The 1,153,433-nt window shown below is 44.7% G+C and overlaps 1 protein-coding gene and 1 pseudogene across 2 annotated transcripts; one reads left to right on the top strand and one right to left on the bottom strand.

The window, feature by feature from the left end:
* The first annotated feature begins 343,090 nt into the window (after positions 1–343,090).
* CARD11 (caspase recruitment domain family member 11) lies at positions 343,091–882,072 on the top strand. 2 transcript variants are annotated; one of them, XM_069209962.1, is made up of 24 exons: positions 343,091–343,347; positions 471,137–471,352; positions 518,290–518,427; positions 535,481–535,806; positions 537,428–537,607; positions 557,103–557,255; positions 603,178–603,303; positions 607,457–607,651; positions 637,460–637,639; positions 645,000–645,054; positions 717,141–717,265; positions 718,956–719,056; positions 727,930–727,982; positions 738,637–738,760; positions 785,735–785,936; positions 789,505–789,631; positions 805,339–805,579; positions 814,699–814,798; positions 820,174–820,269; positions 837,817–837,949; positions 841,691–841,870; positions 866,722–866,846; positions 878,269–878,384; positions 880,817–882,072. In XM_069209962.1, the coding sequence occupies exons 2-24, from the start codon at positions 471,151–471,153 to the stop codon at positions 881,019–881,021; spliced, it is 3,483 nt and encodes a 1,160-aa protein (XP_069066063.1). In that variant the 5' UTR covers positions 343,091–343,347; positions 471,137–471,150; the 3' UTR covers positions 881,022–882,072. The 2 variants fall into 2 exon arrangements, with proteins under 2 accessions (XP_069066063.1, XP_069066062.1); XM_069209961.1 differs by lacking the exon at positions 343,091–343,347 and adding an exon at positions 403,299–403,425.
* On the bottom strand, positions 476,004–476,126 carry LOC138262525 (small nucleolar RNA SNORA35; annotated as a pseudogene).
* Positions 882,073–1,153,433: the final 271,361 nt, after the last annotated feature.

The raw sequence follows: 1,153,433 nt of genomic DNA, 5'->3' as shown, positions 1-1,153,433 counted from the left end.
CAGCAAACCCACATGACTGACAAGACTAGAAAGTACCATCAGTGGGTAGCTATCAATGGGTAGGGGCTCTGAGAGACACAGGAGCCAGCATGATAAGTGTCAGGTGTCATCTGGTGTCTTCAGAGCAGGTAACCCTAACATGTTCCACCAAGTTGTTGCTGCTGACAACTGTGTAAGCCACTATCCAGTGGCTCTGGTTACATTTGAGTGTGTGGGGGTGTCTCAGGTCTGATGAAGGTAGCTGTATGTCTGTCTATTCCTGTGGATTCTCTGCTGGGCAACGGTCTGGAGCACACCATCTGGAAACAGGTGGAGCTTGGGTCACACTTGGAGATGATGGAGTTACCTGACTGGGTGTGGCTGATCACACGGTCCAAGGTACCTCAAGAGGGTGGTCAGAAGGACCTGGAGCCTGGAAAAGTGACCAAGGGTTCTGCCAAGAGGAGAAAGTGCAAGAGGTGTGGGAAATGTGCCCCCGAGATTCCCTTGGTCCAGGAACAGGCTGGCCATGAGGGGGACACCCCGGTACCTACAGGGGAAGAGATAGCACAACTGAGGAAAGTGGAAGGGAAATAGATAGTACAACTGAAGGAAACTGCCTGAGCAGGCAGGGGGTTCCACCAGAGAGGAGCCCTGCAAGGCACAAAAAGAGTACCCTACTCGTGTGGGTCTTCGGTGGCAGGCTGAGGCCATTGAAGCTGTTGGCGCCACCGACAAGCATCTGATCTACTGAGAGAATGATCTCCTGTATAGTGAGCCTAAGAATCCTGAACCTAGTGCAACACTCATGTTGGTGGCCCCCCAGTTATACAAGACCTTCCTACTGGATCTGGCTCATGATATGCCACTGGCAGGTCATTTGGGGCAAGACAAGACCTCTGACAGGCTTGTCACCTACTTATATTGACCTTCAATGAGGCAGGCCTCAATTGCATACTGTAGGTCCTATCCCACCTGCCGGGTGAGTGTCAAGTCAGGGGGGAAGTGCAAGGCCCACTCTGCAACCCTTGCAATTCATCAGCACCAGTTTTCAGCAATTTGCATCAACATTCATGGGCCTCTGGACCCCAAGACAGCCATGGGCAACAGATTTATTGTGGTCTTGGTGGACCATGCAACCCTGTACCCTGAGGCTATCCAGTTGAACACAGTGACTGCATCCAGTGTGGCCAGGGCACTGTTGGGGGTCTTTACCCCTCTGGGTTTCAACAAGTTGGTCGGATCCGACAGAGGTACCGACTTCATATCCAACTACATAAAAGCCATGTGGAAGGAGTGTAGAGTGGCATACAAGTTATTCACTCCTTACCACCCTCAAACCAACAGGTTGGTTGAGAGATTCAACCAAACCTTCAAAGGCATGATTCTGGGTCTACCTGAACACATGAGGCATTAGTGGGACATCCTCTTGCCATGCCTGTTGTTCACCTACGGGGGAGGGTACCGCAGAAGGGGGTTAGCTACAGTACCTCTGAAATTCTATGTGGTAACCCTGAGAGAGGCCTCTCATTCTGGTGAAGGAGAGCTGGGAGAAACCTCCGGGGAGAGACCCCCCAGTATGTGGTCAGCTCCATGCTTACCTTCCACAACCAGACAGTGCACTTCAGGAAGCTTGACCAAGAGAACTTAGAAGCCAGCCTGGAGAACATAAAACACTAGTACAACCAGAATGCCACTTTGATGGAGTTTCAGCCTGACCAAAAAGGATGCGGCATGAAGCCCATTAAGCCATGTGCTCTACAAGACCATTGGGCTCTATGAGGTCAGGGAGCATAAGAGTGATGTCACCTACCTGGTGGCCCTCAAAAGTCCTAGGAACTCCTTAAGGGTTCTACATGTGAACCACCTCAAGCCCCGCTTTGAGAGGTCTGAGGTTACCAGGCTCTTGGTAACTGATGATAGGTTGGAAGAGGAGAATGAACCTCTCCCTGACCTCCTATCTTCCAAAGAGGATGGGTCAGTGGAGGGTGTCAGCCTCTTCCCTACACTGACCCTAGATCAACAGAGAGACTGCCCCCCTGTTGGGGCAGTTTGGCTCTCTATTTTCACTTACCCCAGGGCTCATCACATGGTGCACCCATGACATTGACACTGGGGACAACCCATCTGTGAAGAATACAATTTATAGGTTGTCTGACAAAGTGAGGGCTAACGTTAAGGAGGAGGTCTCCAAAATGTTAGCAGTTGGGGTTATTGAGCCCTCCAACAGCCCTTTGTCCAGCCCAATGGCACCCAAGGCTTTCCACCAGGAGTAACACCTGAACTCCAGTTCCATGTGGACTACCGTAGGCTCAATGCACTCCCCAGGACTGATGTGCACCTCATCCCCAGAGCTGATGATCTCATAGATCTGCTTGGTGCTGCTAAGTTCCTCTGCGTATTTGACCTAATGTCTGGATACTGGCAGATTCCTTGAGCGATGGGGCAAAAGAGAGGCCAGCATTCTCTATACCAGAAGGGTATTTTCAATTCCGAGTCATCCCTTTTGGGTTAACTAATGCCCCCTGCCACCTTCCAGAGGTTGGTAGATCAGGTACGAGCTGGACTGGAGAACTTCAGTGCCACCTACCTAGATGACATTGCGGTCTTCAATTCTAGTTGGGAGAATCACTTGTCCCATCTGAGGGAATTGCTTGAGGTTCTGCAGAGGGCAGGCCTGACTACCAATGCCAGTAAATGCCAGATAGGACAGAGTTCAGTGGTCTTCTATGGACACCAAGTAGGAAGTGACAAGGTGCAGTCCTTGCAAACAAAATTGACTGGCTTGGGAAAACCCCAAGACAGCAGGCAAAAGTTAGGGCATTCCACAGCCTCACTGGATATTACAGGAGATTCATAAAGGGATATGGCACCATTGTTGCCACACTTGCAAGAGCTGACTTTCAAGAAACAGCTGCATCTGTTGATTAGGGCAGAGGCGTGCAGAAAGCCTTTGACACCCTGAAGGAAGATATGTGCATGGCACCCATGCTCAAGGCCTCAGACTTCCCCAAAGAGTTTGCAATGCAGATAGATGCCTCAGAGCATCATATGGAGGCCATGCTCCCACAGCTAAATGAAGAGGGCCTGGATCAACCTGTAGCTTTCATCAGTATGGGGCTACTTCCCAAGGATCAGAGGTGGAGCGCCATTGAAAGGGAAGCCTTTGGTGTGGTCTGGGCACTGAAGAAGCTAAGGCCATACTTGTTTGGCACTCACGTCTGGGTTTAGACAGACTACAGGCACCTTAGATGGTTAATGCAGATGAGGGGTGAGAATCCCAAACTGTTGATGCAGATGAGGGGTGAGAATCCCAAACTGTTTAGCATGCACATCTTCCTACAGGAAATGGACTTTACTGTGGAACACCACCCTGGAACAGACCACAACGTGCTGATGGTCTTCCAGGTTCTTCCACCTTAATGAAAATAACTCCCAAGAGGATGGGTAGTTCACCCAACTTTCAGCTGGGGGAGACACATTTTAGTTTTGGAATCCTTGGTTTGGTTTCCCTTAACTCTTTGCCCTTTGACCTCCTGTTTTCTGGCTCATTTTGCTGGCTTTTAGGATTCTGCACACGTTACCACTGCTGCCCAGCACTAAAGTTCTGGTGCTCTGCACTCTAAAACATGTTAACATTGGCTTATCTACAACTAGCATATTTAACGTACTTGTAACCCCCTAGTAAAATGCACTGTATGTTCCCAGGGCCTACAAATTAAATTCTACTATTGGGCCTCAGCCCTGATTACACCCCCACCACTAGAGTAGCCATTCCAACATATCTCATGCCTGCCACTGCAGAGCCTGTGTGTGCAGTTTTAAACTGCCATTTCACCCTGGTAAGTACGCCTACTTGCCAGCCCAACCTTCCTTTTTATTACAAATACATCACCTCTGGTGAGCCCCAAGGGCAGGGCAAGGTGCAGTGTATTTAGAACGTTCAACATGTACTTTTAAGTTAACAGGTTTTGCTGCTAAGATCTAAAATTGCTGTTAAAATGTTAACATTATTTTAGGTTTATAAGGTATTAGAAACATTTTAAAGGAAACTTACTTTGCTGATAATCGCTGATTCAGAAGAAGACTTGTAGAGCATGTTTGGCCTTGTCCGGAGCCTCACCTAGCATAACAAAGTTAGGTGTCAAATTGATCAGCACTGTAGTTAATTTCCCCCGCCTGGCCCAGTAACTTAATGTGCTCCCGGGCGTGGACATTGAGATAGCATTCAGGGACATGCTGCCGTTTTGCTGCTAAGAGATCTAAAATAACTGCAAAAATGTTAACATTGTTTTAGATTTATAAGGTTTTGGGAACATTTTAAAGGGAAACTTACTTTGCAGATAATAGCCGATTCAGAAGAAGACTTGGGGCATGAGGGCCTGTTCAGGGACTCACCTAGCATGTAAAAGTTGGGCGCCAGATTGGTCAACGCCCTAGTTGTTTTCTTCCTCTTGGCCCGGCTACTTAATGGGCTCTGGGGCGGGGACATGGAGCGAGCATTCAGGCAGGGCCAGTTATGGAGCTGGTGCCCTCCAGTGCCATAATCATTTTTAATGCCCTTCTATGACCTCCTCCTCAGATTCCCTCCTTACCACCGGGCAAAAGTGCCCCTCATCTCTTCATATCCCCTCTCACATACATTTAATTTGTTTTAAAGCACTGGTAAAGCCTGGCTTTACTAATAAGAATGTGTACCTAAGCAAAGGTGCCCTTTTTAGCATCATTAGGAATCAATAATCAAATACTGCGGAAATAACATAACGTCCTAACCTATTTCATACAGTTTGCATGTAGCACCTCGATGACAGTTCGTATCAGTCACTGTTCTTTATTAGGGTTGTTTCTTATGAACTGCAGTAACAAAAGGATCTCTCTGACAAAAGCAGTAACACACTCAGCTATCCTCATAAAATACAGATCTGTGATCTGCACAGTATAGGATCTTTAAAGCAGGCATATTCATCCTCTACACTCCTTTATTAAGAATCAAAACTGCCACTTGATAAATCTCTGATCTCACTCTTTAGCATAAACATTAATCACAAGAGTACTTGTGACATTTTTATTGTTGCCTTCAAGCTGGACCACAAGGAACCCTGCAGCAGATCTTTTTTAAATTGTAATTTATTGCTAAATACAGCGCCCCCATTAGGTCGGCACCCCCTCCCTAGGTCAGTGCCCAGTGCGGCTGCACCAGTAGCACAACCCTAAAGCCGGCCCTACATTCAGCTACATGCTGCTGTTTTGCTGCTAAGATCTAAAATCGTTATTGTTTTAGGTTTATATGGGTTTTAGGAATATTTTAAAGGGAAACTTACTTTGCTGATAATAGCTCATTCAGAAGAAGATTCGGGGGCAGGGCATTTTAGCAGGTTTGGCCTTGTTCAGTGCCTCACCTAGTATATTAAAGTTGGTCAGCACTCTAGTTGATTTCTCCCACCTGGCCCGGCTACTTAATGTGCTCTGGGCAGTGGACGTGGATATAGCGTTCAGGTAAATGCTTTTGTTTTGCTGTTAAGATCTAATGGATTTAGGAACATTTTGAAGGGAAACTTACTTTGTTGATAATCACCAGTTCAGAAGAAGGCTTGGGGCATTTTGCATGTTTGGACTTGTTCAGTGCCTCACCTAGCATATCCAAGTTGTGCACTATATTGGTCAGCACACAATGCCAGGTGGGACAGAGAAGGAAGTAAAAGAGGAGGAGGAAAAGTGATTATTTACAAAGAGATCAAACCTAAATTTGAAACCTTACAACTCCCGGATTGGGAATGACTTCTATTTTCTATGGAGATGGCCCTGTTTTACCTTCTCAAGGTTCTTGTTACCCAGTTTATACAAGCCGTTCCTGATGTGGTGGCAGAACAGAGTCTACGGACAGCAAACCTTTCTGTGCTAGGAGACCTTAACCTCCATTTCGAAAAACTAAAAGGAACCTGATAATTGATTTAGAAGTGATAGCGCGTCCAGTCTTTATAAATTACTTGTACGTGGACACGCCGGAGGTCGGTGGACCTTTTGACCGAGTTGGGTTCTCACTCATCCAAGAATAGTCGGATCACTCAAATCAATCATCAATAACCTTTTAATCAATAACCAATAATCAATTAATAATCAATCAACAATTAGTTAAACAGAAAATCAGTAATTAGACACACCATGACCTTTCAGTCATGAATAACCACACTTGTTTATTAAAGGTTAATGAGTTTATTTCCCTATATTAACAAAGCTAGCACAATATAAGTAAGTCTCAAAATCAAATGATATACATATACGGACATTACTAGCTGTCCATAGCGACGGAAGAAACGCAATCTACGCAATATCTGAATTATAATGCACTCGGTGATAGCAATGCAAATTACTAATATATGTAACTGAATTTGACTAATTGCATACATTGGTCAGCATAACAAGATTTCAATTTAGCATGGTGCATCAGATGAATACCTCAAATAACCTCTGATTAGCATTGGCATGTGTGGCTTCATGCAAAACGAATTTAGTCAACATGAATTTAGAAAACTTCTAGCTTGGGCCCTATCAAAATAAGCAGTTGGTACCTAATAAAGAAAACACAATGCATGATATAATTGTCCTTTCATATTTACCAAATACAATCAGCATTCAAGGAAAAGTCTTCGTCCTTCAGGTACCGGTTCGATCAGCATGGGGCAGATTTCAAAGGGGCAAAGTTAAAACAAGTTTCCTTGCAGCAGCAAGGAGAATGGGGCAAAGTTACTGCATGAACGAGACGGGGCAAAATTAAAGTTAAAGTCTCTAGGGTGAGAATTCTTAAAGTCTCTTTCTCTGCGACAGAGAAAAGGCATCAAAGTGTCATTTAAAATGGTGTCTTGAATCTGGCTTCAAAATGGCATCAAAGAAAAATGGCTGATTTCGCATTTGTCCGGAGTATTTATTGTCTGCACCTGCAGAAACTGACCTTGCTTCAAAGGGGATGAAACTAGCCTAACACGAAACCTTGAGATAAGTGTATTAGTAATTTTATGTCAAGACCGGAGGCTCTATTATGCGTTCTTTTCTTACTTTATTTTTAAATAGCAGCAGTCAAGAACTACAGCTCCCAATAGGAATAGCAACAGGCTGTCCAATAGGAGCAAAAACAGGAACTAAACTAGGCCAATCAGAAGAGGCCATCAACCATAGAGTGTACCGTTGACTGCAAGCAGCCCTCTTTTCTTGCTGCTCGCAGTCAAGATAAGTACACTCTTTCGGTCTTTCTGTTTATTTAATGCAGTTTATATAGTAGTGTCGTCTAGTTTACTATTTCGTTACTGCTTTATTGTTATATTGATATTTGTGCTTGTTGCGACCTACGGGGTGCCCACCTCCCCCCCACCTCCGTGCAACCGTTGTTTTTGGCTCGCGAACCAACCGTCGCGCGTTCTATTTACCCTGTACTCCGTTTTCTGTCAGCACGATTCTGAGCCTTCGCACGTCTGTCAAACGGAGCTCTTTCTCACCTTCGCGAGTTGATTTAACTTCTCGGGACGATGTCCCTGAAAGCCGGTCCTCTTCGCTCTGCTCCGCCCGACGTGCGGCTCAACTCTGCAACTCCGAACGGCTCTCCCCTTTGCCCCCGCCCTCGGGGAGGAGCCGGGTTCTGTCCTAGAAAGCGTGTTGCTCTTGTTAACCCCTTCCTGCCTAATAGTTTTAAAAACTCCTTCTGTGTTATTGCTCCTCTGTAAATTTTACGGTGGAACTTGATAGTTCACCTCTGAGGCCGGATGAGGATGAGGAATCATTCAAACAGGATTTAAGTAATTTTATTCAATCCTCAGTAAAGCATGCATTAAAAGCATCAATGGATAAAATGTAAAAAAACATTGAGAATTCGGTTATGTCCATGGTGTCCAATTCTATGGCCCATTCTGCGGGGGAAGGCAGAAAACGAAAAATAACTACTTTCAAATCAAGTAAAGGCGCACAGGCAGAAAGTGAGCTTGCCTCACATCAGAATGAGGACTTGGTTCCTCCCAGGCCTCCTATGAAGGAGGGGAATACCGCCAAAAAACCGGCGTCACTTTTGAAATGTAAATCAAAAACGAAGCACATTCCTGCGCCAAAAAAGATTGTTATCTCAAAATTTTTTGACACAGATGATGAGGACATGGACGATTTATCCCAATCCGATAATCCTGATGATACGTTTTCCCCATCCTCTCCTCCTCCAAAATGTATCAAACTTTCTTCCGGTGGTCACTCCTCCAATGTGGTTGATTCAGAGGGTGTTTCTATGTTCGATCCGTCTTTGATTCACCATCCTAATTCAACCGAGTGGCTCCCGTTGGACCACGTGGGTGAATATATTTCTTCCCGCTTGCGTCTACCTCTAGATAAGCAGACGCGCTCCAAACTAAAATCAGAGTGTCCTAGGCCTTCTTTGGATGCTAACATTACTGTAACTCCAGTTATTGACGAGTCACTCATTACGTTTTTTACCAAATTTGTTAAATATCCCCGTAAGGAGGTAGACAAGGCCTGGACCACGTGCCAGGATAAACTTCTGGACGTTGTCGGTCCCTTGGCAAGAATTTTCGACTTAGCGGAATCAGCAAGATTGGAGGATACCCCAATCGACCCCTTGGACCTTTCCCTCTGGACTCAAAGAGCCTTTTGCCTTTTGGGCAATGCAAACTCGGCAATTATTCATGAGAGACGCAAGGGTCTCCTCCTCAGAATGGACCCCAAACTGGCTAACCTAGCTACTCGAGATCCCGGCATCCAGGCCGATGGCAAACTCTTCGGGGATTCATTTATTAAGGACCTTAGTCATTTTGTTTCTACCTTCTCGTCCCTGGACAAGGCCCAACAATCATTGAAAAAGGTCTTCAACCAACGGGTTTTTGCCCGGGCCGGTAGAGGTAGGAGCCGCTTTACCGGCCGCACATACCGGAATCAAGGCTCAAGAGGCTATCCCAACTCCTTCGGTTCCTATTCCCAAGAATTTAAACCCCACTTTTACCCCCAAAGATCAAGGGGTTTCCGCAATCGTGGACAACGCTTCTCCAGGACGTCCAATAAACAAGGTAAGCCAACTTTCTGGCCTTCCCGTGGGAGGTCGTCTTTGTTTTTTCCTTCGAAAATGGAAGTCAATTACTTCAGACCCATGGGTTCTATCCACTATTCAGGAATATCATATCAAACTCCTTTATCCCCCTTGCCAGTCCTATCTCCCGCCTTTTCCAAAATTCTCTCTCGAAATGGCCTCTCTAATTTCTTTAGAAGTTCAATCACTACTTAACAAAAATGCCATCCACTCTTGCACCCCAGATCCTACCGGCTTCCTCAGCTCTATTTTCCTCGTCCACAAAAAGAACAAAAAACTAAGACCTGTAATCAACCTAAAAGCATTCAACCAATTTGTCGTCTATCAACACTTCAAGATGGAAACCATCATCCATCTCAGGGATATTTTACTCCAATTCGATTGGTTAGTCAGACTAGATTTGCAAGATGCATACCTGACAATTCCAATTCATCCTTCTCACAAAAAATATTTACAATTCCATTGGAATGCAAAAACTTATCACTTTTCCTCCCTTCATTTCGGTCTATCGTCGGCACCTTGGTGCTTCACAAAACTTTTGAAACCAATCGTGGCCTACCTTCGATCTCTGGGCATCAGACGTATTATCTATCTCGACAATATTCTTATCATGCACCAGAGCAAGTCTTCCCTACTGTCCCATCTCCAGATAACATCCACTCTCCTCACAGATCTCGGTTTCCTTATAAATCGCGAAAAATCTGTGGTGATTCCTTCGCAACAAATAGAATTTCTGGGCTTCCAGATAGACTCAGTATTGGCCTCTCTTTTCCTTCCTCGTTCCAAGGTCTCCGCAATCAAAGAGGAGCTGGTTCTGACACTTAAAAAATACTCTATTTCCCTCAGAGCTCTTGCAAGAGTCGTCGGCCTCCTCTACTCTTCGATACAGGCCCTTTTTCCAGGACCACTTCACTACCGCGCCCTTCAGCGTCTCAAAATCCTTCATCTCTGCCGAGGTTTGGCCTTTTCCGACCTTGTGTCTCTAGATCAAGAATCTCAAATGGAGATTCAATGGTGGATATCCCATTTAGAGGCTTGGAACGGCAGATCCATATTCCCCTCTGTGCCCGATCTTGTGTTAGAATCAGATGCAAGTCTCACGGGCTGGGGCGCACGCTGTGGTTCTATATCGATTGGAGGTATATGGTCCGCAGAGGAGTCCAGATTGCACATAAATTGTTTAGAGCTTCTTGCAGGCTCCTTTGCAATCAGAAGCTTTACAAAAAACAGAGCAAGATGCTCCATCCTACTCCGTATGGACAATATTTCCGCGGTTCGTTATATCAACCACTTAGGAGGCACAAGGTCCAGACCCCTTGCGCTTCTGGCCCAGAGCCTCTGGGAATTTTGTCTGTCCCACAACTTTTCCCTTCTAGCCGAATATCTTCCAGGCTCCTTGAATTCCAATGCAAACTGGCACTCGCGCCATCTCACGGATTCCAGCGACTAGAAACTACACCGCTCAGTTTTACTCCAAATCAAAAGAAAATGCAGTCCTTTTCAGATAGATCTCTTTGCATCCAGACTCAACACTCAGCTTTCACACTTCTTCAGTTGGCGTCCGGACCCTTTAGCCATAACTACGGACGCTTTCCTCCAAGATTGGTCCAGGACCTTCAATTATGCTTTCCCTCCTTTCATTCGGATCAACAGAGTTTTGAATCAGGTCAGACGTCAAAAGGCGTCTCTTGTTCTGGTAGTTCCTTTCTGGCAATCACAAATCTGGTTTCCACCCCTCCTCGAGCTAACGGTGGACTTTCCAATCTTACTCCTGACGTTTCCGTCCCTTCTCCTGGATCCTTTCGGGCGTCCCCACAATCTCATTCTCAACAAATCACTAACCCTGGCAGCTTGGAACATTTCCGGTCTTCCCAACAGTCCTTCTCTATTTCGTCAGAAGCTACGGAGTTCATCAATAACGCATGGGCTCCAGGCACAAGGCGAGCCTACAGATCAGCTTGGTCTCTTTGGTCAGGCTGGTTTGTGGGAAAACGTGCCAATCCCTTTTCAACAGATTTAAATTTGATTATCAATTTTCTAGCTGCCCAGGCGGGTATAGGTAAATCCTATTGGACAATAAACCTTTATAGATCTGCTATATCCATGAACCACGTGAATATTGAGGGCAATCCAATCGGAATCCATCCTTTAATATGCCGTCTCCTAAAAGGTGTGAAGCTATCGAGACCTCCAACTGCCAAATATTCTCATGTCTGGGACGTTTCTCTTGTCTTGAATTTACTCCTTTCCTGGCCAGACAAATCAAATCTCTCTCTTAAAATGCTTTCTGCCAAGCTTACTATGTTACTGTGTTTGATTTCTATCAAAAGGGTGTCGGATGTTAAGTCTTTAGACGCGTCCGCCCGTCAGTTTTTACCCTCAGGTGTTTTGTTCCATATTTCTAAACACACCAAAACTAATTTACATTCTGTCTTCTATCCTTTCTTTCCCGACAAACCAAAACTGTGCGTAGGTCTTTGTTTAAAAGAATATGAAAAAAGAACTGGTAACCCGAGAACGTCCTCTTCCAATCAAATTGTTGATTTCTTTCCGCAAACCACACAATCCAGTGTCTTCTGCAACTTTGGCTCGTTGGGTTAAATGGATTATGTCCCTGGCGGGGATTGATACCTCCGTTTTCGGAGCCCATTCTTCCAGGGGAGCTATGGCCTCCAAAGCCTTCGTCCTGGGGTCCAGTTTAGAGGACATTCTCAGGTCAGCAGATTGGTCTAATGACAATGTTTTCAAAACTTTATATTGTAAACCTGTTAGAACTGCCTCTTCTTTGGTTATTGACAAGCTTTAAACTCGCATAATAGAGCCTCCGGTCTTGACATAAAATGTAGATTTTCCTAGTAATTTATGATGGAAAGTCTTAATTTTATTAAAGACACAGGCGAATATTATCCCACCGCAGTACCTTTATTAATATGTACTTTCTGTCTCCCTCCCAGCGACTCCTGCATTGCCTCCAGCTTCCGGATAACGCCGCTGGCTCCATCCTCTCCGTCTTCAAAAAGAGACCTCTGGACTTGTCATGGCAACTTCCTCAAGATCATCCTCCTTCTTCAACGACCTGTCGGTTCATCGCTGTGGTTCAAGACTTTTGTTCCGTTTCCTTGGCTTTGGCAATTGTTGGTCTTATTTCCCACTGTTTTATGACTCCATTTGACTAGCTCGCTCAAGAAAAGAGGGCTGCTTGCAGTCAAGGGTACACTCTATGGTTGATGGCCTCTTCTGATTGGCCTAGTTTAGTTCCTGTTTTTGCTCCCATTGGACAGCCTGTTGCTATTCCTATTGGGAGCTGTAGTTCTTGACTGCTGCTATTTAAAAATAAAGTAAGAAAAGAACGCATAATATTAGCCTCCGTGTCTTTAATAAAATTAAGACTTTCCGTCATAAATTGCTAGGAAAATCTACATTTCTACTGGAAAAATACAACCTTAAAGTTAAATTACGTTTTGTTAATACAAGTGAAAACCACGCAGTTAAATTTGAGACCAGGCAAACTAGGCCAAAGCCTCTGCTGAATTTAAACTAAGTATATAACTGTTTCAACAAGAAAATCATAGAATACATTTGCAATTATGATGGATTACTACATTTGTCGATTCTTCATGATTAATTAAGCTAATTTATAATAATGGTGAACTACCTCGTGGGCACATTTTCCCACGTACATTATTTTTCTTTGCTAAAATCACCTTACCTTATACAATTTTGATACATGATATATGAATATTTGTTAGTCTTTCTTTTTCTGCATCATCAATCCCTCCTCTGATGACTAATTATGTCATCACATTAAATCTTCCATCACAAATTTTATTTCATTAAAATTCTGTTTTAGTAATTTGGCACTTCAGTCAATTCCCTCTTCCTTTTTGTTCCCTTTGATTTTTCCCTGTATATTTCTACTATTTTATTTTGTTCTTTCTCTTCTCTTCTCCTTTTGCTTCTTAATTTCAATATTTTAATAGCTTTCCATATTCCCCAAATACCTAACAAGCAAATTAATATTATTATTATTCCTTTTACTATTTTCAATAATAGTCTATTCCAAATGTTGCTGAGCCAATTTCCCACGGAAGCAAATCCTTTCCGAACCTTTTCCCATACTCCTGGTTCTTTCAGTTCCTTCAAATCTGCACTCTCGTTAGTTAAATTTGTAAGCATTTTCCTAATTTGCCCACTGTTGTCCGGAATATATAAAACAACAGTGACGTGCACTAAGCATTTTGCAAACGCTGCCATTCTTTGCTAAAAGAATGTCTAAAGCAAGCCGGTTTTGAAGAGTCATAGCTCTTTCTGCAGCATGTTCAGCGTCAATCAAGATTATGGCTCCTGAGAATTTTGTCAGCATGTTATCCACAATAGTAGACAACTTTCGTATTTTGATTGAATTCAATATGACTCCTACTGAAGGAATCATCGCTCCAAATATATCTCCTACCACACCAGAAGCTGTCTCCCTTTTCTGAATGCGATGTGTTTCAGACAGCTCTGGAAACTTCTCTAAGTCATCCAGTTGATAAATCTTTGGAAATACTATTGCCAAATAACACATCCCATACCATCCCTTAGGAAGACGATAATAGGCGTTAAGTCCACAAATATAATATACCCCTGGAAGAACTGGGTCTTGTCCATTTAGCATGAACGTCCATTTAGCCTGAAACGAAAACGTGTGTTTACATTCACTTGTTCCCACAAAGATTGTGTCATAATATGATTTAGGTCTATATATGCAAAGTTTCCCTATATGTGATGCATCTAAAGCTAATTTCCTTGTGTCTTTATTGGGGCAAAGGCATAGTTATCTACAGACGTTCTTTTGTGTAATTCCCTTTCTAGTTTTTCCTTTACCATTTTCCTTCTCTCTTCAGTGTGATCTAAAAAACTATTTTCTACGGGTGAAAGTAAGCATGTAAGGTTGTCTTAATGAGCGTGGACTACAGAAAAGGCAATAGTGGTTCAAAAAAACCTCTAACTAATTTTATATAATAATTTCTTGCTGTTTTACTCAAATATTCAATTATGGGAATAAATGAAAATACGACGTCCTGATTGGAATAGAAGGATTGAATATACTCCTGGTTATAAAATCTGGTTAGTAACAAACTACATGAAATTCCATACGTGAGAGGCATGCTATGATATGTCACTCCTTCTATTACTGAGGTAGGTATTTGTGTGCACACATAACAATCTTTCGCATCCATTGTCTCGACTCATTCAATAAGCAATAGAAGACGTTAGAGGATAGTTCTTTCTTGTCGGGTAAATGTTCCTCGTCTTGTTCTAGTTTCTGCAAAGGAGTTAATTCAGTAGTAATTTTAGGAGTCGAAGCATCATTCGCGTCTCTTTCATTCTCTCCATGCATTCCAAGAACTATTGCTATAATTATTAGTACACATGCAGTTATTAGACCTATACACATGTATTTACAACATTTCATTTTATGTCCCTTTGCAGTACTGCCTGGCATGATCTGTATAGAATCAGAAAGTTGAAGACACTTTATCAAATTAGATTTGCAGATATATAAAGCTGAACGAGTTCAAAGTTCACACTGTTTTCTTTAGCAGCTTAGTCTTTTATCGGATTAGCAGCTTTGTCTCAAAATTGGTTTCAAAGTCAATCAAGTTAGCAATGTCTTATCCAGTTCAAAAGTCAATCAGGTTGTCAATGTCTTATTCGGTAATGTTCATGGAATTTTCACTTTTCAAGTACCAAAGTGTCGTTCTGCTTCTTCGTTTTCAAGACTGAGAGATAGAAATTCGTCTGACCAATCGTTAGTGGCTGTGCATGCCCACTCTGGACCAGAATATCTTCTGCTCGGTATTCTTTTCCTTTTTAATTTTGCATCTCCTTTCGATTCTCTCTCGCTTATGTCTTGTTCTTTGGCTGTGTCTTTTCCTTCACTCGGTGTTGTTATTACGATAGACACTTCTTTTCTTATCTCCTTCAGTTTTGGCCCTTCATTTTCTTTTAATGTTTCTTTAGTCTTTGATTTCACTGGCGATATGCTTTGTCTCCGTTTCGCGCTGCTTTCACCTGATGGACCTGCAACCGGTTCTGGAAGAATTTGAACGATTTTGCTCTGTTCTGTCTTGTCTCTGTCCCCTAGGAGGTCAATCAGGTTTTCTCTCACTCTTCCTGTATCGTCTTCTTCTGGGAAAGCCCTCCTCTTATTAAGCTCTCCTGTTTCTCCACCTGTGATAGAATTTTGACACCTTCAGGATCTTTGTCGCTTCCTGAGGCTTCTTCTCTATTGTCCTCAAAAGGATCGACTGCGTCTTCCTCAGAGAATATTTCTTCTGTCTCTATTTCTTCTCGTTCGTTTTCAGGCTCTCTTCGTTCTGTCTCAGTGCCTGGTACTTTCCTGTCAGTTACTGGTAATTTCAGAGCTTCAATTTCCTCTTCTGTGGGACACGTCACCCTTTTTGTGTGACTGGCGTGAATCCAGTTGGGAACTCCCGCACACTTCACAGCGGTGGTAGTTGTCAGAATCACTTGAAAAGGTCCTTTCCAACAGGGTTCCAGACACGACTTCCTCACGTGCTTCTTTATCACGACCTAGTCACCTGCTTTCAGGGTCTGTCCTGGACCTTGGATCGGTGGCAAGGTGGTTGCCTCCACCTGGTGAGAAAAAGAGCATACCACATCAGCCAGACCTTGCAGTAGTCCAATACCATATCATCGGTAATATTTACAAGAGCACTTGCAGGAACTGCTGGAAGTCTCATGGCTCTGCCCATGAGGATTTCATGCAGTGATAGTCCAGGTTTTCTATCAGGTGTGTTTCTCATTGACATTAACACCAAGGGCAATGAGTCAGGCCATTTCAAGTTTGCGGATGCACATATTTTCGCCATCCTCGATTTCAATGTGCCATTCATTTGCTCCACTAGTCCTGATGCTTCAGGGCGGTCGCTACAATGCAACTTTTGTTCAATTTTCAGTGCTGCACACAGTAATTTGATTACTTCGTTATTGAAGTGACTTCCCCTATCTGATTCTAAAGAGATCGGGAACCCGAAACGTGGTATTAGTTCTCTCAAGAGTAATTTTGCAACTGTAAGGCTGTCATTTCTGCGTGTAGGGTATGCTTCAATCCAATGACTGAAAATACACACAATTACCAACACATACTTCAAGCCTACATGCATAGGCATCTCAATGAAATCCATTTGCATCCTGCTGAATGGCCCACCTGCTCTTAAAATGTGGCTCAGATTTACTACTGTTCCCTTCCCTGTGTTCATTTGTTGGCAAATGACGCAACAATGGCAAACTGCTTCAGCAACTTGACGGAATTTGGGATTAAACCAATCATTTTTGAATAGTCTAATCATGGCATCCCTTCCAAGGTGGGCTTGTCCATGATACAACCTGGGACCATAACTGTTAAAGGATGTCCCATCACTATTCCTTCCCTCTGATTTAGGCCTATACCAACTGCTGCTACAGCACACAAGCATCCCGGTAAGGCTGCTGTGACTGGATGCAAAGTAGCTGAAAAATATGCTACTGGTCTGTTCACGCCGCCATGGGCTTGAGTCAAGACAGACAAGGAACATGCATCAAGTTCATGACAAAACAATGTGAACGGCTTTGTGTAATCAGGCATACCTAAAGCTGGAGCTCTGCACATGCATTTCTTTAATTCAATAAAAGCATCCATTTCATCTCTTTTCAACACTATTTCATCCAGCGCATCTTTCTGGGTCAGTTTCAGTAAAGGTTTGGCTAGAGTTGAGAAATTATGAATCCATTGGCGACAGTAGCTCACCATTCCCAAAAACTTTCTCACCTCTTTTCTCGTCTTGGGTGGACTCATTTGAAGGACACTTGTTATCCTTTCTTTCATGATTCTTCTCGACCCTTTCTCTATTTGGTGAACCAAATATTTCACTTTCTTCTGGCAGAACTGTCATTTTGAAGGAGACACTTTGGGGGTCATTCCGACCCTGGCGGTCATGGACCGCCAGGGCCAGGGACGGAGGAAGCACCGCCAACAGGCTGGCGGTGCTTCAGGGGCAATTCTGACCGCAGCGGTAAAGCCGCGGTCAGAAAAGGGAAACCGGCGGTTTCCCACCGGTTTTCCCCTGCCCCAGGGAATCCTCCACGGCGGCGCTGCAAGCAGCGCCGCCATGGGGATTCCGAACCCCTTCCCGCCAGCCTGTTCCTGGCGGTTTACACCGCCAGGAAGAGGCTGGCGGGAACGGGTGTCGTGGGGCCCCCAAACAGGGCCCCATTAAGATTTTCAGTGTCTGCAAAGCAGACACTGAAAATCGCGACGGGTGCCACTGCACCCGTCGCACACCAGCAACTCCGCCGGCTCCATTCGGAGACGGCTTCATCGTTGCTGGGGCTTTCCCGCTGGGCGGGCGGCCTTTTGGCGGTCGCCCGCCTGCCCAGCGGGAAAGTCAAAATGACCGCCGCGGTCATTTGACCGCGGTACGGTCTTATGGCGGTCTCCGCCTGGCGGGCGGGCACCGCCGCCCGCCGGGGTCGGAATGACCCCCTTTGTGTCCATTCCTTCCCAAATGGTTCAACAGGGCAATAGTGTCAATCATACAGTCATTTTCTGTCTTGGATGCGATGAGTAGATCGTCAATATACTGTACTAAGGTTGATTCAAAAGTTAATTCCAATGATTCCAAATCTTTCTTTAGAATCTGATTGAAAATTGATGATGACTCCGAAAACCCTTGAGGAATTCGACACCATCTGTAGACTCTGGCTAGGAATTTGAAGCAAAAGAGAAATTAGCTGTCCTCATGAAGAGGCACAGAGAAGAATGCTTGTGACAAGTCGATGACTGAGAACCACTCTGCATCACAGGGAATTTGAAACATTATCACAGCTGGATTTGGTACCACGGGACAACACTTGACTACTATGTCATTTATTTTTCTCAAATCTTGAACAATTCGGACCTTTCCAGTTGGTTTTATTAGTCCCATGATGGGTGAATTACATGGACTACTTAGTACTTCTTTCAGTGCTCCCTGTTTCACAAACTCATCAATGAGTTGGGCGACTTTCATGAGAGTGTCTTGTGACATGTGGTATTGTGGAGTCTGAGGAAAAGTTACAATGGGTTTTACAGTCACTTTCACTGGTTCTGCTCCTTTGACCAATCCTACTTCTTTCCCTGTCATATCCCACACTCCCTTTTCAACTGTTTCCTGTAATTCAGCAGGAATATCTGCTTCAGTGAACATTGGATAAAGAGTAATCAGGGGATACTCTTCATCGACAGTTTCCACTTCGTCCTCTCCTAAACTATCCTCTTCTTCCTCATCACTGTTCATCTGAATTTTAATTCCATCATTTGAACACATAATCGAGCATCCCAATTTGCACAATAAATCTCTCCCTAATAGGGATATCGGGCTTGAGTCACACACCACAAATTTATGTGACCCTTGAAAGTTACCAATTCTGACTTGCACTGGATCTGTGATTGGGTTTGTCAGATACCTATTTGCTACTCCCACTACTTGAACGGTTCTCCCTGAAAGTGGCAAATGTGGTACGTCAAAACTTCTGACTGTAGAGCGTGTAGCTCCTGTGTCAGCCAAGAATGAAACGCTGTGACCCATAACTCTTCCTTCCCCGTACGGTCCCTTTTGATCAACTTCCAAAGATGGTGCAAGCATACAATTTCCCTCCTCATCTGAACTCTCACTCTCCCCTACATCATTTATTCCATTCTCACTGTGTAACGGGAATTGGTGTACTGTGTCATTTTGATTCATTCCTTGACCCGCGACCTATTGAGGAAGCATTACTTGTTGCTGATTCATTGGTGCTAAGGGTATTTGCATTTGCTGATTAGGTACCATAGGAAACTGCTGTTGAATTGGCTGCAACTGTGCCATTTGTACACGGGGCATTTGCACCTGCTGTGGTTGTACAGGTTGTAGACCCTGCATCTGATTTACATTATTTTGGAAATTTGGATTTGGACCTCTCGATTTCGGTCCTCTCATATTCTGAAATGTATTGACATCATTGTTTTGCTGGCCTACACCTTCCTGCACCAACATTGGGCACTCCCGTTTCCAATGCCCGACGATTCCGCACATGTGGCATGGCATCACCTTCTTCATTGCCTGTATACCATTTGGAATCACAACCGTATTTAAATCAGGACCATTATTCACAAAACCTCCTCGGCCTCTGCCTCTCATCTGTGGCTGAAACATAGCATTTCCCTGCTCTTGCTGTTGCGGCAACTGTTGTTGGAAACCTTGCAAACCTTGCAAACCTGTCTGAGCTGCTCTAATCTGCATCACCATCACTTTTTCCTTCAACCTTTTCTGTTTTGTCTCAATCTCATCACTGCAGTATTTTGCATAGTTCAACACTTCATCGATCGATTTTGACTGCCAACAAATCAAATGCATTTTAATCATCTGACTGATTTCGGGTCTCAACCCTTCCACAAATCTGAACACAAAATGGAGCATGTCCTTTGCCTCAATCGTTTCCGTACCACTGTAATTTTTGAACGCTTTCAACAATCTCTCATAGTATGCATGTATCGACTCTTTAACTTCTTGTGCTGTTCTGTCAATTCTCTGCCAATCCACATTTTTCGACGCAACCTTTGTTTTCAAATGCTCAATCACCTTATGGTATAAACTCATTACCGTAGGCGAAGGTGCACCTGTGTCCCTGTCTCTTTCTGGTTCACTTGTTGGCCAACCTACAGCCCTTTTACAATCTTCCCACAAATCTGCCGGAACCACAATTTCGAATAAAGTATTCAGGTCTTCCCAAAGACATTTAGCGAGTTTCACAAATCTATCTGTTTGTTGATACCATTCGATCGGTTTCTCTCTTAATTTAGGGAAGTCATCCGTAAAGGATTGAATATCACACCTGTGCCATGGTACATGGACAAGATTTCCCCCTGCCGTTTCTCTCATTGGTAACATGGGTATCAGATCATCATTCTGTTGTACTTTCTCATTCCGGTCTGGGGTCCTCTCTTTCTTCTTGTCCTTTTTCTTAACCCACATGCTCTCCCATTTGTCTAAACATCTCCAAACCTGCGTGCTTTGCAGTATCTCTTTAAGGTATATTTTCATTCCTGCAGACATCATGTGTTCAAAATCTTTTGTTTCAAAGTCTAACCTGTAACTTCTGCTCAAGTGTTTGGTTTTACCTATGTTGACCTTGTTTCTGTCTGCAATCTCTTGTAACTTCTTATGTATGCTGCTTACTTCTCTTGTAATTCTAGGACACATGTATCTCAGCTCTTCTTCGGTGGATGATTCTAACCTGTTCAAACCCATCGTTCCATCTACTAGTTCATTTGCTTCCATGCCCAATCTTATTTTATTCAAATATTCTTCTCCTTTCCCGCTGGGTGTACTCTGTGGGGAGTTCAGGCTATTCAAACATTGTGTTAACTGTTGTGCATTCAGTCCCATTAATGTGGCACTGACGTCTACTGCTTCTGATGGCTTCTGTAGCACTTCTGTTTTTTAAGTTAGCTGTACTATTAGTGGTGGACCTGACCTTACCACAGTTGACGGAGCTAGAATTGGACTGAATTCAAACAAGGACCCAGCTCTATTTAGCAGTGTACCTACTGGAGTAGTTTCTGGGGTATTTTCTAATCATCTCCTTCCTGTCTCATTCTGTGTCATTACCCCTTGATCGCATACCTTCGGCTTTCCCTGTATATACAATGGCACTGGCGGACCTACACTAATAGGCAGAGATATTGCGTCTGGATTCTGTCTGTTCCCCAAATTCTGTGGCATGTTAATTCCCACATTATGGTTCATCATTGCTGGCATATCTAACTGGTTTTCTGATGTTTGAATGTATTTTGGCACTTCTTGCATCTGCTTTTGAGGCATCAAGATTTGTGTTGATTCGGCTTGAATCAATGTCGGTCTTTGATAATTCTGTCCTCCCTGCGCCATTAAATTAGAAGTCATTTCCAAATTATGCTCATCACAATAGCGCCTTTGAACCTGTGGCTGATAATCATTGACAGGTTTTAATTTAATCACGTTGGGATATATCCTCTGAACTTGTGGTATTTCTGGGGTAAAAGGCATATCTGGACTACTTTGCCTCTGCGATATTCTCAAATTCAGTGTTACAGTACCCTGTATTGGTTCTGGAGGGGCAGTACTAGTGCTTGGGCCATTTTCACTTTCCACATATGGTGGCGGGAGGTCATTTAGCAATTGCAGAATGAACTCCTCATCGTCTGATTCGTCTGACCTTTTCGAATCTCTATTATTTTCTCTATCTCTGGACTGACTCCTGTTTGTTTTCTAGATAGCTTTCCTTCCTTCCATCTCTTCTTCATCAGTAATTGCTGGAAACAATTTAATCCCCTGCAATATATCTGATCTCCAAACCTTTTGAGTGTTATCCCATCTAGCATCCACTAGTGTCTTTTCTACTTTTCTCACTCTTGTCTCAAATTTCTTTTGTAGCTGTCTCCTAGCCATTTGCTCCCAAATTGCTAATGCTTCAAACTGTGCTGGTTTTGGAGGTACTTTCATGTCGTATAGCGCAAATCTTAGATTCTCCAAAACTCTTAGATTAAACGACCCATGGATAGGGAACGCTACACTTCCATGCTTTTCTGTTAATTTACACCATTGTTTTAACCAAAGACATGGTGCGACACCCTTTTCTTCAATCACGATATAAGCTGGTGTACCTTCAGGCGGTGTATCTTCTCCTACATTTGCTTTAATATATACATCTCCCCTCAAGGCACTCTTAAGTGCTTTGAAAAATTTCATCTTTCCGTCTTTTATTTTCTCCAAAAAAAATGTAATCAATAAGTGACTTTAATTCCCGGAATACTGCGTCCAATCCGTGCGCGACCCTTCTCACCAATCAACCTATCCCAGCGTGGCTCCTTGTGATGTCACACCCACACACTATGGCTGACAAAGTCTCGCGGCTTGTTCTCCTTCATTCAGCTTCACTCAAAACGAATTTCTGCAACATATCACGAGCACTAACCAAAAGAAGAAAACAAATCTGTCGGTTTACTACAGGAAGGGTAATACAATTGCTTCAGAAACCTAGGGATTTTTCACTAGCCTCAGCAGTTATTCCATCTTTCTCGGTTTCCCACTTTCGCAAGCAAAATTTGACCCGCAAATTTTACTCTCAACTGATCAATGAACTATTCCAGCGCGCCTTAGAATTCGTCAAATCTCAAAGTCGAAAATCTTCTTTCATTCCTCAATATTCATACTGACTTGTTGACCATGCCCGATCAACCTACTAAACTGAACAGATTACAACATCAATCAAGTGTCTCATACACTTTTCAACATACTCCGGAGTCTCTTGACCTCGCAGGGCCCGTCTTAACATCAACAACCACGTGGACAATTTTCTTGCACAAAGCGCTACACACATGTGAAGTTCGATGACTTCCCTACTCTCACACTTTGAAGTATCACTCCTCTAAAATTTTAATTGGAGTTTGTAACCCCCTAGAATCCTCACAAACTTCACAATTCATCTGCGGCATAAGCTGTGCAAGCGCGAAACCCTAACTTCTCTCATACTGTCACTAGAAACGCCGAAAACATTCTCACACCTCCATTTCCTTCATTCGCAAGCTCCGAGATTCCAGGAAAGTCACTGGGGATTTAGGGCATCATCATCTCTCCAACTTGTTTTATCAAAGAAAATTCTAACTTTAATACGTCTATTGTTCAGATGGGGTTCCAAAGGGCGAAACCATCAATCTCTGCTAACATCTACTGATAACGCGTCCAGTCTTTATAAATTACTTGTACTTGGACACGCCGGAGGTCGGTGGACCTTTTGACCGAGTTGGGTTCCCACTCATCCAAGAATAGTCGGATCACTCAAATCAATCATCAATAACCGTTTTAATCAATAACCAATAATCAATTAATAATCAATCAACAATTAGTTAAACAGAAAATCAGTAATTAGACACACCATGACCTTTCAGTCATGAATAACCACACTTGTTTATTACAGGTTAATGAGTTTATTTCCCTATATTAACAAAGCTAGCACAATATAAGTAAGTCTCAAAATCAAATGATATACATATACGAACATTACTAGCTGTCCATAGCGACGGAAGAAACGCAGTCTACGCATATCTGAATTATAATGCACTCGGTTATAGCAATGCAAATTACTAATATAAGTAACTGAATTTGACTAATTGCATACATTGGTCAGCATAACAAGATTTCAATTTAGCATGGTGCATCAGATGAATACCTCAACTAACCTCTAATTAGCATTGGCATGTGGGGCTTCATGCAAAATGAATTTAGTCAACATGAATTTAGAAAACTTCTAGCTTGGGCCCTATCAAAATAAGCAGTTCGTACCTAAGAAGGAAAACACAATGCATAATACAATTATCCTTTCATATTTACCAAATACAATCAGCATTCAAGGAAACGTCTTCGTCCTTCAGGTACCGGTTTGATCAGCATGGGGCAGATTTCAAAGGGGCAAAGTTAAAACAAGTTTCCTTGCGGCAGCAAGGAGAATGGGGCAAATGTTACTGCATGAACGAGAAGGGGCAAAATTAAAGTTAAAGTCTCCAGGGAGAGAATTCTTAAAGTCTCTTTCTCTGCGACAGAGAAAAGGCATGAAAGTGTCATTTAAAATGGCGTCTTGAATCTGTCTTCAAAATGGCATCAAAGAAAAATTGCTGATTTCTCATTTGTCCAGTGGGTTTAAGTAAGAAACGTTCCAAATTCTTTAGGGTCTTCCATTGGAGGGTTCATAGGGTGGCTTCCTTTTGACCAATGAATAGTGTCTTTCTTTTAGTACTCATTTATGCATAAGGTGTCCTTGGAGCCTTGGAACACAAGTAGCAACAAAGTTTGCCAATTATCTTTTTATTGTCTGCACCTGCAGAAACTGACCTTGCTTCAAAGGGGATGAAACTAGCCTAACACGAAACCTTGAAATAAGTGTATTAGTCATTTCTACTGGAAAAATACAACCTTAAAGTTAAAATAAGTTTTGTTAACACAAGTGAAAACCACGCAGTTAAATTTGAGACCAGGCAAACTAGGCAAAAGCCTCTGCTAAATTTAAGCTAAGCATATAACTGTTTCAACAAGAAAATCATAGAATACATTTGCAATTATGACGGATTACTACATTTGTCGATTCTTCATGATTAATTAAGCTTGTTTATAATAATGGCGAACTACCTCGTGGGCACATTTTCCCACGAACATTATTTTTCTTTGCTAAAATCACACTACCTTATACAATTTTGATACATGATATATGAATATTTGTTAGTCTTTCTTTTTCTGCTTCATCAGAAGCCATCCAACTCAATCTACATGTAAATGGCCCCACGTGCAAGCAACCCTTTCTAACTTACCTAAATTAGTCACAGCATATCCTATAGAGAGTACATGGTCAGTTCACACCCTTTCAACTGACCAAATCAAACCACACAGACACCATACCCAACAAGTCCAAGATCATGTGGAACTGGGATAAAGTAAATACCCAAGCATGGGAGAACCTGCTCACTGACTCCATTCCTAAAATGACCTGAGACTCTGCCAATCGGTAAAATAGATTTGAGACATGGATACAGAATGTCTTAAATATAATGTTACCACTACAACAACAAAAGGCCTCTTGCCTCGGAGGAAGAGTCCACATGGTCAGAAAGGGCATGAAGGAAGATTTATGACAAGGTCAGTAAAAAAACAACTATAAGAGGTCAGTAAGAAAGTACTTCTATGCCATCAGGGAAGCTAGAGTTAATTATTTCACTTCTAAAATTGATAACGCTCTGAATTCATCAAAAGAACTGTACAACTTGGTTAGCAGTTTAATGAAAACCACAAAAAATAAATCCATTCCCCCTCCTTCAGAGGAGTGATGTAACTCATTGGCAAAAAAATTCTGGAAAAAGTTAACAAGATTTGTCGAACACTGGGAAGAGTTGACGCAGTAGCGGTAAGTCTTTGGGGCATGGCAAACTGTGTATCTTCCCAGAAATTATGCCTGAAAATACTCCGGAGATTTTAGCATCCCTCAAATTAGGGTCCCCTCTGAATCTGGCTCCCCCAAGATTATGCGTAAAGGTGGGACACCTATTATCTCAACTTTAATTCAGATCTTTAATCATTCATTAAATTTGGGCATGTTATCGGCAATATGGAAACAAGCTATATTCAAGACATTACTAAAAAAGACACACACAGGCCCATTATCATGCGAAAACTGCTGCCCAATTTCCATCCTTTCCTGGACTAAGTAAAATCCTGGGAAAACATGTAAACAAAAATCATTCTCAATATCTAGAGACAAATGGAATTCTGCACCCATCTCAAAATGGATTTAGAACTGGTAGCAGTGCTGAAACAGCTCTTCTGGCAGCCGCAGAAGAACTCAGGGCAATCTTGGATAAAGGAGGCTCATTGGCCTACATTCTTTTAGATCTAAGTGACGCTTTTGACACCGTCTCGACCCCATACTGAAGAATTGCAGAAGCCGAGATAACCGGTACAGGCCACAAATGGATGTCCTCCTTCCTTCAAAATAGATCTATCCAAGCATGTGAAGAAGATAAACAGTCAGTAATTTTTTCCCTTGAATGTGGAGGGCCTCAGGGATCACCACTTAGACCCCCAGGGAGGGGCTGACACTTTGCCAATTGCTCTGCGGTGTTGGCCTGCCGCATGCTGATTGCTGTGCTGCCAGGAGGGTCTACCACTTTGCAACTTGCTCTGATGTACTAGCCTGCTGCCTGTGCAGTGAGAAGGACTAAACCTACTTTACAATGTCTTGCAACCTGAAAGAACTCCAAGGGCTTGTTGGCCTGCCCCCTTTTCTTAGAACTATCAGGACTACCAAAGACTTCATGGAAGTTTATCACCCTGTTGCAGAAGCCGTCTTGTGAGACTTAGCACCACAACTGCACAAGAGAACCGTCACGTGCAGTGACAGTCCGCACCCTGTTCGCCAAAACCCAAGGATTATGTGTGATAAAACCTCATGCTTGCCATATCTCTAGCTGGGTTCAGCAATCTGTGTGCTACAGTAACAAAGGACTGCACTTCAAAGAGCGAGTGCCGCGGAGTCCTGACTGACACCCTACCAGTGATGAAGCTTAGCGAGGACAGCCTCAAGCCCCACCTGCCATTCCAAGGGGAGACTGCTGTATCGCCACATGACAGTGGGTCACTGCGACTCACTGTGGGCCTCCAATCTACATTCGCCAAAGTCATTGACACAGGCAGTTTGACCGAGACCCTGCTGCCTCCCCCAACAGGTACTGTCCACAAGAGACACATAAGGTCTCTGGAGTCACTGTGCACTGCTGCACGGGGAGTGAGATTCCGGCCATCAGTGTCAAAGACAACATTCCTCTAAGCCAAAGCATATAGCCCAAGTGTTTTAGAACTTTGCTCAGTCCCATGCGGGACCATAAATCCCTACATTGAAGCTTCCCTCGTTGCACTGATCTGAATACATGAAATAAATAGATCCTGGCAAGTGTTAATTGGATTTTTGTCATTCTGGTCTTAATTGAAATAGGTAAAAATTATTTATTTTTCTAAACCAGTGTGGAGTCTCTTGTGTGGTGTTTTAACTGTGTTACTTTAGTCATTGTTTTGCACAAATACTTTACACATTGCCTTTTAAGTTAAGCCTGACCGCTCTTTGCCAAGCTACCAGAGGATGAGCACAGGTTAATTTAACTTGTTTATCTGACTTACTCTGACTAGGATTGTGGTCCCTACTTGGACAGGGTGTATATCTCAGCCAACTAGAAACCAAATATCTAACAGGCTGCTTGTGTTTTCCGAAGACATGGAGCTACAAGCATTTGGATTGTGAGTCTCCAACCAGCCCAATACTGATTTGGGGGTACTAAAGAACAGCGTATTTTCATTGTGTACTACTCACAAGAGCACTGGAACCCAGCGGGGCTGCTGCAAATCTCAAGGGGAGGGGCTGGTAGGGGAAGGAAGGAGAAGGGAGATAAAAAAAATTATGAAAAATAATAGTTTACCCGTTCCCGTCGCTGTTGCCTGACACGTTTCTGCTTTGCTTTTCATCTGGTGTTCCAGCATTCACTGGGACACCAGCACAGGCTCTTCTCTCATGCTGGACCTAGCATGAGAGCAGGGTCAAGATTTGTCTGAGCAACTTGGACTGCCACTCAGACACTGCCCTGCTGTCTGTGCAGTTTCTCCAACCCGGCTGTGTAGCACAGCTGGGTTGGAGAAACCTAAGTGTACATGTGTGTTTGGCCGGCTTGAGATGGACGGCTAAACACACATGCACACTTAGTGCAGATTCCACTCCCCCCTCCTCTCCCGTCTCCTGTGGCCCAGCCCTGCCCCTCCCTGCTCCTGCTGATGGCTGAGCAGCATCCTAAAGATAAAACGATAATGAAATTTTGTTTTATCTTTCATCTCCTGGCATAGCAAAGGAGGTAGCGCTCCTTCGCCATTGCAAAGGAACCGCCCCTGCTGGAAACATTAGGGGGTAAAGTAAGCCCGCTCCTCGTAGTTGTCTCTTTGCTACAAAAAACGATGATCACTTACAGTGGACTTCTAGAGTATAATCAGGGAAGAGGGACACATTGGCGTTATCAACAACGACTAGGGCTTTCTCTCTAACCTTCTATAGTATGACATCTCAGTTCCAGAAATTCAGAATGCATGCCATAGTGAGTCGTGGGGGTGCCTCAGTTGGTGGTTGACATGTGGTTGCCCTATGTGCCCTTTTGACTGTGAATAGGTCTTAGAGTCTTTGTGGTGCAACCTTGGTTTTCAGCCAGTTTTCAATGAACTGTGTGGCATTGGACCCCTCCGTTCCCTCAGACAGTCCAATTATGCGCACTTTATTGCACCTTGCTTGGCCCCGTCATGTAACAGATGCAATTGTGATTGTAGGGTTTCCATTTCTGTTGTGTGGGCTGCATACTTTCGAAGCACGGTCCCAAGGTCCACTTCTGCTACTTTGACTTTGTCAGACAGCTATCAGTGATCATCATAGAGCGGACCTGATTCTGACTCTGCGCCCCTCTGCGATGTTCTTTGGCATCCCTGGAATCCTCGTTTTCCTGCAGGATTATATCCAATTTGTCTGGTCCTGTGCTGGGTGCTGTAGGGGGTATATGGTCCACTTCTGTGTGGTCCCGACATCCGTTGGTCCAAACAGACCCTGATTGGGAGCTATCACTGCTGGACAGGCAGAGGCTGCTTTGTAAGTGTGACCCTTAGCGACTTGTGTCTTGGGCAGTACAACAGTATGGAGGGTTTCCTTGAGGTATTGCACCCAGTGTCGTGTAGGGGGTGCCTTGGCATGTTTTTGTTGTCGATCAGTACAGAGTTTTACATGAGAGGATTTACCAAGTACCTCTCGGGGCATCAGAGCGTACTAGTAGGAAGGTGTGGCAAGAGCGATCTGGGGGCTGGGCATCAAACGTCTGTAGGGGGTCTTATACAGGATGCACCGTTCCAAGTAGATGGCAAAAGGGTGAGGCCCCCTGCCAGGCTTGCATTCAGAGCCCAGGATAGTATGAACCGTCCAGTGTGGCAAACTGACTATAAGGGTCTCATGCGGTGCTGGGGGTAGGTGCAAGTTAGAAGGTCATGGCCTTCTTTCACCCTAGTGAGGTTGTTTGCAGTAATTGTTTTGGACGGTCAGCCCCCTGCTTCCCCACAGACGTTACACTGAGGATAATAAGTAAAGTCTGTCCGGTCGCATTGGTGATGTAACAAAAAGGGGAAGAGGGCAGGCTGGCGCTTTTCTGTGGGCCTATAGCTTCTGATGAGCCTAAAGGGGCTAGCCACTGTGAGACAAGATGTGAGAGGCAGACTGTGTGGCGCTGATTCCCTGGGGACCAGCCAGCCACAGAGCTCGAATATTTTAGTGTTTCATGGGGGGCACCAGAAGCCTCAAGGAGTCTATAATGGGATGGGCATGCTCCTCAGGAGTATAATGTTACACCCACCTCTCTGTGTAAGTCTAGGGTAGGGCGTCCAAATGCTAGTTTTCAAACAACCCACTGGTTCTTGCCCTGATGCTGCCACCTGCCTCTGGCCGATGTGTGGGCTCCGATGGCACCCTTTTCATCCCTCGAGGGGCCGCACTAACTATCCCCAGCTGTGCCGCAGCATGGCAATCCGAGGTTGTCAGCTTGAAGTGGTCCTAGGAAGAATGTGCCTCAGGCCTCCAAGTGATTCTGCAGTAAGAGGGAATGGGAGGGAGAGGCCTTGTTGGACTGTGCAGCCCAGCCAGTGCTGATGTGCGGGCTCTGACGGCAGCCGTATTGTCCCTTGGGGGGCGGCACTTTTTCCAGTTGGACCTTGGCAAGGAAGTATGGGAATGGTGGCACAGAGGCACCCAGGGAAGGGCATATCTCGGCCCTCCAATTAACTCTCCACCATTGGAGGGAATAAGCGAGATGCCTTGATGTACTGGCCAGGCCTAGGCACTGCTCCTCTTTGGTCACCTGGGCTCCACAGCATTGAATCGCAGCCGATAAGCAGCTCTGGCAGTCGATTTTCCAGTCCCTGGGGGTGAGGAGAGCTAATGTGGACAACCACGTATCTGCAGGATCAGTGCAGTGGCAAGGATGGTGGTGGATAACTGAGCTTCCTGAACACCTCTTGGGTGCTCTAAGAAAGTCTGCTGCCATGTTAGGGGGCTCGCCAAGCCCCTTGCAGGGCATCCACTTATGCAATGTGGGGTTAATGCAGGAGAGGGATAAGGAGGGTGTGGATCCATAAGAGTCAAAGATATTTGTTGCAGGAGTAAGACCATACAGAGGATGAGCACATCATGAAAAACTTAGTACATTCCTACAGTAGTTGTCTACATTTGTGACTGAGGTGAGGACAGTAAATCACTATTTGGACGGCTTCTTTTTTGTTGGTACAGCTAAGTCTGGAGAATGTCAGCAGATGCTAGATAGTTTCAAAGGTTTGATTGCACAAGATGGAGTTCTATTGACAGAGAAAAAGACTGAAGGGGCAGTTACAGTTTTATCCTTTTTGGGAATTGAAATAGAGTCTGCTAACTTTGAGGAAATTTTGCCAGATGACGAGCACAATGATTGATTTGCTAGAGAGGATGTTGGCAAAGTCAGAAGCAATGGTACAGGATGTTCAGGTACTGAAATTTTAGTATTTTAGTGTTAGGTGGTGAGAGCAGGTACAACTTTCTGTAGAACGGTGGGTCTGTGCTGCTTGGTTTATACCTTCCCCATTACCGAGTCAGGCTATCAGCAGGTGTGCAAGTCAACTTGAGGGTGTAGAAGTGTTTTCTGAAACAGTTTAATGGTATTTCAGTGATTGGGCTTGGGGAGGAGGCAGAATGGAATATCCATTTTTTTTTTATGTTGCAGGAGGTGCAGGTTTTTGCTGAGCAGTGGCCAGAGAGCTGGAAACAAGTGGGGGGAGGAGGAGTGCAGCATATACTTTTTAGGGTCAAGCGTGGGCAAGCAATGTGGCCCCTGTTGTAATTTCTCTGTGGGCTTTTAACCACGCCCATCAACCAATGTGAGAGGAATTGTGGGAGATAAGAGTGTAAGTATGATGGAGCTCGTAAAGGGGTCACTGGTGCTATTGATGCAGAAAGCGTATGATCGGATGTAGAAAAAGTTTTTAAAGATGGAGCACAGAAGAGAGGGGTGGGAAGGACACAAGAAGGAGGACAGATGATGTTGTGCATGTCACAATGGATATGATTGATAAAGGGCTGTCATGGATTACCATTGCGGGTAAGTTGGTGGGCATAGACTTTTTTGGTAAGCTGTTGAGGAGATACAAATGTTCTGCTTGTGAGATCAGTTCCAGATTGTTAAAAGGCTGGGCACAAGTGAGAAGAAATGGAGGGAGCGAAGAAGGCCCCTGATATGGTTGGTGTTGCACAGGCTATGAGGAATATTTCTGGCTATTTGCAGCGATGGGATGGAATGTGTTTTGTTTTCATTGTTGATGGTGTCAATGTTCCTCAAAGCTTTCTGGGAGTCCGAGCTGTTGAGGTGAAGAAGGCTGGAAGGGTTGAATTTTAGGATGCCACAATAATGGGGAAGGGTTTGAGATGATGGTGAGAAAGTCAAAAACAGATCAGGGAGCTAAAGGATGGATGGTTCTGTTGCAGAGTTACCCAATGTAGTGCCTGTGCCCACCATATTGGTAGCAATATTATTTGGAGATTTATAGGTGGAAAAGTGGGTATGGTTTTCGGCATTGGAGTGGGGATAGAGCACCCTAATTTCTTTTGGGGGTTATGTGGGGAGCATTAAGGAAATCAGGCCTCCCAACGGAGGAATTCGGTACACATTTCTTTAGGATATGGGCTGTGACCAAAGAATTAATTAAAATTAAGGGCATGGTTGGGTGGTCTTCTGATTGCTATGGGGATATGTGCTCTGCAAGAAGGAGGATAATTAATTTATGAATAATTTGTGTTTTGATGGTTGTTTTCTAGGTTCAGTTCCATGCCCTGCAAGAGGTGATATTATCATTTGGATGTGCGGACACTCTTTTGTAAAGTGGGCAGCAAAGCAAGCGATGATGAGAAAACATGAAAAACAGGTGGGACTTGATGGCTTGAAAATTAGAGTTGAGTGGCATGGTTGTGGGAATGAAATGGAAAGAGTTGATCCTGATGTTAAACAGATGTTTGGACAGGGATGGTTGTTCTGATGTTTTGGCAGTGCACTTAGCCACGAATGATTTGATTCTTTTGAAGGGTTTAGCTTTGACAAAGGCAATTAAACAGAATTTACGAGCGATTAAGAGGCCTTGGTCGGTTACTTCTGTGCCATGGACAGTGTCAGTTGCCAGATAGAATTGGATTGGTGCTGGTAAGCCAGCGGTGGTTGATCAAGTGAGACAGAAGTTGAAAAAAAGGCTAGGGAGGTTTTGGTGGGATGAAGGCATTGGGAAGGTGCAGTACCCTGACGAAGTATGAGGAGAAAATTGAGTTTATCATTCTGTATTAGGAATAGATTTATACGTAATACAGTTACTGGAGGCGTTACCAGGTTCTTTGGGAATTACGATATGGAGAGCACAGCAGTCAGGACTAGGTAAAGGCCAAGAAAGAGGGGCTCGGGCGGTAAAACCCCTTGAGAGAGACGTCTTTATTTGGTGCAGGATTTTCCAGGATTGTTGATGTTTAAAATGAGTTGCATTCCAGTTTGTGGTGAGCCAAGCAGTTTGGGGTCGGAAGAGGCCGCTGAAGAACTTGAGAGTTTAGCAGGCAGAAATTTTAAAGATTACAGTTAGGAACCCAAATAGAGCTCACGATGCAGTGAAAAGATGATGAGATGTGCAGTTGAGTTGAGAAATGTGTGTTGGGGTATTTAGGGGTGTGGAGGTGGGACATGCATGTTCAGTGAGTATTTTTTATTTTGACCGGCTATATGTCACAGGCTCTTTATTTCATTCCACCTGCTTCATTAAACGGGTATTTTCCACAAATTCGTTGTTGGAGGCTAATGTGGCTGGAGCGTACCGCTGACAGAGACACGGGGAGACATCAAAGACCAGTCACCCTTGACATAAGGCAACCCCAGCATTCGGCAGCGTGATCAGTTGGTTCATTCCAAAAACTTTCGCCCCTTGCACTTTTTGTTTTGCAAATTAAGCAATGGACCTGTGGCTTTGAAGTGCTAAAATGGCAACTTGCACAGCAGATGATACTAAGTCATATGTTCACTAATGTGTTTGTGGCCCAGTTTATAATCACCCCCACCCAGCCGTAACCACTCAGACTTGACAGGTTGATGGACGCGCCACAGTCACATCCGGCCTGGGTCGCTGAGACTGTTCCAGCACATCGCTTCTCTGCTCTTCGCTTGTTCTATGTTCCACTCTAGCGACCACATGCACACACACTTTAAAATGTCAAATACTGTACGTTTGTCATTTTTGGCTCCAAAATCTAACACATCTTCTAATATTCTCAATTTACAGATTATGTGATCTCTTTCACGTCGACCTCTTTTCTGAATGGAAGTTTATGGAGCCCTTTTGTGAAAGAGGTTTCACTTTTCCTTTCAGCATTAGGTTTCACGAGGTAGAGCTATCTCAGTGTGTTTCCTCGGGTACCCAACCCTGTTTTTTCACCGGCATGGATGTGTAAGCATAAATAAGAACGAGCTCATTTTCTGTGGGGTACCTGAATAGGTTCTGTACATTCACCAGCACCCAAGAGAGGTTTTGAAGCTGCGCACTTGCCATTTTAACAAAAGTAAATTCCAGTTTGCACCACGATGTGGGTAGGTGTCTGGTTTCCTGTACAGTTTCACACGCCCTTTCCTTCGTTCATGTTACCACCTTGTATTTTATTTCTGTTCTTCAGGAGTTCGAGCTTTTGGTCGGCGTGACAAGCAGCCCTGCTCCTCTAGCTCGCGCCTTGGCTTGCAGGCGGCGGCATGGCCTGACCGCGCGCCAGTCGGAAGCACGGTTCCTGCCCTCAGCCCAGCTGGAGAAGAGTCGAACCACTTGGGGAACATGAAGGCACAGACAGAGTGTACGCAAATAAAGGGACATGGAAGCGGTCTTCGGTGTTCTTCGAAGCTCAGCTGTAGGCACGGAACCCATGCCCTGATTAAACAAAAACATTAAGCCCAACGACCACCCCGTTATTGTTTTTGTTTTCACAGCACAGGGGAAAGGAGGACTGTGTCTGAAACCTCACCCACGATAACAATTTACATTGTGTTATTTTTTTGCAAATCTAATTTTTGAAGATGTTGGGGAGATATACCTTGCAGGACCCGCAGCAACAGTTGTCCATTTCAAGTTTGTTATGAAGTCCTTAACAGCAGATCACCACCAGAGCTCTGTCGTCAAAGCCAAAACAGGACAACAGTTTGGGTTCTTCTGATTCTAGGTAAGATCAAAGCGCCTTGTGTAGGGGTTAATGTAAGCCGTTTTACCTTTGACTTTTAGGGCTCTTTTCTTTTAGGTCTTTGTCATCTGTGGTAGATAATCTGTGGTGGATGTCTTCGACAGGCTCCACCCTTACGTAGGTCAGCATTACCAGGTGTTGCAGAACTCAGTCTTGTTAACCACAGATCTGTTTTTACAACCACAAACCAGAGTGTTATGAGACTACCAGAGGATGGTAGGCAGAGATTTACAAAATCCAGAATCTGTGTTTCAGGTACCAATCCTGTTTCTCAATGGTAGATCTTCCCCCTTTGGTAGCACATCAAACAGACTTTGAAAATTCTTAAAGTGGGATTATACAGTATGTGTGGTGCAGTCCCCAATAACTATGGCAGTACTAGAAGCAGAATAGGCCCTTTTCAAAGCCAGACAGAGGATACAGAGAAGGTCAGCCAGCTATATACCCATTAAGTATCTGCCCCTGGGTTCCTTATTTCTGCTGTCCTCCTTGGTGGGATCCTCGGCTGGGAGAGAGTGGTGCTGCAATGCAGAGGACATTGCTCTATCAACAACAGCCTGAATATCCACGGGGTCAGAGAAAAAGGAGGAGCATACCAATGATCCCCCCCCCTGGTTTCACTGGGTGCCTATGCTGAGTGACCAGTTACTTCCGTCCTCCAACATTAGTGCTAAACTGACAACAAGATGCTCAAACCTCAAGATTCCAAAGGAGAACACAACCTGAAGTTTCAAATATATATGAATTAATGGAAAAACAAAAACTGAGAAACCACTTTTTGAGGAAACCAATTGATGGAAAGCCAAATTTAAGGAAAGGTAATTTTAAGGAGCTACAAATAAATCAATAATTTAAGGAAACACACAAAGACACAAACTTGGTTGAATATTAGGGGAAGTGAGAGTTTTTTGGGGGGTTCATGGGCAGGTGATGTTTAGGTGCAATGAGGGGTTTTTAAGGTTCAGGTATGGGTGGAGTTTAGGGGAGTTGAGGGTTTGATTTTTTAGAAATCGGGCATGGGTGGATTTAGGGTGATGAGATGTTTTTAGGGTTCAGAGATGGGTGGCATGTAGGAGTGTTGAGCTATTTAGGTTTTAAGAATGGGTGTAGTTTAGGGCTGGTGAGTGCTTTCAAGGTTTAGTGATAGGTAGAGTTTTGGGGTGGTGAAGGGTTTTTAGTGTTCAGGAATAGATGTAGTTTAGGGTGGTGTTTGGTTTTAAGGGTTCAGGAATAAGTTGAGTTTACATGTAGAAAGGGTTTTAGGATTCAGGAATGGGGGAGTTTAGGGGTGGTGAGGGGTTTTAGTGGTCATGATTGGGTGGTTTCCAGAGGTGATAATAGTTCTTTTTAGGGTTCAGGAATGAGTGAAGTTTAGGGGTGTTGCAGCATTTTAAAGGATCAGGGTGGGATAGGTTTCGGCATAGAAAGGGATTTTTTAAGGTTCAAGAATGGACAGAGTTTAGGGGTAGTGAGGGGCTGTTTAGACATGGATGGAGATTAGGTGTAATGAGGGGTTTTTAGAGTTCAGGGATGGGTGAAGTTTTGGATTAGGAAAGTATTTTAAGGATCAGGGATTGGTAGAGTTTGGGGTTTAGGGATGGGTGGAGTTTGTGCATGGGGTGACATTTTTAGGGGGCGGAGATGGATGTTTTTTAGGGATGCCTAGGGTTCAGCAAACTGAAAACATCGAAAGTAATTGCCAGACAATGTAAAAGCTATAAATTCAAAATAATGGCCCTTCACATAAAAAACGGAAATAAAAACCTTAGACAATAACATTTCTGAAAGTAAGACATGTAACAATTTCATTTACACTTTAACAATAAGTATGGAGATGCCAATTTCGAAACAAAGACATTCTATGAATTGGTTTGTATTAAATGGTAAATGCCATACACCCTGAAAATTATGATTACACTGATTAGATAAAATGGTTTCATAGTAATGCTATTCCATTAAATCGTTTTTCTATGTAATCACGTAAAACCCTTATTATCATGCTTAAGGAATGTGTCTCAGTGTCAGTGCACGCATCAACACAAGACACATCAGTCTCCATGACATGGCTAAGTGAAAAGAGTGTGTTCAAGCTCCCTCACACTGGAAAGCTTCCCACCCGTCGATCTAGGATAGAACAAATCGGTCATTGCCCCATCCTTCCCTGCATGTGCAGAGGAGAAGAAGGAGCCTTGGTGGGGATCCTGGGATAAACAAGAAGCCACGCAATGGAGGCCCAGCTATAAAGGTACCAATACTATGCCCCATGTCTGCCAAACTGCGGCACCTAGAGGACAGCCTTGACCAAAGGCTCAGAATTATCAGGCCCAGAAGTTGGGCAAATAAAATAAAAAGCAAGCATATGCAATGCAATGGGTCTCACGTTTGCTCGTGTTAGAGCTTTTAGCATTGTAAATTCCTAACTGAACTTTTCTTGTCACATAAATTGAAAATGAAAAGTAAAACAGTTGACATAAGCAAGCCAATTCAAAGTACCACGGCCGAAATGAGCGGGAGCGCAGAAAGACACAAAAGCAAAAAGAAGTTAGCTCGCAGTCAAACGTACCAGCAATTGTGCAATTATCCATGTAACAGTGTCGATGGCCAAGGTAGTAACAAAACCGCCCCAAGGAGAGACAAACATAAAGCATCTACCAATGATTAAAAAGGATTATTGAAAGGCAAGCCCATGAACGAGTGATAGTGATGGGCGTGGTTAAAAGCCCACAGATAGATTACAACACATCAGAGTGCTTACGCACTCAACCTAAAAATTACCCAAAGGAAAACGATTACACTTAAACACTTACTAACAGGAGGTTTTAAGGAGCATATATACACTGGACAGACTAAACAGGAAGTTGTCAAGGGCAGGCCGACAGCTGTGGCCTGATGAGGATAAAAAAGGGGACAAGTGACTTGCCTGTCTCCAGGTGAAGACTTCACCTCACAGTAATTACTGTGATGAGGAAGACTGAGAAGGAGGTCATTTGGCAATGCCAGGCATGGCCATTTCCCCTTAATGTTCATAACAATTAAGGTATATAAAAGTTCAGCATCCACCAAAAATCTAACAGCAACATAAATACAATGCATAAAATTATATAATGAATTAACACAAAATTGGTAATATATTTAGTAAACAAACTCAGGCACTTTGATTGTATTAAATACCAATTTAATCTAAAAACAAGACGGCAAGGGAAACGAGAACAAGCAAAGAAAACAAAAAGAAAGGAGGGGAAAGAAAAAGATGGGAGATAGAATAACTGTAAGAAACAATGTGCACAATGTAATTATTTAAGTTGTTTTAACATTAGAAAGCGGGGTATTTATACTTGTGAAAAGGCATAATCAAAATGTCTTAATCTGCACATTAGCCTTTAGAACAGCAGCAGTATCAATTCTGTGATCGTCACAGATCCCATCCCACCATGAATGGCAAGATATTTAAAAAATATTTCCATTATACAATAATACGTAAATCAACAATGTATTTGTTTTGAAAGAGAATATTTTTAGAAAAGGCTAAGGAACAGAGTAAAATTATTTGAGGAGAAAATATCATAGGGTTTCTACACATTCTATTACATTGAGTTTTAATGTTTTGCCGTAAAGAATAAAAAAAAGGAAGAATTAAATAAAGTGTTAAATAAGGTACTTTTTGAGATTTACAAAACATGCAAAATTCATCTTCAGAGTCCATAATTTTTTTTAAAGAGAAGTCTTCGTACAGCTTTACATGCAAATTGGGGTTATGGAGATGCACCGTCACAGAATGCATCTGAACATCCTTTCCAAGGTTTTAGTTTAATTAATAGTGAGACTTTTAATTCAATGGTGACCTTGATCACCTGCAGTCACCAAAGAAGACTAGGGTAATACACCAACACAAATCAACTGATAGAGAATCAAAAACTCTCCCAGATTACTGTGTTTCGGCAACAGAGCCCGCCATGATCAGAATAATGGGATTCTGGGTTGGTAATGTGCACATTTAGATAATCATTGGCTTATTGCACAGCTTATTGTGTTGTGTAAATCATAAATACATTAATATGACTGATTATTAAACATCCATGCAGAAATCAGGAAAACAATCACAATATGTGTAATGATTCCATGAAGGATTTCTTTGTCTGAGTCTTAAATCATAAACATTTGGGCTGAGTTAATGTTATTGATGAACAGGCCCTTGGTTTGTTCATGTATAAAAGTAGTAAAGCCTGTGTTATGTAATAAGGAAGTGGTCATAGGTCCAACTTGAGTTTTTCTGGTAGGCTCAAATCTCTGCAAGTTAATAGAATCAAAGCATTATGCAAAAAAAGTGGTAGCGTACTATTGATATATTTCTTACTTTTATAGCTAATGAAGAGGAGATGAATACAAATCAGTTATAGAGAATGTGAATTCCATTGAACTGAAAAAAGTGAAACTGGGGTCATGTGGATGCAATTTACTATGTGGATCACTTAAATCTAGATTTCAAGATAAGACAGCAAACGCCTCTTTCAACTTCGGATGTGCTATGCATCTCTTGTTACTGATCCAAATATTGTTTTGTAATCCCTGCTAAAATATAAGGTGAACACACCCCTTCAATGTATAATTCTAAATGCTGAAGGGCTCTCTAAATTATGTACATACCCAAAAGCAATTTTAAATTTGAAGTTGCCAAGTTTAAGAGCTGTAGCTTCTCATTTACCCAGTTTATCATCTTTGACAGACTCCAAATATATTTATTAGAATTATTTCTTACAAGTATTGCTACTTCTTGTATAATGCTTTCCTAGTACATACTAGGTGTGGACGAAGAATTCCGTTCTGCCGATGGAGTTTGCAGAGTTTTCCCCACTTTGCGTGGAGTGCGGAGTTCCAAAAAACTCAGCGAAGTGACGCGTAGTAGAGTTTTTTCTCTCGCCTGCCAACGTTAAGTTGGTGAGAGAAATCGTTAAATTGGCGAGTGAGAGTGAGATTTCTGAACGCAAGCAGTAGGCTGCGACGGCTCGAGATGAGAAAGCTGCGGCTTGTGTTGAAGAAGCTGCCGCTCGACTAGAAAATTTAATTGAGCAGCAAAAAGAAGTTAGCGCCCTCTGGCCCTCCCCTTAATGTAATTTGTACTGATTTTACATTGCGGGACACACTCCCGCACCGAAAATCATTGTATACAGCATGCCTTACCCAGAGTCCTCCACTCACAGAGCTCTGCATTGCGCTGCCGAGTTTTTTTGGCATGACGCTGACGTCCGAGTAGCAAAACTCTGTGAACTCCGCCCAGGCCTAGTACATACTGTGTTTGCTGTGGGCAGGGCAGTAATATCTGTGGCTTGTATGGTGGTTTCCTGAATTGCTCCAATTGTAACTTAGTTAAAATTCAGTAAGTATTGTTTGTGATGCAGACTATTATGCTCTTCCTGGTGGATCATATCACATCCTGCCTCCCATTAAATTTAAAATATTTCTCCAGGGGTATTTTTATTAAGCTATAAACCATTAATATTCCAGGTTCCAGTTGACAATATACTAGCCATAATCTGCAACTCTTTAAATCCTATAACCATTTATTAGTATATATAAGTGAAGTCCCAAGCCTGACCCTCGCCCACTTCCTAATACCTCCCAGTCTCACCAAACCTCCCATTTAGAAGCCCACTACATGTTATAAACCACACACATATGAACACACCTCCCACATAAAGCTCATAATGCATAAGCAAAAAAGATAACATTTCCATTATTAGACATGCTTTAGGCCCCCAAAATCCCACAATCTATGTAAAGAGTGCTCAACCACTTTTAGAAGGAAGAAAATTTGTTAACTATGTACCTATTAAATTACTTGATTCAAGATAAGAGGCTAATAATTTATCTTCTCCCTTACTATTAAAAAGGTATCAAGGAGCATTACCAATGACCAATTTTAGTCTAAGAGTGTGTACCAAAAAACTTAAAAACTGCAAATTTAGAGATATATTGTCAAAGCTCCCATCTGCATTGACTTATGTACTTTGAAATATCATGCTATACCAACATATGGAAAGTTTGTATTAAAATGATTTGTATAAATTAGTGAGTATGCAGTCTACCAATGTAGAGGTGAGAAAATTTACTAAAATCTTATTTGGTTTAGTCAGCTTTTTGTGATATTCAAAAGAAGTCTCCTGACATATCCGCTGTAATTCTGCTTCCAAATGAAACTAAGGCCAATATATTTAACACTGCTCTTCAGAAGCTGAAACACTTACATTTTCAAGCCTGTACTAAGATTGCCAAGATCAGGTACTCTAATAATCAGAATTTCATTTCTACAAGAGAAATACTTGAGCCTCTCTACTGGATTTAGGGCATAATTTAGAGTTTAGCTGACAGGTACGCCATCACCAATGTAGGGATATCCCATCCAATTTATTACAAGTGCATTATGGTATAGTGCACTTGTAATAAAGCAAGAAGGATAACTTTATGTTTATGATGGAGTACTCGCCAGCCAAATTCTAAATCAAACCCTTAATTTTTCAGTGCTTCTAGCTCAATGGGGAGAGTTTTTGAATTTGTTTTCGGATTAGCCACCTCTCTAGTAAGTTTTTTATTTATACTTTTTATCTTCACAATCTTATATGCCTGCTGTGGTAATTTTACTTCAGTATCAGAAAACTGCATGTTTATTTCAGATTGGCTTTGCTTCATTGCAGTCAACTGACTTCTGGATTTTGTTTAATGCCATCGTAATCTTAGTCAAATAAAATACATTTCCTGAGCTTGTTTTATCCATTATTATGCCTTCAGCAGTACAGTTTGCCTGATCAGCAACGTCAATAGCTTTGGTTATGGGTACTCTCACAGCTAATTCACTAATTTGGAGCTAGCTACTTTGTATCACTGATGTGTTACAGATGAGTCTCATTTTTGATCAATAAATCTGCGGATCTAGTAATGTATTTCCCAGGGGATTTGGTAAATATGTAAGGGCTCCTGTGCCCAGGTTTCCAGAACTTATAGATTAAGAATTTGCAGTTGGTATGGCACCTAACTTCCTTCCATGGCTAGCACCAACTGACATCATAGTTTTCAGAAAGGGACTTGGCCCAATTGTGCTGCTATCTATGCTTCTGAATGCCTCAACAAATAAATATTAAATCCTGGGGATGTGGACATTTTCACTGATGACTTTGCCGGCCCTCAAGTGATGCTGCATTTTTTTAGTGTTCAGTATGGATTCTAGATATTCAAGGCCTACCCCATTGGACTGCATGGACCGTCTGTCTCCCTCCTTTATAATAACATCCCATCACTTTCCTGTTTTACTGATGCCATGGATGTCTCTACCAAATATGGGACGTACTAGGTGCCTGACATAAGTAGATACACGCTGGTATTTAACAGACTGCGTTGAGGCACTAGGTCCAGAGTGTATCAACTTGTTGACAAAATTACACAAAGGAACACATTCTGAAGAATCAGAACTCAGGTTTTTCCCTCGCTACAGCACATTTCCTTCAGAACTTTGCACTATGTTTCAATGTTTTCTATTAAACATAGCACTCCTATAAATGTGACAGTTTGGACAATTCCAGGCCGCCTAAAGTGGTATGAATGGCCTAGATGTTGTAGAATGATTTCATTATCAATCAAACAAGCTCTATGCAAAGATAGACAGTGCCGCCATGTGGTGGACATTCATAGGTAAGTGCAGGTGTTAGTAATTAAGGGCCAGATGTAGTAAGCCTTTTGCGCCTCGCAAACGGCGAAAAACGCAGTTTGCGAGGCGCAAAAGGCCTTACGCGATGCAGAGTCACATTTTGCGAGTCGGTACTGACTCGCAAAATGTGATTCCGACTCACAAATAGGAAGGGGTGTTCCCTTCCTATTTGCGACCGCATCGCGATGTTGAATTGCTTTGTGACCGCGAAAGCGGTCACAAACCAACTCGCAGTTACCATCCACTTGAAGTGGATGGTAACTCATTCGCAAAAGGGAAGGGGTCCCCATTGGACCCCTTCCCCTTTGTGAATGCCACATGGACCACTGCCTACTCTGAAAAAAACGAAACTAAATGGTTTTGGTATTTTTTCTTTTTGCAGCTCGTTACCTTTAAGGAAAACGGGCTGCAAAAAGAAAAAAAAAAAACTGCTTTATTTAAAAGCAGTCACAGACATGGTGGTCTGCTGTCTCCAGCAGGCCACCATCCCTGTGAGTGCCTAGACTCGCTATGGGGTCGCAAACTGCGACCCACCTCATTAATATTCATGAGGTGGGTCTTTGCGACCCCATAGCGAGTCGCAGAAGGTGTTTGAGACACCTTTCTGCATTTCATTTTGCTAGTTGCAAATTGCGAGTTGCTAGTACTCGCAATTTGCAACTCGCAAAATGAAACCTACCTACATCTGGCCTTAAGTGCTGAGCACTGGCAAAAACCTGCACAAATTAAAACTGTTGCCAATCTATTTGGGTTTCATCTACGTATCTTCTGCATATCTTTAAAGACTACATCAAGATATATTGACTTCATCAAGATATATTGTACAGTGGTTGTTAAGTGGAGGTAGAAGGTCTCAGGCACTGGGTACCTTGGCTCAATCTTAGAGTGACACATTATCCCTCCACCCCTGCCCTTTACCCTCCTGCACAGTATTCTGGGATATTCTGACACAGCTATGTGAAGTGATCTGCTGAAAGACATTCTCAAAGAGTCTCAGTCTTGCCCCCAGTTGCCACAGCTGCCTGATCACTTCCATCCAAAACTTCAAGGGGTAGCTCCTCGTGGGATTATCTCCAGAGATGTGTCCGTCTTTCTTTTTTTTTTTATGGGAGTGAGCCTTCTCTGACCAGGTGCAGCGTCAAAAACAAATTAACACATATGGAATCTGTCCCTAACTCTTCCTTTCCCAGGACAAACACTGTCCATTTAGCTTGATTCTGTGGGGAAGCCTTTGATCCTCCTGCTGGCCAGCAGAGTAACTAACTTGGCCCACTAGAGGGGCAATAAAGGGCTGAATTATACTTATGAGCTGAGCCAGAGAATTATGATAAATCCTCAAGTGCCATATAGAGTAAAGATATACTAAATATGATATTGGATCTGCATCAGGGTACATTTTTACCATAGTATTGATACCTGACCTTTGTCTTCAGGTCTGAGAAGGGTGAAACTCCTTGCACACATATTTCACTGGAAATTAAAATGAATTAAAGCACCCATTTTTGACAGTTAAGCACTACAGACCTACACACTGACAACCAACTCACATTTGAAAGCCTACACCAGCTCACACCAATCCATGAAGGATCCCACTGTGACAGGCTACCCGTGTGCAGATACCAGACTGTGCCTGCACACTTGTGCACGTGTGTGCTCACATGTTCATGTGTAATCAGTCCAGAGCCTCCTACTCCCTCTGCTCTTTTGTTCACTGTAATTGGTAGTTTAGAGTTCCAATGATTGAAGAATTGTTATTGGACTGGGGGAAATTGATACCAAGACCTGGGAAAGGTGTGTGGATAATGTATACTGTCTGAGTTATTGTGACTTGCAATGTTTTATGTATGAAATGTGCTGTAGATATTCAATGTGATCTTTGAGGGTAACTGGCTAGATGAGAGAGCAACAGCTGTCAGTTTTGCTGAAACGTGGCATGAGATGGCAATTACACAGGAGAGTACTACTATCTATAGTATCCTGTATGTCTTAAAATTCTTTGTATAATATCAGGGGACTCAATAATAATGTCATAATGTACAATGAAATAGTTTAGTTGATGAAAAGGCACAGAACACTTATCATGTTCCTCCAAGAACACATTAACCAGAGAAGGAGAAGAGGAGGGCAAGAAGTTACATCGTGAAAAGGAGACAGCTGCTTTATACTCTTTATCTTCTAATGCAAGGGACCACTGATTTAGACCAGACCTGGAGTTCCTTTTGCTCTGATCTCATCAAGTGTTTACAGATACTGTAGTTTTGTGGTAGTATGTGAGAAACTAAATGCAAAGGAGATTGTACCTGCTAGCATTTAAGCTCTGAATATCAAGCATACGAGCCACATCAGTTGACCCCATAGGCTTAGGTATCAGTGGTGATGGAAGTGATTTTAATTGTGTTAGCAATGTGCTTGTAGATAGGTGTAATCTGCCACTTGCAAACTCTTCAGCAGTGAGAATGGTTCACAATATGACTGTTGATTGAGTAATTGGGGCTTGGTAGATTTTTGGAGTGACAAAGATCTACACAACAGGGAATATTCGTTTTACTCTCAAGTCCATGACGTTCATGTTAGGGTAGATAGTATACACTGCTACGAGCCTGCTGTGTAGACTTATAAATGTCGAATAATTATTCAGTACAGTTTGTGATGTGATATCCAGTGAGAAGACCCCTTGCCGTTATCCTCAATTGGAGTTTGCAACCCAGTGCACTTGAGGATTCTGCTTTTTGTACCATTATCAGAGAGCAAATAATGGTGAATCCTATGTCAGCGTCCTGCTGTTTGGTAGAGTGGGAGATCTTTAAAATGGTAATATGGAGGCACTGTTTAAAAAACATTATGTTGGTGAGGAGGGTTTTGGTGAGCAAGCTTGAGAAAGCGGCAGAATGGTTACAGAAAACAAAGCTCCATATCTCAGGCCCCCAGGGTACCAAGCTGAGGTGTCGGAGCAAAGACAAAAGCCTCTTGTCTATTAAAAAAGGTTGAGATACCTACTTTATAGGAAGTATGTCATCCGAGATAACATGAAGAGTGATGAGAAAGGTAGTTTGTTATCGTGGTGGGCTAGACCAGGTTAGAGGGAACTCCTGATCAAACGTGTTTGCACAGCATCAAAATAAATTGTTTTCTTCCAGGAAGACATCAACCAAGTGCTTGCTGACTTTCACACTGACTTGCACAAAAATCTCAACGAATTTGCAGAATCAGACATAGGTCACTAATTGGATAGAGTGAGACTGACATTGCCTTTGTCGCGGCAGGCTGAGGCGTCAGATGCTCCAGTCCCAGTCACGACATCTGAAATAAAGGTTGAGGGGTAGCCAGGTGAAATTTTACTTTACATATATATATAGTGGCACTCAAGCTCACAGAGCTTTACTGGGCAGCTCTGCAGGGGGCTATTTACAGCTCTCTATGAAACTCTCTATGAAACAAGGATTAACTGTGAGACTATCAAAATCCAGCAAGAGTTCCCTGGATACTGTTGAATTACTGAGTTGACATCACCTGACGACTGGTAGCAGATACAAGTAGGTCCAACTTGAGAAAAATGGAGGTCTATATTTTGAAATTCTTCCTGCACCCTAGAACAGCAGATAAGTGCCACAGGTTTATAGATCTAGCCTTAATATTTGCCAAACTATTGTTATCCATTTCCTGGACATCGGTCGAGGGGCACACATTGGTAGAGTCGGGGTTGTGAAGATGAGCTGAGATGGAAAGCGCAAGTTTATATATGAACATTAAGAAGGGACTACGAAAACTGGAACTTGGACAAGTTTGAGACACGTTGGTGAATTTATTGTTTGGGAGTGGGACAGAAGGATAGTAAGTTGGCCTAGGAAGATCCGCATGCGTGGTTGATTCCATGTGTGCACCCCTCGCCACGTGCCCGCCCGTCCAGTGTGTACTGGCAATTATGCCATAGAGAGCTCATTGTTTTTAGGTCACAACAAAGACAGCTGCTTGTGGCTATATTATGCAGCATAACCCCGCTGCCCTTCCCGCCATGAGGTTTTCTAGTGTTGGTAGCACCATTGCGCATGTACATATGCAGATGATATTTAATGCGCAATTCACTAACTTCCCTGTGGAGGGAGCACAGGACATGTGCTAATAGACACCAACGTTAGTTTAAAGTTAAGGAGTTATCAGGACTTATTTAATGAAAAATATAAGAAGACACAGATAGATTCAAACTCCATAACTTACTACATTATATTTAAACTACGGCTCAAGGTGAGGCTCCTTTGTAAAGAATTCAACAAATTCTTTTGACAACAAGGACATCATCATTTAGTGTACGAATAATCTGAAATGCAAAGTCTGAACATTTACTGTTTCACCAGATGCGTCTAGTTCGCCTCTGTACAGAGGGGTATAATGGATAGAATGAATTCTTTGGAATAGTCCTTGTACATTGTTCGGAATTAATTCACTTGAGGGACTGCCAACTGCATTTCGAGCACTCATTCCTACATTTCAAAATATTTCTGCTTGTTTGAGACTGTGGCATCGATTGTGCTGAATAGGTGTGGGGTTAAAGTCTTAGCATTGTCATTTTTACCTTGAAATTGTCTTCCCAAGTCCTGTGTCCCGTGCAAGGGCGTAACGAAAGTTGAGGAGGACCCTTGCAAAGAACATGGAGGGACATCCTTCCGGACTCACTGAGGATCTCAGGCCAGGATGCTGTGGGAGCCCCCTGGCGCTTACCCTCCTCCCCACCGGGCTGCGGGGGCCATTTGTTTCGCCACTGTTTCTGTCGGAGTCTTAATTAGGAGTGAATCTGCACTCATGAATTGATTTTTATTTAATGTTATGTACTATTTCACCACCCTAATGTTATATGCGGAAAAAAATATTCGGTGTTAGAGAGCATTCTATGGGGTGGTGCTATGTACACATGGTGCTCACTCACAGACATTTCCAAGACACATTCATACCTTGGTGCAGTTAGAGATTATTCTTTTCAATATCAAAAGTACATTTCATTCTACTTTAGGAAAGTGAAAGAACATAACAAAATTGATGCAGGATTTTGGAGAAGTGAGGAAAATGTTTTTCCCCCCGAGTGAAAAAAGTAAAATGTTAAGATGTGCAAAGTCACTTTTTATAAGCTTCTACACATGTGTAATTGCACACAATTTACAACTCGGCATGTGTAACTGCTTAAGCGTATTAGTAGTCGTCGAAATTTCAGTCTCTTGAATCTTGCAATTAGTGCATATGGAAATCTATGAGAAGTCCAAAAATGTGTGCATCTTAATCAAAACTTAGGTGTTATTTTAAGAATTTGTAATTGTAGCTTGCAACAAGCAAACAACCCCAAAGAGTTCAAGCGAGCAAAGACCTTTGACTCGATTTTCAAAGAAGTCCTAAATAAACCGTGTAAATGTAGTCCAACTTTTATTGTGTAAATCTCCAATACTATCCCCAGGGTGAGAAAGCGTCAGAAAATAGTTTATGAATGCTCACAAACTGCTGTGCTTGGAAATGGGGTTAGTCAAAGACTCACAGGATTAACCATGCACCACCAGTGCCTTGTGTGGAGATTACTCCCTCGCAATTGTAAATCATGAATATTTAAATGAAAGAATGTATGTTTGCTAAGTATCGACTTGTGAAGTCTTTGAAGGCACAAAACTTGCTCTTTTCAACAAAAACTGTAGCAGAGTACTATTTTTTTTACAGCTGTGAAATTTGTGAATCTCATGATGGGCCAGTTTTGCCACAGTCTGCTAGATTGTGGAGGCTTGAAATTTACATAATTCCTGCATGTGGGAGTGTTTATTGAGCAGAACATTCTTTACATGAGACACTTTCTCCTCAAACCAATCGCGTTCCTCAATATAACATTAGTTTTGGAGGTAAGGTACATCCTCAAGTTAAATTAATTTTTCACATGTCTGAATGCCAAATTCATTTTTCTAAAATTCTTGAAAGCTCAAGTAATTACCACACACATTTGGGAAATTTCACAAAAATAATTTAATGATTTACTACACCCATACTACAAACATATATTCATTAGCAGAATGGTCTTAGTCGTCATGGCCCATTGTCCATTAGACCCTCACTTTACTTCCTTGACTCTAATTTAACCACCTATTCAAAAATATGTTGTTTTGTGCCATTAGACAGATTGCATGTTTCCACGTCCTTGAATGAGCGAACAGAGATGTTTCGGTCTATGCTTTCTGTTACACTTCCCTGCACCACTGGCCAGATGTGTACAACTATTTAGTACTCCTCTTAGACTAGTGTGATGCAGGATAACTTGAATGTGCTTGACGCTGAAGACATTGTTAGCAAAGCTGTTGAGGAACAATTGTTCTTCTTCTCAGCTAGGTCTGTTCACCCTGCTAGTGTATCTTGTTTCCTTCTTTGGTTTCCCTCTATTCTTGATGTAGGGATTCCCATTTTTCTTTGCCATGATCCTCCCACTGTTCATGCTGGACATTGACAGTTCTTGACCTTCGCTATGTCTAAATTCCTGGAAATCATCTTTAAGTCACATGCTCCCACTTCAATTAGACAAACGTTTTCATTATATTTTGTTGTAGCTGCCATTCTTTTACGCCCACTGGCCAGAGCTGACTGCACATGTTGCTTCCAGCATTAATTCACAGGTTAAAGAACATTAGATGGAACTTGCTGCTTGACCCATTCATTATCATCAGTAGGAAAGAGAACATTTGAAAGCCCACTGTAGGTTGAAAGATCTATAACAGGGGATACTGTTACCTCAACTACACTCAACAAAAACACACATGGTAACATAGTGTGTACAATGATTCAAGCGAGGTGATGAACTAATTTCAGCAGCAACAACTGGACCGTAGAGAGCGTGTTTAAGTGACTTTGAGAGGGCACCAGTTTAAGTTATTTTTGTTTTATAAAACAAGATAGGTTGTGAATCTGGGAGTAGAGAAAGTAGTTATAAATTGAGCGAAAAACGGCAATGAGTAGTGGAGAAAAAATACGGGAGGATGAAAGGAAATGAGTTATTCTTATGTAATTTAGTGACCTGTGTAAAGGCAAATTAATAGAATTGCTGATTGGCAATGAATATATCCGAGAACGCTTAAAATTCTGCAAAAAATAAAAAACAGAATAAAAAACGCAAATAAAGGTTAGTTATATAATGTGGTGCAGTTATACAAAGCATATATTTTGAATGCAGGATTGAAAGACATACTTTACTGTACCCCTGAAACAGAACATGATTAAAAAATGTGTGTTTTTGGCAAGGAGGCTGCAGTGCATACTTTATTTGAAGTACACAGCGATGTAAAGCAATACTTTGGTAACATCTGATATAATGTGATATTGAAATCACATTTTGTAGAGTTTGGCCTGAAGAGATTGACAGACTGTGCTTTTATTGTATTCAATATCCAACTGAGTTTCTCGACGCTGGCCTTAGAAGTGCTGCCCAGCCAAACAGTCTTGTCTTCGTTATCTTCCTGAAGACTGGCATTGAAGGTTTCTGCTTGATGTGAATTATTATATATATTAGTTCTACACGGAAGGAGTCTGCACCAAAAAGTAGGATCTGCCCCAATATTTGAGACTAAGTGGCCTATTTAGAGTTTAGTGGAGAGGATAATCTGTTGCAAGGGTGATAGAGTATCCTCTCCAAAAAGCTGTAGGTCCACCTGCCTGTTTTACCCACAGGCTGACCTTCAGTATATAGATGATGAACACCACTATATCTCTGCAACTAGCATATTCCTCCAACAACACAACAGAGTAGGGTCCATCCGAGGCTTGGCCATGTATCTGCCGACCCGATTTAGAGTGGGCAGACACATGGCCAGTTTTTACTTTTACTTTTACTAACCACCACCCAAAACATGGCGTTAAGTAAAAGTAAAAACCTTTCCATGACCCCTATGCCATGGGAGAAAACTCCCAGTGGTGAGGGAGGTCATTGTTTTTTTAGTTTCAAAAGCAAAATCCTGCTGTTGGATTTTGTTTTTGAAAATAAAACAAGAAAATTAAATAGTGGACGATCATGTTGAGGAGCTCACGGCACACTTTCAATGCATTTACAGGAACTGCAGGGATGGCGATTCCATTTCCACTGGAACAGCGGAGATCTCCAAATCTGGTAAGCATAAAGTACTCCACCAGTTTAGTCTGGGAAGCATTATGTTGGAGGAAATTGATTGACACCCAAGACTGATCATTAATACGTAAATATTGTAGGGTGAGGCCAGGATTTTAGTTGGAAGGAAATTAAATATAGAACTGCCATTCATCAGTGTAGTATTGCAAATCTATTCATCTCTCTGTAAATCAATTAAAATAAAGGTCTAATGCATATACTAAGTAGAGCTTGTAACAATACTGAGTCTAAAGTGGTGGTCTCAGAGGTAAAATGCCCTTATTTAACCTGCTGGGAGAAACCAATCACAAAAGAACAAAACTAGTTTGTAGTATTGTGTGAAGCTCTCAAAATGGGGGACAGACGATCAATGAAAATGTCATGATCCACCACGTCAAAGGCAACAGAGTTCCAGTAGACAGCAGGATAGCTGCAGTGCATCACTATGTTTTATTCCAGATGTCTAGAAGGGTTTCCTGTGTGCATTTCCAGGGTCTAAAGCCAGACTGCATAAGAGGTATATGTAAGATGTTACAGGAAATTGTTGAGGAACAATTATTGTTCCAAAACATTTTGCAGAGAAGGGAGATTTGTGTGTTTGGGTGGTAGATGGGTAGATTTACATCCCCTATAAGCCTTTAAGTAACTTGAGAATGTGAAGTATATTTTTCCTGAATTTATTCTAGTGCTCAACAAAAGGCATCCAAATTCTTAGCCAGGCCTCTATTGTTACATAATCTGTTCATGATGTCGTAGTTTGGACTCTTGCTCTAGGCAAGACTGCTGGTTTAAGGATGACAGTACTTATGTTTGTAGGCGACTATGCCTATCCTACAACAAGTCGCAACTGTCGTCCCAACCCTTCAGGCTCACTAGCAGCGCCTCACCAAAAACTGAAATAGTAAAAGGTGATTTGTGGCAGCCTTTACGCATGGACTCGAGAGTATGAAATCTCAGGGAGTGTTGTGGTTAAACGGAGATTACACCTTTCTCACAGATATGTCATGTCTCAACCAAACACAGGCAATAACGAAGATGCAGTAAAGTTTCAATAGTTTTTATTTAACACAATTGCAATCTGCGATAAGTTTCATGGGCTACAATGATTAGGATAATGAACAGTGCAAGTAACAGAATTGTAAAGACAAGAGTCATAATTACAAAGACCCCCACCATCTTGCAATAACATGAAAAGACATGAAGGCCCTCATTCCGAGCCTGGTGGGCGGCGGAGGCCGCCCGCCAGGCTTCCCCCCTCCGAAATACCGCTCCGCGGTCGTAAGACCGCGGAGGGTATTCCGAGTTTTCCCCTGGGCTGGCGGGCGGTCTTGTGAAGACCGCCCGCCAGCCCAGGGGAAAACTCCCTTCCCACGATGACGCCGGCTCGTAATAGAGCCGGCGGAGTGGGAAGGTGCGACGGGTGCAGTTGCACCCGTCGCGTATTTCAGTGTCTGCTTTGCAGACACTGAAATACTTTTAGGGGCCCTCTTACGGGGGCCCCTGCCGTGCCCATGCCATAGGCATGGGCACGGCAGGGGCCCCCAGGGGCCCCGCGACTCCCCCTCCCGCCATCCGGTTCCCGGCGGGAGAACCGCCAGGAACTGGATGGCGGGAGGGGGAGTCGGAATCCCCATGCCGGCGCAGCATGCTGCGCCGGCTTGGAGGATTCCTTTGGGGCAGCGGGAAACCGGCGGGAGACCGCCGGTTTCCCTTCTCTGACCGCGGCTGAGCCGCCGCGGTCAGAATGCCCCGCGGGGCACCGCCGGCCTGTCGGCGGTGCCACCGCGTCCCACGGCCCTGGCGGACTTGTTCCGCCAGGGTCGTAATGACCCCCGAAGTGTGTAATATGTCCTAATACCCTATCATGATAGGCTTAACCTCCTACCTAAAGGAGAACTGGGTATGTTAAACCTAATCTGCCAATGCCATGTCCATGACAGGAGCCCCCAACCCTTGTTACCTTGGAATGAGGTCTCTATCTCAGACTCCGTGGGGACACGAAGACTGGGTCAGCGTCAACACGACGTGCAGCATCGATATCAGCGATGGTGGTGATGCCCTCCGGTCGGAATCCCTCTGATTATCTGTCTAAAGTGTGGTGTAGTTATACAGATCTACTTGGACCCCTAACATAGGTGTGTTCCCAAACAATAGGTAACATGCATGCTTGGGGCGGCAATTAATAAAAACAATTCGCTCGACAGAATGGAGAGGGAAAGTCCCTAAGTGTGAACACCTACAGTTTGTTTGTTTTTGTCACTTGATCTTGACGCCTTAACGCGGTGGCACTGATAATGCAAATCATAACAAGTGGCCTAACTATAAACAAGGCAGCCATCATAGAAGAATTAAATAATTAAATGGGCTAAGACAGAGCAAGCTAAGTAGGTTAAAAGTCACTAGGTGATAGGGGCACGAGTCTGCAAGCCAAAGGCTAAGCTAACTCCTGTCCCATTAAAACAAACTAGGATTCACTACACCCTCCCCATTGCCGTAACAAGTATGATGCCATAACTGGACGCCACCGAAGGTGAATGAATCCAAACGCTAAATAGCTCTGGACTAAAAAGCTAAAAGCATAAAAACTAGCTAAAAAGGTCTGTTTTAAAAACTTGTTAAAAGGTAGTAGTTAAAAACATTAGTTAAAAATACATACAGAGAATTTTTATGTCAACCATGACAAGCACAGCAGGCCAAAGTGAAGGCAATTTGAATGCATACTTTGAATCGGGAATGGCAAGCCAATTCATTAAATTATTTGCTATAGTCATGATCTCGAAGAGTGTCATTGAAGTCACCAATCAAGCACCTCAAGAATGAGTCCACATCGTCAGATGTTAGATCGATCCCAGGATGGGCAGATGGATCCAAAGAGCAGTAGTGCGTGTCAGTCTCTTGTGTAGGTCCACCTGCAGCAGTGCCATTCTCCATAGTAGAGATTATAACCAAAGGCTCATAAGAGGCCTCGCAGAGCAGCCTTAGTCTCAAGGGGCACGACCGTGAATGAACCCTCATCGGGGACATCAGCGGTTCTTGGTCCACAGGAGATGCCGGTGCAACAGCAAGGCTCATCATAGGCAGGTGTTCGCAGAGGCACCACACGCAGAAGAAAAATGGTTGTACGCACCAGAGAAGTGGCCGAGATGACAACGACCAATCATGCTCCAATTCTACCAGTAAGGAGGCATCAAAGATCCGAACCATGTGTTTACGGCACAGTTGAGTTGGTGGGAGCAGCTCCATTACTCTGCCTAGCTGGAAAGAAACAACCATTGCGAATCAGAAGAAATAGCAGTAGTAGTCCGCCAATCAATGCCAAAATAATCAAAAAACCACCAAACACGCTTGAAAAGAGTGAATGGATGGCTGATGGCATCACTCCGAAAACAGTCTGGAAGATGGACACGAATCCAGACTCAACAGCCTTAAAGAAATCAACAATCCCAGCAGTGCTCGAAGCATTGAATATTCTGGATACCAGTTCTCCAAAGTGCTTGGGGAAGTTGGTTTTTGATAGGGATTGTATCTCGGCTGATGAGCTCGCTATCTGGAGAGCATACGTCTCTCTAGCGGATGACAACACGACCTGTTTTTGAAACAGTAGCACCTTTAGTCTGCTCAGTTTGTCATAATTTACATTAATAGTATCTATGTGGGGCCACATGTCAGATACTTTTATCCCTCGTGGGGGGGGAATAAAACATGTCTGCAACACGTAACGACCTTTGAGACCGAGATTGCGTAGGCAATTCCTGGTCGCATGCCGCAACAACTTTGATTGCTCAGTACCACATAACTTCCATTGGAAAGTACACGAAATACCGGTCGAATCAAAGGGACAGGAGTACCCTTTAGAAAACAGGCCAAGTTTGCGACCCCCGCATTGCAAAGGACGTGAAGGGACACCTGCTCACATTTCATTGAATGACTAACAGTAGTCTCACATTCGCTTCCGCTTAGAAAAAACTCTTTATCGCCGTTCAAACATTTATAATCAAAGGGCAGCTCCCACTCTTCCTTAATATAGCTATCGCCTAGTTGCTCGAACCTGCCCACTGCAGGATGCTTCAAGCAATTCGAGAAACGAAAGGTTGAAATGGGCAAATTAATTATGCCATGTAGGAGCCAGATTGTTGAAGGACTCTCTGCTACCGTGAAGGGAAAATTGTCTAACGTTTCAAAATGAAGCATGGTGAAACTAGCTTCCCTTTTAGCCATTGTCTGCTGTTCCCTGGAAAGATTAAAAGCAGTGAACAATTTACTACCGTTAATATACTTCCATGGAATGCTGCCATTTTTCAGTGTCTGTAATGTCCAACCTAGCTGCATAGTGGAACGTAGCTGAGTTTGTCCATGATATAAACGGGACATGTCTGTCTTAATAATATCAATAACAGACAACACTATATTGGATAGTGAATAAATCCTGTTGGACAGAGTGTTCATGCGATTGTCAACAAGTGCCTCAAACGTGCAGCAGCTTCCATCTGCGAAAGATTCCAAATCTCATTATACATAGCATACAGGAACCTTTTAGAGCGCTGTTTCCTATGACCTAGCAGAAAATCCATGCAAGTCTACATCTTCAGAAAGAGTGTTAAGATGTTTTTTAACTGCGGCTAACGTGTTAGTCTGTACCCATTGTTGGCACAGTTTACCCACACTGTATGTTGTACCTATACCTGTGTGTTGACCTGATACAAAGCGAGGGTCTGGCCTGTTAATTGTAAAACCCCCTGAAGAGTTAAAAAAACGTGCTTGACATCTATTAGTGTCTATTGGCCATATTAACCATCCGCCGGGACTGGAAAGTGAAGAATTATGGGTACCCGCCTTAACCACTGCATATAGCGTTTCCTCTGTGATATTAAATAAATATTGCCAATCATTAAACTTTGCCGGTGTGGGAATACTGGGCGTGTTCATGTCTTTAATTTTTGCTAGCCCCAGACAGGATGTCTGTTGAATTGAGTCATTTAAAAAGATCATTTGCACAGGAATTAGGCATGCTCTAAATAAAGCTTCCTTACCCAGTATTTGCCAATCTTGTGTTCCCCATACACTTTTTAAGCTATTAGTGCTCCTCCAGTATTCAAAACCTTCAACTGCAAGTCGGGAAACAAAGGTTTCTGAATAAATAAGTTTTGTGTTTGTTAGCAAAAGTTTCTTAATTTGCAACGGAGGTAACTTAAAATAATATGACTCTGCATTTTTCGTATCATGCCCAGTGAAATATGTAAATTTATCTGAATAGTGCTTTGGGCTCCCCACTGGTGGTGTTGAACAGTGTTCCCACTGTGTATAGCTCAATACTGGCCTGTGTTTGGTGGCACGGTGTAGGTAGTAATGTCCCCAATTGTTGTAACAGAACATTTCCCCATAATTCATTGTATGTCCATATACATCATCACTTTCAAATACGGAATAGTCCTTCATTTCAGTTAGCATGGAATCAACTGTTTGGACATCCCAATCATCAGATACAACATAAGGTGTAACTACATCTGTCATAGATATTTTGAACACATATGGAATTTGAATGACCTCAGTAGGCCCATATATATCAAAGGGAACTTTGTCCCACACAATCCCATCAGGAATCGGTATTGCTGAAATTGTTCATAAGGGACAAGTCTCTTAAGACCTTATGTGAGGAATGATATGGAGTTAAGACTTCATCCATAGGCTCGACAGAGGAGCGTTCAGGAATGTAATGACCATTTATAAGCAAAAAGAAAACAGTCACAAAACCAACCCAAAACAATTATGCAGTAAATGTTAAACAGAAGCATAAATAGTTCCATGGGTAAATTATATAGTTATTTTTAAGCCATTGAAACAGCTTACTTGTTTTTGAAACATAGTCAATCATAATAGTGGATGTGTCTGAAGAAAAATCATCAATGTCTACGAAATAGCCAGAGGCAGTCTCTGCAAATGCTAGAGCCGGTGCATTACTTGGAGATTGGTCCATTTCACGTGGAAGCTCATGGTAGACCGCGTCATCAGTCTATGTAGTGTTAGTGTAAAAAACAGCCAAATCTTGGGCAGGTGTTTTCATTGAAGTGGTAACTGGAACTAGCAAGAGTTCGTTTTCCGCCCTCCCCATGGTCGAGGAGGTCTCTGTGACAGCGTTGGACATTGTTGTATAGTCCGTAGTAGTGTTGTTCATTCCACTTTGTAGAGGTATGTCTTGTGGGGTAGTGAGAGGGGATTGGGAGCTACCCAAGGAACCTCTTGGTCTATTGTGAAGGATCGGCCACATGGTGTAGTTTGTTGTCATCAATGGAAATTAATCTGTTTGTTCTGGAACCAGGCAGTGGTGATAAGATGACAGTTCTGGTACCTTGAATTCCCAAGACCGGGACAGGTGCTCTGTATGATGGACCAAATTCCTTCTTCACAGCGATCTTCTCACAAACCAGATACCCAACTTTAGGAATCCAGCCAGTCAAAGTTTTTGCTAAATCCCTTATTTCTAAGGTGGCAGCACTGGTAGATGATTTATCATCACAAAATTGCTGAAGCTCCTGTAAGACAGTGAGATGTTCATTTATATCAAGTGATGTTTCTGCTGCCACCAAACCAGAGCCATCAAGATCTGGGACATACATAGGTATCCCAAAGAGAACCTCATACGGAGTGCGTCCCCCCCAAGGACCGTCTTGGCAGATTATTCAGTGCTCTCTGGACCCCATATAGGTGATGAAGCCAACTGCAGCCTGAACCCAATACTCGAGCTGTTAAGGACTCCTTTAGATCACGGTTCCACCTCTCCACAACCGAGTTCCCCTCGGGATGGTATGGTGAGGAGTAATAGAGTTCAACACCCATCGTCCCCATGGTGTCCCTGAGTGCCTTAGAGGCAAATGCAGGGCCCTGGTCCGAATGGAATGCTGCAACCGCATATGTACCGATAAAGATCAGCAAATCTTTTATAACAGTTCGAGCGTCAGCCGATCGCTGCGGCCATACCCACAGGAATCTAGAACAAGAATCTACAGCGACTAAGATGTAATTGTATGCACCATCAGGTTGGAGTGGACCGCAATGGTCCAGGTACACATATTGTAGTGGCCTGCTGCACACTAAGAGGGACGTCTGTTGTGGACGTTTGGTATTGGAGCCCTTTATTTGCTGGCAAATGTCACAACAAAGGACATACTTTTTCATCCGTCTGCATAGACCAGGCCACCAGAAGCGTTTCTGTAAGAGTGTTATTATGGCCCAAATACCAGCATGTGCAGAGGCGACACCCTCATGCGCTGCTTTTACTAGATCTAATCTCTGGTCTTCGTTGGGGATCACTCGATCTCCAACCCCAGGAATTGTTGTGTAGGCAACATTCTGTGCACTGATATGGTAAGAATAATTCGTAGGGTATCCTTTCGGGAGAGACTTGCCTTCAGCCAAAGCTTTCATGGCAGTCAGTATTTCATTATCCAATCTCGTCTGTGACGAGTTACTGCAGCCACAGAAGCCGTAGCTACTGCTGATTTGGCTGCTTCAGCAGCCAAAGTGTTGCCGATAACATGTACTCCTACACGTTGATGGCCCAACGTATGTACTAAATGGACACACGATAGCTTATCCTTAAGATCAGCCACCCTCCCCCACAATGTTTTGTGTTTTATGGTGTTCCCCTTGGAATCTCTAAACCCGTTCAGCTTCCAATGATTAAGATAATCATTGTATGACTGGACGCAGTAGTACGAGTCAAAGACTATTAAAGTCAGGCATCCTGGCTCTGCGCTAATATAAGAGCTTTAAGTTCAGCCAACTGAGCTGTGCAGTCCCCTAGGGTCTGCGTGTAGGTGTTGTGAGGGTGGAAGACTCCATCCTCCATCACACCTCTCACACCTGCGCAAGTGGCTGGGTATTGATGTGTGGTACCTACAGGTGGTTGCGCTGAACCATCAATGTAGATGACAGTATGGTATCTGTCTAGTGGCAAGATATTTAGAGGAGCGGGGTACTCCTGTTCGTACTGGAGAAACTCTTGTGTCTGAAGTTTTGGATCAAAGATGTAATCAACATCAGTGGCGGTCAGGGAAGTTGCCCACTGAATCCAACGTGGATGTAATGCTTTAGCATTGGGAACGCTTGCTTTGGTGCCAGCCTCTAAGGCTGGCACCAGGGTAACGACAATAATCGGTTTCCCTCGGGCAAGTGGCCTCTCTTTTATGACAGCCATTTGAACTGCAGTCAGAATCTTTTCTGTAGGTGCAAAACGTTGTTCTGCATTTGAGTATAAATGTGATTTATATGTTGTGGGTATCATGTCGCCTTCATTGAAGGTGACATAAATAAATCCAATTGCACCAGTAATTATTCTGATGACCAAATTTGTTTTATTGTCACGTGTGTGCAAGTGTTTAGCTTCTAGCATGTCCTGGTGCAATTCCCTATGGATGCGTGTGTGTTCAACTGTCCAGTGTCTGCTAGGAAAGTTTGGCAGTATCAAGTCATAAGGTGGCTTGATACGCTGTCATAGTCTGGAATGTATGTTCTGCCAAAGTTGAAGAAACCTAGTAATGACTGTAGTTTCTTCAACGTGTTAGGAGGGTGCAATTGTGCACATTTCGCTAGAAAGTGCGGGGCCAGGCTCTTCCCCTCGTTCGATAGCTCTTATCCCAGAAACAATACACTGAGAAAGGCAATCTTACTTTTCTTAAAGTTGAATTTGTAACCGAGGTCTGCAAATCTCAAAATGATCCGATCGACCCATACAAGATTAATGTTGAGGTCGTCGTCCGTGAGATATATGTCATCCACGTAGGATAACGGCTCGGGATCAGTATCATGTAATATTGATGTTAGATGGGCTGAGAATAGCCCTGGGCTGTTCTTATAGCATTGGGGTAAACATCAAAATCGTTTTTGTGAGGCAAATGAGAAAGCACTCAGGTCCCGACTTTCATGTGCTAAGTTCTGGCAGAAAAAACCATTAGAAATATCTAATGTTGTTTTATATTTTTGACGCACTATATTGTTAATTAGTGCTGTGCTATGTGAGTTTTGTATAGCACATGTACGTGTATGACTATTTAAATGTCTGTAATCTATTACTATTCTGTAGGAATGGTCTGGCTTTGCAACGGGGAATAACGGGTTATTCGTTGCAGATGTACAGGTCTCAATTACTCCCTGGTACTCGAGCTGAGTGAGGATCTCCCTCACCTGAGCTTTTGCTTCATGTTTAACAGGATATTGTGGCTGAGGTTGGGTGTAGATCTAATAGGAATTACATGACATGGAGAGTCCTTGTATCAACCTACATTATTGCGGTATAACGCAGGTGCCTGCGCTAAAGCACATTCAGTAGCATAGGCTTGTTGTTCTGCTTCTGGAACAAGATTAGAGAAAGAAGGCAAAATGACATCTTCCCCATGTGGGAGCTTACAGACGTGCTCAGGTGGCCAGTCTCTTTTGGCCAACAGGATATCACTATTAAGTTAATCCCAGAATATCACACCAATGGTGCGCTCTACATCTCCCTCTATTTACATTTTTAAATCATAAACCCTGTTGGGTGGGAGAACGTGGCCGTCCGCAGTCTCAACCGCAATAAAATGGCTAGTTGCTTTCGCATCCAGATGATCTTTCAGACTCTGGCGACATATCGTGACCTCTGCTGCGCTGTCTAACAGTGTCACTGCCCATGTTTTTCTCTTCAGCAATGTTCTCAAGTGTACTGGCATTTTTAACTGATAGTGCCACCACCTTTTTCTTTTTAAACTGTGGCTTCTGCTGAGGAGTCTTTTCTTCTTTTTTGACTGTAGACTGTGGTAATTCTTTCTTTTGTTTCACATATTCAGGATGTCGATCAGGATGACCCCCTCTCTCGCTACGTCTATCTGGTGCATCCTGAAAGGAACGAGAGGGACGTGAATCAGTATACCTATCAGGAGTTTTTATATTTTCCCTATTTCTGAGATTGTATCTCCTTTCAGAGTTCTCCGGGGTGGAGAATCAGCTCTCTTACTTCGTCTATCCTTAAATTCTTTTTGTTTTTTCCCAGCACTTTTTAGATCCCTCTTATGCCTGCTTTGTACCTTCCTTAAAGGTGGTACTTTGTTATTCCAACTTTTTGGTTTGGCTCCCAAACTATCCCGCCCTATACTAGTATAGGTGTTGGAAATTATTTTTGGTAGCTGTCTCTCCTGTTCCAAATGTGGAGTTTCTCGGAGATGCTGGCGTATAGCCAGTGCTACCACTTCCCATTTAATGTTACTGAGTATTATTGAGGAAACTGCGTCAAATTTACGCATTAATTTCATACCCAAATCTAAGGCTGGTGCAGCCCTGTGCTCATTCTGTATTTGTTTTAACACTTCTGGTAAATTGGCAAGTGTCAGGGTACCATGTGTGGTAGTATAAATGGCAGCAAAGACTGTACCCCATGTGGCGCAGTCATCCACTGAGAGAACCATCCCGAAGGGCAAGCACATTGTGAGAAGTCTATGTTTTTCCTGTGGTCCCGTATGGTGAAACACAGCTTCCAGCTGATTTGTTTTCTGAGCTATCCAGAATGGTATTTTCTCTCGTTCTGTGGGTATTTTACCCATGATAGTGTGCACTGCTTGTGGATTAATCCCAGTAGCCAATTGGTACCTACCAGGGGCTGGTGAAGCTGGACGCGCTGGTGTTGTGTTCAAAGTTCGCATTACGAACTGGACAAGTCGTCTATATAGTGTTACTAACTCATTATATACATTTTGCAGATCTGCTATTGGCATATTTTTTATGCCTGGGTGAGGTGTGTATGTGGCAAACATAGGCCACGTTGGTCCATCATTACCTAAAGGACCTAATCTCACTCTTTGTAATAGATGCGGTAGGGCGCATTTAAACCAGTTCTGATGCTCTTGATATGTGAGCGATATTTCATGATACTGGTATGCTTGGTACAGTTGAGGTACATTTGCAATTTCATATGTGTGGAATGTATGTGTTCTATGGATCACCTCAGGAAAGGTGACCCAACAGTAAAATGTTTCTGTTTGGTATGCTTCATTAGCTTCTATTATAAGAGCAACATCCCCGCCCTCTGCTGTAAGGCCATGCGCTAGTAGGTGTTGTGTTAATGCTTGTCTAGCATTCTAAGGAATATCTATGGCTTTAACCATATTTGTAACATTGGTCAGAGAAACGGAGCACCAAATGGGGAGTACAGTCCTTTTATGAGTTTGAGCTTGAACAACCTACAGCCTAATCAGGTGTTACCTTTCCCAAAGACCACGGACGTCTCCATTTAATGGTACTTATGGTACCTGTTGTCTGTGAGACAGTGATAGTCAGAGTATCCGTAAATTAGTGCCTAAACACCATTGTTGGTGGTGCCATGTCGTAGTTTGGACTCTTGCTCTAGGCAAGACTGCCGGTTTAAGGATGACAGTACTTATGTTTGTAGGCGACTATGCCTATCCTACAACAAGTTGCAACTGTCGTCCCAACCCTTCCGGCTCACTAGCAGCACCTCACCAAAAACCCAAATAGTAAAAGGTGATTTGTGGCAGCCTTTATGCATGGACTCGAGAGTATGAAATCTCAGGGAGTGTCGTGGTTAAACGGAGATTACCCCTTTCTCACAGATTTATCATGTCTCAACCAAACACAGGCAATAACGAAGATGCAGTAAAGTTTCAATAGTTTTTATTTAACACAACTGCAATCTGCGATAAGTTGCATGGGCTGCAATGATTGGGATAATGAACAGTGCAAGGAACAGAATTGTAAAGACAAGAGTCATTATTACAAAGACCCCCACCATCTTACAATAACATGAAAAGACATGAAGTGTGTAATATGTCCTAATACCCTATCATGATAGGCCTAACCTTCTACCTAAAGGAGAGCTGGGTATGTTAAACCTAATCTGTCAATGCCATGTCCATGAGAGGAGCCCCAAACTCTCTTTACCTTGGAATGAGGTCTCTATCTCAGACTCCGTGGGGACACGAAGACTGGGTCAGTGTCAAGATGACGTGCAGCATCGATATCAGCGATGGTGGCGATGCCCTCTTGTCAGAATCCCTCTGATTATCTGTCTAAAGTGTGGTGTATTTATACAGATCTACTTGGACCCCTGACGTGTGTTCCCAAACAATCGATAACAGCCATACTTGGGGCGGCAATTAATATAAACAATTCCCTCGACAGAATGGAGAGGGAAAGTCTATAAGTGTGAACACCTAAAGTTTGTCTGTCTTCGTCACTTGATCTTGACGCCTTAACGCGGTGGCACTGATAATGCAAATTATAACAAGCGGCCTAACTATAAACAAAGCAGCCATCTTAGAATAATTAAATAATTAAATGGGCTAAGACAGAGCAAGCTAAGTAGGTTAAAAGTCAGTAGGTGATGGGGGCACGAGTCTGCAAGCCAAAGGCTAAGCTAACTCTTGTTATCCCATTAAAACAAACTAGGATTCACTACAATACCTTTGCTCACCCCAGGCTTGCACCCCAATATGAAATTAAAAAAATGAACTAAGGCCTGAATGGAGAAGGAAAGTAAGCTCCAGACCCTCCTTACTCACCTTTGCTTGTTAATGGCCCTTCCAGCATGCTCTCCCTAAAGTGTGCAGTACATTCAACCTTGGGATGTTTTTTGACATAAGTATGAACCTGGAAAGGCACTGGACCACACTGATAGAAGACTTAGAAGGGGAAGGCTTGGCAGTATTGGTGGTCAAAGGTCATTATGAATTGCTGGGTGTTTTTCAACTTTTAAATACCCTCCTGGGGACACTCAAAGGAGACAACTGTCTGGAAAAGATTAAGTTAAGCTGTTCCTGCTGCACTGAAGAACGCCTGCCTGATTGACAGAGGCTGTGGCGAGAGAAAAGATATTGCCAGCTCTATTTTGAATCGTGAATCTTTGTGTCCAAAATTATCCTTACAATTAGTGGTACTAGCTTCCTGCTGTCCTACAGGGCGAAAATGGGTCCGGCTTCAGCCTATGAAGCCTGCCTGACCCTTGGAATATCCACGCTTGATAAATGGTGTCTTAAACACATAACAAAGAATGCTAACCTATGGAAGAAAACCAGTGAGACATCTCCAACTGGATATTTCTCATCTTTGCTCAGTGAATATTTCCACTGCCACAGAAGGATAAAAAAAAAAGTCCTGTGGAAAAGGAATCTCTAATTTCGACAGAGAATTCCAGAGGAACATTCAGAATCCTTCTGAAAATGGAACCCGCAGAGTTGACGCACCAGTTATGAATATTTGGATACTTCATTTCAAGGTACCAGGGCTGCTAAACCTTTTTTCTGAAAGTGGGAATTACAAAGTATTCATTTCTGAATGACACAGCCAGGATGCTAAGGCTATCCAATTAAAGATGCAATCTTGGTAACTTCATACAAGGCGTTTCTGCTGCCTGGAGCTTTTGTTAGAAAATTCAGCACTGCGGTGGAACCACTCAACAGACATATCCTCATACTTGGAGACCTTTTCAGCCAAAACTTGCATACTTGCCCTACTGAAGTATGCCAACCACCACAAAAGTGTGTAGGTTTGAAGGTAAACATTTGACAAGGGCTAAATGTCATGTTAACTAGGACGTATTCATTTTAGTCATTCTCAAATGGTGCATAGGTCTACCACATGCTAATGACTCAGCCTAATTTTTGATTTCCTGTTGCTTTTATTAGAATCATTTTTCTTTTGTTAAACCTGGGACCATGCCATCCAACGTTCATCATTTTTGTAGAATTATGTAGAATTTTAATCCTTGTGTAAAGCGTTTTGGTCATTTTTGTAGAATTCTACTCATTATTTGTCTTTATTTAGCTAATTCTTTATATACTAATTGCATTGATTAAGTATTACTTAATACACATGTACCAGTTTCAGTTCCTCTCACCAAAGGCTTTGCAGGTTCTGAAAAAGTACCACGTTTGATCCAAGAAGTTCTCACAGAAATTAGCTTTTGAGCTTTAAACTACTGTGAGCTTCTGGGAGCTATGTCACAACGTATAAGAAAATGTTGGCCTTTCTTCTCCATAGCTGATAAATCCGATTTATGAATTTCTCCGTATCTCACAAAATTTTCCTTTTATGCAAATTTTGTCTGTAACATTTGTGTTAAGGTTTTAAAAAAGGTATCCATGTATGGGTTTTAAAGTAGCATAACAAGCTAGCTGGCAATGGAGCACCGAACATTGATGTTAACCCAGAGACGTGTTTTTTAGAGTATGGGAGAGTCCTCTAAAGTGGCAGCATCTATTTCACTTCCTGAGTGCATGTTATGTGCTCCATCTGACGTAGCATACATATTTTGGCTTCTTTATCTGCAACACTGTTATTTTTCTCCTTTTTGTAACAAAATCCTCTCGCTGGTCTCAGGACTTTTGTTCTAGACTCTCTCAAGTTTAGGGAATCAGAACTTTAAGGTGGGGAAAATAAAACACCTCAGTTTTGCTACTTCCATTGATGAGGGACAGAATGGGGTTTCCTATAACTTGAGAGACAATTTATCCCTCACAAGTAACATCCATAGCACCGGCTCCTAACCCTCATGAATGATGCCTGTTGCTGATGCACTACTGTAGATGGGCTCACAATACCCTCCGGTGCTGACAACGCGCACAGGCCATTCTTGCTGAACCCTCGTTGCTAACAGGCATACTCTGGATGATTTTGTCACCTTACTTCGCATGCCTTGGTGGATGGCATCAAGGGAGTGGGAAATGAGAAGGATTCATGTAGCCCCAGAAGTATTTCACTGTGTACTCTCTCTATTCTTCAGGAGGCAGACATTCGGATTGGAACGTGTTTTTGGCTTGAGAAAGATGGAAAGATTCTAAGAACTTGGCTGTTTAGTTCCAAAAGTGTTTTACTTGATTTGTACAAACACCTTTTGTGCATGCGTTTACTTTCAAAATAAATTTGTACATGTGCTAAAGGCACATCGTGTGCACAGTTTGCAGTGAGCACAGGCATCAGCCCATGTTGCAGACTTTTAAACTTTACATCAGGTATGTGCCAGAGATTGTGGCAGGCCCGTGCTTCAGAACTTCTTATTCACAGGTGGATGTACTGATATCTGTGCATGGTGCACAGTCCTTTCTCTTGTATTAGTTGAGAACTACCACCTGGGCCACAAGGCACGGAACAATGCAGACAGGGAACAGAAATGCCTGCAGCCTGCCTTTCACACACCTTACCCAGAAGCCCATGAAATGCATGAGCATTTGCATCTTAATTTCAGTGCTAAGAAGTGGCCTACTTAAAATGTATGCACTAAAAGAAACATAAATAAACAGAATAAAGCCTATTTTAGGAGTATGACTGCCATTCAGTGCATTAACATATACAGTTCCTGTAAACCCCCCACAGATCAATGTTCCATTGATGAAGTGAGTGTGTAGGAGTGAGAGCCTGCAGCCATCAGCTGACACAGGGTAGTATGCCTTTACGTTTAAATGGAGCCAGAGCGTATGACACCTTCGAGTGCACTGTCGCAGGATTAAAGTACAAAGAGTGTAGCCCCAGACTGCATATGCAACATCTGCTCATGCAGCCTGCGGCCAAAAGAAATGCAGCCACACATTTGCAAGAGACATTGCTGCATCCATACTTCAGTCAATGGGCCCCAGGATCCCACCCCTAATGTGAATTATGTGCATATTCTTCATGTTTCTTCCAGGCACTTGGGGGGGCAAGGAGGGCAGTAATGGGGGAGTGGGAGATGCCAGGGGCCTCCACAGTTCTCTCAGTTGTTGCAAGTATAATGCTGAGGAGTGGTCATAGTTAACTGTGATCGAGTCGCGGTTTATGAAGTTTATTTTACGTCATGCTTATGCCGCAGAGTTTAAAAGAACGTAAACCTGGATGGAAGAATTGGGGCAACACAATTAAAGAGCCTTAAACACAAAGTACAGAAAGTGCCATTTGAAACAATAGGTAATGCGAAGTCCGACGACGAGGGTGAAAGAAGGGGTGTTCTGCACAATATTACATTCTAAATAAATTGCACACATCAGAGTGAAGCATGTACAGAAAAGAGTGAAGGCATGAAAGCCAACATTTAAAGAGCAGTTAAAAGGAGGCTGGGGTAAGATTTGATGAAGCAGTTTTATTTAAAATGGCAACCAAGAACACATTTCTTTGATATTGTAGAGCAACAGTATTTAAGTGACTGTTGGCAAATCTGGGAAAGTGGGAAATCTGCACTCAGAGAGGGAGTTATTGGTTAAATCGGTTACATTTGAAGCGGAGGCTGCTAGCAGTAGCAAAAGGAGTGCAAAAGAAGGGACATTTGACTGTTTCCAAGCTTTGTATTAATGAGATCTCATAGGCTTAGAGAAGAACCGTAAATGCTATATGAACTGTATCTATAAAAGTGGACGGCAAGGAAAAGTCTCAATTCTGTTGGAGTACAAATATGGGTTAAGATAATTGAAGAGGCTGGTACAAAAAGGGAGCATTGCAGGTTCCTGCACATGTGAAAGTGAAGAATAGGGATGGGAAGTGAGTGTAGGTGAGCAAGGAACCCAACAGCTTTAAAAGTAGCAAGTTATCCACTAAATTGATGTAGAGGGCCCATGGGTTTTCTACAATTTAACACAGAAAATGAAATAAATGAAAGAATTGTAAAGTTAAATAACTCTGTACTGATGATTCTTTGAAGAAGATTGGAGAAATAATATAATGGATATAAAGATCGTGGTAACAGCAAGGTGCAGAATTCAGAGGGTTCTTTACAGCCGTATAAAAGGAACTAAAAAAAAAGCTTGATCAAAGACCATGAGCGAAAAGGGGATTACAAAGAGGAGCAAAGCAGCAACAAATAAGTAATAATACAATTTTTTGAGAGGGTGGGGCTTACGGGCCTGGGAGAGGGAAATGTTTACCAAAGGTGATCAGATGGCCAATTTGCAGATCAGTGACAAACTTAAGATTGGACAAAGCACCAAAGGGTACATGTCATACCGTTTGTTGTCACACATAAATCCAGTAAATTGTGGAGGAATTTCAAAGACTTCTATTGCATGATACTTTGACCATGGAGAATCCTCTGAAGAAGTTACCTTTGGCATAAAGATTGTATAGCAAAGGAATTTGTAAGAAGGTTCACAAATTGTGGACAATCTTCCAGAAAGGATAAACTCTTTCCTCTACAAATCAATGGATTTACAGCTAACAGACAACTCCAAATTAGTCCTTGGATGGAATAAGTCAACAATAGTGTATAAGAAGCTCAGAGCTCATAAATTTTATCTCCAAAATGTTGAAAGGCAGGAACAAGATAAAGAAAAAGAGAAGAGATTTGGAAGGCTGGGATGTCATATGGGTGATTTAAGGTGGAGAATAGATAACAATGCTTTGAAGATTGGGTTATAGAAAAGTGTCTAGAAAATTATTATGCATATATTTTGTAGCCGTTTTTGACTCAAAAGGGCCCTCTAGTAATTGTTGGTAATGTAGAATTGGGTACGACAACACACTTCATAGGATTAGCTGGGTTCTCCTCTTTAAGATAAACACTTATACACCACTTCAGACACATAATAAAATATGCTCACAGCATAGCAAATTAAATGAAATCTAGTAAAAATAGCAATCACCAGTATATATTGGCCTATGTTCTTAACACTGATATAGTAAAACATATTTAACATCTTCTTAATAACATCTTCTTAATGCACCCTTTTCATTTGATCCGCCTCTACATGCAAAGAGTGACACAGTGTCAACCACACACGGTTGTTCTGTTTCACAATAGTGCCTGAAAGCCTTTCCCCTATGTAAATATATTCAAAAGAGAACAGGACTTACTGCCCTTTTTACGAAATGCAAGGAGCAAACCAGAATAGATTTAAAATGATTCTCCTTGTACATTACAAAAGGCACAAAGTCCATTATTAGCACTCACTATATATCTTCCCTCCTGCATGGGTAGTGGGCTGGAAGAATGACAACACTTATATATAGCATACTATAACTTGTTGGCTGCTTCTATGCCCTGATGACAAGCTTGTTACATTATGCCTTAGCAGGACTCTGTAAAGTATAGTTAGCGCCTCAATATAGGCTACACAGGAACACTGCGTGGGTACACCCTCTCCAAGAATTACTTATTCCACAGGTACAGTAATTCCAGTGTGCAGGATCACAGGATATGCCTTGTAGAATAGGCAGCTACCATGGGAATAAACAATTGCACACTAGTTTCCACGGGTTATTCCTCAATGCCAGCCCATTTCTCTCAAGCACATTCTGCCAGATTTTAACTGGCTAAACGTCTACAGGCAAAAATTATTATGAGTGAAATTTGCATGCCGAGCCTAGAATCATAGTTCAATCATAGCAGGGAATCAGGGTTACCCTAAATCTTGTATTACTGATCATAGTATAATTTAGTAATATGTTCCAGAATCTTAGTTCTCTGAGGGAAAAGTCACAACCTTATTTTTTTAATTTGGAAGCTGGGTTTTACTAGGCCATTGTTACACTTATACATTAGACAGTGTAATCCATTATTCAGCCTTAAGACGGTGCAACGGAATTTGCAAGTTCGTTTGTAGATAACTTATGGTTTTTTTTATTAAACATTTTTTTGGTTGTTCCAAGGTATAAACAGAAAATACATAAGGCTCCTTTACAGTTGTAGAGGTAAGCAACTTTTTTGAAACTGATTGACAACACTGAAGTTCATGGAGCAAAACCAGAGAAACAAAATTGCAATGGCAATATTCGGACCCACCCATATGAAGCCACCCTCAAAACGTTACGTAGCTCATCCTACAGGATCCAACTGGGCTCCATCATATGCTCAAGGAGGATTTCTTTAAACCAGGACTACTCCACCCATATCTTGTTGTGTTTGTGAGGACAGCCCCTTGACTCATAGACTGAGCGTTCCAGGCTCGTACAACAGTCCAAACTCTGGCAGATTTGAATGTTGATCACTCAAATGAGTGATGAAGCAGGACATCTGATGGGGTAGAGGGAGGATTTAGCCTTACTGATAGCAAGTCCCAAGAATTCCCTAAAGATCTGAAGTAACTGTATCGGCTGGGGTCCTGAGTTCTGAGGCTTAGCAAGGAAAATCGGGAAATCACCTGGTCCAAAACCTCTGATGTCCACTAGAAGCGCTGCAACTGGGCATCCACCCTGAGCTGCCTGGCTAGGGGCTCTATAACCACAGCAAAGAGGAGTGGAAACTGTGGACTACCCTGGTGGGTGCCTTGCTGTGTCCATAGAGTGTCCAACACTGAGGGGGTCATTCCGACCCCGGCGGGCCGGGGTCGGCGGGAGCACTGCCAACAGGCTGGCGGTGCCCCGCAGGGCATTCTGACCGCGGCGGTTTGGCCACGGTCAGAAGAGGAAAACCGGCGGTCTCCCGCCGGTTTTCCGCTGCCCGACAGAATCCTCAAGCTGCGCCGCCATGGGGATTCCGACACCCCATACCGCCATCCTGTTCCTGGCGGTTCGCCCGCCAGGAACAGGATGGCGGTATGGGGTGTCGTGGGGCCCCTGGGGGCCCCTGCAGTGCCCATGCCAATGGCATGGGCACTGCAGGGACCCCCGTAAGAGGGCCCCACAAAGAATTTCAGTGTCTGCTTAGCAGACACTGAAATTTGCGACGGGTGCAACTGCACCCGTCGCACCTTCCCACTCCGCCGGCTCCATTCGGAGCCAGCTTCCTCGTGGGAAGGGGTTTCCCGCTGGGCTGGCGGGCGGCCTTCTGGCGGTCGCCCGCCAGCCCAGCGGGAAAACCAGAATGGCCTCCGCGGTCTTTTGACCGCAGAGCGGCCATTTGGCGGCTACCGCCGCCCGCCAGCCTCAGAATGAGGCCCTGAGTGTCCTATCTTTACCAGTGCTGCCAGGACTGTATGTATCATTCTCTCCCATTTAATGAAGTAAGGCAGGAAGTTTTTCCTTCACCAACAGGGCAATAATATATTCCCATCCCACGACCCAAAGGCCTGGTTGAAATTTGATAGAAGTGTGTGGGCTCCAGGTAGCCTGTTGCAATGGCATTATACACTTTCCTGAAATTCCACGATGTGGCATGAACCCTTACTAGTCCAAGTGGACTAAGTTCTTGATCACTCCTGGCAGCCGATTGGCAAGGGCCTTTGCCAGATTTTAGTTTCAACATTTAGAAGAAAGATAGTGTAGTAAGAAGAATAGAGATTGGGGGAAACCCCGGTTTGATTATGACCACTATCTCCACAGTCCTAGTGGAAGATCTGATGGGTTCCAGTGAATACTGCCCCCAGAAGCTCAAGTAGCTGTGAGTAGAATGCCTTAGAAAATTCAGGGGGAACCCAAAGGGCCAAGGGGTTTTACCGGACTGTATTTGTCCAAGAGCACCCCCCCCCCCCCCAAGCTTATCTACTGTGATTTTTTTTTTCTCAAGAAGTTACCCATCTGCCGGGGCAAGAGCCTGAGTTGGAAGATCCCTAATGAAGCATTTCACAGTAGAGGTGTCTGGAGTAAAGGTGTTGGAGTACAGAGATGCGCAGTGTGAAGCAAAGAAATTAGTTTATATTTAACTCATCTCGGATCCGGGAGCAATCTTCAGTGGTGGTCTCTCTCCAAGCCACTACTGAGCATCAACAATGGAGAATCTTGCTTTCATCCCTTCAATGGTAGATGCGTCTCTGTGTGGCAAGCCACATTTTTCTAGCTTCCTCTAATTCAGTATGTCTCATGGTCTCCTGAGTATGCAGAGTCCTGAAGGACTGTTGATGAAAATGACTGGGCCAGTTGTTTCTCGTATCCCAGAACTTGGGCTTCAACAGTCACCACTTCCTTCTGCAGTTCTCGACGTCTGCCTGTCTAGTAGCTAATTATGTCCCTTTGGAGGGTTCCTGTGAATGCCTCTCAGAGTGTTTAAGGGAAGTCTACTGAGTCTAAGTTTGCAAAGAAGTACTGGGTGATGGCATCCAGAAGGATTGTGACCTTGTGGTGTCAGCCAGCCACCAGCTGCTGAGTCTTCAGATAAATTGTGATAATCTTGGCCCACAGTAGAGAATAAGCCCAATCAGGGAGTGATCCAAGAGGCCTCTCATACCTATGCATTTATATGTTACTTTACAGGTCTCTGCATTTGGCATGAGGAAGTAATCAAGGTGAGAAAAAACCCTATCAGCTCCAAAGTAGAAAGTATAGCCCCCCTCCATAGGGTGCCAAGTTCTGCACAGATCAGAGAACCTGAGTATGTCAAGAAACTTTGCGAACAGGGGTAGAACATGTGAGTGGCCCGTTTGGTCACTGGACCTGTTCATCCATTAGTCCACCACTTCATTGAGATAGCCCCCCCAACACTCATGGCCCCAAGGGAAAGCAAGAGACTGGAGCACAGAGGACTCTAAAAAAGTCAAAAGAAAGGGGAGAGGAGTGCACATACTAAGTGCCTGAGGCAAGAGGCTCCGCAGTTGTGGCAGGATCTCCAAACTGCAGTTTCTCAATATGGCGATCGCACCACTAGTGTGGGGTTCCCATCACAACTGCGGAGCCTCTGCCACAAGGTGGATGTTCTTTATGAATCAAGCCTGAAGGGGGGAGAAAGGTAGTCCATGCAGCAGAGAAGTCACAGCCACATACCTACGCAAGTGGTCATGCCAAGTCTGGGTTATCTTAAGTGGCAGATGACTGTGGAGTAATATAGCCATCACTCTAGATCAGCTAGAGAAGCTTGCATGGAAGGTCTAGGAGAAGCCCTGGTGCATTTAGAAGGGTCATCGAGTCCAGACGAGATGGGTCTCCTGAAGCATTATCACATTGGCTGTCACATGCCTGTCAGCTTTCAGCACCATTCCCTGCTTAATATTGTCTAACAGGCCGTTAACATTCTAAGTGCAAATCTTTAAAAGGCCTTGACCTGGTATGTCTCCCAGGGCCATCAGTGTTTCAGACTCTGTGTCTATATGTCATCTGAGCTGTGTCTTCTCCACGGCTGCTAGTTGCACCACGGTAACTGTTTCCAGGTGTTGTCTGCCACCGTTTTCCCCCTTGCCTCCATCTCCAGAGGGTGAGCTCGAGCAAAGTCAGGTCGCTTCCCCATCTAGGTCCAGGTGCTCTCAGGGGTTCTGAAAAACAAAGTCTTTCCATTAAAAATTACCTTGAGACAGGCTAGGAATAAAAACATATATTGAATCTGCATGGTCCTGAGTATTTACTTTATTTCCAGGAATATGCGCTTCTGTTGCTGTACTTTCAGAGCATAATCTGGGAACACTAGAACTCAGAAAGAGCCACAGAGATAAGGGACATGTTTATGTGATGCTCTGAGGATAGCATATCTAGCAACAAAGTTGAAAATGTGGGCAATGATGTCTCACAGTGGCGCTTGGGGGGGAGGTGTCCTTCGGCATTCAGGATTTTAGATGTTGCAAGATGTATTGAGAAGGCGATGTGTCCTCACTCCCCTTATGGATCCTCATAATCATGATGTTATTCCTCCAAGATCACCCATTGTCAGTTTTTACCTAGAAGTCCCAAATGGAGTCCTCAGCCCCCGATATTCTTCACTTTGCTTTGGAGATCCTATCCAGAGTATTCTGAATGTCCTGGAGGAGGAGCAGGAACACTCTGGGGTCATGGATGATCTGGAGGATGGAGACCATCTGCTCCAGTGCGGTCCCACCGACTGCAGGGAGAACCCACTCATTGCAGTTTGGGCATCCATTGGCAAATTTATAAATTTTGGTTTGTGAGGGCCTTTGCCCCACCTCCTTGTTCCTACCCATGGGCATTGGTGTATCTGATGAGTGTCTGTCTGGTGCTGTACCGAATGTTCAGTCATCTAGGGCCTGTCACCAATCCTTATAGGACCCAGGCAGTAGCCCATAATTCTGACAGACCGGCTTTCAAGACATCCATGACCCTGGGCAAGTGTTGAAATTAGAGGTTGTGGCCCTCACTCACTGCACTCAGTCCCCTGTTGATTCGACATAGATGGCCTGAATACAGCGGTTTTCTGGACAGCCTTCGTTTGGGCTCTTGCGGCTGTCCACGCCCCTTCCTCTCATGGGAGCTACCAGGGTCATAGCCGAGTCAGCTAGCTTCACCCTTGACTCCATCAGAAACAAGAAGAAGTAGGCAGATCATGGGGTGGAATGATAACCCCAAAGATGGGCATGAGGCAAATCATCTCAACCAGTAACCTCCAGCTACTTCCCCAGGCAAACGTCCCAGTCTTGAGGGCAGGCATCTGACTCTAGGTTCTCCACCCCCGGTTTGACCATTGGCTACTCCAGCCTCAGCCATCTCCTGGCGGAAGACCACTTCAGGGTGTCTCACCTGTGAGGCACTGTGTGCACCACCTTCAATCTCCAAAATACGAGGGCAGGGTGTACTAGGTTAGGTGTCCTGCAACCTCAGTCAACACTGTCAGCGACTGTCAGAGACTTTCTCCAGCAGATGCAATTTCCTTCTAGCCTTCTCTGCCAAATCAACAACCACGGCTACTGGCTCGGTTGCCAAGGCAGATCTCCCCTATTGCTGCTTTATCTTTGTTCTTGGGTTTCCCCTGTCGTCTTCCGCACCTCCAGATGAGTCTCTCCCTGGGGTAGTCGAACTACCACCACCCCACAAGCTGCAGCAGCCAAACAGGGCTCCTCCTACTCATCTGGAAACTGAAGCCAAGCAGAGCCTGTCCTCCACTTTGGTTTACCAAATTGAAAATATGTGATCTATGAGCGATAAACAGATTGGTCATAATTAAACTGAAGACTAAACAATTGGATGGATTATATACAGACCAAAGATGATACATATTCCACCCTATCCACTAGACTTAGACATTAATTAAAAAATGACATGATCAAGTGTTTTCCTGTCAATGAAACATGAACTGCTAAAGGTATTTACTCTGAAGAAGCTTGAGGAAGTTTGTGTAAAAGTGCCCAAGAGCCAAAATTGTGATGCCAGAGTCAATAGTATTATACGCTAAAGGTCTTGTGCAAAGTGTCATGAATGTCACATTAGCTTAGTATGATTGAAATAATTTCTCAGAAAACTTTTATCAGGGAAATGGGCTCATCCAGCTCAGACAATACTTGTCACAGAAACTTAAATGAATTATGCTATGTTTGTGGAATGAGAGCTACTTAATAAGGTTTTTAATGTGCAAAAAACACAATAGTACACTTTTCTTCAAAGACTATTTGCATGGTGCTTTTTACGAATGAGTATGAAACTGCTTAAAAAGGAAGCGGTTTATTTTTTATAAGACTAACAATTAAATAATTTAAAAAGGGAGCAGGAAAGGAAAGCCCACAGGTGAGAGAGAACAAAATGGGAAACAGGGAGGAGAAGCACATGAGGTAGACAACTAGAAAACACATGCGGTCTCATGGAGTGCTTTAGCAAAAAGAAAAAAATAGCTTCCTAAAGTGGGCAATGGAAGAACAGGAGTAAAGAGGGTATGCTTCAGGAGAAGGACAAACACATGATGTACAAGGAAAGCCATTGAATAAAAAGCAAGCAAATCTGGGAGACAATGAAGCCAACCAAGGGTAAGCAGTATTTTAAGACCACCTTCTCAAGTTCTCAACAAGCAGATAATAATGTCCTCATTAGGAGTTTGGTGATCCCATCATGGGACCGCCAAACTCCTGGGGAGGACGCCATGACAGTGGCGACCCCCCTGCCCTATTACGAGGTTTTCGCAGGTCTGACCGGTGGAAACCTTGAAATTCGAGCGTTCCCGCTGGGCAGACCAACAGGAACAGTGCTACGAGATAGCACTCAGCTCCCATAAAGTAGCTGAGTGCTATCTCTAGCACAGAGTGGGCCGACCAGTACCCTCAGAATATGCACTGTCTGCAAAGCATGCCCTGGGGAATGGGCAGTGCACTTGTTCTCTGCCAGCCTTTTCGTGGCGGGCCCCCGCCATGAAAAGGCTGGTGGAGAACAAGGTTGTGGGCCATAAGTCTTTTATTACTAGACAGCTGCTCCGTCTGGTAGGCTGAACCTGAAAATGATACTGATGGAATAAAAGAGAAAAACAACAGACGTTAAAAACGAGGATTCCATGAAAAAAGGTGATTTGGCATTTTGGCCCTCATTCCAACCCTGGCGGTCTATGACCGCCAGGGTGGAGGGCAACGGAAGCACCGCCAACAGGCTGGCGGTGCTTCCAGGGCCATTCTGACCACGGCGGTAAAGCCGCGGTCAGAAAAGGGGAACCAGCGGTTTCCCAGCGGTTTTCCCCTGGCCCAGGGAATCCTCCATGGCTGCGCTGCTTGCAGCGCCGCCAGGGGGATTCCGACCCCCTTCCCGCCAGCCTGTTTCTGGCGGTTTACACCGCCAGAACCAGGATGGCGGGAACGGGTGTTGTGGGGCCCCTGGGGGCCCCTGCACTGCCCATGCCACTGGCATGGGCAGTGCAGGGGCCCCCTAACAGGGCCCCATGAAGATTTTCACTGTCTGCTTTGCAGACAGTGAAAATCGCGACGGGTGCTACTGCACCCGTCGCACCCCTGCAACACCGCCGGCTCCATTCGGAGCCGGCTTCTATGTTGCAGGGGCTTTCCCGCTGGGCCGGCGGGCGGCCTTTTGGCGGTCGTCCGCCGGCCCAGCGGGAAAGCCAGAATGGCATCCGCGGTCTCCTGACCGCGGAGCGGCCATTCGGCGGTGACCGCATGGCGGGCGGCGACCGGCGACCGCCGCCCGCCGCGGTCAGAATGACCCCCTTTATGTTTTCATGTACAGGATTTTGAATGGTCGTTTTTTTTTTAAGCACAACACATCCAACAGGTAGAAATTACTTTGCCTTTGGAACTAATACTTATCAGCATCATTCATTCTTCGTATTGGGCACACAATTTTCATAGAGGCACTTGATTTTTGCTATGGAGAAAGTGTGCTTCTGCATACTATAAGAGATGCTAAATTAATTGAATATTTTGACCAATTTTCCGCTGGAACAGCCTGTTCACCTATAGTTTTTTCAGCCATTGTCCACGGCTGTCTATTCATTCATTTGTTTATTGAGCATTTTATAAAGTGCCCCAGAGGTGTCAGAGAGCTTGCTATACAGGATAAAATATGCTATCAAAACAAAAATCAAGTTACCAAGACTATTGATGGTCTTGGTGCAGTCTGAAAATGGGTTAACACTGTATAGCAAATTCAGGTTTGCTACAGCAGTCCATAGCAGTTCTCCTTATACAGTCAAATCAGTGAATGCATTAAGTATCTTTCAAACAGTAGAGATTTCATGAAGGCCAGAGAGAAGGGTTTTGAGGGGCAGCTTCAAGAAATAGTGAGTTTCTGGGCCAGTCATTTCGAGGTCCCATGGTTTAGCTCTTTGTGTATCATACATTCTATTTTTAGGAAGCAGGATGCTTCAATAGATAGCTACCTAATTGTGATCAGAGATGGAGTGAAATGTTCAAAGCGACTCGCTCCAGATCCTAGTCTAGTGGCTGCATTGGATGTGGCCTTAAGTGACACCAGATGAGAGTTTGGTGTGACGGTTAGCATCTCATTTCCATAGTCTAAGCTTGAGAGCTTGAGTTTGCAACGGCTTGTTCCTCATTTGAAAAGTCGGGCAGAGTGATGAAGGGCCTGATTTGTTTCAGTAGCCTATGTTAGTATAAATCACCCCCTGCTTGTGGAGATAATGTGGGCAATCATGTTCAGGTCTTTGTCTAGAGAGAATTTGGATGATTTAGTTCAGTCAACTATGTATTGTAAGAAGGAGAGATGAGAATTAAGGCCCTCATTCTGACCTTGGCGGTCTTTTCGCAAGTCCGCCGAGTTACCGCCGCGGTAAAGACCGCCGACCGCGGCGGTATGCCGCTGCGCGTATTCCGACCGCTGGGAGCGTTCTGCCGGAAAACCGCCAGCAGCCACACTGGCGGTCGGCGGGAAAGTGGAGACTGGTCAACCTCCACCGCCACGCCAGCAGAACACCGCCCCCAGAATTACGACCCACATTTCTGTGTGGCGGTCTTCTGTTGGTGGTCTTCTGTTGGCGGTCACGTCCCTATGGCTCCCGTCGCCTCCCGGAGGACCAACGCACAAGGTAAGTTGATCGTCTGTGAGGGGAGGGGGTGGGGGGGTGTTGTGTGATGTGTGCGTGCATGGGGGTGTGTAGAGGGGGTGTGTGAGTGCGTGCATGCGGGCGGGGGGTGCTGCTGTGCCTATGGGCAATGTGTGTAGTTCGGCGGGTGCGCATGCTAAAATGTACGAACATCAGATCTATAATGAAGCCCTGAGGAACCCCTTGGTTTACAGGAACAGGAACAGGATTTGATAGGATATCCTTTAGTTTGATTAGTTTGAGATGATTAGTAATACACAAGGAGAACCATTTCAGGACTGTCACAAAGCCCCACCCCACACTTTAAGGTGTTTAGACAAACTTTGCGATTGACTGTTTCTAAGATGGAGGACAGTTAAAGGAGTATAATCAGACAGGATTATTCTTTTCTAAAATGGCGAGGGCATCATCTAAGATGTTGATGATGGCCATCTCTGTTCTGCATCCAGTTGTGAAGCCTGATTGGAATTTTCAAGGAGGTTGTAGACCATGATATGTGGGTTGAATCATGATATCACACTATTTTTGAGGACCTTGAGCAGGAAAGGGATTTTGGTTACAGGGCAGAAGTTGTTTATATCTTCAGGGTCGACTCTGACTTTCTGGAGAAGAGATGTAATTTGACCTGATTTCAGGCAGCCTGGGGCTGCTGCTTGTGAAAGTGATGCTTTGATTATTGTAGTTCGGTGGTGATGATAAGATGTCTAACACTCTTCATTAAGGAGGCTGGTATGGGGCTCATGATGTATGGGGAAGGTTTAGTGTTGGCTACAATTCTAATGAGTTTGTCTTCTTTTAGAGCCCTGAAATTGTTCCAGAAGGTATAGTTTTTAGGGTTCAATAGTGTCTGTAAGAGGGCAACTATGTTGCTAGTACTATCATCAGGACTGCCTTTTGAGGTTTTGAGGGTGTGGATAGGTGAGGAGGATTAATCATGGGCACATTACACATTAGACAGAGAGAGTTCTATCTTATAATCGTGTCCTTGAAGAAATTGGCAAAAGTTTCTGCTGAGTAGTCTATAGCTGTATCATTTGCTGCATGACGAGACCGCAGAGTTTAAGTCAAGTAATTTTTTTGCCGTATCTAGAATGTTCTGTGGGAGGAGGCTCTTGATTTAAAAATATGTTTATTGTACCTGCTATTCTAAGCTGATATCTTTAAATCCTTTTTGAACCATGAGCAGGAGAGTTTGTTTTTTGCCTCTCAAGTTTCTAAGGTGCTACTTCCAGAAGTTTATGTGACATGGTTGTACTGTAGTGTGAGAAATGGTTCTCATTGTTGTGTAGAGTGATTGGTGGAAGAAGACGTGAGGTGATTTTTGCTGAGAGTTCTGTTGGGTTGATTTGTTTGCTGTCTCTGGGTCAGCATTTCATCTTGTACGCTTGACCTCTGACTATTTCTCATATGTGATATGGAAGTAAATCATGTGGTGGTCAGATTAGTTTACCAGAATTATTGAATCCATGGTGCTGAACTCTTCCTTGCCTATAACAAGGTCAAAGGTGACATCTTTGGTGTGAGTTGGACCAATGCTGAACTGGGACAGACTATTATTGGTCAGAAATACTTTGAGATGGGCAGTTTGAGTGTTGCTGGTGTCATTCAAGTCCAGGTTAAAATCCTTAATGAAGATGTTGGTGGAGGGCAGGGGTGATTGGTGGATGATGAGTTCAATTATATGTTCAGTTAAGAAAGGATTTTCACCTGGAAGGTGATATAGTATGTGGAATTTGGGCATCTTTCCATTTGTTTTGAGGAGTTTCACTGCTAGATATTAAAAGGTGGGGTATTCTTCTGCATTGAAACATTTAAGTTGGAGGAGGTTTTGATTGATTATGGAAACGCCGCCTACAGCTTTGCCCTCCCAGTCAAGTCTTTTAATGGAGAAATTGGTATATCTGGAGGTTGACCAGTGGAGATGAGGGGTTGTTCAACCAGGTCTCAGTAAGGAATAGGATGTCAGTTCCAGGATGCAAGATTGAGCCAGATATCCTGTGTTGTTTCATTGGAGATTTGCAGTTGTCTAGCATACAATTTGTTGTTTTTTGTGATGTTGTAATTTAGTCTGTGGTCAAAGGTACAATGCTATTGTAATTTGAAGGTCTGCTCTCAAACCAACGTTGCTGCGATTATTGGGGGCATATGATCACCAGAATTGTGAGTTCATTTAGAGAGTCTAGTGCAATGAGTTAAGGAGAGTGTCTGTGTCTTTCTGTGTGAGAGAATTGACTGCTCTCTTGGGACTGGTGTTTCAGTGGCATTTAGGCTTTATGTTCCTGGGTGATTTGGGGATGTTGAACATTCTGCTTGATTTTAATAAAGTTTCCAATAGTTTACTGAAATTTGTGCTGTGTGGTTGATAGAGTTCAGGTTGGTGGAGATCAGTCTCATTTCCTTTTCTAAGTGGTAGTACTTATTATTATGAGAAGGGGGAGAAGTTGTGATGTGGAGTGAGTATCATCCCTTGTGATCATCAGGGGGTGACAGGAGAGTGTTGCTTTGTAAAGAGGATGTGATGTGTTGTTCCAGTGTGTCTATTGTGAGTACATATATGTTGTATGACATTGTGCAACACCTAGGCAGGTTTGAGCATGTGGGAACAGGAGACCTAGAGCAGTAATACTCTTTTTCTTGGTGTCTGACATTGTACAATGACCAGTTTGAGTGAGGGTTGGGGATGGATAGTGTTCGAAATGGTGGAACAGGAGCACTCAGACAAGGATCAGGTTTGAGGGAGGTTGAGTTTTCCAAGTGTTATATTCCAGTGGTCAGTGGATTTGGGAAACAGTGAGAATGGTCTAGACTAGTGTTTGCTAAGTGGGGAAGATGAGAAAAGTGTGGATTGCCACTCACTATGTTGATGAGGTGTGTGACATGAGAGGGAGTGCCAGGAGTGAATTGATTTGGAGCGGTATTCCATCTAATGAGAGTGAGGTCCAAGTTAGGGCGTGTGGTTGGTGTGGCCTGGAGAGTGGGGGATTTGTAGATCTGGGGCAGACCTTGGAGAATAGGGAGGGGTGAGTTTGTCAGGGTTTTATCTGACGTGGGTAATATTTCAGGGGCTGAGGAATGGAAGAGGCTTCTGTAATGGCAATCGGAAGGGGATTGAGCAAGGATCTGGCTGAGTTTAGACTCTGGTTGTTGTTAAGTGATTCAACAGGGTAAAGAAGTGTAGGTGGAAGATTTAGTGGTTGCAGTCCGAGGATTGCATTAGAATGTTGCCATTTTTATATATCTGATTAAATCTCCGCTATGAAATTGGGCGAGAATGAGATAGTGAATTTGAGGCCAGATTTTGATTGAATAGATACCTAGAGGTGGTTATTGATCAGCTCTTTCTATCTTCTACTGAGGTATGTGTGAAAAGTGAGATTTGTGTTTGGACATCTTTTTAGTGCTGAAGTAGGTCTCAGGGAATTCTGTTAATAGTCTATGTTTGTAACTCTGTGTGGTATTTTTGGATGGGTTGAGAATAGGTGATCTTGAAAACCAGCTTTTTGAAGCCTAATGTCTGGGAGGTTGTTTGAAGAGTGCTTATCTAACATGGAGCTCTGTTATATAGGCTTTTGAAACCTGTTGCTCCATCAGCAATCTATCTGGGAGTAGTCCATTAGGGCTCCACTGTTGTTCGATGATGGCTTATTTAATTTGGATCTCTCTGAGATAGGCAAGAAATGTGGCCTAAACAACTGCCCTATCTGACCTTCTAGTGGTTACCTTTGCATCTCTCAAGTGGTTGGCAGACCCCCTACATCCAGTGGGTGATCCCCATCTCATTTCATCACAGGGAGGCAGACAGGATTATAACATTGCTTCCCAGGGGCAGCAGTGGGTTCCCCCAGTTGCATAAATGGGCCTCCCAGAAGCAAAGTTAATACTACAGCTCCAAAAATGACTGGGTCTCCAGCAGGTCCAGTAAGTTTGAGCCAGGGCTGCACAAGTGTTCAGGTATATGGCTCTACTAGGTGGTCTTAGTCACATTGGAACTGTTGTTTCTCCAAATGCCAGAGGTAGCCAAAGTGTCATCAATCAATTAATCAATCAATCAAACAGGATTTATAGAGCACTGTTAATCACATGTGAGGGTATCCAGGTGTTGAGAACATAGCTACTAAAAGGTTCAGCTGATCAGCCAGGTCTTGAGTCCTTTCCTGAATTCCAGAAGAAACAGTGAGGTCCATACTAGAAGGGTGAGGTTGTTACAGGATGTTGCCATGAGGCAGGAAAAGTAACATCCTCAATTGTTGCTTTGATGGATGCAGGGGGGGGTGTGAGGGAGAGAGAAGCAGATCCCAGGTGTCTGGATGGTTGGTGGAAGCTCAGGCAGTGATTGATGTATGCTGGTCCTTGATTATGAAGGGCCTTGTAGTTGTGGATCAGCATTTTCAATTGACATCTCTTCTGAAAAGGGAGCTAGTGTAGCTTTTTGTGGTTGGGGTGGTGTGAGTACTTTATGGGAGGTCGACGATGAGTCTGGCTACTGAATTCTGTATGGTCTGTGGTCTCTTCAGGAGGTTCATGGTGATTCCTATGTAGAGTGCATTGTCGTAGTCCAGCCAGATGATGACTAGGGCTTGAGGGATGGGTTCATCTGGAGTTGATGGACAGTCATTTGAAGATCTTACAGAGGATGCAAAGTGTGAGGAAGCAGGCAGAAGAGATTGCATTGATCTGCTTTTTCATGGTCAGCTTGCAGTCCAGGATGATGCCAAGGTTGTGAGTGTGGGCTGTCGGAGTGGGTGCTGGTCCTAGCTTGGTAGGCCACCAGGAGTCATTCTGCAAGGAGGTGTTCCTGAATATTAACACTTCTGTTTTGGCTGTGTTGAGTTTTAGGCAGTTGTTATTCATCCAGCCGACAATGGCCATCATACACCTGTGGAAGATGACCTTCATGTTGGAGGGGTCTTCTGATAGTAAGAGGATGAGTTGGGGGTCGTCTGCATAGGATATGTGTTCATGCCATAGGCTCTGACAATGTTGGCTAAAGGGTTCGTTGGCTAAAGGGTTAATTTAGATGTTGAACAGTGTAGGATAAGGGATGAGCCTTTAGGGACGCCGCAGATGAAGCTCTTGGGTTCTGAGATAAAAGTGGTAGGCAGATTTTCTGAGTTCTTCTGGTGAGGAAGAATGCGATCCATTTGAGAGCGTCTGCTTGGATTCTGATATGATGAAGCCTTTTTATAAGGTGTGGTGTTGAATGCTGCTGAGGGGTTGAGGAGGATCAGAGAATCTGTTTCTTCCTATTTGAGGAGGGTTCTGATGTTGACATTGGTAGTGATCAGGGTGGTTTTGGTGCTGTGGCTGGTGAGGAATCCGGATTGGGAGGGGTCCAGAAGATTGTTGATCTCCAGGTGTCCTGTGAGTTGGCGGTTGATGGCCATTTTGAGGACTTTAGAGGGAAAGAGGAGCAGAGACATGGGGCGGTAGTTCTTGATTTCACTGGGGTCAGCTGAAGGTTTCCTGAGAAGCAGTTTGAGTTCTGCGAGTTTCGATACTTCGGGGAATGTTACTGTTGTTGTGAATGAATTGAAGACGGCGAGCAGCATGCTGCTGATAATCTTGCTTCTCAGATTGAAAATGTGGGGAAAGGGGTCCATGTTTGTTTATGATGGCTGTGGTGATATGTGTGGTGATCTGGTCCTAGGAAGTGATAGCATCTGGGTTTGCATCCGTGGAAGCGAAGAGGCTGAGGGTGTCAGCAGCAGTGAGGTGGAGTTCAAACTTTTTGTAGATGGTGGAGATCTTGTTGTGGATGAAGTCAGACAGGATTTCACAGAGTTCCCAAGAAGGAATGATGATGTTTTCGGTGGTTTAGGCATTGGAGAACTGATGATGTTGAGGAGTTCTTTACTGTGGTTAGAGCTGGCATCCATGCAGTCCGCCAGGGTGCTCTTCTTTGTTTCTTTCAGTTGCTGGTGATATTGGTTGAGAGATGATTTGAAGGTGGCTTGGTCTGTGGGCTCCTTGCTGGTGCACTATTTCCTTTCTATTCACTTCTAGTTGCGTTTCACAGTTCTCTGGTCCGTGGGGTACCAACTGACCTGTTTGGTGAGTCTCTTGAGACTGGTGGGCTTGACGGGGACAACTCTGTTGGCTCAATTGATGATCCAGGCACAGAAGTTCTTGGCATCCTGTTCTAGATTGGTTGTGGTGTCAGGGTGGGAGGTGTTGGGGGTGCTGGTCCACTGGCTCTCTCATACTTTGTTGCAGCTGTGGTGTGAGGTCCTGGGAGGCTTGGTGGTGGTGCCAGGGAATCCTGTGAAGGTGAAGTGGCAATGGCATGGTCTGTCCAGGTGAGCTTGTTGACATGGCCAAACTTGACTCTGTTGCTGGCTGTGAAGGTGGGGTAGAGCATGTGTCCTGCATAGTGTGTGGAGTTGGTGACTAGTTGGGTGAGGTGATGTTTTTCATGCTTTTGAGGATGTTTGCGGTGTTGGCATTATTGAGGTTGCTGAGGTGAAAATTAAGGTCTCCAAGAAAGATCTAGTGTTTGGAGTCAATGGCAAGCGGGCTGGCGATGAATTAGGGGATGGTGTCGCTCAAACTGGTGTATGGTCCTGGAGGACTTTAGGTGAGGTTGCCTCTGAAGGTTGTTTTGCCATCAATTTAGAGTTGGAAATTGAGGTGTCCCATGATCAGAGTGTTATCATCTGCAGCAATGATGCGGTAAATGATTTCTTTATGGATGATGGTGTGCTACGTTATAGCAGTCTGGAGTTGCTGATGCGATGTCGGGAGAGGATGCAGGGTAAGCTAGGTCTCAGTGAGGAGGATGACATTGGGGTAAGGGAAGTGGTGGTATCCCAGTTCTCAGTGGCATTTTTTCAGAGTGATTGTGCATTGACCAGAAGGCAGTGGAGTTGTTCCAAAGCAGTTGTGGTTGGTGTGGTCAATGTGGTGGTGGTCATTGTGCATGCTGGTGCTCCAGTGGTGTAGAAGAAGAGACAGTGCCAGTAGGTAAAAGGTTCTACCATTGATTGTGGAGAAATGTGGCATCAGTTGTTGTTGCAGAGTGTGGAGTCCAGGGGGAGAAGCTCCGAGGTGGTGTATCAGCATAGTGCTGAGCGTGGTCCAGGCACAGACAAGCTTGCCTTTGGCGTGCCGGTGGTGCACCCACTGCATCCGGCACTGTGCAGCCATGCCGCGGCCTCTATTACATAGGTTCTGGTAGGAGGTAAGGCTAGTGGGGAGGACACAGGAGGGTGGGAAGCGAGAGGGAGATGTGGCTGAAAAAACAGCAGGAAAGAGAGTCAGTGGGGAAATAACAGAAATTAACAAAGGCAGGACAAAACTAAATAAGTTGAACAAGTATAAATAAAGATGAGTTTAATAAGGTTAAGCACAATAGCACAATACGAAAGTGATCAATTTAGTAACCAGGGAGGAGGCATGCAGCAATGGGGGAGCTGTCATGAAGGACTTGCTCAATGGGGCCATGCTGTGGCCTCCATTAAGTAGGTCCTGGGAGGAGAAAGGGTTGCTGGGAGGTGGAGGCTGTGGCCTGTGAGAATAGGAAGGGGGAGGAAGAAATGCCGTGAAAAAGTGGCAGGTAAAATGGTGGGAAATTGAGTGGGCAGAGAAACAACAGATATTAACAAAGGTCTTCAGACCAGCAGCCTCGTGGTGGCGGTCAGGACCACTGCTCATGTGGCGCTGTAACCGCCACATAAAGACCCTTGGAGACAGACTGCAAGGGTTTCACCAGGATCCATGATCCCGACAGCCTGGCGGTGGCGGAGTTCGCAATCCGCCAGGGCAGCGCTGTATGTAGCACTACCCTGAGGATTATGACCTTGTACTCCGCCAGCCTTTTCATGGCGGGGGCCGCAAAGGGACTCATGCACTTTGCATGGGCAGTACGGGGGGTCCCCCTGCCCAGCACCGTTGCGATGTTCACTGTATGCTTTGCATTTTGAGAGTGCTGGTGCACCCTGTGGGGTACAGCATTGCCGCCAGCTCAATTATGACCCTGAGACAATGCTGTAGCCTATTTCCTGCTAGGCTGGCAGGCAGAAACCAAGGGTTCCGCCCGCCCGCATAGTGAGAAACTCCTAACAGGTCTGGTGGGGTGGTCACCATGAAGGCGGGGGTCACCCTGTCAGGAGTTTGGCGAATGGGCTTTCCCATCCACCAAACTCATAATGAGGCTCTTTGTCTGTGGGAAAAGTTGGTCCTAACTGTAACTACCTACTGGCTATCACGTGTGTATGTATAAATATATATATATATATATATATATATATATATATATATATATATATATATTTATATTTCACTTACCTTAGTTATACTTAACTGCATGGTAAAGGTCTGCATGGCAAAGGCAAATGCGTGGTAAATGCATGCATCTTAACAAATGTATGGTAATGGCGTGCACGGTGATGTCTGTTTTGCAACATTTTACAACCGCTGCACAAACCCAGCATAGTATCCTGCCTGGCTAACCCTTGGTCCGCCCACCTTGTTTGTAGACAGTCAGATCGTAAGTATTCTTCTGACTCAATCCTCATTACATCCGTTGATGCAATATTTCCTCCCACATAGTAGGGATAATCAGAAGAACATTACACTTTCTTCTCTATTTAGTGTCATTTTTGTCCTGTCCATCACCACCAGGAAATACCTGGCAGTAAGGGATGGAAAAAATAAAATTTCTGCTGCACCCTGGGAGAAACTCCCATGGTTTGAGGGGGTCACAAGTTTTTGTTTTTCAAAAAGAAACTCCGGCTTTGGGACTTTGTTTTCGAAAACAAACAAAAAAGTTGAAAGTTTGATGAACGGCCGTAAAAAAGAATGGAGTCCATCCTCCAAACGTTTTGGCACATTGAAAGGGACCTGCAGTGAATCCAGTTCTTTTAATTGTGAAGTGGTGACCACTGGGACATGCCCATCTCTAATTTTAGAGGACGGTAATCCATCTGGGTGGCAGAGGTAATGACCTCCGCCACCCTGATGATCTGCACTCAATCTGTCAAATATTAAATCAGGCTCTAGGTGTAATAAATATTTCAAACCCCGCTGGGCACATATTATCATAGCCTACATCTGTATGCTTTGATAAATTGTTCTGAGACACCGACCAGCTCTAGCAAACACATTTAATGCAGAATATGCTGTCGCATAACCTTGTTACTACGATTACAATTACGAACACAAAGACATGGAATCTGCATAAATGTAAAGTGACTGCTCACTAGTCCTGTGGAAATCACCGTACTACACCTTCATCTGATCACTAACTAGCAGCTCACAGCATCCTTTTATCACTTTACACTCTGACAACTTCCATGTCTATTAGAGCCATTCAAAGCCTTCAAATCATAGGAGCGGACAGTGCCTCTACAAATCAGACACAGTAAGTTATTTCAGCCTCCACTCATTCACCTGCAAATTCAAACAATTCCAAGAAGTGCTTCAAACACCCCTATACGATCATCACTGAACAACATCCTAGTGAAAACAAGCATTGGTAAAGCTAATAGGCCTCTCTATTTTTTATGAATAAATAGCATTCACAGTTTCATGTAGCTCAAAGGCTCCAAACTGCACTTTTCCTCCGAAGGCTGATACTAGAGGTACCGTAATCACTTTCTAGATTTCTTTCTTACAAATCATCGAATGTGTGATGTGAACTATAGAAACATCATTTTTATTAAAGCTAAATGTCTGCATGAAGATGATTGAGTTATATGCATGTAGGTGTGTAATCTTAATGATTACCATACTCATAACAGTGATGCTTCAAGAAGTGTGCCTTTGCTGAACAGATTTGCTCAAAGAAACGTGCTATGAGATTGAGACAGAACATTGGTTGCATATGGTAACCCTAAAATACAAATGCAGCAAAGTATTGCATAATAGTTACTGACGGCAAAAGGACGAAATGTTTGTTGTTCTTTAAGAAATCATGTGTACCTGTACATCTTTATGAACAATAAACTGTTAATCAACTAGTTATTATGACAGCAAACTATTACAAATTAATGTGCAAAGGTGATTAGTAAATGAGTGTGACTTCATATTATAACAAGCTTAGGGAACCTACAGTCATAAATCAGCAGTTTAATAAATCAGAAACTAAATACCATGTGCAGAAAAGTAAATACTGTTTAGAACACAAAGCAGTTAAAGGTACACATCACCTTGCAGCTGACATTCAGTAAAAAATGACTACTTGATGTACCCATCCTCAAAATGCTAAAATGCCTTCATGGACAGCTCACTCAAGCAATGACAAACCATGAAAAAAAAATAAAGTCAATGACTGAGGAGGTTTTACCAAAATTCATCTCTCTCTCGACTTCTTTCCATTGACAATAGCTCATGCAACAGGCAGCAAACGCTGGCTGTAGCAAGACCTAAAACTGATATTGATGATTAGTAATTCAACTTTGCTAAGAGTAGGCAATAGCAGGATGGCTGAACTGACATGAGATTTGCCAATTATATATTTTCCTTTGCCCCTATGTGGTCCTCAGTCCAGGTGTTTTTTAATAAGGTTCAGGAACAGCTAAAGTTTTGCCAGACCTGAGAGACTCATCAAGATATTATTTTGCTGCAAAAGCCAGTTGGATGTTTGTACAGTGCGCAGGTATTAAAAGCATATTCAAGTGAATTATGTCATGTCCATTGGTTGGTACGGGTGGAAAAGCTTAAAAAACGTGGTCACAGTATTTGAGTTTAACCAAATATATGACAAAGCAAAGTTGAAGTAGATTCTCTCTGAAATGTATAATGTGGTTGGTTACATGTAATTGTTCAGGCTTGCACAAGTAGCATACTGGCCTTAGGTGCATTCATTTCACGAACAGGCACTGTCGGGCTTTCCCTTATGGCCCTTTTGATATGCTGCTGCCTAGTCCAGACCCACCTCCTGCTTCGACGGCAAGCTGTAGGCATTGTCAGTGACAGGTGTGTGGACTGCACCTGAAGCAAGCGCCACCGGCTTCACCATTGCATGAAATGAAAGACATGGCAAACAAACGAAGCAAGCATTGGCAACGCCAATAGGTCTTGCCTTCACAAGGCAAGTTCTGGCAGTGTTTCTTTGGAAAATTGTTTTTTTTAAAGAAAAACAATTCCAAGAAGGCCACAGTGTGCATGAATCCGTGTGCATGCACCATGACGCACCATGGCCATTTTGGTTTTTCCACTCTACTGTTTCAATATGGACAACATCCATTGAAAACAATGAATAAATAAACAAATAATATATATATATATATATATATATATATATATATATATATATATATATATATATATATATATATATAATTATTTTTTTAAGTGGTGCAAGGGTTTAAGAAGATAGAGAAAGCAATGGCATAGCGGTCCTCGGAGAAAAAGAACAGAAATATTTTTTTTCAAATCAAGGAGTGGAAGAGGGGAGCAAAGGACAAGAAGGGGTGCAAACAGAAAGAGAGCAGGGGACTAAAGAAAGTAGGGTGCACAGGTGGCCTGGGGACTGAACAAGGAAAGAAGCCATGTGCCCCCATAGAGTGCTGAATTAAAACTAAAAAGGAGTCCACTCAAGTCGGCAGTGGAAGAATACAACTCATGCAATCAGAAGTACTGTAAAGAAAAAAAGCTGCAAGGCAGGACAAATATAGTAAGGTGCTGGGACCTGGGATAAAGAAGAAAGCCATCCAACCATAAGCAAGGGGCCGCCTCCAAGCTCTCTCTGTGTATTTTACCTTAGACAACAGATGGTTAAAGCTGTTAGTAGACGAAAGCCATTAGGTCTTGCCTATGCAGGATCTATTGGCTTTGACAATGTGTTTTAGTCATGTGGTACAATTTTGTGGCTGCTTTTCTACATGGCTAAAAGCTAGTGGCATTGAGGAGGGTGGCATGGAGTGAAGTAACGTAGAGTGGAGAAGAGAGTCATTGAGTAGAGTGTCAAACATTGGAGTGGCATAGAGTGTTGTGCTATGGCATAGAGTGGGTTGGAGGGTTCTAGAGTGGCTTAGAGTGGAGAGGGTGTCATGCAGTGATGTAGAGTGGAATGTCCTGGGGTAGAGTGGAGGGTTGAGGAGTACAGTGGAGTGGAGTGGTATAGAACAGTGTAGAGTGTCATTGAGTGGAGTCGCATAGAGTAGAGTATTGTGGAGTGGCATAGAGTGTAGTAGAGTGGAGTGGCAATGAGTATCGTGGAATGTTGTAGATTGGCTTGGAGTTCCGTAGACTGGCACATAGTGGAGGAGCAAAGAATGGAGGGGTGAGAGTGGATGTGCATATTGTGGATTGAGTAAAGAGTCAGAGTGGAGAGATGTAGAGTGTTGTACAAGTGTCGTAGATGGGAGCATCTTAGAGTGAACTACTGTAGAGCAAAGGTGCATAGAGGAGAAGGGTGTGGAGTGGAGGGGCATAGAGTTGAGGCATGTCAAGTGGAGGGGTGTAGAATGGAAGCACATAGAGTGGAGTGCTGTAGAGTGGTGTAAAGTGTCATAGAGTGGGATGGAGTAGAGTGTCATAGAGTGGAGTGCTGTAGTGGGTTTGAGGGTCTTGGAGTGGCGATGAATGGAATGGCATACAGTCAATGGTCACTGAATGAAGTGGCGAATAGTGGAGTAGAGTGTTATAGAGTGGAGTAGTGCATTATGGTGTGGAGTGGAGTAGAGTGTCATAGAAGGGCACAGAGTGTCGTAGAGTGTCGAAGAGTGGAGAGGGCATAGAGTGGCGTAGAGTGTTGTGGAGTTGAGTAGTGTGTATGTATGATGTGGCAGTGTACTACCATTACAGACAACACATTTTAAATCGAAATGTCCTTTACATTTGCACAGACATAGTTATACTGATAAAACTATACAGCGCACAAGCAGTGATGTTTGTAAATGGCACCACCTAGTGAATTGATTTGGTGTGATTGTGTTCAAATATTTGTTTCCAGCGTACTTCAGAATTACTAAAAAAGTGATGCATTTGTGCTTTCCTAATTCAGTTATATTCTGAAATATTTTCACAGTTAATTTACAGACACTTAAATGTTGTTATGTGCTATAAAAAGCCTTTATGTAAGTAAGTAAAATACATTTGGAGAGTACATAGCACCAAAAGGTTTCATGGTGCTAACAAAACCCAGAAGCTGCAAGGCAGGGAGAACAAATGGAAACAACAAGAAAACCCTACACAGAATCAAAGGGAAAGAGTTACCGCCTTTTGCACCCCCAGATTGCCAGATAAAGCCTCTCACTTTGAAGTCAGAGAAAGCAAAGTAAACACCAAGGTCCCTTGGAAGACAGAGCCTGACATTCGACCTCTGTCTTAGAATGCACTTCAAATGTGATAAGACCAGAACAAAATGTAAAGCCCTTTGTACAGAAACCGAGCAATCATGGAAGAATACAGCAATGAGGAATGGCTCTACGAGAGGGAAAAAAGACATGTTGGACAGCCTAAAACAAATAAGCCAGCAAGTAGAAACAAAGAAAGCAAATGTGAGTTTCAAACCACAAAGCCCTTGATAAGCAATGCATGGAATGCATTTGTGATCAGCTTTCAGAATGTCCCAAATAAGTTTTATGCATATCCGACAGCTGCTCTGTTTGGTGGACTTTGACCTAAAAAAGAGTCCAGAAGCTTCTTGCTGCTTATTAGCCACAGGAAAATAGGAGCAAACATGAAATAAAAACTTTAAATGAGTAAAAATAGAGTAATTAAAATTACACAAGCTCTTCTGTGCTTTAAAAGAATGTACGAAATTAAAAGAAAGAGAGGATTGTGAAGCAAAGTTGCCAAATACACTAGAAAAAAGAAAGTGTAAAGTAAAATGATGAAAAAATACCGTCTGCCTCAGACTCGTGGTCTGTGGGTACACCATCACTGAGTCTGCATCATCAGCAGCGTGGGCATGTCTTCAGCAAATGTGGGAACTGCCAGCTCCTCTAACACATGAATTCAAAGAAAGCATAGGCAGGCAAAAGGGAAACAGGACAGAAATGTGTAACTTGTTAACTAATGTAAAATAAAAACAAGCTGTGAGACAAAATTCGTTTTTTAAATCAGCAACATTAAAATATTTAAATTCAAAGTGATCATCTACTCTAATGTTGTGTGACTGAATTTTCTACTAATGTGTCTGAAAACTTTGACCCTAACTATAGAAAAAAAACTCCTCATTTTTAGAATTTAAGGTTTGGGTGATTAGGAGTGATGCAGTAAATAGGATCAGACAGTTCCCATATTGTTAGACCTGACAGCTTAGGGTGGTGCCTGCCTCCTTCCACTTCTTGGACACTGTTTTTGCTGGTTTTAGGACTCTGCGCACTTTACCACTGCTAACCAGTGCTAAAGTGCATATGCTCTCTCCCTTAAAACATGGTGACATTGGTTCATACCCAATTGGCTTATTTAATCTACTTGTAAGTCCCCAGTAAAGTGCACTACATGTGTCCGGGGTCTGTAGATTAAATGCTACTAGTGGGCCTGCAGCACTGATTGTGCCATCCACATAAGTAGCCTTTTAACCATGCCTCAGGACTGCCATTGCAAGGCCTGTGCGTGCAGTTTCACTGCCACTTCTACTTGGCATTTAAAAGTACTTGCCAAGCCTTAAACTCCCCTTTTTCTACATATATCACCCCTAAGGTAGGCCCTAGGTAACCCATAGTGCAGGGTGCTATGTAGGTAAAAGGTAGGACATATACCTGTGTAGTTTGTATGTCCTGGTAGTGTTGAACTTCTAATTTTTTTTACACTGCTGTGAGGGCTGTTCCTTTCATAGGCTATCATTAGGGCTACCCACATATACTGTTTGAGTTGTAGATTCTTATCTGAAAGGAGTAACAAGGTGATATTTAGTATGGCCAGAATGATAATACAAAATCCTGCTGACTGGTGAAGTTGAATTTAATATTACCATTGTTTGAAATGCCACTTTTAGAAATTGAGCATTTCTCTGCACTTAAATACTTCTGTGCCTTACAATCCACGTCTGGCTAGGTTAGTTGTCAGCTCTCTTGTGCATTTCACTCAGACAACCCCAAACACAGGGTGGGTGCTCAGTCACACCTGCACACATCTGCATATTGAATGGGTCTTCCTGGGCTGGGAGGGTGGAGGGCCTGACACCTCCTGTTCCTTGAAAATAACTCCTTGTGCAGCGAAAATTAAACGCACAGCCTGCCAAAAGCGACACACAGCCTGCATCGCAGTGAGAAAATCACTGCATGCTGAACCGGAACAATGCAGCAGGGCTCCCCGAGAGGAGATCGATGTAGCGCCAGCGTTGAGACCGGAACTTCGACGCACAGCCGACTGGATCAACGCATAGCTGAGCCGGAACAACGCAGCCCGACTTCCTGCAAGAACAATCGATGCAGCGCCTGCCGTGCAACAGAATTTTCCCTGCATCGCCCACTGGATCGACGCAGCTCCAGTGACTTCGTCCTGCATGCCCAGGATTTCTCTGCATCGTCGCTGCAACCCGAAGAGGATCCAAGTCTGCGAGCTGGTAATCGCTGAAAGGCCCTGGCTGCATGAAAAATATCAACGCATTGTCTGTTTCTCCGAGCGCACACCTCCCTGTTTTCCACGCCTCTGCAGAGCCTTGTGGATAATTCTGATGCAAACCAGGTACTTTGTGCTTGCAAGAGGCACTTGTTGCTTTTTAAATAATAATGACCCTTTTTTATCATTTTCTAAAGTGATATTTCAAGGTGCACAAATCTTGATCGTTTTGACCTGTATTTAACCAGATAAATATTCAATATTTTTCTAAGCACTGTGTGGTGTATTTTTGTGGTGTTATACTGTGTTATTGCATGAAGTATTGCACAAATACTTTACACATTGCCTTCTAAAGTTAAGCCTGACTGCTCATTGCCAAGCTTCCGGAGGGTGGGCACTGGATAATTTGGATTGTGTGTGACTTACCCTGACTAAAGTGAGTGTCCTTGCTTGGACAGGGGGTAACCTGACTGCCAACCAAAGACCCCATTTCTAACACATATATTTTTCAAATTATTGCCAGTTATTATGAAACTAGGAGCACTGCTGCTACCGCAGGCGAGTGCATTATAATTTTTGGTTCATTGGAATGACTGGAGGCGGTATTCACTAGTTTGGGTCTAGATTGCTATATTAATCTTATTTTTGTTTGAGCAGGCTGATCTGTACATATCATTTATCAATTTCACTCTCACAAACACTATAGAAACAGCCCACTTCTAAATCCCAAATCTATTCCTATCACACAAATTGTACAGCCCCCTTACAAGTCTGCGGTTTTCCATCAAAATAATTTAAGATAATTTGCAGCTGTCAACTGTCTCACACAAAAGCCCCAGAAACGAGCAAATGAATTATATGCTGCAGAAACACGATCTGAAATGATTGAATTTCTCTTGTGAAATGAATTTCACATTCTAAACTTTTTGAAGGCAGTAAAGGCATGTTTACTTTCTGCAAGTTTTAAAACTTGAACGTTCACCTGTGGCCTCACCTCCTGGCACAAAAACATTTAGAGACAGTGTGTTCGATCGGGGCTTAGACGTGCTACCGAAAAATATTACATTGCATACCTATAAAGTTAAGCAAGGTATTTTTAAGGCATTAACTGCATTGCAAACAGTGATAAAGAGGTTTGAAAAGAACATGTATCTGTACTCGTGTTGCAGCGTGAAGATGTTTAGGTGAATTGTATATCACAAACCATGTGTTTATTGTCTTCAGCTTGGGAGCAACCATGATTGTAATTTACGGTTCGTTTGTCGTCGCCTCGCCAAAGGCGAGCTATCTCTTGAACAGGTCTGTATCACGTCCTTCGGGACATACATACGTGACGCTCTCGTTGGTGTAAAAGGTCATTTATTAGAACAGGTTTTAAACATCATTAATTAAACATTTAGCTATATCTCCTTTTAAACAGACTTTAACTTAAACAATTCCTTTTCCTTTATTTTCTCCTTAAAATATCTCCCTTCCATTTCCCTACCATATCTACTCCCCTATTCTTCCCATGCCTTCCCTGCCTGTAGCCTACCCCTCCCCGCTCTGATCCTTCAAATCCTTGTTTTTCCCCCTGGAAGGGTGGACAAGCCCGCACCTGGCTCTCCACCCTCCCCCATCTCCTGCCATCCAGAGAAACCCGTGAGGCGTTTCACTGCCCCACCCTCTCTTATTCCCGGGTACACAAATTTGTACCCCATACGCTTTCTAACATCAGTCTCAGTTCCGTGATATAGTATACATTGAACCAACTGTGATAAATGGACCTTGTCATCGCGAAACAAAACTTGTTCTTGTTCTTTTAAGTCCCCATGTCTCAGCACTTTGATCCCCTGGGCCCAGCAGAAAACTCTCAGCTCTGTTCAATTTTTTCCGGGCCCGCTCTATGGCTCCGTGATTGATAGCCCCTCTCCAAGCCCTTCTCTGCACAAATTCCGTCCATATCAAACATGTTCCACATAGTTTTTGTTTTAACAGTTCCAAATCCCTCTGCATCAGTTGAATCAAAGTGAGCCCCGATAGTTTCACCAGACCATTCTCCCCCAGATGTATCAATAACAAATCTGGGCACCCCCACTGAGGCAAGTTACTCGTGATAAATGGAAGCAGGCTCCCCCACCTCATACCACTCTTGCCCCACCAACGCACTTCATGGTTTCTGCTGGGCAGTCCCAATGATCTGCCGTAAATTTGCTTCTCTGCAAATTTCGCCGCCCAATGCACAAACGAATGGCCGACCAACCATGTCGTCATCTTTCCCTTCTCTGGCCCAGCCACGCAACCTGTAAAGAAAATACATTGTAACAACTGCCTGGGTACACCAACCCCCCCCCCTATCTCTCCTCTTCTTCTGTCTGTTCCGTATTCTTCACGGCCTAACGTATCTCTCGCAGCACCTCGACTTCCATCTCCCTATGGCCTTGATCTTAGCCCAATCCCATCCCAAATGTGCCGCCTCTGTTGCCGCACCAATCCTAATAGAGTGCGTTCCATAGTCACCTGCACGCCACCCTATCCTTCCAAGGGCCATTCTCATAACTTGTAAAAGTTGGTAACTCGTTAGCTTCTTTCCTGACGCATGCATAAAAACACCTGTTTCACCTGCCCCTGGCCATCTGGCTTTGAAACTGACTCATTCCTCGACCGGGCAAGCTAACTCCACACCCCCTTTTCTCAACCATATCCATTTGCCTTTCCCCAGCTGGTCAGTTTTTGACCGTCTTAACCATATCCCCAACCTGTCTCTATGCACGCATACCTCTTTTCTCCTTACCCCGATTTCTTTTCCCACCCCCAACAACTCTGATCCTCTAAATGCGCCAAAAAACATCCACGACATACATAACCTAAATAATCCCACCTCGTATTCGTCCCTACAACAAACTGGTAGCACCTGTACCATCTCTACCAACATTTCGAACGTAATGGGCTCCCTGGCTGGCTTGTCTACGCTTGCTCTAACCTTGCTCCATCCCCTCAGCATTTTGCCCAATAAGGCATTGCGCGCTGGATCATAACCGAAAAACAATTTGCCATAGAAAGACACACCAGCCAGTTTCCCCCCAATTGTGGCTGGAGATAAACCCTCCCCGATCAGAAACAGCACGAAACGTCTAGTCCTGGCTTCAAGCATTGGCAGGCTTTGTGCCCAGAAATTGCCCCAAAACTGTTCAAAAGATTGAAACTCCAACCATGCCATTCTGTAATTACGCCGCGTGGATACTGCTAATGACATCTCCACCAGCCCCGTGATCATCATGCCCCCCATTCCCAGATGTCTGCCGGGACCACAGTCTTGTTCTGATCCGCTCCAGGTGCCAATTCGCGGAAACGCCGCCACTGTGAACAAGATAGTGAGTCTGCAATCTCGTTGTAAATCCCCGGTATATGTGCAGCTTTAAAAATAACATTCATTGACAGGCATAACAACATGAACTGGCGCAACAAGCGCAAAACTCTGTCTATTGACCAATTCTACCACTGCCATATTGTCTATCTGAAAAATCACTGTCCTGTTAGCTAATTCTTGACCCCACACTGCCAGTGCAACTAAAAGGGGAAAAAACTCCAAAAACGCAATGCTTCTCACTTGCTGCATCCAAGATGCCGGCCATGTCTCCGCACACCACCTCCCGTCCCAATACAAACCAAAACCTGATGCTCCTGCTGCGTCTGAAAAATTTGTACTTGCCATACCGTGTCCGACTCTCCAAAAGACATCGGCACTCCATTGAAATGTCTCAGAAAAATCTCCCATACTCTAATGTCTTCTCGTAACGTCAATGATACTCGTATCCTGTGGTGCGGAAGCACAGCACCTGACATGGAAAGTCCCAAACGCCTACAAAAGGTTCTACCTCCCCTAACTACCCTGCACGCAAAATTAAGGTATCCTAACAGCCTCTGAGCCATTCTCAGGTCCATCTTGCGCAAAGTGCGCACCTCCGCCAGGCAATCTAGCATTTCACCCACTTTTGCCGCTGGCAACCTGGCGACCAAATTTTTTGTATCCAGTTCAATGCCCAAAAAGGTTCAAATCGGCACTGGGCCTTCTGTTTTTTCTGGAGCCAAAGGCACACCTGCCTGTTGTGTCAGCTTTTGGAAAGCGTCCAGGGCCCGCCCACATGCCCCAGATGCTGCTGGCCCTACGAATAGGAAATCGTCTAGGTAATGCGTCACCCACCTATGACCACTCGCTCTTACGAAAACCCATTGTAAAAAGGTGCTGAAAGTCTCGAACAGAGCACATGATATCGAGCAGCCCATGGGCAGCACCCTGTCCACGTATATGTTGCCATCCAGCTGCATGCCCAAGAGGTCAAAATCTGCCGGATGAATAGGGAGCAGTCTAAAAGCTAATTGAATGTCGCATTTTGCCAATTCCGCCATCCTGCCACATTTTAAAACTAACTTTATCGCATCATCCACTGATGCGCAAATTACTTTAGCGTCCTCTTGGGCAATAAAGTCATTGACGGACGTCCCTTCCGGCCGAGACAAATGATGAATCAACCGGAATTCTCCTTGTGCTTTCTTGGGTACCACTCCCAAGGGGGATATCATAAGGGTGTCACTTGGCCACCCAGAGAATGGGCCTGCTATTCTGCCTAAGGCTACCTCTTTTGCCAATTTGTCATGCACTATCTGCGGGCGTTCTTTGGCTGACAGCAAATTGTCAGCCCCTCTACCTTGCCGAGGGCCTTGGTAACTTATTCTAAAACCTTCTCTAAAACCCCATTCGAGTAGACGCGCTTTATCCATGTCTGGTTATCTATGCAACCATGGTAACAGAAATTTCAGTCTAACTGGTGTAGGCCCCTTTTGGTGCAGGAGTGCCAAGCCCCCCTCTCCCTCTAGCAGCCCTCCACTGTTCAGCTGGGCTGGACAAGGAGAAACATTGGGTGACTGGATGACGGCCCCCGCACTTCGAGCAGTCGTTCTTGAACCTGCATTGTGCCCTGGAACAAAAACCTTTGTTAAAGTTCCAACAAGCCCCTGCCATTGTCCCTGTTGTCTTAGTGGTATTGCCCGCCCCTCCCTGGGCGGGGCGAGCTTGAAAGGGCTTGTAAGTCACTGGCAGGCCACTCGCAGTGTGAGTGGACGCCGCTGTCTGCGCCGATGCCATCCATTGCATCCACAATTCGGGGTCCACGTCACCCCACGGTTTCTCCGGATTGACACTCACCCGGGCCCTGAATTCCTCATCGTAACTGAGCCATGCGAAACCTCCAAAATGCATTTGGGCCTTCCTAATTATATTCGTGTATTTAAAAAGTGCAATGGCCCTGTCCAGGTATTTCTCGCAGTATATACTGGCGAATATCAAAAAGGCTGATGTCCAGTTATCCATTGTTATCGGTACCCGAGGCCTACGTGCTAGTTCCCATTCCTCCTCCTTAGACCCTTCCTTTGCCTGTATGTCCCTATGCAACAGTTTAAACACGTCTACATATTCGTGTTTCCATATTTTATTTTTTGTTTTTTCGACCACATGCGAACCTAGTGGCATGGCCAAACCCATGTACGGCAGTCTCCTTCTGTGACCTCCCCCTTCCTTGTCCTCTACCGTCTTTTCTCCCGTATCCACGTTTCCCGTTGCGGCCGTACCACTAGCGACAGTGCCTTCTTTTTCTTTGTTCTCGACCGTCTTCTGCCTTCTCTAAAACAGACCCGTCTCCTACCCCAATGGACCTTCTTGTGTTAGCCTCCTTTATTATCCCACTCCCTTCTCCCCACACTGACCGCCAATTCTTACCTCCAGCGGTGTCTCCCAAACTCCTTGGTATTCTTTTCAGGCTTCTGCCACGCGGCGTAACCTGCCGACCACCAGTTGGGCCTTCCAGCTGAGCTGCCACCTGTAAAACAGAGCACGAAGAGGTTGCGCCGCTCTTGCGCCCTCGCCCGCTACCCTTTGTCACTGTGTTCACCTCCCAATCACGTATTTCGCCATCCTCCCATTCATCCCCTTCCTCCTCATAATCCAGTTCAAGTTCATCATCTCCTTCCCATTGGCCTTTTCGCTGGCCGAAATCTCTAGTATTAGTTGATGTACTCGCACTTGTTTCCAAAAGCGCATGACGCGTGTCCTCGGGACGATGTCCGTGATCCCTCGATGTGGAGAAGGCCGCCGCAGACCCCTCCAGAGCTTCGTGCCAACGCGTTTGAGCCGTATTGCGCCCAGTCGGCATATTCCGTCTCTTGCCAACCTCTATCGTTGGCATTGCTACCCTTCTGCCCCGTGACCGTCTGCGTCACTGGGTTTCACTGCGCCTACTGCCCCTTCGGCCGCTCGAGCCTCTTGTCTCTATTCTCCCCTTGCCTGTGGCACCCATACCCAGCTTCCACTTCCTTGTCCTGATTGCCGTGTCCCTGCCTGCCCCCTGGCCTCACTGGTTTTTGGGGTTGACTTGCTGCGGGCCTGTGCCTCGTCCCTGTCCTTGCATAGCTGAGCCCACCTGGCCTCTGTTTCTGCAACGGCCTTGCGCTGTTCCTTTATCCTGGCCTCTAAATCCCATGTCTCTGCCTGGTCCCAGGCCCCCTGCGTGTGTTGGCTCAGGTCCCCCACGGTGCCTGCTCCCTGTGCTGCCTTAACTTTTCCTCCCCTGGCCTGGCGAGGCGCTGCCTTGGCCCTCCCTGGGCCACCCCTGTGTCTTCCGGCATATTTTCCTCTTTTCTTTACGGGCGCCCCGAAAAAAACAGGGCTGGGGCCCTCCCCCCTGTGGTATGACAAATCTAGGGGGACGAAATCCCCACTGGTCCCCGGTATGGGTTGTTCTGCCTCCTTGTTGTGCCTGTCGTCCCCAGCCCCCCCCTCAGAGTGGCCTCCGCTGCTTGCTGGGTCCGCGCCTGCCTGAGCGATAGCTGTCCCTGCGTCCTGCGTGACCTGTGTCTCGCCGCCAAACATCAGCAGGCTCTGAGTCCCGTGAAGGGCCTGCTGCGCAATTGCGCCCTGCCCATGGGCTACAGATACGTCATCCCTCTCCCCATCAGAGTCCTGTGACTCACATGCCGCTATTGCTACCGCCACCCGCCCCGATGCCGCCCTGCTGGGGCGTGTCATCCCCACCCAGGCCTGGTCTAGGACCCCTGGTCTGAGTAGATCCGCCCTGCCTGCTTCTCCTAAAACGCGTAGTGCGGCCCTTACTGCCTCGGCGTCGTGGCCTGTGGCCATGTTTCCGGCCGGGCTGTCTTCTGTTGTTCTGCTGTGGTCTTACTAGCTGTTTCCCTGTTGTATCTCTGTGCCAATATCTAAGTTTTGTATTTATTTTATATTATTATTATTATATATATATATTTTTTTTTTTACAAACCACTTTTTTTTTTCTTTTTTTTTGGTACCCTTGTGTACCTAAATTGGCTTACGCCCGTGTTCTGGGTGCCCTTGTAGAGTCCCCTATGCTGGGGAGGTGGGCAGTTGCCTAAACCAATTTATTGCCAAAGGAAAACAAAAAAATTATTATTATTATTTTTTTTTTTGGGTGCCCGATGGGCCCTCCCCGGTCCTAGCGCACTTCCTCCCTATCCTGTGGCCCCGCGCTGGGGTGTGGCAGCGCCTCCGTGTCAGCAAGGCCTGTGCCTGCTGATCTACTGCAGCGCGTCTCCACGCGGTGCTGTAAGCCCCGGGGGGCCGCCTCGTGCCGACGCGCGTCTCCGCGCGCTGTTTGTAAAAATGCCTAAGGGTCGGCCTCCCCCTGTTCCAGCTTCGGTTGCTGGCTGGCCTATAAATGCCAAGGGGGGGGGGCGCTTCCCCCGTCTCTGACGCTCGTGGCAGTGCCCCATGGAGCCGGCCTCCCCTTCCCGGTGCCCTTCACTTTTTAAATACTCCTCGAGTCGCTGGGCCTAGCTGCCAATATCCCCCCACAGCGCTAACTACCCAACTTAAAATGCCCTGCCTCCGTACCTCCTCCTGCCTATTTAAACGACCCTCCTAACGCTAAGTCGGCGCAGTGAAGAGGCCGACATCACCCTCCACCCCCCTTATATCTCCTAACTAAAAGCCCACCCCCACTTACCTTTTACCCAATGAGGCACCTTGCGCGCCACTTCCTTTTCCCGAAAATGCCCGCGGAGAGACTAGACTGCGTCTCTCCCTCTCCGCGTGCCCCTCCAAAAAGCTGTCCTGGAAAACATTTTGTTAGCAGACGAGCCACTTCGCTGAGGTTTAAAGCACAATTTTTCAAGGACATTGTAATCAATAGGTGATGTTACTAACATGATGTTCAATGCACTATCCTCGCTAGGAATGTTGCTAAATGTTGACAGTATACCTTTCTTTTGAGATGATTGCTGACTCACAAATAGATAAGGTTGGACCACTCAAGGGCATAACGCAAGCCCCTGGGTTGGTAATCCTCCAATGGCCCACCAATCCTTCAAGGAGGCGTCATTCAGCTCAAGATCAATGAATATCTGTGAGATGTGGGAGATTGGGGAGACCCTCATCACATTCTGCAGTATCTATTTGCGGTTCTTACTTACTACCCTCAGCACACATATCATACAGGCTTAGACCTAAGACAACATGATACAGAAACTGCTTTTAATACCAGCATCCTCTTTGCTTCTATCATGAAAAACATCACAGGCTTCATAGGGATTGTAATTTGAACAGCAAAATAGTTATTTTGATGATAGGTACAAATCAGAGGCCTGAAGGAAAATTCTTAGGTCCTCTTAGATCAGAAAGGTAGGGTGGCCAATTGTCCCGGATTGGTCCGGACGGTCCAGTTTTTTCAAAGACTGGTCTGGCGTTTCAACACTTTCTTATGAAACAAAACATTTCCCAGTTTTTAAGAGAGAGTCGTGGTCCCAGTTTCTAAGAGAGGGTCACGTGAACATGCGCATTATTAACAGTGCTGTGCCAGCTCACATTTCAACCAGCCCTCTCCCAAAAACAGGGACAGAAATTCCCTTGTTTCGGCAGCAAAAATGTAACATTGGAGTTAAAGGAATAGAATATCTTGGGCATTGGTTAGATGAAAGAGGTGAAAGAGGTGCATCGCTAAAGCTGAAGTTGATGAAAGCTATTGAGGATGCCCCATCACCACAGGACAAAGAACAGTTAAGGAATGGACCTATATGACCACTGTTAAGCACCTTGGTATAACAATCTTTGTAATTCTTGTTGCCCTGGGGAAGGTGGTGGTCCCGGGGCCCGTGACCCCACCCCTAATATTAGCATTAGTCCTGGGAAAGGTGTTGGTCTTTGGGGCATTATTAAGCCCTTGGAGGTGGGCCTTGTGTGCCTCCCTCCATTTTTTTAAACATCAACCTGCATACCCCTGGGATCTGTCCCACCCGGGGGCTACAATTATTACAGGTGCAGGAGCCTGACCTTCATTTTTTTTTTTCAATTCACGGTGAAATTTAAAAATATTCAAGAATTTTGTCATAAATTTGTAAAAAAATGCTTCTCTCCCCTGGTGGTGTTCCAGAGGGCCCCTGCACCAAGGAAAGAGGGGTAGGGTAAAAGTACCCTGCCCCCTTTTCTTTTTTTTTTACGTTTGTTTTTGAGACTCAGCCGATGCAGTCTCAAAATGGCTAACCACACTTCCTGGTTGAAATGTTGGCAGCCAATCTGATCTCTACACGAGATCGTGAGGATTCGTGAAGTGGTCATGCCTTTAGATATACACATTTGGTTTTCCTTTAATATCTCCAAAACTACTGAACGGATTTACATCAAATAGAAAAAAAAGCATGATCTCCAGACCAAAATCTACTTTTCTGCCAAAGTTGGTGTAATTCCGTCCAGCGTTTCGGGCTGTTTTTGTGTTCAAAATCCCCAAAGGAAATAAAATGGGAAACACACTCTTTTTGGCCCCCCCTTTTTCTCGGGCCCTGTAAAATAAAACATTAACATACTTTTCCTAATTTTGCAAATTGATACTATTGGTGAGAGGCACATCACACTCACCCTGCCCGAATGGCTAGTGAGGAGATATTGCGGAATATGGGCATTCGTTTTTTACATTTTTTCATCATTTTTTAAAAAGAAAAGAGTTCTCTTTTATGTCACTCTTGAAGAACTGTGTCAGTCGAGGAGGTGAACCCAAATGATGATTCCTATGAATCTTCCAAATGCTGGCCTACTGCATGTGGGTTTTCAGTGGATGTCACCATATAATAATGAATGTTAAACCAGACCCAGTACAAGTGGCCATTTAAAAAAAAAAGAAGTGAAGCCAATGCTCAGATCTTTGCATGCCATCTTCGATCATAGATGTCTAATCCTGGGAGCTCAGGGAAACACTCCAGAACTACATATTTTCAAACAATGTACACCAAAGGGAGTTTGATGGTGGAGAGCAGATGTCATACCGCCAAACTTCTCTCCTAGGAGACAGAAAATAGTATGACCACTGTAAGAATTTGGATGGAAAATCAGATTCCTCATCCACCCGCCCACACACTGGACATGTCACACAAGGTAACGCACTCAGGTTTATGTTCCCATGGATCCGCCAAGTATGTAGATAATGACATATGTGAAACCTTCCCTTAGCTCAGGTGTCACACACATCCAAAGGAAGCAGTCCTGGTATGGTGACTCATTTAGTTAAAAGCTCATCTCTGAAATGCATGGTCATCACCAGGTCACACATTTGATTGAGGGCCAAGCAGCTCAAGCCTTCACCTGTCTGAAGTTGGTAAATTGACTACTAATAAATTTGGTGATAGTAACACCTGATATTTACAGCTCTTAGTAGTAGCTGGAGTTGTATGAAGTGCTCTAAAAATATTGTTTTTAATATAGTCCCGACCAACATTTTCAGGGTGACATGGCAGCAACATTCTGGGTTGGGGTAGTGTCCTTTAGGGGTTGATTGCAACCAAAGAACTAAAAGAGTGCTGGTTGGGGGGAGCCTCCAGTGAATCAGTATTCACCATAGACACACAATGAAACCATACAATATCACATTTTTCCAGTTCCACACTCCCTAGAGAGCTAATCAACAAGTGGCGAATCCTTCTCCTTCTCTTAGCCATCCTGGATACCTTGGATGATTTGAGATTTATTTCATGGCAATCATAATTCTGGTTTGGCATCCTCTGAGTGATCATGTCACCAAAGCTGAGATATCATTTCCCTGTGTCTCCCAAGTGTGGGCATATCGGACTGTGAAGGCTTTCACTGACTTTAAATTATGTACTATAACAACTAGACTTCTTTGGTACCAGTTTGATTAGCCTGATTTTGTGTGATATTCTGAGTTTGTTACACTCAGTGCTTAATTTAAACTAGTGGTTCTTATGGGACCCACCAGCACTTTTTTGTGGGGAGTGGCATTTATTTTTCATACTCAGACATTGACCAAGAAGGAAAATACTCCATGGAAAAATGAGAAAGAGAAAGATGGAAAACCATCACAAATGGAGAAAGCAGTAAACTGCATGAGTGAGAGAAGGTGGCAGGGTGTGTCTGGTGGTGGATTAAAATGGCATGAAGTGGAATCAAGAATGCGCATTGAGTGCTCTGACAGTTAATCAAGGGTGGCTCCTCTGATAAGGCAGAGGAGCTACACCCCATTGCTTTCAGCAAAAGAGGAAGGAAAAATAAAATGATAATAACGAAGCATTATTATCATTTTATTTTTCAGCTGAGCCAGGTTAGGGCGGAGCGGGGCTAGAAGGGACTGGAGGGAGGAGTGCGCATCTTTGGTGGCCATCCTGGGCCGGCCTAATAGACATGTGCAATTTGCATTTCTTCTCCCTGCTGAATTGCACAGCCAGGAGGAGAAAGTGCACAGGGTACCACACTCTCTGTGAGCGCCGAACCATGGCGCTCACACCAATCATGGCACTGCTGTCATGTTGGTGACAGCAGCATTGTGATTGGCTGAGGGGAATCTGGGAGCCTGTGCACTTCCCGGATGACAACGAAGCAGACAAACCCGTCTCTAGAGGAAAGATGTAAGTGTTTAATTTTTTCCTTTCTGTTTTTTTAAATCCCTCCCGATCCACCACCCCCATTCAGTGTACGCTGCCACTGCAGTTAGTACCACTAGCCGCAGGCTTTTTAACAGAGCTTTAGGCATTGGTACTTATTCTTTTACAAATTAAGCACTGGCCACACTTCTGAAACTTCACAAATAGCTTGGTGATTTTCTTCCTGCGGTTTGTAATAGTTGCAACCTACTTGGATAAATTGTTACACCTGCTGTGGCATTTTGTCTCTATCAGTCATCAAAATTGACTGTATATTTGCACTGCAATACTAATGCATCTTTCAGAAATCTTTTTTTACAGGACATTTTGACCTGTCAAATGGACCAGTGTTATTTGTGATGCCCTTGTTCAGTTCTGACATTTAGCTAACAGCAGTTTACATCAGGTATCCAGCAGTTTATTTTATCAATAACATCAAGTAACTGTTTTTAAATCCCAGCATGAAAGGTGCTGTGACACTGAGTATGCCTGACATGCTATTGGGGCTATTGAAACAAATGTAACATTTTAGATCGGTCTTTGAATAACAGGGATGTTCCCACTGAGATGTTCTGAGGGGTATCAAATGGATAAAAACACTCCCTTATTCACACATAAAATGTATGTTATGCATGAGACACCTATCGCACCACCTGTAGCTCTCATCATTTGTGCAGGAGTAGAGGAGACATAGAAGATCAATGCACAATATGCCTGCCTTAGTTCCCTGCCCTGTGTTACAGTTGGTATTCTCCACGGCCATGATCCCCAGCATCATTTACATTCTTATCTCCCACAAATGAAAACATGCAGTTTTTCCTTTCCGTACACAATGCTTAATTTGAGCCAGTGGTTGCAGGTGGGGCCCACTGGCACTCATTTCTGGGGACTGGCACTTATTGTTCCTAATCAAAGTTAGATCCTGATCAGGACTGGGTAAAAACACTTATGGGGGAAAGAATGAGGAAGAGACAGACTGAAAACCCTTGACAAGGAGGAAAATCAGGAAATTGCAAGAATGGGTTAAAGACGCAGGGAGTGTCTGGTGGTGGATTAAAGAGGCATGAGGTGGAATCAAGAGTATGTAGCACTGATATTTGGCATACTTGCATTCCATAGCACTGACCGCTTCCTCTTTTTAATACTCCTTCCACCCCTACACATACATATAAAATGTAATACCTGGCCTCTTGTCAGCCACCCCAACACCCCTTTGTACCTCTCCTCTACCCATCACTGAAGCTGTACTCACTGCTCTGTAAGTAGCATAGAGCTGACATTGTGGTGACAGGCTCTCTAACATCTGTCTCATTGCAGCTCACAATTCCCTGTCAGTGCGGTTCTGCAAAGACCTGCATCTGACATATAAATAAGGAGTCTGGCATAATAGGAGTGCCACCTGTGTCGCACTGCCTTCATCAAGTCTCTGTAGACCCAAGAGAGGTGGAAGAAGGTGGGTGAGGATGCCAGCCACCATTACACAACCTCTCTGGTCTTAGGCAAGCTAGATGGGCCAGAGCAAAATAGAGGAAGCAAGTCCTTCTTCTAATGGCGCAGCAACAGTGGGAAACCGATTTGTTTTTCACTGTTGTAATGTCATAGCAATTAACTACTGAACTGAGAATCCAGTATTCACTCTTATGGTTCTCTGTGAGAAGCATAGATTCACAGATCAACAGACGTACAGTCCTTATATGAAATGACACAATGGCCCACTCCAATCTTACTTAATTTATTGACTCCCAAATGATGCAATTTTGATGAGATGGTGGTTTGGTGGTAGTTACTTAGGTAGTTTAATATCCAGTTCAGATGAGAACAGAAACAAAATAACACATATAGTTTTAACTGTGCAAATGCTATGGAAAACTTGGTGGAAAGCGGACCCTGCATCACATGGTAATTGAGAAAATTTAGTAGAAAATCACACTTCTCGTCTGCCTCCCACCAACAGGAATATATATAGAAAAAGGTACCTGAACTTACTTCTGTAGATTTTTCATTGGTTCGGTAATAATGTAGAATAGATCAATCAAGAAATTCAAATTCTTGTATTACAGGACAATAGCTGTCCTTTTACTCTAAACTGTGTTTATTCAACATAGTGTTAATTCAACATATGATTCCCCCAGAGGACTTTATTACCCACCCTCATATTTAATGTTTATTTTTAGTTGCTGACCGCCTTTGTCCATTAACTTAGACCTAGGGGTGGGCGGAGCGCACAGAGTTCTATTCTGCGGAATTCTGCGGAGTTAGTTAACTTCATGAAATTCCACAGAGTTCCGCCTGCGGCAGAATGCCACCTGCCCTACCACCCTGGCCTGGATGCACCTGATTTCAGAAGTGCTAAACAGGGTTGGGGGGGTCTGACCTACTTAGAGCTTCCGAGATCAAGCGCATTTGGACCAGGGTGGTATGCCATAGGCAGCAGAATCTGCCATTTCAGGCCTCTTGTGCTGACTCTGGCCACCGGCCTGGAGCTTGCTGCTCTCAACCACACCTGCACACATCCCTTAACCAACTGCCCTCCTTCATAAACTTGCTACGGAGGGCCAAGCACACCCTTTGTCTTGCACCAGCCCTGAAATCGCTTCCTTTGTACTTACACATAGCCTCAGACCGCCCTTTCTTTAGGACCCAGCACTAGCAGCAGCAAACCAGCTCACCACCATCAGCCTGGTATTTTCACAAAGTGCCTAGCCTTGCTTGTCACTGGGCTCTAAGACAGTCTCTCAGGCCACACATTTCTATCTGGCAGGGGCTGCTAGACTATCACTCAGCAGCTGATGCTCTCCCGGTCTCCAGTTCTCGCTGCAGGCATCAGCACCGTACCGCATTATACCACTTCCTTTCCAAGGGACTCTGGGAAGACAGGTTCTTTTCAATTGGAGCTCTGACTGCAAGTTTCCTTTTTTCCAAGCACAAACCCCTATCATATGCAAATACTTTCCAAGTGCAGTGCCGGATCCCATGTGCACATAGAAGAGAAAGAAAAACGAGTGTCTTACCTGAATGCTGGGTCCAGGGTCGCTGTTGCCAGCGGCCTAGCTCTCTGCCCCCTGCTTCTGGGCTTCTGAGGACAGTGGAAGGAGGGAAGCCTGGATCTGGAGCTGGCACCGATGCAGTAGCTCCACACTGATGACTGGAAGAAAGCAAAGCCTTAGATAGGGGTCTCCTTGCCTGTCGTGGGCAAATGTTGTCTTCATTTTGGGCTGAGTGTAAAGTGCAGCCAGGGCTGGCTTTAGCAACAATCTTTTTTGGTGCCCCTCAATCCTCACTAGCACCTGGCAAAAGTGCCCTCATCCCTCCATAGCCCCTCTTTTGCATACATTTCATTTTTTTTTTAAAGCGCTGGTAGAGGCTGGCTTTTCTAATTTTACTCAGTTATCCACATAAAATACAGATCTTTTCTTTGCAGCAGCAACATTAACTCTCTGTGCTACTTTACGGTGAGTCAGAACTGCCACTAGACAAAACTCCCATCTCTCTCTCAAGCAGGACCATTAATCACAAGAGTTATCTTGACATTTTTATTGCTGCCTGAAAGCTGGACGCAGAAGGAACTCTGCAGCAGGTGGTTTTAAATCTTAAGTTATTGCTAAACTAGTGCCCCCTAAGGGCAGTGCCCTGTGCGGCCGCACCAGTCACAGTGCTCTAAAGTCATCCCTGAGTGCAGCCTAGTTATGGGCCACAAAGCGCAAGCGCAAACTGCACTTGCGCTTTGTGGCCCATAACTTGGCTGCAGTGCGCACACACGCTGGTGAGATCCACTGCCAGGCCAGCGGTGGTTTTGACCGTACTCTGTGCTCCAAGCAGAACGCGAAGGGCCAAAAACTCCATTAACTCCGTAAGCGGAGCAAAGCTCATCGTCCACCCCTAATTTCTACATGCAGATCAGTGGCACTTAGGTACTCAGTCAGTCATAAAGCTTTATTCGATTCCAATCAACCATAAAAGCATAATACACAAAAATGTAAAAGAAAAACTAGGAAAAATCCCACATGCAATAAATAACAAAAACAAAACAACTCCAACTAAACTTCTTAAGTCACAAAATTTCAATACTTGACATCTAACAAGGCTCAATATGAGCAAAAATTCAGAAAAGAACACAATTTCTACATCATAGTAATCAGAATCCTTGGCAATCACAAAGCATCAATTAACCATACCACTTCCTAATAGAAAGTGCCCCCCTTATAAAACTGAGATGAGCATAACAGATTTCTGGTGAATCCAGTAAATACAAAAGTTTGAAGACTTCCTGATATGAACTACTCCTAGACACCGTCAGTAAGGGGAGTTGTCCTAGGAGTATGGTATAACGGACAAAAAAATGTAAAAAATGTGCAGTGGATTGTTTTTACATATTGGGGGTCATTACGACCCTGGCGGAAGGCGGAGAACCGGCGGTAAGACCGCCAACAGGCTGGCGGTCTTACTGCATGGAATTATGACCATGGTGGTTACCGCCATGGTCATCCGCCGGTTCTCCGTTCCGCCCGCCAGGGCAGAGACGACCACCGGGCTGGAGACCTGGGTCTCCAGCCCGGCGGCCGTCACTATACCGCCGGCGGTATTTTGACCCGGCTTACCGCCGTGGATTTCCAGCAGTTTAAACCGCCATGAAATCCATGGTGGTAAGCACTATCAGTGCCAGGGAATGACTTCCCTGGCACTGATAGGGGTCTCCCCCACCCCTCACCCCCACCCGACTCCCTCCCCTACCCCCCCACCACCCCTGCCACCCCCCCAAAGGTGGCAGGGCCCCCCTCCCCACTCCGACCCCCAACATCACATCACCCATACCCACACGACACGCACGCAGGCACCACCTACACACTCACACACGCCAACATACATGCCTACATACACACACACAGGCAGACACGCACACCCACATACAAACATACACGCACATATCCATAGAGACATACCCACAGACATACACGCACTCATTCCCATACACACAACAACCCCGCAAGCATACACGCACTCACACACCCCCTCTACATACACACACGCACATCCCCATACACCCACACAACACACAACACTCCCCCACCCCCCTCCCCTCACAGACGATCGACTTACCTGGTCCGACGATCCTCCGGGAGGGGACGGGAGCCATGGGGGCAGCTCCGCCGACACCACACCGCCAACAGAACACCACCACGGCGAATTACAGGACGTGATTCGCTGGGCGGTGTTCTGTTGGCGTGGCAGTGGAGGTGGAGCAACCTCCACTTCCCCGCCTCCCGCCAGTATGGCTGTTGGCGGCTCCGGGCGGAGAGCAGCCAACAGTCATAATACGCTGAGCGGCAAACTGCCACTACTGGCAGTATTCCGCACGGCGGTCCCTCTGCGGTCTTGGAAAAAGACCGCCGAGGTCAAAATTACCCCCATTGTCACAAGGGTAAGGTGGTAGGCTTTTTAATCCAATGACCTTGTATGGGGAATGTTACTAAAAATACAGAATACTCAGATGAAATCTGGTCAGATAATTCCTGTTCTGAGAATTAAAAATAAGTGTTACATAGGGTTGTGGCCCCGGGTCCAACAAATTAATAGTAAAGTTATTCTGCAAATATTGTTGAGAGACTGAGCGCCCATTAATAACCGGCGCCCTCTCAAATTAAATTTCCTTTAACTGGTTTTAAGCAGAGGACAGGATAGGAGCAGGCTTATCAAAATATTCAGAGAGACCTAGCTTCTCAAAAGTACATTTAAAATAATTTAGCCATGGAATTTTTTCATGGTTGCACAACAGTCAGACAGAATTTGCTTGGAAAATTGCAATTTGGGTGTGGACCATATTTTCACCAATATCACGAGAGAGGCAACATCCACAAAGTCCTCCAGGTACTTCAAACCTCACTTCAGAATGACAAAAGGGGACTGAGGTTCCCTTAAGGACCACCAGCAGTCTCCTAAGAAAAGCGTTCTCCACTACCTGTAATTTAGAACACTCACAATTACTTGCGCCTCCAGCCCCATATACAGCTATGGACATACATTTCGCTTTATATGGGGTAGTCAATTCTTTAACTGACTTCTGACCCAGCTTTGCTGCAAAGGGAAAAAGTGCTTCCACTGCTCTATTAAAGTGTTGCATCCTTGAAGTTAACAGGTGATCCCACTTCAACTGATTGTTAAACAGGAGCCGCAGATAACAAAAATCAGAAACTTTGACAACTGGAATACCTTAAAGGAAAAACTTTTGGTTTTAGTTGTTTTATGTCCACATACCATTAAATATGACTGTTTTAAGTTCACCTTCAGGTTCAGCGACAACATAAACTCTGCAAAAGCGTTGAGTGCTTGTTGTAAGCCATTCGCTGTCCCTGCTAACAGAACACTGTCTTCGGCATAAAGAAGCGACGGTAGAAAAAAACTCCCCATCCTTGGATAATCAATTTTCCTACGCAACAAAAAAGCCTTGAGGCCAGTTATATACACAATAAAAAGAAAGAGGGCCACGATACACCCCTGACGGATGTCCTCAGTTGAAATTAGGGAGTCAGTGTAATCACCATCCATGATGGCCAGATGTAATGAGCTCTTCATAAACTTTGTATACTTGCTGACAATTAGTACTAGATTGAGACATAGTTCATCAGTCCCGTGCCTAAAACCATACTTGATCATTGAAAGTATGTTATTTTCAGTGGCCCATGCTTCTAGTTGCCCCAAAAGCACCCTACCTAAGACTTTAACCAGAGCATCAATCAAGGAGATTGGCCTATAACACGCTGGATCGTTCCTTTCCCCTTTTGTTATAAATAGGGACCATAATGGCCTCCTTCCAAGAGCAGGGGACAGGACCAACAATTACGGCACTGGTGATGTTAGTAAGGGTTGGTGCCCCGAGGGGGGTATTGTGTTTAACCACATCAAGAGGAACCCCGTCAGGATCCAATGTTTTTCTTTTAATTCGCGATTGATAACATACTCCACTTCCTCCATTGCTGAAGTGCAATGCTTGGTCCCCTCTTTTACAATATCCCTATCCTCGGGAGGCGCAACACCAAGCCGCCACGCCAAATATACACATCGGAACTCTACCAGGGACCCGACACCGGTGCGCGGGACCGCAGCAGCGGCCTCTCCACTCTCGCACTTGCGCCAAACTCGGAAATACACTCAACCGCCGGAGCCTGACTGGCTGCACCTCAACTTGACTGTCCCAGAGGCTTGAGAGGACTAGAGCCTTTACTAGCGCCCTCAAAGACCGCATCAATCATGGTCAAGCCAAAAACCCCCAGGCCACATCTATTAGCCGAGGTGGAGAAGCTCAATCCTACAGGCCCAGCTGGGAAACAGGCATTGCAACAAATGAACATGTCACTGCAAGCGCATTCAGTGCAGTTTGATAAGCTGCTGCAAGCAGTGCTAGACACAAAAACTGCTCTGGAAGGAAAAATAGACTCTGTAGTAAATTAGGTAAACCTACTCAGGGCGGACCATCGCAAACTAGCAGATAGAGTAAGCGACAACGAGCGATTGATTGCAGTTGTTCAAACTGGAATCAAAGATTTGCGCGATCAGGTACAACGAATGGAAACAGAGGTCAGCCTACTCCAGAAAAGAGAAGAGGCCGCGGAAGGACTCTCTAGAAGAAATAACGTCAGATTCATAGGATTCCCAGAGCGGACAGAGTCACCCAACGCTCCCCCTCGACCTTTGATAGCACGCCTGCTGAACTTCGGGACAGAGACCTGATTCTACAAAGATTCAGGACCCAGGGCCCTATACAGATGGATAATGAGGTGATAACAGCGTACCCTGACTATACCGTAGAAGTAAAATGCAAGAGAGCATCCTTTAATAGAGTAAAACAACTTCAGTGAGACAATAATCTCTCCTATTCTTTGCTATTCCCCGCATGACTCTGGGTAATAGATGGGGAGAAGACTCATGTTTTTCCGTCCCCCGAAGATGCCTGGACATGGCTGCACGCCAAGGGCATGGCCCAGCTCAAGCAAGACGACATTAATCGGAGCATGTGGCTCACTCCCCAACCCCGTAGATGGAGAAAATCTAAAACAAGGACACGCCCATCCCAAGCACAGGTGTCAGAAAGCCAGGAACGAGCCCTGAAGGAAGCCAACCTGTTTAAATCACCACTACATCAGACATATCAAGACCCAGACAGGGCGGGCTCGGGCCCCTCGGAGGATCCATCTAGTGGGTCTTCCTCTCCCTCGGCATTCGGCCCGGACCTCACACCGTGCACAGCAGATGATCGTTAGATCCCACACTGCAGCGCACAATGGCAGATTATAGTACCAGGACTCATCAGATGCAGTGGAGGGACGGCTGGTTACTGCCGGTCCCCAGAGCTCCTTTTCATACAGACACTGAGACATAAAGAATGGAGGGGGGGCGCACCGGGCATGGCCGGAGGGGATGAATATTTGGCAGGGATCGCCAAGAAAGGATCACACAAGATGACACCTGAAGGACCTTGCCATGACAGTTAACCCATTGGGCACCGGTTGTGCCTCAATGTTATCAGTTGGATTTCACTCACAAAGTCTCTCTTCAGTTCCTTTTTACTCTCTCTTTCCTCCTTTCTTTATTACACTATGCAAGGATGTTCCAGGGCGGGTTACTGGGGTGGGACGAAAGAGGGGGAGCCGATCGCGCTTGGCCCAAGACCCTTTTCCTGGCTGGGCACTGGGGCCCACGCTACCCCTAACATATGTGAACATGCCCAACTATAACATAATGACCTGGAACGTGCGAGGCATGGCTAGCCCCATTAAACTCTGCAAGATTCACACATATCTTAAAAGGCATAAAGTCCACATCGCTATACTCCAAGAAACACACTTAATAACAGAGGAGTTACTTACTCGACAGAACAAATGGCGGGGCTTAGCTTACGGCACCACTCTCTCTGCACATGCCAGGGGGGTGCTAATATGGATAGCCCCAGAAGTACCTTACACTGTAGACCATCACAAAATAGACACAGAGGGCCGATATGTGCAGCTAGCGGGTTCATTAGATTGCACGCCACTTACTATAACTGGCGTGTATGCTCCCAACGTAAAACAGGGGGAATTCCTCCTGTCTCTCACTCCCCAGTTGTTTCAGGACCCCATCTTGCAATACATATGGGGAGGAGACTAGAACTGCGTACTAGATATCATGACTGATAGGTCACACCTCCCCCTTTGGATGGAGCACCCTGTAGGAAGACTTCCCAGGTGTTTCAGGCCTGGATCTCGGAACTTGGGCTGGTAGATGTATGGTGCGCATTATATCTCCTGGACATGGAATACTCCTTTTTTTCCCTGATGCACCACCTTCACCCACGCATAGACCTGATGCTTTGCTCGATCGCTCTGGTTAGCAATTTCACGGGAACCTCATATCTCGCTAAAACACTGTCAGACCACTGCCCACTGCTGGGCACCTTCTGTTGGCGCAAAATGAGAACACGCATCCCCGCCTGGCGGTTACAGCCCAGCCTGCTGCTCGACCCTCCATTCCGGCACGAATTATCAGAGCACCTCTCGATGTACTTTAATCTCAATCATGGGACAGCGTCTTCACGTGCCGTGGAGTGGGATGCTCACAAGGTGGTTGTGAGAGACATGTGCATGGCAGCAGCGCGGGGACGCAGCGCATTTTATTGGATGATCTGAGGAGGGTGGAGACTGAGCTCCGACTGGCGGAGAGGGGTGCAGCGTCGGGCGAAGTGGCCCCGGGAGACCTCCGTTCGCTCCAGAAACCTGTAGACAAGATTAATAGGCACTTATGCAATTATAACTACCGCCATCACGTTGCTAGAGCACACTCAGAGGGAGACCGCTCCGGTAGACTGCTTGCCTGGCTAGTACGAGAAGAACAACACAGACCAATAGGAGCAATAACATTAGAATCGGGAACAGTGATTAACACCCAATCAGGAATAAACGCGGCTTTCCAGCGATATTATAGTACCCTTCATGCAGCGCAGCCCCCCCCCATGCACATAACAATTGGCTGAATTTTTCGAAGCACTCCCTATGGCTCGCTTAACAGCGACGCAGCAAGGTGAACTAGACACACCCATCGAAACAATGGAGGTTCAATTAGCCCTGCAGCAATTGCCGGGAGGTAAGGCTCCAGGCAGCGATGGCCTCCCGGCAGAATATTACTGTGCGTGCTCGGGCAATTGATCCAACCTTATGTTAAAATGGTACAAGAAGCGCGCGAGAAAGGCAGGCTATCAATGTCACAGCGAGAAGCAATAATTGTAGTACTGCCGAAACCAGGATGGGACCCACAGGATGTTCGCTCATACAGGCCACTTTCTCTCCTAAACCTAGATTGTAAACTGATAGGCAAGATCCTAGCTAATCGCCTTCTCCCAGTGATGCCACGTTTGGTTCACGAGGACCAATCGGGCTTCATCCCGGGGCATAACACCTTTATGAACATTGGGCGTTTATTGCAAAACATAAATGAAACGCCCCCGACTAACCACGACCGGGTAGCGGTCTCTCTGGACATTGAGAAAGCGCTCAATACTTTGGGCAGGCCTTCCTGTTAGGACGCTGTCCCGCCTGGGAATCGGGAGAGCATTCTTGAAGTGGATAGAAATACTGTATGCAGACCCCGTCGCTCGAGTAAAAACAGGCGGAGTGATTTCAGAGGAGTTCCCGATAGGCAGAGGTACAAGGCAGGGATGCCCACTGTCACCACTTCTAGTTGCTCTAGCAATGGAACCACTTGCCGCGCGATTCAGAATGAGGGAGCGGGAATGGGGCATACCTTATGGGGATGGGTTCCAGACTATCTCATTATACGCAGATGATGCATTGATATACTTGCGCGATCAATTCGGTGACATATCAGGCTTGCGGGTCAATTGGTCCAAATCCTGTCTGTTTCAGTTGGCACCGACACCGGTGGAAATGCGACTTTGTACTCCGACGTATACACTGCCATGGGCGTACACAACCTTTAAATATCTAGCCATACTCATATATCATGACGTTGCTGACCTGAGGGAGGGCAACTTGGGGCGTGCGCTTCGCTCTGTAAAAGGATCTCTGCCTTTCTGGGGATCACTTCCGCTCTCGCCTATAGGCAGAGTAGCAATTGCCAAAATGAAAATATTGCGGCGTATGCTCTATCATTTTGCGGCTCTGCCACTACAAATACCTCGTGATTTGTTCACATCATTGAATAGCCTCACGATGGAATCAATATGGGGCAAAGGCCGCCGGCGAGTAGCCCTAACTGCCACACGACTTCCCTTAGAGCTAGGAGGGCTGGGCACACCACACTATGAATTGTATTACGCTGCAGCGCAAATACAGTGGGCTTCGCGTTGGCAACAGGACCCCCCGAACTCAGAGGCTCAATTAGTACAGACCGCTCTCGGACGTACGAACATAATGCAATGGTTGCTTGATGGCTGTAGCTCAGCCGCTCAAAACAATATCCTGATGCGAATAGCTCACTGGTGTTGGGGCCACTACATACTAGATGGGAACCGCGTACCCCCATACTCACCCAGAATGGCTCTCCTGTCTGTCCCAGGGATCTCTATATTGACCAAGCACACAATATACAACAATGGCTCAAAAGAGGCGTTCAAACAATCTAAGATATATACTTGGAGGGTCTCATGTTACCTTTTGTGGAAGTTATCACGAGGTTTGAGGTAGATAAAAGATGGTTCCTGACATACTGTGCTCTACAACAATTCATGCGTCACAACTGGAGATGCGGAGATAGAGAACCTCCCACATCACCAGTACTGCACGATTTGCTTTCCTGCCTAGGAGAACAACGCAGCATATCACAGCTATATAAAGTACTACTAGATAACCCAGAGGTTGCCCAACCCAAGGCAAAGGCGAGGTGGGACGGCATCCTTTCAGCCCCATTGGACCAGCGGGGCTGGAACATGGCTCTGGGCTTGGTCCAGTCTGTGACCTGCTTCCCTAAGGTTTCACTTTACCCAGTTCAATTACCTACACCAAACTTACCTATCCCCGCACCGGCTGCAGCGCATGTTTCCTCAATCTCTCCGGGAGTGCCCACGATGTGGGGAGGCAGGTGCAACCTTTTTCCACATGACATGGGAATGTCCGCCTCTTCTGCGTGCCTGGCAGAACATGACTGCTCTGACTGCCGAGCTGGTTGGGCATCTGCTCTCCCCCACACCTGCTTCATGCCTCCTGGGCATCCACCCTTGCCTGAAAAAGAACAAGCAAATACACAGATGCAGTGAGCTGGCATTCATCCTATTTAAGCGCCTGATAGCAATGCGAAGGAAGGCACCGTCAGCACCAGACACCCAACAATGGTTAAAAGATCTGTTGAAGTGGGTGAGAGCGGAGGCACAAACCCTGCACTCACACCAAGACAGGGGAACACAAGTCAAGGGGATAGGCATTTGGGACACCCTGGTTACATTACTTGAAACTAAGGACGATTCCCGCCTGCCCTGATTATACGGTCGTGCCCAATCAATAAACTATAACTCACAAAATCCAAGATTTAACTGGACTTTGTGGCCCATTGCCACATGCCACGGCCCGGACCCAATTCACACCTCAACCGCAATGTACCACACAGTATGAGTTATATAAGCAGACACCCCCAAGATGATATGTAGGGAATGGAGGGGGCCAGATAGAGGGAGACTTGACCCAGGAGATTCTATTGGGGGCTGAGACTGGAGAGGTTTGTCGGTAGTAGAGGACCATGGGTGGTATCCTCGAAACCCTTCCCATGGGGCCCCGGTCACTTCGGTCCGGAACACCATGGACAAGCACATAATATTACCACAAGGGATTCCCCTGACCCCCCCCCCCTCGTGGACTCTGCTCATGGGAGCTTCCCCACCCTCCTCTCGGCCTCTTGTTCAAGCACATTTTCTTCAAGGTGATATTGGTCCCGGGATTGGCCATTCGTGCTCAGAACCCCCGTCAGGTTAACTCACACAGTTAGTTGCATAGCCCCATTATTTTTTTCTTTCTGTCTCCTCCTTCCTCCTTTCTTCTCTCATGTTCCCCTTACTCTGGGATTGAACATTATGGATAATAATGAGAGCTGCATTTACTGCTCAGATGTATACAAAAGAATGTTCTCTCACATCAATAAAGAGATTAAAAAAAACAATATCCCTACCCTCCTTTCCTGACGACTTCCACAATGGATTAAAAATATGTGAGAAATACTCAACCCACGAAATGGCTGGAATTACACTGTCCAATTTGGATTCTAACCCCTCGATGAACAATGGCCGATTTATCACCTCCTAAAACTTTCTTGAGGCCTTGAGTCATCCCGCAGCCACTAAGTTGGACCAGACCTCATTTCTGAGCTCATCTTTCCTCCCTTACAATATCACCTAGTAGTTTTTTCTGGGCTGCACTTACCATAGCCTTATCTCTAGGATTCCTATGGAGGGCCCCCTTTAACTGTTTTTGGGCTTTTGTGCATGCGCTATTACACCATCGGGGGGCCGCGGGGATAGAGGAGAACATTTAACTGTTAACTCCAAAGGACAAATGATTCCTAATTATTGTAGTTTCAAATAAATGTGGGCTCAGTTGCTTCCATTTCAATCTAATGCCCGGATTAGTGCTATACTTAAAAGTGATTGATGGGGTAACCCCGGGTCTGACTTTAAGTTTATATTTAGGTGAGCTGGCACAATTTGGGAGAACCCTAAAGCTCCTGACCAAAGATCTATAGCTGCAAGATATCAACATAAAGTCAATTTCACTTGGTCTAATACCGCCCAATAAGGTAGGTACTCAAATTGGAAAGTGGTATAATTGAGACACCCACATGATTACCGGCATGAATGTTGAATGTGCATAACTGAATGGAAAATCACTTACTGACAATGAAACAGAGAGATTAGGGAATCCCCAGGCCTTTTGACCAGAGTAATTGGGATATGTCACAGCCATTAGATCTATATAAAATATGGAATATAAACATGATATACTGTAAAGCCTTTTTGTAACATCTGCTGCTAAGGCCACATTCTTCTACTGTCCCATTGTTGGATCCCATTTGGAATATGGGCATTGCCTACCTTTATGGTTTGTTTACAAGGAAGCTTTGACTAGTACAGAATGCTTCTCCTTGCATGATTGTTCAAAGTCTGTTAGTATGGCCATAACTCCTACAAAGTTAGACAATTTCTTTTGGTCTTAATTGAACCGAAGGTGGCGGTGAAGGCTGTATGGCCCACAGGGCAGTGCACTGTGTTGCCTCAGAAGTCTTGGCATCAATGCAAGGGGACCATCATTTTCACGTGTGGCCTCACCTTTGTAGAATGGTCTCTACTTTAGATCTCCTTTTAGAATAAGCTCGTTTGTGGTTTAGAAAATACTTAAAGGCTTCAATTGTATATGCTTATTTTTCCATATCCTCGATGCAAGTGTCCATTATAAAGGCCATAGATAGATAGATGTAATGGACGCAGGACAGAAATTCTCTTACAGATCCAATTGGTTCAACAGTGTTTGCGTTATGATGGCTATCCTGCAGTCCATTGTGCATGAGATAAGGATGCAATAGATTTGCGCTCATTGACTTAACCAATATGACTATTTTATGAACTGCAGGATGGAGGAAAAATGCGAGGAAGGGCAAAGTATAGCTGTTTAGTGTTGGTTTTTGCAAAAGGCTTCCGTTTTGTCATGGATCCTATTAATTTTGAAAGCCAATTAAATCAGGAAAGGGACTGCATATTTCTCCAGAATAGTTCTTGCGTTTTTTGTGTTGTATGGAGTACATGGTTTTATCCTGGATGTGTTGTTTATTACCTTGTGTTTTCAAAGCCTAGCTATTGGCTTTAAGTAGCCCTCCTGACACTGACAGTACACTCGATGAAGAACACTTACCACAGGTATTAAATTTAAAAGGTAGACAGCTAAGGGTAGAGCTTTCATGAGAGCAGCAAGAAGCTACTTATGCTATGGAAGTGAATACCAAAGCTGTGAGGCCTTTTGGAGATTGTATAGATCGAGTCCATGTACCTCCGATGCGACTCTGGTGGATACAATACATGTTACGGTAATCTTTTAATTAAATGTGAGGAATACTTATATTGACTGTGGCAATGTCCTCTCGATGCGAAAAAAGATACATTTTAACACATGGAACATATTCTAAATTCACTTAAATGATCGTGGTAATGGTAAAGTGTCTATGTAAAATCATGACTAACATCCACATACCTTTAATGAGAAAGCTCCTGCCGTTTCAGGGATTACCAGTCACCAAGCCATATCAGGTCTGTTCGAAAAAACGTATTTACTGCATCATTATTTCATGGACGTCATGTAGGAGTCACCAGGGGTCGCAGCTGCGACCCCCAACACCGCCTTTGCGACCACCGGCTTCAGAGGTGGCAAATTCAGTGCTAGGAACCCAGTGGAAGCTCGGCCTTACGGACGTCAGTTGGGGCTGCGCTCTCTGTTTTCTGACAATGTTTTATTACACTAATAGTGATTAATAAAATATTATACACTATTAGTATAATAAAAATGTGAATATGCCCACCCAGGACTGCTGAGGTAAGCAAAAATTATTTTAAATGTATGTTGTTTGCATGCTTGTGGGTGAGAGTGTGTTTATGTGAGAGAGTGTGTGTAAGTGTGAATTTGTGTGTGTCTGTGAGTGAAAGTGGAGGTCAAAGGACACATGATGGGTGAATGGCAGCGGCGGCTCCTCCTCTAAGCGGGAGGAGCATCGCCCTACTACTATATGCAGTGAAGGAAAGGGAAAAAGAAAATTACAATAGCCTTATTATTATTTTATTTTTCCTCTGGAGCACGGTTAGGGCAAGACGGAGCTGGGCTGGGTTTGAAAAGGGCTATGTGCACAGAAGTACGCATGATGCTTTGGCTGTCCAAACAGTCATGCACACTTTGCATTTCTCCACCCAGCTATATTGAACAGCCAGGAGGAGAAAGTGCATAGGGCCCTATTCCCTGTCTGAGCGTTGAAGCAGGGAGCTCAGACCAATTACGACGCTGCTGTCATGCGGTTGACAGCAGCGTCGTGATTGGAGGGGAGTCTGGAAGCCCGTGTGCTTCCAGGATTCCGAGGAGTAAGGAGAGACAGGATTGTCTCTCCCAACATTAAAGGTAGGTTTTTAAAATTGTATTTAATTTATTTTTATACCCCCTGCCCTGCCACATCTGTTGACAGGAGGCCGCCACTGGTGAATGGATGAGTGAGTGAAAGGATGGATGTAAGAGCGATGAATGAATGGGAGAACAGATAAAAGGGTGGACAGATTTATGAGGGAAAATGTGAACAGATGGATTAATGAGTGAGTGAAAGGATGGATGGATGAGTGAAAGAGAAAATGGATGGATGTGTGAGTGAAATGGAAGGGTGAGTTAAAAGGTGGATGGATTAATGCTTGGATGAACAAGTGAAAGGATGGATATAAGGAGGAATGAGTTAAAGAGCAGATGGATGGATGAGTGAAAGGGTGGATGATGGATGACGGAGAGGGTGGATGGATAATGAGAGAAATGACAAATGGATGAGTGAGTGAAAGGATGGATTAATGAGTGAAAGTGTAAATGGATGGATCAGTGAGTGGATGTAGGGTGGACTGAGTGAAGGGGTGAATGGGTGGGTGAGTGAAAGGATGGACCAATGGATGGATGAGTAAAAGGATGGCTATAAGGATGGATGAGTGAAATAATGGATGGATGAGGGAGAGGGAGGGTAAGAATTGCTTCATTAAAGGGTGGACTGGTGAATGAGTCAAAGGGTAAATGGATGGACGAATGAGTCAAAGGGTAGATGAATAGATAAGTGAGTGACAGGATGGATGGATGAGTAAAAGGGTAAATGAAAGGATGGATGAGTGGATGGATAGGTCGAAGGGTGTATGGATGAATGAAAGGATGGATGGGTGAGTCACAGAGAGGATGGATGAAGTGAAAGTATGGATGGATGAGCGAAAAGGTGGATGGATGAGTGAAAGGATGGATGGATGGATGACAGATAAAAGAGGGGATGGATAAATGAAAGGATGTATGACTGACTGAAAGGATGGATATGTTTGATGGATGGGTTTGAAGATAGATTGATAGGTTTGCATATGGACTGACAGACGGATGGACGGATAGTGACAAACACTGTTGGGTGAAAGACTGAATGGATGACAATATGCAAAGGTGAAATGGTGGATATCAGCAGGTAAATGGAAGGATGAAAAGATGAATGGTTGGATGGAGGAGACAAGCAAGTTCTTCTGGGGAGGTTTGCAATGTCTTACTTCCCTTGGTTGGTGCCATACGAGCTTTGGTTCAAAGTGTGGGGTGCAGGGATAAAACATAATCATACTGAAGTTCAGAAGGCGAATACTGATGCTGTTAAGTTTTATTTTTATCTTGTCACATTTGCTGTGCATTCAAAGAGTGAAGTCAAATGTCAGGGTATGTCTCCTGACAAATTACTGCTTACTCTTTTAGTATGCAGATTTTTGTTTACTTTTCTTTTTCTAACTACAAAGTGAGAAGATTTGGTAAAGTGAACTGTGTTAAACTCTTGTGAGAGTACATTAAGTGTGAAAGGAAAGGCAATAGGATATGGGATCTATTTTTCTAACATGTAACACAATTTAAATACCTGGAATGGAATTGTACACATATTTCAAAACATTTAAGAAAGCACAAATGAAACACTTTTTTCTAAATTTGAAGTTTGATGGAAACCAATATTTTAATACGAATAAAACAAATAAAAATGCTTAACTTGGCGATGCGCAACTGATAAATATTGGCTGAAATCCTACATATCATCTTTCTTTTCTACTCTAGGTAGTTATATCAGTAAAACTGTATGTCTGTACAAATCGCATGTTGAATTAAATGAAAAATGTGCTGTCTGTAACAGAGTGCTGCCACACCATGCCTTAGTAATATATTTGGAACATTTTGCTGGAAAATGCACCACCTGCTACACACCACCCTTACCACTCCCCGTTCTCTTACGGAATGGGCGTGGCAAATTTGCTGTAGATGCTCTTTCTGTGACCTTTGAAATTTTCACAATCTCGGTGTCTTCAGTGATGTCACTGATGCCAGCACCTCCAGTCTGAAAAGCATTCCAGCACCACTGATGCTTTGTGCTGGAGATAGGCCGCCTTAAGGAATCCGTAATTCAATGTTTGTGGTAAGTACACTGCTGGGTATGGTAGTCCATGGCATTGAAAAGTGCTATATTTTGTTTTACGGTTCCGCATAGAAGCCCTCTCCTTCGTACATCACACCAACCGTTATCCAAAGGCGTAGATTAACTTTTAAAACGTGATTATGGTTTTGTGACGCTTGATATATGCTACCCGGAAGATGGAGCTGTCAGATTGTTGCATTTTTACGTGCTTTGACACTTGGGGGATTATAGGATGCATTTTATTTTCACACTTTTTCATGTCATGCATTATTAATTGCATTTCTATCCCTTGCTGGCGTGCCCTTGGAAATGAAACTTTTCCTTAATGGCCTGCCCTGGTTGGAGGAATCCAATGTAATTATGCTGTAGCAGGAGATCAAAATATAAATATGTGAAAGCGATGAATAATAACAAGGCATTAAAGCATATTGGTTATTTATTGCTGGTGGGATGCAGGGAAACATTAGCACGTGAAAGGGGTATTAATCAAAGACGATGGGGAGCCTTACAGTCACCTTTCAGCTCTCCAAGGAGGCTGGCTTCCTCTACCATGAGTTATTAATCCCATCAGTCACCAGTGGCCAAGGCTTGGGAAGAGCAGTGTGACCTGTGTTATGTTTCTCCATGAGACCAGTTGAGGAAGCTGCAGGAGTCTCCTATATCTTGGGAACAGGAGGATGTGAGCCATGACACTCTCTGTGTCAAGCGTGAGCACCACGGACACTTGGTTAACATCGCTGGCGATAACCTTCTTCTGCTACTTTGCACTGTTTCTTCATACGAATATATAATGTGCAAGATACGTTTTCAGTGGTTAACAGAGAAAACAAGTTCAGAGGCCCAAAGTGTTTCTTAGAAACTGGCAAATTCAAAGGTTGCTGAATCCCAAGTCTTTTTACACCTCATGTCTCATTTGTCATACCCCACTCAATACTTCCTGTCTCTTTATCTCACCCCTACAAGTTCTTTTTCACTCCTTCTGTCTCTCCCTTTGTCATAGTGTTCCAATATTTCTCTTGCATTTTGTTCTCCCTTTACAGCCTTTTGATCTCTTTCAGAGTTTGGCAGAGTAGCTGTAATTCGTCAGTGCTCACTCCGAGACAAATCTGTGGTTCCCCTCCATCAGTTAGAGTAGTGGGAGTACCAGGCCCACATTGATGAAGCCTTACTCTGTCAGTGCAAACTTGTGCAGTGATGGCCTTCCCCAGGAGCTTCCTGGTCACAGTGACGGTCATCCCACCCTATGGACGGCGGAACTACCGTCACTCATCCGCAATGCTTCACACGGGCATGGAAAATGCTGAATGGTCCACACATGACCGAAGGAAACTTCATGTGCATGTTGGTCATATACATTTTATTCAGAGAAAAAACACACTTTGGGAGTTTGTTTTCTCTGAACAGATGTTTGCCAAGTAAGGGGCAGATTTAAGAGCCCCTAGTGCCTCCTTGCCCACATTAGTATCATTTTTTTTACGCTAATGTGGCCCAAAGAGGCCAAAATCGCCACACCACATTTACAAAGTGGCACAATGCATGCATTGCATCACTTTGTAACCCCTTTGTGCTACATTATGCCTGAGCTAGGCATAATGTATGCAAAGTGGGCATTCCCCCGTTGGGGGGGGCAAAAACATGGCACAAAGAACTCTAAGAGATTTCTTTGCGTCATTGTTTTTGGCACCTTTAATGCCTGCTCATAGCAGGCATTAAAAGGGCGCACACCCTTATTTACAAAGGGCTTCAATGAGCTTTGCAGGACTAGACTAAAAAAAAAATTATGCTAATCCTGCAAAGCTCCGAACCACCGTAAAAAGAATTCACACTAGTTCCCCTAACTATTGCCATGGTGCTTTGTATCTTGGATACGGTGCACACATGGTGGCGTTAGGGGGCGCTAAGAGGTGCAAGGAAAGTGGCGCTGCACTGGGTGTAGCATAAATTCCTTAAATCAGGGCATGCGTGTTTTAAACATAGTGCCTGCTAACTGAACCTCCATTGCTGTAAAGGGAGCCGTCATGGAGGTGGCTCCTTTTACATCACAGCCATCTCCGCCGCAGAAGTGGAAGTCATTCGGTAGGGCAGAGGGTCCTCTGCCAGGATAGCAGACCTCATGACTTCTGCTCACATGCCAGACCATCTGCCTCGTTTTTAATGAGTCTCTCTCTCCTTCTCTCTCATGATAGAAAAAAAATATGATCCCCAAAAAGGAGTCCTGGTGCACCAACATAAATAAAGCACTGCTATATCTCCCAAATTATCGCTTGAAAGCTTTTAAAACACAAATCTGACAGTTGAGAAAGGGAGACTATGAGGGTGTGGGGGTCTAGTTATAATAAAGAGGGAGTGTGTGTTTGGCTGAGAAAGAGGGCAGCAAATGCTCGAGGGTCTGATAAGATATAGCAATATCAACTCAGGGCTAAAATATTTCTGTGGAGCAATACCTATTTTAAAGAGAGGGTTAATTTAAGGCTTCTGAATTATAGGCCTGTGCCTACCATTAACTGGTGTGCTTCAATAACATTAAGATATCTGCGTGGCTTAAGGTGCCATTTGTAGCCAGTTGCTTGTAACCTGAAGGTCCCAATAAAATCAGGAACGCTCAGTGGGTTTAGTGACGTCTATAGCAGCCCATGGGTAACTTGCCCAAAACAGGTTATATTCCCTATAGTATTCCACAACTACAAAACGAGGCAAAATGCAAAACCGGCAACTGACGTTATATTTTATCATGAAAGGTGTCCCCATATCCATTTTGGACAGTGTCCATTGTGCACTAAAAAAAATGTAAAAGCCACAAGTGCAGCAAACAAAAGCAACATGCGATCTAATCATTGATATTGTTCCCGTGTTCCTCCTCTAAAACTTTGCCGCAAATATGGTGCAATTACACAGCATAGCACAAAGGTATAATTTTGAGAATTACTCATAATAAGCGTAATATGAGTTTTACAAAGTGGTGCAAGATTATGCCAGTGTAATTAAAAAATTGCTCGGCCTGGTAAATTAGTGATCGTTTCTGTTAAAAAACAGTCACAGTAGACAAATAATCTTTAGCAGTCCATCGTTTCAAAGTGACTTCACTCAATAACCTTCCGGAGAAATTGTGCATCAGAAGCCAAGGAACCTCTTGAATTAAGCATGTGTTTCTCAGGTTGGATCTTGTGATATTCGCCGGAAACTCCATGTAAGTTTCTGCACTTCCGTTGGAAGACAATGAACTGCAGCGACTGTACGACGAAACAACGACTTCAAAAACAACTACTGCCTTAACAACGAGGTCGGAACACCGACCTCGTTGCTACTACTAATGATTTTACCACGAATGCCTTAACAACGATATTTCGTTGTAAAGGCATTCCTGATAAAATCATTAGCAATAGGCACCATTCACCCTACATCCCTCACCCCACCCCCCCAACCCCACCCCAAAACCTAAAACCCTCTGACCCCCCACCCACTCCCCAAAACCAAAAACGCCCCACCCCCCCAACCCCACCCCAAAACCTAAAACCCCCTGACCCCCACCCACTCCCCAAAACCAAAAACGCCCCAACCCCACCCCAAAACCTAAAACCCCCTGAACCCCCACCCACTCCCCAAAACCAAAAACGCCCCAACCCCACCCTAAAACCTAAAACCCCCTGACCCCCCACCCACTCCCCAAAACCAAAAACGCCCCACCCCCCAACCCCACCCTAAAACCTAAAACCCCCTGACCCCCCACCCACTCCCCAAAACCAAAAACGCCCCACCCCCCAACCCCACCCCAAAACCTAAAACCCCCTGACCCCCCACCCCCTCCCCAAAACCTAAACCCACCACTTACCTTCGCCAACTCACTTCTTTGTACCTTAACCACGCATGTTCGTTGTTCAGAACATACGTAGTTAAGGCACAAAAAACCGGAGTCGTGGTTAAAAAAAGCGTTGTTGCGCTTTCGTTAACCACGACTTTCGGCAAAAAAAAGTCGTAAAAAAGGATGTTCCCCAACTGCAGCAGCATAAATTGCTCAGAGGGAGAAAGGGGAGGGTGGTTATGTAGTTTATGGATGAATGGGTCTGACAGGAAACAGATCTGTAGGATAGGGGTGTGGAGAAGCAGAGCAAAAGTGTAACTCCCTGATCCTTCAAAGGGAGTGAAGTGGGGCCAGCTCGGTCTCCGCCTGCATGTGTTACAAGCATACGAACAGGCAATAGAAAGCGGTGTCTTTCTCAGCATGCCCAAGGTCAACCGAGTTTCAGGCAGCAACATCAAAATGACAAACACTTCACCCACCACGATGTTAGGGGGTAGATTTGATCCTGCAACCCACAGTTGGATGACACTTCTTTTTTGCGCCACCAGGTATGCTGGATCATTTTGAAGAGGAGCACATAAAAAATGTTTGAGACAGAAATGCTCTCAAGAAGTACTAATAAGATATTTCACCAATAATGATGAGATATGACTCCTTATCCTGCCTGTCCATATGAATTTAACGTTGTGCTGTTTGAGCCACAACTGATTTGTGAAAGGAAAGTTATTACTCCAAGGCAAGTCTATCTAAAGGGTGGCACATACTGCCACTTATAAAGGTAGATTTTAGTACAAGCAGCTCATCTCGCGTAGGACCATGAGCAGGAGCAAGTTGGTCAATATTTTGAACTTTACTGGTCCAGATTAACCTTGACGAACAGATGCATCACTATTGACAAAGCCCAATTTGCAGCTTCCACTTCCTTGTACTTTCAGTAGAAAGATCACGGTTGAAGGGCATGGTAAAGTAAGGGCACAGGTGCATGAAACTTCTGGTTCATTGGAATAAACACCCCATAAAACATAAGAGTTCATATCAGACTAGAAGTAAAGGTTCCACAGACTCCCAAGCCCCTTGAATTCTGCTTTAGAATTTCACCACTAAAATCCTAATTGGAATAACACTCATCATGCATCTCTTGGCACATGATACTAAAAGGCAATAAAAATAACACCCCATCCCGCTCTCATAGGAATACTTTAAATAAATGAATGTTGAAAAACTAAGTCAATCCTTACTCTTTGCATTCAAGAAAACCTCAAAGATGTAGCCTTTGAGTAAGGTTTTAGTGGAAACTCCTCTGATTCATAGAAGTGCTGAATTCGGAGGACTATTCATTAGTAGAATTGCCATGATCATACATACCCCCGATTGGCTGGTGGTGGAGCCTCCATTAGAACCACCCCTGCCTTTGCCAGAGGAGGTCAGTCACCACTGAGCTGTCACCTTTAAAGCCTAAGAAAGTCTACCCTATATAGAGCAGTCCTCGTGATGCAGGTTTTTCCCACATGGGCCACCATGCTAATTAACATCATTCCTTCTGGAAAAACACAATGGCACAGCCAAGTTATGCTCTCTCATATACTTAATTTTAAAATGTCAAAAATCCTTGTAACATTTGTAAAATGTCTTACATTTGTGGGAAACTAAGGAATCCAATGGAAATAATACTGACATGGAAATAAGAAATCTGTCTCTATTGCAGGAAAAATGCCCTGTCTGTTGCAAGACATATTGCGGGCTTACCAAGAACATACAGGTGCTTGAAGCTCATCCATTGCTTACCATTTGTTGGTTTTCCTGTCACTCTCATTTGCCTGCTTCTAATTTGTTTCCCAGCTTGTCAATCTTGTTTTTGTCTCTCCTGTGGAACGAACGTAGCCTGCTTACCATCTGTTTAGATTGACTGGCTTCTGTCTTTCTTCTGCTTTCTTTTCACACACTCTGTTTTCTTTTTGTTTAAACACTCCACACGAGTGCATGGATTTTCCAGTGTCTCAGTCATGTCCCCTGTAATCTGTGTTGCCGACTGTTACCTGTATACTTCTCCTCAGCATTATCATATTGTGCTCGCTCTCGTAACTTTGCTCTCATGTTCTCGACTATTGCTTTCTTGCCATTTTTCTCCTTCCCACCAGGCCCTTGAAGTTACTTCCCCCACCTGGATGCTCCTTCTCTCTTGTCTGTTACTTTGCTTCCTCGTTTCAATGTTGATATCCTCAACTTGTGCCCTCCTCTCATGTCTTTTTCCTCACCTCCCCAAATCTGCCCTCAATCTTGCTTCAGGCACCACTCATTTCTTTCTGCACCTACACTCTTGTCATTGCGTCCACACAGCCCTGCCCTCCAAGTTGCCTTCACCACAGTGCTTATACATATATATATATATATATATATATATATATATATATATATATATATATATATATATATATATATATATTTGTATTCAAATGCAAATCAGTAAATAAATAAAAAAAATCACTTGCCTCATTTTACCCATGTGTGCAGGAGTGGTGCGCACTCCTACAGAATGCCTCAGCTGCTGCATCATATCCTCTTTTTTTAACTCTGCTTCTTTATTACACATGCGGCAGAGCATCAGAGATGCTATAGTGCAAGCCTAAAAACTATTGGCAAAGCCAATAGGTCCCAAAGGCAAAACCTTTTGATCTTGCCAATAATTGAGAATGTTATCCTGAAACTAATACAGTTGAATGGGAAAGACACACTCTTATTGTACTTTTTTCTATTTTTAGAAAGAGTGGTATCTTTTATTATGGTTAGTGTCACGGGTACTAATCTGTGTTAGTCTTAACATATAACATACTGATCATGCCTTCAAATAGCTTATCCAGCATCTTATCCAAACCCTTTGAGGCTTTGATTCTCACAGCTGTGACACTTGAAGGGATGGTCAAAATATTATTTTATCCAGATAAGTTTTGCAAAGCTTGCAACTTTCACTTTGCACAAAGACTAAGAGCCTGATTTAGAGTTTGACGGATGGGGTTACTCTGTCACAAACGTGATAGATATCTCATCTGCCATGTTACGATTCCCATACGATATTATGGGCTCTTAATATGGCAGACGGGTTATCCGTCACATTTGTGACAGAGCACCCCATTCACCAAACTCAAACTCATGCCCTAAATTGTGCGATTTACATTCTCCATCTCTAGTGCAAAGTTCATACCTCTTGTGAATTACTTTTTGCTAGGTCCTTGATGAATGTATCTGGCTTCTTTGTTCTTGTCTTGATCCTATGGATTTTTAAAATAAATTGTGTTGATGATGTTTCAGAGCTGCTCTGTGCATGTACAGTCTGTATTTAAGTTAGACTAGTTATGAGTTACATAGTTTTGCAATTCATTCTTTATTTTTGCTAGGATGTTTTGGGAACAATATTGTTTATTTTCATTAGGTAGTGTTCCACTCTACAATGGGAGAGTTATATGACAAAATATTGACTTACCATAATATAATGGGCAAATGATTGAGGACCAAAATATTGAGAAGATAAAACTATATAGGTAAGCATAGATGTACTACTTCCCTATATACTGACTTCTCGATATTCTGGAAATTAAATTATGGTAGAATAAACCCCGGGTGCCTAATATAATAGTAAGTGAAATTGACTGTATCAGTAGGGAGGCATGTTTTGTTCTTGCCTGTTTGCATAAAAACTGTAGGGTGCCGTCTACAGGTGGGTTTTACCACTAAACTTAATGACAGCCCTGAAGCTCTCTTTACAAGTTCTGTGATGGTCATTTACATTTGGTGATAAACAGTATCTTACGACAAAGAACCTCATTGCACGCACCCCTGAAAATCCCAATGTGTCGAATAACTGAAGTTACTGGCCCCTCCAAAATTATAAATTGTTGTGTTTCACATAGATATTTTGGTTACTGAAAGCAACTGAAATCTCTGTTTGTGACATCATAACTGCCAAGGTTTCAGATTGCTATGTGTGACATTTTCATAATTTCAGTGTAATTATGAGTGACATTTCAATGACTATGAGTGACACTTTAGCGCAAGCAAAATCAAGCAATGTAGACAAAAGAACCATAGAAATATCGTAATGTATTGAGAATCCTACACCAGCGCCACCTTATGGTCCTTGATAAAGGCTAATCGGAACTTAAATTAGCAAAGTGAAACTGGGACAAGAAAGATTTACTGCACTTTAAGACACGGTTCTTTTGTATGACAATCTCAGCCATTGCAGTAATGGGGGAAAATGATCGGATGTGCATTAATTTAACGTGAAATGCGTGACAATTGGCAGGGCTCAGACATAAAACATGTGGGAATCGTCATAGAAATACAGATTCCCGTTTGTTATTCTCAAAACACTTCTAATTGCTGTTATTTCCAATCCCACCAAAAGTTACTGAGTCCTGCAGAAATGCAAATTTCTTGCGTGAATTTAACCCTAGGCCAGTAAAGGCAACTCATAATCAATCCCTAAAAGTTTCCAAGTACAGCCACCATTGTATGCCCCGTGGTGCTGGAATTACTGTTACTGTGCATTAACTCCACACCAGTACTGTGCAGTTAGAGCTGAACCGCACCGAATGGAGAATTGCCCCGTGGGACTGGATTTAGTGGCCGTCAGACCATATCGAATTAAAAATTCTATGGGGCTTAATGAAGTTTGACTCGGCAAACTGCACACAATGAGAAAGAAACACGCGGGAAAATGTGCACAAACTCCTATTTCCACATTAACTCCTCATTCTGGGTATTCTAACTCATCATAATATGGAAAGTCACCCCGAAATCTTTGTGCGCGTATGTCATTGTGGAGAGTCGCTAGCGGTGTGTACGATCAGACTGGTAATGAGCACCTTAAAAAGTGGTATTCATTAAAAGATCACATTTGGATGATTTAAACGGCATCTCATCCGTGTCGAAACTTTACAGTCTGTTTTCTGTGATTGTAACGCATCTTAATAGCTGCGAGTGGAGAAATAAATAAAGACTAGATCCTTAAATTGCTTGCATCATTACCCACACTGTCACGCGCCTCTCACACATACATTAGGTTCCTTTCACTGCTTGTCTTCTCTGCCCTTTACTGTGACTTCATTAGCAGGGAGCTGCTAATTGGATTTCATATTTCTGAATTGTAAATAAAACCGCTGGAGCTTCGTGAAAGTGGATTTTGATGTGTTTTATTTAAGGAGACTGAATCATCATTTTTTTAAAAGCAAACGCCCCGGATAATTAATATGGCAATAGTTGAAAGCAGGGTTTAAAATGGAAAAAAGTTTTAAAACTTACGCTTTACCGTTGTTAGTCGGTTTTCAGACTTGTTTTACCAGGCCACGGGAAAATTTCTTATCATCTGTGTAAAAGTGGGCCACTATGGGGCACATTACCAGCCTCTTGTGCCACCTTAGCACCGCCATATTGTAACTTTATTTACGCTAAGGTGGTTTTTCTGCCGCGCCATATGTACAAAGTGTTGCAATGCTTCCATTGCGCCACTTTGTGACCCCTTGCGCCACATTATGCCTGCGTCTGGCATGATGTATTTAAGGTGGGGCATTCCGGCACAGAGAGGCCCGAAAAAATTGCGCAGTGAAGTTCACAAGATTTCACTGCATTATTTTTCGGTCATTTTTAACGCCTGCTCAGAGCAGGCGTTAAAAAGACGCACCCATTATATACAATGGGCCTCCCAGTGCTTTCTTGAACTAGCGTCAACATTTTTGATGCTAGTGAGCAAAGCGTCAAATAGCTTCAAAAATGTTGACGCTAGTGTGCTAACTATGCCCATGGGCCACCGTGTTTTAAATACGGTGCAACCATGGTGTCGTTAGGTGCCGTGGGGAGGGGGTGCAAGAAAAGTGGTGCATCCTCTATGATGTGCCATTCTCTTGTAAATATGCACCTATGGGTCTGATTTACAAAGGCAAATTCACACTTTTGTGTAGGATTACAATTGTTTGCTATTCACAAAGGTATTTTAGGATTGGAGTCTTTGTGGCTGCGGGGTTTCTACTCATAGAAAGATAGGACAGTCCTGTGTGGATGAGATTCTGCAGTTGTACTTGTAAAATACCTTTGTGAATAGCAAACAGCCATAAATGTACACAAAAGTATAAGTTTGCCTTTGTGAATCAGGCTGGAGTATTGTGCTGATTCAAAATAATGGACATACAGGCACCGATCTTCATTTAATTTTAATCAACACAAACACATTCTTCCAAAATGCTGCACAAGGACCACGGCTTAAGTGCTACCAGCAATACCGAAGAAATTAGGAGACACATCTTTCAGTTTTCAACAAATTGGATGATTTACAATAAATAGACACGGTCCTATAAAGCAAAACCGCTCCTGTCACAATAGACAAACTTAATGACAAAATAACACATCGAGTGCACATGGGTCAGGAAAAGGGGCCATTACACTTTCCCCTCCTGAATTTTTTTTTTTCCAAATCCTATATATAAAGTGATCCAGCACTCACAGCATCATATTACAGTGCAAATAAAATTATCATAAATGAGGAACACATCATAACAAATTATAATATCATAATTTTCAAAGAATGTCCCATCAATTTGCAGGTTTCATAATACATTATTATCCTTTATTGATAGGAGAATTTTCAAGCATGATCCTTGTGGCATTTTTCAAACACGATTTTCATAGCCAATGAGTTTAGTTCTACGCGAACTTCATCAGGGCTGAGGTTTTAATAAGGCATATTTCTGTTGTGCGTCATCCTTAATTGCTCTTTCATTTAATGGTATGATTACCAATTTGTTTCCAGTGTATCAGTTTTAAAACACCCAAAAGGTGCCGCTTTCTCTTTGCATATAGCGTTCTATCAATGAAGGATAAATATTATGAAACCTGTAAATGGATGGGGCATTCTTTGAAGACGATGACATTATAATTTGCTTTCATGTGTTCCTCGTTTATGATAATTTTGCTTACAATGTAATATAATGCTGTGAGTGATGGATCACTTTGCAAATAGGTAAAAAAAGACTGCTATATTATGGAATGCAGATTTAAAAAGAAAAAGTATTTCCCTAAATGAGAGTAGTGAAAGAAAACACGTAAGGCAAACAAAAGCATCGCATAGAGGCTATACGCTGTGGTTGGGACAAACACAAGAGGAAGGAAAACCATTGAATAAGAGTCAACAAAGTCAACCTATCATAAGCAGTAGGTGGCCTGTAATCCCCTTGTAAGTTCACAGTAGCTCTTACACAACCAGTTTGCATTTATTAAAAATGTTTGGGTTTTATACTGTCTTTATTGGGTCCACTCTGGAAAGCACTGTGCAGTGCTGTCACAATTCACAAAACAGTTGCACTAAATACTAATTTAAAGACTTAAGGACTCGTTTAGACCTTGGAGAATGGTCCTAGAGTCCACCAGAGTGGGGAGGGCTGTCCAGCGGTTTTAGAGATCCCAGCCTGCCTTGTTGTGATCTCTAAGCTGTGCTAGGAGCCACCACACCAGCTACTTCCTTAACAGCATTGAAGTGAGCACCATGTTTAAATGGTCAACTTGGCAAACCTTTTTGTCCAAATAGCTTATTTGCTGCAATAAAAAAACTACGTACTGACAAGCTATTTAACACTCTGTCCTTGTTGGCCTTATAATTCCTGGCTGGCATGGACAGGGAAAATTAGTGATGGCAGACCCACCCTCTCTGCTAAGTTTAGTAATCATAGCCTGCTTTAGAGATTATGCAGTGGTCGTTCTAGTTCTCTGCTAGGGAAGCAGATCTTTCTCTCAAATTGCCAGGGTCTGCTGTCAAAAGATCCCCTTGGAAAAGAAAACTCTGGTGGGAATTGATCCTATGTCAATCTTTTCTTCAAGACTGTCAACAATTATGTTTAGGCATTCGAAATGCAATCCCAAATACATTTACTGTCATTTGCAATATTTCCATATCTTGAGTGGGTAGGGTACATGTAGGTTTGGCACCATGCACTGAATTCATTAATTAACATGATCTGCTCATTAAGGGCCATATGTACGAACACATTTTCCCATTGACACAGAATAGGAAAAACCCTTTGCTACATCTGGCCCTAAGTATTTTAGCCCGTTTTTTAAAAGTCTGATGCTGCATGCATTAGCCGCTGCTTTGTATTCTGCATTTTTCATGGCAGCCATCCATCCATTTCAAATCAATTCAATTCAATAATATTTATTCGGCAAAAGCCTTTAAGGAAAGACATACATGTACAGTACATGAATGTTCACATAAAACAATAAAATAACAACAATCGATGTTAGAACCAGCGATCAAAAATGATAAAATCATCATGTTCAAAGCACAAAACATACTTTCATGACAAATGTAAACCTTCACTGCGTTTCCTAATTGTAAATGCCACTCTTATGAAATGTATTAATGCATGACAACTATCTACCGTACAAAGTAACTGCAGGAATGCAAGCCCTTCCTCATGCTGGCTCAAATTTGAATTACGCAAAATGGAGACCAAAAAAGTGAACCGCAGTACTTAATACAAGGGACAAACAGTATAAAGTGACATGTACTTTGCTTGGAGACATTATCACTGCGCCTAGGAGGTAGATCACGTTGCCAAAGTCCTTGCATGGGGAAGGGAAACTTAAAGTGCAATGTTCATAGTCTAAAAAGGATAAAGTAAAAATGATGGGTGGGGTTCACAATCCAATCTAAATAAGGTTCTGAGCTTCTTGTTGTCAATATCAAAGAGTATCTAACAGCCGCCTCTTTAAACTGGGTCCTTTCCAGTCGCAAACTCACACAATGATCTAGGTAACACTGTTTAACTACTTCTTTACATGTAAGCATTATCTTTTTTGGACTTTTGTACAATTTGGCTGGCCTAAGGTCTCAAATCTTTTTCTCAAATGGGGCAGCCAAGGGATCTAATCTATCCTGTTAATGTTCAAGTAATCAGAAATACAAGTTCTGACCAAGCGCCCCCTGTGGTTCTCAAACTCATAATCTGCAGTAGTAAAATAGCGACCCCATTCAAATTGTCCAGGTATGGTAACCCTAATTCGTTGTGTTATATGAAAGTAGCAGTGCCTCTAGCAACTGACAGTAACCTGTGGGGAAAGCACTTTTCAGTACACTGAAGTACCCCCACAATGCAATAAGCCCACAGGCCCACACTACATACCCCAGCCAAAATGCATATACTTTTGTATAGACTTATCATCTCTTTAATTGGTTTGTGCCTTAGTCTATATGCAAACCTAAAAATGACCTCAGTATTCCTTCTATATTGTTGGGAACTTAAGGTTAATAGAGCATTCTAGCTAAAGGAGGAACTAAAAAGCATCCCCAAATAATTAAAAGGTTTAAACTTCTCTAAGTGTGTTCCTCCAAACGAAAACTTGGACTTTGTGTTTGAGCGTCAACAAGACATGATATAAGGTTTTGAGCGGTTTACCTGTAGATCCAAGTCTTCCATCTAGGTTGAAAATGAGCCCAATAAAACCTGTACACCGTTTGCTGTGCAGGCAAGAAACACTGCGTGATCCGTGTATAATTAAATGGATATTGGATGACTTCCCATATCCAGCATATCTTTCCCTTTGCCGACTAGGTGTTTATTAATCCGATTTATATAGAGTAGTAAAATAAAGGAGGCTAAAATACACCCTTGTCTGTTGCCCCAGTTGGAACCAATATGGAGAGTATATTCACCTGAGGAACCATAACACATCTATACCATCAATTCCTGATGTAGACGTCTTATACGAGTAAAAAGTTCTATTTGGACACCCATCAGTTCCATTAAGGCCCATAACTTCAAGTGATTCACTAGGTCAAATGCCCTTGACAGAATAATAGAGGCCAAATGTAAGGATCCTCCCTTGGCCATAACATATTCCCTACTATAAGATAAAGGTTTAGGCATTGGTCTTCAGTGCCAGTTCCTGATATAAACTTTACCTCAGTCAGGATGTTGTTTTCTTCAGCCCAACTTTCCAAATGGGATAAGAGCAAATGATCCAAGATTTTAACACTGGAATCTAGCAATGAGATTGGTCTGTAAGAGAACAGCAATGATCTATCTCTTTTTTGAAGATAGGGACAATAATACCTGTCCTCCAGGAGACATGTTACAGTGGATCTTAAACCGTTTGTTAAAAAGGGATCCTTCAAGCGAATATATTTGCAGGGACACCGCCTGGACCAGGTGCCTTCTGAGGAACACACTTTCAATAGCTAACAAGGCTTTATTGATTTCTAGCATGTTCGGAAGGCCCTGTGGGTTTTGAGGAATCAAACTCTGGCCATTTCCTGTGTTAGTAGCTTTGGGCCAGATGTAGCAAAGGTTTTACCCATTCTGTGCCTATGGGAAAAAGTGTTCGTACATATGGCCCTTTATTATCTAATTGCACAATTTGGGGAAAATGGGTTACCCAAGAATCAGCTGTGATTAGAGATTCAAATTTTGGAGTGTCAAAGCCTGAAAAAAGGGGATGGTTGACTATTTCCCAAAGCTCAGTGTTAACCCTCGCCCTCCCTGCTGATACCAGAACTTCCCATGCTTCACTCCTTATATCATATTTCCTCTCCTCTAAGGTCAATTTATATGACCTTCTTGCATCCTTAACATCTTATGTTGTGTTTGGGCAGGTTTTAAGGGCAGCCACAGCTGTTTATGAGTGGCCAAACATGGTGCATTGATCCATCTGTGGAAAGGAACCTCTACAGGGGCCCTATTGGAGTTTAAATTGTCCTAGATAGACCTACATATGTTATTAAACCCAGTTTGCATGATGTCAGGACCTATCATCTCAGTTAAACAGGTTAAGATAGAGCCCTTGTTCTCAGTTACAATATCTCGGTTAAAAGCAAATGAGTCAATCTTGCACATTTTATCCTTAGACCTTTATTCTTTGAATAGTCTAGCCTACAGTATTTATTCCCAGGGCCCTTAGATTTGGTGTAGAAATTCAATGTAATAATAAGAGGGTTATGGTCACTTACACATTTACTATCCACCTTAATATCTAGGAGTAGGGGAAAATGCTCAGCCGATATCACAATAAAATCAATAATGCTCCCTGTATAGTTTCCTGTAAAGGTTGAGATACAAGCATTCTCCCTACAAAACATGTCACCGGTGAAGATTAAATTATACTTCCAGGTAAGGTTATTTAATGCCTCGCCATATGCTCTATGCTTGAAGTGCGTTACATTTTAATTCTTTTGATTCATAAAACCACAAATACCACAACCAATATGTTGACAGAAGGTAAATTTGAAGTCCACTATCCATATTATATAGGGAATACATTTTGTTTTCTGATATTCACCTGAGGAACCATAACAAACGTTTACCATTAATTCCTGATGGAGACTTCTTATAAGAGTAAGAAGTTCTAACTAATAAAAATTAAAATACCAATTAAGTCGGTCTATCACATTACTCAAGCTCTGATTAAAAATATTCTAATATAAATTTATCAGCATAATGTTGGGTTCTACAGGAAGAGATAAGAGAATTGTCTTTAAGTACAGAGAAGACCAGAGTTCTAAGGTTTGCAGCACAGGAATTTGTAGAGAAAAAAAGTTGGCAATGCCACCCTTGACCCTTCCAGCCTTTGACCGGAGGGCTGGCTGAACAAAGGCATGATACCCATCAATATTAAACATCTCTATCATCCATGTTTCTTGACATCAAATAATGTCATAAGCATTAAAAAGCCTTATCCAATCTGGATTTTCAATTTTTGAACATGGTCCCAAAATGTTCCAAGAAATAAGACTTAGGACCAGATTTAGATCTCGATGGATAAGAATACTCCATCACACACGTGAGGGATATCGCATCCGCCATAATATGGTCCCATTATATTCTATGGGGATCATAATATGGCAGATGGTATATTCATCATGTTTGTGATGGAGTATTTCCTCCAGCGAGATCTAAATCTGGCCCTAAGGCCATCCAACAATGGGCAAAAGTCTTGAACTGTGGGTGGCTCTACTACATCCTGTGGTTGGTGAATTCCCTGTGTCAGAGGGTCAGATTCGGGATCCCTTACAATCTGGCAATCTGGCATAGTCAACTCACCCTGCAAAGGCAGTGAATCAAGTGTTTCCATCACTTCCATTAAATTATATCAGTTATTCACAAGGACGTTGTACCCCTCTGATCTGTAACACAGTTATTTGGGAAGAGAAAGATAGGTCTATAAAAAAAGCCAATGGGTAGGGTCCGTATGCCCTCTTGGTGTTTGGCCAGGTAGTTTAGGCGATATAAAAGATGGTGTACAAGCATCAAGTCACCTTTGGGTTTTTTACTGGATCGACCAATCCACCATACTCTGCAGGTAAAAATAATTTTATTGTACAAGTCATTGTAGTGACCAGCTTTAGGTTGTAGCCAGTGAACAGTCTTATGTTTTAAGGCCTCAATATCCTCCTCCATCCTCCTCCATCTCTAATGTAATTGGTTTACATTTTCTAGCATGATCACATAAGAGGTGCAATCAGGTGCCGACTGCAGGGTCTCTGTGTGCATACAATGAGTATTATGATTATGATTTTGACCCACTTCTATAGAGGGCAAAGCACAGTGTCCCTTATTCTGCAACTGACTCCTTTAGAAAAAAAAGACATAGGCCCTCATTACAACCCTGGCGGTTGGCGGAGAAGCGGCGGTCTTACCGCCAACAGGCTGGCGGTAAAAAGTTTGGAATTATGACCATCCGCCACTTCTCCGATCCGACGGCCAGGGCGGAGACGATTGCCGGGCTGGAGACCTGGGTCTCCAGCCCGGTGGTCGTCACAATACCGCTAGCGGTATCATGACCCGGCTGACCGCCATGGATTTCATGGGGTTAGGAACCACCATGAAATCCATGGCGGTGAGCACTATCAGTGCCAGGGAATTCCTTCCCTGGCACTGATAAGCGTCTCCCCCACCCACCACCCCCACCCCGAGTCCTTCCCCTACACCCCCCACCACCCCTGCCACCCCCAAAGGTGGCAGGGCCCTCCTCCCCACCCCGACCCCCAACATTACATTACACATTCACACCCGACACGCACGCAGGCACCACTAACACACATACCCGCACGCACACCAACATACATGCCAACAGCCACACACACAGTCATACGCACACACCAACATTCAGACATACGCGCACACATCCATACCGACATACATACAGACAGACACGCAATCATTTCCAAACACACAACACCCCCACATGCATACACGCACTCACACACACCCTCTACATACACACTTGCACACCCCCATGCACGCACACAACACACCCCCACCCCTCCCCAACGGACGATCAACTTACCTCGTCCGTTGATCCTCCGGGAGGGGACGGGATCCATGGGGGCAGCTCCGCCGCCAGCACCCCGTCAACAGAACACCGCCACGCCGAATCACAGAACGTGATTCGGTGGGTGGTGTTCTGTTGACGGGGCAGTAGAGGTGAAGCAACCTCCACTTCCCCGCCGACCACCAGTATGGCTGCTGGTGGCTCACCGTCCGGAAAAGGACAGAGGGCTGCCAGCGGTCATAATGCGCCGAGCGGAAAACCGCCTGCACTGGCGGTCTTCAGCACGACGGTCCCTCGGCGGTCTTGTAAAAAGACCGCCGAGGTTGTAATGACCACCATAGTGCCACTGGCTTTGTAACTGTTTATTTTCATGCAATTCTTTTGCGGTGTACTTTAATTAATAAAAAAGTATAAAAAACAGCAATACAGTTGGAAGAAAATGAAAGTAGTATTGTTGACAACTAAGAACAGTTATTATACCTGAAAAGTGTAAAACTGGTTATTACAATAAAATATGTAACATTTTAGAGGCCTTATTACACGGAGTACACTGGTTACAGAAGAGGCCGCAAATGCTTATGCAACCGCTTTTGTAATACTGATAGCTGTGGCATACATGTATAGCCAGTTATAGCCAGTTATATTTTCAGCGAGCATTCTCTCATATGCATGGGGCGTGACCCCATGCAAATGAGAGAATCACTATATATCTGAGCCCACCCCATATTAGGGATGCAGCACAGAATGTTGCACTGGGTTTTACCCCATCAATATGCCTGAATTTGTTGTTTTTCTAATAACCCAGGTTTTGGACTTTTTATTGTGGATGAGCCTCACTACCGGTGTCTCAACCATGGTAATCACATGGTAAACAGACTGTGCGTGTTTACCGCCAGTGTCTGCCTTTGAAGATTAGGCTGCTCCGTTGTAGCAAGGAGAAGGGGCACTTAGCTAGTTATACATTGGCTCCTCCGCTGTTACTTACTTTACCCCTGGGGTGGGCCAGGTCCTGGGTGATAGCACTAGGATATTTTTATATGATGTCCCAGAGAGGGTTTGTGCCCTTTAATCTGTTCAATGCCCGGGGACCCCATCCCACAAGCGTACTCCTTTCAGGAAGCCGAGACCCCATTCCCCCGACACCCGCATTCACAAAAATGATAGGGGAGCACTGTTCCTCTGTCCCACCTGTGGTCAGCTGCCCTGCTCCCCGTGATAGCCTGAGAGTGGAAGGCTGCCACAGACTGCAGCACATCTGCCTGCAGGAGCGGACAGGGAGAAGGAAGCAGCTGGCTCCAGCAGCTGCACACAGAGGTGCGGGCCACTTGGGGCCTGGTGGGACAGCGAGGGGTGGGCTCCCTCGACTGCCCCAACAAAATAGAATCATGGGAGTGCCCGAGTGGAACTGGGCACACCCATTCAAAATGTAAAACAAACATAAGCAAAAGCAGCATGGCTCTCCGAGCTCAGCAAGAGAGCCGATACTAAAGAATTCACTGCACTTCAGAGGAGTGCCCCATAATGCATTGTGAGGCCTTTTATTTGAATCACATTTTCACCCATATCCCAGTCTGTGGTGGATCTAGGATGATGGAACCACCATCAAACTGACAATCACAATGTACTCCTTCTACTCAGTTCATCTTCTGGGTCCTCATCCTAAGTTGGAGGGTACCCCAAAATTATCACCATCCCTGCTTTTCATGGATTTTAATTTCTTCCATAACTGGAGCTTTTGAAATACAGCCAGGAGATGTTTATCCTATAGGGACCTTGTGTGTGGGAGCATTTTAGAAGTCCTGAAAGGCCTAGCAATGTGTAATGCTCTGTTCATGTGGTAATGACTTCTAGGGGCTGATTGTATAGTTTTATTGCAATGTATTTTTCACCACGCTGTTTTACTGCGATGTCCTCTGGGGTTGTTCTTATCATTACACTTCAATGTCAGATATATAAAAAAATTTACAAACACAAAGTTAATTCCTGATATACATTTATTGGGTTTTCGTCATGGTTGCATATGTTTTATAGATTTATTATTAAGAAAATTATTCATAGCAAAGTAATATTATCACACAATAACAGTTGAAACTCACTTGATATATTTGGGCGACACCAGTGATTACAAAACGGCATCTATTGTATGTTCCATCTGCCTATGAAGATTTTTTAATTATTTGGTGGTATTTAGTAGTCTGTGCATAACAAATGTACTTCTGCTTTTTCTAAAGAAAAAGTACAGACTTGGCAATCATTTTTTGAGTGTTATTGCATGCCAGTTTATGGTGATTACTAGCCCACACCACCTTCATTGAGTAGGCCGTAGAGTGCTCTGCCTCGCTACCTTGTGAGAGTCAAGTGCTACAGCTGGGTTTTTGGTTCCCACTATGGACAACTGAGGAACTATTACTTGTACTGGCCACACAACTATTAACCCAATTTCCAACACAGAGGCAAACAAGCACTGGGAAACAAAAACAATCATCCAGACTAGCAGCGTACTCCAGCCATGTCTACGTTTCATACCAGTCTGAACTGAATGCTCTATAAAGTGCATTTGCTTTTCTTAGGTCAGGTCATGTCATGGATTGTTTATTTGTTAAGTGCACTCTCACATAGGAGGGCATCCTGGCGCTGAGTAGGTGTGAGATTAGCCAAGCCTGGTGCATAATGTGGCTACTCGAAAAAGCCAGGCCTTCAGATTCTTGTGGCATTCAAGAAGTGAGGAGGAGACTTTTATGTGTAGCAGCAGATTTTTCAACACTTTAGGTACAACATAGGAGAAGGCTCTCTACCAGATCTGGTTATCTGGATGTGTGCAGATAGGAACCCTGCAGAGCTAAGGTGTCTCAAAGATTTGTGAAAGCAGATGGTGTTGTTGAGGTATGCTGGGCCAGAGTGCCTTGAAAGTTTGGGTGGGTGAGGAGTTTGAAATGTGCTCATTCCTGGATGGGTAGCCAGTGTAGCTCCTTAAATTGAGGTGAGATATATGAGTGCCATAGGAGTTTGAGAGTTATTCTGACTGCTGGTTTTTTGATGTTCTGCATTCTCTTGTTGAGATGCTTGCAGATGCCAGCGTAGAGGGTATTATTGTGTTCTAGTTTGTTAATGGCAAGAGTGTGAGTGATGATTTTCCGGGTGTTGGCTGGGAGCCATATAAAAATCTTTCTCAGCATCCTCAGTATGTCAAAGCGTAAGGCAATAATGGGGTTGACTTGGGCTATGATGCTGAGGTTGCAGTCGACGATCTGAAGGTTCTTGGCATGGGTTACTTAGTTCTGAGGTTAGTCTAGTTAATTAGCATTAATGCAATCATGTGTATATCAAGCCTCATTGCACACCTGTGGAAACCTTTATTGAACTGAATTATGATCAGTCCAATTATGAGTAGATGTGGTTAGAAAAAGTATCACTATAACGAGGGCCACTGAATTTATGCACTAGGAGAGGACCAAATTATGCAGCAGAGTTGACTAAATTATGCAGCAAGAAAAGGCACATTATGTTGTGGAATGTGGGGACATTTTGTGATAGTATTACTTCATTATTATGTAATTTTCTACACCTTTCAACACTATGTTACACCTCTTTGGTACATATTTAGCACACAAATATAGCAATGTGCAACTGAAAGGTGACAAGTCAACCTTTGCAAAGGGTCTTCAACTGCGCTGCAACACGTGTTGCCGCATTTTCTAGTGATTTTTTATCCCTTTGAGATAAAAACATTTTTTTTTAAATCTGCAGATTATGCAGCAGATGAGAGTTTATGTTGCAAATGCAGCAAATCCATACCTTTGAGGAAAACAACACAGCCATAACATTACATAATTTCAGTGGCCCTGACTATACCGTTGCAATACGCAAAGTACTGTAACAAGATACCAGAATATGAAATGCTTATATTTGTAACTCTGCCACATATATATATGGAATATATAGAATATATTCAGCCCAACACATTGTTTTTACTTGAGGTTACACAGTTATTTACTTTATCACAGATTATGTCAGGAAACAGACAGACATGCTTAGTGCCTCATTCACAAGGTTAACTTACACTTTTGTGTAAGTTTAATAGTTTTATGATATTCATAAAGTACAATTTTAATTTTACTCATCGTAAACTTACGACTGTGGAGACTCCGCATTCATGGAGGAGACTCTGCACATAAAAAGATAGACCTGTCCTATATTTTTATGTGCTGAGTTCTCCACACTGACTGCGGTATCTTTGGTGCCATAAAGTTACTGTTAGTAAAAATAAACTTGTAGTTTGCGAATACAAACAAAAATAGTAAACACACAAATGTGTGAGTTTACCTTTGTGAATCAGGCCCTTACTCTAGTAGGCATTGAATTTCCACATTAATTCTTAGGTACTGGGGGGACATTTATGATTCCCTCGTGGCTGCTCATTTGGTGAGACATGCACTGCCACCTTCTGAATAGTATAATGTATGCCCCATCCTACAGTATATAACTGTGTGCATGTTACACAAACTAAAATATATAAACTCTATCATAATGCACACACCATAATTGAGGTGCAGAAGGCCTTTCTTAGGTCCAGGCTCTGATGTCACTGTACTTGTTGCATCAATGACAGCTAAACGTCTGTCCCCACTCTCCCAACTAGAGGTGGGAGACCCACTTAAAGCTGGAGCCTGTCTTGATCCTGAAGCCTGGCTCTGGCTCACCTCGAGGACTTGTTGGAACTCCAAGCCCACAATAAGCTGAGCTACATGTACATTCTATTTACCACCCTCATTCTACACAGGAAGTGGAGTGACAGCCAGAGCTTCCAACTTTGGAACTGAACCAGTCATTTTAAATCTCAGAGTTGGTTAAACATCCCGTGACTCTGGGCAAATTTCCAGTGCCTATAATAAATTAATGTGACCTTATGTAACTGGTGTTCATGTAGTGCCCTTCAATATAAAAACTGCAAAAAATTGCACAAAGAGATAAAAACTAAGCATTACCACAAACGGAGAGAAGAATAGCTATTTAGTGGCTGATATGCACAAAGTGAAACCATAAAACCTGGATACATTGCAGATTCCCCACTTAAATTGTGTGACCTTAGGCAAATATTTTATTTAACCAAAAATCGTTTTTCTTCATATTTGAGCATTAGAATATGTTCTCATACATGAATCAGAAAACCAACTCCACAAAAACCTATTGTGTTTGATTTAATAGACTACTGGTGCTCTATAATAAACTGGGGCACATACGGGGCTAAGGTGACAACTCTCTTGCTTCTTGGCTCACTGATGGCACTGTCACCAGTGGGAGGATGGGGGAATAAATAACTTTAAGTTCATGTTTAAAAACTGTCACTTTTAATAAGTACTTCTCAGTGCAGCACTATAATGTGACATACCAATGTCAAAGCTTCCACGTGTTAAGGAAATACACTTTTTTAAATCTTATTTTACATGGTTTGTTGTATGGTTTACATACCAACATTTTCTAGGCTTAGCTCGTGTACCTGCTCTAAAAGCCAAGCCTGTCCCTTAGTTCTGCTCTGGCTTGGCTCTTCCTGCTAATTTGTTGGCTCACCCACCTCTACTGCCAACACACAATGCCCAATTACAGTTTGCCTCACACACCATCTAGGGTTTCCACCTGGAACTTCTTTTTATCAACATGACCAGTATTTTAATGTCTCAGCCAGTATAAAAATATGGAAAATCAAATAAAGCTTGTATTTTCTCCCCTTATCAGTACATACTTAAAATACTAATTATACAAACAATGGCCTTTAAAATGTTCTGACACCGATATGGATGACGCACTTAACAGGTGCCTTCTCCATGGGCTCTTCTTCCGTGATTGAGTGGACCAGTGGTCAAGTTTCAGTGGGCCTGGCCCACCCAACCCCTTTGCTAGAACCGGGCCTGCTTTCCGGCCGGCCTAAAGAATCCTTACAAAGTTCATGGAACAGTGTGTGGATATACTGTTTGTGATGGCGTGCCTGCTGGCAGATTGCCACGTGATTTTTTTAATTTAGACATCATTTTTATAAGGACTTGATATTAGGCAAAAATATTGCGTGATAAAAAAATCTACATTAGTTATAGAAATGTTGGTAATACTGATATAACACATTCCTGCTGTTACCTCACAACTCCAAATGACCATATGCCACTCAATTTCCGAAATCAAAATTGCAAAATGTGCCTTGGATTTCCCAAATCTACCTAAGGAAATTGAGATACCAATAAAACAGCTGTAGTTTTCCTCTCTTTTCCTTCATTTGATTTATTTTCCTTTCTGTGAGAATGGATAGGTCTGGCAGATGCTCACTGCCTTTGTGAGAGGGCAGCACCCTGACAGCAGTGAAGCCTTACCCACTCTTGTCACTGCACGTATGACGTTGTATCACAGCTCATAAAATGACCTGCAAAGTGGAACATTCAAACGACCATAGAAAGAAGGGCCTATGAATACATTCAATCTTTGGACCCTGGCTTGTGAAACTCAGCTCACAAGTAAAAAAGTATTTTTTGTGGTATGTAATGCAGCTAGGGCATTAACATGTGCCGTTAGTTGCAGGTGGTTGCCACCGACACTCATTTGTGGGAGCCAGGACTTAATTTTCATCACCAAACATTGCCCCAGAGCAAGAGACAGAAATGGAAAAAAGAAGCATGGAGGAAGAGAAATATTTGAAAACATAATATAGGAAAACAGTGACAAAGGGAGACAGGCAAGATGAAAAAGAACCTGCGAGATTGAGATTAAGAGGCAGGAAGTGGAGGGTCGTGGGAGAAAAAAAGCATGTGGTGGAGCTTGGTATTCCATAACACAGTATTCATCAGCCAAAGAAAGAGGCAAAGGAAATCTTTGGACAACCTGCACTCATATTTTTGCCCAAACAAGGGCTACCCCTATTGTACATGACTCCCCTCTGTTTGGAAAAAATTAGCCCACTTTTCTTCTGTCATTTCAAGAAGTGTAATATTTATAATTCACTCAGAACACTTGAGTCTTCCGGCCTCAGTCTATGAAACAATTTTTAATACTTAAGTGGGTTCAAAGTTTAATGTATAGAGGTAAATCTCACATTCTGATTCACAGTTTTGGGATTCGTCTATATCCTTCAACTGTAAATTCACTTACAAATGGAAAGTATAGCAAATGTTATACCGCCATAGGTTTATGAGTAGCAATGCGAAAAGCGTTGAAGGAGTGGCTAGCACAGCGGCATCAGTCGGTGGCATTTGGACGGTTGGCCTTGCCAGATCTTTAGACCTGAACAACCCACAAAGTTGAACGTTTTGTGGGTATTACTAAACATGTTGCCGACCATTCCCAGCCTGCAAACCCTTGTAAACATGATACTATAAACGTTACCAGTAACTATGCTTGCAGGGTGGAAAAGAACAAGAATAGCTTATATATTTAATAGGGGGTTTCTCTTCACGCAAAAACACACAATACAGGTGGATAGCATAGAAAGTCCTAGATAGCCACAATGCCTACCTGCTGGCGATTATTGCCTTCCCCGCCGATACATGAAGGTATGGAAGGACTAAAGGAATGCACAAGGAAAGGTGCAATTTGTGTAGATGGCTTGTATATCTCTGGCTGTTTCTTTCTTGCAAAGTTCCTTCTGCAGGCATTGAACAAACTTCTGAAGACCCCTCGAAGCCCCTCTGAAAATGCGCAAAGGTTCCTACATTTCCAATTCAGAAATGGTACGTTTCACACTTTTCAATTTTCAAGGACGACACTTTGACCTGACATAATAACAAGTTGATCTACTGAGTAAAAATAATAAAATATGTCAGATAGCTGAAAACAGCGACCTTCCCTCCAAACACAATTTGCCAGCTAAACACTTGCTTAATAACGGAAGCTACTTTGAAAATGAATGAACAAATAAAACACACAACAGTGCTGAAAAAAGTTATGTAATTTAGCAAATTTTGAAAAAGAACAAATAAAATAAATATAAATCCACATTTTTGTGTGACCAAATTATTTTTGCGGTAAAAAATCTAACCTGAAAACTAGCATGCAATCAAATATCTGTATTTCCATTATGCTGTATCAGTATCAATCAGGGGAGTATTGTAGCCTGCTTTGTGACAAAGGCTGAGTTGAGGAGAAAAGAACCACAATAAATGATAGAAAAAAATCCCACAGTGTTTGACAAGAGACGCAGGCAGCAACCTCCCAAACAGCAGGATAACCTTGTGCGTGGGTAGGCAAGATAATGTACCAAGGCCACTCAATCCCCTGGGTCAAAGAAACAGGCGAAAGCTTTTGTACTCACTTGTCTTCTTCTGAAATCAGAGGTGCTATGGGAATATTTTTCAAAACCTATTCTGTGGAAGCACCTCATCAAAGCATTTGTTTAGGCTTCAGGATTGCTCTGCAGGGGAAGGAAATGCGTTGAGCTTTGAAAAATCTGTTTCATGAAGCAACGCCCACCATTAAAGAGGCGGCTAACAATCCCAGCGGTACAAAGATCAGGCCACTCTAAATGGCAAAGGCATATTTGGGCAAAGCGTGTTTCATTGATGGCACACAAATGAATGGAATAGACCAACCAAGTTGTCATTGCTGTCTATTTTTTCTTTCTCAGAATTTCTTGGGGCAGAAAAGAAAAGTCTAGGAAGTGTAGGACAAATGCAGCATCTCAGTAATTCCCTAGAATCTTGAGGACTATGAAAGGCTTAACAACCATATATCAAGGTCAATGTTGACATGCACAAATGTCACATCCAGAAAATCGACTATTATTATATTGTCAAGAAAGGTATACTTCAACAGGTAGGATCACTACTCTTAGTACTACATCTGCTTGCCTTGACACTATAGTGGTAGTCTAACTTGCAGATGCAATGTTCTTATAGGTCTCTGTTTTTACCATGGTATAGAGTCTCCAACTTCCTGCAATATAATTATCTATCTGTGCTGAAATTGAGTATTTTCTGCCATGTCTAAAATTGCGATTAGGGGTGCTAACCTTTTGATTAGGATACAACCCAAATTACAGTCTATCTGAATTATGTGTCAATGTTCTAGAAAGAGAAGGGATATCTCCCTGTCTAGGTAATACTAAATGCACTTCAATCAGTTATGTATTCATTCATTGACCTTTACTTTTAGACATTTTCAAAAGGTTCTTAAAGCCAATTTTTATAAAGTATTCAATTTGTTTGAGACAATCTGCAATAGATCTTTTAGCCAATTTGGATTTTTAAGATGCAGTAATATGGTTAACTCCTTTTGTAATGTGTCTTACCAGAAGTAGTTTACATCTTTCATCTAGCAATTTTCTAGAGTTTGTAGAAATTGTATTTACCATTAGAGTTCCTGGGTATTTTATTGGCGTACACGTGTCTCGTGATGTTGGAGATTTTGTTTGCTTTTTTGCCGTAAAAGTATATAAACTAGAGTCAGCTGAATTGTGAACATATTTGGTTTTTAACAGGGCCCTGCAATATCATGCATAGTGATAATGTGTTTGGCCCGTAAGACGGAACATAAAATATTCCATACAAATATCAGCATTCAACAGGACAGACTATTAGACTACAGAAAGTACCAGATAAAAATACAACTTATTTACCAATGAAGGACAATACCAATAAGTGGGTGTGTTACAACAGTCGAAAATCAAAGGACCCCAAACCACTGCACCTTACACAGATTTGTTAATATCAGTAAAGAAACCCTCTAAAGACTTTTAAAGGTCATCTTCGTTATTTTGCATTTTGAAGAACACAGGTTAAACAAGCATTTGCAATTCAACGGATCTCGCGTTTGCTCATGTTAGAGCTTATAGCGTTGTAAACTCCTAACCCAACATTTCACCTATCGTCAAAAGAGCATTTATGTACCTAACCTGAAAAAGTGCAATTAACTATGTAAAGCGCTCGACTTCTGCCAAGCGAAATCACGCTAGTAAATTAGAGAAAAAGTAGTCCACGAGCCGGACAGAAAACAGCGAGCCTCGCATGTTTTCTGTACTTGGTCACTGCGCTCGAGGAGGGCTAGCCACCAGAAAAGGCATGACGTATGCATGCCTTCGACTAATGAAAGCAAGCAGATTTTAATAGGCAAGCCCACGAACCAATGAAAAAAAATGACATGACGTCGACAGGGCTCCGAGCCCTTTTCTAACTACTACAGCGTCTCGCTGCGATACGCATGCGCCAGCGCATGCAACGCAGGCGCGACCCTAAAAATGTCTGACTTTGAAACTGTACTGAGTGCCCAATTTCATCTTCGACCTGGACTTTCATCCCTTTAGACTTATCCCCTGTAAATATGCATATTTTAATCAATAGTTGCTGATGCTTTGATAACGACTGGTTGACTGACAACACGCTAACTATAATAGGCAAGTTTGATGCCTTAAAATCTCTAGCAACTATTAGATCGACCCTTTTTCTACTCTCATCCCTTCCCTAGAGCACTCTGCTGTAATCAAATGGCATATGCCTATAGTAACACAATGCTGCGCCTACTCTAGTTAGTCTAACTAGTACACTTTCAGAGGGTCTGGTGCATATTAGTGGACCTGTTGTGCTGTAGAAATCAGGGCCTAAGAAACGGTGGTTTTGCCAGCATAATCTTGTGTAGTTTTGTGCATCTTGCATAACGTTTGCTGCACAAAATCCCCCAAATTACTCCATTATGCCAAGTGGTGCAATTACAGCACTTTTAGCATGAAAGCACAAGAGCAGCATAAATAATCCGAGCATGGGTGCCTAGTGTGTTATTTCACCTATTTTTTTAGCACAAAATGCGTCTTTGCATCCATAATGGACACAAAGATGCATTTCACATTTCACACTACGGTATAGAGCTAAATGCCAGGTTTGAATTTCACTTAAATATTACGGAATGACTCATAATTATGCAAAGGCAAATTTTGCAATTTTTTCACACCCCTAGTAGAATTTCTGCTAGCTTCAACTATCGCTCTGGAGTTATCAGTTGGTATTGAGTTTAAGTCTGAAACTGTGATATCATACCTAAGTTCTTGTTCTAATCAGCAAAATGTTTTGAATAGGTTAAAGTAACTGATGCAGTAATATCGATGTAAAACTTTACAGATACACGAATATAGATTGTAACCCAAACATGGTACCAGAAAGCAATGAGCCAATCAAGGCAACTCTGGAAGACCATATTAACTATTAAGCACCGGGTAAGGATGATTTAACAGGATTTCCCACAACAGTCTCTAATGAGTTTCCCTCTAGGCAAGAATCACAGGCCCAATACTAGATTATAGTATTTGAAGGTCATATCATCAAATTGCTTGGCAACCCCCTTAATCGAATAATATTAAACTTTGCCCAGACCCCTAAATTCAGGGCAGACCACTTCGTAATGGCCCCTTGATTAGGTCTGGCACAATTGGGGTAAGTCTCTCTAGTGTAATTATTATCTAAAAATTATTCGTAATTAAGTGTAATTCTGCCAGAAGCAAAATCCAGCATTTAGCACTATTTTCTTAGTCAAAATTCACCCGTGCATCTAAAATGGGAAGTGGAACCATTTTGTGCTAAGAAAATAGCATCAAATGTTTTTAGCATATATGAACAACTGTATCCAGCAGCCTCTTTCTCGCTCATAGTTTGTTGTTCCTGTGCTCCTTCAGTGGGATTCTTGCCCCAAAATACTCTTAATTAATTAAACCGGCTTAATTGCATAATTTCATTAATTTCGCATCACCAGAGTAATGTGTAATTACTGAAATTGCTCTGGCATCATTAAAATTTCTCCCAGGCATACGCTTGATGTCATTCAACAATGATAAAATATTAAGGCAGAGCAAAGTAGGAAATTGCATTACTATCTAGGTTACATGTTTCTTATATCATCCCATATCTCTGGCTCCTCTCCGGCAAGGGTTTTACCAGATTATTCCAGAGTTTAAAGACAGTTTTCTGTGGGTTGTAACATTTCTCAATGACAGTAGCTCCCAATTAGGTTCTTTGGTGCACGTGACGTTCCAGCAATTTCGGTACATCTTAATTTCCATTCCTGTATGCATCTTGGTGTTTCGTTGTACATGTAATTATCTTTATATCCCAGGCTGTATACTAGATGTCTACTTGACACAAAGTAGGGGTGTGGACATTTTTTATTACAAAAGCAAAGTCTTGCATAGATCATGATTAATGGGCTGCCCTCAGTTTAGGACGTTTCTGGACTTACCTCCATTTAGTTTCTGGCATAGTTTGCCTTGCAAAAGGGAAATATTACCTTACGAGTGCTGATTGACACTCAAAATGGATCTGCCTCCTGAGCCCATGAGCTAGTTGTTAAAGATGTGTCATTAAAGAACTACTCATGTTTGCTCTTATATGGATACTTTCCCAATGAAGAGAACTAAACTTGCTTATAAAAAGAGAAGAATGATTCTGTAATTTCTAAGATAGTAAAGCAATGTCTGCCATTTAAATCGACTACACCCAAAATCGTTTGCTGCTTTTTGCCTTCTGTTTCTCATGTTTAATAACTAGATAACTGGAATTGTTGGACCATAATACTAGACCAAAGTGATTTAATGTAGAATAGAATTTTAAGTTGCCATATGAAACGGTTTGTTGATGAGAGATTTTAGTCTGTATTGCTTGAATACAAATCTCAATCTTTATTGTTTCAGCCAAACCGACCAAAACAATTAAAAGTACTACGTTGTACAATTTAAAACAAATGTAATTACGAAAATCACAATTAAATCTTAAAATTCCTCGATTCAAATTGTTACAGTGCAATCAACAATCCATTGGAAACTATCACTTTTTGGCCATTTGACCAAACTGTGACTCAACGTACAAAAAGATTAATCCCAGATTGGGCGAAAAGATCTCGGCTAGTACAAATTCAATATTTATGCAGATAGCCTTGCGGTGCAATCTAAGGTGAAAAGATATGACTCGTTCACATTAGAAAAGACACTAGACATAAAATGCAAGGGTAACTAAAAACAATCTGATAGATATGACTGTCATTCAAGAGTGCGCTAACCTTAAAGTGCTAGTGCATTTTGCCCATCTAACAGCAGACCCAGAGGAAGTATAGTACTGGTACGTTTACACGCCCTCCAAAAGTCAACCGAACAGCAGCCGCCAAATAAAACAACTTTTAACCCACCTTGGCGTTGTAAACAACCACTGTGAGGATCTACTTAACAGTGCACCCTATGTGAGTTACCAGTGCTTTTAAGAGGCCCTAGTGTGCATATCAAACACCCAAGTTGTATTACTAGAAAAAGCACAGCATATCGACTTTTAGCGCCCCATCAGTCTGTTCCTTCTAGTCCATAAAAAAAAAAAGCTCTCATAAAAGTTCTGTGGTGCTGTCCATTTTAGTGTTGCTGTAGTGTTGAGGCCGTAGATTGGAAAAAACAAATCAATGTTTGATGTTCGGACCACTTAAAAGATTTAAAAGCCGATGCTATGCAGCCATTGGCTGTCTTCATGTAACATCTTGAGCGCTTTTGCTCTAACTACCGCAATGTCTCTGTCATCTGATCTCATACACAGAGACTCAGCTTTGTTGCACTTTCTAACCTTGAACTTTAAGAAGAGCGGATGTAGGTATTGCTTACAAAGGCAGAGCCTGTGATGAATCAACAAGAGGAAGTGAGATAATGTTTCACGGCCTCCCAGTGACCACAGACAGTAATCCGACCCCTCATCAGAATTTGAAGAGAACCTTTTTGTAACTGAGGCCACAGGTAATGTCCCCAAACATAATTCTAAACAGAAGGATCTTTTTTTCTACTGGAAAGATGTCATCAATGAAAGCAGTAGGAGCCCGATCATGATTTTGTGACAAATAACGTTTTAACAGATGACCTGGATGAATATATAGCGCTTGATTTCTATGATCCCAGTATGCCTTTATGGCCACATCAAGACTGTCCTTTTTTATTGTTTCAGAATGAAGCCAGAATCCTATTAGGCCACTATTGACTAAGATCTTTGACAAATGTGCAAACCTTGGCTATATATGGTAGTCCAGTGACAAAGGTTTGCCTTGGGTCAGATGCAAAACCTACAGTATACTTTAGTGGTGCCAGTGTGATTTAATCCTCAGTTTTTTCAATGTCGAAGTCTATTCTCAAGGCATCCATTGGTGTTCCGCGACCCAAACGAAGCTGCCGTCTTATTAAGTTATTTTTAGTGATTTGTAATTCTGAAGACTTTTTGTGTCCTCAAATCTCAGCACCATATGTGCTTGCTGCTCGTGCTTTCATTTTGTTGACCAGGATTGCTTACCTTACTGAGTGATTGCTGCAGAATTTTGCAAATCTCAGCAGGCTCCACCTTGCTGAGGCAAGATAATGTTTCTTTTGGATAACTTCGGGGTCCATAAAAGTTCTTCTTTTTGGCTCTAAAGACGATTTTAGGACCCCAACCTTTTTTGCTAGAAGTTGTTACCTGGGAGACCAAATTTGGGTGTTCCAAGACCAGAAATGGCGGATTATGATCACCTTCCAGCCTGTCAATTACTCCCATAATGACAATAAGAATCTATGCTTCAATATTTATTGCCATATAGTCAATGACTCTTTGCCTGTCACCAGCTCGAAAGGTGGATTTTAGCGGACTATCTGATCTAGCGCGGCCATTCAATGGGCGCATACCTCCCTCAACTAAGGCTTTGAAGATTAGTTTTCCCTTTTTAGTGCTTGTGCAACCCTCTGTAGGTGGTAGCAGTTTGTTCCAGGCGCTGTCTTCAATGTTCTTGTTTAGTATAGTGCGAGGTATTTCACAGTTTTCAAGCAAAACCATTCTTACTCAGGGGGTCAGGACCCCCTTCTGGTCTACCCTTTTGTTGTTTGATTGCAGCTAGGTGGTATGCTGAATACCCATCTAGATCAAATTTAATGATGGACCTCATTTTCTGAAGACAGCATATTTCTTGTTGCAGTAAAAAGGACAGCCAATCCTTATGCTCTGTCTTAGACTTTAGACCTGTTATGTTCCAGCTTATAATTTTGAGGTACATTTTTGGAAAGGTTTTGATTTTGCAAGTTTTAGATTCATCCTACAATCATCTACCTTCTTGGATGACCAGTGACAGTCTTAGTAATGGGTGGGAACTTGATGTTGTTTGGTTTGAAATACATTGTTTGTAATGCAAAACTTCAGATCAGTCAAGTTGGAGCGCCTGGGGAGCAGCTGGAAGGAACTTGATGCATTGTGTAGTACTAAACCTGCTTTTTGATCACTCTCAGAAGTGTTTATACTTGCCTGCTCTAAATATATGCATGGGTACAGTTCCTTTTCAGGGGAACTGCGTTGATGCCTCAAGCCTTCATTTGGTTTGTATGGTTGAAAATTGGGCGTCCTAACACGGAGGCGCCGGTTTTCAAACATCGGGGATAATAACTAAAGAATTTTGGGTCCATTTGATCTTCTTTTCGGTGAATATTCACATTGCAACATATCGATTTCGGATCATCTGACAATATTGTCTAGTGCAAATAATGATATTGGATTGTTGAGCCCTGAAGAAGTCGTAAGGGATGTTAATTACTCCCAAAGACGAAACACGTGTTGGCTGGAAAGCTGGAAGTACATATTGTTTCGGATTGCTGACTGTCCAATATGAAGTCATATGTTCAATAAACTCTGGACTGATTTATTTTCCGTACTGATTCACTCCAAAACTTACTGGTGGCATCATGGACTGATTTTTGCAACAATATATATGTGAATTCTGTATCTTTTTGTTCTTCGTTTACTTCAGGGGCACCTCGTTGTGTATTTTTTGAGTTGTGAGGTAGTTTGACCTCCAAGGGTTGAGTGTTTCCCTAGTGGGGTTCCCCGTTACATACTTGGGTGGATTGAGCACCCTGAGCGCCACATCTCCTCATTTTGCACCCGGTTCTTCTTATTTGTTAACACCATGCTGGGCCACAATGTCTGAGTAGATTCTCTATCGCATGTCTTCTTTAATAGGAATAATCTGCCCCCTAGTAGATCAATTGATCTTACATACTGTAGGCCCAGCGAGGAGATTATAAACTGTAAGATGTTGCTTCTGTTTAGAATGTCTTTGGCTTCCTCTCAAGATGTACTCTAGGGTAAATCTAATTGTTGTGGCCTGATCTTTCAGTTCATTTAAGGGATCCTTAACTCCATCACAATGGGTGTTTACCTGAATATAGGTATGTGTTAGAAATGTAGGCCCTCATTCTGACCCTGGCGGTCGGTGATAAAGCGGCGGCCAAGCCGCCAACAGGCCGGCGGTCTAAAATATGCAATTCTGACCCTGGCGGGAACCGCCAACACAGCCCGCCGTATTAACACTCCGCCCGCCACGGCGGTACAAACAAACAGCGCGGCGGTTCCCGCCAACAGCCAGGCGGCAGACAATGTACCGCCCACCCTATTACGACCCACCAATCCGCCACCTTTTCCGGGGCGGGAGCACCGCCGATAAGAACACGGCGGAAATAGACTACGAACGGGAAAACGCTCACCTCTACGCACTCCACGCGAGATTCCGGCAGTATGGAACCAGAGTTGCAGGTCATCCCCGCACTCCTATACCTGCTCATATACCAGGAGCACGCCCGGCGGCGCGGAAGACATCGGTGAGTACTGCACCTACGACACAGGGGAGGGAAAAGATTACCGGCACACACCCACCCACCCACACCCACTACAACACACACATCAATGCATTCCCACAGATCACTGTCACAACCCACAAACCACCCCCCTCCGAAATAATGCAAAGACCAAAAGAAGAGATCATAAACGGGCAGATATATTGAAATATGTACACCAGTAATCCCAATAAATAAATAAACTATGTACAAAATATATACAGCTACTAAATGTAGTCCAACCACTGTCCGTGGATCACAGGGGTCCTGTGCAAAGGGGCAAGGCCCAGTCCCACGACAAGAACTCCACGGAGAGAACACTGCAGGGGCATCAGAAAGAAAATAGGACAGGCACCTCAGGGGGAAGGGAAGGGGGGGCACCTCAGCCACTTGAGTACACGACGCCAGATCCACGAGGGGACTCCATGACCACTGGCCCATCCTGGGGAGAGCAAAGCCACAGTCCAAACAGTCCATACAGTGGGTGGCCTGCCCACTGGGCCATCCTGGGGAGAGCAAAGCCACAGTCCAAACAGTCCATACAGTGGGTGGCCTGCCCACTGGGCCATCCTGGGGAGAGCAAAGCCACAGTCCAAACAGTCCATACAGTGGGTGGCCTGCCCACTGGCCCATCCTGGGGAGAGCAAAGCCATTGTCCAAACAGTCCATACAGTGGGTGGCCTGCCCACTGGGCCATCCTGGGGAGAGCAAAGCCACAGTCCAAACAGTCCATACAGTGGGTGGCCTGCCCACTGGCCCATCCTGGGGAGAGCAAAGCCACAGTCCATACAGTCCATACAGTGGGTGGCCTGCCCACTGGGCCATCCTGGGGAGAGCAAAGCCACAGTCCAAACAGTCCATACAGTGGGTGGCCTGCCCACTGGGCCATCCTGGGGAGAGCAAAGCCACAGTCCAAACAGTCCATACAGTGGGTGGCCTGCCCACTGGGCCATCCTGGGGAGAGCAAAGCCACAGTCCAAACAGTCCATACAGTGGGTGGCCTGCCCACTGGCCCATCCTGGGGAGAGCAAAGCCACAGTCCAAACAGTCCATACAGTGGGTGGCCTGCCCACTGGGCCATCCTGGGGAGAGCAAAGCCACAGTCCAAACAGTCCATACAGTGGGTGGCCTGCCCACTGGCCCATCCTGGGGAGAGCAAAGCCACAGTCCATACAGTCCATACAGTGGGTGGCCTGCCCACTGGGCCATCCTGGGGAGAGCAAAGCCACAGTCCAAACAGTCCATACAGTGGGTGGCCTGCCCACTGGGCCATCCTGGGGAGAGCAAAGCCACAGTCCAAACAGTCCATACAGTGGGTGGCCTGCCCACTGGGCCATCCTGGGGAGAGCAAAGCCACAGTCCAAACAGTCCATACAGTGGGTGGCCTGCCCACTGGGCCATCCTGGGAGAGCAAAGCCACAGTCCAAACAGTCCATACAGTGGGTGGCCTGCCCACTGGCCCATCCTGGGGAGAGCAAAGCCACAGTCCATACAGTCCATACAGTGGGTGGCCTGCCCACTGGGCCATCCTGGGGAGAGCAAAGCCACAGTCCATACAGTCCATAACAGACCCCACTGCCACTGGAGGAGGCAAGTTGGCCAGAGGACATCCTGCAGCCCTGCCCGAGATAGATCCTGCCCTGCCACGTCTGCCAAAGGGCCAGCGGTTCTTGCCTTGAAGGGCCCAGTTCAGCGCTCCTTGCCTTGAAGGGCCCAGTTCAGCGGTTCTTGAGACGGCGGGGCCCAGCGGAGCGGTTCTTGAGACGGCGGGGCCCAGTTCTGCGGTTCTTGAGACGGTGGGGCCCAGTTCAGCGGTTCTGGAGACGGCGGGGCCCAGTTCAGCGCTCCTTGCCTTGAAGGGCCCAGTTCAGCGGTTCTTGAGACGGCGGGGCCCAGCGGAGCGGTTCTTGAGACGGCGGGGCCCAGTTCAGCGGTTCTTGAGACGGCGGGGCCCAGTTCAGCGGTTCTTGAGATGGCGGGGCCCAGCGGAGCGGTTCTTGAGACGGCGGGGCCCAGTTCAGCGGTTCTTGAGACGGCGGGGCCCAGTTCAGCGGTTCTTGAGACGGCGGGGCCCAGCGGAGCGGTTCTTGAGACGGCGGGGCCCAGTTCAGCGGTTCTTGAGACGGCGGGGCCCAGTTGAGCGGTTCTTGAGACGGCGGGGCCCAGCGGAGCGGTTCTTGAGACGGCGGGGCCCAGTTCAGCGGTTCTTGAGACGGCGGGGCCCAGCAGAGCGGTTCTTGAGACGGCGGGGCCCAGTTCAGCGGTTCTTGAGACGGCGGGGCCCAGTTCAGCGGTTCTTGAGACGGCGGGGCCCAGCGGAGCGGTTCTTGAGACGGCGGGGCCCAGTTCAGCGGTTCTTGAGACGGCGGGGCCCAGTTCAGCGGTTCTTGAGACGGCGGGGCCCAGTTCAGCGGTTCTTGAGACGGCGGGGCCCAGCGGAGCGGTTCTTGAGACGGCGGGGCCCAGTTCAGCGGTTCTTGAGACGGCGGGGCCCAGTTCAGCGGTTCTTGAGACGGCGGGGCCCAGCGGAGCAGTTCTTGAGACGGCGGGGCCCAGTTCAGCGGTTCTTGAGACGGCGGGGCCCAGTTCAGCGGTTCTTGAGACGGCGGGGCCCAGCGGAGCGGTTCTTGAGACGGCGGGGCCCAGTTCAGCGGTTCTTGAGACGGCGGGGCCCAGCGGAGCGGTTCTTGAGACGGCGGGGCCCAGTTCAGCGGTTCTGGAGACGGCGGCCGGTCTATGGCCAACTGCTAATTGCCTGGTGGTGCCCTCCTGGGCAGCGGGGATGGCGCTCCTTCAATGCCCACCTGGGCTGTGGGTGGTGGGGCCCTCCTGGGCAGCTGTGCCGGTTCCTCCCGGGGCAGCGGCTATGGGGGTTGTGGGCTCCTCCTGGGCAGCAGGCCTGCTGCCTGACCTCTCCGACTTGCTGCCCTTGCCCTCCTTAGTCGTGGGCCTGTGGCCCTTTCCTCCCTTTGGAACTGTGGCTGGTGACTGTCTCTGGGTGGTGTCCGGGGGGGATGTAGAAGGCGGGCTCCTGCGGCGCCCCTTCCGCCTTCTGCTCTTCTTCCCAGGGGGTGGGCTGGCTGTCCCCTTGCTGCTGGGCGAAGATCCAGACATGCTAGCTGGCGGGCTCCAATACCCCTGCACCCTTGTCAAGGGGGCTGCAGGGCTGGTGGTGGCTGAGGTGCTCTTCTTACCCCGATGAGAAGGAGGGGGGGGCTCAGGGTCAGGAAAGAAGTTAGTAGTGGCGAGGAAGAGCTTCTTGGGACAATGGAGAGTGGTAGGTACAGTGGGAATGGGAGTGGAGGGAGAGGATGTGGTTGTAGGTGAGTCACGTTTGCTGTCTTTGGGTGCAGGTGCAGGAGGGATAGGCTGTCGTGAGGTGGATGGCTGTTGGGTGGGTGGGTGGCTGCGTTTGTGTGGTGTGGAAGAGGGGGTGACAGACACAGTGGGAGAGGACACAGGGGACGTGTAAATGGCAGTGGGGGTGGTGACTGCACGTGTGCGGACTGGAGTGGAGGGTGTGCTGGTGATGGAAACACTGGCTGATGGTGAGGTGAATGGAGGTGTGAGTGTAGACGTCACAGGGAGGGAGGAGGGAGACGAGGAGGTGGGGGTCACAGAGGTGGTAGTGACTGTTGGCATGTCTGCATCGGAATGTTGCGTGTGTGAATGTCTGCGTGATCTGTGGTGCTTATGTTTGGATGAGCTTCTCTTGGGTGTTGAGGTGTGTGCAGGCTGGTCTGATGGTGTGGGTGGGACAGGCAGAGGAACAGGAGACTGGGAGGAGGGAGTTAGTAGAGGCAGGCAGGAGACAGGGACAATGGCTGCCGTCAGTGCTGAGGCCAGAGCCTGGAACGATCGCTGATGGGCAGCCTGACCCGAATGAATGCCCTCCAGGTACGCATTGCTGCGATGAACCTCCCTCTCCACCCCCTGGATGGCATTCAAAAGGGTAGTCTGCCCAACAATGAGCGTTCGGAGGAGGTCAATGACCTCCTCACTGAGGGCAGCGGGGGTAACAGGGGCAGGGCCTGAGGTGCCTGGGGCGAAGGAGATGCCCGGCTTCCTGGCAGAGCGGGCACGGGGCGAACGCTGAGGGGCTGCTGGGAGGGCGGAGATGGTGCGCTGGGTGGCGGCTGTACCTGTAATGGCGGGGGGCACGGATGGTGCCACCCCCGCAAGGGAGCCCCCTTCCGAGGACGTGTCCGTGTCGCTGCAGGGTCCAGTCGTCCCCGTCGTGGAGCTCCCCTCGCCCTCCGTCTCACTGGTCCAGTCTGACTCTGTGGCATGGCCCTCCTGGGCCATGTGAGATGCAGCTCCCTCCTGCCCCGATGCCACTTCTCCTCCGCCTGATGATGCTGATGCACACAAGCACAGAAAGACAAACAAAAAGGGGGGGGAGAGAGAAATAAAGGGATATTGAGTACATGGATCTCCGGTACAGTTAGCGGACATGACAGACACAGATGCCCCCTGCACTAAGTTGCGCACTTGGGGTCCGCTACGCATTCCGTGGAACATGCCCTACACGCCTAGAGTTGACAACTGCACCCATGGATGACACGGCCCAGGGATGGCTGTACTGACAAACTACTGAGGGTGGTGGCTGGGGACACAGGGGCTTACGGGGGTGCCCAGCCTACAGATATCGCCCTGGCCTAGGGGGACCCACAGCCCTCCTCCCCCACCCAGACACCTCCACTGCGCGACAACAGAGTAGATAATGCTTGGACTCACCCCCTTGTGTCTGCTGTGCTGCCCTCACGCGCCCATCCAAATCAGGGTAGGCCACCGCCAGGATCCGGAACATCAGGGGGCTCAGTTGACGGCAGGCACCCCGCCTACGTTGGGAGGCCATCCCCAGCAGAGACTCGGCGGTCTTCTTGGTCCCGCGGCGGATGTCCTCCCACCTCTTGCGGCAGTGGGTGCCCCGTCGAGGTTGGACCCCCAGGGTCCGGACTTCCTTGGCGATGGCACGCCAAATCCCGATCTTCTCATGGGCGCGGACCTATGTGACACGTACAGGGAGGGAGAAATACCACGTTCAAGTTTGTCAGCATTTTCCTTGCCAGTGGCCCAACGCCCCCCATCCCCGCCATGCCCCCCGCCAGGCCCAACATGCCCCCCATCCCCGCCAGGCCCCCCGCCATGCCCAACATGCCCCCCATCCCCGCCAGGCCCCCCGCCATGCCCCCCGCCAGGCCCAACATGCCCCCCATCCCCGCCATGCCCCCCGCCATGCCCCCCGCCATGCCCAACATGCCCCCCATCCCCGCCATGCCCCCCGCCATGCCCCCCGCCAGGCCCAACATGCCCCCCATCCCCGCCAGGCCCCCCGCCAGGCCCCCAAGCCAGCCAGTGGCCCCAAATCCAGATTGAATTAAACTCACTTGTTGGTCTGGAGGACCGTAGAGTAGCGCATACTGGGGGAGGACCCCATCCACAAGTTTCTCCAACTCCTCTCCAGTGAAGGCAGGGGCCCTTTCCCCAGGTGCAGCAGCCATTGTCCCTTCCAGACCGAGGTCACAGCAACACTTGCAGTATAGGTCCTCTCCTGTGAAAGTTCAAGTCGCAAGTGGATAAGTAGATAGAAAATGGCGGTCACGTCCGCGGCGGTGCGTACCGCGGCGGTGCGTCCCGCCACCGCCGGCGCCCTTCGCCATTGGCTCCTGAAACCCATAGGCTTCAATGTTAACCAATGCGGCTTGGCGCCGCGGTCTTCGCCCGCCGCCCGCCGCGGTGTGCCACGCCAGCGCATTGACCTCACATCCCATTGTCACACTTCACAGGTCAGGCAGCCGCCATTTCCAGGGCCCACATGGCTCAATTTCAACTGCGTCACACAGGCCTAGGCCTTGCATAGCCACTCAGACACGCCATTCACTGCATAGAGAATCGTTTACTGTGCTAGCTGTGAGTACGTACCTGTGGGTTGCTTGACTGTGTGCTCCATGTTGTCCTTCCTAGGCACCGTCCGCTGGGTTGGGCGAGGAGACGGATGAATCCTCCCGTGTACCGACCGCTGGTGGACCTGTCGACAATGGAAGAACGCCACATTATCCTGACCTACCGTCTTAACCGTGCCACTATCCATGAACTGTGTGCCCAGCTGGAGCCCGACCTGATGTCCCCCATCCGCCAACCCACAGGGATTCCCCCTCTGGTGCAGGTCATGTCAGTACTCCATTTCTTGGCAAGTGGGTCATTTCAAACAACCGTGGGAATTGCTTCTGGGATGTCTCAGCCCATGTTTTCGAAGGTGTTATCCAGAGTGTTGTCTGCCCTGATGAAATCCGTGAGGAGCTACATCATTTTCCCTGAGGTGGGCGAATTGGCTACAGTGAAGGGTGATTTCTACGCCCTTGGACATATTCCCAACGTAATTGGTGCCATTGATGGGACCCATGTGGCTTTGGTTCCCCCAAGAGACAGGGAGCAGGTGTACAGGAACAGAAAAAATTACCATTCAATGAACATCCAGGTGGTGTGTTTGGCTGACCAGTACATCTCGCATGTAAATGCCAAATTCCCAGGGTCAGTGCATGACGCCTACATCCTCAGGAATAGCAGCATCCCTTACATGATGGAACAGCTACAGAGACACCGTGTATGGCTAGTGGGGGACTCTGGGTACCCCAACCTGTCGTGGCTACTGACCCCAGTAAGGAATCCCCGGACCAGGGCAGAGGAACGGTACAATGAGGCCCATGGGCGTACTAGGAGGGTGATCGAACGCACCTTTGGCCTCCTAAAGGCCAGGTTTAGGTGCCTGCATATGACAGGTGGATCCCTAATGTACTCACCTAAGAAGGTGTGTCACATCATCGTGGCCTGCTGCATGCTTCACAACCTGGCTTTGCGCCGCCAGGTGCCTTTCCTGCAGGAGGATGGTCGAGACGGTGGTGTTGTGGCAGCGGTGGAACCTGAGGAGAGTGACGAGGAGGAAGACGACGGGGCTGAAACAGACAACAGGGACAGAATCATTGAACAGTACTTCCAATAGGACACAGGTAACATTTCAAAGATAATTTAGTAAATGTTAACTACTCTCCTGCATCTCTGCTGCCTGTCTATTTGCCCCAGTGTATGATGACTGAGTTTTGGCTTTTCCCTCCCTATTTCAGATCTGGGGTCCCCACTACGAGTCCTGTGCTTCGTTTCCCCATGGACTACAGCTTTGTGGCAGCTGTTTGTTGACTTCACCATGTACAAGGACATATTTGCACTGTCATGTCAATTACAATATATTGAAATCACAGCCAGACTCCAGATATTTTGGTGCAAAATAGGTGTTTATTTAAGTGCTCAAAATGGGATGGGTGGTTTCAAGTGGGTGGGGGCTATGGTGAAGGAATGTCCATGGCAGAGTCCAGAGTAACAGTCACACAGGTGCATTGTCCAGAGGCCTGTGGAGAGATGGAGCATGGGCAGTTCAAGGATGGACAGGGTGACAATGTGGGACAGTGGGATGACATCAGGTGGTATCCATTGCTGGCGGGGGTCTTGACATCCTACTCTGTCTTCTTGCGAGATCTCAGGGCCCTCTTGCGGGGTGGTTCTTCTCCTGCAGGAGGTGGGGGTCTGGTGGGCTGCTGCTGTGCGGGGGCCTCCTGTCCACTAGCGCCGGCGGAGGTGGTTGGCTGTTCTTGGTCCAGGCTAGTGGCAGGGGCCCTTGGGTGTTGTTGAGTGTCCGCCCTGGTGTTGACGAGGTCCTGCAGCAGCCCTACCATGGTAACCAGGGTGGTGTTGATGGCTCTGATGTCCTCCCTGTACCCCCGATAGTGTTCCTCCTGCAGTACCTGGATCTCCTGGAACCGGGCCAGTACCGTCGCCATCGTCTCCTGGGAGCGGTTGTATGCTCCCATGATGGTGGTGAGGACCTCGTGGAGAGTGGGTTCCCTGGGCCTCTCCTCCCCCCCCTGTCGCACAGCTGCCCTCCGAGTTGCCCTGTTTCCCTGGGCCTCTGCCCCCTGGCCGGTGTGCCCACTACCACTGCCCCCAGGTCCCTGTTGTTGTTGGGGTGGTGGGTTATCCTGGGTGCCCTGTAGTGGTAGACACACCGCAGATTGACGCGCCCTGGAGACAGAGGCATGGGCCCGCTGGGTGGGAGCTGTGCTGGTGTTCCCAGAGGGGTTTGGGTCTGTAGTGGCCTGTGCCTGTGTGAGGGGAACCGACTGTCCAGAGGTCCCCGATGGTCCGGGCTGGTCATCGGTGTCCAGGTCGACAGAGCTGCTGTCATCGCTGACGGCCTCTTGGGTGGGGGGTGTGGAGAATTCTGGCCCCTCCGCCGCGGTGTGTTGACGGTCGGGTCCTGCAGGGGTATAGAGGTATGGTTATAGTTTCAATGTGTGGCATATGGGTGTATCTATGGGTTCTCGTGTCCCCAAGTGCTGGCATTCGTGTGTGGGGGCTTTGGTGAGGGTGGCTTGTGGGGGGGATGTGTATATGCATTGGGCATGCTTTGGTGATGGGTGTCCATGCTTAGTGGACGCATGCAGGCCTAGGTTTTGGGATGTGTGGGTTGTGATGGTGAGACATTGGCGGGGAATAGGTGTGCTGGGGGTGGGGGTGAGGATGGTGGTGGGGGTGAGGATGGTGGTGGGGGTGAGGGTGGGGGTGAGGATGGGGGTGGGGGTGAGGGTGGGGTTCGAGGATGGGGGTGAGGGTTGGGGTATGATTTGGCATGCAGGTGGGGGGGAAGCAGTATTGAAGCTTCAACTTACCAGTATCCATTCCTCCGCCGACTCCTGCGAGGCCGTCAGGATGCAGGATGTTCAAGACTTCCTCCTCCCATGATGTGAATTGTGGGGGTTGAGGTGGGGGTCCTCCGCCAGTCTTCTGCATGGCGATGTTGTGCCTGGATACCATGGAACGCACCTTCCCCCGTAGGTCGTTCCATCGCTTCCTGATGTCTTCCCGATTTCTGGGGTGCTGTCCCACTGCGTTGACCCTGTCGACAATCCTCTGCCATAGCTCCGTCCTCCGGGCAATGCTGGTGTATTGTATCTGTGTGCCGAACAGCTGGGGCTCTACCCGAACGATTTCCTCCACCATGACCCTGAGTTCTTCGTCTGTGAAGCGGGGTTGTCTTTGGGGTGCCATGGGGTGGTGTGTATGATGTGTGGGGTGGAGTATGTGTATTTAAGTGAGTTGAGTGTGGTGGTGTGTGTTGTTTTGTGTGTGGATAGTGTGTGGGTGATGGTGTTGAGTGGCTGTGGCTGTTAGTTTGTGGATGCTGGTGTCTCGCTCTGGCCTTCTTTCAGAATTTTTTAGCGTAGGGGTTTGTGGGTGATGTGGGTGGGTGTTTTATATTGTATTGTGTGTGTGGGAGTGGTGTGTGTATGTGTATCAGGTGTGTGGGATTCAAATCGTCCAATGTGGCTGAGTTTTGTTCGTTTGTGTGTATTCTGACCGCAGCGGTGTGTCCCGCCAATGGAATACCGCGTTCTAATGACCGCCGCGTGGATTCGTGGGTCGTAATGGCATGGGCGTATTTCTGTTGGCGTGACGGTGGAGGTTTTGTCACCTCCACTTTTCCGCCGACCGCTGGTCTGGCGGTCTGTTGTGGTGGTCGGATTTTCGGAGGTTTGCCTTCTGCGGGTCAGAATGACCGTGGCGGGTTTCCGCGACCGCGGCGGGATTATGGAGGATTTCTGACCGGCGGTAGGCGCCTTTTACCGCCGAGGTCAGAATGACCACCGAAGTCTCTAGTTGGCAGTTAGTTTACACCCTGTCGAAGTAGGGACCCTCACTCTACTCCGGGTGAGGGAATCACACTACTAAGATAACCCTTGCTCAACCTCTTGGTAGCTTGGCACAAGCAGTCAGGCTTAACTCAGAGAAAATGTGTTAAATATTTGTATCCACTTACAGTAACACAGTGTAAACACTACAAATGGACACCTCACCAGTTTAGAAAAATAGGCAATATTTATATAAGTGAAACAAGATCAAAACAATAAAAATCCAACATCTGCAAAAAAAGTTATCACTTTTTAAAGGTTTAAAAGAGTCGTAAACCTGAAGAATCAGTGGTTGTCTCCTTATAACACACAGTACTTTAGATGCGTCAAACACAAAGATGCTGCAGGCCGCAAAGGAGGGGAGGCATCTGAAAAGCAGGTGATGCATCAATTATTTTCCAGCTGGGTTTGCAATGCATCGATTCTTTTCCCACTGAAGGGGCAATGCGTGGATTATTTTCCACCTGAGCTGGTGATGCGTTGATTCCTTATTACAGTGCAGTGGCGATGAAAAAAATCACACCCAGGGATAATGCGTTGAAAATTCAGATGCACATCAATGTGGGATCCACGGCGGAGCATGTGATGCGTCCATTATGTAGCAGCAAAACAGGAGCTGCGTCGATTTTTCAGACGCTGTGCATGCACTGCCTTATTTTGTTTGCCACAACGGCTTCAGTGCATGGATTTTACTTCAGGTCACCAGCTTCCACTTCCAAGGGCCCAGGGACTGGATTTGGTACCACTTGGCAATTCAGGGCTCTCAGCAGAAGAGCCCAGGCACTGACAGATGAAGCCTCTGATTTCCCTGAGACTTTTCACCAGGAGGCAAGCTCAGTTCAAGCCCTTGGAGAACATTGGAAGGCAGGATGTAGGAAGCAAAGTTCAGTCCTTTCACTCCCAGGACAGAAACAGCAAGCAACAGGCCAGCACAGAAAAGCAACAGGCAGAGAGGCAGTTCCTCCTACAGCATCCAGCTCTTCTTACTGGCAGAAAGTCCTCAGTCCATGAGTGTTCTGGAATTGTGGGGTCAGCGGTCCAATACTTATACTCATTTCTGCCTTTAAAGTAGGCAAACTTTTAACGAAAGTCTTTGTAGTGCACTAGACCATGCCTTCTCTGCCTTGGTCCCAGGCACATTCCAGGAAGTTGGAGACTGCTTTGTGAAAGGACAGGCATAGCACTGTTCAGGTGCAAGTGTCAGCTCTCCCTCCACTCTAGCCCAGGAAGACCCTTTAGGATATGCAGGACACACCTCATCTCCCTTTGAGTGACTGTCCAGAGTGAATTCACAAACAGCGCAACTGTCAGTCTGACCCAGCTGTACATTCAGCAGCCAGGCAGAGGCAGAGGAAGATTAGGTCCTGGGAAGTGGGTACACTTGCCAGGACAAATTAGCAGTTCCAAACTACACACATGTTTACAGGGTGACTCATGTGGGTGGCATGATCAGTGCTGCAGGCCCTGGGCACCTCTTGTGCACTTTACTTGGGATTTACTGGTAAATCAAATATGCCAATCGTGGATAAATGACCAATACAATTTATACAGAGCATATGCACTTTAGCACTGGTTAGCAGTGGTAAAGTGCCCAGAGTCCTAAAGGCAACAAAAACAGGTCAGAAAAAATAGGTGAAAGAAGGCAAAATGTTGGGGGATGACCCTGCAAAAAGGGTCAAGATCAACAGTATGCCTGTAATCCTTTATAGATTCACTCTTGATATCTGAAATTATAGGTGGTATCATTATTGAATATGATCTGTCATGGGACCGAATGGTTGAATCGACCCAAGGCTGTGGGCACCAGAACAAACTTGAGTGAGTGACGAAAATGAGACAAATGGGGCTGAATTATCGGGGGTTCATGGATAGCCTTTCTTATACTTATTTCTATATTGTCTAAAATAGGGACGGTTAGGGTACTTAGTTCGGCAATGGTAGTGCCTGTGCCTGGGTAATCAGCTTTAATTGATGGCTCTGGATGCCTGATGCATTTCATCTTAGCTGTGCTTTTGGAAAGATGTACATTGTTTCATTGTTGTGCATGATTAGTTTGTCTGCCTTGATTGCACATGTTTCCACTGAGTCTTTGCAAACTGTTGCCAATATAAGGTTCGCCCTCGTGATGAATCGACTCTATCTCTGCCTCCTGTGTTGGTGGTTTTCCACCATTGCCAGTTTCCAGTTTTGATGAAGAGATTGACCTTAGTCCTGTCTGTATTTATTTTATATGCGAATAAAGAGTGCAAGCTTTGCCACACAACAGACCTGGATTTTGATTTAAGAAATTGCCATTGGACCGGTCCTGTTTTATGTTGCTGCTGTCGTAATTGTGTACCCCATCACCATGCTCTTGGAATTCTAGGTCCGTTGTGGGCCGTGACTTGATTTGTGGTAATTTCATTAGCTTATCCTGGGAGGACGGAAGTTTTAGTTTTTAAAATATTTTTCCACACCCCTTTTACTTTTGTGTTTATTTCCAGAGGCTTTGGCTTTTATTCTTGCATTGTTCCTCTTCTTTCTGGCATTTCTTTTGGGGGGAGAGGGTGCATCAATGATGGATGGACATACTTAACTCCTCTACTGTATCTCCAGTGCATATGTGTAGTGTTGTGAGGACCTCCAGCTTTTATGCGGCAGATACTAACTCTGAACTTGGATTTAGGTTTTTGGCGGCCAGCTCTCTACTTGCAAGTTCGGGTCTTGTCATAATTTAAGAATATATCTGCAGTCCTGCAGCGTTTTCATTTATAACCCTTGGAACTTCCAGTAATTTCTCCAGCAGAGGGGAGCAGCTTTGGTTTTCTTTGGGTCCTTGAGGAGATTGCAGACTCAAGGCCTGATTACTAGTTTGGTGGTCCAATGGCGGTGCTGTTCTCCTCCCCGCCAAACCTTTTGCAAGTTTTCGACCAGTCTGACCTGCTGACTGGCGGAAACCTTGAAATAGAGCGTTCCCGCTTGGCTGACTGGTGGGAACAGTGCTACGAGATAGCACTCAGCTCCCTTAAAGGAGCTGAGTGCTATCTCTTAGCACAGAGGGGTCTGACTAGCACCCTCGGAATGCGCACATCCTGCATAGCAGACTGCGCATTCCGAGGGTGGTGGGAAGAAGGGCCCCTGCACTGCCAATGTCATGGGCAGTGCAGGGGCCCCCTGTGGCCCCCCACACTTGTTCTCTGCCAGTCTTTTCATGGAGGGGAAACCGCCATGAAAGGGCTGGCGGAGAACAAGGTTTTAATCAGCAGAGTGGCACTGAGCTCAGTGCTGTCCTGACTGATTACAACGACGACCACGTCACCCCGTCGGGATCACAGATCCTGGGGGAGATGGTGGTCGGTTGGGAGTCCGCCCATCCAACTTGTAATGTGGTGGTCTGACCGCCACAGCCGTGGTGGTCCGACCACCACTGCGAGTAGTAATCAGGCCCTCAGATTTTCCTTTATGACATCCTCCACTACGGCCATCCTACGGTCAATCATCGCTATTGAAAATGAAAATTGCCCAGTGACCTTTACTTGAGTGTCAAGTTTCGAGGCTTGCAACGTGGGCGCCTTCATGATTGAGTCCAGTGTTGTACACTTAGGCTCTCATTATGACACTGGCGGTAAAAACCGAATATTGCCGTGCGGACTGCCGCCAACATACCACTGCGGAGGCAGACATTCGTCTGCCACATTATGACATATACATTCACAACTGACAGAAAACAGCCACAATCACAAATCCGCCAGACCCACTGAACGTGATAAACTGTCGGTACTACTACCCATACCGTTACGCCACCAACACTATGCCCTCCAAATAATGACCCACCAATCACCACAGCGGACATTAAACAATGGTAAACCACTGGCAGTGAACACTGCAGCAGAGGATAAGGCCACCCAAAGACAAAACAAGACAACATTGGCCAGAACAAAAAACCCACACCTGACACAAATACACACACCCACCAACAGCACTATAAAACACACACCTACATCACCCACAATCCTTTGTTAACACAAGACCGCAATCGCTAGCCACGCAAATCACAGAGACAGCTTCAGACACACACCACAACCACCAATTCATCCATCACGCACCACACACCCCACCACATTACCCCTCTGCACAACACACACACCAGAAAACACACATGTCCCCACAAAGGCACCCACGTATAACTGATGAGGAGTTGCGGGTCTTGGTTGAGGAAATAGTCAGGGTAGAGCCACAGCTGTTTGGAGCACAGATCCAGCAGATCTCCATTGCCAGGAAGATGGAGCTATGGTGGAGGATCGTGGACTGGGTGAACGCCTTGGGACTGCATCCACGAACAAGGGACGACATCAGGAAGAGGTTGAATGACCTACAGGGGAAGGTACGTTCAATATCAGCAAGGCACCAGCTCGCCATCCAGAGGCCTGGCGGTGGATCCCCACCCCCTCCCCCACAGCTGACAGCATGGGAGGAGCAAGTCTTGGCAATCCTGCATCCTGAGGGACTCACTGGAGTTGCCGGAGGACTGGAAACTGTTGAGTCAATTTTACTACCTATCCCCCCCCCATATCTGCATTGCACCACCAACCCTCACTCTGAAACACATCACTCCGCTCCATCCAGCACAGTGCACCACCACAGTTAACTAACCCAAATGTCAAGCCTTGCATGCCATATCCACTGCATGCACATCCCTTCAAGCCCTGCATATACACCCACCACCAATGCATGCACAGCATGGAGAACTAACAATCACACCATACATCACCATACACAAAGATGGCAGGGCTACAGCAATAATATAGGGGAAGCTGGGGATGCAGAATATGTCACAGATATGTAGCATAATACACCATTTACATCCCCACAGGTGCCCCAGCCATTGCCAGTGGCGAGGAGGTGCCATAGGTACCCAGTCCCCCACCAGAAGTTACCCCTAGTGATGACAGCAACTCTGGAGTACTAGGTCTGGATGAACTCCCTAGCCCATCAGGGACCACTGGTCAGTTGGATACCCCAGCCCACACCGAGTCCACCACAGAGCCTCTACCTTCAGTATCCAACACCACAGAAGCCATCCAACATTCCCAGACCTCTGTCCCCAGGACACGTCAATCAGTTGTGTGCCCACCTGCACAGGGACCCCAGTCTACACTTCACAGGCAAGACAATGAGGGTCTTGGGGTCAGTGGCAGTGTGTGCACCATTCAGGGGACACAGGCACAGGGGGCTAGGGGCACTCGGAGGACAGCTATGCGCCAGGGGAAGGACAGGTCCAGGGAACCGACTGTCCAGGAGGCACTCACCAATGTCCTGGGGGCTTACCAACAGTCTCAGGACAAGATGGATCAGGTGATAGACATCATGCAGGAGAACACTCGGCTGCAGGAGGACCACCACCAGGAGATCAGGAAAGAATTGCAGGCCCTCAACACCACCATGGTCTCCATAGCAGTGTGCTGGGTGATATGGCCAACATCATGGGAGAGTACACATCACACCAGCGGGCCCCTTCCACTAGCCAATCAACTGACCAGCCCTCCACATCTGCTGCAGCTAGTGAACAGGAGATCCTGCCACAGAGCCTGCAGGCCACCAGTACCCCTCGCCCTGCCGAAGGTGAACCACCCCACAAACGTTCCCTGCGACCCAGACAGACACCAGGGACACTTGCCAAGACCAAGACCACCGCCAGGAAATGAGATCCTCCTGAATGTCCCCCTTGTGTTCCACTGTGTCACCTTGTCCACTTTGAACTGCCATTGCTCCCCTTCCTATGGCCCCTTGGACAATGGACTTGTGCTACAAACAGACTGGACCAATACCCTGGGCTATTCCCAACCATCACCGACTCTATTGCACTTCCCATTGTACAACTAATTTCAATAAACTCCCTTGGACACAACTTGTGTAATAGTGCTTTATCTACAGGTAATGTACAGTGTAACAAACTGTCATGAATTGCATGAGCCTGTGTAAATGTCCAGTAACATGTTGACCCCTCCAACAAATGTGTCTCAGTAGTTTGTACACATCACAGCAATACACTGTTGGAACAACACCAACATCTGCAGTAAGGGAAGATACAGGTGACAGTCAGGTGGGATGAAAAGTGAATGACTGGCATCATGCTGCAGTTAGACAGTACAACACTAGAATGTAGTCTTGTTTAGTTCAACAGTCTTACCTTAGTGTTATTGGAAGTACTGCTGGATTAAATGTGACCTGTTGTCCACATCCTCCTCCTCTTCCTCCTCCTCACTGTCCTCAGTGTCCACTGCTACCACAGCTGCATTGCCACCCCTCTCCTCCTGCAGATAGGGTGCATGACGTCTGAGGGCCAAATTATGTAACATGAAGCACACAACAACAAATCTGCAGACCTTCTCATGGGAGTAGCATAGAGATCCACCTGTCAAATGGAGACACCTGAACCTAACCATCAGGAGACCGAAGGTCCTTTTGACAATCCTCCTGGTACGCCCATGGGCATCATTATACCAATTTCCAGCCCTGTTCTTGGATTCCTAACAGGGGTCATGAGCCAGGACAAGTTGGGTAGCCGGAATCACCTGAAAGAAGTGAGTGACACACATTAGCCTTGCACATTGGCAGGTGGTATGACTCCTGAAGGCATACACTGACATACATTGGGTGGGGCCTCAGTCTAGCCTATTAGCCACACTATGAGGGTCATTCCAACCCTGGCGGTCGGTGTTAAAGCGGCGGCCAACCCGCCAACAGGCAGGCGGTTAAAAAAATGCAATTCTGACCCTGGCGGGAACCGCCAACAGAGACCGCCACTTTAACACTCCGACCGCCACGGCGGGACAAACAAACAGTGCGGCGGTGGCCGCCAACAGACAGGCGGGAGACAATGTACCGCCCACCAATCCGCCACCTTTTCCGGGGCGGTAGCCCCGCCGATAAAAACACGGCGGAAACAGACCTTACGAACGGAAAACGCTCACCTCTACACACTCCACGAGGAATCTGGACAGCATGGAACCCGAACTACACATTCAACAAGCTATTGTCTTCCTGCTCCTCTACCAGGAGCACGAACGCCGCCGCAGAAGACAACGGTGAGTACTGCACCTACGACACAGGGGAGGGGGGAGGCAAAAAATTACGGGGACACACATACGCGACACACCCACCCTCACCCTCACCCACAACTACATACACAGCAATGCAGAGCAACAACTCAGAGTGACACCTCCAAACCCCCCTGTAGAATGCAAAGACACAAATAAATGATCCTGAAATTTGAAGTATATTGTACGGCTAAGTAAAAAAATATATCAAACATCTATAAATATATATACATATGTAAATTGTCCAGTCCAAATTGGGTATCAGCCATTGTTCGTGGGCCAATGGGCCTAAACACATGGGCAAAGCCCACACACGATACCCGGCTCCAATGGAGAGAACACTGCAGGGGCATCAGATAGCAAAACTACAGGCACCTCAGGGGGAAGGGAAGGGGGGGCACCTCAGCCAGATGAGTCCACGATGCCAGATCCACGAGGGGCCTCCATGGCCACTGTTCAATCCTGGTGAGTGCAAAGCCACAGTCTCACAAGTCTCTACAGTGGGTGGATTGCCCACTGTTCAATCCTGGGGAGTGAAAAGCCACAGTCTCACAACTCACTACAGTGGGTGGATTGCCCACTGTTCAATCCTGGGGAGTGCAAAGCCACAGTCTCACAAGTCTCTACAGTGGGTGGGTTGCCCACTGTGCCATCCTGGGGAGTGCAAAGCCACAGTCTCACAAGTGGATTACAGACTCAACTGGTTCTGGAGGAGGAATGGTGCCCAGAGTGCTTCGTGCAGCCATGCCCGACACAGATGCGGGCCTGCCCCTTCTGCCAATGGGCCAGCGGTGCTTGAGACGGCGGTGCCCAGCTGAGCAGTGCTTGAGTTGAAGGGCCCAGTGGAGCGGTGCTTGAGACGGCGGTGCCCAGCGGAGCGGTGCTTGAGATGAAGGGCCCAGTTCAGCGGTGCTTGAGATGAAGGGCCCAGCGGAGCGGTGCTTCAGTTGAAGGGCCCAGCGGAGCGGTGCTTGAGACGGCGTTGCCCAGCGGAGCGGTGCTTGAGATGAAGGGCCCAGTTCAGCGGTGCTTGAGATGAAGGGCCCAGCGGAGCGGTGCTTGAGATGAAGGGCCCAGTTCAGCGGTGCTTGAGATGAAGGGCCCAGCGGAGCGGTGCTTGAGACGGCGGTGCCCAGCGGAGCGGTGCTTGAGATGAAGGGCCCAGTTCAGCGGTGCTTGAGATGAAGGGCCCAGCGGAGCAGTGCTTCAGTTGAAGGGCCCAGCGGAGCGGTGCTTGAGATGGCGGTGCCCAGCGGAGCGGTGCTTGAGATGAAGGGCCCAGTTCAGCGGTTCTTGAGATGGGGGTGCCCTGTTCAGCAGTTCTTGAGATGAAGGGCCCTGTTCAGCGGTTCTTGACTTGAAGGGCCCTGTTCAGCGGTTCTTGAGATGGGAGTGCCCTGTTCAGCGGTTCTTGACTTGAAGGGCCCTGTTTAGCGGTTCTTGACTTGAAGGGCCCTGTTCAGCGGTTCTTGAGATGGCGGTGCCCTGTTCAGCGGTTCTTGAGATGGCGGTGCCCTGTTCAGCGGTTCTTGACTTGAATGGCCCTGTTCAGCGGTTCTTGACTTGAAGGGCCCTGTTCAGCGGTTCTTGAGATGGCGGTGCCCTGTTCAGCGGTTCTTGACTTGAAGGGCCCTGTTCAGCGGGTCTTGACTTGAAGGGCCCTGTTCAGCGGTTCTTGACATGGCGGTGCCCTGTTCAGCGGTTCTTGAGATTGGGGTGCCCTGTTCAGCGGTTCTTGAGATGGGGGTGCCCTGTTCAACGGTTCTTGACTTGAAGGGCCCTGTTCAGCGGTTCTTGACTTGAAGGGCCCTGTTCAGCGGTGCTTGCCTTGGCAGTCCTTGCCATGTTGGCGCTCCTTCATTGCCGAGCTGGGCTGTGGCTGGCGCTCCTTCATTGCCCAGCTGGGCTGTGGCTGGCGGGGCCCTCCTGGGCAGCTTGGCTGGGGCTGGCGGGGCCCTCCTGGGCAGCTTGGCTGGGGCCCTCCTGGGCAGCTTGGCTGGGGCCCTCCTGGGCAGCTTGGCTGGGGCTGGCGGGGCCCTCCTGGGCAGCTTGGCTGGGGCTGGCGGGGCCCTCCTGGGCAGCTTGGCTGGGGCTGGGGGGGCCCTCCTGGGCAGCTTGGCTGGGGCCGGCGGGGCCCTCCTGGGCAGCTTGGCTGGGGCCCTCCTGGGCAGCTTGGCTGGGGCTGGCGGGGCCCTCCTGGGCAGCTTGGCTGGGGCCGGCTGGGCCCTCCTGGGCAGCTTGGCTGGGGCTGGCGGGGCCCTCCTGGGCAGCTTGGCTGGGGCTGGCGGGGCCCTCCTGGGCAGCTCGCCTGCTGCCGGACTTGTCGGGCGTGCTGCCCTTGCCACCCTTCCCTGCTCGTATGTGGCCCTTACCTCCCTTTGCCGGTGTGCCAGGTGGCACCCCACTCCCTGACGGTGCCAGGGTAGTGCTTGTGGAGCCTGCTTTCTTTGGCCTCTAGCGCCGGGCACTGGCTTTCTTTGCTTTCTTTGCAGGGGGTGGGCTGGCCGTCTCTTTACTCCCAGCCGAAGTAGCTGGGCTTGAAGGTGGTGGACTCCAAAATCCTTGGACTGTTGTCTTAGTAGGTCCAGGTTTTGTGGTGGCTGAGGTGCTGATTGGAGCCTTATGAGATGGAGGGGGTGGGTCAGTTGATGGAAAGAGGTCAAGGTTGGAAAGGAAAATCAATTTAGTAAGACAGGGACGGGTAGTTGTAGTGGGTATGGGAGTGGAGGAAGAGGATGTGGTTGTAGGAGAGTGAAGTCTGGTGTCTTTGGGTGCAGGTGCTTGTGCTGGAGGCTGTCGTGAGGTGGATGGCTGTTGGGTGGGTGGCTGCCTGCGTTTGTGTGGTTTGGAAGAGGGGGTGACCGACACACTGGGAGAGGACACAGGGGACGTGTAAATGGTAGTGGGGGTGGTGACTGCACGTGTGCGGAGTGTTCTGGTGGGTGTGCTGGTGATGGACGTAGTGGCTGAAGATGTTGTGCATGCAAGTGTGAGTGGAGACGTCACAGGGAGGGAGGAGGGAGACGAGGAGGAGGGGGACACAGAGGAGGCAGTGGCTGTTGGCATGTCTGCATGTGGATGTTGCTTGGGTGAATGCTTGTGTGATGTGTGGTGCTTATGTCTGGATGAGCTTCTCTTGGGTGTTGAGGTGTGTGCAGGCTGGTCTGATGGTGTGTCTGGGATAGGCAGAGGTACAGGGGAGTGGGACTGGGTTGAGGAAGTTGGAGGAGGGAGGCAGGAGACAGGGACAATGGCTGTCGTCAGTGCTGAGGCCAGAGCGTTGAACGATCGCTGATGGGCAGCCTGACCCGAATGAATGCCCTCCAGGTATGCATTACTCCGGTGCACCTCCCTTTCTACACCCTGGATGGCATTCAAAAGGGTAGACTGCCCAACAATGATGGTCCTGAGGAGGTCAATGACCTCCTCACTGAGGGCAGCAGGGGTAACTGGGGCAGGGCCTGAGGTGCCTGGGGCGAAGGGGATGCCCACCTTCCTTGGTGAGCGGGCACGGGGCGAAGGCTGAGGGGCTGCTGGGAGGGCGGAGCTGGCGCGCTGGGTGGCGCCTGTACCTGTTGTTGCGGTGGGCACGGATGTTGCCGCCACCACAAGGGAGCTCCCTTCCGAGGACGTGTCTGTGTCGCTGGTGTCAACACGTGTCCCCGCTGTGGAGCTCCCCTCACCCTCCGTCTCACTGGTGAAATCAGAGTCAGTTGCATGGCCCTCCATGGCCATGTGAGATGCAGCTCCCTCGTGCTCCGATGCCACTTCTCCTCCGCCTGATGATGCTAATGCACACATGAACAGGAAGACCTCAAAAAAAGGGGGGGGGGGGAGAAACAAAGACATGTTGAGTGCATGCATTGGCGACACCGTTGGCGGAGAGGACAGACACAGAAGCCCCCTGCACTACGCCGCGCAATTGGGGTACACTACTCAATCCGTGGGACATGGCCTACAAGCCTATGGACGAGAACTCCACACATAGGTGACACAGGGCCATGATTAGCTGTACTAGGCAACCTACAGAGGTGGGGGGCGGGGGTACAGGGCCATGCCTAACGGAGGGGCCTAGCCTACAGAAAACGCCCTGGCCTAGGGATACCCACAGCCCTCCTCCCCCACCCACACACCTCCAATGTGCGCAAAATCAGCAGAATGTGCTTGTACTCACCCCCTTGTGTCTGCTGTGATGTCCTCACGCGCCCATCCAAATCGGGGTAGGCCACCGCCAGAATCCGGGACATCAGGGGGGTCAAAGTACGACTGGCACCCCTCCTACGTTGGGAGGCCATCCCCAGCAGAGCCTCCGCGGTCTTCCTGCTCCCGCGGCGGATGTCCTCCCACCTCTTCCGGCAGTGGGTGCCCCGTCTGTTGTGGACCCCCAGGGTCCGGACGTCCTTGGCGATGGCACGCCAAATGTCGATTTTCTGATGGGCGCTGACCTATGTGACATGTGCAGGGGGAGAAAAAAAAAATAACATCACCTTCTGCATGCTCGATGTGAGTGGCCCCCCATCCCCACCCTTGCCATGTGGCACATGCTCTCATCTTTCGTTTGATGCATGCCTCATTCGCTCCCCTCCCCACCATCTTTCATTCACCCCTACTCAACCCAAGCATTGACCACAAAGCATGGTCCCAGTGTACTTACCTGTTGGTCTGGAGGACCGTAGAGTGGCGCATACTGGGGGAGGACCCCATCCACGAGTTTCTCCAATTCTTCAGAAGTGAAGGCAGGGGCCCTTTCCCAGTCGCAGCAGCCATTGTCTCCTCCAGACCGAGGTCACAGCAGCACTTGCAGTATAGGTCCTCTCCTGTGGATGATCAGGTATCGAGTGATTAAGCAGATAGAAAATGGCGGTCACGCCCGCGGCGGTGCGTACCGCGACTGCCGGCGCACATCCTCATTGGCTCCTGAAACCCATAGGGTTCAATGTTAACCAATGCGGCTATGCGCCGCGGTCTTCGACCGCCTACCGCCACGGTGTGCCACGCCAGCGCATTGACCTCACATCCCACTGTCGCACTTCACAGGTCAGGCAGCCGCCATTTCAAGGGCCCCCATATCTTAATTTCTACTGCGTCACACATACCTAGGCCTTGCATCAACACTCATACAAGCCATTCAATGCATTGAGAATCGTGTACTGTGCAAGCTGTGGGAACGTACCTGTGGGTTGATTGACTCTGTGCTCCATGTTGTCCTTCCTAGGCACCGTCCGCTGGGACTTGCGAGGAGATGGAGGAATCTTCCCGTGTACAGACCGCTGGTGGACCTGTCGACAATGGAAGAAAGACATGTCATACTGACAAACAGGCTTGACAGAGCCACAATACAGGAACTGTGTGCCCAGCTGGAGCCAGACCTGATGTCACCCATCCGCCAACCCACAGGGATCCCCCCTCTAGTGCAGGTGCTGTCAGTACTCCATTTTTTGGCAAGTGGGTCATTTCAAACAACAGTGGCCATTTCATTAGGGATGTCTCAGCCCATGTTTTCCAAGGTGTTGTCCAGAGTGTGGTCTGCCCTGCTGAAATACATGCGGAGCTCCATTGTTTTCCTTGAGGTGGGCGATTTGGCTACAGTGAAGGGTGATTTCTATGCGCTTGGACATATTCCCAACATCATTGGTGCAATTGATGGGACACATGTTGCTTTGGTCCCCCCCAGCACGAGTGAACAGGTGTACAGGAACAGAAAAAGTTATCATTCCATGAATGTCCAGGTGGTCTGTTTGGCTGACCAGTACATCTCCCATGTAAATGCTAAGTTCCCTGGGTCAGTGCATGACGCCTACATCATGCGAAATAGCAGCATCCCTTACGTGATGGAACTACTTCAGAGACACCGTGTGTGGCTAATTGGTGACTCTGGTTACCCCAACCTGTCCTGGCTACTGACCCCAGTGAGGAATCCCAGGACCAGGGCAGAGGAACGGTACAATGAGGCCCATGGGCGGACTAGGAGGGTGAACGAGCGGACGTTCGGCCTCCTGAAGGCCAGGTTTAGGTGCCTCCATATGACAGGTGGATCCCTAATGTACTCACCAAAGAAGGTGTGCCATATCATCGTGGCCTGCTGTATGCTTCACAACCTGGCTTTGCGACGCCAGGTGCCTTTCCTGCAGGAGGATGGTCCAGATGGTGGTGTTGTGGCAGCTGTGGAGCCTGCGGAGAGTGAAGAGGAGGAAGACGAAGAGGACGACACAGACAACAGGGACACAGTAATACAGCAGTATTTTCAATGACATACAGGTAAGAATCAACACCGGCATTTTACATTTAATTAAAGTCTCCTGCCTCTCTACTGTCTGAGTTTCCCCCCAGTGTATGTTGACTGAGTTGTGACTTTCCCTTCCAATTTCAGAGATGTGGGCCCCACTCCGTGACCTCTGCTTTGTTTCCCCATGGACTACAGCTGTGTGACAGTGGTATGTTGTCATCACAATGTAACTGGACATTTTGGCACGGTTCTGTGTAATACATTTGTTCAAAAATACAGACAGACTCCAGATTATTTTTGTGCAATAAGTGTGTTTATTAAAGTGCTCAATTTTGGGAAATGGTTGCAATTTCGGTGATGGGTGATGGTGGAGGAATGTCCATGGCAGAGTCCAGATTTTCAGTCTCAAAGGTGCATTGTCCATATGCCTGTGGAAGGTGGAGCAGGGGCAGTTTAAGGTTGGACAGGGTGAAAATGTGGGACAGTGGGATGACAATCAGGGTGTAGTGTGGTCAGTTTTACGTATTCATTGCGCTTTAGCTTCAGGCTTTAGGCCTTTGTGCACTTTGCCCTGAATATATTTTATTCATTTGCTGACAGCTTAGAGCCTCTGTGCACTTTGCTCTACATGCTTTTTATTAGGCTTCGTACTGTTATTTTTCAAATAGCCAGTTCTACGGTGTTGTTTTTTTATTCATATCACACAGTTTTGCCTACTTCAGCACTGGAGTTCTCCATAACATATTTACTCTGTGCTTCAGTCAAGGATACAATCTGGTACATTGCCGATAGACGTGGTAGGAGTTTAGACTTGGCATTCCTGCGTAGGGACATTTTGTGATCACAATGACATGTTAGTTATAAAATCACTTCCTTGTCCCAATACACGCAAGAGGGAGATTCCGACCAGGGAACCACAACTAGACGCTGACTGCCTCGTTGCAGATGCTGAACCAAGATCACAGGTCTTTGCTCAGGTATGAGGGCTGATGTCTCCACAGTGATTCTGACAGGCAAGCTAGAAGCTTAACATGCTGTGCTCTAAATAGAACAAGCAGAGGGAGAGTAGCAACTGTTAGACAATATAATAGCTTTGTTCTTATGTTTTACTCTCCTGGTGACTATTTCAATCCTACTGTGTTGTATTGTTCTGGTTATTGCGGCTCCTCGGTTCCGTCAGGAGACGTCCGTGGGGCTGAGGGTTTCCGCCGCCACGGGATAGGTGCTTCCTATTGCTTAGTGGTTGGTTGTTCAAGCTTGAACTTTAAAAGGAAAACCCCGATATTGGTGTGCCTTCTCTGACCTGGAGCTATTTTTTACAAATGGCGAATCTTAATGTAGTGAATATAGCAATCAATATGCGTCAACCGCTCACAGGACATCTGTTGGCACATGGACTGACGGTCCAGGGGGGTCCAGTCACTTTTATGGTGGACGCCCATGCAGCCTATAGAACGGAACTTTTTTATTCTTGGGTCGGATTTCCAGCAGTGGATGGGGGTACAAATACTTTTCACGAATACACTGTTGCGAATGTCCCTGGACAATACAGGGCTTACGCTTACTTAGAAACACCTCTATCTTATCAAGAACACCATAATTGGCTTGATGGCGCCCTCCCACACACAGTAGCACAAGTTAGGTTAGGTCCGCTGAGTAATGATGGTCCTACCTGGCCTTTATTGGCTACATATACACCTCATCCTACGGTTGCTCAATTGGCAGTGGTTGAAGTTCGTCGTTTATATACAGACTTAACGGCTACATATAGACGATTAGTTCAGTTTGTCATGCAGACACTAAATACGAATGCAGCGCGTGCTGCTCCAGCGCACCCACAGGCAGTGGTTCCGGGTATTAATCCGGCCACTGTACACTCAGTTATGGGTAAAGTACCGGCTAAACGAGAGGAGACTCCATTTTGGCTGGCGCAAAAAATTAATACGCTGGAAGCAGTATTTCCCCATACGGGACCTCAGGATAAACATAGAATTTTGACGATGTGTTTGCCGTATGGGATGGTTCCTCCGGTGGACCTTTGTAATACCTGGGGCACGGTGTTTGCCGCGCTCTACACTACGGCACACGGTACACCGACATTAGCTAATTTACCGGACGTGCTTAAACAGATTCAAGATGAATATGGGGCTGCCCCTGCCTTAGATTTAGGCATGCTGTTGCTGGGCAATTTTGCCACAGTTTCTTCTATTATTTTGAGTAATCTCAAAGGAGAGGCGGTAGCACTAGCAGTGTGAATGCGTCTTCGGGATGTTCCGCTGCTTAATCAGGAGCGGGAGCTTCCGAGAATAATAGCGGAAACATATTCTAGTATTGGTCGAGATAGCCTAGGGGCTAGACCACAAAAACCCCAATTACAGGGTAAAAATAATAAAGATAATGCTAAACAGCAACAACCTGAGGGTTCGAAGAAGTGCTGGGAAAAGAAACAGCAAACACCTAAAAAAGATGCTGGGCAGTCTTCACAACCGGAGACCCCACAGAATAAGTATAATCTCAGGAATAGGGATACTTTGAAGACGCCTGATAGATATCAATATACTGATACACGCCAATCTCGTTCCTTTCAGGACTCCTCGGAAAAGAGAAGTGAGAGAGGTGGGCGGTCAGAGCGGAGGACGGAGTACGTGAAACCGAGACAGGATTCACAACGCTCGGCTGAGGTTTCTATTAAACAAGAAGAGAAACCGCTACAACAAAAACAGCAATTTAAAAAGAAGAAAGTGGCAGCAGTCTCAGTTAGACATGCCGCTCAAGAAGAGAGTTCTCTTGACGAACAAGACATGGGCGTTAGCACTGTTAGACAGCGCGGCAGAGGTCACAATAGTTTGCCGGAGTCTTCTAGGGCATCTGGAGGTGAAAGCAACTGATGACTTCATACAAGTCGAAACGGCGGATATGCGAGTCTCTGATCCTGATAGAGTATATCAAGTGACTCTGCGATTGGAAGGGGACATTGACCGCATTATACACGCCATTTTTTGGGACCATGTGGTAAAATCATATGATGTTCTGCTGGCCGAACAGGATTGGCCACCTGACTTTGTTCGCGACTGTCCGGTTGGGGAGGAGGTTATTACACCTTCTTTCTCACCACTTGTTCCGAGCGAACTAGCGGAGTCCTATTCTAAATCATGGGCTCTAGCACAGGCTCCCGCCCTCTATAGAAATAATGTGGGGTGGGATAGACAATCACCTTATCATGTAATTCCGATAAAGGGCGAACCTCAGCCACAACCGCAGTATCCTATCAAGTTTGAGGCAAGGGCATCGGTTAGGAAGATTCTTACACAATTGGAGTACCAGGGTGTGATTGAGCCCTGTGTCTCGCCGATGAATAATCCCTTATTTCCGGTTGCTAAACCGTACCATTCATATAGGATAGTGGTGGATTACAGACATTTGAATAGTCATACACGCACATATGCAATACAGAATTCACATAGCGCAGCGCTTATGAATAATATCGTGCGTAAAAAATACAAAACAACGTTAGATATCTCGAATGGATTTTTCTGCCAGAATATAGCGCCCGAAAGTCGGGACTATACCAGTTTCAGTGCGTTTGGCTCTCAGAAAAGTTTTGTCGTTTGCCTCAGGGGTATAAGAATAGCCCAGGACTGTTTTCGGCTCGTGTGACTGAAATGCTGCACGGGTTGGACCCTGAAGCGTTATCATATGTTGATGACATATATCTGACAGACGATGAAATTCTGCAACATCTAAGGCGTGTTTCGTGCATTGTTGTGGGGTTTGCTGATATTGGCTATAAATTTAATTTTACGAAATCAAAGATTGCCTTCCTCAGCGTCATTTTCCTGGGATATGAGTTGTCGAGTGAGGGCAAGAGCTTAGCGCCCCATTTTTTGGAGAAATGTGCTTTATTGCAGCCTCCTAATACGGTTCGGAAGCTCCAGTCATTGTTGGGGTTTCTGAATTTTGGCAGAACTTACATTCCTGATTATGCGACGCGTATAAAACCCTTATACGAGTTGATTCGCCCAAATTTTTCGAGTAGATTTTGGACGATTGAACATACACACATACTACGAGAGTTACAGAATGATCTCTTAGCAGTTAAACACTTACACACACGGTACAATAAGACACATTTAGTCATCAGGGTGATACCTGGGGCTGTTGGGTTTACGTATGTCACCTTTAATGAGGGGGAGACAGTCCCGATTGCATACAAGTCTCACTTGTATTCTGCTGCAGAACAACGATTTGCACAGACTGAGAAAAAACTCACTGCAGTACAGATGGCTGTTATTAAAGAAAGACCGCTTGCCCAGGGCCAACGCATCATTGTCGTTTCCCCGATTCCTGCCTTAGAGGCAGTTACAAAAGCGAGTGTTCCAAATTTGAGAGCTTTACACCCGCAATGGATACAATGGGCTACGTCTTTGACAGCCACTGATGTAGATTACATATTTGACCCTAAACTGCAGACTCAAGAATTTCTTCAATATGAGATGGAATACCCTGTTCCTGCTGGTACGTTGCCTATTGACCAATATCAAGTGGTCATGTATACCGATGGCTCTGCGCAACCAGCGGTTGGGACTAAACAACAGTATTCTGCTGCATGTGCGGTGGTGAGCGGCACTATGGAGGGGGAAGTGTTCTGCCCCGACATACTTATACTAAAACCTTGGGAGATTGTACGGCACAGCTGGCTGAGCTCAAAGCTCTATTGTTAGCATTGGAGCACGCGGATCCGACGATTTTGACCTTGCTGGTCTGTGACTCTTACTACTGTGTACAGTCTTTCAATGAATATCTACACTATTGGAAGATGAATGGGTTCAGAGATTCTAAAGGCAACACCATTAAACATAAAATGTTGTGGGGTAAGGTTGCGGATCTGAAGGAAACGCTTCCTAACGTCCATGTTGTGCATACACTGGGACACCAGCGCGTTGGAATACACGTTGCTGGGAATACTTTGGCTGATGAAGCCGCGAAATCGCCAGTGGCTGTCGCAACTGTGGCCGCAGTTACTCGTTCGAGTTCCAAACCAGACACAGAAATTTCGGCTGCCATAAAGGCTACGGCTGATGGCACGCCCTTTCCTAAAGGATTTCCTTCTAAATATAGTTACTGCTTGAATAGTGCGCTGAATGCTACTGTTACAATTCCAGGCATTGGTGTACGTGAACTACCCAATACAATTGAGAGACCTTGATTAATTTCTGCAGCACTTGAGGGGGTGGCTTCTGCACATGCAGGTGTGGCTGCCACGATTTCACTTTTACAGGCTCGTTACTGGTGGCCTGGTCTCTATAAAGAGACTAAGCAATATGTCCTTTGTTGTGACGTTTGTCAACAAATTAAAGCGTCGTCGGCTAGACGCCCGCAGTAGACGCCCCTTCTGATTTCAAATAAACCATTACAGTGTGTGTACTTGGATCATTGTGGTCCGCTGAGACCAGATAGTGCATACAAATATATATTGGTTGCTGTAGATTCGTGCTCCAGATTTGTGTGGGTATGGCCACAACGCTCGGCTGACGCTCGAACTGTTATTAAAGATTTGCGCATCTTTGTCGATACATTTGCAGTTGCGGCTTTTCATTCGGACCAGGGCCCTGCTTTTGCCTCTAAGGCATTCAGGGACACCATGGCTTCGTTGGGGGTCCAACTCCAATTCTCGTCTCCATTTCATCCTGAGGGAAATTCTGTCGTGGAGCGTTTAAATCGTGATTTAAAGCAATCCTTAACGGCCAGGGTTATAGGAACGGGTCGTGGTTGGCTAGCCCACCTGTATGGAGTACAGAGAGCACTTAATAACTTGCCTAGAAGGTCACTGGGGGGTCGTACTACATATGAGTGCCTGTTCGGAACACAAATGCATGTTCCTGATCTAGATGGTCCTGGTGTGGAGGCGGCAGATACGCCCTTTGACATAAATGATCATGTCACTGTTTTGCAGGATTTACAACAATTCTGTGAAGATAACTCTTCTGCCAGTGGTGCCTCCTCAGGAATTAAGGATGAGCCAGTAACGCCTACTGGTTGGATACCCAGGATTGGGGATCTAGTACGTGAAAAGGTTGCAGATAAAAAATAATTTGGTCCTTCTTATCGAGCACCTGTCCCTGTGTTGGGGGTAAGCGGCACGAAAACTGTGATTTTACCGCCGCTGCGAGGGGCCAAAGGAAATCGCTTTGTTTCCATTGATAATGTCAAGTTACAACATGTGGCCGATTCTGTACAGCAGACCAAGAGGGACACCCAGAAGTTCCGGAATCCCTCTCACTACTGGGGAAGAAGTCCAGCTGCAGGTGATTTTCACCGACACTGTTTCCTCTCCGAGCTTGGGGAGGGTGGATGATGATCTTGCGATTGTTCCACCGACGACGATTAATATAGAATCTTTTGATCAAATTGCTGTACGTTCTACTGATGTTTCTGAACATGTGGTTTATAGTGTGCCAAGGCGAGAGCCTCCATCTGCTTCTTTGTTCACAGTTGCACCTTTTGCTAGAACTGCCTCTGGCTGCTTCAACGACGCTGATAATGATGTGTCCGGCTCCTTGTCCTCGATGTCTTCTGTCCACGGCGGATGCTGGGTTGGCTTAAACGCACATATTTTGTTTTTCCTTGGAACTATTTGTGGCTGTTTTTGGCCGTGATGACTCTTTTATTATGGTTGGGATTTGTGGTTACTTTTTTTCTGATAATACATGGTCATTTTCTTCCTGATCGGTCTGACATTGAACATGTGGAGACTGTGTTAAAACCGCCTTTTTCGACTCATATGGTTCGAAGAGACTTGTCCATTGTAAACATTTCTGCAATACCAATTCCAGATGGGATTGTGTGGGATAAAGTAATGTTTGATATATATGGTCCCACGGAATTGATTCAAATACTGTATGTCCTCAAGTTATCAATGAATGATATTGCCATACCTGGCATTGTTTCTGATGATTGGGATGTGAAGACAGTAGATTCTATGCTAACAGATTTGCAATATTATACTGTCTATGACGATGAAGATGCTTACCAGTTTAGAGATAATCATGGTGACATGTTTTGCTACAACTATTATGGACACCACTTTATTCATAAAGCTAGTAGCCCTAAGTCCATGTTTAATTATGTGCAATGGGAACATTGCTCGACTCCTCCACAAGGGAGTTCTAAAACGTATTATGATAAATTTGCATATTTTTCTGGGCATGATCAACGAAATGCTAAGTCTTACTATTTTAAAGTTGCACCGTATTCTAATAAGCAAATGTTGTTGACCGATACTAAATTACTGTATTCAAATTTGTTTGTATCTAAACTTTCGGTCGAGGGGTATGAATACTGGTTTAAAACTGTTGACTTGAAAAGTGTTTGGGGTTCGAAAAATTGGCAGATGCAAGGCAGGGACAAGTTATTTAGAGCATGTATTATCCCTGTGCAGATGATTTTCCTCAATGACACAGTACAACAGACTAGCTGTTTGGGCTTAGCGACAATTAGGGAGTTGAATTTGCCTAGTATACCTGTCCCTTCTAAATTAAAAAATTGGCAGCACTATGTGAATGCTACTTTTAGTGAATTTACACATTGGGTCCAGAATGGTACGCTTAACATTCCGTCGTTGCATCCAGGCGGGTGGTTATTATGGCCTGTAGACACTAATGTGTGTCATCAACGTTTTGTCACCTCTTCAGGGGGGTTCAGGACTAGTAGGGCAGACCCTCGTTACATTTCACCAGAACATGCTGATATTATAACTACATACAGTGTGGGGAAGCTTTGTCAGCAATGGTTAAAGTCATCCACGCTGGATGCAGTTAAGTCACATCTCACGTTACTGTCTAATGATACTGATTTACAAGATTTTTTGTCGGGTCCCAAAGTACCACGGAAGAAAAGGTTCTTATACGAAGTTTATAATGAGATCTGGAAGCTTTCACAACAAGAGGCTGCAGCCCGGTTGAGGCAGATTGATCAGGAAAACCTGATGCAGACTTTGGCGGTCATTCTGACCGCGGCGGTCGGCGGTCGCCGCCCGCCAAGCGGTTCCCGCCGAAAGACCGCTCCGTGGTCAAAAGACCGCGGCGGCCATTCCGGCTTTCCCGCTGGGCCGGCGGGCGACCGCCATAAAACCGCCGGCCGGCCCAGCGGGAAAGCCCCTTCAACAATGAAGCCGGCTCCGAATGGAGCCGGCGGAGTTGAAGGTGTGCGACAGGTGCAGTGGCACCCGTCGCGATTTTCACTGTCTGCAAAGCAGACAGTGAAAATCTTTGTGGGGCCCTGTTAGGGGGCCCCTGCACTGCCCATGCCAGTGGCATGGGCAGTGCAGGGGCCCCCAGGGGCCCCACGGCACCTGTTCCCGCCATCCTGGTTCTGGCGGTGGACACCGCCAGAAACAGGCTGGCGGGAAGGGGGTCGGAATCCCCATGGCGGTGCTGCAAGCAGCGCCGCCATGGCGGATTCCCTGGGCCAGCGGGAAACCGGTGGGAAACCGCTGGCTCCCCTTTTCTGACCGCGGCTTTACCGCTGCAGTCAGAATCGCCCAGGAAGCACCGCCAGCCTGTTGGCGGTGCTTCCGCTGCCCTCCGCCCTGGCGGTCATGGACCGCCAGGGTCGGAATGACCCCCTTTGTCTGTTGTTGATAATGGCATGCATACCCTTTCTGACCGTGTTTACACGATTGACAACATTGTTTCCTCTGCCATTGACATTATTAAATCGGACATGTCTTCTTTATATCATGGGCAGAGTCAGACGCGGTCCATCATGCAGCTGGGTTGGACTCTTCAGACCTTGAAGGCGGGTCGCGTTCCATGGCAGCACGCTCGTGCCAGAGAGATCTTTATCTCTTTTAATTTGACTCGTCAGCAACAACTGATGGCTAAAAAGGAAGCGACATATGTTATGTTGAATATTGATAAATTGGAGAAACTGCCTTTCACGGTGGCTGAGATTCCGTCAGCTGAGTGGTTGATTCATGGGGTTATTAATTTGCCTATCTCCACTCTGCAATTTACTTCTTGTTTGAAGCACATTCCGGTGGGTAGATATGAAATATTGGGAGACAGTTACATACACGAGGTGTGGGAGCTTCCCTTTCAATACAGATGTGTTAATGGTTTGAGGGAGGTTTTTCTTAGCGGCAGCGAATACAAAGCTTCTGTCAGCCATTCAATGGTTTGTAAACAGCTGTCCTTGCACGGGGCGTGTAACGCTTCGATTGCTAACTTAGCTTGTTATCTGAAGGGAGTTCCAGTCCCGGTTATTAAAAACACTTTCCAGATGCTTTCTAACGGCAGTTACATTGTTCTTAACAGCGAACGCTGCTGTGGCATGCGTGCCGGAATAGTTTACATTGTCGTTGTCAACAAGGCCGTTACGTGCTGCGGGAATGTGTTGTTTCCCCCCACTCAAATTAGGGAGGTAGCGGACATCTGGCCTCATATTGCTACTTCCAAGGTTGATTTCGACAAGTTGAGTCGGCTAAAAGCTTTATTGTTTCAAAAGCATGTGGCCCTTACATCTGCTAGCGAGACCTACGCACTTCAGGTGGCAAGGTCATCGGCGGAGATACAGTCCCTTTTGAATACTAACTTTCCAAGTCACTTCAGTGAACTTGTGGGACGTATATTTAATGCATCCAGCACTGCTGGTATTGCACATTTTTTCAAAGCCGTTGGTGTTGGTTTTACTCACACCTTCTCTTCCATATTCGGTTTGATACCTTCGGCTATACATTCTATTTTCGGAAGCATTTTTGGGGGTTTCCCGATTACTTTGGCTTTATTGGCTGGAGTCTTGCTGTTGTTGCTATTTTCTCGCAATGGCTGTCCCGTCACGACGAGATCCTGTATTGCTGCTCCCGTCAGCGCAGCTGTGTCGTGAACGCATGATGCAGCATTTTGGAGCAAAACTCCTGGGATATTTGGCGTGTGACTGGTCTCTGTCATTCAGACCGGTTTTGGATTGTGTGCAACCCGTGTTTCGATGCCTTTGGTGCTCGTTTGAACATGCACTGGCTCTCTGTCTCTCACTGCAGCGCTCTCCAATGGTCGATACTGATCTGTTGATGTTCCCGATTAGGGCTCATTCCCAGACTTGTGCACTACGGATGCGCTTGCTTCATGAGGCGGTTCATGAGATTTCCTTCCTGGAGGAAGATGGTATTGTCTCTTTCATAGGCCCTGCACGGGGTGCCGCCCAGAATGATTTTGGGGCTTTGGACCACACCTGCTCCATGGTACTTTGTGGTGTGGATCTTCCGATATTGACATATATCGAAGTGGAGGAACTCCTGCGTTCTGTTGCTTCTGTCTGACGATTGGATTTTTTCTCTCTAACGAAATTGACACAATATTGAATTTGGTTTTATGGTCACATGTTTCCTAAATTTATGACTTTGTTGTCTTCTCACCTTGTCGAAATATATGATTTTATATATTGTTTATATTTGGGGCATCCTTTTATATTATTGGAACCACTTGCTACCGACAAGGGGAGGGTGTAGTGTGGTTAGTTTTACGTATTCATTGCGCTTTAGCTTCAGGCTTTAGGCCTTTGTGCACTTTCCCCTGAATATATTTTATTCATTTGCTGACAGCTTAGAGCCTCTGTGCACTTTGCTCTACATGCTTTTTATCAGGCTTCGTACTGTTATTTTTCAAATAGCCAGTTCTACGGTGTTGTTTTTTTATTCATATCACACTGTTTTGCCTACTTCAGCACTGGAGTTCTCCATAACATATTTACTCTGTGCTTCAGTCAAGGATACAGTCTGGTACATTGCCGATAGACGTGGTAGGAGTTTAGACTTGGCATTCCTGCGTAGGGACATTTTGTGATCACAATGACATGTTAGTTATAAAATCACTTCCTTGTCCCAATACACGCAAGAGGGAGATTCCGACCAGGGAACCACAACTAGACGCTGACTGCCTTGTTGCAGATGCTGAACCAAGATCACAGGTCTTTGCTCAGGTATGAGGGCTGATGTCTCCACAGTGATTCTGACAGGCAAGCTAGAAGCTTAACATGCTGTGCTCTAAATAGAACAAGCAGAGGGAGAGTAGAAACTGTTAGACAATATGATAGCTTTGTTCTTATGTTTTACTCTCCTGGTGACTATTTCAATCCTACTATGTTGTATTGTTCTGGTTATTGCGGCTCCTCGGTTCCGTCAGGAGACGTCCGTGGGGCTGAGGGTTTCCGCCGCCACGGGATAGGTGCTTCCTATTGCTTAGTGGTTGGTTGTTCAAGCTTGAACTTTAAAAGGAAAACCCCGATATTGGTGTGCCTTCTCTGACCTGGAGCTATTTTTTTACAAATGGCGAATCCTAATGTAGTGAATATAGCAATCAATATGCGTCAACCGCTCACAGGACATCTGTTGGCACATGGACTGACGGTCCAGGGGGGTCCAGTCACTTTTGTGGTGGACGCCCATGCAGCCTATAGAACGGAACTTTTTTATTCTTGGGTCGGATTTCCAGCAGTGGATGGGGTACAAATACTTTTCACGAATACACTGTTGCGAATGTCCCTGGACAATACAGGGCTTACGCTTACTTAGAAACACCTCTATCTTATCAAGAACACCATAATTGGCTTGATGGCGCCCTCCCACACACAGTAGCACAAGTTAGGTTAGGTCCGCTGAGTAATGATGGTCCTACCTGGCCTTTATTGGCTACATATACACCTCATCCTACGGTTGCTCAATTGGCAGTGGTTGAAGTTCATCGTTTATATACAGACTTAACGGCTACATATAGACGATTAGTTCAGTTTGTCATGCAGACACTAAATACGAATGCAGCGCGTGCTGCTCCGGCGCACCCACAGGCAGTGGTTCCGGGTATTAATCCGGCCACTGTACACTCAGTTATGGGTAAAGTACCGGCTAAACGAGAGGAGACTCCATTTTGGCTGGCGCAAAAAATTAATACGCTGGAAGCAGTATTTCCCCATACGGGACCTCAGGATAAACATAGAATTTTGACGATGTGTTTGCCGTATGGGATGGTTCCTCCGGTGGACCTTTGTAATACCTGGGGCACGGTGTTTGCCGCGCTCTACACTACGGCACACGGTACACCGACATTAGCTAATTTACCGGACGTGCTTAAACAGATTCAAGATGAATATGGGGCTGCCCCTGCCTTAGATTTGGGCATGCTGTTGCTGGGCAATTTTGCCACAGTTTCTTCTATTATTTTGAGTAATCTCAAAGGAGAGGCGGTAGCACTAGCAGTGCAAATGCGTCTTCGGGATGTTCCGCTGCTTAATCAGGAGCGGGAGCTTCCGAGAAAAATAGCGGAAACATATTCTAGTATTGGTCGAGATAGCCTAGGGGCTAGACCACAAAAACCCCAATTACAGGGTAAAAATAATAAAGATAATGCTAAACAGCAACAACCTGAGGGTTCGAAGAAGCGCTGGGAAAAGAAACAGCAAACACCTAAAAAAGATGCTGGGCAGTCTCCACAACCGGAGACCCCACAGAATAAGTATAATCTCAGGAATATGGATACTTTGAAGACGCCTGATAGATATCAATATACTGATACACGCCAATCTCGTTCCTTTCAGGACTCCTCGGAAAAGAGAAGTGAGAGAGGTGGGCCGTCAGAGGGGAGGACGGAGTACGTGAAACCGAGACAGGATTCACAACGCTCGGCTGAGGTTTCTATTAAACAAGAAGAGAAACCGCTGCAACAAAAACAGCAATTTAAAAAGAAGAAAGTGGCAGCAGTCTCAGTTAGACATGCCGCTCAAGAAGAGAGTTCTCTTGACGAACAAGACATGGGCGTTAGCACTGTTAGACAGCGCGGCAGAGGTCACAATAGTTCGCCGGAGTCTTCTAGGGCATCTGGAGGTGAAAGCAACTGATGACTTCATACAAGTCGAAACGGCGGATATGCGAGTCTCTGATCCTGATAGAGTATATCAAGTGACTCTGCGATTGGAAGGGGACATTGACCGTATTATACACGCCATTTTTTGGACCATGTGGTAAAATCATATGATGTTCTGCTGGCCGAACAGGATTGGCCACCTGACTTTGTTCGCGACTGTCCGGTTGGGGAGGAGGTTATTACACCTTCTTTCTCACCACTTGTTCCGAGAGAACTAGCGGAGTCCTATACTAAATCATGGGCTCTAGCACAGGCTCCCGCCCTGTATAGAAATAACGTGGGGTGGGATAGACAATCACCTTATCATGTAATTCCGATAAAGGGCGAACCTCAGCCACAACCGCAGTATCCTATCAAGTTTGAGGCAAGGGCATTGGTTAGGAAGATTCTTACACAATTGGAGTACCAGGGTGTGATTGAGCCCTGTGTCTCGCCGATGAATAATCCCTTATTTCCGGTTGCTAAACCGTACCATTCATATAGGATAGTGGTGGATTACAGACATTTGAATAGTCATACATGCACATATGCAATACAGAATTCACATAGCGCAGCGCTTATGAATAATATCGTGCGTAAAAAATACAAAACAACGTTAGATATCTCGAATGGATTTTTCTGCCAGAATATAGCGCCCGAAAGTCGGGACTATACCAGTTTCAGTGCATTTGGCTCTCAGAAAAAGTTTTGTCGTTTGCCTCAGGGGTATAAGAATAGCCCAGGACTGTTTTCGGCTCTTGTGACTGAAATGCTGCACGAGTTGGACCCTGAAGCGTTATCATATGTTGATGACATATATCTGACAGACGATGAAATTCTGCAACATCTAAGGCGTGTTTCGTGCATTGTTGTGGGGTTTGCTGATATTGGCTATAAATTTAATTTTACGAAATCAAAGATTGCCTTCCTCAGCGTCATTTTCCTGGGATATGAGTTGTCGAGTGAGGGCAAGAGCTTAGCGCCCCATTTTTTGGAGAAATGTGCTTTATTGCAGCCTCCTAATACGGTTCGGAAGCTCCAGTCATTGTTGGGGTTTCTGAATTTTGGCAGAACTTACATTCCTGATTATGCGACGCGTATAAAACCCTTATACGAGTTGATTCGCCCAAATTTTTCGAGTAGATTTTGGACGATTGAACATACACACATACTACGAGAGTTACAGAATGATCTCTTAGCAGTTAAACACTTACACACACGGTACAATAAGACACATTTAGTCATCAGGGTGATACCTGGGGCTGTTGGGTTTACGTATGTCACCTTTAATGAGGGGGAGACAGTCCCGATTGCATACAAGTCTCACTTGTATTCTGCTGCAGAACAACGATTTGCACAGACTGAGAAAAAACTCACTGCAGTACAGATGGCTGTTATTAAAGAAAGACCGCTTGCCCAGGGCCAACGCATCATTGTCGTTTCCCCAATTCCTGCCTTAGAGGCAGTTACAAAAGCGAGTGTTCTGGTTATTGCGGCTCACGCCTTAATATCTAAAATACAGTCGTTTTATTAAAACATTATATAAAACTTATACTGTCTTTGTCATTTGTATATGAGATCATATTGGAAATAAGAGAGTTGGTTTGGATCTGAGTGACCACGACTTCCCTGAGAAGTTCCAAAGATGTCATGCGCTCAGCTGCCAAATCATTTCTTCCTCGTGGGAGAAATGAGGCACTGCTAGTTAGCCGGAGCAAAACCGGATTTAGGGTGACAGAGTTCCTTACACGTGGGTCAGACTCAGTCCCCCACACCGTTATCGATCCTGCTGCCTAGAAATCCAGTAGTCTCATTTAGGATAATGAGAGCCCACATGACAAGGGGGTATCTTTTCCTGGCGGGGGTCTTGGCATCCTACTCTGTCTTCTTCCTAGATCTCAGGCCCCGCTTGCGGGGTGGTTCTCCTTCTGATGGGGGTGGGGTTCTGGTGGCCTGTTGTTCTTGTGTCGGGGCCTCCGGTCCACTAGCGCCGGCGGAGGTGGTAGCCTGTTCTTGGTCCATGCTAGTGACAGGGGCCCTTTGTGGTGCCACATGGTCCCGCAATGTGCTGACAATCTGATTGAGAGCCACAACGATGGTGCCCATTGCGGAACTGATGCTTCTGAGTTCTTCCCTGAACCCCATAAACTGTTCCTCCTGCAGTACCTGGATCTCCTGGAACCTGGCCAGGACCGTCGCCATTGTCTCCTGGGAGCGGTGGTATGCTCCAATGATGGAGGAGAGGGCCTCGTGGAGAGTGGGTTCCCTGGGCCTGTCCCCCCCCTGTCGCACAGCAGCCCTCCCAGTTACCCTGTTTCCCTGGGCCTCTGTCCCCTGGACCGTGTGCCCACTACCACTGCCCCCAGGTCCCTGTTGTTGTTGGGGTGGTGGGTTAACCTGGGTGCCCTGTAGTGGTGGACACACCGCTGATTGACGTGTCCTGGAGACAGAGGCATGGGCCCGCTGGGTGGGTGCTGTGCTGGTGTTCCCAGAGGGGGGTAGGTCAGCTGTGGCCTGTGGCTGTCTGAGGGGAACCGACTGTCCCGAGGTCCCCGATGGGCCGGGCTGGTCATCTGGGTCCAGGGAGACAGAGCTGCTGTCATCACTGTGGGCCTCTTCTGGGGGTGGAATGGACATTTCTGGACCCTCCTGGGCGGTGTCGTGGCGTTCGGGTCCTGCAGGGGTATGAGAGTATGGTTATTGCTTCTGTGTGTGCCATAGCGTGCAATGGGTGGGTGCCCGTGTACCCCAGTGCTGGCATTCCCTTGTGGGGGCTGTTGTGACGGTGGTTTGGGGGGGGGTGGGTATGTGCAGTGGGAATGCTTAGGTGATGGGTGTCCATGGTTTGTGGTCGCATGCAGGGCTTGGTGTTGGGATGGGTGGGTTGTGATGGTGAGACATTAGCAAGGAGGATGTGTGATGGGGGTGGGGGGGAGGGCGGGGTATGATTTGGCATGCCGGTGGGTGGGAGGGGGATGAAGTAGTTGAGATTTGACTTACCAGAGTCCATTCCTCCACCTACTCCTGCGAGGCCCTCAGGATGCAGGATCGCCAAGACCTGTTCCTCCCATGTTGTAAATTCTGGGGGTTGAGGTGGGGGTCCGCCGCCAGTCTTCTGCACCGCGATGTTGTGTCTGGATACCATGGAACGCACCTTCCCCCGTAGGTCGTTCCACCGCTTCCTGATGTCGTCCCGATTTCGTGGATGCTGACCCACAGCGTTGACCCTGTCCACTATTCTCTGCCATAGCTCCATCTTCCTGGCAATGGTGGTGTGCTGCACCTGTGTCCCGAAGAGCTGGGGCTCTACCCAAACTATTTCCTCCACCATGACCCTGAGTTCAGCGTCTGTAAACCTGGGGTGTCTTTGGGGTGCCATGGGGTGGTGTGGATGAGGTGTGGGGTGGCGTTTGTGGTGATGAGTGTGGTGAGTGTGGTGGTGTGTGGTGTTTTGTGCATGGATGTTGTGTGAGTGATGGTGTTATGTGCCTGTGAATGCTCTGAACTAGCTGGTGGTGTATCTCTCTGGCCTTCGTCAATAAATGGTGGTCGTAGGGGTTTGTGGGTGATGTGGGTGTGTGTTTTATATTGTGTTGGGTGTGGTGTTTGTATGTGTATCAGGTGTGTGTATTTCAAAATGTCCAATGTGGCAGTGTTTTGGAGCTGTGTGTGTATTTTTACCGCGGCGGTGTGTACCGCCAATGGAATACCGCGGTTGAAAGACCGCCGCGTGGATTCGTGGGTCGGAATGGAATGGGCGTATTTCTGTTGCCGTGACGTGGAGGTTTGGTCATCGCCAGTTTTTCGCTAGCCGTTGGTGTGGCGGACTTTTGTGGATGTCGGGTTTTTGGCGGTTTGGCTGTTTCGGGTCAGAATGACCGTGGCGGTTTCCCGCGCCCGCGGCGGTGTTATGGCGGTCTTCTGACCGGCGGTAAGCGCTTTTTACCGCCGAGGTCAGAATGACCCCCTATGTGCCTCTGTAGCTGTGCCATCAGCTGTGGTGCACTGCTATTCCTCAGGACAAAGGCATCATTCACAGACCCTGGATACTTGGCAGTGACGTGGGAGATGTACTGGTCAGTCAGGCACACCATCTGGACATTGAGTGAGTGGAAACTCTTCCGATTCCTGTACACTTGTTCATTGGCCCTGGGGGGACTAAGGCAAAAATGGGTCACCTTGCTATTCGTCCGCAATCGTTGGTACCTAAGGCGCCCATAATGTAGAAAAGGAGTGTCAACAGGAACCATGAACACACTACAGCAGTGTACACAGAGCATGTTTGTATGTTGGATACTGGAACTGTGTAGGAGAGTACATTCGACTACAATGAGGCACTTATTGATCTGTACATGGGTACTAGCATTATAAAATGGCACCCGCCTGTCCTGTATTCAAGGACAGGTGGAAGTGACCTCACACCGCTGGTGTTGGCGTCATGGCGAAAGGCAGCCCTCACTGCCATGCAATTCCTCATAGGCTAATATGGCCCTTCATGGGGTATGGGAACCAATCATGAGCAACACCGGCGGTGATGGTGTTCACCGCCGCAGATATGACTGCCATTTCCTTTCTACCACTTCACTTGATTCCTGAATTTCCACAGAACAACATCTCCACTGCGTGGGCTGCTGTGACCTGTGTCTGGAACCTGCCATGGCTCGTGCTACAGGGGAAAGGGCCCCAGCCTTCATGTCGGAGGAGTCAGATTGCCTCGTGGACGGTGTCCTAACCCAGTATGGCCAGTTGTATGGGCCTCCAGACCAACAGGTGTGTACACCATGGGTATGTTACATGCAACATGACTATATGGAGATGTGTGTGTGCTGGCAGTGTACCACGTGTGGGGGGGAGGACTGGTGGAAGCGTCAGTGCAGGGGTACGGGTCATGTATGTGCCTGATAAGGGGAAGTGCTTTTTGTGGGCCACATGTGTGACAGGCTGGATTGTCAGGTTTATGGTGTGCCATTTTCTGTGTTTTATCTGCAGGTCAGCACCCATCAGAAGAAGGGGTTGTGGCTTGCCATCACCAAAGACGTGTGGACCCTGGGGGTCTATAGCAGGTGGAGCACCCACTGCAGGAAACGGTGGGAGGACCTGAGACACTGGGCCTGGAAGACCGCGGAGGCCCATCTGGGGATGGCCTCCCAACGAGGGAGGGGTGCCTGTCTGAACCTGCCCCCCTGAAGACCCACATACTGGCAGTGACCTACCCAGAGCTGGATGGGTGCTTGAGGGCATCACAGCAGTCACAAAGGGATGAGTACAGTGTGTATGTCAACCATCTCTGTTGCCTAGCATGGAATTTGGGTGCAGGGTACTAGTCAGTGGATGTCCCAATATGCCAGTTCAGATATTGCTGCGTGGTCCAGCTCAGGATAATAGGGTTGAAAGCATGTATTAGATAGCTAGGTAGGTGAAGTCTCATGTCAGGCAGGGCTTAGTTGGTCCCAGTTGGTGTGTGGCTGGCAGCGTTTGGCTCCTACCTGCTGTGGTACCTAGCCAATGGCATGCCAGTGTGGTCCATACTGCCCATTCTCAGTCTCAGTGTGTGACAGTGATGTGTCTGCCATCTGTGCTGTTGGTGCTGAGATTGACCCTGTGCTCCCTTTCTCTCCCACCCCTCTCCTTTTGTCATCCTGTCCATGAGTGCATTAGCATCATCTGGCGAAGGAGCAGGGGCACCGGCGAGTGAGGGAGCTGCAGCCCATGGGACCCAGGAGGTAGAGTCCACTGATGCCACGGGGACAAGTGGGATGGAGGGCGAGGGGAGCACCATGGTGGGGACAGGAGGTGACACCACTGACTCTGAATCGTCCTCCGATGGGAGCTCCCTGGTGGTGTTGGACCCCTCTGGGACCACCCCAGCTACAGGTTCTACCACCACCCCGTACCAGCACTGCCCTCCCAGTAGCCCCCACCGAGTTGACCATGCCGCTTACCCCAGAGGATGGGCATCTCCTTCACCCCAGGCACCTCAAGCCCTGCCCCAGTCAGCCCTACTGCCTTCTGTGAGGAGGCTATTGACCTCCTGAGATCCATCTCTGTAGGGCAGTCAAACATTGTGAATGCCATCCAGGGGATGACATCCCATATGCAGCAATGCAATGCCTTCCTGGAGGGCATCCACGATGGACTGGCGGCCCTGCAGAGATTGTTTCAGGCTCTGGCCTCTTCACTGACGGCAACCAGTGTCCCTGTTTCATCCACACACCCTCCTACTACCACTACCCAGTCCCAGTCTCCTTACCCCCAACACAACCCATCCCACGCACACATACTGACTAGCCTGCACCCAAAACAACACACAAGACTCACACAGACAAACACCCAGATGCACACACATCATCCACTGCCTCCACTGTCCCCCTCCTCCTCCCTCACAGTCACATCCTCATTCACACCTGCATGCACTGCATCAACATTCCCAGATCCTGCCATCTGCACAGCCTTGCCCACAGTCACCACAACAGCAGATATGCACTCTACACAACACATGCGCAGTCACCACTACCACCACATGCAGCCCACCCACCCCACTTGCAGACACCACCAAAACATCCACCCACACGTCATGTTTGTCCTCCCCACCCTGTCTGCCCCCCTTCAGTAACACACACACACTCGCATTGAGACCCCAAACAGCCATCCACCTCACACACGCACACTGTCCATGCACCTGTACCCAGGTCCAGTACACCTCCTCCTCTTCCTACAACCACTCCCTCTACCTCCACTCCCATCCCTCTTTCCACATCCTGCTCTCATTGTCCCTAAGAAGCTTTACCTGTCCCGCCTTTACCTCTTCCCTTCCCCTGCCCCCCCATCCTGCCTGTAAAAGGAAGGTCCAACAACCACAGGCCAGTACCTCAAGCACCCAGCCTGTCACAGCTCCACCCCCAAAGTCTCCAGCTGGCTCTATGGGGCACATGAGTGTTAGGCCAGACCCATGCAACTTGGACACCACCCAAACAGAGGGCTAAGGTGCTGCCCCCTCCCAAACAGACTGGCAAGACCATGGGACAAACTACAAAACCCAGGGCCAAGGAGGCCCCAACAAAGTCCCTGCCCAAGGCCTGCCCAAGGTGGCCCCCCAGGAATCTAAGGACAAGGAGGCCCCCAGACATCCAAGGCCAAGGAGGCCCCCCAAAATCCAAGGCCAAGGTGGAGCCCCAGAAATCAAAGGCCAAGGAGGTCCCCCAGACATCCAAGGCCAAGGAGGAGCCCAAGAAATCAAAGGCCAAGGAGGCCCCCCAGACATCCAAGGCCAAGGAGGAGCCCAAGAAATCAAAGGCCAAGGAGGCCGCCCAGACATCCAAGGCCAAGGTGGAATCCAAGAATTCAAAGGCCACGGAGGCCCCCCAGACATCCAAGGCTATTGAGGAACTCCAGTATTCAAAGGCCAAGGAGGATCCCCAGAAATCCTTGGAAAAGAAGGCCCCACAGGAATCCCTGGACAAGGAAGAGCCCCAGAAATCCCTGGACAAGGAGGAGCCCCAGGAATCCCTGGACAAGAAGGCGCCCCAGGAAACCCCTGGACAAGGAGGACCCACAGATATCCCTGGACCAGGAGTCACACAATATAGTGGCCATGGAGCAGCATCCAGAACCAGAGACCAAGGAGCAGCATCATGAACCAGAGGCCAAGGGGCACCATCAGTAACCAGTGGCAGCCAGCCCCCTCCTCATCCTGTGGGCAGCCAGCCCCCTCCTCATTCTGTGGGCAGGAAGCCCCCTCCAGAACCAGTGGGTTAGGAGCCCCCTCGCAATGAGTTGCAATCCCCACCCCCTGAGGTGCCAGCCCATTTCCATCATGATGCCTCTGAACAGTGGATTCCCGATGTTGTCAGGAGTCAAGTTGGGGCTTGGACTTTGCCCTGTGGGCATTAGTGACTTTGGACTGGCCTTTGGGCCTGCATTTCTTTATTTCTGCAGTTGTGCATGTTTTTGCATTTTACATATTCAGACAAAACTAATACAGTGGTTGGAACTGAGTATGTCTCCTGCTTTTATTTACTCTGAGGTTCTGTTGCTGTTTATTCCTATGCATGTGTTACTGGGTGTGTGTTGTGTGTGTGTGTTACTCTCCACCCCTCTCTCCCACCCTTATGTGCTAGGCTGGTGTACTCACCGTCGTCGTCGGCGTTGATGCTCCAGGACGGCCATGGCGTGGTACAGCATCAGTAATACTTGCAGTTCAGGTTCCATGGCGGACGCGGACTCCTGTGTGTCCCTGGAGGTGAGTGTCTCCTTTTCAGTGATGTGTTTCCTCCATGCTTTTGGTGTTGTTGCTACCGCCCCGGAAATAATGGCGATGTGTTGTGTCCTAATATGGTGGGAGGATCATTGTCTTCCACCTGCCTGTAGGTGGCTACTGCCGAGTTCAGTGTTCGTACTGTGCTGGCGGTTGGTGTGGTACATTGGCTGTCTATGGGAGGGATCGCAACCATGGTCATAATTTGGCGTTCATTACCGCCAGCCTGTTGGCGGTGATACCACCACATTAACCCTGGCTGCCAAAAGAACGCCAAGGTCACAATGAGGGGCATCACTTTCATAATACTTAATATCGGCTGGTCTAGTGAGTGAGCGTTCTCTTTAGGATTCTGATCCATGTGTTGGTTCTCCAAGTCGCCCCTTGTATAAATTTGATGATTCTCATCCAGGAAATTTGAGTCATCCGATGTTTTACTGTTCATTTGGGAGACGGTTCTATTGCTGACCACATTGTCTAATGTAGATAGTTCCAATTTAGGATGATACAGGCCCTGTATATCTGATGTATAGTAATCGTTTTCTGCTAAAAGAATGGAGGATAGATGTGACTACATCGGTGAAATTCTTACTATGGCTGGATGCTACAGGTCATTGCCCATAGTAATAGAGCCAGCAACTGAAGTGGCTAGGCCTGGTGCTAATAAACCAGGGAACTTCCTCTTGTCTCTCATGATGGGGCCAGTGTTGGGTTTTGTAGGTTCACACTTGCTCCTGTTGATGCCGGAGTTAAGATTGAAACTTGAAACGAAACTTGAAATAGGTTTAGAATTAATGTTTGCATTGAGAGGAGACAGTACTCCTGGTGGTAGGCTTTGAGGAGCCTGGTCTGGTCTTGATTTGGATCTTAGTTTTCCAGGTGATGATCTCCTAATGCTTCATTGAGCTCATTGGAGTGTTTTCTTGGGTCTTGTCAATCTAGTGGTGGTAGAATATGGTGGTCTGCTGCCTGCCATTGACCCTCTCTGTTACTTCAGCATGATGAGATTCCCCTGTTCTAAGTTCCTTCTGTTTCCCTGTTTGGCAATCTGGGGTGGCGGCTTTGTGCAAAGTACTAGGTAAGTAAGGTGGATCACTGTTAGTGTCATTTTGATGATATTGATAATAGTTTGTTATGGTATTAGTTTGCCCAGAGATCTTAGAAGAAGGAAAGGACTGAGTTGTTGATTGCAGTTTTAGTAGTGTTCAATAGGAACTTTTTACCCTTTCCTTCCTGGAGTGATCCAGATCCAGCAAAGATGTTCAGAACAGCTTAGTTCCATTACCGCACTCCCTGAAAAGACCATTGCTAGCCTTAGTTTCTGTGAATCTCACTGCAGGGCTTATGGTGTGCTGAGCTAGCTCATGAGCCACATAATTTAGGGTGTCAGCAGCAATAATAGCAATAACATCAATAGTAGACATTAATGTAGACAGCGATGTGAGCCCTTATCCCTTGTGTGATTTGCCTTCTAGTTCCATAACTGATGCTGGTTCTGGTTCCTGAGCCACAATGGGCAATACAGCCAGCATGTCCATATAATCTGAATGGTTGTTTGGGCACATTTGGACCACCTTGGCCCTCTTTGATTTCCCTTTTGATCCATAAATGTTTTCTTTTGCCTTCCTTCTACCTTCTTTCATTGGCAGATGGTGATGGAGAGGCGTAGATGATGAGGGCCAGGGTGATCAAAAATGTACGCCCTTCTGCTGTGGTACCTATGCTCCTTATGCTTGCACCTTATACTGTGCCCAGCACGAGGCAGAGCGGATTGCTGGAACACTGGAGAACTGTCACAAGGTCGTTGCTGTTGTAGAGCTTGACAGTCTGAAGTCGTAGGTCTGAAGTCTGAGGCAGCCAGTGACTGGGGGACTGAGGATCAAGGGCTCTGAATGCTTCAAGAGGTACCGGGGGGGCAAAGTTCTGGAATTCCAAGAGCGCTATGGGCTTGCGGACTGTGGCTTATGGCATGGGAATATAAGACATTAGAGAAGAGATTACCCCAGATGCTGGTGCTGGTGCTAGTACTGGTACAGATGCTGGTGCCTCAGTACTGTTGCCAGGCAGCTAAGTGGACCCGGTAAGGCAGATGGAGAGGGAAGCTGTGTTCGGGGAGCAGGGCAAATTAGAGTTTGGCACCAACTGCTGAACCTCATGCAAACCGCACCAGCCTAATGCTGGCCACTTCCACACAGAAGGGGCAGTATTGCAACCTAGTGTTAATGTCCAGTCAAACAAACCAACCCGCTTCCCCCTCCTTGCTGCTCCTGCTCCTGCTTGGCCCTAGATAGAAGATTGGTAGATTGTGGGCGGATGAGCGGGCAATCGTGCCGAGGACCAGGCGCACTGTGGATGCAAAGAGAGCCGGGCGTGGCTTCTCTACTTTGCTCCTATACGTTTTATACTAAATTATATTCATGTATTACTCATTAGATCTTCTTTCAAGTGGCCTTCTTGTCACTTTTCTGCTTTATATTGTAGGATCAAGCTCCTAATACCGGATTTTATTGTATACCTAACTATTGAGTCATACATGAACCGAGAAGTGCATAATAAAAAGGTTTTAACAAAATTCCTAATGTCAGTAACATATGTCTTATCACAAAGGAACAACCTTTGAAATGTCTACTGTAGTGGTACATTAGGTTTATCTGTGCTGCTTAGTTCTAGAAAGAGGGGTGATTGCCCCAGTCACTCTCGAAGAACTCTCAGAAAATCATCTACGCCACATCTCAAGCTAAAGCTGCTGATATGATGACATCGAGAGTAACCTATGAAAGAAATAACTTCATTCTTCCTTGAGACAATCCTTGAAATTATGGCAGGAATTCACAATCTTTTTCTCTGGAATCTTGCTCAAATCATAGTTTTCTCTAGAAAAGTTAAACCATCTCTTCAATGTAGGGCCAGATTTATTGTTTAACAGACAAAGTAGCATCCATCAGTAAGTTGACGAAATTCGGTCAACCATCCAGGTGGTACTCCGTCCATCAAATTTAGAGATGATGGTTGGCCTAGGAGTCATCTATGTACCCTGAAGGGAACTGGCGTCACCTCAGTTCCCTTTAAGGACCAAAACGTTTGGTGGACGGTCACGGTCTGTTTTGATATTTTTGTTTATCAGAAACAAACCATCAAAACTGGAGTTTGTTTCTTCAAAACAAAAAATAATAGTTACTCAGTATGTGTGTGTCATTATTGTGTTTTTTTCTCTCCATCACCACTAGGCTTTTTCATCACAACGCCTGCTCTAAATGAAGCGGGAGTGTGATGGTTTTCCTCTGATGACAGCAAAAAAATAGGTACACTGTTCCAAACCAAAAAGACAGAGAATTAGGTCTCACAGGTATACAATAGTTCTGAAGCAGGGGCCCTCATGTATCATCATCGGGCTTTGCTCCAAGTCAGACCGGCACTGCAATGTCTGGCGCGGGCCCTACAGAGGGCCTCCTAGCTGAGAAACTTAGATAAATATCAATAACACAGGTCAAAAGGCCTGTACAGGAAAACAGCTGGAGAGTCGTATACTAAAATTGGCTCGGACACCTCCTCCAAACGAAAAACTTTTTATTGGGCGAGCGAGGAGCCGGTCAAGATTAAAAACACATGTAGAGTGAAAGGGAGGTAATGGCCCCACACTTTACATAATCAAGGGAAAAAGCATAATAAGTTTCACCACTGCAGAAAGTCAACATGTTTCACGCCTTAAAACGTCCAAAAGGATCACCTGGTGCTTCATCAGGACTTAAACAAAACCTTCTCCAGTACTTAAGATGTAAGAGTACACTCTATTCGTTAAATATTGAATATGTACAAAGGTAAGGGAGTAACTACTTACTCACAACAGTTTTATGTATACTAGCAAAAAACTGCAGGGAACCAGCCATAATTTTAGAGTAGAGCTCCAAAAGAGAACACAAGTCGGAAATCATTCGGAGTTTCCAAGTGCTGAGATTCACGGGAAAGCGGGCCAGATGAAGACTCCGTTTACAAAGTTGACAGCGCTTGGAAACTCCAAATGATTTCCGACTTGTGTTCTCTTTCTTTTCCCTGCAGCTTTTGAGGCACCACGTTTCATTTGAGGCAATAGACATATCCTCGACACACTGACTACACTAGCCCCGCCCACATCCCCTACATGTTTGCCACTATGACTTCCACTACACTCCTCATTTGGAACACATGTGCGGTGAATGGTTGCAGAAAAATGTGCCTTATACACAGTTATCGTAATAGACACAAAATTTATATTTGCTACCTTCGGGAGCTACATCTTATGAGTGATAAAGTCCTCAGGCTGCGAGTGAGTTGGTGCAGTGAGATATACCCAGCACTACACTCCAATTACCCACAGAGAGTGGCTATACTTATGCGTAGAGGTCTCTCCTGGTAGCCAGGCACTGCCCTTTCCGACCCAGAGGGCCGTAATGTCATTGTTTCGGGCACACTTTATCACCAACCCATAATCCTAGCTGCCATATATGGCCCAAACACTGATGGTCCAAGCTTTTTTTCAGACATTTGGTGATTGGTTGGATGGGCTAGGACCTGGTGCAGTGCTCTTGGGTGGGGACTTCAATGTGCCCCTGCACGATGAGGTGAACAGATCAGGCTCCTCCAGAAGACTCCACCCTTATGCAGCACATACACTCCCAACAATCCTCCAAAACCATGGATTGATTGACATTTGGAGACACACACACTGCAGCACTCAAAACCACATTTTTCACGCCTCACCACAACTCCTGGTCTAGAATCAACTATGGGTCTATTGAAAGGCCTGTACATGGACAAAGGAAGTTTCCCACCTACCTCGCACCCTCTCGGATCATGCCCCTGTTAGCCTAACACTGTCCAATCCTTCTGCCACCTCTCGAGCCTTCTCTTGGCGCTTGCTGCCTGAGGCACTCTGCGACACTGTATTCTGCGCTGACATCCAAAAAGACATCACAGAATACTTTGCACACAACTCCGGCTCAGTGCAATCCCCATCCATCCTCTGGGAAGTCTTCAAGGTGGTCATCCGGGGTCCCTGCATAGCTAAGCAGGCTGGGCTACTAAGATCCATTCGCAGGAATCTTCTCCATTTATAACAAGGTATCCATGCAATAGAGGAGGAATATTTCCAACATGGGGATGACTCGTTATTATCCACCATAAGTGACAAAATATCTGAGTTCACTGAAGAGGCTGACAGAGAAGTCCCCTACTTACGGCGGGACTCCTAAGCCAGATGATATGGGGAGGACGACCGTCTGGGTAGGATCCTAGCCAGACTGCGCTGTGTGCTCATCCTCCTATGTTCGTAGAGCTCAAGAATGATTATGCCGAGCCAATTACTTCCCCTATAGAAATGGTTGACATGATGGCTTCCTTCTATTCTGAAAAAATCAAAAAAGCCAAAGATACACAGTTCCAAACAATGGGTTTTATACAGGTTCATAAAGTAAACAATGGATCCTGTGAATCTGCTTGTTTTAGAACAAGAGCTCTCACTCACCAATTGGTGACATGCTTCATCATCGGGCTTTTGCTCCTCGTCAGGCCGGCAATGCAATGCCTGACGGGCCCCTCGTGGGTGCTCTTTGCCGGAGATCATTTGGATATAGAAATGCCGGTTGGTGAGTGTTCGAATATGGGATTGGTATATGAGTGTGTGAAGATAAAAATGGCTAGAGGTCTGTAAAAATCATTTTTTAATCGAACACCGACCCCTGTCATGAATAAAAACCAAATGTGGGTAATAATTAGTAATAATGTCTAATCCACCCTCAAAAGACAAAAATTATAGTAAAGTCAACAGTCCCTAGGTTCAGGGAAAGTGAAGAATGTGAGTATAGAAATCACTATACTACTACTACTACAAAGGTCAACATGTTTCTCGCAAATAATGTCATTTAAGATATGTGCGATTCGTTAGGACCAAAACGTACCTAATCCACATGTTATAACCCAATTAGGAATCTACTCATGTCACAGGAACCTAGAAAAAAGGAATGTACAGACTTATATCACAAATAAAACCATGTGCACAGTGAGCTCAAGCAAGTGAAAATCCTTAGTGTGCAGTGTATCCCACGGTGATATACATATCGAAAAAGCCCCTCTCAATTCAGAGGATACATCCATAACCTCCTTGTATAAAAGGATGGCCCTGGGGAGCATCAGCGTTCCAAGCTGGTATAATTAACTGAGTGTAAATGTAAATAACATATCATACATAATAGTTGAATAAATGCAGAGAAAAATACTATCAGAAGAGAAGACATGCTCAAAATATGGGTCAAACGTGTCCAATTATAATCAAAATCTATATATAGTTTGGGGACACCAACCTATCACACTGGTGGTTGTTACAGTCTACAGCCAGCAAAATAATGTTATGTACTTAATTTATCATGACAAAAAACACAGGCGCATGATAATCTCTAATGTATCGATGGTTTATGTACTTAGTGGCTTAAATGACAGCTCCCACCAAGCGTTGATGTGGTGGAAAGTTAACAGTATTGGCGTGAGTACGCACGTAATATCTCATAGGTGTTGAGTATCCTAATGTCCCCATTGATGACAGCTCCCACCAAGCTTCTATACAAACAGCATGCGAAACGCTGTTTAATTGCGTCAGTCAGTACGCGAGAATGAGATGAATAAAGATCGTCCAGAATCAGGCGATCTTCAAGATAGAGTTACAAGTCCAGTAACAAAAAAAAGGGCATAACTTACCCCGCTCTTCTAGACCACCAGGTGGTTCATCACCTACCCCTGCTACGCGTTCCCTGGAGAAGTGAAAACGTGACCGGAGAGGGGCGGATAAATGGTCAGTCATAGTGATAGAAACAGGACTGCGATTCGGAAGAAGTGGCGGCCATATTAGAACAGAGTTATGGCAACACAAAGAAGGGACTAGACATCGGTCCCAGGGTGGCGGCCATCTAATAGTCACAAATTTGATAAAGAATGCCTTGATCAGGAGAACATACAAAATTCTGATCGCAAGTAAGTAAAGAAACGTCGTGGTAGAGAGCACAAAAAGTCTATCCACAGGTGAAGGGGGACATCTTAAGATAGAGTTTAAGCAGATAAAGGCAGCATGGAGAAAAAGGGACTCAAATTCAGTCCCCAAAAAAGTAAAAAGATGATAGGGCTATTTTCAATGAATGTATGCCCAAATAACAAATACAGAGATGGTTCTCTTTTCATAGACCCATAAGTAATGAGGACAATTGTTAGAAATTCTGTATATACATTACCATATCTCTATAGTAAAAACCATATTGGAATTTAATAACTAGCGATTAGTGAGCTCTAACCAGGGTATGTCATCATTTAATCCTGTCCGATGTGTTTCTAATCTAAACACCCAACGCTGTTCTTTCTCAAAAAGTCTCCTAGTACAGTCTTTAGTATTTGTTATGCGTTCCAGTACAACCCATCTAAGGTCGTCAGGTGTGTGATGAAGTTCAATAAAATGTTTGGTCAACTTTGTTGCTGCTCGCTGGCATCTTATGGTGCTCCGATGTTCATTAATACGTGTTTTAACCATTCTGGTGGTCATCCCAATGTATCGAAAACTGCATGAACAAGTGATCATATAAATGCAGTTGTTGGTATGGCAATTTGTGTGTGCAACTAGTCGCCATGATGTCCTCTCACCCAGGTCCACTTCCTGTGTATGCATCGAGAGAGGGCACACATTACAGTTGTCACAGGGATAGTGACCTACAACCCCTAGCCAAGATCTAGACTGTGTATTATCTTGGTTTCATTGAAGTGATGGTCTGGTGTGCACCACTAGATCTCAAATGTTTTGTGTGAGTTTAAATGCAAACAAAGGGTGCGCTAGAGCCTCACCTGAAATGTTCAAAATGGACCAATGTTTTTTAATAGTCTTCTTAACTTGGTTACGCAAAGGGGTGAAGGTGGTAACACAGGTCAATCTTGAATGTGGTTTACGCGGATTTGTATTAAGAAGAATATCTCTTGGTATGTTTCGGGTTCTTTTTCTGGCCTGATTAATGATCTGCAATGGATATTTACAGTTTGTTATCTTATGGTTTAAATTTCAGATTGGTCATTGAAATCGGAAACCTCTGTACAGTTACGTCTAAGTCTCAGAAATTAACCAATAGGTAAATTCTGTTGCAGGGATTTAGGATGGTAACTGTCAAATAGCAGTAGACTATTCCTATCTGTGGGTTTATGAAAGATGGATTAATGTAAAATTCTATTGGATAGAATGATTCGTAGGTCAAGAAAGGGAACCTCATCAGAGAAAAAATTAGCACTGAAACGTTAATTACGGTCCAAAGTATTAATCCACTCAATGAATGCTTTTGCCTGGTCACTGTTACCCTTCCAAACTACTAGTATATAGTCTATGTACTGACGCCATAGTCGGATATTGGAAGAGAAAGGTTGGGTAGGTGGTAGAATATGTCTTGATTCAAAAGTGTACATATACAAACAGGCCAGACTAGGAGCAAATATGCCGCCCCTTCTATTCTGACCTATATTCCACAGGTGGGGACTTTGAGCCTCCTAATCTGACTGAATTATTTATACCATTTAGTTGATATGGCTTTGTAAAGCATATCGCCAGTACGAAGATTTCCCTATCACAACTGAGGAAATAATACAGACGAGATACAGCCTGCCTGCAGGTAAAGCTCCAGGCTTAGATAGCCTTGCCATCGCCTTCTATAAAGAATATGCCCCACTGTTGGCACCACACTTTCTGGACATGTATGAGGACTTCCTTTCAAATGGTGTGCTCTCCCCCTTCCTAATAAATGTAGATAACAAGATTCTTGATAAAATATTACTCAACAGACTCTTGACACTTTCACCCAAAATTATCTGCCAAGATCAATCCATATTTAGTCCTGGCCAATCCATGGCTCACAATCTCCACACCATCTTCTCTTGCATGCACCATCTGAACCCTATATTTAAAGCCATAGCCACCCTTTTGGATGCCACCAAGGCATTTGAAACTGTTGTGGATGGTTGACCGTCTTGGGCACCTCCTATAGCAAGATTGTGGTTGAAACTGAACCCTTGTTGAGATTAAAGTGTTCTGCAGTTTCTTCTCTCATGAATGTCTCAAAGTCACCATCTATGAACCACCAGTCTTTAAGGTGCTATATGCCTGTGGTTTGCAGCCAGGGTGGTAGAGATGCAACTCTGCTGGAGAGCGGTTAGCAGACCCTGAGGGAGAATGCAGACACTTGCCCCTTCCTGAATGTAGGCCACCAGGAGGAAGTTATAAACCAGACAGGTGGATGAACTGCATGGGCTCGAATAAAAGGTAAAGGCATGCTCCTCCCTGTGCCAGAGTTGCCATATATTACCATAGGACACAGATGGACTCTGCCTAGCCAGTGAGTCGATTCATTTTGTGGGGTCCAGATAATCAAGAGCTTCATGTGACGCTGTCTTTATTCATGACAGTGTGTTAAAGCCACCCCCTGTTATAATTCTGACTGATAGAACAACAGTCAGAAAGCTTATTGTGAGTACCCGTAGAGTTTTGTCTATGAACATGGGTTCTACTAAGCATCCACCTTTGCGCTCCTCAGGAGCCTAATGTTAAACCAGAATGGAAAACTCTGGGTGAGCCCCTCCTGCCTAGGAATTCACAGTTAGTGCCCATGAGGTTGGTTTCTTGGAGAAATTGGACGTGCAGGTAGTGACACTTGGCCAACTCTAGGATTGTTCCTTGTTTAATTATGTTATTCCTGAAATGAACATACCACTAGTGAATTCTGAACACTAGCAGCTGTTATGTTGCTTATAGTAGTCTGTTTTGAGATAATGAATTACAACCCTGTGTCACCCAATATTGATTCCATGTATAGAAGAACTAAAAAAGAGCAGGCAATTTGTGGCTACACTGCAGTGAAAGAGAAGATTCGGGTCCTGGGCTCGTACCATGGTAACATCGTAAAAAACACTTATAAAATGTCTTTAGTCACTCAGGCCCTCATCACAACTTTGACGGGCGGCGGAGGCCGCCCGCCAAAGTTGCGCCGCAGGAATACCGCACCGCGGTCTGAAGACCGCGGCCGGCATTCTGAGTTTCCCGCTGGGCGGGCGGGCGGCCGCCTTAAGGCCGCCCGCCAGCCCAGCGGGAAACAACCTTCCCACGAGGACGCCGGCTCGGAATCGAGCCGGCGGAGTGGGAAGGTGCGACGGGTGCTACTGCACCCGTCGCGTATTTCACTGTCTGCTATGCAGACAGTGAAATACAAGCGGGGCCCTCTTACGGGGGCCCCTGCAGTGCCCATGCAGTGGCCCCAGGGGCCCCGCGACACCCCCTACCGCCATCCTGTTCCTGGCGGGCGAACCGCCAGGAACAGGATGGTGGTAGGGGGTGTCAGAATCCCCAAGGCGGCGCAGCAAGCTGCGCCGCCTTGGAGGATTCCAACGGGCAGCGGAAAACCGGCGGGAGACCGCCGGTTTTCCTGCACTGACCGCGGCCAAAGCGCCGCGGTCAGAATGCCCTGCGGGGCACCGCCGGGCTGTCGGCGATGCTCCCGCCAACCGCGAGCCTGGCGGTCACAGACCGCCAGGCTCGTAATGAGGGCCTCAGTGTCCTGCCTGTTCTGGGAATCTCCTGGAAGACCCCTATTTACCTATTACTGGACTCCATAGAAGAAGTGGACAATAGAGATCTCCAAATAGATCAATAGGGATATACCAGATTTAGGAGCACATGACTTAAGAGAGGAAAATGTTAAGGGTATTGATTTATTTCACATTACATTTGGCGACAGGTGAAACCAGGGCCGGAGTTACTGTGCTAGGAAATTATGTGTATGTACTTTGTTGCCAGTTGAATTATGTTCTTCGTCTTCCTTCTCTCCAGTAGAAGGCGGAGGCTGCTCCTTCTCGTCTGTGTGTGAGTGGTTCATTAAAGTGAAGCAGCACATTCAATGTTTCCTTCATTCTCTCAAATCCCATTCTTCTTGGATAGGTCATTGCCAGGGTGCGTCTTTCATGGCTCCATTGGCTCATTGCTCTCTTTAATCCAATCCCATTTGCAGTCAGACATGTTGAAGTATCATGCTTTTCCACAGTGAAGTACTTTTAATCTAGCTGGGAGCAATAAGAAGTAATCCAGCTGCATCACCTTCAACTTTTGTGTGGCCTCTGAAAACGACTTGTGTTGTTGCTGCACTCTGATTGTTTAGTATATGAAGATCATGACTGCAAAGGAGTTGTAGCACTGGTCACCTTTACAGTGAGGTAGGCTGTGAGAGGTCTTCATAAGAACGCCAGTTGGAGACTGTGGGATCAGAGGGAGCATATCTTCTTCTGGAACCCAGGAGTGGACACTTGTGAACATGAAATTATTAAGTTGAAGACCCTCAAATCCCACATTAATGCCCGCAAAACAGGTATTGCTTTACCTGAACCTGCCCTCATAATTTTCAACTTGAAGGGCCTGGATTGTGTAATCCCTCCTATGAGATTCTTGCTTCTGCTTAAGTTACTCAATCAACAAAGTTTCTCAGATCGTAGAGAAAGAGGTAGCCATCCAGATCCAATAGAGTTATTTTACCCTCTTGTGATGAGCAGGTTGCATGAATTCAGGTTTCATGGGCGGCGACTCTGACCTCCTGGTCAGTGTCTGTTACCCTTCCCAGAGCAGCTCCTCCTGTTGCTGCCTCTGCTTGGGATGAACTGATAGCCTGCATGACTCTCAGTTCGAGGCTCTCCTCCACCCACAGCCTCCTGCCTGCGCCTCATCCCTGGTGGCCTAGTGGCCATCTGCAAGTAAGTATCTTCTGACTCTCTTTGGCTTTCTTTAGTCCTACTTTTTACTTTTGCCTTTACTTCAGTTTGACTTAGTTTTATTTTTCTGCCTCTTTTCTCTTTTTTTCCTTCTTGCCTCTTCTCCTGCCCACGTTCTCCCCGTGCCGCTGCTGCCCCTGCGGCCCCCGCGAAGTGCTTTTCCTGCCCTTCGCCTCCCAGCTGACTGGACCCCGCCTCCCTTTCTTAATGGTGGCTGCAGCATGGGTGCGCCAAAAGCAATCCTGTCTGCGTCATCCACGCCTGGACCGCATCTAGCACCATGGACCCTGGTTCTTGCCCCATCCACCGATTCTATGCCAGCACTCTACGCGCCCTCAGCCCGGGAAGGTCATCAGCCTGCCACCAAGCTGACCCCAGGAACACCCATGGACCATTTTCTTGCCGTGCCTGTTCCAGCACCCTCCAAAGATCACCCAATGATCCCGCAAGCATGAACAGCCGCCTTAAGTGCATGCGCCTCAGCACATGCAGTAGAGCCTGGGACCTCCTCGACTCAAGTGCACCGGCCGTCACCTTCTTCATGGAAACTTGAATCACCCCCAGTTCTGGCACAGACATCACCACGTCCATCCCGGACAACTACAGAATCATCCAACCGGCCTGGAGGATGCATTTCCATAATCTACAAGAACAACCTCCACCTGACTACCACCACTGAGTCGCAGTCACAGTCAACCCACGAGCACATACATTTCCAGATCCACACTAGCCCTAACACCTCCCTACATGGCACTCTCATCTACAGGCCAACCAGACCCGACCCCAGTTCTGTGAAGACATCACTGACCTCGTCCCGCCCCAAGCACTCACCTCCTCCGACTACACCCTACTCAGTGGCCTCAATTTTCACCTTGATAGCCTCTACGACCCCAGCACCTCAAACCTCCTGGACAACCTCACAACTCTCAGCCTCAAACAACTCGTCAACATTCCCAAACATGGAGCCAGACACATTCTCGACCCAGTCTTCTCAGCAGGGGCCAACATCACCATCTCCCACACCTCCAAACACCATTGGACCAACCTCAAGTGCATCCACTTTACCTACACAAAGAATACCGCATGCCACCACACACCCAGTCCCCCGCCAAACGCTGGGGCAAAGTCACAGAAGTACAGCTCACCAACGCCCTCAACCAATCCCTCCCACCGGACACAATGGACGTTAACGAAGCTGCAAGCAACCTTCACCACTGGCTCTCAAACTACGCTGATAACGTAGCCCCCCCTAAGGAAATCAGCAGGGAATCGACAGAGGAGAACACCCAAGTGGTTTATGCCAAACCTACAGGAATCCAAACACGCCTGCAGAAGATTGGAATGTAAATTGAGACTCTGAAAATCCACTGAAGACAACACAGCCTGCACAAAAATAGTCACTACACACCACAAGAACATCAGAGCCACCAAAAACGCCACCTTTCAAGCATGCCTCAACACCAGCACACACAACAGCAAAGAGCTCTTCGCCATCGTCAAAGAGTTCACGAACGCCGGGGCAGACAACTCATCCATCCCTCCCAAGATCTCTGCAACGACCTCGCCAGCTTCTTTCACCGTCAGATGCAAGACATCTATGAAAGCTTCAGGAACCATAGCCTGCCAGCACAGACCTAGTACCCCACAAGATACTGAACTCCTGGACCACCATCACCATAGAGGACACCCAAAGACTGATGAAACACATCCACTCAGGAGCACCTGTCGATCTATGCCCTCATCGCATCCTTAACTTGACCAGCAGCTCCATAGCACCGAAGCTCTGCCGAACCATCAACATATCCTTCAAGACTGCCACATTTCCCTCAGATTGGAAAGCTACAGACCCATCTCTCTGCTCTCTTTCCCAGCCAAGGTAACAGAGAAAGCTGTCAACCAGAAACTCACCAAGTTCCTCAAAACACACCGTATCCTAGACCCTTCTCAGTCCAAATTCAGAAGCAACCACAGCATCTAAACCACACTCTTAGCAGCCACTGATGACATACACATCATACTGGACCGCAGAGGCACTGCAGCACTCATCCTCCTCGACCTCTCCACCACGGTTGACACCGTCTCCCACTCCACCCTCTGCAACAGACTACCTGACACCGGCAGCTGAGAAAAAGCCCTGAACTGGATCAGGTCCTTCCTCACCAAAAGAACACAGAGGGTCAGACTACCACAGTTCACATCAGAACCTAAAGACACTTGCTGCAGAGTGCCCCAAGGATCCTCACTCAGTCCAACATTTTTCAAAGTCTACATGGCCCGCTTGCAAAGATCATCAAACAACACAAGCTAAACATAGTTTCCTACGCCGATGACACCCAACTGAGCCTCTCCCTGTCTGAGGATTCTGCACAAGCCAAGAGGAATTTCCACAACGGGATGAGAGTAGTCACCGCCTAGATGGAGGCCCGCTGCCTCAAGCTCAACTCGGACAAGACAGAGATCCTCATGATCGGCTCCACCCCTTCTGCCTGGAATGACTCCTGGTGGCCCACCGCTCTGGGTAACGCCCCCGTCCCCACTGATCAAGTGTACAACCTGGGCATCATCCTGGACTCCTCTCTATCGATGACTCGCCAAGTTAACGCTGTCTCCTCATCAGTTTCCACACCCTCCATCTCCTGCGGAAGATTTTCAAATGGATTCCCCCCCGACAAGAGGAAGACAGTCACCCACGCACTCATCACCAGCAAACTGGACTACGGCAACGCACTCTATGCCGGCATCACCAAGCAACTTCAGTCAAGACCACAAAGAATCCAGAATGCAGCAGCCAGACTCATCCTGGACACCCCCTGACAAAGCTGAATCTCCTCCTACCTCAGAGACCCACACGGGCTCCCAGTCAACAAGTGCATCACATACGAACTCCTGATCCAGACTTTCAAGGCACTGCAGAACATAGGATCAGTATACCTTAACCACCAATTCACCTTCTATGTACCAAACAGACATCTCCCTTCCTCCCAGCTTGCCCTCGCAGCCGTCTCCAAGATCCACAAAAAAACAGCAGGAGGAAGATCCTTCTCCTACCTAGCAGCCTGGACATGGAACACACTTCCCCTCAAGCTCAGGCAGACCACTTCACTGACGCAGTTCAGGAAGGACCTCAAGCTCTTCGACTGAGCTGCATGCCTACCTTCATCACCTTGAGACGCTGTGGGTGATTAGCCACGCTTTACAAATCAATGATTGATTGATTGATTCATGAATTGCTTGGGGCATTGCTACTGCTTATGCATTTGCACCGCGAGCTGAGGGCCATTGAGTGGTGGCAATGACCTATCACTGGTTTCAAGCAGTTATCAATTATATCCTTCTGGGGTTGAGAGCATTTCTCATCCTTGGACATGGTGGCCTTTGTGGAGTGTGAGGCATGGAGGCTCCTTTATCTGTAGTAACTTCCCACTTCAAACACTTTTGTCCAGTGGGTCGTGCATGTTTCCTGACCTGAAGTTTCTGTAGTTCACAGTTGAGGTCTTCTCCAGGGAAGACAGGCTGGAATGCCCACTTCATTTTGTAGGCTGTGCCTTCAGGTTGCTGACTGCCTCTACAGAGTCACACACCCACCCCCTCTGGAAGAGGCTGCACCTACCAGAAGAAGGATTGGTCAGTACAGTCCATAACTCAACCTTCCACCTGCCACACAGTTACAACAAAGCACTACCTCCACTATTTTAAAGGCCTTATAATACAGTGTCTCCTCCCCCAGGGCCTGACTTGTTTTGATGTGTCTGATGTTTGCCACAGTCTCTGTTCCCTCAGTTTTTCCTTGGACATGGTGGCCCTTGTGGGATGTGGGGCACAGAGAAGCAGGGCTACTTTGTCTGTGGTACTTTCCATTGTCAAACACTTTTGTCTAGTGAGCAGTGCATTGTTCCTGACCTGAAGTTTCTGTAGTTCGCAAAGGGTGTCTTCTCCTTGGAAGACGGGCTGGGATAATCACTTCCCTTTGTGCCCTGTGCTTTCAGGTTGCTAATGACCCTGTACTGTGTCGCACCTACCTCTTCAGGCTCAGGCCTCACCAGCCAGATGAAGAAGGATTGGTGAGTGCAGTCCATAACTCAACCTTCCCCCTGCCACAAAGATAATATGAAGCACTGCCTCCAATATTTCATATGCCTTATAAAACAGTGCCCCTCCATGCCCCCTCTGACTCCCAATGCGTGACCTGTTTTGATGTCTCTGGTTTTTGCAGGGTCTCTCTGCCACATTCTCTGTTCCATCAGTTTTTCTGGCTTCACTACTCCCACCACTGGGGACAGCTTCTTGGGCAGGTCCTCAATTTCCATTGACTGCCTTTCAGGCCTTTAACTGGAAGGATGCCTCTTGGCTACTATAGCATTCCATCATCTTGCCTTATTGTTTCACCCACCTTCCAGGGTCGTCAGTCCGACAGTGCATCCTTCTGCAGGCGTCTCTCGCACCATTGTGTAGCTCAATAAAGTGATTTGTTCCTACGGCCTTCTTTACAGAGCCAGCGGCTGTCCAACTTGGCAGGCCAAAATGGAGGCCATGAGCAGCTGCAGGCACTGACAGTGGACTTCCCTCAAGGAGCAGACTGCTGTATTGAAGACATTCCTGACTTCCGATGGCCAATTGTGCACAAAATAATTGCGGACACAAAGTAATTCCGGACTACAGTGGTGCTGGTCTGCAGCTCACGAAAAGCTGCCACTACTTTTGGAGGCTATGCCATTCTCACACATAGTGAACTTAAATTCCAATAAATAACATTGTGGGTAAACATAGCTGACCATTTAGCATCAAAACCATTTTAAATGTCAGTAATCTTATTACATTTTGTGAATTTTGTAAGCTTATTTTATTTGAACCATCAAACGTTCAGTTCAATTAATTCTAAATATCTGCTGCAAGATACCTCTTTACTTCTGCAAAATCTGTTTAGTTTGGTAAAACAGGAGATGTGTAGGGCTACTTCCATTGGAAGAATGTTCAGGTCTTCCACACCTAGTACGGTAGGGGAGAGGGTGTGCTCCTTCTGACTTAACATCACGTTGTCCCTTATTTTTGGTTAACCTGCATGATGAGTTTTCATCATCTGTATGGCTTTAAAGTTAACTGCCACCGCAAACACTCGAAAAAACACAGTGTTTTCGATGGTTCCTGACAGTGAGAAAAGAGATAAGAGAGCAGGAGATCGTGCAACGACAGCTGCTACTGCAAGACTGGGGATAGGAATCAGTACTCAGCTACCGCTAGTATTCTCTCTAAGATGCCTGAGCGAGTTACACAATTTCTGTTGACATCTGCTGTGCGATGTAGGTTATAAATTTGAATCTTGGCAAGGCAAACACAGCGTTCTATTCCTCTGAGATCCATACATTAAGCACCAATAAAATGCGAAGCAAGGTACCTGTTACATTTAACATTTAGAGCTAACAAGAAGTGTAATTAAATTCTAAGGCAGTCATTCATAATAAGCAGAGCACAAGCGGCCGTAAGGTCCAGAGGTTTCAATAATCCTTCTGATGCACTGAACAGCTGGAATCCAAGTAAGTAAGAGCTTTGTGTGCAAACCCACTGTTCTTTTTTAAAAGAAAAGTCCTAACAAATCGCTTTGTCTACACTTGCCACAAAGAAGGGTGATTATTGGTCGAAACGTGGTAAAACTATTTAGTTAACAGGGATACTCAGTTCATAACATAATGGGTTGCCAGGTTAAAAAGGGCAGCATAACCTGGGGGAGGAACGCTGGCACCTCGAAATTCTCCAAGAAAGGGTATCTGTGGACATGGTACATCTGAGGAAGACCTCTACAGATTGGGAAAACTTTGGCAGAAGGAGCTCAGACTGGTGAGGAGCATCCTATATATTAATGAACTCCTAGCAGCTATGACCCAGATACCATCATTCGAGAATGTTTGGTATGTAGAAGATAGAGGTCTAGATTAATTCACAGACCACCAGTCCCTAGACACCACAAACAAATGAGCCTGGAATTCTTGAATGATCTCTTCTTGTGTTGCTGTCTTTCAGGAAGATGCTGACTTAGCAACTTGACATTGACATTATAGTTTTTCTTAAGAATTATATTGTTACATTTTGCATATGTCTTGCTTCATCAAAATGTTGCTTTATCATGGAGCTCCAACTTACATATATTATCATAACAAATAAATGATTCTAATTTTTAGACCTCTAAGGAATAAAAAGCTAATTTGCTGCTAATGGCGCTCAAACCAATAACTTCAATTATACGCGAAAGATCCGTAGCAATAGTAAATAAGAAACAGCTAGGAAACGTCCATTGCAGTCTTTAAGGACTGCTTCAGTGAATATCTTTTGATTCCCCAATTATTACAATTCATTAAGGAATAGCTGTGTTTTCGTAACCTGGTCGGTCTATAACAGTGATTGACGAGCTTGCCTGTGTGTTTTGCAGTTTGCACACAGGTAATTTATATTTAATTTTGTTTTATCCTTAAATTTGCACTGGTTTTCTTTGGAGATAAGTAGCTCTACTGCTCTTATTTGCACATTACAGTTAACCGCTGCGTATTAGCTTTTGATGTGTGTATGAGATGAGAGAACTGGAGTAAATATTTCTGGAGTGACATCCAGTGGCACGCATTGTGGTTAAAAGAGGAAACCACTGTTTCAGCACTCAGCAATTTAGCAATTTAGCCCATCTCACGCAATGCCACTTCCTCTTTGCAATGTTGACACTAAGGGCCTGCTTACGGCTGGGTCGGTTCCGAACCATGCATAAAATGTTTACCAGATGCGGGAAAGATCCCAGGCCAAGATTTATGATTTTTTCATGCAGTGCAACAAAGCAAAGCGCCTTGCTGCGCTGCTTGAAAGGTAGAAGGCAGGAATGCCCCATATCTATCAAAATATGGTGCATTGCTGTCCTCTCCTTGTGTTGACGCTCTCAGTGCTGCCTGGCGCCAATGCAGGCACCCTTGAGCCAAGGTGCAAGGATGCCTGCGTTAGAGGCAGTATTGTTTTTGTTCAGGAAGGGACACCCTCATGCACGAAACCATCCTTTGAGGAATGTTCCTCTTCCTAAGTATGCTGCAGAAGATAGCACGCTTAGAAAGAGGAAACAATGAGAAGAAATAAAGATATTTCACTTCATTGCCCCTCTATCAAGAGGGTGCACAATTCTGATGCATTGCCAGGTCTACCAGTGTTGGAAAAACTGGGAATGCTTCGGAATACATTGGTAGATTCATGGGAACGACCATGCATCACCCATGTAATGCCTTCCTGGCGCAGCGTAATGCAAGGCAGTGACTTACACTGCCTTGCTTTACACCAGATTTACCAAGGGCACCTCTGCATGGCATGATCAAACTCATTCTAGGTTTTGTGTCACAAGGCACAAGGTGGGAAACAAAACCTTGGCAAGCCTGGGCCACGATATTTACCATTTCATGCGGATTTTGGTGTGTTAAATGCTAAAATCTGCATGTTATTCCTTCAAAACTCATGAGGTGTTATTTATTGCACATGATAAATATTGCCCCAGTGGCATCATCATTTATCAGGTGCGTAATCAGGCTTCATAGTGTAGAAATCATGCAAATATGTGTGAAATACATTTCAGATTTACTTATTTTCACAAGAGCATTACCTGTATGCAAGTGATTCCAGTGACATTATGACTTTTTCATCTGAAAGAATGCTTCCTTAGGGAATGTGTTAGATTATACAGTTGTTTGCATATAAAAAAAAAAAATGCAGCGTTAAGAAGGCTGTTGCCATGGATGTCATTTAGAGGTTGCCAGGGGTCGCAGCTGTGACCCCTGGCTTGTCCCTTTCGAGTCCAGGCAGTGCACTCGCAAACCCTGGCCTCAGAGGTGGCAAAATCAATGCCAGGGACACAGGGGAAGCTCGTCCTTGCGTACTACGGCTGGGGCTCCAATCTCCTTGTTTTTTGTCGTTTTTTTATTACACTAATAGTGAATGACAATATTCAATATCAGTACACTAGAAAATCGAGTACAATTAGCTGGAATATGATCCTCCCTGGCAGCTAGGGTCAGAAAAAAATGCTTTTAAATGGATGTTGTGTGCATGTGTGCAGGTGAGAGTGTGTTTATGTGAAGGTGAGTGTGCATTAGTGATTGTGTATGTATGTATGTGTAAGCATGTGTATGTGTAAAGTGAATGAACAGGTCAAATGGTGTGTGATGTCATTTCCGTTACCCCTGGCTTTTTGGTGAATTGACGTTCAAGGCTGTTGCCCTATTTGTATGAAGGGGGAGGGAAGGGAAAGGGGAAGTTGGAGGGTAGTGGGGTTGTGGTCACAAAAAGGCAGGGAGGAAGGAGTTGAAGAATGAAGACAAAAAGGAACTTCAACTAGTCCCTGTGGCCAACCTGCCACCACAACTAGATGCTGCTGTGCATGGCCTACGTCCTTTTACCATAAGCTGCAGGCCCAGCACTATGGCAGTGCTATGTGCCCTTAATACAACAGCTGGCCATTCCCCACAGGTCAACGTCCAGGCAATACCTTTTTTTCTCTTTTTTTTTTTTAGGGTGTTCAGATCCTAAAACTGGATTTGTAACTCCCACTGAAACCTAACCGGGGGCGCGAAACAAGCACAAGCTTCAGACCCTGATGTCATCATCATAGGTCATGGTTCAGAAATCAATGTAGGATCCTCAATAAGAGAGCATGGGTCCTTGAAGCAAGCCCTGGGTTTGCAGCACTAGGTTGTGATGCTTGTGCTGGACATATGGCTCCCAGCCGGGATAGCTGAGTCTTACAGATTCCGGCAACATTGCAATCTGCCAATCCAGCCACTGGACCTACGAATCTCATGGCAAAATTTGGATTTTTATATTTTTTTAAAATGGGGTTTCCCACCCACGTTATTCTGAGAATGTACCCTCATACCCCCTTACATTGCCTTTTATTTAATTTTTCAGGAAGCAGGGACAAAGTTCCCTCTGCCTGATATGGCAGCCACCGCTTTTCTCTCCATGTTGCACCAGCCAATCAAATTAATTTGGTTTTGTGAACCCAGGGTTGTGGTATTGAAGCGGGTGACAGGATCAAAAACTGATGAGTTTTGTTAAATATTTGGATTCACTAAACTCCTCAAATTAACGATCGAGATATATTTAAAATTTAACCTTTTCATTTCCAGCTCAAGACACTTTTTAAACTCTATTTTCTTAAAAAACAACTGAATAGATTTATAACAAACAAAATAAAGGTACCTCTTTGAATAACGTTCAACTTCATGCCAAATTTGGTATAATTCTGTTGAGCCATTTTTTAGAGTTTGAGCAACAATACATTGGATGGGAATTAAAATGGGAAATACCATTTTTGTGACTAAGAATCGGCACAAAAAGAAACGAAACTGAGTGTACTTTTTTTTGGAAAGTTTCATGAAGATTCATTAAGTGGCTGTATAGTTACAAACTGGGCTTTGAACAATCCTGTGTGCACTTGACTCTTTTCGAGTACTCTGTCATTATGTAAGTGACCTCAGTAACTATAGTCCTCAGGAGTCTGTGAACAGAGGCATGAATTAGGCACAAGTCCCGTATAATTTGACCCCCACAGTTCACATGTGCAACTCAGTAAATAGTTATTACTAAAGATATTGACTGGGCAAAAAGTCTTAAGGACTTACACTAAATTCCTCTGTGTGTTTTGTAGTTCTCCTGTTTCAACCACAAGCTAAGGCCTATGTTACCTCTTCAGTGGTTCTACTGATGCTGTAGCGTGTTCGGGTGCATCCTGCATACTCAGCTTCTGAGATGGCCTCCTGTTGGAGCTGCAACGCAAAACAATTTCAGCATAGTGAGTACTGTTGTGTTGAACAGGCCAGCTGGGTGCCATTTCAATGGTGACATGACAGTGGCTCAACATAAGCACAATGGAAGTTTTTCTTCTGAAGTCTTTTGGAATAGCTCTCAATTGTAAGCATTATAAAGAGATGGGGAAGCCAACTTAAAACAAGTCACTCATAGCTTTGATCTCTAATATAGTCTACTTTCCTTAGCAGCACATCACACCAGAATCATACTCTGCTTCTCCTCCTGGACAGTCTCTCCCTCCCACTGGACCAGGCACACACGCCCTCTCTCAGCAGGCAGGCATTTACATACTAGGCAGATCCTCAGCTGAAAGTGCAGACTTGAGGTGATGTGCCCTAACATCTAGGAGACTGACTGTCAGGCAGACACCAGTCCTCATCACTTAGCTTCAATTATTTTGTGGAGCATTCCCATCGTTGGTCATGAAGAACCCGGAAGTGCAGCAAAGAAGGGAAGTTTGGATACTGTTTTCATGCACATTTTACAGACAGTAGGTGTGTATTTACTGTCTTTGGTCTTAGAATGAGTTTTAGTTAGTTCTCTTTGAAATGTTACCTTGAGGCTGCGTTCCAGACACAGGCTTTGTATAAAGTTATGCTTCTCTCAGCTGGGAGCAATGGGGCTGACTCCAAACAAGTAGTTCCCAAAACATGGGCATAGCGTACGTTTTCTAAACCTGGTTATCCTCAGCCTTCCTTAAGCAGTAATCACAGACAGACAAAAGAGAAGACCAGGCCAAGAAACCTCATCGCTTTGAACACACATGCAGTTATCCCCAGGGTGAGCTACTGCACTCCCTGCAGCCCCCTACTACATTAAAAAAGTTTGGTAGTGCCCCTACCCCTTCTAAGGACACCTCAAGCAAGAAAATATATAATTTATAAATGCCCTAGGACATTATGGGGTACTCCTTGTCACAGCAGTGAATAATAAATGATCCTCTCCAGCCGTTCATTTATTATCCTTTTTTAATTTTTGTTTTACAGTTTTATTAGTTCCCCAGTGCACCCACATTATTTTGTAATGTTTGGGGCTGAGGAGGGAGTCACAAACCTCCTGTGGCCCCCGCTGGATCCCTAGCGAACACACCTAGCAGGTGCTGGGAGGAACCAGTAATTTCATGTTAAGTGGATGCTCCGGTGCCCATCTGGAACACCCATAACTCCATTTTCAGTGGTGGCTGGGCTCAAAGACTCAGGGCCCTCAAGATCCCAGCTTGCATCCTAGCCAACACCATACTGTATGCTGTTGGAAGCTGGCTCTATTACTTTTCTCACACCCATGCGGAAGCAGCTTTTTTCTCCGTTCATACCCAGAGGGAGCATAGTGGTGTTCCATGCCTGGGAGAGTGCAGGCAAGGAATTGATTTCTGTTTCCTGCCCACACTCTCCTGGGAAGGAAACTGCAGTTTCCCAGGGAGTGGAGTCTCCAGGTCACTGCGATCAAGCTCCCAAAATGAGGTCCCTGGGCCAATCTTAGGGGAGGGGGGTTCACACCCCATTCACACTGGCCCTGGTAATGGGGTAAGCATGCCCTTTTGCCATTATTATATACTAAACCCTGGGGATGGGGTCGCTGGGGCCTAATACAGGCTCAGGGAGGAGGAGCATGCCGTCTCTCCAAATTAATTTACAGACACTGGGGAATTGGGTAACCAGGGCCTCTACCAGCCTCTCCTAAAAGTTAGAATGTACCATCCCCCCAGGGCCTTGGCCCTTGCGGGGGAGAGGGGAGTTTGTGGAAAAAAGGTGAAAACTGCTGTATTTTTTAAAACAGAGTTGCATATCCATGGCACTTATTAATGCATGTTTACTCCCCAGGGAATTCATCTACCAGGTCTAGAGAGGCAGGGTATGCAAACCATGCCCCCTATATGGATTATTTTCTTTTTTTAGGACAGGTGACTGAGGAGCTAATTATGACTTTGGCGGGCAGTGGAGTCCGCCCTCCAAAGTTCCGATTCAGGATGACCAACTAAGCATCCGTCCCTACACAGGCCCTATTACGAGTTTCCCGCTGGGCTGGCGGGCGGAAACAGTGTGCAACTCACCACAGCATTGACGCAGGCTCATAATTAAGTCGGTGGTAATGTTGCGGTGTGTCAGGTGCGACAGCCAAGTGCATGGGCAGTGCAGGGGCCCCCATCAGCCATGCAAAGGCTGGTGGAAAGGGGACTCATAATCCGGAGGGCAGCGCTGCCCTGGCGGATTACGACCACCGAGACACCAGGCTGTCAACTGGCGGCAACCTGGCGGTGCCGGTGGTCAGACTGTGGCGGCTTCACCGCACTCGTAATGAGTGCCTGAATGTCTAAGTCCTAAAATGGTTGCTGCCACTCCTTTGTTGGTGTGGTGGCAGCTGATCAGACCTTATCTCAAGATATATTGGCTCCACAGACTCCTCCATGATGTGATTTTTCTATAAAGTTTGAAGATTAATTTCTCAAAAACAACTGAACAGATTTACATCATAGCACAAAAAGCACGCTTTCTATACCCCAATCTAGCTTTCTGCCAAATTTGGTGTAATTCTGTTCAGTCACTTGGGCTGTAGCTGTGTCTAATTTTTCTGTTGAAAATGCGCGGGGAAAACGTGTTTTGTGACCCCCACCTCTTCCTCGCCTCCGCTTGACGAATCTCCAGGAAGAGGCTGAGGTGTATGAACTTTTTGGGAAATTTTGTGAATATGCGTTAAATGGTGCCAAAGCTAATAGCAAACCACAATTTTGTTTTTATGGAAACATGGTCCTAACCTTAACTACACAGTGGTGACCCCTTGCGGCCCACAATGACCACCCACATTGTGGGTGCCCCTGATGGGCACCGGGCCCCCTCCAACAAAAAATCAGTTGCTGGCTCCCATAAGGGAAGCCAGCTGGGGCACTGCAGCTTCCCCCATTGCCTACAGACTGTTAATGTAAGTGCCCTGGTTCTTGCCTGCAAAAATTTGGACACAGGGCCTGGCAGAAGGCAAGGCCCTGCAGCAAAACCCACACCATGCACATCCTAACATGGGGTTGATTGCCTGTGAGGGGCTGATCGAAGGCTATGCATGGGAGGGGGGATTGGATTTATTTATAGTAATAAAACACTACTTTGCGTTATATGTTTTTTACATTTAAAAGGACCTAGACATTCACTAAAAAACAAAGGTTAAAGTAACGTTATAGTTAGGTGAACATTTCAGTGACAACATAATTCTTTAAACTCAAAAGAACACTGAAAATCACCAGTTATAGTTAACTAATAACTGTAACTTGTGCTTTAAGGTAGCTATACCTTACCTCACATATTATATCACTCATGGCATGTTCTATAACATCATTGATAACATCATTGCAATATTTTAAATTACATCATTGATTACAAATGTATTACTGTGTAGTTATATTGAGACTTACCATAGGAAGAGCATTGTTTTGCTTCGCTAATAACTTTGGCACGGTTGATCTATCTCAGCTTTTCCTGGAAAGTTTTGGGAAGATCCAGGAAGAAGCGAATAAAACTACTTGTCCCAAATCATTCATTTTCCATGTTAATTCATATAGGAAAATGTTGTCACAGGTACAGAAAAAACAGCCAAAGTGAATTACATCAAATTTGGCAGAAAGTTAGAACTTTACTCAGAAAGTGTGTTTTTTGGTTATTTGGTGTAAATCTGTTCAGCAATTTTTGAGAATTTATTATTTAAAGAGGTGCTCGGTTTGGTCATGAAGAGTTAAAAAAAAATAGATGTATTTGCACTGTGGGTCCCTAGGAAGTCTATCATTTCAGAAAATATTTAAGTGATTGGCCAAAGGAGCTGTCTTTCCTATTGTCCCTTTTATGTACCGGTCTCATGGTATTAAGCGATCCGATTGGCTGGCTGCAAGTCTGGCAAAAATGTTGTGGCTACCGTAACAGGACCTTATAGCTTTGTCCTTGTGTCTTGAATTTGTTTAAAAAAAAAAAAGTAGAAGGGTCAGTGCAGGTTCACGGTTACCAGCTGGCACATATGGAGGGTCACAGAGGGATTCCTCTAGGGACCAAAAAACAAAAAATAAATACTTTTTTTTCATCCCATGGGTACCACAGTACTCTTGTGGAACCCGGTGTAGCAATCCCGCTGGAGCCACTGCTCAAGCTTTGCCCCCATTGTTCCATGCACGTTTTCTTGAAGGGAGCTTCTAAGGTAAAGCTTGCATGGTACCACAGTACCATGGGGGTGAAGCTTGACTTCAGTATCACATGCATACTACCAGTGAAAACATTTTTTTTTTTTAAATGAAGCATGGGTTTGGGATTTGCAGGTGTTGGCCAACAACAGCTGGTTGGGTGAAAGGACTGGCCGTCAGCCATGTGCAGCTAGGGGATTGAGCACCCAGTGCGGAGGTGGTTGCAGAGCCTGACTGGAAGGAATATTGAACCATATTTACCTGTTTTGTATCCTATAAATATAGGTGTATAGTGATCATGTAATATGTCCAATATAGCCTTTGGGGTCTTCTAGACATCCTAACTCATGAGGCCAAAGGCCAAATGGCATGTAATTGTCACCAGAAGCCAGAAATGTTGTTTTAATATTCCTTATTTAGATGGAGGCAGTTGGAAGAAGCTATTTTCTCAAACAGCGGCTAACATTATGCACTGACTGGAATTAGTATGGATAGGTTTTGTTTTGATTTTTTCAACAAATTAGTGATCCATCTATAGGTAGTGGTGAGGGTCAGTTGATTTGTACTGTCTGTGGCTCCAGCGTTTACCATATGGTCATGGGTTTAGTTTATCAGCCATATCAATTTAAAAATGTCAAATGTCACAAACATTTTTTTTTGCTCGAATGGGTTTATAACAATGCTATAATTTTCATTTGTTGCTGTGCAATGTTACATAACTTGGTCCACTGTTCCACATCACCTAGTAGTAGTGCTTTTAATTATCATAGTTGTGTGTAGGAAGGGACCATGACTTCCAAGATGGTGAATCTGCGAGTGAGTCATGATGCCCATGTCCTCCCTTTGCACTGGAATAATAAACTTGTGAATGTGTGTTCATTAGTGCAGATGCTCCAATAACCTGATATTTAGTAGTGTGACACATTTATATTTATTGTGAGGCAAGGCGTATTGGAGTGAGTCAAGATGCTAGTTACAAGTTTTTCCACCTGCACAATTATCATAAGATATTAACTATTTTACAGATTATTGTTGATTTTTCCTTTTTTGTTTTTTGAAACTTTTGACGGCTTCTGTAATTGTACAACTGCTAAGATGGAAAAAAATACTACTTAATATGAACTTTTTCTCATATTTATTAAGCTTCCTTAATGGCACAGAATATAAATTTCATTTTTGTATATTTTCGTTCACGATGTCCAGTCATTGATTCAAATGTTTGCCCTAATTTAAGAGAGAAAGATCTACTCAAGTGAGCTTCTTTCAAAATAAACTGAAAAACATATTTAAGTCAAAATATATTTTTCCACATTCAGGATAATGTAAAAAATATCATAGTAAAAACCCTGTCAAGCAAAACTTCCCAAATGTAGGAAGGCATCTTACAATGTATAACGGACATATTGAAAATTCGGAAATGACTTTCCAACTGACAACATTTCCTTCCAGACTGGTTGATATCATGGATGAGTGAAATTTGCGTAACTTGCTTTTGTATAATTATGCAAATTTTTTTGAAAAGTATGCAGAATTACATGTAACTACACAAAATGCAAATCCCTCAGTTAGCACACTATTTTAGTTCAAAAAGCGTCCTCTTGTACGTTTTTGACCCAAGGACGCATTTTGTGGTAAAAAAATAAATAGCACAAAGATATAAGTAGTGCAAGCAACGGTCATTCCCACTCTAGCCATTCACATTAGTCCTGAGAGCATGAGATAAAACTACACACCGTGGAATAATGCAGTAATTTCGGGAATTTCATGTAAAAAGCAGAATGTGAATTTCTTGAAATTATGCAAATTATTCTGGAGTAATTTCTCTCAGTCCTAATTCGAAAGGAGGTAGAGACATGAAAGGGGTATCAGCTTCTCCCATGGAATCACAGTGAAATGTATGAACGTTTTGCAACTGCAAATATGTTTCCTGCAGATAGGGTTTCTATTAATTGTAGAGAGTAGGGCTTTGTTTCCCTATTGGTTCCCAGAGCTAGGGTTTATATTTACTATAGGACTTACTGCTCTGTTTTCCTATTGGATCCCATAGCTAACATTTCTACTGACTGTAGGGTTTAGGGCTTAGTTTTCTTATTGGTTCCCGGAGCTAGGGTTTCTATTGGTTGTTGAGCTTAGGGCTTGGTTTCCTACTCATCTACCGGGCTAGGGTGTCTATTGGTTGTAGAGGTTGTAAGGCTTAAGCTTTTGTTTTCTTATTGGTTCCAAAAGCTAAGGGTTGCTACTGGTTGTAGGGTTTAGGGCTCTGGTTTCTATTGCATCCCAGACCTACGGTTTCTTTTACTTAAGATTTAGGGCTTGGTCTCCTACCTCCATCAAATGAAACTACAAGACTTCATCACCGTGGAAAATGTGAATGTTTTCTTAAATGGGTTGTTTCTTCCTCAGAGACAGACAAAATGTAGTGTTCCTACCTTCTTCCATATTAGCTCCTCACGCCCAATAATGAGGTGTCCCTCTGCAGTCCATTGTCGCGTGGGCTCTCATTATTCTAAATGAGACTACTGGATTTCTAGGTAGCAGGATCTATAACGGTGTGGGGGACTGAGTCTGACCCACGTGTAAAGAACTCTGTAACCCTAAATCCGGTTTTTGCTCCGGCTAACTAGCAGTGCCTCATTTCTCCCATGTGGAAGAAATGATTTGGCAGCCGAGCGCATGACATCTTTGGAACTTCTCAGGGAAGTCGTGGTTACTCAGATCCAAACCAACTCTCTTATTTCCAATATGATCTCATATACAAATGACAAAGACAGTATAAGTTTCATGTAATGTTTTTTAATAAAACGACTGTATTTTAGATATTAAGGCGTGAGCCGCAATAACCAGAACGATACAACAGAGTAGGATTGTAATAGTCACCAGGAGAGTAAAACATAAGAACAAAGCTATCATATTGTCTAACAGTTTCTACTCTCCCTCTGCTTGTTCTATTTAGAGCACAGCATGTTAAGCTTCTAGCTTGCCTATTAGAATCCCTGTGGAGACATCAGCCCTCATACCTGAGCAAAGACCTGTGATCTTGGTTCAGCATCTGCAACGAGGCAGTCAGCGTCTAGTTGTGGTTCCCTGGTCGGAATCTCCCTCCTGCGTGTATTGGGACAAGGAAGTGATTTTATAACTAACATGTCATCGTGATCACAAAATGTCCCTACGCAGGAATGCCAAGTCTAAACTCCTACCACGTCTATCGGCAATGTACCAGACTGTATCCTTGACTGAAGCACAGAGTAAATATGTTATGGAGAACTCCAGTGCTGAAGTAGGCAAAACAGTGTGATATGAATAAAAAACAACACCGTAGAACTGGCTATTTGAAAAATAACAGTACGAAGCCTAATAAAAAGCATGTAGAGCAAAGTGCACAGAGGCTCTAAGCTGTCAGCAAATGAATAAAATATATTCAGGGCAAAGTGCACAAAGGCCTAAAGCCTGAAGCTAAAGCGCAATGAATACGTAAAACTAACCACACTACACCCTCCCCTTGTCGGTAGCAAGTGGTTCCAATAATATAAAAGGATGCCCCAAATACAAACAATATCTAAAACAATCATTTCGACAAGGTGAGAAGACAACAAAGTCATAAATTTAGGTAACATGTGACCATAAAGCCAAATTCAATATAGTGTCAATTTCGTAAAAATCCAATCGTCAGACAGAAGCAATAGAACGCAGGAGTTCCTCCACTTCGATATATGTCAATATCGGAAGATCCACGTCACAAAGTACCATGGAGCAGTTGTGATCCAAAGCCCCAAAACCATTCAGGGCGGCACCCCGTGCAGGGCCTATGAAAGAGACAATACCATCCTCCTCCAGGAAGGGAATCTCATAAACCGCCTCACGAAGCAAGCGCATCCGTAGTGCACAAGTCTGGGAATGAGCCCTAATCGGGAACATCAACAGATCAGTATCGACCATTGGAGGGCGCTGCAGTGAGAAACAGAGAGTCAGTGCATGTTCAAACGAGCACCAAAGGCATCGAAACACGGGTTGCACACAATCCAAAACCGGTCTGAATGACAGAGACCAGTCACACTCCAAATGTCCCAGGAGTGTTGCTCCAAAATGCTGCATCATGCGTTCACGACACAGCTGCGCTGACGGGAGCAGCAGTACAGGATCTCGTCGTGACGGGACAGCCATTGAGAAAAAATAGCAACAACAGCAAGACTCCAGCAAATAAAGCCAAAGTAATCGGGAAACCCTCAAAAATGCTTCCGAAAATAGAATGTATAGCCGAAGGTATCAAACCGAATATGGAAGAGAAGGTATGAGCAAAACCAACACCAACGACTTTGAAAAAATGTGCAATACCAGCAGTGCTGGATGCATTAAATATACGTCCCACAAGTTCACCGAAGTGATTTGGAAAGTTAGTATTCAAAAGGGACTGTATCTCCGCCGATGACCTTGCCACCTGAAGTGCGTAGGTCTCGCTAGCAGATGTAAGGGCCACATGCTTTTGAAACAATAAAGCTTTTAGCCGACTCAACTTGTCGAAATCAACCTTGGAAGTAGCAATATGAGGCCAGATGTCCGCTACCTCCCTAAATTGAGTGGGGGGAAACAACACATTCCCGCAGCACGTAACGGCCTTATTGACAACGACAATGTAAACTATTCCGGCACGCATGCCACAGCAGCGTTCGCTGTTAAGAACAATGTAACTGCCGTTAGAAAGCACCTGGAAAGTGTTTTTAATAACCGGGACTGGAACTCCCTTCAGATAACAAGCTAAGTTAGCAATCGAAGCGTTACACGCCCCGTGCAAGGACAGCTGTTTACAAACCATTGAATGGCTGACAGAAGCTTCGCATTCGCTGCCGCTAAGAAAAACCTCCTTCAAACCATTAACACATCTGTACTGAAAGGGAAGCTCCCACACCTCGTGTATGTAACTGTCTCCCAATAGTTCATATCTACCCACCGGAATGTGCTTCAAACACGAAGTAAATTGCAAAGTAGAGATAGGCAAATTAATAACCCCATGAATCAACCATTCAGCTGATGGAATCTCAGCTACCGTGAAAGGCAGTTTCTCTAATTTTTCAATATTTAACATAACATATGTCGCTTCCTTTTTAGCCATCAGTTGTTGTTGACGAGTCAAATTAAAAGAGATAAAGATCTCTCTGGCACGAACGTGCTGCCATGGAACGCGACCCGCCTTCAAGGTCTGAAGAGTCCAACCCAGCTGCATGATGGACCGCGTCTGACTCTGCCCATGATATAAAGAAGACATGTCCGATTTAATAATGTCAATGGCAGAGGAAACAATGCTGTCAATCGTGTAAACACGGTCAGAAAGGGTATGCATGCCATTATCAACAACAGACAAAGTCTGCATCAGGTTTTCCTGATCAATCTGCCTCAACTGGGCTGCAGCCTCTTGTTGTGAAAGCTTCAAAATCTCATTATAAACCTCGTATAAGAACCTTTTCTTCAGTGGTACTTTGGGACCTGACAAAAAATCTTGTAAATCAGTATCATTAGACAGTAACGTGAGATGTGACTTAACTGCATCCAGCGTGGATGACTTCAACCATTGCTGACAAAGCTTCCCCACACTGTATGTAGTTATAATATCAGCATGTTCTGGTGATACGTAACGAGGGTCTTCCCTACTAGTCCTGAACCCTCCTGAAGAGGTGACAAACCATTGATGACACACATTAGTGTCTACAGGCCATAATAACCACCCGCCTGGATGTAACGATGAAGTGTTAAGCGTACCATTCTGGACCCAATGTGTAAAGTCACTAAAAGTAGCATTCACATAGTGCTGCCAATTTGTTAATTTAGAAGGGACAGGTATACTAGGCAAAGTCAACTCCCTAATTGTCGCTAAGCCCAAACAGCTAGTCTGTTGTACTGTGTCATTGAGGAAAATCATCTGCACAGGGATAATACATGCTCTAAATAACGTGTCCCTGCCTTGCATTTGCCAATTTTTCGAACCCCAAACACTTTTTAAGTCAACAGTTTTAAACCAGTATTCATACCCCTCCACCGAAAGTTTAGATACAAACAAATTTGAATACAGTAATTTAGTACCGGTCAATAACATTTGCTTATTAGAATACGGTGCAACTTTAAAATAGTAGGACTTAGCATTCCGTTGATCATGCCCAGAAAAATATGCAAATTTATCATAATACGTTTTCGAACTCCCTTGTGGAGGAGTCGAGCAATGTTCCCATTGCACATAATAAACATGGGCTTAGGGCTACTAGCTTTATGAATAAAATGGTGTCCATAATAGTTGTAGCAAAACATGTCACCATGATTATCTCTAAATTGGTAAGCATCTTCATCGTCATAGACAGTATAATATTGCAAATCCGTTAGCATAGAATCTACAGTCTTCACATCCCAATCATCAGAAACAATGCCAGGTATAACAATATCATTCATTGATAATTTGAGGACATACGGTATTTGAATCAATTCAGTGGGACCATATATATCAAACATTACTTTATCCCACACAATTCCATCCGGAACCGGTATTGCAAAAATTTTTACAGTGGACAAGTCTCTTCGAACCATATGAGACGAAAAATGCGGTTTTAACACAGTCTCCACGTGCTCAATGTCAGATCGATCAGGAAGAAAATGACCATGTATTATCAGAAAAAAAGTAACCACAAATCCCAACCATAATAAAAGAGTCATCACGGCCAAAAACAGCCAAAAATAGTTCCAAGGAAAAACAAAATATGTGCGTTTAAGCCAACCCAGCAGCCGTCGTGGACCGTGGACAGAAGACATCGAGGACGAGGAGCCGGACACATCATTATCAGCGTCGTTGAAGCAGCCAGAAGCGGTTCTAGCAAAAGGTGCAACTGTGAACAAAGAAGCAGATGGAGGCTCTCGCCGTGGCACGCTATAAACCACATGTTCAGAAACGTCAGTAGAACGTACAGCAATTTGATCAAAAGATTCCATATTAATCGCCGTCGGTGGAACAATCGCAAGATCATCATCCACCCTCCCCAAGCTCGGAAAGGAAACAGTGTCGGTGAAAATCACCTGCAGCGGGACTTCTTCCCCAGTAGTGAGAGGGATTCCAGAACTACTGGGTGTCCCTCTTGGTCTGCTGTGCAGAATCGGCCACATGTTGTAACTTGACATTATCAATGGAAACAAAGCGATTTCCTTTGGCCCCTCGCAGCGGCGGTAAAATCACAGTTCTCGTGCCGCTCACCCCCAACACAGGGACAGGTTCTCGATAAGAAGGACCAAATTATTTTTTAACTGCGACCTTTTCACGCACTAGATCCCCAATGCTGGGTATCCAACCAGTAGGTGTTACTGGCTCATCCTTAATTCCTGAGGAGGCAGCACTGGCAGAAGAGTTATCTTCACGGAATTGTTGTAAATCCTGCAAAACAGTGACACGATCATTTATGTCAAAGGGCGTATCTGCCGCCTCCACACCAGGACCATCTAGATCAGGAACATACATTTGTGTTCCAAACAGGCACTCATATGAAGTACGACCCCCCAGTGACCTTCTAGGCAAGTTATTAAGTGCTCTCTGTACTCCATATAGGTGGGCTAGCCAACCACGACCCGTACCTATATCTCTGGCCGTTAAGGACTGCTTTAAATCACGATTTAAACGCCCACAACAGAATTTCCCTCGGGATGAAATGGAGACGAGAATTGGAGATGGACCCCCAACGAAGCCATGGTGTCCCTGAATGCCTTAGAGGCAAAAGCAGGGCCCTGGTCCGAATGAAAAGGCGCAACTGCAAATATATCGACAAAGATGCGCAAATCTTTAATAACAGTTCGAGCGTCAGCCGAGCGTTGTGGCCATACCCACACAAATCTGGAGCACGAATCTACAGCAACCAATATATATTTGTATGCACTATCTGGTGTCAGCGGACCACAATGATCCAAGTACACACACTGTAATGGTCTATTTGAAATCAGAAGGGGCGTCTGCTGCAGGCGTCTAGCCGACGATGCTTTAATTTGTTGACAAACGTCACAACAAAGGACATATTGCTTCGTCTCTTTATAGAGACCAGGCCACCAGTAATGAGCCTGTAAAAGTGAAATCGTGGCAGCCACCCCAGCATGTGCAGAAGCCACCCCCTCATGTGCTGCAGAAATCAACCGAGGTTTCTCAATTTTATTGGGAATTTCACGTACACCAATGCTTGGAATTGTAACAGTAGCATTCAGCGCACCATTCAAGCAGTAACTATATTTTGAAGGAAATCCTTTAGGAAAGGGCGTGCCATCAACCGTAGCCTTTATGGCAGCCGAAATTTCTGTGTCTGGTTTGGAACTCGAACGAGTCACTGCGGCCACAGTGGCGACAGCCACTGCCGATTTCGTGGCTTCATCAGCCATAGTATTCCCAGCAACGTGTATTCCAACGCGCTGGTGTCCAAGTGTACGCACAACATGGACTTTAGGAAGCGTTTCCTTCAGATCCGCAACCTTACCCCACAACATTTTATGTTTAATGGTGTTGCCTTTAGAATCTCTGAACCCATTCATCTTCCAATAGTGTAGATATTCGTTGAAAGACTGCACACAGTAGTAGGAGTCGCAGACCAGCAAGGTTAAAAGCGCCGGATCCGTGTGCTCCAACGCTAACAATAGAGCTTTGAGCTCAGCCAGCTGTGCCGTGCAATCTCCCAAGGTTTTAGTATAAGTATGTCGGGGGCAGAACACTTCCCCCTCCATAGTGCCGCTCACCACTGCACATGCAGCAGAATACTGTTGTTTAGTCCCAACTGCTGGCTGCGCAGAGCCATCGGTTTACATGACCACTTGATATTGGTCAATAGGCAACGTACCAGCAGGAACAGGGTATTCCATTTCATATTGAAGAAATTCTTGAGTCTGCAGTTTAGGGTCAAATACATAATCTACATCAGTGGCTGTCAAAGACGTAGCCCATTGTATCCATTGCGGGTGTAAAGCTTTCGAATTTGGAACACTCGCTTTTGTAACTGCCTCTAAGGCCGGAATTGGGGAAACGACAACAATGCGTTGACCCTGGGCCAGCGGTCTTTCTTTAATAACAGCCATCTGTACTGCAGTGAGAATTTTCTCAGTCTGTGCAAAACGTTGTTCTGCAGCAGAATACAAGTGAGACTTGTATGCAATCGGGACTGTCTCCCCCTCATTAAAGGTGACATAAGTAAACCCAACAGCCCCAGGTATTACCCTGATTACTAAATGTGTCTTATTGTCCTGTGTGTGTAAGTGTTTAACTGCTAAGAGATCACTTTGTAATTCTCCTAGTATGTGTGTATGTTCAATCGTCCAAAATCTACTCAAAAAATTCGGGCGAATCAACTCGTATAAGGGTTTTATACGCGTCGCATAATCAGGAATGTAAGTTCTGCTAAAATTCAGAAACCCCAACAATGACTGGAGCTTCCGAACCGTATTAGGAGGCTGCAATAAAGCACATTTCTCCAAAAAATATGGCGCTAAGCTCTTGCCCTCACTCGACAACTCATATCCCAGGAAAATGACACTGAGGAAGGCAATCTTTGATTTCTTAAAATTAAACTTATAGCCAATATCAGCAAACCTCACAACAATGCACGATACACGCCTTAGATGTTGCAGAATCTCATCATCTGTCAGATATGTGTCATCAACATATGACAATGCTTCAGGGTCGAACTCATGCAGCATTTCAGTGACAGGAGCCGAAAACAGTCCTGGGCTATTCTTATACCCATGAGGCAAACGACAAAAAAATTTCTGAGAGCCAAACGCACTGAAACAGGTATAGTCCCGACTCTCGGGCGCTATATTCTGGCAGAAAAATCCATTCGAGATATCTAATGTTGTCTTGTACTTCTTTCGTACGATATTATTCATAAGTGCTGCGCTATGTGAATTCTGTATTGCATATGTGCGTGTATGACTATTCAAATGTCGGTAATCCACCACTATCCTATATGAATGGTCCGGTTTAGCAACCGGAAACAAGGGATTATTCATCGGCGAGACACAAAGCTCAATTACACCCTGATACTCCAATTGTGTAAGAATTTTCCTAACCGATGCCCTTGCTTCAAATTTGATAGGATACTGCGGCTGTGGCTGAGGTTCGCCCTTTATCGGAATTACATGATAAGGTGATTGTCTGTCCCACCCCACGTTATTTCTATACAAGGCGGGAGCCTGTGCTAGAGCCCATGATTTACTATAGGACTCCGCTAGTTCTCTTGGAACAAGTGGTGAGAAGGAAGGTGTAATAACCTCCTCCCCAACCGGACAGTCGCGAACAAAGTCAGGTGGCCAATCCTGTTCGGCCAGCAGAACATCATATGATTTTACCACATGGTCCCAAAAAATGGCGTTTATAATACGGTCAATGTCCCCTTCCAATCGTAGAGTCACTTCATATACTCTATCAGGATCAGAGACTCGCATATCCGCCGTCTCGACTTGTATGAAGTCATCAGTTGCTTTCACCTCCAGATGCTCTAGAAGACTCCGGCGAACTATTGTGACCTCTGCCGCGCTGTCTAACAGTGCTAACGCCCACGTCTTGTTCGTCAAGAGAACTCTCTTCTTGAGCGGCATGTCTAACTGAGACAGCTGCCACTTTCTTCTTTTTAAATTGCTGTTTTTGTTGCAGCGGCTTCTCTTCTTGTTTAATAGAAACCTCCTCTGAGCGTTGTGAATCCTGTCTTGGTTTCACGTACTCCGTCCTCCGCTCTGACCGCCCACCTCTCTCACTTCTCTTTTCCGAGGAGTCCTGAAAGGAACAAGATTGGCGTGTATCAGTATATTGATATCTATCAGGCATCTTCAAAGTATCCCTATTCCTGAGATTATACTTATTCTGTGGAGTCTCCGGTTGCGGAGACTGCCCACCATCTTTCTTAGGTGTTTGCTGTTTCTTTTCCCAGCGCTTTTTCAAACCCTCAGGTTGTTGCTGTTTAGCATTATCTTTATTATTTTTACCCTGTAACTGGGGTTTTTGAGGTCTAGCCCCTAGGCTATCACGACCAATACTAGAATACGTTTCCGCTATTATTCTCGGAAGCTCCTGCTCCTGATTAAGCAGCGGAACATCCCGAAGACGCATTCGCACCGCTAGTGCTACTGCCTCTCCTTTGAGATTACTCAAAATAATAGAAGAAACTGTGGCAAAATTGCCCAGCAACTGCATGCCCAAATCTAAGGCAGGGGCAGCCCCATATTCATCTTGAATCTGTTTAAGCACGTCCGGTAAATTAGCTAATGTCGGTGTACCGTGTGCCGTAGTGTAGAGCGCGGCAAACACCGTGCCCCAGGTATTACAAAGGTCCACCGGAGGAACCATCCCATACGGCAAACACATCGTCAAAATTCTATGTTTATCCTGTGGTCCCGTATGGGGAAATACTGCTTCCAGCGTATTAATTTTTTGCGCCAGCCAAAATGGAGTCTCCTCTCGTTTAGCCGGTACTTTACCCATAACTGAGTGTACAGTGGCCGGATTAATACCCGGAACCACTGCTTGTGGGTGTGCTGGAGCAGCACGCGCTGCATTCGTATTTAGTGTCTGCATTACAAACTGAACTAATCGTCTATATGTAGTAGTTAATTCTGTATATAAACGACGAACTTCAACCACTGCCAATTGAGCAACCGCAGGATGAGGTGTATATGTAGCCAATAAAGGCCAGGTAGGACCATCATTACTCAGTGGACCTAACCTAACTTGTGCTACTGTGTGTGGGAGGGCGCCATCAAGCCAATTATGGTGTTCTTGATAAGATAGAGGTATTTCTAAATAAGCGTAAGCCCTGTATTGTCCAGGGACATTCGCAACAGTGTATTCGTGAAAAGTATTTGTTCCCCCATCCACTGCTGGAAATCCGACCCAAGAATAAAAAAGTTCCATTCTATAGGCTGCATGGGCGTCCACCACAAAAGTGACTGGACCCCCCTGGACTGTCAGTCCATGTGTCAACAGATGTCCCGTGAGCGGATGACGCATATTAATTGCTATATTCACTACATTAGGATTCGCCATTTTATAAAAAATTGCTTCAGGTCAGAGAAGGCACACCAATATCGGGGTTTTTCCTTTCAAAGTTCAAGCTTGAACAACCAACCACTAAGCAATAGGAAGCACCTATGCCGTGGCGGCGGAAACCCCCAGCCCCACGGACGTCTCCGTATACGGAACCGAGGAGTCAAAATATATATGAGACCAAGAGAGTCAGTCGGACCTAATCATTAGAGCCAGACCAAACGCCATGTCGCGTGGGCTCTCATTATTCTAAATGAGACTACTGGATTTCTAGGTAGCAGGATCTATAACGGTGTGGGGGACTGAGTCTGACCCACGTGTAAAGAACTCTGTCACCTTAAATCCGGTTTTTGCTCCGGCTAACTAGCAGTGCCTCATTTCTCCCATGTGGAAGAAATGATTTGGCAGCCGAGCGCATGACATCTTTGGAACTTCTCAGGGAAGTCGTGGTTACTAAGATCCAAACCAACTCTCTTATTTCCAATATGATCTCATATACAAATGACAAAGACAGTATAAGTGTTATATAATGTTTTTTAATAAAACGACTGTATTTTAGATATTAAGGCGTGAGCCGCAATAACCAGAATGATACAACACAGTAGGATTGGAATAGTCACCAGGAGAGTAAAACATAAGAACAAAGCTATCACATTGTCTAACAGTTTCTACTCTCCCTCTGCTTGTTCTATTTAGAGCACAGCATGTTAAGCTTCTAGCTTGCCTATTAGAATCACTGTGGAGACATCAGCCCTCATACCTGAGCAAAGACCTGTGATCTTGGTTCAGCATCTGCAACGAGGCAGTCAGCGTCTAGTTGTGGTTCCCTGGTCGGAATCTCCCTCCTGCGTGTATTGGGACAAGGAAGTGATTTTATAACTCACATGTCATCGTGATCACAAAATGTCCCTACGCAGGAATGCCAAGTCTAAACTCCTACCACGTCTATCGGCAATGTACCAGACTGTATCCTTGACTGAAGCACAGAGTAAATATGTTATGGAGAACTCCAGTGCTGAAGTAGGCAAAACAGTGTGATATGAATAAAAAACAACACCGTAGAACTGGCTATTTGAAAAATAACAGTACGAAGCCTAATAAAAAGCATGTAGAGCAAAGTGCACAGAGGCTCTAAGCTGTCAGCAAATGAATAAAATATATTCAGGGCAAAGTGCACAAAGGCCTAAAGCCTGAAGCTAAAGCGCAATGAATACGTAAAACTAACCACACTACACCATCATATCCATTAGACTATTCAACATCTTCCTGACACCCTTACCAAACAAGTTTAAATCATTTAACCTCACCTGTTATGATTATACAGATGACACTCAAATCATTTGAGAAATAGATAGCTTGGGAGCCTCTACAAGTCAAAACTTGACAATTGCCTTTGTGCTATAAACATGTGGATGATGAGTAACCACCTATAGTTCTACAATAAACATAGAAATCGTGACCTGCAGACAATGGCAAAAAAAACAATCTACCGCCTTATGCCCCAAGGATCTCAAAGCCCCTAAAACAACATCAAGAGTAGTCAGAAAACTAGGCGTAACCATGGAGTGAGAACTATCCTTGACACCACATATCAACAACGTCAAAAGAGTGCCATCTACACAACAGAAATGCTGTGTCATCTCGTCCCAAACCGTGAATACCAACGTAAACTAAAGCCATCCTCCCCACATAATCCCTAAGCTATACTATTCCAACAGTCCATACCTTGGCATGCCCAGACCCATCAAACACAAAGCACAACTAATTCGAAGTGCTGCACCAGACTCCTTCTCAGCCTTCTCCCAACCTCCATTCCCAGTTCCTCAAACACTTAATTGTCTGCCTAAAGCTAGAAGTGCAATATACCAGGCACTCTCCATTTTCCACAGATCCTCTCTGGTAAAGGTGTACTATACCTACACGTTAAATTCATGCAATACAATTAAACAGGACATTGGTCTCCAGGTTCGAACCACAAATCATGATACCACTTTGCCATAAGAAATCCACAGGAGGCCTTGCTTACTCATTTCAAACCACCAAGCTTTGGAATTCACTAACAGTCAAGATTTGAAGCATCCACTCACATATGCACTAAAGAAGAAAGTTGAGACAATTGAACACACTGATTTTCTCTCCAGGTAAGATAAGAATGGCTGACCTATGTGTAGCCTGGGAATTGCCTATTAATGTCAATTCACATACAATCCTTCTGGCCCACTCTCATACAAAACGAATACCACAATGCTCAATGATCAGCAGCCAACTGTAGCTCAATCATCTTACACTCACAAAAGACATATTTGTTTTGGGTATTGTCAATTTATCCAGTACTTTACCTGTCAGTAAGCCAGCTATCACCAAATGAACAGGTATGGAATAATGGTAGAGATCTGCTACACACTGTGGGCCAACTGGAGGGCTCCAATCTAATCCACAGCTGCATGTCCCGAAGAGCTACACACTGTGACCACTTCGCCCTAAGGATGGACACACGTAAAGCAGTTACCAACGAAAACAAAAGATTTTTGAAAGACAAGTCCATGAACGAGTGATAGTGATGGGTGTGTGGTGAGCGTGGTTAAAAGTCCAGATACATACCAAAACGTTAAAAAAGCAGCGCTTGCGCATTGCTATGCTCAGCCTAAAAATTCACTAACAACTCAGAGACGATTTTTGAACCGTGCAAGGGATTTTCTAATAAAAAACAACCACGAAGTAATTAATATTTCTATATAGAAGTTATAGAAAATAATCTTGGTCGTATCCCTTCTCTTCATATTTGGCTAAGTATAGCTGCTTCTCTTATGCTAATTCTTGTGTGTCTTGTATACTAGGTTAGCTGTTTACATTATGATAAATGTTAATTTAAACTCTTAACAGCTGTTGCTTTATATCTGATTTTTTTAAGGCTCAGCTTTGTAATCGTCACTGCTGGAGGCCCTCTCAGCGTGGGGGCAAAGAATCAATTTATGTAAATGATTTACTTTGGTGTTCATAGCTTTCTATTTTTAGACAAATCGTCGCGCAAGTCGCTTTAAAAACTGAGCGGAGAAGAAATGGATTATGAAACCAATGGCCTGAGGTGCTGTCCCAGTCCTTTAGAAGTGTTTGCTTGAGATGGATGTGTCATCCATGGGCTTGTACTTTCAGCCCCTGTGGCGATGATGGGGAGGGCCAGACTTCCAGGATAAGGCCCTATTAACGTAGATCGATTATCTGTAAAACATAGGAATATCAGGGCCGCTCACTGCATTCTGCAGTGCCCTCCCCTCATCTGGAGTTACACTACAGGAACCATTCTAAAGCAGCTTCTAGTTAGACTGGTGAGTCTGTCAAGCATTTGCTCCAAAACCTTGTTTTCTGTTCCATACACCTGTGATTCCTCAGAAAAAACTGTCAGTTTAGAGTGTTTTGTCAAAACATTTCACAAGTTACTGGTTGCAAAATTGTAGGAAAACAATCTGACAATATTTAAGGCTGAATGTACGAATATCTGTTTACTAGATACGGTTCTCAAATTGCAATCAGTATTTGTGCGGCCAATAAAGATTGTTAAGAACTGACCTGTGTACTGATAGGTAGGTTCATAAACATCCAAATCAAAGGGAGTCTGGCCTTCCTCATGAATATTAATGAGGTAGGTTGCAAATTGCGACTCACTTTGATTGGCGGTAACCACAGGATAGTGGCCTGTTGCGGCCAGCAGACCAACATGTCTATCATTCCCTTTAAATAAAATAAATGTTTTTTTTTGTTTAATGCAGCCTTCCTTATGGAAACAAGGTATCTTTAAAAACAAAAATGTACTTTATTTGTTTGTTTTAGAGTTGGCAGTGGTCTTTTGGACCACTGCTTACAAGTCGAACATTTTTCTACATTACCTTTTGGGAATTCATTACCACATTTGAAGTGTTGAAAAACAGTGTGAACATTGATACATATGCTATCAATCCAGTATTTGGATGGGACACCTCTAACACACCCCTTCCCAATATTAAATCGGTCTCCATTCAGAATCCCATTTTAGCAGGGAGTTGGAAAACCCGAAATTCTGATTAGTACTTAAAAACTTTTTTACCCATTGAACACCCAGAATTGGAACATTTGTGACAGCTAAAATACATAGGCCCATATTTATACTTTTTGACGCTAAACTGCGCTAACGCAGTTTAGCGTCAAAAAGTTTTGCGCCGTCTAACGCCATTCTGAAGCGCCATGCGGGCGCCGTATTTATGGAATGGCGCTAGACGGCGCAATCAGACCGGCGCTGCCTGGTTTGCGTGGGAAGAAACCACGTAGACCAGACAGCGCCGGCGTAGGGGGAAAATGGCGCATGGGCGTCTTAAAATGGGGCAAGTCAGGTTACGTCGAAAAAATCGTCTTAACCCGACTTGCGCCATTTTTTAACGACGCCCATCCCCCATCAACATGACTCCTATCATTGGAAAGATAGGAGTCATGCCCCCTTGCCCAATGGCCATGCCCAGGGGACTTCTGTCCCCTGGGCATGGTCATTGGGCATAGTGGCATGTAGGGGGGCACAAATCAGGCCCCCCTATGCCACCAAAATAAAATATAAAAAATAAAAAATAAAACTTACCTGAACTTACCTGAATGTCCCTGGGGTGGGTCCCTCCATCCTTGGGGGTCCTCCTGGGGTGGGCAAGGGTGGCAGGGGGGGTCCCTGGGGGCATTGGAGGGCACCTGTGGGCTCATTTTGAGCCCACAGGCCCCTTAACGCCTGCCCTGAGCAGGCGTTAAAAAGTGGCGCAAATGCGCCGTTTTTAGCCACGCCAACTCCCGGGCGTCTCTTTTGCCCGGGAGTATAAATACCACGTAAAGTCCTGGGAGTCATTTTTTAGACGGGAACGCCTCCCTTGCATATCATTAACGCAAGGAAGGGGTTCACGCTAAAAAATGACGCACATTCCGGAAACTTTGGCGCTATTCGCCTCTAACGCCATAGTATAAATATGGCGTTAGTTGGCGTTAGTTTTGCGTCGAAATTGCGTCAAAAAAAACGACGCAATTTCGGCGCAAACGGAGTATAAATATGGCCCATAGTACATCTAGATCTATGTTTGATTCAGGGAAAAAGCCCCTGAAAAAACACGCTAAATCTTATATTTTATTTTGAAAAATGTTTTAAGAGAAATTACGTTTCTGAGTTTTAAGTCTGTATATGATATTGAGTTGCTGAAAGTATCAATGCCAGTAGAACCAGGGGTAAAGGAGAACCCTGTACTGAAGGATGACGAGAACCCGCTGAGGAGAGATAGCCTGAGATGGGTCAAGGTTCATTGGAATTCAATTAGGCTTATATGAAGCACCTGTGACATGGCCTACAACTGCTGGAATCCCATTAACTTGCCCAATTAGTCAGTAAGCGGCAATCATGCAATGACAGAGATTTGTTAAAGAGCTTTTTCTCTGCTCTGACCTTTCTGCAACACATTTATGGGCTTTACTTTACCTGCATTAATGACAATGACACCTGCCCACACTTTTCTGAGGTGCCACGTCACCTTCACTCACACCACCGAACTCCACTGGACTGACCACCGCTGTGTTCATTTTTCCAGAAACCCACCATCAACAGCATCGGATCCCTCACCGCAAGTGGAACAAGATCTCCAAAGACCAATTGATCTTCAACCTCGCCCACGCCCCACCACCCAACACCAGCGATCCCAACACCGCCGCCTTCAACGTCAAGCAATGGCTCGACGACTGCGCCAACACCCTTGCTCCACTCAGGAAAACCACCAACACCCGCACCAACAAAAAAGCTCCCTGGTTCACCGCAGACCTTCAGGCCTCCAAACAGGAATGCTGAAAAGCCGAGAAGATCTGGCGCCTAGAACAAACAGAAAGCAACCACCCGCCATCAAAGCCGCCATCCGCAAACATCACCAGCTCATCCGGACCACCTAAAGAGCTTTCTACAAAGAACGAATTGACAACAACGCACACAACAGCAAGGAGCTGTTCGGCATCATCAAGGAACTCACCAACCCCAAGCCCTGCTCTGCCAACCCCCCTCACTCCCAAGACCTCTGCGACTTCCTTGCCACCTTTTTTCACTGCAAGATCACAGACATCCATGGCAGCTTCGTACCGCCGCCACCCACCACCACCACTGCCAAGGCCGACCCCAAGGCTCCCATCCACATCAACATCCTGAGTACCTGGACCCTCACCAACGGCGAGGAAATCGCCAAGACCATGAGCACCATCCACTCCGGCTCACCCGCCGACCCCTGCCTTCACCACGTCTTCAATAAAGCCAGCCAAATCATCGCTCCCCAGCTCCGGAATATCATCAACAGCTCCTTCGAGACCGCCATCTTCCCGGAGAGCTGGAAACACGCAGAAGTCAACACCCTGCTCAAAAAGCCCAAAGCTGACCCCAAAAACTACAGGCCCATCTCCCTACTCCCCTTTCCTTTCGAAGGTCATCGAGAAGATAGTCAACAACCAACTATCTCACTTCTTGGAGGACAACAGCCTGCTCGATATCTCCAAGTCTGGCTTTCGCAAGACCTACAGCACCGAGACCACCCTTATCGCTTGCACTGACGACATCAGGAGCAGGCTCGACAAAGATGAAACCGTTGCCCTCGTCCTCCTTGACCTTTCCACAGCCTTCGACACCGTCTGTCACCACACCCTTTGCACATGCCTCCACGACGCTGGAATCCGCCACAGAGCCCTGGATTGGCTCACATCCTTCCTCTCCCAAAGAGTCCGCCTCCCCCCGCTCGTGTCAAAAGCCACCAAGACCAGCTGCGCAGTCCCCCAGGGATCCTCACTCAGCCCCACCCTCTTCAATGTCTACATGGCAACGCGCGCCAACATCGTCCAATCCCACGGCCTCAACATTGTCTCCTACGCCGACGACACTCAGCTCATCCTCTCTCTAATGAAGGGCCCCACAACCACAAAGTTGTGGGGACCCCACAACCACACCGGACTTCACGCCATCGCCAACCGGATGGAAGCAAGCCGCCTCAAACTGAACATCATCTTCGGCTCCAACAGATCAGCATGGGACGACTCCTGGTGGCCTACCACTCTGGGGTCTGCCCCAAAGCCCACCACCCACGCACGCAACCTCAGCTTCATAGTGGACTCATTGCTCTCTATGACCGAGCAAGTCAACGCCATATCATCCTCATGTTTTAACACTCTTCGCATGCTTCGTAAGACCTTCAGATAGAACCCTGTTGAAACCAGAAGAGCGGTCACTCACTCCCTCGTTAGCAGCAGACTGGACTACGGCAACGCCCTCTACGTGGGAACAACGGCCAAGCTCCAGAGGAAACTCCAGCGCATCCAGAACACCTCAGCATCCTCAACCTCCCTTGCCACAAACATATCTCAGCCCACCTCAGAGACCTCCACTGGCTCCCCGTCAACAAAAGGATCATCATCAAACTCTTGATCCACGCTCACAAAGCTCTCCACGACGCCGGACCTGCCTACCTCAACGAGCGTCTCAACTTCAACATCCCAACACGCCAGCTCCGCTCTGCCAACCTCGCACTCGCAACCGCCCCCCTCTTCCACTGGACCACAACCAGCGGCAGATCCTTCTCCCACCTCGCCACCAAAACCTGGAACTCCTTTCCTGTCAACCTACGTCTGACCCAGGACCTCCTGACCTTCAGGAAGCACCTTAAGACCTGGCTCTCCGAGCAGTAGCAGCCCCCCAGCGCTTTCAGACCCTACCGGGTTAGTAGCGCGTTAAACAAATTACTGATTGATTGATTGCCTCACATTGACTAATACGTTCATCTGCTTGGGTGTAGCAGTGGGGTGCCATTGCACACTCACTTTTCTCTGCAGACTTGTCCACTCTCCGTAACCTTTCTCCCACCCCATTTGAACCCTTGACGCAACGGACAACTCCTAGCTTGGCCAGACCCCTTCACCACCTATGCATGTGTGAATCAGTGGTTCAGAAAGTGAGAACCGGGGCCAAAAGTGCTGTGCAGACAGAGTGCAGGCAATTAAGACATTCAATGACCATGTCAGCTGCACATTGATGCATCAATGCATGCTTGCGTCACAAGCATACTACGGGTGGGTGGAACATGCGTGCAGGGGACAGAAATGAAAAGCTTCAGCAAGCACGGAGCTGTTGTCAAAGCTTAAGGCTTCCCCTGCAGCGCCAAATAGCCCGTAAGGGCATTTTGTTAGAACTTCAAAAAAAATAAAAACATTAAAAAATTCATAGGGACTGCTTGCTGTCCCAGAAAGCCCCTAAAGGGCTCAAAATGTTTTTTTTTGTTTTTTAAAACCCTGTCACTGACCTTCACACTGAGCTTTGGGAGTTCGAGTCCAGCTGGACTCATTACCACTTTTTTTTAAATAAAAAATAAATATATATATATATATTTTAAATATATTTTTTAAATTTTATATTGGATAGAAATATCTCATTCAGGCTCCCCCCGCAATCCCCAACTGTGGTGACTGGGTGTCCTGGAGGACACTCAGGTGACATGGCCAGTCCCCAGTGGATGGGGTCTCCGGGGCCGATATTGGACCGGGAAGGGGGTCCGCATGACCCCTCCTCCTAAAAAATATAAATAGTAAAAGGCTGGCCCCCCCAGGGACCGATAAAAATCGACCAGGGAGGGGGGTATGCGGCCCCCCTCCCCAGCAATGGACATGAACCCAACGAGGTAGCACTTACTACCTAAGCAACACAAAAGGATGATGGACAGAGTGCTGAAACTTTTCAAACATTCACCCCCAGTCACAGATCTGAGTTTAATCCATCGTTCTTTTGCTCACCATGCCACCCCAGTTTGGACGCATTTGCAAATCTGTCTGGATGCTGTTCCCCATGGGAACAGTGCAGCCCGAACTGCCAGGCCAGGTCCTCCTTATTTTGTGATAGAGCACTTACTACCTAACCAGTAGAAAGTGCTCCAGTTGTGTAGACATTTTGTGCAAAACTGTGGACTCTTGTTGAATAAACGAGCAGGTGTGCTTCTGTTGTGGCCATGATGCTTATTTCACAGAAATTAAACCGGGAAGCACTTACAAATATAAACGTAGCAGGTATCCCAGTTGAAGCTTCACTTCTGGAAAGGACAAATGATCCTAACTCCTGGGCTTGGCAAAGGCAAAACAATTGTGTTTACTCTGCGTTTCCATATTGAAAAATCATCTGAAATCCTTTGTGAAGGTGAATGCATCTTTCATCTAATGGAGTACAATCAGACACTCTCACACCCACCCCCACACTAGCATAGACCCTCTCACACCCACTAGCACACCCAGACAGACAGTCTCACAGCCACTCTCAGACCCAGAGGCACCCTCTCACACCTGTTGTCCCACCCAGAGAGACAGGCACTGAGGCTAACTCTCGCTCTGTACGGCCAAAGGCTGTTAAGTGATTAGCGGTCTTGGCCACAGGCCCTGCAGCCAACTCCTGCCGTGCATGGCCAAAGGTCATGCATTGTGGTGGTAGGATTAAAGTATAGTAACGAAACTTACTTTACGTTTAAAAAAAACATAGAAATTCACTGAAAAAAGCAAAGGTTACAAGGACGTTATAGTTTGAAAATAGAATTTGAAAAACCTTAGAAATTCACTTAAAAAACCAAGGTTACAGGGACATTATAGTTAGGTTCTGAATTTACTTGCACAAAACCATAGAAATGTAGCAGTTCAAGTTAGAGTTATTTCTTGGAGTCAATTTTCATGAAATACCAGAGAAGATCCTTACCAGGAGGGAATCTATATTCTTGCCAAGTTTCATTAAAAATCTGCTCAGCCCTTTCCTGCTGCATCTATCTAAAAAGCCAATGGAAAATGCATTGGTGGAAAAATGTGTTTTGGGACCCCTTTTTTATTTGAACCCCCTTAACTAATCACTATAAAACTTTGCACCATCAGCCAATGAAGAAAAAAAGAATTAGGCCTGTAAAGCTTTGTGGTGATTTGTCTAACATTGTCAAAGTTATTACCAATAAAAAATTTGAAGAATTCCTATACCTCAAAATGCTAACTTTGATTACAGAATGGCTACTACTGGAACATTCCACAGACATTGAAGTAGGACTACAATTCTGGACCAACTGAGGGACACAGACTGACTTAAATTACAGTTTTTACGAACATTGCCAACACAGACAAAAGCCTTATATCCCATTGTTAAGGGTTAGATCGGTTGTTGAAGGTGCTTAAACTGAGTTATAGGCCCGAGCCACATGCAGGGGCTATTATGTGGGTGAGGGCCTTTAACGACATGTATGGCCTGAAGTATAAGCGTTATAAGGCCATTCGAATATTCCACCCATTGCAGGTAGAATGTTCTAATGTAAAAAGGGAGAAACATGAAGATAAACATTAGAATGTTGAAGCTTTGGGCTTATACCAGCCATTATAAGCACAGAGCTACTCCATGGACTTTAATTGGCTTTTTACATTCCAGTGGTCTAAATTAGCACTAGTAGCCTTTACACACACGATTATCTGTGTGAATTAGATTAATTCCAGATAATAACTAATCCTGCACTGCAACACTTGAGAACTTGCCTCACTCTGTGTTCAGAAGATATTCATTGAAAATCTTGCCATGTGCTATATTTACCATGGTCAGTGGTGAAAACCCAGGATTGTCCTGGCTGGTCCAGGATGTCTGGTCACTCTATAAAAGTTTAAAGCCACACAGAAGTTAAAGGCTCCTTAAAGGGTCAGCACATTCCCTTTCAAGGCATGCAATACTGCTTCTTATTCTGCCCTCAGCCCTCATTTTAACCCTGACTGTCTATTGACCACCAGGGTTAATGTGGCAGTATCACCGTCAACAGGCTGGCGGTGTATACCGCCACATTATGAGTGTGGCGGGTTGGCCGCAGCCAATCCGCCACATCACCACTCATACCGCCATGGCAGAATGAACCGCAGGGCCGGAAATGTGCATCTCCAACCCATTGGTCCACACATGATTGCCAGCGGTATAATGAGCCCTCTTACTGCCATGGTTTTCGCGGTGGTACCACTGCCACGAAAACCATCGCGGTAGGGCTACCGGTGACAGGAAATTCCTGCCCTGTCACCGGTAGAAGGCTTCCCCACCCTCCCCAGCAATCAATTGACCCCCCACCCCCCTAGAATTACACCGCCTCCCCACACCCCTAGAATCACACCGCCCCACCAACCCCCCTCCTCGCAATCATGCACACACCCCCACACGCACGAAGCAGGCACCCATGCACCACCACATCCATATATGCATTCACTCACACTTATCCATACACGCATTCACTCACACTCATCCATACATGCATTCATTCACTCATGCTCACCCACATACAAACTGACATGCAGACACACACTCACCTTAACATTCATACACGCGTTTACTCACATGCATACAGCCATTTATTCACCACAACACTCACAGACGCATACACATGCGCACACACACATTCATACACACACGCTGACACCACATACTCACACACAGCACCATCCACCCTCCACTCCCTCCCCTGACAGACGCCCGACTTACATTGTCCGGCGAAGAGGTCGTCCGGCAGTGAATGGGAAGGGGCGTTGCTACAGCCAGCAGCGCCCTGCCAGCAGGACAACGCCAGACCATTTTTTTGGTCAAAATACGGCTTGCGGCGTCCTACTCGCGGGGCGGTGCAGGTGGTAGCAAAGCCCAGGGGCCTCAACTGCCACTATGGCTACTGCCTGATTTCCACCATTATTGTGGCGGAAATCCTGCAGTAGTCATATTATGGCAGGAGGAAGACTGCCAGCACTGGCGGTCTTCTGGTACCCTTGGCAACCGCCAATGTCATAATGAGAGCCTTCATCTCACTGTGGGGGTGTACCTACCTGGATGCGCCCTCCCAACATCAGAGTAACATAAACTGCCTAATATAATAGCTCTGGCTTTAAAGAGTTACTCTCAGTGCCCTCCTCTGAAGGCTGCTAGGATCAAAGCTACTTACTCCACAGGGCTAGGGCAACATAACAACTCTCCGGAAGAGAGATAAAATTGTAAGTCACAAGTTGCAATGGAGAAAAGAGACAAATAGACCTGGCCAAGCACATGCCATTGACCTGGCCTGGTCACTGGTGGGAGGCGACTATTTACCTGCCAGTCACTGAGCAACAAAGAGCAGTCTGTGAGGGCCACGCATGGACGTAATTTTGGGGTCACCGGGGGTTATAGCTGCGACCTCCAGCTTACCCCTTGCAGCCCCTGCCACTGCCTTTGTGACCCCTGATCTCAAAGGTGGTAAAATCAGTGCCAGGAACACAGAGACAGCTCATCCTTATGGACATCATTTGGCGATCCCCTTCCTTGTTTTGAATCAGTTGTTTTATTATGATAATAGTGAATGATATTATGTTATTCACTATTATTGTAATAAAGGAGTACAGTTAGCTGGACTATGAGTCTATGACCCTCCATGGTAGTTGAGGTAAGTAAAAAATATTTTTTAATGTATGTTGTGAACATGCTTGCAGGTGTGTGTGTGCTTATGTAACATAAGTGTGTGCATGAGTGAGTGTGTGTGTGTGTGTGTGTGTATGTGTAAGCATGTGTGTGAGTGAAAGTAAAGATAAAATAGCTTATGATGTCACTTCTGCTACCCCTGGCATTTTGGTGAATTGACGTCCATGGGGCCACTGTGTGCTAATGATAAATAGATAGTGAAATAGGGCAATCAGCAGAGCCACTGTGTCATTGATAAGCAAACAAACTAAACAGGGCAATCAGCAAGAGCCAAATAATACAAATGATGATAAGGCAAAGTGAAATTGGGCAGCCAGCACACACACTGTGTACTAATGATAATAATACAGGGTAGAATAGGCTATCAACAGAGCCGCTGTGCTTCGTGACAAGAAGACAAAGCTAAACATGACAATTAGCTATAGCAACTGAGTATTAATGATAATGTGGCAAAGTGAAATAAGGGAATTGAATAGAGACACAGGCCCTCATTCTGACCTCGGCGGTCTTTTCGCAAGACCGCCGAGTTACCGCCGCGGTGAAGACCGCCGACCGCGGCGGTATGCCGCTGTGCGCATTCCGACCGCTGGGAGCGTTCCGCCGGGAAACCGCCGGCAGCCAGACTGGCGGTCGGCGGGAAAGTGGAGACTGGTCAACCTCCACCGCCACGCCAGCAGAACACCGCCCCCAGAATTACGACCCACATTTCTGTGTGGCGGTCTTCTGTTGGCGGTGTGCTGTCGGCGGTCACGTCCCTATGGCTCCCGTCGCCTCCCGGAGGACCAACGCACAAGGTAAGTTGATCGTCCGTGAGGGGAGGGGGTGGGGGGGTGTTGTGTGATGTGTGCGTGCATGGGGGTGTGCAGATGTGCATGTTGGGGTGCGTGCATGTCGGGGTGCGTGTATGTGCATTTCAGGGTGGGGGTGGGGAGGGGGTTCGTACCACCTCTGGGGGGTGGCAGGGGGGTGGAGGGGGTGGGGGGAGGACTCAGGGGGGCAGTGGGGGGTGGGGGGGACCCCTATGAGTGCCAGGGAAGGAATTCCCGGGCCCCGATAGTGCCTACCGCCATGGTTCGCATGGCGGTTCCCGACCACCAGAAACCGCGGCGGTAAGCAGGGTCATGATACGGGTGGCGGTCTTGGGGCGACCGCCGGGCCGGAGTGCGCAAACTCCAGCCCGTCGGTCATGACCGCCGTGGCGGTCGGAGTGGGGAAGTGGCGGTCGATCGCGGCGGTGACCGCCGTGGTCAGAATGCCATTTTTTGGACCGCCGGTCTGTTCGCGGTCCGAACGCCGCCTCTCCGCCGACCGCCAAGGTCAGAATGAGGGCCACAGTGTTCTAGGTGATAATTACACGAATAGAAACATGGCAATTATCTGTAGCAACTGTGTGCTAATAAGAACACAAAGTGAAATAAGGACATCAACAAAGGAACTATATCAGTGATAAGAAGACAAATCTAAACCTGACAATTGGCTAAAGCCACTGAGTACTAATGATAATAAGACAAAGTGAAATAAGGAAAGTGGATAGAGATGTGGTGTGCAAATGATAAAAACACAAAGCATTACAGAGCAATCTGATGTAGCAACTGTCAGCTTATAAGAACACAAAGCAAAATAGGGAAATCAGCTATGACAGCTGTGTGCTAATAGTAAAGAGACAACATGAAATAGAGCCATTGGCTGAGCAACAGTGTCCTAATGATAAGGGTGCAAAGCAAAACAGGCTAATCAGCTAGACCCAATGTGTAGTACTGATATAAGAACTTAAAGTGAAATGTAATAGGTTAGGGGTCTCCAACCTTTTTGGATCTTAGAGCTACTTAAATTCAGTGAAAATAGTTTTGAGCTACTAATATTATTAGTGTTGTAACAGTGGCCACCCTATGCAAGATTACTCGAAGTGATCACCTTAGTGCATCAGACAGGGTTGCCAGCAGCAATGTAAAATGTGCTGTCAATTTGGAAAGTCTCTACATGGGTAATACATGACAGCCATAGTTGGAATTACTAAGGTACAAAGGTAAAAGTATTAGTAATGTTGCATGATTTATCACTCAAATATCAACTTTAAATATATTTTGAAATCCATTTTTCTCCAAACATCAACGCATGTATTCTGAAAATGCAGACATTTTCATCACAAATCAAAATGTCTTATTTTTGGGATACATATATAAATTTAATCAAACAAAATCTTCTAATTTGACAGGTTAGGCTGCATAGAGAAGAGCTACTTCCAAGAACCTGGAGAACTGCCAGCAGCTCTTGAGCTACTTGTTAGAGAAGCATAAAAAAGAGCACTCTTCTAAGGTAACTTAGTTCAAATGATAAGAACACAAAGCAATTGAGGAATCAACTATATAAGCTCCTGGCCTTATGAAATATTCACCACTCACTATAGTATGTAGACATAAACAGCATTTTCTTTTATTTCTAGGTCATAGCTTCCTCTAAAACATTATGGCCACTGTGTGCAATCTTATTTGTCCATGCCAGGGTTTCTTCTCCAAAAAGCTCTTTTTCCTATTACAGGTCAGATATTGTGGTGATGATTAAGACGAGGCAACAAGTCATCACTGATGTAGTATGTAAGGTAATGTTCAGTGCATGATGAAGATGAAAGCTATAGTTAGCTCACTGAACTATAACTGGAGAATATTAGTATGTGTTTTGTTTTTTAACCATTAGTTCTAATCTCATTTCAATACCTGGCTATGGCATCACTTTTAACATTTTTTCAGTGCATTTCTGTTATTAAATGTCATTTACGATCTGGTCAGCAGACGTAGCTATAACATCATAGACAATACCATTTCATGCTTATGAGGCACTCTATCCTGAAAGGGTATTGTCTTGACCTATACTGGGTGATCCCTTGTATCTGGACAAAGCCATGCCTCTTTGACTAGCTCTAATAAGAGCAAAATACATGTGTAAGGGGTTGCTTCTATTCATTTCAGGTTGACTTGGATGGTGTTTTACCAATCTAAAGCTGTAACACTGTGCCTGGAGTGCCAAAACCTTTTGTTATTTTTCAGCTCAGCGTGGATGGCACAATATAAACCTATTCCTAGAGATTGTGCTGTAAAAATGCTAATTCTCCACCCAAATCATGGGAACTACTGAGAGTTTCCTGCTTCCTTTTTACATAACTTATGTGGCACTCTAAGTGTGAAAGGGTATTGTTTTGTTGCTTTGGGACACACACAAACACACACACACACACACATACACACACACTCAGCTACTACTACTGCTCGGAAGATGGGAGTGAGAACTTGTTAGAAATGTACAATCCTCTAACAGAAGAGACAAGCTCTCATTGGAATCAGTGTTTGACCATCAGGAAATAGAAAAACATACTATGAGGGCCTCATTGTGAGTTTGGCAGTCCCACCACGGGACAGCCAAACTCATGGGGAGGACGCCACCTCCATGGCTGTGATCTTTTCCCTGAGCATATTTCAATATTTCCGCCAGGCTGACTGGCAGGAACATTGTAATACACATTCCTGCTGTACTGACCAGTGGGAACAGTGTTAGGATATTGGTCTTGGCTCCTTTAAGAGAGCTGAGGCCAATATCCTAACACTGACCACCCTCGGAATGCTCTCTGTCTGCAGTGCAGATAGTGCGCATTCTGAGGGTGCAGGGCAAGGTGGGCCCCTTCACTGCCCATGCCATGGGCATGAGCAATGCAGGGCCCCCCGAGACCTCTGGCACCTGTTTTTTGCCAGTCTTTTCATGGTGGGCTCCACCATGAAATGGTTGGCAGAAATAGGGGTTGTAATCAGCCATGCAGCACTGAGTTCAGCACCGCCATGGATGGTTACAAGCCCAACAACTGTTACACTGTTGGGATCTTTGATCCTGGCAGGGACAGCAGTCTTTAGGTGGGTTCGCTTGCCAATTTTGTAATGTGGTGGTTGGACCGCCACAGCCATGGTGGTCCGACTGCCACCACTGGGCTCGCGTCCCAGGTCCGTCAGCCTCGTAATGAGACCATATCTGTACCAAGACGACACAAAGAGGGAAATATATATGCAAGTGTTTATCAGATATAAAATTCCAGCACTCTTTCTAAAGAAATGTTATACATTTAAATAAATCCAGCATTCTTTCTAATAAAATGTTTCAGACCGTGATCCACAGAAAAATCTTCACACTAAAATCTAATTACAGATAAGGCATCTTGGGCCAGATCCATCAAAGCTTTTTGCATTCGCAAACAGTGTGAATGCCTGTTTGTGAATGCATAAAGCCATTTCAGAATGTATCAAAGGCATTCTAGATGCAATTTTAAGGAATCACTAAAATAGCGATTCCTTAAAATTGCGACCCTGTTTAAAGAGTTGCAAATTGCGACTCTCTAAATAAGAAATTGCAAATAAGGATTCCTTATTTGCGATCTCTAAAGCACATGTAAGAAGCAACTCCTTAATGCGAATTAAAAATGCATTTTTAAAATTTACATGTAAAGCACACATGCCCTTTTGGCATGTGTGCACCTTACATGTTGTAAAAAATATTTGGGGTGCAGCAGAGGGGGCCTAAGTCCCCCAGCACTCTGGACTTTGCATTTACAAAAATTGCGAATTCCAGTTAGGAATTCGCAATTTGGGACATGCAAAATATTCGCAAATATGGGCCTACCGGCCCGTAGATGCGAATGGGGGCTATATCGCAATTTGCGATTCGGTAATAGCATTTGCGATTTTTAAGAAATCGCTATTACTGAATCGCAAATATGATACATTGCATTTTGCGAATCAGAAATAGCGATTTCTTAAAAATCGCTATTTCCGACTCGCAAAATGCATTCTTGATACATCTACCCCCTTGCCTTTTGCACCAGTAGGCTATTTTATGGACTTCCTATGGAAAGGAATCAGCATTTTTTTTAATGACAGAATATATTCTATAATTTATAAATAATACACAACATGGTGAATGAAGTTTTAATACTTACATTGTTGAAATAATGGCTGTTTCATGAAAAATGTAAGTATTATTGCATGTTGTTAGAGTATGTATTTAATTAGCAAAAGTAAATGGGGTTTGCCTGCTTGAGAAAGAATTCCTTGTCAGACAAAAAGTGGCATCTCTCTCTCTCGCTCTCTATCTCTCACTCGCTTTTTCTCTCTGCCACTTTCTCTCTCTCTCTATGTCGCTCTTTCTTTCTCTTCCTCGTTCTTGCTTGCATTCAGTTTTCAACAATTCCCAGTTTCCTACTGAAGTACTGAGAGCTGGTTATCCTGAAATGTAATGTATACCTTTTCACAATTGCAGTTATTCTTAGTATTCTATTGGCACGTTACTTAAGACATCTCTTGTTTTGTAGAGATCCACTGCACCTTAGAGATCTCCTTGATCCAGAAGTGACAAAGCAAAGAGGTGGAGTCTTTTGTCTTTGTTTTCTTTCTTATCCCTTCCCACGCTTCTACCACTTGCCCTCGTATTATAGTATATGTGGTCCTTGTGGGCATGTTAAGAGATAAAAAAAGAACATTGCTTCCAATGGATCACAAGTACAAGGTTATGCAGCCTGATATAACTGGAATCATTGGTTCCATTCCTTGTTGCATAACACCACAATTTTTTACTTATTTTCAAATTTACATTCTAAATCTACTTTAAAGAATTATTTCACTAAAGCAGCAAAAATAGTCCAAATGGTCTCTGACTCTAACAGTTAATGTAGCAAAAGAAAAAAAGCAGGCAGCATTCTAAATTTGAAAGAAAGACTCTGAGGATTAAAAGAGGAAGAAGCGGAGAAAAAACCCAAATCTGGTAAAAAATTTAAAGCAGAAGGAAGTGATAAGTGCATGTGAGCATTTTATTAAGTTGTGCTTCCCTCAGCATGTTAATGAACCTGTTGAATTTTTGGCATGGCTCTCATGTTTGTTTTGCATTTTGCACAGGAGTAATTTTTTTCTGGTAACCCGGTTAATTAATTTCTCTTGATGAGCACTGCTTTTATTGTACTCATCTCGCCATCGCTCCTAAATTTCTAAACTTTAACATTTTAGGGCTATTTGACAGTGGCGGCTGTCTTATGTTTACGGCAGGGGGGAACACAATATTAATAATAACAAATAAAAGACAAAAAAGGCACTTACCTATAGGGACGTCTTCCTTGCGGTGTCCTACTGCTCCTGGAAGCTTCAACGCACAGGATAAAAAAAACACCACTAACCAATACTGACTCTACTCTCATGCTGGTAACCAGCATTAAAGCAGGGTCAGGATTGGCGGTCGCCGGCTCTCTCAGTGCTCACCAGAGCGCTAGGGGTCTGTGCCTTTTCTTGGAAATATTTAAAGAGTGCATGTCTGGTTGGCGTCGCAAGACTGCTGGCCAGAGGGACATGCCCACTTTAAACAAGTGCACATATCTTTGTTGCCAATCAGCAGCAATTGCCCCGCTACTAACCTGACACTCGATTCAGGATGGATGCTGAAAACTAAAATGGTAATAAACAAAGTTTATTACCATTTTATTTTTTTGTTATAAGGGGCCATTTTGTTGGCCTGGTGATGCGCCTCCGCTCAAATGGAGGGGCCTCCCCTGCTATTGGAATGTAATGGCTCTTTGATTCACAGAATGTAATTTACAAAGACATTTTTGAGTAACTAAAATAGTACTCCTGTAGTACTCCTTTACAGATTGTTAAATGTCTTTCTAAATTAGCCCCAATAGATCTAAAATGAAAATATCTAGGTAATATTCATGTATAATTAATACAAATATCAAGACTGTGCTGTCTGTGGATTTTTACATATAGGGAGTAGGACATTTCAGAGCTGATTCATGTAGGAGTATGTAAAAGAGTAGCCATGTAGTACTACTTCCTGTACACATAACTGATTTTGTGAATTGGAGTCAGAGCATTGAGTTATTAAGAATGAGATCCTTGCTCTCACTTTTCTACACTTAACTACGTATTGTGTTGTGGAACCAAAAACAAACAAGCTAATTGATGTACAAGCAGCCTTCAGCCACATGACATGTTTTTGTATTTTTTATTCCTCTTTTCTGAAACATCTATGAGTGGTGTAAGAAGTAGTTACCTAACTTTTAGGATACTTTGTCTCACCCACTATTATTATATGATACAGTATTATATTCGCCATTACGAATGCGGTTGCAAGGCAATGCAGCTACCCCAAAAAAGATCCTCTGCTTCCTCACTTCAATGCCATTGGTCTCCTTTCTTCCCAATTTTGTTTTCTTATTGATATGTTTGGCAGTTCACCAAGACCCGTAAAATTGCATTTCTATGTAATTTGGGCACACATTGTATGCTTGTGAAGACCTAAACATTTGCCTGCCCTTTCTTAATGACTATCATTCATGAAAGGGCAAGTCAATGACTAGTGACTTCTGAGATATTTCCCAAGACGTTTGTTGATGGAAGCATTTTAGTTGCAGAATACACTGTAGTATTTGCAAATGTCATTGACACCCACCGTAATTACTACAGTTAGCATGTATTTTAACTGTATTTAAACTTTAGTCATTGAAGCTTCATTATTTTTCACAAACGCTCCTAATTTCCATTTATTCTTCTCCTTCGAAATCTGTCTACATCTCATTGTGTTGACATCCTAATTAGAGTGTAAATCACATAGGTGGTCATTCCAACCCTGGCGGTCCATGACCGCCGGGTTGGAGGACCGCGGGAGCACCGCCGACAGGCCGGCGGTGCTCCAATGGGCATTCCGACCGCGGCGGTAAAGCCGCGGTCGGACCGGCAACACTGGCGGGCTCCCGCCAGTGTACCGCCGCCCATTGGAATCCTCCAAGGCGGCGCAGCTAGCTGCGCCGCCGAGGGGATTCCGACCCCCCCTACCGCCATCCAGTTCCCGGCGGTCCGCCCGCCGGGAACCGGATGGCGGTAGGGGGGGTCGCGGGGCCCCTGGGGGCCCCTGCAGTGCCCATGCCACTGGCATGGGCACTGCAGGGGCCCCCGTAAGAGGGCCCCTAAATGTATTTCACTTTCTGCTGCGCAGACAGTGAAATACGCGACGGGTGCAACTCCACCCGTCGCACAGCTTCCACTCCGCCGGCTCGATTCCGAGCCGGCTTCATCGTGGAAGCCTCTTTCCCGCTGGGCTGGCGGGCGGCCTGAAGGCGCCCGCCCGCCAGCCCAGCGGGAAAGTCAGAATTACCGCCGCGGTCTTTCGACCGCGGAACGGTAACCTGACGGCGGGACTTTGGCGGGCGGCCTCCGCCGCCCGCCAAGGTCCGAATGAGGGCCATAGTCTCCTGTGAGGTTCTTTAATATTTCTAGTTAGATTTCTAGTTAGATTGGCGGTATTTAATGATGAAACAAAATACTGATGTGCAAAAATATTGTAATCTAAATGTCGACTACTAAAATATTGTGAAGGTATGGATGTATAGCTAAGTACAGATTTACTATGCTTAACACTGCAACTATGTAATAAGACTGCAAATATATAGTAAATAAATATTGTATATTAAATAAATATTGTGACACACACAGTAGCCTATTAGAAAGAAATGAGTACACGACTCAACTGTAATATTACAGCTGAGTTCTAACAACTGATGTCACATGGCCTTCTGCCTGAGTTAGGAGCCAAGAGGAAAGGCAGGTCAGGTTATGGAGCACAATTAAAGAGGTGTTTAAAGCAAGAAAGCAGAACATTGCTTTTCTTTGTTCTGTTCTAGTTTTTAGCTATACAGTGACAAACAGAAAGAAGATATCTATGACATCATGTTAAATTTTGCACTCTTTGGGAAATTATAGACCATTTTGAACCTTTCTGCTTGTTCCTACTGAACCTTTATTTTTAATGATTTTTATTAAAGTGGTTCTAATATCTTTTTGCAACAACAATCTAACTGCTTATTTGATATGATCAATTTTTCCCTAGAGGTTAAATTTTGTATTTTTCATGTTTGCAAACATGCTCTGTGTTGGACTTGGCCCTCTCTGCTGGCTTATCGCCAAGCTTTTTGCCATAACCCTCCGGTTTTCTGAAACTGATTTTGCTGACTTTTAGGACTGTGCACACTTAACCACTGCTAACTAGTGTTAAATGGTCTCCTTTAAACATGGTGAAATTGGCTTACACCCAATTGGCACATTTAAATTACTTGTAAGTCCCTAGTAAAGTGGTACTACAGGTACCCAGACCTGTAAACTAAATGCTACTAGTGGGCCTGCAGCAATAGTGGGCCACCCACTTAAGTAGCCTTTTAAAACAATTCTCAGGCCTGATATTGCAGTCTTTATGTGCAGTAGTTTTAAATTGCGATTTGGACCCGACAAATTAAACCTTTTGCCCAGCCTCAACCTTCCTTTTTAATACATATGTCACCCTCGGGTATGCCCTAAACAGATTTTAGGGCAGGGTGTGTTTTATATAAAAAGTTGGACATGTACCTCTAAGTTTTACAAGTCCTGGAATTGAAAACTCGTAAATTCATTTTCACTATTGCATGGGCAAGGTCTACTTCTTCCTTCGGATAACATTGGGCTACCTTATTAAATTTAACAAGTGACAAAGTTTGAATGGGAGCAGGTAGGAAAGACATGTTTGGAGTCCTCTATATGGTCATGGACCCTTTGGTAGTTTATAATGTACAGGAGAGGTACTTTATCCCTTATATAATGCATGTGGTAGTGGAATCCATGTATAAAAGCCTGTGTGTAATTTCTTTATAATCGCTGATTACACAGAAATGATGTCAGAATTCAACTGTAATAACTTATTAAAGTTGAGTTGTGACACCACAATACCTGCTGCCAAAGCCAGCGGCCAAGCGGGACAGCATAATTAAAGGAGCTGTTTATAAAATTAAAACAAAACGTGGCTTTTGTTTCTTCTGCATTTTCTTTCTTACTGTAAAGAGACAACCAGAAAGGTTGTATATTCATGGCAACGTGTTTATTTTCTACACCCCTTAAGTGCACTAGAAAAGTCCTGCATGATTCTACACATTCCAAGCTACTGCACCTTTTTTTTTTTTTTAAACTGACTCCTATTAAACTGCTGCTAATATCTTTTCACAGCAAATATCTAACCACTTTTTGATGTCTAATTTTGCACCTGAGGTTCTATTTTTATTCTTCATATATGCAAACGTGCTCTTTCTCTCATATGAAGGAACTACGCACAACGGATTTAAGTGTTTTTTGTAAAGTTGACGGTATGATCATGTATAATAAGGAATAAGGCACACCCTGCTGTACAAAATAAAGAAATTGCACATCCCTGAATAGTTCCATAACCTTATAAAGGAACTCAGACTTCGGCCTCGTTCCTTTACATTCTCATAGAACTATTCAGGGATGTGCAATTTCTTTATTTTGTACAGCAGGGGGATACTTTATAACATATACCTTCCAAATATTTTAATAGCCAATATTTAAATCACAACATTTTTGCACATCAATAATTTCGCTTGTGTTATTCTAAAATAAATCCATGTGCAGTAGTTTTTTTCATACACTATGGGGGTCATTCCAACCCTGGCGGTCGGTGTTAAAGCGGCGGCCAACCCGCCAACAGGCAGGCGGCAAAAAAATTGGAATTCCGACCCTGGCGGGAACCGCCAACACAGGCCGCCACTTTAACACTCCGACCGCCACGGCGGGACAAACAAACAGCGCGGCGGTCACCGCCAACAGACAGGCGGCAGACAATGTACTGCCCACACTATCACGACCCACCAATCCGCCACCTTTTCCGGGGCGGGAGCCCCGCCGATAAAAACACGGCGGAAACAGACTACGAACTGGAAAACGCTCACCTATACACACTCCACGAGGAATCTGGACAGCATGGAACCCAAATTAAACATCCTACCAGCCATTGTCTTCCTGCTCCTCTACCAGGAGCACGAACGCCGGCGCAGAAGACAACGGTGAGTACTGCACCTACGACACAGGGGAGGGGGGAGGAGAAAAGGTTACGGGCACACACATACGCGACACCCCCTCCCCCCCCCAAATCCCTACACACCAATGCAGAGCAACAAGTCAGAGTGACACCCCCCAAACCCCCCGGAATAATGCAAACACAAAATAAAATGATCATTAAAATTGAAGTATATTAAAGCATATTTGAACTTAAGTGAAATATGAAATTTATAAAATAAATATATTACAACATGAACAATATATACATAGTCCAAAAGTCCGGCACATATTGGCTACATTCCATTGTTCGTGGGCCAATGTGCATAAACACATGGGCAAAGCCCACATGAGACCCGATTCCATTGGAGAGAACACTGCAGGGGCATCAGATAATAAAACCACAGGCACCTCAGGGGGAAGGGAAGGGGGGGCACCTCAGCCACATGAGTCCACGACGCCAGATCCACGAGGGGCCTCCATGCCCACTCTACCATCCTGGGGAGTGCAAAGCCACAGTCTCTCAAGTCTCTACAGTGGGTGGATTGCCCACTGTACCATCCTGGGGAGTGCAAAGCCACAGTTTTCCAAGTCTCTACAGTGGGTGGATTGCCCACTGTACCATCCGGGGGAGTGCAAAGCCACAGTCCATCAGGTGGATTACAGACTCCACTGGTTATGGAGGAGGCATGTTGATCAGAGTTCTTCGTGAAGCCCTGCCCGACACAGATCCGGCCCTGCCAATGGGCCAGCGGTGCTTGAGATGAAGGGCCCAGCGGAGCAGTTCAGAGACGGCGGTGTCCAGCGGAGCAGTGCTTGACAGGAAGGGCCCAGCGGAGCGGTGCTTGACAGGAAGGGCCCAGCGGAGCGGTGCTTGACAGGAAGGGCCCAGCGGAGCAGTCCAGAGACGGCGGTGCCCAGCAGAGTGGTGTTTGACAGGAAGGGCCCAGCGGAGCGGTGCTTGTCAGGAAGGGCCCAGCGGAGCGGTGCTTGACAGGAAGGGCCCAGCGGAGCGGTGCTTGACAGGAAGCGCCCAGCGGAGCGGTGCTTGACAGGAAGGGCCCAGCGGAGTGGTGCTTGACAGGAAGGGCCCAGCAGAGCGGTGCTTGACAGGAAGGGCCCAGCGGAGCAGTTCAGAGACGGCGGTGCCCAGCGGAGCGGTGTTGACAGGAAGGGCCCAGCGGAGCAGTCCAGAGACGGCGGTGCCCAGCGGAGCGGTGCTTGACAGGAAGGGCCCAGCGGAGCAGTTCAGAGACGGCGGTGCCCAGCGGAGCGGTGCTTGACAGGAAGGGCCCAGCAGAGCGGTGCTTGACAGGAAGGGCCCAGCGGAGCGGTGCTTCTCACAGCGGGGCCCTGTTCAGCGGTGCTTGTCACGGCGGGGCCCTGTTCAGCGGTGCTTCTCACGGCGGGGCCCTGTTCAGCGGTGCTTCTCACGGCGGGCCCTGTTCAGCGGTGCTTGTCTTGGCAGGGCCCTGTTCAGCGGTGCTTCTCACGGCGGGGCCCTGTTCAGCGGTGCTCCTCACGGCGGGGCCCTGTTCAGCGGTGCTTGTCTTGGCGGGGCCCTGTTCAGCGGTGCTTGTCTTGGCGGGGCCCTGTTCAGCAGTGCTTCTCACGGCGGGCCCTGTTCAGCAGTGCTTCTCACGGCGGGGCCCTGTTCAGCGGTGCTTGTCTTGTGTTCCTAGGGAACCAGATCTGGCCAATAATTCCCGCTCAGTCGCCATCCGACCTTTCGCTTGCGGGGCCCTCCTGTGCTGGAGTCCTGGGCCCATGGGTGTCCTCCGTCACACCCCAAATGGGGCTGGTGGGGCCCTCTTGGGCAGCTAGCCTGCTGCCGGACTTGTCCGCCCTGCTGCCCTTGCCCTCCTTGGCCGAATCTCTGGGGCCCTTGCCTCCCTTTGTGGATTTGCCAGGTGACGGTGCAAGGGTGGTGTCCTTGGGGGCAGCCGTCTCAGGCCTGTCGCGCCGGCCCTTCCCTTTTTTGGTTCTTTTCCCAGGGGGTGGGCTGGCTGTCCCCTTGCTGCTGGCCGATGTGCCTGCCCTAGGAGCTGGTGGACTCCAATAGCCCTGAACGATGGTCCTAGTAGGTGCAGGGCTTGTGGTGGCTGAGGTGCTGTTTGGACTCTTACGAGATGGAGGGGGTGGGTCAGGTGATGCAAAGAGGTTAATTTTGGAGAGGAACAACTTTTTAGGAGCAATGGGAAGGGTAGGTGCAGTGGGTATGGGAGTGGAGGAAGAGGATGTGGTTGTAGGAGAGTCAAGTGTGCTGTCTTTGGGTGCAGGTGCTTGTGACGGAGGCTGTCGTGAGGTGGATGGCTGTTGGGTGGGTGGCTGCCTGCGTTTGTGCGGTTTGGAAGAGGGGGTGACAGACACACTGGAAGAGGACACAGGGGACGTGCAAATGGCAGTGGGGGTGGTGACTGCACATGTGCGGACTGTTCTGGTGGGTGTGGTGGTGATGGACGTACTGGCTGATGGTGGTGTGCATGCAGGTGTGAGTGGAGACGTCACAGGGAGGGAGGAGGGAGACGAGGAGGAGGGGGACACAGAGGAGGCAGTGGCTGTTGGCATGTCTGCATGTGGATGTTGCTTGGGTGAATGCTTGTGTGATCTGTGGTGCTTATGTCTGGATGAGCTGCCCTTGGGTGTTGATGTGTGTGCAGGCTGGTCTGTAGGTGTGTCTGGGATAGGCAGACGAACAGGGGAGTGGGACTGGGTGGAGGGAGTTGGAGGAGGGAGGCTGGAGACAAGGACAATGGCTGCCGTCAGTGCTGAGACCAGAGCGTTGAACGATCGCTGATGGGCAGCCTGACCCGAATGAATGCCCTCCAGGTATGCATTGCTCCGATGCACCTCCCTTTCTACCCCCTGGATGGCATTCAAAAGGGTAGACTGCCCAACAATGAGCGTCTGGAGGAGGTCAATGATCTCCGCACTGAGGGCAGCAGGGGTAACTGGGGCAGGGCCTGAGGTGCCTGGGGCGAAGGAGATGCCCGGCTTCCTGGCCGAGCGGGCACGGGGCGAAAGCTGAGGGGCTGCTGGGAGGACGGAGCTGGTGCGCTGGGTGGCGGCTGTACCTGTTGTTGCGGTGGGCACGGATGTTGCCGCCACCGCAAGGGAGCTCCCTTCCGAGGACGTGTCGGTGTCGCTGACGTCTCCACGGGTCCCCGTTGTGGAGCTCCCCTCGCCCTCTGTCTCACTGGTGAACTCTGAGTCGGTTGCAGGGCCCTCCGGGGCCATGTGAGATGCAGCTCCCTCGTGCGCCGATGCCACTTCTCCTCCGCCTGATGATGCTAATGCACACATGAACAGGAAAACCAAAAAAAAGGGGGGGAGAAGAAAGAAAGACATGTTGAGTGCATGCATTGGCGGCACCGTTGGCGGAGAGGACAGACACAGAAGTCCCCTGCACTACGCCGCGCACTCGGGGTACACTACTCAATTATTGTGACCTGGCCTACATGTCTATGGACGACAAATGCACACATAGGTGAGCCCGGACCATGGATAGCTGTACTTAGCACCCTACAGAGGTGGGGGGCGGGGGCACAGGGCCATGCCTAACAGAGGGGCCTAGCCTACAGAAACCGCCCTGGCCTAGAGATAGCCACAGCCCTCCTCCCCCACCCAGACACCTCCACTGTGCGCTAATATAGCAGAATGTGCTGATACTCACCCCCTTGTGTCTGCTGTGATGTCCTCTCGCGCCCATCCAAATCGGGGTAGGCCACCGCCAGGATCCGGGACATCAGGGGGGTCAATTGCCATGTGGCACCCCTCCTAGGTTGGGAGGCCATCCCCAGCAGAGCCTCGGCGGTCTTTCTGCTCCCGCGGCAGATGTCCTCCCACCTCTTGAGGCAGTGGGTGCCCCGTCTGTTGTGGACCCCCAGGGCCCGGACGTCCTTGGCGATGGCACACCAAATGTCGATCTTCTGATGGGCGCTGACCTATGTGTCATGTATAGGGTGGAAAAAGAAATATCATCACTTTTCTGCATGGTCGATGTGAGTGGCCCCCCCTCCCCAACCTTGCCATGTGGCACATGCTCTCATCTGTCGTGTGTTGCACTCCTCATTCACTCCCCTCCCCACCATCTTACATCCACCCCACTCAACACAGGCATAGCCCATACTACGTGCTCCCTGTGTACTTACCTGTTGGTCTGGAGGACCGTAGAGTAGCGCATACTGGGGGAGGTCCCCATCAACAAGTTTCTCCAATTCCTCAGATGTGAAGGCAGGGGCCCTTTCCCCAGTCGCAGCAGCCATTGTCTCTTCCAGACCGAGGTCACAGCAGCACTTGCAGTATAGGTCCTCTCCTGTGGATGATCAGGTCTTGAGTGATTAAGCACATAGAAAATGGCGGTCACGCCCGCGGCGGTGCGTACCGCGACCGCCGGCGCACATCGTCATTGGCTCCTGAGACCCATATGGTTCAATGTTAACCAATGCTGCTTTGCGCCGCGGTCTTCGACCGCCTACCGCCACGGTGTGCCACGCCAGCGCATTGACCTCACATCCCATTGTCACACTTCACAGGTCAGGCAGCCGCCATTTCAAGGGCCCACATTGCTTAATTTCTACTGCGTCACACAGGCCTAGGCCTTGCATTGCCAATCATACAAGCCATTCAATGCATAGCGAATCGTGTACTGTGGAAGCTGTGGTTACGTACCTGTGGGTTGCTTGACTCTGTGCTCCATGTTGTCCTTCCTAGGCACCGTCCGCTGGGACTTGCGAGGAGATGGAGGAATCCTCCCGTGTACAAACCGCTGGTGGACCTGTCGACAATGGAAGAAAGACATGTCATACTGACATACAGACTTGACCGAGCCACTATACAGGAACTGTGTGCCCAGCTGGAGCCAGACCTGATGTCCCCCATTCGCCAACCCACAGGGATTCCCCCTCTGGTGCAGGTTCTGTCAGTACTCCATTTTTTGGCAAGTGGATCATTCCAAACAACAGTGGCCATATCATCAGGGATGTCTCAGCCTATGTTTTTTCTAAGGTTTTGTCCAGAGTGTTTTCTGCCCTGATGAAATACATGCGGAGCTACATTGTTTTCCCTGAGGTGGGCGATTTGGCTACAGTGAAGGGTGATTTCTATGCCCTTGGACATATCCCCAACATCATTGGTGCCATTGATGGGACTCATGTGGCTTTGGTTCCCCCCAGTGGAAGTGAGCAGGTGTACAGGAACAGAAAAAGTTATCATTCGATGAATGTCCAGGTGGTCTGTTTGGCTGACCAGTACATCTCCCATGTAAATGCCAAGTTCCCTGGGTCAGTGCATGACGCGTACATCATGCGAAATAGCAGCATCCCTTATGTGATGGAACAGCTACAGAGACACCGTGTGTGGCTAATAGGTGACTCTGGTTACCCCAACCTGCCGTGGCTACTTACCCCAGTGAGGAATCCCAGGACAAGGGCAGAGGAACGCTACAATGAGGCCCATGGGCGAACTAGGAGGATTATAGAAAGAACCTTCGGCCTCCTGAAGGCCAGGTTTAGGTGGCTGCATATGACAGGTGGATCCCTAATGTACTCACCAAAGAAGGTGTGCCATATCATTGTGGCCTGCTGTATGCTTCACAACCTGGCTTTGCGACGCCAGGTGCCTTTCCTGCAGGAGGATGGTCCAGATGGTGGTGTTGTAGCAGCTGTGGAGCCTGTGGAGAGTGAAGAGGAGGAAGACGACGGGGACACACAGACAACAGGGACACAGTAATACAACAGTATTTTCAGTAGCACACAGGTACGAATCTACCACGCCATTTTACATTTACTTAAAGTCTCCTGCCTCTCTACTGTCTGAGTTCCCCCCCAGTTCCTGTTAACTGAGTTGTGACTTTCCCTTCCGTTTTCAGAGCTGTGGGCCCCACTGTGTGACCTCTGCTTTGTTTGCCCATGGACTACAGCTGTGTGACAGTGGTATGTTGTCATCACAATGTAACTGAACATTTTTGCACCGTTATGTCTAATACATTTGTTCAAAATACAAGCAGACTACAGATTTTTTAAGTGCAATAAGTGATTTTATTAAAGTGCTAAATTTAGGGACATGATTGTAAAACGGTGATGGGTGATGGTGGAGTAATGTCCATGGCAGAGTCCAGTTCTCAGTCTCACAGGTGCATTGTCCATATGCCTGTGGAAGGATGGAGCAGGGGCAGTTTAAGTTTGGACAGGGTGACAATGTGGGACAGTGGGATGACATCAGGGGGTATCGTTTGCTGGCGGGGGTCTTGGCATCCTACTCTGTCTTCTTGTGAGATCTCAGGTTCCGCTTGCGGGTGGTTCTTCTTCTGCAGGAGGTGGGGTTCTGGTGGCCTGTCGTTGTGTGGGGGCCTCCTGTCCACTAGCGCCGGCGGAGGTGGTAGGCTGTTCCTGGTCCATGCTAGTGACAGGGGCCCTTTGTGGTGCCACATGGTCCCGCAATGTGGTGACTATATGGTTAAGGGCCACGACGATGGTCCCCATTGCGGAACTAATGTTCCTCAGTTCCTCTCTGAACCCCATGTACTGTTCCTCCTGCAGTACCTGGATCTCCTGGAACCTGGCCAGTACCGTAGCCATCGTCTCCTGGGAGTGGTGGTATGCTCCCATGATGGAGGAGAGGGCCTCTTGGAGAGTGGGTTCCCTGGGCCTGTCCCCCCCTTGTCGCACAGCAGCCCTCCCAGTTCCCCTGTTTCCCTGGGCCTCTGTCCCCTGGACGGTGTGCCCACTACCACTGCCCCCAGGTCCCTGTTGTTGTTGGGGTGGTGGGTCAACCTGGGTGCCCTGTAGTGGTGGACACACCGCTGATTGACGTGTCCTGGAGACAGAGGCATGGGCCCGCTGGGTGGGAGCTGTGCTGGTGTTCCCAGAGGGGGTTAGGTCTGGTGTAGCCTGTGGCTGTCTGTGGGGAACCGACTGTCCCGAGGTCCCCGATGGGCCGGGCTGGTCATCTGGGTCCAGGGAGACAGAGCTGCTGTCATCACTGGGGGCCTCTTCTGGGGGTGGGATGGACATCTCTGGACCCTCCGTGGCGGTGTGGTGGCGTTCGGGTCCTGCAGGGGTATAAGAGTATGGTTATTGCTTCTGTGTGTGGCATTTCGTGTAATGGGTGGGTGGCCGTGTACCCCAGTGCTGGCATGCCCTTGTGGGGGCTTTTGTGACGGTGGCTTGTGGGGGTGATGGGTGTGTGCAGTGGGCATGCTTTGGTGATGGGTCTCCATGCTTTGTGGACGCATGCAGGGCTAGGTTTTGGGATGGGTGGGATGTGATGGTGTGCCATTTGCAAGGAGTTGGTGTGATGGGGGTGGGGGTGAGTGTGGGGGTATGATTTGGCATGCAGGTGGTGTGGGGGGAATGAAGTAGTGGAGATTTGCCTTACCAGAGTCCATTCCTCCGCCTACTCCTGCGAGGCCCTCAGGATGCAGGATGTGCAAGACTTCCTCCTCCCATGCTGTGAATTCTGGGGGAGTAGGTGGGGGTCCGCCGCCAGTCCGCTGTACCGCGATGTTGTGCCTTGATACCATGGAACGCACCTTCCCCCGTAGGTCGTTCCACCGCTTCCTGATGTCGTCCAGATTGCGTGGATGCTGTCCCACAGCGTTGACCCTGTCCACTATTCTGCTCCATAGCTCCATCTTCCTGGTAATGGTGGTGTGCTGCACCTGTGCCCCGAAGAGCTGGGGCTCTACACGAACTATTTCCTCCACCATGACCCTGAGTTCTGCGTCAGAGAACCTGGGGTGTCTTTGGGGTGCCATGGGGTGGTGTGGATGAGGTGAGGGGTGGTGCATGTGTTGTAGAGTGTGGTGAGTGTGGTGGTAAGGGTTTGTGTGTGATGTGGGTGTGTGTTTTATATTTAATTGGGTGTGTGGGAGTGGTGTGTGTAGGTGTCTCAGGTGTGTGTATTTTGATTTGGCCAATGTGGTAGTGTTTTGTAAAGGTGTGTGTAGTTTGAGCGCGGCGGTGTGTACCGCTAATGGAATACCGCCGTTGAAAGACCGCTGCGGGGATTTGTGGGTCAGAAAGGTATGGGCGTATTTCTGTTGGCGTGACGGTGGAGGTTTGGTCATCGCCAGTTTCCCGCTGACCTTTGGTGTGGCGGCCTTTTGTTGGTGTCGGTTTTTTGGCGGTTTGCCAGTTGCGGGTCAGAATGACCGTGGCGGTTTACCGCGACCGCGGCGGTGTTATGGCGGTCTTCTGACCGGCGGTAAGCGCCTTTTACCGCCGACGTCAGAATGACCCCCTATATGCTTTCATGGTCATGAACAAATATTTTCCAGGTAGAGGGACCACCTGTACTCAGGTCATTATGGAGATCAGTCGTGAACATTCTACCTACAAATCATTGCATTCAGGTGTAATAATCTTCATGTTTCGATGGAAACAATGTAAGACGTCATTCTCAGGGCGTGTCCGGTGATCACACGAAAGTTTAAGAATGGAAACAGTCTTTGTAATAAGCTGCAAAGAAGTGGTGATGCCCTTCCAGGATATTACGACACTATTTCCTTTCCTAAACTTTTGTGTGATCACAGGGCGCATCCTGGGTATGCAGTCTTGCATTGTTTCCATTTAAACATTTTTTTAACATTTTAAATTGAAGCGTTAACATCTTGACTGCTTTAATTGTTTTACGTCCACAATCAAAAGATGAAAGACATAACAGCCTTCTTTGTAAAATTCTTCATAAAGAGGTTGGTTTCTAAACCTTCACCATGCAAAAGGTGTTCCCCTCCAGACACGTATGCACACGCACATCCACTCACACACACACACATCAACACAGACACACTTACACATGTACACACATACACCCACATAACCAAGAAGAATAAAGTAAATTGTAAAACAGTGATTATCTCAGAATAATTTTATATATTCAATGGACATGATGATGTATGGCACATGCCCCCCCCCCCCCAGAAGGGACTATCTTGACAGTAGCTTGCTTTTCATTTTCACCCACAGCATTTTCCAAATCCTATAGCTAGTTCAATAGTGCTCAGAAAACATGGGGAAAATACTGAGCATAGACATTCACAACAAAAATGGATTTACCACAATCGGAAACTAGACTATTTTGTCCATCATTCATGACTTTTATTAATACATTAATTAGTGACTTTTGAATAAGCAGGCCATTTGTGATAATAGGATATTAAACATTTATTAACCCATGTTGCATTCTATATTAATAGTATTAATATTATTCTAATGTACAATGAAAATATAAAATGTACAACCTTGGTGGCCCAACACATTAATTCCAGTGATATGACTCCAATGAAGATCAAAGGCTAGTAACATTCAAGTTGGCAGGTCATGTGTGCAACAATCCCACTGTATTGCTAGTTTCTTCATTTTTCTTAGTTGCCCCACTAAATCAGAATTCGTAAAATGAAAAGAAAGAATTACACAATCATTACAGGGAGAGGCTACAAGAAAGGGAAGCAAACAATGTTCACGACTTGTGAAGTCACCCCACTCAATAGCCTTCAGTGATAAACTGCCATTTATCGTTCAGTACTCAGGCTCATTTGGTTTCAAGATAAAATATATACCTCAATTCAAGATTCTTCAGGTGGGGCACCCTGTCTTCATCTCAAGAATCCTTCATCGCTCATGTGACCTCACAGAGCTCCAATAAATCACTCTAATCCTCATGATGAACCTGATAGAGAAATACCAAGGCCCATATTTATACTTTTTGACGCAAACCAGCTCTGGCGCTGGTTTGCGTCAAAAAATTCATCGTCGGCTAACGCCATTCCTATGCGCCATGCGGGCGCCATATTTAAGGATTGACGTCAGCCGGCGCTGCGGGCTGGTCAGAGTAAAAAAAATGACTCAAACAAGGCAGCGCCGGCGTAGGGGAAAATGGGGGTTGCGCCTCAAAAAATGTTGCAAGTCAGGTTTGAGTAAAAAATCATGGCTCTAACTGGACTTGCGCCATTTTTTGACGCACAACCCCCATTGAAATGACTCCTGTCTTAGGAGTCATGCCCCCTTGCCCAATGGCCATGCCCAGGAGACTTCTGTCCCCTGGGCATGGCCATTGGGCACAGTGGCATGTAGGGGGGCCCAAATTAGGCCCCTCAGGCCTGTAAGTCATTTTTGGGGCGGGAGCGTCTATCTTTCATGTCATTAACGCAAATCAGTTTCCTGCATCCAAAAAATGACGCACACAGAGGTTTTTTGACATCCGCGGGGTCGGGCGTCATAGTATAAATATGGTGCACAGTTTGCGCCGAATGTGCGTCAAACATTTGACGCACATTCGGCGCATAAACGGAGTATAAATATACCCCCAAGTTCTTGGGTATGTTTTGTCATCTCTGTTATTAGCTTGCTAATGATGTAATATTATTTTCTTCACTCGTGAATAATACTGTATGTATATCTTTTTTGACATGGGCACATAAATATATATACTGTGAAGTCGGAATCACATGAGATATATTTACTTGCAGTTCTCTGATTTAAATGAACTGGACTACTTACTGATATTGTGACTGTTGTGACAAGCCTTGTAATTGTTGCATGTAAAGAAACCTTTTACTCACGACCAAATATTTTAAATTTTATTTTAAACGTGGCTTGGAATCAATTATATTTCAGCGAATTTGCTTTCCTGTGTGTAATTCATAGAGCACGCATAATAGTATATATCATTTCGTGAACGCTTTTGAAAATATTCCAAGGTATGAGTAACATTCAGTTTACCTTTAGTGACTGTTTGCTGCAGATCGTAAAGAATCTTATAATGTCTGTTTTGTCATCGGGGGTTGTCTCACTAGCATGTCATTGCATTTCTTGTAGGACAAGCTGACGGTTATTTTTCTGAGGCTGCACCTGATATATTCTTGCATCAGAAGGCTCTGTGACGCACACCCCTTCTGTATCTCAGAACTTTCAGTGCTGCAATTACTCTCATCCATTAATAACTAATGATAGTTCGTATTCCCTTTGATTTCTTTAGGTTGCCACTGAGAGCATCAAGCAGACTGTTGCCCGCAGAGGGTTAGGAATGAAGAGACGTTTCTAAACATCCAAACTGGAAGTCAATCAAGGACTGTAGAAACTTCTCTTTATCTCAAGCCACCTGGCAGTGACAGCCTACAAGGTACACTTGAATATCTAACCATTGTTTATTCACTGAAGAGGGCAGGATTAGGATGTAAAGGGAGTTTAAGAATACAACTTGATTCACTGCAAATTGAGCCTTGTGCTGGGATTTGCATTTGGATTGTAAGGAGTCTGATCAAATATGTAAAAACAGAGGGCCTCATTTATAATGATTTGGTGGTCGGTCAGCGCTGGAAGTCTTTAAGCTGCGCTGTCTTATGTCAAATTGAAAGGGCAGGAATGCACCATATTTATGAGATACAGTGCATTCCTGTCCTTTAAGCAAGTGCCAGTGCACAATTTGGTACCTAGGACCTTTGTACTGCCTTGCCTTACTCCATATCTACGGCCTCTTATATATGATTGAGCGGCCTGCAAGATCAAAACATCTAAAAAAACGTGATGTTCTGGTGGTGCTGGCCTCTTGTAAATAGGCCCCACAAAGTCTAGCATTAAGTGGAAAAGTCTCAGGTTCATTTTATACAAATGCAATGCATGAAAACAATGTAAATCGAACTGGTGGCCGAAAAGTTAACACGGTTTGGTTTCATACCATCATATGAAATTTAGATCCTTTCCATGATCAAGTCACAAGTTGCCTGCTAATGGTGCACACAATTCTAAGAACATTGACAAATAGCTTTTAAAATCAGGAAACGCCATTTTTCAAAAAGATTCTCACTAATCTCTAAAGACTAGTCTTTGGAACAAGTGAAGAAAATCACAGCTGAAGAGTTCTGGAGGCAGCAAAGGGCAAAGGGAGAGCGTTAAACGCTGTGAAATCTTTGAAGATGGCTAAGATTTCCTTGCTGCTACAACCCCAGTTATCATACTTTTATTCCATTAAATCACGGGGCATCCCCATGGTGCTCCGGCCCACCACGAAGTCTGTCTACAAATGGCCATGAAGATCAAAGGTGCTGACTCACTTGGATGGGGCAGCCATGGCCCACTGGCACTGCAGCAGCCAGGAATGAAGATTGGGCCTTGGCGGGTGCTGTGGTGACAGCGTGCCATTTGTGACCATCTGTGAAGCCAGTGGCAGCACTGGAGAGGAGAGGCCAACGCCTGAGGCGCCTGCGTACCCAAGACCATCATTGTCGGTATCTGAGATAGGAGCGGGCTGCCCTGGCATCAAACACATGGAGGCTAGGCCCTGTGGTAGGGGATACACGCCCCACGCTCACAACGCTTCTGCTCCTACCCTGGCCTCTTATACCAACAGGCGGGTCCTGTGAGCGCGCATATTAAATGCATATTAAATGCTGCACAAACGTAGGCCCGAAATGCCAACCTGAACGGACTGCGCAGGAGGCATTTGGAAGTGACCAGCAACCCTCATTGGGACGTGCTGCACCAGGGCATCGGAGCACTCATATACAGGAGATTAGACAGGCCCTTGTGACGCCCCCTGCTGGTGAGCCCGTAAGTAGGTGACAAATCTAAATGCACAGCAGACACAGACTTGGTAAACTCCCATACGCCTTCTACCTGTCACGGCACAAAACACTGTAAGCTGGACTGAACGTTGGAAGAATGAGGCCCCTGCTCCCATGACCCAGCCATTGCAGACACAATAGACACTGTTAAACTAATATATACCTGTTTGGATCACCAACAAGCCCACCATCTCTGGACCAGCAGCTGCCAGGACCAGGCATTATGAACTTTGTACCCTGCATCATGATGTACACAGAAATGCTGTGCCTCACCAGTTAAACACTGTTACAGGCTCTAGGCAAGTAACAAGATCCAGGGAGATTGGGCCCCCAGCTACCAGGTGTGATGCAAAGGATGACACAACACACTTGATTGGATAAGACTAAAGGGATTTGCGGGCTGCGCATGCTGCAGTGCCTGAGCTACAGCCACAGGCATCAGTAAGCAGGCCCACTCCCTCCATTCCTAGACTGCTGAATTACAAGCTGCAAGGTTTAATTCTACTGTTTACAGCTGTCAAAATTGGAAGCTTGCGCTCCAACGTCTCCGGGACATCGCCATGCTCCTCCACCGCCATGGGACCCTCCACGTGCCATTGAACAACCCCAGGCATCACTGGAATCGAAAATTTATGACAGATCGTGGGCACTCAACAAATATGTTGATCTTGGATAGCCAACCAAAAACACAACAATTGCTAATGGACCTCAAGTCTTGCATGAAACGAATATCCCTATAATAGGGCTCAAAGAGGGAGTAGAAAAGCAAGTTATGGCTGCCTATGTTGAAACCTGGCCTCCGAAAGCTACATTCAGACACGGCACTATTGCAGTTCTTTTCTATCGAGTGGGTGCCATGCATCCCAGCCCAAGGTCCTATACCAGGCTCCAACCCCAGACCTCTAATATTTCATCTGCTACATTAGCAAGAACACAACTAGATACTGAGGGAAACCATTAAGCTCTCCGAAATCAAGGTGGACAATGCCCGTGTCATATTCTTCCATGATTACACAATATAGGTGCAATGTCAATGCAATTAGTTCCTAGCAGTCAAGCGCCAATTCCAAGAACTGGAGTTGCAGTACTCATTGCTGTTCCCTGTATGCCTGAAACTGACATAGGAAGGGAAAACACAGTTCTTCAACTCCCCACAAGATGTGTGGGACTGGCTTGAAACATCAGGGCTGGTGACTATACCTACCACACAAGTGAAATACACTGCATAGGCCAGATATGAAAAGGTACATCGTGTGGGCCAACTTCATGACCCATGAGGATCTCTCCAATCTAAGGCAGTACCCAACCTGTAACAGAGAGGCAGTGTACCCTACAAGTGGCCACTCAACTTCAGAACACCACACCGAACACTTGACCATAAACTGCATCAGAGAATAATTCCAATGATGAGGAGTCATCTGCAACTTGGGTTCCCGAAACAGATCATGAGACTATCCCTGACGCGACCCTTCAGACATTGGACAACATTATTTAAGTATAAAAACATGAGTTAGCAGGACTCATTGGCTGACCCAGCTCACATACAAGTAACTGTTCTGACATGTTTGCCTTCTCAACTTTAAGGAGCATGTCTTATTACATCATTCTGTACTTTGTTTAAAAATTCGTAATGGGGACAACATGGGAGACTGTGACATAACTGACACATGGGTTGAATAGCCTTCCATACTGGGGTTCGCTTGTGCACGAGATACACCACACTTCAGCCTCCCCCCTTCCTTCTTTTGTCCTTTGATCTTGGCATGCAGTAGCCACAAGTTTGGGAGGACACACATTGCGGATCTGCTCTATTGGTACTATTAATGTTTGTTCTTGGTTAGTTTTGTGGTTTGTTGACCCAATGTAATATTTCAGCCTTACACCACACATACATATATGGAGGCTACATGTATCCTTCCTACGCTGGACGATAAACCCTATGGCAACAATAGGTAATCACTTTTTACCACATGGCCCTTATGACCCACACTAACATAATAATGTGGGATTTACGGGTTATGGACACTTTCTCATGTCGTTACATGTTGTATTCCTATCTTAAACATCATGCAGCACACTTTCCTTTAACACAGGATTCACACTTAACACTTGTGGAGACGACCAAACTAAAACATAGGTAGCATGGACAGGTATACGCCACACACTTCTCCTAAGCACAAGGTATACTGATTTGGGTGCCCTTTGCGCTGGAGGAGGCAGTCACAGACCCTGACTGTCGGTATGTCTGCCGGAGGTCACCTAAATGGCCATCACGTCTTGACAGGGAATATATTTTCTTCCAATACAGATCAACACTCCTTCCGACAAATGATTTCAAATGTGCTTTACAGCTGGAGCGGGATACCATGGTTAGGAGGTGACTTTGACAGTGTATTAAATATCGACCTAGATTGTTCATGCCATCCTCTCCCATGCACTACAGCCACGTCCAACGCACTGGCTCTACAAGATTTGCTTACTCAATGGCATTTTGCAGACATTCGGTGCCTTCGCCACCCAAATGCCAGAGTATATTCCTTTTACTCTCACCACATAAACTCCATGTCAGAATTGATTGTTTGGTTTGCGCCCTCAACTTGCTCCCTTCCATCACTCAGATAGAAAATCTAGGTCTCACCCACTGACATCACAACCCCCAATACTTACACATTACTTTGGACATGGGCTCACATCCTAGCCCCACTTGGTGACTGCAGACTGCAAAACTGGAAGACCCCCTGTTTAATGCAGCATTAGGTATCGCTATCAATACATACTTTGAGCAGGACACAGGCACTGCATCGTCACTATTGATCAAGTGGGATGCACTGAAGGTGGCGCTTAGGGGTCACTGCCTGGGAGCGATTGATGGCATGCGCTGTTAAGTAGAAGAGGAACTGTCAGAGATTGAACGCACTCTCCTTGATTTAGAAACCCAAACAGTGCAAGACCCTATGAATGCTGTTGGTCTCAAAGAAGCATGACACACACATGCAACTCTGCTAGAAAGCCTTTGCTGCCTTAACTATTAGGCCCACTCTGGGAGAACCCACATGACTGATGACAATTCGGGTTCCCTCTTAGCATGGCTCATCAGGAAGGAGGACCCACGACATCCCTTCATCACACTGCTTTCCGCAGAAGATGTTTTACTGTACACACAAAATATACACGCTGAAATAACCTGCTACTACACCACACTATACCATTAACCTTAACTGCAAACTAAGGTGAGATCGACATGTTTCTCTCCTCGTTGCCCATCCCTCGAATTGCCATAGATCAATGGAGGAGTTAAACTACCAAATATCTTATCTGAAAGACAAGGGACAATACTTGAGCTGCCCACAGGTAAATCACCAGGACTGGATGGCTTGCCCATTGAATTTTATGAAGCATGCACAACACAGTTGGCTCCCCATCTCAATTTTTTTTATCAAAATCAATTGGGCAAATTCTTGTCTTTTCCCCTTTACTCCCAGAATGTCAGACCCGAACTTTAAAATTAATAACACTATGGTAACCTGGCAGCCGGCAGTCTTTGGATACCTTGGCATCAGGATATATCACTTGGACTCAGATCTGTTTGATGGGACTCCTACCAGGATGGTTGGATCACTGAAATCACAAATGGCTTTCTGGGTCACACTCCCACTATCTGTTGCTGGAAGTATTGCTTTCCTTAAAATGGCAGTACTCCCCGCCTTTTCTATTATTTTTCAAATCTACCATTGTATATATCACCCTTATTTCTCCGGTATCTAGAGAAGATGGTGCGTGGCTTCATTTGGAACAAAGCCTGTTGCAGATGGCATTAATGAAACTATATTTGTCATCCGATTAAGGAGGACCAGCGGTACCAAACTATGGCCCTCATTAAAACCCTGGCAGTCGGTGATAAAGCGGCGGTAATACCGCCAACAGGCTGGTGGTAACTACTGCCAAATTATGACCATGGGGGAAACAGCTCAGACAGACAGCCACTTTAACACACCGACCGCCAGGGCGGAATTGACAGGCACCACAGCGTAGCCGCCTACAGCCAGGCGGAAGTCAATGTTTCGCCCACTGTACTATGACACATCAATCCGCCACCTTTTCCGGGGCGGTACCAACGACATCAAAAGCCTGGCGGAAACACTGCACAGAAGGGAAACAACTCACCATTGGAGACACTGGGAAGAACCACGCTGCCATGGATCCCGAACTGCATATCTTACCCAATGCTCTTCTACGTCCGGCTCCATCACGAACATCAACGCCGGCGAAGATGACCACGGTGAGTACTGCCACCTAACACACAGGGGAGGGAAGGAGTCAAAATAGAGTAACACACACACGCAAAACACGCAACCCCCCCACCCACAACACCATACACACAAGCAGATTCAGTAACATAACATATTTACCCCGTACCCCTCAGGAATGAAGCAAGGACACAGCAATAGATCAAAGTTAGTGTAATAAGATAAATATAGTAGAAATACGTGCATCCAAATCCCAAACTATATACATATTCACAAATGAAAGGGCACTGCCCAGTACTCAATATTTTGGGCCACAGGGCCAAATTACAAAGACCAAGGCCCCACTGATCTCCTGCAACAACACGGAGAGAACACTGCAGGGGCATCAGTTCAAAAATGGCACCTCAGGGGGATGGGGAATGGGGGGCACCTCAGCCGGAAGATGGAACAAATCCACTGGTCCCGGAGGGGGCAACATGCCCTGTGTTTGGTCCTGGGTAATGCAAGGCCACAGTCTCTCATGTGGCTGACTTGCCCACATGCTCTGGAGGGGGCATCGTGCCCTGTGATCTTCATCCTGGGGAGGATGGGGTGAGTGGATGGCTTCTCCACTGGTTCTGGAGGGGGCATCGTGCCCTGTGATCTTCATCCTGGGGAGGATGGGATGAGTGGATGGCTTCTCCACTGGGTCTGGAGTGGGCATTGTGCCCTGTGATGCAGGTCTTGGGGAGTGCTATGTCACAGTCTCTCAGCTGGGTGTCATACCCACAGGATTTGCAGGGCCAGCCCCTACAACAGCCCATGGATACAGGACTGCACACTGTCCGCCGGCGGTGACGGCTGCTCAGTGGTGGCTGAGTAGTGGTTCTGCTGCTGCTAGTAGTGGTGGGGGGAGGCTCCAGCCGATACCCTGCAGCCTCGGATGGCTGCCCACTGGTGCTGCTGCTGCTGGTGGTGGTGGTGGCAGTGCTGCTGGTGGAGCTGGTAGTGGTACGGGAGGCTCCAGCCCATCCCGTGCAGCCTCGGACAGCTGCCCACTGGTGTGGCTGCTGCTGGTGGTGGTGCTGGTGGCGGTGCTGCTGGTGGAGCTGGTAGTGGTGGGTGGAGGCTCCAGCCCACACCTTGCAGCCTTGGACGGCTGACCACTGGTGCTGCTGCTGGTGGTGGTGCTGGTGGCGGTGCTCCTGGTGGAGCTGGTGGTAGGGGGAGGCTCCAGCCCATCCCCTGCAGCCTCGGACGGCTGCACCACCATGGTTGGTGGTGTGGGCTTTGACTGAGTCCCAGCACCCGGCCCCTTGTTGTTTCTGCCTGCTGGCCCCTTGCCCTTCCTGGCAGCAGCTGGAGATTCCTCCTTCCCCTTCCTGGCAGCAACTGGGGATTCCTCCTTGCCCTTCCTTACTGCAGCTGGTGGTGGCACTTTTCCCTTCCTTTCAGCAGCTGGGGTTGCATCTTTCCCTTCCTTACAACAGCTGGGGGTGGCACCTTTCCCTTCCTTTCAGCAGCTGGGGGTGGCTCCTTGCCCTTCCTTTCAGCAGCTGGGGATGGCTACTTGCCCTTCCTGGCAGCACTTGGAGCAGGCACCCTTTCCGTGTGGCTGCCTGGTGCCTGGGATCCTTTCCCACCACGAGTGGGTGTGGAGACCACTGGGCCCGTGGACTGGGTGGCTGAGGAGCTTGCCTGGGTTTTATACACCCTGGCCAGACGTGAAGGACGGGGGGAGGTGGGGTAGAGAAGAGGTCAACGGTGGAGAGGAAAAGCTTCTTAGGGACATTGGGGTGGGAAGATGGAGAAGGTTTGGGAGTGGAGGAAGAGGGAGTGGTTGTAGGAGGTGTCTGCCTGCTGTGTTTGGGTGCAGGTGCATGGGCTGGATGCTGCTGTGAGGTGGATGGCTGTTGGGTGTCTGAGTGCTTGCGTTTGTGTACCTTGGGAGGGTGGCACAGACACAGTGGGAGAGGACACATGGGACATGTGCATGGCTGTTGGGGTGGTGTCTGCAGGTAAGGTTTGTGTTTTGCTAGGTGTGGTGGTGATGGTGGTAGTGGATGATGGTGTAGTGCATGCAGGTGTGAGTGTAACGCACATGGGAGGGAGATTGAGGAGGAGGAGGCGGGGCCACAGTGGAGGCAGTGCATGTTGATATGTCTGCATCTGGATGGTGTTTGAGTGAGTGCCTGTGGGATGATATGTGGTGCTTGTGTTTGCCTGTGCCACTCTTGTGTGTTGTCCTGTGTGCATGCATGTCTGCCTGTGTGCTTGGGATAGGTTGGGGTTGAGGGTAATGGGACTGGGTAGAGGAAGTTGGAGGGGGGAGGATGGAAACAGGGACAATGGCTGCCATCAGAGAGGAAGCCAGAGCCTGGATTGATCTCTGTTGTGCCGCCAATCCAGTGTGAATGCCCTCCAGAAATGCATTGGTCTGTTGCATTTGGGCTGCAAGCCCCTGATTGGTGTTCACAATGGTTGACTGCCCAACAGAGGGGGATCGCAGGAGGTCAATAGCCTCCTCACTCAGGGCAGCAGGGCTCACTGGGGCAGGGCCTGAGGTGCCTGGGGCGAAGGGGATGCCCACCCTCCTGGGTGAACGGGCACAGGCAACTCGCTGAGGGGCTGATGGGAGGGCGGTGCTGGTACAGGGCTGGCGGCTGTACCTGTAGCTCGGGTGGGCACAGAGGTGTCCACCACCACGAGGGAGCTTCCATTGGTGGAGGTATCTGTGTATGAACTGTCCCCTCCTGTCTCTGACGTGGTGCTCCTCTCGCCCTTCGTCCCACTGGTGCCCTCACCGTCAGTGGACTCTGCCTCCTGGGTCCTGTGGGATGCAGCTCCCTCTGTCGCAGGTGCCACTGCTCCTCCGCCAGATGATGCTAATGCACATACAGACAGGGTGAGAAGACAAAAAGGAGGCGAGATAGACAAAGGATACACTCGGTCAAGTGATGCACAAACACCACCGTTGGCATACACAACACACTCACACACAGGGAACAGCCCTACGCACTAGGCAATGCACTTACCAGTAGCAATGCTAGTCACCAGGGCATGGGGAGGGACAGATACGGCCAACTGCAGCATACCTGGGACCCACATAGCCCTGCCCAGTAGTGGATGCCTACTAGCTAGGTTGAAGGAAATTCACATCTGAACCCTGCCAAACACGGACCCTACCCTGCAATGTCAGGCCTGGTCTAGGGGCACCCACATGAACACATCCCCCACCTGGATACCACCCCACCAGGCATAAGTAGTGATGATGGGCACTGCACTCACCCCCTTGTGGCTGCTGTGATGCCCCCAAGCGCCCATCCAGCTCCGGATAGGCCACCGCCAGTATGCGGGCCATCAGTGGGGTCAGGGTTCGACAGGCATCCCTTCCTCATTGGGAGGCCATCCCCAGCTGGGCCTCCGCCGTCTTACGTGCTCAGCGTCTCAGGTCCTCCCACCATTTCCGACAGTGGGTGCTCCGCCTGACGTAGACACCCAGGGTCCGCACATCCTTACTGATGGCACGCCATATCCTAAATGAGTCACAGTTCACAATTGTACTTTCAGGACATATGCCACTAATAAATTATAAACATCACATAATGCATTGAAGAGTAGTGGTTCCAATGTACATTTTATGACCGGCTCATCATTCTTTTGCCCCATAGATTGCAACCACTGCAGATGAATAGGAGATGGAGACATCCCTGTGTACAGACCCTTGGTAGACTTGGCAACAATGGAAGACAGGCACATTATCCTCACCTTACAACTTGACAGGGCCACAATCACAGAGCTGTGTGCCCAACTGGAGCCTGGCCTGATATCTGCCATCCAACACCCCACTGGGATCTCTCCTCTTGTGCAAGTCCTATCTGTGCTCCTTTTCTTGGCAACTGGTTCTTTCCAAGTGACAGTGGGCTTGGCAGCAGGAATGTCACAGCCAATGTTTTCAATCGTGCTGACAAGAGTGTTGTCTGTCCTGATTAAACACATGTGCCGCTACATCATTTTCCCCCAGGTGGAGGATTTGGCCACAGTGAAGGCTGACTTCAATGCAATGGGACATATCCCCAACATTATTGGGGCTATTGATGGAATACATATAGCTTTTGTCCCCCCCCCCCCCCGGTGAAATGAACAGGTCTTCAGAAATCAAAAAGGTTTTAACTCGGTGAACGTCCAGATGGTGTGCTTGGCGGACCAGTACATCTCTCATGTCAATGCTAAGTATCCTGGGTCGGTGCATGATGCTTTTATCCTGAGGAATAGCAACATCACAAATGTGATGGCCCAACTCCAGAGGCACAGGGGGTGGCTAATAGGTGAGTCCTTGTTCCCATCCAGTGGATGTTGGTGTATGGATATGGTGTGGGCCATAAGGGTTAGTGTGTGGCCAACTGTTGTCCCTCAATATTTGCAGGTGACTCTGGTTACCCCAACCTCTCATGGCTACTGACCCCTGTGAGGAATGCCAGGACAAAGCCAGAGGAAAGTTACAATGAGCCACATGGGTGAACACGAAGGATATTTGAATGTACATTTGGCCTCCTGAAGGCCAGGTTTCAGTGCCTCCATCTAACAGGTGGATCCCTGTGCTAATCACCCAAGAAGGTCTGCCAGATAATCGTAGCATGCTGTTATGTTGCACAGCCTTGCAGTGAGATGCCATGTGCCTTTTCTGCAGGAGGAGGAGGCTGGAGATGGCCATGTGGCAGCAGTGGACCCTGTGGACATTGAAGATGAGGAGGCAGAGGATGAGAATGAGGACAACAGAACTGCAGTGATACGTCAATAAGTCCAATGACACACAGGAAAGACAGTGGAACTTCACATTTCATTGGCAGTTTAATGTTTGACATTTTCAAGGGCAGGCTGGGGCTTCCTACTTTTATGGCCACTTACTGTACCCTTTGGCATCTCTATTTGCAGATATTGATGCCCCACTATCGCTCCTGGTGTGTTGACTGCAACCAACTACAGGTCTTTACTATGTATACATTACTGTACAGTTGAATTGCAATGTTTAAACCTTGTTAAACAAATTCATGCTTAAATCACTTGACATACTCCATATGTATAAAGAGTGTTTATTGAAGTGCTGTGAAGAAAAGTGAGAAGTGCAATGGGCTTGGTTGATGATGGAGGTAAGTTCAGGGTAGAGTCCAGTCTATTTGTAGCACAGGTATGTTGTCGAAGGGGGCATAGGAAGTGGAGCAATGGCAGTTCAAGGTGGACAGGGTGACAGAGTGGAACACAAGGGTGACAATCAGGAGAGTCTTATTTCCTGGTGGGGGTCTTGTCAATAGTCTCTGGCTTCTGCCTGGATCGCAGGGAACGTTTGCGGAGTGGTTCTCCTTCTGCAGGGGGAGGGGTGATGGTGGCCTGTTGGTCCTGTGGCAGGGCCTCCTGCCCACTGGCAGCAATGGAAGTGGAGGGCTGTTCAGTAGTCTGGCTAGTGGCAGGGGCCCGCTGGTGTAAAACTGCCTCGCTCATAATGTTGCCCATGTCTGCCAGCACCCCTGCAATGGATACCATGGTGTTGTTAATGGACTTCAACTCCTCCCTGATCCCCAGGTACTGTCCCTCCTGCAGCCACATGTTTTCCTGCAACTTGTCCATGACCTGGACCAGTGTATCCTGGGAATGTTGACAGGCTCCCGGGATCACGGTGAGTGCCTCCTGGGAAGCTGGTTCCCTGGGCCTATCCTCCTCCTGGCACACAGCACTCCTCCCAGTTTCCCTGTTGCCCTGTGCATCTGTTCCCTGAACCGTGTGGCCACTGACCCCAGGTCCCTGATTGCCCTGGGTTTGTGAGGTGCCCTGGGGTCCCTGTAAAGGTGGACACACTGCTGATTGACGTGTCTTGGGGACAGAGGTATGGGCCCACTGGGTGAATGCTGTGGTGGTGTTTCCTGAGGGGGGAGGCTATGTGGTGGTGTGTGACTGGGCTTGTGTAACCGACTGTCCGGATGTCCCTGATGGGCCAGATTGGTCATACAGATCCAGGCGACCAGAGCTGCTGTCATCACTGTGGGCCTCTTCTGTGGGGGGGACTGGATGTTGCTGGCACCTCTTCTCTGGTGACATTGGCTGGGATGCATGTGGGGATGTAAATGCAGTGTTATTGTTTCTCTGTATGACATATTGTGCATGGGTGGGTTGCCCTCTATGGTTGTTATTGCCCTGGCAGCTTTGCCTTGTGTCAGTTGTTATTTAGTGGGCTAGCTGTTTCCCTCTGGTGTGCATGCTTTAGTGATAGGTGTCCATGCAGGATTGTGAGTGGTGTCCATGCATTGGTGGTACATGCAGGGCTTGGGATTGGGATGGGTGAGTTGTGATGGTGGGGTGTGTGGGAGGTGGTGGAGTGATGGGGTTGAGGGTGGGGTAAGTGATGGCATGCAGGTAGGGGGTAATAGAAATAGTATAGAGTTGACTTACCAGAGTCCAGTCCTCCTCCTACTCCTGCTAGGCCCTCAGGATGCATGATGGCCAAGACTTGCTCCACCCCTGTTGTTAGTTGTGGGGGAGGAGGTGGGAGTCCACTGCCAGTCCTCTGTACAGCTCGTTGGTGTCTATCTGCCACAGAATGCACCTCCCTCGTAGGTCATTCCACCTCTTCCTGATGTCATCCCTTGTTCTTGGGTACTGTCCCACGACGTTGACCCTGTCCACGATTCTCCGCTATAGCTCCATCTTCCTAGCAATGGATATCTGCTGCAACTGTGAACCAAATAGCTGTGGCTCGACCCGGATGATTTCCTCCACCATAACCCTCAGCTCCTTCTCAGAGAATCTGGGGTGTTGTTGTGGTTCTTTGAGTGTTGTGTGAGTAGTGTGGGTGAGGGTGTTAGGGTGATGTGTTGGGGTGTGTGATGTAAGGTGCGTGGGTGGTGTATAGGTGATGGTGGTATGTGGCTCTGGTTGTGTGGGTGCTCTTGCTGTCTCACTCTGTTGGCAATGGTTTGTATTCGTAAAGGGTTGTGGGTAATGTGGGTGTGTGTTTTATAGTCGTGTGGGTGTGTGGTGTGTGTATGTGTGTCAGGTGTGTTTAGTTTGAATTGTCCAATGTGATGTTGTTTTGTTTGTGTGTGTGTATTTTGAGTGGGGCGGTATGTACTGCCAATGGTTTACCGTCGTTTAATGTCAGCTGTGTTGATTCGTGGGTCATAATGTGATGGGTGTTGTTCTGTTGGTGTAACAGTGTATGTTTTGATACCACAAGTTTATCACTGACCTTTGGTGTGGCAGAATTGTGTCTGTTACTGTATAATGACAGATAGCTATGTGTGTGTCATAATATGGTAAGCGGATATCTGCCGCCGCCGCGGTATGTTCGTGGCAATCAGCATGGCGGTAAGTAGGATAAACCACAAATGTCATAATTAGGGATTATGAACATTACTATCTAGCGTCTCAGCTTCAGTGGGTGGCTCGATGGAGAGCAGGTTTGCAACTTATAGAACCTACTTGGAGCCGTACTCCACCTATTCAATCCGCCACTACAGCACCACAAATTAATACTCCTGGCCCAACGTTGCCTCTGTCACTACCACTATCTCACTCGATCCACCTCACCATACACACCAGCAATGACATTACTCGGAACACCCAGAGGATGGGGTATAAGTGCCATGACGGAGTTAACCGCACAGCATGTGTCTGGCCTCTGCACGTGGCTGACCTCTATAGCGATGGAGCCCTCGTATCCTACTAAATCCTCACGGTTTACGCAGGCTTACCCTCCAGACATTTCTTTATATACTCCTCGGTTGGGGCATTGGGACATAGCTTGGGGGACATGTCAGCTGAATTCCAAATGCACCGTATCATGCAACATTTTCATTGGATGGGTACAAGTCACCACATCGCATGCTGGTTAACAGACTCACTGAGACAACACACAGCAACATTACTCACACCCCTTCACCAACCCTGGGAGACAGACTTCACACAACAAGACACAGACAAAGAATGAGCTACACTGTTAGCAAGCCGAACATACGTGCCTTGAAAAGACAGGTTTCCACTACAATACTACATCGTGCATACTTGACCCCAGTTAAAATTAACCAATATTTTCATGGTATAGATGCTGTCTGCCTTCGATGTAATCAAGTAGAAGCCAACCTCCTCCACATGCTGCAGGCCTGCTCCCCCATACATCACTACTGGCATGAGGTGACTCACAACTTATTCCTGTGCACAAGGAGACCTGTGCTACACACAACGGAAAGCTGCCTCCTGGGTCTTCATCACAGGGACAAAAAACACATACCCCTTTAAAGTTTCTTAGATATGGGATTTCTGGTGGCTAAACGCCTCATTATCCACCAATGGAAGCCTCCTGAGCCGCAGACATTTGAAGCTTGGTATTGAGCCATCTCTACATGGATGCTGGCTGAGGGTGTGGCACTACACAGAGAGGACAGTTTGGAACTCTGCAAACCCCCATTTCATCCAATTGGGACACCATCTTGACCAAACTCGACACCTCCACAAAGCATGATGGGGCAACACGCGACAACACCACAGACATTAAAATGACTAGTGAGGGAGCCCCACACAACACCATAAATACCTAGTAATTTCAATCACCTCACTTAGTACCTTTTTCTTGTGGGGAATTTTGCATCATCATGTGTAAATGCAATGGGACTGGCATGGTCGGAAATTGTTGACTCTTCCCTCTGTTTTTTTTCCTTTCCCCCTAACCACCTCTTATTTTTGCACTTCCTGGTTACATACATTACTAGTAAACAAGAAAGTCTGTTTATTATCTGAATCCTACAATACTGTATCTTAAGCAACAGCAATATAGCTGAGTGAATCATATATCCTGTAATGACTCAATTGAAATGCTAAACAACGGAAATTACATTAATGTCACAGTCATAATTCATATACAGGATATACCTTTGCAAAAAACAATTTTATTCAAAGTCATTTGACAAACGTAAATTATTTGTATTACGTATGATTGTATACACTGAAGACTGCTGTAAGTTTAAAACAGTTCAATAAACAGTCTAAAAAAATGGTTTTCGTGGTTGTAATGGTAGTAAAGGTGATGACCATGTGGTTAATGGTGATAATCAGAGTGCTAATAAAGCTTGTGGTGATAATAATAAATATGTAATGTAGTGGCAGTGGGGGGGTATTGTGTTGGTAATTGCGCTGGTAGTGGTAATTACAGTGGTGTTAATTATGGTCTATATGGTGTAAGTGCTGTAGTTGTAATTGGGTTGGTAGTAATAATTGTCATAAAATGGTGGTGGAAATGGTAATGGTGATGCTGGTTGATGGTGGCAAAAATGATGGTGATAGTAATAGCATTTATGGTACTAGTGTTGGTGGTAATGGTGGTGTACATAGTAATGGTGGTGGTGGTAATAACGGTGGTGATAAATAGTGTAACTGTAGTTGTGTTAATTGTGGTGGTTCCTCAATTACACTTTTTAATTGTGCAGTTCACACAATTTTACACCATGCAAATGATGCAGGGTGTCAGAAGTTACATCAGTGGTATATTTTGCATACTTTTATGCTGAAGAGGACTAGATGGAGTAAGAAATGTCTTGTAAGAGACAGGTTCGAGCACTAAACGTCACTCAAAAACATTTTCTCCACCAACCACCCCACGTACCTCAAGTGACGTTTGAATGCTAGGTATGAGCTCACATTCAATTTTCACTTTTGAGATCCCCCAAAGAGCCATTCATGCAATGTACACATATTTTAACCTAACGTTCCTGATATTTCACATAATTATGGGAAGATTTCCTGTACTCTCAGGATAGAGTTGGTGTTGAGGAAGGCATTGGTGTTTTCAATGTTCTAAGGTCTTTTAAGAATTACCAAAGGGAACAATTGATTTGTGGAGGTTTTGACGAGCAATAGTTCACGATAATTAGAAACTGATATTATGGATGGCCTTACCAGTAGGGAGGACCTGATGTTTTTCTGCTGTGAGTTTCTCAGAAACACTGTTGACGTCTAGTGTCACGGCATACAAGGATTCAACCAGTAATGAATATGTTGCACCTGTTTCTGTGAGATAGGAATATGTTGCGTGAAGGCAAAGTTTGTGGTGGACCTTATGAATGCTTGAGAGCTTTTGTTAAGGGGTGTTCGGCTGGGGGTTTGCCCGTGATTCCTGTGTCTTGGGCTGCCCAAAGTACCTTGGAGACATTTGTTGCCACTCATGAAGGCGTGCAGTAAAGTGAGTGGAAATTGTGGTGGTTTGAAAACTTCAGGACAACCGACTTGAAAACCAGGAAAGAATCAGGTAGGGAATTGTAGTAGTTAATACTGTTGCAGTTGCAGTTCTCCTCGTTTCCATTTACTCTGCATACAGTTTTTTCTTTCAATTTTGATTTCCTTGTCTTTGTTTCTGGCGAGTGTTTTTTTCTTGTCCTGGTGTTTTGTGTGTTGCTGTGTTTTTTTAAAACATTTTTTATGAAGAAGAGAGTTTATTTACAAACAGACGTATTTTGGGATTTTTAAAGCATTGGTCTGACTCACAGTGTAAGAGAAATGTCGCTTGGGCATTGACTACTGATACCTGGGGGCTGCCCCTGCTTAGAAGGTTCTATATGTCATGCCTTGTGCTAAAGCAAATAACCATCTCGGAGTCCTGCCATCAATCACTGCACTCGCCGTAAACTGCAAGATTGACCTAATATCACAGAGCATCAAGGCTCTGGCAGGAATATCCCTCGCAGTTCACGACGATCCCACCAGGGGCAGCATTGCTTACATGAAACCTAACATTCTTCTGCTCCCACAGGTTTCAGGAAACGTACAATTTCCAAACATGCATTATTTAATGCACTTCTACATTCCGTGTTCTTATATCTAGAAAGAGGACTCCGGGGGCGATACAAATGGTGCAATAAGTGGAGCATTAGCAACATCTATAATTACTGTGGTTTTCTGCTCGGTGGCTGATGCCTTTGGAAATATATCTTGTATAATAGACTTCAGTAGCCTGTAAAAGAGTGAACTACCAAGACGTGTCTGGTGGGTTTCGCTCAAGCATTTGTTTGTGTCTGCAGTTCCTGGTGCGTGTAATCACCTATTTCATGCTGCCCATCGAATGTTGTGTCATTGTCTTGTGTGATTAGTATGGAGGCCATGACACCCCGTTGAACTCAGTGGGGAACACCATCTCACATAAAGATTTCCATCAGCTCATTCACCAGGACCTATCTGTGATCGTAAATTAATTGCAATTCCCACTGCAATTTTAGTTGTTGTAAGCGGCAGCCCTATTTCCGGCAAGGTAAAGCATGTCTTCCCTTGGCTAATGTTTGGTTTAGTGACAATGATTGTCTTTCCTACGGTGCTGCATGGATGTGGCTTTTGACTGGACGAAAAGAAACAGAATTTCAGGGCAGGACTTCGCACATTGAATCATTAATGGCCAAAATGCATCAATCGTACCGGTACCTGAGCAAATTTGTAGTTGTGAGTGGATAATTTTGCACTAACAGCTAAACGCTCTATATTTACTGGTTGATCACTGAAAGAAAAAAGTTGCACTGACTGAAAATTACATTGTGCACTGTTTGATCGAAGCAAAAGCGTGTTAAAAAGATCTTGGTCAAATTACTCATTAGCCATTGATAGTACACATGGGTGTGCTTAGTGCAGTGTCTTCCATTACATGGGATTAGTTGTATGGGATTACTTATTGAAGGAATAATTGAACATTGAAATGGATTTCCCAAACCATGACCAAATTACATTATGTATCCTAAAATGGCTGCAAGAATGCACATATGGACTGTACTGTATATGAGTACCAGTAGAAAGAAATACATTTGTATTATGTCATGATTTATCCAATTAAATGCCAACGTTTAACAATAAGTATAAGCAAAACACCTAGGCCCATATTTATACTTTTTTAGCGCCACATTAGAGTCATTTCTTGACCCAAAAGGGGTGCAAACTTGCAAAATACAATTGTATTTTGTAAATTTGCGCCGTTTTTGCATCAAAATGTGGTACACATGCAGCGCTAAAAAAGTATAAGTATGGGCCCTAGTGATTATCAAATAAAAGGAAACTCATAGCGCACTATTCAAATATGTGCTGTTGATATCAATAATGCCTAGGGGATGAAGAGATTTCTGGATTACACACAATCAGTTCCTTAATTTAATAATTTTAAACAGGGGAGACAAGGTAATTTTAAGACTTTTCTGCAGCCAGGATAGGCATATTCACCACGTTTCGGGTCTTTGGTTTACTAGAAGCCTCCTTCATCAGGACAATCAGCCACATACATTAGCCATTGTAATTGTGAACTGTGAGCCTTTGACAATATCACCACCTTTTAATAATGTGAACCACTTCTTGTAATTGCCCAGTTGTTTGCTCACAACAGATTAATTTTCAGCACCTGTAGAAATACCCTCCGCATTACTTGTAGCTTTCAATTCCTGCCTTTTGGCATACCAGTATGATCATTTAGGCCTGCTGGTTTCAGCTGATTTATGTAAAGCAGTTTATAAGCTGCATAACTGTGTGGACAACATGGGGTTCAAAACATGCCTTACAAAATCTCAGGCAGTGTGCCCACTCCTTTAGAAAAATCTCACTTCCATGTTTAGTTACCTTCATACAACAATGTGTGTTCCCGTTTTTTGCTCTTAGGTTTACGAGAAGGCGTTGTTGAATCTTTAGTCATTGGAAACATAATATCATTTTGTTACAATGCTCCTCACTTTCAGTGATAACTGCTTATCACACCGTTTAGGCTTCACCCCACCTAATCCACTATTGGTTTCGTTTAAAGCCTGCCCCATTTCCGGTATCATGTGCATTGGAAGACCACAGAGAGTTATGAGTCTTGATAAATAACTAGATGCTCTGGAAATGTACAGCTATTGCTAGACTGCGCTAGCTGATGGAAGCGGGGTCAATTCATCCAAGTAACAGAGGCAGCACACTAATCATCATGTCCTAACTACCCCCCCCCATAATATCACAGCTAATGACATCACACAACATCACATCTCATTTGTTTTCTTTTTAATTCGGTATTGAAACTTCAAGCTAAGCTGCAATGTACTATGGTTGATGTCAGGCACCAACAACACACTACTAAAATTAACAACAGCCAAAGTGATACTTATGTTAAAGGATCACAGGGAACAACTCAGTGAACGCAAGCAGCAACAATGAGTAGCTTTTTTAGAGCTTGCATTACCCCCTTCATTTTAAACTTGATGTTGATGGTCCTATTGTTAGCAACGTCAAAGAGCTGATCAATAGTTGGTCCCTTCTGGACTTTACCCAACACATAACTCTCCACACACGTAATAGAGGACATGCAATGGACTTGGTCTCTGAGAAAGAAAGCAAGATAAATGGAGGAAGTTATTGGGATTTGAATGTTCCTGGCATGATGAATGGCCTGCATGCCAGAATTGCCCGTACTTGTGATCTGGGTTTTTGATTGTTGGTCATGACATACACTATTTCTATATGCGTTTGTGTCTTTACAGCACAGGTGCTGACCCTTGTCCTGAACTGAGAAGAGTGCACCAAGGACACACTCATAGTGATTAAGGGCCATATGTACGAACACTTTTTCCCATAGACACAGAATGGGTAAAAACCTTTGCTACATCTGGCCCTAAGAGCTATCATTCCTGTCGTGACTTTCATGTATAGAGTACGGTGGGGACAGCAAACCATGGTTTGGTGAATTATAGTGACAGACCCTGTGGGACATGAATGCCTACTTACAGGCCCATTCATCGAAAGCTGTGTTGCTGACAATGAACCCGGAATCTTGATCGCCAGCATACTGTGTGTTGTACATATGTGTGTGTGCTAGGAGTGATAGTGCACCATGCATGAGTGACACCGACCTGCAGGTTCCATTTTGGAAGCCTACAACCTGGACCAGACTGAAAGATGGAGGAATCGTTGGCATATCTTAGGTCGGAGGGAGAACACCAGACGCTATATTGAAGAAAGAGGAGACAGTCTTTCTTTGGAAGTGCCAGATAAATTGAGCTCAAAATGACTTTGACTGCAGCTGCTGTTTGGTACATGGCAGTGGGTGCAGGGTGACGTCAACAATATCTGTTCTTAGGGAAAGGATTCAGATTTGTGTTCCTCTTCCTGATCTCTGTGAGGAGGGGTCATAAATTACTGGGTGCAGTCTACTCACACCTCTTGTACTTCTGTGGTGGTCCTTCCACCTGGAGACTGTCTTGCTGGGCAGTGCAGCATTGTAGGCAAAGCCCTGGTCTGGAAGGGGTCCTGGTCAGGCCACATGATAAGGAAAGTAACCCAAAATGGTTCCAAGGATGCAGACCTGAAATACAAATCCAGGTTATAAGTATAAAGATAATATCCCAAAACTCATTGATGTTGGTTTTTGTGGTCTCTTCTACTGAGAGGAGGGTACTGCACGGAATACACAGGTACACAAGGTAGCCAAGGGTTAGTATCGCCCCTGAGGTAAGGGTACATCACATTGAGTCCAGTCTGAAGGAGGAATTATTGGATTGTCATGGGTGGCACAACATCAAACCTGTGAGCGAGGGAAGGAAGAGTCAACCCCTCAGGTGAAGCTGATCATGAAAGGGACAGCCATAATTGACCTTGGTGTAGGATCCACACAACAGGGACTCATTAAGCAGGTTTGCCAAAGGAACTGTGGTACTGCTGGGCCACGCAGTGCAATCTTCGACATTTTTTAACCTTCTTAGCTACCATAGCAATGGGAAAATTGAGCCTGAGTAGTAGACAGATTGAAGTCAGGATAAGTACCTGCTGGTGGCCCATTTGGCCCACAATTGGACTGCATGATCGCGGCACTGCCAAAGTGTTCCATTAGGTTGCCACCATTCGTGAAGACCAATCGATCAGAGAGGCACACCTCTGATACTTGGCGAAGAATCAAGCTTGTCTCCGTGAGGCACTGCATGCCAAAGATAGTGTCCAGCGACTGCCATGCTGAAGAATCATCACCTGTGGGTGTGTTTTTGCACTCACAAAGAAGCCAAAGTACTCACCAGAATGCCAAAGTGAACCATGCCATGATCAGAGATATAAGCTGGTAGAAAGAAAGTAACTAACAGAAGCACCCGATCCTGCCACAAATCTCCGAGTGCCATACTGCGTGGTTGGCTGGTGTGCAGTTCCCTCAAAGACAGTAATATGCCATCTGAAAGCTTTCTGCTACTGGTGAGGTGCCACTGCTGAGGAAGGGCCGAACGCAGCCTGGCACTGATCCTATTAAACGAAGGCCCAGATTTACTACAAAGTGGCGCAGTGCGGTGCTGCACCAAAATTTGCAGTGCCATGCTTTGTCACTTTAGAAATTCAGGGATGCGCTGTATTTACCAAAATACAGTGCACCCCTGTGTTTCCCCCTGCCCCGGTGCTAAATATAGCTGCAGCACCATTGCAGGCCTCCTTGCACCATAGTGCAAGGGTGTCTGCGTTGAAGGGAATAATTGTTTATGTGCAGGAAGGTGTCCCTTTCTGCACATAAACAATCATTCATGGCCTTTTGCTCATTCTATAAGTGCTGGAGAATGAAGCACACATGGAAAACGCAAAAACGAGGAAGAATAAAAGTATTGCTCCTCGTTGTGCCATGCTAATGCCACCCGTGGGGTGCTGTTTGTTTTTGGCCCGGCCTCCGATTTGTGAATTCTTGTGAATCGGAGGCAGCATCAAAAGTAACGGGTGTTGCAGTGGAATGCCCACAGCAACACCCATTGCACCCCCCTCTGACAAAAAGTGGCTTAGCACCACCTGGTAAATATGGCGCGCTTCACAGCGCCACCGGAGGGTCACAAAAAGTGATGCTCTGGTGACGGAAGGGCCTTGTAAATCTGGCCCTAAAGGTTTGTGGGCCAAAGAGCTTAAATGCTGAGGACGAACAGGAGGATGAGCACGAGCTGCACGCATAGGTAGTACCTCAAGCTCTGGGCCGAGGGAGAACCCACTGAAAGTAGGGGAACCACAAGGGACAGGTGGAAAGGTAGCTGAGCTAGCCGGAAAAGGCCTAGAAAGCTTAAAGATTCACACCCATAATTCAAGTATCCTTGCATTATTGTTTGCACAGTAGAATTATATGTTTTCTGTTTAAATAAGTACTTGTCTTTTATACAAAGAGACGCACTGGACTGGACATAGAGCTTATTGTGCTGCTGAGGGTGTGGTGTTGATCACAGAGCCTGAGTACCTCCACCACAACCTCCCTGAAAATCCTAAGAGACCATGCCCTTCCTACCCCTGAGAGTCAAGTACTGAAAGGGTTGTACTTTGCCCATCTTGCAAAGCTATAGTATTGCAGGCCTCGTGACAGCAGTGGTAAAAGGCCTCAACTCCTACAGGTGTGGTCCAGTATCTCCTGCCACCCTTTAGTCTTCTAAATAGGGTCTGACACAAAGGAAAACTTTATCCCACCGATAGAGCAAACTGCGATAATCTGTAACATTTAGCACTCACAGTGAAATGGAAAACAAACGTAGTATATTCAAACTCATGTGTAAATCATACCTTAAATAAATGTTTCAATAAGTAAATCACACTTTCATTCTCACTGAGCACCCTCTTCCATAGATGAGCTAAACATGTTTGAACTAAAGGCTAGAAAGTTTGAGTCCAAATGATAACAATCACGTGATGGGCAAAAAAGGTATAAGACCCTCTGGAAACATTGGTAATAGTGCCATTACCAATGCTGAAACAACCAGGGGCATAGCTTCATCAGTAATGTTGGTGGATGGGCAGTGGGAGTGTGGCATTTCCCAACGGGGTCATGGTGTAACCAACTAAAAATGATAACGTGAGCTGGGGTTGATAAAGGGAAATGGGCTGGGTCATTCGTTTTCAGTCATTTCGAAAAGACCATTGAAGTGAGCTGGCCCGAAGACGTCATTCACACCAGTCCATTACCTACGCACAACAATGTAGGGCAAGGGTCCAAGAAGGACATTGCAGCTCATTTCATTCGATTTGTGGTGTTCCTTTTTCCACTGCTCAGCTTCAAGTGGTTGTTAAGTTTTGAAGTATCTTTACTAATTATTTGGCTTCGATTATTCTCTATGTTTAGTAGGCTTAATTCCCCCTCTTCCTGATGGTTGTTTAGATTAGTGGTATGATATCTTTTGTCAGTATCCCGTGAAAGGATGTCCTATTAAGGGAGCCAACACTCAGCCATCTTTATGGCTAAAAGTAATTTTGTGTGCATGATAATGCTAGCAGTTGTGTCTGATGTTTGCTGAAGTCGGGTGATGTGTAAATATTGCTTGAATTAGATAAGGGCACAAGGCAGGGGGACACGTTGGTGGATGGCGTTCACCCACTAATTGCACAGGGTTGACACTGTCCCCAGTAAAAAAAATTGTCCCAGTGTAATATTCGGCCCCGGGTCCAACGCAGCGTCTGCATGTTGTCTGTTTTCCCTTCACAGCAACAACATGCAGGTGGGGGGGAGGGGGTGGTGGTCGTTGGTAGTTCATGTTTAAAATTGCAGCTGCGCCCAAAACAGAGACGGAATTTAATAGGCAATCAGCTCTCCTGCTGTTTGAGAGTGATCCTGGCTGGGAGCTACCAGTGCCTCACACATAGGTGCCAATGCAATTTAGGGGAAACAAAGGCACAGATTACCTTTTCACAAGTACTTAAAAGAAGCTGCAATTTGGAGGCATGCTTTTGAGTTTGTTCAATTGTTGTGAAGATTAATGCACTTGGTCATTGGTCTGGGCGGGTATTTACACACTCAAAAACGTAAATACCACTTTTTGAAATGAATTCTTTTATAGTGCTGCTCAATCCATTTAGGGTGTCTGGGTGCTTTACATCACACACACACACACACACTTTAAATTCTCACTAAATCTGACAAGTGTTTACATCAATGTGCAGAATGTAATTGTAGATATGTTTATATAGCACTTACTACCTCTGTCAAGGCATCAATACGCTTTTCAGCGAGTAGTACGCTACTGCGGAACCCTAAAAGGATTAGTGGTGGATTAGTATAGTGAAATATGATGATGTTTTACAGACGGTGAGGACTACAATTTGTACAAGTCACATGTCTTTCATAGATCACTGTGCTATAAGAGAAGGGTTGTGCTATATTAGAAGGGTTGCAATTTATGAACTGCAGATAACACAAGGATCTCTGTTAAAATCAGTAACCCACTTACCTTTATACATAAAATAAAAAATTGTCATCTGCATTTACAAAGTGTGCTTTGCAGAAAACACATTAACCCTCTATGCCACTTTGAGTCAACACCGTACTGGACAAAACTTTGATCTCTCCAGCAAGTGCATTAACAACCAGAGTTATCTTATCACTACTATTATTCCGAGAGATTTGCCAGACACACAGAGATCTATGCAGCAGGTGCCTTAAACCCATTAAGATATTTTAAAATGTAGTCTTTGTAACCAATTAAGCCAGTACTGATTCACTGTCACGTTTCTCCTTGTTGCCAATTTTTTGTAGTGGTTTTTAAAAAAAAAAAAGTATAAGTTGACTGTCAGACTGCTTTCCATGACTCTGCCCCTTGTGATCTACCCCTTTTCCATTGCCACAATTGATTCTAAAAGTATGGGTTCTCAAAGTAAAGATTTTCAAATTCCATCCCTGCTATAAGAATTACACACACAGCAGTAGCAAATCCGCAAACCCATTTCAACCCTGGGACGTAGCTTCAGGGGATGGAGCTGTGGGGAATGGGTTGAGATACCCTCTTTATCATTTTTTAGTCAGGCCTTGGAATGATAGTAAAAGTGGGATTGGCAGTTTGCTGCAACAGTGACAGCAGTGACCTATAATCACTGCAGACTGAGTATTGATGGGTTAGTCACTATATTAACTGGGATAGCTGAGCAAAGGGTCTGGCTTGTCTCTAGGAGCCCTGCATGAGCAGAGCCATGACAATATTTGCAATGTAAATAAAGCTATATAAAAATATGACAAAGTTGCTTTAATGTTTTTTGAAAAAGTGCATTTTTATAGCATGTGGAAGATTTTCATCTTAGTATTCAGATTAGATCAATGCATTTCTTAAGAGCAATAGTTTGAAAACTTGAACTTTAAAATATTGCGGGCTCCCCACATGCGGATGATGCCACTAATGAAATCACAATGACGTATACAAAAAGTGATGGATGGTATGCTTGTGGGTATTCTGGCGATACAGATTCCATGGAAAGCTATCCTTGGGTTGGAGTGGTGAATGTGAGGTTGTTCTAGATATAGTTATGCCATGAATAACAACAAAATAAATATCTGCTACCAAATTTGGGTGACAACCTTTTGAAGGCAGTGTGTGTGCCTAGCTTGTAGCACTTAGTGGTGTATATACTGTAGTTAGTGAGACACCAAAAGCCATTGCCACTGGGCTGTTATTTCCTTTAGTCAGAGAACTCAAGTAACAGGCTTAGGTAGTGATCAGCTTTGATTTGTTACATCTCATAAGGTGCTCAAATGTACTCCCAATAGACAAGCTAAAGATATGTGTGAGATCTTAAGAACTGATGTCACTTCTTGTCATCTCACTCTCTGTGAGGTCATGGGTTGTGATGCCACTTCCTGTAATGTCATGCTTGATGTCAAGCGCCGTGATGTGACTTGCATATTGCCTTATGTGGTTAGTCCCTTCAATTTTTTTTGAGGACTTGTGCCCTGAACTAGATGTTCTCATGAACTATGAAACACTTGGAGTTAATTTATGTGAAAGATGGCTACAGGGGTGGTGTCTTGTTTCCCACTGAAAATGAAGCAGAAATATGACAGGATGCCTCACTGCACGTTTTATAAGAGGAGGACATGAAGGTAGATAAAGATGGGAAGGGTAGATGAAACCAGCCGAGGCATGAAGAAGGTGGGAGACGCAGACTCCAAGTAAACACCTCTACGTGTCTACTTGCTGTTAGGTAGGCACAAAAAGAAGCTGTAAAGGTCAGAACTAAGGACCAGGCCTCCAATTGGATCTGCGGTAGAGGGCAGGATACCCACCTCTCACCTCTCTCCAAACAGATAAAATGTGGGACCAAACCCAGACCACAGACCCCACCTGCAGTTGGTGGCAAAGAGAACTAAACTTGGATGAGGCCTGTCCTCGATGCCACGCCAATTTGATCAGTTGTCCCACACTCAACCTGATGACACCAATAGAAACATGTCCGTCTATTATACCAATAAATAATATCTATATAACACTTCCGAAATTGACCTGATCACTTAATGTTGTTTATAACTCCCCAACTGAATCAATTTTTTATGGTTTAATAGAATGAAAGACTGAGTAAAAACTTGAAGCAACGACCCCTGTTACACAATGCTCTCTCTAACAAAAACATTTACTCAGTGACCTATTTTACTTAGAATACAAATCACAGCTCCCGAATAAAGTGCAATGCTCTGGTGTGTGGACATTATTCTTCAAAGCTATTTTATGAAGAATAAAATTGTGACGAGAGATGGCCATGTCATGCCACGTCCGGTAAAGCAAATAACAAATCAAAAATCTGTATTTTTCTCTTTTGAAGTATAACGTAGCAACTACAAGATGAAAACAGACCAAAAGTATTTTAGAGTTGTCTAGACTATCATAAATTATTTTAATGGAAAGAGACACAGAAGTGTTATGTTTAAAAAGTTGCTGACATTTTATACAAACTTTTATAAAAGTAACACATTGCCATTATTGATTGTTTATGTGCACAAAGGGACACCTTCCTGCACATAAAAATAATAATTCCCTGCAACGCAGTCACCCTTGCGCTATTGTTGCAAGGGTGCCTGTGTTGATGCTAGGCAACTAATTTTAGCGCCAGCACTAGTGAACACACAGGGATGCACCATATTGGTCTAAATACAGCACATCCCTGTGTTTTTGAAATGTCAGAGTGCGGTGATGCCAAATTTAGTGCAGCTCTGCACTCTGACATTTCCTTGTAAATGAGGCCCATAGTTTGGATTTAGTGGCAGATTATGACCAAGGAAATCCTAATCTATCCTATGTTAATACACCATAAATAAACTTCAAAATACAAAAATCTTAAAAGTTGTGGGTTAATACGGTTTCAAAATTCCTCACACTTAAATTCAGTTTTATGGTCAAAAACACTTGTGATGAAGTGCCTAGGGCTACAGAGCATTCCCTCTTCTCAATGAATGATCCCAGTACATGGCCTTCTCTCTGGCGACTAAAGTTGGGCCAGTAGAGACTGGATTGTACAAGCTAGCTCTCTGGCCAGGTTCTAAAAGGGGCATTTTAGTATAGCTTAGCCAAGGGATCATCAAATCTGGTGGTTGGGCACATCCCTAAATAGTCTTGGCTCACCAACACAACAAATGTGAAGCCATTACATTATAGGCATCAGTTTGGAGAGCTCTGAAAGGGATCCAGTGCAAGCTCTAAGCTTAAGGGTGATAAAGGAGTAGCCTGGTCAAGATTCATCAAGGACCTTACAAACTTGTTCTCTTCATTCTGTAGGATTGTGACATCACAGTGTCCCCAAAGCTCAGCACCACAAAGGGCAGCATGAATTGCTTAGGCTTTATGAATTTCTATTGCAGGGAAGAGTCAGTGTGAACAAGTGTGCTTATTAAACCTAAGAACGGCTGAGCCCCTTTGTTTAATGAGTGGGGAACTTTGTTGTAATTTGTGACACCCATTAATTGGAATCGGTTCGGCTGATTCCCGAATAATCAAATTTGTTGACTCTCTCAAAACGATTCTCCCTCATCCTTATTGTCCTCTATAACTTGTTCACCAACTTCCAACCCGTGCATGTCACGAAAAGTAGAAATCTTACAAACCAGAGTTCCAGTCCTTTTGGGGATTTAGAAATGAGCAGGGTTAATCAGCAAAAAAGTAACACTGGAACCCTATCCCTGCCTAGAGTCAGCGCATCTTTTGCGCAATTAGTCAAAAAGCTAATAAAGGCATTAATAAAAAGAAGTAATAGGCTAGGGGCCAAGATACAGCCCGGAGGATGCCTTTATCAACCCCTATTTCAACTGTCAATTCACCCATTGAGCCCCTTTGGGCCCCACCTAACCTGAGCAAAATTATCTTTTTGGAGGTGCATTATAATTTTCAAAAGGTTGGGTGGAACTCCCAAATCAGAAGAAACATCCCACACCCTCGATCTATGAACCAGGTCAGATGTGGCCCTGAGATCGACATGCAACATAGAGGTTCCCATTGCCAATATCCACCATCCTCCATTTGAGTACAAGAAATCCAAGGGTTTTCACCACAGTTCCTGTTTTCTCCCTGAAGCCTACTTAGTAATGGTTTGAATAGCATTTTCCATGATCCAGTCACTTAGCTTATGAATTACGTATTTAACAGAGTTCATGTTATCCAGGAGACTAATGGGGTGATAATTTCCAGGCAAGTTCCTACAGCCCTTCTTAAAAATGGTACAATCTTAGTACCTTTCAATGAGGAGGGGATTGGAGCACCCACAGCTATGGCATTAAAGATAAGATTTATATAAGTCACCCAGATTTTTTAATCAAAACACAAGTCTGCAAGGACTATATCCAAGCCTGTGACCTTCCACTGCCTCTGGAAATAAACTTTCCTCTCAGAATGTTGCAAAGAGACAGTGATAGTGTGCCTAATACCCCTTGCTTGGAAAAAGTTGTTCTCATTATATAATTAATCTGGAAGAGAAGACAGGGTTGCATTGGCATAGGCTGATTCAAAATGGTCACGTAGTTGCTGGGCTGTATGTGGGTTTCTAATGCCATGTCAATATGACAACTGCCATTTCTCACTGTATGCTAGAAACTCCTCACATCATTAGTCGCAGTTGCTTCTAATAATTCTTCCCACCTTCCCAATTCTTTTTTTTTTTTTAGGGCAAGCCCACCAACCCCCTTCTCCTATGTTCTTAATTCCTTATCTCCCTTTACCCACCACTTAATGCTAAAAGTACACTTACCTCCTGTTACCTCTTCCCACCTCTACCCACCCCATAACTTTAAAATTACAATTGCCTCCCTTTAGCTCTCCTCACCCCCAAACTGTAAAATTACCCTTGCCAGCCTTTTTCTTTACCCGCATCTAAACCGTAAAATTACCCTACCTCGCTTTATCCCTACCAAGCCCATAATCCCTAAAATTATCTTTACATCGTTTTACTTTGACGCACTCCAAATCCTAAAATTACCCTTATCTCAATTTACCTCTGCCCATCCCTAAACTCTAAAGTCACCCTTACCAGTCTTTACCTGTACCTACTCTTGAACCACTGTATTTAAATAACATAAACAGTATGTTTTTTAAAAAATGCTTTCCTGCTTTTCTAAAGTACTGTGTGGGAGAAGCCCCAAAACCTTTTGTGCATAGTACTTACCTCTTTGATAAAGTCTGCATGGTGAAGGTAGTGTTTAGTTTGAGCTGGTGGGGCCCACTATCACTTTTGTTTTAGGAACTGGCCTTTATTTTTTCTCAACAGACTATGATCCATACCAAGACAGAGAAAAGCACAAAAGAGTGAGAGACATAGGAAGGGAAAACAGTGACAAAGGGAGAAAGCAAGGGTTAAAAAGAGCCTGCAAGGAGTGTGATAAAGAGGCAGGGAGTGTCTGGATGTTAGGTGAAAGAGGCATGAGGGTGAATCAAGAAAACACAGGCTTGGTATTCAGCATCCCAAACTTCGTTAGCGCTGGCCTCAGGCTTCTGAGCAAAACACTGGGCTCCGCCTCTTCTTTTACAATTTAAGCACTGGGTAAAGTTCACTTGTGATAAAGACTGGGTTGTAAAGGCTGTTCCAGCAGTGCTGGAGCTTTGAAGGTGCAACAGGAACATGGTGAAAATGAACATAGGAGAATTTTGTTATAACCCCCTAGCATCCAATAAAATCACTGGCATGCAGCTCCTATTTCAGATGCCACTCACCTGCATATGTAGATTGAGATAGAGGAAAACCAATGCTGCAGTGTAGAGCACTTTTAAACTCCAGTTCCTGAAGCATTGTGTCCCAAGTGCCAGAGTGCCACATCCAAGGCTGGGCCATCGCACAAAGCACCAATGTGTGTGAGACAAGTAATTGCTGGGTGATCTTATCATACACTATACAGACATGCCAGGCAGGAGTCCAGTCAGAGGAGCGCCTTGAATCCTAGACCCTGCCTGCACCTAAGCACACCATAGCAGGTGCAGTTCCCATCTTAGTCCCTCCTAGACCAAGTCAGCAGCAATGCTTACTTGATCTCCCAAATGTGATAACTGACAACTGGACCTGACTGTCATGGCAATATTGTGACCAGACTAAGAAATTACGCAAGTGATGTTCCTCCTCATGCAACCCCTTCCCCACTGAATCTGCCCTCGGGAAAAGAAGTGTAACTCTGCCTTAAACACGTCTGTCGTGTCTTATGTGTATGCATGATGGAACCTTTTGAATTCTGAAGGACTGTGTAGAATGATGATGTAAGCTTTACAATGTGGTGAGGTGGATGTAGCTCTAGAGTGTTGAGTTTGTGGTTACACCCTGAAGAACAAAGACATGTATTACATAGCTCCATGTGTGGCGTATTCATTGGCACGTACCCTGGCTGTTGAGGATGGTGCAACTCCTATACTTCTTCACAGTCCAAACTTTAAGTAAAGCACTGCATGAAAAAATCCCAAACGTTTCCATGCCAAAGTTTCCTCAGTAAGATACAATGTCTTGGTTTTTTGCTAAATAACATAGATGGGTTGCCAGAGAAATGTCGACTCACTCTTGACCCCATAATTAATTAAATGATAATTCAAAATGTACATTGAAAATTTGCAAAGTTATCAACGGTGCTTAAACAAGTTAAGAGAGCCTCCACACCAATGGTCTCTAAGCTTGCTCAGGATAATTTCCAATTAGTAGAAACACAGTTCTTACACGCAAACCAAGTGCAGCAATGATTTCCCGTTTCTTTGTGAACAAGGTGGTTTTCTTTAATTTTTTCTTCTGCAATCCAACCTATCTAGTCTTTTCATCAGACTAGCCTATTTAGCTGCTACATATTGTGTCAGACATTTTATCCCCTCGAATTTCTCAGGGCTTATGTTCTGTCATGAAGTTAGAGATAGTAGAAGTCACCCATTGTTCATTTTCTTCTATATTCAAATAGAAGCTACCATGTTTTGCATTCCTATATCTTCATGGGAACTTGTCAGTAAAAGTATTAAGTGTTTGTATTTCACTCTTAAATGCAAACACACAAGCCCATGTTCGAGACTGCATTATGGGAGTACTTCATTCGAACTGATGACGCTTACAATGCTCATTTAAAGATTTAATTTAAGGGATGCGCCCAGCTTGTACTGTTAACTTCTGCAACCTCTACTCAAAGAGAAATTCATTGCTGTAGTTTGGTGTGCTTGCAAGAAATGGCCTATTGCTAAACCATGTTGGGCAAACATCACAATTATTACTAATCACTCCATAGGTCCACACACTGTCCTTCTCTTATGTCCAATAACTCTGGTTAGATTTCCTTTAAAATTACTGAACTGATTTCCACCAAATCAATAAATACCCCTGCCCTTCATAGAAAATCAATTCCAAACTTGATGGAGATTTTTTTATCTCCCTTATAGCATTTGCATGGAAATAAAAATGCGTGTAACTCACATTCAAAATCACCTGCGGAAGGTGAACTTCCAGACTGGTGGCATGTACATACCTTCTCCTAAATACACAGCGCAAACAAGTAAAGTGGGTGAACAAAATCTTCTTCACAGCAACATGTGTGAGGTTCTCCCTCCAATAATCTTTAAGGGCCTAAAGACAGCCTTAGCAGCCCTGCCAGTCTCTTTTAAAATAATAATATACAAAAATACATACATACATAGAGGCTTTCAGTCAACAAACATTCATCATTGGTCTGTTTAAGTGTCAGTCAAATAATACTACCTCCCATCACAGCACAAGTCATAGATCAATGGCCAAGCCCACTTCAGCCATTGGATACCTTCAGTTTAAGTGTCTGCATTTTTCACCTTGTATAAATAAATATATATATATATATATATATATATATATATATATATATATATATATATATATATATATGTATATATATATAATATATATAGTTAAACCTCAAAAATACAATTGTACTCCCCAGTGAGCACTATTCCATAAGTAGAGTAGGGTGTTGTTGACTATTTCCTTAACAATCAAGGCATTTATTGTAAGTTGTTATGCTGACTTATCTCTATCAACAAGCTTTGCTATATTGATTTATCACTTAGGAAAAATAGCACAAGCCATTAGAATAGCAATTGCGTATATGCAAAATTCTAGGTTGAACCCGCACCCACTCAGTTTTCCCTCCCCATTATAGTCTCCACTCTTCTGTTAAGGGTCTCTCTTAGTAGTATAGGACAACTAAAATTTCCATCTCCATTATAGTCATATAGTATCACCCAACTGTCCATCTCCTTTGGACTTTTCTTTGAGGACCTTTATTGGTAGTATCCCTTGATTGTAGCTTTCCATTTCCGTTGTACTCTTCTGTGAGGACCTCTATTGGTACTATATCTACTGCAGCTTTCCTTATGTATTGTACTCTTGGTGATAGAATGCAGCAATTTATCTAAATTGTCCTACTCTTCTGTGAGGACCTCTGTTGGTAGTATAGTGCAACATGTATACGTACACTGTTAGAAATGGGATTTCTACTTGGCAGAGGTATGCATCCTATCCCAGCAGGGACTACAATCCTATTCAGAGTATGTCAGTTACTCACCAAAAATTATTGACCTGTACTCACCCTCTGCTAGTTTGGCACAGAGTTGGCTAGCTTAATTTAGGAGGCAATGTGTAAAGTATGCACCACTTAAAACAGTAAAACAGTAAAAACTCCACATGAAAAGATACCCTGCCTGGTTAGAAAAATAAAGCTTAATTTAATGAACAAAACAAGACAAAACCAACAAAAATCCAATAAGTAGAAGTTGAGATATTCATTTTTAAAGAATATCTGCAAATATAGTGTTTAGAAACATAAAGTGCCAGCCGGGTCAAATCTGAAAGTTCAGGCCAACCACAATGGGGTGCGGTTCAGATACAGGGATCAACCTTGTCTCACTGAAAAAGTAACTTTGGATGGAGGATGCGTCAATGTCAAAGACTCGATATGGGAGCAGAAGAGGTGATGCATCAGCGAAGTTCCCTTTGAATGTAGGTGATACATCTGATCTGATCGTGTAGTCAGAGATGCGTCGTTGGTGAACCCTTTGAGATGAAGGCAATGTGTCATCGTTGAGCCACGCAGCTGGAGATGCAAAGTCCTTGACCAGTGATGCGCCGGCATCAAAGGAGATGTGTTGGTTCTGACCAGTGCATTGTGGAAGTTGCAGCACTTTGTACCCACTTCCAAGGTCCCAGGACTAGTTTGCCACACGTGGCATGGCAAGCCTTCCAGCAAGCAAAGTCCAGGTGCTGTTGGTGATGATGGGTCGGAGTCGTTTGTGTCTCTGAGACTCCTGAAGAACAGGAGGCAAACCAGCAAGCCCTTGGCCTCACTCTGGGTTCAAGTCAAACTCCTGTGGTTTTCCCTCCTCTTCTGTCCTTCCGTCTGTCACCAACACCATGGTGACCACATACCTTTCAAAGTGGGATTTCAGATGGATGAGGTGGATAACCCTTGGGGGGTGTCTTAGGGTCTTGAGATCCACCAAGTAGGTGGCCTCGCCCTTCCTCTCAACATTCTTGTGGGACCCAGTCCAGTGTTCTTGGGGAGCCCCAGGCTTCATCACTCACACTGTTTACCCAGGTTGCAGTTCCACAGGGGCAACCATTTGGTCATACCACTGCTTCTTAATTTCCTGACTGGCCTCTACTTTGTCTGAAGTTTGCTTCCACAACTTGCCCATCTGGCTTCTCAAAGCCAGCATGTACCTAACTACATCCTCGGGAGGTTTCCTGGGAGATTGCTCCCACTCTTCTTTCACCATCTGAGAGGTCCCCTTACAGGGTGACCGTAAGAAGCTCAAAGGGGCTAAATCCAACCCCCCTCTTTGCACCTCTCTTTAAGCAAAGAGTAGGAATTGCAGGAGGATGGCCCACTTACGCGACAGAGCCTTATGCCGGCTCCTGATCATGTCTTTTAGGGTCTTGTTGAATCTCTCAACAAGCCCATTCATCTGGGGATAGTAGGGTGGAGAACTTATAAGTAACTCCACACTTCTTTCACATTGATTGCGTGTAAGTAGACATAAAGTTGGTTCCCCTGTCATACACCACTTCCTTGGGGAAACCTACTCGGGTAAAATTCCCATCAGGGCCTTAGCCACTGCGGGTGCAGTAGTAAACCTCAAAGGTATATCCTCTGGGTACCTAGTAGCATGATCAACCAGAACCAGAACTGGTGACCAGAGGTGGTCTGGGGATCCATGGGCTCTACAATGTTGATGTCCACCCTCATAAAGGGAGTGATGGGTAAAGGAGACAGGGGAGCTTCCAGCCTCTGCCCTATCTTCACATTGGCCTTGCAGGTCAAGCAGGTTCTATTGTAGGCATCTGAAGAGATCTTCACTGGGAGCCACTGAAGGTGGTGGACAAGCCTGGCAAAGGTCTTGTCCTGGCCTAGATGTCCTGCCGGGGGAATGTCATGAGCTAACCCCAGTAGGAAGGCCATGTAGCACCGGGGGACCACCAAAGTCATTGTTGCCCTGTGCATGGGTGCCTTATGCTCACTGTACAGGAGGTTGTTCTCCCAGTAAATGTGGTGACTACCAGAGGCATCAACTGCTGCCTGGGCTTTGGTCTGTTGCCTCATGCCCTCCAAGACTGGGCACACCCTCTGCACCTTGCAGAATTCCTCCATAGAATGTCTTCCTACTATTTGCCATCTAGCAAGTTTAGGCAGGTCACTCCACTTGGCTCCGGGGCCACCTTCTCCAGGGCCCCCATTCACCTCAGGTGGGAGTCGTTCAGTGACTGCTTTCCCACACCCCTTGCCCTTTCTCCTTTTGGCAGGTGTCTGGGCACAAGCTCACTCAGGTAACCCCAACTTTTTCAGGGGTGACCTGAGTTCCACTTCCTTCCAGGTAGTGTGGTGTAGGTCACTCCCGAAGCAAACAAATTACAGGCAAAGGCATGACTCACAGCTATCTTTAGAAGTCCTGGGACCCCCCTCACTCAAATGAAACAAGGGCCACTGAGTAGTGACCCTCACAGTTGTCTGCTACCACAGCCTGGTGAAATACATTGGGAAAAATCTTCTCTGGGGCCACCAGCTGACTCCTTACCAAAGTCATGCTGGAACCTGTGCCTCTCAGAGCCTCAACACCTTGCCCATTGATGGTAACCTACTGGCTATACTGTGCAGTATTGGAGGACACATGGGTTTTTGGGACCATCTCCACGTCACCCAGGGACACTAGGGTAACCTCACTGAGTCCCCCCCCCACTAACTGGGACAAACTCCTCCCCAAGCACTGCACTCACCACCCCTGGTGTCTTAGCCCCAGCGGGAGGTTATGCCCTCTTGGGACACTTTGGATCCCCCTTGTAGTGCCCATACACATAACACTCTTAGCACTTACGGGGTTTACCCTGACTCTTGTCAGGGAAGCTCTTACCAGATTGGAAATGGGACACTATCGCCTGTGAACTATTTTGGGGGCCATGGCCTTGATGTCCAGCTGTCTGAGGTTTAGCTCATGGTCCATCCTCCTTTGTTGTGCTTCCATGGACAGCCTCTTTTCCTTCATGGCTTTCTCCGTCTCTATCAAAGCTTTCCCTTTTCCATCTTTAATTTTGCCAGCTCCAAGTTAGGCTTTCTCTCCTCCCTCCTGTTCTTCAGCTTCTCTGGGGATGGGGACAGGCCTCTGCATGATACACAGCCCCCTGCCTTGAGGGAACTACTGCGCCTGGCAAGATATTGCCTCTCTGTCCACACAGGCAGTTCCAGATTCTCTGGTGAATCCCGGTCCAGATCCTTCTCCTCATCCAGTATCACCTTCTCCTCCTCTGGCGACACATGTACTGCATCCCAAGCTTCTACCCAGGCCCTCAGTGCATTTTGCAGCTCCACCTTCCTGGTGAAGCCTCTAGTAGAAAGCTCAAACCCTTTGCTGAAATCCTTGAGCAGGGGCACAGTGTAACTTTCAATTTTGGCCTGCTCAAAATGCATTTTTGCCAGTGCAGATGTGGAACCTCCTGTCAGAGACATGATTTTAGGAAAAAGCAAAAATGCCAATCAAGAGGAACAGAAAAATTAAAAATGCAAATCTCAGAGGACAGAAAAATAAAAATGCGAATCAGGGAGAAATTGGTCTAAGGTATGTGTTGGTAGTGTACACCAAATTACGTTAAGGCACTACACAAACACAAATCCTATCCTCACCGCTGATCACCAATGTTAGAAATGGGATCTCTAGTTTGCAGAGGAATGCACCCTATCCAAATAGGGACCACAATCCTAGTCAGAGAAAGTCAGTTGCACACCATAAATTAATCTGTACTAACTCTTTGGTAGCTTGGCAGAGAGCAGGCAACCTTAACTAAGGAAGTAATGTGTAAAGCATTTGTGCAGCACTTAAAACAGTAAAACAGTGAAAACACTACACAAAAAGATACCACACCTGGTTAGAACAATAGAGCTAAATTTAATGAATAACACAAGACCAAAGCAACAACAATCCAACAATCCAAGATATGAATATTTAAAGACTATCTACGAATATAGTGCTTAGAAACTTAAAGCGCCAACCAGGGCTATCTGATCGCACTTGACCGGGTCAAATCTAAAAATTCAGGCTGACCCCAATGGAACGTGGGTCAGAAACAGGGCCCCAACATTGTCCTGCTGAAAAAGTACCTTTGGATGGAGGATGTTTCCATATTGAATACACTATAAGGGGAGCAGAGGAAGCAATGCGTCTGCATTGATCCCTTTGGATGCAGACGATGCATTGGTTCTCCTCCATGCAGTCGGAGCTGTGTCGGAGCAAACCCTTTGCAAGGAAGGCTATGCGTCATCTAGCCATGCAGCCGGCAATGCAAAATCCTCGAGCAGCGATGTGCCAGCATCGAAGGAGAGTCATCATTTTGAACCTGTGCAACACCAATGATGTGTGAATTTTGGCAGTTACAATACTTTATAGCCACTTCCAAGGGCCCAAGACTGGATTGGCCCAACTAAGAAAGCTGGAAAGCCCTTGGAGTCACTCTGGGTTCAGGTCCCATGGGTTTATTCCTTCTTCAGCAGGGCAGAGAGCAGCAGGCAACAGGGTAGCACAGCAAAAAAACAGTTCTTCCAGAGCATCAGTCCAGAGTGGAAACTCTAGTAGCAGCACAGCAGTCCTTCTTCCTGCAGAGTTCTTCGCAGGTCCATAGGAATACTGAGTTGGTAGGATACGATGTCCATTTCTTATACCAGTTGTGCCTTTGAAGTGGGGGTGACTTCAAAGATGTTTCTTTGAAGTGCACAGAGGTCCTCACTTCCTGCCCTGGCTCCTGACTCACTACGGGGGGGGGGCAAGCAGTCCTTTGTTTGGGGGCAGGACACTGCCTATTCAGGTGTAAATGTCAGCTCATCCCTCCCATCCTGCCCAGGATGGCCCACCAACATGCAGATGGCCACCCAGTCGCACCTACCCTTCCAATGTGTGAGGCTGTCTAGAGGGAATGCAAGAAACCAGCGGTCACCCCAGCCTAGATGTGTATTGGAGATAGGCTGCATGCACACATGGCTCAGAGCAGGAAAAATGCCAACTTTGTATAAATGGCATTTTCATAATTGTAATAATAAATCCGACTTTACCATTAAAGATGATTTATCATTACAATTCAATCGGAACTATACATGACAGGTCTACTCCACCTCAGTCAGGAATAATACTTCATTAAATGTAACAAGAAATCCACTATGTAATCAGTGTTGCAGGCCCACAAGGAGCATTTAATTTACTGGCCCTGGGCACATATAGTGCACTTTAGTAGGGACTTATATGTAAATTAAATGTGCCAATTGTGGATACACCAATGATATAATATTTTAGGGGAGTGAACACATGCACTTTGGCACCGGTTAGCTGTGGTAAAGTTCCCAGAGTCCTAGGGCCAACTAAAATAGATTAGCAGGAGTGAAGCAAAGCAGGCAAAGGGTTTGGGGGAAGACCACCCCAAGGCTGACAGGTCAAACATACACCTAAAAAATCATCGCCCAGGAATAATTTGTTTAGACTCTTTTACTCTGCGGTAACTGCTAGTCCACTTGCAAAGGGGAATAGCTTTAACTATTTCCATGACACATAAGACGTTTCTTGAAATTTGCAATGATGACTCAAAGCTGTGCATCAGATTTAGTATATTTCTTTATTCTTTAAAAGAAATAAACACATTAAATAAATAACTAAATAAAATAGCAAGAATGTATATCCAAGAATCTTCCCAGTGACTGGTAGTCCCTACGTATAGTAAGGTGTCATAAACTATTTCCATAACAATCAATACATTTATTTTAAGTTGAAATGTTGACTTTTCACTATCAAACAAATCTGGTATATTATTTTTTCTTTTATAAAACTGAGGACAATTCATTAGAGTAACAAGAGTATAAATAAAAATGTAATGGTTTATGCCACACCCTTTCAGCTTTTCTTGTCCAGTGCACTTATCTGTGACTACCTCCATTAGTGGTATAGTGCAACTGCAGCTTCTATCTCCATTGTAATCATCTGTGAGGGCCTCTAGTGGTAGAATAGACCAACTCCAGCTTTCCTTCTCCATTGTACTTTTCTGCGAGGACCTCTATTGGTAATATAGTGCAACTGTAGCTCTATATCTCCACTGTTCTCTTCTGTGAGGAACTTTGTTGGTAGCATAGCACAACTGCAGTGTCCTGTTTCAATTGTACTCTTCTGTGAGGCACTCTACTGGTAGTATAGCACTACAGCAGATTTCCATTTGTATTGTACTCTTTTGTGAGCACTAAAACATTTTAAACACTCTATCTCCCCAGTGACTGTTAGTTTCTTTGTTTTTAGAATGTCATTAATTATTTCCATAACAATCAAGACATTTATTAAAAGTTGCTATGTTGACTCATAGCTATCAACCAGCTCTAGTGTATTTCCTTATTATTAAACAAAAAGGCAAGAATGTATAGGACATTTATAGGTTAAAGCCACACACATTTGATTAACAGGTATTTCTCCATAAAAGTTTTTAGACTTTTGCAGTACCCAGGGCCTGCTAGTTTTCATGTGAGTTAGGATGTTAGTAACTATTTTCATGACACTCAAGACATTTACCTTAAGTTGAACTGTTGACTCATTACTTTCAAATAGGTTGTTATAATTATTTGCACTTTAGACAAATGAGCACAATGAGAAAATGATCACAAGGCATTCTAGTAGCTAGAGCACATATTCAATTTCTAAGTTGAAACAACACCCCTACAGCTTTTGTAATTGATTTCAAGCAAGTGTAGCACGCTCGAGAGGGAGTTCTAGTAACAATTTGAGAAAATACAGCTGCCTTGCAACCCATGCACTTCTTTTCCATACACTGGTGTTGCCATTACATATTTTCATTGTATTCAAAAATTCATGAAATAGTCATGTATTTTCAATTTCCTATTGGCGTGCACATTCTAATTTCTAAAAAGAAAGGTAAAGAATAATGGTTAAAGTCAGTTAATTGGAAATGTGATTCTTGCAGAGGTTAATAACTGTGTGTATTGCACTTGTTTGAGGAAAACCTAAACATAGCTGCGAAGTGGTGCTGAATGTATTTTCTCAAGATGTCAATGTTGTGTGCCTTTTGAATAGCTCCTGCAAAGTCTAAGAAGACACCCAGGGTGGGCTATGATGCCAATATGCTCTTCTGCTAGGACCTCTGTTGGTAGTACAGTGCAACAAGCTTAGCTTCTCCATTGCCCTCTTTTTGTTAGGATGTCTGTTGCTGGTATAGCACAATTGCAGCTGTCCATCTCCATTGTGCTTTTTTAGGATGACTGCTATTGGTAGAATATCTGCATCTATCTACATTGTACTCTTATTTGAGGACCTCTGTTGGTAGTATAATGCAAAAGGCTTCCCATTTGCATCATAGTATCATGCAATTACAGCTTTCCATTTCTTTCTACTTTGTACTCTTCTTTGAGAACCTCCATTGATGACATAGCAAAGATGCAGTTTTCTATCTCTGCTATAGTCTTCTGTGAGGACATCCTTTAGTTTTACCGGGCCAAATTTGTCATATCAAGCCTTGCTAAATGTGTACCAGTAACCAGACCAATAATGGGGATGTACCAGCAGAACTATATTAAGTGCATTAAAACCAAAACTAGCATGAGATTAGGGATAAAGTACCTCTGCAGCACATCATAAGGAAGTTGCAAGTCATCAAGGAGTTATGTGACCATACAAGGCTGAGTTCCTTTATAAGGTCATGCAACTCAGAGGTTTGATAGAGAGGGTATGATATTCCTCACCATCACCCATCCCGGCAACCACTCAAAACCTTTGTGTCTTGCTCTTTCATAAATCAAAGGTAGATCAGCTGTAGATACAAAAAATAAAAACAGAATCTCATATGAAATTAAACAACACAAATTAAGCACCAAAAGCAGTTAGTAGTTTGTTGCAATACGTTATTAAATCAATTTATTGTGAGATTACAAAAAGGGCTGAGGATGAAAATGTATAGAAAAAGCAGAGGGTTACTATTATTTCTTATAACAACCTTTAGTGTGATAGTGTGCAAAAAATAAACATGCTGCCATAAATATTTCTGTCCTGTTCAATACTGTTTGTTTTAGAAAACCAGGTCCTAAGTACAGAAAGCTATTTTTAATTTTCGTTTTAATTTTAAACTGCAGCTATAATTATGCTCTGAGACCTGCTTTTCACCTTGGTTGGTGGCTCTGGCAGGAGGGATTAGGATGTCACCACTAAACTTTAATACTTTTTTTAGAGTTGAACAGCTATGTCATTTTTAGGCCGAGCGTGTGGGCATGTATCTGAGCTTTTAACCACGCCCACCTCATGCCCATCACTACCACTCGTTCGTGGGCTTCCCCTTCAAAGATCCTTTGATCACATTGGTAAATGGCTTACGTTTGACCCTCCTTGGGAACGTTTTGTTACGCCTTGGTAATCGCCCCTGTTACATGGCTAGTTGCACTTTTTGCCGATAAGTCTGACTGCGACCAAACTTTTTTTCTTTCTGAGTTTCTCCTTCGCACTGATGCTCATGGCGGCCGTGGCGCTGTGAATCGGCTCGCTTATGTGAAACTGTTTTACTTTTAATTTTCAATTTATTTGGCAAGAAAAGTCCGGTTAGGAGTTTATAACGCTAATAACTCTAATTCGAGCAAATGCGAGACCCATTGCATTTCAAATGCTTGTTTCATTATTGCTTGGTACTGGAGGCATCTCAAGTTGCCTGTATTATGAAAATTAGAAACAAGCTTTTATGCCATGATAGGAGGCTCTAGTGTATTATATGGCAACTACATGCTTAATATAAATATATATTCTTAAAGTTTCAAAAATACCAATGTCCTGAGAGCCACTTTGGCCTTACAAGTATAGCAATCACACTGCAATTATACATCATAAGAATGATGTATTGAAAAAGTTACCTATTTATAATATAAACTGCCTCTGCTTGAGTCACTAAATAATCAATAAGCATCCCAGCAGCAAGAAAATTCCTTTCTAATAGCACGGAAATCATGCAATGGTATCAGGAAAATATGTCCTCACTCCGTATGAATTATCACTTAAATATCACATTTAAATATATTTGCAATGCAATGTAATGTTCATTTTGTCCAGAAACAGCAACTTGCAATTTTCTGAAAACAAATCACTGATTTTGTCTTGAAGTAACAGCTCGTTATTTTTAGTAAAGAAAAACATTTTTCTTGCAAATGTAAGCATGTCATTTAAAGTAAATGGACTCATTATTCCAAAAAGTGAAAGTTTTTCTGTGACTAAAAATACAGGTGTGTTTTTTCAAGTATCAGTTCGCCAAGCTTTGGTAATTCACGCATTTTCTCCTCAACTGTAGCTTGTAGTCTTCTGAACATACACTAATTTGGCTTTCAAGCACCTGCGTTTTTTAAGGAAATAGCCAAATTTAATTTACTAAGGCCCCACCTGGACAAATACTGCGCCTCTTGCCCGTTGGATCTTAGTTGTTTAACTGATGTATTGCCACCTCGTCCTCTTTTAAGATGGGTAACCATCTGGTCGAGGTCTGAGACGAAACTGTGTCAAAATATATTACGAGATGGTCTCTCTCCCGACAAGGCTGAGTTTATTCCTAGGTTTAATTATATCGATAAAATGTTTACCCTAATTGGGCGCCTTGATTTTTCTGCCAATCTACATACAATTAACAACTATAATTTGGTCTGGACAAGGAAAACCTTCCTGTCTAGGCACCAGGCCGAAAAAGAAGGATTTTTCTAAGTCCACTGTCAAACCGTATTTACCTCTGAAAACAGTGCTTCATGGTGAGCCCTTTCTCACCCTTGTATCCAACATCAGTTGTTCCTTGCTAACATGGCGTAGGTTGAATTTAGCGCATCTAGGGGCAGATTTATGGAAAGTGGCGCTGCACCGAGTAGAGTGCCACTTTCCCTGCACCCCTTAGCACCCCCCTACCACCACCATGTATGCACCGTAGGGCAGGGGGCAATAGCATCATTTCTCATGACGCTATTTATGTACTCTGCAGGAGTAGCCCCAAAATAGTCCCAAAATATTGACGCTACTCCTGCAGAGTACATAGGCCCGCCCCATTCTAAAGAATGGAAGCACCCTTTTAATGACTGCTCTTGAGCAGGCTTTAAAAGTGCCGTAAAAAATGGTGCAAGAAAATCTCATAGATTTCCTTACGTCATTTTTCCGGCTCCCCTAACGGGGGAACTCCCCCTTTGCATACATTATGCCTGGTGCAGGCAAAATGTAGTACAAAGAGTTATAGAGTGGTGCAATGCATGCATTGCGCCACTCTGTAAATACAGGCGCGAGGATTTCGGTCTTGTTAGGCCACATTAACTTAAAAAATAATGACGTTAATGTGGCGCAAGGTGGCGCTAGGGGCTTATAAATATGCCTCCTAGTTAAATATGCCTCCCAGTTTTGTAAGACCAAAAATGTAGGATTGATCTAAACAAAATTAGATGTATGTGTCTCCACAAAATATTACCTTCGTTTTGTTATTTTGCAGTATTTATGTTAAGCCCAGAAGGGTTTTTTCATTTTCCTCTGAAAGAGACTGAATTTTAAACAAGTAAGACGAACCCTAGTGTTTTTTCAAATGTTAAATAAAAAGTGAACCTGCTTACTCTGTTGCATGACTCTTATCTTCGGCTATGGTTACTAGACGGATGTTTGATTTTATGAAATTGTGTTTTTGTATGACTGGGGTCTTTTATGGATTTTAAAGTGAATTGCAAAATAAATAATTAATGATGATACTGCCTAATGTCTACAGCCTAAAATAATAGTGTGCCACCATTTTGTCAGAGGAACAACCTTATCTACTCAAGTTCAGCATCACTTATCCAGGACCGGCTTTAAATCACTTATGCACTTTCTGGCATAGGGGTGTAAACCCTAAATGCCAGGAATGCCACCTAATGCAAGGGACTGCCATATTATAGCTTGGGTGGCTCTGGAAATATGCAAGGGCTAACAACCACATGGAATAATATGCACCATATGTAAAATGCGGACATTATGTCGAGGAAGTGTGGCATATGCTACGAATGTTCACCTAAAACCAGGCATGCCTACCTCTGGATAGCCATTTGCATGGGATAATCGTCATTTATGGGAAAGGTGGTATATGCTGGGTGGTCACTAAATGCCGTTGAGAGTCACCATACACAAGAGGCTGTCACCATTTTCATGTATGTTCACCTTATCTCATTGATGAGCACTAGATGCCATGATTGGTCGCCAGATGCAGGTGAACCCTTCACATTCTAGAAATGTTCATCATATGGCAGGGTTGCCAACCACATGCCAGAGATGCCAGTCTCAAACCAAGAGTGGTCACCATTGTCAGAATGGTCCACCACATGCCAGCGATGGGCAACACACACTGGTGATGGTCATCGTATATCATATTTCTATTCTTATATTAGGAATGGGCTTTCCTATGTTAGGAATGCAGACCCTCTGGCAGGGATGGTCATCAGTTACCAGGGATGGCCACCATATATGAAGGATGACCAATAAATAGCTGGGATAATCAGCATAGGCCCACGATTGGCACCCGGGGGCAAACATAACCAACAAATGGCCTTATTTCCATGATGCCTTATCTGGTACAATGGCACACACTCTATTAACACACACATACACACACACAAATTTAGATGTCTCAGCTCTGCCACTCTAATAGGAGAAGGGATTCTGTTAGGATCAAGAGAAATTATAACATTGCAGATGATTAAAGGTCAAAAGACTATTGAAATGCCAAAAGTGACAGACCACATGCAGGGGAAGCAATGGAAAATGGAATGATCAGTCAGAAAGGACCTGTCGTGGATAAGCAGCACAGCAGACATGAGGTTGCCTTGTGCTCTCCATGTAGGATGCTCCTCCCAGGAAAATGCTGAACCCTGTCTTACCCTGGAATGTAGGGTAGTACATTGGACTCACCCTTAAGTAAAGGAGACAGTTCTTGGTCACCACATTTCTGAGGCACACGTTTCATGAGGTTCACTATTTAGGAGACCCCTGCATTTGGCCAGAAAGTGTATCACAAAGTGGTGAACAAATCTGGAGCTGACTGGTCAGAAAAGTTCGAGACACCAGATAAGAGGAAATAACATTGAATATATGCTGGAGATTTTCATGTTTGAGAGAAAAGATTAAAATTACCTACATTAATTCATTCCTCACTGACTGCTTACTCCTTGCTGTAGCTTTTAGTTCTTTCTTAATAATTAATTACGCATACCTTGTTGTCTCCACCTAGTAACTCACTTCAGTTCTTTGGCTTCTGCAAGATGGAGTATATGTTTGATAGCCCCTTTATGATTCTCGTGCACACCGTAATTTTCTCTGTTCCTGTCACAGTATGTGTCTGGTCGCCCTGGTATTGCTGACCAGTCCCATCACTGAACATTTTGATGGTCTGAGGACCTTCAAGTTAACAGATTTCTCTGGAAGAGATGAACTGGTCCCTAATTTATTTTAATTATTTATTTCTGCGCTATATCATTAGCGCTTCTTGGGGCATGCTTCAGAGAGTGTTGGTTGAGTTTTCCTCCCAGTTTGTCTTGTAGATGGCCAGTTTTCAAATAGTTAATAACTACAAGTTGTTTTTTCTCAACGAGTTGGGTAGCGTGTATCACTGCATTCCACAAAAGGTTTTTGTTTAATCAGATGTCTTGATATTACTTTGGCAAGTGCATCTCAGATGTAGGCACAGTATATGAAGAAGAAGGGATGTTATTTGGGAACAGATTTACAAAGGAATTTTGCAGTTGCATTCCCTGCCGTTTGCAAAATGAAATGGTTTGCAGTCGCAGAAAAGGCTGAATGTAAAATGTACAAGGCCCTTTTCAAGATGGAAAATTATTTCACACTCATAAAATGGCTTTTGCGATCCATTCCAAATTGCAAAAGAAGTGGGCTTGAAAGAGGAGTCACCCTCCTATTTACAATTGCCACCCCTACATACTAGTTGGGAAGATTACTGATTTGCAAAGGGGAGGTACCCTCAGGAATACCTTCCACTTTGCTAATCATGTTGGCAGCCTCGGTGGGGGTAGACAGTGATCTATGACTCTACCCATGTTGCCTCAAACAAGAAACCTTTTTTAAGCAACACCAGTTCCTTCAAAGAATACTAGCTGCTTTAAAACAAGTTAAACATTTTGGAATGCAGACACAGCATGGTGGTCTGCTGTAGGTCACCATCCCTGCGGTTTTATCCAATCATCATGGTTTTCAAGTATGACAAGCATAATTAATAATCATGAGGCAGTTCATCTTCGAACATCCTGGAACTGGATAATTCACAATATGACGTATTTGTACTTAAGTCACATCGCAAAATCCAGACAGGTGGCAAAATATTCAGTGTAGAATTTGGACCACTATTTTCTTTCCTCCTAATACCCATAGCCCTTAATATTCCTTTTAACCAATCTAAGTGCATGTATATTTATGGTTATTTGTTTATTGTTTTTTACTAAAAGTCTTAGACGCTTCATAACGTTGTACTTTGCCCCATTCATGTGTTAATTGTGGCCCCTCAACAGCCCACCTGACCAATAATTTTACATATTACATACCTTAGAAAGTTAAATATTTTCTAAAGGAAGTCTATTTCTATTTTGCACCAATTCACCTTCTACTTCAATAGCTTGCCCTGCCAAACTGTCAAACATCCTGGTATTAAACTTGTATTTAACACAAAAGACAAGTTAATTAATAAAATCTACACATTAAATGCCTATTCATAAACTTAGAGCAGAGGAAACAGAGTGTTAGATTACTCTTGCTGCTTTATCTCTGCGTTTACTCTCTCACCAATGTCTCTTCCTGCCTCCAGCTACCAAGACCTGTGGCTTTTCCCTATATAGGTATATATATAGCCAAATACAAATGACTGGGAGTGTATTCCCATCAGTATTTTCCTGAAATATTCCAGGAACTGGTGATAAGGCCTGGAAATTAAACGAGGCTTTCTCTTAATGCTTGATTATTTTCCTTATTGAAGCAACTGCAAGTGCTCACTCACTTTAATCTTTTCTCTCAGAGTTGAATTGGCTAAGCAAGAAAGCATCAGTGGACTCCTGTGGGTTCATTCCATGAAGTATAGCCAGGAATTCTTCATCTCTGAAATCAGGGTCTCTTTTTAAATTATTTAGATTTGGATTCCATTTGGGCCACTGCTTGCTGCATCAGAATCACAGACCTGTTCCACCTCTTGCTGGTCTGCAAATCATTGGTCCTGGTTTAATGTTTATGCACCTATTTTTTAGGTTTGACAAAGAAACCTCCCTGGTTGTCATTGTTTGCTGCATAGCATCCTTATGCTAGGCCTCAAGAGAGATATTGAGTGACATTTCGTCTTTCAACATTGCTGCAGTAGCATCTTGTCTCATCTTAACTTCTTGAATCCAGATGTGCAAACATCAGATTTACAGAAATGGTCGTATTTTCAATGTCTCTGGGCTTATTTTGTCCCTTTTGAGTGAGACATAGGGGGTCATTCTGACCTCGGCGGTAAAAGGCGCTTACCGCCGGTCAGAAGACCGCCATAACACCGCCGCGGGCACGGGAAACCGCCACGGTCGTTCTGACCCGCAACAGGCAAACCGCCAAAAACCCGACATCCACAAATGCTAAAAACTGTCGATGACCAAACCGCCACCGTCACGCCAACAGAAATATGCCCATTCCATTCCGACCCACGAATCCACGCGGCGGTCTTTCAACCGCGGTATTCCATTGGCGGTACACACCGCCACGCTCAAAATACACACACAGCTCCAAAACACAGCCACATTGGACATTTTGAAATACACACACCTGATACACATACAAACACCACTCCCACACACCCAACACAATATAAAACACACACCCACATCACCCACAAATCCCTATGACCACCATTTATTGACTAAGGCCAGAGAGAGACACTACTAGCTAGTACAGAGCATTCACAGGCACATAACACCATCACTCACACAACATCCACGCACAAAACACCACACACCACCACACTCACCACACTCATCACCACAAACACCACCCCACACCTCATCCACACCACCCCATGGCACCCCAAAGACACCCCAGGTTTTCAGACGCTGAACTCAGGGTCATGGTGGAGGAAATAGTTCGGGTAGAGCCCCAGCTCTTCGGGACACAGGTGCAGAACACCACCATTGCCAGGAAGATGGAGCTATGGCAAAGAATAGTGGACAGGGTCAACGATGTGGGTCAGCATCCATGAAATCGGGACGACATCAGGAAGCGGTGGAACGACCTACGGGGGAAGGTGCGTTCCATGGTATCCAGACACAACATCGCGGTGCAGAAGACTGGCGGCAGACCCCCACCTCAACCCCCAGAATTTACAACATGGGAGGAACAGGTCTTGGCGATCCTGCACCCTGAGGGCCTTGCAGGAGTAGGCGGAGGAATGGACTCTGGTAAGTCTAATCTCAACTACTTCATCCCCCCCACCCACCGGCATGCCAAATCATACCCCCACCCCCATCACACATCCTCCTTGCTAATGTCTCACCATCACAACCCACCCATCCCAACACCAAGCCCTGCATGCGACCACAAAGCATGGACACCGATCACCTAAGCATGCCCACTGCACATACCCAACCCCCCCCAAACCACCGTCACAACAGCCCCCACAAAGGAATGCCAGCACTGGGGTACACGGGCACCCACCCATTGCACGCCATGGCACACACAGAAGCAATAACCATACTCTTATACCCCTGCAGGACCCAAACGCCACGACACCACCCAGGAGTGTCCAGAAATGTCCATTCCACCCCCAGACGAGGCCCACAGTGATGACAGCAGCTCTGTCTCCCTGGACCCAGATGACCAGCCCGGCCCATCCGGGACCTCGGGACAGTCGGTTCCCCTCAGACAGCCACAGGCCACAGCAGACCTACCCCCCTCTGGGAACACCAGCACAGTACCCACCCAGCGGGCCCATGCCTCTGTCTCCAGGACACGTCAATCAGCGGTGTGTCCACCACTACAGGGCACCCAGGTTAACCCACCACCCCAACAACAACAGGGACCTGGGGGCAGTGGTAGTGGGCACACGGTCCAGGGGACAGAGGCCCATGGAAACAGGGGAACTGGGAGGGCTACTGTGCGACAGGGGGGGGACAGGCCCAGGGAACCCACTCTCCACGAGGCCCTATCCTCCATCATGGGAGCATACCACCACTCCCAGGAGACGATGGCGACGGTCCTGGCCAGGTTCCAGGAGATCCAGGTACTGCAGGAGGAACAGTTTATGGGGTTCAGGGAAGAACTCAGAAACATCAGTTCCGCAATGGGCACCATCGTTGTGGCTCTCAATCAGATTGTCAGCACACTGCGGGACCATGTGGCACCACAAAGGGCCCCTGTCACTAGCATGGACCAAGAACAGGTTACCACCTCCGCCGCCGCTAGTGGACAGGAGGCCCGATACAAGAACAACAGGCCACCAGAACCCCACCCCCTGCAGAAGGAGAACCACCCCGCAAGCGGGGCCTGAGACCTAGGAAGAAGACAGAGTAAGATGCCAAGACCCCCGCCAGGAAAGGATACCCTCTGATTGTCATCCCACTGTCCCACATTGTCACCCTGTCCAACCTTAAACTGCCCCTGCTCCACCTTCCACAGGCATATGGACAATGCACCTGTGAGACTGAAAATCTGGACTCTGCCATGGACATTCCTCCACCATCACCCATCACCGAATTGCAACCATTACCCAAAATTGAGCACTTTAATAAACACACTTATTGCACAAAAATATTCTGGAGTCTTCCTGTGTTTTTGAACAAATGTATTACACAGAACCGTGCCAAAATGTCCAGTTACATTGTGATGACAACATACCACTGTCACACAGCTGTAGTCCATGGGGAAACAAAGCAGAGGTCACGGAGTGGGGCCCACATCTCTGAAATTGGAAGGGAAAGTCACAACTCAGTTAACACTGGGGGGAAACTCAGACAGTAGAGAGGCAGGAGACTTTAAGTAAATGTAAAATGCTGGTGTTGATTCTTACCTGTATGTCATTGAAAAAACTGCTGTATTACTGTGTCCCTGTTGTCTGTGTTGTCCTCTTCGTCTTCCTCCTCTTCACTCTCCGCAGGCTCCACAGCTGCCACAACACCACCATCTGGACCATCCTCCTGCAGGAAAGGCACCTGGCGTCGCAAAGCCAGGTTGTGAAGCATACAGCAGGCCACGATGATATGGCACACCTTCTTTGGTGAGTACATTAGGGATCCACCTGTCATATGGAGGCACCTAAACCTGGCCTTCAGGAGGCCGAAGGTCCGCTCGATCACCCTCCTAGTACGCCCATGGGCCTCATTGTAGCGTTCCTCTGCCCTTGTCCTGGGATTCCTCACTGGGGTCAGTAGCCATGACAAGGTTGGGGTAACCAGAGTCACCAATTAGCCACACACGGTGTCTTTGAAGTAGTTCCATCACGTAAGGGATGCTGCTATTTCGCATGATGTACGCGTCATGCACTGACCCAGGGAACTTGGCATTTACATGGGAGATGTACTGGTCAGCCAAACAGACCACCTGGACATTCATGGAATGATAACTTTTTCTGTTCCTGTACACCTGTTCACTCCTGCTGGAGGGGACCAAAGCAACATGGGTCCCATCTATTGCACCAATGATGTTGGGAATATGTCCAAGCGCATAGAAATCACCCTTCACTGTAGCCAAATCGCCCACCTCAGGGATAATAATGTAGCTCCGCATGTATTTCAGCAGGGCAGACAACACTCTGGACAACACCTTGGAAAACATAGGCTGGGACATCCCAGATGAAATGGCCACTGTTGTTTGGAATGATCCACTTGCCAAAAAATGGAGTACTGACAGAACCTGCACTAGAGGGGGATCCCTGTGGGTTGGCGGATGGGTGACATCAGGTCTGGCTCCAGCTGGGCACACAGTTCCTGCATAGTGGCTCTGTCAAGCCTGTATGTCAGTATGACATGTCTTTCTTCCATTGTCGACAGGTCCACCAGCGGTCTGTACACGGGAAGATTCCTCCATCTCCTCGCAAGTCCCAGCGGACGGTGTATAGGAAGGACAACATGGAGCACAGAGTCAATCAACCCACAGGTACGTCCCCACAGCTTGCACAGTACACGATTCTCAATGCATTGAATGGCTTGTATGAGTGTTGATGCAAGGCCTAGGTATGTGTGACGCAGTAGAAATAAGATATGTGGGTCCTTGAAATGGCGGCTGCCTGACCTGTGAAGTGCGACAGTGGGATGTGAGGTCAATGCGCTGGCGTGGCACACCGTGGCGGAAGGCGGTCGAAGACCGCAGCGCAAAGCCGCATTGGTTAACATTGAACCCTATGGGTCTCAGGAGCCAATGACGATGTGCGCCGGCGGTCGCGGTACGCACCGCCGCGGTACGCACCGCCGCGGGCGTGACCGCCATTTTCTATCTGCTTAATCACTCGAGACCTGATCATCCACAGGAGAGGACCTATACTGCAAGTCCTGCTGTGACCTTGGTCTGGAATAGACAATGGCTGCTGCGACTGGGGAAAGGGCCCCTGCCTTCACTTCAGAAGAATTGGAGAAACTTGTGGATGAGGTCCTCCCCCAGTATGCGCTACTCTACGGTCCTCCAGACCAACAGGTAAGTACACTGGGACCATGCTTTGTGCCCAATGCCTGTGTTGAGTGGGGTGAATGAACGATGGTGGGGAGGGGAGCGAATGAGGCATGCATCAAACGACAGATGAGAGCATGTGCCATATGGCAAGGGTGGGGATGGGGGGCCACTCACATTGAGCATGCAGAAGGTGATGATATTTTATTTTCTCCCCCTGTACATGTCACATAGGTCAGCGCCCATCAGAAAATCGACATTTGGCGTGCCATCGCCAAGGACGTCCAGACCCTGGGGGTCCACAACAGACGGGGCACCCACTGCCGCAAGAGGTGGGAGGACATCCGCCGCGGGAGCAGGAAGACCGCGGAGGCTCTGCTGGGGATGCCCTCCCAACGTAGGAGGGGTGGCAGTCGTCAATTGACCCCCCTGAAGTCCCGGATCCTGGCGGTGGCCTACCCCGATTTGGATGGGCGCGTGAGGACATCACAGCAGACACAAGGGAGTGAGTACCAGCACATTCTGCAGATTTTGCGCACATTAGAGGTGTCTGGGTGGGGGAGGAGGGCGGTGGGTATCCCTAGGCCAGGGCGATTTCCGTAGGCTAGGCCCCTCCGTTAGGCATGGCCCTGTGCCCCCGCCCCACACCTCTGTAGGTTGCCTAGTACAGCTAATCATGGCCCTGTGTCACCTATGTGTGGATTTGTCGTCCATAGGCTTGTAGGCCATGTCCCACGGATTGAGTAGTGTACCCCAAGTGCGCGGCGTAGTGCAGGGGGCTTATGTGTCTGTCCTCTCCACCAACTGTGTCGCCAATGCATGCACTCAAAATGTCTTTATTTCTTCCCTCCCCCCTTTTTTGCTGGTCTTCCTGTTCATGTGTGCATTAGCATCATCAGGCGGAGGAGAAGTGGCATCGGAGCACGATGGAGCTGCATCTCACATGGCCATGGAGGGCCATGCAACCGACTCGGAGTTCACCAGTGAGACGGAGGGCGAGGGGGGCTCCACAGCGGGGACACGTGGTGACACCAGCGACACAGACACGTCCTCGGAAGGGAGCTCCCTTGTGGTGGCGGCAACATCCGTGCCCACCCCAACAACAGGTACAGCCGCCACCCAGCGCACCAGCTCCGCCCTACCAGCAGCCCCTCAGCGTTCGCCCCGTGCCCGCTCACCCAGGAAGGTGGGCATCTCCTTCGCCCCAGGCACCTCAGGCCCTGCCCCAGTTACCCCTGCTGCCCTCAGTGAGGAGGTCATTGACCTCCTGAGGACGCTCATTGTTGGGCAGTCTACCCTTTTGAATGCCATCCAGGGTGTAGAAAGGGAGGTGCACAGGAGTAATGCATACCTGGAGGGCATTCATTCGGGTCAGGCTGCCCAACAGCGATCGTTCAATGCTCTGGCCTCAGCACTGACGGCAGCCATTGTCCCTGTCTCCTGCCTCCCTCCTCCAACTTCCTCCATCCAGTCCCACTCCCCTGTACCTCTGCCTATCCCAGACACACCTACAGACCAGCCTGCACACACCTCAACACCCAAGGGAAGCTCATCCAGACATAAGCACCACACATCACACAAGCATTCACCCAAGCAACAGCCACATGCAGACATGCCAACAGCCACTGCCTCCTCTGTGTCCCCCTCCTCCTCGTCTCCCTCCTCCCTCCCTGTGACGTCTCCACTCACACTTGCATGCACAACATCATCAGCCACTACCTCCATCACCAGCACACCCACCAGAACACTCCGCACCCGTGCAGTCACCACCCCCACTGCCATTTACACGTCCCCTGTGTCCTCTCCCAGTGTGTCTGTCACCCCCTCTTCCAAAACACACAAACGCAGGCAGCCACCCACCCAACAGCCATCCACCTCACGACAGCCTCCAGCACAAGCACCTGCACCCAAAGACACCAGACTTCACTCTCCTACAACCACATTCTCTTCCTCCACTCCCATAACCACTACACCTACCCGTCCCACTTCTCCTAAAAAGCTTTTCCTGTCAAAACTTAACCTCTTTGCATCACCTGACCCACCCCCTCCAACTCCTAAGAATCCAATCAGCACCTCAGCCACCACAAACCCTGGACCTACAAGGACAATAGTCCAAGGATTTTGGAGTCCACCACATTCAAGGACAGCTACTTCGGCTAGCAGTAAAGAGACGGCCAGCCCACCCCCTGGAAAAAAAGTCAAGAAAGTCAGTGCCCGGCGCGAGAGGCCAGAGACAGCAGGCTCCAAAAGCACTACCCTGGCACCGTTAGGAAGTGGGGTGCCACCTGGCACACCGCCAAAGGGAGGAAAGGGCCACAGAGGAGCAGGGAAGGGTGGCAAGGGCCCCACCAGCCCCATTCCAGGTGTGAAGGAGGACACCCACGGGCCCGGGACGGCAGCACAGGAGGGCCTCGCAAGCGAGAAGACAGATGTGCACGAAGGGCCCGGCAGCCACATGTCAGGTGGGGAGTGAAATCCATGTCATGGCCGGATCTGGTGCCCTGGAGACACATGTCAAGAACCTTTGAACAGGGCCCTTAAAGTCAAGCACCGCTGAACAGGGCCCTTAAAATCAAGCACCGCTGAACAGGGCCCTTCAAGTGAAGAACCGCTGAACAGGGCCCTTAAAGTCAAGCACCGCTGAACAGGGCCCTTCAAGTCAAGAACCGCTGAACCGGGCCCTTAAAGTCAAGAACCGCTGAACAGGGCCCTTCAAGTCAAGAACCGCTGAACAGGGCCCTTCAAGACAAGCACCGCTGAACAGGGCCCTTAAAGTCAAGCACCGCTGAACAGGGCCCTTCAAGTCAAGAACCACTGAACAGGGCCCTTAAAGTCAAGCACCGCTGAATAGGGCCCTTCAAGTCAAGAACCACTGAACAGGGCCCTTAAAGTCAACCACCGTTGAACAGGGCCCTTCAAGTCTAGAACAGCTGAACAGGGCCCTTCAAGTCAAGAACCGCTGAACAGGGTCCTTCAAGTCAAGCACCGCTTCGCTGGGCCCTTCATCTCAAGCACCGCTCCGCTGGGCCTTTCATCTCAAGCACTGCTCCGCTGGGCCCTTCATCTCAAGCACCGCTCCGCTGGGCCCTTCATCTCAAGCACCGCTCCGCTGGGCACCGCCATCTCTGCACCGCTCCGCTGGGCCCTTCAAGTCAAGCACCGCTCCGCTGGGCCCTTCAAGTCAAGCACCGCTCCGCTGGGCCCTTCATCTCAAGCACCGCTCCGCTTGGCCCTTCATCTCAAGCACGGCTCCCCTGGGCCCTTCAAGTCAAGCACCGCTCCGCTGGGCCCTTCATCTCAAGCACCGCTCCGCTGGGCCCTTCAAGTCAAGCACCGCTCCGCTGGGCACCGCCATCTCTGCACCGCTCCGCTGGGCCCTTCAAGTCAAGCACTGCTCCACTGGGCACCGCCGTCTCTGCACCGCTCCGCTGGGCCCTTCATCTCCAGCACCGCCGAACAGGGCACCGCCGTCTCAAGCACCGCTGGCCCATTGGCTGAAGGGGCAGGCCCGGATCTGTGTCGGGCAGGGCTGCACGAAGTACTCTGGGCACCATGCCACCTCCAAAACCAGTGGAGTCTGTAATCCACTTGTGAGACTGTGGCTTTGCACTCCCCAGGATGGAACAGTGGGCAACCCACCCACTGTATAGACTTGTGAGACTGTGGCTTTGCACTCCCCAGGATGGAACAGTGGGCAACCCACCCACTGTAGAGACTTGTGAGACTGTGGCTTTGCACTCCCCAGGATGGAACAGTGGGCAACCCACCCACTGTAGAGACTTGAGAGACTGTGGCTTTGCACTCCCCAGGATGGAACAGTGGGCAACCCACCCACTGTAGAGACTTGTGAGACTGTGGCTTTGCACTCCCCAGGATTGTTTAGTGGGCAACCCACCCACTGTAGAGACTTGTGAGACTGTGGCTTTGCACTCCCCAGGATTGTTCAGTGGGCAACCCACCCACTGTAGAGACTTGAGAGACTGTGGCTTTGCACTCCCCAGGATGGAACAGTGGGCATGGAGGCCCCTCGTGGATCTGGCGTCGTGGACTCATCTGGCTGAGGTGTCCCCCTTCCCTTCCCCCTGAGGTGCCTGTAGTTTTCCTATCTGATGCCCCTGCAGTGTTCTCTCCATTGGAGTCGGGTCTCCTGTGTGGGCTTTGCCCATGTGTTTAGGCCCATTGGCCCACGAACAATGGCTGATAGCCTATTTGGACAGGACAATTTACATATGTATATATAGTTGTAGATGTTTGATATATTTTTTTACTTTGCCGTACAATATACTTCAAATTTCATGTTCTTTTTATTTTGTGTTTGCATTCTTCCGGGGGGTTTTGGGGGGTGTCACTCTGAGTTGTTGGTCTGCATTGATGTGTATGTTGTTGTGGGTGAGGGTGGGTGTGTCGCGTATGTGTGTCCCCGTAATTTTTTCCCTCCCCCCTCCCCTGTGTCGTAGGTGCAGTACTCACCAGTGTCCTCTGCGCCGGCATTCGTGCTCCTGGTAGAGGACCAGGAAGACAATAGCTGGTAGGATGTGTAGTTCGGGTTCCATGCTGTCCAGATTCCTCGTGGAGTGTGTAGAGGTGAACGTTTTCCGTTCGTATTGTCTGTTTCCGCCGTGTTTTTATCGGCGGGGCTACCGCCCCGGAAAAGGTGGCGGATTGGTGGGTTGTGATAGGGTGGGCGGTACATTGACTCCCGCCTGTCTGTTGGCGGTGACCGCCGCGCTGTTTGTTTGTCCCGCCGTGGCGGTCGGAGTGTTAAAGTGGCTGTCTTTGTTGGCGGTTTCCGCCAGGGTCAGAATTCCATTTTTTTTACCGCCTGCCTGTTGGCGGGTTGGCCGCCGCTTTAACACCGACCGCCAGGGTTGGATTGACCCCCATAGTGGCTTAGTCAATAAACCCACTCATCATCTGTTAATCTTGATCCTATTGAGAGCCTCTGTGCGCCATTTTAGAGATCCTGTTGAGGCTCTGCTCCTAACCTTTCTGTTATAGTTCACACCTCACCTATTTGCGTCATTGTCCTGTTTCTACCCATCTTCTTGCCACTCACCAGACTGCCTGTGCACCCTTGACTGCATGAGTACCACTCCCGACCACAATCTGTCGGTTGCTCATCAGGGGAGGGGAGCTTTAAAGGAAACCGCACCACTCCTTAAGGATGCTCGCAGCCTTCAGTCCTCCGAAGCAGGCCAGTTGTCTAACAGCTCACTGCTCACTTACAACAGCGGGCTGGAGAAAACAGAGGGCCGCTGTATAATGCACATCATTATGAAATTTACTGTTGGAGTGTTCAATGGGCAACCCCCATCTCTTTTTTGATTCGGAGACAATATTTATATGGCAACCAATGAACGGATATGTAGAAAGAGGCTTGGCTACTATATTTTCAATATCCCTAATTATCTTGTCCACTGCAACCTCAAGACTTAATGATTGTTTTACCGTGTAGAAGGATGCGTGCAGTCTTCAGACTTCAAGCCATCTTCCCGCTCTTGTAGCATCTAAGGGCCTGATTTAGAACTCGTGCCCTTATTTTCTTTCCTTTCGTGGCCCTACAACATCATCGATGTAAAGTGATTGTTTTATTCTTCCAAAGCTTTTTTATCAGTCTTCCAGATTAAGCCCTGATTGTTTCACATTGTCGAACTAGCTGATGTGGAACATTTCTAACCCAGGGAAGAGGAAACCTCAGAGTTAAAATAAACATACGTGTGTAGATTAGAAACCGAGGAGACCAGTTGCAACCACTCATGCGTACAAATCCTGTCGAAATGGTACAGTAATCTTTCAGAAATGCAAATGAATATCATGCAAGTGATGGTTTTGGTGCGTGCCTTATCCAGGCTAGTTAAACTTTAGCACAATGGGCACATTCTTCGTGTGCTGCTTTTGCTAGCTGCCTGTAGTTAATAACCCTGTTACTGTTGCACAGATAAGCTTCTTGTATGTGTTAGATAATCGTCCTAGGTTGTTCACCTGAAAGCACCTAACACTGTTACACATATTCTGAGCTTAAATGTTTGTCTTGAAATATCAGGTGTGCTATTCAGAGACTGTGGGGGCTATACACAAAGGCATTTGGGGTACTTAAAGTAAAGAAATACTCTTCTAGTACTCATAGTATTCCGTGCCTTTCTGGATTATCTTCTAAACATCCAAAATGGAACTAAAATGTGAATGTTCGGGAAGTATCCATGTACACTTAGTAAAATTGAAAAGGGTTGTGCCTTCTTTGCACTTTTATTAATATGGACTTTGACGTTTCAGGACTGATTCACAAAAGCATGTAGAAGTATGTAAGAGTACTCCTCTAGTACTACTTCCCTTACTCATAAATGCTTTGTGAATCTGCTCCCATTCATTTCAGTGGATCACTCCAAGAATCAGAAATATATTATTTTAACATACACTACATACCTACATAAATTGTAAAAAATAGTTTGCTTATTCATGTGGCTTGTAATGTATCACAACCTTTGATGAATGTTAGACCTGGAAGCCTTAAGGTGGTCTTCTCTGTAACCTTTTGCCTGCCGTCCTCCATGTTCTGCCTTCGTTTTTGCTGGCTTTAGGGCTCGGTGTACTTTACCACTGCTAACCAGTGTTGTGGAGTTATTTTAGCAATGATGTAGGCACATTTATTTTACCTTGGGTCTGAGGCATGTGCCCTCTCAGCTAGTTATTTGTCATCTTATCTGTTTTATTATTTTAGCAAGGCTTCATTTAAGGAGCTATGTTTTATTATTTTATATCAGTTGCCCTTCTATGTAGAATAGTTACTCATTTCTCTGCACGACATTGCATCCTGTGCTCACTCCAAGGCTATACACTATAGTTTACTAGATATTGTCTATCCAGAGAGTACAATGTATACCCTACACAGAATAATATGTGTTGTCACATCAGAGCAGTTCTCAGAACAACATGTTTTATTATTAAACAACATGCTGCCCCCACTAACTTAGAGGGGACATTCCAGCGAGCTTGCTATCTCATGTTGCACGCCATCACAGTTTCTGCTGAAACCTCACGTTTCCTCTTTGTCTATGTGGGAGGACTGCCAGCAGGCTAACAGACCTCTTTGTTACCTCTAGCACAGATATGGGGATTGAGCTTCCTTCCCGGGACTAAAAGGGAGTATTAGGGCTACCACTACTATTTGCTCTCATGTTGAAACTTAGTAGTGAAGGTAGGGATATTAGATACACTATGGTGACAATATGGCTGGATGCTTCCTGTGTTTCACTTTCCTGGACATTGCTGTAATAGTATTGTGTTTCACTATCCTCATAATCGCAATTCATGCCTTTTTACATAGAATGCAGTTGGTTCAATAAAATCTTTTGAACCAAGGTTCTGCCTCTGTTTGTCTTTGCATGTATGAGAAATATAACAGAGAAAGGGGTACGATCTTTCCTACTACGACTTCCCTGAGGAATCTGAGTGTCATGCGATAGACTGCCACAAATCACCTTTACCTTTGGTAATGGTGAGGTGCTGCTAGCTAGCTGGAAGGGTTAGGCCGACAACTGTCACACAGTATGGGATCAGACTGAGTGCCCCATGGTCAGTGGTGCTGTGCCCAAAATCCAGCAGTCTTGTTACTACAACGGGAGTCCTATGACACCAGTGCTGAAGTGCTTGTGCTCTCTCCCCAAAATCATGGTAACATTATCTCATTCCCCAATTGTAATATTTAATTTACTTATACGTCCCTAGTAAAGGGCACTACAGGTGCCCAGGGCATGTAAATTAAATGCTACTTGTGGACCTACAGCACTGGTTGTGCCACCACATTAAGTAGCCCTCTAACCATGTCTCTGGCCTGCCATTGCAGACACTATGTGTGCAGCTGTACAGTGCCATGTGGACCTGGCAATATAACCCTTTTGACAGGCCCAAACCTTCTTTTTTCATTATACATATGTCACCCCTAAGGTAGACCCGGGGAACCTAGACGGCAGGGTGCAACATATTTAAAAGGCAGGACATGTACTCTTGAGTTTTACATGTCCTGGTGGTCAAAATCTCCCAAAGTTGTTTTTCACTACAGCAAGGCCGATCTCTCCCACAGGACAATATTGGGATTACATAATTACATTTTATAAATGTAATTCATAATCTGGAAAACAAAGGTTTGTCAAGTTTGGTGCCCCGGGACTCCCAATTTAAAATCACAACTTATGGTGAAGTTGGATCTTAAATTGCACTTCAAAAAATGCCACTTTTACAAAGTTGGCATTTTCTTACTTTAGCTGTTGGGTACCTACTGCCTGTCTCCAATAAACTCCTGGGGAGGGTTTACAGCTTGTGCATTCCTTCTAGACAGCACCTACACAAAGGAAGCTTGGGTGTGACTAATGGGCATCCACAGCCTGATGGGACATCCTGGCCCTGGGCAGGGTGGGAGGGAGGAGCGGACACACCTGAATGAGCAGTGTTCTGCCCCACACAAAGGACTACATATCCCCCTGAAGTGAGTCGAGCCAGGGCAGGAAGGGAGGACCTTTGTGCACTTCAAAGACCTTTCTTTGAGGTCTCCCCCACTTCAAAGACACAACTGGGTATAAGTACTGTACCTCTGACACCACTAACTCCATACATTTGTTGGCCCATGGATACTCTGCCAGGAAGAACGACTGATGTGCTACTACAAGGACTGCCACTGCTGAGTTGCTACTCTACCTGACTACTGTTTTGCTGAGCTGACCTGCTGCCTGCTGCGATCTTGCCTGGGATTGAGAAGGACTGGACCTACATCTCTACAACCTAGAAACCAGAGTGTCTCCAAGGGCCAGCTGAGTGGTCTCATGTTTTCTGAAATCTGAGGAATGCAAAAGACTTCAACTCATCCTGGTACAGCACCTGGACTTGCCCTACCAAGTGAATCCAACCCAGTCCCAGCCCTTTCAATTGATTATAAAGTGCTGCCTCAACTAGAACCCACACAACCTCATTGGAACTGGTGCATCTTCACCTTTGTGTGAGTCAGAACCAGTGCATCCTCATTGTTGCTTGCAGTGGACCCGTCGCATTGCCCTTGGATCCAGAGCTTTGCCTTCGGGATCGACGTATCAGCTACTGTGGGAGCAACCGGGAAGCATCGCATTCAGAACCAACACGTCACACTCAGAACCACCACATCACTGCAGTTGCATGGGGAAAATTGACATATCTCATCCATTGTGTGACTCGACACCAATGCATCGCTTCCGCTGCACCTCGCATCTTCGCCGACGGCGCTGCATCCCCAATTAAGGTAATTTTGTTCAGTGGGCCCAAGTGGGTCCCTGTATCTGGTCCCAAGCTCCATCGCGGTCGGCCTGAGCTCTTGACTTGATATCCCATTTTAAGCACTTATTGCATCTAAGCATTATTTTGCCTTTATTCTTTAAAAAATCATATGACTTCTACTTATTGGAATGTTATTATTTTGGTCTTATTTAATTAATTGAGTGGATTGTGTTTGTGTGGTAGTTTCCTTGTTTTACTGTCTGAAGTGTTGCACAAATACAATACACATTCCCTCTTAAGATAAGCGTGACTGCTCTGTGCCAAGCTACCAGAGGGTGAGCACAGTTTAACCTAGGGTGTGTTTGTGACTAACTCTGAGTAGCATTGTGGTTCCTGCTTGAACAGGGTGCATACGTCTGCCAACCAGATACCATGGGACATATTTATGACATTTGTGGTGTAGAGCAGCACAGCACGCCACCTTGCTGTGCTGCCCTGTGTCACAGGGAAAGGGAAGGAATGCACCATATTTGTCCAATATGGAGCATTCCCGTCCTTTTCCCTTGCGATGGGAGCTTAGTGCCAATGCAGTCACCTTTGCACTGTGGTGGAAGGGTGCCTGTGTTGTAGGCTGGATTATTTCATGCAGGAAGGGGCATCTTCCTGCACAAAAACAATCCTGAGAGACGTTTTCCTCTTTCTCTGTGTGTTGCAGAATGCAGCACACAAAGAACGAGGAAAAAACTAAGAGAAATAAGGATATTTTCTTTGTTAAGCCTCTCCTGGGGAGGCTTATCTTTTTGCCGCATTCCCAGGTTTCCCAGGTTTGGTAAATCTGGAAATGCGTCAAAATCCATGGGAGTTGCATGGGAATACCCACGCAACTCCCATGGAATGCCTCCCTGGTGCAGAGTAATGCAAAACCGTTATTTGTGCTAAGTTGCACTACTCCAGATTTTTGAAGCCATTCAAAGCCACTGCAGGTGGCTTTGCGTGGCTTTAAAAATCTGATATAAGGTTTGCATTGCTCTTGGACCACGTTGTGTGGTGCAAGAGTGACACAAACCGTGTCATAAATATGGCCCCCGATTTCTAACAGTGAACAAATTGTTAGAGCATTTTTTGCAGCAAATACAATTTAGCAATCGTGCAGAGAAAAATTCTCTTAAAAGTCATTCTTGTTGCATCATCTTATTTCCAACCACAGATACTGCACATTTACATCATACAATTACCCAGAGCCAAGTTAATTTTGTCTACTGTGCTCTGGGCAGTTTTACAATATTTCCACCTCCAATTAGGCTTAAAATCAGTTCATTAATTGGCAAATGTCAAGTAGCTTCTTCAGGTCCATAACTATGTGATGTGTGATTTTGGATAACTAGTCCTCTAAATATTCTTTTATTGAGATCTATGTGATGTTATATTGTCATTGATAAAATAATGTACAATTCAAAGTACACATAAGGACAACATATTAGTTTTCCTCTAAACCATATTTACCTCCAATCTCAGCAACTAACAATTTAATTGTATTTACTATACATTGGGAAGGTATATTGTTTTGTATGCCAAGCCCACCTTAACATGGCTTATCTCAGTTCATATTATTTTAAGAAGCCAATCTAATAAGTGAATTTAGAATTCATCATTCTGTTTGAGTGATGTGGTCTTTATTAAATAATATGGCACGCCGTTTTGTTCAATATCAGAGAGCACTCAAAGTCCTTTTATTTTAGTTATTCTTGAAAAAAAAAATGAGTGATGTCACTACACAAATTTCTGAATCTATTGAATATAATGTTTTTACAGATTGTATCACAAAAAAAAAGGGTCAGGATTAAGCCTAATAATTTTGGAATGGGCAATTAAATAAGATAAACATTAAAACATTCCAAACCTTTGTTATTATTATTCGGTGACCAAAACTCTTAATTGGATTAACATTAACTCTTAATTGGATTAACATTGTAATTGAATATTGGTGATTGCTAAAAAGCCAAAAAGTGCATGAATGTGGAATGACTGTGGTTAAACAAGATTTGACAACGGTGACTCTTGAAAAACTATAGTGTAATATTGAATTGTAAAATGTATACTGGACAGCATTTTCGCTGCACAATTTGCAAACGTACTTGCTGCAAATAAGTACGTTATAGCTTTATTCAGTATCCACGAGAGGTTTTTATTACCTTACTTTTTTTTGTTCCCATATCTCAGAGGAAAATCATTTTTCTTTCAATTTGTTTATTTATGAACATTAATATTGTGATTCTGGTTGTTTGAGAAACTGGCTTAATCCTTGAGAAAATGTTAGTGGTATACAGACCTTCATTGGGTTAGTAGTTGATAAAGTCAAGAGTGACACCTTCCAGATACAACTTAATTATTGGTAAAAGAGGGTGAGATACATTTCTTCTACATTGTGTATAATTTTCCCAGTGTCTTACATTCGAAGTCATGGGATAGGTTTCTCCTCCCAGACATTAATAATGATTGCCAACTTGTTCACAATGTTTACTAGGCCTAAGTAAAGGATTTCTATTGTCAGGGGCAGACATATGACATATATCCCCATGCTCTTTGAGTGGATATAAGTAGACCTTCAATTTAATTAAACACTGGGTTAATAACTGGAATGCATTTAAAACACACAAATTCGTGGGGTAAAGCACCAGCAATGGGTTACCTGAAGGGTAAGTGCAATATAAAGGGTGCAAAACATTAACCAAAGGAGAACACCTGCATTTGTATAATATAAATTGTTTTATAAGAGCCTTGTAATGGAGTGGGAGATGGATAGAAACATAGAAACGTGGACTCCTGCTGAAAGAAGCTTATGTGTTCCATGGTTTACACCTAGGTAAAATGTGTAGGCCCACAAAGTGGCATGAGAGCATTATGTGCTGTCCCACACCTTGTGGGATGTTGAAGCTTTCCATCATGGGCTGTCCCATTCAGAGAGACCTCAAGTTACTAAATCTACAAGGGCCGGCAGTGGGACCTTACTACACCTCATTGGAAAATGGTGGCTGACAGTGTAGTGGTTACTTGGGCTGCAGACACACATGTAAATGGAGGTCACCGCACTAATTATCAAGGTGTACATTATATTAGGAATTCTGATTATATTATTTTGCTCTGGACATAGGCTCTTCTTACCTGCACTTGCCACAAAATACCACCAATTGAAGCACATTTAGTGCGCCCCTCCTTAGCCCCCCTCTCCCACCTCGGTATTTAATAACATTGTTATATTTCTCATATATTGTTTTAATTTTAAAACAAAAGAGACAGATTATTTGAGTTTGTCAAAATGTTTAAATTCAATACTGGTAATGCAAAAAATCAGAATGAACCTCGTACCTTCTACCATGGCACAGGCAGTTGAATTTGCTTTTGTCAAACTGATCTTTGCGTTTCAAAGGAGCATATTTCAAAGAGAAAGGTGAACATCTTGTTTTTTCCTGTTTCACGTGTGTGTCCTTGACCCATTGTTTGAAATTATACAGCATCTTTCGTCACAAACGTATGTTGACACCCACATTTCTCTTTTGTAGGCCTGTCTGGAATTCACAAAGGGGTGCAAGATCTTCACCACACTGAGACAGGCTGAGATCTCCACCATAGCCATAAATACTTCTTATAGGATGGGAACGTTTCCATTCTAGGTGCATTTTGCCTTAGAAAAGTGACACTTTATAGATACAAGTGGAGCTCATACCTGTGTGGGCATTTCTAAACTCCGAAAAACTCCTTTCCAGGAGCGGCTCAGGGGCATGGAAGGTGCAGGGCGGCGCACGGGGCGGGGGAGATATTTAAACATTAAAATATATTAAATTATTTTTAAAACTTACCTTGCTCTTTGCCGCGCCCGCGCTGCTCCTCTCCTTCCTGCCTTGTGCCAATCCTGACGCAAAGCAGCATTAGGATTGGCTGGGAGTGCCCAGCCAGGACGCTCCCAATGCGCATGAAAGTTTGGCTGGCCCGAGACGGCCAGCCAAACATACATGCGCAGAGAGGGGGAGTGTTGTGCACTCCCCCTCACATTGCTCTCACCCCCATGACCCAGCCCCTTTATAAGAAAAGGACAATAAACAAAGTTTATTTTTCTTTTCTTTTAAAGATTTTGCAGCTGCCGCTTCTGGCGGGTGGCACAACGCTCCTCCTCCCAAATGAAGGAGCCGCCCCTGCTCCTTTCCACTCTCACAGGGCTAGCTTAAATTCTATTCTGGAGTGAGAAGACTGGCTTTCCAAGGTGGGAAGGTGAAGGGTTTTGGCCAATGGGAAAAATATTTTACCCAAGTACAAAAAAAAATATGCATTTGCATGATTATCCTTCCCACACTTTTCTTAATTTTTTGTGAATTCGGCTCAAAATGCTTACAGTTTTATTATAAAATATAAACTACATATTGGTGTGTATAATTTCACAGAACAGATTTGACATTTATTCTAAATATTTGCATCCTGAATATCTCTCATTGGATAGGGAACATTGAACAATGGTGTTGCCATTTATTATACGGAATATATTATTCTACATGTGTAAAAATGACACTGCAAGCCACCTCTAAATTCGCTGACTTTATGAATGTATAAACCTAACATTCAAGGTATGTTTGAGGGGGTTGGTGAAAATTGTTTCTTTGTTTCTTTTTACAGAGGATTGCCTGCCACATCTATCCCCTTTACTCCCTCCTCTTTCCTGGTGCACTTCTTTGTGTCTATTACTCATTCAGTGCTCTTTTATTCTGTGTATTATTACTTATGGCCCATGTAACACTTGTTAGTGCAAGCTGATGCTAGCCATGGTGAATGCCAAATTAAAAAGATTCCAATATTGCATATGGCTTTTCAATCAGCATGCTGAAGGAGCTAGGGCCACAGTGCTACTCCTGATATCTGGTTCCAGTTGCAATCTACAGGCTGCATTTTTCTCCCTCTCATAATCTGTATAATCTACAACCCCTTCTCTGTCTTTCCTTTGTTATTGCCACACACACCAATAGAGTCAGTGCTCACGTCTCCTCCTATTCAAGAACCTCAACAAAGGCTGTACCTTGCCCCTTCTCTTTCTTCACTCTCTCCATATTTTGAAGGCATTTGTTTTTCTTCTGGTCCCATGCCGCTTCCCCATCCTTTCTGGCCATGCATCTTTCTTATAAGCTCTCTCTCTGTGCCCTGTCCTGCATATCAAGGCAGCCATGTTGTATCACTGATGTAAGGTTTTGCCTGTCCTTCACTTATGTTGTTCATCTTTCTCCTCCGGCTGACCTTCTCCACACCAGCGATCGAAGTGCACTAAAAAAAGCTAGGGGAACGGTGTTGCTATGTGCAATAGGTGCGGGTGAGTCAGCGTGGAGGTGGGATCAAAAGCATGGCTAAAAAAACAAAATATTCTGTTACTTTTTTCAGTCTTTCATCTTCCCCTGACTACATATAAAATAACTCACAGCTTCAATGAAAAATAAATGCAAGGTTAGTTAATCAGTTGGAAATGCACTGCCCGACAATATGAAACCTCTATTAGTTAATGCACTACAGAGGTCTGTGTCTGTGACCATAGAGCCACAGAATTTAATCCTTTTTAGGACAGTGGAGAATGGTGAATTGTGTATGTTTAGTGTGAGATCCCAGGTTGTGACAGAAAGCACTGTGAACATGTAAGTAACTAAGTGAACGTGCATTGCACACAGTATAAAATAGAATGCTACAAAATGCATAAAAAGGTTTTTAAAAAAAAGTGTTTCCAAAATATAAATTTTAGTCATATCCAGACTGTACATAGTGCATTATTGTTTTAAATGTCCTTTAAAATCACACACTTCACAGCTCATCCGGTAATGCCCTTGTAATACTACTCAGAAAGAATAAATCTGTGTCATCAGGAAGCTTTAGATGAGTCAATCAACTAAAACCAATACCAGCTTCCAAGAACCTTATACATTTGCAAATTAAGCAGTTGTGCACATTTACATTTCTTTCAGGAAAGCAGGCACCCTGGCAATAAAGCTTGTTTGACTGATTGCTCCTCCCTCGCTTTTACAGCACAGGAGACTCCCTGATTTACACTTCAGCTGAAGTATTTCAACTCTTTGTAGCTCTCCTGGGACAATTGTCTGTACAGAAAAAGTAGGTGTACAGTTTTTCTTAAATTACAAAAAGTTTGGGCACATCGTGCGGTTATATCCCACTGCGTTATTGACCACTGCTCCTCACAAATTGTCCTTGCTCTTTGCTGCACTGTAATCCCAGCCTGTTGTGTTAATGGCCTCAAGTTGTTTTAATTATGATTAAAAAAGTGTGGGCACATCATGCCCTTTAAATCCTTCCACTTTGACCACTGCTCCTCACAAATTATCCTTGCTCATTGCTGCACTGTAATCCCAACATGTTGTATTAATGGTCACACGTTGTTTTAATTATGACTACTTCCTGCTTCTCATATGTTTATCACCATCCTGCAGACTCCCTATTGATTGTCCATGCCTCTTCCTGCATACAGCTTCCACCATTTTTTGTGTCCATTGATGGTTATTGTTTTACTTAGAATTTGTACCCCACTGGCCTCCTTCACTTAGGGCCTGATTAGGAGTTCGGCAGATGGTTTTCGCCACCCACTGAACTTCAGACAGGGAGGTTGCTGCCACACTGGCTACCTCCCCGCTGAACCTTTAAGAGTTTCCCGCAAGGCTGGCGTACGAAAGCCTAAAGTTCTGCCCAACAACCTAGCGGGAAACATACTAAAGCATCGTCTCCGGCTCGTAATCGAGCCAGCGGCAATGCTGTAGCCAGCAGGGTGCACCAGCACCCTAGCAATGTTCACTGTCTGCAAAGCAACTGTGCTGGGTGGGGGGGACTGCACTGCCCATGCCAAGTGCTTTGGCTTTGCAGGCACCCCCCTGTGGCCCCCTGCACCTGTTCTCCACCAGCATTTTCATGTCGGTGTTAACACCATGAAAAGGTTGGGGGAGAATCAGGTTGGAATCCTCAGGGCAGTGCTGCATGCAGTGCTGCCCTGGCGGATTAGGATCTCCGCCACTGCCAGACTGCTGGGATCCACGATCCTGACAGAGCTGGTGGATCCCAGGCGGTTGGACTGCCAGGGTTGTTATGTGGCAGTCGGTGGGCCCCATAGGCGGCGGTCCAGACTGCCACTGCAAGTGTGGCAGTCGTAAGACTGCCATACTTGTGATGAGGGCCTTAGTGTGTTTCTCTAGCTATTTTCCTTACTCCTTTAGTTTCTGTGTAATATGGAGGTCTCCCCCTGAAGTTTGGCACCAGCAGAAGATATGTATATGCACATTTCTCTACAAAAGTGCTCCTTTTTGTTTTATTGCTCCAAGCAGCAGTTTGTCTTGAAATCGTGGCCCAGGCTTTAAGCTGCTTGACTTATTTTCACTTCACAGGTGAACTTCTAGACACCAATAACTGAGGCAAGGCCTCAATAGAGATCATAAAGTCAAGAGTTCACATGAATGAGATTTGTGAGTTTTAGACTGAAGCCCTTGGTGCACAACTCTTTTAAAGTCAGTGGGAGCATTGAGAACGCAGAACTGGGATTATGCTCCAAGTAAGCCTCACACCCATTTAATGGGGTTGTACTTCAAGACATGAGATTCACAACCAAATGTGTTATCAGTATCCGATGAGGATATGGCCTAAGACTCATATTTTTGGGAATCACAAGCCTTCTGTTTGTGGGGCACTGGAAGTTAGAACAAAATAGTACCCCATTCACGTTGGGAGCAGCGGACGGGCACTCATTAAGTTGAACTCAATTAATGCTTGATCCCTGTTCCACACAGAGGAACAGAAATGATGCCAGACATGCCTTGACGAATAACAAGGCTATAAAGAAGAGTGCCACACAAGCCAGCAAATGGTGAGCGACAGGTGAGCTCCAAGTCCTTTACTGAACACAACAGACCCTCACATACGAGACAAATGCACAAGCGCATGCACTTGCATGCAGGCTCGACCATAAAAAATAAAGCCCTTGAAAATGGAAGGGTCTATCTTGAAGGTGTAGCTCATCAAGCCTCTCTTCTCTGGGTCCCTGTAACTCCCACTGCTAATACCCTGTCCAAATCAGTTAGTGAGAATTTGCAGAGTGTTTAGCAGGCCTCAGGTGGAGTAGAGTTCATTTAATCAGAGGCTAGATTCACCAATATTTATGATCTTCAAAAGCATCCTCACTGCCTTGATCCTCCATACTGTCAAGCTGATCGTACATCAGTGCTGTCCTGGAGCAAAGATGGCTGACAATTATTGTTGGCCCTCAAAGAGGCAAAAGAGGCCTCATCGGCTTTGAGTGTAGAGCTCTCAGGTGGTGGTTCTACTGTTTGTCTGGGAGTGCTAAAGGTCTGGTTCATCCCATCTCATCTAGCAGAGTAATACAGACCCTGGAGCACCATGCAAAGCTCCTGGGGAAGAAGGCTCAGATGAGCTCGTTGCTAAGCCACCATCTTGGAGTTAGCAAATGCCATATCCACTTGGAGAAGTTATTTAGGCTTTCCAGATCTTTTCCAACTTTAAATTTACTATGTGAGGTTTTGAAAGGTAATATATGCTCCATTTTGTACCACCCTTATAGAAACTTATTTGGCCGAGGAACATGTTGTCAAAAAGGTTTTCTGTCACCATCTCAGTCCAAGAAATATTATTTTGTATGTTGTAGGTAGTGATAACTTTAGTTTGGCTTGCTGCACTGGTACGTACCGTTGGAGAACTTTAGAAGCGGGACCAGAACAATTCATTGTTCATAAGAGGGTACCTCTTGATTTAAAGGGGAAAGACCTCAACAATCAGCCATTCATGATCAGTAAAAATGCAGTAAGCTTCTTTGCACTCTCAAACTAATCATTTGAATGAGCATACCGACTTGAAGTCATTGTAAACAACGTTAAAGGCTTTACTCATGTGATAGTACAGACTGAGTCATCTGACAGATGTTACAACTATTGAAAGAATTCAGATATAGTTTTCAAGGCAATGGAGGGCACTTTGTCTCTAAGTAAAACTACAGATATGCAGCACATCCTCTAGTCAGTTCTGTATTGGGAGAGCTCATTTGTCTCCACCAATCGGCCCACAGCTGCTGAGAACCTTTTTGGAACTGTAGACATTTACAACAACAACAACAAGACTGTGTAGTCATCCATTCAAATTTCTATGAGGATGCTTTTTTGACGTACAGGTTATTGTTTTTCTACAAACTGTCACAATGGGTAAATAGACTTGCTTGGTCTCGAAAACTAATGCACGTTCCAATATTTTTAATAATATCAGTTGTGTAAAATGTATCATTATCTGAATCAGAGTTTTCAAGATTGGCCCTTGGCACATACGTGTTCTATATTCGAGATAACCACAGACCATGTAATGAATTCCATTTAGATTCGAGGCATTAAAATGTATTCAGCTGGATGTCCTGAAAATTTGACTGGAATCTGGCTCTGTTAGACACACTCATTTGCTTCATACAAAAACCAGCAAGATCTCAGCCTCGTGGTGACCATATGTTTAACTCAGCACTTTATGGCAACCTTAACAGAAACCCCCTCTGCATCTGGTGTGCAATGAGCCGTCTGTGCAGAGCGGGTAAATGTGGTAAGGACGAGTGTGTGTGTTATGTGGAGGGCTGCGCTTTTCTTGGTGGGGAGTTTTTGTTTCTCCTCCATAGTACATTCCCCTTGCTCTTTTACTTTTGAGCGTCAACGTAAATATGGTTCCTCCGTTTCAAAATAAAAGATTGTTTTTTATTGTCCAGTTTTAATTCTGGAGGGGTGTACAACTTAGAGAGTTGAATGGAAAAATCGAAGTATTAAAAATAATCCTCATATTTAGACATTTATGAATCAAGAGGAAATTGTTCCGTGGACCATGGATATGAAATATAAAAAGTGCATTCCAAACTCCCTTTATTGTTTTAATTTTCTCTTTAATTTTTCGTGCATATTATATGTGAAAAGTTAAAGGAAAGAGACGGAACACATCTAATAGAAAACCAATAGTAGAGTGTCGGGTAGCAAATTTTCGTCGTTGCTCTTGTCGCTCATTGAGCCAGAGACTCATCAGCCATTTCCTCTTTGAGTTTCCTTTGCATATCTGTTGCTTTGAAAAAAAGCAATCTCCCTCAGTATCTGCAAACATAAAAAAGGGAAGTGAAGTGGCTTCCATTACCTCCCTGCTTGCCAAAAATAGAGGTTCACGTGTGAAAGATGGTGCGCAGAAGCTTCCGACGAGTGTCAAAAAGTGTCGCCAAGTGATGCGCCACTCTGAGTGAGCTGGGATCAAGGATATGTGAAGTCTTCGATACAGGAGCCGATAAACCGATGCTGCTTGAGAGCAAGAGGCTTCTCCGGAGAAGTCCTGCTGTCTGGAGGTTGCCTAGGAAGGAACACGGTGACTTTTTCCTTAGTCAACACTCCGCAGGCTATAAGAGGGTTGCTTAATTTGAAGGTAAGATTTGTGTTTGTGTTATGTTTGCAAAACAGTTTTTGATTTTGTGTCCACTGGGCATCCGTAGTCCGATCACCTTTCATATAGTCCAGACGTTGAGGCTGGTGAGGCTGGTTTGTCTATCTATTTATCTATCCATCTATCTATCTCCATTGAAAAAAACAAAGGTTACATGACGTTATAATTAGGCTCACATTTCATTCCTACAAACCCAGTGAAATTCAGCCTACCTGAGTGAACTATAACTTGCATCCCCAAAATGCACTGCTTATGACCTCACATATTACATCACTCATGACATGGCCAGTGACATCACTGATGACATCACTGATGACACCATCAAGTGAGTGTGAGAGTTTTCTAAATGTTTTTATGTGTTAAGCATATATACCAAGGTACTAAAAAAGTTAAAATAGTATGCTTTCTGTACTACTTGTGAGTGATACTATTCCTAACATATATTTTGTGGGTGGATGTGTGACTGTGTAATCCATGTGTGATGGGGTGTCTCAGTGCCTGTATAGATGTGTGAGTGGTTGTGTGAGTGCCTGTATGGGCGTATAAGTAGGTATGTGAGTAGCTGTGTGGCTGAGTGAGTGGATGTGTGAATGACTATATTGGTCAGTGAGTGGGTGTGAAAGTGGCTGTATGGGGGAGTGTGTGAGTGGCTGTATGGGTGAGTGAGTGGCTGTCTCAATGGCTATAGGAGTGTAATGACATTCACTGGCTGTGTAAGTGGCTGTATGGGTGATTGAGTGGCTGTTTGGGTGGCAGTTTGGTTAAGTGAGTTGCTGTGTGAGTGGCTGTATTGTAGAGTAACTGTTTATGATAATGGATGTATGGGTGAGTGAGCGCATGTGTGAGTGCTTGTAGGAATGGGTGAATAGGTATTTAAGTGGTTGTGTGGGTGTGTGAGTGACTATGTAAGTGCTTGTATGGGTGAATGAGTGGTTGTGTTTGGAGGCTGTATGGGTGAGTGTGTGTGTGTGTGAGTGGCTGTGTAGGTGAGTAAGTGGGGATGTATGTAGCTGTATGGATGAGTGTATAGCTTTGTGAGTGGCTCTATGGGTAAGTGACTAGTTGTATGTGTAGCTGTGTGGGTAAGTGAGTGGTAATGTGAGTGCCTGTATGAGTGAGTGAACGGGTATGTGAGTGGTCGTGTGAGTGCAAGAGTGGGTGTGTGAGAGGTTGTATAGGGGGTGAGTGGGTGTGTGAGCGCCTATTTTTTTTTTTTCAAATATATTTTTATTAACTGTTTGCTGTTTTACATATGTAGGTCTGTTTACTGTAACATTTTGTTCTTATGGTACATTTCTGTTCACTGAGCCGCAACTCTGTTATACTTTGCTGTTACAATTACTTGTGCATTTCAATGATATTATAATATAATACTTATACATCAGTATTTCCAATTCTAAATCAGATCGCTTTTATGTTGTCAGTACTTTCAGAACCCCTTGTTACCTCTTGGATATTGTGACCTAATAACAGACTTAACTCAACTTCAAACTTTGAATAAACTTATTAACTTAAGTGGGGGGATCTGCTTAATTTCTTAATGGGGCAATTGTCAGGGCATTACTTGTTATGTTGGGTTGGCCTGTGCTTCGCACCCCTCCGTCCTCTATCATTTTAGTTATTGTGTCCTGTCCCCCCGCTCTCTCACTCTCCGCGTCTGGCTCGGGGGGGCGCCTAGTATTCCTCCTGTCATAGTTACGGGGACCTTCCCCCACAATCCTATCCGCTGGCCATTTCAATTAGTTCATCCCACCCCCTCAGGTGCTTTTGGTCTCTTCGTTAGGTCGTCCCAGTTTGTCACTAGGTTTTCCCACTCCGAGGCGATGGGAGTCTGGCGTACCCCCCTGGCCTCTTCGGCCTTAAGGACCTGCAGCTCAGCTCTGGACCATCTTGTGACATCGCTTCTCCATTCTGTCAGAGATGGGTGAGTGGGAGACTTCCAACCCTTCGTAATCAGACTTTTATATAGGGCTAGGGACAGGTCAAGGAAACGGACCCCTACCCTACTCCACTTGATGCCGGTTCTAAGGCCCAATAGACACATGATAGGGGTTGGCCTGAGCTCCATCTCGAACAGCTCCGTGAGGATTGCCATCATCGCGTCCCAACCCCTCTGGAGTATCGTGCATCCCCACACCATATGGTCAAAGTCGGCCTCACCGTCCCCACATCTTGGGCATGTCCTGGGCGCCCCCCCATATAGGCGGTGCAGCCGTTGAGGAGTGAGGTATGTTCTGTGTAGATAGTTGTATTGGATGTATCTCAGCCTCGTGTTGCGCGAGATCATCCTGGGATAAGCTAGTGCTCTGTTCCACTCGGATTCAGACAGATCCCGCCCAATTGTCTTCACCCATTTTTCTCTTAGGGAATGCAGGGGGTCCACTGCTGCTTCTATTTGGGCCCGGTATATTTTTGCAATCAAGTGAGGTTCCTCTCCTGCTGTCAACAGGAGGTTCAACACCCTGTGAATCGTGGGTTCCGCGTTGATCGTGTCCCAATGCTCTTTCAAGGTGTGCACCAACCTCCTGAAGAGTAAAAATTGTCCTTGCGGCACTCCCCCCCCTGCTACATCAGCGAAGCTCCTCAGCACCCCCTCCTTGAATAGCCCCCCCACTGTCACTATCCCTGCTCTCGTCCATGGTCCCAATCCCAGCCCCCCTCGCTCCCCCACTCCCGGGTCCAGAGTGACGGCCGCCAGCGGCAGAGCGGGAGAGTACGGCGGTCCCACCCCAGTCCTTTTCTCGCACCGTTTCCAGCATTTCATCGCCACATTGCACATTATGTTGTCTCTTATGGGGGCAATCTTCCTGCCCACCATACTTGCTGCTATCCGAGCTGTGTCTATTACTCCGTGCGCGGTAGCTAGGTTCAGCCGTCCCCTGCCCGCTAGCCAGCCGGCCACCCACTGTAGCTGGGATGCCAAGTAATAAGCCAAGAAGTCAGGAGCACCCAGGCCCCCCAAGTGTGTCGGTCTACAGATGGCCGAAAGCGCTGTTCTCCTGCGACCCTCATCCCATATCAGCTCTCTGAGCAGAGCATTCATCTCTCGGAACCATGCAGAGGGGACCTGTAGCAGTAAGTTAGCAAAGTAGCAAAGGAGGCGCGGAAGCATGATCATTTTTGAGAGCGCCACTCTGGCCATTATTGTTAGCTTCAATGATCTCCAGAACCCCACCGAGGTGCGCAGGGATCCGAGTGTCCTGCCAATATTCCCGTCTCTAAGGTCGTTCAATTCGTGAAATATCTGTATGCCCAGGTATTTAAAAGTCCGCGGGCCCAGTTTATATCCGCTGGGCACGCATCAGGCCGCATGCCGTCTGATAGCACCGGGAATACGAATGTTTTCCTCCGGTTAAGTCGGAGACCAGATATGTCTCCGAAGTCTTCCAGCGTCCCCAGTGCCCATGTGAGTCCACTTGTCCCATCTCTCAGGTAGATAAGTATATCATCAGCATACAGAGAAACAATATGCTCATCCGGACCCCACACAATTCCCCTACCCATGCCTTCACATCGCAGCCGTGAGGCCAGGGGCTCAATTGCCAGAGCAAACAGCAGTGGGGACAAGGGGCAGCCCTGCCTAGTTCCCCGGTATACTGGGTATGCACTAGAAATTGTCCTTCCGGTCTTAACTCTTGCTAGTGGGGATGAGTACAACAGATCCACCCATTTCACCCATTCCTCCTCCAGCCCCATTTTAAGCATCACAGTTCTTAAGTAGTCCCACCTGATAGAATCGAAGGCCTTCTCGAAGTCCACCGCGAGCAAGACCCCCGCCGTCGGCCTCAGGTTCTTAGGCATGTGCAGAACCGTAAAAACCCGTCTCAGGTTCAGGGAGGTATTACGGCCGGGGACAAAACCGTTCTGGTCAGCGTGCACTAGCTTGGTCATAAGGGGGAGTAGCCGAGCAGCCATGATCTTGCTAAGAATTTTGAAGTCGCTGTTTAGCATTGATAAAGGCCTAAAGTCCGCCACCGAAGCTTCCCTGTCTTTTGTCTTGGGGAGTGGCACCACCAAGGCTTCCCGCAGTGTGCACGGTAGCTCTCCTTGTTTCAGTGCCTCCGCATACATCTCCATCAGTTGGGGAGCCAGCAGTGATCTGTATTTTTTATAAAAATCCATGGGGAGGCCGTCTGTTCCTGGAGTCTTTCCAGGTGCTAACTGTGCTATTGCTTCGTTTACTTCTTCTACCGACACTGGACCCCCCAAGCCGTCTCTCTCCTCTGCACTCAGTGTAGGCAGTGGAGTTTGTAGTAAGTAATTATCAAAGACCTCCGTCCGCAGCTCACTGGGTTTCCCGTACAACTGCGTGTAGTATTCCCTGAATGCGTCATTTATGGGGCCCGGTCTGAGTCTGCGCGATCCCTCCCTATCTAGTACACAGGTGACCGGCTCACCCTGCCCCCCTGGGCGGACAAGCCATGCCAGCAGCCTTCCCGATCTGCCCTCCTCCGCCTGCAAGGATGCTATGTATTTTTGCCTATCATGACATCTGAGTTGCTCTTCAATACGGGAGTGTTCTCTGCGGGCACGGCTGTATTCTCCATTCTCCTGGACTACCTTGCCCTGTCTCATCTCCCCATCATGCATATCCTTCTCTAGGGCTTCCAGTTCCTTTTCTAGCGTGCGCCTCACCCCCACTGACTGCCCCAAACAGAAGCCCCTCGTCACCACCTTGAGTGCCTCCCACTCCAAGGCCCTAGATGGGGTGGACCCACTGTTCGTCTCAATATATTCTGCTAGGTGACAGTGCAGGTCCTCTCTGTACGCCTGGTCCTCAAGTGCTGAGGGGGACAGTCTCCATGATGGTATGGGGGGTCTATCTTCTGACAACCTCATCGTTATTAGCAAGGGATTGTGGTCAGACAAGGTGCGGGCTAAGTATTCCGAGCGTGTCATGTTATTCATCAGGCCTGCAGTACAAACTACCCTGTCAATTCTAGTGTGCACCCGGTGAAGACCCGAGTAGTAAGAGTAATCCCTAGTAGTTGGGTGATGCACTCGCCAGACATCCGACAACCCCCACGTGTCCAACCACTCACCTAATCTTTTGGCTGTTCTAATTGTAGCTGCCCCTTGTAGAGGTGGGGTGGATCTGTCCATGTTTGTGTCTATCACTGCATTAAAATCACCTCCCACTAATAGTTCTCCGGCGTGTTGGCGTGTGAGGTGTCTCGATAGGCCCGATATGAAGGGTACCTGGTCTTGGTTGGGGGCGTAAATGCAACTCAAGACCATTGGTATACCGTGTAGCCTCCCCTCTAATATCACGAATATCTTCCCTCTCGGTCTATGTTAGAAGAAATCATTGTGAATGGGACCCCCGCTCTGATCCATATTAATACACCTCTTGCATAGGCTGAGTATTCTGATGCAAACACCTGCCCCCTCCACCTGCGTCTTAGCTTCTCTCCCTCTCCAGGCGCCAGGTGAGTCTCCTGCAGTAGTGCCACCTGTACACCCCTTCTCTTTAAATAGGTGAGTATTTTGTGCCTTTTAGCTGGTGTACCCATTCCCCTAACGTTCCAGGTCAAGAGATTGTAATCTGCCATTTTGTGATTTCAGACTGGTAACATTGTCCCCGGCCCTCCCAAGCCTCAGAGTTGTATTTCCACATATTCATGACTTTGCCGCAAACTAATTCTGCCACCCACTGTGCCATATTAACTTTTAACTGTGTATCCCAACTCCCGATCCCCAGGGCGCCTCTAAGCCTGTAGGTTGCTCAGCTAATTGTGCAACAGTGCAACTTGTTTAGTCTCTTAACAGCAGTACTCGCCATTTTTGGATAGGCGAGATTCTGGTCCGGGGGGCGGCCAAGTCCGGAGGGGCCGTTAGTTCCCATGACACGCTCTATCTCCGGCGCCCACCGCAGGTCCATGTTAGCCGAGTTCGTCAGCCGTTTGTGGGGTTACCTTCGGGGCCCGGGCTGAGTATTCCAGGTCTCCCGCAGAGGACACCAGCGTGTCATCCGTTTCATCCCCAGAGCCTTCCTGGGGGGATGCCTCGCCACCCATGCGTGCTGCTGCTTCCAGTGCTTCCTTCCTTCCTTTCTCCTTCTGTGTTTGCGTAGGCGCCAGTCGTCTGCGGTCTCTGGATTTCCTTCCCTTCGGAGCTCGGTGAGCCCTGCCCCCATTCGTGCCCTCTCCTGCTGGCCCTCCCGCCCGTGAACTGTGTGACTCCAGCCATTCCCACGCCTCTTCAGGGGATTGGAGGAACGTTGTCTTCCCTTCCAGCATTACCCTTAACCTGGCTGGGTAGAGTAGCGAGTACTGGATTCCTTCATCCCTTAGGGCTCTCTTGACTGTCAGAAATGAAGCTCGTTTATTTTGCACCTCCAGGGTGAAGTCCGGGAATAGTGTCACCTCCCCGTTTGCTACTTTGAACGGGCCCGATTCCCTGGCCCTCTGCAGGAGGGTGTCCCTGTCTCTGTGGTGTAACAATTTAGCTATCACTGCCCGGGGGGGCCTGCCCGGAGCACGGGGTCTCGCCGGCACTCGATGCACCCGCTCCAGCGTGTAGAAAGGAGTCAGGCGCCCGGGCGCCACTGTTGTGCTGAACCACTTCTCCAGAAATTCAACCATGTTCGCCCCCTCGGCCCCCTCCGGGAGGCCCACTATGCGTACATTGCTCCTTCTGTTCCTACCTTCCGCGTCTTCAGCTCTCTTTTCGAGGCGCGTCACTCTGTCAACCAGGGAGGTCACTTCGGCCGCCAAGTCTTTCTGTTTTGGTGCAATGTCCGCCAGTGCAGTTTCTGTTTCTTTGACTCTGTCCACCAATTTGTGGTGGTCCGCTCTCAGCAGGCTCACCTCAACCACGACCTGGCTTATCTCCCGCTGCAGCGTTGCTTTTGTGTCCTCAATCGCTCCGAGTATTTTAACTAGAGTATCCTGGACTTTGAGCTGCATGTGGTCCTGCGTGCCCGGTCCCCCGCTCTCAGCCGGAGCCGCAGTGTCCATGGTTCTGGTCTTGCGGCGGCTCTTGGGGGACATCAGACTGGCTTCCGGCCTTGCCCTAGGGGCCCCAGCAGTGGCCCCAACGATGTTTATAGTTCCACTCCAGGGCGTCACTTCCACTCACCATAAGCGGCACCTTTTTTGTTCCTGGTTGATCCTCAGCTGGGCCCCTGCGCTCCGTCCAGACCCGCTGTTTTCGGGCCGCGGCGTCGGGGGGTCTGTACGCCGACTTTTCCTGTTTAGCCGCTAGCTTCTCCAGTTCTTGGCCCTTTGGCACGTCGTGGGCTCACGTCTGTCTCCCCTCTTCGCGGCTCCGCTTTGCGTCCCACTTGGCTTCCTTATTGCACCAATAACATTTCTGGGCACCCTGTTTCACCCCTCTGGGGCTAATCCCCCTTGTACTGTTTCCTGCCCTACTCGTTTAGGGGTCTCCGGCCCTCTAGGGCGCCTGAGGGATTCCACAAGTCCATCCACTGGTCCTTCCACGTTCCGCTCACCCCCAGGGCGCGATCCGCCACTCACCGGTTCCACAGGCTGTTCCTCTTGCCCAGTTGATTTGATCCTGTCAGTTGGATCCTCCCGCCTCGGGCTCCAAGTCCGCCCCCAGGGGGCTCAGGCAGGCGCGTTCCCGGGCCACTCTTCTCTGGCACCCTACCCCAAGGGGCCACCAGTCGCACTGCGAACTCACCGATGTCTACAGGTGTTCACCAGGGTCCGCTTTCCTCTAATCATTTCACTTCTTCGGTGTTTGCCGGGGCCCCGAGCTCCACCTCCAGTCAAGCGGCCTCGTGGCCAGCTCCCGGGTCGCACCGTCACCCCGGTGTCGTGCTGCTCCTACTCTCTCTATCGGCCACTCGTCGTCCCCACTCTTCTTCTCTGGGGTCATGCTCTTGTCTAAGAGCAGCGCCTCAAAGCGTGTCCACTATTGGGCCACCGGGCCCCAACCGGCGACCCCGCCGCAGCGGGGGGGACTCCCTTGGCGTCCCCCGCTGCCCTCGGGCCGATCGCCCTCGTGCCGCCTCGGCCCGCAGTTCCGCCCGCGGCCACAAACCTCGTTTTCATCTGGGGCCGACCGCCTCTAGGGGCATTGCCCTGCCATGCCCCGATTAGACGCGGTCACTCTTGGGCTCTCGGGCCCCCTCCGGAACCCGCGCCACCGCGGGGAGACCCGTCCTCCACTCCGTCTGCCCTCACGCCGCTTCCGGCCTCGGCCCAGCACGAGGCCGCGGCTTCGGCCGCGCTCTCAGGCCTCCAGGCCCCGAGCCCAACAGCTGACCGGTTTCGCCCCCGGCACTCTCCGTGGTCGCCGGAAGGGTCCGCGCCCTCTTGGCCACTCCCTCCGGCCCAGTCCCTCCGCTCGGACCCCGGCAGGCCCGGAGAGGGCACGATTTCAAGCACTTTCTCGCCGGCCCCTCCGGAGCGAGAAGTTCAGGCGTGTGCCATCTCCAGGTCCTTGGCCACGCCCCCGTGTGTGAGCGCCTATGTGGATGATGTCATGAGTGTTGTCATTTGATATGTCATCAGTGATATCATCAGAGATGTCACTGACCATGTCATGAGTGGTGTAATATGTGAGGACATAAGCAGTGCATTGCGGGGGAGCAAGTTATAGTTAGCTTAGGTAACTATAACTGCTGAATTTCACTGGTTTTGTACGAGTGAAACGTGAGACTTACTATAACATCTGTGTAACCTTTGTTTTTTTAGTGATTTTCTAAGGTTTTTAAATTCTATTTCCTAACTATAGTGTCCCTGTAACCTTTGTTTTTTTTCAGTGAATTTCTATGTTTTTTTATAATGTTGTTTTCTAACTATAACGTCCCTCTAACCTTTGTTTTATACATGAATTTCCAAGGTTTTTGAATTTTATTTCCTAACTGTAACCTCCAACCTTTCACACTGAGTGTGTGAGTGAGTGCATATGTGTCTCAGTAGGTCTGTGAGTGGGTGTGAGAGTGTCTGAGTGGGTCTGTGAGTGGGTGTGTCAATCTCTGAGTGGGTCTCTGATTGCATGCGTGAGTGTCTAAGTAGATCGGTACCTGAGTGCGTGAGTAGGTTTGTGAGTGGATAAATTAGTCTCTGAGTGCATTTGTGAGTGAGTGCCAGAGTTTCTGAGTGGGTCTGTGAGTAGGTGCATGAGTGTCTGAGAGGTCTGTGAGTGGGTGCATGAATGTCTGAGTGGGTCTCTGAATGGGTGCATGAGTGTCTAAGTGGGACTATGAGTGGGTGTGTGAGTGCCATAGTGGGTGTGTGTTTGGGTACATAAGTCTTGGAGTGGGTCTATGAGTGGGTGTATGAGTGTCTGTGTGGGTGTGTCAGTAGCGGCGTGAGTGACTCAGCCACAAAGGCAGAGCACCTGACCGTTTATCCAACAAGAGTCCACAGTTTTCCACAAAATTTCTACCCAACTGATGTAATTTTTACTGGTTAGTTAGCAAGTGCTACCTCATTGGGTCAGTGTTCACTGTGTGTTCTACACTGCAGCTGCAAAATGGACCATCAGGAAATGTGTCCAGGGACCTTGTGTGCATTTGGCAATGTGATTGTTCCTCGTGCGTCTTTCTCTAGAATTCTGTGATAACCTGAATCCTCCTATAGAGAGGCCAACCAGACTACAAAGACGTAAATCTCCACCAAACCTTCCTCTTACCTATATGATTTAAGTGCTTCTTTGTTTGGTGGGGATACCCTAATTGTCCCCTGCGTCAAGAACACACCACCAAAATCAATGGGAAATGCACTGGGGCCCTTTGATAAGCTGTCTATCATCCTGCCAAAAGCGGGAAAACCTTTGCACACGACTAAAGTGAATGGGGTGAGGCCAAATGGGCAGTGGTTCTAGGTGATTTGCACATTTGCATACTCGTAGCATTTTCAAGGGAGAATCATGGACTCGGCTCTCACCAGGAGAGGACAAGAGAGAACCCACTCATCACAGTCACATACTGATTACGCTCCAACAGATTATAGATGCATTCACCTCCACAAGTTATTTCAGACCATTTTTCAATATGGAATAATGGAGTAAGCACACTTGTAGTACCCTTGCGAAGCTCAGGAGTTATAAGTTGCCCTTTCCAGAAGTGGAACTTCAGTTGAGGCACCTGCTACATTTATATTTGTAAGTGCTTCCTGTTGAGGCTTAATTCCTGTGAAATGAGATTCATGGCCAGAACGTAAGCTCACCTCCTCGTTTATCCAACACGGGTTCACAGTTTTGCACAAAATGTCTGTCCAACTGGAGTAATTTCTACTGGTTATTTAGTAAGTGCTACCTTGTTGGGTAAATGGCCAGTGTCCAGGAGGGAGGTCATGCGGTCCCCTAACCCCAGCTGATTCTGGCCCCAGGGACCCCATCCCCCCCAGGACCACCACTATCCAATGGGGGAGGGGGCCATCCTCTGGGGCCTGGCCATACGCCCAGTGTGCAATGGGACCACTGGGATAGCCTCAAGGCCCAGCGCGGTCCCAACCAGCTCCTGGCTCCTGCAGGAGCCATCATTGCTCTTGCCTGCAGTGAGCTGCTAAACATGCAGTTCCCTGTCTGCAAGCGCAAATGTTTCATCTCTTTCCCTGCCTGCATCTCTGGGGGCAGAGAAAGAGGTCAAACCTCTGCTTCCAGCTGGTAAGAACACTTTCACAGCTCTTGCCAGAAGGATGCAGATTGTTTGCTCTTACTTGGCAGGAGCTGTCAAAGCTCCCACCAAGGCAGAGCAAACAGCTATGTCCTCAGTTGGGTACCCCCAGACATAGCAAGAGCTGGCCTTGGGGTGATGCTGGTCCCCTGGGCCATGTATAGCTCCACAAGGGGGGGCCATGTGGCCCCCCTCAGACATTTTTCCATATCCCCAGGAAGGTGGTGGTTCCCGGGGCTGCAGAACGGCATGCAAGCCCCCAACATGAATTTCAGATTCAGTTCCAAGGAGGCAGCAGTCCCCAGAGCTGTGGGGGAGGCTGTACAGTCAGCACCCATTACAATTTACAATTTTGCCCTGGGGAGGTGGTGGTCCACATGTTTGTGTGAGGCTGCACAGGCCCACTCCCATCATACAAATCAGATTCAGTTGAGGGAAGGTGGCTGTTCCCAGGGCTGTGGGGGAGGAGGCCATATGGGCCTCCCTCATTCCAACTTGCCATTTTGCCCCGGGGAGGTGGTGATCCCTGATGCTAAATGTGTCGCACGTAGGCCTCCCTTCATCATTTCATGTTTAGTCCCTGGGAGGTGGCAGTCCCTGGGGCTTTGGAGGAAGTCGCACACACCTTACCCATTCCAAATAATGAATGTGTTCTGGGAAGATGATGGTCCCTGGTGTATTGTGGGGGTCGTGACCCCGGGACCTGGCCTACCTGGGGGATCTATTCAAAAGAAATACTGGAATCTGCGCTTTTTTTTTTTCTTTTCAATTTTCACCGGGTCCGTGGTTCCGCCATGATATTCCAGTGATTTTTTTTTTTTTTTATTGTTTTTTTGCCCAGGTTGGTTCCCTCTGGGGCCCCAACACCAGTGCTAAGGAGTCAGAGTGTGCCTACCCTGCCCTCTTTTCTTTTTTCTTTACGACTGAAGGTGAGTCCCAAGATGGCTGCCAACACTTCCTAGTTGAAGTGTTGGCAGTCGAACAGATCTCAGCGCAACATCGGGAGTATTTGCGAAGCATTCTCACCTCCAGATACCTATTTTTTTTTCAATATCTCAAAAACTACTAAACGGATTTACACCAAACAACAAAAAAGCTTCTTTCTGGACCAAAAGCTACCTTCGGCCAAATTTGGTGTAATTCTGGGCAGCAGTTCAGGCTGTAGTAGTGTTCAAAATCCCTATAGGGATTATAATGGGAAAAGCTGTTTTTTTGCTCCCCCCATTTTTTTCGGCCCCTGCTTGTTGGATCACACCAAAAATTCCTATGTACAACAAGATGTTTGAAAAATTTTGTGAAGATTCATCCAATGGCGCCATAGATAAAGGCGATTCAAAATACGCTTTTTCTATGGAAACATGGCCAGTTAGTATTACATCTATCTATCTATCTATCTATCTATCTATCTATCTATCTATCTATCTATCTATCTATCTATCTATCTATCTATCTATCTATCTATCTCTCTTTCTCTCTCTCTGTCTATATATATATATATATATATATATACATATATATATATATATATATATATTACCTTGTGTCGCCATTTGGTAGTTATAGTTAGGACCATGTTTCCATAGAAAATGAATTTTTTTACTTCGCAAAATTTTTCAAAGAAACAGTTACGGTGATTCACCATGCTTTTTATTTACCCCACATATTATATCATTGATGGGACCTTGAATGGCATGTTTGATATTATCACTGCAACATTTGTAATAAAATTATTGTTAAGAAAACTGTGCATGACAAGGGAGCGATTTATAGTTACCTTAGGGCGCAAGTTATAGCTACTTGAAAGAACTCTAACTATAACTGCTGAATCTCTATGGTTTTGATATGGTTTTGTACGAGTAAATTCAGAACCTAACTATAACGTCCCTCTGACTTTGGCTTTTTCAGTGTATATATATATATATAAATATACACATATGGCTCCACTCAACTAGTGCCCCAGGAGGTACTCTTCAGTTAAAAAAAAAAATCCAAATTACAGCAGGCTGGAGTTACTAGTCTTTCTAGAAGCTTGCCTTCTCAGCAGTTGTCTGCTAAAGTCAGGTTTTCTTTGCTTCTTTAATGTGAAGCTGGTCTGAAATGGTCCTGTGACAATGCAAGACTGTGACTTAGACCACCAGCTGTTGGAGATGTCCCCTTTTAGGTTTTTCTTTAAAATATATAGGTTTGTGAATTTCTTTTTAAAGACTTTGCATCTGCAAACAGTTGATGAAGTGCTAAAATAAATTATAAGCAAAAAATTCCTGCAGTAAAAAGTCATTTTTTCAGAGCAGCCCCTCCTCAAATAAATGTTAAGTGACAGGACAATTTGCTCACAAGTGAGGTTGTGCAATAGTGACAGACTGCAACTTTGGGAATTTGCAAAAGTAATTTTTATCTTCTCAAACGTTTTGCCTTCGGATTTATAATTGTGCTCAAGCTTAATTTGAAAGGGTGTATCTCAGGCAGCCTTTTTTTGTGAAGATCTCAGATTTCTTACTAAGCAGTATAGTGTGTGTGTGCATTGCAAAAAGTGTTTTGAACAAGCAATGTGGACTGTATCTCAGTTGGTGTCAGTGTTGAGTGTTGAATCCACTGAGCCACCTTGTCAGCATAGAAGCATTTAGAGACACAAAGATTTCCAAGAACCTTTAAATTTAGCCACTTGCCATGAAACTTTGAGATCTTTCAGGAAAAGGTACATTTATTTTTTGGCTCAGTGATAGCAGTTGGTATTTCATGAACAATAGCTTAAAGCATTGTGCTGCGTAGAGCATCTAGTGGAAATCACTGAACAATGTGTTTAGATATTGCAATCTTATGCAGTGTTTCTATAAAGCAGTAGTTCAACACCTTTTTTTAGTATCAGCATTTGGCAAGTTGCACACCATAGGGTGCATTTGGAATATTGGATCATTATTAAGTTCCTGAACAAGATTACATTTTGTGTACCAAATTTGGTTAACACGTGCACGTCCCATGATAACCGGGCCCTTTCCCGCATGTAATTCCCTAATTATGAGCCATTACTGCACACAAATTTTCCATACTTTTAGAAGCTTCTGTAGGTGAAATTTGTGAACAGAAACACTTGTGGAATTACTGGGTGCAAGCGCACCCGCTCCACTCTTAATCATATGGGATGGTATCTTCTCCTGTGGTCCCATCCGCATGACTGGTAATCTAAAAGTCAAGTTTTATATCAGCCATAATTTTATCATTTTACACTCAGCTCTTACATGAATTAACATCTGGAGAGAAACTTTTAGGGAACATTCACCAATTGGCAACTAGGCTTCTTGGAACTAGGCAATAGGCTCTAGGAAGTTAAAACGTGGCTGGCCATAAGGAAATCAAGGTACGCTTACTTGTTTGTATCATACAGAAGGACATTTGTGCCCAGCGAGACATTTTAAGGCACAGGCAAAGTGAGCTTTGGCCGAGGGCCATCACCTTCCAAAGGGCTTCTTGTTATATGAGCCAGTATTTACAGGAAAGTTCAACAATCTTTACCTGGATGATTCTCATGCTTTTTAAAACCATCTTCTTTCCTGGAAACAGGCCTACTAGATAAAAAAAAATAACAATAATCCATTGTGAGCAAAAGCCATCCTCTCCCAGTCTTTCAGCTGCTTATCCAAGTTATGGCAGCCAAATGTTAATGCCAAACAAGGTTAATCAGTTACTATCTAGATTATAAAGGTGAATATTTAGGGCCAGATTTACTTAGATTTAACACTGTGCAACAAAACAACTTGCTGCGATGTGCTGCATCAAATGGAGAGAATAGCGATGCACCATATTCACTAGTATATACCGTTTTCCTGCTCTCTATCTTTACTGGTTCACTGTGTGCTGCCATGGGCCAACGCAGGCACCCTTGCGCCAAAGTTCCACACAGTTCTGCAAATTAGCGACTTAGTCAAACATGCTTGTGTCACAAATAGTCATTGTAACTATATTGTAAAATGTACAAAAATGTGCAAGGGCATAAATCCGGTGATTACAAATCATCTAATTCGAGCACAGTCTATTGTAAATTTACGTAAAGGTGTATGATCATTTCTCTAGTGTCCTTTAATCCGTTAACCAATTCTTTAAATCTGTTTATATTTTTGGATGAGGGTAGGAACAGGCTTTTTGTAGGACTCCTTCTTCATGAAGTTTCCCTACATCATTTTGATTTTTCCAGAACACATCTTGAGGCTGGCCTGTAAAGAAATAAGGGACTTCACTACTCAATTTTGCTTGAAATTGTTTCCTTCTTTCTTGTTTAGTTGTGTGTGCAGGTTCTCAGTCACAGCTTACATCAAGAATGAGAATATTTCAGACTATAGTCTTAAAGTAAGATTCCCTACTTTGGTGCGGAAGCATCACTCCTCTGTAACCATTACTGTGCCCTCAGCACACATCAAAAGATTATATTGTTTTCTTCCTTAACTTAAACTACTTACACTCTACATAATTTGATGGTTCTTTAACCAAAGTATGATTTATGTATATATTATCCGCTCTTCCCTGTTCGATCCCTGCCTATGTTTCTTTATGTCTGTAGTTCTTTATTTACCTTTCCTCTTTGTTACACTGTTGATGTTTTCTAAAATTAGCATTAGACTTAGAACTAAGAAGCTATCTACCTCTGTAAGCAGTTTTGTTAAACAATTTATATAAATGCTTAAACATACTTTGAGAAAAGTTTTCTGCCCCCATTTAATCCCTCTGTTTTTTTCCACTTTTTGGATTACATGGTTTATGGACTTCTGCTGTGAGAGCGGTCTTACATCCTGCCTTTATCTTACTGTGAGCGTAGATAGATGGGCATGGTAGTGCTAACTGCCAGTGTCGCCTTACAAGATAAGATCTGCTTCTGTGCAGCAATGGGATGATACATTGGGTTGTTTGCACATGCACAGTTGTACACAAGCACATGTTTGTGGGCTGAGTGTGTGAGACTACTCTCTCGTGCAACCCAGTATCTGCTATTAGATAGCCTGTTGCAAAAGGAATATTTCAGGGCTTGGTGCTGACCTCGTGTAGCCCTTAAAATGTGGGCATTATTAGTATGAGTGTTGTATCTGTAGTGATAACTGAAACGTCTGGGTGCTATACTGTATTTTATATACTAAGGACCAAAACTGCACCAACCTACAGTTTCACCATAGCTAAGCTTAGAGATGAGATCAACAAACCAATATTGGGTGAAATGCAGATCTGCCATTACTTTCCACATTCTAGCACTCTGTGTTTCTCTTCATAGTTCATCATTTTTCTCTGGCATACCTCCTGTTGTCATTCAGACTTTGAATTCTGCTGGGCCAAGTAATTACTTTGCTTGCCATCTGGAGGATCAAAGAACTCCTCACACATTGTGCCTTTAGTGAGTAATTAGACTTGCTCCTAGGAGAGGGTGTTGTAGAAATCTGTATGTGTTGCTTGATGTGGATGTCCCTAGCTAGTAAGTGGTCCTTCCTGTGGAAAGTACCAAGTGACAGAGCTGTAAGGCAATTGCAAGTGCTTATCCCACCGCTGCACCACCAATGTAGGAAGCTGGCCTGGTGTGTGGTGGGCACCTATGGTGCTTACAGCTTACATCAGGTCTAGGTATCCCCTCTTAGTGAAGTGTCGGCAGTGTCTAGAAGCCAGGCTGTCTAGAGGTAGCTATGAATGAGAAGCCAAGGCTTATCTAGGAGACAGCCCAAGCTCATGCAATACCACTGTAGACACACAGCACTTGCACACTTGAAAGAAAACACTCAGTTGTACAACAATAAAAGTACTTTATTTTTGGCACAAATTACCACAAATACTAGACAGGCGACCCACCCTTAGGAGGTAAGTAAGACACTAAATATATACACTAGCAATCAGAAATAGGCATAGAAAAGGTTAGAAAACAGTGCAAACATTAATAACCAATAGTGACCCTAGGGTGAGCACAAACCATATACTAAAAATTGGAATGCGAACAAGGTACTCCCACCTAGGTAAGTAAAATGTGTAGGGGGAGCTGGGAGTACTAGAGAACCACAAAGGTAAGAAACACGGTGTCCACCAGCGACCAGGAATGCAGGAGTAAAACACTGGCTTTTCCCCTAACCACCCAAAAGGAGGGAAGGAAGAAATAGAAGACACGCAAAGTAGACTGCAAGAAAACCAGTGGTGGATTCCTTAAGGAAGAAGACCTGTGGAGAGAGGGGACCAAGTCCAAGAGGTACAGTGGAGTCCAGGAGGAGTAGGAGGTACTACCCACCCAGCTGTGGATGCAGGAGTTGGTCTATGGTACTGAAGAACAGGTCAGCACTGCAGCCCAGGAGCCAGAGAAGAGTTCCAGATGGATGCAGAAGATGTCCTACGCTGTAGGGAAGATTGCAGATGGGTGTCGGTGCAGGATTTCCAACAACAAGCCATGGCAAAGGCATACTTGTGGTTAGTAGAAAAAAGGTGCTGCTGAGGACCAGTTAGGCCCAGGAGAACTCAACCTAGGAGTGGTAGTCACAGTGGACCCTCAGTGCTGCAGAGAGTTCACAGTAGCAGAGGCAGCACCACAGGAGTCCCACAGGAGTCGCTGAAGGAGCCCATTCAGCACTACAAAAGAGGATCCCACACCGCAGGAGAACCACGCAGAAGGCTGTTACCTCCCTCTCCCAAATGAAATCCTTTGTTCTGCCTTCCTGGGCTTGATCAGATCAAGCAGCAAGAGGGCCGAAACCTGCCTGAGGGGTGGCAGCAGCTGGGCTGCCCGGAAAACCTTGTAAGAGTGGTGGTAGCATGAAATCATACTTCCAATACTTGCAACAGTATTTGGGTATGATTCCAACCTGTTTGAAACAAAACATGCCCAGGTTCGGAGTTAACATTATGTAGCTGGACATAGGTAGTGACCTAAGTCCAGTACACATATAAAATGGCATCCCCACACTCACAAAGTCCAGTAAAATGAGGCTGGAGTTTGTGGTGGCACCTCTGCTAGTGCATGGGGCACCCTCAGACACAGGCATCTTCACCCTGCCCTCTGGGCTGAGAGGGTCTACCATAGGGGTCACTTACCGTGACCTGGTGCAGTGACCTGTAGAGAAACCGGGTGCGTGCACCCGGTGCTCACAGACTGCAATGGCAGGCCTGCAGAACCCTTTGCATTGGCTTCCTATGGGTAGCAGAATAACTACTGCAGCCCAAAGGGATCCCCTGGAAGCCCAATGCCCTGGGTACCTAGGTCCCATATACTAGGGATGTACATGGGAGCACCAGTATGCCAATTGTCAGGATAAAAAGTTACCAGCAACCAAAATTAGAGGAGAGAGCTTGGTCACTGGGGCCCTGGTTAGTAGGATTCCAGTGAACACAGTCAAACACACTGAGAAACAGGCAAAATGTGGGGGTAACCATGCTAGAAAGAGTCATCTTTCCTACATCTGGGAAGTCTCAACTCCACAGAAACAAAATGAGAATAACCAACCTCCAGAGACACAGTTGCTTTCCTTTGTAGTTTCAAAGAGAAAGGACCAGGCAGTTGTGATAGTTAGGGGTAGGTCTACGCCCCTAAGGAATGTCTTTCAAGATACCACTTGATGAGCACCCTCTTGGAAATTCCCAATTTGCTGTGCAGCAGGGTTGAGTTTGGGGCTGAGGAGGAGAGATGATTTGTCAGCCTAGAATTGGGAATGAGTGACTACCTTCAGAACTCCCCACCACCTACCTCTGCACAAGGGAGAGTTGTTTCAGAACAGTCTGGGCCTGGGGGAAGCTATGAAGAATGAATGCCCAGAAGGAAGTGGGAAGACAACAGACCTCTGTTGCAAGGCCCGACTCAAGGACTTCTGATTTCAGTTGGTGCACAGGAACTAGGATTTGTTTATCCAAGGTTAGTGTTGCTGATCCCTCTAGAACCCATGGGGCACAGTAGAGAGATAGACCTCCTCTAGTGGATCCTTGGGCGCTCCCCTGGTTCTTTGATGGACTGGTTGTGCAGGACTGTGACATCCAGAATGAGGGTAACCCTTACTTACGCTTACCCAGGCGGTTGGTGTGTGCCTGCAGACCTCGGTACAAGCCCACACCACCTCCCCAGAGTAAGTATTGAACTTTACTACTTGTTAAGTGCCCATATCCTTAGAAACTATTAAGCCACTTTCTTACACACACGAATATCTCAGGCACAAAAGGTGTTTTTGGGTAATTTATATTTAGAAGTGAGAGATATCCCCTAGGCATTTGATTAATATCAAAGAAGTATTTATCTGAGGACTACTTATTGGAACAATTATTTGAAAAGAAATAGGAATTGGTACTGACTGACCATATGTAAAAGAGGTATTGATAGTAGTGCATACAATTGTAGATTCTATTGTATTTCTGGTAGCATAATGGCACACCATGTCAGGCATTGTTTCAGTAATGTGTCACAAACATGCTTCTGCTCTTTATGTAATAATGTTAATTAATTAAAAATTCTGTGATAAGCTACATGGTTTAATCTTCTGAGAAAAAAATGCTCTGTTTGTTGCAGCTCAGCAGCGTTTTACTTGTTCCTTCTCAGAACAGCCTGTACAATTTATGCTTTATTTACCAAAATATTTGACAGGATTTACTGTAAAATTTATTACGTGGTTCTCCTTTTAAATAAAATAACATACGGCGGAGGACTAACCGTTTATGTACACTAGCCACCAGATGCATCTGCACCTATTTTCCAACAAACATAAATATTTAATTATTTGTCTGTTCTTTTTAGAAATCTTAGAGTGTCTGGACAGCAGTATGAGTGGCTAATGTCAATAAATCTAAAATGAACAACCAACTCAAAATTGGTGCAGCAATTTGGCCACGTGTGATTAGCAATGGTTTGATTCAGTTCATCCCCCAAACTTTAAAAGGGTTAGGTTATGGTTGATGTTAATGCTAGGTGATTCTTATAAAGCGCTGACACACCAGAGGGTTTCATGAAGTTACGGAATAGAAGATTTAATATAATCCCAACAAGGTAGGACTTATGAGCATATAGCGAGGGATCAGATGGAAAAGAATCAGTCATAAGGAAGAAGTCACAGAGTTCCATGGTGGATGGGTCTTGGCGGAAAAGGGATTACTTTTATTAAAGCTTTTTTTAATGCAGAATAAGGAGAAGATTGGTGCCAGAGGTTCCCAATGTATGATAAGGATTTTAAACAATGGCTAATAAAAGCAGGAGGGGCACCGTCAGCATCTGACCTTAAAGAGTGGAGGAGCCTTGACGGGTGGTCAGTGATAAGAAGACAACAAAGGATTGGTATGGTCTAATCCATCTCCCTCTCCTTCTCCTTTTCTCGTTCTTTGACTGCTCTTCTTCCTAGTCTTAATTATCTCCTTTTTCTTCAGTTATTCTTTTCCCTTACCCATCTTCTTTGCTACCTTCTATCCTGCCTTCTGTTCTTTCTCCTCCTTCTCCTTGTACTACTTTTCCTTCTGCTTCTCCTTTGCATTCTTCTTCCCTGCCTTCTACTACTTCTTATTTTTAGCTTTTTTTCTTTTCTTCTTTTTTGATGCAGTAATGGAGACGTGTCATTGGCAATGGTCTGGATGGTATGTTATGGTTGACGGGTTTGTGATCACACAGTTTCATGTCAATATCAGCTTAAGCTTCAGCTGGCAATAAAGCAAACGGAATATTGATTAGCAAATTTACAGGATTGTGGGTCTTCTTTCCTGGTGTACGCGCATGTTGAAACCGTTATGCTCTCTAGACTTGGCTTTCCATAGCTGAGGTGTGTGGTAGGATAGAAATACTTATGTGAGAAGAAGTAGTTATTTTGACGTTGGCTGACCACCTTGAAGCTGAATCAAAATAGTTGCATTGCAATCCTTATGTCCTCATTGAATTGTAGTTTTTCTATAATACGTTTTAAGCCTCAGTAAGGTCTTTAGGCACCTGTTGGGTGGCTGAATAACAAGCTACTGAGTCTTTTGTCCATGATTGGTAAAACTGGAGCTCTGTAGATTGGGCTGCGTGACTTTCAGAAGTGTACTCCATTCAGTTTGCGACAAGCTTATGGCTCTGCATGAGCACATCGTGGTGTGGAGAGATGTTACAAACAGAGTTGCATTTGTATATTTACTATGTTTACCATAATTATTTATTATGATGGTTGAGTAAGAAACTATCGTATAGATTGTGGTTGGTGAATATGTGTGGGTTAGTAGCCTAGCCCTCAGGGAGGGCACAACCCGAATGAAATGAATGAAAAGCCACTACATATACAAGGGCCTCAGGCCACCCAGAAGCCACAATGCTGTCATTCAGAAATTCTGCAGATCCAATACCTCAAGATCCAGGGCAATCACTAGACACTCATACAAAGGTCCAAGGGTCCATACGGGACCAGTGATGCTGTAACTCTGAGTGGTTTGTGCACAGGAAAGTTGGATATTCAATTGTAATATATATGGGACTAATTACAATTTTGGAAAAAAAATCAGGTTATTGAAATTGATGGTGATATCTTCTCCTACCAAAATTCATAATTCCTTGTCGCTGAATCATCCCTGCCCAACCCCCCAAACTCCCCCACCCCACCCCCAAAATACATAATTTCTTGTTGCTAAATCATCCTCGCCCAACACCCCAACACCCCCGCAGCTACCCTCCCTCATGCTGCACTGAGTTGTAAAAATTTTGCCCAGACTGAGACATGGAGTCTCTGATGTCTTGAAGCTACCTTGTCCCCGGTCACTCTGTGTAACATCCCTTGAATAGCACACTCTGCCTTTGGTGAATATGTTACGTGCATGCTCCCCCTTTGCAGATTGAACTGATCCCCCCTCACCTTAAATGCCAAATCATCATATGTCTATTTGAATCTGAAGGAGAGACGATAAGAAGCTACAGTGAAGGCAACAGGAGAGCATACAAATAGCATAAGTGCAATACTCAAAGTGAAACATATATCCAGGCTTTTTTAATCACCCACCTCTACTGAGAGAAAAACTTAACGTAGAGCACAACATAGCAGGTATATTACTTAAGTGCATGTTCACTCCTGAGGAGTCTCTTGGTGCCAAGGGCAGATAACAGAGAATGACATGGACCGTGGAACTACTGTTACCATGGACCCATACAGGGGTGCTGGGAGCCCCTATACGCCCACCGGGCCAAATAGCCTTCTAAAGCCCACCTCACATGCAGAACATGAATCTGGGAGATGTTTGGGTTCACACAAAGCAGGCTGTTGCTTGAGAAGTGGTTCTTGGGCACGTCCCACAACCCTTCCTTCTCTTTGTCTGTAGATTCAAAGACCCTAATATGATTGACCCGTGTTTACCCCGATCCCTGTGGAAATACTTGTTCGCAGAGAACCTCTTAGAGGCACGTAGGCTGAGATAATGAAAGGACAACGCACTTCATAGATTATCAGAGGAAGTGGTTATTCTAACTGTAAACATTTATAAATGTGATGTTCACCAGACTCGTGAGAAGGTACTTCCTATGAAAGTGCTTTGCATGTACACCCGTCTAGTAAATAATAGTTCTTTACTTTGCAATGTTTTTTCTGCCCACGCTGTAAGCTGATGCATTAGTACCAGCGGACGATGCAGAGGACTTTGAAAACATACCTTTAACGAAGTATAAAAAGCCACATTTCTTTGGTGCTGTCCTTGGGCAGCCGAGTGAAGACCCAGTCCCAGCAGCAGCGGGGAGAGAGGAACTTGACGCAGGCGACGGTTTCCATAGCAACCCTTAAGGAAGTCGGAAGCAAGGGATCGACCTTTCTCTGGAAGTAACAATCCAATGTGACGACTAAAGATGCCCATCCATCTGTAGTAATGTCCTGGATAAACTGATATAAACCAGATCATTATTTTTAAATATGTGAATGTAACGCTCGTATTGATTTTCCAAACACTGACTGTCAATCCTATCCTCAGCTCCCCCCAAAAAACAACATTTTTACCGACAGAAATATGACCCAAATTATATGTGCAGATAACGGGAAGGTATTTTGCACACTTTTGTATGGCTTTAAGTTAGATGAAAGAGGTGCGTGGCCTTCTAAGGGGTGTGCCCTAAGAAGCAGGAACCTTGATAAATACGTAAGTAGGTCTTACCTTTTCAGGTATGTAAACTGATTTTTTAAGCCTTTATTTCTATAGGTTTTAAACAACACAGACCTCTACATTGCTTTTCATAAACATCAACCTTTAAATAACCTCTGTTCTTTCTCAACTGTGGCATAACGTACCTTGAGATGGCAAAAACCCTGTCCATCCTCTCTATCACTTCCTACATGCTTTGGAGGTTCTGGTGTATATTTAAAAGCACTTCAGCCTCTCAGAACGGCCCGAATGCCCGAAATTATCCTTTAGCATAACATTTTGCTCATCAGCTTCGCAGTAGAATATGGGCACCTACCACACATATACATCCACATATACACACAACCACACACATATATGCATCCCACATATGTGCACCCACCTACACAAACTTGTGCACGTGGCACTCACCCAGGCACTCACTCTCACTTTCAGTGCCACCTGCTGGCAATCTAAAGTGGTGGTGGTGGGGGTGTTAGGAAAATAATAATTTAAACCAAAAGAACGAACCTTCCACTCCCGGCCCGGCTACCAGCTACCTCGGTGCTCCTCTACTCCTGGCAGTCACTGAGGCACAAAGCAGAGCAACCAATCCAGATGCTGCTATCATGATATACCAAGCATGAGAGAAGCGCTGGGATTGGCCTGAGCGGGCTCATCTGACACTCACTCAGGCACAGGAAGGTTGTGCCATTTCTCCACTCGGCTGTGCAGTATAGCTGAGTTGGAGAAATGTAAGTTCACATGTCAGTTTGCCATCCTAAAACATGCATCCAAACCAACATGCGCACTTACAGTGCCCATCGGTCCTCCTCCCTGCCATGGCCCGGCCTTGCCCTTGATGCCATGGCTCAGTCAGTCCGTGGAAAATAAAACTATAATAGAATTTTTTATTATCATTTTATTTTTCACTGATTGACTCTGAGCAGCGTGTGGCGATCCTCCACTATTATGGAGGAGCCGCTCCTGCTCACTTCAGTACCACACCCCTGGGCACCAAAGATCATGTTGTCCAACCGGAGACTAGTATAAAGAGAAGGTGTCCAAGTAATTTGATTTCTCATCCATGGAACTTTGGCTACTTTGAGTTCCCCTTTTAGCTAAAAGTGGTTATTGCTTGGAGCAACACAAAAAATGAATGTTAAGCATTTATTTTCATTCATAGATCTGTAAAGGTGTTAAATGGTATTTTTCCCAGCATTATGGTTTCTGGTACTGTCACATTCTGATAGGTTTTAATCACAAGATGTGGGGCCCCTAAGTTCAGAAACCAAATGGATGGAAAAATAGTGAGCTCTGTTGTCTCCTCAAGAATCTTATTTTAAATGTCTTTAAACCTTTGCCCAATGCAATGTAAACACAGATCAACAATTCACTTGGTTACACTAGTACTCTGACTTTGCCCACACAGTGGCTCTTCTTATACAAATGAGAAAAGTCTGTGTGTCACACATTGGATAGGCCGATCAAGCATCCTTTCAGATTATATGTGTTCATTTTTAGGGCTAGCTTCACAATGCATATGTCCGCCTTATCTATCATTACCTGTTCTTTAAAGGATATGTAGGGCAGTCTTTGTTTCCCAGATAAGTATTTCTTTCTATTCCCATGCTTTTGGCTTTGGTTTATCATTCCACCTCATAAGGCGTGCTGACTTTGCAACTCATGAAGGACTATTTTAGAGCTCAAAATATACACTAAATTGTCACATACAGAATTCTTAATCTCGTAGATGCATTGTAGAAAAAAAGCTATGCTTTATTTTATTGTTTCCACTGAAGCAGTTTCTAAATGTTTAGTCAGAACTCAAAATAGAAGCCAGACCTATTTGCTTTGCCAGTGCTTCTTCTTACCGGGTTATTGTTATTAGTCACGAATCAAGGCTACAGGGGAAAGGGGATTTCATTCCAACAAAGTTGGAACAGCAAAAGTAGTGCGGTATAAATATGTGCTTACAAGTGGATAGTGAAGGTGCACTCTGAGACAGTCATGTCTATTTTGTTGCAGACATATTGATTAAGAAGAAAAGCTCCCTTCGTCACGGTGCATCTCCACTGTGGAGCACTAAGAAGGACATAGGAGCAGAGGGCAGTGATTGCCACAACATTTGTGTATGTGTAGCGTAAATGCTCAAAAACCAAGATTATTCATTGTTTAAAAACATGTTGCATAGTTATAGCAACTATGCAACCACTGTCACATTTTCTAATAATAATTGTGCCTTGCAGAAACTTTTCAGAGGATTAACAAGTTAGCTATTAATTCTGAACAATAATACATTGAAAGTAATTATGCAAAAAGTGTGCCAGATGTAATAAGGCTTCTTGCAGTCGCCAAAGGTATGATTCACAAAATCAAACTGAGGCTGTAAACATTGCCTTTTGTTGTGTACCAAACACAAATTGTGATTCAGTAACACTTTACGTTTGCAGCTGTATACTGAATCAGTATTTGAAAGAGGCGTGTTTAGGGCATCCTATCCAATTAGTGATTTGAAATGGAATAGGTTAATGTTTTACAACCGAAGTTTCGTTGGCAAAATATCGATACTTTACTGACCACACAAAAGTAGCTGTAAACCATTTTCAAACATGATGGGCTCTCAAAGGAAGACCCATGTCTTTGGGAATGTTTAGAAGAACACTTCTCAAGAGTAGTCCATGGTACTAGGGACCACTGACTAGTCTTAAAAGATGTTTGTAAAACTATCTGATTTTTTGTTCGAGCCTGGCAGCGCACATGCGCTGGCTGCAAGACATGTTGTATTTACTAAAAGAGCTTTGCTACTTCCCATATGTTTACTTCAGCGTCACTCTTCTTTGCTGGCTCTTGGTTTATGCACCTGATACATTACTTCCATTTGTAGCTGGGGAACACCTCTCAACTACAGATTAATTCTCCTTAATTAGTGGCTATCCGCTTTGATCAAGTACAATTTCTTCTATCCCGCATTCACCCTGCCCTTGGGATTTATTTCACGGCCACTGTGCTTTATCACACAGCATTGTTGCCTCTTGTTGTAAATTGGGACGAGCCCTTCCCATTAGTGCTCATGTTTTGTTTTCTTATTTAGTGTGCTTTATTATGCAGCTACCTACCGCATGGTGATCGCTCACATTCTTCACTAATCCGGACCACGCGTTTCCAGACACACAGGTTCTGCGGTCCACATATACACCTGCATGTACAGCACGGTCTTTTTCTCTCTGTCTTGGTCTAGCACATGGGCAATATGATCCTCCTTCCACTTACTCAGTTCGCCTACCATGAGGTCAGCTTTTTAGTTTTTCACCATATTATCCTGAGCTGAAGTCACTTGCTGCCTCTCACTTTCGCACTTCCTTTTGGCCACTAGGTCAGGCCGGCATGGAGACAGCGCTCGCAATTCACTGATGTGTTGACACCAAAGCGATGACATAGGTAACGAAAAACATAAGAACACAAGACATAATTTACAATGCCAATAGCTCTAGCTCTCTCCAGCGCGAGACCTATTGCATTGCAAATGCCTGATTTAGATGGAGTCTATTTGTCTGTAAGAAAAACGGTCTGCATTTAAAAAAAAGATTATTTATTAAATGTAATCACAGACATGCTGATCTGCTCACCCCAGCAGGCCACCATCCCATAAGATTGACAGTGATTCATGTGGGTTGCAATTTGCAACCTACCTCATTAATATTCAGGGGTTAGGTCGAATTGCAAACCAATAATATTTGGTACTTTGTGAACCAGCCTATTAGTACATTGGTCAGTTTGCAGAATACCACACTGCAAGCAACTGTGTTGGAGTAAACTGAATTCTGCCATAAAACAGAGGTATTTTTCTGTACAAGCCTGTACAACGTATACAATGTACTTAATATTCTATATGACGTTAGCCGTAAAAATGAATGCCATGGGACACGTCTTTAGCAACACAACACAGATTTTTACACTTCCAGTTGTTATTATTGGCAATAACTGGAAGGACAGCTTCCAGTGCTTCAGCTTCCACCTCTGCGTGAGCAAATGTAACAATCTTATACATCTTCTGTTCATCTGTCATGTCTTAGTCAAAATAAGAACAGAAGAAAATGCCGGCTGAGTTTCGACTAATGGCTAAAGGATAGGTCAGTTCGCAAAATACCACACTGGTCCTAAAAATGCAGATTACAAATTGCTACCAGTATTTTGAGACCAATGTTTAGTACATCTGACCTGTAGTGCTCAATGCTCATGCAGTAAAGAAATGTAAAGAATAGAAGTGTGTATACAGAAGTCAGACAAATAAAAACAAACAAACAAAAAAGAAAGCAATTGTTGTAGGGCAAACTGAATTCTGCTCATAAAACAGGTTAATGTAGACCAGAAGTTATCTGGTCTAAGTACCTACAACGCCAGCAGAATTTGAACCCCATGGTCACTTTTGAGTCATCTTTAGTAAGGTAGATATTTGTCTCAGAGTACTGCCCCTATTAGCGATGTTTCATCCTTTAGTGCGCTGCCAGTCACCGAACGAGTAGTGCCAGTATTCATGTCTCAAGGAAGGCTCAGAACCAAAAAAAAAGAACAAATGGTGAGCGAGTGAGTATAGCTATATTAATAAACCCTGCAGGAACCAGCAATTAGAAAGGCAAAAGAGAACATACCATGACATAAGAAGAGTGTCCATCAGACCACAGTGAATTAAAAAATACACCATGGGTCTCTACTGTGAAGCATGTCTCACACTAAAAATGCCACCATGTATCTGAATCAAATCTACTCTGCCAACACGGCAGGGGACAGACAGTCAGCAGCACTTTCTGATGTATTTTTTCAATAAAATGGTAGGCAGCTCCTCTGATAGCTCATTTAAGCCCATGGTGTAGCTTTTTGTTGTTTGGCTTGACAGTGCAATTGTTGCCATACAATTATGTCAGAATAACCAGGATTGGGGATTTTTTCTCCTCCCACATGTTGGGAGGCAGTAGTACATGTTTTTGGGCAGAATTTGTGTGTTTCCCCAAAAAGCGATTGCCCTCTCTACAGCTATGATCATGTTGTTTATTACATGCCATTGTAATGCTTTTAAAGTATCTTTAATAACTAGATGATTAGGGGGATATCCTCTGGCAGCAGCACAGATTCGACGAGGGCAGTCATTAACCTACATTAATGACAGTGCATTCATAAGTCATACCTATTGACATTGCCAGTGCTTGTTGTTTTGGGGTGTGCCCTAGTGAAGGTATTATTTATTTTCCTTTCCAAATCAATGAATCAATGTCCTGTTCTTAATCGCTTTTTCGGTGTCCTCAGTCTTTGCTTTTGCTTCACCATGTTTATTTAATGATTCTAGTTTCTCCCCCTGTTCGGCGTGATACAGCCTGGGTCCCTTTCACTAATTCCGGGGTCTGATTAATCTCTTCTTCTCAGTTCCAGGGGATGAAGAGTAATAAATATCAATTTCATCAAAATGTTCCTTATTAACCCAACTGTCACGTAATAACATTCATAGTCAATCCATAGGGTTAAATGGTATTATTACAGATGCAAAGTCAACGATACATAAATAAATGAGTCTCAATACAATAGTATAAACATATTGTATCACTAAAGGAGAATTAAAACGTTGCATAATGTTAAACCTAGTTTGCATATACAAAACTAAAACTTCTATTGCAATGACACAAAAGATCAGGAAAAGCATATAATCCTTGGTTACGAGAATCAAACGCGCCTGCCTAACAATTTAAACTAAGCTCTAACCATCCTAATACTGAAAATATTTGAGAAAGGTCTTCAAATAGAAATTCAGTAGATTATTCTGTCAAGAGAGGTGGATGGCATGAAGCCACATAGAATGTGAAGTCAATACATCAGAAGGGTCCTCTCAGCTTTAAAGCTAGAAAAGGGTCTGAATCTTCACTAACAAACCCTACTTACATCACCGTTTCTCAAGATGATTACATCACAGTCAAAGCTTCTCAAATGACATCCTAATTAAAATTAATCGGAAGTAACAACTTCTAGCCTGTAATGCATCCCATCTTGATACTCTTCAGACTCAGCAAATTCAAAAGTGTTACGACTGCCAAGCTTTCAGAACACTCCTCTCTTAGTCCTTTCAGAGTTGGTCCGAGGCTTTCTTATCTTTCATGTACAATAAGCTTCTTGTTGACTCTGTCTCTGCTCCTAACACTTGCATCTTGAAAGAAACATTTTAAAAAACAACTCCACAATAAATGTTCAGTGAAAAGAAAATTATATGTGTAGGTCTTCACTCCAGCCAACTAAATATAACACAAATATATTTTCAAAATATATAAATTCTAAACACTACATCTGAGATCATAGAAGATGAATATGCAAAATAATGCTATTAAAACTTTAGTCTCAAAAAGAGAATTATAAAATGTTGATTATATGCCATAAGCAAAGATGCACTCCACTCACATGCTTTGCAATGCTAGAATTAAATAAATCGTATTAAATGTCACCCAAAATGTGTCCACCATCTTGTGACCATCAGAAAATGATCCCCCTTCACGTTCTTTATCCCAGAGACCTAGTGGCACAGCCAAGCTATGCTCTTTCATCTGTGTTAATCTCAATTTCAATCCATCGACAACACTAGGTATCAAGCCTTTCTCAGGGGTCTTTCTATACAAGCCTGTACAATATGTATGATGCACTAAATAATCTCTATGACATTAGCCTTAAACATGAATGCCATGGGACACGTCTTTATCAACAAGACACCGATTTTTACACATACGGCTGTTGTTTTTGCCACTACCTGGAAGGACAGCTTCCAGTGCTTCTGCTTCTGCCTCTGCACGTGCGAACGTAAAAATCTTATACACCTTCTGTTCATCTGTGGTGTTCTCTCCAAAGAAAGAAGATGCTAGATGGGTTTCGACAAATGGCTAAAAGATTGGTTACTCGAGCTACAGATGTCTGTTTCAATGATACTAATTTGCATCTGTCTACGGTGCTTGATTACCTTTTAAGTTATGTAGCAGAATAAAATAGCTAGCACAGCATTTAAGCACACTTTGTGGCATCTAGAGCACTTATGGCTTTTTAGCACTTTCAACAAGCATAATAATAGGATGCCTATCTGTTAGATTGATGTTGAGGAGTCACTCTGGATTTTTGATGCAGCCATCAAGTACAGATTTTCAGTTCAAGGATTAGACAATTTCTTTTACATTTTGACAGGGCAGCCAAAGAACTTAAAGTTTTAGTTTTAATATTTGACAATAGTTTTTAAAAAACTATTATTGTAGTCTTTTGTATGATTTAACTGAATTGTGAATGTTTTACTGAAATGGTTTAATCAGAATGAATTATATTTATTTATTTGTTTATAAGAAACCCACAAATGATAGCCCATACTCCTTTGTATGACACTCTGATACCAATAGGCCATGAGACAGGGAGGAGTTATCAAATGTCCTTTATAGATTTTCTATGCCTTCATTATCTATGCTTCCATCTTTCCCGCTTACCGGAGAACTGAAGGCAATTTACAGACCTTCTCCTTGAACCCACCAGCCTCAAAAGCTAAGCAAGTTGACACAGTTGCCCTGGTTGAATTTTATCCAGGTAGTTTTCAATTTAGCAATGCATTCCACACCATATGAATCTGTGATAGAGTCTGATCAATGTTAAACAGTGATGTAGCCACACACCAAGGGCATGCTGGTAATAGTCTACTCCATCCAATTTTTATTCCACCCATTCTCAGATCTTACTAGGAGCATGGCTTTCTATGTGTCAAAAACAAAGAAAAAGCAGTCCTGAGTACCTGTGAATCCACTCTTTGTGACATGAAGGAACCAGCACATTTTGGCCATCTCTCCAATGGCAGCTACCTGTTTTATAGTGTCTCTGGGAAGTCTGTGGGCTAAGAATATGAAGACAGCGAACATAAATTGCATGTTGAGTGGGGCCTGCTGTTGTGGATTAGTCATTCCTAGCTTTTCCATCACTCATGTTTCTAAGCTGTCTCACTGACTAAGTCTTACAGGGTGTAGGAACAATGACTTCAAAACATCGTGGTAGGAACCATGGACAGAATTTCGGGTCGCCAGGGGTCCAAGCTACAATCCCTAGCTTGCCTCCTATCACCCCTAGGTCTGTGCTTGTGACCCCTGGCCTTAGAGGAAACTATAAAGGGTAAAAGAGAGTGAAACAAGAGAGAAGGTTGGTTGGTAGACCCAAAATTGGCAAAGAGAGATATTAGAGACAGGGAGAGGTAATGATGTCTTAAAGGTGGTGGCAGTGTGATACAAGTGAAATAGACAGAGACAGAGGAAAAATAGCTAGGTATAAAAGTATAAATCAAGAGGGGGACAGTTGGTGATAGACAACTAAAAAGCAGATGTAGGTAGGTGAGACATGTAAGAAAGATATAGCTCAGAGATGGACAGGTAAGGAAAGTAAGAAAGGGACAGCTGAGAGAGAGAGTAGGCAGAAAGGTGAAAGGTGAGAGGCCACTGAGAAGAGTCTGTTGAGAGAAAAGGAGGGGCGGAGGGTATGGGAGACAGTTCAGAAAGGTAATAAAGACACAGATGAGAGAAATAACTTAAAGAGATTGGAAGATGGGTGTTAGGCCCGGCATCCTTAGGGTGGTCTTACGCCAGACTTTTTGCCTTTCACCTCCTAATGTTTGCTATATCTTTTGGTTGGCCGTAGGACTATGAGCACTTTACCACTGCTAACCAGTGCTAAAGTGCATGTGCTTCTCCCCTAAACATGGTGACATTGGTGTATCCACAATTAGCATATTTAATATACTTCGAAGTCCCTTGCAAAGTGGCATATCAAATTCCCCGGGCCTGTAAATTAAGTGCTACTAGTGGGCCTGCAGAACTGATTGTGCCAACCACTCAAGAAGCTCTATAACCATGTCTCAGGCCTGCCATTGTAGAGTCTGTGTGTGCAGTTTCACTGCCACTTCGACTTGGCATTTAAAACCTCTTTCCAGGCCTTACACTCTCCTTTTATTACATACTAGTCACCCCTAAGTTAGGCCCTATGTAGCTCAAAGGGCATGGTGCTTTGTGAGTAAAAGGCAGGACATGTACTTTTACGTTCTACATGCCCTGGAAATGAAAAACTTCCAAAGTTGTTTTTTATTACTGTGATGTGTACTCCTCCCATAGGCCAGCCTTGAGAGATCCTCAATATGATATTCATTGTAATTTGTGATCAGAGAGGAGTAGCTGAATCATCTTTCATATGCTTGGAATGGGAATGATAATTCATCCTATTTGGTGAAGTCAGATTTATTATTACTATTTAGGAAATGCCACTTTTGGAAAGTGGACATTTCTCTGCTCTCACTGCACTGTGTGCTTGGCAACCTGTCTCAAATGCACGTCTGGACTGGGTGACACTTACATTTGTGCATTCCCTCAGACAGCCACAACACAGGAAACTCAACTGCATCTGCATCATCTGCATACTGATGGGGTTCCTGAGCAGGGAAGATGGGAAGTGCTCCCACTAACATTTCAAAGGGCAGTTGTCGAGCCCCCCACAAAGGGCTGATTACCCCCCATTGATAGTCTGGAGCCAGGGCTAGGGTGAACTTCAAGGAGCTGCTTTGAAGTCATCCCCACTTCAGAGGCTCTTTTTAGTATAAGTACTGGGGCTCTAGCCCCCTGAAATCGGATCATTACTTTTTGTTTTCTTCTTATACCTTTTTCCGTTCTTCTCCTCCATCATCTTTGTGTCACAGATTAATGCAAGTGTGCTACAGTTGCTGCAAACAGTGAGAGTGAACCAGTTTTGGTGCTCCGGAGCGAAAAATATGAATACCTTTTTTTGGTGGGTTTGTTGCAGCAGTTGGTTCTCAAGCAACCTTGGTTTGGCATATTTGACGCTGTAATGAAGATGTGTCATTGGCAATGGGCTGGGTGATACGTTATGATTGACATTATGGTTTGTGATCACACAATTTCATGTCAGTTAATGCTAGAACTGCGAATGAAGCAAATTGAATATTGCTTTACAATTTTACAATATTGTGGGTGTTTTTTCCTGGTGTACACACATGTTGAAATGATTATGCTCTCTAGGCTTGGCTTTCCGTATCTGAGGTGTGTGGTATATTGGAAATACTTATGTGAGAAGAGGTAGTTACTTTGATGTTGGCTGACCACCTTGAAGCTGAATCAAAATAGTTATGTATTACGATCCATATGTTCTTTCTTACTGCATTGAAGCGTTTGTATAAGGTTTTCCAAGCCTTAGTAAGGTCTCTATGCACTTGTTAGGTGGCTGAATAACCAGCTATGGAGTCTGTTGTTCCTGATTGGTAAAACTGGAGTTCTGTAGAGTGGTCTGCGTGACATTCAGAAGTGTACTCCATTCATTTTTCAGCAAACTTATGGCTGTGCATAACACATCGGCGAGTGGAGAGATATTAGAAACATGGAGTTGCATTTGTATATTTACTATATTTACCATCATTATTTCTTATGATGGTTGTGTAAGAAACTATCCTCCAGATTGTGTTTGGTGAATATGTGTGGGTTAGTAGCCTAGCCCATAGGGAAGGTGCAACCCTAATGAAATGATCCGCTACTACATGTACAAGGGTCTCAGGCCACCAAGGAGCCACAATGCTGTCATTCAGAAAGTCTGCAGAGCCAAAACCTCAAGATCCAGGGCAATCGCTAGACACTCATACAAAGGTCCAAGGGTCCACACGGGACCAGTGATGCAGTAACTCTGAGTGGTTTGTGGAAAGGAAGGTTGGATATAAAATTTTAATAAATATGGGACTAATTACGTTTTTGACAATTCATGTTATGAAATTGATGGTGATATCCTCTCACACCAAAATACATAATTCCTTTTTGCTAAATCTGCCCGGATGCACTGAGTTGTAAAATTTTTGCCCTGACTGAAACATGGGGTCGCTGATGTCTTGAAGCTTACCGTGTCCCGGGTCGCTGTGTTTAACAGCCCCGGAATAGCACTCTCTGCCCTTGGTGTATATGTTATTTGAATGCTCCCCCCTTGGAGTTTGTTCTGATCCCCCTTCACCTTAAAAGCCAAATCACCATAGGTATGTTGGGATTTGAAGGAGAGACGATAAGAAGCCACAGTAAAAGCAACAGGGAGCATACAACTAGCATAAGTGCAATACTTAAAGTGAAACATTTCTCCAGGGTTATTTTTTTATCACCCACCTCTACTAAGACAATAACTTTACGTAGAGCACAACATACCAGGTATATTACTTAAGTGCATGTTCACTCTTGAGGAGTCTCTTGGTGCTAAGGGCAGATAACAGAGAATGACATGGACGGTGAAACTACTGTTACCATGGACCCATACAGGGGTGCTGGGAGCCCCTATACGCCCACCGGGCCAAATAGCCTCCTAAAGCCCACCGCACATGCAGAACATGAATCTGGGAGATGTTTGGGTTTAGCCAATCACAGGCTGTTGCCTGAGAAAGGGTTCTTGGGCACGTCCCACAACCCTTCCTTCTCTTTGTCTGTAGATTCAAAGACCCTAATATGATTGACCCGTTTTTACCCCTCACCTTTGGAAATACTTGTTCGCAGAGAACCCTGACATAACGAAAGGACAACGCACTTCATAGATTATCAGAGGAAGTGGTTATTCTAACTGTAAAAATGTACAAATGTGATGTTTACCAGGCTCGTGAGATGGTACTTCCTGTGAAGTGCTTTGCATGTACACCCGTCTAGTAAATAATAGTTCTTTACTTTGCAATGTTTTTTCTGCCCACGCTATAGGCTCTTGCATTAGCACCAGCGGACGATGCAGAGGACTTTGAAAACATACCTTTAACGAAGTTTAAAAAGCCACATTTCATTGAGATGGCGAAGGTGCTGCCCTTGGGCAGCCGAGTGAAGACCCAGGCCCAGCAGCAGCGGGGAGAGAGGAACTTCCTGCAGGCGATTGTTTCCATAGCAACCCTTAAGGGAGTCGGAAACATGGGATGGAGCCTTCCCTGGAAGTAACAATCCAGTGTGACAAAAAAAGATACCTATCATTCTCTAGTATTGACCTGGATAAACTGATATAAACCAAATAATTATTTCAGAATATCTGAATGCAACGCTGGTATTGATTTCGAAACACTGACTGCCAGTCCTTCCCTTAGTCCCCCCCACCAAAATCACTATTTTTACCGACAAAACTACGACCCAAATTATATGTGCAGATAAGGGAAGGTATGTTGCACACTTTTGTATGGATTTAAGTTAGAAGAAATAGGTGCGCGGTCTTCTAAGAGGATGTGGCCCAAGAAGTAGGAACCTTGATAAATACGTAAGTAGGCCTCCCCTTTTCCGGAATCTAAATTGAGTTTTTAATCCTTTATAAAGGTTTTAAACAACACAAGCCTCTACATTGCTATTCATAAACATCAAACTTTAAATAAGATCTGTTGTTTGTCGCCTGTGGCATCACGTACCTTAAGATGGCAAAACATTTCTACAACACCCTGTCCATCCTCTCTATCACTTCCTGCATACTTTGGAGGTTCTGATGAACATTTAACGGCACTTCAGCTTCTAAGCACGGCCTGAATGCCAGAAATAATGCATTAGCGTAACATTTTACTAATCAGCTTTGCAGTATAGTATGGGCGCCACCCACATATACATCCATATATACACACACAGGCACACACACATCTCACACACATGAACCCTCCCAGACAAACTCGCACACGTGGCACTCACCCAGGAACTCACTCTCCCGTCCAGTAGTGGCTGCCGCCAATCTAAAGTGGTGAGGGTGGGGGTGGGGGGTGACGGGCTTGTTAGGAGAATAATAATAAAACATTTAAAAACGTACTTGTCACTCCCGGTCCCGCTGCCAGCAACCTTGATGTTCCTATCCTCCTGCCAGTCACTGGAGCACAAAGCACAGGCTCCCCACCCAATCCAGATGCTGCTATCATGCTATACCAAGCATGAGGGAAGTGCTGGGATTGGCCTGAGTGGGCTTGTCTGATGCTCGCTCAGGCACAGGAAGACTATACCATTTCTCCGCCTACTGTGCAACACAGCTGAGTTCGTGAAATGGAAGTGTCCATATCAGTTTGGCCATCCTAAGACAGTTGGGCAAACTGACATGCTCATTTACAGTGCCCATCAGTCCTCCTCTCTGCCATGGCCTGGCCCGACCCCGCTCTAGGTGTCATGGCTCAGTCAGTCAGTGGAAAATAAAATGTCACTGACTTATTCTGAGCCGGGGGGGAACGCTCCTCAGCTGTTATGGGGGAGGCACCCCTGCTCAGTTTAGCACCACATCACTGGCAGCCAAAGATCATCTCCTGCAACCGGAGACTAGTATAAAGAGAAGGTGTCCCAGCAATTTGATTTCTCATCTATGGAGCTTGGGGTACTTTGAGCTCCCCATTTAGCCGAAAGTGGTTATTGCTGGCAGCACCACAAAAATGAATGTAAGCATTTACTTTGATTCATGGAGCAGTGAAGGTGTTAAAGTGTATTTTGTCCAGCATCATGGTTCCGGGTGCTGTCACATTCTGATAGCCTTTAATCACAAAAAGTGGTCCGCCTTAGTTCAGAAACCAAATGTGTGGAAAAATGCGAGCTCTGTTTTCTCCTCAATAATCTTATTTTAACTGGCTTAACCCTTTGCCAAATGCAATGCAAACACAGACCAACAATTCACTTAGGTACACCAGTACTCTGACTTTGCCCACACAGTGGCTCTTCTAATACAAATGAGAAAGTATGTGTGCCACATCTGCTTAACACATTGGATAGGCAGATCAAGCATCCTTACAAGTGACACGTGTTCTATTTTTAAGGCTAGCTTTTCAACCCGTTGTCCGCCTTGTCTATTGTTATCTATTTTTTAAAGTATACATTGGGCAGTCTTTGTTTCCCAGACAAGCATTTCTTTCTATTTCCATTCTATTGGCGTTGGCATACCATCCCACCTCATAAGGAGTGCTGAATTTTCAATGCATGGATGCCTATTTTAAGGAGTTCTGAATTTTCAATGCATGGATGCCTATTTTAGAGTTCAAAAGTACACTGAATTGCCACATACTGAATTCTTAACCTCATAGACACATTGTAGAAAAAACGATGTTTCACTGTACCGTTTTCCACTGCAGCAGTTTCTAAATATTTTAGTCAGGACTCAAAATAGAAGCCAGGCCTATTGGCTTTGCCAGTGCTTCTCTTTACCTGGTTATTGTTATTAGTCATGAATCAAGGCTACCAGGGAATCGGGATTTAATTCCAACAAAGATGGAGCAGCAAAACATTGTGGTATAAATATAAATATGTAATATGTGTTTACAAGTGGACAGTGAATATGCACTTTGAGGCAGACATGTCTATGTTGACGCAGCCAAATTGATTCAGATGAAAAGCTCCCTTCGCCATGGTTCATCACCACTGTGGAGCACTGAGAAGGATATAGGATCAAGGGACAGTGGTTGCCAAAACCAAAGTGTGTGTAATTCTAGTGTATACGCTCAAAATTCAAGATTATACATTGTTTACAAAAACATGTTACATAGTTATTGCAACTATTCAACCAGTGCCACATTTTCCAATACTAATTGTGCTCTGCAGAAACTTTTCAGAGGATTGACAAGTTATATATTCATTCTGAACAATAATAAATTGAAAGTAATTGTGTAAAAAGTGTGCCAGATGTACTAAGGTTACTTTCAGTCACCAAGGGTGTCATTCGCAAAATCAAACTGTTTGAGACTGTAAAATTGCCTTTTGTTGTGTACCAAACACAAATTGTTATTCAGTAACGCATTATAGCCCTCATTATGACTTTGGCTGTCTCTGAGCGAGACCGCCAAAGCCACAGGCACCAGAATAGCGCCAGTGCTGGTGGTCTTCCGCCCGCCATATAATGGGTACTGACGGATTTCCGCCACACTGTGGGCGGATATCTGGCAGTAGCCATGCTGGCAGGTGGTGGCACACTAGTGTTGCTAACACCTGCACCGCTTTACCAGAAGGACGCAGCCAGCCATATTAAGACCATTAATATGGTCTGGTGGTTTCCTGCTGGTGGGGCACTGCCGGCGGTGGCAGCGCCCCTTCCCGTTCCCTGCCAGATGACCTCCTCGCCAGACAAGGTAAGTCTGGTGTTCAACAGGGGAGGAGGGTGGGAAGGTGGGGGTTGTTGTTTGTGCATGTCTGAGTGTGTGGTGTCTGCGTGTGTGTATGCATGTGTGTAAATGCGACTGTGAGTGTTGTGGTGTATGAGTGGTTGTATGTGTGTGAGTGAATGCGTGTATGGATGTTGAAGTGAGTGCGTGTCTGCATGTCAGTGTGTATGAGTGCATGAATGCGTGTGAGTATGTCTAAGTGAATGCGTGAATGGATGCGTGTGAGTGAATGTGTGTATAGATGAGTGTGAGTGGATGCGTTATCTGGAAGTGTAGGTGAGTGGGTGTATGTGTGGTGCGTGTGGGTGTCTGTATGCATGTATGCGGGGAGGGGGTGTGGGGCACTATGTGAGTATGGGGGTGGGGGGCACTGTGACTGTAGGCGTGGAGGGCACTGTGATTGTAGGGGGGTTGGGAAGGTCAGGTGCTTGCTGGGGGGGCCCTCTACCGGTGACAGGGAAGGAATTCCCTGTCACCGGTAGCCCAACCATGGCGGTGAGCCGGCTCCTAATACCGCCGGCTGTCCTCTGTAGCCCGCCGGGTCAGAGATGAACACCTCTAGCCCTCTGGCTCCGACTGCCGTGGCGGTAGGAGTGGAGATGTGGCCGGTTGGCATTGGCCTAGTCTTAAAAAATGTTTGTAAAACTTTTTGAGTTTGGGTCGAGCCTGGCAGTGTGCATGCGCTGTCTGCAAGACAAGTTGTATTTACTAATAGGGCTTTGATCCTGCCTGCTGCTTCCCATAAGTTCACTCCAGTGTCGCCCTTCTTTTCTGGCTCCTGATTGGTTGGTGCACCCGATCCACCACTTCCGTTTGTTGCTGAGGAGCACCGCTCAACTACAGATTAATTTCCCTTAATTAGTGTCCATCCGCTTTGATCAGGTACTATTTCTTCGACTCCCCCCCAGTTTGCCTGCCCTAGAGCTTTATTCACACGCTTGCTCTCGGCCGATTCACAGCCACTATGTTTTATCACACAGCATGGCAGCCTCTTGTTGTAAATTGGGACGAGCACTTCCCATTAGTGTATGTTTTGTTTTCATATTTAGTGTCCTTTATTATGCAGCTACTTACGACAAGGGAACCTCAAAATATTTTACTAACCCGGACCGCACATTTCCAGACACACAGGTCCTGCAGTCCCCAGATACACGCACATGTGCAGCACAGTCTTTTTCTCTGTATCTTGGTCAGGAACATGCGCAATATGATCTTCCTTTCAGTGTCTCAACTCATTTACCAAGAGGACAGATTTTTTGTTTGTAGCCGTATTAGGCTGAGCTCACATGGACACTCTCACTTTCTGGCTTCCTTTTGGCCATTTAGTCAGGATGGCATGGAGACATTGCTCGCAATTCACTGATGTGTTGGCACCGAAGCGACAACATAGGTAACGAAAAACACATAGCTAAAAAACTTTGGGACAGATTTACAAGAAACTGGTGCAGCGCGGTCTTGCACCAAAATTAGCATCACAGTGCTGCGCCAGTTTTGAAACACAGGGATGTGTCATATCTACAAGAATACGGTGCACCTCTGCATTTCCCCCTGTAAAGCCGCTAACTTAAGCAGTCTGCGCCAACGCAGGCATCCTTGGACAAGAGTGCAAGGGTGTCTGCATTGATGGGTGTGATTGTTTATGTGCAGAAAGGTTTCCCTTCCTGTACATAAAATCATCCATGGCATTTTGCTTCTTCTATGTGTGCTGCAGAATACAGCACACAGAGAAACAGCAAAAAACGAGGAGGAATAAACGTATTCCTCCTCGATGTGCCATGCTGATTTTGGCGCTGCCTCAGATTCATACATTCTTGTAAATGTGGGGCAGCATCAAAAGCAATGGGTGTTGCGGTGGAATGCCCACTGCAACACCCATTGCACGCCCCTCTGATGTGGAAAACTGCATCGGAGGGGCCCATATTTACAAGGTGGTGTAAACCTACAAAAAGTGTCTTTAAACGTCCTTGTAACTATGGAGATGTGGTTAGCACCACCACAGCGTCACAAAAAGTGACGCGCCGGTGTCGCTAGGACCTCGTAAATCTGGCTCATTATCATTTACAATGCCAATAGCTCTGCCATGGGACACGTCTTTATTAACAAGATGCAGATTTTTACACATACGGCTGTTGTTATTGGCAATAGCTTGAAGGACAGCTTCCCGTGCCTCTGCCTGTGCAAACATAAAGATCTTATACATCTCCTGTTCAACTGTGATGTCGTAGTCAAAGTAAGTAAGAAAGAAAATGCCGGCTGGGTTTTATCTAATGGCTAAAGGATAGGTCGGTTCGCAAAATACCACACTGGTCGTAAAAATACAGAATGCAAATTGTGACCAGTATTTTGAGACCAATGTTTAGCACATCTGACCGTAGTGCTCAAGGGATCATGCAGACAAGGAATATAAAGAAAAAAGGTGTGTATACAAGAGTCAGACAAATAAAAGCAGACAAACAAAAAAAAGCAAATGTGGTAGGGAAAACTGAATTCTGTCCATAAAACAGGTTTATTGTAGACATTAAATTATCTGGTCTAATTACCTACAATGTCGGAAAGATTTCAACCCATTGGTCCCTTTTGAGTCACCTTTAGTAAAGTAGATATTTGGCTCACAGGACTGCCCCTATTAGTGATGTCTCGTGTTTTAGTGCACTGCCACTTACCAAACTGGTAGCACCAGTATTTGTGTCTCAATGAAGGATTTAGCATCCCACAAACAGATGAGCATGGGGGTGTTCACAAAAACAAAAAAAATGACTTGCTAAGAACCGGGAAAAAAGAACAAATGGTGAGCGAGTGAGTATAGGTATAAACAGAAAACCTGCAGGAACAAGCAATTAGAAAGGTAAAAGGGAAAATGCTGTGCCACAAGAAGGGGGTCCATTAGTCCACAGTCAATTAAAAAGAGCATGGGTCACCACTGAGCAGCATGTCAGATATTACAAATGCCACTGTGTCTGAATCAAATCTGCTCTGTCAACATAGCGGGGGACAGACAGTCAGCAGCACTTTCTGATGTATTTTCTCAATGAAATGGTAAGCAGCTCCACTGATAGCTCGTTTAAGCCCATGGTGTAGCTTTTTGTGGTCTGGCTTGACAGCACAATCGTAGCCAGACAATTATGTCAGAATCGCCAGGATTGGGGCTTTTTCTCCTCCCACATGTTGGAAGGCAGTGGTGCACTCGTTGTGTGCTTCCACAAAAAAGTGCTTGCCCTCTACACAGCTATGATTATTTTGTTTATTAGCTGCCTGAGCTTTAACTTTCAGGGGCACAAAAATGCCACTGTAATGCTTTTAAAGTACCTTTGGTAACTAGATGATTAGAGTGGTTGTCTCTGGCAGCAACACAGATCCGATGAGGGCAGTCATTAACATACATGGATGACAGTACATTCATAAGCCAGACCTATTTGCCAGTGCTTGTTGTTTTTGGGTGCTACATTGCCAAGGTACGATTTATTTTTATTTCCAAATCAATCAATCAATGTCCTGTTCTCAATCACCATTTCAGTGTCCACGGCCTTTGCATCTGCTTCACCCTGTTAATGTGCTGATTCTAGTTTCACCCTCCGTTCTGCTGTGATAGAGCCTGGGGCCCTTTCACTAACTCTGGGGTATGATGAATCTTTTCCTCTCATATTTCAATTTAAATTAAATTTCAATTATAACCCAAATGTCACATAATAGCATTCAGAGTCAATTCATACGGTTAAATGAGTTTAATACAGACTCAAAGTCAACCTTACATAAATGAGTCTCAATACCATAGAATAAACACATAGTTCCACCAAAGGAGAATTAAAGTGTCACACAATGTTAAATCTAATTAGCATATACAAAACTAAAATTTCTATCGCAATGATACGAAAGATCAGAAAAAGCATATGATTCTTGTTTACGAGAATCAAACTGCCTACCCATTTAAACTAAACTCTAACCATCCTAATACAAACAATATTTGAGAAAGGTCTGCAAACATAAATTCAGTAGAATATTCTGTCAAGAGAGGTGTGATGGCATGAATCCACATAGAATATGAGGTCAACACATCAGAAGGGTCCGCTCAGCTTTAAAGATAGGAAAGGGTCTGAACCTTCACTAAGCAAACCCTCCTTAAATCACAGTTTCCCAAGACGATGACATCACAGTCAAAGCTTCTCAAATGAAACCCTAATTAAAATTAATTGGCAGCCACAATTTCCAACCCCTAATGCATCCCATCTTGATACTCTTCACTTTCAGCAAATTCAAAAGTGTTACGACTGCCAAGCTTCCAGAACACACCTCTCTTCGCCCTTTCATAGTTTGTCACAGGTTTTCTTATCTTTGACCAACAATGAGCTTCTGGTAGACTCAGGCTCTGCTCCTAACACCTGCATCTCGAAATAAACATTTTTTTTTTTAAACTCCACAATTAATGTTAAGTGAAAAGAAAATTATATGCGTAGGCCTTCACTCCATCCAAGTAAATATAACACAAATATATTTTCAAATTATATGAATTCAAAACACTACATATAAGATTATAAAAGACCAATATGCAAAATAATGCTATTAAAACATTAGTCTCAAAAGGAGAATCATAAATTATTGAATATAGGTCATTAACAAAGATGCACTCCATTCACATGCTTATCAGTGCAAGAATTAAATTAATCATATTAAGTGTCACACAAAATGTGGCCACCATCTTGTGACCATCACCCCTTCACATTCTATTTCCCAGAGACTTAGTGGCACAGCCAAGTTACTGTCTTTCAGCTGTGTTTATCTCAGTTTCATTCCATCGACAACACTAGGTGTCCAGCCTTTCTCACATGCCTTTCTATACAAGCCTGTAAATATATGTGATGTACTAAGTAATCTATATGACATTAGCCTTAAAAATGAATTCTATGGGACACATCTTTATCAACAAGACACAGATTTTTACTCTTCCGGTTGTTGTTATTGGCATTATCTAGAAGGGCAGCTTTTCATGCTTCTGCTAACGCCTCTGTGCGTGCGAACGTAAAGCTCTTATACACCTTCTGTTCCTCTGTGATTTCCTAGTCAAAGGATGCTGGCTGGGTTTCGACTAATGGCTAAAAGATTGGTTACTCAAGCTATAGATGCCTGTTTCTTGATACCAATTTACATCTGTCTGCGATGCATGATTACCTTTTTAGTTATGTAGCAGATTAAAATAGTTAGCAGAGCATATAAGCACATCAGCTTTTCCGTTCAATGATTAGACAATTTCTTTTACATTTTGACAGGGCAGTCAATGAACTTTTAATATTTGACAATACATTTTTAAACTATTATTGTAGTCTTTTGTATGATTGATTCAGCTGAATTGCGAATGTATTTACTGAAATGGTTTAATCAGAATTAGTCTTATTTATTTACTTGTTTACAAGAAAGCCACAAATGAGAATCCAAACTCCTTTGTATGACACCGTGATGCCAATAGGTAATGAGACAGGAAGGAGTTATCAAATGTACTTAATAGATTTTCTGTGCCTTCATTCTCTATGCCTCTATCTTTCCAGCTTACCAGAGAACTGAAGCCTCAAAAGCTAAGCACACTGACACTTAGTTGCCCTGGTTGAGTTTTACCTAGTTAGCCTTCAATTTAGCAATGCATTTCTGGCCACATGAATCTGTGATAGAGTCCAATCAAACTTAAACAGTGATGTAGCCGCACTCCAAGGGCATTCTGGTAATAGTCTACTCCACCCATTTTCTATTTCACCACTCTCAAATCTTACTAAGAGCATGGCTTTCTATATGTCTAAAACAAAGCAAAAGCAGTCCTTGGTACTTGTGAATCCACTCTTTGTGACATGAAGGAAACAGCACCTTTTGGCCATCTCTCCAATGGCAGCTACCTGTTTTAAAGGTCTCTGGGAAGTCTGCGGGCTAAGAATTTGAAGAAAGTAAACATAAATTGCAGGTTAAATGGAGCTTGCGGTTGTGGATCAGTCCTTCCTAGCTTTTCCATCACTCATGTTTCTAAGCTGTCTCACTGACTAAATTTTACAGGGTGTAGGAACAATGACTTCAAAACATTGCGGTAGGAACCATTGAAATCATTTAGGATTGCCAGGTGTCCAAGATGCTACCACTGGCTTGCCTCCTATGACCCATACCTCTGTGCTTGTGACCCCTTGCATCAGAGGAAAACAATAAAAGGGTAAAAGAGAGTGAAACAAGAGAGAAGGTTGGGTGATAGGCACAAAATTGGAAATGAGAGATATTAAGAGTCAGAGAGAGACAAACATCTCTAAAAGGGGATGGCAGTGTGATACAAGTGAAATGGACTGAGACAGGCGAAAAAGAGATAGGTATAAAAGTCAACAAGAGGGGACAGGAGAGAGAAAATTTATAAAGGGACAGTTGGTGATAGACAACTGAGAAGCAGATATTGGTAGGTGACACTTGTATGAAAGATGTAACTCAGAGATGGACAGGTAAGGAAAGTAACAAAGAGACCGCTCAGAAAGAGTAGGCAGAAAGGTGAAAGGTGAGAGGTGAGAGGCTACTGAGAAGAGTCTGTTGATAGAGAAGGAGGGGAAGAGGTTAGGGGAGACAGTTCAGAGAGGTAATAAAGACACTGAGGAGAGAAAGAGGTTAAAGAGATGAGAAGATGGGTGCTAGACCAGGCATCCTCACGGTGGCCTTACCACAGACCTTTAGCCTTTCGCCTCCTGTTTTTTGCTGTATCTTTTGGTTGGCGTTGAGACTCTGAGCACTTTACCACTGCTAACCAGTGCTAAAGTGCATGTGCGTCTCCCCTAAACATGGCAACATTGGTGTATCCACAACTGGCATATTTAATACACTTGTAAGCCCCCTGTAAAGTGCTATAGCAGCTTCCCTGGGCCTGTAAATTAAATGTTACTAGTGGGCTTGCAGCACTGATTGTGTCACTCAATCAAGTAGCTCTCTATACATGTCCCAGGCATGCCATTGTACAGCCTGTGTATGCAGTTTCACTGCCACATTGAGTTGACATTAAAACCTTTTGCCAGACCTTACACTCCCCTTTTATTACATATTAGTTACCCCTAAGGTAGGCCCTATGTAGCCAATAGGGCATGGTGCTTTGTGAGTAAAAGGCAAGACATGTACTTTTACATTTTACATGCTCTAGAAATGAAAAACTTCCAAAGTCGTTTTTTATTATTGTGAAGCCTACTAATCTCATAGGCCAGCCTTTGGAGTTCCTTAATATGTTTTTAAATTGTAATTCCTGATTAGAAAGGAGTAGCTGCATCTTGTTTCATATATTTGCAATGGTAATGATAATTCATCGCAATTGGTGAAGGCAGAATTATTATTACTATTTTAGAAAAGCCACTTTTAGAAAGGGGGCATTTCTCTGCTCTCACTGCACTGTGTGCCTGATAGCCTGTCTCAATGCACGTCTGGACTTGGCTAGGTGACAGCTACATTTGACAGCAACAACACAGGACACGCATCTGCATTCATCTGCATACTGATGGGTCTTCCTGGCAGGGAGGATGGGAACACACACCCGACAGCCTGTCAGCCTGTCAGCACACAAGGAGGCCACCCGCAAACACCACCAGCTAATCAGACTCGCCAAACGATCCCACTTCACAACCTAAACAACAACGCACACGACAGCAAAGAACTCTTCAGCATCGTGAAAGAGCTCTCCAACCGCAGCGCCAACGTCAACGACATCCCACAATCCCAAGAACTCTGCGACGCCCTATCCACCTTCTTCTATCAAAAGATCGCCGACATCCACAACAGCCTAAACACCACGCCTCTGTCAGACCCCACCCCCGGAAACTCCACCTGCACCAACCGCCTGACCGCCTGGACCTACGTAGACGACACTGAAACACGCAAGATCATGAACTCCATCCACTCAGGATCCCCTTCTGACCCATGCCCCCACCACGTCTACAACAAAGCCGACTCTACCATCACCTCCCAACTTCGAAAGGTCATCAACTTATCCTTCGAAACCGCAACTTTCCCGGAAAGCTGGAAGCACGCTGAAATCCACGCCCTCCTTAAGAAGCCCAAGGCAGACCCCAACGACCTCAAAAACTTCCGACCGATCTCCCTGCTCCCTTTCCTGGCGAAGGTCACCGAGAAGATCGTCAACGCTCAGCTTACCCACCACCTCGAAGACAACTCCATCCTGGACCCCTCCCAGTCCAGTTTCAGACGCAACCACAGCACCGAGACAGCACTCCTCGCCGCCACAAATGACATCAGACAGCAAATGGACAACGGCGAAACATCAGCCCTCATCCTCCTGGACCTCTCCGCAGCCTTCGACACGGTTTGCCATTGCACCCTGTTAACACGCCTCCACGAAGCCGGAATACAAGAAAAAGCCCTCAACTGGATATCCTCTTTCCTCTCCGGCAGAACTCAGAGAGTCCGCCTCCCACCCTTTCGCTCCGAAGCCACCAACATCATCTGCGGCGTACCCCAAGGCTCCTTACTGAGTCCGACGCTGTTCAACATCTACATGGCCCCCCTCGCACAACTGGCCCGTCAGCACAACCTCAACATTCTCTCTTATGCCGACGACACCCAGCTCATCCTCTCCCTCACCAAAGACCCACACACTGCCAAAGCCAACCTCCACGAGGGAATGAAGTCCATCGCCGAGTGGATGAGATACAGCCGCCTGAAGTTGAACTCCGACAAGACAGAGGTCCTCATCCTCGGACACACCCCCTCCGCCTGGGACGACTCGTGGTGGCCCACCGCGCTGGGAGCCCCACCAACGCCAGCCAACCACGCACGCAACCTGGGCTTCGTCCTCGACTCCGCCCTCACCATGTCCAAGCAGGTCAACGCAGTCTCCTCCTCCTGCTACAACACCCTCTGCATGCTCCGTAGAATCTACAAATAGATCCCGTCGGAAACCATAAGAACGGTGACCCAGGCCCTCGTCAGCAGCAGACTAGACTACGGCAACGCACTCTACACAGGCATCCCAGCAAAAGACATCTGACTCCTCCAACGCATCCAAAACGCCTCCGCCCGACTGGTCCTCAACGTACCCCCGCCGTTGCCACATCTCCCACCACCTGAGAGACCTCCACTGGCTCCCCGTGGACAAGAGGATCACTTTAAAACTCCTCACCCACGCTCACAAGGCACTCCACAACACCGGACCAGTCTACCGGAACAACAGACTCAACTTCTACGCCCCCACCCGCCAACTCAGCTCCGCCAACCTCGCCGCCAAGACCTGGAACACCCTCCCGACCTCCCTGTGACAGACCCAGGACCTTCTCACCTTCAGGAGACTTCTCAAGACCTGGCTCTTCGACCAGTAGCAGCACCCCCCCCCTTTTTTCAGTGCCTTGAAACCCTAACGGGTACGTAGTGCGCTTTACAAATGTTATGATTGATTGATTGATTGATTGATTGATTGAAGCGCTCACACTTACACTTCAAAGGGTAGTAGCCTGAGCCCCACACAAACGGCTGATTACCCCAAGCTGATGGTCTAGAGCCAGGGCTGGGATGAGAGGGGGGCCTGTTTACTTCAAGGAGCTACTTTGAAGTCACCCCAACTTCAAAGACACATTTTGGTCTAAGTACTGAGGCTCTGACCCCCTGAAATCAGATTAGTACTGGACTTGGGAAGAACTCAGCTGGAGTAACGACTGCTGTGCATAAGGATTGCCACTCTGCCTGGACTGACTGTTCCAAGGAACTGCTTCTCTGCATTGCTGAGCTGCCCTGCTGTCTGCTGATCTCTGCCATGCTGAAGACAGGGACTGGATGCATCTCGCTGAGCCAGAGTGTCTCCAAGGACTTACCAGCTTGCCCACTGTATTTCTGCAGTCTCAGGGACATCAAGGGCATGCTTGCAACTCTTTTGGTGCTGCTTGACTCTGCCATCTGTGAGTACCCTTGCCTGAGGTGCCCCTCTCCAGTCCTGGACTTAAGAAGTGGGCTCTGCAGCTGAATCCTGCAAAAACTGGCTCATCATCTCAAGTGCTTGTAAAATTTAGCTGCACTTCTCCTTCCAAGCTGACGCAGAGGCTGCTTGACGGCATCAGATCCACAGCCTGCACATCTGGATGATGATGCTCTGCATGGCACGATGAGGCATCCCGTTCACTGCAACACAGTTTGACCCCGACACAGGACCTGAATGCGAGGATGTGAACTGACGCATCGTGCCCTCAACATCAATGCTTTGCTCCATCAAAGGTAGTGTTTCAGTGGACCCTGCGTGGGTTCTATAGCCAGCCTACCCTCCATCGCAGTCAGCTTGAACTTTGGATTTGCCTCAGCCCTCATGACTTCAAGTAATCTTTTAACTGCTAGTGACTTCTAATAACTACTTTTAATGTAATCTTTTAACATTCATATCGCAACTTCTACTGATTGGATTTTGTCGCTGTGGTCTTGTTTTACTCAGATAAATACATCCTATATTTCTAAAATTGTGACTTTTTTGTGGTTTCACTGTGTTAAAGTGTGTGTTGCACAAATACTTTACTCATTGCCTCTTTACTTATGCCTTCCTTCTCTGTGCCAAGCTACCAGAGAATGAGCGCAGGTTAAATTAAAGTTTGTATTTGACTTACCCTGACTAGGATTGTGGTCCCTACTTGGACAGGGTCCATACCTCTGCCAAATAGAGACCCAGTTTCTAACAATGGGTGTGAGAGAGAGGTGCAATAAATAAAAAGGTATCTTAGGTTGTAGGAGATATGAGAAATTGGACAGGTAAGAAAGTGATGGTTGAAAGAGGGAGATAAGAGAAAGAGGGGGTCATTCTGACCCTGGTGGTCACCGACCGCCAGGGCCAACGACCGCGGAAGCACCGCCAACAGGCTGGCGGTGCTTCCTGGGCCATTCTGACCACGGTGGTAAAGCCGCGGTCAGAAAAGGGGAACCGGTGGTTTCCCGCCGGTTTACCCCTGGCCCAGGGAATCCTCCATGGCGGCGCTGCTTGCAGCGGCACCATGGGGATTCCGACCCCCTTCCCGCCATTCTGTTCCTGGCGGTTTTTACCGCCAGGAACAGGATGGCGGGAACGGGTGTCGTGGGGCCCCTGAGGGCCCCTGCACTGCCCATGCCACTGGCATGGGCAGTGCAGGGGCCCCCTAACAGGGCCCCACAAAGATTTTCAGTGTCTGCTTTGCAGACACTGAAAATCGCGACGGGTGCCACTGCACCCGTCGCACCCCTGCAAATCCGCCGGCTCCATTCGGAGCCAGCTTCCTCTTTGCAGGGGCTTTCCCGCTGGGCCGTCGGGCGATCTTTTGGAGATCGCTCGCCGGCCCAGCGGGAAAGTTAGAATGACCGCTGTGGTCATTTGACCGCGGTGCGGTCTTTTGGCGGGCGGCACCCGCCGCCCGCCGGGGTCGGAATGACCCCCAGAGTGTTTTTTGGACCTGACCGTGTCTGCAAATTTTTGGAATTCACTCCCTTGCTTTGCTGACACGTTTTTGGGGGTTTTAAGACTCAGTCCACTTAATCACTGCTAAAAAATGCTTTTGTTCTGTCACTAAAACATGATACAATTGTCCCACACCTGATTGGCACATTTGTAAGCCCTTAGTTATGGCATTACAGGTACCCAGGGCTTGTAAATGAAATGCATTATGATCTGATAAAATAAAACATTTTGCCAGCCCTAAACCTTCCTTTTTAATATTTATAAGAAACTGCTAAGATAGGCCCTGAATGCGATGGATCAGGGTGCAAAGTATTTAAAAATTGGAACATCTGTATTTTAGTTTTGCATGTGCAGGTAGTGATTAACTCTTAAAGTCGTTCTTCACTACATTAAGGCCTATCTCTCCCTTTGCCTAACAGTGACATACCTTATTGCATTTAATAAGTGTTAACTTTGGATGGGGAACAAATAGAGATGTGCTGTTTAGACTCAAATTAATTTTTATTGAAAATACTTTTTAATAGTAAAGTCAGATTTTAAGTCTCAGTCCTGTAAAAGCAACTTTTAGGAATTTGGCATCTTCCAGCAGTAACCATTTGTGCCTTCTGCCTGTGTCCTGGGTTACGTGACTGTGAATAGCTCCGCTATTAGGGGTTTGTGTGTTCCTTACAGACAGGGACACAAAGAGGCTAGTTGTGGGCAGGATGGACATTCTCCTGGATGGCTAGGGGCAAAGCTTTGCCCTGCTAGCTACAGTTGCACTTCAAAGTCCTTTCCCCAAGCACACACAAAGGAAACTAACACCAGCATTTTTTCACCCCAGACATCTTGAAGCCTTGACAGGGGACGGCTGGCACCAGGTATAAATATTGGATCTTCAGACCAACTCTCCTAACACCAACCTTACCTGTGGACATTTCAGAAGAAGGACTACCCTGCTCCAGAGGGCTACCCTGCTGCTTGAGGATTGCCTTGCTGCCTGAGAAGGAAGACTGGACCTTCTTACATTCGTCCCAGGCTCTCAAGAGTGACTACAACTGTCATTTGGCTGACTTCCTGTTTGAGCTACAGGGACATAACATGCTCCAGAGCCCTGCCTGCAACTTCCAAGCTGATTTCTGCAATTGGACCTACCTAGACCTGCAACTAGACCTTCCTGAGCCCTGCTGGAGTAGGTTTCTGGTCACCAAGACTTGTCATGCAGGTTCCAGACCTTTGGCTGGCATCAGTCCAAGTTCCTCCCGAGAAGAAAAGGTGAGATCCTGTACTGTGGGCTCCTCGCAATCACAAACAGTCCTCCTTGCTCCGAGACTCTGCTGCCTATGTCGACCGCCAACGCGAAGCTCCGGTGAAGACCTGCTGTTCGTACTACAGCTAACACCAGCAACGACCGGCAACATGAGATCTGCACTTCACTCTACAGCAACGACTGCCCATAGTGACTGTCAGTGAGAAGCTCCAGCAACAAAAGGTCTGCTATGCCCAACCGGCTCTTTGTGCTACACAGATGACAGGCCATGCTGCCCGGCCTCCTCTTGAGCCACAGGCATGACCATCCACAATTCTCTCCCTACCTCATCCACAACAAACAGAAGTCTTTGTGCTGGACTTTGAGAAGGAAACTCTTTCATCTGGACTGACCTGGCCCCTGCATACGCCATGAGCTCCATCTCAGTTGGCCTGATCTTGTGACTTTCTCTTCAGTGTAGTACGACTAGATGACACCGAGAGATGCGTTGTGCTTTTAGGTATCATATTTACTTAAACTTTAAAATCAAATATCTCTGGCTCTACAGATTGAGTTTTTACTGTGCTGGTATTATTTTATGCATTAAAATGCACTCTATTTTATTAAATTGGTTTAAGACTTTTCTTGTGTTGCATTTTCAGGTTAATACTGTTTGTATGCATCATAAACACCCTACACATTGCCTCTAAGTTAAGCTTGACTGCTTTGGGCCAAGCTACCAGAGAGGTAAGAAGAGGTTAATTTAATGATTTTTGTGGTTCACCCAGACAGGGATTCTGGTTGTTGCCTGAGAGGGGCTTCCACTCACAGCCTAACCTAAAACCCTGATTTCTTACAGTGGAGATAAACTTGCAAAGCTGATTGGGAGAAAGAGTGGTTAGACATTTAAGCGAAAGACACAGAGGCAGTTTGGAAAAATAGCTGAGGGACAAGTGCAGGGGAGAAAAGGTGATATTGACACAGACATGTGAGAAGGAGAGAGGTGGGAAACAGGTGAACAAGAGATGAAAAAAAGACAGAACAAGTGGTAGAATTAGGTAATAGAGGTGAACATGTGTGAGCTATGAGGAGATCCTTTTGGGAGACACAGAAGAGGAGACAGGAGAGGGGAGAAAGAGACAGCAACAGGTGAGAAAGACTAATGTATGATGGAACAACGCATGCGAGAACCGCACATGTCTTAACAACGCGGTTGGAACAAGGACCGTTTTGTTGCCACACAAGACTTTACCACGCATGTTGTTACAACAATTTTTAATTGTTAAAGCATGCCTAGTAAAGGCATGTGTGGGAACGACATGCATGGTTCTATCATGCCACCCCCCCCCACCTGCCCTAAGGCCCAAAACTTCCCCAACCCAAATACTTTAAGTACCCCTACTCCCCACCCACCCTAAAAACAAAACTACCCCCACCCCTAAAAACAAATCTACCTTGACTCCCCCCACCCGCCCTAAGGCCCAAAAGTACTCCACCCCTAATACTTAAACTACCTCAACACCCACCCACCCTAAAAACAAAACTAGCCCGACACCCCCACCCCGCCCCTAAAAACTGAACTACCCCGACACCCTCCACCAACCCTGAGCCCTAAAACCTTCCCAACCCCCACCTGTCCTAAAAACAACCGACCCCCCACCCGCCCTAAAAACAAAACTACCCCAACCCCTCAACCCGCACCTAAAAACAAAACTACCTATACCCCCACTCACCCTAAAAGCAAATTTACCCCACCCCTAAAACAAATAGCTCAACCCCCCACCCAAGCCCTTAATCTGCCCTACCCCTAATATCAACCCCCCCAACCCTGCCCCAGCCCCACTTACCAGACCGCGCCCTCTCCGGATCGACCTTAAAAAAAAAAAACAGCCCTCACCCCTAAAACGAATTGCCCAACCCCCCCACCCCAACCCTTTATCCATCCCACCCCTAAAAACTACCCTGCATCCCTATGCAACCTCCACCCTAAGCCCTACCCTTAAAAAAAACATACACAAATACCCCCTCACCCCAGCCCCTAAAAAAATAGTTCAACCCCTCAACCCCCAGCCCAAGCCCTTTATCCACCACCTCCCCTGAAAACTATTCCCCAATCCTGCACCAATCCCACTTACCTGACCGCGTCCTCTCCCGATCCACTCTGCCTTTTTCTCTGCCTTAACCACACATATACGTAGTTCAGCACCGGCAGAGGAAAAAGCCATGCGTTGTTCCAGCAAGCGTGGTTACGCTTGCGTGGGAAACGTCCATGTTTTTCCCAACGCGTTGTTCAGGATGTTTCCCGAGAAAGACAGGTGATCAAGATGTAACAAAAAAGAAACAGTTGAGAAACAGACAACGCGTCAAAGGTCATATGACGCCACTTCCTATGATGTAATTGAGGGTCAAAGAACATGTGATGTGACTTCCCCTACCCTTGCCCTTTTGGTGAATAGATGTCCACGGCAGAAACATGGACACATTTTAATAAAACAGCTTGTTTTCCTGAAGTAGTAGTAAATGGCAGTTAATTCAGTTCAGGTTAGAAATGCCATGACCCGGTTCTCAAATTAAAAAATGAAAATATACATTTTCCAGGGTTAAGCTTACTTTTCATAACAAAAGAAGCCAATTGAGTGTACCACGTACCAGATATTGAAACCAGTCACCATTTAAATACATCTATGAACTCAGGACTTTTTAGAATCTTTCAGCCTTTTCCTAGAAGACCACGAGGCCATCCGGGTAGCAGTTTTGATATACGAAACTGTCCTTCATTCATTAATTCATTCATTTGTTATCTCCACTTTTTCAGTTAGGCTAATCTCAGTCAAATATGCCCTTGCATCACCAGCATCTGCTTAATTTTCTATCAGTAAAAGTAGTGTTGGTTTCTTTAAAGTATCCTGATTTTTTTCCAAATTTGCTTTAGGAATGTACATTTTCGCAGCCACAGATACCCGTGTACTCAGCAATAAAATGTGGGTCACGCCTTCTTTTTCTTCCATCCAGCAGCTACTGTTCCTTAAACCAGTCCTAATTCGTAAATCATTTACCTAAGTGAGAGGGGACGATGCAGAAGTGTTACCTACACCAGTGGTTCCCAACCTTTTGACTTCAGTGGACCCCCACTTTATCATTACTGAACCCAGGGACCCCACTGAATCATTATTGGAATCCAGGGACCCCCCCACTGAGTCATTATTGTAATCAAGGGAACTAATCTGTTAATATTTCTTAATTTTCGTAGCAGTCGTGGACCCCCTAAGAAGGCTTTGTGGACCCCCAGGGGTCCCCTGTACCACAGGTTGGGAACCATTGCTCTACACTATTGTGTGCTTTTAAGTTTAAGAAAAAATGCAGACACTTTTTGTGGAACATTTGCAAATAAAAATTGTGCAAAATCAGTTTAACCTTAAGTTTGTGATACTCCTATGTCATGTCAAGGACGTAAAATTGAACTTGGTTGTTCTTCAACTGATTGCGCGCAAGAAGTCAAATGATTTGGTGTGAACTACATAACATGAGGTATCCGTTCTTAGTGAGAATGGCCGTGCATAGAAATATTAGGAATGACTATCAGGGAGCAACAGTGACCTTTAAATGCAGCCGGGGTTAACCATATGCAGATTAGCCCACTGGGGTGTGTGAGGCGGGTGGGGACTTTGGAGCTCCTCAATATTTAATACCCCAAGTGAACTGGATTTGATAGCTACCTGTCACATTTCCAAACCCCTTGATTCATTAATTTGAATGGCTGTCCATATTAAAATAAAAAAAAGATTAAAAGGTTAGCATTGCGGGTACATTCAGCATGACATAAAAAGCATAGGTTGGTAAGTAGAATTTCCTTGCACAGTTTTACATTGAGCAGTTTAATTTTATGACAGATACTTTTCACAGCAATGAATTTCTGTATCATACATTGGTATTTTATGTAGTTCCTCGTGGATGGAGGTTTTGGCTTGCTACGTCAAAATGCACAAGGGTTGGTTGCTTCATTTAACCTTCAGCTCCGTTGACAAGAGTCATTTTGTCCAGCGCCCTAAATTTAGAGCAAAATAAATGACTTTGAGTTCAGTTATGTGCTGCCTTTCTTTACATCGTCACCCATCATACATACTCAAACACCAAAATTCGGCCTTTTGAATTTGTATAAATTGTAGGTTGAATACCTGTCCAAATGCACTGAATGTCCCACTGGGGTAGTTTCTATCCCTTATTTAGAAAGGCAAAGAACACACCAAAGGCCCCGTTTGTTGCTGCTGCCCTGCGTTCTATGGCTGTTTTGTAAATCTGGACCTTAATGGCCCTCAGAGTCTTCACCCTGCAGTGCATTCTGGGATAGTGGACTCTGGCTGGTTCTTATTCCATTCTAGCTATGTGAACGTCCCCCTGGTCTTGAAGAAAGCGTGCAGAGGCCTTTTGCTTTGGTTTTCCTTTCTAGTCGGGGTTGTACAGAGGAGCTTGATGTGTTATTTTGCTTTGTACACATTTAGACATGGGTAGGATGGAATGTTCTTCATTCCACAAAGATCCAGGGAGCAGGGTGTCACTTTGGGGGTTTTGAAGTACAGTTGCGAGGTCTGTGTGCCGCGGCCGGTGTGATGTACCTTACAGCGGCTTGTGGGACAAGGTATCTTTGTTAGAGTCATGAGGGGTGGTGAATTATTACTCATTATGCACTTCTACTTTTGGATGTAGAAATATGGCTAATGTACTCATCATAGGGGCTTATTTTCTCTTTGTTGTCTCTGTAGTACATTCCTCTGGGACATAGGGGGTTATTACAACTTTGGAGGAGGTGTTAATCCGTCCCAAAAGTGACGGTAAAGTGACGGATATACCACAACCCGTATTACGAGTCCATTATATCCTATGGAACTCGTAATACGGCTGGTGGTATATCCGTCACTTTACCGTCACTTTTGGGACGGATTAACACCTCCTCCAAAGTTGTAATAACCCCCATGGTATTTCATATATTAAAACTTATATTAACCAGAGGTATAACATTATCTGAAGCTTTTAATTCACCGAAAACAACCAAATCTGACTTAGTTTGTCCCAACTTTCAATGGACAGGATGAGTTTTATATCAAAGAGACTTTAACTAAGTACTCCCCAGACTGAATCCTGCCACTGAAAGCCCAGATCCCACCACCAAACCGCCCTACAGCAAGGTCCATGAGTCATAAGGTATCAAACAAACCCCAAAAGAGCACAATCAAACCAAATGTGGGCGCACCGCAGCGTCATTGACGTTATGAACCCTGAATATTTCAGGATACATTTGCCTCTGATGTGGTTTTAAAAGCTTCAATTTATTTGCCAATCTAGCCTCATGAAATGTAACCTCAATAGCAATGAGGAATCTCCACCACCGTGCAAAGCTTTCGTGCAGTCCGAAAAGCTATATCAGCCACAACGTTTTTGTTCAGCAAAGCTATTATAGGTATAAAGTATCACATGCACACAATGAATACTTTAACACTCCCTGCTCCAAGCAGGATATGTATTAAGGTCTTTATCTACATAACTGAAAGGGTTCTGTTAGATAAAAAAAAAACACACACCGCAATTATTTTTTAAAAGCATGAAGGTTATTTATTCAATTCTTTATTTGCACTTCACAGCTAGGTAACAGTTGAACAACATTCAAGAATTATTGACATTGGAATGGTGGATGAATGGCTCAGTCTATCAAGTGGCTGTGGGTTCCTGAGAAACCTCTCCGGTGATGGTTTCATCCTGTGTTTAATTTGTGCAGGTGTTTGCAGTATTTGGCACCAGCACTTGTTTCTTAGAGCAGGAACATTTTGATGACATTCCCCCACATGGATGCTCTGTCAGTCTAATTCTAAGCAAAGCACAAAACGACGGTCTTTAACAATTCAATATATATTACAGAACAGAATACTAGTACACCAAGGCCATTCTTTCAGTGGAATAGCCTAAATTGTCACATTGTGGCATTTGTATGAGTGTGGTGTCTGTCATGTTGAGTCGTTACTGCATTTCTAAGCGCTGTCATGTACAGTGGATGGTGTAAGCCGTAGGGGTTTTCTGGGAACTATCTTGGGCCGTGGACATTATGGGGATCATTACAACAAGCTGTAACCGCTGTGCGGCCGCCAATGCAGCCGCACTCCCGCGGTCCCCATTACAACATCCCCGCTGGGCCGGCAGGCGCAAACCTAGTTTACGCCCGCCGGCCCAGCGGGAATGCGGCCGCAACATAGGAGCCGGCTCCTAATGGAGCCGGCGGTGTTGCGGCCGTGCGACGGATGCAGTAGCACCCGTCGCTCTTTTCACTGTCTGCTATGCAGACAGTGAAAAGCTGCACGGGGCCCTGTTAGGGGGCCCCTGCACTGCCCATGCCAGTGGCATGGCAGTGCAGGGCCCCCCAGGGGCCCCAGGACTCCCCTTACCACCAGCCTCTTCCTGGCGGTGCAAACCGCCAGAAACAGGCTGGTGGTAGGGGAGTCATAATCCCCAGGGCAGCGCTGCTTGCAGCGCTGCCCTGGCGGATTATCACCGCCGGGGCTAAAACGGCGGGAAACCGCCGCCCCGTCTGTGCTACTGCGGCGCTACCGCCGCGGTCATAATATGGGTCTTCGTACCGCCAGCCTGTTGACGGTACGGACGCCACTTTAGCCCTGGCGGTCTCCGACCGCCAGGATCGTAGTGACCCCCTATATTTTTTTCCAAGTTAAACACTGGTTTGACCTATATAGTTACTTACTGATTATGGGGCAGTTGTCAATGGGCTAGCAGACCATGTGTGTTGAAGCTTGCATGTAGCATGACAGTAGTCCACCTTTTTACCCTCCCTCTACTTATAGCATCAAATTCACAGGGACACATTTAACAAGGTCTTGTCTCGCCCTTGTGCAACCCTATGGGGGACAAGGGGGACGCAAAGCCTAAATGAGATTGATCAAGCTGTGCACAGCCACCTTGAGTGCACTTAGAATGAGGAAAATGCCTCTGAGGATTGTTTTTGTGCAGGAAGGTGCCCCTGCAATGCAGGAACTGTTGTGCAAAGGTGCCTGAGGTGGCGCAAGGCAGCACATTGTGCACCAGGACAAGAAAAGGACATTAATTTGCCATATCATTTTAAATACAGCGCATTCCTGCCCTTTCACACAGCGCAGCAAGGTGGCGTGCTGCACTGCAGGAAATAATGATAACTCTGCCCGTCAGTTTCCATTATGCCTCAAAACATGCAGTTTCAGCTCGAGATACCCCCGTGCACAGCCTTTCAAAGTTCCCACTTAGCGTACAGTGCAGAGTTTTAAACATTAAGAGATGGGAGGATTACGGCCAGAACTGCTGACTTTGGTAATGGGAAACGAGGCTCAAGTCTCCCTGGCTGCCCAACAAACTTTGATTCTTGGAAAATCACTCAATCTCCCTGTGTCCTAAAAAATAGAAAGTATTCTAGTCTAATGTAACAGGTGCTCATGTAAAGCGCCCCAATTCCTTCGGGTCCATTTTGTTATAAAAAAAAACATATATAATGATTTTCTGTAATGGCCATTAAACACACATTGGCAGTTTCCAAAGTGATTCAGGTATGCAACACATCGACAACTTCCATGACGCCCCAGTGTGGCATGCACACATTTTCCATGACACCCCAGGATGATATACACACATTTTCCATGCAGCTCCTCGCGGAGATTCATATTTGGAAACAGGGTCCAGCAATGTGTCTCCACAGGAAAAGCACTGCAGGGCAAAGAGCTGGTGAAAGGACGATAACCCCAAACAAGCTGTATGCTTTTTATAACTTTATGTCCTGAAGATTGTCAATTATATTTGTTTTTGGTGACAGCCCTAGGGGCTCCTTCAAGAGTCAAGATCGCCCTTTGGGTGAGTCCTAAAAGGGAGACTCTCATTCGTTCTAAGTGTTCCTGATACAATGACATTCCTACTACGCTCGATATTCCGTAGTACTATCCTTCAAGTCTCCCAAGCCCACTGTATCCTTAACCTCAAAATGAAATACTATTGAGAATCAAACTTTTTCAGGCACCATTGTTCATGAATATCTGCTAAAGCCCTCCATCCTTGCACCTACCATATACAGTGGTAAAAAAGGGGGTGAAATGGATTGGCAAGTATACCTCTAGATCAGAGGTCTTCAAACTGGGGGGCGGGCCCCCATGATCTCAGGGGGGGCGCCAAACGCTGGCCAAAAGAAATATTATACAGATAACATGCCTTTGTTTTAAGCAGAAGCATGTTATTGCAGGTTTAAAAAGGTAACAGTACTTCACTGCAATGTTTAAATAGGTTTAGGCATATTTAAACATTGCCATCTTTCTAAAATAATTGTGAAAAATTCTGAGGGGGGGCCCAAAGATTTTTCTTTTTCAACTGGGGGGCGAAGCATTAAAAAGTTTGAAGACCACTGCTCTAGATGCACCTGCGTTTATCATTATCATTGTCTTCACTGCCCCTTTGACCTTGCTGGGCATGGAGGTCAAGCACTCTGTTGGCTTGTATTCGGAGTGAGCTTCATGTGCTGTTCTCCTGTTTGCACCCCTGAGGCCAGTTTCCCTCAATCTGACCCACCTGTACAACCCTCAAGACAATGTACAACTGCCTGGCAAGTTCCCGTGATACTCTTGTTACTCTTGTATTTTTTGTTTCTTTGATCCAATGCTCATGACAGTGTTAGAATGTGCAAAAATGACAAATAATAAAGTAACACTGTGACAAAATGTGCCGCATTCTACTGCATAATTTGACTGCCTTGTCACATAATTTAGTCAACCCAGCCGCATAATTTGGACTTTCACTGACATAGTTCCAGTGGCCCTGCATACCGAGCAATGGCAGAAGGGCTGGTTTGACAGATCAGTGTGTGGTCAGTTTTTTGGCAGTTTGTGGGCTGTGTTTACTATTTCTTTCTAGGATGCTGCCACAGACATTTCAGACAGCACAAATGCGTGCTCCCTCACATACACTCCAAAAAACCTATACAGTTTGTCTCGCTACAAGTTCAAAATGGTTCCGATTTGCAAACGTGGGGTACTTTTTAGCTAATTGATTCACTAACGAGGGTCACTTTTTTGGGTGCCGGGGCAGATTTCCTATTCGCTTGGCCAAGTCCGTCCTTGTTATCAAGTTAAAAAAAAAGTGTGTGATTCTCAGGTAAATGCCCTTGGCCCAAGTTCGCGCTTTACAAAATTGCAAAAACATAATAAAGATAAACAAATAAACGTTTCTCCCTAGCGCACTCTTTTATCTGGCCGCGCGGCCGACGGTCTATGGTATGGTTAAGCCTCATGAGACTAGGCGGGTGGCTTCCGCGACCTTATGTCCGTGTCAGGGACTAGTGTCGAGCCTCCCGCCACCGACAGGCACATTCGCAGTCCCGAAACCAGGGGCATTTCTCACGTAACATCTGGCAGCAGAGAGATATCTTTCCTTGGCACCGATCCCAGAATATTATGCGCAGCCGTTTCGCCTCCAAAAAATCGGGAGGGGCCAAGTCACAGTGTATAATCTGCAAGTGGGAAGAGAAGCAGGAACTTGGGCGCACTGAGAGCGAGCTTTGCAGCTGCACAGACCCCGCGCTTTATGTTTGTGTGATGCGGCTCACAAACCGTTATCCCCACCAGGTAAGGACTTTGGTATGTGTCCGCACAAACCCCAGCGTGCCACATAAAAAAATAAGGGAAAGTTCTGTTTTGTGTAGAAATCTTTAAACTGGAGTTAGGCTTCACTTCCTGCAGTGGGAAGAGAATTACAAGAGAACTACGTCTGGGGCTTGTTAGGCTGAATAGAAGGCAAAGTCTTGCTTTTCCCGTATTGCGCAAGCATCTGTGCTTGGCCTACTTTTAAGCACTTCTTTTTGCATAACTACTATGAGTGTGAGCATCACGATGTGCCCAGGATTGCACAATGAGATTGTTTTCGTCAAATAGGGAAGCCAGAAGTAGATCATGGTAGCAAAGTCAGATCTTTTTAAACTCTTGCACAATTTACATTTTAAGCAGGCACTTCGAGCCTTATGCTTCTGCTGTTTACAACCACTCTCCTTTCTCACCGAGAAATAGCACTATTTGCAGCAGGGCACTGTGGAATACTGTAATCATTCAGGCACTTTAATTTTATTCGTATTAAATACATTTGTAAGCTAATAACCAGAGACAACCAGATAGTAAACCCAATTGCCCACTCACTGGCATATTAAAAACGGAGGATTGACTTTGGAAATAGAAATACTGGCTGCAAATAGTGTACTTCTATTTAGGGATGAAAATTAGTTTTTTATATATATGTCACATATACGCATATGGGGCAGATTTACAAAAGCATGTATGAATACCAGAAGTAGTAATACAGGAGTACTTGTTGACACGCCGGTCCTTGATAAGTAAACTTACAAGGGGACGCGTATAGATCGATCAACCTTTTGATTCGTATAGGATGTTCTTACCATAGTTTCGATACAAAACCAGAAATCAATACACAATAGTCAATAACCATCAGTCAATTCAGCAATCAACAGAGTCACTAATTTTCACACACCATGACCTTTTAGTCATGAATAACCACACCTTTAGGTATAAGTTTAGTAATTTTATTCCCTATTCGTCATGGATTTTTAGTCATCAACTCTTAATCAAATTAATTCTAATAATACTTGTTAATCTGCAAGTCGTAGAAAACGTGACCTAATCAAAGCTTGAATCAAAAGACGTTCTAATGCGTCAACATAAGATATTAACCAAACCCACTTCAATAACTCTATGACATTCATTAAGTTCAGCAAGATAGTGTCTCAAACCATTTGTCCCTGTAGTGTGTCAGTTGTCATGTAAGTAACCTTAACTAAATCCAATTAGCATCAACATGTGGGGCTTCATGCACAACAATTTACAACACAAATTTGAAAACATCTACCTAAAAAATGTACCAAGTCAGCGCAGTTGGTACCTAGAAAGAAAAGGCATAAAAATGCAATTCAGTCATTGCCGTATCTACCTATCCACGGTATGGGTCAGCAAGTAGAATCAGTCTTCGTCTTCAGGTCATCAGTCGTTCAGCGATGCATCAGTCTCTCAGTCAGAGACTATGAGCCCAATGACAGAATCTCGAATCTCTTCTTCTCAATATCGCAGTTCATAACGGGGTAAAATCTGATATCCTTTTCCTTTGTCACATTGTTATATCAAAGTTCCCCAAACCATCCCCCAATTTCCAATCGGTCAATTAATCATACGTTATTACTCTACCCAATAAGTTCCTTTCACCAAATCTATGAATTCTAATATTTCACAGTTCACATGTTGTTGATTGGTCAGCTTTACTATGTTCTCATCATCCGGCTCATCAGGTATCGAAATTGTTGCATCTTCGTCTCCCATTAGTGTCTTTATTGTTCGCATCCTGGGAAAGAACCCTTTGCACACTTTACACACATTTAGTTACTTTACAAGAGACCGCATCTCCTGTTCGTCGGTTCTCACAGAAAACACTCCTTCTAAGCATTTTATTAAAACAATGAGCATTTCACAGTTAGTTCATTCTGTCAGCATTTTGCATTGAATGCTAAGGAATACAGCTTCTGCATGAGGCCTGGCAATCTAGGCCAAGACACTCGCTAAGTTAAGGCCTACAATTAATAAGCATGAGCATTATTCACAACCCTTAATATGACATATTACTACATTAATCTAATATATTTTCAATATTTCATATAGATTAATCATTAATTAGTACATTTTGTGAACACTGGTGGCCAATCTCCGAGGTCACGATTTTCAAAAGTGCACATTATTTTTTTTTACGTTATTGCATTTTCTACATAAGTCATTATTCAAAATACAAAAACATTCATTAAAAATTTTTCTAATTAAGACTTCTGCGTTAGCATACTCTTATATGTACTCTTACATGCCTTTGTGAATCAATCGGAAACGTTCAGTTCCTGATTAGTCAAAGTGAAACAAAGACTGTAAGTGGCAGGGGTGGCAATCCCCCGCATGCAGCTAACCCCATGCCACTCTGGCCAGGCCCACACGGAGCCCCAAAGCAACCCCACAAAGGGAGCCAACCCAGGAGGGGGTCACGCAGCCACCTCCTAGCGCTGATATTAGCCCTAGAGACCCAATGCCCTGGGGCCTGTCACATTTTGTGGGGAAGGAGGCATGTGTCCCCGTCCCCAGGCTGAATTTGGCCATGGGAACCCCTGTGGCCCAGTGTATTTTATTAGGGGAGGGGGAACGTGGCCTCCCTCCCCTGGCCATTTTTTGCTCCAAGGTCCGCATCCCCCAGAGCCCACCACTGAATTTATTGGGGAGTGGGGAGCATATCCCCCTCCCTGGGTTGATTTAGGCCCCAGGGTCCCCATATCCCAGGCCCCAACCATATTGCAACTGGGGGGGCTCACAGCCCCCATCCCCAAACCAGTTTCGGCTCTAGGGATCCCATCCACCAAGGCCTGCCACCTTTTTAAATGGAGAGGGGGGGATGCAGTCCCCATTCCCAGGCCGATATTGGCTCCTCGGACCCCATCCCCAGGGCCTGCCCAATTACTAAAGGGGGAGCGGGCCTTGCCCTCTGTGAGTCAATTTTGGGAAGGTGAAGGGGGCACACAGGCCCCCTTCCGAGATCGATTTCGGCCTCAGAGACCCCATCTCCTGGGACCTGGCCATACTGTAAAGGACGAGAGGGGCACATAGCCTTCTCCCCGTACCAATTTGGACTCGGTGACTCCATCCCACTGGGCCTCCACCTATTTAAATTGGGGAGGGGCACGCAGCCCAACTCGCCGGGCTGATATCAGCCCCAGGGGACCCAATAAGCCAGAGCTTGACCAATTGCTAAAGGGGAAGGGGGCCACATGGCCCCCTCCAGAGCTGGTCTCTGCCCAGAGGACCTAATCACCTGAGGCCTGGCCTATTTCTCAAGGGGGATGGAGGGCCACGCTGGCCCCCTCCCCGGGCCGATGGCAGCCCTGGGGATGCCCTCCCCACTTGGTTTGGCCAATAAAGGGTGGTTGCTTTGGAGCTTACCCAGGGCACCCATCATATTCTTGTTGGGGTCATGGAGGGAATATAGGATCTGTGGCAAATTTGTTTAAAAAAAACCTTTTTGGCCCGAGGGGGGTCCACATGGGACTCCACCACCAGGTCTAGGGAGTCTGGTTATTCCTACTCGTCCCCCTTTGGTTTTTTGTGTGTTTTGTTCATGGCACTCAGCCGAGTTTGAGTCCCAAAATGTCAGCCATCACTTCCTGGTTGAAGTGATGGCTGCCAATCAGATCTCATTTTGAGATCTGTGGAATTTGTGGGCCCTCTGTATTCCTAGATATAAAATAATCTTTTTTTTTTAATAACTCCAAAACTACTGAACAGATTTACACCAAATTACAAAAAAGAGATTTTTCTAGATCAAGATCTTGCTTTCTGCCAAATTTGGTGAAATTACGTTCTGAGCAGGTCGGTGTGACTAAAATGGATTGTCACACTTCGAGCAGCAGGTTGGAATATATGCAGCTAATTTGAAAATTCACGTCGAATTCGCCTACTAAGGAATTGTATTCTTTTCATGATTTTGTCTGGCTCCAGCAACCCACCTTGGGTGCAATTACAAATGCGCAGGACTACCGTAACCAGCATGCACTTGGGCTGGCACTTGAATATATTAATCAGGTGCTTGCAATTGAATTTGCTGAACGAGCCAGGTATGTGGTCTTTAAAAGGAATGAGAGTCTGGAACACATCCATCAATGGCTGCACCTACGAGGGTGATATATTTTTTAGTTTCTCTGCTGATGAGGGGATCAACCCCGAAACACGTGTCCAGAGATGTTTTTTCGATATAGGCCTAAATTTTGAAAAGACTGAAAGGAATTCGCTGTGAGTTGCTGAATTTCGATTTTCCTAAATTAACCTGGTGGGAGTGCGCTTTCGCTGAGAGGACGCTTTTGTTTAAAATAAATCACCGGCTGGTCCAGCCGGGAAAGCAGCACCACTGTGTTCTGAGCAGGTCGGTGTGACTAAAATGGATTGTCACACTTCGAGCAGCAGGTTGGAATATATGCAGCTAATTTGAAAATTCACGTCGAATTCGCCTACTAAGGAATTGTATTCTTTTCATGATTTTGTCTGGCTCCAGCAACCCACCTTGGGTGCAATTACAAATGCGAAGGACTACCGTAACCAGCATGCACTTGGGCTGGCACTTGAATATATTAATCAGGTGCTTGCAATTGAATTTGCTGAACGAGCCAGGTATGTGGTCTTTTAAAGGAATGAGAGTCTGGCACACATCCAGCAATGGCTGCACCTACGAGGGTGATATATTTTTTAGTTTCTCTGCTGATGAGGGGATCAACCCCGAAACACGTGTCCAGAGATGTTTTTTCGATATAGGCCTGAATTTTGAAAAGACTGAAAGGAATTCGCTGTGAGTTGCTGAATTTCGATTTTCCTAAATTAACCTGGTGGGAGTGCGCTTTCGCTGAGAGGACGCTTTTGTTTAAAATAAATCACCGGCTGGTCCAGCCGGGAAAGCAGCACCACTGTGTTCTGAGCAGGTCGGTGTGACTAAAATGGATTGTCACACTTCGAGCAGCAGGTTGGAATATATGCAGCTAATTTGAAAATTCACGTCGAATTCGCCTACTAAGGAATTGTATTCTTTTCATGATTTTGTCTGGCTCCAGCAACCCACCTTGGGTGCAATTACAAATGCGCAGGACTACCGTAACCAGCATGCACTTGGGCTGGCACTTGAATATATTAATCAGGTGCTTGCAATTGAATTTGCTGAACGAGCCAGGTATGTGGTCTTTAAAAGGAATGAGAGTCTGGAACACATCCAGCAATGGCTGCACCTACGAGGGTGATATATTTTTTAGTTTCTCTGCTGATGAGGGGATCAACCCCGAAACACGTGTCCAGAGATGTTTTTTCGATATAGGCCTGAATTTTGAAAAGACTGAAAGGAATTCGCCGTGAGTTGCTGAATTTCGATTTTCCTAAATTAACCTGGTGGGAGTGCGCTTTCGCTGAGAGGACGCTTTTGTTTAAAATATATATATATATATATATATGCCCCCGGGGCCTGGTCCACCCGGGAGCTTCATTAAAAACAAGCACGAGAGACTGCGTTTTGTTTTTTTAATTCACATTGGAATTTCTGAATGTTCACTAATTTTGCAGTGAATTTAAAAAAAAAGCCTTTTTGCCCTGGCAAGGTTCCAGGGGGACCCCAAGACCAAGGCTAGGGGGTTAGGGTATTTGTACTTTGCCCCCTTTTTCTTTCTTTGCATTTTGAGCCACAAAATGGCTGCCAACATTTCCTGGTTGAAGTGATGGCAGCCAAACAGATCAGTACATGAGATTGGAAGTATTGCAACCCTAGATATACAAATTTGGATTTCCTTTCATTTCTCAAAAACTACTGAACAGATTTACACCAAATAACAAAAAAGGTGCTTTGTGGACCAAGAACTACCTTCCTGACAAATTTGGTGTAATTACATTCAGCGGTTCGGGCTGTAGTCGTATCTAAAACCTCTATGAGTATTAACATGGGAAACACACTTTTTTTTACCTGCCCCATTTCTCAGCCACACTTGATGGATCGCCCTAAAACTTTTCATGTACAACAAGACCCTGGAGGAATTTTGTGATGATTTGTCAAACTGTGCCAAAGCTATTAGCAAAACATAAAAATGCTTCATCTATTGGAAACGTTGGTCCTAAACAGCCAGTATGTTATGTATGTATATATATATATATATATATATATACATATATATTAATTAGGGTATGGGTGTGTTTAGGGTTTAGTGGTGGGTAAGGTTATTGGGTAGTAAGGGCTAAGGGTTTAGACTGGGTAAGAGTATTTGGGTATTAAGGATTTTGTAGGGTTTACGGTGGTTAAGGGTATTTGAGTGGTAAAGGTATTTTTAGTGCTTGGGGTGGGTAAGGGTATTTGGGTGATAAGGGTATTTTTAGGTTTAGGATGGGTAAGAATATTTGGGTGGTAAGGGTGTTTTTAGGGTTTAGGTTGGGAACGGTATTTGGGTGGAAAGGGTGTTTTTAGGGTTTAGGGTGGATAAGGGTATTTGGGTGGTAAGGGTGTTTTAGGGTTTAGGGCGGGTGATGGTATTTGAGTGGTAAGGTTATTTTCATGGTTTAGGGTGGTTATTTTATTTGTGTACTAAGGATGTTGTTATGGTTTAGGATGGGAGAGGGTATTTGTTTAGGGGTGGGTGAGTTTAGAGGTCAATATGGGAATATATGTATATTTACATACATAAATATATATATATATATATATATATATATATATATATATAAAATCTGGGTTACAGAATAATAGTGCCTGGTGCTAAGTCTCAGATCCATCCAAGTTCATATGGGAAATTGTAGAAATGTGATCCGAGAGACAGAACTTCTAACGGCCAGGTCCCAGAACTTCTAACGAGCAATCAAGTTCATATCCAATATTTTAATTCCATTCCAGTAACAACCAACAGACTCAATATCTACAATAAAAAACAGTCAACACCTGTTTTGAGTTACAGTCGCTTCCTCACGGCTGATAATTTCACTTGAGTTCAATCTATTTCATCACATCCTGCGAATCGGAATCGGAATTCTTTTACTAATCCTTATTAATAATCTGTTGTCAAACAATCTTCTCAATCCAAACACAGCATCCTACAGTGCCTCCAATGTCAATAAATAGCATATCTTGTACTATAACACATTAAATCACAGTCTAATAGATTATGTCTAATCACAAGACTGTAGAACCATGTGGCCCCATGATGAGGGGGAGCCTATTGCAAACAGCAGTGACCACCAATACTATATGCTCCAAAATGATTTTATAGTTATAGTTAGGTTCTGAATTTACTCGCACAAAACCATAGAAATTCAACAGTTATAGGTACCTTAGCTAACTATACCTGGTGCTCCCATAATGGACTGCTTAAGACCTCATATATTACATCACTCATGACATGGTCAGTGACATCACTGATAGCATCACTGATGACATCTCATATGAGGAAGGGGGTAGCCCCCTGGCCAGCGGGGCGGGCCACAGACGCTTCCGAATTTGTTTAAAAAAAAGCCCCCGGGGACTTGGCCTACCCGGGGGCAGGAGGCTGCACTTCATTTTTTGGGAGATTTTACAAGTGGATTCGCGGATCCGCCACATCTCTGCTTGTAAAATCAACAAAATAATGCTTTTTACCCCGGGGGGGGTCCTTTTTGTTTTTTTAAAACTTTTTTTTCAGACTCGGCTGAAGCCGAGTCCCAAGATGGCTGACAGCACTTCAACAGCTTCTGTTGTTGAAGTGTTATTAGCCAATCAGATCTCAGCTTGAGATCGTTAGGGGTCACAAATCCTTGACGTCCCTAGATAGACACATTTATTTTCCCCTTAATTTCTCAAAAAGTACTGAACGTAATTACACCAAAACAAAAAAAGCACTCTTTTTGGGCCAGGTCCTACCTTCCTTCCAAATTTGGTGTCATTCCGTTCAGTAGTTTTTGCGCTATCGCTGTTCAAAATCCCTATGGAAAAATTAATGGGGAAAATGTGTTTTGGACCCCCTTTTTGGTCGGCCCCCCTGGACAGATCACCCCGAAACTTTCCAGGCAGCAGCTGACGGGACTGGCACATTTTTGGGGAAAGTTTAGTGAAGATTCATCAAGTGGTGCAAAAGATATAGAAAAGCAAAAAAAATGCTTTTTGTATAGAAACATAATCCTAACTATAACTACCTAGTGGCGACCGCCGCTAGGTAATATATGTATATATGGATATAGATACGTACATATATATACATATGTGTTAAAAAAGTTAGGGTTTCACTTACCTGGCAAATAATTTAGATTTCTTTGTAAAGGCATGCGTGGTAAATGCTTATGTATGGTAATGACTTCCTTGGTAAATACAATGCATGGTAAAGGCATTGCGTGGTAATGGACCCATGGAAAAGGCATTCATGGTAGTGGCATTGTTGTAATGTCATGCAACCTGCATGAGATACGTACAGACAGGTGGAGAACAATGGGTGCAAATTGTGCAATTACTTTTTGTGACCTGCCTCTCATTTTGTGATTCAACTTAATGCACTAATAGGTTGCGTCATAAAATGTGCATTCGAATAAAGATGCAAAATGACCTGCCTAAAGAATATCCATAGTCAGGTTTTCTTTTCAAGTCCCTGCGATTGGCTAAAACACCTGGAGGGTGATGTGCAAAGGACCACTGAGATCCTCCCCTGCCTTTGTGTGACTAAACAAGAAAACATTTTCCTAATCAATCTGCATCCATTAACTGGAACCGTCCTACTTAAAAAAAAATAAAAGTTTACTATTTGAGAAAAAATCAGGGCTAGAATGCAATGGACACTGGCCCCCATCTGCTCTCCACGAGGCAGTCTGGCACGATTCCTAAAGGAGTAGCTGTTATGGGGCAGTTTCCCCTTTGCTTATCAGATGCCAGCCAAACTCTGGTGTCTGTATCTAATCAATGTTTTGTGACTTTTGTGGTTGTTTAGTTTGTTTCAGAATTGTAAATCACTGATACATGTCATTAAAAATGGCAGTTAGGAGGAGGAGACACTATTATAACTCCTGATTGCAATTTGGATTGGGTCCCCGTACCCAATTTGTGAGCTGGAAAGGCATTTCTGACTTGCACAAGGGGATTGGTAACTAGAGAAATATTACAGCTGCAAGGCTTGTGATTTTGTGAATGGCAAGGTTTGTGGCAACAAAAGGACTTTGTACACTAGCCCCATGTTTGCACAATTAAAAAACTGAAATGGGACTAATTTCTATTTTTTGCCAAGTTTTAAAAGTGGATTATTATGGGGGGTGGGGAATGCCTACCTCAGGGAATAATAGCACTTCTGTCATGGTGAGACATCAAAGTCACTAATTAACCTGAGCCCAACCCCATTGCAGCTAGAGCAGCCAGTCTTAATTTAAGGGAATGTGGAAAGTATTTTTGCAGTACAAAAGAGTAATAATGTCAAACACAAACAAGCTGTAATCAGTCACTTACAGACAGCACATTTTCTATGTAAATAGCCACTACGTTTTCACAGGCATACAATTGCACTGATAAAACTACATTGGGCAAAAACCACAGTGTGCAGAAGTCAGGTTTCAGTGAATATTAACATTCGCTCATCTGTTTCCATCACACTTCAGAATTACAACAAATGTGCTTAATTTTTGCTGTCCGAACTGCTGAATGTTCACAGCTCATTTCCAGGTATTTACATTATGCTGTGTATTTGAAAAAATGACATCCTACAGCCATCTATAGGTAGATTGTCACATTATTCACTTTACTTTTCTTTCTCCGAGTGGCCTGGAAAAATATAAGCAGCAATCTGTCAAAATACATTGCCTGGTATTTGACCTCTGTCATTGAAGTGCAGCAAATGTGACAAAATAATACAGAATTTACAAGCATCTTTATTGCTTGGACTTTCACAAATCACTAAGCATTGTTATTCATGACCCATAGTTTGGGAAACACTGACATCATCTATAAATTCACTTTTCTTATATATGCCAGCTACAGCCTGACCAGTGACAATGTTGTTTTGGCTAAGGTCACTGGGGGAACATGAGGTTTCAGTGTCCCACATGTTTCACTCCTAAATATTATGCACTCTACCTTGGGGCCAGCAATGTGCACTTAGGTTGACCTATTTAATATTTAAAATCAGGATTTCCTAACAAAGAGGACAAATGTGTGGCACTCCCAGCTGGATAGCCTGCTAGTGCATGATTCTGCCCGCTGCACAGGGAAAAACCATAAACTTATGTAAAAACCGATATAATGGCAGCAGTATTTTATACTTTTTGTGCATGTTTTTTCCATCTTTCTGGAAGTTACTGGAAATGAGGGACTTAGGCCCATATTTGTACTTTTTTAGCGCCGCATTTGTGCTGCTTTTCGACGAAAAAGCGGCGCAAACTTATAAAATACAATTGTATTTTGTGAGTTTGCGCCACTTTTGCATCAAAAAGTGGCGCAAATGCGGCGCTAAAAAAGTATAAATATGGGCGTTAGTTTTCAAGTGCTGAACAATGCTGCTGTGCATAAAAAAAGCTCAACAAAATATAAAGCTGCAGAGAAACAATATCTGCTTATATTTCCGGATTGGATGTGTTTGGGTCAGTGCTTAATTTGTAAAATAAGTGCCAGGGTCACAACAGCTTGGATCCTCCTTCCCCCGGCCAGCACGACTAATGAGAGTACTAACACAACTACTAAACATCACAGTCCTACAATTGTGACTGTTGGGACTATTCCAGGCCCCCAAAACCATGAGAGCGACTTGGGCGGCAGGAATAGGCATTTCTAATGTGCATTTAATTAATAAACAACTGTTATTAGGTTCAGGTCTAAACTAAAGAACACCACAAACATGTTGCTCACTGTCATAAAGTTCACATGTTGATGATTGAGCACCGGAATCTTCTGGCTCAAATTAAGCACTGGTTTGAGTAGACAGAAAAATATTTCAGTAGCTAATGAAAAATGATCTGATAACGTCTAAAAAACTTTGATCAGAGGAAGTAGCCAGGAAACATTACTGCTGCAAAAATGTTACACTAGCCAGACGTGATATCGGGGCCTACAGAATATTCGGGGCCCAGAGATTTCTGCAATGTAAACACATTTGACAAAGGAGTTTCCAATAGATCAGTTGTGTGTAAATGCGAAATGCGTGTAGCTAATTCTATATAGTACACTAGAACAGTAACACTGGTTAACATTGATAGGGTGAAAAGGTCATTTCACTGAGGGTCCAACTATCCCATCTCTCCGAGGATCTGCATGGGAAATGGAGAGGCAATCACACACATGCACGAATTCACACACATTGCCAGATATACTACACACTATCTCACTGCTACTGCCTCTCTCACCGCAAACACACACTCTAATTGCATTTCACAGCAATACTATCTCCCACACACGCTGTCATACAACGGCCCTCTGTATGACCACTTGCCATGCTCCCTTCAAAGAAGATCTCAAAACTTTTCTCTTTGAAAAAAAAACTTGGATTAAATTCTTTTTCTCCAAATAGCACTTGACTGTCTGCTTTTCATTGGTCCTATGCCCTCCAGTGTAGTTCTGCACTGACTGTTTGTGAACTGTACTTGTGTGCAGATTATCTCCTATTTACACACAATTATCTGCTTTTATTTCTTCCCAGGTTGTATCTCTAATGTACTCATGCTGTAATTGTTTTGTTTTGCACTTTTGTAAAGTGCTCTGGTTCCTCTGGGGCGTGTCCGCACTATATAAAAATCTCAAACATAAATAATGTTTAAAAAAAAAAAAATGCATTCACTACACGTCACACAAATTCCTCTCTGACATTCTGACACATGCACAGCTTTTCTCTCTTACACGCTGGCATACACTGCTCGCTTCCACTCTTGCACACACTAAAAGGGGTGCAGGAAGGAGTGGAGGATGGGCGCATGCCTGACTTGGAACTTCCAGCCTACTTTCCCTATAGCACTATATCCTGTGGTCCCCATAAAAGGGTGGGTTATTTATCTACGCTGCGACCTACGGGGGAGGAAGGGACATGAGTCTACGTTGTCGATGAGATGGACATCGCCACTTCAAATAACCAATCATGTGCTGTGCATTCAAGTCATCGGGAGGAAAGTCCATTTATTGGGATCATGGTGATCCTCCCTGGGTCTGCAGGAAATAAACACTTTATGACGATTCTCGACAGCTAGATAAACCATTTCAGTACGGCCTTACCACTGACTGATCTCAGGAAAAGCATTACCATTACTAGTACCCATGCCATCTGCTCCACGTTCGGTCAGTCCTGGCTTTGAAAGCAACAGCATAATGCATTATGGGACTTGTAGTTTCACATTTAGTATCATGTGTACGGTCTGAAAAATGAGAGTATGGAAAGAGCTAGTAGCCAAAACATCAAAACTGTCTCAAGATGTTTTACATGACAGTGGGCCACTTGTCAGGTACAAGTGCTGCGCAACAAAAACAGATGTATTTAATGTCTGGCTGGAAGGAAGAAGAGAGAGAACTTGCCCAAGAACACACAATTGAGTCTTGACAACCAGAGGTAGTGAGAAAGCACATATACCTATTTGCTTTTGTATTGTTTTCGTATCGAACATATCTGTATGCCGGAAGCAAGTTACCAATCATGGGCAAATAGTGTACCCCACATGTAAGTTTTCTAGCTTACAACTACCGATGATTGACTGACACCTTTTCTTTTCTCCCTGTCCATCCTTTGCACTTTTAAACCTCATGTTCAGCTGCGGCTCCTTCGTTAGGGTGGAGGAGCGCCCCCCCCCCCCCTCCCCCCTCCAGCAGCAGAAGCTGCAAAACCTTTCACAATGAAAGGATAATAAACACAGTTTATCATCCTTTAGTTATGAACGAGGCGAGGCATGGGAGGATTATGGGAATGAGGGGAGTACACTATGCACTCCCCTCAGAGCGTGTGTGTGTGTTTGGCCGGCATCTCAAGCCGGACAAAACACACATGGACAGTGCCAGGCTGAAGAGAGCAGGCACAGGCTACCAGTCTGCCTGGGAGTGCCCTGCCTGGGCGGTTCCAGCCAATCCCAAGGCTGCTCTGAGCAGCATCAGGATTGGTCGCAGGGCAGCCTGTGAGCCTGTGCCTGCAGCCACGGGAGAAAGAGGAGCGGTGCGGTTGCGGATCAGGTAAGTTTTTATTTTTCTATTTTCATTTTTTATTAAATGTTGCCCCCTCCACCACGCCCACATCCTCTGCTCCACACCCGCCCCACCCCTTGTGAGCGCATCAAGCCCGACTGCTCATGCTGACTGGCAGATGCTGCATGATCCGATTAAATTTCACTAAATTCAATTTACGCTTTACTTTAGTGCCTTCTTTAATGGGTTGGAGATGACAACATAAGCCTGTGCCTCTTTTCATTGGCTTTAGAGATGAATGGAACAGGTTCAAGGAGCAAACACAAGACAACCAGGATGTCAGGTTCACTATATTAAGTTTGGCTTGCCTGCTCACCCTACTATGCCAGGGTTCAAGCCACAGCGTTTCCCCATCTCTGTAGAGCCGCCGCTGCAAAATATAGGAGCGTGGGAGACCCGCTATGTAGCGTAGGGTGTAATCCCCTAATCACATCGTGGAAAGGGAGGTGCTTCTGTTACTCTCCTCTACAGAAAGACTAGAATAGCTGTCCAAACCATCACCTGAGATAAATACTGTTTCCTAGATATTATTTACAATTGATTGCAGTGGGTATAGTTGGATGTTCGCACCTGTACTTTGTGTAGCACCTACTTAGCCAAAAAGCAGGGGACCAATGTACAGAGTCAAAAGGTTTTCTATTATTAAATCCAGTGGGGCAATATTTTTGTAAACAATATTGAGGACAGGATATTGTTACACAATATTCTGCCCATGATGTTGACGGTAGTGGAAAGGATGCACCAAGACCATGGATGAAACAGTGTAAACATTAAAATGGTATATATGTTGATGAGGTAGATTCAAGTCGTACTGGGCAGGATGAGAGAGGGCAGCGACGTAGGTGGAGTGGGCAACGGGAGCGGAAGTAAAGGAGGAGGGTGGAAAGAGGCAGAATGATGGAAGAGACCGAGGAGAGGTAGTTTGAGGCTGAAGATGTCAGAGTGCATGAGGTTAGACTTCAGCAGGTGAGCTCTGGGAGCTGTTTAAAGGCGTGTAGTGGAGTATTGCAGGAGGGCAAGCACAAAAAGCAAGTCACGAAGATGAAAGCAGGGACACAACGTATGTATAAACAGTGAAGAGGAGGTGGCTAGCAAAGGTCAGAGGTCAGGGTGGTGACTGTTGTGAGAGGGTTTCTGACATGCAAGGTGGATATTCTTCAATCAACTTAAAAATCACGATTAAGCATTTTTACGGGCCCAATTTGGTATCAGGTAGAAGAGTGGAAGCCTGTTGTTGTGAGAGGGTGCACTTTCTAGTTGAGAGAGAACAACGAGAAGAGCCCCACAAGCAAGATGCTGTGCAGGTTTCAAATTAACTCATGATGACTGAATCTGTGATCGGACTGCCAGTGTTGATTGGGAAGAAATAGCTTATCTTTTACACAATAAATTGTTCATATTTTGCTGCAGTGGCGGTGGTGGAAATAAGTAGTGTAGGTGCATTTTTTGTCAACTATTACTCCAGGGTTTTTGTCAGCTCATGAAGTATGTTAGGATACTATTGAATCCATCAAGAAACAAGAGGATAGGTTGAAAGCAGCTGGAAAATATACAACATCTGCTGAAGAGCCATATAAGGACCGCAAGTCGAAAAGTGAAAAACATTTAGGCCCACATTAAGACATTGGCGGTATAAGCTGCCTACCGATGTGGTGACGGGCACCAAAAGACCGTTACCGCAGTTACCATCCGTTCGCCAGATTATGACCACAGCCGGACTTCCGCCACAAGAAGGGCGATAATCCGGCCGTGGCCATACTGGCGAATGGTGGTAAGGTGGCGCTGCTACCACCAGCAGCGCCACACCAGTAGACCGCCGCCAGCCGTATCATGATACATGATACGGCCTGGCGGTGTTCTGCTGTTGGGGGTAGCAGCGCCCTGTCCCGTTCTCTGACGGAAGACCACCTGGATGCAGGTAAGTTGGGCTTCTGACAAGGGGGTGGGGGGGTGGGGGGTGATGTGTGTGTATGTGTGTGGTTGTGTGCATGAATGTGTGACTGTGTGCATGAATGTGTCTGTGTGTGTAGTTTTGTTTGCGTGGGTGAATGCATGTGTGTGAATGCATGTAAAAATGGAAATGTGAATTTGTGTCTGCATGTCAGTGTGAATGGATGTGTGCGAGAATGAATGAATGTATGCGTGTATGCAGTGTGAGTTAGTGGGTGTATGTGTGGTGCGTGTCTGCGAGTGTATGAGTGTATGGTGGGGTGGGGGATCGGAAGTGGGGAAAGTGGATGGAGGTGGGGCATCTGGGGAGTGTTTGGGGGTTGGGTGAGCCTCCTACCATTGACAGGGAAGGTATTCCCTGTCAGTGGTACGGCCTACCACCATTGTTTTCGTGGCGTTGCTAACACCACAAAAACCATGGTGGTAGGCAGGCTCAAAATGCCACCAGCGGTACAATAGCAGCCGCCGGGATGGACATTGTTATCTCCGGCCCGGCGGCTGTTACCGCCATGGTGGTAGGAATGGTAAATTGGCGGGTTGGCTGCAGCCAACCCGCCAATGTCATAATATGCAGGATGTTCGGCCAGGATGTACCGCCTACATTATCATCTACCGCTGGGGTCATAATGACCCCCTTAATCTGTTACAAGGCAGTAGAAGAAGCCAAAGGATAAAATTATGTCACCCCTGGAGTAAAGGACCAGTGAAAAAAGGAAAGGGCCCAAAACAGAGCCATGGTAGATACCCATTAAAAGACGGGTCAATGGGGTTCGGGCCAAGCACCAAGTCAAAGAGGGCAAAAATAGAACCAGTCCAGGGTAGAAGCAGCATCATACGAAACAACATATGAGTGTTCTGCAAGATAATGTGGTCCACCGTGGAAATGGAAGTCAATAAATCGAGGAGGATAAATATAGATTATAGATGGTGTGATGTGGCAAAATGATGTAGTCAGACATGTGATGCAGAATAGACATAAACAGAAAAACTGTACTGGGACAGTTCAAGTAATTTATGATCTGATAGGTAGAGAGTAAATTTGTTGGTCACCAGATGCCCCGTGACTTTGGAGAAGAAATCAAGTTTGGCTCAGAGATAAACGTCTAATGGAAAAAAATATGTATCTATTTGTTTGTCAGAGGTTTTAGTACTAAGCCAGTATACATTATAAGTAATTGGATTATTAGTTGTAGGATATTAGGACCCACTTCAAATAATAATCACAATCCATGGGAGGGTGAACCACAAAAGTCAGTAAATACGCCAGTGCTTAATCCTCAGGAAGGTTGGCACAAAGCTGTCAGCTGTCAGGCTTAACTTTGAGGCAAAGTATGCATGCAGAACTAGTATAAAATCCCCCAAAAGTTTAGTAATGTAGGGAAAAGGTTTAAGAAATAAAATAACAACAAAACAACAGAAATCAGACAATAATTACTGTATATATTAGGCGTGTTGGCCATCATGCCATAACGGCACCAGCGGCGGTCAGGAGCACCCCATCACAGCCGGCTTGAAGAGAGTTTATATATATAACACAAACACACACACATAATGACCTGTTGTGAGTGCGCCTTCGTCAGGGCAACACTTTTTGGTACAAATTTAACGGCCTGTCCAGCCGTGAAGGCAGCACCACTGCATAAAGGAGCAGATCTATGTGTGTCTTTATGGATGGTCACTTTCAGAGCAGCAGATTGGAACATTGGCAGCAAAACCATTTTTTTTACTTCAAATTTGCCCACTGGGGTAATGAATTGTGTTTGATTGTTTTGTTTGGCTTCAGCATCCCACTTGGGATATAATTTTAAACTGTGTAGGACTAACTTTAGAAGGATGCACTTTTTAGCTCACTTGAGGCGCATTGGGATAGAACTGGTATTCAACTTATATCAGGTGCCTGAAATTAAATCTGCTGAGCAGCCAGGCAGTTGGCCTTCAAAAAAAGGAAGGAAATGTTTGTTTTCTGCTGATGAAGGGATAAACCCAGGAACACATGTCCAGAGATGCTTGAAAACATAAGGCCTAAAATAATGAAAATGCCAAAGAATTTTCTGTAAGTTGCTGACTTTGCTGAATTCCATAATGACCTGTTGTGAGTGCACTTTCGTTCAGGACAACTCTTTTGGGTACATATACATATATATATGTGAATTTTTAAAGTTAGAATTAATAAAGTAGAGCCAAAAAGCACCAACCGTGGGTATCTGGCCATCCTAGACTAGGTCAAGGCCGACCGCAAAGGAGCCTGGGCTGGGCGCAAGGCTTGTGACAGTGGAACATTTACCTTCTGACTTAGAAACTTTAAATATAGAAAAAGTAACTGTTGAGCATTTGGCGGTTGCCAAGCTGGATCCGGAGTGCGTCGTGGCGACCGTGGGTTGCTGAGGAGCGTGGTTCTGGTGCAGTCATCAGCGAAGGTGGGAAAGCTCCAGGCTGGTGAATCCTGAAGTCCATGATTGTGGAGCCAACTATGTCGATGGGATGCTGCTTGACATCGGTCCCAATGAAGCTCTCTATGCTCAGACTTAGAAACTTTCCTTCATCTGCAGGGCAAACCAGCAAGTTGAATCACACCAGTGATTTGATGTTGACAGCGTCTGTTCGACAGTGGTCTGGGTCTCCCGCCTGTTCACTGGAGCAAAATTTGGCATAACGTTTTTAAGTCCCAACTTTTCCAGTTTGGTCAGGAGGAGTACACTCTAACACCAGAGTCCTGGACCTGGGAGGAACCACTTGTGGTTAGGACTCGCTTCAACAGAGGTCTTCAGGATGGTCCATGCAGGTCCATTTGGAAAGGTTCAGCTGGGAAGCTGCAAGGAGAGAGACCTCTTAAGGCTTGTGGTGTCTCTGTAGCTCAAAAAGGAGATCAATCAACTGATCCTTGCAGTCACTTCTGGGATCCTGGGTTTAAGGCAAGCAGGTCCATTCTTTGTTGAGGTTCTTCAGAAAGCAGGGTATTCCTGACTCTTTACAGGACCAGGAGCGGTCTGAGGAGAGGTCTGTGGGTTCCACTTTTATGCCCAGTGCCAGCCTATGGGTGGTGGACAATAGTTTGTCTACCTCACAAACTAGTTCTGGTTAGTTCCTTCACCTCCACCCCTACTAAGTTTGTGGCTAGGCTGGCTACAAGGACAAAGCAAAGCAAAACTGGGGGTGAATGTTTGACAATGTTCAGCATTCCGTCCATCACTTGTTATTTTTTGCATTTGTCGCCCTAAGAGGGAAGGGTATGCCCAGACGTGGGTCCCGTGATTCCCATGCCACTGGATTCAAGCTAGCCTGGCTGAAGAGGGGTGAAACCCCAAAACCGGTCCCAGGATGCTTGTTTCCAGTCCAGGGAAGACCTGGCCTGGCAGTTCGGGCTGGACTGTTCCCATGGGGAACAGGGTCAAGACAGATTTGCATATGGCTGGGTCCAAACTGGAATGGCATGGGCAGCAAAATAACAATGGATTTAGGCCCAGATCTCTGTACTGGGGGTGAATGTTTGACAATGTTCGGCATTCCGTCCATCACTTGTTCTTTTTTGCATTTGTCGCCCTAAGTGGGAAGGGTATGCCCAGACGTGGGTCCCGTGATTCCCATGCCACTGGATTCAAGCTAGCCTGGCTGAAGATGGGTGAAACCCCCAAACCGGTCCCAGGATGCTTGTTTCCTGTCCAGGGAAGACCTGGCCTGGCAGTTCGGGCTGGACTGTTCCCATGAGGAACAGGGTCAAGACTGATTTGCATATGGCTGGGTCCAAACTGGAATGGCATGGGCAGCAAAATAACAATGGATTTAGGCCCATATCTCTGTACTGGGGGTGAATGTTTGACAATGTTCAGCATTCCGTCCATCACTTGTTCTTTGTTCTTTTTTACAAGGAGAAAGGACAGGAAGTCCAAGGTGTGATTGGCATCTGCCAGTCACATGATAGGCGTCTGTTAAAGTCAAGAAGTGGCTGAGTACAGCCCCCAGGCCATACTTCTCAGGAGAGGATTCCTCCCCCCACAAACTTGCGGCCAATTTTCTACTTTGTGGGAGAAATGCACATACTGCAGGGGAGTATCACTGGGCAATTGACTTTGGACTCTAGCAACAAAGCCTTTTAAGTTTAGTCAGAAAAATGAACATGCTCTAAATGTGTCATTCCAAAAATAAAAATAAAAAATTCAACTTTCCCATTAAGTTGGTTTTAAATTACTGTTATAAAGAGTCTTTGAAATATATCTGCAGCTGCTCACAAACTCAATTCAGCACTTAATAAATGTAATCAGGTAAACCAATGCTAGTGTTGGAAGAAACAGCCCTCTCAAAACGACTTAAAACATATTTTAAGTCTATGATATGTAAAACATCAAATATGTGTGTCCTACTTTTTAAATAAATACATCCTGTCCTATCAGAATTTAGTGCCTACATTAGGTTTGACTTATAAGTATTCAAAATGAAAGCTTAGGTCTGGCAAAAGGTTTATTTTTCCGGGTCAAAATGGCAGTTTTTATCTGCACACTTGGGGGCATATTTATACTTTTTAGTGCAGAACTGCACTAACTCAGTTTTGCACCAAAAAGTTTAGCCCTGGCTTGCCCCATTCCTGAGCACTAGCCGGGCGCCATATTTATGGAATGGCGCAAGCCGGTGCAAAGGGTGGGCTAGCGTAAAAAAAATGATATTAGCCGGGTGTGGCTGGCGGTATGGGAGAAGGGGGTTTTGCACCAAAAAATAACGTTAGGCTTGTTAGAGTAAAAAAACATGACTCTAACCAGCCTAGCATCATTTTCTGATGCAAAACCATCCATACCACATGACTCCTGTCTTAGAAAAGACAGGAGCCATGCCCACCACCCCAGTGGCCAGCACAGGGGACAACGGTCCCCTGGGCATGCCATTACACCCGGTGCCATGCAGGGGGTTCCAAGTTGGGCCCTCGATGCCACTTCAATAAATACACACAAAAAAAATCTGGTGTCCCTCTGTTGTGGGTGGGGGTGTTCCTGAGGCTTTAGAAGGGCACCTGTCGGCCCATTCCATGGTGTTTTACCACGGAAATGGGTCCACAGGTCCCTTAACACCTGGTCTGACCCAGGTGTTAAATAATGGTGCAACACAAGCTTTGCACCATTATGTAGACCCTCCTCTCACCCGTGCATTATTTTAGCACCAGGGGATAAATATGGGCTATGGGGCTAGCACCATTTTTTAGGCGGGAATGTCTACCTTACATCTCAATGACGCAAGGTAGGTTCACACATCAAAAAAATGGTGCAAACGCCAATATTTTGATGTTAGACGGGTCTAACATCAAAATATAAATATGGAGTTAGTTTGGCACCGACTTTGCGTAAAAAAGAAAGTTACATAATTTCGGTGCAGATGGGGTATGAATATGCCCCTTAGGCTCTATTGCCAGGCCTAGAACATCTTTTGCAGGGCTAATTTAGCGGAAGGCAAAATGAGTGCTGCAGCTCACTTGTATCATTTAATTTACAGGCCCTGAGTACGTGCAGTAACATATACTAGGTACATAGAAGTAAATTGAAGATATTAAACATGCTATGCCAATTCCACCATGTTTATAAGAAAGAGCACAGGCACTTTACAAGGGTTAGTGAGGGTAAAGTGTGCAGAGTTGTAGGGCCAACAAAAACAGGTTCAATAAAAGAAGGCAAACATTTGGCAGAGTGTCACACAAAAGGTAGGCATTCACAAGAGGCAGACTTAAAATATTCTTGGTATTTTCCATGGGTGAGAGACATATTTAATATATGAAAGAGAGAGATGAGAGCAAATGAGGCCTGTGTCTGGAGGGTCAAAGATCTGGGAGCAGAATGGGTCAGAGAGACCACAGGATTTTATTTTATTATTCAGGAGTTTTGTATGGGGCTACACAATGCCTTGGCATTTTAGAGCACTTTGAAAAAGATAAAGGATGCACCGGCAGAACTGTGTAGGGGTTTAGCTCATTAGCCAATGTGGGTAACAAAACTGAAGCTGGAAAATCCTGGCCTTCTGGCTTGTAATTAAATCAGCCTGCTATTTTCAATTTAAGGATGATGACATACAGTTTGAACATTGCTGGAAATTGACGTTACAATCTTATTTATAAGCCTTGGCTGGGAACTGTGTCCCATACCATCAGTTTTCTGGTCTTTTGCTTGCCTTGAATAGGTGCCACAGTCATCCTTCTCTGTACACCAGTGTAAGAATCCTTTTGGCAATCTGTCAGTATCATAGTCTTCTTCTCTTCTTCAGTAAATACCATTGTCTACTTCCTACTTCTATGCCATAATCCCCATTTCCCTTTGGTCTGTGTTGGATTACTCTCTCCCTCCTTCAGGTAGTACCAGTGCCTCCGTTTTAATTCACCCAGTGGGCCTAGATCATCACCCATTAGCAATTTTATGGAGACCCACTTGGCCCTTCTTTTGATTTTCATGGGCTGCAGGAACACTTATTTCTAAGTATAAAAAGTAACTTCCAGGGAAAGCTCATAACTCCAGGCAGTGGCGTAGCATGGGGGGTGCATGGGGGGCCGGCCGCACCGGGCGCAACATCTTGGAAGAGACTAAATCCACGGGTTAGGGGGCGCAAATTACTTGCCTTGCCCCGGGTTAGGGGGCGCAAATTACTTGCCTTGCCCCGGGTTAGGGGGCGCAAATTACTTGCCTTGCCCCAGGTGCTGACAACCCACGCTACGCCACTGACTCCAGGTACAGCATCTGGTGCCATCTATGCTCCCTGGATCTGGAACAACATCCCAACCTCGATCAGGATCACCAAATGCTGCTCCAAATTAGAAAAGAGTTGAAGACACCCCTCTTAAAAGAGCTCTACATCACAATTCAGCAACAATCTACAAACCAACTATTTTTTATCACTCATTGAGTGTGCCTTTCTGGCTAGCTTTGTGGCATACAAATACAACCTATAGACATATGGCCATGTTTAGCTACCTCATCAATAACGAACAAGCAGGCTTGAGATGAATATGTAAATTACTTTTGCAGCTGATTCACAGGACCCCGAAACAGCACAGGTCCTGGGGCATAAAGAATCATGTGCCCTTCTATTTTGATGGCCCTGCCTAGTTCGTTTTTAACGTAGTACTGCAGGATCACTCTTTTCTTTCTTAGCAAGAGTGCAGCAGGGTCTCTTCCTACACTTTCCAATAGTGTCCTTCTCTTTTTTAGCTCAGCAGCATCCTTCTCCTTTTTTACCGCAGCAGTGTCCTCCCCCTTTATTTAGTGCAGCAGTGTCCTTTTCCTTTCTTTACTGAAGCAGTGTCCTTCCTCTTCCTTTAGTGCAGCAGTATCCTTCTCCTTTCTATAGTGTAGCAATATCCATCTCCTTTCTTTAGTGCAGCAGGGTCCTTCATTGTTAATTAGTGCGGGTGTCCTTCCCCTTTTTAGTGCAGTAGTGCCCCTCTCCTTTCTTTAATGCAGTAGTGTTCTTCTCCTCTCTTTAGTGCAGCAGTGTCCTTCTCCTTTCTTTAGTGCAGCAGTGTCCCATCCTTTTCTTTACTACAGTAGTGACCTTCCCCTTTCCTTCGTGTAGTAGTGAACTTCTCCTTAATTTAGTGCAGCAATGTCTCTCCCATTTCTTTAGAGCAGCAGTGTCCTTCACCTTTCAGTTGTGCAGCAATGTCCTTCCCCTTTCTTTAGTGCAGCAGTGTCCTTCCCTTTTCTTTAGTGCAGTAGTGCCCTTCTCCTTTCTTTAATGCAGTAGTGTCCTTCTCCTTTCTTTAGCACAGCAGTATCAGTCTCCTTTCTTTAGTGCAGCAGTGTTCTTCCCTTTTCTTTAGTGCAGTAGTCTACTTCTCCTTTCGTTAGTGCAGCAGTGTCCTTCTACTTTATTTAGTCACTTTGGTATCCTTTCCCATTCCTTAGATCAGCAAGTATCCTCCAACTTCCTTTAAAGTGAAAGGTATCCTTCCTCTTTTTTACATGCAGCAGTTATCATTCTAGTTTTTTACATGCAGCAGGTATGCTTCTCCTTTTTTATGTTCAACGGGCATCCGTTCCCTTTCTTATGGGTAGCGGGTCTCCTCCCCTTTTTTACATGCAGCAGCTATCCTTCCCCTTTTTATCTGGGGTATGTATCCTTCCCCTTTTTTACGTGCAGCAGGTATACATCCCCTTTGTAGGTGCAGCAGATATCCTTCTGATTTTTTTTTTTTACATGCAGCAGATATCTTACACCTTTTTTACATGAAGCTGATATCCTTCACCTTATTAATGTGCATTAGGAATCTTTCAAATTTTTTAGGTGCAGCAGATATCCTTCACCTTTTTTATGTGCAGCAGGTATCCTTCCCTTTTTACGTGCAGCAGATATCCTTCTTTTTTTTAACTTGCAGCAGAAGTCCTTCCTCTTTTTTAGCTGCAGCAGATATCCTTCCCCTTTTTTACGTGCGGCAGGTATCCTTCCCTTTATATGTGTCACAGAGGAAAATTGAACCAATAAGCAGGATTTTCTATTAACATTCTGGCCATACTAAATGTGACCTGGATACCCTTTTCTGATTAGAATCTACCACTCAAACAGTATATGACGGTAGCTCTAATGCTATCCTATGAAAGGAGCAGGCCTCACAATAGTGGAAAACAAATTTAGGAGTCTTCCACTATCAGGACATATAAAACACACAGGTACATGTCTTGCCTTTTACCTCTATAGCATCCTGCCCTGTGGGTTACCTAGGGCCTACCTTAGGGGTGACTTATATGTAGAAAAAAGAGGGTTTAAGGCTTGGCAAGTAATTTTAAATGCCAAGTCGAAGTGGCAGTGAAACTGCACACATAGGCCTTGCAATGGCAGGCCTGAGACATGGTTAAGGGGCTACTTATGTGGGTGGCACAACCAGGGTCTTACAAGTAAATTAAATATGTCGGTTGGGTTTGAGCCAATGTTACCATGTTTTTAGGGAGAAAGCACATGCACTTTAGCACTGGTTAGCAGTGTTTAAGTGTCCAGACACCTAAAGCCAGTAAAAATGAGGTCAGAAAAAAGAGAGGAGGAAGGCAAAAAGTGTGAGGGTGACCCTGTAGAGAGGCCACTTCCAACACCACACTTGCGCTTTGGACGTCATTCAGGCTCGTTATTGTTCACACTCGTGGATGTGTGGAGGGCATTTGGGGCATTCCAGTGCAGATCTGTCACCAATTGGTAAAAGCTGAGTTCGAGCCAAAAGTATGGTGTCCATGAAGAGGTTCCATGGTATGTTGGCCGGCCCTCCTGCTGCCTGGAGGGTGAGTCTATCTCAACTGGACCTTCATTCATGGCGGTTAAAGCCTGTGCTCTAAAAGTAGTTTAATTCTGGGGATTTATCTGGGTGGATTGCAGATAAAAAGCAATTAACACTGAGCATCTTTTAAGAGCTTAATCCTTCCCCTTGAGAGCTTATCTCTAGTGACGCCACAGGCAAGAAGGATGCAATGACCACAATCTGAGATCGGTGCGGAAACCTGACCTACAACTGCTCCGTGCAGTACCTGAATTAAAAAGCAGTGCAGCACTATGTGTACCGCAAATGGTATTACTCTGACCCACAGCTTTGTCGTGTACTGGTCCTGGTTTTATAATGGGATAAACAAGACTACAAGTCCCAGAATGCAAAATAAAAAACAGGAGTGAAGCAGCAATTCATGCATGGCCCTGGGAAACTTAGCATGGATGCTTACTGAGCCCCTGGTGTGTCCTTGGGACCTCTATGCACCTTTCCTGTTCTTACAGGAGTTTTGTCATGCACAAAACATAGATCACCCCCTGTGTGATCAAAATGTTGTGCCCTCTTGTACAGCACCCTGGTCAGCTGCATGGTGTTTAACGGAAACATGCTTGAGGCTAAGTGAGCATATTGTGCTTTGCACAAGGAACTAGGTTTGCCAAATCATTTTATGACATGAGAACAGTACTTATGCCAGGGACCTATTTTCCAACATATTACATCCTTGGTGCAGTGCAGTCTTAATTTAACTTCAGTGAAGTAAATCTGACTCACATGGTTGAAAATAATTTTGTGTAAAATGGAACCCCTAGGCAGGAAAAAACGTGTTTTGCTTCCGAAACGGTCTCAGCTGTCATTCCTCTGGGGCACACCCCTAAGCACCCATGGTGACTCCATGTCAGGTGTAACAGCTTCGGAAGGTACAGAACGTTGCATTTCGGGCCGTGTAGTTTGTTTTTAACAATGTATTTGTAGAGCCGCTAATAACAACACGGGTTAGAAGGAAGGGCTTGCTGGATGTATCCGATATGGCCTATGGTCACTTAACAGCGACGTGCACCTAAACTGTACAAAATACCATTTGCTCAGTGTTTGCAGTTTATGTAACGCAATCCTTGGGTAGGTGGACTGAATTAGCAGTGATGTACTGTAAAAAAAGGAGTATTTTTTCAAATGATGATGCAAACAAGAGGAACCCGCAAATCAATTACGAGAACTTTTCGAGTTCACATACCCTATGCTGTTGCCACTAAAATATCACAACCAGATAAGTCCTTTTCGTGTGTGTCTTGACAATGCCCTGATTTGCTGAAAATTTGTCCCCAGGGAAATAGCTGTTTGAAGACCACTTTAGGGTATTGCTAAATTTCATTTTGTGTAATAAGTGAGGATCTTTGCAATAAACTAGGGCCATATGTACGAACACATTTTCCCATTGACACAGAATGGGAAAACGCCTTTGATACATCTGGCCCCTAGAGTTCCCCAGATTTGTGCGTAAGCAGTTCATCTAGTCTAGTGTATTACTTTGCCAATTGGTGCTTGTAGCACTGATTTTATAATCACAAAACGGATATACAAGCCCCAAAATGCAAAGCAGAAACCCTTTGCCAGATGAGCTACTCACGCACAGACCTAGCAAACATGAGAGCTCTGGACTTGTATAAGGGATTTCACAACCTAGGGTCCAGGGTTCTGAGGGTACTAAGCGAGAGGTCACAAAAAGTGGTTGCAAATTGCCTGACTTTTTGCTGCCTGTTTCTGATTTGTGGTATGAAACTTGTACTAATGGTTCGCATTACAACATCTCCAGTCAGAGGGGGTCATAGAATGACCTCTCTTAATTAATATTATTTAGGCAGGTGACTTCTTGCGACCACCTGTAAACATTGGGATGCTGGCAGGCAAGGGACAGCAGCCTTCCATGTGTTTGCATTCCCAAATAGGAGACTTTATGGTTTTAAGGCAGCACATTTTTCGTAAGTAACTAGTCTAGCTTTAAAAAAATGTTTCTCATAAGGTAGTATATCGGGAACAGCAGGCAATGGTCCCTTGGTCCTGCTCCCCGAGGTCACCCAAACCGCTTACAAGGGGGAAATTAACCCAATAGGACATCTTCTTTTTTGTGAATCACTTATCATATCGTTTTAGGTGTCAGTCACTGATCTGTAGTTTGTGACTGCAACTGCTGTGGCAAACCATTGATACATAACAATGTGGTAGTTCATAAGCAGGAGGACGTGCCCCTTTCATGTCCCCTCCTAACTGCGATTTGCAATGAATCACAAAACCGATTTTGCGAGTTGCAAAGGCTTAAATGAGTTGAACAAATACAACAAAATGGTATTGTGTGGCTGCAAACTCTATGATTTCACAAAACACAGAGTGATCCTAAAATGACACTTTGTACTTCTGGCTCCTGTTGTTCTGGGACTAGAGTTATTGGTTGTTTTTATTATTTCAGTTGGGCCGACACACCTGATACCAATGATCAAGACTAGAAAAGACCAGGACACATGGCATCCTGAGGGCTTGAACCTAGAGGCAGGATTATTCCACGCCATTTTGTAAGCAAGGACAAAATGTTCCAGTCGTGGACTTTCATTTTACAGAACATTTCTTTCAGGTGCATTGGTTCAATTCGATCAACGGAATAAAACCAGGACTCCAGGACTGCACTCCCAGAATGCATTATGTTGTTTAAAAAAAACGCAGGCAGGAGGTCTGTGACCTTGTTGACTTGGGGTCACCTGGCTGCCTTGGCCAGAGGACATCTTAAGGCACACCAGAGACTGGGCTGCCTAGGATCCAGAATTGTTTCATGTATATCAAATAACTTTGAGGCTTCACCTGTTCAAAGCCCTTGGGATCTGGGAAGAGTAGATGTCAATTACTATTACGTGGTGTGTGACATTCTCATTTGCCAACTGCACTTTGCAGGCTGGAATTTGAAAGCCCAAACCTACAAGAGTAAAAGTGAAACTACGAGTCTCACAGTGTCAGGGCTTTCTAAAGGTGCCACACATCTCATAACTCTACTTGACAGCTATGAACAAATAAGGGAACTGAGGCACGTGTAAAACGATTTGCTCAAGACCACAGTGTTTGCCTAAGTCAACAAGTAATCGTTTTCCAAAGCTTGGAATTTGCCCACGAGTCTTTGGTCTCGTTTTCGTTCCATGCAAAGAGAGGTGACAATGTGCAGCAGCATTTCCACTAGGCCCGTTCTTTAGTCACAGATCTGGAGAACTATAGGTGGCTGGGGTATAATGAGTGGTAAAACTAGTACTCTGCCGCTGTGAAAGTGGCAGAGGTGACAGGGATTTGATTTTACTGCATCACCGACTTGGAAAAACCATAAGACAAAGAGTATTGCCACAAACCTTTGAAGCAACATAAATGTTGAAACATTGAGAAGTTTCATTTCAACACCTTCATCCTATATGCGCACAGGTCTAATCCAGTGCTTAATTTGTAAATAAAAACATGACGGTGCTCAAAGCCCTCTTCTTAAACATGCAGCTGCTGCAATTAAATGTGCGAACACGAAATACTAAGGCAGCGTAAACTTGAAGCCATCTCCGGCCTTTTTCATCCATTTACAGCCACTCCCTGCCCCTTCAGCTCACTCTTGCAGCTTTCTGCTTTCTCCATTTGTGGCGCTTTTTCATTTTTCTCTTCCTCTGTCTTTCTCATATGTGTCTTTTGCTCGCAGCAAATGCTTGAGGCAGAAGAATACGTTCTGGCCCTCAAAAACAAGTGCTGGTGCTCCGCACCGGAAACAACAAGCACAAATTAAGCACTGGTCTAATCAGTGCTTATTTTGGTAACAAGTGCCAGGGACCATGATATTTCAAGGGAAACCAGTGATCCTTGCACCTCCTACGGTCGCTGCCATAGCAGTTGATATCCTTACCAACTCCGCCTTCCTCCATTACTAACCATTACCCTCATAGAAGAGCTGTAAAAATGGCTTGGGCATGCTGATATTATCTTTTAATTTTAATCATATATTGCATTGTTAAACACGCTGCTAGTGTGCTTTTTTAAAAATAGACTGACAACTCCACCATGTGGCGGACAGTCATAAATATATGCCAGTATTGAGAAATAAGTTTCAAGCACCAATAAACACTGGCACAAATTAACCACTTCGCTGCCAGGCCTTTTCCCCCTCCTGTGCCAGGCCTTTTTTTGCCTATTTGGGGCAGTTCGCGCTTAGGCCCGCATAACTTTTTGTCCACATAAGCTAACCAAGCCAAATTTGCGTCCTTTTTTTCCAACATCCTAGGGATTCTGGAGGTACCCAGACTTTGTGGGTTCCCCTGAAAGAGGCCAAGAAATTGGCCAAAATACAGGGAAAATTTTGTTTTTTTCAAAAAAATTGGAAAAAGTGGCTGCAGAAGAAGGCTTGTGGTTTTTCCCCTGAAAATGGCATCAACAAAGGGTTTGCGGTGCTAAACTCAGCAGCTTCCCAGCTTTCAGGAACAGGCAGACTTGAATCCGAAAACCCAATTTTTCAACACAATTTTGGCATTTTACTGGGGCATACCCCATTTGTGCAATTTTTTGTGCTTTCAGCCTCCTTCCAGTCAGTGACAGGAATGGTCATGAAACCAATGCTGGATCCCAGAAACCTAAACATTTCTGAAAAGTAGACAAAATTCTGAATTCAGCAAGGGGTCATTTGTGTAAATCCTACAAGGGTTTCCTACAGAAAATAACAGCTGAAAAAGAAAAATATTGAAATTGAGGTGAAAAAAACATCAATTTTTCTCTACTTTTTACTCTGTAACTTTTCCCTGCAATGTCAGATTATCGAAAGCAATATACCGTTACGTCTGCTGGACTCCTCTGGTTGCGGGGATATATAGGGTTTGTAGGTTCATCAAGAACCCGAGGAACCCAGAGCCAATAAATGAGCTGCACCCTGCAGTGCGTTTTCATTCTATACCGGGTATACAGTAATTCATTTGCTGAAATATAAGGAGTAAAAAATAGCTATCAAGAAAACCTTTGCATTTCCAAAAAGGGCACAAGATAAGGTGTTGAGGAGCAGTTGTTATTTGCACATCTCTGAATTCCGGGGTGACCATAGTAGCACGTGAATTACATGGAATTTCTCAAATAGATGTCTTTTTTACACACACCCCTATATTTGGAAGGAATAAATGTAGAGAAAGACAAGGGGCAATAACACTTGTTTTGCTATTCTATGTTCCCCCAAGTCTCCCGATAAAAATGATACCTCACTTGTTTGGGTAGGCCTAGCGCCCGCGACAGGATATGCCCCAAAACACAACGTGGACACATCACAGAAAACAGAGCTGTTTTTAGCAAAGTGACTACCTGTAGATTTTGGCCTCTAGCTCAGCCGCCACCTAGGGAAACCTACCAAACCTGTGCATTTCTGAAAACTAGAGACCTAGGGGAATCCAAGGAGGGGTGACTTGTGTGGCTCGGACCAGGTTCTGTTACCCAGAATCCTTTGCAAACCTCAAAATTTGGCTAAAAAAACACATGTTCCTCACATTTCTGTGGCAGAAAGTTCTGGAATCTGAGAGGAGCGACAAATTTCCTTCCACCCAGCATTCCCCCACGTCTCCCGATAAAAATGATACCTCACTTGTGTGGGTAGGCCTAGCGCCCGCGACAGGATATGCCCCAAAACACAACCTGGACACATCACAGAAAACAGAGCTGTTTTTAGCAAAGTGACTACCTGTAGATTTTGGCCTGTAGCTCAGCCGCCACCTAGGGAAACCTACCAAACCTGTGCATTTCTGAAAACTAGAGACCTAGGGGAATCCACGGAGGGGTGACTTGTGTGGCTCGGACCAGGTTCGGTTACCCAGAATCCTTTGCAAACCTCAAAATTTGGCTACAAAAACACATGTTCCTCACATTTCTGTGGCAGAAAGTTCTGGAATCTGAGAGGAGCCACAAATTTCCTTCCACCTAGCGTTCCCCCACGTCTCCCGATAAAAATGATACCTCACTTGTGTGGGTAGGCCTAGCGCCCGCGACAGGATATGCCCCAAAACACAACGTGGACATATCACAGAAAACAGAGCTGTTTTTAGCAAAGTGACTACCTGTAGATTTTGGCCTCTAGCTCAGCCGCCACCTAGGGAAACCTACCAAACCTGTGCATTTCTGAAAACTAGAGACCTAGGGGGATCCAAGGAGGGGTGACTTGCGGGGCTCGGACCAGGTTCTGTTACCCAGAATCCTTTGCAAACCTCAAAATTTGGCTAAAAAAACACATGTTCCTCACATTTCTGTGGCAGAAAGTTCTGGAATCTGAGAGGAGCCACAAATTTCCTTCCACCCAGCGTTCCCCCACGTCTCCCGATAAAAATGATACCTCACTTGTGTGGGTAGGCCTAGCGCCTGCGACAGGATATGCCCCAAAACACAACGTGGACATATCACAGAAAACAGAGCTGTTTTTAGCAAAGTGACTACCTGTAGATTTTGGCCCTTAGCTCAGCCGCCACCTAGGGAAACCTACCAAACCTATGCATTTCTGAAAACTAGAGACCTAGGGGAATCCAAGGAGGGGTGACTTGTGTGGCTCGGACCAGGTTCTGTTACCCAGAATCCTTTGCAAACCTCAAAATTTGGCTAAAAAAACACATGTTCCTCACATTTCTGTGGCAGAAAGTTCTGGAATCTGAGAGGAGCCACAAATTTCCTTCCACCCAGCGTTCCCCCACGTCTCCCGATAAAAATGATACCTCACTTGTGTGGGTAGGCCTAGCGCCCGCGACAGGATATGCCCCAAAACACAACGTGGACATATCACAGAAAACAGAGCTGTTTTTAGCAAAGTGACTACCTGTAGATTTTGGCCTCTAGCTCAGCCACCACCTAGGGAAACCTACCAAACCTGTGCATTTCTGAAAACTAGAGACCTAGGGGAATCCAAGGAGGGGTGACTTGCGGGGCTCGGACCAGGTTCTGTTACCCAGAATCCTTTGCAAACCTCAAAATTTGGCTAAAAAAACACATGTCCCTCACATTTCTGTGGCAGAAAGTTCTGGAATCTGAGAGGAGCTACAAATTTCCTTCCACCCAGCGTTCCCCCAAGTCTCCCGATAAAAATGATACCTCACTTGCGTGGGTAGGCCTAGCGCCGGCGACAGGAAACACCCCAAAGCGCAACGTGGACACATCCTAAATTTTGGAAAAAAACAGAGGTGTTTTTTGCGAAGTGCCTACCTGTAGATTTTGGCCTCTAGCTCAGCCGGCACCTAGGGAAACCTACCAAACCTGTGCATTTCTGAAAACTAGAGACCTAGGGGAATCCAAGGAGGGGTGACTTGCGGGGCTCGGACCAGGTTCTCTTACCCAGAATCCTTTGCAAACCTCAAAATGTGGCTAAAAAAACACATGTCCCTCACATTTCTGTGGCAGAAAGTTCTGGAATCTGAGAGGAGCTACAAATTTCCTTCCACCCAGCGTTCCCCCAAGTCTCCCGATAAAAATGATACCTCACTTGCGTGGGTAGGCCTAGCGCCGGCGACAGGAAACACCCCAAAGCGCAACGTGGACACATCCTAAATTTTGTAAAAAAACAGAGGTGTTTTTTGCGAAGTGCCTACCTGTAGATTTTGGCCTCTAGCTCAGCCGGCACCTAGGGAAACCTACCAAACCTGTGCATTTCTGAAAACTAGAGACCTAGGGGAATCCAAGGAGGGGTGACTTGCGGGGCTCGGACCAGGTTCTGTTACCCAGAATCCTTTGCAAACCTCAAAATTTGGCTAAAAATACACATGTTACTCACATTTCTGTGGCAGAAAGTTCTGGAATCTGAGAGGAGCTACAAATTTCCTTCCACCCAGCGTTCCCCCAAGTCTCCCGATAAAAATGATACCTCACTTGCGTGGGTAGGCCTAGCGCCGGCGACAGGAAACACCCCAAAGCGCAACGTGGACACATCCTAAATTTTGGAAAAAAACAGAGGTGTTTTTTGCGAAGTGCCTACCTGTAGATTTTGGCCTCTAGCTCAGCCGGCACCTAGGGAAACCTACCAAACCTGTGCATTTCTGAAAACTAGAGACCTAGGGGAATCCAAGGAGGGGTGACTTGCGGGGCTCGGACCAGGTTCTCTTACCCAGAATCCTTTGCAAACCTCAAAATGTGGCTAAAAAAACACATGTCCCTCACATTTCTGTGGCAGAAAGTTCTGGAATCTGAGAGGAGCTACAAATTTCCTTCCACCCAGCGTTCCCCCAAGTCTCCCGATAAAAATGATACCTCACTTGCGTGGGTAGGCCTAGCGCCGGCGACAGGAAACACCCCAAAGCGCAACGTGGACACATCCTAAATTTTGTAAAAAAACAGAGGTGTTTTTTGCGAAGTGCCTACCTGTAGATTTTGGCCTCTAGCTCAGCCGGCACCTAGGGAAACCTACCAAACCTGTGCATTTCTGAAAACTAGAGACCTAGGGGAATCCAAGGAGGGGTGACTTGCGGGGCTCGGACCAGGTTCTGTTACCCAGAATCCTTTGCAAACCTCAAAATTTGGCTAAAAATACACATGTTACTCACATTTCTGTGGCAGAAAGTTCTGGAATCTGAGAGGAGCTACAAATTTCCTTCCACCCAGCGTTCCCCCAAGTCTCCCGATAAAAATGATACCTCACTTGCGTGGGTAGGCCTAGCGCCGGCGACAGGAAACACCCCAAAGCGCAACGTGGACACATCCTAAATTTTGGAAAAAAACAGAGGTGTTTTTTGCGAAGTGCCTACCTGTAGATTTTGGCCTCTAGCTCAGCCGGCACCTAGGGAAACCTACCAAACCTGTGCATTTCTGAAAACTAGAGACCTAGGGGAATCCAAGGAGGGGTGACTTGCGGGGCTCGGACCAGGTTCTGTTACCCAGAATCCTTTGCAAACCTCAAAATTTGGCAAAAAATACACATGTTACTCACATTTCTGTGGCAGAAAGTTCTGGAATCTGAGAGGAGCCACACATTTTCTTCTACCCAGCGTTCCCCCAAGTCTCCCGATAAAAATGATACATCACTTGTGTGGGTAGGACTAGCGCCCACGAAAGGAAAGGGCCCAAAACACAACGTGGACACATCACATTTTTTTATAAAAAGCAGTGCCTACCTGTGGATTTTGGCCTGTAGCTCACCCGACACCTGAGGAAACCTAGCAAACCAGTGCATTTTTGAAAACTAGAAACCCAGGGGAATCCAAGATGGGGTGACTTGCGGGGCTCTGACCAGGTTATGTTACCCAGAATCCTTTGCAAACATCAAAATTTGGCCCAAAAAACACTTTTTCCTCTCATTTCGGTGACAGAAAGTTCTGGAATCTGAGAGGAGCCACAAATTTCCTTCCACCCAGCGTTCCCCTAAGTCTCTCGATAAAAATGGTACATCACTTCTGTGGGTAGGCCTAGCGCCCACAAAAGGAAATGGCCCAAAACACAACGTGGACACAACATATTTTTTCACAGAAAACAGAGGTGTTTTTTGCAAGGTGCCTACCTGTGGTGTTTGGCCTGTAGCTCAGCCGGCCCCAGGGGGGGGGGGGGGGGGGGCAGACATGCCCTAAAATAAATTTGCCCCCCCAACCCCCACCCTCCCCCGCCGGGAGCGACCCTTGCCTACGGGGTCGCTCCCCCTGCGTGACATTGGCACCAAAATACAAATCCCCGGTGCCTAGTGGTTTCTGCCCCCTTGGGGGCAGGTTGACCTAAACTCAGCCAATCTGCCCCCAAGGGGGGCAGAAATGGCCTAAATACAATTTGTCCCCCAGGGGAGCGACTTTTGCCTGATGGGTCGCTCCCCATCTCTAAAAAAAAAAAACAAAGAAAAATTCCCCTGGCGCCTAGAGGTTTCTGCCCCCCCCCCCCCCGGGGGCAGATTGACCTAAAATTGGCCAATCTGCCCCCAGGGGGGCAGAATTGGTCTAAATACAATTTGCCCCCCCCAGGGGAGCGACCCTTGCCTGATGGGTCGCTCCCCATCTCTAAAAAAAGAAACAACAAAAAAAAAAAACACAAAAAAAAAAATTGCCCTGGCGCCTAGAGTGTTCTGCCCCCCCCCGGGGGGCAGTTCGGCCTAATAATAGGCCGATCTGTCCCCCGGGGGGACAGAAATGGCCTAAAAAAAATTTGCCCCCCAACACCCACCCCCCCCCCGGGAGCGACCCTTGCCTACGGGGTCGCTCCCCCTGCGTGACATTGGCGCCAAAAAAAAAATCCCCGGTGCCTAGTGGTTTCTGCCCCCTTGGGGGCAGATTGACCTAAAATTGGCCAATCTGACCCCAGGGGGGCAGAAATGGCCTAAAATAAATTGCCCTCCCCCCCAGGGAGCGACCCTTGCCTAAGGGGTCGCTCCCTTTGCGTGAAATTCACGCAAAGAAAAAACTCCCTGGTGTCTAGTGGTTTCTACCCCCCTTGGGTGCAGATTGGCCTCATCAAAATAGGCCAATCTGCCCCCAAGGGAGGCAGAAATGGCCAAAATATAATTTTCCCCCAAGGGGAGCGACCCTTGCCTAAGGGGTCGCTCCCCACCAAAAAAAAAAAAAAATGAAACAAAAAAAAAAAAATGGTCCCTGGTGCCTAGAGGTTTCTGCCCCCCCTGGGGGCAGATCGGCCTAATAGTAGGCCGATCTGCCCCCAGGGGGGGCAGAAAAGGCCTTCCCAAAAATATGCCCCCCCTGGGAGCGACCCTTGCCCAAGGGGTCGCTCCCTTTGGTCAATTTCAATGAAAAAAAAAAAAATCCCTGGTGTCTAGTGGGGTTTCAAAAGCCGGATTGCAAGCAATCCGGCTTTTGAAACCCTCGGAGGGACTTCAAAGGGAAGGAAATACTTTTCCTTCCCTTTGAAGCCCCTCCGGGCCTCCCAAGTGATTGAAAAAGAAATGCTTTTGCATTTCTTTTTCAATCGCGCTGGAAGCAGAGCTTCCAGCGCGACTAGGGAGGCCCCTGTGACAAATCAGCGCGCGCTCGCGCGCTGACGTCACAGGGGGGGGTGGGGGGGGGGTCGGGGGTGGAAGGGATTCCCCGGTCAGCCCTGACCTAGGGGGGTGGGGGGGGCGGCCCTCGGGAGGAGCGCTAGCGCTTCTCCCGAGGGAAGCATTCAGGACGTAATGGTTACGTCCATGGCGCCACACGGGCGCTGCCATGGACGTAACCATTACGTCCGTGGCGGGGAAGGGGTTAAGCACTGGTTTTTACTATTCCTCTTGGTTTATTCTATATTTCAGTGTCACTAAAACACTGTATCACAGGTTTGCAAAATTATAATTGTGAAGTTACTTACATTTTCCTATATTTTTAAAAAGATCTAGCTGTTTTAAAGAATGCCAAAAATACTAGAGTAGCCTTCTGAATTTGCAGCAGTTGAGGCAGGAATGACAGACTTTTAAATTTGTAACAGGGTTTTAGCCAAAAGGAATTCCAACAATAAGGTGGAATTTCCCCATTATCAAGTACAGAGTTAAGGAGAGTTTGTGGGCATCTGTGTGAGGATCGACCTCGAAAAGCCTGTCTGTACATAAAAATGTGTATATTTGTGGGCATACCAGTGGCAGCCACTTGTCAGCTGGGGTGGCGGGGTGGGAGGGGATTAAAATAAAAAATAAAAACTTATCTCTGTGTTGGGAGAGACGTTTCCGTCTCTCCCTCCGTCATCCTCGGACTCCCGGAAGCACAAGACTTCCAGACACCCCTCCAATCATGACGCTACTGTCAACCTCATGACAGCAGGAACATGATTGGCCTGAGCGCCCTGCTTCGGCTCTCAGACAGGGAGTAGGGCCCTATGCACTTTCTCCTCCCGGCTGTTCAATTCAGCAGGGTGGAGGAGTGCAAAGTGCGCATGACTGTCTGGCCAGCCGAACACAGCCAGCCAAAGCATCATGCATACTTATGTGCACTCACCACTCTGCCTCCAGCCCCCCTCCTCCTCCAGTTCCACCCCTTCCTAACCTGGCTCCCCGAGGAAAAATAAAATGATAATAACGTCATTTGGACTGTTGTCACATTTTGGAGAGAGCAAGCACAGGCTCCCAGTCTGCCTGGGAGTCCCCTGGCTGGGCGCTCCCAGACAATCTAAACGCTGCTTTGAGCAGCATCTGATGCAAAGTTGTGCAAAGTAGCAAAGAACACTACATTGTGTTATATTAGGGCTACTTTTGAAAGCATATCAGGATTTGTGCTGGAAAACAAACCCCAAAGTAAAAATCCATCGTGACCCCTCAGCACAGGGTGCGGCTGGAGTACGGAGCCCCTCCCTGTACTTTGCAGGGGGGGGCTCAACTTTCGTCACACCACTAACTCTGCCTCTTCGTGTTAGTGACAATTTAGTAGGTATTTCATGGTGCTTTTGCCGCGATGTCACTCTCCTATGAGTTCTTCAGGGATTCTAGATTTGTGCTGGAGAAAAAGGGCCTTTTTTGAGAACTTGTAATTGCTTTACATTACCGATGAACTAACATTGATCAAAGTAATCAAACCATAATATAGTAATACAAAATGGGCCAGGATATAAGAGACTTAATTGTTCCCTTTTTGTTCTACTTTTGATGCTTTTCCTTTTGGGTTACAAAATCTACTTAATTATTACTCTTTGCCGACGCCACAGTCAGAGTACTTCCCCTCCCCAGGCACACCCTTCCCCCGAGGCAGGCTAACTCGACTCCACCATAAAATCGTTCAAAAGATAAAACTTCTGCTTCAAAGAACTGCGCCAAAACTGGTTAGCACCGGTCCAAACCCCAGTAAGATGGCTGTTGGGTTAATGCACCTACTGCACAGATGTGTGTGTATCCTGCTGGTCAAGTAAAACTGTTGAAATGTTGAGGTGTATGAAATGAGCGGACCTCATTTTGGAAACGTGGTCAGAAAGTTTAGCGGGTTATTGCACCTGCTGCATTAAGACAGTTCAGTTTGTTAATTCACCAGCATCAATGAACTGTGTATCACCAAAGACCTCCTTGCAAAACAGTTCGCTTGAATAATTCAAGTGTCCGTGTGTTACTTGGAAGCAGAAGCCTGAGATCCAATTAGAAACCTCCTGGAGGTTAATGGGCTCATAGCAGAGGTGACTCAGCCTTGCGTTCCTCTGAGGCTGATAAAAAAAGGGCACCGCTGAGCTGGAAAATGATGAGCTATAATATTTGTGTCACTCCCGGCCATTGTATACAGCGCACACTAGGCTCCCAGGAGAACACGAGGCATTTACACTGATCCGTTTCCCAGTAGTAAACGTATTATGAACGTGACATGGTGGCTATGGCACAATAAGTCATGTGAGGTTCGGTTGAGACCAGATTAGAGAAACTAAGATGGTTTGGGTACGTGTAATTGAGAGAGCAATAGACAACACACAGTGCTTGTTTTCGTTTTCACAATCACATTTTAGCATTTATTTATTTATTTAAGGAAGTGCTTGGTATGGGGCTGCACATCCAGGTACTAAACTGTGCAGTGAAACTAAAAAATATTAAAAACAAGTAGATCCTCCAAAATCTTTAGCCTTAGGTTTAAACTTCAGAGATTTCTTGCATACTGGATAACTTAAACAATACAGGTATTTTATTCTGTGAAATGAAGTTGATAAAGATAATGCGGAAATCAATGATCGATGTTATTAAAGACTAAATAAAATGACTAAATTAGAAAGGTATCTTTGGCTTCAGGACATAGATTGAGTCCCTTCCCAATGTTGTCTTAAATATCCCTAAATAATGTTTTGAAAGGTCCATGTAGGAATCAATCTCTATATATAGCATGTAATGCAAAAATAGATTCACTAGTTTGTTAACCGATAAATCTACACACCAGTATCAACGATCAAAAATAGTTTCAAGCTTGGGGAGGAAACATGTCTCATGTTCAGCTGAGCTTGTGTTGGAAGCTGCCAGAAAATGTAACCACATATGAAGTGAGTAGGAGAGATCCCGCCAAACTTGGGTGGCATGGTGAGCAAAAGAACAATGGATTAAACCCAGATCTGTGACTGGGGGTGAGTGTTTGCATTGTTCAGCACTCCGTCCATCATCCTTTTGTGTTGCTAAAGTTGCCCTAAGTGGGAAGGGTATGCCAAGACGTGGGTCCCGTGCTCGCTTTGCCACTGGATTAAAGCTAGCCTTGCTGATGAAGGGTGATACCCTGAAACCGGTCCCAGGATGCTTGTTTCAGGTCCAGAGAGGACCTGGCCTGGCAGTTCGGGCTGGACTGTTCCCATGAGGTACAGGGTCAAGACTGATTTGCATAGGGCTGGGTCCAAACTGTGGTGGCATGATGAGCAAAAGAACGATGGATTAAACCCAGATCTGTGACTGGGGGTGAGTGTTTGTATTGTTCATCACTCCGTCCATCATCCTTTTGTGTTGCAATAATTGAAATGCAGCAGGTAAAGTAGCCACGTAAAGAACGCTGGGAGTTAGCACGGGAAGCAATGGTGAGGTGAAAGTTCAGGGAGAGAAGTAGGAGACACTGATAGGAGTGGCCTGATCTCGAGGAGGGCCTACAGCGACCACCGGCTGTATAGTGGAGAGGATGTCATTATAAGTGTAAGTGGTTATGATCGTGAGGAGGGCCTACAGAGACCATTGGCGGTATAGTGGAGAGAACGTCGTTGTAAGTGGAAGTGGTGCTCATCGCGAGGAGGGCATATAGAGACCAATTGTGGTATAGTGGAGAGAATGTCATTGTAATTGGAAGTGGGTCTGATTGCGAGGAGGGCCTACAGAGACCATCAGCAGTATAGTGACAGAATGGCATTATAAGTGGACGTGGTTCTGATTGGGAGATGGGCCTACAGAGACCATCGGCAGTGTAATGGAGAGAATGTCTTTGTAAGTGGAAGTGGGTCTGACTGGGAGGAGGACCCACAGAGACCATCGGCGGTATATTGGATAGAATGTCGATGTAGCCAGAAATGGTTCAGATCGTGAGGAGGGCCTACAGAAACCATTGACAGTATAATGGAGAGACTGTTGCTAGTGCGCCTGGTCCTTCGTAAGTAAACTTACAAGGGGACGCGTATAGGTCGATTAACCTTTTGGATCGCATGGAGTATCCTAGTCATGTAGTGACTACTAAAATCAGAAATCCACATAACCAATCTTCAATATAATATTAACAACAACTATACCATCTATTCATGAATAACCACAACACAGTGAAAAGTTAAACAATTTTATTTCCCTATTGATTACAATACTAAATCATCGAGTTAGACCAAACTTTATTCAATCATCTCAGTATTAGTTCATTAATGAACATCAATAACATAATCAAATCAGAAACTTGAAGAACCATATGCTTAAATACTCCTACATAAGCTAATAAAAGATTTCCAGCATCAAATAGCAGAGTTCAGCAGTTAGCTCGTCAGTCATTTGTCACCGTCAACGTCACCCCTAAGAGCCTACCTAACCAAGATTAGCATTAGCATGTGGGACTTCATGCAAAACAATTTAGAAAACATACATTTGGAAAAACATCTTTCTAAGTGGAAATCTATAAAAACAGCACAGTTGGTACCTAGAAGAAAAGGCACCAGTTAGTCAGTCACATTTTCATAGCTACCTATCCACTGATTGGATCAACACCAAAGTCAGTCTTCGTCTTCAGGTCATTAATTGATCAGCTATGCATCAGGCTCTCAAGAGTTTAAGCCCAACGACAGAATCTCGAACAGCGTCTTCTGATGTCATCATTTCTCCCCTCACATCTCCTAAATTCTCCTCCATCTGAAATCTTAGCCCCTTGTCATGACTTTTTATTAGGGTCTCCCAGTCCATCCCCCATATCCCCAATTGGTCAGTCAGTCAGAAGATATTACTTTACACTATAATATTTGTTTAACCAAATCTACACATTTTAATATCAGTCCTTTCACAAGATGTGAATTGGTTCACTATACGATGTCCTCATCATCCGGCTCGTCAGGTATCGAAATTGTTGCATGTTCCTTTTCAGTCAGTGCCTCCATTGTTCAAGTCCTGGGAAAGTACATTTAGCCTAATCTACACATAATTGTATCAAATTGTCTTCATCATCTCCTGTCTGCCAGTACATTGCAGAAAATTTCTAGTTAAGCAACTTTAACATCGGGTGGATCAAGGATGGGTCATACATCCAGCTTCTTGCTACGCGGTTAATATTTCAGCTCTCTGTGTGCGAGGCCTTGTAAGACTAGGCCTTAAATTCAGTTGCGTTAACACTACAAGTTAATACAAAACATAGGTTATACATTTCGATATGACATATTACTACATTATTCTTATACATTTTCATTATTCCACACAGTTTTAGTTATTTGAATACAATATCAGATAAATGGCTGACATGCCCCGAGGGCACATTTTCAAACATGCACATTATTTTCTCTATGAATAATTTCTCTATAACTTTTCATTATTCAAAACACGTAAACATCATTAATAATTTTCTAATTAGCATATCTGCTTCAGCAGTCCCTCCTCTGATGACTAAATATGTAATCACACCTTTCTTTACCAACATTTTACAGTTCTGTCTCGGCTGTATTTTGCCTTCTTCTCAAATTTCCTCTATAGATTCTTCCCCTGGGTGTTTCTTCCCTCCTCTGATTATTTCTAAATCCCCTAAATTTTATCTTTTGCCATAATTTACATATGCCCCATAATCCTAATATACGATCAATCACAATTAATATTCCCTGTACAATTTTCAATAATACCCCATTCCAAATTTAACTAAATCAATTGCCAACTGAGGCAAATCCTATTCCAACCTTCTCCCAAACCCCTGGTTTCTTCAACTCCTTCAAATCCTTTCTTGAATTAGTTAAGTTAGTGAGTAAGTCCCTTATCTCTTTACTATTATTAGGTATGCACAAACAACAATGCTTTGCATTAATCATCCTACAGACTCCACCGTCTTTCGCTAGAAGTATGTCTAAAGCAAGCCTATTTTGAAGCGTCATAGTTCTATCTGCAGCTAATTCAGCATCTAACAGGAGTATTGCCCGTGTAAAATTTGTCAGCATGTTATCCACAATAGTAGACAACTTTTGTATCTTTATTGCATTCAAAATAACTCCTACAGAAGGAATTACTGCACCAAACGTATCTCCCACAATTGCAGAAGAGGTTTCCCTCCTCTGTCCCTTATGATGTAATTCAGTCACTTTCAGAAACTTCTATAGGTCATCTATCTGATAAATTTTAGGGAAAACTATCCCCAAATAGCATGTCCCATACCATCCTCTAGGAAGACGGTAATAAGCATTCAGTCTACAAATATAAAAGTTCCCAGGAATCGCAGGGTCCTGACCATGCAGCATAAAAGTCCATTTGCTCTGAAACAAAAACACGTCTACATTCACTCGTTCCCATATATAAAGTGTAAGTGCGTGATTTTGGCCTATATATACAAAGCTTCCCTACATGCAATGCATCTAGAGCTAACTTTCCTTGCGTTTTAACAGCAGTGTAGGCATAATCATTCTTATAAGTTCTTTTCTCTAATCCCTTCTCTATCTTTTCCTTTAATGCATTTCTCCTGTTGTCAGCATGGCCTATAAAGCTCTTTGCTAAAGGTGTAAGCAAATATGTTAGGTTATTCTTGTGCGCATATGCGGTCCCAAACGTTAATGTTGGTTCAAAGAAGCATCTAACTAATACTATATCATGTTCTTTAGCTACTTTACTCAAATATCTAATAATAGGAACGAATGAAACACTACGTCGTAATTAGAGTAAAAGTATTGTATATACTCTTGGTTATAGGATCTTGTTAGTAGCAAACTACAGCTTATGCCATATGTTAAAGGCCACCTATGGTACGCAACTCCTTCTTCTCCTGAGGAAGGAATTTGCGTACACACAAGACAATTCCTTGCATCCATCGTCTCAACATATTCACTCAACAAGTGATAGAATACATTAGAGGAAAGCTCTCCTTGAGCATTAGTATAATCATGCAAATATTTCTCATCTAGCTTAAACCTTTCTAAAGCTGTTAGTGTAGTAGTTTCAGGAACAGAAACAATAGTAGCCCTTTTCATATCATGAATAGCCATTCCCACAATAATAATTACAAACACTATTCCACACATAACTGCCACTCCGACACTCAAATATCTACAACACCTTACATTTCTAACTTGATTATTTAGCTCAGCCATGATCTGTAAAGAATCAGAAATAACTCTTAGATAAGTACAGACCAAAACTAGAAAATGAAGAAAAAAAAATCTTTCTCACAGTTCAGTTTCACCCCCAGGAACCCTTTTCCGTTTGTCAAAATCGATTAGCGGTTTTCATTTGTCACGTCAGGTTATCAATGTCTCTTTTGGTTTTATTCCAACAGTTACTTTCTTAGATTTCTTAGATCAGCTCAACAATTCAGTTCTTCGATCACCTTCAGGTTACATCAAAATACTGACTCAGAACTTCTCTATCAAAACAAAAGGACATAAACTTGTGTTGCCATTCATTGGTAGCTGCATAGGCCCACTCAGGACCTGCGTACCTTCGACTTGCTATTCTCTTTCTTTTTAACCTTCGTTCACCACCTAATTCTCCTTCACTCAGTTCTTCCTTTCTCGTATTATCCACTTCTTCTTCTAATGTTTCATTTATGACCAATTCCTCCTTCTTCCCAATCTGTGAGCAAGGCCAATTATCTCCTTTTCTCGGTCCTTCTGTCAATATTCTTCTCAAGATTGGACTCTTTTCCTTTTCTTTCTCTATTGTGTTTTCTCTTGATGGAATTGCAACGGGCTCAGGAGGAGTCAAATCACCTTGACTTTGATCCATCTAAACTCTTTCACCCTCTTGGTCTGGCACTTGCTCTATCTGCTTTTCAGCATTGTCTGCTTCTGGGAGAACCTCCGCTGAGCTAGGCTCTCCTGCTGTATCCTTTGATATAGGCTCTTGCACACCCTCCTGTAATTCTTCACTCTCGTCTCTTACAGGGGTGATAGACCCATCTTCCACAAGTTAAGGTTCAACTTCAGGTTCTGTTGGCTCTTGTTCTGGTTCAAGTGTAGTTACCTGTTTTGCTGTTGTTGATGCTCTCAACAACACTTCTTCATGCTCTTGTGGACTCACCACTCTCTTTGTATGACTTGCGTGTATCCAGTTCGGGAGTCCTGCACACTTCACAGCTGTAGTTGTTGTTAGCACCACCTGGTAAGGACCTTTCCAACGCTGTTCCAAACAGGTCTTGCGGACGTACTTTTTGATGACGACCCAGTCTCTGGCTCTCAGATTGTGACCTGGTTCGTGGATGGGTGGCAGGGTGGTGGCCTGCACCTGCTGAGAGAAACAGCGAACCACATCAGCCAGACCCTTGCAGTAGTCCAACACCATATCATCTGTAATATTGACAATTGCATTTGCTGGAATGCTGGCAATCTCATTGCTCTGCCCATGAGGATTTCATGGGGCGAGAACACTGTCTTCCTTTACCATTCATTTGTTCCACCAGTCCTGATGCTTCAGGGCGATAGCTACAATGCAACTTCTGCTCAATGTTAAGTGCTGCACATAGGAGTTTAATCACTTCGTTATTGAAGTGAGTTCCCCTATCTGATTCTATTGAGATCGGAAATCCGAAACGTGGTATTAACTCTCTAAGCAACAACTTCGCCAATGTGAGACTGTCATTTCTTCTTGTGAGGTATGCTTCAATCCAGTGACTAAAGACACAGACAATCACCAACACGTACTTCAGACCTCCACATGCAGGCATTTCAATAAAATCCAGTTGCATTCTGCTGAATGGACTGCAACACCTCATCAATCGGCTTCGCTTGCCAACAAATCAAATGACTCTTAATCATCTGTTCTACTTCTGGTCTTAACCCTTTGACGAATCGGAACACAAAATGCAGTATGTCTTTCGGCTCATTTGCTTCCTTACCGCTATACTCTTTAAATGTTTTCAGCAATCTCTTTTAGTAGGTATGTATCGACTCCTTAGTCTCTTCCACTGTTCTGTCAATTCTCTGCCAAACAATATTTTTAGGCGAAATTCTCGTCTTCAGGAATTCAATCACCTTATAATAATGTTTAATCACCTCAGGTGAGGGTGCACCTGTAACTCTATCGCTTTCCGGTTCACTTGTCGGCTAATCTACTGCTCTCTTACATTCGACCCATAAATCAGGCGGAACCACTATCTCCAACAATGTGTTTAAGTCTTCCCACAGACATTTAGAGAGTTTACCAACCTGTCTGCTGATACCATTCAACTGGTTTCTCTCTCAGTTTCGGGTAATCATTTGTGAATTACAATATATCACTTCTGTGCCAGGGGACATGAACAAACTGCCCTTCTGGAATTTCATTCATAACATTTTTACTGGACCCCTTTCTTTCTGAACACCTTCAGACCCTTCTTGCGAATCTCGTTTCCATTTATCCCTCTTCTTTGCCCATCTACCTTCTCACTTCTACAATGCTCCCCAGATCTGAGCACTTTGCAACAATTCTTTTAAGTGAGCCTTCATTCCTGCCGACCTCATGTGCTCAAAATCCTTTGCCTCAAAATCTAACCTGTAACTTTGTTTCAAATGCTTTGTTTTCTCAATCTCGATATCATGTTTCTCTGCCAGCTCTGTCAATTTCTGATGTATCTTACTCACTTCCCTTGTAATTCTTGGACACAAGTACCTCAACTCTTCTTCTGTGTAGGATTGTAACCTGTTAACTCCCATTGTTCTCTCAACTAGCTCTGTTACTTCTGTAGCTAACCTTACACGATTTATCTGCCCTTCACTCTTGGATGTATTTGGAGGTGTATTTAAACTGTCCAACCATTTACTCAATTGCTGAGCTGTCAGTCCCTGTAACGAGATAATACTTACATTTGGCACTGGTACCTGTTGCATTGTTGCACCTGCAGTTTGGGGCGTCAAAAGTTTCAAATTTTGACTCGCATTCGGGTCATTTACTGCATCTGGAAGCACTGCAAGTGGACTAAGATCCATTAACGGTCTAGATCCATTAAAGGTCTGACCCATAGATAACATCATCTGCACAGGATCATTCACTCCCCTCCTCACGAGGCTCTGTGACAGTTCATTCTGATCTCCTGCACTCTCTTTCTTCTGTGCAAATAGAGGTACCGCTGGACCAACAGTAATCGGTAGGGATGTCGCATCTGGAGCTGACCTGACACTCGCACCTTGTGGAAAAGTAACCCCCATAGCCTGGTTCATCACTGGTGTGACATCTGACTGTGTCCATGTTATCGGTGTAAACTTTGACAAACCCTGTGACTGTGCCGGAGGCAATAACATTGGAGTAGGCTCAGTCTGAACTAGCACTGGCCTTGGAAGCACTTGTTCCGATGGCGTCACTAAGTTTGAAATTGTCTTAAGAACTGGTACTTCTGGATAAATTCTCTGTATCGATGGTGGATGCATCTGGGCTTGGACCACAGAAGTAGTCCCTGCATTAGGAGTACTCTGTACCACCCCTTGTACCTGTCCATTATTTGTCTGCACTGGTCCCACTGTCCCTGATGCTTGTGCTGGAGCAGTTGGAGCAGAACTAGTACTTGGACCCCCTGGATGGGTCGCATATGGCGGAGGTCGATCCCTCAACAGCTGTGTAATAAGGTCCTCAACATCTGAATCCTCATCGTCTACATAGAGCTTTTTCTTTTTCTTTGTCCCTGTACTCTCATCTCCCTTAGCAGTAACATCTTTTTCTGACTCATCTTCTTCTGCGATTGCAGGAAGTCTCTGTTCTCCACCTTTTCTGCTCCCAATCCCACCTGGCTTCTGCCAATGACTTTTCCACCTTCTTTATTCTCCTCTTAAATTTAATCTCTTGTTGCTGTCTGGCTACTAGCTCCCAAACCGCTAAAGTCTCATACTGTGCTGGTCTCGGTAATGACTTTGTCTCATATAATGTCATTCGCAATTCATCAGAAATTCTCAAATTAAACGTTCCATGCTCTGGAAATGCTAAAGCTCCCAACTTCTTTCTCATCTTGCACCACTGTTTCAACCAAAGACATGGTGCAACACCTCGCTCCTCCATCACAATATACGCCAGAGAATTTTCCGGTGGGGTTGGCTCCCCCGCTGATGCCTTAATGTAAGAATCACCCTTCATGGCACTTCTAAACGCTTTGAAAAGCTTCATTTAGTCTATTTTTAATATTTTGATTCAATAATTAAATTACTTTTACTCCCAAGGTTCCTTTCACCCGCTTACTCAACCAATTGCCTCTTACGGATGGCTGCCAATCTGCTTGCGACTCTTCTTACTAACCAACCTATCCCAGCACGGCACACTCTGACGTCACACTCACACACTGCGGCTGACAAAGTCTTGCGGCTTGTCCTCCTAGACTTCAACTCACATAAACTAATGCAAAATATTGCGAGCATTTACCAAAAACCAATAACCGAAACAAATCTGCTTGTTTACTACAGGAAGGTACACAATCGCTTCAGAGACCTCATAGATTTTCACTAATGGCCCTTTCGCTCATATAGCTATTCCTCTTTCTCAGTCTCCCACATTCACATGCAAAATTCAACCCCCGAATTTCACTCTCAACTGATCAATGGGTCTGTCCTGGTGCACAAAAGACTTGCCAAACCTCAGTCGAAAACAATTCTCTTACTCATTCATCTCACATACCGATTTGTTGACCACGCCCGATCAACCTACTAAACCAGGCAGATTACATATAACCAAGTGTCTCCTACACTTGTCAATATACTCCGGAGTCTTAGACCATGCAGGGTCCATACATCACCGACAACCACCTGGACAATTTTTTAGCACAAAACGCCACCCACATATGAAGTTCGACAACTTCCCTACTCTCGTACTGCGGAGTACGCACACTCCTACTAACCTCAACTTGAGTATGCAAACTCCCTACTTTAGCTCACATACATCACAATTCACCTTCGATTTGGTTAAGCCTCTGCAAGCACAACCTACCATTTTCATACTATCATAAAACACACCGAGAACATACCCCTCTTTACTAGCGGGATCCAGGTTCTGGGAAAGTCATTTCTGGGCTTAAGGGGACATCATCTTTGCCACAATTACCATTTCAGAAAAACACAATTCAAACCTCATAAAAATACGAACAATTAACCCTAACTTAAACTACCACCATAACCAGCAATCACCACATAACTAGTTCGCCAAGGAAACAAACCATCAAGCTGCTACCAAAAACTGCTAGCGCGCCTGGTCCTTAGTAAGCAAACTGACAAGGGGACGCGTATAGGGGATGAACCTTTTGGATCGCATGGAGTATCCTAGTCATGTAGTGACTACTAAAATCAGAAATCAACACAATCAATCTTCAATATAATATTAACAACTATACCATCTATTCATGAATAACCACAACACGGTGAAAAGTTAACCAATTTTATTTCCCTATTGATTACAATACTAAATCATCGAGTTAGACCAAACTTTATTCAATCATCTCAGTATTAGTTCATTAATGAACATCAATAACATAATCAAATCAGAAACTTGAAGAAGCATATGCTTGAATACTCCTATATCAGCTAATAAAAGATTTCCAGCACCAAATAGCAGAGTTCAGCAGTTAGCTCGTCAGTCATTTGTCAGCATCAACTTCACCCCTAAGAGCCTACCTAACCAAGATTAGCATTACTTCATGTAAAGCAATTTAGAAAACATAAATTTGGAAAAACATCTTTCAAAGTGGAAATCTATAAAAACAGCACGTTGGTACCTAGAAGAAAAGGCACAAGTTAGTCAGTCACATTTTCATAGCTACCTATCCACAGAATGGATCAGTAACAAAGTCAGTCTTCGTCTTGAGGTCATTAATTGATCAGCTATGCATCAGGCTCTCAAGAGTTTAAGCCCAACAACAGAATCTCGAACAACGTCTCCTGATGTTATCAATTCTCCCCTTGCATCTCCTAAATTCTCCTGCATCTGAAATCTTAGCCCCTTGTCATGACTTTTTATTAGGGTCTCCCAGTCCATCCCCCTAATTCCCAATTGGTCAGTCATTCAGCAGATATGACTTGACCTATAATATTTGTTTACCAAATCTACAAATTTTAATATCAGTCCTTTCACAACATGTGGATTGGTCCACTATACGATGTCCTCATCATCCGGCTCTTCAGGTATCGAAATTGTTGCATGTTCCTCTTCAGTCAGTGCCTCCATTGTTCAAGTCCTGGGAAAGTACATTTAGCCTACTCTACACATAATAGTATCAAATTGTCTTCATCATCTCCTGTCCGCCGGTACATTGCAGAAAATTTCGAGCTAAGCAACTTTAACATCAGGTGAATCAAGGACGGGTCAAACATCCAGCTTCTTAGTTAATATTTCAGCTCTCTGGGTGCGAAGCCTAGTAAGACTAGGCCTTAAATTCAGTTAAGTTAACACTACAAGTTAATACAAAACATAGGTTATACATTTCGATATGACATATTACTACATTATTCTTATACATTTTCATTATTCCACACAGTTTTAGTTATTTGAATACAATATCATATAAATGGCTGACATGCCCCGAGGGCACATTTTCAAACATGCACATTATTTTCTCTACAATTAATTTCTATATAACGTTTTCATTATTCAAAACACATAAACATCATTAATAATTTTCTAATTAGCATATCTGCTTCAGCACTGTCATTGTAAGTGATTGGCAGTAGAACATATAGAGTACGTTACTGCACAAGGGCGTAGGTGATACCAATTTAAAATAGAAAGAGGCACCACAAACAATGAAAGGCAGAGTAGGAAACCATACGTGAGCAGACAAAGAAGCAACAACTATCGCCTGGAATCCAGACAATGAAGACGTTTACTTGTGGTGGTGAACGTGACAAAGCTGACATCCTGAACTTCATCCTGCTAGATAAAGGCCTGAGAACAAAGGATTTGACTTTTGCAAGCCAGGCAAAGAATTACAACGCATGCTTGAACATTACTTATACACCCTATTGTCTTACTTTAGGTAACAAAAAGAAAATGACAGATATTTTATATTAACAAAGCAACAGAAATTAATCCAAACTGTTTTTTGAGAAACACGCTTAGTTGTAGGAATAACTCACGAGTTAGTTGCATCCATTTTGTTCAGTACTTCAACTAGTCTTTGGTCTTAGGTGTTCCAAAGTCCATGACAAAAATGTGCAACAACTTTCATCGAAATTCATAAAAATCATGATTACAGGAAAATGTATATATAATATTTAATTCACATATTTTGCAAAACTTTGTGCTGACTAAAGAGTGAGTTGTGATGCAGTGCTCAAAAAGTGCTAAATTGTCAATATGGTGTAACACGTTAAAATACACAATGTGACTTATGAATGCTTTTCTGTTCACAAAGATCCACTTGTTGGTATGTTGCCGAAATTTTAACTTTAGGGATAAATCTATGGTTGATCATCAGAACAGGGTATGAAGGTAATCACGCATAAATGCTTAAGACATTTAAGATGGGCCTGGAGGTGACTTTGACAGCATTTATGGCAACGGCCAGAGAATCAAAGATGATTCTGTAAATCAAATAGCAGAACTGGGTTCTGTGTGCAAACTATCCCAAAGTACAATTCCAAATTAGAATCGCCAAGGTAGTAAAAGTTAGTCTATGGTACATTCAATGAATTCGACTGATCCCTCACAATTGGCAGACAAATAAGAACACAATCACAAACATCAGTGTTTAGCACTGGGGCTGGTCCTATTCAGGGAAACCTTTATACAGACAACCCTAAGGAATCTGTAGTGTTCTGGCTCGCGGCATCGGCGCGCGGTGTTTTCTTTGATCCGCGCGCCGCTCTCGTGAACCAGTTCGGCACGAGACACGTTCGGTTAACGCTCCGTGCCGAACGAATTGGTTTTTAAAAAAAGGGTGAGAGAGTGTCGGGTGCAGCTGGACTAAGGAGCTTGCTTGTTATATGTTGCCAGGGTGGTTTCTATAAATAAATAAACCTGGACGAAATCCACTTACGTTTTAGCGGCTTCATTACTACATTTGTGGCGACGAGGGAAATACCACCCAGCGTACCCACAAGTCAAGATTTGGAGGTGTTTTCCTTTCATCATGAGCAACGCTGTGAGTCTTAACCCTGCCCCTTCGACTAGAAAGCTAACTGTAAGACTATAATTCAGTATTTTTTTTGTGGCCTTTCCAACAAAGACTCATTTTACAACTAGAGCGCTAACTTCTTTTTGTGAATTTGATGTGGAACAGAACAAACGCCATTTTTTTTTCATTTACTAAAGATTTCTGAACTTTAATTTTCTGAAAGCAGAAGATTTTTTTTAAACTATTGATTGTTACCTACACAAAGTATTTGCTCTGGAATCAGAATGCAGGCTGTTACACCTCCACCACCTTTTTTAGAAACTCCTGGTGAACCACCTATCACGTGGAAACGTTGGTTTGATGCTTTTGAAACATATTTAGGTGCGTTAGGAGCTACTAGATTTAGACCAGAAAGAAAGAAATGTCTTTTATTACACTTGCTTGGCTTTGAAGGGAGATCTACGTTTAAACATTTACCAAATATAGAAACACAACAAGATGAAGAACTTGATGAATTCCAAGAAGCAGTTAAAAAATTGGAATTGAGGTTCAATGAGCCCCCGAGTTTAGTCGTTTTAAGACATAAATTTTTCAAACGAACACAGAAATCTAATGAAGACATTGATACGTACATATCAGCTTTAAGATCTTTGGTAGCTGAATGCAAATTTGATAATTTTAGTGATCAACTTATAAGAGACCAATTCATTTGCCACTGTTTGGACAAAAATATTCGTCAGAAGCTCTTGACTTTGGGGAATCATAGCCTTAATGAATGTATCAGAATTGCTAAAAGCATTGAAACTTCTGTACGATCAGTGAAGGAACTTGAAGACAAGACTCAAGAACATGTCTGCCCTGTGTATAATAAAGAGACTTCAGTCTTTCAAAAAAAAGGAGATTCCTTGAGAAACACCAACTCTAAATCGTTTTTTTCTCAATCCAATTTTTGTTTCAGATGTGGAAATAATTTTCATAAGAAAGGGAGTAAACCTTGTCCAGCAAAGTTTGTCACTTGCAGGTTGTGCAACAAAGTTGGCCATTTTGCTAAAGTTTGTCAAAGCACCAATGGTAACAAAACTAATGTTGGTGCTATCAAAGATGAAATTCAGGATTTTCAAGAAAGTGATCTCGTCTCTGATTTACAAGACATGGTGTTAGTTGTTAATGATGATGTGGTCAAGTGGCGTGATCCTTCGGACTGTGTTGATCCGTACGTGGAATTCGGCGTTGGAGACAAAGTTATTCGTCTGTTAGTTGATTCTGGTGCACGCATTACAATGATCACTAAAGAACTTTTCCAAGATACATGGAATGATAGACTTCCTCATCCTCCAGACAGATCTACGGTGTCATACGAAGGACGGAAAATTGACTTGTTGGGATATTTTGAAGATGTTCTGAAATTCAAAGGAAGAGTTATTTATGGAAAAATGTATGTAGCTGTAAAGGGTCTTAATATCCTTGGTTGGTTTCATCAAGGATTGTTCGGTATGATTAAGACCGGGTACGCGCGAGCAAGTGCTCGCCGTGAGGGATTCAGATATGGTAGAAGATTTATTAAACGATTTTCCCAAAGTCTTTTCTGGAGAACTAGGGAAAATTAAAGGTTTTAAGCACAGAATTAAAGTGAAAGAAGGTGCCCTGGCTATTAAACACAAGATGAGGGGAGTACCTTTTAGTGCACGGAATGATTTGGAAAAGGAATTGATTTCTTTAACCAAGTCAGGTATTATTGAACAAATTGAGCCTTCACTTTGGCTTTCTCCTTTAGTCGTTGCTAAAAAAAGAATGGAGAGCTTAGGGTATGCATAGACTTACGTGCTCTGAACAAAGAGATTTGGGTTGATTCCCATCCTTTACCGAAAATAAATGATTTGTTAGCTCTTGTTGCTAGTGCTAAGTTATTTACTAAATTAGATTTAGCATCTGCCTACCACCAAATTGAATTGGAACCTGATTCCCGACATTTCACCGCTTTTTTTTCACCGTGGGTACCTATCAGTATTGCAGGTTACCTTTTGGTTTAGCTTCAGCTGCGTCTGTGTTCCAAAGAGTAATGGAAAGTTTACTCAAGGGCATTGATAGAGTAGCCATATTCCAAGACGATGTGTTGATTTTTGGGCCGTTCAACAACGAGGAGTTGTGTTAAAAAGGGAAAAGTGTGAATTTCTCAAAGAAGAGGTAGAATATCTGGGCCATGTGATTTCTAGTTCTGGTGTCAAACCAAAACCTGGCTTGGTTCAGATCATTCTCGATGCGGCTCCTCCCACTGATAAAAGTGGTGTTAAAAGTTTTTTAGGCCTTTGTGAATTCTATTCTCGGTTTATTAAAGATTTTGCTTCCAGAGTTAGACCTATTTCTAACTTACTGAAAGCGAAAGTAGATTTTAATTGGAATAGTGATTGCATTGAAGCATTTGAATGGATTAAACTTCAGCTTTCCAAATGTGTGGGACTGAAACCGTTTAATCCTGAGCTGAAGTCTGTGCTCACTGTTGATGCCAGTAATGTGGGTTTAGGTGCAGTTCTTACGCAACAAACTGCTGATGGTGAAAACACTGTGGGTTTTGCTTCCAGAGTCCTAAGAGATTCGGAATGCCTGTATTTGGTTATTGAAAAGGAGCTCTTAGCCTGCTGGTGGGCGATAGAGAAATTCCGCACTTATCTCTGGGGTACTAAGTTTTTGCTCCAGACAGACCACAAACCTCTCATTTTTCTATTAAGTGGGAGGAATGTAAAAAATTGTTCGCCCAGGATTGCAAGGTTTTCAGCTCGCCTCCTTCAATTTAAATTTGATATTCAGCATATTTCTGGAGGAAAAAATGCACAAGCTGATTTTCTCTCTAGGTTCCCTACGGTTTCCCCATCTCAGGTCTTAAAAGATGAATGTGACAATGAGAGTTGCATAATAGCTTCTCTTGAATTGGATGATGCTGGTCCATTTTCTGAAGCAGAATGGAGTTCGGCTACAGATAGTGATCCTGTCTTGAAAACCGTTTCTAAATTTATCAGTGAGGGGTGGCCTAAGGAGAAGTCTTTGGAACCGGGTATTCAGCCTTTTTTTTAAATGAATGAAGAATTATCATTGGAGGGTGGATTGGTTATGAGATCCGACAAGTTGATACCTCCTCATGTTTTCAAACAACAAATAATAACAAAAGCCCATGAGGGACACCTAGGTTCGACTTTCACTAAACGTAGAGTACGTTAATTTTTCTGGTGGCCCCAAATGGATACAGAAATAGATAATCTAGTCAAGGGTTGTGTTATTTGTGCATCTAGCGATAAAGTTCTTAAAACATCTGTACCTCCCTTAATGCCCATTGAACTGCTGGAGAGACCCTGGGTGAAACTAGGGGTTGATTTGATTGGTCCTTTTTACATCCTGCCGTCAAATGCTAAGTTTGCTTTAGTTCTGTTAGATTATTATTCAAAATGGCCAGAGGTCAGATTTATTAGCGAACCAAATTCAAAAGCTGTGGTGAAATTTATTAGAGATGTGTGCATGAGGGAGGGTTTCCCCGAATATATTGTTTCGGATAATGGGGTTCAATTAGTTTCCAATGAAGTGGAATAGTTTTTCAGGAGTAGTAGTATTAAACACCTAAAAAGTTCTTTGTTTCACCCTCAAACTAATGGCCTTGTAGAACGCTTTAATCGGGTCCTGGGTGATTGTATTAAATGGGCCATACAGAACAAAGTTGACATTCACTCTGCTACTCAATCAATGTTGTGGTTCTATAGGACTACACCTCAGTCTTCCACTATGGTTTCTCCTTTCGAATTATTACGAGGTAGGAAACCAGCCACTGAGTTTAAGCCTGCGTGGATGTTCAAGTTATTGAAACAAGAAGTGTGTGTCCTAAGCTTAGATCATTTTGTGAGAAGGAATGTAGCAAGGGCTCAAATTTCACAAAAACTCCATTATGATGAAAGGAGGAAAGTGTCTGATTTGGAGGTGAATGCGGGTGATTTCGTGAAAATCAAATTTGGTGGTTTTATCAAGAAAGGTGACTCAAAGTTTTCGTCACCGGTTTTAGTCAACAAAGTATGTGGAAATGCTGTCAGGGTTGAGGGTGGTCATTGGTGGAACAAGTCTAAGGTTGTGAAAGTTCTTTGTCCAGACAATATGAGCCTGTTAGTTGGTGAAGCTGAGCGTCATAAAAATTGTGATTTTCAGGATGATGGTTCGATTGAGCGTGAGGATGCAGGCAAGGTTCGTGATGATTTCTCTATGGTACGCAGAAGTACTCGTATAAGACGTAAGCCTCACAGATTTAGATGAATATATGTATTGTTATTTTTTTGTATTCCTTTGGAATATTGTGGTTACAAATTCAATTGTTCTTTGCCTCTCGTTGTTTTATATTTGTTTTTTGTCAATACTTATATTTCACTGTAATTGTATAAATAGAGTTGTTTAGTATAATTACAAGTTGTACTAATGCTGTATTCTGAGTGTACTATGTATAGTTTTCCAATGTATAGTTATCTGTTTTCTCTTCCTTTTTGTTTTTTTTGGAAGAAGAAAACCCATGTAGTGTTCTGGCTCGCGGCATCGGCGCGCGGTGTTTTCTTTGATCCGCGCGCCGCTCTCGTGAACCAGTTCGGCACGAGATGCGTTCGGTTAACGCTCCGTGCCGAACGAATTGGTTTTTAAAAAAAGGGTGAGAGAGCGTCGGGTGCAGCTGGACTAAGGAGCTTGCTTGTTATATGTTGCCAGGGTGGTTTCTATAAATAAATAAACCTGGACGAAATCCACTTACGTTTTAGCGGCTTCATTACTACAGAATCTGATGGGTATACATTGTTTTATTTCCTGCAATATTAGTGTCTTTCTTGTTTAAGGGTAATGACAAAAGAAATAATTTAGTCCAGTGGTTGTGTTACCCAAGAAGAAAAGTAAGTAACTTTTCGTTTAAGCTTTGTAGGCATAGAAGAATCTCTCAAACAGTATTCGCAGCATCTTTATGAGTATTGTGCTTGACATTTTTGTCAGTTTCACTGAAAGATTTGGAGCCTAAATAATTTTATATATGATTATTTTTACCCTACTGTCGATATAGTAATGCCTTGATGAAGCAATCTTACAGTCTCAGGTGGCAATTATTTGAAAGAAGGGAGTGAATGCAAAGGGGTAGGGGAGTTTGAGAGTTTTACCGAACAACAGATTAACAAAAAGATTAAAATAGAGTTAACCATAAATTGTTGATGTAGTGATTGTGAACTTTAAAATATAAACCAGACGCTCGCAAAGTCCCAGATTATCAAGAAAACCATTTGAAATGTAGTGCAAGAGGCTCTTCAAAGCCGGAGTAAAAGGGTGCACTTACACCTAGTATAGTGCTTAAAGCATTACAGACACAAAACATTTTTTTAGATCAGTTTTACGTTTTTTTTTGTTTGGAAGGGGCATGCCATATCTTGTGGGTACACTTCAATAAACACCTTTTTTTAAAGATATTACTCAGTTGAATGAAAAAACACTACAGGTGTGATCTGAGGCAAAGAAAATATAAGAGTTTACAACGCTATACCATACAGAGGTAAATAAGTAAAGATGTATAGGGCATTGGCAGCAGCGATGGGAGATGCAGTGGTGCCTAAGTGTTAGCTTGTACACCGATCAAACAGTGAGAAGATCAGCAGATGTTTAAAGAGTAAGCCACAGAAGGGAAAAGCTGCATTCACAGGGACTGACAAAGGAGTTGCTTCGTTGATCCTTATTGTTTGCTTTCCACAAAAGTTAGCAGGAGGATATGTCACCAGCATTCACAGAGAACAAAGCACATTTAAACATTGCGCGGCGTTCCTAGGGTTGGATTGTTTGGGTTAAGTGTTAGTTTATATAAAGATGATCAGTGGGAAACCTTTTCAACATTCGTAGCCTGAAACACAAAAATCATGAGCTGTATTCAGAAGGTGCGATGAAGAGGTTGCATTGTTTAAGGTGAGCGGGCCTTGGTCAGACCTCTGTTGGCGCTCCATCCTGGAGAAAACATTAGCACCGTTTGCCGTAGAAGATCACGTCTCGCGTGGCACAGGAACACTGCTATGTGCTTCTATGGCCCTTGGAGCTGAAATAAAGTTCTCTTGACTGACTGACTGACCAAGAACGCTGCACGTATATTTTAGGTCTGGATAGAAACAGCTTTAAGAACTTGCCAGAGCTCATATGACTACAAACATTAGAACAGCGTTATACATTGACGAGTATTGGGTCCGCCCTTTCATAACTATCTTCTTTACGTGCATCTCTTTGGGCTGCCTTCTTTGTCCATTACAGTAGGAAGAGCCAATGCTTAGTGTACCCCTGTGTCAAATACAGGAGAACGGTGTCTACATTGAGATTTCTCTCAGAAATTCATTAGGAAGGGGTTTACAATGTGAAAGACTTGACAAGGACGGGGATTTGTATGTTTTAAAACCGAGATACCACCTAACTCAGACATCTGTTCAAGGAGAGGCTAGAGAAGGCTGTTTTTCATCGCATACATTTGTATTTTTGTTTAGTATTGACTAGCCACTGAATTAAGGTGGCATTTATTTTAAAAGTAAAAGTACTGGCTGGACACTGATTTATTGAGTGCATGTATGTGCTTATCTGAGTTCTTACATAACATTCTCTCTGAACAATCATTGGCCTACTGTGTCTTTGTGTATGAGAGTCCGGTGTTGAAGGGATTTACTTGTTGGTAAGTTTGGGATACATGTAAAAGACTCCAATTGTAACTATAGAAGCCCAGTAACCACAGGTTGTCCTAAGGCCCCTGTTCCTCAAAAGAGTGTTCACATCTCCAGATAAGAAGCAATGTAGTTGCATTTCTATTTCCCCTTCTGCCAGAGGAAACCAGTCCCCATGGGGACTCCCTGCTGTGGCAGTGCAAACCCCAGCAGGTTCAGTCCCATTCAGTGCTGAAAACAACAGGAATAGGCCATCACATTGCATGTGCCAGCAGCAGCACAGTAAATCCAATGTGTCATGATGTCCTGTGAATCCCCTACTCCTGGGGTGGCTGCAAAAGTAATGACATAGAGGCACACTGAGTGGACCCAAGAGTGGTGCGTATCCCATTAAACAGATCAACAGCCAAGCTACTGTGGTGTGTTCCTTTCCTCACGCCTCATGATGAGACAACAGTGTATTGTATTGACGACTGCCACGGTGTCCCCAGAGACACGACTATTCATCCCACCGGGCGATGCCAGTGTTTGCTTGAGTCGCTGCTCCCTGGTTTACCTAGGAAAAACTATAGTGCTCTTGGGTGGATGTAGGAATATGTGCTCTTCAGCAAATGTGTAGCATAGAGGTCTTGCCTTGTGATTTACCGGCTGCCCTAGTCCAGCTCAGTGTAGCACTCATGTGCCCTGCTTGGAGGGTGTACTTTGCTGCACAACTACACTATAAATGTGTCCACACAAGGAAGCTGGAGTGTATTCAGGGTTCTCACACTGTGACTGGGATCATCAAAGGGCAGCCACTACTAGTTCTTGTGAGGATGGAGGTAGAGTCCCAGAGCAGAAGGTGAGTGTCTGCAAGCACCAAGGAGTCCAGGGTAGGATGGACTCTATTCACTAATATAACTGAAGCTAGGTGATGGCAGAAGAACAACTAGTTATGCAAATCATATGATGACCAGTGATTCATGGTGGTGTTTAATGGGTGTGGTGGCCAGCCAGTGGTCACCGGGCAAGGGAACTCGAAAGGAAAGACATCAACAGCCAGTCTCCTTAATGTCTCCCTGGTTTTTGGGCAGCCTCCTTGGGGAATACAGACCATCAAAGCTCCTTAACAGAAGAAGAGGACTCCCGTGAGAGTCAAAGGGTGCAGTAGGACATTCTGGTTTTGTGTGCTGAACTCTATCCTTGGAGACTATTCACCTTCGTCACTAGTAATACATTTCTAGCTCTTCAAATGTGCTAATAAAGGGATGTTCTCTCTTACCAGCTAGAGAGGACACTGGTGGTTTCTTATAAGGTGCGCAAACACAGGGGCAAACATGGGTATAGTGATGCCAAGGCCAGGCATGCAGTGCTTAATTTCTGACGGTGTTTATGGGCGGTGAGCACCTGCACTCATTTTTAAGGAGCAAGGCTTATTTTTTGTCATCAGACTTTGGCCCAGAGCAAGAGATACAAAGGCATAAAGGAAGAACAGGGGTGAAGATACAAATAGGAAGACAGTGACGAAGGAAGACAGCAAGCACGAAAAAGACCCCGTAAGGGTGAGATAAAAGATATGAGATGTAGGATTCAGAAGAAAGAAACGCGAGGTGGGATCAAGGCCAGGCAGCACTGGTATCCAACAACTGCAGCATTTGGGGACGCCGGGTTGGGCTCCTTCGAATTGTTTTGGGGCATGCCCTTATATTTATTGATTGATTAATTTGACAAATTAAGCAACAGAGCTAGAGCACCAGCATTCCACTACAGACATCACGGTTTGTCCCCGTGAGTGGCGGGGGAGTGGGGGAGGACGAGAAAGTTAACTTCGCCTTGTGAAGCAAAAATACCTTTCACAGCTGTGGGCCCAAATTTGCCTTTTTTAACCTCCACATCTGGATGGAAAATAATCACAGTTTATGTAGATCAGAATGATGTTCCCGAAAAGTAAAAGCATTTTGGAAAGCTGAAAAGCTGTTCTGATTGCTAATTACAGTCTCTCCACATGTGAACATGTAAACACACCGACATATGTTGTTTCTTTCTTGTATTACATCTTACCTTTTTGCGTCCTAATTACATTTACTGGTAATTAACATTTTACCTCGTAGTAAAAAAAATTCTCGGCCCCCAGTTTATGTGTTTCTAATTGATGTGGATTTTGAGCATCATTATGCCTCCTGTCTTGTCTATAAGCGCCACACTTGTCATTTTGTTATATGTGTAAGTAAGGGTGAGCAGAATGTGTCAATTTTCAGACTGATTAGTTTATCCGTCTACCTCGTTTTATTTACTTTGTCACTTCCACAAATAACATGCAAGTGCGAAAGATATTAGGTTGAGTGAAAAATCTCTTCTTTTATAGGACAAGGAATACATACGCCCAGATTCATTGAATTCAGGGCCTGATGTGTAAAAGGGGTTTACCATATCTATCTATGGGAAATTATGCTGGTGCATTTGAGCCTTAAATTGCACATTGGCCCTGCGTCACTTATGAGTGGTTCAGTAGCGTAGTACGGATGCCAAGGACCCTGGTGCAAGCAAGAAAAATGGTCTGACTGACTTCTGTTGTGGTAGTAAATTACAGTAATTATCAGTGCTCAGTAGGCCCCTTAGGACCCCAGGCTCTGGTACTATGCACCAACTGTGGCTACGCCTCCCTGTATTCACATTTTCTTTGAAAGCAGGTCTCTAATCAGAAATTAGAACTCTATTTAGTCTGAGATGTGGGGCGCGAGTGCAATGCTGCCCTGCATTTGCATTCTCTGTGGTGTCGCGGGCCAGTGACGCAACTGGTCACTGGGCACCACCAATGTCAGGGGGGGCGCGGCGAGAGGGAGGTCCTCGCATGCGCCCGGAAAAAAGTAAATACCCCCACCTGTATGATGAGTATTTGGTCTGCCCCGAGGTCAGGGGTAGATCTATAAGTAAAATAAAGAGGCGTGGTCGGGGGCAGAGGCGCACAGCAACAGAGCGAGGCACAACCTACTGTGCAAAGTGCTACGGGCCAGGGCCGCACCCGACCGCGTGGTTAAACCTACCACTATGTCCGTGGGGTCATTTGCAGACAGCCGACTGACGTAGTGTGACCGTACAACACTACAGTCTCTACGCCATGCGTATCAAAGCAGACAGCATGCTCACGCTGCCGTTAGGTGTTGGTTGCCATACGTCACATGGGCTGGTGACGGAGCTTACTGGTGTTAGCGTGCTCCTGCCTAAATACTCAAGTCGCCCAAGGGAGGAGAATAGACAAGTACAGGCCCTAAAGTTCCTGTTTCTGCAAGCCAGGGCCGGCTCTAGGGTGGTGCGACACGTGCAGCTGCACCAGGCGCTCTTCGGAGGAGGAGGGTGGGCAGCCATATTTAGAAATAACACGAGTTTTAAAAGCACGTGTTGCAGAGTTCTTTGAGTGTCCAGCAGCTGCAAAAAACAATAAAAATGTCAAGATAACTCTGGTCATTAATTTTCATGCTGGAAAGGATCAGAGTTGTTAATTGGCACTTTCTACTCATCATAAAGTAGCGCAGAATGTTAACGTGCCTGCTGCAAAGAACGTGTACCACGCAGATCATCAAAGTGTATTTTATGTGAACTGCTCAATGGGTTATTTTTTTTGGTCACAGAGATAGTAAGTAAGATGCTTTTAGAGCACGCGAATGCCTGTTGGTGTCTTGGCGCTAGCTACCAGAAAGAGCCACCAAAGTTGAAGAACTATTTGATCAAAGAAGTAAAAAGCCAGGCTTTCAGCTGTTTCCAGAATTGTGACAGATAGGTCTGAGCTCTAAGATGTAATGGTAGTGGGTTCCTCAATTTACAGGTAGAGTAGGGAAAGCTTCTACCGCTCCATCAAGCCTTCCTGATTCTGGGGATAACCACCATTTTGGCTGAGCTCCAGCAAAGATTGCGAGTGGGCAGGTGCCAGTAAAAAACTTTTGAAAGTAGGCAGCACCAAGTGCTTCTTGGGCCCAACAAAGGGCTTTGAACTTGATCCGCTCACAAAGTGGCAGAAAATGAAGACTAAAAATTGTTTGCGAAACAGAACTGAACTTTGTGAGTTTCATGAGTAAACGAGGAGCTGCATTTTGAAGGATTTTGTGTTTTTTCAATAGGGATTGCAGAAAGCTCACATATAGAGCACTGTAATAGTCTATCCTTGAGATGACTGTGCCACAATGACCGTTTTCTGGAGCTCTAGGGTGATAAAGAGAAAAATATTTTTCAAAATTCTTATTATGAAAAAACAGTAGGAAGTAACCTGGTTAATTTGATCAGCAAAACACAGCTTTCTGTTGAAGAGGACCCTACATTTTTGTTTTTTCGCACTGGTAGAGGGAATGTACAAAGGTTTGGAAGTCACCAGGAGATATTCCAAAAGGGGGTGTCATTATGAAGTAAGAGTACCTTGGTCTTATCAGAATTTAATTTAAGACAATTGTTCTTCATCCAACTGACGATATTCATCTTACAGTTGTTAAACTGTTTGGCCGCATCTTCTACTTAGATAAAATAGATATTTTCATCTGTGTATCGTCGGCATAAGAAATAACAGAGACATCACAGGTGTGGATCAAGCTGACCAAAGGGGTGACATAAATATTAAAAAGTGTGGGACTTAATAACGATCCTTGGGGTACCCCACATGGAAGAGAGAAAGGTTCTGAAAGTGAAGTCTCTGAATGTGACTACTTACTCTCCATAGGACAGAAAGGAACTTAGTAAGGAAAGTGTGAAGCCTTTAATGACAATACTTTCAAGCAGGTTGATCAGTAATGAGTGGTTAACAGTATCAAACATGGCCGAAAGGTCGAGCATAATCAGAGCCGCCTTCCCACCCTTGTCAACAGTGGATCTGATTTCCTCTGTGGCTGCCACTAGGGATGACTCAGTGCAGTGATTGGGTCTGAAACCATGTTGAGAGGGATCTAAAGGAAGACTTTCATCAAGGAAAGCCCTGAAATCCTCGCACATTTTCTTCTCTGATATCTTAGCTGGCAAAGGAAGGTTGAGATTGGCTGGTAATCCTTCACGTCATGGGGGTCAAGGGAGGGCTTTTTAAACAAAGGGAGTGCCAAAGCCTTTTTCCATGCTATCGAAAAGTGTCCAGAGACCAGGATGTTGATGCAAAAGTGCAGTAAAATGAACTGATACTGTGTCAGAGACCCTGTGAAGAACATGAAGGGGTCAGGAGCTCGAGTTTGCACCAGATTTGGTAGATTCAATGAGATTGGAACCTTCTCAGAGAGGAGAGTGAGGGTGTTGGATACAGGACCGGTGTTAGTGGTAGTGACATCTCCTAGCATATATGTGTGCTTAAAATCTTCCAGCGGTACAATGTTTTAATTAGAAGTGAAATCATTAAAGATGGCATTTACCTCATTTACTTATGATTGAAAACAGACGCTACTTTATTGCACAGAGATTGATCAGGACAGATGGTATTTTTGTTATTACAGTTAGATGGGGTTTTTAATGCTTTAAAATAACTCCTTAATTGAGTTAGCAGCATTAATTTTCTCAGTGAAGTATCTAGATTTTGGCACAGTGATTAGGGATTTGTAGTCTTTAATACGTAGTTTATATTTCTTTTTTTCATCAGGACAATAATCTTCCTTCAAAGTTTGTTTCTGGTGCCTAAATTGTTGTTCGAGATCTCTAATTTCAGGAGAATACCATGGAGCAAAAAGTACTCCTATGGTTTTTCATAGTTTGTACATGGGCCAACTGGGTAACTGCAGCGTCAATCCATTTGACACAATTAGCATACTCTGAGCCAATATAACTCCTTAGTGCGGGATGGGACCTCCCCACGATATCAAACTGTCAACTTACTGCCAGGGCCGCAATTTGAAATAGATAGATGCATTAAGGTTAGAGGAATTATTGGTAGGCACTTTAAGACTAAAGAATACAGCTTTGTGGTCTGTCTAAATTAGAGGCAGGACTTTTTCAACAGTTAAATCAGGGTTGCTTGTAAAGAGTCTATCTAACGTGTGGTTAGCCTGATGAGTAGTTAGGTTCACTCTCTGGGTGAGGTCAAAGCTGAGTAAACTAGCTACTTGGGAGTCTGTATCTCTATCTCGATTTCTAAGTAAATCTAAGTGAAAATTAAAATCACACTGGGCAGTAAAATTGGGGAACTCTATACAGCATTCCATGAAATTCATTGGAGTTTGGATGAAGTTGTCTCTGGGCCCAGGCGGGTGATAGATTAAAAGGCCATTGAAGGCACTAGTGTTGTTTAATTTCAAGTCAGACATAAGGGATTCACAGTCAAGATGAGTTGTAGGCTTGACCTTGGCCCTAGGATGGTGGCAATAAACAATAGCAATCCCTCTGGAGCGCTATAAAACAAATAAAATGCACATGAGGAGGTATGGAGAGATGAGGGGTTCCGGTGAAGCATGGTAGTGAGAGAATTCATGGAGAAGTAGTTTTTCTGGTGGGGGCACTTTTTTAGCGACCCGCTCCGGGGACAGTGACAGGTGGGGAGTTTGACTGGGGCGGTACACCTGTCAAACGATAACGCAGGTATCCTAAGGCGAGCTCAGGGTGGACAGAAACCTCCCACGGCGTAGAAGGGCGAAAGCTTGCTTGATCTCGATTTTCAGTATGAATACAGTCCATGAAAGCTTGGCGGTGCCAGCAAATATTGTTGAACTGGGCGCTAACAGCACTAAAGCCGGCCCAGCTGCCAACCTTTAGATTTGCCTTACAATTTGTAAATTAGAAGCAGGAATGTCAATCAGTACTGACCTATGGTGCAACTAGAGAGTGACCGAAGAGCTGGTCTAACAGGTCAATATGCCTCAGTCCATTGGCCATTTGTTGGCCTGTTTTATGGTCTGCCCGAGCTGTTTTATTGTTAATTTCACTGAAATTAAAACAAACAATTTCTGCAGCAAGCTCAGATTCATGCAGTTTCATAATTTGCAAAACCTCCATACAGAATGTCTTTAGAAGTTCAAAACTAGCCCAATTTACAAACTTGGGCAACTTTTTTTTTAACTATCCAAGTCGCTAAAAGGGGCCACATTTATTTTGGTGCCCGGGCCTATGTCCTGACTGTTGCAGAATGGGTCTGCATTCCAGACTGATCGTAGCTCTGTCCCTTGTCTCCATTGTTCCCTGTCCTCCACCAGCCCTTTTCTAGGGCAACCCTGTTAGGAGGGTGTCTATGGTGAGCCAGGCGTATGTTCCAATCAAACTTTTCGTGAATTCATCTGTGTTTGTTTGTGAATTGGGGATGCAATGGAATTTGTACCTGCAACACCCATGGCAATGCCCGGGAGCACTAAATATTTTTAGTACCATGAGGGATGCACTCATAGCACTTTGTACACATTTACAAGCTTTGTGTATGTTCAAATTCATTGTGAATGTCCACATGTGCAAAGTGCGTCCCAGGAGGAAGTCGGAGAAAAGGGGTTGTGATTAGGGCACATAGTGTTGATACAGTAATGAAAACATTGGAAGGCAGAGATCTCCTTTGTAGGTGCTGGACTGATTCACACATATTTTGCTTGGATTTTCTCTGTAGTACTCCTGGCGTAGTCCTGCAATTCAGGAATAAGTTAGTACTACTAAGAAAAAGTGACATATTCCTACATCAAAATCCTTGTGACTCAGGCTATTAATGGTGACACAAGCATTCTGCTCCAACGATCCAATGGTTCCTTTTCGGTTCTTCCCTATTTTTAATTTAGAATATCCCACCCCCTGAATCAGCATGCTAGCCACTCTGCTTTGGTCTATACCGATTTTTACATGTCTTCTCTTTTTTGCTTTATAGACCCTCACCTGTGGCTCTGGTCCACACCTTGGAAAAAGGCGCTCACAAACTGGATTAACTCTTTGCTACAGAAAGTTCACTGACAGAGTGGGCTTGTTAATTATTTATGAAGAATATTGGATTAGTGGTTTAACTTTGGATTCAAACAGTTTCATTTATAGAGCCACACTGCAGGTAAACTTGGTTTGTGGAGCGAAACTGTATATAATAAGATCAGTTTACACAAGTGGGCTTTATACCTTAATTTGGAGTAACTTTCCTGGATTTCACACTCAAAGAATTCACATCGGAGAGTTTCAGGAGGACTCCAATATGTGACCATTTTCCTGTACGGAAAATGCACGTGTGCAGAAATGTCACCCTAATGAACGTTTGCACTTAGTAGTTTTTTTGTTGTTTTCCAATGGGGAAAATATGTGTCCTCGTGCAGAAATCACTTCCCTTACAAGCCTAGCAATATTGAGAGTATGCCCTTTCACCTTAAAACTCTCCTTGCTTTGTCAGGTTATACAATCTATACGTGTTGTTAGGATGGTGAACTATATAATATCACTTTTGCTATTAAAATAGCACTTGTGGTTGAACTCTCTAAGTGCTAGAATAATGTTTGGGCTTGTACTTTTTGTTTCTTTTTCTTGTTCTTCACCTTTCAATAGCGCGTTAGAAGTTTTGCATGAGCAACTCTGGTCACTACGGCTGGTTTGTAGGTCTTCCAGGGTTGTCCACCCACAAAAATTGATGAGATCTCACCCTCAGAACTCACCAACATGAAATTTCACCAAGGTTTGAGGGTGGGTGGAGGGGAACAGATTAAATTGTCTACAGTAGTTGGTGCCCGGCATGTCAGATGCTGCTTTCTTCAGATGACTGAACTGACATACATTTAGCTTGTCCAGACTTGCAGAAAACGGGAATAGAAGGCCCTCCTAAATGGGAATGATATGCTTAAACAGCCTGGTTGCTGAAGGCAGCTAGTTTGTAAATTTGGGAGTCAGGCCCATCTTATTGCAAAGCACTAGCAACCCTACTCCTCATGGGAACAGTCTGTCCCTAACTGTGGAGTAAATAAGGTAAATAAATGTCTTACTTCTAGATTCACATATGAAAGTAATGCAAGTAAGAGACCGACATATCAGACAGGTATTGAAAAAAAAAACAAAGAAAACAACATATCAAACTCAAAAGTGCAGAAAAATGAAATGGCATTCTATTTTGATAAAGTAAAAGCAAATAAATAGAGAAACTGTTGAAAGAAGTGTATAAAATGCATAATTGTTTTTGAGAGGATTTGTAGTATTGGCAAAAGTGCAACAATACCCATAGTTAAAAGGGAAAAGAATCAGGTAAACCATATCATCTGCAGGAATTATCTCAATTCTAGTGTGCAATCACTTGAAATCTCTCATATTTAATCTAGAAGTGTTCTTCGAAAGGCCTTCGCTTATGCAGGACCGTTCAGTGTACACAGGGAATGCAAACATGGTAATGTGCATATTGTAGTGATGAGCGACTATGACATGCTTATTAATTTACGAACTTTCTGGTTATTTACTTATCACAATGCATTTTTTTTTGTTCTTTTGGATTTCAGTTCTTTATCGTAAGTAGCGGGTAGGTTGCAACAGCTAACTTCAGTATCACCACTTGTGGCTAGTGGACCTGAGGCTTTTCCAATGCTAGAATGTGCTGGTGTGTCCTAATAGTAGGTAGGTAGGTTTTGTTATGGGGTGTTCTGACAAGCATATGGAGCTCCTCATATGTGTGGTATGTCTGTTCAAGTAGCAAAACAAGGGAAAACGGCATGAGGTGTGGGCAGGCATGTTTTAAGTGACTGGTGCCCAAAACTTTCCTCCACTCCTGTGTTAGACTATTTACAAACCCAAAGATATCTGATCACATAACACTTGTACTTAGTCCATATAATGCCTTCCACTGGAATCACACTCCTTATATGATCTGTCCTATCCTACATACAGGCCAGTACATTTCAACACATCTTATCTTTCAGAAAAACTTGAGCTGCATGGCAAGAACAGAGCCCTAAGAAGCCAATCTCTTCTCTACCTCATTTCAGAAAGACCTAGATTCTTAAAAGGTCATTAACATGAAATGCTCCAAAGAACAGATCCACCCACATCGAATTTGCTTCTTCCGTACAAGCATTCAAACTGAACCTAAGGAAACACCGAGTAAATAAGCTTAGGTCTTTATTCCATCACTAATATGATTCCCTTCTCTTCGTCTATTACTCATTAGTGCCTAGACGTGTGGCCTATCTTCACAGACTCTTCCTACAATATGATGTACAGAGAGGTTGTCTAAAGACGTTGTTTCTTTCAGTGTAATAACCTGTACGCTAGTCTGTTTTCTGTGAGCCATCTCATAATTATGGTGTTGCTTACACTATTTGTATCCCTTTATGCCTGATCCATCTGCCAATCTTTATTGTTATCACGTCATGCCTCTAAGTATAGCACCCTACCACTCTAACTGGGGTGATGAAGCATTATATTAAAAACTATTAAATAAGATGAATAAAATATAGCAAACAGAGGTAAATTGGAATAGGTGCTCCAAGGAGAGGTAGAGGGGTGACAAAGAGGAAAGGTTGGTATCCATGGAGAGTGGGTTACTCATCAAGAATGAGTGAAGAATAGAGGTGAAAACTTGCACCCACCCAAAATGAAAGTCTGTGTAATTTTGAATGTTCATTTAATACGTTTTTCTATGATCATATGCTCTTCATTAATAAATTCTACATATTCCTGTAATCCCAAAGTTTAGGTATGGTGCATTTATCTGTTAAAAAAGGCAGGTGTGTCAGTAGATGCTGTTACGCTGTGAACTAGAAGAATTTCAGGTGTATGGCATGAATTTTACTCATCTGCCATGTAATTTCATTTTCAGGAGGAGATTACAGGATGGAGGACGGCATTGAGACTTTGAAAGATGAGGAGGAGGAGGCTTTGTGGGAGAATGTGGAGTGTAACCGGCATATGCTCACCCGCTATATTAACCCAGCCAAGTTGACCCCATATCTGCGGCAGTGTAAGGTCATCGATGAACAGGATGAAGATGAGGTCCTCAACTCCCACATGCTGCTCTCCAAGATTAACCGATCAGGTAACAGTGACTTTTGGTGACATCGGATGAACAGTACATGAACAACCCTTGATGTAAGCATGACTTGTATATGCAATCCAATTTGTACCACTGTTAGATATTTCAAAGCTCCAGAAGAATGCACCTTCTTTGTTAAAGCACATACCTGCGGTATATTGAGAATGGTAGATATATTATCATTTCTCTGGTTGATTTTGCATAACTGCAGACATACAATATAATACTGGAAATTGATTGCTCTAACTGTTTCATAGGATCTCCTCACTGGTCACAGAGTTAGCCCTTTTTCTGAACTACACATATGACACAACATGCAATAGGGAATAGGGGTGCAAGATGGGTGTGTAGAGCCACTATTTATAGGTAGAGCCACTATTCACAGGACAGTCTCCTACCACAATGTCAGAGTTTTAGTATTAACCACCACTTATAGAAACTTTACAATATCAGCTACTAACAGATTGTCAAGGAGTGTTGAATGCTAAATTTAAACTACCCTATACTTGCTCACCTTAATCATATGCTGATAGTAGATATTGTAGAGTAGATACAAGTGACCAATATTATTGACCTCTTTTTGTGATGTAAAACCTATGATTAAACCTCTTGATAAGGAGTCTGATGGGGTGCTTTTGGTGGCTATTGCAGAGACTGAATCAAACCAGATTAAAGCAAAGGAGTACCGTTTGTTTACAAAGGGTAAAGTAGTCTCTGGTGCGTTGGAGGTATCTCAGTCAACAGCTCCACAATCCTCACTAGCCCCCATTTCAATGATAAGCTTCGATTCTTCCTAGGTTGAGGTCTCTGTGTTCTAGGTATCACCCTGACTTGGATCAGAAACTTTTGGTCCAGCAAGAGATGTGACTGAGTCAGTGGCACCCTCAAGCCCCCTAGAAGGGCCGCAACAGAAGGATCAACAGCAGGATCTGTGTGCTAAGGCAGTCACAACGCAATGGGATGCTAAAACCATTCTTAATTTAATCTTGGAAGAGATCAGGGAAGTCAGAGCTTCACGGGTGATTGAAATAGCAGCCTTGCATGCCAGACTCTCTAAAATCTAAGGAACCATGACCCAGCTCCCAGAGAGACTGGAGAAAGCAGAGTCCAAAGTATCGGAAGTTTAAGATCAAGTTTCATAAACAAAAGTCTTTGCTCAAGTACAAGATAGAGGAACTTGAAAACCACTCACGGCTTGCAAATCTGTGCGTAAAAGGGGTTCCAAAGGGATGTGAGGGCTAGTAAGTTCTCCAATGGGTGGGTACATTCATAAAATTGCACGTTTTGCTGGAACACTCTGGTGATTTAACTATATCAAGAGCTCATCATGTTCCGGTTCACCTTTCCTCAAGCTCGAAATTTCCACATATCATCCTAGTCAATTTTTTGGAGTAAACGAACAAGTTCTAGCCAAAGCAATTAAGCAAAAACAGCTCTCAATACCTACATTAGCCCATTATATTTGCAGATATGTTGTCCTCAGCATCTCGACTTCGAAAGACTTTGTAAAAATGTTGCGTTTGTTTAAAGCACAGGATATTCAAGTGACTATTGCACAACAACCTAAATTGAAGGTGTTGGTCAACAGACAGTTTCATTTGTTTACTAGTGTGACAGAGGCTCAGGAGACCTTGCAGAAGATTTCTAATCAGTCTTAAGTGTATGTTTATGCCATAATGATGATGATGATGACTAACTTCACTGGGTTGCCGATTTGGATGGTTCTATGCAGTGCTTAATTTGTAAATAAAAAGGTGCCGGTGCCCAAAGCCCTCCTTTTAAACACGTGGCTGCTGCAATTAAATGGGTGAACACGGAATACTGAGGAGGCGTAATCCTGAAACCATCTCGGGCCTCTTCAATCCATTTACAGCCACTCCCTGCCCCTTCAGCACACTCTTGCAATTTTCAAATTTTTCCCTTTGTGACGCTTTTTCGTTTTTCTCTTCCTCCGTCTTTCTCATATGTGTCTTTTGCTCGCAGCAAATGCTTGAGGCAGAAGAATAAGCCCGGGCCCTCAAAAATAAGTGCCGGTGCTCAGCACCGGAAACAACAAGCACAATTAAGCACTGGTTCTATGGCTCCAGCTAAGTTCGCAGGAGGGTCAAATTTGTACTTGGTCCTAACCCTTGAATCTCCCATTCTACATGAGGAGGTAATTCACTCAAGACGAGCAGTAGATTATTAATCAATTAGTTTCAAACAATCTATCACATCATGGCTTTTGAGGATGGTATTTAAGTAGACGAAGCCTGTGCTACGTTTTGTGGCACTGGTGGGGCAGGAGTGAGAGGTAAGTGTGCTTAAGTGTGAAGTTCCATGGCACTCGTGGCTAAAGGAGCTGCGAGAGAGGTACTGTGGGCGATTTCCCTCTCATCGAGGTTAGGGTCTTTTTTTCTTTTTATTCCCCCTTTTTTTCTTTTTCTTCCATAGGGCACCATGGCATTTTTGGGGTGGGTTCCATGGGTGGTGAGGAACACACATAATTAAAATGAGTAGAATTGATACAGGGTTTAAATTGTTGAAGATTAGTGATATAAGAATGTTATTACCTAGGAAGTGACACCTAAGAAATGTGTTTTAACGTTAGATTTGTATATTGTTAACAGCATGCAAATGTATGTAAATATGGGTGGCTGATTAGATGGTTGGGCTCTTTTGCCTGGCAAAGTGATATTTTTACAAGTAACCCATCTTAAGAACAGCTGTCCGGATGTTTATATTCTGAAGCAGTACCCTCTCGCTTACTTTGCTTCGGCTCATTTAGCAGTGAGGGGGTTTGTGATATTTTGGGTAGTGGGCTTGACAGGTTGGTAAGAGATGTAATTAGAGATCCACAGGGTAGATGATTATGGCTGAAAGTTGTCACTAATGGGGCTCCATTAAATTTGGTCAATAACTACGCCTCCCTTTTTGATGAGGCAGACTCATTGTTACTGATTTATAATATTGCCATGGGAGCAGTGGGGTCGATAATTTTAGGAGGTTACTTTAAGTTCATCCAGGAGCTAGCCTTGGATACTTCAAATAAAGTTAAAAAGCAGCTGAAGCCCCAAACTAAAAAAGTCATGGATATGCTTAAGCGCAATTTTCAATTAATCAATCCATGACGGTGTGATCATCCAGGTATTTCACAATACACTTGTTTCTCACATAGATTTCAAACTGCCTCACACATTGATTTTTTCCTTATCTCTCACTATATAAAAAAAGGTGGGTTCCAATATTTGGGTTAACTCCTTCTCCGATGGGTATGGGGCACAGGCGTAGGTGGCAGCTGAACCAGTCCCTTCTCTCGAATTACAATTGGCTTCTAGAAATGAGGCAATTTATTCAGGACTTTTTCTGGTTAAATAGAGGTATGCCTTCCCCTTTTTCAGTGTGGGAAGCTTTTACGGCTTCAGCCCGGGGTCAGATTATTGCTTACAAGGCGCAGCAAAAGAAAGTACGTAGAGACCAAATAACACAGCTGCAATCATCTGTAGGCCAAGCCTTTCGTACCAAGAATAGTTATCAAGGTTTACAGCCCCAACAGACAACCATCTTAAAAGACCAAGCAAAACTTAAGGAACTTCTTTATTTTGGAACAACGTAATAGCTCCAGGGCATTTCAGCAATGGTTATATGAAGAAAGCCAACAGATCGAGAATTTGTTTGGCCTGGTCAACAAGGGTGAAGCAGGAAGCCGCGTTTGTTAGGGAATTACAGAGCCCTTCTACAGAAGAATTAGTCTTGGAAAAGGCCAAAGTGTCTAGACTTTTCCTGCAGCACTAAAAAACTGTCTATTAAACTGGCTCTTCGACCCCACAGTCAAGCATATCCCGATTTCTTCACTCCATTTGGCTACCTCGCCTGCCGGCTTCTCAGGCTGAAAAGTTCATCTATACCATATCAGCGACACAGGTTTTAAGAAGCTTTTGACACAATGGCCAGTGGAAAAGCTTGTGGCAACGATGGCTTCACGGTCGTATTTTAAAACAAGTTTTACTCCTGAACTTGTACATTTCTTGACGGATCTGTTTAACTTTGTGAAGGTCCATCACTTTTTAATGAATCCTTGATTGTCATTTTTTATATAGAAAGGTAAGAATCCTAGGGATGTTAATTTATGTAGACCCACCAGTTTACTTAATGCTGCTTACAAGCTCTTAATAAAAATATGAGCTATTCATATTACTTTGGTTACACAAGTCCTAATTCAAATAGATCAGACAGGTTTTGTGACTGGTCATTTGATGGCAGCAAATACGGGCCTTTTAATACATGTGCTGGACTACTTCTCAGTTAACCAGATCAGAGCAGCAGTTATTATGGGCCAGATGTAGGAAGGTTCCCTTTTGCGAGTTGCAAATTGCGAGTCCCAGCGACTCGCAATTTGCAACTCGCAAAAGGGAATGCAGAAAGATTTCTCAGACACCTTCTGCGACTCGCTATGGGGTCGCAAAGACCCACCTCATAAATACTTATGAGGTGGGTCGCAGTTTGCGACCCCATAGCGAGTCTAGGCACTCACGGGGATGGTGGCCTGCTGGAGACAGCAGACCACCATGTCCGTGACTGCTTTTCAATAAAGCAGTTTTTTTTTTTCTCTTTGCAGCCCGTTTTCCTTAAGGGAAAACAAACTGCAAATAGAAAAAATACCGAAACCTTTTTGTTTTGGGTTTTTTCCGAGTAGGCATTGGTCCATAGGACCACTGCCTGCTCTGAAAAAATATTTTTTTTTGCATTCACAAAGGGGAAGGGGTCCCATGGGGACCCCTTCCCGTTTGCGAATGAGTTACCATCCACTCCAAGTGGATGGTAACTGCGAGTTGATTTGCGACCGCTTTCGCGGTCACAAATCAACTCTACATCGCGGTGCGACTCGCAAATAGGAAGGGAACACCCCTTCCTATTTGCGAGTCTGAAACACATTTTGCGAGTCGGTACCGACTCGCAAAATGTGTTTCTGCATCGCGTAAGGGCTTTTGCGCCTCGCAAACGGCGTTTTTCGCCGTTTGCGAGGCGCAAAAGCCTTCCTATATCTGGCCCTAAGGTCGATTGCAGAGAAAGCATTTGACCTGGTTTTACGGTTTGAAGTAGTTTGTTATTCTTGCCCAATTTACTAGAATGCTGGTGAACCTATATCAAGGAGCACAAGCAAAGATTTTGTAAATTCTTATCTTGTGGTATCGGTGGCTATTAACAGGGGAACTCGTCAGAGCTGTCCTCTGTCTCTCATCCCATTTACTTTCTTTATAGAGCCTCTGGTGCCCAGGATACAGAGCAATAATGTGATTGAGGTCCCCATGTTGGGCATAGCTAAGTTAAAGATGTTCACCGATTACATCATTCTGTATTTGAAACTTGATAAGGAGAATGTCCAGAGGGTGTTGGACGAGTTTGAGCAGTTCAATGAGATTGGGGGCTATAAAATTAATCAAATTAAAACTGAGCTGCTTCTCTTTAATACTTCAAATAGCAATCTTCCTGTTTCTTTTCAGCAGCAAGCTCGTTCCTAAAGCCTGAAATGCTTTCTGGAGACATTTGTGACAAACAACTACTCCCAGGTCTTTTAATTGAATTATGTAGCGATGTTGAAGAAAATTAAGGGGCTACTTGACAGATGGGCACATCTTTCCCTGACATGGGTTGGCAGGGTAGCTCTCATTAAAATGTCCATTCTGCCTTTGCTTCTTTTTCTCTTCCCAGATGTTCCCATTAAAGTTATCAAGAGTTATTTCAGCGATCTGGATCTAATTTGTAGACATTTTGTTTGGAATGGGAAGGTACCTAGGGTAAAATACTCAACTGGATATTGCACAGGGTGGGTTGGCCCTTCCCCACGTTGAGACATACAATAAGGGGGCCTTTTTAGATGTTTCAACAAGAGCACTAGATGGAACAGGACGGTCAATTTCTTTTTTAATACACAAAACGATGCAGGGAGTTGAAACTCTACCATTTTTTAAATAAGGTTGCGAAATTCCCGAAAAAGACCAGATACGAGGTGCTGCAGCATCTAAGGGTCCGATTGTTAGCTGTATATCGCTCTAATCATATTCCATCAGGTTGCATGTACCTTCCGTTACATTAGTCCCAAAGTGCTGGGTTTTCAATTCCTCGTAATCAGATACTGTAATTCTTGTGGATTTAAGGAGTTGGGGCACTTTCTTTTAAGGGCTAAATACATTACATGCCAAGAACATTGTGCTCGGTGCACTGATCACTGCATGTGATTTTTTGTAAGCTATCAACAGATTATGCATTTTTTGAGGTTTTCAACAATCCAGTCAAGACACTCATCCTTCTGTACATCGCTTTTTAGGTCCAAGCTTCAGGGCATCACCAATTGGTATAGTCTACTACGCAATGAAGGTGTGCAGCAGCATGTTACAAGTTTCTTAGAGAAAATCTGGTCAACTGCACAATGTCGCCTCTTGGAGGAGCGCTTGCAGATTATATTGATAGAGTCTATAAGTCATTAAGAGCGGTACGTTTCAAAAGAATGTTGTTTTTATCCTGATGGATGGTTTGGTGTACCCCTGTAGCCCTTCAAAGAATGCTTCCATCAGTTGAGGATCGTTGCTTTCGATGTAATCAGTAGGACGCAAGGGCTTGGCTTCATATTTTTTACACTTGTCTCATCCTGTGGCACTTTTGGGAGCAGCTGTTTCCCCCTCTCAGTCTGGGGCTCCAGGTTAAGATAGACTCCGAACCTTCTTTGGTACTTTTTGGGCTTAGCAAGGAGAGCCAGGGCTCTAAAATTGGGAAATGGGAACAGGTGTTTTTATCAATTGCATTCTCTATAGCCCTTACTTGATCTTACAAGAGGTTAGAACTAATAGAATTCTAACAAGATTGGCTGAATAAAATGCTTAAAGCAAGGAAGTTTGATGAGGCGTACGCAAGACAGGTAGGGGTTTAAAGAGATTTGATGTCTCTTGTCACTGTCTTGATCTAATTGAAAAGGCGGGTCCCATTCTCTTTTAGCAGCACTTTTTGGGATAGAATGATGGTGCTGTCCTTCCCGGTACTTTAGGGTGCCGCAGGAGGTGTTTTTTGTTTTTAAGCCAACCTCATCCGAAAGTTGTTAAGTATGAGCTGGGAGCCAGGGCACGATAGCACCATAGTATCTTGGACTTTTTTGTTGCGTTTTTTAGTAAAATTGGTAGAAATGGTATGATGTTTCAACTTTGTAACTAAGGGTGGAATGAAGCATGCCGACACTTTATCTACTCCATTTGGACTGGGTAAGAACTTGAGTCCGCACTGAACTCTATTTTTATATTGTGCTTTTGGGTTATTGCATTTGTATTTTGCTGCTCTTTCACTTTAATTGTGCAAAACTGGGATTTATGATAGGATGTTTCAATTTTAATATCTTGGATTTCAGTGCACACAATTATATTTTGGATATTCAACATTTGATTCATCGTCTGATCTAGGGTATTATCTACCTTTTGACTGTTCCAATGCGAATTTTGCACAATCTTTATTCTTGATTTATAGTTAAGTCTGTTTGATTAATTATTTTATTCTTATTGTCGTTCATTATGTATTGAAGCCATTTCTTGACATGATTCTGATATAATCCTGTACAATCCTGCTCTATAAAAAATAACTTACATCATGTAAGCAGGGTGGTGACATTCACTTTACAATAGTTTTTAAATATTCATGAGTTGGATGTACAGATGGGCTCCATCCAGGGAGTTCGAGACAATGCTGTTTTACACTGATAAGGTGATTCTCCCCACTTCCATTTCATCCTTTTGGAGGTTACTGCTCATATCCAAACACGGCTTGTTTCCTTCCTGTGATTCTTCTCCTCAAAGTAAATAAACCAAATGATGTCTGGAATTTAATAGTAGAAGGCCAATGTCTAACCTCGTAGTACACCAGCATTTTCATTATTTTCTGGTGGGATTAATTAGTTTCAACATTTTCCTTTTGGATCGAGCTGTCAAACAAATGAAAGATCAATAACAATGCTTTGAAATATTTGGATCTGGATAATGTAAGTGAATCAACTTTTTTCCATTGTGGTCAGAGAGAAATGGAAAGTGGCTACAACTCCATGCAGCGGGCAAATCCTGTCTGTTGCATGTTTTATACCTTTTTGTCACAAACAGAAGTAGCCATCTTTTTTCAGTATTTTACCTATTCTCCATGTTGCTGTTTTAGGAAAGGGACTTATGCAAAAATGGAATGTTGGTGTGATGTCATGATAAGGTTATAGTACAACAGGGCCTTATCAGCTCGCTATATATATACAATTTGATGAGCAGTTTCACAACTGGAGACATGTATCCCTGGGCGGTTTAAGGGGGACGCAAGGATCCATTATGAAAAAACAATATGTTCATAAGTTGGGAAAATCATGCAACTGATTTACACTAGACAACTCCCAAAGAAAGACAACGTGGTGAAGCGTTGAAGATAGAATGGTTTAAACACATTAGCAAATTAAGTGATGTTTGGTCACCGTCAAAAGAGATATTATCCAAAAATGAAGTATGGCTCGTCTCTGATTCTTAACTTAAGAAATGTGACTCCTGAACTAAAAGTACTGAGAAAACTATTGAGGACACTATATTGCATCCTACACCTGTTATCATTTTTCTACTACCTCCTGCTCTCTAATTAATTTCATATAAATTATTTCTCAATCTTCCTACTTGGGGTTTCCCTGCCCAAATCTTGCTCCATTGGCTCCATCCAGCTTGAGGATTCATCTGCCTTACATGCAGTGCCTAATATGAGCCGGTGGTTGCTGGTGTGGCCCACTAGCACTTATTTTTGGCGACCGGCACTTACTTTTTCAAGAGAGGGAAAATGCACAAAGGGGAAATAAGAAGAAAGTGAAAGCAGGAAAAAACACCATAAAGGGGGAGCAGGAACCTGCAAGAGTGAGATAAAGGGGCAGGTAATGTCCAGTAGCTGATTAAATAGACATGGCGTGGATTCCAGACTACATAGCCATGGCATTCGACAAACAGGGCGTCTGAGTAGAGCTTTGGGCACCAGCTCTTATTTTTCTACATTTAAGCACTGCTTACTTTAATTAATGTTCATACAGTTTAACTTACCACTACCTTCTGAGTGGTTCACTTTCATTAAAATCGTGTGGTAGCACAGATGAACCCCCAGGCAGTTTATCCCCGTCGCATCACATGATATTCCCAGCAATGAACCGTAATTTGGCATGGAACTTTTACTCAAAACGTTTAGATTAAATGTGTAAGGCTGCTGCATTTATACAAAAAACAAGAACACACAACCACTAAGAGGAGCAACCACTAATTCCACACTTACTAGTAAATCATCAGTAGTTAGAATTAATAAGTCAAAGAAGTGGCAAACATTCCAGAGTGCTTGCAGGCAGCAAATGTGGTCAGCCGTAACTAACACCGCTGTATCTAAACACAAAACTTCAATTTTACACAATACTAGGAAAAACTAAAATGCAAAATGCTAATATAATTGGGTCTAGCTTAAGACCTGTGACCTCTAAGATCAGAAAATGACACGAGAGAAGCCCATTATTTACTTAAGTAGTGCCTCGAAACAGCTAGTGTTGCAGAAGATCCGAAACGTGAAGACCCTTTTAGAAGAAGAAGCCTATCTTCAGCATCTGAAGACTAGTTGGCCTAAGCATTGACTATGAGAGTCGGACCAGTTGTTTCCCTAGTTTATCCTGGGACCAATTGTTTAATCTTGCAGCAGCATCTACTGTTGATTCTGTTCTCTACATCCACTGCTTCCTTGTTATAGGATGATCTTGAACCTGGAAGCTCTGAAGTGGTGTGAGGTCTGGGAGAACCAACGCAAGAGGACACAGAGACTGCAGTGGATGCTTCTGGACCGGGGAAGCCTGTGATGTTTGCCTCTTCTTTGAACAGACTATAAAATAACAACAAACACTACTTGCTTATTCCTTCTTGGCTCTTCAGAGTCAACACAACCTCAACTGTAGATTTTTCTGAACAGTATTTTGTTACCACCAAAAATAAGCTACAAATTAACTTAAACATTTCTGACTTCCATCAGAATACTGAGGTGAAGGGATGTGCATTAGCTTGCTCAAGCACTTCTGGAGAGGAGGGCAGAGCGTTTTTCAGCTCTCTTTACATCATCTTGTATGAGCTCCAGCCAGCTCGAACCAAGTTCATGGGCGCCTAGGTAAAGCTGATTCTGATGACCCGAGACCAGTGGAGCGAAGAACAGACCACCATACACAAGAAGCCGATCCAAATGTCTTATGTGCTCATGAGGAGCATCTGAGACCTTTAATGACATGAGGGCTTTTTAACTATAGTTTACATCTTCACCCATTTCACCACACTTGTGATTTAGCATCTGAAGGATGCTGTCCCACCTCTCAGACTGGTGAAGCTGGTTCTACAGAAAAGAAACAAAGTTCGAATTTAACTTTCCATGCTAAGCCTAACCCATCGACCTCATCATACCACTCACAGGGGCAGGTTGGAATTCCTTTCATTATGGTCCCACAGGAAAATTGCTTTTCTTCACCATGTTCTTACTTTCACTGAGTCTTACTATGATGTTCATAGGTTTCAATTTTAACATTTGCTGTTGTTGAAACTAATTGATGACAAAGTCTTATTTTGCCACCTGTCTTTATCGTTTACCCCTCGAATATTTAATTATTAGGAAATAAATTGTCTTTTGTTGTTTTTATTCAAAATGCACCAAAAATAAAGTTCCCCAAATTAACCCACTTTTATATGCAATGCTACTGCTGTTACAAATTCAGTCATCTTCAAATTTCACAAATTAACCCAGATATATGTAAAGTCATGCACGGAGAGTTCGGTAATTTAAATATAATTATAAAGATGGTAAGAGATAGCTGTTAGAGGGGGTGTTACTTTGAATGCATCTGGTTCTTTTAGTACAAAACGAGTTTGTGAAAATTAAAAAATCAAATGCCGTTATTGGAAGTAGAGGAAGAGCAAAATATATAAAAGCTAACCTCACAATATTCTTAGAATGGCGATGAAACGTATTCAATGGCACAAAATATAAAATATAACGGAAATCACAAGTCCTAATTGGCCCAATTGAATAACAACGTATTCAGCAAAGAAGGCATCGTTATTGTCGTAAAATGGGAAATACACTTTGAAACAACAGTAACTGCCACAGACTGGCAACTACTGAACAGAGCACGTAGCCATTTGACAAGTAAAAACCGGAATCCAACAAATCAGTGCCAATGAAACCTCGTTGATTAATGCGGCAGCAGCGGAGCCATGTCCCAAGGGCCAATGATAAATGTTGACATCACTGAACTGCTACATTCCAATTCTGCACCAAATTCGCACTGACAAAAAACGGAATCTGCATTTGGTGTAATTCTCATTTTGAACTAATCTGCAGATGTGTTTTTTTAATCTCTGTTAGCCTGACCCATGACATCTAATACATTACATATGGTTGAGAGAGAGCTTTTGGTCAGCCCATTGCTCGTGATTGGATAGCCTTGTTGACTTTCTAACTTCCCTACTCCTGATTCAATGGCTTTCCTCGCTATTCTTGCATTTATCGGTTTGTTTGCAATTTTATATAAGGGCAAACAAGACCCAAAAGGGTACCTGAGTGCTTTATCAGGGACCAGTTACTGGTAGAAGCAATTTACAAAAGAGTCGCGTGTTAAGATACATAAAAGTATAATACACATTTACATACATTTAATCCAACAGTCACACACAATAACAGAAATCGCTAGAAATTTAGCGGTTACTGTCAAATGTGGTGTCTGTTGCTGTAGTATTTTAATTCTTGCAGGGATCAGTGCTCATGGAGGTGGATGAACCCTTTGACCCAGCAATAGCGTGTAGCAAAACCATTAATAAATGTCAATTAAATGCAATAAATCTTAAACCGTATGACCCATTTGGCCACACAAGGAAAACTCCAGTCAGTAATAAAGTTAAGGAGATTTATTGCAAACTCAGAATTAAAGTCATGTAAATTATTTTCAATATGAAATTATAAACATAAAATATCTCCAGAGGGTATCCAAGGTGACCTAACATTACTAAAAACTAAACATTCAATAATTAAAATACAAATCATTAGCAAATTAATTGTGGTAGCGACGGGGCCGGACTAGGAACCTATAGCAGCCCTGGCAATTGCATCGGACCAGCCCCCGGGTCGGATATAAGTTCAAGCACTGCTGCTTTTGTTACTGGGGGCCAACATTGCAGCACTGCTACAAAAACAGCCCTCAGTAACAAAACCAGCCCCCACCCTCCCACCCTTCCAGCCTGCTGGGGAAACGCCCGATGCCTGCTACGACCAGTCCAGCCCTTGTAGAGACAACATTAGTTGCTCAGACGTGGCAAACAAATCAAATTTAAAAGGCCTTTAATGTTCTTCAAATGAGAAAGGGAACCCCAACATAGCTGAGTTGGTACTAATGTGTGGGGCCAAACACATGCGGGCAGAAAGACAAAAGAGACAAAAGAATAAAAAGAACTTGGAAAAAGGAAAACCCGAACTACCAGAATCTAACTAAAGTGGGCAAAACATGATAAAAAAGGGAAACCGTCAGCATGTTAGGGGCTCAATTAAGTGTCACCTGAAAGGGCTGTGGAGAAAAAAATCCAGGCCTCAATAAGGGGCAGAGCAGAGGGAATATAGCTCTCCAAGGGGCTTAGCATACAGGGGTTCTTCATCAGCAAAGGTTCAGGTCGAACGTCATCTGGAAATCTACGGCATTTGATCAAAATCCAATGGATCACTAAATATCAAAGTTCATAAAAAGTTAAAACCACACTACGTTAAAGAGGCATAATCCACTAATAATTGATCACACAACTCCAAACTGCAACCAGCACCATCATGGGAACATCTTCGATTCCTATGACTCTATACAGGTTTGAAACAATTGTGTAAATGGTAGTCCATGTTCCACAATGTTCCGCTCTCAAGAATGATAAGATACATTCTCTCTAAGTTTAAGCAGTGGGGTCTGTTACCAAAAATTAGTCTTCTCATGGGAACGAAGTCTGAAAGAAGGCTCACGTTCGGAAAAAAACAATCAGCATTCCTGTACAGTCACGAAATACAACTTGCAAAACTTGCAGGCCTCACTTGAGCTAACGCAAAAATATTTCATCAATACATATATTTAACATGATTTAATAAAGCCACACGTAATATGCACACTTATAAGTTCATCATTAATAATGTTTCAGTAATATACAAATCATATTTAATTTATACGTGCACAAATTCTGTTAATGCATTTCAATAGGTATGACAGTACTACATTCTTTCTATTTTCGCACACGTATTGTAATAAAAAATCGTTAGAAATTCAATATATATATTCTGTTTGTCTACAGTCTATGTTACACTTTAATACAACTTTAATCCTGCTAACATTCAATTTAAATCAAATATCACCTAAGAGCGCATCTGCCGGCTGCTACACTCCCTCTTTGGCAAATCAGTTTTCCTAGAACTTTGTGTCTGAGTTCTCCCCTGCCTCTTATGGCTCATCTAGCCCCCACAGATTTAAGGAGGTTGCTGGATAATATGCCATTGGTGCCCAGGAGAAAATCAGTGCTGCCCAAGGGACATCAAAAACACCTTGGAGATTATGGGAATTAAATTGCAAATGTGAGGGAATCACTCGGCCAGATTGCCCATTCTAGGTAGGTGTTAATCGGATGAGGCATGATGAGGGCCAACCTACAACGCAGCAACTTTCTCCAGGTGTCCCTCAGACTTGCGCCCATGTCCCAAAGGGTCTGTCCTGGCAGAGGATTTCACTTAAGCCAAGCACACCATCTGCGGCAACCCCCAAGGCTTCCCCCTGAGCCCAACATTAGGCAACAACTACATGACACCACTTGCAGATTGCACAACATCAACATCATCTCCTACGCCGATGACATGCAGCTCGTCCTCTTGCTCTCAACAGACCCCTCCCAGACGAAGAGCACCTTCCACAACTGTATGAAGAACGTATACACTTGGATGAAGGACAACTGCCTGAAGCTCAAGATGGACAAAATGCAGGTTCTGATCTTCAGCAGGCACTCAGCCTTCTGGAATGACTCCTGGAGGCCATCAGAGCTTGATCGAACCCCCATGCCAAAAGATCATGCCTGCAAACTCTGCATCATCCTCTATAGTGAACTCTCCATGAAACACATGGTCAATGCTGTTTCCTCAGCTTGCTTCCACACACTCTGCATGCTCCGCAAGATTTTTAAGTGGCTCCCTATCAGCAAGAGGAAGACATCGATGCAGGCCCTCATCACCAGCCAACTGGTCTATGGCATCGCACTCTCTGCAGGCACCACCACCAAACTCATTCAAAGACTCCAGACAATCCAAAATGCAGCTGCCAGACCAATCCTCTACCTGTCCAAGAGAACCTACATCACCCAGCACCAGAAGGACCTCCACTGGCTCCCGATCCAGAAGAGATGCCACTTCAAGCTTCTGACCCATGCCTACAAAACCCTCTATAACCAAGGACCCACCTACCGGAACCACCGCCTTCACCTCCACCACCCGCACAGGATCCTGCGTTCCGTACACCTCACCCTTGCAAAGGTACAATGCATGGGTCACTGCTGCACCAAAGGATGCTCCTTCTCCTACCTTGCCTCCAAGGCCTGGAATGCCCTCTCCCTCCACCACTGCACCGCATCCTCACTCACCCACTTCAGAAAGGGGTTGAAAGCCTGGCTTTTCGGATAACACCTGCAGCAAGCACCTGGACACCCACTCAGGTGATTGACAAGCCCCGCTATACAAATACAACCTGATTGATTGATTGAAAAGCAGCTGTAGTGGGCAATGGGATTCCACCAAACGAACTCAGTCTTCAGAGCTCAAAGGAGATGCTTGCTGAAGCATTTAGATCTTGCAGGATTCAGACTCGAAATTTTGAGAATTCTTAGGGAGAAGAGGGAGAGCAACATTTTCTGCTTGTGCCTTAACAAAGGCTGAGGATGTGAGTTACACTGAATGGATTGACACGGCGTTGCCGTGTACCTGTGGTGCTTGGGATGTCACTAATAAGAAGTGGAGATTCACCCCGACATATGCATCTCACTCACTCAGGAATAGAAAATGAAGCACCACCAGACCAAGTTTGCCCAGGTCGGTACTCACCAGTGAGGTGTCGCTTGATTCATACCACAAAAAGAAGCACTCGACCCACATCTGGGCATACCCTTGAAGCGCCTCATGTGGGCTGGGGGCGTAAGGTTGGTCCTTATAGTGCCACAAGTGTGGTAAAACCACATAGATTAGAAAGTGGCCCAGAGTAAGTACCAGCGCTAGGATTAAGGAAGCATCCATTCATCACTGTTTGTTCCATTACAAAACAGACCACACATACAGCTACTGCGCATTCTGTCCTACATAGTTGTCATGGGAAAACAGGGCCAGAGATGCATGCGCTGCCTCTAAATATTTTTTATTTTATATCATCACTGTCAAATACCGTAAATACACTAAGTAGATACGTTTTAAAGACCCACACAACATTAACAGAATTCCTCCATCATTGACCTGAAAATGTACTCAACTTTTCATATCGTGATTTAGACTTTAGAAAATGTACAAAGATCCCTACTTAACTCAACAGTAGTAAACCCTTTCTGGTAAGCAAACTGGTCATAAAATAATACATTACCTTAATATGGCATTTTAAGTCGGAATTAAAAACTATTTGACAATAAAGTAAAATGCTCCGTCTCCAAAAGAGGAGGATTTGATGGGGTGTGAGGTTACTGTAAGCTAACAGTAAGCTGATTGTTTACCTAAGGTAGCAAGTACATAGAAAAGAGGTAATATTTTAAGAGTAGAAAAAAAGAAATCATAGTTCCATAATAAGGACACGTCCATGAAGTTTACTATTAGTGCTTCCTCCCACTGAAGAGACCGGTAGTTCTTTATTTCATTACTTCAAACCAGCCTTGCTAAAGTGATGACTGCATTAGTGTAGTGATGGTTCCTGCACCTCAGCAGGGGTTGGACAAGATGATCAATGGGGTTTCTTCCAACTCTATGGCTCTCTGCTCCTGTGATAATCACCAAGCAGAACAGCAGAGATTGCAGCAAAACTGGCCTCCATGTCTAATGGAGGAGCTGGACTCGAGCACAAGGGACGGAGGCATATCAGATTAGATTAGATGAAAACGGAAAAAAAACATAAATAATTTTGTCTCTTAAAAAATGTATTGCAGGCTAGAATCGCATTATGAGCTCAAGGATCGTTTTATGTTGTCTGTAATGAAAAAATGGAATAATGAAAAATAGAAATGTTCTTGTGGTCAGTACCCATGACACCTACTATAAGCTTGGAGGAAGGAGTTTGTCTCCATCAGTGACTTTTCTTTTACAGTATATACTGTTAGGCTACGCAGTAATATTACAAACAATGATCCAACATCCATCATGGACAGTTTTAAAGCAGGACCCCATTTTTTGAGAGACCATGATTGCCAACAAACAGCCCTTAACCATGGGGCATCGTTGCATTTCAGTGGGATGTCGCTATCATGTGATCCGGTGCACGTTGTGTGCAGGCAGTGTTAGTTACTAAAAACAGTACTGTGTGTGCTCATCTACCCCGACATGCAAAACACTGTTGTCTTGACAAGTGTCACCTTGTGAGGGACTATCTTTGTCACCTGCACCCTAAGATGTTTCCTAGCTTGCCAGGGCACTGATTTCTGCTGTAAAATCATGTAATGCCCCCCACACACACACACACCCACACATTTCGCGAGAAATCACACAAAATTATGCAAGATATAGTTTCCAAAAGCATGCAAATTATTGTTTGTTAGCAGCTCGAGTATAAAATAGTAGAGTTGTGTAAAAGATAAAAAACAGAAAGCTACGTTCTTGCAGGACACTTAACACAATGTTTGTGCTAACCAGTCTCCCACAGCTGAAAATTACGCAAAATCGCCTATTGCCATATTTCGGGAAACTTTGCGAATTTCGTTGCAGCAATTAAAACTTTGCCTACGCCAAGCCAAACATTTTAATTTCTCCTATATTTATGGGACTGACTTTAACTTTGGTGGCGGCTAGATCTGTCTGCAACACCAGCGAATTTTGAGTCTCTCACTTAAGAGTACCAGCAGTCGCTCTTCCAACAGGTGATATCCACTGTCTTGGCGGAAAAACGATGTCGCGGCAAGGAAACAATGCCCAGCCAGCATGGTGGAACGACCACCAAAACATGTAACTACTGGAAATTTACACCCACGGAATTTGTACTCTCAAAATTAGGGGACATGCTGAATGTTTTCTCTCGGGATAGCGAGGGCAAGTGTCTGCAGTGTTTAATTTGAGCCGGTGGTTTCCGGTGCTCGCCGCCCACACCAGCACTTATGACAGTTTGCCACATGGTAGCGCTGTTTGTATAATTTAGATAGGCGAACAACAACAGTTGTTTATTAATTCAGTATACATAAAAAAACACTAGTACCTGCCCCTCTAGCCATTCTTTTAGCTTTGGAGACCTGGAATAGTCTGAATCGTCATTCCTGTAGGAGTGTGATGGTTAGTAGTTGTGTTGGTACTGTCATTGCCAGTGCGGGCAGGTGCAATGGGTGGTGCAAGCTGCAGTTGCCTCCCTGGCACATATGGTTTTTACATATTAAGCACTGCCTGCCTGAAGTTTGGAGCACAAACGCCATGGAGGCTCCACTAGAAATGGTAATGGGTTAGCAAGCCTAAATTGGGTGTCCAACCCATCACCACTGTTGCCATTGTCTGCAATATACTATGGTGTTCCCAATGTCAAGGTTGGCAGTAGTGCCACCAGATGGAAGGCCACGCTTTCCTTCCCTCATAGTAGGGAGGGTAGTGTTTAAATAGGCGAACGGGGCTTCGCTCATTTTTTCCAGAAATAGTTTACTGCTATCCTTTGATTTTTTTTTCTACCCCAGCACAATGTTTGTATTACGGATCCAAACCTTAAGGAATTCAAACATTTGGAAAGTGGCAGGGTTGAGAAACTGTGGTGGAAAAATCTGTAGTGGAAAAGTGAGGTTTCACTGGGGTCAGACTCTGAATTTTTTCAAAATCTTCAGATAGTGAGACATTGCTGCACATCTGGATCCTCTGTGAACCTTTCAGGTCTCCTGTAGTTGTTCTTAAAATAGAGCTCTATTGAAAGTCTACAACACTTCCCATGTTTTGTGGCGACAGCGACGTTTTCTACAGTTCTTGCCATGATTAGCACAGATTTAAAAAGACGTTTGGAAGCCTTCCATAAGCTTGACAAGAAAGAAACTGCCCAAGCAAATTGTATGAAGGCTGAATTTTAAGTATGTCCAGAAACAGCTTTACCAGGCACTGCTTAATTTATGCAAGTATAAGCACAAGGCCTATGGTCAAACTGTGATGGGGAATGTCAGGGATGTGACTATCAAGGCTGCTTAGCCAGTGCTTAATTTGTAAATAAAAACGTGCCAGTGCTCAAAGCTCTCCTTTGAAACACGCAGTTGCTGCAACTAAATGTGCGAGCACTTAGAGCTGCTCCCTGCCCCTTCAACTCATTCTTTCTGCTTTCCCCCTTTGTGACGCTTGTTTGTTTTTCTCTTCCTCCGTCGTTCCCATATGTGTCTTTTGCTCGCAGTAAATGCTTGAAGCAGAAAAATAAGTGCCGACCCTCAAAAATAAGTGCTGGTGCCCCACACTGGAAACCACTGGCTCAATTTAAGCACCGTGGCTTATCCCCAATCCCACCTCATGCCTCTTTTATCCACCCCCAACCACTCCCTGCGATTTGATCTCACTCTTGAGGTTCTTTGTCATCCCTGCTTTCTCCTTTTGTCACTGTTTTTCCATCCTAATGTCCCCCTGACTCCTCCACCTTTCTTCTTTTCTCGCTATTATTTTGAACACCAGTGGACCCCAGCTGCAACCACTGGCTCAAATTAAGCACTGTAGCTAGAGCTCATATCAAATATATGTGAGGAAAGAGTGTGACAACACTGAGCTGATGTTTACTGCGGGTGTTCTTCACATTTTTGATCAAACCTTACTTCAGCCGTTGCGGAGTGTTACTGTCAGGCATGATGTGTGGCATCAGGCCATTCCACTGGAAGAGCAGGTGTATGCATATGTTCACTTGTAAAAGCACGGGCAAAATAATCCATCACTGCCCGCTGCCAGGGACCTTACACACTGTCCTCCATGCAGCTGTGAGACCATGAGGCATGCCCAGCCACCGCGCACAGAAACAAAGCATGGCTGCTTCACAAAGATGGAGATGGGAGCAGCGTCTGCGGTGGGATCAGCTCTGAGTGCCACCCTGGGTGTGTGCGCCATGATGCATGCTTTCATCGCTGCCCACTGAGCTCTGCAACTTTATGGAGGCAAGAAATGAGCTCCTGCACACCAGCTGTCCATGGATTGATGAGGCTGTGCGAGAAGAGACCAGACATGCGCAGACCCAGCCCAGACCTTGGAGTTCCCCAGGGCCGAAAGCCAACCTGGCTGTGCACCACTCACGTGTGGCTGCACACTGGGCTGTGGTAGAACATCCGAGGCGTGGAATGAACTTAGCTTTTCAAGCCAACTCTTTCATGACAATGTGTGAGCTTCCCTAATAACGTGCCATGTTTCTCCCTGCTCTGCATGACTACCATCACCACCAAGACGCACCCGACGTGATAAAAACAAAATAGCACCACCAGGTAGCCACAGAGAGTTAGAAAGGCATAAATACACAAGTGAAGCATCACATTACCAGGTATCTGTCAAATAAACATTTTTAAACTAAACCTCAGTAGCAAAAGCTAAAAGCGTAATTAAATTTTGATTAAACGTAATGAAAGTCATACTTATGAAAATGGCAGATTTTTAAATTTAAAGCCCATACAACTTTACTCCTATGATGTTTCTGCAGCTCATGAATGCTGTCCATGTAAGAAGCAAATTGTCTCAGCGGCGAATACCTGATTACTGGTTACACATTACAGCATGTTGTATTACACAACACAGGGGGTTCCTAAGTGATGCAGGAGGCAGTAATGGAGTGTAAACCTTTAAATGGATGGTTTGTTGCTAGCTTCCTTCCTGCTGTAGACTAAAGCAATTATTTACCTCCAACCCTGCTTAGCTAAATGTTCCTCTGTTATCTGCCCGACCGTACCCCTGGCAACTACATGTTCTTTCCTCGTCAACCTCTGGACCCTATATGCCACATGCCAGTCACTGGGCTGCCCACCTGGGCATTGTAAGACATTACACAGAACACCCCAGTTCACCTACACATACAAATGTGCATATAAAATCGCACACATCCCTAAAATTCGCCAGAGATGCCCCGAATCTCTGTACTTTTAAGGTTTTAAAAATCTATTTACATAATAGGCATCCCTGAATATGTCTCTATTATGTCAACTGAAGTCTATGCATGGATCAAGCAATTTCTTTGGTCCACTCCTTCTCCTATATTTGCTTAAAATCTGTAGATGCCGTTTTCAGTGCATTGTCTGTCTTTGCAGACCTGTGTAATTCTTTAATGACTGACTGAAATGCTTTTGTGGGCAAGCTGTCCTGCATGTAACGACTTAATGCCTTATTTGCATGAAGGAGACACCTTCCTTCAAGATGGGTTTTCAGAGGTACTTAAACAAATCTCAGGGCATATATTGCATTTGGTACCTGACCATCCTGATTATCCACAAGGCGCAGTGGAATCATATTTTCCAGGGGTGGGTGCCGTAATCCGGCGCTGTAGTGCAGCGGGGTGAACTCAAGCATGCGCGGTGATGGATGAGTGCGATCTCAGTTCTTCAAGTTAGAGGCTGTTCCTGTTGAGCTAATGCAACATGAATTCATAGGGTGTCACAAACACTCATCCTCACTCTGCTGCTCGTACGCTGCAGAAGCACTACTCTCCGCAGGCGGGGCGTACCAGGTGTGGACCAATTTGCATATATATTGGATATTTCCATTAAAAAGTACATTGATTTGTATAATCTGGAAGTTGATGATCAGGTGGAATTGCTGAGTGAGAATTGACCCATTCGCGAACAGTTCAGCGCTTTTCGAAATTCCTTTTATCCTAAGCTTTGGCATCATGCCGGCTGTTTGAAACTGACTACATGTGTAATTACGAGGGAATTATTTAAAAGAAAGCAAAAGTGCATTTAAATTGAAAACTTCAAGATGACTTCATTTAAAAAGGAATCCCTTTTTTATTATTAAATGGTTTAATCTGTCCACATGTAGAGAGTGAGTGCACCAACATTTCGTGAAATCAAAGCCGTGGTAAAGGAGCTAGAACAAGCATGGTATTAATAATTAGAGGAATTGTAGTCTGGCCACACCACTTTAAGCAGTGTACAGAGCCAGAGCATCCCCAGGCTGGGAGTCAGTAAATGCAGGAGGGTAGAAAATAAGATGTGGGCATTCCTTTGCTACGCTACTAGGATCTGGATGCTGTCCCAGTCTGGATCAACCAGGTACCACCTCTCTCCCTTCTGTCCGTGGTGGGTCTGGTGAGGTCTTTAGAATGTGTATAGATTTGAGAGATTGTGCGGTGTATCCTAAGTTTGGAAACAGTGTACGATTGGCCACACTTGGGCCCCACTGCATGCATGGGGGTGTTATGTCAAGGGAGGTCTGTACTAGAGAAGGACACTAGGTGTATAGCACATAACGGTGCAAGCTGTGAAGTCATCAGAGCAGAGCATAGCTCCTTATGCGGCAAGGAAACACTAAGAAAACAGGCGGGTACGGAAATAAAAGTACACTGCACAATAGCGTGTTCACAAAAACCACACTTGGGCATCCCCAGATCGGTCCAATGTCCAGACACCCATTTGTCTACAAGCAACACACATAGAGGGACAAATGGAAATACGGAGACCACATGCAAACACACATTTAAACACTGGTTCTATGCATCTAGCCACATCAGCATACACAAATGGGTGGGTGATGCTCAATGTGCAGGGAGGTGATAGGTGGCTTTGTGGTTGGGACTGGGTAGATGGATGGCTAGATAAATAATTGAGAATGAGGGAGATTATATAATTAGAGATATCTTTGCAGTGATGAATGCCCATGTGATATTTTCTCCTCTAAGTTCTAATGGGTGTTGGGGCGCCACATAGGCACCAACTTAGCAAGAAAATAAAGAAAACCCTAACACGAATGATATACCATCCCTGTAGAAGTCTGGTCCAGGCAACATCTTTAAAAACGTTTTGATTAAGTGAGATGGTTCGAGGCTCAATTAGGCCCACAATCGGAGGCATGTCTGTGATAGTTTGGTTCAGTAGCCAAAGCGGCCACCTTAAGTCATGTCCTCATATTTATTGGACCCCTGCAGTTTTTTGTCCAGATTACAAAAGTGGTGTCCCGACACCTTCCGCTGCTTCTGTTTTTGAAACAAGAGAAGGGGTCTTACACAAGACGAGGCTCCAAGAGACACTTTGAACAGTCCATTTGTCAGAAGGGAGCGGGAGAAGAAAGACGTATGTATGAGGGTAGAGTGAGATGGGTGAGACGGTAGGGTAATGATGTGAGGCTGCAGGGACAAGCTCACTAAATTTCTGTGGGGTTCCTAAAAACACTTTTTAAAAGCCCCTATGGACGGCATGAAGCACATTGAGGACATTAGAAGCTTCCTTAATCACAAGGAATTATTGTTATCATACGGATTGTAAACATTCTTTGGTATGGGATCAGCATACTTCTAAAATCCTTCCCTATCCTCATATTCCAAATGAGGAAAATCATGAAATACAGTCATCCCCCATCCTCATATTCAAAGGGTCTCATGGTATTTATAATATATATCCTCCAAGAAAATAGAATTGGATAAAGGAAAGCAGGTGGATATTAGTACAGTCTTTGGGTTTGTAGAGAACAACCCTCTACCCACAAAAGGGGTCAAACATCCCAAAAACCAAAAAGAGGGGGCTTCACTCAGCCGTGCCTGTAGGGTGCAGAAGTGCCGCTAGTGGCACTTTACTACCCCTGAGTGGACTACCATCGACATGGTGAGTTGGTGCACTTGTAAGGAGCTATAAAAGAGGAGAAAGACTGACACTTGGTTCCTTGTAGTGAAAGCTTGACTAAGATGGTGGGATAGCTCAGTGAGTTGAATATCATCACGTGACTGACTAGGGGTGTGGGGACTTTTTATTTTGCCTACCCAGCCAAATACTTTCAACCTTTTGGAGCAATTCCACTTTCCCTGGTGTATTTCCTGTAGCTTGGTGTCCTCCATGATATTCAGCTGCAGGGAGCTACCACTCAGGGCCCTTAGCTTGCCACCAGGGCAGGACAGGCCTTTATTCCACTGGGCATTTTTACAGTGGACTATAGAACATGGAAGCCGGTTTTGAAAGCCCAGAGCTGCTACTGGAGCCTTTGTCACTTTCTCCAGCTCCTGAGGGTAATTGTAGCAGGCAAAAGGAGGCTTCAAGAGAGAGGAAAAGAGAGGGAGGGGAAAGATAGAGAGAAAGCAATCACAGAGGTAGACAAGTTAGAGAGAGAGAATGGGTGAGTGGAAAGGGAGAATTCGCGAGGAAACGAAGGAGTGAATTGAGCATTTTTGCCAGGGCTGCTTTTGGTTCCCCAGCCCGTCCCTGCTTGGCATCACCAGATACATCAAGCCTTTCTCCTTCCCTGCTGCTGGAAGACCCTCCCTGGTAGTTCTACATCAGAGAAGGTGACAAAACTCTGCTTGTCCAGAAACAAAAATCCTGCCTTTTTACTGCATGTGGAAATATTCCTGCCCCAGATTCGAGTCCCTTTCATCAGCTTTAAAAACAAAAAATGGCAGCTTTGCACTTAGCGAAACTGACTGTTTTTTAGTTTTTTTTTAAGTTGAAAGATGTAAGGCTTTGTAATTTCAAGCGGCCACTAGTTAGTATCCTTGCAAGGCCGATCAAGCACTTCGCATAATTGTCAGTTCACCAAAATGTTTGGTTTAGCATAAGTGACAGCACACGCCATTTGACTTTTACTTTGACTGACACACACATTCTTTCACAAACACACATATTCTTCACACACTCTTTCTCACCACAGTGCAAGGGTGCCTGCCTTGTGGGGATGATTGTTTTTGTGCAGAGAGGAATGCACCATACATAAAAAGAGGAACAAAATGGTGGGAAATAAAGATATTTTCCCAGTTGCATCACTCTTATGCATACCCTAGGTGGTGTAGGAATCTGACGCATTCCCAGACTTGTAAATAAGTGTCTGTGCTAGATTCCTTTGGGTTCTATGGGTTTTGCATGGAAACCCCCCAAAGCAACATCAATGGAACACCCCTTTCACGTTATCCATGAAAGGGGTCAGTTTTTACAAGACAATGAAAAGCCACACAAGGAGGCTTTGCGTGGCCTTGTAAATATAGGCTGGCACATTGCACCACTGGAGCATAAAACAAAATGACAAACAGAGATGGAACTCCCATAGGTGAAGCATTGACATTACCCGATGAGTTTGGGTAGGATCTGCATTGGTGGGGAGAATGGCAATACTCGGGCAATGATGCTTCCTTAGTATTAAAGTGAAATTAAGCAAAAGCACTGCTTGTGTTTGGATCCGCAACTGAAAAAATGTCACTTGACTGATCCATGAATAACATTTGGTGATTCTCATTGCTCTGTTCTGGACATTTAGAGTTACAACCTCACACAGTGCCACCATGTGTCACACAATATTGTCTCCCTACACATTGGCTCCAGGTGAAGATCCTACATCATAGGGTGGAACACAAGCTCAGCTGGTAACGGCTGCAAAGAGTGGATTTTCAGCTAGTATTTGGAGGATTGCATGGCTGATTTGAACCCTCCCCAGGACATTGGTACCAGAAGCATGTTTTTTTTTCTTGTTTGTAGTTGGGTGAGTAGAAATTTCTCAGGGTGTGCTTGGCACAAAGCCACACATCCTGAAGACTCTGCCCCTCCTCTCATATTGTGGCAAGTTTTTACAAGTTGGCAATTATGGACATCCATTCATTTCACTGAGGAACATTCTGGTTTGGAAACTCTTGGGTTTCCCGGGTTTGGTGTCTCACAATAGTGGTTGGAGTGGTCAGTGCTACTAATAGAATATGTGAACATACTCAAAAAGTTTTTCACAAGAATGCCTTTGATAGATGTTGTATAGCACATTCTAGTGTGGCTTTTCCAGGTCCCAACTTCCTTCCATCCCTGCACCCCCCCCCTGCACAGTCCAATATGAAAGTAGTGTTGGGACAGAGCTCATTTTGTCCCTTGTCTCAAAAGACAATTTAGCAAACCATTTAGCAAACCAATTTAGCAAATCAAGACAACAAAGCTTCTCCTTCCTGCATGGAGCTGGGAGAGCTTCTCACGCTGAACAAGCACCGGACAGGAAGCAATAGTACACTGTGACCCTGCGCCTCACACAATATGACTGACAGAAATTAGCACATGTAGATACATGGAGATGGGAGGATCCAGCAAATAGGTTTTGTTTTTATGAATGCTTGTAAGTGCCACAGTCTTCAGTCCACCCTTACCCCTTTGCCTGCACCTGATGGTAGTGCACTCCTACCAGTTACTGGTGTGAGGTGAGCTTGACACTTCTCCACCTACTCACAGACACAGGAGAAAGCCCCTCCTATGGTGCAAGCAGCGCTATCAACCTGCAAAGCATACAAGATATTCTGCTTCTCACTGGTAAATCAGCCACATGAGGGTAACAGGTTCATTAGGCCAGTGCTATGACAAATGTCCTATGCCTGAACGTGAGGGATGATGCATAAGCCTGACCACAAAAGGGAGAATGAGTAAGAGCAAATCAACATTCAGAACAATAATGGAATGGACCTGGGAGTCACAGGAATTGAGAAAGTACATTCAGCTGCACTCATAGGAAGCAGAAAGCTCATGCTCAGGGTTCTTCAGGTGAGGGAAAGGCGGTGTTCTGTAAAGCTGGGTCAATGTTTCAGTAAACAAAAATTGAAAGCTTGTTAGTTTCGTCTGTCTTAGTAGTGAAAAGGAGTATGGTGGCTGGCAGAAGATGTAAATGCCATGAATGAAAGACTATAAGTGAGGGAGAGGAGCACAGTGAGTGAATTGCTTACGGGGCAGCCACCTTGGCATTGTGCACTATTAGTTGAGGTTTTGCAAGGGTGGGGTGCCTGATCTTGAAGTAAGTAGGAAATCATTCACTTTTGCAGGTCGCTGGATGATACAATTTTCCTGCAACATTTTACAGTCAAACACGTATATGTAATCAGATCTAGAGGCATCTTGAACCAGCCTGTACTTGTATAATTGGAAAAAGAATCAAGTGCCCTCACCTGTTGCCTGGGTATCTAAATCTGGTGGACCAATGAGCTCCATTGCCTAACAGATGCAATGGAACACTGGGATGCGAAGACCTGAGCTAGACTTCTGTAAGCAATGATCCCCTAGAGCGGCTTGAAGTCCTATTCTTACATAAGCTTGGAACGGATGTGGTGATATGGACCTCATCGCCCGAGCTGAATCTCATCCACCAGTAGCTGATGTACTGTGTGCAACTACAGTCACAGCCAAGACCAAAGTGAGATTAAAGGCAGTGCCTTCGACGACTTGTTCTAATGGGCACTAGAGCACCCCTAAAATAGCAAATATAGTCTTAGTGCTATTGGCTAGGGTTCAAATTTTACTTTGTATGGCTATGGAGGTTAACCATGTCAAAGCAGCTAAAGAAACATGCCCTCTGATAGAAATTGATTGGTCGAAAACACTGTGGTTAATGATGGTGATGGAAATGTTGACCAATGAAGTCAGAAAAGAAAGTGATAATTTCTCTGTGCTGGGAAAGTGTTGACCGACTATTTACAGCGCTGTTCACCATATCTGAGAACATTAGGGCTCTATCAGCTTACTGGGATCTTTAACAGGAAGTGATAAATTTTTACACTTGCCAACTCTGAGGGGACATGAAAGGAAGACTAAGGGGGTCATTCTGACCCCCGCCGGCGGCAGAAGCCGCCCGCCTGGCGGGAACAGCCAGAAGACCGTACTGCGGTTAAAAGACCGCGGCGGTCATTCTGACTTTCCCGCTGGGCTGGCGGGCGACCGCCAAAAGGCCGCCCGCCCAGCGGAAAAGCCCCAGCAACGAGGAAGCTGGCTCCGAATGGAGCCGGCGGAGTTGCTGGTGTGCGACGGGTGCAGTTGCACCCGTCGCGATTTTCAGTGTCTGCCAAGCAGACACTGAAAATCTTAATGGGGCCCTGTTAGGGGGCCCCTGCAGTGCCCATGCCAGTGGCATGGGCACTGCAGGGGAGCCCCACGACACCCGTTCCCGCCATCCTGTTTCTGGCGGTGAAAACCGCCAGAAACAGGATGGCGGGAAGGGGGTCGGAATCAAGCAGCGCCGCCATGGAGGATTCCCTGGGGCAGCGGGAAACTGGCGGGAAACCGGCGGTTTCCCATTTCTGACCGCGGCTTTACCGCCGCGGTCAGAATTGCCCCAGAAGCACCGCCAGCCCGTTGACGGTGCTTCCTCCGTCCCCTGCCCTGGCGGTCTATGACCGCCAGGGTAGGAATCACCCCCTAAGTGAAAACACCATTATTTGTGTGTAACATGACACAATATCTCAGTCTCATTTTAGATATCATTTTTTTCTATTTATTTTTTTGTCTTGTTGAGAGAGAGTCTAACTTCAGCAGATAGAGGAATTGTATACCAACCTGACAGGAGTCATAACAGAGACACTTTAAGGCGAGTGCATAGAGGGCAAATTGCCCTAGGCCTCCACCTTCCAGGGGCCCCTGGGGAAAGGGCCGGACTGGGAGCCATGAGCTACCCTGGCAAAATGTTCTATCGAGTCCTGCTCCATCCTCGTTTCTCCCTCCCTCTCTCTCCTAATTCCCTCCTCCGGTGCCTGCAGGAAGTACCTGGATAAGCTGGAGAAAGTGGCAGAGGTGCCAGCAGCAACCCATGCCCTGAAAACAAGCCATGAAAGGCTCCAGCTACTGGGAAAATGCCTGGTGGGACGGTCGTTTGGGAATTCAACGCTCTCTGTCTCACCTCTGTCTGTTTCTTTGCCTAAAGCTAGAATGAAGTTCTCAGTATTGTTTGGCATCATGGCGTTGAATGAACTGCAAATGCATAATAAAATACAAAGCAGTGTCAAACAGGGCGGCCAAAATGATGTGTTGCCCGAGACCCCCAAAATCCTTAACATGACACTGGTATCGAACTTATGCAATTGTTGGGTTCCTTCTATATCCTCAAAACCTAATAAAAATGTCTTTAAAAAGGTCATTTTGTTTACACTGCTCAGCATCTCATAGAGTCTCGTTTGCGCCATTTTCGTACTTTACAGATTCATGATCCCATAAAGCGTGGGGTCAGTATGTATGTGATTTTATTTATTGACACCTGAAGGGTGACCAACACTGGTCCGTTTTTAACAAAATGTATAGCTTTATATGAGATATGTTCAATTCATGCTAGTGGGCTCCTTGCACAGACTCTATCGCTTACTACTCAAAACTTCTAAACTTGATAAATGCGGACACGGAACTGTTCTAAACTATTATAATAGAGAAGGAAGAAATACGCCCATTTTTGTTCGTGGACAAAATTTGCGTTTAGGCGAACATCAGCTTCCAAAAATTCTTCCTCTGGGGCATGAAAAAGTCACAGCTTGAGTTACATTTTTTCATGTTAACCTCCTAGTAATATTTATTTGTTTTTATATAGTGCCTAACAGAACTGGGATTATTTCTAAGCACCATAATAATCGTAACTTATTAACCAGTATAACAGTTATCACGTCATAGGCCTCGGAAGGAGAAGAGGCTGAGCTGTTCCTGACAAAGTGCAAACATATGATTAGCAGATCAGGACAGATGTCAGCAGCAAGTGTTTAACTCATCAGGCCGTTTCCTTACCCCATTATTAACTATCATGGAATATTTGGATGAGAACACAGCATCTGAATGAAAGCAATCATTCGTTGTCGACATCTCAAACACCGATTGGCATAAAATGTGTCACTGGACACAGTTGAGCACCAAGGTAGAAGCTCTTAAGTAAATGTCTTTAGTACCAACATCACTAACGTGAGCTTATCAGAAATAAAGGGTCTGGACGCATTAGTTTTTCAATAGACATACCTAATGTTCTTTGAATGAATTTGAAAGCATCGTTGGGTCAATGAGTTATCAGAGCGATCACATGATAAGAGAAGTTGAGTTGTACCTAGTGCTTAATTTGAACTGGTGGTTGCTGGTGAGGAGCACCAGAACTTATTTTTGAGGGCCGGAACTTATTTTTCTTCCTCAGGCATTTACTGCGAGCAAGAGACACATATGGAAAGACGGAGGAAGAGAAAAGCGCCAGAAAGGGAGAAAGCAGAAAGCTGTAAGGGTGAGCTGCATCACATAGTAGATGTTCAATTCATCAACGGCCTACACTGGAACAGCTCTACAAATGTTCCAGTTCCCAGGAGCACCGACCATCTGTATCTTTATCATGAACACAAACCTATAATAATGACAGACAAAATATGTATCTTCAGTACACTTGAGAATATGCCCAAACACATCCTATGCCTAGAACCTTTAGGCCTTCTGTTTTTTCCCCTGGATCTGCCTTTAAGATACATCGTCTTGTAGTATACTGTTTTCTTTTAGACACTTTATTTTGCAGCTCTTAGTCTTGAGCAAAAATTAAAACTTTTTTCTCCAAAATTGTCTTTCAGAACCAGCTTAAGGACTTTGTTTATATATTTTTTCTGTCGACAGGCTATTCATTTATGTAATTCACCCTTCAAAGACAGATGGCATATAGTTATTAATACTTCATAGCAATCTTACATTATTCTCAAGTGTACATTAGAACAAATATAGTTTATTTTAGATAAATATATCACACTGCAATCACAATTATGCTGAAAGGCAAAGAGAACGAAATTACTATTAACTTATAACAGTAGCAACATTATTAATGATGGAACAAAGCAGAACACCAGCAAATGGAAACAAGAGTGCAGCTCACTGGGCCTTGGGAGATAATTCTTACCTTCTTGTAGTTCGTTTTTTGAAAGTGACACAGAATTAAAACATCTTTTTTCCCAGCATTCATTTAGGTTTTGAAAGACAGCTATTGGTTTTGACTATTTGTTACCAATGAGCAATAGCTTACCTTCTAATATTTCAAATTGCCTAAACCTGAATTCAATCCAAAGAAGGAAATTAATTTAGAATACTTGAGTCTAAGTTCATATAATGCTCCCACCCCTAAGTGCATGTGGAGAGTGTGGGCCAGACTCGCATATTCAGAGTTTGCAAAAGGCACTTTAGTGGCTCATGAAAAATGTACATGTCTGCTGGGCATCAAGCTCATGCCAGTTCAAATGCGCCATACAGCTGGGCAATTCAATAAAAAAGCAACAGCAACAATATGCTTACTGCTTTAATATTAATTCATTTTCTTGATCGGGGAGTGATGAGAGACCTGAGGACATCAGCAGGCCACCGGCTCATCAGTGCTTGTATCAGAGCATTTTCCTGGAATGGTCTTAAAGGAACCGCCCATGGAAATGTGAATGAGTTAATTTCTACTTTCTATTTCTGAGCTAGGAATATTAATCTATCTCCCTATGGGAAAGTATATCGACAATTATTATTAAATCTACCATTGTTAAAAAAAAATTACGCAAAATATTTTATTATAAAACAAATAGAAATGGATTTGAAATATTAAATTTTAACCTGGTGCAAATAAAATTTTATAATGCAATAACTCATAAAAATACATATTAAATATTTAAGTAATGTAAATATATTAATTAAATTTATAAATATTAACATTTAAAAAATGATTAAAACAAAAATCTCCCCCACACGAATTGTATTTTATTTAATATGTAGAATGTTATTTGTTTACTTATTGTAACTTGTTTTAATGTTTAAATAAGTATAAAAGTTAATTTGTGGTTTGATTAAGTGTTTTATTAACTTTTAAAATAATAAAATAATATAATAATGCTTTATAATTCGTTTACATATATGGTCATTTTCATGTTCAAAAAAATCGGAAAAAGCATTGATTCCTCTTGGAGAACAACCCATCAGTCAAAGACTACATTCTGGCTTACCCCTACATTGGTTTCAGATATAAAAGGAACCTGAAACAAAGGTTCAGTCAATCTAATTTCAAAAACAAAAGGAAGACTCAAGAAAGTTTTTGAATTAACCAAGGGGAGGCTTCATATGCTACAATTGCTCTATCTGTAAACGAGGGGCAGACAAATGACCACCATAATTTTCAGAAATGGATGCAAACACAGATTTACATAATGGAATAACTGAAACTGTGAATTTATGATAAGTGATATACTATGTTCTTGTATCTCACACGACATCAAAAACCAGAAACAGTATCGTAACACCCATAAAATCGATACCCAATTCCTTCTGGCAGAATATTACTTGAAGCATCATGAACACAAAGGATATGAATTGAACTGCAACCTTCAATCTACCTCTTGGTTTTCACTGCCGTGTCCATCGTTCGGTGCTTACACGTTTTCCCTAGAATTTCCTGCTGTTGTTCCTTTGCACCAATTTATCATGTTTTATCTGGCATGTAAATATCTATAAGTACATAATGCTAACATCCATGAGGGACCTTCGTAGCTATCCACAGTTTCCCCTAGTAATTGTAAGCTCTCGAAAATGTCTATGATGTCACAACCTCAGTCTTTTTCTTTCCATAATTATATACCATATTCATTGCTATCTCATAATCATACAACTTTTTTTAACCGACATCCATCAAATGGGGTGGTAAGTGTTTTAAAACTCTTCTCCCATCTGCATTTTTTTGGTGAATCCTAAATTAGATTTTTTTGAATTCGATGCAAGCTTCATACCCTGAAGCAGGTCTAAGAACTGTGATTCTAATTTTTGACTCACAAATTCCCAACACCAAAAATGGAGGCCGGAGAACATGGTCTCAAGACAGGAAGTGGGGTCCTTGTCCACAAGTTTAGGTGCTTGGAATTCACAAATCAGAAATCAGACTCATGTCTTCTTGGGCTTTATTTAAAATTAGCTAAGGGGTCCTTTGCAGGTCAGGGTGTTCCTCCCCTGCCATCTTTCAGTCTTTTGTTTAGTAAAGTTCAGGTCAAGGGAACGGTGCCCCACTCCTTGTAAATGCTGCCAAAAGAGAAATGTCTCTCTTGCAGCAGCCAACCAGTTCACTTTGGAACTGCGGTTCAGAAGGGGATGATTGAAGGAAAGGCCACCCTATTTAATCAGATCTACATCTTTTTAATTCCCAGGCTCCATAAGTTGGAGATATACAAAAGTGCTAACCGTTTAAAACCAATTCAGCAATTTTTTAATGCTAATATCTTAAAACTATGAAATGGATTTACATCACATCCTTGATAGCATGGTCTATGTAAAGTTCTACTTTCATACCAGTAAATTCTCTAGGCATAAATACATTTTTCATGATAACTAAAGTTGGAAAAACGCTTCTTTTTTTCATTCAATTTAACTTTTTTCCTCTCCACAGATCTCTATGAAAATAGTCCTGCCTAACCTTAGCTGCCTAAGGTAGCGATCTGCCAAATTTGGTGCAAATACATCCTTGGGATTCAAATGTTCTACGTAGTTAAAAAAATCCTTTCCAGTGGCACGCGAGTCTGAACCACAATCACGCTTTTATTGGAAAGTTAATGCTTGTATTTTATTCTGGCAAATAGCAAAACCCTACACAGAGGGTTGTGCCATTTGCTTTTGAGTTTACATGTTACATGATTCCTCACATCCCGTTTTAACGTGCACTAGCTCGTTGGGCAGTTTCAGAAATATACATACATACACAGAAAGAGACAGATAAATATGTGCACATAGCTGCATAATATCGCTATATATATATAGATATACTTTATTAAAAATGGACAATGTTAAGAACATTAAACGAAATTACATTTACAGAACTTGTATTAATTTATTCATATATGAATATAATAAAAAAAATAGGAAAGAGAGTAAGATAAAAGTAAAATATTAAACAATAAGATAGGTATAAAAAACTTGAAAAATAGACATATTTGGGGAGTTTATAAGTTTATATCCTCACCTCTCTCTCTCTCTCTCTCTCTCTCTATATATATATATATATATATATATGTCAATAGGGAAAATGCTGTCCTGAATGGCGTGCTCCGGTGCACTTACACTTCACGGTGGTAACGGTTTTTCGGTAGGACACCCGTATTCAATTCCTCTGATTCCTTTTGATTTTCAAAAAGATAAACCGCACTCAGAAGTTGTTTGTGTCCTTACTTTTAATACCGAGCTCAAAACAATCCACAGTTGTCAATTTCCCTGACGCGTTTCGGTCTATCCCACCTTGTTCACAGGTATGTCCTGTCAAGCCCATTTCCATGTTTGAATATGCAAGACAAACCACAAAACAAAACCTAAAACAAACAAAATTCTCTCTATTGGCGTTCCAATACATATTGAACTTTCATCAATATGGAAGCGTCTGTTTTAAACCATTCATTTAAACTAAATGTCATTACTTATTCTTTTTTACATTTCAAGTGAATTCTGGGTATTGTAGTTACCAACTATAATCAATACTATATACTTTTTCAGACGCTTGAATTGAATCATTAATAAAATATGTTAATATATTATTTTCTCCCAACATATCTAAATAACTATTATGTCGCTCCTTATACAATTCATTTTATAGAATCTATATTTCCCTTCTTCTCAAGTGTTTAATTTACAGATTGTATGCTTTCTCTCCTTTCATTATTTCATGAAGAGACTATGGCCCTCATTCTGACCCTGGCGGTCGGTGATAAAGCGGCGGCCAAGCCGCCAACAGGCCGGCGGTCTAAAATATGCAATTCTGACCCTGGCGGGAACCGCCAACACAGCCCGCCGTATTAACACTCCGCCCGCCACGGCGGTACAAACAAACAGCGCGGCGGTCCCCGCCAACAGCCAGGCGGCAGACAATGTACCGCCCACCCTATCACGACCCACCAATCCGCCACCTTTTCCGGGGCGGGAGCACCGCCGATAAGAACACGGCGGAAACAGACTACGAACGGGAAAACGCTCACCTCTACGCACTCCACGCGAGATTCCGGCAGTATGGAACCAGAGTTGCAGGTCATCCCCGCACTCCTATACCTGCTCATATACCAGGAGCACGCCCGGCGGCGCGGAAGACATCGGTGAGTACTGCACCTACGACACAGGGGAGGGAAAAGATTACCGGCACACACCCACCCACCCACACCCACTACAACACACACATCAATGCATTCCCACAGATCACTGTCACAACCCACAAACCACCCCCCTCCGAAATAATGCAAAGACCAAAATAAGAGATCATAAACGGGCAGATATATTGAAATATGTACACCAGTAATCCAAATAAATAAATAAACTATGTACAAAATATACACAGCTACTAAATGTAGTCCAACCACTGTCCGTGGATCACAGGGGTCCTGTGCAAAGGGGCAAGGCCCAGTCCCACGACAAGAACTCCACGGAGAGAACACTGCAGGGGCATCAGAAAGAAAATAGGACAGGCACCTCAGGGGGAAGGGAAGGGGGGGCACCTCAGCCACTTGAGTACACGACGCCAGATCCACGAGGGGACTCCATGACCACTGGCCCATCCTGGGGAGTGCTAAGCCACAGTCCATACAGTCCATACAGTGGGTGGCCTGCCCACTGGGCCATCCTGGGGAGAGCAAAGCCACAGTCCAAACAGTCCATACAGTGGGTGGCCTGCCCACTGGGCCATCCTGGGGAGAGCAAAGCCACAGTCCAAACAGTCCATACAGTGGGTGGCCTGCCCACTGGGCCATTCTGGGGAGTGCAAAGCCACAGTCCATACAGTCCATACAGTGGGTGGCCTGCCCACTGGGCCATCCTGGGGAGTGTAAAGCCACAGTCCAAACAGTCCATACAGTGGGTGGCCTGCCCACTGGGCCATCCTGGGGAGAGCAAAGCCACAGTCCAAACAGTCCATACAGTGGGTGGCCTGCCCACTGGGCCATCCTGGGGAGAGCAAAGCCACAGTCCAAACAGTCCATACAGTGGGTGGCCTGCCCACTGGGCCATCCTGGGGAGAGCAAAGCCACAGTCCAAACAGTCCATACAGTGGGTGGCCTGCCCACTGGGCCATCCTGGGGAGAGCAAAGCCACAGTCCAAACAGTCCATACAGTGGGTGGCCTGCCCACTGGGCCATCCTGGGGAGTGCAAAGCCACGGTCCATACAGTCCATAACAGACCCCACTTCCACTGGAGGAGGCAAGTTGGCCAGAGGACATCCTGCAGCCCTGCCCGAGATAGATCCTGCCCTGCCACGTCTGCCAAAGGGCCAGCGCTCCTTGCCTTGAAGGGCCCAGTTCAGCGGTTCTTGAGACGGCGGGGCCCAGTTCAGCGCTCCTTGCCTTGAAGGGCCCAGTTCAGCGGTTCTTGAGACGGCGCGGCCCAGCGGAGCGGTTCTTGAGACGGCTGGGCCCAGTTCAGCGGTTCTTGAGACGGCGGGGCCCAGTTCAGCGGTTCTTGAGACGGCGGGGCCCAGCGGAGCGGTTCTTGAGACGGCGGGGCCCAGTTCAGCGGTTCTTGAGACGGCGGGGCCCAGTTCAGCGGTTCTTGAGACGGCGGGGCCCAGTTCAGCGGTTCTTGAGACGGCGGGGCCCAGTTCAGCGGTTCTTGAGACGGCGGGGCCCAGTTCAGCGGTTCTTGAGACGGCGGGGCCCAGTTCAGCGCTCCTTGCCTTGAAGGGCCCAGTTCAGCAGTTCTTGAGACGGCGGGGCCCAGCGGAGCGGTTCTTGAGACGGCGGGGCCCAGTTCAGCGGTTCTTGAGACGGCGGGGCCCAGTTCAGCGGTTCTTGAGACGGCGGGGCCCAGCGGAGCGGTTCTTGAGACGGCGGGGCCCAGTTCAGCGGTTCTTGAGACGGCGGGGCCCAGTTCAGCGGTTCTTGAGACGGCGGGGCCCAGTTCAGCGGTTCTTGAGACGGCGGGGCCCAGTTCAGCGCTCCTTGCCTTGAAGGGCCCAGTTCAGCAGTTCTTGAGACGGCGGGGCCCAGCGGAGCGGTTCTTGAGACGGCGGGGCCCAGTTCAGCGGTTCTTGAGACGGCGGGGCCCAGCGGAGCGGTTCTTGAGACGGCGGGGCCCAGTTCAGCGGTTCTTGAGACGGCGGGGCCCAGTTCAGCGGTTCTTGAGACGGCGGGGCCCAGTTCAGCGGTTCTTGAGACAGCGGGGCCCAGTTCAGCGGTTCTTGAGACGGCGGGGCCCAGTTCAGCGCTCCTTGCCTTGAAGGGCCCAGTTCAGCGGTTCTTGAGACGGCGGGGCCCAGCGGAGCGGTTCTTGAGACGGCGGGGCCCAGTTCAGCGGTTCTTGAGACGGCGGGGCCCAGTTCAGCGGTTCTTGAGACGGCGGGGCCCAGCGGAGCGGTTCTTGAGACGGCGGGGCCCATTTCAGCGGTTCTTGAGACGGCGGGGCCCAGTTCAGCGGTTCTTGAGACGGCGGGGCCCAGTTCAGCGGTTCTTGAGACGGCGGGGCCCAGTTCAGCGGTTCTTGAGACGGCGGGGCCCAGTTCAGCGCTCCTTGACTTGAAGGGCCCAGTTCAGCGGTTCTTGAGACGGCGGGGCCCAGTTCAGCGGTTCTTGAGACGGCAGGGCCCAGTTCAGCGGTTCTTGAGACGGCGGGGCCCAGTTCAGCGGTTCTTGAGACGGCGGGGCCCAGTTCAGCGGTTCTTGAGACGGCGGGGCCCAGTTCAGCGGTTCTTGAGACGGCGGGGCCCAGTTCAGCGGTTCTTGAGACGGCGGGGCCCAGTTCAGCGGTTCTTGAGACGGCGGGGCCCAGTTCAGCGGTTCTTGAGACGGCGGGGCCCAGTTCAGCGGTTCTGGAGACGGCGGCCGGTCTATGGCCAACTGCTCAATGCCTGGTGGTGCCCTCCTGGGCAGCGGGGATGGTGCTCCTTCAATGCCCACCAGGGCTGTGGGTGGTGGGGCCCTCCTGGCTAGCTGGGCTGGGTCCTCCCTGGGCAGCGGCTATGGGGGTGGTGAGCTCTCCCGGGGCAGCTGTGCCGGTTCCTCCCGGGGCAGCAGCTATGGGGGTTGTGGGCTCCTCCTGGGCAGCAGGCCTGCTGCCTGACCTCTCCGACTTGCTGCCCTTGCCCTCCTTAGTCGTGGGCCTGTGGCCCTTTCCTCCCTTTGGAGCTGTGGCTGGTGACTGTCTCTGGGTGGTGTCCGGGGGGGATGTAGAAGGCGGGCTCCTGCGGCGCCCCTTCCGCCTTCTGCTCCTCTTCCCAGGGGGTGGGCTGGCTGTCCCCTTGCTGCTGGGCGAAGATCCAGACATGCGGGCTGGCGGGCTCCAATACCCCTGCACCCTTGTCAAGGGGGCTGCAGGGCTGGTGGTGGCTGAGGTGCTCTTCTTACCCCGATGAGAAGGAGGGGGGGGCTCAGGGTCAGGAAAGAAGTTAGTAGTGGCGAGGAAGAGTTTCTTGGGACAATGGAGAGTGGGAGGTACAGTGGGAATGGGAGTGGAGGGAGAGGATGTGGTTGTAGGTGAGTCACGTTTGCTGTCTTTGGGTGCAGGTGCAGGAGGGATAGGCTGTCGTGAGGTGGATGGCTGTTGGGTGGGTGGGTGGCTGCGTTTGTGTGGTGTGGAAGAGGGGGTGACAGACACAGTGGGAGAGGACACAGGGGACGTGTAAATGGCAGTGGGGGTGGTGACTGCACGTGTGCGGACTGGAGTGGAGGGTGTGCTGGTGATGGAAACACTGGCTGATGGTGAGGTGAATGGAGGTGTGAGTGTAGACGTCACAGGGAGGGAGGAGGGAGACGAGGAGGTGGGGGTCACAGAGGTGGTAGTGACTGTTGGCATGTCTGCATCGGAATGTTGCGTGTGTGAATGTCTGCGTGATCTGTGGTGCTTATGTTTGGATGAGCTTCTCTTGGGTGTTGAGGTGTGTGCAGGCTGGTCTGATGGTGTGGGTGGGACAGGCAGAGGAACAGGAGACTGGGAGGAGGGAGTTAGTAGAGGGAGGCAGGAGACAGGGACAATGGCTGCCGTCAGTGCTGAGGCCAGAGCCTGGAACGATCGCTGATGGGCAGCCTGACCCGAATGAATGCCCTCCAGGTACGCATTGCTGCGATGAACCTCCCTCTCCACCCCCTGGATGGCATTCAAAAGGGTAGTCTGCCCAACAATGAGCGTTCGGAGGAGGTCAATGACCTCCTCACTGAGGGCAGCGGGGGTAACAGGGGCAGGGCCTGAGGTGCCTGGGGCGAAGGAGATGCCCGGCTTCCTGGCAGAGCGGGCACGGGGCGAACGCTGAGGGGCTGCTGGGAGGGCGGAGATGCTGCGCTGGGTGGCGGCTGTACCTGTAATGGCGGGGGGCACGGATGGTGCCACCCCCGCAAGGGAGCCCCCTTCCGAGGACGTGTCCGTGTCGCTGCAGGGTCCAGTCGTCCCCGTCGTGGAGCTCCCCTCGCCCTCCGTCTCACTGGTCCAGTCTGACTCTGTGGCATGGCCCTCCTGGGCCATGTGAGATGCAGCTCCCTCCTGCCCCGATGCCACTTCTCCTCCGCCTGATGATGCTGATGCACACAAGCACAGAAAGACAAACAAAAAGGGGGGGGGAGAGAGAAATAAAGGGATATTGAGTACATGGATCTCCGGTACAGTTAGCGGACATGACAGACACAGATGCCCCCTGCACTAAGTTGCGCACTTGGGGTCCGCTACGCATTCCGTGGAACATGCCCTACACGCCTAGAGTTGACAACTGCACCCATGGATGACACGGCCCAGGGATGGCTGTACTGACAAACTACTGAGGGTGGTGGCTGGGGACACAGGGGCTTACGGGGGTGCCCAGCCTACAGATATCGCCCTGGCCTAGGGGGACCCACAGCCCTCCTCCCCCACCCAGACACCTCCACTGCGCGACAACAGAGTAGATAATGCTTGTACTCACCCCCTTGTGTCTGCTGTGCTGCCCTCACGCGCCCATCCAAATCAGGGTAGGCCACCGCCAGGATCCGGAACATCAGGGGGCTCAGTTGACGGCAGGCACCCCGCCTACGTTGGGAGGCCATCCCCAGCAGAGACTCGGCGGTCTTCTTGGTCCCGCGGCGGATGTCCTCCCACCTCTTGCGGCAGTGGGTGCCCCGTCGATGGTGGACCCCCAGGGTCCGGACTTCCTTGGCGATGGCACGCCAAATCCCGATCTTCTCATGGGCGCGGACCTATGTGACACGTACAGGGAGGGAGAAATACCACGTTCAAGTTTGTCAGCATTTTCCTTGCCAGTGGCCCAACGCCCCCCATCCCCGCCAGGCCCCCCGCCATGCCCAACATGCCCCCCATCCCCGCCAGGCCCCCCGCCATGCCCCCCGCCAGGCCCAACATGCCCCCCATCCCCGCCAGGCCCCCCGCCATGCCCCCCGCCAGGCCCAACATGCCCCCCATCCCCGCCAGGCCCCCCGCCATGCCCAACATGCCCCCCATCCCCTCCAGGCCCCCCGCCATGCCCAACATGCCCCCCATCCCCGCCAGGCCCCCCGCCATGCCCCTGCCAGGCCCAACATGCCCCCCATCCCCGCCATGCCCCCCGCCAGGCCCAACATGCCCCCCATCCCCGCCAGGCCCCCCGCCATGCCCCCCGCCATGCCCCCCGCCAGGCCCAACATGCCCCCCATCCCCGCTAGGCCCCCCGCCATGCCCCCCGCCATGCCCAACATGCCCCCCATCCCCGCCAGGCCCCCTGCCATGCCCCCCGCCAGGCCCAACATGCCCCCCATCCCCGCCAGGCCCCCCGCCATGCCCAACATGCCCCCCATCCCCGCCAGGCCCCCCGCCATGCCCCCCGCCAGGCCCAACATGCCCCCCATCCCCGCCATGCCCCCCGCCAGGCCCAACATGCCCCCCATCCCCGCCAGGCCCCCCGCCATGCCCAACATGCCCCCCATCCCCGCCAGGCCCCCCGCCATGCCCCCTGCCAGGCCCAACATGCCCCCCATCCCCGCCAGGCCCCCTGCCATGCCCAACATGCCCCCCATCCCCGCCAGGCCCCCCGCCATGCCCCCCGCCAGGCCCAACATGCCCCCCATCCCCGCCAGGCCCCCCGCCAGGCCCCCAAGCCAGCCAGTGGCCCCAAATCCAGATTGAATTAAACTCACTTGTTGGTCTGGAGGACCGTAGAGTAGCGCATACTGGGGGAGGACCCCATCCACAAGTTTCTCCAACTCCTCTCCAGTGAAGGCAGGGGCCCTTTCCCCTGGCGCAGCAGCCATTGTCCCTTCCAGACCGAGGTCACAGCAACACTTGCAGTATAGGTCCTCTCCTGTGAAAGTTCAAGTCGCAAGTGGATAAGTAGATAGAAAATGGCGGTCACGTCCGCGGCGGTGCGTACCGCGGCGGTGCGTCCCGCCACCGCTGGCGCCCTTCGCCATTGGCTCCTGAAACCCATAGGCTTCAATGTTAACCAATGCGGCTTCGCGCCGCGGTCTTCGCCCGCCGCCCGCCACGGTGTGCCACGCCAGCGCATTGACCTCACATCCCATTGTCACACTTCACAGGTCAGGCAGCCGCCATTTCCAGGGCCCACATGGCTCCATTTCAACTGCGTCACACAGGCCTAGGCCTTGCATAGCCACTCAGACACGCCATTCACTGCATAGAGAATCGTTTACTGTGCTAGCTGTGAGTACGTACCTGTGGGTTGCTTGACTGTGTGCTCCATGTTGTCCTTCCTAGGCACCGTCCGCTGGGTTGGGCGAGGAGACGGATGAATCCTCCCGTGTACCGACCGCTGGTGGACCTGTCGACAATGGAAGAACGCCACATTATCCTGACCTACCGTCTTAACCGTGCCACTATCCATGAACTGTGTGCCCAGCTGGAGCCCGACCTGATGTCCCCCATCCGCCAACCCACAGGGATTCCCCCTCTGGTGCAGGTCATGTCAGTACTCCATTTCTTGGCAAGTGGGTCATTTCAGACAACAGTGGGAATTGCTTCTGGGATGTCTCAGCCCATGTTTTCGAAGGTGTTATCCAGAGTGTTGTCTGCCCTGATGAAATCCGTGAGGAGCTACATCATTTTCCCTGAGGTGGGCGAATTGGCTACAGTGAAGGGTGATTTCTACGCCCTTGGACATATTCCCAACGTAATTGGTGCCATTGATGGGACCCATGTGGCTTTGGTTCCCCCAAGAGACAGGGAGCAGGTGTACAGGAACAGAAAAAATTACCATTCAATGAACATCCAGGTGGTGTGTTTGGCTGACCAGTACATCTCGCATGTAAATGCCAAATTCCCAGGGTCAGTGCATGACGCCTACATCCTCAGGAATAGCAGCATCCCTTACGTGATGGAACAGCTACAGAGACACCGTGTATGGCTAGTGGGGGACTCTGGGTACCCCAACCTGTCGTGGCTACTGACCCCAGTAAGGAATCCCCGGACCAGGGCAGAGGAACAGTACAATGAGGCACATGGGCGTACTAGGAGGGTGATCGAACGCACCTTTGGCCTCCTAAAGGCCAGCTTTAGGTGCCTGCATATGACAGGTGGATCCCTAATGTACTCACCTAAGAAGGTGTGTCACATCATCGTGGCCTGCTGCATGCTTCACAACCTGGCTTTGCGCCGCCAGGTGCCTTTCCTGCAGGAGGATGGTCGAGACGGTGGTGTTGTGGCAGCGGTGGAACCTGAGGAGAGTGACGAGGAGGAAGACGACGGGGCTGAAACAGACAACAGGGACAGAATCATTGAACAGTACTTCCAATAGGACACAGGTAACATTTCTAAGATAATTTAGTAAATGTTAACTACTCTCCTGCATCTCTGCTGCCTGTCTATTTGCCCCAGTGTATGATGACTGAGTTTTGGCTTTTCCCTCCCTATTTCAGATCTGGTGTCCCCACTACGAGTCCTGTGCTTCGTTTCCCCATGGACTACAGCTTTGTGGCAGCTGTTTGTTGACTTCACCATGTACAAGGACATATTTGCACTGTCATGTCAATTACAATATTTTGAAATCACAGCCAGACTCCAGATAGTTTTGTGCAAAATAGGTGTTTATTTAAGTGCTCAAAATGGGATGGGTGGTTTCAAGTGGGTGGGGGCTATGGTGAAGGAATGTCCATGGCAGAGTCCAGAGTAACAGTCACACAGGTGCATTGTCCAGAGGCCTGTGGAGAGATGGAGCATGGGCAGTTCAAGGATGGACAGGGTAACAATGTGGGACAGTGGGATGACATCAGGTGGTATCCATTGCTGGCGGGGGTCTTGACATCCTACTCTGTCTTCTTGCGAGATCTCAGGGCCCTCTTGCGGGGTAGTTCTTCTCCTGCAGGAGGTGGGGGTCTGGTGGGCTGCTGCTGTGCGGGGGCCTCCTGTCCACTAGCGCCGGCGGAGGTGGTTGGCTGTTCTTGGTCCAGGCTAGTGGCAGGGGCCCTTGGGTGTTGTTGAGTGTCCGCCCTGCTGTTGACGAGGTCCTGCAGCAGCCCTACCATGGTAACCAGGGTGGTGTTGATGGCTCTGATGTCCTCCCTGTACCCCCGATAGTGTTCCTCCTGCAGTACCTGGATCTCCTGGAACCGGGCCAGTACCGTCGCCATCGTCTCCTGGGAGCGGTTGTATGCTCCCATGATGGTGGTGAGGACCTCGTGGAGAGTGGGTTCCCTGGGCCCGTCCCCCCCCTGTCGCACAGCTGCCCTCCGAGTTGCTCGGTTTCCCTGGGCCTCTGCCCCCTGGCCGGTGTGCCCACTACCACTGCCCCCAGGTCCCTGTTGTTGTTGGGGTGGTGGGTTATCCTGGGTGCCCTGTAGTGGTAGACACACCGCAGATTGACGCGCCCTGGAGACAGAGGCATGGGCCCGCTGGGTGGGAGCTGTGCTGGTGTTCCCAGAGGGGTTTGGGTCTGTAGTGGCCTGGGCCTGTGTGAGGGGAACCGACTGTCCAGAGGTCCCCGATGGTCCGGGCTGGTCATCGGTGTCCAGGTCGACAGAGCTGCTGTCATCGCTGACGGCCTCTTGGGTGGGGGGTGTGGAGAATTCTGGCCCCTCCGCCGCGGTGTGTTGACGGTCGGGTCCTGCAGGGGTATAGAGGTATGGTTATAGTTTCAATGTGTGGCATATGGGTGTATCTATGGGTTCTCGTGTCCCCAAGTGCTGGCATTCGTGTGTGGGGGCTTTGGTGAGGGTGGCTTGTGGGGGGGATGTGTATATGCATTGGGCATGCTTTGGTGATGGGTGTCCATGCTTAGTGGACGCATGCAGGCCTAGGTTTGGGGATGTGTGGGTTGTGATGGTGAGACATTGGCGGGGAATAGGTGTGCTGGGGGTGGGGGTGAGGATGGTGGTGGGGGTGAGGATGGTGGTGGGGGTGAGGGTGGGGGTGAGGATGGGGGTGGGGGTGAGGGTGGGGTTCGAGGATGGGGGTGAGGGTTGGGGTATGATTTGGCATGCAGGTGGGGGGGAAGCAGTATTGAAGCTTCAACTTACCAGTATCCATTCCTCCGCCGACTCCTGCGAGGCCGTCAGGATGCAGGATGTTCAAGACTTCCTCCTCCCATGATGTGAATTGTGGGGGTTGAGGTGGGGGTCCTCCGCCAGTCTTCTGCACGGCGATGTTGTGCCTGGATACCATGGAACGCACCTTCCCCCGTAGGTCGTTCCATCGCTTCCTGATGTCTTCCCGATTTCTGGGGTGCTGTCCCACTGCGTTGACCCTGTCGACAATCCTCTGCCATAGCTCCGTCCTCCGGGCAATGCTGGTGTATTGTATCTGTGTGCCGAACAGCTGGGGCTCTACCCGAACGATTTCCTCCACCATGACCCTGAGTTCTTCGTCTGTGAAGCGGGGTTGTCTTTGGGGTGCCATGGGGTGGTGTGTATGATGTGTGGGGTGGAGTATGTGTAGTTAAGTGTGTTGAGTGTGGTGGTGTGTGTTGTTTTGTGTGTGGATAGTGTGTGGGTGATGGTGTTGAGTGGCTGTGGCTGTTAGTTTGTGGATGCTGGTGTCTCGCTCTGGCCTTCTTTCAGAATTTTTTTGCGTAGGGGTTTGTGGGTGATGTGGGTGGGTGTTTTATATTGTATTGTGTGTGTGGGAGTGGTGTGTGTATGTGTATCAGGTGTGTGGGATTCAAATCGGCCAATGTGGCTGAGTTTTGTTCGTTTATGTGTATTCTGACCGCGGCGGTGTGTCCCGCCAATGGAATACCGCGTTTGAATGACCGCCGCGTGGATTCGTGGGTCGTAATGGCATGGGCGTATTTCTGTTGGCGTGGCGGTGGAGGTTTGGTCACCTCCACCTTTCCGCCGACCGCTGGTCTGGCGGTCGGTTGTGGCTGTCGGATTTTCGGAGGTTTGCCTTCTGCGGGTCAGAATGACCGTGGCGGGTTTCCGCGGCCGCGGCGGTGTTATGGCGGTCTTCTGACCGGCGGTAAGTGCATTTTACCGCCGAGGTCAGAATGACCACCTATATCTTACCAAATATGCTACTGAGTTCTTTAATATTAACTATATATTAATACCTGCTCAAATCTCACTATCCCCCATAGCACTTTCCATCTTTGTTGTTAAAGGTTACCTACTTCTTATTTATTTATGTAACACCTAAAGCAAACAATCCCCTCTACATTGTGTAAAGATGCTGCATTGTGTGGTTTCTCCCCATATTCTGGCTTTAATAAAATCATGTGGATACCATAATCAAATTATAAATAAAACAAACCTGACCATAAGGGTATGCAAAACTAACAGATATGAATCACTAATACTGTGGCCTTGTACTACATTGATGAATATTGGTTTCCCTTATAAGTGTACAAATAACTCTTCATCCTGGTTCAGCCCAAGAGGGGTTAATGAACGAATATCTAATATATATCTAGATTCTAGCGGGCGCAACTTTTTCTCTCTATCTCCCCCTTGTTCCTGTTTCGGTACTTGATCAATTGTATAAAAAGTCATAAGTTCCCATTTGCTACTATGTTTCTGTTCCATATGTCTAGCTGTAGCATAGCTTTTGTCCAAATTTGTGGTCGCTCGGATATGTTCTAAAATCCGCTTTTTTGTCTCACATGTGGTGCTCCCTATATATTTTAGACCACAAGGACATTCAATAACATACACCGTAAAACGACTTTTACACGTCAAGTGTTGTCGAATCAATCTCACATCCCCATTACCAGTCAAGTACTCTTTCATATTTTTCCCAATTTTGCACGCTTTACAATCACTACATTTCCAAAACCCCTATATATGTATATATATATATATATTTTTTTTTCATTGCTGAAGGGAAAAGGTGTAGATATGTAGTGAAAAATGTGGCTTGATGAGGCATCTTTGCATATTATTTTTATACACTGACCATTGAAGTTTCCAAATAGCAGTACACACAATGCAGTGACATGCAATGTTGTGGCCGCAACGTGGTGCCTCTTTAATGCAGTTGTTGTGATGAGGTGTGTGAGAAACTTATGTAATTTGCTTTTGTGCACATATGCAAATTTACAACAAAATTACACAAAATTAGACATATATTAAGTAAAATGCAAATCCGTCAAATTGGGCTATATTTTTTAGTGAAATGCGTTCTTGAATCAGTTTTTGGCACAAGGATGCATTTAAAGAAAAGCAGAGTGAACAACAGCTGCTTGCGTTGTGTTGTTGCTGTGCATTCATGTACATTTTTTACCACCAACTGTGCTTTTCATGTCTATTTTAACCATGAATGGCGTATAATTACGAGTGGCATGATGGCGCAATTGCAGTAATTTTGTGTGACAAGCGTAACACGAAATTCCAGAAATTATGACAATTATGCTGGCATAATTTTGATTTTTCCTAGGACTAGTTGCCAAATTGTAACTTAGAATCACATACGCAGACATTATAAGCATAACATGACATGGAGACCCCACCGTCATCATGAAAGGTATCCAGGCGCTACATAATTCCACTTTAGCTATGTAGGAAGGGGATCGAATCATTCTTCAGCTTCTTCAAAATAAGTCTCGTGAAGCAAACCTAGGTCACATAGTCGACCCCCTTTTCAGTTACTATCCAGAGCACCACCTATGACTATGGATTATTTAAGTATGTAGCATTGGTGTGCAGGTTGGAAGTCTTAATTACGTAGAAATAAAGGCAAATTATTCAGTGAAGTGCGGCAGATTCTTTTGGAGTATTAGTTCGCTACTTTGTCAAAGGCGTCAAAGATAACACCTGAGCAAGTATTAGTCGTACCAGTTTAAGGCCTGATTGCAGCAGTCAGTAATTGAATGGTGACCCCTTAACGTTTGCAAAGGGTCTGCCACTGTGCAACACCACTTCATTTGTGGTAAGTTCTTTGAGTAGATTTTTAATCCTTTTCAGCTAGGAACAATTGTTTTTTTGAGATCTTCAATTTATGCAGCAAATGGTGGACTATGTGATAATTGCAGTAAATTCATAATTATGTGAAAAAAAAACAGAATCCCATACCATGGCCATGACCATTCGATTTACCTGTAATTTGTTACAATGAAGCACGTTTACTAAACTAACTAGAGTCCTTGTAATTTGAGCACCAGTGCCCTGTCGCGGTAAAAGTACATCAAGATTATGGTCTTGGTTGATGCCATTCTCTGGGCCTCATTACGACCTCGGCAGAGGGGGTTACTCCATTCCAAATGTGACGGATATCCCGCCCGCCGTATTACATTATATTCTATGGAACTTGTAAAACGGCGGATGGGATAATCGTTACTTTTGGGACAGAGTAATCCCCTCCGCCAAGGTCGTAATGAGGCCCTCAATGTTATTGTATCAAGGTAATGCGGTGCATCTCACTGGCCTGGTGAGGTGGTCTGTTGCTCTTAACATGATACTCATTCTTTCTGTGCTGTGTGTGCATTGCTATAGGTCGCCTGTTGGACATCCTTCACACAAAAGGCCACCGGGGCTATGTTGTGTTCTTGGAGAGCCTCGAATTTTACTACCCAGAGCTATATAAGCTTGTGACTGGAAAAGAGCCTACCCGAAGATTTTCAACAATTGTTGGTGAGTTCAGTTGCTCTTTTTGATATTTTATTTTACTTGTGATACTTATGTTGCAAGGATGTAATTGACGACATGTGTGGGTTACAGCTGCAAGGACCATTGGAGTGCATATTGTGTACAGTGTTGTGAAGCTAGAAACTACATTACACACCCAGATTTATTAAGGGTTTGTGCCGACAGTAAGTGTGTTAGTGCTCAGTTGCTCAAAGTAATGTAAAGCAGCTGGTACTCTTGCTAGGATATTTTTTGCAGCATAAAAAGTTGTGTTTTGTGTTGCTTTGCATCACTTTGCATCTCTGGGGAATTATTTGAGTGGACCTAGGGCATTACGGTGCAAGCGTCAAGTTTTATTATGCAAAGCCTGATCCACTCATCAAAGATTGCATCTGGTGCTAGGCAGATTGTTCTTGCGCCAGGACATGGGATGACAGCCCCAGCAAGGTATTTTAATAAGTATGGCTTCGCATTGTTTGCATCTATTAACGCAATGCAGAATAGCAACTTTGGCTGTTGCGTTGTGCCAAAAAATATTAAGTACAACCAATGGTCTTGGTCAACATGTTGGGGCCTTCAGGGAGGGCCTGGGGGATCAGGTAATGGGGACTTTGATGGAAAAAGAGGGTCCTTAGCCCTTTTCTGCAGGTCAGGAGACATGAGGCTGATTTCCTCTGGAACGGGTAGATGTTCCAGCGGGTAGAGACAATGAGAAGAAGGCTTCTCCTATTCTCTCTCTATAGATTAGGTGCATAAAAATACTGCCATTGAATTAAGAAGCATCATGAAGATCAAATCACGCTGATGGGCAAGAAGGAGTGGACTGTAAAGCCTCACTAGACCTTTGTTTCTTCTGAATGTCAAAAGGAGAAATGTTTTTTGAATGAGTATATCCCATTGGCTATTGTAGATTCCAAGACTCTGTGGCATATTAGCTAATAATTTTGATTGCAGCAAGTAGCAGAATTCTAAAGCAAAACGTAGCACATCAGAAGAAAGCTTTCTTGACCTTCTAGTGTTTGCATCTCTCCTTGACGAAGCGAGACGGCTGGATGGTCGTAGCTTTAATTTCGCATAATATACATAATGACTAGGCTGATAAGACAGGCACACAGACACACACACACACACACACACACACACACACACACTCTCTCTCTCTCTCTCTCTCTCTCTCTCTCTCCCTCCCTCTCTCTTTCTCTCTTTCTCTCTCTCTCTCCATGCAAGTACCCTCTTGAAAGACACTTCATAAAAACAGAACGGTAGGTTTGTAGAGAATAGCACGTGTGCGGACCACTCATGCCCTGCGCTGTTTACAATACTGAAAAGATATTCCAACTTATCATACCAAAACAACATGCAGCACACGCCTTATATGTCTACTCCGGAATGATGCAAAGAAGAGTTTGTGTTGCTGACAAATGTAAAGGAAGATGTGAGAGCAGAGCACTTAGGTCATGATTTACTCTACATCATTTTTAAGTCAGTTTGAGCAAATCCTTTGCAAATTCTCTTGCGTAATGATATTTGAATCTGGAGTATTGTTTTGTCCAGAAATGGGTCTATCTTTTTAGGTCTGGTTACAAACAGCATTAGTTTTCAGGGAGACCTCGTGTCATTAGTTTTCTAAAAAGGTGTACTTTGGATCAGCCCCCTTCAGCCATTGGCTTGTTTGGGCAAACTACCTTCAGGTATTGGCTCTGCGGATTGTTGATCACAGCCCCCTGCTTTTTTACAGATGTTTGCATTTGTTATAAATTGTCCACTAGGGAAGAGCAGAAAAGGTAGTTCTTGTTTGGCACCACTCTTCCGGTCAGGCGCGCAGTGCCCCTAGGGCTGAAAGGGCTTTAGCCACCCTGGCTATCTGCCGTGGCTGGGGTGGGACCTCTGGACTGGGGCTGCCAGCTTGGATTAGCCAGGTCAGTCACTGTAAAGTGTTCTGCTTGCCCTATAAGCACGGTTACTGCAGGACAGTTTGTTTTCACCACGTAAGGTGTACATGCTGCTCACTCCGCGTACTTTAATTCCTTTTCAAGGGAAATGTGCCCATTGCACAAGTGTGAAAGCAGCAGTGGGGGATAAAAGCTCCTTTTTTTGGCAGATTTCACCCTGCAGAAGTTCTCTGTAACAATACAAGAGTAACACACACAAGACATTAAGCCCCATCACAGGCCTAATAAAATGCAGAGACAGTTGTATGTCTGAAAGATTTGGGGTTTCAAAGACAAAGGGATTGAACTCATACGATTGTATACATTAAACACCAATATCAGAAGCAGTTTGTGTTAATATTTAACGCTGCAAGTTAACCACTTTTAATGTGTAGAACCATGCAAGTGGACAAATAAATATAGTATCCTAATGTAAGGAGTTTATGGACTATATATATAAATGCAATTCCACAACAACCAGAAAAATGTGTCCGTATGGCATATGTGTCTTCTATAGGGATTTAAAACTCCGGCTCTTATTTCAGCAGGAACATCAGTGCTTTTCATTCTTTAGGGACTGATACAATGAGTAAGACTACAGACTATTTCCAGACCTGCAAACCTGTAAAATATGCTGATGTAAATGCTGGACAGAATACAAATTATATAATTTGTCAAATGAAAAACAAGTTTCAAGAAAAGTTAATGCTGTATGCTGCAACACATATAAATTAAGTTTCCAAAGTAATAAAAGGCATCAGTCATGTTGCTTTGAAAATCAAAGTCCTTTTCAAGTATTTTAACTTTTCCCAAATAATGAAAAGAGTTACGTCATGCCATTATAGCCTTAGAACCCGCCGTAGCGGGCTCTACCGGCTATTAAAGGCCCGCTCCCGCGTTAAAGGCCTGAGCCTTCGGCTCGGGCCTTTAACAAGGCAGATGGCCTTTAATAGCCGGTAGAGCCCGCTACGGCGGGTTCTAAGGCTATTAGAACAGTCTGCCATTTGAGGGCAGAATGTTCTCCTAAATAAAACAAAGTCCTTACAGAGTCCGAGGGGATTAAAATCCCCACAGGCTCCGTGAGGCTTTGTTCACAGCTGCTGCTGAGGGGATTTTAATCCCCTCCAGTTCCGTGAAGCCTTTGTTTTATTTAGGAGAACATTCTGCCCATTAATGGCAGAATGTTCTAATAGCCTTAAAACCCTCCGTAGCGGGCTCTACCGGCTATTAAAGGCCCGCTCCCTTGTTAAAGTCCCAAGACGAACGCGGGAGCGGGCCTTTAATAGCCGGTAGAGTCCGCTACGGCGGGTTCTGAGGCTATGTTAGATAAGGGCTCTGTGTTTGCTATTCATAATCACCATCATAGATGCACTTCAAAATCTTTACAATATATCTTCATTAAGTATTGTAATGTACACCATTGTACCCTCAAATCCGGTGTGCAACTTTGCAATAAGTGACCTAAAGTGAGTAAGTCCCCGATTACAACTCGCCCAAGTAATTCTGATATGCGCAGTATCTCCTGTTATGAAACATATCGGTTTTGTATGTTTTGCGGCAAGCACCACAATCTCGTATTTTTCCATAGGTAAATTCTGTCAAGGAAACCTGCTGAAAGTTACCTTGCGGCTTTAGTATTAAAAGCACCAGAAACTGTAGGTTATGGAACATTTTTTAGGATTAACTCTGTTTATTTGTTCTAATACGAAACCATCTGCCTACAGCACAAGGCCGGTGGGATCAGCTGCCAGCGTTTACCATGAAAACAATGAAGAACAGAGCAAATGAATCACAGTCTCCACATTTAACAAGGCGGGATGAAGGAAAACAAAACAGCGCTGCACTCTACTAAAAGCCCTCCCCCCAAGCCTCGAAAGGCCCCACCAGCTATTAGGAGCCTACAGCCTTCAGATATCATTCTCGCAGATGCCTACCTTCTCTACATTTGGGGTATATTTGTCCTGTTTTTAGGGTTGGTGTTAGGCTTGTCGTGTGATAACGGGACAATCTTCAAAACTCAAAAGTATTTAGGGCTGGTGACTTCGTAGAACTCAGTTGACAGTGTGGAGCTGTACGCCTTCCAAAAGAAGTTAAAGCTAGCACCTTTGTCCATCTGACCAAGAGTGATCCTTTCCATCCCCAACATGTCCCACACCTGGTTTAGCCAAGATCTAGGCATAGGTGTTTCTTCTTTGCCCCTGAGTTTCAATATGGCTTGTTTGGCTGCACTCTGCAATAGTGTAATTTGGCATCCCCTGTGTGATTTTATTCAGTACATGAGACAATCTGCTGCCCCTAGAATTACATATGCCTGGAACCTCAGCATTTGTATCTCAACCATATCATCAATCTCGTTTTGGACCTCTTCAAAAACATCTGAAGTTTGGGCCAATTCCAGAGCAGGTGCAACAGTTTCTCCAGCAGAGGCCACATTTCCCATGGAGCTATATGTGAACCCTGTTAAGGGTACTGCAGAAGTAATGCATGATTTTTGTAAGAGTTTCACTTTTTGTTGTTTGTGAGTGACCTCCCCACCTTGGCCTCCCATCGGTGCTGACAAGCCATGTTGGTCTAAAAGAGGTCCGAATTAATAGCTTTATAGATATCAAAATTAACAGCCTATCATCCCATAGAGGAGGATCCATTTTTCCAAAGCTGTCAAGGGGGTAGCATGCTCCTGGTTTCATCCTTTTGTGGATCAACCATTGTCTCACTTGAAAGAGTTGCAGCTTCTCAGTTTCGGGGAGGCCATAATCGTGTTTGAGCTGTCCATATGCTTTAATTCCATGAAGGTGAAACCAGTGGTCTAAGTGTATTCAAAAAAGTATGGGGACTGTGATGTTGCATGCAATGGAGCGGAGTCAGTGAGCGTGGGGGCAGAGTCAAAGATATGACTAAAAAACTAAATATTCTGTAAGTTTATTTGGTCTTTAATCGTCAGGTACCTACATATAAAATAACATGCAGCTTAAATGAAAATGCATTTAAAAAAAATGCTACACAGTGGGAAATCCACTATTATACATTAAGGAACTTCTATTCGAACGGAAGAGGTCTATGTGTAACTGGAGAGCAACAGAATTAAATCTTGGTTTGTGCAGTGGAGAATAGTGACTTGCGCATAGTGCCACAAGGTCAATGCCTGTCTGAATATGTAAGTTATTATTTTACACTTGTATAACTCACAGTATAGAAAGACTGCTACAAAATTTACAAAAAAGTTTAAGATAAAATGGTGCTTCCAAAATATACATTTTAGTAATACCCAGACTATACGAAATGCAATTTTTTACATAACTGTCCCTTCAACACCTCTTCAGGTGTAGTAAGCACTATAAAAATACAGTTTTAATTAAAAACATGCGCTTCACAGGTCAGTTGCTAACTCTTTGCACTACCACTAAAAAAGAAATATTTTAGTCATCCAAAGCTTTGAATCATTAGCTCAATTAAAGCCAGTACCGGGTCCCAAGCGTCCTTGTTGCGGACATTTGCATTTCTTTCAGGGAAGCAGGTACTATGGAAGAAAGGCTTGTTTAACTATATGCATGGCTTTTGTTTCACTGCACGGGAGACTCACTGCATGACGCTTCAGCTGAAGCGTATTTGAAATATCCAAATTAACCGCCCTGAGAAGTTTGTCTTTTTTACAAAAAGTAGGGAACGATTTTTAATAAATCAGAAAAGTAGGGGCACATCGTGCCCCTCCAATCCACCCATTTTGATCACTGGGTCAAACTAATCTCACAGTTGATTACAGCCAGTTTTTTGCATTACAGCAAACTGCATGCTATGCTTGTCTGGGGTGAAGTAAAAGTTCCCTAATATAGGAGTGAGAGGTGAGGGGTAAGAGGACAAACCTGTCTTGGTCAATACAAAGTTTCAGGAGGCCAGCGTGACTCAAGTAACTGGGAAAGGGGGACACCCTTTGCCTGTTGGCAAAACATTATACATTTAGGTAGGCTGGCTATTTTACCCCCTCCAGATAAAGGCTTTCATCATAGTTTCTAGATGCCTCAGGATTACTTATGGCGGTCATAGGGGAAGACATTGGGTCAGATATAAATATCTTGGGAAGGCCTTCATTTTGACTGCAGCTATCTGGCCCAGCCATGATAAATTTACATTTAGCCACTTGCGGAGTTGGGCTTGCATTAAATGCAGAAGCTCTATGCAGTTTGACAGCGCTATATCTTCCAGTGAGGTGGGAAGATTTTTACCTCCACATAGTCAAACTGTGACAGTATAGTGTTCACCATTTGACTTGGAATGATACATTCTGAAATTTAGATTTTTGAAGATTGGTAATGAATCTAGCCACCTCTCCAAATTCATTTAGTGCTACCTAAAGGATTCAGGGGAGGGTTTGGAAGAGAACGGACTGGGTCTATAAGTTGTGAGTACATCATCAGTATACAGACATATTTTGTGTGTCTTTTTGCCAAATGGTAGCGTACTGGTTAGAAGTAATGGCAGAAGTAGCTTGTCAGGCCAAAGACAGCCCCTGGGAAGCAGGAATTGACAAGTCACTTCATAGTATCTAAAGACAGACTTTTCATAAGCATCCGTGTAATAGTTACATTTAGCAGTAGAGGGACCAGTAGGAGTGAACGTGGAAGAGGGGATTGGCTGCTTTAAGAACAGAGGCCAACAGGGTTAGAAATTTGACAAATTTATTATACACAACTCACCCAGAAGTGTACCTGGTGTTGCAGCAGGAGCAATACGAGCCAATACAAGGCTGGGTGAAGAGCTAGGTCTTCACTTTCTTGTAGAATTCAAAAAATGAGTACGTGACTGTGATGTGCAGGGACAGGTTGTTCTAGACTTTAGTAGTGAGGTCAGAGAAGGTACAACAACTGGATCTGGTTCTGCTTGTGCAGGAGGTGTGCGAGTAGAAATCCTGCTGAGCGGAGGTGTCTGGGACGTTTGTGGAAGCTTACCAGTATGAGATACGTAGGGCCAATGTTGTGGCGTGAGGAGTTTGAAGAGTGCTCAATACTGGATTGCTAGCCAGCGGAGGCTTTCGGGGTGCTGAATGATGTGAGCTTAGGGTGGAAGGTTGAGAGTGAGGATAATGTCTATGTTTCACGGGGATGGAGGAGAGAAGGCAAGGTGAGCAGGAGAGGAAGTAGAATGCGTAATACTAAATGTAGGTATCTTCTGGAGTAATTGCTTCTTGGTCACATAAGATAGTATGATATCTCTGAAAATAAAATGAGGGTGTTATTAGATTATACATGTTCTAGTTATTGTACTTATTTAACTGCCTACCAAACATAGTACTTATCACTTTGTCTACTACCAGTGATCTTCCCCACACTAAAATTACTTCTCCTTGTCCAAAACCTTTTCCCAGTTGTTCTGATTTAGCCCCATTAACCTGTTAGACACTAGTCTAATTATTCACACCTGTTTCCATAATAACTTTGTCATGCAACTACTGAACATTCTCCCAGATAAGTCTAACCATGCTATTTGTATAACTCAGCTTCTATTATTCTTTATGCATTGTTGCTAAATATTTTTATGAAAGGTATTCCTATGTTATAATTTGCACCTGCCGGCATTCATTGGTATGTTACACGTTTCTGTGTCAGTTCTGTCTGCCATGGGCATTTTTTCACTAAAATGGCAGAAAAAGTTGTAGTGACTTCCACCACTTTTCACAACCAATGGCAAAGCAGGTAAACATTTTGACATACACCTAGTTTTTCAGCATTTAGGTATTTGCTAGCCAGTGTCAAGGTGGAATTAAAATAATGTCCACTAAAATAAAAAACAGGGCTGCACACTTTTTGATCCAGCCACTGCCATCATTACTCCTGAGACAATGAGGGACAAGGGCAGTGCTGTGGGTACTAAAGAGTAAACTAGGGGCAGCAACTGCTATACCTGGTAACCCTATTGAAACTTCATGTGTGATTTTGATTTAGCATGACTAATCCTTTTACGCTATTTCAGTAGAGCTTTCCAAACATGGGTCGCATTTCAGGCTGTATGCCTACCAAGCCTTTTCAAAACCAAGCACATTTGATGGGAGTTATATCAGTACCAATTAAAATATATTTTTAATTCTATGTGTTTTAGAGCTTGGACATGAGGCATCCCCTATCAGCGAGCAAGATAGTTGTTATTCTACATACATCCTTTTGCACAAATAGCATGAATTATATGTGGAGGTAAATAATGAATGGCCATAAAAATAACTAAATAAGTGTGCTTAAGCCCTTCGCTGCCAGGCCTTTTCTCCCTCCTGTGCCAAGCCTTTTTTTTGGCTCTTTGGGGTAGTTTGCACTTAGGCCTTCATAACTTTTTGTCCACATAAGCCATCCACCCCAAATTTGCATCCTCTTTTTCCAACATTCTGAGGATTCTGAAGGTATCCAGAGTTTGGGGGTTCCCCTGGACGAGACCAAGAAATTAGCAAAAATACAGCTAAAATTTGGGTTTTTGGGGAACAAATGGGAAAAAGTGCTGCAGAAGAAAGCATCTGTTTTTTTCCCCCGCAAATTGCATCAACAAAGAGTTTGCAGTGCTCAACTCCTCATCTTCCCAGCTTTTAGGAACAGGCAGGCTTGAATCAGAAAACCAACATTTTCAACACAGTTTTGGCATTTTACTGGGACATACTCAAGTTTTACTATTTTCTGTGCTTTCAGCCTCCTTCCAGTTAGTGACAGAAATAGGAGTGAAACCAATGGTGGATCGCAGACAGATAAACATTTCTGAAAAGTAGACAGAATTCTGAATTCAGAAAGGGGTAATTTGTTTAGATCCTTCAAGGTTTTCTTATAGAAAGTAACAGTTGAAATAAATAAATATTGAAATTGAGTTGAAAAAAGCTGCCATTTCTGTCTACGTTTTCTTCTGTAACTTTTTCCAACTATGGCAAATATTTTAAAGCAATATACCATTACTTCTGCTTTACCCTTCTGGATGTGGAGATATATAGGGCTTGAAGGTTCATTAAGAACCCAAGATACTTAGAGTAAATAAAAGAGCTGCATCTTGTATACAGCAATTCCTTTGGTAAAACATAAAGTGTCCAAAATGGGCACAAGATAAGGAGTTTAGAAGCAATAGTTATTTACACATCTCTGAATTTGGGGGTCCCCATACTAACATATGAATTACAGAGCATTTCTCAAAATTACTTCTTTCTTACACACTTTCAATTGGAAGACAAAAAAGTAGAGAAAGACAATTGGCAATAACACTTGTTCTTCTATTCTGTGTTCTCCCAAGTCTCCCTGATGTAAATGGTACCTCACTTGTGTGTATAGGCCTAGTGCCCGCGACAGGAAAAGCCCCAAAACCCAACATGGACACCTCACATTTTCCATTGAAAATTGATGTGTTTTTTGCAAAGTACCTAGCTGTGGATTTTGGGCTGTAGCTTAGTCGTCACTTAGGGAAACCTTGTGGGGCTTTCACCAGGTTCTGTTACCCAGAATCCTTGGTAAACCTCAAAATCTGGCCAAAAAAATAACTTTTTCCTCACATTTCGGTGATGAAACGTTCTGGAATCTGAGGGGAGCCACAAACTTCCTTCCACCCAGCATTCTTCCAAGTCTCCCGATAAAAATAGAACCTCACTTGTGTGGGTAGGCCTAGTGCCCGAGACATGAAACGCCCTAAAACTCAATGTGGACACATTACATTTTCCCAACTAAAATGGATGGGTTTTTGCAAAATGCCTAGCTGTGGATTTTTGCCCCCTGCTCAGCCGGCACTCAGGGACACCTACCAAACCCACACATTTTTCAAAACTAGACACGGAGGGGAATCCAGGATGGGGTGACTTGTGGATCTCTCACTGGATTCTGAAACCCAGAATCCTTTGCAAACCTTAAGATTTGGCAAAAAAAACACCTTTTCCTCACATTTCGGTGCTGCAAATTTCTGGAATCTGAGGGGAGCCACAAACTTCCTTACATCCAGCTTTTCCCTAAGTCTCCCGCAAAAAATGGTACCTCACTTGTGTGGGTAGGCCCAGTGCCTGCAACAGGGAAGGGCCCAAAACACAACTTGGACACAGCAAAATGATCTATTACAAAACAACCTGTTTTTGCAAGCGGGGCATCTGCGTTTTCAGCCCTGGGATCTGCTGCCATCAACGGAAACCTACCAAACCCAGACATTTCTGAAAACTAGACACCTGAGGGAGTTGTGATTTGTAGGTTTTTCTAGGTGGGAGCGTACCAAAGTCCAAAAAGTGCTGCCACTCACCATTCCAAGTTAGACAAGCTCTCTTGGCACATATGCAAAATGAAAACCCAAAAGAGTCAAACGTCCTCTTGCTTGCTATTGGGATGAGATGCTTTAGTTTGCAGAGGGGGCTGAAAGACTGTTGCCCCCAGTTGGGGTGGGGGCATAATTATACCCACAGTAGTTGGCAGCCTCCACCTTCTTTTAATTCACTGGCAGTTCGTGGGCTTTTTACCCCCCCCCGGGCGTATTAGGAGGGGGTAGAAATGGCCTACTGTAATGTGCCCTCTCATGGGGACCGAACCTTGCCCAAGGGGCCACCCCCAAACAAAACACACAAACACACACCCATCCCTGGTGCCTTAGTGGTTTCTGCCCCCCCCCCCCTTTGGGGCAGGTGAGCCTAATAAAAATATGCCGATCTGACCCCAAGGGGGGCAGAAATGGCCATCAGTAATGTGCCCCCATGGGGAACGACACTTGCCCAAGAGGCCGCTCCCCAAACAAAACACACACACACACAAAACAATCCTTGGTGCCTAGTGGTTTCTGCCCCCCTTGGGGACAGATGGGCCTAATAAAGATAGGCCGATCTGCTCCCAAGGGGTGCAGTAATGACATAAAATAGTATGCCCCCATGGGGAGCGACACTTGCCTAAGAGGCCGCTCCCCTTATGTAAAATAACAAATAAAAACTGGTATCTTGTGGTTTTTGCCCCCCTTGGGGACAGATAGGTCTAATAAAAATAGGCCAATCTGCCTGCAGGAGGGCAGATATGACCTAAAATAATATGCCCGGATGGGGAGCAAGCATTGCTCAAGGGGCCACTTCCCTTATATAAAATAAAAAAATAAATTAAAAAATCCCTTGTGATTAGTGGTTTCTGCCCTCCTTAGGGGCAGATGGGCCTAAGAAAAATAGGCCGATCTGCCCTCCAAGAGGGGAAAAAAAGGCCTAAAATAATATACCACCATGGGAAGTGACCCCTGCCTAAGAGGCCGCTCCCCTTATGTGACATTGTCAAAAAAACAAACTCCCTGGTGTTTAGTGGGCATTCCTGCAGCTCGATCTCTATGCAATCGTGCTGAAAGAATGCTCAGAGAGACATGAAAGGAAAGGAAATGTCTTTCCTTTTCTTTGGTGCCTCTCTGACTTCCCCCTTCCCAAGGAGAACCTCATCAGTCTCCTTGGGATGCCTATTCTTCCAGCATGATGGGGTGATCTCTGATCACGTCAGATGTTTCTGAGGGGTCGGGGTGGCAGCGGAAGCACTTCTGCTGCCATCCCTGCCTCTTCCCGACCTCCACCCCCTGCCTTCCTCCATGGGTCACAGCCAGGATGTAACGGGAATGTCAGTGGCAGAGCAGCGCTGTGCCACTGTACGTAACCGTTACGTCTGTGGCATGCAAAGGGTTTAACCACACTGTTTGCTACTAGATGTTCAAACCTTCCTTTGCTGAAGGATGCTCAAATATCTGTTGAACCTGTGTGTGTTTTAATTCCCATTAGGTAATGCAACAAGTCCAGTGTGTTTGAAATGTTTAATTTGTCATAGATTGACACATAAACTGGAACCTTACATTCTGCATCTAAATAGTTCGACCATCCCAACTTGTAATAAATGAAAAAATTGCCAATCATTGTGCTACAATTTGTTGAAAACCCTAAAACCCCTAAAAGTTACATTCGATCTTGCAATATTGAAAACAATGTTATATAGCTAGGGTGCTTTAAAATGCTTATTTGCCACAAGCAATCCAGATAACTGATGTCTCCAAACCCCATGCTTGACATGTTAGCCCTCCCTGATGTTTGAGTCTGGATGTGCCCAATGTAGACTATAAATGTTTCCCAACATGATGTACTTTCATACTGATGCGCTTCCTTGCTTAGTTCACCCAGAGGCTTCCACAGCAGCATGCTCGGTGGCTCGCCTCCTGCTGCTGCCGAGAGATTGGTCACATATCGAGCATCCTGGAAGCTCCTGTGGTGCAGTTGAACCAGCTCCTGCCAGACTCTCATGTTAAAATCGGAGCGCCTGGAAGCTCTTTTTTTGCAGGTCTGCTTTTTAAATTTAAAGTCAGATATATTGGCTTTGTTAATGCTTTTTTTTTTACAGTGGTTCTGTTCTCTGCAGATCTCAACTAAATGCCTCTAGTATGTACATGGTATATTGTCACTATGCCCTTTGTGCCGCAGGGTGACCGATCATTCCACCTGATTACTCAGTGCTGTGATGACCATTCTTGGGTCCCTGTGTCTTCATGAGGGATATCTGTCCTATTTCCTGACCTGATATGAATAGCCAATGATATGTACTATGGTAAAAAAGCCTTTTCATATTGACAAAAGATTTTAAATAAATCGGTCAAAATAATGTAAAGTATGGAAACTGTAATCAGAATATGAAAAAGCTCATGTGACCACAAATGCTAAATGACAGTAAAATGTATTAAATGATCCTTTGCTTAAAATTAGTTAGTTAGAAAAATATCATTCGCCTGGTTTAAAGGGTTTACAAACTGAACACCACCATAAAAACATTTTCACCACAGGTAAATAAATGTTGCATATTTTTAAATGATATTTTATATTATAATTTACTTTTCTCTAGAAAGTAGTGGAATTGAAAACAATTGTGGAGAATAGTTTGACTTGAATAGTTCAATCAATGTTCTTCTTACAGGCAAGTACTCACTTTTCTTGTCACACACCACTCTGTCTTTGTTGTACCCATATTCTCTGCTCTGGTCATGGTGGCTTCTTGCATCAGCTTAGGCCCTGTGTGAATCAGCACTAATATATCGGGTCTCCCAGACACTTTCTATCCTGAGTGTTTCTAGGTCTCACTGCAAACAGCATTATCAGTATGAAAGACCTATTGTTACCAATACTTCAATAAAAAATAGGTACATATAAGAAGCAGTACAAAGAGAGTGGGGCTTTGGGTCATCCCTTTTCACTCTCTGGCACCTGTGTAGTTTTCAGGTTTTACCTTTGATTGGCGTCACTGTTCTTCAAGTCCATGGTATTTTGTGGAAGGATACATGGTCACCTTGCAGTTTACCTTTGGTTTTGGTGATAGGGCTGGGTTTCAAGTAATATTCATCTCCCTAATCTCACATGCAGCTAACTAATATCCCCTTTGCTCTTTCCCCTTACTCAGCATCTCTGGTTTACCTACCTTGCTCATCCATCCCTGCTTCCTTTCACACTAGTAGCTGGTGTCCCCTATGACCTAGACAGCAGCTGAAGAGCTGTTCTGTATGTTACATACAGGTTCTTCATACAAGTGAGGGGTACAACAAATAAACATTAGGGTGATATCTTCAAAAACAAATACCAGATGTAGTCAGAGCATTGATAATGCCTCTCTCAATCAAACCCTTGCATTGGGATTAGATAACGTGAAACAGACAAAAATCATTAGAGCATGCTAATTTATAAGGTGAAGCCACTCACTCTCTATGATTTGCCATGATAATGCGGTGCACTGATATCCAGCAGGTCAGTTGTCAATGTACGAGCTGACCCCATGTGCCCAAACTCTCCTCCAGCCTTCAACTAACCCCTACTACCCCACCCCACGGGCTGGAGATGAAAGAAGCCTTTTACTGGATACTAGGCCGGTCACAGCCAGAGTTATCCTTATTCAGGGTCCTGGAGGAAAGGTGGGGGAAAATTAAATAAAACAGGCTAATCAGGTAGCAGTCGAAAAATTGAGGTTTGGCCCTAATTTGGGAAGATCGCTAAAAGTTCTCCACACCGTGCCTTCCTTCACGAGCCCTGTTCTGCAAAGCACTGGGAGAGGGTCACCCTAGGAAACAGCTTGGCGCTCCAGTACCCTAATCCACTCCTCTGCGTCCCTCTCTAAATGTTATATATACATATATATATATATATATATATATATATATATATATATATATATGTTCAAACACGCTCCATCAGGTCGCCGCTCCACTTGCAAGTGGTGCAACGTAAAGTGTGGACAGACCCACAAAAAATAAATAAAATATATATATATATATATATATATATCAGTTATACTTACCTCTTTACTGTTTACCACCATATGATGGTTTTACCAACCATGGCTTTACAAGAACTTTTTGTGGCAAAGGCATGCGTGGTAAAGGCATATGTGTGGTAAAAAAAATGTTGTAAGTGTATGTGTGGCACAATGACATGTGTTGTGCTTACCGCGTTGTAAAGGCATGCGTGGTAAGTGCATGCGTTGTTTCATGACACAACCGATTGGAGACAGGCTGTAGACAGATGGCATTAAGTGCACTTTCTAAAAGTGGCATTTCTGAAATAGTAATGTAAAATCCAACTTGGATTTCTCGCTACAATTCCAACCATACCAAATATGACAAGTCTATTCCTCTCAGATCAGAAATTGCCACATAAAAGCATATAAGGGACTTCCCAAATGCTGGCCTGTGAGAAAAGCAGCTTTCACAGTAGTGAACTTTGTGAGTTTTTCACTACCAGGATATTGAAAACGTATAAGTACGTCCTACCTTTTACTTACATAGCACCCTGCCCTATGGGTTACTTAGGGCCTACCTTAGGGGGGACTTATATGAAAGAAAAGGAGAGTTTAAGGCTTGGTAAGAAGTTTTAAATGCCAAGTCCAAGTGACAATGAAACTGCACACACCGGCCTAGCAATGGCAGACTTGAGACATGGTTAAGGGGCTACTTATGTGGGTGGCACAATCAATGATACAGGCTCATTAGTAGCATTAATTTACAGGCCCTTGGCATGGTTAGTGCACTTTACTAGGGATTTACAGATAAACTAAATATGCTATTTAGGTATGACCAAATGTTTCCATGTTTAAAGGAGAGAGCACAAGTACTTTAGCACTGGTCAGCAGTGGTAAAGTGTTCAGAGTCCTAAAACCAGCAAAAAGCAGATCAGAAAAATGGAGGAAGGTAGGCAGAAAGGTGGGGGAAGACTTCCCTATGGTTGTCACGTCTAACAAAATGGAATTTGGAAGTGGGTTCTTTAACTTCAGGAAGGGCCATTATACTACATATTACTGGTCAAATCCTCTTCTTGAAAAACGCTAGCCATATTTCCTGGTGTAACTACGGGGATCACAACTTTTTCCAATAAATAAAAGTGTTGGGTCCTTATGCTCATCAAAGTAATTCAAAGTGGGATTTGAGTGTCTGATAAAATTGATACACATGATAATTGTCAAGCAGAGTTGTGGAGGTGCATTCACAATTCATTTGTGTGTGATGGATAATTAATTATGCAATCATAATAACATGCAAATTGTTCATGTTCAGTAAGTGAAAAATGCGCTCATTCTAATTATAGAGAGAATGTGGCAATTAGGCACTGGTAAACCACATCATTACTTATTAGGGTCGTAATGGACTGATTCTTAACAAAATATTTATGCATTTCAACGTGAATGTGTGTACCCTCTTAATTTCAACCCATGATTATCTGTGACCACCATAGTCTGGGTTTGTAAAAGAATTCATGTTAATAAATTCAAATTCATACAACAAGGGGCCTCATTTAGAGTTTGGATGAGTAGAAGAAATGCCCGAAACTGGTGAACCTTCCACCCCACTATACTTAAAGTTCTCTCACTCTGTTTATAGTCAGGAAAATCAATGGTTGCCACCAGCTAAACCTTTACTGCCTCCATCAGTAGGAACCCCTTATGCAGCAGTCAGTCCGCCACAGGACTGGTGGGTCGCTGTAACAGTCCTCCTGCCCTAATGAGGGTGGGACTACAATCAATTGCTTTCCCTCCCCATTTGCATCAGTATCCCAGTCAGGAAGTCAGATATCTCTAACTGTGAGGGATAGTTTTACTCCACTTCGGTGGAGGCTGAATGCCTGCCAAGCCTATATAAGACCCAGTCTCACCTTACAAAGAGGCCGTGGTGGGTCTTTACACCCTTGTATGTTACTAGGGCTCTCAGTTGAACTGTTGATACATCAGAAGTTCCATATCAATTATATTAAAGCACCTGGTTGTGTGGACCCAGCCAGGAAGGGAGAATTACTCCACGGTGAAGTAAATTATCACTCATTTGCGCAGTTGGCTAGGGAGTGAGTGGAAGGACATTCCTTTGTGCACAACCTTAAAAGCTGTGTAACTGTCTGCTACGATAAATCACCTTTCGAACTACATGACTTTTCAGAGGGCAATTAAAACATATATTTTGGCTAATTGCTTTGTACTTGCCAATTACTCTGTCATGACTCCCTTCTTCCTCTATGCCATAAGACTGCCCCAATATCTCTTTGATTTATGTGATAGAAATAGAAATAGACTTTTTTTATATAGGAGAAAAACTAGGGTGAAGAGGCAAAAGAAGAAAAAACGGAAGATAAGCCTTCAATTAGATGAATAGGTAGCGATAGCTGAATGTGTGGGTTGGAGAAAGGTGATAATAAATGCCTTAAACCCTTCAATCCCTGTCAATGTCTTTTTGATTCAATAGTGAAAGCACTTCATGGTACGGGTCAATGTAAGAATTAGTATGTGCGGGTTGGAAAGCTGTTTTACATCCTCGCAAGATTCTACATAAATGGCCAATATGGGGGGTTTTCAGTGCCTAGTTTGTGGACAGGGACTAATATTTTAATCTCCAGATTTAACCAGGAGCAATAGGGAGAAAGGCAGAAAGAGAGGATGGAGGAAGAGATAGATAGAAAAACTGACAAATGGAGAAAGTTGGCATGAAACAAAACTGTAAGATTGAGATAAAGAAACTTGAAGTATGGAGTGGTAGAAGAAAGATGAATGAGGTAGAGACAAGAAATGGTAACCTTGGCATTCGTCAGCCCTGGCAATCATCAACACCAGTGTTTGGCCTCAAGAAAATCTTTGGGGTGCCTACACTGTTTTAAATGAAGCATTTGTTTTTGTTTCCAGTTGAGGAGGGACATGAGGGTCTAACTCACTTCCTCATGAACGAAGTCATTAAGCTGCAGCAACAAGTGAAGGCCAAAGATGTGCAGCGGTGTGAGCTCCTGGCCAAGGCACAAAAGCTGGAAGAGGAGAGGAAGCAGCAGAAGCTTGTCAATGTGGAGCTGCTTACTTTCCAGGAGAGGTACAACAAGATGAAGGAAGAGAGGAACATCTACAATGATGAGCTGATTAAAGTTAAGGATGACAATTACAATCTGGCCATGCGCTATGCCCAGCTCAGCGAGGAGAAGAACATGGCGGTCATGAGAAGTCGAGACCTGCAACTGGAGGTGAGCGGCATTGGACTAGGGGTGAAAGAAAAGGGTGGTGAATAACAGACAGTGTTTTTGTCTCCAAGATATCCTAAATTCTAAATGAATATACAGTAGATAACAAAAACTGTTGCATGCAGTAGAAATGTTCCCTGTTTATTGTTGGGTGAATTACAATTAAGGATGCACTTCTGTCGTGCAGAATCTTTTGCTTAAACTGTATTTGTATTTTAGCTTCTTCCATATACAAACAGGCAGAAATGGCGGAGACATAATTAGGGTCCCATTATGAGATGCAAGGAATTGAAGGGAGAAAGATACTAGGGGCGGGAGTTACAGATTCCGGCCTACATCTCTGTCCCTAATGCCCGGCAACATGAGATAAAGTTCCCAGACTAGGGATTAACATGCACATTCCAAAGTACTAGGCCCTGCATCTCAATTGCATACCTGATTTTGGGGACCTTACAGTAGACATTTTACACCTTGTGGAAAATATCCCTAGACCTTCATGTGGTGCAGAAATGCACCAGTAAAATTGGGCCCAGTATTTTCACTCTCAGTAATTTAACGTGCAAAAACACCATGTCACTTAGAATTGAGTGGGTCAGCATCCTTAAGGAGAATACAGCCTTGGCTGGCTCAGAATTCAGGCCTTAAACACTGCCTATAAAGGAAAAATTAAGAGTCAATGGAACTCTTAAACAGTTGCATAATTCACTATATCAAGAAACAAAATATTGTTCTGCAACACTATTGAGTGTCGGATATTGGTTAACCTTGTATTTTGAAGCTAAGTATGTAGACTTACATCAAATCTGTTATCATGAAGATAAACATATTGTTAAGGTACATAGATGCAGAGTTAAGAATAGTAAAAAAAATACTTAGCTATTAACACTTACCTTAGCGATCTAGCCTTAATCAATATTCTGGATAAGATGGTATTGTAGGATGTTTTTAAATGGTGGAAATTTTGGTAGAACGTCACCTCAAACATTCTCTAACACAAGATCTAATTTGTCATGCCCAGCCTTTGAGAACAAGTGAGGGATTCTAACAGAAACAAAAAAATAGCGTTTGTCTAAAACAGGTTGTAACTCTATTTTTGGAGGCACTACTCTGGGCTTTGTTCATTATTTGCTGACAGAGCACTGCATCAAACTCACTACCTTCACCTTCTCGCATTTCCGATCCTGGATCAAGAGCTGAACAAAGGTTGGATGCTAGATAAACTTGGGCAACACCTTGTACCCTTGTAACACTGATTACCACAGCCAATCCACATAAGAATTTTGATAATATGGATGGACAGAATGTGACACAGAAACCTGTGATATTCAACCTAGTATCAAAGTATAGTTTTAGATACTAGAGAAGCAAAACGTTTCTAAAACGTTTTAATACTGCACTTACCTGCAACATATTCTCTATACAATGAACCAGTGAGTTTAACAGTGACAATTAATCCTATCTCTCAATTTAGCAAATAGAAAAGGTCAGACAGATTGTATTGCATATAGAAAGTGTCTTTTTTAAGTTGGACCTTCTAGATCTGTCTATCCAGCATTATTTTGAGTGTGGGTTCTCTAAATAGTTTTACATCTTTCTCTTACTTTTCCATGTTTTGGGATTATAGATTGATCAGCTAAAGCACCGTCTCAATAAGATGGAGGAAGAGTGCAAACTGGAGCGGAACCAGTCCTTAAAACTGAAAAATGACATTGAGAACAGACCCAAAAAGGAACAAGTGTTGGAGCTGGAGCGTGAAAATGAGATGATGAAGACTAAAATTCAAGAGCTTCAGTCTATCATTCAGGTAAGTGTAGAACATGAACACACATTGGTGAAGTTCCCAAATCAAACAGAATTACCTCTGCTACAAGACTGAAAGGACTCAGATTGTAAAAACAGTGATGTAGTATTGAGAGATGATACCTGTAAAACATAATGCTCATGGTACACAAAGGACAAATCTGAAAAGTTGTTAATCTTGATATTATTCTGATAACCTTGGTTCATACAAAGTACATAAACAATCTGTATCTCAAGCAATTGGAAGCATGATATCAAGCAGATCAGGGATTCTGCTGTAGTTCAGGAATGCTTTTTACAAAATAGGAGGGGAGGGCGGAAATAATCAAATATCAGCGCAGTTTTCAAATTAATTAAGTTATGCAGAATCAATTGTAATTGCATTTATATGGTGCTTACTACCCCTGATGAGGTGTTGAAGTGTTTTACACCCAGCAGCACATTACTCCCGAACTCAAAGTTAGTGGTTAGTCCAGTGTTATTGGTTATTGTTGACTACTGGGCTTAGTGCTCAAACAAACCATTCCATGCATTCAATCCACTTTCATGTGGTGATTAAATTAATAGGATGTATTTGTGATCATTGACGTTGTGTGTGTTACACATGCACATGGTCAGTGAGATTGATAGATCGGAAAGAAGATGCTATATATTTCTAGGTTGCAGGGCATGATTTTTAGAAGAGGAGAGATTATGATCTTGTAAATGAGGTATGGGCAGTTTGCAGAAATACAGTATTAGAGATTAAGGTGAACATGAATGTGACATTAAGTTGTGATCAGGGAGAGTAGGCATGCAGAAGATGGAGGGGAAGGAGAGTGCCATTCGAAAAGAAAAAAGAGTAGCAGAAACAGTCAGAAGTTTTAAGTAAAAGTCAGTTTTTCATGCTAGAATTTTAGATTATAGAGGAATATTTGCAATAGCATGCAGTTTAGGGATGCAAGACTGTAACAAGATACATCATTATGTGTGTGTGATGAAAGTGCTATATTAGATATTTTGATTGGTCCTGGAATCAGGCAAACAATCTATCCACTGTTATGCTACTACTAAACCATTTCACTGACACAACTACCCTTATGAACGGCTAGTGAACCCAAATGTGGCATCATCACTGGTGATATCACTGAAGCTGATCATCTCTCTGTCACTTTAGAGTTCAGCCATAGGCTAATTACAATACGTTTCTGTACATGGCCTACAGCTGTGTGCAGCAGACTTTTAGCACAAAATGTTTCAAACTTTCCCAGTAGCCAGAATGCAGAGTGTAAAACATGAGCAGTGCCTAGTAGTAGACTCTGAAGTATATGCTTCTACTTGAATTGCCCTGGATTCAACTGCCACCTCCCCAGGCCCATAGGAAATAATGGAAGTGGACCCATGATAGACATTTAGTTCCCTGGACTCCACAACCTAATAATTGGTTTTGCCAATGTGCATTGAGGCCTGAGCACCTGGCATGGCCTTCAGCCATACCCTGCACGCACTCCACCTGGTGCAAAAGCCTACAGTCAACTGACCTGACCTTCAGCAAAGCACAATCAGGCCACCTGGTGTGAACCTTTACTACACTGTAACCCATTCCCCATCACTCTCCCAAGCTATACTCTCACCTCCATGAGCTCTAGGCATTCTCATCACCCTAGTGTCAACCTGACACCGACTTTCAGTCATACAGGGCTGATAAAGCTCTTAAGGGACTCAGGACGTGATTACCTGCCACTCCTGAAATCAAAACCTAGCCCCAGCGGGTGTCGGAAAGAAGACATGAACTTTGCCTTTTCCCAGAACGCAAGCAGCCTAGCAACAGTGCTCACTATGCTAAGAGCCCTCTGCCATGCTCTGCAACCAATACGCCTGCCCAAGGCGCTGATGGAGCTACTACTGCTCTGTAAATAACCACACACGCGGAAATTTAGAAATATATTGAAATATGTTATTCTGGGTCCAATAGCTGTTTGAAAATGTTGTTTGCCTTTGTTGATCTGAATATATTAAGTCTTTGACAGGGTCCTGCCTAAAGTACTTGCAAACAAAAACACTGGGTCCAATCAATGCAATTCGCAAAGCAAATATTCAATCAATGTAAACGTGCAGTCCTATGAAAGAGTGAAGATTTAGTAGTTGTTAAAACTAGTAAACCTGGAAAGCGAGTCGGACACAGCTTTACATGTGGATCCGTCTGTAAATTCCTCACAGGTGTAATTAGGGACATTTTCAGGTGTAAATGTGCATCTAGGGCCAAAATGACGTCGTGAATCATCGGCAGTATATATCTTTTGAGTTTTTGCTCTGCTCAGGTAACACCTTGAAGTGCAGTTGGTCACTTTAGCTTTTTCCAGTGTTCAAACAGGCCCAAGTTCTTGTGGCTAGTTTCCAAGGGGCATATCATTCAAATCACCCGCAGTCCCGCAGTTAATCATCTTCTGAAACATAAAACTTTGTTTGATGAGCTAAAGACTGCATTTAAAAATGCATAACCTGTCTGACCAATCACTGCAATTTATGTGCTATTTAGATGGGTAATAAATCGTTTTCACTCCTTACCCGTTGAACTTTTGCTCACAGCTGATGAAAAATCCAACATTTATAAAGAGCTTGGAGCATCGTCCTTGATGCTTTGTTCTGCTTTCTTCTATGTTTCCATAACATTGAAATGTTATTAAGTTAGTAATAACACCAGACCATTTACATAAAATGATGTACATTTTAGCAAACGTTAAGCATATGCTCTTCTCTTGTCAGGATGCTTCTAGTTTTTGGCACAAAGGTTGGTCTCAAATAAACGGTATCTGTAAAATACTTGACCATCTACCTTCACTAACACATTTCAGACAGGCTTATCAGAAGAACGGAATTTTTGTTCTTACAATGTTAGCATAATTGATCATTTATTAGTAGTAGCTTTTCAACAAATTAAAAAAAAAACTGAAAAACTACTTTGAATGTTACCTTTTAGTTCTGTTGTTTAAGTGTCTTATAACCACAGTCTAGACCATAGGTACTCGCAAAAATTTTCTCAGGGGCCACAACGTTTGGTCTGTTGTATGACCGAGGGCCGCATTGATGCTAGCAGAGTGGCGATGAAAGGCAGAAGGGGGCTCTGGGTGGGGAGGGCTTATGGTGGGCTTAGGGGGCAGGAAAGCATATAGATCTAGTAGCTGAATCGCACAATGTGAAACCAGAAAACCTGGCATTAATACCAGCTTCCCCTCTTTACCTAATTTTGTGATCCTAGGCAGTTTTATTTCATGTTCCCTTCATTTTCTTCATTATTGTATGCAAGAGGACCTCACAATGCATGGCTTTGGGATGTGCGCCGAGCAAACCTTTCTCTTGTGTTTATTTTAATAAATGATGAAATTGTTCATGTATAATAGGAAATCAGGCCAATCAAAGAGTGCAGATAACAACTGACTTGCCTCTTATTTCGCTATTGGCATTGTTATGAAGGTGGGGGAAGAATTAATGTTGCTGAATTTATGTTTGAAATCTATCACTTAAAAAAAAAAATACTTCTCCATGCACTAATATTATCCGATGTACTATGATGAAATGGTTCTGTGTTAATGAAATGCACTTTTTGAATTTTTAAGAACCCTTATCATAGTTGTAGACATTTGCTGCAAGATTTGTTAAAGAATGAAAGTGTTCCTGCATTTAAGCAGTGCAGGGCAACTTCCTTACTTCAAATAATGTTTAACTAAAGGATTGCCTGTTCATTTAACATCCTCTTAACATTAGTGCTCAGTTGAGTAAACAGCATCCTGGCCCTACTGGTGTTCTGGGGGCCGCATGTAAAGGTCAAAAGGGCCGCATGCGGCCCCCGGGCCGTACTTTGAGTAACACTGGTCTAGACGAAACATTCGTATCGCTCAGTTAATTGACACTAATAAAAGAACTTTCAAGAGCCCTTGCAAGGTCTTTGCTCACCAATTCATGTGCAAGATGTCTCTTACATTGTCCAAACATCGAAGAATTGCCCAGGCCACCTTGATATCATCCTCACTCTGTTATTTAAAAATTGTATTTCACTTTTGAATTGTTTCACTTGTTTACGCTCTTAAAGTTTGTTGTTTAAATTAAGAATCATGCTATTACCCTGTTTCTTATATTCCTTATATTACACTCTTTCCCCACCCCTCTACTCATCTCCCTCTTTCCTTTTCTCTTATTCTGAATATCATTGAATATTTCTGCCCATGTATTTATACAGTTTTTGATATATGTCTATTTCATAATCTATTTCTCTAACTCATATCAATACATTAAATTAATCCAAATAACACCCTTTAAGCTAATTAAAAGATACAATCAATGTATGTATGTTAGTACAGCTAGATACATCATGATTTGTAGCCTCAGTGAGTAGGATATGGCAAGCATGTATTCCAGAAGAATTTTTCTTGGCTGAGGAATTACAGAATTCATAGGGCTCTCGATGGATGGCATAAAAAGAGGTGTGGTGGGTGGTATTTGGACAACAAATCCGATTTGAAATACCGGGAGGCAAAAATAACAGAGACTGAAGAGCACAATACACAAATGTTGCTGACAAGAATATTGTTTTTAAGGTAAATAATATAGTTTTTTAATAATATTTATGTTTTTATTATCGCTTTCTATAATATAGTAGTAAAACATATCGGCCGCACTCCCGCGGTCCCCATTACAACATCCCCGCTGGGCCGGCGGGTGCAAACCTAGTTTACGCCCGCCGGCCCAGCGGGGATGCCGCCGCAACATAGGAGCCGGCTCCTAATGGAGCCGGCGGTGTTGCGGCCGTGCGACGGGTGCAGTAGCACCCGTCGCGCTTTTCACTGTCTACTATGCAGACAGTGAAAAGCTGCACGGTTCCCTGTTAGGGGGCCCCTGGACTCCCCTTACCGCCAGCCTCTTCCTGGCGGTGCAAACTGCCAGAAACAGGCTGGCGGTAGGGGAGTCATAATCCCCAGGGCAGTGCTGCTTGCAGCGCTGCCCTGGCGGATTATCACCGCCGGGGCTAAATCGGCGGGAAACCGCCAGGAAACCGCCGGGGCTAAAACGGCGGGAAACCGCCGCCCCAGCGGTGCGACCGCAGCGCTACCGCCGCGGTCATAATATGGGTCTCCGTACCGCCAGCCTGTTGGCTGTACGGACGCCACTTTAGCCCTGGGGGTCTCGGACCGCCAGGGTCGTAATGACCCCCCATTGTGTTTTAATTATTTTAATTTGTTTAGTTGATATCTTAATTGTTAGCCTTACTATTGTTGATATAAAGGTTATAGTTTTAAAATATAGGCCCTCATTGAAACAATGGCGGTAAATGCCACCCACGGCGTGGGCAACGGCTGCCAAATGACTGTTGCCACAGCTAACAACTGTCCGCCACAAAAAGGGTGGAAATCCAGCTGTGGACATACTGGCAGATGGCGTTAAGGGGGCACACCTACTACCAGCAGCGCCACGCCAGTAGACCGCCGCCAGCCCGTCAGTGTTCTGCTGATGGGTGCTGCTGGCGGTAGCAGCGCCCTGTCCCCTTCCCTGCAGGAAGACCCCCTGGATCCAGGTAAGTTGGGTTTCCAACGGGGGTGGGGTGTGTTGTGTGTGTGGGGGGTGTGTGCATGAATGTGGGAGTGTGTGCCTGACTGCAAATGTATGTAGTGTTGTTTGTGTGTGTGTATGCATTTGTGAGAATGCGTGTATGAATGGATATGTGAATGCGTGTCTGTGTGTCAGTGTGAAAGTGGTACGGATGTGTGCATGAATGAATGGATGCATGCATGTATGCCTGTGTGAGCGAGTGTGTTTATGCGTGGTGCGTGTCTGCATGTGTGTGTGTAGGGAGGGTGAGGGATTGGAAGGGGGGAATGTATGGAGAGGTGGTGGGGGGCATCTGGGAAGTGTTTGGGGGAGGGGGCCTCTTATCAGTGACAGGGAATGAATTCCCTGTCACTGATGGGGCCTGCCACCATGGTTTTCGTGGCGTTACGAACGCCACGGAAACCATGGTGGTAGGCAGGGCCAAAATGCCTAATGCTGTACAATAGCGGACGCCGGGTTGCAGATTCTTATCTCTAGCCCGCCGGCTGCTACCGCCATGGCGGTCGGAGTGGTACATTGTCGGGTTGGCTTCACCCAACCCACCAATGTTATAATGTGGCGGTATGTACCGCCAGCCTGTTGGCGGTACTACTGCCACATTATCACCGCCTCCGTGGTAAAAATGACCCCCATAGTTTGTAATTTTAAGTGATTTAGAATTTATTTGAATTTTTTATCGTAATTTATGGTGTCATAGAGGGTGGTTGTGTTTGTAGGGGAATGAGGTGGGAAGTAAATTAAGAAATAATAAGTAACAATGAATTATCAATTATTTAATTGATTTAAGTTATGTACTTTATGGAATACTTATTTATTTTACCTATATGTTAGTTGCAAGCTGCTAGGTTTGTAAACATCTAGGGTGGGTAATTAAGTATTTCAATAACAATGTTAATAATTTAAATTATTATTTATTTAATTAATTAATTAATCTTTAAATATGCAAAATATTGAATACTGGATTATTTTACTAATTTTGTAGTTGCAGTATGCTAGGTTTGTAGTGGTATAGGGTGAGAAGTTATTTAATTAGTAATTAATGTATTTTATTAATTATTATTTGTAATCTATTTTTCTGAATTTTAAATATTTATGTTATGGAGTATTTAACTTTTCTAATTATGTTTTAGTTGGGGTTTACTATGTTTGTAGGGGTCTATAGGCTGGGAAGTTAATCAAGTAATAATTAACAATTAATTTTTAATTGGTAATTAATTATTTAATTGATTTTAAATATGTAAATTATGGAATGCTTATTTGTGAAGTTATAGTTTAGGTGTGTATTTGTACATGTGTAGGGGTATAGGATGGGAAGTTAATTAATCAGTAATGGAACGGCAGTTATTTCTTAATTGATAATTATTTTAATGAACAGTAATTATGTAAAATTCCTAATGTTATATATATATGTTTTAGATATACATTAAGTGATTTATAAAGCCCCTGGTTACTTCTGGTGAAGTGTCCCCCCGCTAAGGTTTCTCTCTCAGATGCAAAATCAAGGTGGCACACTCAGGATTTAACCATTTAAGTCTGTCTGAATAGCCAAGTGTTTCGTTTTGTCAGAAAGCTAATCAGTGCTTTCCTGTCTAAGAGACAGAGGTAGAGAATGCCACATTTTAGAGGCTAAAAAACTGAAAGAGCAACCTCTCATGCGTGCTCTTTTCACTGTAGGAATACAGGCTAAAAAGACCCCTGCAGATTTAAGACTTCTTCCAGGCAGATAAAAAGAGTGCAGACAGCGAGGCCCTTTCCTATTCAGGGTTCGGTGGCAGTAGCACATAGCTTTGAAGGACACTGTCTTTCCCAGGTGCAGTCAATGCCATTTGGCAAGAGCTGAACCCATAGGCGATCACCTCAGGAGATTAAGCGAGCTGCGGCATTCTGCACTCTTTTGAATTTTAACAATCTGGATTGTGAGACTTCCCGGTATATCACTTTGCAATAGTCCAGTCTGGGCATTACCAGAGCCTGGACTAATAACTTTCTAGCAACTTTTGGAAGAAGTCCCAGGATCTTTTTTAAGGTTTTCAGGATCCCATAACATTTGCCCGCTAGAAAGGTGGTCTGACTATCAAGCCAGGGTCTTGCATTAAACCATATGCTGAGATTCTTAACTTTAGACTTAGGGTCGGGTGGTGGTCCAAGTGAATCTGGCCAGCAGGCAAAGGAAACAATTGATGGTTGCTCCCCTACTACAAGGACCTCTGTTTTACATGCATTTACTTTAGGATAGTTGTAGTCCATCCACCCAGCTAGCTCTGACATGCAGGATCTTAAGAGAGCTGAATATTTTCTTCATCCTGAGACAGTGTGGTAATGAGCTGCATATCATCGGCGTATGACACAATGTTGAAGCCATAACACTCAATGATATCAGCTACAGGGTGCATGTAGGGATTGAATAGGGTGGGGCTCAATGATAGTCCCTGCAACACCCTCAGCTGCAGTGGAAAAACCTCAGAAGAAACATTTTTGAGCCACCTGGAAAGTGTGGTTCTGTAAGAAAGATGTTAGCCACTGCAGGGCCTTGACTCTGATTCCATAGTACCACAGCCGTTTAAGTATAAGACTGCACTAGGATTCAGCAGTATCAATGATGCAGTATTACCCCCATCACAGAGCTGCCTGGTGGTTTCATAGGCTAGCAACAGCTCAGACTCTGTGCTGAACTGGAGTGAAAACCCAACTGGGTGACATGGAGCACTTCTCTAGCCTCAAAGAACCTCGATAGCTGTTGGTTTGTATACTTCTCAGCCACTTTAGAGAAGAAGGGGAGCAGCAAGATGGGCCTGAAATTTTCCAGCTTCGTAGGATCCAGTAAGGTTTTTTTTTTTAAAGAGTGGTACTATAGTAACGTGTTTACAGCTCAAAGGAACCTGACCCAGCTCAAAAGAGTTGTTAGGTAGGTCATGAAGCTAGGGTAATATTGCATCCATCCCTCGTTCCAAAACAGCGGGTAAGGCAGAGTCGGCTAGTGCACCTGATTTAACAGCTGTCATCAGAGGAAGTAAACCCTCCGTATTTAGAATATTAAAACTGGAGAGCCCTACCCTAACGGTTTGTGGTATTCCTTCAAAGCCACTCAATAATTATTTTTGGCATTGGAGCTGACGTTTCTGTGCCATACACATTCTAAGCATTTGCAGGTATTTTTCAGCATAAATAGCTCCTCATTGAACTATTCCGCTGAAAAGTTTGGGTCGTCTGACAGTGTGAATTGTAATGGGTGCTATTTGATCAACCCCTTCAAGTTTTGAATGGGATGTGTCTACACAGTCCCTCAAAATAGGGTGGTTTGCTGCCAGCACCTCTGTGAAGACGGCAGGGCTAACCTTATCCCATTTCCATATATGGACCTGCTTGCCTACATTTGAAGTTTGCACTGGTGTAGTCAGAGATATCTGGAAAGTTATGGTGCAATGATCAGACCACAAGAGAAGAATAAGTGGATGCACCACCAGTCTAGTTGAATTAGAAAAAATGGGATCCAGAATGTGTCCCAATCTATGTGTAGGGGGGTGCACCAACTGAGTAAACTGAAGGGCTTCTAAATCTGCGACCAGCACAGCAGCCAATATACACATTTCGTCCTCTAGATGAAGACTGAGATCACCTATAACTGTAAAGTTAGCAGATCATAAAGAGAATGAAGGCAGAATACCTGCTAAGGCCGCTGTGAAATTTGAGGTCATACCCGTAGGATGATAAATCAGAAACTCAGTTAAAGTAAATTTACTGGATAGAGCACGGGTAAAAATCTCCCACACTGCCTACCAGTTTTATTTCTGCAAATCTTAAGGGAATAGTCTGTATAAAAATAACAGCAATACTGCCTCCCCTTTGAGTCTGTTTGTCTAACTTGGCTATCACATAGCCTTGGGGGATAGCAGTGAGTACGTGAGGTGCCAAGCTTTACATCAGCCATATCTCAGATGAGAAAGTGGTGCCTGGCCGATGATCAATCAAAAAGTCATGCAACTCTAATTTATGTTTAACTCATGATTGGCAATTGAGCAAGTAACAAGATGTCACAAAAGGGGATCGCAAAATCTCATTCCCCCTTAGTGCAATGTCATTGGGGCTGAAGGTGTGAACCCTCACTTGCTGCAGACCAAATTCCTTGGGATAGATCCAGTGTGTTACAGCTGCCTGTCCGTTGCCCAACCTTCTACACACCGCCCGGACTCTTATCAGACTCTGTCTCTCCTGGGACAAAATGTGCCTGTCTTTGTTCTTCTTAATATTCTTCTTAATATTTTGACTTTTTCCCTCATGTAACTTTTGCTGCATACCCTACTCCACTTTTATGTACATAGCATATCTTTTGTGATACAACATCATTTAGTTAATATTGTAAAGCACTCTTTCACCCGAAAAGGTCTTGTTCCCACTATATAAAACTCTTTTAAAATAAATACATAGCTAGATAGATAGCTAGATAGATAGATAGATAGATAGATAGATAGATAGATAGATAGATAGATAGATAGATAGATAGATAGATAGATAGATAGATAGATAGATTAAGTAATAATAATGTTTATATTAAGAGTTGAACATTTTTTCTGCATTCATGGTGTTACTTATATATGTAATAATGTGTTTGAAGTGAAGTGCTTTTAACCTCTGCAATTTGACACTTTCCCTACTGTTGTGCTTACTGCGGTGGGAATAGTCATCTTTACCAATCTAAAAACCAGTTCTTTCCCTACTGTTGTATAGACTGGAGTGGGAATAGTAAATTTTGCCCCTCGAAAGTCCTACATATTACCTACTGCTGTGCTGTTTGGAGTGGGAATAGTAAGTTTCATCCCTCTGAAATATGAAAAGTTCCCTACTGTTGCATAGACTGGAGTAGTAATATTAAATGTTACCCCTCCAAAATCCAATTCTTTCCATACTGTTTGGCAGACTTGAGTGGGAATAGTAAATTTCACCCCTCTGAAATCCAGTGCTTTCTCTACTGTTGCATAGACTGGAGTGGGAATAGTAAATTTTACTTCTCCAAACACCAACACTTTGCCTATTTTTGTGCTGACTGGAGTGGGAGTAGTAAATTTCACCCCTCTGAAATCCAACACTTTCTTACCATTCCAAAGTCTAACACTTTCCCCACTGTTGTATTGTTGGAGTATGAATAGTACATTTCAGACCTCCAAAATGTAAGATTTTCTCTAGTGGGAAAAGTAAATTTCACCCCTCTAAAATCCAACACTCTCGTTGCTGTTGCACGGACTGGAGTAGAAATAGTAAATTTCACCTCTCCGAAATCCAGCTCCTTCCATACTGTTGCACAGACTGGAGTGGGACTAATACATTTTACCCCTCTAAAGTCCAACACTTTCCCTACCGCTGCATACAGTAGTGTGGGAATACTATATCTAATATTCTTAGACTCCAATAGTATTATTAATGTGTGTTGGAGTTTATAGAATTGTTTTATTTTATATATATAATTTTATTTGTTTTTATTTTACAAAGTATTTTAATGTTTGTAGCATTTTTTGTAGATGTGTATTTTTGGATTTTTTAAATGTTTAATTTGTATTTATTGTGTACATTAATTTATATATATATGTTATGCTATTAATTTTTTATATTTTTTATGGTTATATTGTGTATATAAATTCACTTAAAAAAACAAAGCGTACAGGGAGGTTATAGTTAAGGTCCGAATTTACTTGTACAAAACCATAGAAATTCAGCACGTATAGTTAAAGCTAATTCAAGTAACTATAACTCGCGCCCCTGCCATGCACAGTTTTTTTCTTCAATAATTTAACTGCTAGAGTTTCATTTAAATTTCTTTCAACATTATAGTTATTAGAAGTGCATGTCGAGGGCGCGTAATAGTTACCTTAGGGGAGCGAGTTATAATTACTTGAAATAACTCTAACTATAACTGCTGAATTTCTATGGTTTTGTACGAATAAATTCAGAACCTAACTATAACATCCCTGTAACCTTTGTTTTCTAGGTGAATTTCTATGTTTTTTTAAAATCTATGTCCTGACTATAACGTCCCTATAACCTTTGTTTTTTCAGTGAATTTCTATTTTTTTTAATGTAAAGTAATTTTAATTACTATACGTTAATCCAACCACTGCTGCACATGGACTGCGACTGCAGCCAGGCCCTGCAGCCAACTACCTACAACCACCCAAGCCCGCACCATGCACAGCCTTCATCCATGTGTGGCAGGGGTTGGCCACAGGGCCTGGCCTTAGGTCAGCCCTCATAACCACCCTACCCCACACCATGCATGGCTGAAGAGTCTGTCTCCCTTGTTGTGGGAATAGGTGTCTCTGGGTGTGAGAGTGTCTGTTGGGTGTGAGAGTGGGTGCCTGAGGGTCTGAGTGCTTCTGTGAGTGGTTGTGTGATGTCTGACTGGGGCTGTGAGTCGCTGCGTCAGTGTCTAAGTGGGTCTGTGAGTGGGTGCATGAGTGTCTAAGTGGGTCTGTGAGGTGGTATGTGAAGGTCTGAGTGGGTCTGTGAGTGGGTGCATGAGTGTCTCAGTGGGTTGTGAGTGGGTGCATGAGTGCCTGAGTGGGCCTGTGAGTCGGTACACAAGGGTCTGAGTGGGTGTGTGATGTCTGAGTGGGAATGTGAGTGGATGTGTGATGGTCTGAGTGGGTCTGTCAGTGGCTGCATCAGTGTCCGAGTGGGTCTGTGAGAGGGTTCCTATTGGCGCATGCATTCACAAATTCACTGAGATCACTGCGAAAATGTCATGATGGATCCACAGCCCTAGATATACAAATGTATTTTCCCGTCAATATCTCAGAAACTACTGAACAGATTTACCCCAAATAACAAAAAGCACAATCTGCAGATCAATATATAGCTTTCTACCAAATTTGGTGTAATTCTGTCCAGCAGTTCGGGCTGTAGTCGGGTTCAAAACTTCTATGGGAAATAACATGGGAAATGTATGTCTCCCCCCCCTTATTTTTCTCGGCCCCTGCTTGACGAATACCCGAATAACCTTGAAACTTTCCATTCACAACAAGAATCCCCAGCACACTTTTTTGGGGAAAATTTCATGAAGGTTTCTCATACGACACCAAAGATACAGGCAAGTCAAAAAATGTTTTTTCTGCTGAAGATGGTCCTACCTATAGCTACCTACTGGTGACCACCAGTAGGTAGTGTACATATATATATATATATATACATATATATATCTATATACTCTGACTAACATTTTTTTTAAATAATATAATATGAAATAAATATTTTTAATTATGTAACACTATCTGTATGTATATCTATATGTGTGTGTGTGTGTGTGTGTGTGTGTATATATATATATATAGAAAGAGAGAGAGAGAGAGTATTAAATATTAGTGGAATGCATTTATATTACATTATATTAAAAGTATGTAATAAGGTAGTTAACATTTACTACTTTAATTCTATTTATATTAAAAAGGAGGCACAGATACAGACACTTGAGGCACATGGTCGTCAACCCGAAGGCAGCATTGTGCTGGACTAGCTGGGTAGTACTCAACCTCTGTACTGACAATTACTGCTAGATGTAGCTAAGCTGGCATGGTGGGTGGCTCAGAGTCGCATATATCAATGGGGGGACAAATCAAGCAAGATGCTGCACAGACTGTGCCAGGTCACTCAACAATCCACCCCTATACCTGTAACCCGCGATATCCAGGAGGGGTTGTTGTCATATACCCATGATGTAGCTCAGAGTTTTTCCACATACTTTGTAGAGCTGTATGCTCGGAGGGAAACCCTGACTCTTCACCAAATTATCACAATTATGACCGCTCTGCCAATCCCGTCCCTTTCGGACACTGATTGGGCTCAAGTAGAGGAGGCGATTACAGAGGAGGAGCTCTCATTGGCCGTGGCAGGGTTGCAGAATGGGAAGGTTCTTGGCTGCAATGGGTTCCCATGTGAATTCTTCAAGACATTTATGCCTGACCTGGGAAAACCTTAGGGAGTGCTCCACTCCACACTTGAGGGGGAGTCACTCCCACTGGATTGGCGGCATGCAGAGATCTTGGTCTTCCCAGAACAGGGCTGATTGCCAGAGGAGCACTCATCGTATCACCCAATGTCCCTCATTTTGGAGAATAAACCCCTTCCCAAAACCTTGGGTAATTGGCTGCTGAGATGTCTGCTGGTCCTGGTTCATCCTGACCAGGTAGGCTTTATGCCGCACCGAGACATGCGCCATAGTATCAGACGATCAATAACACCCAAGCCTTGGCTGATAGTTTGGGGGGACCGGAAGCAGTGCTGCTGGCCGACATGTATAAGGCCTTTGATTCTGTCAGCTAGGATTAACTATTTACTCTTTTGCAGCGCCTGAATCTAGGTCTCAGATTTCTTCCTATTTAACTACTTTATCCTGACATCAGCAATGGTAAGGATTGGTGGTGCAGTGTCTAACCTATTCTTGATCTGTAAGGGTATGAGGCAGGGGTGTCTGCTCTCTCCATTATTATTCCCACTGGCCATAGAACCGTTGGCGGTGTGGGATAGGATGGACACCCAAGTACTGGATTTCAAGTGGAACGCTGAATTAACTGATAAGATCACTCTTTATGTGGTTAATGTGCTGTTCTATCATACTGACCTGGCCACCCATCCTGCAGATTATGCATATCTTTGGCAAAACTTCAGGGTTTTATATGAATGCCCTGAAATCTGTAGCCTTCCCTGTTAATGTCTATATTGAGGCCCCAGGATGGGCATCAGGATTGACAATAGCAGAAGGCAGCTTTAACTATCCGGTGGTATTTATCTCCCCTGATGCGACATTGTCTTGGTCACATAACCTAGCGTCAGTCCTAACACTGTAAAGGAGGAGATGTGGGTTTGGTCACCCCTGCTGTTGTCTCTGACTTCAGATCGGCAATCTTCAAAATGGTCTCCCTGCCCCGACTTCTCTATCAACTACAGAATTAGCCCTACACTATTCCTCAGTCTGGTTCAGACAGGTGAACGCCGTCCTTGGTGGTTCCTGTGGGGGTGGGCAGAAGCCTGCGTTGCCTGTCTCCAATCCACATATTGTGGCTATATCACCGCTGCAGAGGTCAACTCATATCATTCTGCCCCTCACCTTATGATTATAATTGATTGATAGCATGACCTTCACGGTGACATGAAATATGCAGTGGAGAAATGGATGTTGAGTGCCGCCTCCATACTTAACTACCTATACAACGGAGGGGGTGTGAGGTCCCTTCCGCTGGCAACACAGTGGTCTTCACCCTGTGGAGGCGTTACCTGTGAAGGATGGGTTGGTGGGGGAAACTTATAGAGTGGACACTATTATGGCAGGGCAATATACTGAGACAGGTGAACTAGCTTGTGGGCTTTCAGAGGTGGGACACAGTTGAAACTCTACCCTCGGAGATGTGATGTGGTGCACAATACTGAAATCCTTCCAAGAGATGCAAAATGAATATCAATTGTACTGCTGTGAATTCCATCGGTACTTACAAATCCATCACGCAGTTACCACATACATTAAAGAACTTGAGAACCTCCCGTAATTTAACCCACTCGAGAGCAAACTTCTGATGGACTTGGGCGCTCACAAAATTGTGAAAATATACCAAACACGTCACTAATAGCACCAGTACGTTGCCTTTGCTTAGAGTGGCCTGAGAGGCAGATCTGGGATCCCTAGAGGATGACGACTGGACAGAAGCCTTCGGGGCACCGTGACTCAGCGATTTCTGCCCATGTTCACTTGATTCAATTGAAATTCCTTCACAGAGCTTATTACATGGGACACCGCTTGTGGCGCATGGGCATGATTGAGTGCACAGATGGCATAAGGTTGAATGGATATAAACGGCTACTTTTGTCCCTGGTTCTAACTCTGGCAAAAAGAGATATATCCAGGGCATGAAAAGCTGGTGTACCCCCAACAATTGGGGTATAGAAGAAGGGATTAGACAATTGTATGGGGCTGGCGATTCCTGTTTACCAAGTGAGAGGTTGCCCCCAGAAGCACCCCAAAGTCTGGCAACGTTGGGCAAACAACAGAGACATTGTCCTGGAGAAAGGTTGCTCCCCTGGTGCCCTTCTAGAGGAGGAAATATGTAAATATGGAGCTGAATGATAGAAAGACTGTTGTATATGACCAATGTGTATGCCCTGTGTAGGTATCGGTGGGGATCTTCTGTGCAAATTGTTTAGTTGTTGTTAATGGGTGTAACCATGCCAATGTCCCTTGTGCATTTTTTCGGCACAAATGGTCATGCAACTGTGCTAAAACCAATAAAATGTGTTATTAATAAGGTGAATGCCTCCTTGAAGGAGGCACAAACTGGGAGTAAAAGATTTGCTTTTCCCAACGGTCCACACTGCATGTGTGCTGCTGCATACCACACGTGCAATGTGTGGAATGTTTCAGAATTTCTTTAAACAGAGGATGTTGTAGAAAACGATATTTTTCTTGTACAAATTCTGTGCTAGACAGAGTGCCCACTCCACTACGCAATGGTGCGAATGTTGTGCATTTTGCTAGCAGTCATTATAATGCTCCTGCGCCTTAGTCTAAAAAAGACTGGCATGTTCGCGCGTCTTTTTAACTGTGGTTAGGCCAGTGGTGGTCCATCCTTTAGGGCAGAGGGGCCACGCCCCCCCCACCTTTTGCCCCTCATGAAGAGTGTCTGTCAGGCTGAACAAAGGTCAGCCTGACAGACACTCTTCATTTTCAGCTCAGACAGCCAGGAGTGAGCCATGCGCGATTTGCGCAGACTCCTGTCTGCCTGAGCTGAACCTTGCTGGGCTGAGGAGGTCACAGCTCCTGAGCTCCTATGGGCTCCGCAAAGGTGCCTCGAGGCCCTCCCCTGGGTGGTGAGGAAAGCGTCACCCATTGACACTCGCCCTGGGTGCTTCAGGTTTAAGCCAGGACGAGTGTCAATCAGTGTCACCTCGTCACAGAGTGGGGTGGGGTCAGCAGTCTCAGTGACCCCATCCCACTCTGTGACGAGGCTGGGACTGAAGCCTTTAGGTCAGCCAATGAGGAAAGGCAGCAGTCCCAACCCTCCTGGGATCTGGAGGCAGAAGGTAAGTGTGTGTGTGTGATGATTAGTGCGTGCGTGCATGTTTGAGTGTTATGAGTGTTGTTAATGGATGTGCGTGCGTGCGTGTGTGTGTGAATGAGTGTGTGTGATCTTTTAAATTGAATGTTTGGTGCGCGCGTGCATGTTTGAATGTTATGAGTGTTAATGGATGTGCATGCGTGCGTGTGTGTGTGAAAGAATGAGTGTGTGTGTGTGTGATGTTTTAAAATGAATGTTTGGTGCGTGTGTGCTTGTTTGAATGGCATGAGTGTTGTTAATGGATGTGCGTGCGTGCGTGCGTGCGTGTCTGTGTGTGAAAGAATAAGTGTGCGTGTGTGTGTGCCCCGCCCGTCCCCCTCTCTCCTATAGCTGCCGGCCGCCACTGGGTTAGGCTTCTGGTATCTCACGTGTCCTAGGATAGTTAAGCCTTCTAAGGACACCTCAAAAGATATGTGTCAGGATGAGGCATTTAACTTGCATGCTGGGTACTTTTTAAAACTCTTAGTCGCGACTACTATATGTTTCTGTCCAACATCTGCTACAGCTTTTGCCCATGCAGTGCCCTCGAGAATGTGAAATGATGCAACCAGCGGAGGGCACACTGATTCGCTACATGAAAAATCCGAGAAAAGGTTCACAATTCTTAGGCCGCATGAAGGGTGTTAGTGCCCAAATTACTGGGATGAACGGATGTGCTTCTGACCGGGACTTTGCCATCAGGTTCTACAAACCTTGATGTTCAGTCGTGGAGGAAAAAACTTTGCAGTAGAGTAACGCAGGTGTCAATCTCCCTGATAGCGTGAAAATACATTAAAACGCTGCACGTCAAGAAACAGGATGCTAGTTTGTTCTGCCACTGCCAAAATACAAGATGCGAGCCTCTCTCAAAGGTTATTGGAATAACCACCACAAAGGCAAAAGAATAACAACATATGACCTGATGTTGGCGTGGTATAAGGCCCTCCTTCGGGCTAACAAGTTCCTTATGGTGTGGTCTGAGTCAGTGGTGGGGACTAAGAGACAAGGATTTCAAACTCTCAAGATTGTGTCATGAGGCATGTCCGTGTTTGGAACAAAATCTGCTTGAGGTGTTCTTAAAATATGTTCCTGTGATTTTAGCGAGCAGTATAAGTTTTTTATAAATTCCCAAACTGATAATAAAAAGTATACAAAGTACGCTATTTGATTAAGAAATCGACCCTTCCACCAGACTCCTCTGTTTTCAGCTTATTGGTTCCAGACTGTCCACTGCACTAACTTGACTGACTCGTCTCTGCCTACATCACTGACAGTGGTCTCCATTGACTCCTGAGGCTACTCTACTGACATCATTGACTCTTGACGTCAGTGAACCTTCACCTCACTTTATCAAATAGTGAACTAATCACACTCCAGTCTATTTGGGTTTCTTCTTCAGGGTCTAAAGTGCTCGCTCATGTTATAACATATCACATATACATTGCACACATACATTTCACCCTTCTCTCTCTTGCTTTCGATTCATCCCTTTGCTGAACTCCTCTTTTCCCTGCCTCCTTCCTCACGATCCAGTCTTCCCTTCTAGTTAAACTTCAGGACTGCCATATAGTGAGAGCAGGCGTGGTTGATGGCCCCATCCGCCACTCTTTTCAGGGCCCTGCTCTGTCATTGCTAAATCTATTTACATATGAAAACGCAGTTGACTGTTTTTGTAATGTAGCCTCAATAAGGCAGAAAAACCGTTGTCACCACTAGGTGGTGTCATAAAACCAGAGAAGGGCCCGCATCACGTTTGCAATCTGAGCCCCACAAAACATTCTGACAAGCCTGCTGCATTCTAATCCGGGCTTCTCCAAGGAGTATCTTGTGAGCTAGTGGTAGCTCTCCAGCTACCACTGAGTAGCTTCCTCTTTGTGCATCCAAGCTTAATAAATTATAAGATTTAGGGCCTGATTTAGAAGTCGGCGGAGGGGAATACTCTGTCACAAATGTGATGGATATCCCGTACGCCATATTGCAATCCCATTCTATCCTTTGAGGATTGGAATATGGCAGACGAGATATCCGTCACATTTGTGACAGAGTACTTCATTGGCTGACATCTAAACCAGGCCCCCTAACTTGGTTTATTTAATACATGTATAGATAATTTGGGAAACGTATGTATGTTCAGAACTCATTAGATGATGTTTGGAGAGAAATAGTTGGATTTCCAAAACATATTTGAAACTGATATCTGAATGCTAAATCATGCTGGTTTGGGGAGACTTATTACTAATATTATTACCATTATGCCACGGATATTGCAGCTGACTGTTATGTTACCCATGTTGAGACATTCCAATTTGATAAAAAAAAGTTTGTAATTTCTGCTGATTCAGCGAGGTCCTTATTACTATCTTGCACTAATGGTCACTCTGTGCACCATAGTAATGAGGACAGGAGTGCCCCAGCACAGGTAATCTTGCACAAAAGTTACCACTAATATTATCTTGTCTGATGTGGACACTATTACACCAACGACATTTGTTAGTATCTCAAGATGATTTTTATTGGACATAAGTAGCTCTTATTAAAAAGGATGGAGACCTCTGTTGTCTTTATTTGAGCTTGTTTTCAAAGTTCTTTTCTACTAATCAGTGCTCTTTCCTGGAAGGCCTGTGGTTTCTTTTTATCTTTTTCTTGTCTTGCTCTAATCTTTTGGGCAGCTTCAGGCAGCGTGTGCCAGTTGTGATAATTAATAAAGTGCCCTGGTTAGTGATGTTTTATGATATCCCACTCCCTACTTTCCTCTGTGTGTGATATTAAAGTAAGACTCTTTTTCCAACACTAACCGAGGTTTCTTCTCCCATCTGTCCTCTTTTCTGGCCTCACGTCTTGCTGCAGGCCGGGAAGCGCAGTCTGCCAGACACTGACAAAGCCATCCTCGACATCCTCGAACACGATCGCCAGGAGGCCCTCGAGGACCGCCACGAGCTGGTGAACAAGATCTTCAACCTGCAGGAAGAGCTTCGCCAGGTGGAAGAGTTACGAGACAAGGTGAGACAAAACAAAACATCTTCTTAAAAACCGTAATAACCTGTATTTTAATGTTATTGAAACATTTTTGATGCCAAGATGCTGAAATATCACTTTGATGAAACGTATAATTTAAAAAAAAATCTTTTGATTTTTAATGATCAATCTATCGGTGGTCCTTGTGCAAGATATGTGATGGTCCTTGTGCAAGAATTGTTTAGAACGACCAACCACTACAATCATGCTTAGAGAGTCAGCTTAAATTTTTGGATTTTGTGCGGCTGCTGTCAGGAATTGTTGGAAGGGCACCGCGCAGAGAGGGTGTGGGGAATAATAATAAGAAAATTTAAAAAGTGCCTACCACTGCCGGGCCTCCATGTTACTGTCACCTCGGTTCTTCTCTTGTTGCTCCCCTCCCCTCCCATTCCAGACGCTTTTCTGATGCTGTTACCCAGGAAGAGAAAAGTGGCAGGATTGGCCTGAGCGGGCTGGAATGCCACTCAGTTAGGGAGTGGGAGCCTGCGCTTGATCTCCACCCAACTGTGAAATACAGCTCGGTGGGGACTTCTAAGTGCACATGTCAGTTTGGACAGCCTCAGAGGGCTGGCCAAACTGACATGTGCACTTAGAATGCACCTGGCACTCTTCCTCCCCCTGGTGACCCGGTGAATGGCTCCGTCCCGCCCTACATTCGGCAGACTGGGAAGGCGGGAAAAATAAAATGATATTAGAACATTGGAACGTTGGCAGCTCCATTGAAAACAATGGAGTGCTCCGGGCTGTTATTGGCTGGTAAAAGCCCGGAGCGCCAACATTCCAATCTTCTTTGTTCACAGCAACAGCTGTGAACAAAGCCTCACGGAGCCTGAGGGGATTTTAATCCCCCCTGGTTCCGTGAAGCCTTTGTTTTATTTATGAGAACATTCTGCCCTCAAATGGCAGACTGTTCTAATAGCCTTAGAACCCGCTGTAGCGGGCTCTACCAGCTATTAAAGGCCATCTCCCTATTAAAGGCCCGAGCCGAAGGCTCGGGCCTTTAACGCCGGAGCGGGCCTTTAATAGCTGGTAGAGCCCGCTACGGCGGGTTCCAAGGCTATAGTAAAATACTTTTATTATCATTCTATTTTTCTGCTTTTTGCTGCCTTTCAGTAGTGGGGCGATGCTCCGCGGCCATAGCAGAGGGACTGCTCCTGAACCCTATGCATTCTGGACGTTGTAGTCTTGTTTTGCTTCCTTTGATCTATTTAGACAAACATATCTGTAAACAATGGTTTGTAGGTGAAAGGTTCTGGCCTGGAGAACATGATCTCGACTAAGGAGGTCACCATACGTATGTTGTCTCCAGGGCTTGCTGAGTGCCAGTTAATTGATAGTTTTTGTTCTGTTTTAGGTAAAAATATATAACTGAGTGTAGATTTACTTTTCTTAACTCCACATGTGTACTTTAGATATGTATATCATCAGTGTACATCGATGTGGAGTAAGGAGTAAATAAATCTATATTGCCTACATGTGATCACCTTCTCAATATTGTAACAATTGATATTCTGGTTGCAATAAATGGTTCAGACAATTTTAAAAACTCATAGTAGAATACCATGAGCCATATTGTACTCAAGGCGTAGTGTCACTGTTTGTGTCATGGCACACCTTGAAGAGGTGTGGCAAACAATGACATCGCAACCCATTACATAAAATCTGCTGCCTCGGGCAGTGCATTAGTGAAAAGAATGGTTATTTGAAGCAGCTGTGCATATGCCACCTGGCCTGCACTTCAAGTGACTGCACCCGATTTCAAAGGGGATGTTTGAGAGTTCCATGGGACCCACTTTTCCATCTTTCAGAGGGAGACCTTGTCGGAGGCATACTCACTGTGTGCCACCTCTTTGTGGTGAACATTCAGTGCACCTCCTGATGGCTTCCTTGCCTTTATGCCCATGCATATAATATGGTGTGGGTGAAAGACATAGGTCCCGATTCTGACTTTAGCAGCCACACCACCAGCCAGTTGCGGCCAGGAATAGGCAGCCAAGACAGCGGTATCTTGACCGCCGAATTCTGACCAAATAGTGGGTCTGGCAGCGTGTTGGTGCCACAGTCATGGCTGCAGCACGCTTCAGCTATAGTGATTGCCTGAAGCAAATGACAACCATGCTACGGGGCTGCCAGCCACTCAGGCGCACTGTGCCCCTAGAAAGTGAGACATTGTGTGCACCAATCAGCCAGCATTGTGGGGCTGTGAGTGAGCTTTAGAAGGTCAGCAGAAAGGCAGGTCCTGATCAGCCCTGCGGCTGATATGGCGGGCCCGCGCCATTGCCCATCTCCACTGCCACTGCTGTGGTAGCAGCAATGTCGTCAGTGGTGTCACTGCCATTGTCATTATCGGGGATGTGGACCACCGAGAAGGCGGTCTAACTACCGAAAATGTGATGACAGGACTTTTCCCACTGTCATCATAATTGGCCCAATAGTGTTTCCCATATTTGCATGGTGTGATGCCCGCTATGCAGATAAAGAATTCTCTCCTTAAAATAGTGTCAGCAATGTATGTGTGCCAGCGCTATCTGTATTACTAAAGGGATCCGACAAGCATCTGTGGCCCCTTCTTCAATACTGAATTACCCTGTGAGCGCAGAAAACAGGCACACACGTGCCCAATCATCCCTGGAGCACTGTATGTTATTCCACTCCATACTGTCACATTTTGTCCTGTGAGTCTTAAGAACCTGGTCAGATGTCTTGGTGGCACGTAAAATTGGTTATACTAGTCCATTTTTTCCCAAAGATTAGTTGCTGGCTGTGTTCAAATCTAGTCCAAGTATTTGCTTTATTTTGTAGGTATCACCCAAAGTAGGTTTTTTATAGTGATTATAAAATGTGTTTTCCTCTCTGAATGTACTTTTTTTAGTTGAATACAGACAAATTCCATAAAGAATATTATAGTTTTAATTGCAATGCTGTTATTGTAAAGTTATTACACTGGATTTATTTGTTGATTCAGTTTATTTCAGCTCCTTATGTGTGTGAAAGTTCCACATTTGTTATAATTTCAGGCCTTTCAGTGAAATGGATAAATAGCAAGCCGGATTTCATGTTTCTGTATCCTTGGGATTGTCCTCGTATAGGTGACTTGAATAATCTAAATTCAAAAACACTCTAATAAAGAGCTGCCACCTTTACACACATTCTGAGAAGGTTGAGGACATTCTCCGTAATCTTGACTGTGTCAGTGGTGACCTCTGCCAATATTGCGAGAAGTCAGATTCTGTCAGAATTTGCCGCAGATCGATCTCCATTTCCTTGCTTTACTGTCCTTTATCTGTTGGCCTGTGCTCCCGGACAGATTTTAGGTATATGGTTTCCTGTTTCGGAGCTGTGTGTGTCAGCTTAAACAGAACTGACATGCATTTCCCACAGTCGGCTGTCAAGCGTGCATTACAAGGAGTATTACGTGTATCAATAATTAGAAGGAATTTAAGGAGAGTGTTAATCAGTATGATCGACAGTATCACTACCCAGACAGATTTAGCTGTGTATCTAGGATCAAAGTGTCAGCACGTGGGATTTAAAACAAGCTACTTCTAGCATATGTCTCTCTGACTTGGGCAGTAATATTCTTAGAATTGGAGGTCTCCTGCATTATCAATTAACACACACTATGCCCCTTCTAATCGAATCACCAACATGTTTTTCGTGATTCAAAGTTTGCTGAACTCGCACATTCAAAATTGAAGGTAATATCCCCATCTTTCAATTTAATCTAATAGCCATGTTTCTCAATGCATGTTTATGTACCTATTTAGGCAGTCCAATTCCCCATTCCCCCAGCATGCTAAGCACTAAAGCTCGGTAAGTAGCAGTGTGGATTTTCACTTGGCTGTGGTGCCCTATATGCAGGAGCAATGTAGAACTGGCCTGCCTATGGCATGTCACACACAGAGGACTTTAAATCTAGCTAATCATGGTGATGTTTATGTTGGGACTATGAGAAACTGGCTTAGCTATGGGGATGTCATATAGTCTCAATGTGTGTATAATGACCTGGCTATAATGCATCACAAGTTAGAGCAATGTGGAGCTGACTTAGGTTTTACTTACTGGGCCATTGAGGATACTGGCATGTGTATGGTGCTGTTTTACCTACTAGTACATTTGTAAAATCTAGAACAGCAATAACACATTACATACCATAAAATATGGAAGCTGGCATCAAGCACTATTTGTAATGTGTTGGATAATTCTTCCATGCAGGGCATGAGCCCAGGATTTCTGACATTGGAGCATAATAGTAACATAAATCAAAATGAAAAACATCCCTAGGACCATAAACCACCACTGGAGACAGTTAGTTGGGCACAATAGGAAGTCCTGGCCTATTTGTTAATGTCTGATTACCCCTGACAGACTTCCATATTGAACAGAAATCTGGAACATTTTAGTAGCATCCTAATAAAATTGGTCCCACCTTGAACATTCAAACCAGCATCAACAATCTATTGAAATGTTATGGACGTTTGAAGGCAGTGCCTTGACATGTAGCGTGACAAATTCTAAGGTTCTATTTCATTTTCTGGCACATACATTTTAATGGAGTAAAGTATTTGAAACTGGTGTTATGGCTCTTGGTGTAGTATTATCTGTAGGCTTTCTTTCATGCGGGCACCAGTGCATACCTATTGCTTCTCCTATGGCAGACATATCCTACCGTGAATGTTGTGTTTTGTGTCAGAGGCAGATCCTTATAGGCACATCTATGATATGCTTCAACAGAGAACTATTGATTCTGAGAAATATTTTAATGTTAGAGTTTAGTGAGGCACCTAAAGCGATCACCATTGGTTAATTTGGTGTATCTTCATTTGTTTCAGTATTCATATGGCTGACATGATGCACCTGATATTAAGGGTTGGAAATGAATATGTATGCACATTCATCCTATTGATGTAGTCAGCACTTATCTGTACATGCTGTTGCCACTACAACGATAAAAATATGTTTATAAATAAGACTGCTGGAGTGCTGCATTAGTTCTTCAGCATGGTGCTATTTGGCATCGTCTTACCAAACTGTCTTTTAGATGAAACATCTGAATATCCCTGAAGAAAGTTAGGGTAATTTGCTATAATCACTCATTGTTTTGGATTACCAATACAGCCTTGCCAAGGCAACTGTGAGTCTAGAACAGTGTTTCCCAAATGTGGGTCAGGACTCACTCTTGAGCCACGAGTCATAAATGAAGAAGCCTTTAAATTCTGTATTTATTTTGTCACATTTGCTGCCCTTCACACTCAAAGGTAAAATGTCAGGATATGTCTTCTGACAAATTGATGATTTTTTTCAACGTTGTGATTGGTGTTTACAAACTCATCTCACCTTCCAGTCAGAGAAAGAAAAGTAAAGTTAATTATGTGACAATCTTGCTGAGGTACAGGAAGTGACAAAGGGAAGGCAGTAGGGCATCATTTTTGTAACACACAACAAAATGTAAATAACCTTAAGTAAACTGTACACTTTCAGGCGTTAAGAAAGCAAAAAGTGTGATGAAAACAAAGATTTTAATAGGATCAAAACCGATCAAGTCACATTACTCTGTGATGCACAAATGATGCATATTGACTAAAACCCGATTTCCACAAAATAGCATTTGTGTGCAATACAGTGTATCTGTAAAACTGTATGTCTGCTCAAATTAAGTGACATTTTATATGGAAAACAAACTATCAATTAAAGACAGTGCCCTCCCACACAGTGCTTAGTTACATTAGAACATCATCCACCTCATGTCCATTAAAGCTAGGTGGCTTGTGTAAAAATGTGGTTGTAATTGTAAAGAGTTTGGGAAGCTCTGACCTACAACGGTGTCTAGGCACTGCCACCCAGGCACTTATTGAACTAGGTGTATCTACATGGATACTGCAGTAAGAGAAGAGGAGTAAGTCACATACCTCATCTGAGAAAGCTACATGTTTTTAATATGCAGGCTGAAGGGCCAACCATCCACATATGCATAAAGATCTAGCTTTCTGCCTAATTTAATGTAATTCTGTTCTGCCTTCTTTTCCTGTGCCTAAAATTCCTATCAGAAATTGCATGGGGAAAATGTGTTTTGATACACACCTTTTTTCTCAGCCCTCCCTTGACGGATTACCTGGATAGTTTCCAGAAAGGAGCAAAGGAGGACTAACTGTTTTTTTTGGGGTAAGTGACATGAAGATTTCTCAAATGGCACCAAAGATATTAGCAGGTCAAAAACTCTATTCCTAAGGAAAGTCTACCTAAACTAGAGCTGCACCATGGCTACTGCCCCTGTGTAATATATATGTGTTTGTGTATGCATGTGTGTGTGTTTGTTTGTGTCTATAGTTTGTCTATATTGTTTATATACATATGTATATAGAAAATATCTTCATAGAAAACAATTACAAAATGAATTATGTTTGAGGCTCATTCACATAATCCACTGAAATTCACCTTTTATATTTAAGAAAGCAAATAAAACACAATGTGAGTCACAGTTGGCCACTATGAGAAAAATACTTAATTAAAGTATAAAATGATGGATGATCATGAATTATGCTGTGTGTTGTGTGCGTTGTTAAACAGAATTGACATTTGAGTGGTTAAACGTGTTTGAGCCTCAAACATAACTCTATTTTTAACTGTGTATGTTTTCAGTGAATTTCACTGTTTTTATGACTTCCTTAATTTACATTTCCTGTAGTTCACAGCCTTTGGCCATTTGCAGTAGGTCCTGCAGCCAGGCCATGCTCCTAACCCACCGTGGCTGCTCAATTCACGCAGTGCACGTCTCGCCTGAACACTATGAGGGTTGGCTATATGGACGTGCCCTGTGCCCAGCCCACAGTGACAAACCAACTCCCACTGAACATGGATTGTCATTTACCCATTCTATGCTATTTAGAGCGTTTGATCAGGCCCATGCCCAACCATGTTTGGTTGTTGTCTTATTTGTTGTAATGCTTGCCTGGCCTTCAACCTGGCTATTTATCCATTTCCTTAAGATTAATTGAACAGTGCCAACACATCTGCTCAGAACTTGCATAACCAGCCGTAAGCTACAAACAGTGGCAAATATATTAGCAGAAGAACACTTAATTTACCCATGCAAAATTCTGTGCAGATCCATCAGACAGTACAAAAGTTATTAGAAAATCTAAAATATGTTGGCCCACTTACTACCTCCTGCTTCATTGAATCTGCACAAAGCTTGAAAGACCATGCTGGGTGTAACTTGAGACTGCCTGCCACATTTTATGCAGATTCAATTCAGTGATAAATTTGTAAGTGATTGCCTCTCCTTGTATCGTTGCCCTCTATTGATGGATTTGCAGAAACAGAAACAAACCTGCCAAGCTTCCACAAAGTTTTGTGAAGATTCATCACACAGTGCCAAACTTATTAATACATTAACACTCCCTCCTTTTTAATTGTCCCTGTGTTTATGCATATGCACAAATTCAAAAATATCAGTAGGAACCCGATTGAATAAAGCGTCTGCCCACATTCCGTCAGATTCGCAGACTGTGTCAAAAAAGTTAAGGAAATTAAGAAATGTTTTTAAATGCCAGGATTTAAAAATGTGTTAATGCCCTCAAGCCACACAGCACCCTTCTAAAATGCATAAATCTGACAAACTACTGAAAGGATTTTCAAATCAAAAAACACACAGGGGGTCATTACGACCCTGGCAGCCGGCGGTACACTGACGGTAACACAGCCAACAGGCTGGCGGTGTTCCGCCAGTGTATTATGACCGTGGCGCATTAGCCACGGCCATACCGCCGGCCCCTCCACTTGACTGCCAGGCTTCCGCCAGGCGGTCATAATCCCCAACCGCCAGCCTGTCCATGGCTGTAAACACCGCCATGGAAAGGCTGGCGGTAAGGAGGACTCAGGGTGCCCCTGGGGGCCCCTGCACTTGGCATGAGCAGTGCAGGGGCCTCCAGGCACAGCCCCATCGTGCACTTCACTGCCCGAATTTCGTGCAGTGAAATGCGCGATGGGTGCTGCTGCACCCGCTGCACATCAACATTGCCTCCGGCTCTATTATGAGCCGGCGGCAATGTTGATGTGACTTTTCTGCTGGGCCAGTGGACGGAAACGCTGTTTCCGTCCGCTGGCCCAGCGGAAATGTCAAAATAGGGAGCCACCAATACTGCCGAAGTCGTAATGAGGGCCATAATTTCTGAGTAACGTTCTGCATTCATGCTAACTTTGGTGTGAATTAGTTTAGCAATTTTTGCTCTGTCGTTGGGCAAGGAATTCTATTAGATGGGAATTGAATATACTTTTTCCGCACCTCACCATAACTTTTTCCCCATGGAAGTTTCAAACGAAAATTAACATGCTGAAACTAAGCTGATGGAGTAAGTAAATTCCCATACTTGGTGCATATCTGTCTACAGGGTCAAAGATTATAGAAAAAAAAAATACTCTCCAATTAAAACACACTCTATTGCCTTCTGACCAGAAGTAAGCAACAAGTGGTTTCCCGTAAGAAGATAGATAAAAAAAATAGAGAAGAAGCACGTAGAGAAAAAAGGAAACTGCGGAGGCAGCCCAACAATATATCACTGGTGGAGGAAATAAGATAATTAAGAAGGGCTCATAACAATCAATTTGGTGTATTATATGGGACCAAATGCAGAAGCAATGCAATGCATAGTGCACTTCAAAACTGGCAAAGAAAATCACTGGCTTAAAATATGGTTATATGTCAATAATCTGAAGTCCAATAAATGTGACAAAAGAGGAAATGATTTACATTTGAGCTTTGGAGAAGCACATAAATTAACTGTGTGTCATCATTTTCTCCCCTTGTTTTGCATATAAGGCCTTACTGCACCTTGCATTGAGGTTAGACTAGGTATAGTGGAAAATATTAAGGTCAGGAGAGTAAATGGTGCCCGAACTCAACCAAATATTGACCAAACTTTATAAAAGACACTTGGGGCCTCAATATGAGGCTGGCAGTCTTGAGACCGCCAGCCTCACTGTGGTGGTAAGGACCACTGCTACTGTGGTGGTCTGACCGCCACATTAAGACCCTGGCAGTTAGATCCATGATCCTGATGGGCTGGGGTGGCGGGGATTGCAAACAACCAGCGCTGCACTGTTGATTTCGACCTTGTTCTACCCCAGTCTTTTCATGGCGGTTTTACCACCATAAAAAGGCTGGTGTAGAATCGGTGCCGGGGGCACAGGAGGACCCCTACACTGCCCATACACTTGGCATGGGCAGTGCAGGGGTCTTTCTGCCCAGCACCAATGCAATGTTCACCGTCTGCTGTGCAGACAGTGAACATTGCGAAGGTGCTGGTGCACCCTGCAGCAGGAGCATTGCCGAAGGCTCAATTACAAACCAGCGACAATGCTGCCACCTGTTTCCCAGCTGCGAGCCCAGCAGGAAACACCTAATGGGTCTGACAGGGAGGTAGCCAGTGTAGCAGCAACCTTCCTGTTGGAAGTTCGGCGGACGGTTCAAATCTTCTGCCAAACTCCTACTCAGGCCCTCTGAGTCTTAGCCACAGAGGTCACTTTCCCTACTTATTTAGTGACCGAAAACATCCATAATTTCAAAAAAAGGTCCCACTTCCACTTGTCTAGCTACCAAAAGAGATAATTCTAAAGGACTCCTTTACAAGAAATTGACTCATCGGCCCGATGCGTCAGATTTCTTGCTCTGCCCAATGATTCCCTAATGATGACATGGAAGCACTGTTATTACTATTCAGAGCTCCATGGTGCATGGTTTTACAGATGCATCAGAAATTCTGATGCATCTTTGGTGCTAAACTGACACATTGCTGGACTAGCATTAAAAAATTATGCGATTCCAGCAAAGTGAGGAAGGCTCCCATAGGCAAAAGTCCTGCGTCAGTTTAACATCTGCTCTGAGCAGGCATTAAAAATTTGATGCACTGAAGTTGATGAAGGACCCAGTGAAATATTGTAAATTTCACAGTGTCAGTTCAGCGTGTGTTTTTGCCCAGGAAGGACTCCCTTGCATACATTATACCTGGCGCACGTGAAATGTAACACTGGCCCAATGCGTCAGTTTGTAAATCTGGAGCAGTGTAAAGCACTGCTTAGCACTACCACACTGTAAAATAATTGATACAACAGTGGTGCAAAAACCTTGGAAGTTAGGCCCTAGGTGTTATGCTAGGATGTATGACTGGAAGAACTGGAAAGCTGCTTCAGAGCTACTAGTATGGCCTGCAAGCAAATTGTGGAACTACATGCAAAATCCTGGCTCCATCAACTGTATTCAGTACTCCCTCTATATCAGAAGCATGTTATTACATATGAGTGTTTTGGAATTTAGGGTCACTCTTGAGAATGGCAACAAAGAGCTGCAAAGAAGCAAGGTTTGGGACTAATTTGGAGAGTATCACAGGTATTTTGTGTAAAAAAAAGCTTCAAAGCACATAAGAGACAATGGGAGTCATTCTGACCCCGGCGGGCGGCAGGCGCCGCCCGCCGGGCGGAAACCGCCAAAAGACCGCACCGCGGTCAAATGACCGCAGCGGTCATTCTAACTTTCCCGCTGGGCCGGCAGGCGATCTCCAAAAGATCGCCCGCCGGCCCAGCGGGAAAGCCCCTGCAAAGAGGAAGCCGGCTCCGAATGGAGCCGGCGGATTTGCAGGGGTGCGACGGGTGCAGTGGCACCCGTAGCGATTTTCAGTGTCTGCAAAGCAGACACTGAAAATCTTTGTGGGGCCCTGTTAGGGGGCCCCTGCACTGCCTATGCCAGTGGCATGGGAAGCCCCGACACCCGTTCCCGCCAGCCTGGTTCTGGCGTTGTAAACCGCCAGAAACAGGCTGGCGGGAAGGGGGTCGGAATCCCCATGGCGGCGCTGCAAGCAGCACCGCCATGGAGGATTCCCTGGGCCAGGGGTAAACCGGCGGGAAACCGCCGGTTCCCCTTTTCTGACCGCGGCTTTACCGCCGCGGTCAGAATGGACCGGGAAGCACCGCCAGCCTGTTGGCGGTGCTTCCTCTGCCCTCCACCCTGGTGGTTTCAAACCGCCAGGGTCGGAATGAGGGCCAATATGCAAGACACAATACAAGTTGGAGGAATAAAATATTAGCAAACCATGAGGTAAGTCTCAGAGATACAAGTAGTAACCAAAGCAGTGACATCTACAAAGATTCAAATAAGCCTTTGTGTAAAATAGGAGGGGTAGGTGGATTAGCACCCATGTTATTCGGTCACTGTGCATGAGACTTTCAAGGAAGTTTGTCTGAGGTCAGAATATAATCACCAAAGTTGAGCAACCAGGCAGTATTAATTCTCTAATATGTGGATTACTTTGTCCTCTTGGACGGGACTAATGTCAGTCTACAACAGGTACTGACAGTACTTAACATTTACTGTAATGCAAACAAGTTAACAGTTTATATAGAAACACAGGATTTGTATTGTCTGGTCAGAAAGAAGATCAGGCAAAGAGATGGTACTTTATGGATCTGCCATTAATATAGAAACACAGGGTTTTTAATCTTTGATCAGAAAGAAGGTAAACCAAAAAGAGGTTATTTCATGGGTCTAAGGTGAAGTGTGTAGCCTTTTTTACATTCTTGGGGCTGGTCTGAAGAGAAGAAGGCAATTACCACCAGTTAGCTGCATTTAAGACATTGGTGACAGTACTGAGGTTTGCTCTACATATTGTTTATTCATGGACCTTACTGGATTGTCATTCACTCCAAAATTAAGAGTGATTAAAGGAAAACTGATGCTCTCACAAATCTATGAATTAGAATCCTACTCAGATATACTGACAAATTCATTGGAAGTTATACAATGTAGCACTTCCAGACTAACATTTGGATGAACACAATAGTAAAAGCTCAAACTAGGTTAGATGTTGGTCTTACCAAACAGGACTATTGCTTTGGAAGCTAGTTTCCTAAACCACTTGGTTTATTATACAGAGAATGTTTTTGGGCTTCTTAGAATCATTGTTTGAGAATGAATTGTCACATACAGAATAGTCTCAACAAAACCTTAGTTACTGTACTTGATGAAATGAAATAGTAGAAAACATAACTAAGATGGGATGCGTTCATCTTGTATCAGCACTTAGAAAATTACTGCTGCATGGATAACAAGCATATCTTTTGAAGAAGATTATGGAGAATTTGCAAGGGTAAACTGCCATAGTTATAGACTTTATAATGCATGCCTTTAACATGTATGCTTTTTTATCATGCATCCTTTACCACTCAAGGTAAGTACAGTTTAAGGTGATGTAAGTTAAATATCTATCTATCTATCTATCTATCTATCTATCTATCTATCTATCTATCTATCTATCTATCTATCTGTCTATCTATCTGCCTGTCTATCTATCTCTATGTGCATGTATTTGTGTGTCTTTGTAATTTTACAATATGTTTTTTTCTTTTTGGGGGGCTCAATCTCCTCTCCTTTTTTAAATATTTGTTTTTCTAGATTGAGGGTGAACCTTCCAACCCCACTTTTTAAATGTCCTTTACCACCCTATGCCCCTACCCACCCCTAAACCCTAAAAATACCTTTACCATCCTATACGCTGACCCATCCCAAAATCCTAAAATTTCACTTATCACCCTATACCACTACTCATCCCAAACATTAAAATTGCCATTACCACCCTATACCCTTACCCACCCCATAACCCTAAAAATATCCTTACCACCCTATACCCCGTCCCACCCCTAGACTCTAAAAGTGTCCTTATCACCCTATACCCCTACCCATCCCAAAACCCTAAAAATGACCCATTTATATAAACAAATGTTAATCATTAGCTATAGTTAGGGAAACTTTACGTATTCTTTCTGGACAAACCAAACTTAAGCTTCTCAAACATTAGAAATTCTGAGGTTATACCTCATATTTAACTTTTACATGAACCGAAGGAGAGGGCCTTTAACAAGGGAGCAGGACTTTAATGCTGGTATAGCCCGGCTAATTAGAACATTCTGCCACTAGAGGGCAGAATGCTCTAATAAATAAAACAAAGGCCCCTTGGTTCTGTGAGGCCTTTGTTTACAGGTGTTGCTGTGTGACTAACAGTGGAATGTTGGAGCTCTGGGCTTCTACCAGCCAGTAGAAGCCTGGAGCACTCCATTGTTTTTAATGGAGCTCCCAGAATTCCAATATTCTTATATACCTTTATTTATTCTTTCTATACAAACCAAACTTACACTACACAAAATATTACTGTTGTCAACTTGCTAGCCACAGTACATTAACTATAACCTGCTACTATACCAAGAACACTGTTTTATAAATCATTTCATTAGATATGTCATGAGTCTTGTTATGAATGCTGTGATTTAACATGCTATAAGTGATGTAATATGAAAGGGTATAAGCAATGCATAGAAAAGGCACACGTTAAAGTTAATGTATTTAACTTTCCCTCACTCACCAATGTAGGAGAAGCAAGAGGTTTGCAAAGTCTTGTGGATATTACAGAGTAGAAACAACCACTCTGCCGTTACAGTTAGGACCCCCAGAGATGGAAATTCTTCTATTTATCGGTCTGGAATAATTTTGCACTCAACTGACAAATCTCCATGAAACTTTGCAGACCTATTGCTTTTTCTACATTAGTAGAATATGCAAAGTTTGGTGGTGATTAGTTAAGGAGGTGCAAAGAAAAGGGGGTTCCCAAAACATGTTTTTCCATCAATGCATTTTCTAAAGGGCCAGATGTATCAAATATTTTTGCGATCGCAAACTGCCCAACAGGCTGTTTGCTATCACAAAAATGCATTTGGTATGTATCAAGTCCAATTCGGCGTTCGGTAACTTGTTACTAAATCGTAAATTGGAATTGCGAGTACATACCGATTCGGTATTAGGAAGGGGCTTGTCAAGGGCGTTCCTTCCTAATACCGAATTGCAGAGGTATGTATGAATGTTTTGTGACCCAAATGCAGTCGCAAAACATTCGCATTTTACCGCCTATTGAAAGTGGATTGTAACCCATTCGCAATCTGAGCACAGGGGGCCACCATCCCTGTGATTGTAGCCATTTGCAATGGGTCGCAAATTGCGACCTACCTCATGAATATTAATGAGGTAGGTCCATTTGCGTGCCCTTGCGAATCACTATATGAAACTCCTGGAGTTTCTTACATTCAAATTGCGATTACTTAATTGTGATTCGCAGGAAAATGAAAGTTGGTATTGGAAATCATGATAATCTGGCCCTTTATAAACAGAAATAACAGGAAAACGTCAGTGTGGATTTCTCATGAAACTTGGCCGGAATATAGATTATGTTTTGGAAAGGATCCTTTTGCTATTTCATGCAAATCCATTCAGTAGTTTTGTAGTTATAGGGTACATAATCTTAGTGATATCTCAGGCCATGGTATGGTGTGGTAATTTCAGAATATACTGCATTGCTTGACGATGACAAGGCTGTATATGATTGTTTAATGACTGCCTTTACAAAAGTTAAAGGCAGTCATCTTGTATAGACCACATTTTGGCTTTGGTCTGGGTTAGGGCCTTAGATATTGATAAATAGTAAGTGTTATTGTTGTTCCCGATTTTTTACCCCTTTACTGAAGTGACAATTGGTATGGAAAAATATTTATATTTTTCTATATATTTCTAAAAATGGTAACAGAGTACTCAGGTACTACCTTGGAAGTACCATGTTAAAAAAATACAAATATGTAAAAAAAACACTACTACATTTCATTTAAGGAGAATTATAGTGTAGTACAGTTTTTTTCTCTATTTTTCTCTATTTATTATTATTATTATTTTTTATTTTACAGTTATGGCCTCATTACGAGGCTGGCTGTCTTGAGATCGCCAGCCTCGCAGTGGCAGTCAGGACTGCCGTTGCTAAAGCAGTTCGTCTGCCACATTAAGACCCTGGAGGTCAGACCGCCAGTGTTCCGCCGTATCCGCCGGGATTGGTGATCCCGACGGGTTGACGGTGGGTGGAGGTCGCAATCCGCCAGGGCAGTGATGTCTGCGGATTACGACCTCGTTCTCCTCCAGACTTTTCATGGACTTTTCGTAGAACAGGTGCAGGTGGCCACAGGCGGGACCTGCACTGCCCAGGCACTTGGCATTGGTAGTGCAGGGGTCCCCCTGTTGCCCAGCACCCTCGCAATGTCCACTGTCTGCGTGAGCCTGAGTGAATGCTGCTGCCTGTTTCCCGCTATGCTGAAAGGTTTTCCACCCGTCTGCCTAGTAGGAAACTCCTAATAGGTCCAGTGGGGTGGTCACAACTACGGCAGCAGCCACCCTGTCAGAGTTTGGCATACAAGTTATCCCGTCTATCAAACACATAATTAGGCCCTTAGTCTGCGTTCTGGGGTTTAAGGGAAAATATAGTGTAGTACAGTGTACTTAAATATTTGTTTTAAATGTAATACTTATTTTTTTAACAAAATACTGTACTACACTATGTTTCCCCTTGCAACCCAGAACACAGAATAAGGTCTTGATTTCGATCTTGATAGTATTACTGCCAATCTGCAGCAGCAGCGGACCTGAGTACTTCGTAAAGCAGACAGCAGTCAGACCGCCATATTAAGATATATTGCAGCTGAGCCACAGACCACCATGAAGTACTGCTCTTCCCAGCCGCCCATATTCAGATGTTATAGTTGTACAGGCAGTGTACTGGCGGCAGGTTGCTGATGGAGGGAGGAGGTCACAGGACCCATTGGACATCATAAAATGGCAGTGGCTGTGGAATAGTCACACAGACACACTGTACCGTACCCCTATGTGTGCCCCTGTACAGCACACTATACAACATACCACATACATACTATTAGCCATTGCCATTTCACCACAACACAACATATACATGCCCAAAACACACAATGCCATACATCCATGACACAACATACACACACTATCGACACGACATCCACACACAACATAACCACGACAACCAACACAACTCACACTCATCTACACAAGCACACTCACACAGTAGTACAACTGCACACATCACAACAATAACCACCTCACAACAACACTCACCTGAATGTTACACCCAGCAACACAAAACACAACCAAAAATACACAACAACAGCATAGCCATATGCAAGAGGCACACAATCTCTCCACTTCCCCCAGCCAATCCAATTGTGCACACACACGTACTGACTCACATACTGGTAGCCCAACATCACAGGTACAGATCCCCTTGCAGTGTGCACACATGGGCATAGTTGACAAGTGCGATTGTGACGTAATTGTGGTGCCAACATTCATTTTGTAATGAATATCGACACCTTAATGACAGTTGTGTCTGTGAGCGATATGTGTCTTGTAGCAGTATGTCCCCATCAATGTTTGACGCAATTTCAGTAATTAAAAAAAATCATTGGACATGTATATGACTACAGTGGTCCGAGCTCATGTGCAATGACCACACAATGTACACAGACAATGCAGGTTCCCTACCTTTGTGTCTGGTGATGGGGGTGGTCGTTTTTTCTTGGTGGTCCAGTGGCAACATCGAAAGATGGTCTTGTCCAGTCTAGTCCAGTCCAAAATGGACGTGGAATTGGAAAAAAGGTACGTTTTACCTCATTTCCTCCCCAATTTGCCAACTTGGTGTGGATGTCATACCACCACAGTTGGCTTGTCGATCAGGCACATCGAAATCTGCTCGTGATAAGACTGGCAGGAGTCCTGCTGTCAGCCATTATTTCCAATGGTGCCATTGACGTGGCTGAAGATTCATGATGGAGACAGGAGGGCTTGGGCGGTCTATTGCCTATGGGACCAGCAAATCTAAATTGGGTGGGTGGATTGCCAAGTCGGCAGATGGGTTTTCCGATGGAAATCTGACGACTGGACTGTTTCCTCCAAGATCTAAATCAGGCCCGGAGTGTGGTGTAAACTGTATTTTGCACCTTCTGTTTTGGAAGGGTGAAATATTGTTTACACCACACTTAGGGTCTGATTTTGATTTCAGCGGACAGGTTACTCCGTCACAAAGATGATGGATAGCCCGTCCATTGAACTCTAAATCCCATTACATTCTATTGGATTTAGATTTTGGCAGATGGGATATCCGTCACCGTTGTGATGGAGTAACCCATCTGTCGAAATCTATATTACGCTCTTAGTCTGCATTCTGGGTTTTAAGGGGATTTTGCTAGTACTCTCTTTATGGGTGCAGATACTCTACATATAAGTGTATAAAGATAAGTGTATAAAGATATTTCTTAATATATTTTAGAAAAATGTTGTGGAGTACTGCAGTAGTACCATATTGTTTAGACTGCACTTAGTATGCATTCTGGGTGTTAATGGTAAATTTAGGGTAGTAGATTGTTTTGTTTTTACTAATTTTACATGTTTACATTTTTTAGCACACTCTACTACACTATATTTGCACTTAAAACCAAGATTTCAAGCTAAGGGCCTGATTTAGAGTTTGGCGAATAGGGTTACTCCGTCACAAACGTGACATGACACAACTAGGCCTGGGCGGAGCTCACGGAGTTTCACTCTGCAGTGTTCTGCAGAGTTGATTTATAACTCTGTGGAATTCCACATAGGTTGAGTTCACTGAGCGGCAAAGTGGCACCCTGTCCTGATTGCAGAAGAAAAATGAGGACTTACCTGGGTCCCCCGAGGGGGTCCTTGTTGCCAGTGGCCTGGCTCTCTGCCTTCCTTTAACCCCCTCATCACCCATGGCCTGCTCCTGTCATGGGCTGCTTGTGGTCAGAGAGAGGTCTGGATCCGGAGCTGCTTGGCTGGCCTAGTGAGCAGCTCCATGGTGTTAAGCCGAGTGTGCACTACAGCCCAGTTTTGGGCCACACAGCGCAAGCGCCGACTATCTTTGCATGCGCTGTGTGGCCCATAATCGGGCTGCAGTGCGCACGCAGTGAGCTCTGCTCTGCTGGCGGGACTAGTAGAATTTTTGGTCGAACTCCCACTCCAAGTGGAGCACAGAGTGACAAAAAATTCCGTTAGCTCCACCAGCAGAGCGGAGCTCACCACCTACCCCTAGACACACTATACACACTATTCATGCCACACCCACACATGACACAACCACGACAACCAACACAACTACACCCTCATCTACACAAACACACACATCACAATGACCAGGAAACACCAACACTCACCTGAATGCTTCACGCAGCAACACAACACACAACACAACATACACAACCACATCAGTGCCGTATGTAAGCAGCACATGTACTGACACAACCACATCACCCCCTCCAGGTCCCTCCACCTCAACCAGTCAATCACATCGCACATACGCATACATGTACTGACTCACACATAAAACTCGAAGCATAACATGACAGGTACAGGTCTCCTTGCAATGTGCACTCTTGGACACTGTTGACAGGTGTGAATGTACTGTCATTCTGGTGCCAGCATTAATTTGCCAACGAATATTGACACCGAAATTACATTTGTGTATGTGTGCATTATGCATTGTGTTTACTCATCTGTGTCTGACCAGTTTGTGTCCCCAATATATGCATTTCACAGTAATCTAAACACATTGCAGTGAAATGTATATGTTTGCAGTGGTCCCTCACTCATGTGCAGTGACTCTCCAACGTACACAGCCAATGCAGGTTCCCTACCTTCGTGTCCACCTACAGGTGGGGGGGGTTGTATATTCTCCATGGTCCTGTGGCAGCTGAGATGAAGGGTGTTGTCCAGTGGTCTCCAGCTGGAAACATAAGTGGAATCAGGAAAAAATGTGAGTATTCACCCCTCCGCCCTCCCCAATCCGCCAACTCAGAAATGAGGTTGAGCTGCCAGATTTTGCTGGCTTTTTGGTGGTGATGAGACAAAAAGTCAGAATTAGATATTTTTTAATATTTTGGTATCAATTATTTTCCCTTTGGTGATTGGACCAGTCCTCGCAGTGTTGATAGTTACTGGCTAATCTAAACAAGCATCATCTGTGTGAAGACCACAGCAGTACGGGCCCAGTTCCCATAGTACACATATATTTAAAAAATATATATATATTTTAAAATGTAAACATACAAAAATATTACTTTGTTCTTCTGAATTACATCATTTAATTGTGTGTGAAAGTAAAATAGTAAATGCACACGTCATTAAATCAATGCTGTGTATGCTGGGTGTGTGTACGTGTGAGAGGGTTATTTGCATTTGTGTATATTGCCCTTCATCTCACACTAATTCGCAGCAATCCCAGATAATTGTATTTAATCGTAATAACATGTAGATAGATAGATAGATAGATAGATAGATAGATAGATAGATAGATAGATAGATAGATAGATAGATAGATAGATAGATAGATTATCTAACTTTGAATAGTGGGGCTATATTTCATTATGGGTTTCTTAGTGAAATTAAGTAGACAACGAGAGCAAAACACAATGTCACTCAGAAACCTGAGGTAAAAAACATCTCCTTACTCTCATTTTATCCGTGTTTGATTGTATGTTATATATGCCTTATACCACAATCATCTGAACCTGCTACCAACATATACAGAGGCCTTGAAGTAATGAAGTAGCAGTATCTAACAAAAATAACTTTGCCTACTGCCACTCATCCCCACTACATAGGTTCGGGAAAAAGACTTCCTAAAGAAGCCATATAGAAAAATAATAATCCCTGCTAAAACGATAGAAGATAACAAATATAGAGCTCTTCCGTGAGACAGTGCGCATGCTGCAGAACGAGATAGCTGAAGCATGTTTACAGCTGAAGCATAACTTGTCAGCAGCATGCTAAAAGCAGAAAGGCCATACTCTGAACTTTAGCTCATCTCCCAGCTCACTGCACACATGAAAGTGGATGTTATTTTGCTAAATCAAATCCTCTCAAACATACAGCAGAAATATATGTGGGTATGTGGAGGTAGCTTGGAGGGGGCGAGCGTTTGTGTGTGTGGGTGTTCTATGTGTGTCTGTGTGTACATAATCCAAGCAACTTTGATTTTTGAACTTTTGTGACAGTTTTGTAAAATAAAAAAAAACTACATTCAAAAGAATCATTAGTTCTATATAAAGGATAATGTTTTACTCTATGTTACACCAGCTCGCGAAATGTAAGGCGATCTATCTGCTCCCTCCAGGCTACTTACAGATTACGGTCATGCTATTATACAAGTTCAGAACCACCTCTGTTGGTTTGACATGTGCAGCATTTGTCCGGTTTTCATGCCTTTCAAGTTGAATGTTACATCACTGAGTTTATTAGTAAATAGGTAAAACCTGATATGAATGGGCTCATTATGGGTTACATATGTTGCCCTCTAATTTAAACTATGACCCAGATTTATTATCATTTTGTGCCAGGTGTTGCATCGCCAAAGTTATCCAAACTGGTACAAAGTGTTGGATTGGGACTGACTTTAGACCACAAAACCTTTTTTTGCATGGGAATGTTTTCCTAAATTAAAGCAAAATAGTGCTATCTGCTACGTTGTACTACTTTGCATCAAGGGGCATATTATGGGTGGTACATGGGCATTCCCATGCAACCACCTATGGTTTTTGACACAAAGGCCAATCTAATAAAAATGGTAGAAAGAGCATTGCATCAAAAATGTATGTCTTCTGGGGGCAGACCTAACATTGAAGAAACATTTTCTTTTACTCAAACTTTTCGAACTTTGCATGTAGACTGTAATCTACACACACACACAAACTTGGAAAAGTTTTAAATCATGCTTAAGCATATTATTTCGTACTAGAAGGCTACCCTTCCAGTACAAAAGCTACGCTAGACATCAGGAAGTTGTTATGTTTTCTCCCTTTAACGCCACGGAGCACAGCAACTTTGTTGCTGCTCTATGTTGTGTGAAACATTAGTCAATTTGGCCCAATGTGAGGACATAAAAAAAACTGGCTGCCTCATAAGCATTGTAAGCTAAGTGTATACACCAGAAATATGGTTCTCTATTTAGAGGTTAAGCTCTGGATTAGATGAGTGGTAATTGAAAATGTGCCCAAAAAGTCGGGATTTTCCTCCTGCCACTTAAGTGATATAAAGCTTGTACAGTGTAGAGGTAGTCAGCAAACATAATGTCTTCTTGCTGTGCCATAAACTCAGCTGAGTCTCAAAGTTAATTCTGCTGGATATGACTGTGGGTGCCCCCTTTCTAAGGCCTGTGGTCTGCCCCATTTTTGACAGATTTAACTCTGTGGAAGATCATCATGAAAATGGTGACATTGACATACATTCATGGAAAACCAGTGTGGCCTCTACAATGTACTTGTAAATGATTGAGCAAACACAGGAGGCCAGAGTGATGAGTACTGACAAAGTGCCCTCAATTTGGGTGTATGTTTGTAGTAGCTTCATTTGTGGTGGGCATTTTGCCAGCGGTGACGGTTATTTTGGATGTTTCACCAGAAGTGAAAGAGGAATTCTACACATGGATATTAGAGGAATGTTGATGGATAAAAACACTGCTGCTAATAAAATGTTATGTGTAGGTTTTAAGTACTGACACACTTTCTGGGCCACAGTAAGTGTATAGTCTCAAAATATCAATATGGTGCATCCAGTCTTCAAAGTGCCTAAATACTTTACGGTAATGCTGCCTTGTTTCAATTAAGGAGTCCCTCTAAATGCTGGTCTCACCCCAAAGGAAGCCAAAGATATGACCTCCCCATCAAACCAATAGTTCATTGCTGCAAAAAACCCACAATATAGTTTCTTGGTAGCTGAAAATGTCTTTTGGCAAGTGAATGTTATAGGGAACATGGTCTTTATGTAAAAGGGGATTCCCAAGACGACCACTACATTGGGAGTCTTAAAACTTCCTGAGATATGTGGTTTTGTCCAATCTCTCTCCAAATCCACAAAAGCCCCATAAAACAAAGGAAGAATTGAATAAATATAAAACGTTTCCCATCCTGAAAGTTCTAAGAGGCCCTGTCAACTTGAAAACCAGGCTATTTTAGCTGCTTGTAAAACTTACCGCTCACGAGCAAATTTATAAGGATATAAGACAGAAAATTCCTCCATTGTTCTACCCCTTTTATCATGTTTTCATGGGTGGGAGGGCTACCTACTCCTGCAAAGATGAAACTTGTCTTCCTGTAAAAGTCACGGCTTTTTAATTCGTTAATTCGAAAATTGTTTTGTAAAATTAACAATGTAGCAGTTTTTTTAAACTTTCAAAGAGCAGGATTGACTCCCAAACCTCTCTAGGGAAGGTCAGTTTCTGGAAGAAGACATTGATGGTTTAGATTATTTCATGAAATTCAACTCAAAACTTCCAGTGAATCCTCTAGCTTCATGGAGATATGGGACCATTACTCCATAAAGTGGTCTGGAGCTTATCCTTAGGCAGTAATGCCATTCTGGGTCTTTTCGACATTCCTGGTATCTCTGGCTTTAAAATTACTGGGTCAACAAACTCGAGACCCGTTCATTGCTGGACCGGAGACACTGGACCTGGAGACATGAGACCTGAACTTTAGAGCAGGTCTGGAGGACCACAGGTAGCTGCTCTAAAGGCAACATGAGGAGAGCGGGAAACTCTCTACCCTGTCCTGCTCTATGCTCCCCTTCCCTCTGCCCTAAACATAGCCTTCCACAAGCTTGCCAACTGCTTTAAATTATTTGTGCCCTTTATTTCCCACGGAAGAGGTGAAAAAATACAGATTTGCACCCGGAATTTCGGGGCCACCTTGTTATTCCCCTTTCTGAAAAAAAATCACTTGCAAGACTCATTTGCAGGGATGCAACAATAAACAGAGATCTGGTGCTCCCCGTGTCCCGGCACGGAAATCTGAGTACCTCATAATGGTGCCATACTTTTTGAAAGTTTAGATGTGAAATGTATCGTTTGGGCCCATTGGTTCAAAATTCCTACAAGGAGGGGCAGCCACTCAAATCTTACCAGGGAGCACCAGGCTAGTTTGCTTTCCTACCTTCCTCTTGAGCACCATTCAGGACATGGGGAAAGGTGGGGGTATTTTATTTAACTATTCCCTTGCACAGGGAACGGCTCTGACACCTCCCATCACATACTGATAAGGTAAATTGCAGCCAGCACCCATGCAAGCATGAAATAGGTTTAGAATCAGCAGCATCAGGGAAAGCTTCCCTGAAACATAATTACAGTTTTAAGCAAACAGAAGAGCGTAGGTTTGTACTGCATTTGCTTCCACACTATTCAACATATCACACATGTGTAGTGTCTCCTTGCAGAAAGAAGATTATTGAATGCAAGAACATGAAAAGAAATACAGTGCATCTAGGAGAGTGATTCTAGTTCCGAAAGATTTTGTAACGTGAGAGGCCATCACATTCATGTTAACTCTATAGCCAAAGCTTCTGGTCAGTAATAAAGAAACATTGCATATTAATATGCACCTCTTACTAGGCTGTGTTCCATATTTGGACTTCTAATAATTAGTACATGTGTAACAGCGGCCAGTGCAGTAACAAGTGGTTTCACTATTCGGTGGTAAATCTATTTATTCCCAGTATAATTGCCTTAATATGCTGTGCACTGGCTAACCCATATATAAGGAGACTATTTGTTTTACTCAGCGTCCCATACTTTAGTTTTTGTAGTTTACGAGTAATGCATCTAACAGTTTTCACTATTACCTTATTTAATAGTAATCACTAAACTTTTATAATTTATTGAATTTCCCATCACTGGACATACATTTCTAAACATTTCTGGGATAACAAAGCATAAGAATAACCTTCTCTGCAAATATTCAGTAATAGACCAGGCCAAAGACAGTTTACCAACCTGCAAAAACAGAATCCAAACTGTGATTTTTCTTCATGTGCGGTTATATCAGGCTGGCTCAACAGATGGACAAGGCAGGGCTCATATATCCACACCCTCTGGAGTTGCCGGATACTCAGAAATACTGGTTACAAGTGGTGAGAGATTTGGGTCAGGTTGGGGGGGGACCATTCCTCTTGATCCAAAGTATATCCTTTTGGGGGTGTCAGGGGATGTTGAGGTCCCCAGGGCGCAACTCCTTTTTTGTAATTTGTGACTGGTGGTGTCCAAGCGAGACATGGCATGGTATTGAGGGGCTCCCGAAACCCCAACATTCCAGGAATGGAAATGAGGGATGGATCTATATATGGCAGCCAAGAGGTCCACGTACAAGAGCCAGAGAAGCCTGTGCAAATTTCACAAGGTTTGGGGGCGGTGGTTGAGTTACTATGGTATCCACCTTTCATTGGGAGCTGAGACTCCCTTGATGTAAAAGAATTGTTGCATTGTATGTGGGGCCATACTGTAATCATCACTGTGATTTCTCCTATCCATGGAAATGTCGTGTTAATGCCTACTATATTTGAACGGGCGGGTGAGAGTGTGTGCATGCCTCCTTCACATATTAATATTTACCGTTGAGCGTATGTTTGCGCCTTTATGCACTGTTTGTTGCAATATCTATGAAACAAAGAAAACCAAATAAAGATATATTTTTTAAAACATATGGACAAGGTTAACTCAGAGAGGCACATAATGAACCCGTAATCAGTGGGTCTTCTAATAGAGTGATGCCAGGGGATTTGCCCAGTTTGTCTGTGCCCTAATATTTTCCTTCTTTGGCTGCTTCCGGGCAGACCCAGAGCATAGACAATGGCTAGTTGTGTAATGACTATTCCTGAGTGTTGATCTTGTGGCGCTCCTGTTTGAACTTCAAAAATTGCTCCCGCTGGCCCCGTGGGAAACAGCCCACAACATTGATGCTGGCTCATAATTGAGCTAGTGGCAAGGTTGTGGTGCGTAGGGTGCAACAGCACCCGTTGCGCTTTTTACTGTCTGTAATGCAACTGCATGGGCAGGGGGCCCCCTGCACCCCATCTCCACCAGCTTTTACATGGCAGTGCAACCACCATGGTAAAGCTCACGGAGAGGGGGTTCGTAATCCCCATGGTGGTGTGCATGCAGCACTGCCCTGGCGGATTAGGGCCGCCAGCACCACCAGTCCCTCCAGTGGAGGGAAACTGGCTGTGCTAGCAGTCTGACCATGGCCCAACCACCACGGTCATAATGTGGTGGTCTGACTGCCACCAAAGTGGTCTAACCACTGCCTTGGTGGTGGTCAGACTGCCACCGTGGCCCTGGCGGTCTGAAGAACACCAGGGTTGTAATGAGGGGCTCTGACCTATCCAAAGCACTCCCACAGAGTACAATACCACCCGTCCATAAATGTGTTTCTTTGGCAATTCTGAGGTGTCAGTGCCATATGCAATTTCGGTACAATACAGAAACACTACCATATAATGAAAGTCAATTCTAAAATAAAGTCCAGAAAATCTCTAACTAAAATGGCAGAGCAGATTTCACACCATTTTGATATATGTTGGCCAAAGTTAATTTGTGCTGCAAAAACTGCTTTGTCTGAAGTTCAAGAAAGAAGGTTTCCTCCGCATTTCATGTCTCTAACCATCGGAGGGAAGTAAGGAGCTTTAAAGATATAATTTGTTGCTGGGAAACAGTAATAGTTAACAACTGTGCATCCTTTCTCTGTAGAACTTGTGAATGAGCGCACACAAAACACAAACATATACTGTGGTGTCTGGTAATTTAGAGGAGTAGTAGGGCAGACTAACACTTCCTTCCCCCAATCGATAAGCTGACACACGCCATGCACATACACACACACACAATATCACATCCACCCATTCATTCACAAGCACACATCTGCGCACATACTCACATCTACCCATTCATACTCAAGCACACGTGCACATACAACCATCTATTCAGAAAGACTCATGCACACGCACACATTCAAAAGTACACAATTGCCCTTACCCATTGACAGCACACGTGTGCAATTACACATGCAATAATATTTACACACAGGTGCTCAAAGATTCAATGAAGAACTCACCAGGCTGTTGCAGTGAATGCAGGAATGGCAAGAGAGAGAAGCACAATGGTCCAGGAAGGAGCTGGAGACTTCAGGGAGGGAAGAGAAAGTTAAAGATCCCAACACCTCCTCTCATTTGCTAACTTTGTTATGGTTTAGACAATGAGAGGAGAACATTCTCTAACTTCCCATAAATTGGAAATGGTTTGTGAGGTTTGTTCATCCCACCTACTGTGTGAGGCATCATTGATAGGCAGTCAACCGTGGGCACTTCAGGGATCAAACCTAAATCTTACCGGGGGGTCTTAATCAGTGAATCTCTCCATCATCGTAAGATTTAGGATATTTGCAGAGCTTTGTGGGGCTGATGATCTCACTGCCATCAGGGCTGTGACATCTTCAGTCCTGCAAACCTTGGATCATAGTGTCAGCAGATGGCACATCAGTGCCTATAAAGCACCTGGATGCCGGATTCTCACATGTGTGTCTGTAGGCTGACCTTTTCCCAGACTATCAGAAACCCATGATGCCTTATAAAAAGTGGGGGGGGGCTTGCAGATAGACCAGCACTGAACAGATGGAGTGTACAGTCGCCACCATCATTCCATACGTTTGTTAAAGTGATGCAAGTAAAGCATATTATGTTACTATTAACATAATAATATATTCAGGAATATACACTTCCAAATGTTTCCAATTTATATTTATGCCACGGGGGAATACATAAGTTCTCATTTTCACATCCCCTGTTGTGCAATCGTGAATTGTGAAATCCACTCGCAGTGTTGAAAATGAAGTTCCCTAACCACAAAACCACAACATTGTCCCTAGACAGAAGTTTTGCAACAGCACTTTATTCAGCATCCCTTCCCATGACACCGCTTTTTCTTGAACATTGATATCTTTGCCAATTCAGCATTTTGTTTCTGATGCCCTACACAACACAAAAGTCTTCTTATGCAAATACTTCATGTTGATTCGGCAGAGACAGAATCATCTATTTTTAACGCAGAACTCTTTATATGTGTGGGTGTGTTTGTGTGTGTGTTAGGTCCCAGAACACTTCTTTAACCCTGAACACAACCACTTTTCAGGTATGTACTTTCTGCTTCTTTGCCGTAGATTTACTTTTCCTGAGTGCAACAAGGATGTGACTAAACGCACCCTGCACGGTGGGTCGGCCATATTCCTCTTTTCTGTGGCTTTATAGGCTTCTTCCTGCCATAAAAACGGATTGGGGGCTGCAAGGGACACCGGGCCCCAGGCAAGTTTGGTGTTCTATCTGTATAGGTGCAGTCCTGTAAGGCCCATTCTAGTGTATTAACTTCCTTCAAGTATCAAAAATACTTTCTGTACAGGCCCTGGAAAAGTGCACCATGCCAAGCTGGTCCATGTGAAATTACCATTAACCAGCACAAAGGGGTCAATAAAAGGAAGGTTACCAGTGGGCGCCATGTCAATAGTGATTCAATGCTACAGGCCTAGGCATTCATCTAACCACTCAGTGTATTCCTCTAAACACAGTCTTATTTCCGGTACTTGAAATCAAACTGACTTAAGTACTAGATTACAATGGTTTGTAAGAGGAAAGCCAAGGAGTGAAACATTGTGTTCTTGATGATATTGGGTCATTTAGTAGCTTTACCGAAAATGCTTCATATACTTAACTTGGCAGGAAATTACAATTCACTTTGACCCCATTCAATCATGTCAAAGTTGATGCTCACTTACTAGGAGATTTTTTTAACAAGCCCAATTTGTACTTTGGTTCCAATGTGAATTTTTCCATTTGTGCTCTTCATGCCTACACAGTTTAACTGGCTTAGAGCCTAAAAAATAAATCATTAGCACTCAGTCACATTTTAACATTTTTACATATAATACTTAGTGCCACTTGAACCATGCAATTGTGCAGGTGTGGCACTTCTGCAGAATTAGGGGTTTACCACATAATCCTAAATCAGCCAACATATTCAGCCTAGCTTCGTTGTAGAACTCGCCAGACACTTCTAGCCTCTGTTCCACTCAATACAAAGCCACCCTATCTCTCTATAGTGTTCTGTACAGCTCAGTGTGGGTGGGTGTGAGAAAGTGACAGCGTCAATCTAAATTCCAGAGAGAGCACTGGAGGTCTTTCTACAGCATTACTCCCCACCCATTCAAATAATGCCCTACACAGATCCATACCAGGACCTAGCTGACTACTTCCAATATATTCCATCATTAAAGAATAAAGTAGTCTACTCCAGCCTTCCAGCCAGTGTCCAGTATAAATCATCACTAAAACACGGATAGGGATTCTAACCTAGCCGTCCTTTTTTCCTAATATATTCCACCAGTAAACAATTCACTACTCTACTCTAACCTTGTCAATCCATCACGACACAGTACAATGGCCTATTCTACCATTGCCAGCCCTTTTCCAAAACATTCCAGCACTAGCCTATTCTACCCTCGCCACTCCAAATCGGGGGTGGCTTTAGGGCGGTGCTAGCAATGCGGCCACACCGGGTGCTGACCTGGATTGGGGGCGCTGACAGAATGACTTTCAAAACTTGCGATTTTAAAGCACCTGCTGAAAACGTCCTTGTGCTCCAGCCTTCAGGGAACAGTTAAAATGTCAGGATACCTCTTGTGATTAAGGTTTCTGCTAGTGACAAAGGTGGGAGTTTTGTCTAGCAGCAGCTTCGACTCACCCTAAAGTAGCGTAGGAGGTTAATATACCTGCTGTGAATAGCAGAACTATATTTTAGATGGACAGCTGAGTGGATTAGTAAAGCCAGCCCTTACAAGCCCTTTAAAACAAAGGAATGTATGTGAAATGGGGGTATGGAGGGATGAGGGGCACATTTGCAAGGTGGTAGTGAGTGAATCCGAGAAGGTGGTCATGGGGGGGGGGGCACCAAACAAAAACTATTGCACAGGGCGCCACCAGTGCTAAAGCCTCCTAATCCAATATAGTATGTGTCACTAAATAATACACTAATCTAATCTTGTCAGCGACTATCCAATATATTCCATAACTAAACAATACACTGATCTACTATAAACTTGCTGGCCATTGTCCAGTGTAAATCCTTTCTAAATAATAGACTATGCTACTCCTTCCTTTCTGACCACAATCCAACATAACTCCACTTTATACAATTGGGAACACACCAAATACAATTTCAACAGACCACTTTGACTTCAGTCAATGAGAACCTCAGAACCATCAAGGGTGCCTAAATTCTAAAAGTGCTATTGAACCTCACAAGTGCATTACCAGTGTATCTTATAAGTTCAAGGCCTCTTTCTCGTGCAGTTCCTCCACTGCATCATAAAGGGATCTGTTCTCTCCTTCCTGGATTATCCTCCTTTTTACTTTCTCTTGGATTGTTTTTCCTCATTGCTGCTAGAAAGGCTAGTGGACAGAATCCTTTCTGCTGCCATCTCAACCCCATTTCCCTCTGTACACTGCCCTGGCTAACTCTCACTTGAGAAGAATAGTTCCTACATCATTAATATAATGTGTTCTCATTCTTCACAATTGATTCATACTAATATTTATAAATGCATAATGAATCGAAATATGTAAGAAGCTGCTTCATTTAAATAATAACAACAACAACAACAACAACAATAATAATAAGAATAAGAATAAGAATAAGAATAATAATAAGTGTATAAGTCCAAAGATTTGTATAAGATCTCGTCTTTAGCACTCCTTAATGCCAGGTTCCAGAAACATTTGCTGCCTGGTCTTTTTTACTCTGAGTAATGCATCTTTATGCCTCTTTCACCCCTATACACTTCCTGTCTCTTTATCTTCTCTTCCAGATTCTTTTCAGGTCTCACCTACCGGACAGCACAAGCTATCCGTTGGAGAAAAAACATATTGCCATCTTAGAATGGGCTTAGGGCCTGCCCATTGCTTACATTTGTTTCACTTTATTGTCACCCCATTTGCTTACTTCTTATTTGTTAGCCTGTGTGGGCTGTCCTTCCTCTTCTTGTGTTTCTCACTCCCCTAGAACATGGATGCATTACTTATGCCCTTGCACTGCTTGTCTTTTAAGCAGTACTTTCTGTTTAGGATTTTACACTTGTCTCCATTGTGTTCTTCTCTCCTCAGACCTCATTCAGTGTTGCTTTCTTTCACTACATGCTTCTCACTTCCCCCTCTCCTTGATGTGCTGACTCTCATGTCCTTCTGCCCCTACCACCTGTATTGCTTTCTTACCTGTGTGCTTATCCCCCCCATTCTTCACCAAGTTACGTGACCTCGAACATTGCTTCACCCACCATTTATACCCTCTTTGTAGCTTTACATCACCTGACTCCTCCACGTTGCTTCTGCTACCTGCGTCCTTTGTGATGCTTCCCCTCCCACCACACCCTCTGTGCTGCTCTCCCAACTCGCACTTAAAAAAAAAAACTTTTACGCTGCTTTTGAAAAAAAATTAGTAATCCAAGTCAGTAAATAAAAAAAGAGTGCCCTATTAATTTTGTAGGTTTGTAGGCACCTACTAAATGACATGGCCACCACTTCATCGCACATTTTTGTTGCAAATGCTTGTTTATTCTGCTTTCTCCATTTGCCACCCTTTTCCTATACTTCTATTCTTCTTTCTTTCACCTTTTACTGCCTTTCTTTCTCTAGTTCTTGGCCAAAAGCTTATAATGTAAAAATGCCTGGTCCATAAAAAACGTATTGCCGTGGTGTTTGGCAGCCTGATATTCAGTACCGCCATCATCCCAAGAAAAACTTTGGGCCTATGGACTTACTTTTATACAAATTTAGCATGTGGCAGGGGACACCTCAACATTTTTTAGATAAAGCCTGACACATATTTCCAATCCGAACACGCAAAAGTTCATTGAGCTTCAAAACACAACTATTCTCCTCTTTCTGTATTAACCGCTCCATATCACCACCATTGATGCATTTGTGACTTGCCCTGAACGAAGTATTAGAAAAGCATCAGAATTCAATATCTGGTAAGAGCCAATATAGAAGAGTACATTCGAGAAAACACAAAGCACAATTGCCACCACGCAGAGATCAGTCTTAATAAAATAACACTCTCATATGAACCTGAATATTTTTATTTCCACAGGGCTGCCTAAACCCACAATTACAATTCTGAAACATCCGTTGGGGTTCACACACAACACTCAATACTTTCTACCAATAACCTTAATACAAGTGACCTAGTTTTTTGCACCAATGTTTGTGAGACACAAAAAAAACCAACCATCGCAATATCAATTGGGTGCAAAATATAACACCCTGTTATGGGTTTGTTCCCAATAACGAGGAATAACTTTCACATTTGATGTTTACCATGATAATATTCAGATGTCCTAGTAGTTACTGGGCATTTCCCTCCTAATTAATAAAGGCAGGTTTGAAACACATGGTAATCCCAACAGTGAGCAATGGCTTGCAACAGGAGCCACAGAAAAAGGTCATAGATTTTGAAACATCTGATCCAGCTCTAGATATTATTTTAAAACTCTTGAGCTCCATGAATAAAGCATATGATGCTTTGAACATGAAGATAAATCCTCCTGCCTAACCATTTGATTTGAATAGCTAATTATCCTAATATCTAACTAGGCTTCAGAGAATAGCTTCAGCACAACAGAACTTCAGTAGAAGGTTCTGTCAAGGGAGGAGTGTGCAGCATAAAGCCGCCAAGTCTTTTTGAGATAGAGGTCTGTACCTCAGAGGGGGTCCTCTCTGCAAAAAAGGGGGAAGGGAATCTGCTCTCCATCTAACTATACCACTCTTAAATTTCACTTCTTCCAAGGAGTGACATCACAGAGAAAACTTTCCACTGACAACAACTCTATCTGTTGCCTGATTGGCAGCTGAACCTTGAAGCATCCTTTGGTTCTCTCCTGTGCTCAGGAAAACAGAGAGGTGTTTGATTGCCGTCTCCACGTTTCTCGTCTTCGTCTTTGATAATATGTGGTCTCAGGCCCCCTTTTTTTTCTGCACACTGGAATCCTTATTAGCCTCAAGCTCATACCACTGCACCCTCAACTTAGAGAAACATACAATAAAAGAAACTTTCACGTTGAAGTTTAAACACAGAAAAATGTGGGCCTTCACTCTGGCCTACCTAACATTTACATAGATGTACTCTAGTTAAACAATTTGGAAAACATTTCTCTTACTGAATATAAAACAATTACACAAAAATAATTCTCCAAAATACTTTAACATGAACATACTTACAAATGATGAAAACATGTGGGTTAGATGTAGGATTATTAAAATCCGTGCACTTGACTTTTATGCATTCCGGTGCACCATATTATGTGGAAAGCCATTTTCACATATTTGCATAAGAAAATAACCACTCCCCTATTTCATGGTCTAAGAGACATAATGGCACATCCAAGTTATGCTCTCCCACATCCTTTAGATTTATAGTTATAAAGTGACTTTCACTTGTGCATTTAAGGAGACAAAGGGCTTGATTCACAAAGGGTGTCAGCACTTGTGGTGAAGTCCCCACAGTCGAGGGCCTGCACTCATGGCTAGACCTGCACATTGAGAAACTGCAGTGCGGAGGTCCCACCAAGGACGTGAATCGGGCCCAAAATGTGCATTCCCCTGAAGGCAGCCCTGCAAGACTCAGCCTTTTGGACGAAGTTCTTATTGAAACCTTTGTGAACCGTTTTTCTGTTCAAAGGTGAAAAGGACGGATACATGCTGCAGGGCACTTTCATCGTTTCAGAGCTCATTGATGGAAATGGTCTGTCAATGAGACTGCCAGAAATGCAATTAGTTCTAATTTAGGGACTGCAGAATGTTGACGTCAGAGCTGAGCACAGGTCCTTTCTTTTTCCCAACCTCCAACTGCGACCTGTTCGAGCAAGGACTCTGTTAATGAATACATTTTAAAACATTTACCTCTGTCACAGCCTATTGCTGCAGACCACTCCTGCACTTGCTTTCTATTGAGCGTCCCTGGGTCTTCAACTTTGACTGTGCCTGGAGCAGTTTCTTCTGTTAGTCACCCCTCCTGTGTATCTTAATATATTCAATTGAAGCCATTTCACTTTTGGATACAAGCTGTTTTTGTTAGCATCCTTTCTTTGGACCTGTTGCTCCTTGCTTTCTATTTCCATTTTAAGAAGTGTTTATTACAGTGTTGGTCTTCTGTCTTATTTTGGGTAGTTGGTGTTCTTGCCAGCTCTGTCTGTGTGGCCACTCTGCTAAAGTTTCTTAGCCTACAGTGTGAAGGTGTTTTGAATTCACAAAAGTGAACAACGTATATAGTGTTTGGAGCGGTTTCTCAGGTGAATTAATTCCAGCAGACCTTCCTGTAACATTTTTGCTAAATAACGTTGATTTTCCTCCTTAAATCACCTGCTCAACATCTATCATGCTTGCTCGATGGATATCCCCATCTTATTCCTTGGGTTTCCTTTATTGCAAGTACTGTTTTTGCAGTGTTTCCCTGGACAGCTTTTCCTAGGCAGCTATAAAGCTGACAGGCTGAGTCATGAATTCTGGTGTTAGAAGCTGCTAGTGACTTGATTTCTTGGATGGGTGCATTTTGAAAAGAAATGTTATGCACAAACCTGTCAACACCTCAAATTTTGCATAAGATCTGTCTTCATTGCTGGCATTCCTAACTCCAGCTGTCTGTCCAAAAAGCAGTACTTTGTTTGATCTATAGAGTAAAGGAAAAAATATTCTGTATCTAGGAGGTACCCTTCTTTCCTCATTGGCCCTGACCATTAGTTGTCTTTATCGGTTTGGTCCTCACTTCTTGAGGGATATATTTATCTGTTCAGAAGACCTTGTGATCTTCTATAAAGTGGTAGGCTTCTGCTAGTACCCACCAAATAAAAGGCATCTGGATTAGTGTTCCTCTGTCTGTGCTTCAGCACTCCTCTGTTCTCACCTTCAGGAAAACTGCAAAGACCCTTCTTTTCTGCTAGATTTTCAAGTGACACGCTACCCGGGAGCCAGGGCTACCTGAGACCATGGGAGGCATCACATATTAGGGACACTCCTAATCTGGATCATGATGCACTGTTAATTCTTTGCATCTGGCCGGTGCAAACGTTTGCTGCATTGGCAACACAGCCTTAGCGAAAGTGGACTAAGTTTTTAAATTTCTGATCTGCCTTTCGCTGCAGAAGGCAGATCCGGCCTGTTTCAATAGGCAGCAGGTAACCCTACACACAGGTGTAGTGTGCAATTGTACCCATCTGTGGGCGCTACCTAAGGGGTTCATGGGCTGTCAGTTCCTTCCCTATGAAGGGGTGCACTACCTGTGCACTACCTGATATGTTGAGCACATTTCGTGTGCATCTCGACTTCTTCTTTGTCCTTGCTCATACCGCTATAAAGCAGCTTCGGTGCGAAGGTAAAAGGGCCATGCCATTATGCAAATGAGTGAATGTTGCCTTGGGATCGTGCATGTGCACTTCTTGTTTTGTGTGATCCGTTCTATCCCTCCATTATGCTATTCAATCCAACTAACAGACACCGCTCATATTAACTCATACATCTTATACTAATCCACCACTAATCCTTTATGAGTTCCGGAGTAGTGTGCTACTCGCTGAAAAGCACTTTGAGACCCCATCAGGGGTAGTAAGCACTATATAAATAAAATTACAATTTCAATAATACAAAAAACGCTGCATAAGCGTCTGCCGCACTTTCTGTAATACCAAAGTACCCTAGGAACACAAAAAGGAAGTGCAAATAATCACTGGCCCGGGAGGCATAGTGTGTAACAAAGGCCCAGATCTTTTCTTAACAAGCGTAGAAATAATAATAATTTGTCTTTTAAAATAGTACTTGCATGATCTTTTTTGTTATTTTATAGTGATTTTCATAACACCTGTTACCATTTCCTGCCTGAATAGCACTTGGTATAACACCTTGGAAGAATAAAATACTATTATAGTCCTGAGAAGATTTGAATCTATGTCCTACAGGGTACACACTTGTTTTAGAAGCTGAGAGTTGGGCTTATGTAAGTCTCTTACAAGCAGAAGTTTTTTGTACCTTGAGAATACTCCAGTGATATGTATCACACTATAGGGACTTTTTCAGGTACAAAATGTTTTGTTCATCTGCACTACTTGTGTGTTATGATTTACATATGTAGAGTTTTCTCCAACTTTCATCAGTTCCATGTTTTGCTTAGTATGTGTATTTTATTTTTGGGCTAAATTGGATTTCAGCGTCTCCTGGTGTTTATAGTGTCTAAAGCCCTCTAAGGAAGCCGAAGGGCCGCAGGTCACCCTTACTTAAAACTCCAAAAACAACAGTAGATGTTTTTTTGCCCAAGTCAGTGCCACTTATTGTTAGCCTCTGATTAAACCCTGAACAGTTTCACCATGTGACATACAGGTTGCACATTGATCGCTGCTGCATCCATCCACAGACCTATTTTAGCAAAGTGTTTGTCCCGTGCATTGTTTGGTGACCCCATGAAGGGCTTTTAGCAATCTGGAAACAAACTGTAATCACGCTTGAAAAGCTCTCTCCCCTCTGGGCTTCCACCAAGAGCTCGTGAGTGGGAGCGAACTGCAGAGGACGCCGTGGGCCGTAGAGTCAGGGGTAGCTAGGTAGCAATTCACACCGAGGGTGTCTAATGGCCGCAGCGTGGAGTTCGAGTACACAGCCAGCAGGCGCAGCAAAATAACACATTAACTGCAAAAACAAAAATGCCACAGGGCACTGGTAGAACGTTCACAATTCTAAAAATAAAAGGAGCAAAAGAGGAATGTTCTAGCTCACATTGAAGAAGAAGTCAGTGTTTGACTGAGCGACTCTGTAAAGTAATTCTGTTTTGTACATGGACACAACATCAATCATGCATGAAGACCAGGCATGTGTGTGCCACCATTTATGTTGGGGACTAAGGGTATCATAATGTGCAGTGTAAGTGTACCTCCAACTATTATAAATGCCTGGACGATGCTGGCAGGAAAAAGACCAATGGGCCCTTCAAAGCGCTTTATGCCACTCTAAGACCTCCTTAAAGTGCTAAATGCTGGACAGGAAAGATCGGAAGGAGGAATCAAGGGAGAGAACAGCGGAAGGAATGAGAAAGAAGCCTCGGGGGCAGAGTTGCCTTAGTTTTATTTTCATCACTATGAATCTTCCTCATGCCAGTGACAGCAAAATAGTAGTCATGGGAGTCATGTAACACAGTGGTTCCCAACCTGTGGTCCTGGGACCTCTGGGGGTTTGCGAAGCCTCTTCAGGGGTCTGTGACCGCTTAGAAAATTTAATTATATGAACAGATTAGGTCCCCAGCTTTTAGTAATGACTCAGTGAGGGGTTCCCAGAACCTAATAAAGATTCAGTGGGGGGCCCGGGCTCCAGTAATGATAAAGTGGGGGTCCAAAGAAGTCAAGAGGTTGGTAACCACTGATGTAAAATATTGCTCTTTAACACTATCAAAAAGGTCAGCTGGCTGAACATTGGACCAGGCAGGGAATGGCCTGCAAAATGCTTGCAACCTGTCACACTGATAGCAACCAGAATGAATTACAGAATAGCAAACTGTGTGTCACCATGTCAAACATGTCTTCATCCTAATCATGTAAACCATGGAGCTCTGGCAAAGAGGACACATTGCAACCTCCATTTTGAAATGCAGAATGTAAGCATTGATGTGAGAAAACACCCTTAATTAATGTGAGGTGAATGAAATCGAAGCGGACATTGATGATTTCTACTCAAGTCACTCAAGCAAAATGTGTTAATACTTCACAAAGACACTGAACAGGAGCCGGACCGTATATAAAAGCAAGCAATGACACAAGTCAAATGTATTAACAAGTGTGCTTTATGTTCAGAATTAGTAGAACAAGACCCTGGTCTTCTAATTAGGTTCACACATAGCCCTTGTCCTAGCAGATGTATTACAAGGATGATGAGAGCTCGAAGTTGTCTGCCCTTTTTACCAGACAAGGACATCTTTCTGGTCTAGGGCGAACGACAGAACGTGTTGCATGATTAGTTCAGTGAGATAATGAAGATTTGGGTGATAAATAATGGCTTTTACTGAGGAAAATAGCACTCTCCTTATAGCCCTTGATTAATAAAGGGACATCCATCTACAGCATATGCAACTAGAAAACAACTATTAGTAATGGATTTCTTCTTCCAAGTTCCCACCAGGCTATTCCTAGAGAGGGCAAACAGTGCAATACACATATCTCAAAAATATAAATATTATTCCAGGAGTTTTATTCTACACACAAACATAATCTGTGGCTTTGACTATAGTTTATCATAACATTCTAGAAGATCTCCCTTAAGCGACAAAGATATATGATAGTTGCCATATTGTTTTTTTTAAAGAAGAAAAGGTGAACGTTTTTTTTTTTTTAACTTAAATACAGAAAGCGTACCCATTTCGTTTTGAGGCATGTGATAGGTTCCCACTAGTAGATGCATGAATGATTACTTTCCTACCTGTTCATCCTAAACTTTATCTGACAGTATGATCAGTCATTGTCAAGTATATGCTATGATATGATCTGTCAGTGTCAAGTATATTCTATGATTAGTCTGGGAATGGAAAAATCCCTTTTTTAGAGGAGCATTACCAATACAGAGCTTCCTCTGTGGAGCACTGTGCTTCTACTTGATACTCCATCTGAACCTAAAGGATCCCAAAACAAGGTTTGGCAAAGCTGGGTTTGATTTTGGGTTTATAATAAAATTGGTCTAACCTACGAAATCAGTATTCAAAGCTGCTGAAATCTGTCGCGGGAAAGAGCTTGGACTTTGTGCTTTTCCCTCCACAGGGATAAAATGTTAACCCCAGTTTGTAATCACGGCCATTGTCTAATTCTGTTGTTGATAGTGATTTTCATTGACAGTCACTGCATTCACAGAGTTTGAATAGTATCTGAGCAATTAGTCCTTGGCTATTAGTGGTGTTGCCACTAGAGAGGGAAATTAGTTCGATGGATGACCCCATGGTCCTTACCTGCATGTATGTTTAACTACTTATTACAACTTTTGTAAACATTCCAGGAAATATGGTCTTCATAACAGTTTTAACTTGGAAACCCCTGTGCACACTTGCAGTTTCCACTAGTAATGTGTCTTCTATCTTCAAATCATGCATACAAATCTCTTGTGAATCTGTTTTTCGGGTTTTGTTCCTGCATCCCCACACCTGCCAACATCTTGAGATGGTTCATAGATCACTGTGAGGTTCTTTATGTTCAGCTGCCCTGTCACCTCATGTTGAGCAGCCCATGCCGTCCTATGCCTAGAGCAGTCCAGAAAGATATGGACTGATTTAGTCAATCCGACTGGGGGATACCCAGCAGTCAACCAGAATGGTCTAAACACAAAACCCTTTCTCATTGTTTAAAATATGACGGTAAGAAGTGCCAAAACAACATGCTATTTCAATTAATCTGATAAAATGTCCTGCAAGCAATTCAAATTAGTTCCTGTGTTTAGTTCGTTCTGATTGGCTACTTGGCAGCCAATCAGAATAACCACGCCCACATCTCCAGGTTCATTATGCAGCACACAGTATGAAGGCAGGCCAAGCACAAGCAGCTCACTTGTTCTGACATGATTAACATGTTTTGCCAGAAAAGCAAAACAAGTGCATTCCACTTACTACTATACATTAAAGTTTCCACCCACTCATAATCTTTACAGGATTTGTGCCCACGCTTTTATTTTAAATTCTTGCATAAAGCCTGCCCGATCAAAAAGTTAACTCTTTTCTGACAGAAGCAGACCTCAAACACCAAGAAAAGACAGATCTTATGGTCAGAAAAAAATAATTTGGTGTTCGGATGACACAATCAGAGCCCCAGAAATAAACCATACGGCAGTGGCAATATAATAAGGCCAAGATTCAATCCATACCACTAATCAGCTAACACTAAGACAATCACGACTATCCTAGATAGAGCAGTTATGTGCAGCAAGCACCACCCACCTCCTTGTAAATTCACAAGAACTGACAATGACAATGAAGTTTAGTTTATTAGTTAATTAAAACCATAAACACACAGATCAACAATCTAAAAATCATACATTCAGAAAAAGGCTAAACATATCGCATGAATAGAATTAAGGGTTGGACAATCATATCTTTCTGTTCTCGCCTAATAACCAACAAAAGGGAGACATGGTTCAACAATAGGTTAATGTGATCTTTTCTAAGGCTAAAATAGTTTGATTAAACTATCGTCCTTTACGCTCTCGCCTAATCGCTAGTGCAAAAGGAACTATTTAACATGCATAAATAAGTGAGCAAAGCCTTTCACTGCCTGCCTGAGCTCAGAAACTAAACAGAAAGTGCTTAATGCAAACATTATATGCAAACCAGAGCAAAACTAATCGTGCAAAAAGCGCAATATGTGAACATAAAGACGGGGCTATTTTGCTGCAAGAACCAGGATCTACCGAAGGTCCGTTGGACCATAGAACAGGCTCTGTTACACAGGACTAAAGGGCCTGAATGGTCCGGATAGGGGTAATTGATCCTCACGCCCGCACCTAGCCATTCAATTTGTCCTACTTGCATGATTTCTTAAAGCCGTACCATCAATAAGACCATGAGTTTATACCAACATGTAAAATAATATTCTTAAAATAAAGTTTGGAAATGGCACTGAAAGTAATTTATAGGAAAATTCTTATGAGCTCTGGAGTTGGGGATGCTCTGGGCAAGTATGTAGACTCTCATTAAGCATCATTAGCGTTGCAGGTTAGCTTATAGAATAACATTAAAAAGTACTTATGCGCAAAGCGAGTAGGCGCAGCACTTAAGATGACTTTTTGAACAATGTACTTAATTGTTGGGTCGGAGCCAAGTATTCACTGCATTTCCTGAAACTTAAATGTTCAGGTATACAACCATTTCTTTCATGTCCTTATCTGTTGCTGCCTTGCAGTGCCAGTCATTTCTTTTCAACCATGATGAAATATCTCATGAAACAGTAGTGCTATTGAATGACTGTAGATAAGAAACAGGTCAAAACCTGCTGCCTACATGGCCTGAATCCTCGTTGGTTAAGGAGTGGTCCTAGCATTGCTTTTCTCTCTTCCAGTAATGCCTTGCAAATGCATGTCAGGTGCATTAAGTCTTCTTGGCCCTTTCCACATAGCCAACAGTCTGTTATGGGAAAATTGTGTTTCCGTGGAAGTAAGGTTAGGAGTGAGGTTAGGATGCGCAGCCGATACCTCGGGGATTTTTCTTTTAGTAAGCAGGAAAAGCCTCTTTGAAAGTAGGGTTGCGGTTCGGCTTTGTCGTAGCTTTGCAGCACGACCCAGCTGTGGTCTCTGTTCGCCATTGCTGCCTTATCCTGCATCACTGAGATGCATTTGATGGTTTTATTAAATGCCTTTTTGAAGCTGGTGTGAGTTGCAGATGCCGCCCAGAGATCATTTAAGCCGAGCCGTATTAGGGAACCATTGCGGTAGGTTCAGACGAACCATCTGCATCTAGTTGCCAGTCTCGTCCATAAATGTGAATTTAATGTATTTGGATAAGCGTTCTCAAATTTGTACCAACAGATAACCTGCGCACCTCTTTGAGCGAGGGATTGTTTCTAAAGGCCAAACTGCAGCCTTATCTGAGAAAGAGAGGTCTATTTGGGGAGGCAAAAGGTCATTCTTTTGGACCTGGGGACAATCCCATCAAGTGTCGATGCATCCTTTCCACGTAGCGGCTCATTATCATAAGTTATTGTTGGAATCAATTTTGCCTGAATTACATGAAGCAATGATGTTAAATCGCAGCCAGACACTTTCCTTTTTAAATTATTTAGAGCCAGGGGTAGAGCTATACCCTTTCTCTTCAGGGCACCATTCTGCGATCTGATCAATCCTTTATTTATCAATAATGATTCCTAAATACTTGTATTCAGACACTGTCTCTAAACATTGAGCAGTGATACACCAGCTTACTAATTTTATTTTCCTGTATTTTGCAGCCATTACATTTGTTTTGTTGAATTAGATTTTTAGGCCATTTGCTATCAAATAAGAATCGGTGACATTGAGAAGGAACTGCTACCCTGCTGGGGTGTGACTTATTTATACCATGTCATCTGCATAGAGATTTGAAAGGGGTAGCCCGCCCAGCTTTGGGGAATGAGAATTGCAGGAATCTCGATTAACCGTTAGGTCGGCTAGAAAAAGGTTGAATAGCTTAGGGGATGAGGATGCACCCCTGCTTCAGACCTTTGGCAGTTTGTATGCCTCTTGAGAGATGTGTCCCATACCCCAGTTTATCTTGCACCCAGGAGTCTGTGTAATGTGCTTAGTAGCTTCAAAAGTGTTGGTGAGATGTTCCACGTGGCCAGTTTCCGCCATAACTTGCCACGATCGATATGGTCAAAGGCGCACCGGAAGTTAATTAAGCAAAGGTATAGGGATGACTTGGCTCTTACGACTCCATCTATCAACAGGGATGGAGCCATTATGTTGGTTGTTGTTCCCAAACTCTTACTTAAGCCAACTGATTTATCGGATGATATGATTGGCCAACGCCCAAACTGTTAGCTCCCCCAAAATAATGCTGGCAAGGTATTTAGCCTCATTATCGATCAGCGCCACAAGCTAATAGTTTTTTGCGCTATTCTTGTTGTTGTGTTTATGAATCAAGAAGATGATGGACCCTTTCCACGAGGCTGGAATTACAGCGTCTTCTAGAATCTGCCAGACTAACGGCTCTAGCTTCTCTGATTTACAGCTGACATCCTGCTTAAAGAGTGTTGAAGGTCTCCGGCTCGGAGGGCCGTATGGTGGGCACCTCACTGGGCCACTCAGACGTACTGAGATGGCTTATTGGTCAGGACGGCCAGCCGCACCTTAGTAATACCTTGATGAGTGTAGCTGATCGGGTCTGGCGCCGGTACGTGATGGCGGGGAGGCAATCACTGCCGTACCCGCTGCTAGCCATCCCCGGAATAGGCAAGATAATTGGATAACATGGTCTGGCTGCCTCGTCCACAAAGGGTATACAGACTTTTGGAGATATCTTCAGGGAGGGATGCTTTTTATCATACGAGGCGCTAGTGGGTGCATACAACCTAGGGCGGGCGTATTTATTGCATGCGGGGCACTGCAGCGTCTAGTACGCGACACATGGGAGAACGGTAACAACGAACCACAAACGACATTGGTTCTACATGAGTTGTTACTGGGAGCAAGCACACAATCTGACATACCCTGGATATATAAAACAGTATAGGTTTGTCCTGAGGAGGAGCAGACACAGGCGAGGACTAGGTGGGAGGTGGTTTTGCCCTCACCATTGAATAAGCAAGCATGGACTACGGCACTCGCATCCATACGTGAGGTGTCACGAAACACCAGTTTCCAGTACACTCAATTTAATTACTTACACCAGACCTATCTAACTCCAGCCAGGATTAAGCGCATGTTCCCACAGTCCAACCCGGAGTGTCCTAGATGCGGGAAATCAGAAGCTGATTTTCTCCGTATAACATGGAGCTGCCCACCGGTGCTCCGTACATGGCATGTTGTCACGGCCTGGACGGCTGTCTGGTCAGGATTATCCCTATCCCCTACGCCTGAATCCTGATCTGCTGGGGGTGCGCCAGCGGTGCAGGAGGGAGAAACAGATGCACCGGTGCGTGGACCTCGCGTTCATTCTATTTAAACGTCTCATAGCGATACAATGGAAGTCACCATGTGCCCCAGACATACATCGCTGGTCATCAGAATTGTTGCACTGGGCCAGAGCAGAGGCGCAGGTATTACGCACACAGGGGGATGGTGGTCAAGGGAGCGGACACATGGGATTCTTTCATAGATCAGCTGTACAATGAGGATGATAGCCGCCCTCCCTGAATTGAGGTCGCTATACCAACACATAGAAATACGCACATATGAGGGATGGTCATGGGGCCATGGACATCGGGCTGGAATGTCTGACCAATCGCTTCAATGCTGTATAGATCCTTCCTTACATCTTGCGCCAGGGGTACAGTAATATTGTTGAGACTGCGCGCTCTGGGCGCCAGAGCCACCCCAATGTAAAGTCCCATTATTAGACCCCACAAACATAGGCTCAGCAGGTGTGACTGCTGGATCTCCTCACGTGACAGGAGTGTCCCACCGGGCTCCCCCGTAGGCGTAACCCCCATTACCCTCTGTTCACTGCCCTCCCTGCGTGGCGGTGCTCCCCCCTCCCTCTCTCTTCCTCCTTCATCTCCCTTCTCTCCCCACAACCGCCCAGGCATGTCCTCGGGCCGCTAGCGAGCAGTTCTTTCTTTATATCAGTGGCGCTCTAATGTTTCTTCTTTTATTTTCAAGTGTTGATTATAAAATCTGTTGTTGTATTGTGATACATGACATAATGTTCTAATGTCAGGTATATTAGCATAGTAATTTGATCACATATCCAGACTACTGTAAAGAATTTGATAAATTTAATAAACAGATTAAAAAAAAAAAAGTGTTGAATGTATCCCATTGGGGGCCGGAGCCCCCTCCCATCTCCCCTTGCTGATCTGCTTCTCTGTAAAACTGTCTTGTTACTTTAACGGCGGACATGGATCGAACCTGTGGTGACTGCTGACCATCAGCTGGCCTTCCCTCTTCCAGTTTTGATATACTGTTGGCGAGGCCTGGTGTAATACCCTCTGTCACCCCCACATGGCTTTGCCCCTCATCAGGACAACTGAAGTGCTCCTGCAATAACTTTACCCAGGAATCTTCGGTCAGATGAGAGCTATCCTTAGATGAGTGGGGTGTTGTAACAAATTTACCTTCTGTCAGAATCATAAGTAGGTATAGAACGTTCCCCTTGTTTAAAATGTCATGTCTCCCTTGTGATTTGTATTTAGGTAGAAAGAGCAGGACATTTATATCATGGTGATCATTAGGAGTAGGTTTTGGACAGGCTTGTACTATGTTGTGTTGTGCGATCTGGAACGGGCGGTGCTGGATTCCCTGTTCGAGAAATTAAGGAGGGCTGAGGGCAACATGTCTGAAGCTGTCTCTGCTGGATGGGTACCTCGCTGAGCCCTTCCTTCTGCTGGGGTCGCAAGCAAGTTGCAGGCCCCCAACCATGGGCGGCCTTCTACCCCATCCCGGATTGGAGTCTCAGCTTGTGGAGAGTCTTGTTCTGATGTTACAATGCCCGTCCCGAAAGGGTGAATCACTACCTCACTCACGTAGGGATATCTGCCATTTGGCCCATCCTCTGCTTCTGCCAGCTCCGTGAACTTGCCTGTTTCGTTGTCTTCTTGTGGCTCTCTAATAACGGTGCTGATTGTAGTTTCAGCTTGAAGATACTCGATTTCATTCTTTCTGTTTCTTCCTTTCCTTTTTTGCATACGATGAGCATTATTCCGCTGCTCAGATTGCGTTATCTCCTTTGCCTGATTAAGCCCTTGATAGCTTTTTATTTCCATCTGTTTGTCTTCTTCAGTATCTGTTGTTTGGTTCTGGGCTCGCTTGCTGGATCGAACGTTTGGCTCTGTCTTCTCTTGGGCTAGGTTGAAGCTGCTCTTTAACCCTTGGGCCTCCTGGGAGTCTGGGACAGAGCCTGCGTGTGGATAACAGTCAAATGGACTTTATTGAGTAGTAGTAACCCTCCCACAGTTTCTAGATTGTTTGAATTCTATTAGTAAGTCACCCATCATGGCGGGCAGTGTGGTTAGTTTTTCCAATACCGAGCAACAGATGCAAGTGCAGCCTACCAGCAACTGCTGGGTATCTGTTTGTGCTTGTTTAATCAGACTGTTTAATTCAACAAGATTGCCGTCTATGCCAGAAACTACGGCAGCTAACGAGTCAAGGATAGATAGCTGAATGTCCGTCTTATCAGCCTGATACTGAAGGGAATTTACTGAGAGCTGGAAGATGTTTAAGAGAGATGGGCAGATGGTATTGGTTTGTTGTTCCTTCTCCAGTTTGTGGTCGATTTTCTGAAGACTTCCAAAGACTATTTCAGGCGTGGTCTTGATGGTTTCATGAGGAAATTCTATAGGTATGATGCTGCTGGTTCCTCCCATTCTGCGCTCCTCGGTTCAGCACCTCTGCTCCCTGCTCCTCCTCGCTACCCTTGCCGAGCCGCAACATGTCACTTAGGTTGCAATCAGCCACCGGGAACTGGGAAACTAAAGTGTATGTGCACCAAAACATCAAAAGTGATGCACTTGGGTCCATATTTATACTTTTTAGCGCCGCATTTGCGTCATTTTTTGACGCAAAAGCGGCGCAAACGTACAAAATACAATTGTATTTCATAAGATTGTGCTGCTTTTGCTTAAAAAAATGACGCAAATGAGGCACTAAAAAAGTATAAATATGGGCCTTTAGGCCATGTCAGCAGCCCAACACGGTACTGCTTACTCAGGTGTCACAAACATCATCTCCCCAGTCTTACTGTAATGTGGTTTTTCCATGAAACGCCACTGTTGTTCTCGTACAGATTCTACCAGAAGACACAGAGGTATCCTCTAATGCGCTGAGGCTCAGAAAAGAAGGATTTAGTGATGCACCACACTGATAGTTCACATGTGCCTGAATCAATGGCACATCCAGTACAGAATGTGAATTAATATCCATGTCCTACAGGATCCACACCAATCATTCATTCTGGTAGTTGTACACTGGTTACCAGTTTATAACACTCCTATTCATTAGGAATTTCCACAGTGTAACTCTATTTCTAAACACTCTGTCGATCTAGGCAACAGAAGCTCATGGTCCTTCATATCACTTATTTATTGGTCCTGTCTTGGTGTCAAATCTCTTGTCTTTTTCATTATTTGTACGCTTGTGTGTTCCTTACAGTGTGGTCCCATTTTTGGCTGGTTCCTTCCTCCATAGTTCTAGCCAGGTACAATGACATCCTCCACATACCTTCACTACTTCTGATGGCACCCTGCCAATATTATTCCTTATAGAAAAATGCTAGCACGGTTGTTATAGCCATGTACTGCATCTGTCTTGCTTTGCACAGTCATTGACAATTAGGGCCACCATGATGTTGTAATTGACAATAGGCATTACAGAACAAAATAGGAGGTGATTTTTAAGAATTGGATAGGGATATCTTGCATCAATATGTACGTCTCATTGATTATTTGCTCCCTTTTCCAGTATTTGGAGGAGAAGGAGGACCTGGAGCTGAAGTGCTCGACACTAGTTAAAGACTGTGACATGTACAAGCACCGCATGTCCACCATCATGATACAGCTGGAAGAAGTAGAAAAGGAGCGAGACCAGGTATAGTGCTGTACGCGGTAATCGGAATACTGTATACTGTGGGCTTTGCATTGTGGTGTGTCGTCCATTGCTCCTCTGGCACATTGCATCGGTACAATAGTGCACAGAATTCCACAGAATGGCTGCTTACTGACCGGCACTCATCGTGATTTGCCATATTCCCTTGCGGTGGTATGTTACAACATCGGTGTTGAAAAGTCAGCCTACTGCTACAACACGGCCATAATATCAACTCTTTCAGGGTAAATGTAGATTTACTGTTACTATGCCCACTGTTACTATATTGTGGGAGTCGATATTATGGCCAAGATACATTGCTTGGCTGATATTTCGGCGGCCATATTGTGGCACCACATGAGTCTTCCATTACCCTTTTCTGTGTTTTTCTCCGTTATTACAAAGTAACTAGTTTAGACTGCTTTCATTTGTATTTTTTTGGGAGAATGACGTAACGATAAATGGATTCAGGGACTTTGTTGCCTTGACTCAACAAAGTCCCTGGATCCATTTATAGTTACGTCATTCTCCAAAAAAAGCTATATAAAGAAAGCAGTCTAACTAGACTTTCACAGACAGAACCCTTGAGCCTCGATTATGAACCTGTTTGTATATGCGCCTTAAAAGTAATAGCAAACTGGCAGGCATTACCGGCAAACTAAAAACTGCCAGTGTAACTATTAATACATCAGCTGTTACCGTCTTACTTACCATAACATTTGATTATAACAGGCAAAAACATTGGCACAACCTTGCATTTCTACATCCTCACTTTGACAGTTTTAAGCTTCCGGAAATGTGGACATTAGAAGGAGGTGAGTGGTGTTATCATCTCAACTACTTCTATTTCCAACATTTTTTGTAAAATAGTAATTCAGAAAAACTGTCTGGTAAACTGATACTATTTCTTACCTCTAAAAATTAGAATGTACCGAGTGCATCCTTCATGTACAAAATAACGAAATGAAGAGTGTTTAGAGGACCCGTAATCTAATTTGAAGTGTATTGCCTTTGAGTAAATGCTAACAGTTACTCGTAAATGTTAAGATACTTTGGAAGGGACTGACTTAATTTTATCAGGGGGTTTGCAAAAATTATATTTCTGACTGTTTAAATAATGCACAAATAAACCCCTTCAAGCTCAGACCTTGGTTGAAAGTGCAGTGAACGATAAATGGGATATTCGCATATGTGTGTGGAATTATCAAACCAATTGTGACCTGGTGTGAGGGCAGGTTCTCAAAGATAATATGTGTGGGTGGGGGACATTGACATTTTGGACAACACAAAATTGCCGCAATCAGAATGCCCGCATTTCACCGGATCAGAGACAGAGTTAAACCTCAATTTCATAAGGCAATGTGTCTCCACATTAAGGCACCTCCCAAAGGACCAAAATACAATGTATTAAGTGAACGGGCCCAATCAATAATTGAGTTCTAGATTAAATAAAAGTTAAAGGGTTTTATTACATATTCAAAAATATATAATAAAGACTCAATGCCATGAAGGCATTATAATAAGGTTATGCAGAGGATGCAAGATTAAAAATTAATAAAAGTCCCAAATGAGCAGCAAAATTGAGAGAGCAACATAAAGCATCCCTAGCAGAAGAGGAAAATCTTCTGGCTCAGCCCCAAAACCAAGGATATTTTTTGCATATGAAATTACAGTACATGCAGACTCACGGTTGTGTGATCCAATGTATAATGTCATCAGCAAATCAGACCACATGAAAATTAAACATCATGTTGCCTTAACACGAAGCAATATCCCAGTACATGAATACTATTCAGCACCCTCTAAGCTAATGTTGTCTGGAGATGCTATAACAAAACTAGATACATTCAACAATAACGTTATATGAATAAATAGGCTCATGGAACCAAAGGAAGAGCCTCGGTAACATTGCGGTTGCAACTGAGCTATGGAAAGTTCACCAAGAGCAGAACGACAACAGTGGAAATAAAGCAGTACAACTCAGCTTGACTGCATGCTGCAGAGTCTGTAAAGAGAGAAGTGGGCGAGGGTGGTGGGAGGAAGAAAATGAGTAACAGAGGTGACTTACATTTTAGAAAAGATGGCACATGTACCTAAATTCTGGCCTAGTTAACAAATAGCAGTAAAATGTGTTTCTACACACCATAGAGAATTTGTTTCAAAAGCAACTGTGTCATGTAAGTGTATATATGTGTAATCAATTTTGATAATACATGTTGCATATTGTTAATGGTGCACAAACATATAAACCACAGAAATCTTCTACTTATGGGAGAAGGTAAATTATTTTTAAAAATTACAATATGATTGTAAATCAGTTTTAAACAGTGTAAGGCTGGAAACCCCATTGAAGGTAATGACGTGGTAGAAGGCAACCAATCAGTGGTAACAGAGCTCTCTTCCAACATTTCAATGTTTCCCCTTCTGTTTGTTTCTGTTTAGGTTAAAAGATTCTGCACTCCAAGGGTAGAATGTTCTAACACCATTGTGGCCACTGATGTTAAATGCCCACTCAATTATTAGATTCACTTTTATACAGCTCAGATGTACATAATTCGGAGGAGAGCATTTAACAACAGAAATAGCATTCCCCAGGCCATGTGTCCATGGTTTTCAGAGATCGGATTAACCTGGAAACAACTAAAAAGCCCATCAGAACTGAGGTATGATGTATAATGCAGCATTGCATAACATCCATTTCCAGTTCTATTAATAAACTGATGGCAGAAAAAAAGAAAACACCAATAGTTGCTGTATGATGGCAAGCACAAATATGTAAGCAACTTTTGTGCTGCTTTCCCTGCACCACAAAATGCTTCATCTCCTTAAATGCAACGTATAACTAAGCAACGTGGCTTATACAGGAAGAGCATGGCGAAGGCAGAAAGCAGAAAGTATTGGGGATTTTTGAGGGGAATGCTGTCTTCCCTGAAGCAAGGTGCAATGTATATTGGGTTGGAAGTCCAGATTTCAAACCACTTGCTCACCGCTAGCCTGATTCTACGAGCTTTAAATCTTCGCAGAAAGGCTACGCAAATAATTAATTCATAGAGGGATTGGCCCAAAGCATGCAGATTTGGTCACGCGGGGATGCTTGGAGTAAAAGCCAAGTTTCCTAGTTCCACAATTTCCAACTTCACGCCCACAAAATAAAAGGAGTGTGGGCATTTTCCACAACAAGGCCAGGAACATCCTTTCCCTGGGTGTGTCTTGGGAGCCCTGCTTAGATTTTGGATGCAGTATTTATTACCAGCACATTTTGGTAAATTGGTAAAGTTGAGATACAAAATCAAGCTTGAAAGCTTCATGGCTAAAACTAGCTTACTGATCCCCATCTCGGTCAGTTCACTTCATTATATTTTGTAAACAATGGAAAATATTGCCTCTGGCAAATGTGTGGTACTCTGTAAAGTGGAAATACTGCTAATCACTACCATTCAGAGTTAGGAAAAACACTGAAATGTAAGACATGGAATTCTGCAAAAAAAATAAACAGTGAAAACTAAATGATATTCTTGCTTTGTAACCAAGTTAAAAAGATACGAGGCAAAATTGTGCAAGATCATTAATGATGGGGCTAAATACTACATTTTTTGGCTGGATTTGCCAGAAGGGTCTGCGGAGAATGAATAAATGCTTTATCAAAATCTGAAATAATTTCCTTGAACATTATGCAGAATCGGATGTATCAGGTGAAATTAATGTATTCCTTATTGTGTATTATCCTTTTTATCTCTCGACTGTGGCAATTGTTTCCTTACTTTTAAAATGTGTATTGTAAAGAAATAATGAAAATGGCCTAGGTGTAACATCAATTTGATAGAAAATGCGTACAAATGAATGTGCTTTACAGGGAAACAAAGATGTGACTGAAGACAGATGCTTCTTCGTTTCGCTAAATATTGTTTTAATGGCAGTGCGTGTCATTGACATTGAGGCCGTTACGTGCAATTTACTAGCTGATAATTTAGATTAAATTGCCACTGTTTTGGTTTTGCTAAAATCATGCCTTCAATACATCACTGGTTAGCACTAGTCAAGCCTTTTTTTACCTGACAAAACTTCCTTGCATTTCCTCGATGATGTAGGTGTATATTTATTATTTATCTTAATCATTGATGTTCATGACCTTTGTTTATCCCTCCCCCCGCCGCAGGCCTTCCGCTCGCGAGATGAGGCCCAGACTCAGTACTCTCAGTGCTTGATAGACAAAGACAAATACAGGAAGCAAATTCGTGAACTGGAAGAAAAAAACGATGAGCTGAGAATAGAGATGGTCAGGAAAGAGGCTCGCATTGTCAACCTTGACTGCAAACTGAGACGACTGTCCAAGGAAAGCTGTCTTGATCAGGTAGAAATTTGATTGGATGAACTGGGATGGGGAATGACTTGCCTCAAACTATCTATTGTGGTCATGAATTGCTAACCTAAGTGGTCTTAAATTATCCAGGCTTGTTAGCCTGGATATCCAACCTCAGGAATCCTAAATTAATCAATCTTTGTAAAGTTGAATTATTCATCCTTACTGTTCTTGAATTATACAACTTCAGGCGGCCTGAATTGCTGGAATTTAGAGCCTGATTTAGAATTTGGTGGATGGCGTTACTCTGTTACAAATGTGACAGATATCCCATCTGATGTCTTACGATCTCCATAGACCATAAAGGTGTTGCATTATGCAGACGGGATATTCGTCATGTTTGTGACGGAGTAATCCCCTCCACCAAACTCAAAATCAGCCCCCTAGTGTTTTGTTTAAAAAAAAAAAGTTTTATGTAGCGCAAACGTGGCCCAAGGGCTTTTGAGGACTTTACATGAGCACCAGATTACATTACACAAGTACAGAATTTTCTACGTGCCACAGGGAGATTAAGTGATATGCCCAGCATCACTGGATGTTGAGTGGAGGGCAGAACGCGAACCTGGGTTCCTCAGTTCCAAAATCGCCAGCTCCTCTCATTCTTGAACTATCCACTAAGTGGTCTTGAATTATTCAATTTTAGCTGTGATTAACTATCCATCTTTAGAGGGGTCTACAATTCAAACAGACTAGTAAGCACATCTTAAAAATATACTCCACTTTTCTAAATGTGCATCAATGAGGATCAGCAGAACACCACCTGAAAAGAATTTCAGGAAAAGGGGTCCTTTAAGGGTGTAGTATTCATCTGAAAGATGTCGGTTTACAACAATTATCACAGGCCATTTATTAACAACTTGAAAAAGCACAAGCAGAAAATAAAATGGTATTCATACAATGATCCCGTGTTATCAATAAATAAAATTATATCATATTAAAATTAGTCAAAGTATAATTTCCTTTCATCCTACTTAATGCCCACATACAATTTCTATCAGACATGAGATTTAGGGCCTGATTTAGAACTGGGTGGAGAGGAATATACCGTCACAAACGTCACGAATATCCTGTCCGTCATCTGCCAAGTTATAAATTAGGCCCTTATTTCATCACCTTAGTTTCTTGTAATAGCAGCAGAAGGTGACCTGTTGCTTTCCTGTACCCCCTCAGTGCCCCTGGCGAGACAATAAAGCCTCCTGTTCCTTTTAATGGTTTGTCTGATTCATCCCTTCCACAGTGTTCCCTATATGTGAAAGATATGAAAGAATCCTCAAATCTATTGATTTCGACATTTCATAACAAACTTTTCAATAGTCTCACACCTACAGAAAGTAAGATCTACTTCATCAGCAAATCTTATTCCTTAAAAATGTCACAGATGAGAAACCAAAATAATGATTTTGGAAACTGTAATTTTAAATGGGCAAGCTATGCAAAGGATTAACCCTTTCTAGTCCATCTATTGCCTATTTCAATACCAATATCTCCACAATACTGATCAGATTTACACCAAACCTCAAAAAGCACACAATAATGTCAAGTATGGTGTAAGTTAGTTCAGCAGTTTTTGCTGTAGCAGTGACCAAACTGTCCTGTGGAAGCTAAAAAGAGAAACACACTTTCACCCCCTTTTTCTCCACCAGGCAAAACTGCCCCTCTTTTATATGTTTTTATTTTTTTAAGATTGTGAATTTTTCTTAGGCTTTGTGGACTCTAGCCAAGGATTCATTAACCCCCAAAGGGTCCTGGTTCTTTGTTGGATCTCCCAGAGCAAATGGCATTCAAGGACATATTTAGGGGTCTAAGACTGTGATGTAAAGGAGAATAACTGGCAGGCACGTGGCCACAGGCCAGAGTTGAAGTGCACCAAAAGGGTTCTCCATGATTAGGAGTGACAGGACATCATGGGATGTTTAAGGTCAGAATGTAGGTTCATCCTTATAGTTCCATGTTCTCATTTTTTTTAAAGCGGGTGTGGTACATGTGAGGACTGGAATGCATTTTTGCAGAATTGTGTCTCAATACTAGAATACCATTTGGGGCTAAAGCTATAAAGTCTACTGTCATGGCTGTGTCGTTTTCACCCCATTATTTTTGAGGCTCTACCACCTCTGTTTCACCCTCTTTGCTCACAAAGACTCAAAAATCCCTACTAGCAATTAAGGCAGATCCTTTGTAATTGTTAATCACTTAACAAACTTCAGTCTGAAAAGGGGCATGGATTTCCTTTTACTGAGGAGCATCTTAAAATACCTCTGCATGTCTCCCATATGGTGTAAGTTAGTTCAGCAGTTTTTGCTGTAGCAGTGACCAAAATGCCCTGTGGAAGCTAAAAACAGAAACACGTTTTCACTCCCTTCCTGTACCTTTTTCTCCACTGGGCAGCACTGCCGCTATGTGATTGCCAAATTTATACCAGAAAATTCTATTTGAATGGAAAGTGCAACCGAATCTTAACCTCTCAGGGAAAAACCAAGAATAAAATGAAGCTATGTTAGCTTTGGTATAATACCTTAATGTATGTTTAAAACAGCACCTCAAAAATCCAATTAAAACCACAGCTAAAATACCGTTATGGATTCAAAACTAAAAAACACTGAATTTCTCAAATATTGGTACCACTGGATACTATCATCAGTGATGTCTTCAATGATGTAATTTGAGATGTCATCAGTGATGGCATCAAAGATGCCATTTAAAAAGTAATAAGTGATGTCATGGGAGGTCATAGTCTCTTGCATGAGAGAGTGTTGCAAGTGATGATTAGTTTATTTAACCATAAATGGAAAATTTCTGTGCTTTTTAGGTTTTATTTTCTAATCTTAACATCACTTTAACATAAGCTTTTTTTTATTGAATTTCTAATTTTATTTAATCATACGTTAAGGTCTGACAAACAAAGCTAAACATAACTTAACTTTAACCTTTGTTTTTTCCATGAATTTGTGTTTTTTTACATCATAGACCACGTCCAACAGTTACTTGCACTTTCCCTCCTATTTACAGCCTGCCCCCTCTGTTCATGGCTTTGGACCATGCACAGCAGAGGTTGGTCGTATAGCCTGGCTTTTCGCAATGCCCTGTGCCATACCTGTGCAGTTGGCCAAGCCTCACTGTGCACTGTGCCCAATTCTTCACAAACTTCTACCCACCTCTGAGCACAGTCTTCAGCGGTGCATTGGGGGGTTCGCCCCAGAGTCTGTCCTGTGGTCAACTCTGCACCCAACCCTCCATATGTGGCCTTCCCTGCTGTGCACAGCCATCAGCACTGGAAGTTAGCCAAATGCAAGATCCTGTACCAGCCTTCACAGGCAGCCAAACCCAATTGTGCATGGACTTCGGACCCTCTTTTATTTGTTTTAATTTTTTCAAGATTGTGAATTTTTCTTAGGCTTTGTGGACCCTAGCCAAGGATTCATTAACCCCCAAAGGGTCCTGGTTCTTTGTTGGATCTCCCAGAGCAAATGGCATTCAAGGACCTATTTAGGGGTCTAAGACAGTGATGTAAAGGAGAATAACTGGCAGACGTGTGGCCACAGGCCAGAGTTGCAGTGCACCAAAAGGGTTCTCCATGATTAGGAGTGACAGGACATCATGGGATGTTTAAGGTCAGAATGTAGGTTCATCCTTATAGTTCCTTGTTATCATTGTTTTAAAAGCGGGTGTGGTACATGTGAGGACTGGAGTGCAATTTTGCAGAATTGTGTCTCAATACTAGAATACTATTTGGGGCTAAAGCTAAAAAGTCTATTGTCATGGCTGTGTCGTTTTCACCCCAATATTTTTTGGGCTCTACCACCTCTGTTTCTCCCTCATTGCTCACAAAGACTCAAAAATCTCTACTAGCAATTAAGGCAGATCCTTTGTAATTGTTAAGCATTTAACAAACTTCAGTCTGACAAGGGGCATGGATTTCCTTTTACTGAGGAGCATCTTAAAATACCTCTGCATGTCTCCCATTGGGCTGTGTGTGTAACTTATTTTAGGGCATTCCTCAGGGATCCTCAGGGGCTGGATGATCACTGTATGTAATATTAGAGGAGCCACACTCCCCTTCAGATCCAAAAGGAATTACGTTGTTTTCAGAGAAAAGGAGAACTAGTTGGAGAGTGAGTGTTGTCCCTCACTCTCCAACTAGTTAGAGAGGGAGTGTTAGGAGTCAGAAAAACCTGCCTGAGAATATTTTATCTGAAGGTTATGATAAAATAGAACCTAGCATTTGTACCCCCAAAAAGTACTCACACAATTGCTATTCTACTAACATACGTCAGTTTTGCAGTATAAGTCTACAAATCATGTGTACTAGAATGAGCATAATTATTATAACCAACTCATCAAATGTTCTGTATATAAGGGATATTGTTAAATAGGCAAATCATGTTTAATAACGTATCCCTCACCTGTTACTCTGTGCCCTAAATGAAGTGATTAAATGTTGTCAGCTATCTAGCATATATGGCCATATAAATTTACAAAGCTTAAATATGCCTGGTCATGTGTAGTTTACCTGCATCCTTTATGCCATCATATCCACTCAAATAATATCTTATGGAGCAAGGAGTAAACACTTGTGCACAGCTCCTCCGTTGCTACAAAAATGTGCAAGTAATGCTTCACTATGCATACATATGGAAGCAGTGAGAGCTAATGCTACTTTTCCCTTCTTCCTTCCATGAAAAACGAATCTCTACAAGAGCATCTTCCACTCTAGCCACAGTTCCAACTCCTGTACCCTAGAATAGAAAGTTTTCCTTCTCTGTCCTGTTAGCTTGGACAGTGCCAGAAAACATGGAGATAGAGCTCACGTTTGTGAGCATTACCATCCAAACAATTAACCTGCATTTTTATGCCCCATGCCTATCATACACATTTTCTAAAATTGAATGCAAAAAAGCAACCATGTTTACATGCTACAGGCCCGTCTTACATGTAACGTGCACTGAGTGGAGGGGGCAGTTACTGTGTGTGGAGCAGTTAGAACAGCAGAGATGTCGCCGTTCTGGACTGAGTAGCATCATTGTAGCTATGTGTTTTTACTGGTAGTGGCAACGCTGAGGTTTCGATGGGTCAGGATTGATTTGCATTATTGTATTTGTGCATTTCCTTGGCTGGAATAAAAGAGGCAGTGGAGGTGACGTGAATGTAAGAGGGGCCAAGTTCTGGAACAACAGTGGGTGCTGCTAGATCAGGTGCATCAGTTAATCTAGTATATGTAATAGGATGTATAGGTATGGTTGAGGTGCTTTTGGAGAACTGTGTTTTTCTCAGTGCTATATGGGTCTCTACAAATAAAGGTTGATGAGTATTGGCGCCTGGGGAAGGTGAAGAAATCTGACAAGGTTACTGAGTCCGGATGTTGGCACTGAAGTGGCAATGGTTACTGTGGGTTATGACTGAGGTGCAGTCAGAAATGGCTCTGTGAGTGACCCAAATGGATAGCATGGTTACTGCAGCTCAGTTGTGAGGGGCATTGTTACATCTATCATAGTCACAGGGGTGTGTTAATCTAAGTAAGGTAATAGTATGGGGTGTTTGTTTTAAGGTGCACTGGTAATGGTTGTCAGTGCTGGAATAGTTAGAGGGCGGTTCAAAGCAGCACATAAGAGAATTGGCAGAACTGTACACAGATTTCAGTACTGCAGCAGCAATTGTAGTGTATATGAAATCATGCACGCTGCGACCCTTGCGGTCCTGGGTGTACTCTAGACAGGAATTACATAACATGGAGGGAGGTGTTAAGGTGTGGTTATGAAAGTTAAGATGCAGTGCGTGTGGAGCGCAGTAGTATGCGGAATAATAAAGACATCTGTTATATAGCTACGTGTGTGACATATTCATTGCATGCTCCCGGGCTGGGGAAGACAGTACAAGTGGTGACAAGTAGGGGATATGTGCCCGAAGAAACAAAGCTGTTCTCCCTGAGAGTTTGAAAAGGTGAAGCAAAATGCTCATGCATGCCACGTGTGTCCCAAATCAGTGCAAAATAGTCTGCGATTGGCATGTGTGGAGTCAAAGCCCTATTCCAGCCCATATGCAGCCATCGAAGAATTTGAAGGACCTGCAGAGGAGCACGTTTGTAAAGCCCACCAAAACCCACTGGTAAGTCTGGAAGAAGAGATACTGCACTGCCCCATAACACATAGCCATCATCAATACAGAGCAAACGCTAAAGGCAGTGACGACCAGGTATAAAAACAGAAACTTACTTACCAGCACAAGCTAGTGAAGTGCTATACGACCTTGAAAATCAGACAAAACAACCATATTCTAGCAACAGAGTGTTGCGTGAAGAGGTTGCCACACCTGCTTTGCAAGAAGAATGCTGCCCGAATACCATGTGCTCTCAATGGCGACAGAAGGTAGTGCAAGTTACGATGCAGCTACATTCCTGAAGCCACCACCTTCATTTTATACAGCGAAGAAACAGAACATTGGTGCCAGGTGGACTGCATAGATCAAAACATTTGATGACTTCATAGATGCAATAGAAGAAGACAATAAGAAAATCATTAAAATATTTGAAAAACCTTGCCAGTGATGGAGTGAATGAAGTGCTGAAGAAGGTCTCACAAGCTAATTCGACATCATACCAAAAGGTAAAAGAAGTGTTGGATACCAAGTTCAATCTGATGCCGAATGTTGACTACAAGGGGTAAATCTTCAACACAGCACAACAACAAGCTGGTGCAATGATAGATGAATATATTGAGAGACTCGATGCTCTTTCAAACATTGTAAGTTGTGTAACTTTAATGATGAAGAAGCAATGCACCTCAGAGTCATTGATGGCTGCCTCTCAGACTGCATATTGAGGGAACCTTTCAGTTTAGAAAGAAAGCTAATGACTGAAAGGGCAGAAGATTGAGCAGATCGACAAGCTGCTGATATGGAAGCAGGAACAGCATGTAATGAATCAGCATTGATCATGAAAAGCAAGCAAAAGCACAAAACGGATACACAAAAGTCGATGTCTCAGAAGAAGAAAAAGTTATTCTTCCAATGTAGGATTTCATTTCCCCATGAAGATAAATGTCCAGCCACAACACAGACATGCAAAGACTACAGGAAAGAAAACCACTTCATAACGTCTTGCAAAGCAAAAGAGAAGCCATATTTGTCACAGTGAGAAGAGAAAATGGATGCCAGGAGAAACCCAAAGCATTCTTGCCTCACCCAAAGGCCAAAAGGCACCATCAGTTATGACAAGTAGAAACCAAGCACAGTGGATCATAATCATATTCAATGTATAAAAGCTTTTCAATGTCATTATCAAGCACCAGCAAAGAAGACGGATGTGCATTGATGTTTACTAAGGATCGACATGCACATGTAGGATTAGTTGATTAAAAGAAGATCAAAAGTAAAAAAAGAATCACCAAATGAATAAACAAAATTCATTTGAACATCGTCCTACAATTACATTAAAGATGAACAGTTGCCCCATAACCTTCATTATAGACAGTGGTGTGTTGATCAACAGCAATGCAGTAGAAAAGATCAACAGCCTGTCTCCTGTGCCATACGGTTCTCCATCAAGCACAAAGGTACACATGTGGACTGCTTTTAAACCGTTAGAGTCAAGGAACATTTACAGAAAACTTCACAAAGTGGAATGTCCCATTTCAGTAGTGTCCTAAATGCAATCAAACTTACAAAGAAATAAAACATGTGAATGCGATTGCAACTGAAATTGCCTAATTTGACCCCAAGTTACATACTGAGATCACAGTAGATGTGAGCATGGTGGGGCTGGGGGCAATCCTTGCTCCTCACACTGGCCATCCAAATGCCCAGAGACACATTGCAACCTATGCCAGTAGAAGCCTGTCTGAAACAGAACATGCCTACTCTCAGCTGGAGAAGAAGAGTGTGGTCATAGTGTGGGCCTGTGAATATTTTCATGTGTGTTTCATATGAGAAATGTTTCACTTTCATCAGAGACCATCAGGCGTTGCTCACTACCTTTGGAAAGTCAAAAGCTAAGATGCCCCTTCGCATCAGAAGTTTGGATTATGACTACAAGAGTATGACTACATGATAGTACATAACCCAGGGAAAGACAAAAACCCTGCAGATTACTTTTCACAAGTGCCGCTACATTGCCACAACTGGACATCCAAAGTGGCTGACGAGTGTCTCAGCTTAATTTTGAGGTCCAGAATGCTAGATGCTCTATCCAAATGAACAAATAATTGCTGTACCAAAGCAAATAAAATCATGTTCATCCTCAAAGAACTCATTACAAAGCAAACTTGGAAGACATGTTTTCAACCTTTTACTGATGATGTTGACTTTCAAAAACTTAAAAATCTACAGGATGGGCTATCTGTCACCCGAGAGGGTATCATATTGAGAGCCTCAGAAATTGTCATATCTGAGAGGCTGAGACAGGAAGTCATTAAGCTAGCCCATGAAGACATTGTGGTATTGTAGCCACCTAAAAATCCCTAAGAGATTGAGGGCCTCATTACGACTTCAGCTGTCTTTTCACAGGACGCTGAAGCCACTGCAGGCAAAAGACCACCAGTACTGGAGGTTTTTTGCTCGCCATAGTAGGAGGTTTCCGCTGGCCTAGCGGAACACTCACCACAACATTGAGGCTGGCTCATAACTGAGCTGGCGGCAATCTTGTTGTGCATTGAGTGCAATAGCACCTGTCACGTATTTCACTGACTGTAATTCAGGCAGTGAAATGCGGGTTGGGGTTGTGCATGGGGACCCCCAGATCCCCTCATTACGCCAGCCTTTCCATGGCGGTGTTTAAAGCCATGGAAAGGCTGGCGGATGGGAACTCGTAATTCCCAGGGTAGAGCTGCTTGAAGCGCTGCCTTGGCGGATTACAACCGCTGAGACAGCTCGGCTGCAGGCTGGCTGCAGCCTGGCGGTGTCGGTGGTTGGATCATGGCGGCTTCACCACGGTCATAACGGGGCAGTCAGACCGCCCTGTCTGCAGCGGTCCGACCGCCATCGCAAGGTTGGCGGTCTTAAGACTGCCAGCATTGTAATGAGGTCCTGAGTGTGGTTCCCTTGCCTTGATGATCGAGTTGAGAGAGAGCTAAAAGCATGTCACCATTAGAACTGTTTATCTCCCAAGGTGATGCAGCGTCCATTGACAATGCCTGACCTTCCTGCGCATGCCTGGGAGAGAGTTGCAGTTGATTTCTTTTGGGCATCTAGAAAATGGACATCATCTCATGGCAGTGATTGATGAATACTTATGTTTTCCCTTGGTGGAAGGGTTTTCATCGACAACCCATAATAAAGTCATTTAGCGGCTTGATGACATCATTGCAGCATGGGGCATCCTCAATATTCTCAAATCTGACAATGGCCCTCCTTTCAATAGTGAAGAATTCAAGTAGTTTCTTGTTTGACTAAATTTCAAGCATCAAAAGGCTACATCTTTCTGGCACTAAGCCAATGGTGTTGTTGAACGATTTATGGGCACCCTCAAGAGGGTAATTCAGCAAGCGTTGGTGGAGAGAATCGATCTAAATCAAGCCTCATGCCCATCCCTTCTTGCCCATCAATCAACTGTATCAATCAACTCCTCACTCCACAACTGGTGAGGGCCCTGCCACCTTGCTATTCGGAGGGAGCCATCGGTACCAAACTACCACTATGGACATTGGACCAATCGGTGAATGCTGATAAGGTTTGTGTCATAGAAACTTCTGAAAAGTGCAAAATGAAAACATATGCCGATCAGCACCGACACTACACAGTCTTTGAGAAATGGAACTGGGTACTGGTCAAGCAGAAACTGAAGTGTAAAACAGACACTCCATTTGCTGTCGACCCTTTGAGGGTCGTGACGTAGAAAGGACACATGATGACAGCACATCATCCCTGAAAATCCATCACATGAGACTTGTCACACTTTAAACACCTATCTCAATGTTCATCAGCACCTGAGATCACAAGCAAGGCGATCTGGCCTGAATGTTCAGATCGCACATCTGAGCCTATGTCACCGATGCTTAATGACAGTGCATCTCAACTACCTCATACCACCCGATCTGGCAGACCAGGTTGGCACCTTGACAACTTATTGAGGAAATATGAAGTTGATGTTGTTTGTAGTTTTTATTCAACAAAGTGGGAGATGGAGTATCTTTGACATCATGTGAGCTAGGACCCTCGCTGTCCCGGGTGGACTCTAGATAGGAATTACGTAATCCAATGGGAAGCGTTAAGGTGTTGTTATGAAAGTTATGATACAGTGCATGCAGAGCGCAACAATATGTGAAGAATAAAGACATCTGTTACAGAGCGCTGTGTGTGGCATATTCATTGCATGCTTCCTTGCTGGGGAAGATGCTATGGCAATGAGTAATGCAGCTCAGGATTGAAGTGCATTGGTAGGCCTTTGTGGTCCAGTGCTGGGATTGCAGGTACACTGTGTGTTGGTTTTTGGATGCACTTGATGAGTTGTTTGAGGGGCTGTAATTTGGTAAAAGAAGAGTGTTTAAACTCGGAAGGGGGTGCTACGTGTGGATTCTAACCTTGCAAACTATGGCAAAGGATGCTGTAGATTAGGATGGAGGGGCAGGTTAAGGGCAAGCAGCAAAATAATGAGTGTGGCCAGCAGATTTGTGTTGAAGTGCTCTAGCAGAGCTGAAAAGCTAAGCAGACCATAGTGGAGGTGCATTGGCAGAGTTGCTGTGGTTCCTTGCAATAAAAAGGAGCCATGGGATAATGTCACAGGGCATGCGGGTCAAAACTACACTATTTATAAAGAAATAGATAGGATAGAGAGTTAAGGCACTACCAGAGAAATATCATACAGTATCTAATAACAAATCACAGAATCTGAAGAATCGATAAGGCAGTCATGTTAGGGTTAAATGTAGAAGCATATTGGCAAAAACAGCAGCCTTTGAGCAGATTAGTATATACTGTGGGTGAAGATCTCCATCTTAAACAGGTTGAATTGAGACTGGTGTCTCTGCCAGGTGGCACCATAGCTGTCAGCGGACTTTTTGTCACAAGGACCATTTTCAGTGATGCGTTTCGTAGCTAACTGTAGTGTGTATTAGTTCTCTTGTTAGACAAATGAAAAGGAGTTAAAGAGGAAATACAAGTCCCAGCATCCAAGTTTTTTTTTTTACTTTGGCCAAAAAGGAGGACTGGATGAAAATGACAATCATGACGTCAGGCTAGCTTGCTGGCAACTATGTTGCACTGACTGGTGCGTTTGTTATGTTTCATTGTGTACATCGGAGATAAAAGCGTTTTTTCACTAGATAGATTGATAGAATAGGGCTTGGGTATAAGGGAGAGATAAAGTAAGAGAGACAACCTCAGAAGAAAGAAGAAGGATGCAGGAAAAAAGGATTGCGAATGTGAGATGTGCTGGTGACAAGAAGAATGGAATTGTAGCTGAGAGGGGAAGGTGCTGGGCAGAGCCAGGCATTGGTGAAGAGGCAAACGGGAGGTAGTGAAGGGAAGAACTAGAGACGGAATTAGGGCTCTTTCCGAGTCTACTGGATAACAACACAACTTTATTTTTCTCACGCTTCACAAAATCTTGCTGGGGCCTTCCTTGTGCATTTAATATGTTCCTCCTGACTGGCCATAAATCAGTCTTAACATCATCAAACCCCTGCTTCCAATAACAGAACAACAGTTCGCCCCTTATGTAAAATTTAGAACTGGGCTTGCTCATTCACCAACCAGTCAAATCTTTGGGACTTTCATTCTTCTTCATGGGTTGGTGAGCCATGCACTAACCTCTAAAAGTGTTGTGTTCTTGAGGTCAGCAATGTACAACCTGTCAAGGTAGACTCAGTTGCTTTCCATTCTTCCAAGCAAGGTAAATGTGAGTGCCTACATTTGTATAATAGAAACAATTAAGGACCGATTAATACCATTTTGGGTTGTGGATACACCACTTTTTTGGTGCAGCTATAGTACAAAATATTATTTTTGATTTACAACGCAAGCACCATGCATCCTGAGTAGGTGCTACACAGCGCCCAGTGTGCCAGCGCTAGGAGACAGAAGGAATGGGTCATATCTTAGTTGATATGGTCAGGCTCGGAGCGGCAAGGTGGGCCTGTGGCCGAGGCCAGTTGGTGGGCTGTTTTTTTAGTGGACTAAGCAGTCCAATCAGCCAGGGCCGTCCTCGTCTCCGCTGCAAGTGCACAACATGAAAGGCTGTTGTTATGGCCTTTGCATACATACACAGAGTCTGACTCACGTCAGGATGGCTCAATGTTAGAGGAAGAGTGACAATGGACTGCTCCTTCTGTCGCAGCTAGGGATGTGCCTGCCCCTGGCTCCCCCAGGTACGACAGAGACCTGGGGTAGGAGCACTGGAGAGTTAGGATGGTGGGGGGGCTGATGAGGGCCAGCGAGAGACCTCCACAGGTTGTCTCTCCCTCCTGTCCATCGAACGCGGGGGGGGATAAATTAGTCTCTGTTGTTCTTCCTTGTTTGCCAGATATCAATTAGTGCAGTTAACTTGGAGAGCATGTGTCCTTAACCAACTTTGAATGTGGGGAAAAATGGCCGAGTTCTGGCATCGGCTTAACAAGCTGTGATTCTGGGTAATTCACTCAGTCTCCCTAAGTAAAATAAAAATTAATTTGATCTTGTGCAATGTAACTGGTAAATTGCGCTCATGCCTTTGGGCTAAGGTCACACTATATAAAACTACAAAAAAGTGATTATGGAATGTGGTCCTCTTCTTTTGGTAGTGCCCGGGCCCAATTGTGATTCCCAGTCCGACCCTCGATATGGTGCATTTTTTCTGTCTTCCTTGTCACGCAACTCGGCGCAGCAACTTTGCTTGCTGTCCTGCGTTGCGTGAAATGTCAGTAAATCTGCCCATGAACGCCATTTAGGGGTTTCCGGGCGTCCCAGCTGCGACACCGGCTTGCCCCTTTCGATCGCTGGCACTGACTTTGCAACCTCTGGCCTCAGAGGTGGCAAAATCAGTGCCAGGGGCAAATAGGCCGCTCGTCCTTCTGAACATCAGTTCGGGATGCACTCTTCATTGTACTGTCAATTTGTATTATTACACTAATAGTGGATAATATATATATTTATAATTTTTCACTAGTAGTGTAAATAAAAGAAGTTCAATTAGCTGAAATATGTCCTTCCGAGGCAGATGAGGTAAGTATAAAATATGCTTTTTAAATATATGCTGTGTGTGTGCTTGCGGATGAGGGTGTTTACGTGAAAGTGCGTATGTGTAAGCATGTGTGTGAAAGGTCAAAGACCGTCTAATGTCACTTTCGCTACCCCTAGCATTTTGGTGAATTGACGTGCATCAATCTGCCCCTTGCAGAATGAACCATTATATAAAAAATACGCTATTGTTACTTCATATTAATTTTCCTCATACATACTCCCCAAGGATATCTTGCAAACCAGACTTGGGTGTATGGTTTGCGCGGTCGATAAGCCCAGCCCTCGTGTAATGTGTCCAATGCTGTCCAACTTGTTACGGAAGTGATCGCCTACTTCTAGCCACCCATATTTCCTCGCATCATTTACAAACAGCTGAACGCATTACACTGCCCATGCTGCTTTTTCCTTAAAAAATAAATAAATAAAATTAGAACAAAACTTTATCAATTGAGGCTTCTTGGTGCAATTCCAGACAACAGATTTTCGTGCATTCCGCATATTTTATTTCTTGCGGTTATGCTTTTACGCATAGTTATTGTCCCACAGGAAACGACTTTGAGTAGAAAAGGACTACTGAAAAATGTGAAACTAATGATTGCAAGTCCACAAAACATTCTCACGCCTGTCTCGTTCCACTTTTATTCGCTATATTTGCCCTCGCATTGAATTTTCTCGAGTTACCAAGTACATTTTTCGCAAGGCGTCATTTCAATGTCATTTTTTATGAGGTTATGTATACTGCAAGAGGGGAAATGCATTTTGATCAACTCCTTGGGGTAAGGTTTTAAGATCGGAAGCAAGATCATCATAGGTAAATGCTTTTGTGCTCCTTAAACAGATAGGCATGAGCTGAATCGAATGTTCTAATTTACATTCAAAAAAATAAGTTAGCGATAATTTACTTATATATTTTTCCGAAGCCTGATAGGAAATTGTTGGACTTTTGGCCATACGCATGGTCATCCCTAGTCTTTTTGCCTCCTTCCTCCTGGTTTTTCTGACCTTTCGCTGTTGGCTCTAGGACTCTGAGCACTTTATCACTGCTGACCAGTGTTAAAGTGCAGGTGCTCTCCCATCTAAAGTTGGTATGATTGGCTTATACCTGATTGGCATATTTAATTTACCTATAAGTCCCTTGTACAGTGGTATCTCTATACCCAGGGCCTGTAAATTAAATACTACTAGTGGGCCTGCAGCGCTGCTTGCGCCACCCACTGAAGTAGACTTTCAAACCTGTCTCAGGCCTGCTAGCGCAGGGCCTGTGTGCGCAGTTTTCTGCCACAGGGACCTGGCATCTAAATTTACTTGCCAGGCCCAGGACTCCCCTTTTACTACATGTAAGTCACCCCTAAGGTACGCCCTGTGGGCAGGGTGCCATGTATGTAGAAAGGCAGGACATGTGCCATATTGCATGGCCTGTCCTGGTAGTGACAAACAGCCTAACTTGGTGTCTCACTGCTGTGAGTGCTGCCTTCTCATAGGATTGCATTAGAAATGCCCTGCCTTATGTGTAGGGGGATTGTCTGATTTATGAGGGCTAGCGTAGGCGTGTTTGGTATGGTTGTGATGGTGATAATAAATACTGCTTACTGGTGTGGGTGTATTTTTTATTACTATCACAGAAATGCCACTTCTAGAAAGTGCGCATTTATCTGTGCTTATGATTCTGGTGTTTTGCAGCTTGACTCCAATCCACGTCTGGGCAGAGTGACAGTTGGGGCTTTGTGCATACTTTTCAGACAGCCTGTACACAGGGAGGGTGGAGGTGTCACTGAGGTGCATCTACATACTGAATAGTCTTCCTGGGCTGAGAGAAGGGAGAGGCGGGGCACACCTACATTTGTAAAGGCTGTGCCCTGGCCTCACACAATAGGGTCGTTAACCCCCCACTGATGTTTGGAGCCTGTGCTGAAAGGAGAGAGGGGGCACTCCCAGAACCAGTTGTAACTGGCTGGAACCTCCTCTCCCTACCACTGTAAAACACTGTAAGAACTGACTATAAGTACAGGGGAATTTTCCCCACAATTTGAACATTCTTGGAACTTGAAACTGGACACAGAACGCTGATGAATGGACTCACCAGGAAACCGCCATGGACTGCTGCTGCTGTGCTGACCTGTGACCTGCCTGGTCACTAGGAGGAACTGCCACCATCTGCATCCTTTGTGCTGGCCTGTAGCTGGGCCCACCAGCCCTGTACCTTTTCCTTGATTATTGTTCCCAGGGGCAGGGTGCTGTGGCCCCTGACCCCTGCACCGATCTCCTAAAGCATTGCCTTAGCGCTTAGGAAAAGCGCTCTTTCTTAAAGCTGCTGCAGAGGATCACCGCCGCAGCCCGGGCGTCAGATTTGGCCTTAACGCTGTGCAGAGCGCTTTATTTTGAGCCCAGATCACCGCCGCAGCCCAGGCTGCATAATTTTCCTAAAGCGCTGTGAAAAGCGCTTCGTTGGGAATCACCGCCACAGCCCAGGCTGCATAATTTTCCTAAGCGCTGTGAAAAGCGCTTCGTTGATGAAAATCACCGCCGCAGCCCGGGGAAGTAAATTCTGTGAAGCGCGAGGTCCGCGCTCAGCACTGTGCCCCCAGGGCACGAAGGAAACCTCCGTTTTATTATAAGGAGCAAGCGTGCTCCTGTTGGTGCCCCCGGGGCGAGGACTGCTTTTGGGAGTCCCCCCGGGGCACCGGAAGGCCCTGCCTTGGGCCGGAATGCCATAGGGAAGGCGAGGGGAGAGGAGGACGCCTCTCCCTCGCCTGGGGAAGCCTCGGAAGGCTTCGGTTGTTGTCCGTGGGGCGGGAGGAGAGGAGGACACCTCTCCCCCGCCTGAAGAAGCCTCGGAAGGCTTTGGTTGCCTGGGGAATGGGCAGCAGCCTCATCGGAGGCTCGCTGCACCCCCAGACCCCTCGGGGCCCCTGCGAGGGCCAGCCTTGACACAAAGGGGTCTCCCCTCCTGGAAGGGCCGACAGAGGCCCCGGGAGACCCCAGGAGTTAGCGGGTCCCCAGAGGGGCCCGTGTTTCACTCTGGAGGGGGTGCGAGGCGCCCCCCTCCCCCTTCAAAGGTTTCCCTGACCTGGGCCCCCCTCGGGAGGGCCGGTGGAGGCCTAGGGGGGCCCCCAGTGTTGACGGCCCTCAGAGGGGCCCGTTTTTCATCTAGAGGAGGTGCGTGCCGCCCTCCCCTAACCCCAGGAGATCAGGGAGGCCCCCGTTTTGCGCAGAGGAGCGCCGGGGGCCCCATTATTCGTATTAGGCACTGGAGGTGCCTCTACCATCTACCAGGTACTTTTAAATGGACCAATATGCTGATAATTTAAAGTTCTTTCTACAGACTTTATTCATTCTGTTATATTGCCTACCTGTTCTTTGATGTGTTGACATATGTGTGCACATGTTCCTTTTATGGGCATGACTTGCTAATATGTTTGCTTAACTTGCCATAGATTTTCTAATGTTCCTATTATGGGCGTTTTATGATATTCTTATGACAAGTGTGCTAATGTGATAACGTGTTTCCTGACTACTGCTTATGTTGCAGAATACTGAGTAACCTGTGTGTTATGTGTGACTACTGCTAGTTTGCAGAGTAACTAATGTGTAACGTTCTGACAACTGCTAAGGTAGCAGGATAGTACTGTTATGTGATGTTTGTCTGATAATTACGTTGTGTACAATACAGGATATTTTCATATAATCTAGTGTTGTGTTTCCTTGGTGGTGGGAATATTGCGTCACATGTATGTGTGTGTTGTGCAAACGCTTTACGCATTGCCTCCGGGTTAAGCCTGACTGCTCGTGCCAAGCTACCAAGGGGGTGAGCAGGGGTTATCTTGGACGTGTAACTCCCTTGCCCTGACTAGAGTGGGTAAGTTCTGCCTGGCTGAGGTGCATACCCTAGCCAACCAGAAACCCCATTTCTAACAGAAATGATATAATTTTCCTAAAGCAAAATCTCAGAGACTTACAGATACACTTTATTAGAGGATGAACAACAAGTAAAAAAAAAATCGAAGCTATACAGAAAGAAATACACAAGAAAAGGTGCATTGGCGTAAGGACCACGTTCCAACTTCTCTTATATCCGTCTTCCTAATTCATTTTGTTTATTATTCTCTCTGTTTTGCTGTTCCCATGTTAATGTTATTTTCATAAGCACAATATGCGTAATTAATTCATTAATAGCAGGAAACAACAAATTAATAGAGGGCAACAGGTTGATTCTAATTAGCAAAATGCTCATTTCTTAATGAAAGTGATTTGTTATGTGAATCAGCATTTGAGAAAGATCAGCTTTGGATATTTAAATCTAAACATGTAGTTCAACTAAATACAAACAATGAAGGTACCTTTTGGTATACAACGTTCTCAGACAGAAGAACGTTAAACAAGCATTGAAAAGCCAATATGTTTGACCATTATAGAGTCTATGTTCATAGAGGTACATTAAGCACAAAGATACAGCAGGGAAGCTGGCAGGGCAAGATATTTATAAAATGCTATGCACACAAAGACTAACACATATGCATGTACTGATGCAGACAGACAACACTTATACAAACAATCATGCATGTGAATACCACATTTGCAAATTCCCATGTGTGCTGAGAATATGCAAGCAACTTCATATAGCTTGAAAGTACCCACAGGCACACATGTACCTGTGCATAGCTGTCAGTTACCCCAAATAACGCACATAGCATTAAGCAAATAAACATTGCTACTGTGGCTTTCTCGCTCAAATGTATTTTGCATGACATGATTTAAAAGTCCATATTTATGGTAGTAACAATAAAACTACAAGTTCACAATTAAAAAAGTTCTGTTGGCTAAAGCACCTGAAGTAGCCTAATGTGTCAAACATGACATGCATCATTAGACAGGTATGCACTAACATGTAAAGACGTGGATGGTTTGATAGCATCTTCAACACTGGTCTCTTGAGTGTTGACATTTTGGCTTTTTTTGTTTGTTTCCTTCCTTGCAAGGAATTAAATATGTTTTAGCGTTTTGCAATCAAGTGCAAGGGGTAACACAGATATACATGGATTTTTAAAGACATTTTTAACTTAACTTGGCAAACAGCGCGTAACGAAACTTGAGTGGGGCCCCTTTTGCATAGTACACGGAGGGGCCCCCTCCGAACTCATGCAGGAGCTCCGAGGGCAGTGTACTGTATTGATGGGCCACCCTGGAGCTCGCCCCTCCCCCCACCACGCCGCAGGGGCTGTGTGGTCCTTGGTTATGTCACTGACAAGCAGACATCTTTCATTGACCTGTGTTTTCATTCCCCTCACATTATAGGTCTCTTGGCATAAAACTTTGTTATAGGACAGAATCAGATTAAAATGATGGGCACCTTGAAAACTAATGATTTGTTACCACCAGGCAGTGTTCTGCAGTCATACCAAAAAGGCACAGAGAGCCAGATATACATAGCATTTTATGGGCCGTTCGCAACCGATAAAATGCATTTTGGCATGTCCTACCCCTATTTTGTGAGTCGGTAGCCTATTACGGACTCCAAAATAGGGTTTGAGAGTGGCTATTAGGAAGGAGTGTGTAAAGGGCATCCCTTCCTAATAGCGAGATGCAAGGACATGTCAAATGTTTTGCCACCGAAACGTGGTTGCAAAACATTTGCAGATTACCACCAATTTCAAATTTGTGACAAGCCATTCGCAAACGGGGAGAGTTCTCAAAGGATCCCTTCCCCTTTGTGAATGGGGGTGGCAACATTTTATAAGAGCAGGCAGTAGCCCCAGGGATCACTGCCCACTCTAAAAAAATGAAAAGAAAGCTTTTCATTTTTATTTTTGAAATGCATCCCATTTTCCGTTAAGGAAAACTGTCTGCATTTAAAAAAAAAATGCTTTATTTTAAAAGCAGTCAAATACTTGGGGTTTGCTGACCCCAGCAGGTAACCATCCCTGTGAGTTCCGGCCATTGCCAGTGGGTCACAAATTGCGACCTGCCTCATGATTATTAATGAGGCTGGTCCCTTGTAACCTATTTGGGAATCACAAACATTGTCTCAGACAGTGTTGTGCATCAGAGTTTGCGACTCGCAAATTGCGAGTCACGGCCTCTGATGGTCGTACATCTGGCCCATAGACTCTTACAGCAAAAGCCTTGGTCAATTAGTTTTTGTGAAGATGAAATTTCTTTCTATAGTTCTAGAATTGAAAACCCCACAGGGCATATTATGCTGGTGCAAGAGATAAAGATGTGAATAGTAGTGCTTGCATACCTCCCTCACTAAACCAATCGCCGGGCTGTCAATTTAGCTGGCCCTTTTCTTGTATCTCCAAAAACCTGGCCTAAAATGAATGCCACAGGTGGAAAACATTAAGCAAACGGTAAAACATGCTTTGCCTTTAAGGAACTCAGCCATGGGATGCAAGTAACCTTCTGGCTTGAGACAAGTTAGAGGAGCAGTATTGGATTGCTTAGTACCTTCAAAAGTTATTATTTGTCAAAGCATATGAAGGCTTCATATACTGTGCACTACATAGTAGAAACATGTACATTCAGGCACATGAGTGTGTGAGTACGCGAGTGAGTGGGGTAGTACTTTTGTATAGAGCACAAAACCCTGGAAGTACTTAGGAAGGATGCATTCTGTTGGAGGTAATGATAGGGTGAAGTGATCAAAAGTTCGGTGAATCAGTGAGTTTTTTTAAAGTAAACAATATCGTGTACAATGTGAATGTTAGAGTCGCATCACAGAAGGGAGCTATTCTTGCTGTATCTCAGTGTGGAAGAACCCTACGCTCAACCAGACCTGCATGCTATTTTCTAACTGGCAAGTGTGAAATGTGTGCATTGTACTTGAGGCTAGGAGCAACTTCATTTTGCCTTTGAGTTACAGAGGTGCTATTATTTATACCTTTTTTTGAACCAAACAAGTTCTCAATTCAATACGGCCTTCCACTTGCAACCCCTGCCGTGACACTCTTCCCCCTAAAACCTGGTTCAATTTCTTGAGTCCAGAAATAACCCACACCCAGAATCTGTGCGGTACCTGGAGATGCACAAATAGATTTGTTGCGAGCTCCAATACAAAACTGTTTGCAATGTTGTCTTGAGTTGGCCAGTGCCTCTACTACCAAACATCTCAAAAGATATTATATGAAGCAGCAAATCTTCCACAGCAGAGAAATCTGAAAGTACATGTTTTTAGAATCCAAATATTGTTGGCAGTATATTAATAAGTTTATCTAAAATAACTCCACCCTCTCCTGCCCTGTAATTTTGACCCTATACGTCAGTTAAAGGGGCCAATCATTAAATTGAACAATGGCCTCGCAATCATAATCATAATCATAAATATTTATAAAGCGTGCTACTCACCCGTGCGGGTCTCAAGGCGCTATGGGAATGGGGGTTACTGCTGCTCGAAGAGCCAGGTCTTGAGTTGCCTCTGGAATGCGGAGTGGTCCTGGGTGGTCCTGAGGTTGGTGGGGAGGGAATTCCATGTCTTGGCCGCCAGGTAGGAGAAGGACCTCCCACCTGCCGTGGTGCGGCAGATGCGAGGGACGGCGGCGAGAGCGAGGTTGGCGGAGCGAAGCTGACGGGTGGGTGTGTAGAAGCTGAGGCGGCGGTTGAGGTATTCGGGTCCCTTGTTGTGGAGGGCTTTGTGTGCGTGGGTGAGGAGTCGGAAGGTGATCCTTTTGTTGACGGGAAGCCAGTGCAGGTGTCTCAGGTGGGCGGAGATGTGGCTGTTGCGGGGTATGTTGAGGATGAGGCGGGCGGAGGCGTTTTGAATTCGTTGCAGACGTTTCTCGAGTTTAGCGGTGGTTCCTGCATATAGGGTGTTGCCGTAGTCCAGGCGGCTCGTGATGAGGGCGTGGGTCACCGTCTTTCTGGTGTCGGCGGGGATCCAACGGAAGATCTTTCGGAGCATGCGGTGGTTGAGGAAGCAGGAGGATGATACAGCGTTGATTTGTTTGGTCATGGTGAGAAGTGGGTCCAGGATGAAACCGAGGTTGCGTGCGTGGTCTGAGGGGGTTGGTGCAGTGCCAAGGGCCGTGGGCCACCAGGAGTCGTCCCAGGTGGTCGGGGTGTTTCCGAGGATGAGGACTTCCGTTTTGTCTGAGTTCAGTTTCAGACGGCTGAGTTTCATCCAATCTGTGACGTCTTTCATTCCATCTTGCAGGTTGGTCTCGGCGCTGGAAGGGGCCTTGGTGAGGGAGAGTATCAGCTGAGTGTCGTCGGCGTAGGAGGTGATGATGATGCTATGCTTGCGTACGATGTCGGCTAGGGGGCTCATATAGACATTGAAGAGAGTCGGGCTGAGCGAGGAGCCTTGTGGGACGCGCAGATGATCTCGGTGGGGTCTGATCGCAAAGGCTTTTCTGGTTCAACTGAAGCCTGCATCTTTCGAAAGACGTTCCAGTGGAAGGACAATAATCATATTAGGTCAGTGTATTCTGTTCCAGAGCATTACCAGTTGGTTACGTGTGACTGGCAATGCCTTCTGGATGTTGGAAGCAGTGTCGAACTGGCTTATAGAACAATCAGGCAGTGCCCCAGGGGCCGGTCTGATGGGTCAACTTGTGGGCCGGATTTATTGGCTGGTTGTTACTGTTGACTTTCCTGATATTACCACAAACATTACCTGCAGTGAGTACAAATGCATGCACCCTCCCATACCTTTCCAACCACCCATACAAATTGTATTTAGAAGTTCACAACTACCCCATTTGTCAATTTGGGCTATTTTTTAGCTTTCTGATTCACTGAGGTGGGCCTTTTTATTTTGATGGCTAGGCCTATTTCCTGACCTTGTCTGACACTGGTTGGAAGGTCAGGGTGTGAACAGCACAACACACCTTTCAGCTCTTCACTCACTGGGAAAGTAGCAGCCCCTGAAATCCACACACATAGATCAAGCAGATTAGTGTCCCAGACCACCTCGCCTCCCCCACTGCCTCGCATGTATACATAGTTCAGGGCAAAACAGAAAACAAGGAAAAGGGTTGTTAAGTGGGAAGAAGACATATGGAAGCAAAACAGACAACTAAAGAAATTGCAGTGGGCAAACAAGTGCTTCATTTGTGCCAGTAGTAGCTGGTGATGGGCTATGGCACTCGTTTTTGATGAGAGGGACTTATTTTTCATCATCCAGCTTTTACCCAAAGAGAGAGAAAGAGAGCAAAAGTGAGAACGTATGAGGAACAGCAACTTAGAAGTACAGTGACAAAAGGAGAAAATCGGAATGAGAAAGAAAGTGCAAAAGTGAGGTTAAGAGCCAGAAAGTGCACCATGGTGAAACAAAGAAGCACGAGGTGGGATTAAAACCAGTCACCCTTGGTGTTCAGCGACGCTGACAACACGTGTAGCAGTCTCAAGCCCTGCTTTAAACGTGGCCCATTATCAGATGTGATCATTATTGCATCAGACAAAATCTGACATTCTTGTGTTTGGAATAGATTTGATTGCATAATTGTCACCTATTATGAGTTTTTGGCAGCTAACAAGCACATTTTGGTGCTTACCACTCCAAAACATGCATGTTCTTGCAATTGCCAGCCTATTTCCCATGGTAAATTTTGTCAGGTCTGGACGGACGAAATTTATTGGAGGACAATTGTGGAGTGCGATGTTAGCCCCAAAACTCATACATCTACTAAGTGTGGTAACAGAAATTACCGCACATATTGGAAAATAACACACTACTCATTATGAAGGCCCATGATGAACTTTGGTGAACTTATTGTTTTACACATGAAGAAATCAAGTAAGATCAATGGGCCTCATGTACAAATGTATTTTGCGGTAGCACAACAATGCATTTTGCAGAATCAAACGGTTTGTGATCACAAAACTCCTTTTCAGAATATATCAAAACCCTTTTACATGATGGAAAATCTTTTTCAACTTCTAATAGTGCTTTTTGATCCATTTTGAATTGTCAATAAGAGGGAATGTAAAAGAGGAGTCCCCGTTGAATGTGGAATTTACAGTGGAGTGCATGAATGGTTTTTGGCCACAACATCATTGATCAGATACCAAGCCTGAAGTACCTTATTCACTAAGGGGAACATGCCCCTATGGGACACATTCCTCTTTGGGAATAGTCTAGGCAATCTCAGGTGGAGCAAGCTGTGGACTTGTGCTGATCATCCTGGCTTAGAGCTGCTCTTGGTCATCCATCAGCTTGCAGTGAATCTTTAATGCTTTTGCTTTGCCGCATCATTGGCTCTTAAAGGCTCAGGCCGTGATCCTGTGTCACCAGAGGGTGGATGCACAAGGATGGTGAGCCCAGCTTTGTACTGTGCCTCACTCTCTAGCCAAACATGCCCACTCGCAACATGTTTTCAATTCCTAGTTGCTTAACAGACCTTCGGCCTGCCGAGCAAGATAGATTAGGGTACCAATGATGACACTGGTAGATGGGGTTGAAGGCCTAATTCCACTGTTCGGTCAAGAAGAGGGGTAGTGTACAGCTGCCATCAATCCAGTTTGTGCAGCTCGTCCTGCTGGGGATGGGGGCAGCTGTCTAAGGAGTGAGGCTGTGAATATGAAAGCAACATGGGGGTGGCAGCCTTCTTCTGGTCGCAAACCTCCCAGGTTAGTACAGACAGTTCTGCCTGAGGCCCATCGGCAGTCCATACTTGTGTTCCTAGGTGGGAAGGTGGTGGAGAGATATATTGACACATCCCAATTTCTGCTTATTTAGGTGGAAAAGCCTTCACATTTTCTTAGTACATTCCCACCATGTCAGCAGGGTTATAGCTTCTCACTGCAGTTTAGCAGAGTGGGTAGTCTATCGTCGTCAATCAAATTTTTTTTTTCAATTCAAAAGAGCTTTATTGCGGCTACAAGAACCAAAAAAGCGCGAGCAGTAATAAATACAAATAATCAAAATTACAGGTAAATATAATGATAAAAAGGGAGTAAAAGATAAGAGAAAAATGGAAAAAGTGAAATAAAAGTGGAATAAAAATGGAATAAAATAAAATGCGCTACGCAGGATGTTGGGACAGTCTTATTTAGAGTCTTTATCCATAAGAGTTTTCCCTCTGACAAGCCAACTAGCTCCGAGGAATTTGGCGATGGCGATCACTAGCGTTGGCCTGGTGTCTGATCTGAGGATTCGCAGGGCTAGCGCAGAGCAGCGGACTCCCAGTAGTCTGCATGCCGGGGCCAGCCATTTCCTACGGGGGGCGGTGTACGCGGGGCAAGCAAAAAAGAGGTGAGGGAGATTCTCGACGGGGGCTTTGCAGGCTGGGCATGCGGTTGATTCATTGTGTGACCAGCTACTGGTGAAAAGTCTTAATGGGAGTGTTCCAATGCGGAGCTGGAAGTACAGTTTCCTTTCCCTTGGGGCCGTGATTAGGTCCCAGAAAGCTTCGTACTTGCATGACTCTTTTAGGTTGGCAAAGTCACAAGATAGTGTAGTGTGCAGTGCAGCCCTCGTGTCTTCGAGGTTGGCCATTTGCCAGTATAGTTCCTTTAGTTTGCTTTTCGAGGGAAAGACTGACGTGGCTGGTGAGTTCCAGAGATCATCGAGCCCGAGTGAGTACAGTTGATCCTTGATGCATCGTAGCCAGGGGATTCTGTGAAGATGGTCGGCTTTTAGGATGACCTGTAGAGCTTCAGTGAAGATGTCGAGCTCCGGAGTGGTCCAGAGACGCCGCCAGTACAGCAGGGGTCGCAGGCGGGCTTTGTGACCAATGCGTTTGATGTCGAGATCCTTGAAAAGAGGGAACAGTGGGGTGCTTAGCGGAAGGGACACAAGGTTTCTTAGGAAGTTGTTTTCAGCGGTGGTTAAGTCTTGGGTTTTGGTATAGCCCCAAAGTTCAGCCCCGTAAAGCGCTGAGGAAACGGCCTGTGCTTCGTATAACTGTAATGCTGGGCGAATTGGTTTTGTGTGTGAGAGGTGGAAATTTTTTAGTAGAGCCCCTGTTGTTTGTCTTAGTTTTAGGGCTTGTTTTCCTATGTGTGGCTTCCAGGACATGTTGTCAGTGAATGTTATGCCCAGGTAGCTGAAAAAGCCCACCTTCTCAAGTGAGGAGCCCTCCAGAGTAAACTTCCCTTTAAAAGATCTGTGGGGATTAAGGGTTATTAGTTTTGTTTTCAAGGCGTTGATTTCGAGTCCCTGTGATGAGCAGAAATGCTCGAAGCACGCAAGGAGTTTCCTTAGACCACTAGGGGTCTTGGATATCAGAAGACTGTCATCGGCAAAAAGTAAGACTGGGATTTTTTGTGTGCCAAGTGAGGGTGCGTCAGCCTGCAGTCTGAGGAGGGAGGGGACAATTTCATTGATATACAGGGAAAAGAGGGTCGGGGCAAGTACGCACCCTTGCCGCACACCCCGGGAAACGTGGATTCTATCAGTTAGTTTGCCCTTGTTGCCCCACCTGACTTGTACGTAGTTGTCCTCGTGGAGTCGTATCAAAATGGCAAGAATGTGCTCCGGGATTCCCATCCGAGAGAGAGTGGCCCAAAGATGGTTGCGAGGTACTAGGTCAAAAGCAGATTTGAGGTCCACAAAAGCTACATAAAGGCTGCCTTTACCAATGTACACTATTTTCCAATATAATAATAGGAATCTGAGGGCTTGGTCAGTGGTGGAAATCTTCTTTCGGAAACCGGCTTGGAGGGGGCTAAGGATATCGCGGTCAGTCATCCATACTTCGATCTTTCCTAGGAGGCAGTAGCAGAAGACTTTTTGGACACAGTCAATTAGGCTAATAGGTCTATAGTTGCAGGGAAGTGATCTGTCGCCCTTTTTAAAGATTGGAATAACAATAGCCGCTTTCCAAGACTCGGGGATTGGCGCCCCAGATGCTATTGCGTTAGCTAGAATGGTGAGGTATCTTGACCAGGATGCTAGGTCTGTTGAGAACAGGTCTGCTGGGACGCAGTCTGATCCAGGGGCCCTGCCGCGTTTTAAGGTGCTTAGAGAGTAGGTTATATCGCTTTGGGAAAACAACAGGGGTGCTGCGGTGGTGGGTGCTAATGAGAGATTTAGGTGGGGGCCCGTATGAACAGGGGCTATCATGATCAGGGGAGTACAGACTACTAAAGTGAACTATCCAGTCTCTTGGGGCAATGTTGGTTGTGATGTCCAAACCACTAGTTTCTGGGCCTCGCGCTGCCAGGGACCAGAACAGACTATGGTTCCTCTCGCGCACAGCGTCGCTGAGTGCTGTCCACCATTTGTTATCTTGATCACGCTTGGCTACGCGTATTGCAGATTTATAGGACTTCCTAGCTACGCGGATGGCGGTGGGGTCCTTGGATTTAATGGCTTGAACTAGGCGCTTGTTTAGGGACCGACACGTTTTGTTGAACCAGCGGTGCCTACCTATGGGTCGTTTGTCGTCGTGGGCTGGAGGTACTGAGAAGTGAGCTGCGATATCCCTAAAGCAGGAGGTGTGGATTGAGCTTATTTCCTGGTGGGGAATTGCAGAACCTGCCTCTAGGCCCATTAGTGTGGATTTTAGGGTCGTCGTCAATCAATTAGACTATGCGTCATCAGGCCTCACCCCGGTTCAATCCAGACCAAGGCCCACCAGCAATGTTATCTTATTTCAGTTCCTAGTTTATCCATCTCTCGGTCTGCTCATGGGGTCCTTGCTGCTGCCACACCTCAGCATCCGAGCCAGTCCCTGGGCATGTGGGGTGACACCTCATCTCATTGAGGCTGCTGGGTCTGTAGTTGTCTCTCCAGCGCCTGCTTCAAGGGGGCAGATGTGCTCCAGATAACATCCAGCAGAGCTGGCCACTTTTCTTCTCTTCTACCAGCCACTTAGTTGAGACTCTAGTAGGGCAGTTTGTCCTCCCCGTAGCATCTCTGCAACAGGCTGCCCTATATGCACAGGAGAGAGACACAGTGTTGTCTTCACATCCTTGGTAGATTACCAAATTAGCACCTCCCAGTTCATTCTAGCCAATGTATTTTAGTAGTTTAAGTGCATCTTCTCGTTGTTGCCTTTGGTAGTGAATATAGCTTTTTTCCCTTCTGGGCTTCTGCTGCCTTGGGAAGCCAGCGGTGAGGACAACAAAAAGTGCATGTTAATTATGCCCCCAAAGACATCAAGAAACGTAATCATACAAGGTGGAACAAATGAAGGCAATAGGCAAATACAGGAAAAGCACAGTAATTAAGTAGATATTAGGAAACTTCAATGGTCAAGAGATTACATGAAAATATAGGTACAAAGAGAATATGAGGAGAAAGATATTAGAATGATAGGGGAATTAAAACATATGTGCCAGAGTCAGAGCTGAAGAGTAAAAGGCAATTCCAATGGAAAAGGAGTAAGAAGGAAATAGACAGAAAGTAGGGGGAAGACAGATGGCGCATGTTGGACCTGGCTTTTTGACAGGGACATCCCCAAACTTTTTGCCTCCTTCCTCCTATTTGTTCTGACCTGTTGTTGTTGGCTTTTGACCTCTGGGCACTTTACCACTGCTAACCAGTGCTAAAGTGCATATGCTGTCTGTGTAAATTGTACTATTGATTGGTTTATCCATGATTGGCTATTTAATTTACTTATACGTCCCTAGTGGAGTGCACTATATGTGCCTAGGGCCTGTAGATTAAATGCTGCTAGTGGGCTTGCAGCACTGGTTGTGCCACCCACTTCAGTAGCCCCCTAACCTTGTCTCAGGCCTGCCATTGCAAGGCCTGTGTGTGCAGTTTCACTGCCACTTCGACTTGGCATTTAAAAGTACTTGCCAAGCCTAGAACTCCCCTTTTTATACATATAAGTCACCCCTAATGTGTGCCCTAGGTAACCCCTGGAGCCGGGTGCTATGTGGGTAAAAGGCAGGACATGTACCTGTGTAGTTAAATGTCCTGGTAGTGTAAAACTCCTAAATTCGTTTTTACACTACTGTGAGGCCTGCTCCCTTCATAGGCTAACGTTGGGGCTGCCCTCATACATTGTTGAAGTGGCAGCTGCTGATCTGAAAGGAGCAGGAAGGTCATATTTAGTATGTCCAAAATGGTAATACATAACCCTGCTGACTGGTGAAGTCGGATTTAATATTACTATTCTAGAAATGCCACTTTTAGAAAGTGAGCATTTCTTTGCACTTAAATCTTTCTGTACCCTTCAATCCACGTCTGGCTAGGTTTAGTTGACAGCTCCTTGTGCATTCACTCAGACACACCCCAAACACAGGGTACTCAGCCTCAGTTGCATACATCTGCATTTTGAATGGGTCTTCCTGGGCTGGGAGAGTGGAGGGCCTGCCCTCACACAAAGGACTGCCACACCCCCTACTGGGACCCTGGCAGACAGGATTGAACTGAAAGGGGGCCTGGTGCATTTCTTAGACACTCTTTGAAGTCACCCCCACTTCAAAGGCACAACTTAGTATAAAACAGGGCCTCTGCCCTAACTCATCAGACAATTGCTGGAGAAAAAAACTGAACCAGAAACTACATCCTGCCAAGAAGAACTGCCTGGCTGCTCAAAGGACTCACCTGTCTGCTTTCTCCAAAGGACTGCTGCCTTGCTGAACTCTTGTCTGGCTGTAAAAGTGCTCTCCAAGGGCTTGGATAGAGCTTGCCTCCTGTTCCCTGAAGTCTCAGGACCAAAAAGACTTCTCTTTTTCACTTGGACGATTCGTGCGGCGAAATTTTCGACACACAGCTTGTTCCGTGGCGGGAAAAACGCTGCACACCGACGCTGATCGATGCAATGCCTTCGGGACGACCGGAACTTCGACGCACGGCCTCGCAAAGACAACGCCGCCCGACTTCCAGGGGAGAAATCGACTCGACGCCTGCCGTGAGATCAAAACTTCGACGCACAGCCCCGCGGAACGACGCGCAGCCGGAAAACAAGCAGGAGAATCCACGCACAGACCCGGGACATCTGGTAATCCCCGCGAACCATAGAAAGAGACTGTCCCCGCGTCGGAAAACGACGCACGACTTCCCCGTGTGAAAAATAACGACGCAAGTCCGTGTGTGCTGGGGAGAAATCTACGCACACACCATTTTTCCACGTATCTCTTCTTCTGCGGCCCTTTGCAGAGATTTTTCACCAGAAACCAGGTACTTTGTGCTTGAAAGAGACTTTGTTTGCTTTTTAAAGACTTAAGACACTTTATATCACTTTTCAGTGATATCTTTACAAATTCATATTGCATCTTTGATCGTTTTGACCTGAAAATACCCAGATAAATATTATATATTTTTCTAAGCACTGTGTGGTGTATTTTTGTGGTGTTATATTATGGTATTGTATGATTTATTGCACAAATGCTTTACACATTGCCTTCTAAGTTGAGTCTGACTGCTCGTGCCAAGCTACCAGAGGGTGGGCACAGGCTGATTTTGGATTGTGTGTGACTTACCCTGACTAGAGTGAGGGTTCTTGCTTGGACAGAGGGCAACCTGATTGCCAACCAAAAACCCAATTTCTAACAGCGCAGTAGATGCTTAGTATAGTATGTTGAGTCTTCAAGAATGGTTGAGATGCACAGAATTATGGAAACAATGTCGCTGTGTGCCTAGTTGAACTATTCCACTGATCCCAGCAGTTTAATGCTTTATCTGCCAACCTGTAAAGAACAATAATACATGCAAAGGAAGCAGACAGTGAGGAGAATGTGAGATGCAGTGGATGTAGAGTATTAGTCCCTCTTCTGCTGCCTCTGACCTTATGTACTCTTCTTTCTCTTCCTACATTCTGTGTTCAGAGCTTACCCAGGAATCTGGTTATACCATACACCCTTCAGAACACTGGACGGATGAGTCCCAAAATCAATGGGCAAGAGGCAGAGTACTCCTCCACCTCAGAGGAGTCACCAGAAGACAATGAATTCTTCCTCACCGATCAAACAAAAAGACAAAGATTAATGAACATTAAAGGACTACAGGTGAGAGTACATATAGGTTTTCCTGAGGATTCGCTGACGAAATGTGGGAAAGTCAACACTTTGCTGTTATGTAGTTTGCTTTGTGTGGTGGGAATCCCATGGCCACTCAGCTGAAGAGTAGGAAGGGGATTGCTTCAGATGGTCTCTAACAATTAACTCTCAGCGACAGTCTAGACCTCATATCCAATTCAGTGTTTTTTAGAACATCTGAAACCTCTTTATTTGTCCAGTGTAATGCTAAGTGTCTGGACTGCTGGCAGTCATTTATCCCAGGCCATGTGAGTAGATACATTATTTTCAGCTCTAGATTCCTGTAATTTTCAACTAGTTCACATCACAGCCTCAGCAGGTTTCTTCGTGTTTAGTGAGTGATTGTTTTATGCCTTTAAATTCAACATTATTTTCAGCATTTTAGTCATGGAGGATTATAGTTTTTCACATTATGTACTGCATGTGACAAGTTAAACTGTTAGCAACACAAAGACATTTTTTAAAGAAAGAAATCAATAATGTACTACAGGTTATGTTCTTAGGGCCATATGTACGAACACATTTTCCCATAGACACAGAATGGGCAAAACTGTTTGGTACATCTGGCCCTTAGTACTGTATGCCACTATATCGCAGTCAGCAATGATGATCCGCAATAATATTGCATCCCCTATAGCAACCAACCACCATGTTGTTATGTAAGCTTATATTGACTATTCACCCTTGGCAGAAAAGTATAAGTGTTGTTAGGAATGGCACCTAACTTGCCTTACAATGTACTTACCTTACAATGTAATGGTAGGTCGATGTCATAGATGAAATGCCACTGTCATGCAATATATATCATGCTACACATTGTGCCACCACCATTCTTAGACAGGTCCATTAAATATGGCAACATTCCAACAATGAAACAGATGAGAGCCATTCTAAGCTTTCAGTACCAAACCTGTAATATGCCCCCAGCCACAGCCATAGTACACAAATGACTAAATCATGCTGTATTAACTATGTTTCTCAACCATGTGACCCTCCTGGGTGATATGGACTCTGAAGCCATCTCGTAGCCCATGTTTCCAGAATCTGATTAACTTTTGGACAAAAAGCACTCAGACATACACTTTATGGCTCTTTAGGATCCAGGCATTATGGGGGTCATTCTGACTTTGGCGGGCGGCGGAGGCCGCCCGCCAAAGTCCCGCCATCAGAATACCGCTGCGCGGTCAAAAGACCGCCGCGGTAATTCTGAGTTTCCCGCTGGGCGGGCGGGCGACCGCCAGAAGGCCGCCCGCCCGCCCAGCGGGAAACCCCCTTCCACGAGGATGCCGGCTCCGAATGGAGCCGGCGGAGTGGAAAGGGTGCGACGGGTGCAGTTGCACCCGCCGCGATTTTCAGTGTCTGCTATGCAGACACTGGAAATCTTGGTGGGGCCCTGTTAGGGGGCCCCACGACACCCGTTACCGCCAGCCAGGTTCTGGCGGTCAAAACCGCCAGAACCAGGCTGGCGGTAAGGGGGTCGGAATCCCCATGGCGGCGCTGCCTGCAGCGCCGCCATGGAGGATTCCTCAGGCCAGGGGGAAACCGGCGGAAAACCGCCGGTTTCCCTTTTCTGACCGCGGCTTTACCGCCGCGGTCAGAATTGGCCTGGATGCACCACCAGCCTGTTGGCGGTGCATCTTCGGTCCCCGGCCCTGGCGGTCCATGACCGCCAGGGTCGGAATGACCCCCTATGTCTTCAATAATAGCATTTCAAATATGTGCATTCTAGTGTGTCCAGGAAGATTCACAGCCTGCTCCTGAAAAGCCTATACTAAATCATAGGTGGAATGTGAATCTTCCCAACCACACCAGATGGCATGTCCTAAGGGCCGTATTTATACTTTTTGACGCAAAACTGCGCTAACGCAGTTTTGCGTCAAAAAAATTAGCGCCGGCTAACGCCATTCTGAAGCGCCATGCGGGCGCCGTATTTATTGAATGGCGTTAGCCGGCGCTAGCAGACCGGCGCTGCCTGGTGTGCGTGGAAAAAAACCACGTACACCAGACAGCGCCGGCGTAGGGGGAAAATGGCGTATGGGCGTCTTAAAATGGGGCAAGTCAGGTTGCGTCGAAAAAATCGTCGTAACCCGACTTGCGCCATTTTTTTTCGACGCCCATCCCCCATCAACATGACTCCTATCATTGTAAAGATAGGAGTCATGCCCCCTTGCCCAATGGCCATGCCCAGGGGACTTCTGTCCCCTGGGCATGGTCATTGGGCATAGTGGCATGTAGGGGGGCACAAATCAGGCCCCCCTATGCCACAAAAAAAAAAAAAAAATACTTACCTGAACTTACCTTAATGTCCATGGGATGGGTCCCTCCGTCCTTGGGTGTCCTCCTGGGGTGGGCAAGGGTGGCAGGGGGGGTCCCTGGGGGCAGGGGAGGGCACTCTGGGCTCATTTTGAGCCCACTTGTCCCTTAACGCCATCCCTGACCCAGGCGTTAAAAAGCGGCGCAAATGCGCCGTTTTTGGCCACGCCCACTCCCGGGCGTCTCTTTTGCCCGGGAGTATAAATACCACGTAAAGGCCTGGGAGTCATTTTTTAAGACGGAAACGCCTCCCTTGCATATCATTAACGCAAGGAAGGGGTTCACGCTAAAAAATGACGCACACTCCGGGCACTTTGGCGCCCGAAGCGTCTAACGCCAGAGTATAAATATGGCGTTAGTTGGCGTTAGTTCTGCGTCGAATTTGCGTCGAAAAAAACGACGCAAATTCGGCGCAACCAGAGTATAAATATGGCCCTAAGGGCCGTATTTATACTTTTTGACGCAAAACTGCGCTAACGCAGTTTTGCGTCAAAAAAATTAGCGCCGGCTAACGCCATTCTGAAGCGCCATGCGGGCGCCGTATTTATTGAATGGCGTTAGCCGGCGCTAGCAGACCGGCGCTGCCTGGTGTGCGTGGAAAAAAACCACGTACACCAGACAGCGCCGGCGTAGGGGGAAAATGGCGTATAGGCGTCTTAAAATGGGGCAAGTCAGGTTGCGTCGAAAAAATCGTCGTAACCCGACTTGCGCCATTTTTTTCGACGCCCATCCCCCATCAACATGACTCCTATCATTGTAAAGATAGGAGTCATGCCCCCTTGCCCAATGGCCATGCCCAGGGGACTTCTGTCCCCTGGGCATGGTCATTGGGCATAGTGGCATGTAGGGGGGCACAAATCAGGCCCCCCTATGCCACAAAAAATAAAAAATAAAATACTTACCTGAACTTACCTTAATGTCCATGGGATGGGTCCCTCCGTCCTTGGGTGTCCTCCTGGGGTGGGCAAGGGTGGCAGGGGGGGTCCCTGGGGGCAGGGGAGGGCACTCTGGGCTCATTTTTAGCCCACTTGTCCCTTAATGCCATCCCTGACCCAGGCGTTAAAAAGCGGCGCAAATGCGCCGTTTTTGGCCACGCCCACTCCCGGGCGTCTCTTTTGCCCGGGAGTATAAATACCACGTAAAGGCCTGGGAGTCATTTTTTAAGACGGAAACGCCTCCCTTGCATATCATTAACGCAAGGAAGGGGTTCACGCTAAAAAATGACGCACACTCCGGGCACTTTGGCGCCCGAAGCGTCTAACGCCAGAGTATAAATATGGCGTTAGTTGGCGTTAGTTCTGCGTCGAATTTGCGTCGAAAAAAACGACGCAAATTCGGCGCAACCAGAGTATAAATATGGCCCTAAGGGCCGTATTTATACTTTTTGACGCAAAACTGCGCTAACGCAGTTTTGCGTCAAAAAAATTAGCGCCGGCTAACGCCATTCTGAAGCGCCATGCGGGCGCCGTATTTATTGAATGGCGTTAGCCGGCGCTAGCAGACCGGCGCTGCCTGGTGTGCGTGGAAAAAAACCACGTACACCAGACAGCGCCGGCGTAGGGGGAAAATGGCGTATGGGCGTCTTAAAATGGGGCAAGTCAGGTTGCGTCGAAAAAATCGTCGTAACCCGACTTGCGCCATTTTTTTTCGACGCCCATCCCCCATCAACATGACTCCTATCATTGTAAAGATAGGAGTCATGCCCCCTTGCCCAATGGCCATGCCCAGGGGACTTCTGTCCCCTGGGCATGGTCATTGGGCATAGTGGCATGTAGGGGGGCACAAATCAGGCCCCCCTATGCCACAAAAAATAAAAAATAAAATACTTACCTGAACTTACCTTAATGTCCATGGGATGGGTCCCTCCGTCCTTGGGTGTCCTCCTGGGGTGGGCAAGGGTGGCAGGGGGGGTCCCTGGGGGCAGGGGAGGGCACTCTGGGCTCATTTTGAGCCCACTTGTCCCTTAATGCCATCCCTGACCCAGGCGTTAAAAAGCGGCGCAAATGCGCCGTTTTTGGCCACGCCCACTCCCGGGCGTCTCTTTTGCCCGGGAGTATAAATACCACGTAAAGGCCTGGGAGTCATTTTTTAAGACGGAAACGCCTCCCTTGCATATCATTAACGCAAGGAAGGGGTTCACGCTAAAAAATGACGCACACTCCGGGCACTTTGGCGCCCGAAGCGTCTAACGCCAGAGTATAAATATGGCGTTAGTTGGCGTTAGTTCTGCGTCGAATTTGCGTCGAAAAAAACGACGCAAATTCGGCGCAACCAGAGTATAAATATGGCCCTAAGTGTGTTGTTATTGACATCACCATGCAAAGATCCCTAAGATCCATTTTTTATGCTTTTTGGAAAACTGCTTATCAGATAGCTTCATAGACATTCAGAGCATGATCTATTGATTGATAGATGGAGCTACTTCTGTCAGGATGAACATTAACTTCATAATGGCAAAGATACTCCGTCTGTCAAATTTTGAGATGACCGTCAGCCCAGTGGTCATCTCTGTACCTTGAAAGGAGAAAATATCAGAGCGGTTTCTTTCAAGATACAAAATGTTTGGTGGATGGCTGCTGTCAGGCTTTGTCTTTTGGAGAATGTAACTAGCATACACTGCAGTAAAAGTTAGGTGGAGAACAGGAATTTTATTTGTTTCACTTAGACATTGTCACCAATCACAAATAATTTAGCTTTTAAAAATTGATGAAATGTACTCTGAAAGACAGAGCAGATCAGAGGATAGAGGACAGAACTCTTCTTTGTTGCTGGATGAATTCCCATCTACCTGAAGATGGACTATCGTGAAAGTATCTACAGAATCTATGGACCCAAAAGATGTTCCAGTAGCTGAGATAACCCCTTTTGGTGTTCCAGGGAATATATTCCAGACCTTAGCTGTAAGTTGGAATGTTTCCTCAGCAGCTATCATTTCTCGATTTGTCCCGCTCGGATACTTGCATCCCAAGTTTCAGTTGACCATGCGAACATAAAAGCAATGCGGACCCCTGCATGGCTGCAGCTTCCTCCATTTCCCTGCTGCTTTTGGTTTAACCTCTACAATAAGTTGTAAGTGTGAAGGTAAAATTCTTGAACAGTATAAGCCACTAACCCTTGTCTGACTTCACTTCATGGCCTACAAAACTGATAACTCAAAATAATTATTAGCCTATATCAGACCTTATTCCATCACTGCCTAACCTTGAAGAGTGCCTAAGTTCAAGTAAACTTCACCCCATTCACTTTTAATGATTTTTGCTTTCATTTTGTTTTAAATTTGTTTCCTATAGAACGGCTATTTTCTAATAACTTTTGAGTCCTACATTTGTTTTTTTCGATTTTGCTTTTTAATCATTATATTTTGTTCTCTTTTGTAATATTGGTTTGGGAGTTTTAACTTAATTATTTATTATCTGTATCAAAATTTGGTGTTGCTATGCTTGTACCCCTCACACCTTTCCTTGAAGATAGTCTCGCCTCTGTACCCATTTACCAATTGTAACTTAGGAACTGCCTCATTTTATTATTAAAAACTGGATGGTTTTGACTTTTAGGTGCTCACCCACAGTTGATATCTAGAATTTCCCCCTCTTAGTTTAACAATTGAATTTCATGATTCCAGCCCACATTGAATATGCACCTCTTGCAGTGTTATCCTCGAGATGTCTCAGTCTCTGTTATAATACAGGCAATTAGAAGAACAGCTCTTAGAGATGGTTTCTTTAAGTTCTGTAACTAAAACAAAGAATGTGTCCCTTTGAAAGCAGTAGTAGTCTCGGCTTCGGAGATATTTGTATTTTTAAATATAACTTTTATGAAATAGCCAATGGTAAGAAGAATTGTGCTCCAGCTACATTGGGTATTTCTCAAATGTGTTTTATTACCAAACAATATTGTTAGTATATTGTTAGAAAGAAGTTCAAAATAGACTTTCATTTGAAAACTTAATTCAATTGGCTTCTGAAGGTTGCTGGTAGGTCCAAATACTCTAATGCCAGAACCGTTGAGAGTTTTGGCAAGGACAGAGATAAAAGGCAGCTGTGGCCAGACGGATATGCATCTTCACCTTCATTGTAGGTCATAGAAAAATCTCTTGTATTCTGGAGGAGACTTTTCTCTTTAATGCAGAACTGAATATTAGGAAATGTTTGCATTAAATGGGTGTCACTGCCTCCAAATTTGCTCCCGGTAAATTGATTGACTCCCAGAGATCCTGGCATTGTCTGTGGAGCCTTGGCCAAATTGACCATTCTGTTCAGAACTTTCTCTCTCAGCAGATGTAACAGTCCCTTTGGCTTCTGGCTGAGCAGGTGATGAAAGAAGTTTCTATTTAATACCAGTCCTGTTAGTGGCAAGCTTAAGGGAGGTAAGGTTTAACAATCTTTCCACTGGGGATCATTGTCTTTGATTGAATTCAAAGAAAGAACTGGTGTCATAGTATGATGTCTGGACACAGCACTGTGAGGCAATGCTCTTTGTTACCCAACTTCCTTTGTATCACTTGCTACCCTTATCCAAACCCAGGTGGAGATACGAGGAAAAAATACCACCATTCCAGATGTACAGGTTACTGAATCACTGCAGTATATGTCTTACTCTCTTATCTCTCCTTTTTGCAACCTAAGGAGAGGTCTGTTTTTTACATTCTCCTCAAAAATTGAACTCAGTGACTTCTGTCACCCATGGTCTCTTAACCTTTAAATGTGTTAATTTATCTTAAATGGCAAGTCATCATGAACGCTTTGGAGCATCTGTATAAAAGGTAACTGTCCGGCATTTAGAAAGTCATCCATAGACATGGCGAGCAAGAGAGCCTGAAGGGCATTCATGATTAGACTATAATAAGAGTGTGTGGTCTATTTTAAACAGAGCTTCAAGTAGCTTTACTCTCCACACAGAATGAGCACTCTAAAGACTACTTCAAAAAATAGGTGAGCAGGATGCTCTGTATTGTCAAGAGGGAATGGTGTGCTCAGAAAAATATTTATATCTGTATATGCTTTCTATTTGTTTTTAGATTCAAAGGTCAAAGTCCCCAGTTGCTGGTGAAAACCGAACTGCAGATTTTCAACGTAAGATATAATGTCCCTACCATTAAGTCATTCAACTGAATGAATGTGATTGTTTAATTGCATGTGCTGGCTCTTTTAAGCACTTGTTTCAATTTAGAAGTTGTTTGCCGAAGGTCTTGTGCCCCACATATATCACAAGTGACCCTACAAATTCATTGAGAATATCAATTGTTACTTTGTAGGTAGTAACAGCATGGTGATTACATTGTGGTAATTAATTGAGATGTATCACCCTGCTGAACTCTGCATCGCATCTAGCCTTAAATTACATCATACACGGTAAGCAATATTTATAAAATACACATGGACACACACATTCACTGAAAAAACAAGGGTTAAAGTGATGTTATTTAGGGGTTGAAATGATATAAAAACTGTTTAAAAATAATAGAAATTGACATTCACAAGTTATAGTTTGCTGAACTAACCCTAACTTGCGCCCCTGCCATGAACTGCTTGAGATTATGATCATGATGACTTCTCAAACGCCGTAATGCCATCACTGATGACATCATCCAGTCATTGAGCTAGCATCATATAGTGTTTGTGCACTTGGAGTAATTCAACGCTCTACACCTGTTGTCAATTTTCTATCACCAATCACGTAATAATAGAATATGATTTGACCACTTGTAGCACACATAGTATATTTTTCATTGGTTGATTTCATGAGTAAATTTGATAATGTTGTTATTTAATTATGATCAGTAATGTCATCAGTGATGTCACCTATGAATGATGTAATATGTGAGGTCTTAAGAAGTGCATGGTGGGGGCACAATTTATAGTAATTACTTAGCTGTGTTGTAAAGTATCACAATGTAAAGGTGCTAAAAGCAATCTTGAGTGTACTTACCTACGGATGTAAGAACTGTAATGTACTTACATGCAATGTAAAGGTTGTGCACCATTCGTTGAACCTCTATCAATATCTTCTCTCCAGTGACAATTGGGCACTTGGATGCCCTCTTACAGGTGCATTTTCCTTTGTTCCTCTTCCTTGTCCTAGCCCTAAACCTGTGAGGATGACGTCCTATCTGAGGACGACCTACCATGTGGCACATGCCTCCTTTTGTTTCCTCCAAAACAAAATCTCAAAAGTGACTGCTCCCCTTCCATTGGGACAGGGTATGAGAGCATAATCCTCCAGGATCAAAGTCTACTTTGTTCAGTCTCCCATAAAGGATGGGGCCTTCTGAAGTGCTCTACCTGCCTCCAGCAGAAGTGAGAAATTAAAGACCTTTCTAATGTGTGTTTCTGTATTTCTTCTTTAGGGAACACTCCTATGGAGCGGGCTGCTATGTCACCTGGATAATGGGGCAGGAAGATTATAAGCTTGTGCAGCTGCCCATTTTTGTGCTGGGTTTCATTTGATGTACGGGTTTCATTTGACTCCTGGATTTCATGTAAAGTGAAGTCTTGCTACTTTTTTGCTGAGCTTTGTTAGAGGTTTGGCATTACGCGACACAAGATCTTTGGCATTGTGCACTCATCAACTACTAGACTCAAAATGTGTTGTGTATCCCCATATTGCATTGTGGGCACCTGCGCAAACATAGTAAATCTGGGCCTAGGACCTGTAGGATTTTGAGTCCTATTATAAGTATAACATTAACAGTCTAAGCATGAATGAACTGTACGCTAAATGCTGGGCATGATGTAGGGCTAGTTGCCAGCTGTTGATGCCTCTGATGTGAGATCAGTTGCCACTGAAAAATGTCATAGCTACGACCTTGCCCAGTGTCATTACAGTGACTTCCAGCCTGTCCTGGTTTTCCATGGAATAGTACTAAGCATGCTGGGATTTTACCCCATTTAACTATGGATCTACAAGTGCCATTGAGCTTAAGGATATGCAGCAGGTCTGGCCTAAAGTCATCCCCCTGATATGGGACCAGCTGACACCTCGGTAATATTCAAATTAATTCCACTACATCAATGATTGTCAAATTCTTTATTGTTTAGAATTCGTGTTAATGTGGTGCCTGAGTGGACCACAGTTTGCTAAATGTGTTTGAAGCATGCATTAGAGCTCTCATCCCCACGGTAACAACTAAAGGAAAATGTCATGTAATGAATATTTTTAACACACAGTGACCCGCTATCACTATTCTTAAATGAGGCCACCGGCTCCTTAACCTCCTTGGTCCCCTTTAAGCCAGACTCTCATACTCGTTCTAGCTTTTTAAATGTTCACGCGTTTGCCTTTAAAGTGGTAGCCGTGCCCCCGTCCTGCCTTTAATCTTTTCCGCCTTTCTCCCGGCTCCCCTTTGACCTCACTGACAAGCGAGGATCGCAGGGTAAATGTTTGAAAAAGATTGGTGCTGTGGCTTAATGCGTCTCTATTTCAAGTCCTGTCCCGCGGCAATCCCCATGAGAAATTAGTTCGGTGGTCTCAATCCATCAGTCGGCGTGACACAGTTCGGTGGGACTGTCAGCTCCTCTGACGCAGGCCGCGCTGGAGTGGCAGGAGCAATACTCGGCGCTCCTGAGGTGTTTTATGAGAAACTTGAGAGAAAAGTTGCGCAAAATAATCTCTACGCCGTGTCAGGCGTTATCCCCTGGCCTCGTGCCTCGCTTCAATAAACATTTAAGGATCTATCTGGTCTACAGGGAGAAAAATACATTGTGGACTGATGGCGTGTCAGTGGCCTCCTGACAGGCTCCACGGTTGACAGTGAATGAACAGCAAATGCATGGTATCCAATAGGGTAGCAAGGATGTCAAGGGTCCTGGATCAAGCAAGGAAAATGCCTCCTTAGACTGCTGTTAGATCACAAAAAGAGAGCAATCAGCAGGTTTAAATGTGCCCCGTTGCCGCTGCACCTGCTGCACAAATAGTAGCTCTTGAATGCGGCACCAGTGAAGGACTTTTGAATGTGCCATAACAGAGGTACAGGAAGGAATTTTAAGTAACAATCTCGATGCAGCATTTTGGACTATTAGGAGGTAGTGTGTTGTTTATTTGTGAGCCCCCAAATACAGGGAATTGGCATAGTGAAGACAGTTAATAATGAGAGCCTGTACCATGAATTTCCAAGATTCAATGTGGATCATACCAATAACCTTGCACAACATGTGCAGGAAATTAAAACATGTTCCTGCTATATGGATGACATGGTTGGTGAATAAAAGTTTGTCATCCATGAATAGACCTAGATTTCTGGCTGAGTTAACCAGTATAGAGTAGACAAAGTCAAATATCATCAGTGATTTTAAGAAGAACTGTTTGCGTAAAGTGCAGAGAAAAGAAACCGGATTGAGAAAAATCTAGGATGTTCTTCTTTTCCAAATAGTAGGATAATTGAAGATTAACTGCCTTTTCCAAAATTTCTGAAGGGAAGTTAAGCAGTTGTCCAGAAGTTGGAGAGTTCAGTGAAATCCTCAGTGGACTCTCAGTAGTGGGATAACCTGGGCAGTTTTACAGGAAAAAGGTACAAATGTTTGTGTGCGGAACATTAAGCTGTTCTGTTCTACTATATTCCACTCTTGGCACTTCTAAAGTGCATGGATACCCACAACGGGCATCCAGTGCTGGTTAATATACCAGCATCCATATCACGACAAAGATTAGATGAATAGCAACGTTGTCAGTAGCTTCCTAAAACTCAGTTCATATTTGTTTTGTCTTATCGTAATAGGCAGTGAGTTCCGTAGTTTAGGACCCAAATAAGCAAAGGACCGACCGCCGCTTTTTCATTTATGGATTTTTGGAGTTGCCAAATGACATAAGGCAGTCGATGACAAGGTCCTATTGGGGATCTAGGGTCGTACCAGCTGTTGTAGTAGTGTTAAGCCCTTATTATGAAGAGTTCATTGAGCAATACAGAGGGCCTTGAACTGTATCCTGTGTTGATAGCCAATGCTGAGATGTTAATGCGCCTGACATAGAATTATGTTTAGAGATATTTAACAAAATGCGAGCCGCAACATTTTGTACAGCTTTACTTCTTTCTTACTATGTAGTGATAGCTTCCAAGATAAAGAGAGTTACCATAGTCCAAACGTGCCATAAGTAGGGCTTGTACCACAAGTCTATGTAAAAGCAGATGTAAAAACTTTTAAATTTTCCTAAGCATTCTCAAGATGCCAAAGCAGCTGGTGGCTAGATTTCGCACTTGTACCTCCATGGTAAGCTTGTTCCCTATCCATACTCCCAGGCCTTTTACTACTGTTTTGAGAGTAGGATGGTTAACTAGAGAACCTGGCCAGACCAATGATTAAGGTCACTGCCAACCATCAGCAATACAGTTTTATCCCCATTACACTTCAGGCAACTAACTGACACCCATTCTGCTTCATCATTCAAATATGAATTAAGCTGAGTGGAGTCTGTACCAGCTTCAGGGGTGAGGGAGATGACAATCTAAGTGTGTTCTGGATACCAGACTTTGAAAGGCCATGTGATCGAACAATCTCAGCAAGAGGGCGAACATATAAAGTAATTAATGTGGGCTTAAGGAGGAGCCCTGAGGTACTCCACACTTTACAGAGTGGGATTCTGAGTAACACGGCAACTTGTATGCCTGTAAGCTCCTACCATCTAAAAATAATGCAAACCATTGCAGGGAAGAACTATCAACTCTTGCCTGCTCCAATCTCTGTAATAAATTTGGATGTGATACGTATTGAAGGCCGCGCTAAGATCCAACAGTATCACTGCAGCCGAGCTACCCTGATCAAGGATTTCTCTCAATTCCATACCAGCTAAGAGTGCTGTCTACTTGCTGCATTTCGGGATACAGCCTTTTTGAGTAAAGTAAAGCTCACCGTAGTTCCAAAAATGACAATTACTGTTGGTGGACAAAGTTTTCAAGCACCGTACTTGCCCCAGGCAGCAAGGATATTAGCCTATAGCTTTCAGTTAGTGTGGGGTCCAATGATGGCTTCTTTAGTAAAGGTCTCACTGCTGCATGATTCCAAAAAGGTGGCCCTATACCACTCTGGAGTGATAGATTATACGTTTCTATCATAACAGAATATATTCTGGTTTTCCCTTGAGTGAGTGGAAAGAGTGGGGCGGAGTCCAGTTGGGAAGTCTGACTTAACCACCTTTATGAGGCCTACCAAATCTTCTTTCCTAATGGGGAGAAGGTAGATAAGGTTTTCCTGGACGAGCTAGCAGGATAGAGAGAAACAAAACTCTTAAAAGTGTTCTGCTTTATCTGTAAAAGTAGCATATATAGTGATGACTTGATTTAGAAAGAACTTGGCCAGTTTATTACAGCGAAACTCTGAAGAAGGAGGCCTAATCCACGTTTGTTAGATTTATGAGAGTTGACTATCTTAAATACCTCGTTAGTTAAATTGGAGACAATTATCAGTTTGTAAATCATAATAGGTAGAGCACACCGCTCTGATAGCATAGTGTTATGTTTTCACTCGTTCTTGTATTTGTATTTACTGCTTGCATCATATCCTTTCCTCCACTTCCTTTCCATCCTTTTGCTCTTTTTCGTAAGTGTTAAGCTCTAGTAAATAAGTATTGAACTAGGAGGCAGGTCCACACATCTGGCTCCTTTTATGAGTTCTGTGTGGTACGAGCCTATGTAATGGGACTAAATCCAGTCATTAAAAATTGGAATCACCTGTAATATTTCACCCTTTAGCTCATGTTTAGAATTTGAGAGGGTGTGCTCTTAATTGACAGAGTCCCATTTTGACCAGCAGCTTGCTCAGTGATGATGTCCATAATAGGCTGAACATGATCTTGGCTTGGTAAATGAACCAAGATGGGACCTGAACAGAAGACCAGCTGCATAGTGTAATGTCTGGTGGGGGGTTGTGACCCAGTTATCATAGATTTTAGAAATTCTCTCAGTGAATGCTCATCACAAAGATTTTGTAATGGTTCAGTTGTAATAATGCCTGATGAAGCACGGATAATTCTCTTCATGATAGGAAATGTTTTGAGAAGAATGTTTATGCAGAAGTAAAAACTAAGAAGTGATTTTACTAATTGTTTGAAAAACAAAGCCTTTTGAATAACAAAGTAGATTAGTCATCTCAGGAAGAATATTGTTTTCCAGATGGAATGTGACATCCCCACGGATCATAAAATTAGCTATTTTAAAAGTATAAGGAGACAGGAGCTCCGTGATCTCTTGGTAAAAAATGGGTGTGGGGTCCGAAGGGGTCAATAGATTAGGTCTACCAAAAAAGAGGTGGTGGAGCCCAATTTTAGTGAAAAGTGCAGGGACTCTGCAGAAATGCAATTTAAGATGTACAGGATAATTCAAGAGATAGAAGCATGGAAAACAACAAATTAACCGCCTCCTCTTTCATCATGATGTCATGATGGTTGTGCAGAACAATATTGTAGCCTTCAGAAATTGCAAGAGCTAAGTCTGGTCCCAAAAAGTGTCACATAGACAGGTTTCCATAAAGAAAAGGATATCTGGGGGGGACAAGGAAGATGGCCAGGCCCGCTCCTAGGGAGCTCTGTTGCCCCATTAAAGTAATCCTGCATTAAACCTGCCTAATTTCACCTGAATTGGGTTATTCTGTCCCCAGAATCTGAACCTGTGAACATGGTGGCAATGGTGTAGGGGACACTGTTTGACCTGATCCTTCTGCCTCTGCTGTCAGTGCCATCTGAACTCTGGGCCTACCAAATGAGCTTGAGGCACGGATGGCGGCCTGTGCTCTGATTACAGCTGCTGTCCTTGTGGGTCCCAGAATGTCTATTGGAGGGGCCACATGGACTTGGAGAGCGTCTGCGTCACTCCCCTGACTCCCTGACGATCCCTTGGTGATTCTGGGGCACCAGGTTCCTGACCCGGTGGACTTGCAGACCTTTGATGCATGAGGTAGACGAGCGGCCTACAGGGCTCTGCCCAGCTGGAGCCCACTACCGGTGGCCCATACTGAGGCCTGGATTCAGTGGGAGTGGTCCCTCAGGGGGCCGAATGACTGTGAGATGGCCTTCCCTGGTTGGGACCATTGGTGACCACCCTCTGTCGACATGCGACTGGCCTCTGGCCAATATTTGTGGACTCTCTTGGTGCCTATGGATCCCTCTCACAGCACTGTGGGGCATATTCGGCGACCCCATCCCTTGCCACAGCTTCACCACAGGCCCTGCGGTGCCCAACTCCTGGCTCCCAGACCTCCGGACCATGTGGAGTCCCTCCAGTCTGTGAAGCTCTGCCCAGCTGGGTAAGGTTTGTTTCCAGACACCTGGAGAGGTCGGTGAGCCCCCTCCTACGTGGACATTACATCAGATCCCGGGCCTGATTGGAGCGGGTCCCGTGAGGGCCGATTTTCTGTGCATTGGGCTCTTCCCTTCGTCGCTGCAGCGATCGTTGGTGGTTGGCTGGGGACCCACCTGTTGTCAATGAAGGCTCGACTTCCTCTGGGCCCAGATATCATGGAAGTACCTTGTTGGATCAGTGGCCTCCCCCCCACCTGTGAAGAACGGCTGTGTGGTAAGAGACTGGCGGTAGGTCTCTCCTGCCTGGGCAACAAGTGCAGGGGTGCCCAGCAAGCCTGAGTGGGGGCTGTAGTGGGGGAGTAGTTCCTTCCCTCCTAGCTGACTGCTACCTGCGGAGGTCATTGTGGGCCTGACTGGAAAGCCATAGCCCTCCGTTATTCCTGTGGGATTAGGTGACCTGCCGACCCAGGACCGGATTATCACTGGGGCCCTCTGGTCTTTGCCACTGGAGGCTTACGCATCAATTTCTGTGTCCAGGCCCTTGTGGGTGTCTCCTCTGGGCGTGACCATTTACTGGCGTTTTGCTCTGCAGCTTGTCCACACACTCTGGGAGGTCGGGGATCACCATTGGGCCCAAGGCCACACCATTACACAGTATACAACTTCCCACCAGCCGCCGCACAGACTCGCATCACATGGGTTGGCGTCCTCGCCTGAGCCGTCCCCAGAAAGGGATCTAGGAACACCTTGGAGGGCTAAAGTGTGGGTATGTACATTGAAGTGAACATCCTGCGTGCAGATCTGTGCAAAGTGGCCGACAAGGTAGACAATGCAGAGACCAACATTACTACCTTACAAGTGGAGGTACAACAACTAAAACAATAGGTATCACAAACGTCAATGGTCACAAACTCTCTGGAGTGCTGCGTTGAAGATGCCGAGGGGCGCTCACACCAAAACAACATAAGGCTCCTGAAGTTCCCAGAATGAGCAGATGGTCTGTCAACGGAGACCTTCCTAGAGGACTGGATATGTAACACTCTGCTCCCCAAAGGTCTATGGAATCACTATGTAGTTCAGAGGGCGCTCCAGGCCCTGGCTCCTTTCTCTCGGCCAGGGGCCCCACTTAGGGCCTTTATTGCCAGGATCATGAACTACCACGACAGGGACATCATCCTGTTAGGCCGTGAGAGCACTCTCTGTCCCACAGTTTGAGAACCGCAACATTGATATATATTGGGACTCATAATGTGCAGGCGTGCCACAATTCATTCAGTGCTGTGAAAAGAAAGCGCAGTGAAATGAGTCTTAAATATATGATGTTATATCCTACGAAGCTTCAGGTTCTGGCTGATGGGAAGTCACACATCTTTGAACACCCAGAGACGTCTGGTTGGACATGTCTCCCTGAGCTTCTACATGTCCCCTGAGTGCTGTAGACCCCTAGACCCCTTCCATGACTGTACGGGGGGAGGGGAGCGCATGTGCTAACCCTCGGGCAGAGATGCCAGCCAGCTTGAGTCACAACAGACTGGCCGCATTGTGGTCCGCGATGACAGCCCCATAAACTCTGCCACAGAAGATCCATCACTGGCTCCGAAGACTTTGATCACTGTGACATCCGCTGAAGGGAGCACCTCTGGCTTTCCCACAGAATTCTTTTTTTGATGCCCAAGAGTGAGACATCCTGAATTGAGAGGGCCCTTTTCTTCTTCTTTATTTTTCACTATTGTTTTGCATCTTCTATCTGCATGTTGTGCTCGATGGGTTCTCACTTTGACTTCGATTGGTGATCTTCGCCTGTCTGGGATAACGCTCCCTTGAGACATGGAGTTGGTTACACAACTGCCTCCAGAGTCGTCCTGGAAGTGGGAAGATGCGCAGTAGCTAGGTGGGGTGCGTTGGTTTGTAAATTTCAGATTTTTTCCTTCCTGGCTTTGGTGGTGGGGTGCTCTTTGGGGGTAGGGCTTCCATTCCTCTCTCCCCCCCCATCATTTTCTCTTTGTCTATACTTGTCTTTTCTCATCTTTTTATTTAGGAGTGATACTAGTTGGTGTCGGTTAGGGGCTCAAGGTGTAGTAGTGTACATCCTGGCACTTTGTTTTGATTGGCCTAGTATGTACCTGTTGGTTTGTCTTTCCTGTCGACATTCAGAAAGGTTTTATAGAGTTCGATTTTTGGTTCATGCCATTGATGTGCAGATGGGGGCGGGACTTCATGGCTTGTCCCAATGTACTCAAATTAAAATCTGGAACCTGAGAGGTCTGGGTCTTATACTGAGAGGTACATGGAAATATCCTTCCTGCAATGGACTGTGGTGCAGATTGCATGTCTACCGGAATCTCATCCCTCAGAAGCAGAGCCTGCCAAGTCAGGCAAGCGCTGGTGCGGGCAAATACATTTCTCTTCGTATTCCATGTACACCAGAAGTGTCCATCTGGATAGGGCCCGGCAATCCTTTTGCAGTGACGTACATGGTGGGCATCGTTGAAGGTTGCTTTCTGTTACTCCAGAGGAGGCTAGATGGGATTAATATAGTCATTATGACGTCGTACACACCTAATATGGATGACACACAATTTGTCCCCCAGATTGAAGAGGTCCTTAGGCTGGCTGTGGAGAGATCAGTCCTCTGGGTTGGCAATTTGAATTTCAACTTGGACCGTAGCCTGGACAGGCACCCTCCCCGTCGGAGCACAAAACCAAGGATGATGCTATCCCTCCTGGAGGCGGTGGCCAACCTGAGACTTTGTGACAGCTGGAGCGCTACTCACGCAGAGGTTAATGAATTCACTTGTTATTCCCCCACTCACAAAGCACATAGTTGATTGGAATGCATATTGGTCTAGGACTCTATGGAGGGGATCATGCATTCTGTGGTCCATCAATCTCGATGACTGTCTGATCACGCACCTGTGCTATGTGAGTTTGACTGGGGTAATACTCCCCTCTCACTTCTGGGTTGGAGACTGGCCCCCGAGATTCTTCAGGATGCGGAGGGGCGGGAGATCCTCGCAGAAGCCCTTTTGGATTACTTTGAATTGAATTGGTCCTCTACAAGACAGTGAGCAACCGAGAGGTGCTGAAAGCAGTGATTCCAGGGCATTGTGTAGGGCTCTCTTCTGGAGTTCGGAGGACACGCAAGTCGGAGCTCATGTGGGGGGAAATGGAACTGGCACAAGTACAATGGCAGGTACACACCAACACCTTGGGACTCCGAGCCAAGCTAAATGCCCTGCCTCATGATGAGGAGGTGAGGGATTGATTGGAGGAATACACCCTTAGGTAATACCGCCAGCTTCATCACAGAGAAGGCAGCACTTCAGGCCGCCTTTTAGACTGGCTGCTTAGAAGGGAAACTCCTCATTCACCGACACTACACTTCCAGGACTCGGTAGATGGGAATGTGTGCACTCAGAGGGTCATTGTTGAGACCAGAGGGCATTTACAGCAGCCCCCCCTCCTACCCACCTGGCCCAGGATCATGATAACATGTTTCTGGATCTCATGCCCCTGCATCATTTAGATGGTTTTGTGGTCACAAACCTAGACACTGGTCTCACCTTAAAGGAGATCCATTGGTCCCTCCAGCGCCTCCCCAGGGCAGGTCGCCAGGTGGGGGTGGCCTTCTGCTTGCGTTTTTCCAGGCCTTTTGTTCCTCCCTTTCTCAACACCTACTGGAAGTGTACCTGGAAGTGTACAGTGTTGGAGTCCTCCCTGACTCTATGCAGAAGTGGTATATCTCCATGATGCTTAAACCAAGGTTTCACTGTTCAGATCCTTCATCCTATAGACTTGTGTCCATGATTAACACGAACATTAAAATTCTTTGCAAGGCTTTTGCTCTCAGTCTAGGTCCCGTCATGCACCATGAAGACCAATGTGGATTTATTTGTCATAATGTGAACAATATGTTGTGGATTTATTGGGTGTAATACCATTATGAACGTAAGGTGACAGACTTGTGTCTTACATGAGGTGGTGGACAGGGCGAACAAACTTGACATTTTTTCCATAGATATTGCCAAGGCCTTCAACACAGTGAAGTGGCCCTACCTAATGCAGGTCCTAAGTGCTATGGGGATTGGTCCCTTTTTCCACTCTTGGGTTCAATTGTTGTATACAAGGCCCATGGCAAGAGTGCATGTAGGTAAATTATGTTCAGACACTTGGCCTTTCTGTAGGGGTACGCAGCAGGGGTGCCCCTTTCCCCCTCTTCTATTTGCTGTGGCTATAGAGTTGATTGCCTTCTGGGTTCAGCAGAAGATGGCTCGGGTGGATCTCCGTGGGGCCACTAATCACCTTGTATCTCTCTTCACAGACAGCACACTTATGTACCTGTCCACACCGCAACATTCATTCCCCCAAATGCTGGACCTTTTGGACAGGTTGAAAGAGGTATCAGGTCTTCGGATTGTGTTGGGAGACAGACAGCTTTCGGTATCTTGGCATTATGGTGACACACATCCCTCGGAAACAGTTGCAATATAACATTTTTAGAATGCTTGAGGCCCTTCAGTCCCTCATTCAATTTCAGAACTCCCTCCCACTCTCCCTTATAGGATGGGTGGCCATTTCTAAAATGTTCCGGCTGCCGCTCTGCCTCTACTTTCTCCAACATTCATTTGACTGTATTCCTTCAACCATTTTCCAGCAGTTAAACACCTTAATTTCCTCCCTGGTTTGGTCGGGGGGGAGGGGTGCTCCTGGGTTACCAAGTGCTTACTGTTTCGCCCCTGAAGGAGGATGGGTTAGCAGTACCAGACTTGGAAGGATATTATTTGTCTTCACAAAGTCAGAATATGGCCCACTGGCTTGGTGACAGAGATCATTGGGAAAATTCCTTGCTGCCAGATGCCTGTTGGGCTCTCTCGCTGCCTCAGCTCCCGATGGCAGAGGGAGAGAAGGTCATCTCATACCTTTTGGTGCACCACAGTGCACAGATGTGTGAACGGGTGGTCAAAGTAGTGTTAAAAAGGGCCCCTTTTGCCAGGGAATTCAGTTTTTGGGACCTAGCCCCACTCTGGGCACTTGCTAATTTGGTTGACATGACCCCCATGGTGAGTGGGCAGGTGTGATACCTTAGGAGATCTCTTCCCCAAAGAGGAGTTCATATCCTTTGAGGCAGCCCAGGATATTTTTGTTGTGGGCCCAGGGCACTTCCTTCAACACGCTAGCCTTTTGGTGATCACTAGGGACATGTGGACTTGCTTTCCAGCATCTCCTTCCATGTCTACTACATTTCGGGCCTTGTTGGAGATGGGTGGGGACGCCACCTGGTCACACACTTTTATAAGGCTCTTTTGGCAGATGGGGGCAGAACCCCTCCCCACGCTAGGGCAGCCTCAATGGAAATTTGGAATCGGAGATTGAGGACTTGCAGTGGTGCCCTATAAGTGGGCTGCTAAGCTCCATATCAAGCAACGCTAGGTTTAAACTTCCACGCTTCCACTATCTTCACTGCTCATATATGACACCATGCAGGATACACAGGACGAATACTGCTAGACCCCTGTGCCACAACACCCTTCTTGCATCTTCTTTGGTATTGTCCACCAGTACACACTTTTTGGGACCGGGTGGTTGCAAGGGTGACTGCAGTGGTGATAATTCCTTATCCAGCAAACCCAGTTACTTGCCTTCTGGGGGATATCCCTTGCAGCAAGGGCCAGAAGATGTTTTTTTTACATTTCTACACCTGCTCTATGTGTTGGCAAAATGACATGTGGCAATTACTTGGATGGGGGCGACTGGTCCAGATTTAGAGTGTTGGGAAAATGATGTTGCAGAATGGGTCATGGCAGAGGAAGTGAGACTGGAAAAGTGTAGAACAGATACTAAGATGAGTGATGCCTGTGACCCTTGGGGCGGGCTATTGTCTACTTTTTTGGACCTCTCTGGTTTGGTTCAGGCATCTGGAGGTGAGACTAGTGCCCCCTCCTCGATGAATACTTGTGACTGACGCCAGCTATCTCGCATGTGTGCTCTATTTTGTTTTTCTTGGATATTTGTGAGCTTGTCGGACTTGATATTAATTGATGCTACATGTTTACCTACGAAATGTGGTGTGGATCTGGAACTGTACCTCCCTGTCACTAGGTTTTCTAAATTGCATATGTTTCAGAGGCGATTATCTGGTTAGGGCTCTGAGGCTACGCCCCCCTGCTTTGTTATACCAAGAGTAAATAATAATCTTTTATTCACTCTTGGTATAAACAGAAAATGCTGTCTAGCAGCAGCCCTAGTCAGCTCTGCTAGAGAGAATGTCTGATGTCTGGCGCGGCTGCCTGCACCAGCCATCTGAGATTATCCAGGGCTGGTGAAACCCCCAGCCCTGGCCTCAGACTCCCGGCAAGCCTCAGTTGCTCCCAATCTTTGAAGCGTCACAATAAAGTTTACCATGGCAGTTGCAGGCTTAAGTCCTGCAGGGCCCGTGGCTACATGTCACTCAGCCAGTCAGCCCACCCTCTCCCAACTCGTCAAGGTTTTTATATGTGTGAAAGGCGTATATAAGGTGAATTGACAATCTTTAGCGGCAGAAATCAGTGTTGAGTTCCTCACTCAGATTAGCTAGAGCTCTGGTCTTACTTACCATTTGGACCATTTAAAGGGAGTTCCTGGATTAGTTTCTTGGCATTAGGATTTGTTACGTAAGTGACAGAATCCATAGCTTGAGGCACAGTCCAGGGTCAGATGGGCTAGGCTTTGTTGCACCTGCAGCATCCATCCACTGCACAGATGCAGTACCTTATTGTTTAAGTAGCCAAAATGCAGGGAAAGGGAGTGGCTAAGCAAGACGGAGGAATGCTAGTGTGCGGTCTTGGCAAAAGGCAAGGTGGACAATATAAAAGAAGGAACTGCAGCTCAGCAACTCCTCTGGTGCTGAAAGTCTTCCCTTCTGACACACGTACTGAGAAATAAAATCTAGTGATAATAAATGTGAGTGAAAGAAAAATATATTAAAAAGCTCCATTCACAGCACAGAATTTGGCAACATCAAAAGACAAGGAACACAATGAGGAGGTGTCACACTGTTAAGAGAAAGGTCAGGCAAATATCTCTGTGACATGAACAGGCTCTATCTAGTGCAGACACACTGCCTGATTGTTTAGGTGCCTGCCAAATGAAGAAGGGGCATGGCTAAGCAAGACCTGGAACACTGAAGTGCGATCTCGCAAAAACCACAATAGGGAAAATTAAACAAAGAATTGGAATACAGCAACTCTTCTTTAATCCCAGCCCCCTGATATACTTCCCTAAAAGATTGTTGTCCAGAGATTTTCATTTTTGCTTTGTGTTTTTCGATCATTAGAGAAGTAATTTAGCTTGGGTAGACAGGCTGATCCAGGCCAAATTTTTCTGGACAACATTTTAAAAAATGGGGGATGTGTTGCAGTGATGATGTAATATCTCAGGAACCATGAGACCTATATACTTCATTCTGCTGTCAAAACATAGGTTTTGGGGGTCGAGTAGACTTATAGAGTCAGAAAATAACTCCTCAGAGCAACCCGTCAGCCATTCCTCAAACAAGAGGAAGTAGAGACATATATAGAAATGAAACAATTAATTGTTTTGAATCCATTTATGTATACACCAAACAATGTTTATGATCCGAATATGAAAAAATGTTTAGCACTCCTGTTTTAGACACATTTTCATAGATCACTTTATTTATTTGTTTCAGCAATTGCTCATAGTACATTTGCAGAATGTTGAACGTTTGAGAAGAGCATATTGACAGGGACATATTTTTGTAGCACAGGGTTTGCAAGTACATGTACATGTAAGTTCTGTGGGTAGAGGCTTTAGAAATTTTGTAGGTTTTAACATCTCAACCAGGCTCACATGGATCTTTCTCTACAAATGCATGATCCAAAACATTTACACATCTTCTGAAGTAGAATGCTCTTTCAATGAGTCCAGGTACAGAATATGACATTAGTGGAAGTTCACTTAGCGGTATTGATCTGTTGAACTCACTGTACTGAAGATCACCAAATTTGTGACTGCCAGAATTCATTTTCCACACATGCACAAGGTATTTTTCTCTGTCTTAAAAGTCATATTCTTCTTCTTTCTCAGCCAATCCTTTTAGAAACTTCATAGGTTCAGCAGTTAAAGCTCCAAGCTTTGTTCCAGTTTTGCTCATAGTGTCATCACCCGTAAGAATATGTCCCTTGATAAGAACACTGGGCATCTCTGGGTGAAGTTTTTTGTACAGAATATGAAAGGATTAAGGGCCAGATGTAGCAAACTTTTGCGAGTCGCAAATGGCCCGAATCGCAATTTGCGACCCCGCAAAATCGGAAATGGGATTCAAAAATCCCATTTTCGATTCACAAATTGCGACGCGAGCCATTACCGACTCGCAAAAATTGCGACCCCATTTTGCGACCCACAAATAGGAAGTCGCAATTTGTGAGTCGCAAACCATATGAAATAGCCACTCACTAATTGCGACTAGTCGCAAAAAGCCCATTTTGCACTTCCAATTTACCACTAACTCAGAGCAGGTGGTACCCAGCACCAAAGTATAAAAGGAGACCCAGAAGGCACCTAGGCCACTCAAGATGGTGGAGATATATGTGATAGCAAGGAGGAGGAGAGCCCACACCGCACAGCAGATGAGGAGGAGGAGCCAGAGACAGGAGAAGATATACAGAACCAGACAGACACTTTTCCAACAAACTGAGTAGGAGATATATGATAAATACAGACTTAGCAGTGCAGCAATACTAGATTTAATAGATCTACTCAATTCCCAGCTTCAACGCCAGACTGTGCGCGGCAGCGCCACCCCCACACATGTGCAAGTGCTTTGCTCACTGCACCTCTTGGCCTCGGGTAGCTATCAGGGGGTCATTGCCGTGGCAGGTGGGGTATCTCAAAGTGCACTCTCACGGTTCTTCAGATCATTCCTAGATGCCATACTCACACACATGTCCAGATACATATAACTACCCAGGAATGAGGCAGAAATCAACAGCACCAAGTTGGAATTCTACAGGATTGCCAACTTCCTGAATGTAATAGGGTGTGTAGACGGGACACATATACAAATATGCCCTCCTGCAAATCTGGAATATCTGTTCCGCAACCGGAAGTGTACCCACTCACTGAACATCCAGGTGGTATGTGACGCCCATTATGTTATAACTGACATGGTTGCCAAATTCCCAGGGAGTACACATGACTCCTACATTTTCAGGCACAGTGGGATACACCAACGCCTAGAACGTGGGGAGTTTGGAGACGGATACCTCGTAGGTATAGCTGAATACACCTTGCAGACATACACACAGGTCAATGTGGAACCCATCTATGCCCAGCTAACATTGTACATTTTGTGCCAAACTGGTGACAGTGCATATGCACTACGACCATGGATACTTACCCCATACTTAACACCCAGCAATGAGACAGAGAGGTGATACAACAGTGCACATAGGAGGACCCGAAATATTATAGAGAGGACCTTTGGACTGTTGAAGGCAAGATTCAGATGCCTCCACAGAAGTGGAGGTGCCCTCCAGTATGCCCCATTAACAGCATTCAAGATTGTTGGCGCATGCGCTATACTGCACAACATTGCCACCAGACGTGGGCTACATCTCACCCCAGAAGACCCAGATTCGGAGGATGACGAGCAAGAGCTACCACATCACCATCATGGGGATAGAAGCATTGCAAATCAAGGCAGACAGAGACGGGACCACATTGCAAACCAATACTTTGGAAGGTACGTGCTAACTGTCACCACACACACAAATGTCACACACAAAGGGCCTAGGTGTGAAGTGGAACAAACAAGAACTTTAATGATGTGAACCAATAAACTATTTACAGAAACTACTGATCAGGGGCTGTAAAAGTCCATCTGCTATGAGGACACATTAACCTCATGTGCCTCCATTGTATGTCAGTGCGTAGCTCACACCCTACGCCGTGGTCGCCCAGCATGGCTGGTTCCTGGAGCGTCTGCAGTGCCCTGCCGTGCACTTCCACTACGCAACACCCTGGTGTCTGTGGCTGATGCACTACTTATAGTAGAGCCCTCCTCACTGCCTTGCGGCGTGTCTGCCGCGCCCCTAGCCACCTGTCGTGCCTCCATCATGTCGACTGCGTGGCTAATGTGTCCCAGCCCACGAGCCACATCGCTGGCAAAGTGGCCCATGTCCACCTGTAGGCTGACTGTGCGGCGTGACAGCCCTGTGGTGTTTACAGCCAGCCAGACGATGGAGGCAGCCATGCGTCTAGGCGGTGGATGAGCTGCCGGTCACGGCGCCTTGCACCCTCTCTCTCCGTGACAAGTTCAGCCGCCAGTTGTCTGATTGAGAGCGCAAAGTCACCTACATTGCTGTTTAGATGTTGTAGCTCTGTGTGGACCTGTTGCAGCCCTGTTGTTTGGTTTCTTTCCATGCGCCGCATGGCCCCTGAAATAAGTCTCATTTCCCTTGTCTGCAGGTGCTGACCATGGATGAGTGCAGCCTCGGCGGCGGAAATGGGGGCGTCCCCTACTTCTCCCTGTGACACTGTAGGGACAGTGACACGTCGCCTGCGATGCGGTGGTGGTTCTGTGTCCTGTACGCTGGCACTGTGGCTGGGACCGGGTGCTGCCTCAATCTCCAGTATGGCAACTGGTGCATCTGGAGGGGACTGTGGTTGGGTGGTGCAGGTCCTTGTGGTGGCTGCTCCTGGGTCCTGTGCTGCCTGGTGGCTGACTTGTGGCCCCTGGACGGTGTGGCTGGAGGTGGTGTCTTGTGGGAGACCTGTGGGACATAGGGAACACACTCTCAGTATCTACCATCTGTTATATGCTTCCTAATAAACTGTTGCCTATCAGCTGCCTACTTGACTATATTGCCCATAATGCACCATTCAGGTGGTTGCTACTCTGAAATGGAGCTATTTTGGTTATGCATGCTGCTGTGTACTAGGTGGGTGGGGGTATGGCAGATATGGGTGTATATGCATGTCTCATGGTACTCACTGGTTGATGGTCCTGGCGCTGACGTGTCCAGCTCTCCTATTCCGGACACTGCCTCTGGCTCCAGGGTCTCCTCCACTCTTTCCTCCAAGGGTGTGGGTGGTGGTATGGTAGATGGTCCTCCTCCAGTGCCCCTCATCTCCCAGAGGCGCTCTGCCACCCTCTCCTTGGTCCGGGAGCGCAGGTCATACCACCTTTTTTGGAGTTCATCAATACTCCTGTGGCTCACACCCATTGAATTTACTTTGTCTTGGATTTCACTCCAAATCCTCCTTTTTTCCTGCTCTGGCACACTGAGGGCTGCTCTCCCAAAGAGTTGATCATGGTGCTGGCAGCATTCGTCCGTCAGCACCTCCAGTTCTTTTTCTGCAAATTTTATCTTTCTCTTCCTGGCTGTTTCTTCCATTGTAGCTGCTGTTCCTCCTGTTGGCTGTTCAGCAGTTGAAAATGGGTGTGGTCCTCCCTCCTCCCAGGTGTATTAGTAAACTTCCTGGCTGTGATGTCATCATCAAGAGCCAGGAAGTGTTTTCCAGATTGTTCTGCTGCACCTGCATTCAATTTGCGGCACAGTCGCAATTTGCGACACCCACTCGCAATTTGCGTGTTCGTTTTTAGCGCGGTCACAAAAAGCGACCTCGCAAACAGCGGACTCGCAATCTGCGGTGCGACTTCATTTGCGAGTCGCAAAATGAAGTTGCTTTTTCTTGTTGGATACCATATTGCGAGTCGGAAATTGAGAGTCGCAACGACTCGCAATTTCGGACTCTCAATTTTTTAGCTACCTACATCTGGCCCTAAGACCCTTATTATGAATCTGGCAGTCAACAGAACTCCAGACTCTTGGTGGCGGTCGGACCCCCACATTATGTGGTTGGCAGGAAACTTGGTTCCTGTCCGTCAGCCCAGTGGGAAAGTCGTAATAGAGCCAGTGGGGAGGCCGCCACCTCGACAGCTGTCTCCTGACCACGGACCAAACTTGTAATCAGGCCCTAAGTGTCTTTTCTCGCCTGTTTCATAACATAGTCAGAACTGTGACAATCCTTGACCCACTAACATTGCTAACAAATCTAAGTAGCACATATATCTTTGTCAGTTGACAGTACAGTGACTGGATTGGACCATTTCGAACAGCCCACTCAACATGTGGCATAACACGAAGGTCAGCTTCCTCCATTTTGCTGTTAAGTTCTGGAACAATATGGCCCATAACTTTTGAAAATATCTCTGCAGGCACCAATTCCTCATTGACAATCATTTAACTTGCAATAATTGGAAAGTCACTGTTCACTGAAGTGTCAGCAATGTTTTGGAGAGTTAACATCTCCAAGTTCATTTTGTTCGATGTTGATGACCAGAATTTCTTAAGTTGCACAGGTATAGGTGTCGAATTTTTTATGCAGGCAAGGTAATTTGTTGCACTTGTAGACATTCGCCTGATTCTCTCACATTCTTTGACAGATAGTTCAAAATAACTATAATATCAAAGACAATGGCCCTCATTACAACCCTGGCGGTCAAAGACCGTCAGGCCTGTTTTGACAGAAGCATCGGCAACAGGCTGGCGGTGCTTCACATGGGATTACGACCACGGCGGAAGCGCCGCGGTCGCACCACCAGGACCGGCGGTTTCCCGCCACATTGGTCCTCCTAGACCTCTCCACAGCCTTTGACACCATCTGCCACCACACACTCCGCACACGCCTCCACAACATAGGAATTCACCACAAAGCCTTAGACTGGCTCACCTCCTTCCTCACCGACCGGACCCAGAGAGTCCGCCTTCCACCCTTCCACTCCAACACTACCAAGACCACCTGCGGAGTCCCCCAAGGGTCCTCCCGCAGCCCCACACTCTTCAACATCTACATGATCCCCCTAGCCAACATCCTCCGAGCACACAGAATCACTATCCTCTCCTATGCAGATGACACACAACTCATCCTCTCCCTCACCCGCAACCCCACCAGCGCCAAAACCAACCTACACGCCGCTCTCCTCGACACCGCCAACTGGATGACCACTAACCACCTCAAGCTCAACTCAAACAAAACCGAGATCATCATCTGCGGCCCCAACAAAACCACATGGGACGACTCCTGGTGGCCCACCGCCCTATGCCCCGCACCCACCCCCGCAAACCACGCACGCAACCTCGGCATCATCCTTGACCCCTCCCTCTCCATGACACAGCAAATCAATGCTCTAACCTCCTCCTGCTTCCACACACTCCGCACTCTAAAAAAATCCTTCAAATGGATTCCCCCAGAAACCAGAAAGACAGTCACCCACGCACTCATCAGCAGCAGACTGGACTACGGTAACGCCCTCTACGCCGGCACCACACTCAAACTCAAACGCAAACTCCAGAGAAACCAGAACACAGCCGCACGCCTCGTCCTTGGCCTCCCCCGCCACGAACGAATCTCACCACACCTCAAATCCCTTCACTGGCTCCCCATAGACAAGAGAATCACATTCAAGATCCTCATCCACGCACACAAATCCCTCCACAACACCGGCCCAACCTACCTCAACGAAAGAGTTAACTTCCACTCTCCAATACGCAACCTCAGATCAGCCGACCTTGCCCTAGCCACAGTCCCCCGCATCCAACGCACCACCACAGGAGGCAGGTCCTTCTCCTGCCTCGCTCCCAAAACCTGGAACTCCCTCCCCACCGACCTTCGCAAAACCAACGACCTCCTGGTCTTCAGAAAGAACCTCAAGACATGGTTGTACGATCAGTGACCCTCCCTGCCCTCCCCCCGATTCTCCCCCCCCAGCGCCTTGAGACCCTCACGGTTGAGTAGCGCGCTCTACAAAATTTTTGGATTGATTGATTGATTGATTGATTGGTCCCAGCGGTTGTAATCCCCCAGCGGATTACGAGTCCCTCTCCCGCCAGCCTTTTCATGGCAGTATGAACCGCCATGAAAAGGCTCGTGGAAAGGGGAGTTGCGGGGACCCTGGGGGCCCGTGCCTCTGGCATGGGCAGTGCAGGGGCCCCCTGCCACAGCCCCATGGAGCATTTCACTGACTGCATAGCAGACAGTGAAAAGCGCGACAGGTGCAACTGCACCCGTTGCACCGCCGCAACACCGCCGGCTCCATTTGGAGCCTGCTCCAAATCCCCCAAGCTGAAGTAAAACCCACACTGTCCTCCCACATCCCATGACAAAGAGAACATGTGTGCATGTTTAAGCATGTCATTTCCCCAAGGGGAAAACATGCACATTGGACCATGTAGTCTAGGAGAGTGTGTTATTCTCCATTCTCTGAGAAATATCTTGTAGCCCCAGGCATAGATGTAAGGATAACAGCCAAAGTCCAAAGTACTTCCACACCATTATGCAAGGAAGCCTTACTGGCGTCCTATTGAGGGGTGTTAGAGGTCTTGTAAGAAAACATATGAGTCCTTATATGTTATTCTTCCTAAGCTTTATGCTCCTCTTTTTGTTAGCATGTGGCATTTATGTGCAGCTCCACCAGTGTGTAAAAGCAACAGCTTCATCTCACCTCCCCTCAGTTTCATTCCACTCAGTCTCTTGTTTTTCACGCAGGAGCACAGAGGCATGTTTCTTGTTCTGCTTGTATGACAAATGTAATAAATTTAATATGCAACCTATCCTATTGTATATTTGCTTTAATAACCTTGAGTTATCTACACCGATTATATGATGTACTCTGCAAAATTGTATGCCTGTATATTTTCTATTACTGTACTGAGTTTTATATCCTTGTTTAGTAAAAGCTCTTTACTCTGATTTTAACCCTCCATCTGGGAATTCAAAATAAATGAATGACTATAAATGAAGATACATTCCACGTTGAAGAGATTTAGGGACCGATTATGGGTTCGGAGGACGGTAAGGTGGCAACGGGGAAGTTGCCACCTTACTGGCTACCTCATCATCGGGCCCATTACGACTTTCCTGCTAGGCTGACAGATGGAAACCAATGTTTCTGCCCATTAGCCCAGTGGGAAAGTGCCGGCAGCATTGCCGCCGGCTCGTAATCGAGCCGGCGGCAATGCTGCAGCCCACAGGAGGCACCAGCACCCTCGCAATGCACACTGTCTACACAGCATAACAAGTGCATGGACAGTGCAGGGGCCCCCCTGTGCCACCCTGCACCAGTTCTCCATTAGCCTTTTCATGATGGTAAAAACGCCATGAAAAGGCTGGTGGAAAACCAGTTCATAATCAGCAGAGCAGCGCTCCATGCAGTGTCGCCCTGCTGATTCTGAACTCCGCCACCGTCAGCCCGTCGGGATCACTGATCCCGGAAGAGATGGCAGTACCCTGGCAGTCTAATCGCCAGGGTTGTAATGTGGCGGTCGGACAGCCACAGCAGTGACCATCCTGACCACCACTGCGAGGTTGGCGGTCTTGAGTGCCTCAAAGTGCCATAGTGCCTCATTTGGGTTTTGGACGAGCAGGGGCTTGTCGTAAATCAGCAGGCACCCAATGCCGGCGGTGATGTCAGTACCCTGGCGGTCTGATGCCTGGGTCGTAATGTGGCAGTCGAACCATCACTTCAGCAAATGCCCTGAACGCCACCGCAAGGCTGGCAGACTCAAGTGTGCCTCATAGTGCCCATAGTGCCTCATTTGGGTTTTGGGAGAGCAGGGGCTTGCCGTAAATCAGGAGGCATCCTTCCCACCTAAGTCACAATTTGCCTGTCTCATTTTGAGGTGGATGTAGCACCAGGTTTCTGGTGATGGTGGTAAAGATTTACCACCCACCCCTTCCCCTCGCACCCACCCCTTCCCTCGCACCCACCCACCCCTACACTAACACCCACCCACCCCTTTCCTCGCCCGCACTCACCACTTTGCTTTTAGCATAACTATTTTCCTAAACAGCTGCTATTCAGTGAAAGTGTTGTTATTGCTTTCCTTGCATGACAGTTCACTGTGTACCTCTGCCCAATGCTGCTGACGGCCGTACATGATAATTTATCTAGTATTGCCAGAGTATGCAGACAGCTCGACACTTAGACACATGATCACGTCAAGCCTGTTTAGCAGAACACCGACACATTTTATTCTAAAAACCTTTCAAGACCAAAGAAGGTGAGACAGAGGTAATTCCGGCCAGAGGATCCATCTTATGCCTCCTGCCATTTCATTTCTACTTCGCTGACCTCAACCCTGTCTCTGCAACCAGCTAAGGAGATGGTGGGCAGACTCCTGCTTGTCTGGTATGGGGACAGGTGTGCCTTTCATGGTCTAAGGGCCAGATTATGAGACAGCAGACAGTGCGCATTACAAGGGTGTTGGGCAGGGGGACCCCTGCACTGCTCTTGCCACTTTTCTTGCACTCTTTAGTACCCCCAACCGACACCATGTGAGCGCTTTATTTAAAATACGGTGCACCATGTTGCAGGGTAGGGGGCAATAGTGTCATTTTTATTGATGTAATTGATGTACTCTGCAGGTGTAGCACCAAAATATTGGTGCTATTCCTGCAGAGTACATAGTGGCCCATTGTATTCAATGCCATGCCCCCTTTAATGCCTGCTCTGAGCAGGCAATAAAAGTGCCGGAAAGAATGGCGCAAGGAAATCTGTTAGATTTCCTTGCGCCATTTTTTTGCGCCCGCCCACTCACCAATGGGAAAACGCCACCTTTCCATACACAATTTGCATAATGTAGCACAAAAGGTTACAAAGTGGCGCAGCGATTTTGGCCTTCTAACGCCACATTAGCGTAAACAAATTATGCAAGTGCGGCATTAGACAATGTCAAATTGCACCTTTGACATTGTCTAATGCCACATTAGCATCGTTTTGGTAGGCCAAGAGAATTCCTGGGTAGTTCCCTTGCCTCTCTCACTACACCACATTATATACCTCTTCAAGCACTCAACAACGCTTAAGCACGCAATAATGCTTCAATTGTCTCCCTGAGCTTGGGGAGAGTATAGAATGAAGTTCCTATCACCACTTCACCAAAAAGAAATTTCCAAGATGTAGATCTTGCAACACAAACGGATGATATTGTTTACTATGGACCACCTCTATTGGGTACATCTACAAGTGTTGCACCGGCTCCTGTTTTTACACATAGTACTTCTGGTCATTTTGCCAACATAGACTACTTTTCTTCACATTCTTCAGCGTCTGTGACTGCACATGTATCAAGAGCTTGTAAGCTATACACCTGGCTAAAAAATAATTATTTGATTCATCCATGGTGCTATTTATGGATACTATTGACACTGTTTGCTTTCTGCTTTGGATTGGCTTTGTCTTAATTTTCTTTCTGCTGATAAATGGTCACTATCATCCCAAACTCTCTGCTGTTGAACTGGTGGATGACCTTTTAACCAAAAAGAACAGATGATGGACGGAATGCTGAACAATGCAAACATTCATCCGCACTCACAACAATCTGGGTTTAATTCATCATTTTTTTTCCCACTGTTCCACCCCAGTTTGGACCCAATCATATGCAAAGCAGGTCTTGACCCTGTTCCCGGTGGGAATAGTCCATACAAAACTGTAAAGCCAGAACCTCCCTGGACCAGAAACAAGCATCCTGGACCAGTTTCAGGGTATTACTCTTCATCATCTTAACACAACGAGAGAGGAGGGGAGAGAGGATTAAGACCCCATACTGCCTCCCCTGAGCATGCAAACAAATACAGAAGGAGTATGGGGTGTCACGTGGGGACAAAGTAGAATTAAATTGCCCTGGACCATCTAAGTATCCCGGACTTTGGGACTTATTAGTGTTCTAGGTGTGGTGTCCCAGGAGGGGAATTTCTCCTTATGGACTAGGTGGTCTCTCACACACTATATAGTGTCATGCTTCATCATATGACCACCTACCCCCATCCAGGTAGGATAGTACCACCTGCACGGACTCAACCTTGTTGTTAAAAGAACTTGGAGGGAGCACAGAGATAAAGATTATCTGGATAATAACGGGATCCAGTTGTACTACAGAAAATCTAAAATCACCTAATCAATCACCTGTGTAATATTACACCCTTATTTGTGGTGACTGTTGGTGAGATTAAAAACAAATTGGACTCTTCTAGAGGATAATGACTCAGAGAGTCACCAACTATTCACTGGCCAACATGTTTCTGCCCACTAGCTCAAGCCAAATGAGGTCTAGGGGCATTCGTCAGGGTCTCAGACCCCTAGGTTCATGTACTGATAAAAAAGGGGGGGCTACCTCAGTAGGAGGTGGCTGAAATAGTGTAATAAGAAGGGTCTACCTGTGGATTGCTTAACATGGGAGGCCTGTAGATGAAGGAGAACAATTAATTAAATATGACATGGAAACTACATGTACATACTAAACACAGAAAACCACTGCACACAAAAAATTGAAATTACATGCTGAAACAGGCAATAAACCATGCAGTACATTTAAAACCAGTCACACTGGGTAAACTGTTAAGTAGGACTTCACCCAGTGGTTGCGGGAAGAAAAGGAAAATGCAGTCTTTTGCCCTGTCATTGTAGGGCAATTAGCCCCTGGTCTAGGGGAGGGGGAGTGTCCCCTTGTAGTCACACACTATATATAGGAGAAAGGTGACAGAAACAAAGATGAACACAGAACTAGGAGGCAGGTGGATATTATTAGCAGATGAGGGTGTGCACAGAATATGGGCCCAGAGGAAGGCTACGAGGATACCAGCAGACAAAAGTCTAGCTTATTGTCCTAAACAGTGGGGCGAATTTGGGTGAGGCCCCTTCTTAAATGGACAGAAGTGAAAAACAGTAGGGTATGTACCATATCTGCTCCGAAAAATCCGGGTTATGACGGAGGAATGCTGACAATAATACATCAGATAAAGGAAATAACATAAGTAAGATAAATAAGATAAACTCATAAGAATTAGGTCTTATTTGTAATGTCCGAGTTCGCAGCCCGGAGATGCCGCGGGGGCGCGTGAACTTACTGCATCAAAGGGTGAGGCTCACTGGCGCACCTGACCCAACACCCTCCCCGGCTGGGGACCATCAGAAGGTGAAGAACCTGCCGTCGGGTGTCTCAATCGATGTGCAGGAGAACGTCGGTGGGAGAGCGAAGTGCGTGGCAACGCCGCAAGCGCCCGGCCCAGGGGAACATGGGACATGTAGTCCCATGTCTCCCGTCATATGCGGTAGATACCGCCCTGAGCGGAAAACAAAAGAAAGAGTTGAGGAAAGAGGGGAGGTGGGGCATGGGGAAGAAAAGGGAGGACCAGGAAGGGGGGAGGAAAGACTTGAAAAGAGAACAACAATTTCAAAGGAGAAAAAAGAGGAAAGAAGAGAAAAGAGAAAGAGAAAAGAGGTAAAAATGGGTGGGGGAGATCAAGGGTAAGAAGGGAAAAAAAAGGTTGGTGAAGGGGTGTGGGTTGGGCTGGGATAAGAAGGGAAAGAAAAGAAGAAGTTTGGTGATGGGGTTGGGGTTGTGGGGGGAAAAAAGGAAAGTAGACAAAAAGGTGGAAAAAGAAAAGAAGAAAGGGAAAGAAAAAAGGGGGTGGGGAGAGAGGGAAGAAGAAATGGAAAAGGGGCGGGGAAAAAAGGAAAAGAAGGAAACAGACTGGGAAAAAGAGAGTGTGAAAGAACCCTCTTATTTATTTAATAAAGACCATGGTATTTCATTGTTAAGTTCTATGGTGTCTGTACGTAATCTCCAGACTCATCTTTGTTCATAGTATAAGAGCTTTTGGTTCATGTTGTTTGTCATTGGATTTAGTTTGTCTAGTATTACCCATTCCATATCATCCGGGGAGTGGTTGCTCCTGATGAAGTGGCTAGTGAGTTTCGTACCATCGCGTTTACAGCGGATGGTGCTTCTGTATTCACATATCCAGGTTCCGACTCTCCTGGTTGTCATCCCAATATATTTCAATAGACAAGGAAATTGGATCATGTAAATGATGTTTTTGCTGTTGCAATTCATGAGGGATTTCAATTCCCAAGGGATTTTCAAACCTAAGTCCAGAGTAGTTATTTTGCATGTGAACTGACAACCACTGCATTTCCTGCATGGGTAGTGACCTGATGGGAGGGCATTTGTCATAAGGTCACTTGTTTGTTAGGTGGTGTCCTTCTCTGAGGTCATGTGTGCACCACCATGTCTAGTATGCTCGTTGCTCTCTTGAAGGCATGTAACGGTTGATCAAAGGGGAGTCCACCTGAAGTCAGGATCTTTCGATCTTCCCTTATTATTTTCTCGATTTTGCTCGATAGTAAGTTGAAAGTGGTCACGCAAATGACCTGCTCTGTCTTTTTCTTCTCCGTGAGGGTTCCAAGAGCTGGTCTCTGTTGTTATCGCGTGTCCTCTTGTCGGCTCTCCTGATGAGATGAACATGGTAGGAGTTTCTTTGACAATCTTTCTGCATGTTTGGTGTAATGCATAACATCCAAGCAGTTACGTTGAAGATGCAGGAATTGTCCCACTAGTGGGTTCTCCCATAGAGACTTTGGGTGGAAGCTCTGACATTGGAGCAGATTATTGAGGTCTATTGGTTTGTAATAGACCTCAGTGGCTAATGTTCAATTCTTCTCATAGATAAGCAGATCAACAAAGGGTAGCTTATTGCCACCTATTATCATAGTAAATTTAAGGTAAAGGTTCAATGCTTTAAGCCAATTTGCAAAAGTTAGGTCCTCTTTGGCAGTACCTGTCCAAATCAATAGGACATCGTCAATATAGGGTTTCCATAGTTTGATCTGTCTGTGAAAGGAATTTTCATCTTGGAACACCATTTGTCTTTCAAAGTGGCCTACATAAAGGCAGGCTAGACGGGGAGCAAAGGTACTGCCCATTGATGCCCCTTGTATTTGTAGAAAAAAGGTTTTCTCAAATTCCAAATAATTCCTAGTCAGAGCCATCTGGGCTAAGTCCAGTATAAATTCTGGTGGGGGTTTAGATTTGCTTCTAGTCCCCTCCAGCAGTCATCGGATGACCTCAAGGGTTGCCTCCTGGGGAATGCTGGTATAGAGCGATTCCACATCCAACGTAAATTAAAAGTTCAGTACTTGGGTCAAATGGCATTGCATTTAACAAGTTCAAGACATCTGTTGTGTCTTTCAAGTATGTCGTAATCTTCTTAACCAGTAGTTGTAAAAAGATATCATAAAATTGTGAAAGGGGTTCCAGGACTGATCCTATCCCTGATACGATAGGTCTAACAGGAGGAGGATTCATCTTCTTATGCATTTTCGGAAGGATATGGAATTATGGGACTTTGGGGTTTGTTTGGACCAAGAAGGCTGCTTCATGCTTTGTCAACCAATCATTGTTGGATCCTCTAGATATAAGGAAGGCAATCTCCGCCTGGATCTCTGATGTAGGGTCCTTTGACAGCCGTCTGTAGTGCTGTGTACTCCCCAATAAGCACCAGCATTCATCCATGTACATCTGCTGCAGTATTATTACAGTAGCTCAGTCCTTATCTGCTGGTTCTATCACTATTGTGGGGTCTGATGTAAGGCGTTTTAGAGCTCTTGAGAGCTTGTATTGTGAAAGGTATTGTTGGGTAAATGCTGTAAATTACCAATCTTCCGAGTTACTGATTTTTTGAATACCAGTACCTCTGGTGGCATTTGACTTGTAGAGGGATAGAAGGTGGATTTAGGTCGTAAGACTGTGTTCCTATCTGTTTCTGGGTCTGAGATGGAAATTGCCAAAAGAAGGTCTTAAGGCGAACTTTCTGGAAGAACTCTGCAAGTTCAGTTCTTACTTTAAAGAGGTCTGTTTTTAGAGTAGGGACAAATCCTAGTTCCTTATTAAGAATTCTTGACTCAACCTAGTCAAGAGTTCTGTTGCTAAGTTTAATGATAATGCTATCTCCAGCTGTTATATCTCCAGTTATTATGTCTTGCTGGTGCTGGGGGCATTGTCTCGCAGTGACTCAGTCTCTGGAGGTTCTTCTCTTTGTATCCAGCTGACCCCCTCTTTTTCCCTTTTCCCCTTCCCTGCCTCTGGCTAAAAAAGGGGGGTTGGGAAAAGCCCATGATGCAAGATGTGGCGGATACATGGGAGCCTCAAAATGGGAGGGGGGTCCATAGTGTGCAGGCCACCCCACTGTTGGTTATTCATTGGGAGAAATTGAGACATCTTGGGTGGATAATTCCATCTGCCCCGATGGGGCCCTCGACGTCCTCGTCATTGTCGAGTTGTCAGGGAGGAATCACTGTTAGAATCTGAGCTGGTATTGCTGCATGATGATGCATCGGAGGTGTTGTTGGATTGGGGAACATATTTGGCTTTCGTATAAGGTTAAATTTTCTCATGTGAGAATTTATTCAGATCTTTTTGAAATTTAGAGATTTTTTGTTGGGTCAAATACTTCTTGTACTCATTAATGTTTTTATTTGTTTCCTCTAGCTTCTTTTTGAATGAGAGGGTGGTAAGACCCGTCCTCAGGTTATTCTCACTAGTCTTAATCTGCACTAGTAAGGCTTCTGATAATCTGGTGGCTGTTTTTATTATTAGGATCAGCCAGTCTCGGGTGCATTTCCATGCAACCAGAGACCAGTCTTTCCTAAATTCGAGGTTCTCAAGAAAAATGCGTGGTTTATTATTTACAATGAGACCACTTGATGCTGCATTGCTTCACAGATACTCTGTCAGAACTGCCTGTGGAGGATAGTTTTGACGTGTGTCCATTTTAGTTCTACCAATATGTCTCAGTCACCCATTTGGGATAGGGTTTTTGACAGTGCAGTGGCTACTATTAACGCCACAAAAGTGGGCAGACAGCCGACATTTGGACACATGATCATGTCAGGCCTGTTTCTAAGAACAGCAACAACGTTTTATTATAAAAAATATCACACAGGCCAAAAAAGGTGAGAGAGGTCATTCCGGCCAGAAGATCCATCCTATGCTGTATGCCATTTCATTGCTACTTCGCTGACCTCAGACTTGTCTCTGCAATCAACTGAGGAGATGGCAGGCAGACCCTGCTTTTCAGGTATGAGGGTGGGTGTTCCTTCCATGGACTCAGTTGGGCAGAGAAAAGGGCTATCACTGCCAGGCTCTCACATAGATGCTAAGAAGTGTGGGTATATTTTCTTAGGCACATGTTTATTCCATTATGCTGCGGTTGTTTATTTTCTTTTCACTCATGGTAACAATTTTAATTGTGCTATGTTTTATCTTCTTATAATTGCAGCTCATTTATTTTTATCATAGATTGCAACCCTTTCAATAGATGCATTGAAAACTTTCCTGCATCGATTTGTCTGCCTGTGTGTGCGTGTGAGACCTGTGCTAACAAGAGAAAAGGGCAGGATCTGCCAACCATCACTTCCATAAGGAGTCATAAAATGTCATGCACCAGACTTCCACAAATCACCTTTACTTTGACATTTGGGTGAGTTGCTGCTAGCTAGCTGAAAGGTTTAGGCCCACATCTGCCAGACTCTGTGGGATTGACTCAGTCCCCTACACACTGTGGTGCCGCTGCCCAAATTCAGCAGTCTTGTCCCCATGACAAGAATCCTACGACACCACCATACGGGTGGTTGCTTAGAAGGTAAAGACGTTCCTGCAGACAGGCAGGAAGCTCACAATACGTTGGATGGTCATGTGTCCCACATGTTGCAGTAGAGTCTCTGTGGGATCAGGAACTGGTCTTACTGCATGCTTCCAGTTTTCTGAGGCATCTCTTTCCAAACTCACAAAAATAGCAAAACCTGACTCCTGTCTATTATGAGCTGGTGCACAGACCCTGAAAGGGATGCTCTGACTGTCCACCAAAATATGAAAGGTGGAGGGTGCACTCCTTAATGCTACTTGCTCATACCTTCGGAGTGGTTAGACACTATCCTGGACCTCTGTGTGAGTCTATGTTTGTATCTATGAATGTGGTCATGTATCAATGGGAACATCTTTATATGTGTGCCTCCATGAGTGCATCTGTCTCTCTGTGTCTATTACAAATTTTGTGTTTTGTGTTTGTGTTTATCTGTGGTTTTGTGTCCATTTATGTTTGTATCTTATATGAGTGTCAGGTTTGGGTGTGTAATAGAGTGTCTGATTTTTTTTGCATGTTTGTGTCCATTTGTAGCTGTTGGAATGTTTCTATGCATGTGTGTCTGCATATATTTTAGATAATGGGTATGCATTTGCTTATGGATGTCTCTGTGTATTTAAATGTGTTTCTGCATACATGTGCCTCTATGATATATATTATATATGTGTATTTGTATTTTTGTGTGTGTGTTTGTCTTCATGGGTTTATCTGTGTGGTCATGTATTTGTTTTCAGGAACATGTGCATCCCTGTGCATATACATGAGTGTGTGCCAGAAGTATTGCCCTTGTCAATTAATTCTCTAGAAATGCAGTGTGTTACATAGGATCAATATTATAACAGAGAATGCAAGATCAATGCAATGCATGTAAACAGAAGCCCCCATGACTACCAAACAATGAATAGGTAAGCATTAGCAAAGCCCATAAGACTGGCAGTATGTTAGAATTGTTTGGCAATAGTTTGGCAACTGTGTGTATTGCCTCTTTCTGTCTTAGAAAGGCAATCCCATAATGAAACATCATCTTGGACTTTGTTCTGAACAGACTGCATTAGCAAGAGTTAAGCTCTTCCCTCCAAGAGGAGTGTTATTAAAAGGAGTCAGATCGTACTGTTTATGCTTTGAGGCCCATATTTATACTTTTTTAGTGCCACTTTTTGACGCAAAAGCGGCGCAAACTTACAAAATACAATTGTATTTTGCAAGTTTGCATCGCTTTAGCGTAAAAAAATAACGCAAATGCTGCGCTAAAAAAAGTATAAATATGGGCCTGAGTGTCTCTGGTCTAACAAAAGGACTACTTGAATGCCATCACCAAAACTCAACCTTATGGAAACACTAAAAGGTCGATGTAGACATCCACAGAATTCCATGACCTTGCTGGACAGCCCTTTCAAGCAATTGCAAACCAAGAAAATCACATGGAAACAGTGCCTGAAAGGGTTCTACTCAAAGCCCACTCTTTTTCTCTGTACTGCTGATAGTGATAGTTTTTTATGACATGAGAACTTTCAGACAGTTAAATCTGTCTCATTCTACATTGCAGTGCCAATTCTGAAGAACCCTTATAATGAACACTAAAATAAAGAAAATCCTTCTTAAAAGCTAATCCATATAATAATGCAAGCACATGCCATAATCATAACACCAATCCTTATCCATCAGACTAACCAGGGTCTAACTAACAGATGACTCTAAACTAAACCTTACTGGTAAACCACTAATATTAGCCATAACCCTGATAGACCACTTAACCTTAACTACTGAGTTTAACCAAGACTTGACCGTAAACCAAAACATAACTATACCCTGATCCAAATATAAAAGTTAAATATAATCATAATCACAATCAACCATGTTGAGTTTAGCACTAAGTGTAAAAAATCCTGACTATCCATATTCACAATCCTAGACCTAAAACTGCAACGCTACACCATCAGCAACGAAACTTAGATGTTTTCAAGTTTTCATGCATTCTTTTACTCACACCACAGCACTTTCATTATCACGTTTCTTGAATAATATTTCATTATTCTTGTTTCTTTCCTGCTATTTTCTTCATTTCCACGGAGTGCCTTTATGGGTGATGTACCCAGTGAGTATTTCAATCAAATCTTAAGCATTTTTTCAGAAATAATGGTTTTGAGGTAACTTTTATTGTTCAGTTCTATGCTGCCATGATGTTATATTTACCTACATTTTAGGAATGTGAAAATGCTTACAATTTGTACACACAGGGAGCATTACATTTGTGGTAATCACTAGCTTTTAAATGCTTTCATTTTTGCATACCGTGAACACAGCACTTTGTGTTGAAATAATATATTGTTGTCTTGGTGTTAAAACAATGGAATATGTTCATGTATTCACTTAAGAATGTTTGCCTGAAGTTGTTGTTAACTACTCAGCTCTTAACTCCCTGTTGAGAATGTCCCAGTTGCACAGGTGTGTTTGTTGTAGCTGAGGAAGGAAGGCAAAGCTTTAACTGTGCATTCTTTTCTTCAAAAATCAAATAGCTTCGCTCTCCTGGTATCCTACTCATTATAATCTATTGTGTATTACGTTTCAACAGAAATGGTTATACATCCACAAAGGCGCTACAATATAGATCCACTGCGGCTTACTGATTATGGAGTCAACAGTGATGAGCACTGTCTGCAGAAAGCAGATTTTCATGATTCACTGCATTGAATAATTATATTTAAAAACACTAAGGGGCAATTTTATGAAATGTGATGCTGCACCTAGTGCAGTGCCACTTTTCTTGCGCCCCTTAGCGTTGTATTTAAAATACAGCGCACCATGGCGGTAGTTAGGGTGACTTTTGACGCTAGTCCGGCGCTTTGCAGGATTAGTTTAAAAGATTATGATGCTATTCCTGCAAAATACCCAGAGGCCCACAGTAATCAATGGGAGCCTCTGTTTAACTCCTGCACTTAGCAGACATTAAAAAATGCCGATAAAAATGGCGCAATGGAATCCATAGATATTTATGCCCCCCCCCAAAGCGCCGGGAAGCCCTCCTTGCATACATTATGCCTGACTCAGGCATAATGTGGCGCAAGGGGTTACAAAGTGGTGCAATGCAAGCATTGCCCACTTTGTAAGTATGGCACAGCGGTTCCCCCCTCTACCAACGCCACATTTGTGTAAAAAATATGATGCTGATGTGGCGTTAGAATGGTGCAAGGCCACCATAAATCTGGCCTTAACAGTTTCAGACTTAAGAAAAATATCTGCAGGTTTCTATGGTGAGCGCTATCCACTTCTTTAAAGCTGTCATTGGTTCTCCCGGGGGATGTGCCAGAATTTGTGAATCCACAATGGTCACACAATATACATGAAGAAAATTGCAATGAAGTATCTTTCCACAGGACCATTTACATCAGGGTTGAAACATGGTTTTGGAAATTAGAACCTTTTTTTGCAATAAATCTGAGACTTTTTCATGTGGATTAATCCTCATGAGTCTTGCCTTTGTTACGAAGTTATGAAATTGAAGAATTCTTCTTAAAATGCAGATTCATAATAAAATTATGTGATACTATGCACGCAGAGGAGCAAACATTATTAATATTAGAATAAAAATATTTAAATTTAAATATTTAAAATAAATAAAACTAAAAGTATGGAATGGTACCCTAATCACTTGTTACAAGGACTGTGAGGATGATAGCAGTGGCTGGCATGTAGGCAGAGTTGGGGGGTGGGGCAAATGTGGTGTTGGTGTGTGCATGCAAGGTGAGTGATGTGAAAAAACAAAGATAAAGAAAACAACTTACCTTGCTTGCTGCACAACGTCCGACGTCCTTCTCACTCTGCTCTCCTTGGGCTCCAGTAAATTCCCTTAAGCAACCCTAATCGTGCTTTCATGCTGGTAAACAGCATGAAAGAAGCATCAGGATTGGAGGGAGCGACCTCTCCAGTGTGCTTAAAAGCACTGGAGGCCTGTGCTTTCTCTAAACAAGCTGCCTTAGAGAAGTTTTAAGTGAGCATGTCTGGCTGGCCATCACAAGGCAGCCGGCCAAAAAGACATGCATGCTTTAAACTGTGCACAGCTGAATGCTGCCACTCAGCAGCAGCGACCCCGCCCCATCCTGAGACTCGGTTCAGGATGGGAGGATGGAATATAAAATGGTAATAAATTAACCTTATTACCATTTTATTTTTCATCCCTGCAGAGCATTGTAGGCAGAGGGGTGACGATCCTCTGCCCTGAAGGAGGATCAGCAGCTGAGCAAGGCATATCTGCCTAGCATCGCTAGATATAGATAAGTACACAGACAGAAAGATCACTAACCATAATTAGGTCCCTGTCATACACTGCTTAGATCACATGTGTGACGTCACTTGTGATATATTAAATTACATACAGAACAGATTTAAACCAAAAGAAATTCCTTTGTCTGTATTGGTGCAAATCTGTTAGTTTTGTGAAGGCTTCAAATTAATGTGACCCATAAATCAAGTTAGATATTTCTGCAAATGGTGTGCAAACCTGGGTTCCCGGCCAAAAATTAAAAAAAATAGACAAATGTGATTGGACGAGGAAGTGTTTTTTCTCCCATTGTCCAAAACCAGATTTCCTTGGCCGGAAGCTCTCTCAGTGGCTGTCGGAAAATAATGTAGTTAGCATTAGATGATGCAAGCACTTGGTCCCTACATCCTGAAAAATAAAAAGGAATGGCAGTGGACAATCCTCTCCCTGAATTCAAAATAGGAAAAAATTGAATTTTAATGCAGGGTTCGCAGAAACCGAGACTGGGATTGCAGCCCACAGCGTGGCAACTGAGGCCTCCAAACCCAGGGCAAGAGACCGAGAAACCTAGACAAGGTATCTTGGTCCTATCAGGCAAGCATGCAAGAGTTTACAAACCCAAAAATAATTAAGAACATTTAAAAGCAGGTAATTAAACAACAACACACATACTCAAACCAATAGCTAATTGTATGTAATGTGTTGATATGTAAACCTATGTATGCCTCTTTTGCATGATCACCCTAACGTTTTAGACTGATGCTGCTGTTTTCTCGACTTATTGAGTGCATTGAAGCCTGCTAATCAGACCTCTGTGCCAGCACTCTCTTAAAAGTGTATGTTTAACTGGCCTCTACTCAATTGGCATACATTTAACTTACGTATATGTCCCTAGTATATGGCATATGGCATAAGGGGTATCCAGGGCTTGTAAGATAAAGGGCCTCATTACGATTTCGGCGGACTGTTTAAGACGTCAGCAAAAACTCCGACGGGAAGGTTGCCGCCAATGTGGCTACTTCACTGCCGGGACCATTGTGCATTTCCCGCTAGGTCGGTGGGCGGAAACCTGATTTTCCACCCACCAGCCTAGCAGGAAACACCCTACAGCATTGTCTCAGGCTCTTTTTCAAGACGGTGGCAATTCTGTAGAGCACAGGATGCACTAGCATCCTTGCAGTGTTCACTGTCTGCACATGCTAAGTGCCCATGGCATCCATCCTCCGCTACCCTTTTCATGGCAGTGCTACCACCATGAAATCGCTGGCGGAGAACGAAGTCGTAATCCCCAGGGCAGCACTGCTTGCAGTGTTGCCCTGGTCGATTAGCACCGTCACGACCACCAGACCGCCAGGATGACTAATCCTGGCAGTGCTGGTGGTCTGACCGCAGCACAACTGCCCCGGTGGTAATATGGCGCTTGGACTGCCGCATTTGCGGCGGTCCAACTGCCAACCGCGAACCTGGCGGTCATGTTCGTAATGAGCCCCAAAGTGTCCCTCTTGGACTGTAGAATTTTTTGTGTCTCTGTGAGAGTGACAAAGTGAAACATGTCTCACAGCCAGCCAGTGTAGACAGGTAGAGCACTATTAAGCTGCAACCTCGTCTTTGCCATTTAAACTAATGACAAAGTCGATGCCTTCCTTTATAATATATGTAGGTCACCCCTAAGGTACGCCTGTTGAGCCCTAAGGAAGGGTGCTGTACATGAAAAAGTAGGACGTGTGTTTTTATATGTCCTAACAGTAAAGACCCCAAATTGTCATTTAGACAGTAGAAAGGATAGTAGCCCATTGGCAAGTATAGGATTACAAGCTGACAACTCAGCTGTGCTAACTTCTGAATGGGACTACTAAAGTTGTTACTTCAAGGTATCAAAAGAATCATTGCATTAAACCCAGATTGATGCCCAAGTCGAATTTAATGTATTTTTTCAGTAAACGGCAACTTTAGAATGCTGGCCGCAAGAGTCTTCTGCTCTCCTAGAAGACCAGTGAGTGACCCCCAGGAAGGACACAATAGAGGCCTGACATTGGAAGAGATGTTACCTCTCCCTGGCAGAAAGCCCAACAGGGAGTGAGCCCAAAAGGTGAGCTTCAAAACGGGAGCCACCTTTGAGGGGCAAATGTTGAACTCACAATGAGATGGGCCGCTCGTATACGGATTGGCATCAGGGGCAGAGAGGTGCAAACAGTTGTCAAACCAATTTTTCTGAGGGCGTGTAGCCTTCAGGTAGCCGCACCTGTAGGGTGGGCTACCAAGGTTCACACACTGAGAGAAAGGTTGTTCCTCCTTGGGAGTGGGCAGAATATTGCACTCCGGGATAGCTATATGCCACTCTTTTCTGGAAGTCGTCATCAGGCGGGACGGGACCTGGTAGCCTATTGGCTAGTTTTTACTACATCACTTGTGGGCATAAAAGTTGCACCCCTGCACCCAGACCTGGGATCATATCTGCACTGTAGAGAGTACTAAAGAAGGAGTGTCCCGCTGTTCCATGGGTCAAGCAAAGAGAGTCTGCAGCAAAAACTGGCCTGTACCTGCTTATTCTTGGGCTACCAGAGAGAGGACTGTGCTTGTGGTGCTGTCATCCCTCAAGCTCCAGACAGAAGAGGTGAACTTAAAGAGTCAGTTGGCTGACTCCATTTACAACTCCAGTGCCCCAAAAGCTGAAGAACCCATCTGAGCAAGTTGGTAGCCACAATTGCTTGATCCCCACTGACCGCTAAAGCAATCAATCAATCAATCAATAATTTCTAGAGCGTGCTACTCATCCATAGGGCCTCAAGGCACTGTGGGGTATGTCCTCAGGGAAGAGCCAGGTCTTGAGGTCCTTCCTGAATTGAGGTAGTGATGGAGACTGTCTGAGGTGGAGATGTTAGCTGCCAGGTAGGTGAAATATCTTCCTCCAGCCGAGGACTTCTTTAGCATAGAACAGCCTAGGAGACTGAATGCTGACACTCAAAAGTTGCACCCGAGCCTGCTGGACCCGGGAGAGTCATCAAAGTGAGCTTTGATTGCCCAAGACAGACACTAGCCTCAGTTAAAGGAACTGCTGGTTTTGTTGTGACAGAAGATCAGTAGGCCACTTTCAACTGGTTTTTAACTGGACTTCACCTTGACTTCAAGGGGCATTGACTAATGTTGCCAAAGTCACCCCACTGTATTCGTGGACTAGGGGTGGCCCCAGAAAGACCTCAGTTGACTGGATCACCGTCCATATCACCTCAGCATCTCCAGCTCCTGTGCCCCGTGCATAGGACCCACTCCATTGATGTCTACAGCAGTTTGCACATACAGCCTGGAACTGGACTGAAGGCTGATTTGACCACAGGTGTAACTGTCCTGCTAAGCCTTTCTGACTCCTGCAGCTTGCTCCCTCCTGAAGGTGGTCACCTAAGGCAGGCTGGAGTACCTTAACACAACTTTGTTAAAAGGTCTCTACATTTTGCAAAGTAACACTAATTGTGCTAGTTAAGAATGCTTGTTTGCACTTTGAGTGAAAAGCAGTGATTTACAATTTGAATAATACTTTGGCCCTGATTATGACCTTGGCGGACGGCGGAGGCCGTCCGCCAAGGTACCGCCGCCAAATGACCGCACCGTGGTCAGAAGACCGCGGCGGCCATTCAGACATTTCCTCTGGGCCGGCGGGCGCTCTCCAAAAGAGCGCCCGCCGGCCCAGAGGAAATGCCCCTGCAACGAGGACGCCGGCTCAGAATTGAGCCGGCGTAGTTGCAGGGGTGCGACAGGTGCAGTTGCACCCGTCGCGTATTTCAGTGTCTGCAAAGCAGACACTGAAATACTTTGCGGGGCCCTCTTACGGGGGCCCCTGCAGTGCCCATGCCATTGGCATGGGCACTGCAGGGGCCCCCAGGGGCCCCGCGGCACCCCCTACCGCCATCCTGTTCATGGCGGGTTTCCCGCCATGAACAGGATGGCGGTAGGGGGTGTCAGAATCCCCATGGCGGCGGAAAGTCGGCGGGAGACCGCCGACTTTCCGCTTCTGACCGCGGCTGAACCGCCGCGGTCAGAATGCTCGTGGGAGCACCGCCAGCCTGTTGGCGGTGCTCCCGTGGTCGGTGGCCCTGGCGGCCACCGGCCGCCAGGGTCAGAATGACCCCCTTTATATCTTCAGAACCCTATGGTGGATATTATTTGTTTTGGTGTTTAAAAAATCATAAACATAAGGTCTAGTTTTATAAATTGGTGATGGGGTTCCTTTGTATCATTTCTCTTTTTTATTCAATAGTTTTGGTACTTCTAAATACCTTGCACTTGTTCCTTTGTTAAAGACTGGCTTCTCGAAGCCATACTACTCAGTGTTAAGCTTAGGTTTTGCAAAAAAGCATGACTGGACCAAAGAGGATTAGTGAGTTTATTGCATGGTGAGGGTACACAAACTCACAATATAATAATCCACTTAGCTCACATCTTATTTGTAACATTATTTATGATATTTTAGGTTGTGTCTGTTACATCATGTATGAGGTCATGAGGATTGCATTTAGTGTGCAAGTTATAGTTTGCATGGCTGTTGTATTAGTTATTGGTTAGGAGACCTATAATTGGACAGTTTGACAGATTTTCTTATGTTTTGTTTTGTATGCATAAGTTCACTTTGTTGCTTTTTTAATCTATATATATATATATATATATATATTTATATATATATATATATATATATATATATATATATATAAATATATATATATACAGGGAGTGCAGAATTATTAGGCAAATGAGTATTTTGACCACATCATCCTCTTTATGCATGTTGTCTTACTCCAAGCTGTATAGGCTCGAAAGCCTACTACCAATTAAGCATATTAGGTGATATGCATCTCTGTAATGAGAAGGGGTGTGGTCTAATGACATCAACACCCTATATCAGGTGTGCATAATTATTAGGCAACTTAACAAAAAACAAATATATACCCATTTCAACGATTTATTATTACCAGTGAAACCAATATAACATCTCAACATTCACAAATATACATTTCGGACATTCAAAAACAAAACAAAAACAAATCAGTGACCAATATAGCCACCTTTCTTTGCAAGGACACTCAAAAGCCTGCCATCCATGGATTCTGTCAGTGTTTTGATCTGTTCACCATCAACATTGCGTGCAGCAGCAACCACAGCCTCCCAGACACTGTTCAGAGAGGTGTACTGTTTTCCCTCCTTGTAAATCTCACATTTGATGATGGACCACAGGTTCTCAATGGGGTTCAGATCAGGTGAACAAGGAGGCCATGTCATTAGATTTCCTTCTTTTATACCCTTTCTTGCCAGCCACGCTGTGGAGTACTTGGACGCGTGTGATGGAGCATTGTCCTGCATGAAAATCATGTTTTTCTTGAAGGATGCAGACTTCTTCCTGTACCACTCCTTGAAGAAGGTGTCTTCCAGGAACTGGCAGTAGGACTGGGAGTTGAGCTTGACTCCATCCTCAACCCGAAAAGGCCCACAAGCTCATCTTTGATGATACCAGCTCAAACCAGTACTCCACCTCCACCTTGCTGGCGTCTGAGTCGGACTGGAGCTCTCTGCCCTTTACCAATCCAGCCACAGGCCCATCCATCTGGCCCATCAAGACTCACTCTCATTTCATCAGTCCATAAAACCTTAGAAAAATCAGTCTTGAGATATTTCTTGGCCCAGTCTTGACGTTTCAGCTTGTGTGTCTTGTTCAGTGGTGGTCGTCTTTCAGCCTTTCTTACCTTGGCCATGTCTCTGAGTATTGCACACCTTGTGCTTTTGGGCACTCCAGTGATGTTGCAGCTCTGAAATATGGCCAAACTGGTGGCAAGTGGCATCGTGGCAGCTGCACGCTTGACTTTTCTCAGTTCATGGGCAGTTATTTTGCGCCTTGGTTTTTCCACACGCTTCTTGCGACCCTGTTGACTATTTTGAATGAAACGCTTGATTGTTCGATGATCACGCTTCAGAAGCTTTGCAATTTTAAGAGTGCTGCATCCCTCTGCAAGATATCTTACTATTTTTGACTTTTCTGAGCCTGTCAAGTCCTTCTTTTGACCCATTTTGCCAAAGGAAAGGAAGTTGCCTAATAATTATGCACACCTGATATAGGGTGTTGATGTCATTAGACCACACCCCTTCTCATTACAGAGATGCACATCACCTAATATGCTTAATTGGTAGTAGGCTTTCGAGCCTATACAGCTTGGAGTAAGACAACATGCATAAAGAGGATGATGTGGTCAAAATACTCATTTGCCTAATAATTCTGCACTCCCTGTATATATATATATATATATATATATATATATATATAGGTCACCACTAGGTGGTTATAGTTAGAACGTAGTTTCTATATAAAAAGTGTTTTTACTTGCCTATATTTTTAGCGCTGCTTGACGAATCTTCACAAAATGTTCCCCAAAAATATTCAAGTCCCGTCAGCTACGGAAAGATCCATCTGGGGGGTGCGAGAATAAATGGGTTCCCAAAACACATTTTCCCCATTCATTTTTCCGTAGGGATTTGTAACAGCATTAGAGCAAAAACTACTGGACGTAATTACACAAAATTTGGCTGGAAGCTAGGTTCTGGTCCAGAAAGAGTGATTTTTTATTTTGGTGTAATTCCGTTTGGTAGTTTTTAAGAAATGAATGGTAAAAAATGTGTGGTGGATACGCGAATCCGCTCATAACATTAAATAAAAAACCACAAAGCCCGGACTCCCGCGCTTTGTTAGTTTAATGCCTCTTGGTGGGCCAAGACCCAGGGGGACTTCATAAAACAAAAGGCAGGGGCCCCTCCTGGCCCCCTCCCTAAGCCCCAGGGACTGCTACCTCCCTGGGGCTTATTTTTTTTGTCCCTGAGGCTAAAATCGTCCCAGAATAGGGGACCTTGCAACCATCCTCTGTTTCCAGTAATGGGCCGGACTCCAGTGGATGGGGACCTTGGGGCAAAATCAACCTGGGGAATGGGGCACCTTGGCCTCCTCCTCATTTTCTATTTTAGATTGGCTGACCCCGCGATTTGGGGTCCCGGGCCAAATTTGACCCAGGAAGCAGGGACCACATGCCGCCCCCCCCTATCCTTTTATGAATTGGCACGGCCCCTGCAGATGGGGTCACCAGGGCCAAAATCAACTCAGGAATGGGGGCTATGCAGTCTCCCTCCCCTTACAATAATTGGCTGGGCCCTGGAGGATGGGGTCCCTAGGGCCAAAAGCACCCCAGGGAGGGGGTCCCCTTGGCCCCACTCCTCTTTTTCTATTTTGTATTGGCCAGGCCTGGATTGGGATCTACAGGGCCAAATTTAGCCCAGGAAAGGGGGGGGAGGCATGCAGCTCCCTCCCCATTCACAAATTGTCCTCGCCCCGGGGGATTGGAGTGCCTGAAGTCAAAATCAGCCCGGGTAGGGGGCCTTTAACAGTTATAGTTATACTTATCTCAAGACATTATAACATGTGCTCCAAGGCAGCTATAGCTCGCACCCTTGTCATGCACTGCTACTTACCCTGCATGTTACATCAGTAGTGACATCTTCTATGACATCATTTATAATACAACTCCAACATTTGTAGTACAAATATTAATGAGAAACCTGTGCATGGCAGGGGTGTGAGCTATAGTTACCTGAGTGCGCGAGTTATAGGGTCTTGATATAAGTGTAACTATAACTGTTGAATTTCTTTGGTTTTGTGCATGTAAAGTCTGAATCTAACTATAATACTATAATGTCCCTCTAACCTTTTTATTTTTTGGTGAATGTATATATATATATATATATATATATATGTATATATATATATATATTTATTTATTTATTTTTTCACTGAAAAAAACAAAAGTTAGCAGGACGTTATAGTTAGGAAATAGATTTTTAAAAAGTTGAAATTCACTCAAAACAACAAAGGTTACAGAGATGTTATAGTTAGGCTCTCATTTTAAACATACCAATCCATAGAAATTCACCAGTTATAGTTGGAGTTATCTGTAACTATAACTCATGCACAGTTATCTGATCAATAATTTTACTGTAGATGTTACAGTGACATTACCAATGATGTTATCAAAGATGTCAGGAGTGCTGCAATTTGTGTGGTAATTAGCAGTGCATGGTGAGGGTGCGAGCTACAGATACCTTAGGTCACGATCAACAATCATTGCCCCAGGGAGGTGGTGGTGCCCGGGCTTGGGGGTCCGAAATGGACCCATTCACCTTTTTATAGTAGCCCCGGGGTTGGCGTTCACCTGGGCTTCTGGGTTGCCACGGCAGCGTAGCCTGCCACATATCACTTTAAAGCCCCATGGAGGTGATGGTCCACGCTGCTGCAGGGTGGTCTGGCGGCCCCCCATTACAATTTCTTTGTGCCCCAGGGAGGTGGTGGTCCCTGGGGAAACAGGGGGCCGTGATGGCCATGCATCATTTTGTTTTAAAGCCCTGGGCGGTGGCCATTGCAGAGGCTGTGGGCACTAGGTGGCATCCGCACATATAATTTTTATTGCCCCAGAGAGGTGGTGGTCCCCATGGCAGCACAGGGGCTGGCAGCCCCCCCTGCCCACATTAAAATGGGAAAGCCAACAGGACTTGGCCCACTTAGGGGCTTTCTATTAAACAAATGTAGGAGCCCGTCATGAAGCGCGGCGAAAAAGGAAAAAAAAATCTGGAAAGCCAGCACCCGGAATAAAGGGGTCAAGGTGACTCTACCTGGCCCATTTTTATTTTTTTTTTACACTTTTTTCTGGGACTTGAATTAAGCCGAGTCCCAACATAGGTGCCAACACTTTGATGTTGAAGTGATGACAGCCAATCAAATCTCAGCACAAGATCGGGAGGGCTCGCAAAGCCTTCACATCCCTATATATACAAATTTGGAATTCATTTAATTTCCCTAAAACTACTGAACAGTTATACACCAAATAACAAAAAGGCCTCTTTCTAGACTAAGTGCTACCTTTCCGCCAAATTTGGTGTAATTCCATCCAGTGGTTTGGGCGCTATAAATGTTGAATGGAGAAAAAGTGTTTTGGGCCCCCCGCTTTTTCTCGGACCCCACTTGACGGATCACCCCAGAGAGCAGTTGATGTGACCACTGTTGTTTTTTGGAAAATTTCATGAAGATTCATCAAATGGGACCAACATTTTTAGCAAAACAAAAATCACCTTTTCGGGAAACTACTTAACTATAACTACATATATATATATGTATTAATATCAAAACAAATCAAATTAATATCAAATTTAAACTCTGATTGCCAAATAAATTACGCAAATAAGGCAGCAAAGATCTCTGGGTAGTTCCCAAGATTAGGTGGAAAGCCACTCTTGTAAATAGCACCCAGAACACCTGCAACACTTAAGCACGGGATTAGCACAGTGCCATACCCACCGACCTCGAAATTGACCAAGTCTTTTGTCATTTTTACAGGAAAGTCTTTAAGCATAGGTTTTGTTAGTGCCATCTGCAGAGCTGAAAAATGACAAAAGCCTTTTACCACTCCAGGCACAGTGTTACAGCTTTGGATAGGTACAATACCATCCAAGCCAACCTGGAATTAATACAAGTAACCCCTGACATGTGTATTGCTGTCATTACTGATCTTCAGAGATGTTTAGATCAATCCAGAAAAAAGGGAGCACCCAGTATAAGCCAGAAGAACAACCTTTCAGACTTGAAGTGTCAAAATAAATTAGGGAAAAAATGAAACATGGAACTCTGGGTGGTTCCCAAGCTTAGGTGAAGAGCCGCTCCTCTATAGGGCGCCCTACAATACCATTGACAATCTGAATCTGCTCACCTCAAATGTCTGTTTTTCTGGCAAAGTTTTTAAGAATAGAATTAGCATAGTGCCATCTACAGTGAGCTAGAAGGTGACTAGGCACCTGATTTAGAGTTTGGCAGATGGGTACTCCATCACAAATGTGACGGATATTCTGTCCACCGCTTTACAATTCCCACAGGCTATAATGGGATCGTTATATGGCAGACAGGATATACGTCACGTTTGTGACAGAGTAACCTCTGCTGCAGAACTCTAAATCAGGCACAAAATCTTTTGCCATTTTTATAACAAAGTCTTTGAGCATAGGATTAGCTAGTGCCATCTTTGCAGAGCTGAAAAATGACAAAAGACTTTTACCACTCCAGGCTTGTGTTACAGCTTTGGATTGGTTCAATACAATCCAAGCCAACCTGGAATGAATGCAAGAAACTGTTGCATAGTTGTGTTATTACAGCTCTGAAGAGAGGTTTAGCTTTGTCCAGACTCAAGGGAGCACCAGGTATAAGTCAAAACAATACCCTTACTGGTTTAGAATGCTGATTATACTATGCAAAAAAGGCAGCTAAGAACTCTGGGTAGTTGCCAAGTTTAGGTGGAGAGCAGCTCTTGCATAGAGTACCCTATAACACCAGAGTCACTCTGAATCTGCTGATTAGCACAATGCTTTCCATGCCGAGCTAGAAGGTGTCAAGTGGCTTGATTTCAATTGCGATGGTATTACCGCCAAGCCCCACTGGTGGATGACCCGAGAGCACTGTCAAGCACTGCGGTATTTAGATGTTACAGCTCTGCAGGCAGTGTACTGCAATGTATTGCTGATGGAGGGATCGGGCCGCGAGACCCAATGGACATCGTACCATGGCAGTGGCTTTGGAACAGAGGTAACTGACACACACATACTGTACCTTAACCATATGTTTACCCCTGCACCACACTCTACACAGCACACCACATACACACCATCATCCATTACAATTCCAACACAACACAATCTGTAAATGCAGAATACACACAGTGATAAACATCCATGACACAACATACACACACCATTGACTCTGCACCCACACATGGCACAACCACAACAACCAACACAACTACACACTCAGCTTTAACACTCACACGAGGCACACATCATGACAACATCTGACACACAACACCCCCTGAATGATACATGCAGCAGCACAGCACACAACCCACAATGCACAACAACATCATACCCATATGTAAGTGACCTACATACTGACACAACCACATCACCCACTCCAGCTCCATCCACCACAAACAACCAATCGCATCTCACACATACATACATGTACAGACTCACCTGCACTATGGGAATCACAACATCACAGGTACAGGTCCCCTTGCAATGCGCACACATGGACACAGTTGACAACCTGGACTGTACCATCATTGAGGTGCCAGCATTCATTTGGCAATGAACATTGATACCAAAATGACAGATGTGTATGGATGTGACCTGTGTCGTGCACCAGTGTGTACCCATCCATCTCTGACACACTCTTGGCCCCCACATATTCAAGTCATAGTAATTAACATTTTTTACTGTGATATGTATATGTCTGCAGTAATCCCTACCTCGTGCAGTGCCCTTCCAATGTACCATGTCAATGCCGGTTCTCTTCCTTCGAGTCTGTGGCGGGGGTGGTGGTGCACTTGTGTTTTCTCCATGTATCAGTGGCAGCAGTGCTGGTGGTGGTGATGGACAGGAGAGTCGTCACTCCCCTTTCCACTGTCCAGTTTCGCATCAGAGAAGGGACTGGGGGTCCCTGAACCGGTGTGGACTGGTCTATGCATGGAGTGCACCAAATGTGCCCTTCAAAGCACATCAGTGGCTTGGGGAGGCTAACCCTCCCACGCCAGTCATACCTATTTCCAAAAGGAGAGGGTGTTAGCTCCCTCGTCTAAAGGAAATACTTTGTTCTGCCTTCCTGTGCTTGATCAGATCACGCAGCAGGAGGGCAGAAACTTGTCTGAGATGTTGCAGCAGCTTGGGCTGCCCGGAAAACCCTGTAAGACGAGTGGTAGCAATGCTGAGGTCCTCTAAGGAGCCCCAAGAATGCATGGAATCATACTTCCAATACTTGCAACAGTATTGGGGTATGATTCTGACATGTTTGATACCAAACATGCCCAGGTTCGGAGTTACTATTATGTAGCTGGACATAGTGACCTATGTCCAGTACACGCGTAAAATGGTGTCCCCCCCACTCACAAAGTCTAGGAAAATGGGCCTGGAGTTTGTGGGGGCCCCTCTGCTAGTGCAGGGGTGCCCTCACACACAGGTACCTGCTCCCTGCCCTCTGGGCTGAGAGGGCCTATCATAAGGGTGACTTATAGACCTGGTGCAGTGACCTTTAATGAAAACAGGTGCATGCACCCATTTCACGCAGGCTGCAATGGCAGGCTTGCAGAACCCTTTGCATGGGCTCCCTATGGGTGGCATAATAACTCCTGCAGCCCATTGGGATCCCCTTGTACCCCAATGCCCTGGGTACCTAGGTACCTAATACTAGGGACTTACATGGGGGGACCAGATTGCCAATTATGAGAAGAAAAGGTTAGTTACCTAGTTAGAAGGGATAGAGCATAATCACTGGGGTCCTGGTTAGCAGGATCCCAGTGAACACAGTCAAACACACTGAGAACAGGCAAATATTGAGGGTAACCGTGCCAAGAAAGAGGGCACTTTCGTACAGTGCTTATTTTGAAATACTTGGCCTCAAAAAGTAAAATAGCAGACAATATTGATTTGTTGTCGGCATAGGAAAACTTTTTGAAAAACACTTCCTTTCTGTAGAAAGGGTATATTTTAGAACCTATTCCCTTTAGAATGCAGCCAACAATGTGCATTGACTTGCAATAAGAACAGTGGGATGTGGTCATGGGTACGGAATTGTGCACTTCAGTGGCTATGGCATTTATCATATAATCATGGATTTACAACACTAGCAAAATTATTTGTTGTGTAAATTCGAGGATTTCATCAAAAAGTCTGTTTTTATCTGTTTGCTCATATGGATCAAAATAATCCAGTCGGAGAATGTGTTGCATAATTTGCCTTTTCTTGCCTCATAATTTAGATAACCGCGTCATGTTTCTTGTTCTCTCCTTTGCCGCATAATTATTTTGTCCATAACAATGGCAAAGCTCAGCAGAGTGATATGGGCTTTCATTTTGATAGTGAAGGCTATTGTGTGGGCCATGGATTACATAGCTAATCATAACTCGTGAATTTCAGTGGTTCAACAGTTTTAATTCACAACCACATCTGAATATGAACTGGGGCTTTTTGTGTTTTTTGGACATTCTATAAGGTAGTATAACCAAAGTTAGCTATAACTTCACTTTAACCTTTGATTTTTTTGTTTAATACATTTCAGTTTTTTTTTTAATCATGTACGACATGCAACAGTTGTGTCCCCAACCTGCCTCAGGTGGCTCAACAGGAGTTGGCCACAGGCTTGGCCTTTGGACATGTGTTGTGCTTCACGGCTGTGGGCAGCCAGCCCCTGCTGTGTACTTCTCTTGTTCCTGAGCCACCAAATGCTTCCTGCTCAGCAGGAGTGAGTCACCAGGCCTGACCTATGGCCAGATCTTGTATGTTTTTTATTTTTTTTCTAAGCTTCCTTGGACCATGGGGCAGATCTGTGAACCCGTTATAGATCCAACAAGAGTCCAAAATCCTTTAATAGGCATTCACAGACATCTGACATAGGTTCTCAGGCCACACTGTCGACCACAAATCCAGCCTCAGGGTCCGTGAACAAATTTGCAAAAGATTTTTTTTTTTTGCAGATTTTACCCACGAGGAGGGTCTCTCACCTAAGCCACTCTGTCAACGGTACTCCCTCTACCTCTTCTGGTTCCATTTTTTCCTACATACAGAGACCGAGTCCAGCATCCTGTAACACAGTCAGAACATTTTTGCTTAGATTTGTTGAGCCATTCCGAAAGCTTCACATCTGGAAACCTGGTCTTGGATTCACAGACTTGAAATGGTAGATGAAAGAAAAAGCTTCCTCTTCTCATTTTTAAATTCACATTTTCTAAATGTTGTTTTGGGGTGGTCCTCAACCATCCGTGGCCTAAAGTACAGGTATCTCTATCTTCAACTGTTGAGTTTATGACTGTCTAAATTTGGGGCTCATAGAAATCAGCTTTCTAACCATAATCTTTTGAAATCCTTAGCTGAATTTACACCAAATCAAGCAGGCACTTTCCTGTGTAGAGTTCTACTTCCAAAACAAAAAATAATCCGGTAACAGAATGTACTGCATAACTTGTTTTTTCTTGCAACATAGTTTAGATAACTGTGCTTCTCCGTTGTGTACTAAAGATAAATTTGTTTTTCACATCATGCAAAAAAAATCAAAATAATTTTAATAGCAGTAACATGGATGATGCCATCAGTCACATCCTGCCATCAATGTGTTATTTGAGATGTCTTCAGTAATGTCATTTAACATGTCATGCATGAAGTAATATGTGATAAGCACAGCATGACGGGAGCGCAAGTTATGGTTAGCTTGCTGAACCGTAACTGGAGAGTTTCAGTGTTTTTTTAGGTTTTGTTTGTGACCTTAGCTGCATTTCTAACTGTGTTTATTTCAGTACATTTTATAGATTTTTTACTTATAAATGATAGTTCTATAAGCAAACAGACCAATGACTTAATTTTAACCGTTGTTTCATTCAGTGAATGTTTGGGATTTTTTTTAATCATATTCCACAGAGACCTTTTTTCTGGAGCTCAGTCTCTTTTTACAGCTAATCATCACTCAAGTCAGAATGTTTGACTATTCATAGTACTGAATGGCTACATGCTCTGTGCATCACTTGTATTAGTTAGTTTACCACTACTGTACATGGAATGTAGACCATGATCTATAGTAGGGCACTGTACCCTACATGTGCTGGTGGTTGTGTTGCCAGACTCTCTTCCTAAACCACCACTACAGCCAAACCCGTAATGTGTAAATATCCTACCTGCCCCTCCCCCCGGCCACCTGTAGTGAAGGTGTGGCTTAGTGCTGATATCCAACTTCATCTCCACATTGTTTTGATCAGTGTACAGCTGGACCTTAGCTGGCCCAGCAACTCACTCTCCATGGGCATCCAACCCCCAGCTGTACACAAAATGTTCTCATATACGTAAAAGTAGTGGGCTGTGCCTCATCATTGACAGAAGTCTAACCTTCAGCCATGCGCAGTTAAGATGAGCTGCAGGGACTGGGATTCCTATGGCCATTGATCAGGCACAACTGGGGTAGCAACACACAACATGTTTCCACATTTCATAGTACATTTGATAGCAAAAGGAAGTGGAAACTATCTGAGCAACTTAAGAGAGTGTACCAAATTCTATTTATAAGTCTGCAGAAAACATAAAGGTTCTTTTCAGAATCCCTATTATTACTTTATAATTGCAGTTTGTTTTTTCCCAGTTTTTTTCAATTGTGATGCTCCGTATTACAGATTAAAACCACCATTGTACTGCATGGGGTTCCTGTCTCTTGAATTAAGGATTCATAAAGTATTCATAGATCATATAAAAGCCCCAAAATATAGACCCTCATTATGAGTTTGGCGGGCGGCAGAGGCCGCCTGTCAAACTCGTTTCTACATCAGGCCGCCTGTGCGGCTTGAACACCGCCAGCCCTACAAAGAGCTCACCGCAGGGCCAGCGGGTGGAAACAGCATTTTCACCCGCCTGCCCTGCGGTGAACAGAGTCTTAACATTGATGCCGGTGCCAATGTAGCAGTGCGGCGAGTGCAGCAGCACCCATTGCGCTTTCTACTGTCCATGGGGGCCACTGTACTGCCCATGCCAAGTGCATGGGCAGTGCGGGGACCCCAGTGGGGGCCCTGGCACCCCCCTTCCCACCTGCCTACCGCTGTGCTATAGCAGGAGGAATGGGGACTTTTTGTAGGTGTTGTGGATTCATTGCTGGATTGGAGGCCCTTATGTGTGTCAAGCTGGAAACCACAAGGAATATGTGAATCCTGCATCAAAACCTCCTTTTTTCAAAATTTCTAGTATGAAGTGGTTTCTTTGGGATCCCCTCCAGAAGGGTGTGCTCACTGTGCCTCCCATGTCATCACTTTCACTGATATTTAGGATGGGGGACACAGTCCCCATGGCCTGTAATGGCTGCTCAACATTTTCCCCCAGTACTGCAGCCAGTCAGTGAAATTGTTCTGGTAATCTTGATCCATCTCCGGATCCATGAAAATGAAATTGGAGGAGAAAATAAAGCTCCCTTGACCAACCAGTTTTTTAAATATTGGAGCCGCAAACAATGGTTCCATGATCCCCTGTGAATTAAAAGTCCAGATATCACAAAATATGTTCTTCTTCATGCCTAACACACACTGTTTTGAACAGACTTAGACCAACCAGAGAAAACCATATTTCTGTTTCTCTTCTGCTACATTTGGTGAAATTCCTTTAAGCTATACTTTTCTGAATCGAAGGGCAAACAATACTATTGAGATCAGAAGGCAGAAAAGTAAATTTGGCCCCTCCTAATTCTTGGCCTCTGAAGAGCGAAGAGATGTTCGGGGGATTCTTGGTTCCTTGTGAAATAACTCATATTTCAAAGGGTAACAATATAAATGTTAATATTTCTTCATTCATTGTGAAATATAGAATTTCTATACCACTGCATTTTGTGCAGTAAAAGCATCCATTGCAGTCTCCTGGGACAAGAACACAATTCGGATGGGTGAAGACTTTGGAAGCACTGATTTTGTTTATGTATCATGTCCAGGGAGATGTGAATTGATGTTGAAATTGAAATTAAATTAAAAAAATATATTTCTATACAAGTAGCACCCACTTACAAGGTGGTGTGTTGCTCAGTTGTTTATGACTGTTTAATTAATAACAAATGAAATGTCAATAAAAATTATATATGTCCATATATATATATATATATATTTATAGGCACTTAAATAGCTAAAGTTACAGGGGTGTTATAGTTAACCCACATTTTAAACATAAAAAACATAGCAATTCAGCTATTATGATTAAAGTTATTTCAAGTAACTACGACTCGTGCCCTCTCGTAACTATAACTCGTGCTCCCACCATGCACAGTTATCTCATCAATAGTTTTACTGCAAATGTTACAGTAACATTGTCAATGGTGTTCTAAAAGATGTAATGAGTGCTGTAATATCTGTGGTAGTCAGCAGTTCCATGACCAAAGCACAAGTTATAGTTACCTTAGGGCATGAGTTATAAATACTTGAAATAACTCCAACTATGATAGCTGAAGTTCTATGGCTTTGTACATTTAAAATGTGAGCCTAACTAAAACGTCCCTTTAAATCCTGTTTTTTTTGTGAATTTCTATAATGTAAAGTAATCCTAATTATAAACGTTAATGCAACAACTTCCCATACTCACACTAAATCCGTAAATCACATTACCAGCCAAAAACCCACCCAAACCCCAAAAAGACGTTAAAACCCAAAAACTCATACCCACCCTAAACCCCTTAAGACCCAAAAACGTATACCGACCCTAATCCCTAATCCCTAAAAACCCATACCTACCTTAAATCCTAAAATTACCTTTGCAACCTAAAAACCCATACCCACCCTAAACCCTAAAAAACAACTTGCCATTCAAAACCCATGCCAACCCTAAACCCTAAAATTACCCTCACCGCTCAAAAACCCATACCCCCTAAACCCTAAAATTACCCTTGCTACCCACAAAGCCATACCCATCCTAAACTCTAAAAATTCCCTTGCCACCCAAAAAACCATACCCACCCTAAACCATAAAAATTCCCTTGCTACCTAAAAATCCATACTTACCCTTAACTATAAAATTACCCATGCCAACCTAAAACCCTCGCCCACCCTAAACCCTAAAAAACACACTTACTACGCAAAAATACCGTACCCACCCTAAACCCTATAAAGTAACTATAACTTGCACCTTATCCGTGCACTGCTCATTACACCAGATATTAAGCACACATGACAACTTTTATGACGACTATAAAAATATCAATTAGAAGTCAAATTTTTGAAGAAAAAACTGTGTATGGTGGGGGTGCTAGTCACAGTTACTCTAGGCTGCGAGTTATAGTTACTTGAAATAACTCTAACTATAGCTGCCAAATTTCTCAGGTGATGTGCAAGTCAATTCAGAACCTAACTATAATGTCATTGTAACCTTTGTTTTTAAAGTGAATTTCTATGTTTATTTTAAATTCTATTTTCTGACTATGATGTCACTGTAACCTTTGCTTTTTCAGTATATATATATATATATATATATATATATATATATATATATATATATATATATATATACACATATATAGTTAGTGTTGTAGAAAAGAAAATTAGGACACTTTAAATGAGTTCTCTTCACTTCAGCAGGAGCGGTCTGTCAGTTCATTCCATTGTGGTTCTACTGGGACCCCCAGAGTGTCCTAATGAACAACTGGAACACTGACAGCCTTATTTATGACAACAGTGTGACACGACTGAAGCTATCTAGATTGAATCAAACTGGTAAAATGTAAAACATTTAATTTAGAAAGGAACAAATATAAGGGGGTTCAATTTGTCATAGAAATTATGGTTAGTGCTGTAGAAAGAAAAATGAGGGCCCATTTTAAGGAAGTTCTCAAAGATCTTTCGCCACTATTTCATTAAAACATTCTGACATGAAGACTGAAACATGCACTTTCAACATCAGCAGCAGACTGCTAGTTAACTCCCTGGTGATCAACGGCTTACTACAGCATTCTAATGAGCAACTAGAGTGCTAACATTCTGAATTGATGCCAAAAGTTTGACACATCTGAACGCCATCTTGATGGAATCGAAGTTGAAAGCTGAAAACATTTTCTATTATTGAGGATGAGTAAATGAGAAGATCTGTGGGAGCCTCATAGCAAATAAGTCTCCGAAGACGGCCACCAAAGAAAAAGAACCCAAATGTAGTGCAAATATAACCCAAATGAGGCGCACGTATAGCTCTGTGACTAAAGTGTGTTTTTTAATTTCTTTGTTTTTTTTGCAGTTTTATTTAGCGCTTATTTGTTCCGAAGATACTGGAGTGCTTTACATGAGCACCAGTTACATTACACAAGGACACATTAATTTTGGTTTTAGACATTGGGAGAGTAAGTGATTTGCCCAGAATCACAGGATGTCGAGCTGATGCTGAAACTCAAATCTGGTTCCCCATTTGCAAAGTCTGCAGCTCTGGTCGTAATGCCACATCCTGTTCCCTATGTGACACAGACATTAAAGTGATCAACTGGATAAAAAACATAAAGATAGCAAATCATTTAAAAGTTCTTTGTCACTATTTGGAAACTCAGACCTTATGTCCTCATTTTAGATTTTTTGAGTACTAGCTATAATATCTATGGAAATAAAACCTTCCCATTTTTATAATTTCTAAAGGAAATGCTTTAGGTATTACAGTTTTCAGTACATCAAGATGGCCTCAGGAGTGGCACACTTTTGTAATAACTATAGAATGTTAGCAATCTAGTAGTTCATTGGAATACTGTGGGTAGGCAGCAGTCAGGTGCACAGACTTGGATAATTGAGGGCAGGGATTATGGTGCAGAGGCAACAAGTTGACCGCGATGGGCAGGCGGGAGGGCCAGTGGCATCACACCGGACCATGGAGGGAAGGGGAAAGCAAGGCAGGGGAACAAACCACCCATGCAGAAAAAGCAAGAGAGGCTGTGGCAATATAACAGACCATAGAGGGCAGAAGAAAGAGGCAGTGGCAGTACAACCATACATACCAACAGACCTAATTCAGGCATGAGGCTCCTGATGTTTACAAGCCTAAAAGGGCTTTATTTTATCCGTCTCCGGTCTAAAATGTCCTCTTTTTCAATGTAAGTCAATGAGGAAAATCAATTCCCCAGATTCTTTTTTCAAGTTCAAAATGTTGGCAAGTATCGTACATTGGATCACAGAGAGCAGGAGGGAGATGGGCAGGGGCATCAAACTGGCCTTACAGGACAGGTATCAGGGGTTGCAGCTGAACAATACACCACACAGGGCAAGCAAGATGGCAGTGCAGCACAACAGATGATGGAAAACAGTAGGGAGAGGACAGGGCCATGCTAATGGACTATAGAGGGGAAAGAGGCAAGGTCAGCAAGCCGGACAACCAGGAGGGACATTTGGAGCATAATGGATCATAAAGGGCAGGAGGGAGGGGGAAGGGGCCTGCAAATGGAAAATGGAGGGCAGGGGGCAAGGGGACAAGAGCAGCCAGCTGACCATAGAGGGCAGGCAGGATGAGCACTGGAAGCACAACACACCTTGGAGGGCAACAGTGAAACTTCTAATGGTATACATGCAGACAACAGAGGGAAGGTGGGAAGGGGTCAGGGGCAGCAAGCCGACCACACAATGCAGGTGGGAGGGGCAGTGGCAGTACAGAAGACCATGCATGGTAAGTGGGAGAGGTAGTTGCAGCACAACGGCCATGGTGGGCAGGAGGGCGTGGGCAGGGACATGTACCAAGGATCATGGAGGGGAGAAGGGAGGGGTATGGGCTGGATAGAGGCAAGAGTGGGCAGAGGAATGAGCTTCAGAACAGACAATGCAGGACAGGCGGAAGGAGCAGTTGCAGCACAACAGAGCATGGAGGGCAGAAGGGAGTGGCAGCAAAATGTACCATGGAGATCAGGAGGGAGGGGCTAAGAGCTAGGAGCACGGAATCCGGACAGAAACGGTAGAGGTGGCAGGGACAGGATGCACCTACCTGACCATGGCAGGCAGGGGGAGGGGCAGTTGCAGATCAACAGAACACTCAGAGTAGATAGGAGGAGCAGTGGCCGCTCTATGGAACATAGTGGATAAACAGAAGGGAGCAGGGGCATGTACACAGACATCGGACGGCAAGGGAAGGAGGGTAGAGGCAGCAAGCTAAGCGGAAAGGCTAAGCAGGAGAGCAATGATGGGGCATAGAATTGGGCAGCAAAGAGCAGAAGGAGTGGGCAGGGACATCAAGCTAAATGGAGTGCAGTAGCAGCATACTGGACTAGACAGGGCAGGATGGATGGGGCTGGCGTGGGTGCTGCACAATACCAGGCCAGGCCCTGTGTCCAGCCCCCTCGCCCGCTGACCTGTGTGCATTGCGATGGGCATCTTACTTAATGTTAAAAAACCCTAGAAATTCACTTAAAGAACCAAAGGTTTCAGGGACATTATAGGTAGGTTCAGATTTTATTCCCACAAAAGCACAGAAATTCAGCTGTTATAGTTAGAGTTATTTCAAGTAACTATAACTCGTGCCCTAAAGTAACTATAACTCACGCCTTTGCCATGCACTGCCAATTACCCCAGATATTACATCACTAATGGCCTCTTCTATGACATCATTGATAATATTATTGTACCATTTGCAGTAAAAGTATTGATGAGAAAACTGTGCATGGCGGGGGCGCGAGTTATAGTTTCCATACAGCATGAGTTATAGTTACTTGAAATAATAACTATAACTATAACAGGTGAATGTCTATGGTTTTGTGTGTCTTTAAATCTGAACACATCTATAATAATGTCCCTGTAACCTTTGGTTCTTTAGTGAATTTCTAAGGTTTTATTAATCTATTTCTTAACTATAACGTCCCTGGAACCTTTGTTTTTTTTAGTGAATATATATGTATATTTTATTGGTGCCCATATTAACTCGTTTAGGAAATGGATATTATGGGGGTCATTCTAACTCTGGCGGGCGGCGGAGGCCGCCCGCCAGAGTTCCCCCGACAGAACACCGCTCCGCAGTCTGAAGACCGCCGCAGTGATTCTGTGTTTCCCGCTGGGATGGCGGGCGACCGCCAGAAGGCCGCCCGCCAGCCCAGCGGGAAACCCCTTCCCACGAGGAAGCCGGCTCCGAATGGAGCCGGCGGAGTGGGAAGGTGCAACGGGTGCAGTTGCACCCGTCGCGAATTTCAGTGTCTGCTAAGCAGACACTGAAATTCTTTGTGGGGCCCTCTTACGGGGGCCCCTGCAGTGCCCATACCATTGGCATGGGCACTGCAGGGGCCCCCAGGGGCCCCACAACACCCCATACCGCCATCCTGTTCCTGGCGGGCGAACCGCCAGGAACAGGATGGCGGTATGGGGTGTCGGAATCCCCATGGCGGCGCAGCAAGCTGCGCCGCCATGGAGGATTCCTGAGGGCAGCGGAAAACCGGCGGGAGACCGCCGGTTTTCCCTTTCTGACCACGGCCAAACCGCCGCGGTCAGAATGCCCTTGAGAGCACCGCCAGCCTGTTGGCGGTGCTCTCGTGGTCGTTGACCCTGGCGGTCAATGACCGCCAGGGGCAGAATGACCCCCTATGTGTGATAGTCTTGTATATACTGTATGTCTGAAAGCTGCACAAGCCATCAAATGTTAAATTCTGACAATGTAATCCTCAAACATCCCTCTTCAACTAAGCCCCCTTCATGCCCTCTAGTATGCCATGTCTGGCAGATGATATATCTAGATTAATACTTAACCTCCTTCCAGCCTTACTAAATATATTCTTGCTCGTTGCAGAGTCTTTAAAGCGACGGGCCTTTAATCTGGATTTTTCAAACATACTGCTCTCAATGTCTCGATAGGATCTGTATTTCGTTTTTGTTCCCAAACCCCTTTGCTTCCAGCCACATTCAAGATGAACTCTGAAATTTGTATTCATCTTCTGTCGACTCTTTCAGTTTCCAGCAGCTACGGCGCAGCAGCTGGACTAAAACTGCAGTCACTCAGATATTTCTGACAATAGCATGATTCATATTTCTCTGACCACCGAATGCTTCATAAATTACTGACCCATAAAATGCTGCATACATTATTAACCAGCTCATATTTCATGTATTGTGATCCATGTCATGATCTATGCATTGCTAACCGTATCATGTACTGTGATCCGTGTCAAGCTCCATGCATTGGTAGCCAGGCCATTTGTCATATATTACTGTACATTCCATTCTCCATCCTTTACTGATCCTTTGCATGTTCCCGCTTTACTTATAATAGTACTCTGTGGGCCAGGGGCGCTAAAAGGCCACTACCATAGTGCCATATTTACAGGGTGACGCAAACTAGGTTTGCGCCACCTTGTAAACCCTTCGCGCCACGTCATGCATCATGTATGCAAAGGGGGGTATCTTCGTTAGAGGGTCGCTAAACATGGTGCAATGGAATCTACAAGATTCCATTGCGCCATTTCTAACATAATTTCTTAACTCCTGCTTATAGTGTTATAATGAGGCTCCCGTTGATTTTACTGGATTAGTATACTTTATTTTACAGTAATCTAGTATAGCATTACAATAGCGTAAAAATAAATGACGCTATTACCCCTAATATGCTTGACTTGATTTGTGGCAGGAAAAAATTGATTTACTTCACATGGTTAAACTTGCGATCATCAGGCAGACGCTGTAGACTTCACGAAAGTGACATACATTTTGTTACATCATTGGGACAGTGTCTATGGTGTAGCAGACATGCAGGTACTCTTGGATACAAGAGGATGGTCATGCAAGATCCGCCTTGAAACACTGCATAAAGGCCTTATTGTTTGAACTCTGGGATGTGAGCAACAGACAGCATTTAGACGTGTATTCATCCAATGATCAAGTCAAGTAAACCCTATTTCATCCAAAGAAGAGTAACTTCCGCTGGGGCAGATGAGGTTGACAGTGAGCCTTTCATTGTCATTGATCTTCTCTGCTGAGGCACTGCTCGTTCCTGACTTGGTAGGAACGCCATCAAGAGGAAGATAATTTGGAAAACATTTAGAGAAAGTATAAAGTCAGAAATCTTGCATACTCATTACTTAAAATGGGGTGTGCAAGACATCCACAAATACACACAATAGTCTATAAATGAGACACACAACTCAAATAGGAGATCCACACCAATTTATAAAAATAGCAAGTATCTTTATATATGTTTAGGCATTGTCAAAGTTTGACTCTTGCTCTAAGCAAGACTGCTGGTTTAAGGATGACAATAGTTAGGTTTGTAGGCGACTATGCTAGTCCTACAACACATTGCAACTGTCATCCCAACCCTCCCGGCTCACAAGCAATACCTCACCAAAAATCCAAACAGTAAAAGGTGGCAGCCTTTACGCATGGACGCAAGAGTGCGACATCTCAGGGAGTGTCATGGTTAAACAGAGATTACCCCTTTTTCATATAAACAACATGTCTCAATCAAACACAGCAATGAAGGAGCTATGCAGTAGGGTTTTAAATAGGTTTTATTAACAAGACTGCAATCTACAATAAGTTGCATGTGCTGCAATGGTTAGGATAATGAACAGTGCAAGAAGCAGAATTGTGAACACGAGAGTCATTAATACAAAGACCCACACCATCTTTCAATAACATGAAATGACATGAGATATGAAATATGTCCTAATACCCTAGCATGATGAACCTAACCCCTAACCTAAAGAGAGCTATGTGTGTTAAACCTAATCTGCCAGTACTATGTCCAGGAAAAGAGCCCCCCAACCCTCATTACCTTGGAATTAGGTCTCTGGGTCAGACTCTGTAGGGACATGAAGACTGGGTCAGCATCAAGGCGGTGGGCAGCATAGATAGCGTCAATGGCATCTGGTACGAATCCCTCTATCTGTCTGTGTAAGGTGCATTTATACTGATCTAATCGGACCCCTGACGTAGGTCTGTTCCCAAAAAATAGATAACAAGACATGCTCGGGTGGCAATTACATAAACAATTCCTTCGAAAGCCCAAAATGGAAAGTACCTAATGTGAATACCCTCATATTATCTATCTTTGGTGCTGATAGTGACACCTTAGCAGAGTGGCACTGATAGCATGAAAATAAAACATCACCCCAACTAAAAACAATGCAACAATGAAAATATATAATTAAATAATTGTGCTAAAACAGAGCAAGCTAAGTACAGTAAAAGTCACTGGGGGACAGGGGCACTAGTCTGCAAGCCAGAAAGCTAAGTTAACTCCTGCTTCCCATTAAAACAAGATAGGATTCACTTGAGCATCAGTGAAAAATCATTCAGGTAAATACATTTTTAAATTAGAATTATTTTCACTTTAAAAAATGGACACAGTGCAATTTCTGAGTTATGCAATATTATCCTATTGGAGGAAGTACTGCAAACAGGTAAAGTACAGAGACTAACAAGACAATTCTCGAGGAGTTAAGGTGAGTAGTGGGTAAAATCCCAGGCCGCACGAGCAGCACACCACCAGTGGCAGAGGTAGCGGCGGGGTGCAGGGTGCAAAACAGCATTGCGTGCCCAATGCGTTTCAATGGAGATCTGTCACTGTGAAAAGAGGTAGCAGGCTCTGGCCAGGAGGCCAGCCGAGATAAACCAACAGTGGAGGTCAGGCCTCACAATGCTGAGGCACAAGTAGGCACCTTCGGTCCTATTCTCCATGGCTCTAGGACGATGGGTGGGGAGTTGTCCTTGGGAGTTGGGTTTTCTTTACCGGGCTGGTCCCAGTGGAGGGGGGCTGCATGCAGAGGCTGCAGACTCCATTGGGGAGACCAGGAGGGGTGAAACCATGATGGACTCAGACTCTGGAGGGCTGGGGAACCTTGTTGGCACTGGTGGTCCACTTCAACTCGGGCCGGAGATGGCGGGTGCAGTGGTGACTTCAGGTGTTGGGTTTTTGCTATTCCAGAGGCTTCAGAGTCTCTTCTTTTGGAGTTTGCTGGAGAACAGGTCTGCTGTTAATGGGAGGTTTTGAGTCTTATTCGAAGGCATGCAGTTCTCCCAGGTTTCTGGTGTCACAGCTGCAGGACGAGTTGACTTTGGTACAGAGTTTTGAGGAGGGATGCAGACAGGCTGGCGGGGTTTGTACCAGGTTAGCTGCTGCTTTTCTCCTCTTCTGCATTTGCTGCTCTCTGGTCTTCTTGGTCTTCTTAGATCATCAGGATCTGCTTCTCTGGTGCCAGGGGCTCCCACTAAATACTGAATTTAGGGGTGTTAGGGGTGTGTAGGGTGTGGCCAGTCGGCTACTGACCTTTGGGGTCACTACAGCCTCTTTATGACATTTCCTCTGGGAAGTTGGCATAGCCCTCTCCCAGAATTCCTAGATATGCCATCTCACAGATGGGTACCTCTGAAAAATCATAATCACCTCAGCCTAGACCACCTTAAGGGTAGTACTAGCCTGGAGGTTGCACACCTACCTGACTAGCTAATTTTCCTGGCTGTCCAGGTGCCAAGTGGTCTCTGGATCGGTGGGGGGCGTCCTCTCTGTTGAGGGGAGCCCAATTTGCATTTCAAAGGTGGCAGCCCCTTGAGGCTTGCCACCTTAGGAAGGCTAATCAGCATGTCATCCTTTGGGATAGGATGTCACACTTACTCCCCGGACAGGCTTTTTTTCTGGGTCTCCTGAGAGCAGAAGGCTCTCACCCTAGGGGGCCAGAACCGTGTCTCAGGTGGCAGGCTGGCAGAAACCACTTAACGAGCACCCTAGAGGCTGATAGGTTTTCAGGGGTGCATGAATTGGTAAATCCAACACTGGCACCAGTGTGGGTTCACCAATACGAGATGTTTGATACCAAACATCCCTATCTTCAATGAAGCCATCATGTAGCTGGGAAACTCATATTGACTAGTGTCCAGCACATGCATTTAAAATGGCTTCCCTGGCCACTATGTAAGAGAATTGACAGAGACATAGCAGGGGCATATCTGCTCTTGCAGCTATGCCTTCACATGTAACATAATGCACCCTGCTTTAGAGCTGTAGGGATGACTTACATATATTGCATGCAGTGTGAGGGGACATGGCACACAGGCTGTGTGCCATGTTGTGTTTTCACTTTTGTCTGCACCAAGACATGCAGCCTGCAGTGGCAGCCTGTCACATGCATGGTGAGGGGTCCCTTAGGGTATAACAATTCATAGTGCAGCCCTTAGGGACCCTCTTTAGCACCTCAGGCCCTAGGTTCCAGGGGTACCATTTACTACTAGGTACTTACAGAAGGTGCTAAAGGATTTACCAATTGTACAGTATTGTGGGAAAGAATAGTGCCACTGGGGACGTGGTTAGCAGGGACCCAGTGCACTTCTGTCAAAGTTGCGTCAAAGAACCAGTCAAAAAGTGAGGTGCTACTGCAACAAATAACCCAGTTCCCTACACCAGGTCAAATAGAGGAGCCTTGAGATTTTTCCTAAACACTACCAGGGAAGGGGAGCCACAATGTCCTAATGCAAGGGAGCTCCAGATGACTGGGCTGTACAGACATGAAGCTACCACCTCTGGTTCTGCACTTATAACAGGAAATGTTAATCAGGGTGTACAGGACTTCGTGGTCCAGACGGAATAGGAGGAGAAACTCTGGGAACCTGGTACCCAATGCTAGATGATAAGGCATTTGTAGTTGATACAGGCTATTGCTGATCAAGGATATATATGTTTTTCAGTTTCAACTAAATCACCAAATGGCTTTATTTATTTGCCTGTTCTCCAAGGTTTGTGACCATCGCCAATTCAACAGGGGTGGCTGAAATATGATTTTCTTAAGCAAGGTTTGAAAAAGTTTATAAACTTCTCTCATAAATGTTGCAAAGTTATGTGAACTTTTCCTTGTGTCAAACCTAGTGAAAAAGAGTTTCTAGTAAAGAATTTTCACACAAAAAAAGCTTTATGTGAGAGAGTTCTCAGACTGAAAGTGGACTTTACTGAGGTTTTTCACTAAACATAATTTCAGCTGATTTTTTTCTTGAAATATACATTTTGGATGCTTTGAAAAACTGGCAGAGCTTGTGAGGTTTAATAAAAATCCCCAACACCCTGAAGTAGAAACTTTGTGCACCCCTATAATGCAAGCAACAATGCTGTTCCCAGTGCTTTAGGCAGGTATCAGTTAGATTTATTTAAGGGTCAATTTGTACATGTAATAACAAAAAGGGGGGAACAAAGTAACTGGTATCCTCCATCAAGTGCTAGATGGATCTAAAGGTGAAAGTTCTTGTATATACCGCCAGAAGTTTCTCATATGTTTGGAGACTTCAGTTGTAGATGGAGTGAAAATGGATCTTCATAGAGTTAATTGATCCTCAAATGATTTGTTAGTAAAAATTCTAACGACAAAGATGATCCACACTGGGGGAATCCTCAAAGCAATCAATGCGTGCCATTTAATATAAAACTATTTAAAAAAAACATTGTAGGACTTGGCTTATCCAAAAGAACCTACTTAAATTGTAAAGGATACAATAAACTTGCACTCTGTGTGTTGAAGCAGATAATTCATTAGCACCATCTTTGGTAACTGTGCACTTAAGAAACTGACTTACGATAACATAACATTGGCTTCTGCAAACATTTCGTCAGGAACTGGCAGTATTTACCAATGTCTTTGACATTTAGTATATGTAAAAAACATGAAATAAATCATGGGCGGGATTAAAGGTTGCGAGCATGTTATGAAATTTAGACATTTACCAGGCTGCCATGAGATTTCACAAACGTCACATCCATCTTTTTCCACTTCACATTTTGACCATTCATTGCACTGAAGAGTCAATTCCGATGTTGCTTGTCTGGTAGCACCACAGAACTCTCCTACTGGAGTCGCCATGTTACATTGCATGTGATATGCAGATCACAGTTAATGAGCAGCCTCTGCCCTTGCTCTTCTTCCAATGGTGCCTCCTCCAAATGGTACCTTGTCTTAAGATCTCTTTGGTTCATTTCAAACTAAGCGTTGTCTGACGTCCTCTGCCTTGCTACACATAAAGAATTTCCGAGAGGAAACAATGATAATCAGGGGGTCATTTAGAGTTGGTGAAGTGGTAAAACTGCCACTGCCATTAATTGGCGATTCATCTACCCCGCGACACTCGCAGTTCCCGTGCCTCATTCAGAGGTGGGGCGTGGGGCGTGCAGGTTTCCACTGGTGGAACCAAAGCTAGCTCCACTAGAGGAAACCAACAGGTGACACATCTGTTATAGGGCTGCCAGATCGTGTTGATGGTTCTACCACTGTCTTTAGGACAGGGTGACCTTTGTTAAATTTCTCTGATCAAGGCTGCCATGCAGACATGACTGTCCCTGAGTCCCACACAGGGAAATCAAACAATGACTCACAATATGCAGGGACAAATGTATCTGTTAATCGGGGCTGTTGAGTTTGTGTTTTTCAAAAACATACACCAGCTTGGCAAGCTATTCTACCTTCAGGGCAGCCTCCATAATTGTGGTTGTTCTGAAGGCAGTGAGATATCCGCAGGCTGTCCTCCGTCAGGGGCTCAGTGGAGTCCTTGCCACAGCCTCTAATGACCTTCCAGGCTGACAAGCCACCTGGCAAACTCTAAATGAGCCTCTAAGACTTTTGTTAGCATTGAGGTCTGGTAAGTTATTTCAGAGTAATTGCATATTTTCTGTACAACACTTTGCCTATTAAATATTCTTCACACTCAGAAGAAATTATAATGATTCTTTGTGATACATTATTTGATAAAACAGTGTAAACAAATCCAAAAGACGCAGCATAGGAGTATCCACCAACTGGGCTCAAAAGCTTATATTTGCAGAGATTTAAAACATATTTATTCTCACATTGAGTAAATTTAAATGAAGAACTATTGTGGCAGAATGTCAGGAGTCTGCTGTTGTGGGAGTGAGATTGTGGCACTGATCTCTGCTACGAATCCAGCACCCGTGCCTGAATGAAGTAATTTACACATTCGCTCTCACCCCAGGGAAAATTGGTTGAAAGAGGAGAGAGCGAGAGAAAAACACTGGAGTTGGTTCCATCGGTCTGGCTATATACCAGTGCACCCTTCCCACGTCCCAGGTCTTTGCCATGGTTTCTCAAGAGTGGCACTCTTAAATAAAGCACATATAACATATATTAAGATATTGTCACAAATATGTGAGCTTGTTGGTAACTACATAGCAACAATGAACACTTACCTAATGCTCCAATTGCGGGGTCGTTGACAACCCCAGAGAATAGCAGAAACCGTGCAAGGCTCAGATTTTGTGAATAAGCAAAAAATAATAAATATACTTAGAAGAGTTAACATTACTCTAACATCCAAGTTACCCTTGTGAATCGATCCGATGATGCTGATGGGTCCAGTAACTCCTGCTAAAGGATTTAAAGGATAAAGGATGGATCTGCCTTTTGCGTAATTATACTAAAATTCATGTAATTTTCCTGAAATCTCACAAATTATACAGCAAATTAGGCACATTTCACACACACCTATCAATGATGTGGTTTTTGATACCGGGCATTCACTAACACAATGAATTTAATCAAAGTCTTGACCAAATAATCGTCTCATACCGATACTTCTCACATTTCATGACTATAAACGAGTTCTCGAAAATTTGGAAAAGTGGTGGTCTGCGAGAAAACGCTCTATGGGCCAGATGTATCAAGATTCCAGTTAGCGATTCTCAAATAGCAATTTTTAAGAAATCGCTATTTAAGAAATGCAAAAAGCGATGTATCAAAATTGAAAGTCACTAATAGAGATTTCTTAAAATTCACAAACGTAATTTGCGAGATGCAAATACCGAATCAGTTAAAAAAAACTGCGATTCAGTAACTGAAAATCGCAAATAGCGAAAACTGCAAACTGGAACAGCCTGATGACATCACAACCAGGAAGTGAGTCAGCCCATGCTGTTTCCAGGAGCCACACCCACAGGAGCAGGGAGAGAGACACAGCCCAGCACCAGGGAGGCAGCACTGTGAGAAAGCCAGGACATGGCCAAGGCTGGAAATGGGAAGGAGAAGGGAGACAGAAAGAGGAAGCTCAAATTCAGTGAGTAAGAATTGGAGGTGCTCACTGAGGAGGTTGTTAGGAACCATGACAGACTATTTGGAAAGAACTCACTCCAAGTACCTGAGAGTGAGAAGCGGAAACTCTGGTCTGACATCCAGACACAAATATGCGCAGTGGGTGTTGCGCAGCACTCTGTGAAGGAAATACGCAAGCAATGGTATGACTTGCGTTCCCGTGCCAAGGAAAGGGTGGCCAGCAGTATAAAGGAGGCAAGGAGCACCGGAGGCAGACTATCCACCCAGACACCGTCCACCCCCATGGGAGACCTGGTGGAGTCCACACTGCTTCCAGAAGCTGTCAGTGGCGTTACTGACATTGACACCTCAGGGACACCCAGCACCAGCAAAGGTAAGGCCATTAATTATGTGTATCCCCATATGTGCATGTACAAATGCCCCTTAGAAAATAGATATTAGCTTGATGCACAGTGAAAAGTAGTCCATGTCACATCTTACATACAACACAACTATGCCTTGTGGGAGTGGTAGTACACAACCCTAAGGTGAATACACCACATAAATAGCAAGATAGTGGTCAGCCGGATAGAGAAACACCACAAATGACTTATAGTGACATGATTTACTTGCACATTTAAAGCAACAACACGACATTCTGTGAAAAATGCAAAAATTCACATGCTGCACATTCTCCTTGCAGATTCCCCAGGCTCTGCTACAGAAAAAGTGGGGAACCAGAAACACAGCCACAGTCTGACTCAAATACCAGTGTTTCCTACAGTATTGCACCTACTAGACGCAGGGCAAGGGTGTTACCACTCCCAGAGTATAACCTGGACTCAGGTGAGATGCCAAAAGACGAACCCACAACACCACCAGAGGCTAGTCCCAAAGGAAGACAGCAGTCCCTGCGCCAGCGACAGTGGCAGTCAACTCCCTTTAGAAGGCGCCAGACAGTGCACAGATGAAGGAGAGGGCCCATCAATCTTTGGCGGCCTTGAAGCTTCCATCCTGAAGGTGCAGCGCCTGCAATGCAAACACATGAGGTCAATGCACAGTTTGTGTCTCACAATTACAATACGGGATTACTACATGTGCAGTTGGAGATTCTGATAGAGGGACAGCAAACAGCAGCTGAAAACACCAAGGAGTTGACACACGCCATTGGGGAACTCTGCACTGAGATACGGCAGGAGCACATCAGCCAGTGCAAGCGCCATCACCAATTCGTGGGAAGGTTTGATAGCTTCTGTAGATCCGTCAATCAGCTTGCAAGTTCAACAGCCTCGATATCACGGCATGCCATGGCCACACAGGTGGAGATGGCACATTGCAGTTGGGACGTTGCACTGGGATTGGTGCAAATAACCAACGTACTGGATGCAATGCAAACAGCACGCAGTGCCACAACCAGCGAACTGGGTGTTGGGGATAGTGAGGAGTCCTCTAGCCTCAGCAGTCTGACAGTCCCTGTGATTTATCCGAGGCGTCACAGTGCCAGACACAGTACTGCCCGTGAACCTGCTACAAGAGGTGCCAGCGAGGGCACTAAGCACTCAAGTGGAGAGCGTGGACGTAAGAAGTGATGTTGAAGGCTACAGGGGACTACCTAAACATGTAGAAATTTACACATGTTACACTTTGATGCTAATAGTGTGACACTGTTAATCGTTCATGTCTGCCTATTGTGCATAGCTATGTCCTATTGGCACGTTTGTTACCTGAAGTCACGGTAATAAAGATGCTAACTACAGAAATACATATTATTGGAGTGGAGTTGTCATTACTTACATCAAAAATGGTTGCACGCGATGTCAGCATGTCTTTGCCTGCCCTCTGCTGCACTTCTCCTGTCTGCTGGTTGAAGGGGTGGTAAGGGATCATCATCCTCATCTGAGTCCGACTCCGTGAGTTCCACTGGTACGCCCCTGGTGGTTGCTATGTTGTGCAAGATAGCACATGTGGCCACAATTTTGCATGTCGTCTCTGGGCTGTACTGTAGTGCACCTCCACTCTTATGGATGTACCTGAATCGGCTCTTCAGCAGCCCGAAAGTGCGCTCCACCACATTGCGGGTTGCCCTGCGTGCAGCAATGTACCTCCTCTCTGCTAGAGTTGCAGGGCTCAGATAGGGCGTCAGCATATAGTGTGCACAGGGTAGGCACTGTCTCCTGAATGCACAGAGAGTAAAATGAGTACTTGTGATATCTGACGTCACACTTACATCAATGAAACATTGTAAACTATCAAATTACCTCGTAGATATCCTTCACCAAACTCCCCAGCTAGCAGTCTTGTGTAAATCCCGCTGTGGCGAAAGATGTACGAGTCATGTGTGCTCCCTGGCCACGAGATCGGTAATGATGTAGGAGGCATTGCATATCACCTGTATGTTCATAGAATGATTGTTTTTACGGTTGTGATACACAAACTCGCTGGCCGATGGTGGACAGATTGCTACATGTGTCCCATCGATGGCACCTAGGACATGTGGGAACTGTGCTATCTGGTGGAAATATATTTTAGTTTGTTGTAATGCCTGTGGGGTGTTGGAGAATCTTATGTACAGTTATATTCTGCTCAGCATGGCATTGAGGAATGCGTTGAAAAATCTACAGAGGGCACTCTGTGATACCCCTCTAGCTGCTGCTATGACCCCTAGATAGCTCCCTGAGGCTAGTAGGTGCAGGGAGCATGATTCCTGCACATGGGTGGGTATGTTATTGGTCCTGTGTGTTGTGCGCTGCAGCATGGGTTGTAGCTAAACTATCAGGTCAAGTATCATGGCTGAGCTTAACCTGTACTTCTCATAAATTTCCTCCTCAGTCTGGTCAAAAAGGGTTATGCGCACTCTGAAAATGTGCTCCTGTCTCCTCCTCCCTCTCCTCAAACCTGCCAAGATCCTCATTCTTCTCGCCATGATGTAGAGTGCAGCCACTGTGGAAGAGCGGCTGAGGCATTCTGGGTCTCTTTATATAGGTTGCACCTGGTTACCACCTGATTTCAATTTGTGGTAAATTGCATGTGCAAAGGGCCATTCTGCTGATATTCTCATTTTGGGATTTTTTGATGCATCGCATTGCGAATTGGTTTTTGCATGTCCCAATCAGCCTATCGCAAATAGAGTCCCGATTTGAAGATCGCTATCTGTGAATTGCTAATCGATGTCGCAATTTGCATTTCACAATTAGCGATTTGGTCATTCATGTCGCTATTTGCGATGCGCTATTTGCAACACGCAAATTCATGTCTCATTCGCAAAAAAACGCTATTTTAGCGATTTCTTATTTTTGCACTGCGAATGCCTTTTATACAACGTGAAAGGCATTTTTAGGGTCGAGACTGCGGTGCATGCGCTCGTGCATGCGTATCGCAGCGTGACGCTATTGTATTTAGAAAAAGGGCTCGGAGCCCTGTCAACTTCACGTCAGTGATTTTTATTGGTTCGTGGGCTTGCCTAATAAAATCTGCTGGCTTTCATTAGTCGAAGGCAAGCATACGTCATGCCTTTTCCAGTGGCTAGCCGTCCTCGAGCGCAGCGACCAAGTACAGAAAGCATGCAAGGCTCGCTGTTTTCCATCGGGCTCGTGGACTTCTTTTTCTCTAATTTACGAGCGCGATCTCGCTTGGCAGAAGTCGAGCGCTTTACTTAGTTAACTTCACTTTTTCGGGTTGTGTACATAAATACACTTTTGCCCGATAGGTGAAAAGTCAGGTTAGGAGTTTACAACGCGATCAGCTCTAACATGAGCAAACGCAAGACCCGTTGCATTGCAAATGCTTGTTGCATTTGCAAACGGCTGATTTTTGCAATTCGCACTGTTTGAGAATGCAAAATTGCTTGATACATCTGGCCCTAAATCTTCTATAATTCCTAAAATGTGATGATAAAGGTGATATATATGCTTTGTTTTTTAGTTCCCCCAAAAAAGGAACGATTTTGTGTTTTAGTAGTGTTTTAACTAATATATATATGTTTCCTGGGAAAGTGAAAGCCATTCAAACTTTATTTCAGTAATAAGTGCAAGTCCACTCACAGGTTCCTAAAGGAATGGCCGTATGTCGCTAGAATAGGCGTGCCCCAGCCAGACTAAATGGTACGAATTTAATCTTGTTCATATTATATTTAGAAACTTCATAAGTCACCCAAATCTTCTGAAAAGAAACAAAAAGCTGGTACAGTGGTAAAGCCGGATTGTGCTTGCATGCATCCTTACATGCACACAAAAAACACATACACACACCTTAGACAAAGTTGCCAACTAAACCCTTCATGGGTCAGCGGGGCACACACTTCTATAAGAAGAAGTGGGTACACTTGCCAAGTCGAATTGGCAGTTTAAAACTGCACACGCAGACACTGCAGTGGCAGGTCTGAGCCATGTGTACAGGGCTACATATGTGGATGGCACAACCAGTGCTTCAGGCCCACTAGTAGCATTTGATTTACAGGCCCTGGGCACCTCTAGTGCACTTGTATTAGGGACTTACCAGTAAATCAAATATGCCAATCATGAAAAGTCAATTACACATATATTTTACATAGTAGCACTTGCACTTCAGCACTGGATAGCAGTGGTAGAGTGCCCAGAGTAACAAGAACAGCAAAAACAGAGTCCAGCACACATCAACAACCTGGGAAACAGAGGCAAAATGTTAGGGGAGACCGCATCAAGGATGCCATGGCTAACACCTGCATATGTCCAGTGTGCAGTGCTTGATTTGTTTAAAAAATATATGTGCTGTGTATTTTCTTCATAGTAGTCCACTGCCGGCACTTTCAGGGCCAGACTGGGACTCCAAAGCAGCCATGGCAAATCTTGGCAAACCATCCATTTTTCATTATATATTCAATAGTATTCGTTTTTAAAGCATAGTAAAAGATGATCTTACATTACAACAGAATACTGCAATTTTTACTGGGGTATCTTCAACAATTTCCTAACCATCACCCTCTAACACTGCCTCTCATCTCTCCATAGCCCCTTTCTCACATGTATTTCATGTGTTGTATATCGCCTCTCTTAGGCCCATATTTATACTTTTTTAGCGCTGCATTTGCGTCATTTTTTGATGCAAAATTGGCACAAAAAATGAAGCAAATGCGGCACTAAAAAAGTGTAAATATGGGCCTTACCATCTTAGAATGTTAGAGCACTTTAAAACACACACATATGCAGAGACTCATATGTGTGTAAATCAGTGTTTTGTAAATGTTACATACCATACTAGTAGGCATTTTTCAAGAATGCCTGTTCTGGGTAAACTCAGGATTCAGAACTTAACCCAGTGGTTAGGGTTGACTTTACTGATAACACTTTATTTCTACCCAAACAAACTCTAGAAAAATTAGGGTTTGCATGCAATTCTTTGATGGCATTTCATAGCTCACTGAGCTAGATTATTATTGTAATTTATGACTTGCACGTAACTAAAGAACCTCTGTGACTAAAGCAGTATCCCACTGAGCATTTAACATACTGTACTTGAAACTGTATAGTACTTGTTCTTCTGAGCAGGCATATTAGCCCTCTGGGCTACCTTAGATGATTCAAAACTGCCACTACACAAAACCCCAATATCACCTCAGCAGGTACTTTAATTAGTGGAGTTTTATTGTTGTCTAAAAACTTTTGGACATGCAAGGGGGCCGATGCCCGGTACGGCCAGTCAGGCCTTGGCTACTTTGCCGGATACAAAGGCTCTCATTTCCACTACGGGCTTCCTTCTGGCACCATCCTACACTTCCAGTCTTTTTATATAATTCTCAAGTTCTCTTCCTCACCACTTTGCCTCAATTTTCCTGTGTTCTCTTCATCCTCTTTTCTGCCTTTCTCTCGCTCTAGTTCTGGGTCAGAGTCTGACGATGAAAGGCCAGTCTTCAAACACTGAGTGCTACTGCCCACCACCTTCAACCACCACCACAAGCACTGACCGCTGGCATGTCTTGGGGATTGAGGGGACAAATGGGACCTGTGCACATGTGCATTGCTTGGCCTCCGTCACTGCAGCTGTTGAAGGAACCAACCTTGCCCTCACACTAATGTGCACAAGTACATTTCCCTCCAAAACATGAATTGTTTGAGGCAATACCGGCTAACATAATTAGTACTGCTTACATGTTTAAATATTATTTCATGTGTATGTGTATATATGTTTGTAGTAAGATATATGCGGAGATACGTAGTAGCACATGTGTGCAGTTCTAGATGGGCTCACCAGTTTCATGTTCCCCTCCTAAAATCACTCCTAAAGACGCCATGGGCACTGAGTGTATTTAATCTGGGGCAATATTTCATTTGCACACATGCTGTGTATTAATGATGCTTCTTGGGGCTGTGCTAGTCAAAAGCAGAAAACAGCCTCAGCGCGGCTCCAACCACGCTGTGCATTTACAACGCGGCCCGAACCACGAATGAGTCTAGACGACGCATTCCTTAGTCACCCAAGTCATTAATTACAACGACTTGCCTTAGGGAAAGCGTTGTTTTACTGGTGGTGGTCTTTTAGTCCAACAAGAGCTTGTACCTGATTTTGATGTTGCACATATTCTCAAAGATGTAGTACAGCTGAAAAAAAACACTTTAGAAAAATAAATAGCATTTCTTCCTCACTTTCGTCTGCAGCTGTCCGGGAGCATGAAGACGACAGGGTCGAAGTCAGCAGCAGCCGCAGGGACACCGCCTCCTCCCACACAGTGTCGGTCAATAACTCCGTGGCCTCGGACGGCAGCGCGGAAGTCACCAAGTGTGTAAGTGTCCTTCCGGTTCTTGCAGACGCTGCCTGCGGCCAAGGTCGCGGTGTCAATTGGGCCCAGGGGCTGATGTAAAGCGAAAGAGAAGTTTGAATTGGAGAAGGCAGGCTGCTCTCAGGCTATCAGCTCAGATGCTGAAAGACCTGGGCTTTGCCCTATTTCTGAGAATGTTTGCCTGCGCGAGAACAGGGAAAACATTTGAACCCCAGACTTAGCCCTGGCTTTGGCATCTGAACAACTGATTCGGTTGTTTACGCCAGTTCTCAATATGCATCGACCAACGTAGGCGTAATGACGCACTCACTGTCTTGCTACATCGCATTAGGAGGGCTCAGTTGCTCATTATTTTGTGACCTATGGGATCCTGGATTTAGAGGCTTGCTGACCTCTTATTCTATGCCCTTGGATGTCTCACAAGAGGGACCCGACCTTAAATTGCTCCTTTCTGTCTAGTGCTCCAAGATATGGACGGCCGATATGTGTTTGTAAGTTTCTCCAAAACCTCTTTTCACGTTTCACTAAAAAGATGTTGAAAAGATTAATACTCATTATCATCTTCATCCCTGAAGTCTTGTGGCATTCAGGAGACTTGTCTTCCTTTGATGAAAGAGGCGCATTAGCCACTTTTTATTACCTAAAAGCAGTGAATGGAATGTGTGATTCTGCACAGGGTGCACAATTGCATAGGCGCGGAAGCTGGCAGAGTGCCTGCTCTAGTTCCATGGTGGCTAGGGATGTCTAAAGACCTCTAGGAGTGAAGACTGTGCAGATCCTGGCACACACAATGATGCAGCAGCTGGCACTTGGCGAAGCTTGCTCTTAGGGGCATCAACAGTTGAATGGTAAAATATACAACGCAGGCAATTATTTTATAGAGGTTGGTGCAGGCACTCATAGAATCAGTGTGAGGCAAAAAACAATGCATCGGTTCGCAAGCCATTGATAGCCCACAGGAGCCAGCAGGTCTTTATGATGGCTTCTAAATTGACGCTGTTTTTTGCTTCATATTGTACAATACAGACGTCTGTGGGGCTGTCTGACAAAAGTATTCATGAGTCTAGGAAACCTTACTAGAGGAGTATTCTTTTACATACTGTTAAATGCATCCTTGACTCGGTCCTCCAATGTTGAACTCTCAGTTAAAGTGCAAAGAGGTCAAATTCCTTTCTTCTGGTACTAGTTATATACGAATATTCCCTTTATATTCCCATTTTGTTCTGCTTCTAAATGTTTTGGACCTGATTGACATAGGCATGTAAGAGCAGTGTGTAATTTGAGTTGGTGGGGCCATTGGCACTTATTTTGGGGGACTTGCATTTATTTTTCTGCATCAATGGTTTACCAAGTGCAAGAAAGGGAAAAACACACGGATTGGGAAGACAGGGAAAGGGAAAGACAGCAAACCCATCACAAACAGAGAAAACAGGAGTCCACAGGAGTGAGATAAAAGGGCGGGTAGTGTTGGTAGTGGATTAAAGAGGTATGAGATGGGTTTAAGGCTTCCTGCCGTGGTATTTGGTGCATCAACATTTACTTGCATGGGCTGCAGGCTTCTGAGAAAAGCTTCAGGCATCGGCACTCTTTCTTTCACAAATTAAACACTGTCTAAGAGTACTACTCCAACTTGCCTTTGTGGCTAGGCTCTCAATTTTCCTAATACATTGATATATTATTTATTTTCATGCAGTCTGCAAAAAGCCGTAACATCAGCGTCAGGTCTACAAAACCGGAGCCACCAGGAAGTGATTCTATTCTTCGGCGTCACATCGAATACGCCACTCCATGCAGGTAAGACACCTCAAAAGGAACAGAGCATCTAAATCACAGGTATGCCTTTTATGTGAGCCTTATCAGAAGGGCATCCTCTCCTCAAGGTTCAACTGTAAGTAGCTTGTAAACAAGAGAGCAAAGCCATTATTCTGTTCAAAGACTGTGAAAAATGCTTCTCGATGAAGCCAGAGTCTCTAAAATGATTGGGTGATCAATGGACTGCACTGGTCTCAATTAATACGGTATTGTAATGTATTGTTTTGTACTGATATTTGTATAGTTCTTTCAATTCCCCTTTTCGAGGCCTGACATGGATTCTCTGTACTATGCGTGCATTACTTATATAGCACTTCATATCCCGTATGAAGTAATTAAGTATTCCAGTTTCTACTGTATCCATGGCACTTTTCATAGCCCATGGTTGAGAGAGTGTTGTTTGTGCAACCTTGGTCTTGCCGGAGTAGGAGCAGTGGACCCCGAACTGCCAGGTCACCTATCAGATTGTTTGCTTTAATGGGTGTGAAAGATGTGCTCATAACAAGTACTTGTAATTTTCACAACTATCTCAGTTCTCAAAGCTGTGTGCAAATATTGTTTTATGAGCATAAAAAACGTTTTGCTGTTCACAAAATGTGTTTTACACTTGTAACAATGTGGTTGTGTGAGGAAATCTGCTGAGGCTGGGGAGTAAATGTTCCAGTACTACCCGAATAGCACTATATATGGGAATCAATAGCTTTATGGGTATCCTTACCAACATCTTCCTAGTTACAGACCAGTGGTTCAACCCCTTAGGCCTCCATCAATGTCTGTCTTGCTCTTGCCAAGTTTTGGAACTTCACCCTCATTCAGCTGTGTTGTGTACCACATGCTGGGCTGGTGGCAAAATGTCTCATAGTGGAAGAGTAAGGTGAGCACTAAAAACTAACTTTAGTAACTTGCAGCCACTATAAGCTCTTGGCCTTTTTTATCTCTGCCATGATTCACTGTATAGATCTGCTTCCTCATGCAATTAGAATGGACAATATTCTACAATACTGTAACACCTCTAATTGTGGTGAAATACATGAGTGCTTCAGTCCCTGCATTCAAGTTTGTCACTTGATGTAGCTATTGCTAACAATATGCACAACATGTGAAGTTGCATTATACATATCCATCAAAATGATCACATGACTCCCTGTGCCTTTGGGTATTTTTCAGATACTGAACACATATTTTTACTACAGGCAGTGGTTGGCCTCTGCTTCTGCACTGAACCGCCATAGGTTCTGCTAGTTACTAATTGGGTTTTGACTTCTAAACAGTTTTCCTATAAGATGCTTTGGATTGAATTTCCTTAGTTTTGCTGTACCTTGTTCTTGACTCACAAACACTTCTCATGTAAGTCACCTTCATTATGAATCTCGCTTGAGTATACTTGTCTACACTTCAAAGACCTTCTGCTAGGGTGTCAACATTGCAAAATCCAAAAGAAGCTTGAACCATCTCTTTAGTTTATGTTTACTTTATTGGTAAATCTATGTCCACACTATGGGATTCCTTCGTCCAACAGTATATGACATCCGAGAGTACAACTTAGGGGCGTGTCTGTTTTTTTCTCATTCACTTCCATTGTGGGGCTGCATCAAATACCATAAGTAGGGTTCCAAGTTTTAGAACATTTCATTTTCAACTTTTTTTCTATACTTACACATATATTTTTATCATACCATCTGTATTCATCAGTTTGTTTCGATTTCTTCAAAAAAATGAAACTACAAACAGTACAGTTCCACCACAGTTATTTAACCACATCCCTTCTCCATCTACTCATTTGAGGGTCAGAATTCTTGTCATCTGTTCCATACATCCCCCCATATATTTTTATTTTTTTCTCCTGGTCCTCCTTACTGCTCATTCCACACTATGGAAGATTTTGACTCTACCTTACTTCAAAAATTGCTAATATCAGTGCCTTATTTCCTCCTTTTTAGGTCGAGCCTAGGCAGCACAAATGCTCTGTGTCTGAACATGCTGTAATCTACTTCTCTGGGCTTTCACCACGTCCCATCACATGCCCATCACTTTCATTCTTTCCTTGGCCTGCCTTTCGAAATTCCTTTGGTTTGTTAGATAAATCCTTTAGGCTTGTCCTGCCTTGAGGCTGTTTTTTTACTGCCTTGAAGACTGACCCTGTTACGTGGAGTATTGCACGATCGGCCACATACCTTTGTGTCAGTGCACTACTTTTTTCTTTTGCCTCTCCGCTTCGTGCTCGTAGTGGTATATTATTTTTTCTGCTGGCATCTCTCTGTTTCTTTGCGGTGTCTGCGGCTGACAAAAGCTGCATTGTGCCCAACAAAGGCTGCAAGTTGGAGTGGATTCTCTTTTATATATATATTTTTTCGCATTTTTATATAGCACAATCTCAACTGTACAATTTGAGCGCTTTACATGAGCATTGGTTAAATTTGCAGCCCCATTCCTAAATTCATCCGAAATTTAGCAGCTGAAATATTTACAAACTGGCCAGTGAAGCACCCTCCTGTAGGAGGAAACATGGGCTGCTTTATGTAGCATGAAAATCAGTTGCACAGCCTGATTCTGGGCAATTTGAAGCTTCATAAGCTCAGGCTTATTTAATCCTAGGTAGAGGCTATTACAATGGACCAGTCTAGTTAAAATCAGAGCCTGGACTTCTAGCTTCCAATTTTCCAAGGGTAAAAAGGGAAGGATTTTCTTCAACAGTCTGAGATAAAACACACATGTGGAAATTACATGGTTTATTTATTTGTTTATAAAAAGGAAAGCTTGTCATTCAGGTAAACCATGGCTGCTGTTTTACAGATTGTGATAGAACCAAGATCTAAGGGCCACCACATGACACACCAAACTTTTACTCGGGCCAGAGATCATTACCTCAGTCTTATCAGAGTTGAGTGGTTAATGCATTTTCACTCTTCTAGTTGGGTGTCCCCATCATACAAGTTTTAAATGTTGTGCAATTCTGATTTTGATCACCATCCCAATTGAATAATCAACTCGTTATCATACACATACATTGTGAAGTGGTATCTGTAAGATCTTATGAGTTTAACCAAAGTGGTTACACAAAAATAAACATCATGGGGTTCAGAGCAGCTGTGGCCCATCCTAATGGGTGGAGAGGCCTTGCCCCCCACCTTTTGCCCAACAAGAAGATTGTCTGTCAGGCTGAGCAAAGGTCAGTTTTACAGACACTCTTTATTTTCAGGTCAGGCAGCAGGAGCTAGACTTGTGCTAAATGTGCAGGCTTTTGGCTGCCTGGGCTGAACTTTGCCAAGTTGAAAAAGTCACCTCTTCAGCCTGGCAAATCACCTTGAAGCACCACTGATTCCCTTGGATCAGGGTGTTTCAGTTTTAAGCCCCAAAGTACCCCACGTAGAGTGTCAATCACTGACACCTTATAACAGAATAGGGTGAGGTCAGCAACTCTCACTGAGCCCATTCCCCTCTGAGAAGAGGTAGGGGCCTCTGCCTCCCCTCAGCCAATGAGGAAGGCAGCAGTCCCAACAGTCCTGGGACCTCCAAAGCAGAGCTACGCATGTTAGTGTGATTTTGTTGTTAAATGTTTGGTGCATGCATGCATGTATATGTGACTATTTGGGAGTGAGTGTTGTGAATGGATGGTGTGGGTGTACGTGAGTGTGTATGTGTGCCCCATGCACCCTGCCCCTGCTAAAATAACTGGCCACCACTGGTTCAGAGACAAACACTGATGTGCCCCAGATTTGAAGGGAACTTCTCCTCTTCAGACTATGAGGAGCCATTTTGACTTTCTCATGGCACTCTGTAAGATAACAGCCCATCCATTGAAGAGCCAGGGCCCAACACCAATTTCCCTCAATCTGGTTAGGAAGACAGCAGATTTGTAGAAAGTGGCTGATAGATCTAAAAGGATAGGAGCAGTGCATCTGCCCCTATCTAAAGTCCACCTTGATTCACTACCTCAACCAACACTTTCTTTGTGCTGTGTCCCACGCTGAATCTCGATTGTGCCTGAAAAAGCATAGTTTGAAAACCTAGAGAATCCCTAAGTCTAGCCGAGCTACTGATCCCTTTGTGATATTGCAACTTTCAATCATACCTCAGAGGTGGAAGATTGGGCACTCTTGCATAGAGCTCATCCAATAGCTTTCTCCACTGACCATCTTTCATTGCCACTGGTGGAATCTGCATTTCCTTATCCGTGGCAATATTTGACATTAACTTCATCCACTACGAGAAGGCATTCTACATCATGGACAGAGACAGAGAGTGTGCCAGATAAATTCGAAAGATTCATTAGGAACTCCTACGAGAGAATGACCTGCAAGATAGTTCATTGAGGACAACTCATTGAAGCCTTACAAGTGAGGACTAGAGTCTGCCAGGGTTATTTGCTCTCTCATTTTCTCTTTCTGATGACCATAGAATGGTTCAAGAATATGTCCACAGTAAGGAGAAGAAATGGGATCCAGTGGACACCCTGGACAAAGTTCAGTGACCTGGACTTTGTAGACACCGTAGCCCTACTCTCCCATATCCATCTACAGATGCAAGAGATGACTGACAAAGTAGCAGCCACAACAGCACACCTCAACCACAGCATCCAAAGGGGAAAACCAAGATCCTGAGGCTAACACAGCCAGCACAACTGCAGTAACTCTTGCAGGTGATTCACTAGAAGAGATTCTGGCCTTCACCTACACAGATGCCCATGTCAAGGCATGAATTGTCAAAACAAGGGCTGCCTTCATTCAGCTAAAGAAGATCTGTAGCACCAATGTCCTAACTTTTCAAACCAAGATCAGACTTTTTAACACCAAAGTAAAATTGGTTCTCCTGTATGGAGAAGAATCTTGTAGGGCAACAGTGACCACCACCAAAATATTCTAGACCTCCATCAACACCTGTCAGAGGGAAATCTTCCAAAGGTGCTGGCCAAACACCATCAGCAACAACGACTTATGGCAGCAGACTTTCCAAGTCCCTGCTCATCAAGAAATCATGAAAAGGCTCTGGGGTTGAATAGGTCACACCCTCCACAAGCCTGCATCAAAGACCACCAGACAAGACCTGACATGGAATTCTCAAGGGAAAAGACTTGTGGTGCCGAGCCACAAGGCTGACTGCAAGGAGATGAATTACACTGGAAGTGAAAGAAAAACCCAGGACAGAGATTATGGAGAGTCCTGGTTGGTTGATGGCATACATTGTAGTTGAGTTTGTAGGCTTAAGTAAGTAACTTGCCATATTTGGTTACATTTTTAATTCTGACACTCTCGTCTTGGGCTGGTCTCTTGACCTTCCAGTCTGCTATTAAGGTTACCTTTATTGGTCTTATGATCCCTCAAACCTATCTCTTTGCTTCCTCACCTCTCAAGCATTTTTAGAACACTGATCTTCTCAACTGTCTTCTTTTTTATAAGTGAGTAATCCCTTCTGCACACTTTAGTCTAATTTCTCTATGGAAACTTATCTGAAACTACTCTATGGGCCTACTGTATAAAAAGACAGTTTTCAAATAGTAATTGTAAATTGTGCATAGACTATTGATCTTTCTCTGATTTTACAATTTGATCTATGTACTAGTAGGTCATGTGGCAAAATCTCCAGTCAATGGTTGTTGCAGCATAACTGGCCTAATGAATAATAATTAAACCAGTTTCTATTTGGACCCCTTGTGTTTGGCTGAATACAAAAAGATGGTAGCCCGCAAGGAACAGCATTTGGATTCCCAAATAGGACATATCTGTTTTTACAGAAGCTTAAAGGAAGTGACATTGCATCAAAATAAAATATTACCAGCCTGTTAAATGATCAGGACACAAGCAGTGATCCTCTGGGCCACTGCCTGCTCCCCTAAGTCTTTCACCACTTTGGAAGACCTTCCCAAAGGGAAAACAATTGCATTTGCAAACCAATTACCACCCTAGCTGAGAACTCAGTTTTGTATGTAATCGCTGATACATAAATGCTGAATCACAATTAGGAAGGAACTCCCCTTCCATGCCCTTTCCTAATAGCAGTTTGGTATGGGCTGATAAACCCATTTTGTGATTCAGAAATGCTTTCCTGATTTGTATAGTGGGTTTTATATAAATATCAAAAAGCCATTTTACTGTCACAACCTGTGTGGTTTTGTGAATCACAGGTTTAACAACCACAAAATGCTTTGTACACCAGACCCTATGTATCTATCAGCTTCATCCACTGACCATCTTCCATGACCACTTGTGAAATCCCTTTTCCATAGTGTTATTTAGATTTCGCCTTGGTTACTCAGCTGAAACTGCTTTGCTCTATTGGTCTGATGTATAAAAAGATAGGATACAAACAGTGATTGCAATTGTGTTTGCAAACTCTCTCTGATTTTGTGATGTGACCTATGTACTAATAGGTCAGGTGGCAAAATCTCCAATCAAAGTTTCTTGCAGTGTAACATTCCAATGAAAATGAATAAAGCTGGTCTCTATTTGGCTCACCTCCGGATTGGCTATTTATACAGGGATGGTAGCTATCAAGGAACAGCATTTGAATTACTAAATCGAAACCTTCTTTATATTAAAGCAGCCCATGTTGCTTAAAAGAAGTAGTGCTCCTTTAAAAAGATAACTCCTTGGTGTGATTATATAGTGGCAGCATGCAGTGGTTCTCTGGGCCACTACTTACTCCCCCCAAGGCTGGCCAATACATTTACAAAGGGATAGGTGTCTCAAAGGGGATACCTTCCACCTTTGCAAACTCATCTGCACCTCTTTTGATAAATCACTTTTGTATGTAACCATTGATGTATGCTACACTGAATCGAAATCAGGAAGGAACTCCCTTTCAGGCCTTCCTAATTGGAATTCGATATGGGTAAGTAAACCAAGTTTATGTGTTTTAAATATTTTACCATACCTTATCCTTCCGCTACTTGCTTTTTTGGCAAAACTGTTTTTCTATCTTTTTAAGCACTCTACAGGAGTGCATGTGTTTTCCAGAAGTATTCCTAGTGTACTTTCCTCCTCCGCGACACTTGTGTTCCTCTTTCTCTGCCTGTGTTGCTTCTCCCTTTCCTGTGATGAACTCATTGTCTTGTGCTTCTCCTCCCCACATTGCTTTGTGCTTCCTCCCACCCAGCTCCACATTGTGCTCTATCTTTCCTGTTGCTTCCCAGCTCCATGGTCCTCTCCGTTTGTTTCCTTCCCCTCACCATCTGTGTCGCTTCCCCACCAGCATCCTGCTTGTTACTTCCACCTGCCCCCTATGTTGATTCCTCTGCCCAGCTGCTGCTTCAGCACCCTACCCTCTGGGATCACAACCTCCTTCTGTGTTGCTTCCCCCACTCACGTTGGATCCTCCACCTGCTCACACTACTTTTTTTCTTTTTGTTTACCGATCCAACTTGTTTCTATAAACAAAGATTACAACACTTGTGTTATTTTGTAGGTGTGCGAACGCGGTTTTTTTTTGTGCGCAGGCTTATTAAATTACTTTTTTTCTCTTTTTCTTACCACGCTGCACAGAATCGGAGATGCTGAATGGCTAAACCCAAAGAAGAGACCTATTATCTTTGCTTTGATAATGCTTGTGGTGTTTTGCTCAGTTATTGGTTTCTCTTGTCCTTCTCGGTCTTTGTGTAATACTGAATGTCGCTCATCCTCCGTGTGCTGTGTCCCAGTTTTGCTCATTTGTACATCTGCCCCTAAGCCCCAAATTGTTGAATAAACTTCATCTTGCTGTTTCAAGTGCCTCTTGCTGTTTCAAGTGCCTCTACTTTATCTTCTTGTAATAGACTTCTGAGAGAACATCTTCTGGTGCCAAATAATCAAGACCGAACCCTTGCTGTTGATCACTTTGTTTTTTCTGGGTTTTCTTCACTGCTTTGTTCACTGCTTTGTATAAAAGCTCTAGGAGAAACAGCAAATACTTTAACAAACCAGTGAATGGTCACTCACTTGGACGCCTGCTGAGGCTCACATGAAAAGCGGCCACGTGTAATGCAAGAGCACTTACACAAGAACGTTAGCCTTACAGGATAATCACAATTCCAATACTGTAGTTATTTTCATAGATGTAACTCCCCATGCACAGATATTGGCCCGGCAGTCTGGACAGACAGCATGGGAAGACACTCAAAAGGAGCCTTATTTGATACATTTTCATTTTTTTAAATAAACAGAAAATGAACGGAATGTATACTGTCTGTTTACAGCTGAAAATGACAGTATTTACACCAGCCAGGAATTCACAAAGGGTTTTCTGGCAGGCTGAAATACTTGTATTACTTGGAATATCTGTCATTACAACCCTGAAAGTAGTCATAGAAGTACTCCTTCAAAGGGCTAGAGTAGCTCTCCTTCCCAGATGGACTTGGGGGCAAATGACCCCAGATCCACTGAGCGTGTAGAGGGTGGGATTTCTCCGGAATGAAGTGGGGTGTTTTCCCTATAGACAGATCAAAATGTGCATTTATTTACACAGTAGGCTTCATTCCTCCCGTGTTTTAAGCTACATAGAATTGGGCATAGTTGGAGTTGGATCCCTCAAGAGGTGTCAAATGACATTACTAATAGTACGCCTAGATGCTGAGATTGGACCAGCTTTCCAGGTGTGCTACTTGGAATGATTGTGAATTCTCAAAAGTATACAATGTGCTCTCTTACCTGCTGGTATTTTTAGAGGTGTAGATTTATTGCTTTGTTTGTGAATTGGACCCACATTTTAAGCGCTCCAAGGGGGCGTGGCTCCTAGTAGGGCAGATGAAGTCATTTCTGTCATTTTACTTGGATATCAATCATTGGCCTTTTACATCAGAGGTTTAAAGACCTACGATTTGGCTTGAAAGTTCCCTATGTAGCAAAATCAGTATATTTGCTAATATGTTCTCACTTTTTGTGCAGCCTAACTGAAGAAGACATCAGCAGCACGTACTGTGAAGGCTTGGAGTTTGACGGTAAGCAGGCCAAGTTGCTTTTCAGCTTGTCTTTTGTCATTCGATGCCAGCCACTGTTGCAGTAAATAGAAGTGTGGTGCATTGAGCCTGCACGTGTTGCCTCGAGACATTCATTGGACCCGATGGCCTAGGCTTGCTAAGGAGTGAGGTATTAATCAGGTGATGCTGCACAATGTGTACTACTCCCTTGGTCCTTTTTAATGCCAGGCATGTTAACGCCATGCTTTGCATTGCCTTGCACTATGCAGGTGCCTGCGAAAAACGTCATTAAATCAACCAAGAGGAGTTGTTGCACAACCATTCCTGTTTTAAACTAAATAAATATTAACACAGTGTAATATTTATACCATAACTATTACGCCAGATTTACATTTAGTTAAGCTCAAAAAAATTACGAAACTCACAACTTTGGCCTTTTGTAAACTTCACATAATTTCGTATTGCTTAATTTGTGTGAGTGTTTTTACTTGCCGGAGACTGGTTCAAACATGTCTCCTGCCAGTATCATACGTGACATGTTTAAGCAAAGTACGCCCTCATGTGAAACTTTAACCTACAAACGGGCTAATCATATTTTGGGTCATTGGTGTACGTTTGCGTAAATTCATAAATTTTGTAAACCAGTAATTACGCAATTTCCCACACCCCTAACAGCGCACCATAATCTAGCACGACAAAGCATAACAATGCATTGCAGTATAAAAAATACACTGCATACAGTAGCCTAGCACAGTATTTTACCTGGTAGCATAATATTACTTAACATATGCTCGCCCATTTAAAATAACATCCCATAGCAGAAGAGCAAAAAATAAACTAGCATAGCTCAACCTAACAGAGAATAATGTTGCATTACATATTGTCCTGTACACAATTTGTCACAGCACAGAATATAACGTAACATAACCACCGTAGAACACAGCTCAGCACAAAATTAACAAACAATGACCATAAAATTGATCGTAACAAGAGAAACTTGACAAATAAATCGCAGGTTCAAAATCTCTTAACTTTTCAAAATTGGAATTGGAAAATAAATTATGTTAGGGGCTTTCTCAGAAAAAAAAACTGGTGAAGGAAAGTTGTAGCTACTATTGGACCTGGCCCTTTTTGTAGGTCACCCCAGATTTTCGTCTTCCTTTGCTGAACGGTTTTTGTTGGCTTTTAAGACTCTGCACACTTTACTCTAACCAGTGGTAAAGTGCTTGTGCTCTCTCCCTGAAACATGATACAATTGGCATGTATCTGACTGGTCCATTTAAGTTACTTGTACGTCCCTAACATATGATACTACATGTACGCATGATATGTAAATAAAATGCTACCAGTGGGTGGCAGTATCCATTCTACCTCTGCAGCCCAAGTGTGCAGTTTTAAACTTACCATTTCCACGTGGTGAAATGAACCCTTTGCCAGCACTAAACCTTCGTTTTTAATACTTGTAAGTCACATCTAAGGTAGGCCTTAAAGGCTCATAGGGCAAGGTGCATGGAATTTAAAAAGTAGAACATATGCAGCAAGGCTAAATCTCCAATACGAAAACACTGGGTGACCTTATTGCACTTAACAAGTGATAACTTTAGATGGCAACCAGATGGAGAAATACTTTTTCCACTTTTTGAATTGTAATCTAAATCCTCCTTAATGGCAAAGTATAATTTTAAGTTACTGTTCTGAAAATGCCATTATTAGAAATGGGGTCTTTGTTTGGCAGTCAGGTTACCCCCTGTCCAAGCACGGACGCTCACTTTATTCAGGGTAGGTCACCCACAATCCAAATTATCCTGTGCCCACCCTCCGGTAGCTTGGCACTGAGCAGTCAGGCTTAACTTAGAAGGCACTGTGTAAAGTATTTGTACAATAAATCCTACAGTAACTCAGTAAAAACACCACAAAAATACACCACACAGTTTAAAAAATATATAAGATATTTATCTGGTTAAATTAGGGTAAAAAAGATAAAGAGTCCATAAGTACAAGTAGAATAATGCGTTGATTTGCGGCGTGAAGGCTTGGTTCCTCACTGCAATGCAGGCTTCTCTTTGAAGCCCAGTGACGATGAGGGGAAATCTTGGGTGTGCGGGATGAAGTCACAGGCGTTGCGTCGATCAGGTAGGTGATGTATTGAATTTTCTGTCGAACAGCAGGCGCTGCGTCGATCCTTCACTCAGGAAGTCGGGCTGTGTCATTCTTGTTCAGGTGTGCGTCAATCTGGTAGGGCTGGGTGTCGAGGTTCCGGCCGCAACGCAGGTGCTGCGTCGTTTCTTCACTTGGAAGTCAGGCTGCATCGTTCCGGTTCGGCTGTGAGGCGATTTTCTCATCGTAGGCAAGGCTGTGCATAGTTTCCGGCAGGCTGTGCATCGATTTTCAGTGCACAAGGAGTTCCTTGAATAGATGAAGTCTTTTTGGCCCTTAGACTTCAGAAAACAGGAGGCAAGCTCAATCCAAGCCCTTGAAGAGCACTTCTCAGCAAATTCAGAGGGCAGCACGGCAACAGGGCAACAGCAGAGCAGCAGTCCTTCACAGCAAAGCAGTCCTGTTGAGTCCTTTCGGCAGCCAGGCAGTTCCTCTTGACATGTTGCAGGTTCAGGTCCAGAAGTGTCTGAGTTGGTAGGGTCAGGGACCAAGTTTATGTACCCAAAAGTGCCTTTGAAGTGGGGGAGACTTCAAAGAGTGGTTTTGAAGTACACAAGGTACCCTTTCAGTACAACCCTGTCTGCCAGGGTCCCAGTAGGGGGTTTGGCAGTCCGTTGTGTGAGGGCAGGCCACTGTCCTTTGAAATGTAAGTGTGAGGCCCTCCACCCTTCCTGCCCAGGAAGATCCTTTCAGTATGCAGATGGGTGCAGGTGTGACTGAGCATCATGTGTTTGTGGTTGTTTGGTTGAAATGCACAAGGGAGCTGTCAACCAGACCAGCCAAATGTGGATTGGAGACAGGCTGCAAGACACAGAAGGATTTTAAGTGCAGAGAAATGCTCACTTTCTAAAAGTGGCATTTCTCAAATAGTAAATAAAATCCAACCTCACCAATCAGCAGGATTTTGTATTTCCATTCTGGCCATACTAAATATGACCTATCTACTCCTTTCTGATCAGAGGCTGCCACTCAAACAGTATATGAAGGTAGCGCTAATGTTAGCCTATAAAAGGAGCAGGCCTCACAGTAGTGGAAAACAAATTTAGGAGTTTTCCACTGCCAGGACATATAAAACACACAGGTACATGTCCTGTCGTTTACCTACATAGCACCCTGCCCTATCTACCTTACCTTAGGGGTGATTTATACATAGAAAAAGGGGAGTTTAAGGCTTGGTAAGTACTTGTAAATGCCAAGTCGAAGTGGCAGTGAAACCACTCACAGACCTTGCAATGGCAGGCCTGAGACATGGTTATAGGCTACTTATGTGGCTGGCACAATCAGTGCTGCACACCCACTAGTAGCATTTAATTTACAGGCCCTGGGCACATGTAGTGCACTGTACAAGGGACGTACAAGTAGAACAAATATGCCCATTGGGAATGGACCAATGTTACAATGTTTAAGGGAGAGAGCATATGCACTTTAGCACTGGTTAGCAGTGGTAAAATGAGCAGAGTCCGAAAATCAGCAAAAACAGTGTCAAAAAAGTGGAAGGAGGCAGGCAAAAAGTTGGGGGTTGACCGCCCTAAGGCTGTCAGGTCTAACAGCTACTTTTAGAAAGTTGGCATTTTGCTGCCTAAACTAAATGTGTTCTGCGATTGTCCAGTGTCGCCTGAATGTTAATGGCTCTACTGTGGTTTAGTGTGTATTCCTTTCAGACGGGGGTCAAAAGGGTCTTGGGTGTAGGGGACAATAATCCTCTCCTGAGCAGGATGTCCTAAGGACTGTACTCAATCCCTCCTGAACTTCCAGGGGTAGCCTGAGGGGTGTGTCCACTTGTTTCTTGACTTCTTAATATGCCCGCCCTGTCCCTGAAAAATACAGCCCACACAAGGGCATGCCTGTCCTTTGTTACTCTAGACCACTTGGTTCCAAACCCAGGGAAAGGGGATGAACTGAGCAGAACCAGTTTATGGTTAGATAAAGGGGATAACCCCCACACACCAACTGGCACTGTCTTTAAAAGTGGCACCCTCTGAAAACTCCCAGACCTGTGAAGACTTAGAAGAAGGACAACCCTGCTGTCTGAAGCCTGAAGGAAGGCTGTACCTGCTTGACTTTAACTGAGGACCCCAGAATTGACTCCAAGGGTCAGTTGCCTGATCTCCTGTTTGATCTAGAGGGACACAACAACCTTCCAAAGGCCTTCCAATCAACTGCCCAGTGGGTCAGCACCAACCGGCCTGCATAGATTCTGCTGCTGGCCTCTGCTGGAGTGATTCCTAACCCCTAAGCAGTACCCCTCCAGGTTCCGCACCCTTGGCTGGTACTAGTGTATACTCCTCCAACCTCAAATCTGCATGATCTGGACTCCAGGTGAGTAAGCAGAGGTTCTGGGCTCTTCATTTAAAAAATGGCCATCCCCTGTCTCCTCACAAACATGAGCAGGCTTTGCCAGGGCCAACATAAGACCAGAATCTGACACCCAACAATACCTTTGGAGACCAGACCCCAGTCTTCCCAGCCCAGGGCTCTTCTTATCAACAACAACTGCTCCTCATTCCCATCAACACAAAGTTTGACTATTGACCAACTATTTACCTCAGCGACTACTGTACGGCCCAAGCAAAGTTCCAATCGAGGCCTAAGACTTCAGCAACCTGCTTTCGACAAGCCCCTCTCCAGATTCAACTTGCAGCCCAATCGTCGGCAAGTGCTTCTCTCATGAAAAATCAGCTATGTTTGTAGAATTTTTTACTTTGACTCAATCCAGCAGGAACAGATAACCGACTTATCCTTCATGGCACTATTTCTATTGAAAACTTTAAAAAATACTGCCTGCATTCAGGACCACACACAGACCGCTGTGACGCCATCATAGACTTCATCGCCCCACTCAACTTTGAGTCTAAGCACTACATTTTCTTCATCGACCTTTACTTTCACCTGCACAACTCCAAAGATGCGAACTCCGCCAACCTCTTGGACCAGATGGACAACATCCGCCTCACCCAGCTGGTTACAGACTGCACACACAGAGAAGGACACACACTGGACCTGATCTTCACATCAAGCAACAGAGTCAAATATAGCCATACCACAGAACTCACCTGGACCGACCACTCCATCATCCACTTCACCACCTAAGGATCACCCCGCACCAGCCCCAACCCTGCAATCACTTCCTTCTGCAGCTGGGACAAAGTGACACAGACCAAACTGACATATGCCCTCAACACCACCCAGCCCGACGCTGCCACCAACCTGAAACAGACAGTCAAGTACTTCAACGCCTGGATCACCACACCGAAAGACAATGCCTGCAACTTCAGCATCATCCTGGACGACAGACTTACCATGAAATGACAGATCAACTTAGTCTCCTCTGCCTGCTTCCAAGCTCCCCGCATGCTCCAAAGGGTCCTCAAATGGCTCCCCATAAGCATGAGAAAAACCCTCATCCAAGCCCTTATCACCAGCTGCCTGGACTACAGCAACGCATTGTACTCAGTAACCACCACCAAACTCATGAGAAGGCTCCAGACAATACAGAACTCGGCAACCAGACTGATCCTCCACCTGCCCAAACATACCCTCATTACCCAGCTCCTGAAGAACCTCTACTGGCTCCCCGTCCAGAAAACATGCCAATTGAAACTACTGACACACTTATAAAATCCTCCATGACCAAGGACCAGTATATATGAACCACCACCTAAACTTCCTCCAACCATCCATAAACCTGTGCTCTGCCTCCCTTGCCCTCTTCCTGGCACAGACACTTCATATCCGCCGCAGCCACAGTGGACGCTGCTTCTTTTCCCACCTCGCCACCAAGTCCTGGAACGCCTTCCCTCTCCACCTCTGAACATCACCCTTGCTGGCGGATTTCAGCAGGAGACTCAAGACCCGGCTTTTTGACTAAGACCAGCAACCCAGCACCTGGATACCCTCATGGGTGATAAGCCAGCCTCTACAAGTACCAATTGATTCATTAATTTATTCTGCTTATTAGACTTTTGTTGTTTCTGTGTCATTTTATTTATTAACATTTTCTCTATTTTTAAATTGGTTTGTGATTTTTCTTGTGTTTTCACTTTATTACTGTTTGAGTGCTACATAAATATGTTACACATTGCCTCTAAGTTAAGCATGACTGCGTTGTGCCGGGCTACTAGTGGGTTAAGCACAGGATTATGTAGTGACTTTTGTGGTGCAGCCACAAGGATTGTGTTTATTATTTTTATGGGGTTCTTACAACAATATCAAACCACCCTGAAAATATGCAAGAAGCATTAACGATCTTCCTAATGATACCAAACCCTTGAAAACATGGCTTTTCCCTGTCACTGTACAGACGTGGTACGACGCCTTCTGGTACTCCTGTTTTATCTGCAACCTAAAAATCAGCACCAAGATACCATTCGGTGAGTGCAAGCGCTTTATAAAACTCCAAAACTGATACTGAGTCGTTTGAAACATTGATTTGTCTCGTTTGCCTAAGCGCCTTGAGGCTTTACTGATGCGCACTGCCCACAAAAATCCTCATCAGCGAATAATAAAACGCCGTTTAGGTTTTGTTAACAATAAAGTTCTTATTTGGTGAAGATGCTGCAGGAAGCATATAAACTACTTTGTCTGCTGTTCTGCAGAAGATTATTTTGAGATTCCATTCTAATGAATGTTGTTTCCCTCCCACTGAGCTGACGCACATTACATGCTGACGGTGGTTTGCTAACTACAGTTATAATTTTATCAAGAAATGAGTTGTGCGGTTTCTTCATCTGTTTAAATTAACTTTTCCCAGGGTTTAATTCACTGAATAATTCAATATGGAAAAAAGTACAGTTGGCAGCATATGAAAATAAAGAAAAAATGTTTGACAACCCCTTTCTTCCTGTCTAATGTATATTCCCTTAAATATTCTCAGGTCCCCAGGGCTCCAGGTTTGCAGTCCGTGTTGGCGCACCTGCAGTTAAATGTACAGTTTATAGTGCTTCATTTGCGGGAGAGGGACAAGGAATACATTTTTTTTAAAGATATAGCCTTCGGTATTTTTCTTAAGAGTATTTTATCTCGAATTGTGACAAGAATGAGTTTTCGCAGACGTCCCGAGTAAATGACAGTCCACGCAGGACTCATTACCGGAAGTCCTGCTGAGCACGTCACCGGAGGCTGAAGCCAAGAGGATGAAAGCGTGTCAATGCTTGTCTATAGTGCTAGGGTCAGGCCGGCGGCTCCCATGGGCACAGCAGCGATGGCTGACTCATGCCTGCTGCCCCCCAGCCTTCCTATTAGACTGTTACGCCGTTTGAAGTGAAGCGTCTCTGATGTGACAGGGAGGGACGAGCTCTGGAGTAGAGCTCCTCAGACCTGGGCCCTGCCACCTCAGCTGAAATTCGATACATTGGCACCCTCCGAGGACGCCTGCACCGACCCTTTGAATGAATGACACCTCATTGCGATCCCGGCCTCCGGCCTTGAGATGTCAGCCTTTACAGCTCATATTCAACAAACAACGAGTGCTCAGACCTGCCACTTGTCAGAGCTAGCTTGGATAATTGAAGGAAAGAAGCTACTCAGTGTCTTTCGCTTATGGAATTCATTAACTGTTTCGCGTTAATGCTCTATCACCAGATGTATTTTTGATAAAACGTTTGCAAACCTCCTGCGCTGCTTTCCGAAATGTGGGTCCAATTTTGCTAGTTCCCACTTTTGAGTATGTTTACTTCTTTTCTATATCCCCAAACTGGACCTTAGTAGTAGTTTACACTTTTATAGCTATAATCTACCTTCATTATTTCCTATAGGAGAGTATTACAGTACCGGTAGTTGGCCATGTGTTATGCTAGACTCACAGCACACCTGTAAGTTATTATAAAAGTGTAAGTTTCTGCAGAAGTGCAGTTTGTGGGGATGTGGAAAATAGTAAATTTACTCCAAAGTGTAAACTTCCTTAAAAATGTAAGACATCTTTATGAATCAGATCCTTTATCTCATGCTGGAAGTCTTTCTATTTAATATAGGCCAAACCCAGCTCACTTATGAGTAGTTAGTGAACCCTGTGCACACAATCACCTCCCTCCTGCTTGAAATAGCACATTCACTGACTGTCTCAACATTGAGGACAAGGACAAGTGGACTGTGGTGAAGTACTTTAGTATCAAGTTCCCTCGTGCCCACACCCTTCATGGGCACTAAATGCACAGCCTCATTTCGCATTGGTACTTCCACCTGTTTCCATGCACCGGTAGCAAATTCTATGCTCAATGAATTCTGCCTATTTTCCCTGAATGTGAAAGGACGTCACCTTGACAAGGTGTTAATGAAACTGAAGAACACTTTACTAAAACCAATACCCCATTACAGCACCAATGGATTTTGAATTACTGATCTTATTTAAGAATCTCATTCCCGATAAATCTGTCAAGGGCACAGGTCATGGGATGCTTCCAAGGAAATGCTGAGTCAGCAGACGTGCCTCGGTTGTAATGGGTGATGATGGCGCCATTCTAGTTCTGATGACTGCACAACAAATGTGATTTAATGAGGCATTGTCACACACGAGCCAGTGGGCCAGCATGTGTCAATTTGACCTTGCTTGAATATAGCACTTCTTCCGCTGCTTACTTGTTGTGAAATGTTCTGTGACGTTCTATTTCAGGTGCAGGTAATTTTAAGAAATATTTGCTATTCTACTGTTAGCTCTGAGATAATCTGTGCCAGAATTTGACTGAATATCCTAGCCCTGATGACACTGACACTTAAGCTTTATTTCTATTCTACCCAGGGTGTTAAGTGCTGTTAATTGCCTGCTCTGAATTTATGGATCCAGCCCAAAGCCAGGGCACAAATTGATGAAGGGCAGTTTGTTGCTGGCTATGGATTCGCAATGAGACTATTTGCATGTGTCCTCCAACCTCATCTCTTTACATGGCACACATGCCCACTGTTGCAGTCTCTCTTGTGATTCAGCTCCACGTTTTCACTGCATTCATGATCCAAGTTAATGTCCTTCTTATCTGCTCATAAACCCATAGAAATTGCTTAAAAAACTCAAATTCTTCTACATGGTATTATGGCGACACACACATACCTTTCAGGAAATTTAGTTCAAAAGCATCAAGAATGGATTGCATAAACTTGCAATACCCATGGGAAAGACAGCATTTACAGATCTTGTTAGAAAACAAATCCAATTCTTGATTTTGGAAGAGACCAGTTACAGAATGTTTCCATAGCTTGGGTGGTCAATGGTGGCCTGTATCGCCCAAATATTTCTGAGATACTCCAGTGCTTCCTGCTGGTGTTTGGGGAGAGAGGGAAGAAGGCCAGATTCTGGTTGTTAGCACAGGCTGAACAGTTGTATGTCAGAATATTGTGTTTAAAAATATCCTACCAAAATATCATGTCCAGAATATATACTACAATAACATCATGAGGGTAAGTATTTACTAGTACTTAGAGATACACTATTCCTCACTCTGCACCTATGTACTTGGAAGTTATAGACAAAATGCCTCCTGTTCTGTACCCGTCGGATATGTTCAGGTTATCTAAAAGTGCATCACCAGTTACACAAATTTGCCTTCACCAGCCTAAAGTTGATGAAGACTGAAGTAAAATCAGGGCACTCGAGAGGGGTGGATTCAGATAGGCCAGGATTCTCCAATGAGTAGCTCATGAGCTACTGGTAGCTCTCCAGCTACCTGTACAAAGCTCTTCTGTGTGCATCCCAATGAGCTAAATTGTGAGTATTTGCTTCGTTGGAATAATATATGTATACGAACATTGAAAATGTGTGTGTTTTCAGGTCTCACAAGTTACTGTGTCGGAAAAAATGGTTACATTTCCAAAATATTTTTAAAACTGTAATTTGAGTGATAAAAAAACAAATGGTTTTGGGGAAGACTTATTACTACCAATATTTACTAGGTGCTAGGGGCAGTGCAGCTATGGCTGTTGAGCGTAACATGCGTTCAGCGTTCCACATTGACAAATAATTTTTACATCACTGTTGGAAAACCCGATGCAATGAGATAATCATAGCTGGTAATCTTGCACATGTGGCTACTAATGTAATCTTGTCTTATGTGGTTACTATTATACCTCTAATACTATAAGTAGATCGGGAGGATTTTCATTGAACATAAGTAGCTATTCTTAAAGAAGAGATTGGAGACCCCTGATTCCATCCACTATTTTTATAGAAGGTTCTCTGTTCTCTTTACGCTGAGAAGGGATGAAGGCTGTCTGGATGAGCTGGTGCCTGACAAGTAAACACCTTGATGGGAATCTGTCTCACTCTTATTGATTATCTGCAAACAGATGTGTTAGCCCTGCTAAAAGACCTCCTACTTTGCCCTCTCACCTTCTGATGTGTGAGGCATTTGATTTTTTGGGAGAGAATATCAGCGGTGAAGATGATGGGGGGATTTCCGGTTGAGAGAAAGTGGTTGTTGCCTCCCACCCAGAATCAGCAGTGTATATTATTGGTCAGAAGAATCTTCTCTTTCTACTGAACCATGCCTCTCTTTGCAGTGTTTATTAATTTATTCTCTGTGCTTTTCTTTAGATGACAGATACTCTTATGGACCCCCGTCGCTGAACTCTTCCTCATCTTCTCATCAGTCTGAGTGTTTGGACAGCTACGATATTGAGCAATTTAACTCTATGGTCAAGAAGTTCTCTCTGCAAAGGTATTTCATGTAAACACCTAAAGCTTCAAACTATAAGATTATTTTCAACTGAAGGAGTCTCTCCTACCCTCACTCTTATGATCTCAGAATTCAGGTTCAGCAGTTTTAGTTATGTGGGTTGTTCATATTGCTGTTACCTGGGGAAGAAAGTTTAAGCAGTTGGTTATACTTATACTTATACAAGTCCTGGCAATGAAAATAAATATGGATCAATAACACATGATGTTTAGAGCTCCAATGAAGGTAGATTCGCACATCTTTACTACAATGAAAAGGTCAAACTCCAGCCAACTACCACAGTACATCAAAACTGACATGAGAAAAGCACTGACTGCTGTTTCAAAGATTGGATTTGGTGGCTCTAATGTGTTCTCCCAAAGACTGTTCACATTAAATTAATATTCTTAAGTGCTAATTTTTTGGATTGGGGGCCTTGTATGAGTTACAAATGACAAAGACCAAAGAACAGAGATAAACCAAGTCAAATCAAACTTACATAACGCAAGGTTCAAAGTCAAAACCATAAAGGTTTATTTATGTTTAGTGTCTTTACAGAAGCCAAAAATAGTCAGTTTAATCAAAATGTCCATACTGTCTCAAAATGCAAAATAATAGGACTAACAAAGGGGTCAGTTCGCTGTTCTAGTTAAGTAGCCAGAACCAGATAGAGTGTAGCACAAGACAAAAAACTACAAAATATTCTACGCAGAGGGTCAAATGGCAAACTATCAAAAGGGACATTCTCGATAATAGTCCCAGAAAAGTCTCAAAAAGTCTCTAAGAATTGCATCAAAAACCAGACCAATGTGGATACTGCTCTTCTAAGTAAAGTAAAAAGCTTCATACAAGCATCCCAAAACAGCATGTAATATAGCTTTTCAGTCAGAGGAATCACACTGGTGACATGGTGAGAAAAAAAATGTTGACCCATGATTTCCAATCGTAAATCAGAAAACACATCAGATGGAAAGTGACTTTTCCTCTAACACTAATGAATCACACTGTATTATGCATCTGAGAGAAGACAAGGGCACATTTCAAGTTATAGACTCAAACTCCACTAGCTAGAGGAAGGGGCTCTGTAAAGATAGTCAAGCAGGGACTGCTTTAGCGCTGGTGGCGCCCTGTGCAACAATCTGTTTTGGCACCCCACTCCATGACCACCTCCTCTGATTCCCTCACTACTACCCAGCAAAGGCGCCCCTTATCTCTCCATAGATCACATACATTTAATTTGTTTTAAAGCGCTTGTAAAGGCTGGCCTCACTAATACACTCAGCTATCATATACATTTTAGTTCTGTTCTTTACAGCCGGCATATTAACCCTCTGCGCTACTTTAGATTGAGTCAAAACTGCCCCTAGGCAAAACGCCGATCTCTCTCTCCCCAGCAAGATCATTAATCACAAGACTTATCTTGACATTTTAATTGCTTCTTGAAGGCTGGACACACAAGGAACTTTTCAGCAGGTGCTTTGAAATTGTAAGTTTATTGCTAAACACAGCGTCCCCCCTGAGGTCAGCATCACCCCCCATCCAGGTCAGCACCTGGTGCGGCTGCACCAGTCTCACTGCCCTAAAACCAGCCCTGAAGTCAAGCTTTGCCACTTCCTCCAGGACATCAGGAATGTGAAGAAAAATGCTTTTTAAAGATGCAACAAAAACAAGGCTGTAAAACTACTTGAATTTAGTGTATTTTAGAAAATGCTGAAGGACACATTTGTAACTACTGTAGAGCTGCACAGATGGACACGATACTGTGTAGAATGTGTAAAATACAACAAATGAAAGTGAATCTGAGGACTAGTCAGATCAAATGAAACAGTTTATATATGTTAAATACAGTTTCATTGTTATTTACCACCTATTCATGTGAACTAAACACACTTCATTTGTTAATTTTGAATTCAATTTGACACAGGTAACAATTACTTCACTTGGAGAAACAACTCTTCCTGTAGTTAGGAAGTCTTCCAAGCAGTTTTACATTGCTGCCCAAATTTTACCTCAGGTATCCTGGTTTGTTTACATACTTTTTGTTAGAAAGAAAAAATAGAACGTCATAAACAACAAATGAAGATAATCAGAATATAATGAGCTTTTTATTACCATTGTTGATGTAGGGGTAGGCACAAGACCGACTCAGCATTTCCCTTTCATCAGTCACAGCATAATCCTTCACTACAATGATATTAAATATCATATTACGCTGTGAGCAACTGCACATAATCTATCTATCTATCTATCTATCTATCTATCTATCTATCTATCTATCTATCTATCTATCTATCTATCGGAAACTGGCTATCTATGTAGTGTACTAATGTAAGGGGACACTATGCAGATATTCCAGATCGACCCTCAGTGGCTGACGGAGTTAAAATAATGACCTTAAAAGATCTGTTTTGTGGTAGTGTGGGGGGCAGTTAGGCTTATTAGAGGACAGTGTTAAGCATTTATTGAACATACAGAGCCAGTGAGCGAGACACACAGTCATTAAAGAAATCCAACATCAATTTATAACATTAACACTTATTTTTATATGAATTTAGGTACCAAGATCATCAGAATCAGGTAAGTACTTTTTGAGATATGAATTTGTATACATTTCAAAAGTTTACAGAACAATTTCCGGATTGGTAATGTTAATCTATTGGGAAAAAACATGTATTGCAATCTGGCAGTTGTCAGCATACTACAGGACTGTTCTTCAGGACTTAAGGTGCACATGGGGCAAGATCCAAGGCCACACCCACAGGTTACCTCAGGGGCCTCTGGGACATCTGGGTGCAGAGGTGTGTCCCATTCACTTCAATGGACATTGGTCCAGTTGAAAAGAGGCCTGAAGCAGGGACCGGGGAGCCAGTCTGGGGAAACCCATAAGGGGCCTTGACTCTTGAGATACTTGGGCACATAGGTACATGGTTGGTCCACTTCTTCTCAGGCTGGGGGGCTTGGGGACAATGGTGGCTTTTGTCGTTTTATTCCAGTGCAGGAAAAACTCGCAGTTGGAGGGGGCATTCAGAAAGAGGCTGCAGGTGGCAGCAGGGGGACCAGTATGGCAAAACCCAAGGGTGGGCTCATATCCAGAAGGTCTCAGGACTCTGTGGGCACCGTTGACTCCCTTGGACTCGGGCTGTGGGGCTGGGGTGCAGAGGTGCTTTGAGGCATCAGGTTGCAGTGGTCAGAGACTTGCTCTAGGCCTTGGTGATCTGGTGAAATTGAAATTGAATTGAAATTCGGATTGGATTACCAACAAAATTTGGTTGCTGCAAGGGATCTAGTACCACAGATAGAGGTGCAGGGAGCCTTCGGGTCGGGCCAGCATCTCAAGACTTTGGTGAAGTGGGGGGCTGACCTCCTGGGCTCCAAACAATCTTCTCTGGCTTGTTACTCTCTCAGAGGGCCCGATGGCCAATGGAACAGAGTGCCAGACTTTGATAAGCCTGCAGTGACTTTGATAAGCTTTGGTGCTTGAAGATGCAGGGAAGCAGCTCCCCTGTTCCAAGGGAGATTCAAGGCACTAGCAGCCCTCCAAGTTTCTTGGAGTCTGCACAGCGGGAGAATGAGACTGTTTCCACCATAATTGTCAGGGCAGTAGGCAGGCTGACAGGATTGGTGAAGTCAGTTGTTGCTCCTCTGTTCTCGCATAAGCACTCTTCTTTGTCCAATCCTACTCTTTGCCCATCAAAATTTGAAGTCCTGGTACCCAAAATACTGAATTTAGGGGTGTTAAGGGGAGTGAATGGTAGTAGCCGTTGGGCTATTTACCCCTTGGGGAAGTGGGCATCACCATGACCCAGAATTCTAAATTCCACCACACACACTAACTAACTTCATGTTCACTTAAGGCTAGTCACCCTAACTGACTAGGCAGTGTAACACACCTCCTGCATAGCTAGTTTTCCCACCTGTGCTGGTGCCAAATGGGCCTCAGGGCAGGGTGTTGCCTCTCTGAGGTCTGAGGAAGCTGGGGGTCGCATACCAAAGGTGGCAAGGACTTTCAAGTACCTTGTGTTGGTATGCAGATTTACCAGCCATCCTGTTGGCGAAGGTGGTAACACCACCTGCCAGAGCATGTATTATTTCTGACCTCAGAGAGCAGGAGCTCTCACCTTGAGAGGGTCAGAAACTTCTCTGTGGTGGCAGGCTGGTCATAACCAGTCAGCTAGTACACTGGATGACTAGTAGGTTACATGGGGGACCTCTAAGGTGCCCTCTGGGTGCATGTCATAATAAATCCAATACTGTAATCAGGATGGATTTATTAGGACAAGGTGTTTGATACCAAACACCAACATTTTCCATGCAGCCATCATATAGCTGGGTCACTTGTGCTGACCAGTGTCCAGTACATGCTTTAAGATGGCTGCCCAGTCACTTGCAATGTCTAGGAATAAAACTAGACATCACAAGGGCATATTTGCTCATGCAGATTTGTCCTCACATGTATTATAATGCACCTGCCTTAGGGCTCTTAAGGCCTGCTGTAGGGGTAACTGACATATAATACATGCAGTGACACTGGCATTGAGCACAGTGAGTGTGCTATGTTGTGTTTTCACTCAGGGTTTGCACCCTAGCATGCAGTCTTCGATGGCAGGCTGTGTGCAATTTGTGTATGGGTCCCTTAGAGTGGCATAAGATATACTGCAGCCCTTAGGGACCCCCTTTAGTACCTATGCCCTAGGTACCAGGGATATAATTTATTAGGCCTTACAGGGGTGCTAACGTTCTATGCCAATTGTAAACAATGAGACGTACCTTACTTTTAAGGAAAAAGCACCTACACTGAGTTCTGTTTAGCAGGCCTCGGTGCACGATCAGAGTCGAAAACCATCATCTAGTAGTTTTAAAAGGGGGCAAAAGTAGGGAGGCATCTGCAAAGAATCCAACTTTCCTACACTTTTATCTATCTATCTATCTATCTATCTATCTATCTATCTATCTATCTATCTATCTATCTATCTATCTATCTATCTACACACAAACATATTCACGTGTGCATACATATATATGTATATATATATATATATATATATATATTAGGGGTGGGTGGCGAGCTCTGCTCCGCTGGTGGAGCTAACAGAGTTTTTGGCACTCAGCGCAGAGTCGGGCCAAAAACTCTGCTAGTTCGGCCAGGGGAGCGGAGCACACCGCGTGTGCACTGCATCCCAGTTATGGGCCAAACAGCGCAAACACAGACAGTCTGTGCTTGCGCTGTGTGGCCTATAACTGGGCTGGAGTGCGCAGATGTCGGGGGACTTGCTTGCAGGCCTCCCTCCGAGACTCTGCTGGTGACAGACAGAGGCTTAAAACCAGGCCGCTAGCAGCGTGGACCCCCTGGGAGAACCCAGGTAAGTCCTCTTTTTTGTTTTGTTGATGTGCACACTGGTGCACAAGAGGCCTGCAATTGCAGCTTTTGCCTGAATTCATGCCAGGGCCATAGGCAGCGAAAGCTGCTGTTTCAGGCCTCTTGTGCACTGGCCTGCCCAGGCTTCTTGTGCGACTAGGAAAAAAGAGGGGGGGTGTCTCAAAATTCATTTTATGTGTGTACTTTCCCATAGGGATTTTGAACACAACTACAGCCAGAACCACTGGATGGAATTACAGCAAATTTGGCAGAAAGCTATCTCTTCATTGAGAAAGCGTGTTTTTTGTCATTTGGTGTAAATCCATTCAGTAGTTTTTGAGGAGTTTAAAAAGTATAGATGTCTAGGGACGCGGACCCTCTGCGATCCAACTGTCCCCATGCAGATATCTGATTGCCTGCCAACACTTAGAGAAGGAACTGTTGGCAGCCATTTTGATACTGTCCCACAAAAACACCTAAAGAAAAATAGAAAATGGGGCAGGGTAGGCCTACCCTGAGCCTCTAGCCTTGGTGCAGGGATCCCTCAGAAACTTCCCCTGGGCTAAAAGCATTTTCTTTAAAACTTCAGAAAATATGCAGAGGATCCACTGATTTTTCCGATGTTGTTTAAAAAAGTGGTCTCCTGTGCTTTTCTTTTATTTTGCACCTGTGTGGGCCAGGTCCTGGGGGCCAATAAAAGGCGGGAGTGCATGACCCCCCCTCCTATGGCCACTGAAGCCCCAGAGCCCCAGAGCCCTGGGGACCTCCACCTTCCCAGGGCACTACTTTTTAAGTATGTAGGGGGTCCCCACACCCCAGACAGCGCCACTTCCCCGGGGCAAAGTTCTGAAATTAACGCAGGGGGGCACACACAGATTCACCGCGGCCCCAGGGACAGCCACCTCCCAGGGGGAAGTCATGCTTAATAATGTGGGGCCCGTTACCCTCACCCTGCATTCCCAGGGACTGCCCACCTCCCTGATGCAAAACATTTACCATTAATGCTGAGGGCCCATACTGCCTTCCCTGCAGCCCCAGGGACCGCCACCTACCCTGGGCTTAACATAAAATTTACACGGGTGGAACACACGTGGCCCCCTGCAGCCCTGTGGACCCCCACCTCCCAAGGGCAGTCAATAATATGTATGTGGGTGGGCCCTGGGGACCGCCACTTCCCCACAGGGAAAGGCCCATGGGGCCCACAAGGTCCCCTCTTAGCCTCTGGAGACCACCACCTCCCTGGGTCAATTTATATAACTAACAGTCGCGCCGCATGTCCCTCTATGCCCCATGGACTGCCACCTCCCTGGGGCAATTCAAATCATATATGGGGGGACACTGGTGGGCCCCCATGCCCCGAGGGCCGCCACCCCCTCAGGACGAAATTAAACAATGGTGTGAGGCAACACAGCCCCACTCGTGAAGCCATATATGGCCTTAGGGACCACTATGCCTCATGGACAGCTCCTGCTTTCTCCCGAGGTGCCCACCCTCAGGAAGTAGCTGTTTACTTTTGATTGGTGGGAGCTAACAGCTCCCACCAAGCAAAAGGAAACATAACTCTGCTTTCTGCAAGTGGGAGCTGTCAAACAGCTCCTGCTTGCAGAATGTGAAGTTTTCATCTGTTTCCCTGCACGCAAATATGTAAGCAGGGAGCTACTATTTAAAGCAGCTCCCTGCTTGAGGGAGCAATGCCAGCTCCCGCAGGACGTTGGGAGCTAACTAGGACCACAGGTTCCTTCAGGCTCTCCCTCAAGACCTGTCACTTTCTCTCTTTCTCTCTCTCTCTTCTTATCCATTACAAGATCGAAGAGAGAGAGGGAGAAAGTGATTTCAATGACATAGTTATGTCTTGACACTGCAGGGGAAAGAGTCACCTACAGCCTAATGATTAAGATCACAGACCCCTACACCACTGGTTGAGGGTTCAAGTCTAGGTGTGTCAGTGGTCACTTCCCCCCCTTAATTTATTATCAACTTCAAATATTTAAGGTACATACTTAAAGGTGATCTCAGTCTTTTTAGTTGACAAATACGTTTTATTTTATAATTTGCCCAGAAATATCTCATTCTAAGTATATTATCCATCAATGCCTAAAAAACCTCTCTCCCTCCCTCTATCTCTCTCTTGGTATATATTTCTCTCTAATTCTCCGTCTGTCTCTTAATACCTCACTTTCTCTCTCACTGTATTTCACCCTACAATGGGTGGTTATAGATGGTTGGCCGCAGGGCCTGTCTACAGGCCAAGCCCTACGGCTAACCCTCGCAGAGCCTGAAGTTTAAATATAAGATAATGCCAAAGACCGTGTGTGGTGTGGCCTTGGGTGCCAATAGGGGTTTGGCTGCAAGGCCTGGCCACAGGCCAACCCCCGCCGTGCACGGCTAAAGGCCATGTGTGGTTGGATTAACGTATAGTAAATAAAATTACTTAACGTTAAAAAAAACAGAAAAATTATCTGGAAAAAAACAAAGGTTACAGGGACGTTATATTTAGAAAATAGAATTAAAAAGCATAGAAATTCACTTAAAAAAACAAAGATTGCAGGGACGTTATAGTTAATTTCTGAATTTACTCGCACAAAACCATAGAAATTTAGAAGTTATAGTTATTTCAAGTAACTATGACTTGCGCCCTAAGGTAACTATAACTATGCACTTCTATTTACACCAGATACTAGAGCACTCATGAGAACTCCTATAAAGTCATCAAAAATATAAATAAAACATTAGCTGTCAAATTATCGAAGATATAGTTATTTAAAATAACTGTCTATAACTGCCAAATTTCGATGGTCTTATGCAAGTAAATTCAGAACCTAACTATCACGTTCCTGTAAAATTAATCTTAGTTTTTTTAAGTGAAAAAAAAAATATATATGAGGTGAGGTGAGCAAATCTAGAGTGTCGCTGGTGTTGCAGGGTGCTCCTTACTAGAGCAGCTCTCCACCTAAAATCGGGAACTTCCCAGAGTTCTCCTTTGTTTTTTGCATAATTTATGCATCGCTCTATCCCTGAAAGGGTTTTGGTTTGAGATATATATATATATATATATATATATATATATATATATATATATATATATATATATATATATATATATTTATGTATGTAGCATATATATATATTTCTCTGCCCCAGCTTGAAAAAACAAATAATATATATATATATATATATATATATATATATATATATATATATATATATATATATCTGTGTGTGTGTATAGTCACTGAAAAAAACAAAGGTTGAAGAGATGTTATAGTTAGGTGAAAATTTCAGTCCCAGCATACCCTTTTGAACTAAAAACAACACAGAAATTAACCAGTTATAGTTAGCAGAGCTAATGATAAATTGAGCCTCGTAATGCATTGCTGATGACCTCACATATTAAATGACATGCCTACGACATTATTTATAACATCACTGATGGCATCTCAGCTCCCTTTTTAAGTTATTTTACAGCCCCATGGGATGGGGTCCCCAGGGCCTTTTAAGGCTGGGTGGGGGGGGTGGGGACTGGATTCTAACCTTTTTCGTTGTATACAGCCCTGGGGGATGGGGCCCAATGTCTTTTTCAGGCTCTGGGAGGGGTCGCTTACCCCCTCCCCTTTTTTATGATTTCTATGCTGGGGATAGGGTCTCCGAGGACCCTAACAAGTCTCAGGGAGTGAGACCGCATGCCCCCTCCCCCTGATTGATGCATTAGGCCCTGGGTAATGGACTGCCCCATCGGCTCAGGAAAGGGCGGGGCAGGTCCCCCTCTCACCTTACTTAAGGTATCTGGCCTCAGAGGATGGGGTCCGAGGGGCCCAAAGTTGGCTTTTGGAGGGAAGACTGTACTCACGTACTCTCCACAAATATTTTTTTTTAAATGTCAGGACGCCATTTTCATTTTGTTTTTCTGCGATCCCAAGGGAGTCCGGCGGGATTGCAGCAAAACCTGCCAATTTTTTATATTTTGGCCTGGGAGCGGATCCTATTGGGCCCCCCATAGGACATGGTGTGGAAAGAAATCCCTTACCTGCCACCTGGTATTATTTTTATATTTAAACTTCAGGACAAGGCTAAGGTGGTCATTCTGATTTTGGCGGTCATCACCGAAGACCGCCGTGCAAGCGGCCGCCGAAAGGCCTCCAGTGATGGCGGAGTCAAGACTGCTGTAATACGAGTTACCACACACCACACCGCCCAAAATACAACAAAAAAACGACACCGTCGGTCGAAACAACGGCGCGAAGAAGGTGGCCGCACCACCAGCACCGCCACACAGAGAATATCCCGCCCGCTAAATAACGATTCACAAATCAGCAACGCGGAACCAACAAGGCGGCAATCCATTGGCGGTCTGAGCCGCAGCTGGAAAAAAGGCACCACCACCAGAACACTGCACCACATTGGACAATCCCATTACCCAACACCTGAGACACATACACACACCTGTCCACAGCACTACAAAACAGCCCCCACACATACCCAGAACCCTTTGCAACCAGAAACTCTTACAGAGCAAGGCAAGAGCACACTGAAAGGAGGCACTGCACCTAGATACCACAGGCACCATCACACTGAACACACATCACACAAGACACCACTGCACACAAACATCACAGAGCACATAAACATACCACTACACAAACTCGCATCACCCAACAGCACACCCAGAATCCCTGCACAACAAACACCCTCACCCACAACACAACCACCATGGCACCACCAAAAAAACCACAATTCACAGAAGAGGAGCTGAGGGTAATGGTTGACAAAATCGTCAGAGTGGAGCCGCGACTGTTTGGAGCACAGGTCCAGCAGACATCCACAGCCCGGAAGAATGACCTATGGAAGAGGATAGTCATCAGGGTGAATGCAGTGGGGAACCATCCTCTCACAAGGGAGGACATTAGGAAGAGGTGGAACGACCTTAGGGGAAGGTACAGGCCATTACTTCCAGGCACCAAATCGCCGTTATGAGGACAGGGGGTGGGCCCCCTCCGGCTACCCCAGAAATGTCACCGTGGGAGGAGAAGGTCCTGGCCATGCTACATCCAGAAGACCTGACGGGAATACCTAGTGGACTGGACACTGGTAAGTCTACTGTACTCCCCGGCCAACATAACCCCGTGCACAGCATGTACCCCCACCACCCTCTCACCCCCTCACATCACCCTAATGTGCACAAACCCACCATGGACCCAGTCCCCCCTACATGCCACAGCACTCTACTGACACATTCCTACACAGGCCCACCTAGTGCATGGATACCTCACACTGCAGCAAGTACCACATCTACCACAATGCAACACTCCCTACCCCTGCATGACTGCTACATCCACATCACATCTCTGTAAATTGTGCGTTACACCATGTCACTCCCCATCACCAATAAGTATAAGGAATGCACATCAATACATGGCAATGACAGTAGCAAGGCAAGCATTAACTATCCTACAAAATAGGCCCATTGTAACATTCCACTGATGGTAACACAAGCAGTGGACTGGTAACTGTCAATGCCATTACTGCCCTGCAAATCCAGTTAATGATGGCATACAACTATGTGTGTCAGTGCTACAATACCATCATCTGACACAATACCTTTCATTTCACAGGTTTCCCAAGTACTGCCACACAGCAGAGAAGCCCAGTGACAGGAAGCCCAGGCCTGGAAGCAAGTCCAATAGGGGAGGACTCCCCTGGAAGTCTGGATATAGATGACGAACCTGGCCCATCAGGCATGAGTGGTCAGTCCACCACCACCAGCCTCACCCTGGCCAAAACTGAAACCACCTTCCCCGTGGCAGCCAATGCACAGCAGAGCCCACCTTCCCATACCTGTGTCCCAAGGTCACATCAAACAACACTGTGCCCTACAGGACAGGAGCAGGAGTCAACGGTGAAAACCGATGACATTGACGGTCCTGGTGTCAGTGGGAGGGGGCACACTGCACCAGAGGAACAGGGGGTAAGGGCCAGTGGGAGGGCAATAGTGGGCCAAGGGACAAGGCTGGTACAGGACACGACTGGCCAGGAGGCTGTCTACAGAGTCCTGGGAGCCTACCAGCAAACTCAGGACAAGATGGGCCAGATACTCACCACCTTGCAGGACACGTAAAGGCTGCAGGGGGAATACCACCAGGAGTCCATGCAGCAGTGGCATGCACTCAATGCCACAATGTTCTCCATATTAGGGGAGTTCAAGGAATTGAACAACATCCTGCGGACATCCTCAATCCAACAGCAGGCCCCATCCAGTAGTCTTGCAGGACCACTGCCAACAACATCAGCACCTGCTACTGGAATTGAGGCACAGCAGGAGGACCCACAGGCCACCAGCACCCCTACCCCTGCAGCGGAGGGACCCCACCCCGCAAATAAATCCACATGTCGGCACCACAACAGTGTTGAAGTGACAGATGTAGTAGGACACCCAGGCAGGTGTGTAAGTACATTCAAATCGTAATGATATCCAGTGTTAACGATGGCAACAGACAATACAGAAATCAGCTTGCAGACAGAGATGTTACCCGAAGAGGGAAAATTTAATGGAATCAGGCACAAAGTTGAAAGGCATGTGAACAAAGACATACATCCACAGAATTTGAACATATACACAGGATGACTAGCCAGCAGCTATGATACCACAAATGTAAAAGCCTGCATAGGCACTCACACACGTGTGGGACAGGAACATTGTAACATAGGTAACATCCTCTATTGTTCACCTCCCTGAGTAGTCAGGAATAGGTACTTGGCACACAGCAGCTGACAATACAGCATGACCTGCCTACACAGCAGTACAAGACTGATAAGTCCCCCTAACATATCCCCAAACATGCAGACTGAGGACCCTAAACCTTTGGTACAACTATAAGGCTGTACCGCAATGGCACCAGCATTCTACACATGTACTTAGCAGCAGTTCATACCACTATCCCTCATGGTAAGACAGCTACCCTTCAAGTTCGGAAACCAAGATGGAAGGCTGAAGTCCCAAAATGCACCTTGATCCATGCAAATACTGGCTACAGACTGGCTTCAGCAATACATCTTCCATTTGCAGATGACATACAATTCACACACCTGTACATCATTGAAAGTAGTGACAAATCATGTCAGTCCTGTTGTCATGTGCCATATCCTTGTCTGCCTCCCCCTCAGCATCAGAGTCACCGGCCCCAAACACTGCTCTAGCACCAATGTCCCCCTCCTCCAACAGTGGGATGAGCCTTCTGAGGTCCAGATTATTGAGCATGCAGCGTGCAACAATGATCTTGCAGACTTTCCCTGATCGGTACTGTAGGGCACCACCAAACACATGAAGGCAACAAAATCTAGCTTTCAAGAGACCGAAAGTCCGCTCAATCACTCGCCTCATGCGTCCATGTGCCTAATTGTACCTGTTCTCCCCTCCTGTAGTTGAATGTCTCAAAGGTGTCAGGAGCCAGAGCAGGTTGGGGTATCCCGAGTCACCTGTGTGGAAAAGGGATCATGATCATAGGTAACAATGCTAGGCAGAGTGCTGACTGTGTGATGAGGGGTACAAACGTCTGACATGGAGGGCAGTACACGTACCTTTGAGCCAGGGCCTTTCTCCCTGTAGCTGTGACATAATTACTGGAACACTACTGTTGCTCAGGACGTAGGAATCATGTACTGATCCTGGGAATTTTGCATTCACATGTGTTATGTTGTGTAAGACACACCACTTGTACACTGAGCGAATATGTACTCTTCCTGTTTCTGTAGACCTGTTCATTGGTCCTCGGAGATACCAAGGCAATGTTAGTCCCATCAATGGCCCCAATTACATGTGGGGCATTTGATATGTTGTAGAAGGCTGATTTTACAGTGGGAAATTCTGGAGGTTGTGGGAACCTAGTGTACCTGTGCATATGCTTGAGAAGGGCATCCAGCACATCCTGCAACACCTTACTGAACTGGGGCTGTAAAATCCCTGCAGCTAGTTCCACTGTAACCTGAAAAGAGCCACTCAACAGAAAATGCAGGACTGACAACACCTGGTCTGTTGGAAGAATGGCATGGGGATTTCTCAAACCCGGCAGGAAGTCTGGCTTCAACTGGGCGACCAATTCCCTGATGCACAAACGGTTCAGTTGTTAGGTCAGGATGATGTGGTGCTCTTCCATGGTCTAAAGAGCTACGAGTGGCCGGTAAACTGGTGCATTCCTCCTCACTCCATTGTGGCAATATGTGTGTGGGGACACCAACAACAATCTGGGAACCTCTCACAATGTAGGGCACCAAGTATGACATACGACAGTCACGAAGTGTCATTCATGCAAGTTGGCTGTCATGCTGTGGGAAGACACATTACTCCACACTCCGTTCCTAACCAGATGATGGCACATGATCCCTGTGGCAATGGACGTATACAGGACAAGTTCAAGCACACATTCCATATGTTCCACTATACTGATCATGTATGCTGACAACTGTCACATGTGGTGAGTGTCACCAGACACTCACTACGTGTCATTATCCATAATGTGTGACCTGATGTATCTATTTGTGATGACATGCAGGTAATTATGCAGTGTGAACCCACACAGTCATGTTACAGACTAATATGGCATCTGCCTGTCCAGCATGCATTGTGCAGCTGGAAGTGACTTTATTCCGCCGACGGAAGTCGTCATGGCAGAAGGCAGTCTGAACCGCCGTGCAACTCTCCATTGGTTAACATTGATCTCTATGGGAGACTGGGACCAATTACGATCACCACCGGCGATGACGGTCATGACCGCTGCGGTCGTAACTGCCATTTTGTATGGGCCAGCTCACTTGACCCTGGCTTTCGGGCAAGACAGACCTCTACTTCGTGTGCAGCTGTGTCCTGTCTCTTGGAGCAACAATGGCATGCACTGCAGGCACTGCAGGGGATAGGGCCCAAGATTTCACTACGGAGGAACTGGAGAAACTGGTGGAAGGGCTCCTACCCCTGTATGGGCAGTTGTACATTGCTCCAGGGCAACAAGTCAGTACAACGTCCTTTGTCCCACATGCCGAGTGGTGTTTGACGATGTTTGTGTGTGCACATTGACATGTCTTGACTGATCAGGTGTTTAGCATGCACAGGATATGTGTGGGATATTGGCAGTGTGCATGATCCGTGTTTGTTGTGTGTCACCAAAGGTTACTGCTGTATTGTTGTAAATAACATCAGGTCCCCCATTTTTGGAATGTTTCCCATGAAGGTCAGCGCCCACCAGAAAAAAGGGTTATGGAGAGCCATCGCCAAGGAAGTGCGACCCTGGGGGTCCATAACCAGCTGAGCACCCACTGCAGGAAGGGGTGGGAAGACCTGAGGCACGAGCCCCGGAAGACCCAGCTGGGGATGGCCTTCCAACGTGGGAGGGGTGCTCGTCGGACCCTGACCCCCCAATTGCCTGCATACTGGCGGTGGCCTACCCTGAGTTGGATGGGTGCTTGAAGGCCACACAGCAGCCACAAGGGAGTATATGTTGACTGTCAGGTAACTACTGCATGGTTGGTACTGTAACCCTCACTGGACTTGGAATTTACGTGGTCAGATTTGATTTAGGGAATGTACAGTCCTAGCTGTCACACCCATCATGTAGGAGTGTGTGACCTTAGCTATGTTGAGCCATGCAGGAAAAGAAGTGGTAGTACTGTGACACATCTTCACCTGTAGGTATGGGTCACTCAAGTATGCTATCATGTCACTGGCTGCATCCTCCATCTCTGCGTGTACTGTTGTAGTACAAGGTGGTCATTTTGGCACTGTATATGGGTAATGACAGGCATGTTACATGAACACTGCAATTGCTTCACTTATTACATCAATGGACCTCTGTACCACATGTACTCTACACATTCCTGTCAGTTAGTTCGAGTTCTCAGTCCCTCTGTGCTCAGATTTGTATCATCCCGTAGTTGATGACATGTGGAGGAGTATGTTCCTGGGCTGGTTTGTTGAAGAAGTCATTTAGACAGTTGATGGCCATGTAGTGGTCTTCATTCAGGTGTTTAGGCTGCAAGGATGATGCAAGTTTGATTATCGTTTGCATGACTGAATAGTAAATGATTGCTAAATGGTCTCTTGTTTCCCCGGCAGGGGCTGTAATCTGTATTGTTTGTATGTGAAGTGGATGTGTGGGTTAACATCATTTCCTCCCTTTCTGTTTCTCCCACCCTCCTTCTCTCTCTCCACCTCTATATGTGCATTAGCATCATCTGGCGAAGGAGGAAGGGCACCGGTGAGTGGGGATGCAGCAGCCCACAGGACCCAGGAAGTGGACAACAGTGAAGCCGAAGGGATCAGTGAGATGAAGGGCGAGCGGAGCCCCACGGGGAGACTGGAGCTACCAACACATCTGATACAAATTCCTCCTTCGATGGCTGCTCCCTGGTGGTGGTGGACCCATCTGAGGACCCATCTGGGGCCACAACAGCACCATCCTTGTCCGCCACCCCCCTTTCCAGCACCGCCCTCCCTGTAGCACCCAACCCAGTTGCCCTTGCCCACTCACCCCGGAGGGCGGGCGTCTCTTTCGCTTCAGGCACCTCTGCCCGTGCCTCAGTCAACCCTGCTGCCCTCAATGAGGAGGCTATTAACCTCCTGAGGTCCATCTCTGTGGGGCAGACAACGATCGTGAATGCCATCCAGGGATTGGCATCCCAGATGCAGCATTTCAGTGCGTTCCTGGAAGGCATTCACAGTGCCTTGTCTAGCCTACAGAGATTGTTTCAGTCTCTGGCCTCCTCATTGACGGAAGCCAGTGTCCCTTCATCTTCCGTCCCCCCTCCAGCTACCTGTTACCAATCCACAACCCCTCTCCCTACACCCGTCCAAAGCACAACTACATATCAGCATACACCCACTACAACAGACAAGATCCGCAAAAACAGTCATAGGCATCACAAACGTTCACACAGCCATGCACACACACAACACACATCTGCCGACACAACAACAGACACTTCCCCCACCACTTCCTCCTTTGCAGTCCCATCTCCACTCTCACCTGCCAGCACTACGTCATCACACACTGTCCCTGCTACCATTCCTGTCATACCCTCAATCACCACAACAGCAGACTCACAGACACACACCCTACACACCACATCCGCACTCACCACAACTGCCATCTCTGCCAACTGCAGCACATCCACCTCACTTGCACACACCAACGCAACATTCATTCACATATTTCCCATTCCCTCTCCCTGAATCTCTGCCCCCCTCCTCCCAATGAATGCACATGCACCCACTCAACCACCCAACATTCAGACACCACACCATACACACATTGCACACACCAGTATCCATGTACAGCACACCAACACGTCAGATGAGCACTCCCTCTATCTCCACTCCTAACCCTTAATCATGTGACCGCCCCGTGTACCTAAGAAAGTTTTCCTTGCCGCCCTTGACCTCGTTCCTACTCCTCTCCCACCCTGTGTTCCCTGTAAACGCTGTGTCCCCCTGCCCCTCTCAGACCCTTCCACCTCCCATTCCTCGGGTTCCCCCTCTGGTGTTTCCCCTGCTCCTCCACCCAGCAAGAAATCCACCTCTGCCAGTCCCAAAGTCACCCCTCCCAAGCCCAAACCGAAATGTGCCCCTTCCACATCCAATGCTCCCCCACCACCTGCAAACCCCTGAGGTGCCTGCCTATCCCATTGATGCCCCTATGACGTGGAGGCCTATTTGCTGATGGAGTCAAGTTGGGCCCATGATTTATGGACAATGTGTCCTGCATTTCTGGACATTGGACTTGCCATTGCCATATATTGTATATAGTTTATTTTTATAATTTGTTGTAGAACTGCCCACATTGCTGTGGTTGGCAAGTTGAGATACTTGCCCTGGTTTCCTTCCACATGGTGGTGTGACATCTGTGTGCTACAGTGTGTGAGGTCTGTGTAAGGATTGTGTCTGTGTTGTTGCATGCGCTGTGTAGTTGATTTGGGCCAAGGGGATGTTGTAATGTATGTGATTGCTTGCTTGTGGGACTGAATGGGGTGTTGTGTGCATCAGTGTGTATGGCGCTGCATGTGTGGATTACCTTGATTGTTGGTTGTACGTGTTGTGTCACTTGTGTCATTGTTTGGATGTGTGTTCACTACTATTGCTTGTGTATCATTGCTACATACAGTTCCTGGTGTGTGTGTATGTGTTGTGTTGCACAACGTGCCTATCTATGCCTGCGTTGAGGTGTTTGTGGTCTAGTTGTCGTTGTGTCTTTATGGGGTGTGTTGGTGTGCGTTGTGCTGTATTTTTGGCATGTATCTGCTTGGCTTTGTGTGTTTATTGGGTACTTGTCATTGACTTATATTGTGTGTGCCTGTGTGTGGCCTTAGCTGCCTGTGCGAGGAATGTGTGTTATGTGAGGGAGTGTATCACTGCCATTTCCTCCCCTCTGTGCTAGTCTTACTTACGGTTGTCATCTTCATCGTTGTCGGTGGTCCTGAAGGTGTATGGCAAGATACAACGCTGGGAAGACTAGCAGTTCATCTGCCATGGCGGCCACTGAGGCGTCTCTGTGCCTGGAGGTGGGTGTCTTCTTTTGTACTTTCTGTTTCCACCAGGTTTTTCATAACGTCCAGCCTGCCCTGGATATCCTGCCGATGTGGTGACTCGGAATATGGTGGGCGGGACATTGGCTCCCGCCTGTATGAAGTTGGTTTCCACCGGCAGATGCTGCTCGTCGGCAGTGGTGGTGCTGGCGGTGAGTTGTCTGTGTTGCGTTGGGTTCACCGCCTTACTAGTTTTATGGCGGTCTGCACCTCCGCTGGCATGGCAGTTCAGCTACCAGCATGCTCGGAATGACCCCCTAAGACTCTGAATCCTGTAGTGGTTGCCAGCAACAATTTTCTCATGTTGCTGGCAGCCAATCAGGGCCTTGCTCTCATCGGAGCCCTGCTCCCGCTAGAGTGAATTTGCCCAAGGGAAAAAAGCTCCTTGGGCCAATCAGAGGGCTGTAGTTTTTTTAAACTGGGTTAGAGGGACTCTTCCTAGAGTCCCTGAAACCCAACCGTCCATAAAATACAAATATAGTTTAACATTAATTTGTCGAAAACTACTGAACAGATGTACCACAAATCACAAAAAGCATGCTTTCTGGACCAAGTTCTAGCTTCCTGGCAAATTTGATGTAGTTCTTTTCAGCAATTTTTGCTGTAACCCTGCCTAAAAACGTCTCTGGAAAATGCATGGGGATTTCGTGTTTTGGGACCTCCATTTTTATTCTGACCCCCTTGAAGGATCACCCCCCGAACACCTCCATGCACACACTAGTGCAAAAATTTAATTTATTGGCAAGTTTCTTGAAGAGTTGTCACACAGCACCAAAGTTTTAGTAAAACAAAAAAGTAATTTCCTATGGAAACGCTGACAACTAAATATACCTAGAGGCAACAGTCAAACCAACTTTTAACACAGAATGGTAGACAGAACATCTTGTGCATCCAATACTGCACAGATATACCTTGTAGTCAATCTTCACAATTCCTCCAACACTCAGCATTATGGAATACTTTAGAGTGCCTCTCAAGGGCACATCAAACTGCTTGGATCTCATAAATCCACCAGAGTATGATATGCTGAGCAGTCCACCTCATAACAACACTCTTCATGGAACACTGCACTTAATTTACTATCATCTGGTTATATTCAGGTTTCAACAGAATACAGAATACTTTAGACACACTGACTGAAAGTATCATTTGCACAACATGGAGCCAAGGCCATATTGTTCGCAAAGCATTGCCAATTCACCAGCACATCCACAACCTCTCCAAAACTTACCTATCAAAACCAGATAAATGTTCATGCAGAACATGGGACTCCTAAAATGTTTTTAGAAGAACCCTCACCCACTAGCATCCTCTAATGGCATGCTTCATCATAGGGTTCCCATATGAGATGCCTAGTGCATCTAGGTGTGCTACAACACCTGTATTACAGCAGAGCATGTTGGCTCAAGATTAGTACAATTACCTCAAGGAACCCTGCCACACAGAAAGTTTAATCTGGGGACCTTGAAAAGCTTAAAAACAGTCAATGTGAATTCAGAGTCTTATGAACTCATACATATCAGTCTACATGTTTCAGCCATTTTAGTATATGCCACTGTGGGTCAAATGGCTTTCTCCAGGACCAACAGATCCCTAAAAAACTGTGCTAATCATGCCCTTGTGTACACATGCATACTCATTATTTGTGCTCACTTAAAAATGCACTGTGACTTGCAATCTTTGTTATAACACAGGTTTTGCCCTGTGTATTCATTTTAAGCGATACTGTCCATAGCATCATAGACACTTAGGGGGTCATTCTGACTCCCGCCGGACGCGGTCACCGCACGCCCGGCGGGAGCCGCCAAAATACCGTACCGCGGTCAGAAGACCGCGGTGGGTATTTTGAGGTTTCCCCTGGGCTGGCGGGCGGTCGCCAAAAGACCGCCCGCCAGCCCAGGGAAAAACTCCCTTCCCACGAGGATGCCGGCTCGTAATCGAGCCGGCGGAGTGGGAAGGTGCGACGGGTGCTGTTGCACCCGTCGCGTATTTCACTGTCTGCCAAGCAGACAGTGAAATACTTGTAGGGGCCCTCTTACGGGGGCCCCTGCAGTGCCCATGCCAGTGGCATGGGCACTGCAGGGGCCCCCAGGGGCCCCGCGACCCCCCCTACCGCCATCCGGTTCTCGGCGGGCGGACCGCCGGGAACTGGATGGCGGTAGGGGGGGTCGGAATCCCTTCGGCGGCGCAGCAAGCTGCGCCGCCTTGGAGGATTCCAACGGGCAGTGGTAAACCGGCGGGAGACCGCCGGTTTACCCTTTCTGACCGCGGCTGAACCACCGCGGTCAGAATGCCCTCGGGAGCACCGCCAGCCTGTTGGCGGTGCTCCCGTGGTCGGTGGCAGAATAACCCCCTTAGAGTTGGGCGGGGCCTGAAGTCACACATGCCCGCTACAGAATTGGTTGGTGTCCTCTAAGTTCTGCATGTTGAACTTGCATAATTTTAAGTAAACCAACAAATGCATGATTAGCTCAGTATTGTAGAGATCTATTGGTCCTGAAGAAATCCCCAGAATATAATTTTGCTTTGTGGCAGGGTTCCTTGAAGTAATTTTACTCTGCTGTAATACAGGTGTTGTAGCACATGCATATGCATTAGGCATCTCGTGTGGGAACACTATGATGAAGCATGCCCGTAACTGATGCTAGTGGATGAGGGTTCTTCTAAAAACTTTAGAGATTAGGGTTCTTTAGGACATAGGTAGTGGGCTCTTATTGTTTAGTTTATATAGATGCGGAAGGGGGAAAGCCCTCATTTCTTTACTCTGTTTGTGATATTATTTTCAAACATGCAGAACATGGCACAATTGATATATATGTCACTAATGATGCCTCAAAAGAGAACAGTTTCTACAGGCCAAGCAATGAACCACTGTATACCCTAGAATGATGAATTATTCCTTTGGAACATACACCCATACATAGAATGCACTACACCTACTTCTGAATGGATAAGACACATCTATATTGGCCCCTTTACACAATATGTGAAACGATGAGGACTTGAAAAGATGTTGTGTTGTTTGCTTCCTAGCAGTAAAGCTTTGACTTTTCAAAATCTATGGCAGTTGATCCCATGCTTTTTTAGTTTTCTTGGTAACACTGGCTTTGAAGGGGAGGTCCGAGTCAATAGCAGAGCAAAGTGAATTTGCATTTGCTATGAGTTAGTCTGTGCATTCCATCTTGGTTAACCACTCTTGTATCTGGAGTAATTAGCCTCTTAAGCTGCGAAGATGAATTGCATCAATGAAAGCTAGAGCTTCCACACAAACTCTGCAGGGAACCTCTTCTGTGTTCCAGTGCCAGAAGCATCCATATTGCTGTGCCCCGTGTAAGCTCCAGGTCACGGGGCTATGAGGTTTTTGTCCCCAGACGGGGAAACAGATGATAGGCCAAATACAAGTTTTAACTAAGATCATTCTCTTACTCCACAATGAGGCTTGTTACATGGAATGTAGTAGGTCTCAAAGGTGCATTTTGCCTACAGTAAACAAGGCTACTACCCATGTTAGAGGTCCACTGTTACTAAACTGTGGCCTAAAAGCAATCCAGCTCAGATCAGAATTCAACTGTGGGCTTCTCATTTACTATAGGTTATACAAGTTTAAAAATTAATTTAAATTGTGCATGTAATAGAACATCTTCCCTGAGACAACATAATGCTGTAGGTCATAAGTGTATAAATCAAGTGCTCAAAAACGTGGGTAGGGTTTCTGGTTTTCATTTAAAACCAGACGTAACTGACAAAACACCACTAAAGAAATATTTACTTTCAGTATAAGCTGGAAAACACCAGAGGGCAGATTTACTAATGTTTTGCATCAGGGTTGTACCACTTTTATGATGCAACCCTGATGCAAACTTATTTTTGGTATTTACTAAGCCATGCAAACCCATTTTGTATGGTTTTGCTTGGTTTAGTAAATGCAAGGAAGGCAAGGCAGGTTTAGTAAATGCATTGGGAAGGCATTCCATTGGTGGTCCATTGTTGTTCCCATTCATCCTCCCATGTATAGTGGTGCAGTCCCAGATTTAACAAAATGCTATTCTTTCCCCTGTGATGCATAATGAGGAGACGTATCTTTATTTGTCCTCATTATTTCCTCTTTCCAGGTGTGCTGCATTCCGGAAAGAGGAAAACACCATTAAGGACAGTTTCTGTGCTGGATGGAAGGTGTTCTTTCCTGCACTAAAACAATCCAGGGCAAGGAGGCAGCAGAAATGTGCCATATCTTAGTTTATCATAATTCATACAGATGCTTTCAGAAACAATGTTCACCCATAGACACTGCACCGAACACTCCTCTTTCTAGGTATACTTTGTTATGGTTCCGAAAAACATGCACGGGCTGCATCCCCTCAGACAGAATGGCCAGTGGCCATATCATGAACATCTTCCATGCCCTACATTTAATGGAAGTATATTGAGGTGTGCTTGTTCTTTCCCTCCAGATGGAAAATGCACTAGAACAATTCAAGCTGATGAGATCACAAAGGTAAAGTACCTTTTGTAGTTCTCACACATGCCCCGGAGGAACGTAGTCCCACAAGAATGGTCAAAATCAGTATTGAGCTGTCTTTGTGCTACATTTCAAATAGACTCAAAATCCTATAGCCACAGCCAAGCAACAGAAAATAAACTTCATTCACTGTGAACTGCACAAGCAAATGACCGACGGAACATTGCAGCTAATTAAGTTTCTGTACAGCCTCATCTTCTTTAGTTTGGCACACCAAATTCCTTTGGCTAACATTATGCATATTGGGCCAGATGTATCATCTAACTCGTTTTCGATTCGGTATTAGCGATTTTTAAGAAATCGCTATTTCTGAGTCACAAAATGGTATATATCATATTTGCGATTCGGTAATAGTGATTTCTTAAAAATCGCAAATGCTATTACTGAAACACAAATTGCGATACAGACCCTGTAGGCCCATATTTGCGATTTTTTTGCATTTCCCAAATTGCGAATTCCTAAATGGAATTCGCAATTTGGGAAATGCAAGACCCCAGGGTGCTGGGGGCCTAAGGCCCTCTCTGCTGCATCCCCAAAAAATATTATAGGACATGTAAGACGCACACATGCCAAAGGGGCATGTGTGCATTACATGTAAATTTTAAAAATGCATTTTTAAAGCATTTAATAAAATTTGCACATGGTTACCACCAAATTTTACTTGATGGTAATTGTGATTCCTTAATGCCCAATTCACATTAAGGAAAAGCTTCATACTTGTGGTTAAGAAATCCCAAATAAGGATTCCTATTTGCGATTTCTTATGTAGAGAATCACAATTTGCGATTCTCTAAACGGGCTCGCAATTTTAAGGAATCACTATTTTAGCAATTCCTTAAAATTGCATTGCGTGTGCCTTTCATACATACTGAAAGGCACTTTTGCATTCGCAAACGGGCATTCGCACCGTTTGCGAATGCAAAAAGGCTTGATACATCTGGCCCATTAATTCTTAGGCAGTGTTCTCCCACTGACACGGCATATCAGAAATTTCAGACAGTAATAATACATCTATCAACCCAGTTCTCTCTTGGAACCTCACGAACAACATAAAACTCTGACACTGACTACTTATTTATTATATGACAAAAAAACACAAAAATGCTGAGGTACTAGTTCAGAAAAACATCCCTGCGTTTATTCACTATGTATGCAACAGCCCCCACATAATCCTCTTGATGCCTTTCGGCTGAAATGTCTCAGTCATGGGTAAATAGTTACAGGTGTACACAAAGCCAGTGCTTTAAATTTGTGATCCACGTGACTTGATAATCATGAAATTCCTTTCCCATAGTTTACCAAAATCCAGTTCATGTTTTTCAGTGCATTAGTCCATAGAAGCTGCTGTGCTTATTATTATTATATTATACCAACAACCGCAAGGAAATGAGAGGTAAAATACCTCCCTGCCATCCCTAACTCACCTCCATACTTTTAATGTCTCAGATAAATGCCATGTTTTGAGGAGCAAGTGCTTCATGCCCCCTCAAGTTTACATAGCTTACATGCATAGTGAATAAACGCTAGGATGTTTTCCTGAACTGGTGCCTCAGCATTTTGTTTGTTTTTTAAGTAAGAATGGATGCTTCGCCGTTGGGGCTGAGGCTGCCCTGTAGGGTCGGTGGCCCCCGTGCGGAGCTTATGATACAATCATAATGGACTCATTCATCCATGGATCTAATCATAATGGACTCATAATTACTAAGTACTACACATTCAATAAACATGCGCATTGATAGTACAGTCTGATTGTGTAGAGAAGTAAGTTATGTACTTGAGAATATACATGTGTCAATCATAGCAGAGCGCTATTCGATGAAGAAAACAATCCTGTCTAAGTGCTGCTAAACATTATCATATAATGCCTCTCAACACATTTACATTTCAAATCATTATTATAAAGAAACAGGGAAAATACACCACATGTATCACCTGTACAAGCTCTATAGTCCTACGGCTAACACCCATCATGAACTGCAACCATTTCTCATTACACACCTGCAGATTATTAGCATGTTCCTGATGTTAAGTGCATCTCTAATGTGCATGGTGCTCAATAACCCCCCTGGGAGGCCGATTATTTGAAAATATTTCTAGATATGAGGACTTCTACATTGCTCCTATGGTGACCTCCCTTATCTCCTATATGAAAGACGCTGGTGATTTTTTTAAGAGCTATTGCCGACATAACGTAGCAACTAAGATATACTCTAGTCATGTTTGTTGAATGTGTTGTACTTAGTAATTATGAGTCCATTATCATTAGATCCATGCGTTGCAAATTTGTATGTTGTTACATAATATAACCCTAATATAAGTCTGTCTATTATTAGAATTCTGCGTAGATTGTTTGTTATTACTACGATATCCAGAATGCCTTGTGGTCAGCAGAGCGGCTCATTTGTATATAAAGGAAATAGTAAAGGGACTCACTAACTGTGAGCAAGATTCAAAAGGGTTGAAATGCATTGATGGGTGCTGAGGTTTTAATAAAGACGTTTAATTTTGGACTTTGTGGAGTGCAGTGAATTTTTCTTTGGATAAATATGTATCAAGGGTGGTCTCCTTCATCACCGGCAGATGAGTGCGCCACTGAGTCTTTATTTGACCATTTTGATATATACATATACCTAATTAAGTTGATACCCATTGTCAATAACAAGCTTAAGGAACAAAAGGTGCCTTGGAAAATAAGAAATAAAAGCTCTTCTACCCAATGAGTTTGACAGTACAGCTGAAAACTAGGATGCCCAACCCCAGGAAGATGATTGCAGAGAGCATGATGGACATTAATCTAGAGCTAAAATCTGTGGTCTCCAAAACAAGTCCAGTAAACACTGTAGGGAACATAACAAGTTCCATTCTACTCCTGATACGGGTAGACACAGAGATTCCCTCTGAATCAGTATTGAAAGCTGGGGTTTTCCCCACACGTTTTGCACCAGAGAAATCTTGGCAAAATGTGTGTAAAAAACAATGCTAGATTGTGTATTTTGCAACATGGAATGGGAGTATTCATCTGGATTTACTGAATATACATTATCCCTATTCTGAGGTAAGACAATGGCAATGATGGACAAATCCCTTATCAACTAATTACCTCACCACCCAAAGAATCAGTAATTACTGATTTTTTGCGACCCATTTATTAGATGCTTCAATCTGACAACCAATGTCTCCCCCACACACTCTCTGACATCCTAATCCAGACATCACGCTGGCACCAGGGGCTGTTTGATAAATGGAAGCATGGGAACTGTCTGACTAAGTCAGAAAAGTTCCGGTATTGGCATGATTCATCCTTTGACCTATGCAAATGACTATTAAACCTGGACAAAACCAAGTACTATCATTGTACCCATCCTCAACAATTTGTTATGCACCCAACCATCAGGGAATAGGGTTGTCACCTTTTCTACAGGAAAAATACAGGCCTTTCATTTACATTTATTAATTTGGCATTCCACCCCTGCGAAGTGCATTGGATTGGTACACTGGGAGAGGAAGTAGTGGAAGATCAATGGAAATTGCTTTTGTTGGACTTTACCCTAAACATTTATAGAATCCCTTGCATTTTACAGTTTCTAGTGGTGTCCAGGGTCTCTGAGTTGTGTGTAGCAGTGTCTCTGTTGGGTTTCTCCTGGGCTCATAAACGCACATACCACAGACAAATGTCCACATGAACCTGTGAAGGACTTGTTTAGACCATCCCCTCCATCATCATCCTGCATACCATATGGCAAGGACTAAAAGAGACAATTATTAGGGTGCATTTAGAACTGAAGACTCTTGCATGATCCTTTGGAGAGAACTCTTTGAGATTTAAAACTGCTTTTGTCCCTTTTGGCCCTAAGAGAAGACATTTTCAGCTGTCTATTTTAGATCAGGTAACATCTATGTCATGATGAGAAGGGGGAGAAGCAAGTTAAATATCAATTGTCCTCTCTTCAGTAGCTCCTCTGTTTTCCAAGTAATCCTCACTTTTAGACTTCTAACTTCTATTTTTCACAATTACACTAGACTTCTTCTGGAAATGTGTGGAATGTGAGAAAGCACCTTTTTCTGTTAGACAGCTGAGCGGTAGAACAGATGCCATGCTAATTACCTACTGATTCCTGTGATTTAACCATTTCCCACCACCTCACGTAATCATATTTTGGGGCTCTACCACTGAATATACTTTATTTGAGCACACCTCTTGAGGGTTGAGATCCTACTATCCCTGTGTGGCATTTCACGTTTCCTTACAATTGACTCAATTTGAATATAAGAAACCTAATAACAATAAGAACAGCCCAGAGGTTGTATTCACATACACCAAGACACATAAAACACACATGCACACAAAAGACTAATTGATAAGTGCATTAGTCCCCCTAAGCTCTCTCACTGCAATGAAAATGTTTACCTTAAACTTGTTAAGCAGATCACTGCAGTACATTTTCAACCTTGTTAATTATATCATTGGGATTGAAAACTGTAAATTACAGGAGAAAGTATCCAGAGCTTGTGCCCAACTCATCAATCTTATACCAGCTGTTATCAAAGTTCAACCAGTACAACACACAATAATTAAATAGACTTCAAGGGCTTCACAGAATCGTCATTACTGTATTGAATATCGCCATCCCTGTCTTTGATGCCCTTAACAGCCAAAGTCTCTACACTGCCAAAGCTTATCATTCATCTGTGCAAATCCTGCTTGACACACCATCTTCTTTGCTTATGCGCACTATGGAGATGGTAGGGGATTTTCATTTTCACACCACCTGGATATTCCTGACTGTTAGCCTTTTCATCCTTGGTGTGGTCTCCCTTAACTTTTTGCCCCTGTTTCCCAGGTTGTAGATGTGTGCTGGACTCTGATTTAGCCTTTTTTGTTACTCTGGGCACTTTACCACTGCTAACCAGTGCTAATGTGCAAGTGCACCTTTACAAAATGTGTACGTAATTGGCTTATCCATGATTGGCATATTTGATTTATTAGTAAGTCCCTAGTACAGTGGACTAGAGATGCCCAGGGCCTGTAAATCAAATGCTACTAGTGCAACACTGGTTGTGCCACCTACATAAGTAGTTCTGTAATCATGTCTCAGACCCGCCACTGCAGTGTCTGTGTGTGCAGTTTCAACTGTAAATTCTACTTGGCAAGTGTACCCACTTGCCAGGCCTAAACCTTCCCTTTTCTTACATGTAAGGCACCCCTAAGGTAGGCCCTATGTATCCCCAAGGGCAGGGTGCAGTGTATGGTTAAGGTAGGACATATTGTAATGTGTTTTATATGTCCTAACAGTGAAATATTGCTAAATTCGTTTTTCACTGTTGCAAGGCCTGTCCCTCTCATAGGTTAACGTGGAGGCTACCTTTAAATCTGATTAAAGGTTAGATTCCCTTTGGGAGCGGATGGACATGTGGAGTTTGGGGTCTCTGAGCTCACAATTTAAAAATACATCTTTTAGTAAAGCTAATTTTAAGACTGTGTGTTTGAAAATGCCACTTTTAGAAAGTAAGCATTTTTTTGCTTATTTCATTTCTGTGACTCTGCTTGTTTGTGGATTCCCTGTCTGGGTCAGTTTGACAGTTGGGGTGGGTGCACCTCACACTAGACAATGACACAAAGGGAGCTGGGGTGTAGTCTGCATTTCCTGATAAACTATCTCTGCTAAGAGGGAGGGGAGGAGTGGTCACTCACACCTGAAAGGGCTGTGCCTGTTCTCACACAATGCAGTCTCCAACTCCCTGGTGAGTGTCTGGAGCCTGGCCTGGGCAAGGCAGGATTTCACATTCAAGAGAGACTTTGCTTTGAAGTAGCCTACTTCAAAGGAGACATTGGGTATAAGAAGGGCACCCAAATCCACAGACTTTAGAACACTTCTGGAAACCAAGAGGAACCTCTGCCTGGAGAAGAGCTGAAGAGCTAAGGAAGAAGATCTGCCCTGCCTGTGACTGTGCTTTGTGGAGCTATCCTGCAGTTGCTGCTTCTGCCACAGTAAGAGGGCAAAGACTGGATTTTGTGTGCCTCCAATCTTGTGAAGATCTTCAAGGGCTTGATTTAGAGCTTGCCTCCTGTTGTTTGAAGAGTCAGACACTGCAAAGACTTCTCTCTGCCAGTACCTGGAGCCTCTGGGAAGACTCCTACTCTGCCCTGTGTTGCCCATCCAGTACCTGTGACCCTTGAAAGGAGAAGCTGGCAGCCTAAGAGTAAGAAATCCACGCACAGAATGCCTTGCAGTGAAAAGATCAACGTGACTCCGATCTGTAGCTGGGAAATCGACGCGCCACCGGCTTCACGGCTGAAAATTGATGCTCGTCTGTAACGCAACCGAAGAATCGACGCACGGAGCTGGAGAAACAATGCGCAGCATCGCTGATGGAGGCTGGTAAGATCGCAACCTGCGCTGCGTGGTTTTCAGATCATCGTGCGGCTGGATTTCCAACGCAAACACCAATAGTGCTGACCGGATCGACACATCGCTCTCCTCCGGAGAGAAGAAACGATGAGCCCGACCAGACGAAAGGCGAAACGATGCAAGATCTCGTGAGTGAGTGAAATCGACGCATCGCAAGCCCTTTTTGACGCACACTCGCCCGTGCGGGGTTATTTTTGACGCACCCAAGGTACATTTTCACGCTAACAGTGTTAGTGTGTGTTTAAAACTACGTGAAGACTCTTTTTGCTTTTTAATTGATAACTTGACTTGTGTATTGTGGATTTTTGTTGTTTTGGTCTTGTTTTGTTTAGATAAATATTTCCTATTTTTCTAAACCTGTGTTGTGTCATTTTGTAGTGTTTTAATTAAGTTAGTGTGTGTGTTGGTACAAATACTTTACACCTAGCACTCTGAAGTTAAGCCTACTGCTCGTGCGTGATTCTCTTTTACCCTGACTAGAGTGAGGGTCCTTGCTTGAACAGGGGGTAACCTGACTGTAAACCAAGGACCCCATTTCTAACACTGACCAAGCTACACTCCTGAGGAATCTATTCAACTTCAGATGACCGGAATCTAGATGGTTTATGGTTTATGATGGTATTTATATGGTGGAGGTTTTAGGCAAGGTGAAGTAAGGTGTGTACTGCACATGTGACTAGACCAGCCCTATGTGATCTAAAGGCCTATCATATTCTAAGTTTGTGTTTGTAGAATGGTAGATGGGGAAGAAAATGAATATACAAATATTTTAACTGTAGTGGTTCTAAACAGAAGTCCCACTTTTAGCAATGTATCATTCATGTACATCATTTCAGAAGTATTGGAGATCAAATGAGATGTGAATATCTTTAATAAAAGCCATTTGTTTACAAAATATTAAGCCTCAGGACCTAGCATACTAGTTCCATGTATTAAATTATTACTGGAATGTTTAAAGTTCTTCAGAAGTTATTTCTTCAGCAGGAAGAAAACGACATGTTACAGGGTTCTTGGTGCAACTGCATTACGTTTCCCATCAATAAACAAAAATGGCAAGGCAGTGGACCCATCATCATGGGAAAAACAAAAGAAGCCTCTGCCGGCGTCTAGCTAGGAAAGGTCTAGAAATGCCATTAATGGTTGTAAAAAGAAACATATTTTGATGAACTGGTTGCATCTAATAGGATCTTGATCTGAATCAGTCTGGTTTCCAGATAAGCATAGGCTCCATGGACCAGTGTGGGATTCCTTTACCTAAGTGCGGCAAACTCCCAAATCAGCACATCTTAGTTATCCGAGGAATAAATATACAGTAGTTCATGGCAGCATTTCCTGAAATATTGTTTTGCAGCAAGTAATAACCAGGGGTATACTCCTATAATCCTCAGGGTAAAAGTATAAAAAAACTTATTGTGGGGGAGAGGGGGTCAAATACCAGCTGCCTCATGATCCGTGATGGAGCACAACACGGATGTATGATCTCATCTTTACTTTAATGTAAAAATACTAACTATTTTTACGTAGTACTTCATTTACCATTTTACATAGTGCTTTGTTCACCATATCTAAACACTTTAAATCACAGGTGTAACTAAACACTTTAAATCACAGGTGTTACAATTATCCAGTTTAATAGTACTCAGTTTATTGATCACGGAAGGATGGCAGTCTGAATTAACATTGCTGGAATTCCAATTTGCACTGCATATTTCAGCAGCGAGCAATCGTCTCTCTGAGCTATGCAGCTGGCTTTGTCATTAATGTGTACAAAACCTATAGGTCATTTGTTGATGATGCCATATTACTAGGAGACACAGAAAGGAGGGCTGACTTAAAAAAAATGATCAACACATGACAGAATGTCAAGACTAAAAACGAATTTTCACAATCCAAACAAGTGGAGCCAGTGGTAGAAGTGGATGGGTTCGGAGGGGTACGTGGGAATACTTTTATGATTTATGAAACATCGTTCCCCTACTTTTTGCAAAAAAAAGACCTCTGTCCCGGGACGGTTAATTCCGACAGTGTATGTGCTTCAGCTGAAGTGTAAAGCAGGGAGTCTCCTGTGCTGTGAAACCGAAGGAGGGACAGAGAGCTAAACACGCCTTCCTGCCAGTCTGCAAATGTAAATGATTTTTGGGAGTAGATACTGGCTGTAATTGACCTAATCACTGCAAGCTTTGTGATGACAAAGATTTATTCTTTTTGAGTGGTAGTGCAAAGAGGTAACAACTGGGCTGTGAAGTACACGCTTTTATTTGTAATTGCATTTATATTGCGCTCACTACACCTGGAGGTGTTGAAGGGACTTTAGTGTGAAAAAAAATGCATTATATACACACTGGATATTACTAAAATCTATATTTTGGAAGCACCTTTTTTATCTTAAACGTTTTGTGCATTTTGGAGCAGTCTATCTTGTACTGTCTGTAATGCAAGTTTAAATAACGAATTACATAGTCACGGTGCTTTCTGTGCTGAGGCTGTGACCTCGTAGCACTAAAAATACACGTTATTTTTCTCCATTGCACCAAACCAGAATTAATTCTTTGGCTGTCTGGTTACACACTGACCTCTGCAATGCATTAACTAATAGAGGTTTCATAATGTACTATAGTATAGTTTTTCATTAAGCAGCATGTTATGTTATATGTAGATCCTGACAGTAAAAGACCAAAAAAAGAGCAGAATTTTTTATTTTTTATAGACACACCAATGACCCCACCCCCACACTCACTGACCCCACCCTCACTGCACACAGGATCACAGTTCCCATGCTTTTTTTATGCACTTGACCAGTGAGTGGAGCAATGGCATGTCTGAACCACAGGCTCGAGGACTTCCCAGTTAAAGCCATTATAAAAAAGTTCCATACCTATTATTGAAAATCCCTGATAGGCAGAAGTGGCCTGTGGTCTCTGTTTAGAGAAATAGTTTAGCTATTAATTCTCGAATTATGCAGAGAGAGTTTATAGCCATAAACCTTTAATGCCGGGCTTCTACTCAACGGTGCCCCCACATTCATCACGGTGAAATAAAACAGTAAATATGAAACTCTCTCTATAAAAAGATTCGCATATGTTATCTGAATAAAAGTTATGCTTGGCATTTCTTCTCTCATAAACATTAACATATTAAGATTACATTAATTTGCAGCAGATTGTAAATGTGCCTTTGATTTCTCAATTTCTAAGATTTAAATAATTTACATTCAAATATTGCTGTTGCCTTATGGCGAGGGATTTACTCGATCCAGGAAATATCGCCCTATGGAGCTGGAATGCTGGCTATTGTCCCACCACATTTGCAAAGCTCACAGGAAGGTAGACTAATGAATATTTGCCACTAGACTCTATGATCTTCCACTGTTAAAACAAGCATTTACAAAGACAATAGGCCTGCCCTGGCAAGCAAGCAACGTGTTGGTTTGTATTTTTTAAAAACACATACACTATGCAAAAACAATTGCAAAACTGTAAAAACAAATATGTATAAAAATAAATCAGAAAAGCTTCAGACCAGGAACCCCTATCCCAGAATTGAAGTGCACTCTTTTTCAGGCGGCTCACTCATAGCGCAAGATATCCAACAAATGAAGTGGGCTGACTCATTGTCACATGCTGTATGCTGTAGTGTGTTGAAGCGAAATATAAACAGTACAGGACACAAAGAGATCTGGCACACAGCCTCTGTGTGTCTAAGTGATAGTATTTTTATTTATGGAAATAATGAGGCTGGTGAGACAGAGGCCAGACATAAAACTAGCTATGAAACTTTGACCCAGCAGTCTAATAAATTGGCCTGGATATATGCCAAATAATAATTACCGTTTTCTGGAGAAACATAGTTTATGACTTATGCAAATAGCAGGAAAAGGAAGCCAGGGTCAAGGGTGCAAATGTTTACATGATTTCTCTATTCTAATGCCAGAAAAGAGGAAATAATATTTTAATAATGGGAACAAATTGGACCATCCAGTACTTTCAAACAAATTAATTTATGAACTGTTGTCAGTGGTTGCTGCCACAGTGGAATATGTGGGAAAGCTATTTGAAATAATGTGCATGCCCTTGCAATAAACAGATAAAAATATCTAAACTACACCGTATTTTAGTGTCCCTGGGGTGCCCAGGTCCGAAGGAAAGGTTACTTTGGGTGATGCTACTGCATGGAAGAATCAGACATGTTTAGCATGCTTATGATTATAAGTCAACTAGGGGAATGAACTGACTACTGATGACACAACTTTTAATCAATTGGTAACCCAGTGTCCCTGCTATTAAATAAATGTTTACAATTGATTCGGAGAAAACATAGGGTTAACTTGTATCATTAATACTAGAACCAAGTTAGGTAGCAGTTATTTTGGAGGAAAATAATGTGTTTTGTTTAGATTATTGTGTCCATCAAGCTCCTCATTGTCTCAGTAAGTTAAACACACACTTTCTCTTGTCAATGCATATTTGAAATGAGATAACAAAGGCATATGTGATAGTATGGTAATCAGTGTAATATATGAGCCTCTGTAATCCTTGAGGGGCATATTTTGGGATACATTAAATTATAGCAACAAGATACATTAAATTATAGCAACAATTGTGCTACGTGCAAGCGTCTCCGAGGCAATGTATAAAATGAACCATAGCTTGTGCGAAGTACAAACAACCTTTTTGGCAAAGGCAACGAATTTCAGTGTGACTAAGTTGATGTTTCGAACCAGTCACGTCACATAGGGAGTCATAATCGGGACAAGATTAAGAGTGGCTTCTGTTTGTATTGTTATCGTGCCATGGTATCATCTGTATTCTGAGAAGCCACCAAACATTTTCTAGTTATCTCCATTTCTTCACAACATACGTCTGGCAGAGGGTGAGTCATTGTAGTTTAATCTGAAACTATGATGCCAACTCGCATATATATGTTGCCCATTCCTTTATCTGTAACATGTGGCTACACACTCTGCCAGAATGTCAAAAACCATTGCCTCCTGGTGTCCTTAAACATTGATGCTACACTGCCAAGTGAACAGTTTTAATCTTATTAAAAAATTCCTCCAACAAACGCAAGTAGAACAATCTAACATCAAGCACTAATGAATGTGCTAAAGCTAATGAAGAAGTGCATATCTAAATTGAGATTCTATCCTATACAGCAATGCCATACTACAGTGTCAGCATAAAGAGAATGGGAAGTAACACAGAGAAGGCAAATTTCCCTTCCAAACATAAATTAAGAGTGTGGAATCTCAACAGCCACACTCCTGAAAATGACTTCAAGAACGGCAACCAAGGGTCAAAACACATAGATATTCTAAAGAAAGAGAGCACAATTGGAGAAAGTATGAGAGAAACAGAAGACACCAAGACTATCTTGTGGCAAAGTCGTCATTTTTACCCTGATCACCCCCATTTTTTGACTGATGCTGGTAATTACGGGCTCTGCCATTAAAAGGTATATGGTAATTGGTATAATTCTAATTGGGCAAGACAGCCTACCTGTAATTCCCTAGTATATGGTAGGGTATGTAGGTTTAGACACCCAGATTACTTAATGCACTTATGTGTGCACTGCTGTGGTGTCCAGTATAATTTTAACCGCTTAGGTGCGGGCGTCGGCCACTGGCCGACGCCCACACACCCTCCCTGGTGCGGGTCACGACCAGTGGCCGACACCAGGAAGGGTATCAATAAATCCTCGGGTGCGTCGCACCCGAGGATTTATTATTTTTTTTAAACCCCCCCCCCCCGGGAGACACGGAAGCTTCCGTGTCTCCCCCCGCCCCCCCACCCGCCCCTTTGTGACGTCAGCGCGCCTCGCGGCGCGCTGACGTTGCAAAGGTGTTTTCCCCATCAAAGCAGGAAGCAGCCTTGCGGCCGCTTCCTGCTTTGATGGGGAAAACGGCCTTTCTCACGTTCGGGAAGGCCTCGTAAGAAAGGGGAGTGTCTCCCCTTTCTTACGAGGCCTTCCTGAAAGTGTTTCCTGGCCCCCGATCGCAGCTGTGCTGCGATCGGGGGCCAGGAAACACTTTCAGGAAGGCCTCGTAAGAACTTTGAAAAGGCCTCGTAAGAAAGGGGAGACTCTCCCCTTTCTTACGAGGCCTTCTCAAACTGTTTCTGGCCCCCGATCGCAGCTGTGCTGCGATCGGGGGCCAGAAACAGTTTGAGAAGGCCTCGTAAGAAAGGGGAGAGTCTCCCCTTTCTTACGAGGCCTTCTCAAACTGTTTCCTGGCCCCCGATCGCAGCACAGCTGCGATCGGGGGCCAGGAAACACCACTAGACGCCAGGGATTTCACTTTGGGGGGGCGGCCCCCTCGGAAAACGGGCCGCCCCCCCCCCCCGGGGGCATAATTAATAAAAAAAAAAAGGTAGGTGCCCCCCCCCCCCAGGGGATTGTTTAAAAAAAAAAAAAAAAATTACAGGGGGCCCCCAAGGAAACCATACAACAACTAAAAAAAATAGATCTATATATAGATCTATATTTATATATCTATGTAGATAGATATATCTATGTACATGGATATATCTATAGATATATCTATGTACATAGATATATGTATATATATAGAGGTAGATCTATATATACCAAAGAGATTTATAAAGTGTGCTACTCACCTGTGAGGGTCTCAAGGCGCTTGGGGGGGGGGGGCGGGGGGAGGGAAAGGGGCTGGGAGGTTCACTGTTCGAAAAGCCAGGTTTTGAGGCCCTTCCTGAAAAGAAGTAGGTTTTGGGTCTTGCGAAGGTGGGTTGTGAGGGCGTTCCAGGTTTTGGGTGCAAGGTAGGAGAAGGATCTGCCCCCGGTGGTGGTGTGTTTGATGCGGGGGACAGAGGCGAGAGAGAGGTCAGCTGAGCGGACGTTTCGTGTGGGGGTGTGGAAGGTGACTCTCGTTGAGGTAGGCAGGGCCTGTGTTGTGGAGTGATTTGTGTGCGAGGATGAGGATCTTGAAGGTGATCCTTTTGTCAATGGGGAGCCAGTGGAGGGATTTGAGGTGTGGAGAGATGTGTTCGTGTCGGCGGAGGTCGAGGATGAGTCGTGCTGCTGAGTTCTAGATGCGTGTAGTTTGCGCTTGAGTTTTAGAGTGGTGCCGGCGTAGATGGCGTTTCCGTAATCAAGCCTGCTGCTGATGTGTGCGTGAGTGACAGTTTTTCTGGTCTCTGTGGGGATCCATTTGAATGTTTTTCAGTATACGGAGTGTGTTGAAGCATGAGGAGGTGAGAGCGTTGATTTGTTGGGTCATCGAGAGGGAGGAGTCTAGGATGATGCTGAGGTTGCGTGCGTGGTTGGCAGGGGTGGGTGCAGGGCCTAGCGTGGTGGGCCACCATGAGGGGTCCCAGGTGTTTTTGTGTGGGCCAAAGAGGATTATTTCGGTTTTGCTTGAGTTGAGTTTCAGGTGATTGGCTGTCATATATATATCACTTTTGTCAATATGTGTGTGGTTTCCCTGGGGGGAAAAGGGTCCGACTTGTCTAGTGGCAGTTTTAGTGCCATAAAGAAGCGCAGAAGGTTTATATGCCTACTGCAAAGAGCAAATCTGTATTTTATGTAAATAGCTGAGTACATTAGCAAAGTCTATGGAGAGATGAAGGGCACTTTTGCTGGGTGGTAATGAGGGAATCCGAGGAGGAGGGAGTGGGAGCACCAATAATGATTGTTGGACTGGGCGCAGGAGGTGCTAAAGACTGTGACGAATGGTATGTGACAAGGTGTTTTTTGAGTGTCTTGAAAGTACGTGCTGATTGAGGGAAGAAGCGCACGTAAGGTGGCCTCTACTGTTGCACGTATCTCACACACCATCGATTTTGTGACTGTCTACGTAGGCTAGTGTTTTAGAGCAACAGTTTAGCCAATAGCAGAGATGGCATCTTGATGGATGACTGCTGCCTACACTCGGGTTATAGAGGACCGCTCTGACATAGGATCAGAGACTGAGACATCAGATACTGAGACAGCATCTGAGGGATAGGACAATGGCGCATACTCTGGGAGTGATTTTTCAGTCAGAGGAGTCCCATTCGATAACTCCTCTTCCAGTACATTATGAGGGAGGTGATGAGGACAGTCCTGCTGTCCCTTCGCAAGCTGTTTGTGCAACTGGGTAATAGTGAGTTAGGCCAACCCAGAGAGCAGGTGAATGCGGCGGCAAGCAGAGAGAGAGTGCTCTTTTGGGAGCTCCCCAATTTAGTTCAGCCCCAAATTCCACCACCCAAATCATATTGTGGAGACATCAAAATTATCCATGGCAAAACAAACTGGTTTTGTAAGGCAGGCACCTGTGTTTTTGGTCCTGGATTCGGCGGCCATATAGAGAAACACACTAAACCCAAACATTTCTGGAAACTAGACATTCGGGGGAGTCCACAGAGGTGTGACTTGTGTGGCTTCCCCAAAGTTTTCTTACCCAGAATACCCTGCAAAGCTGAAATGTTGAAAAAAAACTCAATTTTTCTCGCATTTCTGTCACACAAACTACAGGAATATGCTGGGATCCACAATATTCCTACCACCCAGTGACTCCTCACCTGTCCTGATAAAAACACTACCCCACTTGAGTGCCTACACCTAGTGTCTGTGTCAGGAATGGATCACCCCAGGGTCAACAGCTGCCTCACGTAAGGACCAACATTGACCGTTGTGTGATCTATTCCTGTCGCAGGCACCAGGCCTAACCACACAAGTGAGGTATCATTTTTATCGGGAGGCTTGGGGGAACGCTGGGTGGAAGGAAATTTGTGGCTCCTCTCAGATTCCAGAACTTTCTGTCACCGAAATGTGAGGAAAACTTGTTTTTTTAGCCACTTTTTGAGGTTTGCAAAGGATTCTGGGTAACAGAACCTGGTCCGAGCCCCGCAAGTCACCCCATCTTGGATTCCCCTAGGTCTCTAGTTTTTAAAAATGTACAGGTTTGGTAGGTTTCCCTAGGTGCCGGCTGAGCTAGAGGCCAAAATCTACAGGTAGGCACTTTGCAAAAAACAGCTCTGTTTTCTGTGATGTGTCCACGTTGTGTTTTGGGGCATTTCCTGTCGCGGGCGCTAGGCCTACCCACACAAGTGAGGTATCATTTTTATCGGGAGACTTGGGGGGACGCTGGGTGGAAGGAAATTTGAGGCTCCTCTCCGATTCCAGAACTTTCTGTCACCGAAATGTGAGGAAAACTTGTTTTTTTAGCCACTTTTTGAGGTTTGCAAAGGATTCTGGGTAACAGAACCTGGTCAGAGCCCCGCGAGTCACCCCATCTTGGATTCCCCTAGGTCTCTAGTTTTCAAAAATGTACAGGTTTGTAGGTTTCCCTAGGTGCCGGCTGAGCTAGAGGCCAAAATCTACAGGTAGGCATTTTGCAAAAAACAGCTCTGTTTTCTGTGATGTGTCCACGTTGTGTTTTGGGGCATTTCCTGTCGCGGGCGCTAGGCCTACCCACACAAGTGAGGTATCATTTTTATCGGGAGACTTGGGGGGACGCTGGGTGGAAGGAAATTTGAGGCTCCTCTCCGATTCTAGAACTTTCTGTCACCGAAATGTGAGGAAAACTTGTTTTTTTAGCCACTTTTTGAGGTTTGCAAAGGATTCTGGGTAACAGAACCTGGTCAGAGCCCCGCGAGTCACCCCATCTTGGATTCCCCTAGGTCTCTAGTTTTCAAAAATGTACAGGTTTGGTAGGTTTCCCTAGGTGCCGGCTGAGCTAGAGGCCAAAATCTACAGGTAGGCACTTTGCAAAAAACAGCTCTGTTTTCTGTGATGTGTCCACGTTGTGTTTTGGGGCATTTCCTGTCGCGGGCGCTAGGCCTACCCACACAAGTGAGGTATCATTTTTATCGGGAGACTTGGGGGGACGCTGGGTGGAAGGAAATTTGAGGCTCCTCTCCGATTCCAGAACTTTCTGTCACCGAAATGTGAGGAAAACTTGTTTTTTTAGCCACTTTTTGAGGTTTGCAAAGGATTCTGGGTAACAGAACCTGGTCAGAGCCCCGCAAGTCACCCCATCTTGGATTCCCCTAGGTCTCTAGTTTTCAAAAATGTACAGGTTTGGTAGGTTTCCCTAGGTGCCGGCTGAGCTAGAGGCCAAAATCTACAGGTAGGCACTTTGCAAAAAACAGCTCTGTTTTCTGTGATGTGTCCACGTTGTGTTTTGGGGCATTTCCTGTCGCGGGCGCTAGGCCTACCCACACAAGTGAGGTATCATTTTTATCGGGAGACTTGGGGGGACGCTGGGTGGAAGGAAATTTGAGGCTCCTCTCAGATTCCAGAACTTTCTGTCACCGAAATGTGAGGAAAACTTGTTTTTTTAGCCACTTTTTGAGGTTTGCAAAGGATTCTGGGTAACAGAACCTGGTCAGAGCCCCGCGAGTCACCCCATCTTGGATTCCCCTAGGTCTCTAGTTTTCAAAAATGTACAGGTTTGGTAGGTTTCCCTATGTGCCGGCTGAGCTAGAGGCCATAATCTACAGGTAGGCACTTTGCAAAAAAACAGCTCTGTATTTTGTGAAAAAATGGGATGTGTCCACGTTGTGTTTTGGGGCATTTCCTGTCGCGGGCGCTAGGCCTACCCACACAAGTGAGGTATCATTTTTATCGGGAGACTTGGGGGAACATAGAATAGCAAAACAAGTGTTATTGCCCCTTATCTTTCTCTACATTTTTTCCTTCCAAATATAAGAGAGTGTGTAAAAAAGACGTCTATTTGAGAAATGCCCTGCAATTCACATGCTAGTATGGGCACCTCGGAATTCAAAGATGTGCAAATAACCACTGCTCCTCAAAACCTTATCTTGATCCCATTTTGGAAATGCAAAGGTTTTCTTGATACCTCTTTTTCACTCCTCATATTTCAGCAAATGAATTGCTGTATACCCAGTATAGAATGAAAACCAACTGCAGGGTGCACCTCATTTATTGGCTCTGGGTACCTAGGGTTCTTGATGAACCTATGAGCCCTTTATATCCCCGCAACCAGAAGAGTCCAGCAGACAAAACGGTATATTGCTTTCAGAAATCTGACATCGCAGGAAAAAGTTACAGAGTAAAACATAAAGAAAAATGGCTGTTGTTTTCAGCTCAATTTCAATATTTTTTTATTTAAGCTGTTATTTTCTGTAGGAAAACCTTGTAGGATCTACACAAATGACCCCTTGCTGAATTCAGAATTTTGTCTAGTTTTCAGAAATGTTTAGCTTTCCGGGATCCAGCATTGGTTTCACACCCATTCCTGTCACTAACTGGAAGGAGGTTGAAAGCACCAAAAATAGTGAAAATGGGGTATGTCCCAGTAAAATGCCAAATTTGTGTTGGAAAATGTGGTTTTCTGATTCAAGTCTGCCCGTTCCTGAAAGGTGGGAAGATAGTGATTTCAGCACCAGAAACCCTTTGTTGATGGCATTTTCAGGGAAAAAACCACAAGCCTTCTTCGGCGGCCCTTTTTTCCCATTTTTTTGGAAAAAAACTAAATTTTCACTGTATTTTGGCTATTTTCTTGGTCTCCTCCAGGGTAAACCACAAACTCTGGGTACCATTAGAATCCCTAGGATGTTGGAAAAAAAGGACGCAAATTTGGCGTGGTTAGCTTATGTGGACAAAAAGTTATGAAGCCCTAAGCGCGAACTACCCCAAATAGCCAAAAAAGGGCTCAGCACTGGGGGGGAAAGGCCCAGCAGCTAAGGGGTTAAATACAGACTTACGTTGCAGGCAGGTTTTAAAATAAAACTATGTCCAAATCCGACTTTGGAAATAAAAGTACTTTCAAAGTCCAAAATGACCTTTTTTTATTGCATATAGCTCACCCCTATGGTCTGCCTAAGGTGCCCTAAGGGTAGGGTGACTTGTTATAAAAATGTCTTGGTTTGGAAAACAGCCAAATACCTTTTTCCCCATTGTAGTGCTGCTAACCCTGTAGGTTAACATAGGAGGGCTTTATTAAACTTTAATAAACCCTAACCTTTGATTGGAGTTAGTTAGGAACTTGATTCAAACTATCAAAATAATATTTACAATAAAACCAACAACTTACCAAAGTCATATTTAGTTTAATTATTACAGGAAAGTAGTTTTAGTACTTACCGCCTTGAAGTTACCTAAGACAGCCCTCTAGCACCCTTTCCTGATTGGTCAGGCTTTTACAGCCTGGGTCAAGTTGCTCTTTGAGTAGGTGTGAAGAGGCCTGGGGCTGAATTAAGACAGCTATTTGGTTGGAGGAGATCTGTGTCCTGGAGAAGCCAGGAAGGGTGCTGGGTAGATAAACTTGACTTTAAAAGTAGAAGAATGTGTGTCAGACCCCACTTCCTTGATCTCCAGGAGAATGGGCACCCCCTAATTAGATCAGGAAAGAGGCTGGAAGGAGAGTTTAGGGAATAAGTTATCCACACCTGTGGGTTGAGTTAGCCAAACCTGCACTCCAAGGAGAGGATGTCTTAATTTTGTTTTTTTGAGAACTGTGCATTCTGGGGCAGAAAATATGCCACTATTCCCAGAAAGTGGTCATAGCAACTTGAACTCCATTGGTTAAGGCATTCCCCCTCTTGCCAGCCCAGAATGGGAAGTAAATAGGGGAGATCTGCAGGAGCCCCTCAAACATCTAGAGAAGGACTACCCTGCTGGGACCTTGGACTGCACCACAAAAGGCTTGCACTCAAAAGGACTGCACCTGCTACACTCACAATGCTCCACACAAGAAAGGACTGTGCCTATCTTAAATGATAAGGAGTGGACTCCCTGAGCAACAACACTTAGAGAATTGCTAAAAGGAGCCACCTGCAACATCCACTGAAAGGACTACTCTACCTAACCAGCTTAATCTGGATTTTCCTGGACTGACCAGGTGCTTTGTGGGAGATTGAGGGGCTTATTCTGACTTTGACGGTCTTTTCCTTAGACCGCCGAAGTCGCCGGCGCCAGAGGACCGCCATATTATGAGTACTGAAGGATTTCTGCCTTAATTTGGGTGGAAATCCTACAGTAGTCGTGCTGGGGGTCAGCTGTGCAGAGGCCATTCCACCGCTGGCCCCGCCCCGCCAAAAGGACTCCACCAGCCGTATTGCGACCCTTAATACGCCCTGGCGGTGTCCTGATAGCGGGGTGCTGCCGGTGGTAGGAGAGCCAGGACCCGTCCCCTCAGTGAGGAGCACCTCGTCGGACGAGGTAAGTGTCCTCCACAAGGGGAGGGGGGTCGGGTGTGTGAATAGGTGTGTGTGTATGCGTGTCATGAATGGGGGGTGGGAGGGGAGTGTTTGTGCTTGTGTGTCTGTGTGTAATGTGGTGATGGTGATGCATGTATGTGCGTGCGAGTGTAAGGGTGTTGTGAGTGTGAGTGAGTGGTGTCAGGGTGTGCGTGTCTGTGGGTGCATGTGTGTATGCGGGCGTAAGTACGTAGATCAGGGGGTCACTACTGGGATCAGGGGGTCACTACTGGGAGTGGGGGGTAGGCGAGTCATCTACCGGCAACAGGAATGCAAATTCCTGTTGCCGGTAGCCTTTCCACCAGGGATTTAGTGGCGGTGCTACTGCCACAGAATTCCTTGCGGAAAGGGGACTTGGAATACCGTCAGCAGTACTGGGTTGCCCGCCAGGTCAGAGATGCTCATCTCCGACCCGGCGGGTCCAACCGCCCTGGCAGTAGGAACGGATAAATGGCAGTTTGGCACAGGCCAAACCACCACTGGGGTGGCGGTTCAGTTACTGCAATACTCAGAATCACCCCCTGAGTCCAGACCCCAAAAGGCAAGCCAGCGTTTCTGAACCCATGGCTGGTGTAGCTGGACACTTTGTAACCCTCAGGAAACCGTTCATACAAAGACTAAAAGTTGGGGAACTTTTTGCTAACTTTTGAGGAAAAGCTCCAAAAGAAGACCAGCATCAACAACGAGAGTCATGCCGTCATCATTCATCTATGAGTCAGCCTGACTCAATCAATCAATCAATCAATCATTGCATTTGTAGAGCGTGCTACTCACCCGTGAGGGTCTCAAGGCACCTGAGGGGCGGGGAGCTGCTACTGCTCGAACAGCCAGGTCTTGAGGAGTCTCCTGAAGGTCAGTAGGTCCTTGGTCTGACGTAGGTGGATGGGGAGGGTGTTCCAGGTCTTGGCAGCGAGGTAGGAGAATAATCTGCCGCCGGTTGTTTACCTTTGGATGTGTGGGATGGTGGTGAGGTTAGCAGAACGGAGCTGACGGTTCGGGGTGTAGAAGGTGAGACGATCATTGAGGTATGCTGGTCCAGCGTTGTGGAGTGCTTTGTGGACGTGGGTTAGGAGTTTGAATGTGATCCTTTTGTTAACGGGAAGCCAGTGTAGGCCTCTCAGGTGGGCTGTGATGTGGCTGTGGCGGGGGATGTCGAGGATGAGGCGTGCAGAGGCGTTCTCTATCCGTTGCAGTCTTTTCTGGAGAGCGGCAGTGGTTCCTGTGTAAAGAGTGTTGCCGTAGTCTAGTCTGCTGCAGATGAGGGCCTGGGTGACCGTCTTTCTGGTTTCGGTAGGGCTCCACCTGTGGATTTTGCAGAGCATGCGGAGGGTGTTGAAGCAGGAGGATGAGGCGGCGTTGACTTTTTGGGTCATGGAGAGCAATGAGTCAAGGATGAAACCCGGGTTGCGGGCGTGGTTGGTGGGCGTTGGTGCAGCTCCCAGCATGGGCGGCCACCAGGAGGCGTCCCAGACGGAGGGAGTAGGGCCGAGGATGAGGACCTCTGTCTTATCTGAGTTCAGCTTTTGGCGACTGTTCTTGATCCAGTTGGTGACGGCCTTCATGCCTTCGTGGAGGTTGGTTTTGGCGGTGGCAGAGTCTTTAGTGAGGGAGAGGATCAGCTGGGTGTCGTCGGCGTATGAGACGATGTTGAGGTTGTGAGATCGGACGATTTTGGCGAGCGGTGCCCTGTAGACGTTGAAGAGTGTCGGGCTGAGGGAGGATCCCTGTGGTACGCTGCAGATGGTCTTGGTGGCTTCAGATCAGTGTGGAGGGAGGCAAACTTTCTGTGTTCTGTCGGAGAGGAAGGAGGTGATCCAGTCCAGGGCTTTGTCGTGGATCCCTGCGTCGTGGAGGCGTGTGCACAGGGTGTGGTGGCAGACGGTGTCAAAGGCAGCCGAGAGGTCAAGGAGGATGAGGGCTGCGGTTTCGCTTTTGTCCAGGAAGGTCCTGATGTTGTTGGTGGCAGCAATGAGGGTGGTCTCGGTGATGTGATTGCTGCGAAAGCCGGATTGGGATTGGTCCAGAATGTTGTTTTCCTCCAGGTGGTGGGTCAGTTGCCTGTTGATGATCTTCTCGATAGCCTTCGCCGGGAACGGAAGCAGGGAGATGGGCCGGTAGTTTTTTAGGTCCTTAGGGTCCGCCTTGGGTTTCTTGAGTAAGACGTTGATCTCGGCATGCTTCCAGCTTTCCGGGAAGGTGGCGGTCTCGAAGTAGCCATTGATGATCATACGAAGTTGGGGGGCGATGATGGAGCTCGCTCTGTTGTAGATGTAGTGCGGGCAGGGGTCAGATGGAGAGTGCACTGGTTTGTCCCACTGAAAGCTCTGGAGCTCCTCACCATACACGCCGATGTCAAGGACCTGCAGAACTCACTGAGGGATCATGCTTCAGCAATCCACTATCTTCAATGCAAACCCCAGGTTCAAGGACCCGATCGCTCAACGTTGAGAAGAAAAAATCCAGAATAGTGACTAAGTGCAAAGGTAAAATCTTGACCAAGACCTTCCGCTTCCCTTATCTGACCCAGCTTCATCGGGGTCAGCCTAAAACTGACCCCTGTCAGTGCCAGGGAAGGAATTCCCTGGCACTGATAGTGCTTACTGCCATGGATTTCATGGCGGTTTCAAACCGCATGAAATCCATGGCGGTCAGACGGGTCAAAATACCGCCGGAGGTATAGTGACGGCCGCCGGGCTGGAGACCCTGGCGGGCGGAACGGTGAACCGGCGGATGACCATGGCGGTAACAGCCATGGTCATAATACAAAAAAAAAGACGGCCAGCCTGTTGGCGGTCTTACCGCCGCTTCTCCGCCTTCCGCCAGGGTCATAATGACCCCCATAGTTCTTAAGATATAAGTAATCAGCAATGTATGCACCGTATAATGACCTCACTTGACTGCAAAGTTTTTTTTCTGTTCCATGTTCTGTTTCTGAAAGATATTTTCGAAGTCAATTACACAAAAAAATAAATGTGTGGAAACAAATTACAGTTGGGAAAACACGGTCAAATAGACACGCTCTCTCTTTGACAAATGAGCAAACGATATTGATTCACAACAAGGTAGTCAGATCTTTCCTACATAATTGTAATTAGTTCTGCAATGCACGGTTATATGAGTTACACACAAAACCGAAATTAACCTGGGCTAAAATTGCAAGGTGAGACAGAACGTATTCTCTGCTCATTGAGAAAGAGAAAGATATAAAGTAAAAAAGCAATAATAAAGTTGACATGCAAACCAAAAATACATTTTCTGTAAAGAAATCTTGGCTCCAAGCAACTCCTCCTCCGAAAAAAGGCTGAGCAAATGTGAAGGTTTCTTACCTGTTTTGCAGGGGCTCTCCTTCGCCATGGGGAAGGAAGGTCACCCCTTGCTCAAGAGCCCGGAGATGAAGAATGAAACAATAGTTTTCTATTGTATCATTTTTCATCTGCTGGTTCAGCCAGCAGTACAGGGGAGGGGTGGGGCTGGGCCACGGAAGGTGGGAGGGGGGTGGGAGGGGAGATGAGGAGAGAGTGCACCTAAGTGCGCATGTGTGTTTGGCCAGCTGTCTTAAGCCAGCCAAACACACATGTGCACTTAGGTTTCTCCAGACCCCAGGCTTGTGTCCGAGTGGCACTGAATGCCGCTGAGACCAGTCCTGACGCTCAGACCAATCCTGATGCTGCTTACATGCTATCTTTAGCATGTAGGCAGAGCCAGGATTGCTGGGGAGCCTGTGTTGGAAGAGGAGCGCAAGGTGGCAGGAGATGGAGCCAGCAGTAAGGTAAGTTTTTTTAAATATAATTTATTCACCCCTCGTCTCCGTCCCCTTCTCCCTCTGTTTTCTCCCCCCAACCCCCCTTGAAATTTGCAGCAGGCACCGCTGCTGTTTTGCGAGATTCTTTCAATATACCAGTGGTAAAAAATGCCCACAGCCGAACGGGTGATTTGTTCAATTTGTTTAAACAGTATGCTTGTTTTAAAGAAAAGGAAAGCACATTGCACAAAAGTCCTATAATGTAGGCAGAAAATGTGGAGTTGTTTTTGACTGTTTTGGATTAGTGCTAAACTGGTGTAGTTTTAAAGTTACTGTTTTTCAGTTTGAAGCTTAGTTGTGCACTGATTTAAACTAGGAGTGATGTTTTTGAAGTTTAAATGGGAAGTCACATACCTGAAAAAATATGTGCAGCGAATTAATCTCAACAAATTATCACTAGACATCTTTTGAATTAAAATCTACCTGCAAAACCTTTGCTACAAAATTGTAATCTTGACCACAACTTACTTAAACTCAGCCAGAAGAAAATTGATTCCTTTGCACAAAACCTACACAATATCGCAGAATTTCATAAATATTTTCTGACGTGCAGGCATGGTAGGAGAGTGGTTTGAGCAGAAAATATTTTTTGCGAGACATTCTATTGGCAAATCAGTCTCCTTTGACTGAAGTACACAAATTTGAGTAACGCAACATTTTGAGAAATTGGAGAATATGAAATTCAGGGATTTCTCATATTTCCCTGGCATTATTTACTTTTCAAACAGGCCTAATCATAAACCTAACCTGGTGTCTTAGTCTTCATGTTCAATGGCCCTTAAATTTCACAGTCAAGAGTTTGTTATTTAGTTAATGTGGACACTGTAATAATGAACACTGAAGAGGTCCACCATAGCTGAATCTTCGGGGTGCTCACTAGTTTCATTTTGTGGTTACAAAGGGATTTTCGCTCAGCGTTGTTGGCTCACAAAAGTTGGGTTTTACCTTTCCACCTACTATATTAAAAGTAAATGCTTTAGAATTCCGTATAAAAGCTGTATGAGTCCGGACAACATGAAAAGAATAGCCTGTATACTTCAGGACATGGATTGCTATAGTACGCCATTGTACAATTTTAAGTTTGGTCAGTACATTTGACAAATTACTTTATTTGGTCTGGCCACTTTTATAAAGGTGTGATGACCTCATATGTCTATTTTTCCAATCAGACCATTCCGCCCCTCTGTTACGTCCGTCAGGCGCACTAAAAGCACCAATCACCCTGTGCAGCACACCACGCTGAATGGAGACATACTAATACAGGATATCTCCCTGGTGGGAGGCAACGATAAAGGAATCTTTATCAACTGTGTGAAGCAAGGATCAATGGCGGAAAAGGCTGGTCTGCAGGAGGGACATCAGCTCTTGCAGGTGAGTCGCTCCCTGAATCTTCTTGTTATTGCTCGCCTCTGCACTTTAATTTGTTATTTTAAAATTTTACTTTTCACCATTTTTAAGTAGTAAGAAAGAGAAAGATCTCTAACATCATCCACTTTCAAAGACTCAATGAAGCGAGGAATAAGTGACTTTGCAGGAATATGGTACATCCCTGTTAAGCCCTAAGTAGATATCGCGGATCCAGCAAGAGAATAGTACAAGAACGAAAGGAAAAACTATGCTACGGTACAGAAATAAGAAAAGTAGAAAGCTCTGCAAACTACAGGTAGGCCAGTAATCAAGAATTGTTCAAGACAATGCGTTTGGAATAAAAAAACAATGTGCAAACCCTCTACATAATGTATGCAGTCGAAAAAATCAAGCTAGTTTTCGGCTGTCCATAGAGTTCTTGTAAGACTTACAAACCATGAACATATATTATCGTGCTAAAACAATCCCTCAGTGGTTTACTGGATGATAAGACACAGAGCCCAATATTAGGTGTTACATTAAATGTAATTCTAAAATTAGAAGCATTTTAATGACTGAAATACCTTATGTATGAAATGGTAAGACCTCAAAATGGTTTTGCTATTAATTTCACTGTAGAGACGAAAGTTTAGGACCTTCCAAACGACTGTAGTGGACGTGTTGTGTTTCTCCTTTTCTAAATGTCAAGGTTTTGTTTTTGGCAACGTTTATGGGCCAAAATCCTAGGGGACTCATCAAACTGCAGACCTGGTACTTCGAAGGATCACCTTTTGGTGTTCCCCAGTGGGCGCTCCCTCCAGCGGTCTCCCTACAACAGCAGCAGCAGCAATTGCTGGGTTCTAGGATGCAGCTGCAGCATCCAAGTGTGGTCCCCTTTTTCCTCTGTCCAGAGGCTTGGGACAGACAGTGCTTCTAACATTTATGGGGTTTTTGTGTTCTGAAATGTTTACCTGCATTAACTGTTGAGGTTTTGCAATAAGGGTGACCGGTTTCAGTCACTCGTGGTGCACCAGTCATTGGATTTACCCTTAGATGAGCATGAATATCAGCATAGATGTAACAATGTTGCTTGCAAGATCCAGGAAATGGATGCTATCCAGAGAGGCACCCCCATTCCCGACTTCCTCTTCTTCCCCCATGTCTTTGATTGGCTGACTTACCTCATGGGAAAACACAAGTTATCTTGCCATAAAAGACCCCTGCAAGTTGGACCTGGCCAACCGTGCTTATGAGTCGGTGGCCACCATGGAGCCTTCTGTGAAGATACTAAGGATCCTAATCCCAGAAACCCCTTGCATATAAAACTCTTAATTTTAAATGTTGAGGAATGCAGGAGTCTAACTGGCAGAGAGTTGATACTCAACTGCCGGGACTTGAAAATATAAACAGATGCTTCCTTCCAGCTTATCAAAATCGTCAGTAGGCGCTTCAAGAATGTGGACATGAATGCACCCATTTCCATCAGGATGGGTAAAACCCTGAATGCCCTGCAAAAGCCCTGATGGCCTACCTTGTTTATACTGTTGCTCCTTAAATGAACACCCCCAGCCAGACAAAGAGTGCAGTAATATTGACAAAGTCCCTTGAAGCCCTTGTTACGCCCATCAGTGATTGGGCAAGATCTCCAAGAATCAACAACTACAAGTGCAAGTGAGCTGAGTGGTGCATGCGTGTGATCACACTCCCTCACTACACCAACGTTTTTGTTGTTTTATCCTGCTTTGAACAAGCTCTTTAGGGGGAAGGCCAGCACCTGGTGGGGAACCCATGACAGTGGGATTGAGAAGAGTATGCTTAACACGTTGTGGACCCTTTGAACCTTTGGGTTTTCACACTATTTGGTTTGGGCTAGATGTGGAACAGCACCTGGAAACTGATGAGGATAGGGGGGAGATGGTGAGCAGATGAGCAGATACGAGGCCGAGAAGATTGGAAGGGAATACAGGTGATGAGATCAGAGTTAGTTGCAAAATGTGCATTACCAATGCAAGGTTGTTCAACACCCAGACAGTATTACATTGAGTGGCCTGAGGGCATAGAATGCATGTGTCTGCTTTCTACAAATCTAGGTGCACTTGGGTATTTACGAAGGGGCTGCAAACTCGTACGTAGATCCATTGTAATACAGGTCACACATTTTGCTACATGAGCCACAGCACAATCTCCAGAGAGTATTACTTTTCTTGAGCGTGCAAACAAATCTTGACAAAGTTGAGTCCAATGGATTACCCAGCTGGTATCCCTGGTCTTGCCTTTTTGCCCAGAGGTGCTTGTGTATCCCACAGAAGTTAGTCTGAAGGATTAACATGGTAGCCAGGGCATTGGGTAACTCCCAAGATTTCCCACACACAGTCCTGCAGGCACAGCAGTGTCTGAGGAAATCCTGGAGATTCCTCAGGATTTCCCCATCTACATGTTCCATGAGGCAACAGGTCCATACAATAGAGACATTTGTATGGCATGCTAATGTATGCCACTGCCCTGCCACAGCCAGACAACCATGTGCCACCAGCTGAGACAGGAACCAGGCAGGGTAGTGGCAAGAAGTACGTCTAGGTGTAGGTGGAACATCACACAGGACTAAATTGACCTCTAAATGTTAAAATAGATCATTAAACAAAGCCAGATCTGGAGGAATCCCTTCTTTCTGTCTGAGTGGTAGTTGCACCTATCTAATTCCACCAACCTTCAAGAAAACACATGTAAAAGGTAAATTCACCATTACAGATCACGGTTTCAGTAAACCTTCCCAGTGAGGGCTCCATGTGTCTATCATCCCGGTCACATCCGCCATGAAGGGGTCAGTGCGAGTTGCGGACGCCGAATTATGCCATAAATATTAAAGGACAGTGCATGCCATGAATTACGGACACCAAAAAACTTGCACTCCACGGCTAGTTATTTGCAGAATGGCTGGGAAGAAGATCTCTTCGAGAGCGAAACACGGCGCCATTAAATAAATATTTCTGCAAATAACTAGCCTTGGAGTGCGAGTACTTGTTTGGGGTCCCTACTTCATGGCACGGCAACGTCAGTGAAAAAAATTATATATATATATATATTTATTTATTTTGGATTTATTTTTTTCTTGGAGAAGCCACACATCTGGAATTGGAACCCATTCCCAGGGTCCCCAAGTTAGCAGTTAAGTAGATGTATGGACACACGAAGTGGCCCAAAGTTGGATGGAGAAAAGGGCAAAAGAGCAAAACAGTATAATTATATGTCCTACATGTGCAAACTAAAATATTTAATGTTGTCACATTCCATGTGCTCCCATGCTAGTGAAAATACACCACACATGCTACATTTAAGGCTCCTTTTCTGCCCCCTCTCCTTCATTATAATCGCAGCAGGAAATTGATACTTGCAGAGCTCTGGTACTTTAATAAGCACAAAAAAACAGAAGAAACGCAAAAAGCCAAATTACCTCGGCTAAAGTGAGGAGTTTCAGTGGAAAAACAATGATCCCATTAGTCCATGCTCAGAAGACTCTTCTTATGTGTGGTAATCATGCTGCTGCATGATTTCTGGAAACTAACGACAGACAATATGCCTTTTATCCCCACAGCTGGAAGGTTGTATCAAAGGTGAAAACCAAACAGTACCCCTGGACACCTGCACCAAGGAAGAGGCTCACTGGACAATCCAGAGGTGCAGCGGATGGGTCATTCTGCACTACAAATTAAACTATGAAGGTAAAGCTACCAGTTACACCCTGCACTAAAGGCAGGTTTAATGGCTTAGAAGCTCGTTCCGACTGTCCTACTACAATTATGTAGTAATACCGAACTGAGAATTAACAAAACCGCAGGGTTGGGTCATTCCCAAGTACTTGCTTCTCCTCCCTCAACTTCACACTCCTGGAAATACACTCATTCCAATCCAGTGACGGCTGGTAATTGGAGCAGGAGGGGGAGCTGACCACGCACACACTCACCCTTCTATAAATAGCATTTTCACCTGTTGGCCCAGCGGAACACTCACCACAACATTGACGCCAGCTCGTAACTGAGCCGGCAGCAATGTTGTGGTGCATTGGGTGCAACAGCACCCATCACACATTTCACTGCCTGTAATTTGTGCCCCGATGCCCCCATTCCACCAGCCTTTCCATGGCAGTTTTTACCACCATGAAAAGGCTGGCGGATGGGGACTTGTGATTCCCAGGATGCTTGCAGCTCTGCCCTGGCGGATTACAACCGCTGGGATCGTCAGGCTGCAGTGTCAGCGGTTGACCGTAGCGGCTCCGCCATGGTCATAATGGGGCCGTTGGACCGCCCTGTCTGTGGCAGTCGGGCCACCATCGTGAGGCTGGCGGTCAAAAGACCGCCAGCCTCGTAATGAGGCCCTAAGTCATTTACTACACCCGTTATCAAAATTCTCATATCACAACACTCACCAATAATTAGCCCGTAGAATATTCTTCGTTTTCCTTTTGGTAACTGAGTTATAATGTGATGCACAAGAAGGATGTTTGAGAAACGTTTTGTTTGCTCTGCAGTAATAAAAAGAGACACCTTGGTCTGAACATTCTGTGGTGCAATATAATGAAATAATTTGAATCCATTGTGGTGACCCTAGAACAATTCCTCTTTCATGGCATTAGCATGGAATAGTTGTAGATTTACATGTTGAGCTGACGTGTTCTCTTTTCTTTAGTTTGAAAATCTTTCACATTACCCAGCTAGTGAGAGTACACCAGATGTAAATGGTTTCAGGGGGTGAGAAGGCTATAGGGGGCACTCATTTTGGGTGTTTTATTCAACCACTGATAATCAGGACATCCAGTACCCCTAAGTGATAGTGGGTAAAGAGTTTCCACTTGTCAGGGACTCCACTGAACAAGTCTTCCATCTGAAGCCTTCAGGGTGTGGAAATCTTGGTGGTGGGGAATCAATGAATGTGATTGCCAAGCAGCAGTGGGGTAAGGGTTCTTGCAGCTGCAAACAGCCTCTAAAGCTTCCCCCATTTTAAGTATGCATAGGTAACAAATATTGAGAAGTTTACAAATATGTTTTCAGAGTTGCGAGTCAGCAGATTTCATAGCTTCACACACAGTGGCTCATATATTATTGACCTATGTAAAGCCAATATATGACCTTGAGGTCTAGATCTGTACCAAATAAATACCACCTATAAATAAACATTGGCAGAACCAATAGGGCTCGGCTACACAAGGGCTATTGGCTTTGGCAATGTGTTTTGCCATGTTGTACACTAGTGTGGCTGCTGTTCTACAAGGCTAAAAGTTCGTGGTGTGAAGGGTCAGGGTGTAGTGGGGAGTACAGTGTTGTAGAGTGGATTGGTTTGAATGCCGTGGAGTGGAGTAGGAGGTATAGAGTTGAGTAGAGGGGAGTAGAGTTCAGTGGTTCAGTGGCAGAGAGAGTCATGGAGGGAAGTGGGGTGGAATAAGGTGGAGTGGATTGAGGTAGTGGGGTGGATTTGATTGGGGTAGAGTGGGTGGATTCAGTGTGTTGGATTGGATTAGAGTGGGGTGGATTGAAATGGGTGAGAAGAATAAGATTGGGGTAGGGTGGATTAGATTTGACTGGAGTGGGGCAGTTTGGAGTGGGGTGGATTGAATTCACTAGATTGGAGTGGGGTGGATTGGACTGGAGTGGGGTGGATAGGATTGGATTAGAGTGGGGCATTGGACTGGAGTGGGGTGGAGTGGATAGGATTAGAGCGGATGGATTAGATTGGACTGGAGTGGGGTGGGTTGGAGTGGGCTAGATAGATTGGAGTGGGGTTAATTGGATTGCAATGGAGTAAGGGTGGATTGGATTGGGGTGGGTGGGTGGATAGATTGGAGTGGGTGGGCTGGATGGGTGGAGTTGGGTGGACTGGACTAGTATGGGGTGGGGTGGATTGGGATAGAGTGAGTGGATTGGAGCAGAATGTGGTGGATTGGAGATTGGGGTGGGTGTGTTGGATTGGATTGCCGTGGATTGGAGTGGTTTGGAGTGGGGTGAATGCTTGGAGGTGGGGTGGATTAGAATGCATTGAGGTGGATGGATTGGAATGGTGTGGGATGGGAATAGGGTGGACTGAACTGGGATGGAGTGGGGTAGGGTGGGTTGAATTAGGATGGGGTAGATTGTAGTGGAGTGGTTTTGATCGGATTGGGATGAATAGAGTGGGGTAGGCTGAATGGATTGAGTTGGGGTGCATTAGACTGAACTGACATGGGGTGAAGTGGATTGGAGTGGATTTGATTGGTTTGGCTTGGGGTGGAGTAGGGTGAGTAAGACTGGGTCAGATTAGACTGGGGTGGATTGCATTGAGGTGATAGGGATTGAATTAGCATGGGGTAAATTAGACAGCAATAGGGTGGATAGTAGTGGGGTGGAGTGGGTTAGAGTGAGGTGGATTAGATTGAGTGGGGTGGATTAGGGTGTGGTGGGGTGTACTGGATTGAGTGTGGTGGATTGGATTTGGGTGGATTGTATAGCGGTGGGGTGGGGTGGACTGAATTGGGGTGGGTGGGGTTAATTGGTTTGGGGTGGGGTGGAATGGAGTGGATTGTGCTGGATTGGATTGGGGTGGGTCAGATTAGATTGTAATATGGTTGACTGGAGTGGGTGGATTGGATTGGTGTGAGGTGGATTGATTGGAGAGGGGTGTACTGGAGTAAAGTGTTACCGTCCGCTGGCCCAGCGGAAAAGTCACATCAACATTGCTGCCGGCTCGTAATAGAGCCGGCGGCAATGCTGATGTGCAGCGGGTGCAGTAGCACCCGTCGAGCATTTCACTGCCCGAAATTCGGGCAGTGAAATGCACGACGGGGCTCTGCCTGGGTGCTTGCACCGCTGCCCTGGGGATTATGACCGCCATGCAGAAGCCTGGCGGTATAGTGGAGGGGCCGGCGCTATGGCCGTGGCTATTGCGCCACCGTCATAATAGCTGGCGGAACACCGCCAGCCTGTTGGCGGTGTTATCGCCAGCTTACCGCCGGCCGCCAGGGTCGTAATGACCCCATTGGTCTTTTTGGCATTAATATTATAATTGCCAATTTGAATGTAATAAACTTATTTGAACACAACATTTCCCATTTCTGACAAAACTTTGGATGGCAATAGGTCAGACAATTATCATTAACAATGATTTCCCTTGATTTATTTCAATTTCTTAGTTATATTTGTTAACACAAGAGACCTGGCTGCCACTAAATGGTGGGCAGCGTATTAGCAAATAAAATATGTGTAGGAATACTACACACCTCAGCTATCCATGGTGACAAGTAAAACAGGTCTAAAACTTTTCAGAAAAAAATGAGTCTCGAGAAGTTTGCAGAAGGGAAGAAACAGAACACAAATGAAGGTATAATGCCAACTTCTCATAACACAGCAGAGACCACTAAGCAGGTTTTCTGCAATTCCTGGTCACCAGGCAAACTGCCGAGGATTAAACATGTACAGTTTCATTTCTTTGAAATAATGAAATCAGAGACCTGGGCCTGAACATTCTGCGGTGCAAAATAGTGAAATAACGTCAAAGTTATGGTGGAACTAATCCTCTCTCATGACAGTAGTATCTTGTTCCAAGTAGAAGTAGGAGATCACTCACTTTTGAATGAAAGAACACCGAAGAATAGGACCTCCCATGCTAAGTACAAATCATTGCCTGGCAGGAGACCAGATACCAGAATACATTTCTCCCACTGAATGTTTAAATACTAGTAGCTAGATTATCTGAGGCGAAACTATCAAAAGCAATTTTATGCATGTGTCCGGGCTCTACTAATTTCTTGTTTATATTGTTTTTGGTCTTTTCTAAAAACAACGCTATGTGTGCTCTTCGGTGCTGACACTTTGTTTGCAACTGACTTTAAATAAGGCTCTTGTATGGAGGATCAAGAACAGTGCCAGAGTAGTATGATTGTTTCATACCTTTGTAGGGCAGAGTTGTAGGTAAAATAAATAGGTTGGCTGTGGATAACTAAGTTCTTCTTCATTTCTACGGCCCCCTCATAAGATGAAAAACTAAACGAAAAAGGTCAGTCAGGACCACCGCTACTGAGGTGGCCCAAATGCCACATTAAGAACCTGGCGGTCAGACTACCAGGATTCTGCTGTCAAACCTGGGATCGGTGATCCTGACGGGTTGACAGCAGATGGAGGTCATGATCAGCCATTGTGGCGCTGCATGCAGCGCTGCCCTGCTGATAACAACCTTGTTCTCCACCAGCCTTTTCATGGTGGTTTTACCACCTTGAAAAGGCTTGTGGAGAACAGGTGCAGGGGGCCACAGGGGGCCCCAGCACTGCTCATGCACTTGATAAATGGGCTGTGCAGGGGTCCCCTTTCCCAGCACCGTCCCAATGTTCACTGTCAGTGAACATTGCAATGGTGCTAGTGCACACTTCAAGCGTCAGCATTCCCGCCAGCTCGATTTCAAGCCGGAGACAATGCTGCTGCCAGTTTCTTGCCAGGATGATGGGCCGAAACCTTGGTTTCTGGCCGTCAGCCTAGCTAGAAACTCATAATAGGTCTGGCGGGGTGGCGGGAGTGACCCCTGACCTGTTTAGGCCAGGTGAACACTCCCCACGCGCACAGCACCACCTAGCCATGCCCGTGTCTCCCCACCCCGCCCTCGCTGCTGCCAAGGGATCAAGGCCCTCCTGGACCTGATCCTCCCTGGTGTCTAGTGGTAAGCGTTAGTGTGTTTTTCAATTTCTTTTTCTTCTTTTTCCTGTAGTTTCACTTTTCCTTGTTTTCCTTGTTTGCGCCTTGTTTTTAGATTCTTGACCTGTTTTCTCCGTCTCCCCTGCCCACCGCTGCGTCCCTGTGACCCCGCCCCCCTTGCGCCACCATTCGCCCCGCCTCCCGGCTCCCATCTGCTCCTCCCTCCCTCCTCCCCTTCCTAATGGCGGTCGCTGCGTGCTGAGGTGAGTGACCCCTGACCTGTTTTGGCCAGGTAAACACTCCCCGCGCACAGCACCACCTAGCCGTGCCTGTGTCTCCCCACCCCGCCCTCGCTGCTTCCAAGGGATCGAGGCCCTCCTGGACCTGATCCTCCCTGGTGTCTAGTGGTAAGCGTTAGTGTGTTTTTAAATTTATTTTTCTTTTTTTTCTGTAGTTTCACTTTTCCTTGTGTTCCTTGTTTGCGCCTCGTTTTTCGCTTCTTGACCCGTTTTCTCCGTCTCCCCTTCCTGCCGCTGCGTCCCTGAGCCCCCCCCGCACCCCCATTCGCCCCGCCTCCCACCTCCCAGCTGCTCCTCCCTCCTCCCCTTCTTAATGGTGATCCCTGTACGACCGTGCCGCGGCGCGCCAGAGGCAAGCCCGTCTGCGCCCGTCCGCTCCTGGACTGCGCCCAGCGCCGGAACCCCTGGACCCCGCAACCTCCATGCCGACAGACTCCGTTACGATGCCAGCACCCTCCTCGCACTCAACACCGGTCGAGGCACCACCTGTTTCCAAGCCACCCCGAAACGCACCCACGGACCCTTCTCCTGCCACACCTGTAGCTTCACCTACGACAGAGCCACTAAACCTCCCAGGACCGGAATCAAACACCTCCACTGCATACTCCTCAACACCTGCTCTGCACGTAAGCACGCCATTGAGCTCTGGGACTTGCTCAACACCACCACCCCTGACGTAGCCTTCCTGACCGAAACCTGGTGGAACGACTCCTCGGCACCCGACATCGCCATAGCCATCCCGTACGGCTACAAGATCTCCCGCAGGGATTGCGTCAACGGAATCGGAGGAGGTATAGCCATCATCCACAAGGCCACCCTCGAAGTCCACACCCACATGGACGACACCCTCAAGTCCGCCAAACACCTGCACTTCTGAATCCACACCAACCCCAACACCACCCTCAGAGGGACGCTCGTCTACAGACCCCCCGGACCAAGGGCACCGTTCAGCAACGCCATCGCCGACCTCGCCAGCACCCACGCACTCACCTCCACGGATTACATCCTCCTCTGGGACCTAAACTTCCACCTTGAGAACAATAACGACACCAACTCCACCACTCTGATCGACAACCTCGCCAACCTCGGTCTCCGACACCTTGTCACCGCACCAACCCACGCCGCCGGCCACACACTTGACCCCATCTTCTCCACAAGCGCCCACGTCGCCTTCAACCACACCACCGAACTCCACTGGACCGACCACCACTGCATCCATTTCACCTTCAAGAAACAAACCAAACACCCCCACACCGATCTGCCGCCCCGTCGATGCTGGAGCAAAGTCACGAAGATCAGCTGACCAACGCCCTGGCCCAGAGACCACCTACCGACCCTGACAACGCAGCCCCCAACTTCAGGCAGTGGATCAACGACTGCGCCAACCACCTCGCACCACTCAAGAAGCCCTCCAACAGCCAAGCCGGCATAAAAGCCACCTGGTTCACCAACGACCTCCAAGCACAACTGCCGGAAACTCAAGAAGAAATAGCTCAGCGAAAGCACACCCGACAGCCACACAGCACTCAAGGACGCCACACGCAGACATCACCAACTCCTCAGGCTGGCTACGAGATCCTCCTTCAAAGCCCGCCTAGAAAACAACGCACACGACAGCAAAGAGCTCTTCAGCATCGTAAAGGAACTCTCCAACCCTAGCGCCAATGTCAACGACATCCCACCTTCCCAAGAGCTGTGCGACGCATTAGCCACCTCTCTCCACCGGAAGATCACTGACATCCATGACAGCTTCAACACCTCGACCACCTCAAACACGCCAGCCTCCTCCTCCGCGATCACCACCCGTACCAACCGCCTGACTTCATGGACCAACATCAACGACGACGAGACAAGCAAGATCATGAACTCCATCCACTCAGGATCACCATCAGACCCGTCCCCACACCACGTATACAACAAAGCAGACACAGCCATCGCACCCCAACTACAGAAGGTCATCAACATCTCCTTCGAAACAGCAAGATTCCCGGAAAGCTGGAAGCACGCCGAAATCAACACCCTTCTCAAAAAGCCCAAAGCGGACCCCAAGGACCTCAAGAACTTCCGGCCCATCTCCCTGCTCCCGTTCCCGGCAAAGGTCATCGAGAAAATTAACACACAACTGACCCGCCAGCTCGAAGACAACAACATCCTGGACCCTTCCCAGTCCGGATTCAGACAGAACCACAGCACAGAGACCGCCCTTCTCGCTGCCAGAGACGACATCAGAAGCCAACTCGACAATGGCGAAACATCAGTACTCATCCTCCTAGACCTGTCAGCCGCCTTCGACATGGTCTGCCACCACACTCTGAAAACCCGCCTCCATGAAGCTGGAATCCAAGAGAAAGCCCTTGACTGGACCACATCCTTCCTCTCCGGCAGAACCCAGAGAGTCCGCCTCCCTCCCTTCCAATCCGAAGCCACCAACATCATATGCGGCGTACCCCAGGGCTCATCCCTCAGCCCGACGCTTTTCAATACCTACATGGCTCCCCTCGCACAAGTGGCCCGCCAACACAACCTCAACATCATCTCCTACGCCAACAACACCCAACTCATCCTCTCCCTCACCAACAACCCGCACACCACCAAAACCAACCTTCACGAGGGTATGAAGTCCGTCGCCGACTGGATGAGAGGCAGCCGTCTGAAACTGAACTCGGACAAGACGGAGGTCCTTATCCTAGGGCCCACCTTCTCCGCCTGGGACGACTCGTGGTGGCCAACCTCGCTGGGCACCCAACCGACACCGATCGACCACGCACACAACCTTGGTTTCATCCTCGACTCATCCCTCTCCATGTCAAAACAGGTCAACGCCATCTCCTCCTCTTGCTACAACACCCTCCGCATGCTCTGCAGGATCTACAAGTGGATCCCGACCGAAACAATAAGAACAGTGACACAGGCCCTCGTCAGCAACAGGCTTGACTACGGCAATGTACTCTACGCAGGTATCCCGACCAAGCACCTGCAACGCCTCCAACGCATCCAAAACGCCTCTGTCCGACCAATCCTCAACGTGCCCCGCCGCAACCACATCACCCCCACCTGAGAAACCTTCACTAACTCCCCATCGACAAGAGGATCACCTTCAAAATCCTCACCCACGCACACAAAGCACTCCACAATGCTGGGCCAGCCTACCTGAACAACAGACTCAGCTTCTACACCCCCACCCGACAGCTCCGCTCCGCCAGCCTCGCCCTCGTCGTCGTCCCCCGAATCCAACAAAAATTCTCTGGTGGCAGATCCTTCTCCTACCTCGCCGCCAAGACCTGGAACTCCCTCTCGACCAACCTAAGACAGATCCAAGACCTGCTCACCTTCAGAAAACACCTCTTCGAGCAGTAGCAGCACCCCCTCCCCACCAGCGCCTTGAGACCCTCGTGGGTATGTAGTGCGCTTTACAAATATAATGATTGTATGATTGATTGACGGCCGCACCCTGTCGGAGTGTGGCGGACAGGTGTTCCTGTCCAACAAACTCATAATTGGGCTCTTAATCCTTTTCCCTTCATGTCTAAATGGAAACGCGCATATTTCTGCCAGATTGATGCCTGAAAACATGGTTAGTATGTGTTGACTCTTTCTACTGGTCACTGGATGGCTGGTTGAAGGGTAGTAAGTTAACAACTTATGAGGGGCTTTACAGCTTAATTGATTGAGAGCACTTGCTAGCACCTGATTGACAGCAAGCTGACTGACCCCAGGAAGCTTGCGTAGGAAGCAAACCGTTGGGAGAGCACCAGGGTCCAAAGGAGGTATGGAGGAGAGCACCTCAAGAGTGGGCAGGGTCCCTCTAAGAAGAAGTGGAGGGGTAAGGGTAAACAGGGGTAGTTCTCTAACGGGCTCCAACCTAGTCCCCAGGGCAAGGATTCCCAGCCCCCAGTTGAAAAGAAGCCATGATTTTCAAAAGGGAAACCTGCAAGATGCGGGTTCAGGGGGGGGCGGCACGTGTTATGTATATGACCAGGTGGGTCATGTGAAGGGGGAACACAAATGTCTCAGATGGCAGGCCTCACTATTAAGGATAGCAAGTGCTAAATAGGGCAGGGCTCTGCGGGGGCACCAGGTGGTACCCCTGCAACCTAAGATTGACACTATACTGGCTTGGGAGCCGCCCCCCCAAGACCCAGTCTGAGGGGAGTGCCTTTTTAGGTCTCACAGGCTACTATAGGAGGTTTGTTAAGAGGTAGGGCACCATTGTTACTCCATTGACTGAGTTAACTTCAGGAAGCAACTGAAGAAAGTGATCTGGACTGAGTCTTGCCAGACAGCTTTTCATGCCCTAAAGGCAGCCATGTGCAAGGCACCCATGCTGAAGGCACCTGACTTCTCTAAAGAATTTGTCATGCAGACTGATGCTTCAGAGCATGGCGTAGGAGCAGTGTTGTCACAGCCAAAGAGGGCCTAGATCAACCTGTAGTCTTCATCAGTAGGAGGCTACTTTCCCTAGAATGTAGGTAGAGTGCAATTGTGCGTGAAACTTTTGCTGTGGTCTGGGCGCTGAAGAAGCTCAGACTCTACTTGTTTGGGACCCACTTCCGTGGATCAGACTGATCACAGGCCCCTCAGTTGGTTAAGACACATGAGGGATGAGAACCCAAAACTGTTGAGGTGGTCTATCTCCCTACAGTGAATAGAGTTTACGGTGGTACAGCAACCTGGAACAGAACACGCCAATGCTGATGGTCTGTCCAGATTCTTCCACCTTAGTGATGAGAACTCCCATGAGGTTGAGTAGTTCTTCCCACTTACAGCTGGGGAGAACATGTGTTAGACCTGGCATCTTTGGCGTGGTCTCCCCTGATGTTTTGCCTCTGCTTCCCACATATAACGCGAACAGCCAAACTATGGTGACAAAATATTGTGAAATAGAACATCAATCAGGAAAGAGGAATGAATATTGCTTTTTCGATAAATATCGACCTTAAAGTAACTTTGAAGTAGGTAATTGGTTAAAATAATATAATGTTAAATAGATATTAGCAATCATATATATATTTATATGTATATACATACATACACATGTATAAATATATATTTAGCGAAATATAACACAGAAATGACACACACACACACACACAGTAAAAATAAAGTGAAAATTAGAAAGCACACAACCAGCAAAAGATGTAACCTCATTTAAATATTGCAATAAACATGCAAAATACTTTTATTTAAAACTGTACACTAAATATAGAAACAATACACACAAATATATTAAAATATAAGAATACTTTAACAATTTTAAAATTGGCAAAAATATTGACAGATACAGTATGTATACATTTTTTAAACCATTCTAAAAGTAATGTAAACATTTTAAAAACAAAATATTTAGAAAAAAACAGATCAAATTAAACAACAATATTACAAATTACACACATTCACTCAAACCAATATTAGGGAAACTTTTCAAATTCAGAGGGGTTTTAGATACTATTCCCACTACTATGTATGCAACATTAGGGAAGACTGAGGGCTTTGGTGGGGTTAGACTTACCATTCTCACTTCAGTCTAAGCAACAATAGGTAAAGCGTTGGACTTCGGAAGGGTTGGACTTTGGAAGGGTTACATTAATTATTCCCACTATCAGTCTAAACAACAGTTGAGGAACTGTTGGAATTTTGAGAGGTTCAGTTTACTTATCCCACTCTAGTGTTTACATTGGAGTGGGATTAGTAAATTGAACCCCTTGAAAATCCAACAGGTTCACTTCTGTTGCTTAGAGAAAGTATTAGACTTCGGAGGGGTTAGATTTACCATTCCCACTCCAGTCTAAACCACAGTAGGGAAAATGTAAGACTCTGTGGAGGCAAGATTTACTATTCTCACTCCAGTCTAAGCAACAGGTGGGAATGTGTTGGACCACAAGAGAGCTTAGATTTACTATTCCCATCCCAGTCTAAAGAATAGTAGCTAAAGTGTTTGACTTCACATCTTTAGATTTATTATTCCCACTCTAATCTCAGCAACAGAATGGAAAGTGCTGGACTTCAGAAGGTTTAGATTTACTATTTCTTTTCTAGTCCAAGCTACAGTGAGAAAAGTGTTGGACTTCAGAAGTTTTAGACTTACTATTCTCATTCCAGTCTACACAACAGTAGGCAAAGTGTTGTACTTCACAGAGTTAAAATTTCTATTCACACTCCAATCTAAGCAATATTAGGGAAAGTTTTGGATTTAGAGGGGTTACATTTACGATTCACACTCCAATGTAGGCAACATTAGGGAAAGTGTTGAAGTTAATAAGGATTATATACCATCCCAACTCATAATTAGTTTCAGGAAAACATTGAAACTCCTTAATACAATACAATTGTAAGTCATATTTTCATAAAAATGCATATAATGTGTACCAAAAATAAGCAAAATAATTAGAAAAAAATAATTGAAGTTAAATTCACTTCCCTCCCTACAACCTGCAAAAACCAGAAACACCCAAACAAATTGAACTAAAAAATATTTAAACACAAATATCAATTGAATTAAACAATTAAAATTCAAATAATGAAAAATACATTTGACAAAAATTAGTATTACAAACATGTAACAAGAATTTAATAATTAAATTAAATAACACAAATAATAAAAACAATGAACAAACAAGTTAAAGTACACCTAATTTATGATCAATAAAAAATTAAGATTAACAATTAATTTAAAAGATTATAAATTCAATAACTTCCCACCCGATCCCTATACAAGCCAAACAACTCACTACTAAAATATAAATTATTAGTAAACATATAAAAAATTTAAAAATAGATAATAATTTACAGATGAGTTCTAAGAAACAAAATAACACTTACATAATCAAACAGTTTTAAAATTATTAACCAATTAAATATGTAATTTACAATTAAAATTCACATATGAGTTAAATTAATTATAATTTTATTAACTTTGCACCCTTTTGTCCTACACTTCCAACAGCTAACTTCTAAAATGTAAACTACTAACATAAATTCAAACATTTAAAAAGAATAAAACTAAACTTAAACCAATAAAAGAGTGATTAAACAATTTACATAATTAATAATCAATTAAATATTTAATTAACAATACAAATAATTGTCATGAAAACAAGAAAATAATTTATTTACCTTTATTTAACTTCCCACCCTTTTCCACTATAAACCCAACAACCCACTAATACATAAATTGCTAATTAAATTAAACAATAAATTACACATTTAAAATTACAAATTATAGTTCATAAAATGAATAACAATGACACTAACATACTATCAATAAAATTGTTCTACTAACTAATAGATATAAGATAATATAGATGTAATAAAAATATTTGTTTAAGTGAACAATATTAATTACACTGATATTCTTAAAAACCTAACAAAAATTATATGCTTACCTTAAATATTCTGTTCCACAATATTCTGGTAGTCACAATATCTTTGACATGATATTCATGTCAGAGAATATTTTTAATCAGGTATTTTGGTCATTCACCTTCCAGCCACCCCTCTCCAGCAGCCTTTAGAACGTAGTCCTTCTAGTATTTTTTCACTTCTGATGAACCTCTGATTCAGCTGAATGCATATCTCACCTTGGTACAACAAATCAGTTTAGCAATCAGGTAGCCTTTTACCTTCTCAAATTACTTAGGTCAATTACCGGCAGGGATCAAACATCCCGAGCGCTACACAGAGTTGAGGTGTTCTTTGAAGAGAAACGTCTTCTGTTCCTTCCTGAAAAGCAGTGTCACAAAGCTTATCACACTTTGGTGGGGAAGTTTAAATCCTTGGAACTTGGTAACAGGCCTGGTGTTATTTCCTGCATTTTGATCAGGAGCATGATTATTATTTTGCTCCTGTAATTGTTACGAAGCCAATTGTGCATCTTAATCGCGATTGTCAGATATGATTTAGTTTTAAGTTTATTTCTTTGAAGGTGATTTGAGCTGGCAAAGAGAGTCTGTAGCGTGGTTAATGGATGGACAAGGTTCTGTAAGTGGCATTGTAGGAGAAGCTCAGTCCATTGTAAGACACTTAGGGCCTCATTACAAGTGTGGTGACTCGCATTGACGGTCGGCCTGCCGCACTCCAGGCGGTCCGACTGCTGAATTACAACTTTGGTAGGCGTACCTGCTTAAAGACCACCCTCCCCGCCAGGATCATAAATCCCAATGGGGTGATGGTGTTTGGGCTTTTAATCAGCCATGGCGGTGCTGAACTCAGTGCTGCCTGGCTGATTGCAACCCCAGCCATGAAAAGGCTGGCACAAAGCCAGTGCTGAGGGCCACAGGGGCCGCCCCTGCCCAGCACTGTCGGGAAGCGCAATGTCTGCTTTGCAGACAGTGTGCATTCCAAGGGTGCCGGAGTGCTAGGATATTGGCCTTGGCTCCGTTAAAGGAGTCGAGGCCAATATCCTAGCACTGTTCCCGCTGGTCAGCCCAGCGGTAACACGTATTACAATGTTCCCGCCTGTCAGCTTGGCAGGAAGATTGTAGTATGCAGTACACATTTATAACAAGGAAGTGGTTAATGCTATATTGTCGCACATCTGAAACCAATCAATTTAAAGTCGCGTAGCCTGTATTTGTGCGCGGTGCAAACCTGGTCGTAGAAACCCAACCACAAAGGGTTTCCAAATTGCACAGGTTTCGTAGATGGAACCCCAGAGGGGACCACCCATGGACTGTGCTGTGAGATACAAGTTGAGAAGGAAACAGCAACCCTAGTGAAACTATTCTTCATACAAGTTTGAATCTATGAGCCTTGAAAAAGTCCTTTAGGACGAAACACGTGTTGGCTGTTGTCTGTTCTTGGATTAAACACTCCATGCAACTCTACTCTTTTTGGACTATATATTTATTTTAGAGACTCAGAGTGCCCTGGTCCCTGTTTCCTTCTCAGATTGTAGTATGCTCTTGGGGAAAGTCACCGCCATGGAGGTGGAGTCCTCACCATGATTTTGGCAGTCCCATGGTGGGACCACCAAACTCATAATGAGTCCGTTAATCAGCTTCTATTCTGCTAGCAGACCGGTTTGCTCAGATGATTGCTGAGTGATGATAGTGCCCATCTATTGCCCATTTCATTTGAAGAGAGGTACATATTGGTCAGCGTCCCAGTTTTATGAAAAAATTGTCCAATCTCACATTTGCATGGCATCTAGCTTTATGGTGTTAGGAAGCCTAAACATGACTGGGATAGCTATCTGGACATGCCTACCCAGCCAACGTGGTGGGAAACTTCCAACGGGTGTAACAGCACCAAGAAAAAGGTGACCAATAATTTATTTTCATACATGAGGTTTCTAAGTCCTTCCATCCGACTTAAAATGTTGTAGATGTTCTGCTGCCAGATATGGAGGCTGGTAAGTTGAAAGTAGGGTGGAGCAGGATGAAGGCAGAACTAGTGCCACTAAAGCCGGCAGTAGGCGATAATGTTCTGATGAAGTCAACGTGCAAATATAAAACACAGAGTGATTTTTAGGCAAATTTCATGTTTCAGGTAATCTTGACTCACTGACTTCAATAAGAAGGCCAGGTTTACTAAACTTTGACACAATGCACCACAAAAGGGAAGTTGCCTGCATTGTGGTCAGATGGGTTTTGTGCCGACCCACAACTATTCTTAGAGGTTTATTTATCTTTCTATGTGTGCTGCAGAATACAAATAGAGACGTAGGTACCTTGCTCGCTGCACCACTGGATTCAAGCTAGCCTGGTTTATGAGGGGTGATACCCCGAAACGGGTCCCAGGATGCTTGTTTCCAGTCCAGAGAGGACCTGGCTTGGCAGTTCGGGTTGGACTGTTCCCATGGGGAGCAGGGTCAATACAGATTTGCATATTACTGGGTCCAAACTGGAGTAACATGGCAAACAAAATAACATTGGATTAAACCCTAATCTGCTAATGGGGTGAGTGTTCGAAGCGTTTCAGTGCTCTGTCTATCATTTTATTTTGTGGTGTTACAAAGAGAAAGTAACCAGGACAAATAAGATATTTCTCTTCATTATGACAGCCTCCTATAGGCGCACCATTTTGATGCAAACCCATATTTATTGACTGTAGTAAATACAGATTTTCATTAAAATACATGAGTGGGTGCACAGGAGCGCCCATGCTCCACCTATGTAATGACTTTCCAACACAAATAACACAGGGTAGTGGCTTGTGCTACTTTGTGCCACTTTTGTGATAAATCCTACACAAACCCACACAACATTTGCATGGCTTGCTAAAACCGAACTTTGTTTTTATGACAGAGCAGCACCACAAAGTGGTGCTGCCATGATGCAAAATCTTAGTAAATCTGGGCCGGGTTTTTAAATTAACATTCTCTCAAGCTGGATTTGTGCTATAGAAATACAACTTTATAGATACATAAAACCTTACTCCTCCATGCAGATTTTTTCAACTACTGAGAACGCAGACAACAACCCAGGAAAATTATCAATTATCTTTTACCATTTGGTTAAGTACATGCCTTACTCTCTGCAGGTTATAGTAGGCTTCTGAAAGAAATGGAGACTGGACAGGTGATCTCCGGGGACTCATTTTACATCCGTCTGAATCTAAATATCTCCAGCCAGCTTGACTGCTGCTCCTTGTCGCTGAGGTGTGATGAGATTGTGCATGTCCTGGACACCATGCATCAAGGGAGGTATGAGTGGTTCTGTGCCCGGGTGGATCCATTCAACGACAAGGACCTGGATAAAGGAACAATACCCAGCTACAGCAGGCAAGTATAATATTGACTCAAACATAAATGAAAACAGATGTTTCCTTAGTAGGGGGCATGAATAAAACCCCCAGGTGTAGCTGTAAGTCACATATGATTTGATTAAGTGATGGAGCATCATCTAAATTGTGTTTAGCAGCTGATGTGTTTTCTTCTCTCTTATAATGTTTAAAAGGAGAAGTCAGGGCGGGACTTTCAGCAGCTGGGAAAGGATATGGCAGGGATGATGAGAATCTGATATTGCGGTTCCACCTTCCACCAAGGGAAAAGGAGCCGTATGTGGCAGATGGGAAACAATTTCACATAGCCCATAACGGCCATGTTTCCCCGGTCTACGCCTTATGTGCATCTCCAATCCAGGTTATTTTTCCTTTTAATTCTTGGACTTGTAGTCCTGTTTGTCAAATAACCCACATCAACACCCAAATCCATTAATGGGCAAGTTTGTTGGTGGTCACGAGCTTATGGGACATTCTCGTCCTGAAACACTTAAAGCAGAATTAAAATCTTTGGACTTTTATACCAAACTTTTGAGAATTCAAATGTTTTTAATTTGTGAAAAAGGGTATTTGCAGGTGTAATTTAAACTTACATGTTCAAATAGCTATGTGAAATAATCCCCAAGATTTTACTGGTTTATCTGAAAATCATCACTATTTCTCTGTCTCTCAAGCCCTCTGCCTCGGTTTTCATGCTGCAGCCCGCAGGGAAGACAGAGAGGCAAAAGTAAACATTTGTTTCTGAGCTCATTTCTATCAGCAACAGTTTGCTCCTAGTAGTGTTTTGATGAGAAATCTGTTGGTTTTGGTTGCTGGCCACACCTGAACCAGCAACATTTCTGTGAGATATTGGGTTGTTGGTTGATTGGTCTGCGTCTCCTGATCAAGCAAAAGCCACAGTCCCTTGCAGGTGAACCACAAAAAGTCACAAAAATAAACTGTGCCTAACCTTGAGTAGTTTGGCACAAAAAGCAGTCAGGATTAACTTAGAGACAATGTGTAACATTTTTATGCGGCACATAAACAGCAATAAAGTGGAAACACAACAAAGGAAAAATCAGAATGAATTGTAATAAATTATTAGACACCAAAATTACAAAAATCTAAGCAGTCGAACTGGAGTTTTGAATCTTTACCGATTTTAGTGAAAATAGCTCCAAACAAAATAATATGGTTATCTGGTCGCACTGCACCAGGTCAAAGTCACAGGTTTACTCTGATCGCGATGGAGAGCAGGTTGGCTGTAGTCACCAGATTAATCCAGCTAAAAGTTTTACCTTCTCAAATCTGCAATAAGAGTCCAGTTTCGGGTGAAGGGGGCCACAGGGCGCAGGGAGAGTGTTGTGGAAGACTGCTGGAGTAGCGCGAAGAGCAGGCTCAGCACCACATATGGGCATTTTCTGTATCTTCACATTAGGGGCCCACACCAACAATCGGTGCTGTAGTATTAGGAGGCAGTTGCCAGAACTTTGCATCTAATGGTGGCACTGGTGGCAAGTTCTTGGCACAAAAGGGCCATTTGCGGTCACAAGGAGCCAAGAAACTTCAATACAGCTCTCTCAGATCACACCAAGGGCCCTAGACCAGAGGGGTACCGCTTGTGGCTCAGGAACTCACTTTAGCTGGGTCCAGGTGCTGGTTCAGTATGTTGGGGAGCATTGTTATGTCCCTGAAGCTCAGATCAGGAGGCCAGCAGACTAGCCTTTGGAGTCACTCTTGTAATCTTGGGCTCATGATGAAGTTGTAGGTCCAGTTCTCCTCTCTGAGGCAAGAAGGCAGGTGTGCAGCAGTTCAGCAAGGCAGCAGTCCAGCAGAGTGGCAGTCCTTTTAGCAGCCAGCAGTCCTTCTTCCTGGCAGAGTCCATAGATCCAGAAGTGTACCGAAGAGTTGATGTCTGAGGTCCCCTTTAAACCCTGGTGCTCTTTTACTGGAAAGTGGAAGAAGCTTCTAGACACTGGTTTTGAAGTGCATGGAATTTCCTGACTCCTCTGCCTGGCTCCAAGGTGATTGCAGTGCCAATGTGGAGGTGACAGGACCTTTGTGTAGAAGCATAGCACTCCCTATTTAGTTGCAAGTAGGGCTATGCTCAGTGTCACCTCCTCATCCTACCAGCAGATGGCTTATTAAGACATACCTTATCCCTGTATTGTGTGACTGTCTACACGGAATTCACAAAGTCTGTAACACCAAGTCAGGAGACCCAAGACAGGCTACAGGCACACAAGAGATAAGGGCAGAAAAATGGCAACTTTCTAAAAGTGGCATTTTCAAAATTGTAATAAAAACTCCAAACTTACCGTTAAATAGGGTTTATCATTACTATCTCAAAGACACCAAGCGTGATATAGCTGCTGGCTCCAAATTGGAAATTACATCTTAATAAATCTAATAAGGAATCCTCAATGTCATTCTATGGGAGGGGAAGGCGATAGAGTGGTGTTAAATGAATTTAGGAGATTTTCATGACAAAGCCATGCAAAACTTAAAAGTAGATGTCTGACCTTTTAATTACAATGCGCCCTGATCTATGTGCTACCTAGGCCGTACCTTAGGGGTGACATATATGTAATAAAAGGAGATTTTACTTCAAGTGGACATGGCAGCTTAAAACTGCATTCAGGCTGCAGTGGCAGTCTTGATACATGTTTTAAGTTGCTACTTAAGTGGACAGCACAATACGTGCTGCAGGCCTACTGATAGCATTTCTTTTAATGGTCCTGGGTATATGGTATACCAATCTACAAAGGACTTATAAGTCAGTTAAATATGCTAATTATGGATATACCACTTTACCCATGTTTTAGGGGTGTGAACACAAGCACTTTATCACTAATTAGCAGTAGTGAAGTGCACAGAGTCCTAAGGCCAACAAAAACAAATTCAGCAAAAAGTGGAGGGAAAAAGGCAAAATGTTTGGGGTGACCATGCAGAGAGGGTCAGGTCCACCATTTTTTAACACAGCATTTTACAAAGTAGCAGATGCTACTGAGGTTTGCCACAATGCAGTCAGTGTAGAATGCATGAGCAGCTGTATCTGATGTCCTATGCTGTGTGTTATTCATGTGCAGCATTTTCCATTTCTTCGAAGAGTGCCTGATCTGTCCCAGGTGGTATTGAATCCAGACATATTAGTCCACCTCAAATAACTTGCTGCAGTCCTGCTTTCTTCATCCTGGTTCCTGCAACTGCCTGGTCTCACATGGAGCTCATCTCTTCCTTGGTGCTTGTGCTTGCTCCATGGTCTAGTAAAGATCACTACCAGTGCTTCTTTTGCCAGAGCTCAGCACACAAACTCATCTTAGAACGTTGGTAATTAATTGAGTTGCTCTTTTTAAAGTTTGCATTGAGTATGCACTGGTCAGGAAGTTGTACATTTTGCACACAAAAACAGGGCTGCTGCTGCAGCATTGTTAATTATGAGAGACACAGGCATATCTGTATTTCAGGGGTGTCATTCCTATCACAAGAAGGGGACAGTGAACTTAACGGCACATAAAAACCTTTCCAAGGCTATGCCAAACCTTTGATCAAGAAGATCAATGACTAGACGGCGGCAGCTCCACCGCTAAGGCGTAGGAGCGTCGCCCCACTGGATTTTAGCAAAAGGCAAAATAAAATGCTAATAACGCTATATTATCATTTTATTTTTCCTAGAAGTAAGGGGGGGCTGAACTGGAGAAGCACAGAAGGAGGGGTATGTGCACCATAAAGTGCACATGTCTATTTGGCCGGCAGGTTGGCCGGCCAAACAGACATGTGCACTTTGCATGTTCTCTGCCTGCTGTATTGCACAGCCGAGTGGGGAATATCCACAGGATTTCACTCCCAATCTCAGCACAGAAGCAGACCAGTCACACCAACACTGCTGTCATGCTGGTGACAGCAGCATCATGATTGGCTGGGACCCTCGGTGCTGCTGGGAAGAGGCTGAGGATGGAACGGAGATGAACTGTGTCTCTCAAAAGAGAAGGTAAGTGTTTTTTATTATTATTATTATTTATTGTTTTTAACAAACCCCTACAGCCTCCCTGTCCGTCCCTCCAGCCCCCGTCATTAGCAGCCGCAATTGTGACTAGGATCCAATGGCTTGCAGCTCATTGTCTCATTTAGGACTAGGTGGTCAAGGCCAAAGCTATACTTCCTGTGTGACTCCTCAGGGGTGTGGAATTTATTAAAATATCTACTTGTCAATGGGACAGGCTGCTTCTCAAATCTACTTGTCCTGTAAAAAGATCTACTTGTCCCTTTGGTGCCATGTAGTGTGGCGCCAAATTATGGCAGCAATCTCATTATGTAAGAGCTCTCATAATAGCCTCTCTGATTATGGCAGGGCTACTACCATAGTAGGGCTTGAATACTTGCAGTTTCAATCCCTACTGTAGCAATTTCCTTATTTTTCCACCTTTCTGCAGATCTGCATACTGGGGCTGGAGGAAGCAGTAAGCAAAAGTTCCAGGGCTGGAATGCCTTTGAGTCTGCAAACCTACTAACCTGCATGTTTTAAAGATTTTCACCAGCTTCTCTCTAATATTTTCCCATAATAAGAAAGGTTGGATATTTACTCCTGACAATGGCAGAATTAGAACTTCTTCCAGGGTTGAGAAGAAAGTGGCTGGAGGGAAAATGAACTTGCAAATGCTCAATAGATTTTCACATGAGAAAATCTACACATGCGTATTTACCCATGCTAAAATACAGTTCACAAATATTTTATAGGGGTACGACATATACCATGGGTGCACTTTTGTGACTTTCTTTAAGAATTTGGGGCCACATGTAGGATACGTTCAGATTTGCGACCCGCAAATTGCGAGTCGCAAATCCGAATGTAGGATGGTGTCCCTGACACCATCTGTGATTCGCAAGGGCTTCGCAAATGCACACCTCATGAATAATCATGAGGTGGGTCGCAATTTGCGACCCCCTTGCGAATGGCGGCCTCACAGGGATGGTGGCCTGCTGGAGACAGCAGACCACCATGTCTGTGACTGCTTTTCAATAAAGCAGTTTTTTTTTTTTTTGTAATGCAGCCCGTTTTCCTTAAAGGAAAACAAGATGCATTACAAAAACGAAAAATGAAACGTTTTCGTTTCATTTTTTTAGAGCAGGCAGTGGTCCGCAGGACCACTGCCTGCTCTGAAAAAATGTTTACAGTGACATTCACAATGGGGAAGGGGTCCCAGGGGGACCCCTTCCCTTTTGTGAAAGTGTTAGCACCCATTTGAAATGGGTGCAAACTGCGATTGGTTTGCGCCCGCAAAACAATCCTACATTGCACTACGAGTCGCAATTAGGAAGGGAACACCCCTTCCTAATTGCGAGTCGCAAACCCGTTTTGCGATTCAGTAACCAGGTTACCGAATCGCAAAACTGGGTTTGTGCATCGCAATGTGCTTTTTGCACGTCGCAAACAGCGAAAGTTGCTGTTTGCGACATGCAAAAAGCTACCTACATGTGGGTCTTGGTCCCGAATTAGGTCTGGTGTTAACAAAGACATTTTGTTTTTATTAAACTTCTATTTATCTCTCTTTTGGCTGGCTTTACTGTGAATGATCGCATTCTTCTCTTCCACAAGGAGCATATTGGCACACAAAGTAGTTTTGTTCAGTGTCAGGAACAACAGTGGCAATCAGTGACGTAACGAAACTGGAGGGTGCCCCTTTGCAAAGAACATGAAGGAGCCCCCTCTCCAGACTCACTCAGGGCAGGTGCTGTGCTGAAGGGGCCCCCTGGAGGGCGGCTGCGGGGCCTTTGTTATGCCACTGGTGGCAACATGTGCTTTTAGAGTTCAAAAACGTTTTGGGGTTTTTTTGCCAGTGTTTGTTACAATGTTGAGGGCCTGGTAGCTCCCACAACAATAAAGTGTTACAAAAGCCATGTCAAAACAAGACATGCATTGATGAAACTAAAAGACTTATAAAAATATGTCAGATCAGTTGGCTTTGTCAGTGTTTGTTTATTTTCATGCTTCCCATAATCGTGTTGAAAATGGTTACACTGATTTTCCATTAGAAATATTTTTGGGAAATACTAGCATGCATCAAAACATTTTACTAAATGACACTTCATTTGCATCTAATCAGAGAGCATTCTGGGAGCATTATACTTAGCCTCATAGCCTAAACTTTTCAAACATGTGTATACACGTTTTTTTTTTTTTGTACTGGAACCAACGTCCATACTGAAGTGTGACCTTAAAATATTTATTTACAGCACTCACCCTAATAATGAAGGTTTTCAAATAATGAACCATAAATACAAGTTCGAACAGCATTATCTTTTGGAAACACATTACCTCAACTGCAGAGAGTTCCACTCACTGTAAACAGGCAGCCAAAGGGTTTGTGCTGCAAAGGGTTGTGCCTACTTGTCCCAAGGACAAAGTGAACATAAAAACTTGTTGCCCTTGACCCCAAACAAGATGTCCTGGGCGTCGGGCTATAGGAATTCCACATCCCTGCTCCTCCTAAACCATGACATGATATCAGGCCATGCATGGTCTGGCACAGAAACCTTGGATTTAGCTACCATGCTCAAACAAAGACAAGCTCTTAATTTGCTCCATGGCAGGTGTATAGCTTACTGTGTCGTGTATTTCATTGAATTCTGGTAACATAGTTTGTTTTTCCATTATATATTCAAAAAATGCAATGTAAAGAAAAACAGAACTGGGCCACCCATTGACATAGACATGAACCAACCCTTGATCAATCGGTCTGTGCATAAAGGCGAGCAACTTTTCTTGTAAAACCAATGGCAAAATGGAATATATATACTGGTATTTCAATATTGCTGAGCAAATATAGTAGGGACCAATAGAAGGTTGTACTTTGCAATAGGCTAGCCTGGGAATTACTACATGCCCCACCCTACTACTTCAGGTTCGCCACAACATAATTTACACTGTATTAACATTAAATTAATTAAGGGGAATTTAAATAATTAAATTGTCAGAGTCGGGGTTAGAGTAGGGTTAGTTTTTAATTAATGTAACTGATATAAATTTAGGGATAATGTTAGGGATATAAGCAGAGTTCGATTAATGCATCTTACTTATTTATCTGATATAAATTAATTTACGTTTATTGTCGGCATTAGGGTTAGGTTTTCGTTAGGCTTACTTGTTCAGTTTATTGCAATAAACATAATTTAAGAATATGGTTATGGTTAACATAAGGGTTAGTAAATGGGTAGCAGCCAAATTTAATTTGATTTAAATTAGGGTCAAGGTTACATTAATTAATTTGCCTTTAAAGTAGAGTTAGCTTTAAAGTTGGGTCGCTAGCCATGCAGGACCTATGTTTAGCTTGAGGAAGTGATACATTATTGTAAATGTACCTTGTCAGTGTAGCTGTAGTCGAACTAGTGATTCCTGTGAGGTAGCACAGCAAGGTACTGGGCCCTGGGAGAGTGACATATATTTTATATAAGTAAAGGTGAAGCACCAGCGGTGCAGCAAAGGAGGCAACTTCCCAAGAAAATAATTAGGTCCAGAAACTTTATTTTCAAATTAGGCAGTGCCACTTCTGTTCTACTCTGTTCTATGTCACTTGCCCCCCGCCTCCCTTCCCCCCAAAACTCCACAGGGGTACCTCAGCTTGATCACTTTCCCATCTTCTTACCTCACTGCACCACTGCGATCCTTATTTTCTAACTCCAGCCTGCACTCCTCCTGGTTCTTTAACCCTTTCCTTCCCTGGGGAGGCTGGGGTCAAGATAATCACCAGCGCCATTCTACACTTTGGGCATTAATTGCTCTACACTTCTGAGCAAGAAAGGGGGAGCCTCCTTTCTGATTGTCAGTGGTGAGCACTTGAAGTTGCCATGCCAACTCTGGGCATCCATACTACTCTGTCCTTAGGTAAGCCATTGGCCCCTCCCATCCCTCACCAGTCACGTAACTCTATTGACCCCTCTCACCAGTCACGTGACTCCCATTGACCCCTCTCAACAGTCAGGTGACTCCCTAATCTCATGCCTGGCCTAATCCGTCCTCCCTTTTGTCTCTTGCCCCTGCACCACTCTGCCTCTGACCATGGTTCTCCCCATACCCTCTAGTCTGGCAGTGCACTTAAGTTGTCTCCTCATTGCTTCTTGTCTTACTCAGACCCTTCTCTTAGGGTCTTCTTCTCCTCATAGCAGTTGTCTTAGAAGGTCTGTTTGTGTTCTATTTAAGCTTAATGTAATGCCAGTTTAGCTACAGCCACGGAGGCAGCGTTAAGCATTTGTGAAATCCCCAAATCTGCCCTGTTAAGCCAGACCTGTAAAAAGGCAAGTCTTTCCCCCTAGCATGCAAGGCATTCAGACATAGCAAGTATTATTTTATGGGGCACTGACTTTACCAACAGGGATATTTAATAGGAAGAAATCCTTGTATTGCCCTGAAGAGGCCTGCTCTTGCCAGTAAAGACAGCACTGTCCTGCCTGGGCTTAGGCAATTCACAGCAGCATAATGTGAGAAACTGGAATACATGAATATATTGTGTCAATATCTGGCATATGAGTGGAGCGCTTGTCCATGTGATGGGATTTCCTTGACATATGGCAAGATAGTACACTGAAACACTGGTGAATGGTACATAGAATACTTGTGCCATATATACATTTATTCATACATCCAGACATATATAAACACTCAAAACCCATGCACAAGGCAACAGGCAAAACCACACATAAGCCTTCTATTCACCCACTTATTAGAAATACACCAAGTTAAAAATTAAACACCATATAAAGTTAAAAGCTAGATCTGTTGGCTATGTTAATGTTTGTTTCTTCGTTGTGATGTGCCTTGGCCAGTTTCTCAATTGTTTGACATTTATGCTGACTGTTTTGTTATCCAGTTCTTGGTAAAATGCAAACGCTGCCATCATTTCTCTTCAACATCTGACTTGTGTTCTCCCATCTTCTTCCATCCATCTTGTTCTTGAGCACCTCCTCTGTAAAAGGACTGCAACTAAGCTGATAATGCACAGTGGACTCTGATAGATTTTATCGAACAACATGAAATCCTGAACGGATATTGCCTAACCTTGTGCCTCTCACCTTATTTGCAAGAACTGTACAAGTGGGGCATGGACCAGCTGAAAACCCTTGTTTTTTCTTATTAATTACTTCCAGGGCCCAGCAGCTTTTGTTGGTCAAGCTGAACCGATTAATACACAAAGGCAGCCGGGACGATACCACCGACAGTTCGAGTAACACTTTGAAAGCGCTCAGGGTAAGTACGCCTGAAATCATTCACATCTCACAAAAGTTTTCTCCCCATTTTTAGGGTCGAGCCTGCGTTGCATGCGCTCGCGCATGCGTATCGCAGCGAGACGCTTTAGTTATTAGAAAAGGGCTCGGAGCCCTGTCAACTTCACGTCAGTGTGTTTGATTGGTTCGTGGGCTTACCTAGTAAAATCTGCTTGCTTCCATTAGTGGAAGGCATGCACACATCATGCCTTTTCCGGTGGTTAGCCTTCCTCGAACGCAGCGTCAAAGTACAGAAAACTCGCTGTTTTCTGTCGGATTGCGGACTACTTTTTCTCAATTTTCCTAGCGCGATTTCGCCTGGCAGAAGTCGAGCGCTTACACATTTCACTTTTTTACGTACATAAAAGCACTTTTGCCGATAGATGAAAAGTCGGGTTAGGAGTTTACAACGCGTTCAGCTCTAACATGAGCAAACGCGAGACCCGTTGCATTGCAAATGCTTGTTACCTTTACAGCTGATACTGAGAATGAACTACCCTTGTTGACGTTCTGTCTGCCTAATATAGCAGGGTTTACTTTCCAATGCAGCAGATAATTAACAAGATTTGAGAGGTACAGAAAAACAGACGAGTCACTGAAAAGAGGTTGAAGAGACAGTCTTGCATAAAGGTCTCCAGGTTTATTGAAGCACATGTATATACACCCCAGCCTTCACAAGTGGGTCCTCCTACAACCGAACTCCTCTCTCAACTGTCTCTCCCGTATCCCTGGTTACATCACTAAGATTCTTTATGACTGACATTCTATGCTCAGAATGCCACAGTCAGTTATTGTCACACTGTGACAGAAAATAGGCCGGAGCACTAAAATTAAATTGGCCCCATTAGCAAGTGAGATAGCAAAAAATTATGCGTGGGTGTAACTTGCATAATTCTGTGTAGCGTAATCATGCAGAATTACCCAGAACACAAATGGTGAGCAAGAGCAGATGCTCACACTCACTAGGGGCCAGATGTAGGTAGTGTTTTGCATGGTGCAAACTGTGAAAATCGCAGTTTGCGCCATGCAAAACCCGCATCGCGATGCTCATTCACATTTTGCGAGTCGGTACCGACTCGCAAAATGTGAATGCGACTCGCAAATAGGAAGGGGTGTCCCCTTCCTATTTGCGACTCGCACCGCAATGCTAAATTGCTTTGTGACCGCGAACACGGTCGCAAAGCAATTCGCAGTTACCACCAGTGTCACACTGGTGGTAACCCATTCGCAAAAGGGAAGGGGTCCCCATGGGACCCCTTCCCCTTTGTGAATGTTGCCATAAATGTTTTTTCAGAGCAGGCAGTGATCCAATGGACCACTGCCTACTCTCAAAAAAACGAAACCAAATGGTTTTGTTACTTTTTTTTATATTGCAACTCGTTTTTCTTTAAGGAAAACTGGCTGCAATACAAAAAAAAACTGCTTTATTTAAAAAGCAGTCACAGACATGGAGGCCACCAACCCAGTGAGTGCAGGGAATCGCTATTGGGGTGGCAAAATGCAACCCACCTCATTAATATTAATGAGGTGGGTCTTTGCGACCCCATAGCGATTCGCAGACGGTCTGAGACACCGTTCTGCATCCGATTTTGCGGCTCGGAAATTGCGAGTCGCACCGACTCGCAATTTCCGATTCGCAAAATCGGACATTGCTACATCTGGCCCTAAGTGTGCTTTTGGGGAAGAATTGGCCCCAACCTACTCCTAAAATTTAACGCTATATTCTTAGCGCAATAGCACTGTTGGGTCCAAAATAGACACAAAGATGCATTTTGCACTAGTAAACAGTGCTAAATGCAGCAGTACATGAATAGCGAGCAGCCTCTCTCACTCACTAAATGAGTTCTTGCATTAGGATTTTTCCCCGCAAGTTACCCGAGGAGGAGTAATTGGGTAATTATCAGTAATTCAGAGTCAAAGAGTAACACGGAATTACTGAAATTACTCTGAATACTTGTGGTAATTGAAATTCTGCCCAGATTTGCCGAGGTTTGCCAATTGGGACAGTTTTAAACTTGTAAAGACATGCTGTATAGGTGCTTTGCAGGGTATGTAAGACTACATGGATTTGTGCTTGCTCAGGCAATGTTTGTGGTACTATCAGGGAAATCAAGAGTACAAGCATTGGCAATGCCTATAGGTCTGGCTTATGAATGTACTGTCAAGCCAGACCTAAGAATTCACGTAGGTTATTGACTGCCTTCCTCCTATTTGTGCTGCTGGCAGAAAAAACCCATAAACTATCTAGCTATCTAAGGAACTTTAATAGCAGTACAGTGTAATGTGTGTGCCCCTGAAAGTTCAACCTCAGGCAGCTGGATAAATAAACAAAATGATGATAGCTGTGTGGAGGGCAAGTATTTTTTTGGTAGAGTACACAACTAATGCCCAATCAAAACATGCACTCCTGACTTCCAAAATGTGGGCCGAGCCAAAGGCCTTTTCTAAATAAACTCAGGCCATAAAAATGGGCCTATCAGACAATAAATCCTGCCCACAAACATCCACAACAAGCACTGGAAATGCCACTAGGCCTGGCTTTGAAGGGATGTTGTAGGGTAACGTGAAGCACTAGAAGTAAATAGCATATCTATTTGTGTGGAGTTGTAGAATAATATTGCTGTAGCTTAAAAGGGCAGCTGATAGTGGCACTGTCAAGCCAGACCTAAAAGTCAATGTATGTTAATGACTGAGATCTTCCTATCTGTCCTCCTGCCAAGGAAAGACAAACACCATAAATTATCTAGTTATCTAAGACTTTTTTACAGTGTTAGAATGTATTGTGTGTGCCCCTGAAAGTTCAACCTCAGTAGTATAAATAAACAAAATGTTCACAACTGTGTGGAGAGTAAGCACTTTTTGGGGAAACACACAACTTCTGCCCAATCAAAACACATATTCCTGGATCCAAACATGTGAGTGGAGCTAATGCCTCTCTCCAGTGGTGCTCACATGATTGTCGGGCAATAGCTGCGCTGCCAAGCCAGACTGTAAAAACGGCCAATAGACAGACCCACTAGACCAGCATTTCAGGCACCATCGGATTGCCCTTTAGGCAAGTGAATGAAGTAAAAAACCCTCTGAAGTTACCAAAAAGCATTGCTCATCATTCCATAAGATACTTACCAAATAAGTGAATAAACAGGCGCATGAACACTCTTGATGAGTAGAGCAAAGAACCCAAAAACGAAAACAAATCCAGGTGAAGATGGAGCATTACACCTACAGAAAGGAGCACCATGCTCCAGGATCTCCCCAGTACCACACTGGCTCCCCTGAAAGGCATCCTTCACACTGCAGCACATCTCATCCAAAAACTCTGACTACATCACCCTAACCCAAATGGAACTAGACTACCTCTCTCTTCAAGTTCAAGCCCACTTTATGTGTCGCTATATCACATACAATGCCACCAAAAGAGACACCATGCAGTAGACTGGCAACAATAATAAAACAAAAAACCCAGACCGTTTCCATCTACACCCACAGAATGTAGAACATCATGCTCATCAGAACATGCCCATCAGTCCGCCACTTCGGGAACCTCTTTCGATTACATTATGAAGGTCATTTTGACCTTTCAGGAGGTCTGCAAACTTGCTTCAATGACAGAAGCAGCAGTCAGCCCACATCGGAGTCACTCCGGTTTGCTAAAAATATTCCCAATAATGATTCAGCAGAAAAAAAATACATGCCGAGTGAGATGCCATGTAATGGAGGCCTCCTCTGCATAATTTTCTGTTCTTCTGAAAGAAACCTCAAAGTTGGGTTTCTTTCTACAGACGAAAATTAAGGGGTATTTCTCAGTGACATTTGAATCTTATTCTCCTCTATAGCTTCCATAGTGGTCCCATGTGGAAAACAAATCTGTGGTGCAGGCCTTGCACAAAATAATTCAAGGCTGTGCCACAGTGGCTCCTTATTGGGCCATTGGCTAGATGTATTCAATGGTAGACCCAACTGAGGCTCAGAAATCTGAAACTTTGCAATTTCATCACTTCTGAGTAATGGGCACGGCCACTGGAATTATCCGCTTTTGCAGATGTGGTATTTTCCGCATAATCATGGATTTGATGCATTTGCCACACAATTATGTTGTTTCTAGCTCAAATGGATCAAACATTACTAAAGCTCAGTGACAAGTGTTGTTGCACAGTGGAAGGCCCTTTACTAAAGGTGACTGTCAGCTTTCTGTATTTTATTGCTCTATTTGGGTCTTAGACAGCTACTCATAAGGTGAAGCATTTTATCAGATAGTGTTAGCATGTGTAAAAAAGCTTAAATAATGAGGTAACACTATCACAAAATAAAATGCATTATGATGCATAATTTGCCTTTTCTTGCCGTATAATTTAGTAAACCATGATGCATAAATTGGTCCTCCCTTGTCCCATAAGTCCAGCGACCATGGTCAGTAGGGAGAACAACAAATTATCCTAATGTACAATCAAATGTCCAAAGGGAATACCTGACTGGTATAAGTCCATTTACAAGTGCTGATGTTCGGAGATCTCTGTTATGAGTGTGTTGTTCCCAACACCTGTAAATACCACTCGGAGGGTGGGAACTGAACATTCCAAAACATGATCTACCATGGGCCTTTGTGATCAACCACAAACATGACTGCTTATCATCATTCATTAACTCCTCATCCTTCCCACCTTAGAAAGGGTCGGAGATTTACTGCACCCAGGGGGTGATGTCATTCCTCTTCCAGGGTGGAAAGGAGAACAGACCACTCCAAGTTGTGCTGGGGGTGAAGGGAGAATTATTTTTGCTGTGGAAAAAAGAACAACTGTGTGTTTTCCCTGGAGTTATTTTTCCCACTGTGTTGAACTCTTCATCGTGGATAACTCCCATAGCGGGGACAGGATGCCACTGGGAATGTCACATGACCTTCCCAGGTATAAACATGGGAATGTTTAGAGGTCTCCAGAAACGTAGAAATCTACCCTCGCACACTAGTGAAAATAAGTGCATGCAGATTTATTATTTTCTCTGGTAATCGGGCCTTATATGTAATAATATCTCTATAGGATTTGGGGGGAAATGTGCACTGCTCCGAGTCCCCTAAGAGAAATGGAAATCTGTGCTTGCCTGCCTTGTAAACATGTTGATTATATGAGCCAATTTGAAAATTCAATTCAGGGCATTATTTAAGTGTTATTGCCCTCCGATGCGGTTAATAACAGTACTGTAAAACAGCCTCTAAGACATCCAATTGGCAGAAGAATCTCGACATACGGTACAACATTTTTTTCGTAAGTAAAGCATTTAAGAACCTTTTAGTTTGCCTTTTTGATAGTTGACTGTAAGCTTTTGGAAGAGTAAACCGAAGTCCTGTATAATTCATTTCAGAACACGCTGCAGCCGGAAGAGGCATCGCCGCAGAATGACCCCAAGCTGAGCCCCCGCCTCTCGCGCGCAAGTTTCTTGTTTGTACAGATCATGCAGGTAATCTAACTGACATTCACTCCTGGCGAATGAAAAAGGGCAAAACATTAATGAACAGTGTAGGGTCAGAGAACTACACTACCGGTCTCCCCTCATCTTAACCTCCTTCTGGTGCCCTCAAGCAGACTGCCCGCAGCAATATTGCAGTGGAATATTACAATTCCAGAACAACACATTTCTGCGTTTGGCTTTAAAGTGCCACTCTCAGAGTCTGCGGCACTTAGTATGCATTATTTTGACCTATCCTGCCCTGGGCCTTTGTAAGAAATGTTTTTCTGCAGTTTCGGAATCTAAAGCTGTATGGGAATAAAAGAAGCCCTTTGTAGAGAACTTTGGAAAAGGGGTCGGTTCACAAACGGATCACTTGCTCCCACGCCTACGTGACCGACACCTGTCATGGGTAGCTTGTGTTCCGGTTCAGAGAGAACCTGGCCTGGCATCTGGGTGGGAGGGTGCCCATTGTAGCAGGGTCAAGGTTGTTCTGCATATGGTTGGGTCTAATCTAAGTTGGCATTGTGGGCAAAAAAACGACGGACTGGGACGTGGCCTGAATAATAACCAGTGGCCGAGACTGATTCAACATCCCACTTGCCAACATTTTTTTTTGTTTACTTTATTGTGACGCCCACCGTGCAGCGTGTATGCCCACACATGGATCCCATGCTCAATTTGTCACTGGAACAAAATTGCCCCAGACTGAAGAGCCCCAGCAAGGGTAGGACCAGTGTTGGGGCGCTTGTTCTCTGGTTCAGAGGGGACTTGGCAACTGGGGCCTGACTGTTCCTATAGTGGCAAAGTCGAGGCTGACCTGCATATGGTTTGGTCTAATCGGAGGTGGCACTGTGGGCATACAAATGATGGACTGGGATTCGACCCCGAGTAAATACCAGTGACTGATATTAATTCACGCATCCCACCCATCACTTTTTTGTTTGATTTATACATACATCGCAAGGAAATGTACACGAACTGGCAACATTTGTAAATAACTAAAAAGAGCAAAGCTTTATTTTATTCATTTTAAAATTACTTCAAATTTGCCTCCTTCTTCGAAAGGGTTTGTTGTGGTGCCCATACTAGGAGGTTAAGCTCATAACGAGGATTAAGTGGTTGCCCGCAAAGTAGGAATTAAGAAACTCTATTTAAATATTCATAGGCAGCAGAGGTCACTGAATTTATTCGTGCTGCACAAATTTCCCCTTCCATTCACTTCTGTCATGAATAATGGTATTTCTTTTTTCCTGCTTGACTTACTGCAGGGAGCCGGAGCCCATTAGATTTATTTCAGTCGTGTAGTCAAATCTCCCATCTGTGCCACACCAGATAATTGTCGAAATAGATATTTCCCCGCAGTGGGTCCGTGAATGTATTTCGACTCGATATCATGGTATAGCCGTGCATGTGTTTTTTTAGTCTTTGCAGCTCACAGTTAATGGCAAAATGAGTAGAAGGTTTTTGTTGCATTCACTTCCAATTGTAGGCCTCATTACAGGTAACAACACATCCAGTAAATACTGATGTAGACAGCGGCAGCGTGCGTTATTATATAAATTCCGCACTTTGGAATGGTGCTAACGTGACAGTACCACATTTTCCATGGTCCATCTTAGAACGCACAGTATTTTTGCAACACACATTACACAAAGTAAGTGCTTATAAGGGCAAGTTGTGGTATTACTACACCAATTGTAGGTTTAATACTGTTAGATCGGGAACGAGGATAGCACTTATTCAGGCCTAAGCCTTCAGAATTGCTACTCACCCGAAATTTGCCCCGATTTACTATATTTGTATATACTATTGTGCTGCTCTGGCCAGACGGTTCTCATCTCTTTCAAACAGGTTTGCAGTGCCTGCCCCATTCACTACTTTTATGCCGTATTTACGCATGCTGCATGACTGCAAAGATCTGGGTTCAATCCATCATTTTTTTTGCCCACTGCGCCACCCAAGTCTGGACCCAGTCATATGCAAAGCAGTCTTGACCCTGTTCCCCATGGGACAGTCCAGTGGAACTGTCAGTCCACGTCCTCCCTGGACCGGAACCAAGCCTCCTGGGATGGGTTTAAGGGTATCACCACCTCATCAGCCAGGCTGGCTTGAATCGAGCGGTGCAGTGAGCACGGCACTCAAGTCTGGGCATACCCTTCCCACTTAGGGCAACAAAAGCAAAAAGATCAGATGATGGACGGAATGTAGAACCATTTTCTCCTTTGATGCACATTCACCACCGCTGGTGCCTCTCTCTCTCTATATGCCACATTTACACCTACTGCACGCTTCACTCACTCTCTTTCTACATTTACTCTTGCAATAGACTGCACTCACAAACTTCACACTGCATTTACTCACTTCTGCAAGGGCACTCCCTACTATACCCTACAAGCCCACTGCACACGCTGCTCGTGCCTCACTGACTCCTTTTCTGCTGCATTCATCTCTCCTGCAACCTTGCTCCCTTCACATCTCATTCATCACTGCTGCACCACTCACTTAAGGGCTCATTTACAAGCCCCTTGCACCGCTGTAGCATTATTTTTGCAATGCTGCACGGGCGCTGAACAGTTCCCCTCCCCATGCCATATTTACAAACTGGCGCAATGGGACCGTTGTGCCAGTTTGTAAACCCTTGCATCACATTATACGTGCAGCAGGTATAATGTATGCAAGGGAGGAGTTCCCCCGTTCGGAGGCCCGAAAGAATGGCGCAGTGTAATCTACAAGGTTTGGCTGCATCACTCTAGTGTCATTTGTTAATGCCTGCTCAAAGGCGCTGTTTTCAGTGGGCTTCCCTGAGCTTTGCAGAACTAGCATAAAAAATGTTGATGCTAGTCCAGCAAAGCGCCACAACTGCATCAGAAATTGTGACGCAGCTCTGCTAAGGAGCACCATGGTGCACTGTATTGTAAATACAGCCCTACCATGGTGTCGTGAGGGGGCGCAGGGTGGCTGAAGCAAACTGGCTACACCGGTTTGTTCTAAATGAGGTCTTATTTCCTTTCCTATCACATTCAAACCTGCTGTGAGCCTCGCTTCCATCATGTTGTATTCAGCCCTTCGGCGAACCTCACTCATGCAATTTATACCACACTCATCAGTGGAGAACAGCTCTTTCCGCCACAGTCACCCTTGCTAATTGACACATTCATTTCCTTTATACCACATCCACCAGTGTTGACCTCTCTCCCTTACTCACTCCCTTTACTCCACATTTTTCACTGGTGTACATGACAGTTAGCCCACTCTATCATCCACTAACCCACTGCAAGTTACATTGATGGCGCACTCCATTCTTACCCAGTTCACTCATGCTGCACACCTCACTGCCTTTATGTCCCAGTTGTTCATGCGGCATGTTTCAATCACTTCCCTCAATCACTTCTTCTCCATTCCTACACTCTCCTAGCTAAATTCACCATTGCTGCATACCTCAGTATCTTCTTTTTTGCCACATTGACTCCTGCTGCTGATCTTAAGCCCTCTTTTTACATCACATTCATCACTACTGAATGCCCCACACCCCCTGTGCCCATCTACCGATGCGGATGGATCATTCTCTCTCTTTCTGCCATCTTGACCCCTGCAGCAGTCCTCACTCACTCATTCTTATCTTATCCCATTTATCATTGATACACCCCACATTTGCTTCATTCCAGCCACATTCAACCCTGTTGCATGCCTCACTTACTCCCTTTATGCCACATTTAACCCTGTTGAGAGCCTCACCAACTCCATCTATGCCATATTCAGCCCTGCAGCATGTCTCACCCACTCCCTTCCCCTACTTCCATTCTGGATGCACATCTAACTCACCCTATTTACGGCACATTTATTCATGCTGCGCATTTGTCCCACCCTCTTTATGCTGTATTCATCCTCTCTGCATGGCTCCCCCCTCCCTGCTAGATTAACTATAACTACATGCATCACTACCTCCATTTATGCCACATTCACCCTAGTGAATGATGAGCTCACTCGCATACCACCACATCCATTCGTATGCAGAACCCATTCACTTCCTTTATGACAAATTCACCCATTCACTCTTTATGCCTATACACAGTGCACTCAATACTCAAAACTCAATAGCGTGTAACCTGCTAAGTATTGTTGCATGGGTTGGCGTAACAAGTGAAATCAGCACTTCAAGAAAACACATAAAATATGCATAAAATCATTAGAGGATTGAATAATGTCACAATATCTTTCAAAGTGGGATCAGAAAGGAGCAACTTAATACTAAACGTCTGTTTTTTCTTTTGTATACAGAAAAAATTACAAAATACTACAGAAACAACCTATGTGCGTCCCCACAAAGGGAGGTACAGAAACCCTATCACACATCCCACCTAAGAATAATAAATACTACGCATATAACCCAATTTAAAAACAAGCGCTGTAAGCTCAAACCCTATCACACATCCTTTCTAAAATAATAAATACTACGCATATACCACAATTTAAAAACAAGGTCTGTAAGCTCAAACCCTATAAATACAATGTATATAACACAATTTAAAAACAAGGGTTGTAAGCTCAAGGACCTAGGAGTTCAAGCAGGAGGGAATTAACACCCTCCTTGTGTTTCAACATAGTGACCCACTCTGTTTTTAATAACAATTGTACAATGCCCCATGGAGCCTCTAAACTGTCGACGTTTTGCTCCAACTCATATTTCAAGGGCCATCCTCAGGACTTGATGTGGGTATGTATTTTTTAGTGTGCTGTAAAGGAACACAGCAACAAAATATTCACAGAGATGTCTTAGATCATATCTTCTTTCATCTTCAAGTATCAATATTTCTGTTCATTATGCAAAACTCTACAACACATTAAAGTTTCTTCGACTTCGGGGGCGGAGCTAGCCTGCCGTCAAGATGGCCGTCACAGCGTGAGGCTCTGACGGACTTAGGCCTCTAATTCTTAATTTCTCCTGATTCGGACGTGCTGGAGGTGTGCCCCCCGGCCGGAGGCCTTTGCAAACGGACCGGGTTCCTCCCAGTCTGGGACTTTGCTGGCTCGCTGCCTTGGGAGCCGGTGAGGTGACGGAGGCTCTGCCGACGTCTGGCCGGGCCTGAGGCAGAGCGGCGCGCTCGGATCGGCCCGGCTGCCGTGAACTACTGTGGGGGCCGCGGAGGGGTTCTCCCTGCGGCCCCTTCAACAGGAGGTGAGGGGCGGCGCTGGCTGGGGGGGCCCTCGGCGGTCTTGTCGGGCCGCGGCCCCCGTGAGGCTGTGGGCCCAGGCTGGGCCTGGCCTGGGATCACCCGGTCCCTTTGAGGTGCGCGGCTGCCTGGAGGCGCGCGCCGCAGATACAGGGCCTCCCCGTCTTGGAGGTGGCTGCGGGGGCCAGGGAGGAGTTCCCCTGCGGCCTGTCGAGGAGAGGCAGCGCTGGCTAGGGGGGCCATCGGCGGTCTTGCCCCCCTATGAGGCAGTGGGGGCCCCCCTGTGAGGCAGTGGGCCTGGGTCGGGCCTGGCTTGGTGCCGCACGGCTGCCTGGAGGTGCGCGTCTTGGCTGTGAGGCCTTCCCATCTTGCAGGTGGGGACCGGCGGTGGAGAGGCCCGATCTGGAGGAGGTCCACAGGGGCCCTCAGGGCGGTGGAGCCTTTGCAGTGCAGGGGGGCCCCTTGAGATGCAGGCTGGAGAGGGCCCACCTTCTATGGCCTAGTGGGAAGCGGTCTTGTTTTGAACCTCAGGTGGTGGGCCACCGCTGAAGGGGCCTGCTCTCCATTGTCGCCGGCCAGATCGGGCCAGAGGGGAGCCTTGCGGGCGCCTTTCTTTTGATTGGGCCCGCATGTGGAGGTGGTGTGTCTACTGCTGTTATCCACTGTTGCCTGCTGTAGGTGACGGAGAGCTTCTGTTTTCCTTTTCTTTGGTGCTTGGGGAGAGCTGAGGAGGCACTGTTGGTGCTGCGGTTGCTAGACTATTACCTCTGGAGGAGTGCGGCTGTCGGCGGGTGTGATTTGATCAGTGACTGGAGAATTCCCTGTGAGTTGTCGGATTTCCTTTGCTTGCTGAAGGCCCGCCTGCCTTTGGGCACATGGTGGAGTGTCTGGGGCCGGGCTTTCCGTGGAAGCCACAATGGGTAAGGCGGAGCAGCGACAGGCCAAGATCTCCTTTGAGGACGGTAGGCAGAAGGGGGGTGCCGCCGCGTTGCAATCTGGTGAGGTGCAGATGGAGGATGGGCCTTCTGAGGTCTTTGTCAAATCCATGTTCATGGATCTTATGAGTAGCTTGGCCAGAATAGACTCCAAGTTGGACCATTTGACAGAGCAGATGGACCGCAACAGGGCTTGGGTGGATGAGCATGATGCTTGGTTTGAGTAGCTGGAGTCGCGCACTTCCGAGATGGAGGATCAACGGCACAGGGAGAGAGAGTGCTTGTTGCAGATGGAGCGAGTGCTGGAGGTCATCAGGACCAAGAACGAAGACTTGGAGGCGCGGTCCCGGCACAATAACATTCGGTTGCTTGGCCTCCCTGAGACCACGGGCAGGATGGAGGATTTTGTGGAGCAAATGCTTGCTGATTTGTTTCCTGGTGAGCTTTCTCGTATGCTAGTGGTGGAGAGGGCTCATAGGTCCCTGGGAGGAAGGGGGGGCAATGACGGCGGTAAGTTGCCTCACATGGAATGTGCGTGGTTTGAATGATCAGCGGAAGGTGCGTCTTATCTCTGCTTACATCCAAAGGCATCGTATAGATGTGTGTCTACTTCAGGAGACTCATCTGGTGGCGCAAACGATGAAGCGGCTGAGGGCGTTGTGGATTGGAGAGTGTCATGGAGCAGTGATTTCGAGCTATGCTAGAGGGGTGGTGATTTTGCTGCGCAAGGGGCTGCAATGGTGCACATATGGTGTGACAGTGGATCCGAATGGGCGATATGTGCTGCTGGGCGGGACATTGCTGGACAGGCCCTGTCGGTTGGTGTCAGTGTACGGACCAAATGTGGATGGCCCTGGCTTCTTCTGTGAGGTGTGGCGTTTGGTGGAATCGTTGGGTAGTGGCGCTGTGATCGGGGGGGGAGATTTTAATGTGGTCCTGGACCCGGAGAGGGACCGAGAGAGCTCGACTAGGCCTCGGTATTCTGCTGCTGCTGCTTTGAAGAATGTGATGAGTGATGGTGCTTTGGTTGATCTATGGAGAGCTAAGCATGGGGATCTGAGGGAGGGCACATGTGTTAACTATGTTCATAATAGCTGGTCTCACCTGGATTGCTGGCTGGGGACCAGGGACTTGGAGATGTGGACGCGTTCGGTGGAGCATCTGGCCCGGACCCTTTCGGACCATTCTCCGCTGAAGCTGCAGCTGTCGATACCCAGGACTCCGGGGGCCGCGTTTGCTTGGCGCTTGCCACGGGGAGCTCTTCGAGATGAGGCGTTTTGTGAGGAGGTGCAGGAGGCCATTTTGCATTTCTTTGCTGAGAACCAGTGGTCGGTGAACTCGGCCGGAACGCTCTGGGAGGCCTTTAAAGTGTTTATTCAAGGGGTGTGCCTCTCTAAGCAGCACGGTGTACTTCGTGCCTTGTGTCGGGAATTAGCTGAGCTGGAGTCTCAGATAGTGGAGTTGGAGGCAAAATTGGCGACGGACTGGGCTGGTGGGACGTTGGTGGCTTTGCGGGATGCGGTTTCCCGATATGAAGGGGCATCTGACCGCGAGGTGTCTTTTTTGGGAAAATATGCCAGGGCCCGGCGCTATGGGGAGGGTGACAGGGCGGGTCGCACCTTGGCGAATATGCTGCGCAAGCCTTGGGAGAGGGGGTATGTCACTGAGATAGACGGGTGGGGAGGCCAGCGGGCAACAGGAACGGCGGGGATTATGCAGGTCTTTGCACAATATTTTGAGGATCTGTACTCGGCCCCTAATGAGTCGAACCTTGATGTGGCGCAGGCTTACTTCGCTGACATCAGTCTGCTCTGGTTTGATGACAAGAATAGAGCCTATTTTGATGAGCCCTTCTCAATGGAGGAGGTCAAGGCAGTAATTAGTGGATTGCCTGGTGATAAGGCTCCGGATCTTGATGGCTTCACACCCGCCTTCTATGAGGAGTACTCCGATATTCTGGCTCCCTACCTGTTGGAGGTCTATGCTGAGGCATTGGATGCGGGCTCTCTCACCACCTCCCTGCGGGAAGCGCTGATCGTCAGAATACTTAAGCCAGGCAAGGATCCTTGCAGCTGCGATTCGTACCGCCCGCTCTCCATGATTAATGTTGACAATAAAATCTTGGCTAAGTTGATAGTACTTCGGTTGCAGCCGTTGATGTCGCGGCTGGTGCTCCCAGATCAGTCTGGTTTTGTTCCAGGGCGTTCGACTGCGCACAATTTGCGCACGTTTTTTGTGGTGTTGGGTAGCCTTACGGCGGAAGATGAGGCCGCTGCAGTGTTTTTGGTTGCTACAAAGGCGTTTGATTCCATTTCCTGGCCCTACCTATTTGCTCTGCTGGGCAGGGTAGGTATGAGTGCGCGCTTTATAGGGTTGATTCGCTTGCTCTATACGGATCCGGTTGCGAGGCTCCAGTTGAATGGATGTATCTCGGATCCCTTCCCGGTGGCCCGGGGAACTCGCCAGGGGTGCCCTCTGTCCCGCTCCTTTTTGCTATTGCGATGGAGCCACTGACGGCCTATTTGCGGCAACATCACGACCATAGGGGGCTGCAGTTTAGGCAGCGCCCGATTTTGGTCTCAATGTACGTGGATGATATTGCGCTGTAAATGCGGGAGCCGAGTGGGAACTTGGATATTTTGCTCACTGAGGTTGTCCGCTTCGGTACCTTTTCTGGCATAGTGATAAACTGGTCTAAGTCGGTGGTGCTTCTTCTTACTCGTCGTATGGCGCGCTTTCCGTCGCGGTATCCTGTTGAGCGGGCGGAGGGCCCAGTCCGTTATCTGGGTGTATGGCTCAGCTGTGACATTGAGACCCTTTGGCTTGCCAATTATGGTAGGCTTGTGGCCTGGTTGGAGGACAGGCTGGAAATGTGGCACTCCCTGACGCTTTCGCTGATTGGGCGCATTGGCATTGCCAAGATGGTTGTTTTACCTAAATTTCTGTATCTTTTTGTTAACCTTCCGCTGGTGCTGCCCCTGAGCTTTCTGGGGAGACTTCGATTGGCTTTGGTGCGGCTGGTGTGGGCAGGCGGGCAGCCCAGGATCGCATGGGAGAAGCTGACGCTGCCATTTGAGCTGGGTGGGCATGCCGCCCCAGATCTGGAGTTGTATTATTACTGTGCTCAGGCCCACTTTGCGTACTTTTGGATCCGCCCGGTGCGATATTTACTTCATCTTGCGGCAGAGAGTGATGCGGTATGGCCAGACCGGCTGACGAGAGTGCTTGGATGTATGACTCGGACTCGCCCTAGGGGTGTGAATACTGTTGCATGTACGTCTGGGGCTTGGGCTGCTCTGTTGTATCGGTCGGGTGGATGTGAGCCCTTTGCCCCTACGATGCCGGTGTTGGAGGTTGCGGATGAGAGAATGTCCAGTTATGTGCGATTGCGGGACTTCCTTTCTGCTTCTGGGCTGTCTCTGCTGGGGGACTGGTTTGTGAATGAGCATCTGCGGTCGCCTGAGGAGGCGCTAAGTGATGGGGTTGATAATGTGTTGCATAGGCTGTACTTGTTACGGGTGTACGCGATTTGCTGGTCTTCCGACTATGCCTCAAACTTGTCAGGTGCTTGAGCTGCTTTGGCGCTACCCCTCTTAAATCAGACAATACCCCTTACACATAAGGCAGGGCATTTCCAATGCAATCCTATGAGGAGGCAGCACTCACAGCAGTGAGACGCCAAGTTAGGCTGTTTGTCACTACCAGGACAGGCCACGCTACATGGCACATGTCCTTCCTTCTACATAAATGGCACCCTGCTCAACAGGCTAGCTAGGGCGTACCTTAGGGGAGACTTACATGTAGTAACTTGGGCCTGGCAAGTAAATTTAGATGCCAGGTCCCTGTGGCAGGAAACTGCGCACAGAGGCTCTGCACTAGCAGGCCTTAGATGCGTTTGACAGGCTACTTCAGTGGGTGGCGCAAGCAGCGCTGCAGGCCCACTAGTAGCATTTAATTTACAGGCCCTGGGTATATGGATACCACTTTATAAAGGACTTATAGGTAAATTAAATATGCCAATCAGGTATAATCCAATCATACCAAATTTGCACATGCACTTTAGCACTGGTTAGCAGGGAAAAAGTGCTCAGAGTCAAAACGTCAGCCAACAAAGGTCAGAAAAATAAGGAGGCAAAAAGCAAAAAGTCCAGGGAATGACCCTGTAAAAGGGACAGGTCCAATAGAGCACATGAGAGCGATGTCGCCCAATTATAGACTGCGGCTCATGCACTTCAAATTCTTACACCGCTTGTATTATACCCCCCTCAGTCTACGGGCTATGGGCTTGCGTGATGATGCGCGTTGCGAACAATGCTTTGCCCCGGACGCTGATTTTCTGCATTTGGCGTGGACTTGTGAGGCGGTACGCGTCTTTTGGGGTGAAGTGATGCGTGCGATAACCGGCATGACTGGCTTGGATCTGCCTTTCTCTCCTGTGGTGGCGTTGCTGGGCCTGCTGGATGGGATGCCGTCGGAGTGGAGACGTCTCGTGGGTATGTTGCTCTTGTTGGCGAAGAGAAGAGTGGCGGTCTGCTGGGGGAGGGGCAGGGCTCCGTGGAAGGATGATTGGCTGCGGGATGCTACATTCTGTCAGGAGCAGCTGTCTATCTTCTGGGAGATGGCCCCGGCGCGTTCTCGACCCAGAGACATCTGGGCGCCTTTTCGCTCCTTTATGGAATCCACTGGTTAAAATTGAGAGAATCCTTGCGATGGGTGTGAGGTTACGTGCAGGACTGCTTGGACTGAATATTGCTCCCGCATGTGTGGAAAATGATGCTTGTTGGACGTTCCTGCTGTATGGATCTGTTTGGCCGCCTCCGTCCTTCTGATGTTATGATTGTTATTGGTTTATGCCCCAAGTACTTCTGTATTTAGATTTCCCCTGGGGGTGTGCTTCCTGCAGCTCTTATTGGCATGTATGTGGGATGGTAGTTGAATCTAGGGCTTCGACCCTGCTGAGTACATTGTTCTCTTGTACTCCGCCTTGTTATCCCGCCTTGTCTCCGCCTTGTTATCCCGGCTTGTCTTGTGCATACGCTTATGGATTCCTTGCGGTCTATCTGGAGTTCTCGGGCTGTTGTTGTTGGTATTATGCAAATTTGTATAAATAAATAAATTTAAAAAATAATAAAAAAATTAAAGTTTATTCGACCTCCAAGAAATATACATTTCGTAAATAAAACGATGTTTTCTAGGAAAATATTAACATATATAATCTATTTCAGGCATAAGACCGATCATTTTATACATTACTTTTACTGTCATTCATGGGAGTTAATAATTGTGAGACCAAAACAAATCGTAAATATTAGCTGTATACAACCTATTAAACCACTCATTGCGTGAATCAAAAAACACAAAGTTATTGACATCATAATTTTTACAGGACAAATTCAATCCATGAGGGGCAGCTAGTCATCATGTTATCCTTTCTGGATTATATTGGAAAAAAATGAAAATTTATGTTATTATCAGTGAAAATGATTCACTGCGACTTGCACATTGTAGTACATATTTAGTATCCCCAAAAACTATGGGGCATATTTAAGAGCACCTCCTTGCGCCACATTAGCGCCATTTGTTTTACGTTAATGTGGCCCAACTGAGGCCAAAATCACCGCACCATATTTACAAAGTGACACAATGAATGCATTGCACCACTTTGTAACCCCTTGTGCCACATTATGCCTTCACCAGTCATAATGTACGCAAGGGGCTGTTCTACTGTTAGGGGAGGGACAAGAAAATGCCGTTCATAGCAGGCATTAATAGGGGGATGCTAATGTTTTCAGTTGGTCTCCATGTACTCTTCAGGGTTAGCTCCTAAATGTTGGTGCTAATCCAGAACAGTACCTCAATAGCATCAGAAATGTTGACACTATTGCCCCCTACACTGCACCATGGTGCGCGTATCTTAAATACGGCACACACATAGTGGCGGTAGTGGGGCGCTAAGGGGTGCAAGAAAAGTGGCACTACATGTAATGTAGCGCCACTTTCCTTAAATCTGGCTTCATATTTTCACAAATACATAATAAAGGAGCAATAAAAATGTGGTAACCAACAAGAGCCTGGAGCCAACATTTTATACAAATAAAGGCGAACAGAAAGAAAAGAAAAGAAAAACAAGTGAAAGAATAGAAGAGGAAAGAAATGAAGATAAGAGAAAAGAAAACGATAAACCAGGAAAAAAGACGATCTATATCAAAAGTCATATCACACAACTCCAGTCACTATACACAGCGCAGCATTTCACGTTTTTCCAAACTTACTGGGTGGTCACATAGATCAATTGAAAGCACTACCTGAGCCATGATGTAACATACCTGAAATAATCCATAATGATTTCTTCAAAAGCCTGATATGTAAACCTCGTAAGAAGTCAATCAAGTGGTTTCAATTCTGACATGTATATTTATTAGAAGTCAAAGTAACTGTAGTGTTTTTGGAGATTTGCATTGTACAGTTGTTATTAAAAGCAGAGTGGGTGATTACCCTGAAACACAAGGGGGGGTTTCTCCCTCCTGTTTGGCCCCTTAGCCCCTTGAGCTTACTTCCCGTGTTTTCACCTTGTGTTACGTGCACTGTGCGTTTGTGTTTTTTAGAAGGGATGTGTGATGGGGTTACCGTGGTTCTCTTTGGGGACGCATATTTCTGTGGTATTTTAATATTGCCTTTTTTTGTGTATAAAAATGTTTAAACAACTTTTTTGTTTTAAGTTGCTCACTTCTGATCCTGCTTTGAAGAAAGATAAGTGTTATTGTTCAACCCACTGCTAAAGTTAAGTAATCTCCAAGGGACATTTTCTTGAGGTGTTCATTTACCCCTGCTGCACGCCTCACTCACTCACCACCGCATGGTCGCATTTGTCGATTTCCTCACTCACTCTCTTTGTGACACACTTCTCGCCGCACTTACCCCACTTTCTAATCCGACATACCCACTCCAAACCTCACTCACGCCTCACTCCCTCCTTGTCTGCCACATTCACCCGAGCTGCAAGTCTCACTCGCTCTCTTTATGCCACACTCATCCCTACCGCATGTCTCACTCTCTCTCTTTATGCCACACTCATCCCTACTGCATGTCTCACTTCCTCTCTTTATGCCACACTCATCCCTACTGCATGTCTCACTTCCTCTCTTTATGCCACACTCATCCCTACTGCATGTCTCACTTCCTCTCTTTATGCCACACTCATCCCTACTGCATGTCTCACTTCCTCTCTTTATGCCACACTCATCCCTACTGCATGTCTCATTTCCTCTTTTTATGCCACACTCTTCTCTGCTGCATGTCTCACTTCCTCTCTTTATGCCACACACATCCCTAGTGCATGTCTCACTCGCTGTCTTTATGCCACACTCATCTCTACTGCATGTCTCACTCGCTGTCTTTATGCCACACTCATCTCTACTGCATGTCTCACTCGCTCCCTTTATGCCACATTCACCCCTACTGCATGTCTCACTTCCTCTCTTTATGCCACACTCATCCCTACTGCATGTCTCATTTCCTCTCTTTATGCCACACTCATCTCTACTGCATGTCTCACTTCCTCTCTTTATGCCACACTCATCCCTACTGCATGTCTCATTTCCTCTCTTTATGCCACACTCTTCTCTGCTGCATGTCTCACTTCCTCTCTTTATGCCACACTCATCCCTACTGCATGTCTCACTCGCTCTCTTTATGCCACACTCATCCCTACCGCATGTCTCACTCTCTCTCTTTATGCCACACTCATCCCTACTGCATGTCTCACTTCCTCTCTTTATGCCACACTCATCCCTACTGCATGTCTCATTTCCTCTTTTTATGCCACACTCTTCTCTGCTGCATGTCTCACTTCCTCTCTTTATGCCACACACATCCCTAGTGCATGTCTCACTCGCTGTCTTTATGCCACACTCATCTCTACTGCATGTCTCACTCGCTGTCTTTATGCCACACTCATCTCTACTGCATGTCTCACTCGCTCCCTTTATGCCACATTCACCCCTACTGCATGTCTCACTTCCTCTCTTTATGCCACACTCATCCCTACTGCATGTCTCATTTCCTCTCTTTATGCCACACTCATCTCTACTGCATGTCTCACTTCCTCTCTTTATGCCACACTCATCTCTACTGCATGTCTCACTTCCTCTCTTTATGCCACACTCATCCCTACTGCATGTCTCATTTCCTCTCTTTATGCCACACATATCCGTAGTGCATGTCTCACTCGCTTTATGCCACACTTATCTCTACTGCATGTCTCACTCGCTCCCTTTATGCCACATTCATCACTACTGCATGTCTCACTTGCTCTCTTTATGACACAGTCATCCCTACTGCATGTCTCACTCGCTCTCTGAATGCCACATTCACCCTACTGCATGTCTCATTCGCTCTCTTTATGCCACATTCATCCCTACTGCACGTCTCACTTGCTCTCTTAATGCCACATTCACCCCTACTGCATGTCTCACTCGCTCTCTTTATGCCACGTTCATCCCTACTGCATGTCTCACTCGCTCTCTTTATGCCACAGCCATCCCTACTGCATGTCTCACTCGCTCTCTTTATGCCACGTTCATCCCTACTGCATGTCTCACTCGCTCTCTTTATGCCACAGCCATCCCTACTGCATGTCTCACTCGCTCTCGTAATGCCAGATTCACCCTACTGCATGTGTCACTCACTCTCTTTATGACACATTCATCCGTACTGCATGTCTCACTCGCTCTCTTAATGCCACATTCACCCCTGCTGTCCACATCACTCATTACCTTTATGCCACATTCATCTCTGCTGCATCCTTCTTGTCACATATACCCCTGCATCCTTCTTGTCACATATACCCCTGCATCCTTCTTGTCACATACACCCCTGCTGCTTGCCTCACCTATTTGCTTTACACCACATTGACCTTTGATGCACATCTCACCCACTGAATGCCACATTTACCCCACTGCTCCATGCCTCCGCCACTCCCTTTAGCCCTTAGTTAGCCCTGCAGCGTGCATCGCTCTCTTTATGCTCCATTTGCCCCTACGGTTTCCCTGAACCTGGACCGTGTCCTCTATACCTACACTGCTGTCTCTTCCCTGTCCCACTGCATCTTCTTCTGCAGTATCTCCTATGTAGCAGATGTCTTCCAGGTACCTGCAAAGTAAATTTGTCAGGGACTCTCTCACTCTCCATGCCAGAAGTGCTCCCTGATCTCTTATGCCAGCATTACCCCTCTTACAACCAGTATGCTTGGTCCATTATGCTCTCTGCTCACCTTCTGGACATGCACACATGCACCCCTCCTGACACCCCTCATGCCTAATATGGAGGGCCTTTATGCGCTCAAGCTCCCCGTACCCATTGTGTTTCTCTGGTACCTTAAAATCTACTCTTCACTCTGTAACTCTAGTGCTGTCAGTACACCAAAGTCCCATGTGCAGCCCTTCGCCATCTGTAGCTGCTGAACTCCAGGTACTCTTTGGTACCCAGTACTCTCCTCACTTCCTGTATCTAGCTCCCACCCCTAGAAACCTCTGTTCCTCTGTAGTCCCCTCAACTCCTGCACCTGTGGTGTATCCTCTGTAAATTTAAATCCCTCCAGGTGTACCTGCAGAACTTCTGAAGGGGGTTTGTCTCCCGAATGTAACCTCTGGGGTCCTGAACTTCTCTACCCTCCTGTACCCACAGGCTCTCCTTGGTACTCCCGGTCCTTTCCTGCCCATACCTGCCTCCTATACCTGTGTGCCTTCACCATCCTGGAGCTCCACAGTCTCTCCCGCGCGTCCAGTCACACGGCCCCAGTAACTGCAGTCTTCTGAAGGGGGGTTGTCTCTCCAATATAACCTATGGGGTCCTGTACTTCTCTACCCTCCTGTACCCACAGGCTCTCCTTGGTACCCCCGGTCCTTTCCTGCCCTTACCTGCCTCCTATACCTGGGTGCCCTCACCATCCTGGAGCTCCACAGTCTCTCCTGCGGGTCCGGTCACACGGCCCCAGTTACTGCAGCCTTCTGAAGGGGGGTTGTCTCTCAAATATAACCTCTGGGGTCCTGTACTTCTCTACCCTCCTGTACCCACAGGCTCTCCTTGGTACCCCCGGTCCTTTCCTGCCCTTACCTGCCTCCTATACCTGTGTGCGCTCACCATCCTGGAGCTCCACAGTCTCTCCTGCGGGTCCGGTCACACGGCCCCAGTTACAGCAGCCTTCTGAAGGGGGTTGTCTCCTCATGTAACCTCTGGGGTCCTGTACTTCTCTACCCTCCTGTACCCACAGGCTCTCCTTGGTACACCCGGTCCTACCCTGCCCATACCCGCCTCCTATACCTGTGTACCGTCACCATCCTGGAGCTCCACAGTCTCTCCTGCGCGTCCGGTCACACGGCCCCAGTTAGTGCAGTCTTCTGAAAGTGCTGCCTGTCTCCCCTCTCGTCCCCTGCACTCCACCTTTACGTGTTTGCCCCCTGGACGCGCTGGTCCCTTTGCCCATCCTTCGTCTTGTGCCTGCAGTCCCACTCCATCCCACCCCTGGGACCTTCTACTCCCCCGGTTTTCTGGACAGACAGCCCTGTTCCCAGGTCGTTTCTCGGCCCCACCACTCCTCACAGACAGAGCTAGGGTGGCCATGTTCTGCAGCCACTATAAGAGGAGTACAGTTACAGGAAAGAGGCTGAGTGGCCACCTTTTGCAGGGAGTATGAGCGCAGTGTCAGAGGAGGGAGAACCACAGGTCCTGTGTTCTGCTCTCAGTTTGAGGGAGAGCCGACCCGCAGTGTTCCTCGGCCAGCATGAGGCGTGTAAGAGGAGAGACAGCCACAGTGACCAGATTCTGAAGAAACTCTACGAGCAGTGTGACGCCAGAAAGAGCCTCAGTGACCGCGTCCCGCAGTGAGTGTAACAGGAGTACAAGAGGAAAGAGAGCTAGAGAGACCACGCTCTTCAAGCAGTGTATGTAGAGTGTAATAAAAGAGTGAGACAGAATGTCTATGTTCTGCATTCGGTATAAGAGGATGTAACACGAGAGAGTCAGTGGCCACGATCTCCAGCAAGTGTACGGGCAGTGTAAGAGAAGTGTAACAAAAGAGCCAGAGCTAGCACACAGTATAGGAGTGTAATAGGAGTTCACGAGTGCTAGTGTTCTGCAGTCAGAATAAAAGTAGAGAGGCTCACCTCCTGTAACTAGAGTCACTGAAGTCCAGAATATTTCTCGCCACATTAAATTGGTTCCGAGGATCAATCCCTAAAATAGATCAGATTTTTAGGATTTACTACTGCATCTACTAAGGTTGTGCACAGTGAGGGACTCATCTTCCAATAGAATGAAAGGTCTCCAGAGACACTGGTCTCACCCCTTGGCAGGGCCCACACCACACACCACTCTTGTTACACCTCCGCAGACAGCTCAAGAGGTCTGTCTCTCCACAATCAGTGGTGATGAGAACCTGTGTTTCCTTTCAGTTCGTCAGCCGTGCTGAGAATAAGTACAAGCGCATGAACAGCACCGAGCGAGTCCGCATTGTCACAAGTGGTGCCCTCGGACCCGCGAGGTCCCCCAGCGAGGCTGCCCGGCATCTACCGGACAAGCACGAAGGTATGTGTAGCCCGCCCATCATGGAATGTCAGGTTTCTCCGAGATTCTTCCAAAAGTGAGCTTCCAGTTACCTAATAAAGCGCTGTCCACAGGTGTCAGAAATCCGGTATCTGAAATGTATTAAAAGCACGGGCTTCATCTTGTCAAGATGGGAACGCAAAGGGAGGCTGTATTAAAGAGGTTGCTGAGAAAATTAGCAGGGCTACTTATATCTTTGGAACAAAGGTTTTGCTTGGAGCTCTTAAAGATTGTCAGGATTATCTCTACAAATCTCACCCTTTCACAGATGACCTGGAGAACTCAAACTGGTAAGCATTTCAGTATGCCAAAACACAACTTTTGTTTTGTTGATATTCTTGGAAACTATTTTTCCTCATTTAGATACGCCTCTGCTACCCTTTCCGCTAAATGTGACCCTTCTTGGATATAGTGTTACTCCTGCCCCTGACATGAGTAAATCTCATACCATTTTCTAGTTGAGAATTTACCTGCAAAAAAAGTTTGTGAATGTCCACAAATGAGTTATTTGGGTGTGGATCTGTTTTGCAAGTAACTACACCCTTGCACACCCAAAATCCCCTCTCCTATTAGCAGATTTACCCAAACTTAAAAACTGTCTTTGTTTGCAGAATTTGAAGTGTGAATAAACTTATTTATAGGGGGGGGGGGGCACCTTAACAGGAAGCTGGATTTGACCCTCTCCAACGCTGCTCTTCGTGCACCCTAGTTACATTTCGGTGCACAAATAGCTTTGTGGATCAGGCCCTGTGTGAGTAACAGACATGATGCATCAGCCTGAACATCGAGTGACAGATGTATTGCATGAGTGATAGGAGTTGCTCTTTGTATTATATGAACATCAGTGTGAAAAATAGTAATGAATCCTGGCTTTTCCAGGCTTACAGAACTTATATTAGAATGTGCAATGGAGCGATCAGGCAGTGCTGACCAATCAACTTGTTTATGGTAGGGAATGAGGTGACAATAAAGGGCCACGTTGATTTAATAATGCTCAATCATCCATTCAGAATGTTTAGGGCGTTTTCGGACTCTGCTTGCAAGTTCTGTTGCAAAGTTTATAATAACTTTTGTAACACTAAGGGATTTTCCCAACACCTGCTGGTCGCAGTGCACCTGTTCCAACTGTATTAATGGGCATTTTGAGGACATAACCATTTTGATAATTTTCCTTCTAACCGAGTTATATGTTTTCACTTTTGGCTCATAATGCATAACACAGATGGGGGGAATTTATCTAACGATAATGCCTCTAGATCGTTCATTAATTCTCTTTAAACTTTTCTGAAAGAAAGGCGTTCTTATTCACGTTTTGATTTTGCCATAGTTACATCTAGAATATAGAATGTTCCAGAAAACGTATCCAAAATTTGAGAGAAGCGTTTTCTGCTACTTATGGAATTACTTGACGTTTGACTTTCCAGCAGGCATTTTGTACTGAATTTTTAAATTAAACCTACATAGTCGCCCTGTGTACACATTCTGAAGTTATTGCCTCGCCAAAAGCATGACGAGTATGGTTTCCGAAGGAACTTAGGAAAGTAAGCCCTTTTTTCACAAACACATGTTCACACTCATGCAGGGCCATATTTTTGAGGGTGTAACTCTCGTTAGATATAGAAGTGGTATACTCCAGCCTTGATTTAGGGATGGGCCAAGGTGTCTAGTATGGCCAATCTATGTCCAATTTATTGGAGAGCCACAATATAGAATTTCTTTCCTAAAACAAAGGACTGACTGGAACAGGTGAAACGTGGATGTCATAGATGATGTAAGGGCTTCCCCGGGACTTGAGGATTAGAGAGTCACTGTTAATTATTTACTGACCTGTAACTAACTACTGGGGTTCTAAAAAATATCAACTATTCCCAAATGAAACTTAGGATACTTAATTAAAGAGCTGTACAAGACAATATTAGAAGAACGGGCATTTCGTAGAAAGTCCCAATCCTGAAGAGGGTTCGTTGCTGGCAACATATTCTGTGCTACTTCTAAACAACCATAACTTTACAGCAACTTCCAATTCCTTCGCCAAATTGTGTTGTCCAAAAGCAACATTTGAAATGAGGAAGCAAATTAAAAGCTGAGAGTAGGGCTGTTCTCGGAGTGCTTTCACATGTTGGGAATCTTTGGTATTTTTTGGCAGATACATGTCAAGATCCAATGACCAATCCTGAATGGTGGGTCAACAATGGTCTTGGGGTCGAGACTGGTTGTTCAGTTAAGTAATAATGCATTGATTGCAGGAATCTGTGTTTGACCTTAGTGGGTCCCTCCAGCCTTTCAAGTTCTATAAAATGTAAACCATATGGTCGAATAACAATAAATCCCCATTATCTTCCAATAGTGCATAGATACCCCCTACTGTGGGTTGAAGATGTGCTTTACAAAAACATCTTTTAGGTTAGGTAACACAAGGGTTATTCAGTAGTGCTCACACAGTCCACAATAAAATAATCACCTTGTTTTTTTAGGGGAAGACAAGAGAGTGGAAATTAATTAAGTTCTAAAAATCATAGGTGTGCAACCAAACTGTAATTTAGGATTATGCAAAATAATCTAAAATAAATTCAATCAACTGCAGAATCCACTTGCGTAAGAAAGTTTTGTTTGGTGGATATACCTCTAAAAATCAATACATTAAAACTTTTGAAAATATGAAAATTATCTATAAAGTCATTTAACAGCTAATTAGATTATTGTTTTTTTGGGAAGGTGAATAGAAGGATGGGGATTTAGGAATGTAAAGTGTATTATTCTAAACAAATAGCTTATGAAATTCTCTTATTGATATATTGTTTGTTTCAAAATTCAGAATATGTATGCTCCAAAGTTTAATTTGATGCGAAGAAGAATGTATGCATTCCAGGTTCTTCTTTAATATTTAAGGCTCACGTATCACCCTCTTTGTTAATCACTCTCTAGTTCAGTGTCTAAATCAACAGATTGTAACAGCGTTAATCATACCTACTCAAATGCCCTCCCCATGCTTCAGAGCGAACTTTCACACGGGTACAGTATCTGACAGTATTTCAACCCATTGCAAAGGTGTAATTAAGTCTGAAAACAAAACAAAAAAGACTAAACTGATCTGAAATGTGTTACTTCTTTTTTCAAGATCCAACCCTATCCTGTGAGTTAGCAAGTTTACTCTTTACAATTATTCCCAATTTAGAGCAGTTTGCATATTTTTTGGCATCTCTCAAATCTCATTCAGTTTATACTTTTGGAGCATAATGTTAATACCTTGTTTTGATTTTAGTTTTCTTTCACTCCAATATTTTTACAATATAAGTTGCCTCAGGTGTGATTGTTAGAGCTGTGCAAAAATCAAGAAATTAGACTTTAACAAATTTGCAACTTTTGTTTTTTAGTTTGCCCATTTGGAAAGCTTACAGGAAAGTTTTGATGCATATGTAGCATGTGAAATATCCTGCAGAAGGAAGAAATTGAGGTAGTAAATACCCCAAAAAGGTATCATTTTTGCAGTAGAAACCTCAATCAAAATAGCTTTTTTCTGGGGGGTTTTCTGGAAATTCTACCACCAGTGGCATTTCATAAAGCTGCCAAACTGTCACCTTCATTAAATATCGTAGAACGAGTTACGGTTTAATTCAGCCCTTATTGCATCAAATATAACTTTAGCTTCTTTCTAGTTTTGGGAGGAATTGATTGATTTCTAATGCATGGCCCTGTTCTCTCATATCTTTATTGTCCTTGCAGATCTTGACCCAGACAGTGACATCAATAGAAGCCTGAATCTCATACCTTATAGTCTGGTACATCCGTTCCATGCAGAGCGCCGGCGCCCAATCATCTTCACACCTTGCATGCTGGCTAAGACTTTAATACAGAAATTGCTCAATTCTGTCAGCGCTCAGGAGTTCAACATTTGCAAGCCGGGTAAGGGAGGAAAGAGCTGTACACACCTTGCACTATTTGGTATACTGTTGTAGGTATGTGTGGATAAAACATAAGACAGGACCATTTATATACCAGTTTTGTATATTCTATCCTGTAATTTCCGGTCCATCGTAAAGTAAGAGTACCTTAGAGTGGGTGTTGTTGTATCTCATAGGTAATGATGAGATGTAAAGATCACAGTACAGTTTAATGTGTTAATTAGTCCTTGTTGGATGGTGTATAATGCACTTTTTAGTTTTTATAGATATATGTCTTTTCCAAAAATGCCACAGAAGAGAGTGCAATAAGAAAGCCAAATGAACAGTTTTCACAGTTAAAATAATTGCCTGTGTAGATGTGGTCCTTTGCTAGAAGAGGCTACAAAGAGGAGCTGACGTGATTGGAGCTTCTTCCTCCAGTGAGTATGGCCATTTAAAGACAAAGATTTAAAATATTAGAATGCTCAGTGGTAGGAGGAAAGAATTCGGGCAAATGAGAGAAGTCATTTCATTTGAGAAGAGAAGAAAGAAAAGGGTTTAGAATCCATGCTGACATTAAATATTATGCAAAAAAGCAATATTTGTAAAGGAATGGAAAGGAAGTTTAGGTAGAGAAAATTGAGGAATGGGTTATGTGGGCTTATGATGGTACATTGGAAATAAATCTGATTATGTGTAATAGAGGAAAATATGTGGTTAGTTGAAATAGATTGTAAGATCCTAGAGGTGAGCTCAGTATTATTCAAATTGAGCATGCTTAAATGTGAGAGGAATTCTTGTTGCCTAACATTTGATCAAAGAACGAATTTTCCAACTGTTATATTGGTAGTACCTGTCTACACTCTGGAGAGTTAAAAGGAGGGAACAATGGCTCACAGATTAGTCCTAGATTCTGTGGAAAGAAGAATGAGCTGATGGTTGCTGTCACATTTATCCTGCAGTTTTATTGTGTTTCATTTTTCTTGGCATGGTTATATATTCTAGAGTATCTTAAGTGCTGAAAGGCATGTAATCAAAGGGTTCTTCTGTTTAACTATACATGGTAACCATTTCTGGACTTTGCTACAAATAGTCTAGGTAATGATTTAAATATACACATTTATAACGTATGCTGGTGCTGAGCCCCTATTGGGAAGGTAGGAAGGATATCTTAGGCACATCAAATATCATTCCATTTGAGGGTAGAGAAAAACAATATTCCCTTATCAGTGAGCTATCGAAGTCTTGTACCAGATCCATAAAGTCAAGTCTTTCCTAATACTCCCGCTGCAAAATTCCTCAGGAGACAAGAAGGTGAGCGCTACATAGATGTGTAGACAGTCATGAACTTTTGGAGTCCATGGCAGGATATAGATAAATATGTCTCATCACATCTAGCTGCCAGAGTAAGAAATTAAACCAAGGCCTTTGATCGCCTTTGGGGTTTTCGATACTAGACACCTTGTTGATGCCTTTGTCAGAGAAAGAGTATGTTGTCATCTATCAGATACTTTTCCTATTACACGCCATAATAAAACAACATGTTTGGAAACAAGCCTCACCATTCGCACACTGTTAGAAATACATTCTCCTTTATCTTCCAAATAAAATGTTTAATACCTCTAAATCCCCCTCCTTCAACAACCATTGTGATGTCCAGAGCAATAACTCGACATGGCAACTAAAAGTGAAAAGGTAACTGATATACTGAACTATTGCAATAAATACCAGTCTTCAATACCAGGCATCTCAGGAACTGATAGGAATGCACAGGAATGCAGAAAAGTACTTCTATCTTTGAGATAAGTGTAGTGTGACTGGTGGTACGCAACATATCTCTGGACATACCCTGCAGTAAACATGAGCCCATCCTGATTAGCAGGCACATCAGGCTCATATTGGGGTTTACTAATATAGGTAGGTCAAATGTTTTGTTTTAAGTTTAAACCTTTATAAAATTGCCGGTATCTTCTCATTTGAATTGCCACAGATAGGTTTCAGTTTTATTAGCATTTACTGCATTTAAAAAAATGTGGAGATCAAAATACATGAAACATGCAGAATAAAAATTAGAAGCATTTCTGATGTATACTTTTTATTGTTTAAACCACATCAGGAGTGAAACATGGAGGAAAGAAACTGGATTAATCACTAAAAAGATCACACAATGAAAGAGTAACAGATATGAATTTTAATGAAAAATTAAAACAAATGTAGATCAATACAGATACATTTTCTGAGATAGGAAGCTTTTTTCTAGCTAGTACGAACTTTTGATGCAAAATGTTGCCTTGAAATTAATTGCCATTTGCAGCTTTGGATAATTCAATAAACAGTTTAAAAACTGGGCTATGTTTGTGCCCTGTGATGGGCATTTCAATGAAAAGTGTTTTGTTGCAGCCACCCAGTGAGAGCCCCCAGCTCTGCAGACAAGACTTTGGTCTGTGTCCTCAAAATGGACAAACAGAGCAGAAAGTTTCTTTGTTCAATGGTGGGCTTTTATGTTTTTAAAAATGTATGACCATGAACAGTTTGCTAACACAATTTCTGTCTGTGAACTATCAATTATGATTGGTGTAACTTTTATACTTTTCGACCATATTCACTCATTTTTATAATGCTAATCACTTGAAAAGTACTGAACAGATTTACACTCAGCCAAGAAAAGACCCTTCCCTGAGTAAAGGTCTAGTTTGAGTTATAGTATGGTATGTTATAATATTTGTAAAGAGCATATGATGCCCAATTGGGCATGCTGGCACTAGTCTACTTTAAATCCCCCACCACACCATAACAGGTTATTCAAAAAGGGCTTTTTGAAAGCCCCCCTAAAAGGAGTGTGCAGAATAATTTTTTAACGGGAATGAGGATGGTTGGTTCATAATTTGATATCAAAATAAGCAAATGTCTGTGCTTCCACAACATGCGATCTCGTGAAATAAGGCAGCTTTTGGTTATGCTCTTTAGCCAAAAGAAGAGAGCGAGTTGAACATTATTCCCAAGACTTTGGAAGGGTCTCTTTTGTACACTGAACAGTGAACCAACCATAGAGATCTGAACAAAATTATCTTTTTTCCCAGAAATCAGTTTAGCATCTGCCTTTTAAGGTTGAAGATCAAGCACAATACTATGCTCTGAGGAAGTTGGAACTTCCAAATTCCAGACTTGCGAGCCCATAAAGATGCGTTGTTACAATAGTTAATGCTGGATAAAAGAAGAACAGGTGTTGATAGCCTGGGACCATCAAAAGAGAGAAAGGGAAAGATTATCTTCAGCAACTTAAGAGTTAAAAACAGAAAACACTGCCTTGCTGGTTTCCTATTCAAATAGCAGTTTGGCATCTAAAGACAACCTTAAGGTCTTGACAACCGTTAGACGTATAGGGGTGAGACCAAAATCCAATGGCCACCAAGCATCTTACCACCTAGCTTTGTTTTTTAACCTATTACCAGGACCTCTGTCTTCTCGGTTTTAAGCTGCAAGGCATTCTGCTTCATTCATTGGCTGTTACAAACAGGCAGTCTTTAAATGCTCAGCAGTTTTAATTTTGTTTATTGTTGCTGGGTGCATCACCCTAAAATTTCCCTTTATTTATTAACTTAATGTGGATCTTTTATGAGAGTGGCAAAAGGAAATATCAATTATTGAACAAACAAACAATTCATCAATATTTATGACTTTAGAGTCAATAAAGATAATTTTAAGTAGTTTTAAAATATTTATTAAGTATATATTTCTTAATTAGTTGATTAATTCCAAATTGCAAAATATTGTAGCACACATAAAGAGTGTACTGAATCTGTTCCTACTCAGTCATCCTGCCCTCCAACTACTGAGTTCCTTTGTATAGTACAATTCTTCTGGGAAAGTTTAGAATGGAGTGTCAATATGTTACATTTAAAAATTCTCTCACAACTATCAGTCTTATGTGCCTCTAGCTATCAGGCTTTCTTTGAAACAAATTATCAACTCTTTGGGACTCAGTACAAACTAGCAGCAGAATGAACAACTCTATTATGCCTGAAGAAATTATATCTAAATGCTCTTTATTATACTATTCTGTCACAGTCTACTCTATATCACCTAACACTCTTTCTATCTATGCATATATTCACCTATAGTTCTTAGCTTCAGCAGCGACTGTGGTCTGAATGGGTGGCTCCAGAAGTAGACCTCGGATTTTCTCAGCTACCTATCAGCCTCACACCACACCGACATCTATCAGCATCAGGAAGATGAAGCCCCTCTTACTTTCCCTAGGACACCTTATATAACATTTTGATTGTTACGGCATGGTAACAATAAACATATTATAATAATGCATCTTATGATTCGACCAGGGGTTGGTTAGTTTCCACAGGTTCCTTGTTCAATTTAAGAATCTATAACAGCAAGTTCACAGGGAAGTAATATGTCCACACGATTCACACCGATCATGCAATGTTAATGTTGCTACTCCAGACCTGGTTACTTTTTAATATGTTGCAACACATTCCAAAGCAGTTTAGTAAAGGGTAAAAGTGAACGTAACAAGCCATTGTTTGAAAAATAGATGTTGTATACTTTAGAAAGAGGTTATGAAAGAAACAGTTAGAAAAAAATCCAGCTTGTTTTACATGTCATGCAGCATAGATTAAGTAGAGAGTAGAGCAGGTTTGATTTGTCCAGCAATGGCAGTTTTCAGGCCTAGTAGTTAGTTTCAATGTTAATTATTCATGCTTATAAATCTTTGTCTTCTATGGAGGACTTATCAATCACCCCGTGAGGATTTGGAATCATCATAATTCTACTTCAATTGTTTCATCTAACTTTTCAGAGGTTTTGTTTTCCATTTCAATTGTTCCAATTCTTATATCTTCTTATATTCTTCACTCATTCTGTCACTAATTTCTATGTCTTTCTTCATTCTTCTCTTTAGTTTGTTCTCTCTTGTTTTTTAAATTATTAATCTTGTTATTACACAAAGAGAGTAGAAGACAATAATATAAATTATTACTACTGTTATGGGATTAGTATGTAACTAAGAATTCCTTCTCCCAAACCCTTTAACCATGTTCCAAAATCAGTAAAGCTCTTAGAAATGCTTTAATCTATAGCTGGATTCTCCAATGGTACGAGATCTAATTTTAAATCAGTAATATTTTTGGCATAGGCATTTGTCTTTTGAGTGTCTTCAGGGATATTATTGCAGCAATGTTCAATTCGTAACATTTTACATACTCTTCCTGTCTCAGCCAAAAGGATGTCTAAAGCATGAAGGTTTTGTAAACCATTGATCTAACAGCAATAAGCTCAGTGTTTTCGAGCAATATAGCTCCAGAAGTAATCATGGATAATTTCCTTATCTTCCCATGATTCAATATTATCCTGACAGCAGGTATGACTACTCTAAATATGTCTCCTGTTGTGTTTCTTCATTTCCGCTTCTTATATGTCTTTTTACTGCAGGTTTTATTGTTAATGCTTCTAAAGAATCTACATGGTCCATTTTGGTAAAGATTAGTCCTAAATAACAAATTCCCTTCCAAAACGGGGGCAGTTTAAAGTAAGCATTTTTCCCACAAACAAAATACACTCCAGGTTATAAAAGGACCATCTTCTTGTAAGATCTGCCATTCTCCTCCTAATAACTCAAAAAGTATATTCACATTTACTATTTCCTACTAATATTTTCTTACCTTGTATTCTTCTTTTATATACACATATCTTCCAAGTCAATCTCTCATCCAATCTCAATTTAGATTCAGTTATTTATCTTTCTAAACTCATCTTCTTCTCTCTTCCATACATTCTTTTGTACATCATTTTTATTATTCTCAGATTTCCTAAGTTTTGGATTTCTTTCTTCTCATATTTGTATACAATTTTTCTCTTGCCCAGTCATTTTACTTGTTAAATTTCTTTCATGTGCTTTCACAGTGTTAATAGGAAAATAAGGCCTAATACAATGCCAAGCAGCCTCCATGTGTTTTGCCTAGGGATGTAAGTTCATGTCTTTCATGAAAGGCACTTTAGAAAGTACCATTTCAAAATTTAGAAAGTAAATGACACACTCTATGTACTAACCTTAGCAATACACTTCAAGACCTAGCATAGATTAGTGGGATGTGATGATATGAAATGTGTTCATCTGCTGAAGAAGGCATGCGTGCATAACCAGAACAATCCTTAACATTAGTGTCCTTAACAATCCTTAACATTAAGCCTTAGTGCATTCCTGTACTTATCTTGAATAAACATTTACTGTATATTCTTCTTGCATATAATCTATAAATGAAGCTTTCAGCTTGTCTTCGGTTATATGTCGGAACTACGGGTGTTTCAAGCACCTGTGGCTCAACAACGAGGACGGAGCAATGGCCTTGTTCTAACCACTAATGCCTTTACCACAAATGCGTTTACAACTATTTTACAGCTGAAAACGCATTCCTTGTAAAGGCATTAGCAATCAGCATGCACAGTTTCAGCATGCTTCCCCCCAAACCCCCACCCCCAAAAATTACCGCGACCCCCCCATCCCCACAACTACCCCAACCCCCCACCCTCAAAATTACCAGAACCCCAACCCCCTCCCCTAAAACCTAAACCACCCCAACCCCCAACCCACCCCTTAAACCTAAACCCTGCCTCCTCCCTCCCCCTAAACACTAATCACCCCCAGCCCCCCACCCCAAAAACTAAAAATAACCTGAGTCCCCACCCCCCCAAAACCTAAACACCCCAACCCCCAACCCACCCCTTAAACCTAAACCTTGACCCCCTCCCAAACCCTAATCACACCCAGACCCCACCCCACCCCAAAAACTAAAAATAACCTGAGTCCCCACCCCCACCCCTAAAACCTAAACACCCCAACCCGCCCCTTAAACCTAAACCTGATCCCCCAAACCCTAATCACCCCGAGTCCCCCACCCCAACCCAAAAAAAAACAGCCCCAGTCCCAGCCCAACTTACTTCCTCCTTTACCGCGTCGACTCCGACTCCCTTCTTCTGTACCTTAACCACGCATGTACGTTGTTCAGACATGCGTGGTTAAGGTACCAAAACCAGGAAGTCATGGAAAACGAAAGCGTTGTTTTGCTTTCGTTTTTCACGACTTTGTGGTTTCGGAGTTGTTGTTCCGGGTGTTTCCCGTAAAGTATATCACTAAATAAATTGCTATGACTAACAGAACTATCCCAATGTCCCTAAGAATATTTTAACACTAGTTCTTACAACAGTACACATTTTCTCTAAGATCAGCGATACTACCAAACCAGATGTTTGTTGGTTAGAGCAAATAAAGAAAATAAATTGAAATACAAAAAAATATATTTATTTCAAGTTCTTTGTTAGTTTTCTTTGTAAGACAACCCTTAGATTTCTTGTTACTTTTTTAAATGTTATTACTAAATGCATTCCTCTTAATCTCAGCCTTAGGTAAATTATTTTCTTGTCATTTGTTATTTTTATATGCAATTTTTTTTTAAAGAATTGTTTTCAAGAAGTTCCGGATTGTTCAGTGCTCCACTCAAGTATGTCTGAAACTGGTACATTTAGTAATTGCCCTAAAAAGTAAGTCCACTCAGCCGAAGAATATCCAATAAAACTTGATTTCGGCATCCAATGCCATATAAGTCACATAGCACCACAATAAATAATAGATTCATAAAAACTGACTTTAAAATAAATAAAAGCAATAGACAAAGAACAATATAATCAAAATGCAATTCCAAATTACAGTCTGGGACTAAAAAGTTCAAGTTCGACTACTGAGGGACTTTGGAGCTAAACAGTCTTGGCCAGCTTCCTTCTAATATGCCACATTCCTTCGAGGAATTTGGCAACTGCTATGGCAATGGGTGGGCTTGGGTCTGATTTTAGAATCCTCACGGCTGTCGCATGGTCTCGAGTCCCCAGCTGTTTGCAGATTCAAACAAGCCATTTCCTTCGTAGGGAAGTGTAAAGTGTACATGCGAAGAAGGCATGGGCATTAGAATCCCGGGACAGGTTGCAGCAGGGACATAACGAGTTTGTAGAGGCCCTATTCTGCCATCTATTAGTGAAAGGTTTGAGTGGGAGGGAGCCAAATCTAAATTGCATATAGGGCTTCCTGTAAGTTGGGTCTAGAATTGTATCTAGATAGGGCTCTAGCAGCCAGGAAGACTTGAAATCCAGAGACTCGCTAGATAGTCGCCTATCGAAAGTGAGCGAGATATAGACTGAGTTACCTACTCCCAATAGCAAGACTTCACTCTTTCTTTAGTAGGTGGTGACCCTGTGAATGAGCCATTCCATGTCTCCTATCCCAATGGCGATCAATGATGAATTAACTTAGTTGATCCACTTGATTTTATTGAAAGTATCAAGCAGACAAACTTCCCTGAACCCAATGGCATAGGAAGACAGTTCAGAAGTAGCCACGATTCTCCTCCAAAACAACAATGGTCTAAGACCAACTATGGCAGCTAATGGTTTACGGGCCAGATCCAAATGCAAGGGGGGGGAGTGGAGTACTCGGGGGCAAAGAGGTGATCTTTCTCATGAACATGTTTTCTGTGCGGGTGAGCTCCTTTACATACTCGAAGCCCCAGAGTTCAGCCCCGTAGAGTGCTGCACTGACCAACTTCACGTTAATAAATCTGGAGAGTGGCAGCTACTGGTCATGTAGTGGATGCATGGTGCTCTCTTTGAAGGATGCCCACCAACTGGCTAAACTTTAACAATATGTAATTAATGTGGGTTTTCCAGGACATTGAGTCCAATAGTTTGATCCCCAAATATTCAAAGGTGTTAACTAGTTCTAATTTAGACCTGCCTAGGGAAAGGTTCCCCCTGTATGATCTGCGTGAGTTAATAACCATGAACTTACTTTTGGAAGTGTTTATTTCTAAACCTCTCTTTGAGCAGACGTCGTCAAATCGGTTCAGCAGAGATTGGAGGCCAGTCAAGGTTTTAGACAAGGTGTCATCAGCAAACACAAGAGTGGTGATCTTTTCATTGCCTAGGGCTCGTGCATCCGAGGGCTGTGAGGTGCTGGACGACCTGGTTCAGATATAGGGAAAAGAGAGTTGGAGCTAGTACACAACCCTGCCGGATGCCCCTTACAACCCTAATTGGTTCAGTGAGGTCGCCTTGGTTCCTCCAATGTACTCTTGCAAAGTTGGATTAATGTAATCAAATGATTATAGTCAGGAACCGCAGGGGCATTCCCATCTCATTGAGAACCTCCCAGAGTTTGCCTCTGGGGACCAGGTCGAAGGCAGATTTAAGGTCTATGAAGGCTACATAAAGACTCCCCTTTTTCTATTGCTACAACTTTCCAATACAAAAGCAGAAACCGAAACACCTGATCTATGGTACTGGTTTTAGACCTGAAGCCAGCCTAGAATGGTGACAAGATGTTGTTCTCAGTTATCCAGTTGTGGATTATAGATAATAAAGCATGACAGAATACCTTTTGTATTGTATCTATGAGGCTTATGGGCCTATAGTTGGCAGGTAGAGACCTATCGCCTTTCTTTTAGATGGGTATTACCTCAGTACCCCTCCATGACTCCGGAATGGAGGCTCCCCATGCAATTGCATTGGATAAAAGGAGGATGTACTCAGCCCATTTGTCTATGTTATGGAGAAAAAGGTCACCAGGAATACCGTCAACGGCAGCAGCTTTCAGACGTACTGTGTTATTTATTGCATCTTGAATATCTCCCAGGTTAAACAAACCCTCCAAATGGTTAGCACTCAGCTGAAGGGGGAGTGAAAGAACAGAGGTGGTTGGGAATTGGCTTTCAGCATTGTAAAGGGAGTTAAAATGTTGAAACCAGTCTGATGTTATTGCCAATTGCAGGAACTCCCCTTTGGTTTCTTTCGCTTACCATAAGCCAGACGGATTTGGAGTACGTGCGTTCACCAGCGACCTTCATAAGCCTCCATCTTTCCTCCTCCCAGTCCTTCCAGGCCTTGGCTGTGTCTGCTTGTACTGGTACCGCAGACTCCCAACACGGGTAAAATCCTTTTGCTTGATAGTACTAATTAGGTTTGCTCGGGTAAACCAACAGTCTTGTTAAATCAGTTGTCTCCCTTGCGGGGTAGAGAACTATGTGTGGTGTGGGCAGCAGGCATAGTTAGTAGCTGTTTCTATCTTTTGAAAAACCCAGTATGTACATCTAATAGAGGGGAGCATTTCTCCTCTTCCTCTTCCATCGTAGATGTCAATGCCACACAGCATGTCGGACCCTGGTTGATGGTAGAGAGAATGTCTTCGTTCAGGACGACCTTGCTCCATCTCAAACGCCGCCTTTTGCTCTCGACCTGGGCCACTTTGGTTACTTTGGCAGTGGTCGGCACAACAGGCGCCCTACCCCATGGGGGATCTAGGTAAGGAAAAGAGGATTGTGGTCACTGGCCATTTGGCTCTGAACTACCATGCCATCTACCAGATGCCAATGTCTGAGGTCCATTAGGATGTAGTTGATGCAACTCTTCCCCTGTGTGCCAATGAACGTATGGGCAGCATGCCTATCGAACTTGGTTCTCCCATTGACTGCCCTAGGTCTAGGTCAAGGGTTAAGGCATTTAGTTGCAAAGCAGCCTGATGCCACTTCTTGATGGGGTGAGCTCAAGCCTGGGTACATGCAAAACGTTATCTTCTTCTTGGAAATCTCCCATATTGTCCAGACCGAGGGGTTCAAAAGTAGCATTACAATCCCCTGCTACAATAAGGGTGTGATTGGATGGTCTCTAACCCAGGGGAATCTCAAGAGACTGCAGGGTGGCAGAGTAGTTGTGCCCGCTTGTCCCCCCAGCGTAGATGTTGAATATGTCAGTGACAGTGGTCCCAGGTCCCTTGAGACTAATTCCAAGAATATCAAGGTAGCCATTTCACTGCGCACTGAAGTGTGATTTTCACCCGTATTAGGAGTCCCCCCGATGGGTGACCCATCTCACTAGAAATATCTGGAATGTGGTAGATTGCACAACCAGGTTTGTAGGCGGGTTCAACTAGCCATGTTTCCTGGAAAATGCATATATCATTTTGGTCAATGAGAGTATTCCAGTGGGGCAATGGAAGTTTAGATTTAAGACCTGCCACATCCCAGGAGACGATGTTTGCTTTCCGACAAGTAGTCATGAAGTTAAGCGATGAGGAAGGATTTGCCTGGGAATCTATGGAGCCTGTAGAAAGTCTGCAAGCTTCCTTGGTGACTAGTGCAACGGCATTCGGAGGTACAGTAGGGGCCTTCCTCCCTCTCTGATCGGGCATATCCACTGAGTAGCTGATAGTGTGCAGACAGTTGTCGGAGCTTGCTAAGCTTTTGGAGCTATCATGGGAGGCCTGTGCCTCAGCCTCAATGGGTCAATCTAACTTGGAACAGACAATGCCATCATCTGCAACAGGTTGGGGGGATGGTGCGCAAAAAGGGAAGGGTGATTCGAGTTTAAACTGTATAGTAGACCCATCCAGAGGATTGGTTCTTTGGTCTAGATCCACTAAGTCGTAAGCTAACTGCCCGTTTTCTAGAAGAAGTTCTCGGACAGAGAGCGTGGGGACCTATACCATCTGGCCCTGAGAATATCTTTTCTAATTACTGAGAGACATCCTCTACTATGTCGAATCCAGTGGGTGATTTTGTTCATCAGGGAGACTTTCCCTTCTGCCCCCCACTCCTGGGTGTTGAGTTTGGCTACATTGGTCATAAAAACATTTCGAGAGGAGAGGGTGATGGTTTTGGGAAAGTGTGTTTTACTAAAGTGACAACCCTCCCCTAATGTAGGGAGTAAAAGGTTGAGACCTTTGCTCTGTGGGTAAATGGAAGTGGATTCATTTGACACACCTGCAGGTGCTCGAAAGCCGATGGCACAGGCTCTGACGGGTGTCTTTGGGGTAGTTTACTCGTATAGCAAGCCTGTGTAGCATCCAATGTGTTTTACATGGGGTGGCATAGTGAGAGCATTGGTGCCGGAGCGGGGGTGTTGGTCAAGAGTGGGATTGCAACTCCCTCCCTAGGTATTCTCCCCTTCTCTTCCATGAGATGCCCCACAGTGGCCACAAGATCACTTATCATGCACTTTAGGGCTGCTATTTCTGACCTAAGTGTTTGTAAACAGCCTACCAGGTCATCATTTGGGGAGGGACATGGCTGGTTGTTTGGTAAGCAACCTGCCCCAGCTTGTGCAGGAGAAACTGCGAAATCTTGAGTTGTAGGTGGATCTGGGATACATGTTCATGGTAGGAAGCCATTGGTCCAGGGGATGGGGGAGGGAGAGGGCACTTTTGCCATGTCATGAGTAGGGCCAGAGCAGGAAACTAGATCCCCGAAAAAGTTTTGGGGCACTGTGCTGGTCTTATTTCTCATCCGCGCCCTGTCTTAGCTAAACATATTGGATATACTTTGCTGCTTGTTAGTCAGCGGTTTGGAAACTAAGGACAGTCTGGGACTCCTTGGTTGGTCTACACCGGGTGGTGGAACTAATATTTCCCCGCAATCTGTTAGAAGGTTGTCAATACAGTCGAGCACATCATTACAGCTTGACTTTTTGGAGTTTTTTATGCTTCCCTCCACCCCACCTTCAGGCGCTTTTCTTTCACTGTGGCAATGTATTGAGACAAGTCGAGGGGCCTAAGAAGTTGTGTTAGGGAGGAACTGGAGGGAAACAAAGCTATTCTAAAATGGCCAAGAACTGGTAACCAGAGTCAGGGGGGTGGCCCAGCCCAGCCTTTGAGGCCGCGGACGGGCGCAGATGGGCCCGGGAACGTCCCGCGCTGCAGTGTTCCCCCTCGTGCTTAATAACGCTCATTAGTCTGGCAAGTGGGAGCAAGTGATGTTGAAAATGGCCGCCTCCTGGAGCCACAAAGCAGTCTGGGTTATGTACTCCCTCTAGTCTCAGTTAGCGCGTCCCACACTGCAGTGTGCCCCTTCACGCTTTATAGTGCTCATTGGTCTGGCAAGTGGGAGCAGGTGATGCTGAAAATGTCCGCCTTCTGGGGCCACAAAGCAGTCTGGGATATGTAGTCCCCCTAATCTCGGTTAGCGCCTCCGAATATCTTCGAGAAGGTACTCGTGTTGTTTTTGATTTTTTTGGTAAGTGCGCTTATCCTTCTGTTTCACTGTCACCACTCGATTCTTCTTCCTCTTTGATGGTTGCTATTGGTGGTATAGTTGCATTTGCGCTCAGCCTTTGTTTCTTATTTGCATTTTTATAGCAAATATCAGTCACCGTTCTTTAATTTCTTTTGCCCTCTCCTGGGTCATCAAATTCTCTTTGTGCTTCTGTGTTTTCTTCTGCACATGGATCTCCAACAATTACAGGTTGGAAGACATAACCTTCAACACTTTTTGAGATGGCCGACAATTGGACCACTTCACCTGTTAGCGTTTCTTTACCCCAATTTGCTTGTTGATTCTGAGAACTGTTTTCTTCTTGTGCAATGCTCGGTAGCACATACACTAAAGCACTCAGCTCTATTCTTCAGGATCTTCTTGCCTTCTGAGTGTGAGAGGCATGAACCCGATTAGGTACTCCAGCACAATCCACTGCTCCATTGGTGATCAGAGCTATCTGAAAGGGGCCTTTCCAACATGGCCTTAAACAGGACTTTCTCCTGTGTTTCATAAGATAAACCCAATTTACAGGTTTTAGATTGTGACGCTGTTCTTGACTTAAGTTTTCAGTTGCAGCTTCAACATTTTGGTACACAGAACGGACTACATCAGCCAGGCCTTTGCAGTAATTGAGTACCATGTCATCTGTTATATTCATAAGTACATCTGCTGGAACTGCAGGTAGTCTCATGCCTCTTCTCATCAACACTCCATTGGGAGACAACCTTGTTTTTCAGTCTGCAAACTAATAAGGACTAAGGGTAATGTATTTGGCCATTTTAAAGAAGTGGATACACACATTTTAGCAAGTCTTGATTTGATTGTACCCTGATTTGCTCAACAAATCCCGAAGCTTCTGGATGATAACTGTAATGAAGTTTCTGATCAATTCTTAATGCTGCACACAACAGTTTTATAATCTCACTATGGAAGTGAGTACCCCAATCCAATTCCAGAGAAACAGGCATACCATACCTTGATATCAGCTCTCTAATTAGTAATTTTGCTACTGTAAGACAGTCATTTCTCCTTGTAGCATAAGCCTCCACCCAAAATGTACCTTAATCCATTCTGAGATGGCTTCTCAATGAAATCCATCTGCATTCTGTTAAGAAACAACCTGACAATATTCCCATATGGCTTAGTGTAACATGTGCTCTTATCCCCACATTCATTTTCTGACATTCAACACATCTGTTGCAGACTTCTTCAGCTTGGGATCTGAATTTCTTATTGCACCAATATTTTTTAAATAAATGTCCCGACCATAGCATTCCTACCTAAATGTGCCTGTCCATGTAAATGCTGTGTCATTGAAATGACTGGCAGTACCTGTTGACCCTCCAATGACATCCACATACCTCTGTCATCAATTCCACATCCTGCTTTTATCCATCCTAATTTCTCAACTGAGGCATTCTCTTGCATTTGTCTCAATTCAACCCAATTTTCTGATGTTTTCACAATCATAGCAAATATGCTCCGTTCTTGATTTCCAGTCATGAATGAACCATTGTACGTACACAGTTGCACAGTAGCGCGCCACTTCATCAGCATACCTGTTACTAATGGTGACATAGCTACAGTAAAATCCAAGCACAGCTATTTCCATGGTTTCCTGTAAAGTCTCCAATAGATTTCTCACCTGTTGCCCATTTCAAATAGGTGTTCAAGCTGAGGTCATAAAACTTCGCTGAGACAATAATTGCCAATAGTCATGGACAACACCAAACCCCTCCTGACTGTCTGTAAAGGTTGTTACTCTTACTCCATTTGTTCATCTGCAGGATCTGGTAAGAGCAATCAATTCAGTAACTTGCGTAGACATAATTCCCTGTAACCATGATACTTCAACCACTTCTTGTATTGCACAGATGGCGTATGTTGCTCTTAAGCAACCCTTGTTTGTTCTTATACACTAACCGTCTCATCTTTTATGTCTGGTCTGGGTTTGGTGTATATCAGTGACATCAAGCCAATCATGTTCATATTGATCACAACCTTCTTTATCAGTTATTGGTAACACATACTGGGATTTAAAATATGTCACTTTTTTAACACAACACTGTTTCCAGACCAAATTGGTTGTTCATATTTTGTGAGTTGCAAATTTGCGAGGTGCTGGGTTAGTAACACCTCACCCAAATGCGGGAACATTACAGTCAAAGGAAATCCCATCATAATGTTTTAGCATTTTTCCCGACTTGTGCTGATTGTAGCTACTGCATTCAAACAACCAGGCAACAGATACAGAAAAATAGGCAATGGGCCTTTTGTAATTCCTGTGAACTTGAGTCAATACAGAGAGAGCGCACCCTTCTCTCTCACTGCAGAACAAAATTAAATCATTAGTATAATCTGGCATTCCCAATGCAGGTGCACAATAAAGACTTTCTCTTAATTCTAGGAACACTTTCATGCCATCACTGTCCCATGGAATCAGATCAGTAATGTCCTTGTGAGTAGTTCTCAACAATGGTTTGCCACCAGAGAAAAGTTTGGTCTCCACTGTCGACAGTAGCCAACCATCCTGAGAAACATTCAGAACTCTTTTTGTGATTTTTGGTGTTCATTTTTAATATAATTTCAATTCTGCATTTTGACACTTTCCTTGTCCCTTTTCTCAGTTTTGTGTCTCAAGTATTGAACTTCTTTTTGACAATATTGTAATTTCTGAGGTGACACCTTGTGTCTGTTCTTAGCCAGATGACTTAGCAATGCTATTGTCTCTTCCTGACAATTTTTCTCAATACTTGATGCAATCAGTAAGTTGTTGATATACTAAATCAAAACTGAACTTCTTGGTAGCTTCAGGAGTTCTAGATTTTTCTTTAAAATCTGATTGAAAAGCAATGGACTTTCTGTATTTCCCTGTGGGACACAACACCAAGTGATTACCTTCTGTTGGAACATGAAGGAAAATAAAAACTAGCATTCCTCATTTAATGGTATAGGGAATAAGGCATTGCAAAGGTCAGTCACAATGAAACATTCAGCTGTGCACAATATTTGGAACAATATGGTGGCAGGATTCTGTACCATGGGACAACATGGGATTATGATTTCATTTAGTGTTCTCAAATCTTGCACTGTTCAGTATTTGCCATTTGGTTTGCATAATCCCATGATTGGGGACTTGTATGGGCTCCCAATCAGTTCTTTTAAGATTCCTTTTTCTAACATCTCATTTATTGGAGGAGTAATCCCTGCTACTTTTTCTGGTGTCATTAGGTAGGATTTTGTTTTAGGAACTATTGCATCTGGTTTTACTTTTACTCTTACTGGTTCAACTCATTTTATTAACCCAATATCTGATCCTGAAGTATCCCAAACATTTGCTTTCACCCTCTCAATCAGCTCCTTGGGCAAATATTCTAGTATTAACAGAGGGAAAAAACTCTGCAGTTTCTCTCTATCTTGGTCTGATTTCTACATTTTCATCATCATGAATTTGGAAAATGACTCCATCCGGAGTAAAGCTGATAGTGCAGTTCAGCTTACACAAGTCCATTCCTAACAAATGAACAGGACTTGAATTACACACAACAAAATGGTGTTTGTCTCAGAAAGATCCTATCCTTACAGGTACTGCTTCAGAGATGGGGGTTGTAACCAATTTGTTCAAAGCAGCTATTACTTGCATTATTTGTACTGAGAGGGGTAGGCCTGGCATTTCCTCTGATCTTACAGTGGAACAGGTAGCCCCAGTGTCAATCAAAAACACTATGGAGTGACCATTTACAATACCATCTAGATATGGTCCGCTCTGGTCTACTGCTAATATTGTGCCAAGAATGCAGTTGGCCTCCCCTCTCAGGAACTGGCATTGTGACGTGCCAAAATTTATAAGCTCACCTTCATCAAACATTGGGAATTGCATTATCAACTCAGGATTTTGGGTCATGATTCTAGTCACTCTGGGCAATTGGTTCTAATTAAAGTGAAATCCATTCACATTAGGTGGTTTCATAGGGGGCTGCGGCATTGGCATTAACTGATTCTGATTTTCCACTTGGGGTTGCATTTGTCCTGCAGAAACCATCAATAATGAGCTCTGATTTGCTCTCTGAATCTGATGAGCTTGATTCTTATCAGGATTCAATTGGCATTAACTCTTCCAATGCCAATCATATTACAAACATGATAGGCAGTTGTTTTTTTTACAGCATTTGTATTAATTTAATTCAATACTTCTCTTCCGCTCCCCAACATCACTTAGTTTCCTATCTGTGTCACCATTTCATCCCTTGAACTGCTGTCATACTATCCACATTCTGAAAAGCCAATTTTGTTTGTGCTAATATAAATTTCTCCTCTATTTTTCTCTGCTTGATTTCTTGTTCATCACTAAAATCTCATCCAGAGATTTAATCTGCTAGCAAATAACATTCTACAGTCTACTGTATATTCTGAGAAATTTCAGGTCGCAGACCAAGCACAAAAGTTGTAATAAAGAAACCCATACCGCCTGGATCTAAATGAGTCTGTCCTGTATGTTGCTGAAATGCCCCTCATAAACCTCATACACAGTTTCCGCAATCTCTTGCTGCATTATGTTCAATTTCAAGTCATTCAAATCCTTAAGAGGTATTCTCTTCTATAGAAACTCAATCGCCTCCTATATTTAGTCATCACTATAGGCGATGGCACATTCGTACCAACTTCCCTCTAGGGGTTCTGTAGTTGGCCGTTGAACAGCTACTTTACATTCAGCCCATAAACCACTTGGCACTACTATGCTTAAGTATTTAAATCAACCCACAAGACTTTTGACGGTTTCACAAGCCTATCAGCCTGGGTGTACCATTGCATGTAACTGTCTCTAAGCTTTGTGAAAGTATTAGTAAATGCTGAAAGATCACCTCAACACCATGGCACATGCATGCGTCTTCCACTCAAAGTCTCTCTTAATGGATAAGCAGTAGTAGTCTCCTTCTTTACCAACTGTTCCTCAATTTTCTTTTTCTCCTCAGCTTCCTCAGCTAGTTTCCTTTTCTTTTCCAGTTTTCTGCCCATTTTGTGTTGTATTTTTCCATTACACTTCATTTGCGGACACATTTGACTAGTTCAGTAAGATGCATTTGCAAACCTGGTGTGCGTATGTTTTCAACTGATTTATCATCCAGTTGCACTCTAAAGCTTCTCTGGAGAGACATACTTTTAGAAATATCAATATCATATCTGTTTGCCAATTCTGTCAACTGGTCTTTCCCTTGAGCTGCCTTTCTAGTAATTTCTTTACATAAATAGACTGATTCTTTTTTTATATATTCCAAATCTAAACAGCCTCATAGAAATTCTTCTAATTCTACTTTTTATTTTGGAATATCCAATGGTCTCTCCCTTAGAGATTCTGTTAATGATTCAGCACTATCCACTTTAGCACTAGTACTTCATTTTTCCACTTTTTCCGTCCTTCCACACTTTTTAATAACCTCATGTATCCATTCTGGGAACCATCCTTCCCTTAGTGTCTCCTGAGCCTGTACTCGTGCTTTCGTAAAGATAAATCAAGTTCCCCCTCCTAATGTCATGGCATTCTGTGGCAAAATCCAAATCCTAAGCTGTGAATTCTGTGAGGTTGGGACAAACCTATTTACTGGAGCATCCCCAGCAGTTTGTTGTATTTCTTTAGTGGATGGTACAGGTTCTGTTTGCTGTGACACCTCAGAAGGAGGCACCCTTTGAGCAGTTATAATTTGACCAGGAGTGCTTACAGTAGCTTGTTGCGTTATATTGTTTTTATGCAGTCTCTGGAATAGTCAGTTGAACTGTCAATGACTGTGATCAAGCCTGATGTTGCACCGGAAGTTGTATGTTCAAAGGCATTGATGTTTGCATTCAGTTTGTAAGCTATGAAATTATACGATCTAAAGGAGCAGTGGCTTCCACCAAACTGTTCCCAGCATTTTCTCTAAAGGCTTCGGCTTAAGGTGGAAGGCACGTTGATAACATTTCCTTCAATAGTTCATCCCCTGAATATGAATCTGCCTCTATTTGCGGTTCTTCTTGTTTCTTGTTTTCCGTTTTAAGCTTCTTTTTAGGTGGTCTATCACCTTCCCTAAGTCTGTTTCTCTTCATCCTTTAATCTCATAGGAAATAATTTTGCCCTGTCAGCTATATTCTTTCTCTACCTCTGTGCCTGTTGATCTCAAATTGCATCTTCACTGCCCTTTTTGTTCTTTTCATACATTTTTCCCTATCAACTTTTAAGGCCATCCTTTCCCATTCAGAAAATGCTTCAAACTGGGTAGGTCTAGGAGGAGGATCTAAGTCAGTCACTATCTCCCTTAAATGTCTTATTATTGCCATATTATATGTTCTCCATCTTGGGACATCAAACTACCTTCCTTTCCTGTAATTCAGTTCCATTCTCTAAGCCAGACACATGTTTACTCCCCTTTCTATCATCATATAAGCTTAGTGTTCCTTCTGGAGATTTAATTTCCCCCTCCCTAACTGAAATTATTGTGTCTTCTCTTATTACCCTTCTTATTGTATTTAAAATCTTCATTTTTCTGGCTAATTTTGAATTATCTCAGAATCACAAACAGAACGTCTTCTTAGACAAACTTCAACCAATCCCAGTGCAAACCTTCATCAACCAACCAATAACAGCGCAGCACCTTTTTACGTCACAACTCATTTCTTGCAGCAACTACCTCTCTTTTACAGTTTTCTCCTCACTGTATATGAACTTTACCAAACTAAACTAAAACATAACCTTTGGCTGCTTTCTAAAGAAATCAATAGATAATCAATAGATAATCTCTCAGCCAGTCATTTTAATCCAAATGATTTCGGCACCAGAGGGAAATCACCTTATTAACGATGAGTCACCTATGCGCATGAAGTCACTAAATCACCAGTACCTATTAGTACATTCATTCAAATAATAATTTATTCCATATCATATGATATTTGACAACATCTCGCAAATTACACTTCTATAGCTGACAAAACAACTCAATTATCTGTCCCAGGATCTTAGACTATCTATTAGTCTGCTAATCTCTTTAAATAAATAAAAAATATTCTAAATTTCATCAACATACACCCCTATTCATACTTACGTTGACCGCTCTGTTGATGCTACCACATGTGGCCCCATCAGCCACACTTCGATATTTTGCTGAAACCTATAGTTCTTACCCTAAGCTTTGTTTTCTATTTGTTTAATTAATTTCTAGTATCTTTTAAGTTTGTTGCAGATTAATTAATTAGATGTGTCCTTTCTTAGCACTCAACCATCCTCTGCTACCAGAATTTATTGAAGGGTGAATCACCCTAAAATCTCTATTTATTTATTAACTTTACGTGCATCTTTTATGAGAGTGGCAAAAGGAAATCTCAATTACTACAACAAAAACCAATTCATCAATATTTTAGACTATGGAGTCAATTAAGAGAATTGTAAGTAGTTTTAAAATATTTAAGTACATATTTCTTAATTAGTGTATTAATTTAAAATCTCAAAATATAGTAACAGACTCAACAAGTGTCCTGAATCTGTCCCTTCTAAGCCGATCCTGTCCTCCAACGGCAGAGTTCCTTTGTCTAATACAATTCGTAGTCTGGGAAAGTTTAGAATGGAGTGTCAACCTGTTACATTTCAAAATACATTTCATATCAGTCTAATGTGCTTCTAACTATCAGGCTTTCGCGGAAGCAAAGTAACAACTCTTTATGACTCAGTACAAACTAGCAGTGGAATGAATAACTCTGTTATGCTGAAATAAATTATATCTAAATGCTCTTTATAATACTATTCTGAGACAGGACACTCAATATGTAACATAACACTCTTTCTACCTATGCAAATATTCAGCTGTAGTTCTTAGTTTCAGCAGCGACTGTGGTCTGAATGGGTGGCTCTGGAAGTAGCCCTTGGATTTTTCCAGCTACAGATCAACATCACACAGCACCGGCATCTAGCAGCATCAGGAAGACGAAACCCCTCTTCCCTAGGACACCTTATAAAACATTTTGATTGTCATAGTATGGTAACAATAAACATAACATAACAAGGCATCTTCTGATTCAACCAGGGGGTGGTTAGTTTCATCTGGTTCCTTGTTCATTTTATGTATGTGTAAGAGCAAGTTCCTGTGTAAGTAATATGCCCACATGATTCTCACCGATCATGCAATGTTGCGGTTACTACTTTAGCCATGGTTACTTTTTAATACATTGCAGCACATTCCAAAGCAGTTTAATAAAGGGTAAAAATGTAAGTAATAAGGCTTCTATTGTTTAAAAGATATATGTCATTGTATAGGTCAGAGAGAGGTTATGAAAGAAACAGATTAAATCAATTCTAGCGTGTTTTAAGTAGAGAGCTGAGCAGGCTTGATTTGTTCAATAATGGCAGTTTTTCGGGGCCTTACTTATTCATGCTTACAAATCACTTTTTTCTATGGCGTACTTAACATTGTCAAGGCAAATAACAAGTTTGGTGTCATCAGCATATATTATAAAATGAAACCCATAAACTCAAATACATTTGGCCATAGGAGTAACATAGATATTAAAAAGAGTGAGGATCAGTGATGAGCGCTGAGGAACACAAGATTCAGCAGGAAACACGCCTACATCGTGGTTGTGATTTTATCTCTCTGATGGCAGTCATTGAATTAAGAAGCTAGCTGTTATAAGGCCAAGCCACCAACACCATCCTCTTTCATCATAGTTGTAAGGTACAGGGGATGATAGTGTAGGTGATTGATGGGATCAAAGCTGCACATCAACCCAGATCTAGGGCCCATCACAATTCTTCAACCAATTCTTACAAAGCAGACCTCATACGGTGAATTGATTTGAAGTCCTATTGAGCAAGATAAAGAGCCTACATGAATTCCGAAAGTGAGGACAGAACAATAGTCACATATTTTTCTAGAATCTTGAAGGGGACAAGCGAAAATGAAACTGACTGAAAATTGACCAGAGCAGGAAGATCTGTCTGAGTTTTCTTTACAATTGGTGTGACAACCTACTCTTTCCAGCTACTAATAAACATAGCTGAAGTCAGTTAGGCACTACTCAGCCTAGTGAAAATTGGTCCCAACTTATTAACTGTCAAATGCCATAATTCTGCTAGAGGGGATCCTCATTGAGTGGTTTGGAACAGCTTCTATCCAGAGCTCAAATATATTGGCTCCATCAGCAGAATCTGATCTGGTTCAGTACAAAACTATGCTTGCCTATCTTTTGAAGTTACATGGTCAAAGGACTCCTTCAGGAAGGGGTGAGTGATTTAATGTTTCTCAAAGAAGGAAGTCAGTTTGTTACTGATGTCTTGGGAACCCACAATAATCAATGAGAGGCAATTGGGATTAATAAAATAATTCACAATCTTTGAATCATGGCTGATGCTGTGATCTGTGCTGCCAAATAATTTCTTTTGGCTGCCCTAATCAACTCTCGATAGAAATGCAGAGCAGTTGAGTATTTCACGTTATCCTCATCCTCATAGTCTTTCCGTCAAACCCTCTTAAGTCCCATACAACGTCTCTTGTTTTGCAAATGTTCCTCAGAAAACCAAGTTGCTGACCTTCTGGCAGCAGTGGCTTTAACTTTCTCACTGAGGCTATTATATCTAAAGACATACAAATCCAGTTATTGATCAGTTCATTTAGATTTTCTACATTTTCCATCCTATAATCAAATGCCGACTCTGTTTCCCCCAGGGCAGTTAAAAAAACATTTTGTGTTATTTTGTTGCATGCCCCGGTTTCCTGCTCAGCCAAAAATAAGAGGTTACAATCCAAGGTCCAAAGCTCCCCGTTAAATGAAATAAGGTAATGATCAGATCATGTTAGTGACAACACATTAATAGAATAAGGGCCTGATTTAGATTTCGGCAGTTGGCTTACTCTTTCACAATGGTGACAGATATCCTGTCCCCTGAAATGTGAAACTCATAGGAAATCATGGGATTTATATTTCGACGACTAGATATCCGTCACTGTTGTAACAGAGTAACCCGTCCGTCAAAATCTAAGTCAAGCCATTAGGGTTCTTCGTAGAAGAGATTAACCAGTCTAAGATTTATTATATTGAAAAAAGTAACGTAGATTCATTGAACAGCATCAAACTTAGCACATCAAAACTTTCCCATTGTGTATCTTTGCCTCCCCAACCCCTGTGGAGTTGCAGGAAACTTGCCATACCCATAGAAGACTAAACATTCTAAATGCCTATCACATCTCATGTTAATTTGTTAAATGATACCATAGTTATTAGCAAATGAACACCCTTTTCTGCCCCTTCAAACTGTGAATCTGTACATATTTAAAAAAAAAAGAAAGCTAAACATGCTAATCATCAACCACATTTTTACCAAATTCATCAAACGGGGCTATAGTTATGGTCAAATGGAGAAAACATCTTTCTAGCTGCCAACGTATCTTTAAACTTTTTAAACCTTTTCAAGCCCACTCAACACATTTTGGAACACTCGTTTCTCGAAAACCCTGAATGGACTTACCTCAAACCGCACAAAAGCACTTCCCTGGGTAAAGTTCTAGTTTCATTTAAAGTTTGGTGTAGTTGAAATCGGAAATAACCTGTTTCTGATTCCTCCCCTTTTATCTTCACCCACTCTTGATAATCTACACAAAAGTGCAAAACCAAACCCAAGGTAGCTAAACTTTGATTTCATCAAACAGTGACAAAGGAAGTATCAAAATAAAAATTGTCTTTTCATCTGAAACTCTGACCTAATCATAAATGCACAGGGGCTGTAATATACAGCAACTGTACCAATAAAGAAAACATTCATGCATGTATTACTATGGTACAGAGACCTAATTCTATTATCACAGTACTGAGAAAATACTAATGTTGCATGACAGACTGCATGTTACATTTAAGTTGAATATGGTAACAATTCTTCTTATAGCCACAAGGCCTCTTTAAGGTGAATTTACCTGATTGCATTCATGTACTATCATGTATCTTTGTTTTGGTAAAATACCTTATTTTAAACAATTATGCATGAACAATTCCATAGCATGAACCAATATGAAGATGTACAGAGTGTAATATGTTTTTTATTATATTCAACAATAGTACTAAGTAGCAGAGTGATAGAGGTACAAAAGCCAGTGCTAATATTAATCTTTTAATCTGTGATTGTATACTAAAATGTGACAAAAAGTAGGAGTAAAAAATCTAGATTATTAATGAAATAATAACATATTTATTTTAGGGATGATCATGGGAATTTTAAGGGGAACTATACATTTTAGTTAAATAAGAAAATGTTTTGTGTTTTAGATTGTTATACTGGTCACCAGAAGATAAGGTCTTCTTGTATAATGTAAAGATGTAAATGGAAGATAAATGATCATAGATTTCCAATGTAAATCAAAATCAGGGTAGAACTTTAAAATGTTAGTGAAATCGATTGGTGGTTCCCCATGTGTTTTTGTTTAAGATTAAAAAAAGGTTTGAGTGTCCTTGTAGAAATTGACTAAGAGGGAAAATTAGGGCCTAATTTAGATATTGACAGAGGGGTTACCCCATCTGCCGAAATCTAAATCCCAGTATATCCATCATCATTGTGATAGGGTTAACCCCTCCACCAATATCTAAATCAGGCCCTAAGTCATTTTGTATGGAGACTTCTCTTGGTAATCCATCCCTCACTATGCAGTACCAACAATAGCCACATTTCCTTCAATGTTTTAAATATGTTGCTTTTTCAAGTGAGGCTGTTCAATATTCACATTCAGCCAAAACAATTGGCATGTACAGTTTTATGGAAAAAAGTTTGTTTCCTCTACAGATATTGTAAGTAAAGAAGAGTTCCAACGAAAGCAGAAAGCAGAAGTCATTATCTCCTTTCAAGAACAAAATGCAAAAACCTATGAATGCATTTCATCAGCAAATATTGAGCCTGTCGCTGACAAGGTAATGTGAAACTCATGCAAAATAGAATTAATTCACAAGCTTGCGGTGAAAATCTTCATATGGTTCATAGATTATGAATGAATATAATTTCCAAGTTGAAAGTGAATCATCAGTCAATGGAGAATGTGAGTTGTTATTTACAGCCAGGCTTATGCATTTTGAAATCTGACCTAGTAATATTTACAGTCATGGCCATTTTCGACCATTAAAAGCACTATATAATATTGGGACATAGATGACCTAAACTGATTAAACAGATATTGATACTTTGGATCCAATTGACAAAGACTTTCCCAAGAATGTGTAATAGTAGTCCTGTAGTACTACTTCACTCACTCATGAATATAATACACATAGGTACAGATAGAGGTTTTCATTTATGACAGTCTTGTACCATGTATGTGGAGCTCTCCGCAAGAAGTGCATAGAACTCTACAAGTGTGTTCTACATTTTAAATAGAAATGTGTGACTAGCCAGAGGGAATGGCAGGGGAATCAGTAACTTCTACAAGTGAGAGGAGCAAATAGAAAACACATCTAGAAAAAAGTAAGTCTGGAAGGTTGAAATTTAGGAAAGCTACACCCACATCTACTCTTGTGGTAGTACAGCCTAAGTAAACTCAAATCAAATCCAGCCAGGCCTTGAAGTAAATCACACACAACACATTTTCACTCGCAGGTTCTCTCAGGGAATGACAAAGAAATTTATGTGGGTAAGAAATAGCAGTGCCAGCACAAGTATTTACACCTACAAACATGTATGTGCATCGCAGTCACCCATACACAGCACATGTTAAAACAACTATGAATTAATTTTTTTTAAATTGACCATTATCTTTACACACAGTAGACACCAAAGTAAAGTATATTCTAAAAATGCACATATAACATATGCAAATTGTTGGGAAAAAATGCAAATGTACAGTTCTAAAACATAAGAGAAATACCCAACTCTACACATACACACATATATCATGGCATATTACGAGCCCCAATAATGCACACATGCAAGAACACACAAACACAACACATAACCTAACCAGGACACATGAAAATAACATGTTATTTTACCCAACATCATTTTGATAATTGATTATTTTGATAAAACAACAACTGTCAAATTCCCAATAATCGCATTACAAACATTTTCCGTCTGTGTGCGCATCATTTGCCATAGGTTGTGTTCATAGATTTACACCACACATGCATAAATATACACCTACATGCCTTAGAATATAATGTTTTGGAAAAACATTTTCAAGCGGGACATGACCCTGTTAGTGATGTGTGTCACCACTAGGACTCTAAGCATGATTTCCTCCTTTGCCCTCCCACTTGTTTGAAGGATTTACATCAAAGAGTTTAGATCAACATAGTCAAGTGAATTACAACCTTCTCCAATCCATCTGCCTCCAGCGTTCTTATTTTCTAATTGAGTTTTAGTAGTTGAAACATAGCCCAAATTTACTGACTGATGGCACTCACAAAACATGCCATAGAGATGGGACTTTATCTTGGTTCTCTAGATAACTGATGCTAAGAGGTAAACGTTGGCCCGCCAAGCATTGAGCACACATTTGAAAAGGATCCATAAATGTTTCACCAAATTTTTACAAGGACCTTATTGAATAGGTTGAATACCTGAGAGCTGTCAGATAATAGAACATAGGGCCAGATTTACATGGCCCTTGCGCCCCATAGTGCCACATTTGCAGCAAAAATTTTCGCGCAAATGTGATACTAATGAGCCACTACCATAGCGCCATATTTAAAAGGTGGCGCAAAACTAGGTTTGCGCCAACTTGTAAACCTTTTGCTCCACATCATGCATATTATATGAATGATATATGCAAAGGGGATGTTCCCTCATTAGAGGGTCGCTGCAAGAGGGCCATTCCAAGCATCATTTTTAATGCATGCTTGAAGCAGGCGGTAAAATGAGTCTCCCTGTGATTTCAATGGGCCTGTTAAAACTGTACTGGATTAGTGTCATTTATCTTAATGCTAATCCAGTACAGCGTTATAATAGCGTCAGAAAAATGACGCTATAGCCCCTAACTTAATTGAATTGTAAATACAGCGCTACCATGGTGGCGTTAGGGGACTCAAGGGGGCTGCAAGAAAAGTGGTGCATCACCAATGAGTACTGCTTGTACCAAGGGCCTGTAAATTAAATGCTACTAGTGGGCCTGCAACACTCAATGTTCTGTCCACTTAAATACCCTATAAACATGTCTCAGGCCTGTCATTACAGCCTGTGTCTGAAGTTTTAAACTGCCTTTTACACTTGGCAAAATAAACCTTTTGCTAGGCCTAAACCTTCCTTTTTAATACACATATATTACCCAAAGTATAGGTCCTAAATAGCCTATGGGGCAGGGTGCAGTGTATTTACATTTCCTGGTAGTGAAAAACATTTAAATTTGTTTGTCACTGCCACATAACCTACCACTTCTCTCAGACAACATTGGGTTAAATTATTACATATAATAAGTGATAACTTTCAATTGGGAGCAGGTAGGAATGTCAAGTTTGGTGTCAAAATAATTGTAATTTACAATTCTCTTTAAAGGCAGAGTCGGATTTTAAGTCACAGTTCTGAAAATGCTACTTCTAAAGAACATTAGGTGCCTACAGCCTGTTTCCTTGGTGACATGACTAGGTGTAGGTGAAAGTTGGTCTTTGTATATTGCTCCCACAAAGTGAAACACAGGAGAATGGGTGTTGGCAAAATATGCCATCTCTGACCCTATGGGTGGGGGGGGTGCTGTCACACTTATATATCACAAATGTTCAACCCTCACTAAGGGTTTGACACTAGTCTTTTGTGACCCCGGACAAGTTGGGGCCTGGGCAGGTAGGCAGGAAGCTCCAAACACCACTGAGAACCTCCAGAACCTTCTCCTCCTCCAATGTGCGCCCTAGGTATAAATATTGGAACTCTCAGACCAAACTCTTTATTTACATCTCTGAACATGGGAAAGACTTGGAAGGACTGCTGTGATCCTCTGCACGAAGACTGCCACTATGTTGCCCTGCTGCCTGATTTAAAAGGACTAGGCCTGCATCTTGATCCCCGGACAACCAGAGTGACTTAAGGGGATAGTTGGCTGGCCTCCCGTTCAAATCCTCAGGGACAGAAAAGGCTCCAACTACCTTAAACCCAGCACCTGATCTGCTGTGAGTCCTTTGCCCCAAGTGGTGCCATCCCAGTCATGGACCCTTCGAAATGGGCCTGAAGGTGCTCAGCCAGCTCACCTTTTGTCCTGTAATCAGAACAGATGGAGCACAACAAATCTCCTCACAGCCACATCGGAACCACTGCAGCGTGACACATCCCTGATGCCGGACCTCACGTCGAAGTCCACAGTCTCCTTGGAACCATTGCAGGGCGACAAATCCTCGGCGCACGTTTTGTAGAGACAATAAAGTTTGAAAGTTTGTGAATTTGAAAAGCAATGCTCCTTGCACAAATTTACTTATCCAGATATCACACCTCAATATTGTGATCGTTTACGTGGGACTCACAAACAATGTGGGTGTACTGTAGTGTTGTTGTGTACCTTTTGACTTGATGGCACAGGTTTCCATTCTGACCCAGAAACACCCAAATTATTACTAATTTAAGTTACATGTTTAATAATATAATATAGCTCAATCTTCTAAACAGATTTGGCATTTCAAGAGTGCTTCTGGGAACATTTTTCACTTATCTCCACTAATTGTTTCTTCTTTTTCGCGGCTAGATACTCAAGAATTAAACTTGTAGAAGTGATTCACAAAGGCATTGATGGGCATGTTCAATACTATTTCATGTACTCGTAAGCACTTTTGTGATTTGGACCAAAAACATCTGAAACGGGAATATGCTGGGAATACTCAAATACATTAGTACGAATGGGAAGAACTGTGCCCTCTAGACATTATTAATAGGGAGTTGGCAGTTTCAGGCCAAATTACAAAGGCATTTACGAGTACCCTCTACACTGTGTAGGTGAAGTAGTAATCATGTAGTACTATTTCACATACTCAGAAATGCCTTTGTAAATAAGCTCCATAGTGCATATTGTTTAAATGTTCCAAGTCTCTTTTCTCCCACACAGAGCCTTGCCCTGCAAGTGATGCAGTTGTACTTCAAGTCATTGTGCAAACTGTAACACTGCCTGGGACTATTTATGTCTCAAAGCAATTTGCATCTCTGGTGGTGTTAGCAGACTGACAGGAGTCTAATGGCAGTTCAAGGACAACTTGTACAGAGCGAAAGGCGCACCAATGTTGGTTAAAAGTCCTCGGTAATAAAGGTATCTGTAAACTTCAAAATTAAGCTGCTAAAGCAATTTGCCTCTGCCTCTCAATGGCATTGCATTTATATGCACCGTTTATCACACCATCTCTTAGTTTGTTTGTTTGTTTACTGAACATGTGGGTTTTTTGGAACAGCGCCTCGTCTGTTTCCCCAGTATCGTTGAGTTCCAATTATAACTTGAGTCTTATTCAGAATCTGATGGTGACTGAAACCCCTGCTATTTCTGGGGGAAATGCTTCATACCTAGGAGAATCCACTAATTGAATCACTCTATTGTATGGATACTTCGGTGAGTGAAGTAAATCGATGGATTGCAATCCACATTTAGAGTTTTCTCAGAAATTGAGGGATTTTCATGTACCCTGAGCTCCAAATCAGTCTGTGGGGTGAGAGCACAGTTGGACGTGAGTGGGCGGAGTCAGACTAACTCTTCTTTTAGTTAGACTTTGAGACATAAAGCTCTCTTGAAACATTCCCCTCAGCCGCAGTATAAATAATCCACCGTGTCCGGCTCTGGAAGTGTATGCCAGAGGTACCTTGTCTTACCTGCCTCTCAGTGATGAGTTCTCAGGCCTTGGCTCCCGCTCAGGCTGGTGATTTAAGACTCATGATGTCCACATATCTGTCAACTACTTATTCACTTTCCAAGATTAAAAAAAAGCTGATGGTCACAGTAACACAACTCTGAAAGGAAACTTGCAAAGCACTTGAAAGGCAGGAGGGAGTTTGAAGCAGAGCTCAGGGAACATTTTCAAGCGTATGGAATAGTTAAGGGTTTAGTGATACCTTGCAATCCCTCCCACCCCACCCCCCCCCCCCCCAAAACCTTCACCGTATATTCCTTTGTGTGCTTTCAGTGCCCTCAGCCATTGTTTACAGTCATTGCTCGACTCTCGCAACATTAAGCTTAGGAGTGAATGCCATTCATAATTAAGGGCATCTGCAATGTCTCCAAAGTTCAGAGGGACGTATTTATTTTATTGAATCATTCAACTTCTCTTTGTTAAGAGAATTTAAGGAAGTGTCACAACAGGGAGTAAATATGTCTCCTTGAGCCTTGTTTACCTTCTTGAGTTTCACTAGTAGGTCTCAGCAGCAAAAAGGAGGTTACTGGGGGGAAAATGGTGGTACAAAGGGTCAAAACTCACACTTCTTATCCCAAGTGCTTAATTTTAGCTGGTGGTTGCCGGAGTGGTGCACTGGTGCCCATTTTTAGGGACTGGGACTTATTTTTCATAATCAGACTGACCCAGGACAAGAAATAGAAATGCAGAAAAGGGGGAAAGAAGGAAGAGTGGAGATAGAGGAAAACAGTGACAAATAGGTAAACCAGAGAAATAAAAACCTTCAAAAGTGAGATAAAAGAGCAGGGAGTTCATGGTATTGAAAAAAAGAGACATGAGGAGGAATCAAGACTAGACAGTCTTGGTATTCCCTCTAGTGCCAGAACTCCATTAGAAAGGAGTCTCCTTGAGTCCCTTTGGCGGGCTGCCATGGGACCGTGTGGACTGTGCCGGGCCTATTGCAGGAATCCCAACAATCAGCAGCACCAGAGGTGTGCTTCTGAGGAAAACTTTGAGGCCTGGCACCTACTGCTGTACAAATTGAGTACTGCTAACTTTGTGCTGATGTGCTAGGCACCAGCACATTTTTCTGTACACTGGCATATATTTAGCCACCACATGGAGGCACTGAGTGTCTGCTTTTCTTGGTGGAATTCCTCACTGACCAATTTAAAGATTCAATATACATTTTAAAAACTAATAAAACAAGCTCGTAGGTTCTGCTGTTAGTGGCATTTGGTAGCAGGACCTGTGAGAGGTGCCAGATGCAGTGGACTTAATGAGCAAACCTTTGGGCCCTGGCATAAGGGACCTTTACAAGATAAGCACTGAGCACTGCTTGTCCCATCGGTGCATTGTTATATCTTGCTGAAGATCAACAGGTGATGGTATCTTCTCTAACGAAAGGATGACTTGAGGGACTTCGTGGCCACTTGCTGTTGTTACCTGACGTGTGCAGTTGGCTACAGGGATGCTATTGTCGTCAAGCAGCTGGTGACAGGTGGCAGGGCCATCGAGCTGGAAAGCGTGGGGCCTGGATGTGGTTCGCGAATGCTGGCAGCTTACAATTGGTCCACCTGTAGAGCTGTCTCCAGTGACGTCTGCTCACCCCGGTGGCTGGCTTGTGGTGATGGATGCCCTATTGTCTGCTGGCATGAGTCCTCAGTTCTGTCACTCTTCTACTTTTGCGTGCGCACCAGTGGTGGTGTTGATCTTCTGTGTGACTGGTCTGTCACACCCTTCTCTCTAAACCCATTCACGCTGTGGCGTCATGCCACATCCTTTTCTCATCTTTCCTTCCCGATGTGGCGGCTTGTCACAGGTGCGCCCCATGAACCTTTCGCTGGCTTGCGCTGCACCTCTGCCAGTGCATCATGATCTGCCACAGCCTCTTGCAGGGTGGGTTTTGCAGTTGGACTTGATCTGCTCTCCTTGCAGGTCTGGTCCATTCTGAGATCTTCTTGGTGGTCCGCTCTGTGACTGAAGGGTCACCTTCCTCTTCTCTGAATCTTCACTTGAGGGCGCCGCTCTTGCACCTTGAGACTGTGCTGTTGCAGCACTCGCTCCTGCCTCTGGTTGCTTGGCAGGGTTGGTCTGTTCTACTGACCTACTGAACAATGGGCCAAAGGTGGCTATCTTGATCTGTGGTGTGGCCGGCTGGCGCAGCCTCTTCTCCCTGGCATTGCGCCACGCTCTTGGGGGCTCTGTCTGTCTCTCAGGCTCCTGCCCGTGTTGTCAGGTTTGCCGGCGTGGCCCTCTGGGCGCCACTGACATTGTCCCTTTCCTTCACTGGTGCCTTTCGTTGGTGCCTGGCGTACTCATCCTCCTCACTTGATGCAATGTCCATCATCACCGGGGGCATGTGGTGCTGTTTTCCTGTTGGTGCCTGCGGCGGTGGCAGACTGCCGCTAGGGGTTGCGCTGGCGACCCGTGTTCTCCTTGCATGCCACATGCGGCATACAGCCTCCCTAGGCTTTTGCTGCTTGGCTGGGGTGGCTGCAGTTCCTTACTTCACTGTGCAGGGTTGCACACATATCTCTCTCTCTTCTGCGCAGTCACTGTCTGTGGACACTGCTGCCCTTCACCTGTGGGCACAACAAGTATATTGGTGCTGCGGGTCAGTTTGTTTTTGCCAAAGCTCATTGTATTTTGACAAAAAGATGCAGTATATCTGTTTGGCCACTAGATGGCACTGTGACAGCATTTTTTTCTTAGCTCATTATCTTCTCTGGACTGCATGCTGCTCACGATGAAGATGCAGATGAGAAGCCACGTTGCACCGGAGCAGCATGTCAGCTGGTGACAGTCTTGTCTGGGGCTTCAGCTCACCCCTCCAGGTGAGTGCAGTTCTCTCTTTTTTTTTTCATTGTAGTCTCACAATGAGGAGGCAGGCAACATGCTGTGGTGGGTTGGTAGTCTTGTGGTTTGCAACAGCCACTGCAGCCTTCCCATTACTGCGGGCCTTGTTAGCCCTCACGGACTGTTCTCTGATTGTTGCTGAGGTGAGGGCAAGCACTGCCATGTGGCAGGAGTGCTTTGTTTCCATCAAGGCAGTATGTCCTAGTTGATCTGCCCCCCTTTACCACGCACATTCTTCCTTTTCTTGGGTCCCTGCGTTATAGGTGGTAACAGGGCTCTTTTGTACTGCCCGTTGTTCCCAGGTGTCCTCATCGCGTTCAGCCCAGTGGACGGCAGGGCCACTGCAGGTCTCCTTGGTGAGGACGCGGCAGTCTCTGCTTCAACCCCTGTCCTTTGTGGTCACAAGCTTCCCTGGGAGGGGGCTCCCTTGTTGCTGGGGCAGGCGTGCTTTTGCAATGGTGCCGGGTTTCTATGCAATGCAACCTCATCACCATGGGTGTTGTCACGCAGGTGCAGGGAGGGTAGAGTTCACCGGTGGCCGCTGCTCCGCGTTGCTGCTTCTCTCCATGGGAGCATGACAGGCGCCGCGCTACCTCTATTGCCCATGTGGACATCCGGGTTAAGGGCGGGGAGGGGCCACAGTCTCGGGGCAGCTGAACAGCACTTTTCGTTTCTCTGTGGGGCTGGGCTGTGTCGCGCATTCCTCCTCCCAGCCATGGTAGTCTTTGTACCTGCGTGGGGCTGCACATCCTCTGGGGGTACATGATGTTGGAGAGTGCTTTCCTTATACCCCTGGGCTCACCTCATGCCCAGTGGGGTGTCCGACAGTGCTCCTGTCGGGGATGCTGATATCTGCACCGCGTGGCCGTCCTGTCGCACCAGTGACCTTCGTGCTGGCTGTGGGTGTGGGGGTGCATTAGGCACAGGCTGCTCTCCCCCACGAAGAACAGCAAAGTAGTAGCCAGCATGCACGAGGGGCAGACCCACTCATCGCCACTGTAGTGTTGGGGGCCCTAGGCCCTCATTCTACTAAATGAGGTGACAGACACAGTAGTTGGGTTCACATAACTGGCCTTGGGCACGTGCGCCCGGCCTTTTTTAATCAACAGGGTCACCTGACTGGTGACGCCTGTGATGGATAGGTATTGGGTGAGTGTGGAAGCCTGCCCTCAGCAGAGTGTCTGGTAGAAACACTGGAATGTGTCCAGCAGGACACTACATTAGGCTACACTCCGGTAGATCAGTGATACTGCTGCTGTGAGCTGGTGGCCCTGTGATGGATGGGCAAGAGGGCAGGAGTTTTGTCACACAGATGCTGCTCTCCCAAACTCTAAATGTGGCCCTTGATGTTTAGCAGGCCTTGCAGAGTTACTACTATAGACAGGCCTGTGAAAGTACTCTACCAAACGCTATAGTAAATTAAACAGTGCCTGGAATAATTCAATAAATCAGGTATAGCCGTGTGTGCCAGAAGCAGTTTCATTGTAGCCTTGTTCAGCTAGTCTACTAGATAATACTTTGCCAGTAGCTACCAGTGCATCCTAACATGAACGTGTCCTGGATAAATACTGGAATGCATTATGCACAGTTACAGATTAATTTGCTGAGAAACAAACGTCTGTACATAGGAAGATCCTCCCACCTCAAAGAGCCACCTTCTGTGCCCAGTTTCAAGTTTTCATCTCCAATATTAAAAGTGCTCTTATAGACTTATTGTCCCTGGCCGAATACAACGTACATTAATACCAATTTTCAGCATCCTATGCCCATGACAGACACATATGTACAATGCCAGCCTCATGTGTACAGCAGCCTCAGATTCTCAGTAGCTATTCATCTGTCCAACTGCAGCTTCATGTGTCCAGCAGGGTTTAATAATTGCATCAATATTCTTATGTACCACATGCAGCCTCACTTGACCTGCTACAGTCTCGTAAGTCTAGAAACATCCCATAAGTGCATCTTCAACCTCCAATGTTCAGCGAAGCCACAAATATCCATTCCTATCCTTCAAGTTCAGCTAAACCCACACATTATCTGCCCCCTCTTACAGTTTGTATATGCAGAGTCCATTCCTATGTCGAGAAACAACCTCTAACGCTTAGTACTGAATCATATGACATATGGGCCTTGGATGCCCAATGCAGCTTCATGTCCTTAATGCAGTCTCATATGTCCAGGGACAACTTGTATGTAGGTGCAGCTTCATATGTACAGTGCAGCCTCGTGTGTACAAGGATTGTCTCATAAGGCCAGCCCCAGTACACTCTCATTAACCAAATATTTAGCCTCATACACTCAGCACAACATCTGTTGCCCCTCTCACAGCCACAGTTTCCTCCATACTCTTGGATAAGGGTTCATTGGTTTGGGGCCTTCAGGTGGGGATGCTTGGAAAGGTGGGGAGAGAGAAGGGAATCTTCACTCCTCTGTTCTACCGCTGGTCAGCCTCCTCTTGCTTCAGTGTGAAAAGCTGCAATGAGCCTTGTGACTCAGGCACAAAACTGTTATTTTACCCAGGCTGTCCCTTCCATCGTGCCTCCTTCCACACGAGTGGACAGTGAAAAAGGAGGGGCCTCACAGCAGTAGGAGAAGGAGAACCCACAGCAATACTGCTGTTCAAAGAGGAAAAAATATAAGTATTCAGTGTGATGTTTTGTATCAGCAAAAGCATGTTTTTGAAATCACAGTACTTTGATAAGGCTGAAATATGCACGAGGCGACTGAAATAAAGAGTGGAACCTGATTTAGTTTTAGAAGGGATGTCTGTATGGTTTAAGGAATTTACATTTTTGAAATTGCAAATCCTCTTCTATGAGAAAAGTTTAACTAACTGCACAACACTCTTCTGAAGCAAAAAGCGTAATACTGTGCTGACCGTTTTAATGTAGGGTGCCGGATTGGCCATGGACTTTTTTGTAAGGTGGGTGCACGCAGTGGCGTAACATAGGCCTCCACAGCCCTGGCGGAGCGGGGTGTCCCCAAGCTCCTGTGGCCCCGCTCAGCAAGTACACTGTGCACGGGCCACAAGCCCCTGGGTAGGTCCAGAGGCGAGGGGGCCCCCTCCAGGTACTTTGCAGGGGGCCCTCTCAAGTTTCGTTACGCCACTGGGTGCAGACTTGGCTCAACCTCCAATCCCCACACTTGCTAGGCCAGAATGCAATGGTTTGGTGAGATCATGACTAAAACTGAACTCCATTCATTAGTATGTGTTTTTCAACACCAATAGGTCTTTGGAAAATTCTCCATAGCACCAACACGTGTGGGTTTTTTTGAATTTCCGTTTAGAACCGCTCCTGACTATAAGCCGTTTTCCTGCTTTGCCTCTGGACGATCTTATTGCCTTGTTAGTTCAGAAGAAGCCTGCATAAAAAATTAAAAAAAATATGTAAATTTTATGGTCCGGTAGCTACCTTATAGTTTACAAAATATATAGATATACATTATACTGTGAAAAAGGTATGCTTTTTCTTTCAGTCACAGCAGTCTCCATGCTGCATTCTTGTTAGTTATGTTTAATGCCTATGGGATGCATCTGTTCCCTTTAGGAATGTGTTCAAGTAATTGGACTTTCATGTTCCATTGCCTTTTTCACATCAGTGGGTGTACACCAACCACGTGTGCGTCATCTTGGACGCTTTCAGATGCAGACTCTGAGGATTGTAATCTGTTTTTCTGCTTGCCTACTTTTCAGAATAAGCACTGTCTTCTGGAAGCTGAACTGTGTTGTGCAAAGGAGTTAATCAAATCGAAGATCTACCCTATTGTGATTTTCGTTAAGGTCACAGATAAAAACATCAAGAGATTCAGGTAATGTGCTTTCTCAAACTCAGGGGACCGAATTACAAACCTTATTGATGGCGAAAGTAAGCTAGATTTTGCAGATCCATAGCTTTTATTATGACCTTACTAATGTCACACACAGGGTATGGCCACCCAATTGCTTCCTCCATCAATTCACACAACTGTTTATTTGTCACACCAAAGTTGCCGCAAAGTGGCGTGTTGGTGAGGCATAGAACCATTGCTTAATTTGTGCCAGTGTTTCCCAGGGCCCAGCACCGGCAGTTATTTCCAAACACTGGCACATATTTATGCAATTACACCAGAAGATGGCAATATGTGTGCATTTTTCTGTAACATTAATGGGTGTAGCATTTATTTTAAGATTATAAATCTAGCACATGGGTAATACTGGCACCAGCATCTACCTGTGATGGCAAGAGCTATTGATAGTGCCAGCTGCAGTAGGCACCTGTGAAGTGCTTGGGCCTGGCACTTCTTTTTTTTTTTTAAATAATTAACCACTGCATAAATGACAAAAATAAAGAAAAAGATATAACTTGCATGTAACATTATACTGGAAATTATTTACAATGTTTAAAAACTGTGAAAAATTAGCATAAATGCACCTAATGCATCCATACTAAGATAGATGTAAAGTCTGACTGGTTTTAGGAAGGTGGATGTATGTAGGAGTAGATCAAAGATGTTTCTAAGAACATTCAGTTCAAAGTAGTAAAGTTTTAGGCCATTAACTTACACTTATCTAAGCAGTTACTGCTCTTCTCTGTGCACCTTATGCACACTCTAATGGATCTCTGGTAGAATATCCATGAGGTATGCTGAAGTGAAATGAAATGATAGGTCAAGTTCCCTAAAGAAGAGTGCATACTAAAAATAATAATTTAGCCTGTATACCCACAGTAGAAGCAGAAACAGTTCAACTTTTACCCAAATCCCAATCCTACACAGTTGTAGCACAAAGATAATATACGTTACACTTACGAAGATTAATGATCACGTGTGTGAGGTACCACTATATGTGATTGCCAGAAACGTGCAAATTCCTTAAAGTACATTATGCTTGAGTAACATGGACATGTGTTCGAATCTGGGGAAAAATTTATGCCATGCACGTGCCAAACTTCCTCTTCGCTTACCTTACTTGTTTATTTCTATACCTTTGTCCATAGCATTGTTCTATATCCTTAGGAAATTCACAGCAGTATAGACTGTGGTAGTGCCCTTTGAATCCTATCACTCCAGATAGCTTGCGTACACAGGCTTCTATGAAAATGTAGTGAAACTTGGGACAAAACTTAATGCAGTCTCTCTAGACATTTCTTCCGTTGTTGCGAGGTGCCCTAAGCAATTGTTTCCATGTAAACCTGACATCTGGCACCATCCTGTGGCGAGTTGCCTTTTTGCTAATAAAGCAGACGCGTGTGCAGACGCGTGTACACCCACACACACACACACACACACTACCTTTCTTATATTTTCCTATGCGAGTATTGCCGTTCTTATATTAAATGTTTCATCTGCTTTCTGTGCCTCCTGCCTCAATGTTTTCCACATTTCACTTTTTCACTTTGTTTCTAATTTAATGTTATTCCTTTGCCACCAACAGATATTTATAATAATAAATGTGGAACTTATCAGTTGACTTAGAGTGAGATATTTTACAATGACATCGATAGGTTATGCGCTTGCTCACTTTTATGAACAGCTGGAGAAACCCATTCCTTGTAGAAGGTGTTAATGAGATAACAAGGTGTGATGTGTTGGTGTAATCAGGAATATTCAAGTAGGGAATATTGAGATTTCAGTATAGGATTACTATACTTAACTCCGCATGTATGTACGTACCAATATACATTTACATACATATATATATACATATATATATATATATATATATATATATCTTCTAAGCATGGAGATGTGGAGTTAATAGTTGTTAATAGTAAATCTATAATCACCTATATAACTTACATAGGCAAGTATGTGCTTTGACAATATATATCTTCAAAGGATGAATATATGGAGTTAGGAATAGTAAACCTATACTTACCTATATATACTTACCTGCACATGTATGTACCTTGATATATATATATGTGTATAAATATGTTTATATATATACATCTTCAAAGGATGATGAGGCATTATGAATAGTGAATCTAATAGTAAATCTATCCTTCCCTAGACTTACCTCCACATATATGTATTTTGACACTGCATATATGTCTTCAAAGGATGATAGGATGATAATTAACCTCAATGTTTTGGCTGGGATATTCTTCTATCTCGATATTCCCTATTCAATATTCCATGCCGCCAGCGTGTAATTGCTGTTTCACACCCAAACTTCTAGTCTACTGCTCAACAATCAACAAGTGCCCCAATAAGGGAGTAATATGGGGATCTGTCTAATGTGTAACTATGCTTTATCACAGGAGGATTTTACCTAAGATGGAGAGTGAGGACGAGTTCCTGCGTGTGTGCCGACAGAAAGAAAAGGAGTTAGAGGCCCTACCATGTCTTTACGCTTCGGTGGAAGTGGAGTCATGGGGCAATATTGACGATCTTCTACGAATTATCAAGGAGAAGATAGGGGAGGAGCAGCGCAAGACCATCTGGATAGATGAAGACCAACTGTGAGGCAAAGTGAATGAGTAAACAATGCAGACAATCAATAGAAGCAGTAACAGAATTTTAATAGAGCTCATGGTCTGAGGTTTTCAAAACAAACCTGTGGATCGTCCTAGTACTCTGGACCAGTGAACCACATGGTGAAGATAAAGGGGGAAAGTTGCCACTTCTTCTGTAGGGTTTTGACCATTCCAATATGGCAGGCTCTTGGCTCCCATGAAAAGCCATGTAAGTTGGTGAAACACAAGGTGATGGCAGAATGTGCTGAAGAGGGGAACTGGACTGCTCAGTGGTGCCGCTTCCCTGAAGACGAACAGTGGAAGATGTAGAAAGCTTGCAATCTCTACAGGAAATTGAAAGTTGGTCGCAAAATCAACTTTACTGGCAATTACAAATTAACATATTCTTTCTTCTTACTTCGACTCGAAATGAGCTAAGTAGAGAGACAACCCAATGTACCGATGAAAAGTCCTCCTATTTTGACACTTATGAGCATGTCAGTCATGGTTGAAGGCTAATGAGTTCTCTTGGGCATCAAAGAGGAGCGTTTGCGTGTGTGTTTCTGTGTTCACCCGTGTCTGTGTTTAATTGCTCTCGCATGAACGTTAGATGAAGAGGTTTGTGTTTGTGTGTGTACATATGTGTTAGTGCATGCACATTAGAAGATTAGTTTTGTATGCGTGTTTGTATTCGCATGTTCTCTAGAGGATGCTTCACGTGTGTGTGTTTGTGTTAAGATGGAAGAGAGCAAGTAATTTCCTTGGGTGGATGAGAGCGCGTGATGGCAATATTGCTTTACAAACTGTTCTTAACATCGTGCTGTGGCCTCAAGTTACTTACCTAAACAATAGCTGCTCAAACACTTCTCCTGCTGTCTAAGTGTCACACCTCTGCTTTCATCCTGTCTCTTCTTTGTTCTTTTGCTGATTGCTTTTCTTTGAGAGCGCCTCTCTTGAAGGACAGATGAATTCTGTGTTTTCCACTTTGTTATTACCTGTATTTTTTCAGGACACCGTTCAGAAACGAGTTGGAAATCATTAAACAGTCAGTGTGAAACAGATTGGATGTTATCGCAGGGTATCTATTCCCATGCCAGTCAGTTTCTGCCTTTTGTTTTCTGTTTCTTCTAGACATTTGATGCAACATTAAATACAGAGGCAAGGTTGCAAACACGTCAAGAAAGCAGCCATCTTGTACGTTCCCTCGTAAACTGTTAGCATGTCAAAGCCTTATCTGCCAGTGTGAAATTGCTCGGTAAACTAAACTGTTTTGCACCTATTTTATCACCAACCCTGACAGCTACTGCCAGCAAAACGATAGAGAAATGCAGAGAAATATAACCCTTAGGTATCCACAGTGCTTAATTTGTGACAGAATAGGTGCAAAAGACAAAGGCCCATATTTATACTTTTGGACACAAAACTGCACAAATGCAGTTTTGTGTCAAAAAGTATAGCGCCAGCTTGCGTCATTGCAAAGCGCCAGCCGGACACCAAATTTATGGAACCCCGCAAGCCAGAGCAAAAGGTGGGCTAACGTCTGGGAAAATTACATAAGCCGGGTGGGGGTGGGGGTGGCCGTATTGGGGAAGGGGGTTTTGCACCAAAAAATGACGTTAGGCTGGTTAGAGGCAACAAAAATGCCTCTAACCAGCCTAGCCTATTTCCTGTCACAAAACCATCCATACCACATGACTATTGTCTTACAAAAGACAGGAGTCATGCCCACCACCCCAATGGCCTGCACAGGGGACAAGGGTCCCCTGGGCATGGCCATTGCACCCAGTGCCATGTAGGGGTGCCTATTTCAGGGCACCTAATGGCACTTTGAAAAAAACAATTCAAAATACTTACATCTACCTACCCTACCTACCTGGGATGAGGTCCCCCCATCCTGTGCTGTCCCTCTGGTGTGGGTGGGGGTGTTCCTGGGGCTTGGGGTGGGCACCTGTGGGCTCTTCCCATGGTGTTTGACCATGGAAGTGGATCCACAGGTCCCCTAACACTCTCTTGCTCTGACCAATGCGTTAAATAATGGCGCTAAGCAGGCATAGCGCCAATATTTAGGCCCGCCTCCCACCCGTGCACCATTTTTGCACAGGAGGATAAATAAGGCACTAGGGCCTTAGAGTCCTTTTTGGGACCAGAGTGCCTACCTTGCATCTCACTGACACAAGGTGGTTTCACACATCCAAAAACTGACTTTAATTCCAATACTTTTGCGCTAGATGGGTCTAGCGTCAAAATATAAATATGGAGTTAAGTTTGCACTGAATTAGCATCAAAGAAATGACACTAATTCAGCGCAAACAGCGTATTAATATGGGTCAAAGTTATCCAGAGAGGCCTGCCACATATGTTGCCGAAGATCAAGGTTACCAAATAACAAGGCTGTCTACTCTTGATTTTAACCTCATGCCACTTTATCTCACACTTGCAAGTTCTTTTTAATTCCTGCTTTCATTCTTTCACTTTGTCCTTCTTGATTCCCTTTCTCTGTCTTGTTCTTGATCAAAGTCTGATGATGAAAAATGAGTGCCAATCCCCCAAAATGAGTGTCTGCAACCACTGCCTCAAATTACGAACTGGGTATCCTGACACTTGGAAGATACAGCTGATAATTGTTAGCTTTTGACACCTGCAAGACAGTAGGTTTAAAATGAAAACATATATGCCTTCTATAGTGATGTTTTTGTTCCATGCAGTCCAGGGTGAGATGTTTAGGGGCTTACTTATTTATTTAGCCACCCCAGCATTGTAGGTGAGCTCTAACCATCAGGCCCCCTCCTCCTAATAAGGCTATTGATTATCTGTGAGGTGACCAACCTAAGTGGCATTTTAGGGACCGTCACCAAATGTTGCAAGGGAGACACCAGTATGATCAATCTTTTGACTAGGGAAGGTTGTATCTGCACCCAAATTTAATAGTGACTCTCAATTGTGAAGTTTTTTCTTTGTCATGTTTCTTTGCAAATGTATGTCAGAAAATTGTTGTTGATATTCTGACATACTTCCAGAATATCCAAAATAGGCAAAATATTGACTAGCTCAGTACTGTGAAGGAAAGTATATATGGGTAGAAACAGATGTTCGATGGCATCTGTCGCTGTAGATACGCATGTTCTGCAATAGCTCGCCATCTGGTGTTGGGCCGGAGTGTTACAAGTTGTTTTTCTTCGAAGAAGTCTTTCGAGTCACGGGACCGAGTGACTCCTCCTTTTGTCTCCATTGCGCATGGGCGTCGACTCCATCTTCGATTGTTTTTTTTCCGCCATCGGGTTCGGACGTGTTCCTGTCGCTCCGAGTTTCGGAACGGAAAATTAGCTACTTTCGGAAGATTTTCGTCGGTATTGTTGCGTTCGGGATCGGCGTACTTAGATTCCACACCGCATCGAAGATCGAAGAGCTCCGGTGCCCTTCGGGGTAGTTTTTCGATCCTCCGTCGGGGCCTGGTCGGCCCGACCGCGTGCTGAAGAACGCCGATGGAACGGACCCCGTTCCGCTTCTGCCCCAAATGCCACAATAAATACCCCTACACAGACCAACATTTGGTCTGCAACCTGTGCCTGTCACCTGAGCACAGCGAAGACACCTGCAAGGCCTGTCGTGCGTTCCGGTCCCGAAAAACACTCCGAGACCGTCGAGCCAGAAGACTTCAAATGGCGTCCGCACCGACAGCCCAACGGGAGTTCGAGGAACAGGAAGAAGAAGGTACCTTCTCGATCCAAGACTCAGACTCCGAAGGATTCGACGATACACAAACCGTGAGTAAGACGTCGAAAACCACACAAAGAAACATTTACAAGGCCCAGGGGACGCCACTGCCACCAGGCCATGGCTCAACCCATAAATTCGGTGACCGACCGTCGGCACCGAAAAAGGCCCAAACAGTGCCGAGATCGTCCGACTCCGGTCGAGACACCGGCACGCAGCCTTCTCGGGACCGAGAAAGTGCTGGAGACAAGCCTCGACACCGAGATGCCGGTGTGGACACGGCTCGACGCCGAGACAGCGGCACCGAAACAGATCGACGCCGAGAGGTTTCGGCCCCGAAAAGGAAAAAAGTCACCTCGGAGCCGAAAAAACACGCAGACAAAGTTTCGACGCCGAAACAAACTGCAAGCGACCCAGCTTCAGGCTCTTATACAGAAGAGCACTCGCTAACCTCCCAAATGCAAAAGCATAGGTTTGAGGAAGAGCTACAAGCAACTGATGTGGACCATACGCAAAAGCGTATCTTCATTCAGCAGGGGACAGGAAAAATAAGCACCCTTCCCCCCATTAGGAGAAAGAGAAGGTTGGAGTTCCAGACGGAACAAGCACCACAACCAAAAGTGGTGAAAAGAGTTACACCACCACCCTCTCCTCCGCCCGTGATTAACGTTTCACCAGCACAAACTCCATCTCACTCCCCAGCTCACACCACCATGAGCCAGGGTGACCAAGATCAGGACGCATGGGACCTATACGACGCCCCAGTGTCAGATAACAGCCCGGAGGCATACCCTACAAAGCCATCTCCACCAGAAGACAGCACCGCGTACTCTCAGGTGGTGGCTAGAGCAGCACAATTTCATAACGTAAGCCTCCACTCAGAACAGGTCGAGGATGATTTCTTGTTCAACACACTCTCCTCCACCCACAGCTCCTACCAAAGCCTGCCTATGCTCCCTGGTATGCTCCGGCACGCAAAAGACATATTTAAGGAGCCGGTCAAAAGTAGGGCAATCACACCAAGGGTGGAAAAAAAGTATAAGCCGCCTCCTACGGACCCGGTTTTCATCACTACACAGCTGCCACCAGACTCTGTTGTTGTAGGAGCAGCTAGGAAAAGGGCCAACTCTCACACATCTGGAGATGCACCACCCCCAGATAAAGAAAGCCGCAAGTTCGATGCAGCTGGTAAGAGAGTCGCAGCACAAGCTGCAAACCAGTGGCGCATCGCGAACTCCCAGGCACTACTTGCGCGCTATCACAGAGCCCACTGGGACGAGATGCAACATCTCATTGAACATCTGCCCAAGGACTTCCAAAATAGGGCAAAACAAGTGGTTGAGGAGGGACAGACCATCTCCAACAACCAGATACGTTCCTCCATGGACGCTGCAGATACAGCTGCACGGACAATTAATACATCTGTAACTATCAGAAGGCATGCATGGCTCCGAACGTCTGGATTTAAACCAGAGATTCAACAAGCAGTTCTCAATATGCCTTTTAATGAAAAAGAACTGTTCGGTCCAGAAGTGGACACAGCGATTGAGAAACTCAAAAAAGATACGGACACTGCCAAAGCCATGGGCGCACTCTACTCCCCGCAGAGCAGAGGGAATTACAGCACATTCCGTAAAACGCCCTTTCGAGGGGGGTTTCGGGGTCAAAGCACACAAGCCAGCACCTCACAAGCAACACCGTCCACTTACCAGGGACAGTATAGAGGAGGTTTTCGGGGACAATATAGAGGAGGGCAATTCCCTAGAAATAGAGGGAGATTTCAAAGCCCCAAAACCCCTACTACTAAACAATGACTCACATGTCACTCACCCCCTCCACACAACACCAGTGGGGGGAAGAATAGGTCATTATTACAAAGCATGGGAGGAAATCACTACAGACACTTGGGTTCTAGCAATTATCCAACATGGCTATTGCATAGAATTTCTACAATTCCCTCCAAACATACCACCAAAAGCACAAAATTTAACAACACACCATTCCAATCTCCTGGAGATAGAAGTGCAGGCACTATTGCAAAAGAATGCAATCGAATTAGTGCCAAACACACAAATAAACACAGGAGTTTACTCACTGTACTTTCTGATACCAAAGAAGGACAAAACGCTGAGACCAATCCTAGACCTCAGAGTAGTGAACACTTTCATCAAATCAGACCACTTCCACATGGTCACACTACAAGAAGTATTGCCATTGCTAAAACTACACGACTACATGGCAACTTTAGACCTCAAGGATGCTTATTTCCATATACCAATACACCCATCGCACAGGAAATACCTAAGGTTTGTATTCAAAGGAATACATTACCAATTCAAGGTACTGCCTTTCGGATTAACAACCGCACCAAGAGTCTTTACCAAATGTCTAGCGGTAGTCGCTGCACACATAAGAAGGCAGCAAATACATGTGTTCCCATATTTGGACGACTGGCTAATCAAGGCCCATTCGTTCATACAGTGCTCAAATCACACAAATCACATCATACAAACCCTCTTCAAACTCGGGTTCACTGTCAATTTCACAAAATCCAAAATTCTGCCACGCAAGGTACAACAATACCTGGGAGCCATAATAGACACATCAAAGGGAGTAGCCACTCCAAGTCCACAAAGAATTCAAAATTTCAACACCATCATACAACGCATGTATCCAACACAAAAGATACAGGCAAAGATGGTATTACAACTCCTAGGCATGATGTCATCATGCATAGCCATTGTCCCAAACGCAAGACTGCACATGAGGCCCTTACAACAATGCCTAGCATCACAGTGGTCTCAAGCACAGGGTCACCTTCTAGATCTGGTGTTAATAGACCGCCAAACTTACCTCTCGCTTCTGTGGTGGAACAACATAAATTTAAACAAGGGGCGGCCTTTCCAAGACCCAGTGCCACAATACGTAATAACAACAGATGCTTCCATGACAGGGTGGGGAGCACACCTCGATCAACACAGCATACAAGGACAATGGAACGTACATCAAACAAAACTGCATATCAATCACCTAGAACTTCTAGCAGTTTTTCAAGCACTAAAAGCTTTCCAACCAATAATAGTTCACAAATACATTCTCGTCAAAACAGACAACATGACAACAATGTATTATCTAAACAAGCAGGGAGGGACGCACTCCACGCAGTTAAGCCTGCTAGCACAAAAAATTTGGCATTGGGCAATTCACAACCAAATTCGCCTAATTGCACAGTTTATACCAGGGATACAAAATCAACTCGCAGACAATCTCTCTCGAGATCACCAACAGGTCCACGAATGGGAAATTCACCCCCAAATTCTGAACACTTATTTCAAACTCTGGGGAACACCTCAGATAGACTTGTTTGCGACAAGGGAGAACGCAAAATGCCAAAACTTCGCATCCAGGTACCCACACAAACAATCCCAAGGCAATGCCCTATGGATGAACTGGTCAGGGATATTTGCTTACGCTTTTCCTCCTCTCCCTCTCCTTCCTTACCTGGTAAACAAACTCAGTCAAAGCAAACTCAAACTCATATTGATAGCACCAACTTGGGCAAGGCAACCCTGGTACACAACGCTGCTAGACCTATCAGTGGTACCCTGCATCAAATTGCCCAACAGGCCAGATCTGTTAACACAGCACAACCAAAAGATCAGACACCCAGATCCAGCATCGCTGAATCTAGCAATCTGGCTCCTGAAATCCTAGAATTCGGGCACTTACAACTTACCCAAGAATGTATGGAAGTCATAAAACAAGCAAGAAGGCCATCCACCAGGCACTGCTATGCAAGTAAATGGAAGAGGTTTGTTTGCTACTGCCATATTAATCAAATACAACCATTACACACAACTCCAGAACATGTAGTGGGTTACTTGCTTCACTTACAAAAATCTAACCTAGCTTTCTCTTCCATTAAGATTCACCTTGCAGCAATATCTGCATACCTGCAGACTACCTATTCAACTTCCCTATATAGAATACCAGTCATTAAAGCATTCATGGAGGGCCTTAGGAGAATTATACCACCAAGAACACTACCTGTTCCTTCATGGAACCTAAATGTTGTCCTAACTAGACTTATGGGTCCACCTTTTGAACCCATGCACTCCTGCGATATACAGTTCCTAACCTGGAAGGTGGCATTTCTCATCGCCATTACTTCCCTGAGAAGAGTAAGCGAGATTCAGGCGTTTACTATACAGGAACCTTTTATACAACTACACAAAAATAAAGTCGTCCTAAGGACCAATCCTAAATTTTTGCCAAAGGTTATTTCACCGTTCCATCTAAATCAAACAGTGGAACTTCCAGTGTTCTTTCCACAGCCAGATACCGTAGCTGAAAGGGCACTACATACATTAGATGTCAAAAGAGCATTGATGTATTACATTGACAGAACAAAGAACATCAGAAAGACTAAACAACTCTTTATTGCATTTCAAAAACCTCATGCAGGAAACCCAATTTCAAAACAAGGTATAGCCAGATGGATAGTTAAATGCATCCAAATCTGCTACCTTAAAGCTAAACGACAGCTGCCCATTACACCAAGGGCACACTCAACCAGAAAGAAAGGTGCTACCATGGCCTTTCTAGGAAACATCCCAATGCAAGAAATATGTAAGGCAGCCACATGGTCTACGCCTCACACATTCACCAAGCACTACTGTGTAGACGTGTTAGCCGCACAACAAGCCACAGTAGGTCAAGCCGTATTAAGGACATTATTTCAAACTACTTCCACTCCTACAGGCTGATCCACCGCTTTTGGGGAAATAACTGCTTACTAGTCTATGCAGAACATGCGTATCTACAGCGACAGATGCCATCGAACTGAAAATGTCACTTACCCAGTGTACATCTGTTCGTGGCATCAGTCGCAGTAGATTCGCATGTGCCCACCCGCCTCCCCGGGAGCCTGTAGCAGTTTGGAAGTTACCTTCAATTATTTATATATGTATCATCTCAACCTTAAATAGGTGCATACTTAGTCACTCCATTGCATGGGCACTATTACTACAATTCAACTCCTACCTCACCCTCTGCGGGGAAAAACAATCGAAGATGGAGTCGACGCCCATGCGCAATGGAGACAAAAGGAGGAGTCACTCGGTCCCGTGACTCGAAAGACTTCTTCGAAGAAAAACAACTTGTAACACTCCGGCCCAACACCAGATGGCGAGCTATTGCAGAACATGCGAATCTACTGCGACTGATGCCACGAACAGATGTACACTGGGTAAGTGACATTTTCATTACTATTCTTAACTGCACGTCTACATGCTTTGAATATGTACATATTGTTAGGATAGTTAGATCTGTAGCTAAGTATATTGAATCTATACTTACCTAAACTGTATATATGTCACAATAATGTGGTAGTCGATCTCCCACACTCAATGTTGTTGTGGAACTATAATAAAAATTCAGTAAAGTCTGGTAGTATACTGTTATGGGCAAGGGAGGATCTTATGATTAACCCAAATGCAGGGCGATATCCTCTAGTATGATTTCTGTCAAAAGATGGAAGTACTACATCGCTTATTCAGCCAAAACCTCCAGGGGCCTAATTACCACGGTGGTGCAGGACCATGGTTTTTGCCAGTGCACACCCTCACAGCACAGCACAGGGCTATGCACTTCATTACTAAATATAAACAAGCATTGGCAAAGCCAATAGGACTAGCATTAGCAGACAGCCTTTTTAACATTGTCAATGCTTGTTCTGATTTTTCTTGGATTTTGTAAAAAGTTATTTTTTGGAGACCTTCTGGCTTACACCAGTATTTAAAAAACATATTGCCTAAAAGCAAAAATTATTTTTTTGGTATCAAAAAGCCCAAATTGCCATAGTAGTCCATGAAAGTGAAAGATGCCTTTTAAATGAAAAGAATGCCAACACTCAAAGCCATTTGCTGACGTGGGCTGACCCATTGTCCTCTGGGGTTACACCCAGCCTCCCTGTTGAGCGGTGGCAAGACCTTATTATTAGGTGCTCGCAAGTAGTTAAGATCCTCTCTCCCACCTTTGAAAGAGAATCTGGGAGCAGACAATTAAAAAGTGCACCACTGCCTGGACAGAACAAACCTGGCATATCCCTTTAAGGGCTTTCAGACTATACATGTTTTCACAACATATAGCAGGCGCACAGGCAATGAGCAAACCCCTATTCAAGTGGTGCAGTGTCCATTTTGCAGTGCATGGAGTGCACATTTGAACAAGTGTAACAAAAGAGATCACAAAAATGTCAGGAGCTCCTTCTGCAGTACCAAAGTGACTCAAGAGAGGAAAAACAAGTGTAAACATTACTGACCCCCTGATCACAATGGTAATCTTCCTCCTGGAATTTCCACTGAAAACTTCTTCTCTACATCCTGAAGAGGGAAGTATTTGTCCTCACTACATAGACACAAAAATGATGGGTATTCTCAATACCATAACAAAATATCACATTAAAACATTCAGCCTCTTGAAAAAAAAAAAAAATAGATCCATGTATATTTATAGGTCTTCGCCCAATCTGTCCGAAACATAAATTCACAGTGAAATCCATGTATAGCAAACCTCTCTCTTTTTCACTGCCTATAATTCTCACTTCCTACTGACATTACATGTTCTCCAACCACGATGCTGAGGTCTGCCCTATATAATATCTAGTACAAATGAAAAACTAAATATTCTAATATATGCAATCTAATAAACAGATCTCCATAACAAAAAGCACTGTGTTGTGACTTTTCATTGGTTGCTATGCATCCTATCTGTCGGTCCCAGTTCCCTGCTGCTCAGCGAGAGAGAGAGAGAGAGAGAGAGAGAGAGTGTGTGTATGTGTGCGGGTGTGGAGTGCGGGGGTCACAGAATGTTAAGGAGTGCCTGGTTGGTGAATGTCAGTTGGTGAGAGTGGGCTGAGCAGCAAGGATGATGCTCCTGGTGGGGCGTTACCTTAAACCTGTAACTGGTAACTAAGCTGATTAATTCTACATCATATAACCTACAAAGAATCCATCTTTATTTACCACACTGGCGATGACTGGAGAAGAACCTACGCTTCACAGAAGATTGAAGAGGAAGTGAAATTCACAGAGGAAAACTAAGAGAAAAGTGATTGAAAATCTAAGGGGAAAATAGACATTTAAGGAGGATAAGTGGACACCCTGAGCCCCTCCAGTCTCACAAACCATCAGGCAGCCTGCAGACTGTGCGGGTGGTCTACTTAACAGTTCAGAGAGCAACAGAGCAGGTGGCATTCATGGTGATGGGTGAACCGGCGTCTTATCTGCTTAATTTTAAAGTTGATGCTGGCTTATTGTGACTCGTGCTATCAAGGTTGGATTCTGCTTATTCAGCAAAAAGACCCATGTAGGGCCAAGATATGGTCGGATCGTATGTCTGCTGCTGCTGCGCAGAGTGAAAATGTTCATAAACAATTGGCAACCTTAATTGAAGGCAATTTGAGGTCAACTGGAGGTAGTGTTTGGCTTAATATTGTAGTGGTGGTGTTACTTTTGGGGGGATTTATCCTCAATACAGTGAGAATGCATACTGAGGTGTGAAGGATATTATTAAAAAATATGGACATCCGGCGTGTACAACTAACCTGCAAAGTGCATCATTTTGCTGCAGCACCGACTATTGTGAGATGGCAGCTCGAGCGGAGGATCGTGAAGGTTTCTCTGGAGAGGACTGGTCATGGTTGCGTGCGGAGGAGTGAGCCAAGCACTGTGTGTCAATTGGAAGAATGCACACTGACAACTGGGCGCCCCTATCTGATGTCACAATAGGAAAAAGAGACTAGAACACAAACGGCATCAGAGAGAGTAGCCGTGATGTGCATCATCTGACGTCACAACAACAGGAAAAAGAATAGAACGTGAGCTTCGTAGCCATGTGCAGCTTATATACTGCATAGGAAGTATTGTATCAGTCAGCGCGTGTTGTCAGATAAAGCAGGATGTGTCAACCTAGTCGCACAGCTAGGAAGAGTGTGTGCCTCCACAATTCTGTAGTAATGAATGATACCAAGAACAACGATGTCCTTGAATAAGTAACCTTTATTGGAGCACTCACACACGCTCCTAACGAACAAAACGCTTCTCATCGAAAGCCGACAGAAAACGTTCCATTCTAAACATTCTAAAATCTGAATTCACTATTACACATCTCCTTCTTTTCAAACAAACAAGATGAAATAAACAAATGAATAAAACAAAAACAAAAAAACTGCAATAAACTTTGTAAGATACGTTCCTACATTAGATAACACCTCTTAAACAAATGTTGTCTAATACATTATGTAATCATTGTATTTGTTTGGTAATTTTTTATGTCTGCTGGCCCTGACATCAAACTCATTCATATTAACATTTGAAGAATTATATTCTTCACGATGACCCAACAAAGTATTGTCGGTATAACCTGTTCTACTGTGTGAATAAGCCTTGACTGATTCACACCCAAAATCAGGATCAGATAGATGACTTAATTCGTGACAGCCTTCAAAGTTTACACATGCTAATCTGGAACAATGCCACCATGAACCATTACTCAACATAGCTGAAGACCTCCCAACCCTATTAACTTTCCAAGGTTTTGAATACTTTGATTCTCCCTTTCTGACATGTGTGGGAAGCTTGATCTTAACCCAATCATCAACATTAAAACTTAGACTCCTTTGTTCATTTTCCTTGCACTTATTTGTGTTCTTAAACTCAACATTCATCTTGGCCTCATTGTATATCCTATTCATGTCACAAATCTGTACTTTGTTTTGCAACCAAGATGGATTTAGACCTAGTCTTGGTTTTCTTCCTTTCAACATCAAAAACGGTGAAAATTTAGTTAAACAATGAGGTGTACAGTGATAAGACCAAATCATTTGTGCAACATGTTCCTTAACATTAATCTTAGCATTTCATGCCAGTTGTACTGCCTCTACTAAAGTTCTATTCAATCTTTCAACTAAACCGTTCATATTGGGTGCATATAAAGCAGTTCGTTTATGTTTAACTCCTAGATTAGACAAGAAATCTTGTAATTTAGAAGAAGTAAACTGTGTACCATTGTCAGTAGTGATACTATCAGGATAACCTTCTTTTCTGAAACAATGGTTTAGAAACTCAATTACTTCATCAGTACTGGGTCGCTCAATCCACTTATACTCAACCCATTTGGAGAAATAATCAATAATAACCAATATATACACTTTTTCCAAACTAATACCTTCATAAGGACCAAGTAAATCCATAGCTAAATCCTTCCATGGTTGTTCTGGAAACGGTAATACATTAACCTCAGTTTTCTGTGTCTTCAAAACTTTATCAGAATCCTGACACAACAAACAATTTTTAATGAAAACAACTACCTCTGAATCCATGTACGACCACCAAAACTGATCTCTCAATTTTTTTATAGTTCCAGATTGTCCCAAATGTCCAATATGGGCTATAGAAATCAACTTTCTTCTTATTTCTGTAGGAGGTACGAAACATTCACCCTTAAGTAGCAACTCATTTTCTATGGACAATTCGTTTCTAACTTTCCAGAAAAGTTGTAAATCCTTTGTTAAAGATTTCTCTGGTGGCCAACCTTTTATGATAAAACCCTTCACAATTCCAAGAACTTCATCTTTGTCATATGCTGAAACCCATTCTTTTTCTGAAATTACTTCAGAAATCGACAATACTGCATCTTTCACACTTGCAACAACGCATTCTTCAATCACTTCAGAATCTGTAGACATTTCGGCCCATATTTATACTTTTTGACGCTAAACTGCGCTAACGCAGTTTAGCGTCAAAAAGTTTTGCGCCGTCTAACGCCATTCTGAAGCGCCATGCGGGCGCCGTATTTATGGAATGGCGTTAGACGGCGCAATCAGACCGGCGCTGCCTGGTTTGCGTGGGAAAAAACCACGTAGACCAGACAGCGCCGGCGTAGGGGGAAAATGGCGTATGGGCGTCTTAAAATGGGGCAAGTCAGGTTACGTCGAAAAAATCGTCTTAACCCGACTTGCGCCATTTATTTTCGACGCCCATCCCCCATCAACATGACTCCTATCATTGTAAAGATAGGAGTCATGCCCCCTTGCCCAATGGCCATGCCCAGGGGACTTCTGTCCCCTGGGCATGGTCATTGGGCATAGTGGCATGTAGGGGGGCACAAATCAGGCCCCCCTATGCCACCAAAAAAAATATAAAAAATAAAAAATTATACTTACCTGAACTTACCTGAATGTCCCTGGGGTGGGTCCCTCCATCCTTGGGGGTCCTCCTGGGGTGGGCAAGGGTGGCAGGGGGGGTCCCTGGGGGCATGGGAGGGCACCTGTGGGCTCATTTTGAGCCCACAGGCCCCTTAACGCCTGCCCTGAGCAGGCGTTAAAAAGTGGCGCAAATGCGCCGTTTTTAGCCACGCCAACTCCCGGGCGTCTCTTTTGCCCGGGAGTATAAATACCACGTAAAGGCCTGGGAGTCATTTTTTAGACGGGAACGCCTCCCTTGCATATCATTAACGCAAGGAAGGGGTTCACGCTAAAAAATGACGCACATTCCGGGAACTTTGGCGCTATTCGCCTCTAACGCCATAGTATAAATATGGCGTTAGTTGGCGTTAGTTTTGCGTCGAAATTGCGTCAAAAAAAACGACGCAATTTCGGCGCAAACGGAGTATAAATATGGCCCTTCCTTACTGCCAGATAATCTCGATAAACAATCCGCTCTGGTATTCCTTGTACCTGGCAAATAAGACACTGTAAAATTGTATTCATACAATTTTGCTAAAATACGTATGAGTCTTGAAGACGCTCTACCCATACCATTTTTAGATAATAAAGAAATCAGTGGTTTATGATCAGTTCTCAATTTGAAATGTTTCCCCCATATATATATTTTAAAGTGTTCAACAGACCACACACAGGCAAGTGCCTCACGTTCAATAGTTGAATACCTACACTCAGCTTCAGACAATGCCCTAGAACCAAAAGCAATGGTTTGTTCAACATTCCCTTTGACTTGAGTTAATACTGCTCCTAATCCTGTTGAACTTGCATCCACAGTAATAACATTTACTGCATCACCAGAATATGGTGAAAGTGGTTTCGAATTTACAATAGACTTCTTTAACTTGTTGAAAGCATCAACCTGATCATTAGACCACCTAAATGTTTAATTTTTCTTTAGTAATACACGTAAAGGCATAGCTAAATCGCTAGAATTTTTGACAAATTTAGAATAGTACTCACATAGGCCTAAAAAGGAATGAACCTGGTCTTTGTTTCTGGGCTCCTCAATGTTTTGTATCACCTGTAGAGAATTTTTAATAGGTGTGATACCTTTTCCTGAAATAGAATGACATAATAGTCTATTTCATTAGTTAACAATGTACACTTGTCCAAATGAATCGTCATACCCCTATCACTTAGGATTGACATCACCTTGTCCAACTTTGTATAGTGTTCCTCTTCTGTAGCTGTGTAGATCAAAATATCATCCTGAAAAGCAATGACATTCCCAACATCTTTAAATAAACAATGCATCAATTTTTGAAAAACAGAAGCAGCTGATGCCAAACCAAACAGCATGCGTTTATATCGAAAAGCGCCATCTGGAGTAATAAAAGTGGTAATGCAACGAGACTCGGGAGTTAACTCTACTTGATGGTATGCTGCCTTCAGATCAATCTTTGAAAAACAATTAGAACCCTCTAACTTTGTGAAAAGCTCTTGAATGCGTGGAAGTGGAAAACAATCCACCAAAATATGCTTGTTCACAGATATTAAATCAGCACACAAACGCACATCTCCTGATTTTTTCCGCACCAGAACAATTGGGGACACCCATTCTGCAGCATCAACAGGCTCAATAATATCCTCCTTACACATTATTACTAACATCTCAGATAACTCCTTACTGACCGAAAGTGGAACATGCCTTAATTTGTGTTTGATAGGAACAGCATTTTTTTTAAGTTGAATGTGATGTGAAAATCCTGTCACCTTACCTAACTCTTTGCTAAACAAATTTTTTAATTTGTCTAATAACAACTCCAACTTATCTGTACTTGTGTTCAAAACCTGGACAGACTGTATATTATCAGACAGATACACTGGATTCTTGGCATTTGGATTGAGCACCATTCCCATTTTCTTTTGATGATGCCAACCGATAACATGTAACCCATCAATGGCAACATATACTTTTCCAAAAATTGCCCTGTTTAAAAATTTGATATCCGCTATGAAGAAACCAAGCATATCAATCTCTTTGCCCCCAAAACCATATACTTTGACATCATTTGGTTCTAACTTTCTATCACCCCAGTTTTCATAAAAAAACTGATCTGACAAGATAGTATATGGTGATCCAAATTCTGCCAAAACTTTCACATTCAAACCATCAATGACGATTTCACAATCAGGTGGAATATAGGGTTCTTTGTCAATTTCTGTGCAGTTAATACCCTTCCTGGTCTTTTCTGTATCAGACTTATTTATGCATGAAACCTTTTCCTTAAGACTTAGAACGAAATGATCTTCCATCTCGTTATCAAACTTTGATTCCTCCAGCGTAGATATTCTTCTGTTGGCTACCGATCTTCAAACATTGCCAAAATGACCAATCTTCTTGCACTTCAAACATTCTTTGCCTTTGGCTGGGCAAAACTTGAATTGAGATGCATGTGTTTTGGAACCACACTTATCACAAAACGTTTTACTGACATTGTATCCTGAACTTTGTTTGTTAATACTGACTTGTTTTCCTTTAGAAAATGTTCCTTTGTTACTAGCCTCATATTTCTCTGTATCATTGAAAGCTACAGCTGCAATTTCTTTGTTAATGTCATCCACATTAATAGGTTTGAAAGATTTTATTGTACATTCAACACTCTTAGCCGTGTCAATTGCTTCTCTCAAAGTGGGATTGCGTTGTCTAAGCAATTGTTCCTGAATCTTTTTATTCGAACAGAAAATAATTAACTGATCTCTAATATAAATATCCGCTGTTTCTCCAAATTCACAGTCTGCAGCCAAAATTCGTAAAGCAGAAATATATGAGTCAACTGACTCATTAAGTTGTTGAAGACGTGTGAAAAACTTATACCTTTCCATAACAATGTGTGGTTCCTCTGAAAACCATTTTTTAAACCTATCTACAGCTTCTGAAAAACAGTCATAATCTCTGGCCTCTGTGCCAGATGGTGGTAGAACTGGAGGTAAATGCTCAAACATGTCTTCAGCTTCCAAGCCAATTAAGTTGAGTAGTAACGCTTTTTTTCTGTGTGATTCAAATGAATCTCCATTAATTGCCAACATGTAGGTTTTAAAATGTCTGAACCATTTTTCCCATTTCATAGTAGCCTCATTAGCAGAGTTTAAAAATGGCAGAGGAGGATTACCACAAATGTTATTCATTATGAATGAATAGTCAAGGATAGTAAATAAAAATGAGAGTTTTTCTTCTTGTTTTATTTTTTTTAAACCGCAATAATGTGCCTTTAAATGCACTTTGGTATTGCAAAAAAACACTCTTCACCTAAGATGGCCACCGATTAATGACGTTGTTCTGTTACGAATCTTTTATACAAACAACACTGTCTCTAAGATGGCTGCCAAGCAACTGCCAGTTCAGATAAATAGTATGCAGTTCAGTCAAAAATGTTCTGCCTCACCACTTCCAGTTCCTGAAAGTATAGCATCTATCCTCCGAGAAATCCGACAACACCGGAATGCAGGGACACTCCTAAACCGTCTTCGTCTGCCATCTACAAAGTGCTGAAGATGGTGAAAATCGTTGAGTCTGTGGTGAGTGCTCCTGGTTTATAAATCATCGCCAAAATGTAGTAATGAATGATACCAAGAACAACGATGTCCTTGAATAAGTAACCTTTATTGGAGCACTCACACACGCTCCTAACGAACAAAACGCTTCTCATCGAAAGCCGACAGAAAACGTTCCATTCTAAACATTCTAAAATCTGAATTCACTATTACAAATTCTCACAGATGAAGGAGCCCTGTGTACACTTTTTCCTGTGTACACTATAACCAGAATTGAGCTGAAGTGGTACATGCAAGTGGCAGTTAGTGACTATGGGGTCCTTAGAGAGAATGGATTGTGCACCAAATCTACCTCTTACTGGGGCAGTGGAGGCGAAAGCAATTGACACTGTGGGCGGTGGTTTCATAGTGCGTGCAGGTCATACCAGCAGTATTCCTGGTTGCACGGTCCGTCATCTGGCTGACTAGAAGTCCAGAATACGGCTGGCAGTTGCATTACCTGCATTCTGTGAAGTGGTTGCTAGCAATTTGAAGACAAACACACTGCAGGACATGCACTTGGAGTCCGGGGTATCATGTTCAGGGGAGTGGCCACTCTCCTTTGGTTAATTTTTGGGTGCTACAAGAATATATGTTTCTATGCCATGCTCAATTTTTTAAAATGTTGAGTGTTGTATGCAGAGTTTTTATGAGGAGTCGTGTCTATTGCTGAATCCATGAGTTTAGATTCCTGGTCCTGCCATGAGATCCTAAGTGGATGCAGCTGAGGGTGAAAAGTCCCTTCTATGAGCTTCTGTGTGAAAGCAGTGGAGGGTTTGAAGTCCCTGATTCTGCCATAAGTTTCTAAGTAGATGCAGTAGTGGACACCAGAAGTCCCTGGTTGTACCATGAGTTCCTAAGTGGACGTAGTTTAGGGTATCATGTCCCTGGTCCTGCCATGAGTTTCTAAGTGGATGCAGTAGAGGGTATGAAGTCTCTGGTACTGCCATGAGTTTCTAAGTGGATGCAGTAGTGGTGTGAGAAGTCCATGAATATCTAAGTAGATGCAGTAGGGGGAACAAAAAGGGGCACGGATGTGCTGTGTGTGGAGAGGTGCATTGTATTTACCTGTTGAAGTTTCACTGTATGATGTGAGTCCTTCCTAAGGGTTAAGGATGTACTGTGTGTTCTAGAGGTGAATTCAATTTACCTGTTGATGTTTTACAAGTCTAATATTCATAAGACCGATTGATCAATTTGTTCTGTCTTTTGCACTTTGATATGATGTTTAACAAGCATGATTATTTAGGGGGTTGGTTGATTGTTTATTTATATTTCAATTGTTTCTTTAACCCCTTAACTAATGTCTCCCGGCCCCCAAAGTGCTGAGCTCTTTTTTGGCTATTTGGAGTAGTTCACTCTCGAGGCCCCCATAGCTTTTTGTCCACATAAGCTTTCTATGCCAAATTTGCATCCTTTTTTCAAACATTCTGGGGATTGCAAAGGTACCCAGAGTTTGTGGGTTCCCCTGGAGGAGACCAAGAAATTAGCTAAAATGTCTGTTTTCTTTGATAACTTTTTCCGACTATGGTAGATTTTTAAAGCAATATACTGTTACATCTGCTGGACCCTTCTCCTTGATATATAGGTTTTGTAGGTTCATCAAGAACCCAAGGTACCCAGAGCCAATAAATGAGCTGCACCTTGCAATGAGTTTTCGTTGTATACCGGGTATACATCAATTCATTTAATAAAATATAATGAGTGAAAAATAGGTATCAAAGAAACCTATGTATTTCCGAAATGGGCACAAGATAAGGAGTTTAGAAGCAGTGGTTATTTGCACATCTTGGAATTCTGGGGTCCTCATACTAGCATGTGAATCACAGGGCATTTCTCAAAATTACTTCTTTCGTACACACTGTTTTACATTAGGAAGGCAAAAATGTAGAGAAAGACTATTGACAATAACACTTGTTCTTCTATTCTGTGTTCCCTAAGTCTCGTGATGAAAATGGTACCTCACTTGGGTGGATAGGCCTAGTGCCAAAACATGGAGACATCACTTTTTTCCATTGAAAACTGAGGTGTTTTTTGCAAAGTGCTTAACTGTGGATTTTGGGCTGTAGATCAGCAGGCTCGTAGGGAAACCTAGCAAACCTGTAAATTTTTTGAAAGTAGGCACCTAGTGGAATCCAGGATGCGGTAACTTGTGGGACTCTCACTGGGTTATGTCACCCAGAATCTTTTGCAAATCTTAAAATGTGGCTAAAAACACCTTTTCTTTATATTTTGGTGCTGCAAAGTTCTGGGATCTGAGGGGAGCCACAAACTTCCTTCCACCCAGCATTCCCCCCAGACTCTCAATAAAAATGTTACCTCACTTCTGTTGGTAGGCCTCGTGCCTGCAACAGAAAAAGCCCCAAAGTACAACGTGGACACTTCACATTTTTCCAGTGAAAACAGATGTATTTTTTTCAAAGTGCCTAGCTGTGGATTTTGCCCTCTAGCTCAGCGAACACCTAGGGAAACCTAATAAACCTGTACATTTTTGGAAAGTAGACCCCTAGGGGAATCCAAGGTGGGGTGACTTGTGGGGCTCTCACTGGGTTCTGTCACCCAAAATCATTTGCAAACCTCATAATTGGGCTTAAAAAAGCTCTTTCCTCACATTTCGGTGCTTCAAAGTTCTGGAATCTGAGGGGAGCCACAAACGTCCTTCCACCCAGCATCCCCCCAAGTCTCCCAATAAAAATGGTACCTCACTTGTGTGGGTAGACCTAGTGCCCATGACAGGAAATGCCTAAAACGTATTTTGGCGATAATGATAACTGAGGTGAGTGGAATAATTAGTCCTGGGATGTGGTACCCTTTAGGCAAACCTACCAAACCCAGACATTTCTAAAAAAACAAAAAAAAAAAAAAAAATGACACCAATGGTAGTCCATGGAGGTGTGGTTGTGTGAATTCCCCAACATTTTATTTATTTAGAATACCCTACAAAGGTGAAACTTTGAATAAAAACAGTCTTTTTCCTTGCATTGCTGTGAAGTAAACTACACAAATATGCATAGGTCCACAAACAACTTACCATTACCATTTCCCAACTTTCCTTGATAAAACCACTACCTCACTGGTGTGCCTGGGTCTATATGGCATTCCCCATTGACAACAGTTGCCACTACCACCTCTGCTTTTGGTACTGGCCATTTAGGAAATGGTAGTTAGGTGGTCATAGGACAAACACACTTGAAATGAGGGTTCAGTAGGCCTACATGAACAATCCACATCAAAGTAGCATCGGGCCCCAATCCAAGTGCAACTCCTTTCAAATGGTCATGTCCATAGACTCAATAACCATCAGACACTGTCCCATACATAATGATGTACACAGCAGTGATCTCATACCCATGCTGGCCATTCCTGGGTTTACCCCTGTGCCTGTATCACATTAGCTGCAATACCACCATGCAGCATCTCAGGTATCATAGTGCAAGGAGGAATGCATTGAGGGGGAGAACATATGTGTGTTGGAAGGTGAACACACCTGCACAGTCAAAAGAGGAAATGGAACTCTGCCAGGTCCATCAGTGCAATGCAATATAGCACACATACACAAACATCAACATGAGGAACTAGCAGTGGTAACAAGATCATTGAGTCCTGGCAATGACATGCATTGGGTGGTGCTAGATCTAAGCACCGCATTGGTGTATGTGAAACATGAAACATGAAAGACAGGGGCATATTGTCATGTGTGGTGCTGTGGCATCAGCACAGCAACACCCATTGCAAGGCCTCACCATTCAAATGGAAGCATAGGGAGGGTTAAAGAGAACAAAAAGGTGCCAAGCCACAAATAGGACATAACTCACACCTAGCATATGTTACGCAGACAATTGCGCAAATTGCCCTTCCCTACATGTGACATGCAGGTGGGGCATAAGGCTGAGAGACTGCAAACATTAAGTACAGGAACAATGTATGGGAACCAATGAGTCCCCAAAAGGAAGTCATTGGCGTCACATATCAACTGCCACAACACAGACACACTAATTGCACAATATCTCATTGCAGAGCACAATGGCTCTCCTGCAGATCTGCCTGTCCTGGACTACCCTGATGACCTGGATGACCAGCTGACAACCATTAGCCAGGAAACCCTCCAAGATGTCCTGGGAACCCTCCAGACACCACATCCAGTCGCAAGGAGGAGCATTCATGTAGCATTCCCAGAGGATTTATAAACATATACTACCTAATACTAAACAAAAATATATTTTTTGTACATTTTTTAATTGTATTTTTAATTTTTTATTAAACACATAAATGCCCCAACATTACAAACCCCAAGCCCGCCCGCCCTCCCGCAAACTAACATGTCATAATTTGAAAACCCGCCCCCAAACCGACTTATCCTATCATAGCAACTAACCTATTCTAACCTATCACTAACCCCCTAATACCCACCACAGAGCATGATGACGAATGAGGGAGGGGACTGTACTGGGAGTGAACGGGAGGCATCAGTTCAAAGGTTGGCCCTTTTGAGTATCCTCTTGACGGCCTTCAGGCTCTTGGAGTTGCGGTCCACCTCCTTCTTGAGGCTGTCCAGCTTCTTCAGGACCAGTTTCATGTCCCTCTGTAGGTCCTTAATGTCCGACTTGTCCATGGCAGCAGACATGGTGGGCTGTGGTGCTGATGTAGAGAGTGTTGTAGGTGGGGCAGAAGTGACAGTGGCGGCTGTGGCCCCCTGTTTTGCTGTGGTGCTCGTTCCACTTGGTGTGGGCAGTGTGTCTCCCCCCACCCCGGCTGAATACCCACCATTCCCCAGTACCTGCTTGCTACTTTCGATATCGCCGTGCCATCCTGCGGTACCCAGACTCCACTGCTAATATGTGGCGATAGCGCACTGCCCTCTGGAATGCCCTGAGTTCCTCACCATCCATGTTGGCAGCTGTTAAATTGAGACAGGCAACCATTAGTGTCAGCATTGTGTGATGTATGTACAGATAATACTCTGACACTCTACCTCGATTTGCACAAGCACTCCAAATCACATTCTAGATAATACAATGTCCCTGACGAATGTAACAGCAACGCTGCCTACCCATCCTGTCATTGACACCAAAGCAATGCACAACAAGAGTTGGAACAAAAAACAAATATATCTGTGCACTGATTTAGTACAATGTGTCACATTGCAAAGGCATCAACAACTTCACATGGGCCAGGGCCACTAATCTTCATCATCTGAGTCAACTTTAAACCACAAACACCAGTAACTAGTAGATGTCATTGGGAGTACGGTATGCAGTTGTTCATCATAAGGGGTCAGTGTTGATTGGGACACATGTAAGGCTGATTGAGATGACTGTCATCTACACTGTGACCATCACATCTACCTACAAATTTGTTGTCTCCCTAACCCTGTGCCTCAGTCGGGATGGCCATGCAATCCATCATCACAACTGTCGAGGTCAACCACTAAGGCATGTCCACTTATACATGGAGTTAGTGAGTGGGCCACATGTGAAAAGAGCTGACACCTAGGAAGCAGGTATCCATTAGTCATTCCCACCTACATTCATGTGCCCAGTTGTGGACACCCATCAAAAACCTACTCTGCCAACACAATTCCCTAAACACCCACATTTCTTGCCAGCACACATCCGGCCTTGACCTGCATGCACGCCTATTACATACCACACATAAGTGTCACGTCAATGGAGTACAACTTATGGGGCACCATGCTGGGGGACAGTTACCCACCCAGTCCTACATGTACATTACGATACAGGGATGCAACAATTTGTGTGGAAAACTGGTGCATCACTGTGTTGTGAGAATGACGGTATGACCCTGTGCCAACCTACTGACAGTGGTGCACTTCCAAGTCACATATGGGCCTATATGTGGCTACGTATCACCTTGTTCACAAGCTGCTGCCCATTGCGCAGCACAAGACTCCCAAGATATGACTCTGTGCTTGTGAATGGCTAACCCTTGCATGGGACACAATGTCACAGCCTACTTTAAAATCTTATCATGTGCCAGCTCATCATATCTAGCATTGAGTGCAAAACACAAGACTCACTCACACAACAGCCTCAATCACTTCACACAACAGACATTATCACACTTACTGGATACATCTGGGTCCTGAAATCTTGCCACTTCTCCATTGGTGTAGGGGGCAGGTCCACCTGTAAGACATGGATGGCAAAACATGCTCAGTGTCATATCACTTTCACTACAAGTGAACAACATATCACAGTGTGTAACATTTTAGATGAGGGAGCTAGTGATCCTGCTTGAAGACAGTACAACAGACATACCACTGGAAACTCACATTGACACTGACACTCTGGTGATTGAGAGCCACACATACGCACACATGCAGTTGGCCTAAGACTCATGTAGTGCTATACCCTACAACAATCATATGTGGGCAATCCATTGAAGATGGTACTCCATGGCATGATTAGGATTTGGTTGACAAATCCATGGCACTACTTTGGTGCACTGCAATACAAGTGACTCAGGTATTGTGGCTTGTGCCTCAAGGCACACAGAGTAACTGTTTGATCGACATGGGGCTCAATTTCTAGTCTGCAATAATCATCTGTTCAGTGATCCATGACCATTGGGCCACAGTTGTATGTTGGTAACAAATTCCCCATTGCCAGTGTCCCCTAAGGCGGGTATGCCCCCTTTGCCAACATAATGGCAGGGATAATGTGTGTGTAATGATGACAACGTAGCGCTATACATGGATTGCCCACTTTGCTGTTAGGATCTGGTGAAATATGGTACGCTGGTGGTGTCTTGCCTTATCATCATTAACACAATGCAGGGGCAAAGGTGTTGCCATGGCCCCTGAAATGTGTGACTAAGTGATAGTCGTACATGACTCAACAAACCTCTGACCTACATTGTTAAAATGTATAGACATGTGAACTCCATCTCAGTACTGGGACAGTTATACTTCATTCTGGTTGCATTCAACCTGTCCACAGCATTGCATGAGGCACGCCAACACATATGCAACTGTCACTCATGAGCGTTCTACAGTAAATGTATGTCAATGGGATACTCACCAACAGGGCCACTGATCACCACTCCCAAATGGTCTAGCAGATCCTACTCTCTGGCCACCAGATCAGCCCAGCGATGCTTCAGCTGGTGCTCATTACGGCTACTACAGTAAACACTCTTCAGGTGGTGGAACACCTTGCCCCACCGCAGTCGCCTCGCGTCCGTCTGATACCCCTGTATCACTCTGCCCCCCCATCTCAAGCATCATTGGCAAGAAGTGGCCTACCAGCCACACAAAGCCTCCAAGCTCCTCCTCGCCCTTCCTGACATGTCCCTCACGCACGATGTATAACAGTAAATAGGAAAATAAAATTTGACAAAAAAGGAAACTTACACACCAAACTTATTAACCCCAACTAATCAAATACCCAGACAGACACCCCACAGTACAAGTACAAAGAGATAAACAGAAAACTGCACAAAATCACAGACACTGGCACATGTATCAGTCACAATTCACACCAGACACAGGAGAGACACCACAAGATGCAAAAATTAACAAAAACACTGCCCCAACACCAAGACACAGCCACACAGTCGAAAAATGCACAGACTGTAAAGTGAAAGTGAAAGTACACCCACTGTACCATGCCTGTAAACAGGATTTCCTATTACATCACTTCCTGTCCCCTTACGTCATGTTTTACGTCATGCGTGTATTTTTTTGACACATAAGATGTTTGTGTAACAAATTTCCGATGCATTAACTACGTGTGCTTCAATATACGTATATATGTATGTGTCAATTTCACAGGATATCCGCTTGAGTGTTGTGCGAGGGTGGAATTCAAGCTAGGGGCCCATGGTTAGAAACATTGCGTTTGCGGATGTTTTCAACACATCACATTTTTTGACTCTATTCATGATTGCGTGATTTTGTTCCATTGACCATGGATGTACCCTGTAACAACATGGAAATGGGATTGGATGGGCTGCAGTATGTAATATTGTGTATGGCCACATGTGGTAGACCATGCAACTTTGTGATTTGGGAGTGTATGGTCTGTTACACCGATGTGTGTGTTTCTGAATGAACGGCATGCAAAACTTTGGATGTCATGCATATGTATGAATGTGTGACAACTGTGTATTTACATTTGATGGCAGTCAGTGATTTACAACAGTCATGGTATGTGTTTGTGAATTGTGTTGGATCATGTGATGTGTGTAGTTGTTTGAATTACAGGGCATTACATTTAAGATGACATACACAACTCAGGCATTGTTGAGGATGGTTGCTGAGTGCTATGCAGGATATGTTACTCCTCAACTGTCTCTAAATGTTGGTAATGAGTTCATGGTGACTTGTGTGCTGACTACACAAATGTCTGACCTGTGTACATATTTGGTACTTACAGTGTTTAATACACTGTGACTAAATTCCACCCATATCATGTTTTGAACACGTCAGTTTGAACTCATTACAATTAGCTATGTTTCTTCTGTTGTTGTGGTAGACCTGCTGCCCTAGCTGCATGTGTTCTCATTATTTCTGATGTGCATTCCACAGAAGTGTCCAGTCCAAGTGTGTGGGCATGTGTACCCTGTGTCAGGATTGGGCCCCATGGCAGTGGCAGGACTAATTTCCAGGGATGGACTGCACGGGGCAAGTGTTTTGAACATCGCTTGTCATACCTTGAACAATCATGCTATCCATTGTCACCAATGATGCCCCCCCCTTATCACACATCATCTTTGCAGACATTGCAAGTCTCGTACTTAGGCCCTCATTACAACATTGGCGGTAAATCCCGCTTCCCACCGTGCAGAAGACCGCCAACACACCCCTGCGGCGGCGGAATTCCGCTACAGCTATTATGACCCACAGCTCGGAATCTGCCAAAATCCAGACACCCACACAAGTCCGCCACACCAAAGATCAGTGATAAACTGGCGATAACAAAACCGACACCGTCACGCCAACAGGAATACGCCCAAACTATCACGACCCACGAATCCACACGGCGGGCTTTCAACCGCGGTAATCCATTGGCGGTACACACCGCCGCGCTCAAAATACACACACATTTACAAAACACATCCACATTGGACAATTCGAAATACACACATCTGACACACACACCACACACACAATCCAAAATAAAACACCCACCCACATCACCCACAAACCCTTACGACCAGAATTGCGACAGAAGGCCAGAGAGAGACCCCACCAGAAACAACACTAGCATCCACAGGCACACAACATCATTACTCACACAACATCCATGCACCTCAGACAACACACACAAACACAACCCCTCACACATCACAACCAACACCACCTCGCACATCACCCACACCACATTATGGCACCTCAACGACACCCGAGGTTCTCTGAGGAGGAGCTCAGGGTCATGGTGGAGGAAATCGTCCGGGTAGAGCCACAGCTATTCGGATCACAGGTGCAGCACACCTCCATTGCTAGGAAGATGGAGCTATGGTGCAGAATCGTCGACAGGGTCAACGCAGTGGGATAGCATCTAAGAACATGGGATGACATCAGGAAGAGGTGGAACGACCTACGGGGAAGGTGCGTTCCGTGGTCTCCAGACACCAGATTGCAGTACAGAGGACTGGCGGTGGACCCCCCCCTCCTCCCCCACAACTAACAACATCGGAGGAGCAGGTCTTGGCAATACTGCATCCTGAGGGCCTTGCAGGAGTAGCAGGAGGAATGGACTCTGGTAAGGCAACTCTTAACTATTATATCCCCCACCCTACCTTCATGCCATCACATACCCCCACCCTCACCTTCACCCCCATCACTCCAACACCTCACATATGTCTCCCTATCACAACCCACACATCCCAACACCAAGCCCTGCATGCAACACCAAAGCATGGATACCCATCACCAAAGCATGTCCACTACAGATACCCACACAGACCCCAAACCAAATGCACACAAAGACCTAGACAAGAATGCAAGCACTGGAGTACAGGGTAACGCACCCATTGCACACAATGGCACACACAGATGCAATAATCATTCCTTTACACCCCTGCAGGACCCCTACCCAACGTCACCGGACAGGAGGTTCCAGACATGTCTAGTCCCCCCACAGAAGAGGCCCACAGTGATGACAGCAGTTCTGCATAACTGGATCAAGATGACCAGCCCGGCCCATCTGGGACCTCGGGACAGTTGGTTCCCCTGACACTGTCACAAGCCACCACAGAGCCTCCCCCCTCAAGAAACGCCAGCACAGCACCCACCCAGCGAGCCCATCCCTCTGTACCCAGGACACGTCAAGCAGCAGTGTGTCCACCACTACAGAGAACCCAGGCAAACCCACCACCCCAAGAAAATCAGGGACCTGGGGGCAGTGGCAGTGGGCACACGGTTCAGGGGACAGAGGAACAGGAAAACAGGGGAACTGGGAGGACTGCTGTGCGACAGGGGGAGGACAGGCCCAGGGAACCCACTCTCCACAAGGCCCTCTCCAACATAATGGGAGCGTACCATAATTCCCAGGAGACCATGGCAACGGTGCTGGCCAACTTTCAGGAGACCCAGCGGCTGCAGGAGGAACACTATCTGGGGATCAGGGAGGAACTCAAGTCCATCAACACCACCCTGGTCACCATTGTAGGGGTGCTGCAGGACCTTGTCAACACCAGGAGGGACACTGTGGCACAACAAGGGGCCCCTGACACTAGCCTGGATGATGAACAGCCCACTACCTCCTCCGGCGCTAGTGGACAGGAGGCACCGCCACAGGAACACGACACCAGCACCCAACCCCCTGCAGATGGAGAGCCACCCCAAAAACGGTCCCTGAGATCCAGGAACAAGACAGAGAACATTGCCAAGACCCCCGCCAGGAAATGACACCCCCCTGAATATCATCCTTCTGTCCCACTTTGTCACCCTGTCCATCCTTCAACTGCCCTTGCTCCACTTCCTATGCCCCTTTGGACAATGCACCTATGAAACAAATAGACTAGACTCTGCCATGGACATTCCTCCACCATCACCCCTGACCATTTTACAACCCCCTCCACTTATTTGCACAAAAATAAACACACATCAATCACAAAACAATATGGAGTCAGTCTGTGCTTTCACAAATCTGTAATTGCAATAACTATGGAATATAGCAATGTCAACTTAAATGTCAACATACTGATTCAACACAGCTCTAGTCCATGAGGTAATATAGCAGAGGTCACAAAGTGTGACCCACATCTGTTAAATGGAAAGGCAAAGTGACAAGTCAGGGTCCATACACTGGGTGAAAATGACTGACTTATGATAGGTCAAACAATAGTATGAGATGTGGGAGGCAGTGATATTTTCTTACCTGTGTCTCACTGGAAGTATTGCTGGATAACGTTGTTTTTGTTGTCGACATCCTCTTCTTCAGCCTCCTCTTCTTCACTGTCAACAGGCTCCACAGCTGCCACAAGACTTCCAGCTGGACCATCCTCCTGCAGAAAAGGCACTTGTCATCACAAAGCCAGGTTGTGCAGCAGACAGCAGGCCACGATGATCTGGCACACCTTCTTTGGTGAGTAGTAGAGAGAACCACCTGTCATATGGAGGCACCGGAACCTGACCTTCAGGAGGCCGAAGGTTCTTTCTATAATCCTCCTAGTTCACCCATGTTCCTCATTGTAGCGTTCCTTTGGCCTTGTCCTGGGATTTCTCACTGGGGTCAGTAGCCATGACAGGTTGGGGTAACCAGAGTCACCCGAAAATATGGAGGGACAACTGATAGACACACACTAACCCGTAGGGACAACCCAAGACCCAGACAACTATTCACAGGGTATAGGGTCCTTGTCCTCACCTATTAGCCACACACGGTGCCTCTGGAGTTGCCCCATCACATAAGGGATGCTGCTATTCCTCAGAATGTAAGCGTCATGCACTGAGCCAGGAAACTTGGCATTCACATGGGAGATGTACTGGACGGCCAAACACACCATCTGCACATTCATCGAATGGTAGCTCTTCCGGTTTCTGTACACCTGTTCACTCCTGCGGGGGGTACCAAGGCCACATGTGTCCCATCAATGGCACCTATGATGTTGGGGATATGTCCCAGGGCATAGAAGTCACCTTTCAATGTAGGCAAATCAGGCCAAAACCTGAGGAAAAACGATGTAGCTGCGCATGTGATTCAGCAGGGCAGACAACACTCTGGACAACATGTTAGAGAACATTGGCTGGGACATCCCTGATGCAATGGCCACTGTGGTTTGAAAAGACCCACTTGCCAGGAAATGGAGTACTGACAGGACCTGCACTAGAGGGGGGATCCCTGTGGGATGGCGGATAGCTGACATCAGGCCTGACTCCAACTGGGCACAAAGTTCATGGATTGTTGCACAATCAAGTCTGTAGGTGACAAATACGTGTCTCTCTTCCATTGTCGACAGGTCCACCAGCAGTCTGTACACCGCAGGATGCCGCCATCTCCTCACCTGCCCAAGCGGACGTGCCCTATGGACGAGAACAGCAAGCAGAGAGTCAGCCAACACTGAGCTATAACAAAATGTCATTACCACACATTTATTAATTCGCAATGTGCCTGTTACTGTCTCTTTGCAAGGCCTAGATAGGTGTGACGCAGTTATTATTAATGCCATGTGGCCCCCTGAAATGACGGCTGCCTGACCTGTAAGGTGGGACAAGGGGATATGCGGTAACTGCGCTGGCGTTCAACACCGTCGCGATAGGCGGTCGAAGACCGCAGCGCAATCCTGCATTGGTTAACATTGGACCCTATGGGTCCCAGGAGCCAATGACGATGTACGCCGGTGGTGACGGTACGCACCGCCGCGGACGTGACTGACATTTTCTGTCTGTTCACTTACTTGATACCTGACCTTTGACAGGAGAGGACCTACACTGCAAGTGCTGCTGTGACCTGGGTCTGGAAGCGACGATGGCTCATGTGTCTGGGGAAAGGGCCCCTGCCTTCACTTCGGAGGAGTTGGAGAAGTTAGTGGATGGGGTCCTCCCCCAGTACACGCTACTCTACGGTCCTCCAGACAAAGAGGTCGAGTACACTGTGAGGATGCTGCATGGGCAATGCCTGTTTGGAGTGTTGTGGCTGGAAGATACATGGGGTGGGACTGAGGCGTGCACGTGCGGACGGTGAGTGCATGTGCGTCAGGGCAAGGGTGGGAACGTGGGCCAATGAGTATGACGGTCCGTACAGGTAAAGATTATCCTTTTCCCCTGTACTATTTCTCTAGGTCAGCGCCCACCAGAAGAAGGATATTTGGCATGCCATCGCCAAGGACGTCCGGAACCTGGGGGTCCACCACAGACGGAGCACCCACTGCAGGAAAAGATGGGAGGACATCCGCCGCTGGACCAAGAAGACGGCGGAGGCCCAGCTGGGGATGGCCTCCCAACGTGGGAGGGGTACCCGTCGCACCATGACCCCCCTGATGTTCCGGATCCTGGCGGTGGCGTATCCAGAGTTGGATGGGCGCTTGAGGACATCACAGCAGCCACAAGGGGGTGAGTACAGTCACCATCATCTGACTCTGTGCGCATTACAAGGTGTCTGGGTAGGGGAGGTGGGCACTGGGTTCCCCTAGGCCAGGGCGAGCTTCGTAGACAAGGTCTCTTGTGAGGCAGGCTCAGTGGCACCCCAACCCCACTAGTGGTTAGTGCCATCTACACCTAGTAAAGCTCCTGTGACTTCCATGTGTGCAGCTATCGGGCATAGGCCTTGTACCCCATGGCCCTGTGAATAATCTAGGAACTATAAGTGCATGGCGTAGTGCAGAGGTCTGCTGTGTCTGTAGTGTCCACCAATGGCAGTGGTGTTGCATGCACTGAACATGTCTCCCTCCCCTTTTTGTAGTCTCCCTGTTCTTGTGTGCAATAGCATCATCAGGCGGAGGAGCAGTGGCACTGGAGCAGGAGGGAGCTGCATCCCACTTGGCCCTGGAGGGCGAAACAACGGGTCTGAAGCCACCAGTGGGACGAAGGGCGAGGGGAGCTCCACAGCGGGAACAGGAGCAGAGACCAGCGACAGTGACTCCTCCTCTGATGGGAGCTCCCTTGCGGTGGCGGGCCCCTCTGTGCCCCCCGCATCAACAGGTACACCTGCCACCCCCCCCTACCAGCACCGCCCTCCCAGCAGCCCCTCAGCGTGTGTCCCGTGCCCGCTCACCCAGGAGGGTGGGCATCTCCTTCGCCCCAGGCACCTCAGGCCCTGCCCCAGTCAGCCCTGCTGCCCTCAGTGATGAGGCTATTGACCTCCTGAGATCCCTCACTGTTGGGCATTCTAGCATTTTGAGTGCCATCCAGGGTGTTAAGAGGCATTTGCAACAAACAAATGCATACCTGGAGGGCATTCATTCTGGCCAGGCAGCCCAACAGAGAGCATTTCAGGCTCTGGCCTCAGCACTGATGGCAGCCATTGACCATGTGTCTAGCCTCCCCCCTCCAACTTCCTCCACCCAGACCCAATCCCCTGTACCTCAGCCTATCCCAAGCACACCATCAGACCAGCATGCACACACATCAACACACAAGGGTGGCTCAGGCAAACATAAGCACCACACATCCCACAGGCACTCACACAAGCATCACACCCATGCTGACATACCAACATCCACTTCCTCCTATGTGTCCCCCCTCCTCCACGTCTCCCTCCTCCCTCCCAGTCTTGTCTACACTCACACCTGCATGCACTACATCTTCAGCCACTACCTCCATCACCAGCACGCCCATCACCACACACTGCTCACATGCACTCACCACCCCACTACCATTCACACATCCCCAGAGTCCTCTCCCAGTGTGTCAGTGAGCCCTCCTCCCAAACTACACAAACGCAGGCACACACTCACACAACAGCCTCCAGCCCATGCACCTTCACCCAAATCCAGCAGACGTACACCTCCTCCAACCACTACCTCTTACTCCACTCCCAAACCCCCTCCATCTACCCGTCCCAGTGTGTCTAAAAAACTTTTCCTGGCTAATATTGACCTCTTCCCTACACCCCCCGTCCGTCCCCTAGGGCCAGGCTTTCAAGGTCCCAACCCAGCACCTCAGCCACCACATCCCCAGGCACAGTGGTGCCAGCAACTGCGGGCTATTGGAGTGTGCCAACCATCAGGGCTGCCAGTGTGCCACAGAGCGAGGGCAAGGACATTCCGCCACCTGCAAAACAAAAAATGTTGCCCACATCCCGGAGGGAGAAGCAGAAAACACCTGCCACCAAGGGCTCACGGAAAACTAAAGGCGATAGTGGCAAGACAGCTGCGCCACCATCCAGGATGGGGAAGGGCCAGAAACTCAAGGTCTGGTCAGGAGAGGGCATGGTGGCACCGACTGAGGGACCAGTGTTACACCTTCTGTCCACGTCGACCGCCACCTGCACCACCACTTGCACCGCCACAGAGCCCGCCGTCAGCACCACTGTCATTGAGCCTGCCACCAGCACTGCCGCCACAGAGCCCGCAGCCAGCACCGCTGCCACAGAGCCCGCAGCCAGCACCACCGCCACAGAGCCCGCCGCCAGCACCGCCGCCACAAAGCCCGCCGCCAGCACCGCTGCCACAGAGCCCGCCCCAGCACCACCGCCACAGAGCCCGCCGCCACAGAGCCCGCAGCCAGCACCGCCACCACAGAGCCCACAGCCAGCACCGCTGCCACAGAGCCTGCCGCCAGAACCGCCGCCACAGAGCCCGCCGCCAGCACCGCCGCGACTGACACCAGTGGTACCACTGCAGACATGGCTGCCATCCCCAGTGGTCATTCGTCCGATGAAGCACTCTGGGCACCAAGCCCCCTCCAGAACCAGTGGAGTATCACATCCACTACCTCTGTCCTTGGCAGGATGAAGCACTCTGGGCATAAAGCCCCCTCCAGAACCAGTGGAGTATCACATCCACTACCTCTGTCCTTGGCAGGATGAAGCACTCTGGGCACAAACCCCCCTGCGGAACCAGTGGAGAAAGGCATCCACTCGTGATACTGTGGCTTTGCACTCCCCAGGATAAAGCAGTGGGCAAACCACCCACTGGAGAGACTTGAGAGACTGTGGCTTTGCACTCCCCAGGATAATGCAGTGGGCAAACCACCCACTGGAGAGATTTGAGAGACTGTGGCTTTGCACTCCCCAGGATAATGCAGTGGGCAAACCACCCACTGGAGAGACTTGAGAGACTGTGGCTTTGCACTCCCCAGGATAATGCAGTGGGCAACCCACCCACTGGAGGGACTTGAGAGACTGTGGCTTTGCACTCCCCATGATACATCAATGGGCATGGTGTCGTGCATTCAACAGGCTGAGGTGCCCCCCCTCCTCCTCCACCTGAGGTGCCTGTTTATTTTCCATCTGATGCCCCTCCAGTGGTCTCTCCGTTTGGAGTCAGGTATCTAGTGCGGGCCTTGCCCAGGCATTTTGGGCCCAGTGGTCCAGGGACAATGATTTGTGCACTATCCGGACTTGTGTAGTTGGTGTACATAATTGTATATACTGTATTTATAGTTTTGACTACTGGATTTTTATTGATTACAATCGTTCAAATCAATTCCTTTTGTCCTTGCGTTATTGAAGGTGGGGTGGGGGGCGTATATGTAATGTTGCAGCATGTATTTGTGTGTCTGGTGTTGTGGGTGAGGGTGGGGGTGGGGGTGTTGCGTGTGTGTCACTCTCTTTCACCCCCCCTGTGTTGTAGGTGCAGTACTCACCGTTGTCGTCGCCGCCGTCTCTGGACCTCGTGATAGAGGAGCAGGAAGACAATCGCCGGAAGGATCTGCAGTTCTGGCTCCATGGCGTCCTGGTTCCTCGTGGGGTGTGGAGAGGTGAGTGATTTCCCCTTCTGTGTACTGTTTCCGCCGTGTTTTTGATCGCGTTGGTTCCGCCCCGGAAAAGGTGGCGGATTGGCATCTTGTGATAGGGTGGGCGGTACATTGTCTTCCGCCTGTCTGTTGGCAGTTACACCGCACTGTTTGTTTGTACCGCCGTGGCGGTCGGAGTGTTAAAGTGGCTGTCTATGTTGGTGGTTTCCGTGGTCGTAATTCCATTTTTTTTCCGCCGGCCTTTTGGCGGTGTTACCGCCGCTTTAACACCGACCGCCAGGGTTGTAATGAGGGCCTTAGTGATGTCAGTGGTCTGTTCATACATTCCTGTCCTTCTGATATTTTACATCCACTGCCTCATGTATGGGGCCTTTGTTTACCTCATTATTGGAGATGTTATAGTTGTGTGTCATGAGCTACAGTTGTACAAGTTGGCAACGTGGATGTAACTCATATGTCTTGGTCCATTGATTGTGTCCTTCAGTTGTGACATTCAAGTGATGAGTCTATTCGTGATGTGTGTGATGGTTGCAGTACAATCATATGCATCACATGTGATATTGCAACAGAAGTTTTCAGATTTCTATATGTGACATGCTTCCTGAGGTAATACTTACATTCCTAAGGTACATGTGATGGAGAATGAAGACACCAGAGCAGGATTGTGAGATCAAGTGAGGTGTTTATTTACAAATATTAACAAGGTGTGTAGAGTGACTATAAAGTGAAAAAGTTGTGTACGACTTTCTGTCTGCGGCGTATTCCAGCAGCTGTGTTCTGCTGTTCCACCTTATTTTCCCTGCCACCATCCTTCTCCCCCTCCTCATGAAGTTCTTAGTCCGGCTCATATAATGGGACGTTCATCCTCACACAAATGTTGGGCAGGATGGCACAGGTCAGTATAATTTTACAAACAAGGTGTGGGAGATACAGAAGGCTGCCTCCTGTGATGTCCAGGCATCTGAACCTGGATTTCAGGATGCCAAAAGTTCTTTCCACAATGGTGTGTGTCCTCCGATGTGCCTTATTATAGGCATGCTCTGCTGCTGTGCTTGGATTGGGGAATGGGGTCATGATCCATGGCTGCATCCCATAACCCTGATCCGCTGCAAAAGATAATGAGAGTGAGTATTTGGTTAATGCTTGCAACAGGATTGTCATGTAGCATAGCAGTTGATATATTGTATTGTTTGTGACTCATATGTCTTTGTGGCATGGTGTGAGTTCTTAGCCTTCTTTAAGGTCTGCTCAGCACTGGGTTGTTGGACAAGACAACTTGTGTTTGGCTCAAGGAGCTGGGATACATGGTTTGGTTTCCTAACTGTTGGTCAGTATGTATGTACCATGCATTGTGTAGTGTCCCATGTGTATCAGTGTGCTTTCACTGGAGGGGACATGATACATCCACACACACAATGGATTCAGAGGTGGTGGTAACAAGGTTGCAATACATGGCCTGGACATCCCATCCATTTAGACATGTGTCACTTCCTCAGTATTTCCGTGTCACCTGCTTCTGAGTCAGCATCATCATGCATTGTGTCTCATGGTATTAGACCTGCTGCAACCCACATTACACATCCCTTCCACACTACATACTGCTTGGGAGGGTGGCCGATTGACTATGTGGCCTCAAGTAATTGGAAACAGTTCATCTTCCAAGTTATACTTACAGTGCAGGCCATGACATTGTCACTGTGGCCTTTAACATTGGTCCCTTGGTGCTCCTGAGGTGCAGCTAATGTTTGTGGCAGCCGTCAGTTGTCCAAGGGTGTTTATCCCATTGTGTCAGGGTGTACAACATGACTACTAGTGTCCCACCTCAGTGTCACCCTGTTAATGTAGTGATGTATGTCTTGTGTGTTCTACAGGGTTGTTGTGCTGTGTGTATATTGCTAGGTTTGGAGACTTACCGACAAGTAGGCCATTGCCATATTGTCCATCCTGAAAGTGCTTATTGATCCTTCTGTGCCGGAATATGAAGGAGTCATGGACACTTCCAGGATACTTGGCCAAGATGTTAGTGAACAGTCCCTGGTGGTCAACTATGGCCTGTACATTGATAGAATGTGTGTGCTTTCTGTTCCTGAATAGGTGCTCTGTTGCTGCAGGTGGGACGATCCGGACATGGGTGCAATCAATTGCACAGAGCACATGAGGGAAGCCATGGATTTCATCAAACCCCTGTTTTATTTCCTGCTGCTTCTGCTGGGTGTTGGGGAAGCTGATGTGGCGGGGTGTCAGGGAGATTATGGCATTTAACACCTTGGGCAGGAAATCCGAGAATAAGGGCTGTGATACCCCAGCGACTAGGGCACCCGTTGTCTGGAAGGAGCCCCTTGCCAACATATGCAGGACAGCTAGCAGCTTCGTCACAGATGGTATGTTGTGTGGTGTCTGCAGGCTAGCTTTTAGTTGTGGCTCAATATGGTGCAGCAGCTGCAGTATGGCTTGGCAGTTGAGTCGATAGCTCAGAATGATGGCCAAGAAGGGTTGTCCTGTTTCTGAAAAAGTCTCTCCTGCCTTCTGAGTTGCCTTTGTGGGACGCGTTGGAGTGGTGGTGGTGGTTGCTGCCATTGGTCCTGTGCTCGGTGTTGTCTTGCAAGCTGCATCAGTAGCACCTCCATGTTGTCCTGTTGGTCTGTGATGTTGCTGGTGTGTGTTTTCCTTAAGTAGTGGTGGGTTTGCCTCATTTTAACACCTGCCCTATTTCAGGTGTTAAAATTTGATGCAAATCGGAGTTAACGTAATTTTTTAGGTCCGCCTCCCACCCATGCGTCATTTTTGCCCAGTTGGAAAAATATGGTGCAATGGGCTTTGAGTCATTTTTTGCACAGGAACGACTACCTTGCATCTCATTGACGCAAGGTGGTTTCACACATCCATAAATGACGTTATTTCCATATTTTTGATGCTAGACGATTCTAGCGTCAAAGTATAAATATGGAGTTAAGTTTGCGCCAAATTAGCGTAATTCAGCGCAAACAGAGAATAAATATGGGCCCCACTGTGCTAAATCCAACTCCTTCCAGTTTGTGGATGCAAGTTGGGGGTGTCTGAGTATGCCTTGGGAGGCCTATTCCTCGAACTGAGCCAGCTTATCTACCTTTGAAACTAAGGCAGACATGATGATGAATACATCCGAAGGTCTCTAAAGTAAAAAGTCAATCAAATATCTTGTGGGACTCCTTCACCAACACGCCTATTTTTTATTTGAAAGTGAAGCTACAAATTGAGTTTGCACACTTTCAAACAAGTAGAAATGTTGGTGAATATGTCCCACGGAACATTTGTTTGACTTATTACACTTACTCTGGTTCTCATTGGCAATCATGGTGGTCCTTGTGTAGCATACATAAGTTCCTTAACAAGCACTTCAAAACTCAGTCATGCCTTTAACATTTTGCCACACAGGGTACTCTGTGACAATGTGGCACATGTTCTGTTCACTAGAATGTGCAGTGTGGCGACTATAATGCACGTCTATCAAACAGAACACCTACCACGTCCTGACGGTGGGTAAAGGTGTCAAGGAGGCCATAAGGAAGTCCATGATTTCCTAAGGTTGATGAAGTAAAATTCTGTGGCTGCTTGCCTAACGAAGCAGTGGCCCATGGGCATTCAGTATCCGTGCACAGCTACTGAAAGGTTTAGCCAACTGCTACTCCACCTCAGCCGATTTCCCAGAACTTTGCTTTATTATGATACAACGTAAGCAAATAGGGACACAGAGGCCTGGCGGACATAGGCACTGGGGGATAGTATTTAAAACTCTCCAGCCGCTTTCCATGCTTCTAGTACACTTTGCAGCTCCTGAAGCCTTGCCTCATCCTCCAGAACATATGAAGTGGAGGCTGCTGCTTCTATAACAGCAGTGAGGCTTTCAAGTCAAGGAAAGTCATGAGTCTTCCTGTGAATGTCTGACGACAAACAAAATACGCACTGTATGTTGCCTTCCGGATCAGGTGGGTGAACAGTTTCTTGTACAAAGGTGTGAGTTTTATGACACGCATTGTATGGTTCAAGAACCTGGTTGTTTTTGTCCTCTCCGTCCATGTACTTATTGTAATCAAGTATAGAGGTGGACTTGTGGACTTTGGCCATCTGACCCCAAACAGTGATGGGGGAAGTGCTGTCATCAAGAATTGTAGTGCGCACGTATACATCACGCCTATCTGAGAACTTGACAGCAAGCAGTTCTTTGGAGAGCTTACTGATCAGCTCCACTGCTGTATAGAAATTATCAACATAAAGGTTATAACATTTGTGAAGGAACGGCTGGACAAGTTCCCATACAATCTGCCCTGTGACCCCTAACATGGGAGGGCAACCAACAGGGTTTAGGGTGGAGTCCTTACCTGTATTCACTCTCAAGCTGTACACATAGCCAGAAGAGCTCTCACACTGCGTGTACAGCTTGATGCCATGGCAAGCTCTTTTGCTCGCAATGTACTGTCTGAACAGCAGCCCCCTCTGTACAGGATTAAGGACTCATTGACTGCTATATTCTTTCCAGGAGTATAGATCTCTGGAAACCTGGCAAACAAATATTCCACAGCAGGTCGAATTTTGAACAACCTGTCATGGTATGGATGGTCCTGGGGCAATGCAGCAGAATTGTCATTGAAATGCAGCATGCGCTGCAATAGCAAAAAAAACCAATCTCTGCTCACGTAGGGTGCAAAGATGGGGATTACCCAAACCGTGCAAGTCGTCCAGTAGGATTGCAAGGTGGGTTTCTGCACTAACCCCATTTTGAGCACAAGGCCCAAAAATATCTTCATCGAAGTGGGAGTCTACTGGCGTGCCCTAGAACGGGGCCCTTGAGTGCCTCCATGCTCCCTCAGAAATTGGTCTGCACGCAAATTTGTTTGTTGCACAATTTGCTGAAGTACGTCAACATCCAAAAAGAGATGGATGTAGTCGACTGGCAAAAAGTTGGCTGTATCGACTTTACCTCCAGCGTCACCAGTAAAGGATGGAATTTGGGGCTGAACTAAATCAGGGGCTGCCAAGAGAGCACGCTCTCTGTGCTTGCTGCCGCATGCACCTGCTCCCTGGGTTGGGCCAACCCGCTGTTGTGCCGCCTGCACCGACTGTGCTTGCGAAGGGACTTCTCGACTGTCCTCATCGTCTCCCTCAGAATCAGATGAGACTCGGTCGACTGAAAAATTATTTCCAGATTCAGCTCCATTGTCCTCTCCCTCAGATACTGTCTCAGTATCTGCTGTCTCAGTCTCTGATCCTGCCTCAGAGCTGTCCTCCATAACCTGAGTTACAGCTTGAGCAGCAGTCATCCAACGAGACGCCATCTCTGCTACTGGCTAAACTGTCCCTATAAAGGACTAGCCTACGTAGAATGCAGGTAGGGTCACAAAGTTGTTGGTGGGTGTGTGTGTGATGTGTGCTACAGTAAATAACAGTCACCTTACCTTTTCTTCTTCTGACAATCAGCAGATTCGCTGAAGACACTGTAAAAAACAAAAAAGACACACTATTACTTCACCTTGCCACATGCCCATCATCACAGCCTTTAGCACTGATGGCTCCCAGTGCGACAATCATTTTTAGCGCTCCAGTCCCATGACCTCCTCCTTGTATTCCCTCACTACCATCCAGCAAAAGTGCCCCTCATCTCTCCATAGCCCCCTCCTACTACATTTAGGGGGTCATTCTGACCCTGGCGGTAAATACCGCCAGGGCCGGGGTCGGCGGTAGCACCGCCAACAGGCTGGCGGTGCTCCGCCGGGCATTCTGACTGCGGCAGTACAGCCGCGGCCAGAAGCGGAAAGCCGGCGGTGTACCGCCGACTTTCCGCTGCCCATGGGAATCCACCATGGCGGCGCAGCTTGCTGCACCGCCATGGGGATTCTGACAGCCCATACCGCCATCCTGTTCCTGGCGGTTCACCCGCCAGGAACAGGATGGCGGTATGGGGTGTCGTGGGGCCCCCGTAAGAGGGCCCACAAAGAATTTCAGTGTCTGCTTTGCAGACACTGAAATTCGCGACAGGTGCTACTGCACCCGTCGCACCTTCCCACTCCGCCGGCTCCATTCTGAGCCGGCTTCCTCGTGGGAAGGGTGTTTCCCGCTGGGCTGGCGGGCGGCCTTTTGGCGGTCGCCCGCCAGCCCAGTAGGAAACCCAGAATGACCGCCGCGGTCTTTTGACCGCGGTACGGTCTTCTGGCGGTTCCCGCTTGGCGGGCGGCTCCCGCCGCCCGCCAAGCTTAGAATCAGGGCCTTAATTTGTTTTAAAGCATAGGTAACGGCTGGCTTTACTAATCCACTCAACTACTACTATATAATACAGATCTGTTCTTTGCAGCAGACATATAAACCTTCTGTGCTACTTTGTGACTTCAAAACTGCCACTAGACAAAAGTTTGATCTCTTTCTCTAGCACAGACATAATCACAAGAGTTATCTGGACATTTTTATTGCTGCCTGAAAGCTATCTATGCCTGATAGATAAATATAGATATATATATCTCTCATAAAAATACATCTATTTAATATACCTAATATATATCTATTTTTAAGGTTGAGCCTGCGAGTGCATGAGCTAGCGCATGCGTCTCGCTTACAAGACTCTGTTGTGTTCAGTAAAGGGCTCGGAGCCCACCTGTCACTTACCATTTGCTGGTTTGCGTGGCACTCTTCTTTCCAGCTGGGAGCTTGTGACTGGCAAAAATGTGCCCAGCAGGACAAGCAAAATAGCAAAGTTTTATTTTTTAAAGCTAATTTTATTTTATTTTGCCAAATCGTCTTTTCTCAGTTTCCACTCATGTTTATTTTTGTTTTTGCTCATGGGCCCTGTTGTCAAAAGAGGACAATAAATTGTTTGAGATATGCAAGACCTAATGGATTGCAAATGCTTGTTTTACATATGTGTGGTTACCCTGTGGGGCGATCGCTGTGTTGGGGGAACTTTGCTGTTTTGTTTGTCCTGCTGGGCACATTTTTGCCTGTTTGCAGGGCTCTAGAGAGAAAGAGAGAGAGAGTGTGAGACGGCATCAGTCTCTCTCTCTCTTTTTCTCTCTCTCTCTTTCTCTCTCTCTTTTTAATACATGTGGTTTCCTTGGCGGCCGATCGCTGCACCATGAAAACCACACATATTAAAAAGTTAAAAAGTATGCCCACATATGGCTCAGCCTGTGTTGAGAGGGCTGACCCGCCATTTTTTAAAAACATTTTTTATGTTTTTTTTTATCCCCTTAGCATGTGCAATAGCCCCCCTCCCGGGGGGAAATCCTTCAATTTTATTTTTAATATTGCCCTCACAGGGGATGACGGGGGCAGCCTGCTTACATGGGGGCCGACACCCCCCTCTAAAGCAATCTCTGGGGCCTAGTGCAATTTCCTGGCCATGGATCGCAGCAGTGCCATGATCCACAGCCAGGAAACAGTGTGATGGAAAGGGGAAACTCTCCCCATTCTATCAATGCCTCCCTGACATCTGGGAGGCCGTTTTGGCCTTTACTTTCCCCCACCAGAGTGGGGAGAGGACACTCACCTGCTCCTTGATCCTCCAGTGAGGAAAAAGTGTAATGTCAGCGTGCCTTATGGCGAGCTGAAGTCACAGATGGACGGGACAGGGGCCCGGGGAGTGACGCAGAAGCTCTTCCGCGTCTCCCAAGGGGGTAAAAATAAAAAATCCTCCAGTGCAAAGCACCAGAGGATTTTTAAAACCTTTCCCTGGCATCAGCCACTGATCATGGCCCACACTAGGAAGGTTGTGTGTGTGTCAGCCAATGTCCGACACACACACACTGATAGGGTTAAGGGGGAGATGTGTTGTGACTTGTCATTGGTTGCTATGCATCCTCGCCATAGTTACCGGTTCACTACTGCGCAGCCAGTGTGTGTGAGGTCACAGAATGTTGAGGAGATCCTGGTTGGTGAATATCAGTTGGTTAAGCAGCAAGGATGCTGCCCCTGGTGGGTTGTTACCTTAAACCTGTAACTTGTAACTAAGCTGAATAAACCTACATCATACAACCTAAAAACGATCCGTTGTTATTTACAACACATAGCAACCCAGAAAGTGACATAACCCATTACAATTAAAGGGAAAGTGGTACAGCTGCTTAATTAGTAAATACCATCAAAGCCCACCTGGGGGTGAAAGCAAAATCTTGACATTTGTTTCTCTAAGAGGTCTTCAGAGAAATATAGCTCAGTCCAGACTAGAGGAGGCCATCCAGCACACATGTACTAAAACAGACTATTAGTATGACTAATAATTTATGCAAACAGAAACAGGTGAAACAAGGGAACACAGAGGCACCCATTCAAACTACTAAAAAGAAGCATGTGGAAAATACTGTAATATACGATGTGAATACTTATTTGAGATACATGGAATCGCGTTAAAAACTACAGAGAGCAGGCAATGTGTGGATAACCTCTGCATACGCCTTACGTTATACAAGCCGTGGCGCTCTGCACAGACTGCATAAGTCCAAGGCCAAAAAACAGTAGATCCTTCTCTCTCTTTTCCTCCTGTGATAAAGAAAGCAGAAGCATGAAAAAATGCCACTGAATAGGTGTAACCCTTGGCCAGACAATGACCACATACAGGAATTGTGTTTTGGCTCACAGTTAATGGGGCCTCTCCAAGGTAGGTAATTCTCTTTGGCCAGTCCCTCACCACTAACAATCATCAACAGCAGGCATTCTAGAATGTTTGTCGGATTGTGTCAGAAATAGAAAAACAGGCTAATAATGAGGATAGGAAATTTATAAGAAGCCTTTTGAGGCACCCATTTTGCTTACTCACGTTCCAAATGTCCTTAATAAGTCTTTCTTTAGTGTGATGTGCAGGAGGGCATCAACAATGCATAGCCATTTGTGCCACGAGAGCCAAGGCTTAATGTTTTCTAACTGTATTATGAAAAGTGTGGACAGAGTCTGTCACTGGTGGACAGTTCGGAACATTCTGAAAAAGTGGCTAGGCTTAATGTTTTTCAGAAATGTTTGAAGACATCTGCACAGAATGAAAAATCAAGTTTCTCTTATAAATAAAGATTGGGAGGAGTCTCTACCAGTCATCAATTAAGACATTTAGCACTTGGCAAAAGGAAACTACATAACCACACAATAGGAGTTATGCTGATATGTGTCGCTTCGCCACCAAGAACTTATTTTGTTTGTGTTCTCGTTTAGGGAGGGCCTGGCCTGGCAATTTGGGCTGGACTGTTTCCATTACAGCAGTGTCAAGACTGATTTGTATATGGCTTGGTCTAAACTGAGGTGGCAGGAGAGGGTGAAAAATGATGGATTAGGATTAGGCATGGGCAATTGCCAGCTACTGAGATTAATTCATGTATTCCACCCTACACCTTGTTTTTAATGCACTGTCTGATAAGTATGCCCAGACATGGTTCTTATGCTCACTGGAGCCAAGCTCAAGCTGAACCTTGCTGATGAGCCCTAATAAGGGAGAAACCAGTCCTATGTGGCTTGTGTTCCAGTTCAGGGATGGCTGAGCATTTCAACTGGACTTTTCCCATTGGTGCAGCGTCAAAACTAATTAGCATATGGCAGGGTCTAAGCTGATGTGGCATGGTGTCCGAAAAATGATGGTTTGGTATGCAACTAGTCCTAGGTGGCGTGTGTTTCAGTTCAGGGAGGATCCTGTCTGGCAGTTCAGCTGGACGGTTCCTATTGAGGCAGGGTCAAAACTGATTTGCATATGGCTGGGTCTAAACTCATTTTCATATGAATGGGACTAAATTAGGATGGCAAGGGGGCCAAAAACGATGGATTGGGATGTTGCCTTAGAGGTTTACAGTAGCTGAAATGAATTCAAGCAAACCATCCATCACCTTGTTTACTATGCACTTTCTTTAATTGATAATGTCCCGGATGGCCACATTACGAGCACTTCCTGGCTGTCACTACCACAAGGAACATGCGCAACTGATTCCACTTCTGAAACTATCTCTTGACTGAGATGGAACTTCTTATAGTCATCATTGCATCCCCCCGGTTACCACCCCGGCACCAGCATGGTCACCCTTCAAGCTATGTACATGTGGAGATAATAATGGTAAATCTGTACTTTCCTATATTTACTTTCTTTCACAATATTTTTTAGTCGACATTCAGATTACAGAACTTTGGTAGTGCAGTTTTTTGTGCTGAATATTCTGACATAAAATTGACTTGAGAAACAACCGTTCAACATTCTGTTTGATATCAACTATGGTACACTCGTCTTATGTCAATAAAGCTTAGCGCAGTGGCAACTGTACAACATATTGTTTTTCAAGCCTTTTTAAACTTGGTGCATAACACATATTATGGCCTTTTGTATGAACCGATTATATATTGTTTACTGTTTTAATACTGTAAATAAAAACTCAGTACACTAAATGCATGGCATTGGTGAATAAACAATTGAGTATTTGATCAATCTCTGTTTTTTCAGGGAAATTCAGGCAATCCATCCACTTTTCTGGTTTGGGATTAATAGATGAATGCTGCTGTAACTGACAATATATTAATTTTGAATATTTTGCAATTCCAAGTGTCAACATAATGTTCTGTCACTGCCAGTGCACAAATTAGAAGCTGCATTGTTAACCTTAAATCTGGGAGTCCAACTTTTACAAAATATATGATCAGAGTAATTTGTTGAGTGTCTTTCGTGTGGTTACACCAGTGCTCCCTATAACCTAATAATTACACAGGGGCGAATTGAGTTGATTACATCAGTCCCCACGTGCTGATTTGAACAGTCAGCCTTTTGGTCCTTGTAACAGTGCCCCTGAAGGGCCCATAGCAGTATTGTTTATGTTGATCACAGCTTTGCCCCTGCTGTTATTACAACAGTCCATCATAGGATAATTACAAAAGTGCCCCTGGGTTGATTACAGCAAGAGCATTATGTCGGTTACAGCAGTGTTTTCTTTCACATCTCACTTCAGGTGTTCAAAGACCTATTGTGTACAGTACCAATACTTAGAGTAGGCTTATCATTGGCTGGCTTTCCTGTTTCCGTGTTTCTTATGTGATGTCTTTCTATAATCTTCTTGCATTTTTCCTTCACTGGAGCAAAGCTGTTTTACAGTGTTTCTGATTGGATGCATCCTTCCACTGCTCACAGTTAGGGAACCACTTTTTCTTTTTCTTTAAGTACTCTATGGGGCCGCATGTGGCTTTTCCCCCCTTTCATTTGTTCACCAGTTTTAACATTTTTGGCCCGCTTTCCCCTGTGTATGTTTTCTTTCTCCCACCTTTTCCCCATTGTTCGCCCTACCTTCCCCGCTTTATTTTTATATTTTTAACATTTTTAGCACTGTATGGGAGTTTGGCTTTCATTCATCTTTCCAAACAGAAAACACTCATTCTCCCTCACACCCACTCTCCTCCCTTTCACCTCCACTTGTCGCTAAACCCCTTCATGATCCTTGTTTTATCTTTACTTGCCATTTAAAAAAAAAGCTTTTTTCCAAGGGCCCAGAAGTTGCATGCTGCCAGTTGGTCATCTTCTTTTTTCCTGTGACACGTTGGGGCATATTTACAAGCCCCTAGCACCACCTTGCGCCGCCCTAGCGTTATTTATTTTATGCTAAGGCGGCAGTAAGGAGGCCTTTCTCCTGCCCAGTATTTACAAAGCAGAGCAATGTTTGCATTGCACCACTTTGTAAACCCTTGTGCCACATTATTCCTGTGTGCCAGGCATAATGTATATAAGGGGGGCGTTCCCATGCAGGGAGGCCCAAAAAAATGGCGCAGTGAAATTTACAACATTTCTCTGCGCCATTTGTTACATAATGTTTAACGCCTACTCAGAGCAGGCGTTAAAATGACACACCCATTTTAATCAGCGGGCCTCCATGTGCTTTTCTGCACTAGCGTCAACATTTTTGACGCTAGTGCACCAAAGCGCCACAATAGCAACAAAAATGTTGATGCTATAGTCCTAGCGACCTCCATGGTTGCACCATATTGTAAATACAGAGCAACCATGGTGTCTTTAGGTGGAACAGGGGCGATGCAAGAAAAGTGGTGCATCGGGACCGACGTGCCGCTTTCTTGTAAATATGCCCCCTTGTTTATTGTTTATTATTTATTTACCACTCAAAAATGTCCCTTAGCCATCTTCAAATTGTACATTATACCTAAAAACACAAAGCCAAAAGGCTGTTAGTGCATCAGGGTGTATGCACATGTATTTTTATATCATGATGCGTGCAACACGCACTGACGGCCACCACAAAATACTTTGATTTGAGACAACCTGTCCTAAGATAGCCACCAATTATTCCATACTCATTAGCTAGGATGCACCAGTGGCCATCTTGGAATGGGTTTTGTCAAACAAAAAGGACTTGATGATGGCATCCAACGCATCCATGCACCTCTTGATGCTCTGGAAGGCACTTTTAGTTGTTGTTTTTTCCCTATCACTTTTTACAAACAGGCATTGTCAAAGATCATACCTTTGCACTTGCAATATAAAGACGCAAACTATTGGCTTTGCCAGTGCATGTTATTAGCAGTGCCATCTCGTTTGATTACAGCAATAACCTCTGTGTTGATTAAAACAGTGCATCTCTCACCATCACAACAATCCCCCTTGTGGGGTTCTGACACATGCACACCAACATGCGGTGCCACCCAAGAAAGAGAAATATATCAGTTTTCAATTAACTTGTAAAGGAGAAAGTGCCTTTATGAATGAAAGTAAACTGAAGAATATCAAAAATATAAAAACACATTGTGAGCCTCTGTCCTTTTGAGAGTTGACATGCACTGTACCGAGCAGAGCTCTCAGCGTGCATGTATATTGTGTAGTGTTTTTATAAAGCTTGCTAATAAATAAAAGAAATTGGCTGTTTCTGTTCCTTACATCAGTGGCCCCTTGTCGGTACAGCAATGTCTTCTGTTGTTTTGACAGAAGCATTTCTCTGTGGTGTCCAGAGGTTTGCTTAAAGTAAGTTGCCCGCTGGGTCATAAGCGCCGTGCCCATTCTACTCATTAGAAATGGGTTGTATGAGGTACGCAGTGTAGTTGGTTTTGATGACAGCAGTGGGCACTGTGTGGGATATGTGGCAGGAAGGTGCTAAATTCTGGGCGCTCCTCAGTCTCTCGCTCAGCTTCAGAACAGCCCTGTTTTCATTTCTGTGCTCAGTTCCTGAAGAAGCCAAGCATTTCCTGGTTCTTCCACGAACCCAGAACTTCAAGTTGATCTTCCATAGAGTTACCATCCATGAGGTAGATACTTACTGGTGCCATGGATAAGAACTGAAAATGATTAGAGCGCCTGACCTGCCGTCTGGTACATAGGTCAGACTCTTATTCTCCTTTTTGCCCTATTCAGGCCAGGGGGGAGTGGTTGAGACTTCATGATGAGGTCAGCCACCCATGTTCAACCAGTATTTCCAGAGGTAGGGGCGTACTCTGTACCTCAGTCCTCAGGAAAAACAGCAGTCCAATGATACTCAGATAAGCTGATCTGTTATGGAGCGCAAGGGGGTCTTATTAAGAGACACCCTTGTTATTACATCAGTGCCTCCTGTGTTGGTTACAGGAATGTGTTCTGTTGATTACTAAATTGCCCGCTCTGTTATTTACAGGAGTGCTTTACAGGTGAGTTGACCAGTGCTTTAAATGGAAAAAATAAATGCAGGTACTCACCAAAAAGAACGGTGGACTGGGGGTGGAGTTTGGTATCGGCCTATGGCGGGGCTAAGGGCAGGGCAGGGCTAGGTTTTTTACTTTTCTAAGCATCGAATGCAAGAAATCTGTATGCATTGTAAGAAAGTCTGAGGTATATGTCGATGAGTTATTACACTAATAACCATTTATATAGCAATTACTAATAAGTGTTTTTTATTAACCAAAGTAATCCTTTTTAGCAATGTTAGAATAACAAGATATTGAAGGAAAACAGCAAGGTTCTAAAAGTATGTCGTGTAGTTTGCATGCATTTTCTACCATGAAATATCATAGGTCACTAAGGCCCTCATTTTAATCCTGGCGGTCTTTTGACCGCCAGGGTTAATGTGGCGGTATCACCGCCAACAGGCTGGTGGTGTATACTGCCACATTATGAGTGTGGCAGGTTGGCTGCAGCCAACCCTCCACATCACCACTCATACCGAAATGGAGTTATGAACCGCTGGGTCGGAGATGTGCATCTCCGACCCAGTGGTCCACACATGACCACCAGCGGTATAATGAGCCAGCCTACCGCCATGGCGGTACGGCTACCAGTGACAGGGAATTCCTTCCCTGTCACCAGCAGAAGGCTCCCCCACCACCCCCAGTAATCACCTAACCCCTCCACCCCTCCTAGAACCCCAGTGCCCCCAACCCCATGCACCCCGAGAACCACAGCACCCCCTAACGCCCCACTCCCTCCCCGCAATCATGCACACACACACACAACACATGCACCCATGCACCACCAATTCCATACACACATTCACTCACACTCATCCATACATGCATTCACTCACACATGCTCACACACATACACACTGACATGCAGACACGCACTCACTGTAACATTCATACACGCATTCACCCACATGCATACAACCACGCATATACCACAACACTCACAGATGCATACACACAGGCACATTGATATCCACACGCAGACACCACTCACTCACACATAACATCCCCCCACCCCTGACGGACGCCTGACTTACCTTGTCCGGCGAGGAGGTCATCTGGCAGGGAACAGGAAGGGGTGCTGCTACAGCCGGTAGCTCCCCGCTAGCAGGACACTGCCAGGCCATATGAATGGCCATAATATGGCTGGCGGCATCCTTCTGGTGGGGTGGTGCAGGTAGTAGCACCGCCCAGTTAATTCGCTCGCCAGCATGATAACTGCCGGATTTCTGCCCGAACTGTGGTGGAAATCCGCCACTGTCCATATTATGGCTTCTTCTGGCGCCCGTGGCATCGGCGGTCTTGGGCAAAGGTCAATGTCATTATGAAGGCCTAAGCTACGTGACAAGCATTTTAACTTGTGACTTGCAGGTAACACAAGGATCTTTGCAACAAACACAATAACCAACTGAGCTATCTACATAAAAAACAAGGGGAATATTTATACTCTGTTTGTGCTGAATTAGTGTCTTTTTTTTAACGCTAATTCAGCGCAAGCTTAACTCCATATTTATATTTTGGTGCTAGACATGTCTAGCGCCAAAATATTGAAGTTAAAGTCATTTTTTGTCTGCGGAAAACTACCTTGCGTCAATGAGATGCAAGTTAGGCGTTCCTGGGCAAAAAATGACTCAAAGGCCCTAGCGCCTTATTATCCTCCCGTGCAAAAATGGTGCACGGGGGGCCTAAATAATGGTGCTCAGCTTGCTTAGAACCATTATTTAATGGCTGGGTCAGGGCAGGCATTAGGGGACCTGTGGGCCCATTTCCATGGTGGAAGACCATGGAATAAGCCCACATGTGCCCTCCCCAGGCCCCAGCGACACCCCCACCCACACCAAAGGGACAGCGGAGGACGGGGGACCCCATTCCAGGTAAGTACAGGTAAGGAGAGGTAAGTATTTACCTTTTTTTTTTTTAAGTGCCATGGGGGGCATAACTTGTGTCTCCCTACATGGCACTGGGCCCAATGGCCATGCCCAGGGGACTTGAGTCCCCAGGGCATGGCCATTGTGCTCGGGCATGACTCATATTTTTACTTAAAGAGGAGTCATGTCCACGGGGGTTGTGTGTGAAAAAGTGGCCCTAGTCAGGTTAGAGTCATTATTTTGACTCTAACCTGACTAGCGCCATTCTTTCACAGACAACCTCCAGTTTTCCCTATGCCTCCCCACCTCGTTAGTGTCATGTATTTTGACGCAAACCGGGCCTTAGCGCAAGCTTGCGCCATTCCTTAAATATGCCACCCGGCTGGCGTGCTGGAATGGTGCTATATTTTTTGGCGCAAATCTGCGCTAACGCAGGTTTGAGTCAAAAAGTATAAATTAGAGCCCAAATTTGTGATCTGTGTGTCTTGTGCTGTGCTTTACAGTAGGCACATTGACCTTCCATACACTTTTATGCTGAGTTGAACCATAGATTAGAATATACACAGAAATTTCCAGCAAGTGCATTACCCACCCAAGTTATTAAAGTGCCATTTTACCCTGAATTGAATGATATTTCAAATGCAGTCTGTTGTGATCAGTTAGGCAACCCAGAATAGAGTTATTATCATATTTATCTTACTATCAAATTCTTTCTTATAAAAGAAAAAATAATCATTTATTTCTTTGAGTAAATTGGTAGAGGGGGAGGTATTTTCTTTCAAGCAAACACATTTAATTTAAATTGCTGATGAGTGATGATTTACAGGTATGTTAAACAATGGGCATGCTAAAAAACTGCACTGCCCTGAACAATGCAGCCTACCCTCTGCCCCACTGGGAATGATTCAAGGATAAAGGACACTCCCTGGAGCTAAACCCCTCGTCTCACACCACCCACAGCAGCACACATCAATTGCTTTGTCCTGGAGACAAGAGCTGCTGTTCAGGCACTCTTGCAACAGCTCAGCCCAGGCTTTCTACCTGCTGAAACATATGCTGTAAAGGACGAGATGTAGGTGCTGCCAAGTATAGCTTCTGCGCGCAGCATCACCGGTGTTGAAGCTAGACCCCTATGAGTACCAGTACTCTCCTTGCCAGAGGAAAAGTTCAGGTACTCAAGTAGAAAAAATGCAAAAGTGATGATTCTCTGTACCGCTGAGTACCGGCCCATTTAGAGCACTTGTGCTGCCTGTACTTTGATTGATCCTGGTTGCTACACCTGGGGAGGAACACGCCCTGCACACCCTAGGGTGCAGTTACTGAGCCCCCGCCCCACGATATTTTCCCTAAAAGGCTACCTGGGTTTGAGGGAGCCCCTCTGGTTTCATTACGCCCCTGCATAGTGTTGCCTGACAGGCTTTATCTGAAATGTCTCTTTTGTACCTGAGCCACAGACGTGTGCGATATGTCAGATGAAACACTCAACAACCCTTGGGCAGCCATTAAAACCGGCCTTTCAGAAATTTCTAAATCAGACAGCAGCAGGGACTGAACAGCATGCTAACTTCTGACAGCACCTGGCAGAGATTCAGCATCCTCTCAAGGAGGAGTGGGCAGGATCAGCTTACACTGCATGCGGCTCACGGATGCTGCGACCAGATGTCCGTGTCCTGAGGGAAGAGAGGCTCTTTATTTCACCGCTAAGTGTCAGTATTTAAATTAATATTAATCTGAACTGTTCCAGAGCTGCTCACCTCTGCAGACTGTGCTTGTGTCTAATATGCTATTAATAATGGGCTCAGGGAACAGACTGCTTAGGTAAGGTCCATAAGGCCTGGGTTGATGAAGCGAGCGGCGGAGAGGGGGGGCGGAACAGTGAACAGCAGTGGAGGGAGACGAGCCACTTGCATGATATGGCGAAACAGGCTGATGCACTGATTGAGGACTGTGCTACCAAGGACTGAGGTATGTGGTGTAGATGCCCCTTACCATTGCATAGCTTCTCATTAAGTTAAGTATTACAAATCTTTAAAATGCATCCTATTGCTAAATTTTTAATTATTCTCATAGAAACACTGTCAAACATCCCTTTGACCATCAAATGCCATGCAAAAATTAATGGTCTTGTACACATATGCATGAGTGCCCGCATACAAGACTGAAATGTGTTAATCAGCATGGTGGTCTGTGGCCATGGTTTTGTTCCTTCCGGTTGTAAAAGAGCAAAACAGGCACACTATTTTTCTTAAAAGAAAGTTTTTAAAAAGTTCTGAATTTCATTAGCCTACTGTACAAGGACATTTTTTGACAAAATCACAGTCGGTCTTCTATTTAATTTTAAAAACGTATCACAAAAATATTCACACAACTACATACACTTTCTCTCTTACCTTAGCATGTTGTGATACTATTTAAAAGACACCAATGCCCTAATTTTGCCTTTGGTGGTCTTTTTTGCCAGACCACTAAATTCAAACCCGCCAGCAGACCGCCATATCACGAGTGCTGGCAGCCATCCACCATTTTACTGGTGGAAACTCGCCCGCACTCGTGCTGGCGGTCAGCAGTGCAGAGGCAGGTGCATCGCCAGCACCGCCATGCCAGCAGGACTCCATCCACCGTATTACACCGTATTGGCGGAGTCCTGCTGGTGTGGTGGTGCTGGCGGTGCAAGACTGCCAGGACCCATCCCCTCCCAGGCATCCTCTTCGACGGAGAAGGTAAGTGGGCGTCCGAAAGGGGGGGCTGCCTTTGTGTATGGGTGTGTGGTCGCGAGTGGGGAGTGTGCAATGTATGTGTGCCTGGAGGGGAAGGGGTGTGAATAATTACGGATGAGGTGGGTGTCTGTATGTGAGTGCGTGGGTACGAGTATGAGGAGGGGGGTACTGTAAGTGCGTGAATGCGGAGGGGGGTACTGTGAATGCGGATGGGGAGGGGGTGATGAATGCTTGTGAGTATGTCTTGAATGTGAATGATAGTGTGTGTGTTTGTGTGCTTGATTGGGGGGGTGTCTGCATGTCTGCGAGTGAGCGCGGGTGTCTGTGTTGATGAATGTCAGTGAGTGGTGGTGTCTGAGTGCATGTATGCATCTACTGAATGGGTGTGTATGTGAATGCATGCATGCATGAATGGACGTGGGGTGTGTGTTAGTGAGTGTGTGGACGAGTGGGGGGCGATGTGTGCATGTGTGGAGACATGTGTGTGTATGTGTGTGTGCCGGCGACAGGAATGAAGATTCCTGTTGCCGGATGCGTGATCGCCAGGGTTTTCGTGGCAGGGTGACCGCCACGGAAAGCCTGGCGGAGTGCAGCCTCGTAATCTGGACGGCAGGCTGAGGCCTGTCTCTGGGTTGGAGGTGCTCACCGCTGGCCGCTGCGGTGTGACTGCACCAGCGGGCTAGGCGGAGTTGTGGAGGCTTGCCGTCTGTCAAGCCGCACAACTCGTAATGTGGCGGTCCTTACCGCCAGCTCCGCGACAGTAGGACCGCCACGGCGAGGCTGGCGGTCTTATGACCGCCAGCCTCGTAATGCGGGCCCTTGTTTTAGCACTGGTTTCATACATTCTCTGTTGAACCCCTCCCAGACAGAATCCAAATAACCACAGCTTTGGGTGACATTTTAAGTCTTTTTGTGCCACTAAGTGTGGGAGTTTGCTTTTGGAAGACTCTATGACATAGCGAAAAGACTTGCAGGTCATGTAAGGTCAATACAAATCTTTAAAAAATCACCCGTTTGTAGCAACTCTAAATTTACCAGCAATAGATCCATGTAACTTTCATTATCTTGAAGAACATCAAAATGTTAAAAGAAAACATTTAATCAATAAATCTAAGTTTTGCTAATGCTTGTCTTTTTTATATTTTCAACTTATTCATGGTTGTTAAGTTTAAAGAACACCCAGTGCTGACTGTTAGTTCTTGAATTGCTGTTAAAGCAAGCAAAATGATGCTGTGATTTAAAATGTATGATGCCAAGGGTGTAGCCAACATTTCTTGAATGAGGGACAATTTATATCAAGAGCCTTGGGAGTGCTGGGCATCAGTGGTCCCAATGACTGTTAGGCACAATCAGGAGGAATTGGGTCAAATATGCTGAAATATAGCACAGGAGCAAGTACTGTTCATTAGTTTAGGCAAGGTAGAACTTAGGGCCTGATTTAGAACTCAGTGGACGGGTTACTCCATCACTGCGAGGACGGATATCCCATCCGCAGAAATCTAAATTACATGATTTCCTATGGAATTTAAATTTCGGCGGATGGAATATCCGTCCCCGTTGTGACTGAGTAACCCGTCAGAGAGTTCTAAATAAGGACCTTTATGGCTATTTTACTAAGGGATTTTTTCATCTCACTGTCCGTCAGTAGCACAAACTCTCCGCTATACAGCCAGTAAAACCAGTGAAATATTTTTGGGTCGTTTGAAAGGTGCCATTAAAAAAAGAAATTCTGTGAAAGTACACCCTAGGGTGAATTTATGCGTGACAAATTTCCAGCACTGATGAAAAATTCCAGGTTGAAAGTACTTTAATGATAGGTCGCTTCAGGAAAATGGGATATCATTCCAAGTATTTTGACTAGAGGGTAAATAAATGATTGAGGATTGCTTATCTTTGGTAAGGAGAGGCATTATAAAGGGAAGTTCAGAGAATTATTCCACCCACTGAGCCCAAGTATATGGTGGGATGCATTAGCAAAATTTGAGGCACACCGCTGCGTTCTTTGTAGTATTTTTGCTGCAATTTTATTTGTGTAGATTGACTTATGTAAATTCCGTGCTACAATATACTTGGGCGGGGTTCATCGCTTCCCTCCAATCTGCTGATAACACACAAGGGGATTGCTCGCAGCACACCTCTGTAATGGATGGCAGGTCAGCCAATCTTTTATTTTTGCTCTTTGTTACAATGTTTCATCTTTGATTTACTGTCTGGTACATATCTTTTTCAGATTTCTTTTTTTTTAGGTGTGGCGTTAACCAATAGCTTTTGTTTTTTGTGTTATTTTTTTAATGAAAATTATAATCACCAAGAGGAGCTTTGAGCCAGTCCTCCTCATCCACTGGCCTGTTCATTCACATTTTTCTTCCGCCCATCACGAATACATTGTGTGGTTGACAACATTCTGTCAGGGGCAGCCCCTCCACAAGAGCGGAGGAGCATCGCCCGCCACAAAAATGCCACGAAAATGCCCCAGAGCTGAAAAATAAAATGGTAATAAACTTTCTTTATTACCATTTTATTTTTCAGTACCCTGTCCTGAACCGAGTGGCAATAGCTGCTAAATGACAGCAGCAGGGAGCTGTGCACTTGTTTAAAGTGTGCATGTCCCTTTGACGGACCGTCTTGCGACAACCAGCCTGACATGCACACTTTAAACATCTCTAACCCAGCTGTCTTAAGACAGCTGGGTTACAGAAAGAACAGGCCTCCAGTCTTCTAGTGAGCGCTGAGAGAGCCCGCTCCCACCAATCCTGACGCTGGTTTCATGATGGTTACCAGCATGAAACCAACGTCAGGATTTGGTAGCACTCTTTCCTGGTCCCAGAGCCTTTTTGAAAAAAAAATTATTATTGTATCCCCCTGCCCCACACCGTAAATAGAAACCAGCCACCACTGATTCTTTCAAAGGGCCATGTGCCACCCACAGATCAAAATAGCCCCTTACAGTGTAATGCACGTTTTGACCAATGTCTTTTTTTCTCACTTTTTTTTCTTTTGATAACTTTTACTGCAAGAGTCTGCAGCTTCACAGACACTGCTTCCTGGCTATCGGTGCTGCATGCAGGACATAGCATCAGGCAGACACAATGAGAGCAGCGTACATTTTGTTTTTTTGAATGTGCATTAATTGTATTAAAAATGGCTGGCAAGGCAGCCATCTTTAAATGGGCTTCCTTTCCCTTCTTAACTCGCCAGTCTGTCTGGTGTTCTTTAAGCCTTAAATATTGTAATGTTGTGTGACGTATAGGATAAAAGAGTCAGAAACCTGAAATAATTGCAATGATAATTACTTCCTACATAATATTTTTACATGCAGATCTCAATACTTATAACTAATTTTCTAGAACATTTCAACCAGTTTCAAACGTTGAGAAGAAGGGTAATCAGCAGCATCCCACACAAAATAAAAGTGGTGGAGCGCGTGGTGTATGTGCAGGGGAAGCACAGGTTGAGCGGGCAGGGTGAGGGAGTTCATGGGCGGGGCGGTTTAATAATAATAAATAATAAAAAATACTTACCTGGAGCTGCCGGCTGCCTCACGCTCCTCTGCTTTGTGGTCCCAAAGACTCCCTGCATGAGAGCACTGCAGGGACTGGCCTGAGCGGGCTGGTTTGCCAGGGAGTCTGTGCTGTTTCTCCAACCTGGAGATCAAATACAGCCAGGTTAAAGAAACCTAACTCGGCATATCCGTTTGGCTGGCCTAGAACAACCAGCCAAACAGACATGCGCAGTTAAGTGCACTCCCTCCCCCCCCTCCAATGGCGCAGCAACACTCCTATCTGCACAGGCTGGCTCAGCAGCAGAAAAATAATACAATACTCGCTGAGGGAAATACACTAATTAGTGCCGTCAGAATCATTGAGAACATTGGTTGTCTCGTCAAGACAGAATAATATAGTTAACAAGTTGGACACTATGCAATGTAGTGCGGTGTGGCATCTAAAGCATACAGCACTTCACTCTGGGAAATAAAGTGCTGCTTCAGTTAAATACCCATGCTAAATCCAGATTCTTACTATAAGTCAAAGTCAAGTTTTCATCCTTGGAAGGTGTATGAAGCATGAAGAAGGTGCATGAAGCATGAAGAAGGTCATACAACATATTGCACAATGGAAAATATAGTTGATCATCATATTTAGTCACGCCACTCCAAAAAGGACTGTATGTCACAAACGCCCTCCCGCCTCTCAATCAACATCAGTGGACTTATGTGTGTATGTCTATGTGTGTGTATCTTGCAAATATTATGTAAAACAACTGTAATATTATGCCCCAAAAAATGGACAGGATCCTAGGCAAAAACGAATAGATGTAAATTGGGTGAGTCACACTGTCCCGAATATGAGCTGTGGAAGAGAGATTCAATGGAATGGGAGGGAGAAGATGGACGACTTATGAAGATCACAAAAAAATTGAAAAAAAAAGATGAAAACGTCATGAGTTACCTTTCTGAACGGCCAAAATGTTAACAAAATGAAAGAAGCCACTAATTGATGGCAAACCTTAATAAAGTTAAACACAATAAACACCCTAATAAGGATTCCAGAACCATTACCATACAAGAGTTGCAGCAGACCCGTTATTGTATGATACAAGATAGGAAAAAAGACAAAGCCAAGACCAAACGGAAATATAATGTGAAAATGGAAAAGAATAGTGGGGAAATTGACAAGTGATGCTGAATGCTGTTTTTATATATTGTACTTAAAAATACAGGTAATCTTCTGTAAGGTACTGCCAAAATCACTGAAAAGCAGTTAAGAATCAAGTGGAATGTGAGCACTAACTAGAGAGAAAGCACTGATGAGAGTTGACACTGGTGCATCAGCTAAAGTGCCACAGGAATCGCCTCACTTAGGGCCAGATGTAGCAAGCGTTTTGCATGGCGCAAACTGCGAAAATCGCAGTTTGGGCCATGCAAAACTCACATCGTGATGCTCATTCACATTTTGCGAGTCGGTACCGACTCGCAAAATGTGACTGCGACTCGCAAATAGGAAGGGGTGTCCCCTTCCTATTTGCGACTCTCACCGCAATGCTAAATTGCTTTGTGACCGCGAACGCGGTCGCAAAGCAATTAGCAGTTACACACCAGTGTCACACTGGTGGTAACCCATTCGCAAAAGGAAAGGGGTCCGCACGGGGACCCCTTTCCCTTTGTGAATGTTTCCAAAAATGTTTTTTCAGAGCAGGCAGTGGTCCAATGGACCACTGCCTGCTCTGAAAAAAGGAAACCAAATGGTTTCGTTATTTTTTTGTATTGCAACTCGTTTTCCTTTAAGGAAAACGGGCTGCAATACAAAAAAAAAAAAAAATGCTTTATTTAAAAAGCAGTCACAGACATGGAGGTCTGTGGCCCCAGCAGGCCACCATCCCTGTGAGTGCAGGGAATCGCAATGGGGTCGCAAAATGCGACTCACCTCATTAATATTAATGAGGTGGGTCTTTGCGACCACATTGTGATTCGCAGACGGTGTATGAGACACCATTCTGCATCCGAATTTCCAAATCGCAAACTCGGAAATTGCTACATCTGGCCCCTAGTTATCTACAAGTGAAAAAAGCATTTCAATGCAATGGGTCTCGCGTTTGCTCTAGTTAAAGCTATTAGGGTTGTAAACTGTTAACAGGACTTTTCTTGCCACATAAACTGAAAATGAAAACTAAAACAGTTTCACGTAACTAACCGGACTTTTCTTGCCACATAAACTGAAAATGAAAAGTAAAACAGTTTCACGTAACTAACCAGACTTTTCTCGCCACATAAACTGAAAATGAAAAGTAAAACAGTTTCACATATGCGAGCCGACTGCCGCCATGAGCACAAAGCAAACACACAAAAGGAAACAGAAGTCCGCTTGCAGTGAAACTTATCAGCAAAAGTACAATTATGCATGTCACCGGCAAAAGTGCAAATATCCATGTAACAGGGTCGATGTTATGCAAAGTGCTCAACTACCTCACAGCGAGATCACGCTGTCTACGAAATAAAGAGAAAAAGTAGTCCAGAAACCATATGGAAAACATGGCGCCGCATATGTTTCCAATAGTTGGCCGGTGCGCTCGAGGAGGGCAAAACACTGGAAAAGGCATGACATAGGCATGCTTTTCACCAATTAAATCAAGCGAATTTTCAAAAGGCAAACCCACAAACCAACCAAACTGATGGGTGTGATATGGGTGTGGTTAAAAGCCCACAGAGAGAACACAAGGGGAGGGGACCTCAGTTCATGATAAGCTATATATTGACAGGCAACCCAGCAGATTAAGGGGGCAGGGAAGAGAGACAGGAAACGGGAGGGGTCGCTCAACATACAGAGAAGTCAGGAAGAAAAAGCAGCCCTATTGTAAGCCTACAGAAAGAAAGGCAAGAAGAGGGTGTAAAGGAAGGGAACACTCAGAGAGCTAAAGAAAGGAAGAACCCCAGGCAGCCCACAAACAAGCAAAAACAACAAGTGATGGACGGAATGCTGAACATTGTCAAACATTCACCCCCAGTACAATGATCTGGGCCTAAATCCATCGTTGTTTTGCTGCCCATGCCATTCCAGTTTGGACCCAGCCATATGCAAATCAGTCTTGACCCTGTTCCCCATGGGAACAGTCCAGCCCGAACTGCTAGGCCAGGTCTTCCCTGGACTGGAAACAAGCATCCTGGGACCGGTTTCGGGGTTTCACCCCTCATCAGCCAGGCTAGCTTGAATCCAGTGGCATGGGAAGCACGGGACCCACGTCTGGGCATACCCTTCCCACTTAGGGCGACAAAGGAAAAACAACAAGTGATGGACGGAATGCTGAACATTGTCAAACATTCACCCCCAGTACAGTGATCTGGGCCTAAATCCATCGTTTTTTTGCTGCCCATGCCATTCCAGTTTGGACCCAGCAAAAGAACGATGGATTAAACCCAGATCTGTGACTGGGCGTGAGTGTTTGACAATGTTCAGCATTCCGTCCATCACTTGTTGTTTTTGCTTTGTCGCCCTAAGTGGGAAGGGTATGCCCATACGTGGGTCCCGTGCTTCCCATGCAACTGGATTCAAGCTAGCCTGGCTGATGAGGGGTGAAACCCCGAAACCGGTCCCAGGATGCTTGTTTCCAGTCCAGTGAGGACCTGGCTTGGCAGTTCGGGCTGGACTGTTCCCATGAGGAACAGGGTCAAGACTGATTTGCATATGGCTGGGTCCAAACTGGGGTGGCATGGTGAGAAAAAGAACGATGGATTAAACCCAGATCTGTGACTGGGGTGAGTGTTTGACAATGTTCAGCATTCCGTCCATCACTTGTTGTTTTTGCTTTGTAGCCCACAAAAAAGCAACAAGCAAAGAGGGAAAAGAAAAGAGGAGATCAACAGAACAGGGCACAGGAAAGGAGAAGAAGGGACAGACAGAGATCCAAAAAAGACGGAGAAAGACAAAAGAACAGAAAAAGAAAAGAGAAGAACGATAGGAAAGAAATAGGAGCCTTGCCAAATATCAGAAACATTTACCTGTGTTTTTCTCCTTCTTCTTTCCCCATGCGCCTCCTGGGAGCTCTGTAACAAGACGACGGAGAGAAGTTTAAAGAGACATTCAAGCACCCATGTGGATGATCTGAACTGTATGAGACTTAAATAGACAATCAATAAAAATCCCTTAGCACCACTGCCGCCACTACTTGTCCTCATTGCGCCAACCTGTCACAAGTGGTGTCAGAAGTGGGATCAGGACATCGACTCAATGGGAGAAAGCCTAAGGGTGGGGATAGGGTGCTAGTATTATTACCCACCAGCGAAAATAAGCTCCTGGCACGTTGACAGGGTCCCTATACAGTATTAGACAAAATTAACCCCACCACTTATAAGCTTGAGATACCTCAGGGGTCGGGTAGAGAACAAATTTACCATATTAACCTGTTAAAAAAGTGGAATGAGAGACCAGAAACCCACCCCTCTTTTTATATTACCACCAAAACAGACCAAGACATATCCATAATTCAAGGCCCAGACTCCTGTCAGGAGGAGACTCCACTCCACTTGATGAGCAGTTCCCTCACCCAAGAACAAACCCAATAACTCCAACATCTAGTCCAGTCAAGTCTTGACGTTTTCTCTAAAGTACCCGGTCGCACTCCATTCATACAGCACCCCATCCGCACCATAGGAACTAAAGTAGCCCGCCAAAGGCCATTTAGAATACCTGAAGCAAAGTGACAGTTAGTTGACAAAGAAGTAGAAAACATGTTAAAGGCTGGAATCATTGAGCCCTCTTCCAGCCCCTGGTGTTCCCCTGTGGTCCTGGTCCCAAAACCCGATGGGAGTACCAGATTCTGTATTGACTTTAGACAGGTCAACGCCTTATCCCATTTTGATTCCTATCCCATGCCTCACATTGACGAACTGTTAGAACGACTAGGTCAGGCCACTTATATGTCCACCTTAGATCTTACCAACGGAAATTGGCAGATTCCCCTCAGAGAACAAGATAGAGAGAAAACTGTATTTGCTACTCCCTCCGGCCTCTATCAGTTTACAGTCCTGCCGTTTGGACTTCACTGGGCCCCGGCTACATTTCAACGTCTCATTGATATGATTCTCAGACCCTTCCATAGGTATGCGGCTGCATATCTGGATGATATTGTGGTGTATAGTTCCACTTGGGAAGAGCATCAATAACATCTACGTAGCATAATACAAGCCCTACGGGACGCCAGACTAACCGCAAACCCTGAAAAATGTAAACTGGGTCACACTGTCATTAAGTATCTGGGCTATATCATTGGAGAAGGGAGAGTACGACCCCAAATAGAGAAAATCCAAGCCATTAAGCAGTTAATACTCCCACGTACCAAGAAAGATGTCCGGGCCTTCTTGGGAATGGTGGGGTACTATCGTAGGTTTATCCCTCAGTTTTCCACACTCGCCAGTCCCCTCACTGATCTCCTACAAAAAACCAAACCCAATCGTCTGAACTACCTTTCTCCATTGGAAAGGCAAAGTTTTGAAACACTCAGAGACCTCCTAACCTCTGAACCGGTCCTCTGTTGTCCGGACTTCACCAAGCCGTTCTGGTTCAAACAGATGCATCGGATGTGGGACTAGGTGCTGTATTGTCGCAAGCAGATAAGGAAGGGTCCTTGCACCCTATTGTGTACCTCAGCCAAAAGCTGTTGCCTAGGGAACGTCATTATCCCACTCTGGAGAAGGAATGCCTGGCCATCAAATGGGCCATCGAGTCTCTGTGGTATTATTTGGCAGGGAGGCTGTTTACATTAATTACTGATCATGCCCCTCTGACCTGGCTTGCTCAACATAAAGACACTAATGCCTGTGTTCTCAGATGGTTCCTCTCACTACAACCTTTCTCCTTCCAGGTCTCACATGCCCCTGGTTCTTGTATGCTCAGTGCTGACTTCCTGTCCCGATATCCGGATACTGAGTGGCTCTATCAGCCACATGCTAGGGGAAGTGACTGTGACGGATCGCAGTTTCGGCAAGCAGATCCGTCAGGCCAAGAACAAACTGTCTCTGCATCTCCCAACCCAAAAGAGCACAAAACCTTGACCAATCCTGTTGCTCTTCCAGGTGTGGAAGGGCAGGAGCAGGCGGCGTGCGCTTTCGGCCGGGACAAAAAGGAGGACCCGGGAATGGATGGGGGCGACGGAGAGGAAAGCAGGAAGAAGGAGCCGAGGAGTGTCCCTGGAGGTGAACAAGACATCCTGAAGACAGAGGAACAACAGGAAGAGTTGCCGGTCGAGTCCGTGTTGCAGGAGGCGCCCTGCGCAAGTCCCGGCCATGCTTGAAGGAAAGCGTGGCCAGCACAGGTGCGTGTGGTACGACAAGGAAGGAGGGGAGGGAACAATGAAAGGGAGGTGAGGGCGGCGCGGGAAAACAAAAGGAACCCGAGAGAAAAGTAATCGAGATATTTTGATTTATTGCACGTTTGCATAATTATTATTTTTTTTTGTTTGTTTTTCCCCTTTTGGTTTACTGTTACTTTTCCTTCACATATACTGGGGTTGGATACGGTGAGACACACAAAACACAGGGGAGGGGAGCTCAGTTCCTGATAAGCTATATCTTGACAGGCAACCCAGCAGATTATGCGGACAGGGAAGAGAGGCAGGAAACGGGAGGGGTCACTCGACATACAGAGAAGTCAGGAAGAAAAAGCAGCCCTATTGTAAGCCTACGTAAAGAAAGGCAAGAAGAGGGTGTAAAGGAAGGGAAAACTCAGAGAGCTAAAGAAAGGATGAACCCCAGCCAGCCCACAAATAAGCAAAAAGCAAAGAAAGAAAATAAAAGAGGAGATCAACAGGACAGGGAACAGGAAAGGAAAAGAAGGGACAGACAGAGATCCAGAAAAGACAGAGAAAGACGAAAGAACAGAAAGAGTAAAGAGAAGAACGATAGGAAAGAAATAGGAGCCTTGCCAAATATCAGAAACACTTACCTGTGTTTTTCTCCTTATTGTTTCCCCATGCGCCTTCTGGGAGCCCTGTAACAAGACGACGGAGAGAAGATTAAAGAGACATTCAAGCACCCATGTGGATGATCTGAACTGTATGAGACTTAAATAGACAATCAATAAAAATCCCTTAGCACCACTGCCACTGACTACTTGTCCTCATTGCGCCAACCTGTCACAGGCCCCATAAATAGTACACAGTGTTTTATATAGAGAACTTCGAAACAGCACATGTGGAGGATGAAGTGCAATATAAAAATAAGTTATTGTTGGCTAGAGTTTTTAATGCTAATTGGACAATTCCGCTCCTTTTCTACAGACTTCTGTGGATTTTCTTCAGCCACAGTTCTAGAGCTTGGTTCTCCTTGAGAATGATTTATATGTTGCAACTTACGTGCAACAGCACAAAAAAAGAGCACAACCTAAAAGACTATAGAAAGTGCTTTTAACTATTTGTGCATTGGAACTGGTTGACTTTCAGCCGCCAAGGAAAGGAATCATGAGTTGTCTCTAACTTGGAAAAAGTACCTTTATATTTATAGTGCAGCGTAGGCTCCGTAACAAAACAGGAGACATCCCCTTGCTCTTCCCGTTAAAGCAGCTCAGCAGAAGATGTAACTTGGTGCAGGACAGGATACTGCCTGAGCCTGCTGTTCCTGTTTATTGGTGTTTATGGAGCATACAGTGGGCCACTCGCATGGCACTGGAGTTCTTCAGTTGTCAGGGTGATTTTCAGAGGGTTCTGAGGTTCCCATTGCAGAGCAGTCTGAATAGGTTTGAGGAGATGTGCTGTCATGGTGAAGGAATGTGCCTCATCTGGGTGAGTGTATCAGAATGAGTGTGCAGGGTGAGGTTGGAAGCTGTTTGTGTATCTTTTCATGCAGTAGCTTTGGCCATTCCCATGCTTGCCTGTGACGCAGCGAGTGGAGGAATGTGCCATTGTTTGGCAATTGTTGGAGTTCTGCAATCAAAAAACTGTGTGGCCCAGCATGTTAATAAATGTTTGAGTCCCTATAATCATAATCACGTTCGGTCTGGAAATAATCAGACAGCTTAATCAGTGCCTCTAAACAGTGCTTTAAATGGATATATAGAAGCGCATGTACTTACTAGAGTACCTGTTTGCTGCTGAGAAGTGCCGGACCGTGTCCTGTTAAATGTATTGCAGCAGTGCTGAGAAGTGCTGGTTCTATTCCTTCCAAATTAAAGAAGAGGGGCTACTCAGTACCGGACAGTCCCTGCCCATTTAAAGCACTGCCTCTAAGTCACATGCAGGTCACTCCCCATTGTCCACACCTTTGCATCTACTGTAAGGCCACTGTAGCGGCTTCCTTTCGGTACCACCACAAATGGCCACAAGAGAGCGCCAGATTGCAATATTGCGTTCAAGATGGTCTTATTGCAAGGAGAACGTGAACACCCAAGTAGCCAAATGCCCTTTTGATAAGGCTTCATAATTTCTTGCACCTCAGCCAGTGCTTTATATGGAAATATAAAAGTGCAGGCATTCACTTTTTAGAGTATCTTTTTAGCCTGAGACGTACCCGTACTCTCCCATCAAATATATTGAATGTGTGCTAAGTACGGGTACTTCCTTTTTAAATTAAAGAAGCGCAGGTACTCGGTATCAGACGGTATTCGCTCTTTTAAAGCACTGACGGCAGCTGATGGAATACTATTCTACAGCACAGTCTCGAGCCATAAAAAGCACATCCATTTAAACACCACAGATCCCATAAGCATTAAACACTGCATCAGTTGCGGAAAATTCTACATGTTTTTCTAGAGAAACTGGCGAATACAGAGCAGAGCTGATGCTCTGCTGAGACTTGCCACCATACCTGTGCACAATAGATCACCAGAAATCCTAGCTCTGTACAAATAGAATCTCCATATTAAGGAAGCAGTACAACGCCTTACCAATTGTTGAAGGAGCTATCTAAATTCTGATAACGCAAGACACAAATGTCTTCCTAGGACTCTGGTATTCTTTGAGGTTATGAACAAGTGTCCCTGCACACAAGCCCCTTCCTGGTCGCACCTTTCAACCTCTTGCTGTGTTGGAGAGCTGAGGATAGAGTGTTACTCTTTCATGCCTTGCCCACCTGGCAGCCATCCTATGGCCGCTTCACTGAACACGTGTGCATGGTTGTATGTTTCAGCCGGAATGCATATTTGTTTTGTGAATATGTATCTTAGCGTGAGTCAGTGCACAGAAGCATGAGTGAAACTGGTTGGCACACTTGTATTTATAGGTCTTTGCATGTAAGATTGAATGCATGTGTTTCTGTAAATGAGACATAGCATGTGCGTCAGTGGCGTAACACGAAAAGAGCCCCCCAGAAGAATGTGACTAATGGCCCCACGTCCATATCTCACATACTTTCAGAGAGCTGAGGTTGAAGGGTGACCCCATGAAAGGGGGCCCTAGCTCCAGTTGGTTAGAGAGTGGTGGTGAGTGTGCATCATCTGGAAGAGGTGGCTTGAGCCTGAAGCTTGCCTCTGGCTCAGCTCCAGGTCCTCTTTGACTCTTGAGCCCAATATGAGCCGAGCTGTGATGTAGCTTCCATCTGCCACCCAGCGCTATCATGAACCAAGAATTAAAAACAAAGCATAAATCTATGGTTGAAAAAGGAGAGAAAAAGGTAGCTTTCGAGAGTGAAATGCATAATGTGAAAGCAGAAAATCTAAGGTCAGTCCTGGATTTTCCAACTTGACCAAATTCTGGGATCTTAGTCAATTTTTTTGCTTTACGAAGCCTCCTTGTTCTTAGTTATCAGAGGAGCTTTCAATATGTGAGTTGGGGTGCGCCCTGTATAAAAATAATCTGATGTATCGAGGTGAAATACTTCTGCATATTGAAGAAAAACGTTTTTCAATTTTAATAAGACCATCATTTTTTCACATGATGTTTGTTACATGATTTAGAAGTCAACTATTTTCAGGGCTTGGTTTGTACACGATCTCTTAGATCCCAACCAAACTCTTGGGCCCGTTTTTATACTTTTTTTAGCGACGCATTTGCACCGCTTTTTGACGCAAAAGCGGTGCAAATTTACAAAATACAATTATATTTTGTAAGTTTGCGCCGCTTTTGTGTCAAAAAATGACACAAATTCAGCGCTAAAAAAGTATAAATATGGGCCTTGGTTCGGCACTTGCTGTTAAATTGTTGGTCCGCCCACCCCTACCATTTTGCGTGTGTCATCCACGTTACTCGGATGAGAGTCACTTTCGTGATTTCTGTGGTTCTTGAAGTGCCTCGAAGTAATACCCAATAAAAAGAAGCGTGCCAGCGTGTGCACAACGCCGGCTGTGAGTGTGTTTCAATGTGCAGCGCCAGTGTGAATTTGACATCCAAGATTGCCTTGATGACCGAATGAAGTTGTTACTGTGAGATCTCTTCAGAGGCAGAAGCCATCACCAAATGAGCTCTGCATTTATTTGTAGGGGTTGGGAGGGCGGCGCAGACAGCCTGTGTGTGGGGGGGTGCAGAGTCACTAGCGGAACCAGGAAAGGAGAGAGATGGGGGAGAGTAGAGGAAGAGAGATGAGTGACTCAGGTAGGAAGGGAAGTCATCATAGGGGGCAGTGCGTAATTTGTGCTTGCTGTTTCCGGTGCGGAGCACCAGCAGTTATTTTTGAGGGCCGGCGCTTATTTTTCTGCCTCAAGCATTTACTGCGAGCAAAAGACACATATGAGAAAGACGGAGAAAGAGACAAACGGAAAAGCGTTAGAAAGGGGAAAAGCAGGAAGCTGCAACAGTGAACTGAAGGGGCAGGGAGTGGCTGTAAATGGATTAATGAGGCCCAAGACGGCTTCAGGATGAGGCTGCCTCAGTATTCCGTGCTCGTACATTTTATTGAAGCAGCCCCATTTTAAAGAAGAGAGCTTTGAGCACCAGCACATTTTTATTTACAAATTAAGCACTGATTGGGGGCGAGAAGAAGGGAACGCATTGTTGACTTGACGTACGACAGAAATGTTCAAAAAGTTGGAAGAAGAGTTGGTGTGAGAGGGAAAGGGAAACAAAAAGTGTTGGAAGAAAAAAGATGACGAGATGTTGAAAGAAAGGGACTTAAGCAAGTCCTTGAGAGGGAAAGGGGATGTGTGAGGTGGAATAGGTTGACCCCATGACAAAGGGAAGGGGGGTGAAAAGTTGGATGAGAGGGAAAATGAGAAAAACAGCAAGAGGAAGACAGTAGGGGACAAACACAACCGATGAGTAATAGCTTGGAAGGTATTGAGGGGGGGACCACAATGGTTGGCAAAGTAGAATGTCAAAGGGAGAGGGTGAGCAAGAGAGAAAACATAAACTGAAAAGTAAAACAGTTTCACATAAGTGAGCCCACGGCCACCATGAAGCGTGATGGAGACACACAAAAGGAAACAGAAGTTTGCTCGCAGTGAAACATATCAGCAAAAGTGCTATTATCCATGTAACTGGCAAAAGTGCAATTAGCCATGTAACTGCCAAATGTGCAATTAGCCATGTAACAGGGTCAATGTCATGCAAAGCGCTTGACTACTGCCCAGGGAGATCGCGCTGCCTGCGAAATGAAGATAAAAAGTAGTCCAGAAATCATACGGAAAACATGGTGCCTCGTATGTTTTCAGTAGTTGGCCGGTGCGCTCAAGGAGGGCTAAACACCGGAAAAGGCATGATGTATGTATGCCTTTCGCTAATGAAATCAAGCGAATTGTAAAAGGCAAGCCCACAAACCAACCAAACTGATGGACCTGGTTACAAGCCCATAGTTAGATTACACCAGGGACAGAGCGCTTTGCACTACACTCTAAAAAGCATTTCATTTACAGTAGCTTGGGAACTGGAGACAGGAAGCTACCAGACATCATGGAATGTAAGGAACATATAAGGGTCGGATCTTAATTGTTTCAGTTCTTCAAATTCATTTTCTACCGACATATCATTAGGGCAGCATTACGTGTGTTCACTTTTTATGTATCCCACAGGGATAACTTTTTTTCCCTTCCTGACAAAACAAAATCCTATTTTTTTGTGTGGATGTCAGGTAGGGGTTGCTTTTAAGGTCGAGTATAGCAGGGGGTAAGCGCTGCTTTTCTGACGTGTTGTATGTATCTGGGATTTTAACCAATACTCGACTGAAGCACCTGTACCCAGCCATTTATCAAGCAATCCGTTTATTAGTGGGTGTTACACCCCAAACACCCCCCCCCCCCAAGAAGCTACACTCCTGGTGTCTTCCTTGTGAATGTGTTGCTTTCTGTCTCTGAAAACTGGGACATGTTACATTACAAACCCTTAGCATCAACGCTGCATTGTTTTTTTTTTACGCAGTGCTGGCACTAGCAGTGTACTGCACTGCTCCAGATTTATAAACTGATGCATTGGGCCCAATTCGTCAGTTTGTAAAGCCCTGTGTCAGATTATACCCGCACCAGGTATAATGTACGCATGGTAGGCTTTCCCAGGCAAAAGCCTTGCAGAACTGATGCAGTGAAACTTGCAACATTTCACTGCATCATTCTGTGACTTCACTGCATCAGAATTTACCTTCTGCTTAGAGTAGGCGTAAATTGATGCAGGGCTTTTTCCAATGGTATCCTCCTCGCATTGCTGGCGTAGCGTAATTTTTACGACGATAGTCCAACAATGCATGAGTTTAGCACCAACAGATGTATCTTCCAAATCGAGACATACAGCACATATGCTTCATGTATGCACTATATGCGTCTTTATGTAGAGTTTGATGTGCGTTCTGTGTACTTAGACTCATATAATAAAAACAAACTCTATATGCAAAAATGAGGTTTCGGAAAAAGGTTTAGTTACCACTGTGCAACATAGTATACAGTTACAGACATACATCATGGCATGCAGATATTATGTATGAATTATAAGAGAATGTACGCAAAGCTGTAAAGTAGTAAACTATGCATCTGCACAAGAGTAAATCCTCATTTTGGGGTTGTGAACCGCAGATTTTTTAAACAGGTTACATTTAGGGCATCCCTATACACAACTGCTAGCAAATCCAGCCACTTAAAATGATTGAATGAAAGGTCCTAGGTTAGGTGGTGACTGGCAGGCATTCGACAGGACAAATACACAACAAATCTGAGGTTAGAGAGGGGGACCTAAGAATGCACTGTCTGGCTGGTTTCAAAGTGGGGCAGCTTGACATGCACAGTTTGTCATTTCATCAAAGTTCTTGGCAGCATGGCAGCTTGGGAGTCGACTCAGGATAGCAATGTGTGTGTGCGTGTGATAAGTTGGAGGTTTTTTTTAATGATTCCATGCCTCAGCAATAGAATGGAACAAAGCTCTATTTTAATCGCCTATCTGGCAACCTCACACATCAAATATGCCACTTAGCCTGTACCTGTAATTTTTGAGCCCATGATAATGTTTTAATTTGAAATATTTTTGAGGATATATTAATAATGCATACTAAGAAAGCGTGCAATAAACACTATGCTAGCAAGATACATGTTAACACACAGTACCGGTGTGTTTTTAATATGGGTAATTAGAAGGGTGAAGTAGCCACAAGGGACCCCGTTCTCCCTATAATGGCCAGTCTGCACATCGAGCAAGTCTGTGTTCTGTCCAGGAGTCTGCAGCACGAGGTACCCCATATCTACTCTGACAGAACTGTCAGTTTTACTAGAGCCTGTATTTTTATATCTCTGTAAACAAAAAACAATCCTAGGAAAATTCACCTTCCCCAGGGGATCATTTAGCATGCACTGAAAAAATATACAGAAGATTCATTGATAGCTGATTGATTACTGTCAAGTATGCAAATTGAGCGTAATTTGCTTCAAGCTAATTTTGAGTTGCTGCCAACAGCTAAGCAAGAGGGTTATAACCAGGGGCACTGGAATTAGGTGGCAGGAGAGGGTCAAATTATGCAGTAGGGTTGAGTAAATTATGCATCAAGAAAAGGCAAATTATGCAGCATAATGTGGCACATTTTCTTTTAGTATTACTTCTTTATTTCATCATTTTTAGGGTTGAGTCTGTGAGTGCATTCGCTAGCGCAGGTGTTATCACTTGAGAGACTCTGTTGTGTTCAGTAAAGGGCTTGGAGCCCACCTGTCGCTCACCATTTGTTGGCTTGCATGGTACTCTTGTTTACAGCCTTGTAATTCATCCACCTCAGGCCTGACATCATTTCCAGCCTGTCAGTGGAGCAGGGACCAAGCACTGATTGATTTAACTTAATTATTGCCCATCCACTGCTCCTGATGTGATCGAGGTACTATTTCTTCCACTCTCCCCTTCCCCCTGCCTGCCGCTCTCTCATCAGTGTTTATTTTGTCTTGGGTTTTTTTTGGAGGACATTACAGCTCTTTACATGAGCTGCCGAATATATTACACAAGTTTAGATTGTTTTTTTTTTTAATAATGGAGTGATTAAGTTATTTGACAGTAATCACAGGATGTTGAGTTTAGGCCGGCCCTCAAAGCTGATTTCGCAGCTCTAAAGTCAGATGCCCTGGTGTTAGGCCACAATTATTTTGTGCGATTCCTTTGTGGACACATGGAAGACATGGAAGAAATTACTTTTTACACGGAATCAAAGTATTCATTATTAGATATTCAATTTTGTACTGTATGGCCATCTTGGCCATTTCAAGCTTTTCCAGCCATGAGCGCACTAGAGTGTTAATGGTAGTCTGACTGATTTGTCCTGTTATTTTTTTCATGCGTTTCCTGATTAAACTGGTTTCACAAGGGCATGATTCATCACTCCCACAAGCTGCACAAGCATTTACTAGCTTCCAGACCAGAATCACCGGCCGCAGATTCGCTTGTGGTGATTAGCTGTATCTGGGCACCACTAGTCGATAGCTCAGAGATCAACTCGTATCCAAAACCTGTGCAAGCATAACCCCATTCAATGCGTTTCACAGTAAAGTTACAACAAACATTTGTGTTTTATTCATCTGTGGCTGTCTTGTGGTGAAGTGTGCTGGGTAACAGAGACCACGCAGGGTGAAAGTATGTATTATTCCACTATTAACCAACAGATTCTCTCTGTTAGTTTTTCCACATTTAAATTAAAACCTTGAGAAAAAGAGAAATAGAGAGACCCCTACTAATTCGCCTATAGTTTAAAAAATAGCAGCACAAATGAACCTTGGGTGACAAGATTTTAAGAAAAGTATCCTTGAATGTATAATCGTGAATAGGCTTGCTGCAGGCACCAGCCAGCATGTAGGACAACTTCACTATTTTGTTTTCCATTCAGGAATTTAATGTAACCTCAGACTACTGTTTACAATTCACACACATAAGAATGCAATTTGTATGAAGTACAGCTGGATCTAACAGTGTGAACAATTATGACCCACTGATCTATACGAAAAAGAGCTAAGGACGTGTGCCTGTTATGACTCAATAATGCAAGTCTAAACATAAGCTTTAACCCCTTTGCTGCCAGGCCTTTTCCCCCTCCTGTGCCAGGCCTTTTTTTTGGCTATTTGGGGCAGTTTGAGCTTAGGCCCTCATAACTTTTTGTCCACATAAGCTAGCCAAGCCAAATTTGCATCCTTTTTTTCCAACATCCGAGGGATTCTAGAGGTACCCAGACTGTGTGGGTTCCCCTGAAGGAGGCCAAGAAATTTGCCAAAATACTGTGAAAATTTCGTTTAAAAAAAAAAAAAAAAAAAAAAAAAGAAATGGCTGCAGAAGAAGGCTTGTGGTTTTTTCCCTGAAAATGGCATCAACAAAGGGTTTGCTGTGCTAAAATCACCAGCTTCCCAGCTTTCAGGAACAGGCAGACTTGAATCAGAAAACCCAATTTTCCAACACAAATTTGGCATTTTACTGGGACATAACCCATTTTTATGATTTTTTGTGCTTTTAGCCTCCTTCCAGTCAGTGACAGAAATGGGCGCGAAACCAATGCTGGATCACAGAAACCTAAACATTTCTGAAAAGTAGACACAATTCTGAATTCAGCAAGGGGTCATTTGTGTAGATCGTACAAGGGTTTCCTACAGAAAATAACAACTGAAAAAGAAAAATATTGAAATTGAGGTGAAAAAAACAGCAATTTTTCTCTACGTTTTACTCTGTAACTTTTTCCTGCAATGTCAGATTTTTGAAAGCAATATACTGTTACGTCTGCTGGACTCCCCTGGTTGCGGGGATATATAGGGCTTTTAGGTTCATCAAGAACCCTAGGTACCCAGAGCCAATAAATGAGCTGCACCCTGCAGTGCGTTTTCATTCTATACCGGGTATACAGCAATTCATTTGATGAAATATAAAGAGTGAAAAATAGCTATCAAGAAAACCTTTGTATTTCCAAAATGGGCACAAGATAAGGTGTTGAGGAGCAGTGGTTATTTGCACATCTCTGAATTCCGGGGTGACCATACTAGCATGTGAATTACAGGGCATTTCTCAAATAGACGTCTTTTTTACATACACTCTTATATTTGGAAGGAAAAAAAGTAGAGAAAGACAAGGGGCAATAACACTTGTTTTGCTATTCTATGTTCCCCCAAGTCTCCTGATAAAAGTGATACCTCACTTGTGTGGGTAGGCCTAGCGCCCGCGATAGGAAATACCCCAAAACACAACGTGGACACATCACAATTTTTTACAGAAAACAGAGGTGTTGTTTGCAAAGTGCCTACCTGTAGATTTTGGCCTCTAGCTCAGGCGGCACCTAGGGAAACCTACCAAACCTGTGCATTTTTTAAAACTAGAGACCTAGGGGAATCCAAGATGGGGTGACTTGTGGGGCTCTGACCAGGTTCTGTTACCCAGAATCCTTTGCAAACCTCAAAATTTGGCTAAAAAAACTCATTTTCCTCACATTTCGGTGACAGAAAGTTCTGGAATCTGAGAGGAGCCACAAATTTCCTTCCACCCAGCGTTCCCCCAAGTCTCCCGATAAAAAATGATACCTACCTTGTGTGGGTAGGCCTAGCGCCCGCGACAGGAAATGCCCCAAAACACAACGTGGACACATCACATTTTTTCACAGAAAACAGTGCCTACCTGTGGATTTTGGCGTCTAGCTCAGCTGGCACCTGGGGAAACCTAGCAAACCAGCCCATTTTTGAAAACTAGAAGCCTAGGGGAATCCAAGATGGGGTAACTTGTGGGGCTCTGACCGGATTCTGTTACCCAGAAGAATCCTTTGCAAACCTCAAAATTTGGCCAAAAAAACACTTTTTCCTCTCATTTCGGTGACAGAAAGTTTCCCGATAAAAATGGTACCTGACTTGTGTGTGTAGACCTAGCGCCCACGAAAGGAAATGGCCCAAAACACAACATGGACACATCACATTTTTTCACAGAAAACAGAGGTGTTTTTTGCAAAGTGCCTACCTGTGGATTTTGGTCTCTAGCTCAGCCGGCACCTAGGGAAACCTACCAAACCTGTGCATTTTTGAAAACTAGAGACCTAGGGGAATCAAAGATGGGGTGACTTGTGGGGCTCTGACCAGGTTCTGTTACCCAGAATCCTTTGCAAACCTCAGAATTTGGCTAAAAAAACACATTTTCCACTCATTTCAGTGACAGAAAGTTCTGGAATCTGAGAGGAGTCACAAATTTCCTTCCACCCAGCGTTCCCCCAAGTCTCCCGATGAAAATGGTACCTCACTTGTGTGGGTAGGCCTAGCGCCCACGAAAGGAAATGGCCCAAAACACAATGTGGGCACATCACATTTTTTCACAGAAAACAGTGCCTACCTGTGGATTTTGGCGTCTAGCTCAGCTGGCACCTGGGGAAACCTAGCAAACCAGCCCATTTTTGAAAACTAGAAGCCTAGGGGAATCCAAGATGGGGTAACTTGTGGGGCTCTGACCGGATTCTGTTACCCAGAAGAATCCTTTGCAAACCTCAAAATTTGGCCCAAAAAACACTTTTTCCTCTCATTTCGGTGACAGAAAGTTCTGGAATCTGAGAGGAGCCACAAATTTCCTTCCACATAGCGTTCCCCCAAGTTTCCCCATAAAAATGGTACCTCACTTGTGTGGGTAGGCCTAGCGCCCACGAAAGGAAATGGCCCAAAACACAACGTGGACACATCACATTTTTTCACAGAAAACAGAGGTGTTTTTTGCAAAGTGCCTACCTGTGGATCTTGGCCTCTAGCTCAGTCGGCACCTGGGGAAACCTAGCAAACCAGTGCATTTTTGAAAACTAGAAACCTAGGGGAATCCAAGATGGGGTAACTTGTGGGGCTCTGACCAGGTTCTGTTACCCAGAAGAATCCTTTGCAAACCTCAAAATTTGGCCCAAAAAAACCTTTTCCTCTCATTTCGGTGACAGAAAGTTCTGGAATCTGAGAGGAGCCACACATTTCCTTCCACCCAGCATTCCCCCAAGTTTCCCGATAAAAATGGTACCTCACTTGTGTGGGTAGGCCTAGCGCCCACAAAAGGAAATGTCCAAAATACAACGTGGACACATCACAATTTTTGACAGAAAACAGAGGTGTTTTTTGCAAAGTGCCTACCTGTAGATTTTGGCCTCTAGCTAGGGAAACCTACCAGACCTGTGCATTTTTGAAAACTATAGACCTAGGGGAATCCAAGATGGGGTGACTTGTGGGGCTCTGACCAGGTTCTGTTACCCAGAATCCTTTGCAAACCTCAAAATTTGGCTAAAAAAAACCCCACATTTTCCACTCATTTCGGTGATAAAAAGTTATGGAATCTGAGAGGAGCCACAAATTTCCTCCTGTGGATTTTGGCCTCTAGCTCAGCCTGGCCCAGGGTGGGCAGAAATGGCCTAAAATAATTTCCCACCCACCAACCCCTCCCCGGGAGCAACCCTTGCCTAGGTGACATTAGCGCAAAAAAAAATCCCCGGTGCCTAGTGGTTTCTGCCCCCTTGGGGGAAGTTCAGCCTAATAACAATAGGCTGATCTGCCCCCAGGGAGGCAGAAATGGATAAAAATAAATTTGCCCCCCGAATCCCCCTCCCGGGAGCGACCCTTGCCTACGGGGTCGCTCCCCCTGTGTGACATTGGCGCAAAAAAAAAATCCCCGGTTCCTAGTGGTTTCTGCCCCCCCTTGGGGGCAGATTGGCGTAGCAAAAATTGGCAAATCTACCCTCAAAGGGGGCAGAAATGGCCTAAATACAATTTTCTCCTCCAGGGGCGCGACCCTTGTCCAAGGGGTCGCTCCCCATCTGTAAAACAAAAAAACAAATAAATCCCCGGTGCCTAGTGGTTTCTGCCCCACTTGGGGGCAGATCGGCCTAATTAAAATAGGCTGATCTGCCCCCCCGGGGGGCAGAAATGGCCTAAAATAAATTTTCCCTTGCATGAAATTCACTTAAAAAAAAAATCCCTGATGTCTAGTGGTTTCTGTCCCCCTCGGGGCAGATTGGCCTCATAAAAATAGGCCAATCTGCCCCCAAGGAGGGCAGAAATGGCCTAAATATAATTTGCCCCCTAGGGGAGCGACCCTTGCCTAAGGGGTCGCTCCCCACCTCCAAAAAACCAGAACAAAACAAAAAAAACAAAAAAAAATGATCCCTGGTGCCTAGAGGTTTCTGCCCCCAGGGGGAGCAGAAAAGGCCTTCCAAAAAAATTTCCCCCCGGGAGCGAACTTTGCCCAAGGGGTCGCTCCCTTATGCCAATTTCAAAACAAAAAAAGAAAATCCCTGGTGTCTAGTGGGCGTTTCAAAAGCCGGATTGCTTTCAATCCGGCTTTTGAAACGCTCAGAGAGACTTCAAAGGGAAGGAAATTCCTTTCCTTCCCTTTGAAGCCTCTCTGGGCCTCCCCCACGTGATCGAAAGAGAAATGCTTTTCACTTTGCGCCAGCGTCCAGGGTACCGTAGGGGTTAACTATCTCTTGCAAAATAATAATAATAATAATAATAATAGCAGCACCAGTATTAGGAGTACTAATAATATCATCTGTATTAAACATTAATTTCTCATAACAAAAACATCAACAACAAAACAGGAGCAACAACAATAATGGTAATAATGATAAAGATGATATCAATATTACCTCTACTAATAATAAAAATTATAATAATAATGATAATAATAATACAAGTTTTTATTGGTTAGCATTCCAATGCTTACACCCTCAAAGCAATCTAAACAATAGCCATTACGAACAGCCAAGCGCAACAGAATTTTGCAGTAGGATTTCATGCAACATTCTCTTGACTCTGAACTCACATCCTATTGTATCTTCCAACAGAAATACTAATAAAAACATTACTTGAGTTCTAAAGAAGTAAATAATACAGAAATGTAGGTTATTTTCAATAGTTCATCTTTAAGATGTAAGGTAGCACCACAGGATACTTAAATGTGTGTGATTTTTTCATAGCTTCTGTCCACCTTAGTCACTCTTTCTTGGCAAGGTTTAGGGACAATGAAGGCAGACACCCTTATTCTTGGTATGTTAAGGAATTTGCATCAAGAAACCCTCTAGTTAATTAAAACTGTGTTTACGTAACTGAAGTTTGCTATGCATTAATCAGCAGAAAATTACATTTGATTTTTTAGTGCATGCGTATCACTTGCAAGACGCTGTTGCAGTTAGAAAAGAGTTTGGGTCCCTCCTGTCACTCGCCATTTGTTGGCTTGATTGGCACTGTTCTTTACAGCATCATAATTCGTTCACTTCAGACCTGATATACTTTCCGGTCTGTCAGTGGAGCAGGGACCAAGTACTGATTGGTTTAACTTACTTAGTCCCCATTCGCTGCTCTCAAAGTAAAATGATTGAGGTACTATTTCTTCCACACTACCTCTCTTCCCCTGCTGCCTGCTGCTCCCTCATTAGCATTTTTTTTGGTTCTTTGGCAGGACATTCCAGATCTTTACATGAGCAAATGATTACAATACACAAGTTTAAATTCATTTTTTTAAATAAGAGAGCAATTCGTTGATTTGCCACTAATCACAGGATGTTGAGTTAACATCTGCCCTCACATCTGGTTCCGCAGTTCTAAAGTAAGCTGCTCTGGCATTAGGGCACAATTTTTTTTGTGTCATTCCTTTGTGACCTGACCACTGTGAACTCGGTGAATTGGGGCTTTGTTGGCACGCTGGCTTTCTCGGGGTGGGCTTAGTCTGCCCAGACTCCTCCCCACAGCAAGTTCCGTAGCTCCGTTTACAGCCACCAGTCACCCAGACCGTACATCATTGTGTGGTGCATCACTTCCTGCAGTTCCTCGGCTTCCATTCCTGGCCCTGTGTCTGAGGACCTCAGTTCTTCGTACTGGTTGAGCCTTTGGCTGCCTTTACTGAGTGCACATTGTTCTTAGCACTCAACCTCCTGAGCTGCCAACAAAACAATCTGTTATCTACTCTTCTAACCTTCAGCTCTGTTCCTCTACCGCTGCCTGGGGGCTACAATTGTGGTGACTGACCAACCTGCAGATGGGGACTGCCTTCTGGTTCCGTACCATATCACCTTTTCTCCAAAGAACATGAGATTTGGGGTGGCTGGTATCACTGAATGCCTCTCGGATGGCAGGGCAAAGCCTTCCAGTTGGTAACAGCCAGGCTCCTGTGAGATTGCTATTGTGGACCTTGCAGTTAGTATTTGCCTCTTAGATGTAACTACACTACCTGGACATGTCACGGTCGCTGTTTTTCCTCTTCTTGGGCTAAATGACCATAGTTGATTAATGGCATATTTTTACGTATCAAACCACAAAGTACTATTCGGTAAACAAGTGCATGGTATTTTTTTATCGTACTACAACTGCCTGTTACTTGCACGCAAGTATTGCTAAATAGCAAGCTTCCTGGTTTCAGTTTTTCATGTTTTGCTGTGGAGAGTTACAACAGTTTTGCTGTTTATGTGTGTGACCTTTCGAGTGAAGATTTATCAAGAGAACAATTTGGCTTATGTATTGTTACTTACGGAAATTCACCACCAATTCTTTTGTCACCTCAGAATCATAGACCTTCTCTTACATCACCTTCAGATCCAGTCTCTCTTCTGTCACACTCCGGGACCCTTGTCTACAATGTCTTGGGTACTTTCCAGCCCATCCCATTGGATCACTTCTCTGCCCCCACTCATGTGCTCCAGTCCATCGGATCTGTGATATTCTCCTCCCCATTTCCCAGTAAATTTTAATGCCCATCCGATAGTCCCACATCTACCATTCCAATCCCTCCAAGTGTACCTTTTGTCCTCTCTGTGTTGTAACATCAGTCCTTTGAGTGTCCAGCAGCACATCCCCCTCCGTTGTCAAGGACTTAAAACTGAAACATATTGGAATTACTTTAGTCCCACTTTTATACACAGCTTTTAGAAAGGAGATGTGAATACCCTGTCTCAAACTGTAGACTTGGTTTCAGTTGTTTTTTTCTTTAAAGTGTCCTACTCACGCTGCTCTCTAAAAACATCCTTTGTGTAGAGCAGGGGTCTCAAATCTTGTTTGTAATGTGATCTACGTATGTTCAATGAAACTCTTCGAGAGCTATTATTGTTATCAGTGTTTTTATAGGGACTGTATCAGACGAGATTACATTAGTGGTCATATGACAGGTTACTACCAGCACTGATCACCACAGTACATCAGGCATGTTTGGCAGCAGTAATTTAACAGAGGATTTGTCATTATGGAATAACTCTTTATGGGTAATACATAAGAGCCATAGCTGCAATGCCTCTGGTATCAAGATAACACCATCTGTAAAAAGTCTCCCCATTGCCACATGAGTTATCACTCAAATATCAGCTTTACATATATATTTTGGAAATGGTGCCACAATGCTTTACAACATAGCATAAAGACATTAGCAAAGCCAAAAGCTCTGGCTAAACACACTCTTTTTGCTCTTCTGTCTCAAATTAATTCACCACTTGCTAAACAAACAAACTCTATCTTCTTTTTTGAATCTATTCTGTGCAGCTCTCATCCCTATCTATTTACCATGCCACATATTTCCACTACATAAATACACTCCGCATCACACAATTTCACATCTAACAATTCCAATACAGCACACATAATTCCACTCCACACCACATACATCCACTATACTCCAAACCAACATACACAGATAAAAGACATTGGCCCTCATTACAACTTTGGCTGTAAATCCCGCTTACCACCGTGCAGAAGACTGCCAACACACTGCTGCGGCGGGGGAATTCCGCTACACCTATTATGACCCACAGGCCGGAATCCGCCAAAATCCAGACACCCACACAAGTCCGCCACACCAAAGGTCAGTGATAAACTGGCGATAACAAAACCTCCACCGTCATGCCAACAGGAATAAGCCCACACTATCACGACCCACGAATCCAGGTGGCGGTCTTTCAACCGCGGTAATCCATTGGCGGTACACACCGCCGCGCTCAAAATACACACACATTTACAAAACACAACCACATTGGACAATTCGAAGTACACACACCTGATACACATACACACACCACTCCCACACACTCAATACAATATAAAACACACACCCACATCTCCCACAAACCCCTACGACAAAAATTGAGAAAGAAGCACAGAGAGAGACACCACCATCAACAATACTAGCATCCACAGGCACACAACACCATCACTCACACAACATCCACGCACCTCAGACAACACACACAAACACATCCCCTCACACATCACAATACACACCACCCCGCACATCACCCACCACACCATGGCACCGCAAAGACACCCCAGGTTCTCTGAGGAGGAGCTCAGGGTCATGGTGGAGGAAATCGTCCGGGTAGAGCCACAGCTATTCGGATCACAGGTGCAGCACACTTCCATAGCTAGGAAGATGGAGCTATGGCGCAGAATCGTAGACAGGGTAAACGCAGTGGGACAGCATCCAAGAACACAGGATGACATCAGGAAGAGGTGGAACGACCTACGGGGGAGGTGCGTTCCGTGGTCTCAAGACACCAGATTGCAGTTCAGAGGACTGGCGGCAGACCCCCACCTCTTCCCCCATGAATAACAACATGGGAGGAGCAGGTCTTGGCTATACTGCATCCTGAGGGCCTTGCAGGAGTAGCAGGAGGAATGGACTCTGGTAAGTCAAAGCTTTATTATTACATCCCCCACCCTACTTGCATGCTATCACATACCCCCACCCTCACCCCCATCACTCCAACACCTCACATATGCCCCACTATCACAACCCACACATCCCAATACCAAGCCCTGCATGCAACAACAAAGCATGGACACCCATCACCAAAGCATATCCACTACAGATACCCACACAGATCCCCAAACGAAATATCACACAAGGTCCTATACAGGAATGCAAGCACTGGAGTACAGGGTCACCCACCCATTGCACACGATGGCACACACAGATGCAATAATCATGCCTTTACACCACTGCAGGACCCCCTACCCAACGTCACCTGACAGAAGGTTCCAGACATGTCCACTCCCCCCACAGAAGAGGCCCACAGTGATGACAGCAGCTCTGTCCAACTGGATCAAGATGACCAGCCCGGCCCATCTGGGACCTCGGGACAGTTGGTTCCCCTCACACTGGCACATGCCACCACAGAGCCTCCCCCCTCAGGAAACACCAGCACAGCACCCACCCAGCGGGCCCATCACTCTGTCCCCAGGACACGTCAAGCAGCAGTGTGTCCACCACTACAGGGAACCCAGGCAAACCCACAAACCCAAGAACAGCAGGGACCTGGGGGCAGTGGGCACACGGTTCAGGGGATAGAGGAACAGGAAAACAGGGGAACTGGGAGGACTGCTGTGCGACAGTGGGAGGACAGGCCCAGGGAATCCACTCTCCACAAGGCCCTCTCCAACATCATGGGATCGTACCATCATTCCCAGGAGACGATGGCAATGGTACTGGCCAACTTTCAGGATACCCAGCGGCTGCAGGAGGAACAGTATCTGCGGATCAGGGAGGAACTTAAGTCCATCAACACCACCCTGGTCACCATTGTAGGGGTGCTGAAGGACCTTGTGAACACCAGGAGGGACACTGTGGCACAACAAGGGGCCCCTGACACTAGCCTGGATGATGAACATCCCACCACCTCCGCTGGCGCTAGTGGACGGGAGGCACCGCCACAGGACCACGACACCAGCACTCTACCCCCTGCAGATGGAGAACCACCCCGCAAATGGTCCCTGAGATCCAGGACAATAACAGAGAACAATGCCAAGACCCCCGCCAGGAAATGAGACCACCCTGAATGTCATCCTTCTGTTCCACTTCATCACCATGTCCATCCATCAACTGCCCTAGCTCCACTTCCTATGCCCCTTTGGATAATGCACCTGTGAAACAAATAGACTCGACTCTGCCATGGACAATCCTTCACTATCACCTCTGCCCATTTTACAACCCCCTCCACTAATTTCCACTGAAATAAACACCCTTGAATCACAAAACAATCTGGAGTCAGTCTGTGCTTTCACAAATGTATATTTGCAATAACTAAGGAAAATAGCAATGTCGATTGTATTGTCAACATACCTATGTCATACAGCTCTAGCCCATGAGGTAATATAGCAGAGGTCACACAGTGGGACCCACATCTGTGAAATGGAAAGGCAAAGTGACAAGTCAGGGTCCATTCACTGGGTGAAAATGACAGACATATGATAGGTCTAACAATTGTATGAGATGTGTGAGCCAGTGACATCTTCTTACCTGTGTCTCACTGGAAGTATTGCTGGATAACGTTGTTTCTGTTGTCGATATCCTCTTCTTCTGCCTCCTCTTCTTCACTGTCCACAGGCTCCACAGCTGCCATAAGACCTCCTTCTGGACCATCCTCCTGCAGAAAAGGCACCTGTCGTCGCAAAGCCAGGTTGTGCAGCATACAGCAGGCCACGATGACCTGGCACACCTTCTTTGGTGAGTAGTAGAGAGAACCACCTGTCATATGGAGGCACCGGAACCTGGCCTTCAGGAGGCCGAAGGTCCTTTCGATCACTCTCCTAGTTTGCCCATGTGCCTCATTGTAGCGTTCCTCTGCCCTTGTCCTGGGATTTCTCACTGGGGTCAGTAGCCATGACAGGTTGGGTTACCCAGAATCACCTGCAAATGTCGAGGGACAACTGTTAGACACACACTAACCCTTAGAGACATCCCCCAGACCCAGACAACTATTCACACAGTATAGGGTCCTTGTCCTCACCTATTAGCCACACGTTGCCTCTGGAGTTGCCCCATCACATAAGGGATGCTGCTATTCCTCAAAATGTAAGCGTCATGCACTGAGCCTGGAAACTTGGCATTCACAAGGGAGATGTACTGGTTGGCCAAACACACCATCTGCACATTCATTGAATGGTAGCTCTTCCGGTTTCTGTACACCTGTTCACTCCTGCAGGGGGTACCAAGGCCACATTTGTCCCATCACTGGCACCAATGATGTTGGGGATATGTCCCAGGGCATAGAAGTCACCTTTCACTGTGGGCAAATCCTCCACCTGAGGGAAAACAAGGCAGCTGCGCATGTGTTTCAGCAGGGCAGACAACACTCTGGACAACACGTTAGAGAACATAGGCTGGGACATCCCTGATGCAATGGCCACTGTAGTTTGAAAAGACCCACTTGCCAGGAAATGGATTACTGACAGGACCTGCACTAGAGGGGGTATTCCTGTGGGATGGCGGATAGCTGACATCAGGTCTGGCTCCAACTGGGCACACAGTTCATGGATTGTTGCACGATCAAGTCTGTACGTGTCTCTCTTCCATTGTCAACAGGTCCACCAGCGGTCTGTACACCAGAGGATGCCACCATCTCCTCACCTGCCCCAGCGGACGTGCCCTATGGATGGGGACAGCAAGCAGAGAGTCAGCCAACAATGAGGTATTAAAAAAATGATTATTGCACACATTTGTCAATCCGCAATGTGCCTGTCACTGTGTGTATGCAAGGCCTAGATAGGTGTGACGCATTTAAAATTAATGCCATGTGGCCCCCTGAAATGGCGGCTGCCTGACCTGTAAGGTGGGACAAGGGGATATGAGGTAACTGCGTTGGCGTTGTACACCATCGCGGTAGGCGGTCGTAGACCGCAGCGCAATCCTGCATTGGTTAACATTGGACCCTATGGGTCCCAGAAGCCAATGACGATGTACGCCGGTGGTGACGGTATGCACTGCCGCGGACGTGACCACCATTTTCTGTCTGTTCACTCACTTGATACCTGACCTTCGACAGGAGAGGACCTACACTGCAAGTGCTGCTGTGACCTCAGTCTGGAAGCGACAATGGCTCATGTGTCTGGAGAAAGGGCCCCTGCCTTCACTTCGGAGGAGTTGGAGAAGTTAGTGGATGGGGTCCTCCCCCAGTACATGCTACTCTACGGTCCTCCAGACACACAGGTGAGTACACTGTGAGCATGCTGTATGGGAAATGGCTGTTTGGAGTAGTGTGGATGGAAGATACAGTGGGGGGACTGAGACCTGCATGAGCGGACGGTGAGTGTATGTGCATCAGGGCAAGGGTGGGAACGTGGGTCAATGACTGTGATGGGCCGGACGGTTAAAGATTTTTTTTTCCCCTGTACTATTCCTCTAGGTCAGCGCCCACCAGAAGAAGGATATTTGGCGAGCCATCGCCAAGGATGTCCAGACCCTGGGGATCCACCAGAGACGGAGCACCCACTGCCGTAAATGATAGGAGGACATTCGCCACTGGAGCAAGAAGACGGCGGAGGCCCAGCTGGGGATGGCCTCCCAACATGGGAGGGGTGCCCATCGCACCATCACCTCCCTGATGTCCCGGATCCTGGCGGTGGCCTATCCAGAGTTGGATGGGTGCTTGAGGGCATCACAGCAGCCACAAGGGGGGTGAGTACAGTCACATCCATCTGACTCTGCGCGCATTACGAGGTATCTGGGTGGGGGAGGTGGGCTGTGGGTTCCCCTAGGCCAGGGCGAATTTTGTAGGCAAGGTCCCTTCATGAGGCAGGCTATGTGGCACCCCAACCCCACCAGTGGTAAGAGCCAACTACACCTAGTCAGGCTCCTGTGACTTCCATGTGTGTAGCAATCGGGCATAGGCCTTGTACCCCATGTCCCTGTGATTAATTAGGGAACTGTAAGTGCATGGCGTAGTGCAGGGGGCTGCTGTGTCTGTAGTGTCCGCCATCGGTAGTGGTATTGCATGCACTGAACATGTCTTTCTTCTGTCTTCCCCCCCCCCCTTTTTGTGGTCTCCCTGTTCTTGTGTGCATTAGCATCATCAGGCGGAGGAGCACTGGCACTGGAGTAGGAGGGAGATGCATCCCACATGATCCTGGAGGGCGAGACAACGGAGTCTGAAACCACCAGTGGGACGGAGGGCGAGGGGAGCTCCACGGCGGGGACAAGAGCTGACATCAGCGACAGCGACTCTTCCTCTGATGGGAGCTCACTTGTGGTGGCGGGCACCCTCTGTGCCCCCTGCATCAACAGGTACAGCCACCACCCCCCTACCAGCACCGCCCTCCCAGCAGCCCCTCAGCGTGTGTACCGTGCCCGCCCACCCAAGAGGGTGAGCATCTCCTTCACCCCAGGCACCCCTGCTGCCCTCAGTGAGGAGGCTAGTGACCACCTGAGATCCCTTCACTGTTGGGCAGTCTACCATTCTGAATGCCATCCAGGGTGTAGAGAGGCAGTTGCAACAAACAAATGCACAGCTGGAGGGCATTCATTCTGGCAAGGCCGCCCAACAGAGAGCATTTCAGGCTCTGGCCTCAGAACTGATGGCAGCCATTGTCCCTGTGTCCAGCCTCCCCCTCCAACTTCCTCCACCCAGACCCAATCCCCTGTACCTCAGCCTATCCCAAGCACACCATCAGATCAGCATGCACACACCTCAGCACACAAGGGTGGCTCAGGCAAACATAAGCACCACACATCCCAAAGGCACTCACACAAGCATCATACCCATGCACACATACCAACATCCACTGCCTCCACTGTGTCCCCCTCCTCCATGTCTCCCTCCCAGTCTCGTCTCCACTCACACCTGCATGCACTACATCTTCAGCCACTACCTCCATCACCAGCACGCCCATCACCACACACCGCTCATGTGCACTCACCACCCCCACTACCATTCAGACATCCCCTGTGTCCTCTACCAGTGTGTCTGTGAGCCCTCCTCCCAAACTACACAAACGCAGCCACACACCCACCCAACAGTCATCCACCTCACAACAGCTAAAAGCCCATGCACCTTCACCCAAAGTCAGCAAACGTACACCTCCTACAACCACTACCTCTTCCTCCACTCCCAACCCCCCTCCTTCTCCACATCCCAATGGGTCTAAAAAGCTTTTCCTGTCTAATATTGACCTCTTCCCTACACCTCCCCCCACCATCCATCCCCTAGAGCCCGCCTTTCCAGGTCCCAACCCAGCACCTCAGCCACCACAGTGGTGCCAGCAACTGCGGGCTTTTGGAGTGCGCCAAGCAACAGGGCTGCCAGTGTTCTATGGAGCGAGGGCAAGGACATTCCGCCACCTCCAAAAGTAAAAAAGTTGCCCACATCCCGGAGGGAGAAGGCAAAAACACCTGCCACCAAGGGCTCAGGCAAAACAAAAGTGGATAGTGGCAAGACAGCTGCGCCATCATCCAAGGTGGTGAAGGGCCAGAAAATCAAGGGCAGGTCCACGTCGACGCCAACCTGCATGGCAGACAAGACCGCCTCAGTCACTGAGCCCGCCACCAGCACCGCAGTCACTGAGCCCGCCACCAGCACTGCCACCTGCACCGCCACCAGCACCGCAGTCACTGAGCCCGCCACCAGCACTGCAGTCACTGAACCCGCCACCAGCACCGCCGCCACAAAGACTGCCACCAGCACCGCCGCCACAGAGACCGCCGCCAGCACAGATGCCACAGAGCCTGCCGCCAGCACCGATGCCACAGAGCCCGCCTCCAGCACCGATGTCACAGAGCCCGCCGCCAGCACCGATGCCAGAGTCTGCCGCAAGCACCGATGCCACTGACACCGCCGCCAGCATCGCCAGGGGCCCCACGACATCCTGAGCCAGTGGCACCACCGCAGACATGGCTACAATCCCCAGTGGTCAGTCGTACAAGGCTGGTGGTCAGTTCCAGGAGCCTGGGCAGCTTGCATGTTGCACCACCATCAGTGGAGTATCACATCCACTACCTCAGTCCTTGGCAGGATGAAGCACTCTGGGCACAAAGCCCCCTCCAGAACCAGTGGAGTATCACATCCACTACCTCAGTCCTTGGCAGGATGAAGCCCTCTGGGCACAAAGCCCACCTCCAGAACCAGTGGAGAAATGCATGCACTACCTCAGTCCTTGGCAGGATGAAGCACTCTGGGCACAAAGCCCCCACCAGAACCAGTGGAGTATCACATCCACTACCTCAGTCCTTGGCAGGATGAAGCACTCTGGGCACAAAGCCCCCTCCAGAACCAGTGGAGAAAGGCATCCACTACCTCAGTCCTTGGCAGGATGAAGCACTCTGGGCACACAGCCCCCTCCAGAACCAGTGGAGTATCACATCCACTACCTCAGTCCTTGGCAGGATGAAGCACTCTGGGCACAAAGCCCCCTCCAGAACCAGTGGAGACTGTTATCCACTTGAGAGACTGTGTCTTTGCACTCCCCAAGATAGAGCAGTGGGCAACCCACCCACTAGAGAGACTTGAGAGACTGTGGCTTTGCACTCCCCAGGATAGAGCAGTGGGCAACCCACCCACTTGAGAGACCACTTGAGAGACTTGAGAGACTGTGGCTTTGCACTCCCCAGGATAGAGCAGTGGGCAACCCACCCACTTGAGAGACTTCCGAGAATGTGGCTTTGCACTCCCCAGGATAGAGCAGTGGGCAGCCCACCCACTTGAGAGACTTCTGAGACTGTGGCTTTGCACTCCCCAGGATAGAGCAGTGGGCAACCCACCCACTTGAGAGACTTGAGAGACTGTGGCTTTGCACTCCCCAGGATACAGCAGAGGGCATGGGGCCCCCTCGTGAAGCTGGCATCGTGCACTCATCCGGCTGAGGTGCCTCCCCCCTTTCCTTCCCCCTGAGATGCCTGTTTCATTTCGATCTGATGCCCCTGCAGTGTTCTCTCCGTTTGGAGTCTGGTATTGAGTGTGGGCCTCACCCATGCATTTTGGGCCCAGTGGTCCACTGACTATGAATGGTGCACTATCCGGACTTGTGTAGTTGGTGTACATAATTGTTTATACTGTATTTCAAGTTTTGTCTAATGGATTTTTATTTATTACAATCGTTCAACTCATTTCCTTTTGTCCTTGCGTTCTTGAAGGGGCGGTGGAGGGGTGTAAACGTAATGTTGCAGCATGTATTTGTGTGTATGTTGTTGTGGGTGGGGTGGGGGTGTTGCGTGTGTGTTTCACTCTCTTTTCCCTCCCCACTCCCCTGTGATGTAGGTGCAGTACTCACCGTGGTCGTTGCCGCCATCTTTTGTGCTCCCGGTAGGGGAGCAGGAATACCATTGCAGGGAGTATTTGGAGTTCTGAATCAATGGCGTCCTGGTTCCTCGTGGAATGTGTAGAGGTGAGTGTTTTCCCTTCCAAGTCCTGTTTCCACCGTGTTTTTGTCGTTGGTTCCGCCCCGGAAAAGGTGGCGGATTGGCCTCTCATAATATTGTGGGCGGTACATTGTCTTCTGCCTGTCTGTTGGCGGTGACCGCCGCAGTCTTTGTTTCTACCGCTGTGGCGGTCGGAGTGTTAAAGTGGCTGTCTATGTTGGCGGTTTCCACCATGGTCGTAATTTCATTTTTTTTACCGCCGGCCTGTTGGCGGTCTTACTGCCGCTTTAACACCGACCGCCAGGGTTGTAATGAGGGCCATTGTAATTTACAATGCTAACAGCTCTAACTCTTTTAAGTGCAAGACCTATTACATTGCAAATGCTTGTTATTCTTTGCAATTTTCTGGCTCTCATGGCGATTATAAGAAAAAGTTGTAATTTGTATACATTTCAGTCCGACTGTGGAGTATTTTTCACATTTGTTGTACTTCTTTTAGTTCTTTTTTCCTCTTCTACATTAAAGAAAATAAACCTCATTTGATTATAGATCTCCATTGGCTTGTTTTTGATTCTGAGAGAGGATGCAGGTCCACCACAAACAGACCTATAATTTGTAAAATACTAAAAAGAAAAGAAAGAAAGCGATGCCAAGGAGAGCCGGATTTTACAAGAAATTACATGGTGTACATAATTTTGAAATGAGTCAAAAATATTTATAACTTAAACATAAAGCTCACCTGTTGTTTTCTGTGGCTCACTTGTTGCCCAATGATGTCACTACAGACTATAACGGAAAATAGTAATATGCTCGTGTATTGAGTACCGCTGTACTTTAAAAAACAATTTATAGCAAAAGTAAGTTTGATTTTGTATGATGCACGAGTTGTGCACAAGATATATACTCTCTTTTTGGTAAAACGTGAATCCAAACCTTCACAATCTAATTCAGAATCAGGCAGACAGTACGATTCGAGTTTATTACCTAATTTCATATTATTCATACCATTTTTGATTGTTATGCCGTGTTCTTCCACCAATAATATTTGTGTTGCCTGCTCAATTAAGTTTTCATATCTGTTGTGCTAATATAAGTTTACATACTTCAGGTCCTGAGTCACAATGATAGCACACCACCATGACCCCCTCAATGAGAATCCAGAGCTTGAAGTGCCCTGTAATGTACTATATTATTAATTCTGATAACAAAATGCAAGATTAAGGGGTGACATGTAAAATGTTTCTCAATCGCCACAAAGTATAACCTTTAATGTTGTTATGGGATGTACCGTATGGCATATTTGGTTGAATGCTTCTGCAGATTTCATTACCCTCCCCTTATTTTACATTTTTCCCCACAGAGGCATCTAGGACACTGCAATTGGCCCCTGCTGCCACTTTTATGGTGTCGCCTCCATGAAGGCACTACAAGCAGTGACCATTTTGTAAATGGCCTTTCAAAACCTTTGCAAAATCGCCGTTAGTATCCCCCCTACATATGCATGGATGGCGCTCTAGGGATCGCTTTGTAATAGTTTTACAGAAATCATTCCAAGTTTGCCACCCTTGTTTGCACACTAATGGGGAGCCATCTCGGGGCAGTAAAGAATACCAACAGAAAAAAAGGATTGACAAACCTACTGTTGCGTTCCGCATACTTGGTAAAGACATCCTGAAGCAGGACAGAGCTCTCCCAATGGTGAAGTACAGGAAAAGACTTTAAGGTTTATTAAAGTTCCAAAAACAAATAGTTACAATATTTCTATGTTAATGTACCAATTTAAAAAACATCTGCAACTATTAACTCAATTTTGAATTAAATGTTTATTTAATTTAATAATTTTAAAATAAATTAAAATGATTATTTTAAAGTTTTTTTGTTTTTTTTTAAAGTACCGAAATATAATTTTAATATTTATTTCGGTAGCATTCAGTTTAGTTTAAACCTCTACTCAGCCAAAGGCCATAAAAGAAACAGCACATAATCATGAAATACAACATAGCATTAAATACAATGGGGACATTCCCATACAGTACAATAAAATATGATTATGCACGTTCAGAACAAACGGTTTGGTGCAAATCTGTAGCTTTCCTGGTCCTAATGGATTCAGTTAACAAGCATTGTAAGAGTATTAGGCTTTGTTTGGCCGATCTACAAGCATATGAGCGTAAAATAGGACATAGGAATTGCTTCCTAGGAACAATATAAAATCTACATAAAATCAAAATGCATACAAGATTGCTGACTGCTACCATTACAAGGGCAGCAAGTCAGGGATAAAAACCAGCTTCCCTGTTGAAGGAGCAACCAGAAAATTAACAATATTTACCCTGAATCTTTTTAATTAAAATCGGTGCTCTGAATTAGGAACCCAGGCCAAATAAGGTTCAGCCCATTCCAGGGAAGTAATCCCCATGTGATACGGGTGAAGGAGGTTTTACCTCAAAAAAATGATGCTAGGCTGGTGAGAGGCAAAAAATGCATCATACCAGCCTAGCGTCATTTCCTGACGCAAAACCATCAATACCACATGACTCCTGTCTTAAAAATGACAGGAGTCATGCCCACCACTCCAATGGCCAGCACAGGGAGCCAAGGTACCCTGGGCTTCGCCATTGCACCCAGTGCCTTGCAGAGGGTCCATGTCAGGGCCCCCAATCGCACTTATATTTTTTTATACTTACCTATACTTACCTAGAATGGAGTCCCCAACCTCTGGTGTCCCTCTGGTGTGGGTGGGGGAGGGTTTGGGGATTGGGGTGGGCACCTGTGGGCCTATTCCATGGTTTTTAACTATGGAAATGGGTCCACAGGTCCCCTAACGCATGGTCTGACCCAGGCTTTCAATAATAGTGCAAAGCAAGCTTTGCACCATTATTTAGCCCCTCCTCCCACACGTGTGTCATTTTTGCACAGGGGGATAAATATGGAGCTATGGGGTTAGCACCATTGTTCAATGGGAACACCTACCTTGCATCTCTTTTTCCACAAGGTAGGTGAACGCATCTAAAAAATTGTGCTAATTCCAATATTTTGATGCTAGACCTACCTAGCATCAAATTATATATATATGGAGTTAAGTTTGCGCCGAATTTGCATTAAAAAATGATGCAAATTCGGCACAAACATAGTATAAATATGCCCCATAGTTTCCATCTCTTGAGATTTATTTATTCCCCTTGAGTTACTACAACAAAGAACAAGAGAACAAATCAATGTCTTTGTGTTTCCGTAAATGAAGCTGGGCGAACAAATGAAAGAAGTGGGGCACATCAAGGTCTACAAAGGATTTTTTTAATATACACTGACCAGGCGATGTTATTGCCATGGTCGAGGTTGATACAGTCAGCTATGACACAATGGGAATAATTTGCTATGGGAGAGCTCCAAATTTTAACCCAAACTAAAAGGGGTGTCAGTTTATTTGCATCCTCTATGTAGGGGACGTTGACCTCATTATGACTAATGATTTTTACAGTACTTTTAGGGACTGCCAACAATCTCAAATGACATTTATTTTCAACCGATTGTAAGTGGTCAGAATTTGCATATCCCCAAACACCCACTCCATAAATACAGAGGGGAAGACACTTTGCTTTATAGACAGAAATGTAATCATTTACTGGTTCTTGTTCAAGTTTCCTGGCAAACAAAATGACTGCTTCAACCATGTTTTCCATTTTAAACCTACGCTGCGATAGTAACTTGTCTGAATTAAAATTTACATCCAATAAAATCCCTAAATAATTAAAATGTGTAACTTTCATGATAGGAGTCTCACCAATAGTGAACGTGCATGATTGACTGCTCCTAGGCCCACAAATCAAGATGCAATTTTTTTTATGATTAACATTAAACTTTAAATCAACCATGAAATCATTAAAAGAATTCAATAAAAGTTGCAACCCATTTTCAGTTTGTGACAACTCCATGTCATCCACGTACAAGAGTAGTGGCACTGGCCGGTCACCAATCTTAGGCAAATACTTTCCTTTAGTCTGCAAGGTTTGGTCCAGGGAGTCAATGTAAAAAAAGAAATATAAAGGGGGCTAGGATGCACCCCTGTCTCTCCCACCTATGGACCTTAACGGTAGGTGTACTCCCAAGCAGGCTTGTACCACACCTGGGTAAGTGTATCCCAAAGCCGACGTTTTAGAAGTTCAATCAGAATTGTATCTACCCCTGCCTGGTTGGTGTTTAAAAAATTGTTAAAGGTTATGTATAGAAAATAATTGCTTAAATAATGTATTTAAAAAATGACATTTATTTTAAATTAAAAAAATAATTAAAATATTTTAACTATACTTATTTATATATATATATATATATATATATATATATATATATATATATATATGAAAGCATGTGTAATCTACTGGTGATAGCCAGTAGGTAGTTATAATTAGGACCAACTTTTTCCATAGATGAAGCATTTTTGTTTTGCCAATAACTTTGGCACCATTTGATGAATCTTCACGAAATTTTCAAAAGTACAATGACAGTCAGTTCAGCTACTGTGTTGAGAAGTTCCGGGTCATTCATCAGGCAGGAGCCAAGGAAAAGGGAGGGGGTGCCAAATAACTTTTTGCCCATTCTGTGTTTATGGGGATTTAGAATCATTTGGTCACGCTACAGCCCAAACCGCCAAACAGAATTACACCAATTTTTACAGAAAGTCAGAACTTGGTCCACAGATTGTGCTTTGTGTAAATCTGTTCAGTAGTTTCGGAGATATTTAAGGTTAAAAAATATAGATATATAGGGATCGGCAGTTCCAGGGGAAAAGCAGGGCCCTGATTGGCTGGCCGCAGCCTGACAGAAAAGTTGCGCCCACCATTTTGTTTCTCGCATTGGCTGGGACAAGGGTAAAAAAAGAGTGCAAAAACACATAAGGGGAGAGGATACAGGTATTCTGCCCCAATAGGACACATGGAGGAGTCCCTTAGGGACCCCTCATGGGCAAGATTTGCCCTTTTTTCTTTGTCGCACGGCACCCCGTGTAAGCTTGCGAAAGATCCCCGGATCCACAGAAAAATTGAAAAAAATACACTCACTGCTTCAACTGCATGCTGTGCATGTCCATAGGCCATGAGCAGCTTGGGTGCATGTAGGAGGGTTGGCTGCAGGGCCTGGTCAAAGGCTGTACGCTGTGTTTATATTAACATTCGTGTTAAAAAAAATCTAAGGAATTCACTGAAAAAAACTAAGATTACATTTTACCCATACAAAATGTTAGGTTGACATTTTACCGATACAAAACCGTAGAAATTCAGCAGTTATAGTTATACTTATACGTATCTGAAGAAACTATACCTTGAGCCAGAAATTGACTTTTAGGCAACAAGTTATAGTTTCTTAACATAAGTATAAATATAAGCAAAACTATAATTGCTGGATTTCGATGATTTTGTACGGGTAAAATATCAAACCTAACTATAAAGTCTCTCCTGTAACCTCCGGTCTTTTTCAGTAAATAAATATATATATATATATACACACATTACCTAGTGGTCGTGAATATTTCCTGATTATTTTGCAAATAATTTGCGACAATTTGCAAATTTTCACGAATACTTGTGCGAAAAGAAGCATTGCAATTGGCTGACCGCAACCCGAGTAGAAAGTTGTGACCACCATTTTATTTCACTGGACACAGTCCCTGGGGGGTGAAAATTTAAATTAAAAGTGACATAGGGTGTCAGGGTGAAGGCATCCTGACCATAGGGGTGTGATATAGGTGTGTTTTAAGGGCACATAATAGGTTTCATATAATTTTGCGGCACGGCGTGCAATATTCCATGAATTATTTGCCAAATATTTGCGACTATGGAAAAATTTGAAAGAAAAAAAAACAGACTTCTTCATACACAAATGTATTCCCTCATAGACGCACTCAGAGGCTCAGGCGCCCACTCACACACCCACTCAGACACTCATGCACCCACTCAGACTTACTCATAGACTCCCAAACCCACTTACAGACCCACTCACACATCCAATGACAGATACAGGCTCTGTGGCCAACCTACGTTGCGCACGGCCAAAGGCCATGCGTAGCGTGGGTTGGGTGGTTACAAGGGCTTGGCTGCAATGCCGTGCGCGGTGGGTGTTTGAATAACGTATAGTAATTAAAATGACTTTATGTTAAAAAACCATTGAAATTCACTGAAAAAAACAAAGGTTACAGGGATGTTATAGTTCTGAATTTAATTGTACAAAACCATAGAAATTCAGCAGTTATAGTTAGAGTTCTTTCAAGTAATTATAATTTGCGCCCTACAGTAACTATATCTCACACCTTCATCATGCACAGCTAATTACTCCACATATTATGTCATTGATGAGATCTTGTATGACATCTTTGATGTCACTGCAACGTTTGCAATAACATTATTGCTAAGAAAACTTTGACTGGCAAGGGCACGAGTAATAGTACATCCCTGTAACCTTAAATTTTTTCAGTGAATATATGTATATATATATATATATATATATATATATATATATATATATATATATATATATATATACATACATATATATATATATATATATATAAATATATAGATAGATAGATAGATAGATAGATAGATAGATAGATAAAGGTAATTTAAATGCCTTTATTTTAACATTATTTCCTATAAGATTTAATAGACCTGACAGCCTTAGGATGGTCTTTCCCCCCAACTTTTTGCCTGCCTCCTCCATTTTTCTGACATTGTTTCTGCTGGTATTATGACTCTGTGCTCTTTACTACTGCTAACCAGAGCTAATGTGCTCATTCTCTCTTCTTTAACCATGGTAGTATTGACTTATCCCAATAAGCATGTTTAATTTACTTTATTAGTAGAAGTCTACTTCCACAAAAACAGAGGCGGAGTGTGATTGAGAGAGAAGCTTTTGCTGTGGTTGGGCACTGAAGAAGTTGAGACCATATCTGTTTGGGGCTTACCACTCAGATGGCTCTTGCAAATGAGGAGTGAAAATCCCAAACTGTTGAGGTGGTCCATCTCCCTTCAAGGAATGGACTTTATGGTGGAGCACCATCTGGGAAGAGACAATGCTGATGGTCTCTACATGTTCTTCCACCTTAGTGAAGAGTACTCCCAAGAGGTTGGATAGTTCTTCCCACCTTCAGTTGGGGGTGGACACGATTTGGACCTGTCAGCCTTAGGATGTTCTTCCCCCAACTTTTTACCTGCCTCCTCCACATTGCGGATCTCGTTTTTGCTGGTATTCAAACACTGTGCACTTTATCACTGCTAACCAGTGGTAACATGCTTGAGCGTTCTCCTTTAAACATGGTAGTATTGGCTTATTCCCAACTGGCATATTTATTTACTTATAAGTCCCTAGTAAAGTGCATTACAAGTGCCCAGGGGCTGTAAGTTAAATGCTACTAGTGGGCCTGCAGCACTGCTTGTGCCACAAACTTAAATAGCCCTCTAAACACGGCTCAGGTCTGCCATTGCAGAGTTTGTACGAGCAGTTTTACACTGCCATGTCGACCTGGGAAAAATAGCCCTTTTGCCAGGCTCACACCTTCCTTTTTAATACATATAAGTCACCTCTAGGGTAGGCCCAGGACAGCCCAGAGGGCAGGGTGCAATACATTTCAAAAGCAGGACATGGACTTTTAAGTTATACATGTCCTGGTAGTCAAAAACTCATAAATTTGATTTTGTACTACTGCAGGGCCCATCGCCCCGTGTGACCATGCTGGAGTTGCCTTAATGCAATTTATAAGCATAATTTCCAAATAGGAAGGGATAATTATTTCACGCGTGGTGTCTCTGGAATCACAATTTAAAATCCTACCTTACTGTGAAGTCGGATTTTAAATTACAGTTCTGAAAATTCCCTTTTTAGAAAGTTGGTATTTTCTTACTTTTTAGAGACCATGGGAGGGATAGAAGTGATTCTTTTTGCAAACCCTTGGCATCCCTGTCCTAAACTTAACACAACGAGAGGATGCATATACCATGCTCTTGACCCCTGCGGAATGGTAGTTGGGGGATCCTAACATATTTCTTGGATTACTTAGTAGGGTCCTCACCTACAGGTACCACCTCTGGTATGCTTCATCATCGGACCCTCACCCGCTATACCTAGTGTGACTGGGCAGGCTCAATGCAGTTTGTAAGCCGAGCACTTGTGTATAAAGGGATTGTAAATATTTAAAATTGCCTGCAGGTTTCTCTGTGTGATATCCTTATTAGGAGCATCTAGAGAAAGATTAAAAAACAAACTAGATTAGTGGAAGGGGCCAAGAGCATGGTAGATGTGCCCTCTCACTACATTGATTTTCTTACTGTAGGCATTTAGTGGCTATTGCCTTCTCTGATCACATGTCTGGTGGGTGGGTGGCAGCTGGCCTTTGTATATTCCGCTAGACAGACACACACAATAGGAGTTTAGGTGTGACTTGATGGGCCAACCTGGCAGGATGGGAGGGAGGAGCTGGGCCCAGGCTCACTTACACCTGAATAGGCTGGGTCCTGTCCACACACAAAGGGCTGCATACTGCCCTGTAGTGAGTTTGGAGCCAGTGCAGGGAGGGCAGGACCTCTGTGCTCTTCAAAGGCAAGTCTTTCAAGTCTCTCCCACTTCAAAGGCACCACTGGGAATAAGTACTGGACCTCAGACACCATTACGTCAGTACACTTCTGGACCTGTGGATACTGTACCAGAAAGAAGGACTGCTGTGCTGCTGAAGGACTGCCACTCTGTTTGTCTGCACTCTGCTGGACTCCTGCTTTGCTGTGCTGACCCGCTGCCCTCTGCCTGGGTGAGAAGGACTGGTCCTGCATCACTTGAACCCAGAGTGACTCCAAGGACTAGTTGGCTGGCCTCTTGATATGAAGTCTCAGGGACTTCCAACCACCCTGCTTCTGCACCTTGACTCTGCATCCTGTGTGTCTATCCTGCCAAATGGTGCTACTCCAGCTATTGACTCTCAACGTCGATGCACTAGGACCTCGCACCGCACCCTTATCGCATCTCAGAACCAAAGCATTGCCTCATAATCGGCCTGTATTTGTGACTTTGTCCCATTCTCCCGGGCCCACATATTCCCAACAGTAATTTGTGCTTCTTGGTGTTATTTTTTACTTAAAACATTGAAACTCAATATCTCAGGTTCTACTCATTGGATTTTTGTCATTTTGGTCTTGTTTTATTCATTAAATTCAGAACTATTTTCTAACCTGTTGTGGAATCTTTTTGTGCAGTGTTTTCACTATTTTTGTGGTTAAAGTGTTGCACAAATACTTTTCACACTGCCTCTAAATTAAGCCTGACTTTTCTCTGGAAAGCTGCCAGAGGATGAGTACAGAATAATTTAGGATTTGCCTGGACCTTACTGTGTCTAGATTTGTGGTTGGTGCTCTGCCTCACCATCAACCGCTCACTAGCCGCTGCCACCTTCCCCGATGACTGGAAACACGCCGGGGTTCAACCCCCTCCTCAAGAAACCCTCAGCAGACCCCACCAACCTCAAAAACATCAGGCCAATCTCCCTACTCCCCTTTCCTGCGAAAGTCATCGAAAAAGCGGTCAACAACCAACTCGCCACATTTTTAGAAGACCACAACATCCTCAACATCTCCCAAATCCAGATTCAGGAAAAACAATACCACCGAAACAGCCCTCCTGGCCACAACACATGACATCGGCTCCCTGGTGGACAAGGGAGAGATGGCAGCATTCTTCCTGCTAGACCTCTTGGCGGTCTTCAACACAGTCTCCCTTCACACTCTGATAAGAAGGCACCACGAAGCCGGAATCAGAGACAAGGCCCTCGCCTGGATCCAATCCATCCTCTCCGGCAGAACGCAATGAGTGAGACTCACCCCCTTCCTTGCAGACCCCACACCCACCACCTGCAGAGTTCCCCAGGGATCCTCCCTCAGCCCCACGCTGTTTAACGTCTACATGGCCCCGCTAGCCACTGTCATCAGAAGATACAGATTCAACATAATCTGCTACGTCGACGACACCCAGCTCATTCTCTCCCTCTCCAACAAACCCAACACAGCCAAACACAACTTCCACAAAGGAATGGAAGCAGTCGCCAACTGGAAATGGAAGCAGTCGCCAACTGGATGAGACACAGCTGCCTTCAATTCAATGCAAACAAGACACAAGTACTCATCATGGGCCCTCAACCCAACACGTGGAACAACTCCTGGTGGCCACCTACCCTCGGAAACCCACCCACCCCCACCAGCCAAGCCTGCAACCTCAGGATCATCCTGGACTCCAATCTCACGATGATCCATCAAATCAACTCAGTCACCTCCACCTGATTCCGCACCCTCCGCCTCCTACGCAAGTCCTTCAAATGGATCCCATTCAAACATAGAAAGACCATCACACACGCCCTCATCATGAGCAGACTCGACTATGGCAACACACTCTACGCCGGATTCAACGAGAAACTCATCCGCAAACTACAAAACATCCAGAACGCCACTGCCAGACTGGTCCTTGACCTACCTCGACACACCACATCTCGCAACACCTGCGTACACAGCACTGGCTCCCCATAGAGAAAAGAATCACCTTAAAATCCTCACCCACACACACAAAGCCCGCCACAACACCGAACCAGACTACCTGAACCATCGACTCAACCTCCACGTACCCCACAGGACCCTACGCTCAGCCCAGCTCTCTCTCTCGCAGAAGTACCCTGCATCAAGAAAACCAGAACACAGAGGACACTCCTTCTCCTGCCTTGCAGCCACCGCCTGGAACACTCTTCCTCTCCACATCAGACAAACCACCTGCCTCCTCAGCTTCACGAAGGAACTGAAGACATGGCTTTTTTAAGAACCACTGGTAAACGCTACACTTTCTCCCCCTCCAGCGCCTTGAGACCCTAACAGGTGAGTAGTCGCCCTTTACAAAATTGATAGATTGATTGACTAGCTGACCTGTGTGGACAAGTAAACCAAAGGCCTACCACACACCCACAAGGTCAACCAGACAGGGTCAACACAGGCTTGACAATCCAGGCCCCATAATCGAAATCAATGATCAATTCAAGTAATTTGAATGAATCCACTCTCACTGCAGGGGGCTAAAAGGTTTTACCATCCTCAAACATCTTCCATTCACAAAAAGAAGCATGTCTACCTGAGGCATCAAGATTGAATTAAGATATATGGAACTGTTTTACCTGCGTCTTTTTCTTCCCCATATGTTTGCTGTTGTATGTTGAAATTGATTACAAATGTGTGAGGCGCACGTCTCTTTATTATGCATAATGTCCTATGTTACATTAAAAATGCAATAAAGAAAATCTTTAAAAAAATCAAGATTGAATTATGATGATCTAAGCACACCAACTAAACTATTGTTCTCTCCAGTCTATATATCTATAGTTGAGGAAATACTTTAATTAGGCAAACATCTTGCACCTCTAGTATCACACCCCAACTTTCAGCCTCTTTCAGAGTGAAGCCATTCTAAAAATTCAATTTGATAGGTTTCATTCACTTCCAAATGCAGAATCAACGATTGTTACATGGAGATCTCCCCTAAACACAGCCCAAGTAATTGGCGAAAAAGCTGCCTTAGCACAGTGGGAAACTGACAAAAAAAACATAGAGCCAGAAAAGTACCCTTACATTTTGAACAGCAGCAGGACCCCTGCTAAACCTAAACCCACTGCAAGTACTTTAAAGGGAGAAAAAATGACGCGTAAGACCTTAATCTGTGCAAAACCTCCAGATCCAGGTGAGTCCTAACAAGGGTCAATTATCCAATCCTATAGTATTGGTAAAGCATTTTCCAATTATGCTTTAAACTAAGTGAATTGGTCTTTTCACCCAGCATAAAAGGTAAAAAGGTAAGGCATCAGAACTCAAACAATAATTCAAAATGACAGTATGATCTGTTTGGCCATACAAGGAAAACTCCATTCGGGAATGAAGTTAAGGATTTTATTACAGACTTCTGCTCACATTTATGTAAATAATTCTCAAAACAAAACTGTAAAGATACAGAATCACTATGGGCTGACTAAGGTTTCTAGAGACGTTTAGACAAATTCACATCAAAAGGACTAAGAATTCAACAATAGCAATGCAAAAAATCATCAAAATTATCTGACAATTTGAAAATAAGCGCTGTCCAATTCTTTTAAACATGAAGGCAATTTAAGGGTCATCTAAGTTAGCTGGCTAGGGGAAGGGAAATCTCTACAGATTAGCAAGTAACACGTTTGCATGTGCTTAGCTACAATACACGAGGGCAAAAAGTAAAACGAATATAGAAGACAAAAAGGACTTGGCAAGACGAAAAGAAATTGGCTAACCAAGGTTGGCAAAAAGTAAGTAAAAAGGAAGGAGTCAACATATCTGAAGCTTGGTCAAGAGTCTTCTTATTGGGTCAGGGGAACAATTCTAAGTCTCAGCAATGCATTGAAAATGAAAGCTAAGGGAACATAGGTCTGTGCCTCTCAGAGTCCAAGGGGATCAGAGAAGTATATCCCTGATCCAACTGAGGAATGGTATATTAAAGTCCAAGGTGACTGATGATTCATCCATCAGCTGCATGACATCAATCAGAAGACTGCACTGTCCAATCAAAGTCCATTGCATGATATGAAACTGCAACATAGGGATAAATTCCCAAATCTATCATGAGAAAGGCATCCATCTTAGCTCATCTGTACGATTTGAAACAATTGTATATAGCTCATTTCCACATTTCCTCAATGTACTGGGTTCAAGGTTACTTTCTCAAGCTCACTATGGGAAAAACAATAGGACATATGTTTCCAATCTAATATTTCATGGAAACCAAGTCTGAAAAAAATGTCACATTAGCATGAATACTTAAACATTTTTCTACACGCTTAGGAAACAGGGCCTTGCAGGCCTCAGATGGGCTAACTAAAGTGAATTAAAATGGCACCTTCATTTATGTAAAATAATACACATATAACATTCAGAATTATAAATTCATCATTAACAAGCTCTGCTAGTGTTCAAGTTACAGTAGATTTAAAACGAAATAACGTTGTTAATATAAACTTCGTTACATGTAATGCAGACCTGCATTTTCAACATTTGCATGTGACATTAAAAACACTTATTTCTAGAAACTAATTATTGTTTTAGCGCAGAGTATTATGGAGAACACATAAAATCAAAACAAATGATTATACTTAAAGTTTTAGGGTTATACCATGTCACTAAAAATCACTCTTCTACAGTGAATACACGTTAATATAGGCTTTCAGTGCACCACTTCACAATTAACTTGTTAGAACATCAAATAACAAAATGCAAACTCTGTCACATATAGCTGATTTCTGTTACATCAAAGGTGATAATAACATTTCAGCTACATCAGTACCTACTCAACTGACCACAAACTCAGATGTGGATTGGGAATTGACACAATGCTATCATCTAAGACTGACACCTGCTGCTAATGCTGCCAATAAAGGTTTGAGTAAATATAGAGGCCTCACCTCGCAAGCGGCCTTAAGGTAGGCTCTCAGCAAACACAAGGCCCTCACATTTATTAAAGAGGCCTACGTACTCTTCCTGCAGGAAACTTAGGCAATGTCTCCAATACAGATCGTAGGCTCTTACAGATTACATCAATGGCCACTAAAACAAACTATTTTCGATGCCCAACCGGTAGCATTTCTATTTACAAATCTACACAAGCATAACACCTAAGTGGTCACGGAGTGGCCATCGTTTCAAGAAGTCACAACCAATCGATGTCACCTCCAAAACAGGGTAAAGTCAATCTTGCTAAAAACTTGAGCACTCATACGAGTTGGATGAGTGCCACGGTGGTAGCTTTCTACAAGGCTCTCACCGACTTAAACTGCCGATTCCCCTCACACATGAAGATAAAGGGGATTTTAACGTATATAACCTGAATAATTTGGGGGACATGTCATTAAACACCAGTGCCCACCCAGTAAGAGAAATAGCTGGTTGCGAATACACAAATTCATCCCTCTACAAGCACCTCAGACCTCCAAATAGAAGGTCTAGCAAACATTCAGGGGCATTACTACCTTGGACTACACTTTTTGTAGAACCTCTTTTTTGGACTTATGTGGGCTTCCACGGTCGTGGAATGCTCTGAAAGTGACAACTTTCTAGCTGTAATACAATTTCATTTGGAGCAACCCACAGGCAGCCGATTAAATATTCTAGGTGCTACCACATGTGAGGACAAAAACACGCTATTATGGAGGCTAAAGTTGAGAGGGGTCTGCATGGATCGATTCACCAGCTAGAAATAAAGACTAAACTATTTAAACATCATCTCTCGCCATTTACAACACTACTGGGCAGAATACTGCAACTTAGCAGGGAAAAGAACTCTAGCCCACCAGCTATAGAGAAATAAGGGCGAATAGCTCACCATGGAACGCCACTGAGTTAAAGAAAAGCAAAACAGCCTTAAGAGGAGCAGCCAGAAGATACGCACAACAGCAGCTGATTAAAACAAAAAAAGCTTATTGCATCTTGTTGTGAAATACAAAAGTCAAATATGTGGAATCAGAATGGCTATATGTACATTCCCTTCTAACCCGCAACAATTAGGAAAAATTTTGGTTATATATCACCACTTTAAACAATAAATCCACTATCAGATGGAATTGCGTACCTACTGGGAAACGGGTCGAATCGACCAGCTGCTCTACGCAGTCGCAGTGGCGGCTGCTGCCAATAACACTTGGTGCAGCGGGGTGGAGGAGGGTACTAAAAAAAAAACAAATGGCTTACCTGTCGCTGCCGGACGCCTCCTCGGTGCTGCTCTGCTCCCGGCGCCTCAGTGCTTCTCTGCTCCCCATCCCATCCCAATCCAGACGCTGCTCTCATGCTGTTACCCAGATTGGTCTGAGCAGGCTGAAATGCTATTCAGTTAGAGACTGGGAGCCTATGCTGGTTCTCCACCCGGCTGTTCAACACGGCTTGAGTGGAGCGATCTAAGTATGCATGTCGGTTTGGCTTGCCATTTTAGGACCTACTTCCCCCCACTTTGGCTGCTGGTGACACAGAGGATGGCTCGCCCTAGACTCAGCAGCCTGGCTGAGTAAGTGAAAACTAAAATGATAATAAAATAGTTTTATTATCATTTTATTTTTCTGCTGCCTTTCAGCAGTGGGGTGACGCTCTTCCGCTATAACGAAGGGGCCACCCCTGCACAGTTGCAGACCCATAGGGCAGTCATACAGTCATAAATGTCCTTACATGTAGCAGCACTCAGAGAATGAACATGAGGAATACTGATTCAATATTTTCAGCAGAGTAACTGTCCAGAAGGCAATTAAGTCATGAAAGGCAATATGGCATCCGGCCATAATGGCTCACCGGCATCATTGCTTAAAGCTGACACAGATTGTTTTTGTATGTGGACTGCTTATAATCTGCTGATGTCCCGCAATGTTGAAAGGGGTCAATCCTTCATCCAGTCTACAAAAAGGGGAGTAATGCCATCCAGGAAATGATCATCTAATTGCATTATTACATGTTGCCTATGCAAAATATGTATTGCAAGAACTTGAAGCATGGGCGTCTGAAGCAAACATAGTACAGTTGGTCAAAAAGGATTCAGACACCATTCTTTCTCTATAGATAACACCATTGATTTGTCATATCTGGTGTACTGTGTATCCTTCGCTTCTCTACCGTCCCTCTTTGTGTTTTTTGTGCACTATTCAGCAGCCTTCAATGGAGTCGATCAAACCAAACTTTAGGCTAAACTGGCAGAGTGGGGAATCCCTTCTACCTTACTTAGAGCAATGATCCCTCCCTATTCGGAAATATGGGTTTGCATTAATACAGTTGACAAGAACTCTGCCACTAATCAAATTATGACTAGTCAGGGATCAAAACAAGGATGCATTTTAGCTCCTATGTTGTTCAACGATTACACTTCCAACATAGGCCGCACACTTGCTAAGGCAAACACAATTCCACCTAAGATCAGATATTGCAGACTCCCCATGATCCAATAGTCTGATGATTTGATCATTCTTGACCACATGACAATGGACTTGTAGCATGCCCTTATCGAGCTTAATAGCTATGACAAGGGAGATAAGCGGGTGGCCAATGCAGAAAAAGTGACAACCTTTATTTGATACAAGAACAATTCGAAACGAAGCTGGAGGCTGGGGCACTTAACCATCTATTAAACATCTCAATACAGCTATTTAGGAGTATTGTTCACCGAAACAGGCAAGCCCAGCTTACATTTAAAACATTTCACCAGAAGTCTTTAAAAGTCACACTGGCCTTATGATCCAGCCAATCCATGGACTCAGTACCTAAGAAAGGAGGCCAAAGGCCTAAACATCAACTTGGACACTTGGCTGTCCCTACAGTCCAGAACTTAGACATAAAAACCACTTTGAAAAACAATTTGTGTCCCTTTCAAGGAAGACGGACCTTGAAACTCTTCACAAAATCACTTATGCTGCTCCAATTCTAAAATCATATGGAGAAACTCAAATGCAATCCTATCTAAATGCAGCATTAAGTAAGGAGATGAGTCTTTGTATTCTCTGAGCGAGACTACTGGCACTTCCTATTAACAATTTCCGTTCTAATTGGACAACAACAGCTGGAGTTGGCGGTTGCAGATTTTGTGACCACAGGAGAGGGTGCATGCTCCACTTGCTCTGCGGCTGTTCAAAGTTTTTAACCGTGCAATGCACTTTATTAAAACCAATGTTTTTAAAGAACGGGATCTCTAATTGCAAGGACACATTGGACTTCTTTGTGACAACCACTGTCCCCATGAACTTAGCACGCTTCGGCAAGAATGGAAATATAATATCTACCACCATTAAACTGGGAAGGCTCTGAACAGTTCGACTCCAGATATTGCTGTCTAGCTCTCGTTGTGGTTTTTTGGGACATACACTGACGCTTTATTAATGCCTTGTTGTTTTAGTCTATTTAATAAATGTTATGCTTTGGTTAGCTATGCTATATGTCTTTCATGGTGAACTTTATTCCTACTTAAAACTTCATTCGCCATTGAGCGGATTTTACATTGATTTGCACAACCGCTTGGTTTTTACTTTTTTGTATACATATATTTTTGGAATATATCCGGACATTCTCGAGTTTATCTTGCATGCAATTGTACCAATTTTAAATAACTGAAACAGTACATAATAATTGGAATTGGAATATTTTATCTTAGCCCAGACACATGATCACAGCATTTTATAACCTATACTCACACAGCAGAGCAGTACACTCCGAGGAATAGGGATCTTCACAGCTCTCTGGCAGGCTACCTCTGACTAGTCATCTCAAGACTGGATGAACACACGTGTAGTGCACTTCTGTGAGGCATGCATGCAGGTCCTCAGCACCTGCTTTGTGCCTACAGGGGCTCTGGTTATCATACAGAAAGCAGGAGAAGTAAACACCTCATCTCACCTCACCTCCATTTATTGGGATCTGTGGAGGCCAGGCACCCATAAAGAAGGCAGGCGCAGGGGGGCTTTTGAAAAAAGTGTGGCTTTTTTAAGAAAGTGCCTCTTTTGCGATATTTCTCTGTGAATCACAAAATTGATAAATCCTAGGGCGGTGTGACTTGGATTGTTGGCAGATCATAAAAACATTATGAAGGCATTGACACATGCTAGCTCAGAATACACAGTTAAACAATTCACACTCTTAATACATTTAGGGATGCATCACGCCTGGGTGAAATGCTACCAAGAATCCCTATTGTAGCCTCAGAAGAGGAAAATAAGATAACTGCCTGCTTCTGTCCTTTAATAACGTCTTCAGTTGTTGTCATTGTTAGGCTGCAATCCTACATGTCATTTTACAAAGGTATTTCTTTATGATTGCTATCTGAACAACAAGTATTATATTAAGGGTTTCTTTAGCCATTTGTCACATTTTGTCGTGTTGTTCAATACCCTTGTAAAAATCTATATGTGGTCAATACTATAAAACGCTTTAGTGGACATTGTAGAGATTTTGAAAAAGTGTACTAACATTAGGCAACTGCCTCAACATTGTGTCCGATACTATGCTGGGGATACAAAAGGTCTCGTATCTCTTGATTTGGGAAAGGTTCCCATATAACATCAGAATTTTAAGAAGAAAATTGTACGTAGTTGAAAAGGCTAAGTGGGTCTATTTTCTATCTCCAATGCTCCCCCGGGAATGAATAAAGGTTTGTATTCATCATTATTCATTGATTAAAGCTGAAATTAAATTATGCCCTGAAGTCTGAGTGCATTGTTAGATAGGTTGAGATTCTGTTGCAAAATTTGTCGTAATGATGGTGCTTATGCAATGCGACTTCGTTTTTTCTATTGTGCAAATATACCAACGTCATTTGTCACAATACAATATACAATGCTTCTAAAAATTGATGGGAATTAAGCACTGCTACTTTACTTAAGATTGCTTATCATTTATACATTTGGGGCCAGATGTACCAAAGGATTTTACCCATTCTGTGTCTATGGGAAAAAGCTTTCGTACATATGGCCCTTGGTTTTGAATTGTAGTGCGCATAATCGTGGCCCAACATTGGCAAAATTTTTCTTCCAACCAACAAATGAATCGGTGGATCAATTAGATAACATTTGCAACAGCTTCTTAAATAATTAATTGCAACTGACTGCGATGGAAGACCCTGGATATGACTACACCCATGCAGGGTTTATGTTGTGATGAAGGGCAGATGTAGCGGTGAGCAAACAATTTCTGGTGGGTAGTCGCAAAAGTCATTATCTGTCTGCGTCTCAGATCCTGGAGTAGTCGCCCCCATCGCATAACTGGGGAAGCAGGTTTTGTACTTAAAGCTTACAGAGGAGTGTGCATTTTAACCAAATTAGGATAATATATAAAAATGCCACTTAATATAGCCTCAAAATATCCTTAATGAATTTATGACAATTACTGCAAATGGGAGCAAATTACATTAAATTGCATGGCTCTCTTAAGGGAAATGGAAGTCTGACAAGTGTATTGTTATTAATAGTTCTTTACGTAAACGTTCAGGGAAATAATTATTTTGAACAACTGTTTGGATACAAAAAGTATTTGTCCTGGCAGAGAAAACAGCACTTGAACGGGACATGATGGGAAATCGATTTTAAATGCTGCCATCTGAAGAGTTTCTTATCATTTCTACAGTGCTTAGCAAAGGAGTGTACTGGAAACATTTGACAATCCAAAATTGAAACGTTCCACTAATTTAAATATGTACCTACATTGACCTCAGTTAACTATTGCTTTAATGAAATAAACAAATGGCATTATGACTAGATGTGCACTATTCAAACAAACAAAGAGAATTGTGAACATGACAAACAAACATTGTTGGAGTAGCTTTGGAGGTTTCAAAACAACATAGATTCAGCACATGTTTGTGGTTGGGCAGTGAATTGAAAGAGCATAGTTGTCAATAGTGCTCTATTAAGAGATACATTTTCAGCAATATTTGTTCTTCCAGGGTACATTTCTTGTCAGCACAGCCCCACCCTTTTAAAAGGGTAATTTTCTGACTTCTTACCTCTTACTGACTGTAGGAATTATCAATCTTTGGAGTGATTTTCCCCAATTTCTGCTAAACTCTGTGCAATGTACTGGTGCTAAACAAGAGGAAAGTGGGTGTGTTCTCACTTTAAATATGATTAAATTGGCTTACCATTTATTTACATATCTTTTATTTTTAATTTTAAATACATTTTTTATTGTTTTCAATACTTCAACAATAATACAAAAAGAGAAAATGTCAGCCATTCCCAAACAGTTAATGATTGACATATCTAACTTGCCGACCAGTCCTTGTATATTGTGTAGAAAACACACCCTGGGCTGAGAAAGTTAAATGCCACCTCTGGGTCACAACACCTGCTGTGCCATCCACATAGCTGGCCAGTAAAGAATGGCTTCAGGCATCAGACTAAAAACATTCCATCAAACATGTAAAAATAGCTCTTTAAGATATGTTGGAAGCCTTATCTTTATGGTGCCTGATATTTAAAAGCAGAATAAGCCCCAAAAGCTAGTTACACTGACTGAGCTGTAGATGGATTCTGAAAAATGTTAAAGTACACATTATAAACTTCAACATGTAGCTGTCAACAGGAGGCCGATAGAATAATGATCCAAAGTCTATTCCTCCTATTTATTAAAATCCTAGTTCCTTGGTGAAGTCACATTTTTATTAAATATGTGCGAAAAGTAACTTTTAGAAAGTTAAACTTTTCATCTCTAAGCCCCAGGTAGGCTAATTAGCATTAACAACTGACAGTAAGCCTGCCAGTACCTCCTTGACTATTAGATGTGAATACTGTTGTCACTGCAGAGACAATAGCCTAGGTGTGGGGTTGTGTTTCTTACTCCCCTTTCAGGAAGTACAAGATTAGGCTTTTCAACACCAATTTAAATTTGGTCCTTCTGTATGAAGCATAAACTTGAAGGACAACAGTGACCATCACCAACAAATTCAGACCTTCACCAACACCTGCCTAAAAAAAACCCTCCAACTCCACTTGTCAAACACCATCAGCAACAACGGCCTACCATTGTAGACTTTCCAATTTCAGACTTTGGCTCGGCATCGGTCACAACCTCCGCAAGTCCAAAATAAACACTACCAAGAAAGCCATGACCTGGAACCCTCAAGGGAAAGAAAGGGAAAAGAGGAAGGCCAAGAAACACCTGGCTCTGAGACCTCAAGGCTGACTGCAAGGAGATGGGTTACACCTCGAGTCGAATTGAAATAAAAGCCCAGGACAGAGATGGCTGGAGATTCCTGGTTGATGGCCTATACCCTAGAAGGTGTGGTAGGCATAAATACGTAAGTACACCTCTATGGTACATAAACGCACCTTACAAGGGAGTAAGCGGTCCCCTGTTCTTGGGTTTTAGGAATAGAAGCACAGTGGGATTGACTGCAGTAGGGCAAAAGGGAATTGCTGAAAAAACTGATAGGGTTACCATGGGAACTTTTACCACATTGGTTAGGGTGGAGCCAGGAGTCACCTCCCATAAATGTGGCATCAAGAAACACTGTTTCAAACATTTTAGATCTGTGGTAGTTCTTAAAAGAGCCATGCTTGCTGTAACCTGAGATGAACCCGGAAGAGCTGGATCTGCTTCTTCTTGTACTCAGCAAAAAGAAGTGAACTCCAAGGTTCAGTGGGCTGGCTTCTAGTGTGGCTAAAGGGGGAGAAAAATTGAAAAAACCCACATTTTGCTGGATTTCCTGTTGCCCAGTCAAAACTGGAACTGCACTGGACACTGTTCAAGCCCTTTTTCTATATTAAGCCCTACATTTATAACAGGCATTCCCGAAGTCTTGGATCCTTGAATGAAGAGCCAAGGAGCAATTCTTACTTTCAGCCTCAAGGGACCGAAACCAAACACCGGAGCCAATCCAGCAAGGGGGAGTGGACTTCACTGGGTTGAAGAAGCAGGTTCATCCAGCTTGGACCTTCTTTGCAGCAGCAAATCCATTTTAGCGGACTCTCAGGGAGCAGGTAACCAACCTCATGGAGCGCGCGTTGCAAACAGCCTGGTTCCGCGCCCGCTAGAAGAATAGAACTTCCTTTTCAGAGACTAAGCTTCAAGGAGAAAATCTTGACCAGCTGAAGGCTCCAAAAGTATTCCGCCAGCAGTTGGACCTCAGCAGGTGGGAAATTAAAATTTCTGTACCTCAAAGCTTTTCCCACCTGAGCCAACGGCTTCAGCAATACCTCACCCAACCAGTATCCAACTTTGCTTCAACTTCCCTGTTTCAGCCTGCCGCATTGCCCCACTGGACCATTTTCCATCAATTTTGCTGATATGAAGGTAAAATCCTTGACTCGGCTTAGTGTATGCAAACGTGGGATCCATTGAGGTCACCCTCAAAGTGCATCTAGGTTGTGGACTACCGTGACCATAGACAATCATTGGTGCATAGGGATTTTTGGTGCTATTTTAACTTAAAACTTTAAAAACTCATATCTCTGGTTCAACATTTTGGATTTCTGTCCTTTTAGTGTCATTTTGATTCTTACATTTTACTCAGTTTTTCTGATTTGGAGTGAAATTTGTATTGTTTGGTGTTATGACTTGATTTTTTCTTAGATACTATATAAATACTTTACACATTTCCCTAAGATAAGGCTGTTTGCTCTGTGCTATAGGTCCCAGGGAGCTGAGCCCAGGCTAATTTAGGGACTTTTGGGATGTCCCCTTGACACATTAGTGTTAATATTCCTTGAGATGTCCAACCACAATGCCAGAATAATAATCTGCTTTCTTACAGTGCCCTTGAAAGTTTTCAAATGAATCATAGGACCTCTCAAATCTGAGAAAAGAAAAAACATAGCTGCCTTCTTTGTAATGCCCCTTCCCTTCCCGAGATGCACTTCAAAAGCCACATATGGCCCTCAGAGATTCTCAGCACTTCATCATAGGCCCTCACACTGCACTCTGTCAGTTGTAGCATCAGCTGCTACCTAGGACCTAGACTGCCGTATTTACATGCATATATATTATGAAAGGGCATCTCCAGGACATGCTTTTAATGTATATATGTCAATACTGCAAGCCAATCAGAACTGTTTTTTTACATTTGATTACCCACTCCGTGTCCTTTACCTTTCAATCGCAACGTCACTCTTCAATCTGCATAGTTTCTTTATCTCCGAATGCATATCTGTCCATTATAAACAACCTGAGAAGAAGTAGCTTCTTTCAGGCTACATTCTGGGGTACGGACACCCAGTTCTGTGGTATAGCAAGCAGCAAGATGCTGCTTGGATTTTTTCTTAGCCAAAGAAGAAATTCAAATCGCATCATGTTCCTTGCTTGGGAACAGACACAAGCTGAGAGGAGATGCAAGGTAAAGTGTGGTGATGAGAATCCAACACAAAGAAAAGATGATGAGATTTTAAAAAAATATTTACATGGAGATGAAGTAGACAAGAGGTCTCCTTCTGGTATGCTTGCTTCTGACAGAAGAGATGTAGATAAGTATTGTACCAAATTCACATCCACTGTTTCTATACTAACAGAGAAGATACGGATAGAGAAACTTGCATAGAAGTTAAAAACAAAGGGCCATATTTACAAGGCCCTAGCGCCTCCTTGCGCCACATTAGTGTTTTTTTTAATGCTAATGTGGCTCAAGGAAGCAATTTTCACCACACCATGTGTACAAAGTGGCACAATGCATGCATTGCGCCACTTTGCGACCCTTTGCACCACATTATGTCTGCATCAGGCATAATGTATTCTGGGGGCGTTCCGGTATTAGGAGGCCCGCAAAAAATGGGGCATTGAAATTATGTAGCCATTTTCGGCCTCATTTTTAATGCCTGCTCAGAACAGGTGTTAAAATGACGCACCCATTGAAATCAATGAGCCTCCTTGCACTTTGCTAGACTAGCATTACATTTTTTTACACTAGTGTAGCAAAGCGCCACAATAGCGTCAAGAAAGTTGGCGCTATTGTTCTAATGACCGTCATGGTGCGCCATATTATAAATACAGAGCACATATGGTGTTGTTAGGTGAGGCAAGGGCAACACAAGAAAAGTGGTGCATCAGTACTGATGCGCCACTTTCTTGTACATCTGGCCCAAAATGCACTCCAATAGATGTAACCTAGAAGGGTAAATTTTTGGGGAATTGTCAATTGGGGCTTGTTTCTGTTGTTTAATTCCTTTCTGCACTGATTTTCTGATTTTTTGTCAATGCACACATTGAACAATTATGCTTGGTCCCTGCTCAGACAGTTCAGAGCCTTGCAACTCAGTAGCACTCTTAGCTAATTGATACTAATCTAATTATGGCACTGTCCAACCTATATCTATGTATTTTCATTTTACCTCAGATTACATATTGATCTGATACTCTTCATTTCATTAGCAATCCCACTAATTGTGACTAGTGGTGACGTTTTATGCAGTGTTGTACCTATATCCTGTATTATTGTCCAAATGTGGGTTTGTTTGTTCTACTCTGACTGTACAATGTTCTTAACCCCGTTTTGGGTCGAGTTCTCTCTTTATAAGACAGAAAATAAAAATGCCATTATGCTGGGGCCTTGTGTGATGAAGGTTGCTCCTAAGGGGGAGAATCTGATTACAGCTTGTAAGACTCCAAGTAAGATTCCTCTCTATTGGGTAGTAGAAACGAAGATAAATTGGGTAAAACGTTAATTGGATTCCAACAGAGGGCAATAAATTAATGCTACCATAGACACAAGGAAATAAATGACAATTAAACCCTCATTATGAGTAGACCAGTACTTGCTATGATATTTTTTGCACCTGACTGATAAAACACAACGACGGTAAGTCGGAATTTGTCTGGTGCAATAAATACCAATTATGTGTTTTGGTGAAAATAACATAGATTTTAGTGCTTGCCATGGCAAAATTTGGATTTTTCTAAAAAAAAAAAAAAACCAGGCATTTTTTCCTGAAATTTTGGACAAAACGCATAATTTACCAGATCGCTAGTAATGAGACTTTAGTATGGAAGAATTCCCCCAGCATTCTCATGCTAAAGTAGGTGAACTAGGTTTTTGTCCACAAGATAATCTTGAGGGCAAATGTGGCACTCAAAAATATATGCAGTAAGGGAAGTGAGAAATGAGAAACGGAGTTTAAAATGTTGGGAAAATCTGGGATTATCTAGCAATTAGGGTCCATGTGTTTGGCTCTCGGGGGAAAGTCTAACAGGCCGCATGGTAAGAATTAAGGTATAGATGTACCAAAATTGGATTTGCAAAAAATGGTTGATAACTATGCCCCATCTTTTTGTAACTCCAGTGATATTTTGCAAAACGACCTATGTACTGATATGTTGGTTCGCGAAATCAACATTTCAGAGGTCGCAATTCGACTTACCAAACCACTATGCAAAAGGTAGGTCGCAAAGTGTGGATCACTCCGATTGAATGCCATCACCGGGATTTGTGACCACCATGTCTGTGACTGAATTTACTTTTAAATAAAGTGTGTGTGTATTCATATATATTCAGTGAAAAAAACAAAAGTCACAGGGATGTTATAGTTAGGAAATAGAATTTAAAAAAACATATAAATTCACTTAAAAAACAAAGGTTACAGGGAGGTTATGGTTAGGCTCACATTTTAAACTTAACAAATCATAGAAATTCACCAGTTATGGTTAGAATTACCTTAAGTAACTATAACTCATGCCCTAAGGTCACTATAACTCACGCCCCCGCCATGCACAGTTTTTTCATAATTTTTTTAATGCAAATATTACATTGATATTATCAATGATGTTATCAAAGATGTCATGAGTGCCATAATTTGTGGGTTAATTAGCAGTGCATGACGCGACCCCCCCAATCCAAATATAGCATTCGCTCAGGGATGGTGGTCCCCGGGGCAGTAGGGGGGACATGAGCCTACCACTCCAAATAATGGGTTGCCCTGGGGGGTGATCCCCAGGGCAGCAGGAGGGTAAATGACCCCCGCATTAATTATGAGATTGCCCTGGGATGGTGGTGGTCCCCGGGCCAGCGGAAGGGGCAAGGAGGCCCCCTCCCACATACAAAAAAAATAAGCCCCAGGGAGGTGGCATTCCCCTTTTTAAAAAAAGCCCCCGGGACTTGGTACACCCGGGGGCATAAGGCTAATGAAGCGCGGGATACTGCGCTTCATTTTTTAAACATTTTTACAAGTAGAGTCATGGATTCAATGCGTCTCCGCTCGTAAAAGTAAAAAAAAATGCTTTTTAGCCCCAGAGGGTTCCCTTGGGACCTCACCACCAGAGCTAAGGGGTCAGGGTGTTCGTACCCTGGCCCCTTTTGTTTTTTACTTTTTTTTTTGGGACTCGGCTGAAGCCGAGTCCAAAAATGGCTGCCAACACTTCAACAGCTTCTGCTGTTGAAGTGTTATCAGCCAATCAGATCTCAGCACAAGATCATTAGGGATCGTAAATCCTTTGTGTCCCTAGATATACAAATTTGTTTTCCCCTTAATTTCACAAAAACTACTCAACAGAATTACACCAAAACAAAAGAAACACTCTTTCTGGACCAGGATATAACTTCCTTCCAAATTTAGTGTAATTCTGTCTAGTAGTTTTTGCGCTATCGCTGTTCAAAATCCCTATGGAAAAATTTAATGGGGAAAACATGATTTGGGACCCTCCCTTTTTTCCCGCCCCCCCCCCCCCCGGACAAATCACCCCGAAACTTTACAGGCAACAGCTGACAAGACTGGCAAAGTCTTTTGGAAAGTTTTGTTAAGGTTCGTCATGCGGCACCAAAGATATAGGCAAATAAAAAAACGCTTTTTATAAAGAAACTGGTAACTGTCACTAGGTAATATATATATATTTATATAGAGAGAGAGAGTGGGAGAGAGAGAGAGAGAGCCTTTCTTTTTTAAAGGAAATGAGTCTGCACTTAAGAAAAAAATACAAATATTTTTTTTTAAACGTTTTATTTGCCAGTGCTCACCTCGACCACTGCTCATTCCCAAACACACTTTTCTTACATTCAAAAAGGGAAAGGCTTCCTAAGAGGACTCCTTACCCTTTTAAAATGGTATGCCTTCTCTTTTAAGGAGTTGGGAACCTATCAATAGTTTGCAACCAAAATTGGGGTCGCAAAACACAGATACATAGCATTGCAAATTGCAATTTGGAATGGACACCTCTGCCACATTGGAATCATTAAACATTTCTAAACCCATTTTGTGATTCAGTAAGCACTTACCAAACCACAAATATGTTAAGTGCATATTAAAAAATGGCAGTTGCAAACCCTATACTTTAGTATTTCAATGGCTTTCCAGCTACTAAATGGCTCCCTACATCTGGCTCTGAGATAGGCGTTGAGGTACAAAAACGAGAAGCACAGTTTACTGACTACAGATAACTGAGTTAGGCTTCAATTTAGTCAAGTCACAAAATAGTAGTGTTGGCACTTGAGCCATGTATTTCTTGAACTGGTGTGCCCAACCAGGTAGAGGGAAAGGAGATCAAAGGAACGATTGGGCAGGGCTAAAGTGACTAAGAGGGAAGATTAAGAGGTGCGAGATGGATAGTGATGGTAAGGTGGTTAAGCAAAAGCAATGTAGTACTGATTCATTGATAAGGAGTGATTTGTGGCTGGACCACTGAGATGCATAAGAGCAACAAAGAATGAGTAGAAGGAATACAAGCAAGGAAGGAACACAGTGGAGACACAAGGACCAGAAGGTCATAGTGTAAAGATAGGTTTTACTATTTAGAAGCAAGGATAAGTAGTATGTGCATAATGCATATACGCAGAGCCACTGGAATTTTGTGATTCTGCGACTTCAGCGTTTTCCACATAGTAATGTATTTGCTGCCCTTGCCGCATAATGCACCATCTGCTGTATATTTTGCAGATTTTCACAAAATATAGTTTCTAGCTCACACAGATCATAAGATATTAAAATTTCTGCAACTTGTGTTTCCACAGAGTGGCAGATTATTTGCAGAAGTTAATTAGTGACCAATCAGTTGGTGATTGCTGTTTTTAGGTGTTAAACTGGTACAACCGATTCAAAACTTTTGCTTGACTAGTGTTAAAAACTGGCAAAATGATGAAGTAAGGCTGCTATGAAATGAGGAGCGCTGGACCACATAATTTGTCTTTTTTCTGTCCATATAACATAGTCAACCCTGCTGCGTAATGTGCTCCCTCCATGTTGCCTAACTCCAATGGATCAGCATGTATGTAGTAGGTCCCCCATGGAACCGTTCCGGTCGGGTAGGTCTTCGGCGGGGGACCACGCTTCAAATTAACGTCACTGGTCGTAAAGTCTGCATTGTCCTAAGGAACTCAATTCCTAAAACGGGAGGGTTCCTCTACTTATGTTGGACGTAGTGTAGCGTGTTCTGTTAGTAATTCTCTAAACTAACCTCGTTAGTGTATATATTGCTGCTTAGGAGTTATTTCAATTTTTTAGGTCCTGATGGAGCACCGCACGATCTGTAGAGACATTTAGAGCGCGAAACATGTTGACCAGATCACCAGCTAAAAGGAAATTACCCTTTTTAAGCTGATATTGTTAGTTGAGTGGTGGAACTTTATTCCCTCTCCACTCCTGTTCATTTTTAACCTTGACCGAGTGCCTTCACACCAATTAAACTAGTTGTTCAGAGGCCCAGGAACCAATTTTAATTTTTCCTTTCTCTCCTGCTCTTTATTGAGGATAGGTCTAAATTGATTCCTACCCTGGCACACACTTCTGACTAAAGATCTCAGGTAAAGTGCCCTCTTTGTGGGGCCCATCAGGCATTGCAGTGCCGGCCTGACGAGGAGCTGGCCCTATGATGAAGCATGACATCCATTGGGTGTGTGAGGGCTTTTGCTTCTAATTTAAGAAGTGCATCTGTGAACCTGGGCCTCTTGTCTCTTTTCTTTTATAGGAACAGTGTCCTCATTTTGTAGTAAAAGGTTACATAAATACCCAGGGGAGAAAAAGTTTGTGGAAAAAAATAATGAATTGAAAATGTGCAGCTGACAAGTAACTTCTTTAAAATGGCGCCCTAGAGAATTGACAAAAGGTATAAATTACTGTAACACAAATGCAACCTTTCCTTGTACTGTGTCGCCCAAAGCGCTGAGTATAATTTACTGTGCAGACGCGTAAAAATGAGAAATGTTTTCAGCTTCAGTACCACTGCACTAAAATGACTTCCCAGAACTGTTCTTTTTAGACCAATGTTCGCTGGCCTCAGCCGCTTCTATTCAATTATGAGGATCAAGAAAGTTAGAGCAGGGATACGGATGGTCTGAAAACAGGCGTTTCACATTTGCTTTCGCGACTCAAACTGAAAGAATGTCGGCTTCCATCAATGTCATAATGGCATCAGAAAGTCTTCCTGAGAATTGTAATGGACTTAGGTGAGGAGGACACATCCAACATTTCTGAACCCCAAGAACCACCTCTTCAGCATTAGGGAAGGATCTTTTACTGTAGATGACACTAATATTTGTTGTTCAGCCAATCACTGATCTGGGCCATCCTGACATGATCTTGAGTTCTTATCTCAGTTGGAAATTGCTAAATGCTATCTATCCTGTCTGACATCCGAATTGACTTGTTCTAAAAACTATGCACTGTGCAGAGTATGTTAGTGCAGGCGAAGAGATGAGGAGCCCTTGTTTTGCTCTAAGCAGCAGTGGTGTGAGAAAACCCCAGATGCCTATGCTGGCTACTCTTTGAAATGGACAATGAATTGACAGTCCTTAGGAAACCATGGATCTAATGCATAAAGCAACAGATTTTCCTGCATGAAACAGCATCATATGAATTTTTCGATGCAGTTCTGTTTTTTTCACCGGTTTACTTCAGAAAATAAGGCCTTTTCTGCTAGCAGGGTGTTTTTTTTCCTTCATGTGTGTCTTCATGAGTTTTCTCCTCAATCTTTCAATCTTGGCTTTTGCCAGGTAGCGTTTGCTCAAAGTTTGAAAGAAGACAGATTGGACCTGATGGAGAGAAAAAATGCATTCTCAGCAAGTGGAAATGTACAAAATTAATTTGTGCATTGTTAGAAATGGGGTCTTTGGTTGGCAGTCAGGTTACACCCTGTCCAAGCAAGGACCCTCACTCTAGTCAGGGTAAAAGCGAATCACCCTCAGTTAACCCCTGCTTACCCCCTTGGTAACTTGGCACGAGCAGTAGGCTTATCATCAGAGTGCTAGGTGTAAAGTACTTGTACCAACACACACAGTAACAATGAAAACACTACAAAATGACACAACACAGGTTTAGAAAAATAGGAAATATTTATCTAAACAAAGCAGGACCAAAATGACAAGAATCCACAATACACAAGTCAAGTTATCACTTAAAATGCAAAAAGAGGCCTCATGTAATTTTAAACACACACTAACGTTGTTAGCGTGAAAATGTACCTTGGGCGCGTCAAAAATGACCTTGCACGGGCGAGTGTGCATCAAAAAGGGCTTGCAATGCGTCGTTATCACTCACATGCGAGACCTTGCAACGTTTCTCCTTTAGTTTGGTCGGCGTGCGTCATTTCTTCTCTCTGCAGGAGAGCGATGCGTCGATCTGGTCAGCACTCTCGGGTCTGGGACGGCCTTGCGTCGGTTTTACATGCCCAGCAGTGTTTGCGTCGGAAATCCAGCCGCATGATGATCCAAAAACCACGTAGCGTGGGTTGCGATCTCACCAGCCTCCGTCAGCGATGCAGCGCGTTGTATCCCCAGCTCCATGCGTCGATCTTGCGGTCGGTTTGCAGGCGAGTGTCGATTTTCAGTCGCGAAGCCGGCTGTGTGTCAATTTTTCAGCCGCAGATCGGAGTCGCATCGATCTTTTCCCCACACAGTGGTCTGTGCGTGGATTTCTTCCTCTTAGGCTGACAGCTTCTCCTTTCAGGGTCCCAGGAACTGAATGGGCACCACTTGGCAGAGTAGGAGTCTCTCCAGACACTCCAGGTGCTGGCAAAGAGAAGTCTTTGCTGTCCCTGAGACTTCAAACAGCAGGAGGCAAGCTCTAAATTAAGCCCTTGGAGATCTTCACAAGGTGGAAGGCCCACAAAGTCCAGTCTTTGCCCTCTTACTCTGGCAGAAGCAGCAACTCCAGGATAGCTCCACAAAGCACAGTCACAGGCAGGTCAGCTCTTCTTCCTCAGCTCTTCAGCTCTCCTCCAGGCAGAGGTTCCTCTTGGTTTCCAGATGTGTTCTAAAGTCTGTGGTTTTGGGTGTCCTTCTTATACCCATTTTCTCCTTTGAAGTAGGCCTACTTCAAAGCAAAGTCTCTCTTGATTGTGACATTCTGCCTTGTCCAGGCCAGGCCCCAGACACTCACCAGGGGGTTGGAGACTGCATTCTGTGAGGGAAGGCACAGCCCTTTCAGGTGTGAGTGACCACTCCTCCCCTCCCTCATAGCACAGATGGCTCATCAGGAAATGCAGACTACACCCCAGCTCCCTTTGTGTCACTGTCTAGTGTGAGGTGCAACCAGCCCAACTGTCATACTGACACAGGCAGGGAATCCACAAACAGGCAGAGTCACAGAAATGGTATAAGCAAGAAAATGCACACTTTCTAAAAGTATTGAAAGGTAGCCCCCATGTTAACCTATGAGAGGGACAGGCCTTGCAACAGTGAAAAACGAATTTAGCAGTATTTCACTGTCAGGACATAAAAAACACATTACTATATGTCCTACCTTAACCATACACTGCACCCTGCCCTTGGGGCTACCTAGGGCCTACCTTAGGGGTACCTTACATGTACGAAAAGGGAAGGTTTAGGCCTGGCAAGTGGGTACACTTGCCAAGTCGATTTTACAATTAAAACTGCACACACAGACACTGTAGTGGCAGGTCTGAGACATGATTACAGAGCTACTTATGTGGGTGGCACAACCAGTGCTGCAGACCCACTCGTAGCATTTAGTTTACAGGCCCTGGGCACCTCTAGTGCACTGTACTAGGGACTTACTAAGAAATCAAATATGCCAATCATGGGTGAACCACTTACATACACATTTTGTAAAGGAGCACTTGCACTTTAGCACTGGTTAGCAGTGGTAAAGTGCCCAGGGTAACAAAAACAGCAAAAACAGAGTCCAGCACACATCAACAACCTGGGAAACATAGGCAAAAAGTTAAGGGAGACCACGCCTAGGATGAAAAGTCTAACATGCATGCACAAATATAATGCACATGCACAAACTAACTTGGACATATGCAACTGGCCAACTTATCAAAATTTGCCGGTGGGAGAGGTAGGTGGGTGGTGAAAATCTTTGTATATTCTTCTTTCACAGAGAGATGCCCACAGATCTCTTTCTGGCACACTTCCAGAACTCCGTACCTCAGGCTTAAATGTGTTATTTGTCTGCATTGCTTGATCACCTGCAGCAACGGACTGGATGACATTTCTACCACTAATAAACCGGTAGCAATGAAACTCTTTGCATTTACGCTGCCCGACTCTTAAAGTCTGAGTACTGAATGAGCTGGGCCTGACCTACATGGTTGTATGGGGAATGCTGCCATCAGCAGAAAAATTTCACCATCCATTCAAGCTTGGCACGTGGGTCACAATGACTAGCAAACAAGTGGCAGGTGCCAAGTGGTTTACTATTCACGGAGTGCGTCATGAAAAGGCTGTAGAGAATGTGCTCTCTTTGTAGCTCCCGTGATGAGGTGTGTTGTGGCTAATTAGGAGTAACTGTAGCAGATCCATTATGGGAACCTAACAAAGTACACAATGAGAGAAGTCATCTTTTTTTTTACTAGTGATATGATGTAGCTTGCGCTCTGTTTGGTACAGGAGTCTGCATTATTTGTAAATAGTAGGTAAGCAGGGTTAATAACTTAGGGGGATCACGTTACACTGCCTGAGAACTAACAGTTCTGATTGGATGAGGTGGTTAAATATAAGGAGAGCTATGTGTATCTGTAACTGGAAGTAGGAGTTGACAAATTCAATTGATCATGACAGGACAAGAGTCAGTGAGGTCACAGAAGAGGATGCTTCCCAATAAGTTTAGACTTTTCTTATGATAAGGTAGTCCTAGTGTTCCCAATGCCCCCTCAGCTTGGGGAGCTCCCGGTTCTGAACATACTACAACGTGCTGTCAATTCTCATAATTTCTGAAATGGACCAGAGGCAGATCCTGAAGGAGCCACACTTTTGAGGATCTATTGAGACCCATTAGGTTTCTAGAGTCATGCTGGTGCCACATTTCAGACTGAACAGATTACTTTACATGGATGGCAGGTGACTGTGAAAGGTGGAATACCTCATGGCTTGTCAGAGTAAATCTAAGAGGGTAGTTGTAAAAAATTGGGTTATTATTTGTGAAGGATGTGAGTAATGCCAAGTAATAAGTCCACAACGTCTTTTTACTGAAACTAAGCACCTCTTTCTAGCCCTCCCTCACATTAGCGAAGCAGAGAAGTCAATGGCCTACTCAGGGGCGGAGGTGTTGGCTAGTAATTCCAATATGCTTGCTCGCAACAACAACTCTCAATAATCTATTGTCCAGTTAGTGCCTTTTCTTTTTAAAAGGAAAAGTATTTTTGTTACACAGGATAGGCAGATTCTTAATGGAATATATAGTTGAGAACAGAAAGTGTGAGAGTCCAATTCAATCAGACAGAGCATTAGAGTTTTGGTGCATAGCTAATAAGGCAAACCCTTTCTAAGGGACCACCATGCTGAGTCAGTTGGGGTAGCAATGCTCCCATAGGACCCCAGTATATTCATCCTTATGTTGATCTATCACAGAAATATAGTTACACTAATACATTATGAAATGATGGGCAATCACATGAGAGATTTGGAGGAATCAAGTGAAATAAGTTGCTGAATGAACAAGACAATGTAGAAGACAAGGTGAGATATAACATCTGCAAAATGGAAGTTATGACACTAAAACTGGTAAATGTATTGGAGGAGTTATACCACTAAAAATAAGGGAAATAGAAAAGGGCTGAGTTATCTAAGTCCACCACTGGTTGAGATTGGCATAGTCCCATCTTCGGTGAAGTGCCCAGAAAAGGGATGTGATATTGAGGTACTCTCCTGCAGGTGCAGGAAGGAAAGAAGGGGTGTTCATGAAAGTTTATTGTGAATAAGGGCTTTTGTGAAGAGAAAATGTACACACTCATTTGTATGGAGAAAACTCCTTCTTACAAATGTGTGGTTGAATTATTGTGGATCGGGCTCTTAGTGCAGATACCAATTTCTCATTACATGGACAACAGTTCACAAAAAAAACAAGTAGCGAAAGTGACATCAGGAGTCGCTTACCATCAGTGACATCACAATAAATGGTAACATCACATAACCCTCACGTAGCCCTTGACCACTCACTACACCCAAGGATCCGTTATTCAACCTTTGCCTCTGATGACATAATAAGAGACCAGTGCACACAAAAAAACAATTAGTAAGCTTAAAGAAAAAACATATGTGACACTAAAGCATATACAAAGTTGCTGTAGTTATCAACCATGGAGTTGAGCCTGAGGCTAAATTCTATCTATCAGTGAAGGTTTAAACATAGAAAACATTGAATTGACCAGGTTGTGTTGGCATTGACCAGGTTGTATTGGCTGGTGGTGGACAGCTTTTCCAATCCTGGGACGTAGTGCCATATGGTTTGCACATTAACATTTTACCCTGCAGGCTAGGCACCAAAGTTATATCTCATGTGAGCATGAAGCATTAAAACAAAGCAGTGCAAGGGCACACTTTCTATAAAATAGACAATGGCGGCTGCTGGCAACAGAAAGTCGTGGGGCAGCACGGGGAACAATAATAAAAAATAAATACTTAACTGCTGCTGCCGCTGCTGCTCCCATCCCTCTGCCGGCCACCTTAGTGTTTCTCCACTCCCGGCAGATAGACAGCACAGGCTCCCAGACTCCCCACCCAATCCAGACTCTCCTCTCATGCAATTACCCAGCATGAGAACAGCGGCAGGATTGGCCTGAGTGGGCTGGTTTAACACTCGATCAGGGAGAGAGAACCTGTGCCTTTTCTCCACCCGGCTGTACAACACAGCTGGGTCGGAGAAATGTAAATGCACAGGTCGGTTTGGCCATTCTAAGACGACCGGTCAAACTAACATGCGCATTTACAGTGTCCACCACTCCTCCTCTCTGCCATGGTCTGGGCCCGCCCCTCCCTACACTTGCATGGTTCAGTCAGGGAATGCAAAATAAAATGATAATTAAATTGCTTTATTATCATTTTATTTTTCATTTGCTGATGCTGAGCAGTGGGGCGACACTCATCCGCCATTACGGAAGAGCCGCCGCTGGAAATAGACCTTGTGGTTCTGACTGCATTTGTGGTGATGTGAATATGCCAAACCCTAAAGAAGGCAATACCTACCCTGGTCTGCAAGATGTGAAAATGAGACCTTTGTAGTTGGTCGACCTCCCACTGTCGTGCTTCAGGAATACGTATTTGCTTCTTCCCTGCATTATTTTAACAGCATTTTCTGTTCTGTTTTTGCACTAACGGAAAATAAATATGGTCTTCAAAGAAAATGGTTCTTCTCAAGCAGGGTGTTGCCCAGTGGAAACGGGTTACATTCAGTCGACCTATTACCTTTCAAAGATCACCAGGTTGTGATTGTATCAAATGATTTGTGTGTGGGGTGAGCGAATGAAAATATGTGAACATTTTCTTAGGGATATACTTTTGTGTTTCGAATGTGGGACACTACAAACCGAGAATACAATTTAAAGCTGCAAAAAATGGCGAACTGTTAGGAAGTGCATATTACCAAAACTACGGCAAGTCCATGTATATATCATGTATGCATCGGTCCTTGTCCATAGGTGCCATATGTCAGTGTCATACGTGACAAACTCAGAAAGCTCCATGTTGGTAGATAAATATGTTAGCTTTCTGGGAATTGAACGTTTCATTTATTTATTACATGTACCTGCTACCATATCACAGCATGTTTTATTGACAATGTCAATGGACAAGAGGACAGGGTATTTGCCACAATACTATGGTGTTACCCGAAGAAATCGAAATACGAAAGAAATCTTGCCTCCTAGGGTTTAGAGGCAGTCTAATTCGCAGGTCGTGGTGGTGCCTCTATGGCCCGGCTAGTCCTCCACCTTCGACCCACTGGGAAGTCAGTTTCATTTACTTACTATTAAAATGCATGATTCTTTCTTTGATTGGCCACCATCTTCTGTTGTTTCTTTCTAACTGCATTACCTGTGCACTGGAGCAGCATGGACTAAAGGTGTATTTATTTTAATCCTAAATTAGAAATGTGCTGATGACAGGGCTAGAAGGGGGTTGAATATGGCATGGAGCCCTATATATCAGTACTTTTTATTTTTATGTAGTCATGGTTGAAATTATCTATATATAAACTACTACTTAGATTGAGAAAAGTTCTATAATTATAACATGTAATCAAGACATAGGAACACTCCCACATATTGCCAGATATCAACAGCAGCATCTTCAATAGGCCAACACCTGGGATTTATTTTTAGGATTCGTCTGTTTGGCAGTACGACTATTCAATTAATTAAATTCATCAGCCTCAAGCAACCTATCATTATGTTTCATTATAAAGTTCTTAATTGCTGCTAAAGAATGTCTTGCATTTAGCAACATTTCAATAGTCAAACCACAGAGGGGAGATAATCTCTTTTTGCGAAGAACGTTCTAAATGTGAAGGATCTTCCACAGGTGAAATTCCACCCACCATACTATCCCCATGGAGAATGCCTCTAATGGTCTTTACTTACGAATGAACACTTTTTCCAGAAATCGGAGGGTATTTCAATAGAACCGGACTCAATATCAGGCAGTAAATCTGCGAAAAAAAACTCACAAACAATAGTAGTTTAAACAATCATTGAATACTTGCTATTAAGCTGCAAAACGTGTGGCGATCTTGATTCGAACTAAAGCTGCAGAGGAAAATAATAATAGACACCTTAAGCCAAAGTGCAAAAACATTTTCAACTGGCGCTATGAGGTGTCCTTTGTGTAATAAAGACAATGCTTGGTGCAAAACACCTTTCACCAAAGTGCCAGGAAAGCAGATTTGTTGTGGTGGTAATATCTGCCAAGAATACTTGTGCATATTTGTTGTGTTGTGGTGGTGGAATGTTGTGTTTTTTGGTTCTTTTGTGGTTTTGAACTTTTATGGGATTGGCTTATTGGTGTGTTGTTCTGAGCTTGTTGTCCTGTTTTGCTATTTTGTGCCCTCTTATGATTATGTGGTATTGGTTTCGGCTTTGTACTAAGTTAATCTGTTGTCCTGTATAATGACTGTGAAGATGCCAAAAACGCTACTCCGTGTCCATGCTAGAGCAGCACATGCCATCCAAATTCAACCTGCAAACAACCAACTATTTCTATGTAAGATAGTAAAATACAGCTCATCAAGCAATCAGCTACTTAAGCACCAGTCAACCTAAAACTGTAGCAGAGACATATTTTAAATTAGCGCTTAAAATGCTGGCTTAATGTCATCCACGATGCTTTCTTGGGTCTTTGATTTATACATCAATGTGTAGGTGACCCGGGCGTCCTTGTGCAGCTAAGGGCCCCTAAAAACAGTGACTCTTTGTAAAAGTGCAACTTTGTAAAAGTAAAGTCGACTCGTATTCATTTTAGGTCTACTTATCCAGAACTACTCAATTTGCTAGGAATATACTTCATTTCTGAAGGTAAACATGCGTGTAGTAAAGGGCTAACTGAGCCTGTACATAACATGTCAAGAAAAACAAATTTGCTGCAATTTTCGTATCCCTGCAGAGCTCTTTAGTATCTACTTAGTAAATTGTTCCATGATACGTTGCATTCTTCATTAGTTAAAGAGATGCTATTAGCCTACCTGAGCACTTAGGTACGCTCGATGTTGACCCGTACTACGCTCACTTTGTCCAACAGAACCAGGTTTTACGTATTTTAATGTTAACATTCATTTGGTCTTGTGTAAGAGTGGGTTGCATGTAAGAACGAAATAAAATTCTGCTTCAGTCTGCTTTTGTTAATCAATACCTAATTTTATTTAAAATGGGTTGCTTTAACCAAACAGAGTACAGTTTCACTTTTCTAATAGAACAGACCCTGTGCCTATCTCACGCCAAACAGTTAAAATTCACTATAATCGTTAAGCCTCAGCAGAAACTGTGCAGCAGAGCTGAAACACTAAAGGACACAAGCAATCAGCTGCAGTAATCTGAAAGCAGTTGCCAATCAGGAACAAATGATTATTGCAAGCAAACCCATATTGCTCAGGGAGTCAAGGAGATCTCCTAAAGTTTAATTAAAAAGAACTAAAAGGAGCCGTTCATTATCTTTGTAACTGATTCTTACCTTTTTTTATAATCAAATGTATTGATTTTTGCACAAGAAAATGTCACAACCCAAAACGACGCACGCCGACCAGACCGGAGGAGAAATGATGCACAGTCTCGCTTGCGGGTGAGAAATCAACGCACCACTTATCTTTTTCGACGCACACTCGCCCTTGCGTGTTGTTTTGACGTTACCCAGGAACTTTTCAACACTAACAGTGTCCTACCTGCTTTCTCAAGGATTTAAGACTCTTTTGTAGGTGACCTGGGGGTCCTTGTGCAGCTAAGTGCCCCCTAAGGGCCCCTAAAGACAGTGACTCCTTGTAAAAGTGCAACTTTGTAAAAGTAAAGTCGACCCGTATTCATTTTAGGTCTACTTATCCAGAAGTACTCAATTTGCTAAATTTCTGAAGGTAAACATGCGCGCAGTAAAGGGCTAACTGAGCCTATACATAACATGTCAAGAAAGAAATTTGCTGCAATTTTCGTATCCCTACAGAGCTCTTTAGTATCTACTTAGTAAATTGTTCCATGATACGTTGCATTCTTCATTAGTTAAAGAGATGCTATTAGCCTATCTGAGCACTTAAGTACGCTCAATGTTGACCCGTACTACGTTCACTTTGTCCAACAGAACCAGGTTTTATTTATTTTAATTTTAACATTCATTTGGTCTTGTGTGAGAGTGGGTTGCATATAAGAACAAAATAAAATGCTGTTTCAGTCTGCTTTTGTTAATCAATACCTAATTTTATTTAAAATGGGTTGCATTAACCAAACAGAGTACAGTTTCACTTTTCTAATAGAACAGACCTGTGCCTATCTCACGCCAAACAGTTAAAATTCACTCTAATCGTTAAGCCTCAGCAGAAACTGTGTAGCAGAGCTGAAACACTAAAGGACGCAAGCAATCAGCTGCAGTAATCTGAAAGCAGTTGCCAATCAGGAACAAATGATAATTGCAAGCAAACCCATATTGCTCAGGGAGTCAAGGAGATCTCCTAAAGTTTAAGAAAAAAGAACTAAAAGGAGCCCTTCATTATATTTGTAACTAATTCTTACCTTTTTTTGTAATCAAATGTATTGATTTTTGCACAAGAAAATGTCAGAACCCAAAACGACGAACGACGACCTGACCGGAGGAGAAATGAAGCACAGTCTCGCTTGCGGGTGAGAAATCAATGCACCACTTATCTTTTTCGACGCACACTCGCCCATGCGTGTTGTTTTGACGTTACCCATGAACTTTTCAACACTAACAGTGTTTTACCTGCTTTCTCAAGGATTTAAGACTCTTTTTGCTTTTTAATTAATAACTTGACTTGTGTATGTTGTATTTTTGTCGTTTTGGTCTTGTTTTGTTTAGATAAATATTTTCTAATTTTCTAAACTTGTGCTGTGTCATTTTGTAGTGTTTTCATTAGATTACTGTGTGTGTTGGTACAAATACAGTACATTACACCTAGCACTCTGAGGGTTAAGCCTTCCTGCTTGTGCCAAGCTACCAAGGGAGTGAGCGGGGGTTAACTGAGGGTGATTCTCCTTTACCCTGACTAGAGTGAGGGTCCTTGCTTGGACAGGGGCTAACCTGACTGCCAACCAAAGACCCCATTTCTAACAATATCCCCTAGGAGAGAATTGCCTATCAAGCCCATGTGGTGAAAGCCCTCCAAGCTGACTATCTCAGTTTGGAGTACCAGCCCATGTATCTAAGAACTGCACACCAGCTGAGAAGGACTACTTTGATTACCTCTGGGAATGCATGGGAAATGGGGGAGCCATAGAGTATCTCAAGCACAGCTTCAAAGCCCATCATGTTCAGCTCAACCTTGTATGCCAGTATCCATTAAAACAATCATTGAATTTAAGAGTCTGGTATGCTAAGTAATACAAGTAAAGACTGAGTACACCTAGGCCTCCAACATACATAGCTTGCTGGCACTTGGCTAGAGCAATGCTTGATCTAGATGTGTGCCAGGGGAACACTTTCACAGAGGAGTCCATCTCCTTGAACCACTAACGGGGCACTACTCGTGAGAAATTTTGAAAAATGTACAGGAAGCGCAGTAGAATCATCATTTTGTATAATGCAGCTGTTGGACTTTTTTGCTTATGCAGGGTCATCCCCAATCTTTTTGCCTCCTGCCTCCTATTTTTTCTGACCTGTTGCTGTTGTCTTTTGAACTCTGAGCACTTTACCACTGCTAACCAGTGCTAAACTGCATATGCTCTCTGTGTAAATTGTATATAATTGGCTTATCCATGATTGGCATATTTGGTTTACTAGTAAGTCCCTAGTAAAGTGCACTAGAGGTGCCAGGGCCTGTAAATCAAATGCTACTAGTGGGCCTGCAGCACTGGTTGTGCCAACCACATAAGTAGTTCTGTAATCATGACTCCGACCTGCCATTGCAGTGTCTGTGTGTGCAGTTTTAACTGTAAATTCGACTTGGCAAGTGTACCCACTTGCCAGGCCTAAACCTTCCCTTTTCTTACATGTCAGACACCCCTAAGGTAGGCCCTAGGTAGCCCAAAGGGCAGGGTGTAGTGTATGGTTAAGGTTGGACATATAGGGGGTCATTCTGACCATGGCGGTAATTACCGCCATGGCGGAGGTCGGCGGTAGCACCGCCAACAGGCTGGCGGTGCACCGCTGGGCATTCTGACCGCGGCGGTTCAGCCGCGGCCAGAAACGGAAAGTCGGCGGTGTACCGCCGACTTTCCGCTGCCCGTCTGAATCCTCCATGGCGGCGGAGCGCGCTCCGCCGCCATGGGGATTCTGACACCCCCTACCGCCATCCTGTTCATGGCGGCTCTCCCATATAGCACATTCCTATCAACAAAAGGTTAGACAAGTACAATAGAATATCATTGGTGTAGAGGGCAATGCAATCTTTGTGGCCAGTTTCCCACTTACAGCCATGTACTTGTGCATCGTACAACAATGGCTCAATAATGAGGGTGAAAAGAAGACAGAGAGGGCAACCTTGTCTCCTTCCTCTACGAATAGGAATCAGTTTGGAGACCATGCCGTTAATTTGTACTCACACAGATAGCTTGAAGTATAACAATTTGATATACCCACAGAAGTGAGGGCTCAGCACTGACCCATGGAGAACTTTGAACAGGAAAGACCAGTCCAGCATATCGAAGACTTTTTCAGAGTTGATTAGTACTAGAGCACTGAGAGGGATCAGCAACTGTTGGTGCGCTGAGGCAACATGTATTCTCCCGAGGCAGTGCATCGTGCCTTCAGCCAGCATAAAGCTGCATTGATACAGGTGGATAAGAGTGGTCAGGGCAGCCTTCAACCAGATGGCTAATAGAATGGCAAATAATTTAATTTCCCCATTGATCAAAGAGATGGGTTGGTATGCTATGTGGGTGTTAGGTGCAGGACCCTGTTTGAGATGACCACAATAGTGGTCATGTAAATTTCCATTGGGAAGCAGCTTAATTTAGAAGCTTCATTATAAAGTGCCAATAAATGTGGAGAGGATATTTCTATATGTGCAATACACCCTGTAGGGTGGCCGCTTGGGCCAGGTGTTTTCTCAGTGGGAAGGTAATAGATGGCTGATACTATCTCTGCAAGAGTAATTGGTTGGTCTAAATTGTACCACGGATTCGGGGGCACCATAGGTAAAGAGATGTTGTCTAGAACCAGGGAGGCCTTTTCAGCTTCCGGCCTGGAAATGGGCGTGTATAGCTGACGACAGAAGTCAGCAAAGGCTTGTATTATGGCTGGTGGAGTATGGCGGTGGTGTGCCATCAGCATCTAGGATTTCAGGAATTACGCAGGACACCAGAGGTGTAGTGGCCAGCCAATACAAAATCTTGCAATTTGTGTTCCTGTGCTCATAAACCTGCGCTGTAGAGCTCGTCAGACTTGGCTCGCTTTTCCCAACAATATCTGCTTTATATCAGCACTCACCATGGTAAGTTGATAGGAGGCCTCACACTGCGGCTCTTCCTGAAGTTGCGGCTCTATGTGCAATGTCTGGACTTACAGTAAGGTTATATATTGAAGTCTATCTTTTTCTTTATTCAGTATAAAGCCTACATCATACCTTCTGATGGTGGCTCTGCAAGCTGCCCATAAAGTGCTGGCATAGTCCTCTGTGCCCTGATGGAGCTGGAAGTACTCCCAAGCTTGACAGCGAGTGCACAAGAGCAGTTCTCAATCTTTAAGATGTCGTACTATGGCATCACGTAGGGTGATTATGAGGGGCCATGGAACCAAGGTGGAGCAGTATGGGAGAGTGGTTGGATATTCCCCTATGGAGGATCTGTATCTCAGAGCTTTGCAGGCAGTCATTGGCCAGCATGAGTATATATGGGGGTGTAAGACAGCACTGAAGTCCCCTCCAACCACTGCTGTACCGTGTGGAAATTCTAGAATAGGATTAATTAAGGTTTGAAGAAAAGACTCATCAGCCCGGGCAGGGGCATAAACACTCAGCAGATTGAGGCCTTGTTCTTCCACTCTCCCCTCCAGGCCGATAAATCTGCCATGAGTGTCTGGGTAACCCAGGTAATCAACATTTAGAAGATATGATGAATGAGGATTGCCACCCCCTGGGAGCCCAGCACAAAGCTGACATGGAAAACTCTGTTATGCCCATGGCGGAGCATGAAGGAACATTGGGTGCCTAGCAAATGTGTTTCCTGAAGCATCAGGGCTGCAGGTAGAAGGCAATGAGAATAGCTCAGGACAGTGGACTATTTGATACAGTCCAACAGCCCACTAACATTGCAGGATAGAGCCTGGAAATCTAACAGGGTAGGCATAGGAGATCAGGTAGGGCCAGAAGGAAGGGTGCCCAGTATTCTTTGAGAGTGGTCGGGCCCAGGACTACCGTTAGTTAGTAGGCATGCAGATGTGGACAATCCTCTGTGCATGGTGATGTGACTCAGTGGCATGTGCAACACCTCCAGTGAAAACAGAAACCTACATAAGTAAACTAGTGAAACCCCCCAACACCCTCTCCTCATACCTCCACTCCTGAAGCATATGTTGCCTACATAACTGTGTTACAACTTTTAAGCATTACACAAGTAAGGAATGGAGTGGTGGACCCTCTCCTGGAAGGATCTTTGATTAGCTAATATGCAGTAGAAAATAAATGTATTGTCAATCAAGATGCATCTTTCACCAGTGTAGGCAGCTGGGTGGTCCCGCAGCAGGGCCACAGAATGTCAGCAAACATAATTGTGTGGATGTCATCAGGTTGTAGATGGGGTGGATCCCCGGAGGCCAACTCAGGCAGAGTGGATTCGAGTGATACCGACTCATTCTGTGACTCCAGAGGCAATGCTCGTGAGTGCACCATGGAAGTGTCTGATCCTGAGGAAGGTGAGCAGGTCACACCCAGTCCACGACTCCTACAGGAGTGGGTCTGGATCTTGGTGTTTCGGGGGACCATTTGTTAGCCAGTTCTTGGCAGGTGCAGATTCGGAGGTCAGAGTAGAGTGAGGGGACTGTTGGATGTGTCGTTCTTCAGTTAGCCATTACCTTGCATCCTCCAGTTTATCTAAGAAAATATTTTTGGTGTTGAAAATCACTTTTAGGCATGCAGGAAATAGGAGAATGTAGGACAGGTTCATGGCTTTCAAGTTCTGTTTAACTATCATTTAATTTGATCTGTTATCAGGGAGCACCATTATTTTAAAGTTTTGGAAGTGCAGTTCCTTGGTTTGTTGGGCCTCGTGAAGAATGGTGTCTCAATTGCAAAAGTTGAGAATGCATTTGTTCATGGGCCTGGGTGAGCGTTAATGCTCTGTGCCCATGTTACACTACAAACCAAGCTGTGAACTTATCCGCAGGCATCAAGGATTCAAGCCATGTTTAAAAAAACTTCCATAAGGTTCAGGGTTTCCATACCTTCAGGGAAGCCAATCAGTGTGAGGTTTTTGCCCTGGGATCGATTCTTATTGTCTTTGGCTCAATCCCACAGTTTGAGACAATAGCCTGGAGACTTTTGTCTTCAACTCTGCAACATCATCTTACACCACTGATATGCAGCCCTCAGCCTCTGTGACTCTACCACCCAAGTGGCACAGGTCTTAGTACAGCAGCACCACATCAATGTAAACCTCTCCAGATTTAGTTTCCACTGTAGCATGTGATGCACAAATGGCCTGCAGTATTGTGGAAAGGTCTCCAGCATTCAGGTGTGATTGGGTACCCAAGGAATCTCCAGTGGCTGTGGGATCTCCCACCAGGTCCGTGTTTAAACTGTCAATGCTTGGTTGAGAAAACTGGATCTGGTGGATCTTGTCTTTCCCTATAGTAGTAGTTGTCACAGTGGCAGAGTAGGTGAGGGGTGTTGCAACCGCCCACTTTCCATGACGGTTCAGAGCAGCACGAGCAGCCAGGGTAGTCCAAGCAGACATCAGGGCCAGGTAGGCACATGAGGTGGGGTCAAGCAGGCAGAGGAAGTATCCAGAGCCACTGGTGCCCCCATTTACTGGTAAATGTGCCAGTTCATCGGTGCCTGAGCATCCCCCCGCCTGTATCCAAGCCACGTGGCCAAGTCCAGTTGTTATGCACTTGGCCAAGGTGTGGGCAGAGAGAAAGTAAGGGAGGCCCCACACTCCACAGGAGGAAAGAGTCATCATAGGCTGTTGCGGCTACCAGCCCGCTGATAGGCAGTCCCCAGTGTCCTCACCTGCAGGCCTTCTAGACTGATGATTAAATAGTTGTTCAGTTGCCAAGTGGAGGAAAGGAGAGGCAGCAAAGTGGTGGACACCACAGAGGCTACTGTAATTTCCCAGGGTCAGTTGTGCAGCACCTCCATAAGGGACTCAACCAGTGAGGACTACAGCAGTTCACTCAGGAGACTCCCCTCTTGTACTGGGGGGTGCCCCTTTGTGTCAGGCTCTGGCAGGACAAAGTGAGGCCCCTCCCATCCCAGGGCTGCCGGAGCAAGAAGCAGAAGAGGCCCCCAGTGGCAGTGCATGGATTTAGGCCCAGGCAGGCCACCAGCTTGATCGCACCCAGCATCTGCCCCGTGAGCGGCCCATCATCTAGAGCTGCACAGCCAGAGCCGGTGTTCTGTGTCCGTTCCGGAGAGGACCCCCAACCTACGCCGGTCCAAGGGCAAGTGGCTGCCAGGAAAGCACTGGATAAAGGCAGCTTCAGTGGCGGATGTTGGAGGAGGTCTGGAGCACTCTTAGGGTGTGACTGCCATCTTGACACCTGAAGCCATGCTCCCTAATTCTTACTTTTTTACTCGCACTTTCTTCACGCCTGCTTTTCTTTCCCTAAAAGACTTCGCACTATTCGCCATACAACGAACTGCATCTAACTTGCCACCACAAACAATATTTTGTTCCATTTTGTTTCTTGACACTTACTTCTCCTCCATCTCACTCTTAGGTACATTCAGCTACACACGGTAATAGCATTCCATATGACTGTTGCATTATAAAACACCCGAACGCCAACAGTTTTGGTAAAGCAGCAGTATATAAAACATAAAATAAAGTAAATAAACAGCTAGGGAGGCAGACTGCAAATTGTAAATCACTCCTAGAATAATAGAACGCTGACAATGGAGTCTTCCAACCAATAGCACATGGTCCATCATACAAACACATTAAAACCAATTAATGTCTCAGTTAATACCAACCAAGTGTGTTCCACCCTTTCTCATCACTGTTCTTAGTCCAACAGTACCAAACCACCCTAGAGGATGAGAATGACAGTAAGTTCACCAAACCTTGCTCCACCACAGATGTCCTATAAATGCTCCCACCTTAGTTACTTTTGTATGGTAGTCTTTGTTCTGACTTGTGACCGGGACCTTTTGGGGTCTTTCGTTCGCCTTTGAAATTATGCGATTCCTTTGCTTTTATTTTTTCCATTTTTTAATGTGACGTCAGCCTGGACATTACTTGTTCACGTCTCATAACATAGGCGTATACTACATGCAACGGCTGGCGTTAGCTTCAGTTTCACAAGCTTTTTCTCCAGAGATTGTTTGCTTCCCTCTACAGACACGCTGTTTATAGTTTTTAGACCACACTTAGAGCTCTTTTATTATATGTAACGGCTGGCGTCCGTGTCAGTCTTTGCAAGGTTTTTCTCCAGAGATTATATTTGCTTCCTTCCACAGCCCTTATGTCTTTCAATTATTTAGGCCACACTTCAAGCCCTCTGCTGTTTCTGAAAGGCTTGTTACAACTTTATTAATAGCCCCATGCACCCACGCTTCGGCCGTATGCTCACTGCCGGATGCTCCTTTCTATGCCACTGTACACAAATATGTTGTTGACCATGCTTTGGTCCCTGTTCTTTCTATACTTTTGTATATGTACAATGCTGCTATGTATACCTTCAAATTTTACACATCATTGTGTCTTCTCACAGGTGCGAGACTTACCATGGTCTCATACAACTTCGACCCTCTCTATAAACTACTATGAGCGAGGTACTCAACATACTTTTTAGGTATACTGTGCCTACCTTTGTCACGTTTCTGGTACTCCTTAGACCGTGTTTACTCCTAGAGGTTTGTATTCTCTATTTCTCTGTCGTGGTAATATACTACCATTCCTTTATAGCTTCTTGGTGTGTTCAGCACATAATAGCACGAATGATGGTGACAGGGCCTCAACTCATACTCACTCAATGCCTGTTTTAATGACATCACTATATGCTTTGGCATCTAGGACACATCGGTACAGGGTGCTTTGACTTGTCTACTCAGTTAATAGGTGTGTTTTCACGATCTACTCTTTACTGTCTGTTTTTACTCATTGGGACAGGGGAAACTTACCACTTCTTTTTTTCTTTTTGGACACATGCTTCACCAATTTGACCCCCACTTTCCATTGACCATGTTATCATCCTTGAACGTTTCAGGATAGGGATTGATCACCATAACTGTTGTATATATCTCGCAGCCTTGAAAAATTCACCTGTTGTGACGAAACACGTGTTGGCTTGCCTATGTAACGATGTTCATCCAATGAATATGATGGCTGTGGTTATGGAACAATGACCATTCAAAGGACTTAATATCGATTTCTTCTAATAAAAGAACCTACCGCAACTGAACTTAACTGAAAGACTTATTTATGTATGAACTCCTTTTGAGTGCTGCGGTGTCTAAAACAAGTAAAACAGACTGACATGGCTGTGTGTCAGTGCCCGAAACTGACCCTACCTTTGGAAAGTGAAGTAGGAATCTACCCACTTTATGCCCTAGATTGCTAGCCCTGCTAGCGGTGATTTGCAGCAGATAGACCACTTATTTCCTACAAAGGAGTCAGTGGGTCCAGTGACTTCTCTTCCTCTTCTGCCTGATGAAGAGTATTGGGACATAGGTGGTGCTGGGGAATTTGCCTGCCAGTGGCTCCAGCCTGCCATTCCCCAGTCCATCCAGCCCTTGGGTCCCCAAAGGTGGGACTCCTCTTCCAAGATTGTCTCACTCGTACTAGGGTCCCACCAAAGGAAGGTCATTATTTCATTCTACCCCAAGATAGGATTGAAACAAACAAAGCCTTGAAGGCAGCACGCTAGCAACCTGGTCCAATAGATTTTATTGCTGATAGAACATAATATATCCAGACTGTAGATTATTGCTGCTGACAGCAAAGGTTAAACCAGGGGCAGAAGATCACATTACCAAGTTAAAAACAGAAAGTCTTCAGGCCATTTCTAAAGGCCTTGTACGAACCAATGTCAAAACTGAAGTGGTAAGTTATGAGGCCAACTGGCAACTAAGGCCCTCATTAAGATCCTGATTGTCTACTGACCGCCAGGGCCATGGTGGCAGTTTCACTGCTGACTGGCTGGCAGTGAAGACTGCCATATAATGAGTCTGTCAGGTTGGCCTCTGCCAACTCGCCACATCCCCGCCTGTACCACCAGGGCGGTTGGACCCGCTGGGCCAGAGATCAGCATCTCTGACCCGGCGGTCCAATGAAGACTGCCAGCAGTATTTTAGAGCCGGCTTTCCACCAGGGATTCCATGGCAGTAGCACCACCACAGAAAACCTGGTGGAAAAGCTACCGGTAACAGGAACTTTCATTCCCCCCGCAAGCCCAGTACCCCCCACACTCCCTTCCATATCAGAACTCCCCACCCCCCAACTAGAACTAGTGCAACGCCCCCACCACCCTTCTAGAGCAGCGGCACCCGCATGTACGCACACAGACTCCCACAGGCACTATGCATACACTCATACACCTACACTGACATACACGCATTGACTCACAAGCATCCAAACACGCACTCACCTCAACCTTCATGCATGCACAACATTCATACACGCATGCACCTCAACATTCATACACACATTCAACCACGCATACACACCTACATTCACACACGCATACACACCTACATTCACACACACATTCAAAACACTCATACACACACACATACACAAGTGTACACTCTTACATTCACACACGCAGCAACATCCACTCACACACGCACGCACAACACCCCCTATCTGCCCCCCCCCATCTTACGATCGTCTTACCTTGTTTGGCGAGGAGGTCGTCTGGCAGAGAACAGACCCTTCTACCGCCGGCAGAGCCCCACCATCAGGACACCCCCTGGCCGTATTAAAGCTCGTTATACGGCTGGTGGAGTTCTTTTGGTGGGGCAGGGCGGGTGGTGAAACCACCCATTCGCCTACGACTGCTAGCACGACTACTGGAGGATTTCTGCCCAAAATGTGGCGGAAATACTTCAGTACTCGTGGTTTGTGAAAGACCACCAGCACTGGCGGTCTTCTGGCGCCCGTGACTTTGGCGGTCTTGGAAAAAGACTGCTGAAGTCAAAATGAGGGCCTAAGTTTTTTAAACTTACAGACTATGCATATACTGACTTGTAAACCATTGTCCTGCAAGAACAAAACAGTAACATTGCTGCAAGCCCTATTATACTTTCCAAGCTTAATTTCTGGTCCTGTTTACATCGTCCTTCATCTTTCCTTCCTGACAGGAGCTACAACATTTTGTATGGCCATGGGTTTAAAACCAATGGCATATCCAGAGGTCTGGAAAAGTGCATCTGTGGCAATGGGTGTTCTTCACACACCCTTCACATACACAGTAAGGAAGACACCTCTGCACAAAACATGATCATGCTTATTAGGCACTGGTCTTATGGTAAGGCTGTTTTGTCACAATAACTATGATGTTTTACTAAGTATCTCTAGCACCCATGTTAGCTGTTATTCATATTCGTGGAGAGGGTGAGATAAAAAATCATTTCTTTAATACTCTTAACATAAGAGACCAATGAAAACTCAGCCTCAATATTTGTACATAAAAATTGGACATTTTGGGCCATATTTACAAGGCATCGTGTGCCACCATGGCGCAAGGGTGCCTGCATTATGGGGATGATTGTTTATGTGCAGGAAGGGACACCTTCCTGCACAAAAACAATCAATGGAGGTGTTTTTCTCCTATGTGTGCATTCTGAAGCACACCTAGAAAGAGGAAAAACACAGAGAAATAAAAATATTCCTTCCTGTTGCATCACTCTTACACCACCCCTTGTGTGGCATAGGCTTTTCACACATTCCCAATTTTACAAAACCTTGTAGATCTGGCAATGTATCAAAATCCATGGATGTTGTATGGGAACACCCACGCAGCACCCATGGAAACGGCTCCCTGACACAAAGTAAGACAACACTGCAACTTGCGCTGCATCTTTGAACTCCATATCTACAAGGCAATGAAAAGCCACACAAAGTGGCTTTGCATGGCCTTGTAGATTTGGCTCAGCAGCCTGCACCACCGGTGCGTCACTAAAAGTGATGCACCCGCAACACAGGTTGCTTGTAAATATGGTACTGTCTGTAAAGTAAATAAGACATTTTTTAACCAAAACTAGAACATTTGTTTGTGAACAGCAAACGCCTTCTCAAGAAGATGCATAGTCTTATATGATATAGGCAAAAAAAAACTTATTTGTGAAAATAGAATGAGTTAGGAAAAAAATGGATTAGATGTTAAGACAGATATCAACAACCTCCCATATGAGACCAACTTATTGGCATTCAAGAAACCCGGCCCAATTTAAGATTACTTTCTGCAGACAGATTTGCATCACCTCGGAGCCCATTTAAAAGTAAATTACATATCCAAGTCAATACTGCAGGTGAACTAATGTCAAAGGGAATCAAGCATCAAGGCAGGGCGCACATTTGAAACTGATAAAAACTTTGCAAGTAGGGCAGAATACAGAAAACAAGAAGCAGCAGAACTTTATTGATTCGTGTACCCAAGGAAAGGAGAAGTCGTACACTTCCTTACAGTTTTTCACGGGTGTAACTACTCTTGTATGTGTTCTTGCACAATTCAAACTGAAAATAGTGTGCAACATTTCCTAATCCACAAAAGATGATACCTGTGCACATTTAGGCACGCGATCGGGAGAGCAAGCCCTGCTGTGCATGTTAGTGTGGGTTTTCTTGGAAGTCCACCCCATATGAGAGAACATTCCCTACTTTCCAAAGGATACGTTCTCATTTCAGAGGTCCCACTGCCGCAATTCCACTTTGTCTGGGCAGAACAGGTGCCTGGGTACCCTTGTGGGTAGAATAGCTCAGTCAGTTGTGCACTCACTTTTTTTAAAACACATTTTATTGTTTTCTACATGAACAGAAACACAAAAACAACAATGCAATTGCATCTCCAGCCCCAATAACCCTGCGTCCAAACACAGGGCTTTAGATATGAGATATACAGTGGTGCATTAACACAATATAAAGGCATACAGCATCTGACCAAGCCTACGACAGCACATAAATGCATCTTACTGATATAATATATGTGTTCTGTGGCAGCCCGGAGGTTGAGCGTCCCCAACACACCCCGGGGTTGTTCAACAACAGATTCCATCACTGTTCTTCCAGGGTGCCCAAATGTGCTCATATTTATGTGAGACCCCACACGCCTTGTATACGAGCTTCTCCTTTGCTGCACAGTAGTTCATACCCCTTACCCACTCATGAAGCCATGGTGCCTGTTCATCTCCCAAGTTCCTGGCCAGGTCTCTGTTGGCCACCAGGTATGCTGTGGGCAGGAGGGCAAGTGCAGCATGGGTCTCTCCTATTGCATCCATAATCCCTAGCAACATAATTTTGGGGTCCAGCACCAGTTTACGGCCAACAACTCACCCAATCCTACTGCTTATCTCCAGCCAATACCCCCTGACCACCGGGCAGTCCCACAACACATGACAAAGGGATCCTGGGGAGTGGTAGTAGCAAAGACACTCCGGCCCTATGGCACGTCCCATGTGCCAAAGTCTCTCAAGGGAGAAACACACCCAATGAAAATATTTGAATTGGATCAGGCAAAAGCGAATTGAAATAGTTAGTTCGTGTGAGGCCATATTCGCGCCCGCCCATGCATCATAATTTAGAGTACCCACATTGTCTTCCCATCTGGCCCTAAGGGTGATTATGGGGTCTGGTGTGTTGAGTACCAGGGTCTTGTACAGGCATGAGATGCCGTCCCTTCCCAGTTAGTTTGTGAGCAGTTTACAGTCAAGAAAGCTGACTCCTGGTAGTGGGTCTAATCTTGCCATGTATTTATCAAGAGCATGACACAGTTGAAGGGTTTTATAAAACTGAGATGGGTGTAAACTGAACTCTGCAATGAGTTCCCTGAAGGATTTCATGTGCCCCTCCTCCCAAATACCCCCTATTGAGGATATACCAATGAGGTCCCATTTGCGGAAACTGGCCAGTCTGGCCAGTTCAGACAGCCACATCCCGTGTCAGAGGGGGTCGCCCTGGTAAAAGTGCCATACCATTTCATGTGGCGAATAGCCGAGTACCAACAATGAATGGGAATACAGCTAAAGGGAGGTAACGAGTGAGGAGGTGATCTTCCATACAGTAAAAAGAGTACCCCATGTGGGTGCACCAACTCCAACCTATGAGCTCGTTCATCTCTGAACCCAAAACTACCTCCTTGACAAGGTCTCTGTGATTAACAGAGCACTATAAATTATTTGTGCCTGCTTTTAGTCATGTAATGATTCTCATCTTCCTCACATGTGTTTTGTCTTCAATGTTGATAACTGGAGTTTGACCATTCCTTGTTTTTAGATCATTGATACAGCTCATTCTTGCTTCCAATCCGGACTTTGACGGGGTGTCCCTGTAATGTGAACATATGGATCCCTGTTGTAAGCAAGTTCGACAAACTGCTGTTCCGACACTTTAGGATTTTAGGCAAACATAGCTGCTGTTCAGCTCCAGAAATCTGCCCATGAAGATCCAGTTGCTTGGTTACGACGTTTGGATTTCGAGAAGGTCGCGTATCTTCCTAAAACAGGGTAATATTCAAGATCCACAACGCTGCAACTGATAAGATTTTGATCACATCCCAAATTTTAGGAACTAGCACCATAGAATTTGCCAATGTCATTATGTTTTTTAATAGGTTAAATTCTTAATTTATGAAAATAGTGTGATACTGAACCACAAAAAACTGAGATTATCTAGGTTAAAGTCTGAAGATGAAATAAAAACATTTGTGGATGTTATAAATAATATTTACTTATTCAATTACACTCTTTTAGGCGTGACCTTTAAAACAGCATTAACTTAGCAGACTAATGTTCTTTCAAAAATACTATACTTACAAAGAGTGGTTATGCTCACAGTCTTCATCCATTGGTCTTTTACATTGTCATTCACCCTTTGGCTCTACCCACCACAGCATGAAGCACGAGAAAATGGGTCATTGCTCCTATATGCAATAGCCATATTGGAAGTGTAAAGCAAATACAATTTGTCAAAGCAAATAGCACAGTGGCTTGACCTTTACAAATGCTTGTTTTATGTACAATGTAGTTATGATCTGAAAGTTAACGAAACTGTGTTTACATTTTTTGGGAGAGTTTCCATGCAAATTAACTGCCATCTCTCATTTAACCTCTATATCACTCCTTACTTTCTGGTCAATATGCAGCAGAGTTGCTTTTTTTTCAAATTTAGATAGGAAAAGATTATGTTGAAGAATCCAGCATAGATATGATGGATCTAAAATGTTGATGTAGCATCACAAACCTATTTTTCTTGAACACATTAATTCATTGGTTTAGAGGGAGAGCTCTATGATCTTGGTTTATTAAGTAGTGTGATTATAAATATATATATTAATGTATATATGTATATACAGCCATCTTGCTGGCCACGCCCCGCTATTTATATATGTATATATATATATATATATATATATATATATATATATATATATATATCGATCCCAGCTAGCTAATCCTACTTGATCCTGATGCCCCGGACCCCCGCGGACCTGGCAATTGAGCCCTGCAGCCTGCAGGAGCGGAGGAACAGTCCCGGGGAGGTGGGGGGGAGAGAATACGAGGTGCCAGATGCCAAAAAGGAGCAGCAGGGGAGCGCAGCAGAAGGGCGCCTGACCCCAAAATGGCAGCCGCGATCACGAGAGCAATCTGAAACACGGCAAAATCGGCAGTAAGAGACACTGGAGCAGCACAAATTTGGAGGCAGAGGTTCCTGAAGGGGGGCCCCTCGAGGTGAGGTGTTGAGTGCAGTTGACACCGTGGCCCCCCTCGCTCCCCACCTCCTGGGGAGTGGAGGGTCAGTCCGGGGGAGTGGCGGAGGTGAGAATACGAGGTGCCAGATGCCAAAAACTAGCGGCAGGGGAACGTCTGACCCCAAGATGGTGCCCGCGATCACGGGAGCAATCTGAAACGCGGCAAAATCGGTAGTGAGAGGCAATGGAGCAGCGCGAATTTGGAGGCAGAGGTTCCTGAAGGGGGTGCCCTCGAGGTGAGGTGTTGAGTGCAGTTGACTCTGCGGCCCCCCCTTCGCTCCTTTGCTCCTTCGCTCCCCCCTCAGAGAGTGGATGCAGAGTTGGAGTTGGGCCTCCCCGTTGGATTGGAGGCCCATGCAGTGATAGGGGCAGTGGTCCAGTGCAGTGCTTGCCCCCTGCACGTAGAGCGCACAGGCCTTGGACATTTGGGGCTCATAGCGCCACAGTGGGCATACAGAGGCAGTTGGAGCCGTCGTTGGGCTGATTTTTGAGAGGACACTCCCCTATGATGGAGATTTGCTTGCGACTCTGGGTTGCCCGGCTCTAGAGAGTATGACCGGCAAGTTGTGCACTGGATACGTCGGCTCAGGTACGACACTTGCGCTGCTTCTACATGGGCCAGCACCCCATTCCTGTGTGGGGTAGGGGGTTAAGAGACTGAGCGGTGCTGGGTGGCAGGGATACGGAGCTCGACTGCCTGCCTCGCAGCTGGAAGGACTGAGCCTGACAATTGGTGTGTTCCTTCGTGACTGCCCCTTCAGCAGGTGGACACCATGGGCAAGGATAGAATGCAAAAGGGTACGCAGCAAACTCAGATGGACCAATACACGGTGCAGGGACCGGGTGCAAGTCTACAAAAAGATCCCCCGAGCCCCTCGGAGAAGGGTGCGGAACCCACCGGGGCGCAAATCCTGGCTGCTATTGAGTCCTCGCAGCACGCCATGCAAACTCAGATTGCGGCCATAGCGGTTGATGTCAATCTGTTCCAAACTGATCTAAGAGTGGTGGCGGAACGCTCAGTGGCCACTGAGAAACAAGTGACATGCCTGCAGTCTGAGATAGACACGCTGAAGGTCTTGGTGGCCGTCCTTGAAGCTCAAGTGCCCAAAATGGAAGCGATGGACGAAGATGCAGAAGGTCGAGTGGGGCGGTGTAACCTCCGTATAGTGGGCTTCCCCGAAGGTGGAGGGGGCAAATGTAGAGGCTTTTTTGGAAGACTGGATCCATAAAACTTTGCCTGATGCCCCCCTTATCGGCTGTATTTGTGGTGGAACGTGCACACAGAGCCTTAGCAGCACTGCCGCCGCCGGAAGTCCCCACAAGAACGATTATAGCCAAGGTCTTTAACTATAGAGACCGGGATGCAATTTTGCAGGAGGTGCGCAAACATGGAGATCCTACATTTGAAAATCACATTCTCTGTTTTTTCCCTGACCACACCAGGATGGTGCAGCTCCAGAGACAATCCTTTACTGGTATTAAATGCAAGCTCAAAGAACTGGGCTATACCTATATGCTGCTGTTTCCATCCAAGTTGAAAGTTCTCCATGCAGGTCGCTCGCATTTTTTCAATCTCCTGAAATGGCTTGGGACTGGTTAGAGCGGAACGATGTGGCGGGAACGCCAGACTTCCTAGTTGGAGAGAGTGACAGGTGTCCTCGAGGGACAGCAGAGGTGCATACTGTAGCCCGCAGGAGCACCCGACGACATCGTGCTGGCCGGGGAGGCCGAGTGATTGCTCGTTCAGACGGTACCCTGAGCCTCGAACATTGGAGACGGGAGCGAGAGGAGGCTAAACTGTTGGTTCAAACTGTCACGTTGGAGGCGTCCTCTTGCTCCGGATCTCCCTGTGTTGCCGGCAGACTGTCTCCAGACATGAGCTCTGAGGTCACCTGAGTGCTTCACTGGCTCTACGGATGTGGTTGGAGCCACATACTTTGATTATGGATGATTCTTTGAGGTCTTCCCGCTGCTGTACCCTCTTTTCTCTCTCTGGCCCTCCCCTCTCCTCCGGCGGCTGCCTTGGGATGAGTAGTGACGGGGGTCCGGGTTGATGATCGTTCCGGGAGTTGCTGTGGACTGGTGGAGCTGAGCTAACCCCCCCGGTTGTTGTTGTTGGTTATAATTGTGGGTACAGTGTGTGTGCGAGCTGGATGATTGGTGTGGGCGGAGCGTCGGAGAGATGTCTGGACCTGAATCTAGCTATCGAGCAGGAGCGATTGCCTCCCACTTCTGGACTATAGAAGAAATAGCGGGGTACACACTCGATTGGGCAGACACTAGTTGTGGGAGGTGTTTACCCGGGGTAGGATGGGGAATTTGTTTGTGGGTTTTTGTTTGAGTTGGAATTCTGTATTTGACACTGTAAGCACTGCGAGTGTCCTTCTGCTCAGGGGCATCGACTGGCCTGGTTGTGCATGCGCGAACCGGGGGATTAAATTGTGGAGGCTGGGTGTGGTTGGGGGGAGGCGGCCTGGGGAGGGGTGGGGTGTGTGGGATGGATTAGACTATGGTGGGTAACATGACACGCATAGTTACGTGGAACGTTAGAGGGTTATACTCCTCTGTGAAGCACTATAGAGTACATACGTATCTTAGGCGGCATGACGTAAATATTGTGCTCCTGCAGGAGACTCATTTGGTTGAGAATGAAGCGCAGAAAGAGCAGAAAAAGTGGAGGGGGCAGCTATATTCAGCGACCTATTCCTCCCACGCTAGAGGGGTTTCTGTCTGGGTGCCCCCTGGGACTCCCTTTATGTTACATCGTCTAAAAGCAGATGTGCAGGGGCGTTACATATTTTTACACAGCACACTGTATATTGACTAAGATGAGACTATTCTTGTTCTGCTACTGAATGTGAATCTAGTCTTATTCGATTGTTGTTACAGCCATTACAAGGCTTGACAAAGTCGTAGGGTGAACGCTCAAGATTAAACACGTGTTGGTGGGCTGGGTCAAGTTTGAAATTTAGTGAAAAACTGAATAAAAGGAACAACAACAAGAATCAGACTTCATCGACGTGTGCCTAGATTCAGGAATACCTGAATGGACTCCGGTTACCTTGCCTTACGGCAGCCCAGGTGGAGAAATTGGAGGGAGAGATTTCATTAGAAGACTTGGGAGAGGCGTTGAGTGTATGGCGACCCGGAAAGCGCCCCGTCTGGATGGGTTGACAGTCGAATTTTACCGAGCATATTCTGCTGTGCTTCTTCCCTGATTGTTGGAAATACTCCATGAGGCGCTTGGGGAGGGTCTGCTGCTGGAGCATATGCGAGAAGCAATGATAGTGATGCTGCCAAAGCCAGGAAAGGAGGTTGACGACCCGAGCTAGTATAGGCTGTTATCCGTGCTGAATGTTGATGTTAAATTACTAGCTAAAGTTTTGGCCTCTCATTTAAGTCGGGTGGTGAGGCGTCTAGTGCAGGGAGATCAATGTGGTTTTATGCCGGGGAGGGGGACTCAAATGAATACACAGCGATTATTGCATATACTTCATGAGACCCAAGGCTCTATGTTTCCCGCAGCGCTAGTGGCACTGGATAAGAAGAAAGCGTTCAACACCTTGTCCTGGGACTAACTATGGGAGGTGATGTGCAGGATGGGCATTGGTCCTGTCTTTCTATCCTGGGTACGTCTTTTGTAAGCTACGCCTCGGGCGAGAGTGCGTACGGGACAATTGTGTCAGACTCCTTTATTATCGAACACGGCAGGGTTGCCCCCTGTCGCCGCTGTTGAACCATAGAACCGCTAGCTATTCAACCACGGACTGGCTTGGATGGTCGGGGCATCCGTGTGGGGACGAGAATGCACATAATTTCATTGTATGCAGATGATGCTCTAGTGCACGTCACAGAACCTGAAAAGGCAGTCCCCCTCTTGTTGGGAATGATGGTAAATTTTGGGCAGGTGTCGGGCCTCTGTGTTAACAGACACAAAACGGTGTTGTTCCCGATGGCAGGCCTGTCGGGGACAGAGGCATTGGAGTTGCCCCAATTGGTCCTATCCTGGGAGACTGAGTCCTTTTCATATTTAGGCATCCGAGTTGCGCACTCGCTGCAATTGAAATTCCATTTAAATATGGGAAGAGTACAGGAGTGCCTCCGAGCCTCACTTCAGTTTTGGACCTCTCTCCCACTATCGTTCATGGGTAGAATTGCGCTCAGTAAAATGATCTTGCCACCTTGCTGCCTATACGTCATGCAGAATTCGCTCTGTGAGCTCCCTCTTTCGGTCTTCCAGCAGCTTGATAAACTGCTCTTCTCCTTAGTCTGGGCAGGCAAAAGATGCAGAGTCCGCATGGGAGTTTTGAAATTGGACCTGGCTGATGGTGGCTTGGGACTCCCAGACTTAAACTTATATTACTAGCTGGGTTGCTACAATATGCAGCTAGATGGTGTGAGGAGGAGCCCATTTGGCAAAAGGATTTGTTAGGTGGTTCTGTCTGTGTGAAGCGCCTCCCGCATATACTGATGAGTGGCTCTTGGGTTCCACAGGGCACCCCCTATCTGGTAGAGCAGGTGTCGAGAGCTTGCGATAGTGCGGTGGTGCATGTCCTCCGTAAGGCCCCATACGCGTGCCTGCTTCCCCTGTGGTGGATCCGGCCTTTTGCTAAAGCTGCTGAGGTGATGGATTTTGCGCAGTGGCGTGCAGGGGGTTGCAATAATGCTGGTGACTTATTTCATAATGGCACGTTCATTACGAGGGATGAGGTAGAATCCTTGTTTGGAATAGATCCAAGGCAGTTCTTACAATATGCGAGTATCTCACAGACGGTTAGAGGCATTTGGACGTACTTTCCGGAGGAGCCCGTTGAATCTTGCCTACTGGTGTAAATACTTGATCCCAGAAGTGACCGTGGTCTGCTATCCCGAATTTACAAAGCTCTTAAGGGTAACAGGCTGACTAGCATTCAGGGGATTAGAGACCAAAGGGACACTAGTCTCAGAACGGCACTCACAGATGGGGAATGGAGTAGGGCCCGTTCTTTGGTGCGAGGTGCGACTAGCAATGTGAGGTTTAAGTTGACACACTTTTATTACTTACATAGAGCATACTTGACACCTCAACGCTTAAATAGAATATTTCCCTCAAGTCCTGATAGTTGTGGCCGTTGTGGAGAGCTGCTGGCTTCATTTGATCACATGGCATGGGTCTGTGGCTCTATCCAACCTTATTGACAACAAGTGGTGAAGAAGCTAAGGGAGGTTACGGCTATGAGAGTGCAGGTGACAATGAAGCACTGCCTACTGGGCCTGATTCCAGTCACTAAAAAGGGTCGAAAAATGGCATATAGATTTGGACTGTTGGGGCTTATATTGGCGAAGAGACGCATTGCAATTCATTGGGCCAGCCCGCCCCCCCCCCCCGATACATGTTATCTGGCTGAGTGATTTAGCTGAATGGACCACTGCAGAAGAATGCCACTTGCGGAAGTTACGCTTAGACGAGCATGCTGCCCGGGATTTGGAGTTCTGGCGTGCCATGATTAATGAGTTGACTGGTGTGCTGGAAAGCGAGGGAGAGAGCCCTTTGACTGATGCTCCTGCTTTTTGAGCCCCGGTCGTGGTCGAGCCTGGGCGTCTTAAGTTCAGGGGTTCCTGAGGTATAGATGTCTGTTCTGGGGATCATGGGAGAGCACGTACCTGGTCTTGCTGCGTGAGGGGGGCTCAGTGGGTGACCCCCCTTCCACCCCTTCGCTCTAGTTTCGTGGTCGTCCTGGGATGCTGCTGTGAACCACACCAGGGTGCCCCTCCTCCCCCACTGTACTTACCTGCTGCTCCGGATGAATGACGATTACTCACTGCGCTATCCATTGGTCTGTCGATGATTACTATACTTACAGTGTCCTGTAGTGGTTAATATGTTATAGTGTACTACACTGTCTCTGTAGGGGGGGGGGTGCTGTGCTGGTGAGCTGCTGTAGGGGTCATGATGGTTTGGGTCGCCCTAACCCAATATCACGGATGCCTTACCTTCTATGCACGCTCAGCTGGAGCAGTTGTGTCGACCTGGACTCTTCAAAATGATATTGGCATGGGATGTGCGATTGTCTGATATTCCCCCCTTAAAGCACTGTTTCATACTGTAGTACATAGTTGTATGTGTTGTTCTTCTGCATAAATAAACAAGTAAAAAAAAAAAATTATATATATATATAGCAAGGGGTTGGATGCATCTATTTTTCCATGGATCGGCGGATCCTTGTCAAGTTTACACAAGGGGGAGCGGTGAGCCCCGCAATGGAACTCTGGGTCCGGGAATTGGACAAAAATAAAGGTCAACCTCTTGCCCATGAGAGAGCCCTATGGAACCCCTCCATCTGTCCTATGGGGTTCGGATACCTGTATCCTGACCACTTATATGTCTTTCCAGTATATTTTTACCTCCCCCGGGGCTGATGCGAGAAACAAAATGGTGGCTGCAACTTTCCTTTCAGGTTGCAGCCAGCCAATCAGGGCCTTGCTTTTCCCCCAGATCCACAAATCCTCTGCAGGTGGATCCAGGGAGGATTTGCGTCCCGACATATCTATATTTTTTAACCTTAAATAACTCACAAACTACTGAACAGATTTACACCAAATTATAAAAACCACACTTTCTGGACCAAGATATAGCTTTTTGCCAAATTTGGTGTAAATCTGTTCAGCGGTTCGGGCTGTAGAAGTGTTAAAAAATAAATTAAAATCCCGTAGGTATGAGAATGGGGAAAAAAGTATTATGTGTGCCTCCCTTTTTATTGGCCCCGAAATGTTCAACACTGCAGCTGAACTGACTGTCGTATTAGTTTTGAAAATTTCATGAAGATTCATCAAACGGTGCTAAAGTTATTGGTCCGAAAATTAACTACCTTCCGACTAGCGTCTATATATATATATATATATATATATATATATATATATATATATATATATACTTTACTTAAAAAACAAAGTTTACAGGGGCTTTATAGATAGGTTCTGAGTTTACATGCACAAAACCATAGAAATTCAGCTGTTGTAGTTGGAGTTAGTTCAAGTAAGTATAACTCGTGTCCTAAGGTAACTACAACTCGCGTCCATGCCATGCACAGCTTACTCATCAATAATTTCATTGGAAATGTTGGAGTGATAATGTCAATGATGCTTTAGAGGATGTCATTACTGATGTAATATGTGGGGTAATTAGATTTGCATGGTGAGGACGCTAATTATAGTTACTGTAGAGCATGAGTTATAGTTACTTGAAATAATTATGACTGGTAAATTTCTATGGTTGTGTTTATAACAGTTTGTTTTAACTGACATTTTCACCAAGTATAATGCTCCTTTTTAGAGTGTTATTTGCATAAAATGCCCACCCTATGCTGTGCATGGCCTTTGGCCATGCACAACATTGGGTTGACCATAGGGACTGGCAGGAACAAACCACAAGGGACCACAGGAGGAGATCCAAGCCCCCCACGGCCCCATGGGTTCTCCTGAATGCACCCAAACACCAGCAGTAGACAACAACTCTTTTTTTTTTATTTGGGAGGGGGGCATGTGGCTCCAATCCCCAAGCCTTTACAGGCCCTGGGAGCCCCATACCCGAGGGCTCTATTACATTATTAGGGAGGGATGTGTGTGTCCCCCTTCCCGAGCCTTTAGGACCCCAGGGACCCCATCCTCTCTGGCCTTCTTAATTTTGAGAGGAGAGGGTCAGGCGGGCCCCCTCCCCTAGCCTTTAGGGCTCCAGGAACCCACTACCCTGGGAACGTTATTTTCAATTCAGGGATGGAAGTCCATTTCCCCCCTGAATAAGCTACTATGGGCCGAAGACCACATCGATCTGGGTCTTACTTATTTATTAACGGCAGAAGGGAGTGCAGCCTTTCTCCCAGAAGCCTTGGGGCCTTAATTTATTTTAGGGAGAGAGGGTACATAGACCCTCCTCCCTGAGACAACAGTGGCCTTGGAGAATTCATGTCCCGGAGCCTTAGGTGGGTAGCCCATTGCCCACCCAGGATACCCACAAAACAGAATGTTTTGCACCGCAGGTGGAGCCCTAGGCTATTGCAGCCTGGCTAACTCCCAGCATGCACCCACCCTGAGTGCTTGAGAGCTAGCATTGCTTCCGCTCATTGGGAACAGCAGTCTTGTCCTGCTCCCGCAGAGTAAACATATGTCTGCTCTCACTCATTGGGAGCATTTTCAAGGCACCTGCCATGTGGGAGCAGACATGGGAAACCACTATGTCCCTGGGTTGGGCTCCGCAAGAAAAAGCAAATGAGTCGCCCCATGTGATGGGTTCCCAGGTCCTCTCAAGGATCAGTGAGGGGGGCATCCACCCCTCCCCCACTTTAATTTAAGTTTGGCCCCAGGGGATGGGTCCTCTGGGCCTTTTCAGGCTCAGTTGGGGGGACAGCATCATCCTCACCTTTAACTGAAGTTTGACCCTGGGGCTGGGGTCCCTGGTACTTATTCAAAGTTAAGGAGATGGATTTCGTGATCCCTCCCATTTATGTTAAATTGGCCCCAGGAGATGGGGTCCCATTTTTCTGACTTGGTGAGTGGGGCTGTGTGCCCCTACTCCCCTTTATTGAAGAATTAGCCCCAAGCAATGAGGTCCTTAGGGCCTCCTAGAGGCCATGTGCCCCCTCCCCTAAATATGTGCTTGCACTGTTGCTGCTTAAGCAGTACCTATTGGCATATATTAGGAGTTCTACTTCTGAACAACTAGGAAAACCTTGGCATTTTTTGTCAATTTGAAATTTTATGTTGTAAAGTTCACCATTTGTCCTCAATTTTCCTAAACATTCTTTGGTGAAGAACCCATCAATGTCCATGTACAAACTCACACTAGATCATTTTGCTTGCTCCCGCAATTAAATGTGACTGTGATAAACCTTTTGCCATACTGCTTTTTGTTCCCATTCTGGTCCTGATGTTTACTCCTTCAACCCTAGCTTGTAATGCCATTGGTTGTTAGTAACTACGGGCTTCCAGGTGTTGCCCTGCCCCAATCAGGTCTTCTGTTGCTAGACCTGAAATAGTAATAGTCCTTCTCGTCTTGTTCTTGTGGTTCGTTTTTGCTTTGACCCAGGGTACTGCTAGGACGTTTCTCCCTTGTTTGCCCTAATACAACTACCCATAAACTCTTCCTGCACTTGACCTACTCAACCCTCATCCTTTTTTTTTTTTACATTTATTTGTTTAGGCATTTTATCTAAACAGCATTAACACGAACATGGCCCCACCTGTGTACATCAACAATGGCGTCTCCAGCAGTTCACCAGAGGAAGGATTCTGGGAGAATGTTCCCCCACTCAGTTCAAGTGCTCCAGAATCCAGCAATAATACGAACAAAGCAGTCCTCGGTGAGCATATTTTGGGGCCACAAACAACAAATGCTCTCGTTCAAAGGGCAGAAGAACATATACAACTAACAAGATATAGAAAGACAGCCGGCAGGGGCACATCCAGCAGCAACACACAGGGATGGCGACACAAAGCACTTCCCAGATGCATGATCAATTGGAATGAGTGCATAGCAGTTAGTAAGCAATCTCCAGGTAGGAGCGCAGAGGCGCACAAATGTCCCTCGGCCTAGAGCCCTCAGGAGCCAGCTCCCAGTAAGTTGGCAATTGTTCCTGGCAAAATGCAGCGTCAAGCAGCCAATCAGAAACCTGAGGTGGCCGTCCCGTCCCCAGCAGATCGCGACTCAACGCTTAGCCAAAAGCAGCAGCATGCTCACCAGTTTCCTCAGAGCTAGCGGAACTTCGTCTACGCTCCCAAGCTGCGCCAACACAGGAGAAGGGGCAGCTCTAAACCAGTCATCTCCCCAATCGCATGTATTACTTCCAGGCAGAAATTGCGTACCTCCCCACAGTGCCACGCCAGATGAAGAAAGTCGGCATCCGGGCCATGACATCTTTCGCAGTTAGCATCTGCGCGCAAACCCATAGCATAGAGGCCGCGAGGAGTATAATATAGACGCTGCAAGAAATTGAAATGAATCAGTTGCAGCCTGTAATTTGGTGATAGCACCCTCATTTGCACACAGCAATCCTTCCATACCCCATCAGAAATTTCCTCACCTACATCCACCTCCCAATTTACTTTTGCAGACATTGCAAGTCCACCCCTTTGATCCTGCATGCAGCCATACAACTTAGTGATTAACTTCCTCGGCGTCTGCGCACTCCATACTACCTCCAGCACACGGCATATCAACGGGGCCTCCGGGAGAGCAGAGTAGCGCGCATAGAGCAATGCACACACACGCAGCACATAGAGCTGATGCAGTGCACTGTCAGTGCCATCCCCGAGCGCCAACTCCGGGGAGATCAGCCGCCCGTCCACAAACCAGTCCCCAAAAGAGACAGGTCCGAGTCACGAAAATAATTCTGCAGTTGCGAGTCTCGCAACAGCCCCTCATCAGCCACAGCCACCACCTCCATCAATGGCGCAAAGGGCTCACGCACACCAAATCGCTTCAATAAAGCCGTCCATGCCCTGACAGTGCACGCCACCGTGTCCACCCCCGGGCTCAAGGCCAAGACAAGCTCCTGAAAACGCATGTCAATAGATCCGGCCAAAACACATCGCTCTCAGGGGCAATATGCGGCATGTAGCGAACAGGGCAGATCTAGTAATATGCAAAATGGGCTTGTGCACTGTAATAGTAAAGCTCCAGATCAGGGGCAGCAAGGCCTCCCAGTTCAAACAGTAGCGTTAATTTTTCCCATGCAATTCTAGGCTGACCACCTGCCCAAACCAGTCGGATCATGGCTGAGCGAAGGCGCTTCAAAAAGCACGCTGTGAGGACAAGGGGAAGGTTCACAAACAAGTAAAAAATTTAGGTAACACTACCATTTTGGCGATGGCAACTCGTCCTATTAATGACAATGGCAGGAAGCGCCATAGCTCAATCCTGTCCTCCAGCCAGGACATAACTGTACCATAAATAGCCACACAGAGCGTTTTGACATCACAGCTCAGCCAGACTCCCAAGTACCGCACCGGGCCACTAGCCCACTCAATAGGATATCGGGACGAGAAGCCCACTGTCCCTGATGATAGAGGCAGCACAACAGACTTAGACCAGTTGATCGCTATATCCGAAAATGTGCCAAACCGTACAATCTCATCCAGCAGAACGTCTAAATTCTTACCGGGCTCCCTCACATACAGCACAATGTCATCAGCGTACATGGAGAATAAAATGGGATGCTGCAGAAACTGCAGCCCTCTATGATTGTGGTGCTGGCGCAGGAAGGCCGCGAGCGGCTCCATCGCCATCGCGAAAAGCAGCGGGGATAAAGGGCACCCCTGTCTGGTCCCCTGAGCCACCCGAAAGGGGGCTGATATACTTCCATTCAACCGATGTCGAGCGACAGTCTCTGTGTACAGCAAACGAATCAAAGTCACAAAGCGCTTGCTCAAACCCACCCTGCCAAGAAGTGCAAACAGGTACTTCCACACCAGAGAATCAAAAGCCTTCAAGGCATCCAAAAACACCGCCGCCGCATCGTCGCCAGGTTTAATCGAACCTGCAGCAGCGAAGCCCATCCGCAGATTGTGTGCTGTGGACCGTCCCAGGACAAACCCAGACTGATCCGGTAGCACCAGCCTCGTTATCAATGGCTGCAACTGTGCCGCGATCATCTTAGCCAAAATCTTATTATCAACATTGATCATTGAGGGTGGGCGATACGAATCGCAGCTATGCGGGTCCTTGCCTGGCTATAGGATCGTAACGATCAGTGCCTCACGAAGAGAAGTGGGAAGAATTCCAGTCTTCATTGCCTCAGCATAGACCTCCAGTAGGTGAGGCGCAAGGATATCAGAGTATTCCTAATAGAACGCTGGAGACATGCCATCAAGGCCAGGTGACTTGTCTCCGGGCAGGTCACAAATCATCGACTTTACCTCCTCCTCCGAGAAAGGAGCGTCGAAATACGACCTATGGGCATCTTCAAACCAGAGCAAGCTAATCTCTGAGAAATAGTCCTTCACAATCTCGGCGGTCAACTCAGCAGGTGCAGAGTACAAATCCATAAAAAACTTAGTGAAAACACTCAAGACACCATCGGTCCCCCTCAGGCGCTCGCCCCCCGAGCTATCTATTTCAGCAACATAAATGCTAGCCCAGGATTTACGAAGCAGGTTTGCCAGCGTGCGTCCGGCCCTCTCTCCCTCTCCGAAGTGCCTCACCCTGGAAAATCGCCCCAAAAAACATATTTCCCTCATAGAGGCTTCTTCATACAAAGAGACTGCTCCTCGGAGAGCCGCCATTGTGTCACCGGACCAATCTACCACCAACTGAGCCTCCAAGTCCGCTATCTGCGCCTCCAACTCAGCCAGCTCCTGGCGAAGCGCCCGCAGCACACCATGCTGTTGCGAAATGCAGATCCCACGGATGACCACTTTAAAGGCCACACAGAGCATTCTTGCCGAATTCACAGAGCCACCATTCTCCTCAAAATAGAGAACAACCTCCCGGCGAATCTCCTCATGGAAAGTCTTGTCTCGAAGGGCCACCTGTGGCAAGTGCCGCGTTCTGATCCACCTGGCACCGCGAGCTCCAGCTTAACCGGAGAGTGATCCGACAGGGTACGTGCCATGTGCTCCACCGACCGCGCCCACAAATCTACATCGCGCGAGCCCAGCCATCGATCTATACGCGACCAGCTGTTATGCACATAATTAACACACGTACCCTCTTTCGCATCTCCATGCTTCACCCGCCATATATCCACCAGAGCCCCATCGTCCATGACCGCAGACAGTCCCCTTTCTGCAGCAGCATGCTGCACCCTGGCCAAACTCTCCCTGTCCCGCTCCGGATCTAGGATCACATTGAAGTCCCCACCCCAGATCACAGCGCCTCCCCCCATCGACTCAACCAGCCACCAGACCTCACTAAAGAATTCTGGGTCATCCGTATTAGGACCGTATACTGACACAAGTCTGCAAAGTCTGTCCAGCAACACTCCGCTCATCAACACATATCCATTAGGATCAACTATAGTTCATTGCATTCGCCATTGCAGTCCCTTACACAGCAGAATCGCCACTCCTCTGGCATAACGCGAGTACACCGCCCCATGGCACTCCCCAATCCATCCAGCCTTCAAGCGATGCATTGTACCCGCCACTAGGTGAGTCTCTTGCAGTATACATATATCTATATTCTGGCGCTCAGCATACGCAGCCACGAGCCGCACCTTACGTCCATCATTGAGGCCACGCACATTCCAGGTAAGACAGCGGATCAATGTCACCCTCTCCTGCGTCATCGCAAGCACTCCTACCAGAGCACCGTACCACACCACTACCCCTCCCGGCCAGCCAGACAGACATAAAGAATAATAAGAAACAGCCAGATAGGCAAGGAACAACAAACAAATACACAAGCCCACCCTCCACCCACGCAGACCCCCCCAACCGGGTCAAAGCAAATCACCACCCCTCTTCAACCCCATAAACCAAATCAGTAACCCATGCCATAGGAACAAGACTCATCCAAGGGGCGTATTCTAGCCACCCAACACATCACCCAAACGGGCCTGGGAAGGGCAGGCATAGGGCCAAAAGGTGAATAAAACATCAGGGCGGCGAACAGTGCTATGAACGCTGTAACCATGTGGTCAATTAATGCACCAACAACAACAGGACCATTCAGTCATTATCGCTGAGAGTCTCATGCTCCACACCAGGCCCATTCAAGTCACATCCGCAGGTCTTCAAGGGAGAGCTTTAACGAATTGAGCCGCCAGCTTCGTATCTGTAAAGAAGTGGAGTTTCCCTCCATGCTGCACTTTCAGTTTCGCAAGGTAAATAAGGGAAAACCTGGCATCCGTCTGACCAAGGGAGAGTTTGATCGGCAGGAAGGCCCTGCGCCGCCTGCACCCCCGGGGTGTAGTCCGGGAAGAAGCTCAGTTTGGTATTCTAATAGATCACCGGGCGCCGCTCTCTAGCCAGTCGAAGAACTGCATCTCTGTTGCGATATTTCAGCAGCCGGATAATGATGGAGGCCGAGGGCCCAGAGACCTGTGCGCCCTCTCCACCACAAGCAACCGGGAGAGCTGACCAGGAAAAAGGTCTGGAAGCATACCTTCAATAAATTCTTCCACCATGCCCATGGCTGTGGACTCAGGAAGACCAATCAGCCTAATATTATTGCGTCACAAGCGTGCCTCCAAGTCTTCGTTCTTGTTGCATATTACTTCCAGCACCCTCTCCATGTGCAACAATTGTTCTCGCTCACCCTGGCGGTGGTCCTCCAAGTTGGAAGTGCGCGCCTCCAGTCAATCAAGTCAGGAGTCATGGTCGTCCACCCTGGTTTTGATGCGATCAAGTAGCTCAGTTAAGTGATCGAGCCTAGCATCAATACCTGTCACACTGGTCTTCAGATCCAGAAACATGGCCTTGACCGCCATGTCTGACAACCCCTCCTCCAGCACCACCTCTCCCAGCTAAGAAGAGGGGGTCCCCGCTTTCCTCCATCCCCCATCAAAGGAGATCTGCGCCTGCCGTTGATCCGCCTTCCCCATCTTCCAACTGTCAAGCCACCTCAGCAAGGGCCTCCCGACTGGTCAGCAGGAGTCACAGCCGACGTGAAAAGTCCTCCCAGCGGTGGTCTCCACTAGCGAAGGCCACCCTCAGCCAGCCAGGCCTCCGCGGCCCGGCTCTACACCGCCACCTGACCTGGAACTGCACCAGGCCAAGCCGCCCGTCCCAAAAGGCAGAAAGGCCGGGCCCAGAAATGGCGTAAGGTGATCGCAGTTCGGCTCCCCAAATCCAGGAGGGCACCGCACCTTGTCCCCAGGACAGCTCCACCAGGCATGCCAATCCTTGTCCCCGACCCGATCCGGACGGCACAGCCCCTCACAGCAGGCCCCTCTCCAATGCAAGGCGAGACGAGCCATCAATCTGGCCAGCAACCCCGCAGCAGGGGCCCACCAGCCCCACAGGGCACAGAAGGGCGGCCCCGGAGGCCGCCTCAGCAGCACGACCGCACCAGCATGCCACAGGGGGCCCAGCCAGTGAACGCCCACTGTAGGACGGACAAACTCGGATAGGCCACAACAGGCCACCGATCCTCAGCTACAAAAGCTGCAGGCCAACCAGCCCCAGCCCCTGGAGCCACAGGGTCGAGGATCCCAAGGGTTCGCAGGGAGCCGTGGGGAGCTGCAGCCCGAACCGACCGCCGATCCGGCCCCCCGCGCGAGGCACCACCCCCAGCAAGCGGCGACACCACACCAGGTGAAACCACGCACCCCACTCGACTGACCTACCGGCCCAGGAAAGTTCGCACCAGCACATCCCCCACTGCCTGATCATCCCAGGCCAGGCCTCCGCTTCTGATATTACGCTGCGGAGGCCCGAAAGGCTGAAATTGCACCACCCTGCCAGGAGAAATGCAAGGATGAGGCCCCACGCCTAGCAGAGCCTCACTAGGTGCCGGCCATCTTGCTGTCTGGCTAGCTCCGCCCCCCCATTCAACCCTCATCCATATTAGCTGAGCATGCCCTATTGCCTGTTGGACAATTGCAGGCTTACACCCCCAACATTGTTCCCTAAGGAATGTCCTTACCTATATGCACATTGTGATGTAGTGTTTGCATTGATGTAATGAATGCAGTATTATTGATGTACAATACAGTAGGTGTATACCAGTAGATATATGTTTTTATGATAAAGGGAGACATCCCTTGGTTCAATACAAGCTTGAAAGGAAAATTGTTTGTTTCTTATGGGGGCGGACAATTGCAGACAGTAGCAAGAAGACAACTATATAATGAAAAAAACAATTGGTTTCTGACAATTGTCGTAGCTTAATATGGTACAGGAGTTTACTAAGTAAGTGACCATTACTCTAAAACAGGAAATGAGCACGCCCATACGGAGCAGCATTGATATTGGTAAATCAATTACCTATAAAGTGTACAGTACTATGCTCTAACATTGACAAAGACAAATCCTTTCATACTATTGGTTAATATTAAACCTATGCTGATCATATTATTTTAGTAGTTTAACTGATCATCAGTTGGCAACATCATAAGAATTATCTTGCGAGCAAAAGTTAGAAGATGAGCCTGTAGAAGACATTTATGGATCTCCTTCAATGGCTTCTCCTTTAGCTCCTCTACTTTTATTGTAAGACCCCTGGTTACTAAAGTGTAATAAAGTGTTGTGGCCTTTTGGAATACCTGAGTCTAAGTAGAGTAGACACACTGCCTATTTAGATAGTTCTGACCTAGCAAGCAGGATTTTTCACATGCTTTGCATTAGCTTGATTGTGGTTTGAGAATTCTGCAATATGCATTATTTCAATTCTCCATACCTTCTACCGCCAGGCGGCACAACCTCTGGAACTCTAGAAAGACATTCACACACAGAAAACATAAGCATTCCTAAACTAAATTAAGAACTTACAAAGCATACTTATCCCTACATTAAATGGAGAACCTGGCAATACACTCCATTCAGAGGTGTCAGATTTGCAGCTGAACAGAAATTGATTAATCACCCACAGTCCAAGCAGCCAGCTCTACCAATGGTGTTTGTAGCCTGCTTTCAACCGGCACACAAAAGCCACTATTTCAGAAAGTTTTAAGCATTATGCATAGAGAAATCCTGGACAGTGGCCAAAATGAGTTTCCTTACCATAATCAGGGGTGCCTCTTGGGCCAAATTGCTTGCTCTGTTTGGATATAGTTGACTTTTAAGCTATCTGTAAATGGAAGCCCATGAAATGGCCCTAAGCCAAATATGGTTTATTATGAAAGTAAGTCTTGTCTCTGCAGCTTCTTCAGTAGGATACAAAGCATAGCACCACAGCAGACCACAAACAGGATACCAAAACCTGGACCAGCTAGCAGAATGGTGACTATCAATCCTTCAAGTGTTAGAACACTAGAAACAAACCAGTTTTATAACAAGTAAACATAAAGTTAATCTCCTAGATCACTCCTAGATCACTGTTTCATTATCACACACATAAAGTGTACAATCCATGTGTAAGTCAGTGCCCTACCTGAGTGGAGCCTAGATGAGGTTACTTTTCTTTTGAGGCCAGCGCACCAAGTGACCCATAGCAACTCTTCTCTCCTACACCTCTACCACACAGAATAGTGGCTTGCCACCCTGCTACTAATAAAGATGGCCCCTTAGTAATAGATAGGTCAGGGTATGGAGACTATGCCACATTAGATCTTCACTCGGCACAGGCAAGGTTGAGAATTGACTGGAGGTCAACCCCTGCATTTGCAGAGGGACCACCTGTGCTTTTGCACCACTCTGATCGCCTGCCACTGAGAAAGGGATGCTCTTGGCCCCCAAGCTACTTGTCTCCCTGGTATGATAGGGGCCTAAGCACAGTAGGCCTTACAGAATGAAAATATGGTCAAGAAGATAGGACAAGACTCTCAGACTGTAATGGCTTTGGATGCCTAGTAAGCTCATTAACATCATCCACATTTTCTAGTTCAGTCCATCTGTGCAGAAAATAGTCTACCTCACAGTGGGATGCCACCATTAGCACTCACCTTTCAGAGAGGAGAACTCATAAAGCCCTGCAGCCAGGGACACTCGCTCTGTTATTAGAACACCCCGTTGGGCCAATGCAGATAGGAAGGTGTGCTGCCTTGACACTACAGTGGTTCTGAGCCCACAGTAAGGGCACACTTACCCTCTCACCTCACATAAATTCATTACCAGGCCGGCAATCACTGTACAATCTTCTCGAATGAACGTACCATCAGCCCTATTCCTTCCTACGCTATTGCTCATCTAAACTCGCCCTCTCTTGGCCAGTCAAATCCAGAGAATCTAGTGAGTGGGGTTTCCAGTTATTCAACCCCTTTCTGCCAAGCACAGAAAAGCTTTAACATGCCGTGCTATAGATTCCATGTGTACTCCACATTGTAGGCAACACTGTATGTTTATTAGAATACGATGTGCCAACTTGGTACTCTTGAGGCAGTAATGGACTTGATTAAATCAAAGCCTTTGTTTGGAGACATTGGCGGTCATTCCGACCGTGGCGGTCGGCGGTAAGACCGCCAACAGGCTGGCGGTCTTTTTTCATGAATTCTGACCATGGCAGTTACCGCCATGGCCAGCCGCCGCTTCACCGTTCCGACCGCCACGGCGGTAACGACCGCCGGGCTGGAGACCTGGGTCTCCAGCCCGGTGGTCGTCACATACCGCCGGCGGTATTCCAACCCGCCTGACCCCGCTTACCGCCATGGATTTCATGCGGTTTGGGACCGCCATGAAATCCATGGCGGAAAGCACTATCAGTGCCAGGGAATCCCCTCCCTGGCACTGATAGGGGTCTCCCCCACCCCCAACCCGACTCCCTCCCCTACCCCCCCCACCACCCCTGCTAACCCCAAAAGGTTGCAGGACCCCCCTCCCCAACCCGATCTCCAACATATACGCACACATACACACACGCATTCATGCACGCACTCATGCACATACACACACACCCCCGCATTCATGCACGCACTCACACGCCCCCTCAACATACACACACGCACACCCCCATGCACGCACACAACTCACAACACCCCCCCTATCGGACGATCACCTTACCTGTTCCGGTGATCCTCCGGGAGGGAACGGGACCCATGGGGGCAGCTCTGCCGACACCTCCACGCCAACAGAACACCGCCACAGCGAATCACAGGTCGTGATTCGCTGGGCGGTGTTCTGTTGGCGTGGCGGTGGAGGTGGAGCTACCTCCACTTCCCCGCCTGCCGCCAGTATGGCTGTTGGCGGCTCTTCGTCCGGAAACGGGCGAAGCGCTGCCAACGGTCATAATGGCCCGTGCGGAAGACCGCCAGCACTGGCGGTCTTCCGTACGGCGGTTCCTCGGCGGTCTATTGAAAAGACCGCAGAGGTCGGAATGACCACCTTTGTCTCTTCTTTGGAACATCACCCCTTTTGAAATGATCAGATTGGAAATTACTCTCAAAGCAATTAGGGTCTTGCTTTCTTCTCATCCCCACATTAATTCTTCGGTTATTTGACTTGCATCCGACTACAGTAGATGTCTTAGAACTAACTGGATCTAAAGTGATGCTCAAATCAATCTTGTCTTGAGATAATTTTGATCATCTTGCTACAGACAGCTAAAATCATCCATCAGGTCGTGGGCAAATCGTGAATGGTTGCATGGTTACATAGTGTGCAACTGACTTAACATTATAGCTTTCTCGTGCCACAAAAACAGTTCCTACAATTTACTATGCATGCAATAATAGCACATCTTCTTGGCCCATTAATTGTATTACAGGCATACATTCAAAATGCAAGATAGACATGTTGCATGTGCCAATGATAATTGGCTAACTTTGGTTAATGCTTCCTATCTTTTTGATCCTTTTTGGCATCCCATAGGAGTGTAAATGGATCTTCATCAAAAGAGTTGATGAAAGTATGTGTCTTCTTGGTGTCTTGTTTTTTAACTAAAAGAAGAAATAGAAGTTGCTTTATCCCTGGTTAGTTTGTGCTTAGAGATGGGTATCCTTATTTAAAACGTTCTACGTACTCGTATGTAAACCTTAATTACTTGAGAGTTTATGCCACCTTGTAATAAAGCTTGCAAAACTGAGATGCTTATGTTTGTCACGGTTGAAATGTAATATTTAACTGTTGTAATATATTAAAGGGTGCTTGGCAAGGATGAGTGACCTCCCAAATGGTAATACAAGCTAATGAATTATATATGTGGTAATTAACGTAACATATTAGTCATTTCATTGAGCTTTTTAAATCTTGTGTAACAGTAAATGACATTTTATGAAGGGACTTTGGTTGTTTCATCCTGATTAATGCAGGCATTAGTTTACCAGTGATGTATGAATAATGATTCTATTGGCTTATTTACGTTTTGCACAAGGAATGAGAAAATGTATTGAGTACCGGAATTATAGACTGGCACTGCACACGGGCACTGCTTGATATGGATATATTTCTAAATTTTATGATTCATATAAACTGAATACACAATAAGAATAAGGAGCTTGTATCAAGTAAATGGGTTGTTAAATTTGCAAAAATAATGCTAATTAATATCATTAATTACTGCTCCATTTATCAGGTAATATTCATCCACTCGCCAGACCTAACAGGACAGTAGTATAATGTGTTGGGCTTCACAATCTGTAACATAACTTGGATGGCAGCGGGGTCGGATTGGCCCTTGAGCAATCAGACAGTGCCCAATAAGCTGGTCTGCCAGGTCAGTGTGTGGCTGTTTTCTGGCTGTTTGTGGACCTGGCTGTTTGTGGACCTGTTTTATGATCTGCGGAGTCGGTTTTTACAGTAGAATATTTAGAAATTAAAACAAACATTGCCTGCAGCATTCTCAAGTCCATCCAGTCTTCCATGCCATGCAAAACACCTATACACTTATACACTGTGTCTTCACTAGCTCACAACTGCCTCAACGTGCAAACATGGTCACATCTGTAGCTTTTGTAGCCTTTTAATTCACCAATTTGGAGCGGGGAGGCCGCAGCACTTTAATTTTGGTGCTTGGGCCTATTTTCTGTCCCAGTCCGACACTCCATGCCAGTAATGTCGCTTACCATTCACTAATCACTGCATTTTAAGTTAATAATGTACTTGCTGTTTTTATTCCAACTCATACTTACCTTCCACGGGTAAATATGAGTAGACTTACGAAAAATAAGAATGTACTTGCCTGACAATTGATGACGCGGAAATGAAGGTTTTACATTTATTAGCGCATAAACGTAGTACTGCAATAATCAAGTGTGACTTTAACTGAATTAATAAAGATTGTACGGGGACAAAATGTGCCCTCAGAGTAGTTTGCCAACATTTATAAGCGTGCTTTATATAACGTGATGTATTAGAATTGTACGAATTTGCCATAATCGTAAACGTGTGCCATGATTTGCTTGTTTGAAATGTTTTAGCTTAGCATAACTTTAGTGGAGGCTTCGGCCTAGTTGCCTGGTCTCACGGTTTAGATGCTCGTGTTTTTCCAATGTGCTAATAAACGTGTATTTCTGCTTGAAGCTGTAATTTTCCAGTGAGACCGGTTCACATGGTTATCTTTAAGGTTTCGTGCCAGCCTGGCATCTTCTTCTTTGCTCCAAGGTCAATCTGCAGGTGCGGACAATGGAAGCTCTGAAAGTGAGTTAATTGGTATAATATGTTGCAACTTACGTACCCGTCTCCAAGGATAATGTATGCCTAGGTAGAAGCTTGAGAACTGTTGTTTTTGATTGGACAATTTGAAGCCAACCTATGAACCCTCCAATGGAAGACCCTACTGGATTTGAACTGTTGTCTATTTAAACCAGGTGCACAAGAAGAAAGCAGCCATTTGCACCCTTTACAGCCATTACCAGCCTTTTACCCGCCATTTTGCAGCCATTATGGCCCATCTTGCTGACTTCGTCATTTTGCCATCTTCTACGATGCCAATTGATGTCCGATGCTATTTTGAATGAGACTTTGATGCTTTCTCTAATCGAGAGAAAGAGACTTTAAGAAATTCTTGCCCTAGAGACTTTAACTTTGAACTGTCCCTTTGCATGAAGTAGTAGTTTATCTTGCCGCCGTGAGGCAATTGCCCCGTCTCCCTTGCCCCTTTGCCCCGTCCCATGCTGATCGAGAAACCGGTACCTGTGAGACGAAGACTTCCTTGAATGCTGATTGTAATTGGTAAATATGAAAGGAAATTGTACAATTGCCTTGTGTTTCTTTTAGGTAACCAACTGCTGATTTTGATAAGAGCCCTAGCTAGGAGTTTTTCTAAATTAATGTTGCTAAATTGTTTTTGCATGAAGTCCCACATGCAGATGCTAATTCGAGGTTAGATGAGGAATCATTGGTGCACGATGCAATTTGAGACCTTGTTATGCTGACTAATGTATTCAATTAGCTCATTACAGATTATAGTTTTAGTGGTTTGCGTTGCTATTATCGAATGCATTGTTATTCAAATACTGCATAGATTGCATCTTTTCCGCCGTTATAGACAGCTATTAATGTTCATTTACATATATTAATTGGTGTTGAGACACATCTATATTGTGCTAGCTTTGTTAACATAGGGAAATAAATTCATTAACTTTGAATAAACTGGTGTGGTTATTCATGGCCGAAAGGTCATGGTTCGCCGAAATGTATTCTGGATTAATTGTTAAGTGTTATGTTGATCAGGGTATTGCTTATGTTCGTTATTGATTATTGATTAGATTAAATTGATTGATCTCGGGTGAAGAGAGTCTCACTTAGCCAAAAGATTCATCGGCCGGAAGAGCGTCCAAACACAGGTAAATTATTAGGGAGGAACGCTCTATCAGTAGATGGTAGCAGAGGATGGTTTAGACTTTTGAGACCCCACTCGAGAGGTATATGGTGTTGAATTAGATTTTTCTTGGGTAAAACAGATTGAGAGAATGATGATGGGCTAAGTCCCCCGCGACTTTCCCAGGATCTCGGAGCTTGCGAATGGAGAGAATGGAGGTGTGAGATCGGCGTTGGCGGTACTAGTGACGGTATGAGTGAAGTTAGGATTTTGCGCTTGCACAGCTTATTGCCGCAGACTGTTTGAAAAGGTTGCGAGGATTTTAGAGAATAGCGGAGGTGCGACTCCGAGTGTAGGAGTAGGGAAGTCGTCGAACTTCATAGAAAATAGCGGAGGTGCGACTCCGAGTGTGAGAGTAGGGAAGTCGTCGAACTTCATGTGCATGTGGCGCTTTGTGCGGAAAAAAAAAAAGGTCCACGTGGTTGTTGTTGTTGAGACGGGCCCTGCGAGGTCAAGAGACTCCGGAGTATGTTGAAAAGTGTATGAGACACTTGTTTTATGTTGTGGTCTGGTCGGTTTAGTAGGTTGACCGGGCGTGGTCAACGAGTCGGTACGCGTGTTAAGGGAGTGAAAGAAAACTTCGACTTCGGGCTTTGACAAATTCTAAGTGCACTAGAATAGATCATTGACAAGTTGAGAGCAGAGTCTGCGGGTCAGATTTGCTTGCGAAAGTGGGGACCGAGAAAGATGGAATAACTGCCGAGGCTAGTGAAAAATCCCTAAGGTCCTGAAGCGCCTGTGTTACCCTTCCTGTAGTAAACCGACAGATCTGTTTTATTATTATTTTTTTGGTAGCTCGCGATACATGCCAGAAGTTGTTACGAGAGGAGCTGAGTGAAGGAGGACTAGCCGCGAGGCTTTGTCAGCCGCAGTGTGTGTGATTGTGACGTCACTAGGAGCCGTGCTGGGATAGGTTGGTTGCAAAGAAGGGTCACGCACGGATTGGACGCAGTCCGTGGGGCTCGATTGGAAGGGGAAAGGCAAGCGAAGAGTATTCCGGGAATTAAAGTCACTTATTGATTACAAACTTTGTGAAATAAAAGACGAGAAAATGAAATTTTTTAAAGCATTAAAGAGTGCGATGAAGGGGGAGTCTTACATTAAAGCGAGCGTAGGAGAGGAGACGCCGCCCGAAGGTACACCAGCTTACATTGTAATGGAGGAAAAAGGGGTAGCTCCGTGCCTTTGGCTAAAACAATGGCACAAGCTGACAGAGAAACATGGGAGCGTAGCGTTCCCGATCCATGGGACATTCAATATAAGGATCCTAGAGAATTTAAGATTTGCGATGTACGACATGAAGGTACCTCCAAGGCCAGCACAGTTTGAGGCTCTAGCGATTTGGGAACTAATGGCTAGACAGCAACAGCAAAATAAGTTTGAGACCAGGATAAGAAAGGTAGAAAAGACACTAGCGGACGCTAGGTGGGATAATACACAGAAGGTGTGGAGGTCAGATGTACTGCAGGGGATAAAATTATTTCCCGCAATTACTAAGGAAGAAGAGGCGACAGGCAAGAAAGTTACCTGTAAGACAAACAGGAGGTGTTCCAAAGATAGAGAGGACGAGGAAAAGTTAAGGAGAGAAGAGGAGTTAGAGGATGAGGAGTTAATCATGCAATTGCTGAACGACCGTTCGCCACCTTATGCAGAGAGTGGACGAGGTCCAAGTACCAGTTCTGCCCCTCAGGCACCGGTACAGAATAATGAAACCCCGAGTTCAGGAACGCCATCGAGATCTAAGGACCCGAGTTTACTGTTCACCCCGCAGATACCGCAGGTTAGGAGAATATATCCAGAGGTGCCTATACTGAAAACAGCAGAAAATTATCAGCCGCAGGTCCCAAGGTACTACAGCAGTGACAACAGTACGGGAATGACCCTAGATCCAACCGTAATGGGAGTACAGAATGGTCGCAACCCAACATTGGCACAAGCTGAATCAACTCAGTTTTTGATGCCTCAAAAGCAGATGCAGGGGGGAACCGCACATGCTCAGATGACGGGGAGTCAGACGGGCATGCCGGCAATGATGACCCATAGTGTGGGAATGAACATGCCTCAGAACATGGGGAATGGACAGAACGTAGATGCGATATCCCTACCCATTACTGTAGGTCCACCGGTACCTTTGTACATTCAGCCTAATTCAGGTACGAGCGGTCAAGGATCAATGGTGCAGAGTGGAATGGAAAGGAGGTGCATACAAAACACTCCAGAGACAACTCCGATAGCGGCTCTGCCAACTGGATCTGGGTCCTTGATGGAGTTTAGTCCCATATGTGCTCAGTCAACAATGGTGAGGTCGAGTCCCCCACTGATGATACCGCTATCATCGAACACTGAAAAGTTGCCGCAACCATCAATGGCAGTCGATGTGAATGCTACACTGATGGGGTTGAATGCGCAACAGTTGACACAGTGGTTCAACAGTCTGAATTCCACACAAAGTTCAGACAGTGGGAAGGGAGAAGACTATCTGAATAGGGTCAGGTTGAACATGGAAGCAGAAGAATTGGTAGAAGGGACTATGGGTGTGAATAGGTTAGAGTCCTACTCGGAAGAAGAGCTGAGGTATCTATGTCCCAGGATTACTAGAGAAGTGAACAAGGTACATAGAAGGTTGCAAGAAATAGCTGACAAAAACGGGGTTGAGATAGACAAGACAAAACACTTGAGCAGGAGCTATAGATTGGATTTCGGGACCACAGACTTGGAACACATGAGGTCAGCAGGCATGAAGACACACCTTAGAGAATTGCTGCAGAGTGCACAAGTGTGGAGGTGCTTAGACAAATGGGAAAGCAGATGGGTAAAGAGAAAGGAAAAGAGGAAAGACAGTGTCCCAGAGCACAACGAGAAAAGACCACAGAGTAGTGATGCAATAACCATGTTACCAATGAGGGAGACAGCAGGGGGAAAATTAATACATGTACCGTGGCACAGGAGCGACATTCAGTCTTTTACGGATGATTTTCCCAAACTGAGAGAGAAACCGATTGAATGGTATCAACAGACTGATAGGTTTGTGAAGCTTGCAAAATGTCTTTGGGAAGACCTGAACACCCTCTTTGAGATTGTGGTTCCAGCAGATTTGTGGGAGGATTGCAAAAGGGCTGTAGGTTGGCCGACAAGTGAACCAGAGAGAGACAGGGATACGGGTGCACCATCACCTATGGTGATGAGCTTGTACTATAAGGTGATTGAGCATTTGAAGACGAAAGTTGCTTCGAAAAATGTGGATTGGCAGAAGATTTATCGAACTGCCCAAGAGGCTAAAGAGTCGATTCATGGTTACTATGAGAGGTTGTTGAAGGCGTTCAAGAACTACAGTGGCACGGAAACAATAGAGGCGAAGGACATGCTTCATTTTGTGTTTAGATTTGTGGAAGGGCTGAGACCAGAGATAAGTCAGATGATAAAGACGCATTTGATTTGTTGGCAGTCGAAACCTATTGATGAGGTGTTGAATTACGCGAAATACTGTAGCGACGAAATTGAAGTGAAACAGAAAAGGTTGAAGGAGAAAGTGATGATGATGCAACTTAAAGCAGCTCAGACAGGTCTGCAAGGGTTGCAAGGGTTCCAACAGCAGATACCGCAGCCGCAGGGAAATATGGTGTTTCAGCCACAGGCGAGAGGCAGAGGCAGAGGAGGTTTTGGGAGTAATGGTCCGGATTTGAACACTGTTGTAATTCCGAATGGTGTGCAGGCAATGAAAAGGGTGATGCCGTGTCACGTGTGCGGAATCGTCGGTCATTGGAAACGCGAGTGCCCGATGGTGGTGCAGGAAGGTGCAGGTGTTGGTCAGCAAAACAATGATGTCAATGCATTCCAGACAATGAGGGGACCGAAAATGAGAGGTCCAAACCCAAATTTTCAGACCATAAATTAGCTGCAGGGATTACAGCCCATGCAGCCGCAGCAAATGCAGATGCCCAGTATGCAGATGACGCAAATGCAGCCGATGCAACAGCAGTTTCCCATGGTACCTAATCAGCAAATGCAAATACCTTTGGCACCAGTGAGTCAGCAGCAAGTGATGGTTCCTCCACAGGTCTCGGGTCAGGTAATGAGTACAAATGGCACCGTACAACAGTTCCCATTACACAGTGAGAATGGAATAAACAATGTATGGGAGAGTGAAAGTTCAGATGAGGAGGGAAATTGTGTGCTTGCAGCATCCTTGGAAGTTGATCAAAAGGGTCCATATGTGGAGGGAAGAGTTATGGGTCATAGCGTTTCATTCTTGGTTGACACAGGAGCCACACGTTCAACTGTTAGGAGTATTGAAGTACCAAATTTGCCACTCTCAGGGAGAACAGTCCAAGTGGTGGGAGTAGCAAACAGGCACCTGACGAACCCAATCACAGATCCAGTACCAGTCAGCATTGGTAACTATCAAGGGTTACATAAATTTGTGGTATGTGACTCAAGCCCGATAGCACTGTTAGGGAGAGACCTATTGTGCAAATTGGGATGTTCGATTATGTGTTCGAACGATGGAATTAGAATTCAGACGAGCAGTGATGGGGAAGAAGAGGACAGTGAAGAAGGGGATGAGATGGAAACTGTCGATGAAAAATATCCTCTGATTAACCTTTTTCCGATGATAACTGAAGAAGATATTCCAACTGAATTACGAGAAACAGTCAGAAAGGAAGTGTGGGATATGACAGGGAAAGAGGTGGGATTGATGAAAGGAGTGGAACCAGTGAAAGGGACTGTAAAACCCAATGTAATCTTTCCCCAGACCCCACAATACCACATGGCACAAGACACCCTCATGAAAGTCGCCCAACTCATTGACGAGTTTGTAAAACAGGGAGTACTGAAAGAAGTGTTAAGCAGTCCATGTAATTCACCAATCATGGGACTAATAAAGCCGAGTGGGAAGGTCCGAATAGTGCAGGACTTGAGGAAAATAAATGACATCATAATCAAATGCTGCCCTGTCGTACCCAATCCAGCTGTGATAATGTTCCAAGTCCCTTGCGATGCCGAGTGGTTCTCAGTCATTGACTTGTCACAAGCATTCTTTTCGGTGCCTCTTCATGAGGACAGCCAATTTCTCTTTTGTTTCAAATTCTTAGACAGAGTCTACAGTTGGTGTCGAATTCCTCAAGGGTTTTCGGAGTCACCGTCAATTTTCAATCAGATTCTAAAGAAAGACTTGGAAGCGTTAGAATTGCCATTCGAGTCAACCCTAGAACAGTACATCGATGACTTATTGATTGCATCTAAGACAGAAAGTGGCTGCACAGCCGACACCATTGCCCTACTGAACCATTTGGGAAGGAATGGACACAAGGTGTCTCCTTCAAAGTTGCAGTTCTGTCAGAAGAAAATAAAATACTTGGGTCATCAAATAGAGAAAGGGTCACGGAGAATAATAAAGGAAAGAATTACAAGTGTACTTCAAATGAGTCCACCAAAGACGAGGAGGGAGGTGAGGAAGTTTTTGGGGATGGTGAGCTACTGTCGCCAGTGGATTCCCAACTTCTCAACTCTAGCAAAGCCTTTACTGAAACTGACCCAGAAGGATGCATTGGATCAAATTGAGCTGAAAGGAGATGAGATGGATGCTTTTATTGAATTGAAAGAATGCATGTGCAGGGCTCCAGCTTTAGGTATGCCTGACTACACAAAGCCTTTCACATTGTTTTGTCATGAACGTGATGCATGTTCTTTGTCTGTCTTGACTCAAGCCCATGGTGGCATAAACAGACCAGTAGCGTATTTTTCAGCTACTTTGGATCCGGTCGCAGCAGCACTGCCAGGGTGTTTGCGCGCCGTAGCAGCAGTTGGTATCAGCCTCACTCAGAGTGAAGGAATAGTGATGGGACACCCAGTAACAGTCATGGTCCCTCACTCAGTTGAGATACTTTTGACCCGCTCCCGAACGCAACACATGACTGGAGCAAGACTCACAAGGTATGAAACAATAATTCTGGGCTCACCGAATGTGCAGCTGAAAAGGTGCACTACGTTGAATCCAGCAACCTTGCTTCCCGGTGAAAATGCTGAAATTGAGAACGCTGAGGACGTCGAGCACGACTGTCTTCAGGTGACTGAATTTTGCACAAAACCTCGACCTGACATTAAGGATACCAAGTTTGATGAAAATGACCAAATTGTTTTTGTTGATGGGTCATGTTTAAGAGATGCATTGGGAATATTGAAAGCAGGATATGCTGTATGTACTGTAACAGGTGTCTTGGAAGCGTCCTGGCTTCAAGGAGTCTATTCTGCACAAGTAGCAGAGCTTGTAGCACTTACAAGAGCATGCCAACTGTCTACATTGATGAAGGTTACAATTTACACTGACAGTCAGTACGGGTTTGGAATTGTGCACGATTTTGGGCAACTATGGTCACAGAGAGGTTTCCTGACCTCTTCAGGGTCCCCAGTGAAAAACGGGGAGAGAATAAGGGAATTGTTACACGCCATCCAAATGCCAGCCGAAATTGCAGTGGTAAAGTGTAGTGCGCATACAAAAGGACAGGACTATGTTTCTCTGGGAAATGCATATGCGGATCAAGTCGCAAGATTTTGTGCCTTGAACTGTATATTGCTCAGGGATGAATGGAATTTGATAAGTGAACCAGAACTAGAACCAGCTGAAGCATTTGCCTTGAAGGTCGTAGATACAATGGATGAACTTAAAGCATTACAGAATAGTGTCGGGGAGGAAGAAAGAGTTTCCTGGATTAAGTCACAATGTACAAAGAGACCAGATGAGTTATGGGTTTCAAATGAGGGAAAATTTGTTTTACCAAATAGTCTCTTATCGCAGCTAGCGCGGTTCTATCATGGGCAGGCTCACCTAGGGAGAGATGCCATGATAAGATTGTTCAAAACTGATTGGTTTAACCCCAGATTCCGTCAAGCTGCAGAAGCAGTTTGCCATCGATGTGTCATTTGCCAGCAGATGAACCCAGGGAAGGGAACGGTTGTGAACATGAGCCACATTGGCAGGGCGAGTGGCCCTTTCAGCAGAATGCAGATGGACTTTATTGAGATGCCTGTGCATGGAGGTCTGAAGTATGTGTTGGTGATTGTGTGCATTTTTAGTCACTGGATTGAAGCATACCCCACACGTAGGAATGACAGCCTTACAGTTGCAAAACTCTTGTTGAGGGAGTTGATACCACGTTTCGGATTCCCGATCTCTTTAGAATCAGATAGAGGAAGTCACTTCAATAACGAGGTGATAAAGTTACTTTGCGCAGCGCTGAACATTGAGCAAAAACTGCATTGTAGCTATCGCCCTGAAGCCTCAGGACTGGTGGAACAGATGAATGGTACCCTGAAATCAAGAATGGCGAAAATATGTGCATCGACAAATTTGAAATGGCCTGACGCATTGCCTTTGGTGTTAATGTCAATGAGAAACACCCCTGACAGAAAGACTGGATTGTCCCCGCACGAAATTCTCATGGGCAGGGCCATGAGACTTCCTGCAGTTCCCGCAAACGCGCTTTTGAATATTACAGATGATATGGTGTTAGACTACTGCAAAGGTCTGGCTGACGTGGTTCGCTCTTTCTCTCACCAGGTGGAAGCAACCACCTTGCCGCCGATCCAAGGTCCAGGACACACACTGAAAGCAGGTGACTGGGTCGTGATAAAGAAGCATGTGAGGAAGTCGTGTCTGGAACCCCGTTGGAAAGGCCCTTTCCAAGTGGTCCTGACGACCACTACCGCTGTGAAGTGTGCGGGAGTTCCCAACTGGATTCACGCCAGTCACACAAAGAAGGTGTTGTGTCCCACAGATGAGGAAGTTGAAGCGCTGAAACTGCCAGTAGCTGATAACACAGTGCCGAGCGCTGATACAGAGCAAAACAGAACTAGAAGCGAACAGGCAGAAACAGGAGAGAGAGAAATATTTTCTGAGGACGAAACAACAGATTCGCTTGGGGAAGACCAAGGAGAAACCTCAGACAGCGACGAAGCAGCTGAAGGTGACAAAGAGCCTGAAGCAGCTGAGGGTAGCAAAGAGCCTGAAGCAGCTGAGGGTAGCAAAGAGCCTGAAGCAGCTGAAAGTGATAAAGAGCCTGAAGAAAGTAACGGTGACGAAGGGCTCGTAAGAGGTGAAAAAGCAGGAGAGCCTGATCAGAGGAGGGCTTTCCCAGAAGCAGACGGTACAGAAAAAGAAAAGAAAAACCTGATTGACTCCCCAGAAGGAGGGGACAAGGCAAAACAGGACGAAACTGTTCAAACTTCTTCAGAAGAGATCGCAGGTCCATCAAGTGGACATAGTGCAAAGAAAAGACCAAATATATCACCAGTGAAAGCAAAGACTAGAGAAAAGTTGAACGACGGTGAAAGACCAAGAGTGAAAGAGAAAAGAAAAGAAGTGTCTGTCGTGGTACCAACCTCAAGTGAAGAAAAAGACTTGGCCAAAGAGGAAAGTACCAGTGAGGCAGAATCAAAGAGAGAGGCAAAATTGAAAAGGAAAAGAATACCAAACAGGAGATATTCCGGTCCTGAATGGGCATATGCAATCAATGACGATTGGACTGACAAATTTGTATCTCTTAGCCTCGAGAACGAAGAAGAAGCGATACCAATAGAAAAGAAAAGTTTTATGGACACTGTTGATTGAAAGGGTGATGAATGACATTGCTTGCTATAATCTAACGTGAACCAGCTGAGACATTGCTAAACCGGATGAGACATTTGATAACTTGATAAGACTTTGATAACCTGATTAACTCTTAAACCCGATTTGAGACAACGTTGCTAACTGAAAAAAAAAAAAAAAAAAAAAAAAAAAGACTGAGTTATTGTCGAATTGAGACAAACGCTGCTAACCGATAAGTGACTGGGCTCCTGAAGAAAACTGTATGAACATTGCGCTCGTTCAGCTTTGTAACAAATTGCTAAATCGTTTTCTTTATAGGTGCTTCCAGCTCTCTGATTCTATACAGATCATGGCTACACAAAACAGTAGAGTGAAATATTGTAAATATGCGTGTATAGGCTTGATAACTGCATGTGTACTAATAATAATGGCAATAGTGCTTGCAACACGTGGAAAGGGTGAGAATGAGAAAATTGGTGCTTCTACTTTTGCTCCTGTTACTGTCACTGAACTAACTGCATTGAAAAGACTAGAATTTGATGAGAGACACTTGCATGATAAAAAGGAACTTTCGTATAATGTTTTCTATCGCTTGCTAACAGAATATGTTGAGACTATGGATGCGAAAGATTGTTATGTGTGCACACAGATACCGACATCGGTAAAGGAAGGGGTGACTTATCACCACATGCCTCTTACATACGGGATTACATGTAGTATAGTAACTTCTAGATTTCATGGTCAAACTAACATACAGTATTTTTACTCAAATTATGATGTTACCTTTGCATATGTTCCTATAATAGCGCAGCTAAGTCAGATTGCTAAAGATTGGGATGCTAAAATAATGAGGGAATTTTTCGAGCCAATGCAACCTTTTGAAACGGCTCACGCACATAGGGAAAACCTTACATGCTCGCTCTCTGCAGTAGAAATAAGCTTTTTAGATCGCACAGATGATAGAAGGGCACAAATGAATGCGAAATTAGAAAAAGAGCTAAGTAAGAGGACTTCAGTAGATCATTATGATTTTGCCGCAATAAAAACACAAGGGAGAATAGCTTTAGATGCTTGGCATGTAGGGAAATTTTGTATATATCGTGGTGAATCTTATTATGACAACATTTTTGTGGGAGCGAGTGAGTGTAAACATACGTTTATCTTTAAAGCCAAATGGACATTCATGATGAACGGACTTGACCCTGTCATACCAGGTGTATATTACATTTGTGGGTATAATGCCTATTATCGTCTTCCAAAAGGGTGGTGGGGGAGATGTTATTTGGGTATAGTGTTCCCAAAGGTTTATCAACTGGATGACTTATTGATGATTCCAAAGACGTCTGGATCTCATCGTATCCAGAAAAGAGAGACCGCAGCTGCTGTGGTAGGAGATATATTTGGAGCCATGATTCCTTCATTGGGAGTTGTGTTGAATTCCATCAAAATAAGAAAGTTGTCTACTATAGTGGATAACATGTTGACAAAGTTTTCAGGTGCTATGATCCTGATGGATGCTGAACTTGCAGCAGAAAGAGCTATGACTCTTCAAAACAGGCTTGCCTTAGACATTCTTTTAGCAAAGGATGGCGGCGTTTGCAAAATGCTTGGTGCACGTCACTGTTGTACGTATATACCTGACAACAGTGTAAAGATTAAAACAATGCTTGCTAATCTAACAAAAGAGAGTGCAGACTTGAAGGAATTGAAAGAACCAGGAGTTTGGGAGAAGGTTGGAAAGGGAATTGCTTCAGTGGGAAATTGGCTTGGTGGCATTTGGAATGGAATATTGCTAAAAATAATACAGGGAATATTAATAGTACTGATTTGCATCTTTGGGATTTGGGGAACAAAAAGGGGAATATTAATGATCATGGCAAGAATTAAAAGAAGGAAGGAAGAGAAAATGATGAAAAGAATGGCAGAAGAATACAAAGAAAGAACAAGGGGAACTAAAAGGAAAAGAGAACTGACAGAATTTTAGTGGAATAAAATTTGTGGGAATAGTTTGTGTGATGACAAGTAGTCATCAGAGGAGGGATTGATGACGCGGAAATGAAGGTTTTACATTTATTAGCGCATAAACGTAGTACTGCAATAATCAAGTGTGACTTTAACTGAATTAATAAAGATTGTACGGGGACAAAATGTGCCCTCAGAGTAGTTTGCCAACATTTATAAGCGTGCTTTATATAACGTGATGTATTAGAATTGTACGAATTTGCCATAATCGTAAACGTGTGCCATGATTTGCTTGTTTGAAATGTTTTAGCTTAGCATAACTTTAGTGGAGGCTTCGGCCTAGTTGCCTGGTCTCACGGTTTAGATGCTCGTGTTTTTCCAATGTGCTAATAAACGTGTATTTCTGCTTGAAGCTGTAATTTTCCAGTGAGACCGGTTCACATGCTTATCTTTAAGGTTTCGTGCCAGCCTGGCATCTTCTTCTTTGCTCCAAGGTCAATCTGCAGGTGCGGACAATGGAAGCTCTGAAAGTGAGTTAATTGGTATAATATGTTGCAACTTACGTACCCGTCTCCAAGGATAATGTATGCCTAGGTAGAAGCTTGAGAACTGTTGTTTTTGATTGGACAATTTGAAGCCAACCTATGAACCCTCCAATGGAAGACCCTACTGGATTTGAACTGTTGTCTATTTAAACCAGGTGCACAAGAAGAAAGCAGCCATTTGCACCCTTTACAGCCATTACCAGCCTTTTACCCGCCATTTTGCAGCCATTATGGCCCATCTTGCTGACTTCGTCATTTTGCCATCTTCTACGATGCCAATTGATGTCCGATGCTATTTTGAATGAGACTTTGATGCTTTCTCTAATCGAGAGAAAGAGACTTTAAGAAATTCTTGCCCTAGAGACTTTAACTTTGAACTGTCCCTTTGCATGAAGTAGTAGTTTATCTTGCCGCCGTGAGGCAATTGCCCCGTCCACCTTGCCCCTTTGCCCCGTCCCATGCTGATCGAGAAACCGGTACCTGTGAGACGAAGACTTCCTTGAATGCTGATTGTAATTGGTAAATATGAAAGGAAATTGTACAATTGCCTTGTGTTTCTTTTAGGTAACCAACTGCTGATTTTGATAAGAGCCCTAGCTAGGAGTTTTTCTAAATTAATGTTGCTAAATTGTTTTTGCATGAAGTCCCACATGCAGATGCTAATTCGAGGTTAGATGAGGAATCATTGGTGCACGATGCAATTTGAGACCTTGTTATGCTGACTAATGTATTCAATTAGCTCATTACAGATTATAGTTTTAGTGGTTTGCGTTGCTATTATCGAATGCATTGTTATTCAAATACTGCATAGATTGCATCTTTTCCGCCGTTATAGACAGCTATTAATGTTCATTTACATATATCAATTGGTGTTGAGACACATCTATATTGTGCTAGCTTTGTTAACATAGGGAAATAAATTCATTAACTTTGAATAAACTGGTGTGGTTATTCATGGCCGAAAGGTCATGGTTCGCCGAAATGTATTCTGGATTAATTGTTAAGTGTTATGTTGATCAGGGTATTGCTTATGTTCGTTATTGATTATTGATTAGATTAAATTGATTGATCTCGGGTGAAGAGAGTCTCACTTAGCCAAAAGATTCATCGGCCCGAAGAGCGTCCAAACACAGGTAAATTATTAGGGAGGAACGCTCTATCACAATACAGTGGTAGGTTGATGTAAAGGATATGATATAATTATGTATCGTTATTACCAGCATTGATATATGTCATACAAACCTACCATTTCAGTAAAATTTGACAGAGAGAGGTTACAAATGAACTTACACTAACTCGAACCCGTACATCCGGATGTAAATACGCAATGCCCAGATTTGGCTACTTAATGTACTGTATGGCAGTACCAAGCACTCACATCTGGTAACAAACCCCTGCTGATGTAAGACAAAACACAACTGTCCTGACATAGAAGACAGTGTTATGACAAATCAAGAGATCTTGATGGGAACAGCCTCTGGCTGGCAATTCTGGATGCGGAAGCACACAGTGAACAGATCAAAACTGCCCTCTCTCCCACTTCCGGACGAGCCAATTGCACAAACTGACTGACGTTACTTACAAGCCAATAGCTGAAAGGGGCTCGCGCTTCCCACTCCGCCAGCTGTTCTGCAGGCTGAATAAAAGTTAATGATATGGCAACATTATAATGACTGAAGGAAGCCGGCCAAACCAAACCCATTTATGCATGAAGTATTACCAATCGTTATAATGTATTCATTTTCAAGAAGAGAATTGGCTGGCAAGAGTCTCTAAACTGTGCCTAAAATAGCAAACGAAATTGCTTCACTCAAAGCTGCGAACGGTCTTTCTCTTCAAGTGACCAAAACCAGAAAGACAGAAAAAGAAATAATCATTTACTAAGAATGTGTGGAGTGTTGTTAATGTAATGCGGACTTACTGTATACTGACACAATAGTCAAACTTTGCTCTGAATTGTAACTTTATTTATCATCTACGTAACGGTATGAATCGTAGATGGTCGTGAAGAAAAAAAGTGGATGTTTGCTTGCAAAAAGTATCTCCGTGGCACAATGGTACTAAACAGCCAGTACTTTGCAAAATCATTATAAGCTATGTCCTTCCCCCTGAAAACATCAAACAGCTGTTTTCCATTTTTGTATGTTTTATTGCCACGACGTTTGTCTAGAGGTCATTTCCAGTGCTTACTCACTCGTCTCAGAGGTGTTGGTGGTGATGGTGATTACTGTGGTGTTTTTGCGTTGTTGGTTAAGTTGGGAGTTGTGATGATAATGGTGGTAACATGGCAATGGTGGAGTGGTAATAGTGGTGTTAATAGTGGCGGTGGTAAATGTGGTTGGCATAAGGGTGGTGGTGATGATGTTAATGGTGGTAATATTATTGATGGTGATAATACTACTGATGGTGATAGTGATGGTGGTATTTTTGGTGGTAATGATCGTGGTTGTACTTTTCAAGATGGGCATCAAAGAGTTAACCGCATCTCCAGTGCTTATTCATTATATTCAGAGGTGGTGGTAACTGTTTGCATTGTTTTTTATTTTTTCTTATAGTGCAAAGTTTGAGTGGGCTTCTAATTCCATTCAAAATGTGGTGAGATTTGACAGCCGAAATGTATTTGCAAATATTTGAAAGTGATCAGAATTTTTGCATCTAAAAGTTACAAATAACTGTGAGTCATTTACACAAGGTTCAGTCACGCCTGGTTTGCAAAATCTAACATTGAATTTGCAAAGATTGGTCACAAATTGTGCACAGACTTTTTGCGAATCAATGTGATTTTGCAAACTGAGCTACGTAACATTGGGTTGGCTCACCAATTCACCATTTGGAGTGGGTTGCAACCTGACTGACCGCATTATAATTCATGGGGTAGTGGTAAATTACGACTTACTGCAATTTGAGGCGACCACAGGGAATACGCCCTGCTGGGTTTAGCAGACCACCAGGTCTGTGATGGCATTTAAATAAGAAAATCGTTTTCTTTGAATGCAGCACATTTTCCTCAAAAGAAAACTGGGTAGTGTTCAAAATAATATAAGCCAATAGTACTTAAAGTAGATTCACTATAAATAGTTGCATTTTGTGCACCAATATTTAGTGAATCCAGACGTATTTTGCAAACGACCTATGTACCAATGGGTCAGATCATAAAATATTAAACCGCAGTGGATCACCATTCAACCTAGCTCATGACTATTAATGAGGTAGATCGCAAATGGAGCCCCATTATGGTTTTATGCCATTACATAGATAGTGGTCTGCTGAGGTCAGAGAATCACTATCTCTGTGACTACTTTTAAATAAAAGAATATTTGTTCAAATGATTAAGGAAAATGGGACTCGTGTACCAAAACAATGAGAAAAGTATCAAAAACTATTCTCTACTGCCGATTTGTAATTTGGGGGGGGAGGGCATATCACAAAGTTGAAGGGACCTCCGGGTGCCCCCTTTCCATTTCCAAACTGGTTACCACCTCCTTTGAGGTACTGGTAAAATATTAATGTTTTGTGACTGCATTTCAGTCACAAAATATTAATAAAAGGAATTGCTATTTGGTGGGGATGCTTTAAACACGCCCTTTCTAAACAGTACTTCCATATGATTTCCTAAACCCATTTAGCGATTTGGTAACATGATACTAAATCGCTAAATGAGTTTAGTACAATCAAAAGCCATATTTTCTTGTAGCTCACCATGCGATTTTCGGAATCACAGGATTTGCGACAAGAACATGCATTAGCATATCTGGCCTCTACTTTTATACTATAGAAAGTTTGTTTAAGAGTTGGCAGCGGTCCTCTGGTCTTCTGTCTACTCCCAATCAAACTCTGTCTGTGAATGGGTTACAGCTTCCTTTGAGTATTCCATTACTCATTAATGGTTTGTGACCAAAACTGCAGTTGCAAACCACTGCTACATTACATTAGGAATCACAATTTGGAGGACATGCCTTAAACACATCCCTACCCTCTCAAACTGCTGCATCTCTAAACTAATTTTGCAATTTGGTAAAAACTTGCTAAATGAGTGTAGTAAATAGTAAAAAGATATTTAGCAGTTATAAATCTTGTGATTTAGCAAATCACAGGATGTGTGACTGCTAAATGTCTTGGTACAGCTATCCTTATGTTTCCAGATCATAATATGGACATTAATAATCATGCATGGAATAGAAATCCTAACAGAGAAAGATGTATGTTCCTTGACGGTTTAATTTATTACATATGTTATTTAAACAGGTTCATTTACAGACAGTGACCCAGAACAAGGTGGCTACAACATCTCAAACCAGCAGCAGAAGACAGTTCTGGGCCCCAGGGAAAGAGAGGCATCTGAAGCCCTGATGAACTCTGTCAGGAAGCGCATCGCAAGCGCAGGAGGCTAATCCAGTTGATACATCCGGCCACACGCTCTGCCCCTGGACTAATGAAGCGGGAGATTTCCAGTTTCCGATTTTGCATGCAGGAGCCTGACGGTCACGGCAGAGCTGGCCAATCTACGCTTGGAACCCTAGATTAAAAGGAAGGTCACTGCCACCTCAATTAATTACTGACGCCCCAGGGACAGGGGAAGTGGAAACATTTCAGCATAATGTGTATCAGATATCTCAAACCTGGATACAGTTTTCTTTAAGTTTGCTCCTTCAGCAGTACCTCATCACGGGGTTCATCCTGAAAGTGCTTTCTGCCACAGTATTATAGGGAGAAGTGAAACAAGGACTGGCAAAACCAACAGCTTTCACCTGTGTGAGATCTATTGCTTTGTCAATGCCAATGTTTTTTAGACAACATGGCCTAAAATAAAGAAAACAAGGTGCCTTGATGGAGCCAGCGCTGGCTGCTTCATATCAAAGTTATTTTCCTTACTTTCAGCCATGCTTGTATTTGCTTTGCTACTAATCCTTTGAAAGTAAAGAACGGCAACAGGAGGATGGAGGGAGCAATTAATAGAAAGGATAGCATGAGAAGGGTGTGTTGGGGATGGGGTTAACACCAACTGAGTGTGGCAGGAGAGAGCAGACCAAGGTATGGAAACTAGTTGGAAGAGGGAACCACATGCACATGGAGTGCGGGCAAAAAACTAAATGGGCCTCATTTACAAGAATCTGACGCATCACCATCAATGTGTCATATTTCTACTGCTTCCTGCACATCCCCTAACAACGCCATTGATGCGTTGTATTTACAATATAGAGATTCATGGAGAACGTTTTCACAGCTGGGTCACAAATTATGACGCATTTCTGAAGGAGCGTTGTTAAACTGACACAACTCTAGCAATGCAAGGAGTCTCCCATACGAAAAAGCCATGTGTCAATTTTATGTCTGCCCTGAGCAGGTGGTAAAATTTAACGCAGTGAAGTTGCAGAATGAGACAGTAAAATGTTGTAAATTTCACTGCATCAGTTCTGCGTAGCTTTTCCTGTGGGAAAGCCTACCCTGCATACGTTATACCTCGCGCAGGTATAATGTGACACACAGCTTTACAAACTGACGTATTGGGCCCAATGCGTCAGTTTGTAAATATGGAGCAGTGTAGTGTACTGCTAGCGGCACCGCTGCATTAAAAAAAAATACGCAAAGGGCTTGTAAATGAGGTCCTAAATATATCTGGACAGTTGTGTTTTTTTCTTGGTCTGAGTTGTTAGTCCCATGTTGGAAGCACTTGTTGTACTGAGTGCAGAGTGAGGTCTCTTCCTCCTCCCTGCAACTCAGTCTGGCTTGGGGAGCATGGCTACAACCAGCTATTTGTTCTCTAACTTTGCTTAAGGGTGCTGGCTGTGAGATGGCACTCTCGATCAGAGGTAGAACAGAGTGTGTATTGCAGTGGGTGGGCCACACATGAAAATGGGGCTGCAGCACCTCCCTGCCCAACAACAGAAGGAGTTTGACTGAGGGTTAGTGGACTACAGGAGCGAACAGCAGGAGGTGATAGGGAACAATTAAAAGAAAGTAGAGAACATGGAGGGTGGGAGGCTGATGGAGTTAACACCATCTTTGTGCTGCAGCAGAGAGCAAACCATGGAATAGAAAGTTGGAGGAGGGAAGCACATGCACATGAAGTGTGGCAAGAAACTAAATAAAAAATAAGTACCTATAAAACCAAGGACACTAGCTGCAGACAGGACGCTGTACTTCATCCAACCTCCACAGAACGAACATCCAGGCCGAAAGAGAAAGGACAAAAGATGGTGAAACCAGGAGCCCCATCCAGTGAGAAGCAACAAAATGAGAGTGCTCTGGAAGCCAACCAATGGTAAGTAATGGGCGGGCTCTAAGCTCTTTTTAGATTTTTTGTATTAACAAGAGATTTCACAAGCACAGCTCAAGTGTTGTGCGGGCGAAATCTAAAAATTAGGTACTGCTCTAGGGAACCCCTTAGTTAGTGAATGAGTTGACCACTTCAATTAAGACCACACTAAATACATGAAATAGACATCTGTTGCTGCTTGTTAGAAATGGGGTCTTTGGTTGGCAGTCAGGTTACCCCCTGCCAAGCAAGGACTCTCACTTTAGTCAGGGCAAAAGAGAAACACACCTGGTTAACCCCCGCTCATCCCCTTGGTAGCTTGGCACGAGCAGAAAGGCTTAACTCAGAAGCAATGTGTAAAGTATTTATACCAAAACACACAGTAATACAGTGAAAGCACTACAAAATGGACACCACACCAGTTTAGAAAAATAGGTAATATTTATCAAAATCAAACAAGGCCAAAATGACAAAAATCCAACATACACAAGTCAAGATATTAATTTTAAAAAGAATAAGGGGGTTATTACAACTTTGGAGGAGGTGTTAATCCGTCCCAAAAGTGACGGTATAGTGACGGATATACCACCAGCCGTATTACGAGTCCATTATATCCTATGGAACTCGTAATACGGCTGGTGGTATATCTGTCACATTTGGGAGGGATTAACACCTCCTCCAAAGTTGTAATAACCCCCTAAGAGTCTTACTCCATATTAAATGTTGCTTTTACACAAGGTACCTGGTTTGTGTAAAAAATAAAGCTGCACAGGTGAGCTTGCATTGAAAAAGTCAGCGATGCGTCAATTCCTTACTCGTAAGTGAGGCTGTGCGTTGTTTCTTCTCCCGTCGGGTAGGCGATGCGTTGATTTTTTTCCCTCGCAAGAGAGCGATGAATCAATTTACGGACAGGGCACCTCGGATCCTCACCGATCCACGATTACTCTGACGCCTAGGGATGATGCAGACGAAATCCAGTTGCACAGTGATTAAAACCCGCGCTGCGTGGGCTTTGCTTCGTTATCAGCGGCCGCAAGCGGGTGTTGCGTCGTTCCTCCAGCCGCGATGCATTTATCTCCCAGCCGTGATGCAGATGGAGCATTAATCTTTGCTGCGAAGCGGGTGGTATGTTCTTTATCAGCCGCGTTGCAGATGGTGTGTCGAAAATGTGCCTGCACTGTGTTCTGTGCGTGCATTTTAGTCCTTGTTCTGCCAACTTCACTTTTCAAACACCCAGGAACTGGACAGGGTACCACTTGGCAGGGCAGAAGTCTCAGTAGAGAGCCCAGGTGCTGGCAGAGGAAGTCTTTGATGGCCCTGAGACTTCAAAACAGGAGGAAAGCTCAGTCCAAGCCCTTGGAGATTCCTCACAAGGAGGAATGCACAAAAAGTCCAGTCTTTGCCCCCTTTCACAGGCAGAAGCAGCACCTGCAGGCTAGCCCAACAAAGCACAGTCATAGGCAGAAGCAGCACTTCTCCTCAGCTCTTCAGCTCTTCTCCTTGGAAGAGGTTCCCCTTGGTTCCAGAAGTTATCTAAAGTCTTGGGTTTTGGGTCCACTACCTATACCCCTTCCTGCCTTTGAAGTAGGCAAACCTCAAAGGAAAGTCTCTGTTGTTCACAAGATCCTGCCTTGCCCAGGCCAAGCCCCAGACACACACTGGGGGGTGGAGGCTGCACTGTGTGACGTATGTGTGAGGTGTGTCAGGTATGTGACCACTCCTCCCTCCACTCTAGCTCAGATGGCTCATCAGGATTTGCAGGGCACACCCCAGCTCCCTTTGTGTCACTGTCTAGAGGAGATTCACAAACAGCCCAACTGTCAGTCTGACCCAGACAGGGAATCCACAAACAGGCAGTCACAGAATCATTTAATCAAGAAAATGCCTACTTCCTAAAAGTGGCATTTTCAAACTAACTAGCTAAAAACCAACCGCACTAAAATATGTATTTTTCAAACACCCCAAATTCCATATTTCTATCTGCTCTCAAAGGGAATCTGCACTTTAATAATATTTAAAGGCAGCCCCCATGTTAACCTGCGAGAGAGATAGGCCTTGCACAGTGAAAATCAAACTTGGCAGTATTTCACTATTAGGACATGTAAAACACATCAGTACATGTCCCACCTGTAACATACTCTGCACCCACCCCATGGGGCTACCTAGGACCTACCTTAGGGGTGCCCTACATGTATAAAAAGGGAAGGTTTAGGCTTGGCAAGTGGGTACACTTGCCAAGTCGAATAGGCAATCTAAAACTGCGCACACAGACACTGAGGTGGCAGATCTGAGCCATGTTTACAGGGTTACTCATGTGGGTGGCACAACCAGTGCTGCAGGCCCACTAGTAGCATTTGATTTACAGGACCTGGGCATCTCGAGTGCACTTTACTAGGGACTTACAGAATGGTTTAAGCAAGAAAATGGCTACTTCCTAAAAGTGGCATTTTCAAACTAACTAGCTAATAACCTACATTTGATTTAAAGGCCCTGGGCACCTCGAGTGCACTTTACTAGAGACTTACTAGTAAATCAAATATGCCAATCATGGAAATGCCAAGTACACATACAATTTCACATAGGGACCACTTGCACTTTAGCACTGGTCAGCAGTGGTGAAGTCCCCAGACTAACAAAAACAGCAAACACAGAGTCCAGCAGACAGCAACAACCTGGGAAGCAGAGGCAAAAAGTTAGGGGAGACCATGCCAAGGATGCCAGGTCTAACACTGCTCAACTGTTACTGATCAAACCAATACTAACTTGCGCTTATACAGTTTTGAAGTGATATTTCCTGATAACATTCATTACACTGATGAAGGTGAAAGTTTGCACTGACATTTGCACCACGTCAAACATGCAAAACAATGGACTTAAATCATGTAAATCCTTTTAAAGGTCATGCAAAATTGTACGGGCTTTAATGTAATCTATAGCATCTAAAAATGTTGATTCAAATTTTTGCTGGCAAAGGGCAATCTATATACTCTGGCCCAAGCAGAGAGCATGTGCTGGAATGACCAGACCTGCCACTTTTGTAGCCAGGGAACGATGTTCTAGTCTTGGAATTTGCTGAATATCCTGTGATTCTGGCCAAATGACTTGGGGCCTCATTAGGAGTTCGGTGGACAGTTTGAACCGTCCGTCAAACTTCCATCAGGGAGGTTGCCGCCACAATGGCTACTTCCTGTCAGGATACTTCAATTCGATTTCCTCAGAATCAGAAGATAACTCCTCAGTCCCGATCCGAGCTACTCACAACGAATATTAATCCTTCGTGCTGAGTACCCCGGAGGGGGAAAGGGGAATGGGATGGTAGAGAGACTGCCACAGAGATGATGAACGCCAGTACTCAGTCTGCCTCTTCACATCTAAGATTGGATACAGCACCTGCAAGAGTCACAGTCAATCAATCAATCAATCAATCAAAAAATGTGTATAGCGCGCTACTCACCCGGAGGGTCTCAAGGTGCTGGGGGGGAGGGGGGACCGCTACTGCTCAAACAGCCAGGTCTTGAGTTGCTTCCTGAAGGAGAGGTGGTCGTGGGTCAGACGGAGGTGGATGGGGAGGGAGTTCCAAGTCTTGGCTGCCAGGTAGGAGAAGGATCTTCCTCCCATGGCGGCTTTTCTAATGCGTGGCACGGCGGCGAGGGCGTGGCTGGTCGATCGTAGCTGGCGGGTGGGAGTGTAGAAGGTCAGGCGGTTGTTGAGGTACCTGGGGCCCAGGTCGTGGAGGGCCTTGTGTGCGTGGGTGAGGAGGCGGAACGTGATTCTCTTGCTGACGGGGAGCCAGTGCAAGTCTCTCAGGTGTCCGGAGATGTGGCTGTGTCGGGGGATGTCAAGGATGAGGCGTGCGGAGGCGTTCTGGATGCGTTGGAGTCTTTTCTGTAGTTTGACCGTGGTTCCGGTGTAGAGGGTGTTACCGTAGTCCAGTCGGCTGGTGACGAGTGCCTGGGTGACCGTCTTCCTGGTTTCGGTGGGGATCCATCGGAAGATCTTTCGGAGCATGCGTAAGATGTTGAAGCATGATGAAGAGACGGCGTTGACTTGTCTGGTCATCGAGAGGGAGGAGTCCAGGATGAAGCCCCGGTTGCGTGCGTGGTCCGTTGGTTTGGGTGCGCTGCCCAGGGCAGGGGGCCACCAGGAGTCGTCCCAGGCAGATGGTGATGATCCAAGGATGAGGACTTCCGTCTTGTCTGAGTTTAGTTTCAGGCGGCTGTTCATCATCCACTCGGCTACGTCTTTCATCCCTTCGTGCAGGTTGGTTCTGGCGGTGGCTGGGTCGTTGGTGAGGGAGAGGATCAGCTGGGTGTCGTCAGCGTAGGAGATGATGTTGAGGTTGTGATGGCGTGCGATGGCTGCGAGGGGGCTCATGTAGACGTTGAAGAGGGTGGGGCTGAGTGAAGATCCTTGTGGTACGCCGCAGATGACTTCGGTGGCCTCGGATCTGAATGGGGGGAGGCGGACTCTCTGGGTTCTTCCGGTGAGGAACGAGATGATCCACTCTAGAGCCTTCTCTTGAATTCCGATGTTGCTGAGGCGCTGCACTAGGGTGCGGTGGCAGACCGTGTCGAACGCTGCGGAGAGGTCCAGGAGGATGAGGGCCGCTGTTTCCCCATTGTCGAGCAGGGCTCGGATGTCGTCAGTGGCTGCAATGAGGGCGGTCTCGGTGCTGTGGTTGGCTCGGAAGCCGGACTGTGAGTGGTCGAGGGATCCATTAGTCTCGAGGAAGGCGGCCAGCTGTCTGTTGACGGTCTTCTCGATGACTTTGGCAGGAAACGGGAGGAGCGAGATGGGGCGGTAGTTCTTGAGGTCGGTGGGGTCTGCTGATGGTTTCTTCAGGAGGGCGCTGAGTTCGGCATGCTTCCAGCTCTCCGGGTAGGTGGCGGTGTTGAAGGAGCAATTGATGATGTCCCGGAGATGGGGTGCGATGACGGAGTCGGCCTTGTTGAAGACGTGGTGGGGGCATGGTCGCAATTACTAGGGACATACAACATCAGTTTTTCACTTTCTACTCTCAACACTTAATTCTCTTTAATTCTATTATTTCTTCACTCACCCTGAGTTCTCTGTAGCCTTGCTTCTCTCTATAAATGATAGCTCTTCTTAAAAAATGCTTATTACTGATTCTAGAAGAACTTCTCAACCTTTGTTAGAGATTGGTTTTATGTTGCTATACATATATATATAGTTGGTGATAATGCGTTCTTCAAATCAGCTGATGTTATTTAATTTCTCCTGTCTTATTGTGACTTCTGTCAATACTTGTATTTGTAAATGCTTGTTTATTAAAGTTCGTTTCTCCTTTCTTACTTCGACATTTGTTGATAACTTGTATTTGTAAATGCTTGTTTATTACAGTTAGTTTCTCCTTCCTTACTTCGACATCTGTCGATAACTTGTAGTTGTAAATGCTTGTTTATTTAAGTTCGTTTCTCTTTTAAACTCTATTTAGGTTTATTACCATTGAATTTGTAAATGCTTATTTGTTAACAGTTCGTTTCTCCTTTAAACTTGGCCTTTGTTTATAACCTTGACATTTGTAGATACTTGCTCTTTTAAAGTTCGTTTTTTCTTTGACTTTAATATCTTAAACAAGAATCTTGTAAACATAAGGTTAATTCATACATTAACTCTGTAGCCTTGCCGACTTCCACGGGAACGGTCTACTATCAAACTCTTCGAATAAACCTTGACAATATTTATCTGTTTTCTGTAATATAATCTTCAAATGTAATTTTACCTCACAGGAGTTTCTGTTCTGAAGCGCGCTCTCTCTCCACACAGCTGATTCCTGTCAGACCTCAGTTGAAGTGCAAGGCTTCCAGCTGGAGAGCTCGTAACCTAGCAACCAACCGATTGCAAGACTAGAACTGTAACTAACCTTCAGGACTCACAGCGGCCATCTTGGATCTTCTCTTCTTGATTCTTCCTTTGAAATAAGCGCAAGATTACTCTGCAAACCTTCTTCCAGTTTGGGCTTTGCTGTCTCCACTGAGGATATCTCTTTGCTTTTCTCATGCACTTCTTTGATTTGACTTGGCAAGTTTGTGTGGTCATGACAGTACTCCCCCTCAAGGAACAGTTCTCCAATTTAGGTTTGCTTGGGTAGGTTCTATGAAAGTTTCTCACTAATCTTGAAGCATGTACATACTTGTGCGGCTCCCAGGATCGTTCCTCTGGACCATAACCTTTCCAATCAATTAGATAATAAAGCTGGCCATTACAGATTTTGGAATCTAAGATTTGATTGACCTCATACTCTTCTGCAGAGCTAATCTGGATAGGAATTGGAGGGGAGTTTTGACGTAAATTTGGAGGACTGTTCTTTAACAAGGAGACATGGAAAACAGGATGTATCTTTAGATGAGCTGGCAACTGCAATTTAACTGCCACTGGATTGATCATCTTGTCAACTTTGAATGGGCCTATAAATCGTGGCTGAAATTTGCGATTTCCTTTGAGACGTAAATGACGAGTGGATAACCAAACTTTGTCTCCTTTCGAATAAATGGGGCTCTCTCTTCTTTTTCGATCAGCCTGAGTCTTATATGAGTCTTTTGCTTGAATGATGTTTTTTCTAGCCCTAACTAACGTGGTCTGCAAATCCCTCACCATCTCTTCTACTGCAGGCACTGAATCATCTTCTTTACCCAACATTACATTAGGATGTCTACCATGGTTCAGATAAAAGGGGGTGAACCCAGTGGTGGAATGAACTGCATTATTGTAAGCAAATTCAGCTGCCCACATCAACTCGGGCCATTCCTTCTCTTTTTCGAATAAATTGAGTCTTAAATACTGTTCTAACTCTTGATTCACTCTCTCTGTTTGCCCATCGGTTTCAGGATGGAAACTGGTAGAGTAACGAGAATCAATTCCTAATCTTTTACTAAAGGCCTTCCAAAAGCGAGAAACAAATTGGGACACCCTGTCTGAAACTAGAATTTTTGGGATACCATGGGCGCGTACTATGTGTTGTGTAAACAACTGTGCAACCTGTGGGGCTCGAGGGATTTCTTTCAAAGGAATGAAATGCGCCATTTTAGTGAAAGTGTCTACAAAAACTAGGATAGTGTTAAAACCTTGGCTACTAGGGAGGTCCACTATAAGATCCATAGTAACAGTATGCCAGGCATGGGGTGCAGTGGGCAAAGGTCTTAACAGACCTTGTGAATCTGTTCTATTTGATTTCCCTCTTTGACATTTGTCACAAGTTGATACATATTGTCTTATCTGAGTTTTCATTTTTGGCCACCAAAATTCTCGTTGTATTAGATTTTGAGTCTTTTGAATTCCTTTGTGTCCAGCCAATTGATCGTCATGATAAGCCTGAAGAATTTTTTCTTGCAGCTCCACAGTCGGAACATACAGTGCACCTTTAAAGTATGGCAAACCTTTTTTGATTTCTCTTCCTTGGCCTTCTTTGGACCACTTCAGCATTCCTTCGAATGTTAAGTTTTCTTGAATTTCTTTGGTTAAATTTTCATACAATATGGCAGATATGAACTTCTCTTGTGGAATAATCAATTCTTTTTCTGGAGGCTCTTTAACTGCACCGGTATCAATTCGAGATAGAGAATCTGCCTTCCCATTTACTTTTCCTGGTCTGAAAGTGATAACAAAATCAAAGTCTGCAAAATATAGGGACCAACGCAGTTGTCTAGCTGTTAGAGTTCAAGCTGATTTTAAAAACTGTAAATTTCGGTGGTCCGTGTAAACGGTCACTTTATGCTTAGCTCCCAAAATGTAATGCCTCCACTCACGAAAAGTTTCTTTGACTGCCAATAGCTCCTTATCCGCAATTGAATAATTTATCTCTGGTGGTGTTAATTTTCGAGAGAAATAGGCCACTGGATGTAATTGACCTGTATCTTTATGACGCTGGGAAAGGATACCTCCTATGGCAACATCTGAAGCATCTGCCTCCACATAATATGGCTCATCTGGATTGGGGTGGAGCAAGATTGGAGCTGAGACGAAGGAATTCTTCAAAAAATTAAAAGCATTTTCAGCTTCTTTTGTCCACTCAAACTTCACTCCTTTCTTCAACAATCGAGTAATGGGTGTAACTGTTTGAGAAAAATTGGATATGAAACTTCGATAAAAATTAGCGAACCCCAAGAAACTCTGGATCTCTTTGACATTGCAAGGAGAAGGCCAATGTTGCACTGTCTTTATCTTGGCATGATCCATACTAACTCCTTCTGGTGACAAAATGAATCCTAAGAACTCAACTCGTTCCAAATGAAATGCACACTTCTCCAATTTTACATAGAGATGGTTTTCTTGCAACCTTGTGAGGATGGATCGAACATGGGAAATGTGCTCCTGTAGATTGTCGGAAAAGATTAAAATGTCATCTGTATAAACCACGGCAATCCGGTCGAGGAATTCTCGTAATATATCATTAACGAAATGCTGGAAGGCAGCAGGAGCATTGCATAACCCAGAAGGCATCACTTGATATTCAAATAATCCGTATCGAGTCCGAAAAGCGGTTTTCCATTCATCCCCTGAAGCCACTCGAATCAAATGATATGCTCCTCGCAGGTCCAATTTGGTGTAGATTCTAGCATTCTTTACTTGATCTAATAAAACTGACACTAAAGGCAGTGGGTATCGATTCTTGATGGTAACCTGATTGAGGGCTCGATAATCAATGCAAGTTCGAAGACTCCCATCCTTCTTTGGTATGAAAAATAGTGGGGATGACACTGGAGATTCAGAAGGACGAATAAAACCATTAGCAAGATATTGATCCAAATACTCCTTTAAATGTTGATTCTCTGCTTCGGTCAATGTGTATATTCTGCTACATGGCAATATCGCACCTGGCTCCAGTTCAATTTTGCAGTCGTAGGGTCGATGTGGTGGCAATTTCTCAGCCTCCTTTTCATCAAAAACGGCGACTAAATCCTCATATTCTTTTGGGATTTCTGCTCTCTTTAGTGCACAGATCATTGAAGAGTGTGATGATAAACAGGCCGCTTGGGACTTGGTGGACACTTCCACTCCATCATGAAAGCAATTCTCTTTGCAGTAGGAGGAATTCATCTTGAACGTTCTTTTGCTCCAATCAATTTGTGGATTATGTTCTGTAAGCCAGGGCAGACCCAAAATGAGTTGAAATTGTGGAGCATCTATCAAATTAAAGATTATCTGCTCCTGATGTCCACCAAAACCTTGCATCTGAATTGGTTCGGTCTCATGGGAAATGGGTCCTGAAGAAAGATTGGTTCCATCCACAGCTCTTACTACTTCCAAAGTAGATTTCTTGATAAATCGAATACCCATTTTACGAGCGTATTTGATATCACAGAAGTTGCCCGTAGCTCCAGAGTCTATCATAACTGAGATCCCTTGAATTTCCTTCTCAAGGTTCTTAACTGATACTGTTTGTACCAAATGTGGCGCTGCGGTTTGTAAGGTATTCGCCACTCGTTGATCTAAAGGAGTTGTCTTGGGTTCTGCTTTCATCAGGGCAACTCCCTCTACTGATGAAGCTGGCCTTTTCCCGATTGAAGAGCTTTGGGTTTCTTGGGACAGTTTTTAACAAAATGCCCAGATGCACCGCAATATAAACATAGTTGATTCACTCTTCTTTTCTCTTTTTCTTCCTTAGATAAAGGACCTCGGATGGAACCAATTTGCATTGGTTCTTCTATCGTTATCCCTTCTCCGGCTCTGGTATGATAATTTCTTACACGATCAATTCTCAGGGGAAATGGTCGATACTCCCTTCTCTTTTCTGCTCTTCGTTCAGTTAACCGGTGGTCAATCTGTAACACAAGATCAATTAACTCCGAAATTTCGGTGGGTCTATTTGGAACTTGTGCTAAGGCATCTTTCAATTCATCTCTCAGTCCACGATAAAATATGGCGGCTCTTTTTGACTCCGAACAGGCAGTCTCTACAATGAGTTTATTGAAATGAGCCGGATAGGCTACTAGATCTTTATTACCTTGCCTGATTTCCAGTAGTTCATTGTCAGTGGCTTGAGCTGCAGTTCGCCGATCAAATATTCTTAAGGACTCTTCCTTGAAATTTTGGAAATTATATAAAACAGGATCATTTCTGGAAATTATTGGCATGGACCATGCGGCCGCATCTCCTGTCAGATAAGACAATATAAATGCCACTTTGGACTGGTCTTCTGAAAAAATGACAGGTCTACATAAAAAATGCAATGAGCATTGGGTCATAAAAATCTGCGCCTTATTTGGATCCCCACCGATGCGCTCGGGTTGAGCCAAAGGAATAATAGGGGAAACCGCATGAATTACTTGAGTGGATATACCTGCAGACTGTGAAGGGATAGGGATTTGTGAAAACACAGATTCATTTGATTTAGCGGTGTTCCCTAACACATTTATTCGCTGTTTTATTTGGACTGTTTCTTCTATGGTGTTATTTAATTGTTTCTGTAACCCTTCCAAAACGGTGGCTAATGCTTTTATATCAATTCCTTCTGCCATTCTGCTCAGGAGGAAATCTGTTTTTTCCCTAAAATTAGGGTGATGGCACTTCAATCTGTCAGGATACTTCAATTCGATTTCCTCAGAAGCAGAAGATAACTCCTCAGTCCGACCCGAGCTACTCACAACGAATATTAATCCTTCGTGCTGAGTACCCCGGAGGGGGAAAGGGGAATGGGATGGTAGAGAGACTGCCACAGAGATGATGAACGCCAGTACTCAGTCTGCCTCTTCACATCTAAGATTGGATACAGCACCTGCAAGAGTCACAGTCGCAATTACTAGGGACATACAACATCAGTTTTTCACTTTCTACTCTCAACACTTAATTCTCTTTAATTCTATTATTTCTTCACTCACCCTGAGTTCTCTGTAGCCTTGCTTCTCTCTATAAATGATAGCTCTTCTTAAAAAATGCTTATTACTGATTCTGGAAGAACTTCTCAACCTTTGTTAGAGATTGGTTTTATGTTGCTATATATATATATATATATATATATAGTTGGTGATAATGCGTTCTTCAAATCAGCTGATGGTATTTAATTTCTCCTGTCTTATTGTGACTTCTGTCAATACTTGTATTTGTAAATGCTTGTTTATTAAAGTTCGTTTCTCCTTTCTTACTTCGACATTTGTTGATAACTTGTATTTGTAAATGCTTGTTTATTACAGTTAGTTTCTCCTTCCTTACTTCGACATCGGTCGATAACTTGTAGTTGTAAATGCTTGTTTATTTAAGTTTGTTTCTCTTTTAAACTCTATTTTGGTTTATTACCATTGAATTTGTAAATGCTTATTTGTTAACAGTTCGTTTCTCCTTTAAACTTGGCCTTTGTTTATAACCTTGATATTTGTAGATACTTGCTCTTTTAAAGTTCGTTTTTTCTTTGACTTTAATATCTTAAACAAGAACCTTGTAAACATAAGGTTAATTCATACATTAACTCTGTAGCCTTGCCGACTTCCACGGGAACGGTCTACTATCAAACTCTTCGAATAAACCTTGACAATATTTATCTGTTTTCTGTAATATAATCTTCAAATGTAATTTTACCTCACAGGAGTTTCTGTTCTGAAGCGCGCTCTCTCTCCACACAGCTGATTCCTGTCAGACCTCAGTTGAAGTGCAAGGCTTCCAGCTGGAGAGCTCGTAACCTAGCAACCAACCGATTGCAAGACTAGAACTGTAACTAACCTTCAGGACTCACAGCGGCCATCTTGGATCTTCTCTTCTTGATTCTTCCTTTGAAATAAGCGCAAGATTACTCTGCAAACCTTCTTCCAGTTTGGGCTTTGCTGTCTCCACTGAGGATATCTCTTTGCTTTTCTGATGCACTTCTTTGATTTGACTTGGCAAGTTTGTGTGGTCATGACACTTCCCCGCTGGACCCATTAAGAGTTTCCCGCTGGACTAGCAGGCGGGCGGAACGCAAGGTTTTCACCCCCCAGCCTGGTGAGAAACAGGCAGCAGTATTGTTGCTGCCTCGTAATCGAGCCAGCAGCAATGCTGCCGCCGCAGGGTGCACCAGCAGTTTTGCCATGTTCAGTGTCTGCACAGCAGACAGTGAACATTGCGATGGTGCTGGGAGGGGACCCCTGCACTGCTCATGCCAAGTGCCATGAAAAACTGGTGGAGAACGAAGCAGCGCCTCTCTGGCTGATTGCGATCTCCTCACTGCAAACCCGTCGGGATCACGGTGCTGGCGGTAACCTGGCTGTCTAACTGCCAGGGTCTCAATGGGGCAGTCGGACCTCCACAGCAGTGGCTATCCTGAACTCCACAGCAAGGCTGGCAGTCTCAAGACCGCCAGCCTCGTATTGAGGCCCTTAATCTCCATGTGCCTAACTAAAAAATGAATCTGATTTTGTATAATGTAACTGGTGCTCATGTAAAGGACTCCAATAACTTTGGGTCAAGTTTGCGCTATATGAAACTTCAAAAAAAAAAGGATGCAAGCCCAGCACAAAAGTGCTGTGCTGGGATTATTTTCCAATGTAAATTATGATTTGCAATGGAAATTTCCTACAGTAACATAAAGTTGAACTTTTAGCTTATTTGAGCTCCTTTGAGTCAACAGGGCAGGCCATGGGTGGGGCATGGGCATTCCCATGCAATCACCCATTGTTTTGATGCAAATCACTATCAATTCAAATGTGTAGACAGGCATATGTGCCAAGAAAATCATGTTTCTCGAAGGCAGGTGTAACAGTGGAGTAACTTTTAAAAGTCTCCAAACGTTTCCAACTTTGCATATACGCTGTCTGAACAGCACACATACAATGTGGGAAAAGTGATAAACTATTTCAAAACATAGTTTTGGTACTAAAAGGGTACCTTTACAATACAAAAGTTATGCTAGATATCACACACACACACTTTCACTATGGGTAAGGGCATGTCCATTGGTTTATGGCAGCTTAAAGTGCACCAGCGCTCAAGAGTGAAAAAGGGCATCACATTATAGTAAATATGACATCATTTCTCTCTCCCATTGATTCAAAGCAGCACAACTACTTTAGTTGATGCACTGTGCTGAGCCAAAAGTTCATGAATTTGGCCCTTTGTGACTGAAACAGATTTAGGAATGAGAAAATGGAGAGGGAGTATTTTGTAAAAATCAAGCTTTTTGGGGGTGAGCATATAAGGAGTGGGATATTCACACAAATGGAAATTAATTTGGAAAGTGAAAAAAACATAATGCAAAAACGGCAAAATTCCAAGAGTCCTTCAACAACACCCTTAACAGAACAGGTGCAAAACAGAGTGAAGCATCTAAAAGGAACATACATGTAAGTGTAAAAATAGAAGTAGTTGCATGTATGTAAATACCAACTGTAAAAACTTTAGAAAATTGTATTTATTTATAATATTACATTACTTTAAAATACAATGATACAGCAAGCTAAATATATAACATCACAAATAGGAAAGCAATTACTATGTCACATGGGTTTTACACCTACAACCAAGAATGTCCATCGACAGAAAATGTGAATTGGAAAGGTACCAAATATTATTTTAATGCATGCAATGGGAGGGCTGCTACAAAATATGATGTTGTTATTCAGGTAAAAGAACACATCCATCCACCAAATGTGAAAGAAGTAGAAGTAAGGGAGGTAGCAATTAGTTTACAGGCCTTGGACTGTTCTTCTGGACTTGAGGGGAGTATGGGTCAAGGTCCAAGGCCACACCAACAGGTCACCTCGGGGGGCTCAGGGCTATCCGGGGACAGAGGTGTCAGGTGCCCAATTCATTTCAATGGAGATCGGTTTAATCAGAAAGAGTCTGCAAGCAGGGACTGGGGGCCAGTCTGGGGGAAGCTACAGGGGGCTCAACCCTTGAGATCCTCTGGCACTTAGGGACATCATTGGCCCACTTCTCCTCAAGCTGTGAGGGTCGGCTGCAGTGGTGTCTTTTGACATCAGGTTCCAGGGCAGGGGTACTCTCGGTTGGAGGAGAGCTGCAGGTGGCGTTTGGAAGTCCACTGTTGGCAAACCCAAGGTGGGCTTTGTCTTTGGAGGGCCTTGGGACAACACTGGCACCGTTGGCCCACTTCAACTCAGGCTAGGGGGCATGGGTGCAGTGGTGCGGTCTGGTGTGGGTTTTGGCCATCCGGAGTCCTCATGAGTCTTCTTAGATGGCTGCAGGGAAGCAGCTCCTCTTCTCCAAAGGAGATCCTGGTTACTTTTCGAAGTGCTGGAAGTCCTCCCAGGCTTTTGGAGACAGAACAGCTAAAAAGACAAAAAGTTGTCCTTGGCGAAATTGTCAAGGACAGCCAGCAGGCCTGCAGGGTTCAGGCCAAGTCAGTTGCTGTTCCTCAGTTCTTGCTTTTCGAGGCTCTTCGCATCCTTCCTTTTTTTTAGTCCAGCGAATCTGAAATCCTGGGATCCAGGGGTCCCCTAAATACAATTTAGGGGCATTAAGGGAACTGAAGGGCAGTGGCCAATGGGCTACTTACCCCTGGAATAATTACACCCCCTCGATGACCACTTCCTGTGGGTAGTGGGCATCACCATGTCCCAGAATTCCCAGCCTGGCAGTGCAACATGCCTCCTGCATAGCTAAGTTCCCCTTCTGTCCTGATGCCCAATGGGCCTCAGGGCAGGGGGTTGCCTCTCCTAGGTCTGGGGAAGCTAGGAGGCCACATACCAAAAGTGGAAGGGACTTTGAAATCCTTGGTATGCAGATTTATGAGCCAATCTGTTGGCAGAGGTGATAACACCTCCTTCCAGAACAGGCCTTGTTTCTGACATTGGAGAGCAGAGGCTTTCACCTCCAGGGGGTCGGGAACTCATCTATGGCAGCAGGCTTTTGGAAATCAGTCAGCCAGCACACTATAGAACTACTCGGTTTCAGGGGGCATCTCTAAGGTGCCCTCTGGGTGCCTGCCATAATAAATCCAATTCCGGCATCAGTAAGGATTTATTAAGACAAGGTGTTTGATACTAATCACCACCATTTTCCGTGCAGACATTATGTATCTTGGTCACTCGTGCTGCACAGTGTCCAGTAGATGCTTTAAGTTATCTGCCCGGTCACTTGCAATGTCTTGGAATGGAATTAGACACCACAGGAGGATATCTGCTCATGCAGATATGTACTCACATGTATTATAATTCATCCTGCCTTAGGGCTCCTAAGGCCTGCTGTAGGGGTGGCTTACATGTAATGTATGCAGTGACTTTGGCATGGCACACAGTGTGTGTGCCATGTCCTGTTTTCAATCAAGGCTTGCACCCTGACACAAGGTCTGCAATGGAGGCTGTGTGCAAATTGTGTGTGGGTCCCTTAGGATGGAATAAGTTATGCTGCAGCCCTTAGGGACCCTCTTTAGTACCCCTTGCCTATGTACCAGGGGTACCATTTTCTAGGGACTTACAGGGGTGCTAAAAACCTGCGCCAATTGTAATCAATTAAACATGCCTTGTTTTTGAGGGAGAAACCCCATCTCCTACAAATCCAAATGACATCCCTCAAAGCAATCCAAAGTACGTATGAATCATTAAAAACTCCAAAGTGTTTTAAAAAAGAAACTCTCCAAGAAACCCCCCCCAAAAAACTAAACCTAAAACAATTGGGTTACTATAAACCAAAAGTGATTTCCTTAGAAATACAAAAAACAGTTACTTCCAATTGCCATATGTCACGTTTGTTGACAAAGATTTGTAAAGTAAACAAGAAACACCACCCGTAAAACACATAACATTCCCAAAAATACATATACATTACAGTGACTCATCATAAAATACAGAACATAATGTATCATATCATAACGGAACATTAGGAAAAAAGTGTATGAAAACCCCAAATTACACATTAGCAAAAAACACCACTATCAATACAACCAAATGTACAAAACACATAGAAACAACACTAAAAGTAACCTCTAGACCTCCAGCACCCTCAAAACCCTTAAAAACCTTCACAAAAAAAGGATTTATATATTCTGAAGAACAGCAGCACTTTCCCACGAGCTAAATCCAAGAAAATAAACTAAATATAACACAAACAGAATACAACATAGAAGGCAGTGGTAACAAAATGGCTGCTAAATGGAACAAAATAAAAGACTGTCTCCTCGCAGAAATAAATGGAAATAAATGTTAAAAATGTTGAACAAATGTAGTTTAAAGAGTTAAAAAATATTAAATTGGTAAAACATGTCAAAAATATTCTAAAATGCCAAAAAATTGTGAAGTATGAATTAAATCATAGTATAACATGTATACAATTATGTAATACATACTGAAGTCACATGTTAAAATGATGTTGAAAATATGTAGGAAACGTTAAAAAAGTCAAACAATACAAAAAGTGGAAAAAGTACAACATGCAATAAAATGTCAATATGATTTACTTTTTATGTAATAATAAAAATGTGTTAAAAATTGTTGCTTTTTTATCTCTTTGTAAACGTTTATTTGTAATTTGAAATATATGTGTTTAGAAATATAAATAAAATTAACTTTAGAAACAAATAATTTTAGAAAAATGGGTTAATTGTCTTAATTATTCTCAAGCTTTAACTTAGTAGAAACCCCTATTGACCTTGGTGAGAAAACTCTAACTCAATAAATGCCATCAGATGAAAAATGGAGGGTAAAGGTACTGAGATGGGCGAGACCCCTTGATGAATGTGTGATTACAGGGTCTTCCCCACCTCGGAGGATCCATGTCACTAAAGATTAAACAACATAAACTAAGGAGAAGATTAGTAAAAAATCATTTGTTACAAAACAACGAACACCAATATTGCATACCTTAGCACGCATGCAACGACTGGCTAGGTTGTTTCCTAGCAACATGGTCCTGAAGAAAGCCATTGTGACTCTGCGGGCACAGATAATTGGCTGACACATATCGACCTAGGATGTGGGCGATCATGATAACCTCATGTCACACCCACCACATCACTGGTTTTAACCCTGCCCAAGGTGCCCGTGATTAAAATACCCTTAAGCAACGGACCACCCTGAAGCAGTTGTAACTTACAAAAAACCCCAGCTCTGCTGTAATTCAGGCATCACAGCACACCCGGATGCAGCAAGCATCTCGTGTGGGAACTGCATGATGAAGCATGCCACTAAATAGGTTAATGGGAGGGTTATTTTGAAAACCTAATGGGTGTTACTCTTGAGACATGAGCACAGTGTATTTCTTGATGCTTTGTACCTCAGTAGCAAGCTCATTTTCATTGATTGTTTTGCAGATGGTAGTAAACTATAAATAAGAACGTCCAGTAAACTGTTAGGTCCAGGCAAAGGTTTTAATTATTTAAACCTGAGCTTAACCACCAGTAGCCATGGCACAGAGCAGACAGATTTAATTTGGTGAAATGTGCGCTTTGCTTTGCTTTAGAAGTATCAAAACAATTAAAAAGTCGAAACACAACACAATAAAAATACCACTCCAATTTATAAAAATAAAGTAGAAAGTGATAACCAAAATGACACCAGGATGATAAAACTCCAATAATAGGAACCAGAGGTTTGTTTTTTAAAATATTTAAGAGACAACACACTCAAAAAGAGTAAAGTGCCAATCAGTAATCACTGTTCGCAGATGGCAGGGACCTAGGTGCGATTTCAGGCTGACCGCGATGGCGCGTAAGTCAGTTATGCCAAGCACACAATAAGAATTATCACCTGATTTACATTTTAGTGGATGAGGTACTCCATCACAAACGCAATTGAATACTCTCTCTGCCAAACTGGCTATTCGTCCACCTCATTGGTAGTCAGGCGGACCACAACTGCCCGACGGCCCACATGTGGTGGTATTTGTTTTTTTTTTAAATAAAACATACTCCCAACTGTGAGAGATTGTTTTGGGGAAACAAAAACTGACAGCCATCATAGCTGATGGTACCATCCATCGAACATTTCCTACATTGACTGCAACAGCAGTTTCCATTAATATAGAAATTTGTTTGCAGGGCTGATGGGCAATACTAAATTTGGCAAGCAGATGTTCCCATGATGGTGGAGGTCTGTCCTCCACCAACCCGCCAAACGTTTAATAAGGCCACTAATCACTGAAATGGGTGTCAAAGTCCTTCAGTGGGGCAAGGCTGCAAACGGTATCTGAGGAAGTCATGTCGACCCTAGATAGCTATTGGGTGTGGCTTGACTTCTGAATGCCCCTTAACCGACTGGGAAAAGTTCCCAGTGTAACTCTTCACAGTTTTTCAATACATCCTTTTTGCCTTATTGAAAACTATCCCAGGGAGTACTATTATAAGGGAACTCCAAGATGGTGCAGGCCTTATACCCTTGGAAGGAGCTTGTGTTCCAGGCAGGTGTGTGTCTAGCAAAATAAACTAACTCCTTCTCTTATGCTACACCAAAATGGATCTGCAACCAAACCCTAACTTCCCAGCCCCTGTACCCCCTTCCCCCCACCACCACTGGGCTGGTGTCCATCTGCTACCTTGGGCTAAAAGAACAAAGGCTGTTCCTTCCTGAGGCCTCCCCTACAGTAAACTATGAATGGGAAGGTTCCCCTCTGTCACATTCAAGTTAGTGACACTCCTGAAACCTCCCACGCTGCTCTTTCTGGGCTGATATGATCTTGTTCTCTACCCTAGTCCATCCTGTCACCAGGCCTAAGCCATTTTTTCTGCTTTGAGAAAAAGCTCCATACTCTAGATCTGGCAGAGCAGCTGCTGTCACACTAATGCATATTAGCCTTCAGGAGCTTCAAGCAAGGAAAAAGGACCTTCCTTAAAAGTACTTTCCATAAATTCTAGGTTGAAAATCCCATTTTTAATAAAGATTTAAAAGAATCATTTTTTAACGATAAAATTGGTTTGTACATCTAACCCTAACTTACAAATTATCCTGCAAAAGCTCCATTTGTCAACTTTTAGGTATTCTCCTCTGTTGGTCATTTTTAAAATGTTGGTCAATGTATACTTTATATACTTTAATGGTAAACCACCCGCAGATGGGGGAACAAATTTCTGCCTTAGGCATCCAATTTATTTTCAGGTAACTGGAAGTCATCCCAATTCAGTCATGCCCAGATGTCCTTCTTCACATTTTGTGAATGGATGTAGATTAAGATACAAACCTGTCCGGATTCTATTTGACTCTAAAGCCGGTACTTCTTTCCATTTGTAATAGTCACTTTTTTAAACTGGGCTAAAGACAGATTTTGGTGCCTCACATTTTATACCATCATTGTATAAGACACTAGAAAGTCACTAATCACTTTTAGAGTTTTCCTTTTAACCAGCCATTTCATTGGTACAGCAGTGTTACAAGTCCACATAAAGAGGGTCTGCTCTTTGAATTTCTGGACCCCATGTAGCCTTGGAGAAGCATATACATTTAGGTATACATTAGACCAGTGTGGTTGCCTAGCCAAACAAAAAGTCAGGATACAAGTTTCTTAAACAGCCGAGCACTCTGGGCTGGAGGACACACCTGAAAGGGGCATTCTTGTCCCAACACACCAGCAACAAAAAACAAGAACACCATTCCCATTCAGAAATAAAGAACTCCAAACAAATCTAGTTAGAACGAGAACAATTTCGTGATTACTGGATGTAGGGATCAAAGGTAATAGCAAAAAAACAAATAAGCATTCACAAGCCAATAGATCCCGCTTGTATTTTCAGTGTAACCCCAAGCTATTGATTGTGAGGGTTTATTTTCTTGCACTAGTGGACACGGACACTTTAGCTGATGGCAGCAGTTTGCTCAGGGCTGCTTTTGATTGCTCTGAGGGCTCCCCAGCATTCTCTGTTGCATCTCCCTCATTCCCATAATCCCCACACATCAGACTCCCGAGCCTGGAAACCCAAGGGTGATACGGAGAGAAAGACTTCAGCATGACTGACCTCACACAGAGAAATAAAATACTGTGCATCTTGCTAAATTCTCCCAGTACAGAAGGAGTTATTGGCTGTGTGATGCAGTCACAGGGCAATCCATAAGACAGAGTAGTCACTGCTAATGGAATATACATTTGGAGATTTAGAAATACATTGAGCTCTCTCATTACGCACCTGTCGGAAAATGGCTTGGCTAGAAATATTAAGTCACCTTTTTTATTTTTTATGTGTTCCTCAGGACATGATACGCCCCATTTTGATGTGATGTAGCTATTTGGAGACAGTGATGCAAGTCAGGTGAGGCGCAGAGATGCATGATGGTCTGCCATAGCTAATGTCATCTTAAGGATTTCAGGGGACGTGGGCAAAACATATTCCAGGGGCCCCGTCCGGAACAGCTTTGCATTTTATTACCCATTTCCTTCTAATTCAAGCTCCATGATGCCAACCAATATTAAATAATAATACGTTAGCGGTTGAGATGGTGAATAAAATAGATGTTAGATAGCAATAAATTTCACTTTTTTAGAGGGCTCCTTAGAAGATTGGGTCTCTGGGCAGTTTCCCACTTTGTTCATACCTTAAAACGTCTATGACTCTGGCCATAACCACGAATGCCCATAGTAGATGCAGGACCTCTGTAGTCACTGTAGCCACACTACTGTCACCTCTCAGACTGCATTCCTAGCAAGCCTCTAAGAACTCAAACTGCTTAGTGGGACTGCAGCATATCATCAGGCATTAACTTTCCAACATGCAGTGGGCGAGGAAGTTGATGATGGCCATCAGCAACACAGGGAAGTGAGCCATGGGGACTTGGGTCAGTGGGCTGACCTCATGACAGTGGAAGCTGACTGCGCAGGTGCCACTGCAGCTGTAATAAAATAATTTCTAGCATTCGCATTAAGAATTTTTCAATTCTATTAAGGACACGCAGGTGAGGATTATGCTTCTCTTTCTATGCTTTTAATTTTTAGCAGCCAATAAGAAAACAAAACAAAACATCACTTCCTGTGACATAGTATCACATGACCACCATAAAGACTAGCCCTATATAAACCCCTTGGGGATATAACTCCTCCTCTTTCTTTGCAAGAGTACAATAACAGTTAAAAAGTCTCAAGAACAATCCTCAACGGGAGAAAGAAACTGCAAATCACACAGGACTACATCGGTCCACCAAAAATCCAACCAGCGAAGGGACCAACAGACCGGATCCAACACGGAGATCTCGGATAACAAGGAAAGAAGACCAACATCCCGCTGGATCCTCAGAATAATGCACTGGAAACAACCAGGAATCATTTGTCCTCGGTATCTGCAAGGAGATGAAAAACCAAGCCATAAAATTGAACTAGGATAAAATAATCCTAAAGATAGTAACAGGGAGGGAAAAGCACTGAAATGCAGTAATCATTGCAAGGAAACAGTAATCACAATAATAAACTATAAAGCAATAACACCTTTAACTGTGTGGGTGGGATAATCCTCGCCTCCGTGTCCTTTATCGAATTGAAAAATTATTAACGTGAATGTTAGAATTTTTTTAATTCTATGTCAGGACCAGAGGCTCCAATTATGCCTGTTTAAAGCCTACCCACAACCACAGATGCAATATCCACAAAAGGTTTATAATAAAATGCTTTGAACCTAGATTCAGAAGACCAATCTGCAGCTGTTAAAATGTCTTCTAATCAGGAACCCTAAGCAAAAGATTTTGAGGCCATGGCCCCTCTAATGAAATGAACACCAAATTTAGAAATATCAATGCCCGCTTCACCCAAGAGCCAGCGAACCCACCTAGCCAAAATGGCAGATGAAACAGGATGATAAGGTTTAACCAATGAAATCAATAACTGACCCCCCCATATCAGAACGAAATTCTTCTGTACTTACCTTATAAGCTCTCAGACATTGTACTACATACAGTTTGTGATTGTCTAAAAAACTAGGATAGGAAAATGATTTCAAATTACACTTAGTATGACGGGAAATAGAAAAAGTTACTCCTTCAGGAGAAAAACCCCTACCAGCCAAATCCAACGCCCTAACATCAGAAACCCGTTTGCAGGAGATTAAACATAATAACATAGTGAGTTTAGCCGAAAGCTGTTTCCTGGAAAGGAATCTATTAGCCGGCCATGACTCTAAAAATCTCAAGACTATATTCACATCCCAAAGGGTAGAATAACGCGGACGAGTGGGGTTAGCCAACCTTATGCCTTTCAAAAGTTTACTAACAATGGGTAATCCCCCCACGGGTTTACTGGCAAATGACCTGCCAAAATGGCCAACTGATAATTATTAACTGATCTGTAAGCCAAGCTGGATGAAGCTAAAGAGGACAAACAATTTAGGACCAGAGTGCAATCCGCCAAAGCCGGATCAGCGTTCCCTGTACTGCACCAAGAACACCATTGTTTCCAAGTGGAAGCATATCTCTTGTTGGTATTGAAAGACCAGGATCCTGAAATGAAAGTGGAAGATTCCTGCGAAAGTCCTGGGATACTCCATCTTTCCCTGAAAGACGCCAAGCAACTAGGGCCACCTGCTCCAAGAGAATTAGAAGATGAGAAAGGCCCCGAGGATCCAGAAGGGGGTTGGGTTGGAACGGAATTAATATCAGGAGGTTGCAACTCAACTCCAGAGCTACCCGAAAACCAAACCTGGAACCTCCAGAGAAGAGTCACTAAAATGACATCTACCTGCTGATGACGGATCTGAGCCAAAACCCTGGAACTCATCAAGAAAGGAGGAAACGCATAGCCCAGATCCAGAGACCAGTTCTGGAGAAAAGCATCTGTCGCTATTGCCTCCGGATCTGGCCTCCAACTGAAAAATGTCTTCATCTGCTCCATTGAGGTGGGATGCAAACAGATATACCAAGAAGGGACCCCACAGGGAGCGGATAACTCAAAAGTCCTTGGGTTGAAGTCTCCAGTCACTGAAATCCCAAAGGTAACGTGATTGCCAATCTGCCACAGAGTCGCTGCTCCCAGGAAGGTATTCCACTACCACTACCACTGAAATCCGGTGTTGCAGACAAAAATGCCAAATCTCTAATCCCAAGTCTAGAAAGCAAGACTTGGTCCCCCCAATTTGTTGACATATCTCACTGCTGACATATTGTCCATCCAAAGAAGGATACAACAACTTACCTTGATAGGAAATAGGCTCTTGATTGCAAACGAGCCCGCTAGAATCTCCAGACAATTGATATGGCGGTGCAGCTCCCCTTTGGACCAATGACCCCCCGTGGAAACTGACCCACAACAAGCCCCCCAGCCCCAAAGACTGGCATCAGACTCTACCACAATACCTGGGGAAAAAACAAAGATGGCCCTGCCATTCCAAGCCTCCATGTGGTCTAACCAACCAACGCATCTCCGAACGAGCCTCCTCCAAGAGGGGAATCTGGTCCAAATATTTGAGACCCCTCTGAAGATTAATTTTTTTAAATCTCTGCAGAGCCCTGTAGTGTAGAGGACCCAGAAAGATCACCTGAATGGAGGAAGAGAGAAGGCCCACCATGAGGGCAATCGCCCTCAATGATACAGTCTGTCTGAACAACAGTAGCCTCAATTCTCTCTTGATCAGATGAATCTTCTGAGGGCAAGGATCAATTGAGCCAGGGTAGAGTCTATCCGAAAACCCAGAAGATCCAACCTCTGAGATGGAACTAAGACCAAACCCAGAAAATCCAACCTCTGAGATGGAACTAAGACCGACTTCTGGGCATTGATAATAAAACCCTGACTCTGAAGAAGAGAAATGCACCATTCCAGATGGTCGAGGACTAGACGGGGATATTGAGCCATAATGAGAATGTCGTCGAGGTAAATTATAAGATGGACCCCTCGAGCATGGAGGAACTCTACCACCGGCTTCATTAACTTTGTGAAGCACCAAGGGGCCGATGAGAGGCTGAAAGGAAGGACCTTGTATTTGTAACCAAGCCCTTCCCACAGAAATTGACGGTGGAGAGGTAAAATAGGAATGGTCAAGTAAGCATCCATTAAATCTAAATGAATCATCCAGTCTTGTTCCTGAAGAATATCCTTCAATAAGTAGATGCCCTCCATCTTGAAATGCTGATAAACCAAACACCTGATTGAACTCTTTGAGGTTCAACATGAGGCGGGAGCCACCTCCCTTCTTGTCTACTAGGAATACCAAACTGAGAAAACCCATTGGATGAGTGGAAGCCTCAACAATAACGCCTTTTTTCAAAAGCGATGCGATTTCTGTGGAAATTAAATTGCGATCTTGAAGGGAAAAATATGTCGGACGGGGAAGAGACGTCTGATATGGGGACTCATAAAACTCTAGCTTGAAGCCCTGAATAGTTTCCAAGACCCAAGCGTTGCAAGTAATTTTGCACCATGCTCGCAGAAAACACCCCGTCCTCCCCCCTAAAACAACCTCTGAGCTTAAAATTAGGCTCACTTGTAGATCCTGCTTCCTGGGAGTAGGATTGGGTGCCTCTAGATCTCCCTCTGCGGAATCTGGAGTGACCTGCTCTTGGGCAGGAAGGGTAGAAGGTGGACACAGAGGAATAGTAATCTTGGAAACCACCTCTCCCCTGATGATATATCCCCACTGAGGACCTTGTTGGCTGAAACGGCCAAAGGCACACCCTCTGTAGCATCCAGCCCCATGAAAAAGTGGACAAAAAACCTTCTTAATAGACCTTTGGGCCTTGTTCAAATTGGCATAAGTTGCCGCAAACTTAGAAAGCTCTGTGAGGAAAGGAGAACCGAAAAGCACACCCTGGGCCAAAGGACCTGACTCAGATGAAGCAATTTCTGCCAACTTTGGATCCATCTTTATCAAGACAGATTAACGACATTCATTGGAAATTGCAAAATTAGCATTCCCCAAAAAGCATAGGGCCCTTTGTACCCAACCAACCCGAACATTGGTGTCAATTCCGTCACCAGAATCCTTGGCCCGAAACCCCATCTCCAAAATCTTGGTCAATGGGCCAGTCATGTATAGAAGCTTGTCCTGGCAACATCGCCAGGCACGATCGATCCCCTTCTAAGGATCCTTTGAGAATTTTTTCAAATATGCAAGAAGAGTAGGATCCAGTTTAGGTGTCTCAGTCACCTTAGAGCAGAGGTCTTCAAACTGGGGGGCGGGCCCCCCTAAGGGGGTCTCAGGTGATCCCAAGGGGGGCACAAGGCTCTGGCCAAAGGAAGCATTATACAGATAACAGGGCTTTGTTTTAAGCAGAAGCATGTTATTTCATTTTTTTAAAGTTAACAGTACTTAACTGCAATGTTTAAATAGGTCTAAACATATTTAAACATTGCCACTTTTATAAAATAATTGTGAAAAATTCTGAGGGGAGCCCAATGATTTTTATTTTTCAACTGGGGAGGTGCGGCATTGAAAAGTTTGAAGACTACTGCCTTAGAGGAGAAAATCTGGTCTTGGGCATTCAGAACGTAATCTGGAACAAACTTCCTTCTCGAACCCATGCCTAATGTGGGATTCCACATAGTCAGCTACTTCCACGGGGTGCAACCATAGAATAGAGCGGGATGGACAATGTCCTCAGGTTCAAAAGTAAGAACTTTTGGGGTAGGAGTAGAATCCTCCTGGTTGTGCGTCTTCTTTTTTCATTTTCGGGGCAGGTCTTCCCCCTGGTCAGAGGAATGCCCAGAGGAAAAGGAAGACAAATCCTCTGTGGACTTAAACTTCGAGGTGGCAGAAGCATTATAGTCATGCTCCCTGGCCAGGGATCTGATAAAACTCTCAAAGTCCGCAGCATGCAGATTCTTGCCCGGTTTGAGGGCCTGTGAGCTACCAGATAGGGAGGGATCTTCGGCTATCTGAGACCCAGAAGGGGCCACCCACCCTTCTGTTTGGCGAAACCAATGAGATTGTGTTTAATAGGCCTGATAGCTTGGGCCAATGCTTGATTGACTGTGTGACACACACCAGCATCCAGGGCATAGACAAGGTCCTGCTCAAAGGATCCCGCAGGATCATCCACATAATACTCATCACCTCGTCGATCTTCGTAGGCAGCTATATTGATAGGGCAGAAAATAGACAACTCCAAAGAAGCACAAATTCAGGTGATGTAGTACAAAGTGGGCAGAATACCAGCTTAACAGCAGGTTACTATATACATATAGAATGTGGAGGGAACTCTGCCCAAACATAAACAGGTCCAACCTGTGTAAATATTATTGCAACGTCAAGGAGGGCACATTTGGGGCATCACACGGGCCCAGAAAACACAGCCGAATGCCTAAATGAGACGAGGACACGCATCCGGGCGTGTTCGATAATTATGGGGCTCGCTCATGTGCGGTAAAACAGGCTTTGTTGAAATAGAAAGAGGACTGCCCAGCATCGCTGCGTGTCCTCATTCCTCTGGTTCCACTCCACCAAAACAGGGCTCGAGCCGAGTGGCCATCCCCGGGAGGTGTAGCAACGCTCCCAAGATTCCAAATTAAATGTTCACACAGCGTGCACACAGCACGATTGCAAAGCGCCATAAATACCATAAACATAAGCTGCCATCACAATGTACACTGAGATTAAAGACAAATTGAAAAAACACTTACCTGCCCGCAAAGCAGCAAAGAAAGAGGAGGAGTTATCTCCCTTAGGGGTTTATATAGGGGTAGGCTCTATGGTGGTCATGTGATACTATGTCACAGAAAGTGATGTTTTGTTTTGTTTTCTGATTGACTGCTAAAAATTAAAAACATAGAAAGAGAAGCATAATCGGAGCCTCCAGTCCTGACAGACTCAAAAAGCCTCAGCCGTGTAAATGCGTGTCTGAAAATACAGCACCAAAAATGTGGCAATATTGGAAAAGGACTGCCTGTGCTTCCTAAAATATAAATGTTATCATGCAGCAAGAGCACAAAAAATACATATGAAGGATTATTTTCACCAAATCAACACCTTCAAGCTACAACCAGAAAAACAAACTTACACATTCGTAAAATGCCATAGGCTGATCCGAAACCTGATGGACAGTTCATCCATCCAAACAATTCCTCAAGCGGGCTGGCCCAAAGCACCAGTCTATTTCTTATGTACTGGGCTGACATCAGGTAATATTAAGAGATAAACAAGTCTGGAGCAAAAACTAAAGAAGGATCCATTAATTACAAAAGAAATCAAAAATCCAGTAACACACTTTGAGGTTTAGTAAACTCGGACTGAAAGCTCTGTTGACCGCTGACTCATGAGTGTACAGGGAAAAATTGATTGTGCTTTCTTCATCTTAAAAAACTTGAATGCAAGTAAAAAAGCTTCAGTTGGGCCACCTAGGAAGCTGTAGGAGGGCAGTCCCATGTAGCCGTCTTCCTTTGTTGTGTGGTCCTGCTGGCTCCTTGAGTGATTCCCTACGCCCCAACACAACAACACAGTGTATGGTACTGACATTAAAGCAAACAAGAACTATTTACATTTAAATGCCCAATGTTTAGGGTCCTAAAAAGAACCCTTGAACAAATCAGAAGTATTGCTTAAGCTAGTTAATAGGGAGCCCAAATCACCCAATATGGAGAACGTTCTAAATGTGTCGAGTGCCCTTTCCTTCTGATCGCGATCCCCTTGTTCTCCTAGGGCTCTTGATGTTTGGTTTCGAATAATAATGTCCAATGTCCTTACGCACTCTTGCCAACGTGTTTCAACCTCAGAATGAGGGCGCAATCATTTCATGATTTCATCTTCAGGGCACACCAATTATTTAATCTGGACTCTAAGTAAAGGTGGGGGTAGGGTTGAAAAGAAACAGAAAGGCTTGTTATTTAAAGGATTTAAAACCCACTTTTTGATTATAATGTTGCTGGTGTACCTCCACGTCACCACACTGGTGAATTTGTGCCACACTTTTCCCCTACGTGTCGATGTCAGCAAGGAAGGCACCCGTGCTGGTGCAGTGACCAACAGATGTAATGCCTCAAATGTGGTTTCGTCTCACATCTTTGTGTTAAACATACATATGTATGAGGTGCACTTGCTGTACAGCATAGTGGAGGAATACATCGTACTGCATGCGTCTTGAACCCTGTACTGGTGAAAGTCATATCTAGTTGTAGTAAAATGTCTACCAGGTGTGGCACCTCTGTGCATATGATTTGCCTTTCTCGCCTTCAAGCTGTGGTGTGTGTCAGTATGCAGAATGCATCAGCATGTTTACCTTCTTTGCTGTGTGCTTCTTGCCTATTAAGCATTCAGTGACATATCTAATAGAAAGAAATGCACCATTTTGAAGAATTTTAAGTAAAAAATGTGTTTCGATTTTCATCACGCATACTACACCATCCCCTGGAGTGTACCTGTCTCTTATGTTCCGTTGGTTCCTTGCACCTGCGGTCTCACAAGGGCTTTCTGTCTCTCAGGATTCAGTTGTCGAGCAGCGGCTGCCGCTGCAGATCTCAAGGGGAGGGGGAGGCAGGTGGAGTGCAGGGGAAAATTATACATTTGTTTTTGCACTGGGGTATGTGCTGTTTCTCCAACCCGGCTGTATGTTGCACAGCCAGGTTGAGGAAACCTAAGTGTGCATGTCAGTTTGGTCGGCCTAAGACGGTTGGCCAAACTGACATGCACACTTTGTGTACTGACTCCACTCATCCCACCTCCCATGGACCAACCCCGTCCCTCCCTCCACATGCTGGCTGAGCCAGCAGCTGAAAAATAAAAGAATATTAAAATATGTGGTGCGCCGCTTCTTCGCCATTGTCAACTGTTGCACTTTAGAGCAGAGAAATGCCTACTTTCTAGACGTGCCATTTCTCAGTGATTATTGACAAAACTACCTTTACCATAGGAAGGGGTTTGTCCGGGCAATTTCAATGATAGGAAACATTATGAGGCTGCTCCAATGCAATCCAATATTGAAGTTAGGAGCAATGGTAAACCTTCCCAATGTTAACCTATGGACAGAGAAATGCTAATTGGAAGTGAAAACACACATGGCTATTCTTCACTCCCTGGGCACATGTGCCCTGGTGCACACACAAGCCTGCAGGGGCAGGCTGGACACAAGTTTAAGAACTCCCAAAGGTGTGGGTGTGCCCATATAGGCCTGCTGTAACAGGCTCACTACATATTAAAACACCATTGTGCAAGTGTGCACACAGTGGCCTACAGTGGCAGGCTCAGTACATATTACAACTCCATTGAGCAAGTGTGCACACAGTGGCCTACAGTGGCAGGCTCAGTACATATTAAAACACCATTGTGCAAGTATGCACACAGTGGCCTACAGTGGCAGGCTCAGTACATATTAAAACACCATTCTGCAAGTGTGCACACACTGACCTACAGTGGCAGGCACAGCACATGTTAAACCACCATTGTACAAGTGGGCACACACTGGTTAGCTCCACTTCCTAACATATAGGAAGGGCGCAAAAGCATTCCTACTGTACTTACATTAGGAAAGTGCATAGGGCCCTAAGGCCACTAAAAGAGGATCAGCAAAACCCAGGGGAAAAAACTAAAGAGTTTGGGAAAACTCTACATTAGCGTGTCAGGTTTAAAATGCTTAAACCAGTTCATTGGGAGCCCAAATCATGCAATAAGGAGTAAGGGGGTTATTCTAACTTTGGAGGAGGTGTTAATCCGTCCCAAAAGTGACGGAAAAGTGACGGATTTACCACCAGCCGTATTACGAGTCCATTATATCCTATGGAACTTGTAATACGGCTGGTGGTATATCCGTCACTTTACCGTCACTTTTGGGACGGATTAACACTCCTCCAAAGTTAAAATAACCCCCTAAATTCTAAATGTGCTGCGTGCCCTTTCCTCTTGGTCTTGGTTTCCTAGTTCTCCTAGGACGCTTGTTATTTTCTTTCTTCGGTATTGCGGCAAAGGGTGTTCCAACTTCCTTACGCACTCTTTGAAAAGCAATTCAACCTCACATGTATATAGTGCACTTGCCATTCAGCATAGTGGAGGAATACATCGTACTTCATGTGTCTTGAATCCTGTGGTGGAGAAAATAAAATATCTAGTTGTGAAATTTCCACCAGGTGTAACACCTTGTGTGCCTGTGATTTGCCTTTTTCACCTTCACGCTGTGGTTTGTGTCAGTATGCAGAATGCATCAGCATGTTTACTTTCTTTGCGCTACTCGCGTATTGAGTATTCCGCAGTGTATTTACTAGCGAGAAATTCACTATTTTGAAGAATTTTAAGTAAAAAATGTATCTTGGTTTTCAGCGCACAGACTACACTATCCCCTGGAGCGTACCTGTCTCTTATGTTCTGTCTGTTTTAATGTTATAATAAGAGAAGACACTTCCTCCCACAGTTGTTTCGCACACAATGTTCTTGTTTCTTTTTAAAGCAAATGTAACCGACTAGTGTGTGTGACAACATTCAGCTCCAATACATCATAATTCAAAAAGATAATCCAAAAACAGGAAAGTATGGTGTCTTCCCTGGAACCCTTCAAAGGACTCCCTTCATTTGCTTTAAAAAGAAATAGGAGAATTAAGGACAGACTGGCCGTTCTAACAGAGAAAAACAGAAACCTCACCAAGACATGAAAGTTGGCATCATACGGCATCCTGATTATGAAGAGCGAAGTTTAAAAGGAAAACGCTGGTCGCCCCCCCACCACCCCTTGGCTTGCAAGCAGGTGAGAGAAGCCTCTGCAACAGAGGCTAGGCAGCTAATTTTAGTGCCAGCGCTAGGGAACACCCAGGGGTGCACCGTATTATTGTAAATATGACGCATCCCTCCAATTTTGAAATGTCGGAACTGCAGCGATGTCAAATTTAGGGCAGCTACGCGATCCGACATTTCCTTGTAAATGAAGCCTTAAGTTCAGGACAAGCAGTTGCCACACACTCTCCAACAGAGCACCAGTGTGTCTGTCCAGTCTGCACCCCCATGATGACAGGTCATGTGAGAGCAGCCGGCACCAGGCAAGGGTGTGTAAATCAAATGTATCGTTGGAGGGATATTCTTAGCATCCACCTCATTTTTTGTCTGCTTGAAAGAAAGAGCAGGGCTTTAAGTGTGGCGGGTCCCTCCAGGTCTCAGATCCAGCAGTAATTGAAAACAGACATTAAAAAGACTCCTTTTAATTATTACCTCAACTACGTAGGTAAGAAAAGGGACTGTAAAAAACTGTGATTTGATATCTTCATTTGTAAAACTCAATAAATATTTTGTGGAGATCAAAAAAAAAGGTAACCTAAAACAGTAAAGTAGCTCCTGTTTACATGTGTACTTTTCTACCTGTCTTTCATTCCGTAAGGTGTTTGCTTTCCACAATATTGTGGTCTGTAGTGTTTTGGTGCGGCAATAAAAGGCACTGCAGTGTGTACAGGTAAGTGGGTACCTTCTCTGTGTAGGGCAGGGGTCGGGCAGTGAATGAGATGTGGTGTGAGCAAGGCAGATCAGGATTTTAGAAAGATGGAGGAAAGCGCATTAGTGTTCGAGCAAGGCTGCAGATGAAAGTGGTGTGAAGGGAACAATGGGAGTGACTGAGACTCTACCAAGACTAGAACCCCTTCCACATAACATACAGGGAGTGCAGAATTATTAGGCAAATGAGTATTTTGACCACATCATCCTCTTTATGCATGTTGTCTTACTCCAAGCTGTATAGGCTCGAAAGCCTACTACCAATTAAGCATATTAGGTGATGTGCATCTCTGTAATGAGAAGGGGTGTGGTCTAATGACATCAACACCCTATATCAGGTGTGCATAATTATTAGGCAACTTCCTTTCCTTTGGCAAAATGGGTCAAAAGAAGGACTTGACAGGCTCAGAAAAGTCAAAAATAGTGAGATATCTTGCAGAGGGATGCAGCACTCTTAAAATTGCAAAGCTTCTGAAGCGTGATCATCGAACAATCAAGCGTTTCATTCAAAATAGTCAACAGGGTCGCAAGAAGCGTGTGGAAAAACCAAGGCGCAAAATAACTGCCCATGAACTGAGAAAAGTCAAGCGTGCAGCTGCCACGATGCCACTTGCCACCAGTTTGGCCATATTTCAGAGCTGCAACATCACTGGAGTGCCCAAAAGCACAAGGTGTGCAATACTCAGAGACATGGCCAAGGTAAGAAAGGCTGAAAGACGACCACCACTGAACAAGACACACAAGCTGAAACGTCAAGACTGGGCCAAGAAATATCTCAAGACTGATTTTTCTAAGGTTTTATGGACTGATGAAATGAGAGTGAGTCTTGATGGGCCAGATGGATGGGCCCGTGGCTGGATTGGTAAAGGGCAGAGAGCTCCAGTCCGACTCAGACGCCAGCAAGGTGGAGGTGGAGTACTGGTTTGGGCTGGTATCATCAAAGATGAGCTTGTGGGGCCTTTTCGGGTTGAGGATGGAGTCAAGCTCAACTCCCAGTCCTACTGCCAGTTCCTGGAAGACACCTTCTTCAAGCAGTGGTACAGGAAGAAGTCTGCATCCTTCAAGAAAAACATGATTTTCATGCAGGACAATGCTCCATCACACGCCTCCAAGTACTCCACAGCGTGGCTGGCAAGAAAGGGTATAAAAGAAGGAAATCTAATGACATGGCCTCCTTGTTCACCTGATCTGAACCCCATTGAGAACCTGTGGTCCATCATCAAATGTGAGATTTACAAGGAGGGAAAACAGTACACCTCTCTGAACAGTGTCTGGGAGGCTGTGGTTGCTGCTGCACGCAATGTTGATGGTGAACAGATCAAAACACTGACAGAATCCATGGATGGCAGGCTTTTGAGTGTCCTTGCAAAGAAAGGTGGCTATATTGGTCACTGATTTGTTTTTGTTTTGTTTTTGAATGTCAGAAATGTATATTTGTGAATGTTGAGATGTTATATTGGTTTCACTGGTAATAATAAATAATTGAAATGGGTATATATATTTTTTTGTTAAGTTGCCTAATAATTATGCACAGTAATAGTCACCTGCACACACAGATATCCCCCTAACATAGCTAAAACTAAAAACAAACTAAAAACTACTTCCAAAAATATTCAGCTTTGATATTGATGAGTTTTTTGGGTTCATTGAGAACATGGTTGTTGTTCAATAATAAAATTAATCCTCAAAAATACAACTTGCCTAATAATTCTGCACTCCCTGTATATTGTTCAATTCGTGGTCTCATATATTCATAAGTGAAAGATTTTACAATTCTAATTATGCACCATAAAATCGGTGTTACTTGTTTACCTTATACTCGTATCCAGCATTGACAAAGCCCATCAGTTCCGCCTGTTTTACTTTATGTGCAGGTCTGTTATTCCTGGATGTCTGGATGAACTACCTTTGAACTTTAAACATGCCTTGCCCTTGCAAAGAACTCTTTTTCGTATGTTAGGCCACTCCTCTTTTAGGGATCCCACTTAGGGTGACGACCGTGTCTCAATGGGCAGCATTTGTAATTTTAGCCTTTCACCTAGAGGACAAAATGTAATTAGGGCAGATCAGTTTCCCCAGCTGGATTGAAAGGAAGGGAGTCTTGTGTGCTCTGAGGGAAGGAGGTGCAGACAGATGAGAAACCGGTCTTCTTGTCAGGGTGTCTCCTTCCCTAAAGAAATGCAAATGTGCGCAACAGGTAATTCTGCAAATGCAAAGAAGCTAGGAAACTTGGGTTGACTTTAATCAAAGGAGTCACTTGAAGCTTTCTGATGGCAAAATATTTTCTTTTAGAGAGGTATTGTAATGGTGTTCCAACCTGAGTTGTGGAGTATGTGGTTTTAATGGACAGTTATAAAAAATGTTTGCACTAGGTATAAGCTGTATGTTATTGAAATCTATATTTTAGAAGGACTTTCTTTTATAAAAATGCATTTTCACATTTTGTAGCAGCCTATATTATGATGTGTGAAATGCATGTTTAAACTAAGGACTTGTAAATTCACAGTGCTTTCAGGGACCTTGGCACCCCACAGTACTAACAAACATTGGCAAAGCCAATAGGTCTTATCTAAGCAAGAGTTATTGGCTTTGCCAATGTGTTTTAGCCATTTTAACACCAGAGTGTCTGGTGTTCAGCATGGCTGAATATTAGTGGCACAGAGGAGAGTGGCACAAAGTGTCGCAGAGTGGAATGGCAAAGAGTGGAGTAAAGTGTTGTAGAGTGCAGTGGCAAAGAGTGTTGTGTTTAGGAATGGCGTACAGTGGAGTTGCGTAAAGTGGCATATGGTGGGGTGGTATGCAGAGTGGATTTGACTGATGAAGAGTGCACTGGTGTAGAGAGTTGCAAATATAGTGGTGACATTGAATATAGTGGCATACATTAGAGTGCTGCATGGTAGAGTGCAGTGGTGTAGAGTGGAGTGGTGCAGAGTAGAGTGACATAGCGTGCAGCAGCAGAGAGTAGAATGGAATACAATAGAGTGGCAAAGAATGCAGTAGTGTGGAGTGGTGCAGTGGCATAGAGTGCAGAGTAGACTCAAGTGGCATAGAGTGCAGTGGCATCGAGTGGTGAAGATGGCACAGTGTAGAGTAGTGCAGTGCAGAGTAGAGTATAGTGCTGTAGAGTGCAGTGTTGTAGAGTGGAGTGATGCAGAGTAGAGTGGCATAGAGTGCAGTGGTGTAGAGTTTATTGGCATGGAATGCAGTAGTACAGAGTAGAGTGGTTTAGAGTACAGTTGCGGAGAGTGCAATGTTGCAGAGTAAAGTGTCAGTGCAGTGGTTTAGAGTGGAGTAGTGTGGCCTAGAGAGCAGTGGCGTAGGGTACAGTGGTGCAGTGTAGAGTGCAGTGGCATACAGTGCAGTTGATTAGAGTGGATTGGCATAGAGTGCAGTGGTTTAGAGTGCAGTGGCAGAGTGGCATGGGGCAAAGTAGCTTGGCATAGAGAGCAGTGTAGTAGAGTGGCATACAATAGAGTGGCAGAGAGTGCAGTAGTGTTGAGTGGCATAGGGTGCAGAGTTGACTCAAGTGACATAGATTGCAGTGGTGTAGAGTGGTGCAATGTGGGGTAGTGTAAAGTGGTGCAATGCAGAGTAAAGTATAGTGCTATAGAGCGGAGTTATGCAAAATAGAGTGGTATAGAGTGCAGTGACATAGAATCTATTGGTGCAGAATGCAGTAGTGCAGAGCAGAGTGGTGTGCAGTGTTGCAGAGCACCGTGTCATAGAGTGCAATGGTGTATAGTGGAGTAGAGTCACATAGAGAGCATTTGCGTGGAGTACAGTGGTGCAGAGTAGAGTGCAGTAGTGCAGAGTAGAGTTCAGTGCATTTGTTTAGCATGCATTGGCGTAGAGTGCACTGAAGTAGAGTACAAATGTTTAGAGTGTCGTAGAGTGCAGTGGTATAGAGTAGATTGTTTCATAGTAGAGTGCAGTTGCATAGAGTGGAGAGGCGCAGGGCAGAGTGCAGTAGCGCAGAGTGCAGTGGCATAAAGGAGACTGAGAAGTGGCATAGAGTGGAGAGGTGCAGGGCAGAGTGGAGTTGCAAAGAGTGGCATAGAGTGTGATAGCATAGAGTAAAGTGGTGTAGAGTGCCATGGCCTAGAGTGCAATGGTGCAGAGTAGATTAGAGTGACGTTAAGTCTATTGATGTAGAGTGCAGGGGCATAGAGTTGAGTGTTCCAGAGCAAAGTGCACTATCATAGAGTGTATTTGCATAGAGTGTAGTGGTGTACAGTGCAGTGTTGCAGAGTGGCATAGAGTGTAATTGTGAGGAGTAGATTGGTGTTGTCTATACTGGAGTGGTATAGCATGCAGATGCCAGAGTGCAGTTGTGTAGAGAAGTGCAAAGTGCATTGGCAAATAGTAGAGTGGTACAGAGTAGAGAGGAGTAGTGTAAAATGGCAGAGTCCTGTGGCATAGAGTGGAGTGGTTCAGAATGGAGAATAGTGCAGTGCCCCAGAGTGCAGTGGCATGGAGTGGTGTAAAGTGGAGTGGTGCAGAGTAGGGTGCAGTGGTGTGGGGTGATGCAGAGTAGAGTGGACCGGAGTATATATGGTGTGATAACGCACTGCCATTACAGACAACATGGTTTTGGTTGAAATTACCATTACTTTTGCACAGACACAGTTTTTCAAATAAAACTACAGAGGGCACAGATAATGAGATGTGGAGATTGTATCACCTAATGTAATGATGTGTTTTAATCATATAAAGGTATTTGTTTCCAGCACAGTTCAGAATTACCAAAATGGGCTTCATTTGTACTGCTAATTCTGATATATTCTGAAATCCACTCAGAGCTTATTTAAATGTTGTTATGTGATAGAAAAAAGTTTTCCTACCCCCAGTACCCAGCAAGATTGTCGCATAAATCCTCTCACTTTGAAGTCAGAGAAAGAAAAGTAAACACTAAGGCCCAGATGTAAGAAAGGTGGTGCTTCATTATATGAAGTGCCACTTTTCTTCTGACCCATCGCCCCCCCCCTTAATGCCACCATGTGTGCACCGTATTGATGCTACGGCGCACCATGGTGCACCATGACGCACGTAAAGATCAATAGCGTCATCATTTCTGAAGCTATTGTGGTACTTTGCAGGATTTGCACTACATATTTTGGTGCTAATCCTGCAAAGTACATAGAGGCCCATTATAAACAATAGTGGGCCTCAATGTAATGCCTGCACTGAGCAGACATTAAAAATGACGAGACAAATGACGCAGTGGAATCTCATACATTGCACTGCGTCTTTTTTCTGGGCCTCCTAAAGGAGGAACGCCCCCACTTGCATACATTATGCCTGGCGCAGGCATAATGTGGTGCAAGAGTTCACAGAATAGCGTAATGTATGCATTGCACACTTTGTAAATTTGGTGGGGCGTTTTTGCCAACCTACTGCACATTAGAGTCTAAAAAATGATGCTAATGTGGGGCTATGTGGCCCGAGGCCCTTCTTAAATCTGGGCCTAAGTTTCCACCGAAGATAGAGCCTGACTTTTGACCTTGTTCATTGAATGCACAGCAAATGTGATGAGATACGAACAAGGGCTGTTTACAGAAAGGGAGCACTCGGAAGGATATTGTAAATAAGATTTGGGCAAGGGAAGTGACAAACTCAAGCTGGATAGCCTAAAACATGTTTCAGGAAAGGTCTGTACACCCATCTTATTAGTATGCCACCAGTCTCTATGGTGTTAAGCTTCTGGCACACCTCATCTAGGGTTAGTGCTAGGTGGCAGACATGATATATGGCATTTAATGATTGTTTAAGGTGGTTCTAAGTAAGGATTTGACCAGGGTGAAGATGGTAGTCTGCCCATAAGGATTTTGAAATATAGTAGCTCGCAGTCCAGAAACAAATCCTCCAATTTTTAAGACACCTGCAGCATGACACTGACGGAGTTGCTCTGCACACAGCTGTCCTGTGCGAGTGGGAAGGCTTAGCAAAGGTAGTGCAGGAGCACAGGGTTTCTTTGTATCAGTAAGTTTACAGGTTCTAGCAAGGCAAGAGAAAGCTGTGCATGATAACCCTGGGTGGTGTTCCATAGAATGGTCAGTAGGAAACAATGAGCAGTGCAGTAAGCCTCCCTTAAAAGTCTTTACAGATAAACCCCATCTCAAGCAGGGGGGCGGCCAGACAGCCAGCGAGCCACCTATTAGACCTATGCAGCTAAATAATAGCGTTCTAAGTCCAGAGGGCCTAATCCTCCCGCAGTCACAGGTAGCTTTTGAGAGGAAAAAGCTACCCGACGGTGCCCCAGTGACAAATCAGGTGTGGCGTGTCTGAAGAAGGAATGAAGGACAAGAAGGGGAAAGTTTGCAAAATAATATTATCATCGGAGTAGCACACCATCTTCACTACAGCCCCACTACAGAAATCAGAAGAGAAGACCTAAAAGCAAAATGGGCTCCGAGGGACCATGACACTCTGCTAAGATGTCCATCCTCCAAATCAGTGGGGAAATGGTAGATATTAATCCCTAGATATCGAAAGGTAACTGGTTCCCAGTTCAATCTGAGGTCTAATTGTATATAAAGGGGAAAACAGTACCATGTGTTAAAGAAACACTACTTATCAATCAATCAATCAATCAATCAATCAGTGCTTGTAAAGCACAACTACTCACCCATTAGGGTCTCAAGGCGCGGGGGAATGTAGTGTTTACCGGTGAGGTGGTTCTCAAAAAAGCCATGTCTTCAGTTCCTTCATGAAGCTGAGGACAGAGGTGGTTTGTCAGGTGTGGGGAGAAAGAGCGTTCCAGGCGGTGGCTGTGAGGTAGGAGAAGGAACGTCCTCCTGTTCTGGTTTTCCTGATGCGGGGAACTCCTGAGAGAGAGAGCTGGGCTGAGCGTAGGGCCCTGTGGGGTACGTGGAAGTTGAGTCCCTGGTTCAGGTAGGCTGGTCCAGTGTTGTGGAGGGCTTTGTGTGCGTGGGTGAGGATCTTGAAAGTGATTATTTTCTCTATGGGGAGCCAGTGCAGTGTACGCAGGTGTTGCGAGATGTGGCAGTGTCGAGGTAGGCCAAGGACCAATCTGGCGGCAGCGTTCTGGATGTTTTGTAGTTTGCTGGTGAAATTCTTGTTGATTCCGGAGTAGAGTGCGTTGCCATAGTCCAGACTGCTGGTGATGAGGGCGTGTGTGATGGTCTTTCTATGTTCGAGGGGGATCCACTTGAAGGACTGGATTGGATCCAGTTGAGGGCCTTGTCTCTGATGCCAGATTTGTGCAGTCTTCTTGCCAGGGTGTGATGGGAGACTGTGTCGAAAGACACCGATAGGTCTAGTAGGATGAGTGCGGCCGTCTCTCCCTTGTCCAGCAGAGAGAAGATATCGTCTGCTGCGGCCAGGAGTGCTGTTTCGGTGCTACGGTTTTTCCTCAATCCGGATTGGGAGATGTCGAGGATGTTGTGGTCTTCTATAAACGTGGCAAGTTTGCTGTTGACTGATTTTTCAATGGCTTTCGCAGGAAATGGAAGTAGGGAGATGGGCCTGAAGTTTATGCGGTCAGTGAGGTTTGCCGAGGGTTTCTTGAGGAGGGGGTTGATCTCAGCGTGTTTCCAGTCATCAGGGAAGGTGGCGGCAGCCAGTGAGTGGTTGATGGTGAGGCAGAGCTTGGGGGCGATGGTGTCTGCAGCTCTCTTGAAAATGTGGTAGGGGCATGGGTCCGTGGGGGCACCGGGGTGTATGGACTTCATTGTTCTTAATGTATCTTCGGTGGTGAGGGGGATCCAGGTGGAGATGATTGGTTTGTTGGTATCGGGATTTGGTAGCGGGGGTTCGGGCGTAGGTTGTCCTTGCTGAAACTGTTGTAGATGGTCTTGATTTTGTAGTGGAAGTAGGTGCTGAGTCTGTCACAGAGGTCCTGTGAGGGTGGGATGTCCATTGTTTCACTGTTGGGTTGGGCGAACTCCTTGATGATGCTGAAGAGTCCCTTGCTGTTGTGTGCTTGTGAGGAGATTCTGCCTTGTATAGCTTTCTTTTTGGTGTTTCTGATGATTTGGTGGTGTGCGGTGGTTGCAGCTCTGAAATTGCTATGGGCTTCTGTGGATTTGGTGTTTCTCCAGATTTTCTCGAGGTGGCGACAAGTGCGTCTAGATTCTCGGAGTTCGGGGGTGAACCAGCTGGCTTTCTTAACATTTGTACATTTTTCTCATGTTCTTAGATTTTGCTTGTGCAATTTACATCCCAAATATTTTGAAGATTCTATGTGTACTTGACACTTAGGGATAACCCAGATCACTGGTTTGGCTTTTGCTGAATTGCAAAACTATTTCAAAACATGGATATAGCAGACAATTGCCTTGCACAACCTTGCAACCTGGCCCCTGCTCACCCTTCACAAGCATGTACAGCGGACCATTGCACTAGAAGAGTTTGCCAGGGTGGGTTGGTGCTGCTTGTTCAACTACTTGACAGTTCTTCTGTGTTTCTTTTGTCTGCAGAGACAACTCCCCAGGTAATCCAATAGTCCCTTCCAATAGCCGTGGTCAACCCATTTTGTTTGATTTTAGGAATTGTCCCACCTTGATTTTCTCTTCCTTATTTATCCAGTTCTTAGCAACAATCCTTTGAATCAGTTGCTGTGGAACATCCATTTGATCTCAATTTCATCCTCCTCTTTTAATCTATTTAATTGGTAGTCTGGGCTCTCAGTTCTGAGATACATGTGGAGTCTGGGATGTACACTCTAGTGCTGTGAAACTACAGACAAGCTGTGGATACCTCACCGCGGCTGCCATAAAAGGAGGGGAGGGTGGGAGTGGCAGCTGGGAGGAGTGAGGGCTGGTCGAATGGGAAGGCTGGTGGGGTGGGGCCACAGGAGAAGGCAGCGGCGGGGAAAATAAGGCACAGAAAAAGACGGTGAGGAGAGGGGGGAGGCGGGAGGGGCCGCAGGGGAAGGCAGCAGCGGGGAAAAAAAGGCACAGAAAAAGATGGTGAGGAGGAGGCGGGAGGGGCTGCAGGGGAAGGAAGCCACGGGGAAAAGGGCACAGAAAAAGACAGTGAGGAGGAGAGGGGAAGGCAGCGGTGGGGAAAAGGGCACAGAAAAAGATGGCGAGGGGGAAGGGGGAGGTGGGAGGGGCCGCAGGGGAAGGCAGCGGCGGGGAAAAAAAGGCACAGAAAAAGACGGTGAGGAGGAGGGGAGAGGCGGGAGGGGCCACAGGGGAAGGCAGCGGCGGGAAAAAAAAGGCACAGAAAAAGACGGTGAGGAGGAAGGGGGAGGCGGGAGGGTCCGCAGGGGAAGGCAGCGGCGGGGAAAAAAGGCACAGAAAAAGACAGTGAGGAGGAGGGGGGAGGCGGGAGGGGCCGCAGGGGAAGGCAGCAGCTTGGGGAAATTGGCTAAAAGAAAATGATGGTAAAAGACAGTGAGGAGGTGGCGCGGGCGGCGGAGCGGGGAGTGACCTGCCTGCAGAAGCAGGGACAAGGGTCTTGACACAGAGCTGAAGGGCATTAATTTACTACTGAAGAGGGACATAATGTGTCACCTGAAAGTAGCATACCAGGAGGCAATCACAAAAAGACCACAGTGAATAAATAGTGCTATGTAAAAAAAGAGTAAATAGGTGCACTGATTACCTAATGGGTTTGGCCTCTCTTGGGTGTGTCTGTAGAACTGTTTGTTCTTGAATTTTTGTCCTGAATTTTGACCCTCTGTACTGAATTTTTGTCCTGAATTTTGACCCTTTGTCCTGAAATTTTACAGTCCTGTCCTGAATTTGCCTCGATTCCAGGTGGTCACCCTAATCCCACTTTTTCCCGACCTTTTTCACTTATAGACCATAGAAATGTAGAGTCCCTCTGCAAAGTATGTTCCAGTGTACTCCAGTGTTATACTTGAACATGGACTCAAGTAATGCCGGAAACTACAAACAAGTTTACACAATGTTTTTGATTTTTTTGATTTTCTTATTCCTCTGCATCGTATTTGATCCTAAATGTCTTTCTATTTAACATCCATTAATACTACGCTTTGAACTTGATAATAAACAAAAAACAATATAAAGATTGCATTAGACTACGGGCAGGGCTAGAGGGGCTGTGTGCCATTTCTGGAAAAGTCATCGACATGGAAGTTGTACGACAGGAAGACGTGTCGCATCCGCATTCCAACTAGAGAAAGAAGCGCTGAAACAGCTTCTTCTGTAAGCTTTCTGATATCATCAGGATTTGGTTAATGCTTCCTGCAGAATGAGGAGCGGAGAAATTCGATAATCTTGCATACTTCACTGCACTATCCTTTTGTTTTGTTTTTAAAGATTTTCATGAATCCATGCAACTTTAAAGTATACAAAAAAAGTAATGACTGCAATGCTTGAAATAATCTCAGCTACTGGTAATTACTCGGGCCCTATCCCAATCTATCCTTATTTTGCACACCATGCCACCTCAGTTTCGACCCACCCATATGCATATCAGTCTCGACTCTGCTCCAGTTCAGCCTGAACTACAAGGGCAGGTCCTCATTGAACCAGAACACAGCACAGGGGCAGTTTCGCCCTAGGTCAAGGCTGATTTGTGTTCGGCTGGGTCAAAACATATGGCATGGCGTGCAAAATAAGATGGAATTTGGATACTGCCAGAGTAATTAGCAGTGGCTGAGAGTAATTCAAGCATCCAATCCCTCACTTCATTGTATACTTTAGTCACCGATAGATGTTAAAAAAGAAGATCCTCAAGACAATTAAACGTGTTTTAGTTTAAAACACTTGTTGCAACGAGCAGCACTTCAGAAATATGGGACACACAGGGCATATTCCTCCATGTCCTGTCTTTTTCAGGGCCCCGTGATCGTGATGCAACACTGATCCGAGCCCCCAGGATATTGCAGCATAGATTTGCAAAGCTTGCAGCGCAAAAATAGAAAATTTGCGACACAAAAATGGAAATGTTGTGGCATTATTGCAGCACTTTATTTTTACTTTTAATCATTCCTTTTCAGCCTTAAAAATATGGAAACTGTTAGCAGAGTGTTAAATTTTGAAATAGTCATGTCTAAAGTGCTTGAGAGTGTTTGCTTGCTATAGAGGAAGGAGGAATCCTGCTGAACTCAACCAGTCAGGTCAGCAAATAAACTGGGACTACACAAATTCACAAACCAAACAGGACCGACCTGATTCTGATGTAATCTAAGAGCCTTACATGAAATATATAACTTATCTCCTATTTGAATGGCTCTAGACTCTTGTGTAAAGAACCTGCTCTGTCTTCAAAAAATGCCACATCATCATCACCGTGCTGAAAATTAAAAGGTAACGAATCTGGACAATAAAAATACATCTTCAACCTCCCACTAAAATGCTTAGCTTGTTGACACGTTCAACTTCCAGTTCATTATTCGAGAATATAATAGGTTCCCTTGAACATATTGTTTTCAATATCTCTTCCATGCCATTCAAAGCCCTCTAAACATGTAGGCTTCAAGAAAATGATTTATATATTTATTGTGAGAAACTGAAAGCCACCTCTGTTTATCAGTTGTGTTTACATTTCTGTGCTGGTCATCCCACAGCCTCTTACAACATTTATATTTTTCATAATGTTTGGGAACAATATCAGTGTACTCTGCATTGAAGGCTTCCCTAACATGGCTTTGCTCAAGGAGAGGCTGTCCATAAACATGTTACATGTCTTTTCTGTCTGGAATAGCAAGGTATTCTCAGAGCAAGAGAATTTCTGTGTCTCTTACACCACCACATGCAGTTAGATGTTGGGACTGTTAAAGTCAGTAGTTCATTGTTTACAAACATGATCCAAATATACTAGGGCAATGTCATCTGAATGGCTTCTCGAGTGAATTCGTAAGACATAGGGGAATGCTAGGCGAGTGTTTTTCTGATCGGAGCAGGCTGCACATTTTTTATAGAGTGCCACATTAGAACTTATGCAGGTAGAAGAACAACTGCAAGTTGAAAAAGCATAGGCTGCTGTAATGTATTACTTCCTGTGCATTTGCAGATGCGCAGTGAGAAATGTGCAATTCTATAATTAGTTTTTTGGTCCAAATTAGGGAAGGGCTGAAGGTGACAATGAAAAAACACCCTGGTATCCTGTATTATCCTGACCACCGGGAACTCACCATACACGAGAACTCTATACACTCGAAAGAACTCACAGTCATGCACCCTAGCTAATATTCAGACCAGGCGTGGTAATATTAAGACTACTAGGCGCAGCTGCCTTACTGTGCTACCCAAAATGGGTGCCAGATTGAAAACATTGACACAAAATTTGCTGTCTTGTTGAGGAGCAAAGCGCTCAAATTGCAAAAAGTATTGTTTGTTGGTGCTGTTCTGCAAATCCTTTGACTAGAGGTAATTGAGATTAACAATGCACAACTATCTGGCTTTTAGTAAAACAGGCACTGGCAAAGCCAATAGGCCTGGCATGGGCTGCCTCCAATTTTCATTTTGACTTTGTCAATGCTTGTTTTGCTTTCTCATATTTTTTGTACAACTTCATTGTTGGGGAACTTCTAGTCCCTTGCCAGTATAGGAAAACACTGGCTAAAATAAATATTATTTTTGTTCTCAAACCAAGTTATGGTCTCAAACCAAGTTATGCTAGTCATTTCTAGTGTGAGGTTAAAAGAGTAACCCTTGAATGTTCCTGATGTCTACTGGTCTACGTGTGAAACCAGCTTCACAAGGTGGTCCTTACAATTTTCAAAATAAGTTGGTTGAGGAGATGGGACATGATGTCTATAGGAGGCCTCTATTTTTCGATTCGTTCCAGTTAGCAGCTGATGAAAATCTACTGCAACCCCCACCGCCCTGAGGCAAAATCCACAAAACTATCCCAACCCCTCCGACCCCCCTGCTCTTCAATCAAAAATGCTACCCCACCCTTAAAAACAACCTCAGCCCATTTCCCTCTCACATTCCTTTTTCCTACTTCTGGTCCTTACTGCTTGCCCACCCATCCTCACTGCTAGACCTTTGCCTGAACCGCTCATATGCGTCATGGTTAAGGCATACGCGTGGTTCAGGCAAGCGTTGTTCAGCTTGCGGACAAACGGAACACCTGGCTGAGCCAGTGTAGTTTAGGCCAATTCCCCTGTAGAGGGAGTGAAGTCTAATTTGCACTGATGCCAATGGGGTAGATGGTGGTAGAGGTGCAATATGGATGTGGACTTTTCTGGTGCATGGTGTGTGAATGTTAGTGGTGCAAAGGGTTAGAGTGTGCCTTCAAATTCCTCGAGAGGAAGAATACTCTGCTGTAAGTACGGTCTAGGTGGATTGCATCTTTCCATGCACGATTGTTAAACTTATTATTTTAAATAAATATGGCTGACTCCATGCACAAGATAACCTGTGTTCTGAGAATCAAACTAACCCAGCACAATGGCTTGCCTCATCAATATTGACAAATCACCTTATTCATTAAAGGTCACTGTACAGATATTTAAATACAATACATATTATTTAATTGCTTCCGTGGATAGATCAAATTCAAACCGTGACCCATTTCAAAGTATGCATGATTACAATTGTCACAGGAAACACCTCACTCAATAGACCCCCCAGCATAACTGATGAAGGAAAGATAGCCTCCCCACCCCTGTCATCCAATTCCTAGCTACTGTTGATGGAGTCGCATCTGGCCCTTACCCACTGTAGGGATTAGATATGAAACCCCTGTTGTTAAATATATAAATATTCTCTGCATCAGAGGTGAGCCTGGGTAATTGAATTTTTATTTTATCGAAAATAGTGGTTTATAGCGACAACAGCAGCCTTTTTTAGCTACCAAACGGTATGCATAATCTGAATCCAAAAAAGTGTTTCTAATTTTGATAGTATTTGATTTGTTGTTGTTTTGGTCCCTTTTCCTCGTTTCCGTTTTCCTTCTATAATTCACGACATAATGTTTTTATTCCATTTGATAGTCCTGTCCATACTGTGCATTCTAATGTAAAGGTAGAATTATTTATCCTGCTGAGTAAAACGTCTTGTAAACATCAAGGCTGTGGTGTTGTGTGCATTATTTCACACTAAGCATAAACAATATATTGTAGTGCGATGTATTGCAATTGTGTTCGTGCTGTGCAGCGTAACATTACTTTACAGGTACATGGAAAACGTTTATTGAAGTAGCAAGGTGATTGTTTCAAACACAACTTTGCGTTTGTTCTTCAGTTTACAACTCGCGGTCAACTGCCCTTAGTGCTCTTGGAAAGTCGACGTTTCCTCCCTAATTGCATTACAACAACGGGCCTTCATCAGAACGATGTCTAGCTTCAAACTGCATAGCTGCGGTGGGACACACAGGCAGTGATACCTTAGGCATATGGGGACAAATTATGATAATGCTGATGGAACGATGAGGGACAATTGGTCCTTCTATTAATTGTCATCCACAATGCAATAGTACAGTTGCAAATAACCCCCTCCACCAAGATGATGTTCTGCTAGAAGTAAGATCAGGTTATTCAATTTTCCCAGAACCCAGAATCACTTAATAACTCCCATTCAGAAAATGTATGTCTATCACTTGAAATCTTGGGGACAAGCCACAATTAAAAGAGGGACGAATTGGCCAGGTATCTTCGACCTATGCTTCAAATAATATTATAGATATGAAGCTTTGGGTCAACCCTTGGATGGGTTCTCATCCACATTTTGGAACATCCCACAGGTGGGACATTCGATTGTTAAAGTGTCAGTCAATAATGTACTTTAGAGCTGATTTATGGAAAGTGGCACTGCACCGAGTGCATGCCCACGTACCCTGCACCCTTTAGCATCCCCCCACTGCCACCATGTGTGCACCGTATTTAAAATGCGGCGCACCATGTAGCAGGGTAGGGGCAATAGTGTCATTTTACATAACACTATTGATGTACTCTGCAGAAGTAGCACCAAAATATTGGAGCTAATCCTGCAGAGTACATAGGGACCCATTTAAAATAATGGAAGCCTCCTTTTAATGCCTTCACTGAGCAGGAGTCAAAAGTGCAATAAAAATTGGTGCAAGGAAATCTCAGAGATTTCCTTGCACCGTTTTTTTAGCTCTCCTAACGGGGGAACATCCCCTTTGCATACATTATGCCTGGTGCAGGCATAATGAAGTGCAAAGGGTTACAGAGGGGGCGCAAAGCATGCATTGCGCCACTCTAAATAAGGCGGCAGGATGTTAGCCTTGTTGGGCCACATTAACCTAAAAAATGATAAGGTTAATGTGGTGCAAGGTGGTGTTAGGGGACTATAAATATGCCCTTTTTTTGCCTGTTTATGTCAGCTGACACTGGCCTGTAGTTGTATCAGAACACTGAGATGGCAATCCCATTGGATTGTGAGAAACCCTATCTTTGAAGCGGGCCATCATGTTAATGTGGTGAGACAGCCGCTTTCTAGATAAGGGGACTTTTCTCCCAATTCAAAGGCTTTGTAAAGAGAGGTCATGCTGTGGGACCTGAAGGCAATCAACCTCACATCAACCAGCAAGGCCACATAGTTAAAGCTCTACATAGCAGTAAGTAACTACATTGTAGCAATATTGCAACATAGAGATTGCTCACGGATATCATACTGCTTTTTAAACCAGAGACCTAAATGTAAATTCCTGCCCATCCGATGTGAACAAGTAAGCATGGAGAGTCTGCCAGAGAATGCGCAGAAAGTCAGCAGCGACATTCTAGTATGTCCAACCATTTACAATCATTGAAGATGCCACTGGGACTTTTGGCACTGCCTTCTAGCCTCTTTGCCAGCGGCCATACCTTTGGATCTGGGTGGTTGACCTGCAGTCTCGTGAAACATCACTTCCACTATAGTCCCATCCTGAAATTCTTAGCTCCCCATACATGTCTGAATCCAGGACCATGGCAGAGACAAGATTATTATGTAGTTGCAGAAGTAGTTAAAGGCTGCTTCTTCAGTGGATCATGCATGGATTTTGGACACTAGCCTCCCATTTAAAATAATACCCAGAAAATGTAGGGAGAACATGGGAATGTTACACTAAGCAAATGCAATGCTGATCTTCTGACACTTGGCTGCCAAGACTGTGTGTAGCCACTTCTCTGTGCATTATGTTTTGCCCTCTCACACTATCAACATGGTGTGTCTGCTCGACATACTCTCCCCAGTATAAGAGTGCCTGGTGCCCCACCTCAACCCCACTGAGTAAGGGCTCAATGCCCCACCCCAGTCTGAAAGTGCCAGGTGACTCTACGTCATCAGCAGACTCTAATGCTCAGTGCTCCCATCCCAAGCCTTGAAGTGATCTGCTTGTTGCCAAATTAACAGTGAGCATTCATGGCATCTGAGGGTGCAATGCAAGGCACCAATGGTTCCTTCCCACAGTTAAGTGCTCTTCCTCTAAGTCTGTAAGCGCTCTGCATGTGCCCCCTTCCTAGCCACAGACTGAGTGCTCTGTTTTTTATACACTGCACAGTGCTAGTCATTTTCCTGTAAACGTATGGGCCAGCCCTTGACCAGCTTCCCAGGGGTCTGTGCATCTCATCCACAACTTTTAAGGGATTATCCACTGGCCCAACCCCATATTCCTGTTCCAGCAGAGTTGTTCAGATCCAGCTACAGCCTCTTCGAGGTCAGAAAAGCCCTTGGGTAGTACCACCATGTAGGCCCAACTCATGTGTTTAACAGTTCCTCAAAGAAGCATAGATGACCCAATAGGTCTAGTATCAATATGTTTATCAAACAGAGGCATCCACAAAGGCACATTGGTCTGTGCCTGCACATTGTTTAGCACAATAAAGCCCCCTACTTATTGGCCTTTTCAATGCTTGTCCCCACCACACACCCATTTTCCCTCCCCACTTGTCCTCTCTCCTATTTAGAGTTAGTTAAGCTCATGTCTCTCGAGTGACATTGTAAAGATCATACTTCCTCTATGGAGTTCCTTCTTGTTTGTATTGTCTAAATTCGATGCCTCTAAATCACTAAGATCCAGATGCATCAACGGTTTTTACCCATTCAGTGTCTATGAGAAAATGTTTTCATACATACGGCCCTAAGATCTCTCCATCCTGTAGAGAATGATGCATGCTCAAGAGTTCACAAGTATTTTATAGATACTTTGAAGATTTATGTTGAACTGAATTACTAGTATTAATTTGTGTGCGAAACAGAATATGTATTCTTTACAAATTATAAATAATTATTGTTAAAAATCCAACAAAAAATATATTTTCACCATTCAGTATTAAGTAGCTTCAGTAATTCAAAATATGCCATTTTATGATGGTGCAAGACCAGTATTCTTTTAATTTCACTGGGTAGGCAGCACGTGGTGAGAGTAGAAAGTAAGAGACACTGATGGGCATTGAAAGATTCAAAGAAGGCTTCCCAAGTGCTTGGGATACATATATGCTCATTGCAAGGGCAATGGGGAACAGGGTAATTAAGTGACAAGTATAGGTGGAGAGTTGGTGGGGCAAATGCTGACATGGAGGTGCAATTCAAGAGAATGCAGGGTCGTCATTTACTGTAGCAGATATGGCAACAGTGGTGTCAGTACAGGAGGGTGTTAAGGGGGAGTCATTGTAGAGAATGTGAAAATATATATATTTGCATTTGATGTAGAGGTGAATACAATAAGGGCTCGTGAACTGAACTTCAAGTGCTGGCATAGTGAAGTACACATGATACTTTTCTCCACTGGTTGTTCCCGGAAGATGCAGACTAAGCCCCTCATTACGAATCTGGCGGTCCTAGGACTTCCAGACTCGAGGTGGCTGTCTGACTGCTGCCAAAGCAGTAGTCCTACCATTTTGGTGGCAGTCAGACCGCCACATTATGACCATGGCGAAAGGGCCACAGTTGAACCGCTGGCACCAGCACTTTCCCCTCTACAGGAGGGGCTGGCGGTCTTAATCCACCATGGAAGCACTGCATGCAGCGCAGATCTGGGATTACAAGTCCCTCTCTGCCAGCTCTTGCATGGTGGCCCCACTGCCATGTAAAAGCTGGTGGAGATAGGGTGCAGGTGCAGGGGGCCCCCATGGACAGCCCGTCGCGAATTTAGCAGACAGTGAAAAGTGCGATGGGTACTGATGCACCCTAAGCATCGCACCATTGGCTCCGGCTCAATCATGAGCCTGCATCAATGTTGTGGGCTGTCTCCCGCTGTCCCAGCGGGAAACTCGTGAAAGGGTCCGCGGGAAGGTCACCGAACTGGCGGTGACCTGAGCGCTGGAGTTTGGCGGGTGGCTTTTCCCGCCTGCCAAACTTGTAATGAGGGGCTAAGTGTTCTGTATGCCTTTCTGGCATCGTCAAATTTGAGGTCTGACCAGGCATTTCATCCAGGCTCTTTATTCACTCACTCCAGAGACTTGAGTTATCTCTTCAATAGTTGGCTGAACGTATCATTTCCTTTGACCCTGTACAGCATTCTGCTGCCTTTTGGCTATGTGTGCACTGTATAAATCACACAAACATATATGGATGTGAGAACAAATCTGGCAATTTTCTAGTTTTCTAGCTCTGATGAATCTTTTTAGGAGTTTCTGAGGGATAAGGAGAAACACAACAGTAATTTCGGTCAATTTACAGTGTAAGCCATTTGGCCACACATTGAGACTCGGAGGCGGAAATTAAAGTTCAAAGGTTTATCGCTAATTCCGAGCCACACTTATGTAAATGAGTCTCAGAAACATACTATATAAGTACAAAATCATCAGAGGGAAATTAAATTGTCTAATCAAGTTGAATCGTACAAGCATAAGCAATACCAATATTTCAGTTGCGGCAATACAGAAGATAAGAAAAAGTACTTGATGATCAGAGTTCAGATTTCTGTCCTCCTGTCTAATCATTTGCAGTTTAATTAGATCTAAATATTATAATCTAGCTAAGAGGAAACTTAAGGTTTCTTCCGAATTGTAAAAATTAGAAATTTGTCAAAAGTGTCAGCATAACAGAAACCTCTGTAAAAGTCATACAGTAGAAAGAAGTAGGCAGCAGAAACCCACAGCCAAAGGTAAAGAAAAGAGGTCTGTACCTCTCTAAATCGCAAAAGGTCGACTCTAGTCAAGGTGCCAAGGGAATCTGTCTCTCTAACTAACTAAATACCACTTCAAACCTTGCAGAACGTTTGAGAGTTGACATCACCATCAACAGTAACTTTCCACCTTCCACACACAGTTTAGAATCTGCAACTCCCAATAAGCATTCATCTCCCCAAACCAAATATCAGGGCAATCTTGGATCTGTGTCCTTGGATCCATGTCCAGGAACTTGGAGGAGAGTTCTTATTCACATCCTCTTGGTAGCGCTCCTCGTCCTTGGCAACATATCCTCCCATACCACCTTTATCTTAGACTAACAGTAAACTTTTTCATGAACTGTAGACTTGTGCAGATGCACCGGCAAATAGAGAAATATGCAATGCAAGCAAAACTCCATGATGAAGGTTAAACACAGAAAAACAGTTCAGGCCTTAACTCCAGCCAACTTAACATATAAGTACAATACATAATGCATAACTATAAGATTATAACATTCAACTATGATACCGTAACCTCAATACATCAAATTTGAATACATACATGGGTTATTTTCCAATCAATAAATGTAATTAGAGAACATCCATATCGCTTTTCTACAATTCTACTCACAGGTGCACCTCAGTAATTTAACTTTTCGATGAAACACGCTCAAAAGAGTACACCTGATCACACATTATATATGTCATTAATTACATTTTCATGTCACTCTGGAATGCATAATGGCACAGCCAAGTTTGCTCTCTCACATGCTTATGTCAGCGTACAAATCTCTCTTTAATCTTTGTCAAGGGGCATGCAGACAACTAGGTACGGGAGCGGTGTAGCCCTACTATGAACTTTTGTGCTCCCTGACTGGAACTGTCATTATTCTAATTAAGGGAACCCCTAAAATAAGGATGAAACATTCTCATAAAAATGACAGACAAAATGTCTTGTTTCAATGTTTTCTATAAAGAAATATTAGGCAAATTACAGAAAAGGTGTGATGACCATGTTTAGCAGCAAAGCACAAAAACCATAAGTACAAAGAACTCACTACAGTTCTAAATGAAATACGGTATAGATTCGACTTCTAAAGTGAGAGAAAAGGGTCTCTATAGCTACAGAAGTCCACGTACATTTATAGGGCTTTAGAGAAAGGGTTTCATGCATCCCGTGTAAATACATGATTCTCAGGGTTTGGCCAATAGGAAACAAGCACAATCTAATGTTAGAATAAGCTCAGTTCGTAATGATCTTTTAATTGGCAGAAACTCATCTCTCTCACACCTAATACAGTGCTCACTGCCCCTGTCCAGTCAGCATTTATCCAGAAATAATTCTTCTTTTTCAAATGTGGGCCTCCGTGTCTGCATCAAACAAAACTGGGCATGATAGTGGATGAATAAGGAAGTATGTCTACTTTTATCAGGCCCCCCGTCCTAAAGTTAAAAGTTCTGCGTGGAAGCATCATCCGATGTGAACTCATCCATTTCAATGTTTTTCTTAGACACACCTGATTGCACTTTATTGCCTTCCTCAAGTGTATACACTTCACTTCATTTACCTCCTCAGAATTGTACTTTTTGATAACACCCTCCAAAATAGACAAACTCATGGTTTCAATGGAAGGAGTCTCCTTCTTTAGGGACAGAATCTGATAATTGGCAGAGAATATTCCTCCCAGGAAAATTGCTTAAGATCACCACAGATCAAAGGGCCAGATGTATCAAAAAACCAAATTGCATTTCTTAAATAGCGAATTTTAAGAAATCGCTATTTAAGAAATGCAAAATGGTATGTATGATTTTTGCGATTCGGTAATAGCGAATTCTTAAAATTCGCAAATGCTATTACCGAATCGCAAATAGAGAATCCAACTCCATTTGCACCTATGGGCCTGCTGCAAATGGTTTTGCATTTCCTAAATTGAGAATTCCTGTTAGGAATTCACAATTTAGGAAATGCAAATCCCAGGGTGCTGGGGGCCTAAGGCCCCCTCTGCTGCACCCCAAAAATATTTTTACGGACATGTGAAGCACACACATGCCTTAGGGGCATGTGTGCGCTACATGTCCATTTTAAAAATGCATTTAAAATGCTTTTTTTAAATTTGCACATGGTTACCACCAAACTTTTGTTGGTGGTAATTGCATTTCCTAAATGCCCAATTCGCATTTAGGAAATGCTTGATACATGTGCTTAAGAAATCGCAAATAAGGATTCCTTATTTGCGATTTCCTATTTAGAGAATCGCTATTTGCGATTCTCTAAATGGGGTCGCAATTTTAAGGAATCGCTATTTTAGCGATTCCTTAAAATTGCACTGCGAATGCCTTTCATACATTCTGAAAGGCATTTTTGCATTCGCAAACGGCCGAATTTTGCAATTCGCACCATTTGCGAATGCAAAATCGCTTGATACATCTGGCCCTAAAATTCAAGGTTTCTTTGATTTGACAGTACGTAACTTCATCAGCTCGCAGCATTTTCTTTATGACTTCTTTTACACCATCACCAGCAAGATTCTTGAGGTATTTGATCATCTTTTTTGTTATCTGTCTCCTCTAGTACATCAATGAAATCGTCAAATGTCTCTATCCAGGCATTCCATCTACTGCCAATATTTATTTTTTGGGCTGTATCGACGGGTGGTACTTGTTTCAGGAAGACGGTAGCATTATATCTGTCTACAGCATTGGCTGAAATTGCGACTGGAGCTCTCTCCGACTCCATCAACCATTCATCAGGGTCTGTTCCATTAATTCTATCCGCCTGGTCCTGCTTTGTGCTGATCTTGGGGTCATCTTTTATGTTTGCGCGAATGTAGCCTCTTTCTTGGTCCCCATTGGAAGGATGGCCTTTTACTGTGCCTCTCGTCATTGCACGTATGGACGGCCACGCAACCCAATCACAGACACTTCTCTTGGGGCCACTTTTAGCAATATTATGATGACTGTCTTCAAACCGGTTCTGATAAGCAAACTACTTTTCCTTTTATCTGATTTGTTGCTGCTTCAGGTGCTCTTTTGCGCTTTTGACACCTGGTAGATCTCTGCTTCACAGCACTTCTGTTCACAGAGTTATTGTGTAATTTTCTGTCGCTATTTGTTGCCCTTTCTAAACCTGGTTGTATCCACCTTCTGCAACAGAGCACCATATACTGTATAGCTTTATATTGGGTAGTAGCACAGTACCTTTTTGTATGACTTTGCTAGCAGTTTCTTGACCAACGATGTGTAGACTTCTCAGAGAACCTTTCTTTATCTTCAAATGTTTCACACAAGCTGGAGTTGTGCTTTGGCTCCACATACCGCAAATGTCAATTTTCAGCACTTCGACGAAGGCACACGTGGCACGCATAAGCAATTTGCTTCGACCATGGAAAACTCTCTGGGAGAGCACTGTCGATCTTTGGGTTACTTATCTCCTATCTCATAACCAGTTGTAGCGTCCTCCTCACCCTGGGTACCCCTCAAGGAATTTGCCACACCTTTATTCCTCTGTGTAAAACCACAAACTCACCATTCTAAACCTGCATTCAGTTCACCGCATTCTACCACTTGCGTCATCACTCTATGGAGTCTTTCAGGAGTCTAAAGGATTCCATCATACACACTCACAAGACACTACACAAAGCAATGTAAATGGCGTTCCAACAGTAAGGCTGAAGAAATTGCTTTCTCAGGACAGGCAAATTTCTCAGGTTGGCTCTATATAGCATTGGTACCTAAATATAACTTATTAAGACCAGAAGACACACCAGCACAGAGGAATTTGCTACGAGGGCAGCTCCACTAATACCATGAAGCCAACTGCCTGCTAAGATCTGGATTGCGAGCTCCATCTTTGCAGAGCAACACTTTCAAACAACCTGTTGCTTCTTTCTGGACACTAGATGTGGCTTGAACATCTTTCACCAAGGTCTTAAAGGTATGTGCTAAGTGCCTGCCAACCCATGGAATCTGGATGCTGCCAAGGTATATTTTTTTGTTTTAGAGCCGCCTTCACATTTTTGACAGCAGAGTAAGAGGATAAGATTTCCTCCGTGACTATTTCAGTTTTCACTGCTAGGTTAAAGAGCATTTGCAGTGTACATCTTTAATCTGCTCATTGCAAACAAGCAAGAACCATGGAAAGAGAGGAAGGAACATAAAGTAAAATATGAGAAGAAGAGTCCCTCTTTCTTTTCTTACTTCAAGCCCTTTTCCTAGAGCAGTGGTTTCCAACATTTAGACTTCTGAGGACTCCCACTTTATCAGTACTGGAACCCAGGGACCCCCACTGAATCATTATTGGAATCCGGGGATCCCCACCACTGAGTCATTACTTGAAGCCAGGGACCCCAGCCTAAACATTGTTGATGATTTGAAATGCCAAACAATACGTATAAAATACAGAAATAAGCATTCATCAAACAAATACACAAATGATAACATTTTATTTAATTTGTAAGAAAATATGAATACAAAATATAAAAAAATTATTTAATAGGAACGGTGGAGCTTTTCTAAATGCAACTGAAGCCAGACATCGTCCATACTATTTTCTGTTTGATGCACCTGCACTGCTCCCACAATTCAACCTGAGGATACTATTTTTTTTCCAAAGGACCTGGCTGACTCTATCCCTAACTCTATTCCCATCATCCATATAGTGATGGAGTTTGGATCACAAGCATAACACTTCTTAATCAGGCTGGGGTGGACTTGAAATTTTAAACTCTTAACAATCTATATTAACATCAACTGACTAATCTCTTCCTCATCCATTAGCATGAACGGTCAGTCACACACAAGATATAAGGGGCCAGGACAGAGTCAAAAGAAACAGTAATTGTCCACTAAGTAAATACCCAGACTAGAGACGGTGCTAGGCAGCATCACCTCTTTGACTGAGAGGATACTATCCATACACTAACACCAACCCTGGCTCCCAAAACACACCTTCTGTAGAATCTGGTCCATTGACAAAAACACATCCACTAAGTTGCATCTCTTCAGGGCTCCTCTGCAAAACCTCCCACTCACCGGACACAGCAACAGGTCTGTCACCTCGACTTAGCGCTTCTGAAGGTAGTGATAATAATGGAAACTTCAGCTGAATGGTTTCTGAGGGTCTTACTATGTGGCACTGCGTGGACATCTCCACCTAGCTGCCAAATCTTCTTCTGCAATTAGTTATGTCTGGCAAAGTTAACTATTCCTTGGCACAATCAGGAGCCAGGAAGAGGGTGAGACCACACCTACAGAGAAGGACCCCTCCAGAGAGGCTAGCCATGTAAAACACAAATGACAAAATAAAGTAGTCTGGGGTGAGACCTAAAAATATCAGTAATGTTGGGTACGTGGAGTTTAGTGCCATCCACTGAAGAGAGAGTAGTAAAGTTATTTTTATAGTTATTTATTTTATTGCAGGGCAAGCATTGCTACTACCTTGAGAGATCATTTTACATTAAGGGATGAGTCACATAACATCGTAGAAAAGGAGGGGATGGGATCTTGCTGCTTACATTTCTCCACTCCAGAAATCTCAGAACACTTGTTTTTACCATAAATGGCATCCACCATTGAGTAATGCCTTGTTCAAAACCCTCTTGGAAGGATTGAAAATACAGTTATCTTCCAGCAATCTTTCTACACTAGCTGTGGTGAGATAATCGTTTATAAAGTGCTTGAAGAGAGTTTTTTTTTTTTTTTAATATTCATTATGTAAGATTATTCTAAACAAACCTGGTTGGAGTATATTCACAGCATGTCTTATTTCGCTAATGCTGTTAAGATTCCAAAATGCACCTAGGTTGACAAGGAATTAGATTTCTTAATGTATTATGAGGTCTTTTGATTTACTTGTTTATGGGCATATCTTGTCACTGTCTTTCCAGATGAGCTGTTTTCTTTCTTTTTATGATTCGCCTCCACGGCGCCTGCTTGCATGCTGAGCTTGCGAAATCTTTTGTGTTAAAAAAAATTCTTAAAAGGGCTTAGAACCCGCAGAATACTTCCCTGAACTTATCATTCGTCCATTCCATTGTCGCTAAAATTTACTTGCTTCTCATTGGCCAGCACATCGTACATGTCAACGTCTGTTTTCATTTCCTGCTTTTCCAGCTCTCCAGCTCCGCTTTTGCCATTGTGTGGAGTTTTGACCAAGTGCTCCTTCCTGTCACTCACGCTGGCTGCTGAGAGTTTCCTTCCACTGAATACTTACTCGTCAGGCACTATTTTTTTTGTAACAATTCCGAACAGCCACAACTCCCCTTGACGGTGCCCAACAAGTACAGCAACCCCATGAGTTTTCTTGTTGCCCTCAAGGTGCTGTGCGCAAAGTCCTCCCCTGCCTTGAAGCTTCCCAATCCTTTTTTACGTGGCATATTTATATAGTGCAAACTCAACCAAGCTTTTACACCCCTGCAGTTCAGCCCCACCCCAGCTTTCAGCCTGCTTTGTTTGCCTTGTAACCCAACCCCACAGCAGCTAATTGCAATTTGAGTATTTCATAATTGATACCCAGCTCCGCTCTGTCATTTGTTGTTGTAAATCATCATTGTCACGCATCAGCCAAATTATTTCAGAGTTGAGGCGGTGGAAGTCCCGGGGCCGAGCAGATAATCAGCACCCAGGTTAAGTGTCTTGAGCACTTGGCAGGTGAGGCAGGCAGCGTGCTCGGGTTTTGTTTTTGGACCTACAGCTGCAAGTGATGACGCAGAAAAGAAGGTCTCACAAATATTCATATATCATATAATCAAAATCGTATAATGTAGTGTGATTTTAGCGAAGAAAAAAATAATGTATGTGGGAAATTGTGCCCACGGAGTAGTTCGTCGTTATTATAAACGGGCTTAATTAATCATGAAGAATCAGCAAATGTAGTAATCCGTCAGAATTGCAAATGTACTTTATGATTTCTTGTTGAAACTGTTTTATGCTTAGCTTAAATTTAGTAGAGGCTTTGGCCTAGTTGCCTGGTCTCAAATTTAACTGCGTGGTGTTCACTTGCACTAACAAAGATATATTATTTCATTTTAAAAGGTTGTATTTTTCCAGTAGAAATGACTAATACACATATCTCAAGGTTTCGTGCTAGGCTGGTTGCATCCCTTTTGATGCAAGGTCAGCTCCTGCAGGTGCGGACAATAAAAGCACTGATACCGAAATAATTGGCAAACTTTGTTGCAACTTGTGTTCCAAGGCTCCAAGGACAATGTATGCATAAATGAGTACTAGGAGAAAGACACTATTCATTGGTCAAATTGAAGCCACCCTATGAACCCTCCAATGGAAGACCCTGGAGAATTTGGAATGTTTCTTACTTAAACCCACCGGACAAAGAGAAGTCAGCCATTTTCTACGATGCCATTTTGAAGCAAGATTCAAGAAGCCATTCTAGAACGACCTCTTGATGCTTTTTCTCTGTCGCAGAGAAAGAGACTTCAAAGAATTCTCACCCTAGAGACTTTAACTTTAATTTTGCCCCGTCTTGCCCATGTAGTAACCTTAGCCCCATTCTCCTTGCTGCCGCAAGGAAACTTGCCCTTAACTTTGCCCCCTTTGAAATCTGCCCCATGCTGATCGAACTGATACCTGAAGGACGAAGACTTTTCCTTGAATGCTGATTGTATTTGGTAAATATGAAAGGATAATTGTATTATGCATTGTGTTTTTCTTCCTAGGTACCAACTGCTTATTTTGATAGGGCCCAAGCTTGAAGTTTTCTAAATTTGTGTTGACTAAATTCGTTTTGCATGAAGCCCCACATGCCAATGCTAATTAGAGGCTAGTGGAGGTATTCATTTGATGCACCATGCTAAATTGAAATCTTGTTATGCTGACCGATGTATGCAATTAGTCTAATTCAGTTACTTATATTAGTGAATTGTATTGCTATAACCGAGTGCATTATAATCCATTTTTTGCGTAGATTGCGTTTCTTCCGCCGCTATGGACAGCTAGTAATGTTCGTATACGTATATCATTTGATTTTGAGACTCATCTATATTGTGCTAGCTTTGTTAATATAGGGAAATAAATTAATTAACTTTTAATAAACTGGTGTGGTTATTCATGGCTGAAAGGTCGTGGTGTGTCAAAATATTGATTGTTATTGATTACTAATGTGTGGTTCGATCTATAAATTGAGTATTGAATATTGATTATAATGGTTATTGATTATTGATTCAAGTGATCCGACTATTCTTGGATGAGGAGAACCAAACTCGGTTAAAAGGTTCACTGACCTCCAGCGTGTCCAAGTGCAGGTAATTTATAAGGACTGGACGCGCTATCAGTAGATGGTAGCAGAGATTGATGGTTTGGCCCTTTGGGGCCCCATCCGGACAATAGGCAGAGTCAAGTTAGAATTTTCTTTGATAAAACAAGTTGGAGAGATGATGATGCCCTAAATTCCCAATGACTTTCCCGGAATCTCGGAGCTTGCGAATGGAGGAAATGGGGGTGTGAGAATGTTTTCGGCGTTTCTAGTGACGGTATGAGTGAAGTTAGGGTTTCGTGCTTGCAAAGCTTATGCCGCAGATGAATTGTGAAGTTTGTGAGGATTTTAGGGGGTTGTAAACTCCAAGGGAAAAGTTAGAGGAGTGGTACTCCAAAGTGTGAGAGTAGGGAAGTCGTCGAACTTCACATGTGTGTAGCGCTTTGTGCAGGAAAAATTGTCCACGTGGTTGTTGATGTTGAGACGGGCCCTGCGAGGTCAAGAGACTCCGGAGTATGTTGAAAAGTGTATGAGACACTTGATTGATGTTGTAATCTGTTCGGTTTAATAGGTTGATCGGGCGTGGTCAACGAGTCAGTATGAATATTGAGGAATGAAAGAAAATTTTCGACTTTGAGATATGACGAATTCTAAGGCGCGCTAGAATAGTTCAGTGATCAGTTGAGAGTAAAATTTGCAGGTCAAATTTTGCTTGCGAAAGTGGGAAACCGAGAAAGATGGAATAACTGCTGAGGCTAGTGAAAAATCCCTAAGGTTTTTGAAGCGATTGTATTACCCTTCCTGTAGTAAACCAACAGATTTGTTTTCTTCTTTTTGGTTAGTGCTCGCGATATATTGCAGAAATTAGTTTTGAGTGAAGCTGAATGAAGGAGGACAAGCCACGAGACTTTGTCAGCTGCAGTGTGTGGGTGTGACGTCACTAGGGGCCACGCTGGGATAGGTTGGTTGGCGAGAAGGGTCGCGCACGGATTGGACACAGTCCGTGAAGCGCAATTGGAGGGGAAATGCAAGCGAAGAGTATTCCGGGAATTAAAGTCACTTATTAATTACACTTTTAAGGAAAATAAAAGACGGAAAGATGAAATTTTTCAAAGCATTCAAGAGTGCCTTGAGGGGAGATGTATATATTAAAGCAAATGTGGGAGAAGAAACACCGCCTGAGGGTACACCAGCTTACATCGTGATTGCAGAAAAGGGTGTTGCACCATGTCTTTGGCTAAAGCAATGGTGCAAATTAACAGAAAAACATGGAAGTGTAGCGTTCCCTATCCATGGGTCGTTTAATCTAAGAGTTTTGGAGAATCTAAGATTTGTACTATACGACATGAAAGTACCTCCAAGACCAGCACAGTTTGAAGCATTAGCAATTTGGGAGCTAATGGCTAGAAGGCAACAACGAAAGAAATTTGAGACAAGAGTGAGAAAAGTAGAAAAGACACTAGCAGATGCTAGATGGGATACTACTCAAAAGGTTTGGAGATCAGACGTATTGCAGGGAATTAAATTGTTTCCAGCAATTACTGACGAAGCAGAGACGGAAGGAAGGAAAGCTACCTATAAAACAAACAGGAGTCAGTCCAGAGATAGAGAAGACAATAGAAATTCGAAAAGGTCAGACGAATCAGACGATGAGGAGTTCATTCTGCAATTGCTAAATGACCACCCGCCACCATATGTGGAAAGCGAGAATGGCCCAAGCACTAGTACTGCCCCTCCAGAACCAGTACAGGGTACTGTAACACCGAATTTGAGAATATCGCAGAGGCAAAGTAGTCCCGACATGCCTTTTACACCAGAAATACCACAAGTTCAGAGAATATATCCTGACGTGCCTAAACTGAAACCTGTCAATGATTATCAGCCACAGGTTCAAAGGCACTATTATGGTGAGCACAATTTGGAAATGACTTCTAGCTTAATGGCGCAGGGAGGACAGAATTATCAAAGACCGACATTGATTCAAGCCGAATCAACACAAATTTTGATGCCTCAAAAGCAGATGCAAGAAGTGCCGAGGTACACACAAATAGCAGAAAGCCAGTTAGACATGCCACCAATGATGAACCATAATGTGGGAATTAACATGCCACAGAATTTGGGGAACAGACAGAATCCGGATGCAATATCTTTGCCTATCACTGTAGGTCCGCCAGTGCCATTGTAAATACAGGAAAAGCCGAATGCATGCGACCAAGGGGTAATGACACAAAATGAGACAGAGAGGAGATGCATAGAAAATACTCCAGAAACAACCCCGGTAGGAACACTGCCAAATAGATCTGGGTCTTTGTCGGAATTTAGTCTAGTTCCAGCTTGTATTCCGTCAACTGTGGTAAGGTCAGGTCCACCATTAATAATACTGCTAACTTCAAAAACAGAAACGTTACAGAAACCATCAGTAGCAGTTGATGTAAGTGCTACACTAATGGGACTGAACGCGGAACAGTTAACACAATGGGTGAACAGTCTGAACTCCCCACAGAGAACCCCCAGCGGGAAGGGAGAAGAATATTTGAATAAAAAAAGATTGGGCATGGAAGCAGACGAACTAGTAGAGGGAACAATGGGTCTGAACAGGTTAGAATCATACACAGAAGAAGAGCTGAGATACATGTGCCCTAGATTTACAAGAGAAGTAAGCAGAATACATAAGAGTTTACAAGAAATTGCAGACAGAAACCAAGTCGACATAGGTAAAACCAAACACTCGAGCAGAAGTTACAGGTTAGACTTTGAGACAAAAGACTTTGAACACATGAGATCTGCAGGAATGAAAACACACCTTAAAGAGATACTGCAAAGCGCGCAGGTTTGGAGATGTCTAGATAGGTGGGAGAGCAGGTGGGTTAAGAAAAAGGACAAGAAGAAAGAAAGTACCCCAGACCGGAGTGAGAAAGTACAACAGGATGATGATTTGATAACAATGTTGCCAATGAGAGAAACGGCAGGGGGAAAACTTGTACATGTACCATGGCACAGGTGCGATATTCAGTCCTTTACAGATGATTTCCCAAAATTAAGAGAGAAACCGATCGAATGGTATCAACAAACAGATATATTTGTGAAACTCGCAAAATGTCTTTGGGAAGACCTAAATACATTGTTCGAAATCTTGGTTCCGGCAGATTTGTGGGAAGATTGTAAGAGGGCCGTAGGGTGGCCAACAAGTGAACCAGAAAGAGATAGGGACACAGGTGCACCATCACCTACGGTGATGAGTTTGTACCACAAGGTGATTGAACATTTGAAAACAAAGGTTGCGTCGAAAAATGTAGATTGGCAGAGAATTGACAGAACAGCACAAGAAGTTAAAGAGTCGATACATGCATACAATAAGAGATTGTTGAAAGCATTTAAAAATTACAGTGGCACGGAAATGATTGAGCCAAAGGACATGCTCCATTTTGTATTCAGATTTGTGGAAGTATTGAGACCCGAAATGAGCCAGATGATTAAAATGCATTTGATTTGTTGGCAGTCAAAGTAGATCGATGAGGTGTTGAATTATGCAAAATACTGCAGTGATGAGATTGAAATGAAGCAGAAAAAGTTGAAGGAAAAGGTGATGGTAATACAGCTTAGAGCAGCCCAGACAGGTTTGCAAAGTTTGCAAGGTTTTCAACAACAGTTGCCGCAGCAGCAACAACAGAGGAATGCTATGTTTCAGCCACAGATGAGAGGCAGAGGCCGAGGAGGTTTTGTGAATAATGGTCCTGATTTAAATACTGTTATGATTCCAAATGGTATACAGGCAATGAAGAAGGTGATGCCGTGTCACACGTGCGGACTCGTCGGGCATTGGAAACAGGAGTTGGTGCAGGAAGGTGTAGGTCAGCAAAACAATGATGTCAATTCATTTCAGAATATGAGTGGACCGAAAATGAGGGGTCCAAATCCAAATTTTCTAAATAATGTGAATCAGATGCAGGGTTTACAACCCATACAACCACAGCAGGTGCAAATGCCCCGTGTACAAATGGCCCAGTTACAGCCAAAACAACAGCAGTTTCCCATGGTACCTAATCAGCAAATGCAAATACCCTTAGCACCAATGAATCAGCAACAAGTAATGCTTCCTCAACAGGTCACGGGTCAAGGAGTAAATCAAAATGACACAGTACACCAATTCCCGTTACACAGTGAAAATGTGTTGGAAAATGGGTTATTGGTAGGGCAGGTAGGTACCTACACCTAGCAACAAGCCACTAACCTCCACATAGGTACAGTTAGGTCTCAGTAAATTAATCCCAGCTCTACCCTTGGTAGCTTGGCATCGAGCGTCAAGGCTTAACTTAGGAGACAAAGTGTAAAGCATTCAAATATCACAAAACAGTAATTAAATAAAACACAGGAAACAGTTTAAAAATCCAAAACCAATTTATAAAAATAGCTTATATTTTTATCTTTAAAATGACACAAAAACGATTAAAATCGGTTCAGGGGAACCGGAGATATGAATTTTTAAAGTATTATTATTTTCTAGCGCTTAGAAACAAAAAGCGCCAATCGGGTCATCTGGTTGCACCAGGACCGGGGCAAAGTCAAACTTTCAGGCCTACCGCGATGGAGCCCTGCTCGGCTACAAGTCGCGGGAGGCCTCGGTTAAAAAGTTACCTTCTGACTTAGTCTTTATTTTGAAGTTTTTCTTCACCGGGACAAACCTGCCAGTTGAATCCGACCTCCTGGAGCCCTTGTCCGGATACGCGAAGTCGGTTTCCTCTGTGGTGATTTTTACCTTCGGACTTAGTCGTTTTTTCGAGATGAAAATCCTTCGACCGGGGTAAACCTGGATCTTGATCTGACGTCCATGGAGCCCTTCTCGGATACGATGGCTGGGAGGTCCCGGTCAACTTTTTACGTTCGGACTTAGTCTCTTTTTTGGATGTTTTTCTTTACCGGGACGAACCACGAAGTCAGGCCGGGTCGCGGTTGAGGCAAGCCGGCTAGAATTTCCGCGTCGGGTCGGTCACTTTATGGAGCTTTTTTTCAAAAATTCTCCAATCTTTTCCAAACTTCTGGGGCTTCACCCAGATGTTCTTTTAAGGTTCTTTTGGGGTCCACAGCTCACCCCAAGGGTCCAGAAGTTCTGTGATGGTCCTTGGGGGTGCGGACTTCAACTCCCAGAATGCACCTGGCGCAAACTCCTTTTTGGCCACTGGACAGTGGTCAGCTGGTCGCTTTCTTCAGGAGTTGGTGCAGGGGACTCTGGTTTAGCAATTTTTCACCTGTAGCAAACAGGGAGTCCCTCCTTGAACCAGTTGAAGCCAGGCAAAGTCCTTCTTGTGGTGAAGCCCAAGTGTGCAGCTGGTGCAGTCCTTCTGAGTGCAGGTTCCAGGTGCAGGCCAGGGGTCCAGCAGGGCAGTCCTTCTTCTTCTTTAGTTCCTTTCTTGTTGAATTCTGGAGGGGATCTGAGGTGTGGGGGCAGGTCTGCCAGTTTTATCCTTGCTCCTGGGTGAAAAGCAGGGGGGCCCTGGTTCTCCAATCAGGGACAGGGTCGTCCCCCTGTGATGACCACTTCCTGGGAAGTGTGGCAAAAATCCATCCCAGAAGGCAACAGTCTCTAAAAATCCAACATGGATGAATCTGATTTTTGGAGGTTACATCTGGCTGAGCCCACCCACTGGTGTGGCTAAAAATCATAAACACACCCCTCTCCTGCCCTCTCCTAATCTAATCAAGGGGGCACCTAATTGTCTGGGGTTGCAGGATGTGGGGGTGTTGCTGGGTGCTCCAAATGTCCTTCTCTGCCTTTGAAGACCAGTTTGGCAGCCCTCCCCCTTCCTGCCTCACCATCTGCTGAGGGGAGATTCTCTCCCCCAAGCACATTCCTTTGTGTGAAGTCAGGCCACTTCACACCTCATCAAGGTAGCCTGGCAGAAGCTGCTGCAGGCTGGCCAATCAGAGCACAGCAGCAAAAACAATGCAGAGCTGAAATTGTTAACTTTTTAGGTAAAGTCTAAACTTTTTACCTGAACAAGTTATATTAAATCCAACAACTGGAAGTTGTGGGATTTATTACAACAATTAATTTGATACCAAATTCTTGGTATGTAACATTTAAGGAGACTTTAAAATTTAAAATAAAGTCTGCCCATTCTAGCCTATGAAGGCCATTTACTTCAATGAGGGAAAAACGAATTTGGCTGTTTTTACCTCACCAGGGCTTATAAATCTATTTTTATAAAGTCCCTGCTTATAGTTACATGGCACCCAGCCCTAGGGGCACATAGGGCACACCTTAGGGGTGACTTATATGTAATAATAAGGTAGTTTAAGACTTTGGAAGTACCTTTAATTCCAAAGTCGAATTTGCATATAACTTTAATTTAAAAGCAGCCAGCAAGGCAGGCTTGCTTTTAAAATGACACTGGGCACCTCAGCAGTGCACCTAGGTGTGCACCACCTATGCTGTGGTCCCTAAACCTACATGCCCTACCATATACTAGGGACTTATAGGTAGGTTAACTTAGCCAATTATAATTAGCCTAATTTGCATATCCATTTTACACAGAGCACAGGCCCTGGGACTGGTTAGCAGTACCCAGGGCACCATCAGAGTCAGGAAAACACCAGCATAAAGTGGAAAATGGGGGCAAAAAGTTATGGGGCCTCTGCAATCAGCCCCAGTTTCTCACACAACCCCCCCCCCAGCCCACACGCCCAGGAGACTCAGCCCAACCCTGGGAGAGTCTTCCTGGCTTGTTAGGCGAGGAAGACAGTGAAGAAAACTGGCTGTCCCTTTGCAGGGCCTACTCTGCCTTATATCCTCCTGTCATGGTCACTCCCTCTGGGTAGTGAAGCCATCCCAACAGTAAAAGGACCCAACTCAAACTGAAACTTCCCTCTAGGGGGGTCTTCCTCCTCTCTCTCTGCTAACTTGGGTAGTGAGGTGCCCACCTCCCCTACTCCTAACTTTGCTAGGGCAACACCTAGCTTACCCAAAGAGGTCACCCAACACTTGAGCAACCCCACCATGACCAACAGGGTCAGGAGGCCTACTTTGCTATTGGCCCTGGGGTCTGCCTCCCAGGCCAAGTACAGTGCTGCCAGGAAGGCTAGCACCCAGCAGAGGCTACTGACAGCTGTCATTACCCAGAACCACACCCTAAGCTCTCCACTGACAGGTGGCTGAGCTGCTTTAGGGGCATCTTTGGGGTCCTGGCACCCCTCTTGCTGTCTAGAGTGGGGGGCTACCACCTCCTGTGGCAGACACCCTCCTTCCACTCTCCCTTCTGTCAGTGCAGGGGCAACACCTTGCATCTGGACAGCTGCCTGACTACTCAGGACTTCCTTGGGGTCAGGTGAGGCCTCACCAGTGCCATCTCTGGGCTCCCCCTTACTGGGGCAGAAGGTCCTTGGCTCCCTGGAACTCTCTTTAAGAGTGGTCTACCCTTCCTTTTCTTCTTTCCTTTTCTTGGGGACCCCTGTCTCCTAACTGTAGGGACTGACTCCCCAGGACCTTGGGTTGGGGGGGTCGCCTTGGGCGACCACCCCATCTGTGACCAGACTCACCTCTGGGAGGTCATTGCCCAGGATACAATCTAGAGAAAGGTCAGCACTGACTACCACCCTAATCCAGTCAAGGATACCCTCCCTCTCTAGGGGCACTATGGCTACAGGTTTGGAGGTGACCTCCCCTGTGGCTATCCTGACTTTCTTTGTCTTTCCTGGGACATACATGTCTGGCGTCACTAACCGGTCACTCACTATAGTGTGACTGGCACAGGTGTCCCTCAGGCCAGTGGTAGGGATCCCATTCACTTGAATGTGGTGGAAGTGTCTACTCCCACCCTCAGGGATCACCAGCTTACCATCTGGTCCTGTCTCCCAGCACAATGCTAGGAGGACTTCATCATCTGAGGAATCCTCCTCTATGGCTACACTGGACAGCCCAGTGCTAACCACCTTCTTTGGACAGGCTGCATCTCCTCTGAAGTGACCTGTCTGCTGACAGTCAAAGCAAGCCCTACTGTCCAAGAGTTTTTTTAACCCTGGGTCTCCCTGTCTCTGCTTGTCAGAGTGGGAGTGGGATTTACTCTCCTCCTTCTTAGGGTTCTGGGGTACAGAGGGAGTCTCTGTGGTGGGCTTACCACCTCCCTCCTTAGGTTTTTGGGGACCTGTCCCCCCCTTCTTGGAGTCTCCCCCCTGGGACTTGACAACCACCCTGGTTCTCAACCACTCATCAGCTGCCTCCCCTAGCTCTCTAGGGTTGGTCTGCTTAGAGTCCACTAGATGCTGGCGTAACCTTTCTTGGATACAATTGGTCAAGATGTGCTCTCTCATGATCAGATTGTATAACCCCTCATAAGTATCTACTTTGTTACCAATAATCCAGCCCTCTAGTGCCTTTAGTGAAATGTCCACAAAGTCAACCCAAGACTGGGTACTGACCTTCTGGGTGTCCCTGAACTTCATTCTATATTGCTCTGGGGTCAGACCAAACTTCTTGGCTAAGCACCTCTTCATACTAGGGTATGAATCTGCCTCCTCCCCCCTTAAGGTCAGAAGCCTATCCCTCCATGAGTTGGGGACCAACTCCCACAAAAGGGAACCCCAGTATTGAGGCCTAACCCTTCTCATTTGGAGTGCCCTCTCAAAGGCCCCCAGCCACTTATCTATGTCATCCCCCTCTACATAAGCAGGAACTACCCCCTTGGGTAATCTGGGGCAAACTCCCCCACCCATGGACACCTCAGCTTCTTTATCGCTGCTTCCATCTCTTTTCTCTTTGTATGCCCACTTTTTCTTTTCTAGGGCCAGCTTCTCTGCTTCCAAAGCTATGTATGCTAGCTGGGCCTCCAGCTCTCTTTCTCTGATGGATGGGTTCTCTCCTCCTGAAAGGACCCCCTTCCTACCACTAGCTTTGGGTCTGCCCCTAGTGACTGTGTTTACTGAGGACCGTTCTTCCTCTTCCTCACTTAGGCTCGGATGCCTTCCCTCCCCTGAGTGGTTAGAGTTAGCATCTTCCCCTTTTTCTTCTCCCTCTGGAGCTTCCTCTGTGCCTAGCTCTTGGGCCTCAGCCCATGCTGTCAGGGATTTAATCAGGATTTGCTTCCTGAGATCAGTGGTTGCAGGCAACCCTCTTTCAAGACATAACCCCCTAAGCTGGACTACTGTCAGTGTGGGTAGGCTAGCCAGATCAAGCTCCATGGTTCCCTAGTTTTGTGTCAACAAAAACTTTTTGCAAAAATTGGTAACAAGAATTTAGAAAAATTACAAAAATTCAATAATTGAAATTAATCCAAATTAATTAAAAAAAAAAAAAAAAAAATTGCACTAGGACAATTTAAAGGATTTTTAATTTGTTCTATCTAAAACTGTAACGTGATATTGAACACAAGTACAGGATCCCGTCGCTGCTTCCAATTATGTTGGAAAATGGGTTATTGGTAGGGCAGGTAGGTACCTACACCTAGCAACAAGCCACTAACCTCCACATAGGTACAGTTAGGTCTCAGTAAATTAATCCCAGCTCTACCCTTGGTAGCTTGGCATCGAGCGTCAAGGCTTAACTTAGGAGACAAAGTGTAAAGCATTCAAATATCACAAAACAGTAATTAAATAAAACACAGGAAACAGTTTAAAAATCCAAAACCAATTTATAAAAATAGCTTATATTTTTATCTTTAAAATGACACAAAAACGATTAAAATCGGTTCAGGGGAACCGGAGATATGAATTTTTAAAGTATTATTATTTTCTAGCGCTTAGAAACAAAAAGCGCCAATCGGGTCATCTGGTTGCACCAGGACCGGGGCAAAGTCAAACTTTCAGGCCGACCGCGATGGAGTCCTGCTCGGCTACAAGTCGCGGGAGGCCTCGGTTAAAAAGTTACCTTCTGACTTAGTCTTTATTTTGAAGTTTTTCTTCACCGGGACGAACCTGCCAGTTGAATCCGACCTCCTGGAGCCCTTGTCCGGATACGCGAAGTCGGTTTCCTCGGTGGTGATTTTTACCTTCGGACTTAGTCGTTTTTTCGAGATGAAAATCCTTCGACCGGGGTAAACCTGGATCTTGATCCGACGTCCATGGAGCCCTTCTCGGATACGATGGCTGGGAGGTCCCGGTCAACTTTTTACGTTCGGACTTAGTCTCTTTTTTGGATGTTTTTCTTTACCGGGACGAACCACAAAGTCAGGCCGGGTCGCGGTTGAGGCAAGCCGGCTAGAATTTCCGCGTCGGGTCGGTCACTTTATGGAGCTTTTTTTCAAAAATTCTCCAATCTTTTCCAAACTTCTGGGGCTTCACCCAGATGTTCTTTTAAGGTTCTTTTTGGGTCCACAGCTCACCCCAAGGGTCCAGAAGTTCTGTGATGGTCCTTGGGGGTGCGGACTTCAACTCCCAGAATGCACCTGGCGCAAACTCCTTTTTGGCCACTGGACAGTGGTCAGCTGGTCGCTTTCTTCAGGAGTTGGTGCAGGGGACTCTGGTTTAGCAATTTTTCACCTGTAGCAAACAGGGAGTCCCTCCTTGAACCAGTTGAAGCCAGGCAAAATCCTTCTTGTGGTGAAGCCCAAGTGTGCAGCTGGTGCAGTCCTTCTGAGTGCAGGTTCCAGGTGCAGGCCAGGGGTCCAGCAGGGCAGTCCTTCTTCTTCTTTAGTTCCTTTCTTGTTGAATTCTGGAGGGGATCTGAGGTGTGGGGGCAGGTCTGCCAGTTTTATCCTTGCTCCTGGGTGAAAAGCAGGGGGGCCCTGGTTCTCCAATCAGGGACAGGGTCGTCCCCCTGTGATGACCACTTCCTGGGAAGTGTGGCAAAAATCCATCCCAGAAGGCAACAGTCTCTAAAAATCCAACATGGATGAATCTGATTTTTGGAGGTTACATCTGGCTGAGCCCACCCACTGGTGTGGCTAAAAATCATAAACACACCCCTCTCCTGCCCTCTCCTAATCTAATCAAGGGGGCACCTAATTGTCTGGGGTTGCAGGATGTGGGGGTGTTGCTGGGTGCTCCAAATGTCCTTCTCTGCCTTTGAAGACCAGTTTGGCAGCCCTCCCCCTTCCTGCCTCACCATCTGCTGAGGGGAGATTCTCTCCCCCAAGCACATTCCTTTGTGTGAAGTCAGGCCACTTCACACCTCATCAAGGTAGCCTGGCAGAAGCTGCTGCAGGCTGGCCAATCAGAGCACAGCAGCAAAAACAATGCAGAGCTGAAATTGGCAACTTTTTAGGTAAAGTCTAAACTTTTTACCTGAACAAGTTATATTAAATCCAACAACTGGAAGTTGTGGGATTTATTACAACAATTAATTTGATACCAAATTCTTGGTATGTAACATTTAAGGAGACTTTAAAATTTAAAATAAAGTCTGCCCATTCTAGCCTATGAAGGCCATTTACTTCAATGAGGGAAAAACGAATTTGGCTGTTTTTACCTCACCAGGGCTTATAAATCTATTTTTATAAAGTCCCTGCTTATAGTTACATGGCACCCAGCCCTAGGGGCACATAGGGCACACCTTAGGGGTGACTTATATGTAAAAATAAGGTAGTTTAAGACTTTGGAAGTACCTTTAATTCCAAAGTCGAATTTGCATATAACTTTAATTTAAAAGCAGCCAGCAAGGCAGGCTTGCTTTTAAAATGACACTGGGCACCTCAGCAGTGCACCTAGGTGTGCACCACCTATGCTGTGGTCCCTAAACCTACATGCCCTACCATATACTAGGGACTTATAGGTAGGTTAACTTAGCCAATTATAATTAGCCTAATTTGCATATCCATTTTACACAGAGCACAGGTCCTGGGACTGGTTAGCAGTACCCAGGGCACCATCAGAGTCAGGAAAACACCAGCATAAAGTGGAAAATGGGGGCAAAAAGTTATGGGGCCTCTGCAATCAGCCCCAGTTTCTCACAAAATGGAATAAACGATGTGTAGGAGAGTGAAAGTTCAGATGAGGAGGGAAATTGTGTGCTTGCAGCATCCTTGGAAGTTGATCAAAAGGGACCATATGTGGAAGGACGAGTTATGGGTCATAGTGTTTCATTCTTGGTTGACACAGGAGCTACACGCTCTACAGTCAGAAGTATCGAAGTACCAAACTTGCCACTTTCAGGGAGAACGGTTCAAGTAGTGGGAGTAGCAAATAGGTATCTGACAAACCCAATCACAGAACCAGTGCAAGTCAGGATTGGTAACTATCAAGGGTTGAATAAGTTTGTGGTGTGTGACTCGAGTCCAATATCCCTGTTAGGGAGAGATTTGCTGTGCAAGTTGGGATGTTCGATTATGTGCTCAAACGATGGAATTAAAATACAGACAAACAGTGATGAGGAAGAAGAGGACAGTTTAGGAGGAGACGAAGTGGAAACTGTTGATGAAGAGTATCCTCTGATTACTCTTTATCCAATGCTCACTGAAGCAGATATTCCTACAGAATTACAGGAAACAGTTGGAAAGGAAGTGTGGGACATGACAGGGGAAGAAGTAGGCTTGGTTAAAGGAGCAGAACCAGCGAAAGTGACTGTAAAACCCAATGCAAATTTTCCTCAGACTCCACAATACCATATGTCACAAGACACTCTCATAAAAGTCGCCCAACTCATTGATGAGTTTGTGAAACAGGGAGTACTGAAAGAAGTATTAAGTAGTCCATGTAATTCACCAATCATGGGATTAATAAAACCGAGTGGAAAGGTCCGAATTGTTCAGAATTTGAGAAAAATAAATGACATAATAGTCAAATGTTGTCCCGTGGTACCAAATCCAGCTGTGATAATGTTTCAAATTCCCTGTGATGCAGAGTGGTTTTCAGTCATCGACTTGTCACAAGCATTCTTTTCTGTTCCTCTTCATGAGGACAGCCAATTTCTCTTTTGCTTCAAATTCCTAGACAGAGTCTACAGTTGGTGTCGAATTCCTCAAGGGTTTTCGGAGTCACCATCAATATTCAATCAGATCCTAAAGAAAGATTTGGAATCATTGGATTTACCATTTACATCCACCTTGGTACAGTATATTGACGATTTACTAATCGCATCCAAGACAGAGAATGACTGTACGGTTGACACTATTGCCCTATTGAACCACTTGGGAAGGAATGGACACAAAGTGTCTCCTTCAAAATTACAGTTCTGTCAGAAGAAAGTGAAATATTTGGGTCACCAAATAGAGAAAGGGTCGAGAAGAATTATGAAAGAGAGAATAACAAGTGTACTTCAAATGAGTCCACCAAAGACGAGAAGAGAGGTGAGGAAATTTTTGGGAATGGTGAGTGTAGGAAAGTACCATCTTGCCTGGCATGTTACCCCCATTTTTCACTGTATATATGTTGTTTTAGTTGTATGTGTCACTGGGACCCTGCCAGCCAGGGCCCCAGTGCTCATAAGTGTGCCTGAATGTGTTACCTGTGTTATGACTAACTGTCTCACTGAGGCTCTGCTAATCAGAACCTCAGTGGTTATGCTCTCTCATTTCTTTCAAATTGTCACTAACAGGCTAGTGACCAATTTTACCAATTTACATTGGCTTACTGGAACACCCTTATAATTCCCTAGTATATGGTACTGAGGTACCCAGGGTATTGGGGTTCCAGGAAATCCCTATGGGCTGCAGCATTTCTTTTGCCACCCATAGGGAGCTCTGACAATTCTTACACAGGCCTGCCACTGCAGCCTGAGTGAAATAACGTCCACGTTATTTCACAGCCATTTTACACTGCACTTAAGTAACTTATAAGTCACCTATATGTCTAACCTTTACCTGGTAAAGGTTGGGTGCTAAGTTACTTAGTGTGTGGGCACCCTGGCACTAGCGAAGGTGCCCCCACATTGTTCAGGGCCAATTCCCCGGACTTTGTGAGTGCGGGGACACCATTACACGCGTGCACTACATATAGGTCACTACCTATATGTAGCTTCACAATGGTAACTCCGAATATGGCCATGTAACATGTCTATGATCATGGAATTGCCCCCTCTATACCATCCTGGCATAGTTGGCACAATCCCATGATCCCAGTGGTCTGTAGCACAGACCCTGGTACTGCCAAACTGCCTTTCCCGGGGTTTCACTGCAGCTGCTGCTGCTGCCAACCCCTCAGACAGGCTTCTGCCCTCCTGGGGTCCAGCCAGGCCTGGCCCAGGATGGCAGAACAAAGGACTTCCTCTGAGAGAGGGTGTTACACCCTCTCCCTTTGGAAAATGGTGTGAAGGCAGGGGAGGAGTAGCCTCCCCCAGCCTCTGGAAATGCTTTCATGGGCACACATGGTGCCCATTTCTGCATAAGCCAGTCTACACCGGTTCAGGGACCCCTTAGCCCTGCTCTGGCGCGAAACTGGACAAAGGGAAGGGGAGTGACCACTCCCCTGACCTGTACCTCCTTTGGGAGGTGCCCAGAGCTCCTCCAGTGTGCTCCGGACCTCTGCCATCTTGGAAACAGAGGTGCTGCTGGCACACTGGACTGCTCTGAGTGGCCAGTGCCATCAGGTGACGTCAGAGACTCCTTCTGATAGGCTCCTTCAGGTGTTGCTAGCCTATGCTCTCTCCTAGGTAGCCAAACCCTCTTTTCTGGCTATTTAGGGTCTCTGTCTCTTGGGATTCCTTAGATAACGAATGCAAGAGCTCATCCGAGTTCCTCTGCATCTCTCTCTTCACCTTCTGCCAAGGAATCGACTGCTGACCGCGCTGGAAGCCTGCAAAACTGCAACAAAGTAGCGAAGGCGACTACTGCAACTCTGTAACGCTGATCCTGCCGCCTTCTCAACTGTTTTCCTGGTGGTGCATGCTGTGGGGGTAGTCTGCCTCCTCTCTGCACTAGAAGCTCCGAAGAAATCTCCCGTGGGTCGACGGAATCGTCCCCCTGCAACCGCAGGCACCAAAGAACTGCATCACCGGTACCTTGGGTCTCCTCTCAGCACGACGAGCGAGGTCCCTTGAATCCAGCAACTCTGTCCAACTGACTCCCACAGTCCAGTGACTCTTCAGTCCAAGTTTGGTGGAGGTAAGTCTTTGCCTCCCCACGCCAGACTGCATTGCTAGGAACCGCGACTTTTGCAGCTACTCCGGCCTCCGTGCACTTCCGGCGGAAATCCTTTGTGCACAGTCCAGCCTGGGTCCACGGCACTCTAGCCTGCATTGCACGACCTCCTAAGTGGTCCTCCGGCGACGTGGGACTCCTTTGTGCGACTTCGGGTGAGCACCGTTTCACGCATCCTCGTAGTGCCTCTTTCCGGCACTTCTGCGGGTGCTGCCTGCTGCTGAGAGGGCTCCTTGTCTTGCTCGGCGCCCCCTCTGTCCCCAGACGCAATTGGCGACATCCTGGTCCCTCCTGGGCCACAGCAGCACCCAAAAACCCTAACCGCACGATTTGCAGCTAGCCAGGCTTGTTGGCGGTCTTTTTTCAGGAAAACACTTTTGCACGACTCTCCACGGCGCGGGGGATCCGTCCTCCAAAGGGGAAGTTCCTAGCCCTTGTCGTTCCTGCAGAATCTCCAGCTTCTACTGCCCAGTAGCAGCTTCTTTGCACCCACAGATGGCATTTCCTGGGCATCTGCCCATCTCCGACTTGCTTGTGACTTTTAGACTTGGTCCCCTTGTTCCACAGGTACCCTCGACTGGAAATCCATCGTTGTTGCATTGCTGATTTGTGTCTTTCCTGTAGAATTCCCCTATCACGACTTCTATGTCCTTTGGGGAACTTTAATGCACTTTGCACTCACTTTTCAGGGTCTTGGGGTGGGCTATTTTTCTAACCCTTACTATTTTCTAATAGTCCCAGCGACCCTCTACAAGGTCACATAGGTTTGGGGTCCATTCGTGGTTTGCCTTCCACTTTTGGAGTATATGGTTTGTGTTGCCCCTATCCCTATGTGTCTCCATTGCATCCTATTGTAACTATACATTGTTTGCACTGTTTTCTAATACTATTACTGCATATTTTGGTATTGTGTACATATATCTTGTGTATATTTGCTATCCTCATACTGAGGGAACTCACTGAGATACTTTTGGCATATTGTCATAAAAATAAAGTACCTTTATTTTTAGTATATCTGTGTATTGTGTTTTCTTATGATATTGTGCATATGACACTAGTGGTACTGTAGGAGCTTCACTCGTCTCCTAGTTCAGCCTAAGCTGCTCTGCTAAGCTACCATTATCTATCAGCCTAAGCTGCTAGACACCCTATACACTAATAAGGGATACCTGGGCCTGGTGCAAGGTGTAAGTACCCCTTGGTACTCACTACAAGCCAGTCCAGCCTCCTACATTGGTTGTGCAGCGGTGGGATAAGTGCTTTGAGACTACTTACCACTTTTGTCATTGTACTTTTCATAAGAGAAAAATATACAAAACAAGTTCAGTGTATGTACACCTAACCAAAAAGTTTTGCATTTCTTTTCTCACCTCTTTTCTAAAAGTGCTGAAAAGTACCTCTAAACTTTCTCAAAAGTTCTTAAAAGTTTAAAAAGTTTTTTTTTCTGTCTTTCTAAAAGTTCTGAAAACTTTTTTCTCTTTTTCTATCACTTAAACTCCCTTTCTAAAAATGTCTGGCACAGGCCAAAATGTTGATCTGTCCAAACTTGCATATGACCACCTTGGCTGGAAAGGAGCAAGGAGTCTCTGTGTAGAAAGAGGTTTGAGTGTAGGGAAGAATCCTTCTTTGGAATTATTGCTTAACATGCTTAGAGAACAAGATAAGGCCAAAAGGGCCCCATCTGTTGAAAAAGTAGCTAATGGTTCCCAATCTGATCCAGGGACTCCCCTAGGAAAAGATTCAGGAAAGAAACTTCCTAGCCTGCCCAATACTAGACAGCCTAGCATAGTTGGTACTGAGGTTGAGTCACACCATACAGATAGTGTTGTCTCACATCATAGCAAGAGCATTCATTCTCACCACAGTAGAAGTGATGTTTCTGTTAACCAAGCTGTTAGGGTGCCTTCTGTAAGGGACAGGTCTCCTTCTGTCAATTCTCACCATACCTCTGTTTCTAGACATGTCCCTCCCACTCACCCTGATGACAGATTGTAAGAAAGGGAGCTCAATAAGTTGAGAGTGGAACAAACCAGACTGAAGCTTAAGAAGCAACAGCTGGATTTGGATAGACAGTCCTTAGAACTAGAGAAGGAAAGACAGAAGTTGGGTTTTGAAACCCATGGTGGCAGCAGCAGTATTCCCCATAGTCATCCTGCAAAAGAGCATGATTCCAGGAATCTGCACAAGATAGTTCCCCCTTATAAGGAGGGGGATGACATTAACAAGTGGTTTGGTGCACTTGAGAGGGCCTGTGTTGTACAGGATGTCCCTCAAAGTCAGTGGGCTGCTATCCTATGGCTATCATTTAGTGGAAAAGGTAGGGATAGGCTCCTTACTGTGAAAGAAAGTGATGCCAATAATTTTACAGTTCTTAAGAATGCACTCCTGGATGGTTATGGCTTAACCACTGAACAATACAGGATAAAGTTCAGAGAGACCAAAAAGGAGTCTTCACAAGACTGGGTTGATTTCATTGACCATTCAGTGAAGGCCTTGGAGGGGTGGTTACATGGCAGTAAAGTTACTGATTATGACAGCCTGTATAACTTGATCCTGAGAGAGCATATTCTTAATAATTGTGTGTCTGATTTTTTGCACCAATACCTGGTGGACTCTGATCTGACCTCTCCCCAAGAATTGGGAAAGAAGGCAGACAAATGGGTCAGAACAAGGGTGAACAGAAAAGTTCATACAGGGGGTGACAAAGATGGCAACAAGAAGAAGGATGGTAAGTCTTCTGACAAGGGTGGGGACAAATCTAAAAATGAGTCTTCATCAGGCCCACAAAAACACTCTGGTGGGGGTGGTGGGCCCAAATCCTCTTCTAATCAAAACAAAGAAAAGAAACCATGGTGCTATTTATGTAAAATAAAAGGCCATTGGACAACAGATCCCAGTTGTCCAAAGAAAAGCACCAAGCCTCCTACTACTACAACCCCTACTGCTACACCTAGTGTCCCTACTAATAGCAGTGGTGGTGGGAGCAAACCTACTAATAGCCAATCCAAGGGAGTAGCTGGGCTCACTTTTGGTAACTTAGTTGGGGTTGGTCTTGTTAGGGAGACCACAAAGGCTGTGTTAGTCTCTGAGGGGGCTATTGATTTAGCCACCTTAGTTGCTTGTCCCCTTAACATGGATAAGTACAAGCAGCTACCCCTAATAAATGGTGTTGAGGTTCAGGCCTACAGGGACACAGGTGCCAGTGTCACAATGGTGATAGAGAAACTGGTCCACCCTGAACAACACCTACTTGGTCACCAGTACCAAGTAACCAATGCTCACAACAACACACTTAGCCACCCCATGGCTGTTGTAAATCTCAACTGGGGGGGGGTTACTGGTCCAAAGAAAGTTGTGGTAGCCTCAGATTTACCTGTAGACTGTCTACTAGGAAATGATTTGGAGACATCAGCTTGGTCAGATGTGGAGTTGGAGGCCCATGCAGCAATGCTGGGCATCCCAGGGCATATTTGTGCTTTAACCAGGGCTCAGGCCAAAAAGCAAAAAGGACAGGGTGACTTGGATCCTGGAACAATGGACCAAGTGCTCCCTAAAGCTAGGGCTAGTAGAAGTAAAGCACTTCCTACTATCCCTCCCTCTACAGTGGATTCTACTTCTGAGGAAGAAGAATTTCCACCCTGTGCAGAACCTACACCAGAGGAGCTGGAAGCAGACACTGCTGAGCTTTTGGGTGAAGGGGGGCCTGCCAGGGAGGAGCTGAGTGTGGCACAGCAAACCTGTCCCACACTAGAGGGTCTAAGACAGCAAGCTGTCAAACAAGCTAATGGGGATGTCAGTGACTCTCACAGAGTTTACTGGGAGGACAACCTCTTGTACACTGAAGCAAGGGATCCTAAACCTGGAACTGCCAGGAGGTTAGTGATTCCTCAGGAGTACAGAAAGTTCCTCCTAACTCTAGCCCACGACATTCCCCTAGCTGGACATCTGGGACAAATGAAAACTTGGGACAGGCTTGTCCCCTTGTTTCATTGGCCTAGAATGTCTGAGGACACAAAAGAGTTTTGTAAGTCCTGTGAAACCTGTCAAGCCAGTGGCAAGACAGGTGGCACTCCAAAGGCACCCCTTATTCCACTGCCTGTGGTTGGGGTTCCCTTTGAAAGGGTAGGGGTTGACATGGTTGGCCCCCTTGACCCTCCTACTGCTTCAGGCAATAGGTTTATCTTGGTGGTAGTGGACCATGCCACAAGATATCCTGAAGCAATTCCTTTAAGGACCACTACAGCACCTGCAGTGGCAAAGGCCCTCCTGGGAATATTTTCTAGGGTGGGCTTCCCAAAGGAAGTAGTATCAGACAGAGGAAGCAATTTCATGTCTGCTTACTTAAAGGCCATGTGGAAAGAGTGTGGTGTGACTTACAAGTTCACTACACCCTATCATCCACAAACAAATGGACTGGTGGAGAGATTTAACAAAACTCTCAAAGGCATGATTATGGGACTCCCTGAAAAACTCAGCAGGAGATGGGATATCCTTTTACCATGCCTCATTTTTGCCTACAGGGAGGTACCCCAGAAAGGAGTGGGCTTTAGCCCCTTTGAACTCCTCTTTGGACACCCTGTTAGGGGTCCACTAATGCTTGTCAAGGAGGGTTGGGAACAACCTTTAAAAGCTCCAAAACAAGATATTGTGGATTATGTACTTGGCCTCAGATCAAGGATGGCTGAGTACATGAAAAAGGCCAGTAAAAACCTTCAGGCCAGCCATGAGCTCCAAAAGCAATGGCATGACCAGAAGGCTGTTTTGGTTCAGTACAAACCAGGGCAGAAAGTGTGGGTCTTGGAGCCTGTGGCCCCAAGAGCACTCCAAGATAAATGGAGTGGACCCCACACAATTGTTGAGAAAAAGGATGAAGTCACCTACTTAGTTGACTTAGGCACTGCCAGGAGTCCCCTTAGGGTGCTCCATGTCAATCGCCTTAAACCCTACTATGACAGGGCTGATCTCACCTTGCTCATGGCAACTGATGAGGGACAGGAAGAAGAGAGTGACCCTCTCCCTGATCTCTTCTCTTCCACAGAACAAGATGCTCTAGTGGAAGGTGTAGTTTTGGCTGATTGTCTTACTGCTGAGCAGAAAGACCATTGCATAAATCTCCTGGGTCAGTTTTCTGAACTCTTCTCTACTGTGCCAGGTACCACTTCTTGGTGTGAGCACACTATAGATACTGGAGACAGCTTGCCTGTCAAAAGTAAAATCTATAGGCAGCCTGACCATGTCAGAGACTGCATAAAGCAAGAAGTGCAGAAAATCTTAGAACTTGGAGTGGTTGAGTACTCTGAAAGTCCATGGGTTTCTCCTGTGGTACTTGTACCAAAACCTCATTCCAAGGATGGAAAGAAAGAAATGCGGTTTTGTGTTGACTACAGAGGTCTCAACCAGGTAACCAAAACTGATGCTCACCCTATACCCAGGGCAGATGAGCTCATAGATACACTGGCATCTGCCAAGTATCTAAGCACTTTTGATTTGACTGCAGGGTATTGGCAGATCAAATTATCAGAAGATGCTAAACCTAAAACTGCATTTTCAACCATTGGAGGCCATTACCAATTCACAGTAATGCCTTTTGGATTGAAAAATCCACCTGCCACTTTTTAGAGGTTGGTGAACACAGTCCTGCAAGGGCTGGAAGCTTTTAGTGCAGCATATCTGGACGATATAGCTGTCTTTAGCTCCAGTTGGGATGATCACCTGGTCCACCTATGGAAAGTTTTAGAGGCCCTGCAAAAGGCAGGCCTCACTATCAAGGCTTCAAAGTGCCAGATAGGGCAGGGGAAGGTGGTTTATCTGGGACACCTTGTTGGTGGGGAACAGATTGCACCACTTCAGGGGAAAATCCAAACTATTATAGATTGGGTTCCCCCTACCACTCAGACTCAGGTGAGAGCCTTCCTAGGCCTCACTGGGTATTACAGGAGGTTCATTAAGAACTATGGCTCCATTGCAGCCCCTCTTAATGACCTCACATCCAAGAAAATGCCGAAAAAGGTATTATGGACAGCAAACTGTCAGAAAGCTTTTGAGGAGCTGAAGCAGGCCATGTGCTCTGCACCTGTCCTGAAAAGCCCTTGTTACTCTAAAAAATTCTATGTCCAAACTGATGCATCTGAATTAGGAGTAGGGGCAGTCCTATCACAACTTAATTCTGAGGGCCAGGATCAACCTGTTGCTTTTATTAGTAGAAGGTTGACCCCTAGAGAAAAGCGTTGGTCTGCCATTGAGAGGGAGGCCTTTGCTGTGGTCTGGGCACTGAAGAAGTTGAGGCCATACCTGTTTGGCACTCACTTCATTGTTCAGACAGACCACAAACCTCTACTTTGGCTAAAACAAATGAAAGGTGAAAATCCTAAATTTTTGAGGTGGTCCATATCCCTACAGGGAATGGACTATACAGTGGAACATAGACCTAGGAGTAGCCACTCCAATGCAGATGGACTCTCCAGATATTTCCACTTAGACAATGAAGACTCATCAGGTCATGGCTAGTCTTATTGTCCTTCGTTTGGGGGGGGTTGTGTAGGAAAGTACCATCTTGCCTGGCATGTTACCCCCATTTTTCACTGTATATATGTTGTTTTAGTTGTATGTGTCACTGGGACCCTGCCAGCCAGGGCCCCAGTGCTCATAAGTGTGCCTGAATGTGTTACCTGTGTTATGACTAACTGTCTCACTGAGGCTCTGCTAATCAGAACCTCAGTGGTTATGCTCTCTCATTTCTTTCAAATTGTCACTAACAGGCTAGTGACCAATTTTACCAATTTACATTGGCTTACTGGAACACCCTTATAATTCCCTAGTATATGGTACTGAGGTACCCAGGGTATTGGGGTTCCAGGAGATCCCTATGGGCTGCAGCATTTCTTTTGCCACCCATAGGGATCTCTGACAATTCTTACACAGGCCTGCCACTGCAGCCTGAGTGAAATAACGTCCACGTTATTTCACAGCCATTTTACACTGCACTTAAGTAACTTATAAGTCACCTATATGTCTAACCTTTACCTGGTAAAGGTTGGGTGCTAAGTTACTTAGTGTGTGGGCACCCTGGCACTAGCCAAGGTGCCCCCACATTGTTCAGGGCCAATTCCCCGGACTTTGTGAGTGCGGGGACACCATTACACGCGTGCACTACATATAGGTCACTACCTATATGTAGCTTTACAATGGTAACTCCGAATATGGCCATGTAACATGTCTATGATCATGGAATTGCCCCCTCTATACCATCCTGGCATAGTTGGCACAATCCCATGATCCCAGTGGTCTGTAGCACAGACCCTGGTACTGCCAAACTGCCTTTCCCGGGGTTTCACTGCAGCTGCTACTGCTGCCAACCCCTCAGACAGGCTTCTGCCCTCCTGGGGTCCAGCCAGGCCTGGCCCAGGATGGCAGAACAAAGGACTTCCTCTGAGAGAGGGTGTTACACCCTCTCCCTTTGGAAAATGGTGTGAAGGCAGGGGAGGAGTAGCCTCCCCCAGCCTCTGGAAATGCTTTCATGGGCACACATGGTGCCCATTTCTGCATAAGCCAGTCTACACCGGTTCAGGGACCCCTTAGCCCTGCTCTGGTGCGAAACTGGACAAAGGGAAGGGGAGTGACCACTCCCCTGACCTGTACCTCCCCTGGGAGGTGCCCAGAGCTCCTCCAGTGTGCTCCAGACCTCTGCCATCTTGGAAACAGAGGTGCTGCTGGCACACTGGACTGCTCTGAGTGGCCAGTGCCATCAGGTGACGTCAGAGTCTCCTTCTGAAAGGCTCCTTCAGGTGTTGCTAGCCTATCCTCTCTCCTAGGTAGCCAAACCCTCTTTTCTGGCTATTTAGGGTCTCTGTCTCTTGGGATTCCTTAGATAACGAATGCAAGAGCTCATCCGAGTTCCTCTGCATCTCTCTCTTCACCTTCTGCAAAGGAATCGACTGCTGACCGCGCTGGAAGCCTGCAAAACTGCAACAAAGTAGCGAAGACGACTACTGCAACTCTGTAACGCTGATCCTGCCGCCTTCTCGACTGTTTTCCTGGTGGTGCATGCTGTGGGATAGTCTGCCTCCTCTCTGCACTAGAAGCTCCAAAGAAATCTCCCGTGGGTCGACGGAATCGTCCCCCTGCAACCGCAGGCACCAAAGAACTGCATCACCGGTACCTTGGGTCTCCTCTCAGCACGACGAGCGAGGTCCCTTGAATCCAGCAACTCTGTCCAACTGACTCCCACAGTCCAGTGACTCTTCAGTCCAAGTTTGGTGGAGGTAAGTCTTTGCCTCCCCACGCCAGACTGCATTGCTAGGAACCGCGACTTTTGCAGCTACTCCGTGCACTTCCGGCGGAAATCCTTTGTGCACAGTCCAGCCTGGGTCCACGGCACTCTAGCCTGCATTGCACGACCTCCTAAGTTGTCCTCCGGCGACGTGGGACTCCTTTGTGCGACTTTGGGTGAGCACCGTTTCACGCATCCTCGTAGTGCCTGTTTCTGGCACTTCTGTGGGTGCTGCCTGCTGCTGAGAGGGCTCCTTGTCTTGCTCGGCGCCCCATCTGCCCCCAGACGCAATTGGCAACATCCTGGTCCCTCCTGGGCCACAGCAGCACCCAAAAACCCTAACCGCACGATTTGCAGCTAGCAAGGCTTGTTGGTGGTCTTTCTTCAGGAAAACACTTTTGCACGACTCTCCACGGCGCGGGGGATCCGTCCTCCAAAGGGGAAGTTCCTAGCCCTTGTCGTTCCTGCAGAATCTCCAGCTTCTACTGCCCAGTAGCAGCTTCTTTGCACCCACAGCTGGCATTTCCTGGGCATCTGCCCATCTCCGACTTGCTTGTGACTTTTAGACTTGGTCCCCTTGTTCCACAGGTACCCTCGACTGGAAATCCATTGTTGTTGCATTGCTGATTTGTGTCTTTCCTGCAGAATTCCCCTATCACGACTTCTATGTCCTTTGGGGAACTTTAGTGCACTTTGCACTCACTTTTCAGGGTCTTGGGGTGGGCTATTTTTCTAACCCTTGCTATTTTCTAATAGTCCCAGCGACCCTCTACAAGGTCACATAGGTTTGGGGTCCATTCGTGGTTCGCATTCCACTTTTGGAGTATATGGTTTGTGTTGCCCCTATCCCTATCTGTCTCCATTGCATCCTATTGTAACTATACATTGTTTGCACTGTTTTCTAATACTATTACTGCATATTTTGGTATTGTGTACATACAGGGAGTGCAGAATTATTAGGCAAGTTGTATTTTTGAGGATTAATTTTATTATTGAACAACAACCATGTTCTCAATGAACCCAAAAAACTCATTAATATCAAAACTGAATATTTGTTGAAGTAGTTTTTAGTTTGTTTTTAGTTTTAGCTATGTTAGGGGGATATCTGTGTGTGCAGGTGACTATTACTGTGCATAATTATTAGGCAACTTAACAAAAAAAAATATATACCCATTTCAATTATTTATCATTACCAGTGAAACCAATATAACATCTCAACATTCACAAATATACATTTCTGACATTCAAAAACAAAACAAAAACAAATCAGTGACCAATATAGCCACCTTTCTTTGCAAGGACACTCAAAAGCCTGCCATCCATGGATTCTGTCAGTGTTTTGATCTGTTCACCATCAACATTGCGTGCAGCAGCAACCACACCCTCCCAGACACTGTTCAGAGAGGTGTACTGTTTTCCCTCCTTGTAAATCTCACATTTGATGATGGACCACAGGTTCTCAATGGGGTTCAGATCAGGTGAACAAGGAGGCCATGTCATTAGATTTCCTTCTTTTATACCCTTTCTTGCCAGCCACGCTGTGGAGTACTTGGACGCGTGTGATGGAGCATTGTCCTGCATGAAAATCATGTTTTTCTTGAAGGATGCAGACTTCTTCCTGTACCACTGCTTGAAGAAGGTGTCTTCCAGGAACTGGCAGTAGGACTGGGAGTTGAGCTTGACTCCATCCTCAACCCGAAAAGGCCCCACAAGCTCATCTTTGATGATACCAGCCCAAACCAGTACTCCACCTCCACCTTGCTGGCGTCTGAGTCGGACTGGAGCTCTCTGCCCTTTACCAATCCAGCCACGGGCCCATCCATCTGGCCCATCAAGACTCACTCTCATTTCATCAGTCCATAAAACCTTAGAAAAATCAGTCTTGAGATATTTCTTGGCCCAGTCTTGACGTTTCAGCTTGTGTGTCTTGTTCAGTGGTGGTCGTCTTTCAGCCTTTCTTACCTTGGCCATGTCTCTGAGTATTGCACACCTTGTGCTTTTGGGCACTCCAGTGATGTTGCAGCTCTGAAATATGGCCAAACTGGTGGCAAGTGGCATCGTGGCAGCTGCACGCTTGACTTTTCTCAGTTCATGGGCAGTTATTTTGCGCCTTGGTTTTTCCACACGCTTCTTGCGACCCGGTTGACTATTTTGAATGAAACGCTTGATTGTTCGATGATCACGCTTCAGAAGCTTTGCAATTTTAAGAGTGCTGCATCCCTCTGCAAGATATCTCACTATTTTTGACTTTTCTGAGCCTGTCAAGTCCTTCTTTTGACCCATTTTGCCAAAGGAAAGGAAGTTGCCTAATAATTATGCACACCTGATATAGGGTGTTGATGTCATTAGACCACACCCCTTCTCATTACAGAGATGCACATCACCTAATATGCTTAATTGGTAGTAGGCTTTCGAGCCTATACAGCTTGGAGTAAGACAACATGCATAAAGAGGATGATGTGGTCAAAATACTCATTTGCCTAATAATTCTGCACTCCCTGTATATCTTGTGTATATTTGCTATCCTCATACTGAGGGAACTCACTGAGATACTTTTGGCATATTGTCATAAAAATAAAGTACCTTTATTTTTAGTATATCTGTGTATTGTGTTTTCTTATGATATTGTGCATATGACACTAGTGGTACTGTAGGAGCTTCACTCGTCTCCTAGTTCAGCCTAAGCTGCTCTGCTAAGCTACCATTATCTATCAGCCTAAGCTGCTAGACACCCTATACACTAATAAGGGATACCTGGGCCTGGTGCAAGGTGTAAGTACCCCTTGGTACTCACTACAAGCCAGCCCAGCCTCCTACAGTGAGCTACTGTCGCCAATGGATTCCCAATTTCTCGGCTCTAGCCAAACCTTTGTTGAAATTGACCCAGAAAGAAGCACTGGATGAAATAGTGTTGAAAAGAGATGAAATGGATGCTTTTGTTGAATTAAAGGAATGCATGTGCAGAGCTCCAGCTTTAGGTATGCCTGATTACACAAAGCCGTTCACATTGTTTTGCCATGAACGTGATGCATGTTCCTTGTCTGTCTTGACTCAAGCCCATGGTGGCATAAACAGACCAGTAGCATATTTTTCAGCTACTTTGGATCCAGTCGCAGCAGCCTTACCAGGATGCTTGCGTGCTGTAGCAGCAGTTGGTATAAGCCTAAATCAGAGTGAAGGAATTGTGATGGGACATCCTTTGACAGTCATGGTCCCCCACTCGGTCGAAATACTTCTGACATGTTCCTGAACACAGCACATGACCGGTGCTAGGCTTACAAGGTATGAGACAATAATTTTGGGGTCACCCAATGTGCAGCTGAAAAGGTGCACTACGTTGAATCCAGCAACCTTGTTTCCCAGTGAAAATGTCGAAATTGAGAACGCTGAAGACATCGAGCACGACTGTCTTCAGGTGACTGAATTTTGTACAAAGCCAAGACCTGATATCAAAGACACCCCATTGGAAGAAAATGATCAAATTATTTTTGTTGATGGTTCATGTTTAAGAGATGCACTAGGAATATTGAAAGCAGGATATGCCGCCTGTACGATAACAGGTGTTCTGGAAGCATCTTGGCTTCAAGGAGTTTACTCTGCACAGGTAGCGGAACTAGTAGCCCTCACCAGAGCTTGCCTGCTATCCGCATTAATGAAAGTCACCATTTACACTGACAGTCAGTAAGGATTTGGAATAGTGCATGATTTTGGACAATTGTGGTTGCAGGGAGGTTTTATGACCTCTTCAGGATCACCAGTGAAAAATGGTGAAAGGATAAGAGAACTGTTACATGCCATCCAACTACCAGGAGAAGTGGCAGTGGTAAAATGCAGTGCACACTCGAAATCACAAGACTTTGTTTCTTTGGGAAATGGATATGCAGATCAAGTCGCAAGGTTTTGCGCATTGAACTGTATATTGCTCAGAGACGAATGGAACCTGATAAATGAGCCAGAACTTGAACCAAATGAAGCCTTTGCCTTAAAAGTTGTAGATACAATTGAAGAATTGAAACTCCTACAAAATAATGTCAGTTAGGATGAGAAACTCTCATGGAGCAAACTACAATGCATAAAGAAACCAGATGATTTGTGGGTTTCAAGTGAAGGGAGGTTGGTTCTGCCAGACAATCTTTTAATGCAGCTAGCCAGATTGTATCATGGACAAGCCCATCTTGGAAGGGATGCCATGATTAGGCTATTCAAAATTGATTGGGTTAATCCTAAATTCCGCCAAGTTGCTGAAGCAGTTTGCCATCGTTGCGTCATTTGCCAACAAATGAACGCAGGGAAGGGAACAGTAATAAATTTGAGCCACATTGGAAGAGCAGGTGGGCCATTCAGCAGGATGCAAATGGATTTCATTGAGATGCCTATGCATGCAGGCCTGAAGTATGTGTTGGTGATTGTGTGTATTTTTAGTCACTGGATTGAAGCATACCCTACACGCAGAAATGACAGTCTCACAGTTGCTAAACTACTCTTGAGAGAACTAATACCACGTTTCGGATTCCCGATCTCTTTAGAATCAGATAGGGGAAGTCACTTCAATAATGAAGTAATTAAATTATTGTGTGCAGCGCTGAACATTGAACAAAAGTTGCATTGTAGCTACCGCCCTGAAGCATCAGGACTAGTGGAAAATATGTGCATCCACAAACTTGAAATGGCCTGACGCGTTGCCATTGGTGTTAATGTCAATGAGAAACACACCTGATAGAAAGACCGGACTGTCATTGCATGAAATACTCATGGGCAGAGCCATGAGACTTCCAGCCGTTCCTGCAAATGCACTTGTAAATATTACTGATGATATGGTATTGGACTGCTGCAAAGGTCTAGCTGATGTGGTCCGCTCTTTTTCTCACCAGGTGGAGGCAACTACCTTGCCACCGATCCAAGGTCCAGGACACGCCCTGAAAGCAGGTGACTGGGTCGTGATAAAGAAACACGTGAGGAAGTCGTGTCTGGAACCCCGTTGGAAAGGACCTTTCCAAGTGATTCTGACAACTACCACCGCTGTGAAGTGTGCGGGAGTTCCCAACTGGATTCACGCCAGTCACACGAAAAGGGTGACGTTCCCCACAGAAGAGGAAGTCGAAGGGCTGAAATTACCAGCAACTGGCAGGGAAGTACCAGGTACCGAGACAAGACAAAGAGAATCTGGAGGCGAACAAGCAGAAATAGAAGAAGGAGAAATATTTTCTGAAGAAGAAGCAGCTGACCCATTTGAGGAGGTCGGAGGAGAAACATCAGAAAGTGACAAAGATCCTGAAGGTGACGAAGAGCCTGCGACAGGTGAAGAAGCAGGAGAGCCTGATCAGAGGAGGGCTTTCCCAGAAGCAGACGATACAGGAAAAGAAAAGGAAAACCTGATTGACCTCCTAGGGGAAGAAAAGGAGGCGGGACGGAGTGAAATCGTTCAACCTCTGCGCAAACACTGCGCAAAGAAGACAAAGCATATCACCAGTGGGATCAAAGACTAAAGAAATATTAAAAGAAGGTGAAGAGCCAAAGTTGAAGGAGAAAAGAAAAGAAGTGTCTGTCGCAATAACATCACCAAGTGAAGAAAAGGACACAGCCAAAGAACAAGGCGTCAGCAAGAGAGAATCAAAAGGTGATGCAAAATTGAAGAGGAAAAGAATACCGAGCAGAAGATATTCTGGTCCTGAGTGGGCATACATAGCCGCTAACGATTGGTCAGACGAATTCCTATCTCTCAGTCTTGAGAACGAAGAAGCAGAACGTCACTTTGGCACATGAGAAATGAAAATTCCATGAACATTACCGAATAAGACATTGACAACCTGATTGACTTTTAACCGAATAAGACATTGTTAACTTGATTGACTTTGAAACCGATCTTGAGACAAAGCTGCTAAACCGATAAGAGACTAGGCTGCTAAAGAAAACTGTGTGAACATTGAACTCGTTCAGCTTATATATATCTGCAAATTTGATTTGATAAAGTGTCTTCAACTTTCTGATTCTATATAGATCATGACAGGCTACACTACAAAGGGACATAAAATGAAATGTTGTAAATACGTGTGTATAGGTCTAATAACTGCGTGTGTACTAATAATTATAGCAATAGTTCTTGGAATGCATGGGAAGAATGAGAGAGACGCAAATGATGCTTCTACTTCTAAAACTCCTACTGAATTAACTCCTTTGCAGAAACTCGAACAAGACGAGAAATACTTACACGATAAGAAAGAACTATCTTCCAACGTTTTCTATCGCTTGCTGAATGAGTATGTTGAGACAATGGATGCAAAAGATTGTTATGTGTGCACACAAATACCTACCTCAGTAAAGAAAGGAGTGACATATCATAGCATGCCCCTTACGTATGGCATTTCATGTAGTTTATTGATGACCAGTTTTTATGGCCTGGAGTCTATTCACTACTTTTATTCCAATCATGATGTCGTATTTGCATATATCCCCATAATTGAGTACCTGAGTAAAGTAGAAAGAGATTATTATATAAAATTAATGAGGGGTTTCTTTGAGCCATTGTCACCTTTTCACACAGCTCACGCCGACAGAGAAAACCTTACATGCTTGCTTTCACCAATGGAGAAAAGTTTTTTAGATCACACTGACGATAGGAGGAAGGAGGGGAAGGACAAATTAGAAAGAGAATTGCACAAGAGGACATCTGTAGATAATTATGCTTTTGCCGCGATAAAGACACAAGGGAAACTAGCTTTAGATGCAATACATGTAGGGAGGCTTTGTGTATATAGACCTAAATCATATTACAACACAATTTTTGTGGGAACGAGTGAATGTAAACATACGTTTTTGTTTCAAGCTAAATGGACGTTCATGCTAAATGGCCTAGACCCAGTTATTCCAGGGGTATATTATATCTGATGAGTCCTTCAGTAGGAGTCATATTGAATTCAATCAAAATACGAAAGTTGTCTACTATCGTGGATAACATGTTGACAAGATTCTCAGGAGCTATAATCCTGATGGATGCTGAACTTGCTGCAGAAAGAGCTATGACTCTTCAAAATCGGCTTGCTTTAGACATTCTTTTAGCAAAGGATAGCGGCGTTTGCAAAATGCTTGGTGCACGTCACTGTTGTTCTTATATTCCAGACAAAAGTGGGCAAATTAGAAAAATGCTTACAAATTTAACTAACGAGAGTACAGATTTGAAAGAATTGAAAGAACCAGGAGTATGGGAGAAGGTTGGAAAGGGATTTGCTTCTGTGGGAAATTGGCTCAGCAACATTTGGAACGGACTATTACTGAAAATAGTAAAAGGAATATTAATAATATTAATTTGCTTATTGGGTATTTGGGGAATATGGAAAGCTATTAAAATATTGAAAACAAGAAACAAAAGGAAAAGAGAAGAGAAAGAACAAAACAAAATGGTAGAAATATACAGAGAAAAATCTAAAGGAACCAAAAGAAAGAGGGAATTGACTGAAGTGCCAAATTACTAAAACAGAATTTTAATGGAATAAAATTTGTGGGAAAGATTTGATGTGATTACATAATTAGTCATCAGAGGAGGGATTGATGACGCAGAAAAGAAGGTCTCACAAATATTCATATATCATATAATCAAAATCGTATAAGGTAGTGTGATTTTAGCAAAGAAAAAAATAATGTATGTGGGAAATTGTGCCCACGGAGTAGTTTGCCATTATTATAAACAGGCTTAATTAATCATGAAGAATCAGCAAATGTAGTAATCCGTCATAATTGCAAATGTATTTTATGATTTCTTGTTGAAACTGTTTTATGCTTAGCTTAAATTTAGCAGAGGCTTTGGCCTAGTTGCCTGGTCTCAAATTTAACTGCGTGGTTTTCACTTTCACTAACAAAGATATATTATTTCATTTTAAAAGGTTGTATTTTTCCAGAAGAAATGACTAATACACTTATCTCAAGGTTTCGTGCTAGGCTGGTTGCATCCCTTTTGATGCAAGGTCAGCTCCTGCAGGTGCGGATAATAAAAGCACTGATACCGAAATAATTGGCAAACTTTGTTGCAACTTGTGTTCCAATGCTCCAAGGACAATGTATGCATAAATGAGTACTAGGAGAAAGACACTATTCATTGGTCAAATTGAAGCCACCCTATGAACCCTCCAATGGAAGACCCTGGAGAATTTGGAATGTTTCTTACTTAAACCCACCGGACAAAGAGAAGTCAGCCATTTTCTACGATGCCATTTTGAAGCAAGATTCAAGAAGCCATTCTAGAACGACCTCTTGATGCCTTTTCTCTGTCGCAGAGAAAGAGACTTTAAAGAATTCTCACCCTAGAGACTTTAACTTTAATTTTGCCCCGTCTTGCCCATGTAGTAACCTTAGCCCCATTCTCCTTGCTGCCGCAAGGAAACTTGCCCTTAACTTTGCCCCCTTTGAAATCTGCCCCATGCTGATCGAACCGATACCTGAAGGACTAAGACTTTTCCTTGAATGCTGATTGTATTTGGTAAATATGAAAGGATAATTGTATTATGCATTGTGTTTTTCTTCCTAGGTACCAACTGCTTATTTTGATAGGGCCCAAGCTAGAAGTTTTCTAAATTTGTGTTGACTAAATTCGTTTTGCATGAATCCCCACATGCCAATGCTAATTAGAGGCTAGTCGAGGTATTCATTTGATGCACCATGCTAAATTGAAATCTTGTTATGCTGACCGATGTATGCAATTAGTCAAATTCAGTTATAACCGAGTGCATTATAATCCAGATTTTGCGTAGATTGCGTTTCTTCCGCCGCTATGGACAGCTAGTAATGTTCGTATACGTATATCATTAGATTTTGAGACTCATCTATATTGCGCTAGCTTTGTTAATATAGGAAAATAAATTAATTAACTTTTAATAAACTGGTGTGGTTATTCATGGCTGAAAGGTCGTGGTGTGTCAAAATATTGATTGTTATTGATTACTAATGTGTGGTTCGATCTATAAATTGAGTATTGAATATTGATTATAATGGTTATTTATTATTGATTCAAGTGATCCGACTATTCTTGGATGAGGAGAACCCAACTCGGTTAAAAGGTTCACCGACCTCCAGCGTGTCCAAGTGCAGGTAATTTATAAGGACTGGACGCGCTATCACCAGTGCCTGGAAACGTGCTCCGAAGCTGCAGGTGCCAGGCTCCACGCAGTTGCCCGTATGTAGTCTGCAAGAAATACATTTTCATTTCCCGAGCCAGGGGGGGATAACATTGATTTCCCAAGCTGCACTCCCCAGAGGCATAGACATGCAACCGCCTAGTTCGTTGCCTTGCTGTGCCCTCTCTCAGGACTTTAGCTTTCTGTGATGGACAATCGGCGCACACTCCCGACTCGGAGCCGAGTGTGTGGCCCGTTCTCTCTCTCACTAGCTCTCACCCTCTCCCTCCCGCCTCCTTCTTTATCCCTCCTTTCCCTTTCTTTCTCTGCTATAGAGCTAGAATTCAGTGCCCTTAAATGTAGTTTGACAAAATTATATTGTGTCCTGAATATTGTTTTTCAGAAATATCGCTCAATAGGAGTTATTAATATAAAATGTACACGCCTGTGGAGCTATATTGTTGTAAACGACCTTTAGGCCACAATATATTGGCCAGGCAATATTTTTATTATGATATTTTGGCATACAGTCCTGTCTTTCTCTCGTTGTTCTGTGTTATAAAGAAAATTGCAGTTGTTAACACAAGAGTTTAAGCCATCCTGAATAGGTATTTGCTAAATGAGTAAATCGGTTCACCATAAACCGTGGGCACTTACTGTGTTTGGAGTATCTCACACGTGGTGTAGGGATTCAGTTTGAAACGAGGATACATTAAAAAAAAGAATTGATATGGTCCGGGCAGTTGCAACAGCATGTAATAGAGACAGGACACTGTGCAGTTAATTCTTTATATACTAACGATTTTAGTCAAAGCTAAGTGATGAATTGTATCCCCAAGCTTTTCTCCAGGGCTCTAGATCTAAACTCACTCTTGTACGAGGAAGGTCTCGGAATCTCAGCAGTGTTTATCTCCCTGTACCTCTGTTAAAAACGAGTATAACACTGATGCATGCACTCTCTCTGTGGTCTTCTGGCATCCTGCCCTTTGACTTGCTGTCTGTTTATGTGACTGGTGACCACGTGAATAATCATGGGTAAATCTAAAATTAACTGACATGTTTGTCCTTTTAGTGGCTGGAGTTTAAAAAGGGAAAAATTCAATGTTTATGAATGGAATCTATATTATGTGATCACAGATGATAGACCAAGCGAGCAACAGATCATGGATTCCTCAGAAGAGTTCCATTT

This window comes from Pleurodeles waltl, chromosome 10, assembly GCF_031143425.1.
Source record: "Pleurodeles waltl isolate 20211129_DDA chromosome 10, aPleWal1.hap1.20221129, whole genome shotgun sequence".
In the NCBI taxonomy this organism is placed as follows: Eukaryota; Metazoa; Chordata; class Amphibia; order Caudata; family Salamandridae; genus Pleurodeles; species Pleurodeles waltl.
The sequence above is the reverse complement of the archived record's forward strand: the minus strand, read 5'-3'. Positions and strand labels throughout refer to the sequence as shown.

Bases quoted from the DNA above. Each gene is read 5' to 3' on its own strand.
- CARD11 (XM_069209962.1), top strand. From the start codon at position 471,151: ATGGAGGACGGCATTGAGACTTTGAAAGATGAGGAGGAGGAGGCTTTG. The intron at 537,608-557,102 runs GTAAGTGTAGAA...GTCTTGCTGCAG, and splicing joins AGCTTCAGTCTATCATTCAG to GCCGGGAAGCGCAGTCTGCC. The intron at 603,304-607,456 runs GTATAGTGCTGT...CCCCCGCCGCAG, and splicing joins TAGAAAAGGAGCGAGACCAG to GCCTTCCGCTCGCGAGATGA.